The following is a 1153433-nucleotide window of genomic DNA, read 5'->3' on the forward strand; positions in this document are numbered from 1 at the left end:
ATAGGCTGCGATGTGTAAAGTTGCGTTAGCATTTTTTGGTGATGTTTAGCACACGTTCTTGTGAATATCCCCCTAAGTTGTTTGGTCCCCTTTTTTTCTTCAAGAATCTTATTATCTTCTGACAACAACTGACTGAAAAAGCACAAAATTATTTGAAAATTAGACACTCAGCACCACAAGAATCTATATATGAGGAGGAGTTGGCCCAACCCCTAAGGAGTGCCGCCAAAGTTTTCCATGACAAACGAAGACCATAACACAAATTGCTAAAATAGATTAGGCTTTTAAGGTTGTCTACTACCTACAAATAACACCATTTCAAAAATTGGTTGTGTCAAATGTACAACCAAACGTAAACTCTTCTCACATATTTTGTGAGGGTTCGCTCTTTCTTTAACAGCATTCAATAAAACAAGCTTTGGCAATGAAAATCATTTAGAATTTTGTGGAGTGGGAAATTCTATGCCCAACTTCAAAACAAAGGCAAAACACAGACAGCAGCAGCTCAACATTCTCCATCACAAAGAATAAGTAAAGGACAGGTGGCAGTAGCAGGAGGAACATATCATGATTCTCTCCCACATACAAGTAGAAAACTCACTAAAGGGGGAGTGAGAAGAATTGAAGGCTTGTTTTTCGATCTCTGTAAACACATGTAAACATGCAAGCAGCACAACATTCATGGAAGTATCAGCCATGCCCCTTATGGAAATGCAATACATTTATGCACTTGCATGAGATGAAGAATCCTCACCTAGTTAGTGTGATATACTTCACCAGTAGGTCCCACATCTAACACAGGAAGCACCCTATGTTATTACTGCACTGTTGTAGAGCCTCCTAGTTATCGCTTCCTACTCTGGATATGTCCCTTAGGTTGACATTTATGTTCTCCTTTATTACCCTGTCAGACCTTGATTGCAATTGTGTGTGAGAGAGCTCAAAATGATTTTTACTGGTGTCTGCCTACCACAATATTAAAATACGAGTGCGTCGAGCAGCAGACCCGGCCTATCTTTTTTCTACTGACATTTTTTGCGTTTGGATGTTGTTCTTAAGGAATAAGGTGCCTGCCTCGAGACTAAAGGCCTTGGCTTCCCACGTGGCAGCAGCAGCGCAAGCTCTGCTTTCTCACGGGACATCCACAGGATGACAGTAACAAAGCAGGCTGCATAAAGTGCCATTTTCCATTCCCCACAGAACAGATTCAACAGAGCGGACTAGTACAAACGTTCACAGCTCACAGAACGCGTACATTTAAGGCATGTGTGACAGTTCGTTTCAGACAGCTCTTTGCAAGCTGAAGTCACTGAGAGGAATGCATAGGAGGTGGCTGAGAGAGTGAAACTGTGAGATCTGACACCGTTCTCTCCTAGGTGACATTCCATGTCAGAGTCCTGAGAGTTCTGCTGCTGTCACTTGGAAGCCTGCTGTTTGTGTTGATTCTTTCAGTTTCTATGCATTGAGAAGTAAGCTTTACCAAGTAGGTGACTATGTTATTTGGAGCAGGCTAGAACAGCCTAAGGAACTACGCTCTAAAAAGGCACACAAGTGCCAACCCTCTTGAAGGGTTTGGAATGCATGCACACCAGCAGGTCGTGGCGTGCGGAATGACACACCTTATGTCTTCAACTGATGACGAAGGTAGTTTATTAAATAAATGAAGAAAAGAGCCCAGGACAATATGCCATGTCAAATTTTATTCAGCTAAAAAGCAACAAAAGTGTACAATATTAAACACTATTCATATTGCTAAAAATACACATATGCTTAAGAAAAATATAAACAATAAATGATAAGATCACGATTCAAACAATTCTCAAGCACTGGTCACAAGATCAAGGCATTTGAAGTACACAAATCCTTGTACAGTACTATATATCGCCCTAATTGCCTTTGCGCAGTGGATAAAGTTAACGCTGCAGCACATATATTCAAATTACTCAAATGCTGCAGGAAAACTAATGCCACTAGGAAAACCAAGACCTTATGTCTAACTATGGCCACGGGGCTTACTAGAAGCAGGTCTACTAATACTTTTTCTCCCCAGGGTTGGTTTAATCATGCATGTACAGCTGCCCCTAAGAATCTAAAATTAGTCTTATCAATGCAACCCGTTCTAAAATTGAAAGAATGTGTGCCAGGCATTCGCACAAGGAAATTCTCTTAAATAGGAAATCCGAGCTCAGAAGGAAAGCTTAGGAGGAGTGGGTGGAGGCAGCTTACTCAGGGGACAGTGCGGCCTTTCGGAGGGTTGTACATCACCCCTTCCTGTCAGGCTCTCAAAGGCCGTTGATGGAATCTCTTATACCAGTCCGGGCATGGGTTGACCACTTTTCTAAAATGTTTAACCCAGGCATAAAAGACATTTCATTAGCTAATAGTGAACACGCAAATTGTAAATGTAAGAATTTTGTCCAATTGTAGTGAAACTATGGAGGTAAAGGATGCAAGCGCTGCAATTAATCTGAGTCTTCCTGGGAAGGCTCCAGGGCCAGACAGTATGCCACTAGACTTATATAAAGATGAAATAGTCTTCTGGGCCCCATTGTTAACTAGAGTCATCAGGGCTGCTATAAAGGGGCAACATATACCAATGTGGAAGGAAGCGGGTGGTAGTCCACATGGTGAAAAAGGGAACAGGATCTCTCCATGTTGCTAATGTCCAATCTCCCTCCTAGATAGCTCTTTCAAAATAGTATGCAAGATTGTGGCTACCAAATTAGATGACTGAATAGAGGGGGAAACAGGCCCTGTCTATAGTGCAGTATGGCTTTCGTCTAGGGTTCATTCCAGCTACCTCTGCAACAGTTCCCTAGTTAAACGTGCCGCTACTCTCTGCTGTCTGTTGACCTGCTGCCCTCTATGCCACCTCTGCTCATTTCTTGCTCTGTTTTCCCTTTTCTGCTCGTTTTTCTGTCCTCTGTTTTGCATTTTCTGCTTGTTTTTCTGTCATCTGTTTTGCCTTTTCTACTAATTTTTCTGCCCTCTGTTTTGGCCGCTTCTGTTCTGTTTTGCCTTTTCTACTAATTTTTCTACCCTCTGTTTTGCTTTTTCTGCTTATTTTTCTGCCCTATGTTTTGCCTTTTTCTGCTCATGTCTTCCCTCTGCTCTGGATTGCCTTTTCAGCTTGTTTTTTTTTTCTGCCCTCTGTTTTGCCTTTTTCTACACTCTATTTTGACTTTTCTGCTTGTTGTTCCGCACTCCGTTTTACCTTTTCTGCTTGTGTTTTCCGCTGTTTCCCTCCTCCTGCCATTTGCCTCATCCCGCCACCTACCAGCTCCCGCCATGCCTTAGGACCTACTTAAAGGAGGCTGCATAGCAACCCCATTGAGCAGGTCCTCTTGTCAGCTCCCCCTGCGAAAGTTCTCCTGTTCAGCTTGCCCGCAGTCCGTTACCCTCTGCTGCCTGTCTACCTGGTGCCCTCTGTTTGTGCCTCCACTACTCTTTTTTGCCTTTTTCTGCTCTTTTCTGTTCTTTTTTTCTGCCCTCTGTGTCCTCTACTTTTCTTTTTACATTTTCTACTCTTTTTCTGCACTTTTTTTATTGCCTTCTATTTTGCCTTTTCTGCTTGCTTTTCTGCCGTCTGTTTTGCCCTCCTCTGCTCTGTTTGGCTTTACTGTTCATTTTTCTGCCTTTTGTTTTACCTTTTCTGCTCGCTCATTTTTGTGCTCTCTGTTTTGCCTATTTCTTCTCTTTTCTTCCTTCTTCCCACCGTTTCCTCAAGACTTGGCTTTTCAACAGAGACCTCGCACCCCAGTGCCCAAATACCCCCAGAGGTGACAGTGCTGCGTTCTACAAATGCTGATTGATTGATTGAGGTTTGGGCACTGTGGAACAGTGCTTCAACCTCCAATTAATAATCGGTAAGTATGTCAAGACCAGGAGAGGTTCGATTCATATAGCATTTATGGACCTCTCCTGTGCCTTTGACATGGTCAACAGAGTGAAGCTTTGGGCCATTTTGGAGGGGATGGGGATTGGGCAGGCTTTGATTGATCTTCTTTGAAGGATACATTGGGAAACTGCGGATAGCATTAGAAATGGGGTTGAGAGTGCACTTTCACCCATTATGAAATCCTCATTGGTGGTCCACCAGGGTTGTGTAATTGCTCCTTTGCTTTTTCTCTTATACATAGATAGATTAGAACAATATTTTATGCAATAAAGGGAAAGATCTACTGCATATGAAATCATGCGTAATACCAGTTTTACTTTACACGGAAGATGCAGTTTTAATCACGAGAACGGCAAATTGTCTACAACTCCTACTTGATGCTTTCTATGCCTTCATGGGCGAGTTGGACCTTAAAACCAATCTTATTAAATCAATCACCATGAGAATTGGCCCAAAAACACTAGAACCAGGACATCTCATTTAGGAGGGGTGGTCATTTCTGAAGTGACAACTTCTGCATATTTAGGTTTTCCCACTGATTCAAATTTAAATTGGGACAGTTTACAGAACACCAGGACAATACAGTGTCTGAGGGCCATAGAGTCGGTCTTTAGCTTTGCACGCAGATTGTGTCACAAACCTGTGAAAGAGTTAGTGAATATTTTCAAAAGTAACTGTGTTTTATTAGCAATCTATGGAGCTGGTGTCTGGGGGTAGAAAGGTGCTAAGCAGTTGCAGCAGGCTGAAAACAAATTTTCCTGTAGACGTCTGGCTGTCCCTCAATCTATACCCTCCTTTATATGTTATTCGGAGGTGGCCTGGATAGGATTAAAATGGGCCCTTTACGTCTTTGGCTAAGGATCTGGGGGAATCCATCATCCGGCTTCACAAGGGAACTGTTGGCAGATTATCTTTCCTCGGACAGTGCTTAGGTGATGTCCTGGATAAATTATGTTAAAAGCGCCTTTGCTGATTTGATCCTGTTGGAATGTTTCATTAATCCACACAATATAAGGGCATGAATAGAGAAACAGGTGAAGGAACTGTTTATGGAGAGGCAAGCAAGGTTTCATCGAGAGGACTTTGAGAAATTACATTATGGCATCAACTGTTTTCTAATTAAATAGTTTCAGGGATGTTAGTTTTATTTGGGAAGTGTTTTTAATACTGAACATAGGTTTTTTATCTCACTAGATTTCGTTTTAATACTGTTCACCTCTTAGTGGCATTTCCAAAACAGGTTGTTTGGAATTCTCTGCTTCCAAATTGTCCCTGTGGTAATGCCCCGTACAAAGCACTATGCGCTTTATGCTTATCTGTCAGCTCTATTCTTCTGCACAGAAATTCTTTTTTATACCAATTTTGCTAGCCACTAGTATTAGACAACACAAAGTGGCCTTCGTTTTCCTGATGAGCAGTTGAGTAGTCTGAATATACGTGCTGCAGTGGTTAACTTTATCCGCTGTGTGAAGGCGATTAGGGCAAGATATGGAACTCTATAAGATTTTTTGTGCTTCGTATTCTTTGATCTTATGAACAGTGTTTGAGAATTGTTTGAATCGTGATCTTATTTATTGTGTATATTTTGTTTCAAGACTATGTATATTTTTAACAATATGAATTATTTTCAGTATTGTACACTTTTATGGCTTTTTAGCCGAATAAAGTTCGATATGACTCTGACTCTCAGCCCAGGACAAAGAACAGGACCACCAGGAGATGACCAGCACATGCTTTATGCAGAAGGCTCGGTGTGTTCCAGAAACCCCAGCCGCACTCCATGTGTGATTCCATCACAATACGATAAGTAAAAGTGCGAAAAGAGAAGACATTTGTTTACATACAAATGTGGCATATTTGATTTCATGCATATAGCATACTATATAAATCTCTCTTTTACTTATAATAAATTAAAACTATTCAAATCATTGATAAAGTTAAGTCATGTCAAAGCCAGCACACTTAGTTGGTAACTGAACAAAATGGTGACAACCGCTAATTTTCTCAATTCTGGTGTCCCCATCATCATCAGCTGAGAGTTTATGGTCTTCTGGCAAGGATATTTATTAAATATTCACACGATGAGCTTGATAAAGTAGACAAAGAAGGTGACTCATGTGAAGCCTTGGAATTTTTAAAACTATCACTACAGGCATTCTCAGACACGTTGCAATTTTGAAAATGATCAAAACAGATCCTTTTTCTTGTTCTTATTGTCTCATCCTATTGAATATTATATGGGGTGTCTACATAGATTAATCCTTGCTTGTTCTCATATTTAAATAAAAACGTTTAATTAATTCTACTTGTTCACTAGAAAAAGGTACTACACTGATGCACTGCTGCTATTACACCATCCTTTCCTTTGCAAAAGCACAGATGCTTTCGTGACTCCGACTACCGCTAATGGCACTGTGAACTTCGACTCATCTTTAGAATTTCTATAAGGTTTGTTTTTTTATAAGTACCTGCCCTCCCTCAGTTCTTGAGTTTTCACTCCTCTTTTCAAACCAACATAAAGTACTCCTTCCAGTGGCGTCCTGCACCGATCGGCTGTGGGGGAGTGAGGGTGGAGGGCGAGGGCGTGTAAACAAAAAAATAGAATGAAACTTACATGCTTGCCGCGTCTCTCATCCGCATCCCTCGTCGTCATTCCCGGCCAGAACAGGAAGGAGGAACCACCAGGCTCCCCATAGCCAAACACAATGCTGCAATGCAGCGTTGTGATTGACTCCCATAAGCCTGGGTCTGAACTGAGGTGCGAAGTGAGCTAAAGAACGAAGATGGATTCAACTCAGATCTGTGACTGGGAGTGAGTATCTGAAAAGTTTCAGCGCTCCGTCCATCATCTCCTTGTGTTTGCTTTATTTGCCCTAAGTTTGCAGGATATGCCCAGACGTGGGTCCCTTGCTCAATTTGCCACTGGATTCAACCTAGTCTGGCTGATGAGGGGTGCTGCCCTGAAACCAGTCCCAAGATGCTTGTTTCTGGTTCAGGGAAGACTTGGCTTGGCAGTTCGGGCTGGACTGTTACCATGAGGCTCAGAGTCAAGAATGATTTGCATATAGCTGGGTCGGAACTGAGGTGGCGAACCGAGCTAAAGAACGACAATGAAATCAACCCAGATCTTTGACTGAATGTGAGTGTCTGAAAAGTTTCAGCGCTCCCTCCATCGTCTCCTTGTGTTTGGTTTGTTCACCCTATGTTGGCAGGGTATGGCCAGACGTGGGTCCCTTGCTCAATTTGCCACTGGATTCAAGCTAGCCTGGCTGATGAGGGGTGTTACCCCGAACCCGGTCCCAAGCTGCTTGTTTCCGGTTCAGGGAAGACCTGGCTTGGCAGTTCGGGCTGGACTGTTCCCCTAAGGCACAGGGTCAAGACTGATTTGCATATAGCTGGGCCTGAACTGAGGTGGCAAAGTGAGCTAAAGAACGACAATTGAATCAACCCAAGTCTGTGACAGAGGGTGAGTGTCTGGAAAGTTTCAGCGCTCCCTCCATTGTCTCTTTGTGTTTGGTTTGTTCACCCTATCTTGCCAGGGTATACCCAAACGTGGGTCCCTTGCTCACTTTGCCACAGGATTCAAGCTAGCCTAGCTGATGAGGGGTGTTATCCCAAAACCAGTCCCAGGATGCTTGTTTCGGGTTCAGGAAGACCTGTCTTGGCAGTTCGGGCTGAATTGTTCCCATGAGGCACAGAGTCAATACTGATTTGCATATGGCTGGTTCTGAACTGAGGTGGCAAAGTGAGCTAAAGAGCGACAATGGAATCAACCCAGATCTGTGACTGGGGGTGAGTGTCTGAAAAGTTTCAGCGCTCCGTCCATCATCTCCTTGTGTTTGCTTTGTTAACCCTAGATTTCCAGCCGCAAGATACTGGGGCAAAGACGAAAATTATGGCTGACCACGATGGAGCACAGTTCAAATGCATGAAGTGGATTGGGCCCGGTCTCCGCTTACCTTCAAGCTAAAAAGATTTTTCAAGAAAAATGTCTGAGAAGGCAAAGTTCAGCAGGGCAAGGCAGCGGGTGGTGCCCGATACTCCGAGGAGGAGCCACTGAACCGGATTTGCTGCTGTTGAGGAATGTAGGGGAACTACCGTTAAGTCAGGCCAACCGGTGATACACCTTAGATGGATCGGTGAGTGGGTATCTATCTTCTTTCGGTTCTCAGAGCACTTTTTAGCAGAAAATGTTTTAAGTCTCAAGTTTTGGATTTAGGCTATATTGGCATCTTCAGCACCACTTCCAAGGGTCCAGAACGGAAGGGGCACCACTTGGAGAATCCGTACTCACTCATACTGGGTCCAGATTTAGGTTCAAGATGGTTGGAGCCTTTTCTGTACCTGAAGTTGTGATCAGGAGGTCAGCCAACTAGCCTTTGGAGTCACTCTGGAAGTCTTAGGTTCTAGTCTGATAGCAGGTCTGAAGCAGTAGGGTAGTCCTCTTGGTGCAGCAGGACAGTCCTCTGGAGTACACAGCAGGCCTCAGGCAGCAGGAAATTCCTCTGAGAGTCATTCTGAAGGTCCAGAAGTGAACTGAAGGGTGGATCTAAGTGTCCTATTTTTACACCTGATGCCAGCGATGAAGTAAAAGAAATTTCTAGAGTGTTTCCCCTACCGACATGTTTAGAATTTACTGCGCCTCCCTGCCATGCTTGCTGTCTCTTTTCTGTGACAGTAGGCTAGTGTGAATCTCTTTGTGTGTGAGCTGAAACAGTGTCTTTGAAGTGGAAGTAGGGCTGTGCACAGCTCTGCCCTCTCCCCATCCTGCCTTGGCTGGTCTATCCTGCCAACAGAGAGTCCCTCTATTGTGTGAATGTCTGGGAGGAATACACAAAGGCCAACTGCCAACTATACCTAGTCATGTGACCCAGGAAACAGGCTGCAGGCAACAAATGTTTAGGACAAGAAAATGTAAACTTTCTGAGGTACATTTAAAAGCGTAGCGGACATTTCTTTCTTAGAAAAGAAGTGTTTTTCATTTTGCAGGCTTATGTAGTTCGCTCTTGCCTTTTGACAGTATCGTTTCCAGATAAAAAACACGAACACGATTGAAAGAGGCTCTTCCTCTTACATCATATTAGAACATCTATGGTAGAAGACATTTTTGCCAATGGAGGATCCCCTCCCTGGATTATGATCCTCTCTCTCTTTTTGTAAATAATGGTATATATGTAGAAACCTTTCTCTTTTCTTCTCTTTAATTCTAGAAATCATCCAGCCCTGCTCCTAAGCAGAACCTATAATGTTTATGGTTTGAAATGCGTAGACTATTAATTTGGGGTTTTCATGTTTGAACCACACTTATATGGAGGACGACCAAGGACTTCCTATGAAAAGCAATCATTTTTCTTTCATTTTCCATATTTAATGACTTTGGAACCCATCATTGACACCAAGAGCATTAGGAGGGGTCGCTCTGGTGTATACATTTGGACTGGTTGAACACTGATTGGTGCTTCTTTTGATTAGTGTCATTTTGTTTATTAATGTGTGCTTTATTTTGGGATATGGAAAAAGTTTGTATAGGTTTGCTATTCTTTTTGCTATCCCTCACTGCTCTTAAATATTGAGTAATGTTATGTCAGAATGATAAAATGTTATAATTGATGTACAGGTCATGTTTATTAAATTGAATGATCTTGTGAGAAAAGTTTAAAAAAAAGAAACACAACCACCAACTGTTTTGGTTTTTGGCTGTATATAGAAGTCTATGGTGGTTGCAGATAAGGGCCCAATCCCCTACTGTTATTTTTCAGCTTTCTGAAAGTGGCATTTTCAGAATAGTGACTTAAAATCCGACTTTACCATTATCGAGGATTTTAAATTACAATACCCTAGACACCAAACATGATGTTTCTACCTGCTTCCAATCAAACGTTGTCACATATTAATGTAATAAGGTGAATGAATGAATGAATGAAATCAGACTTATACCGCGCAACTAAGCCCAATGGGCGTCAAGGCGCCTAACCAAAGCGAGCTAAATGACAGATAAAGGAACTTATTGGTAGGCCTTTCTAAAGCACCAAGTCTTAAGTGCCTTCCTGAAAAGGTCCAGAGATGGTTGGGATTTAATCTCCAAAGGAAGAGTGTTCCAGAGTAGTGGAGCAGCGACGGAAAAAGCTCTGCTACCCCATCTGACCTTTTTGGTACGGGGGACTACCAACTGATTGGAATCTGAAGAACGGAGACATCTACTGGGCGTGTAGCGAGTCAGCAAGGATCCCAATGCATCCGAGGGGCCAGCCAGAAGAGCTCTGTAAGTAAGGCATAGAAGTTTAAATGAAATCCTATAATAAATAGGGAGCCAATGTAAGTCCTTCCTAGCCGTCGTTGCAGAGGAGCCCTTTGGAAGTGCCAGAACAAATTTGGCGGCCGCGTTCTGCACAACTTGAAGGCGCTGGATGAGGCATTTATTGATCTCCACATAAAGTGCATTACAATAATCTAGCCTCGAGCCTACAAGAGCGGTTACGGTCTGCTTACGTGCCTGCGGGGATAGATAATGCAGAATTCTTTTGAGAGTCTTAATGACTCCCCAACACGTAGCTACCGTCCTATTGACCTGGAGGTTCATGGACAGCGAAGTATCAAAGATAACGCCGAGATTCCTAGCCGATTTAGCGGGAGAGGGGCAAGTTCCTAAAGATATAGGCCACCACTCACTAGACCAAATGTCCTGGTCCTTGCCAAAGACCAGGACCTCTGTTTTGTCGGCATTCAATTTTAGGGAATTTAGAATCATCCACTCCGCTACCATCTGCATACATGCCCTAAAGCTAGCCGCCGACACACTGGCAGAATGGGCGAGAGACACCATGATTTGTGTGTCATCGGCGTACGACACCACCTCCATCCCCTGCGACTTTACTAGTCTTGCAAGGGGGGCCACATAGATGTTGAAAAGAGTCGGACTGAAGGCCGACCCCTGGGGCACCCCACATTGCAACAATTTGGCAGGGGAGAGAAACTCTCCAAGCATAACTCTTTGCTCTCTAAGATGTAAAAAAGAGTCGAGAAGATTTAAGGCCGACCCTGCCACCCCTGCCTCCCTTAACCAAGATGTTAAGGTAGAGGGAGACAGGGTATTGAATGCTGCAGTGAGATCCAATAAGACCAGAATAGTAGTCTGACCAAGATCAACCTTACGGCGAATATTATTCGCCACCATAGTCAAAGCAGATTCTGTACTGTGAAATTTCCTGAATCCATGCTGAGTACTATCAAGGAACTCAGAGGAATCAAGAAAAGAAGATAAGTGAAGGTTGAGGTGGGCTTCCAACATCTTTGCGGGAGCAGGTAGCAGGGCTATCGGTCTAAAATTCTTCAACACTCCAGGATCAAGGGAGGGTTTTTTAAGAAGAGGCTTCACTATAGCCTTCTTCCAGGCAGAGGGAAAAATACCCTGGGCAAGAGCCTCATTCATTACTTCCAACAATGGAGGCAAAAGGATCTCTCTACAGTCCTTTAAAACTCTTAGCGGACAAGGATCCGCCGGCGAGGCAGACTTAGTCCTGTCTAACAAGAGATTAAGTCCCTCAAGTGAAAGCGGCGGGAAGAAGGTAAGAGTCTTAATTGGATCACTCATCCAGGATTCTGAGATCTTAAGATCAGGAAGGGAGGAATCATCTAGCATATTCCGCTGAGTTTCTAAGGCAGAGTGAATGTCAGAGATTTTCTTATAGAAGAAATCGGAGATGTTATTGCATAGCTCCTGTGAGCTCACAACAGGGTCAGGTGTCTGAAGAGAGCATAAAGAGTCCACGATCTTAAACAACTCCTTAGACGAGGAAAGAGAGACCGTCAGGTTCGAGAAGTAATCCTGCTTCTCTTTGATCACTTTACCCTTATAAATTCGTAGCATCCGTTTGTGATCCTCTCTATCAGAGGGATCCCAGGACTTACGCCATTTCCTCTCCTTAGATCTACAAGTTTGTCTTAAGAGTCTTAAAGACTCTGTGAACCAAGGCGCTGAGGGTTTCCGCCGAGCTACATATCGCAAAGAGGCGGGGGCTAGCACATCAACCGCTATGGTCATGGAGTTGGCAAGCTCTTGGGCCCCTCATCCACATTCCGCAACGCCGAAGTCCCGAAGCCTCTTATAAAAGGAGCAAGGGCATCATTGTTGATGTTCCCATAACTTCTTTTGAGACTTCTATTGCTGGTGGCGAAATTACGGGGCTCTTCAGCCGAAGTTCCAAATTCAAGGGGTACTGCCAAATGGTCAGACCAGGCCAATGGAATAGGAGAACCAGCTGAAAGTCTAGAATCGTTAGTGGAAACACCATCCAATATATGGCCAGCCCGATGGGTTGAGCTTTTCACCAACTGAGTGAGCTCACAGGCTTCCAGCGAGTCCATCAGCTGAATTGTGTCCTTGGCCCCCAGATCATCCAAATGGAAGTTTAAATCCCCAAGAATGGTGATCTGAGATTTACCAAAATAAGGTTCCAGAATGCGAAATAGCTCGGAACAAAAGCTGGCTCTAGGACCCGGAGGTCTATAGACCAGAATGCCAGTAAAAGAGACTGTGGGAGAACACGAAATACAAAAATACAAAGCCTCAGAGGAATCGGAGGGCTCAGAGAGGGTTTTAATCGTACAAGAGAGTATAGCTCTGCATAAGATTGCCAGCCCTCCCCCTCTACGTCCTAATCTGTCCTGTCTATATATCGTAAAGCCCTCAGGTATTGCCAGTATTAGGTCATGTCCAGAAGACTCAGACGCCCAAGTTTCCGTCACAAAGACCCAATCAGGTTGCCTATCATTCACAAACTCATGGAATGCTATATTATTCTTAATAAGCGACCTCGCATTGATTAGGAAACCCTTTCTAGGTTGAGTAACAGTCCGCGGAGCTGGAGAGGTTGGAAGTATCGTCCAGACTGAGACAAAAGGCCGAAACACCTCACCACATGTGCGACAGGTAGAAGAGCGTCTCAGGCCCTCCGGCGAGAAGCATAGATGACACGCTAGAGGCAAAGGTCTAAGAGCAAGCAGCTCACGTAAGGAGTATTTCCTCACGGTACGTTGGGAATGAAGAGGGATTTCCGAGTCCAGCCCGCCCGACAGCCCGTCCTCAGCGTGGACGGGCGCAGACGGGCTGAACTCAGGCGTAACTCCGGCGGAAGTCCGGCAATTCCGCTGCGCGATACCGCTGCGCGTCTGCATGGCTCCCTTTTAACCACGTCTATGGCCCGTCGGACAGCTAGAACGTCCGAGCTAGCCACTGGCGCTGGCAGGAGTCAAGGAGCACTCCCAAGATGGCCGCCTAACGTCCTAAATGGAACCGGGAGAAGGGCCCGCCCAACAGCGGTGAGTAAAACAATTATGGTGCAAGCAGGGGACCTAATGTTAAAACCAGGGAATAATGCTAACAGAATTTAAATAAAATAGAAAACGAGGAGAGTTAAAAAGCCGAAGCCAGTAATTACAATATCCGCCAAGCCACGCTGCACGCGCTAAGCACTAAGCTCAAGATGTCCTGAAATTGGTTAGCAATGGGGAAGGAACAGTTTACCTCCCTTTTAACCATGTCTATGGCCCGTCGGACAGCTAGAACGTCCGAGCTAGCCACTGGCGCTGGCAGGAGTCAAGGAGCACTCCCAAGATGGCCGCCTAACGTCCTAAATGGAACCGGGAGAAGGGCCCGCCCAACAGTGGTGAGTAAAACAATTATGGTGCAAGCAGGGGACCTAATGTTAAAACCAGGGAATAATGCTAACAGAATTTAAATAAAATAGAAAACGAGGAGAGTTAAAAAGCCGAAGCCAGTAATTACAATATCCGCCAAGCCACGCTGCACGCGCTAAGCACTAAGCTCAAGATGTCCTGAAATTGGTTAGCAATGGGGAAGGAACAGTTTACCTCCCTTTTGACCACGTCTATGGCCCGTCGGACAGCTAGAACGTCCGAGCTAGCCACTGGCGCTGGCAGGAGTCAAGGAGCACTCCCAAGATGGCCGCCTAATGTCCTAAATGGAACCGGGAGAAGGGCCCGCCCAACAGCGGTGAGTAAAACAATTATGGTGCAAGCAGGGGGCCTAATGTTAAAACCAGGGAATAATGCTAACAGAATTTAAATAAAATAGAAAACGAGGAGAGTTAAAAAGCCGAAGCCAGTAATTACAATATCCGCCAAGCCACGCTGCACGCGCTAAGCACTAAGCTCAAGATGTCCTGAAATTGGTTAGCAAATCCAAGGTAACCCAATGTTATCTTGTGTGAGAAGTAGACCTCACATGAGTGAAAAAACAAGTCTGTGAGTTTTTCGCTACCAGGACATGTTACACTTAAAAGTCCATGACCATTTTTTTTGTTACAAAGCACCGCACCCTATGTGCTGTCTAGGGGTACCTTAGGGGTGACTTATATATATTTTTTAGACCTGGCATATTTTGCAGTGGTTTCCCCTGACTTTTTGCCTTTCGACCCCAGGCTTTTGACTGTGTGCTGAGCATCATTTTTGTTGGCTTCAGGACGCTGTGCACTTTTTCACTGCTGACCAGTGCTAAACTGCATGTCTAAAATGTAATGGCTATTGGTTTCTCCATGGTTGCCATATTTGATTTACTGATAAGTCTGTAGAACAGTGCACTACATGTGCCCAAGGCCTGTAAATCAAATGCTACTAGTGGGCCTGCAGCACTGATTGTGCCACCCACATGAGCAGCCCTTCAAAACTGTCTCAGGACTGCCACTGCTGAGTTTGTGTGTGCAGTTTTAAACTGCCATTTCGACCTGGCACGTTCATCTACTTCACTGAAAGGAGTGTGGAAATATGGATTTTTCTGGTCAGTTATGTCCCCTATCTTGGACCCCAACGGTTCTATGTGCATGTTACAAGTACATGTATGTTCCCTCCAGTTCCAGTTATGAAGACGCAAACACATGTGCGTCCACCGTTAACATGTCCTCTGTCAGATCCGCCATGAATAGGCCGGATATTCCATTCCTAAGTACGAAAGGCCACCGGCTTTATATGGTTCACTTATGCCATTTTACAGTCCAGGCAAGTAGGCCCTGATGCTGTCATCAAACTCTTCTTGCCTTCTGCCTCTGAAAGCTCCAGTCTGAGCCTGCAACTGTGACCATGAACTTTGTCTCGTTCTCTGCGCGGCTCACAAAGCCTGACATCAGCCTATTCTCTGCCAAGAACTGTATTTCACCTTCGAGTTATCTGCTTCCCCCTCAGCCAATGCATTCCTGCCTAGTAGTTTAAGTAAACATTCTTCCAGCTACCGAGCAAAGGGCCCGGCTTCTCTGCCTTTATGCAAGTAATTCATAGCCCTGTTACTATGGAAGATTCCTGCCCCCGCATTTAGTGTAGACACTTAGACGCTTGTACATGTACGCACGGTCAGTATAGAATAGATTCTGTCCGAGAGTCCTTCTTTTGTGGATAACATAGTTCTTTAAACATAGGATGTTAGATATGATTTGGGATTAGGTTGACTTGACCCCCCAGACTTTTCGTCTCCACATGTAGAGCTAAATGTCAAGTCCCCTTCACCCCCTAGTTGCACGTCAATCACACGTCATGCTGCTGCGCGCGCATCTATGCCAAGTATTATCTTATAGATCCACCTATATATGACATCATAACCAATTATGTTCCTTTTTACTCCTTATTACACCCATTTTCGGTTACGCATATGAATCGTCATTTTCCTTATCAATTGTTACGCCTACTGCATTCGCTTCATTGTAATGTATGTACTATAAAAGTCATTTCTTGTCAATAAAGTATGTACTTCACTTCCTGAACCTCCGTGGTGATGGAACTTGGAGCAACCGATTATAATCGTTCATTGGAATAAAGCCCATTCCGAACCTCTAATACCACGGATTCTGCCTCTCATTTTACTGAGCTATTTTATTATGTTTCCGTATCAAATTAAGTCCCGGTAAAGGAATTTTATTTACCACATGAATGGCGCCCGAACAGGGACACTTTCTCATCTCACGCGCCGGCGGTGAGTTGCAGGCCCGGTCTCCTGCCACAGCTGGACGGACAATAACGCGTACCAGCAGGATTTCCTGTATCTCCCTCCGGTCAAGCGGGGGCGACTGAGGCTGCGATCAACACCCAGACGAGGCGGTGAGAAGTGCGAAGTATCCCGACCAGAGCCTAGCTGAGAGAGCAAGATCCGAGGTATACAGAGGCCCACCAGTTCGAAGTCAAGTCCAGTTTCCGACGAATCGAGTCGAGTCCAGTCCGGTCCAAGTTCAGTCTCCGAGGCCTTCCGTTTCCGAAGCTACCCGGTGAGTACCATTACTGGGGAGGCATTTCTGACGTGCACATAGGTTGTGCCGGTCAAGACGGGTTTGGGTACACAAATCTGGTCTGCACTGTTTTAGCAGTGTATATGTACTGTTTAGCAGTATATCAAGTATTCCGAAGTATCTAGTTATTGTCAAAGAATTATGCTTGGTGATTAGTTATGCAGACGATCATCATTGTTGGTTATTTTAAAGGTTAAAAAATGTTTAATGTTTAATGTGTTAAACGTCCTGCATATTGTGGTATGAATGGTTGTTCATTATTGTGCTTTTGTACTAAGTGTGTTCAAGATCAAGTATCAGATCAGTTCTCAATATGCCGCTCTTTTCGAAACTAAGACAGATCACTACAAGAAAAGGGGTACTCGAAGAAGCCGTTCCTATTCCTCCTAGGGACACTCCAGGGTACTTCATGTATCATAAACATGGCTTAGACGCTATATTATTTCTTGATTTATGGGTAGACTACACCAAGGAATTACCAGAAAGTCAGAGGTGGCCCACAGCGGGAACCTGGGATGCAGAGTGCATCATGAAAGTAGAAGAAGAGTTATGGAAAAGGAAAGTCAGACAGTCACAGAAAGATGCCGTTGAGTTATGGCGTAAAGAATCTCATAGACGTACAGAAAAGGCACGTAGACAGGAGGAGAAGAGTAAAGAGAATTCCAATAAAGGTCGAGGAAATCTATTAATTGAGGAAGGTATCCGAGTGAAATCAGAACAAGTAGACAGACAAAGAAATGCCCTTATGAATGGTATGTATCCCCTTCTGGCCGAAGGATTACCTAAAAGCTACTCCAGAAACACCGAAAGACTTGCCGCCCCCATTATTTCCAATAAAGGTACATCCTAAGGGGCATCCTAGAACCGCAGAAGATGTTTTTCTTTCCTCATATTTAGATGACGCAGCTCCCGAGTATGCTAATTCCGCCCCACATAGACCGCCTATCAGGGAGGTTCAACGCCAAGACCCAGTACCAGTATCCCTACAGCAACAGATCGTGTCACAAGTTCCGGCAAGCACATCTGTTTCTACATCTGTTCCTACAGCTGCTTCTATAGCTGTGTCCACACCTATAGTTGCTGTGTCACGTTCAACGAATCCTTTCACACCCGACACCCCAGATGGGGCTGCGGGAGGTGCTAGCAACATTTTTTCTACGCCACCCAGAATAAATAAACTTACGTTTCAAGAGTCAGCACATTCACGTACCCCCAAACTCATAAATGCCCGTACGCTTAAGGAACTTCTTATAGATTGTAGATATGACCCTGTGCCCGGCAAAGAGGACGAAATGACCCTGGCATCATTGCGTATCAGACGAGCCGCAGTGTACTTAGGGAAGTTACCAGGAATGACTGCGCATCTAGATAAAATATACCATTTTGTCCAAACAGGGCGAGATCCAGAATGTATTAACAGAGCTATGGAATACCAGAAAGTGGAGATAAAGGGGGGAACTGTTACGTTTCCTCATAAATTGTGTGATCAGAAATGAAGACCGACCGGGGGTAGACCCGGAAGCAATGCAAATTCTTACCAGATGGAGCCAGAATATATCAGAAGGTAGACATGATAAACAAAATTGTATAATAGCCATGTGCCGAAAGATCCGTAAAGAAATAGAACGCCTACACGAAGAAAGATTAGCGGTAGACGAGTTCGAACAAAACGAGGAGGAAGGGTCAGGACTGCCCGCAGGACAGTCAGACACCATAGCCTATATAGGTAAAGGAGGATCTTGTAATAGTAATAGATGTCCTATTGACCCGATACGTCCGATATGTCCAGATAATAACAGGAATTTCCAAATACCTATAATTAACATCAGGTCTAACGAGCATTCGTTCCAAGCCGCCGACAAACTACTCCGAGAACGAAGGGGTTATCATTTCCTCGATTCTATGGATCGAAGGGGTTATCATTTCCTCGATTCTATGGATGAACAAGATTTAGCTAGGGCAGCTGTCCATTGGGTGGACAGTCCCGGAAAATATAGTGATGATACAGTAGCACGCGCATTTTTGAATCTCACCCCAGATGAACAGCGGTTAGCTGGGATTTATATGATTCAACAACTCATTATACTATATCAGAGTCAGCATTCGGACCCTGGTCCCTTACCTGACATATTGACTGAATTGCTTATGAATAGATGGAGAGGTTCAGGTACTAAATTAATTAAAGAAATTCTAGAATCAAGAAAGCAGTATATTCTTTTTGTATGTTCAGACCGTGTCTCATTGCCCATCAAGGAAAGAACCACGTATTACATGGATAGACAGAATCCCTTACGAGAAGTACACCCAATAAAAGGCGAGGACAACGAGTTTAAGCGCGTATTTGTATATACGCCCATATCAAAAATAGAATTGTTAGAAATGAAGAAAGTGGTACCCAGTCATGACAAAGATCCAGCGGGTTTTCACCGAGAAATTAAAGACATGTTACTCATGGGAGAGTATACCTATCCCGACATTATGACAATATTAAAGGTATTGATGCCTGCTGGCATTTATGAGAAACTCAAGGAAAAAGAGTGGGAGGTAGGAGACCAAAAGATAGAATGGTCAGTATTAGAAGCAGAAGAAAAGGCCCGAACTGCAGGAGCAGGACTCGGGGATAAAACTAAAGCGCTACCAGGTTTATTAGTACAGGTACTGCCACGTTTATTAACTACGAAAAAGGAAGATTGGGGTACAATTTCAGCCTGTAAGCAGAAGCAAGATGAAGACACTAGTGATTACTATGCCCGATTTGAAAAATGTTTTGGTATAAATAGTGGCCTAAAAGCAAGTAGCGAATCATACCCACATCTGTTCGTAACAAAATTAGTAGAAAATGCCCTGCCCCAAGTAAAGAATAGAGTATTAAAATTCGAGAGTACCTGGCAAGGTAACACTCCATCACAAATGTTACAAATGTTACAGTACCATCACAATAGAATTAGAGAGGAACAAGAACATGAACACAGACGTATGAAAGACACGAAAATGAAAATGTTAGTTTCTCAGACAGTCCCAGCTGAAGGACATAAAAAGGGTATGACACATTCCGGTGATTCAGCCGGACCTGTAAAAGGGACATGCAATTATTGTAAAAAGCCAGGTCATTACGTACACGATTGTCCAGTTTTGAAACATAATATCGCCATAGGTAAAACACAAGAAAGACCACGGCCACCTAGACAGGACCAGAATGAACAAGGAGCTCCGCAGCATGCACAGTCCATGCCAGCTTCACAACAGTCTATACAGTTTGTGCCAGCTGCACCAGCGCTGCCTGTTGCTGCCACACAAACCACGACACGACAACTGTACCAGACCGCACAGTACGACTATCCTGATTACCAACGATATGCATGAACCAGCCTAGAGAGGGAAGTTGACTTACCCCTTATCGAGATCCCTGTAGATCAAGAAGGACCTTATGTACATAGTGAATTGTTAGGCCAAGACAGAAAATTTTTACTCGATACAGGGGCAAGTCGAACAACCATAAAACGTAGTGAAGTTCCAGGGGCACCCCTCTCAGGCTCACAGAATATTTCCCTTGGTTTTTCAGGAAAACCTATTGTTAATGAAGTATCACAGCCTCTTCCACTTACGATAGGACCTTTGACCCGAACTACAGATTTATTGCTTACTAAATCATGTCCAGAAAATCTGTTAGGAATAAAAACACTGAAAGCTCTAGGAGCTATAATATGTTGTTCTCCGGAAGGAGTAAGGTTGTTTTTACGTGATTTTAAAGGTCATTATGTGTCTAGAGACATGGATCCCCGACTGCAGACTTTACCTACACATCTATGGGCACAAGGCCCTACTGATGTTGGATGCATGAATATTACACCATATCGAGTCACATTAAAGGCAGGAGTGGTGCTACCACGAATGCGACAATACAAGTTACCACCAGATGCTGTAGTGGCTTTACTACAAATCATTGACGAGCTCATTGCCCAAGGAGTAGTTGTAGAAACCGACTCCAACATATGTAATTCACCGATAATTCCGATTCTTAAACGAACAGACCCAAAGGCCCCGCCAGTATATCGATTGGTTATTGATCTGCGTGAATTAAACAAATGCATTGTGCCACAATTTCCTGTGGTCCCAGATATCTCGTCATTACTGACAGCTATTGATTCCGAAGCGACATTCTTTACTGTAATCGATCTCAAGAATGCCTTTTTCAGCGTCCCAATAGATCCGGAAAGCCAATATTTGTTCGGATTTAGTTTAAATGGACGTAGCTTTAAATTCTCACGCGCACCTCAAGGATTTACAGAAAGCCCCAGCATCTATAGCCAAGCACTGAAACGAGAACTCGACAGTATCCACATGCCAGTTAACACTGCTCTGCTTCAATACGTCGATGATCTGTTGATCACCGCGAGAAGTGAACCGGAATGTGAAAAAGCATCACTGACAGTTTTACAATTTCTAGCCGAAAAGGGGCACAAGGTGTCCCCTTCTAAGCTGCAATTCTGTGTCCAGCGAGTTATTTATCTTGGACACTCGCTGTCCAAGGAGGGAAGGCAGCTTACACCCGACCGCATTCAGTTAATAGCTAACATGCCAATACCCAAGACACAAAAGGAGGTGCGGGCTTTCATAGGCCTCACGTCATATTGCAGGCAGTGGATCCCTCAGTACGCATTTCTAGCAAAACCACTCATTCAGTTGACAACACAGGAGGCAGCCACATCGACTGTTCTCCCTTGGACTCAGGAACATACACAAGCTTTTGAAAGCCTAAAGAAAGCTTTATGTCAAGCACCTGTTTTAGCAACGCCATGTTACAGAAAACAGTTTACACTCTTTGTTACAGAACGCGAAGGTACTGCCTTGTCAGTACTCACACAGGAACAAGCAGGAGCACACAAACCATGTGCTTATTTTTCTAGTACATTAGATCCCGTAGCTCAGGCTTTGCCTGCATGCCTAAAATCAGTGGCAGCGACAGCTTTAGCAATCAGACAGAGCGATGCCATAGTGTTAGGACATCCATTGACAGTTCAAGTACCACATGCAGTAGAGGTTCTTGTAAATAGAACGCAAACACAACACTTGACTATAGCGCGACTTACAGGGTACGAACTTACATTGTTTCAGCCACATATAGAAATCAGACGCTGTAACACATTGAATCCTGCCACACTTTTGCCAGTAACCGGAACAGACCCACTAGCCCATGACTGTATTGAAGTTATTACAATAACGACGAAACCTAGACAAGACTTAACCGATGTCCTATTGTCAGACCCAGACCTGACATTGTATGTAGATGGTTCATGTATGAGAACAAATACAGGAGAGTTGGTGGCTGCTTACGCAGTCACAACAGATACTGAAGTCATTGAAACTAATCGTATAAATACTTTGTCAGCTCAAGCCGCAGAGCTTATTGCTCTGACACAAGCCTGTATTCAAGCCACAAATAAAAAAGTCAACATATACACTGATTCACGTTATGCATTCGGAGTTGTACATGACTTCGGCGTGCTATGGCGAGAGAGAGGTTATTTAACTTCCCACGGTGCCCACATTCAGCACGGACCCCTCATCCATGCCTTATTAGATGCAATACATCTACCTACTGCAATATCAATTATGAAATGTAAGGCTCATACGAAGGTTACTGATATCATTTCTCAAGGCAATGATCTAGCCGACAGAACAGCTAAAAAGACTGCTCAAACCCAAACATCCGACATGACAAAGACAATAGTCCCGATGCCGACACATTGTATGACAGTTAAAGATCCTACCCTTGACGTAATTGACATACAGACACATGCTACACCAGACGAAATAAAGAAATGGACTGAATTAGGAGGGATCCAAACGGACCAAGGATGGATGATGAAGGAAAAGTCTGTGTGGTTCCTTCCTGATTCAATGGTCCAAGTTATAGTTAACACTATACATAGTCCAGCACATCTAGGAGAAAAAGCTATGCTAGACAGCATTCAACACATTTGGTTCAATAAACATTTACGAGCAGCAGCCAAACAAAAGGTCCGTACCTGTATGATCTGTTGCCAGTTCAACCCAGGAAAAAGTGTTCCCGTAGAACAAGGTGGATTTCATCCTCCTAATCACCCTTTTGAAGTACTCCAGATGGATTATATCCAGATGGAACGATGTCGAGGATTCAAATATGTTCTCGTAGTTGTCTGCGCTCTGTCCCGCTGGACGGAGGCATACCCGGTTTCAGATTACACTGCCCCGACTACTGCCAAACAGTTAGTTCGAGAATTCTTCCCACGATACGGTTTACCACGTGTTGTTCACTCAGATAACGGCCAGCCGTTCTCATCCGAATTAATGAAACATGTTTCACTTCTGTTAGGTTATCAGTGGAAATTCCACTGTGTCCGACACCCCGAAGCAGCAGGTCTCGTAGAAAGACATAATCAGATACTGAAAATCAGATTGTCCAAAATATGCAGAGAGAAAGGTGTCGACTGGGTAGTAGCGTTACCAGTTGCACTCTTCTACATGAGAATGGTAGCACACTCTCGAACAGGGCTATCCCCGTATGAGGTGATCTTCGGCAGACCACCAAATATGTGGGGGACGCCTATGCCACGCAAAATAACTGATATTGACTGTAATATGCTGACAGATTACTTGGCTTCCTTGATGTCTGCACTACAATCTTGTCGTTCACAGGTAGCTGCAGCCTTTCCCGACAATACTGAGGTGAAACCCCATGACGTAATTCCGGGGGACCTCGTCCTTGTGAGGAATTTCGACCGAAAGACTCAGCTGGAGCCCAGGTGGAAGACACCCAAGTTGGTCTTGCTGACCACAAGGACAGCCGTGAAGATCGAGGGCAGGAAAGGATGGGTGCATTCAAGTCATATCAAGAAATTTCATGGACTTCCTTCAGATGTAAACAGCCCACCTCGTGTGTCCTCACCCATTGACTCAAAACTACCTCTGGCTGAGGCCGACAGTAAAGAACTTTATAAACTAAAATTAAGGCCTAGGCCGTCGGACGATTTGATTGTTTAAGTCCTCTCCTAGGTGAAGCGGTTGAATCTGTCTCCGACATGTATCGCCTAGACCTGAATCATGGACAGTCGCGAAAAATGATGAAACGACAGGCGTATTGTAAATCACTGCGTAGCCATTGCATAGTGACATTATTAATCTTGTTTTTCTTAAGTCTTTTAATAATTACTGCAAGTATATTGTTGCACATATATTACCCTATTGCCAGAAACGTTTACAATGTTACTGCTGAACATTCTTTTAGTGACTTACCCCCGCATGAATTGTCTTATAGACTTGCGCTGTGTAATAACACTTTCATTAGTATGTTACATCATTCCCATCAGACTAGTAATGCAACTAATTGTTGGGTGTGTGGCCGGCTCCCTCCCTATCAGAATTATGAAGGAGTCCTGCCTTTCTTTCCACATCCGTCTACACATAATGGCTCCTGTGGAGCATGGTTTAGTTTAATCAATTCCATAGACTCAGATACAGCCGTTTACCAAGACCATTGGGTATGGGGAAATCTGAACCTAGTTTTATTCAAAGTCTGTTACCCTGACAAGGAGGGTCGCCCCAAAGGAACAGGAACTGATCTAGAAAATGAAGTATATGGATTAGGTAACTTTACTCCTAATCTCATGATTCTAAATGTCGAATCCGAAGTTGAACTAGTTTTACCAACAATGTCAGTATTCCCAGCGAAAGGTGAATTGTGTGTAAGAAAAGTTGGTTCCATACATATGGGCCATAGTAAATGCACTACTACAGTAGAATTCAGTGATCAAGGCAAATCTTCATTTAGAGCTTATCGCCACTCCTACTTTATATGTGGTCAGACTGCATATATGCGTCTACCTCTAGATTGGGATGGTACCTGCTACATTGCATTCCTTTTGCCACCTGTTTTCCTAGCTCCTCCTGATTATTATAGAAATATTCATTTAGTACACAACAGAGAGCGGAGAGATCTCCCAATTGTCGATTACACTGAAACAGCATGGGAAAAATACACAGATTTCAATAAAGGCATCTTTCCCTATATAGGTACTGTTACTAATAGTAAGCTGATACGTAGATTAACTAGAACCCTTGAAGCGGTAGTGAATGAAACTATTTCCGCCTTAGGCAATTTAACAGAAGAGCAGTCTGCTATGCGGATTGTTGTGCTTCAAAATCGTCTTGTCCTTGTCGTCATCCTGGCTGATAGGGGCGGAGCTTGTAGGGTCATCGGATCAAGCTGTTGCATTTTCATACCAGAAAATTCGCCATCTGTATATAAGGCCATAACTCGCCTTCATAAGATTGTAAGCCAGATACACCAGAACCCAGGCACTTGGACTTGGTCCGGTTGGTTTTGGAGTGTGATATCAGCCTGGGGATGGAGAGTCCTATCCTTCCTAGGTATTGGCCTTCTCATACTATTCAGTTGCTGTCTATGTCTACAATGTGGACCAGCGATCTGTGGCCTGTGTGCCACATCGTGTATTCCACCACCAAGATTTTGTTCGTCCCAGAAGAAAAAAGAAGAACAAATGATGCTACATGAACAGATTAATGGATTAATGAAGATTGATATCTCTTGACGGGCAAGTAGGGGACAAGGAGGGAATGTGGAAATATGGATTTTTCTGGTCAGTTATGTCCCCTATCTTGGACCCCAACGGTTCTATGTGCATGTTACAAGTACATGTATGTTCCCTCCAGTTCCAGTTATGAAGACGCAAACACATGTGCGTCCACCGTTAACATGTCCTCTGTCAGATCCGCCATGAATAGGCCGGATATTCCATTCCTAAGTACGAAAGGCCACCGGCTTTATATGGTTCACTTATGCCATTTTACAGTCCAGGCAAGTAGGCCCTGATGCTGTCATCAAACTCTTCTTGCCTTCTGCCTCTGAAAGCTCCAGTCTGAGCCTGCAACTGTGACCATGAACTTTGTCTCGTTCTCTGCGCGGCTCACAAAGCCTGACATCAGCCTATTCTCTGCCAAGAACTGTATTTCACCTTCGAGTTATCTGCTTCCCCCTCAGCCAATGCATTCCTGCCTAGTAGTTTAAGTAAACATTCTTCCAGCTACCGAGCAAAGGGCCCGGCTTCTCTGTCTTTATGCAAGTAATTCATAGCCCTGTTACTATGGAAGATTCCTGCCCCCGCATTTAGTGTAGACACTTAGACGCTTGTACATGTACGCACGGTCAGTATAGAATAGATTCTGTCCGAGAGTCCTTCTTTTGTGGATAACATAGTTCTTTAAACATAGGATGTTAGATATGATTTGGGATTAGGTTGACTTGACCCCCCAGACTTTTCGTCTCCACATGTAGAGCTAAATGTCAAGTCCCCTTCACCCCCTAGTTGCACGTCAATCACACGTCATGCTGCTGCGCGCGCATCTATGCCAAGTATTATCTTATAGATCCACCTATATATGACATCATAACCGATTATGTTCCTTTTTACTCCTTATTACACCCATTTTCGGTTACGCATATGAATCGTCATTTTCCTTATCAATTGTTACGCCTACTGCATTCGCTTCATTGTAATGTATGTACTATAAAAGTCATTTCTTGTCAATAAAGTATGTACTTCACTTCCTGAACCTCCGTGGTGATGGAACTTGGAGCAACCGATTATAATCGTTCATTGGAATAAAGCCCATTCCGAACCTCTAATACCACGGATTCTGCCTCTCATTTTACTGAGCTATTTTATTATGTTTCCGTATCAAATTAAGTCCCGGTAAAGGAATTTTATTTACCACATGTATATGGAGAAAACTCCATACCCGATGGAAGCGCACAGTCCATAACCCCTAAGGTTTCAACAAAGTAATTAATCTACTGTACTTAAAATTGACGCAAAATGTATGACAATAATCAAATGGGTCACTGCATATCATCAATTGTATTCATAGACAGTCATTAGTAAACACAAAATAAGATGGTGTGATGTATGATTAACAAATCAAATCAACACAGTACAGTACAATTTGTCAATATCAGATGAATCACACATTTGTAGTGAACCCATAGCATTTCGGATAACACCCTTCTTCAGGGGGTAAATTTATGATGAAAATCGAATCTTCAGTGGCCTCCTGACAGAACAACAAAGTGAACAAACTAAATGTCTTAAATTACAGTCTGCGCTTCACTTAATACAGGTAAAATATTAGTAAAATATCACTGTTCGCAGGCAAACCAGACTGGCCCAACACCAAGATGTGTGTTAGAGGAGAACAAAAGTGTCTAAAACAAAGTGCCCTACATTTAATACCATGCATTCAACAAAGCTGTTTACGGTGCCAAAACTGCAGAAGTAACGTGTGTGACGAAGTGTCATCATACTCATAACCATGCATGGTATGAAAGTGACATAATCCGCGTAAAACTGTGAGGTGTGCAAGTGCCCCGTGTGTGCCGGCCGCACCACACTTGCATGCACTGATTAACTAGCTGTCTACTCAGTATACATATATAGCATACCTCGTGGGTATGAGAGCTTTCGTACGCCTTAGCAAGAGGCTTCCAGGTCTCTCAAACTGTTACGGTCCCCCTGTCATGGAAATGGCTTAAAGTTATACTCCGCAATAGAATGGAACTCATCGAATACCATATGTAAAGTGGCTGAGTGTCTTACCTCAGTCACTTGTTGCGAGTAAGTGATTATAGGTCTATGTGGCAGAATCTAAAAAATAAATAAATAGCAAAAGCAACAAAAAGTTACTACCCTACATACAAGGACAGAAACGCGGTGCGCGTTGTGTCTCAAAGAGCTCACCAGTGTATGATGCATCTCGCGATAACTCAGTGTTTCATAACGTCACAGAAGCACGTTTTAAGCTGTAATTTACTAACCCTTAGGTTACGCCCATATAGGTACGTCCAAATTGGACTAATAGAATGTCACAACGGTGCATTTCAAACTAGCTGTGTTAAACCTTAAGTGACACCCATGCCGGTGTGCCTTAATGAACAAAATGTATTCTTCCACCCTGTAAAATAAGTGCATCATAAGTCTATGTGTTTAATAAGGTGTGTTTGTAACTGATGCGCCCTCGGTGGACTGCCCCTGAAATTGAAAAGGAGTATTTAACAGTTGTCACGCAAAAAACATTCATCTACTTGCCAGGCCCAAGCCTTCACTTATATTACATCTAAGTCACGACTAAGAAAGGTCCTGGGTGGCCCACTGGTCAGGGTGCAGTGTGTTTAAAAGGTAGGACATGTGCTTTTCAGTTTTACATGTCCTGGAAATGAAAAACTGCTAAATTCGTTTTTCACTACAGCAAGGCCTATCTCTCCCATAGGTTAGCATTGGAGCTGGCTTGTAACACTTTACACGTGTAACTTCAAATTGGGAAAAGATAGGAAAAATACGCTTGGTTTCTCTGGGCTCACAATTTAAAACAGCTCTTTTAGTGAAGTTGTTTTTTAAATTGCAGGTCTGAAAATGCCACTTTTAGAAAATGTGCATTTTCTTACTGTAACCATTCAGTGCCTCTGCCTGTCTTTGGAATACATGTCTGGGATGGGTGACAGTTGGGCTTTGTGCATTCCCTCTAGACACTCACACACAAAGGGAGCTGAGGTGTGCCCTGCATATCCTGATGGCCCATCACCAGACTGATGGGTCTTCGAGAGCTAGAGTGAGAGGGAGAAGCTAACACTTGCACCATAATAGGGTTGTGCCTGTCCCCACACAAGGAGTTGCACCCCTCTGTAGTGTGTCTGGAGCCAGGGCAGGGTCTTGTGCACTACAAAGACCTTTCTTTCAAGTCTCCCTATTTCAAAGGCTGAAATGGGTATAAGTACTGAACCTCTGACACCATATACTCAGAACACTTCTGGAATTGAGGACATTCTACCAGGAGGAAGAGCTGTTGTGCTGCCAGGAGGGACTGCCATTTTGTTTCTTGCTTTGCTGTGTTGACCTGCTGCTTCTTGCCTGGGAGTGAGAGGATTGGAATTGACTCTGTTCATCCTGCATCTCTAAAGGTTCTCCAAGAGCAAGCCTCCCATTTCTTAAGTCTCAGGGATATCAAAGACTTCACCTGTATCTTGCTATGACCACCCGGACGGCTCTGATGTGAGTCCTGCTCTGTCAAGTGGTGCCAAATCTAGTGCTGTGCCCTTGGAAGTGAGTGTTTGGCGCTGCAACCCAAGAACCCAATGCATCGACAACTACGCGTCGATCGGAACTGGTGCATTTTGCTGCAATATTGCCTTGCCTTTGACTTACATTGTAGCCCTGAATTTGCTGATGGGCACCTCCAAATCACTGCTGCTGCGTCACTCTCGTACACCGCATCGCGGACGTCTGCGACGCACTGTCCCCGACTCCGATGCATTCCTGTCCCTGCGTGGCTTTGCACCAACGCATCGCCTACATCCCAGTGGTTCATCATTGACACCTCGGCCCGATGCCCAGTGCTCTTGACATTGACACATCAACAACATTGCCCGACTTCAGAAACAACACATCGCCTGCGACAGCGACACATCCCCTCCTCTGTTCAACACATTGTCCCCAAGCTTTGATGCATCCAAGGTACTTCAATGGGTCTGCGTGACTTCTGTATCCAGCGCGTGCTCCATCACGGTCAGACTGAACTTTTGGATTTGCCCTGGTCGAGCATGATCAGATAGCCCCAGTCGGAGTTATTGTTTTCTAAGAAGTGCATTTTGATTCAATTTTGCTAAATTGATATCTTAACTTGTGTATGTTGGATTTTTATTGTTTTGGCTATTTTTCTAAACTGGTGTGGCGTACTTTGTGGTGTTTTCACTGTGTTACTATGTGTGTGTACACAAATACTTTACACATTGCCTCTTTAGTTTAGCCTGACTGTTCTGTGCCAAGCTACCAGAGGGTGAGCACAGGTAAACTTTTAGTATGTACTACACGTACCCTGACTAGGATTTTGGTTCCTGCTTGGAGAGGGTGCATACCTCTGCCAACCAGAAACCCAATTTCTAACAGTAATAAAAAGGAAGATTACGGCTTGGCAAGGGTGTTATTTTGCCAAGTCGAATTGCCAGTTTAAAACTGCTTACCGGCTGGAATGGCAGGCCTAGGACATGCTTAAAGGGGCTACTTAAATAGGTGGCACTGCAAGCCCACTAGTAGCATTCAGATTACCAGCCCGGGTTATATGGTATAACATTATACTATGGACTAATAAGCACGCTGAGTATACCAATCAGGCATAAGCCAATAATACCATGTTTTAGGGAGTGAGCACAAAGCACAGAGTCCAAAGGACCATCAAAAACAAATTCAGCAAAAAGAGTAGGGAGGTAGGCTCAAAATTTGGGTGAAGACCACTCTAAGGCTGACTGGTCTAACAGTGGGAGTGTTGCTTCTACTGTCCAAAAAACAACTGGCTTTCTGCTGGAAGAGAACCCCCACTCCTCAGGTCTCGAAATAGCTGAGAGATGCTGTCTTCTCCAGAGAGTAGGCTGAGAACTGTGTAGAGCTACAACATCCCCAAGCCCACCCACATGGCATTCAAAGCCCTTCAAGTAATACCTCACTTCGAAAAACTGACAAAGACAACAGCTCATAATTCGCTTCGAAAAACCGACAATGACAACAGCTCATAATGTCACCCGTTAGCACTACTGTAGCTAACATGTTGCTATTGATACTTATACCTATTACAGGAACTCCTAGGCCGCTGTTTAATGTTCAAATTTACTACTGTTCCATTCTGGCCCCTAGTTAGGGATAACCGAATGTTGCTCACTTAGTAATGTTTTGAACAGATAAGATATGGAGCCTATGATGTATGCCTTCATGTGTGTTGGGTGTAATATTTAATAGTGAAACTAATAAATACAGTTTAAAAATAAAGCAAACCAAGTCTTGCCAAATATTTCTATCCCAACAAATTACAACCCTTAACACCCATGTATACTTTTGTTTCGATTTCCTTTTCTAAGCATTCTACGGAACTATTGAAAACCCCTAACATCTCTATGTCATGCCCCCAAATGCTTTGAGGTTGATATCCATACTGTGCAACTTTTCACTTTTTGGCCATTACTTGTTAAAAGAGTGTTATCCGAAACAATAGTGATTAGTACTGTGCAGTCCACCATCACGCTTGGATACACGTCACCTATGCCTTTTTCATAGAGGCCTTTTTGTTAGGTCTCGCCTGACCCAGCGCATGCGCTGGGTCAGGCGAGACTTATTGAGAGGGCTCCAAAAAGTGCTACCAGGCCAGCCTAGAGCTACAGTGCATGTGCGTGGGCACGCGCGCCGCGCTTGACCGAGCTTACTTTCACTTTCGCGCCCGCACGGCCGCTTTGATGTTTGATCGCGATCACTTTCGCGCCCGCACGGCTGCTTGGCATAGCCAATAGGTCTCGCTTTTGGGACCTTATAAGTGTTTAGTTATGCAACTGTTGCATGGCTAAACACTAATATGGTCCCAAAGGCGAGACCTATTGGCTATGCCAATGCTTGTTTTCATTCCACTCTGTTGGCACCCATCTGTATCCATAGTAGGAGCCCCATTACTTAACTTGTCTTCATACTCGCATACATGTATGTTACTAATTCTCGGCCAGCCTCACTCGCTTGAACAGCAAACTACCAATTCTCACTCTACTACTTGCTGCTTTATGCAAAGAGCAGAAATGTCCAATTTCTTTGCAATTCTTTGAAGGCATTCCAATCGCTCTTCATGTAGGATGATTACCGGCATGATTTCTCGGCCCACACTCTACACTGATTGTCGACCCTTACTTCAATAGTTCAGTGCACTCACATTGCACACACACGTCTCACCTGAAATGTTGTTCTCTGGGAATGGAGTATCATGACCAGCTGTAGCTTCTGACAAAATAGAGGACCACTCAGTACTCTTGGTGATGCCAATTATTTCAGATAGCATCAGATTTCTACCTGTCAATAATCTCTCCAGTGTTCTCTTTGAAACAACAGTTGAAGATCAACTGGTCTCTAAACTATATATTAACACAGTTCTTAAAATGACCGGAAGCTGCTCAAATGTGCAATGCTGCCATTAATTCTTCCTCATTCTCTAGGCTCTTCTGCTTGTTTTTAAAGAAATTGTGTCACTCAAGCAAAACACTTGGGCCTGATTTATACTTTGGCGGATGGAGGTACTTTACTCCCACCATACCGATAGTCCTCCTGCTAGCAAATGTATAGATGTCTGCCAGCCAGGTGGACATCTCATAACATTGGCAGGCACCACCGTCAACATGACAGTACCATCCATTAAACGTTTAACATGTTTTAGTATTTTCAAAAGCAAAATCCCAAAGCGGGATTTTGTGTTTGAAAATACAAAAACTAATGACTCCAGGCTATGGGAGTTGTCTCCCGTGGTGTGAGGGTCATTTTGCAGTTTCACCTGCCCCAGGCTTTACACGGCTGTGACGGATAGTGAAAACTGGTCATTTGACAGCCCACTCTAAATTGAGCGGGCAGTGGAATAGCTACACCTCTGATGGCGGTCGAAGGAGTATGTGAGTGGAGATGGAACAGTCACCACCGCTGATATTCTTAAGGTCTGTACGTCTGTAAATCAGGTGGGCCAGTGCTCAGGTGGAGGAGAGAGCACTTTGTCGCAGCAGAGTGTTATCTCCGTCAATCTCTAAATCCGCCTTGTACATCCTCTGATTACTGCCTCAACGTCCTTTCTTCAGCTTCACTCTATTCGTCCCATATGATGAAGCGACCCTGAGGTGCCTCTACCTCCGGTGATTAAGCAGAGATTCTTTGACCACCGATGCCCAAATGGTTGAAGTGTAAATCTGTTTTCCTTTGTGCGTCAACCTTAATGACATCTAAAGATACTAAGTAATTTTCAAAGATTCACAACCCTTGATTCCATTTAATGAGTGGTGTGCCTGGCTGTTCTATTACGTTCTGTGCACATGACAGTTGACTGTGGGTTTGCTCAACTAACAAGCAACTAAAAATATTCTAACAAACTTGACTGAGAAGTGTCAATATTTTCCCTTCCAAGATCTACATTCAAATGCTGAAGTCTGCAGCATACTTGTATTGATAAATGCCCAACTGTATGCTGAAGAGGTGTGTTAAATGCCATGAGGTCACATTGATGTGTTGAATGTCGTGATTGTTTGCAATGTGATTGCATTTTTAGGTCTCGCCTGACCCAGCGCATGCGCTGGTCTGGCAAGACTTTTTGTGAGGGCTCAAAAAATGCTACCATGGCCAGCCTAGAGCTACAGTGCATGTGCGTGGGCGCGCGCTTAGGAGCAGAGGCACCATATGGCAAACCTCGTTATGCTCATTAAGCGCCCGTGATCACTTTTGCCCGCGATCACTTTCGCGGCGCCCCTTTGATGTTTTCGTTCAAAGAACATCAAACATCAAAGAACATGTTGTTGTGTTAATGCTTTGCTGCGCCCGTTTGACTTTCAATGTGCGTTCTCTTTCCACAAACTCGATGTTTGTGTTCCTTTATTTTGAGATGCTTTTAGTATTACTGTTTTGTGACTTAAAGAACATTAAGGAAATGTTACTGTGAAACTGGACAACGTTCACATGGTCAGACCACTATCTTGTGATGTTCCTCATCCCGCTACTAAGACCACCAACAAAAAAAGATCCACCAGCTAACAACAGGCGTAGGAAATGGTCATAATTCAATGAGAGTAATTTCACCCAGGCCCTACTAGCAAACCATCCTATTCTAGGCAATAACAGCAATGAAGCAAGCCAAGGGGTAGATAAATGGATTACGGATGCATTAGATGTGGCAGCGCCATGGACCAATAGTACCCCACGGAGGCAGACAAAGAGCTCGCCATGGTTCAATGAGACTTTACAATCGGCCAGAAAGGTATGCAAAAAGGAGGAACGAAAATGGAGGGAAGGCTTCTTGGGCTCAGAGAAAATGATATGTAAAGTCAAGTCAAGCTCAGACAGTATCATTCAAGAAAGAGCGTGTGACCTACTACTTAGAAAGAATTGAGACAGCAGGAAGCTCATCAAGGGAACTATTTAGTATATTTAAAGAGATATCCTCATTAGAAAGAACAATAACCCCGACCTCTGGTTCAGTAGAATCATGCAATGAGATTGCAGAGTTCTTTGCTGAAAAAGTATCTAAGATCTATGATACTTTTGCTGATGATGCCCGAATGGCTGCATACAACATAAAGAACAAATACAAGATTGGGGCGAAAACAGTATCCAACAATTTCTCTCCCCCCCTCTAGAAGATCTGAAAAAGATAATACAAAGCATAAGATCAGGCTCCCCGACCGATCCAGCTACTCCCAGGGTGATTGGTATAGGACTAGGGGTGATACTCCCCTACATTCGACAACTGCTGGACACCTCCTGCTGAACCGAGGCTATTACTTAATTATACTGAGGCACATGCCACCACTTTGATATCCATCCCTAGAAGACTAGATGCTTGCCGTCATTTATAATACCACGCCATGAGCGAAGGTATACTAATTGATATTGATTAAAGGAAGGAATATCATTGTCAGTCCTGAAGAAGGTGGTTTTATCCTTTTATTCCACTGAAACGCGCCGACGCAGAGAGTTTGGTTTAATTTGATATGGGACAAGAATTATAGAAATCAGGGACAACAGTTCTCTGCTATATCTGGTCCACATAAGGTGCAAATTAACACTGTCAAGGCACATCTTGAGTGCCTCTGTATATTTTCCTTCCGCATGGTGTCCTTTTGTTTTGTTTTTTATAAGATATTATTTGTGTTAATCATGTATTTTTTTAATATGTTTTTAAGCTCGTGTATGGTACCATGTTATCCATTTATGTGTTTTCATGATGTATTTTTAATGTGATGATTTATTGTTGTGAATCTTACTACTGATACATTAATAAATCTTATTGAGTATAAGGTCTCTCATACCTTGAGTGGAGTTGTTCCTAGCATGTGACAGATCTGATAGTGTTGTGACATTGGTTACTTGAGAAAAGTGTATAAATAAAGTTCAAAGGGAATCTTTATAACTATACAGTTGACATTGTAGAAAAACATGGAGTTCCAATCGTGTTGTATGCAGATTACACTCAGTTAGTGGTCACTCTGGCACCAAACTCACCCCAAGCAGCTATTAGCTTTACAGCCTGCCTGAAAGATCTGGCAGGATGGATGTCAGACAACTGCCTGAGTCTGAATGGCAGTAAGACAGAGGTACTAATAGTAGGGAAACCTCCATCTATATGGTCACCGGCTTGGTGGCCAACTATGCTAGGACCAATTCCCTCCCCGAAGATTGAGGTGAAAAATCTGGGAGTATGGATGGACTCTATCCTGGAACTATCCTTCGATGCCGAGATTAAAAGAACGAGAGGAAAATGCTTTGGAATCCTGAAAATTCTCAGGAAAACCCTGGACATTCTTCCAATAGCTGCTAGAAAAACCCTGATCCATGCACTTGTTACGTCAAGAATGGACTACAGGAATGTGCTGTTCCTGGGCGCAACAAAAAAGGGTCTTCAGAAGTTGCAATCCATCCAGAATGCAGCTGCCCGCCTGGCTCTGAACCTGCCGAGTAAGGCACCTTATAAGAATGCACTGGAAACACTGCATTGGTTGTCTGTTCAGAAACGGATCACATTCAAGGCACTGTGTTTTGGCCATCGTATTCTGCAGGGAAAAGGCCCTGCGTACCTGCACAACCTACTCCTACCATATAAAACGAAACGCCAGTTAAGTTGTACGGGGACACACCAGGTAAAAGTCCAGAGGATAAAAAGAGCGCGCATGGGTGCACGCTCTTTCAGATATTTGACAGCTAAGAGTTGGAATGAGCTTCCCTTGTCCCTTCGAGAGGAACAATCACATATAGTTGTCCGCAAGAAACTAAAAACATGGCTTTTTACACAGTAAACTGAGACTAACACAAACTGCAAACAAATGATTTTTGAAATTGTCAGTTGGAATTTGAAATAGCGCGGGGACACACCAGCTGGTGTAACCAGGCGCTTCATAAACCCAAACTAAACTAAACTAAACTAAAGAAAATGTTATAAAGTGCCTGAAATGGCAGTAGATTTGCACAAACTGGATACAAAAATGTTGATGTTTTCTTATAAGTGCATATTTTATCATCTGAGTTTGTATGTATCATTGAACCTGTGAGGCGTTCAGGCACGAGTGTATGTATGTTAACCGGTTGAATAAATACAGAAATATACACATTTCAGCTTCATTTTTTCACATAACCTAAAATAAATATGGATAAATACAGGTAAAATTAGCAAAATATAAATATGGATAAAAGCAGACGAAGGGGCGTGGCTTGGAGGCCGCCGAGCATGGACGCGTGAGCCCTGAGCTCCGTGCTGGCCGTGCGATTTATCCTGATGTGACCCTCGCTGGCGGTGTCTGCGACCCGGGAGGGGGCTCCCCTGGACGGAGAGGAGCTGGCCGACTGATCGGATCCTCTACGGCGGCGCCGGGGGCTGCCTAGCGCGGAGACTGCAAGGGACCTGCCTGGTGGGGAACGGCCATCTTGCCTGCGGCCTGGGGCGGCTCTGTCATCCCCGGAGTTGCGTGGAGCGCGGCCCCGCCGGAAGTGGCAGAGGACTCGGCGGGGGCGGCTTGCGGACCGCGCTGCGGCTTGCTGGCCCTGATCTGTGCGGGCGGAGCGGAGCCAATCCCGGCAGGGGACAGTGGACTGTGAGCGGCCGGGGGCAGCGGCGGAGCCTCTGGAGCCTGGCGCTGGTGGTGGATTGTGACCCGCGGCGGAGACGGAGGACCCTGGGGGCGATGGGCAACCCTGTGGTGCTGAGGGGACCCCGCCCCTCCGAGTGCTAGCATGCGTGATCGTCGGCCCGCGGGAGGGCTGGCGTGGATTGGACCGGTGGTGCCCCCTGCCTCGTGGCCCTTTGAGACGGTGGGTGCTGTGCCCTTGCTGGTGTTGGCCTTGGGCATGCTGGACTTGTGCTTCCTGGGCAGCGGGGGGAGCCCTCGCTTGGTGGATTGGGCTCGGGGCTGTGTGGTCCCCTGGCAGCGCTGGATTGGGAGCAGCGCCGGACTCCTACTTACCGGCCTCACCTCGGAGTGCACGTGATCGGGTGCCGCGACTGTGCACCTGCGGCTGCCCGCTGATCCCCTCCTGCCTAGCTGAGACCGCGGTGGTCGCCCCTGCCCCGGGTGCGGCGGACGTGGACTTGCCCTTCCTGGTCCTGGTGCTGTGGGTCAGAAAAGGGCAGGGTTTGCTCGGCCGTATGCCCCGGAGATACCGTTGGGCATGTGCACGGCCCTCCCGCACGGCCCTCCCGCACGGCTGGGATTGGTCGGCTCTGGCTCACTGGGAGGAGTGTGGGGTGCACATGATTGGGGACTTATACGGAGATGGCGTTTTGCTGTCGTTCCAGGATCTGCAGGGGGCATATGACCTACCACGGGGGGACTACCTTTTGCATGCTGCCTTGGTGCGTGGGATCCAGAAGCACTGGAGGATGGGGCTGTCGGAACCCCCAATTTCCCAGGGATGTCAATACGTCACTATGGCGGCGGGTACGGTTAAGGCCATTACTTGTCTGTATAGACGGTTGTCCACGGAGAGGCTGGCACCCTTGGAAGTCCTGCGGGGTAAATGGGAGGGGGATCTTGGCAGGCCCATTCCTGAGACGACTTGGGCACAGCTTTTGCGGCGGGCCTGGAAGGGCACGCGCAATGCTAGATTCCAGTTGATCCAATTTTACACCCTTCATAGGGCTTACCTCACCCCGGTCAAAATTCTGCGGTATTTTGGAGACTCTCAGTCGCCATGTCCGCGATGCGGAGTAGAAGGGGCTGATTTTGGTCACATGTTCTGGTCCTGCCGGGGCCTGGGCTCGTACTGGGCGGATGTGGTGGCGTGTCTGAATCAGGTGACTGACCGTGAGTTGGAGGTGGAGATGGGGACTTGCCTTTTGTTGTGGTTTCCGCACACCCCCCGCACCAAAGTCACAAGCAAGTTTTGCGATTTGGGGCTGATACTAGCGAAGCGGGAGCTCACTCTGCATTGGAAGGCCACGCCCGGCCCGAGTTTTCGGAGATGGAGGGGGAGTTTCCTGGCCTGGGCGGGAAGCGAAGGGACGCTTCGGCTTCAGATGGCCAGGCGGACCGCTAATGAGAAGGCGCTGGATGTGGCGAGTGCGTGGGGGGTGTTGGTGGAAGAGCTGTGCTCCTGGGAGACGAGGAATGTGGAGGCTGTGGAGGATGGGGATTCTGTAGACGTGGATGGGGGAGTGGAACCTGGGACGGGGTCGGTGGGGGCCACGGGGAGTACATGCAGGACGGGGTCACTTAGTTACACTCATGGAGGACTTGCTATCTGCACTCTACCTGGGCAGCGGTTGAAGAGCGCAGGTGGGAACAGGGCTGCGGAGGGAGGTCACGGCGGGGCCCTCTCTCTCGGGCTGAATACTAGCAGGGGTTTGCCCGTTTGCCCGGAGCTGGGATGTCTCAGGCCATAGGGCCAGATGGAAGGTGGCTGATGAGGAATTACTGCGGGCACACTGACTGGGGGGGTGGGGGTAGAGGGGGCGGTGGGTGGGGGATGTAGGGTAGGAATGCAGTGGAACGGATTTCTCCTGATGCGTATTTTGAGGGGGGATTCTTCGTCTGCTGGTCATATGTGTAATGTTGGTCTGCAGGACCCTGGGTGTGAAAAGTTAATAAAAATCTTTTACCAAAAATGGATAAAAGCAGACGAAAATAACAAAAATATAAATACCATAAAACCAGGAGCCCTAATTACAATATGGTAAATACAGGTTTAAAAATAGAGGACATGTGTTAACATACAAATGAGGCAGTTACATTTGATTCTATACATGTACCATATTTCACTGGTGCTGTGCTATTCCAGCTTCGGTGCTGCACCTGTTAAAAGTGTTGAAGGCGCCACAGCATTGCCATTTTTCATTTTAAACTGTTATCTGTGCAAGTATGCCCCCTTTTTATCCCGCTGATTTTGCTGCACAAAAGACACAATGATGCATTTGGAATTGGTCACAGCGTTATTGCGACTTTTTGAAAAATCGATCCCCGTGGATACCAGAAACTTAAACATGAAAATGTTTACTCCTGTTCTTTTTCTTGTCCTGTTGCTTTCGGACAAGCTCATCTTAATCACGCCGCACAACGTCTCCCCGTCTCTGTCAGAGTGCTTTCTCCTCCCCTTTATATGGTTTGCCAGAAAAAGGGCTGGGCAGTGAAGCAGGCTCAGCCCGCCAACCAATCAGAAGGTGGCAGGAGCCAATCAGGAAGCGCGGTGGTCAGGAAGGGCGTGACTCCCCTCCGGGGAGCCCTGAGCGCTATCCGCTCCCTGCAGCTGGATCCCGTGGAAGGGACCAGAGCTGCTGCTGCTGGAGCACCAGCCGTGCTCGTGCTGGGCTGAGCCTCCCATCTGCCCGGCTCGCGCAGCCCCCTAGAAGGATCGCGCTGCTCTCTGAAGGCTTGCGCAGTGCCCTGAAGACTCGTCACGCTCTGCGTATGCCCTCGCGCAGCGCCAGTCACAATGCTCTCTCTGTGACCGCACAGGGACAGCTGCACTGTGGCGCTCTCGGGGGCGCCCTGGTTACAGTGTAGCTCCGAGGCTGCGGGGCTCTGGAGCCCGGACCTGTTACTCTCAATCTTTGTGGACACATCTATCCTCATGGGTCTGTCTCCCGAGAACAATAGCCCTTAGGGGTTAGCCGGTGGCCGTGGCTCGCGTTCCCCCTTTGTCTCTCTACCTTTGCGCTTCTCTCTGTAACTGCAGCCCTTGCTCCATCCATTTGGTGTTTCCTTGTTAGATTTCCTCCAGTTTTACATTTCTGACCCCTTTGATCTGCTATCCATTTGCCTCTTCTGGGACTTTTTTGTTACTCAATCCATTGTTAGGCCTTGCTCCCCTGGTGTTCCTTTTCAGGGTTTCCCCATATCTACGATTTTCCTCCTCACCTCACTGTTTCTAACCCCCCCCCAGTCCCCCCCAGCCCCTGCCATTCTTCTCCCAGCACCGATCTCACTTTCTCTCTCTTATTCTGTATCCCAACTCGTGTGTCCTTTCTGATGGATTTGGTCACTTGGTGTATCTCCGGATCCCCTCACTTCCTAGTCTTCTACTGACACCTTACTTCGTGCCCTACTTGGGCACCCTTTTCTAGTCCTCTTTTTGGTCGCCCTCTTTCTCTTCTCCCTGGTGGGCTCCTGCCACCTTCCCTGGTACCTTCTTGAGGCCCCCCCCAGGCTTGCACCCAGGCTCCCGGTTGAGTCCTGCCTCTTTACCTGTGAACCTCTGTGGGTTTCGTTTGACCTCCCCCCTCTTGTTGACTCCTTCACTCCCCTCCTGACCCGGTGAGATGGCTGAGGGTGCAGCGGAGGCCGCTGGATGTGAGCTATGCCCTGAAGAGTCACCCCTCGGAGGCAGGCGCCGGGACCGCAGAAGCGGGGTGGCTCTGCCCGCAGAACATGAGGCCAGCCTGCTGGAGGCAGCCAGGGCCACGCCCAGGAGGAGCAGCATCATTAAGGTAAGGGGGGCACATGGAGCGCTGTTCAGCTGGGGGGTCAGGGGCTAATCCGGGCAAGTTAAAGGCTCCCTGTCTTTTTGTTGGGTAGTAAAAGGCAGCAATATTAGGGGTGCTGGGGGCGGGACATACCCTTAGTAGTTGGTGTCACTGCTTACCTGTTACTCTCTACGGCACAATGTTTAAAATGGGGAATAACTTCTTACATCATGTTTCACAACATATGCCAGTCTGGGGAAAGCCTGTACTGCTCGTATGGGACCAGGGCTGGCTTGAAACGTGTTGTTATTAAACTACTACAAATAAAACATGCCTGGTGAAAAGTGCTGAGCATCTCATTCGAGGACGTTTTCAGAGACGATATCAACCTTTGAATGGGTGGTTGCTTTAAGGCAGTGTGCGCTTCGGTCGCTGTCTAATGCTAGGGATGCTGATGCAGCCCTCCCAGTGGGTCCTCTGAACACATCTGAGGGCTGTGGCGGGATTTCGGGCTCTGATGATGCGCTATAGGCAGGCCATTGCTCGCCCACAGCGCCCTTGGAAATGCTTCTGACCTCTGGCTCTGCGGGTGACATTACTGTCTCTGGGTGATGTTCTTATCCTGTTCAGCTTTCACAAGTAACTTGCATTGGCGAATATTATTTAATAGACATACTGTCTCAAAACCGTGACTAAATATCGTGGCTGGGCTGAGCTCTGCCAGTGTGTCGAAGCTGGACTTGGTCAAGTCTAACAGGTCACTGGTTTGTGCTAAAGTAACCACTTTAAAGTGTCTTGGGAATGTAATGTAGCAGCTGTGCTGAAAGGTGCCAGTTCTGTCATGTCCGGTGAGATGTTTCTGTTTTGTATAATGTGCCAACTGTGCTGCCTTTTGAAATAAATCCCCCTGTCCCTGACGGCATTGCCACTCTTTCATTATTCCTGTGCTTGAAGGTGAGGGGGATTCTTCTGTCAGGTGCCCACCGATCTATGCCTCAGTGACCCTGCTTTCATCGCGACCTTCTGCAGGGTGGGTCTGGTTTGAACATTTTTGCCAGGGCTGATTGTGGTTTGCAGGCCGGCCATGCGTGACAGCGCCTTTCTAAGAGCACTGCATGCTGAATGTGTATTTTGCCGTGGACGTAAACCGCTGGTATCCTGAAGTTTCTTGGCACTAAATTACCTATATTTAGATTGAGGCTGCACACTGGGGCACTATGCAATAGGCACAGTGCGCTACTATACTTGTTAATCACCCGTTAGGCTATACTACAATGCAATACACGGCTGCGTTGCTCTAAATAGGGTCCGCTTGTGCACGAAGTGCACGAGACTAGTGCACGCTACAGGGTACAGTAGATTATGAAAATAGTCTTCACTTCGATTCTTTATGCAGCATTGCGCTCGTGCCAATTGAATGCTATGCTGAAGACAGTGTTCTCGGCCTGTGCGCTGTTTAAATGCTTATGCAGTGCACCACGCACGTTTTCCTGGTCTTCATGTCTAACACGTGACGCACGCAGTTTTCTCGAGGCCGTTGCTTATAGTGAAATTCATAAGCTGTTTACAGTGATAAAGATGTGCTCTGCTGTAATTGCTTTTATATAGCGCTTACTACCCCTGAGGTAGGCGTTGAAGCGCTTTGTGGCGAGAAGAAGGCTACTGCGGAATCCAAGGTTAGTGGTTGATCCAGTGATGTTGTTGGTTATAAGGATTAGTCAAGAAAGAAAACAAAAACATTGCATGCTTTTACTTCAGTTTTCTTGAAGTAGACTCAAATTAATACCAGTCAGGCTCTTACCGGTGGCTCTGAGGTTCCAGGCGGATGGTTGGTGAGATGAATGGGCCGCCGGATTGAGGTTGGCTGTTGTTGGTGGCAGAGGCAGGGGTTGGAAGGAGAGGCTGTGGTCTGGAAATGAGGTTCGAGCCATTTGCAGAATGACAAGAAGAGAGATGAAGGCAGACAGCCATGAGAACGAGAGGAGCAGATACCCTGAGGTATGAGGCGTGCAGAGGATGGAGGGTAAGGGGAGGGTCAGTCACTCTGAAGAAAGAAAGGAGAGCGATTATTGGGAGGAAAGCAAGTTCAAATGTTCGTGCAGGGCTTTAGAATGATATATTTAGAATGATGGTGGGAGAAGCCTTTATGAGATCCCAAGCAATCTGAGAAAGTAAACTGTAGATGGAAACAGCATCGTATATGGTGCTCCATGTTTGGGGAGACAGCGTAAACCGTTGCACTGTACAGAATGGAGGCCTGCTAGACAAATGTGCACATTTGCTTGGCATAAGCACGTAGAAAAGTGACTACAGCCTCTGTAGAAATTGAAACTGATGCACGAACACGTTATTTGGTTGTAAGTTTCATCGGCTTTTTATTTTGTTATTAAAAAAGTGGTTGTTTTTGACAGATTGCAATCACTGCTTGTCTGTAGGTGGAAGCCATGCTTTGTTTCTGACGGTGGTAAAGTTAAGTTTGTTTTTCGTGCTGTTCATAAGCCTTGTTGTTGAATGTGTAAGTGCACAGTGCGATGGATAGTCTCGTCTGTTTTCTCCAGCACACTTCCGCTGTGTCAGTGAACCGTGCGTCTTGGTACGTTCTGCAGGGAAGAATGCAAAGGCTGTGCTGATATTTTTAATTATTGTCCCATGAGAAAATGCTAAATCTGAGGCGGAAGCAGCCCAGGACACACTTGTTAATTTACTTCTTCCTGGGTTTTCGTCTGCTCTAAGAAGAGATTGGAGCGCAGATCTCCCAGACCGTCAGAGATCCAAAGCGAAATGCTGGCATCCTTCTATCTTGGGCGAGGGGTCATAGAGATACTCGCCAGATGCTCCAGCCCACCCAAATACAATGCTTGTCCCACCCCCATTTACACTCCTCAAAACCCCCTTCGATATTCACGACTGTGGGGATCTGGTCTGCGCTGTTGGTCCCCAGGTCCCTGGGAGTAATGGCCTTGATGGGGCTGGTTGGATAGGTGGGTCCACTTGCCCCAGAGGGGCTGGGGTGCATTGATTATGTCCTATCGATGCTCTGGGTTTGCCCCTTGCAGTTGCTTCGGCTCCTGGGCTCTGCTCACTGCAGAAGTCGTCATTGCAGAATAGAAGTGATTCAGTTCTAGGTCTCTGATAAGAGCTTCCTGTAAGCGGACGTGTCGTTGACACGTTTCAACGCTTCATTCTAAGCTATAGACCAGTTTCAGTTTTTTTTTTCATCAAGTGAGGAAGCTGCACATCTGATTAGTGCTGTGATGCCATTAGTGATCAGAAATAAACAATCTGCTGAGTCCGGATGAGGGACTGGTACTGCTACCGCGAGCGTCGACACTGATAAGGAATATTGGCTGTTACTTCGGCCTTTGGATTCTTTTATATTTTGAAGTGAAAAGTGAAGGTTAATACGAAGGACCTGGGTTTTACTCTCCAGACGAATCGATCTACTTGGAAGCCTGTGGTATGCTGAACGTGTTTACGATTTTTGAACCCAGGCTCTTAATGAATATGTTGCAATTTTGGAACCATTTGATTGTCGGACACTGATTGAGTAGACCAAGACACTTCTGCCCTGACGAAGTTCCTTATGGAACGAAACGCGTTGGCTGATGTCCAAATTTTAAATTGAAAATTCAATAAAGAATATATTTTGGAATACACTCGGAATTTTCTGACTTCATCCTGGTGCACCGTCCTTCTTCTTTAGGAAGCTGCTCATCTGATTAGTGCTGTGATGCCATTAGTGATCAGAAATAAACAATCTGCTGAGTCCGGACGAGGGACTGGTACTGCTACCGCGAGCGTCGACACTGATAAGGAATATTGGCTGTTACTTCGGCCTTTGGATTCTTTTATATTTTGAAGTGAAAAGTGAAGGTTAATACGAAGGACCTGGGTTTTACTCTCCAGACGAATCGATCTACTTGGAAGCCTGTGGTATGCTGAACGTGTTTACGATTTTTGAACCCAGGCTCTTAATGAATATGTTGCAATTTTGGAACCATTTGATTGTCGGACACTGATTGAGTGGACCAAGACAAAGACACTTCTGCCCGGACGAAGTTCCTTATGGAACGAAACGCGTTGGCTGATGTCCAAATTTTAAATTAAAAATTCAATAAAGAATATATTTTGGAATACACTCGGAATTTTCCGACTTCATCCTGGTGCACCGTCCTTCTTCTTTAGGAAGCTGCTCATCTGATTAGTGCTGTGATGCCATTAGTGATCAGAAATAAACAATCTGCTTTGTGTTTGCTTTGTAAGCCTTTGGAAGAACCCTGCACTTTAGGCAAGGCGCTGGCCTCATGCACCCCGTATTAACCCAGGGTCAGGCTGTTGCTATGCCAATGGACTGCTCTAGAACATGTGGGCACAGTTGTCCTACATTATCATCCAAATCTTGGACTGCTGTCTTTGTACAATTTTTCTGGTTTGTAACAAGAAAGCTGGTGCGCATAATAGTGGCAAGTGCAGGCAGCGGCGCATGGGCCCGCACTGCCAGTGACACCCCTATCGGAGCACCCATGAGAGACTCCGGTGCAAATTCAGTTCTCCTGATCCCCTTCCTCTTGTCCTCATTTCTCCCCAGGACATTCTCCTCCTCTTGGTCTTTTCCCCCCCATGGTCCTTCTCATTCTCAGTATCCTCCTCCTCTTAGTGGTCTTCCGCCTCCTGGTTATTCTCTTCCTCCTCGTGCTGTCCTTCTTCTCTTCCCTTTAGTCCTGATTTTCCCCCCTACTCCTTGTGGCTTTGTACCTTTTGCTGCAGGTCCTTCTCCTGACCGTTTCCTGACCATCCTTTTCCTGGTCTTCTCGGCCCTCTTCATACTCATTTTCCTCCTCCAGGCCCTGGTCTTGTTCCTCCTAGTCTCGACCCCCGTCCTATTGGTCTTTGTCTCCCTGATCCCTTGAGTCCTGGTCCCTCTGGCTCCAGCCGCCTCCCGTGTCCTCATCCCCCTCTTCAGTGTTGTGGTTTTTCTCTTCATCCTCCTAGTCTGCCTCCTGGTCCCCCTCCTTCTCCTTCTCGTACTCCCACCTAAGCCTTTGTCTGCAGGTCCTGGTCAGCGCCCCTACCCTCCTAGTGCTCCTTCTATCGGTTCTGAAGTGGCCCTTCTTCCCCCGCTCCTGATTCTCCCAGTCATCATGGCCCTAAGTCCTCTTCTCAATCTTAGTTCTTATGGCCTTTGTTCTCCTCCAGGTCCTTGTCCTCTGGTCCTGCTCCTGGTCAAACCTAGAACTAGTCTTCCTCAATATTGCGATTATGGTCTTAGCTCACCTGGTCCTCCTTGTCATCCTGTTCCTGATCATACAGGTCCTGATCCTGGTCCTGTTCATCACTGGCGTAACGAAACTTGAGGGGCCCCCCTGCGAGGTATGTTGAAGGCCCACCTCCGGACTCTTAAGAAGCTCTCTGGGCAGAGTACTGTGCGGAGGGGGCCAACTGGAACTTAGGGGCCACCCACACCGCGGGGGCCTGTGTTGCGCCGCTGCTGTTCATCCCTCTGGTATTTCTGCTCTTGATCCTCACGGTTGTGGTCCTTCGCCAGGTCTTGGTCGTATCATCAATGCTCTTGGTCCTGTTCCTGCTCTTCTCAGGCCTCATCCTGGTCCTACTTCTCCATCCCCCCTCGTAACCTCAATCCCCCTGATGTCAACTGCCCTGGTCCCCTGAGTTCTGGCCCAGGTGACCCTGCTGGTCCTATTACTACTGGAGCTGTTCAGGGAGGGCAGCTGGGGCTCTGTGCCCCAGGCACGCCCTTATTGGGGGTCACACACGTGTGTTTATTATTTACCTAATAAAAAGCAGGCCTGCCCTTTTCCTGTGTGATCCATCTAATGCTGCAGTACGACCAGGTGGCACCAAATAACAGCTTTTCCCTTTCCCCCTCAATTACAAGCTGCAACTTTGACTGAAAACCAATAAGAGCCATGCAGAGTTTTTGCCCATGGCCCTGCAACAGCTTCTGGCATGTCTGCTTGGTCCCCCTGGTCTCCCTGGGCCTTGTTCCTTCACCCTAGTTCTTCTGATACTGGTACTTCTGGCCACGGCCCCTTAGTTTCCTCCCTCCTTATCTTGGTTCTTTTTCTCTTCCTGTTTTTGGTTGTCCTAGTCCTCGCTGCCCTGGTCCTCCCGGCCCTTATGGTCCTGACACTTCCTGTCCACGTGTTCCTTTTTTGTCCCGGGACTCCTGGACTCCTGTGGGTGGTAGTCCTGCTGTTTATCTTGGTCCTCTTGCTGGTGTTCCTGCTTCTTTTTCAGGTCAGGCAAGTACTGCCCGGAAGATTGTCACCCGGGTTTTTGTTTTTTCCCCCTGATTTTTAGCGGCTTCCTGATTTAGCCAGAGGGGTGGGGGTGAATAGGCTTGGGTGAAATGTAAATGACAGCAACATGTTTTACATAATTTGGGTATTTCATATTATGTTTATTACACAAAATTCTCGAAATTATGCCACTTTGCATAATTGGGTGCCATTTGCTGTAAAAGTTTACAGCGAAATGTGCCATTCATGATAAAAGTTTACCGTAAACGCCTGGAAAAACTGAATGTGAGTAGCCGTTTTTGTTCATGGTGATTTTGTTGCACCTCGCAATTGATGCAAAGATTCATTCTGCTCTAAAATATTTTGCGTAATTATGTGTCATTTCACATAATTTAGCTGAAATTTCGAGTAAATTAAATGAATGCAAATTACACCAATTTCGCACACCTCAGCTGGTGAACTCTACAGGATTGAATAAGAGAGCCCAGTGGAGACTCGTCTCTGCATCTCTTTTTTTTATTTACTGATACCGAGCAACGGCAGAGCATTAAAAACGGTGGTGTTGAGGGATCTGCTGTAGAGAGTGTGTCCAGCAAGTTTTAAGGTAAAACGGTGGTTAGTTAACAGGTGGTTAATACCCTTTCCTGGAGAGGTATGTGTGTGTATTCTCTGACCAAAAGTTTGAAGCACAAGTAAGTAGCACAGAGAGAATGTGCTTGTTTCAGAGCGTGCAGTGTAATGTGTAGGTCACTGATTTATAGTTTGTGTAAAATAGCTCAGTGGTTTAATGCAATTGTTGCAGAGTCGTATGTTATCTGCGAGGCACTATCCTGCAGCCCAGTGAATTTTGCACCCGCATGAGAGAGCTGAATGTAACCTGTGAGGCATAAGTTTAGCACCTTGTATATTTTTCGCAGTCTTTGGTTATGCTAAGGGTGTTAGCATTATTTTCTTCGTGTATTAATAAATATTAAATACTTAGTGCTAATATTAGTTTAGATTCACATGCAGCCAGTCAGTTATTCCTGCATAGACCTACACCAAAAACCGGCTTTCAAATCTCAGTTTGTGCGTTTACAATTTGACAAAGCTTGCTTTTATTTCCTGCGATTGTCTTTTGTCTGAGTATGACACCAGATGTTAGAATCCAGATGCGATCCTTTGACATAGAACAGCTCCCAAAAGTGTTGCTGGTTGTCTCTCACCGCGCTCGCCTGAGCAGGAAAGGAAGACCGCAGCGTGATATATGTGTGTAAGCAGTAGCTGCTGCTACCAAAAGGGAGGGGGGTGGGGAGGGTAGTGGTGCAGGACGGAAATAAAAAAAAAACACTTACCTGGGGCCGGCCGGCTGGCGCCTCTTCTCCGTCCTATTCTTCCTGTCTCCCAGCGTTGTGATTGGTCTGAGCGCCGAAACACGGCGCTCAGACATGGACTGGGAGGCTATGCATGTTCCTACCAGGCTGTGTGATGCCGCCTGGTGGGGAAGATGCAAAGTGCGCAGGACTGTTTGGCCTGCACACTTAGGGAGTGCAAATTACTCGTCTTCCTTCTCTGGCCAGCCCCGGAAAACATGATAATTACGATATGTTATTATCATTTTCTATTTCCAATTGAAGTCAGTGGGGCGACTTCCATTGTGTGCAAGTGCTCGTATTCACGCACAGCGCCAGGCACAGTATATTTAGCTGGGCCCAGATCCTACTGCTGGTTCATTAAAAACAGCAGCATCTAGGATTCTGCTGCGGTCCCCCCTTTTCTAGCTCTCCTTAAGAGGATGCACTTCTTTGACAAACAAGACCATGATTATTCAGTCAAAGAGGTGGGCGAGCCACTGAAAGCCTGGCTCTGGCTCAGCTCGAGGTCCTGTTGGAACCTCGAGCCCATAACGAGCCAAGCTTTCGTGTGGTTTCTGACTGCTTCCCTCCCTTTAACCAGGGAGGCGTACGGCCAGAGCTGCCGACTGTGGAACTGGTAAACCAGGTGCAAGTCTCGGCGTGGTCTCAACATTCTATGATTCTGGACAAATCCCTCCATCTCCCCATGCCTATAAACAATGCACGTGTCCTTGTGTAATGCAACTAGTGCCATGCAAGCGCTCCGCCTTTGAGTCGAGTGTGCGCTATATTCAAAAACTGCACTAAGAGGTAAAAAGAAAACCTTAACATGAGGAAAGACAATTAGGTAGATACCTATTTACTGGCTATTTGTACAAAGTGAAACCAGGAAACCTGAATCAGTCGAGGCTTCCCCCCTTAAACTGTGTGATGTTAGACAAATATTTTATTTCACCAAAATTCGTTTTTCTTTATTCTCGTGAATGAAAGCACTTTCAAATATGTGCATTCAGAATACCAGGTGAACAAAACTATTACTTTTAATAAGTAATTCTCAGATCCATATGTTAAAGTATACTTTTTTGAATTTTGAAGAGACTTAATCATATTTTACGTGATGTTTGTTGTACGATATACTTAGGGAATATTTTCAGGGATTGGCTTGTTCACGGGCTCAAAGATCGGAGCCAGACCCTTGGCTCGGCTCTCTCTGTTAATTTGGTGACTCGCCCACCTATATTCAATCAGTCGTGCTCCCATGCAACCTCAGCAGCATAATTGTTACTTTATATTTTTTAATATATATATATATACCATTTAGTTTTGGCTCTGTCTCTTCCATGAACTCATATTTGAGACAGTTTTCTTTATTAACTTCTCTATTCATTTTAATACAAACATGTTAGTTTTGCACAGCTATGCAATAAAACTGAAAGAAACAAGGTCAGCACTTCGCATCGAAGAGCAATTTTGTGGCTGGGCTTAAGGAGGGGAATCTTGGTTCCATGGAAACCTTTATTTGTTGTGAAACTTGTTTAGATATTTCCATCAGCAACCCTTTGGTCCAGGCAACATGAAGGTTCATGATAGCAAAATACCCTAAGACGTGTGGTCGACTCACCAGCCAGTCCCCGGAGAACAGAGGTAACAGAGGTGTGATGCTTTTAGCATCTTAGCTTCTTCTCATGTTGAGTTCACACAGCACACCAATGACCTCCTGCCTGTAGGCACTCATCCCTATGAATGTCATGTCCTTTCACTTAAGAAAATCAATAGACTTTCAATTTGATGTCCATGTTCACATTTCATCACCTGCCGGCTGTGTGGCGGGTGTGTGACATGACCCCTTTGGTTCTTCCTGTTCGTCCTATTTAGAGAACAGGCACTTAACGCTAGTGGAGAAGGAGCGACTCGGTTTGCAGATGATCGCCTTGAGGCTTTATCAAAGGCGTATCAGCACTTCAATGGCCGCCTTCTCGTCGCAGTCTTTACTATATGAAGAGGCTTCCACTCAGTGGCGGCTCCTCCTTTATGGCGGAGGAGCGTCGCCCCCTCCTGCTGAGAGTCAGCAGAGACAAGGACATACATAAAATGATAATAAAGCATTTTATTATCATTTTTCTGTGATTTGCAGGCTGCCTGCCAGCCGAGGGAGTGGTGGGGACAGCCACAGTGACGCTGCTGCACCAGGGAGAAGGGGGAGTGGTGCGCTCTGCTAAATGCACATGATGGTTTGGCCGGCCCCAGAGGGCCAGACCATCCTGCGCACTCAGCTTTCCTCCACCCAGCGGTGTTGTACAGCTGGGCGGAGAAACCAACACGTGCTTCCAGTCTATGTGCGAGCACCGAACCAAGGCGCTCAGACCAATCCCAGCGCTGCTCACATGCTGGGAACTGCATTCCCAGCATGTGAGCTGAGAGGCGGCAGCCATCGGAGCAGGTATGTGAAATGTTAATAATTTTTTTATTGACTTTTCTTTGTGATCCCCCGCCCCCCCGCCCCCCACTTCATAGTACAAGCGGCCACTCCTGCTCCTACTTCAGTTACACCCGTACTACCAAAGGTATTCATATTCATACCCATATTCTTTATTGATAACCAGTGCTTAATTTGTAAAAAATGTAAGTGCCAGGGCCCTTCTTAGGAGGCCACTGCAGCTTGCTCCAACCAAAGCCCCTGCCAGTGCTGCTAATAGCAGCACCAACACAGCCACTAACCATCGCACTGCTCCAGGAGTGGCAATTCAGACTATTCCAGCCACCCACAGCTATAAGAAGGGCTTGAATAGTCTGCACTGTCATTTCTAAAGTGTAGTGTATTACTATACACTATTGTTGTGCTCATCTCAAAATAAGACAGACAGTGTCTACATTTGGTGGACTGTCACTAGTGCTGGTGTTAAGAATTGAGTGCTGCGCTCTATTAACCACCAGCACAAACTAAGCACTGTTGATAACACTGCCTACCCTGGGGGGGAGGGGATACAATGCCAAATCTTACCTCTTTTTGTCATTGTTACATACACAATGAAGGGACGTGAGACCTGTGACAAAGAATAATAGGAGGTGGAGTAATTAATATTTCCGTAATCGAAGCTTAGTGGTCAGAAAATGCCTTGTGCTTCACATGTAATCATTTAGTTTGGGGAAATGTATATTAATGGAGAGAGAGCCGGTGGCTCCTGTAACCGAAGCAATGTATCTACCAAGACATTACATTACAACAATATTACAGGTGGGTTGAGACGAGAAGAAATGATGGCAATTGCTGTGTAACAGTGAAACACGCACATACAGTACATGCCATATCACATGTAGAGATACTTGTATTTTATTTAAAGATAGGGTGGCACTGGCAGTCACACTGAGATCGGGTGATGGTGGACTGCGAGGAAAGTTCATGGAGAATGGAGGTAAGATGTTGTGTTTGTGGTGGTATGCAGGTGATATGCAGTTGTAACTGGCTATTAATAAAAGTCAGTCAATGTGTGAAAACGTAACTTGCTTAAGGTAAGAGAAGCCAGTATTTTTTAACTATGGATAGATTTACAGGACTTTAAATGACACTGTTTTTAACTTATATTTGATTAAACATACTGTTGTATCTGGCTTCAGTGCTATGCATGCTTCTCTGCCTTGCTGCTCAGCCAGTGTGTATGTGCTGTAGAATGTTAGTATGAGTGATGAGGTCATAAAGTGTTGGGTGCCTGGTTGAGTGTCAGTTGAGCGTATGGGCTGAGCAGCAAGGAGGCTGCTCCTGGTGGGGTTTGTGTATGTGCTGTAGAATGTTAGTATGAGTGATGAGGTCATAGAGTGTTGGGTGCCTGGTTGAGTGTCAGTTGAGCGTATGGGCTGAGCAGCAAGGAGGCTGCTCCTGGTGGGGTTTGTGTATGTGCTGTAGAATCTTAGTATGAGTGATGAGGTCAGAGAGTGTTGGATGCCTGGTTGAGTGTCAGTTGAGAGTACGGGCTGAGCAGCAAGGAGGCTGCTCCTGGTGGGGTTTGTGTATGTGCTGTAGAATCTTAGTATGAGTGATGAGGTCAGAGAGTGTTGGATGCCTGGTTGAGTGTCAGTTGAGAGTACGGGCTGAGCAGCAAGGAGGCTGCTCCTGGTGGGGTTTGTGTATGTGCTGTAGAATGTTAGTATGAGTGATGAGGTCATAGAGTGTTGGGTGCCTGGTTGAGTGTCAGTTGAGCGTATGGGCTGAGCAGCAAGGAGGCTGCTCCTGGTGGGGTTTGTGTATGTGCTGTAGAATCTTAGTATGAGTGATGAGGTCAGAGAGTGTTGGATGCCTGGTTGAGTGTCAGTTGAGAGTACGGGCTGAGCAGCAAGGAGGCTGCTCCTGGTGGGGTTTGTGTATGTGCTGTAGAATGTTAGTATGAGTGATGAGGTCATAGAGTGTTGGGTGCCTGGTTGAGTGTCAGTTGAGAGTATGGGCTGAGCAGCAAGGAGGCTGCTCCTGGTGGGGTTTGTGTATGTGCTGTAGAATGTTAGTATGAGTGATGAGGTCATAGAGTGTTGGGTGCCTGGTTGAGTGTCAGTTGAGAGTATGGGCTGAGCAGCAAGGAGGCTGCTCCTGGTGGGGTTTGTGTATGTGCTGTAGAATGTTAGTATGAGTGATGAGGTCATAAAGTGTTGGGTGCCTGGTTGAGTGTCAGTTGAGCGTATGGGCTGAGCAGCAAGGAGGCTGCTCCTGGTGGGGTTTGTGTATGTGCTGTAGAATGTTAGTATGAGTGATGAGGTCATAGAGTGTTGGGTGCCTGGTTGAGTGTCAGTTGAGAGTATGGGCTGAGCAGCAAGGAGGCTGCTCCTGGTGGGGTTTGTGTATGTGCTGTAGAATGTTAGTATGAGTGATGAGGTCATAGAGTGTTGGGTGCCTGGTTGAGTGTCAGTTGAGCGTATGGGCTGAGCAGCAAGGAGGCTGCTCCTGGTGGGGTTTGTGTATGTGCTGTAGAATCTTAGTATGAGTGATGAGGTCAGAGAGTGTTGGATGCCTGGTTGAGTGTCAGTTGAGAGTACGGGCTGAGCAGCAAGGAGGCTGCTCCTGGTGGGGTTTGTGTATGTGCTGTAGAATGTTAGTATGAGTGATGAGGTCATAGAGTGTTGGGTGCCTGGTTGAGTGTCAGTTGAGAGTATGGGCTGAGCAGCAAGGAGGCTGCTCCTGGTGGGGTTTGTGTATGTGCTGTAGAATGTTAGTATGAGTGATGAGGTCATAAAGTGTTGGGTGCCTGGTTGAGTGTCAGTTGAGCGTATGGGCTGAGCAGCAAGGAGGCTGCTCCTGGTGGGGTTTGTGTATGTGCTGTAGAATGTTAGTATGAGTGATGAGGTCATAGAGTGTTGGGTGCCTGGTTGAGTGTCAGTTGAGCGTATGGGCTGAGCAGCAAGGAGGCTGCTCCTGGTGGGGTTTGTGTATGTGCTGTAGAATGTTAGTATGAGTGATGAGGTCATAGAGTGTTGGGTGCCTGGTTGAGTGTCAGTTGAGCGTATGGGCTGAGCAGCAAGGAGGCTGCTCCTGGTGGGGTTTGTGTATGTGCTGTAGAATGTTAGTATGAGTGATGAGGTCATAGAGTGTTGGGTGCCTGGTTGAGTGTCAGTTGAGAGTATGGGCTGAGCAGCAAGAAGGCTGCTCCTGGTGGGGTTTCTTTCTGTACCTTGTACATCCTTCTTACCATCTTACATCTTGCTTAATAAACCACTTGAAGACACCACTTGGACCGGACATTCTTTCAAATACAACACATATATTTATTGTTTTGCTTTTTTAATTCGTTTTGTAAAATCTTATTAGAATCTTGAAATAACAACAAAAATGCCCCACTCCAATCATCTAAGCAAGAAAACAAAAACAAAAAATGAACTGCAGTGTGATCATATTTTGAATTTTTATTTTGTCAGCAACGGGTGCACCGTTGGCCTTAGAAATGTGGCTTAGGGCATGCTAGAAGGATCCTTAAAACATTGTTTTCACAGTTCTGCATTGGCTTTGAACAACAGTAAATTAACAGTGTATTTTGTTGTTGGCTACATGTTTCTTTGGCTGAAATTGTATTATCCCTAATTATGTAAGACACCACACCAGTTGTAATGAGAAACCTTGTAATGTGTTAATTTAACCAAACATACTTGATAATGCATCCTTCAGTGTTTTGCACTACTCTCTACTGTGCGACCTTGCTTTTCCTGTGTTCTTGCCAAGATTCTTAGAACAACCGCAGAATTGTGGTGTGTGGAAACATGAAGAAATCACTACCAAACCAAACCAAAACTCTATGCAGCTCTGAGTAACAATACACTGCACTTCTGGTTTATGGGTAATCTCTGAGCATTTAACTGGCAGGGAATTGGGCAGACGCAGGGGAACGCTCTTCTGAGTCCTCTCACGTTGAGTGACGCAAGGTGGGAAACCTTGTATCTTTGGTACCCCAGTCTTAGTCTCCTGCTGCAGCTGGAGACCCTACACTTTCCAGCTCACACATTTTCACAACTTCCCACTCTTCCAACACTCCGAGTTGAGTAACAAGCCTAGAGTATGATGTTTAAGGTTTTTATGGCATAAGATTATTTTAGAAGTATCTCCCTTATGTCACATTGTTATAGATGGTCAAGGTGAGCGAGGTAGTATTGTTCATTTTCTACATATAAATATTGTTTATAGGGATATGGCTGATGATTTATTTCCTAACATTTTTCCGTAGGGTATGGGCTGGTAGGGTTTTGGTTCCCGAGGGACATGTTGATGCCCTCACACCCACCACAGCCACCAGTTAAGGTCCATGGGCTCGCGGATGGACGTGCCTGGGCGTCTAAAGGTTTTTCATTGGTTCCCGAGGGACATGTTGATGCCCTCACACCCACCACAGCCACCAGTTAAGGTCCATGGGCTCGCGGATTGGCGTGCCTGGGCGTCTAAAGGTTTTTCATTGGTTCCCGAGGGACATGTTGATGCCCTCACACCCACCACAGCCACCAGTTAAGGTCCATGGGCTCGCGGATGGACGTGCCTGGGCGTCTAAAGGTTTTTCATTGATTCCCGAGGGACATGTTGATGCCCTCACACCCACCACAGCCACCAGTTAAGGTCCACGGGCTCGCGGATGGACGTGCCTGGGCGTCTAAAGGTTTTTCATTGGTTCCCGAGGGACATGTTGATGCCCTCAAACCCACCACAGCCACCAGTTATGGTCCATGGTCTCGCGGATGGGCGTGCCTGGGCGTCTAAAGGTTTTTCATTGGTTCCCGAGGGACACGTTGATGCCCTCACACCCACCACAGCCACCAGTTATGGTCCATGGGCTCGCGGATGGGCGTGCCTGGGCGTCTAAAGGTTTTTCATGGTTGCCTAGTATTGCCTCCCAAATGTGTCCTTGGGTGTTGCTTGGGCGCTCTTGCACAATTTTTAATGTGGATTAGTTTTCATATTCAAGGGACGGGTTGTGCTTCTTACAAGTCTAATTTTGATGTGGAACACACTTATTTTATAACCATGCTCACTTCTGAGTTTATTCTGGTATATATGTGACCACTATTCTTCCTGATTGAAATAAATGCGAATCTTAATGTGCCAAGTTTTTTTTACGATGCAAGCGTGATCTTGTGTAAACCTCGATTACTGGGGTTTGCATATTCCACATAATCTCTAAATTTCGCTCGTGATAGACCTGGCTTTGAGTAGAAAATGTCTTGCAGGAAGCCTAAAAATGGGTTCCTCTTATGGTGCATGCTCGCATCGCTCAGGGCTTGACTTCAGAAGCTGGACAATAAAATGAGCACGTGCCCTTTGTATTTTCCATAATCCGTAATTCTCGCAAAAATTACACCGAGCACAAAATCACAATTTTTGCTCACTCCTACAGTTTTGACAGTGTTCTGTTTATTGCACTAGGCCTGGTAGTGGCGACAGCCTCAGGTCTGTAGCCTATGGCCCAGCAATCCACACCTTAATCAACAATCTGTAGTGCCACGGTCGAGAGATCCTGGGCTTGGGTTCTCCTCCGGGGGCACACATCTCGGTATATAAACAAAGGTGCGCTGGGCTGGTTTTCAAGCCTGCAATCCCCTGGTTAGCTGAGCAGCATCCGATTCTATGTGATAAGGGTGACTTTCAAACACTACTGCCGCGCCTGATTAGCAGATCACTTGGAAATTGTCAGTGTGTGCCATCGAAGCAGAAAAGGGACTAATAAACGTGATTGATGCGCGTGCACTGCGCTGAGCCCAGCGGAGGGGTGAGGCCTCGTGAGCGCCGCAGATAAGTGGCGTCGGTTCCTCACCCTCAAACATGCAGGGTAGCTGGGAGTAGTATAGGATCAGGGAAGTTTAGATTCCTGCTAGATGGTGGTTTGCAGGAGGCAAGGGGAAACTGCACGAAAACGCTCGCCACTGCTCCTTGCCTGGTGCCTGCTGGCGCTGCCTGCTCGCATGTCTGCTGGCCTGTAATGGTCTGTCCATCATCGGTGTATGCCACACATTATCGATGCAATAAATAGTGTCTGCGGATTTGACCTTCACATATGTTTGTTCTCGCCCCGTTTTTAGGTGACCACATTAACATTCGCGCGCAGTGATAGTCATTTGTGGTGCGGTGCGTTTGAGTCTTGGCCCTCAGTTCATTTAACTATTGCGTAATCCGGATTTGCAGCAGGTGTGAGTGCCTGATAAGGACTCTCGGAGGCTTTGTGTGAAAGGTCGCATGTCGGAACGTCACAAGATTAGTTCATGATCTGAAATCAGACATTAATTGCCTCAATTGATCTCCTGGTTTCCTTGATGCAAGAATCCTTGGTATAAATTCCCTTGTTTGGGTTGCATTTTGTATTCTAGATTTTTATTATGAGTGATTGCCATTTAATTTGTGGTTATGCTTGCTTGTGAGATTTCCTTTTAGTTTTTTCTTCAATGTGACAAATACACCTTTCAAAGTTAAGTATCGCATTACTAATTTAGGAGTAGGACATGCATGTGCCATCAGGTTTAGACCCTGCCGGCACATTAAATAGCACATACATGCCACTGTATCATTTCATTGTGAGCACGCTGCACTGTACGTCTGGATTTCATGAACGCTGATGTTGGCCCTGCAAGAATGGTTGAAGCATGGAGAGTCAACGCATGTACCTGATCAAGAATTGGCAAAGCCAATAGGTCTTACCTATGCAAAAGCTATTGAGTTTGCCAATCAGTGTCTTTAGCCATGCTGTACATCAGCGTGGCTGCGATGCAGCATGGCTAAAAGTTAGAAAGAAGCGTTATGACGTCTTTTTTCTTTTGGCGAGTGGGGGTGAGAAACATGGACAATGGGAGGGCGGGTGGGAGAGAAGAGACAATGGGAGAGAGGGTGGAGGGCAAAGGATAGTAAAGTAAGTGCTATGATGCATCACTCGTTGACCACATCATAGTTCTTTTTATTCTTATGGGGGGGGCAAAATGGACAGTGGGAGGGTGTGGTTGGGAGGAAAGAAGCAACACGGGCAACAGGAGGTGGGGGTGGGCGAGAAGAAGCAACATGGACAGCAGGAGGGTGGGCGTTGGATATATGAAGAAACACGGTCAGCAGTGGGGTGAGAGGGAAGAAGCAACATGGACAAGGGTGGGCGTGGGAAGGGAAGAAGCAGCATGGACAAGGGGTTGGGAGGAAGGAGCAATACCAACAAGGGGGTTTTGGAAGAGAATTAGTAACATGGACAAGGACAACAGGGAAGAAAAAAATAATACTTCAATCACAGCACGAGTAGCAGAAGGTCAGTAATCAAGATGAAGCAATCAGTACTTGGTCCATGCTCCAGACAAAGCTGGCACGCGCTGTCCAATTAGGAGGCAGCAAATAAGAGTGAAAATGAAGTCAACGAATGGTAAACAATGGGTGGCCTCTAAGCCCCTTGTGGCCTCTAGGCCCCTTGTTGTACATAACATCTCTCCAAAGCAACAGCAGATGCGTGTACCGTCGTAGGCAAGACCTAACGAGTCAGCGACTACATGCCTATAGTGTTCACAAGTCACTTTTAAAGCTGTGTTAGAAAGACCTCCTCTCAAGTTTTATAAAGTTACAGGCATGTATTTACCTTGTCTATGAAGGTCAACGCATTTCTTTGTGCCCATAACTTGGCAGATTCATCACCACAAAAGTTTGCCATGAGCCTTTTGCTTACTATTCAATATCTATATTGTACGTTAGTGGAGTGTAAAATAGCAGAACTCACATCCTTAAATTCGAAGCAATCCGGGATGCTGTAGAATGAAGATGGAGAACAGAAGCATTACATGTGTCTACAGTTTTGAAATGGTAAAAATACATTTTAGTCATGTTGCCTAAGTTTGGAGTGGTGTTTTTTTTTCTCCTTAATAGATCTATCTTGTTCATACAATAGGGCAAACATTGTTGGATAATGAGAGGAGGGGACAGGGGAACAGGAAGAGTATCACCCTTCATTTGCTTTGAATAATATTGTAATATTTGAATACTCCGGCCATAAAGAACTGTGTTTCTAAAAATGCTTTCTCGCTCACCTGCAGGATTCCGCCCTGGCATATAGAGCCCATGATCAGAACAAGCCCCTAGGGGAGCCTGATAAAATGCCGGTGGCAAAGTTCTGGGTGTTTTGTGATCAACAGTGCTGGTTTGATGACATTGGTGGGCATCAGAGGCTAACATGCAGTATTCTGGAATGTATGTGGCATAAACATCCTTTCATGTTGGAATATGGGATATCATGAAACCAGTGCACTTCAGCTGTCGATCATGTGCTGGACATTTGCAGGGCAATATGTTCTTGTTTTTGCTCAGGAGTATAACTCAAATAGCCCTAAATACAAATGTTGTGGAGTATGGAGGGGCATGGCGGTAGCTTCATCTTATGCTGTTGATTTTGATGCACAAATCCTTAAAATGTGATAGTGTGGCAGTTTGGCTATATATCATGAACTATGTGCCCCTCCTTTGAGGACCAGGTGCTGCTATTTGTAGATACTGAGGCCATGCACTTCATTTTTCTTTAGCTGACATCCAGCATTGTACCGTTTACAGCAAATTTGTTGCTAAATCTTGTGCTGAAATCCCAGGGACAATTTATGCCTCTACTGTCTTTACCCATTGTTTTGTTTTGAGATTTAAAGTTTTGAATTGCATCACAAAGTTTGCTGGTCAATTTCCCTTGTTTGACGGTATAGTTGTTTCTGCATTCTAGCTGTTACCAGCCAGGAAGTCATGTGGATGTGGTACATTTTGCAAGGGCACATGGTGTGATTAGTTACATTGATAGCATTGTAATGAGAGAATTTGTGGTTCAAAACTATTCCATTCCCTGTGTGATTGATACTGGTGGTTCATCTGTTTACGTTGCACTCATAGCAACTGCTCCTAGATGACGTCCATAAAAGGACACCTTTGATGGACGACAAGTATGTACCAGGGAATCCCTTACATTTAAAAATGAACCTAGTAGTTGGTGGCTTGTAGGAGCAAGTGTTAAAATCTTACTGGTATTCTGATTAATATTTCAGATCTTGTGAACAAGTGGATGAAAAGTGGTAACCAGAGGTGACACGTCCCTGATCTTGTAATTTTACATGCTGAAGTAATGCTTCCCTGGGCCAATTAGTGCCATTTGTAAGCACTCCTCCCTGGTTTACATGGGCAAATTCTTGTCACCAATTTATTTTTCAGGTGCGTTAGCTATTGAACAAATTACGCTGTTTCACAACTGTTCTGGTTTTTAGTGACAATAACCCCCTGGAAGGTTTTCCCAGAGTGCCTGCGGGTGAAGGGACTGCTAGTGGACATTTCTTTCTGTAGGTTTTGTATGTACCATGGAGGGAGTGGAAGTGGACTACTGTATGACAGAAGGATCAAATCAACAAGGGTCACAGTATTGTTGCTGTGTGACCACATCAAGTGCAAGGGCTCATCCTGTTCATGGAGCCATTATAAGAACACGAGTCATTTCTTCAGTGCCTTGTCGGATGAATAAAATATCATCTATGAAACAAAACAGCAATTTTATTTTTAAATGGATTTGTAGTTTGGCCTAGAAATACTTCCTCAAAGTGGCCTATGTAAATGTCATCCAAACTTGGGTGGAAAAAGCTGTCCCCATTGAGGTTCTAGGCACCTCCCAGAAGCACTTGCTTACTTTCCCTGCAGCTTGACCACTGTTACATTTAGAGAGACTTTAGAAACGCATACATATAGCGCAGAAACCCCGTCTGGTCGGTGTGAGCTGACAACTTTTGATGGAGGATGGTGTAAGGTCCATGGATGTAATACTGTTTCATGCCTCTGAAGCGGTTCCTGTGTACCATCTACTGCTGCAGGCAACTATGAAGTAACTGCTGCCTCTATTCAAACTCGCAGCACTGCAGCTCGGCAGGCAGACGGGTGTGCTGCAGATCACAAGTGGAATCTGCAAAATTCAACGCAGTCTTTCATTCTCCCAAACCTTTCAATCCAGTATCCTGTCTCTGGGTCATTGTAAAATCCAACATTTACAATAACTGAAGCATAAAAGTGGTAGTGGTTGTCATACAGAAACATGGCTGCCTATTTGTGTAATTGTGAATATCGACTTTCTGGAATAAAAACAGCCCCGCAGCAGGAAGAGCCGAGAGAAAAGGGAATGTAAATCTTCGCAAACCACGGTGCTTTTCAGTAATTGATAGCAGACAAGCAGCTGATCTAAAAAAGAAGCCAAGTGTGCAGGTTTTATATTTAATGCCTGCTGTTCTTTCCTTAAGTTTTAAACCAACTTGACATGTTTGAAAGAGATAACTCCGCAGCAGCAGAACCGTGACGCCTGCACGCTTGCTTAGTCTGGGGCCGATCTGCCTTTTATCTGCGCCCTCATGCATAGCACCTTCACTGTCTGCGCCTGGAGGCAGCACAGACAGTACATGGAGCGTGGCAAGTTACACACACTGCCGGTCACTATGCGGCTTCAGAATAAAGCCGCACAGTGATTTTTAGGTCTCGCCTGAGACAGCGCTTTAGCGCTGCACTGGCGAGACTTATAGTAAGCAAGTTTTGGAAGTGCAAACAGTGGCTTTTCAGGCCTCCAAATACAGTGCATGTGCCCCGGGCGCGCGCACCATTTGGCAGCCTGAAAAGCACTGCCTGATCACTTGCTTTGATGTCCTCAGTGAGCCGCGCGGCCACTGAGGACATCAAAGTGCACACCATTTGCCACCCCCTTGTTTTTTCCTTTGATCCCTATCTTTCCCTTCCTCAATCTCACCCTCTCCCTGCCTTTTACAACTGCGGCCCGCACCACTGCGCCCGCCCCCACTCCCCCCTCCCACTCCCTCCTCGTCAGCTTCAGTGCGCTCTTGTTTCACTGTGCATCTGACACCTGCCCGTGGGTGATGGAGCTGATAACAAACAGCAGATTTGAGGCGCTGTGAGCTGATTGGGTGCTTCAACAGCAGGCCTTAAACAGGAAACTCCCCAGTCCCAATCGGGACCTGTAGCACCGCCATCATAACTCAGAGTTTAGGTTGGAAAATGTGTGCGGATCTTTTCTCTAGAGATATAACTTTTGCTAAGTTTTAAGTTCCATGGCGTTTCAGCAGGAAGGGATGTTTCACTGTTTTCAGCAAAGTATACGTTCTAGAGAACCATATGTTTTAAAAACAAACAATGAAATATGCTTCATAAATTTCATGTCATGATTTTTCATTTCGATGTCTCGAAGCGAAAAAAACTCATACCGCAGAAATTTTTCTCTAGATCGACGTAGAAAGATTACAGAAAAGTGTCTTTTGCCCAATGGACTAAATCGTGTGTACGGCTATTTTTCAGTCAAAAGCGGAAGATCTTTGAAAAAGCGCAACAGCCTATATTAGGACCTATATAATGCGGGTGAACGTTTGCAGACCCTCTCTCCTCATAAACCTTAACCAAGCTTCGCCGGTACATGCTATATTTATTGCGTACATTGAGGCAAGGCGCGGGTCACTGCCGCATGCTGAGGAGATGAGGCGAGGGGACTGCTGGTCAGCAGGGAGTCTGAGCAGACGCCTCACTGCTTGCCCTCACCGTCATGAATGCATGTATGCGCGCGTGGAGCAGCAACGGAATCCGTTGGGACCAGACGCGCCATTGAAGTTCACAGTACACGCCTCGTAATCCCTGCGTTTCGAGTGCGCAGTGTTAATCACAAGGCCCAAGGTTTGTTTTCGTTACAGACCCGAGCGAGGCTGAGCGTGGCGACCATTCCTGACGAACATATTTCATTCATTTGCTGCACTGCCCCTGGTTTGCAGGGGGAGGAGGGAGTGAGCTCTGGCACTGTGCACGGGCGGTGGGGCCCCGGCCTGAGAGTATCTGACTGGGTCCAGAGCGTGGAGCCCCCCCCCTCCCCCCCCCCATGTACTTTGTGGGAGCCCCATCACGCTTCACTACGCCACCGCGATCCTGTACTGGCGACTGCGCAGCAATGAAACGAAGAGTGATATTTTGAAACCACAGGTCTGCCTTTCAATGTAAAGGGACCAACCTGCTTTTGCGAACGGGATGCGATCTCCCCATAGGACTGCATAGTGTATGACTCCACCCACTCGTGGGGGATACCTAGGTGATCCCAGCACCTTCATTGCCACCCTTTGGGGCCCCACAGAGGGGGTGTACTGACTGCATCTCCACATATGTGGTGCATAATGCACTTTCTGACTAGTAGCGTCTGGCACTGATTGGGCGAGTTAGTGACGAGCTAACATTTAAAAAGCTTTTGGCAGGCGTCTGTGAAGGCCATGACCCCACCCCCTCTAGGGATTGTAAACACAGGCTTGCTGTCCGCGAGGCGCTCTCTGCCACCACCCCCTGCTGTGTGCTCTCACTACCCCCTCCCTCCTCGTCAGTCACCGGGCTACAGCTTGTTCCTGTTTGTATCCGTCATAAGATATTTTCCGTACCAATATTGTTCAGGTCCTTAAAGTGATGCATGGCAGGATGGGTGGTGCGCATGCAACTATACATATTGACTTCATTCAGAGAAATGCATTCCAATTCCCCACATGAATGCCTGACACAAACATTCAGGAGTTATATATAGGGCAAGATTGAACGAGGTCCAACAAATGTATCCAAGATAGATGTACCTAGGGAACGTCGGAACTTACACTCAAAATGTTTCATGTCCAATAAAAACCAGCATTTGCAATGCAAGAATAGGTCTCGCATTTACGAGAGTTTAAGCTATTGGCATTGTAAATGACAATGCGTTGTATTTATGTTTAAAAAAAAAAACATAAATAAAAGGCATTGTGATTTACTATGCCAATAGCTCCAACTCCAGTAAATGCGAGACCTGTTGCATTGCAAATGCTTGTTCATGTTTGTGAGTTATTCATTCTGTGCCCGTGCTACTAGTCCTGCTTTATACACAGCCCTTGGAGGAGCTTGCTTCTGTCATAGAGCCAGTCTCAGCCAATCACAACACTGCTCGCATAGTCTACATTATAACACATAGCTTGAAAGGAGCATTAGGATTGGCTGGGAGGCCAAGCCAGTGATCCCTCAAAGCACAGGGGGACTTTGTCTCTGTCCCTTTGACTCTCCGCAGAGCACAGATTGGGAAGGCTAATGCACGAATATCAGGCTAGCCGTGTTTAGTCTGATATGTGCACTTCAGTTCACTGCAGCAGGATCCATCAGGAGAATGTCACGTCAGTACACTGTGACATGTGCTACGCCTCCGTCCCACAATGCTGTGTGTGCTATCCCGCTGTGCTCTAAACAAGTGCTTTGGATGGGCCGGTACTGCCCGGTACGTAGTACCGGCGCTTGTTTATTTTGAGAGGGAGTGTAACGGCACTTCTCAAGAGCGACGTAATACTTTTAATTGGAGAGTACTTCTCAGAAACAGGCAGTTACTCTGGTATAAAGTACCTGCACTTCTATGTTTACACTTCAAGCACTGCTCGAAACTCATTCAATGTAGGTCTATAATACCTACAAAGGGTGGCGGCGCATAGTGTGGGAGGAGCACTGCCCTAACGACCCATAAGGGGAGCCGCCCTTGATGGGTAAACGGTTCATAAACAGGGTGTGCCCATTGTCTTTTAATACCAGTGAGCTGCCTGTTCATAAGCGAGATGAGCAGTCTCTATGGCGAGGCCTTTTATCCATTGCATGGATCCTACTTGGGCCCTATGTACTATTATTGCATTCCCAAAAACTTGTCGCAATTTGCACAGACTTTTTGTGAATGGAATAGTATATTGTGAACCGATCTATGTGCGAATAGGTAAGTTCACAAAGGACAAAGTCACAGGGGGTCACATAACGGGCTGATTTATATTTATTAGGCAGGTCGACAATTTCGACCCCCTGAGTTTGGCAGCAATCACCTGGATGGTAGCCTGCAAGGGACAGCTGACCACCAACCATATGAAGACACTCCAAAATGATTTTTTTTCAAAGCAGCCCATATTTCTGAAAAGAGTCAGTGCTGCTTTTAAAAAAGTTATCAGTTTTGGAAAAACTTCAGGGTGAGCCTGTCTCTGAACCATTGCCTTCTTCCACCCCCTGCACCTCCCCCAGGCTGCCAACTCGATTCCCAAAGTGGAAGGCACCTTAAGGGGACCCCTTCCCCTTTGTCAATCAGTTTCAACCCCAACTTGGGGGGCGGTAATTCCTCGTTGGTTTCGGGTGGCTATTGGGGTGATAAGCCATTGATGCTTTTCTTTCTGAATTGGAAGCAAGAGGGGGAAGCCCCTTTCACGCTCCCTTCTCTTTGCGATTTGTGAACTTTCGAAAAAGGAGTTGGAATCAATTTTCCGACCCATAGAAGGGCCTTTCTACATTAAAGTCCCTTATGTTGTCACAAACCCAATGATTTTCCGAATCACAGGATGTGCGAGCCCAAAAGGACGCTGTACATGGGACCGCAGATGTCTTCATGCGTTGCGGAAAAGTATTGACAGGCAACACATGTTTAAATAAACCGATGAGTAGGCGCACGCAATTACAAATGCAGCCCTGGGAAATTGAATTTGGGTTGAGTGGAGTAATTGATTGGACTGATTTCTGATTTAAAAATAGTACAAGGGCTCTCACAGCTTCAATGCACATGCAACGACGCTGCCAGCAGCAGCCCAGCAGTGTGAATGATGTGATTAAAGACATGGTATGAGGTCAAATGTATCTAGCGCAGGCCCCTTTTGGGTCATCGCTTAATCTGAAATTATGCAGAACAGGCACCCATGCATTTCTTTTTGAAACTGTGTTGTTTTCGTTACTGTATGCAGGGCTGTAGGACAGCATAGCTTTGTTACTGTGCTGTATACACAGGGGCCGACTTTCATAGACATTGTACACCTCCAGGTCTACAGCCCCCCATAGGTGCAGGAATATGCACAACGTTCCTGAACTCTGCCAGTCACAGGTATCCTGGGGTACCAATAGAACACTTTTGTGTATTCCGTTTTTGCAGGAGCAAATGTACCCGTGTGTATTTGCTCATGCAGAAAAAAATCGAGCACGTGCACGTATTTGTTTTTCTTTTTCATCTCCACAGGGAAAAATTTTCCCCCTGGACTATTCCATTAGTCCCCCACAAATGTTGGGGGGTGTTTCTTCTCCTTCCCACCACTGGAAAGGGGTTTTCTTCTTCTGCCGTTGACATTAATACATTGTAAACCCTTTCCAAGGTGATAATGTAGTCGGAGACATGTTTGGAAATTCCCACAAATGTGAAGGTGTGCATGAGTTATCAGAGCTGCAGGGCATTCCTGCTCTGTAGTGCAAGCTCCTGCCTGTGCTCATACATTTACTTGCATGAAAATTGTTGGGAGTGTCAAGCCCTTTACTAGAGTTAGCATAACGTTTGTGAATTGGATTTGCAAATGGCCCTGGGAATCGGGCCCACTGAGCGAAGGAAGGCGAGAGCATACCGTATACTGAGAATCATGTACATGCGGGTGGACACCTTTCCCTTTGTCCCAGAAACGGTGCCCCATATATTTGAAATTGCCTTGTTTCTGTAGTTCCTCAATAGATATGGTATGCTCTAGCCTGTGAAGAGCGTCATAGCCTGCAAGAACTGCACTTCCATGATGTGAATGACATTTAATAAAAACATATGGTGCCTTTTTCAAACTATGGCTTTTAAAAGAGTGAAATCTACTTTCTGAGATTTACTCCTTTATTTGAATTTGGGGTAGATGTACAACTTTATGGAGATTCACGAAGACTCCTAGGAATATGCCTGGTCATAGATTTCCAGGAGTACTCCAACTGCGCAATACTGGAGTTTTTACGTGACTGTATGAGTAAATTGTATACATTTTCACACGTAACTTTGACCTGTTTATTTTCACATGTAACCTTACTCCTCCACAGTAAAAATTATTTCCTGTAGAATAGGCCTCCCATTACAGCTCTAGCACGGTTTGTTTTTTCTCCCATCACCCAAACAACACACTTTTTCCTGCCTTTCACAAACGCCTTCCAGGGTGGGAATCTATCTGAATTCTTAATTTGAATATCCACTAACTTCGAATTTTCAACTGGTCACTGCATTTGAAAGACCGTTCGTGCCCTTAACACACCATTCCTTCTCCATAATACCACATTTACAATGACGGACAGTGGTGGAATTGTTATTGTTTAAAGTGCAATTAATAATCGTAAAATGCACAAAAATACTGATTCTGTAAGGCAGGATATGGCGTATGTTGTTGTACTTGTACTTTTTGTCCCCCTAAGTAACACTTTGATGTGCAAAAATGTTTACAAATCAGGCTGTAATGACCATCTCCGACTCCAACGACAAGGAGTTGCCAGCAATTCAACCGATAAGGTATAGTGCTAAAGAGTGGCAACGGAGTGAAGGTTTCACCCTCCGTCTACTGCCTTTCCATTGCTTGGAATTCTTTTTTCAAGATTACTTATCACACACACTGCAGACGTATTTGCATGTAGCTGCAGATACTAAATTGAAGTAGCAACAAAAAATACACGAAATAACCAAACATGCGGGAATTTACCTCATGCCTAAAAGACAGCGAAGAGTAACGATATGAGCCTGACCACGAAGGGGATTCCACGCCTTTGGGCTAAGGATAGCAAATCTCATATCCCTGCAAGTTCTATGAACTACTGATAAGCCTGGATGATGTCAAGTGTATTTATCAGCCATGAATCAAGAAACCAAACCAAGAAGTAATTACAAATTAGAATTAGGATTTCACAGGATCAAGTGCTGTTGTTAACAAAATATGGCCTTGGGTTTTTTGGGGCATTGGCCTTCACTCCACTTCCTTTCTTAAGCCTCTGCAAACCTGTGAGTTATGCAGGCAAACCAAAACAATTTTATTTTTGGAAAGATTTACAATAAGAATGCATGTATGTGGAGACTAGTGTCTAGCTGCTGGAAAACACAATGTCACTACAGGAACACAACTTCTGCAATCCAGAATAGTTGGAGCCACGCTTTCCTTAGACGTGAAAATCGCCTAAACAACATTCTATTAATAGAAAAAAAAGTTCTGCTTTCCAGAAACAAAATGAAATTTGGCATAGATACACAATTTAATACTTTAGAAAGAGAAACAACACTTGTGAGGACGCAAACAAGTGATGCATCTGTGCTTTGATGCCAAAATGACGAAACTAGGCCTGATAATGTGCATCAGTGTGAGTGTGTTGTATGTTGCACGGGAGGTGATATGATTGGAGCTGCTCACCCGTAATTAGGAGATAAGGGATGGTTGTTAAAAGAGTAATGGCTGAAGTCGAATTTCATTTTCAAATAACTGACTATCCTAGGGAGTTCTAGACAGGTGTTCCTAATGACATCAGACCCCGGTTCTTCCCAAAATGGCTCCCATAGATCTCCTATGAACTCAAAGTCAGATGAAGTGAACTTTGTACTTTGTGCTTGTTGGATGAGGCATCTGGATGTTCCAGCCAATGCTGACAGGTTATCAACATTTTGGGAACAGTGTTTCTCCACTGTCACTTGAGATGCAGTGGAGAAACTTTATAGCCATTACCCTACCATTTAATCTCCTTTCACTGCTGTCAGCAGTCCTACCGTGGGACGTCTGGCAGCGGGTAAAGATGTGCACAGTATGTGCAGCGGTAAGTGACTACAAGGCTTACAGTTTCTATTGTTTAAAAAACTGCATTTAAAATAAGTTGGGAAGACACCAGATCCCAGGCGTGTGTGTGAGTCTGTGAGATTCTTGCATTGATACCGGACAGGCTGTCCTCTTCCAGAACAATCGAGGAAATCTGGAGTTGCTGCCACCTTTGTTACAATCATTACCCAGTTCTACGTGTGATATTATGCACTGTTGCCACCTGCATTACACATGAAACATCTTTCTGTGCATGAAAGTATGCGCATGTGTGAATCGTGTTCTACTGCTGTATACTGCTTCTGTTCTGTACGTGAGATGGAACCTTGCCCCGCTGAGGCCCATGTCGCACCTGCTTCTTATTGAAGCTTAGACAAATATTTCACTAAACAAAAGCCAAACAGATTGGCATTGCCACTGCTTGTTGTACTCCAGTTGGAAGAGGGGCTGAATCAATGTAGGGTACATCTTTAACAGACCCCGCCAGAGCTGCTTCCACCCTGCTTGCATAGAGAGAAAACAGGAATGGTGTGAGGACACAGTCCTATCTAAATCCCCTCTCAATGTCAGAGGGTCTGGTACACTCGCCCTCCCCGCCCCGGCGGACACATGCAGTCGCCTGTGAGTACATCTGCGGTATGGAGTCACTTATTAGGGTATCAACGCCCATACTCTCCATAAGGGACCACAGTTTGGAATGGGAGACACAGTGCCTTCATAGTTACATTGACAAACAGACGTTTGCCACTGCCTAGGGTGGTAAAAGAAGACTGGTCCAGACCTTCAGCTCTCTAAGAGAGCAGTCATGCCCAACCCATAGCAAACACGGTCTTAAATTAGCACAGGAAGTGCTCACTTTTTATGATACATCCGCAGAACTGCATTTAGTTTAATTAACATCCCCCATCCTGCTTGATGCCCATTTCTCTTCTTTGATCATGCTGAATTCCTTGGTGAAATTCCATGTGGCCGGAATTATTGTTACTGGATGACATTTCCTCCTGGAAATGCTGCTTTTATGAATGAATCCCCACAAAATGCATAGCTTTACCTGGCAGAATCCTGCATGGCATTCCCGCTCTGTGTGGATTAAGGCACACATTTAGCTCCTGCGCTGAGCAGGTGGTGAATGTGTGGAGGGGCCTGAATTGTGGTAGGGGCAGAGAGTAGGATAGGGAAAGGAAAGGGTAGTCACGTCACGTCAGCGGGCAGCATGCATGCTCCCCCACGGCAGCCAGAAAGGATGACGGGGATTAGGAGCGAGGCTGATACTTCCAATAATGTGATTTTACCAGCTGGATTTTGTGGATGGGGAACAGTAGAGTAGTCGTGATCAGGCAGTGTGGGGTATCAGACACATTCCGTGGGTGCCGGGCATTCCTTCTGAATATGAGATCAGCCAGAAATGTAACATTTAATAATCACGTTTGTTAATACTAAACACTAAATACAAATTCTATTTCAATACTATAAATTGATCAAGTGGTCAAAAATAATACTTGTCAGGGGCGACTGGGGAGTAATCCAAGGAAGCCCTTCTTTTCAGTAACGGGGGATGGGAGAAGGGGGGGAGGTGTAAATAATGAATATATCTTCCAACTGGAGTTCAAAAAGCACCGAAAATAGCAGCGAGTAGAACGAGTGAATATGTAATTATCCTCAAATTATAGCTAATTAATTATAGAAAAGAAATAGCTCAAAGCTTGCTCTGCAGCGTGTGGATTACAACCACCCTGTTTAAGGTCTTCCATCAGGATGTTCTGAAAACACATTAAATGTGCAGTTATTGGATTTCTGCGCATTAAACAAACGCTGTGTATTTAGATTAATGCATTACTCCTACTTTACTGAACTGTAGTCATACCGCATTACACCGCAGGAAAATCATGATAGTTTGCAAAATCAGGCAAGTGGCTATGTTGTTATGTTATGTTATACTATTTCTAAAGCACTTCATTACTCCAGGACGGAATGTCCCCGGGCTAGGAGGTCAGGTTGCTATGCCTACACAGGTTACAGCTGCTTTTCTTTTCTTGAAAACAGCCAAGTTTTGATTTTTTTCTGGAAAGTCAGTTTTGAATTTTCCTGTTTAAAGTTTATAGTATTAAATTGAAATCGAATTTGTATTCAGTGTTTGGTAATAATGGACTTCACAATCTTCCCCTATTGCTACATTGGAGTAATACAGGAATATGCCTCGTTACATCGCATGCCATTACAACGCATGCCATTACAACGCGGTCATTACAACGACCGTGTTGTAACAACGCATGCCATTACAACGCAAGTCGGAACAACGACTTGCTCTAGGGTGGGGGCACTGGATGTTGAAATAGTATAATTTACTATTCCAACTCCAGTCTGTGCAACAGTAGGGAAGGTGTTGGATTTTAAATCCAACACCCTCTGACCCCTAGAGCAAGTCATTGTTCCGACTTGCGGAGTAATGGCATGCATTGTAACAACTCGGTCGTTGTAACGACCGCGTTTTAATGGCATGCGGTGTCCCAGTTTCTTGGTAAACAATGTTTACCGTCATACAGAGCAGTTCAACACAAGCTTACAGCATGACATATGGTGTCCATAATAAGTTGCACAGTTCATAGACTTTTATAGGCCAATATCCTCACGCCTCCTCTTCCCAGTGAGTCATGGGTTAATGAATCCTGGCTCAGAGTCCATATGAGGGCTTCATGTCATCTATGAAGCAGAAGGAGGTTTCAACATGGTGTCCCAGTGCTTTTCCTTTCCTCCTCAATTTGTCTTATTCGAAAGAAACCCCTTCTTTCTACAGCTCTTTTATCTGCAAAGAAGGCGGAGGAGGCTTCAGTACGGTGTCCCCGTTCCTAGATTGATCTCTTAACTTTGTAACACCACTATCTGTAGAGCAAAATTTCTCCTGTAAGCTCCGCCTTCTATTCCTCTAAGGGGATTGACAGGCTCCGCCCTGCCCTGTCTCTGATTTCTGCATCCCTATTGGCTAACACTAGGCACCCATTCAAAAGACATGTCCCTTCTTCTCTGGTCGGCTTAAGACACTGCGGAAGCTAAACCCGATCTTCCACTGCACAAGGAGGAGCTCTGTTCTCCTACCGCATTGTTTTGGGGGTGGAGCCATCCTCGTCCACTTATATGTTTGCCTTCATTGAACGCCTCCACTTGCAACCAGTAAGTCCTAGATACAAACGTAACTACTGCAAGTTATTCCCCATACATGAGTAATAACTCTCATACACAATATGAAAGCATAATTACATCGTCGTAGTTACCCTGATTTACATGTTATTGCAAAGCAGTACAGTTACCAAGAATACGGATGTGTTGTGTAACATGCCACATTTCCTTTCCATAGCTGTAAATTCTCAGATGTGGCATTCATATTTTTCAAAGATTTTGGGCACTATGATTAATTGTAGATGTTGCAAAGCAATTCGCAGGTGTGGTAAGCATTTTACCCCTCATTGATGCCCATGCAGAGTGTATAAATTCACATTATGCTGAACGCGATAAAATGCAAAACAGCATCTTTTTTTTCATAGATAAACCCCAAATCCATTCATTTTTCTGCAGATCACAAGTGAAAGCCATGCAATTTTGTGCTGAAAAATTCATAGGATTAAACCAAAGAGGTGTAAATCATTATGGTCATCATTTTATTTAAAAAAAAAAACATCTGTGGTAAAACAAATAATTATGAAAACAAAACCTTTTAGAACTTTGGTGTACGCACACAATTCCAGGGCAGAGCAAGAGTATTTAGGTACTTATGATGTAACCAGCAGAAGCCTGCCGTATGGACCTTATAGATTGGGGTGGTGAGGGGAAAGGATGACTTCGTCTAGTATGACATAATTTCTTGAACGGCCCTGCTTTGAGGGTCTGTATTGTAGGGTTACCAGGCATCCCGGATTTGCCAGCAGTCACTGTTTTTCTGAGAAAAGTAGGTGGCACTTTTAATGTGTTCCAAAGCAGAGCTTGTTAGCAGTTGTTCTAAGAAAGCACTTTAATTAACTGGCTTTAAAAAGTTCATTTTATGTATTTTCTTAGTGACACTTCTTTGTTGATGAGCACTGCCATTTTGTGGTGCTCAGTTCATGTACAACTGTAGTCCTTCTTCTATTTTTGCGAAATGTCCTTTTTTTTGGTTTTCAAAATCTGGTCACCCCACGGTGTTGTGCAATACTAAACATGTCTTCTCTAAAAGACAAGGGAAGAAACAGGCAGGGTAAGCCATTCGATTTATGTGATTCAGATGGTTTGCCTGCTGTCTCAATTGATGGAGAGACAAAGACAACTCCTTCCTCATTGCGTCTTGTTGAATAGCGTTGCCATTAGGGCAACATGAAGTCATAGGCGCAACTATCAATGGTGCAGAAAGAGCAGCAGCTCCGAGCCGAGGGGACTGAGGGACCCTCTGCACCCCAATAAAACCAGCACACCCATTGTAGGGACCCCATTTGTTTTGCTTGTATCAGGAAAGGAGAAGTACATTTGTAATCGTTTGTCATCACTCAGTACATTGAAAATATACATTGCATGGTAGGACCACAAACCAACTTCAGAGATGGCTGCGGTGAGTGTCTCACTCTTGTGAACAGAACACAGTGAGGGCTCTGCTCCTTGCAGAAAGCATTTCTTCACATTGACAGAAATATTTATGGAGGAGAGAGCCTTATAGTAGAACTCTGCCCAGGGTTTGCAGCTCTCAGTTTTTGTTTGCCAGGTTTAGCCTGGTGTTTGTGCCTTGCAGGTCAGCAATAATGAGGGTGTCAAACCTTTCACTGAACCTGTACTGCCCCCTGCTACAGTCCAGGCAATGCCAGCTGATCAGAGCCGCAGCCCACCTTGACGGACGGTCCTCTGATGTTCAGTCCCAGGCTTGTTACTCGCAAACAACCAGTGATCAAAGGAATAAGAAAATAATAATGTACTGCCTTTTGCTACCAGGCAAAGGGTGCATTCATCCTCTAACTGATATCCAGAAACTGAGCACACTAAGAACCAAAAACAATGTTTGATACTCAGTTCAGAATGACACCAGCCTAGCATTCTGGATTTGGTCAACCGCTTGAATCCACTGTAGTGGCAAAGGATGAGATTGTGTGCGGGAGAAGATTTTTTTTCTTTCGTTACCTATACCAGCAGGAAATGGGAGGAGAAAACAGTAAAGCGAGAGACTAAGCACTTCAGGCTATCTCCTCCTTAGTTAAAACAACTTAAAAAGAGCACATGATGTGCTTGGATCCACAGAGTTTGGGGTGGGTTTCGAGGGCTCTTTTAAAGGATTTGCCTTTAGTTGTTTTAGTGTATGGGACTGAAGTGGGGGATGGTGGGGCAAGTGTACTGTGGCAAATGCAGTTTGCAGAAAGAGGGGCAGTACAGCCCTTGATCTGTGCATCACTTTTCTTTTGTTACCCAACACTGACACAAGTCTATTTTCTGTCAGACTGCGTACTTTTATCTTCCAATTCATACACATTCATGGGTGGTTTGAAGAGATTAGTAACCGGCGTCCCTATGCTTTCCGAGTTCCCCTGGTAAGGATGCTCAGAACTTGGTTAAATATTTTATAGGATCTTGTAGAGCCTGTCCTGTTCTGCACTGTTGAGAGGCGCAGGGATGTTGAGTAATAAACTTCTGTATTATAAATAATAAGTTCCTCAAAATAATTTCCATGGAATGTGCATCTTGCTTCATGATCTGTTAACTTTTTTGAAAAATTAGGATATTTAAATTATATGATCTACTAAGGGGAAAGTTACTCTCTTGGCTCTCATGTCAGTTCTACGCTAATCTATATACATTTGGAAACTGCTTTTAGTTTGATAAAGTTCAACCTTGGTTAAGTTAAACTCACTCTGGATCCACTTTAGGTGGTTTCTCAGTCTTTAAGATTGCTGCACCGGGCCACACAAATCTTGTTGGCATACGAAATCATCTAAATTAGATCCGGTTGAATGTATCTTTTACTCCTCTTTTTACAACATATTATTCCTTAGTCTACATCCTTACTGTTAGCAGATGTCTACTAATTGAAAATGTGAATTTATTTGTGCGTTCCACACTGCTGATTTTAACTTTACTGCTCTTACCTATTCTCGTGTACCTTTCATGGAGGCTTGCATTGAAGTACAGAAGTAAATTGCTCTAATTAGTGTTAAATTAATAGCAATTTACTATGTACTTGACTACAGAGGAGTAATATTCTCACTTTAGTTTGCGTCAGAATTTCAGATTCCAATTACCCTGTTCTAGTTACAGGGAGTGATTGATTACTTCACCTACGCAAAATTACTGAAGAATATTCTGATTAATGACAGACAAATATTTTTATTATTTTACCCTGCTCTGAGTTTTTGAAGGTGATTACTCTGAAATCTTGACTCTGTATTGGACTCCCGAATGACAGTAGTCTAAGATGTTGAATAAAAGAATAGTATTTATTACACCTCTCTTGTTGATGTAGGTGCCCTCTTTCACACATCCAAATTGGGAAAAATATAGCTCGTGCTGTTCGTTCTCATTATGTGTGTTGGCTTCTTCCTCGGTGCACCTCGTTAAAGTATGCTTATTGTAATAAGTACGTGAATTTACACATTGTACACCACACACCAATGTGTTTTCTTTTGCTTATATATTTGTTAGGCTTTTAAAAGATTCAAAATCAGATGTATGTATACAGTAGCAAGAAAATAGCATTTTCAGAATTTCTATTAAGTACAAATAAACACATAATATATACTTTGTAGTTACGAAAACGATCAACCAAATACAATATGAAACATCATATAATTATCTGCTTGGAATAATCTAAAATATTTCTTGAGCTAATTGTTGTTGATAGCTATTCGCATTCTTGTTAAATCAGTTTACTACTTTTTACTTTTTTTTCATTATATTAAAACGTTTCACTTTAAACAATAACACGGTGGCTTTGCTCTAATAGCAGTGACACGATAATTGCTCTTCTTGGACCTTATGACATTTTGGAAGCTCATTAAAATTGCAGATGTGTGAGTAACAAAGCGTAGAAAATATAATTAAAACATTTAGTCATGTTCCTCCCGCTATCAAGTCTTTTACATAAAAACGTGTACAAATGTGAGAATGTTAAAAAGGTCGCTGTCAAACCTTTAGAATCTCCAGATGCTAGCTGAAGGCGACCAGGTTAAATTATATTTAGTGCTTTGCCATCCCAATCAGTAATAATACCACATTCCAGAACTGTCTGCACCTAGAGTGATTTCCTATATTCAGTGCATGCTGTGAGCTTTCACTCCTGGCTGGCTTCTATATAGACCCTCTCAATCATTTATAACAATCAAGTGAATGTAAAGAGCATGTGTCTTGTCACTCACTCCTGCTCCCACCATAACATGCATCGGTGCTGCGATCTAGGAATACCACTCTGGTAACTCGTGTACAACAGTGGCGTAACGGAACTTGAGGGAGCCCCCCTGCAAAGCCCCGTTCCGGACTCACTCAGGAGCTCTCAGGCCAGGTTACTGTGCTGAGAGTGTCCCCTGGAGCTCGCCCCCCCCCCCTGCACTGCGGGGGCCTTTGTTACGTCACTGATGCACAATACCAAACTGCTTCTGACGTAAGCCCCAGTGCAATTCAACACTCTTCCAACCAAGCATCCCTTCACTGTGTAGTTTGCTCCAGTCCAGTGAGTCAACACCTCACCAGTACTGTGAAGTGCTATGTCAAAGCAATTACATATAGAATTATAGATGGGTGACCGTGAATAATGGGGAGGTTTTTTCACCGAGGGGTTTTGAGTGACATCAAATAGACCATGTGAGTGAAGTTCTAGTTATCTATGATGTCATTCGGAATCCAGAGATTAAAACATCTATAAGTCACTTTTTCCCAGGTGTAATTTCGTTATGTATTGTCCTCAAAGTCATCTGCCCATGCGTTCAAATGCCACAGACTTCATGGCTTCTCCTACCTTCTCCAGATGTAAAAAAATAAACTGGCCTCCAGGCACCCAACCCTCCACCCTCTGTGCCACCTTACACCCTTCCTTCCCTAAACTGTGTCCTCTGCTGCCCATCAGAGCACAGAGCCAGCTCTGCCGACAGACTGACAGAGGCGTATCAGAGCCACCTGGAACTCCTTTAAGGCATTGCAACAATGGGTAACAACGTTTGTTACCCATTGTTGCTACGTCATAGCAGTGAGTAACCAGATTAAGAATCTTGTGTTCATGCTAGTGGCTTTCAATAACAGCCACACAACAGCAGAATACAGTATACCTCTCCATTTCACCAGCTAAGAGCTGGTGACATTTCAAAACAGGAAGGGAAAGTACGAAAAGCGTGGAATTGGATGCAGTATTCCCCTATTTTTCATGAGACCGTCGGGGCAGAGTTTGAATATCATGGAATTCCCCAGCTGCATTTTGAGGGTTTTGGGCTCAGGTTTGAGAATAGTTCATAAGCTGCCCTTTAGAGATGTTGAGTCTGGAAATATCTCGTGTTGAATGGGGACAGTCATGGAAGTTGCCGGTAACTCTGCTAGACGTGGGATCATGTCATGATTTGGATACTTCATGTTTTACATGCTATACCTTTCGTGGTCACTTCTTTCTTGGTCATGTTAACTTAAATACTCATTTCCCCATGAATCAGTCCTATCTATCATGACTCATCCTCCATAAAGAGAAACCTGATACCAGTTCTTGTTTAGGAATGCATCCAGTCTTTGTACTTTGTCAATTAAAAGGAAGCAAACATTCTGAAGAAGTGTTAGGCAACTAACAGGTTCTCGAAGTATGCAGCCATTGTTTAATTCGCATCCTGTATAACAAAATGAAATTGGCCCATCCAATCAAAATGCTTAGAATGGTGGCACTGACTTCTGGTGCTCGCTTGTATATTAGGTTCCAAAGCAGGGGCAGGGGTGAGACTGATAGGGCGGATTATAATAGCGTTATTGCTCAAAGCTGTCCGGAATTAACAGCTCATAATTTCCCTACTCCATATCAATAACCTTTGCTTCTGGTTAGTGGTTTAATTGCTGGGCAGGCAGTCAATAGCAGTTACTGCTCTCCCCACTGTTATCAGCTGAGCAGAGTATAAAACAATTAATTACTGAGTGATTTGCAGATGGAATTTATTGTAATTTTCAACAGGATATTCATTATCAAGTGATGTTGGATAGATTTTAGGTCTGCCCTTTTTATACTGCTTTAGCTGTTTCACCAAACCCTTGTGTAAAAAAATAAAACAAAAACAACCCATACATTATATGCACATAGAGGGATTTTGGTCAGCAGGTTACATCCACTGGTCTGTTGGATTGTAATGCACAATTCCTTCCACCCACCACAGCATACAGCATGGGGTATCCGGACGAACCCATTTGCGCCAATGACCAAAGATTCTGCACATTGTTCTCATCTTTCTCTTATGTGAGAAAGCTCTTTCAATGTGTAATGTTTCTATTGAGGTTTTGTATATTACTTTAAATAATCAGTGTTTATTTTGCCTGCAGTTCAGATGCCCCATTAGATGGTGATTTATTTTCTGTCTCGTAAACTTTCTATTATAAAGTGTTGAAGTGACAATGTACCATTTTAGTAACCTGCTACTTGATTGCTTGTTTGGGTGGTGATTTTTGTCTCACAAACAACAACAATCCTTGGGTCTAAGTTACCTAATCAAACAAACCTTGTGGTAAGGCACTGTCAAAATAACACTGGGGGAATAATCCCTTTAGGACGAAATCCCTCACCCACCTATGATGGCATGCTTCGTCATTTGTGATTCTCCTCCCAGAGGAAAAACCTAGTTCCTCTGAGGGCTACAACCTGCTCTAGCTGGATCAACTAGATCCTCCAAATGAGGTTACTAGTGTGAGTGAGAACGCAGCGTAAAGAAAAAGGTTTAAAGTGAGTGAAGTGATGTTAAAACTGGCTAGAGAGAACCTAAATTTATTCGTGAGTTCTCGCTGTCAGGATTAAAAAACAATGCACCTGCGATATGGATTTAAATCGCATGTGTAAATTGATGGATTGCAATCAACATGTTTCAGCCATGAGGCCCATCAATCGAACCAGGCTTTCTTCAGGACCAATCAGATGCTGCTGCTATGTGAAATGTGTAACAAAGATTTTTTTTTTTTCAAAACGTATTATCAACACCTGAAACCAAGGGTACTTGCGGTTCCTGCTCGGTGAGAAGTAACGTTACCCGTAACAACTGGGTATGTTGCAAACCTCTATCTGGCGACAGCTCAGAGGAGAGGCACCGCTCTCTCCGTCGGTACCCCGGTCCGGTGGAGACTATTGAGGGAGGTAAATGCATCAGTGCCTGCCAGTTTCTTAAATGGAGATGTTACGTGCGCTGCCGGTCGCCGATGCTAATCGATGCTGATCGATGACATCATCGCGCAGGCGCAATGTCACGGAACACTATTCCTTCGTGCATGTCTGCAATGTTTCTGAATCTAAGGGAAATGTAGTTTATGCACCAAAGGTTAACACCGCACATGCACGAATCTGTTCAAAAACGCATACGATATTACAGCGCATTGAAAGGCGATGTGCCTAGGTTTTATGTTATAATAATATTGTTAACTTCAGACAAAGCTCCGGGGGTAAGGAAAAGACCATATGAATACATAATGACATCTACTCATATTACTCATGTGATCATTTTAAGTGTGGATGCCAAGCATCCCCAAGCGTGTGTCTCTCAATGTACCTAAAGTCAAAGAAAAGCTGGTACATTGGGCATGACCATATTGTTATAAGCGGTTCCCATGAATGTACACCTCTCGTGACTTTTGGTATGGACCTGATGAATTCCAGGAAGTCCCACAGTATCTATAGAGCAACCCATGGTATATCATCATTCAGGCCCACCTCCGCAGTGTTGAGCCTATGTACCCAATGAGATATGTTGAAATATCAGTTATATGTGCAGGAATGGCAGGTTTTCTCCAAGACTACTCACTTCAGATCTTCAGGAGAATGATTCTTTTCCAAGAAATGATTTGTAAGTTTAGTGGCAGTTTTCCTACAACGGATGGTGCTTCTATGCTCTAGAATACGGGTTTTCACCTTACGAGTGGTCATGCCCATGTACCGCAAGGCACATGGACACGTGATCAAGTAAATGAGATTATCACTAGTGCAATTTGTGTGTTTAGAAAGAAACCAAGGTCGTGGCGCTGCAATATCTACAGAAATTTTGTGTTCTGTGAATGGGCAGGCCGTACACATGCCACAAGGAAAATGGCCCCTAACTTCAGGTAAGTGCCAGAGAGTACTTTGTGTGTTCGGTTTCACGATGTGCGGTCGCGTATGCACCAATTGATCTTTGATATTCGTGCTACATTTAAGCAAATAGTGGTTGAGGTAAGGCAGTAGCACCGATGTTCAAAATCTTCCAATTGGAGAGGATGCTCTTCTTGATTTTGTTAGAGAAACTGCAAAAGGTGTTAACACATGTGAGTCGTGCATTAGCTTCCTTGGGTTCGCTAGGTTCGATGAGAGCCTCCCAGCTGTTATTCGCTGCACGTTTCAATGAACTCCTGATCAGTCGTTTGGGATAGTTCCTGGCTCCAAGTTGGCGAGCCAGATCTTGGGCATGTCCCTGATATTTAGACGTGGTTGAGCAATTCCTTTTGATTCGCAAGAAAAGCCCAAAGGGGAGATTATCCCTCAAGGCTTTCGGATGGTAACTCTTATATGATAAGAGCGAGTTCCTGGACATGGGCTTCCTGTACAGTTCAGTACATAAACCCCCATCAGTCGGGGAAATCAAGACGTCTAGAAATGGTAGTTCACTGTTGCTGAATTCGCAAATGAACCTTAGGATGTTGTTACGGGTGTTGAGCCACTCCTTAAATTCCAAGATGGATGATGGAAGGCCTCTCCAGACAACAAAAATATCGTCAATATAACGTTTCCATCACAATATGTGATCTCTATATGGATTGTCCTCATTGAAGACATGGTCCTGTTCGAAGAGGTGCACACAGAGATTCGCCAAACTGGGGGCGAAAACACTGCCCATCGAAGTGCCCGATGTTTGTAAAAATAGCTGGTCTTCAAATTGGAAGAAGTTTTCTTTCATAGCCAATCGGGCACAGTCTATGATGAAATGTACCGGGGTGATGGTGTCTATGCCCCGATTCTCCAACAAAATCTGTATTGCTGTAAGAGTCTCATCTTGGGGAATAAAAATGTACAAAGACTCCATGTCAAAGGACACCAAATAGTCCCTAGTGACATCGAAAGGTGTATCCCCCACCAGACTGAGAATGTCCTTCGTATCTTTGAGGTAAGTGGGCATCTCCATCACGAGTGGACGCAAGAAATGGTCCACGAATGTGGATAAAGGTTCCAATAAAGAGCCCAACCCAGAGATGATAGGACGACCAGGTGGTGGTCTCTGCTCTTTGTGCACTATTGGCAGAACGTAAAAATAAGGAATCACCGGCTGGGTCTTCACCAAAAAGGATGCCTCTTGTGTGGTAATCCAATTGTTCACTCTTGCCTCATCAACAAGAGTTTTGATTTCAGCCTGAAGTCTCTTAGTGGATCCGTTTTTAGCGGTTAGTGGTGATTTTTGTCTCCTCGACAAAAAATATTAGTGAATTGCATGATGCAATTTCAATTTTTTTTTAAATCACTAGTAAAACAGCCACATCAATGAACATTTTTCTTACTTTAATATTATTTTTAAGTATATGGTGTCAACAACTAGGTCGTGGCCTATGATTGTAATAAAAATGCACACCTATAGGCTTTGCCAATGCTGGTTAATTCTTGAAGTTTAGCAGGTTGTCTTTGTATGGCAATCCTTCAGAGCTAGAGCTGGTAGCAGGAGAGATACATTATATTACAGTAAATGATTTTTACCAGGGTTAGGGGGAGAAGCAGGAGAGAAACTCTGGCAACTTTGTCAAGATTTGCTTTCTTTGTGTGTCTAACTTAAAATGCTCTTGGTCTAAAGCATCTCCTCCATGAACAAAACACTATAGATTATACTTTATATTAGATTGAATTTTCATCATAGACATTGGTTGTACCCCTGATTGGAAAGAGTTCTTTCCACTAGCAATTAGCTTGCATTCAATGCCGTGATTCTTTTTAGAGCTAAAAGTGGGTTAATTGTTGCTCAATTGGCCACAAAATATAATGACACAATTCATACTATGTATAGATCTAAACATCTGGCCACAAATAATAATGACAGAATACATAATCTGTATAGATCTAAATATTATACATTTACGGAATTTTAGATATTCGTAAAGCATATAGAACTAAAGTTGGCCCTTCACAAAGTCTTAGATTTCTACGCACACTCTTAAACCTCAGTGTGCCCTCTAGTAAAGTTACTACCAGCCGGAAATGTGCATAAGTAAACATTTTCTTTTATTTTCTTCTCCATGAAGTAACATTTTCAAGTCTGGGTAAAGCCTTTCCCCAACACTCCAATGAAATATTGAATACATCCTTTCACACCCTGTAAAGTCACTTCCTTCTGATATACGCAGCAACACTTTTCCAGGGTGGGAAACGACCTCCAAAAGTTTCTAAATAAACAGAAACTTGTTGTCTGTGTATGTTCACTAACCTTTGCAGCCCCATCTGCCCCCCTCTAAAAACTGATCTGCCAAGTACGGGTCATCCTGAATACTTGCCGAGTAGCTTCCTGCACGGCTACTTCATCAGAGGTCCAAGATTTTGAATGCTGTACCTTCTAGTAACCGCTTCATGTCGTGGCCACTGAATCACCCTTGTTCTTTTGTTGAAACAACTACCATTAAAGTGAAGTTATGGCGATTCCAAGCTTAGAAACTAGGGAAATTGGCAAGCTTTAGGTAGCTAAATATCTGTAACTCAACTCCCAATTCAATGCTCAAGACTTCACACATGATGTCACAGGTGTCATAAATGTTGTTGATATAACTGGTGACATCACTTATCACTTCACTCTTGACAGTTTCAGTGACCTCACTATATATGAGGAATAATTGTTTTGTTTCTATTTGTTTTATTTTACTGATGGGTACTATTTATGTTTTTTAGGCCTTTTGCCTGGTACCAAACTGAGCCCCTGTGGGCTCTCTGGCTGCTGCGAGCCCCCAGCTGGTCCCTAGCTGATGTGCGTCACCTTTGGCCATGCCTCTAGTGGAGTTTGAGCACAGTGTCTGGCCTCTGGACTAGTCCGGCGCTGCCCTCTGCCGTTAGATGTGTAAAGGGGTGGTCGAGCACAGGCCTGAGCTTCTGGCCCAGCACTAAACCCAGCTCCCCAAAAGAGCAAGGGTGATTCCAGCCGCTGTGAGACCCCATGTGCTCACTACCTCTGGCCATGTTCAGTGGGGGTTAAGCACAATGGCCTCAGGGGCCCAAGGTGGTCAATAACTGCTGTTCTGCCCCGTGTGCTCAATAGCCATTCAGTAGAGTTTGAAATGTATGGGTTACAAACAGGTGTCGGGTGACGTTTGTAGCCTTCATCATTAAGCTATCTTGACAGGTACAAAGTATGGAAAATAATTATAGCTATCTGATTGGTTGTCACCGTAGAAACATTTCTTTAGTGACAAGCCTCATTGACTGGCACCACAGAAACATTTCTAGAGGGGCAGGCGTTTTCTCAAGGGGTAGGCCCGAGCCAGAAAATAAAATAAAAAAAGTCAGCGAAAAAATAAGATTAAAAAAATTAACATTATTTATATTGTGATGCTTACACACTGAACTTGGGCAATCATACAAAAAAGATGCACATGTCCTACAGTGTGGGGGAAATGTGTAAACACTCATGAGTCAGGCAGCTCACTAGTTAAAACAAGCTTTGCAATGCAATAGGTCTCGCATTTACTCTAGTTTTCAGCTATTGGCATTGGCAATAACAATGCCTTTTATTTAGGTTTTAGTTTTTAAAACATAAATAAAATGCATTGTCATTTACAGTGCCAATAGCTTAAACTTGCGTAAATGCGAGACCTATTGCATTGCAAATGCTTCTTTGGGAAGTCTAGTCAGGCGAACGGAACTCCCAGGGAATATACAGCAACTACCTTTTTTGTTCTCCAGGATCGCGATGCACTGTATGCGATGCGATGCCTAGTATTTTGAAGGGAAAAACTCAATATTGTTACTGGAAGCATAACTTTCGGAGTCCTTGTTCAGACTTTGACTCAGCAGATTCTCCATTTACGAAATAGAAGCCAACACCGTTCTTGTGAAATATCAAAAATATATAGCTTGGAGGAATGTAAAAAGATCTGATGCCAAAAATTGGAGGATTAAAAGTGCAAGTATGCTGGGACAGAACCTGAAAAGCAGGGAGTGGCTGGGATGTCAGTTCCTCTGTGCAGGCTAATGCACAAGCCGCCTCTCACCCCAGGCGCCTCTAGCTCCTACTATGCAGTTGAATTGAGCTGCCACCTCGTCGTCGGAGGTCTTGTTAAGCATGTCGCTATCCAGGGTCTGCTCATGGTGGTGGCAGTTTGCTTCAAAAGGAACATAACATTGCAGGAATAAAAGCCCTTAATGGAGCCCTTAATGGAGAGGGTGCTGAAAGAACAAGCACAGTGCAAACGATGTGCAGGCAATGAAAAGGAGTACTTGGCCAAAGTGGGTGGAAACCGAACTTTGGCACCAGGAAACTGATAAGAGAAGGACATGAGGAAAACACGAGTAAGAACAGGAAACAATATGCTGCAGCCAAAACAAACAGGAGAAGTAAGTGGCAAGCACAGGAACCAATGAAAAGCAAGTAAGGCAAGGAGGTGGCATGTAAGCCCCTTTTAAGATTTATATTAAATACAATAGATTTCACAAGCACAGCGCAAACACTGCAGGTGAAACTTAAAAAAGGGCCCTCCTGCCTGCCCATATTGGCTGTGGTCCCATAGTCCCTTGTTGCCATCCCAAACGAATCCAAATAGCGATCCATGAAGTGTTCCATTAAATAAAAGGCTGCTTGCATACACCCCTCGTCCTTCCCAGGAACCCGTGGTGGGGTTGGAAATGCTCCCAATCTTGCTTAAATCCTTGATGGTGGCCCCAAAAAACCCTCCTTTCCTACCTGTGTACTACTCTATCCACTTGACACGGTGGAGGGCGAGGAAGTCCAGTATTTAAGTCCTGCGCCCACTGAATGCCTTTCAGCCGCCAATCCTGGCTCAGAGCGAGGAAGAAACCCGTGCTAAATAGCTCTCCCCCCCTTCGATACCCTTCAGCCTTGCTCAGGGGCAGGCTCTCTATGTTTTTAACTGCCTCCCCTTCCCCACCACCATTGGGCTACCCTGCCCTTTAGCAGAAATACTGCAGTGCGTCGTGGGATCCTGGAAGCTTGATGAGTGCCACCGGCTCCGTAGGCGATACTAGGTCATTTTCCCAGGAGGAACCAAAAACATGGATTGCCCTGTACTCGGCTGTCAATGCATCTTCTTCAGCCCGATAGCTTACCATAGCCGCACTCACACATACCCGCAGCGACGGTGGGCTGCAACTTCATGAGTCCCACTGTACAAATGTAGAAAACAAATGTTGTTACATTTTAATTTGAGTATTTGTATGTAGAGTAGAGTAGTCAAAAGCACATATTCAGTTGCTCACCACTAGTGAGGAGGACAGCTTTTGCATGTTTCCAGGCAAGGAGGTACGCACATCCAGTGTGAATAAGGCCTAAGAGATTAAAAAACACTCCAGTGTAGATGTAATTAGTATAAATGCAATGGAGCATACATGCAGACCTTTAGCTTTCACCGCGGCTTCTCATTGGAGAGAACAGGAATGCCACGGAGTTTTCTTGACTTCATTTGGGCGCGCTTTGGTTTTTTTGTGAGCAATTGGTGCAACATTAATTTAAATACAAAGACTCACAGGTTCCAAATCCAGTGACGTCCTTGGCAGCGGCTCATCCAAGCGATCGTTCGCTGCTGACGGCGCAGTCGTACAAGCGGGCATCCTGCAGAAACGCCGCCCACTTCCTACCGCTGGACTGCAGTGGTTAGGTCGGTCTGTGACTTGAATTCTGATTTAGTGCAGGATCAGTCTTCCTCATGGAGCCTCTTAAAGCAGCGTGGGGTAAAATCCGCCCTGAAGCCCTAACATAGAGAGGCTCACGCGCGTGCGCTCTTTGTCAGGCGGGCAGCGTGTGTTTTCTGTAGCTGAACACACTGTGTTCTGGATGGGACGCTGTTGCAGTGTTCCTGCCCAGCACGGCTCTGAGCTCATTAGGAGAATCGCAGCTTCGGTTGTGTCATCATAACCTTTTCTTACATACATTTGTAAAGCGAAGGAGAATGGACAAAAAGTGCCTGTTTATCCTATGCCTAAAAATGTCACTGAATATCCTCTTAAAATCATAGGCAGTTTCTAATGCAAGCGGGGGGTAGCTTGAGAAGCGTCCTCTGCTACCCTCTGCATGGCAGGCCTGTGGCCTTGTTCCTGCTACCTCTTATTTACAAATTGGCGCAGCAAATAATAAACATATTTGTGGCAGCCTTGTTCCCAGACCAGGGGAGGGGGCTAGCGGGCGGTGGGTGTGGTGTGTGATGCCTCGCTTAAACAGTCTTCAGTGATGCTTCACTCTTTGGGCAAGTGCAAAGCTCCCGTCTTGTGAATATGTTGTTGGCTATGGAAGCAGCGGGCATGAGTTGTAGTCCTTGCTTCCCGAGTTGATCGGCTTCTGTGATCTTGGACGATCCACTGCTATTAGCCTTGTGCCAGACTTCTTTTATTTGTACAAACTGGGAGGCACTGGACATCACACTTCTGCCAATGTGTGTTCTAAAACATAAACCCATGCCGTAACATTAGCCACAGCATCTGATGTTTGTAAAGAAGGGAACTGAGGCAGAGGGCTCGAAGGCATGAAAAGGGGCACTTAAACCACATCTCCTAGGGCAGAGGTCTTCAAACGTTTTTGCTGTGAGCTCCCCTGAGCAAAATGTTTACAAGTCGGGTCCTCTTCCAAAACTTTATGGGCAGTTCTTGGGGGAGCGGAAGGGTCAGTGCTGAGTGCAGGGGACGGGATTACCATTTTAGCAGTACTTTTTCTGTAGTTGATAATCCACTCTAACTGTGAGACTTATCAAAGAGCAAATATATCAAGCAAAAACATGACTCCTGATAATTGGGGTGCTGTGAGAACCTCACACTCCGGGGACTCAATTCAACTGCACCTGTTGCACTGACGATAGCTGCTGCCCTGAGTAGCAGACTGTGTCCTCTGCCTCTTTCGCCCCTTCCGGATGTATGACATTACAACGCACACTTTTACAACGCATGCACTTACAACGCATTTTTTACAACGCATAATCCATTACAACGCACTACACTTACACCGTATGACACTACAACGCATTTTTAAAAACTACCTTTACAACGCATACCATTACAACGCATAATATTAAATTGCATTTAAGGTAAGTATTAGATAGTATAGGGGTAAAAACTACTTTTCTAACTCCAGGGGGTGCAACAGTAGGGTAAATGTTGGATAGTATAGGGGTAAAAATTACAATTCTAACTCCAGGGGGTGCAACAGTAGGGTAAGTGTTGGATGGTATAGGGGTAAAAATTACTATTCTAACTCCAGGGGGTGCAACAGTAGGGTAAGTGTTGGATAGTATAGGGGTAAAAATTGCTATTCTAACTCCAGGGGGTGCAACAGTAGGGTAAGTGTTGGATAGTATAGGGGTAAAAATTGCTATTCTAACTCCAGGGGGTGCAACAGTAGGGTAAGTGTTGGATGGTATAGGGGTAAAAATTACTATTCTAACTCCAGGGGGTGCAACAGTAGGGTAAGTGTTGGATAGTATAGGGGTAAAAATTACTATTCTAACTCCAGGGGGTGCAACAGTAGGGTAAGTGTTGGATAGTATAGGGGTAAAAATTACTATTCTAACTCCAGGGGGTGCAACAGTAGGGTAAGTGTTGGATAGTATAGGGGTAAAAATTACTATTCTAACTCCAGGGGGTGCAACAGTAGGGTAAGTGTTGGATAGTATAGGGGTAAAAATTACTATTCTAACTCCAGGGGGTGCAACAGTAGGGTAAGTGTTGGATAGTATAGGGGTAAAAATTACTATTCTAACTCCAGGGGGTGCAACAGTAGGGTAAGTGTTGGATAGTATAGGGGTAAAAATTACTATTCTAACTCCAGGGGGTGCAACAGTAGGGTAAGTGTTGGATAGTATAGGGGTAAAAATTACTATTCTAACTCCAGGGGGTGCAACAGTAGAGTAAGTGTTGGATAGTGTAGTGTAATATTATGCGTTGTAATGGTAGGCGTTGTAATGGAATGCGTTGTAAAGGTAGTTTTTAAAAATGCGTTGTAGTGTCATGCGTTGTAAGTGTAGTGCGTTGTAATGGATTTTGCGTTGTAAAAAATGCGTTGTAAGTGTAGTGCGTTGTAACAGTTGCGTTGTAAAGGTTGTTCCCCACCCCTTCCTCACCATGCATGCCCATACCTCCAATCTTGGAACAGAGTATCTGTCCCTTTCAGAATATAATGAGCTCCGGCATGTTGCCCACCACTTTGCAGCAAGAGTGCCATCACCTTTAATGCCAAGAAGAAAAGTGAGCCCCCAATCCTCTTTTATAAACAAAGGCAGTCAAAATGATTATGCTGTGGGCCTCTTATTCCCAGGCCCCAGTGCCACTGCACCTGCTTCAGTAATGAGATCCACTGCCTTGCAAAATGGCGGCCTTCTCTACACCTTATTGAAAAAAATGGGCCTCCATTTTGCCTCATTTCCAGCTCTGTCATCTCTCTGATGTGTCTCCCCTGCCTCAATTTTCACCTTGTCTTTGGCCAACGATGCTGCACTGGGCCCTAACACAAGCAAGAAAAGATAGTATAACAATACTAATTGAGGTTTAGTTGATGCCGCACACCACTGGACTCTTGTACTTCTGCATCTTTGGCACAAATGATACCTACGACTGTACCCACTCTCTCCACTGGCCCATCACTTCTAGACATGAGGCCCAAAGCAGGTTGTCTGCCCCTTTGTTTAAAAATAAAATAAAACAAGCATTTACAATGCAACGGTCTCGGCATTGTTAAAGTTAGAGCTATTGGCATTGCTCATGACAATGCCGTTTCTTTAAATGTTTTAAAAACAAAAACATTAACAAAAATAATGTCATGAGCAATGCCAATAGCTCAAACTTTACCAATGCCGAGACCATTGCATTGTAAATGCTTGTTACAAGTTCACAACGGGTCTGATTTGGAAATGTGGCCACTGGTTTGCTCTCTGCTTCGCCAACGGTGGCCACTTTTATTTTATGTCCCAGTCCGAATCTGCGCTCGTTTTTGCAATGAAAGTTGAGTTCATTATTTCTACATGGATGGTGAGACCGCTTCACACGTCTCGAAAGGCAGAAAGATGTTCGGTGTCTCTCTAAACTGGAGTTTAAGGCAAGGGGCTTGTGGTCAGCCCCTGAGCCTCGGCTCTCCGGGGCGTTATTGGGGTACCCTCGCCCCACCGACGGCACGGGCGCTGCCGGCTCCAGTACTCTGTGCGAGACAGAGTTTAACCCCGCGAACCACAAGTGCACACGATGTGTTAGTGGTCGTAAAAGGATGCTACAAACAGCTGTTTTGTTCATTCGAGCAAAGGCGTTCTACTCACGTGCAACTCGGAGGGGTAAACATTAAAATAAATATTACTTAAACAGGAGTATAAATAAATCACCGCCAGGCCGTCCATCAATCCTAAACTGTGCAGTTCTTGCAAAATGCACAGACTGTTGTTCCGTAAATCAGGAATCTGCTTTAATTACAAAAAAAATGACGGAAAAGAATAAATAATAAAACGAAAATTCGACTAGATGCCGGCTCCAGTACTCTGTGCGAGACAGAGTTTAAGCCCGCGAACCACAAGTGCACACGATGTGTTAGTGCTCGTAAAAGGATGCTACAAACAGCTGTTTTGTTCATTCGAGCAAAGGCGTTCTACTCACGTGCAACTCGGAGGGGTAAACATTAAAATAAATATTACTTAAACAGGAGTATAAATAAATCACCGCAAGGCCGTCCTGCAATCCTGTGCAGTTCTTGCAAAATGCCCAGACCGTTGTTCCGTAAATCTGAAATCTGCTTTAATTACAAAAAAAATGACGGAAAAGAATAAATAATAAAACGAAAATTCGACTAGATGAAGAAACGCCCCCCCCCCGAAACATGGAAGCGCTGTAAACTAAATACGATCTAAAATCCGAAGAAAACGCCACGAAACTAGACTTTCGGCGCATAGGTAGCACATTAAATTCCCAAATGTGTGGCAAAACGACAAAGCACACCTAGTTTAGCAAAAGTACCCTGTGTATTTGAGTATATTGTTTTCACAGCGCGAAAAAAATTCAGTGGAACAGTCATTGAGCAAGTTGGAATTCGGTGTTTGCAAAACATATCGTACGCGTTAGATGCTCCTAAATTATTTCTTTTTTTTCAAATAAACCCTATTTAGAACACGGTTGCGAAATTAAATGCATTTCAATCAACAACAACAAATATTGGTTGCTTGTCGAATCACTGCGTGCGCCGCCAGTGATGTTTCCTTCAAAAACGCCGTTTGCATAAATTCACATTGAATTGCATTTGACCGCACTTCATGGCGCCTCGCAGCCGGCTCTCAGTGTATATGACAAATGATGTGTGGGGAGTCGGACCCTCCACACACTCTGTGGGACTCTGCCCTGATCCTCGCTCTTAACTGCATTTCCATCAGGACAAAGCGCCGTGAAGCAGCTGCAAGGAGATACATAGCGCTATCTAAACACCCACATAAATAGGCTCGCAAACAACGCACCTATGTTCCAGCCACGTCGATACAAAAAAACCTTATTTTCCCACAAAAAATACAATTTCGATGCTAGACTGTTAGTCATATCTGGTCATCATCGTCCCGAGCAATGAGAAGGCGCATGTGACTGGTGGCAGAGGCAGCTCGCAGGATATCCACAGCCCTATGGAGAAAAAAAAAACAAGCCCAGGGCACCGGAAGACACCACCGCCTTTCTCCGAGGCAGAGCAGAAATGCCTTGGAGAAAGGCAGCGTCCTTTTCGGATTCTGGGGCGTGTTTTGCTGTTGTCTCCTCCTTGAGACTTCTTGCAAAAAACACGCCCCCCGATCCGAAAAGGACGGGGCCTAATCTGAATGACTGACCTCTTCTCCAATGGCTGGCCAGCATTCAAGAGGCCAGCCAATGGAGAACAGGGGAGAAGAGGGGCGGGTTCAAGCCCCTCTTCTCCAAGTCATTAAATCTCTCGACTTCCGGTTCTGCCTTCGGCAGACCGGATGGTCCCGAGACCTAAAAAGGGAGTATATCCCACATCTTACTGTCTGTTGCTTTGGACCTGTCCCTTGCGTAGCATGGGTAGTCTGGGCCCAAATGCTAACAAGGAAAAAAAGGTTTCCACCCACCATTTTGCTAGTAACATCCAAAACTGTGGCGCACTGTCCTAGTGCCACCTCACCTGCTGCACTATTGGTAGTGATGGCAATTGAAAAAAAATCTCCACCTTCCTCAGGAGATCTCCCTGAGAGAGTTTTGTCTGTCCATTTGTAAAGGAAATCTTTAACCTGCACATAGCACCCTTTCCTCTGGGCCATCGCCTTGAGGCTATCCATGGCCAGCGAACAAAAGAAGAAACAGGCCTTCTCACCAGGCTACCTGCAGTCTGAAAGAAATGCAAATGTTTGCTATTGGTTAATCACCAAATGTAAAGGCTGTTTGGAACAGAGTACAGGCTTTAATTTATGAAGTCACTATTCTTTTTGAGAGGTGATCTAAGGATGTTCAGTTTTGGGGAAACATCCTTTAAATGGACTTATAAAAATGTTTGCAGTAGGTACAGTGTAATTGCCTATTTCTAAAAGTTATTCTTTGAAAGCACTTGTATTTTCTTAAAAGCTAAATCATTTTGTGGCAGCCCATCTTATACTCAGGGCCAATGGAACTATGCAATATTACAGGTGCAGCATTTTCCTCATAATTATTAATTTGCTATATTTGCCACACACTCCACCACCTGCTGCATATCTTCACAAATGTTAACAACAAATTTGTTTCTAGCTCAAACTGATAAGAGAAGGACATGAGGAAAACACGAGTAAGAACAGGAAACAATATGCTGCAGCCAAAACAAACAGGAGAAGTAAGTGGCAAGCACAGGAACCAATGAAAAGCAAGTAAAGCAAGGAGGTGGCATGTAAGCCCCTTTTAAGATTTATATTAAATACAATAGATTTCACAAGCACAGCGCAAACACTGCAGGTGAAACTTAAAAAAGGGCCCTCCTGCCTGCCCATATTGGCTGTGGTCCCATAGTCCCTTGTTGCCATCCCAAACGAATCCAAATAGCGATCCATGAAGTGTTCCATTAAATAAAAGGCTGCTTGCATACACCCCTCGTCCTTCCCAGGAACCCGTGGTGGGGTTGGAAATGCTCCCAATCTTGCTTAAATCCTTGATGGTGGCCCCAAAAAACCCTCCTTTCCTACCTGTGTACCACTCTATCCACTTGACACGGTGGAGGGCGAGGAAGTCCAGTATTTAAGTCCTGCGCCCACTGAATGCCTTTCAGCCGCCAATCCTGGCTCAGAGCGAGGAAGAAACCCGTGCTAAATAGCTCTCCCCCCCTTCGATACCCTTCAGCCTTGCTCAGGGGCAGGCTCTCTATGTTTTTAACTGCCTCCCCTTCCCCACCACCATTGGGCTACCCTGCCCTTTAGCAGAAATACTGCAGTGCGTCGTGGGATCCTGGAAGCTTGATGAGTGCCACCGGCTCCGTAGGCGATACTAGGTCATTTTCCCAGGAGGAACCAAAAACATGGATTGCCCTGTACTCGGCTGTCAATGCATCTTCTTCAGCCCGATAGCTTACCATAGCCGCACTCACACATACCCGCAGCGACGGTGGGCTGCAACTTCATGAGTCCCACTGTACAAATGTAGAAAACAAATGTTGTTACATTTTAATTTGAGTATTTGTATGTAGAGTAGAGTAGTCAAAAGCACATATTCAGTTGCTCACCACTAGTGAGGAGGACAGCTTTTGCATGTTTCCAGGCAAGGAGGTACGCACATCCAGTGTGAATAAGGCCTAAGAGATTAAAAAACACTCCAGTGTAGATGTAATTAGTATAAATGCAATGGAGCATACATGCAGACCTTTAGCTTTCACCGCGGCTTCTCATTGGAGAGAACAGGAATGCCACGGAGTTTTCTTGACTTCATTTGGGTGTGCTTTGGATATTTTGTGAGCAATTGGTGCAACATTAATTTAAATACAAAGACTCACAGGTTCCAAATCCAGTGACGTCCTTGGCAGCGGCTCATCCAAGCGATCGTTCGCTGCTGACGGCGCAGTCGTACAAGCGGGCATCCTGCAGAAACGCCGCCCACTTCCTACCGCTGGACTGCAGTGGTTAGGTCGGTCTGTGACTTGAATTCTGATTTAGTGCAGGATCAGTCTTCCTCATGGAGCCTCTTAAAGCAGCGTGGGGTAAAATCCGCCCTGAAGCCCTAACATAGAGAGGCTCACGCGCGTGCGCTCTTTGTCAGGCGGGCAGCGTGTGTTTTCTTTAGCTGAACACACTGTGTTCTGGATGGGACGCTGTTGCAGTGTTCCTGCCCAGCACGGCTCTGAGCTCATTAGGAGAATCGCAGCTTCGGTTGTGTCATCATAACCTTTTCTTACATACATTTGTAAAGCGAAGGAGAATGGACAAAAAGTGCCTGTTTATCCTATGCCTAAAAATGTCACTGAATATCCTCTTAAAATCATAAGCAGTTTCTAATGCAAGCGGGGGGTAGCTTGAGAAGCGTCCTCTGCTACCTTCTGTATGGCAGGCTTGTGGCCTTGTTCCTGTTACCTCTTATTTACAAATTGGCGCAGCAAATAATAAACATATTTGTGGCAGCCTTGTTCCCAGACCAGGGGAGGGGGCTAGCGGGCGGTGGGTGTGGTGTGATGCCTCCTTTAAACAGTCTTCAGTGATGCTTCACTCTTTGGGCAACTGTAAAGCTCCCGTCTTGTGAATATGTTGTTGGCTATGGAAGCAGCGGGCATGAGTTGTAGTCCTTGCTTCCCAACTTGATCGGCTTGTGTGATCTTGGACGATCCACTGCTATTAGCCTTGTGCCAGACTTCTTTTATTTGTACAAACTGGGAGGCACTGGAGACCACACTTCTGCCAATGTGTGTTCTAAAACATAAACCCATGCCGTAACATTAGCCACAGCATCTGATGTTTGTAAAGAAGGGAACTGAGGCAGAGGGCTCGAAGGCATGAAAAGGGGCACTTAAACCACATCTCCTAGGGCAGAGGTCTTCAAACGTTTTTGCTGTGAGCCCCCCTGAGCAAAATGTTTTCAAGTCGGGTCCTCTTCCAAAACTTTATGGGCAGTTCTTGGGGGAGCGGAAGGGTCAGTGCTGAGTGCAGGGGACGGGATTACCATTTTAGCAGTCGTTTTTCTGTAGTTGATAATCCACTTTAACTGTGAGACTTATCAAAGAGCAAATATATCAGGCAAAAACATGACTCCTGATAATTGGGGTGCTGTGAGAATCTCACACTCCGGGGACTCAATTCAACTGCACCTGTTGCACTGACGATAGCTGCTGCCCTGAGTAGCAGACTGTGTCCTCTGCCTCTTTCGCCCCTTCCTCACCATGCATGCCCATACCTCCAATCTTGGAACAGATTATCTGTCCCTTTCAGAATATAATGAGCTCCGGCATGTTGCCCACCACTTTGCAGCAAGAGTGCCATCACCTTTAATGCTAAGAAGAAAAGTGAGCCCCCAATCCTCTTTTATAAACAAAGGCAGTCAAATGATTATGCTGTGGGCCTCTTATTCCCAGGCCCCAGTGCCACTGCACCTGCTTCAGTAATGAGATCCACTGCCTTGCAAAATGGCGGCCTTCTCTACACCTTATTGAAAAAAATGGGCCTCCATTTTGCCTCATTTCCAGCTCTGTCATCTCTCTGATGTGCCTCCCCTGTCTCAATTTTCACCTTGTCTTGGGCCAACGATGCTGCACTGGGCAAGAAAAGATAGTATAACAATACTAATTGAGGTTTAGTTGATGCCGCACACCACTAGACTCTTGTACTTCTGCATCTTTGGCACAAATGATACCTACGACTGTACCCACTCTCTCCACTGGCCCATCACTCCTAGACATGAGGCCCAAAGCAGGTTGTCTGCCCCTTTGTTTAAAAATAAAATAAAAAAAGGGAGTATATCCCACATCTTACTGTCTGTTGCTTTGGACCTGTCCCTTGCGTAGCACGGGTAGTCTTGGCCCAAATGCTAACAAGGAAAAAAAGGTTTCCACCCACCATTTTGCTAGTAACATCCAAAACTGTGGCGCACTGTCCTAGTGCCACCTCACCTGCTGCACTATTGGTAGTGATGGCAATTGAAAAATAATCTCCACCTTCCTCAGGAGATCTCCCTGAGAGAGCTTTGTCTGTCCATTTGTAAAGGAAATCTTCAACCTGCACATAGCACCCTTTCCTCTGGGCCATCGCCTTGAGGCTATCCATGGCCAGCGAACAAAAGAAGAAACAGGCCTTCTCACCAGGGCACCTGCAATCTGAAAGAAATGCAAATGTTTGCTATTGGTTAATCACCAAATGTAAAGGCTGTTTGGAACAGAGTACAGGCTTTAATTTATGAAGTCACTATTCTTTTTGAGAGGTGATCTAAGGATGTTCAGTTTTGGGGAAACATCCTTTAAATGGACTTATAAAAATGTTTGCAGTAGGTACAGTGTAATTGCCTATTTCTAAAAGTTATTCTTTGAAAGCACTTGTATTTTCTTAAAAGCTAAATCATTTTGTGGCAGCCTATCTTAAACTCAGGGCCAATGGAACTATGCAATATTGTAGCTGCAGCATTTTCATCATAATTATTAATTTGCTGTATTTGCCACACAATCCACCACCTGCTGCATATCTTCACAAATGTTGACAAAAAATTTGTTTCTAGCGCAAACAGTTGCTAAAGAGACAACAACACATGTTGCCACACTGTGGAAGGCCCATTACAAAGATTGACGGTCACCTTTCTGTTGCTTATTGCTGAATATGGGTATGAACCTGTCACTAATGAGGTGAAACATTTGCACACACAGTGTTAGCATGTGTAAAACTGATAAAATAAAGAAGTAACACTATCACAAAAAGTGCTGCTTTAAGCCGCATATTTTGGCTGCATAATTTAGTCAACCCTACCAAATCTCGTCTTTCCCACTGCATAATTCCAGCTGCCTTGCTTATACAGTATATAATACATTTTTAAAATAATGACTTGCATATTAACAGGTTGGGACTTCATAGCTCTAAAAATACATAGGTCACAATTCCAAAATGTGCCTACCCGGATTAAATTTTGTGACTTTCTGGTCTCACAAACAGACATCTGCAGTGATCGCATTAATGAATTGAGGTTTGATAACGTAAAAGAAAGCATTCCCAGGATTAGTTTAATTTGCATTTATTTTTAGTTTATGGTATGTGCATTATTTTATATGCAGCTGGCTACATGAGAAGAAAACATCAAAATACTTATAGAAAATGTTGTTCTTTTCATTTTAGCCATTTAGCCGCGTCTTTGACCCCGCCACCACGGCGCTAAGAATCACAGTTGCCATAGTTTTATATGTCCTTTACCTGCTGGATGCAAATCAAGACAGCCTGGAAATGTGATAAATAAAGAAAGTCGCAATTCCAGGCCATCTTCTTTTGCAAGTATTTACAAAGGTATTTGTGCCGGTCAGGAACATAGCTACGGCCCCCCCAAGGGGCCTGCCCCAAAGTTTGAAGACCTCTGTCCTAGGATGAGGAATACCTCATTTTGTATTGCCGCTGTGGTAGATCAATGCTGAGAGGTGTTTTAACCAATAGTAACCACTCCATAAACTAGCAATATGACTTGTTGATTTAACCGCTCACTGCTGACATCTGGTGTGGCTTGCATGTCTTGACTTATAAATAAAGGCAACTCAGATGTTTATACTTTCAGTGCCATTCATTAAATTGGGTACCAGCAGGCCCTGTTAGCTGCTAACCACAAAATGTTGGCATTAAGGATTATGTACCATAATATACATTTCTTCAAGCCATCTAACTGGCGTTTGTCACATGGTTTGAGACGGATCAAAAATGTTTTAGAATCTGTTCAACCAATCGTATTCATGCCATTTTATCACTGCTTGATCATTGGTGAGCCTCACATATTCCGTCCAGAGTCCAGGCCTTCAGAAGTACTAGGATATTCCTATGCTAAGTGGTAGGTTTTTAGCAACCCCAAGTGGGCAATCAAAGAATTGTGTCTGGTGAGAAAAATGTTTACAGGAGAGGTGGCAATCGCTGTGAGAGGGTAAGTGAGTTTTGAAAAGTTTGTCTCACAAAATGTGTTCAATGGATGGAACCTCCTTCCAGCAGGAAAGGTGGGGTACATCGAATAACAAAATCCATAGGGACATATTCACCAAGGCATATTCAAAAAGGCATTTAGGAATACTGCTGTAATAGAGTTTTACCTACCCTTAGATACCTTTATGAATTGCCCCAAACAGCTAAAATAGAATGTTCATGTACAGCTGGTACTGATAGGGGGGGGATGCACCCTCTTTGCGCTTTTACTAATTAGGCAATATTTCAGTGTTAATTCTCAAAGGCATGTAAGAGGACGTAAGAGTACTCCGGCCACATTACTTCCCATACTCACAAATGTTTTTGTGAATCGGTTCCAAGATACTAAGAACAAACACCAGGGGAATAGGGTAGCTGTTCCAATGTCTGCTATTAACAACCTTTTGTGCTAGTATAAGATAAGATCAAGAATTGCGTGTATTGACATTGCTTTTAACTGAGCTGATCAGTGTGAAATTCCGTGTCGATTCTCTCACAGGCAAGCCTCAGTTCCACGGTCTTGTTTGTCTCCCTCACCATCCTGTGGCAGGGCGAATAGTCTGTTAATTAAATTAGGTTTTAGACACTTTCTCTGTGACAGCTGCCTGCAGTTGCGGCCAGCATGGCTCACGCGGGTTCACGATTGCGGGAGGGAGTATAATAAAAAACAAATATTTAAATAAATAACTTACCTTGCCGCCGGGTCCCAAGTCTCTACTCTGCTCTCCTGCCTCTGACTTCAGGAACAGGAAGCAGGCAGCCAGACTTCCTCCCCTAAGCCAATCACAATGCTGCAATGCAGCATTGTGTGTGGTCTGAGCACTGTGACACGGCTCTCAGCCACTGCCTGCATGGAGAACGGGGAAGGTGCGCATGACTGGTTTGGGCAGCTCGTGAGGGCCGACCAAACAGTCATTGTGCACTTAGGAGTGGCCAAACCACTCCTTCCCTGCCCTGCTCTGTTAGCAGAGCAGCCCCGCCCACCCGCCCGCAAAGGAAACATAGAATGATGATCACTAAAAGTTATTATCATTTTATGTTTTTGCTTCTCGCACTGCTGGATAGATGGATTTTAGGAATGCCAGTCAGTCATAGTTTAAATCTGTAGGTAGCAGAGCGTGCTTTCTGTGCAATGAAAACTGTGAATGGTACTTTTTCCCCAGCAAGGATTCCAGAATGCCATTCGCCCCCAATCAAAGGGGATTTAATTATAATTTGAGTCTGGGGAGAGCTAGTGTAAGGCTCCAGGCGAGTTATTCTTTCAGCAATAAAGGCGGACGTGGCACAAGGTCACTGCGCCCGACGCCATCAAAACGGTATAAAAGACCGCCCAAGGTTGGATCACTTATGAAGAATCAAACAAAAAAGGGTGAAGGCAATGAACATGTGGCCTAATGCAAAACGGTGCCCCATGCCTGCGCAGAAAGTCACCAACTGGCTCCCGAGGTGGGGCAGAACTCACAATGTAGCAAATTGTGCGGGTGGGCCCAGGGTCATAACATCTGTGGCAATGTGGAGCTAATGTGAAAACTGAGTATGGGCTGAGCTGAAGCCCCGATAAATGTGTAGATATTGCTAAACCCGCAGTAAATGTATGGAGATAAAACTAAAATAATAAATGTTGGTGAAGAAAAGGCCGCAATGAATGTGGGCGAATGGAACTAGGACTGGAGTCACAGTCAGTGTGTTGGCGAGATAAAGCTGCGTTGAACATACGCATGGCATTAAAGCCATACATATGTGGACTGTGCTCAATTTAAAGGATAAATTATGTGGGCTTTAGCTTAAGTGTGTGAGTGGAGCTGTGAGTAGATCTACATGCTATGCAAAAGTGTATGTTTTCAGTTAAATCTGAATCTGTACTGGGCATACTCAGTCAGACAGTGGAAGGTGAACCAATTTACGTGTAAATACCAGTAGGGGTTATTTCATCATCAACTAAATCTGGTTTTACACTCAATTATTATTAATTCAGTATTTGTACCCAATTTTGATGTAAGCAGTCTTACATCGAAATTGGGTATCGATACCAAATATAATGCTAACATCGAAATGGTTGGATGACACTGCCAATTAAGACTGTGTGACATGTTAATTAACATTGATACCACAACTGGACTGTTGTGAAATAATCAATTTTAAAATTTGTATTGATTGATGTGAAATGTTTTAGTTTGATAATAATTCTTTGAAAAGTAAATTACTCTTTATAAAAGTTTGTGAGGTTGAAGGATATCTTGATATGTATTTTTTTGATATTTGCATTGTTTCCTCCCTGATTTGTGTGTCATGTACTTTTGTATTATATTAGTTACTTAACATTTTTTAGACAACAACTCTCAAAGTAAGTCACTTTGAAGTGCAAATCTGTGCACAGTCCAGGAATTATTCTTCAAAGATTATCATAATTACAAACATATTTTCTATATCGCGCGTAAGCTTTTTTTGCGTGAGTTTGGTTTCAGACGGGAACTAGTTAAAAAAACATAACTCCTGAATCGAGCAGATGTATGAGAGACTCACTCTATCTGCTCATGGAAAATACAGCTTTAGGCCACGCAGCTTTTTGTAGTTGTTCTCTATAGTGACATATTTTTATAGATTAAGCATCCAGCTTTATGGGCCTACCAGGCGCACTTTAGGAGCGATTTAGCATATATAGACAATTTGTTTTCTGCATGCCAAAGGCACTTTTACTTGTCATGTGTCTCTGACGTACTTTTAACGTGCAGCCCAACTGAGCACAATGATGTTCTCTGGAGCCATATATTTTGGCATGTGAATTATCCGGTCAAGCCTAAGCCAAGCATGTGCTGTCTATCGAGACATGCTGTATCTGCTCTGTGGGCTTTCAGCACGCCTATCGCTTTTTATTGGTTCCATTATCTGCCTTCAAAATTCCTTTGGTTTCTTTGGTGAATAGTTCACATTTGTCCCGCCTTTTAGCTTACTGCCATGGAGACTGGCACTGTTACATGGATCAGTTCACTTTTGACAATTTATGTTAGTTTTTGCGTGCTACTTTTTCTTTTGTCTCAGCTCCTGTTTTAAGATGGTTGTGTTTATTAGCTTTCCGAATCCAATCACCCTCTTTCCTTTTTGCTCTCACCTCGCCTCAGCGCCTCTCGCTTGTTTTTTCTTGTAGCTGACTGCCTCCCTGGAGCTGTGAGTCCGAGCTTTCTCTTGCATGGCAAGGAGGAGGGACGGTTCCCTCTCAATAACCCTGGCATGCCGATAGTCGGATTTCAAAACAGCAGGTTCTAAGGACAGCTGGCTTGGACTGCTGTTTGCCCCCGCTGAGCCCACAGGGCCTCTTTCACCCCAGATTGACTGTGCAAGGGAAGACAGGGCCGATTGTCAAGAACATAATTTATAACATATATGTGAGACAAATTGCACTGTCGTCCTTCCTTATTAAAACCGAGCGTCCATGTTGTAATGAAATATCAATGGATTGCTCGCATGTGTAACCTCATTACAAGTTGTTAAAAAAAAAAAATTTTTTTTCTTTTAAATCATTCACTGGTTTTGGGTGCCGTCATTTGGCTAAACAAACTAAATGTATTACAAATGCCGCTTTAGTTTAACAATTACCATAAAGTGTTTTCCCATATGTTAGTATGCTTTGTAATATATTGAAACTAATAAAACTCCTAGCATGAAGATGGCCTCCTGCCTTTCTATTTATTTCAACTGAACTTAAGATCTATTTCCATCGAAAATGGGGCTCTTTACAATGGTGGCCACTGCTCTGTTTAGAGGCGCGTTAAGGTTTGGCAGTGACTCTCCACAGTCCTAACTTAATATCTACTTCTGCCATGTCGAGGACCGTGCGGCTTACCGCCGCTGCCATGGGGCTGAGGGGTGCTGTGCTACTGCTGAGCCATTGGCACTTCTCATCTGGGCTTCAATGGTGCCCGCTCAGCCTCATACTGGGCAAGACCGTGATCATAACTGGTGTCAACAGCAGTATTGGTAAAGCTACTGCTACTGAGCCAGTGAAGAGACAAGTGTGGGTGATCTTGGCCTGCAGAGACAGTCAGTGGCAGAGGAAGCAGCGCAAAACATGCTACGGAGAAGGGCGTTGCTGAGCTCTGGGAGGTAGTCATCCGACATCTGGATCTGGCATCTCTGACCTCGGTGCAACTTTTCCGTCATGGAGTGATCCAGGTAAATAAAGAATTTACCAATGTGCCCCACCCACTCAACAATACTCTTTGCCTGTCATAACCTTTCGTTCTCCCCAGTCCCTTGCCCTGGTATTCTCTGCTGCTCTAGCTTCCATCACATTTTCTAAAATTGTGACTTTAACCCAAATATTTTAATACCAACTGGCTAATTGTCAGCACCTGCTTCAGCCTCACACAATTCTTCAACCCGCACTCTCCTTCTATGCCCACCTCCGACCTGTGCACCCATACGCACCCAGGCTCCTCCCTCACCCACAATGTGTTTCTACCTGTGCTCCAGAAAGAACCCGCACAAAGTCATGCATTGATTTAAGCTTACATTCCTGCACAATATATGCCCCACGAACTTCGTAATTCAGGGTCTCTCATTGATACAGATGTATTGGCTAACAGCTTTCCTTTCACGTTTTGCTTTGTCATGGTGAGTGCTTTGGGGTGATTCAGGTGTCACTTTACTTGATTAGATGCCATGCATGAGACTTTCTGTAGTATAATGTATGGTAAGGAAGCTTAAAGTGCAAACTTTTCATGCTTGGTGAGGTGCTGGACATGCCATTATCCGAAATTAAGAATGGAGGATGTTACCAGTGCCCATTTCCAACATTGGATGTCTCTGCTTTTAGCTGTTCCTCTGTGTTAGGGTGTTTTTACGTGGCACTTTCTAGAAATGGATTTCTTCTGATGTGATCATTTCCACTGACTGGCGTTTTCCCTTTTTATGTTACAAGTGCTCCTCTCTGGCTTTTAGTATCTCGATATTATAAATGCTGTTTTCTGACAGTCGGGAAGCCAGTGTTGTGTTATGTTACAAGTACCCATTTCTGGCAGTGGAAGATGTTGTGTTACGCGTTCAATTTACAGACAATGAGATATTACAAGTGGTACTATTTGACTATGAATGCTTTGGGGTGCTCAAAGTTCTATTTGCTGACAATGAGTGTCTGGGGATATTACCTGCGCTACTTACTGATAGTGGACGTTATGCTTTCCAATTCCTGACAGTGGTGGTATTGGGATTTTATAATTGCCACTTCCTGACATTAAATGTCTGATGATGTTAAAAGTACCACCTGCCTCAAAATTCATTGGTAAATCAGACCATTTGCAGATGGCTACTGTTTATAAAGGGTACACAATGGTCAGCAATTGTATTGCTCTTCAATCCATGATGGCACAGTACCCAGGATATGGTGCTGGATGGCTAAACACATACATGTTCCCAAAGGCGTGATCAATTGGGAATGCCAATGCTTGTATAAATAAATGTTGCTGCCAACATTTGACAATTAACTTATTTTGCCTCGACTATCACAATGATTTTAGTTTATGTATTCATCACTACTGTTGATTATGTGCTTTTTAGGTCGAGCATGGGCAGCGCATGCGCTGCTCTGTGAGCCAGGCTGTATTGGAGTATGTACTGGAAGCCCCGCCCACTCTCCGCTTATATTTGTCATTGGCCTGTGTCATTGTCCTTTGTAAATGGGGGCTTCTGATTCGTTATTAGGCTTTTTAGTCCCTCCTTAGTACCACCTTGTCTTCATTTGTAACCTCCTCTGAGGCATGGCCCTTTTACTTAGGTTGTTACACAGTATGTCTTCTTTAGTCTGTAAGACAAAAAGAGAACAGGAGTAAACCCGGTAACCCAGTTGAGACCGGGTAATTATTGTAACAATAGAACAACGTCTCAACAGGTAAATCAAGTGGGGGGACTGATTAAACAGTGTATCAATCACATAGCACAGGAAAGAAAACCAGGGAGACCGAAGGAGGGTGAGAAGATTGTTATTTGCATATAGAGGCACAGAATAACAACGACATTTGCAGTAACCATAATAATCAGATGTGCACTGAAATTGTTGTGGTGAATAAATGGCGCAGTGACACAAGTGATTAAAGAACAACGTGAGGCGGTGCACAGAAATAATAAGGTAATCAGTGAAGGTCAAACAAAGTATTTACAATCGCAAAACAGAATTTCATTGTTTGTGGTGACCTATTAAAATGCTGCAATTGGCGTTATAGAGTCCACGGCGTTTCGACCTCTCTAACTTGAGGTCATCATCAGGACGATGGTTACACAATTCAATTTTTGGGGTGCTCTGTAGGCATTCAATGTGAGGGAAGAGGGAAGATGGATCCTATACGTTTGGCACCCAAGGGCGAAATAACTTGAGGAAGCAATCCAATGCGTGGGGAGGTCGGAGATGGCAAGTCCAGCGTCGAGGGACAACGAGCGAGTGCAATGAAGGGCAACGCTCGGCAAAATGGGCATGGGTGGCAGCGGGTAAAGTTCGATGGGTGTATGCACTCGGTAAGAGGCTACGGGAGCAGGAATAAATCCAGTCGAGGACGAGTAAAGCGTCTCTCGTCTGTAAGCACTATTTTCTTTAATGAGTTTCTCTAACTGCAGGAGGGTCTCTCATGCACAGTTGTGACCACCTGCTTGTTTATTTAACTCGTAACAAACGAGGAGCTCTTCAGGGGCTATGGGAGACAGAAGGGGGCAACTCAGTGATGCCTTCAAGCATATGGAATGCAATAGGTCTCGCATTTGCGAGAGTTTAAGCTATTGGCATTGTAAATGACAATGCCTTTAATTTATGTTTTGAAAATCAAAACATAAATAAAAGGCATTGTCATTTACAGTGCCAATAGCTCAAATTTGCGTAAAGGCGAAACCCCCTGCATTGCAGCTGCTTGTTTCTGAATGTGAGTGAGGCCATCGTCATGCTGTAGCTACTTTGTACCTGCTACAGGACTACGGGCCAGATGTAAACACATTAGTTATAGCGAATACCAAATACGATTTTTTGTGACTCACTATTTGGTAATCACTATTACTAATGTACTATAATTATTTCCTATGCAGGGTGTCGCAAGTAATCCTACCTCATGAATATTAATAAGTTAGGTCGCAATTTGTGACCCACTAGGATTTGCTGCCGATACTGTGATCGCGGCCTGCTGGGGTCAGCAGACCACCATATTTGTGATTGCTTTTACATGAAGCAATCAGGTTTTTTTTATAAATGCATCTCTATTTGTTTTACAGGAAAACGTAATGTGTTTTTAAAAAAAATGACCACTGCCTATTCTTAAAAAATATGTTTTTAAACATTCTTAAAGGGGAAGGCGTCCCAAAGGGACCCCAAACAATTTACGAATGGGTTACCATCAACTTTGAGTTGTTGATAAAGTACGAAATTTTGCGACCGCATTTCAGTCGCAAATTATTACTAGAACATACCGTTGCCATTCCATGTTTGGAGGGGAAACCCTGAATAAACCCCTTTCAAATTGCGATTCTGTTTTGGGTCTCAAACCCAAATTGTGATTTAGTAACTTGTTGCCGAATCGCTATTTGTACATTAAAAAAAGCATTTTTGCAGTCTTTAAGGACCCGATTCTGCAAATCGGGCCTTGTGTGACTTCCAAAATGCTTCGTACATCCGGCCCTTAGTTCTGGAATGAAAGGATCTTTGGCACTGATAATTATAGTTAATAAACTTAGCTTTAGGAGCTGTGTCACAATCACATTTGGGTCAGTGGAAGGTTTATAGCCGATGAAGTTCAAGTCTTTAATTTTTGCAAACAGCAGAAAGCACTTTAATGGTTCTGTTTTCCACCTTATATTTTTATGTTTCTCCTCGTCCACCATTTAGCTGTTCTTCTATATTGATACAGTGTCACTTTATGGTTAGTTTACTGCTGTAAGAAAGGCGACAGGTGGTGAAAGCTTTAATAAGGAACACCATGACGAGTGGGAGAGTTTGTATCACAACACGGATGTTTCCCCTACTACTCTTGCGAACTGACACTGCGCTGGTGACCTAATACTCGCAGACAGCCAACTATGATTCACGCAATGTGTAACCGAGGCAGATATATATGACCCCAACCCTACAGATGCCTCCAAACTCTGGCCACAAGTGTCACCCCTCCTTATCTTCCAGAGGGCATCAATGGCCACTCATGCCTGCCATGGTCACGCTTTCCACTAAAAACCTCTCTCTTCCTATTTGCTTGCGAGGCCGCACCTTGCAGCTGGCCTCCGCGCCTGTGTCTCAAGCTCATAATCTTGTTATGGGACAGCAGACGGAATGGGGATTTGAAACACTGGGTTGGGAAACCGAAACCCCTCTCCACCTGTCTCTTCCCAAGTATTCTTTCTACTCCGTGCATTTCAAAGCTGTGTCTTTCTTTTCATGGCGCAAGCCAGCGCCCCTCCGTCATTTGTTCATGTGGATGAGGCACGTGCGCGCATGCTGCGGACACATTACTTTGCTTCAAGCGCATCCTGTCGGAGAGACCGTGGCTTGTCCGGGGCTATGTCACGTCTCTGCTCAGCCGTGAAAACTATGCAAATGAGTAGCTGTTATACAGCCCCTTCCTTGCACAGTGTCTTGAGGCAGAGGGATGGCGCGGCACCCGAGAAGGTGGCTTCAAAATGAAACAGCTGTTCGGAGGCAGCCTGGTGGCTTCTCACTGACATGGAAACAGCCAAATGAGCTGCCGCTTTTTATGCAAAGTGGCTGCGCGTGCCCTGATGTACTCTGATGTGGATGGCAGGTCTGTGCTTTTCTAACCTGCGCAGGAGGGCAGCGAGAGTGATGCATTCCGCACACAGTGGAACAGAGCGAGGCTCCCCGGTACCGGCGCCCCCTGCTGCGCTTCTCCCCGGCTGGGGAGCTAATGAGACAGACCGAGCGCCCAGGGGACCCGCGGGGGCAGCCACTGAGCGCTGCCAGGCCTGCGCGTGCTATTTATAGAGGGAGTCTCCTCCTGTGCTGGCAGGAGGGCGGCACAAAAGGAGGAAATGTTCGTGAGAAATGCTTCAAATAACAGCAGAGCGTTTCTCGGCAACTGTGTCAAAGATATGCAGAATTATTGATGGCTAGCATTCCCTAAAGGGATTGCTATGTATGGCATCCTTCGGGAATTACTGTTGTGAATATCATAGTCTAAATCTTATTAACTGCAATGACGTAGCAGCAGTGGGTACCAAAGTTGTTTACTGCTGTTGCTGCGTCTTGCCAGAATGACAGGCGGCTCTCGGAGTCCGGCACCAGCTCCCTGCTCTGACGGAGACCCCGTGGGGGGGAGGTGCAGAGTGGTGGGGCTGGGTATCCGGAAGCCAGTTTTTTTTTACATTCGGGACAAGGAGGAGAGGCCATGTTGTGTATGGTTTCCTCCTCACTAGTCTGACCCTGTGTAGTAGTTGAAAGGAGGCACAGCTCCTTTGTGCGTGCCGCGATAAGATAGCATTACAGATGGGTACCAGTGAATACCAGATTTTTGGTGCGCTTTACCTCCGGATTCCGAAGGACATCATACACAGCTCGAGCTTCACTCTCCTCCATTTGATGTCGCTCAGAACTCCCAGGTGAAAAACAACCCTGCTGTTCACTGTTACCCATCTATAATTCCGTATGTTTCCCTCCGATAATTTCCAAGTGCCATCAAAGGAGTGGGAAGCGAGTGTTGCCACAGAAGTCGCGTGGAACCACGTGGATACAAACTCCACTTTATTAAGAGCTGCCTGTGTACCCTTTTGTGCTGTCTATGGCAGCCGGTCCCAAACCCCTTGTGAAAAGCTCTTTCCGTGGATTTTTTCTGCGTGGGCAGAGAAGTCATTGGGAGTCAGACACAATGTGGTCCCACCTCACTCAGGTCCCACTCTTACCCTGTAGATTAAATAAAATATATGTACCCGGTGTCCTGCCACTCTTCCATACCACCCTCTGGCCGTCACTCATTACCCCTTTTCACAAAACATTTTGAAACATAAAGTGACATGTGTTATGTTGCCCTCCTGTACCATCCTTGGCAGCACCCTCCCCTCATACAAATACGATAGCAGAATCTGCCCACACCGACACCAGCCATGGATCACACACACCTTAGATATTAAGAAAAACTTCCCGCCATTCTTTAGGGCTTATTCTTTCGAGCCACCCGAGTGTCTCATGTTCACTCTTGTGAGAGCTCAGTCCTTGCTGATAGCGACTCTATCAGAAAGGCCACAAGATGTCTTTGGCAAGCCAGCCAGACAGCTGCGCTATCCGGAAGGCTTCGACTCAAAACCCATACACCCATTATTGGGTGTATGGAGTAGTCATGACTCACAAGCGGTGAAGCCTCAAGTGAATCACGGTGATTATTAGTACAGTTGCTCTGGGTCACATGCTATTGAGCCACATTGATTTTAAATGCCTTGGCTCATATACAAGCTATTCTTTTACTATGTATGACAGTAGGTCTGTAGACATGATGGCGTATGTTGTTTATTTTTGTGATACCGGGGTATTTAAATGTTAAATCAAGATGGCGATTTATTGATTGACAAAGGCCATTCACAGCCGGAATGTGTCTCCTTCTCTGTGCTGCTGTGTGTGTGTGCGTGTGTGTGTGTGTGTGTGTGTGTGTGTGTATATATATATATATATATCAGGAAGTAAGATTTTAGCACAGCAACCTCCGTTCAGTAGCAGAGCCGCAGATTGGCTTTCGTTTTCACTGCTTATCCGTCTTGTGTTTATCCCTCTCCTGGAGCATACCCTCTTTGCCATCTATCTGATTGTCTGTTTTTTTATCCTGCCACTGCTCACTTTTAGAGAAGTACATTTATTTTTCTTAAGCATTCCATGAGAGTGCATACGTTTTCCAGCTCTCTCCCTTGTGTGCTTCTCCCTTTCCACCAAGTACCTGCACTGTGCGCTCCATGTTGCTGTCTACCTCATGTTGCAAACGCTCTATTGTGTGCTTCTCCCCCTGCCAAACTCCCTTCCTCCTTGAGGTTCCGTTTGCTTACTTTCTCATGTGCTTCTCCCCTCCAACCCCTCATGTGGTGCTTTCTATCCCTGTTGCTCCCCCTCACCTGCTCCTCGGTTGCCCCCCAACTCCCACTGCTTTTTTTCTAGACAAGACCTTTTGGCGCTGCTAATGCTTGTTTACTATCAATTCAGGAACAAAGGCGGGCATTATCCTTGCTTAGACCAGGGACAATTTTGCTTGCTAGATTTTTCCACTTATTTGTTTGTGCTCATTTAATACTGTTGTGGAGAGATAGCAGCCAGAAAGGGGGGTCATAGGGTCTAACAGATACAATGTCAAATTATGATTTCAAAATAAGATCTTTATCGAAGTTCCCATTGCAAAGGATGGTTACTAACCAGTGCAAAGAAACAAACAATGGCCATCTTTTTGTCAGCTCACTCCATTCCCAAAGGAATTAAGTAAAGTTAGCATTTTTCTACAAATGTTATATATTGTGGGTTCATCGTTTCAAGATTGGCTGTAAATAATGCTTCTAGTATTTATTTACATTCATAATGTAGGCTTGTGTTATTTATTACTGCATCATGAATAATGATTAACTTGTCTCCTATCTTAGACCTATTAATTCCCAATGGAACTATATTCTAAGGGTGGATTACCCATTTATATTACCCACACTGCCACTCAGGCAATAACATGGCTATTATATATCGCAGAAGATCTTAAGTGGGACTGTACGATCACTGACACCTTTAAACAAATACCTAGCATTTTGTTAGTTATATGCTGAGAGTATTTTCCTTTATCGTTTATTACAAGCCAACCTATGTGAAAAGAGATGTGATTGAAAATGATTCACTATATATCACAATATTTGAATTTACATCCCTTTAATATATTTTTAATAACGTTTAAGTGCTTTTCCTGCTTTTTATATTGTTGATTTCATAACTTTAAACAATTTAATTAATTATGAATCAATTAACTATTTATTTTTTGTTAATTTACAATACAAAATGAATCAATATTAAATAAAATATAATTGAAATAACTTTCCAGCCTCTTCTTCTACAAATTGAACAACCCACTATTGCATTGTAATAACCAACTTGATTAAAAAAAATATATTAAACATTTTAAATTACAAACTATAGTACCAAAAATTAAGAACATTTATACTAGCAATACTAACACCTAAGATTAATATTTTAACTTGCATTTATTAAATTAAACAAACACATTTTTCTTTACAATATTTAAGTAAACAATATTAAATACAACTATATTATTTAAAACACTATTATAAAGAAAAGAAATTATATAACTGACAGTGATATTCTGTGACACAATATTTCTGTAGTAACAGTATTTTTGACACAATATTTATGTATCATGATAATAAAAACTCGATATTGTGTCCAAATACTCTTCTGGCCACATGCCAACTAGGACTGCATGGTAGCCTGTAGTGGGGAAGCAGGGAGGGTAAAAGTAAGGAGAGAGGCATGGAATGGGGACATGTGAAATAAAGTGCCCAGGAGGCCCAACGACCACATCACAGTCCAACCTTGCCGCTAAGAAGGCTTTGTTCTCCCGAAAGAGGCACTTCTGTTCAGCTGGCCTTTCCCGCCCCCATGCAAAATTTTTAATGTGCATTTTAATTCTTAAGCCTGATACACAAGGGTAAACTTATAAATCTGCGTAATTTTACTACTTTTTGGTATTCATAAACTATATGAGGAGTTTTACGACTCCGCACTCATGATATGTATATTTATGGTGGTCGGTGCATTGATTGTGGAGTCTCTGGTTACAGAAAACTCTACACACATAAGTATAGGTAGCACGGAGTTGTAGAACGCCGCACATAGTTTGTGAATACTGAAAAGTAGTGAACTTACGAAAAAGTGTATGTTTACTTTTGTGAGTCAAGCCATACCTTACTAAGTAAATGTAGAATTGATGACCTTTAACATGTAGTTATTATTGAGTAATGTTCACTCTGTTGGAACGTAAAACAAATTCTGCAAATAAAGTAAAGAGGGTGTGTGTTCGCACTTACTCTCTGCAAAATGCATGTACATTGCTTTAGTGTAATTTAAAGTGGATAAATAGTCATTTTACCTATTTAAGCTTGCGGTTTAAGAAGGGCCAGTTGCTTGGGAGGTCTGTCTTAGTTTTTCAAAAAATCTAAGCTTTAAGAATGTCAAATGCTAGAATAAAAAAGCATATCTAGTCCAGGTCTGCACTCTACGTACCAGTAGCTTCCTCATCTTGGCTATAACATTGGTAGGAAAATAGGAAAAAGGTAGGCTCCCTGTCTGGCCTTTTCTCTGGAGGTATGTACTGGGCAAAATCAATGTTTGGTACTGTAATTTCTCTGCGCTGCCCGCAGATCTTGTATAGTTAGACGTTCACTTTACAAAAATTAGCCCAGATCTGCTTTTCATTTACATTCTGACTTTGGTCAACTAGTCAAGACTTTAAGAATATGCCAGGAGGTTGGACTTGGATAAATTGCACAAAGACTTTTTCACTCTTAATAAATTATTTAATTTGTTTATAGGTTTTATATAACACTAGCTCGACCAAAGGTATCAGAGAGCTTTACATATAATACACTTTGCATATAATGCGAGACTCTTAGATTCAAGCACATGCATATATAGAGACATAGAGAATCGTTAGGTAGTTAGGGCGGTTACAAAATGCAAATAATTAGAAAACAATGTGTTAATCGAGTAAATGACATATTAGACAGCTGAAACAAGCAATCAACCAACCATCACAAAGGGTCTAGTTAGAGAGAGTGTGAGCTATAGGAACACTGTTCAGTTAGCGTGCGTGCGTGCGTGTTAAAGTATTTGTTGAGGAGAAGGTGTTTCAGGTCCCATTGGAAGCAGGAAAAGGAGGGGCTGCAGCAGAGATCTCTAGGGAGGGAGTTTCATATCATGGGTGCATTTCCAGAAAAATAGGAGTCTGGGTGGATTTCTTTTTCAGTTTGGGAGGTTTGAGAAGAAGTGAGTTGGAGCGTCTCAGAGTTCTGGCTCTTCCTGCTTTAGAAAGTTTGTTATGTAGATAGTTGTGGTTATGTGTGTGAATGGCTTTGTGGGTGATGCATGCAAGATTACTGCCAGAGATACAACTTAGAAAATAAGTACCTCTTTATTACACCAAAAGAAAAATAGAGCATTTAAAGCAGATTACATTCGAGAAAACCTAAAGTGCCTACCACTGATGGTTGCTGACTTACGACCCTCCTTGTCATAACTCATTACACTGTGGGCCTAAACACAACTCTGTAAATCTCTGGCGCCAACTTAGTAAGCACTTGCAAAGGAGTTGGATCTTTGGGTTACTACTAATTTATGTATTTATTTTTTAGCACAGTTCTATCTAGAGTGGGCCAGATCCAGTTTTTGATAGATTGCAGAGAAATAATGTAAAGGTTATGTGTACTCAATACATATATAACCTACATATGGAACCTGAGCCTAGATGGAAGCGTCGGATGTTGGTTTGACAGAATTTTGCCTAATTTAATCAAAGGGGGATAAGAGAATTGGTGTAACAGCAAAACATACATAAATACAAAGGTGATAAACATATGTAAAGCTTTAGACCTTATTATCAGAGGTGATGGCCGAAGGTATAGTGCTTAATAGCTGAGTTCCTTGGGTTAATGAAAGCATCTTACTTGGTACCATGGTGCCTAGCTGTGCTCCTAGTGTTGCCATGTTTTACTATCTCTGATTCATTACTACGAGATGCACCATTATTTAATAGATGCAAAGGCTCCCTAAATGCCACCCCAAGCGTTGCACAACTAACAGAGTTCAGAATAGCTCAGTAGGGTTTGATTGAGGCTCCTGCCCCTGGGAAGAAAGTTCCAGGCATGCTCATAGCCCACCAGGGTGACTCAGCCCAGAGTTCCATTTCCAGCAGATGGGAACCTGATGGGGCCTATGGCACATGGGTGAAACAAAGATTGTTTAGGCATCCTGTGTGATACGTTTGCTCATTAGTGGATACTTGCCCTAAATATGATAAATCACTTGACAACAATTGTCTTTCCCCGTACCTTATGTAGTGGAGCTATCTTCTCTTCTTATACTTCCTGAAACATGCTATACCACTCCGAAACCTCCTGCTGTCATTGCTTCCTCTATTGCTGTTACTGCATCGAACTCCAACTCGATACAAATAGTCCTTCTCCACATCACAACTTGACAGTATTTGAATCTTGAGAGACCACATCCTGAACGCTATTCCTGGTGTACCAGGACAAGATTCCTGCACCTGTGCATCGAGTCCTCATTGTCCCCAGACCCCCTGCTCTCAAAGGTTTCCAAGGTTTACACAGTGCATCATGAAAACACTTTGATGCACATGAGGATTTCCAAAGAGGTTGAAATGTCACATAATACGGAATATATAACTTTTACTTCTAACTTCACGCCCTAACCTCGCCAACTCTAACAGAACCTCAAGCTTAACTTTTTATACTGTAGTATTGCTAAGAACTCGTAAACATGGAACCTTTCTGGATGGGGACTAACCATTCCTTCTACTAGTCTGTGGACTCCACTATGATGTTGTACCTTCTCTTTTTGTCGGTGCTCCTCAATCTCTTTACCACAGCGGAGCAACCAGTGTTGAGAGGTTGCAAGTGAGGCCCAACGTAGTGGGCCCGGGAGGATGGAGAAGCAGTTCCAAGTCAAAGGTTCCGTGGAGCCAGGTACGGTTGCAGGGCACATTTGCACCGCCTAGTCCACATATATTTGCTGTGGGCTATAGTCACTCCGAGTAATCCAACCAAGGAGTAATTCATGCCAACCCGCAGACTAGCATTCAATGGACCAGTTGGAAACCTTCAGGAAATGTACAGAATGATAGAAATAGTGAACTTGATGTTTCCATTTGTAACTATTTACTTTTAATATCCAGATTTCCCAAAACACATAGCAATTCCAGTATTGAGAATTGCAATACTTCAAAAGGCCTCCATATTTAAAAGCAGCATGTGTTATAGCTCCGAGGCAAAGATCTGTCATCTGAAGCATAGGGTATTTTTTAGGCCCTAGTATTATTTAGTTGCCATTGATAAAGCAAAGAAGACCTTTGTCTGGTTCTTATTATCCCCTGTCGGCGATTCATTTTCCCTAAAATTCTAATCAGAAAATGTATTAAAAATGATAGTGAAGTGTTTTTTCTAAAAGTACTAGTTTGAGAGAAAAAACAAAATACCCTTACATTTGAATTGTTCACTTCGACTAGTGCATCTTCTCTTCCCTAAAATGTGCAAAAAAACAACAACCTCAATGCATCGTGATGTGCAATGACCCCACCAATTAGCACAGACCTTAACACAGACGCCTGTGAGCTGGACTAGGATGCCTGGTGTCTCACTGCCGTTATCCCATTGCCTTCACTTTCCCTGCCGCTGTTTTGTGCTGCCCTTGACTGGAGCTGTTGTCTCAAGTGCCAAGTGCAGCCCCCCTTCTGCTGGCCCCAGGGTGACCATGTGGAGAATGAATGGAAAGAGTAAATCAGGTGGGGTTTACAGTACTTAGGGTGTCCTTTGCTACATAAACTCTACACAAAGCTATGACATTTTAGGTCCGGCTTAACAGCGCAGCATTCTGCATTACCTGCTGTTATCAATTCTTTGAACTATACACAGAGTCAGATTATGCTTGAGGGACTATTTTGTTTCTGAAAAGTAAATTTAGGCATCAATCTGTCACTTTCAACTGCTCATCTCCTATATGCATTCTATACAGAAATCATTTTGGATACTCTTTTTCCCAGCATTGGAAAGCCAGTTAGTCTGGCTTTAATGTGCTGCACAGCATTTGGTCATGCCACACATGCAAACAGCGTTTGTGTATGCCCTTTTGCATTAGTTAACACTTTAAAGGGGGACGTTTTGGCTTTGCCAGAGCTTGTTTATTTTGTGGATAGGAGAGAAGGGGCTCCTTCCCAGCCTAGGAGGGAGGCATCCCACTGAATCCGGTGGTTGCGCCTATACCCCACCACGATGAGTGCATGCAGCTATCGTCTGCTATCCTCAAAGTGGGAAAAGAAAAAAGGCAAGACTTTCAAGGATACATGTAAGCTTTCACCTTAACATGTAGTTTACATGTGTGTGTTTGAAAAAAACAGATCAGAGCAGAAGGGGAAGCATACCCGAATCAAAAGTCAACTTTTAGCCTTCATGTCAGCAAACTCTTTTTAATTTAGTATTCCAGACATCTTGATTTTCATAACTAGCACAACAACCTTACCATGTGTTTTCAGTACAAATGAAGTCTGCATCTATTATCTTTAACTATCTTTCCGGCAATTAAGCCAGATGTATGTTAAAGGCCACGCAGGGAAAGAATTGCCGGCCACAAGAGCATTATGAACTTTGTTTGCTTTGAATTCTGTTGCAACACTCATAACCATTTGTTTTCAAGCCACTACTCCAGCTAGTAAAAACAATAATGCAAGTGGGTTAGTTGTTCTATCTTATATTGACACAGTGTTCATTCTAGCTAGAATTGTGTCTTTATCTTTTCCAGTTTATTTAATCTTTTCACATGCCCACGTGCATGTAACCTGTTATCTGGTTAAATTATGATAGCTTCAAAACTGTTTTATACCTGCACCATCACTATTCTTCTGTTTATCACTCTTCAGTGTTTGATTATCCACAAATCCATGTTTTCTAGCTTCTGGACAACCACATGGTTTCTAGCACGAGAGGACTGGGGAGTTCTTTAGAGCCTGGCAGAAGGTTCATCTACTAACTAAATACTTCATCTGCCAACCCCTCGGCTGCCCTGCCCCCTCTAGAGGTGGGGGAGCCACAGGGTTTCCCATGGTGGAGACTCGTCTGATTCTGCTGTCTGTAACCCTTGACCTCACCGCCCATTCGCCAGAGGATCATGGGTACCACTGATGGTTGCCCCGCTCTGTTTAGAGAGCAGTGACTGCTAGGCATGGCGGCCCCAGGCAGAAAAAGCAATTCATGGCTCAGAAATATATCCTAGAATTACCAACTTAAGAATGTATTTAGACCCTCCCCACCCCCCACCCCCCTCTAAGTTCACTATAACACCACTTTAGGGAACAACACGCTGCTTGCGGTCAATTGCTTGCTGCATGTAGTGTTACCTCCTGGACCTTAGGTAGCCACATGTTGTGGAAAAAAAGGCCTGCCCATTGCAGACCCAGAACAACAATACGTTGACACAGCTGCTTACATCTGGAATGCTGTCAATTAAATGTACAATAAGCACATGACTAACACCAATGAACTGCTGTTCCTCTGTCATTACAATGCGGATATAGTGAGCGTCACAAACCTAATGACAAATGTTGTTATTTGGAGGGCAGCGCTTCGGTTGCATAGTGAAAATTATAAGGCACATTCATTTGTAGTTTGTTACTCAATGATGTGCTCCCCGGCTCCCCGGAGTGTATCTGTTGATGGGTGCTAAAAGCAGGAGGAGTTGTGCAATTGAAACCTAGATTTTGACAAAGCAGCAGATCTGTGCATTGTACGGTCCCACAGCCTTCGACCATCCTGTGTTTTCACCTCACTTGCCGGTGCTTTACCCATCAGCGACTCCTCCTTTCAACACATGCTTTCAGTTCTTCCGGCTGATTATACACATAGCTTCATCTATGCCCATCTGTTTAGAATGTAGCTCTTCCTTGTCATTTATTGACACATATTCCCTGCCCTACCTACTGATTCTCACTTTATGTTGTTTTATCTTCTGCTCCCTCGCTCTACTGGAGAAGTGTGGCTCAATGGTTAGAGCGGCAGACCCTGATGCAGAGGTCTGGCCTGGGACCGGGGTTCAATTCCTACCTCGGCGGGTCTTGGGCTCAATTTCCTTGGACCTGTTAATTCTCGCCTCGGTGCCTATTCTAATCATGGGTCCCACTCTGCAACTCTGAGCAATAGCTTGCTTAATCTCCACAACGGCCCCAACAGCACTGGGATGCCTGGCTTCACCTTGGGGGTGCCCAGGAGTGGACATTTCACAGGGAAAAGCCAGGAAGGGTTCCACAGCGGTATGAGTACAGCGCCAGGACACCCTAGGGTAACAGTGCGCTATACAAGTACAACACATTTACATTTACATCTACTAGTTAAACAGGTTTGTTTATTTTTAGGTCGGTCTTGACAGCAGAGCTGTCTGCAAGATCTATCGTCACCAGTGTGCTAAGATACACACTGAGGGCGCTTTGGCTCCAGCAAGAGAATATTTCCCTTTTACTGCTTGATATTTGCCGATTGATGTTTCATTTCTTCTCCCATGGCGTTCCCGCTTTGCAATGCATAGGGCAGTTGTTTACACCACAAATTCACATCAGATCTTCATACAATAAATTCTTTATCTCGTGGATACACTTTTTACCGGAAGCTCGCTTATCATTGCCGCAGACTTTGTTTTAATCAGGACTCAAAATGTAAGTCAGACCAATTTAATGTGCCAGTGCTGTTACCAACTATTCATTGTTCAGTGCTGCTGGGCATTAAAGGGGAGAGATTCTTTAATCTACATATTGTTGCTGACAGCCAAATGTCTCGATAGAGAGTCCGGGTAGGCCTAAAATATTAGGTAGAGCACTTTGCAGTGCTTAATTTCAACAGGTGGTTTCGGGTGCTGGTCACCAGCACTTAATTGTCAACACTGGCAGTGCTTGTGTAATTTAGAGATGAGCAGAACAACAGTTGTTTATTAATTTAATATTGTTGGAAAGGGGATTATTAGTAGTGATGAATATGCACCTACCACTGGCACTAAAGCCACTACACAATATAGGGCCCAGAATAGGTCTCAGAAAATTATTCCCATGCTCAACCCTTGGCAGCTTGACTGCGAGAAGGCAGGCTTGACTTCAAAGACAGGTATGCAAAGCATTTAAAAACACTAATTCTGTAAATAATTACGATATAACACACGATAAAAGTCCAACACCAATTTATAAGAATAGGAAATATTTTTATCTTTAAAGTGACATCAAAACGAAAACAAACCACTGTAGGCAACGAGAGATATGATTTTTTTTTTACAGATTTAGCACTATATAAAGCACATAGAAACCTATAACGTTTATTGGGACATCTGGTCACGCTAGACCAGGAGGAAGTCAAAGTTTCAGGCTGTCCACGATGTAGCCCTGTGCGGCTACCCCTTGAGGTAAGTCTCAGTCAAAGTTTTTACCTTCTGACTTAGAAACGTTTCTGGAGCTTTTCTTCCCGGGGTCCCTCGAAGCTCTCAGCCAGTCCGGATTCAGTGAGGGTTCGCCAACTTTCCTTGCGAAAAGCTCCCAGTCAAACCTATGGAAGACAGACCTCCAGAGCTTTCCAGCGGGACGACCCAGAGATCCAGGCTGGCTTGTGGTTGAAGGTGGGCGGCTTGATTCTCGCGGTTGCTCCCAGTCACCTTTTCTAGTTCTGAGCTTTTTCTTCCGGGGTCCTGTGATGCTCTTCAGCAGGCCAAATTCAGCAAGGGTTGGCCAGCTTGGGTTTTGACCAACTCCCGGTCAAACCTATGGGAGTCGGACCTCCAGAGCTTCCGAACCTGGAGGGCAGGCCGCCTCGGCTTCAAACTTCTGGAACTTCTTCCTGAAGTTCCTTTGAGGTTCCCAAAGTGTCCAACACCTACTCCAAGGGTTTGGAAAGCTCCAACATTGCCCTTGAAAGGTTGGGACTTCAATTTCCATAATCCACTTGGACAAAACCCTTACAAACCCATTCATAGTACTCCAGGCTGGGGATTCTTGGTGATGATGGTCCAGGTGAGCTCTGTTAACCTGTAGCTTGCAGGGAGTCCACGATTTAGTCCTCTTGAAGCAGGTTTGATCCACAGGGCTGCAATTCCAGATTAAGCAGCAGGCACAGTCAGTCAGAGTGCAGGGCCTAGTTGGTGCAAATCAAACTTCCAGCATGGAACCTTCTTCTTCCTTTAGTTTCAAGCAGCAGATCTGAAACGCACTGCCCCTCTCCGATACTTATTCAGCGTTCTCTGGGGTCACACAGGAGGACTCTCCTGTCCAATGAGGTGCAGGTAAACACCCCAGAGCATGCCCTTTTCCTCCAAAGTGTGACACAATGGTGTACCAGAAAGCACTATTTCTCCAAAATTCAATATGCCTGAAGTCTCAGCAGAGAGGCAAGAGCTGGCTTAACCAACCTCCAGGATTGCTCATCTCCATATTCTCCCCCCCTGGCATGAGCACATTTCTTCCTTAAGCCTGCCATTTGGTTGGGTTCAAAGAGTAGAGGTGTAAATGCAACTGGCTTCTTCTGCCTGTCCCCACCTTCTTTAGAAGATCATTGTTTGTGACCACCCTCCCCCTCCTTGCTCTGGCATTCATATGCAACAGAAGCCTTTCCTCCCAGAATGACTCTTTCACCCCAGGGCTACTTATCACGTCATCAAAGTAGCCTGGCTAATCCACGTAAATCAGACCTGGGCAGATCACTGGAAGGCTGACTTTTGGCTTACAGACAAGAAAGTCTAATAACTTCTTATCTGTACATTTTAGGATACATTCAACAATAGCATATTTATCAATACCATTCTAATAAGCCCTTAAATGATATTTTTCGGTGTTCCTTGGAGGAAGCTATTAATTAATAACTTCTTGCCATGTTATCTTATGTGACTGGGGATCTGCAATGGAAAACGTTAACGAGTCAATTTCTCCAACACTGGGGCTTATAAAACATATTTTATAAGGACCCTTCCTATAACTACAGGATCCCCCTGGAAAGCCCAGGGGAGACTTTATGGGTTCTGAATATATAGAAATATTGCTGATCCTCACTCCACAGTGCTCCTAGCACAAAAGTCGATTTTGGGAAGCACTTTACTACAATGTGGGAAGCAAAATGTGCAACTTCACTAAACCCAGGGCATATAAAACCTATTCTATAAGGGTCCTCCTTATAAGTACCTGACCCCCCACCACTGGGAAACCTTGGAGAGACCCTGGGGGTACCTAATATTCCAAAATATTTTATTGTATTGTAATTGCATTTATATAGCGCTTACTACCCCTGCCGAGACGTTGAAGCGCTTTTTCAGTGAGTGGCACGCTACTCTGGAACCCATAAAGGATTATTGGTGAATTAGTATTCTGAAATATGAAAGAAATTTGAGTGGGGTCTATGTTAGTCACTTATTTGGCTTGAGAAGTATAATGGAGGGAAAGAGGAGGAAACAAGGTTGCATTTATATAGCGCTTGCAACACCTGATAAGGTGTTGAAGTGCTTTTTCGGTGAGTAACACGCTACTTCTGAACCCCTAAAGGATTAGTGGTGAATTATTATAGTGAAATATGAAATTATTTTGAGTGGTAGACATTTTAGTCTGTTATTTGGATTGAAAAGGATAGTGGAGGGATAGAAGAGGGAAGGATTTAGAAATATATATATATATTTATTTTTTTGTTTTGTTAAAAGCAGTCCTGCAACACAGGCCTGCTTTTAAACTGGCCTCAGCAGTGCACGGCATGCAAGGGCAGAAAGGTCTGCTGGCCTCTAAACTGCCTTGCCCTATTATATACTAGGGACTTAAATGTAGTTTTAATCCCTCTGCCCTATTATATACTAGGGCCTTATGGGGAGGTCATGCCAATCATAGGGGTACCCTAACCCATAGTGTACTCTTTTGTTTGTATGTGTTTTCGTTGTATTGTACGTGTGTTTTCAGCATAGCACTGGCCCTTGGGCTGGTTAGGCAGAGCCCAGGGTCAGTCAGAGTCAGCTACCACCAGTACCAGCGGATTGTCCTGCATGACTCTTGCTTTAATTTTTTTATTTACTGATGTAAGATGGTGAACGCCACTTGATCGGTAAATGAAAAAAAGGTTTTTCAGTGCAAAAGCACGACTTAAGGACTGCTGGTGTTTCGAGGGTGGGAGTAACAAAAAAGCAAGTAAGGGAACGCACAAGTAGGGAGGGGCCGGCAAAGCACAAGAGGGAGGGAACTCCAAAGAAGCATACAGAGACAAACACAGAGTGCAGCTGGTGGGAAAGAAGCACACGGATAATAGAGAACAGCACGGGGGAATGCAGAAGCACAATAGATGAGAGAGAGAGGAACATGCAGAGGGAAAGAAACATACAAGGGGAGCTGCTGGAAAACACGCACCACTGGCGTAACATAGGTCCCCACAGCTCCGCAATGTAGGCCTCCCCCAGCTCCAGGGGCCCCCTGAGCAAAATTGCTAGGTGGTGGGCCAGGAAGGGGACTGGTGGAGTGCCTAAGCAAAAAGAAATGAGAGTGAAGAGCAGGTGGGGAGAAAAGGAGATAGACGAGCGAGAGTAACAGGAAACATTGGAGAGAAGCACACGAGGGAGACAGCGAGAAAACACATGCAACCTAAGTAAAAAGAAAAAAGTAGCTCCCTAAACGTCAGCAGTGGAAGGACACAAGTAAATAAGCTCCAGGTGAGAGACCAATGCAAAATAGATCTGTGCAAACAGACAGTTTGTGCTTTCGTAGGCAGAACCATTTTTTTTAAAGATCAGTTTGAAATCCACTCATAAACGGAAGAATTACATTTTCTATTTTTGTTGTCATTTTCTATTTTCATTCAAATCATACAACAAGCAGACCTCACCTGTATTTGCTAAAGTTACTAGAGCAGGAGTCTCCAACCAGTAGCTCGTGAATTTGTGCATAAAACTGTATATCATATGTAAGCATACAGCGGTTGCAAAAATGGGCCTCTTTCCTAGAGCCCACACAATAGAAAAACCAACAGAAAGTAGACGGCCGGGTTGGGTTTCCTATATCTGTGTACAAACTGTTTTACTTTCATTGTTTTTGTGTTTTTCATTGAGCGAACATGCCACTTTACCGCTCCCTCGGGGGAGCTGGGAGACATTGTTGGCACAGAGCCATGCAACTGACTGTTGCAAAATTCAGGATATTCATACAACCTCGGTAAACAGGAGAGAGCACCGACATGCATCACACGTGGGCACCTCGCCGGCGCGAAGAAAATGAATCTTAGAAATTGGCCTTGGACATGCATTATCCTTTTGATTTCAAATGTGCTGCTACATGTCTTCCCGCGGGATGTCAGCCAGTAGCTAACAGAAGTTCTCTGCAATGGATACAGGAAGAGCGGGAAAGTGAGCCGCGCCACACTCCAAGGGCAGGAAGACCGCCTCCGCTGCACTTGCACGCGGGGGCTCTGCACCTTGTCTGTCAAACAACGTAATGGTGCCCTTCTCGGGGCTTACAGGGCAATGAGACCTTGGCTGCAAAGAATGAAACAAGCCAGGAAATGTACGTGTGATGGTTTTGGCGGGAAGGTGGATCCTTTGCAGGCGGCTAAGGTGATCAAATATTGTTTGTATTCTAGTGCTTAATTTGAGCTGGTGGTTACAGATGGGAGCCACCACCACCACTCATTTTGGGGTATTGGCACCTATTTTTGCTCATCACACTTTCAACCAAAGCAAGGGAGAGAAAAACACAAAAGGGGGAAGAACAAGGAAGGGTAAGATCAAAAAAACAGTGACAAAGGCAAAAAGGATGGAGGAAAATGAAGCTGCAAGATAAAGGGGTAGCGAGGGTCTGGTGGTGGATGAAAGAAGTATGCGGTAGAATCAAGAAAACGCAGCCTTTGTATTCAGCCTCCTGGCTAGGCGTAGCTCTGGCTGCAGACCTCACAGCAAAGCTTTGGGACCCAACACTTATTTCACAAATTAAGCACTGGCTCTTGCCCACTGTTGGAACATTACACGTTTTTGCTCAAACAGCAAACTTTCCTGTGCAGAAGCAAAACAATAATTCCATTGAAAGGGCACAGACAATGTGAGTTTTGCTTAATTAAAACGCGTGCCTCGTTGAAGCACCTCATCTCCGAGGATACCTTGTCTAGGGAACTGAGACGCTAAATTCGGTTCTTTCAGTTCTCTGCTTGATGTCACCACCAATGATACAGAAGAGCAGGGCTTTAAGGGGGCCGGGTCTCACCGGGTCTGAGCACCGGCAGTTTTTTAAAGGAGGCCTCGAAACGGGTCTCTATCGGGCTCTGTTTTGTGCCGTAGCACAAGCGGTCCATTTTTTTCCGGACTGCAGTGACAGCAGGCACCTGGATGTGCACATGCTCTCACTTCTCACTAGTGGAGAAGTTACGGCATGACGTGATGCCAGGTGAGCGTTGGAGGGGATCCTTTTAAGAGAGTTATTTTCTCTATGGATTTCCCTTCTCTTTTTGAAACCCAGGAGCAGCAACATTGTTGTGGTGTCACCAGGGCTTTAAGTGGAAGCTTTTTCAATATTCTATACAAGCCATATTTGCTGCTTATTTATCTTATGCAAATAACAACCATTGGCGAAGCCAATAGTCCTGACTTCTTGTAGGTATGATGTTACATGTTGTATCCTATCTGGATGCAATGACAGAAAAAACTAAGTAAATGTCAGGTGGCACACTATGCTAAGCAAAGATTTTTAGCTTATGTGTTTTAAGCCACGCCCTTAATTACATTGGCCACGCCCCTTTGAGAGCCCCTTTGAGTTTTTTCATCCCACTTAAAGCCCTGCAGAAGAGGTATTTTTTGGTGGAGAGGGAGACTAACGCCTGTTTGATTATAACATATGTAATACTTGCTGCGAAGTGCTTTAATATGAAAGAAGCCTGGTCTTTTGGATTCATCCTTCATATAGGGTGACCAACTGGCATTGGTGCAAATTCAGGACGGTGAGTGTAAAAATTCAGGACAAAGGGTCAAAATTCAGGAAACAAATTCAGGACAGGAGAACAAAATTCAGGACAAAACTTCAGGACAATAGGTAAGTTTTACAGACACATCAGAGGAGGTCGCGCAATAGTATATAAGTAAGCCCAGACATATCCATACATATTCAACCATTTGCAAACCTATCCATCATGTATCCTTCCATCTATCATTTCACTCATCCATCCCTTCACTCATCCATCCATTATCCATCCATCCACCCTTTCACCCTATCCATCTGTACACTCATCCATCCACTCTTCTACCCATCCATTCATTCACTCATCCATCCAGCCATTTACCCTTTCACCGATCCTCACTTTCAGTCATCCATCCATCCTCCTTTTCTCTCTTCATCGACCCTTTCACTTAGCCATCCTTCCTTCCATCCATCCACCCACCCATCTACTCATCCACTCATGAATCCATCCATTGACCCTATCACTCATCCATCCTTTCTCTCATCCATTTATCCTTTCACTCCTTCACTCATCTATTCATCCTTTCGTCCACCTACACGCCCTTTCACTCACTCATCCATTCTTACATCCACCCTTTCACTCATCCATCCACCCATTCACCCTTGCACTTATCAATTCATCAATCCATCCATCATTTCACTCATCCATCCACCCATTCACTCATCATCCACCTTTTCACTCATCCATCCTTTCACTCATCCATCCCCCCTTTTACCCATCCAGCTACCCTTCGACCCATACATCCAGCTATTTACCTTTTCTCTCATCCATCCTTCCACTCACTCATCAATCCATCCATCCTCTCTCATTATCCATCTATTCAATCTTTCATTCATCCATTCACCCTTTCACTAATTTATCCAGCCATCCCTTCACTTACTCTCTCGCTCACCTTTTCATATTAATTTTGAGCTGAGCCTTTTTGAGAAGAGGCCCATCAAGAACTTCACCCTCGCTGCAGGAGCCATTCCAGGACTGGGACCGAAACCACCCGGGGCAGAGACAGGATCCACCACAGGGGGGGACAGGAGCCATCACAGGTGGGGGGGGCGGGGACAGGAGCCACCACATGGGGGGACAGGAGCCAACACGGGGGGGGAGGCAGGAGCCATCACAGGAGGGGGAACAGGATCCACCTGGGTGGGCACAGGGGTGGGCATGCAGTGTCATATTGGTCTCTTCCAGGGTGGAGTAGGGCTCCTCACCCCCGCCTGGACAAGACAACGAGACTACAGGCTCTCTTTCTAAAATGTTAGATTTGCCATCCCCCACTGTGATGTACAGTACTTAAAGAAGATACTCCAAGAGAACTGATTTAACTGATTGTCCTCCCTACGTTGTTAATCTGTGTGGGTGCGATTGTGCCATTTCTTTATTTTATCACATTATAGACTGCATGTTTGAAGAACCGTGGTTTGCTTACAATTTAGTAACAGTAATTAAGCTCTGTGAAGAGAAGCACGTGCTGCCTCGGTGTAATCAGGGACGGTTCTACGATTTTTGGGGGCGTGAGCAGAAAGGGAATGTGTGAGGCCCCTCTAAAATGCAGAGACATGACGCATTCAGGGCTGTTTGCATCTGAATAGATGCCCCTGCTCCTGAAGCTGCAGCCCCTCCCTCTCAGTCACCTTCAAGCACCTCTTAACAGCTCATCAAGGGCGGAAGGTGTGAGGGTTGCCATCACACTGCGCCTCTCCAATGCTGCTGGGTATCTGAGCTTTGGTACTGCTTCGGAGTCTGTTACATCCGACCTCAACAGCATCGGAGTCAAGAAGGGAGGTGGGTGGGAGCTGTACCGGCTAGGGTGGTGCGATCGGTGCCCGGTTAAAATTACGGACAAATGGCGTCCGTTAAATAATCCTTCACGGACAACGGACAGACGGCCGAAATTACGGACTGTCCGTGAAATTTACGGACGGTTGGTCACCCTACCTTCATAAGGTAATTCCCAAATGCCAGGACGGAAAAGGGGTGAAGGGATGTTCCTAGAGATCTTCAAATAGAAATACACCTTTTTTCGAAAATATCTTGAACCTTACTCCTGATCACGTCCTATTGTTTTGTGATGTGATCAAATGATGCATAACCACAGAGAGACTAGGACCCTGAGGTCATCTGCTCCACACTGGTCACAAGGGAGTGAACGACGGACAGGAAGTCACTGTGGAGGAAGGGGAGGTGGCAAGGGGAGCAACACACACATGCACACAAAACGCAGCGGGATGCACAATGGTGAGACGAACCCGAGTAGAGTGAAGAATACCTCTGCTCGCCTGCTGCAGGGTCTGCTCAGCGCCTAGCCCCGACACTCCGACCCAACAGCACTTGTAGCTGTACTCATTCATAAGTGCAGGGTGCCTGGGCCTTCTGAACATCTTGCACCTCGGATGATGCAGCCTGGAGCTCTGCACTGAGCGGGTCCTGTGGTGGTGGGTGTCTACAAGAGGCTACCTCCAGTCTGTGTGCCCAGTTAACTCTTTAAAAACTATTCCGCGAATATTATTATTATTTATAGGGCTAGAACCTTACCTTTTCCTCCTAATGTGTAATCCTGACTACACCTGGCTCCTGGAACAATGTTTTTCTCTTTCCTCTAAAAAAATATGTTTTATAGTCTAGAATTTTCGTTTTCCCTCCCACTAAGTGATCGACCATAAGCTGCCCCTAAGAAAAAAGGTGAACTTAATGTTCCCCGTGTCCTCTTTCAATTACAATAACTCTGTTACAGGAGTCTGCCATTAGCCCAGTAGCCCTGCAGTGGAGAAGCAGGAGTTAACTTAACCACATGAAAGTGTGCGCCTTGATGCTGCCGGCGCGGCGCAGCGTGCCTGGGATATTTCTTCTTGTCAGATAACTTAGAGGAACTAGAAAAGGCTCAAGGCATGCTTCCAAAGTAAATATGTTGATGCAGCCATGACAGATCCCACAGCAATTTCCAGTAGATGGTTCTTCCAAAACCCTGTAATAAAGAGGCAACGCAGGCGAACTACCAGAAATATTTCATTGATTTACGCTGTGAGGGGAATAGGGAGAGCCTATTCCAGAGAGAAAATAAATGAGAACAGCAGGAAGCTTCTCTTGAGAACTGAGCCACTACTTTTCGTTGTTTCCCTTCTCTGCTTGATGTTACCAACCACCACTGGTTCAGAATATATCTTTTTTTTTTTTTTATTGAAGGGGTGTAATCACGCGTTTGTTTATGACACATGTAGTACTTGCTGTGAAGTCATTTAAGATGAAGGAAACCTGTCCCTAAATGTTATATTATGTTGATTTGTATAGCACACTAATCACAATGGAGGGTATCCAGGCGCTTGAGCAGGGTGTAACACAAGCCCCTACCCCACACCACTCCCATTAAGTTCAAGACCTGTGAGACAATGCATTTTCTTTAGAAAACAGCCCGCATCTTTCCTCCTATCTGGTTGTGCTTGTCTTATGATCAATCAATCAGAGCATTTGTAAAGCGCACTATTTACCTGTGAGGGTCTCAAGGCGCTGGGGGCGGGGGGGGGGATTGCTGCTACTGCTGGAATAGTCAGGTTATGAGGAGTCTTCTGAAGGTTAGCAGGTCCTGGGTCTGCCGTAGGTGGATGGGAAGAGTGTTCCAGGTCTTGGCGTCGAGGTGGGAGAATGATGTGATTAAACGAACGGGCCCTTCTCTAGTCTTTCCCCAGCTATAAATTTAGCTATCGGTCAATGATAGGCTTTCCCAAATATTATTTCAGCATGTTAAAACAATTGTTTCAGCATGTTAGACTTACATGAAGACCGTGCTTAATTTGAAAAACAATGCATGCTGGGGCCCCACGTTATTCGTAGAAGTGGCCACATGCACTGCTGAATGCCAGGGCTCCTGAATACCAAGGCTGCCTAGTCTTGATCCCACCCCATGCCTCTTTCTTTCACCAAAATACACATTCTGTTTCTTTACCTCATTTTGCAGGTTCTTGTCCGTCTCTTTATTTTCCCTTTGTCACTGTGTTCCTACCTTTTTTTATTCTACCTTTACCACTTTTCTGTGACCCTTGACCCTGGTTGAGGCCAGTCGCTCCTCACGCCGCTGGTGTGAGCCCCGTGGTCGAGGCCCCCCCTGGGCGGCTGCCTGTCATCACTGGTACTGCTTGAGTGTACCGTTCTGCCGAGTGTGCAGATTCTCCTCTATTTTACCCCGCGCCGCCGCCTTCGCCGTCTCTCTCCCACCGCCGCCCCCTGCGGCCCAGCCCCCTGCCTCCCGTTCCCTTCCTGGTTTCCCGCCGCTGCGTCCCCTGCGGCCCCGCCCCCCGACCCCATTGGCTGCTCCCCACCCCCCGACCCCATTGGCTGCTCCCCACCCTCCTCCCAGCTGCTCCTCCCTCCCTCCTCCCTGATTATGGCGGCAACAGTTGCATAACTAAATACTTATAAGGTCCCAAAAGCGAGACCTATTGGCTATGCAAAGCGGCCGTGCAGCCGCAAAAGTGAAAGTGATCGCGATCAAACATCAAAGCGGCCGTGCGGCCACAAAAGTGAAAGTAATTGCAGTAAAAGCGGAGCGCGCGCCCGCGCACATGCACTGTAGCTCTAGGCTGGCCTGGTAGCACTTTTTGGAGCCCTCTCAATAAGTCTCGCCAGACCAGCGCATGCGCTGGGTCATGCGCGACCAAAAAAATTATTGCCAGCTCTCTCACTACCTGCAGCCACTGGTACAAATTAAGCACTGTACAAAGGCACCCCAACACTGAAGTGTGAACAGCATTTTGACTAGGATTATTCTTTAATACCTCTTTTCTAGACAGTGCCGTTTTAAGGAGTTTTTTGGGCCTGGCCTAGACATATTTTGGTGCCCCCTTTTCCCCATATTCTACCAATTGAAGCTTGCATGATGCCATACAAACTTTCAAAACCATGGTTCAAACAAAAACAGTTTATGAATTACCAGGGCCCCCAGAAACATTCAAGATGCCACTGGGCAAAGCAAGAGAGACTCAGGCGTAGAGGTAGGCAGAGAGGAGAGAGCATGACATACAGAAATAGACTGAGGAAAGCTACATAAATGCAAAGTTTACTTTCCCAGGGGGCCCTTGGAAGGTGGGGGGCCTTGGCAATTGCCCACGTTGTCCATGCCTTCAAACTTCTCTGTGTCTAGATTTTCCCTTCTACTTGAGCGAGTGGAAAAAGATTCTTGGAGGCACGAGTCATTTTATGCGCTATTAAGTTTTTTGATATTGCTAGTGTAAAAGCAAATTATATTAGGCTTATAAAAAAAGAGAGACTTTTGAGATACCTTTGAGATAACTCTGAATTTCAGCCTAACGACTCTGATTAAAAGCTTTCTTTTAAAGGTTTTATTGGATCTTCTATACTTTTTGCAAAGTGTATTTTCCTCGGTATTGGATGATTTATTCTAACATGGCTAGCTGTCCAAAGCTATATAGCCCTAATCATGTGATTGAAATTCTTTTATAAAAAGTGATGAATTTTTATGCTTTTTAGTGAAGCATGCAGTGCGAGTGATCATAGAGGGAAGTGGTTATTAAGTGTCTTCTTTTAATTTGTTGATTTTAGGTATTTGTGTTTGAGGTTTGTTCTAGAAATGATGGCAATATTGTAAGCTTGTATTTCTATAATAATATATTCTTGAAAATAAATTACCTTATAAAAAAAGAGAAAGGCACTGAAATTCACCAGTTACAGTTTACTGAGCTAACTATAACGTATGCCCTCTCCATGCCCTGCTTTTGACCTCACAGATTACATCACTTATGACATGTTCAATTACATCATTGTTGAAATCACTGATAACATGCCGAATTACCAACTCATGTCTCGTTGATTGCCCACAAGAGGTCCACTATCTGTAAAATGTTTTGCTACAGTTAGAGGGTTGTACCGTAGTAGGTGCTTACTCTTCTAAGGGGCCTTGAGTGTCTGGAGGGGCTGGTCTCTGCATGAAAAAGTGTGCATAGGAGTGAAGACTGTAGGTACCTGTTAGTTAACAATCAATACATGCTTGATTGCTCACATGAGGTTGTCTATCTGCAAATTGTTTGGTAAATGGTGAGGGCTGTGCGTAGTAGCGCCTTCACCATCTAAGGGTCCTTGGGTGTGTAGGGGGAGTGGGCCGTCTGTGTAGTGGTTCTGCACAATGTGGCTGATTGTCCAAGATAGGTTGACTTTCCTCAATGGATTCAGTACAGGACAAAGGCTGTGGGATCTTGGCCACCTACTTGGGCATGGGTGTCTGAACAGAGTGAGTTCTCCATGAAAAGCTGTTTACAGGGCAAAGATCATCTGCAGCACCACCTGCACCCTCGTATCCGGTTGATTGGCTGCACGAGTTCAGCTATCCACAAAGTTTTCGGTACAGGGCGAAAGCTGTGCGCGGGAGGACCTTGGTTCACCTAAGGTAGCTTTATGGTTTACATGATTCTTCACCATTCAGTACTTAATTCCATATCTGAAATCTTGTACTGGTCTATAGAGTAATTTGAACTGCAGTATGCACGATGAATAATGTCAGCCATGATGTAATCAACAATGTAATTTGAGACCTCATCACTGATGTCATCAATGATGTAATTGAACCTGTCATGACTGATGTGATATATGAGGTCATAAGCAGGGTTTAGTTGGGGCACAAGTTATATTTAGCCCAGTAAACTATAACTGGTGAATTTCAGTTGTTTTTTTAATTTAAAACATGACTCTGACTGATATTTTCACCTAATATAATGTCACTTTCACTTTTGTCTTTTTTCAGTGAATGTATATGTATATTCACATCCCTGGGTAGTTATAGTTAGGACCACGTTTCCATAGGAAAAACATTTTTTGGTTTGCTTATAACTTTAGCACTATTTGACAACTCTTCACGAAACTGTAAAAAAATGTCTCATCCATCTCAGTTCCTTCCTAGAAAGGTTCAGAGTGATCCATCTAGGGGGTACGATAAAAAGTGTTTTGCCAAAACACGTTCTCCCCATTCATATTTTCATAGGAATATTGACAATTTATACTGCAAGAATTGCTGGACAGAATTACACCACTTTTTGCAGAAAGCTGGATCTTTTTCTAGGAGCCCTAGGGAGGGAGGCCAGCCCCACCCGCCTAGCGTCAGCGTCAAGCTGAATATAAAAAACGAAATAACGAACGTTCTTATAATTTTTAGGTTTGTATTCAGCTTGCAGCAGAAGCAGTGGGGCGTTGCTCCTCCACCTTAGCGGAGGGGCCGCCACCGGCTCTCTGCCGCTTTGTTCCCCTCAGCATACATGGCTCTCCTGGGCTTCGACTCACCATAATACCAAGAGTAGTGGAAGTAACTTCACTCATTCTTTGGCCCTGGTGACTCCTTAGCCCAATGTTGGCTCCACAGCTGCTGCGGGGTAAGTGGTGGTGGAGGTGTGGAAACAACAAGAAGTACACACGGATTTGTGAAATCTCTTCAGTTCTGTTCTTGTTGCTGCTTCTGGCCACTAGGGCAAGGGATAGCAGGGCCAGGGGTAGTGGAACCACAGGGTAAATCAGGGGTAACAGCTGGTGCCTCTTCTAACTCTGATTGGCATCTCTGGTGGCACTCTTCTCTACTGCATCTCCTGATACCCATCTAGGCAATTACAGGGTGCAGGAGCCGGGTCCCTGCGAGTCTCACAGCTCCTGGCGACTTGCAATCCAGTGCAATCCAGTACAATGCAGCGGTTACATGTAGGCAGCTCTGTTAAACGCTCAGCAAATTGTGTCAGTGCTTCTTGTTCATTTATGTTCTCATCTTGTGCAATAATGAGCTTTCTGCTGCTTCCCCTCCCTGATGTTGTATTACTTTTGGAGAAACTTCAAAATATTCTAAGATTGCAACCTCGGCTTTGCAAATATCCAGCAGTCACTGCTATGGGGCCGCTCCCCAGGGCAGGGCAAGCCCGATTGCCATCTCTGCGGATTGTGGAGAACAGCAAACAGGACATTCAGCCGCCAAGTGAAACGAAAACATGCCCCGTATGCAGCGGGCTGGGGCAGGAAACGGGAGTGAGAGTGAAGGGGCCGTCAGAGGGCACAGCCCACAGCAAGGGAGCTGGCGCGTCCTGACAAGCCGCGAGGAAATCATTCATGCAGCAGCCGGGCTCGGCAGGCCCGAAACACAGGCATCGCTTCTCTCTCGATGTTTATATAATGATGAGTGAATATTTCATAACAAATCAAGGCCCCTTGCTGCTGAGCCCTCTTGCTATTAATCTGACTTGACCTCAGGGAATTTCATGTTGTTTGGTTTTACTGAGCAGTGTGGGGTTAGCAATGACAGTAAATCTGTGCAAGTTCAAAACTGGACCAAGGTCACACAATTCTGAAGCAGGAGAAGAATTTAACCTTATAATTGTGTCACTTCCGTTCCAGTTCCAGCGCATCAACCTTTGGTTCACACCGTGGATGCGTTCACCAGCTCATCTATTGTTCAGACATGTATGCGGGTGGGGTAAACACGGAGCTTGCTTGGGAAACAGAGAGGAGGGCAGAGAATAAAAGACCTCCGCATTCATCCGCAGTGCCTGAGCGGAGGGATGAGTGCTCGCAGGTCTAAGGCTGCCTGGGGTCCGGGCTACTACCGCCGAGGAGTCGCTAGTCGCACGCCTGAGAAGTATCCACTAGAAGGCATGCTAAAAAAGAATAAATATATATCCCACTTTTTTCATGGTCAGTTTGTGGCCAGTTTAATATTTTTCTTTACAGCTCCTGCCTCCTGGCTTGAACCTTTTTGAGTGCTTTTGTTACTGACTTTTTACAAGGCCAGAGCTCCGATTAAAATCAGGAAATGAGTGGAGGGGAAGCTTTTGGGAATGTTTGGATTTTAATAGACTTTTGTTCTTTACTGCAAAGCCTGCAACAGAAGTGTTCATGATTCCCTTCCACTGCCCGGCTCCATTGTTTTTCCTCAGATGGCTTGTCATCCGGACATGGCCTTTGTTTTGCGGAAGCCCTGGTTCGTGAGACCTGGCTGGGGAAAGCGCTACAGCAGCCCTGAAAATTGCAAAGTCCTGAGACGCAGAGCCACTCACCTCTTGTCCAAGGCGACAGTCTACATTTTAAACACAGGTGGTGACGCATTAAACGTGGCCTGGCAATTACTCATGGAGTAGGCACCTTGTTATGGTGGAGTGGAAGACGGCGGCTCCTTCTCTCCTTCTGGTTGCTTTTAAATGTCGCTCTCAGCAGTTTGTTCCCTCCCACTTACTGGCTATGACGTCAGCGATACGAAAAGCGAACATTGTAGCCCTTGCATTCTCTGACATAATGTTCTGTAGAATGCAAACAGATCAGCAATCGGCATATTAAAGCTAGTTTGGGATCCATCTTTTGTGCATTTTTTCACTTTGACATTAGATATGTGTTGGAAAACGAGGCAGCATCTGTGAGGCCTGCAGAAATAACATGACTACATTTGTCCTTCACTGGGAACCAAACACCCAATTGTAGCGCCTGACTCTCAGAGGGTAGCGTTGCAGAGCAGTCTGAGGCTTACTCAAGGGAGGTGGTGTGGGCTAGCAATCGCCATTTGCAGGTGAGCAAAAATAACACTCAATAGTTGATTGTCCAGTCTGTACTTTGCTTTATAAAAGTAAGAGTACATTTATTAAACACACACACTACTCAATACCATGCACCAATTTACAAATATACATAAGCTGTTGGAATTACTTTGTGACATTGCATAACATCTCCACCCCTCCCGCAGGGGGGTGGGGTCTAGTACCACCACTCCCATGTATGCACATCAACTTGCCCCCAATGCAGTTAGTTGAACATAACCTGGAGCGAGGGCCCTGCGCACTGGCACCATCCCAGTGACGACCCACCCCATTACCTCAACAAGCATTAAAAAGGGGTAAACCTGCCTTGGTGACACATGACCCTGACTAAGCATCTCCTACTGACCATAAAGTAGGCACCTCTATATCTTAAGGGCTAGCAGTCTGGGGTCTTCACCTAAGCGCAGCAGCAAGAATCCATGTTTACGCACACTTTAGAATGACAGTACTCATCACCTTGGTTGATCATTTGAATGCATTGCAATTACAGCCCCTAAAGGCATCACAGATGAAATCACAGGATTGCTCATATACAGCCAGACACCCTAGTAGGACTGTCTGGCCACATAGCCCCACTTGGCCTATGACCTCTCCTTACACATGTGACTTACAGTCCCTTCAAAAGAAGTACTCCTGTCAACTACACTTCTCCTGCAGTGTGCCTCTTCACTTTAAAAGGAATCACAAAAGCATGGGATTACGTAAATACAGCCAGACCCCCTAGCAGGAGGGTCCAGCAACATAACTCCATTTAGCTTAACATCACCTTACACAGGTACTTCACTTTACACATGTGACTTTCAGTCCACCTAAAAAGAAATAACCAATAGTAAATGCATTTCGGTGCAATTACACCACTTCACCTCCAGGGGATGCCCTTCTAAAGACATCCCCAACTCAGCCCTTCTGCTGAGCCCTTGAGGGGTTATTCTTTCAGATGCCCCGTGAAACTTAGGGGTGGACTGTTCTTCTTTATGCTGGGGGAGACTGCGGTGCTCCTGCCGCCCCCCTGCACCCCTTTTCACAGATGAGGTTGACCCCCTCCTCTGGAGGCCACCAGGCACAAAAATGGCAGATTTCTTCGTGCTGGGGGGGGGGGGGGGGAAGACTGTGCTCCCCCAGCCGCTCCCCCAGCACCTTTTCACAAGTGAGGGTGGCCCCTCTCCTCTGGGGGCCACAAAGCACCAAAACAGCAGATTTCCACATTCCTGGCGAGGCATTATGGGGCACTTCATGCTCCTCTTTACCAGCCCCTGCCATTGGGAACACTCTCCTCTTCCCTCAGGGTCTCTGATTCAGCAGGGTGCTGTCTTCACTGGCTCCCTGCGCCAGCCTCTCGCCAGGCTCTCCTTCTGGGACTCACCAGCCCCCGCCACTGGGAACACTCTCCTCTTCCCTCAGGGTCTCTGATTCAGCAGGGTGCTGTCTTCACTGGCTCCCTGCGCCAGCCTCTCGCCAGGCTCTCCTTCTGGGACTCTGTTCTCCCTGCGCAGAGGCCCCTGCTTCTGTGCACCAGTCCTGGTCTCTTCTTCTGGTGCTGATAGGGTCCTGGGGGCAGTCAGGGGGTCTCTCCTTCCAACTGCCCATTGCGCCAGGCTCCAGCACCTTCACCCTCAGCAGACCACACCCCAGAGAGCTTCTCTTCCTGTGCAAGCACTTTTTAAAAGTTGAGTAGGGGGCTGGCAGGAAGTCCCTGTTGGTCCTATCAAACAGCGACACATCACTTTCCTGCCCCTGCTCCCTCCTTCTTGTCCAGCCTCTGGGTTTGTTCAAAATGGCGTCGTCCAGTCTCTCTGGCCACATGGCCTCTGAAACCCAACTCCTTCCACGCTGCCTTCCCTCCTTGGTGCAGCCCGGTGCCTGGCACCCAGCGACAGCAGTTGATGGATTGGCCTGCAGCCCCTCCCATCTTCCCTTCATGGAGAGGAGGCCCTCGCTTGTGGAAGAAAGGTTATCAATCCATCCAGCTGAGGTCAGCCCTCAGCCTGGGTCTGGTCCTGGCTGGCTCACAGAAATATGACAGTTCTGGATGACCCAAAAGCAGTACAAATATGACTTTGGACTCTGCAGAATACTTCTTTTCACCTCCAATACAATGGACTTTAGTGCATGTCTGGAAACTGTAGGCCTTGTGGAAGTTAATTTAGCCATGGGCCCCACATTCCCTTAGGGAAATAATGAAGTGAAAACACAGTAAGACACACTGACTTTCCCTGGCATGTTTCCAGTGTATAAAGCCTATTCCACCCAATACTGCATAAGTCCTGCCACACCATTCACTTTGTAGCTGCTCCTGGACTGCACACGATAGGAATCTCCCCTGAGCTGCCTGTACACGTGTGCACACGCATGTACACATGTGTCTGCATGTAACCAGCCCGGTGTCCCTTACTCCAGCTGCTGCGCAGTGGCCTGGTCAAGCCAGGGGAACACCAGTAAAATCCCCATGCAGTCTCTTACATCCTGAGTTCACTGTGGGTGAGTCCCAACTTATGAGGCTCTCCCACAGTAAAAGCTCAACAATTAGGTGCTCAAAAATCAAAAAATCCGGGCGGCCCATAGTGTCAGAACCACCTTCTAACAATATGTTTTATTTATTAGTTATTCTCCAAAAACTATATAGTAAATTAACACTTGGTGCTTATTTAAGTCTTGTGTCCCAGTGTTTATTGAATTAACATAGAATTATAGCCTTTTAAGCCCCCTTCCTAGGTGTTGCTCGGGTCTATAACAAGAGGGGAGAGCCTTTGAAAGTGCTTATAACCGGAAGCATAAAGGTTTTATACTGTTAGAAAATCACACTGTCTAGGGGCAGAATTTCCCACAATAAACAGAAACAAACTGAAAATCAAGCATTGGAATGTTGGAGCCATTGGTGTCAGCAATCATTAGCTGAATCCACTTCAGTGTCTTCAATGGAGATCTCAACATTCTAGTGGTCTAGTATAGCATTATAGCCCATTCCGAAGGGTTATACTGGTTATTATAGGCCCTGAACCCAAGTTAGAGGCCCGAACCTCAGGCAAAGGCATATAACGAGGGAGATGGCAATTAAAAACTGGCATAGCCTGAGGCAGAAGGGCTATAATGCATACTTTTCTATTTTGATGCATTTTAAGCATTCAGAATTCCTGGTGATGAATTGCCTAACTCAGCCATAGCTATCTTATCCATCTCAAAGGATCACGGGCAATGTCAGTAATGATAGAATCTAAAACACTTGTGGTGCACAGGTTCGATACGTCTTTCCACCTACTTAGGATATTGACATCTCACTTCCTAGAGCTCTTGCTTAGTTGTATTTCAAGGTTTCTATTTGTTCACTAATAGTGATGATTAATATTTTCTTTTTACACCTGAATATATATGTAGACTGAGTTGACATAATTGCAATTGAAAGGAATATTATATGGTGTGTGGAAACATGTTTATTATTGTGTTACTGTTATGCCACATTTTCATGTAAATCACCATTTTAGACAAGATGGAGGCCATTTGTTTTATTCGCTCTTGCTTCCCTCCAAATACATCTTCTCCTCACAGGCACGGCAGAGCACAGTCAAGCTGATGTGTAGCCGTTCATTTCCACTGTCATGACCACATTGGTTCCAATGAACTTTTCCCTGGTCTCTAAGTCTTGTAACGTTTGTCAAGGTTTTGTCTGTTATCTTCTGCTGTGATCACTAGTCTATTCATTCCCTGAAAGTTTTTATTGTCAACGTTTCATATTTGTTAAAACATCTATGGAACCATTAACAGAGAGGGTGCTAAGTACTTTTTTATCCCCTGAAAACTGGGCTGGTGCTTATGTGTTAAGGTAATGACATGTATTTTTCTATTGTTCTGATTTGCTAAGGAAATTATACTTTTGCTCACACCACGATGATGTTGTAATTTCTCATCTGTTCCGTTGTGAGGCTACAGGCCTCCATGGCTCATCTGCACCCCTCCACTGCGAGATTACCGGCCTCCATGTCTCAGCTACGCTCCTCCACTGCGAGATTACAGGCCTCCATGGCTCAGCGACGTTCCTCCACTGCGAGATTACAGGCCTCCATGGCTCAGCGACGCTCCTCCACTGCGAGATTACAAGCCTCCATGGCTCAGCTACGCTCCTCCACTGCGAGATTACAGGCCTCCATGGCTCAGCTACGCTCCTCCACTGCGAGATTACAGCCCCCATGGCTCGCGACGCTCCTCCACTGCGAGATTACAGGCCTCCATGGCTCGCGACGCTCCTCCACTGCGAGATTACAGGCCTCCATGGCTCGCGACGCTCCTCCACTGCGAGATTACATGCCTCCATGGCTCAGCGACGTTCCTCCACTGCGAGATTAGAGGCCTCCATTGCAAGGTAACAGGCATGCTTTGAAAGATGGAATGCCTTCATTGCTAGTGTACAGACCTCTAATGGAATGAGAGAAGCGTGGGGCGGAATCTGATTGGCCGCACCTGCACATTAAAAAAGGAACTTGCCGTCGGACGAAGAGACTTTCAGGTGTAGTCGAGGCCAGACCCGTTGTCCTGACAACCACTCCTCCGCAATTTAATACACATTCCCATTATTCTCAAATCAACTACGCGTTGCTGTTCCGACAAGAACCACAGGCATCGTTTCTGTTGTTGTACTTCCTCTATTTATTAATCTCTGGCACTTAAAGCCTTCACTTCTGTCTGCCGTTCTAATTAATTTGCTCTTCATTGGAACAATAAACACAGTTCCGGTTATTTGCCTGAGGCACAGTATTGATTTAATAGCTTCCCATTTGCCATGTAAAAAGCTTTGCAGAATAACTAAACAGAAAGCAGAACGCCACAGCTGATGGAGCATCACTGTGAGCTGGAGCCCTGGGCATGTTTGATTAGTGAATGCTGTTTGAACTTCTGTGTGGCAGCACAAAACATTTGTGTCAGAGGATCGGGCTTGCTGCGAATGAATAAGCAATCGCTCTGGAAAGATACAGTAACGCCTGAATGCAGTGTCTAAGTAATAAAATACCAGATGTTAATGTTATTTAACTCAGTAGTCAACATTCTCAAACAGAGAAAGTTTTAGTCAACCTACAGGGGTAATTTCGCAAAAAATTGCAAAGTTTGTTAATTTCTACTCGAGTTGGACCTATGAATTCAAATTGGAACTTTTGCAACTATTTTACAAATGTGTAATTTGTATTGCATGTCTCAGGAGGGAAAGCTAAGGGCGCGTGTTACTGGTGCAATAGAGGGCTTCGGAGTACTCTTATAAAAAAACTAAGCAAAGTATGTTCTCTCATACGGTGCTTTAAAGTACTGGCACTTCTGAATTTTTCTCCCTTGAGTACCAGAACCTTTCCATGACCAGGGAGGGTACCGGTGCTCTAGGGGTAGTAGCCATGCTCATGTTACATATGTGTAACAGTGTAAGACACACATGGCTCTGCTTCTGACGAGACTGACTGCCAGAAGATCTGTGAGTCTGTGCACTGACAGGCGATCCCAGATGGCATCCAGTACCGATCAGTTCCCGCTCGAAACAAAACCTGCTGAGATTTGTTTGTGAACCTAACTTCGCTTGCTCTTCTGCTGCGCCACCTGGAGATCGAAGTGGTTATTACAGTAAGGAACTGCGAGGTGAAACGGTCATCCTGCTGTGTATCTTGTCATTGGTGAACACACCATATACTAGTCAGGAGCACCTTCAGAAGGTTTGCTAGTGAAACCAAACAATATCTCAAAGAAATGTATGGTCAGCCCTCCTTTCAGGGGCATAACATAGGCTCCTGCTGTGCCTGTGTGCAGGGAGGGGCTGCCAACCCTCCAGGGCCTCCCAGCCCTTCAAATGGGGGCCCATTCAATAAATGGCTGTGAAATTCGGGTGAATCGAGGGCCATTCTGCAGGGGCCCCCCCATCATTGTGCTTTACACCATCGCCTCATTTTCATTAGTTTTGGGCAGGGTTCAATGTAGTGGCCAGGGTACAAACGACATCATCTTGGCCCAAAAGACAAATAACTGACCGCTGGCTTGTCCTCATAGGGTACTTGGGAGTGGGTTATGTAATCTAAACTTACATACTGTGTCCTTGGAAAAGCTGGGATATTACCACATCACCAATTCCGCAACCACAGCTTGTAATCTTTTCCCATATAGTATTTCAGTGCCAGTGTCAGCGAGGTAATACACACAATATTGATCTCCGCATCAACGTGCACAGATGTACACTGGAAATTTCTTGATTTCATTGGATGCTTGGACCCCTCAGCCCACCCCCAGGGCCCCACCCAAAGACCCGCCCATAGTACAGAGCTCAATTTGATGAGTAGGTGCGGTTTCTGGCTAATCATCCGGCATCAGCCAGGCTAGCTTGAATCCAGTGGCAAAGTGAGCAAGGGACCCACGTCTGGGCATACCCTGCCAACTTAGGGCGAACAAAGCAAAACCAAAGGGGATGATGGACGGAGTGTTGATTAGCCAGAAACCGGTCCCAGGATACTTGTTTCCGGTCCAGGGAAGACATGGCTTGGCAGTTCGGGCTGGACTGTTCCCATGAGGCACAGGGTCAGACTGATTAGCATATGGCCATGTCTGAACTGGTGTGGCGGAGTGAGCTAAAGAATGATGATGGATTAAACCCAGATCAGTTGGCTGGGGGTGAGTGCTTGCAATGTTCAACACTCCGTCCATCATCCCCTTTGGTGTTGCTCTTTTGGTAGGCCATCGGCTTGTTTTGGGCTTTCTTTCTTTAAAAGACAGTTAAGGTGTTTTGGGGCTTTTTTGTTTGAGGGAAAGTTTATTTTGCCCTTCTTCCTGTTATAGGCTTGTGTCTGTTTTGTGTTTCGACTCTGAACCTCCAGCTTTGCTATAGCTGCTCCTTGGACTGTAGATTCCATGGTAGGCAGGAGACCAGACTGGTTGGACACTAAGGAGGGGGAGGAGCCAGGTAATATAGGCAGGGGGCTTTATACCGCGCAGACTTAACTTTGTGCAACATTCAGGTACACAGGGATGCAGGTGATGATGCAGTCATGCAATGGCCGCGCGAATGCAAAGCAGAGCCCGTTGCTCCCTCAGCATTGGCAGGCTAGACCCACTGGCTTTGTCCATGCTTACTTTCAACCTGTCTTTAAGGTAAGAGGCAGGTTTTGCAGCGTTGGCTGGACCCTAATTGTTTACATTATAGATTGCCCCTTGTCAGATCTAGCAAATATACAAAATACTCGAGTTTTTCTTTAATAAATACTCAACGCCTTTAACATTTTTTGTTCTCCGTACACAGCTGATTTACGCATTAATAATCACCCACAAACAAAATACATCCAAGTAGTCCACACACAAAAGTTCTTCACTATAAAAAAAATGATTCTGTCGCTTAGCGTTTTTTTCCATGCTTGTTCCACAACCACCTTCACTCAGAGACGAAAACACATATCTTTGAGCAAAATACTCAAAGGAACTTTTCAATTGGCAGGACAGGCCCGAGCACCGCGAGTTGCGTGGGAGGCAAATGCATCAGAGTCCTGCTTCATCCAAAAGGGTGGGTGAAATGAACTGTGGCGCACACCAGTTTTGGCGCGCGCCGGAGGCCGCTGGTACTCCCACTGTGCGTGTCGGTGCAGGACTCTGCACGCGCTGCGGCGGAGAAGAGGCTTCAAGAACCTCTGGCAGGAGCGCCCGCTAAACGGATGGAAAAGAGCCATAGGTTTTCAGATTATTAAACTGATGCAAGACGTCGATAAATCTCCTGCCTAGGGGGGCCACATTTGCGTTTGTTTTCTTTAAAGCGAAGATGCAGCTTCTTTGCGCTGCTGCTTGCACAGCCTCACAGCACGCAGAGCCAGAGGCCCACTCCTCGATACACACCACAGATGTGGCAACTGAAACCTTGAGACATATTCCCCTACCCCCGTGTCTGTGCCGCCCAAACGTATTTTGAATGGGTGTGGTAATCAGTGATTACTGTGGGGCCCACGGGTACTCTTTTCTGAAGCCTGAGACTTATTTTTAATCATCGGACATTGAGCCAGAACCAGAGAAAGAAAGGCAGCAAAGGGGGAAATAGTGAGGAAGTGAAAGAGGTCAAAACTGTGACAACGGGATGAAAAAGATCCTTTAAGGCTGAGTTAAAGGGCAGAGAGAATGTATTGTTGGATGAACGAGGTATGAGGTGAAATCAAGACTAGGCAGCCTTGGTATTTGGCAGCCATAACATTTGTCAGCGGCACCGCTGGGCTTCTCTGAAAAACATGGGGCCCCACACTTATTCTTTTACAAAGAGGCACTGTAAGTAACACTAATGAAGAGAAACTACAGAACTAGGGGTGTGGGATCAGAGGAAGAGGGCGGAGATATCGTGCATACTAGTGGGCAGTGCAAAAATACACACCCTGTGATTTTCCACTCATCATAGTATTTCTTGCAGGGGAGAGAGGGAGGGAGGGAAGAAGGTCAACCCCTGCGCCAGCCCATGGTGCAGCCCTGCCAAGCACCACGCATCAGGCATTAGACTGAAATGCTGTGTCAGGCCTTCTAGCACCATTGCCTCAGCTGTCAAGCTGGGAGCGCTGCTATAACGAAACACCGTACAAGCTGAGCGGCAGCCTCTGCTGCTCCCGGCAGGCTCGGGGGACCTCTGGCTCAGCTGCTGCTGAGCTGCACGGTGGTGCTTGCTGCCTTGCTGCAATGTAACTCATCCAACACCTTGCAGGGATTTCACTGACCTCAGGAGGACTGGTGGAGTCATTGTGCCCTGGGTCGATGGACAGCACCAAATTGAATTTGCATGTAATGGGTAGGCAGGTCCAGCTCGTGCCTCCCGCGGTGCGGGAGGGCGGGCGCCTCACAGTTCTCTCATTGGCTGCACTGACTGTTGTGCAACAGGTAATTATGGCTACTCAGCATGCGCTTGCACTGCAGACTGCCGCAAGGTATGTGATCCTGCGACGACCCAACCCTACCGGCCTCCTTGTGAACTTGCTGGGCAATGACAGACAGTCATGGCAATTGTGGCAGAGCTCGCACGTCCACGGCAGGTGCAACTAGACCCAACTGCACCGGCGCCACAGCCAGCATGTGTGCAGCTGATGGTCATCAGTGCTGGGCAGAATCATGAAGCGGGAGACAGAGTCTTGCGGCTACAATTGGCCCGCCAGTTGCCGCGTGCCAGTCCTGTAGCAACAACCTGCCTTACCTGCCCCCAGTACCTTAATCCACGGTGTGTGGAGGTCAGACTGCAGGCAGGATATTAAGCCTCAGATCTGCCCTCCTGCCTCCAGTCACGTGCAAGCTCTTTGCAGTCCAATCCAGTGCCAGTAGCGGCACACTTTTAAAAGGATGAGCCAGTCTGCGTAGCCCTCAGCTGTCACAAACCCTCCTCCAAGCAGCGGCCACTGCAGTGTGTCAGTGACTTCACCCTAGCCTGGCACTAGAAAACAGCCCGGAGTGCAGCATGATTCTCAAGGGCAGCACACACAAACTATGCATCCTGGTACCCCCCCCCCCCCCCCCCAGCACATGCTATCCCAGTTCCAAGACGTTCTCTACTGACTCAGCCTCAGCCTTCCCTGTCAGTCATTTCTGGTTGGCACAGGTGAGCCCAACTGCAATGGCAGCAGTGTCAGAGCGTGGGGCAAAGACGTGGTTAAAAAGGACATTATGCTGCATGTATTTTAGTTAGTCTTCCCCCTTTAGGCATCTAAAGCACGCACCTTAAATGAGAGATAAATGCATGTTCAAGTAATCACTGGAAAATACTCTCTTACATTGGGAAACCTCAGTTGAATAATTCAGTCTTTCTACAGATGTCTGTCTGTGTTTAAGGAGAGAGAAACAGAATGTAATCCTGGTTGGCGGAGTAGGGCTTAGTGACTTGTCTATTTATAGTGCTACAACGTCCCCTTCTGCGGCTGAGAAAACACTTTAACTATGCAAGTCACAGATTGTAATGCACACAGAAGTAGACAAGGGTCACTCAAAGTGTCTAAGATTTGGCTGTAGAATGTCACTCCTAAGTACACCAAAATCATGGAAATGCCACACATAAGCAAACTGAAAACTTGGCAGCTATGGAGAGAGTCATGATAGGGTAGATGGCATGCCCCAGAACCCAGGGAGGTCAGGAGGTCCTGGGGGGCAGTGATGCGAGGCACTTAGAAGCACAGTGCCTCCCACATTCACACCTAAGTACCTTTCCATTTCTGGCACTTTGCAGCAGTTTTAAGATCTTCTTAGAGTTTCTCTATGCTCAAATGGGTGTAATTTCTGATATTTATATTTTCCCCTCATCTTCATTGCTTGATTTTGATCACTTGAAAGTGTCACTCATAGTCATTGAAATGTCACTCATAATTGCACTTAAATTATGAAAATGTCACACATAGCAATCTGAAACTGTGGCAGCTATGATGGTGGTCAAGCTGCTGAGTGGAACTGCCAGACAGCATGAGATGCACAGGGCCCTGAAGCAAGCAAGGAAAATGTCCCCAGGCACACCCCTGGTTGAACAGAAAAAGACATTTATATTTGGGGTGCATGTGGTTCCTGGTGACATTGCACCCGGTGCACTATAGCAGGCTAACTACCGCTGTTTTCATTGCAGAAATAGATAGATGACATGTTAAATGCCCGGTAGTGTAGGTCCAAATAGATGACATAAAAACAAGGGCGGTCGTTATTTTACATTTCTTCTGGAATTAAAATTTCTGCCATTCATTATCTAACTAAATATTCATGTTGGAATCTCTTATTTTTCCAAAACAAGTCTCCTCACATTAGAAATGATGTCAGATGAGCACTCTCGTATTTGGTGTTCGCTAGGGGTCTATAATTCCTTCGATAAACAGGAGTTCAGGGCCCAGCGGATGTCAGAGCCCCTGTGTGCTCTTTTCACTCCTATCTATAACTTACGTGAGCGTGTTTAACAAGCGAACGTAGGGATTTGAGAGCACTGCTGTTTGATGGTTCTTGTTAAGAGCCTCAGCCCTACTGTCCTCGAGAGTCTGCCTCTATCTTATACCCTGTTTTCTAACTCATCTCCTAATGCCTAGTATCAATCTGCTATTGGAGTCGAAGGTCAAAAACTAAAGATACACCATTTATCGGAATTGATTATGTTGGAAGGAGGTGAACTCTGGTAGTAGCTAGAGCTATGCCTTATGTTCCTCTTGTTTGCCTACAAAGGGCAGACCTCCATTCACCTGGAAGAAGAGATGGGACCTGAGCCAGACTCTCCCTCCATGGGTCAGAAATAGAGTCATAGTTAACATTTCTGAAAACCAGACCATGTTTGGGATGATTGAAGTGAAGCTCCATCAGACAGACCTGGGTCAGACTGGTGTGCCAGGAAGGTGTGGTCAAAATAAAAAAAAAATGATTTCCATTTTTTTTAGATCATTTATAGCATGCGGAAATAGCTGCCATTAGAAGCTTAAGAATGTTTTAAAAAGCATCAATATTACACATTACTGGCTTAGTGGTGGGGCATAGCTATCATTAGAGCATAGACATTGTGGCTTCAGGGAAGCATGGCTGTGAGGATGCCAGTGCAGCCCAATTATGGCTGTATTTTATTACCCAACACTGGGGCTGGGAAACCAATTTTCCTTACTAACATTATGGTCCAGGCGTAGAGTGGATTGGCATAAAGCAAAGTAGAGTGGCATAGACTGGAGTGGGGGATACTATAGTTGCGTGGGGTGGCATGATGTAGAGTGGCTTGGAGTGATGTAAAATACAGTGGGATAGAATGGAGTGGAGCAGAGTGGTTTGGAGTGGCATAGACTGGCGTAGAGAGAAGTGGGGTAGAGTATGGTGGTATTGTGTGGAATGCGAGGAGTAGAATGGCGCTAACTGGAACTGTGTGGAGTAGAGTGAAGTGGCGTGGTGTAGAGTACAATGGCATAGAGTGGAATTGCATAGAGTGGAGTGGCATAGACTGGCATGGCACAGAGTAGACTGAAGTGGCATAGATTGATGTGCACTGGCATAGAGTGCGTTAGCATAGAGTGCAGTGGCATAGAGTAGAATGGTGCAGACTGCAGGGGCATAGAGTGTTTTAGAGTAGAATGGGGTATGGTGCACTGGGGTGGAGTGGACTAGAGTGGTGCAGGGTAGACTGGCATAGAGTGCAGTGCTATAGCGTAGTGGTGTAGAGTGGAGTAGCATAGATTAGAGTGGTGCAAATTAGAGTAGAGTGAGTGGCTTAGGGTGCAATGGGGTAGAGTGCAGTGGCATTGAATGCAGTGGCATAAATTAGAGCAGTGCAGAGCTGAGTAAAATGGAGTAGAATGCAGTGGCATAGAGTGCAGTGGCATTGAGTAGAGTGGTGTAGAGTACAGTGGCATAGAGTGCAGTTGGACAGAGTAGAGAGCAGTTGTGTAGAGTGCAATGGTGAAGAGTAAAGTGGGGCAGAGTATAGTACAGTGGTGAAGAGTGCAGTAGCATAGAGTGGTATAGAGTAGAGGGCCATGGTGTAGAGTGCAGTGGCACAGAGTACAGTACAGTGGCATAGAGTAGAGTGATGCAGGGTAGAGTGTAGAGTGATGCAGAGTAGCATGCAGTGGCATAAAGTAGAATGGTGTGGCATTGAGTGGAGTGGAGTAGTGTAGTGTGCAGTGGCATAGAGTGGATTAGCATAGAGTAGAGTGGTGTAGACTGGAGTGGGGTAGACTAGAGTGGCGTAGAGTGGCATGGCATAGAGTGGTGTGGAGTGGCATAAAGTGGAGTAGAGTGGCCTAGAATAGAGTAGTGTAAAGTAGAGTGGCGCAGAGTGCAGTGGCATAGAGTAGAGCTGTGTAGGGCACAGTGGAGTAGAGTGGCTTGGGGTGGCATAGAGTATATTGGCATAGAGTCAAGTGAGGTAGAGTGGAGTAGATTGGCAAAGTGCAGTGGATTAGAGTAGAGTGGTTTGGCATAAAGTGCAGTGGCATAGAGTAGAGTGGTGCAGAGATGAGTGTTATAAAATGCAGTCGGGTAGAGTGGTGCAGAGTGGAATGTAGTCGCAAAGAGTACAGTGGTACAGAAAAGAGCAGAGTGGGGTAGAGTACAGTGGCATGGTGATGTTGATTAGGGTGGCGTTGAGTGCAGTGGCATAAAGTAGAGTGTAGTGGTGTAGAGTGCAGTGCAGTAGAGTGCAGTGGCATACAGTACAGGGTAGGGGGTGGGAGGGAAAAGAAGCAACATGGAAGGGTGACAGCTGTCCATGTGAAACGTAAAAATAGGACCTTTAAAACCACTCTTGTACCTGTAGAAGATTCAGAAGAACGATTGCCCTGTGCCAGAATGACTGCCGTGCTGTCCGAAGAAGGATAATTGGACTTGCTTGCCTTGATCCCTGGCTACCCTGAGTTATATGGAGCGAACAGGCTTCCTGGGCCCTGCTACTGGTCTCTGCTGGAGAGAGTCCTGATCCTCAAGAGGTGCCTCTCTGGTCCCGGACCTTTGGTTGCCATTATAGAGAGCTCCTCCACAATAAAAAGGTGGAAGTCCATAAGTCTGGGCTTTTCGTGACCGTGAACCTTTTGCGCCAAAACTCTGCCACCCGCAACAGCTGGCAACGCGACGTTTCGGTGAGACCTGCTCTTCTAGCGTCAGCGATCATGGGGGTTGACTGGCAACGAGAGACCTGTACTTCACGCTACAGCAACGGCAGCCTGCGGCGACTGCCAACGCAAAACTCTAGAGACAACTGGCCTGTCATGCTGCAGCAACGAACATTCGCGATGCTCAACATGCTCTTTATGCTAGAAGCCTCCTACTCGCAGCCCCGTCCAACGCAAACTAAACTCTTGGTGCTATGAAACACTGATCAGATACAGGGACCAGGTTTGTACCGAAGATATCTCTTCATCGGAACAAACCTGGTCCCTGTATCTGACCAGTGTTTCAAAGTGGCTGGCTTGAACTTGTGATTTTTCCCCGGTCCGTGAGTAGGGCTTTCTGCTTTTTTGCGTTATTTTCACAAACAAATTTACAATTCCATATCTCCTGTTATAGTGGTTGGAGTTTTGTAGTGCTGGTATAATTTTTGTCATTCTGGTATCATTTTAATTACTAAAATGTATTCTATTCTAAATTGTTTTGGGATTTTTTTTTTGTGTTGTGTTTTTACTTTGTTACTGCTTGTTTGAACTTAAATACTTTACAATTTGCCTTAAAGTTAAGCCTGACTGCTTTTGTGCTAAACTGTCAGAGGGTAAAGAACAGGGTAATTTAGTGACGTTTGTGGTACACCCTGACGAGGATTGTTGTTGTTGCTCGAGAGAGACTTCCACCCCTCTCAATCAATGACCCAATTTCTTATACTTATGCAACTGTAAATACAAAACAAAAATCATTGCCCTGCTTTGGGAGGAGAGAACTCCTTATATACTTTGTTACAATGGAGATAATTGCCTTGCAGCTGAAAGAATTGAAACATTCGAACTAAATATTGTTGCAAAAATGTATATTTGTATTTCCGTCAGTTCCAAAAAGGTTTATTTAAAAAAAACATAAGGTAATGAAACAGAGAATTAAATTGTACAATTACTATTTAGTAAATGATATTCATAATTTATGTTTAGATATGATTATACGGTTTTAAACGGGCATTGTTGAAAATGATTGTGAAATAACGAATATCACGTTATGTGACAAATAATGCACTGTGTTTTAAATAAATTGTATATTTAGTTTTGATTTTATAAAATATTAAGTTAGTAGTGTTTTTTTTAAAACTTAAACGAAATTTATAAATTAGAACAAATATTAGGTCAAAGGTTTGGGCAGTCGGGCCTTCCTACCTGGCTCATGTGGTGTTTATACGGAATGGTATTTTCGCCCTCATTCTAGTCAAACTTTCATGCCTTCTACTGCAAACTGTGGTACATTGAGTCTCTCTGCCCTGCTGATCTGTTTTTTGCAGCGTTGCTCTCAAGGCTAGTATCAGCCTTCCCTCCTCCATAGAGATAAGCATATCCCATCTCTTCAAAGGGATGGTCTACACTATCCTACTGGAGATATCTGTGTGTGATAATCTTGGACCACAAGCTTAATGCATATATGTATAGGTTTTTTATATACCGCAGTTAGCCTACTTCTGATCTCTTTCTGTTTTAGCAGATTAAAGAACTAAGGTACTGGGTGACGAAGCGACCTGTCCAGGGTCACACAATTTGCTCAAACCAGAATAAGATCTCAGGTCTTCTGCCTCCACAGAAGTTGGCTTCATCTGCAGGCCAGGTCCCCTTCTTAGTCTGTGGCTTAAATTCTTAAGGGTTCAAGGCACGTCTATGTGTGAGGGCGAACCCTTTAACCAGTCAAACTAGGTTTGCCTCCGAGATGCAGAAACCGAGCTAAGTAGCCGGGAAAGAAACAACCTTCGCTGGTCTTGCTGCAGGACATCTACTTTGCTTCAGTACATCTGTGACAGGCTATCGCTTGTTTATAGAAAACATTCGGCATGTTTATTTAAATGAGCCTATTTCCTCCCTTCTCCCTGTTAGTGGCGTGCAAAGCTAGCAGGTGCTGTGAGCTGAAGCTTGCTGACTTTCACTAAGATACTATTCTGGGCTCCATGTTGTATACCTCATCCTAGTAAGGAGGGGTCACACAAACACACAATGTGCTGTGGCTCACGATTGGGAATGAACATTCCCTGATTTTTAAAAATTCTGCTGTTACACTCACATACACTAGACAAAGTAGCATTTTGCACATCCTCTCTGTCCTTCCCCCTACCCGTCTCCTGAAGTCACTCGCACCCTCGTTTGATTCCTTCCATAGTATGACGTATCTAGGGCGTGACCTGCCTCCTCCTGTGACCCATTGCCTCTAGTGACTCACCTTCTCTTGCCAACATCCTATATCACATGGCAGGAAATACAGCAGCGGAATTATGAAAGAAAACAGTGGCTTCACCAGTGTCACCTTGTATTCCAAATATACAAATGTACATAGATTGAGATGCTGGGAATCTCAAGGGACCATCATGTAGTGAGGTGGGCTCTTATTTCACTCTGGTTGTTACCTCTTTCCCTGCTTTGCAATGCTCTGTGATTGATTGTGATGTCACACTTGCTGGAGGGAATATTGAGGAGCCAGAGGTCACTCATGATCTGTCAGCCATTGGTGCTAGGAGGCGGCTTGGTCCCATTTTGCCCTTCCTATATGGAGGTGCTGGTGCTGTCCCCCGCCCTCTTCATTAAGCCTCTTGTACGATACTGTGAAATGGCACATTGTGGATCTGCTAGTAGAGACTGAATGTTCTCCACCGTCTGGCAGGCTGGTGCCTCTGAGGGGATTTTATATTCCATGGCCATAGACATGCCTCCTCCCCACCTGCAGCGGACGCGTTTTAAGGTGAAACAATAGGAAACATTAGAGGAGGAAAATGTTCTACACCGTTTTTCATGCACAGTGCCACATTTAGGATTATGTTTCATCTTCCAGAGGGTGCTGCTTGCTGCTTGCTGCAGTAGGGTCACCACTGATTAAACACAGGCATCATTTGCTAACAGGTGGTCTATTGTTCAGAAGTTGAACCCTCCTCATTTATAGAATGAATCACCCACAGTTCTATGAAGGTGACCGAGTTCAGCGTGAGTTTCTTTTGTACCCTCTTTTTAACCCGTTAGTCACATATTTGAATCCCTTTGTCCTGCAGAGGGTAACAAAAATGGTAACTGTGTTGAGAAACATCTTTAAGAGTTAATAGCAGTAGTAATCTCTCAAGAGGTACCAATGAGTTAATATCTTATGGTCAACCCTCAGTGCGCACACCAGCTGTTGTATAGCGTACAATGACAGAGTTAGGTTGATTTTCTGTTTTTAGGCTGACTTACAGACAGTTTCAGCTGTCATGACGGACTCAAGCAATACAAAAAAATCATAAATAAAAAATATATACATATAAAAATACGCATATAAAAATACATGGATGGGCTTCGGGACAGCCCTCGTCATCCAAGGGCCTTTTGAGCTGTCATTCACATTTTGACTTTATCCACAAACAGCAAGATGGGGCAACGCCTACGCTCATTCCAGCCAGTGCCTCGGTTGCGCGGAGAAATAGTGGCATTCCACATGATCACGTTTGTACATCCACCAATAAAGTTTGACACTCCTGTTTGTGGGCCGGTGAGCTGAAATTTTACTACAACAATGCTTTTTTTCATTTTTAATCATTTGCTTTATTTATTTTTAGTGCTCCTTGTGTGTTTTAACTGTGTCAGCCCTTACAGTAATTTAAAGCCAATAGTATACTTTCTTTGCACCAATTAAATCATATTTTCTTGTAAGGTACATTAAAACTAAATAGGTTTTCTCTACCTGAACGAAGTCCATCTGCCTGACAGGAAGCACTGCTATTGGTCTATTACATTTATATGTGATGATAACATTTTAAGAAATGTGTATTAAAAACAAATGTCAGGGTTAATTTTTAGGTCTGGTGTTAGTTAAGACTTTTTGATTTTACTAAAGTTATAAGTATAGTATACATTCTTACAGTTACTTTCAGCCAGGCCTTTTCATCCATTGGTCTGCAATTGTGTGATTCCCATTTTGCTTCCTGTCACCACAGCATGCAACAGCGAGGCGTTGCGTCAGCTCTCATCAGCTATCGACTAACTACGCGGTGAGTGACTGCAATCTGCTTATTTCACAAGGAGCTCTTCCATATATAAATTCGTTCCCTTCAGTGCCAGGGACTGCTATGGCAATGTGGGTAGCTTTTGAGACCAAAAATATTTTTGGCTTAAGCATTTTTTTTTAGATTGACGAGAGCCTGACAGTTTTTTTCTACGATAAAGTTTTGGAAAACCATGACAAGAAAAAGAAACAAGCATTGACCTGGCCAAAAGGCTGCCAACCAAAGCCAGACCTACTGGCTAAGCAATGCTAATTTTGAATGTCGCAGAATGTTTTCATTTTTATTTCTTTTGTTTATTCTCTGGCAGATGCTTGCAGTAAAAATAAAAAACCACACCTATTTGCCAAGGCCAGACCCACTGGCTTTGCAGTGCGTGTTGGAATTTATATTTGAAATTGTATAAATGGTTTTTGGAAGTTGTACTTAAATATTGTAATTTTTCTAATGCTGCACATACTTGTATATATATATTGCACTTATTGTGATGGTCCGTGTATGCTGGGGAAGTGGCAAGGATTTTGTTACTGCCCATATATTTATATATATATATATATATATCACCAGAAGTTTGCTCCGAATGCTCGAGGCCGCAACCCACTGCAGGTAAGGAACATCCTTTATTTAAACAGAAGCAAACAGCCTTTGATTCAGTATTTTTCACCATCAGCCTGACACAATACTTAAAATACTACAAAGACCGGTGTGCATTGTGAAACAATTAACCTTGAAAAGCACACCGAAGGCTAATTAGGAACACTTGAAAGCACGCAGTGGCCTTTGCAGTTTGCTGAAAGATTTTCCGTTCGTGAATGAAAGCCTCTGAAGAAAGAGAGTGATTCTTTGAAACGCGTCAGGCTGATGGTGAAAAATACTGAATCAAAGGCTGTTTGCTTCTGTTTAAATAAAGGATGTTCCTTACCTGCAGTAGGTTGCGGCCTCGAGCATTCGGAGCAAACTTCTGGTGATAATATATATATATATATATATATATATATATATATATATATATATATATATATATATATATATATATATATATATATATATATATATATATATTATCTACTGGCGGTCGCCAGTAGATAGTTATAGTTAGGACCGGGCTGAGAAAAAGGGGGGGTCCCAAAACGCGTTTTCCCCATGCATTTTCCCATAGGACCTTTAGTCTGCGCTACAGCCCGAACGGCTGAACAGAAAACCTTGAAATTTGGCAGAGAGGTAGTCCTCAGGTCAGGGATGTGCCTTTTGCAGGTCTGGTGTAAATCTGTTCAGTATTTTCTGAGAAAATAGCATTTAAAAGCATATATATATCTATAGGCGCGCACCGTGCGCGTACGGTAAGCGCACCCTGCCGTGCACGAGCGCAATTCTGATTGGTTGTTAGATCTTAGTAAACATTCGAATCGGTCGAAACCAGGAAGTGTCGGCCGCCATTTTGTCTCTCGCAGTCCGAGGGAGGTGAAAAATAAAGGTGGAGAACATGAAAAGGGGGCAGGGTGGACAGTTCCTGACCCCCTAGCCATTGTCAGGGGGTCCCCAAAGGACCCCCAAGGGCCATAAATGTTTTAAATATTTTTACGAAAAATCACGGAGTGCGCTTACCGTGCGCGCACGGTAGAAACGTGAAAATTACGCGAACGGCGTAACGTGGGCGCGCGGTGCGCGAACCGCACCGCGCGCCCACAAAGCGCGCACGGTGCGCGAAGCGCACCGTGCGCGCACGGTACGCGCACGGTGAAAAACCTTTAAAAAAAAAAATGTAAATAATAATTACATAAATTAGCATTTAAAAAACCTTGCAAATTCACTTAAAAAACCATAGGTTTCACACATGTTATAGTTAGCTGGACATTTCCCTCGTAAAAAAACAATGAAATTCCCCCGTTATAGTTAGTAAAGGGAACTATAACTCACGCGACCGCAATCCACTGCTGATGACGTCAGATATTACATCACTGATGACATATGTGTCTTTCTGTAAAATAAATATTTATTAAATATGTATAGCTAAAGGTTAAAGGAAAGAAAAATGGGTAAATAAGTGAATAAATACAGTGATGTAATATCTGACGCGTGAGTTATAGTTCCCTTTACTAACTATAACGGGGGAATTTCATTGGTTTTTTACGAGGGAAATGTCCAGCTAACTATAACATGTGTGAAACCTATGGTTTTTTAAGTGAATATATATATATATATATATACACACACACACACACACACAAACACACATACATACTACCTAGTTATAGTTAGTACCAAGTTTCAAAAGGAAATAGATTTTTGGGTTTGTTAATAGCTTTGACACTGTTTGATGACTCTTCACAACAACATCCCCAAAAAATCTCAGCCACCTCAGCTCCTTCCTGGAAAGTTATGGGGTGATCCGTCAAGTGGGGGCTGAGAAAAAGGGGAGATCCCAAAACGTGTTATTCCTCTGAATTTTGCGAAAGGAAAATTAGAAACAGGAACAGCCAAAGCGATTCAACGGAATACCACCAAATTTAGAAGAAAGCTAGATTTTACTCAAAGAGTTTTTTGTGATTTTGTGTACATCCATTCAGTAGTTCTTGAGAAAATAATGCAAAAAAGTATGTAAATATAGAGATTCAGAGGATGCATGGACCCATCAGGTCTAAAGAGAATATCTAATTGGCTTCCACACATCAATAAAACTGTTACGACTACCATTTTAGGACTCTGTCCCCTGTCCTGTACAGAAAAAAACAATAGGGGTACAGGGTTGTTGGGGGGGGGGGGGGCGTGGGGGCTGTGTTCCGGAAAGACCACCCTTGGTGTCAAAAGCATAATTGTTTAGTGAGTTCGAAGATCCACTATACAATAAAAAAATTAAAAACAGCCTGCACTTTTCAGTCTTAAGCCGGGTTGGGCACAAGGTTACGTTTTGGAGAGGGGGGGGTTGTAAACTCCCCTCCCTAAACCATTTGAAAGCACCAGGGACCCCTTACCTCAGAGCCAATGTAATTTTTATGGGGGGCAAGTGCGGGCCCCTCCCTAGGCCTTTTGAAGGCCCCATGGACTTCATCCTCTAGTCCTAATATCCTTTTTATAGGGGGCTGAGTGTGTAGTCCCACTCCTAGAGTCTTTTGAAGACCAAGGCTTCACAATCCTTTTGAAGGCCTGTGCACCACATTTCTGAGGCCAATTTCATTTTAATGGGGAGGAGGTGTGTAGCCCCCCCTTCCCAGAGCCTTTTGAAGGCCCATGGGACCCTCTATCCCCTCTGGCGGATACAATTATTTTGGAAGGGGGGCTTGTGGCTACCCCCCCAAGCCATTTAAAATCTATGACAAATATGACAGCTCCAGGGTACCTATCTCCCAGGGCCCGAAGAGAGACAGTCCCAATCCCTAGGACACTGACTTGTTCTGTTGCCCAGTGCATCAGGGAACATAAATATAATTCCCCGCCTGCACTCTCCAAGGTATTGAACGTAGCTTTGCTTCTGCGCGGCGGGAGCAGACATAAAAGCTGCTCCAACCAAGCTGCTCAAAGCAAAAGAGCTGGAAGAATGGTGACAGGGGAGCCGGCAGGAGCCATGTGCCTCTACCTGTGGAACCTAATGTTTATATATCTTGTGGGTCCCCTGGATAGGACCGGGGTACCCTCTTAAAAAAAGAATAGAAAAAAATACGGGCAGCACAGGAGTGGGATCCCTGTGGTTCCCTTTAAAAAATAAAATAAAATTGTAGGCTGTGGGTGCTCCAAGGGAGATTTGGAAACCCAGGTAAATATTAAAATAAAAAATTAAATAAAGAAAAGCAGCCTTGCTGCTTCATTATTGAAGCAGCGAGGCTGTTAATAAAACATTCACTGCTCCTTCTTGCGAGCGCCCCTCATAATGCCCTGCATGTTTTTTAACCCCTTCGGCGCTGCGCGGATTCCCCCGCGGTGCTGAAGCGTTCGAGCGCGGGCGTGGCCATGACGGAACGGTCCCGTCATGAGCACAGCTCAACCGATGCTCATGACGGAACCGTTCCGTCATGAGCATGGAAGGGGTTAAAAACAAAATTGTGGTTGGCATGATGTCCCAAGAAGAGGTAGGTGCACAACCTGCAATTTTAAAAAGTGTTGTGGGGGGCTATCAGAAGCAAGCAGCCCCCAGGACAGTTTTCTAAAAACGTCTCCTGGGTCATTGAAAGCATAACCCCAGCAGAGCTTGCCATTTTTTTTAACACTCCGAGCTGTTCTTCAGCAGGTGTGCTGGGACCCCCTGCAAGTGGTTCTATGGTAGCATTTTGTGGCCACAAACTTCAACCATAGAACCACCCACAAGGGGTGTTAAAGAAAGACTCAAGCAAATGTTTATAGCTGTTTGGAATAAAAATGCTTTATTTACATTGTTTGGTAAAAAATAATTATAATGCATTGCCATGTGTGGTTTTAGAAGGATTATTTTGGAATATGGTTATTGATAAATTATTGTGGTGACTTTTTGACAAACCCAGTAGGTCTGTCTTACTTAAAATTACCACTCTTAATATTCTTAGATTGTGTTAAAAAAACAACCTGGCAATTCACTGAAAAAAGCAAAGGTTAAAGTGATGTTATAGTTAGGTCTGGTAATAATATATTACTTTACATCAACAAAAAACTAAGAAATTCACTGGAAGAAAAACAAAAGGTTAAAGTAATGTTATAGGTAGGTTAAAATGTAATGTTTTAAACTCTAAAAACCACAGAAATGTACCTGTTATAGTTAACTGAAGGAAGTATAACTTGTGCCCTCTCCATGCACTGGTTATGACTTCACATATTACACCACTCATGACGGATTGCCCTTGACATCACCCTTGATGCAATTACAAATGTAAATAATCTTACAAATGAGGTTATATTTCACATTACACTTAAGGCTGTTTTATCTATTGATTTGAGTATGTATTGGTATTTAATCACGTTGTGCTTTAACCGGGGAATAGTAATTGGGATAAATATTATGAGGTATTTGGCCTCATTCCTCAATATGGTCACATAACTTGTCTATGACTTGCAATATCCTTATAATGTACCACAGTGTAGTGTCTCTTTTCTAATACACATCAATACACCTCAAGTCTGGATACTGATTTACTCCTTCCTTAAAGCCTAATGCTGTGCGTTGATCCACATCTGGTAACAGCTCCAACTACTAATCGACCCAAGTCTAGAATTCTAGTATGTCATACCATGTGTCTCTTCCAATCATACCATGTACTGCATTTACAGCACAAACCCTATTTCCAACTCTACACTTACGTCACACTTTAGCCCATCTATCTACATTAATATCTTATTCCCGGCTAGTCTATAACGATCTCGCCTATTCCCTAAATATTGCCACTACTTTGCTTTCCTCCTTCTAACTCTCCCCCTATCTCTGTCTTTCAAGGTCTCCCCATCTCTGCCTGTCACTTCTTCCTTTTGTCTCTTTTTTCTCCCTACATGACCATAGTCTATTCCCTACCTCTACCTTACTATATGTCTCAGGGTCCATTTTCCCCTTCATTTCTTATATCCATTTATTTCTTGGACAGTTTGTTTCTATTACTCTAACTATCCCTATGTGTTTGTATCACTGTTCCGATATGAATATGAATTTATTGAAGCAAGTAATCAGAACCTCTAGACTAATAATGAAATAAATCATATAGCTTGCATAACAGACTTCCACTTAGCTACCTTTATATAATATAATAAAGAGACCAGCCCCAAGAGTTAGAACGAGGTGTAAAGGACAACAACTTATGAACTGAGTGCAATGACGGAATCTTGGCAAATCCCTACTTTGTGCAGAAGGTCGTGTAATGATTGTCTACTTGAATTTGTTCCAAGAAGCAGAGGCTGATGAATAAAGTTGAACGCTGACTAGGTCTCATGGAGAGTTGTTCTTCTTAGGTTGCTGTTGATGATTAAGCTAGAATATACTGTGATTTACTACCTCGTATACTTAATTTGGCAATAAAAAAAGTGTGTAGCAAAACAGCCAAGGAGTGAGGCAGAAGTTCAGTAAGTCTTTGTTATTGAGCAGAGGGCGGCTGGCAACAAGCAATCATATTGATATGGAATGTTTAATACAAGAAGGGAAATACCAATAGTTTGGACTTTTCCAGGTTGCTGTTTAATTCTTCAAGTTAGTCCTGATGCTGACCCTAGTCAAGTCATATCCTTCAGGGTCAAAAATTTCAATTTTACTTATGTTTCGGACTGGTATAATTGACTTGTGAGCTCTATTATAAGATTGTCATTTATCACCACTCATATGTTCAGAAACCATCAAAACCCATCTATTGTTGTTCAGCTTCTGAGCACTTTTTTGACTTATGCATGCTTCATATGTATTGTGCAGTTACGCATTTGACAGAGCACCCTGTTTTTGTTCTTTTATGAAAAAAGTTGGAGGATGGTTCATATATTAAATTTGAAGTTGTATGGAGTACTTATTACGAGCTTTGCTTTTTGGCGATAAGCTTGATGTGAATTTATTGCACATAGGTATACAGAACTGTTGTCCTCCTTTTTACAACCAATGATAATGATTTATTATGAATAATTCGGAATTAATCAATGTGTTTTGTCTTAGCTATTGTGTTCAAAGGACCCGAAGTTAAGGCATATTTCTCCCAACATACCCAATTTGTAGATGTGTTATACTACTTGGTTTCAATCCATCAAAGTGTAAGTAACACCATATTGCTGGACATTTTTTTTCGGAATATGTTGAAACTAAACTTTTATTCTGCTCCACGTGAACTTAAGGTTGCGTAAAAAAAAACGTGTTTTAGTCTAAGCTGTACTGATGACCTAGAAACTGGTGAGCAAAGTAAACCAATAGCATGTTTAATTTTAATACCCTATTACCACATTTAATGGCACTTAAAATATTAAAATTGGAAGTATGAAAAAGTTATTTTGCATTGCCAGGATTCAAAGGCATGACTTCTTGGTGACAGAAGTTCTCACAAGAAATTGCTTACCTTGCTGGGTTGTCTTTTCAGCAAATTCAGGGTGAACGCAGGTCTGTCCTCCTGCCATCCCTGGTAAGCATATTCCTGAATAGCAAGCATCACAGCATCTATTTATTCACTATAAGTCTAAATATATAAGTGGCCTCCAAGCTGCCAAGGGCTTGGTGAGAGGTGGGGGTGAACAGATGACTTTTGGTCCCCAGGCTCATGTCGCCATGTGTCCATGGACAGACGAAATGAAGAGACACATGTTGGAGGCCTATAATTATATAGGGATACATCTTTGATAGATACAAATGCATTCATATCTTGGATTCTTACAGGCACGTCCTATATTTACTCAGATCACAAAACCTTCATGCAAATATAAAGATCTGTCAATCAGGCCTGTGAACCATTCAGCGCCTTGAGACCCTCACGGGTGAGTAGCGCACTCTATAAACCCCCTGATTGATTGATTGTTATCTAATTATAAATATATGCAAATAGGTCCATCTTTAGGCATTTCCAGCTCGATCTTAGGTCCCCAGTGATATGGGTATAGTGAAGTATCAATTAGGAGGTATATACTCATCTTGGATAAAAGCATTAATGGAATGAGACCCAGTCTGGCCCATCTTACACTCATAGAGATGGATCTACTCGCCCTAATGAAGCCATGAGGTCAAAGGGCCCAGTGGAGAGAATTTGGTGAATTTCAACCCAGAAAAACAAAAGGTTTAGTTAACATTATTGAAGAGCCTCGGCATGACATGCAGAAACCGGTATCAGGTTTGTAATGCCTAAAGCACCGCCATAGTAGGTTTAGAGGGGTACGGCTACTATGCAAACAGATACCCATATCGAAACATTTTATATGCAGCCAAAAAGAGGTAAATAGATCTCAAATGTTTATCTTGCAGGAATAGACACTATTGTGGACCAACAGACACTTTCCTAGATACCCATCACGTATGTGCACAAGTATCGAGAACACAAATGCACGTGGACAGATACAGTTGCAAGCTGATGCAGAAGGAGAAACAAATACATTGCGTATGTGGACAACATGGCTTGATTTGTGGAGCAGTGCCCGCTGCACGTTAAAGTTACAAACGTTGCTGGTGGATAGCTGTGAAGAACTGAAACCCAAAAACAAGGATTAAACGCGTGCAATCAGACACAATCTCACTGTACCAACGTGTTTACAGCATATTAAGATACATTCTCAGTTAGATATAGTTAAAGTCAGCTTTTCGTTGCAGAAGGAAAGAGACACCGGCGCCATCTTGGGCAGACACTGTGCTGATACACAGAGATCCATATAAAGATAAACAGACACATCTCTGGATGCCTGTCTATAGAGACACATATTTAAGAAGAGAGATGCAGATAGAAAACTTGTCAAAGGGTAGACACTACTATGTGATAGTAAGCTCACTTCTTCACGTTGGACCACAGTGACATAATTATGCATATCCGCCCATGCAGGCATAGTCATCATATTTTGGGTTTGAAAAAAAATAATTTACAAAGCTGTTCAGCATCGTCAAATAAGCATTATTTTATTTTGCCGTTTTCTTTTGCTATTAGTTTACAGAAAGCCAAGCGCGATCAAGCTGTAACTGTAGAGAGGAACTATGATTTATAGATGAAGGTTAAATATTTAATGTGTGCTTAAACACTGATGTATGTTAAATAAACAAGTACGTGAATAATTCATTCTTGGATGTCCTACAAGGATCTCTGTAGGAACCCTTCTTGCACTTGGTAACAAGTTTGACCCTGGAGAGGGGTACCCACCCGGATTAGTTCATTTGTGTTTTGCTGCTTTTTCCATCACTGATCAGCCCAGGTGCTGTTACGACTGGAGCTGCTCATTGTCTTACAGAATAAACCACACATCTGGTTTCACGTTGATAAAAAGGAGACACCTCATCAAGGTATTCACCAGCATTAGACAAGCTAAAGTAATTGGAAACATCTACCTTTGTAAATCTGCTAGCTCCTGTTGTAACCTTCGCTTTTACAGCGAGGTAGTAGAATTCATTAGAGGTGTCACTACTTCTTCACTGCTCTGTAATGGGTGTCTTTGCTTCTGTATGGTAGACTTCTGTGCCAATCCAGGGTAAATCCACAGGGGGGGAAACGAATACAGCTGGACATCCCCAAAAACGTATTTCACAACTGGGGCGGCCTCTCTGCTAAGGCTGAGGAGAGTCGCCCCACTGCTTTTAGCAGTATAAGAAAAAATTAAATTGTAATAACTCAATGTTATTATCATTTTATTTTTTCTTGTTGCAAGTACGGCAGCTTTGCGAGGCGGGGCGAGACTGCTCTGTTGAAAGAGCATTACAGCCTGGGCCCCCAGTCTCCGTCTGGGTGCCAAACCACGGGGTGCCTGGGTGCTTCCTGGGTCCTTCCTGTTCCAGTGGAGGAAGGAGTGGAGAGACGCGACCAGGAGGATGCGGACAGGAGGTAAGTTTACATTTTTTATTTACCCACTTTTCCCCGCCACCCCTCATCAGTGGCGGCCGCCACTGCTTCACAATTCGTTCAGGAGTCACGTCATGATAAATTCATGATGTGAGGAAATATTACTTCACTGAATGAGCATGTCAGGTGAAAAAATGTTTCTGAGATGGACTTGTAGAAAAGACAACAACCTTGCTTTAGCTCACTGCCCGCCTGTGTAAGAGAGAGCGTTATTCTGCTGACATCCATTTTGTTCCCTAACAAGATGGCTTGTTGAGGGGATAGGGTCCTTACTATCTTAAAGCCACATTTAGCTGGACTCTTTTGAGAAGTGTTTCTCCCAAGAACTGACTTTTTATACGATGGTGTAAATGTTATGTTATGTTATGTTATGTTATGTTATGTTAAAGTGCATTTTTATAGCGCTCGGCTACTCTAAAAGAGTGTCCCGGCGCTTTCCACAGGCAGCTACAGAGTATAACAACATAGCAATGCATGCTGTTCTTATATATTTCAAAAATGTGTTTTAATGTCTGCCATTGTGCATGTTAGAATTTATAATTATATATTTTCTTTCATTTATAAGTCAAAGTGTCACTCATGATTGAAACACATTCATCTAATAAAACATTTAATGCTCATTGTGTATTCAAATAAAGCATGCATCAGTGGCAATTTTGTTTTATTTTGCTCAGATTATGAACAGTGATCACCTTAAGGAAATTCCTTCAGTCCTAGAAGTCAATTGCAGTTGGATAAGAGTATAACGTTTCAGTGCAAATTGCATTTGTGTAATTAATTTCATTTAGATTCAGTAAGATGTCTAATTAATTTGCAAGAACACCATATAAGCTTTGGTGGCCTTCATCATTCACGTTCTTCTAGATGTGGTTTTAAACCAGGGGGACACTGGAAATTTGGAGTGAATTGTTTAAAGTGACCAGTAGAGTGTGAATAAGATTTGAGTACGAGAAGGGGGAATGAGAGAGTGGTAGAGAAATTGAGGGAGAGCATAAAGTGATGCACTTTTATGTGAGATAGAAACATCAAGAGAGAGCTTGAGCTAATGCTGGGAGTGGTTCCATTTCGTTCCTTTCTCCCTCTCTCAGCTCAGTTCCTTTACTTGTCATGAAATAGTCTCCTCAACTGAGGGGATGAAAAGGATGCTCTGGGTACATAGTGTATTTATAGATGTTTCCATGCAAGAGCGGCAGTGAAATATAATTCAGAGAAGATGGGTTCCTAAAAGTAGGATTTTATTCCACAGTTAAATGTATTGCAATGTTTAAAGTACTTCTTTACAATCTGAAAGCATTGGTTCAAACACACTTTTGCCACCTCGTGAAAGTTTTGACTTCATGAACATTGTGTGAACTCGACATTCATTAAATAGGATTTTATACACAGTACTTTCTATGAAAAGGCCATTATCTCAAAGAGAAATGGTGTACTCCAGATGAGCTGTATCACGCTTTAGTTTGGAATTATATACTACGTTATTTGCAATACAGCGCAATCCACTTAATTTACTTATTTCATGGTTATACGACAACCAAGATAGTCGTGGTTAATAAACCTCCTTAAGCTTCTATAGTTAGGGAAGTCTCTTTAGTTAGGATTATTACCCAGCATCCTTTTAGGGGCACTAGTTAAGATAGTTGCCTATGAATCAGAGATAAGGATTAACATTTCAATGATAAGCCCTCTGGTGATGGCATGGCTCATCTCGACACTCTAAAGTGATCTACCTCTGACTTTCCAAACAACATTCTAACAGGATGCACAACAATGCAGCAAAATTGTTTGTGAACCCCATGTAACGTGCCCGCATAAAGCAGGCTTTGAGAGCACTCCACTGGCTCCCAAAGGCAGCCGCGGTCCATGCAGGTAACAGCGGTGGGGTGGTGGGGCAGCGAGGGGGATTTCGAGGGACGATGCGAAGGAAAAATTAAATAAACAATTGATTTTCCCTCAAAAAATCCTCCCCCCCCCCTACACCGCCCCACCACTGTTACCTGCATGGACCGCGGCTGCCCGAAGGATTCCAAGAATTTGAAAACTCTCTGTCACATCCACATAGCCAACTGGAGCAAGGATCCAGGGTACATATATATTTGCATTCAACTATTTCAGCCATAAACACCCTGTTTCACCAACTCACTTTCAAGTGTTGAAATAGATGGAGACATTTGGCTGGAAATCCAAGGCCCAAGACATTGGATGCTCTTCTGTTGGAACCTGAGGACAGAAGCAAACCACCAACGCTTAAATAAGACCCTTGAAAACTGAGTTCTTCACATGGTCCTTAGACTACGACCCAGAAGGGAATTGACCATTATACACCATGAAATGGTCCATGCATCGTATTTGAAGTGTCTTTTACCACCCCTAGATTGGTCTTCAGAGCATTCCTACTGGACAATCACAGTGTTCTCAAGTGACTAGAATGCAGAGCTCAGCATGTCATAAATCTACTAAATCAATAAATAATGTTTATTCGTCTCACACACACACACCAGAGCAGTACTTGTTGATATCAAACTAAGCATATCCAATGTTTCTCTGTATGCTATAACACACACGCACACACGTGGCATTTCAGGGATCTCATAACTGACATCACTGTCAATGTCTCATGTGGAGTCATGCACAGGCTCAGCCTCACCACCTGGATACACTCACTTACTCAGCTCTTGGATACCCTCACGGGTGGCAAGCAACGCTCTGCAAATCCACCTTACATTACTTTTTAGGTCTCGCGCAGCGAGAGACCTCTTGTAGGGGATTTAGGAATCGCACACGCACGAGCATGTGCTTTTCCTTTTGGGCCACGCTATTGGCCTTTGCGTGCATCTTTTTTACTAAGACAGCACGCAATTGGCCAAAGGCGGGCGCATTGCTCCGCCCATGGCCTATTGGTGTCTGTTACGCGCAGCAGCAGCATATGTTTCCAATTATCTGCCCAGACACAGGCGCGATAATTGGAAACATATGCTGCTGCTCGCAACCGCACGCGCACACCAGCAGCTCCCGCATCTCGCGTGCACCATTCGCGGGCTTGTTCCTCTTTGTGGAGCGTCCGGGCACCACTTCCTTTGGAATGTTTTACCTCAGCAACGCCATTGTGGGCAGCGGTATCCTGGGGCTCTCCTACGCCATGGACAAAACGGGGATCGCGCTCTTCATGTAAGTATCCATTGCTGGATGTTGTCAGTGCTGGGGTTCTTCCTGTCATTCATACTTAAGTGTATGTGTCAAATTTGCTACCAGATGGTTCCGCGGGCAGGCCTACAACCAGGGCCTGCTTTTGCTCCGGCCCAGGGTGGCAATATTCAGAGAGCCGCTGTCTGCATCTAGGCACTGCAAATAGCTCTGGCCATCTCACTTGACTCAGTTTGACATGCTTTTAATGGTTTGTCAACACCCCATGTGTCCTGCTTGTTCATTCTCACCCCTTGCTGTCACGCGTGAATACCCACCCGACAAATCGCTTGTTGCAGTGTGAAAGAGCTGGGTGATTATGGGTAAGGTGCCAAGTTATTTTGTGCAGAGGGCCACTCCTGCTTTGATGTAGTCAGGGGCTGACCTGTGAACACAAAAGTGACCCCGCCTCATTTTATTCACAAGCAGCAGCGATGGCGCCAAATGTCTTTTTGCCCAGGGCGCCATCGTAGCAAAGGCCGGCTCTGCCTACAGCCAAGGCTAGAAATGAGGCTCGGTAGTGCCATCAGTACTGTAAGGAATTTCGAAAGCCCAGGGGGCTGGTTTCTAGCAGGAGTGGGCCCAAACTTTCTAGCAACATAGAGAGGCAGGATAGAAACCTCTTGAGGGGATTGACTTTTTCATAACAAAGAAGACAGAAGAAAAATATGATTTCACTTCCGTAAAGGGCAAGGACCTTTAAAGAAATGTGATATGAGCCTATTGTGTTCATGTTTTGTACACTGAACATAGTCACTATGTTCAGTGTAGAAAACATGTACTGTGCCACTGGAATTTTGCTTCAGGGGGTGGCCAAATTATGCGGCAGTGTTAAATAACTTAAGAAGCAAGAAAAGACCAATTGTGCGAAATAATGCAGCACGTTTTGTGGCAGAAATTGTTATGCTGTTATTTTTACGCATGTTAACTCTATTTGGGCAGAGGTTTCATCTCATTAGTATCAGTTTAGCATATAAATACAGCAACCATTAATTGAAAGGTGACCTGTTCATCTTTGCAAAGGGCCTTTCACTGCATGACAATGCCCGTGGTAGTATTTTTAGTAACTTTTAATTCGTTTGAGCGAGAAACATTTCTTTTTGTTTAAATCTGCAAATGCTTTTTTTTATTTTAGTAGCATGCATTTGCAATGCAATAGGTCTCGCATTTTTTCACATTAGTGGTGAATAAAACCTTTCACCCTGATTGGTTCCTGCGTTGCCACATGACCAGTATTATGGTCTGCACAGCATGCATGGCGGTGCTGAGCCTCAGCTCTGGCTCCTTCACTAGGGTGACCAGAATTTTAAAGCCAAAAACCGGGACATTTCACTAAAATAGCAGAAGGACTACAGTTTTACTTCAAGCGAGCGCACAGAATGACAGCACTCCTCAGCAGAGGATTACAGAACAGGCAGTAGGAAGATACATAAAATGCAATTTTTAAACCCAGTTGCTTGCCTGTTAATTAAATTGCTTTCCTGAAACAGCTCCTAATCATCCCTGCTTTGTAAAATATAAAAAAGCGCCTCCAACAGCTTTAAGTCGACCCTCTCCAAAAACTGGGACAGAAGCTAAATTTCCTGAAATCTGCCGGGACAGCTGGTGAAAATCCGAGACTGTCCAGGCAAATCCGGGACGCCTGGTCACCCTATCCTTCACCTGCTTGTTTAGCATTCCATGCTTGTTTCTATAAGGTAATTATTCATAATAGTGTACAGAAACAGTGTTTGGCATTGTTATACTGATACATCGACGATTCAGAAATGTGTTGTTTTAATGCGCTAACATTATGATGTGGTTAAAGGCATGCACTCATTTGTAAGGGCCTCCGCTGATTGTGTACCCCCGGTGCGATGTCCTGTCTATCTGTGCAATATCAGGAACACATAGGCACGGTACTTGGTGTTGGGCACACACTGCTCTCGTGTGAGCAGGTGCCCTTTACTCAACCCCTCGGTTGCACCCAGTCGTTGGCGTGTGTGCTAAGTCATTCGTGGTGTTGTGGGTGCCGAGTGGCTCACTACCCCATTGGCATCATAATGCTTACTGTAGATCGAAACTTGTTTATTGACTGGCATTAATTGATTAACGCTACTCCCAGGCATTGTGCTGAGTTGGGAAATTCATACAGTTGGGTCGATGCTAGATGTAGATTTTAGATTCATGTGTACGGACATATTTTTGTGTACTCCATCATCAAAGTCGAAGGACGTAGTTTGATGGCATGCTTGTGGTCCACAGTACTGAATTGCTGCTCCTGGGGGACTGTGTGCATGTGTGCGTATCTGCATTTGTCTGCACGAGTGGGTGTGTCACTCAGTATGTGTGTGTGAGTGAGAGTGGTAATGCTAGTGTCTGCGTTCTAGCACAGCGTGGACTATCCCTCTGTGGCTGCCAGCTTGACCTTAGCAGTGGCATCTCTGGACACATATAGGATTTATTGCATGTTGATGCGCACCTGAAGCATTACTGGGTCCAAAATACTGTACTGAGGGTGGTATGATTGACATGCAGTAGATACCCATAATATGATGATTCTAACCTATGGCATAGTGCAGTCCCTGACAATATTGAGGTAAATCATGATATATTGTGGGCCTCCTTGGAATTACAATGCTGTCCGTGGCATAGTGCAGGCAATTACTTTTATATTCTAGTCATCATATGACAATGGTGCCTGTCTTTGGTGTAATGATGTCAACCTTTCTCACACTGAGAATTGTTGGCATACCCCTGGCAAAAATACGCTTCATAATTTGCATATTGTGGGCATCCTTGATATTATGTTTCTCATATATGGCATAATGCTGACCATCCTTGGCATACTGTGGACATTTTTGGCATTATGGAGCCCGTGCATGTGTCATTGGGATCTCTTATGCAGGAAATCGTTGGCATCATAAGATGCTAATGTTTGAAACCAATGGGGCCATTTACAGCGTAGTTTATGCCGGACATTCACTTTAAACCAGACCATGTCCCACAATTTACAATGCCACTTGTCATTTACAATACCAATAGCTCTAACTCTTGCAAATGCGAGACCTATTGCATTGCAAATGCTTGTTTTATGTGGAGTAGGCGTTAGGTGATGGGAGAACATTTTATCACCACCCCATGTATTTCATGTTCCATTCAGCCTAACCTAGTAAGGAAAACAGGCATATATTTTGTCCCCATAAGTAGCTTTTCGAACACAAGAAAACAGGAAAAGCCAGAGAAGTAACAAACATATGGTTTAAGTGTAAGAAGGGTACTCTTCTTAAGGAAAAGAAAAAACTGCTATGGAAGAGGAAAAATAAAAATAACTCTGCAGAGATTCTGTAAAGTCAAAACATTGTGAAGAATCCAGCATTGTCACACACTTTCTAAAAAGCAGCAGAGAAACTGACACCAGTAATAATGTTGTCACGGCAGAGGCGGCCTGGCTTCGTTGTCTGAGCCAGCTTTTCATTGTTCTCCTGCCGAAGTAATTAGCGGTTCAATGCCTGCCTACGAGCAACGGAAAGAACCCGGCAGAAGGAGCAACAAGGCATTCTCACCACAAGCGTGTTTGCTGGTCTCCATGGAGCGCGTATTCACTGGTGTCTGGCTCTGCAGTCTTCCTCGTGTGCATTAGCCCCAAGGGGTGGAGTGGTTTGTGATGGAGATTTCCTGGCAGGGAAAGATAGATACAAGGATGGTAGAATCAATTTAGGGGTGTATATTTACCCTAAAGAAGTTTTGCGAAGTTTCTCATTTTCACACTTCGTGAAGCTTGCTAAATGTGTCTGTTGAACTCATCCCCTGTGCAAAGTTTTTCTGCGCACTAGGGGATAACACCCTCTTATCTACCCCCAGCAGAGCTGGAAAATGCATGCAGGCTCAGTAGGTTTAACTCTTGCAATTTTTTTTGCACCCAATGGGAATTGTATGTGGATTTTTTTCTCTGCAATTTACATTTTCCACACAGCTTCTCACAAAAGTCGAAATTTTCATGCAAGTGTCTGAAAGTGAAAAGCTTTGGAACTTTGTGAAATTTTCTATTGAACTGTTTTTGAAGTGGCGACAAAATGTTGCACGTTGGAGACTGGGCTTCTGCTATATTGGCTTTCAGAGACACTTGCTAGGATGAAAAATCTCTCAGTCACCCCACTGGCCAATATAACTCTGCTTCAAAGTCAATTTAAGATAACAGAAAATGGTTACAGCATTGTTGGTAACGTTTGTGTTGTCTGGTGTTACAGCATTATCTTGCAAAACTGGAAAAGCAATTATCTATCTTGTACCCAATGGTTCAGTTCAACACTGCTACCTAACTGTGCAATCTCTAGCTGCGCCTAAGTACAAGAAGTGCAAAAACAACACCACTCCCTTCTGTACCGCTTTGTTCGCCATAAGTTGGCAGGGTATGCTCAGACGTGAGTCCCTTGCTCACTTTGCCACTGGATTCAAGCAAGCCTGGCTGAAGACGGCTGAAATGCCAGAAACCGGTCCTAGGAAGCTTGTTTCCGGCCCAGGGAAGGCATGGCTTGGCAGTTCGGGCTGGACTGTTCCCATGAGGCTCAGGGTGAGACTGATTTGCATATGGCCATGTCTGAACTGGGGTGGCAGAGTGGGCTAAAGAACGGTGATGGATCAAACCCAGATCTGTTGACTGGGTGTGAGTGTTTGATTGGTTCTGATGCTCCGTCCATCACCACTCCCTTTTGTACCGCTAAGTACAAGAAGTGCCATCATTCACAGGGCTAAGCTAGCACTCCTAATGATGGCACTTGTACTTGAGACGCAGCTAGAGAGTTATGCGCCCTTGAACCCATAGCCAGGCTCCATGGGGGAAGTGGCAGCAGAACAGATCCGTTCTTATGCCTGCGACTGTTCTGACAAGTGGGATTTAACATGGACCCTATTGCAGAATATGGAGTATAAAATATGGTAGACTAAATATAGGGAACCAAAATATTGCAGCGGTGCTGCCTTATGGGTATAGCAATGGGGTACCAAACTTGAGAGGGGCTCCTGCAAAGTACATGGAGGGCCCCCCACGCTCTGGACCCAGTCATGAGCTCTCAGGCCATGGGCCTGCTGCCCATGCACAGTGACAGATTGTGCCCCCCTGGAACTCGGGGGGACCCCCGCACCACGGGGGCTGTGGGCTATTGAAGTGTAGATTTACTATTTTAACTCCATATTTATATACTTTGAAGATCTGCATGTACCGTCAAAGTACAGATATGTGAAGTTAATTATAGTAAACTGATACTTATCTACGGATATTTACCCTCACAATATTTTGTTTGTCGATATTTACATCTTGATGTGTTGTCCTCATGATATTTTGTACTCAATAATCCCTTTAAACGGTGCATTCATGCAGATCGTTTCTTAAATTTCCGATTTTTGGATTCATTTTAAATTTGGACAAGGCACTATAGTTCTAAGTGGACTTACCGACTTCCCGAGATGCATTGCAAGTCTTTTGTGTGAAAACATACAGCAGAGAGTTTCATACACAACACAGTTCTTGACAACATTCGTCAATGAAGGAGATGGCAAAATGAGAAAATATGGAACCTTTTTTTGTTCGTAGCAGCAAGCGGCAACATTTTGAAGGGTACGCTCACAGACACTTTTATTCAGGCTCCTCAGTGGCTGAGTGGGTAATTGCAATGACAGCGAACATCTCAAACTGACTGGGGACTGTGTGTGGCGTGGGCCTGGTGTCCTGCAACCAACCTCACTCCGCGCATGGCCGAAGGCCTGAGGGGCGGGGCGTTGGCTGCCCACAGGCGGTTAGACACACGGCCTGGGGCGCGAGTTATAATTACTTTAGGGCACGAGATATTTACTTGAGATAACTATAACCAGTGAATTTCATTGAGTTTGTGAACTAAAAATGGTCTTTCACTTAAGTATAACGCCCTTTGACCTTTCTTTTTTCAGTCAATATATATACTGAATTATGATGTATGACTTACATGCATACCAGGTTATTGCCAAGTGTTTACTGACATGCAGTAGATTTATGTACCCAAAGATGTAGCATGTCTCTGCTGTCAGGAACACCGCCTTAGTGACTGAAATTGCCTGTCAACCAAGTGTCCTCTCTGAAGCTTCATATACCTTTGAAGTGCTTGTGAAAAGGAAGGCGGAAGTAATCCGCATTTTACTAGAATAATACAACTGGCAGTTGTGTGCATATGCATCCTCGTAGAGTGCATTGACAAAGCCGAAGCCTGAGTGTTGCAGTATGTTTTTACAGGACTAGGGAGTCTTTCTCCTTCCAGGCTGAGGACGTTACCCAATGCTGCATCTTATCAGACTGTGTTTTAGGATAATAACTGATTTAGTCCCCATTTATAGTGCCCTGGCTGGACAAGCCGGACATCCACCCCTGAAGCTTTTCTCGTATGGCCGAAACATGTAGTATTTATTGTTCATAAAAACACACACAATATGCAAATCCACAAAACTCCTGGGGTCCCCAAAAAATACAATTTAGAAAATGTTGTTAAAAGCAACCAGCAGGAAAAGAAATAAAACAACTATTGAAGATACAAAGAACTATTATATATATTGGCACCCCCTGAACCTCAAACAGGATCTAATGTTTATAAATCAACACGGGCAATGCGAGTGTAAAGCAAAAACAAATCTACGAAAATGTTAGTCCAGCAGTTGTATAGTACTTTAGACGGAGAAATCTGCGGGAAGAGTTCACAGTACCTACATCTGTATGTTAATCAATCCAGCCCAGGAAATCACGCCATAAATCGTTAAAGGATTAGCTGTGTGTATAATGCCTTTAATAACAGGACAAGGGAACGACCTCTAGCTATACTTCTGCTGGAAACAGGACAGCCCCATTTTAAATACATGCCACACATCTTTTGTTTTTTAAACGATTTTCCCAAGTTTATTCTCAAATAATTCCACAAATACTGTAAAGCTGCAACAGTGATGTTTTCATCATTGTAAACTCACTTTGTGGCACCCACAAACTGTAAACCAATGTGTTTATTATTTTCCAGTTGTCTGAGATTCAAATGTTGCATATATGGAGTACTTTAAAAACTAAATGAAGGCTCTCGTGACATCAGAGGGATACCATTTTTCAAGAGGCATCTCAGTGATAGAAGTAGTTCTTGGGAGGGAGAACTTTGTGTGGAGAGTGCTGTACCAAAATCAATATATAATCGATGAATGAGGGAGTCTGGCCACAGAGGTTAAGGTACAATAGCAGCGGATTCACATTTCACTGATTTATCCTTGTCAATTGTTGTTTATGACAGTATGTGTTATTTCTGGTTATTATTTTAGGAGCCTTTGTTCGTACATCATATTTTTGCTCCTGTTAGACAGACAGAAATAACTGAACCCGCTGACTGCAAGGCTTACTTTGAGATGCAAATAGTTAATGATATGCCATAGAAGGTAAGGACATTGGGGCAAATACTAATTAGGATCCGCACTCTCCTTTAAGTTAAGAAACACACCGAGGACCAAGAATGCATGGCAAAAAGAAGAACTTACTAGGCTAGTAAACTACAACTTTAGCTTTCAGGGAAATTGTGGTTGTTCCAAATTTGATTGGTGACCAATAGATAAAGTTTAGAAATGATTACTGCCTGTACATCAAATCAGTGAAAAATCTCAAAAGAAGGGAAACACATTGAAACCAGATGGCACAACAAAAGTTTGGGACCGCACATTTTTAAAAATGAGGTATTGAGGGGATTAAAAGTCTTAGCCCATGTGAATGCACAGTGCCCTTATTCTACTAGAGGCATTGAAGATTGTGCCACAACTGTCTGAGCTGAGAAAAACAGGAAGAAGGTAGAGGTGTTAAGATATACATGTATTGATATGCTTGCAACTTGAATCCATGATTTTAACAACTTTCACAGTGGATAAGCCCCAATGGATGTTGGCTTTTGAGTGTGTTGTTAGGTTGGAAACATTACCTAAATGCGCCTATATTTTCAAGGGTTGTTTAGAAAGAAAGTGGTGATCATAAATGTGTTCACCTAAACTAAATGTGTGAATTATTTGCTTGAAGTTAACTGCAAGGATGCGCTCAGGATAATAGGGCTATTTCTGAAAATGTAGACCTTTATTATCTTTATGAACTTACTCCCTATGATTTTGTGAATCCTAAAAACCGTTTAATTCTATGCAACTACTAGGTATATCACTCTAAAGAGTGCATAAAACACTTGTAAGAATTTTGTTTAGAGTAGTTATGGGACTTAGTGATGGAAAAACATATTAAGGGTATCCACTGTTGTAGCAGAAGAGAATTTCAACCTCACACTCAGATCACCTACAAAATGAATAATGTTCTTAATATTAGAAACCTACAAAGTGGTGAAAAACTGCAGGTAGTGCAATTAAATAGTTGTACCGCATAGCAAGACAGCTTTCACATCACGTCATCATAATGTGTGTATGTAGACTTAAAAACTTCAGGGGACTATAGAGTTGAAAGGGGTCACATGGATTAAGTGTCCAATAGAGCTATGGTCTGGGAATCGTAATCTGATTAATATCTAACAGGCTTTTCCTTGGACACGTTTCCACATGGAATATCAGCATAGTGTTTAGAAAGCATTTGAAGAAGACTTCTTTTCTTTAACACACATAGGTCACTTCAAGTCATCTCTCAGTGATTTAATTTTTTTGCACATTCTGATTTGTGACGGAGATTTCTAGTTTCCACCTGCCAGGGTCATGTCTATCCCTAGAATCCAGCAAATCAAAGGTGGCAAAGTTATTTAGTCTCTGTAACATATTTGGTTATTAGTTCAAGTGTGTAGCCACCTCAAGTATTAATCACAATCCTTGTTGGGGTGAACCACTAAAGTCACTAAATAAACCCAAGCTGGTAGCTAAGGCACAAAGCAGACAAGTCTAACTTGGAGGCAATGTGTAAAGTGTTTATGCAGTACTAAAACAGCAATACAGTTGAAATGCAAAACAATAAAAAAATCCCGAAGTTATTTACATTAATAGTTTGTAATTTAATTAACAAAACAACACCAAAAGAATAAACCTCCAATAAGGGGAACTGGAGATTTGAATTTGTTATGTTTTTGTTAGAAATAGTCCCAAGAAGCACAAAGTGCCAAAGATAGTGAATGATCACGGTAGATCAGGACGTAGAGGCAGTTTAACACTGAGGGGCCGATTACGATGTCGTTTGGAAAGGCTCCTAATGTTCCAGCAGTCCGAATAGGTTCCGAAAGGCATTCGGACAGCCCGAGTCTTTCAGAGCCGAATCGTACAGCTCTATGGACGCGGTTTCCGAACGAGCGATTACGAAGACCGATTCGGACAGCCATTCCTATTCGGTCTGTCCGACATGAAACGGCTGCCGGAATCTGTCTTCGGTGGCCCCATCACCCGGATGTGTCCAATTGGGGCCCGTGGGGGTACCCTTGGGATCCTTCTTCCCACCATGCACAATGTGACAGGCACCATGGGGTGTCCGCCACAGGGTGCAAGGCTTTCCCCAACCGCCACTTTTTAGGTTGAGCGTGAGCCAGCGCACATGCACTGCTCTGCGAGACTTCTTGTATACACTCAACTAACGAGTAGCGAATAGAAGCCCCACCAAATCTCCGCCCATGTTTGCCATTGGCTTGTGTTATTGTCTGTCCTAAATGCTGGCTTCTGATTCGTCAATCTGCTTGTTAGTCCCTCCTTAGTACCGCCTCCTCTTCATTTGTCACCTCCCATGGTGACTGGCCACTTTTCTTCGTTTGTTTCACGGTACGTGATATTTTTAGACTGTGAGCACTATTTTCTTTAAGGAGGTTCTCCTCCTCAGGTACGACATGCTTTGGTGCCTTTAACCCCCGCCCCTCCTGTTGTCCGTGCATTCTTCCCCCTGCCCACCCTCCCTCCCGGTGCCTTCAAAATCCGCCCGCCGCCCTCCTATTGTCCGTGCCTTCTCCCCCCACCCCCTCCGCCCGTCCTTCCTCTCGTTGTCTGTGCCTTTCCCCCCACCCGCCCTCTCTCTCGTTTTCTGTGATGCCAACCATTTACAATGCAATAGGTCTCGTGTAAATGCGAGACCTATTGCATTGTAAATGCTTGTTTCAATGTGAGCCTGTGCACTTGTTCGGAACACAGGCTCCCATTGAAGTCAATGCGAGTCCGATCGAACGATGTTGGGAGGCATCATAATCGGTCATTCGGACTCGCAGGACCCGATTCGCTCGGAAATGATTCCGAGACCGATTAGTTCAGAACAGTTTTCGAACAACATTATAATCGGCCCCTGAGTGTGATGGAGTGTGAGTTGGATACACTAACCAGATTCATCCTGATCAAATATCTCAAATTTCCCTTCTAATTTTAGTCATTCAAGTCCAATTCCACCACAAGAGAACACTTCTAGAGCCCCCCAGGTCCCTGGGGGAGGCGCTCAGAGACTCACAGGGTGGCAGGCATAGGCAAACAGAAGGGTCCAGTTCAGTTCCAGTTGCCTCTGGTCAGCACGACAGCTGCAGGAGAAGCCCTCTTGTAGCTCGTTGTATCACTGTAGCCTAAACAGGACCACCGCCACGCCTACCCAGGTGCTCTACGCTAAGCCTTGGAGCAAATTCACTGTAGTTTGTACAGAACAATTTTCTAACAACCGTAATATGCACGTCGTTTAAGCTTAAGGATAGAACTGGGCCATATGAATAAATCATTAGACTGTAAATCCTCCATGCTGAGAGTTTACATCAGAACCAGGAAGGACCCAATGAAATCATTAAAGGGCCACCTGAAATTCATCTTTGAATCTCCAGGTAATCCTTTGTTCAATCAAGTAAGGAGTGCTGTTGCTTCCCCCAGATCGAACGAGCAGCCTTTCAAGCTGCAGATGTTCCATATACCGCCTTCAAAAACGCAATCAATCAGCAAATAAAGGCGACGTCAAGGGAGCAAGACCTACTATCAGCATGTAACTCAGAGCTGGTTCAGTCCTGAATGACACTTACCTCGCTGGGAAGCCACAACCCTATCTCATGGAAGCCAGAAACACGCAGTCAGATATTGCACATGCGACTGCTAGTGCTTTCCAATAAAAGACTTTAATCCAGCCTGGGCAGGCCGTGGAGGTAAAAGGGGTTGGTGGTTATGCAATTATACACATGAATCATGGCTACGTTTGTTATGTGGCTGCCCCTCTCTAGCCCACCAAAGGAGATTACTGATCAAACCAGCCTTCTTGGCCCTAGGGGCGTGCACATGCCAGGAAGCATCTTCAACCTGTTTTAGTAACATCGCTTGTTGGGCATTGTCGAGATGTGCCAGATTCATCAAAACACTCAGGCAACAGCTCTGCCCACCCACCGTGGCAGTACCCAGACATAAGCAAGGGCAAACCCAATAAGAAAATATGCTGTCTGCATCGGGCCAGAGAAGAAGTAAACGAAGACGCTGATCTTGGAGGCTATTCAGCCAGTCAGGGCAGCACCTAATGCATGACCCTGGTACTTGGTGGCTGGTTCAGTACTTTTAGCCCTTAAATCCCTTGTAATGCACTGATTACTGTTATTGCACACTGGCTCATTGAACATGCCACTTTAAATATTTAACTTACTTTTACCTGACTTTAATTGTATTGGTTTTTATTAACTAAATAATAAAGCTTACTACTACTACTGTAAGCATTGACATATTATGACAACACTTTGAGTTTAACAGATGTTGATTCTTCCGGTACTGAGGCTGCCACGAGTAAGGGCACCCAGTGATTAAGGCCACCTGATTTTTTTAGAAGTGACGAGGTATTTCTGTAGACCATTCTGAATTATTAGACTGTATCCGCCATGGTTAGCTAGGGGGAACTTAGAATTCCTAATCATCAGCCAAAGAGCAGGCTGATAATGAGCATCATGGGCTCACACACAGAACACAAGTTTTGTTACCTTACATGTCAGCATTCATTTTGTGTGCAAGTGAGACTGATGTGAATACACCATACACATTCATTCATCACAAAGATAGTGTGAATGCTTTATCATTCATTTTGTCAGAATGCTCCGCTTCATATTTGGAACATGCGATGCTGCTGCGCTGTGTGGCAGATTTCAGGTTAGCAAAGACTTACTTTTTTTTTTTTTTTAATCGTTTTTTTGTTTTTTTACTGAAAGTGTATAGAACTGCAGTAGATTCTATATTTGCAACAAATTATGATAATCTCCCTGTGTGATGTAGTGAGTTAAAAACAGCTTGGAGGCCAGACTTGAATAGATTTACATCTAATATCCAAGTTGGAATCCATTACATAAATTATTTCTTCATTATTCGGAGTGCAACTGAATCTGACTAAATATATATCACATCTAAATCAGATTGCTACGCAGAAAACTTTAGCACATACATTCAGTATAAAAAGAGGTGGAATATCTGCTTTTGAAAGCTAATAGCCTCCAATTTTTTATCAGCGGTGAACTGTCATACAATCACATGTTACATACTAAACGTTATTGAGTTTATGCAAGGTAAACATAATTGTACTGATTGTATCCACTTTTTGTAATATCAAGTAAAATGAGCTCCAGGTTCATCCAAATTGGCCCACAAACAAAAAGATATTAACATTGTTTTCAGGAAGTTATTAATAAACTTTAAGTAGTCAGGTCTAAGAAAGGTAAAGTATTGGATAGAGGGATAGGAAACATCAGATTCCTTACCCAATTTAACATTCGTTGTCGAACAGTGAGCCACATTATTCATAGAGAATGGTAGCTTCTTAGAAGTGGCAAGTGGCTCTCTCCTCAGCTACCCATTCATGCAGTAATAAACATGTAGAAAAGCCACTACTCCAAGGGACAAAGTACCCGCCAGGCTTTTTAGTAAATATTCACTAGAAAGAAATCTGGCTAACTTGTAAAGTGTTATTTAAATGTGGAAAATGTCATATATGTATTGGAAAAATACAAATCAATTATATGATAAAACAGCAAGGGATTTGAAATAGGGTTTGTAATTAATTGTAAGACATTTTGTGTAATTTATATTTTACCATGCCCCTGAAAACTGGTGTACACAGGTAGCACTCTTCGCTGTAAAAACGCAGATATTGTAACATGTTAGTGCAGTTTGCCATATTGAGAATCGGTATCCTAGGGCATTATATTTCCAATGAATGTATGATGGTGAGCCTACATTCTTGAAATTTGCTGGAATTTTCAGAGTACCAGAGCATTTCTGTTGAGGAACCAAGGAACACGATTGAGGCAATCCCAAAATCACAATTGTACTGTTTACATGGTTAAATATAGATGTTGAATTGTATCATTTTCATCAATGTAACTTCTCTATATTTTTCTTTCCTCACTTCTAGTGTCTTAGGTTGATATGCGGAGCAAGTAACCAGCTTGCTGCATATTTGTTTATTTGAATGATAATTAAAATTTACATTGGGCCTGAATAAATTGCTTCTGTCTACCTATTTTTTAACTTAATACCTCAAAATCATTGTTGAGTGATTCTTAGAATTATTTTGGTCTGTGACATTTCTTACTATCTAAATAGTTTTGGATATTATGTCTTGTGTGGTCCCTTAGCTGATTCATATTGGGCTGTATCTTTTCGATCGGATCACATTGGTAATCATTGTCAGTCATTACCATTATTATGATGCATCCAACTTTAGTACACCATGAATTTGCTTGTACTCCATTCTAATGGGATGTAACTCGATGATGCTTATTGAAAATGGGTTTCCATTAATATAGAAATTGGTAAAACTTTGTATAGCATTTATGTATTATATAATGATTTACCATGCTTTATTTGTTAATCCACACACATGCTTATGATTGTTCAGGAGTCGGCATTTAATCTGTGCATCTACAGATGGTATTCTGATCACCTTATGTAAGCTGTCAGGGGAAGGTGAATCATTGATATCTTTGCTGCATGTTAGTGGTTTCACTGCTTATGCACCCGGTAACCTATTTTTACTGAAAATGATCTTCAAATAAAAATATTTTATACTGCTTTCATACATTTTCGTACTTTTCTCATTCTGCAGTTCTGCATTTTGATGATTATATGAATATGAAGGTTTTCTTTATAGTAAATTTATATTGAAACGTTTGCGATACAGCACAAATTATAAAATATCTATTGCTTGCCTAGTTGGTCTTCCTGTGGTCAGAAATTGGTAGTCGCTCCAGTAGGTGTTTTAGATGGAAGAAACTGTACCTGAAATCTAAAATGAATTTCTGTTCTCATGTTTTACACCTGTATTTTTTTTGTGTTAATGTTTAATGCCATAAAAATTGCATTACCTTTGTGTTGATGATAACGATGCTTGTTAAGCCGATAGATGGTTCTATAGTGATGCGGGCGGTTTATCAGATATACAAAGCTTGTCCACAGTTACAGTTTTAATTCCTCTCTCTCCCTATTCTGTTCCTTTTAGATGCACACTTTCACAGCTTTACACAAGCTATCCTTTTACTCAGGTGAGTCCAAGGAATTGTCTAAGTGGTAATGGCAGTCTGACCCCAACGGGCCAAAAGTCAGGATATAGTTTCACTACTTTCAATTCCTGTCTGCTCGCCCTCAGGTGAAAAAGAAAATGAGAGAGCGCAGATTAGGACTGAGAGGCAGAATACAGACTACTTTTGGCTTTTTAAAAAATTATATTTGTTTTAGAGATTTATATAGCGCAAACTAGACCCGAAGATATAAGGTATCAGAGTGCTTTACATGAGCACCATTTTAGTTTCAGAAGGACACATTAAGTTTTGTTAGGCACAGGGCGATTATGTGATTTGCCCAGAATCACAGGATGCTTAGTGTTTTAGCCAAAACTCGAACCCGTTTTCCCAGCTTCGAGATCGACCGCTCTAGCCAAAAGGCTACATCCTCTCCCCGGGTTAGTTCTGGGCAGATATGTAAATGCTACCCGGCTAGCTGTGTAAATGCTACCTGGCTAAATTTCCAACATCTTATAGTGGGAATTCTGCCTGCCATCTCCTTTATTTGAGGTCCATGGATGCGAGTTGTGCTTAGGCTGACTGTACTCCAATAAAAGCAAGACTGAAGCACAGCTTGCGCTACCATAAGACCACAGTAGGCAATTAGCTATTTGCACCAACACAAGAGGCCAAAAGAGGACACCACAGTGAAACAAAAGGCCTCAAACGTGACATCTTGAGGATTTTAGAGTCTGGTGATAGATGTCTTAATGATACACCCCCAAACACTTTTATGAGGCAAAAAAAAGTCTTACCCGCCCAACTGCGGAACATTTTTGTTTCAAGTTCTAAGCCCCAAATAGTCCGAGATAATGCAGCAATATTATTGTAGGTATTTATTTAGGATAGGTGATGGTAGAACAACCCATCAATAAAAAAGCAAGCAGCAAAGTGCTCCATGTTTCCTTTGGTGCCTGAAAGTGTAAGATTTCCGTTCACTGATTTCCGCTGCCAAGAATAGCCCCATTTATGGCCTGATTCACAAATATTATTTTTTCCTGTCTAGGTTTGGAGAAGCATATTCTTTGCATGCGTAAAATGGAATACATCTGTCCAAATTAGCTTTGTCAAATGCATCTTGTCCCTTGCACAGTTTGCCCAGGGGGCTTGGCAGGCAGTGTGGGAGGCATAGATTCGAGCACATGATTTAGAGAGGAGTGAATTGAGAGCTGCACCTGGAATGCTTATTCTACCCTTATGACTGTCTTGAATATAGACAGGGCTGGTGCATTGGAAATTTTGGGTTTGGGGGTGAAGTTCGAGAACATTAGCAGCCCCCATCACCACATCCACCTGGCTTGGGTAGCCAATACTTAGCAGTGTGCCTACTGCTTTGTACTGCATTGAGAGATAGGTAAAAAATGTGAGCTCAGCTTCTGAGCTCGTTACCGGTCCTATAGGTCGACTTTGGAATTGGAACCTGTGGTCTCAGAAACTGCAGGACATTTTGCGTCTCACAAATGTATGAGCGTGGGTTTCTGACATAGACCCTTAGTTTGGATATGGCTTGCTTTTAATTGTGGGATAAACGTATCACCATGTACAAGGCCACAGAAGCCATCATCTACCATTAGTTAACTAACTGTCCACATTACTTGTTATAGCACTTGTGATTCCTACTTCTTATGATCTGCTCCATATGGTTTACTACCATCAGAAAAGTTGGAAACCTTATTGTTCATATCTATGTCTAAATCATTCATTGGTATGATGCAGAACAATAGGTAATAAATAGGTGGTAGTTTACTGCATGTCATATAGAATACATGCTGTCAATTACTACTCTTTGATAGTAATGTTGTTACCAACTTTCTATCCGTCCGTGTTTTATTCACAGTTGATTTAATTGAAAGAAGTGTTATATATAAATCTAGGGCAAACATCTTCACTAAGACCAAGTACATAGCATCCTAAATCTTACACGCACACCATTAAAAAAAATAACTACATTGATAAAATTGTATTGCAACTAACACCCTAGTTATGTCGGTCTTATGGTGGAACATATTGCACATTTTGAAGGATGAAGTCTGATTCTCAGAATCCTAGGCAGTACTGCCCACTAGGAGTGGGATTCGGGCGATACATGCATTGAAATGTACATCGTGTTAAAGTCTGTATGAGTGGTCTGGGGTATACCCAATACCTCGAAATCCTTCTCTTTAACAGCAGTTGCTGTTTATTTATAGAGGGATTTAGATCTCTACTAATCAACTCTAGAATAAAAGACAACTATTTTCAAATTGTTTCAAATAGGGGAAGGCGAAGAAATTTATAAGGCACAGGTTATGATTATCAATATCTGTCAACATGGACAAGTGATGGGGAGGAGAGCAAATCCTTATGGTTATTTTCTATTAAATATAAAATTCCATGATGCATTTTAAGCTCTCATCTTTGCCGAGTAATATTGTACTTCATTTGTGATCAAGCAACACCATTGAGGGGGAATGTAAAGGTTTCTCTACACAATAGTTTTTATAAAGAAGTAAACATGAAGTAAACATAAAGTAAACGTGAACCATGTATCTCATTGTGCAGTGGTAAAAATTAGTACCACCCAGTGTTTTATATTTCTTGTGATGTTCTCTTCTACAATAGTTTTTCTAAAATAAGAAGTAAAATAGTGCTTTCCAAAATAAGTTGTGGACCTGTAATTTAAAGCCAGGAAATTAACATAGTAGTCATGAATTGCCTACAACCTGGCCTGTAAAATGCCCACACAACCAGCATGAAAGTAACCCATATTATTGGCTCAGAAATCTATTGCAACTCAGCACTAAGTTTCTACCTGATGATTTTTACTTTTAAAGAAGGCGTTAGCATAGAAGGGATGTGTAAAGGACTGTGGCACTGCAATGGAAAGTGCAGCTTCTTTTTGAAAGTCCAGTTCTCGATGGTAATTGTATTTTTGGCGCATAAAAATAAACTTGCACGGGTCAACTTTCCTTTCTTGATTCAGACTCAAGCTTCCCGAACCTTGCACTCATGCATCTAGAAATAGTGGCAGGCGTATGGTTTTCAAAAGAGGTCTCGTCTGTAAAAGGAGGTGACCACACATAAACATGCAGGTTTGTGAATGTTTTTGCACCTCTTGCAAGTAGTGTCCCACCCCAGGAAATGATTACCTCACTGGTTCTACTGGCACTAGACGTTTGATTCATGGGTGGGAATGGAGAGGGAACACCCACAAATGTAATTGGCTGGAGGAATAAAAAAGTAACGTGTACATTCATATTAGCATGATACTTCCATCTGCGGAATACGATTAGCCATGCACATATTTTAAGCATGTGAGAACCTGCAGAAACGTACAATTATTCTCTTTTTCGAGGTCTGTTGCAAGGGTTCTTTGTGAATCCTAAAAAAGTAAAACTGTGATTCAAATTTATTAGTAATCCCACGGGAGAATATTGCTGCGTTTTTCCCCATATGCTTTATAAAGAGGATCCAGTGAGAAGTGACACTTCTGAGGTGCTGCATGAAAAAATAGGTACCCTTGTTTGAAAATCAGAGACCCTAGATCTCCTTGATTCTTCCTGTGGTATATAAAGGGTCAAGTACCCGTGCCCGTACATTGAAAGGATATTACATGTCACCGAGGAGTTCCATAACCATATATAGGAATAAACCCGAAAGCTAAGTTCCATTGAATATGTTTATGGAACTCCGAGGTGACTTGCAATATCCTTAGCATGTACGCCAGGATCATGGTCACACCATCACCGTCCCACAAACCACTTGAAACCTTGGTGCGTAGCTCTTTCATATGAAGGAGCAAGCATCTTTGCACCCATGAAGAATAGAAATAAAAACTCTAGTGCAAAACATCAAAAACCTGCTAGATATTCATTGTATACACATATTAGAAACAGTTTATAAAACATTTTTTTTAAAAGCTGCAGTAACTTTGAACATGTAGTAACATGCAGACATAGTGTAGTTTTTCCTAAGCAGTGCAAACAAAAAGACAAACTCATCTGTAATAACCTTATAATTGTCGAGTTCTGACGCCTTTATGGCGACTTTGTGTGTCACAAGTTATTGATCATAATGAAATTAGCGACTGCCGTTTATACAGGGATTAGAGGATCCCATGTTTTATATAGTGTATAAAGCTCTCTGTGGGTCTTTAGTCTCCTCAAACCTCCTAAATTCAGATGAGGTAAATCTACAATATCCTCTCATTCCTTTCAATGCTCCAGTGGGGAATAGTCTAGTCGCTTTCTCATAATACCTGTGTTGCTACACAGCTTGTGGCACAGCTTCATAAATGCCTCTGCTGCCTGCCAATATTGTCAGTTCCAGATATCATAACACCAAGATGTGCTTGCATTCCTCAGTCGGTAATCTGCACGTCATTCCCTGTTCTACGCAAATGCGGGACACACCGCCGTGTTTGTGCGGCTCTGACTGTTTCATTGTAAGCGTTTGTGAACTCTTATCAGTGTGAAAGCCAGCAGCCCATCTCCAGTGTCCTGAAACGAGATACATATCCACTGAAGAGCCTGAGGAAAACAGGTCAAAAACACAAAATAGCAAGTGATGCAGTTTACCTCTGCATGCATTGTGGAGCCCGAATAATGCTCAGAATTGTGGTGGAACCCAGTGGCATTTGGAACCTGTCTGCATGTTTTTGTCTTCCTAATCTCCCAATTACCTGTGGGGTATCACTGGTCACTAGGATTCTAGATAAACTCTAATGACTCCCACTGAGAATATGAAGTATACATTTGAGTTTCCTCCAAGAGTTCATTAGAATCACAGCCTTAAGCTATCATTAACCCCGGCAACTCTTCCATAAATGAGCCCATTCATGTCCACGGGCTGGCCTTTTTATGGGCCCCATTTTGGCATAGTGTATGTTACTTTATACATGTATGTCTTGTAAACGGTGAGCATGTGCTGTTCTGGTAACACCTACCATCCACCGTTAGTCTAGAAAGTAAAACATCTTGTCGGTGCCGCTGTCCCTGTTTATTTTGGATTCATGCAGTCTCTATTGAGTTGATGTTCTATTTTGGATACTTGTTGTTTATATTCAGTCATTGCAAAAGTGAGCAACTGAAAGTTAAAATGTAAATCCTTCAGAGCAATAATTATTACAGGACACACGATTGAAGGTTGTCTCTGTGGGTCACTTAGTATCCCAAATAAATGCCTGTATCTATAATTGTTTTACCATGCTTGATTTGCAATTGTAAAGCATGACATATTTTCCACCTGAAAGGTTGCCTATTTGTTCAAATCAGTTTCGCTGTTCCCTTTATTTGTATGTTGTATTTACTTGACACTGCAGCATAGCAATTATATTGTAGGACAAAAAAGAAACAACATAATATCTCAAAGACGAAAAATTATTCCTACCTTTTACAGACGTCTTGGCTGTCTCTTGACAATAGGCAGAGTGTATAAAACACACAGGGAACCTATTCGAAAGTAATAGAACACAATCCAGGGTGATAAATCAGATGGAAGTAAAAAATATCTGAAAGCGAAGTTATGGCTAGTAATTAGATTTTTGATGCATTTTATACTACTTTTTACTAGGATATTTTGTCACAGTGTGGTTTCTTGAGAGCATAGTGATAGCTGCAGCAATTGTAATTGATTCACAATATGTTTGTTTTGTACTTTCTACTCAGCGCTTCATGTGATGGTCATAGGCTGTACTTGCTGAAGGACATTGGATTTTTCAGTTAGTTCTGGGGTGTGATGAACAGCATACACGTTTGTTTGCTTGTACATTTTTGATAATGTTAAGTCATCAGCTTAGTACTGTGTGCCTTACAATTACCTTGGTGGTGGTATAGACACAGAGCTTCATACTGTATTTGGTTTGTGGTGCATAACACTAACTGGGACCTTGTTTAATCTTCCGTTTGCCTTCTCCGTATTGTTACAAGTAGTTTTTGTGTACTGTGCTGGCTGGTTCCTGCGTGCAGTGTCTCAGCTGTGTGCTGTTCTGGTTCATTCTATATTGGTTATGTAGTGTCGTGGTCTAGTTGACCGGGCACTACGTCAGAGAGCAAATGCGCATGGCGGCCATATTGGCCTGACTGCGCATGCGCGAATGAGTGCGAAAACGCGCGTTAGAATAACGAAGCGTTCGGAGGCGTTTTGCCCGGCGCTCCTAGGTGTTTGATAGTTATAACGAATAAAGAAAGGTTAAAACCTGCTCTGGCTGCTGTTCTTCACTGTGGGGGAAGGAGCAACATTACAGGTTACTCTGCTTAATATCATTACACTTTCTGAAACATAGAATGCTTGTTCATCTCAGGAGTAGGACAGTATTCTAGGAAAGTGGTTACATGTAAAAACATGCTGTTTAGTCTCGTACCTGATGACATCTCGTGAGAAATTATTTCCTTTTAGTGCAGCGCCTGTCTGAGTTTTCTTCTTGTTGCTTACTCTTATGACACTATCAAGAAAGACTGAAGTATGTAAAAATATATACATTGAAGGGAAGGAAGTAGATGGCTGTGATCCTTCACATTCCCACAGAAAGCAAACACAGACCAGAAAGCCACAGTTTTCAGGAAAAGGCTCCCATTCGAGAATGTGTAAGAGATAGAAGTTCTGGAAAAACATTAGAAAATATGTTTTCCCGGGAAGATTAGCAGATGTAGTAACAAATGACCACCAGAATTGGGGGAGCAGCAAATTGTTAGTATATGTTGAAAATCTGTGACAGAAATAACGGGTTCACAGAAATGAGAATACACAGTGATTCTGCGGTTTTAAGTCCAGGCATTTAGCGGGATAATCGTCAATCTTCACTCACTTGTTGAAGGGGAGCATTTCAGGCAGTCGCTGCTGGTGTTAGGGAAAAGTGGTGGGGCAGGGGGATGGTGGGGGATGAAAAAAAGAAAAAACACGTACTGAATCCCTCTGCATCGCCGCTCTTCTGGCTCCACTGTAGGGACAGGCTCCAAGACTGCCTTGCGACCAATCCTGATGCTGCTCTTACAGCATAAGAGCAGCGTAAAGAGTGGCCTGAGCGCCCTCAATCTGTGCTCCCAGGGAAACTGGGAGCCTGGTCCTACTGTCTCTTACCCGGCAACGCGGCTCGGCCTGGAGACAGTTTCAGTGTGCATGCTGGTTTGGCCGGCCTGCCAATGCAATGTAGTGACAGCCACCTATCACTGCACACTCTCTCTGGCAGCACTCTAAGAGGCAGCTACCTACCTCTGATTTCTACCTGCAGTCTACCTGTAAGCCCTCTTGAATATTGATGTTCACTGCTTCACAAAAACCCTTCTTGCATGATCTTGGTTGAACAAGTAGCTTTTACCATGTAGCACAGGACATGGGGAAACCAAATAACCTCTGGGAATATCTAACATGAAAATAATGCTTGCACTATAGGCTATTGCTTGGTGTAGTCTGTGGGCATTTATGAGCAGAGCGTTTATGTTTATTAGGTGACCATTGACAGAACACAATCAACAAGTTTGCACCCAATGTCGCTACAGTCATCCTACATTTTATGCTTCAAAACTAGTTTGACCCTCGAGGCTTAGACTGGTACAGCTCCGGATTCTGCACCGCTCATGCTACACCAGACACACTCTACATGGAATAGGTAGAGCACCACACCCGTTCTGTTTACGCGGTTGCGGGGAGGAGGGTACCTTTTTTCATACCATATGGGAGTGCCCCATAATCCAAGAATACTGGAAGAGGGGGATGCGGACGTTGTCACAGTCGGGGGGAGTGTCATTAGTGCCGGAACCTAGATGCTGTCTGTTAAATGTGTGGGAACCTAATGACCTCACTCGTCAGGCTCTGAGCTGGGCTACGCTGGGGATCGTGATAGCTAAACCGAACATTACCCAAAAACGGGGGAAGCACCATCGCTGACCGCATGGGGAAGGGACATGGACGCGGCCATGCTAGCTGAACGATCGGTGTTCATCAGGCGGGGATGCCCCCATAAATGGGGTAAAGTATGGGGGGCATGGAATAAATTCAGAGGAGACATATGCGATCCACCACCGGCGCAGGAGGATGAAACCTCAGACACAGACTGATGAGAGAGATTATGGGGCAGGCATATGGGGCGTTGATATCAGAGATGGAAAATTGCATAGAAACGATTTCAAGGGGCTGGATGTAATGTCATCTGCTGTACTGCGCTGCGCTTTGGATTAACTGTATACTCAAATATTATTCTGTACTGTTTAAAGAAATTAAAAATCTATTTAAAAAAAAAAAAAAAAAACTAGTTTGAGATTTTGTGTGCCAGGCGTTACTTCCCAAGACATAGTAGATGACATTTTGTGTAGAAACTGGTAGGCAATGCAGATTTCCTTGGTAATTCCCATTCAAAAGTATAACATTTTGAATGGAGCAGTAATGAACCCGATAATTACTGTCCCACATGATATCAGTAATTGTGGGTGTGGTATTATCACATTGGTGTTCACGCTGGGTACATATTAAGCCCCATAATCTCTTATGGTTTTTTCATAGCGGAGTCGCCTTTTCTGTGGCATAAAGAAGGGATGATGACTGTAATCATGGCGAGATGGGTATGCCCCTGAATATTAAAGCTAGAATATTGAGGTATATCATTATTATGCAAAATACCAAAAAGTAAGTAGACATTTTCTATACCTAACTCCACATCTACATTGTGTGTGTGTGTGTGTATGTGTTTGTATGTGTGTGTATGTGTCTGTGTCTGTGTGTGTCCGTCCATCCGTAGGAAAAGCATTTTTTGACTTGGCTAAAACTTTGGCGTCCTTTGACCAATCTGCATGAAATTTTGCCCAAAAAATGTCACGGTGGGTACTGCTGATCGGGAAAGTTTTGGGGTGATCTGTGCGGTGAGGACCAAAAATTGGGGGCGAAATAAGGTTGCTTTTGTAATGTGAAGTCCCATAGTAACCTTTACCCACCTCTACAGCCTAAGCCGCTGAACGAACGACACCAAATTTGGCAGGGAGGTAGTTGTCGGTTCAAGGAAGTGCTTTTTCCAATAGTTTTTGAGAACGCTGGAAATTATAGTGATATCCCTGGCTGTGGATATTTCGCGGAGGTTTCACAATGAATCTCAAATGCACTTGCTGTTGGGAATGCTCTGATTGGCTGGTTGCAACCTTAATAGAGAGTAGCGGCCGCCATTTTATCTATCGGGAATGGTTCCCGGGGCTGACAATCTGTGTGAAAGCCTACATAAGGTGTCAGGGTGGAGATACTCTGACCCCGTGGTTAAAAAATTGAGGTGTCAGTGACAGAAGTATGTGTCAAAATGTATTTTTTTAATCGCGTGTGATATTCGCGACAACATCACGGCCCTCCCCGTCTACCATCGCGGGGACGTCTCGACTACCAACGTCGTCGTGAATATTGGTGGAATTATAATAAAAATATTATTGACTCATTAATACACATTGTTATAGAGATATTGAGATTCTGATAAATGTTTCATAGCATTATTTAGATAGTGAGTTATCTACTGTGATGGTTAGAATTAATTAAATAGTTATAATTTTTTTATGTGGCGGTCGCTATTGAAATCCTGCTTTTGCTTTGCGCTTTCGCGACGTCTCTGCGGGGATCACGATTACCAATGTCATTGTGATATCCGGAGACACTGTGAAAATATCAAATAAGTTTTAGAGATGGTTGTTCTAGAAATAGCTTAGAAAAACTTAGTTTGAAGTGTACAATATTAAACCTCTAGTGTGTTAAATACTGTAATGTGTGTGCATATATGTGTTTTCACTTAATGGGAAAGGTGCGATCATCGCGGTTAACAACGTCATCCTGAATAACTGTGAAAACGGAAAATAGGTCTGAAAGATGGATCTTAAACAGAAATGTAAATTTAAGCAGTTTTAAACAAACTCAGTCAAAACATATAAGTCTAAACATGGTTTTAAACAAGTATATATGTAGTAATATGTGTAGGGCAATGTTCAGAATGTTTTTTTTTTACATATTATTTTTGGATGTGTTGATGGTCATTGAAAGTCTGCCTTTGTTTTCCGTTCTTGCGATGTATTCGCGGGCATCGGGATGTCGTCGTAAAGATCTCCAAAAACTGAAAAAACGGATCTTTGTAAAGAAAATTAACAATGTTTTGGGTAATAGGGTGGCTCAGAATAGAATGGTTGTGTGTATATGGCTGCTATACATAAGACCGGATGCAGAGTGTCAGGTTACTTAGAAACATTCTGTTGCCTTCAACTGTAAAGTGCACTCCATCATTCCTATAAGTTCCATGCATCTCAAAAACGCAGATTGTTGTTATAGATACAGCCCATGCGATAGTCTCTGAGGAATGCAGAAACAGTTTTATTAACACGTTTGCTGGCTTTATCAATCTGTGGACAGAATTGATTTGACCACTTCCATTTCTGTCTTTGGCATATATTAGAGTACACCATGGCAGTGTGTGAGGGAAAAGAGACATCAGTTCTGCAGAGGCTTCTTTCATTAGGATTTCCAGTCCTACCCCAGTCAATGTGCCTAGGTCATTGCCACCACAGTGCACAATCCATACTCTAAGCATTTTGAAGTGAAGGAGCAGTAGCACTCAGGAGAAGGCTGGAGCTGAATAAGGTAGTTTTCCAAATGAAAAACAGTTAAAATGGAGGTGTTTTTAAAAAAAGATATATTTCATTGGATGCTGTCAGCACGAGTGTGAATAAAATTAGGTAGCGTGTTGGATGTCTTAGCAAGAGGTCTTAATATTGGCTGTCGTTTAAGAAAAGAAATGTAATGCAGACATTAATATGCTTTTGAATCTGTGGAGTAAAGCAGACCTGTTGTATCTTATTTGAAAGTAGCATGTTCCTTCAAGAATGTGTTATGAACTTGTGACCTACTGGTTGCACCGGGTTGCTAGGTACACTGAGCTAAGAGTGTATTGGGGGGAAGGGTTTTAAAGAGACAGAACATTTTTGTTAAAGTTGAGGAGTGATGACACAATTTAACTAATGGCAAGGTTTAGTTTCCAACTCAGGACTATGTAATAAACTGTTGTGTAGTATTTACTTTTTTTTTTTTAAATGAAGCTAGATATTGGGTTTAGACTCCCATTTTTGTGATTTCTCCACAATCATCACAAATACATTGTGAACACACATAGATAGGAATTTCTTTTTGAAAGAGAGGGGAAGGGTTAACAGTTACTAACCATTCACAACAAGAGATATTGTAGTCTAAAATGAAAGACATGATTTCATTTGCTGCCTTTCTCATGATCACAGAGTGCAAAGTTGAAGAGGTTGCCATTTTATGGTTGCTTTGTATGAGAGTGGTGTACCGTTCCTTTGCTTAGTTTTCAGAAAGCTTAACAGTGTCAAAACTATCCACATAGAGCTAAAACAACAATATAGTCTACAAACTGAATTCACTGGTATGTACATAACTTTTTAATTCTTTATAAAAATTACATTAGAAATGAATATGTATATGGGAGTTCAATACAAAGAAATAGTATCACAGTGATATGAAAAGATACATCACTGGAGTAGTGTAGTCACAAATAAAATCTGAGAACATATTGTTCACCTGTGTATGAATTAGAAAGAAGTAATAATTGACTTACAACATTGTTAAAAATAAAACCAGTTATTAATGTATTTTATGATAAAGACATATGAAATCAAAAAAAGAGTGGTGTGTTATATGCATATAATACACACTAGCCAATTATAGAAAGAAAGTACGAAAATCTCACAGGTTCACTTACAAAAAAATGGACATTACAATGAAGAAATAGAATTTGTTTTAAAACTTAGAAATTGAAAACAACTAAAGGTCATAGGAACGTTATAGTTAACAATTAGCATTTAAAAAAACCTTAGAAATTCACACAAAAAAACAAAGAGTAGAGGGCGTTAGGCTCAGGTTTCATGCGTACTAAACCAGAGAAATTCAGCAGTTATAGTTAGCTGAGCTAACTATAACTCACGCCCCCGCAATGCACTGCTTATGACCTCACTGCTTATGACCTCACATATTACATCTCTGATTACATGGTCAGTGACATCACTGATGACATCATCCACAGAATCTCTCACGCAGCCACTCACACCTCCATGTAACCATTTATACACCCACTCAAACTTTCACACTACCATTCTCAAACCATTGACACACCCATACCAGTACTTACCCACTCATTGATTCCTAGGTCTACACACACATCCACACACACCCACTCACTCATCCATACAGCCACTCATACACCCACTCACTCACTAATACAGCAACTGACATGTCCCCTCATACACCTATACAGCCACTCACGTGCTGTCTCACTCACACACTGTCACACACTCATAGAGCTACTCACACACCTACTCACTCACCCATAGAGTCAATCACACTGCAACGTACTCACCTATGCAATTATACACACACCGACTCACTTATTCATAGAGACTAACACATGCTTACTCACATATCAAGTCACTGACACAAGCACACACTCACCCATACTTCCACTCTCACAATCACTCACTCACACATACAGTCACTAATATACTCCAACACTCACATATACTGCCTTTCACATATGCAGTTACTCACCCATATACCACTGAGACATCCATTTACTCACCAACACACCCATACACACACTCACTCACCCATACAGCCCCTCTCAGACACACTCATGAACCCATAAAGCCACTCACTCATCTATGCAGGGAGTCACATACACCCTCACCCACCCACACATACACTCATGCACCCATACAGGAACTCAGACAACCAATCAATAACCCATATAGGCACTCATGTACCTACTCACCAACCCATGCAGCCACTTACACACCAACTGACAGACTGATACAGACATTCACACAGATTAGTCACTCACCCATACATTCACTGAGACACGTATAATCCCTCACTTATACAGTCACTCATGCACTCCCAAAATCATCCATACAGGCACTCATAAACCCACTCATTCATCAATCCATCTAGGTGTGTGTATATATATATATATATATATATTTATTTAACACTCATTAACTTTTTAGAAACACTCACAGTCACCAGTGATGTCACTAACCATGTCATGAGTGATGTAAGATATGAGCTCATAAGCAGTGCATTGCTGGGGCATGAGTTATAGTTAGGTCAACTAACTATAACTGCTGGATTTCTCTGGTTTTGTATGAGTAAAACTTGAGCCTAACTACAATGTCCCTGTAACCTTTGTTTTTTTCAGTCAATATATATATATATATATATATATATATATATATATATATATATATATATATATATATATATATATATATATATATATATATATATATATATATATATATATATATATATATATATAGCCCAAGTCCCAAATTCAACCAGAATAAGGAAGCATGCACAAGAGGATTCACATATTGGCTGATTTAATGTATAAGGTCACTCCGACCTGGCAGCAAAACAAAGAGATGCATTTCGGCTGCGAACAGTCTTTCTCAATCACTGAATCGCCATCTTACAAAGACCTTTAAAAACCCCCACAAATCATAGACTTAGAAATAATACTGCCTCTGATCACAAACCCAATGTGGAGCATAATTAAATAATCACATTCAGTTTTTCCGTGCACGCTCTGCCTGTTAAGCATTGAACATAATTTATGCAATTAAAGACCTTTTGGCCCTCATTCATTGTTTCTTCTGTTCGCGGTACTCGAAACCAAATATTTAAAACATTTATCTCAAAATTGTCAATGGGTATGTTGATATGTGAACAGAGAAGTGCATATTAATGTTCACTATGTTTGGGGCTTTTGGGAAAAAAATTCTATATATATATATATATATATATATATATATATATACACAGAGGCCCCGTTCTGCAAGCGGCCTGAGCATCAATGGTTCCTGCTTCTGCAGTTCTTTTCTACATCCAAGGTATTGGATTCGGCTCAGGCCCGCCTCATGGTTCCAGCTAAGCAATGGCGGCTGCTACGCGGTTCGTGACTGCACGAAGGGTGGTGATACACTGTTATTCCTGCTCCTGCCCGGCGGATGCCTGTAATTGGGGGCTAGAACGTGAAGGGGACCCGAGGAAGCCCTGGGAGGTCAGTTATTCCTGCTCCTGCCCGGCGGATGCCTGTAATTGGGGGCTAGAACGTGAAGGGGACCCGAGGAAGCCCTGGGACGTCAGTTATTCTTGCTCCTGCCCGGCGGATGCCTGTAATTGGGGGCTAGAACGTGAAGGGGACCCGAGGAAGCCCTGGGACGTCATCTCAATCTGGATTTTTACACTCGGCCACACCACGTATTGCCCTGCACTCTGCTAACCATTAAGGACACAACAACAAAGAACCCCCACGTAACACTTACCTGAAGCAGTGAACTCTGGGACTTGTTGTTCTTACGAGCAGCATACAGTGTACGGGCACATGATCTGGGGTGGGGCATATTCCCACCAATGGGAAAGTGGCAGGACAATTCACAACGCGGGTGGGAAAGCATCCGGAACACATAGGCATCTGACAAAGGCCAGATAGGCCGAAACGCATCATGCCTGTTCAGTCCACTAAAGTGCTTCCAAAAGGTTTCCCTGTGTGGCCTCTGCTTCTTCAAAACTGGGAGGAGTTTGTTGTTGATGTTATTCGCGTCAGCCAGAGACGCAATACAGAGGCCCCGTTCTGCAAGCGGCCTGAGCATCACTGGTTCCTGCTTCTGTAGTTCTTTTCTACAACCAAGGTATTGCATTCGGCTCAGGCCCGCCTCACGGTTCCAGCTAAGCAACGGCGGCTGCTACGTGGTTCGTGACTTCACGAAGGGCGGTGATACACTGCTATTCCTGCTCCTGCCCGGCGGATGCCTGTAATTGGGGGCTAGAATGTGAAGGGGACCCGAGGAAGCCCTGGGACGTCATCTCAATCTGGATTTTTACACTCGGCCACACCGCGTGTTGCCCTGCACTCTGCTAACCATTAAGGACACAACAACAAAGAATCCCCACGTAACACTTACCTGAAGCAGTGAACTCTGGGACTTGTTGTTCTTACGAGGAGCATGCAGTGTACGGGCACATGATCTGGGGTGGGGTAGATTCCCACCAATGGGAAAGTGGCAGGACAATTCAAAACGCGGGTGGGAAAGCTTCCGGAACACATAGGCATCCGACGAAGGCCGGTTAGGCCGAAATGCATCATGCCTGTTCAGTCCACTAATGTGCTTCCAAAGAGTTTCCCTGTGTGACCTCTGCTTCTTCAAAATTGGGAGGAGTTTGTTGTTGATGTTATTCGCGTCAGCCAGAGACGCGATACAGAGGCCCCGTTCTGCAAGTGGCCTGAGCATCACTGGTTCCTGCTTCTGCAGTTCTTTTCTACATCCAGGGTATTGGATTCGGCTCAGGCCCGCCTCATGGTTCCAGCTAAGCAAGGGCGACTGCTTCGCGGTTTGTGACTGCACGAAGGGCGGTGATACACTGTTATTCCTGCTCCTGCCTGACGGATGCCTGTAATTGGGGGCTAGAACATGAAGGGGACCCGAAGAAGCCCTGGAATGTCATCTCAATCTGGATTTTTACACTCGGCCACACTGCGTATTGCCCTGCACTCTGCTAACCATTAAGGACACAGCAACAAAGAATCCCCACGTAACACTTACCTGAAGCAGTGAACTCTGGGACTTGTTGTTCTTACGAGCAGCATGCAGTGTACGGGCACATGATCTGGGGTGGGGCTGATTCCCACCAATGGGAAAGTGGCAGGACAATTCAAAACGCGGGTGGGAAAGCATCCGGAACACATAGACATCCGACGAAGGCCCGTTAGGCCGAAATGCATCATGCCTGTTCAGTCCACTAAAGTGCTTCCAAAAGGTTTCCCTGTGTGGCCTCTGCTTCTTCAAAATTGGGAGGAGTTTGTTGTTGATATATATATATTACCTACTGGCGGTCGCCAGTAGGTAGTTATAGTTAGGACCACGTTTCTATAGGAAATCCGCAACATTCTATTTTGAATAACTTTGGCGCCGGTCGACGAATCCTCGCGAATTTTTCAAAATAGGTGGGGCGCTACGCTCCGCTCCTACCCTGAAATTCTCGGGGGGATTCGTCAAGCGGGGGCTGAGATAAAAGGGGGGTCCCAAAACGCGTTTTTCCCATGCATTTTTCCATAGGACCTTTAGACAGGGCTACAGCCCGAACGGCTGAACAGAATTACTAGAAATTTGGCAGGAGGTAGTCCTCATGTCAAGGAAGTGCCTTTTGTAGGTTTGGTGTAAATCTGTTCAGTAGATTCTGAGAAAATAGCCTTTAAATCAATATATATATATCTGAGCCAGCTTACGGTGCGCTTACGGTACGCTTACCGTACGCGTACGGTGGCGTGCGCGAGCGCGATTCTGATTGGCTCTTAGATCTTAGTAAACATTCGAATCAGCCGAAACCAGGAAGCGGCGGCCGCCATTTTCTCTCTCGCACTGAGAGTGATGTTTAAAATATAAAGCACAAAAACATGTAAAGGGGCTGTTTAGACAGCTCCCACACACATAGCAATGTTGAGGGAGTCCCCAAAGATCCCCCAAGGCCAAAAACGGAATTTTTATTTTTTCGCTAATTTCGCCGATTACGCTTACCGTACGCGTACGGTAAAAAATTAGTAAAAAAAAAAAATTATCCACACTCTCCCCACCCCGTGTGCAATTGGTGCCCGAAGGGCACCAATTGTGCATGTCTTATTAAAGATGAGTTAAACTAAAATATTTTTTAAAAAAAATAATTAAAAAAAAAATTATCCACACTCTCTCCACCCCGTGTGCAAATGGTGCCCGAAGGGCACCATTTGTGCATGGCTTATAACATATACGAAAAATTTAAATATTACCTTTCAAAACGAAGTGCATCATATGTCCTCCATGTGTGCACGGTGCGCGAAGCGCATCGTGCGTACATGGCCCATCTAGCGTAACGTGGGCACGCGGTGCGTGTAGCGCACCGCGTGCCCACCGTGCGTGCACGGCACTAACTGCGTAAAGTGGGCGCGCGGTGCGCGAAGCGCACCGCGTGCTCACTGTGCGCGCACGGTGCGCGAAGCGCACCGTGCGCGCACGGAACGAACTGCGTTAAGTGGGCGTGCACGCCACGAATGGCGTAAAGTAACTTAGCATTTAAAAAACCGTACAAATTCACTGAAAAAACCATAGGTTTCACACACGTTATAGTTAGGAATTAGCATTTAAAAAACCTTGCAAATTCACTGAAAAAACCATAGGTTTCACACATGTTATAGTTAGCGGAAATTTTACTGATAAAAAACCAATGAAATTCCCCCGTTATAGTTAGTGCAGGCAACTATAACTCACGCGACCGCAATCTTCTGCTGATGACATATGTGTCTTTATGAAAAAAAAATATTTGTAATATATGTATAGCTAAAAATGTATGGAAGAAGACATGGGCAAATAAGTGTCTAAATACAGTATTAGCATCAGCAGAGGATTGCGGTCGCGTGAGTTATAGTTGCCTGCACTAACTATAACGGGGGAATTTCATTGGTTTTTTATCAGTAAAATTTCCGCTAACTATAACATGTGTGAAACCTATGGTTTTTTCAGTGAATATATATATAGTTACGTAGATGTGGAGTCTTGGAATAATGAACGGCCGAGTAGGCCCTGATAGGGTTTGAACCTCTGACATCCACTCAGCCCTTTCTTAGAGGCGTTGCTAGATGCGTTGACAGCACCTCCAGCATGTGCTTATAGCACAATCAATCAATCAATCAATGACACTTATAGAGCGCGCTACATACCCGTAGGGTCTCAAGGCGCTGGGGGGGGGAGGGGGTGCCGCTACTGCTCGAACAGCCAGGTCTTCAGCTTCTTCCTGAAGGAGAGGTGGTCTTGGGTCAGGCGCAGGTCGGTCGGGAGGGAGTTCCAGGTCTTGGCGGCCAGGTAGGAGAAGGACCTTCCTCCTGTAGTCGCTCTTCGGATGCGGGGGACGGCGGCGAGGGCGTGGTTGGCTGATCGGAGGTGGCGTTTGGGAGCGTAGAAGTTGATCCGGCTGTTGAGGTAGCTCGGGCCTTGGTCGTGTAGGGCTTTGTGTGCGTGGGTGAGGAGGCGGAAGGTGATTCTTTTGTTGACGGGGAGCCAGTGAAGGTCTCTCAGGTGTCCGGTGATGTGGCTGGTTCGTGGGATGTCGAGGATGAGTCTGGCTGAGGCATTCTGGATCCGCTGGAGTCTCTTCTGGATCTTGGCGGTGGTACCGGCGTAGAGGGCGTTGCCGTAGTCCAGTCGGCTGGTGACGAGGGCCTGGGTGACGGTCTTCCTGGTCTCGGTGGGGATCCACCAGAAGATCTTCCGTAGCATGCGTAGGATGTTGAAGCACGCCGAGGAGACGTTGTTGACTTGCCTGGTCATGGAGAGGGAGGAGTCCAGGATGAAGCCCAGGTTGCGTGCATGGTCTGTCGGTTTGGGTGCGGCGCCCAGGGCGGGAGGCCACCAGGAGTCGTCCCAGGCGGAGGGTGAAGAGCCCAGGATGAGGACCTCCGTCTTGTCAGAGTTCAGTTTCAGGCGGCTGGTCGCCATCCACTCGGCTACCTCTTTCATCCCTTCGTGCAGGTTGGCTCTGGCGGAGGCGGGGTCGTTGGTCAGGGAGAGGATCAGCTGGGTGTCGTCCTGGTTTTGAGGGAGACATTCAGAGTCATTTGGTTTCAGGAGCTTTGGGTAACAGTCCCCCTCTATTGTCCACATCCTCCAAGAAAATTCTCTCACTTGCACTGCCGCTGAGTTTCGCAGAAGTAAGAAAGAGGCCAGAAGGACAGCATTTGAGTTTGTTTTGGCTGAGCTGTCTCCACGAGTTGAAATGGAGCCAACAAGAGGGTTTTTCTACATAAAATCTTCAAGTTAAATAAAGATTTTTTTGTTGTAAAACAGCTCAGTTGGATAAATGAGCCTGGTCTCTCCAAACGGGAAGCAGTTTAGCAACCGCCTTTGTTTATTTGCAGTCAAAGCCCCTCGGTGGCTGAGTCCTTGGGAAGCCGGAGTGTAATTTCACTGCTTCCATTTTTGGACTGCAGCATCAGCCCCCTGGACTGGACTCAAACTCGTCCAATTGGTCTCCCAACGGAACCATATTCTACTACAATCCGCTAACTCTTAAGAACTCTATCCTGGACACTTGCCTGAAGCAGTGGGCTTTGAGGAGGTCATGTGTAAACCAGAAACCTCTCAAAGAGAGATAAAAGGAAGATTTATAAGCAGGTTCTGTACGTGCGATCTCACAGCCCTACACACGGGAGCAGAGCCGCCCTGAGCCCTCCTCTGCCAGTACTCAAAGTTCCCGAGAAGCACCATCTTTAAATTCCAATGCCTTGTTATAGAGCGTGATCCTGCACCACAGGACTGGAACCATATGCTGCAGTTGCCTCACCGGCCTGCAGCCCCTCCTGCCGGCACCAGGGTATGCTGAACCACATGCAAAACAAGCATTGGCATAGCCAATAGGTTGCGCCTTTGGGACCTTATAAGTATTTAGTTATGCAGCACATTATCTCTGGTGCAACAACATCAACTGTTGCATGGCTAAACACTTATACGGTCCCAAATGCGAGACCTTTTGGCTATGACAATGCTTGTTTATTTAAGGGTTGGGTGTGTCGGTCGATATCATACTTCGCGAAAGTGAGCTTATCTGATTGTCCCCTGAGGTTACCAGTAACATCTGTCTATGAAAAAGACTCAGAAGTCCTGCAACTGTTTAGAAAATTAACTATCAGCATATCAATAAAAAGCAAAATTGAAAGTCTTAAAATGTTCATTAAATGTGAAGGCATTTGAAACTGAAAACTAAAAATTAAGTCCGTATTCTCTTTATTTGTGGGAGTAGAACAAGTACAGCAAGCGGATTTTAAGTAGGGACGACTGGTGGTCTCAACTGAAGCAGCACTGCTATGCGTTGACAAAAAGAGAGCATGCCTTATTGGGAAAAAAAGACAACGTGAGATACTAGTGGCTAGCATGCATGCTGCCTCGTGTTCTAGAAATAAAACTAAATTTTGAAAAGATTAAACTTTCGCATTAAAATTATAATTTTTTTCTCACGTTTTTTATTTGTGAATTAAATAAAATACTTCTTAATTTGTGTATGCGCAATGTATACTTGTTTCCGTATTTTGAGGTTCAAATTGTTAGACAATTGTTTACGTGGAGGGTCGCCGGCTTCCAGTAGTAATTAAGTGGGAGGCCACCGAAGTCAACAAGTTAAGAATCGCTGACCTGTAGAATTTACATGGGGCTCCTCGCACACCGGGAACGTCTCTTCTTGTGTGGAGCTGAAATTCACCAAGCAACGGTAGACAATCCCCGTACATGCCGCAGATCGAGGGTAACCGCACGTAATACCCGGTAGAAGGAGGCCAGTCCGGGGACAAGCATCAGCTGGGAAGGACCTATGCGAGCTGCGTGCGGCGTAAAACGTGGCGTCATGAGTCTCTCACCATAATCTCAAAACAGAGAAAGGCCCTAGACTACCAGAGGAAAGAGACCTGTCGCCGTCTCAGGCAGTACAGCATACAGCTTTAAGGCCTTGTCTGATGACATGAAAGAGGGGACCTATGAATTACGAAGAAATCCTGGGAGGCCTAGGGCAGTGTACTCGAAAACGTAAATGTGCAGCGCTAATTCTGAGAGTAAGTCTATTTCTAGATGATCGCAACGATTACAGGTAAAGGAACGCTGGCCAGAATTGCAGAGGAGCACACAAACTGACCCTGGGATGATGCCTGGCATAGAACTCTACCATCCTTGTTTTGTCACAATCAGCATCTAAAGTGAGTATGTCGCGGGTTGAGCTGTTCAAAGGTGGTGAATGCGTGAGCACTTCCTGAAATAAATTGTTATCGGTCTGTTGTGACAGTGTACATGGCGACAGTGCAGGAACAGCTACAGACACCAACTACCAGGGCATTCGGAAGCTTTTACACTAGTAGGGTGCAACACTCATTTATCTCGCAGACAGATGGTTGATGCGGTTTGTGCAGGGTGGGGCGAGGGGATGGAGGAGCACCTCTGACACCCTCCATTTTGCATATGAGTCCCCGAGGGGTTTAAAAATGGTCTAACTCTTGCAAACCGCCTACTCTTGCAAACCGCCTTGTACACAAACAAAAAAACATATGTCTGTGCCTGGAACAGAGAACCATTATCAAACAAGTATGGTCTTGTCACTGCACACGCTCCGCAGCAAACATGACGCGCACAAAAACACTCACAAAATCTGCCTTTCGACTGTGAAAAGCCGATGCGCACTGAAGTTTTTGGGGAACAGCGTGGACCGTTTTATGAGAGTGTGAGCCCCTGCAGGAAGGGGCAGCGACACCATAGGCACCGTGCACGTGTGACAAACCATTCATTACAGCCGGTCAAAGAAAAAGGCTTTTAATGAGGGGAAAGACGAAGCGGTTCAAGTCAATGAGGGAGATGCTGCAAGAGGGGGGAGAGAGACTCCGTGGGAGACAAGCGCGCCCACGCTAATTAAAAACAGATGGCCCCTGCGCGCCGCTGCTGGCTCCTGAGAGCAAAACGCTCTGGGAGTAAACAGCTGGGATATCCACATGCCTTTGGCCAATTGCGTGCTAAAGCCAGACGCAAAAGCCAATAGCGTGTGAGCACCACAAGCTTCTACAAAGCCTAAAGTGATTCCAAGAGGCCGATTCCTAGCGCTGCTTCTAGGCTCGACCTAAAAAGGTGTTTGTCCGAAATATATTTTTTAGATTGTAAGAAGAAATCCTCATTTAAAGGAGCTGTGGCATGTACGGCATGGTGGAGGCTCTAAAGAATCTCCACCTTAGCACGTTTAATTTGAGACGACCACTAATACTTTTTTATGTGAGGAGTAGCTAATTAGCTAATTAGCTCCAGGTAGAAGTGGATGTTGTTTTTAGTAACTTGCAGTTTCTTCAACCTACCACCGGGCCCTCCATCTCCTCTCCTCTATCTTGGCCAAACTTCATCACCTAGAAGCATGCTGTCCAGGTATGTTGTGGTCTTGGTTTGGCAACTAGCTCGTCTCTGTAATCAAACAAGGATCTTCCTCGTGTATCAGAAATGTAAGGCGATGGTGAGTTTTAGTGTCGGCAATTGCTATAACAATTTACAGTTAAAATAATTACACTAGAAAAGTATTTCATAATGCAGATCATAGTGTTAAAAGCAATTATGCAGTAAAAAATATTCCCTAATTAAGATTATAGTTTTAAGAACCAATATCAACATGGCATTATAATGAAGATAATAGATCAGACATCAAAGATGTTGCCGGAAGATCAGCGCTAATTATAAGCCAGTGTTTGGTGGTGCTCCATGCCATAACTTTATTCTCAACAACGGCTCTTATGACATCATATGGTGGTGCTCTATGTCTATTTTTGATGTAAACTCATCAACAGATTATTTAATAATTCAATATAAATTAAAAGTTAATAATACTAGTCACCCAGGCCATTCTTATAGCTGTGTGTGGACTGGAACGCTCTGAATCGTCACACTTGTGGAAGTGCTTGTGGAAGTGTGATTGTTAGTAGTTGTGTTGGTAGTGGATGGTGCAAGTTGCAGTGCCTCCTTAGAAAAGGCCCAGGCACTTTCTATTTATTTATAAATTAAGCTCTTTCGTTCTTACAAACCATTCTGGCCTAGGTGGTGAGTAGCCCTGTAGTATGATTACAATATAATTAAAGAAATTCTACATCTACTTGCTATTTAGTCTTGCAGGTGGTGAACCAGGCTGACCACATGTAAGATGCTACCGGGAAGTATATCAATGTTTCATCTGTCCTACTGCAAAGAGCAAGCGCATCTGCAGAGTGCTCTACATCATGCTTTTTAAATAGTGGTAAGGAGCACCTTCTTAGGTCGGGCCTTCAAGAGAATGTGCTCTTGCTCGCAAGACTCTTGTATTCAGTAATGGGCTTGGAACCCGCCCATAGATAACTATTCATTGGCATAATTGTGGCTCTTCTTTGCTGCCTTCTCATTGGGCAGTGCTTGCAATTGGTCACTTCCTTTTCTTGCAGTGGCGCACGAACCAAGTGAAATTATTTTTGATTAGTGCCCCTCCACTGGCCTTCTGCAGCTTGCGCTGGAATCAAGGTGCTATTTCTGAGCTATGATGCGGTCATCGCTGTCCACGCCATAGCTCTTTTTTTACCTTATTTAACGTATCCCACCCTCTCCCTGTTTTTTCTCCCCTCCCTCCCATCCTGGTTTCTTCTCACCTCTCCCACCCGCTCTCTGTCTTTTTTATTTAACTTACCTCCTCCCCTGTTTCTTCTCATTCCATCCATGGACCTCCTTAACCAGCTCTGCAATCTCGATCTAAAAAGTGCTGTGGTCAGTGCTGGCCACTTTATATAGTGCTTTTTAAAATGATCCTGTTATCCACGCCCACCCCTGTTAGCCACACCCACCCAATTCCCGGAGCCAACAGCTCACTCATGAGCGAGACTTATTTGCTTTGCCAATGCTTGTTTGTATAGTCCTGGCCTATGTACAGAAGAGCATAAAATATTGGATGGAGTCCCTGCTCTCCAAGGTGCAGTCGTAGAGACAACTGCTGATTTTCGACTTGGTCCACTTGGCAATGTCAGATCTTGTCTGATTCTGAAGGATTCCCAGCCTGACTTTGAGGCATACAGTGTGGAGTGTGTGCCTCTGGTTGGATCCAGTCCAGATGTGGTTCAGAGCCAATGCTTTCCTTATGTAAAAGATACTTATGGGGCAAAAAGTGAGATTTTATTGGGTCCACTGCTTTCCTCAACTTTAGAAGCCCCTATTCTTGCTTCATTTGGTTTGCCTTGCTGTGATTAGTGCACGAGTCTTCAAAATGGGGAATTTAACGCTGTATTGTTAAACAGGGCGGGAGATTCGACCCCCAGAGCACTGAGGCCTGGGTGCAGATTTGCCACTGCTCCAAATCACTCACATAACACAGAGACTGACTGCAGCCTTGGAGACGGCTGCCGGGGATGTTTATGATTGTCTTTTTATTGCTGTCATAATAAACTGTGCAGCTTTCAGTTTAGTAGCTATTACAGCAGCCCTGAGGGGCTAATTCGCATGTGAACCAGAACCTACTGTCTGCTGAAGGAACTTCCCTTCTCGGCCCACAGGAGCAGTAAATCTGTGTCGCTGGAGAATGTGTCCTCTCTCTCTCTTGTGCCCCCACGAACTCCTCGCCACATGGCCTTGCGATGGTTTCTGTGAGAATGCAGGTGTTGTTTCCGACAGTGGGAAATTGTGCAGACGAACCACCCAGAGACGAGCAATATGGTGAAAATCAATACTGACCTGAAAAAAACATGCTGTGCTGTTTTATGTTTTCGCCCCCGGCACTACTGCAGTCCTCCGTGTTCACTTCAACATGTACAATAACATCAGGTTTGGTGCTCAGTGCCTCTCTGCACACATTATAAATACATATATTCACTGAAACAACCAAAGGGTAAAGTGATGTTATAGTGAGCTGGAAATGTCAGTTACAATATAGCACTTTATACTTAAAATAAACCACTGAAATTCACAGTAATTGTTATCTGAAGTAACTATAAATTGCGCCCCCGCCATGCACAGTGTTGTCATAAATTATGCCATTTCAGCCTTCATCAGGACTGCTATAATATGTGAGGATTTAAGGCGAGGGTGTGAGTTGTTATATATGGGACCCCCAGGGCCGTACCATGGCTCAGTGAGGGGAGCCCCAAAGTACCCTCCCCAAAAAATAAAACTGCGGGCCGTAGAATGGCTTAAAGACCATAGGAGTCTGATGTTCCCCTCCCCAAAAATTCATGGTCCTTAATCCCCTCTGGCCCACCCAGGGGGCTTTTATTCAAAAGGAGTGCAAGCCTGTTCTATCTTTCCTTTAACTTTATCACAGATCCATGGTAAAATGTTTAAAAAGATATGTTTGTGGCCCTGGGGTTAGAGGCCCTACCTTGCCCCCTACATATTTTTTGTAGTCTTTTTTAAGGACAGGGTACCGAGTCCCCGAATCTTAAAATAGCTGCAGATTTTTTTTTATTGATGTTGTGGCAACCAATCTGATCTTATATTTTGATGTGTGGAGTCTGCAGATCATCCGCAGCGTGAAATATACATACATTTTATTTATTTTATTCAGAAAGTTTTATAGAGCGCGAACAAGATCCTTGCGGATATCAGAGCGCTTTACATAACACTGGCTTTACAAATCACTAAAAGCCCTCTTTCTTGATCAAGATTTAGCTTTCTGCCAAATTTGGTGTAATTCCTTTCAGCTGTTTTTGCAGTATCGTTGTTACATTTTCTTATGGAAAATTGCATGGGAAAATGTGTTTTGGGACCCCAACCCTTTTTCCTCAGCCCCCGCTGTACAGATCACCCTGAAACTTTTTTTTTGGAAAGCTTTGTGCTGATTCGTCAAACTACGCCAAAGTTATTAGCATATGATGTGCCAGTCATAGAAAGCAAGACCTGATGGTACTTCTTTTTTGTTCCACCTTACTGTCTTCTATTTGGACGACTGCCTAAATATATCTATCGGGTGTGTACACCTTTTACTATCTCTGGGCTGCCACTCTTATCCCCCCATTTCTGGCTCCCCTGTACCATAAATTGACCTTGTTTATCTTTTGAGTTGACTACCCTCTCATCTACTTCTTCTGGACCAGTTTCAGCTTTCTCTGTTTCAGTTTCCTAGTCACCCCACCTCACAGCTCTTGTAACCTTCAAGTTCAGATACAAATAGAGTATGATAAACTCTAAACAGAAACACACCACCCAGACCAAGAAAGGGAAGTCGGGAGTTTGGAATCTGCCATACAAGGTGACCCTGTTATGCAGTGATTTTCAGGAAAGAATTCCCAAAAAGCTAACTCGCCTCAAATACAGGAGAGTTTTGCAGAAAGTCTCTTTGAGTGTGCGGGCAGCTAATGATCCCTAAAACTAACGAGCCTCACTCCCAACAGTAGTACACCAGCATACCTGCCCCAATGTCCAGCCAGGCACCCAGCCTGTAAGTACATCTCAACATAACACACTAGGTTAAAAGGAATAGCGTCGTTGTAGTGGCGTTTCTTTTGTTCTGTCCTCCCTATCCCATCTATTCCAGCAGCAGGTAAGGGAAATCAGCTTCCATATATGGTTAAAATCCAAATCCTTTGTAAATGGAGAGGTTTGGAGAGCTATGGGAAAGGGTTCCCTAATAGGCATTGCACAGGGCAAAATGGGTACCTTGGACGAATATAGACGTCCTTATTTGGAGACTCGCTTCTGTCGCTCCCCAATGCTGCTACAACAGTAGGTGTTTTTAAAAAAAACCTTTGCCGAAGCCCTGCTGGCCTTCCAGAGCCTGAGAGCCGAGCGAAACTGAGAGAAGCACCCATGTCTTCGGGCCCTTTTTCAGTTTTCTCAAAGCTAGTTCTCTACTTCACTATTAACAGACTACCAGACTGGGAAACTCGACTCGTATAGGATGTCCATATCTTGCAGCTTCAAAGTGCCTAAAGGCAAGATATTCAGAGCCAGGGAAACTAGTTGTGACAAAACCTAACAAATGATCAACCAACATGAACACAAGACAAAGTGCAGTCACTGGAAGTGTGACTGGATTTCCCCAAATGTCTTTTGGACTTTTAATCATAAAAGAAATTGACCTGTACACAAATAATCTGTAAGGAAGACGAAATGTCAATAGATTTTTAAAAATTATTTTTATTGATTTTGACAAGAAAACATCATAAACATTTGCATGACAATTCAATCCCGCATTGACATTGTAAAATAACAATAATTTGAATGGCGTGGGCGGCGTTCAGGGAAGATCTTAGCTAGGAAGCATTAAAGCCCACCTTATTGGCCGGTTCACTGCTACACTCTGCAGTATAGCACAAGTATAAATTATCAAAGGAGATCAGGCTAACCAAAGGGGGATCCGCCATTCTTCCTCAGAACCGTATCTCCACCAAGCAATAGAAATATCAGGAGTTAACATATAGTATTTTGTAGTGCGCATGATTCATGCTGGCTGATGTTTTACATTTTAGAAAGGACAACAATGCAATATTTAAGACAGACATTTGAAATAGCGTTTCTTGACATTTGCCAATGCAGTGAGAGCTTTTATTGTTTTTTTTCCAGTTTTCATAATAAACTGAGTTTTTCCGCGGGTGACATTTGGAAGATTACTCTACATTCAGTATCCGTAGGAAGAGCATTATTTGTAACATAAAAGGAACAGAGCACTAAACATCGAATCATGATGTAAATCACTTTACAGAACATTGGTACCAGATGCATACATGTTGCTGCTAGGGATATTTTGACATTTCCCCCATATGAATCGAAGGTGTTTGCATTTGCATGCATTTGTGCGCCTCTCTTGTATTAAATATCGGGATTTTTGGATGGAAGATAGAGACTAAAGGCAAAGTTTTCGAGCATTGTTTTGTAGAAGCACAATGTACCGTAAGAAAGAAATGTGCCTTACTGGTGACTTTGGCCTCAGTTCTAATCCCACACTCCTCACTTCACCAAATTGTGTGATCCTGGGCAAATCATATAATCTTCCTTTGTTGCAGTGCTTGTTTCTGCAAAATGGTATGTGCATAGAAATAGGGCATGGCCAGAATTAGATAAAGTGGAATATCTGGAAATCACCATTTACTTGCACAGTGACCCTCTGACGCTTTGCACTTTATGCGCCACACTTCTCTAGAACGAGTATTTCCAGCTGTTCACGCCGTGCGCACAGAGCAATGCTTTCTTTCCCGCCTATTTATTTGTCAGAAACACCCAGGCTCGTTCACCGTCTAGCTTCTGAAGAAGTGTGATGTGTGTCTGAGCTCTTGTGGGACACCCTCGGCAAATAATGTATTCTTGGCGCCAGCAATTAATTATGGAGGTGTCTGTCCTCGAAGGAATTCGGCGTGATTTGTCTGACTCGTTTGGTAGTTAGCGGGATTTCTGCTGCAATTTTCCGATTTGTTTCGACGTGAAACTCTGCCTCGGTGTGAGATGAACCGCAGCGTGAAGCAATCCTTGTAAAATGGGCGCGGCGCGCTCGTGCCTGGCAGCCAGGTCAGGTGAATCCTGCCTCGAGTCTGTTGATATGGCTTGTTACCATGGAAGCGGTTTGTTAGAGCACACTGCTAGCAAGCTCATCCATTGTAATCTGGTGGATGCAATTGGTAGTGTTTTTCATTTATTCACGAGCAAGAGTGTTTGTCACCACACCTAGAAAACGGAGCGAGGCAACACATTAAGCTGAGCCTATCTATGGTTTGGAACCCGTGCACAGAGTCATGAACAGGTTTGGCATGTAAATCGTGAGCCAAAAATGTAAAGTCGCTTCAAATTTTTTTTTTAAGTGTATATTCCTTCAACAGGTGGAAGCATTTGACCTTAATATAGCGGATTATATCACTTGCTTGAGAGGCATTTATTAAAAGTGTCAGTGTTTACACATTAGCTTAGACACAGTCATGCTCCCCCTGCCCTGACAACGTCATTAGTGACCTGAGAGGCAAGTTAGTTGTCAATTGCACCCTCTACGTTGGCTAGATTCTTATTATGAGCGGAGCAACGTTATAGTCTATTAAATCAAAAACAAGTGAGGGTTTCTATAGCACACATCCTGCACTTGCAAATTTCAAGATGCACTCATGCAATAATGAAGAAAATGGAGATACAGGGAAATAACAAATAATCGCCTAAAATCACACATTGATCATGTGGGGAAGTCGAGATTAATCCTACTTTTTCTGGTTTCACATTGTGCAAATCAAGCACTACATCTTTCTATCTCCAGTTTACATCTGGCAAGAGTAGCCACTACACCTTGTAGCTAACTTCACTACTTTCTCCACCTTTCACTACTCAGTCTCATATTTCCATAGCTAAATATTGGCCCCAATTGAAACCTGATATTAGATTAATTATATCAACTTTTTTTTTCAAAGTCAATCAAATGATATATAAAGGACCAACGCTTTGCTACTGCAAATTAGCACGTCTCAATGTCACCGTGTGTTTCACAGTTTCCACACTAAGCTGATGTCTGCAGTCTGGCCGAGGCAATGCACTTTGTCAGAAAGCTTTAAGGGTCATATTATCAAGAAACGGCGTTAAAATTATCGCCGCTTTAGCGGCAGAAAACGTCCGCTAAAGCGGCGATAATGGGCTTGATAATATGCTGAAGAGAATTCCAATAGAAGCCCATGTTCTGGTGTCAACATGGGCCTCTATTGGAATTATCTGCGGCATATTATCAAGCCCATTATAGCCGCTTTTGCAGCAGTTTTCTGCCGCTAAAGCGACGATAATTTTAACGCCGTGCTTGATAATATGCCCCATAGTTAGTCAAAAGATGAGTGGGTTAATGCACGTATTTGAGAGATATGCATGGAGTCTGAAGGTCACAGGCGCTATTGCCCGCGAAGGCTTAAATGATGTCCATGCACCCACTGCAGGGATCAGCAGCTGAGCTGTAAGCCCCAGGTTTCATCCAGTGAGAGAGGTTACACACAAGAGCATATCAACAAGTTAGATTCTGTATCGGAGGAGACACTTGGGGGCACATTATCAAGAAAGGGCGTTAAAACTATCGCTGCTTTAGCGGCAGGAAACTGCCTCTAAAGCGGCGATAATGGGCTTGATAATATGCCGCAAAGAATTCCAATAGAAGCCCATGTTCTGGTGTCAACATGGGCTTTTATTGGAATTCTCTAGGGCATATTATCAAGCCCATTATCGCCGCTTTAGCGGCAGTTTTCTGCCGCTAAAGCGGCGATAATGTTAACGCTGTGCTTGAAAATATGCCCCATAGTTAAAAAGAAGAACTTAAAAGCAAACAAGTGTGCGTATGCAATCTTGTATTGGTGTAGTTGTTGCTTATATACCACATAATTACAATTTCTCTGCTCTGCATTGGTGTCCTAATTTGCTTCTCGCTCTCCTATTCACCATAAACCTAATAATTATTTACACAATGATGCAAACTGGCCTGTGGCGTGTCCCACGCGCACATTATGTGCTGAGAATGAGATATTACTTTGCACAAATAGAACAGTACGTTATCACTTTTTTTTTTCTACTTTGGGGACATGGCAGCCCATTTATTCTGTGGAAGAAAAGACGTAATTAGCTACGCTTAAAGTAGGACGCCGTCAGGGGAAGGCTTCCTGCACCTCTCCTCCTCCTGGGATGGACGTGGTTTCCAAGGAAAAGCACCGGTGCACACGGCAAGGCCTTCCCCTCCACGGGAGATGTGATGTTGCGTTTGGAGCTGATCTTTACTTCAAAGAGAATTATTCACTGTCTGACGTCGTCCTCTTTTTAGAAATTGAGTGGAAAAAAGAATATAGAAATGGGGAGAGGCTCGGTGAACATCTCCTACATGCAATAAACGTCACTAACACTTCAACCTATGGGCTGCATGTGGTGGGAAAGACAGGGTTGAGGTGGCCATGATTTTCCGCTGCTGGAACATACTGTGGCGAGAAACCATCACCTGCCGATTGTCAGGGGCGTTAAAGTTTGCCACTGGCAAAGTCGAGTGAAGTCAGGAATCTTTGTCTGTTGCAACCTAGGGCAACGCTCCCCGACTAGGCCCCACTTCCAGGGTAAAGTCTGCAACTTGGCTCTCACCTGATCTTTAATAACAAAACTCATCAGCGATTGTGTATGAACAAGTAACTTACTCAAATTAAGGGGATGGAGCCCATTTTATTAAGGCAGTTGCCTCTTTCGCTACAACACAAACCACATTGGCTCTTTAAAAGACTAAATCCAAAATGAACCAAAGCTCTCTCTTTCACTCCCAGCTGACCCTCTCTTAGCCTGTTTTTAACACAATGAAAATAATTCCCAATCTCCACAAACTACATAAAATCATCCACCCAGACCAGGGGTCTCCAACCTTTTCTGTAATAAGAGCTACTTTTGTTCAATGAAAATCATTGTTAGCTACTATTATTAGTGTTGTAATAGTGGCCACGCCAGACAAGTTTACCTTAGTGGCCACTCCATGCAATATTACAGCAGCAGTGGTCACCGCAGGGCATCAGGAGGGTTGCCAGCAGTCATGTAAAAAAGGGTTTGTCCATTTGGAATGCCTTTATATGGGCAGCTACAATGCCTGTGCATCAAGGTAACACTGTTAGTAATAAGTCTTCAATTGCCACATGATTTATCATTCAAATACCAGCTTTAAATATATTTTGGAAATGCAGACATTTTTCTCCAAACATCAGTTAATAATTTCTAAAAATACATACATTTTCGTCTGAAATACAAAAGTTTTAATTTTGGTTTACCTGTATTGATGCAACCAAGCAAAAGCCTCAACATTAATAGGTTGGAACTGCACACAGGAAACCTACTGACAGGTAGCCGGAGAGCTGCCAGTAGCTCATAAGCTACTCGTTGGAGAAGCCTGACCCAGATCCCAATTCTTTCCTGACATTATTACAGCAAACCTTGGTCCATGAGCTTCAGAAGTCTACAGCTAAGCCAAAATGCAGCTCTTGCCCAGGTGGATGAGACACAGTGACCACATCACACCTATGCTACCTCACTACACAGACTCACTAATATGCCAAGAAATACAGCCAGGACCCCCACACATGTATACCTCTTGTGGCCTAGCAGCTCCTAGGTACAACTAAAGACAAGTGCCACTGCCCAGTGTTCATGAGAATGTTCATGTCAGGTGCAAAGATGCTTGATGGTTTACCCTAAAGACCCTTCAAACCACCATAACCCTCCATACCATTTACTGCCTCATGAAAAATAACATTTTTGACTCGAATAGTGCCGACTGCATGCCAGGACCCTTGGCAGATACCTATATTGCCTAATGTGTTGGGATGAGGCTGAATGCAAACCTTCCTACTCACACGCCGGCTCTATTAGTCATACGATATCAGCTCTCTTCACACTGTCTCCCAGTGAAGAGCTGTTATCACATGGCGTTCACACAGTGCAAGGAAAACCCTGTGGCGGGACTACACAGTCTACATCCATTAGGGGATTTATAACCTCTCCAGAATGTCGGTGGCAGCCTTAGAAGCCCTTGTAATTTGTTTTTGTGGCAAGGAACATAACATGTGGTTTTGCATAGCTCTCGGTCACCCAGAAGGGTATCTTGGTGCAGAATAACATATGTTTATCATTACCGAACTCAATGGTACTCATTTAATCGATTTTAGAAAGATGAAAGTCTGAGTGGACCTGCTGGGATTTAAACCTGTGGCCATGAGGTCAAACACAGGTGCCCACAGGGGATACATTAGACCCCTTAGCCACCAGACCAGGGAGCACTCTGGCAGTGAGGAGCTGTAAGTCTTACTCCCTCTCCTTGGTCCACCCACCCACACTATGTTTGGCTGGATTGAGATGGGTTCAAAGGTCCTCTTCAATCCAAACCCTGCACCTTCATGACCCTTATACTCCCCCGTCGTCGTAAAATGAATTTCAAGATTTGTGAAGGCAGTTCAGATAACGACCCTGCCCTCACAAAACAATCATTCACTGAAAACACACGCCCTCGCTGTGCACTGCTAATTACCCCACATATTACATCACTCACGACATGTTCTAGGACAACATTGATACCATCAGTGCAACATCTGAAATAACTTGTTTGATTACAACACTGTGAATGAGGAGTGCACAAGTTATAGTTACTTTAGGGCATGAGTTATAGTTACTTGACGTAATTAGAACTGGTGAATTTCAGTGGTTTTCTCTAAAACGGTATGTTTTAAGAGACACTTTCACCCAACTATAATGCCCATTTAACCTTTGGTTTTTTTTAGTGAATGTATGTGTGTGTATGTATGTATGTGTGATATTAATTTGTTAAAATACGGGTTATAGAGATCCCATCCATCTTTCTATCTATCTATATATTTCAAACTGCTGTCTCGCTGCAAGCCGACAAAGATGCCATGTGCCCAATCTCGGTGCAAAAATAAAGATCTTTATTTGCAGTATGACAGGCTGCCACTGACCAACGTGTTTCGGCTCCTACATATGAGCCTTGCTCACGGATAGGCGTAACCATCCCAAACACACATTTTAAAGTGAACATGTGCATGTTAAAACAAACAATACAGACAACTTACTTACTATAGACCATATAGTCTTTCTTCTGACAATATTTCTTCTCTATTTGTTTGGATTTTTCAAACATGCATGTAAAACTCGAAATAAAAAAAAACATCATGAGGATAACATATAAATCTATTACAAAAATGTATGGAGGCTACAAATAAAGGCAGATGAAAAATAAAACAAAACAAGATAAAGGGCTTTCTGTAGCTCTGAGCACTACACGTATTTCATCATATACCAATCAGGCCCTAGTGGGCTGACATTCCAAGATGGTGCATTAGGATCATACGTTGTTACCCTGTTGTTTCGAAATAAACATACCTATTGTTCAACAGTAAAGCATATTATGCAATTTAAGAACGAGATAAAGTGTTTTTCATTGCTCCAATAAACATCCTTGTTTTATCGCATGGCATTCGAGCTCTACTGAGCTGTCATTCAATACTTATACACCATAACTCTATAGCCCTCCCTGGTATTTGGAAATTAAGGCCATTTATTGAATGCCTCTTACTTGGTTTCAGAGCATATCATAATATTAATAGTCTCTCACATTTAATCTGTGTACTATCTTCACCTCCCATTAGGACCAAGTGGACAAAGCATCCTTGTCCTATATTTATCACGTAAGGATCTCCTCCTTAACATAAAGGTAAACTTCCTAAATGTTACACCAACAATAATCACTAGACCATATTGTTTAACAAAAGAAAAATTCGAGTTTTCATAAAAAGGGTTTTGTGCTGTGAAAAATTAATAATCATAATAGTGAGGAAATGGAAAAAATAACATTATTAAAAAGCTGGAGATTTTACATTATAATGATATACTCAGAAGTTGTGACAGTGGTGGGGAGGGAAAAAAATATTCATGTGTCCAAATGCACAGCTGAGTCTTTGCTCATGCTAAGACCATTCGGTTCCATTGTTTCCAAGTAAATAATGTATTTGGATTTTAGCCTACGCAATGCCATACAGTGGAACATGTGCCCATGGTTGTCCCTTGGAGTTGTCTGTACAATTTGCCATCAAATAGGAAATCATTTTCATTCAGACACAATTTGATCATCTCCAACAGTATCACATTATGCTCGAAACGTTCCAAGGGCCTGGCTCTCATGTAGTGACTTTCTGCCTATAATCCATCCCTAAGCAAAAGGCTTGTATATTATGCCTGGACAGCCATTGTTACAAGTGTATATCTCCTCCCATGGGATGTGATTTATCCTCTTCATGAAGTCAGTACTGTCCTTTAGATACGATGGCAGAGTCTCAACAAAAGGAAACAAGAAGTGATCCATAAATAAAGATGTCTTCTCCAAAAGGCTCCCTATAGTCGAAACTATCGGCCTTCCTTGTGACTTTTTCCTGTCCTTATGCACCCTTAGTAACACTTAAATTGTGGGAATAATGGGATTATTGGGTTTTAAAAATGTATATATTTCATATTCAAGTGTCCTATTGCCATTCCAAGTTGATAGTTGCATATGATACTTCTCCACCAACTCTTTGTGGTATCATTTGTCTACTGCCTGGTAGCAGATTGTGTCATTTAGATGCCTTTGCACCCCTTCTATATACAGTCTTTTGCTCCGCAGGACTGTATTTCCACCCTTATGGGATGGTTTAATCACACAGTCCTCTCTTTTTAGGTCTCGCCTGGTGAGATTTAATGAGTTAGGGTAGATTTCACTAGCGGGGTTTAAGCCCCGCCCCTCTTTTCCATTGGCTGGCGTCACCGTTTATGCTAAACGATGGCCAGCCATTGGAAAAGAGCTTCCAGTGACGTACAGCTTTCTCTTTTAGAGCCGTCCCAGTTGGACTGGCTCGCTTGGTTTTCGTTTGTGGTAAAAGCTTTCCTATCTTTATGGGGCCATGTGTTTCAAACACATGGCCCCATAAAGACAAGAAACCTTTCATGGCAGAAGGAAAGCAGGCCGCTTGTTTATTTTTGCATCGCGCTTAAAGTGACAGCGCGATGTAAAGATAAACAGTGGCTGACTGGCGAGCGCTTTTTTTAGCGTGAGTTTTTTCCTTGTTGTTAACTGTTATAGTGTTTTGTATGTTGACCAATTCAGATTCCATTGACTCCTTCGTTCTTTCAATGATTGTCTCTTTAGTTGCTTCAACTTCTTGATTGTTATGTCCTGGAAATCATTGATCGAATCGAATGTCAGAATAGGAACGCAGAGTAAATCTGTTTTGCTACTTCGATTTGTCCAAAGGCCCATTTTGTTGAGTCTTTATCATTGTATTGACATTCATTCCAAGATCTTGGTCTTAAATGATGGTTGGGTCTTGGTCCAAATCGTATGCGTCACATAACCCCTCTACACCTTCTACTTTCTACATGTCCATCTCTTCCACGGGAGTGGCATGTATTTTGGATGTGTTCTTATTTTGTGATAAGGCATGTGCCTTAACCAACTTGAGTTTCCAGACACAAATAAAGAGACCAATCATTGCCTCAGTATAGTGTCATTCTGCTGTGGGGCAGAAGGATAGTCCCAGACTCAATACTTGCTCCTCCTCTTTTGTAAGTTCTTTATCAGTTAGATTTATTTCTGAATATATATATGTATCAAAATCGAAACCACAAGGCATTTATCCAGAAATTCAGCATATCATTTTCATCACATGCTTCACCAATCAACACACGAATTTGCATAATATTTGTAAAACAGTCAATGCAAGCCAAGAAACCTCCTTGGGGCAGGAGTCGATTGCACTTCTCTGTGTTCCATGACAGTTGCTAATTCAAATATTTAGGGCTGACATAGCAATCACCCTGATAATCCAGTAGAGACGGTTTTTAGAGCATTTCTTCCCTTTGATGGTAACCATTAGTTTTTAACAGATACAGTAATGTAATGATGAAATGTTCTCTTCCTATCTTCTGTCAATTCATTGTAGATGTATAGCCTCGATGTTGAGTCTACATGTTCAACATCTGCAAGCTTCTACTGGATTTTAAACCGAGGTCCACTAAAGAATGGTAAAGGTCCCTCTCTAAGCAACATTTACGTATAGCATAAAGCTGGCAGCAATTTCAGACATAATTGGACCTTGGTTTTTTTTGTCATTTGGAAGATACAAATAAAGTATCATAGAGGGCTTGCCAAGATATAATATCAGCAGACCAAAAGTAATCCTAAAGAATTTAAGCCGCATCTCACTATTAAACTGAACATTCAGCAGCTTTGTTCGCCCTAAATTGGCAGGGTATGCCCAGACGTGGGTCCCTTCCTCACTTGGCCACTGGATTCAAGCTAGCCTGGCTGATGAGGGTTATGAACCCGAAACCGGTCCCAGGATGCTTGTTTCCGGTCCTGGGAAGACATGGCTTGGCAGTTCGGGCTGGACTGTTCCCATGAGGCACAGGGTCAGACTGATTTGCATATGGCCATGTCTGAACTGGGGTGGTGGAGTGAGCTAAAGAAGGATGATGGATTAAACCCAGATCTGTTGACTGGGGGTGAGTGTTTGATTTGCTCAAGTGCTCCGTCCATCATCCCCTTTGGTATAGCTAGGAGGGATGGCGCCTCAGCAATGTGCACAGTGCACGTCCACACACACATTTAGGGTTAGGAGTAATGTTTGTAGGTGCTCCTTGGTAACCCTACCTACAGTCGTAGATGGGCAGCACTCAAATTAGTAGGTTTATTGGTAATCACATATCCTTCTCAGGGAGATTGGAAGTAGGTAGAAACACAAGTTAATTTACTTCTGTGAGGTGCGGGAGTAAGTGTGTCTTCCTGGTGGGAAAGAGCAGAGCACGCCCCCGTGCTTAGTGGTGGTTTACAAGAGGAGTTTATCCATAGAGAAAATGTTTTCTCAATGGAAAATCCCCCTCCCCCCAAAAAAAATTAAACGCATTTTTTGCATGCATAATTACACACGTGTATATTTTATTCATTAAAAAAATACTCCCGTTATAGGACTAGTCTACATTGAGCACACGTGAGTCTGGAATTCCTTGTTGTCAATGGGAAGTTTTCTTTCAGTGCAGGGGTAGTGGGCCACGCAGAAGATCGTTTCTGACGTTCAGAGCTGTCCCATTGTAAATCTTGTGGGGGGCGTCGTCGTGTTGTATTGCTGCATTCTGGGTGTAAACTCGGAGACTACCTCTCCCTGATACCGTGTGCTTTTTTTGACCCCACGCGGCCTAAGAGTCATCTCACTTTCCCTCCCTAGGGTGGTCTTGTTGCAGAGTTTAATATGTCTGTGTCTTTGCAGATTTTATTCTTCATTTTATTCCCATTTCCAACACTGATCCTACCCAAGTAATCTGTGACGCACAATCTCTTGATGCCTCCGCGCTCCGAAAGTGTCGACTTTGAAGCAAAACATTTGACTTTCGGCACCGGCGCAGCCTCCAAGGTGACAGATAAAAAGGGTCGCTGAATATTGAAAGTTGTGCTTTGAAAACATGACCCAAAGACGCGCGGCCCGATAAGCGCGCGTGGGAATGGAGGAAAGATTAGCGCCTGTGCTCGGGATGCACTTCAAAGATATCTGTGAGCACAGCAGTGTTATTTTCGTGATACCACCTGCAGAACCTCCATTCGTCCTTGAAAATGTGCAACAACTTTCTGCGGGACTCGCGTTATCTTGTACTGCAGCTGGAGGATGCGGAGGCCCCAACCAGCACGACAGACAGTCCTTCATGCTTGTGGATTCCATCACTCGTGACTGCAGTCTCCTTTACTCCCCTCTCACCTTTAGCAAGATTGGAGCCTAGCATCATACATGTATGCTTAATGCCAGCTCCATATAAATTACTCAATTCCCGCACTTCTTAAAGCACCGCACTTTGCCTTACCACAGGGAGCCATTGCGGAGTCTGTCACTCCTCGGGACAGGTGCTCCGGTTTCAGCCGTATTAAGAAAGACCGTGCGTGCCACGTAAGCGTCGTGACGCAGGATGTTTTAACCAGTATGTTTCCTTCCTGCCCCCTGACTGTGGGTGCACTGTTGTGCGCTGGCATTCATGTTTGGGGGCCCGCAGTGTTGGAACGGGGGGGTGGGGAAAGGGGTTTCTAGCCGGATTCTAGATCTGGCAGAGGTTGTGCAATTGATGCCGGCTCCAGTCAAGCCCGCTTGGTCCCAGTGCTATTTGCAGACACCACAACAACACGGTGAGCTGCACCTGCACTGTGAGTCCTTTGCCTTCAGAGCAGGAACCGGACTGCCCTCTAGTTGGCTTTTCCTAGAGTGCAGTGTGATGCTACGTAACAGAAAGTCTACCTACTATGTACTATAAGTTACTCATGCCATGTGCAGTTGCTGCTATGTTGTAGAAGAGTTGCAGAACGTCTTGATCATAACTGGTTCTTGCCTATGTGCAGCTTTTCGGAATGTTTGTAGAATTTGTTCCCACAGCTTGTTTTTGCCTTATACATGTGAGTTGGAGAGTGTGTGCAGATCTGCAACCAAACTCATTCTCGCTGTCATGATGTAAGACCATGTTATGACGGTGCTTACATTTCCTGACAACAGCAGGTTCTTACTACAACATTTTGGGGCTTACATCCAGAAAACAACAAGATATATCTGGAAATGAAAATATATCCTATAATCAAAGGTGGAATTGTAGGGATTTCTGGTGTTGTCTAGGCTGAATGTGAAAATGCTGGGCCCCCTATTTTTTGGTCCTTTTGGACACACATGCAAAATTTTAACGAGTTTTGTCCCTGGCTTCTGTGTTATTAGTAGATTTTATGTAAAAAAATATCCTTTACCCTAATAATGAAATATATATACATTGTTTGCTTGATTACATCTTCTTACAGTAAAGTTATCCCTAAGAGAAGGCTCCTGAAACCACAGAATGTGTTCTGCTTTGCATGATTCTATGTCTCGCTCGGATACAGACTTGACGGAAGAGAGAGGTAAAGTCTGAAGTCTTAGATGGGTACCTTCTTGGAGGGGGATTTGCAAAAGACTTGTATCCGGACTCATCCAGGCGAGGACATTGGCACAATACATCCGGGGTAAAAAGTTGTCCACCACAAACATGCCTTTGGGAATTGACCTGAGGTGGTTTGCAGAGCTCAACATTCAGGATTGGCAGCATCCATTCTGTAACTAGTTCATTTAAAATTGCCTGAGGTCCTAGGACAGGTTCCAAAGAACATAGTTCAGGGTCACAAAAGTGGTTGTTCCGGAATCTGTGCATAGTTACCATCAGTTCCCCTGCGATCAACATCACTTACATCCAGCATCCTCTTTCCATATCTGTTTCGTTAGACTATCCATCCTCTCTGTTATTTAATAATTTATGACTTGTAAAATCTGAAAAAAAAAGAATTGTTAAGACTAAGAAGGGTTTATATATTTGTTGAATTATTTAACTCTTTAATTAATGCGTTCACATCAATAATACCACTCAGTTGCTGGGTTGTCTTGCAATCCAGTTGCTGTCCAAACTATCAAAGAAAAAGAAACTGTAAAAAGTATGAGTTCCTAACACATTTGACATTAAACTTTAAGATCACAGTCAGCAACCTGATCTATAAGAAAACAGCAATGGAAGGACATTCACTAGTGTGCCAAAGCCATTTGCCGTGATTGGTGACTGTAAGTGGAATCGGTCCCTATTTCAAAGTTTGTTCAGGTTCTGGTTGTATGACAGACAAGCAAACATAGTGGCAGATAGCTTGCACTATAGTTTCCCTCTAGGGCAATATTTTTCTTCTCGTCTGTACTTCTCATCCCAATAGTCTATAATACATCTCAACGTTCTCTGCCCCAATTTTTTTATTAAAATGCCTGTAACAAAAATACAGGACACCAAGTAGGCACTACCCTCCCTCTTTAGAATTTTAATATGGGTGAAGCAAACCGTTTCCACACATGGGGAAGGTATTTGCCTAAACCACTGTGACCTTGACACTTTTGGCCCCCCTTCAACGTGTTGTTTGGAGCGGTATCCCCTGGGATTCTGCTCCAGACAACTAGGACTGGTCAGGTGTTTCTGGACCTGAAATTACAAGGTCTGGAAACATTCAGCCCGGTTTACCTGGTGTGGCTCGACACCCAATTAAACCAAGGCTGAAGAGGGAGAAGGCGACGGGCAGAGGTAGAGCCAGTCCTCGCTTACCTGCTCTAGCACCACAGGGGAAGCAGACAATACTTCCAACAGCCTGGTATGGACACAGACGGTCTCCAACCCCTTTGCCCTCATCCTTATCCACATGGCCCCCACCGCCATTTAGCGTCTGCCTTTGGACACTGACGTTGAGCGTTCACCTTCCCAAAATGCAGAAAAAACAGCTTAAATGGACCCGTAATACCGGGTGCGGCTGATTATTCCCATTCTTTTTCCTGGCCAGAATCTTAAATTCTGGCCACAGCGTCTCCTTGCAAGGCAATGGAGAACTCTCAATGCTTCAGCTTATATTTGGCATTTGCCATCCCCTTTTGAGGTAGGAGAAAGTCTAATTAAATACATTTTTTACCTTCTCTTCCATGTGAACTCCAGCTTCCTTTTCAGGGTCTGAGCCCAAGCTGAAGCCCATTGGTTTTAGATGTATACTTTCATCTGGACATACCTCGATGTATTGTCAATACCCATTTGCAACTCATTAAGTATCTGGGACAGTAGATCTATGTCATGCATATGAAAGGAAACTGGTTGTTACATTATCTAAAATCCTAGGTGCTGCTTCATCAACTACTGCCTGTGCTTTAGGGAAGTCAGAAAAAAATGCATTAAAAAAATGGTGCGTGCGAACAACCGTACTTTAAACCATCTGACGTGGGTATCCTGGCGGAGCATTTATCTCTACCTTGCAGAATACCAGGGGTCCAAGTATTGGAGCGAAACTGTTCTTGCAAGTCGATTCTCCAACTTCGTATTATCCACCACAGGAGCTCGCTGAAGGTACTGTCAAAGGCTGAGGAGAGGTCCACAATGCATACATGAACATTTAGTCAGTTTTCATGGGTGTAACGTCACAACATATGACATATTATGAAACCCACTCTTTGGCAAAACCGAATTCTCTAGGTGAGACAGGAAGCAGATATTTTGCAAACAGTTTTCCACCATTACTTGATAACTTCATCAACTCATAAAAGGCATGAGCAATCATTGAAACCATTGTGGGACTACCTCACCAGCTCTCTGTTCTCGTACCATTATAAGTACACTTGCTGAATAACTTAGAGGGTGTATTGGCACATTGTATTCACCTGCTTTTGAATAAAATGATTTCAATACCATCTGAGGGCGTATTACAGTAAGTGCTCCGGGAGTACAAATGGTGTTTGCGTGCCCCTTGCAGTTCTTGGGCACTTTGATATTATAGAAAGGGCCACCGATGCTTGTACAGCCCCTTCTATAATACAGGATGCACAGACACACATGTTAATATGGTGTGGTCTGTTCTAAACACAGTTCTTGGAGAAGTGTGTGAATGTGAGTATCTCCCTTGTTGTGTCTTGTTTCCTCCTTTTGGAACACCATTTCTTCTTCTCCTGCTTGTGGTGCAGAGAGTGGCCCATCTCCTTTTAGAGTTGTTGATCTTGTCTGATGGAAGCCTATATCTTTCTGACCATCCATAGTGGCCTTGCAACTGACTTAGAGCCTGCATTGGTGAGGAGCATGCAACTTCTTCTGGCAAAAAAGCGGTTTACAAATTGCAAGGTGTTGAGTTTCTCTTGTGCTTGCAGTGATATTCTCTCTGAAATGCATCTCTCCTTGCTAAAAGCAGTGACTGTGTACATCAATTACCTTAAATCGTGGTGCAGGGTAAGGTGAGGTGTGTGAAGCTTGTAGACTGTGATAGCTCATTAAATATGTCCATGAGTGCTGCCGCTCCTCAGTTTGCCCTCATATCCACCTTCACTCTACATCAGCATTCATGAGCTTTCCAATCTGTATTGCTGTTCCTTAGTTCGCAGCACCGTACAGTCCCTCGTAGTCATCCCCTCTTAACAGTTTACTCCATGTGTCTTTGGTTCATCATGGGCTGTGGTGGGCCACCTTCAGCCATTCTCCGGTGTCACCAGTCAACTGGTCAGTGGCAGCTTCTCGCTCATCCCTGCTGGCTCCTCTCCTCTCCCAAAGAATAGACTTGTTTTCTTATACATATTCAGTCTGCTACCTAAGAAAGCAATGGCTACTACAACTGTTTTAATGAGCAGCATTTTTCACCTAGGGTGCACATTCACGGTGCTAAGTTTGTGCTGCAGATCTTTACCAGAGCTCTGTGAGCATCACACATGGCTTTTTGTGTGCAAAAAATGCGTAATGTATGTGGATTGTGAGTGTAGTGAGGCTTGTTTCAGCTTCTAGATAAAAAAATCACTGGTAGTCTCGACTGACTAAAATCCAGTAAAAATTCAACATTTTGGTAATGTATAGGTTGCTGATTTGAATTAGAGTTTTAAAATTTGATTTAATTCTAATTTAAAAATTAATTTGACTGTGCACTGTAGGACAGCCAATACGATTCCCAATGCTGCAATCCATAAGTACTAACAAATGTTCTAAGTGGCAGGTGTCATACATTCAGCTGACTATTAAGTGGGACAGAAGCAGAAGGTGATGACAGATTGGATTGTTTACATGCTGATAATATTACTGATCTTGGAAAAAGTAAATACTGTTGATCATTGATACTCACCTTATGCACAGTTGCTTGTGGCTGAGGACCCATAAGGGGGATGAGGTCTTTTAATTAGTCCTTTGTGTGCTTACGCTGTGACTTATGATTCCACGCATTAAGGCCACCATGAATGATGTTTTGCTTTTCAAACTTCACCCCCACTCCCAACCTTCAGTCCCACTTGTCACACCATCTTTTTATTCGGTAGCAGCATGATGGTTGTTGGGAAATCTCAACTTACACCCCTTCACATCTTTCCTCGATTAAAAAATACCCCTGGCTGCAGTACAGAATTCCTGCCTAGGCAGAATGCTAGTTGACTGGCTACCCACTAATTGTTCAGCTGTTCCACAAGTTAAACCTTGTGGTACAGAGCTGAGGCGGGAGCTGATGTTCCTCCTTGGATTTTGTTGGCGCTTTTCAAGGAGCAGCTGTAAAGAGATTAGGCAATTTGTACAACTCCAATAAGAATGCATTGAGATCACCTCTGCGGAAGCACAGAAACGAACTTGTACTACAGCAACTTGTCAAGCTATGTAGAATAGTTGGTGATGCGGTGTAAGGAAGGATGGCTCGATTGCCAGAATGAATACACTTTGCATTTTTAAGTCTAACAAAGGGCCACTGGCCTAACAAATTTACGACTCTTTCTTCGCTGCATGATACTTGCAGGTTAATAGAGCTAGCAAGATGTCATCCAATTGTTTACCGGCTATTGGAGGACTATGTCCTGGACACCTGTGGGCCATTACCTCTGAAACCAGCTGCAAAGCTAAGATGCCAGTGTTCTGCGTTGCCTTTCTCCTGCCTACCCAAGGGCCACTGAGAGTGTGTGCCTATAATCGAAGTCTTGAGCCTGAGAGCGTGTGGCTGTAATCGAAGTCTTGAGACTGAGAGCGTGTGGCTGTAATCGAAGTCTTGAGACTGAGAGCGTGTGGCTGTAATCGAAGTCTTGAGCCTGAGAGCGTGTGGCTGTAATCGAAGTCTTGAGCCTGAGAGCGTGTGGCTATAATCGAAGTCTTGAGCCTGAGAGCGTGTGGCTATTATCGAAGTCTTGAGCCTGAGAGCGTGTGGCTGTAATGGAAGTCTTGAGCCTGAGAGTGTGTGGCTGTAATCGAAGTCTTGAGCCTGAGAGAGTGTGGCTATAATCGAAGTCTTGAGCCTTAGAGCATGTGGCTGTAATCGAAGTCTTGAGCCAGAGAGCGTGTGGCTGTAATCGAAGTCTTGAGCCTGAGAGCATGTGGCTGTAATCGAAGTCTTGAGCCTTAGAGCATGTGGCTGTAATCGAAGTCTTGAGCCTGAGAGCGTGTGGCTGTAATCAAAGTCTTGAGCCTGAGAGCGTGTGGCTATAATCAAAGTCATGAGCCTGGGAGCGTGTGGCTATAATCGATGTCTTGAGCCTGAGAGCGTGTGGCTGTAATCGAAGTCTTGAGCCTGAGAGCGTGTGGCTATAATCGAAGTCTTGAGCCTGAGAGCGTGTGGCTGTAATAGAAGTCTTGAGCCTGAGAGTGTGTGGCTGTAATCGAAGTCTTGAGCCTGAGAGTGTGTGGCTATAATCGAAGTCTTGAGCCTTAGAGCGTGTGGCTGTAATCGAAGTCTTGAGCCTGAGAGCGTGTGGCTGTAATCAAAGTCTTGAGCCTGAGAGCGTGTGGCTATAATCAAAGTCGTGAGCCTGGGAGCGTGTGGCTATAATCAATGTCTTGAGCCTGAGAGCGTGTGGCTGTAATCGAAGTCTTGAGCCTGAGAGCGTGTGGCTATAATCGAAGTCTTGAGCCTGAGAGCGTGTGGCTGTAATAGAAGTCTTGAGCCTGAGAGTGTGTGGCTATATTCGAAGTCTTGAGCCTGAGAGCGTGTGGCTGTAATCGAAGTCTTGAGCCTGAGAGCGTGTGGCTATAATCAAAGTCGTGAGCCTGAGAGCGTGTGGCTGTAATCGAAGTCTTGAGCCTGAGAGCGTGTGGCTATAATCAAAGTCGTGAGCCTGAGAGCGTGTGGCTATAATCGAAGTCTTGAGCCTGAGACCGTGTGGCTTTAATTGAAGTCTTGAGCCTGAGAGCGTGTGGCTGTAATTGAAGTCTTGAACCTGAGAGCATGTGCCTATAATCAAAGTCTTGAGCCTGAGAGCGTGTGGCTGTAATCGAAGTCTTGAGCCTGAGAGCGTGTATCGAAGTCTTGAGCCTGAGAGCGTGTGGCTGTAATCGAAGACTTGCTCCGTGGATAAATTAGAGGAATTAGAAAGTTCCACGGAATAGTTGCAGTTTCAGAGCCTCCTACCACATCCACACTAATTGTGTAAATTATTTATCTCATTGTTTAGTTGAGCAACTGACTCGGGTCTAACTTATTTCTAATGTCCTATTGCTAGTCTCCATTTGTCTTCCGCTCTCTCTTCTTGGTTGATTTTCGTCCCTATATCTCTCCTCAGACACTTCGTTCGCCATGTGGCTACTCATTGACCTAGCTGTGAAATTTTCCTAATGAGGGGGTTTTAATCCTGTGCTTGCCAGCGTAGACGCTGAAGCAGCCCGTCATCAAGACTAACAACTTTGGGGACAAGTGACAAAGGTAAATTCGAAAGTAAGCGTAGGTTTTTTACCCTAAATTCCCTCCCAGGGGCTCGGATTGAGGGTGTTCGAAGTCATGGTTTGTCTTGGACGTTTGTGAACGCTCACCGACAAGTATGTCGGTGGGCATTCACAGACCTTTAACATTGCCCTTTCCAGCCGGGGAGGGGTCAGAGATGTATTCCAGACACATACTGACAAAAAATTCCTTTCCAGGGTTTGAAGAAAATTGGATGATGCTTAAATTTGGTGGGTGTGTAGGAGGCTTTATTCCATGTGGGAAAAAATTCTCCTCACAGAGAAAATAAAATATTGATTAGCCTCGGGATTCCATTCCACTTTTGCAGAGTTCTCCGCCAAAGGGATTACCTTAAAGAGGAACTGAATCTGATTGGAAATCAAGTGGTTTCCATGGAATCCACATGGAAACCTGCACCAGTCTCAGCCTTTCATGCAGATTCAAGTCGAGATATGTGATTTCCAGAATGTAGTTAAACTACACTTGAATGTAGATTTAAAAATTGAGGTGTACTTTCACTACTTTTTTCTTTGGGTGATGCCTAGAAGTGTGCAGACCTGGACACAGCTTGTTCTCAAACACATCCCACTGCTCTCTCCACTGCAGCACTGAATCCAAGTAAGGGTTAATATTTGAATCTAAGGGGCCTATTTCGATGGCGGGTGGACTTTGTCCACCCACTCCCGCAACAGAGCACGAGACAGACTGCCGATGTTGCGGCGGTCCCGCCATGCAAATTAGGATGCGCCCGCCACACTGGCGGGCGCATCCTGGGCCTTTTACATTGCGGGTGGATCTGCTGGCTGCAGCCCCGCTCGCAATGTAAAAGGATTGTGCACAGCATTGCCATGAACTACATGGCAGCACCACGTGGTGCCTGCCACATAGTGCATTACAATGGGCACCCCTCCAACACCGTGGGGGCCCGTAACGGGCCCCAATGTCAAGGACCGCATGCCTTTCCAAAAGATTATTGACCGCTTGCATCATAATATGAATGGCGGTGTCTTGCAGACACCGCCACCATATTGTGTCCCTTTTCCACCCTTTCGACAATTCGACCGGCGGAAAAGCGGCGGATGGTCTTTCCGTCCGCCGCAGTGCCCCCCGCCATACTAATATGGCAGGGGGAGAACTAGGGACATTTAGGAGGCGGATCGCGACTGCCGGGCCGGCGGTGGCGATCCGCCCACCATAGTAATAGGCCCCTAAGTGAGAACTAATGTTTTTAATGACTGAAATAGGGTTATAATGTACCCTGTACAATTCATACCGATGGTATGAAACCAATTAACATATGAAAAGTGCAATAGAGGTTCCCTCTCTGGCACTTGCACTGAAGAGTTAATGAAAGAGTGTTGTTGATTACAATTCTAGTGAAGCTAACCCTTGGCATCAATAGCCTTCCATATGATGCTGTCAGGGTTAGGTGTGCGTTAGGGATTACATTCTGGAACACCACTCCAAGGTTTTCCACTCAGACCACCCATCCAGGTGCCTGGGCAGATACACATTATTTGGGTGGAGGATCTCTTCCAGTACAGTTTCTCAGCCTTCTGAAAGCTCTTCCTGACTATATAAGACTGCAACCTAACTTACAGAAGTTCCAAAGAGACCAGAAGACACGTACGTTTTGGCTGGTCCATAGGTGTGAAATGTTTTAACAGCAACATGGTATTAAGAAATGAGGTCTGATGAAGAATTTCTGATGACAAAATCTCATTGAAATGATTCTTTTTTCTTGAGAAATGTTCTTCTGACTAGACAAGTAGTAAACTACACGCTGAAAGACAACCCACAGATCCAGACTGGGCTTACCCAGAAAAAAAATTGAAAACCTGTAACAGTTACTAAAATATCAAGAATGAATGGTAAAAAAGCAAAATTGGAGAGGGTTGGATTCATTATTTAAAAAAACAAAATGGGTTGAAGAACTCTGCCTTTTTGTCCTCTGTGAACTGTACAAGAGGAGAACTAGGTAGGTTTAAGAGCAGGCTTGGATGTATGGCTGAGGAAGAGTGTGAGAAATGAGAAATAAGATGGTAAGCACAAATAAGTGAGAAGTCGACATTAACATAAAAGAAGAGGATGTTATATGAGATACAGCTGGTGTCCATAGAAACAAGGGAAGTATGTCTAAGAGGTACAAAAGGTAGTAACAGGGACATGTTCTGCTTTTAAAAACAAGAAGTGGAACATTATGAAGCCTGAAATGAACTTGACTGGTGAATGCATTCATAGGGATGCATCTGATGTGGCAGAGTTGAAGCATGCTTCCCGCCAGGTCAGAATCATCAAAAAGGATATTCATCTGGCCTGTCTTATCCGAACACACACTCTTAAAACTTCTCTGACTATCCTGACCCAATTCCCAGTCATGTCGCGGCTCACACCAAATACTACGCACATTCTGTCAGACAAAAGCCTAAAATTTTTAGTGTCAGAATACTGTAGGCTTACCCCACTGAAGCTTTCATACAGACCCACCATGCATAAGGAGAACGGCTCCTTCTTTGGAGATGGCTTTTTGACACCTGGCTTCCAAGTCACTATCAACGAGTACTTAATTGTCTGTGTAATGCTCTTCTCCTGAGTCATTATTAATACTGCTTTAGATCTTTTATAACACCCTTCCCTATATGCAGTATGGCTCCCTGATTCCGAACTACTATTTTTACAGCTTTTGGAAAAGTCTCACTTGATGCCATTTCAAATTTCTACCCTAGAAGCATGAAAACATCCCCAGTCTAGAGCCTTTGTAATGCACTGCAGTAAGAACATTTACATGCCTGCTTTTATACCATTGCAAAGCCCTAATTCTTCGCTGATACAGGGTTACTATCAATTCCTGGTGAAGACATTTCGCAATATTTGTTCGAGAATATTTATAAATCCCTACTCTCAAATTAGAAGCGATATGTAGGGCTGATTAAAAATGCTTAATTCTACGAGTGGTATGATTTATTAATTTTTGGAAATGCTCTATATTTTCTGGGATTAAGCCTGGCAATCAATGAAAAATATATGTATTTATGCATACATCTGTATCACTAACCCTTGACCTGTTGACTGTACACATTTGGACAATAGTCAGGGTGGTAATGAGAGAAATATACAGTTGCTTTCTCCATGTTAAGAAATCCTTTCTGTACACCTATCTGAAACATGATGGCTTTTGAATCCTTTACTCAAACAAAATGCGCATGTACCCAAGTCCATTTGTTGCATGCGTTTGTGTGGATTTTGGGTAGGGAAATGATTTGGAAATATTTGTGAATTTCAACAAATGTCTAATTCTATGGCTATTTACAAATGTCTCGATGTCTCCTGTGCGTCCTTTCAAAGATCCAGGTACCCCGATTCCCAAATATTCAACTAAAGAAATCCATCCACCAGGCTGATTTTCCTCCGTGTTTATGCCATCTCCTGCCATCAATATCTGCAGATATTGATTCTATTAATTAAGATCTGCCATTTGCACTTGCAAGGATCTTGTTTTGAAAATCCTAGTTAAATTTGATTGTCCAAAAGGCACTGTGGAGTTGGCCTATAAGCCTTATGATATGCGCAACACCACCCATAGGTACCTTGTTCCTCATTACATAAATCTTACATAAAGTTGTCTATACATTTAAGAGGCTATGATTGCAAATAAAAGCTTCTCCTCCCAGAGTTATTTCCTGTTAAAACAATTTATAAAACGATTTGTAGAACTATCACAAGCACCTGCTCTGGAAGGCTTTTATACAAACTTACTATGTAACCTGTCTGCAATGTCTTAAAGAGAATTGTTCCCCCAGAGACTGTGCCACCAACCTATGAAGACCAAACACTAAATTCATACATTTTTCCATAGCGTTCAAGAAAGACATACCTACTCAATTATTCCAACCTTTATCCCAATCTCCAAGCAATTATTGAGAGTCTCAAGCATTCCTTTGCTAAGGAAATTCTTAGAGAAATACTGGGCTTCACTCAACTTTCCATCTGCAATGAAACCCTCATATCTCGCCGCCAAGAAGACTGAGCTCCCTGGTTTTCCTATGGGCAGCTACCTCATTTCACACACTTGAGCACAATCTGATCCAACTTTATTCTCTTCGAATGTTAATGAATCAGATAAGGAAACGTCCCATCCAAATTCTCCAGAGTCTCATTGTTAGTCAATCAAGATTTGTCACTGTCCCCTTTACTTTGCAGCATACAAAACACACTTGCACGACCACCTGGAATTTGACGCCAATGTGGATGACACACAGCTATACCAGCAACTCTCCATTATGCCCTCTGAATAGAACACCAATTTTTTTCTTCTACAGCCGCTCATTGGTCAAATGGTGTGGATAGTTTCCTAAGCATACATAAGCCAAATAAACCACATTAACCACCAGAAATAGCTCTACGTGCAGGTTCTGTTCTCTATAAAAAAAATAGAATTATTAGCTTCTCATCAACACTTGTAATCAAATCGTTGTGAAGCTATGCTGAGGCACATCTCAGTAACAAATTGTGAAATCGTTGACAGTTGCCGGGTCTGCAGCATGAACTTTTGCCAAATGTAGCCCCCTCTTTAAAAAAAATATAAGATATATTGATGGATACACCATTCAAAAACATCCTAGAGCAACTTCCTAAACAACTGACAGGTAGCATGAATAGCCACAGATGAATAATCCATAGACCATGTGATCCACAATCTTAGAAAACTACCATGTCTACATATAGATAAAACAATTATATTTGTAAACACAATATTACATCATACTCTGTTTAATTGAATAATAGTGATGCACTCATTGAAACTTTCAATTCCCACAATCACTCAAAACTCAAGACCCCCAAAATTGAGTAAAGTGACTAGAAATGGCAAACTCATTTTTATTATAGACTCAAAGGTTTTATGCACACAAATACAAGTGCTCAGGGCTCACCAATTTCTCTTACTATCAGGACTTGGCAGAATTATAATTGGGTAAAGAGCTATTGGCAAATTCCACTAATCGGTGCATGGAAGAATTATTCTACCGTTCACATTTCGCAGGAACAACGCAAGGCTCTCCAATGCGCGCTTGTGAGTAACATTTGTTGGCTTCCGGTATGATTTTCAGTCACCACGTAGCCTTCCGGGGCCATTTTTATGATGCTGGCGGACGTAAGCAGTCGTGGTCAGAGGGAGCTGCCATTTGAGTACACTTTGCCGTTTGAGTAGATTTTTTGTTCGAGCGGCAGCAAAATCAACTTGAAGGTACACGGGCTCATGCGCAACACATGCTGCCTTTCTCGCTGATTTTCAGCGCTGTTCGCGCTGCCGGTGCTAAATTGCAGTGCGAGCAGTATGTTTCCTGCCGGTTGGTGGAAATCCATGGAATGTCGCTGAGTTTTTCTGTAACCCTGTGAGTTTCGCCTACCCACACTTACTATATCTTTCATGCCACCTGAATGGAATGTTGTCAGGCTTTTTCCCAGATCCTGGTGTTGTAAGCGATCATTCTCAACCCTTATCAATAGCAGCAAAGAGAACATCATGTTTTATGCAAATTGATGCTTTTCCATTTTGAGCAGGAGCCACTTGTTCCATGTAGCATTGACTAAAGCAAATCCCCCAGTGCAGTTCTATTTTCACTTTCATTGACACCACTGCATTGTTTTCTGAGCTAGCAGTTTCTTTGCTCATTGAGTGTGATGTTGGCCATGTGTGTCACTCATTGAAAGTCAACTCCTACTCTCTGCCTAACCTTGCAGTCAGTAATGCACCAAATCCCCCTTTTATCAAGTTCTCAGGTCTCTGAAATTCATTCTTCATATCTTACAGTTGGGAAGTGCTGGAAATATCAAAATATATTTCTTTAGGCCACCCACTCCCTTCTGATGCTATGATTTGTTTTCTCCAGTGGGTTCTTCATGTGCTTTCCCTAGGAAACAAACCACATCGTCCTAGCATTGATGGTGTCTCTTGAGGGCGTACAACTCTCCAGAGTGACCCTTTCAAAGTAACCTGCCATCTCCACTCGGTCTTCAATCACACTCATCCCAGGCATCCAAGGAATATTGTCAGGGCATGTTCCCCAGGGTGGATAATTGCACGGCCACACGGCTGCGCTGGTGTGAAAAAGCTCAGGGTCCAAATGAAATGTCACTAAAGTTACACAGTCTACAACTAAAACTGGGGGCTCATTTTAAACATCCTTGACTCACTGGGTAGATGTGGGTGAGTAGTCCAAGGATTTATTGAAAAGAGGGTGTGTGGGACGAGTCGGATAACAGTTCCACACAGTAATCTAAGTGACAGTAAAGTATCAATTTTCAGGCAAGAGGTGTACATTGAAAACAATTTTATTGATAACATGGATATTAAATTAACAGAATAAACATAACCAGATCAAATGGCAAGTGCCCAGCACAATACACAACACAATACTAAGCACTACACCAATGTCACACAATGTTATGTTAATGGGATTTGTAAATCGCATTAATCACTCGGGATGGTATCCACACGCAATATGATACAGGTAGTTGACATTCTTGATAAGATACAATAAATACAAGAAGAATAGTTGTAAATATAATGCAGCAATAAAATTAGGGGCACAGACTACCTACTGTATAACGTTCGTGAAAGGTTTTAAGTTTCTAATATTCACAAAGTGCGGATAATGCACAGAACATTGTGTATGCAGAAAGGCAGTGTGTAAATACAGTATGAATGTACCATGTTGGCATTTGCCAACACTTACGGTTATGGATATTTACAGAGAACTGAAACTAGAAAATTTATGCATGTGGTGTTACTATAGCACACACCTAGCCAAAAGGCAGCAGAGCACTGTATACGAGAGGGGCCCTCTGTGCCTCTGGCTGCTGCTTGCCCTGCAAGGGTCTATATTTTTTAATTATTCAAATGGTGACCAATAGTCAAAATTGCCTATGTTTCTCTATTGGTAAAATAAATAAGGGTCATAAAACAAGCAGGACGGAGCCTTGGTGCTTATAAGGGGGAGCAGCCACTGCCTAACTCACACTTTGGTTAGCTGCTGAGTGATTGGTTATGAGTCAATTCTAGTAGTCGCTGCTGTGCGTGAGGCAATAAAGAGGTAAATGCATAATATTGGCCTCCGTGGCATGCCATAAAAGTACGCGTCTTCTTAATTATGCTGTTTCTTCCTGCAGCTGATGTATGCAGTGGCTGACTGCTCAAAGAGGTGTGATGTGTTTCCATTCACTTCTATGGAGGAATAGCCCTATTTTATTAAGCAATGATACTCGGAAGTTTATGCCATAAGAAAAGTATTTAGTAAAGGAAAGGCATTGCCATTGATGGCATGAACAGTATTATTGTTCTTAGCAGCGGCAGCTATATAATAATAATATAAATAATAATATTCACAACAAGAACAATGAGGCTTCTTTTTGGAGTGGGATACTAATTTCCGTGGCGGTCCCTGCGTTTGCCACCCGGCGGCCGCATGTAAGACCAGGGGTGGTGGGGGGTTCTTGCGATTCCTGCGACGGATGTAAGAGCATGTGGGGGTGCTGCCAATTCCTGTGATGCCGCAATTAAGAACGGGGGAAGGTAGAGGCCACAGCCCCCAAAATTTGTGCGGCCTGGGGCTGACCGCCCCTGTCTCCTTGCTACGCCACTGTGTTTGGTCACTCTTAATAATGCATGTATCTGAAATCATTACTGCATCCAGCAATTTGCACATAGTGCATGTTATCATGTCAAATGGGGGAGAAGTGGGCAGTACATACCCATACTTGAGGCAATTAGTGCCATAAGGTCCAAATGCAGCATGCTACTCCACTTTCACAGAGTGCCAACTTAGTAAAGGAGATATTTAGCCATCCTATAAATCCCTTATTGTGTGATGTCTGTATTTACTGGGTGTGGTAAATACACAACCGAACCGGGGCCGGAGCGAAAAGTTTAGTTGTTGCCATTGTTACTCGTTTTGTTATTAATACTTGTGTACATTTTTTAGGTGATGAGTTTGCAAAGTTGGGTAATCACCTGCATAAAAAATATTCATTGGCAACCTACAGCCACAGGTTTACATCTCAGGCCCTTACTATGTCTCCTGTCCTGGTGGGGGCTGAATTGCGTAGAGTAAAGTAACACCCTGTGGGTCGTTATTTATCGGGCAGAGAGTTAACTGCAAGGAGCAGTTTTCCCAATAAAAGGCATTTTTTTTATGTTTTCAGCAGTAAAATCCACATGTAATGGTAGTTACGGTTTTTCCCCATGCAATGTTTCGGGATGTTTGATCTGCCAAAATTCACTTGGTAAAAAAAATTGGGGATGCAGTTATTACTGCTAAACCCCCAACTCTGATAACCTCTGCACCCTAAAAATGGACCTTTGGCCATGAGGGACTTGGGAGGCGCACACTGCTATTCATCTTTTCAATGTCAATAAAATAAGTACCGGGGGATTGAGATATATGAATCATGTGCATTCCTCTGGTAGTCAGTACATAAATATCACAATAATATTGCCCAATGTCAGTTCATTCTTTTTCTCTCCCTCCAAAGTCTTGGATAATCTTATTAGTGACAGAATCCATGTCTTCTGATTGATTGTCTGCGGATGTTCTTATTGTTTTAGTCTCTCAGAGCGCGCCTGAGGTAGGTACAACAATGCTCCATGCACAGCAAGGGAGTAGCCAGAAAATGTAAATACCCCCACTTTGAACCAGTCCACAAATGGCACTGAGCGAGTGAGTGAGCCCAGTTGTCATTCAAGGGATTTCGCATCTCGAGGGGAAATAGGCTGTTTCCAACCTCCCCTCCATCCTTCTTCCAGTCCTGTGTTCTTCTTTCCTTCATTAAATGTTTTGCAGTCCTCCTCCCGTCATCCTTTCTGTCCTTTTATCATCATCCTTCTCTGCATCTTTCTTTCTCTCTTCTTCATCCATCTTTCATTTTGCCTTTCTATTATCCATCTCTTGAGCTATCCTTCTCTTTCCTTTTTAAATCTGGCCATCTATCCTTCATTATAGCAATGTTTCCTTCTCTCCATCCATTCACTCGTCTTTCGATCCATCCATCAATCTCTCAGTCCCCCACCCCCGCTTCTTCTTTTCAGGTTGTATGTGATGCCACACACCACAGCGACACCACACTGTCCTCTGGCAGTGGTACTGGGGCTTCTGTTAAAAGACCAACACTTTCTGATCCGAGTGAAAAAAGCTGGCAACAAAAAATGTTAAGGTTTTCATATAAATCAGTTCTGCATAGTGCCCCCCATCCACGCTCAAGCTAGTAAAGTGTGTGTGTGTGTGTGTTTTGTGGGGGGGGGGGTGGAAGGAATTCATTACGCCCCAAGTGCACACGCAGAACAACCTTGTTATATTCATGTTTTAAGGAACTTTGATTTTCTTAACGTGTCTCTAAGCGCTTGTCCTTGAGTTCTCTCAACACATGCAACAGTTTATGACTTTGGTGTGAATTGTTCAGAACGCTTGCCAAGGAGTATTCTCAAAATAGCCATATATAGTAACAGTTTGGTTAAAAATCTTCTCTAAACGACCAGTTACGGCTGCTTGATCTCTGCCCACATATTCTGTCGATTTCTTTCAGCCCAGTCACTCTGCGCGGTTGGGCAGAAGGTACAACACAACGTACACCGAGTTTGTAATTGATAGAGTTGACGCAGCCACCTCAGGTGTAAAACCGAGTCTATCTAGACACGCGTGCGGTTATTGATTGATTTTCCCGTAGAACCACCGTTGTCTAGAGATGCCAGCGACCTGCACGGCATCAAAGGGCTACAAATACAGCCAGTACCTTAGTGTGATTTTCACACTGTGTGCTGAAACACTTCTAGGCATGTGCTGAAATACTTCTAGGCACGTGATCATCGCTGTCTGTGGAAGATAAATCAAGCAGTACTTTAATTTGAGGGGGTGGTTTCCGGTGGTCAGCACCAGCACTCACTCATCAACACCGAGATTTTCATGAGCACCAGTTAAGGACACATTCATTTACAGGGAGATTTAAGTGATTTGCCCCAAATCATAGGATGTTGAGCCAACTGGAGACTCAAGCCTGGCTCCCCAGCTCCGAAGTCGTCAGATCTGGCCATTATGCCACATCTTATCCCCACTTTCATGGTCAGTAGTTGGTTCTGTTTTAGGTGGCACTAACAGGAGAAATGGGCTGGTACAAGCTACCTCCTGATAAGATAATTTTTTTTTTTTTACAAATTAACCACTGGATCAAAGATGTCAGAGGCGAAGCCCTCAAGAGCTGGACTGGGACTCGGGAACCAAACAGGGGAGTCCGACACTGCACTCAGACTAGTGGTAAGCCCAACCTTCTCTAGTGCGGTGGAGGTGGGGGAGGGAGGCTCAAAGTGCCCTAAAAAGTCATGTGCAGCCAATTTCGGTGATGAAATGTCCCAAGACATTAATGCACAGGAATAACACTTTTCTGCAGCAGGCTATCTTTACCCCATTGTGTGCCTGATACAAAACACTGGATGCAAGGCAGGCAAATGTTGTCCCAAAGAAGAAGCTGCGCAAGCCTGAGTGCCATCGTAAATCCAGTGGTAAGCAGTGTGCTAGGACACAATAGCAGAGCAGTTCCTCTGCCCATGAGGTAGCTAAAATGTATGAATCTGAAAATAAAATACTATCAGTATAGATATAAGCAACAAACAACCATTATATCAACATAATAAAAATCCCACTCCAATTTATAAAAACAGACAATAATTTAATGATCAAAATGACACCAAAACATCAAAAATCTAATAAGGGGAACTAGAGATATAAACTTCAAAATTTTTAAATACAAATAGTGCCAAAAGCATTAAACACTAACTGTGGTTATCTGGGTGAGCTTTACATGCACCTAGGTGTGATTTAAGGCCAACCACAGTGGGGCACAGATTGCATATAGAAACCAGGTTCGCCCCGGTTGGAAGCGTTACTTTCTGAATTAGTTTCAGAAATCCTCAGCAGGGCAAGGAAGTGGTTGAGAGAGGAAACAGCCTATACAACTTGGCCATTACAGTGCAATACCTTTACCACTCATCCATTACAAAGCATATGCCTTTACCACACAAAAGTTTACCACACATATGCGTTGTAAAGTCATGTGCGTTGCAATGGATGCATTGTAAAGGCATGCATTGTAATGGAATGTGTGGTTCTGTCTTACAACTGGCGGAGAAGGGCTCAGTTAGGCCGGATAGCCATCAGAGGAGGTCATGGTGAAGCAGTTTCCTTTTGCCAGGAAAGCTCAGAGTGGGATGAATCAAAATTTGTGCCCAAGAACATTCTCTCACCAGTCGGACACTTTTGCCACCTTCACCCAGTGAAGGATTTTAGATTTGGACTTAGTTACTTTCTTGGAGCTAGGAATCCTCCATCAGGGCAAGGTAGCAAGCTGTAGCTGAACAGGAATTTACAAGGTTAAATACCCACTCCACGATGTCCCACTGATATAGATTTGCTGCTGCAGAAATCTCTGATCAGGAGCAATCTTAATCTTTGGCCTAGCGGCAGTGCTACTTCGGAAAAATGACTTGGCAGGTTTGTTCTGGAACACCAAAGGTCTTTGCAGTCAAAAGGTTTCTAAATCCCAGGTTTGTTAGGAGGAGTACACTTTGACACAGCCTAGGATCCCAGGACGCCAAGAACAGCACTAGGGCTTCAAGACTCACTTCAATAGAAGCCACCAGCATGGTCCATGGCAGGTCCAGTGGGAACAAGCCAGCTGGGCTTTTCAGGAATAGAGGCTTCTTGCAGCTTTATGTAGCCTGGTAGCTTAACAGGAGGTCAACCAACTGACCATTGGAGCCCACTTCATTATCCCGGATACAAGTGGGAGTAGCCCCAGCCCTTCAGGTCCCCTCACAGGTTTTAACAGAAGATGCAGTCCTTCTGTTGTAGTCCATAGGCCTAGTATTGTTCTAAAGAAGGTACCCAGTGGTGCCACATTTTTGACTGGCACTGCTTGTGGATAGGGTGACTCCTCGACTCTCCCTGACCAATAGGGGAAAAGTTCCCAGAGGTAACCCTACGCACTTTTGCAGCTGTTCCTGTGTGTCGTACTGTAAACAACCCCATAGAACCCCTCTCTGCCCAAATCCAGGACGATTAAATCCTTCTCCCCTTGTGCAGAGCATGTGTCCCCACTGAGGTAGTGTGGGCCTGTATGGAAGTGAGCAACCTCTCCACTGTGGTAATTTCAAACCAAGTTTGGGGGCACATGTAATCACACCCTGTGTCTTCCTATACCCTTCTTGCTTGGCTTTCACAGAAACTGAAAAGGCCGCTATAGCTGCAGGTCCGGACTGTGCTTGTGAAATCCATGTTCGACAAGGCACACTCAAAATTTCTTCCAAAGAACCCTTGTGCATTCTATTTGAAGGAGAAAGAGACCCACTTACAAGGACTACTTCCTTTAAAAGGGGCTAGCACTTCAAACCTCAAACCGCTGAGATGTAACCACACTGTCCCCCCATACATGAGAAATCTGGTAGCTGCCAGTTGGTGAGGGGGTCACAGAGGAAAGCCCCCAAAAGAGTGGTGGTCTTGAGGCCCACCTGCCCTTGAAGAAGCCTTGTTGGGCTATTGGATAAGGGGCCACTTAAATACGCTCCAAAGTGCTAGAACAGTCCAGAAAATTGGGAGAACCTCCGCATCAGACAACCACAGCTAGTAACAGTAGGCTCGTTTTGCCTCTTTACTTCTCCTGGCATTGAACAGCACTTAATACTCCTAATAATACTCTTAACGCTTTGAATAGTTTCTAATCATATACAGCATAAATTTACAATTATTTGTTGGTGCACTCTTTGAATTACCGGCACTCTTTTTCCACATACATCTCAGCGTTCCCTGATTCCTCCTGCGCCCAGACATGCACAATATACTGTGCACACAACATCTTGTAAGGATAACCATCTGTAGGCTCTCAGCGAAAAAGCCGCTCTTATGAAAATGAAATGACTTTCTGTCAATCATGTCTGACAGTTTCATCCTCCTGAAGGCTTGCTGCTTGGCAACGGCTTAACTTCACCTCTACAAAATAAGTAATCGCCAGGTAGCTGGACAGCTCCTCCAATACTCCTCTCTGCACTGAAACAAGGAGCGGTGGGGAATTGCATTAGCATGAAGTTTTGTCTGTTGACCTTTTATTAGGTCTCGCTGAGTCAGCGCGCATGCGCTGCTCTGCGAGACATTTAGTGTGTGCGTTTTCAAAGTGCTGCCACATAGGCTTTTGGTGGCCTAAAGCTTGCGTGCACCTGAGCGTGCATGCGCGCAGCCGTCATCTGCCTTTCCTCCATCTGGCCGTCATGGCTCAAGCGCCTCGCTCTGCCCCTCCCCCAACTCGGTGTCAACTGAATCCATACCTTTAAGCCACCTTTAAATTGGATGTATTGCTCGTTACTATAAAGTGCCACATGCCCTCCTACAATGTTTTTCTTCTTTCTGCTTGTTAAACAACCGACCATGGTAAAGCTTAGGCTCCCACAGCATGTTTCCTCCCCTCTCCCTGTGCTCTCCCTCCCCAAGCCCGCACACTCGTGCTCCGAGACCTCCAGACCCCCCATCTCTCCTCCCGGCACGTTTTCAATTAGTTTCGGCTGCGCGTGCTTGCTCCTCCACTGCCTGTTTCACGGCCTCACTCTCCCTTGTTTTCTCTTGTGTGTGTGATGCTTTTCCCCTCTGCTCCATTCCCATGTTGCCCCCCTCCCACCCGCTCCTCAGCAAACTACTTGCAGGCATGTAATCATTTTTGAATATTATAATTACTTTTTTTGTTGGGCCCTGTAGCCACTAATTGCAGTCGGGCTGTTACTCTGTGTGACAAGTGCTTTCGCACCACTATCGTGATTTGTAGCAGCTCACCCCGTCGGCACTTTGCTTTAATCCCCAAAATAGTGATTTTTAATCGGCATTCCGCTCCAAAGTCTCCGCGCCATTCAAGTGTCGGACAGAGCGGAAAGCCTGTAGGAAAACACCCTTCAGCAGAACTGCGGGTAGCAGAGCACGAGGTCCTCTGCAGCTCTGGTCCTCGGAAATATGCATGCCCCAACTCACAATTTCGTGACAGTTCCCCAACAATACACTGTCGCCGCTGAGCAGTGCCAGTACAGAAACCCCTAACAGCAGTGGTGAACCACTCTGCAGCACGCCAACTGCCGTCCAGCTAGCAATAACATACATTGCTTTCTATGCTTTTCAAACAATCGACCACGGGAAAGCTCAGGCTCCCACAGCATGTTTCCTCCACTCTCCCTGTGCTCCCCCAGCCCGCACACTCATGCTCCGAGGCCTCCAGACACCCCCATCTCTCAATCGCCCTCCGCGCCTAGGGCCTATTTTGCAGTAAGGTTGACATATTGGGCAACATCTCCCACAATTCGGCAATATTTTCCCTAACTTAATTGAGCAAGGGAAAATCAAGTTGGGCCAACAGCCAGATTTTGGGCTACAATCCATGCAGTGTATGTCCGAATCACAGAATTGTGCCTCGCAGCCATATTGCAGCATGTGGTTGCTTGACCACGCCCCTCTTCCACTGTCTGCCTCTCCACAGTAACACCACAAACATTCATCCAGGCTCCCACAGCATGGTTCCTCCCCTCTCCCTGTGCTCCCACTCCCCCAGCCTGTACACTCGTGCTCCGAGTCCTCCACATCCCCCCATCTCTCCTCCCCGCCTCGTGCCCATTTTGCAGCAAGGTTGACATATTGAGCAACATCTCCCACAATTCGGCAATATTTTCCCTAACTTAATTGAGCCAGATTTTGGGCTACAATCCACGTAGTGTATGTACGATTCACAGAATTGTGCCTCGCAGCCATATTGCAGCCTGGGGTTGCTTTGCCGCGCCCCTCTTCCACTGTCTGCCTCTCCACAGTAACACTGCAAACATAATCCTTTGCTAAACAAGCAATTCCTTCCTATGAGGGTGTTGCTGTTCTTGCATTGACCTTTGGCCTGCCCCCATAAACCTGCAGACCTGCTCCTTCATCCTTTGACCCAATCGTGCTCAGATGCATACCTCACTGCTTGGGCATGCCAGCACTTGTAAAGCCCCACCCCAAACCTTTTTGCCCTTTATTGCTTCAGGCTCCCCCTCTACTTCCTTCTTTTTACCTGCCTGCAAATTCTGCGACCACCACTCACCACCCTAATTAATGAAGGAGGCCTCCTCCCGCCTGACGCCACATGTGTTGGAAATCAGATCTGCCCCCCAGTAGTCAGCAGTTTGTCGCTGACACAGCCCTATCTGATTCACAAACATTTGTTTGCCTCGGGCCCTGGAGTTCTGTACCCCAGCTACTTCAAAGGAAAGTAAGTTAAAGGGAGAGTGTCTTTCTGGTGTTTAACTTTCAGCACCCCGGCAGCGGCGTGTGTAACAAAAGCTGCTCTTATATGAGTTCAGTTAAAAGGTGCGAGAAAGCTATTACTTTGCCTAATAATGCTCATTAAGGTTTCTGCTAAGAAATATTTACAAAACCTATGTTACTTAGTAATACAATTCTGCTAATTGCAACAGTGCTCTGATGTGGTGTGAGACCATCCCAGCCATGTTTTAGGAGTGGTGTACAAGAGGGCTACACCTCTGGCTCTGTTTCTGTAATTTTCTTGAATGTGTGAGAAGGAATTCGCATGAGTGGTGGGGCCCATTCAGTGGGGTCGGGGATGCTGTAAGTAAAAGCAGCACTGTGTCCTTGTGTAAATATGTAACTGCTGCTCATACATAGCGCTCTAATACCCTCTGGTTAACTTCCCACTTTGTACATATGTAAATATTCTTTTTCTCGTGCAGGCTGAACCAAACACACGACCAAAACTTTCACCAATATACCAAACACAATGTCCTTGGAATCCCCAACAATTGTTCCCTATCTACCAAGCAACTCCACCACCTCTACAAACAGCATGCAGACAACAAAAATTCTCACCATCATCTATAAACTATAGGTATGGTCAGTACTCCTGAACAATTTTCTCATTTATATCATACAGTATAACATTCTCCTTTTATGGTTGGCATCATAACTCGATTAAACAAGTACCAATCATGTACATTTGTTGATCTCCTTCCCTCAAACCCACCCTAATCTCCTACCTTTTACTCGCTTTCAACATTTCTTCCCCCATCCTCCCTATATAATTTGTTCAGACCCACCCCTCCTTCCTTTTTCTCTCTCTTCCTTATTCCCTCGTTCCTCTCTTCGTTATTGACCACCTTAATCCCTCTTACTTCTTTCCTTCCTTCCTACCTTGCTTACCTTCGTAACCCTCCTTCCTTTTCCCACTCTTCATTACTCCAACCATCTCTTCCCCCTTCCTTGATTCCTCCTTCCTTCAAACTCTTCCTTCCTATGTACTTCCACTGTCCCTTTTGCCTATCTTCCTCTCTGCTGCCCTATCTTTCTTCATTACCTCCTCCTTGCCCTTCTTAATTCCTCTCTTCACTCCTTAATCCTATACCCTCACCTTATTTCCTAAACCCTAATTTCAACTTCACTTATTCCAGTCAATCATATCTTGCCTTTCCGCCGTTCACTAAGTCCTTTCATTTTTCTTCTTGCTTTCTCTCCTATCCTTTTTTCTCTTTCTCTCCCTCACTACGTCCCTCTCTTCCTTCCTCAAATTCTCGCCATCTTTCCTCCCTTCTCTTAATTCCTTCCCCCTTTCTTCCCATCCTTCCCTTATCTCTCTATCACATTGCTCCTTTACTCGTCACACTCAAACAGTTCCATGCCACACAATTCAACTCCACAAATTTCCATTCCACACCACATAATTCACCAACAAACCCCATAATTCAACTCAACACAATTACATAACACTGCATAAATCCAATCCAAACCACATAATTACACATCATGCTACAGAATTCAACAGCACACCACATAATTAAACTCCACTACATACTACTCCACACCACAAAATATCATTGCACATAATTACATTCCAAAACACCCAATCCTTCTCCACATAATGCCACATAATTCTTAACAAACTATTCCAATCCAACTCACATAATTCCACTCCATAACACATATGTAAAATACATTATCATTTACAACGCCAATAGTTCTTACTCAAGCAAATGCGAAAGCAATTGCATTCCTTTTTGGATCATACAAGTGAAAAAAAGGCGCATGCGTCATGCGTCTCTGGGAAGAGGATGTGGTCCCCTGGCTAGACTGCTGACTTTGGAGGTGGTAAACCAAGGTTCGAGCCTTGGGGTCGACTCCACATCCTGTGATTCTGGGAAAATCACTTAATCTCCATGTGCCTACCAAACAAAATGAATGTGTCCTTGTGTAACGTAACTGGTGCTCATGTAAAGCGCTCCAATACCTTTGGGCTGCTTTGTGCTATATAAATCTGCAAAAAAATGAAAATACATTTCACATGGTAATGTATGCATGTGCCTACACAATAATGTGGTTAGTCTTCTTTATTATAGTTTTTCAACATGCTACACATCAGCCACACTTCTCTATGACATAGCTTAGAAACAAAGGCAAAGCCAAAACCTCTGGCTAACCACTTATAAGGTCCCAAAGGCGAGACCTATTGGCTATGCCAATGCTTGTGTAATCTACAAACTGAATAGTTTATTTTGGGTCAAATCTTAGAGACTATTACCTAACAATAAGAGAGCATGTAATGGATTCTAGAAGAATGAAGGCGTAACCCCTCTGGGTTGGGTTTGTCTACTGAATGCATATATACCTTGATTAGAACATGTTACTTCGATGCTGCTTGCCAGAGGTAAACAATACAAGGATGCTTGGGCCTCGTTTACCGGTTTGGTGTAATTGTATCATTATGTATCACACCCGATAAACAATACCCTGGGGTTCTACTTCCGCCTGCCTCTTCCTGCATGTTTTTCTGCTGTGTTTAGTTTGCTCTCTTTTGGTTTCGGAAATTGTTCCCAAAAATGAGTACCAGTGCCCCCCACTGGCAACCCCTGGCTCAGATTAAGCACTGCTGTCACACCACAATTTATTCTGATTCTAATTTATGACTGATATCATTTTATCCTTTTTGTGCGCCACTCTCAAAGCTATATGTCACTCATTCCATTTCTACGTCTATTCCAGACGCACAAAAGGCGTGCTGGCAGTTGTGGCAGGGGCCGCCTTCGGGTATGCCCACAACACGAACCTAACATATTCCATTAGCAGTGTTCCACATGGTAACATGCTGAACATATGCAGAAATTCATCAGCTCGTCTCCATACACTCAATGGCGTGCAGGTGGCACACGGTGGCACTTTTGTACTGAATGCTACAATGCTCCATTTGTATCCCTGCATCCTTTCTGAAGTGAATTTTAGCCCTATTATTCGAAACCTCCTGGCTATAGTTGTGAATATGTGTAAAGATACTGGGGCCGATTCACAGAACTAACTTAAGACAAAATCCTAAACTTACTACTTTTGGTATTCACAGAAGTTAGGATTTTGTCTTAAGTTTGTCTTAAGACAACCTTAAGACAGACTTAAGACAGTCTTAAGACAGACATAGCCAATAGGTCTCACCTTTGGGACCTCATAATAAGAGTTTAGCAATGCAACAGTTGCATAACTAAATACTTATAAGGTCCCAAAAGCAAAACCTATTGGCTATGCCAAGCGGCCGTGCAGCCGCGAAAGTGAAAGTAATTGCGGTAAAGCGCCGCGCGCGTGCCCGCCCACATACACTGTAGCTCTAGGCTGGTCTGGTAGCACTTTTTGGAGCCCTCTCAATAAGTCACGCCAGACCAGTGCATGCGCTGGGTCAGGCGAGACCTAATACAAGCATTGGCATAGCCAATAGGTCTCGCCTTTGGGACCTTATAAGTGTTTAGCCATGCAATAGTTGCATAACTAAATACTTATAAGGTCCCAAAAACGAGACCTATTGGCTATGCAAAGCAGCTGCGAAAGTGAAAGTGATCGCGATCACGATCAAACATCAAAGTGGCCGTGCGGCCGCGAATGTGAAAGTAATCGCGGTAAATGTAGTGTCGCGGTCTAGTAGACGCGCACTACGTAAGCACGCAAATGTGCGTGGCGGCCATCTTGGAAGCTACTGCGCATGCGCGAGAAGCGCGAGGCGATAGTATAGCGATCGGAGACTTATGCCCGGCGCTCTTAGGTGTTTCCAGCATCTGACCCATAAAGAAAGGTTAGATCAACATATTGGCTCCTGTTCTTCACTGGGGGGGAACCTACAACTTTACAGTGGCGACGAGGCTGGGAAGCAGTGGACCCTGAAGGACACCCAGGGGAGGAGAAGCCCCCACCAGCAGGAGAGCTGGAGGGGACGACGTCCTACAGTGACAGGTACACCAGGGGGTCACAGGACAGACACCAGGACACCGAGAGAGCGCGGCAGTGGCAGACGGAAGCCAGAGGGAGGCACGAGAGAAGCAAGGGTGCCGACTGGTTGCAAGGAAGCGTAAGCAGGCAATCAGGGCGAGATATAGAAGAGGCCCTGGCGGAATCAGGGAGGAACAGCGCAGAAGGTACTGAAGAGGCCCAGATGACCCGAAGAAGGGGAGAAGGGACGGAAGCGCCAGGTAGTCCCAGAAAACAGGCGGAAGCCAAGATGTGCGCACAGGCGTCAGCACTAACGACGCCGGTTCCGTTCCTACCAAGACCAGGGGAGCCCCAAGTGAAATGGGAGGACTGGAGAGAATACTTTAAAAATTACCTCGAAGCATTAGAAGACGAGAATGAAGAGGCGTTCTCCAGCAGCCGGAGAAAGAGGATACTCTTACATAATCTGGGACCAGAGGGCATACGAGTATTCCAAAACTTAACACCGGTCACCCGACCAGCAGCGGACGATGACATGTTCAAACACGCCATTGAAGACTTAGACAATCACTATCGCCCCGCAGTCTGCACATCTATCGACCGCTACACTTTCCAGCAGAGGAAGCAAGAAGCGGGGGAAACAATAGACGGCAGGAGGTCTTGCAAACCCCAGTGCAACATTCACATAGGAGGAGTGGAAATCACCATAGTAGCGGATTCGGGGTCCCCCTACACGATTGTCCAAAGATCAGTGTGGAATGCGAAATTTGAACCTAAAGTAGGCCCACATCTGGAACCGCCCGACATACGACCGATCACCTACACGGGGGAACCTATCCCTATGGTTGGATTTAGAAGGCTGCTCTTCCAGTTCAAAGAACGCAGCGCCCAGTGCAAATTGTACATTGCAGAGCAAGGACCCTCGGTCCTAGGGTGGATGGACCAAGGAGAATTGGGAATGCAACTGAATCCTGAAGGAGACAACCAAGTGTTAGTAACGTTGGAAGGAAAATGGTCCAAGGCAGCGGGACTGCGAAGCGAACACCCGAAAATATTTGGGGACAAGATAGGGAAATTGGAAAAATTTACCCACAAAATCGTGCTCAAGGAGAACGTCCAACCTGTCACACACAAAGTGAGGAACATACCGATCGCAGTGAGAGAGGCAGTGCAACAGGAGCTACACCGACTAGAGGAAGAAGGAATTATCGAACCCATCGATAGCGCCGAATGGTTGGCACCATTGGTGGTGGCCATGAAACCGTCAGGCAAGGTGCGCTTATGTGTGGACCTCAGAGAACTCAATAAATGTATTGTGGTGGAGAAGTTCCCGCTACCACGCATAAAGGAAATGCTGGCACGAACAAAAGGAGTGAAATGGTTCTCCACCATCTATTTAAAGTCGGCGTACCACCAGGTAGTCCTGCACCACACGAGCAAGAAACTGACATCATTCATAACTCCATTCGGGTGCTATCAGTTCTGCCGGATGCCCTTTGGTCTGGCATCGGCAGCGGCAGTCTTCCAAAAGCTAATGGCCCGCCTGTTCAGAGACATGGAGTGAGTACAATACTTCCAAGACGATATCCTAGTGATGGGGAAGGAACAAGAAGACCACGATGAGAAGCTGGAGGTGGTACTCAGGATCCTGGAGGAAAACGGTCTAACAGCAGTGTGGGAAAAGTGCCATTTTGGCATGTCATCAGTCACCTACCTAGGGCATGAAATCGGAGAGAAGGGAATAACACCAAAAAAAGGGAACGTGACAGCCATCTGCGATGCTCCTCCGCCCGCCACCAAGGAAGAAGTAAGATCCTTCCTAGGGATGGCGGAATACTACAGCAAGTTCGTACAACACTTTGCCACGAAAACGCACCACATGAGGCAGCTCACGAGGGAGAAAACAGCTTTTGCATGGACGGAAGACACGCAAGAAGAGTTTGACACAGTTAAACGAGAAATCAGCCAGGCTATCCCGCTGCAAGGGTGCGATCCCCTAGGAAAATCGATATTGATGACAGACGCCAGCGAAAAGGGGTTAGGAGCAGTGCTCATGCAAGAGAGACAAGACGGCAAGAAGGAGACGATCAGCTTCGCGTCCAGGTCACTAACGAATTCAGAACAAAAGTTCAGCGTGATAGAGAAAGAGATGTTGGCCGTAGTATGGGCCATGGGGAAGTATTGCCAGTTCCTGTGGGGCACGCGATTCCTGCTGAAAACGGACCACAAACCGCTAGTGAAGGTACTAACGTCAAGCGGACATGCCGGCGCGACACCCCGCATAGCGAAGATGACACTCAAACTCTTGGAATATCGTTATGATGTGGAATATATACCAGGCTCAAGAAACAAGATAGCAGATTATCTCAGCAGGGCATCAACAATGGAAAGTGCCACCAGTGGCACAGAAGAAGATGATGAGATGGTAGCCTTGACAGATGATCCGGAACGGGCAATAAGCAGGCGAGAATAGAAGGATGCGTATGGAGCAGATAGAGATCTGGAAGAAATCAAGAAATGCATAGTGCGAGGGTGGCCCGATAGGAAACAACCGAAGCCCCAAATTCGACAATTCTACGAGGTCAGGGACGAGTTGTCGGTGGGGAGTGATGGAGTGTTTGTATACCGAGGAAACCGAGTAGTCCCGCCAGCGAATATAATACCATACCTTTTGACTATATTACATGAGGGGCACCTGGGAATCGTGAAGACTAAAGCAAGAACCAAACAAACGTATTGGGGGCCAGGTATGGATCTACAGGTGGAGAGACATGTAAGAGACTGTGTGCAGTGCCAAGGAGCTGACAAAATCCTGAAACCTATGAGACCTGCTCTAGGACGGTTCACGAACCCCAGTAATCCCTGGGAAGAAGTGGCAGTGGACATCTTGGGGCCGGTACTTGACAACCAGGGAATTCCCAAGTACATATGTGTAATAGTGGACAAATACTCAAAGTGGCCAGAGGTACACATACAAGAAGAAATGGACACTGACACAATAATTCGATTCCTCACAACGGTATTCCTCAGGGAGGGCATCCCCAGAGCTATAATTAGTGACAACGGACCCCAATTTACTTCGGACAAATGGACCCGATTTGCAGAAAGAAATGGCAGCCTACTCAAACATACGTCGGTATATCACCCTGCCAGCAACGGCCAAGTAGAAAGGTTCAACAGGGTGATAATGGGCTCCATACAGGCAGCCATCTCCAGGGGCAAAGACTGGGAAAAGGAAGTACAAAGCACGGTATGGGCCTACCGCATCACCCCCACTAGCACGGGGTACAGCCCGTTTCAAATTCTACGTGCAAGGCAACCCTTCACCAAAGACAATGTCGCGTGGAAAGAGAAGACAATCACGAGCAAATGGTCTCCAGCAGTGGTGCAACACAACCTGGAGAAAGCACAGAAGATATATACAGAACATTACAACCGCAGAAAAAACGTGAAAGAGACAGCTTTAGAAAAAGGGGAGTGGGTCAGAGTGAAGTTGGCAGTTCTCAAGAGAAAGGGAGACAGCAAATACTCCCCACCCCTAAGAGTGGAAGAAGTGTATGACCGAGCGGCGCTGCTTAGTGATGGAAATGTATGGTCTCAAGACCGTATGGCCAAATGCAACAAAATCCTGCAGTGGCCCCGCGAGGACAAGAAAGGAGTTACATCACCCGAGGACACGAGAAATGAAATAGGAACTCCGAATGGAGAGAATGAAGAGAGTATGCCTGAAGATCATAACGGCGAGAGGGAAGAACGAGGAGGACCAACTACGGAAGAAATGACCCGGGAAGTGGGCGAGAATGGAGAAAGAGAAGGAAAAGGTACCCGAGAAGGAAGAAGGGGAAGCCCTGTCGCAGAAGGGGGTCGAGAAGAACACACTACCCTGGTAAGATGCACCCTAGTTGGGCGAGCTGTGGTGAGACCATCCAAGTTTAAAGACTATGAACTGGAATAACAGACTATGAACTGGAATAACACTCTCAGTCATGTAATTAGTTTTGTGTGGTATAAAAGGGGGAGATATGTAGTGTCGCGGTCTAGTAGACGCGCACTACGTAAGCACGCAAATGCGCGTGGCGGCCATTTTGGACGCTACTGTGCATGCGCGAGAAGCGCGAGGCGATAGTATAGCGATCAGAGGCTTATGGCCCGGCGCTCTTAGGTGTTACCAGCATCTGACCAATAAAGAAAGGTTAGATCAACATATTGGCTCCTGTTCTTCACTGGGGGGGAACCTACAACTTTACAGTAAAGCGCAGCGCGCGCGCCCGCGCACATGCACTGTAGCTCTAGGCTGGCCTGGTAGCGCTTTTTGGAGCCCTCTCAAAAAGTCTCGCCAGACCAGCGCATGCACTGGGTCAGGCGAGACCTATAAAAGGGCCGGGCGAACATGCCAGTTACACCAGCCATGTGTTTGCGTGCATTATTTATGTAGCATGTGGGCCCAAGTCCCCCAACACTGCAAACACTACGTTGTCGACCCGCCACCACGCCGCCCTGCGTGCGATGCAATCCTCTCCAGATCATTCCAAGACTGGCGCTGAACTCACTGTCTCACCAGCTCGCGGCTCCATGACGAACACCCCGGCCCGCCCCTCGCTTAATACGTGACATAAAGCATACGATGACATAAGTGCCGGCATAATTCGCAGCACGCTGCTATCTAGCTGCCATTGTCGTCATATTTCAGTGGTTGAATGTAGCGGCTTGCTGCCCCGGCTTAGTTCAGAAACCGCGAGACGGCCGCGCCTCCCTTCGCCTGCCTCATTACATTAGCGCATTTATCATGTCTCTCCTGGCCTTTCCTTCCGCGCGCTGAGCCGCCGAGACGTCCCCCTATCTGTTTACCTCTGACAGGCGGCTTTGTGCGCGAATTCTATTTCTGTCCCGGCAGCAGCAGCGACGCTAACATTCAGCAGCGGCGGGGAGATGAACCCCCGTGGCAGGGAAGCGCTCTGTGCCTGGCATCTTTCCACAGCTACGCCAAGCTGCCAACTTAATAGCTTGCCGAGAGCCAAACTTCACAGTTACCTGCCGCAGACAGAGAGTTATTAAACTCCAGCAACGTGTTACTTGTAACAAGTGACGGGCCTGGCACGCGGTAAACGGCCTTGCTTGCACACAGGGTGTGTGGCGTTAAGTGCGTAATAACTGTGCCAGTCTTTCGACTACGCGTTAAATTTGACGAGGCACAGCGGAAGTCAACGCCGTAGAGTCAAAACTGACAAGAGGGTGATACACTGGGTGTCGAATATGCCAATATTGGGCGTGAGCTCTAAAAATTGATGTACGACCCAGGGCTTTAAGTGGGATGCGAAAACTGGGGGGTCTCTGAAGGGGGGCGTGGTCGGTGTAATTAAGAGCGTGGCTTAAAAAACGTACGCTAAAAATCTGCGCAGTGTGCCACCCGACTTTTAGTTTGCTGTTCCTGTCATTGCGTCCAGATATATGATACACACAACAAGTCAAATCATACCTGCAAGTCAGGACTATTGGCTTTGTCAATGGTTGCTAGTTGCATAACATAAATAAGCAGCAACTATGGCTTGTATATAATATTGAAAAAACCTCCACTTAAAGCCCTGGTGGTGACACCAGAACAATGTTGCTGCTCCGAGGTTTCAAAAAGAGAAGGGAAATCCAGAGAGAAAATCACTCTCTTTAAAGGATTTCCCTTCCCCTACAACGCTCACCACGCGCACATCGACGTGCCTGCTGTCACTGCAGTCCGGAAAAGGAAAACGGACCGCCTGTTCCAGGGCACAAAACAGAGCCCGATAGAGACCCCTTTCGAGGCCCCCTTAAAAAACTGCCGGTGCGCAGACCCGGCCCACTTAAAGCCGTGTGTACGACAGGACCTCATTTTATTTAACGTCGAAGACCCTCCCATGAAACGACATTTAATTCCACTTTCTTTCAGAAGGTTGGATTGTTCTGACGATTTCCAAGGCCAATCGTTTGTTAGTGTCAGTTAATGCCTCGTCAGGGGTAGTAAGCGCTATATAAATGCACTATATACATTTGGCAAAAAACGATATTTCACTTAAATATTTTGTCATCGCATTACAAAATTCATAGACGTAAAACAAGTAGATAATTCGTTTGAAAAGAACACCTTCAGAATGTGCGAATGGACGAGGCATCTATAAGATTCAAAGCTGAATAGGACTCTGGTCAGCAACAGGGACCTGAATAGAGTTTGGAAAGTCGACCCAGGATAAGTGAAAGTTATATATGTTAATTACTAATTACATTTCAGTCTCATGGTGCTGGCTTCCCCACTTTCCCCTCTTTCTGTGTTTACCTTAGCCAAAGACGTTGTACTGTCATATCAATGTATCCTGGCAGTAAGGTTCAGTACGTGGATGTTGATCGACCACAATGCCAGGAACTGAGGAAATGAGATGACATCGTATAGTTGGTTAATTCTCCCCCTAACCCTTTAACCTGTCTGTACTCTCTAATTTTTGCCACCAAGGGGCTTGGGGAAGAGCAATGGGTAGAAACATCAGATTAACCACAATTCTTGCAGCCTGTTTTATTGTCTGTTTCTTACCCTGCCTCCAGGAATCACAGGACCAGGTGTAGTGGGGGCAGTGCAGGGGGGGGGGGAGCAGCTGCTACCTGTGGCCACCCATAATTGATGTCCATGGTTCAGTAGCTCAATCCTTGAGTCACTCATGTTATTGTAGAGCACTCTATGCTACTTTGCTTGTGTCTCAGACACTGGGTACAATATAACACAACACATGATGTGTCACCACCAACAGGGAATCTCCTTTTTGGACAAGAAACCTGACCAGTGGCATAGCCAGGATAGCATGGCCCTAATACAATCTAGTCGAATTAGCCCCGCCCCTTGGTTTGGCAGTAAAAGATAGACATGACTTAGATGAAGCGGGTCACATTTGGTCCACGGTGCTACTACACTGGCAGTATTAAGAATAGTTACATCCTCGAATCTGTGAGAATCCTTGCATTACTTACTGTTTGGCTGTTGAAACCGGGCTTCTAATTTTTTGTTGTTGAGCCTCCCATTAAATAATGAGGATACAGGGCCAGTGTTTACTGAAAGATCCATCACATGAACCAACCAACAATTTCAGGATTTCTTGTACCACATGTACCACATGTTATTTACCTTAGCTGTGGATCACAGCTATACATGTATGTCTGCCTTAATTCAGAGGGCACTGTATTTATGAGATAAGGGTAAATACATCAAGTAAGTTTTGCTTCATTATTTCCCCTTCGCTTAATTGATTCTTTTGGAGACCAGGCTGTAGACAGCAGTGTAAGGGAGATCCATTTTTCTAAGTGGCTTTCCCAGTTATCGACACCAGTGTTTATAGTGTGTCGTGGTCCAGCAGTGCCACCATGTGAAGAAATACCTGGTTGTAGAGAATAATCCGCTCTTGGACCTACTTAACCTCTTTGCAGCCAGATAAGAAAACAAAATGGAGTGTCTCTAGCGTTAACTTCAAAAGAAGCTCAAAGGTACTTGTTGTCTTTTTTTGTTTTTTTATTTTCCTTTTCATTTGTCCGTTTCTCTTTAGTAATAGTTGATTCCAGCTTTACAGAGAGATCACATTCTGATGTGTATTTTTTTGTACTGCTGACATGTAGTAAAACAGCCGACACATGTTTCGCTCCCTGCGTGGCTATTTTGCCTGTGGCTTTCCCAAGGTTGTAAAGTTGAAGAAAGCGTGTATATTGTTATTAATATTCAGAGAGGTGTGTCCACCACCATGTGTGAAGTTAACACTATGAGTAGGCGGTATAACCAATATTCGCTCTCTACGGTGACAAAACAGATCTGCATAGTTTTCATCATTCAATAGCGCGTTTATTGCGCAGGAAGAAAGTCAGCAAATTAATGCAGCATATTAGAGCACAGGAGACCCCTCTCTCTCCTTAAAAACTTCTCTCTGAAAACTAATATTCATAACCTTTTGCATGACCATTCGCCGTGGACAAACACTACTTATCCCCTATAGCAGCAGTCTCATCTAACAAATGAGCCTTCACTAATAAACCTGAACTTAAAAACGTATTATATTTAATATTTAATTTCTATGACCTTTTTTCTTTCTTTTCTTTCTTCCAATATCGGTAATATTATACCGTCCAAAAGAGAATCGCGTGCCAGTACCTATTAGAAAGAATCCAAGAATAAGTAACGCACATTTGTTCGTATAGCCCTTTGGGTGATCACAGTTCTATGCACCACTGTCTCAGTTCCATGAACTGATTGTTGCACACACATGCCTGGACACATGTATGTGGACAATCTAAAACCCCAACTCATGGTGTTAACTTCACATATGGTGGTGGACACAACTATCTGAGAATTCATAACTATATCCACACTTTCTTCAACTTTACACCCTTAAGAAAGCCCCTGGCAACATAGCCATGCATAGGGCGCAACACGTGCCGGCTGTTTTACTACATATCAACAGTAGAAATCATACAAATCAGACTGTGATCTCTCTGTAAAGCTGGAATCAACTATTACTAAAAAACAATGGAAACAAATGGGCAAATGAAAACGAAAATAAAAAACAAAAACAAGACAAAAGGGACCTTTGTACTTCATTTGAAATTAACAGGTATTGACACTCAATTTTCTTTTCTTTTATTAACACCAGTGTGTTGAGTTGGCCTCCTTTAGTTTTGTGATGTTGCTCATAGACAGGGCCACTGGAACTTTGTAGCAGTGGAGGACTGACACATTCTGTGGCACTATCTTTATGCTATTTGTAATTTCTATACAAAATACTACTGTCTTCCATGGGTGACTGTTAGGGGGGTCATCGCTACACCCTTAGACCCACTTTAGCATTTGCATTCCACTACATGTGCTACCGTCAACAAATAGCACTGGCTGTGTGTACCAGCTTCTGGCTCTATGCCAACACAGACACTTAAGATAGACTGCTTCACACCACTGCTGCACTTCAGCACTTACTTTGCCTGTGACTTCTGTTTCAATCAAGTAACCTGGGTAGACGTTCCTTTCTCTGGCATGTGAAGCGGTCTCAGGGGCAGTCCCATGCACTCTCATCTGCTGTGTGGCCCAAGTCTGCCAGGTATTCAAGAAGAATTGGCGGTGGGGCCTTTCCACAGGGCGTACAAGAGGGGTACGCACCCATCAGCACTGCCGTGTACCCGGATGTACACATTACTCTCAGGGTACTGTCCACAACAGGCTCGCAACCACACTCTGTGTGGAGGGCCTTGAGCGGGACATTGTGTGATTGCCTCACACTCCAAAGTACCTATTTCGAGGTCACAAGACTGCATAGCTGCTCGGTTGCCACATTCCTGGCTGTTCTGCTTGGATTCCTACTCAATTTACAAGTCCGTGCAATGTTAACACAATTAACTTCCCTGAAAGTAAATGACTGGATCGCACAACGCGTTGGAATTTAACACTAATAGTAGGATTAGATATGTATTGAGCGAGGAGCCCAGTAAATTCTTGATATAAACTGTGGACGTTTTTCTACCCAAGCCTGAGGTCAGACTCAGCGTGGGCTTTGTTTATTGCTCAACAATCCCCACGGAGACGTTTATACCGAGGGGTGGCTCGCTTCCGTAAACGCTGCGTGTCTGCACAGACCGCTGTATTGCCTCACACCTTGCTCGAATATTTCGTCCGTTTTGCGCTGACCACAGTGTAAGGGCTTTACACGTCACAGTTAAGCGCCCTTTTGTCCTGGATAGCATCTGTGTGCTCACAACGCACGCACGAGTGGAAACACATCACTTTCGAACCAGTTGTAAGGGACGTGAACATTTAATGTGAACAATACATACACGTATGTTGAATTTTTCCCCCCTGTTGGTGGATATTTGCACATCACCAACTGCTGCTTCGTTCCTTGATTCCCGCGTGAGGACTTCTGATGAAAGTTGCTAAGATGGTTTGTGGTGGGAGAATGATCACGGAGCTTGTCTCTTAGTACTTCTCGCTGGCCCTCATTGGATACAAACCAGTTGAGTTTGTGCTGCTTTGGAGATGTGCTTGAAATGCGTGCTTGAACGAGTGAGTGCAAGCCACAGAAGTATCAGTGAGACTGGAAGAGGGAGAAATGCTCAAGTGAAAATGGACAATTGCACATGAGTTTCTTTGAGAACAAAAACCGAGGACAAAATATATTTCCGTGTCTGTTTTATGTTACAGCTGATAGATAAATAAGTAGTTCACTTGGGTGCTGAAAAAACTCTGCACGCGACCTGGCTGCAGGTTGGCCATCTCTGTTTTTCAGAAGTGAAACAAACCTTCAAACATGTGGGTTTGTCTATGAAAAACAACAAAATACATATTCTTGACATGCCAGGAGTTTTTCCAGGGGCATGGGGGACATTGCTGGCAATTTCCCTGCTTATCATCAGTGTTCATCTCAAGAAAGTCACAAACAGAAAAACATGTCAGGAGGCCTGTCATAACTACGGTGGGCCTTCTGAAACTGTAAAGTGAGATGAGCTGCCGGCACAGGGTTTTTGATGTCATAGACCGCTGAGGCTGGTGACCAAGCAGGTTCCCCACTTTTAATTGAAGCAGACAGATGGCTCATTTCTACACAAATCTAAAGAGTTCCTAAGTCTTGGTACTCCTACATGTATGAAAGGTTGAACCATTCACCCTGCTCAAACCTGTTTACCCAAATTAGAGAAATTAAATTGGCTTCATTTTATCATATGTTACATTTCAGAGCAACATTTGAGGCATTTCAAATAATGATATAATATTGTGGAAGCAAAAGAATGTTCTGTTACTTAAACGTTGCTCTAGTTATTGATCCCAGCGGGATAAGAGGCCATGGATGCTCACACAGATTCAAATTTGGGACCTGTATGTTATACAGATTTCTTTTAGCTCTTCACCTACTGAGCCATCTTGCACACTTTTAAAGAGTTAGCGCTGAAAATAAATACTTTCTTGCCCAAGATGGACCTTTCCTAAAGCTGCCGCCAGCGGCAGTGTATAAATCAGCTGTAAAACCGAGTAAAGTTTATTTGATTGATAATCAATTTGACACAGACAGACAGGCAGACACAAAGACCTTTTAGTTTGTTGACCACCCTGAACCCGGGGAGGCTTGTTAATGTTGCGTGAAGGCTTGAAAGGAATCCTATAGATGAAAATGTGATGAAGAATAGTGGAGCCCTATGTAGCCAAGCTTTGACCGAGGATGCTATCTACTATATATGTATCAATATATGTATATCTATATATATATTCACTTAAAAAACCATAGGTTTCACACATGTTATAGTTAGGTGGATATTTCACTCGTAAAAAAACAATGAAATTCCCCCGTTATAGTTAATTCAGATAACTATAACTCGCGCGACCCAATCCACTGCTCATTACGTCACATATTACATCACTCATGACATGGTCAGTGGCATCACTCATGACATCACTGATGACATCATCCTTGTGATAGAGTGGCGGTCGCGCGAGTTATAGTTATCTGAATTAACTATAACGGGGGAATTTCATTGGTTTTTTACGAGTGAATTATCCACCTAACTATAACATGTGTGAAACCTATGGTTTTTTAAGTGAATTTGTACGGTTTTTTAAATGCTAATTTATTTATGTATTATTATTTTTTTTATATATTTATTTTACAATAAACTACGTATGAAAATTATTATTATTTTTTTTTGGTTTTCACCGTGCGCGCACCCCCGCGATTTAAAAAAAAAAATATATATATATATATTTCTGCCTTCGGGGTCCTTCAGGGACCCCCTGACAAAGGCTAGGGGGTCAGGAACTCTCTACCCTGCCCCCTTTTCACGTTCGCCACCTTCCTTTTTCACTCTCGCACTGAAAACAAACAAAATGGCGGCCGACACTTCCTGATTTCGACCGATTCAAACGTTGACTAACATGTAACCACCAATCAGAATTACGCTCGCGCACGTTAGGGTGCTCGCACGGTGCGCGCACGGTGCGCGCACCCTGCGCGCGTATAGATATTGATATGCTTTTAAATGCTATTTTCTCAGGAAATACTGAACAGATTTACACCAGACCTGCAAAAGGCACTTCCTTGACCTTATGGCTACCTCTCTGCCAAATTTCAAGTAATTCTGTTCAGCCGTTCGGGCTGTAGCTGCGTCTAAAGGTCCTATGGAAAAATGCATGGGGAAAACGCGTTTTGGGACCCCCCTTTTTTCTCGGTCCCCGCTTGACGAATCACCCCGAGACTTTCAGGGTAGGAGCGGAGCGGAGCGCCCCATTAGTTTTGAAAATTTCGCGAGGATTCGTCAATCGGCGCCAAAGTTATTCAAAACAGAATTTTGAGATTTCCTATGGAAACACGGTCCTAACTCTAACTATCTACTGGCGACCGCCAGTAGATAATATATATATATATATGTATATATTGTTGACCTATTTGTATATTTTACAGACTTGCCGATAGATAATCTAAAGTTATGGTTTGGTCTCAGTTTCTATTGAAAAGGCGTGTTTTTGGTTTGCTTATAACTGTTTGAATAATCTGCACAAAGCTTTCGAGTCATATATTGTAACCGACTAAGCTTATGCAGGTTAATGTTTGTTTACATCCATTTTAGGGGTGGAGGAAATGAAGAGGGTGGTCCAAAGATGTGTTTTCCATTTTTACTCTCATTGGAACATTTGCTGTCTAATCAGAGTCCTACAATCCTGTGAGATGAATAGATTTGAAAAGTAAATTAATCAGATTGAAAGAAGGGGAACTCCAATGAAGGATTTGCGGACCCTCTCAGTATTCGAAGATCCAGGCAATCAAACTGGCTGACATCCAATGAAAACTGTTGTTGTCTTGTCCATTACAGGATGCCAAGCTCCAAAGCCTGTGTCTTTAAAAAAGTGATTTAGGAATATAAAGAGGCTGGAGGCGCATACCTTGACCCAGGAAGGCTGTGAGGGTGGGGTCCCCAAGCGGCATATATTAACCTAAAAGTAAAAAACAAAAAAGCAAAAAATACGCATTTTTCCTGATTGATTAATTGATCCAATTTTACGACCACCTATCTGTGAATTTACGGATAGATTACTGATTTTTGTAATCGTATTTTGGCAAATTCTGTAAAAAAACTAAAATAAACTGAACTGTGCTAAAGCAGCAACCATGCAACAGAGCAGACCATGAACGCCGAGGAATGCTGAGCTCAGAGCCCACAGTCTATGGCTAGAGGCTGCGCACAGCTAGTTCAGGGATACAGGGGCCAGTATAGGGCCAGCTTTAAGTAAGTCCTACCCCCGGACCCCGACTACTCACACCCATTGGTCATATTTAGTTCATTCTATGGCACAGAAGCTGGTACAAGGGTTGGCTTCAGGCCACCATAATTCCCACCCTGCTATGCAAATCTTAAATAACACCTCAAATGCATTGTTTCTGTCCTCACGACAATTTCAACAACAAATTAATCCCCTATATCCAGATCCTGGCGGGCGGTTTTCGTCTGCACTGGATGCATAAAAGCCAAGAGGTTGTTTTGTACCATGGTATGTGCAGCTGTCACTCTAAATACTTCTGAAGATTTAAGGCATAATTCAATCATTTAAGAAAGTATCAAACGTTGCTGCGTGTATCTGGGTGTATTAGGAAACTGATGAATCCGGGATAGCAAGTGGTCGACACTTTCTCCTCTCCTGCCCCCTCTGCTTTCACCTGGACCCTGAGCGGGTGAGACTGAGGCTGTCTGTGGTTAAGGACATGTAGTATTGTGCTAGACATATGGAAATTGCGACAATTCACGATGGTAAACTTCCTGCAGCCGCCAGGCCCATATACGAACACTGTTTAGGGGGTGGGGGAGCGGGCTCTTCATTCGGAATATGTAAAAAAAAAGAGGTATTTTTACATTTCTTCGATGAGCAGAGAAGACTAATTATAGCACGAGCTATGTGCTGTGACGATGATGATGAGAAAATTCAGAGAATTCAAAGATGGGTAAATGGTTAGTGGAACACATTTTCTGTAGGTGGATCCTGGAAAGTGCAGATCTGTTCACAGTGATGAGAATAGCAGCGAAGGAAGGGGGATAGCAAAGGATTTTAGACAAGGGGCTGGCCTGATTTCCTTGATGTAAACCCCTGGCGCAGAGGCCATTGTGGAAGCCAGCTCTGTCCTTGGTATAAGCCCCAGATGCCAGTGTTTCGAGTGCAAGGGAACGGTTTTGGAACCCATTAGCTGAGCACTGTCTTCAGACATTGTAAATGCCCAGCCGTCTGCTTTAGATTCTGTTTCAAGATGCCATTTTTGACTTACCTGTACTGTTTGTGATACTGAACCCTCCGCTTTGCTCTGTCTTCCTACCGTGGCTCTCAGTTTGGTCCATTTTGCTAAAGTGCTGAAGACCCTCAACTGGTGTCACTGCCCCCTCGTTGCTAGGCAGATCCCTCCCAACGCTCGTATGTGGGACTGGTAAGGGCTCCACCACCCTGGGCACCAACCCCTCAGGAATTACTGCTGGGGCACCCTCTGTCCCCTCTCCCTCACGAGTTCGTGATGCCCCGCCATTCTTTGCTCTACTCCTTTTTGGCACTGGGGAAAAGGCTGCCTCAGGTGCTACCCCCCAACCGCCTGGGCCTGTCCCCTGCCCCCTCTTGGCCCTCCACCCTGTCTGTCAGAGATGCTAATGCCTGCCCCGTCTCATCCACTTTTTTTTCACCATGGAGTCCGCTGCCCCCATTTTTCTCATCATTGTAGCCATACAAATATCCATCCTTAAACGCTGGTCATCCCGCTTAACCTTTGGGGCCATTATTGTAAGTAAACTAATGCACCAACACACAGTTAATACTGTCCTGCAATAGCTGGTGGCAAGATTTTTTTCACCTGCAGCCTACCAATTTAAACTGCCGGTTGTCACAGGGCACAAAAACCCACCCTCTAGATGACAACCTCCCTCAAAAAGGGCACACGCACCAAATCCCCGTGCTCCAGGTCTGAGCCTACGCGCGAACTGGAAGCACTTTAAGTGTTTCCGGTTCACGCTCCACTGACCAATCGGGTAGACGTTGACCAGGGGAGGAAGGGTGCCGCGTCACTACTGTGCGCAGCGCTTCCTGCCTTCCCCTGTGTGCGGGGGCCCGGTGTGACCGCCATAATGGCGGCGTGCCCGAGTTGGGCCCGCCTCACAAAGTGGTGAAATTGTTACAAAACTCTGCAATAATACTGCTAACTTCTCTTGCATACTACTTTCTGTTACAACCCTATGCCTTCCCTCACTGTAATTTCCTCTGTTTCTGTTTCTCAGTAGTGGATGTGGTCCCCCTACTCCTTACTAAAGGAGCTAGATTGCTCCTTAAATCTAAAACTTTGAAAAAAGGCGATTTGGAAATGCATCAGTCAAAAATATTAACAACAGTGAAAGTAGTTGAATTAAACAATTGCACAGTAAGGCAAAGTTGAAAGTAAAATCTTGAGACAGTGAAGGAAAAGTGGATGGTCATCATTTTCCATCGTACTGGTTGGTTGGTGAAATTTGTTAGTACCTCTGGGGCTGAAAATTGTCTAAGTGAGTTTTGTCTGGTGCTGTATTGCCTTTACTATGGCCTTGTAGACTTGTCAGGCTTGGATACCTCCATGCCCAGGCATCAAGAATTCATCACAAAGCAAACCCTGTTTTCTGCATTCTCTTTAAGGTTGCGATTGTCTACTGCTAGAATTGGTACTGTAGAGAGTATGGTGATATTCAACTATATGGAAGAACCCGAGCTGTGTCGCCCTGAGTGTGCTGTCTAATTTGTGCAGTTAGGTTTTGCCTGTTGTCTAATGTGAACAGCATTAGTAGCTATTATACCATTGCTTAGAAATCATGGTATATGTTACCTCAGCTTGTTTAAAGAAAATGTGAGGATATAATCACATTCTTGATTGTTAGCCATGAATGGCAGACTTTTATCCTTGTAAAGGAGATTTGCCATACAGTGGTACCTCTGCCTTCAGGTAGGTTTGTGGGTGTTTTTGGGTGAGACTTTATGCAATGCTGGCAAAAGTAAGGGCATGAGCAGTGTGTGAATGGAGAGTGAGGATGCTTAGAGTTGGCTGAGGTTGAGAGGAAGGGGGTTCTGAAAATGGAAAAAATATTCTCCTTGTGAAGAAACAACAACCAATGAACGCACGAAGAATTGTACACCTGCTCCAGGCGGTGTACCTTTGTACTGATATTTGCACTAAACGACTGTTTCAAAAATAATCTTTAACTTTGTTCTGATATTTGCACTAAACCACCGGTGCAAAAACAACCTTTCTTCTGAAGCACTGGCAAACAAATGTGAACTTTGCACTCTTTGGTCTCTGCAAATGGTTATGCATTGGTTAGTGAGTAAAGACGCTGGGCCCGATTCACAGAACTAACTTCAGACAAAATCCTAAAATTACTACCATTTTGGTATTCACAGAAGGCACTTACTTATTTTGGTATTCACAGAAGACACTTACTCATTTTGGTATTCACAGAAGACACTTACTCACTTCGGTATTCACAGAAGTTAGGAGTCCTAACTTTAGGACTCCTAAATGCCTTCTGTGAATACCGAAAGCCTTAAAATTAGGATTTTTCTCAGTTTAGGAGTCCTAAAGTTAGGAGTCCTAACTGTACTACTACTAAACTGAGAAAAATCCTAATTTTAAGACTTTCGGTATTCACAGAAGGCATTTAGGAGTCCTAAAGTTAGGAGTCCTAACTGTACTACTACTAAATTGAGAAAAATCCTAATTTTAAGACTTTCGGTATTCACAGAAGGCATTTAGGAGTCCTAAAGTTAGGACTCCTAACTTCTGTGAATACCGAAATGAGTAAGTGCCTTCTGTGAATACCAAAATGGTAGTAAGTTTAGGATTTTGTCTTAAATTAGTTCTGTGAATCGGGCCCGCTAATTTTGCTCTGAGATATTCATGGGCCTACCAGTGCATGAAGGACCTTTGCAAAGACCAGCGATACAAGTAGAACAGTTTTGCAGTAGTTGACGTAGCATTAACGCTTTCTGAAAATGTTGTTGCAAAATGTGTACTGCTCTGTTGCAAAGGTGATGTATCTTGACCGTCCTTATCCTCATTCAGATTATTCTGATAAAAAAGGACAACCGGAAAAATAACGCTTTGAAGTCAGTTCTCAAGTACGCTTGTACATTTGTAGTTTCCCCTAATGGTGCGTACGACTCTGAGCCAATGGGCTTAATGGGTGAGGCGGGAAGCTTCGTACTACATCTAAGGACCAACTAGTTCCCACTTCAATGCTCAAAGAGAACCTGGTTGTGTTTATGTTGCATGGATTTAGTTTTATTCTTGGCCCCACATTCTGTTCCTTTAGAAGGCAAGCCAGCGGGCGCTCAGTGCAGCCTAGCAGTACAGAATGAGAAGCCACCCGTGTTCTAGTGAGACTAGAGTTCTGCGTATTTGCACCCTGGGGTCGTAGAACATACTTTTGAGCCTAATGAGGAGTTTACAGAACGGATAACTTGTGCTGTCATGTTGAGCTGGAAATTAAGGACGGTCTTGCAACTGAGCCTGAGAGGCGCTGTCTGTCAGCAGGCTCCTAGGGGGTGGAGAAAGGAGGAAGAAAGTAGAGCGTGTCGGTTCCCATCACCAGCACCCCCTTCTTGCTCCCATTTCATGTCAGGATTTCTTCTCTCTACCAACTTTGTTTGTAGACAAGCAGCGAGACAACTGAACTAGTGAGAAGGCAACCATGCATAGCTTCCACTTATACCTGCCTAGAAGTTGTGTGGAGTATGCCTGTAGTATGTATGTAGTATCTGTATACAGCAAACTTAGCCAAAGTCAGTGGAGAGTTCTACATGGCCACGGGCAAGCGTACAGTCAACGAGTGAGAGGAAAGGCGGCTGGGTCCCTTGAGCAGAAGTGTACGGTGACTGCGTTGTGATGTAGTGTTCTCTGAAGAGCTGATGTATGCATTGTGTGTAAGTTGAGTTCACCGATGGTGGAGTATTGGCGATGCACACACTGGAAACCATTACAAGAACCGGCCGACAGGACAGGCTCTCCCTTTTATTGGGAGCGAAGGCATGCATCCATGAGGGGCGCATGCGAGAACACCACTGGTTGAATGTGCACATTGAGCGGGATGACAGGATGAGCCTCAGGGCATTCTGATGCACATGAGTACAACAGGGGAAAGGGAAGGGCTCAGCTCCACTGTCCTGGGCATTCTGATGCACATGAGTACAACAGGGGAAAGGGAAGGGCTCAGCTCCACTGTCCTGGGTATTCTGATCCGCAGATGTACAACAGGGGAAAGGGAAGGGCTCAGCTCCACTGTCCTGGGAATTCTGATCCGCAGATGTACAACAGGGGAAAGGGAAGGGCTCAGCTCCACTGTCCTGGGAATTCTGATCCACATGAGTACAACAGGGGAAAGGGAAGGGCTGAGCTCCACTGTCCTGGGCATTCTGATGCACAGATGTACAACAGGGGAAAGGGAAGGGATCAACTCCACTGTCCTGGGCATTCTGATGCACAGATGTACAACAGGGGAAAGGGAAGGGCTCAGCTCCACTGTCCTGGGCATTCTGATGCACAGATGTACAACAGGGGAAAGGGAAGGGCTCAGCTCCACTGTCCTGGGCATTCTGATGCACAGATGTACAACAGGGGAAAGGGAAGGGCTCAGCTCCACTGTCCTGGGCATTCTGATGCATAGATGTACAACAAGGGAAAGGGAAGGGCTCAGCTCCACTGTCCTGGGTATTCTGATCCGCAGATGTACAACAGGGGAAAGGGAAGGGCTCAGCTCCACTGTCCTGGGCATTCTGATGCACAGATGTACAACAGGGGAAAGGGAAGGGCTGAGCTCCACTGTCCTGGGCATTCTGATGCACAGATGTACAACAGGGGAAAGGAAAGGGCTCAGCTCCACTGTCCTGGGCATTCTGATGCACAGATGTACAACAGGGGAAAGGGAAGGGCTCAGCTCCACTGTCCTGGGCATTCTGATGCGCAGATGTACAAAAGGGGAAAGGGAAGGGCTCAGCTCCACTTTCCTGGGCATTCTGATGCACAGATGTACAACAGGGGAAAGGAAAGGGCTCAGCCCCACTGTCCTGGGTATTCTGATCCGCAGATGTACAACAGGGGAAAGGGAAGGGCTCAGCTCCACTGTCCTGGGTATTCTGATCCGCATATGTACAACAGGGGAAAGGGAAGGGCTCAGCTCCACTGTCCTGGGCATTCTGATCCACATGAGTACAACAGGGGAAAGGGAAGGGCTCAGCTCCACTGCCCTGGGCATTCTGATGCGCAGAAGTACAACAGGGGAAAGGGAAGGGCTCAGCTCCACTGTCCTGGGCATTCTGATGCGCAGATGTACAACAGGGGAAATGGAAGGGCTCAGCTCCACTGTCCTGGGTATTCTGATGCACAGATGTACAACAGGGGAAAGGGAAGGGCTCAGCTCCACTGTCCTGGGCATTCGGATCCACAGATGTACACCAGGGGAAAGGGAAGGGCTGAGCTCCACTGTCCTAGTTTACTCAGTCAAAAAATAATACTCATTGGTCCCAAAACAGAGTCCTCTACTCCGCTGACAAATGTTTACCATCATGAATTCATTTTAATTGATCTTTGATAAACTAGCTCATAATTAAATGCTCAGGAGGAACATCAGGTAGGAAGAAGGGAAACGGAGCCACACACTAGCCACAAGCAACCGTACAAATGAACGTCTGAACTTCATGAAGTAGAGCTTAACATCTTTGGGCAAGGAAGCTATCGGAGTCCGAGATCTCGGACAGTCACTTCCGTTGGACGAATAAGACAAGTTTCATGTTTGCAATTAGCAAGACCAAGTTCTCTGCAGAGCCTTTGGTTTAACTCTGAAAGGCCTGAGAGAAGTGGGTCTCATCTCAGTAATCGAACTATAATAGACTCTGCAGTAGGGGTGGGCGGAATTTGCGGAATTAACCTTCGCAAATTATCGCGAGAATGTTTAAAATTATCGCAAACAAGCAGAAATATCGCGAAGATGCGGAAGTTTTTTTCCGGCATGTTCGCGAGATTTTCTGCATGGTTGCGGGTCGCCAACTTACCCATGTGGTTGCTTGCGGGCGCGGCCATCTTGTTTTGAGTTGTTCTCGCGGTGCATGATCGCGAGAAGAAAGACGTGATCGCGCGACGCATGACGTCACTGCGGGCGCGAACTGTCGCGAGACAGCGCAAATGGCTAAAAACAATACAACATCTCATGGAGAACGCGACCGGATCAAGAAAACTTGTCGGCGAACGCAGGGATTCAGGTAAGGCGATCGCGCGCGCGTGAGAATGTATCATTTTACAGCGCGAGCAAGAAACAAATTATCGCCAAGCTGCGGAAACCGGAATTTTTGACATTTTCGCGCTCTCCGCGGAACGCAAAAATGTCAAATTATCGCAATTTCCGCGAACGGAACGAAATTTTTGCCCAGGCCTACTCTGCAGTCGCTTTCCAGCCGGAAACAAGTGCATTCCCTGTGCAGGGCCGTCTGCAGTCTGAGCACGTGCGTAGAAAGAAGCCAGTCAGGGCCTTAAGCAATACAGCGGGTTTTATGACCGAATGCGTGCGGTACTGAGGACAGTTCAAGAGGTGACATGGCGACTGCCTCACCATCACTGTGTTTACAGCAAAATCACCTCCATTTTCAAAAGATTTAAGCATACCTCTTTCGTAATTAAGGTATATTGAAGTCTGGTTTTGTCTAACGATGCGCCAGAAGCACTATTTATTGCTCACAAAATCCTCACAATTTTCTAACAGTAAATAATTTTAGGAACCGACCCATGTACTAATAGCTTGATTCTTAAAATTCCTACTGACAGTGGCCTACTTGGCCATGAATAATAATGAGGTAGGTTGCAAATTGCTTTGCCAGCGGGACACCATCCTTGTGAGTCGCAAACATTTCTTAAAAATGCATCTCCTTTTCATTTAAAGGTTTGCTTTTAAAATAAGTTTTCTTTTTTTAAAGTTTGTTGAAGAGTTGGCAGTGGCCCCTTTTTTACATTCACAAAGAGAAAGGGGTACCAATGACACCCCTTCTCTTTTGTCAATGCATCACCGCCTTCTTTGAGGAGTTGGTACATTTTCAATGTTTAGTGACCACATTTACCCACAAAACATTAATACAAATGATACTGTTTTGGTATTTGGTTGGGAGGCCTACAACACACCTCTTCCAGATACTGAATCGCGTTGTATTTATTTGGAATTCCATTTTAGAAGTCAGAAGATCTTTACTGCCTCCTTAAATGGGAGGAAACAGCATTTTAATGATCCCAAACGCTGTATTGGAGCGCTTGTGACCATTAAGTGCTTAAAACATGAGGCCCTAAATTTGTTCAATTCCTACCCAGAATTCTGAAAATTGATTTTGACGGCATAGTTTTACATTTTCCACTCAAAAACCGAAGCCTCGAAGGAATGAATGCCAACTTCTTAGTGGTTAAGTAACTAACTTTTTTTGCAGCCCCAACTGAAACAAACAGCAGCTGGCATCACAAATACTGCAGGCCCATCTGGTGCCGGTTCAAAACAAAATCTCGCATGTAGTACACTCTAGAAGGCAACTTATGTTGTGAAACATTTTATGGTAAAAAGAGCAGCAGTTAGTCCAGCACTGCATATAATCAACCACTGATACTGCAATGCCCTCCCACGGAAAAATGGAACTCCATTGAAAATAATGTTAACTAAAAATATTTAATTTTGACTTTTTAAGAATGTATATAAATTAAAGTAAATGTGTCGGTGTATATATTTATATATATATATATATATATATATATATATATATATATATATAGTCACTGAAAAAACCATAGGTTTCACACACGTTATAGTTACGAATTAGCATTTAAATAACCTTGTTATAGTTAGTTGGACATTTCACTCGTAAAAAACCAAAGAAATTCCCCCGTTATAGTTAGTGCAGGCAACTATAACTCTTGCGACCGCAATCCTCTGCTGATGACGTCAGATATTACATCACTGTATTTAGACACTTATTTACCCATCTCTTCTTCCATTAATCTTTAGCTATACATATATTACAAATATTTATTTTTCATAAAGACACATATGTCATCAGTGATGTAATATCTGACGTCATCAGCAGAGGATTGCGGTCGCGTGAGTTATAGTTGCCTGCACTAACTATAACGGGGGAATTTCATTGGTTTTTTACGAGTGAAATGTCCAGCTAACTATAACATGTGTGAAACCTATGGTTTTTTAAGTGAATTTGCAAGGTTTTTTAAATGCTAATTCGTAACTATAATGTGTGTGAAACCTATGGTTTTTCAGTGAATTTGTACGGTTTTTTAAATGCTAAGTTATGTATTTATAAAAAATTTTTTTTCAGGTTTTTCACCGTGCGAGCACCGTGCGCGCACCTCGCGATTTTAAGGCTAGGGGGTCAGGAACTGTCCACTCTGCCCCCTTTTCACGTTCTCCACCTTTTTTTTTCACCCCCTCAGACTGCGAGAGACAAAATGGCGGCCGACACTTCCTGGTTTTGACCGATTCGAATGCTTACCGACATCTAACAACCAATCAGAATTGCGCTCGCGCACGGCAGGATGCGCTTACGGTGCGCGCACGGTGCGCGCGTATAGATATTGATATGCTTTTAAATGCTATTTTCTCAGGAAATACTGAACAGATTTACACCAGACCTGCAAAAGGCACTTTCTGGACCTTATGGCTACCTCTCTGCCAAATTTCACGTAATTCTGTTCAGCCGTTCGGGCTGTAGCTGCAACTAAAGGTCCTATGGAAAAATGCATGGGGAAAACGCGTTTTGACACCCCCCCTGTTTCTCGGCCCCCGCTTGACGAATCACCCCGAGACTTTCAGGGTAGGAGCTGAACGGAGCGCCCCATTTGTTTTGAAAATTTCGCGAGGATTCGTCAACCGGCGCCAAAGTTATTCAAAATAGAATTTTGAGATTTCCTATGGAAACTAGGTTGTAACTATAACTATCTACTGGCGACCGCCAGTAGATTATATATATATATATATATATATATATATATATATATATATATATATATATATATATATATATATATATATATATATAAAACATTTGTTTTAATTTATATATTGTTTTAATTTAATATTTTAAAATAATATATTTTAATGATATTTCTAATAATAAAGTATTTTAATAACCAATTTGTAATTTAAAAATACAAGTAACTTAAACTTTGTAATGTAAATTCAACACATTTCAATTTATTCTATACATAAATGTTTTCAATGTTTATTCCTTCATAAGTAAATACAAACATTTTACATTAGATGACTTTTTATAAATAAATCTTTAAAAATGATTCCTTATTTAAATTAGTATATTTATAGTAATTTTTATAAGTATGTCACAAAGAAGTTAATAGTTTAAAAGTTACTACTCATAATGTTTCACAGGTAGGCCGAGGTCCCCATATGGTAAAGTATAGGGAAAAGAGTAAAAGTTGATTACACGTTAAAAAAACATTTTTTATTTAATTTTAATATTAGGATAATATAAAAAGTTGAAGCATTAATAGCTTTCTTTAATTGTAACATGTCATCATTTTGAATATATTGAATTACAAATATTTATCAGAATTTTAAATTATAATTAACCCCATCTAAAGCAAATAAAATGACTTTTATTATGTATGTAAAAAGAAAGAGTATGCAGTTCCTCAGAGAAAAGGGGGAGTGAAAGTGTGGAGAAGAGACCGTTAGAAAGAGGAATTCCTCTATTCGGAACTAGGGTCCTCACACACCCAGCAAGCTAGGTGTCATGCTTCATCATATGGACCTGCTCCTCGTCGGGCCGGCGCTGCAATGCCCGACGGGCACCCTTAAAAGGGGCTCTTTAGCGGAGATCTTTAGTTCCTGGCCGTATGATGCAGTGTGTGTGAGAGGGACCTAGTGGTGTAGATGTGAGTGCAAGTGTGTGGTTAAAACAAGTTGGAGAGTCCAAAAATAGGATTTTATTAGGAGTGGCTCTCCACTTGATTAAAATGAAAACAGAGTGGCAGCTGGCTGATATTATGATTCAGCTTGGCTATGCTCTTCTGTGGTGGTCAACATGTTTCTTGCCCGGTGGTCCTAATGATCCGTGGCAATTCTTCAGGACCTACTGAACTGTCAATAATCTACACAACGTGGTGAGTACAATTGTTACCTGCCACACGTTATATGGAAAACGATCTCGCCATATGTCTAAGGGGACCTAAGAAAAAAAGAAAGTTTTTAGGAAGGCAACCCAAGCATAGGCAGTGATTAAAATTAATACTGTACAGGTAGATCTCACACAGTAGTGATTACCCCCTCGACCGAATGACACGAGTATGCGTCCATTGTCACCAAGTGTCAAACTATCCTATACAGTGAGTAGGTATTCTCCTCAAAAAGTGAATATAAAAACAAGCAACATAAAAACAGAAGACTGGAAGTGTTGTGTTCCCTATGAGGAAGTAATTATAAAGTAACAACGAGTTTCTTCATTGAGGAGTAACAGGGCACTCACCTATTGTGGTGTGAATCCCTGCTCCTGTCCGTGGCCGTGGCGCCACCGGGACACCAAGATTCTGGTGTCCTAATGAGAAACAAAATGTTAAATGGAAAACAAAGTAAAACATGGAGGGCAACTGGCCCGACATGTAGTGTCAGCACACGTAAAACAATATCGCCCGTGTGCGATCCCGTCATATGAGCTGAAGTAATGCGAGTCATGAAACAGACGGGATTGTGAAATAATAAAGCACCACGAGGCAAACTTAAAAGGAGTCACACCAGAGGCGCGTGGATCGTGAATGCCAGCCCAGACAAGGTATCTGCCAGCCAGAGATGCGTAGCCACGGAATAAAGGCACCGCAACGCAGTCGCCCACACCACAAGTGGAGTCGAGGGCAGGCCCGGTCTGCCGTCACGGTGAAGAGGAACCGGCGAGAACCCTGGGTTGCTCCCAGACCCCACGGAGTGCCAAGCAAAGTGCGCCAAAGAACCGATAGATGAACAGCTGGTGCAGTACACTGACAGCGTATAGTGTCAAAACCTATATACAAGGGAGCACTGACAACACCGCGTCTTAGTCATTACTCCCAAGTTCAGCTGCGGGATTCCATTCACTTTTTACCATCGCCCCGTGAGTGGCGGACACGCATTCAAACCACTCTCATGACCCATCACTAACAACCGGGCGCATTGCAGTATCGCCGTTACACTTACTTGAAGGTTGTTGCCGGAATGGGCCGTCAACCTACCCTCGCGCCACTCAACCCGGGAGGAGTAATACCCGGCAAGGTACCTGATAGATATACAGGCTGGTGTGTTTGGTTGGGGGCGGGCAGATTACCCGGAAGTGTGTAGTGTGAGAGCGTGAAGCTGGATCTATGCAAGGGAGTGTCAAATGCAGCGGCCATCTTAAGATGTGGTCATTATAAGTAAAATCATCATTTCTCATGGATTAGTGATGTAAATCCTGCTGAGTCAAAGGGTGGAATACATTGTCCTGAAAGCTTGGGTGTGACAAATCGGTGGCCATGCAGACTGAATGGTGGGTCGGCTAGCTAGAAGCACGTGTCAGTGTATGGCGTATGAGGCTGCATCCATAGAGTGAATAAGTTATGATGGCGGCCATCTTAGAGTGAGTGAACCTAACAAGTGTCCACAGGGTAACTAGGAAACGAAATAAAGCACAACCACACTAGGGGGAAGGCCCAGGGTAGCGAGTTCATGATAAGTCTACTCCTTAGAGAACACAGTTATCGGAGTAGCAACGTGAGAGAAAGTCTGTATTATCTGTCCATGAGTACTGCCCATGGGATTTGATCATTCAAGCCTTCTAGGTCTGTCCTCAGACGATGCACCCATCGCTGTTCGATCTTAAATAAGGCTCTTTGTGTGATCCTAGGGTGTGCCTCAAGTATTAGCCATCTAAGGGAGTCTGGTGTGTGGTTATTTTCTTTGCAGTGGGTATAAAGTTTGGTGGTTATTCTCTGGCATCTCACATTACTCTTGTGCTCTGTTATGCGTGTCTTTACTGGTCGCATGGTCATGCCTACATACCTCTTTTCACATGGGCAGGTTATTAAGTAAATACACTGAGTGGTGTTACAATTGGTATGCCGCTGTATCCTCCAGGTAAAGGAGTCTGAAAAAACCACATCCTTAATCACCGCAGTTTGATGGCATACAGTACACGATCCACATGGGTAGTGTCCTTTCACTGGGGGGAGACCCCAGAGAGTGCTTTGATCCTGGTGGTTAGTTTGTCTCGGTCTTGTGTTAATCAGGATATCCTTCAGATTTTGGGTGCGTTTAAAGGCAAAACGTGGGGGCGGGATAGTGAGGTCACCTGCAGTGAGAATCCCCCAGTGTTTCTTGATAATACCTTTTATGCATGTAGAGTCAGGAGTGAAGGATGTGACACAGGTCAATGTCTCTGACTTTTCCTTACTATTGGGTTGTAGTAGGATTTCTCGTGGATTATTACGAGCCCTCTTTAATGAGTTTTTTACCTGGCGGTCAGGATAACCTCTTTGTCTAAGGTAGAACTCAATTGGTGGGCTTCAGTTAGGTAATCATTTGTGGAGGAACAGTTCCTCCTGATACGTAGGAACTGCCCAAAGGGCAAATTGTCCTTTAGGGCCCTAGGGTGATGGCTACTGTATAGGAGTAAACTGTTCCTCTCTGTAGGTTTCTTGTAAAGTGTAGTGCTACGGCCTGTGTCCTCTAGTGTGACCATGAGGTCCAAGAAAGGTACATTGGAGTCAGAGATGGTGTGTGTGAATTTCAGAAATAGATTCTGTGCGTTGATCCATTCGCAGAATGCTAGACACGTCTGCTGGTCCCCCTTCCAGAAGATTAAAATATCATCTATGAAGCGCCTCCACAAGGTTAAATTGTTGATATAAGGGTTGCTGGGGTGCCTGATGACTTCCTCCTCAAAGGTGACCATGTAAATACAAGCCACACTAGGGGCAAAGGTGCTACCCATCGAAGTGCCCTGCGATTGATGGAACAGCTGTTTGTTATATTCAAAATAGTTCTCAGTAAGAGCCAGTGTGGCGCATTCCATAACAAAGGAGATGGGGGTAGGTGATGTCCATTCCTCTCTCATAAGGGCACTCTCAATTGCCGTCAGAGTGGCACGCTGGGGGATATTAGTATATAATGCCTCCACGTCCAGCGTGACCAACAGGTCAATATTGCTTGTGTCGTGTATCTCCTCTATAACCTGCAGGATATCCGTAGTGTCGCGGATATAGGAGGGAGTTTTTTTGACCAAGGGTTGTAAAAAATGGTCAACAAACCTGGAAAGAGGTTCCAAAAGTGAACCTATACCCGATACAATAGGACGCCCTGGGACCGGTGTTGTGCCCTTATGTATCTTGGGCAGCGTGTAAAAGTATGGGATCTTAGGCTCCTTTGTGTTGAGAAATTCAGCTTCCTTTTTACTGATCCAACCATTGCTTTCTGCTTCAAAGGTGATGGTCGCGATCTTGGTGGTAAGTCTAGGTGTGGGGTCAGTGGAGATAGGAGTGTAGTACCTTGTGTTGTCAAGTTGTCGTCTACACTCTCGGTCATAATCAATAGTGTTTTGTATCACACTAGCCCCACCCTTGTCAGCCTGTTTGATAATGATATTGTTATCATTGGCTAAGGTTCTCGCTGCTGACAACTCCGCATTGGACATGTTGTGAAAAGTACATTTAGCGGGAATCGTGCCCAGGTCACGGAGAACAGCTTTTTCAAATGTAAGTACTTCCGGGGGGACCATACTATTAGTGGGAGTAAATCTGGATGGATTACGTAAACCAGTGTCTGTGGATTCAACAACTGGTTGGTCTTGAAAGAATGCCTTTAAACGTATTTTTCTGAGGAATTCATGGATCTCACAATTGTCTCTAAATCTGTCTGTTCTCGGTGTAGGGACATAACCGAGTCCCTTGTCGAGGACCGCCTCTTCCAAGGGACTCAAGGGTCTGTCACACAGATTCACAACTAGTTCTTTTTCCCTCTGTTCCTGCCCCTGGGAGCCGACGGGAATTGTTCCTGATCCTGCCATTGAACTACCTTGGGGGCCCCTCTTTTTCGCCCTCTTCCTCTGCCCCAACCTCTGTCTAAAAAAGGAGGGTTGCCTGGGGGATAGAACTGGGGCTGTCCATGCGGATACATAGGAAACTGCCAAAAGGGGGGTTGTGGTGGGCCTGTATAGACCGGAGCGTTACTGTAAAGGGGGTATGGAGATTGGAAATTCCTTTTCTGCTGGTTACCTCCCCAACTGTTTGAGCTCGAGTCACTACTCGTTGACCCCCTTCTTGAGTTGTCGGGACTATCATCAGATGAATAACTATTCTTAGTTGTCTGGAAGTCTGCTTTCAGATAGGGATAGATCTTCTCTTTATCAAACTTCTGAATGTCCTTCTGAAGTTTGGTTATCTTTAATTTGAGTAGATACTCCGTATTCTCAGAAATCTCACTGTTTATTTCCGCCAGTTTCGCTTTGAAAGCGGTGTTCTGGGTTGTGGATTTAAGTGCACTCTCTGCTGCCTGAATTCTCACTAATAGGGCATCTGCTAATCGTTGGGCCGTATTAATAATGAGAACCAAGAGGTCTCTGGTGCACTTCCAAGAGACTAGGCACCATTCTTTCTTGAAAGTTGGGTCTTCCAGAAATAGCCTAGGAAAAATGTTGATGATGAGTCCACTGGGAGCTATATTGGCTCTTAGATATTCCGTCATTAATGCCCCATGCAGCGTGATCTTGACCCATTCCCTTTTTAATGCTGTGAGTGAGGTCCAGTCTTCTGATTGTGACCCTGAGGCCACAGAACCCCCGGCCCCAAGAAGGGAGGGAGTTTTTCTTAAGATATCGGCTACAGCTTCATCATTGAAGCTGAGTCCTAAGTTGTCCTCCATGGTAGGTAGGTCAACACACAGCAGCCGTTGAGTGAACGGCGCTTGTGAAATAAAGATGGTCCACTTAGTGCAATTAGCACCGTGTGGTATCCTAAATAACGTCCCACGGGGGAGGCCCGTGCATTAAACTATGTTATCAAAAAGGGGGGACTGGCGGGCTTTTGTTTACAGGAGGTCCAGCATACGTGCCCAATTAATCATGTAAAAAGAAAGAGTATGCAGTTCCTCAGAGAAAAGGGGGAGTGAAAGTGTGGAGAAGAGACCGTTAGAAAGAGGAATTCCTCTATTCGGAACTAGGGTCCTCACACACCCAGCAAGCTAGGTGTCATGCTTCATCATATGGACCTGCTCCTCGTCGGGCCAGCGCTGCAATGCCCGACGGGCACCCTTAAAAGGGGCTCTTTAGCGGAGATCTTTAGTTCCTGACCGTATGATGCAGTGTGTGTGAGAGGGACCTAGTGGTGTAGATGTGAGTGCAAGTGTGTGGTTAAAACAAGTTGGAGAGTCCAAAAATAGGATTTTATTAGGAGTGGCTCTCCACTTGATTAAAATGAAAACAGAGTGGCAGCTGGCTGATATTATGATTCAGCTTGGCTATGCTCTTCTGTGGTGGTCAACATGTTTCTTGCCCGGTGGTCCTAATGATCCGTGGCAATTCTTCAGGACCTACTGAACTGTCAATAATCTACACAACGTGGTGAGTACAATTGTTACCTGCCACACGTTATATGGAAAACGATCTCGCCATATGTCTAAGGGGACCTAAGAAAAAAAGAAAGTTTTTAGGAAGGCAACCCAAGCATAGGCAGTGATTAAAATTAGTACTGTACGGGTAGATCTCACACAGTAGTGATTACCCCCTCGACCGAATGACACGAGTATGCGTCCATTGTCACCAAGTGTCAAACTATCCTATACAGTGAGTAGGTATTCTCCTCAAAAAGTGAATATAAAAACAAGCAACATAAAAACAGAAGACTGGAAGTGTTGTGTTCCCTATGAGGAAGTAATTATAAAGTAACAACGAGTTTCTTCATTGAGGAGTAACAGGGCACTCACCTATTGTGGTGTGAATCCCTGCTCCTGTCCGTGGCCGTGGCGCCACCGGGACACCAAGATTCTGGTGTCCTAATGAGAAACAAAATGTTAAATGGAAAACAAAGTAAAACATGGAGGGCAACTGGCCCGACATGTAGTGTCAGCATACGTAAAACAATATCGCCCGTGTGCGATCCCGTCATATGAGCTGAAGTAATGCGAGTCATGAAACAGACGGGATTGTGAAATAATAAAGCACCACGAGGCAAACTTAAAAGGAGTCACACCAGAGGCGTGTGGATCGTGAATGCCAGCCCAGACAAGGTATCTGCCAGCCAGAGATGCGTAGCCACGGAATAAAGGCACCGCAACACAGTCGCCCACACCACAAGTGGAGTCTAGGGCAGGCCCGGTCTGCCGTCACGGTGAAGAGGAACCGGCGAGAACCCTGGGTTGCTCCCAGACCCCACGGAGTGCCAAGCAAAGTGCGCCAAAGAACCGATAGATGAACAGCTGGTGCAGTACACTGACAGCGTATAGTGTCAAAACCTATATACAAGGGAGCACTGACAACACCGCGTCTTAGTCATTACTCCCAAGTTCAGCTGCGGGATTCCATTCACTTTTTACCATCGCCCCGTGAGTCGCGGACACGCATTCAAACCACTCTCATGACCCATCACTAACAACCGGGCGCATTGCAGTATCGCCGTTACACTTACTTGAAGGTTGTTGCCGGAATGGGCCGTCAACCTACCCTCGCGCCACTCAACCCGGGAGGAGTAATACCCGGCAAGGTACCTGATAGATATACAGGCTGGTGTGTTTGGTTGGGGGCGGGCAGATTACCCGGAAGTGTGTAGTGTGAGAGCGTGAAGCTGGATCTATGCAAGGGAGTGTCAAATGCAGCGGCCATCTTAAGATGTGGTCATTATAAGTAAAATCATCATTTCTCATGGATTAGTGATGTAAATCCTGCTGAGTCAAAGGGTGGATTACATTGTCCTGAAAGCTTGGGTGTGACAAATCGGTGGCCATGCAGACTGAATGGTGGGTCGGCTAGCTAGAAGCACGTGTCAGTGTATGGCGTATGAGGCTGCATCCATAGAGTGAATAAGTTATGATGGCGGCCATCTTAGAGTGAGTGAACCTAACAAGTGTCCACAGGGTAACTAGGAAACGAAATAAAGCACAACCACACTAGGGGGAAGGCCCAGGGTAGCGAGTTCATGATAAGTCTACTCCTTAGAGAACACAGTTATCGGAGTAGCAACGTGAGAGAAAGTCTGTATTATCTGTCCATGAGTACTGCCCATGGGATTTGATCATTCAAGCCTTCTAGGTCTGTCCTCAGACGATGCACCCATCGCTGTTCGATCTTAAATAAGGCTCTTTGTGTGATCCTAGGGTGTGCCTCAAGTATTAGCCATCTAAGGGAGTCTGGTGTGTGGTTATTTTCTTTGCAGTGGGTATAAAGTTTGGTGGTTATTCTCTGGCATCTCACATTACTCTTGTGCTCTGTTATGCGTGTCTTTACTGGTCGCATGGTCATGCCTACATACCTCTTTTCACATGGGCAGGTTATTAAGTAAATACACTGAGTGGTGTTACAATTGGTATGCCGCTGTATCCTCCAGGTAAAGGAGCCTGAAAAAACCACATCCTTAATCACCGCAGTTTGATGGCATACAGTACACGATCCACATGGGTAGTGTCCTTTTACTGGGGGGAGACCCCAGAGAGTGCTTTGATCCTGGTGGTTAGTTTGTCTCGGTCTTGTGTTAATCAGGATATCCTTCAGATTTTGGGTGCGTTTAAAGGCAAAACGTGGGGGCGGGATAGTGAGGTCACCTGCAGTGAGAATCCCCCAGTGTTTCTTGATAATACCTTTTATGCATGTAGAGTCAGGAGTGAAGGATGTGACACAGGTCAATGTCTCTGACTTTTCCTTACTATTGGGTTGTAGTAGGATTTCTCGTGGATTATTACGAGCCCTCTTTTATGAGTTTTTTACCTGGCGGTCAGGATAACCTCTTTGTCTAAGGTTAGAACTCAATTGGTGGGCTTCAGTTAGGTAATCATTTGTGGAGGAACAGTTCCTCCTGATACGGAGGAACTGCCCAAAGGGCAAATTGTCCTTTAGGGCCCTAGGGTGATGGCTACTGTATAGGAGTAAACTGTTCCTGTCTGTAGGTTTCTTGTAAAGTGTAGTGCTAAGGCCTGTGTCCTCTAGTGTGACCATGAGGTCCAAGAAAGGTACATTGGAGTCAGAGATGGTGTGTGTGAATTTCAGAAATAGATTCTGTGCGTTGATCCATTCGCAGAATGCTAGACACGTCTGCTGGTCCCCCTTCCAGAAGATTAAAATATCATCTATGAAGCGCCTCCACAAGGTTAAATTGTTGATATAAGGGTTGCTGGGGTGCCTGATGACTTCCTCCTCAAAGGTGGCCATGTAAATACAAGCCACACTAGGGGCAAAGGTGCTACCCATCGAAGTGCCCTGCGATTGATGGAACAGCTGTTTGTTATATTCAAAATAGTTCTCAGTAAGAGCCAGTGTGGCGCATTCCATAACAAAGGAGATGGGGGTAGGTGATGTCCATTCCTCTCTCATAAGGGCACTCTCAATTGCCGTCAGAGTGGCACGCTGGGGGATATTAGTATATAATGCCTCCACGTCCAGCGTGACCAACAGGTCAATATTGCTTGTGTCGTGTATCTCCTCTATAACCTGCAGGATATCCGTAGTGTCGCGGATATAGGAGGGAGTTTTTTTGACCAAGGGTTGTAAAAAATGGTCAACAAACCTGGAAAGAGGTTCCAAAAGTGAACCTATACCCGATACAATAGGACGCCCTGGGACTGGTGTTGTGCCCTTATGTATCTTGGGCAGCGTGTAAAAGTATGGGATCTTAGGCTCCTTTGTGTTGAGAAATTCAGCTTCCTTTTTACTGATCCAACCATTGCTTTCTGCTTCAAAGGTGATGGTCGCGATCTTGGTGGTAAGTCTAGGTGTGGGGTCAGTGGAGATAGGAGTGTAGTACCTTGTGTTGTCAAGTTGTCGTCTACACTCTCGGTCATAATCAATAGTGTTTTGTATCACACTAGCCCCACCCTTGTCAGCCTGTTTGATAATGATATTGTTATCATTGGCTAAGGTTCTCGCTGCTGACAACTCCGCATTGGACATGTTGTGAAAAGTACATTTAGCGGGAATCGTGCCCAGGTCACGGAGAACAGCTTTTTCAAATGTAAGTACTTCCGGGGGGACCATACTATTAGTGGGAGTAAATCTGGATGGATTACGTAAACCAGTGTCCGTGGATTCAACAACTGGTTGGTCTTGAAAGAATGCCTTTAAACGTATTTTTCTGAGGAATTCATGGATCTCACAATTGTCTCTAAATCTGTCTGTTCTCGGTGTAGGGACATAACCGAGTCCCTTGTCGAGGACCGCCTCTTCCAAGGGACTCAAGGGTCTGTCAGACAGATTCACAACTAGTTCTTTTTCCCTCTGTTCCTGCCCCTGGGAGCCGACGGGAATTGTTCCTGATCCTGCCATTGAACTACCTTGGGGGCCCCTCTTTTTCGCCCTCTTCCTCTGCCCCAACCTCTGTCTAAAAAAGGAGGGTTGCCTGGGGGATAGAACTGGGGCTGTCCATGCGGATACATAGGAAACTGCCAAAAGGGGGGTTGTGGTGGGCCTGTATAGACCGGAGCGTTACTGTAAAGGGGGTATGGAGATTGGAAATTCCTTTTCTGCTGGTTACCTCCCCAACTGTTTGAGCTCGAGTCACTACTCGTTGACCCCCTTCTTGAGTTGTCGGGACTATCATCAGATGAATAACTATTCTTAGTTGTCTGGAAGTCTGCTTTCAGATAGGGATAGATCTTCTCTTTATCAAACTTCTGAAAGTCCTTCTGAAGTTTGGTTATCTTTAATTTGAGTAGATACTCCTTATTCTCAGAAATCTCACTGTTTATTTCCGCCAGTTTCGCTTTGAAAGCGGTGTTCTGGGTTGTGGATTTAAGTGCACTCTCTGCTGCCTGAATTCTCACTAATAGGGCATCTGCTAATCGTTGGGCTGTATTAATAATGAGAACCAAGAGGTCTCTGGTGCACTTCCAAGAGACTAGGCACCATTCTTTCTTGAAAGTTGGGTCTTCCAGAAATAGCCTAGGAAAAATGTTGATGATGAGTCCACTGGGAGCTATATTGGCTCTTAGATATTCCGTCATTAATGCCCCATGCAGCGTGATCTTGACCCATTCCCTTTTTAATGCTGTGAGTGAGGTCCAGTCTTCTGATTGTGACCCTGAGGCCACAGAACCCCGGCCCCAAGAAGGGAGGGAGTTTTTCTTAAGATATCGGCTACAGCTTCATCATTGAAGATGAGTCCTAAGTTGTCCTCCATGATAGGTAGGTCAACACACAGCAGCCGTTAAGTGAACGGCGCTTGTGAAATAAAGATGGTCCACTTAGTGCAATTAGCACCGTGTGGTATCCTAAATAACGTCCCACGGGGGAGGCCCGTGCATTAAACTATGTTATCAAAAAGGGGGGACTGGCGGGCTTTTGTTTACAGGAGGTCCAGCATACGTGCCCAATTAATCATGTAAAAAGAAAGAGTATGCAGTTCCTCAGAGAAAAGGGGGAGTGAAAGTGTGGAGAAGAGACCGTTAGAAAGAGGAATTCCTCTATTCGGAACTAGGGTCTTCACACACCCAGCAAGCTAGGTGTCATGCTTCATCATATGGACCTGCTCCTCGTCGGGCCGGCGCTGCAATGCCCGACGGGCACCCTTAAAAGAGGCTCTTTAGCGGAGATCTTTAGTTCCTGGCCGTATGATGCAGTGTGTGTGAGAGGGACCTAGTGGTGTAGATGTGAGTGCAAGTGTGTGGTTAAAACAAGTTGGAGAGTCGAAAAATAGGATTTTATTAGGAGTGGCTCTCCACTTGATTAAAATGAAAACAGAGTGGCAGCTGGCTGATATTATGATTCAGCTTGGCTATGCTCTTCTGTGGTGGTCAACATGTTTCTTGCCCGGTGGTCCTAATGATCCGTGGCAATTCTTCAGGACCTACTGAACTGTCAATAATCTACACAACGTGGTGAGTACAATTGTTACCTGCCATTTTATTATGTATGACACATTATCGAAAGTGATGCATAGAAATAATTTAAAGTACTGCTGGGTCTGGTGGCTCAGTGGACCCATGCATCTATTACAGGGGCCTGTGTTCAACGTCATGGTCACAGGTTCAAACCCCGGTGGGTCCACTCAGTCTTTCATCCATCTGAGGTCGATAAAATGAGTACCATTGAGTTGGGTAACAATAAACGTCTGTTATTCAGCTCCAAGATACCCCGTTGGGATGAATGTGCACTTTACAAATACACATGTTATGTTATGTTATTTTTTCAATAAAAAAGGTTAATAGACAATGCTAGATTTGAATTAAAAATATGCTTTATTTTTAGATAATTTTTTACATTAAATGTATTTATATTTTAACCAGTTTAAATAATGTAATTCAATTTAAAATTATTTCCTATGCGGTTTTTTTTAAGTCCTTACCTTCATTATTTTCTATAGGAGGGCGTTTCAGTACAAGTGGTTGGCCACAAGTGATCCCCGACTTACTCTATCTCCAAGATGGATTACATGTATGACTGTTTCAGGCCCTTTTTGGCTGCAGTAACTTTAGACCTGCTGTTCGTGAATAGGAATGATCGTACTGTTTTGTGAGTGGTACCTTACCCTTTTCATTTTCATCCTCCTGTCCTGACGCTCATGTCAAGATGGGGCGGGGCCGCTGCTGAATGACAGCAGCAGGGAGGAGCGTTGGCTGTTTCTGCACTTTTCAAAGTGCACATGTCTTTTTGGCCGGCCATCTTGCGACGGCCAGCCTCACATTCACATTTTGAAACCTCTAACCCAGCTGTCTTAAGACAGCTGTGTCAAGGTAAGTGCAGGACTCCACTGTCCTTGGAAGCGTTGAGAGAGGCCGCTCCCTCCAATCAGAGTGCTGCTCTCACAGCGTGAGAGCAGCGCCAAGATGGATGCCCATACTGCAGTATCCGGTTGTGACTGAGCTGAAGAAGTCGGAGGATGTTGGTTAAAGTAAGTTTTTTTAAATAAAATGTTTTGCAGGCGCCCGCCCCTCCTCATAGGTGCCAGCCGCCACTGAGTAATTAGCCCCCATTTTCCATCGATTCCCCTTTGTCTCGCCCACATTTAGTGCTTAAACAAACACTTAGGTGTGAGGAGACTCCGCAGTTGTGGTCAAGATCTCCGTACACAAAATGTTAGTAGAGGTGGAGGCTGAGCCTCAACACATAGGCTTTCGACTAGTATTTTGTAGCATTATAGGAGTACTATCATAGTACTTCTAATGTAATGCAGAATGCAGTTTGTGAATAGGCCCCAAATTGCCTAAAATGGTCTATGCCACATCACAGGCTAAGGTCTCTTTTTCAATTACAGAATAACACTCTACTGTTAGTGTCAATGAACAGGATGCAAAGGCTATAGTTACTTCCTGCCTTCCATTTTCCAACCAGCTACGGGTGGCTCCTAAGCCCTTCTTACTGGCATCCACCTTTATGACATTCTTTACTCTTACATTAAATCCTTGCAGTGGCACAACATTACAGAAGTCCTCTTTACTCAATGCTTCTTTCTATACAGTCAAATAGAATAATTGCGTAGCTTGTATTATGAACCATTCTTCCATTGCTATGCTGCTGCATAAAATGATATTGTTTTTATAACCTGTTTAGCTAGTTTATAAGTTTTGGTTGACAAATAAAAATCCGCCCTTTATCAGCTTCAGTCGACTAGTTGACAAACTATATGGTATTAAAATGAACAATAAAATATGCATGCTTACCCTTTGGAGAATGTTTCTCCTTTTATACATCTTCCCTAAGCACAGCTTTAAATCTCTGTTATCGAAAGACCTACTGAATACAGTACCAATACTTATTGTTGACTTTCGGTTAGCTCATTGTTCATGATTCGTTGGATTGCCTATTCATCTGATTTGATTGTTTCTTATTGATTGGTGTCTTTGCTTCCTTTTCTTGTGTTTGTCCATCTCCGGGAGCATAGCTCATTGTTTTGGTTGGATGGGTGGCATCCTTCCGCTACTTACATTCAGGGAACTACTTTTTTCCCTTTCTTTCAGCACTCCATGGAGTGCATGTGCTTGCTTGATCTCTCCTCCATGTGCTGCTTCCCTGTCTCCTCCCCACCTGCAGTCTTTCTGTGTTGCTTTTCCCAGAACCCTTCCCCCCAGCTCGTCTGATGCTCCCCCATCCTGCTCCATCCTGCCTGAATCTTTTATTGTGTTTTTTCTTGAACACTCCCCCCTTGAGCTCCTCTGTTGCTCCCCAATTTTGGAGGGCCCAGCAGCGACAATTTTCTACAGGCACACTCCTTTCCTGGTAATGTGGGTTTGCACTGCATTTCTTAAGTTTTTTAATTTACTGCTCCAAGATGGGTGTCTGCCATCTTGGAATAGTTGCTTGAAAAAATTGAAAAAAACCTAAATGGCCGCTGCTGGGTGATGACATATGTGAATGCATGAGTGGCGATATGTGTACTTGCATATTTAATTACTCTGTGGGTGCTACTTTAGCTTGTTTTGACTGGTGCTTGCTTGTCCTTTCTGCTGATGTTGGCCATCATTGGCAACTAGCATTGTCAAGACCAAAATGCCTGCTAATACCTTTAAAGTCACAACCTATTCTTGTGATGTTGCTTTTCAGACTGGTGACTAGACGCAGTTCCATCTATTTGGTGAGCTACACATGATTTTCACTCCCCCCCTGCCCCCCCCCCCCCCAGTCCCAGCCCTAATACCAAAGCTGCAAATTCTGTTTAGGAAAGAAGCAGCCACTCTACTTATCTGTCTGGATCCACCTATAATTTAGCATTGCCATACAGGAAAGTGTAGTGTGATTATATCACATTAGTAAATGCAAATGACAATTTTTAGATAATAATAATAACAATAAGTTTGTTGTTATCGATTTTTTCTTCTAGTACTAATATTTAATATTGTTGTTACCTGTTTTTGTAACTACAAAAATAATAATTGATACAATTATTATTACTTGTTTTTGACAAGCATTTGCTACAGCAGTTTTTGCCATTTCATGCCACTGTAAATAACATGTTTTTATATTGTCATGACTTGCAAACGACTGTTGCAATGTTAGCATTGCGATCCTTGTGGTTTGCACGGTAAAGGGAGAGGGAAAGGGGCATTTTACCCTTCATTATGATGCCCATGGACATGCATCAGCGCTCTGTGCCCATTCCCGAGGTCATAAAACATTGAAAGGTTACCATGACCCTTGTCATTCAGTAAAAGTGGGAGCTAACGGTGAGTGGCAGCCGTGGGCCTTTGGTGAAGCTGGCAGCGGTTCCAGGGGCCGCTGCATACTCCATCCGATGTTCTTTTGCAAGGTGACAAATGCAAAAACAACAGTTGATGGACAGAATGCAGAACAATGTCATACATTCACCCCAGTACAGAGATCTGGGCCTGAATCCATCGTTTTTTTGCTAATCATGCCGTTCCAGTTTGAACCCAGCCATATGCAAATCAGTCTTGACCCTGTGCCTCATGTGTACAGTCCAGCCCGAACTGCCAAGCCATGTCCTCCCTGGACTGAAAACAAGCATCCTAGGACCGGTTTCGGGGTTTCACCCCTAGTCAGCCAGGATAGCTTGATTCCAGTAGCATGGAGAGCACGGGACCCACGTCTGGGCAAATCCCTTCCCACTAGGGGTGACAAATGCAAAAACAACAGTTGATGGACAGAATGCAGAACAATGTCATACATTCACCCATACTTTTGCAAGGTGGCACATTTCTTTCGGTATTCCAACTCCTCTTCCATGTATAGGTCATTGTCCCCCTATTATGACATGGGTCGCAATACCGGCACATTACAAAAACACAAAGGCAGAGAGTGAGATCTGTCTCTTTCAGCCTTCCACCTCTACATTTCCAGCCTATCACACAATGCACCACGCCTCATGAATTTTACTAAGGCAGGGTTTCCACGATTACTTGCGATGGACCCTTTGGGCTATGTTTGACAAATCTGGCTAGCTCGGCACATAAATGTGCCTGAGTCTCATGGCAAGACGGGGTCAGTAATATATCTGCCTGAAGCGTGGTGCGTTCGGTTTAAACGACCAATATAAGATTTTTTTCCTCCTCAGAAGGAGCCAATTTAAGTATGTCACCGGATGTGGCCTCCCAATGCCATGTTCCGGGTACCAATGTAGTTGCTGTGAGGTATCCTTCTGACTGGATAGGTCAGGCAGCTGAGAGAAGGACGTCATGGGAAAATAGTGTTAAATAAGAACGAGTTCATGCTGAAGACCACATTGAGTTTAATTACTTCCTCTGGCGCATTTTCAGAATGAAAATGCATTAATTCTAGTTAACAGCATGCAAAATTCTGCTTCACATGTCTAAAGGACAGTGGTATGCATATATGTCTTACATTGTATTGTCTCCAGTACTATGCGTGCGCCGCTTTATGCAGCCCTTAGTGTTTGCCTCATTCAAAGAGGAACCAAGTTTGGTAGATCAGGAAAAAGAGGTGCGAGGAGATAAGATGGTGTTTTCACGTTGGAAAGCTTGAATTAGAACTCAATTATCCTGATTTCCAGTTGGCCATCTGCGAAGTTGCCAAGATTCTTTCTCTATTTTCGTTCTGAGATTTGTTTCAAAACTTTGCCAAAAGCTGCAAAAGTTTGTTTTCAGAAATGCAGGAAAAAATACAGCAAAGCAGTTTTTATAAGGAAAGATTTCCAACAAAACCAAACTTTTAGTGACTATAAACGTTTTGCTGAAAACATTTTATTTCAAGAGGGTTTTATTTTTTGCAGCGGCTTTGGCTTACATGCACTATTTGCAAAGTTGCCAAGCTTCAAAATCTTCCTTAAAATTAACAACTACATAAAACTTCTTAGGTGAAATTTGAATTTCGTACTCCTGTCGCCTCCCGTGCAACAAGAAGTGGTTTGTGGACAACTTGTCCCATAGAACCTGAGGGTTGTTGCTTTTAGCCACCATCAACATTTTGACTTCAGTCTCCGGGCAAGACATTGAAAAGAGAAAAGGAGTGTTAGCATGGGTTAAGATCTCACTAATAGACCAGTAACATGCGTAGTGTAGTAGCAGTGGAACCGCTGACCATTCCACTTCTGGGGAGCAAGAAAGAAGAAACCAAGTAAATTTACACCAATAAACAATTACTAGATTTGTCTTTCCTGTTCCGGACCCCCATGTACACAGTTCCCTTGCTGCAAAACTAAAGCATGTTACTGGTAGATATATTCAACATTATATCCTACCGAAGTAAATTAGGGCACACATGCTTAAGAGAATATGTACCATAGGCTCTTTTTGGGCCAACACATGATCACAATTAGCATTGAAATCAATTAAAAAGATCACTGAAATGGTGGATCGCTTGCACCGACACAGAGGCATTGGTCCCAGGTGAATATCTTTATTTTGGAATTTGCAGTCAGCCAGTACAGGGTCTCCTTCTCTCTCATTCTCATTCCCAGTCTCTGTTTCTCTCTATCATACATGCCCCCCAAGCCAGAGTGTATGCCGTGACGGCAGAGGGGGAATGGCAACAGTCACAAGTGCATTTTAGGTCTAGCTGAAGAGAGTGCAGGGATTTGTGAGGGAGCGAATGACAGTGTAGCTGTAAAGGAATATCATGTTTCTTATTAAATGCCATGCCATTTGCAAAAAGTCATGCTGGTGATTCTGGGCCCTTTGATACAGCACACATTTTGCTGTTCTGTGCGAATCAAGCTCATCTGCATACCCCAAAAGTGCACAGCTTGTCGAGCGTACATGAGCAGCGCTACTACAACACACCTCTAACAGGAGACGATAAAGAGGCTATGTTTCTAGTCTGCGTCGGAAGCTGCAAACAACACCAGCTGGGATTACTTTCTCAAACTAGGCGTGGTTTCTTGGTGCTACGGAAGGTCCCTAGGCCAGGCTGGACTGCCCATTTTGCCACTCTGACATTTTCCCAATAGGCTGCAGAGCTTGATGAGCAGGCATAACACAATCATGATCCCATGGTCCCATTATTGTCACGGTCTCCTGCACTGTGTAGCTGGTTTGAACATTTTTGCCAGTACTGAGTTTTCTTTAGTTTCGCCTTGTCCTTGGCCCATTGTTCACCACCTACTCCATATTGGATTGGTGCAGGGCTCCACTGTCCATCCCCTGTTCTGCAGTGACTACCATTGAGGTCTAGGTGTGGGCCGCCTCTGTACTCTCTTTCAAGCAGGTCACGTGTTCTTACCCTAGCATTGCGCTACAATAGTAGATCTCTAGCACCGAATTAAGTCCCAGAATCGCATTTAACTAAGGGCACAACTAGAAGGCTGTAGACTAAGGCACCATCATCGCTGAGCAGTGGCGTAACGAAACTGGAGGGGGCCCCCTGCACAGTACAGGGATGGCCCCCCTCTGGACTTCTTCAGGAGCTGTCAGGCCAGGGTAAAGTGTTGAGGTGGCCCCCTGGAGCTCGGGGCCCTCCCGCACCGCGGGGGCTTGCGGGACCTTTGTTATGCCCCTGTCGCTGAGTAGATGGTAGGTCTTTAGTGAAGTGAAGGCTTAACTGTTATCATCACTTGGCTATGGATATGTCTGTAAAACCGGGTGATCAGCCACCTTCACCAAACATCTGTTGTCAGGAACCTGTGGAACCCTTGATCACCTTGAGGAAAACGCATTAAAATAGAGATCATTCAAAGTGTTTTTAGGCGTTGATTAAAGTGGATAAGGAAACATCACAAACTGAATATAGAACTGTGTTACCACCTGCTTTCTCTCACTCACATACTCACCATCTACTTCTGCCCAAACCTGCTTACATGCAGCACCATCCTCCTCACCTTTTCTATCTCCTCCGTCACACAGAAACCTGCTTGAGACCGATCCTTCCATATTCGTGCGCCCCAGTCTCCAACTCCCCTGTACCCTACTTCCCTCCAACCTATTTGGATATGCTCATCACAAAAGCTCCTGGCAAGTCCAGCTCTGGGTAGCTCAATTCTATCTCTTTATGAGTATTATAGTCCTTTCTGCTTCCCACTAACCAGGCACCAATACGCCTCTTAGCTGCACAGCTGTCTCATCAATACTTTCATTGCAAATGTTGCAGTGATAATTTCAAAGATGTCTTAGAAGATGTCATGACTAAAGAAATATGTGTGGTAATTAGCATGGCGACGGCGTGAGTTATAGTTAACTTAGGGCACAAGTTATACTTGCATAAGATACATATAACTGGTGAATTTCTGTGTTTTTTAGAGTTTAAAACATTCTGCTGTTACTGAACATTTCACCTGCCAATAATGTTACTTTGACTTTAGCTTTTTTCAGTGAATTTCAGTTAAAAAAAAATATAAAGTATTATTTTATTACCGTATGTAAAGCCAACCTCCCGCCGTTCACGGACTTGGCCGTACACGTTGGGGGGTTTGGCCACAGGCTTAGTCCTGCAGCCAGCCCCTCACAGGCAGCCAACCTCACACTGTGCATGGCCCTTGGCATGCGTGGCGGGGGGTGGTCAGTCGGCCCTGCAAACCAGCCCCCGCAGCCAACCACCACAGGCAGCTAAACCTTCACCACCCTCCTCCCCCTCCAACACCCAGCATCTCATCTACTCTGCCTGTGGCTGTGTGCCATCCTTAGCTCACTCAGTGCCCTTGCCGTGAGGCATCCCTAGTACGCTGCGTGAGCCGTCCATCTACCTCTAGTAATTTTCTCTCTTGTGTACTTTTTCTGGGTTTCTTCCACCCCTCACCTCGACCCTGCGGCTGTGACGCCCGCTTCCTTTGGCGTGGCGTGGGTGGGTGGCATTCTGTCATTGACTCCGGTGGGTTGAATGCATGAACTTGGCCCTGTGCCCTTTTTAACCCCCCTGGCCGCTTACCGCCTCGCTCCCTGATTGGGGGGCTGGGGCAACCAATCCAGTGCGCCCCCGCTTCACACGGCGGGGGGAGGGCCTCCTGCCCCCAGGCGGCATTTGACCCGGGCCCCATAGGGTCCGGCCACGCCTTCCGCGTCCCGCGTTTCATTCAGCTTTAATCAGTTACTTCCAATCAGGGGCTCATCTGGTTTTGCTACATGAGTGCACTTACTTTAGGCCTCCCTTGCTGGCATCTTCCTGCACTGTATTGTTCATTTACATTCTTGTTGTAAATGCTCGTTTACAGCACTGACATTGTTCCACTCAGTGCTTTCTGTACTTTTGTTGGCACGGTTTTGTGCAGCGCTTCAGGACTGAACTTAATGCCATATCCAATAATTTAAGCCCCACACTCCCAACAAGGCTTAAAAGACACTGGGGCTGAGGTGACAACCGTTTCTCTTACCCCCTTCCAGCCCACCATGGCCTGAGGTGAGAATAACACAAAGGCCACAAAATCACCTCCTGCCTCCCCCCCCCCCCCCCCCCCCATGGAGGCCCGTGCATATTCACACCCTTCCGTAACCCTATGATCATGGCCCGGCAGGGGATGACACTGCTTCTTGCCAGGCAGGCCCCAGGAGGCAGGGGGCTGATGCGAGTATGCCCTAAAGGCCAGAACAACACCAGGCCAACCAGGTCAAGTGATGCTGGCGCCACATTACAGAGGCCTGGCGGGGAAGGGAAGACAGTACGTTTATTGGGCCAGTTTACAGTGGCCCAAAGAAACGGCCCCCAGGCGCCCCTGAAGCACTGGCCCATTGGCCAATGCCCGACTGCCCGCCTTTCCGATCTGACCCTGCCGGGGAGGGATTCTAACCCATTGCCGAATGCCAGGAAGCATAACTCCAGAATGATGTGTGCTAGAAAGCAAAAAGAATGACTGACCCTTCCCCATATAATTTCAAGTAATATTTTGTCATGCAGCTTTTCACGCTCATCAATCTGTGTTATTGCAGCACTCATACTAGGATCTCCCTCAACCACAAACATAATCTACATTTCATTCACGTACATTAAAGCAGCTAGCCCCAGGAATGGATAAAATGGGTCAATGTTACCCAGTGGCGGCCAGCACAGGTAAGAGAGGTGAGGCGGGGGGTGAGGGTGCGGTAGGTTGACATATGATGGGAGAAGTAAAATGACATTTAGAAAAACATAAAACCACTTACCTTGCGCTCGCCGATGCGGCGAGTGCAAGGGAAGTGGTTTTATTTTTTTAAAAACTGTATTTGACTTCTCCTGTCGTATGTCGACTTACCCCACCCACACCCCGCCCCGCCGCCACCCCGCCTACCGCTCTTACCTGTGCCGGCCGCTACTGATGTTACCATGTGCAAATTAAATATCAGGGGTGCTCGCACCTACCTCCAAGGGACTACACATATTAATGATTTTATTTTAAACAGATGGGGACCCACTTCGACCTGTAGAGATCGATTGGACAGAAAAATCTGAATGCATTTGAGGTCCATGTCCCACATACCGAAAACCTCCAGGTGATTTAACATCACCTTGTTGTCTACAATATCAAATGCCACTGAATTAGTTCTAGTGAAACAACACAATCCGTATACTGCCATAGGTCATTTATTACTATTGTTATCATTTTTTCTGTGCTACAATACACCCAGCTCGGAATTCAGTACAATAAATCAGATTTTGTGTTTCAGCATCAAAGCGATAACTGATCGAACACTACACAATCCAATAATTAGGGAAAAAACGGTGGATGGGACTACCGGACTATAATATACTGACCACTCGGGATTTAGATTACGTCTTCACCAGTTCCGCCAGCACTATGGCAGCAGACAGATGTATGAAGGTCAAAGCCCGCCAAATGGGATTTGAGCAGAGGGTCTTGGTGCAGTTTAGCCGGCACTAGATCTGCTCCCGAGCGAGATCACAAGCTATTTATAATTAGGGACCAGGCAGTCCTTCTTCTCCAATTAGGAAAATAGTCTAAATGTTTTTGGATTATTCATGGAGTCACTAATGAAGGGCCAAGGCTCCGTCTGTAACTTATTACTAGTTATGTGCGCATTAATTGTGATTATTTTTCGTTCAAAGAAGTCTGCAAATTGATTGCATCTTGCAATGCAGTTAGTCTCACATTCCCTTGGACGTTCTTTAACTCTTTATTGACTTGAAAAACTGATTTTCTAACATTAAGTGCATTCAGAACTCTCTGTGTAATGGATTGCTTTTGTCGCTTGCTTTCTTATTATATGCAATTGTTAAGAGTGAGTCACTCCGTATTGGCGTTTGTTGCATAATCACTCCTCCAGATCTTTTCTATCTGGCAGAGCATACTCCTCATCCTGGCCAGTTCTTCTGTATACCATTTATTTGTCATATATTTAAGTTATCTGCTTATTTTCTTATTTGGAACCATAACCTCACCCAGCCCCTCAGGTCTTCATTATACTGATCACATACCACAGCAGGATTGTTTACTGAATTATCAAGGCTTTTCCACTCCTCAGCTTTTGATGCTAATTCACATCCAGTTTTCGCTAATCCCTATTCGATTCAAAACTGGCCTATTGTCACGTGATGGCTCCAAAACCCAATCATCTGGGATAATAAAGTGGTGAGACCACAGATCAGCAAAGACGGGCTCTGATCCACATCCATCATTGTCTCTGCAGACCATACCCAACGTGTGGCCTAATCTAAGTGTAGGGGATGATCCGGTTAGATTGAAGTTGTACAATGCTGATTTTTCTCTAAAATCAGCTGGTGAGCATCAGATGTTTCACAGAAAATACTGCTTACATCTCCTAATATAATATTGTTAGGGTCACAGATGCAAGACCACACAGAGGTGCACATAGGTGAACCAGCGCAGCACTCAGGCAGTCTCCTGGAGGGCTGTAACAGAGAAATAAATATATTTTCTGGGATTGATTAATCTAACATCTAATGATTCTAAATTGACTACTTTTTCGCATTTCAGGATTTGTTTAAAAAGCACTGTGAGCCCTTCACCCTACCCAGGGCTGGACTGGCCTATAGGGCAATCAAGCAGTGCTTGGTCAGCTAGTCTGAATGATCAGTGGGTGGACCGGTTTTCTGGCTGTTTATGGGCCTGTTTTATGGTCTAACGGGCTGTTTTTTTTTGTTGATTTTCCGGATATTAAAACAGGCATTGCCTGCAGCAAGCTCAAATCCTTGCGGTCAAGAATACTTTGCAAAACACTTATTCAGCGTGTCTTTGCAAGTTCAAAAATGCCTCACTTTGCAAACATGGGCCACTTTTTTAGCTATCTAATTTAATGGAGGCCACTTTGTTTTGGCGCCCAAGCCAATTTCCTGTCCCAGTCCGATGCAGTGATTATTTGATAATCCTCATTCTTCCACGTTTTGGTTACATGCATAATGCCCAGGTCTTTCTTGACAATTAACTCTGATATATGATGAAGGTTGGTGATTTTGCCAAGTGTATATTAATCAGCACGCCTTCACATTTTGTTAGCCCTACCTGGCCTTGATCCCCTTTTCGTCAACAACAATCTTTAAACTCTCAGATCTCTTTATTTCATGCCATGTGCCATGTGTTTCGCACAACTGAAGCCCAGTGCCTGAGCGTTTGTGGATTTTTGCAATGCATCCAATGCCGCTGCAGCGTATACACCATCTTCTTGTGCTAGGTGTTCCAGGGCTATTTTGGGGATATGCACTTCTGTATATTGCATATTTCTGTCTCCTCTCCCTGTAGGGCAGGGCCGGCTGTAGGGTAGTGCAACTGGTGCAGCTGCACCTGTCACTGACTGTGGTTGGAACTGTGTTTAGAAATAACCTATGGGATTAAAAGCACCTGCTGTAGAGTTCCTTGTGTGTCGGGCAGTTTTCAGTCAACACTAATCATGTTAAGATAACTGGGGATTAAAGTTCCTGCTGGAGTGAGATCGAGTTTTATCTAGTGGCAGTTCTGACTTATTATAATGTGGTGGGTTAATATGCTGGCTGCATAGAACGTGTAGATCACAGACCTGCATTTTATGCTGATAGCTCAGTGGATTACTGCTTTGGTCGCAGAGACCCTTTTGTTAACTGCAGGTCATAATTTATGCTCCTAATACAGCACAGTGACCTATGAGCTGTCATCAAAGAACTCCATATAAACTGGAAGGTATAGATCTGAAATCTTATGATTTTCCCCAGTCTTTCATTATCCGAATGTTGCTAGAAAAGGTTAATTTTGGTAGAAATACATTCTTATTAGAAGAGCCAAACCCCACCACTGTCCTAATTTTTAAATCCTGAATTTGTTCTTCTCCAGACAAACACTCTTAAAATATACTCCCTACTAGTGTGCATCTTGGCATCATCATTTACACTAGACTCATTTACAGACGTAGCGCTAAACCAATGAAATGCATGCACTGTTGGAGGGTGGTAGTGAGGGAATCAGTTGAGAATGAGGTTATTAGGGGGCACCAAAAAGATGGTTGCACTAAGCGACATCAGCGCTAAAGCCGGCCCTGACTGAAGGAATTTGAATTTGGTGTCTGGAGTGGAAATGTCCGTGTTACAGCGTAGGAACTGCGGCTGCCATATTTACACCCCAGGGCAACCATCAGCAGGAATGAAAGCTGCCCCTTGAGAAACGCTGTTAGTGAAGTCATCACTGCATCAAAAGACTTTGCATGAAGAAACACCGCTACGTGTGTGCCATGACACCAGTGTTACACGTCTGTCAGATCACAAGGGATCAACTGTCCAAAAGAAGCTCTTCATGTGATGGAAAGGAGAGGTAAAGGTTTGTGTGTTGTACTCCTTTACAAAGGCAGTGCCGGATTGATAGGCCTTATCAGGCAAAGGTGAATTTTGCAAGCCTATTGCGATGGTCAGCGTGTTGGGCAGATAAGAAGTCTCAGACCTGGCAGCACAACAATGTTGTCATTTTTTGTGTTTATTTCATGTCACAACTGGAGGCATATAACAAGAGGTGGAACATGGTAGTGCTGGATCACAAAACATTTTTGGCTGGCACTAGTTCATGTCCTTGTTGGTGAGATAAGTCAGTGCTTGCTCCAAACGCCTTTTACCACCGTATGAAAGCAGGTTTCTGTAAGTGGCTATGTGTGACATGAATGGGTATTTTGTGTATGCCGTTTATTTGTAGTGTTCAATAGTTCTGTAGTTTTTTTGTGCTGCTGCTTTTTTTTCCTGTATTAATGCAATGCAATGTTGTTGTGTTGTGCTATTGTTGTATTGCTGCATACTGTTTTGACTATTTATTGTGTTTCCATGTGTTCGCACATTAAACTCAGGCATGCTAGTTGTGCCAATGCTTGTTTATGTCATTTTTAGGTCTCGCCTGACCCAGTGCATGCGCTGGTCTGGCGAGACTTATTGAGAGGGCTCCAAAAAGTGCTACTAGGCCAGCCTAGAGCTACAGTGCATGTGCGCGAGCGCACGCTTGACCGCGATTACTTTCAATTTCACGGCCGCTTCGATGTTTGATCGCGATCACTTTCACTTTCGCGGCCGCACTGCCGCTTGGCATAGCCAATAGGTCTCACTTTTGGGACCTTATAAGTATTTAGTTATGCAACTGTTGCATGGCTAAACACTTATAAGGTCCCAAAGGTGAGACCTATTGGCTATGACAAAGCTTGTTATACTTGTAGCACTTGATTATTTTTCCCTCTATATATATACTCAACACCCATTTCCCATCCATGTTTGGGGTCAGCCCCTTTATTAGAGAAAACAAATATTCCCAAAAGTATCTTTAGTTAATGAGGCTCTTTCCTAATTCAGCTCCTGCTCCATCTTGGCTTCCATGGAAGTAGCACCTTTCTCCCACCGGTTTCCTCAGCAGAGGAATACATGTCCTACCAACACCTTGCATCCAGGGCATCATCCGTAGCTGTGAGAAGAGCGTTCACTTGTCTGGTTGACAGGTCTTTTCTATCATTGATCTTACATTCAACTGCGGAGATCACAAGAGTAAATTCTTTGTCCTAGAATATAAGAGGCAGCGCTATTGTATGCGATGAGCTACTTAGTGACAACAATCTTTGGTGCTTCCTGGAACAATAGAAAGATCACGTCTCTTGTGGGCCTTTACCATGAACTGATCAAGAAATAAGTGGATATAGTTTGAGAAAACTAGTTTAGATAAATCAAAATACATTCTGGATTTCAAAAGGCCATAAAATCGCTACCCTATGAGCAACTGTTTACCTGATGGAGGATCATCCCAGTTCCACTGCATTGCAGTGTAGCTACACCCTGAAGCATCTGAAAGCCGCATGTGGGAAGAGAAGAGAACTTGTGTCCTGCTGCTGGGATTACCACTACTAACACCATGACAACAATGACTACTGTTTAAACTACCAGCAACATTAGGTACATTAGGAGTACTGTTTGTTCTACTAATACTACTAACTACTGCTATTATTTATACTAGTGTTATTACGAGTACTAGTAATCAAGGCAATAGCTGTTATTGCTGCTGTTTATACTAATAGTACCTCTGCCATCACTTATTATGCCAGTACCACAACTACAACCATGGCAATGACTACTGCTCCTAATTATACTACTGCTGCTACTAGTGTCGAGGACTATTTCTGCTGTTTATACTTCTCGTACCACTATCTCTACTACTACTAGAATTATGACTATTACTACTATTTTTAATGCTAACTTTTTATAATACAAAATGAAAAATATGTTGATTTAGATAGGGTACAGGTTTTCGATCTGGTCAATTCCACCCTCGCCCTTTTTGTTAGGTTTGGTGTTAGGCAACACTTTTATTTCACTAAAATCATGTATATAATATATTTATGAGGGGCCTCTTCCACTGTTGGTCTGTTGTTGTGTCATTCACATTTTTCTTCCACCTACTAAAGCATACAACTTGGGGTACTGGGCCAGCCCACTTCAGCCATTGGCTAACTTCACTGGGAGTGACAGCTTTCTGCTGTTTCACATCCACACACAAAGATGTTCCCTTCAGTGCCAAGAACAACTATGGGAATGTGTGCTCTGCCGGGCCCATTTTTTTTTAGGTCAAGTTTTTGTTAACATGTCGATGAGGGCGAGGAAGCTCCTCAAAAATAAAGCTTTCCAAAGTCATTACAAAAGAAAACAAGCTCTGATAAAGTCAAAAGCCTGGCAACCAACTGCAGACTACTGCGTTTGCCAATGCTTGTATTTTTATGAAGCTCAGCTTCCTTGTCTCTGACTTTGAAAGCTGTTAGTTTTGCAGTTCTGCGGTGTTAAGACAAACATATATCTGTGTTAGCAGTAAATTGAAGCTGTTAGCTTGGTGGTTATCAGAATAGCACACTGCTGCACAGTTAGTCACACATCTTTGTTGCCTTGACATATTTTCCTCTGCTGTGCGCAGCAGACCATGAAAATGCCCCCCCCACTGGTAAACCAGAGTCTGGCGCTTTAATAATGGATATTGATGCTGAGTGTTATTAGCGTTATTATTCCGCCACCAAAGAACCAACATGTTCATTATCGCATGAGCAAAACACATCTTAATTGGGTATCTCTTTCGCAGAGCAGTTATGGAGGGCGACATGTCCATATGGGAGTTAGCAAATGCATGGGCTCTGCTGATGGCGTCACATGACTGCAGAGCATGTGTGGATATTATAAGTTGGTGCCCTGCCTAATGTGATTCTTTCAGCTGTTCTTTAGGTGGACTAAGGGAGATGGGTTTCTGTTTGATTGAGTGGCTCTATGAAATCACACAGAAGGGAAATTGAATTTAAAGGGCACAGACAGATCACAAATGGATTATGTCTCGTGAAGCCACCCCCTGCAGTCAGTTTTAATCAAGTCACCCCAGAAAATGTGGTTTAAAATACCCTGTAACTGAAACTATTACAATTTCTGGTCCATTGTTCAATATCAAAGTGACGCCTGTCTGAAGTGATGATACTGACTGAGGAAGAGGGTGGCCAAAGGTGCTTATACGTGTTGTGCCGAAAGCTAAGCTCCAATGGCAAACTTACAACACAACAAGGACGAAACAGCGGAAAACAAGACTCCCTAAAAATCGGGTGTTTGAACGGAGGTCATGACTTGTACAGGGGAAGAAGGATCAACAATACAAAGAAGCAACATAGTTTAAAAAATAGCAAATGTGAGGTCCAAACCAAATTCATAAAAATTAATACATTATTTGACACAAAAATATGAAGAGAGACAGTAATGCCAAAGAAGAGTAAAATTAAGCCAAGCGTTCCAAGAAATGTCAGTGAGAAGATTCATTAACAGGGGCTCCTACAGAACTCATTTTAAGTCACTGGAAAAGGGAAAGGTAGGAAAACCTGAGACATTGTCTCAAAGAGACTTTTTAACTGTACTTTTGTCAAAAGGCGTTCAGCTCTTGAGTACGTGCTGCCATATTGCACCTTTGGTTTACGATCTGTGATCAAAGCTACTTTCAGAAGTAGTCTGTTTTTTGCAGTGCACAGGTCACAGCGGGCTGGGTACCAGTGGTTCCTCCTATAACGGTTTGAATTAAGAGAAGATGCTATCAGGAGATTGTGTGCAGGTAACATGGTTAGACTCATTGTTCTTGTGAAATATTTTCAAAGCGGCATGAAGGAGGTCATCAAAAATATTGATTGAAAAATCCATATTTTCAAAAGTCACACTGCAAGACAGCTGCTTTTATCTAGGTAACTGAGTATCCAAAGTTTCCTTTAGGGATGAGTGTGCATTCACAAGACCCTTTTTTGTTGAAAACACTTCGAGGGGGCCAGCTGATGGTTGCATACAGTTCAAGAAGCTTTGCAGGTAGTTTAGGATGGTTGCTTTGATAGAAAAGTGTAGAGCAAGGAGCCTGCTTATTGGAGATATCCTGGCTGGGTGCATCACGAGGATTTATTATTAGAGTTGTGTGAGGGAGCACTTTCAAAGCACTTGTGCAGGACTCCTGTCTTTCTCTTATCACTTTAGATCAAATATTAATTGATTGAGTTGAGATTGAGTTTACATAAGATATAGAGAAACAGATGGCTCCCTGTAATGGATTGGATTATGGTTTTCACTCTAAAGAAAGTTATGAAAATCGTCCTCCGCTGAGGATTGTATTGGAGAACAAACATAGAAGTCCTGTAAATTGTTCTGCAGACAAAATAAATGTATTAAAACGTACATGCTGTTTTTAAGGTTCAGTTAGGCAGCAGGTTTGATTGACAAGTTTCAATTCCAAGCTGAAAAATCCCATTGTTGTCTATCAGGACATCTTCACTTTAGAACTTGGAAACTGAAGCGGCTCAGTGATCCGCAGCATGCACTGCTACATTGTTAGGCCAGCTGGTTGAAGTAAATCAGGGGCAAGCTCTGAAATCAGACGAGTTTGGGGACAGTTGTAATGGAGCACTTCAAGGGTGACAGCACTTGATTGTACATCTGGTCTTTGAGATGGAAGGTGGATCCAGCTCTTGTCATCAAATGTTAACTCAAGAGAGCCACGTCTTGGTCGTGGACTTTGGCCTTCATTAGAATTTGCCTGGCAATCCCGGTTTGGCTGCAAACATGTTTACATCCGAATCAGGATTAACACGTAAGTGTAAACTTTGCAAGGACAATGTTTTTATGTCTCACACACATTTCTCCAAGTAAAACCCGGCAAAATGTGTGTCAGAAATGTAGGAAAGTGCCCTTTTTGTGTGGTCAACGCCCCCCACATTTTGCTCTAATGTTGATGCTTATGACTCTGCCCACGCCCCATTGCCAGTCCTCTCTCTCTAAAGCTGTGTAAATTGACAATCCCAATTCACAAGGACTTTACCCCCCTTATAAGTCACTAGTATATGGTACCAGCGGTACCAAGGGCATAGGTGGCCAAGGGGACCCCAGGGCTTGCAGCACTGTTTGTGCCATCCTAAGTGACCCAAATAAACTACTGATAGAAAGCCTGCCATTGTGGACTGCAGGAGCAGTACAAACTGCTCAAACTTGACTTTACCCTCACCATGTGTGGCAAAGTCAATGCACTATCTCTGATATATGCCAGTCACCCCTAAGGAAGTCCTCCTAAAGTCCAGGAGGCAGGGTGTATTATATCAAAGGTGCAAACATGCAAGGGCAAACTTATATGACCCTATAATGCCCTGTACCATTAGAGGACACTATAAGTGATAGACGGTCCATGGCATACCAAACAAGGGCTAGCACCCAGGAAACCCCGAGGTTGGCAGCTCCATGATGGTACTGCCAAAATATGTCATGTTTGGTATCAACGTGCCTTTTCACCCCTAACACAAATCTTGTGTCAAGGGTGATGTGGGATGCGCCTAAGTGGCTACCTTAGATGTTGCCTACCTGGTTGGCCCAGCTTTTCTGTGCTCTGGCTGGCAAGCCCACACTTCCTGCGCTTGCTGCTGCCAAGACAGGATTCTGACCTCCTGCCAGGCTGTGTGATTACTCCCAGGAGTCAGTAACAAAGCCCTGGGCAGGTAGGAGGTCACACCTCCCTCCCTCCCAGACAGTGAAGTGACACATCGAAGCGGTGAGTTTGAAAAGCTCCACCACCTCTGATATGCATCAGGGCTGACTCCCAGTGGAGGAAACAGTGCTTCAACTGCCCCACTCAAATTTGCACCCCGAAAGGTGGAAAATTAGAAAGCCAAGGAGGTGTACATCCCTAGAAAGCTAGCCACACATCCAGGGTGGGCAGGCCAGTCTGTACACGGAAAGAAGAGTTCTGCCATATTTAGAAGTGGCTAAATAAAGGGTTCTGGGTAGAAAAGGTGACCCACACACCCAGATGTTCTCATCACAGGAGTGGACTAGCAGTAGGGACTAGCAGCCCATTGGCTACTTGTTCCCACACTCCTAACTCCCCTAAATCTGGGATTCAAGGGACACCCCGACACCAGAACCTCAGTTCTGAACAACAAGGAGGACAGGAGGAGAGACCAGTTTCTGTGACAACAGGATGTGCACAAAGCTAAAGTGGGATACCCTCCACCTGTGGCAATGCTCCTGGACCTGCCGGATTGAGATTTGTCCTAGACTATCTCTCAGTTTACCCTGAAAGAGGGATCACTATGGAAGCCTGAAGCACCCTCTGACTCCCTTGGACTAGTGGCACTAGTCATATTCAAACTGAGGGTAAAACAATGCTCCAGATCCAAAGAATCACTGGCTATTGGGCCCTCCGAGGGATCATCCAAGTCCAGATGGTCATAGTGCATTGTGGAAACTGTAGTTCTACCTTCCACAAAGTTAGAAGCAGCTACCACGTCCCCCGGGACCAACAGAAGTCGAAGTAACGTTCTATTCTACTCCACTAACTGCTGCCAAAGCTAGTTGGTCACCAGTCCGGCAGCTGACCCCTTTACTCGACGCTGCACGTAGAGGGAACTTTTTCCCCTGCATCACAGTTTGAGCGGTAAAACCAGCCAGACTTCTCTCAAGTTGTGTCAATTACTTTTCGCCCATGTTGGTACTCTGAAATGCTGAACACGTTCCTCTATTAAAGCCTGACTGCTCTTTGCCGCATTACCAGGCCTAAGCTAAGGATTTGTAAGTGTGAATCCGACAACCAACTTTGGGGTTTGTGACAGTATTGCGTGGTGAAGCCTGACCAGTATCACCAAATAATACTCCACCTTCCTACAAGAAAAATGTAATCTTCACAGGTTTGCAGCTCAGAACACAATAAACCATGCAGTGTTATCCTCACCTTACAAACTGTAGAATTTGGAATGGGCAAGTTATTTCCCACCAGAGAAAGTAGAACCCTCCCCAGTCAGAACTGTTGCACAGTAATTCCACTGATCTCAGAACAAGAGCAGGTCTTAGTCTTTGATGGCAGATGCTGCCCAAGGAGCAGAGTGTGGATTTGAGCTGCTTGGTAGCCTTGCACCCACATGACAGCATCAACTCTAGAAACATTCTTTGCCCTATTTCTTTCTCCTTACTTTGTCTTCTGCCAATTGTCCTCCCTCATTCCCTGAAGGTGGATGTGCAACCATCGCGCCATCCTCAGAACTCCAAAAACCCAGACCCTAATCAAGTCTCATTGGAAAGATTACAAATGAATCATTCATCCATACTCATCCACAGGCAACCAAATCCACACCTTTATAGTAATTCCATGGCAGTAAGGGGCCTGTTTTACAAAATATCAATCAATCAATCATAGGCATTTGTATAGCGCACTGCTCACCCGGAGGGTCTCAAGGCGCTGGGGGGGGAGGGGGGGGGGGAACGCTACTGCTCGAACAGCCAGGTCTTGAGTTGCTTCCTGAAGGCGAGATGGTCTTGCGTTGTCCGGAGGTGGATGGGGAGGGAGTCCCATGTCTTGGCTGCCAGGTAGGAGAAGGATCTTCCTCCGGCGGTGGCTCTGCGGATGCGGGGGACGGTGGCAAGAGCGAGGCTGGCGGAGCGGAGCTGGCGGGTGGGCTTGTGGAAGGTCAGGCGGCTGTTGAGGAACTTGGGGCCCAGGTCGTGGAGGGCCTTGTGTGCGTGGGTGAGGAGTCGGAACGTGATTCTTTTGTTGACGGGGAGCCAGTGCAGGTCTCTCAGGTGTCCGGAGATGTGGCTGTGTCGGGGGATGTCCAGGATGAGTCGTGCTGAGGCGTTCTGGATCCGTTGGAGTTTCTTCTGGAGTTTGGCGGCGGTGCCGGCGTAGAGGGCGTTCCCGTAGTCCAGCCGACTGGTGACGAGGGCCTGGGTGACCGTCTTCCTGGTCTCGGTGGGGATCCACCGGAAGATCTTTCGAAGCATGCGCAGGGTGTTGAAGCATGAAGACGAGACGGCGTTGACTTGTCTGGTCATCGAGAGGGAGGAGTCCAGGATGAAGCCTAGGTTGAGTGCGTGGTCCGTTGGCTTGGGGGTGGCTCCCAGGGCGGGGGGCCACCAGGAGTCGTCCCAGGCGGAGGGTGATGATCCCAGGATGAGGACCTCTGTCTTGTCTGAGTTCAGTTTCAGGCGGCTGTTCTTCATCCATTCGGCGACGTCTTTCATCCCTTCATGTAGGCTGGCTCTGGCGGCGTCCGGGTCGCTGGTGAGGGAGAGGATCAGCTGGGTGTCGTCGGCATAGGTGATGATCTTGAGGTTGTGTTGACGTGCGATGGTTGCGAGGGGGCTCATGTAGACGTTGAAGAGGGTGGGGCTGAGCGATGACCCTTGTGGAACGCCGCAGATGACTTCGGTGGCCGCTGACCGGAACGGGGGGAGGCGGACTCTCTGGGTTCTTCCGGTGAGGAATGAGGTGATCCACTCCAGGGCCTTCTCCTGGATGCCGGTGTTGTTCAGGCGCTGTACCAGGGTGCGGTGGCAGACAGTGTCGAACGCTGCGGAGAGGTCCAGGAGGATGAGGGCCGCAGTTTCCCCGTTGTCCATTAGGGATCTGATGTCGTCTGTGGCTGCGATGAGGGCGGTCTCCGTGCTGTGGTTGGCTCGGAAGCCGGATTGCGATTGGTCGAGGGATCCGTTGGTCTCGAGGCAGGCAGCTAGCTGTCTGTTGACGGTCTTCTCGATGACTTTGGCAGGAAACGGGAGGAGCGAGATGGGGCAGTAGTTCTTGAGGTCGGAGGGGTCTGCAGTTGGTTTCTTCAGCAGGGCACTGATCTCGGCGTGTTTCCAGCACTCCGGGAAGGTGGCGGTGTTGAAGGAGGCGTTGATGATGTCGTGGAGGTGGGGTGCGATGATGTGGTCGGCCGTGTTGAAGATGTGGTGTGGGCAGGGGTCCGTAGGGGATCCGGAGTGGATGCTGTTCATTGTGCGTGTTGTGTCTTCGGTGCTGACTGGGGTCCAGGTGCGGAGGGTAGCGGTGGGGGGCATCGGTTCGGTGGTGGGGTTCGTGGTTGGTGGGCCGAAGCTGTTGTGAATGTTGACGATCTTGTTGTGGAAGAAGGCTGCGAGGGAGTCGCAGAGGTCTTGCGAGGGAGTGATGGCATTGTTTCCGGCGTCGGGGTTGGAGAGCTCTTTGTCGATGCTGAAGAGGAGTCCAAAACCGGACCCCAGCCTGGCGGTCCACTGGGAATATGCCCGGTGCCCGCTACGCCCTTGTGGGCGTTTATTTTTATAACTTGGTAACCTGGTCTCTGTCCCTGTCCCTCAGCCCTCATTGATCATTGCAGGGATCCCTTGTTCTCTTCATGTGTTCACCTTCTCCCGAACGTAATCACGGCCTGGTTTCAATGGCTCTTCTGACTACAGGCTCAGTTTAAGTGACTCTCCACCATTGATTAGAGGTAGTATCAGCATGGCTCTAAAGTGGGGTTGGCCGGTGGGGCTTCTGTGAGGAGACCTGAGGGGCAGCCATGGCACATGGCTTTGCTCTTTAGAAAGGTGGAAGGGTATTTCCAACTATTCTACCACTCATCAGGGTGTGTCTAGCACAGAAAATAGTCCCGGCACTAAAATGAAAGTGTCCTCCACTAGTGGATTAGAATATTAAAAATGTGACCCATGTTTGCAAATTGGGGCTCTTTTGAACTTGTAAAGACATTCTGTATAAGAGGTTTGCAATGTATGGAGGCCTGCATGGATTTATGCTTGCTGCAGGCAATGCCTGTTTTAATACCAGGGAATTCACAGTTAAAAAGTCCCAGCAGACCATAAAACAGGCCGACAAACAGGCAAAACACGGGTCACACACTGGCCTGTCAGACCAGCCCTTCGGACATTGCCGGGTTTCCTTGTAGGCCAGTCCGAACCCCGCACTCATTGAATGAGAAACAATACACTGGTTTTGCAAAAACTTTGTTGAAAGGAAGGATGCACCGAGTTCCTGTGCTTCTGAGCAGAAAACATGTGCAGTCCAACTCCTCTTGATGTTTCTAGAAAGTGATCCGCTGCCTCGTGGCTGAAGTATGCATCCCAGGTCATGAATCCTAACTTAGAATTGTTCAAAGGCCCTTTTAAGGCAGCACTCTCAATCAATCAATCAGTGACACTTATAAAGCGCGCTACATACCCGTAGGGTCTCAAGGCGCTGGGGAGGGGGGGTGCCGCTACTGCTCGAACAGCCAGGTCTTCAGCTTCTTCCTGAAGGAGAGGTGGTCTTGGGTCAGGCGCAGGTCGGACGGGAGGGAGTTCCAGGTCTTGGCGGCCAGGTAGGAGAAGGACCTTCCTCCTGTAGTCGCTCTTCGGATGCGGGGGACGGCGGCGAGGGCGTGGTTGGCTGATCGGAGGTGGCGTTTGGGAGCGTAGAAGTTGACTCGGCTGTTGAGGTAGCTCGGGCCTTGGTCGTGTAGGGCTTTGTGTGCGTGGGTGAGGAGGCGGAAGGTGATTCTCTTGTTGATGGGGAGCCAGTGAAGGTCTCTCAGATGACCGGAGATGTGGCTGGATCGTGGGATGTCGAGGATGAGTCTGGCTGAGGCGTTTTGGATCCGCTGGAGTCTCTTCTGGAGCTTGGCGGTGGTCCCGGCGTAGAGGGCGTTGCCGTAGTCCAGTCGGCTGGTGACGAGGGCCTGGGTGACGGTCTTCCTGGTCTCTGAGGGGATCCACCAAAAGATCTTTCGTAGCATGCGTAGGATGTTGAAGCACGCCGAGGAGACGCTGTTGACTTGCCTGGTCATGGAGAGGGAGGAGTCCAGGATGAAGCCCAGGTTTCGTGCATGGTCTGTCGGTTTGGGCGCGGTGCCCAGGGCGGGAGGCCACCAGGAGTCGTCCCAGGCGGAGGGTGAAGAGCCCAGGATGAGGACCTCCGTCTTGTCCGAGTTCAGTTTCAGGCGGCTGGTCGTCATCCACTCGGCTACCTCTTTCATCCCTTCGTGCAGGTTGGCTCTGGCGGCGGCGGGGTTGTTGGTCAGGGAGAGGATCAGCTGGGTGTCGTCGGCGTAGGAGATGATGCTGAGGTGGTGTTTGCGTACGATGGCCGCGAGGGGGCTCATGTAGACGTTGAAGAGGGTGGGGCTCAGTGATGATCCTTGGGGGACGCCGCAGATGACTTCGGAGGCCTCTGACTTGTACGGTGGTAGGCGGACTCGCTGTGTTCTTCCGTCGAGGAAGGAGATGATCCATTCCAGCGCCTTGTCCTGGATACCGATGTTGCTGAGGCGCCGTGTTAGGGTGCGGTGGCAGACCGTGTCGAATGCCGCGGAGAGGTCTAGGAGGATGAGGGCCGCTGTTTCTCCCTTGTCCATCAGGGCTCGGATGTCATCGGTGGCGGCGATGAGGGCGGTCTCGGTGCTGTGTTTGGCTCGGAAGCCGGACTGTGAGGGGTCGAGGGATCCGTTCGTCTCGAGGAAGGCGGCCATCTGCTTGTTGACGGTCTTCTCGATGACTTTGGCTGGAAACGGTAGAAGCGAGATGGGGCGGTAATTCTTGAGGTCGGTGGGGTCCGCTGTTGGTTTCTTGAGTAGAGCGCTGAGTTCGGCGTGTTTCCAGCTTTCGGGGAAGATGGCGGTGTCGAAGGATGTGTTGATGATGTCTCTCCGTCGTTTCATGTATCCAGTGTCCTTATTTTTGCATTTCTCGTGTGCATTTGTTCTGTAGTAATTTCTGCTCGGTCTCTAATGGCTGTTCATTTAATCCGGGCGCTATAATAAATATCTCCTGCTCTGGTCTGAGTGGTGGAAACCTCCAGCGCGAGCTGCCAACCCGCTTCCTGATACGTCAATAAACATGAGGTCAGGCCGGAGCACCGTTCGCAAACCTGCGCCTCATTGACTGCTGAGCTTTTGAAGTGTTATGCGTAGATCTGCGCTCGTTTCGTCTGGATTCACAGATTAGAGTGCGCGAGTACAGTAGCTCTTAAATCAACATTATTTGGTGATCAAGAGAGATTTTGTGCATTTTGGGGGAAAACATGACTCGCGCGTTCTACAATGACAACCATATGGCGCCTAAAGCCAAGGCGTGTTTACATTGAGGCTTGAAAATAGGACAATTAATGAGCAACATATGCTGTCTATGTGTACATTTTTGGCCTGGGAGTTAGGGTCAAGAACCTGATGTTTGTGGTGAGGGGCGATTATGTGAGATGGAGGGTGATGGTAGTGTTTTAGGGTGAGCAGGACTTTTTCTTCACTGTCACGGCTTGCTTCTGGCACATAAACGGTGTGCTCCTCTGACATTATCACTTACGATTTTGTAACCATAGACATTCAAGGGATTCTGTGCCAAGAAATGTTTCGAGTTGAATAATAGGTGACAAGTCTACATTTGTTTACACTCAATACAGGTACATTCTTAATACAGAGAGTTAAACTAATATGAATGGAGGCTCGTTGCACACTTAAGATTAGAAGTCATTTGATTTTACATAGTGCTTCGTACCACCCATCACTCTCTTCAATGTGTTGGAAATAGCAAATGTTACTCTTACCGAATTTGTGGTACAACATGTACTCGCCTCAGAAGGATGGAAGGCTGAGTCGGCCTTGCCAGGTGTCAGACTCATGACTTCCACATCGCTGCATCGCTTTACGGTGCACATTTTAGTCACTTTTAGCCGCCTTGCCAGCTATGTTCAGACCGATGACCCTCAGATTATGTGCGGATTCTTGCAGCAGGCATTTCAATCGACACAGCTGTACGCATCATGTGGACATACCAACCCAAAGCACTGCTTCCAAACCATATTGAGTAACTTCCCCTCTGGAACCAAGGCCCACGTAGAAGAAGTGGCAGGTACACTGAGTCTCAGTAGGGAACATACATGAATGTGTTTGAAATGTAATGAGCCCAGGAGACAGATGCAAACAGTGTCACGATGTAAGAGTACGGGCTGTGTCTCCTAAACAACCAGATGTGTCTCCCTCTTTTTCAATTGTTGATATGATGTAACTGACCCACTTTGCCATTGCTGATCCAAGCTTGGTTTATAACCAACAACCGCAATGAATGGGCAGAAGGATGGAAGGAATATGGACTACATTGAGCAGCAGACAATGAACATGTCTGATGATACAGGGGACAGCCTCCCCGAAGCGCTTAGGAAGGCCTTCGAAACCAGGATAAAAGAATCACAGGACACCCAACTAGGGATAAGCAGGTCTGTGGTTGGTGAGCATATCTGACAGGAGGTTGTGTATGACTGACAGTTATGATGACTTCCTTTGAGCATACATGAAAGTGCATGTATGTATTCACTGATAAGTCTTCAGCAATGGTAAACTAGGGTTTGTTCTGTTCATATGGTATCAATATATGTTTAAGACATGAAAGATCCACACTTGGGGCCATATGTAGGTGGCATACACTTTACCGATTCTTAAATACCGAATTTTACCGATTCGGTATTTAAGAATCGGTAAAGTGTATGTAGGTAATAATTCGGTAAATGTTACCGAATCGGAGTAAGTCGGTAATTACCGAATCGGTATTTACCGATTCGGTAATGAGGCATACCTTCCCATTGATTGAATCAATGGGAAGGTATGCCTCATTACCGAATCGGTAAATACCGATTCGGTAATGGGGGGAGCACATTCAAGGGTGGCAGGGTGTCACATTGACACCCTGTTGCACCCCTGATTCGTCCATGTGTGCACATGTGGCGCACATACATGCCCTAGGGGCATGTATGTCTGCCACATTGCACACTTCACAGTGCACAAAAATGCATTTTCACACCTATTCGTCATTTACCACCAACTATTAGTTGGTGGTAAATAACGAATCCCCACACCCACCACACAGTCCCCCTACATCTCATTTCTGTATTCGGTATTTACCGAATCGGTAAAATTACCGATTCGGTAATTTTACCAATTCGGTAAATTACCGAATACAGAAATTATCCCCCTACATAGCAAAAGCCTAAATACCGGTCGGTAACGGTATATTTACCGAAAATCGGCCGTTACCGACCGGTATTGGGCTACCTACATGAGGCCCTTGATGTTATGGTTATTAAACAAAACTAAAACATCTCTGAAATTGGCCAGTTATGGTTATCTGAGCAGACCACAAGTCACACCCTAAATGCAATGCTCATGACGTCACCCATCACTGGTGACATTACATGGCACCTTAATATTGACGGCATTGACGACATCGCTATGGATGGAGGATGATTTCTTTGTGGTGAAATGCACTTTTATTTAATTATGCTGCATTGCTGAGGCCAGCTTTTTATTGATATAAATATTGTAAAGTAATTGTAAAGTATTGCTTTTGGAGTGCGAGTTATGGTTTACCTGGCAGGGGAGCAATTTATAGTTTTCTCACCCACAATAACAGTTCAATTTTAGGGGTATTTTCAATTTTGCTTAGTAACCATAACTTTACTTTTAGGGAAATATTCAGAGTTTTTAAAAAAATATTTTAATGTCTTATGAGCAGAAGACATCACAACTTACCATTAACAATGTTTGCATTGAACTTTTGGGGTTATTGATAATACACGTTACACTGCTGTATTGTGTTCAAACATCTGAGTTTGCAGCTTTGGGCATGCGCAGCAGGGGTTGGTCGAAAGGCCTGTCCGAAAACCAGGCCCCGCTCCCAAACTCATGTGCGCCCATCCCGCTATGCACTACTTTGACTGTGTCAGAAGTGTAGCAGGAATGTCAGGGGCCCTGGAGCAAGCAAGATAAATGGGCCTTTTGACTACTGCTGAGGTAGTAATATAAAGCAGTTATCAGGGCGCAATGGGCCACTCAGGACACCTTCTGCACCAATAATAGCTACTCCCCTGGACCATGTGCATCAGGTGTTGGTCTGAGACTAGGCCTTTGTCCAGACACTATGCCCAACCTCTTGCATGCCCAACCTTGCTGTGCAGTGCCTTCTGGAGTTTGAAGCGGGAATTGGCCGCTGGCCGCATGACTAGTCCTCTGCACCCAACCCCTGCTGCACTGCATCACAGACATGCATTATTCGCCCTTCGTACCTGGTCCTGCACCAGCTTCCACGCACTGGAATGGATGTATGCAGCCTTCAGCAGTGCATAGCATGCTGTGGATGCAGGGCATATACAGAATGTGTGTTTTTACCTTTAGTCAAAATTTCACTGGGAACGTTATGTAGTTGGGAAACTGCTTAGAAAGGAGTTGGATGGTGTGCAGACGGCATAGCTAGACCATTTGCTGCATGTGGTAATCGCTGCGTTTGCCGCCCGTCGGCGCAACAGGCAAGAGCCTGGGAGGTTCTGGCAATTCCTGCAACAGTCGCAGGTAAGAGTTAAGAGTGGGGGGAGGTTTGCTGGCCATTCCTGCGGCAGCCACAGATAAGAGCGGGGGAAGCCGCCGCCCCCATGATGCGCCCCGCCCCCTTTGTTGCGCCACTGCGTAAAATATGTTTCTAGGCGAAACTCAGCTTAACAACAATGATAAAACCTATGCCGAGATAAACTCCTGATCCAATGCCAAATATAATGTGGGTAGGTTTGTGAAATTATTTTTGATATTTTACTGGGATTGATCGAGGAAATGTCCAAAACACATTTTTTTGCATTCTACACCCACGCAAAACCACAGACCTAGAACTGCACTGAAATTTTATGTAGACAGGAAAGTTCCTTTATTATTAGCTGAAAAGATTGTTTTGACTGATGGATCACTAGAACTGTAGCCGGGGCTGCACCAGTGAGGTTAACTATGTTAGCCGCCATTCCTAAAACAGCAACCCTGACAACCATATCTGAAAAGTGAGCCTGTGACATGAGGTCAAAAGAAGACTGACCTCGGTTATTCCTTTCATGGTGCCACAGACCTGTCCAACTAGAATGTCAGCTTAGAGGCTGGCACCTCTCGGGTGATGGAAAGGGGCATTTGCACAATAATCAAATTAACAAGCTGCTAAATTTGCCTGGGAATAGGATTCCGACTCTTTAACTGAATTGAACCATGTTGTTTTCAACATTTGTAAATTAAATTTGTCCAACTTTTCTTGCAATAGAGCAGCACAGCACAGTTTCCTGCTTCGCCTAGGGGTATAGAGGGCTATTGACGGGGCAGCAGAAACACATACAAACGTCAATGCCTGCACGTTTCCTAAGGCACAGGCAAACTCAGCAATATCTGGAACTGAAATTTGGCCGGAACTGTAAGATTTCTCTCTCTTTGTTCTGTCGAGAGTTCATGCCATGGTCACTCTGAAGTTTAGCTGCTACAATGTGAGGTTTGTACAAAGGCCCCCAGAAAAGAGTGATGTGTGCAGACGCCAGCCGGAATAGCATGGAAGCGAAGTCATGGCACCAGCATATGCCAATCCTCACATTTTAGTATAGTAAATCCCCTACAAGTGTCTCACAGGGATGCTTTGCAGGCATCCCAATCAGGCACACATGTTGTATTATTTACTGCTAAAGCTCCCAAAAACACAATAAAGGAAAATGAATTTACTGGATTAAAGTAGATCCATATCAACATCTGCAACCATTATCGGTAATTCACATCAGTTATATAAAGAAATAGCTCCTATCACATGTAAGGCTTTGTTAATTTTTTACAGATCCATTGCTTCTAAGCCAGCCATCAAGTCAGTCCAACAGTCTCACAAGCATTCCCATCCAGTTCCTTTACTTAAAAAAAAATGAGGCCCAGTTGTCGCCCACAGGCTCTTCCTCCTAGAAACGTGATTAACAACTGAGTAAATGGTGAAAGATAAAATCAAAGGGATTGGCAGTGATCGTAACGTACATCAACGTACACTCTCATTACAAGTGGCCCAGAGAGGTATCGCCTGAAGGAATACTGCTCCGGCCATTCTAGGTAGCCTGGTGTCGCTGGACTAGGAATTCTCGGGTCCTCAAATACCAAACCCAGGACTTGGGCATCTGCAAACTCTGGGCATGCCAGGTTTGAAGACACTGGGCCCAGTTTCACTGTGCGTGATTCCACACCATGTGAAACCAGAAGATAGGTGATGGCAAAACAAGAGTTGAACCTTGCCCCTCTGTCCCCCTGCACCTGTCCATGCTCACTCAGCCTCCTCTGTCCAGTTACCCCCTGTCTACATAGCAGCTCCTTGCACTGAAAAAGCCAATGAGTGTCAGGTGGCATTGCCCCTGCCACAATCCCCATGAGCAGGAACAGTCCTAGGCTTTGCACAGAGGTCCGGAGCATAGGCTGCAGCATGTATTGTGCCACCCATGTGAGTCCACTCTAACTGTGTATACAGGCCTGCCATTGCCGCCTGTGTGAGTTGGTACTTGCACCTCTCACAACAGATATAAGTTTCCTTATATCTGAGGTCACTGCACTCAAAACCTATAAGTCATTCCTATGGCAGGCACTTCAGTCCTGAGGGCAGGGTGCTTGGTCATAAGTGTGAGGGTGCCCCTGCGTGAGCAGGACACTCTTACAGACCTCGGAGTTGATTCTCCAAGCTTTGTAAGTGCGTTTAGACATTTCAATACCTATAGTGGACATCAGTCCTTACAAGATGTCTAACTATATAGTGGCTTCACCAAACCCTGTCATGTTTGGTATCAAACATGTTGGAATTCTACCCCAACACCGATTTCTGTGTTGGAAGTATAATCCAATGTACTGGTGGGCTCCCTTGGGCTACCCCCCTGTACTACGGCTAACAGTCTTTCAGTGTTTGACAACAAGCTAGTGCTTCTGCCGACTGCAGACATGATTCTGCCATGATGCTGCTGAGCTGAGCTCGAGTAGGGGAAGTTAGAACAATAGTTTTCCTGCACAGGGAGGTGTGACCGGCTCCCAGACTGGACTTAGTGTATTGGGCTGGGGTGGGGCATTTGCCAGTGCCACCTAACTGCTTTGAAGGGCACATTTGGTGCCCTCTTTGCATACTCCAGTTGGAGCCACTTCAGGGAGTCTTTGGCGGCACCCTAATCAAGCTGACCGGTCTGTTGCTCCTGATGCCTCACGGACTTCGCAAGCCTCAGCAACACAGGTGGTGGTTCAGCAACTCCCTTGAGGCCTGACCTGTCCTCTCTGCAATTTTGAGGCCAGTATCCCTCTGCGGAACCGCTAGGACCAAACCCCTGTGCAATGCATCGACTTGCCATTGCCAAGGCTTGCTGGCTGTGCACTGTAGAGATCTTCAGGCTACAAGAAGAAACAGCCTCCAGCATCTCTTCCTGCCAAGCACAGCATCCTCACCACATCCTCTGCACCATGGGCCTTCCTTCTTGATGAGCTGCTCCTTTGCTTTTGGCCTGTGGGTCCTCCTGAGGGTCTTCTCCTGCTTTAGTGGGCTCCCAGGCTTGCTCGGGCCTGCTCTGTTTCTCCTGCTTGTGGTGAGTCCCTTGGACCTTGCTGGTCCCTATGTTGCTCCTTCTACGTTTCCCACGCCACTTGCGGCTACCAAGTCATGTTGGTGCTCCTGCCAGACACTGACCCCCTCCTAGTCATTGACATCTGATGTGGGACAGCTCGTGCATGGCTCCTGGTCTTCCACAACATCGCCTGATCCTCACAGCTGCACCAACAAGGTCACTGTCAACTTGTTTGAACCTTCCAACATCGGCGGGCATTGCACTTCCATGCCTCCTGGTCACTCCCGAGTGGCATAGACTCTGGTTGCAGGTTCTCCACTTCCAGAATCCACTTTTGGATTCCACCAGACCTCTTTACCTTCTTCTCCAGAGGCACATTTCTCCAACTCTTCCACTGTCGTCTATGGAGGTTTCTGATGTCTCTTCACCCTATGCATCTGGCTTCTGTGGTGTGGGTAGCCTGGCCTCCAGACGTCTCTACAACCTTCCGTCCTCCAAGGGAATTCTTCGGGGTCTTCTGGGAAGGGTCTTTCTTCTGCAAAATTGCAACCACGACTTCTCCATTGACTTCCATTGGGCACACGGCTGTGTTCCCACTCTGCACACAGCCTCCATGGGGTCCCTGGGTACTTACCTTGGATGGTTCCTTGTGTACCCGCCTCTTCTGGGTCTTCTGGTCCAAGTCCCGTCGTCCTTTGCAGTTTGCATTCCACTTTCCTAATATACGGTTTGGTCTCTCCCTGGAGACAACTGCTTTTTGTACTACTTATCTTATTGCAATTGAAGTATTGTTGTATATATGTGTTACTATCTCCAGGTAGGAAATATACCAATGTGCTATTGAGTGCTGTTTAATAAATATAATTATTTTATATTAATACTGTGTGGTTCTTTTTTGTTTAATCTACACTACATGATTAAACGGATAAAACTAACTGTTTAACACTACAACTTTAAAATAAGCCTGAAGACTGCTCTTCACATCTACCACTTTGAAAGCTTTCTATGGTATCAAAGACTACTAAAATCACCATAAGGGCTGCCTGGGTTAATGCAATGTGCATCACTTAAATAAGGATGCACCATATACCAAGTCAGCCTCCTACAATGACATTTCCACACATTATAATTTGTGCACTGTATACAGTTGGCAGTAAAACTGTATGTCAGTGCAAATGTAATGGTCATTTCAATTGAAGATGTGTTGCTTGTAATGGCAGTGCACTACCACACCATGTATACTCTAATTTAACCCACTACACTGTACTTTGCACCACTCCACACTATGCCACTTCATTCCACGTCACTGTACTTCACTCTGCACCACTTCACACTACACCAATTAACTCTACTCCTCTCAACTCTACAGCACTCTACTCTATGCCAATGCACTCTACCCCATACTTCTCTACTATGCACTACTGCACTCTACACCACTCCACTCTATTCCACTGTGCTCTGAAACAGTGCACTCTATGCCACTCTAATGAACTCTGCGCCCTACATCACTCTACGCCACTGCACTCTACTGCGCACCACTCCACTCTACTCTGAAACAATCTACTCTATGCCACTGCGCTCAGCACCACTCCACTCTGCCGCAATCCACTCTGTGCCACTCCCCTGCACTCTCTGCAACTGAACACTATGCCACTGCACTCTACGCCTCTGAACTCTGATCTACACTACTCTACGCCACTCTACACCAATGCACTCTATGCCACTACACTCTACATCACTTCACTCTATGCCACTGCACTTTACACTGTACCACTTCACTCTGCTATGCACCACTCCACTCTATGCCCTTCACTTTATACCACTCTACTCTGCTACACTGCAGTCTCCACCACTGAATTCTACACCACTCTTTACTGCACTCTACTCTGCACCACTCTACTCTACGCCACCGTACTTTACTCTATGCCATTGCAGTGTACGCCACTACACTCTATGCCACTCTACTTTGCATCGCTCCACTCTCTGCCACTGCACTTAACACCAGTCCACTCTAAGCCTCTCTTATCTATTCTGCACCACTGCACTCTACAACACTGCACTCTATGCCACTGCCCCCAACTTCATTGGTCTCTACACCACTTTATTTAAAACCAATACACTTTATGTGACTGCACTCAACGCCAATCTACTCTGCACCACTGCACTGTATGCCACTATACTATACTCTGCAACAGTCTATTCTATGGAATTGCACTCTATGGCACTGTGCTCTACACCAGTTCACTCTAAAACTCTCTACTCTGCAACACTGCACTCTCCACCACTAAAAGATACACCACTCTACTCTGCACCACTCTGCTCTCTACTCTACACCACTACACTCTACACCACTCTAATCTACTGCATACCACTGCACTCTATGATATGACACTCCATGCCTCTGCACTCTACGCCTCTCTAATCTACTTTGCACCACTCTACTAAGTCAGTGCACTCTCCCATATTCTGCAATGTGCCACCGCACTCTTTAGCACTGCACTCTACACCACTCCAGTCTAGGCTGCTCCACTCTATGCCTCTCCACTCTATGTCACACTACTCTGCAACACTGCACTGTATGCCACTATTCTATGCACTCTACCCTACACCACTCCACTCTACGCCACTTCACTTTACTGGGAAACAATCTACTATTTGCCACTCTGCACCACTCTATGTCACTGCACTCTACACCACGTTCTTCTCCTCTGCACACTCTACTGTATGCCACTACATGCTATGCCACTACTCTAGGCCACTGCACTGTACTCTGCACCCCTCCACTCAGCCCTGCACCACTCCACACCACTTCACTCTACTTTCAAACAATCTACTCTATGCCACTGCACTCTATACCACTCTACTTCACTCTGCACCATTCTGCTCTATGCCACTGCACTCTGTACCGATGCACTCTACACTGCGCCACTCTATGCCTTTCTACTCTACTCTGCACCACTCTACACTGCTACACTGATCTACTCTAAGCCACTGCACTCTCCATCAACTGCTCTGCACCACTGAACACTTTGCCACTATACTCTACTCAGAAACACTTTAATCCACTGCATGCTATGCCACTCTATTCTACTGTGCAGCACTGTACTCTATGCCACTGCTCTCAGCATCCCTCTACTCTGCAGCACTTTACTCTGCACTACTCTACATCACTGCTCTCTGACACTCTACTCTGCAAGACTGCACTCTCCGCCACTGAACACAATGGCACTATACTCTACACCACTGCACTCCATGCCAATGCACACTACACCACTCTATACCACTGTGCTCTATGTCACTGTACTCTACACCACTCTATTCTACTCTGCAGCTCTGTACTCTACGCCACTGCTCTCTACACCAGTTTACTCTGCCCACTCTACTCTATGCCACTGCCCTCTAGGCAGCATCGACCAGTCTCCTGTCTCCTGTTAGAGCTGCCTAACACAGAACCAACAAACCCTCCAAGTGGGGAGGGCATGTCTCTTAATGGCCAGAACTGCCGAGCTTGGAACTGTGGAACCAGGTTCTATTCTCAGAGTCGGCTTAACATCCTGTGATTCTGGGTGCATCATTTAATCTCCCGGTACCCACCAAAAATGATTGTTCCTTAACTGGTGCTCAAGCGCAGGTGTTGATAATTAAGTGCTGATGTGAGCACCAGGAACCTCAGGCTCAAATTAAGCACTGCTTCTAGATCACTTGATGCTTCTTTACTCCACTCCATTCCACGACACACTACTGCATACTACTCTAGTGCTCCACTCTACTCTACTTATGCCACTCCACTCTACAACACTCTACTCCTCTCTTTGCCAATCCACTCTCCTACACTGCTCCACTCTATGCCACTCTACTCTATGACAACCTACTCTTCTCTACACCACCTTACTCCTCTCTATGCCAATCAACTCTACTCTATACCACTCCTCGACACCATATGCCACTCCACTGTATGATACTGTACTCCACTCTGACTCTTTACTCCACTCTATGCCCTTCCACTCTATTTCCATTCACTCTACCCACTTCCATTCTATGACACTCTACAACACTCCACGCCACTCTACAACACTCCATGCCACTCTACTCCCTCTACGCCACCCCACACCCCTCCACACCACTTCATGACACTCCCCGTCACTCCATGACATTCCGCTCCACTCATCTCTACTCTACATCACTCTACGACACTCCATGCCACACTACAATACTCCACGCCATTCTACTACCTCCACAACCCTCCACACCACTTCATGACATTCCCCGTCACTCCATGACATTCCGCTCCACTCATCTCTACTCTACATCACTCTACGACACTCAATGCCACACTACAATACTCCACGCCATTCTACTACCTCCACAACACTCCACACCACTTCATGACACTCCCCACCACTCGATGACACTCCCCTCATAACTACTCTACACCACGCTATGACACTCTATGCCACTCTCTAACTCCACTCCACTCTATTTTATGACACTCGCTCTCCTTTAACCCACTAACTTAAAGCCATGCTGACCATCAGCCATGCTGGTTTACAAAAGATATTGGCAAAGCAATAGTTCTTGCTAGCAAAGCAAAGCCGACCATTTTGGTTATTTCAGAAATACGTGCATTTCTACAACTATTTACCTCTGTTGGATGGAAAACATTGCTTTGTATCCATTTCACATATGTTGGGATATGGATTTATTAGTATTTATAAAAGGTAACACATGGCGAGCAATGTATTTCTTCGTCTTCTGTAAGCGATAAAACACAAACCTAGTTTGCTCCCTTTTAGCGTTGGATATTTCATTTACCAGGATGCGTTTTCAGTTCAGATCCTTTTAAGGCAGTACGGCCAGCAGCAAACACGGTTTGTTGTTATCGAGCCGCAGATTTAATTATATTTGGCTTCATTCTGAGTGGACTGGAGTCCGAGACTGCAAATTAGTGAGAGCTTTGAAAGATTTAGGGAATGAATCTGGATCCACGTGGACGGTATTAATTCCACCAACCCATCGGCTACGAACTCATCTCAGCCCTTCTAACGCAGCCGGGGTGTTTCGTTTACGAGTTCCAAATGTAATTAATGGCGGCTGAAGGCGCGTGGCAGGATCGCAGCCCCGTCCCAGATGGACCCGTGACCTTCATCTCTTCACCTTGCTCATCACTGGGGAAGGCGTCGTGCTTTGCATACAATACCTCCGCCGCATGAGGAAGTGACATTTAGGAGGACCAAAGTACGCTGAGTTAAAGTGTAAAGTCCCCAGATTCGTCACCGCACACAGTCTCATCGCGAAAATCCTAGACAGATCGATGTCTCCGCGGGTTTTTAATGATGGGACATAGAGACGTCCGCCAAATATCCCCAAGCAGGGGCTTATTTTGCACAGATTTTGAGATGCATGGCACGTCGGTGATAAGATTAACTGTCTTGCACTATATAACTCTGACCATCTCAGTGTTAGCACAAGAAGCTGGCATTAGCCCAGTGCACATTATACAATAACAATTTGCTCCGACCTCGATTGCTTTGTGGACCTTTCTGTGTGGAGGGTATTTTGGATTGAGAGATACAGTTCCTTAGTGGGATAGATTCTATATCCAAGATGCCCCCCGCGTTAACGAATAGAATTGGCTACATAATTTAACATTTTACTTCTATAAGCAGGGCTTTAAGTGGGCCGGGTCTCACCGGCAGTTTTTTTCTGGGGGCCTCGAAACGGCTCTCTATCGGGCTCTTTCTCTTCTCTGCAACACCCGCCACCTCCCTCCCTTCCCTGCCCTCTTTCACTCTCCCCAGGATGGGGGTGGGCTGGGTTAAGCATCTTTGCCAGGGCTGCTTCTGGTTCATCCGTCTGGCTCTGTTCTTACAGTTCTGCACAGGTGAGCGCCTGTCTGGTGAAAGACTGTGTTGAGTGCTGTTTTCAGCTTTACTATTTGAAGAGTGCTTGAAAAGATGATCTTTAAAGGTGTTTCTTTGTTAGTGTCTTCGGGGTGTGCACATCCTGGTGAATGTCCAGCCCTTGAAGCAGACCCTTCAAACTTATTTTTTCCCTGGCAGTTCACTGCCCTTTCACTGCTGTGGCTCTGAGCCTTTTTCAGGACAGTTCCAGTGAGCTAATCCGTAGAGGATTAAGACCAGGGCATAGTTACCATTGGGGCAGTAAATGCAGTGGCACCATCCCCAGAGGCTTCAGAAATTCATTGTTCCGCCAACAGCAGTCCAAGGGGTAATTTCCCTGTTTGCACCAGGGCCCATGGCATCCATGCCACACTACTAAGATCACAGCAGGGTTGAAGTTGATTTCTGAAGCTTCTGCACTACCCCAAGCAAAGCTTGTGCTAAAAATAGGTGAAGGGGAATTGAAGTGGCAGCTTCTCCGCTAAGGCGGAGAAGCGTCGCCTCACTGCTTTTTTGCAGTGAAATAAAGGAGAAAATAAAATGATAATAACTTGTGTTATTATCATTTTTTTTCTTCTACTTTGCATGAGAGGGCGGGGGCAGGGGAGCAGTGGTAGGCAGCACCCTCCTAAATGCCCAACGACTAGTTGGCCGGCCCTCTCGGGCTGCCCAAAACAGTCTTGCGCACTTCGCATGTTCTCCATGCAGGCTGCATTACAGCCTACGTGGAGAAAACGCCCAGGCCGCCAGTCAGTTCTGAGCGCTGAAACATGGCGCTCAGACCAATCACAACACTGCTAAAGCTGCGTTGTGATTGACTGACTGGGAGCCTGGGCGTACTTCCTGCTGAGGCCAAGAGAGGGAGGACTACAGAGGAGAGAGGCAACAAGGAAGTGGCGGCAACCCCAAGCTGCTGCAGCAGGACAAAATAAAATGACAATAACATCAAGTTATTATGATCTTATTTTTCCTTTATTTCATTGCTGAAAAGTAGTGGGGCGACGCTCCTTTGCCTTAGCAGATGAGCCGCCACTGTGTTCATCAGGACCCTTGAAAATGTTTGTGAAATACCGTTAGTTTTAGATGGTCACAGCACAGAAATACTATACGTTTGGGTGTCATCACGCTCATAATAACACTCTGGACCATGATGCTCAAGGTTTTATTGTATAACAGAATACATTAAGAAGGAACTCCTAACCTGCATCCATCACAGCCCAAATATGTTTTTAATTGGCCATAATGACACCCAACAGCGCTCACAACCACCAACTGAATGAGTTCATCCCTGTGGTTTCAACCACCAAACACTGAGAACATTCACTCGCACCGCATAGAATTTCACACATTGAACTAACGAAGGGACCTTCCCATTCACTCTGCTGATGGCAGATGTTTACAATCCGAATCAGACTCGTGTCTGTGATGGAAACATCTGGGACGTTTATTTTTAGGTCTCGCTGAGCCAGCGCATGCGCTGCTCTGCGAGACATTTAGTGTGTGGCTCCAGAGAATGCTACCACACGCTTTTGCTTGTGGCAGCCTAGAGCTTGCGGTTACGCGCACAAGCGCGCGTGCCTCACTCCGCCTCTCCAATGCTGGCTATGCCTCTCCTTCCATCTGCCTTTCCCCTTGTCATGGCTCATTAACGCCGCCATCTGCCTTTCCCCTCATCATAGCTCATTAACTCTCTTGTACCTTTTCAGCCTGCCATGAGTGATATTTGACAAAACTCCTTTCCTTTGTGCATTTGTAAAAATAGTTCTGACTTGTGTGCATGATGTTTAAGCAAAATACTTAAACGACCACCGTTCAGCTACTTTCACATGATGATATCTGCAATTTTACATGACTCGTCGCCGCTTTCTTAGTGATGATGAAATCTGAATCTTCGGTCTAACTTGCTCCCTTTGCTTAGCTTTTGTTCCACACTATACTATTTGTTTACATAAGTAATCCACGTAACCTCATGATTTTATATCTTTAATAGATAATATTCATTTCTGCATCAAATTGTACTAAATGGCAAAACTTTATACTATTGGTTAAAAATGCAAATTACGAAATTTTTCAAGCATACTTTTTATGAAATGTTTTCTTACATCTATTGTTAAGATTTTTGTTCTTTTCCATTGGCAGGCTTTATTTCTTGGCCAAGCCACATCCATCCTGATTTATTGTTCTGCTATATTTAGTAAATCATGTCGTAGGTCTTTTCTACATCAGGATTTTTTTTGTCAAACCTATTTATTGACCCTTAGGTATAGCAGGTTTCCAGCCACTATTATCTTTCATGTAATGAAATTCTTGCGTTCCTCTAGTTACTAAGAACATTAGCCACAATTGAAAATCTGAAACCCTAATTGTGGTGGCTTCCTGCACATCCCATTTCATTATTGACTCTTGTACATTTGAGAATTCTTAGCCAATTAGGACTATTACTGTTTGGCATCAGGTTTGCAGCACTTAAGACCAACCCTTCGATTCCTTGCCCATTGTTACTCTACACCTGTAATATCATGTTTAATGTGTTTTGACTTAAAGCAACTCTGGTACGTCATGTTAATAAGGAAGAGAAAGCAAAATAGCCAGAGTAGATCAGTCCGCACAAACGTTACCACAGCATCAGTCAGCACCACCACAGCATCAGTCAGCACCACAACAGCGTCACTAGGCACCACCATAGCATCGCTCAGTGCCACCACTGCATCGCTCAGCGCTACCACTGCATCACTCTATGCAACCACAGCAACATTCAGCACCACCACAGCATCACTCAGCACAACAACAGCTTCTCTCAGCACCACCACAGCATCACTCAGCACCACCACAGCATCACTCAAGGACACAACAATATAATTTTGCGTCACCACAGCATCAATCAGCACCACCACAGCATCAATCAGCACCACCACAGCATCACTCAGGAACACCACAGCATCACTCTGTAGAGCAACACCATAAATCAGCATCACCACAGCATCACCACAGCATCAGTCAGCTTTACCACAGCATCAGTCAGCATCACCACAGAATCACTCAGGGCCACCACAGCCTCACTCAGCTCCACCACAGTGTCACTCAGCACCACCACAGCATCTTTCAGGACAACCACAGGATCACTCAGCACCACCACAGCATCACTCAGGGACACAACAATATCACTCTGTACCACCACAGCATCAATCATCGCCACCACAGCGTCACTCAGCACCACCAAAGCATCACTCAGGTCCACCACAGCATCATTCAGTACCACCACAGCATCACTATGCGCTACCACAGCATCACTCAGTGCCACCACAGCATCACTTAGCACCACCACAACATCACTCAGCATCATCACAGCATCAGTCAGTATCACAACAGCATCACTCAGGGCCACCACAGCATCACTCGGGGCCAGCACAGGATCACTCAATGCCACCACAGCATCACTCCGCTCCACCACAGCGTCACTCAGCACCACCACAGCTTCATTCAGGACCACCACAGGATCACTCAGCACCACCACAGCGTCACTCAGCACCACCAAAGCATCGCTCAGGTCCACCACAGCATCATTCAGTACCACAACAGCATCACTATGCGCTACCACAGCATCACTCAGTGCCACCACAGCATGACTTAGCACCACCACAACATCACTCAGCGGAACCACAGCATCACTCAAACCTACCACAGCATCACTCAGCACCACCACAGCATCACTCATCGACACCACATCATCACTCAGGGCCAACAATGCATCATTCAACAACACCACAGGATCACTCAGCTCCACCACAGCATCACTCAGCACCACCACAGCATCACTCACTGACACAACAATATCACTCAGCGCCACCACAGCATCACTCAGCACCATCTCAGCATCGCTCAGGGCCAGCACAGCATCAGTCAGCACCACCCCATCATCACTCAACAGCACCACAACATCACTCAGGAACACCACAGCATCACTCAGCAGCGTCACAGCATCAAACAGCATCACCACAGCATCAGTCAGCAGCACAACAGCATTACTCAGGGCCACCACACCACCATTTAGGGCCAACACAGCATCACTCAGGGCCAGCACAGGATCACTCAACGCCACCACAGCAACAGTCAGCACTACCACAGCGTCACTCAGCACCACCACAGCGTCACTCAGCATCACCAAAGGCATCAGTCAGCACCACCACAGCATCACTCAGGGCCAGCACAGCATCACACAACGCCACCGCTGCATAACTCAGGCCCAGCACAGCATCACTCAACAGCACCACAGCATCACTCACTGCTTCTTACACTTTTTATTTGCAACTTCTCAGCATGCTGCACATCAGCCACACTTCTCTACAGAACAGCTAAAAAACATTGGCAAAGTCAATAGCTTACCTAAAAACTCATAAGGCCCCCCAAAGCATAGCCAATGGGTCTCGCCTTTGGAACATTATAAGTGTTTAGTTATCCATCACAATATCCTTCATTAAACAACATCAAGTGTTGCATGGCTAATCACTTATAATGTCCCAAAAGCGAGACCTATTGGCTATGCCAATGCCTGTTTATTCATTTCTTTTATACCCGCTTCCCCCCGCCCCCAAACCTCCGATCCGTGCTGGCCGGTTAATATCTGGCCCTCAGGATGTGCCTCAGCACCGCACAGAGTGATATAAAGATACGCGGCTCCTATTCACACTTGTACTGTTCTTTTCAAGCTGCACAGTTCGTGCGTTGCTGAGCCCGACATTTACAAAGGATTATTTCCCGCCTCAGGCCACGGAAAATTGTGTCAGCCAAAGCGCTTTCAAGGACTCCAAGTACAATAACAGATAATGTCTCTAAATACGTGGCCGAGGGCGCGCTCCCTCTGCTATTATGAGACGCCACACATATAAAGGCGCGCGCTTTATGCCCCCCTGGTGTGCGCTGACTCGGAAGTATCAGCCTACGTCACCACCAAAGGGCCGTTCATTGCTTCCCTCAGTAGACACCTTTCTTGAACAAGCTCATAATAGTTCTTGCTAAAGCTCTGGAAATGCTTTGAAGGGAACTCTTACAATTGCATTAAACGCCGTCGCCAGCAGGTATGCATCCATATATTTTATGCTTTAAGTGCGTTTTTTCCTCGAAGACTGCCAGGCAAGCAGTGCTGTTGGAAGGGAATGACACTGCATCCCGCATGCATTCCTCCTGCTGAAGGATATTTTCAGTTGCCTAATGAGGTTAAGTTCTTGGGGTTTGTGACATTCGCGTAGTGTGTGTAATTAAGCACAATTTCAGAAAAAAGATGCAGAATTATGCAAAAAGCAAACCAGGCATTTGGCGCTATATTTTGGTGCAAAATAAATGCTCGCATCCAGTTTGGATGCGAGGATGCATTTTGAGCATCAAAAAGTGTGCAAAAAACACAGGCACCTCAAACAGAAGCTGTTCTCGGTCTGTTCAATCATGTGTCTGTGTGCCTGTCCTAAATTTCTGCCACGAACGGCCAGTAATTACACGATTTGACGTTATAGCATAATTTTCGGGATTTTTACTGGAGTAATGCAAAATTATGAGAGATTATGATGACATAAGGACATTTCACCAGGGCCTATTTGGAAAAAAGACCTTTTTTTGGAAATTTTTATAAATTCAGGGGTTGCCGGCACAGATAGGGGGTGGTGAGGTGGGTTAGAGGGGTAAGTTGTTGTAAAAAAAGAAGAAAGAAAAAACTTAGGGGCATATGTATCATCATTTCCATTTACGATTCTCAAATAGCGATTTTTTGAGAATCGCTATTTGAGAATTGCAAAACGGGATGTATTTAAAAAATCGCACAAATTTTGCAATTTCTTAAAAATCCTTAATTGCGATTAGCAAATTGCGAAATCGCAATTAAGGAATACCTTCCCATTCATTCCTATGGGCCAGGAGGCCCATAGCAATGAATGGGAAGTCCTTCTCAATTTGCGAATCTCTATTTGCTAATCGCAAATTGAGAATATTTTCTAAGGTGCAAGAGTGTCATGATGACACCCTGATGCACCCCTGAAATCAGCATGTGTGCACATATGGCGCACATACATGCCCTAAGGGCATGTATGTGCACCACATGGCACTTTGAAATATGCAAAAAAGGGCATATTTCAAAGAAATCGCAACTTACCACCAACTTGAAGTTGGTGGTAATTTGCGATTTCTTAAGGAGAAATCGCACAACTTGGGTGCGTGTTACACTGCATTTAAGAAATCGCAATTTGCGATTTCTTAAATGCTTACGCAAACTTAAGAAATTGCAAATTTAGCGATTCCTTAAGATTGCGAGGCTGAAATGCCTCATACATCTCCTTTTGCGATTTTGTATTCGCAAACGCTGTTTTTTTGCGATTCGCAGCGTTTGCGAATACAAAATCCTTTGATACATATGCCCCTTACCTCCTTGCCACTTCCTCGCCGCCTTCTCTCCTCTGTAGGCCCTCACTCGGACCAGAACAGGAAGCATACCCAGGCTCCCGTAAGCCAATCACAGTGCTGAAATTCAGCATTGTGATTGGTCTGAGCACCATGGTTTGGCGCCCAGACAGGCAGTGGGAGCCTTGACATGTTCTCCACCCAGGCAGCAATACAGCCTCGGTGGAGAACATGCAAAGTGCACATGAATGTTTGGCCGGCGTGAGACAGCCGGCCAAAATTCATGCGCATTTTCAGAGTGTGCCCACCACTCCTCTCCCTGCTCTGAAATCAGAGCAGCCCACCCACCCAAGCTGCCGCAGCAGGACAAAATAAAAGGATAATAACAACAAGTTATTATAGTTGTATTTTTCCTTTATTTCACTGCTGCAAAGTAGTGGGGCGCGCTCCTTTGCCGACTCAGGACCCATGACAACGCTCAGGGTTCTGTTATGTACCAGAATACATTAAGAAGGAACTCCTAACCTGCATCCATCTCAGCCCAAATATGTTTTTAATTGGCTATAATTACACCCAACAGCGCTCACAACCATCAACTGAATGGGTTCGTCCCTGTGCTTTCAACCACCAAACACTGAGAACATTCACTCGCACCTCATAGAGTTTAACACATCGACTCAACGAAGGGACCTTCCCATTCCCTCTGCTGATGGCAGATGCTTACAATCCGAATCAGACTCTGGTCTGTGATGGAGACATTAGGGGCGTTCACACACTGTACTAAAACCAAGAACTGGCCTTAAAAGGACATCTTTAGGGCATAGTGTGTGCGTATTTATTGGGCTGGAGTGCGGAGAATGACCCATGCCATTTTCCACTTATGCTCCAAGTAAGGGGCTACAGACTGCAGTTTATTAACAGGTAAAGCAAGATTGATGGCCCTGAAGCGGTGATCCACATCCCTATTGGTATTAGCCCATTTACATACATTTACAGACAATTTATACATTTTGCAGTTGCCCCAATCCCTTAGATTTATGTCTTGGCCATGCTGAAGGGAAGGCATTGGTTTGTCCTCTTGCTACCTGATAGGTGTTCGGAGAGAAGAGTAATTCAAGTTGCTAGATTGTTTTGTATTGTGTTTTGAGCACGGTATGCAGTAGGGGAAGGGTCTGTTGTCGTCTGAGGTGTACAATGGTTGGCATCTTCCAAGATTGTGGTGGGATTGTAGAGGGTGAGGAGGCTGCTCCTATCACTCAGAGATTGTATCTGGCACTAGTATTCAAGCAGAGAGGAGGGTATAGGAGGGATTGTCGGAGTAGCACAGGGTCTCCCTTACTTGAATACCATGTTAGAAAAAGTATGCAGTTCCCTAGGTCCTACCTGACTATTGTCTGGTTTGTGGACTGTTTCAGGTCATCAGGTGGATCCTTTTCAGGATGCAGAGACCCTTACCCTACTACGTGGCATGCGTCACCATGGGGTTGTGCTTCTCGTTGGGTGGATGCTGGAACACCCAGTGGGTCCCACAGGGGGCACTTTGCCAGAGACTTTTTTCATCTTTATGTCTGGTGTCGGTCAGACAAAAGATATGTACCTTTCTCTGTGATGGGAGGAGGTCAATTAGAAGATTGGGATGGGGATGTAAAATTAACTATTGGACAGCTGAAGTAGCTTTTATTTCCAATTATTGTCCAGGTTAAAGTTAAAAATCACACAATGAACTCATGGTGTAGCTGTGGTCCTGGAGTGCTAATATATGGCCAATGTAAATAATTGGTTAAGAGGCGTGGGAGCCCTAAGCAGGCAACAACCACAGTCTTTCTTGGGGTGAACCACAAAAGTTACCAAATTAACCTCTGCTCAACCCTTGGTACCTTGGCACAAAATCAGTCAGGCATAACTTTAGAGGCAATGTGTGAAGTACGTATGCATCACACAAATAGTAATACATTAAAAATACTATAGAAGAAAAATCTGAAACCAATTTAAAAAAATAAGTATATTTTAATAAATAACATGATACTAGATTGTCAAAAATATAAACAGTAAATCCAGAGATATCCCATTTTAAAGTTTCAAGTGAAAAAAGCACCTAAAAGCACAAAGTGCCACTCATGGTCATCTGATTGTGCTGGACCATGGTAAAGTCACAAGCTCAGGCTGACCAATATGGAGCGTGGGCCAGATACAGGGACCAGGTTAGCCCTGCTGAAAAGTTACCTTCTCAAGTGTGACGAGAAGAGTTTGTTTGCTTTGAAGGAGGCCACGACGAGGAGGCTTTGTGCGTGAAGAGCAGGTTGAGTATTGGGGGCGTATCCTCAAAAATCCAGTTATCGCTTTGCATTGGCAGTCGCGGTCTGTTATTGTGTTTTTGCTGTAGTGCAAAGTGCAGGTCTGGCGTTGCTGGTCAGTGGATGCACGTTTTTGGTGTGAAGAGCAGGGAACACCAGAGCTTCACATTGGTGGTCATTGTGGGTGACAAAGTTACAGCGCTAACTAGCCTGTTTGTGGTTGCAAGGAGTTCAAACTTCAGGATATTTACCTTTTCTTTTTGGAGAAGCTTTCACTGATGCCAGCCAATGGTCCATATGCTGGGGGGCTTGCTCTTGGGGATCAGAACTCACTCTAGCAAAGGCCAGCACCAGGGTCAGGCAGGCCCAGTTGCAGCTGATCTGCTGGGCAGTTGCAAGGAGGCCTTTGGTAGCTTGTTGTGTACCCGAAGCTCACACAGAATTCAGCCAACTGACTCTTACAGTAACTATAGGTAGCCTGGGATCAAGACAAGCAGATCCACACTTCCTTCTTCAAACAGCAAAGCAGTCCTTCTGGCAGCAGAAAAGTCCATCTTCCACAGGTCCAGGAGAGTTCTGATTCGGGGTTTGAGAGTGCCAACCTTTATCCCCAGTGCCAGCCTGTGGATGTGGGATACCCCCTTTGTCTCCCCTCCCTCTTTCCTGAGGTCGGCTCCATACTGTTTAGGGTGACAATAGCAATGGCATGTCTGGTGTCAGGTTTCTTTGTGTGAGCTGGAGGCCAAGCCTTTTGAAGTGCAATTAAGGCTGGGTACTGGCCCTCCCCAGCCATCCTGGCAATTTGTCCACACCTAGGCTTCCTTTATCTTAGTGCCTGGAAATAATACGCAACCCACAACAGCAGAGTTATGTGACCCAAGCTACTGGCAGAAAGGCACAGTGGATTAGTGTACAAAAATACCAACCTTCTTAAAAAGCATTATTATAATTGTAACATAAAGTTCAACTTCACCATTAAAGGGGATTTCAAATTACAATTCATTCGAGTGTAAGCAGTATTTTTCTTTCTGCTCCCAATCAAAAGTTAGCAGTTATTAACTACAGCAAGGTAATCTATTGTTAGGCTATGGAAGAGATATACCTTACAACAGTGAAAAATGACTTTAAGAGTTTTTCGTTGCCAGGACACGTAAAGCTTAAGTCTATGTGTCCTACTTTTTAAATACAATGCACCCTGCCCTGTGAGCCTTTAGGGGCTACTTTAGGGGTGACTGTCATGCTCTCGCCCCACAGATCAGAGGAGTCAAATGCTGGGGTTTGATTCATGGTTTTATTGTTCTCACGGACGCCTGTCCAGGGGAAAGGAAAAGGGATCCAAAGGGGCTGTGTCTGGTAGGGAGGGGCCTTTTGGGTTGCCGTTGAGCTCTTCCAGTCTCTTTATCCTCCCAGCGTCGCGGCCGATCGGTTCCTCGGGCGTGGTCCTGCCAGTCGTCCCCTCGGAAAAAAAAAAGAAACAGCGAGGCGATTAGTACCCGTCCTTTCCTCCCTATAGGGTTAGATGTGCTTGGTTATACCCCTCCTTACTCCCTCTAGGGCATAGACTTTTACTGTTCCGTCTTCCCCGGGCCCTTATCGTCAGGTGATTCCTGCTGGATATGGGTTAAAGCCCGCCCCTGCACTGTCCCTTCTTTACCTTACGGGGTGGTTGTCTACAATCCTGAGTAGGACATATGTACGTGCCACCAACCCACGAGGGCCCTCCCGGTTTCCTCCGCTACTTGCCTGAAGCCGGGACCCGGCTCATGGGTCCCTGCTGCCTCGTCCTTAGGTCCTTCCTCGGGGCACGTCCCGGCGTGGCCTCGGGTTGTTGCCGTCATCTCTCCTTTGCTCCTCGCCTTGTTCTGCTCCTCGCTCTGGTTGGCGCTCTCGCTCCGCTCCTCGCTCTCGCTTCTCTCCTCTCCTCACTCTCGCTCCGCTCCTCGCTCTCGCTTCGCTCCTCGCTCTCGCTCTCCTCTTCCCGATCTCCTCCCTCTGTGTCCGCTTCCGGTGTTTTTGGGCCTTCAAGCCCCTCCTCTTGGGTGTGAGTAGAGTCAGTACCGGCAGTAGCGACCTGGTGCCCCCGGGGTCCTTCACCGACTCCCCCTCGTCACAGTGACTTATAAGTATTAAAAGGAAAGGTTTATGCCTGGCAAAAGGTTTATTCGCCAGGTTGGAATGGCAATTTAAAACTACTCTACAGGCTACAGAGGCAGGCCTGAGACATATTTTAAAGTGGTACTTTGGTGGGTGGCACCATGAGTACTGCAGGACTATTATTAGCATTTAGGCCCGGGCTACGTGGAGTACCATTTACTAGGGACTTAATTAAATGTAAATTAAATGTTCCAATTAGCTGTAAGCCAATTTTAACACGTTTTGAGGAAGGAGGGCAGATAAGCACATTAGGACTGATTGGCAGTGATAAAAGCTCTGAGTCCTAAAGCCAACTTAAATTGAGTTCAGTAAAAATTAGGAAGCAAAAAGTTTGGAGAGATACCACACCAAGGTTGTCAGTTTTAACAGTCTGTATGTTTCTTGCCTGTCGTGCCCTTGAGGGGTAGATGGCAATTCTTCAGGAACTTTTTAAACCCTAATCTACTGAATTGAATACTAAAAGCGTAGAAAGAGTTTGATGGATGTACCTCTAAAAAAATAAATACATTTTTTGCAGGATTTACTTGGCATGTTGTGAAACAATCTTATTTGAGAGTTACATTTCCTCCATATTGTGACGAAAAAAATAAAAGAAACAACATATAAATGCAATGCATCTAGTAAGTACTAGTATATTCGCCTTAGTTTGGGAATCTGCAATTTACTTCACTACAAACGGCATGCAAAAATGTGTGTCTGAGTAGTTCTAGCAAGCAGCACACAGTGATTGTTGTGTCTCACATTTTTTCATGTGTTAGGAAGTCAATCCATTGTGCTTGACGGGGGTAGGTATGAATGTAGCTTACCAATATTTTTAGGTCTCGCCTAGCGAACGCAGCGCATGCGCTGCTTCGCCTTGGCGAGACTATTGTTGTCGGTTTGGTGCGTGAAGGGAGACAAACCATATGCGCGCACGGACAGGCGATGTGCACGCGCATGGCGTCTCCTCTTTACCTCACACGCTCCCACCATGCGCTCACACGCTCCCACGGCGCGCTTGATTCATTCTACTGAGCAGTAATTACCATGGAAGGGAACGGGGGGAGGGAGTAACACAACATACAGAGGGAGAAATGACTGTATTTATGCAGGATTGTTTCCTACAGGATTGCGCGGCTCATTAAGATTCAGTGACTGAATCGGTTATCAAAATTGGTTAAGTGATCACAGCGAATCCATTTTGCCTTGTCCTCAATATGATGTATGGGAGTCGTAATGTGCGCAAGTATTAGTTAGGTCCTATACAAATTGCTACTTTACAAGGATGTCCGGAGCCCCATGCAAAATGGCATTTTGCCATTTTGGTGCTCTCCTGCCAGCAATAAGGCCCTTCTTCGCATTCTGAAAAACTCTTGTGGTGTCACCAGGGCAGTAGACTTCATAAAACATTTCCCCTACTTCTGGGTGAAAGGAACTTTAAAGGAGGGGTCGGCGCCAGTCATGAAGTCCGTGACTGGACTCATTGATGGATATTGAGTTCCTACTGGCTGGAATTCCAAATTGTGGACTTGTTCGATGCCACTGGCCATGCAAACAAATATGTTCTTGGTAGGGGAATCTGAAAGTGCCAGAAGGGCTGGTCTGACAGGTCAGTGTGTGGGCCTGTTTTTTGTTGGCTGTTTCTAGACCTGTTTTAAGGTCTGGTCGGCAGGTTGTTACTGTTGATTTCTCTGGTATTACCTCAAAATGCCTGAAGGAAGCACACATTCATGCAATCAACAAAACCTCACTAAATACTCATACAGTGTGTCTTTATGATTTCGAAAACTTGCCTGATTTGCTAATAGGAGCCACTTTTATTTTGGTGCCCAGTCCTACCTTCTGTCCCAGTCTGAGCCAGTGGTTGGGTTCGGTTTAAGGCAGATCCTCAACATACATGCTTGGATAATGGAGAAACAGTACTTGAGGGTGGCAATGTCACTGATAGGGAATACCTTTAGGTACAGTGTGGAATCATCATCGTAGTGCTGAATGGTGGTTCCATGGCTGGTGAGAGGCTTCTAAGTGCTTTCATGTAGAGACTGAAGATCGCAGGGGATCAGCTGGATCCTGTGGGACATCGCATGTCATTGGTGCTCTGTGGCGACCTTGAGGAGCACCTGGGAATGAGCTATGGGCAATTAGAGGTATGAAAAGAATGCAGCAGCATGGTATCACTGAGACCCATGCTCATTCAGTGGGTGTTGAGGATTTAATGATCAAATGTACTGAGGCTGCTGATAAGTGGTTATGATGAAGAGCGCTAGGGCACTCTAGTCTGCGAAGAGGTGTTTCTGGTCCACAACTTGGATTGTGGATGTATCGGTGCTGTAACATAGTCTGAAGCCTGAACTGTAGTCATGAAGTAGAGAGTAGGCTGCCGGTGTTCATCCGTTTTTGCAGATGGCAACAGCTATAGAACACCTCTGATGAATGTGAGGTGGTGGTTGACTTTCATAGGCTATGGCAGTAGTTCTTAACCTTTTGACTCCTGCAGACCCCCACTTAATCAATATTGAACCCCAGGGACTCCCACTGACTCATTATTGGAATCGTGGAACCCCCACTGAGCTGGAAGCTGGGGACCAGGGCCTAAGCATTTTTTATGATTTCTACCAGAAAATATGCAAAAAATACAAAAACAAGAATTGATCAAACACACACATGCAGAAATACTTTATTTAATTCATATACAAAAACAAAAAATGTGATTTATAATTGGAAGATTGGATCATTTCTAAATTTAATTGAGGAAACTCAGTATTTTTTGTATATTGTTTGATGCACTTGCACTACACCCACACATCAATACGAGGATACTAAGCAAGTTTTTGGCCTCCCATTTCAAATTCCTTCACATTTACAGAACGTATAAAAAATTTCAATTTTACAATTTCATTCATAATATACACTTTATTATCTGTTACTATTTAATTTTCAATCCGCGGACTCCAGCGGTCGCCGGAGCACAGTTTATGAACCACTGGGCTAGGGGTTTATCTAGTTCTGAGTAAGTCTAGGAAGATGCTTTAAGTAAGGGATACATTGATTGCGTTGGTTGTGTTAAGAGGTATAATGGGAACTTTATCAGTGAGTTATTTTGTTACAGTCGAGGACAGGAGGCTGTTTTCATAGCTGGTTGCTTGAAAGTAGCAAGACTGGGAATACAGCCTTCACTTGAGAAGGTTGGTGTCCATATGGGTGTTTTGCATGAAAAGAAGGGTGGTGCGTTGGGGGTTTCAAATGCTTGAGATCTTTGCTTCTGCTGGAGTGTTCATGAGACAATGGAGGTGCAAGGGTGTGTAAGCTGACAAGAGGTGCTTTTGGGTTTTGATACAAGTGTTTTTGTTTTGTTTTATTAGGCCACGCCTTTATTGAGTCAAGTTCTTCTGTTGTTTAAGGGTGAAACTTCTGCCATGAGTTTTTGTGTGCACCAGTGGCGGAAGCTTTAGCTTTTAATGTTCATGTTCTTAGTGGAGTGAGGGTGTAAACGGTGTTTTGATTGTGTTGTTCAGGGCAACAAGGAGTGTGTGGCTCCTGGATTGCATGGCACATGAAGGAGGTGGCTACACCCAGGAGGTATGCTGAGTGAGTCCTGTTTGAGCTGTTGGGCACCTGAGATTGACATGCCATGAGAGATGCCTTGGCGAAGCTCTAAAAAACAAAACAATACTCAGTGCTAGGAGACAAGACTACGTTTTTAGGTCGAGCCTGGGCAGTGCATCCGCTGCTCTGCGAGGCATGCTGTATTTAGGTAGGGACTTAAAGCTCCACCGATATATTTTATTGGCTTGTGTCACTGTCCACTGTAAACTGTGGCTGTTCATTGGTCAATAGGCATAGTCTCATTTTCTAACCTCTCATGGCGACACACCATGTTACTCAGTAGGCTTTAATTACAGCCTCTGAGCCCTATTTTCCCAAATAGCTTTGTCCTGCCTGACGCTCTCTGCTAACGTTTAAAAAAAAAAAAAATTATAGCATGGGCGCTAAACACATTGAGATGCAATAGGTCTTGCATTTGCGAGAGTTTAAGCTACTGGCATTGTAAATGACAATGCCTTTTGAAATGCGAGACCTATTGCATTTCAATGCTTGTTAGCTGGTTGTGCAACCTTCGATATGCATGGCTATGAGACTTTCCATTTATCTATCTTGGAAGTCAAAAAGGCGAAAGAAGGAAAGTTACTCGCAGAGTACAGAGGAGTGACCTCTGTTATCGTAATCGCCCACCGTCCACTTACTTGCTTATTTTGGAGTCTCCACGTTTCGCCTATGTGCATTCATGATCCTAAGAGTGGATTGTGGGTGACTAGTGTGGAGTCGCCATAAGAGGCTTTTGAAAAATATAGAAGTGGTTTTACTACAGTTTGCTGCCCTACTGCCATTGTACTGTTTCCTTCTGTTACCACGATGGACAGCACTTTGTATAAATATGTTTTGTTATTAAAATATCCCTTTTGTAGCAAATTTCTGGTTAGTAGATGTCTCCTTTCCACTAAAGCAAATGCAGCTTCTTCAATTCTTTCTTTTTCAGGAAGTATTTGAGCTGCTGACTTTACTAAAGACAGAGAAATAAGCATGCTTAAGTTAGTTCTGTTGTTCCACTTGTGTGCTCTATCCCGTTAAGCTTTGCTGGACGTCTCACTAGTATTGTAAAGCTTCACAGAAATTGCCCCCCTCCTCAAAGTTGCTTCACACTTTGTAATCGTGACAAAGCTCAATTGTTTTTGTTTGAAATTGCCACTGGCTATAACGGGAGCATAATATGAAAACCAATTATTCAAATAAAATACTTAATTCTTGGAATTTTCCTGAATACGGCGAGCAGTGTCTAAAGAAAAGAGTGCGGCCACCATTAACCCCTTCAGTGCCCCGCCCTTTCCCCTCCCTGTGCCGGCCCTTTCATTAGCGGGCGGGGTTCATGACGAGATAGTCTCGTCATGGGCACAGCGCAACCGCGCTCCATGACGAGACCATCTCGTCATGGGCACTGAAGGAGTTAAAGTGATCTCGCATTTGCGATAGCTTGAGCTATTTGCATTATAAATAACAATGCCTTTAATATGTGTGTTGGGTTTAAAAACACATAAATAAAAGGCATTGTTATTTAAAATGCCAATAGCTTAAACTCTCGCAAATGCAAGACCTGTGCTTGTTTTTAAAACTGCTCGTGTTCCTTAAAAGAGCCAGTGCTGCTTAATGCTTAAAAAGATTTTTTGAAGTCATAACAGGGAGCACACAGTGGTCTCCTGGACCACTGCTTCTTCCCCCTGTGACTGCTACCTCATTTCCCAAAGGAGAAGAGGTCCAGAAAGGACCCATTGACCTTTGCGAATCAGTTACACTGAAACTGGGGAGTCGGTGACTGCTCAATTCATTGCGACCAAAAATTGCTGCCGCAAAACAATTAACATAGGTTACTGAATCATGAATTGGAAGGAACTCCCCTTTCTCATCCCTTCCAAGATTCAGTAAGGGTATGCAGAACCTAGTTTTCAAGTCCAAAAATCATTTCCAACTCAAAAAAGGGGTTTGTACATTCGAAATGGCCCTTTTCTAGTCGCAAACCCTGTGGTTTTGTAAATCGCAGGATTTACAATCGCAAAGGGCGCAGTGCTCTGGCCTTCAGTTTGGTCAACTTCTGCGTACTCTGCAAGCTCAAGGGCTTTGCCCAAACTTGAGAAATCCAATATTGCTCCTTGTGGCCGTAAGCCCAGGATAATGCACATTTACTGTTCCACTTTTGCTCTCTAGCAGCACTGAGATTGTTGAGTGCACCAAAGGCCCCACTTATTTTGTGATGATTTACAGGGCTGACCACTAGGCACTGCCAAGAGGTCACTGTGATTGGCATTGCATATATGCCGTTTCTTGGGATTTGTTTTTGTTTTGACCTTACTGAAAGTTCAAGATCAAAAAACTGAAGTAAGTTAGATACATTGTGATAGGATTGCCGATGAGGGCCACTTATTAATAAGGAGGGGCCCCCGAGTTGGAAAGTTGATCTGCGCACCACCCCCAGCTTCCAAAAGTAACCTGTGCTGGGGCCACAGTGTGCTTATAACCCCCCTTCCCCCCATTGGCCCCTTCTAGGATGCAACGGTGTCCTCCCATTGGGGGTTCAAAACATCTCCTGGCCATCCCATCAACAAAGCAGCGCATACATGTTATGGCTTGACAGAAAGGGGCGAATTTTGGCCTCTAATACAATGAGGGTTGTTTGTCCAAATCAATCTGGATGCCCCTGCATTGGGCCCAGTCCCCCATATTTTTAGGTGTTTATGTTACTTTGTGAATGAACCATGCTTTCCATATTTCAACTGAGGTGGTTATTTTAGCACTTGCTAGGCACTTTGTTATTTTCCTTGGTGATGTTTGCTTGTCTGCCCAGCAGATTTATCTATAGTATTCATCTGCTCAGAAACACAAAATCTTAACGTGGATTCGAAGAATCTTGATCTGGTGGTGTGCAAGATCCGCACAGTACACAACAAAACACTGCGGTGGGCTTCACCAGGCAACCCTGTCACTCTGTACCAGTGCGGAAGAGATTCAAATTTTCTTTTGTGATGTTCAGTGGGTGTTAGTGTACTAGTGTATATCCTTTTTCATTCTGGTGTTTGCAGGGTTTTTTAACCCCTTCAGTGCCCATGACGAGCTGGACTCGTCATGGGCCGCGGTGGCGCTGTGCCCATGACGAGTCCAGCTCGTCATAGACCCCGCCCGCTAATGCAACGGCCGGCACTGGGCGGGGAAAGGGGCGGGCACTGAAGGGGTTAAAGCAGTAATAAATGCAGGGCTAGGTTTGCTCTCGCAGAGCGTGGTGGGAAGAGTGGCATTTTCAGTGACATTTTCTCAAATCCATGGCCACCCCCAAAAATATAGCTGAATTAGTAGCCCAAATCAAATTTGTTTTAATTTGTATTTATCACATTTGGGATGATTCACAAACGTGGAGCAGATCTGCATCCACAGATGTATGTCTATGCGTGGGTAAAAGATAACTTCTTTTTGGATTTCACGAACATTCCAAAAGTGTGCCTGGAATGCTGAGCCAGGCTCTGGACCCTAGTACTTCTGGTAACACCTAATGGCTATTGCCATGGATTCTAATACACCTTGTAAGGATTGCTCCAAATCAGAGAAGTTATGACGGCGAAAGGAAGTCCCCAGTGCAAACACACACTTTTTCTTTTTTTCTCAGCACAGAAACATTTTTTTTCACGTAGAGAAAGACCTTCCTCCACACCCTGGCCTATATGGGAATCATCCGTTAGCCTTTCCACCTGCAAGAGGAGTTAAACCTAACCATATCCAGTATGTCAAGGAGTCAGACTACAATTTGGGAATGACCAATTTTCCAAGGCAAACCTCACGTTGAAATACTTCTTAGCTGAAATTACGAGTGCAGATTTCTCTGCACTCGTAGCAGAGAAACCTGCACTCGTAAATGCATGTATGCCCACAATTAATCTATTTTTGTAGAAAGAAGTGTTTGCACATTGGGCTCCATTCCCCCATGTGGGAGTCTCCGTCATGGAGAAATGTGCACATGGGGAATAGGAGACTGCTTTTAAAAGTAACATGACATTTTGAAAACTGCACCTGGAGACCAGCACCTGACTTAGCTTTGTATGTGTAGTTTAGAATTGATTGTGAATTTTAACAAAACTGAAAATTACACTCAGGCAAAGGCATACATTTCTGCTCTCCTTTTCTGGCCCAAAATGTATGGATAAAAATCTGATTCCCAGTCTTAATGTTAATGTTGAATTTGCTCCAACAGTTTTTTTGCAATTTGTTACTAATTGTTGCTTATTTTTCTTATCTTGCAGGTATGTTATGTCTATGGTATCTCCCAGTTGGCTATTAATATTCTCTTTGTGGCTGTTGTCAAGAAAGACGGTAGGACATGACGTGCTAACTTTATTTTTGCTCAACTTGCCTTATTTCATTTTTCACACTAGTTATTGTCTCCTGGTGGTCTAATGTTTTTTTCACAGTAGTTATTGTCTCCTTTCGGTCTAATATTTTTCTACTTTGGCACCATTTTGACTGCAGTCTTTTCTCTTTGAAGCCTATCTTGTGTACCAGCTTAAGTGTAGTGTGTTATTAAGAAACGCCGTATTCATTTCCTCATTGTTTTGCAATGTTTTCTGAAGATATACATCAATAAAGGTTTTGTTTTATTTCTGTGATTAGGTTTGTTTCAGAAGAGGTAAAGTGTTTAGGTTGCCCAGTGTGACAAGTATTTTATGTCATGTCTATGAATGCTGATATTGTGTCAGTGAGAAAAGGTAAATGGATTTTATTTGAAGTTAAGATTAGTAATGTTAACCTATTTATTTAAATGATCTCTGGCAAAGCATTAGTAACTTGTTGAATTGGATGAATTGCAACTAAGTTATGGATCCTTTCATAGACAGAAACTTTAAGTTTAAGTACACAACAAAGAAGAATTGAAAGGTTTCCAAAAGAGTGGTTGCCAAGATATTTGTTGAATTCCTGAAAGATATATAAATATGATGCTCCTAAATTGTTTTTGCTTTCACTGAAGCACATTTCTTAACCCCTTCAGCGCTGCGCGGATTCCCCCGCGGTGCTGAAGGGTTCGAGCGCGGGCGGGGCCATGACGGAACGGTTCCGTCATGAGCACAGCTCAACCGATGCTCATGACGGAATCGTTCCGTCATGAGCATGGAAGGGGTTAATAAACAATTGATTATTTTTTTCAAGTAAAAATCTAACAGCTAAACGTTTATAATCTGAGATAGGAGTAACTTGAATTTAGGACCTTGCAGTAGTCATACCTACTGTGGTTTAATTCCTTGTAGAAGTGGGAAAGATAGACATAGGTTTCATTCATATGCATTGAAAGATGCCCAGTTTGCCTCAGAGTTTAAAAATATCAATATATAATTTCTTAGTTTAAATAATACTGCAGACACTGATGGATTCCCAATCAAATGTTGTTTGTAATGCTCACATGCTCTTATTCCAAAATTATAATATTTGTACAAATACTGTAGTGAAGCTAAAGGCACATTTGTGGAGGCAATGCTGTATCGCACCCCAAAGACTAGCTGCTGTCCTACGCTGTGCAAAAAGTATAGTTCAAAGTCTCTCATTAATTTAGACTGCAAGGTGTTTTGAAAACCTTTAGCTCTAAGACTTGAACTTTTTTTAGATGGGTTAATGGCCCTGAGCAATCAGGATTTAGAAAATGCAAAGACTATTGTGAGACAACACTAAGCCATTTTTGAACATCAATAATAGTTCCATTTTAAAATCACCTTTGGTTGCTATTGTTCTTGGTGCAGTGAAGGCGTTCAATCAATTGCGTTAGATCTTTAAGTTCAAATCTCTAAAAAAGGTCTGGGTTTTGTCTCGAATTTTAATGTAATATTATTTTATGACCAACCCAAGCTTCCCATTTTTATCAATGGTACACCTTTCCCTTATTTCTCTTTCAAGAGAGGTGATAGGCATGGTTTCCCTTTATCTCCTCTTCTCTCTTTGAACTCGCTGTGTACTAAAATGTAAACATCCAGATTGCAAAGATGTTTAATTTAGAGATAAGGAATTAAAGTTTTATGCTAGCAAACAATATTCTTATGTATATTATTCTGTGAACTCTATGCCAGTATCAAGTTTAATTTATGTTCCAGTGTTCAAAGTAGAAAATGAATGTAGATATATGTAAATCATCCCTTTAAACAAAAATATCTTAAGCATATATTCTGCTGCTTTTTTCTGGTAAATTATAGCGTTATATATTTGAAGTTTGATTTTCATACAAAGTTGAATAAATCATGAGATTTAATCTATAAAAATTAAAAGACTATTCACTAAGTAAAAATGTACTCCCCTGTGTTTATCCTGGTGTGATGGCTGTGACGTAATTAGGATGATTGTTCTTTTATCATATTTATATTATCAATGTTACTAATCAATGTACCATGTTTCATATTTCTGGGAATTCAACTAAGAGAAAGAATGCTGCTATCCACCTAAAACAGTTACAATAAGAAAGAGGAGATATGTTTCCTGATTTTAATGTATATTGCTCCGGTCTTTGTTTGAGACAATTAAGAAACTAACCTTGTGGGCTAATGTGTAGGAATCATTTCTTTATCATGTTGCTTTTCTGTAGAATAATTCATTTGTATACCACAGAAATGTAAATCATATGATGTTCTTCTAATTAATAATGCATGTAATAAGAGGAACAGTCCAGTCTCAACTGTATCTTTTAGTACCAATGTTATCAAAAAATATTAAGTAAAGAGATACAGTTTTCAGTTCATGAGTTTGATTTACCAGAAACCGTAAAATTAAAAAAATATATATTTTTGGAACAATGGAAGCTGAAAGGCATACAATGGGTGCCTTTGTCTTTCTCAATGTTCCTTTGCTCAATTACAGGTTAGAGGTGGTCTCCTCAATTTGCTTTTGAGCTAACATGCTACATTACTTTTCCATCAGTTTAATGTACACAATGGGGAAACCCATATTTATAGTCTAAAACAAAAGTTGAAGAGGAATAGAAAGAGATTTGGATGTAATGTGGCCCATTCATATTTGAGATAAAAGCTGATCAAAATCCTGATTTCTATTTATAATGTATTATTCAGTCTGCTTTAGTACACAAGGTAAATAGGTTCATCTGTGCATAGTGATGGTCTTGATACTTTCTCAACGGTAATGTTCATCCATTGATTTTTGAGTGTCCCTTGGTTCAACAATTTCGGCAAACATTGTGGAAGAAAATTAAGGATGTCATGTGCCTAAATGTATCTATGCTGTGCCAAACTAGTTTAAAATTGGCCTATTATTTAAATGAAAGCTAAACTGTTGATAACTATACATTGGAAAAACACCAATGTATCTCATTACAATTGATGGAATGGGATAGTATCATAATATTGTTGGAGTAAGTTCTTATTTCATGAATTTAAGTATTGAGAGGAATAGGTTATGATCTCCCTTTACCTTGCTCCTTTCTAGATTAATACCTATTCTTTTATTGAAGAAGCTCAACTCAAGCTGCCTTGCTTTCAATTTTAATATTTTAACAGTTAAATTCTGTTGTCATAGGAATAGCTCTACTATTCAAGGTTATGGATTTTAGGTCTACGTAAATGAATATTGTTCTGATTTTTAATGTGTATGTTTAATAAAGCTATTTAAAAGATCATCTTTACCATACAGACATGGTTCAATCACAGCTAATTCAGTATTTGCTAATGACCTCAAATGAACACAAACACTACCAAGGCAATACTATCTTTTTCAGTCTCGTTGGTGATATGCAGTTTTAGTTCATATGGTGGTAAAGCAAAGATCTGGCCATACACATTCCACATAGGGTAGGTATCCTTTCAGCAAAATATTATGAAAGAACCAGTTTGAGTCATACCCACTGATAATTACACTGGGCACATTTCCTTTCCTTCTAATGTTTTGTATCTTATCCATGTGTTACAGATATCGCCTACCACATGCGAATTAGGCTTGGTCGCACCCCAAAAGAGACTGCCCTGCCTAAAACTATTAGGCGATGCCCCATCTAAAAGAGACCAGTTGGGACTGGACATTATCCTTTGGGGTGGGCACAGACAGATTTGCATAGAAATGGCCATTGTGTATAATGCGGTACAAAAGGGGGTGGTGATGGACGGAGCATCAGAACCAATCAAACACTCACACCAAGTCTACAGATCTGGGTTTGATCCATCACCGTTCTTTAGCCCACTCTGCCACCCCAGTTCACACATGGCCATATGCAAATCAGTCTGACCCTGTGCCTCATGGGAACAGTCCAGCCCGAACTGCCGCCTGAAATGCCAGAAACCGGTCCTAGGAAGCTTGTTTCCGGTCCAGGGAAGATATGGCTTGGCAGTTCGGGCTGGACTGTTCTCATGAGGCACAGGGTCAGACTGATTTGCATATGGCCATGTCTGAACTGGGGTGGCAGAGTGGGCTAAAGAACGGTGATGGATCAAACCCAGATCTGTTGACTGGGTGTGAGTGTTTGATTGGTTCTGATGCTCCGTCCATCACCACCCCCTTTTGTACCGCATTGTGTATAATGGCAGCTTTCAATGCTTTTAAAGTTCATTCGACTGGATATATAGGTGCTATAGCTGCACTGACCTTACAATATCCTTCAGGTGATTCAGTTAGTCAAACCTATAGGGAATTTGTGACCTTTTCTGTGCTTAGCCTTAACACCATTGCATATGGACTTATTAAAAGCATATCACCACCTCCCCCGGGCATTGCAGTGTCTCCTCCCAGACTGCTGTCAGGGATTCCAAAATTTGTTTCGGTAAAGGAAGAATTTAAACAACTCCACTGGCTCCCCGTAAAACAAAGGGTGCGTTTTAAAGCACTTTGCACTGTTTTTAAAGCCCTCAATGGAGTAGGACCTGACTTCCTGAGGCGAAAATTCCAGTGGTATGTCCCTAGAAGGTCTCCTCGCTCTACAGGAGCAAAACAAGTCCTAGTTACTTCAGTCAAAAAAGTTAGTTGGGGAGGTAGGAGTTTTATCACCTGCGCCTCAAAGGCTTGGAATGATCTCCCATTTCACCTGAGGAATTCTACAGACCTCCTCTCATTCAGTAAGGGGTTGAAAACGTGGTTTTTCACTCAGTAGTACCCTCTATTATGATATCCAGCAGGTAGTGCTTAGCGCCAGAACACCCCAGGGTAACCGTGCGCTTTAAAAGTTCAATTAACATAGCATAACATAGCATCTTCCAGTGTCCTGGGGTCCCTTTCTGAGACTACTCGCAAAGATTTCAGGGGGTCTGGGGAGTTATTCATAATTTTTTTGATATATCAGGGAAATGGCCTTGGCCGTCAGTGGGTCCAGGAGGAGATGGTCCTCCAATGGCGCCGCCTCAGGTAGTTGCACCCCATTCACAAAGGTTCGCCTGAGGGCGTGCCCGGTCTGTATACATCTAAATTGCTCACTCGCTTATATTCCTGGTGAAGGACCTGAATTGTCACCAGCAAATTTCCCCTCCACAGGTTGCCCAGCTGCTCTATGCCAATTAGAACCCATTGTGAGAAATCTCCCAGGCTTCCCACCTCCTACAGTAGTTCACTATCCTAGAGAGTGGTCTGGTCTCTCAGTTTGTCGCCTCAACCTAGATACTTTGATGCCTCTTGCCACATCCTCACCACCTTCTTATTATGAGTCAGCAGGTCGTGCTCCCGCTATCGTCTATAGAGAGTTGCTGGGTAGACCCTGGGTCCTATTGCCTCCCTGGCACACCAAGTCGGCCAGTTTGGTCTGCAAACACCCAGTCATTCACTGCGACAATTTGTGTAGCCCAATAGTATTCGCGTATGTTGGCGACTGCCAACCCCCGTTGTAGCACCCATCTGCTGTGTGTGATGAGCGATCTAGGAGCTATTCCCATCTCAAAGAAACAGTCTTACCTTATGGTCAACTTTTGAAAATTTCTAATTTCTGGGGGGCACCAGGTAAGGTGTAATTGGAGAAGGTATAGGGGTAGGGTCATCATTTTGTAGAGGGCAGCTCTGCTCATCAAAGAGAGTGGGAGAGTTCTCCAGTGCCCGACATCTCAGCAAAGCCTGTCCAATTGTGGAGACAGTATCCTGTGCAAGAATTCCCCAGAATCCTGGGTACCATAGATATCAAGGTATCTAAATCCTTCCAGAGCCAGCGGCTCCGTACGCTGTGGAGGAAGTCTTGGAACATCTTCCGCCAAGATTATAATTTCTTGACAGGTTTTCAATTTCAAAAGTTGCTGCAGTAATCTTTACTGGCACTTCACAGTTTGTACCCTAGATAAATTATTTTTAGATGTTTGTGTTTATCGTCCCCCATCAACGTTAGTTATTACTATCCTTCATTAGGTCACAAGATGCTGGTTGCATACATGGACTACAAATGTTAAAAGCTAGATTCAGTTAGGTCCAGGTTTGTGAAATGTTGGAAGGTTCAGAATTTTGCTGTGAGGCACATTTCTAGAGCCCCTCCACATGAGCATATCTAAAGTTTCTTTGAAACGTCTTCACTGGTTTCATATTCAAAGAAGAATCACTTTTAATGCATAGTGTACTACAGAGATTAGGCCCTTGCTACCTGATCGATTCCTTTCTGAAGATCCATTGGCTTGTTATGGGGGATACTAGTATACTGCAATCTGGGTCCCCAAATGAAAAGTCTGGGCTCCCTGTAGAGTTGCGGTGCCGTGTGGTAGATTGTGACTGGTGGATTTGAACATGTTTCTTGAGCATAGTGTTATGCTATACCACTGCTGGAACTAATGATTTTCCTGGGATGTATTGATTGATGATGCAAGGGGTCGCAATGGTCACTCAGACGTTAACAGGAAGCCAGGAATGTTCTCAGGGCTGAGGTGATGAATCCCCAACCTCAGTATTGTTTATCCTGCTACCAAGCATAGATTCAAAAGTGTACGCGTCACCACGGAGCCAGTGGATGTTCTCAAGATCTAGGGAATTAGTTCACAAAAGCATTTTTTTTGCTAACAATCTAGATTCACATTTCTGAAGGACTTGGAGATGGGGGATTTGGTATTTTTATATTGCAATAAAGAAGGACCTAGCATTGGTCGTTGGTGGTAGATCTGACTACCAATTTGACTTCCTCAGTGGTGAAAGGGAGCTGGACATGGAAGAAGATGTATGTTAAAGTGGGAGGTCTTGACCACTTATCTGATCAGGGCATCTAGAGTCTTTGTTTAGTCAGGTTACTTTGACACTTCTACATTTGGCTTTGGAGTTTCAGATTAACATGACCTCAGGACGGTTGACTGGGGTGGAATGAGATTGCATTGTATTTCAAGTAGAGGAGCAGTATTTCCATTTTGGTGGGCTTAAGGTTAAAATGGTTAAAAAACCATTGACCATTATATGTTCACAGAGAACAGGCCGCCACCCATGTTTTTTGGGGGGTGATGCAGACATATAGCTGAGTGCTATTGGAATGCACATGGTAGAGAAGTATGGTTGCTATCGACTTTGCGAAAGGAGAGGAGGGGATTCTAATTATTGCTTCATTAAGAAGAACTAATTTCTTAAATCCTCCCTTTGGTAAATTTCGATGTTAGCAATGAATCTCACATCAGAAAGGTTCTAAACATTTGTCTTTAGGTGCCGGTCCAACAGGCATGTGAATCAATGCCAGTGGCAGAATTGTATTCCCTAACAAATAACAGAACCCTCTTGAGCTTAGAGATCTATGGGCCAGGTTATCAAAGGTTTTATTTAGTCTGTTTCTATGGGAAAATATATTTGTACATAGGAGCCTAAGTTCTGAGCATAAACAGAAGATATTACCATTAATTTCACACATGTTAAATGGAGAAACACTGACATCCAAATTATGCCCTAAATCAAACATTATTTGAATTAATGTTGAGGAGAATCAAAAGTCTCTGGTGTGTTATTAAGTGATATTACAGGAGTAATTCAGTTCTCCAATTAATGTAATTATTGAAGCATTTAAGTTATTATGTTCTAATATGGCTGTAAAGGGCAATCTTTAATTAATTTGATTTAAAACTTGAATGAACAAATCTCTGTGCAGGATGAAATCATTTAATTGAAAATACTAAAAAGGCGCTTACCAATGTGATGTGTTCGGAATGTGCGAGTGCCAAATTTCAATATTTAATTATTTTCCAGTCAAAAAACAGTGTTATGATGGGGGTTACGGATGGAGTCCCCTTTTTATGTAACCACATATGTACACAAATGTTAAATCCCAACCACTTCTTTTTTTTAAGTATGGCATTATCAGATTTTTTCCTAGCAGTGGCTCTACAGACATGAATTCCAAGCCATTTAACAGCTTGTGAATATTCCTCACTGAGAAGGAATCACAAGCCACATAGCTAGGCAACAGAAACAGCCGTATACATACACAACAATGCCATGTTTTAATGAGATGCTTTCAGCATTAACCTATCTGTGATTTTAGATTAACATCATCTTCCACTAGGGACGCTTCACATCACAAAAACAAGAACACATTATGCAGAAGATCATTTACTAACCCAACTCAACTCAGACTGTCCACAGAGCCAGACAGTATCCAACTGCTGAGCAATGGACATTTCACTGAATTAAGAAGTGAGTACGCATATGGTAAAACCCTTCGGGCACACCTCCTCAGTTCCAAAATCATACACTGACAAATCAATGTATGGTGAGATTACCTCCCAATAACCCAAATGACAAAAATATCAGTGGCCAACTTCCACCACACAAGTTGAAGCACACAACGTCAAAGATGAAGGCTAGCAAAACCAGACACGCATCATGACAGGTTGATTGTAATTCCTGTCTATGATGAAAACATTAGAATCATGTGGAATGTGCATAAACAGCTGTCAGATACTTCAGGGTTATGCTAACGGTGGGCTATATACCAACAACATAACATGGCTGGTGAGCCATCTTCTTAGGGACATACAGTGTACTTCCTCCTAGCACGTACCGTTGGGACACATCCATCTCAATATATCTGTAAACGCCAAAACAGTGCAGCGTTAAATGTATAAATGAACTTGAGTATGCACATTGTTTATAATATAATTGAATGACTTTGCATCATTCGTGGCTGCTACCTAGAAGTAGCAATGGGGTGGGTGAAGGCAAAGGGGTGGAGGGGTGGGGGAACATGGGTAAAAAATAAAAATCACTTACCTCCTGGCCAGCCGCTGCCGCCTCTCCTGTATCCCGTCCTGTCCTCTTCCCGGCTTCTTGTGAGAAACAGAAAGCAGGAAAGCACAAGGGCTCCCACACTCCCTGCAGCCAATCACAACGCTGCAGTGCAGCGTTTTGATTGGTCTGAACGCCATGACACTGCATTCAGCCTGGGGCAGGAGGGGCCGGCATGTTCTCCATGCAGGCTGTAATGCAGCCGGCACGGAGAACAGGGAAAGTGCCCATGACTGTTTTGGGCGGCCCAAGAGGATCGACCAAACAGTCATTGCGCACTTAGGAGTGTTTTACCACACCTCCCTTGCTCTGTAGCCCCACCGCACCCCCTCACGCACGCTGCCGCAGCAGGAGGACAAAATAAAATGATAATAACATTACCTTATTATCATTTTATTTTTTCATTTCTTTTGCTGCTTCCTGGCAGTGGGGCCACGCTCCTCTGCCTTAGTGGAGGAGCCACAACTGCTTTGCATTTAATTTCGGTTAGGCTAATAAAAGGTACCAACACTTGGAGTGTGATAACTATACAGTTAGGCATTAGGAACAGTTAGGACTGTTTGGTGGGATTGTCAGTATGGTTCTTTCTGAAACATACCAGTTTTAAGTGGTTTCTGAAAATTATGTCCCATGCAGCCCGTCACACCCACACAGCAAGATGGCACCTACAACTGACATGCAGCAGGAGAATCCAAGTCCTGGCAGACGAGGAAACTGAACAAGAATGGTGTCTAAATGACCCTGGTGAGGGCAGGAGCCTCTTTACAGTCCTGAAGTTACATAGTGTAGCACAATTGGAGAATTTGGGACTAAGTGGAAACAAAAAAAAAACACCATGGAGGGCTTTGTATCGTAACCTGGGTGAACTCCAACACCGCGCAGTAAGCAACAGAGAAGCAGAAAAGCAGTAGGCCTAGTTTAAAGCAGACAAGAGAAGAGAAACATCAGCAACATGGTTTCCTGTGAAAGGTAAATAATACAAAGTAGCAGCTTAGGAATAGGATATGAAGGAGGCACTACAGTGAGCAGCTCCAAGATAACTCATGCAGGGACACAAGCTTTTCACAAACTTTATAACGATAATGATGTGCTGTAATTACCAGTTGTATCTGCAATTTAATCCAACATCATGACCTGAAGTGCCTGTAAGCCATTTAAATCAGAAGCTTTACCTCCCCTCTGAACAAATCGCCTGTAAGCCCCTGTGAGTGCCGAAGGAAGGACAGGATGCATTGCAAATCACCTGAGAGAAGGGCTTTCAGCTGCAAGAAGCTGCAGTCAGGCCTCTACTTTGGGTTAAGAGTTGTACTTTGAGTAGCTCAGTCTACTTTGTCTGGCGGCTAAGATGAGAGGCAGAACCCTCTGAGGGGGAACTGGGTATAGATGATATGAACTGTTGCATGAATGCGGACCTACATCCTACACCTTTGGTCCAAGGCACTTTCCTCTGACCTTAAAACTCCTAAGGACAGAAAGGTGCATTGTATGGGGGTAATATCGAATAAAACAATCAAAGTCTTGGATTATTCTAAAGTGAGCCTCTTCAAGACCTTAATGATTCCAAACAAAGGCGCGAAGGAGAAGTCAAGTCTGGTCAGTCGCCAGGGCAGGAAGACATCCAAGGGTATTAAGGAGAATATCACTCCCTAAAAGGGGACTTGGTAGATGAACTTTAGCTAGATAGATCTGTTAGCATTTCAATAAACCATCCCAGTTGGAGTCAGGAAGGATTTAGCTTAGTGACTGATTTAAATGGTCAGACTATGGAGGGAGGAGGGGCTAACTGTAAAAGACGCTAAAACTTTGTCAAGAGTAACTCAAAGTGTGAAAGAAGATCTCTGGTCCTCAGCTTCTGCTGCAGTGCCTGTTTTAATTCCCACTAACTCACCCAAATGTTGGTAATTGAGCTCCATAACTAATACTGTACCAGGTAGAGAAGAAGGAGTGAGGGAGAAAATATTAGGCAATACCACGGTGGATGGACTTCATCTTCACACTGTATTCAAGGACCCCCTATTTCACAATAGGAGGCAGTCTTCCTAAGGAGATGGCTGTACAAAACAGTCCTAAGGGACTAAGGAAGAAAGCAAGAATCAAAGGGAATGGATTTGCATAAGTCAGGATTATAGAAAATCGAGACCATCTCAAAAGCAAGAAGTAGGGCATGATTGGGCGGAATTCCAAACTCTGTTAAAAAGTTCCAAAGGTTTAGAACTGGAACGAATTCCAAAAAGCGAAGCAGTGATGTCAGTTGATCTCAAAGAAAGTTGTTCCAGTAGGCCTAAATGACTCCTGTAGTTCCCTAAACAGAGTGAACCATAATTCGAATGACACAGAGTTTGCAACAAAATTAACAGACAAAAGTGAATATAATCAGTCAGAGGGACACCAGCAAACATAATTCCAAGAGGCACAAGAATCTCTTTTTGAGATGCTAAATCTAATGCTAAATGAAGTGAAAAATGTGTAGTTAGCGCAAACAGAGATCACGTCTTTGTTGAGCTCAAAGATTGATCAAATTGATAACAAATTGCCTCGAGTAGACACCTGCACCACAGCATTAGAAAAAAGCATATGATACTCGAAAGATATTCAGGAGAGTGCCAAGATAAGGGAGAAAAGATAACAATGGAAGTAACCTGGGTCCCAAAAAAATATGAAGATTTAAAAAAAATGCACTAGAAGATCAAATGTAAGCACCATGGATATTTAGGGAAACACAGAGAAAGGTTGACACGATTTCCCCCGAGTTTTAGCGAGGTTTGAATATAACTAGACCCCACAGTGTACCAATGTTCATGTCCTCCAAGAGCACTGAAACCACTGATGATTCTAGTTCATATTGCAGAATCAAAGAAAAAATATCCTACAAGCTATAAGAAAAAGATATTTGAGACAATGAAGAAGAAGCATTCTTTAAGGTTTTTCTCTGACATGCAGCAAGTGAAGCTGAAACTTACTATCAATGGCAAAATAACCATCTGTAACCATGATCAGGAGGCAATACAATTACTAAATAGACTTACACAGGATATGACATAATATTTAAAGGCCTTGAATACATGGAGAAGCCTAATCCGGCATATATTTGTTTGGGAAAAGTTGGGAATTTGTTTTGAAATGGTGAATTTGTAAGGCACACAAAGTCAAATTGGGAGGAGGGGGTATACATGAGCTATATCTGTGAGCCAAGGAAATGGGGACATAAGGGAAGGGGAGGTGAAGGGTTACCGAGAGGATCAAGGGGGTAAGGTTCACAAAAATGCTTTGAACTGCAGTGCTTTGTCAAGTAAGAATTCTGAGAGTCAAAGATTTTTAAAAAAGTATGAAATCAGTAAGCACACACTTGATCAGATTTTAATTCCCCTTTCTTATTCTGGACAGTGTACAGGATAAGGAACATACAAAAATGTCAAGGAATGGGCACACTGTAGATTATTTGCCTCAAATCAAATAACACAAAGAGGAATTGCAATAATAATAAATAGAACCATCAGTATTGAGAAACTCAATATTAAGTACCAGAAGAAAACATATTGTAGATTATCCTAAGCCCATGAATGGCATTACTACTTATGAATTACTTGTAAATTGCCAATGCTAAAAGGTGATATCATTATTGCTGGGGATTTTAATTTTGAACAGAATCTAAATTTAAATCATTCTAATTGGAAAAGGAGGAATGATAAACCTTGCAGCACTTATTAAAAACCTGAAAGTAGAACCATGGAAATCATTGTACCCAGGGGCATATGGGTATTCGTGGGCTCCCCAAGATTTACAATGGGCATGAGGATCAATTAATTTTTAACAAATAAGTTCCTCATGGCAACTAGACAAACTGTTATTCAATGAGGGAGATTATGTAAGCGAATGTAATAATTTAATGGAGATTTGTTTTTAAAGTCACTGAAGGTTAGCGGAAAAGAACATCATATGGGTTGCATTTAAGGCAACCAAGAAGCCGAACAATAGTATCTAAATCTATCATCCTAAATAATGACAGAAGTAATATAATTAAACAACTAGAAGAAAAAATATATTATCTCAAGCAACATTTTCTGAAAACAATACCCGAAACGGATAAGAAAGACTAGATAGCAATCAAATTAGAATGACAAGATTATTATTATAGACAATAAAAGCTGGAATCTAAAGCTCTCAATCAGCTCAATCACAAACGGTATGAAGGAGAGTGTACAGGGAAAATGTTGGTGTGAAACCTAAAAATAATAAGACTAAAACCCACGCCGTGCTAAAGCCTTGGACCGAAAAGGTTGCCCATGAACCAGTAGAGTTTTACCATTATTTTTGGAACACTTCAAAATAATATTTACCCAAGTTCAAAACAATAGATAGAAGTGAGATAATGGAATATCTTTTTGACATAGCCCTTCCAAAACTAGCTGAGATAGAAGCAAATATATTTATAGCCACGATTACGGTGGAAGAGATAGGAAAGGCAATGCCCAACAGTAAAGCAAATGGGAAGGATGGGACTCCTGTAGAATTTTATGAGAAATGTTCTGAATTATTACACCCCATAGTAGCCTTGATGCTGAATGGTATGCTTAAAGTGGTACCTCCTACCTCGTCTTTTTACAAAAGAAAAAATATTAGTTTTTAAAAACCTTGTAAAAAAGCAAAGGATACCACCAGCTATTGACGAATCAAATTATTAAATGTCACCTATAAGATAATCGCAACAGCGTGAGCTATCAGCCTTGCTAAAACAGTGACCTTATTAATGGAGGGAAACCAGAATGGTTTTGTTCCGGACAGACTATAGATTTTTGTGGGAAAAAATAAGAATATACCAGCAGGAGCATTATTATTAAACACCGAAAAGGCTTATTTGGTATACTGGGACTCATTATTTATTGTTTTGGAAAAATTTATATACCCAAGCCTGCTTATAAGGTTAATAAAGGATCTCTATTACAAAGCAGAGGCTCCAATAATGATAAACACCTCTTCAGCTGGGTCTCTCAGGATTTCAAGAGCAACAAACAGTGGAGTTCGATGTCCCTATCCTGATTGCCTTATTCATTGAGCCATTAGCTAGGGCAGTTCGTACATGTCTAAAAATATATTGGCCAATAACTCCAACCCCCGAAATACAATTATATGCAAATAACATCCTGCTTTGTTTAAAGACAGATAAAAACAATATTTCCAAAACATTGAGTCAGATTGAGAATTTTCACCCAGCTGCAGTTATAAAAGTAATCAAAAAACTGAATCCTCACCATTTAATTGTTCAGGCAATATTATTCCCAGGAGATGGATGGTCGGTGTGCTCTAAAAAATATCTAAAGACTTTAACCCCTTCCATGCTGCGCAGATTCCGCCGCTGTGCTGACGGAATCTTGCGCGGGCGTGGTCATGACGGAACGGTTCCGTCATGAGCACAGCTCAACCGTGGCTCATGACGGAACCGTTCCGTCATGAGCACCGAAGGGGTTAATGTATTATATGATTTACATTTTAAACCTTTGATGAGAAAAGTGAATTCTATGCAAAATTGATGGAGCCTTCTCCCTTTAACTATAATGGCCCAAGTGGCCCTTGTGAAAATATCAATCTTACCACTGTTTGTGTTTTTATTTACCAGTTTTCCCATTAAGCTTAAGACATCCTTTTGTTATCTCAGTAAATTCCATTATAAGTAGTTTTATTTGGAACAATAAGCACCCAAGGCTGGCTATGGAAAACCCTTTCCTACCGAATAAAAGGGTTCGGCTTGCTCTACCAAATATCAGGTTATATTATATGGTAGCTTTTACTAGTTATTGTAGTCGATGGTCCATGTTCAAAGAGGGCTGTGTCTATGACTGACAATTTTATGCATAATATGATGTCAGCTGAATGGATTTCAGTTAATCCAACAACTATACTAGACTGATGGATTGCCTGCCGGAATACCCCACACTCACTCCAGGGGAAATTAAAAGATGAGAAACACCGGGTTTGTTCTGAAGGCTGATTTTGTTTTAATGATTAACTTATGGAAACCACTAGAATTGCTGCCAGAGCAAGGGGTGGGCAGACAGGGGTGATTCTGGAAGACATTAGCAGAGTTGAAAAGTATGTTTGATATCATGATATAAGCCAAATTTGAAACATTGGCAGATATTTAAAAGTAACTATGTAACCTCAGAAAATGTGGAATCACATTTTATTTTGCACCTTAAAGTGGGTACATTTTGGGCAGATGGTCTATTTTAGCAAATAGATGCTATATTTAACTCCTGAATTTCTGCATACAATTGAAGCCAGAGATAAACAAGCTTGCCCAGATGTAAGAGCAAATCCAGAGGAGATTGGATGCATGTGATATGGACATGCCTGTAAATACAGAAATATTGGAGGAATATGTTTAATTCAATATCAATACTATTGAGAAAAAAAGTGAGCCCTGATCCATTCTAATGCGGCCGAGCTGTTAACATAGCTGAACAGTTTAATTTTAGCGTCTATGACATATCAAACTCAATAGAAGGCAATTGGAAGTCATTAAGTTCACATCTGTACACATATTGGGTAGAGCAATGTACAGAGTGGAGAGAGTACAACAAATCCAATGCTGCAATGCTGAGCACATGGGGGAAATGAAGAAATTTAAGAGAAGCTGAAAGTTCTGGGGCAGACATCAACAGATAGACAGTGAATCATAGACAGCTAATATCGTCTTGATCATTATAAATATTATATAATCACACCAGACTATGTGCAGTACTAAAAGCATGGTGTGCAATACATTTCAGATAACCTTTGAAGGTTAAATATTTTTTGTTAATTATACATTTATGTCCGTGCTTTTGTTATCCTCTGGGCAGATATAATAATTTAAAAAAATAAGACAAGTAGACCTAAAAATCATACTTTTAAAAACCTTTTTTTATTTATTTCATTTTTTGTTGTGTTAGTTGTGGGGAAAGAAAAGAAAGAACAATATGTCCAGCAGAACAGAGGGAAATAACCCAGAATTACAATTAAAAGCCAGAGAGAATCATATTTCTCTAAACTGATTAGATATTAATAGCGAAGCTCAATAGCTCAGACCACATATAAATAAGTGAGAACAAATCCAACAAACACTAACAGCAGGAGAAAGGAACCCAAATGAAGAGCTGAATAACTGTAAGGATAAATGCTTAGGAGATACATTACAGGTATGTTCCAAAAGGCGACTAAAGAAACTTAGCAGGCAGTATGGCTGTTGGGGAGTTGATGATGGACAAGAATTTAAGAGATTTTTGGAAGATCAATTTTTGCCAGAAGTCTAAATATAATGTCATGATGCATGACAATAACAGAGTACATAGTACATGAGAGAAATTGAAGAGGATTTATGTGGTAGCAATAAGGAGGGTGCTGACACCACATGATGTTTTCCAGCCAAAAAAATTAATGTTACTTTCTTTATGGGGATAATATATGGAAATTAGATTGTAAATAGGCAGACTCGAAGGGGCTGTTGAACAATGAAATTGATATGATGTTGCTAATTTTGGGGAATGTGATTGAATTATTGATTTTCTAAAAATACATAGGGATCTATTTTGATTTGTGTACTTATCTTTTTTTCCAGCCCTGATGACGTCCAAGTGAGGACGAAACGCATAGGCTGATGATTGGATATTGTTATATTTGGCTCACGACTGGATACTGTTATATTTTGGAGCTATGATTTTCCTTTGAATTAATAAATGGAAAACACATATGAAATGAGTTTGCCTATGGATTTGATTCTCTAAAAACAATAATTGATTGGATACCATAGCGGATACATTGACGCTCCTTTCATTGTAGAATTCATTTTTGAGGACTGGTTCTTTGGCGGCGGGACCTGGGAGAGTGAAGCGTTATTTATATAGGACTTTGTGATTTGTTAAAACAAAACAAGACTTTGAATTACTCACCAGTGCGCTTGGTTGTTGTGTCCCCATCGCCTACAGGAAAGAGACACTCAGTTTGTACAGGTTGATGTACAACTAACTGTCAGAAATATTATGTGGGGCAGAAAAGATGATATATCCCAACATATTTCTGCAGTTATCTCAGTGGCAACAATTAAAGCCTGACTATTCATTGCCAGGGAGTGGAAGGCAGCTGTGGTCCCCACTGTCGATCAATGGTGGGCACTTCTTGGACAGGTCAGAAAGACGGGGTTGCTATTTTACAGCTTCGGTTCAAAAAGAGTTTGCAGTGTATAAATCAAATTTGACAAAATCTGCCCAAAAATACATCTCAAAATCTGGTAAGAACCAGGCCCTGTGATTTGAGGGTGGGAGTTTCAGGAGCCAAACCAACTGCCTGACCCTTTTTTACCCCCATAGAAAACTAATTATTGCTCCCTTGAGCCACCTTAAAAACATATTGGGAACATGAAGCAGTATGGCATGAAAGAGATATAAAAGCTTGATGCCGTAAACCCATTTTCATTATGGACTGGGAGGGTAAGTGTTCCTAATTTAATTTAATTATCCTAACAATAGACTCAGTAATCTTAACTCCTAAATAGGTAGCAACAGGAACAGCACGTAACATCTTTGAGGCAGTGGTAAAGTTAAGGATAGTTTGAGTCTTTTGAAGGTTCAAACGGTATCCAGAAACTGCCCCATATCTCTTGTCCTCTTCTGCAATAAATTGGATAGCCTTAACTGGTCCTGAAGAATACCCTACATTATCATCTGCATAGGCATTATTCTTGATCTCTACACCATTCAAAGCTACAGGGATTATCTGCAGGCTATGAATAAGAGACTGTAGGTAGGGCCCAAAATAAAAGGGCAACCAAGAGTGGGGGAATGGACAGCCCTGGCATGTACCACGTGGTTTTGAAGAACTAGGAGCGATGTCCGGACAAAACAACCCAAGCAATTGGATATCAATATAAATTCTGAATATGATCAATGTATCTGTCCCAGAAATGCATACTTCGCAAAGTTACCCTTTAAGAAAGGCCATGAAACTCTGTCAAATGCCTTTTCAGCATCGAGTGATATCATTCCCATATGACTACCCAAAATATTAGCGGCATCAAATAATGCAACAGCGGTGTTGATGTGATTAGTGGAATCCTAACCTGGAACAAAGCCATGCTGTTGTGGACATAACGGACCATGAATACACAAGGCCAGTCTTTTAACCAGTACTTTTACGTAGATCTTGGCATCTGCATTCATTAATCAAATAGGGCGATATGACCCTATCTCTTCAGCTGGTTTATCCTTTATATGAAAAACAACTGTAATAGTATATTTTCAGGAGTCTGGTATATTTACACCTTGGTCAACATGTAGAAAAATTGTAAGTAATAAAGAAGCCAATATGTCTAAGAATGTCTTATAAAAGTCAATGGCAGGGAGTCTTCTACTGCTGCCTTGCCCCACACGAGTGATCCAATATCATCTTTGACCTCAACCAGAGTACATCCATGGTCACCTGGCCCTTATGGCATCTATTATTCACAGACACGAACTGGGCAGTGGCACACCCGCCGAACAAAAGCTTTCACAGCATCCCAGTCAGTACTAGGAGTAGAGGAGCCCAGATAGACTGATATGAACTCAGCGAGCTGTATCGCATCCTGTCTGTGAAATCATATTTGACAATAATAACCTAGGAAACATCCACCTGCGGGGTCCCTGAGGGAAATCAGAAACTTGAAGCTTTACTAGCATGGAGGTATGATCTGATGTGATCTAAGGGCGCAGTTCAGTGTTGGAATTCCCAATTAAGCTTTGTGACATTAATATCATATCAATTCTAGAGTAATTTCCCAAAAGGCGGCGAGAAATATATATATCCAGGGTGCAAAATATGCCAAAGATCAACCAGACGATATTTACCCTTATTATTTCCTTAATAGATTGTCGTGTTTTAGTCATACGTGGAGTAGCAGACCTATTAGTTGTGTTCAACTACTAGCACATTATACAATTAAAGTCACCAAAAATTAGTATGTCACCAGACCACAACGCTAACTCGAGATTTAGCATATCAAACAGCTCTGGGTTATCCTTGTTGGGGCCTAAATAGCCCAAATAGTATAGACTTGGGCAGCTACCCCAACCTGAGCGATAATTCACCTACCCCATGGGTCAGGTGAAAAAATGATGCTATCATGTGCAGTTTTTTAAATGACCTCTTCTATGCAACCCCTTTTTTGTCATTGAATGATCCACAATACAGAATTCCATCATCATCCAATCATGTTTTTTCCCAGCATAACTACTGTCATTGTTTTTCTAAATTTAACCGCTGATGGTTAACACTTGGCAAGTACAGATTTCATTTACTTTACTATTTAGAATATCTTCTTAATGCACTTTAAAACATGTTATTTTTCAAAGAGTTGCTTTAAACATTTTAAATTTGTGGCAATTACATTTTAAAATCGAGAGAGAGAAAAAATATATTTTTATGAAAACAAGAAAATCTATACTTAGCTTTAGAAAATCTGTGAGTTCCTTTGCTATGTGTGTTTAATTTGACAAGATGCTCTGACAGCCTCCTGCTGTCTTTTAGCCAGTAAAGCTGCAGCATCTTTTGACTGCAGCCAAAGATAGTTAGGTTGATACTCATGCCTTGTGCTAAAATAGTCTCCCTCCCTGTGTTAAAGTACTTTAGAGAGGAGAGAGGCTCCAAATGTCCTACTTTTAAGCAGAGTATCTGTACTTGAACATCTGTACATGTAGTCTGATGAGCATTATTGTACACTTAAATTTAAATCAAGAAACAAAACCTATGTTTTCCCGAATTTCCAGCCATTCCATATGTGCAGATATCATGATTAAATGAATGAATGGACTATTGGTAAATTGCCAACTGCTGCCCCAACTGCGGCATAATAATGGATTACAAGAGGAGAAAAGAACTTTGGTTAGAAGCGAAGAGCCATGTTTTTTTTACGAAGCAAGGGTTCATAAGTGATCAGAACAGGCTTGGCCTGTCCATATGGGCGAAATGGTCACACCCCATCACTTTTTTCCAGAGAGGAAGAGTGTCTGTCAGGCTGAGCTTACTGCAGCCTGAAAGACACTCTTCTTGTTCAGGTCAGGCATCTAGGAGCCGGACATGCACTAAATGCGCAGGCTCCTGGCTGACTAAGCTGAACTTGCCAGGCTGAGGATTTCCCAGCCTGGCAAAATTGCCCTGAGGGTCTCCCTCTTGTGGCGGTCGGAGCATCACTGATTGCCTGGGTGCTTCAGTTTTAAAGCCTGAAGTGCTCAGGGCAGAGTGTCAATCAGTGATACCTCATCACGGAGTGGGGTAGGGTCAGCAAGTCTCGCTGAGCCCATCTTACTCTGACAAGTCAAGGACTGCTGTCGTCCCTCATTGGCAGTCTCAAGGTCAGCCAATGAGAGAAGGCAGCAGTCCCAACCCTCCTGGGACCTCGAGGGCTCCCTTTCCTGAGCTGCAGGACAGGTACGTTTATTTATTTTTGAATGTTTGGTGTGTGCATCAGTGTATGTATAAATGTGTGAATTTCTTGTGAGTGAATTGGTATATGTGTGAGCGTTTGTGAATGCATGGGTTGGAGTGTGTATGTGTGCCTGTGTGACCCGCCTGCCCCCACCCTGTTGAAATTACCGGCAGCCACTGGATCAGAAGTTTCCAGTAACTAGCAGCTAGAAGTGCAAGGAGTAACCCCCCCACACACACACACACATTGTCTGGCCCGCTCAATTGATGGGATGTGAGGAGATAAGCCTTTGATGATCTAAGAGAACTACTGGGGGTGTACGGCCTCTACCGCAGATAGATGGGCCCTCTGTTGTCTAATGCCTTTAAGGTGATGCACAGGGACTTAAATTCGATTCTTTTGATTACCATGAGCCAGTGAATTTATCCTAGCTGCTCCAAAACATGATGATGTCTGCTAGTATTGAGAATCAGCGTTACCACCACATTTTGGATGACCTAAAGTTGATAAATTATATAATGGGACCATCCTGTGTATAGTGCATAACCATGTTCAGACTGGGATGTGATTATAGCATGAATAGCCACTTCTTCTCTGACTAATGGACAAGATATCTAGAATTTTCCAAAGCTCTTGTAGAAGTGTGAAGCAGGTTGAAAACAATGAATAGTAGCACTTGCATCACTCATGTTAGCCAACTAGAGCAGCCCAAGGAAGTGGTGTGTTCTAGCATCCCTATTTAGCTGGCATGCAACAAAAGCTCTTAATAAATGATTGTCCAGTCTTTGCATTTTCTATTGAAAAAGGAAAACGACTTTCATTACACACACACACACTACTAAATACGTCACATTAAATTAGAAATATGTAAATCTGGGAACTGTAGCTACCTTTGCTGGACTCCTCATATCACATTTCACCCCTAGTTGGTCTTGAACTGCATAACCACAATGCCCCCACCTATACCAGATACAACATTGCAACATTAGTGGGTATCATCATATAATAGGCAGCCATACGAGTTTGTGAGGATGTCACCACAATTATAAAACAACATTCACATGTTAGGATTTACCATTAAAACCAATGGAATTAATATCCATATTCAATCACATTCATTATTAACATAAGCATTGCAATGTTCATCATAAATCATTGTCAATTATGTTTCTTTAATAATAATTGGTATTGAAAGCAAACCCAAATATATGTGCCAGAGTCTTTCTTTCACATGTGTCAGGCCACATAATGCAGCCAAAAGACCAGCCACAAGGGTCCCCAACTCTTAAGCTGAAAAGCAAACCTCCAGTTTAGGAACACTTGAAAGCAAGGGGCAGACTCTCCAGGGGTCATGCATTCAGTGCCACCAGAAATGTAAGGTTAGCTGCTGTAAGTTAGTTATGGGAGGGATTGCTGCACTCCTGTAGCCCCCCTAACACTCCATGGTAAACAGCAGTGCCCCTGTCCATTTTGACAAAATAACATGGGCAGGTCTTTATGGTGCACCTCTTCCCAAAGGCATGCTTATTTGAACAACAAAGGTCTCCTGCTGCTTTTTTCTTTGCCGCCTCCCACTGCATGTTTAATATGCCTTTCTTGCCATTTTTTAATGGGTGCCCTAGTCCCACCGAGGCACCCACAGCTGTTTAACTCATTGGGGGTGAAGGTGGGAGCCCCAAGCCCACTGTGACTTTACTAGCTCCCTATGCGCCTTTCCGGATGGCGTGGGCACCCGCATCATTCCTCTTCTGCTCCTGGGCAGAAGCAATCTCTTGTATGGATCACACCAAGAACTGCTCATTTTTATGGCTGAATTTCCTCTCTATGGGTAGGGCAGCAGGGCGTTGCCGTGATCCTCCCACCCACACAGAATCACAGGGGGTGGGCAACATGACCGGCCATAGGCAGAGTAGACTCAACTCTTCTTGGTCCTGGGGGGATGGGGTCCGCCAGGACATCTTGTGATGTGGTTGGCCCCAGAAAATGGAGTCCCTGTGGCTAAATGAGCCTCTGGGAAGGACCTGTATGCACACCCCTCTCCCTAAAAATGTTTATTGCATCGTCCCCTGGGCCCTGGCCCACCCCGGGGTTACGGTTCGGAAGTGCAGCAGAGCTCTATGTGCCATTTCTCTCTTTTTTTTAATTAAGGTATTCTTTAAACAGGCATATCTCTGGTCCTGTTGTGCTGATGTCAACCATCATTGGCTTGTTTTTAATACTGATGGCCAGCCCTATCCACAGGGTGCATTTTCATCATGCCTCTTGGCCTATAAAGCTGGGTTTTCTGGCTCCCTCTGCCAGCCTTCCCCTCTTCCTGATTTCTGTAAAGCTGGGTGTTCTGGCTTCCTGTGCCAGCCTTCTCCTCTTCCTGATTTCTTGTGCCCTTCTCCTGCTGATGGTGACATATTGAGCAGCCTATCCACTATATGCCAGGAGAGCATCCTCCTGCCCAAACTCCTCAGACCACAGTGTCTCCTGGCTGTCTTGCAGGGTACCTGTGGAGGTATTTGAAGTCCAGGCCTTTCCCCGACCAATCCAAAGGAGCATTAATGGGTCAGCACCACTGGCCCTTCAGAGACTCATCTAGTCAGCTGGATACAGAGTCTTTCTAGCTGGACATCCTTTCCTCCACCGTCGCCTCCCAGGTCCAGGAGGTTTTCAACTGTCTCTCTCTTTTGCAGGGGTTTTAAAGTGGGGCAGGAAAGTTCTAGAAGCCGGAAGCCCCTGGCACATCCTAGGATACCACACCATCTCTCCACCAATGTCCCAACTTACCAGTAACGGCATTCTGGGACAATCCATCATGATGACTTCATGTTTTCTCTGGAAAGAGCTGGTCTGAGGGCCTCAGTTGCCTTCCTAGCTGCCATCATTACTAGATACCTTCTGACCAAAATTTCAAAGGCGAGAACCAACTGTGTTGGCTCCAGAGGTCTGGACTTCCTCTTTTGTTTCAGTGGGCTTGGCAGCCCAGGTGCAGTGTGACACTCTAATTATAAGATGCAGATTTCCGCCACACCCTCTTCCTCTCCCAGGAACTGAGTCAATCACTGATGTGTGCACCTTCTGTGTGAAGAGGCCTGTTTAGGTCGAGCCTAGTGGCAGCGGCATGTGCTTCTCACTCTGTGAGGCTTGCTGTATTAGAGTATGCAGTGGAAGCCCTGTCCACTCTCCACCCATATTTGTCACTGGCTTGGTTCATTGTCCTTCTTAAATGCTGGCTTCTGATTGGTAAACAGGCTTGTTAGTACTGCCTTCTCTCCATTTGTTGCTGCCCATAAGGACTGGACCTTTTACTTTACTTGTTACACGGTCTGTGTTATAAGTGGGTGAGCACTATTTTCTTTATTGACTAATGCTTTGCTTGCAGGCTGATTGCAAACACAGACATTATGTACAGCGCAACGAGGCTCCGACAGCATGAGCGTAGCAGCCTTTTATTAAGTGGCCCATGCCTAGGGTGCTATTGGTTTCCCGCTTATCTACAAAGCCAATGCTCTAGGAAACAATCGGTGTTGAGGACTGCAAACCTAAATGTGCAATGTTTGCACAGTGCTTGACATGGCGTAGGTCTGCTTCAGGGTGGTGGTAACTTTACCACAAAAGTGAGCTAAGGATAGCGGGATGAAGTGATTTGCCCACGATCACACAGTTTCAGAAGCTAGGGTCAGAACTGATATCTAGTTATCGAGTGGATGCCTTTATAACCCCATTAACAGCAGCCTGGTTAATTGCAATGTGTGCAGTAACTTGTTACTTTGCCCTTTATCTGGCTGCTCATAATGAGGGCCAAAGACTAAATCTGCTTTTCAATCAGCAGAGTATATAAATCAACGGCAAGTAGCTACGTGTCGTGTTGTTTCAGCCATCCTGCACATATAGCTAACAGTATATTGCATTCTGGGAAATGTAGTTTTCCTTTGAACATTGGCAGTATGGTCTCGAAAATCACTGCGCGCAGGACTCCTTGCTGTCACACTTATTAAGGTCCCGCTTCGCCGTTGGGGGAGACGAGGTTTAAGGTCTTATGCACTGTCACATCAAAACTCTAGAATCGCTCCAACTAATACTTGGAGTGGAGAGCACAACGGCCCCCATAGAACAAAGGCTTCTGAACACAGATGGGTCCAATCATCACACCGACTCGGAGCCATTTTTCATACTATTTCAGGTTACACCGGCAGGAAACCCGATTGAATCAGAGACGACTTTTTTGGTCGTGAGATTAAAAATGAAAGAAGTCAATAGTTTACAAACTTTAGGAAATGCCTGGGTTGATATATATGTCATGCGTTTTTCGAGGCTGCAACTGCCTGAGGTTTTACATGCATGCCCCTTGGCCAGCAGATGATGCTGTTTTGCATCGAACTGATTGTTGTGCTGGAACCAGAGGAGCACCAGCATGACCAGCTGCGAAAAGGAGCGAGGCCGGATATTCTGTAATTACTGGAAGGTTGCAGGGCTGCGAGGAAACCCCACAAAATCCTCTTTTTTCTGTTCTATGATCAGAGCTTTAAGTGGGCCGGATCCTGCCAGTACTGAGCAACGGCAGCTCTAAAAAGCAGGTGCTGAGACAGGTCCCTAACAGGCTCTCCATTGTTGCCCTCACCCCAAGGGTGCAAAACAAATCTTAACTCTGCAGCAGTGCCACCCTTCACTGCCTTTCATTAGTGTGCATACAGCGTGCGAGTCACCCCCTCAGCAAAAACAACATCCTTATTCTCCTCACCACCCCTCAGGCAGCATAGAAAGACATAAGGCAGATAATTGGTCATCACTGCGTAGTCCTTTATTATATCTTAAAGCAGAGCAATCTTATTTTGTTCATTGACTCAGACACTTGACCAAACCAAACAACACACTTGTTAGCCCATAGAAGTAGGTCCCTGTGCTTGCGGTGCCAGCAGGCCCCAACTTGCACTGTTTTATCAGTAGTAACTTTCACTCCTAGTCCTCCATCCCAGAGAGAGGCACTACCACCAGGGCACTGTTTACGCCTTGGCTCCACCGGGGTTCCTGAACACAGGATCCCCCCTCCAAAGTTTCTTAACATACACACAGGCATCTCGGATAGGGCAGGAGAGTCCAGGACCACCAGCACGTCAGTACCCCCTCCTGCCAGCCCGGAGCCCCCATTGAATGCTCGCTCTGTTCCAGGGTTAGCCAGTCCATGCCAAAAAAGGAGTCCTCACCCTTTTTCTTTCCCGAGACCCCGCCAATCTAGTCCTTATCCTTAAGGATGGTTGGGTGGGCAACTTGTTGCTGGTATGCCACCTCAGGAGCAGCTGGAAAGGACAAAAAAGGGCTTCCCTGCCTCTCCCGACGCTTTTATCCTTGCCGGTGGGGGAGGAAGGCAACACCTACGCCCTTTGATGACGTTGCACGGGGGCCTCCCGCAACACCTTTCGCTTACGGCCCCCAACCTGCCTCACTTACTGGAAAGACAAAAACACAAGCGGCTCCCGCCCGAGATGCAACTAAGGGCACCACGCTCCTAGGTGCGGGTGGCGCCGATCAGTACCGTCAAAAAGACTCATCGCTTTTTCACTGTCTCATAATTTCAGAACTGAAGCTGTTTCAATATTATGTACAACAGAGCCATACTTGTTGCTTATTTAGCTTATGCAACTAACAACCATTGACAAAGCCAATAGTCCTGGCTTGTTTTAGGTGTTATATAACTGGGTGCACTGACAGAAACAGTAAAATACCAGTCAGGTGGCACACCATACGTGTTTATAAGCCACGCCCTTAATTACACAGGACACAACCCCTTTTCGAGAACCCCAGTTTTTCATCCCACTTAAAGCCCTATCTAAGAAACTGTATGAAACAAAACAGCATCAAATTTCAAAGCATCTTCAATACGAAAAATGAATGAGCATTTTTGACTGTTTTATGGAACAAAGCTACATGCCCTTCAACCTTTATATACCTTGATGTAGCCTGTGTCGTTACACTGTACATCACTTTGCGGCATGTATATATGTGGTTTGTTTATAGCTCGAACCTAGCCAAAAAGCAGAGGAGCTCCGTACATGATCTGAGGAAAAGATAGTCAATGAGGGACTGGAGACAAAGCTGCCTTTCGTGAGATGAGATAAACTATTTACTATGTTGGGATGTATTGAAGTGTGCACAGAAACAAGTACATGTGTGCACATAAGGACAATGATATGCAAAGTATATGCATGTGATGGCAGAAAATGAAGATGCAGTGTAGAGAGATTGATAGACAAATTGTTTTTGATACCACAGATGCCTAGATACCATAAAAATGTGATTTTGGAAGAAAGTTAGAGATGGGATACCCACCACCTTTCCACAAGGCACTGCGAGGGCCATCAGGATATACCACAGGCGTGGGTGTGGATATGACGAAGGAAGATCTATGTGACATTAGGCTATTTTTATCAGTTGTTTTTTCTGGCACGGAAGTATGCGGCTAAACATATTATATCTCACCTTGGATGTGCAAAGCGCAAGCCCGGCTAAAGGTTAAACCATGAACTGACTGGAGCTCAGACAACGTTGTTTCAGAATTTTTGGAAGCGTGTGAAGAGCTTAGGCTGGGAATTGCTCCTCCTTTAGTGTGTCACATGACGTACGCATCCGCTCTTCCCATTGACGGTTGCAGTGGCAGGGGCTCAACAAGCATGTGCAATGCAGTAGGTATCGCAATTGCGAGGTTTTGAGCTATTGGCATTGTAAATGACAATGCCTTTTATTTATGTGTTTAAAAAACATTTACAATGCTAGTAGGTCAAAGTTTCTAAAATGCGAGACCTATTGCATTGCAAATGCTTGTTTCCCTATGTTGGGGAGCAGAGTAAAGAACTTAGACTAGTAGGAGGGACAAAGGCCTAGAATCTGATTATGAGTTTAATCAGAGAAACATAATAAATCCTGACATCCCCTAACATATGGGTGTAAAGTGTTGGGAACTGCAAAAGCAAACTAGGCGTGCATGTTTTGTAAGACACCTTGTTGGACTGCATAGGCCTAAGTGGAGTGAAACTGTACTTTAGGGCAGTTTTTGTCTATATGACTAATACAGTGAAAGCACTGCAGGTTCCCCAGTAAGCCATACAGAACTACAATGTGAATGCCCTCTAATAATATAAGGACTACCCCAGCTTAGCACCAATCCCTGTAGAATCCCTTCTGTGCCAGGCTACCTGTGGGCAATTACTGGGCTGCGCAGACACACAGCTCGTGCACATGTGTGTGCACCCCTGTTCATGTGTAACCAGCCCAGTGCCTCTTACCCAGGCTGTGCAGTAGTGGCCTTATCTTAAAAGGTGGATACTGGCGGCAAACACTATCAATCCAGTTACCGTTAATTACAATGAATGAGACTCAGGTGGTTAGACCCACCTACAGTAAAGGTCCAAAAACCAGTAGTCAAAAGTGAAAAATCCTGGTTGACTAAATGGATGGAACCTATTAACTACTATAGAGTCTTTCAGAGAGTATGGTGTCAGAGACCATATCAAAAGCTGCAGACAGGTCTAATAGAATCAATGCAGCTGAATCCCCACATCAGGGATGGACCAAGATGTTCGGTGACAATTGTGGTCCTGTTGTGGGGACTAAATCCAGAATGAGAGTTGACAACTAGACTGTTAGATTCCAGGAATCTTGCAAGCTTGGTATTCACCGTTTTTTTTAAACAATCTTGGAAGCTGTTAGTTTAGTCAAGAGAAAAGGTGATGAGTCTAATGAACATTCCTTGGATTTGTTGAGCTTACATCCACTGCTGTCCATCTATCCATGACTTCAGTAAATCCAATCTGTGAGGGATCTCAGAAAAAAGAAAAATGACGTTTATGTATGTAGAATTCCTAAAACATCTCTAGCATAGAGTTGGGTGTTCATTGTCTCTTAGGTAGAATCAATTGTGCTATCCCGTTAGATAGCAGCATTTTGTCGGTAACCCACAGCAGAGATTTCCACTGCAGCTTGTCAGTCAAGGATCAGAAAGAGAGATGAACACTACATGCTGATTTTTGAATCTCTCTTCCGAAGAACAGTCTATTATTTCTTTAGCAATGAAAATTGAATACAAAGTTCTGTTGTTGGTGCCCCAGCTCAACAAATCCTGACACCTTTTTTGTATGGGTTTTGACAGATGTCCAGTCATCTATAATTCAGGTAATCTCTGTGTCACATAATTTCTGGTTCATTGGTTCAAAGCCAACAGGCGGTGTACATCATTGAAAATCTGCTTCCAAGTTGGCTGTTGGGTGTGTCAGATGAATCTAGGGACCTCGGTTCAGTGTCTTGTGTGTGGTTTCCCATCTCTCTTTCTCTCTCTCTCTCTCTCTCTCTCTCTCTCTCTCTCTCTCTCTTTCTCTCTCTCTCTCTCTCTCTCTCTCTCTCTCTCTCTCTCACACACACACACACACACACACACACACACACAAATCTCTTCATGATGTTTTGGTTACATTGGCCAAGTTTCATTGTCAGACTCAATGAGATGATAAATGCCGAATGCATATTGACTTTTGGTTGTCCTTCATTTTCTATCGCATTGTTCCCTATAAGGGCTGATGGGAACAAGGGCACAGCCTTTTGGAGGAGACCATATGTACAATGGCCCTATGTACAAGTTATATACATGTTCTGTATATTTAATAAACCAAAATGACATTGAAGCATGTGAATCTTTCTAGGGTTTCTCACAGACATTACATTTTTTCACACAGAAATTCAGAAAGTGTAATTGATATATACAAATATTCTGCTTTGGGGGCGATTGTGCTCTATTCATCCTAATATTTGGTGACCATGAAAACCTACGAAATGCTGTTCAACTCTCCAGAAGAGAAACTTTATCACCATTAAAATTTTTTTGAAAGAGCGGTTGGTCAAGCAAGGTCAGTGACTGGCTAGAACACCATTTTCACTATGCTGTGAATGGTCATGAAACACAAACCAATGGCAAGGAAGCCTTTTCATAAATATTGAATGTGGTTATGCACCCAGAACCCATCAGACAGTGTTTACTTTCTTGCCTGGGGCACCACTATATATGCTTTTTTAGGCTCTGTCCTTCTCTGGTAGCAAAAAGCTCACAAGCCGAGAGGTTAGTGATGTGGGCACCAAATTTTCACCTTCCAAGATGCTGTTTGAATTTCCAAGGTATGTGGAGAAGAAAAGTGTATTTTAACCTCAGATATTTGATTTGGTAATGTGTGCTGTTACGTTCCTGATTGTAGACTGATATGGTTTTGAGGAGAACGTTATCTGTAACGCCAAGTGTTTTTAACCTAACATGGTACTCAATGGGGAATCAGTGCATGGTTGCTATTGGTGGATGATTTGAAATTGCCAACTACTTTCGCTCCTTTACTTTGGATGAATTACAGCTTGGACCTCAGGTGTACAAATGCTGCTGAAATCATTCCAGCATTTGGGCTGGAGCAGGCAATAGCTCTAATCAAAGACCTTCAAACTGTCAATCGGGAAAATGACTGTGAGACGTCTGGTGTGGTTTAGAGGAGGACTGCATACTTTTTTGCTTTATGAAATCTTGTTGGAAAGAAGAGTTGCAGTTTGCAGGTCAATTTAACAGGGCAGAGTGTAAACAAAGGATTCCTGCCAATAAATGGGAGTTAAACCTATCACGATAACTTCAGTTTTTGAACCGTTCAGAAGGAACCTGCTCTTTTTCATCCAGCTGTGGATTTCTCTGAAACACTCTGACACTGAGTCACGCAAAATGCTCTCCCCGTTATCCAGAGGACCAGGTGCTGAGTGTCAGCCGTGTACAGTTATAACTCAAAGCTGAAGTGCTTGATGACCATAACCAGTAGCGGCCTCTCAGTGATGACGAGCCGAGGAGCTTAACTCTGGAGCCTAGAGTCTCCAAAATGGACAGCAGCAGCACTTTTCTATAATTTGGTCTAAACAACTAGATTCACTTATGACATAACATGTATTTGTTAAGTGTACATTCACCCTAAAGGCAATCCTGGTGCTAAAATAACAGACAAGATCAACCCCCTGCTAAAGAAACCATCCACAGACCCGACAGACCTCAAGAACTTCAGACCGATTTCCCTCCTCCCCTTCCCAGCCAAGGTCATAGGTCATCTAGCCCAACTCTCTGGGTTCATCTAAGTGAACCACGTCCTGGATACCTCCCAATCCAACTACTGAAGCAATCACAGCACAAAGACTACACTCCTCTGCACCACAGACGACATCTGCTCCCTCCTCAACCGGGGTAAGACAGCAGACCTCTCGGTGCCTTCAACACCGTTTCCCACTGCACTTTAATCACCAGACTACACGACGCCAGCATCCATGACAGGGCTCTGGACTGGATCCACTCCTTCCTCACCGGCCGGACCCAGCGAGTCAGATTACCACCGTTCCTCTCAGAACACACGGAGATCAGCTGTGGAGTACCCCAGGGCTCCTCCCTGAGCCCTTCCCTTTTTAACGTCTACATGGCCCCCCCTTGCAGCCATCGTCAGAAGCCACGGACTCAACATCGTCTCCTACGCTGATGACACCCAGCTGATCCTCTCCCTCACCAATGAACCAGCTTCACCAGCGGAATGGAGGCTGTCACAACATGGATGAAGGAAAGCTGCCTCAAGCTCAACTCGGACTAGACCGACGTCCTCATCCTGGGACCCACCGCATCAGCCTAGGACGACTCCTGGTGGACAGCTACTCTGGTTCCCCCCCCCACCCCGACGGACCACACACGCAGCCTTGGCATCATACTGGACTCTTCGCTCACGATGGCCCACCAAATCAATGCAGTTTCCTCAGCCTGCTTCCACACGCTCTGCCTGTTCTGAAAGACTTTCAGCTGGATCCCCACGGAGTTCAGAAGGACGGTCACCAACATACTCATCACCAGCAGGCTCGACTACGGCAACGCACCCTATGCCGGCGCCACCCAGAAACAGCTCAATAAACTACAATATGTCCAAAATGCCGCCGCCAGACTGGTGCTCGGCATCCCTGTCCGCATCCACATCACACAACACCTCTGACAACTCCACTGGCTTCCAGTCAACAAAAAATCACTTTCAAGCTCCTCACTTCTGCCTACAAAACCTTACACAACGAAGGACCAGTGTACCTGAACCACCGCCTCACATTCCAAGTACCCACCAGATAACTCAGATTCACCCATCCCGCCCTCGCCTCTATCCCCAGGATCCACAAGACCAGAACTGGAGGAAGGTTGTTCTCCTACCTCCCCGCCAAGATAGGGAACACCGTGACCCTGCACCTCAGGCAATCAGCGTCACCGACCCAATTCAGGAAGGACTTCAAATGATCTGCCACCCAGGCCAACCAGCAGCCCCTCTCCCCCCACAGCGCCTTGAGACCCTCACAGGTGAGTAGCCGCTCTTTACAAGCTCCTGATTGATGTTTATTGTTATCTAAATCAACGATGCTCATTTTATTGACCTTGGAAAAATGAAAGACTGAATGGACCCATCAGGAACCAAACCTGTGACCATGAGGGCTGACACAGATCCCTGGAGTGGATGCATTAGTCCAGTGAACTACAAGGCACAACATTTGGCAATTTCTGCAGAACTCCATCACAAGAGGTGTGGCTAATGTGCTGTTCAGAGACCACATGTCAACACCTGACCAACTGAGAGCCACAGTGTGATAGGAACTTGTGAGCAATTTTAGGGAAATTATTTGAGCTAGGTAAAGCATTGCTAGACACAAAGTATTAGTCTCTGAGGGTGATGAGGCATCTTGGTCAAACATATCAAACAGAAAAATCCTGGAGAACAGGAAGAATCGGCTAGCATTTGTCCAGACCCTCATTCTGGACAATAATGGAGGAGTGCAGGATCTGTGCTGTGTCTGGGACACACGCCATACCAGAGGGTGTCAAGAAGACATTTGGTTTCAGTCTAGGATTTGAGCTATTTGCCACCTTGATTTTTTTTCCAGAATTCTACATTTTCAAAGGAGGCTTCAGATTAGGGTTAAGGTTTGAAGCACTTTGTGAGTTGAGAGAAGGTATTCTTTACCAGCAGAGAACAAGCCCTCCATGAAGCAATTGGTTGATTCTGATGGTTAAGTAGGGTCCTCAGCACCTCAGTTGAATGGGAGTGCTGGGCAGAAGTCTCAATGGGATGCCATTGTTACTTGTCGGCACTCAATGGGGAGAGGATGAAGCCTTGCGGCTAGAGTGGTCGATGTCGAAGCTGGGGAAGCGGGTTTGAGTCTCAGCTACGATGCTCAACATCCTGTGATTCTGGGCAAATCACTTAATCTCCCCGTGCCTAAGAAAAAAATGAATGTGTCCTTGTGTAACGAAACTGGTGCTATGTAAAGTGCTCTGATACCCGATTTATCGGGTCTAGTTCACGCTATATAAAACTTCCCAAAAAAAAAATATCTCACTGATGTTGAATAGACCAAAGTTTTAGAAATAACTTTTATGGAGCATCTTGGGGGATGTCTGCGGGTTGTTCGTGATGGGTGCATCGTTTAATTTTCTTTTGATGCTCAAAATATTAACGCTGTGAATCATTAGCCCATTTTGATTTAATAAGTGATGGATTTCAAAACAGGCAAGCAGTGTTACCTGCATTTAAGTCACCTAGCCAATGCATGCAACATTTCTAATACAAAAGAGCAAGAAAGGACAGAACTAAACTTTTTTATAGGTTGCACTCAGTGCCATGTCATGCTTGTCAATGTTTTTAAAGTAGAAGTTGATCGCATTTCGTGTGTCTAAAGCTCTCTCGGTGTTACTATATAGTCTTGCTACTAGACTTGTTTATATGTCGTTTTTGACTGTGACAACCTTACCGATGCCCTCCACATTTTTACCCTCAGACTAGATCCGCAGCAGAAACTCCAGATGATCGATTCTAAAGATATTTTCCCTTTCAAAGTGAGATTAGCTAAAAACGCATCTCTCGCGCTCATAAATCTTAAATAATGACAGACTTTTTTCGTCCTGATTTGCCATTTACGTGAACTAAAGACCCAAGTGGATTCCAGCAGTGGTAGTTGTTGGCAGCCAAGCGTATGTTGTGCGCACAATTGTTGCAATCTTGGCTTGATTTATCTCTCGCGTATTTGTTTTGCGCGCGCTTTTGTGTGGGAACCGAGCGCATTCACTTCTCGGAAAAACGGATGGTGTTTACACGGATCTCTCGTCCCTCCTTCCTCGTGCGGGGTGCGGGTGGGAGGATCGCGCCGCTGCACGAGACGTCAAACTGTAACTTCTGGAATTCCGCCCCAGCAGAGCCCAATTTATCATTTCAAACCAGAGAAATAATGGGTTTTGAGCCCTTCGCTACCAAACTCACAGTGCGAATCAGCATTGCTGAATTCGTTATCCCTACGCTTAATGTTGTTGTTACTATTATTAGACAAAGATGATTGTTAAAATTTATATTTTTCCTTAAATTTCCGTAGTGCCATAGAAGATAAACAATAGTTATTGGTTACACGACAGAAAAAACGGTAGGACTTCTTTTAACAATAAACGGTGTGATGAATAATGAGGCCAGGGCACAAGTCCTAAAAAACAGAAGTGGGGGGGACTAACCTAATTAATCAGTATGCAAGTGGCATCACGGCGCGTGACATCACAGCGCGTGACATCACAGGAAGTGACATCACAGGAAGTGACATCACAAGAAGTGACATCAGATCTTAAGCCCTCACTTATATGAGTACATTTGAGCACATTTCGAGTATACTTACAAACCCTCCTGATTTAGGCAGAAGATTCACACTTTTGTAAGCTTCACATAAACCAATGTTGCCTGTTGTCAGCGTAAAGCTTCCTCTACCCATAGTGCTGTAAAAGAAAAAATAGTGATATTTAAATTATTACAACACCTCCTCAGGGGTAGTAAGCGCTATATAAACGCTATTTATTTTGTGCAAATCCTGGGAAAGATCAACACATCTGACAGTCTTACAGTGCATGTGTACCTCCTAAACAGATCCAGAACAAAGTGAAAAGCTGCCTCTCAAGTATGTGTGAAGTGCTAAACAAGGTGTGAGCCTTTGTTTCCCCTCTGCTACATTTGCTTCTAGGTGTCAGGTGACTGCTACCAGCCAGGAGACTCAAACAAAAGGAGGCCTAATAACCCCTCAAATTCGGCCTTTGTTATGGGCCCAGCAGGAGTCAGAAATAAAAAAACCCTGTCCCATCCCCTCCTGCACGTTGTTGCTTGTTGCAATCGAAAGCAGATAACAACGTGAAGGCACTGCTGAAAGTGTCCTGGTGTTTGGAAATTACACCTGAACGAATTCAGCATCTTTTTTAGTGGGGCCCAACTATTTGGCAGGGTGGACGGCGTCCACCCTGTGAAAAAAGTGGGTGGTTGCTGTCCACCCGCATGTACCCCCGGCTCGTGCCCTGAATGAGGCTACAAGAGATATCATTTTCTACATATTAACATATCCCTGTGCTCTAAGACACCCTCAACGCGTACTTGCTAAGGCCATCCACAGACAGGGGCTTCCAGCTACTCTACAGCACACGCCGCTCCAACATTAGTTATTTCAAGTCAGACTCTTGTTTCTGTACTATTGGAGCAGCTTCCCAGGGCGGACTGGGTACCAAAAGTGGTCCTTACAACGATGTTCAAAAGAAGCCCTGCTTCCTTCATGTCTCTTTCATGCCTGTCTCTTTCTTTAGTCTCTCGCTTTCTCTTTCCCAGATGGTTTTGCCTGCTGTCACATACCCCAATGAGCAGGAGTCCCAGGCAGAGGCTGTCGACCTTGTAAAACTGGACTCCAATGGCTCCAACCAACCCTCAGGGACATAAATTCCTGATGGAATGAATAGTCAATCTGGCCTTGCACAGACTATATATCATTATGTGTAGGTTTGCAGCATTGGATGAATGACAGCTGCCAGTACAGGAACAGCCTGTGTGTCTGCTCTGCTTCAGAGACCAACAAGAATTCTGTCTGTGGAGCCGAGCTGTGTGTAATTGATAATGGAGTCTGGGTGGTATGTGGCCAGGGAAGGGCTTGAAGTGAGAATGTTCAGGGAAGGTTTCTGGAGTCAGCGGTTGTGGATGACCAGATGCAACAAACATTTTCAGTCCAGCTGTGGTGGAGATCAGATACAACCCAGTGGTTCACTCCGGGCAACACATGTACCTTCTGACTTAGAGGATATTGAGGAAGGAAAAATGGTAGAGTAGAACAAGGCATGACGCTTTTGCAAGCGAGAGCACGAAAGAAACAGGGACATTAGAAGTGGGATCATACTGAAGCCTTGAGTTTTGGTACCAAAAGCTCAGAGCAAGACAAACTAAAAAAGTTTAGCTGCCAAACTGATTTGAGAATGTGTTGTCTTTGCCACCTTTTCCGCTCTCAACTCATTCCTAGTGGCTTAGAAGAAATTATGGAGCACAAAATGCTTTGGTGGGACAAGTTTAGAGCTGTATATGAGCAGGGTTTCACAAATCCTGATACCTTCAGTGTCTAGACCCACTGAAAGTTCTTTTCGTGCAGTAAAAAGGCACAAATGGAATGATCCAAGCAGGCTTGTCTGTGCTGGATGTGCCTTTCTGAGTTAGTCAGAGTACCTTGTCCCGGTCCTTGAGTGGTATGGGTAGTCCCAACTTTCTTGGAATACGCATGTCTTTTTCCTGGCCACTGTTTAAGCTCCCAAAAGAGAGAAAAATTACTCTCTGGCACCAGGACACAGACATCAGAGGGAGAAAGACTAGACCACTACCTTCAGGGCTCCAGCACTGCTCCCAGTGCCCACTGATCTTCTGGTTCTTCACAGGCAAGATGGGAGCCATAGGAGACGCACATGTCTGACGCATAAAAACTAATCGTCATTGCACAGAAGGGACAGCAGGTTCAGATGTCTACTTTTCCAAGCAGAAAACAATGTTTTTTTCCTTCTGTTCATCTCAGGTCAAGCTGTGTTTTGAAGTTACTGATGGTGAGAATACTATTTCACAAAAGGTGTGATGACTCAATGGTATTACCCATATCACACATGTTTCAGTGGCATCCTTCATCATAGATGACCTTACCCCACCCTGATAAGATAGTACTATAAGGGCGGACTCAACAAGAATCATTCCTGGGTTTACCCAGAGGTAAGTTTAGAAATCTGAATCCCCTTTTATAACCAACAATCTCTTGTAAAATATTCCTACAAGTAGAGGTTTTGTACTCTTTCCTATACTATGCTATGGGGAGAGTCTATAGTTGTGGGTGCAGCTCTCCTCCCTATGTTAAAGTATATGAAAAACTAAATCAAATTACTAAATGTTATGATAAATTAGTACACATATTTTTATGTTCAATATTAATGTAAATTAATTTTATATTTATTTAAAATATATAAAATGTAGAACAAACCAAATGAAATGCTACAGCACTTGTAACTTCATTTTGAATTAAATCTTTAATGACTTAACTAAAAAAATTAAAGAAATATTCTTTTTCTGAAGTTTAAATTACAAAATAAATTCCTACTTAAAGCAAAAACGTTTTTTTACTAAGCATTACCAATAATTAAAAGTGATGTATAAAATAATTAAAATTAGTCTAATTCTATTTTAATAGAAATTTCTGTTATATCAAGTTATACATTAACAAACGTTTGTGAAACGTTTATAATTAAAGAATAAATATGTTTTAGTATTAGATATATTTTATGATTCAATAATATTTAACTATTTAAAAAATGTATTTGAACAATATTTTGTGTGGGGTTTTATTTATGCCCCAACATCCATTATTTTATATGGGAGGCTGTTGCAGTACCAGTAGTTGGCCATATGTGGTTCTGGACTTACTACTGTTTGCAGTATTAATTTACACTCATAAAATTGGCCGGCTCCATTCCCTATTTTAAGAGTACATCCACATTTTTTAGTAACTTTACACTCGGATTTTGTAAATAGACAAAGGTAGTAAAGTTTCTCAAATTTATAAAAGTAAATAACATGTGTAAATTACTCACAAGTGTTAGTTACCTTTTTGAATAGCCCTGATAGAGTATATGTTCTTCCTCCTCCACAGAGTCTTTACTAGAAGTAGATTCTGCAGCTGGGACCTTATAACAGAGATTTGAAACCTTCACAGACTATTTCTAATTCTTACAAGTCAACGAAAGACTAAACTGTATACAGAGAAGTATTCTAGGAAAGTTTTTGAGTTTTTGGATTTAGACTTTGCTTCCAAAAACAATATTCAGGGGTCATCCATTGAGGATTATCAACTCAGATATTTTCATTTTACTTCCCTGAAATGAGAGAAAAGGATTCCTCATATTTGCACAGACATTGCTAACTTTCCTTATGATTCATGTATGGTATTAAGATACTACCGTAGACGGGAAAGTTAATACTTGTTATTAAGTGACCTCTGTAATACTAATATGCATTTATTATGTTGCAGTGTATGAACCTGAAACTTTGAACAACATTCAAATCACAAAGTGTGTTCATTTAACTCAGAAGGTTGTAGTCTGAAGTGAGAAACTCACAACAACCCTGAATTCTCTTTTCAAACATTTTACAGATGATAATAGGGGTTCAGGACTCAGAAAACACAAAGTATCACCAGACCATAGACAGTTGGAGAAACAGAGATTGTTTAAAGGTATATCATATACAACTTTAGACATCAGATGAAGGAGACAAAGATGGTGTGTGGCTAACTGCCGTCTTGCCTACCGTCTCCCTTGATGGATCGACGACTTGATGAAGGACTGCTCAGCCTGAGACCGGACACAGCCAGCTGGCTGCTGAACAGCTTGCTGCAGGCGGCATGCAGTGGCTTACTGGTGCTTGCTCTCACCGCATAGTTTGAAAATATCGAGACTGGTGGTGTTGGCGGTTACGGGGGAAACCACAGATGGCGGCGAGAGGAGGTAATACGGGAAAAGCTCGAGCCGCTGGAATCTCCAGTGGCAGACCCACACTACCAGTGGGTAGTCAGCTAACGGGGGTCAACAGAGTCATGACAGAGAGTAAATTACGTAGAGGTGCTGATGTAGGGGGTAAAGGAAAGCGTGAAACTGGACTAGAAAAGACAACTACCAAGCCAGCGACACAGCTGGCTTGGTAGGCCCGGTGCAGTCTCCATGTTTGCCAGCCTCTCATCCGAATTGCATAAAATAATAATAGTGCACAACCGGAAGTCAGGGTAAATGAGGCCTTGGTTGATGGAGGGGACGTTGACATAGAACCCTGTGAGCTACTAGGAGGTGCAGTCTGCCCCCCTGATTCATTGACCTCCTGTTCTGAGATTTTAAGCAAAAATGAGGAAAAGAGCCAGCTGGACATGGAGGAGACTGGAGCACAAGAGGTGGAGGGTGAGACCAGATTTAGGAATGCTTGGGGAAGGCAAGATTTGAGACCTCGTCAGGTGTCGGGCCCTCCAACACTGTGCAACGATGTCGAGGAAAACTATCGCCTGATCTAGTAGGCGAAAAGGTCTTATCGTTAACTGATGAGCCAGATCCCTCCGGACAGGAAAATGCTTCATCCAGCGGTGAAGGCTTCTTAGAATCCGGCAGCAGTACCTTGATAGACATGAACCAAATGACGCAGAGGAAGAAACTCACTGAGAAAGGAGGCGAAGAACCTTCTCATACATCGCAGCCAAGACCTGGAACGAGCTCCCGCTCAACATGAGACGAGCTCCCTCCCTGAACATCTTCAGGTTGACACTCAAGACCTGGCTCGTCGACTGAATGGAGCTGCTTACCCCCCCCCCCACGCCTTGAGACCCTCACGAGTGAGTAGCGCACTTACAATCCCCCCGATCGATTGATTGATTGAGTGCGATAATCAGCTAATGTGGGATTACTTACTCTGAGGCCTGGCTTGTATCTCAAGAAGAAGGACCGGAAGAAGGCCCAAAAGAAGATCCAAGCATGGACACACAATCAAAAGAGCCCACATTGACAGCGATTTTTATGTCCATCAAGCTAAAGGCAAGTTGATTACGGCCCTGCAGCAGAAAGAAGATGTAGAGGAAGCTCAAATAGATGTAGCATTTAATAAAGAAGCAATTGGGGAAAAACTGTTGATGCAGGTGGGGTGTCCTTGTCGTTTGAAGAGAGAGACCAACTTGATCAGCCACTAAGTTGTAATGAGATTGCTGTAGCCGTGTCCAGTTTACCAAGAGGGAAAGCGACCGGACTTGATTTAATCCCCACAGAATCTTATAAGGTCTTTCAGGAACAACTGAAGGAAATTATGACAACTATGTTCCTACAGATTACCGAAGGTATGTCACCACCATTATCATGGGCTATGGCTAAGATCATTGATTTTCCAAAGAAAAACAAACCTATTGCGGAATTGGGATCCTATCGCCCTATACATTTAATAAATGGGGATATGAAAATGTATTCAAAAACCCTTGCTTCTCGTCTATCACAGGTCATTCATAGGGTTGTCTCTACGAGACAACATGGCTTTATCTCGGGCAGAGGCACCATAGAACACATCAGAAGGATTATCACGCTGTTTGATGCTAAGCAAGTGACAGGAGACCCTATGGCCGCAATTTTGTTAGACTCTGAAAAAGCATTTGATAGGGTCTCCTGGCAGTTTCTATGGGCCTCAATGCATAGGAAAGGGATGGGGGATCAGTTCATTGGCGCAGTTAAAGCTCTGTATAAAGAATCAGAGGCTAGAGGTTTTACAAATGGGCAATTGACGGATGCCCTCAAAATAACGAGAGGAACGCGACAAGGGTTTCCATGTTTACTGCGTTCTTTTTCGCATTATATATTGATCGCTTCTTGAAACTCTTAGAGTTGGCGGCAGATATTCCCCCGTTATTTAAGTTGGAACAGGCAGATAAGGTGTTGGCTTATGCTGACGACATAGCGCTAGTTATTTCACACCTAGAAAATGCAATAAGAGCAATTGAAGTAGAGGCCCAGAGTTATAGTGTTCTGTCTGTATATGCCCTAAATAGGGATAAAACACAGATAGTTACCAATGAATATGTATGTTTTGTGGATTACAGGGTAGTTATAAAAGCAACATATCTAGAGGTTATGATAACCACTGAGTTGGACGAGGTGGTAAAGGAAAATTTACTGCCATGTGCTGCATAGATTAAAAAAGCGCAAAAAAAAAGTGGATAACTGGTTTCTAACACTTATTGGTAGAGCGAACCTAATCAAAATGGTATTTTTTCCTAAAATATTGTATTTTTTAAGAGCAATCCCCCTCAAATCTCTGGCTAAAAAAGTTTGAAAGCATATTTGCACAGTTCATCTGGGCCTATTCTAGACCTAGAAGATCGATCAAATATCTGTCTTTACTCAGGGAGCGTGGTGGCTTGGCTCTTCTGAGTCTTAAATTATATTGGTGGGTGGCCTCAATAGTGCAATATTCAATACTCTTGAGGGTTGATATCAGTAGGGAGCAGTTACATTACATCTCTCCTTTGAACTACTGATTGGCACCGAAGCATGGGAATGTCTTTGGCGTCAACTCGATTAAGGATACTACAAAAGGGTATGCTTTAAGATACTGCTCACGGCTTTTAGAGTATGGTACTCTGTACGGCGTCTGCTAGGACTTGGAAAGCTGAACTATTACATACCACTTTTATAAAATAGGAACCTGCCCGATACCTTTAACCATTTTTATTTTGACAACTGTATAAAGACAGGAATTATATATATAAACTGCCTTTTTACTTCATATGGCATAATGTCATTCAATGAATTAAGAGCAAAATTTGGTTTAACCAATAGGGATTTTTTTAATATCTACAGGTTAGAGATTATTTGCAGAGGAAGGGGGGAGGGACTGAGAATTTAGAGAGGTGTGAATTGGTGGACAAAATAATACAGCCCGTTCCAACCCAGAATTGGGATGTTGTATGAGCTGCTGAATGAATATATGAAAGATGATCTGGGAAAATGTTCCACCAAGTGGGAAGAGACGTTAGACATTACAGATATAGATTTTCAAAGTGCCCTCTTAAACACCCTAACGATTTTGATGCCTGCTAATCTTCAAGCACAGTATGATAAAACCTGCTATGAGTTATACTACACTCTGTATCGGATTGCCAAGTGGGGTGAGGGGAAAGGTGTGCATTGCCCGCGCTGAGTGGTCTATAAGGCAGATTTAATACATATGTTTACCACTTGTAGTGAGCTTGGGTCTCTTATTAGAGAAATTGAGGAATTTTTAAAGAAGAAATTGTTACTCTAAGTTAATGTAAGTAATTCCTCCGCTAATTATGTGGGGTATAACTAACTTGGTAGTAAAGGATGGTGGGGACCTTGTCTGCATAGCAATGGCAGTGTATAGATTATGTATAGCCTCAGCTTGGCTGGACCCTACCTCCCCTCTCATTCCGTCAATGGCTAGCTCGCCTGATGGGGTCTATAACCTTGAGAAAGCTATATAAAGGCGGATGGGGTATAGGGCCAAAAAAAAGGGGCAGAAATTTGGCAATATTTTACTAACTGGTTGGAACAACTGGAGGGATAAATTATATTTTTACTGCATGAATATCTTCTACTGCTGTGTATCGGGATATGGTAGAACTGATAGTCCCTTCAACAACTTTTACTGCTATATAGATTGCATGTTTGCACCTTGAAACCTTCACTTTATAATATGTTAAGAGATTGGAGGGTGACTAGGAATTGAAGCTAGACACCTTTATGCACCTGCACTGTGTGGATTTTTTGACGGTTAACTTACCGTAAGGTGGGACCTTAGGGCTATTAGCTGCAATTGCACTATGACACTTTGAGTTTGCTGCTAAAAGATGGAACTGATTTAATTGATATAGGAGATGAAATGTGCTTGCTGATTTGGTATACTACTAATGAAATGTATTCTATTTATATTCCAAATTAATGTATGAGTAAGAAATTGTAGATGTGTATCAAAAATCTACAGTGATATTTTTGTGGTGGTTGTAAATGGGGGCTAGGGTGGGGGAGTGCATGGGCACGGGGATATATAAAAAAATGTGTGGGGGGAGAAATTGTCTTTCTTTTTCTTACTCATTGAAAATATATTTTTAAACAAGAAATCAGGCACCGTAGTTAGAATGATAAAACCATTAATGACTTCCTCTTGTCGTTAGGTATCAATGTGCCTCCTGTTGAAGGCAGTGGCATGCTGCATGACTAGTTAGAGTGGCAATATCCAGTGTGTCTGTTTCTCTCTCTTGTCCAATTTCTCTTTCCCCAGTCTACTTCTAATGAACATGTGGGTTGGGAGTAGTGTGGAATCACACATCACACCCTCTGGATCCAGACTGCAAAATTAGTGTATTCTGATCCTTCCAAACACATCTAGCAGTAGTTGCTGAACCTATTGCCTATCATACAAGCTGCACATTTTTGTAGTATTGGTTGTAGCACCGAGATGATCCCATCAAATCAAAGGCTGTAAAATGATAACAAATTCTGCAATTATTCTGTCACAATTGTTTTAGGATATATGTGTCAGAAATCTCTTTTGAATACAATGTTGCCACTTTGGTCTTACAGGGACCCGGTTTGTGCATTGCACTCCCCACTTATATCTTCGACGTGGCAAACCATGATCTCAGAAGGGGAATCAAAATCTGTGTGTTCTAAACCATACTGCCTTCCTCTTTCAGTCAAGAAGTGCCTTCAGACAGTTCATTTTCCTTTGCCCCGCTACAGCTGGTCCTTCAGTTATACCGTCAGTATTGGCCATTTTCTGACTGCGGGCATTTGATGTTATCTACAGATATTGGGGAAGCTAGTACAATATCCCTTTGGTAGCCAGGAAAACTGTTCCATAATTGACTTGATTAGGTGGGGGGAATTAGCCATTGAATGACCATGGATTATGATTTTTTTTCCTAATCAGCCCGAGTAGGATTTGATGGATTCAGGACAAGCTCGCAAGGCAAGGGCATCATTTGTTTGCCAGGACCATTACTCCAACACCTTTCATATGTCTCTAATCTAGACCCTAAATTATCAAAAGTTCCTAAAGATAATTCAGTTTGTGGTTTACACTATGCAGGGGAACTCACAAAATAGATTATTTTGAAAGCCAGTCCTGTCTGTTTACTGACTAAATTATCTTTCATTTGTGTTTACAGATGAGTTCAAATAAAATGTTTTGTGATGACAGAGAAACTCAAAAGACTTCCAGTGGCATGGCCTCAGACCATACTCTGAGTTTATGTTACTTTGTGCTAATGTAAATATTGGATCTGTATATTTTTACACAACACTTAGTTAAAACGACATTTATCTAACTATTTTCTTTCTGTCAGACAGTTGTTATTTGCTTTGATTTGATGAGAACATTAGCTATTTATTTATGTGTTTAGTGGACTTGTTTTACTCATAATTGGGGGTTCCACTGAGCGCTTTTACTTTGATTAGCCTTCATTTAAATCTTTCTTTTGTCAGAAAAGAGGGAATATTTTAGTATACAGGGTTTGAAAGAGTAAGAAAGTAATAATGGGACGCCAGTATCATTGTATCTAAATAGGACCAGGTGGACTGGATCCACATCACACATTTAGAATACTCACTGACTGTGGCAAATAAATGCTGTTCGAGCTACCATGTATACATTTATATTTTGAGGATGTCTTGGAAAACTTCCATAGATCCAACATCCCTGGATCTATGTCACACCCTCATAGGACTAGGGTACAGAATAATAGTGGTCTCTGTCCCTGCCCTTTGAAAGTTAAATGTACCCTTACGCATATCCTTATGGACTGCGTCTTTTATCTCGCAAATCGAATCAAGTTTTTAAGACCTCTGTTTTTTAAATATTATGTTCTTCATAGGAACAAAGCGGCGGTGTTATTGTCTGAGATGCAACCTATCCTCCATAGACTTAACCACTACTGAAGAAAAAGTACTGAATAAAGGCCTCTCCTTTGTCCCTACCAAGAGAGTTGACAAATTCCTCCTACACACCGAACTAGCTGAGTTCTTCCGGAAGCTGAAGCTCCGCGCCTTTTTTGAAAGACAAGACACCAACAATGACACAAGGGAAACCAATGAGACGGGTCTACGACCCAAATCAACATTCATGCCTCCACCTTCCAGTATACCTGTAGAAATCATTGCCTTCGAGCAGGCCGTCTACAATGAAGTGGAGAAAACCAACCAAACAGAGACTTACAACAACCTATCTCAAGAAGAACGGGCAGCTCTGAAAACCCTCCGAGACAAAGACAACATTACCATCAAACCCGCCGACAAAGGCTTGTGATTTTGGACACCCAGGCTTACCGAGCAGAGTGCCAGAGACTCCTCGAAGACAACCATAATTACAGACGCCTTGACAGCGACCCTTCCAACCAACTCAAGCTAACAATCACCAACCTGGTGACTACAGCTGCAAACAACAACCACATCTCCAAACAGGAGGCCACCTTCCTCTGCAACTCACAAGCCCGGATACCGTACTTTTACACAGTACCGAAGGTACACAAGGAAACAAGACCACCCCCGGGGACGGCCGATTGTCTCAGGCTGCAACTCACTCCTAGAGCCTCTCTCCAGGTTTTGTGACTTTTTTCTTAACCCTCTAGTACAAGCTGCAACCACTTACATAAAGGACACCAAACATCTCCTGTCCCTCCTTCAAGACCTGGACTTTAACCCCACAACCCAGTTACTTGTGGGTCTGGACATTGAAAGCCTATACTCACAATGGGAACACACCACACCAAGAGAATTTGTCCTAGACTGCGCCTGACTGGCTTAAAAGAAAACTTTTTTGAATTTGAGGGAACATACTATCTCCAAACAAACGGAACTTCTATGGGCAGTATTTTTGCTCCCAGCGTGGCGGGACTATACGTCTACCACCTGGAACAGTCACACATCCTCGAGCCCAACAACCCGTTCACGGAATCAATACTTTTCTGGCGTCAATACATTGATGACGTCCTCATGATATGGGAAGGCTCGGAGGAATCCTTGAAGACCTTCCTGACCTGGCTCAACACACGTGATCCCCACCTACGCTTCACGTACACCAGCAGCAAAGACCAGTTACCTTTCCTGGACCTACTGATCAAGGCCGCCAATGGTAAACTGTCAACCACCACATATTCCAAACCCACGGCTAGAAATTCACTACTGGCCTTTGAAAGTTTCCACCCACGACCACTAAGGGAGAACCTGCCCTATGGCCAATTTCTACGCATAAGGCGCAATTGCAGCAATAAGGAGGACTACAACACACAGGCCACAGACCTCTTCCACAGATTACAACAACGGGGTTACCCAACAAGGATCATCAACAGGACCAAAAAACGGGCAAAGAACCAAAATAGAGACGCCCTCCTGGAAACACCGACTCGTCAAGAAACAACAACACCATTGACCTGTGTCACCACGTACAACCCTATCTCCAATACAGTGGCTAAAATCATCAAGAAAAATTGGAGAATCATCAACACGGGCAAACGAGACTGGGACCTGCCCTTTTTCGCCTATAAAAAATCGAGCAACTCATCTCCACGCGGCCGAGAACAACGGAAACCATCACTAACCCCACACTACATCAAGTGTGGAACCTCCCTAAAGTCACAGGTCACTACCCCTGTGGCGACTGCAGCATCTGCCACCTCACGACACATACCAAAACCCTCGATCTGGAAACCGGACAAACATGGCACCAACGTAAGCACACGAACTGTAATTCAACCAATTTTGTGTACTTGATTGAATGCCCATGCCAGCTCCGTTACGTGGGGATGACCACGAGAAAAATACGCACCAGAATCACTGAACACAGAAGTACGATTCGGTGCAAGAAGACTATCAGCAAACTCACAGACCACTTCCTTAGGTTTGGACATACCACCAATGACCTCAGATGGACGGTCATTGAACAGATCCCTGTCCACCCTACAGACAACGAGAAGCAGCTACTGTCCAAAGAACAACGCTGGATCTACAGATTGTCCACCCACACAGAGGGACTGAATGATAATATTCCGTGGAACAGCCTCCACAGATGAGGCCCCCCGTCCCCCCTCCAACCCCCCCTTCTCAATCTAAGAGACGACATCAGATCCCGCCAACTGATGCCCTGTGAACCTTACTGCAGCCGGCAGGGCATCTAAACTCGATGCCTTGCCTGGACCCACTACACTGTGCCAGGGTATACACCCACACAAGGCCATAATGACCCCACGGTGTACCCTTCATACACATACTCATGAGCCCCCACACAGTGGGTTCATCACCCCCATTTTTTAGCAGGGCCAATATGTAGCAACATCCCTGCATATGAACACACGTTACCTTCTTAGCCCCGCCTAGTTGCAGCTTACATTTAAATAGAGAGGGTGCCCCCCTTTTGCAGTGCACAGATGGAGCACGACTCCCCCTAATGGGTTAGCACTCCCCTAAATAATCCGCACATTTGCACGCACATGTTAGCAACTTAGACATCCAATTGCACCTTGGAAATAATTTCGAGAGAGCGCTAGATACACCTGCATGCGAGTCTTTCTTCCATTTCCTCTACTACAGGCACCTCCTCGAGACAACAGGAAGCTGAATACGCCCCATGACTCGTGCCCAGGCCAGAACACCTGACCCAGCTAGCAAGCAACACCTGGCCCTTCCCACAGGTATTTAAGCGCTCTCTACACTTAAGCTCATTTCTCACGGAGCCTCTGCCCGGACAACAGGTTCATTGAGGGTCCAGCAACTTTGCGCAGTAAGTACCTGAACTTGACCAAGCTAACGGTACAGCCACCTTTCATGCTGCCCCCGGCTGTGTGTGCATCCTTTTTACCGTTACCTTGTTGGGTGCATATCACCCACCTCCCTTAACAGCCTTTTTCTTTTTCTTCCCCCTATTTAGAGTGCACATGGTCCTGGCCCCCGGCTGAGCTCCATGCTGAGTTGTTCGCTATAATCAGGTGTAAGCAACTCCACTTTACTGTTTTTACCAACACTGGTTACAGTACATAGGCCTAATTTCACACACAATAACGCATATTGTGAGACCGGCCACTCTTTCACTGCCCGCCACTGACGCCAACACTACCGCCTTGTCCGTGGTCACCTCTAGGCACTTAGTACGGCCTCACTATAAGCTTTTAGCCCACTACTAGGAGCCTTTACTTAAATGTTATGTCTGTCCCATTTTTTTATCCCCTACAGGTACAACCCGAGAGGAAACACCTCTTGCACATATAAGCACCGTAGCGTGTGCTTTACACACAGGGCACTGACAAACTCATAACAACCCCTGTAACACCCCACACATATAAGGTCCTGACTAAAGCCAGTAGAAGAAAAGGCCTGGCTGAAACTAGTTGACCGCACAGGACGTCGGAGGCCATAAGCCTACCGTGCACGTCCGATAGCCTTTGTTTTTATTGACTGCCTGGGGCCCACCATTAAAACAGTCTTTGGGACACCCAGGACAGTATTTTAAACCTCACTCAGAGCACACCCACAGCACCCTCACGAACCAAAAAAACCCGCTCCGCAGTAATCTGGCGTCGAAGCACACCTGAGGTACACTCGGAACCTCGGGTGGGGCCCAATGATGAAGCATGCCACCAACTATGTTGGTGGGTGAGGGCCTTCATAAAAACCTAATGATTTTCCCCCACCCGCAGACATACAAACAATTTAAACAAGAGCTAGTTCTCATTGATTATTAACATATAAACTGGGGAAACGGACTAGCCTCTTTAGTTCTCCTCTCTCTTCTTGATTATAACATTGTCTGAGATGCGACATTTAGGTGTGGCAGTTGGGATTGCTCGGTTTTTACAATCCGTCAAACAGAATTTTAAAGATGAAATGTAAGGGTTAGGGGGGCAGGGCAGATAGGAGGGGGGCTCTTTTAAAGGTTTTAATTGTTAAGTGTGTTTTTTAGAATGTTTTAAGGACAAATGTCTAAATAAATTTGTTTCTGAACTAGACCTATGTTGGACACCCCTCTGTGAACCTTTTCTAAAAACACGTGTGCTGGAAAGGTTTCAAGCAGGGGCCTTCAAATTATTTAATTCCATGGGCGAATATTCAGATTTTCTGCATGCTTTAGTTACTTGCAACTCTAAATATTTTGTTTAAAAAAATCGGTCTGCTTCTGAGTTTCTTTTGGCACATGATGTTCGCACGCACAATTCAAACATTTGAAACTCACAATATAACATGCTGAATAAACAGTGATTAATTTGAGCAGATGTGGGCTACCAGTGCTCATTTTATGGAGTCCTGCTCTCATCAGACATTTCCCAGGAACAAGAGAGAGAAAAAACAAAACACACAAAGTGGAAAGAAAGAGGAAGAGAAAGACAGAAAAAAACGTCACCAATGGAGGACACAGGAACCTGCAAAGTGAATAACAGGGCTAGCTGTGTCTGGCAATTGGTTAAAGAGGCCTAAGGTGACGTGGATGTGGACTAGGGAGCTTTGGTGTTCGGCCCGCTGACATTTCATAGCATCAGCCGACCTTCTAAGCAGCGCTTTCGGGGCAGGCACTCATTATTTTACAAAATAAGCACTGAAAATATAACAGTTAAAAAAAATATTTTCCTTCGGCTAGCACAATTGTGCTGCGGTTGCGACCAGCAAGAACGACATCTAGGGCTGAATGGCCAGAGCTCTAGCGCCACGAGAGGGGGAAATTATCTGTACATTTCCTTAAAGTTAGGCGCCTTTGCTGTTAATTACCATATTGTCTGAGGCCTCCTCCCATTGATTCTGTGTCCAATGCTTGATATGCTTGGGAGTTACTGCAGACTTGATGCTCTTTTGATTGCACAGATAATGAGGCCATTGAACAATTTTCTTCAATACATATTAAGCGGTGTCATCCAATAAGATAATGGAAGGTAAATTGTGCAGTGCTCGGAGGATTTGCTTCCAAATTTGCATTTCAAATTTCCCTACTTCGATTTCTCACAGGCCTAGAAATAGCTCTGCTCTTTCGGTAATTAAGCAGTGCTTAATTTGAGCTGTGGTTGCTGGAGAGGAAGGGGCGGGGCACGACACTCATTTAGGTGGACCGGGGCTTACTCATTCACTGTGCTTCGACCCAGAGCAAGAGAGAGCAAAAAACACTAAGGGGAAAGAGGAGGAAGAGAAAGATGAAAAACATGTGAAAGAGTGACAGCAGGAACCTGCCTTTGGGAGATAAAGGGGCAGGGTGGGTTGGTGGTGGAATAAAGAGGCCTGAGGTGAAATCAAGGCTACGCAGCCTTGGTATCTGGCACTGCAACTTGGATAGCGCCAACCACGGGATTCTAAGCACAACGTTGGGCTCTTGCACTTAGTCTTTTTACAAATTATGCATCGTTATTATTCTTTTTACAAATTAAGCCTTGTTATTATCCGTTTCTCTTTAGCACTCTTGGCTGCATCCAAGGGGGTGACTGCATTGCACCACAGGAGATTGGCAAAACTCTTGAAGCCACTGGCTTCATGTGATCACACCCTCCAGAAGTGGTGCTACCCATGAATTGTGATTTCAATGCCAAGATAGGATAATATTCTACGGTTTCCATTGTTTCTTATTAGGCTGCAAACTGTATTCACAGGAATAATGTTTAACTCGATACTGAATATTCTGCACACCAGTAGCATTACGTGAAATGATGGGGTCCACTTGTGAATGTGGTGACGGGGCCCTTGAGAAGTGCACATCTCACAGCCTTTGGGTAAATGGGGCTCTCCTGAAGGATGTGCACTGCACTGCAGGGGTTACTGGGTCCTACGTAACACCCCTGCTGCACACTTAAGTTCAATGAAAGTTTACACTTTTGCCAGAATGACCTGGTCTCCAACAATGTGTGTGTCCAGAAGTTGAAGAATGCTTGATACTTTATCACTAAACTGTTTTGTTTCACAGTTCATGCATGTATATGTTTGTTTATATCACAGTGTACTTGAAACATTATTTATTTCTAGAGAGCTCTAGAGAGCTCTCATAGTGTCGAAGACTCCAGAAGTATTGCATATATGGTGCCTCGAATCTTAAAGTGGCAACTAGGGATGCACACAATTTATATATATTACCCATACTGCTCTACAAGACGGTTTTTGTTGGAAATATGTTGCTTCTGCAGCTGTGTAATGCAAGCACAGAGAAAACGCGACACTGAAGGCAAGTTTAAAAACACGTAGAGAAAAGTGATTGCTTTTCTTAAGATTCTAGGCCGGTCACAATGTTTTATTTTTTGCTGAATAACATTGTGGGTAGGATCTGCCCTAATGTGTATAGTTTGTCTTCTGAAGACACCTCTATATTTTACACAGCGTGGGATAATTTGTATCAATTTGTGTTCAAATGTCAGAATTGCTGGATAATAATGCCACGGCATGTTCCTCATAATTTATATTTAGTCTCATAATATGCTGCATAGTTTTCTTCTCCTTACATAGCAATTTATTCACCCCAAGTGCATAATTTGCTGCCTTTGTGTGGCCTTGTTTTCATGAAATCGTCTGCGTGTGTTGTAAAACATAACTGAATACACACTGCCAGCATACCTAAGGGGTACAATTGAGATAATGTTTTGCACAAACAGTGGGCTGACCGATCTCCATCAATGTCTCAGACCGCAGTCAAGCTCACACACACACCATCCTGGTTTACGATCAACCCCTCTTAACTTGATACAAATCCCAGCTTTCCTCCCCGAACAGCCTAGTCAGAAAGTAAGCAGCTTCTTCCTGAACTGCATGCTACACAATTGTCAGTCTGCAGTCAAACACTGTCTAGAGATATCGGGCTCGAGTCTGGCCCATAATCTTGATATCCTGGGCCTCACCGAATATGGCTCAACAACTCATCTAACCGTGTTCTAGACCTTCTACTTCCTCCCAATTACTCCTTCTTACATATAGACCGAGAAGATAGACAAGGCGGAGGTCTCGCACTCATTCACAGAAACTCACTGAGATGCAGGATCCTCCAAATAATTCAGTTTGAGTCTTCCGAATGCAGGTCATTGTAATGCCCACATCCACTGCTGCCAACATCAGACTGAATGTGATTTACCATCCACCTGGTCAAAACAATACCTTCATCGAGGAATGCATGAATCTTTTCACCTCGCAACTGATCAGCTAGGACAACACGATTTTCCTTGGAGACTTCAACATCCACTGGGGAAACAAGGGTAACAACCTTGTGGAAACTTTTACAGCCTTTCTCAAAGACAGTCATCTCCAACAACACTGCCATAAAACCACATACCACAAAGACACCATTCTGGACCTGATAATCTCCAATTCCCCCAATGCACAGTCATACAACCCAGTTCAGTCGACTGGTCCGACCACATGCAGAGATCCCATTCTCCCTCTCTTGTGCCAAAACGTCTAGGCAACCCAAGAAAGAGAAATGGAAGCCATCGCCAGCATGGCCCTTCCTACCCTAATTTCAATTATACCCCTCCTTGATATCAATGAGGCCTCTGACAAATACAACTCCTGCATGTAATCCCTTATAGACAAATTTGCATCCCTGAAGTGCGAATTATCTAGACCATAACCATCTAGCCCTTGCTTCTCAAAAGAACTTTGTGAAGAAAGGAAGCTTATCAGAAAGTGTGAGAAAGAATGGAGATTACCACCCTCTCATCTGAGTATGAATAAGCATCACATAGCGCGAAAATAATACAAAGACATAATTCTTAAAACCAGATCCTCTCATTTCAGAGCACTCGTGAATTCTGCAAATAACAGACCAAAATGCCTGTTCAAGGCTCTCACACAAACTACAAACCCCTCCAACACTTCAGCCGTTAAATCATCAGTGGCCTGCTGCAAAAGTCAGAGACATACGTATCTTGCTACACACCAGTGAACCTTCAGAAACTGAGATTCCATCATGCAAGGCGCTTCATTCATGGTCATCTTTCTCCCCAGTTTCCGAATTATACCTACAGCAAACATTCTCCAAAGTGAAACCCTCGAGCCATCTTCAGAACACCATTCCAGGTTCAATTAGCAAATCTCTTGTCATATCTCTTGTCATACACCTACTCCCCCTATGGACCAACATGGTCAACTCCTCTCTCCAACCCAGGGAATATGAACAACTACCACCCAGTCTCCACACTTCCATTTTTAGGCAAAGTCATTAAAAGTTGCATTGCATGCCACCTCACTCCACACATTACAACAAACAACCTCCTAGATACTCTCCAATCAGGTTTCTGCCAGGGCCACAGTACAGAAACTGTGATTCTCCAAATAGTTGATGACTCCCTTCAAATCCTCAACTCTGGTAACTCCTGCCTCCTGGTCCTCCTGGACTTGTTCACTGCATTCCACACTCTCAACCATCTGGATCTCCTTCACATTCTTGAGCAATGCATGGGCTGTGGAGGCACAGTGCTCAAATGATTCTCCTCTTACCTAACCAACCACACCCAAATTGTGAAAATGGGAAACTTGTTCTCGAAACCAGTCAATGTACATCAAGGGGTCCTTCGAGGCTCGATCCTCTCACCAACCCTCTTTAGCCTGTACCTAGAACCACTACGTGAGATTCTCAGAAACTCTGGAATTCTCTTCTACCTCTATGCCAACAACTCTCAAATATACATGAAAATCTCTTCACCTGAAGACCTTGCCCTTCTTTCAATCATACTCCTTAAGATTTAAAACTGAATATCTGAGGGGGGAGGAGCCTAGCGCGCATCCAAGATGGTCGCGTGAGCACAGGGCTCCCCGGACCCTTTCTGCTCCTCGGAATATATCCTGAGACTATCCTGATTTGGTGTATGGAATCTGGGAGATGAAGACCAGCTGATCATATATCTCTTTTCAAAACTCTAATCGGACCTGGGAATCCTGAGTTATCGTCGCCGGAACTTTTGGGACCCACCCGACGGAGGTGGCCGGGGTGAAGGTGACCCGTGGGGCCGGGCTGCAATTGAACAACAGCGGCCTCAGCGCGGTGCCAGTTACCGATTCAGCACTTTCGGTTTCGGTTTTGGCCTTCAGGAGATCAGCTGGCGTGCGTGCTCAAGGTGGCGAGGTGCCTCCTGGGCCTCTGCCCGAGGTTTGCTTTCATCTGCTACTGGCGGGTCTGACGCCTCCGGCCCCTACACCGACGGTTTGTGGTCCTTTCGCTGGCACCCGCGCACCCCTTGATCGGAGGTCCCATTGAGTGACTGCGCTCACATGGCGGGCAAAGGGGGTCCGGAGGGGCGCAAGACCAAGGCTTCACTGCGCGGGGGAGCGGTCCAGAGCAACAACATGGACCGCTATACCCAGGGCAGGAGGTCCCCTGGCGCTGCTGGCCTCTCCCCGGATGCTGCAGGGGGAGGCACGACCGTCGCTGCGGAACCTTCCCTGCAGGACATTATGGGCGCCATCGAGGGCATCAGGGAAACTATCGCGACGCAATATGAGGCCCTGGCCCGTAAGATCGACACTGTCGCGATCGACGTCACCCTGATTCGGGCCGACCTCTCTAAAACCAACGAGAAGGTCCAGGCCCTTGATGCACGGACCTCCACCCTGGGTGCGGAGGTGTCGGATCTGCGGGCCGCGCTTGGGGACATTAGAGTGGTCAACGACCATATGGCCCGGCGGCTTGAGGACTTCGAGGGACGGGCCCGACGCAACAATATCCGCATCATTGGGGTACCGGAGTCCTCCGACAGCCGCCCGGTGGACCTCGTGGTCGAGGAACTTATCCTGCAACAGCTGTCCCCGGTTGGCCTAAGCAAATTCTTCGCTGTGGAGCGGGCCCATCGAGTTCCGGGCGGCCGGCCGCGGCCGGGGGCCCCCCCGAGGCCTATCGTGGCTAAACTGTTCCACTACAGGGACCGCAATGCTATTCTGCAGGCTTCACGGACCCGTGGCCCGGTCCGCTACGAGAACTCGACCATCAACTTTTATCCGGACTTCACGCAACTGGTCCAGAAACAGCGGATGGGATTCCAAGGGGTGAAGCGCCGTCTCCGCGAGCTAGGCCTGAAGTACTCAATGATCTACCCGGCGAAACTTCGAGTGGAGCATGGAGAGCGGACAGCCTTTTTTGACTCTCCTGTGGCCGCAAGTGACTGGCTGGACTCGCTGCCGGACGGGGGTGGCCGGCCCGGGCCCTCTGGGGGCACCGCAGGTGACGGGTCCCCTTAGACTGACCTTTGGTCCTTACTTTTTGCGGCTTGGCACTGTACAGTTGGGTCTTACTTCTTTTGCATACTGTGCTTTACCAGGACCCGTGAGGGGTGCGGGCGGGTACGGGTCCCTTTCCTCCTCCGGGGTCTTTTTGTAGAATGGGGTTAATGGGGCGACAGGCACACTGCAAGTTGGGGGGGGTCTTTGGCCCGCAGGGGTGCAGGGTGGGGGGCGTTGGACTTGGGGTGGGGTTGGGGGGGAAGAGGGGTTGTTTAGTTGTGTGTTTTTTGTTTACAAGGCGAGGTATTGATTTTTATCCATATTTGGGAGCGGTGCTGCGGGCTGGGGGCCTCTTGAGCTATTGGATGGGATGGGGGGAGACGGGTTGAGGCTTATGTCATGGAACGTCAATGGGTTGGGGGACCGTATTAAGCGGGGTGTTGTACTGCAATATTTGCGTCGTTTGACTCCTGATGTGGTGTTTCTCCAGGAGACGCATTTGGTCGGCAATGTCTGCCATGCGATGAACAGGGGGGGATACCGCCTCGTAGCCCATTCTGGTTTCACAACTGGCTCCAGGGGGGTGGGCATTCTCCTGCGAACCTCCCTTCCGGTGGAGATCACGAGGATAGTCTCGGATGACAGGGGGCGCTATGTGTGTTTGACTGGGAGGTGGGAGGGGCAGCCCCTTACCCTGGTTTCAGTCTACGTCCCCCCGGGCCTCCAGAACTCCACCTTCACTGACTTGGGTCGAATGCTGCTTGACCTTCCGGACGGCCTCCTGCTCATGGGCGGGGACTTTAATTCTGTGGTTTCGGGTGAACTGGATCGTCACCCACCTAGGACCCTCCCCGCTGCCCAGTCATGGCTGGGTGGGATGTTGGAGACCTTCGGCTTGGTGGATAGTTGGAGACTATTGCATCCGACCCAGTGTCAGTTCACCTTTCATTCGGGGGCGCATGGGAGTCTCTCCAGGTTAGACTACTTTCTTATGCCCGCGGCGCAGACTGGTCGGATTCGAGAGGTCAGACACCTGGCGCGTGGTATCTCCGACCATTCTCCGCTGTGGCTTCTCTTTGACACCGGGTCGCGGTCCGCAGGTCGGATAGCTCCCATTAACCCCTGGTACCTGCGGGACCCTGTGACTCGTGACAGCCTGGTTAAGGCCATGGACCAATACTTCAGTGAAAACGAGGGGTCGGTGTCGTCTGCGTTGTCCCTTTGGGAAGCCTTTAAAACTGTGCTACGCGGACACGCCCTCGCCCAGATAGTGGTGGCCAAGAAGGTTAGGAGCGAGGCGGTGGTAAAGCTGGAGACTGACATCTCGGGGCTGGAGTCGGCCCTGGAGGCGAATGTTACTCCGGACGGACTACATGCCCTTAGCCTGAAACAGTTCGAATATAGGTCCCTGGTCACTGACGCGGCCAAAACTATGTATAGGGAGCGGCAGGGCCGATTGTATGACGCGGGGGACAAGGCGGGTAAGTTGATTGCGTGGCTGGACAAAAAAGAGAGAGTGAATCGTGTGGTCCCCGAGTTGCGTGCTGCGGATGGTGTGTGTGTGACTGAGCCGGATGAGATTGTGGAATGCTTCGCTGATCACCTCCGGGCGGTGTACTCCCCGGTGACTGACAGGGACGAGGATGACTCTCGCCTCCTACTGAGAGATATTGCTCTGCCCGGCCTGTCCGTTGAGGACCGGGAGCGGTTGGACGCCCCCTTATCGTCGGATGAAATAGCGACCGCGATTCGTTCCCTTCGCTCGGGCAAGGCTATGGGTCCTAACGGTCTGCCCATTGAACTATACAAATTGCGTCCTGATAAGCTTGCGCCCTTCCTCGGCCGCATGTTCCGCGACTCTCTTGCGGCGGGTTCCCTTCCTGCCGACCAGCGCTTGGCCACTATAGTCGTTATTCCCAAGGAGGGCAAGCCTCGTGACCGCTGTACCTCTTACCGGCCTATTTCACTGCTCAATGCGGAGCCTAAAATCCTGGCGAAAGTCCTGGCCAATCGATTGTTGAGTGTAGTGTGCGACCTTATTCATCCGGACCAATGCGGCTTTATCCCGCACCGCAACACCGCTCTTAACTTGCGGCGTCTGCACGGGGTCCTCGCCAGGGCGGAGTTCCTCCCCGAACCGGCCGTGCTGGTTTCTTTGGATGCCACGATGGCATTTGACACTATTGAGTGGCCATTCCTCTGGGCCGTCTTGGATAAATTCGGCTTTGGAGAGGGATTTATTGGCTGGGTGAGGCTCCTTTACACGGGACCCATGGCTCAAGTGGTGGTGAATGGGCGGGTCTCTCGGCCCTTTGCCCTTGGCAGGGGCACGAGGCAGGGGTGCCCGTTGTCCCCGTTGCTTTTTGCTCTCGCCCTGGAGCCACTCGCTGCCTGGCTCCGTTGGGAGCCCTCGCTTAGAGGGATCCGGTGGGGCCCGGGCTTTGAAGATCGGGTCTCGCTGTATGCGGACGACATTCTCCTGTACCTCACCTCACCGCGGCAGTCACTCAACGTCCTCTTTGACGTTCTGACCTCCTTTGGGAACAATTCGGGTCTCACGATCAATTGGTCTAAATCCTGCGTTTATCCCATCGCTGGTGGTCCTCCTCTCCTGCCGCCTCGGCTCCCGATTCAAATATCTCTGAGCGGCTTTAAGTACCTGGGGATATACGTTTCGCTGGACCCGGTGGCTCGCTACGAGCAGAATCTTCTGCGTCCACTTCGGCGGCTGCGGGAGGACACGGCCCGGTGGTGCAGGCTGCCCCTGTCCCCGCTGGGTCGGGCCGCGCTGTTTAAAATGATGTCCCTTCCCAGGTTCCTCTATGCACTCCAGAACTCCTTTGACGTTATCCCAGTGGCCTACTTTCGGGAGGTGGAGAGCCTGCAGAGGAGACTGGTGTGGAACGGCCGGGCGCGTATTGCTCTTGCCAAGCTCACTCTCCCCTGGTATGACGGGGGCATCGCGCTTCCTGACATTCGCAGGTACTATTGGGCCTCGCAGCTATCTGCCATTAACCACGCCACGTATGCGCCCGGCTTGAATCCGGCGTATGAGATGGACAAGTTCCTGCTTCCCGGCGGGAACTACAACAGGGCACTTTATTCCCGCCTGGCTGACCGGACCCTTACGGGTCCTACTAAGATTGCTGTGCGGACATGGAGGGCTGCCACTGCGGCCACGGGCTGGAGTGAGCGAATGACATGTGCTACTCCCTTGTTTGCCTCCGACCGCCTGGGCAGCTTGTGGACCACCAAGGGGTTTGACCAGTGGGACACGATTGGTATCAGCAAAGTGGGAGACCTGTGGCACAAGGGCGCGGTCAAGACTTTCGCGGTGCTCCAGGCCGAATACGAGCTGACCGACAGGGAGTTCTTCCGCTACGCCCAGGTTCGACACGCCCTGCTCTCGGTCTTCGGGGAGGGGACCAAGATCCCTGTTTCCTCGCCCCTCGAGGACCGCGTACTTGACGGACATGTCCCTGATAGTACTATTTCTTTAATTTATAAAAAATTGATTAATCACCGGGCGGATCTCCTGGTGCGCCTTCGGGAGGCTTGGACTGGGGATGGGGTTGAATTGGACGACGAAGACTGGCAGTCTGCACTGTCGTCCCCCAAGGAGGTTGCCATTCCGGCTCGTCTCCGGTTGGTACAGCTCAAGATTCTCCACCGGGTGTATGTTACGGGTCCGCGCTTGGTCGCGATGGGATTCTCCGACGACGGACTCTGTAAACGAGGCTGCGGGCTCAGCGCCACCTTTCTTCATATCCTTTGGGAGTGTCGCGAGGTGGCGGACTACTGGCGCCGGGTCCACACGGTTATGGGACAGGTCACCGGGGTTGTGCTGCTGCCGGAGGTGCGTCGCTGTGTCCTGAATGTGTGGGAGCCCAATGACTACAACGCGGCTCAGACTCGGTGGGCGGCCCTAGGGAACATGATTGCCAAGAGGGATATAGCGCAACTTTGGGGCGCTCAACGGCCGCCCACCGTGTCAGTATGGAAGGAGAATATGGACTGGTGTATGTTTCGGGAGAAGACAGTGTATGTGGCCCGTGGCAAGCCGGGGGCATGGGGTAGAATTTGGGGTCAATGGAATGCGTATCGCGGAGGCATCTGTACGCCCCCCCTGGTAGACACTGATATCGCCATGTCCCCCTGACCCTTGACGGCTCCTGGCGCTTTTTGTAACAACCACATATGGACGTTCATCTCCCTTGACCCCCTTCCCCCCCCCCCTCCGTCCCCGGCCTCCCGGTACTCCTCTCTTTAGCGGATTGCTCAAATGTTCTGACTGGAGTCTCCCGGGGGGAGCCTGAACCGCACTGGTATCCCTCGTAACTCGCCTTTTGTTTTTATTGTTTTTCCTTTTGTTTCTGTTATTGTTGGACTGACGCTTGCTGTTCTTCGAGGACTATCTTGAGCCACTGCGGGGCAGTGCCCTGGGAACGGATTGCAGCCTTGATATGTGTATATTTCCTTATGTACCTAGCGGCCGGCCCGGGTGGTTGTAGGCCCATACTTGTAACCGAATTATTGTTCAATAAAAACTTTTTCCAAAAAAAAAAAAAAAAAAAAAAAAAAAAAACTGAATATCTAACCATCATCTAAAACTCAACCCAACTTAAACAGAAATTCTTTTGATCTCACCTCCAAAAGTAGAAACCCCAGTACAGGAATGGATAGGCAACTTTCCTGCCTTGGATGGCTGCCCTGCCATTGTCCAGAGTGCTAGATCCCTTAGTGTCACCCTTGACAATCATCTAAACCTTCACAGCCACATCCCAGCCATGGCCAAATGCGCACAACACCAACTCAGGCAGCTGTGGGGAATAAGAAAACTGATCACAGAAAAAGACCTCAAAACAGTGCAGTCTCTTGTTCTCTCCAGACTAGATTATGGAATTGCCCTTCTCTCAGGGGTTCACAAATTTCAGCTAGGCTCACTGAGAGCAACACTACAAGCAGCAGCGTGCTTCGCTTTAGGTCTCAAGAAATTTGACCACATTTCCCCTGCCCTGGTAACCCTCCATTGAAGCGTGGGCCCAATTCAAAACCACCTGCATTACCCACAGAGCGCTGCACTCTTCTTCACCCTCCTCTCTAAATGAGAAACTGAAAACCTATGGAGCAAATAGGGATTCCAGATATGCCCAATCTCTGCTCCTGGAACCCCCCATATTCAGTTGAGAATGGTCCATGAGCCAGTCATTCTCTGGTAGTGTCACCAGAATCTGGACTCCTTACCTCTCTCCCTTCAACTAACAACCTGCAAAGCCACCTTCAAAAAGGACCTCAAGTTCCTCCTATTTGACAGACACCTGGGTAAATCACCATCGACCATACCTAAGTACTCTTTCCACCAAGGATATAAAACTACCTTCATTGTGTGTCCCTACCATCTTAATCGATGCTTGAACAGTGTATGTCCCGTTTCCAATGGCTGCATTTGTTCTGGTCACAACTACTGATGCAAATATCTGAACTTAATTATTGTGACTATAACTTGCCGCACCCTTGTATCATGCTACTGCTGTAAAGCGCTCTGATGCCTTCTGGCATTGTCTGCGCTATATGAAATTTCAAAAATAAAATAAAAAACAGACTTTCATCATTGGGACAGACAAACTGAACAGAACACGTTGTGTTAGCTCTTTGCTCTTACCATAAATGATTTGACTGATTCTGAAAACCATTGTCATAATTATGTCATACAAAAACATTTGACACAACATATGTTTCTAAATTTTGTGTTGTGCACACAACCTCTTAAAAAGCTAGTTTAGCTAAGCAACGTGACCAAGTTACAATATTACTTAAGCAAGACAACAATCCTTTGGTGTGGAAAAAAGTATCGTTATAATCACTAATACAGAGTAAAGTATTACTTTGTTAATTCTGGTTCTTATTGTGACGTGTTTGTAGTTTATCTACTTTCTTTTTGTACATGAAAACATGATATTGTCCCTAAATTTTTAAACGGCTGTGAACATGTACATGTTAACCATTTAGGGCGAGCTGAAGTCAAAAGTAATAATGACAGAATTACTTTTTAAATCTAAAAGTTACACATCAGATGTAGAAGGAAATGCAATAATACAGTTTTTGATCTTGTTTAATTATAGTTAATAAGAAAATTAGGACCAATGTTAACGGTGCATTTTGATTTTAGGTTTGATTTTACTTATTTACAGAATCCATGTTTTCTAATTTTATTTTATTGTTTAATAGAGAGCCTGTTTTTCATGCACTCAACACTAAGTGTACCAGGCTTACCAAATGACATTTCCTAAGTTCGAAGATGTGAACTAAAGCACAAAACTCATTTTGCTCAAGAGAGCTATTACAGTCTGCTTATTAATAGGCATATTCTAAGCCTGAGATTTCCTTTCACTAGACCCTTGCTTAAAAATTAAAGAATCTCCTTTAGTAAAGTTAAAAAAACAAATTAAGATACAGTGAGTATCATTGCATAACATAAAAAGCGGTTTCATAGTACTAATTCTGATAAGAATAATGCATCTGAAAATGTTTTAAAGATGCAACCTTTTCACTACATTTATTCAATATATTCAATATTAATGAAATAACAGATTGTCTGAATTCAAATTCACTTTCCCAATCATTCATCACCAGCTAGATGGGCTTGAAAGATTCTCTGCTAAACTTTGCAGCGTGAATAAACTATAAACCTGTTGTTCTAATTATTCAGGATGCCAAATTGTTTACAAAGTTCTTAGCTACATAAATCGATATAAATCTGTCTTTTGTCTTGGGCCACCAGAACTTTATAATAGTTGCTCATTTATCATATGATAGTCTTGATGAGAAAATGTTGTAGAAGTGCAGCATCTGCCCTGTCATAAATACAGAGAAGACCTTCACTAGCACACTGATCTTTGGAAACTCATTGCTGCCCAAACCAATAAAGTCTCAGCCAGAAGAAGTAGAAGAGTTTCAAAAATTCTCAGACGTATTTGTGTTAAAAATGAACTTTGACAAATCTGAGATTCTCAGTCTTACATTTACAGGCCCACAGTTAGAAGTCTTTTCTAAATTGCAGTCGTTAAGCAAATTTAGCAAATCAAATCCTTGAGAATTTATGTTACAAAGTTGGTAACAAGGTTTTATGAGGCTACCTTTGCTTTGATGTTTGAAAGCTGCAAAAATGTTACGGGTGATGGAAAAACTCATAATACCCATTGTGGGATAGCAGAATGCCCAATTGACGTTATCCCAGTAACTACCTCCAAATGAGGTTCTAATTTCAGTTGTTATTTAGTTGTAAAGGTACACACATCTGAGTATCTCTGCCAAATAAGAAAGACCAGCTCTGTCTTCATTAAGTCTATCAACTCTATGCTGCACAATTTACAGTGGCCAGTGAATAGAGCATAAATGCCTCAGACAGGCCCTTGTGGTATGTAAGTTAAGCAGTAAGCAGGAAGACTGCAGTGGGGTATTTTGTGACTCCACAAGTTCATCTGTCTTGGATCAATGTATAAGAGCCATTTGTGCAAAATCATATAGGACTTGAGATGCTGTTTGTAAGAGTATAGGGTGACCACCTACCCTTACACCTGTCGGGCCGTACTGGGAACCAAAACCAGCCCTGGCAAAGTGCTCGGCCGCACCCCCTCCCTGGGGGTTGGGGATGCGGCCGAGCTGTTTGTTACAGGGTCCGATATTGCAGCTATGCTGCAAAAACGGCCCTGTAACAAAAACGGCCCCCATGGGCCCACAATCAGCCCCCACCCTGGTGGCCTACCGGGAATATGCCTGGTGCTTGCTACGGCCAGTCGGGCCCTGACACCTGTATATAAACATTTTGAGTTTTCAATATTATCAAAGCGGATACCTGTGGTGCCTTGGATCACAACTGGCTATATCTGGTTCATGCATATGTATGACAGCAAATCAATTAAGTTCTTTAGTCGCTGCCAGTCACACTTCGGAAATTATGAAAATATCCAACTTCATGCAGCTTGTTCAGATCACACAGTAGGGTTGTTGGGTCAGGAAAGCCCCTGCATGGCTCTGGAGAGTGCGTGTGAAAGTGAGATCCAGTGGTATCCCTGAGGTATCATGGCCCACAGAAGTGTAGAAATCAGCAATTATTTTGGGTGGTTCTCGTTCATGGTCTTGAACTGGAACAGCTTCTAACTTCTGTTGAATAACCAGAACCGAACCTTCTTCCTTAATATTACTTAGGATGAAAGAGGAGACTGTGGAAAGGTTTCCCAGTTGTTTCATACCTAAGTCTAGAGCTGGTGCTGCACCATGCTCCTTCTTTACTTGTGTCAGTACATAGGGGAGAACTGCCAATGAAGGCGTGCCATGTGTACTAGTGTAAATGCATTTAAATATGCTTTCCCAGGAGTTACACTCCTCTACAGATGGCACCACCCCAAGAGGAAGACACAGAGTGGTTATCCCGGGGGGTTGTGTAAGGATACATCGCTTCCAACTGATTGGTCATGTGAGCAATCGAGAAGACATCTCATCTCGCTTTGCGGGTACCTTACTCATGATTGCATCAATATTCTGAGGACAGGACTAATAATTCGGACTTGTGTTGGGGTTACTGGTCCTACAGTGAGAGCAGGACGAGAACCTCAAAGTCCATTGTACAGTCTGTGCCAGCCTTCTGTACAAGGTGACTGTGTAATTCAGCACTCCGACCACCTCAGCATGTGCTAAGGTATCAAGGCAGGGAGCATGCGTATAGCCAGCAAAGACTGGCCATGTATCCCCTTCATTGCTCAGGGACCCAGGCGGATATTCCTGTGCATGTGTGGTAATTGACCAGTGAAAAAACAACAATTGATGGACAGAATGCAGAACAATGTCATACATTCACCCCAGTACAGAGATCTGGGCCTAAATCCATCGTTTTTTTGCTCACCACGCCATTCCAGTTTGAACCCAGCCATATGCAAATCAGTCTTGACCCTGTGCCTCATGGGAACAGTCCAGCCCGAACTGTCAAGCCAGGTCCTCCCTGGACTGGAAACAAGCATCCTAGGACCGGTTTCGGGGTTTCACCCCTCTTCAGCCAGGATAGCTTGATTCCAGTGGCATGGAGAGCACGGGACTCACGTCTGAGCATACCCGTCCCACTCGGGGTGACAAATGCAAAAACAACAATTGATGGATAGAATGCAGAACAATGTCATACATTCACCCCAGTACAGAGATCTGGGCCTAAATCCATCGTTTTTTTGCTCACCACGCCATTCCAGTTTGAACCCAGCCATATGCAAATCAGTCTTGACCCTGTGCTTCATGGGAACAGTCCAGCCCGAACTGCCAAGCCAGGTCCTCCCTGGACTGGAAACAAGCATCCTAGGACCGGTTTCGGGGTATTCCCAGACGTGGGACCCGTGCTCACTACGCCACTGGAGTCAAGCTATCCTGGCTGATGACGGCTGATAGCCAGAAACCGGTCCTAGGATGCTTGATTCCGGTCCAGGGAAGACATGGCTTGGCAGTTCGGGCTGGACTGTTCCCATGAGCCACAGGGTCAAGACTGTTTTGCATATGGCCATGTCTAAACTGGGGTGGCGTAGTGGGCAAAAGAACGATGGATTTAACCCAGATCTCTTGACTGGGGGAGAATGTCTGCATTGTCAGCATTCCGTCCATCATTTGTTTGTTGTAACGCTTTTCGCCCTTAGTGGGATGGGTATTCCCAGACGTGGGACCCGTGCTCACTACGCCACTGGAGTCAAGCTATCCTGGCTGATGACGGCTGGTAGCCAGAAACCGGTCCTAGGATGCTTGATTCCGGTCCAGGGAAGACATGGCTTGGCAGTTCGGGCTGGACTGTTCCCATGAGGCACAGGGTCAAGACTGATTTGCATATGGCCATGTATAAACTGGGGTGGCGTAGTGGGCAAAAGAACGATGGATTTAACCCAGATCTCTTGACTGGGGGAGAATGTCTGCATTGTCAGCATTCCGTCCATCATTTGTTTGTTGTAACGCTTTTCGCCCTAAGTGGGATGGGTATTCCCAGACGTGGGACCCGTGCTCACTACGCCACTGGAGTCAAGCTATCCTGGCTGATGACGGCTGATAGCCAGAAACCGGTCCTAGGATGCTTGATTCCGGTCCAGGGAAGACATGGCTTGGCAGTTCGGGCTGGACTGTTCCCATGAGGCACAGGGTCAAGACTGATTTGCATATGGCCATGTCTAAACTGGGGTGGCGTAGTGGGCAAAAGAACGATGGATTTAACCCAGATCTCTTGACTGGGGGAGAATGTCTGCATTGTCAGCATTCCGTCCATCATTTGTTTGGTGTAACGCTTTTCGCCCTAAGTGGGATGGGTATTCCCAGACGTGGGACCCGTGCTCACTACGCCACTGGAGTCAAGCTATCCTGGCTGATGACGGCTGATAGCCAGAAACCGGTCCTAGGATGCTTGATTCCGGTCCAGGGAAGACATGGCTTGGCAGTTCGGGCTGGACTGTTCCCATGAGGCACAGGGTCAAGACTGATTTGCATATGGCCATGTCTAAACTGGGGTGGCGTAGTGTGCAAAAGAACGATGGATTTAACCCAGATCTCTTGACTGGGGGAGAATGTCTGCATTGTCAGCATTCCGTCCATCATTTGTTTGTTGTAACGCTTTTCGCCCTAAGTGGGATGGGTATTCCCAGACGTGGGACCCGTGCTCACTACGCCACTGGAGTCAAGCTATCCTGGCTGATGACGGCTGATAGCCAGAAACCGGTCCTAGGATGCTTGATTCCGGTCCAGGGAAGACATGGCTTGGCAGTTCGGGCTGGACTGTTCCCATGAGGCACAGGGTCAAGACTGATTTGCATATGGCCATGTCTAAACTGGGGTGGCGTAGTGGGCAAAAGAACGATGGATTTTACCCAGATCTCTTGACTGGGGGAGAATGTCTGCATTGTCAGCATTCCGTCCATCATTTGTTTGTTGTAATTGACCAGTGAGACAATTCTAGTGTTCCTGGTAAGTCAATGGGATTTCCAGCCCTATAATTTAAGGGAAGATCTACTGTTGAATATTCTCGAAACTGCCCTGAGGCAGCATCGATAGGCCCAAACTCTGCCCATGAGTAAGATGTATAAAAGGCATATGCTGCGTGTGTAGCAATTACAAAGTAACTGCCCCTTCTTCATTGAGAACATCTTGAGATGTGAGATGCTGAGTCACTGCTTACCTGTAATTGGCTCCTATCACTATAGGTGCCACTTCGGTGAATGGGTTTGATTGAAAAACGTAATTAAAGAAAGAAAAGCAGCAGAATGGGGAATAACCCTTTTAAAAGGCAAGCTTGACACACTTACAGAAATAGGTGCTTCCTGATGACCAGTAGGAAGTAACCATGATTACTGTGGACGTCTCCGTAAGGACGTAATAATGGTTCAGCTGTGTGTGAATAATGAAGAAACTACTTTAAGGCTTAAACATAAGATATGAGTCCCTTGTTGGGCGCCAACTGTGGCGTAAGCTACGACTCTGGTGTAGCTCTACAAGGTTTGCTTTCTCATGAGTGACGTAAGTGAACTTAGTTCAATGCACCAGTGATGAATGTTAAAGACAGGCTATTGTAGTCCTGCTAAACTCCACTCAATACATAGTTGATGTGAAATCCTTTGCTTTTTGGTTACTAACAGTTCCCAAAAAGGACTCGGGGGCATTGTGGTAACAGTAAACTTATTTTGTTTGTCATAGCTTGACATACACACAGTACTAAGAAGGACAGATACTTTTAACTAAAAGTACTAATTGTAACAGGGTGAACCTGTTTCTTAGTATATCTAAAATAATCACACAGGATATCATAAAAAGAGCAAGAAGTAACATTGCAAAGATGAGAATAGAACAAACATTTCTAGTATAGTTAAAATGTCATCTAAAACCCTAGCATCCTAAAGCTACTTATATGTGCTACCCTTCCATACCATATAGTAGATCAACTTACAAGCTAGAGATTCTTGGGGGGGAAGCAGCGCACCGCATACTTTGTTGACAGCTCAAACTGTCTTTTTATCAGAAGAGCTGCAGAGGAAGTGTTCCCTGCGAAAGGCAAACATGTGCTGCAGTAGGAGCTCTCCTCTGGGATTCGGCTTTTATCAGCTTCAGACAGAATACTTCAACTTCTCTAAATGCCGGCAGTAACTAAGATTGTCTTCGTACGTTATATTGTGGCATAATCTTTGTTGAAGGACCTGTCTACCTAAGGGTTTCCAATGGTGATCCTTAAATACTGAAAAGTTATCAGGGACATAAACGTCTGACATCGTTTTAGGAATGTGGTGTATGGATTCTAGGCACCAGAGAAGGGGTTCTAGACATATCTTCCAGAAAATGAGAACGGAGTAGATGACAATTTGAACTATACCTCTTTGATGAGTTATCTAGGGATGTTTCTTGATGGCCTTGTCATAAGGAACACTTGTTCCAGACTGTGTCTCTCACCTGGTGCTGGGTCTGGGTCATTATCAGATGCCTTGACATTCTCTGTCATCTTCTCAGTTCAAAGAATGATGGTATTATTGTCCACAGCATATATGACAGAATTTGTAAGAGGTGCTGTCTGAGATGGATCGGAGAGCCTGACCGGAAAGGAGTAGGGCTATAGGGAATTTATGTCAATCTTAAAGCAAATAAGTATTGGCTGTCCTCAGGCAATGGTATGGAAAATAATGCTGAAGATAAACAGATAACTGTAAACCACTCTGCTGTAACAGGGATCTGGGGTAGGATTACTGCAGGACTAGGGAAAATGAGAAAAGTGGAAACCACAATATCCTTAATAGCCTTTAAGTCCTGGACCATTCTCAAAGAAACACCATCCCCCTTTTGAATGGGAAGAGGAGGTTGTTGGAAGGGCTTTCATCTATCCTTTTATTAATGCCCCCAGTAGGTCTTCTATCGCTGGCTCAATCCCTTCTTCCCGAGACAGTTTATACTAGGGAATTTCAGGCACTCATGCTTCTTCTGTCAATTTTACCCGTACTAACCGGGCACTCCGCATCCCTCCTATTTCTCCTCCCGTCACTGGCCAAAGCTCAACTGGTACATTACTTTGCAAATCTTCAGGAATCTCCAAGACTCAAGAGGGAACACCATTATTTTAAGGGCTTGCATCTATCCTTACCTGTATCTATGGCTCAATCCCTGAGGCAGGTCATACTGGGGAATTCCTTGAAACCTTGCTTCTACTTCCGATTTCACACATACTATCTTGCTTTCATGAATCTCACATGACTCAAGAGGCAGAGGAATTGTGGCAAACAATAGAGACATCACTTTAAAATGTGCATCAGGTTCTCCTGTCTGTGTGAATACACCTTCAGGGATTCAATACATAATACAGTTCAATATACATAGAATATATCTCCTCAACACATTTACAGAGCTGGCATGAAAATCATCAAAAATTCATGTTGATCCGTAATAGGACTTATTGTTATGGGGCAAATGCAGAAACTGGATGGCTAATGTTAGAATTTAAAACAGTTTGTGCCACTTTCCCCAAAGTGGTAATTGGGGAACGTCTATTGCTCTCACAGTAGATTGAGTGGCTCCAGTATCAACCAGGAAATTCACGAGGTGTCTGTTTACTTTACCCTGTATGTAATAAGGTTCCTGATCAATTGAAAGCATAGCAGCCTGCAAGCAGTTATTGTCTCTTGGCAACCCTGTTGTGGCAGAAGACAATACCTCCTATGCTTGTGTGTTGCTAGGTTCTTTCAGAACCCCTGTAATTGCGACAAAAATGGGAAATGAATACTCAATGCAAACATTAGCTAGTTCTGAATAGGATAGCTTACAGGTATCCTGGCCAGGAGAGGATTTGGCAGATAGGACTGAAGTGGTGGCATGGCTGAGAGGGCAGGAACAGTAGGTTGTGCCATGGCAGGTAACATCTCAGAAGGAGCAGACTGAGCATGCAATACTTCTTCCACTGTAAAAGCTTTCAGCACTTAAAACAAGCATCTTGTTGAGTTCCCATATGACCTGACCACTTCCCTTTCATCTCCCCTCCCTCCTGACTCATCCTTCCAGCCTGCTTTGATAGTCCCTGTATCCCCTATGACTGCAGGGCTGTGTGACCTTGTTGGAAAAATCTAGTTTGAACCAATATCAAGATATTTTTGGGTTTTTTTCATTTCCAATCAAGATGATCCCTATAATAGTGCACAGATTCGAACATTTCTTCAACTGTCTTAGCTTGCCAACACATCACAGGCTGCTATACCATGGTACTAATATTAGGGCATAGCAACAATAGAAATGCTAACACTAATACCAGCATTCCTCTCAGGGTAACGTCTTCTATTCAACTATAGTGTTTGTACACCTCTAACAATTTATCATGATATGCATGCACTCTTTAATCTTTGGCTTGTGTGGTTTGCATAATCTTGGACCAATTTAAAAGTCGGACTGATACGTTATCATTTAAGCACCCCATTACCTCCTTGTATTTATTACAGTCGGTGAAGGCTCATATTTTGGAGCAACCCATGTAGGCTCCACCGCTGGTCATCTTGCTGCCACCTTACAAGCACCCTACAGATCCTTAGGCACCACAATGGAAAACAAAGCATCCAAATCCACCCGCAACAATTTTGACAATTTCAGCATTCTCTCTACGTCCAAGTTCCGCTTCTCAAGAGCTTTCCGCAGACTCAAAGTCCTTAGTGAAAGACCAGAGATCATATCTGATCCAGGGCCACATGAATATGCACTGGTTGCTCATCATGCCCCGGAATCTCCTTAATGGGTATTCCAGTTCCACCATAGTGAGCAGTCCCCCACCCTTTGCTTGTGTTGTTCTCAAAGAATTTCTTGGGTTATGTGCGTGCCACTTACCAATGCAGCCAAACTGGGGAAATGAGTAGAGGTCAGAAATGTAGGGGAATATCCCTCCGTTTAGTGCGCCCTCTGTATTTGTAGGATCACTGTGACTTGGCTGCCACGGATCCTCCTATCAGACGATAAGTGTCAATGGCGTGCCGGTACATCTCCACCACTATTGTGAATGTGTGATCCAATAAACAATCTGAGGCAGATTTTTTGAGAGAGAAGCAATTATTCCAGCTGAAAAGATATCTTAAGCCAGGCTAAGCTACTTTACATCTAACACTTTATCGTTAAGCATGGCATATATATCCTCATCAACCAATGGAAGTTTCCAAACTGTGCATACAGAGAAACAATAAAGCATTTGCTAATAATATGCGATAACGAATCTGATGAAAAGACTAACCAGAAAGAAACATTCTTTCCTCCATGGACTTCACCTTGAAATGCAGCAGTAAGTCTGAGAACGGACTGTGGGCATCCTCCCTAATAATTCTCACAACAAAAGAAAGTCGAGCTCTGCAAAATACCATTTTCTGATTTCTAATGTTAACCCTGCAGTGTGCTGTAGTGGTGCAGGAACTTGTAGCTTACATACTCACAAGTGCACCACTGCCCTATGTTACACTCAAAACAAGACCTAGTGTGCTTTTACCTTTTTACCGTCACCTCAGGAAGCACATCAACCATGCATGCTTGCTGAGTTCCTCTCCTGTAGTGACATGAGACCCCAGAGCTTGGCTCTGAGACTAGGAGGGACAGTACCCTTTCTTTTGAAAAAGACTGCTGTTCTTTCACCCACCTTCAAGAAACTAGCATGGGTAGCGGCAGTTGTTCATATTGGAGGTACAGGCCTTTTTTGTCACCTGCAAGAGAGAATGTCTACTGGCCCCACCTGGAAAAAGTTCTGCCTATTCTGCCTCAGTTCAGTAGTTCGTTTTTAGGTCTCGCCTAGCGAAAGCAGCGCATGTGCTGCTCTCGCTATTGCAAGTACCTTTTGTAATCGATTCTGCCGAGGGCTTTTATGCACGCGCCTGCATGGACAAACATGACTGCTCTTGCCATTTGTCCATAGCAGACAGCATGTGCGTGTCCATAGGGACTGTGGACAGTCCCACGCCATTTTGTTGCTATAGCAACAAAAATGCTGCTTCGCACATGCTTTGCTTTTATTTTTGCAGTCAGTTCCCCCGGGGCACAAGCAGGCATCCACTTCTGTGTTTTTGTTGCGATCAGCTGTCCTGAAGTTCCCCAGGGCAACAAGCATGCATCCACTTCTGTCTTTTTGCTACATTCCCAAGGCCTCCCATGCCGCCCCCTTCCCGAGCCCGCTCAGCTGGCATGGAGTCCTGGGGCGGGTTTGTTTAAACGTTCGATGGCAGCACACAAGGAATCTTTACATCTGTTAAGCACATTAGAGACAACGAAGTGAGGGGCGGACCGGAAAGTGAACAAGTAAAGGTCTTGTATTTGGGTGGGTCTGGACGGAAAAGTAAACAAGTTAAATTTGCGCCTGCTGCTTAGTTTTTAGGGCTCACAGCCACGCCCCTTTTGGTCCGTGCATGTTCCGAGATTCCTTGCTTTAGTTGAAGGTTTAAAACTAGAGCTGCATACACAAAACTACTGAAGCCCGTGTGCACTTTGTAAAGCTTGCCTTCACATGTACTACATGTAGTCAGAGACTGCCGCACGCGCACCCGTCTCAGTAAAATGAAGTGCTTCTGCGTATCTGTGTGCTGGGTGTGGAAGTGCTTGTGAGTCAACGTGCAGAGGGCGCCTTACCCTGAGATTAGTTTCTCACACCCCTATGCTCCCAGCAGCCAAAGATTTCTTGGCAATCATTGTTTCCACTGAAACATACTTTCCCAATGAAAGGAAGCGGAGGTGGAGAGAAGGACTGCCTGGGAAGAGCCTGTTTTCCCCGGTCCACCCCAGGAATGTGGGAGCTGCCTCATGCAGCCCGTAGAGCAGCATTAATAAGCATTCCTTTGCATTGGGGAGCTGTAATCTGCAGATGAGACTCGCTGTTCCATGTGTGCTGTCTGAAGAGCATGATTAATATAGAGGAGGCACTTAAACAAGTCTAATATTAATACGGGTGCACGGCGTTCTAAAATGACTCTTCACAAGCCCATCTGGAATACCAAAAGTACCTTTTCGCAGCCTGAGGAAAAGAATTAATATTTATTGATTGGTTGTCATTACTAATGAGGCTGTCACTCACTGCCCGCCTGGGCATTCTGCATAGCAAAATGATTATTCACAGAGTTGTCCAAGTATTTTATTGATGAAGGGGCCTGTCCTCCTCCTGTGCGCCCCGCAGAGCGGCGCTAATGTTCATTGATAAGTGTAACTTTTATTCTAGTGAAAGTAATGTCTCTTTACAGCCTGAACAGAAGAATGTGCATTGTTTGACTTTTTACATAGTTTCATCCTTGTACAGCCTTGGCTGGATGAATGAATATCCATTCATTCATTTGTCTGACTTTTATATTAGTGCATGGGCGGATGCGTCCTTTAATGCACCCTGCAGAGCAGCATTATTATCCATTGATTAGCCTACCTTTAATATTTGTGATGGACGCAATATCCTCTCGAGACAGTCTGAAGAGCAGAATGCATATTAATTGTTCTGTCTAAAATATTATTAATGACGACGTCCTGCTGTGTGCCCTGCAGGGCTGCATTTATATCCACTGATTAGCACAGCTTTTCGTTTATTGTCTGGCCACACTACTGTCCCTTCGCATCCCGAAAAGATGATTTGATATGCATTGTTTTGTTATTCATTAATAATACCCTCCCTGTGCAGTCATCATATAATTATTATCGATTGATGCATCTGTCTTTATTAATAGTGAATGGGCATACCGCCGCAGTGCAGCATTAATCCTCATTGGTCACTCGAATATTCACGGCCCTCTGTCACGATGGGGCGCCGCGCCTGCAAGCGCAGCCAGAAGAGCGAAGAAATATTCACGGTTAAGCCTGCTTTATTCGTGAAGGAGTGGAGCGTCCTGCTCATCAGCGTTAATATGCATTGATTACAATAGCTTTCATTGGCTGGACACACGAGAACATGTAATAATCATTGATTAGCCTTCCATATTAACGATGATGCACCCTGTCCTAGTCTTTCATCCAGTGTATCCTGCAGCGCAACATTAATATTAATTGAATTGTTTAACTTTTATTACAGATGAGGAGGCCCAGTGTCATCTGCAGCTGATGGGCAGCTTCGATATTCATCCATGCATGAGTTTAAATGGAATATTAACGGAGGGGCCCACTGTACACGCTTGCAGAGCAGCATTAATAATCATTCATCCATTAGTTTAACTTTTATATTGATGAAGAAGCAGTGTGTACTGCAGCACAGCCTGCAGGGCAGCTTTATATTCATTCATTCATTAGCTTACATGTAATATTAATGGAGGGGAGCACTGTACACCCTTGCAGATTGCAGAGCAGCATTAATATAGGCCTCTCATTAAGTTAAAGCCATTTGCTTTGCTATACAATACCATTAGCAAAGCAAATGGCTGTAACTTAATCAAAGGCGATACCTATTGCATTTTCAATGCTTGTTTTATTTGGGGTATAGATGGCCAATGCACGTTTGATCTGGACCCAGTTGGCAGGGTGATTGTAAAGTTTGTGCGTTGAGCTTCACTATAGAGAACAGGAATCGATTATGGAATTGTGTATAGATGACTTATACAATTGAGACAGTAGGTGAGCCTTCTGGGATTCTTTTTTGACTGAGGGTATTTTGGGAAATTCCATCGCCTCCTTTTACAGTGAGGTGGGCCTTTATAGATAGAGGGTGTGGGTGACTGTTCTTAGAAGTGCAAAGGCAGCTCCCTGGTGTCTTCCTGCTTCCCCTTCACCCAGAATGTCACTGCGTGCAGATCTGTAGATTTCCTGGCTCTCCTCCTTTGAGATTTTGTTCTCATTCAATGCCAGGGCACACCTCTTCCTCCTGATTCTGCATATCAAATGTGATTGTATTGTCTGTGTCAGCCTGTGTGGAACCCACCACCACCAGAAATAACTCAAAACAAAATAGGTCATTGGCATCCATACCGGTGTGAGCCAGGCATAAATAATGCGTAGAAACCTAAAGTGTGCCAGGACACTCTGCTGAAAGCAAAGTGCCTACAAGTGTGCATGACTTACCTCTAAAGCTTCAAGGCTGGTGTTCATGGCACACAGCACCCCCTCTGGCTAAATAAATTAATTTGGGAACAAAGACGTTGCTAGAAGTGCTGTTCCCTTCTGTTATTGAGGGAGGGAGCCACATTTCTGTGAGGAGGAGTGCTGGAAGTGCCCTGAAAGAGGAGTAAGTGGTCCAGAAAATAGGATTCCAGCCCAGCCACCAAGGAACTGAGGACACTGAAGAGGATTGAAGGAAGCAACGCACAGCAATGCTCTGAGGCCTAACCTGGGGGATCCGCTCTATGCCGACTATCGTGATGTTCTTTCGTTCCCTGCCCCGCAGCAGGCAGCCCTGTTGTTCTACCGAGACCTCTCACGTGCCTCTTTTGCCTGGGAATACCTTGCTAGGACAGCATTTGCATTCATACCCCACTTACTGTGTTCAAAACTGTGTTGCAGAAGATATCCACACTTTAAGCCACGCTTCATGGAGATGCGATATGCGGAGCCTGACATTCTCCACTCTATGTGACATGTGGGGACAGGAAAACCTTACTGCCTTTAACAGGTCTTGTGATATTGGCTCCGAAAGTGTGGGCCTTTCAAAGAACTTTTCCGGGATTGTGCAGACTGAAGATCTAAACTGGATTGCGATCCTGGCTTGGCATTTGCTCCAGTGCTTCCTGCTGCTTCAAAGCAATATGTATTGCATGAGTGTGGACCCAGGAATCTTGGTGTGTGGGCACCAGTGACTATCTGCAGCTCTGTGGACTCGCACCTGTGGTTTGCGAGTCAGGGTGGGCTTGTGACTTTATGTGTGGGGGGGGGGCAGGTTTCAGCAAATGGCACAAAAAATGAGTACCGGTGTAGTTTACTAAGGACCTGCAGGGGAGGTTGTGGCAAGTGTGCACCTGCTTTCTTTCACCAGCGAGTCTTCCTGTGGCCCTGTGATCACACAGTCCCCATCTCCCGGCCATGCGAGTGGATGCATGTGTGCCCCATCAGGGCAGCTGAGGCTCTGCTGTCCATGGGCGGCCGCCTGAGCAGAGACATCAGCCTTGGTTTTTTATTAAGATAAATGTTGTTCTTTGAATAATTCATTAAAATTGTTACAATATCATGAAAGAGTAGGTAGATTAAATCAAGTGTAAAGATCTTGTGCAGTTATGCATGTAGAATAAACTTCCGGCTTGCCGCCATCGGTTCGCAGATACAAGCCTAGAGTGTGTCATTGTTGGCGGAAGTGAGCCCTGAATACTTCCTCTGAAGTTGGGGCTTGAGTTAAGTCTCAGCCTGAGACATGTAATTGTCGAACCAGCAGCTTTGTTGAAACGTGAGCCTTCCAGGCCGGCCTGGGGTGCTTTCAGCAGGTTCCTATGTTCAGGGAGAAAACACTTATTTTGAGGAAACCGCGGAGGGCGAAATCCGGAGTTGGGCAGGAGCTGAAAATATGCACGAGTGATTCTTCACGAAACTCACACAGTCAGCAGATTCATTCTGTGAACTGCGGCCCCCACGGAAGAGCGCTGGTCGTACTTAGGAAGACGCCACAGTGGCACTGTCACCATTTCATTTTTAGGTCTCGCCTGGCTATCGCGTAAGCGATCGCTCAGCGAGACTTATGTAGGGGCTTCAGAAAATGCTCCCGAATGCTTCCCAGGAGGATCGGGTAGCGGTTACGCACACAACCGCGCGCATTCCATTTGCCACCAGCTACTTCCTGCGCGTGCGCCGCCTCACGCATTCAGAGAGATTTAGTAAGGGGCACAAGACCTTAGGAATGCGGTTTATGGCCAGTGCATGTGAGGCATTCAAGCGCGAAGCTGGCATCGGACTTGAAAGCAGCAGACTTCTTTCGCCAGCGCGCGCTCGGCCTCACTTCCTGCATCCCCTCTTACAACAATAAACTTTCGTTATTACTCACACCCCATATGCTCGTTCCCTTCCACCCTTCCTTTGATGTCCGCTTTTCTTGTTGTTTACAAACCACGCCACACACTGCTGCATGCCACACACTGTTGCACGCCACACACTGCTGCACGCCGCACACTGCTGCACGCCGCACATTGCTGCACGCTGCACACTACCCCACGCCACACATTGCTGCGCACACTGCTGCATTACACACTGCTGCACGCCGCACACTGCTGCACGCCTCACACTGCTACACGAAACACTGCTGCACGCCTCACACTGCTACACGCCTCACACTGCTGCATGCCACACACTGCTGCATGCCACACACTGCTGCACGCCACACACTGCTGCATGCCTCACACTGCTGCACGCCTCACACTGCTGCATACCTCACACTGCTGCACGCCGCACACTGCTGCACGCCGCACACTGCTGCACGCCGCACACTGCTGCACGCCACACACTGCTGCACGCCACACACTGCTGCATGCCACACACTGCTGCATGCCGCTGCACGCCACACACTGCTGCACACCACACACTGCTGCACCACACTGCTGCATGCCACACACTGCTGCACGCCACACACTGCTGCATGCCGCTGCACGCCACACACTGCTGCACGCCACACACTGCTGCACGCAGCACACTGCTGCACGCCGCACACTGCTGCACGCCGCACACTGCTGCACGCCGAATACTGCTGCACGCCACACACTGCTGCACGCCACACACTGCTGCACATCACACACTGCTGCACGCCACACACTGCTGCATGCCACACACTGCTGCACGCCGCACAATGCTACACGAAACACTGCTGCACGCCACACACTGCTGCATGCCACACACTGCTGCACACTGCTGCATTACTCACTGCTGCATGCTGCATGACACTGCTGCACGCAGCACACTGCTGCACGCAGCACTCGGCTGCACGCCGCACACTGCTGCACGCCGCACACTGCTGCACGCCGCTGCACGCGACACAGTGCTGCATGCCTCACACTGCTACACGAAACACTGCTGCATGCCACACACTGCTGCACGCCGCACACTGCTGCACGCCGCACACTGCTGCACGCCGCACACTGCTGCACGCCACACACTGCTGCACTGCTGCACGCCGCACACTGCTGCACGCCGCACACTGCGGCACACCTCACACTGCTGCACGCCGCACACTGCTGCACGCCGCACACTGCTGCACGCCGCACACTGCTGCACTCCACACACTGCTTTTATGCGAGTTTATGCTACTGACATTGTAAATGACAATGCCTTTTATTTATTTTAAAACCAAAACATAAATAAAAGGCATTGTAATTTTACAATGCCAACGGCTCAAACTCTTATAAATGCGAGACCTATTGCATTGCAAATGCTTGTTAGTGAATAGGGCTGAACCATGGACGTCAATTCACCAAAATGCCAGGGGTAGCGGAAGTGACTTTGCATGCCCCTTGACCTTCACTTTCGCTCATACATGCATATGCTTATACATACACATGCATTGACACAAACACACACATATTCACACACTCTGCCTACACATGCACTGACATGCACACATAATCACACTCAAAACTGCAAGCACCCACACAACATACATACATTTAAAAGCACGTTTTTACTTACCTCAGCTGCCAGGGAAAGTCATATATTCCAGCTGTCTGTACTCCATTTTTGTATTAAATAGCGAATAACGTGATATTATTTACTATTAGTACAATAAAAAATTGCCAAAAAACGATGTGATTGAAGCCCCCACCGACGTCCATAAGGACAAGTTGCTTCTGTTCCAGCCACTGATTTTGCCACTGCTGCCACTAGGGGTCGCAAAAGCAGTGCCAGGGGTCGCAAGAGGCATGCCAGGGATGTATCAGCTACCCCTGCGACCCCTAAATGACGTCCATGGGCTGCACTAAGTGGTGTTGCTCATATGTGTTACAAGTTGGGTTAGGTACTAAAAGGACATTTATCCCGAGAAGCTGAAAGTTGCTTGAAGTTGCCATTTGCCATTCAGTAATGAGAAGTGTCCGCCACCGGGGTTTGCATGCCAGCTCGTTTCTGCTGCTATCTTACCAAATGCAATGACTTCATGTATTTTTGTTGCTAGATCTTATTTGATGCTCAAGTTTACGGCAAGAAGTCTGTACGCCTCATTTATTGGGCATTCGAGCCTGATATGCGAATGGGGCAAGTTGGGAGGACGCCTAAAACGTACCTGACGATTTTTCAAGTTGATTGGCCAGTGTATTTGGGGACTTATGATGGCAAGGTGGCAAAGCCGTATGCCAGTGGTGGCAGCAGGATTGTGTTCTTCACCACCTGTGGAAGGGCTGAGATGATGGGCATTGGTCTTCTGTTGATAGTGTTCTGTAGGCCAGAGCCAAAGAGTTGCCTCTTTGAGTTAATGGTTCATGGGAGGCCTGACTGTTCCTCGATCATCCAGAAGTATGCCCAGGTATTAGTATTTGTATACTGTTTCTATTTCCTTGTTGTGAAAATACCAGGTAACTTTTTTTCTTTACATATTATAATTTCTTTCACTTTTATCGATGTTCTATTTTGTCGATATCACAGTAAGGGATTAAGCACTCTAGTGATCTTTGCAGACCTGCAGGGGTTTTACTGAATGAGATCATGTCATCTGCATAATGCAAGATCGGCAGACCTTGGTTAGCGAGTTTGGGCGGATCTACCTGTAGCTGGGTGATCAACTCATACAGGTCTACCATATAAAGATTGAATAAGGCGGGGCCTATAACACAGCCTTGTTTTAGCCCATTGTAAGTCCTTATTTTTCTGAACATTGTTCCATTGCAGCCAATTTTATCTCTACCCATGTGTTGGTATATAGCATCTGGATGGCATTCAGCAATGGTGTATTCCATCTTTGTTGCTTTTGCCATAGCATGTTACACTGCACCTTATCAAAAGCTGATTTAAAGTCTATAAACAGCCAGGGAGTATAGTATTGACTCGCTTTCAATGTTTTTTCCACTAACTTAGTTAAGACTAGGATGTTGAATTCCATGCCTGAGCTGGGACGAAAGCCTGTCTGAAAAAAATCCATGAGAGATTGTTTTTCAGCCTACCTTTCCAGATCTTGAAAGATGTATTTTGCAAAGTATTTTGCCTCTATTACTATCACACATGTAGTTTGCTGGATTTTATGGGTCTCCTTTTTTATACATTGGTTGTATGATCGATCTTTGCCAGTTTTTTGGAATAACATGTGTGGGTAGGCAGATGTTAAAGAGGGGAGTAAGTTATCCTTGCACAGAATTCTCCTTTCCATTCAAAAAGTGCCGCTGGGGGGTCATTGAGCCCTAGCTCACTATAAGCCTTTACTTTTTATTGTGGTGTGTACAGACATCTCATTTATGATGTGGAAAGGGACCGTAGAGACTTTAGCTCTTTTCATGTGATTCAATAGAACCAAGAAGAAGTGACTTTGAGATATATGCCTTGAGAAAGCCCATGGCGGGATAGGCAGATGGGCGAAACACGTGTTGGCTGTTCATTCGCTATACTTTTTTGATCTTGTGTTTCCGTAATCAATTAAAAGAGGAATCATTAATACATGACGTTGCAATCTGGATAATTTATTCTAGGAACTATTGCATAAACTGCAGGAGCTGTCCCTTTTTTGACATGATGAAGGAAGGTGTTGATGGCGTACTATTTGTACCAATACAATTTTGAACTGTGTTGGTACTAAATGTTTCTGTGTTGATGTAACTATCATAACTGTGCCTTCGCTGTAAAGAGAAGTAAAGAAATCGCCATCAACCTTTCTCTTTAATAAATTGCGTCTGCAGGGTGACCCAATTATTTGATAAAGAATTTAACAAGGCCCAGAAGCCTCTTGGATATTTCTTGATACTCAATGCTAGTAGTTTATGCCATAGCCCGGACCTTGCCATGTGCTTTGCAGGGACCACACTACTTTTTTAATATTCAGCCAAGGACTTCTTGGCGGTGCTTGTGAGGAGATGATCTTGAGGGAATTTTTGTTGTTTTCAGCTTTGGTTGCTTGGCTTGGCTACCCTGAGAGTCATATTCTAACAGAGTGTGCTTGTTGTTCAGTTTTTGGGTACAATCATAAGGCGGCACTGGGAACACAGAAGTAAAAGGCTCCAGTTGCTACAAATGGAGTCCAGTAAGCACTGCTTGTCCTTGGGGCCGCTAACCCTGTTCCCACAAGAGGTTCATGCTCAAATCAGGAAAGGTGCACCCAAAAACTTAGTTTAAAATTCTTCTTATTCAAAGCAGAAATGACATCCTACCAATTAATACAAAGAGGGTAGCATTTGCCAATCCAACTCAGAGATATGTCCTCAGCTCCCTGATAAATGCTGGAGGGAATGTGTTGAAATTGGCTCACTAGAAATATCTATTGGATTTGAGTCAAGATCAAAATCTTCTGCAAATGAGTCTTCGATTTAACAGCAGAGATTACATGAGGCATTATGCCACACATCCCTAAAGCCATTCTTCCTGAGTTTTAGTAACAATAAGATACTCTTTGAACACCACAAATAATACCCGGTTACACAGTTCCTACAAGCAGTTTATTTTATGTTGGCGGCCATCTTTCCATAGGAGGTGAAACCCAACTAACTTGCAGAGTTAATAGAGACTAAAAATGTTATAAGATTCGAGGAGGTAGCGTTGTACTTCGCAGATACATAACCTAAACTCAATGCAGTATCCACTTATCACCCAGATGTTGCTCCGGAGTTATCATCATGGCCTCTGGTACAGGAGCACCAATAGAGGATGCAATGGTTATATTTTCTACTTGAGCGCCTGGAAACACTTAGTGGCACTGCGTAGATGTTCGGTGTCTCAGGCTTGTGGTGCCATGCCTGAAGAGTCCAGTAGGAATGTGCGGTGCCAAATATACACTACACATTGTACCGCTGAGCCATATTTGACAATAACCGTGTATGGGAGAAGTGAAGGGAAAGACAATTGATTGAATGCGGAGGTCCGAACAGGCGGGGTCTTGACCCTCAATTGTTCCAGGTGCAGGGGGGGGGGGCTTCCTCGGGGAATTGTCCATCACCCAAGTGTTTGTGTTTCCTCTTCTGAGCATGGGTTGCAGAGGCAGTGTGGGCATGCAGGATGTAGGGACTTCCGGTAGTGTCAAAATATCGGCTATGATGTCCCGCTCCCTGACATGTTCATAGTGTTGCAAGAAATGTTCAAACAATTTTCAAATATTTCCTGGACGAGCGCACCTGAATGGCGCGGACCCTGTGCAGATAGTGAGCGCTGCAAAGCGGGGCTGGCAATTACAGTGAGCAGAGAGCGGGGCTCTTTATCAAAGACGAGATGAGGGCGAAATGCATCTCGAGTACAAGACAGCTGTGTGAATAAACCTCTCCACTTTCTAAGGCCCTTCAGGAAGCGACATGATTGCTTTGCTCTCTTCTCCTGTCTGAATGCCCGAAATACAAACGGAATGATGTCTAAGCAGCTCGCTGCGCGCCTCTGAAATGCTTGTGCACTGGGGATTATGTGTTCGTGTGCCAGCTGAACAATGCAGTCTCGCAAAGCAGTCATGTTTTGGGCTCGGAAAGGGAAAAATAGGAAAATAAAACGAAACTGGCTTAGCGAGATAACGGGAAGATTTTTTAATAGAACTTGAAAGAGTGGGATTAGCAGATGTATTTTTTGTATTTATGTACATATGAAAGTATTTATAAGATTTATACAGTACCCTTACCACCTGTAAAGTTGTTTTGGAGTGCATAGGCAGGGACGGAGACACGTGAATTGTGGGGCTGACCAAGGGCCCTTTATTCATGTCCATGGCAGATCAGACTCGAGGCCACCGAAGTCCATAGACAGAGCAAAACAAGTGGGTATGCAGACGTTTTATGCCACATGAATATTTCCAGTGCACAGTAGGAATTTCCAGAATGTAGGGTATTGGGTGTGAATAACGCGTGCCCGCCATTTTAACACTAGAAGAGAGGTTCAGTGATGCTGAGCCTAGACACTTTGGCATTGGGCATGGAGAGCTTGGTGGGTCAGCTACATGGCTGTGATTGACGTCACCTTCCTGTATTGGGATCTACTTGCAGCTTCAATCATGTTGAAATTCCTCAAACCGAACTTTAGTTTTACTGAGATTTTTAAGAGGGCTCGGGAGTTTTGAAAAGCGCCTCATGCAGATGCTTTTAAAGGCAGTGCAGAATAGTTTCTCCCGGGTGACCGTCACTGTTAGAGGAAAAGAGAGAGGAATTTCCTGCTGAACTCAAAGAACCAGAAGGCAAATTTCTCAACTACACTAATACTATTCACAAATGAGATGCCAGTGTCAAAATTAATTTCCAGGTAGTGGACCTTTTTTTTGCACCTTGAGGGTGCAATAAACACCCAGCTGAACGAACTCTCCACTGGGAGAAGATGGTAGCCACTTCATGGTGCTCGCTTCCTCCTTGAACACTGTATGTGCAAGGGGATGAGTGATCCTTCAGGATGAGAGGCCTTAGTTTCTGTCTGTTTTCGGGGGGACCCTCTTTTCAGTATTTAATCTGTGCCTGTAGTTCGTGGTGGTGGCCACCGGCACTCATTCTCATGTACCAGGGCGTATTTATCCTCATGAGATTGTGACCACAACCAAAGAGAAAAAGACAGACAAGGGGGATAGATAGATGAAAGAAAATGGGAAAATGAGCAAGGGAGAAAGCAGGAATGAAAACACACCTACACGAATTATAAAAAGAGAAGAGAAGTGTAATGTGGAAGAAGAAAGAGGCATCAAACAATCAAGACTAGACTGTCTTGGAATTACCAAGGCGTTTGGCAGCAAAGATGGTGGGCTCTTAAGAAAAACGGTCTAGTGTTTAAAAATGTGCAGTTTTGGTAGGCCTCCCCTGGTGCCGGCCGAGCTAGGGCCCAAAATCCACAACTATCCAATTTGCAAAATAAGGGTTGGTTTTGAGAGGAACATTTTGATCTGTCCATGTTGTGTTTTTCTCTATCCTAACATGGGTGATAGGCCCACACACACAAGTGAGGTACCGTTTTCACTAGGAAACATGGAGGAATGCTGGGTGGTAGGAAACATGTGACTCCTCCACAGATTTCAAAACTTTCCCTCATAGAAATAGGTGGAAAATGTGATTTTTGCCAAAGTTTGTGTTTTGCAAGGGCTTCTGGGTAAGAAATATGGCGAGAACCACAAAAGTTACCCCTCTGTGTGTCTGGTTTCCAGAAATGTACAGGGTTAGTAGAGTTTTCTAGGTGTTGGCTGAGTTAAGGCCCAAAATTCACAGATAAACAAATTGCAATACAGAGCTGGTTTTGAGTGGAAAAATGTGATGTGTCCATGTTGCTTTTTGAACCCTTTCCTGTTGCAGATGCTCAGCCCACCCACAAAAGTGAGGTATAGTTTTTATCAGGAGACATGGGGAATGCTGGGTGTCAGGGAATTTCTGGCTCCCCACAGATTCCCAAACGTTCCCTCATTGAAATGTGAGGAAAATATGTGTTTTAAACCAAAGTTTGAGGTTTGCAAAGGCTTCAGGATAAGAAAACCTGATGAGAGGCACACAAGTCACACCACCCTGCGCACCCTTGGGTGTCTAGTTTTCAGAAATGTCTGGGTATGGTAGGGTTACTTGAATGTCAGGTGAGCTAGAGCACAAAATCTGCAGCTACCAACATCGCAAGAAAAAGCAACTATTCTGCTGGGTTAAATATGATGTCTCCAGGTCAGGCTCTGGGGCGTTTTGTGTCGCAGGTGGTAGGCCCAGCCATACAAGTGAGGTACCGTTTTTATTAGGTAATATGTGGGAAAACAGAATAGTAGACATTTGTTGTACCATCTAGCTTTCTGATCAGTCGGGATTAGCGCTGGTCAGTGCCCGTTATCTCTTCATAGCCCTTCCTTCACATTTGTTTCACTTGTTTTATAGGGCTCTCACACCAGTGTCGGGTGTCAGAGCATTTTACATCACACATATTATACACAGACAATGAATCGTGCATGTAAATCAGTTTATAGGAAATGTTACATAAGACAATGAGGACTACAAGAATCACATGTCAACCGTCCTAGTAGGCAGTATATTTTAAGAATGTTAGGTCTGAAGAAGCACAAATTCACAATCTAAAACATACCACAGTGGTTGTCTTTCTACCCTGACAAACTTGTTTTTAGCAACATTAGGATAATGGGGACTGGGGTGGGAGGTAAACTCCACTCCTCCTGTGGAGTCCACGGAGTTTTGGGGATGGTAAACCGAAGTTCTGACTTGTTGAATACCAAAGACTTTGCAGATCTGTGCCTTCAATTGAGACATGAAAGGGGCACCCTGGTTTTATAACTCATGAGGGAACCTCACTCGTGAAAAGAAAGAAACCATAGCTTGGATGACATTTATAATGGTCATAGTTGTTAGAGTTATTGCTTCCGAATAATGAAAGGCATAATCCACGAGGACCAGAATGTTTTGATGTCCCCGTGCTGACGGAGTAAGGGGAACCACTAAGTCCATACTCACCCTCGGAAAAGGGATTTCAATTATTGGGACAGAAAACAGAGAGGCTTTCCTTACATTGGGAGGGTTTGTGAGTTGACATCTGGTACAGGCCACATACAATTTCGCAACTTCTCGATAGACCCCTGGCCAGAAAACTATTCCATAAGACATTTTAGTGTCATCTCCTTTCCATAATGTCCACCCCCCATTTGGTTGTTGGCCAGGTGCATGACTTGTTCCCGGAGGCGACTTGGCACTAACAACTGTTCACACAGCTGCCCCTCCTCCCCCCTTATAATCTGATTGAGTAGGCCCTTTTTTAACTAAAAATACGGTCCTACCTGATCCAGCTCTCCCTCGTGTGCTCTCTCCCAGGCTTGTACCAGCATACCGTCTTCCGCCTGTGCAGCACGTAATCTAGGCTGGGGCGTCTAGCTTCCTTCTGGATGCTAAACGACAAAAGTGGCATAAGCGTCAGTGACGTAGCTGAACTTCCTTTTCTCTACCCTCCTTTCCTGCGTAGACTTTTTGTATTTTATCCCATTTGACTATGTACTATCTCAGTCCTGCTAAAGGGTGCTTCAATAAGCCAGGATACTCTGGCTGAATTAGTGCTTTCTAGATGATGCTCTTGGATGGTCTGTCCCTATAATGATCTGCTCAGCTACGGATGGTATCACGCCCATGTTCCGTAGATGAGAATCCCCCCTCTATGACTAACAGAACTTCTGGGTATGTTTTCCTATCACCATGAGCACCGGTGACACAAACCTGTTCCCCCTCCCTCATTTGTGCTTAAGGTGCCAGCCTCTGATCTACCACTGTACAGTGACACCCAGTATCAAAAAGAGCCTGTTGCGTTTTGCCATTAAGATTTATCTTCCACTGCTGGTTTTGGTCATTTCCTGTTATGAATATCCAACCCCGAGTATACCCTACTTCTATTGTTTCAGCAGGAGGGTGGGGGCACTGATGGGCAATATGACCCCACTCTGCACAATTGAAATATTTAAGTCCCTGACCACTACTCCCCTGCTGCGATCTGGCTGGTGGTTTGGGGGCTATGGATAGTCTGCTGTCTACTCTAGAGGGCACCTTGCCCACAGAATAAGGAGATCAAGGCACGCTGGCTTTAAATTTAGTGGATAGATGGAAAGCACATGCAAGTTCAACAGCAGTAGCAGAGGTAAGTTTAGGATGTTGTTTAACCCAGTTTTGTGCACTCACAGTTATAGCATCTAAAAATTGTTCCAAGTACACTTTCTCTGTAATATCCACTACACTGGACGTGTTGGGTTGAAGTCACTGGTTACCCTAGTCTTGGATACGGTAATAGGGATTGTCCTCCGTGGTCCAATTCTCCTTTCTAAATTTGGACCGGTAATATTCGGGATCACACCCTAGCCGCTCTAATATGACCTTCTTAATGTCTGTACGAGTCTTTGTTCCTGCAGGGTTGGCTGCTTGATAGGTGGTCTGAAGCTCGCCTGATAGCAAAGGTGCAATATATTGTCCCCATCTCCCAGGAGGCCATGCTGCTGTTGAGGAGCATGCTCACATTTTTTTTTAAAGTAGTCCCTCCTAATATTTTTGCAGTACAGTGCCTGACACCTTTGGCCTCACCCTAACACTAACACTAACAATGGTATATGCTAGCCTTAGTATTGCTGTATCCTTGACTTGCTGGTTACTAGTGAGAAGTACCACCTGGCCTTTCAGGTTCTCTTGGAAATATTCACAATCCTGTTGGGCAGCCATGACCTGCTGCTCTACCACTAATTGGTGGTGCTGTTGTCTTTCTACTAGTTGTGTTATCATTTTCGCAACAGGTATGGGTTGTGTCATAATGTCTGACACCGGGATCCCACTTCTAACACCACCTGTGGACAATTAAAGGATCCAAGGACAAGGTTGTATACTTTCCCAGGTCTCTTTATTAAGACTTGGTAGATAGTTCTGGGTGTGCCAATGTTTAAGGGACAGTATAAGCAGTTCCCCTGAAAAACCTTTGGTAGCTTTTCAGTCTTTTTCATGCTTCCAGGTCTTCTTGCTAGGTATAGATGCCTCTCCCTCTCTCCGCATGGCCAGTCAGCGGATTGAATCCTTCAAAGAAAAACCCAAAAGCACTTCATTAGCTGGCTGCTTTTCTTTCTAAGTGCTATCACCACCAGGTTCGGGTTTGTGTTTCTTTACTTCACCACACACTCTGTCACTACCTAGGAGTGCATGCAAATAAACCCATATGTGGTTTCAGGTGCCTTCTGACCACCCCACCACTAGTCAAAGCTTAATTTCCCCCAAACACTTGTTTCTAGCCATGACCCGTTTCCTGGGCCGTGGCTATGGTACTTGGGCGTCCTTGCCGCTTCAGTGACCAATGGTCTTATCAGAGTGGCTTTGGGGCTCTTCGGCTCCTGCTCTGTTCTCCAGCTCCCTTCTGACAGTGAAGCTGACTGCTTCACCTGTCTGCCTGCTCCCACCAGTGTCCTCCATGTCTTCAGCGATGCCGAATGCTTTGCTCGTCCCTCGGCTCTCATTGGTCTCCTTTACTCCGGAGTCCTCACTCCGTTTGCCTACGCCTTCCTGCTACTTGCTCTCGTGTCGCTCCTCCCTATGCTATATCCTTCGCGCTCTGGCCTTTCAATGTGAGGGACGGGTCGTGTTCTTCTTGATTCTGCCTCAAGGGGGTCTAGTTCATTAGACGCTGCAGAAGAATGGTCACTCCCGTCGGCCATGTTTGATTCCCAACTCGAGGCCCATTCTTCCTTACAATTACAAATGCAAATCTTAACATATGCTTAAAATCAGATTAAGCATAATTTAATCATTGCTTTAACTTAACAATAGCATACAAATTATGTAAACTTAACTAAAATAAGGTAACCTGTACACAATTGGGTTTTTGGTTGGGGGGGCGAGAACTCATCTCAAGCAGAAACCACAAGCCCTGTCAGGGTGAACCGCTATTGTTACTAAATTATCCTATGCTTAACCCTCTGGTAGGTTGACACAAAATGCAGTCAAGCTTAACTTAGAGGCAAGGTGTTATATATTCATGCAACACCAAACAGTAATAAAGTGGAAACACAACACAAGAATAGTCCCACAACAGTTTAGAAAAATAGAGAGCAATTAATAAATAATTTGACACCAGTTATTATTATTATTATTATTTATTTTATAAAGCGCGTGGTCACCCGGAAGTATCCCAGCGCTGGTGAAACCCTAGTTCAGCAGACCTGAGGAACGGGAGCTGAGAGCAAGGGAGGGGAGGGGTAAGGAATCAGACACGGGGGAGTATGAGAGCTAGGGAAAGAGATGCATCTTTAGCAACTTCCTGAAGCGCAGATATTGAGGTTCAAGACGTAGGTCGCGGGGGAGTGAATTCCAAAGACGAGCAGCTTGTACCGAAAAGCGTCGTCCTCCTGATCGGGCTTTCCTGAATCTTGGGGTATTGATGAGGTTTTCTGTGTTAGAACGGAGGGATCTGGTGGTTTTGTAAGGGATGATGAAGTTGCTAAGAACTGGGGGGCCTTGATTCTGCAACGTTTTGTGGACGAGGCACAAGGCTTTGAATTTGACTCGCTCCCTTATGGGGAGCCAATGAAGATGTTTAAGAGCGGGTTTAGCAGATGATCTGGCCGGGGTGTTTGTGATAATCCGGGCAGCGGTGTTCTGAATTCTTTGAAGTTTATTCAGGGTCGCTTCGGGAGCGCCGAGATAAATCACATTACTGTAGTCTAGTCTCGATATTACGAGACCTTGGATTAGTAATTTCTGGGATTTAGGGGGAAGAAGGGGCAGGACTTTCCTCAAAGATTTTAGAAGGCCAAAGCAGGTCCCTGCTACCTTCTTTGCTTGCGAGGTGAATGAGAGATCAGAATCGATCCAAACACCCAGACTTTTCACCTCTGTTTTTGGATCAGGGGGGGGACCTAGACAGGCTGGCCAGCTGTCCAGGGGGAGTGCGGTTCCTTTCGGGCCAAGTATAAGGACCTCGGTTTTTGTCCCATTTAGCTTTAGGGCTGATCTATTCATCCAGCGATGGACCTGCGTAAGGCAGTTGAAGAGATCAGCTTTCTGTTGTTTAGGATGGGACAGAGACACCACTAATTGTGTGTCGTCAGCATAGCTGACGACGCTCACTCCGAATGGGGTGATAACCTCCTCCAATGTGGACATATAGATATTAAATAATGTGGGGCTCAGGGAAGAGCCCTGAGGCACACCACATTGGAGGGGCATTTCGGATGAGCGGGCGTTCTTCTCCCAAATCTGATATGACCGTTGGGCCAGGAAAGATGCAAGCCAAGATAAGGCTGTGCCTTCCACTCCAGCTCCTGAGAGTCTTTCAATAAGGAGTTGGTGGTCAACGGTGTCGAACGCTGCGCTAAGGTCGAGGAGGATCACTGCCACTGATCCTCCTCCATCCAATAGCGCTCTGGCCTCCTCTACCGCTGCCAGGAGGGCGATGTCGGTGCCCTGCCCTGGTCGGAAGCCCGTCTGGGAATTTTTTAGTTTGTTATTGGCCTCTAGGAACTGCGAGAGTTTCCTATTAACTAATTTTTCCGCGATCTTGCTGACTCCTGGGAGTAAGGAAATGGGCCTGTAGTTCGCCAGATTCTCAGGGTCGAGAGAAGGATTCTTCAGTAGGGCTTTTACAACAGCCTTCTTCCAGCTCAAAGGTACTACTCCTTGTTGGAATGAGGTATTGATGAGATGAGTAAGGGAGGGGATGATAGTGGGGGCTACCTCCCTAAGGATCCGCAGAGGCGCAGGGTCGCTAGGGGAGCCGCTCTTCATGGAATTGAACGTATTTCTCACTTCGTCTATCGTGACCTGGCCCCAGGTAGACAGACATGGGGCGGAAGTCGTGTGTGAGAAAGCGGTTTCCTCCCCCGGGCTCGAGGGCGGGATAGAGTCCAAAATTAGACGGATTTTGTCGTGGAAGAAATTAGCCAATTGTTGGCATTTCTCCTGGTCGGCTTTGGGGTCGGGGGGAAGACCCAGTCCTTGTTCTGAAGGTTTTAAAAGCTCTTTCAGGATGACGTATGATTCCTTACTGGAGCATCCCGCTTTCTCTATTCTCTCCTGATAAAACACGCTTTTGGTTTTGCGAATAGCGTTTTTATACGTTAGAAGAGAAGTAGAGTAGCTGTTTTTGTTGGTTCCTGACTTGTCCCGACCAGTACCACAAAAATACAATCAGTAGAAACAAAATTATGAATTTTTAAAGTTTTTAGTAAAAATGAGCACCTAAATGATCAAAGCACTGACCAGGGACATCTGGTCGCGTGAGACCATGGAAAAGTCAAAAGTTATGGCTGACTTTGATCGAGTGTGGTTTGAATACACAGGGTGGATTGGGCCTGGTCTCCACTTACCTTTAGACCTAGAAGACTTTTTGAGGAAAAATGTCTGAGAAGGTAAAGTTCATTCGGGCAAGGCAGCTAGTGATGTCTGAGGAGGAGGCATCATCATTGGGGAGGGAAACATCCTTTACCCCGCATGCTTTAATCCGCATGCCATTACCCTGCGGTTTTTATTCCACAAAAACTTTTACAATGCAGGGCTTTACACCGCAAAACTGTTACAACGCATTCCCCAAAGTAACGCCCCCCTGGTGTTAGAATAGTAATTGCGTAGGAATGGGGAATGCGTTGTAATGGATTGCGTTGTAAAGCCATGCATTGTAAAAGTTTTTGCGGAGTAAAAAATGCGGGGTAATGGCATGTGGAGTAAAAAATGCAGTGTGAAGTGTTCTGTTCCATTGGGGAGCGACTATTGAAGTCACAGTGAAGATTTCTACATTCAGACTGAGTCTGTTTTTTGGAAGTTGAAAATCTCCAGCAGAATGAAGCTGCAGGCTGTAGCTGATGAGGGCCCTGGGAGGCCACACTTCCGAAGAGGCACTGCTGTACAAGATTTTCTGCTGCACAGAACAATGTGACGGGAGTTACTGCGAAGTCAGGCTGACATGCAATGTGCCTTGGGGAGATCAGCGAGCGGGTAGGTCCCCTGGTCCCCCTTCGGTTCTCAGAGCACTTTTTTTTTATGTCCTCAAATGCCTTCTTTATTTCCAAATAAGATCTCCGAACTTACCCTCTATTACATGGTATCCTGCCCTGTTAGGAAACATCGTAGATAAGAGTATAATGTGCAAAGCAGAGTGGGATATTGACTACCATGTAATTTCCCCATATGGGCGTAATAGTCAGACTAAGTCAAAAATGAACCATCTTCATAATCTAGTTTTCAAGTATTATCTACCCTTCTTTTCCAGCCACATGTCAATGGATCCCACAAACCTAGCCACTCTTTTGAGGATGAGCGGTTTAGCTCCATCCCATGTACGTAAAAAATTGATTCAAGCAATTGAGATCTTGAAGTCGGTGTCGAATGAATCCAATGTTTATATATCAACCTTCTTCACAATAGTAATAGATAGAATAACAATTTTCGCAATAATCTAATTTAGTTCCAGCCTAGAGGGTAACCCAAAAATAATTAGTTCAAGACTTACCTCAAAATGTTTATGTAAGAGGTCTGTCATGAACTTACATACATCCTTCCAAAACTCTTGAATGGAGGGACAGTTAACCAAATATGTGGGTATCATCGGCATTTGTTAAACCACATTTCTTGCAATACATTTCCTTTACTCCTTTTAGTTTCGCTAGCCTTTTCGGTGACCAATAGGCTCTGTGAGGGGAAAATAAATAGTTTTGTCTTAGATATGCTATTTTTACTAACTTATATAGTAGCCGTAAAGCTACTTGCCACAAGTGTTTGGAGTTTGAAGGCAAAATTATTTCCTTGAGGAGGTTCTCCCAAAGCCTCTCGCTCCTTGACCCCCTCCCCTTTATCAGATAAGAGAAATTCAACGTTTTTTAACTGAAAGGCCCAAGCATATAATTGGAAGTCTGGGAGTGCAATGTCCCCCATGTCGTACTTTTTTTTCACAACTTCTTTCTTTCAATTCTTCTACCCTTAGCTGCCCATAAAAAATAATCTACTCTACTATGAAGCTTTTGGAGGCAAATATTCTTAAAATTAAGAGGTATCATATTAAAAAGAAAAGTGAATTTAGGGGGAAATTTGATTAAACTGGTCCTCCCATAAATCGTAATGGGAGATGTGACCAGCTGACTAGTAGTCTATTCTTTTCCATCATCATTTTATGAAAATTTAATCCTGCCAGTTCTCCTAACGAATGGCCTACTTCAATACCTAAGTATTTTATCTAATGTTTTATCAGATTGTGCCTTTCCTCCACATTTAAAACCCTTACCTCTGTCTTTGCGGGATTTGCCTCACACCCCGCTATCTTCCCAAACTCTAGCCCCAGTCGGTCTAGACTCTCTAAAGTTGGCACCAGATTTTGTTTATAAATCATTACATCATCAGAGTATAGGGAAAAAAAATTCCACCAAGAACCGTACTCAAAAGGGGTTATTTGTTGTTCCCTCCTAATTATTTCTGCAAGCGGTTCGATATATAAAGTGAATTGGAGCAGAGAGAGGGGACATCCCTGTCTAGTTCCTCTTGTTATTTTAAAGGTCTGTGTTAAATTCCCATTCAGCAAGATTTTTGCCACAGGGCTTTATATATCCCCCCATGGACCTGCAGAACTTGTCACCTATGTTATATTGATTCAGCATGGAATACAGAAATTGCCAGCATGATTGCCAGGGGAATTTTATTTTCCAGAGCCAAATCAATTGTACTTATAAGCTCATGGCTTAATTGGTGCATATACCTGCCTTTCATAAAGTCTCTCTGATTTTTTATTACCAATCCCCTATCACCTTACTCAGGGTATTAGCTAGAATGCTAGCATAGAGCTTATAATTGCAATTTTGGAGCGATATTGGTCTGTAGGCCTCACAGGATTTTGGATCTTTCCCTGGTTTTAAAATTAGTGAAACTACTGCTTCCTCTTGAGATTTTGGTAGGGGGGGCTCCCTCTTCCCGGTTTCTGCGAAGAGTTGAGTCAATACTGGGCACAGGGTATCACTAAGCTATAGATAAAATTCATTTGGGAGCCCATCTGCACCAGCCGCTTTATTTTTTTCCCATTTTCTTATCACTAAGTGTAGTTCATTCTGAGTTATATCATCTTCTAGAGTTTCTTTTTCCTTCTTAGATGATTTCTCCTCTGTCTGACCCTCTAGCCAATCATTAACCTGAGCCTCTGAGACACACAAATCCTCTGTGTATAGTTCCCCAAACAACTCAACAAAGGCTAGCTCTACCTTGTTTCTATCTCTCAGGCTAGCTCCCATTTTCTTACATATTATCTCATTTATCTCAATCTTGTAGCTTCCACTCTCGATTTCCAAGCCAGGAGTTTTCCACCATTTTCACTGTATTCAAAGTGTGCTAATTTACTGACTTCCCAGCGTGCTCAGACTCTACTGTCCAGCGTGTTAATAAGGGAACATTTATACTCTAGGATTTCTTCCTGCCACTTCTCAATGAGGTATTCCTGGCCTAATGTTTCTCTACACTTCAAATCAACTGCCGCTATCTTACATTCTAGCTCTTCAACACTTTTCCTATATTCCTTCTCCTTCTATGCAGAGAGACTAATGAAAATCACCCTTATAAAAGCTTTCTATGTTTCCCAAATAATATATTTGGGTGCTGATGTGTTATTGATCTAAAAAAACTCAATTGTTTTTCCCCTAACATATCTATAATATTCTGATCATTTAATAAGGAACGATCTAATGTCCACCTTCTTTCCCTTCTTCCAATTTCCACATTTTACTCTAGAGTGACTGCTGCATGATCTGACAAGTGGGCGGGTAGATGTTTTATTCCTTTAACGTCTGTTCTTAAAGAATTAGCTAGCAAAATGAAATCAATCCTAAGAATGGAGTTTATATTTTTTGTTGTGAAAGGTATATTCCTGTTCGGCACTATGCCTTTCCCTCCGAGTATCACAAAGTCCAAACTGCCTCATCAAAGATTTAACATATGTATGTATTTTAGGGTTGAACTTTGATCGACTATTATTAGATCTGTCCAGGTGATAATTCATTACTACGTTAAAATCTTCAGACCATAAAATAAGATATTGAAACTGGATCCGCTCTGAGACCAAGGCTTGTAAAGGTTCTATATCGTCTGTTTTTGGGCCATGCTATCCTACTAGCAAATAATGTTTATCAGATATTCTCAAAATTGCCATAACCCACCTGCCTCTCTTATCCACTTTACACTCCAAAATCGATACCTCTCTTCATTTTTTTTGTTAATATAATAACTCCTTTAGTGTGAAAATTTTGTTCAGAGCATACCATTTGCCCAATCCATTTCTGTTTTTTAAATATAACTTGACATTCTGATTTAGGTAAATGTTATTCCTGAACTAGTATTATTTGGGATGGGACTTCCCTCAGATATGTTGTCTCACCTTATTCTAACCTTTAGCCTTTTAATATTCCTGGACAATAGCTAGATGCTCTTATTACCTATTGCACCTTGTCATTTGTCTTTTATAAAACTTTATATCCTTCATATTGACTAAGGCAGTGGGACTTTTTTTGTTTTTTCTCTCTACGCTCCCCACCCCGTGTTCCTTTCACCCACCCTCCTCCCTGGGGAACCCTATCCCTATCTTCCTTGGCTAAGCTAGCCCTTTTGGCCCTATCAGGGAGGGAGGTTTATATACTAACACTATTCATATAAGAAAGAAAAAAAGAGAAAAGGAAAGAAAATGGACGTGAAGATCAATAGGATTGCAACTTAATTGTAAGACAACAAATTCTCTATGTAGTCCGAAGAGACCAGGGATCTATTTTGATAAGAAGGAGCAAAACCTGCCCCTTAGCCTCACTTCATGAGGTCTTGATTCAGTTAGAACTTCTTCAGTACCACATCAGACTCCCATTGACCTTGGTGTGATTCTTGCCTGTCACGTGCACTAGGCCCAGCCACAAAAGTGAGGTGACATTTTTATCGGGACAAGTGGGAGAACGCTGGATGGTAGGAATTTTGTGGATTCCTGCTGATTCCAGAAGTTTACGTCACAGAAATAGAAGGAAAATGTGTAATTTTAAGCAAAGTTTGAGGTTTGCAGGGCTTTGTGGGTAAGAAACCTTTGTGGGATCCACAAAAGCATACCACCCTGGACTCCCCTGGGTGTCTAGTTTTCAAACATGTGCTAGTTTTCTAGGTTCCCCTTGGTCCCGGTTGAGCTAGGGTCCAAAATCCACAGCTACCAACTTTGCAAAAAATGGTTCAGTTTTGAGTGGAAAATTGTGATGCATCCATGTTGCGTTTTTGGCAGTTTCCTGATGCAGGCACTAGACCTACCCCCACAAGTGAGGTACCATTTTTATCAGAAGACTTAGGGGAATGCTAGGTAGAAGGAAGTTTGTGGCTCCACACAGATTCCAGAACTTAACATAACAGAAATATGCAGAAAATGTGTTTTTCAGTCAAAGTTTGAGGCTTGGAAGGGATTGTGAGTAAACCAGCCTGGTGAGAGCTAAATAAGTGACCCCTTCCTGGCTTCCCCTAAGTGTCTGGTTTTCAGAAATGTACAAGTTTGCTATGTTTCCCTAGGTTCCAGCTAAACTAGGACCAAAAATCCACAGCTACCCACTTTGCAAAAAACAGGTCCGTTTTGAGTGGAAAAATGTGATATAGCCATGTTGTGTTTTGGGATGTTTCCTGATGCAGGCACTAGGCCTACCCTCACAAGTGAGGTACCATTTTATCAGAAGACATAGTGGGATATGACTAGAAGGAAGTTTGTGACTACCCGTAGATTCCAGAACTTTCCATCACAGAAATGTAAGCAAAATGTGTTTTTTCAGTCAAAGTTTAAGGTTTGCAAGGGATTCTAGGTAAATCCAACCTGGTGATAGCCACACAAGTCACCCCATCTTGGATTCCCTTAAGGTGTCTAGTTTTAAAAAAATATACAGGTTTGCCAGGTTACCCTAGGTCCCGCCAGAGCCCAAAATCCACAGCTCTGGTCAGATTTGAGTGGAAAAATGTGGTGTATCCATGTTGTGTTTTGGGCCGTTTCCAGTCGCGGACACTAGGCCTACCCACACACTTTTATTGGAAGACATTTAGGAGCATAGAATAATAGGATATTTATTATTACCAATTAGATTTTGCTGCATTTGTTCCTTCCAAATGTAAGCCAGTGTATAAGAAAGAAGACAATACTCTCTAAATCAAATGCTCATACAGGTACTCTCAAATTCAGAGATGTACAAATAAGCACTGCTCCTAAACTCCATATATTGTGCCCATTTCAGAAATACAGAGGTTATCTTGATACCTATTTTTCACTATACATATTTCACCATATGAAGTGTTCTATACTCAGTACACAGTGAAAAACCATTGTACCGTGCAGCTTGATTTTTGGCTCTGAGTACCTCGGGCTCTTAGAGAAACTACAAACCATATATATCCCCACAACCAAATAGCAAATGTAATAGTACATTGCTATTGTAAATCGGTCATCTTGACAAAAAGTTACAGATAAAAACATTGTCACAAATTGCTGTTTTTTCCTACTCGTTTTCAAAATGTATTTCAACAGTTAGTGTCTTTGGGAAAACCTTGAGGGATCTACACATATTACCTGTTGCTGAATTTGGAATTTTGTCTACTTTTCAGAAATCTATAGCTTTCCCAGATCACCCATTGGTTTCACACTGATTTGCACCACAAACTGGAAGTACGTTGAAAGTACAAAAATAGGAAAAATAGGCTACCTCTTTGAAAAATGACAAAACTGTAGTAAAAAATTGGTTTTGGATTCAGCTCTGCGTGTTCCTGAAAGCTGGGAAGAGGGTGACTTTAGTACATCAAACCGTTCGTTGATGCCATTTTTATCGAAATAAACAGACACTTTTATCCAGAGTACTTTTTTCCTATTTTTGGCCAAAAAACTCAAAATGTTTCTATATTTTGGCTAGTCTCTCTGTCCCCTCCATGCGAATCCACAAACCCTGAATACCTTTAGAATTCCCAGGATGTTGGAAAAAAGGCCTCAAATTTTGTGTGCATACCTTATGTGGATAAAAGGTTATGGAGGCCTAAGCGTGAACTACTCCAAATAGCCCAAAAAGGCTTAGTGCTGGGGGGAGGGGATGGCCTAGCAGCAAAAGGGTTAATTTACAGGCCCCTTAGTCATATTGCACTGTTGTACTAGAGAATCATTCGTACATTAAATATGCCAAGTGGGTGTCAGCTAATTTTTCCATGTATAGAGAGAGGAGTTAGCATAAGCACTTTAGCACTGGTTAGCCTTGGTAAAGCGCACTGAGTTCTTATGCCAACAAAAACTAATTTCAGCAAACAGGAGGAGATAAAGAAGAAAGTTTAGGGGAAGACCACCCTAAAGCAAAATGGCACACAAAAATCAGCATGAACATAAGATAAACTTAAACATGGCATAGACTTAAATTAAGCCTAGCATACGTTTGATTAGGTTTGAAGAAATGTAGGACATTCTTAAATTGCTTCATTTTAGGTCTCGGCTAGCGAAGGCTGCGCTTGCGCAGTCTCGCTCGCGAGATTTAATGACTTGGAGAAGAGGGGCTTGAACCTGCCTCTCTGCTCTCCTCTTCTCCATTGGCTGGCCTCTGAAATACTGGTCAGCCATTGGAGAAGAGGGTTGTCTCTCCAAACAAGCCCCGTCCTTTTCGGATTTGGGGGCGTGTTTTTTCAATTATTTCTCTTTTTTGTACTCCCTGCCCCTTTCACACGTGGTGGGCGTGTTTTTTTAGTTTTTTTTTACATCCGAAGGTTAGGCCATTTCGTGCGCGGCGGGGCTGGGAACGGAGCATTTTTTTTATCCTCGGCAGACAGGAGTCTGCAAAGGTACAGAGCGGTGGCTGTACTCCCTCTCTCTCACCTCCGTGACTGCGCACTGGAATGGCCCTAACATCAAATACTAATTGTTATGGCTGTAAAGTGGGGCTTCCCTTGTCGAGGTGTCGCGGCACCCGGGCACGCATTTTCGTCCTTACGTGTCCCCATGCTAGCGCCTACTAGTGGGCGCGCTTGCCTGCCGGCGTTGCCTGCCCCGGTACGGGGATCTCTGAAGTGACCGTGTCAAGTGACAGACTGCCTGTCAGCGCACGTGTCAATGCCCACATTGTAGGCTAACTCCTCTGTGACTTGTAAATTATGGATCGGCGCTGCACAGAGGCCTTGCTCGCCCTCGCAGTGTAGTGTGCTGAAGGTGAGGGCACGGACGGTGTATGGTTACACTTCCCGTGTAACTGGTTCCTCCTCATTTGTTGAGATGTCTCAGCAGGGTGGAGCAGAGACTGAGCTGCCAGCAGCCGAGAGCTCACTTCAGTGACGTGAAAGTGGCTTCACTTCAGGCGAGCTCGGCGCACTCGCGAGCTCACCCTTTGATTCGTGACACATCCTGAGCAAGAGCCCTGCTGTGCCGGGAGCCTTATCTCCTGAAGAGGGCGGGGAGGGGCATGGGTGCAGCCCGTGATGTCAGCTGGTGTTAGCAGGGGGAGGGCCGAGCAGGGAGGCCGCGGCTGCACCTAGGGGTCTGCTGAACCAGTCCGAGGAGGCACGAAGTGCCGGAAATGCACAGGGCACGCGCTGCTTTTATTTTACTTCACTTTCCAGACGTATGTGTATGGGTTTAAAGGAATGGAAGTGGACACCGTCCGGACACGTGTAAAGAGGTAAGCGTGAGATGCCAATGTTGTGGGAGGTAAGAGGGTGGTCGCGCTGTTATGACTGTGTCACACAGGCGTGGAGTGAGCAAAGTTTTAAAGCGCCGCTGGAGAACTGCACAGCACTCACCGCCGATGGGCACTTCCACCATTCCCATTGTGCAGTGTCTGGAGCTACTTACTAACATCGCGCCGTGAAGCATTTCTTCTAGGCGTGTTTTCGAGTGGTGTTATTAGTCTAGAATGCACCGATCACGCTGACTTGCTTAGGGGCTCAAAATCATTTAGCGCACGCCCGTTCTGTAACATGTGAAGGACACAGCAGTTGTGTGAAGACGTTCTGCGCTCCCGCATGAGTGTTTTGTTTACCCTTATGTTTAACACCCGCAGTGAAATACCTCGGCGAAGTGTGCATTACAACATATTTGCATTCAGGGTAAGATTCCTCCCGAGACCGTAGGCACTTGCAGGCAGGTGTGACTTGCTCAGGAGGCCCCGGGAATAAGTAGACTTTTTTATCCTCGGCAGACAGGAGTCTGCAAATGTACAGAGCGGTGGCTGTACTCCCTCTCTCTCACCTCCGTGACTGCGCACCGGAACGGCCCTAACATCAACTACTAATTGTATTGTATTAAATGCACATAATGTAAATAGGTCAGTGGGGCTACTGAGTGTGTGTGTGTGTAGGTGGCTCTGTGGGTGGCTCTATTTGTGTGTGGGTTGCTCTATGTGAGTGGCTCTGTGTGAGTGGCTCTGTGTGTGTGTGTGGCTTTGTGTGTGTGGCTCTATGTGTGGGTGCAAATGCAATAGGTCTCGCATTTGAGAGTGATTAAGCTATTGACATTGTAAATAACAATGCCGTTTCTTTAAATGTTTTAAAAACAAAAACATAAACAAAAATAATGTGATGAGCAATGCCAATAGCTCTAACTTTAACAATGCCGAGACCATTGCATTGTAAATGCTTGTTATTTAAGATTCTTAAAATGTGTGCAGGTGCCAGTGCCTTCATCCTGTTCCACTGGCGAGAGTCCAAGACGATATTTTGTTATCGATGCTGTTGAAGTTGTGGAATGTTACTCTAGCCTTGGCCTGCCTCGAATACAAACACAGGCAGCCCTTAAAAAGCAGAGGAGGAAAACTCTAACACGGTGAGCCGAGATTGGGGTTCCCTCCCGAGCGCTTTGTTTTCAAGGCGCTCTGCCAGCGGTGGAATGCGTCTCGCTGCTTGAATTCGGGCACGAATTTCTAGGCACTGGAATAAAAAACAGCAACACTTCAGTTCTCGCGAGCCTCCCTCCCTGAGGCCTCGTACACCGAGTTACAGAGCCGGGGATATCTGCTGATAAGGCCATCTTCAAAGCACCCGGGAGGAATGTAAATGTTGTCTGAACACCTGCAGCCTGTGCAGGTTCAAACTCACCCCCGCACCCCCACCCCGCCGCATAAACCATTCGCGCCTCGTGGTCTGGCTCAGGGGCCAGGAGAGCTGGTTCTTGAACAACATGCGCTTAAGAAGGCGAAAGGCAGCCATGTCCTTACTTTGTCAGGGTCATTCAGATTACGTAAGGGTATAACTTTCATCCCTGTGCGTGTGGAATAAAATCATGTGCATGGCAGTTTCAACTAACCATGGGTCATCCGGGTAACAAGGAAGCTGCTTACAAGGCTGGGTGTGCGGAGCGGAAGAGTGTTGCGTGAACAGGGGCGATATTTACAAGCACAGGTTGAGTCATGCAGGGTGACTTTATCTGTTCTTTTAAATATCACTTAGCAGTCTGTGCCACCGGTGCATCACGCAACGTGATGCACCGGCGGCGCGGGGTGCTTAAAAATCTGCCCCTATGAATTAATGTACTTTTGTGGTTAAAATGTTGCCTATATCATGGTGTATTGTATGTCCGTTTGCACGCCTAGGATGATTTCGAGCAGAGAGGTGTGATAATTCGAAGTGGGATCTTAAGTGATAATAATTCTTGAAACAGGATACTAGTACTGGTGATAACGTGATAAAGGCCAGCCCCATGAGTGGCCGGGCATATGAACTTGCCTTCCTCCTCTGCTCGTGTGCTTTCATCTTTAAATGTGTTAAGTGTCATATTACCATCCCTCCTTTGTTGGTATCTCTTCAATTATGCCTGTGCTACGAGCTGCAGCGGTGCCGTAATCTTGGGGAAAATAGATGGTTTTTCTCGCCTTGAAAAGTTACTTCCTTCCAGAGGGCAAACAAAAAAAATGACACCTTTCTCCATCACAGTGAGAACAAACGCTGGGCTCTGGTAAGCCGCCATCTCTAAAAGGTGAAAATAAATCAACTTTCCGTGGGTGCGTCACTGCTGCACAGTGAGGGAGACTGGTCCTGATGAGACGAGCGTGACATCGATCCTCGCAGACACCATAAGCATCCTAGTTAGACACACTTAGTTGCCTTGTCTGAAGTATCCCCGATGGCCTTCTGTGGAAAGGCCTGCTTGCTGTCAGCCGGGGAGTCAGACCTGCTCTTACCTCGTTTACAGCACTGTACAGATTTGTTTGCATACCGATTTATATGGAACAGTTGCGAAGGGTGCATTTAAAATGATTTACGAGGCAATAAATGCCTTCATCCTGTCTCTTTTGCCTTTGTGCTCGAGAAACTAAAGTTCATGAAACGAGGACGCAAACGTTGAGTCCATGGCTGCTGTTGGAGGTCACTGCTGGAGCCGTGATGCTACTGGAGGTCACTGCTGGAGCCTGGAGCCGTGATGCAGACGGATGCTTTCCTTGCCGATCTCTCTTCTCTTCCTCGTGTCTAAGGGCAGCTCATCCAGAAGCTGCCGCGAGGCTCGGCAGGGTGAAGGAGAAACTTACCCACACCCAGGGAGAGGTGGGAACAAACGGCTAAAGAGGTGATCGTTCAAGGAGGCAAAAGGAGTAGAAATCTGCATAGTGTAAACATGGGTGTCCAGCATAGGATTAAAAGGGCCTTAGTAATGCCACATCTCCAGAATAACTGACAATACTGTAAACTATTTCCCTTCAGCCCCAAGGACTTTATATTGGAAGGATCACGAGCAAAGCATTGAAAAACCATCTTTGCACACTGACCTAACTTAAAACAATTCCAGAAACCTAGATACTGCTAATGTATGTTGTGCTACACTTGCAGACTTAATTCCAGGCAGAAGACGTTGTGGAGTGCAGATGGGGTATTATTCATTCAGAGGTAGCTTGTGAACATATCAGTGTTAAAGATTTTTCTGAAGGTTATTTTAGGAGCAAGTGGCATTTACTCCAGCCGAAAGTTTCAGCACCTGGGAGAAATGTATCATCCTATTTATGATCAGGAACATTTTCAGAGCTAAGTGATGCTTGCATTTCTCAGATTGTGATCCTCAAATTACAGACTGTTTTCCCGTTTAGGCACATGGAAGTTACATGTATTTTTAAATGCTCTGTGCGCCTGTTGTGAAATCTGGTGGAGTTTGATGAGTAGTGGTGGGTTATATAGTCAAATTATTTACCAGTGTTGCTCACACTGTGCTAGTACAATAATATATTATTCTCCTGTATCTATTTGCCTCCACTTGAGGTAATTTATGTTCATTTAATATTATTTTTGCACTCTTATTCTTTTCTCTGATAAGTCTTAATTCTCACACCTTGAAGGCAGGTCGGGGAGTTCTGCAGACTCTGCAGTAAAAGCCCTTACCTTTCAACTTGAAGGTGAGTCCACTGCCAAACAAACCTCGGGCCATAGGCGGGGTGGACTTCTTCCCCTGGGTAAACAATGTGCTTTCTTACATCCTACCTGATCAGCCACATATTCTATATTCAAAGCAACGCTGACTTGATTCTGCTCAGAGTGCTGTTTTCATAGTGCACCCTTAGCCATCCTGATGAAATAGTTGGCTAAGGAATTGAAAATATTGGAAGAATTGAGTAGGAATTGTGCTTTTGATTGAGGGGGTGAAAACCCTTCTCAAGCAACAACCATAATCCTCGTCAGGGTGAACCACAAAAGTCACTAAATTAACCTGAGCTTAACCATCTGGTAGCGTGGCACAAAAGCATTCAGACTTAACTTAGAGGCAATATGTTAAGAAATTATGCCACAGACAAACAGTAATAAAGCAAAAACACAACACAAGAAAAACCCATATCAATTTAGAAAAATAGAGTAAAATGTAATAAATAAAATGAGACCAAATCAACAAAAATCAAATCAGTAGAACCGGAGATATGCAATTTTAAAGGCTTAAGTTAAAAAACCTGTCAAGAAGCAGAAAGCGCTAACTGTGGGTAACTGGTCCCACTAAACCGGGACAAAATCATCTACTTGCAGTGTCCCATATGATCTTTACCTGCAGTACTTTGTGGTGAACTTGTCCCAAACTCCAAGGCATGCAGGAATGAGCAAAGAGGATGCTAGGAACTAAATATCACTCCTTTTCCCTTCGAGTGATGTTGGTTGAGGATTAAAAGTGGTTAGCGGACCAACATTTTCTTGTGATCTGAAGTCAGTTATCCGTGATGCGTGCCAGGCTCATAATAAATACAACCAATTCCTTGACTTGATTTTCCAAATAGGTTTCGCTTCTGATGTCTACCCTATCATACTCTGGTATGTTGCTCCTTTGGCTGCTCTTAGCTAATAACACATGTTAAGAAAATGACCCCTTCCATCTCTGGTTTAGTAATTAAACAAAAAGCTGCTATAATTTGGGTGCAGCGGGCCCCTTACAATCCTGGGCCCTGGTGCCATTGCACCTGATCTTCATAGCTATCCCCCTGGACTGAAAGGGAACTGAATTCACCACCTGTGGGAGCATGAGGCAGTGATGAAACTATGTCTGTGGCCATGCTAGGTATTGCATCCAGGGGCATAGTTAACTTAGTACAGCAGATGGATTGGCAATGTGGCCCAGAAGTGTGAAAGTACTACTGCATTTGAACTAGAAATGCCTTTTGCTACCCATTCTGGGCAAGTGTGGCACATTTCCTTGCTTACATTAGTGCCCATTAGTGCTGTCTGAACATAGACACTTACAGTTTCAGTTCTGCTCCTCTAGCCTGACTCTTTCTCTTCAGCATCTCACTGCCCAACACAAAGGGAGGTTTCGGTTAAATTGTTCACAAACGCGTCTTCCATTCATGTGACCACTGTGCGCCGACATATACAAGTTGCTGTGCATCTTATTACACTAGCTTCAGATGCAGACTGCTTAATTTTCCAATTTTAGTCCACAAGTGGCTGACCCATTCATAGCATGAGTGCAACTACTCTACTCTACCATAGTTCTTGGAACCCTATTGGCTATTCCACACCACCTTATAGTCCGGCGGAAGGCCTTTAAATTAACTGTCCTTGAAGACCCTCTTTTCTGTGCTTTTATTAATTGACTTGTCTTGATGATGACCTGTTGGACTTTGCCCTTTTTGCAGGGTTGTCCCTGAACTTTTTTCCTTCCTCCTGTATTTTTTTCTGACCTGTTGGTGGTTTGATGACTCTGGGCACTTTACCACTGCTGATCAGTGCTAAAGTGCATATGCTCTTTGTGTAAATTGTTGTAATGGATTAGTGACTCCACAATTGGCTTATTTGATTTACTTGTCAGACCCTAGTCCAGTGCACCATGTGTGCCCAGGGCCTGTAAATCAAATGCTGCTGGTGGGCTTGCAGCTCTGGTTGCGCCACCCACAGAAGCAGCTTGTAAAGTATGTCTCAGGCCTGCCATGGCAGAGCCTGTGTGCAGTCCAGTACTGCTATGTTGACTTGGCAAGTGCACCAACTTACCAGTCCTTAAAACTTCCCTTTTCTACATGTTAGCACCCCTAAGGTAGGCCCAAGGGCATATGTGAAAGGTAGGACATGCCCTGATGTGTGTGGCATGTCCCAATAGTGAATTACAGACAATTTCGTTTTTCACTATTGCAAGGCTACCTGTTCCCATAGGCCAGAATGGGCAGTTTGATTATAACGTTTTATAATCCTAACTGACCCAGGGAACATGGTAGAAAAACTAATTTAGTATGCCTGAAATCAGAATGATAAAATACATCTTTTAGTGAACTTGGTTTTAACATTCTGTGTTTGAAAATACCACTTTTAGAAAGTAGGTTTTTTCTTACCTAACCGTCCAGCCTGCCTCTGCTAGGTTGTGTATTGGTTTGTGAGTGACAGGTGCTGGGGTGGCTCCAGGAGACAAGGTGAGTCAGCACTAGGCTGAATAGAGCTATCTGCATTGGTAGTGGTGGGAGGAGTAGCACCTTGGCCTGAATAGGGTTGTGCCTGCCTTCCACAATGCTGGCTCCACCTCCTCTGGTGCATCTGATTACCCTGGCCCACACTGAGAAAGCAAGAAGTTGTGCACTGGCAGAATGTACCCAGAACTGGTTTGGACTAGGTACAGACACTCTCTGCCTTCAGAGACAAAGAATTTGTGTGTATAAAAAGGGGGACCCAGACCCCAGAACTTTAGATCACTTCTGGGAAATCAACAGGAACCTTTGCCAAGGAGAAGAAACCGGAGAAGCTGAAGGAGGATTACTGCCCCTGTGCTGTTTGCTGTCTGAGGTTGGCCTGCAGTGGTTACTTGTTGCCAAGGAAAGGAGAAAAGGACTTTGCTGTTTGTTTTGTCATCTTGAGGAAGATCTCCAAGGACTTGAACTGAGCTTGCCTCCTGTCTGAAGTCTCAGGGACACAAAGACTTCACCACCAGCTCCCCCTGATCTCCCTTACTGGGAATTCGACCTGCAGTGAGGTGCCTGCTGTTGTTTGGGCCCTCTGAGAGACTGCGCGTCGCTGGGAGCGCGACATAATGAGGAGAAGCATGTTGCCGCTGCAGCAGTTGCCGTCGCATCGCCGAAGAAGCATGCTGCCACCGAAGCTGTTCACCGTCGCATCGCCGACGAAGCCTGTCATAGGGCCTGTCGCGGCTCCAAAGATCAGTGATTTCGCCGCATGGCTGTCGGGCGTGCACGCATTGCATCCACATTGTCACATCGCATCAAAGACGCCATTTTGTCACATCGCACCGGATCGTCGCATTCCATCGAGGCGCCATCTTGTCGCATCGTAACCGGAACGCAGTAAGAAACCGACACATCACCTCTTCTCCGGTAAGGAACCAATGCATCACCTCCCCTGCGCTGCATTAAGGAACCGACGCATCACCTCCCCAGGAGCAAGGAACCGACGCATCACCTTCCCTGCGAACCTTTTATTTGTATTGCGTGACGCATCCAAGATACTTTGAGAGTAAAGTGTCACATTTACCATCCACATTGAACTAAGCTAGTTCTACCATTTTGAAGTCATATTTTTATTACAGTATTGTTGATTTGTGTCGTTTGGTCTTGTGTTAAGTCTAGTAAAGATTACTTATTTTTCTACACTGGTGTGGTGTCCATTTGTAGTGTTTTCACTGTATTACTGTATGTGTTCACAAATGCTTTACACACTGCCTCTGAGATAAGCCTGTCTGCTCTGCCAAGCTACCAAGGGGGTTAGCAGGGGTTATTCAGGAGTGTACCCCCCTTTCCCTGACTAGAAGCAAGGGTCCCTATTTGGACAAAGGTGTATACCATTGCCAACTAGCGACCCCCATTTCTAACGTGACCCTTAAGTAATAGCTGGGTTGAAACATTGTCGCCTTACTCAACATTAAGAATGGGAATTACATGTCTAGATCAGACATCTAGAAATTGTAGACCATTCCATTTATCCATTTAGACGTGGTCTTATGTACACCTTGCTGAATTGCACCTATGCCATACTGAGATCATTTGGAGCAAAACATATTTCACTGTTGTCTACCAGTGAAAGCAATGTGTTAATTAAAATATTTTCTTTTCTACATATTATCTGAAGCTGCACATTTGGTAGACTAGTTGCTTTAATTGATACAAAGATTCTGTTCTTTGGCAAATTACTATATCTACTTTATTGTGGTGAACCATTGTAGTGCATGCGCTAGGGCCCAGCAACGCCACTGATTGCATTTGCCTTTTCGCGCCAGAGCATAAATTACAGGTGTAAGCAGCACAATGTCAGGTATTGCAAAGTAGCAAGCGCTCACAATGTATTTACTCAAGAAGTGTTGCTGCTGGCACAGGGTAACCTGAAGTCTCTGCTCAGTAGGTTCCTCTCAAGTCCTTCAAGATGGGTGTAATTGTGTGTGTCGCCTGCCCAGCCACTGCCCTCCCTATCAACACTGTCTGCGGGGCCACCGAAGCACAGGCGTGAAAAGCAGAATTGAGTCTGCGGTGATAAGAGATGCAGGCAATTTTACGAATGAAAACACATTTTCCTCATTAACTGTGAATAAAAGTTAATTTGAGAAGTTCCTGAAGTCTGCCTTCCCAGGATGCTGTCAGTTGAATTAATTTTCACAAAGAGGCCGCTCTTTTGCTATTGAACAGCAGAAAAATTACATTTGAAGCCTGAGATGTGTGAGACCATCTGGGGGTATGTGGGGCACCGAGTAGCACCATGGCATACATTTCTTACTCTTTCCACATAGAAAGTAAACGGCCTTCTTAACAAACGTATATTCGGTCGGAACAGTACATTTATGACTGACTTTGCCTTTTTTGCATCTGGCAGGAACCACCAAGAGATTCCTGCCAGGGATAGTGACCCATTTTAAGCCTGCTGGCTGACTGAGATTGTCTCAGTATTTCCCACTGAGTGCTATTTAAACAATGCCTTCTACTGAGGACATTACCAGCTGCTGTTTATCCACTCTGAGCCAAAGAGGTGGAGTTATAAAAAGAGTAAATAAATAAATAGCTGTTAATGCCCTCTATATTAAAAACATCTAGGCTATTCTCACTTGTCCCTTTCCTTACTCGTCCTCCCACACACACAGACACAGACATGCATTAACATTGCTCCTGTTTACTACACTGCCTAAAGGAAAGGATTGATAGCTCTTTCACAATTTTGTGGGTGATGGTGCATGGCCATTCTTCGTTGGTGGAGCGATTTGTCTGGTTAATTCCAATAACGAATGAGACTCCTCCATGCTAACTAGTTACGTGACCCTCTAACAAGCAACCTGAATTATCGTTTGGAATGGACATGGGATGGTTATATAATAATGAGCCACTATTCTGCGTTATCAAGTCCTGAGGAAGTCGGGAGCAAGTTGCCCGAGTGACAAAACACATGTTGGCAGTGGGCAAAGAAGCAATAAAGAATGGATATGTGATATTGCTGAATCCTAGGACCTTGATTTACATTGAACTTTACATCACATTGTGTGCTCGACGACTATTGTTGTTTTACTACCAATCCTTGTCTGTTTTTCCATGCAGCAGAGAATGCATGTGAATAACAGTAGTTTTTTTCTGCATTCTCAGTCGTCTGACTAAACCAATTGCACTATTCCCTAGAGGACGCTAACTAAGCAGCGCAACAAAGAGCAACACGGAATGCAGGGGGAAGAGACGCAGACATCTCCAAAACACGCACACTCTAATGGATTGCTTCACATAAAAGTTAAAAACAAATGATTGAAAAGCAAGAAGTGAAAGCAGTGGTGCTAGCCAAACTGAGAGATTGTAAAGAGGCAATGCTCCATGGATGGGACAAACACACGATTGACAGGCTGGAACACCAATAAGAATCAGGCAAAAGAGAGTGACAAGGAAAGCCAACTAATGGTAAGCAATGGGTGCCCTCCAAGCCCCTTTATGTTCTTGGGATAGACACGACCTAAAAAGAGACAAAGCCTGGATTGAAATCACAACATGGCGAGCCTGCAATCGTGGATTAGCCAGCAGGATGAGTGCCAGTTTGCCGTGATGTTAGTACAATTGCTTCCACTATGCCTTTTCATCTGTACTCACTTCATCCATGAACCCCGAAGTAAGAGTGACAACAGAAACCTGAATAAAATAAGCTGTGTGGTTCCAAGTCTCACTCTCCAATGGGATCCTCTACAGATCAAGTCTATTTTAGCCCATACAAGCCATTGCCTTCAGCGCCAACCTAACGATGGGCCCAGAGCGCTTTGACACCTCGAAAGGGCTTTGATGCCTCGTCAGGGGTAGTAAGCGCTATATAAATGCACCAATATAGAAACCATTTAAAATGCTGCATATGTTGTGTTCATGGTCTGTGAACACATCCTCCTGAAATAGGGCTTTCTATATAGGGCAACATTCATTAGATTGTCGGCATTTCAGGCAAAATTCCCACGTTCCTCCTACCCATACCAGCGCATTTTTTCAGCTCCCACCTACAATGTACTCACCCTTCAGTCCCCTTGCTGGTGGCAGCTGTTTTATCTGACCTTCTGGATATGCCACCCCAGTAGGATGCATTACTATTGAAGGCCCAGTTTGGCCTTGACCGAATATTACCCCAAAACACCATTATTGGACCAGTGAAGCAGGAACTCGGACCAAGCAGCCTGAAGATACAAGCCAGCCCTGAATTACTGCCCAGCAGAAGGCAGCATGTTTTCTCATTACCGGTCTAATTAGCGGTATTTAATTGTCTGAGTAAATAAACTGGGCATTGCTGCCTGTAAATAAGCACGCTGTGTTTAGCCTGGAGGTGACAAGCCTGGCAGGGGACAGCCTGGATAGCCGTCATCTATGTCACTCCCGGGCCTGGCTGCCAGAGGCTCGCGACAGCGATTTATTAATCCCAAAGAGGGCCCTCGCCGGCCCTGGCATTTTAAAACAGATTATAGCCAATACCGCACACATATTTCTGCGCCAGCGTCAACCTGTTAGAATTTCAATTAACCCGAGGCAATAATGCTAGCATCGGAAAAAGACAGATGTGTCTGCCCGGATGGCGGCGTCCACGCGGCGTGACATGCTGCTGGTTGGCATTGGAATTTCTGCTTAAATGTGATGTTTCCTTCTTCCGAGACTGGAGATTTCGGACTTGTCGGGAGGTTGAGGTATTTTGTAGTGGCAGGCTAGTTGGAAGACTAGCTATTTGTATGGCCCCTTATCTTTTGGTTGAATGTAGTATCCCAGTGAATATCTTCCCTGTTGGCCGATGGCACCCTGTGCTTTAAAGGTACTCACTGTTACCTTAGTACCGGCACTTCTTTTCATTTGAAAGGCAGAGTGCCAGCACTTCTCTGAAGGGTTGTAATACTTTTTATGGGAACGTACTCGCACTGCTCGGTTGTAAACAAGTATTCTGGAAAAGTGAGTAACCACACTTCTAAATGTCCATTTAAAGCCCAAATGCTACCTGTCCCCCGCTTCCGCAGAATCCGACTTGATGAAATGGAATTGGGGTGAATGCCTCACTCTGCCCGGCCATCAGTTGCAACTTGAGAATGAATGCTCGTGTAAAACGTACGAATTGTATTTTTCATCATCACGAGGATTTCATTGTAGAGACACTCAGTGCTAGCGTGAAGAACTAACTGTTGCAGCCTTTCATAATATTTCTCCTACGAGTAGGGAATTTGCACTGGAATAAGGGGTGTGCATTTTTAGTCTTGTTCCTCTAAGTTGGAGGAAGCTTTAATTTTTCTGGCCCATATTTTCTATATCACGTGCAGGAGATTAATTTTGTGTTTTCCTTTTATTTGTAATGTAAAATCTCAAGGCTCTATGGATATGAACACTTTAAACTTATCAATGACTGGAAATTAATGGTTGTTTATATTGCAATTTAATTTTCAAATGTTTACCAGTCAATATCTCCCAATTAAATTAATAACAGAGTCTCACATTTGCTTCTTTCGTTTTTATTGGGACATTTTACTCGTTTTTTTCCATCCATTCCCAAAAACATTTAGCAAATGGTGAAGAAAATCCAAAAGTGATGAAACATTTTCGGTGAGGATTCGCCCACAGAATGAACAGGTTGTTTTCCATACTTGAAATTTTGACACACAATTTTACCAACCCTTACTGATAGGTCGACTCATTGAATTACTGTTTATACCCCAGAGATAGGTCTCTTGTGAAAAGATCAACTGTTCACCTATAAGTGCGCCCCACGTTTCTAACCTTATGGTGTTGTATGCTGGAATGCCATTGCATGTTATTGATCATAGGTACTAGTACTCATTGCACCGCATTTCTTTTGGTACTTGAATAACAGGTGCTGGTAATGCTCAAATGACTTTATATACCTCAGAAGGATAACAGGCTGAGTTGACTCATCCTGTTTGGTGACAAACAAGAGTTAATATACAGCTCCTCGAAATACTCAGTGGGGCACGATTGACACATGGTTCTTTCTGGATATGTCTAATTTATTAAGACCATCACTTGGATGTTGTTGGGTGTTTCAATCTAGTGTGCAGTGCCACAATACCTGCAAATGCCTAGACCGGAACTGGTTAGCCTGACGTTACCACAGATTAGATGAGCACGGGGAGTGACATGCAGGAATGGCGCGCATCCCTTTTCTCCCTCATTTAAAACGGTGAAATGCACCCTCGTCCTTCCGTGCATGGACGGTGTAGTATTAGTACTGCATCTCTATGAGGTGACACCGCTCTCTTCTAAACATAGCGATCACGGTGTACGCACGCAAGACCACTTCCTGCAAACTTTGCAAGATATTCCCCGCCTCCCAATTTACCATAAATGAGGACCCATGTAGGCTGAGTCTTTGAGGCACTCATATGTGTCCTCTTTTTAGGTCTCGCCTTGGCAGCGCATGCGCTGCATGCGCTGTCTCAGCGAGACCTAAAGTAATCTCTATATGTTGGCAAGCATCCCGTAGTTTCTCCTGCCGCTTGCCATTTGCTAAATGTTGTTATCGCTTTTGTTACCTTTGTTTTCAGTGGCTGTTGATGTCCAACTGACTTCCGTGTAGTCCGTAAGCAGCGGCCACCAACTACAGTTTTCGTCTGCACTGTTCGAACTTTTTGTTTGTCTTGCGCATCTCTGCCTGACCTAAACATGGCAGCGGCGCATGCGTAAGGAGCCGGTGTGCACGAGGGGTGGGCAGCGCATGCTGCTTGTTTTCTTTATATCTTTATCTCACTCGGCAGGTCCTCTTTTATTTCTGCTTCCTCTTTTTGACAGTATTTCTCCGTCTTAAGCCTCTTCCGACCTCCGCCATCCCCCCCCAATTTAGAGTTTTTTGTCACTTGTTTCTAGATCGAAGTCTGTTAAGGAAAAATATGTACTGACCCCTAAAAATGCTAGCTAGTGGTACTGGGCCCCACCGGCTGAAATTAAGCATGTCTTTCTGTATAACCTGTGTTACGTCTAGTGCTACCAGCACGACCCGTTAGTATCCCTCTCTGTGCTGATCTCGGGTTGCATTTCCTGGAATGCTGGGGTCCCCACTCCGTCCATGCGGAGGAATGAGTAATTGCTGGGAACCGAGGCCTCTATTGATTTCAGCCATATTCCTGTTTCTCCTCGTTACTGTGGTGTCTGGTAAACACACAAATATATACCCACGCCCACACGCGCGCTAACACCAACACGCACACGCAGTACGCACTCAGTCCCACTCTCACTGTGTATCGGTATTTCTGTATGTTCGCTCTGTTTACATGTGTCTTTATATATGTTGTGCAGACGTGAGTAAAAGGAATGGCTTCCTTCCATCTGCTCTTCTACCGGTGCTATTGAGTATGAGTCTGAGCGCGTGAGTTGTGTGAATGGACGTGTATGCTGTCTGTTAAGATACTGTGAGTTTGTGTGTGCCTTATTTTGCATGCCTTACTGTGTGTGCCTTAGAGTGTTCGTTGACTGGGTTACACATCTCTGCATCCGTGCTGCACTGTATAGAGGTGTGTGTCTGTGCATTGCATGCAATGCAATAGGTCTCGCAGTTACGTAAGTTTGAGCTATTGGCATTGTAAATGGCTAAGCCTTTTATTTTGTTTTTGGATTTTAAAATATAAATAAAAAGACATTGTCATTTACAATTGCAATAGGTTACACTTGCATAACTGTGAGACCTATTGCATTGCAAATGCTTGTTGACAGTTGGTAAGAGGCAGACCGGAACTGCCTGTGAGTTCCTCTGACACTTTGGCTGTCTTGTTGATTCAGCGGTGCAGCGCAGGTGGCTCCGGGGGGAGGAGCCCTAGACTCGTCCTTTTTTTTGTTGCTTCGACCCAAAGGTTTTGGAGCGCTTTACATGAGCACCGTATTTACATTCCACATTCAGGCACGGGGAGATTAAGTGATTTGCCCAGAATCACAGGATGTGGACGGGACCTCGAGCCTCGAACCCTGGTTTCCTGCACCAAAGTCGGCAGTTTAAGCCGACGGACCACATCCTCGTACCTGGTGTTTGCCTAGTCCTTCATGCTCGAAATCTTTGCCCCACATACTGTATTTGTTTGTTTTACTCAAATGTAAAGATAAGAGAAAAAGTAAGTATGTGTTGAATACGCAAATTACCAGGCATACAATTATTTTAATATTTATAGATTGCAAAATGTATATACATCCCACGATTAGGAAACACAAGACCTACAGAAAGGCATAACGTTAAAAACGAGTCCCCCCCCCCCGCCCCGCCCCCCCCCGTGTTTTAAGTGTAATGGACTTTATTGTAGAGAAAGTGATCTCATAAGAGCTCTTGCACCGATGGGCTATGGCTAAATGGTGATTTCAGATAGTCTGTTTCCTCTGAAAGGCCTGGAGGGCTGGTCGTGGGTCAAACTTCGTCAAAATGTAGCTACCTTCGATGTAGAGGCTACTAAGGGGAGAGGAAGGATAACATCCCACTTGCATAAGGCATTTGGCGCATCGGCGTTACCGGCTCAGCAGGCTCTTGCCGACTTGTGGAATTTCGAAAGTCAGTCGAAGTTATTTGGTAGGACCATCATGCACCAGAGACAGTCCACAGACTCTGGCTAAATGCACTCTCAAGGTGGGAAAGTACACCAGCCAGGATCACCCTGCATGAATGACCGGGGCCTTCTGATACGTATCAACTCAAAAGCCCTTTTCACTGTGCCTAACAAAAAACACACACACAAAATGAATGTATTCATCTGTAACGATACTGGTGCTCACGTAAAGCGCTCTCATACCCGATGTTTCGGGTCTTGTTCGCGCTATATAAAACTAAAAAAAAAATGTAAAAAAAAAATTGAAGGAGGATTTTAGGTACTAGAATACTTCCAACTCCTTGTATACATCATAAAACAGAAATCTCACTGAAGATAACGTGGTGGCAGCATCACCGAGGCGCTCTTCCCTGCCTCAGCAAAAACGATTCTCTTTTGAGCGATTTAAAACGAAACGTTTTCCTGCAGCTGGCATGTGGCCATTATTTCTGCAACCAATGTGGAAGTTTAACCCCGTTGTATGTAGTAAGGACGATGAAGGGCTTTTAACGCAGAGCTGAGAAACTCTTCTTTGCTGGTATGGTTTTCTGGGAATTAATTCAGCATGAACCAGCCTCTCCAGCGATCCCTTTTCTGCATCCTTCAATTGTCTCATTGTTGAATATGTGATCACTTGGTACATTGGAACTATTAACCTTCGCAGGGCATTGATTTCTGCTTCAATTGACAGTGTTTTCTGTACCACACATCTCAGAGGGCTTTGCTAAAAGTAACCCAGGAATTTTGTTGGTAGGTAGCTTCAGCATACAGTATCCTGTGGGAGGTCATTCTGATTTATGTAGTTGGGCTTGTGGATGAAAGAATAGAGAGGGTTCTGTTGTTCTTGGATGGAGAGTGGTTAATAGTGGCATGGTGTGAATGTAACTGCATGCTCAGGGAGAGGCTGAAATGTGGATTGTTGGTGTGCCAAAACCCAGGACCCTGTACTTCTTGGGATATGTTGCAGGTGTTATGTTTGTAGATGTTCTGCTTGTTAGTAGAGTAGAAGTTCTTGGTCAGTAAATAATGGCGGGTCTGCTTCTGCGGATAATCGGGATGCTAGTCACAAAGATCCTTAACTAGCCATACACTTGTCAGAGAGAACGTTACATCCAGTACCACCAGGAGTGGTTTTGGGAGAGTTGGATGTTGTCATATGTCTTTAAGTTGAAGGTGCCTGCCTGCTTGATTTTACTTTTGTTTCAGTCCCTCTGTGACCATTGTAGTGATGTCTCCATACATCCTAAATATAAGGTAGTGGTGTTCAATCACCTGAGTCAGTGTACTCATGTATGATAAAAAGCAAAGGTGACATGGGTGCCCCTTAGGGTACATTTCTTCAAACCAGTTACCTGAAAGGTTAACTAGTGCTAGTTGAGGTTTACATTCACTTCAATTATGGTAAGATTCTACGATTTGCCACATCATTGTTGTGTAGTTCCTATTAATCTATATAGGATCTGCGCATTTAGACAACATAAACTGTGAGATTGGTGTCCAGACTGATTCCAGACACCCCACCTGATATTTTTGCCTGTATACTAGCTAGCTCACAGTGCCACTATAAACCCCTCTTACCATCGAGAGATTATTTTCTGGCAACTAGCGAACATGACAACCCTGAACCCTCAGGTATCATGGCAACAGTGCAGTACTTTTCACTCAGTCACTCATGCTCAGTCAGTCAGTCAGTCAATTACTTTTATTCGATCAATAAAAGATCATAAAAAGAGACAATACAAACAGAAAGTCACATTACATAAAATACAAGGTGCATAGTCATCAATTACAGATATAAGAACATTAACAGTGTTTAAAATTTTTTTTTAAAAAGAACTTATTTCATGGGTTCAATTCTAAGTTAAAAAGAAGGTAAATATAATATAAAGATAAAATTTTCATGTTAAAAAGTCTAACAGGGATAGAAAAACTCTACACCTAAAAGCCACCCTCCGTCATGACCGCATCAATTACATTAAAGCTAGGCCGTGCACTAAGGCGCTTCTTGCTAATACGAACGGCTGCCACTAGAAAATTTGCTACATGAAAAGCAACAGTAATATTAGGCATCAGCTGTAGGAACAGAAGCGCAGGCCGAACCTGAACAAAACCAGCCCCTTTAAGTATAGGTAACAAGTATTTTGACCTAATCTGCGCATAATGTTCACAAAACATAATAAAATGTAATGTATCTTGACAAGAAAAATTGTCACAATCACATGGTGTAGCATTATCAGGAGTAGCCCATGTGGGATAAGAACCTAGCACAAAATGTATCAAATTTAGGCGAAACTTCGTAAGAAGGGACCTATGAAGTGGCATGGTTACAAAAGTCAGGTAAGGTTCAAGACCGGGGACAGTTATTAACCCGTAGTTCCTTCTCGCTAACGGTTTATTTAATTCAGTGTCCTCCCTGTCAGCCATGAAACGTGTTAGTAGTGCAGTCTTAATCCCCATGATGTCCTTTTTATTAATACGATGCGGGGAATGAAATAGCTCAGGTCTGCCTACTGTTGCCAACATCTTTTTAACATATGCAAACCATGGAATTCTCCGGGCTCTATCCAGAGCAAGGCAGTCCCTTAGTATCCGATGGGTTAGGGAAATCTCCTGGTTAAGCCAAGATTTTAGCCAGCATATCACAGGGGCCACTTTAATTAAATCTGCGACAAACCCCATACCCAGTTCTGTGTGTATTGTAAAAGTTGGTGTAGACTGGGGGACAAACAGCAAAGATCTCAAGAACTTATTTTCCGCCCTCTGTATGTTGTTGGTGTTAGTATAGCCCCATATTGCAGAGCCATAGGTGGCTATTGCCAACGATTTTGCTTTATAAACTTTCAGAATGGCCTCCAGAGGGCGCGCTCCCAGCCTTTTGGCAAAACCAAGTATGGCTGTAGCTGATCTGGCCAGAGAGTTGCCTTTTAATTTTTGTTGCGGGCCCCATGTACCTTTCTCATCAAAGATGACACCCAGGTAAGTGAAAATTGGTACCCTTTTAACCTCGTGACCTAGGCACAGAAAGATTTTAGATTTCTTTTTCCTGCTGGCCTGGCCGGTGATCATGACCTGTGATTTTTGAGTGTTAATTTTCAGGTCTAATGATGTCATAAAATCACCGAAAGATGCCAATAGTCTGTCAAGGGCCACCCCTGAGCGTGCCAAAAGCACGGCGTCATCCGCGTATAGGAGAACTGGGATCTTGGTATCTCCTGCACGAGGTACATCCACCACTGCATTGGCCAGGACTGGGCCCAAGGCGTTTATATATAATGTAAAAAGGAGAGGTGCCAATATGCACCCCTGCCTTACGCCCCTCTCTGAATTAAAACAGCTGGTGCACCTTCCCCCCTGGGTAACTCTCACCGTGGATAATAAGCCACAATGGAGATCTGCCAGAAATCCAACTAGAGGTGGGTCAACCCCTATATCCAAGAGAATACTCCACAATTTTGACCTGTTGACCAGGTCAAAGGCTGAGGAGAGGTCCATAAAGGCCATATACAAAGACCCCTCCTTAGCAATCGTGTATTTGGAAATGAGTAAGTGGAGATTTAAGCATTGATCCTGCGTGCTCCTATTTGCCCTGAAGCCATATTGGGCGTCTGATAGTATGCCGCTACCCTCGAGCCAGGTATTCAATCTGCCTAAAATGACTCTGCCTAGAATTTTAACGGAGGAGTCAATTAGGGAGATAGGCCTATAACAGGCCGGATCATCCCTCTGGCCTTTTTTGAAAATTGGGATGATTATAGATTTTGCCCAGGAATCGGGGATATGCTTGTATCTAGCAGCATTAAAAACATTTGCTAATATTTTGGCCCACAATTTAGGAGCAGACTTATATAGATCTGCAGGAACACCGTCTGGACCTGGCGCCTTACTCTTAGATGTCTCTAGGATAGCTTTTTCAACATCCTCCTCCTTAAAGGCCGCGACTGGACCAACTTGATTCAAGGGTAACAGCCCCTCTGATTGCCCAGGCGAAACTGAACTATAGATTTTTCCAAAATGGGCTAACCACAGCTCATCAGGAATACAACATTCCATGGCCTGGTTCTCGCTACCGGTAAAAAAAGAGTGATTTATCACACCCCAAAATTTGGAGCTATCCCGCATAGTATCTGGAGACAATAGATCATTCCATGCTTCTTCCTGAATCTCTTTTTTCCGGGCTTTAATTGCTAGTTTATACTGTTTTCTTAGAGAAGCAATCAAAAGTCTATTTCTTGGTTTGCCCTTGGTTGCCTTCAAGAGGGCTGAATGGGCCTTGGTACATTTGGTGTCAAACCATTTTTTGCCTTTAAAAGGTCCTGACTTGGAATTAACCAAGAGGGCCGAATTTATATGTTGGCAAATAATAGTAAAGGCTTCGACTATACTGGAGTTGGTATTATCATGGTCTAAGCAAATACCCATCTCCGGTTCAACCTTAGACAGAACTTCTTGTAAAAAGGTGATCGGAGTCACCTGGGCCCATTTTAACCTCCGGCCCTGATCTTTAGCTACGAGGGCTCTGGTACCCGAAGTACTTGAGTCTTTGAAGACCAAAAAACCTTCCGAGGCAACCTCAGCTATCACTGGGTTGTGGTCACTAAATGCGGAGTCCTCCACCCTGTAATTTAAAATCAAAGAAAAAATCGAAGAAGAAACAAAAATATAATCGATGACAGACCCTGAATCAGAACCTTTAAAAGTGGACATTCTCTGCCCTTCCGTGCAGCAAGCAGGTTCAGAGAGGTCTGCAGAAGCCAGTAGGCTCTCCAGAACCTCGCCTTGTTTGGTGTGTTCGAAATGAGTGGATGAAAAATAAGAAAATCCATCCTCATCATTCAGAATACAACCCAAACTGCAGGGATGGATATTTAAGTCACCCATTAGGATGACTTCAAAACTGTTGTGTGACTCTCTATATTTATCCAGAACCTCCCCCAGAGATTCTAGATGCTGATTTGGACTGACAGAATCTTTAGAATTATAAAAATTAATCAGAAGCAAAGAAGGGTAGTTTGCCGCCACTATTTCGACAGCCAAGCAGTGTTTAGAACCACAATCTACCTGTTTAACAGATCCTTTCAGGTTCAATGAAACCAATAATGCCAGACCCCCCTTTGCCCTCCCCACCACACTTGGTGTGGCTGGAATATAAAAATGGACATAACCGTCCAGGAAAAGGCTATTTGTTGTGTCCCAGGTTTCTTGTAGTGCAATAATGTCATGTGACACAACATAACCCACCCATAACTCATCCTTACTTTTTAGTCTCAAGCCAGCAATGTTCCAACTTAAAATTTTGCAGATATTTTTATGGGAGGAATCATGCGCCTCTAACGCTGCAGGTCCCTTTTCCTCATTTCTATTTGTCAGAGTTTTTAGTGGGGGAGACATGCTAAGAGATGACCCCTCCTGACCCGGTCAGGCTAAAGTGTCCGGGTGGAATCTATTCTCACTATGCTCAGAGGAGAGTGTAGCAAGGTTTGGGTTAAATTCCCTACCATTCTGGGTTTGACCAAGGCTTACCAAGGTATTTGGGTGAAAATTATAAAAATGCCTTAGATCATAAGCCCTTATTTCTGACCTAACCCCACTAAATGGATAGTCACAAATAAAACGCACCACTCGAGTATCCTTAAAATTAATAATGATACAATCCCCTGGGACATTTTTTGGTCTGGGACCCACCCAGCTGACTCTTCTGGCAAAGAGAATCTTCCCGTCCAAAAAGTTCGGGATAGGTCTCTTTGTCTCAGAGAAGTACACAAAATAAACGGTAGGGACATTTTCAATAAGCATCGGAGGGCTTGAAATGCCGCAACAACAAAATACATGTCCCACAATTCCATGTGGGCTCATTTGAACTGCCCATTGGAGGGTGATTAATTGAAATGGACGGACATGTGTACTGCATTTGCCACGCCTCTGAAGAAGTGCGGAAGCACTGAAACGCGTCAGGCGTTAAGAAGATTAGCTGACTGTTGTTACGTTTGGCATGCTGACCCTGCTTTTACCCGAGAATATGATGGTTGTCGGAGTGCGTTTTCAACAGGAGGGTAAACCTGGAGCGTTCATGTTTTGCAGCAGCCCAGCTGCAGAAAATACACCGCCCCGCGATCATGGGGGCCATGGGGCTCCATATCCAATGGAGTTTCATTGTGGGGACTTCCATAGGGATTAATAAGCGGGACCCGCATGCCGAGGCCCATCGGAGTGCCTGAAATTACCGGAGGGTAAACCTGGAGCATTTATATATATATATATATATATATATACACATATATATACATATATATATCATGTAGCGTGATTCCGGTTTGCTTTTTTTTAGTGCTAGATAGCTTTAGCCAATTTACTTCTGACTAGTGTGTGTCATGTGGCTGCGTTAGGCCAAGGAATAAACACTGCCATTTTATATGCATAAGTTTCTCAAGTTGTCTTCTTTTTTACACAATGACTTTGGACACACATTTGCTTGCGTGACAGTGCAGGATTAGGTCGATGAGGGGCCTGCATTATCATTGAGGATCCCATCTACGAGGCTTAGAATGCGAAGTCCGGCATTGAGAATGCGGTGCACAGTCTGGGCAATGTGTTGGTACTGAACAGCTGTGATGCTGTGATTTGGAGTCCGTCATGGTTGTCAAGGCTGCAGTCGACGAGGGACGCAAGGGCCTGCGCCGAGGATGCATCACGCAATCGGAGCTGCGATGAGGATCTCCATGAGGCAGTAGTTATGTGTTGGTTCCGCTCGGGTTCGCTCCTTGCAGTAGAGGAGATGTGTCAGTTCTACAGGATACACAGAGGCTGGTAAGCACCATAAGCCCACTTCCAAGGGTCTAGGACTGGGGTTGCACCACGTGGCAGGATAGACTCACAAATGGCAGTGTCCTGGTGAAGATGCAAGGTTGTGGGAAGCCTGTTATATACCCGAGGCTTTAGATCAAGAGCCCAGCCAACTAGCCCCTGGAGTCACTCTAGGTTCAAGAGATGCTGGTCCAGTCCTTCTCACCCAGGCAAGAGGGCAGCAGGTCAGCAAAGCAGGGAAGCAGTTCCTTCATAGAAGCAATCTAACAGACTGGCAGTCCTTGTAGCAGCACAGCAGTCCTTCTTCTTGGAAAAGTGTCCACAGGTCTAGAAGCGTACTGAAGTGGTGATATCTGAAGTACGGTATTCTTACACAGGTGTGCTTTTGAAGTGGTTAGAAGCTTTTAGAGGCTTACCTCTGAATTGCACAGGTGCCCTGCCACCCTGGCCCTGGCTCCAGACTAACTACTGGGAGTACACACCTTTGTGTGGAGATATGACACAGCCTATTTAAATGTAAGTGGGTCTGGGCCTACTCCCCCTTCCCATGCTGCCTGTGGTGGCCCATTTAGTCATACCTAAGCTCCCCATTGTGTGTGGCTGTCCAGGAGGAATACAGAAAGCCCAACTGTCACCCACACCCAGTCATATGACACAGAGAGGCTGCAGTCACCAAATGACTTCACCATAAGTTAGGTTTTTTAAATTGTGCTTTCAAAGACACCAAACATGAAGGGGTTACCTGTTCCCATTAGGAAATTACACTTATAAAATGTAATAAGGTAATTTCAATGTTATCCTATGGGAGAGGTAGGCCTTGCAGTAGTGAAAAACAGTAGCAGTTTTTCACTACCAGAAAATGTAAAACTTAAAAGTACATGTTCTACTTTTTAAATACACTGCACCCTGCCCTTGGGTTGCTCCAGGGCCTAGGGGTCAGACAGTGACCAGGATGTGCTCCTGCCTTAAGCCCCTGCAGCAGTGTCACTGGTAGTGCATTCACTGAAACTGGTTCTGGATTCTCTGTGCCCTGAGTTATCGGGTATTGAGTTTGCTGACAATAATTCTAGAGCCAGAAACATCAGGCCACTTATCATGGCGGGTAGTGAAATTCCACCTGTAGTCATCACTGTGGCGGAATAACAAAATTTGTAATCAAGAGTCTTTGGTCCTCTCAAACAGCATTCTCATTAAGTCCATGAAGAGATACCAGGCCAGATTAAACAATTGCAATTGCTATCTTGCCATGAGTTAACAGGGATCATGAGTTAACTCAGTGGAATACAGAATAACTAGACGGACCTGGAGTTACTGGGTCATTTAATGCAGGGTTTCTATAATGCCAAGGGTTTAACGTTGAAATTTAGCACCTGCCAGTAGTGCTGGAAGTAGGGGTATGGTAGGTACTCCAGCACTCCTGCCTAATGTGCTACAAAGTTTCTAAAAAGACAAGCATTGCTTTTTGGAATGTAGAGCAGCAGAAGTACATTCATATGCCACTTTCTCTGTAGCAATGCCATCTAATCTGATCAGGGGACAAGCTGAACAGTTATTTATGTCCAGATGTGTTCCTTTAGTTGAGCAAGTAGCTGTATAATTAAACAAATCAAGATTGTAGCTCATGCTGAAATTCTAAATGGTTTTGGGATAATTTTTTCATTTGCAATGTTCACTAGTGATCCTTCACAATAAACGCATATTTCATTGAAATATATAGTTTAAATTATTACTGGTCAAAACACCCCCACCACATCTTAATTTGTATCTATTAAAAGTAGTGGGCTTATGCTCATTTTTAAACTCCATGTTCTACTTTTTAAATACACTGCCAGGAGCTGGTATTTCTATATTATGAATTCATGTAAAATCCTCTATATTCATTCTTCGATGTCAAGTCTGATTGTGCTTGTATTAATAATCATTTAGCAGTACTGTAAACATGTGTAAAATTCTATCAAATTGATTTCATCATATGTTGTGTATTTTAAGATTACATTTCAAAGTATTCATCTTTTGATTGATTTTTACTATATTTTCCATTTTTATTATTTGGCCTTAACAGAGAAATGATGGCTATCGCACTAAAATACCAGCCACATGGCACCCTAACCATAGATAGCTGCTCTGGTTGAATATGGAACAGCTTGTCCAGTCTCACCATCTCATGACCTACCAAAACTAGGTGATATTTTAACTTATTTTCTAGTCTTATGCGTGATGAGACTAGGTGAAAAATACAGAGAACACAATAAGGCTTGGGTGGAAAGCTAGAAGAAATTTCAATAGGGTACAAAATGTGCCTAATGGGCACTTTTTAAGACTCACAACACTATTACTTTAAAGATCTTCAACATCCGTTCAGGCCTTGCTAGAGAGGCTTAGGTACTTCACTATGCCAACTTGAACAGTGATACCAGCTTTACTACCTCCTATAATATTGCATGATGTCACCGAAAGCCAGCACCCCACTCGGACAATTGTTCGAGAATTACTGCTACCTGCCCTAAGCAGGTGCTAAAGATCTGCAGGAGGGGGTGTGTGAGGTGGTGCTGTGGGGAGTATTGATGGCAGCTGCAGGTGTGAAAGCTTTGGTCTCTCTGGGGGGAACTTTGTCCCTTGTGTTGCCTCAAAAAAGACAAATTATTATATATATCACTGAAAAACACAAAGGTTACAGGGATTTTATAGTTATGCTCAGATTTCACTCATGCAAAACCTTAGAAATTCACTAGTTATAGTTACCTGAGCTAACTATAACTTACGCCAGCGGTTCCCAAACTGTGCGCCGTGGCTCCCTGGTGCGCCACAAGGACTTGCCAGGGGCGCCGCACACTTCTGGGGGACGTGTGAAAGGTAGCAAGCTTTCTGGAAGTACGCCTCAGTTCGAAAACAGGTTAGTTGCATATTTGAAATGTACAAATGCTGCCTGAGTAAACATGTCTTGCGGGGGAGTTGCGGAAGCCGCACCTGGCAGCTCTGGAATGTTTTGGACCAGCCTATGATGTATTTCAGGGCAGGTGCTAACAATCATGACATGATGCTGAGCGTTATTGCTGCTCGTGCTCTGCAGTGACTCTAGTAATGGTGTCTACTAGGAAAATCGGGTAATCCATCATAAAAGTGAGATTATTTGATTAAAACTTTTTATATATTTACCAGCAAAGCTAATGTCTTTATTGCCCCTTCACTCCCACGACGTGTCCTTCGTGTGTATCGGAAGACATCCAGGTGACTCGTGTGCAAAGAATGTTGAATGCAAGAAAAGTGAGGCCTTGGAAGAGGGACGCAGTTGCAAATTCTAATGAAACCTTCCACTGAATACACATGATAATAATATCCTATTCATGTGTGCTGCAGATTTGCAGATCACTGAGGGCAGTGTGGTTCATTCAGGTTCATTGCATGCAGTCCCCCCCTTGAAACCGAGCACTGGACCTGCCAGTTTATGCCAAGAAAGAAACAACACACAATTAAATATTAATTAACCCCCTGCTCCCTGAGAATAGCATCCATTTTCTATCATCTGGATCCAGTAATCAGCTCAACAATAAAATAAAATAAAATTATGGTGGTGCGTAGCAGATAGGGAAGTACATCCCATGTGCACTATAATTATTTTTTATTTGCGTGCGAACACCATGATAATTTGAGATAGCTGGGTTACATTTCCAAGCCCTTGCAGCTACTTCTCTGTTGCACTTGGAAGCTAACAGCGCTTCGAGAAGCCTTGAGCTGGCATGGCTGAGAAATTAGAGATATTTTCCTAACCAAAACCATTGGGGTTTTATAACGCTCAGTTGTGAGTGTTTGTGAAGGTATGGGGGTGTTTGAGATGACTGGAGAATTATGTGCGTTGTAACTTTCCTGCCAATACAAACAAAATACTGCGTCATCAGTTGGCTTATGTTAAAAAATGAGGACAACAACCTTCTTACCCTCCCTCCCCACTCTTTCAAATACTCACCACTCTGTAAAACTTTTGGAATGTGGTAGAACACATGTGCTCATAAACACCTACTCATCTATACTAAAATATAGTTACATGTGCGACTCCCGAATCAGCACGAGTCCGTTTGAAGGGGAGTTCACAGCACTGATGGTTCCACTGTTTTCACACTGGGAATGTTCATGACCAAGGCCTGCTCCAGTGTCAGCTACAGTACTCAACAGACAGCAGCACTTTTCATGAAGGTGCTTACTTCAATTATTAGTCACTTATCAACACAGCTCTAGAAGACATTTAAAAGAGATCTCAAATTAGATTTGCTGTTTGAAGCATGTACAGATCATAAGGGCTATAAAAATACCAGCTTTGGGTGGAGTTATTAATTTTGGGACTTGAAATTGCCAGTGGTGCTGGTAGAAAACCGGTCAGGTGGCAACCCTAACGGCTCGTTTATTTACTGTTGGGGTTTTTGTGTACATGCCACTTTAGCACAGTCTGTCTGTGATGCAGAAAAACCATTGTTTTTTGAACAACCATTGGATGTCTTGGTAAGCAAGCGACCAACCACCGGACAAAAGAGGAGAAAAATGGAAGTACCAGCATCCAGCGTTTACCGGTGTTGGACATTTATCGTCCCTTAAAAAGCGAGATGTGATATGCTGTTTGGACAGACGGGAATTTAATGAAATCAAGCGAAACATTCCCTTCCGGTCTCTTGAAATACATACATGGGAAAGCATTAGAGAAATTGAGAGAAGGATAAAAGTGCTAGTCCATATTCGCAACAATAGGTGGCAACACTACATGGAGTGACATCGCAAATATCAGAAACAAATTTACATATATAAGGACAACCCACAACCTTGATTGTGCAGGCTACCACTATTCAAGACAGGACGCATTAACCAGAACGACCTTTTGGCATTCTGATTCCTTTTTGCATTGAGTGATGGAATCCTGATGAAGGCATTGCCGAAACGCGTTGGTTCTTCCACCATGTGTTTTTCCATCACGTATTATTGATGATCTATTCTCTTCTAGACCTTATGTATATATTGTAAATATTTCTGAATATACAAAAAAAGAGACATTTAAGCGCAGCATCTTGAATGCTGGTGAACTGAGTATACTGTATCTTTTCACTTTGTATCATTGATTGTATTGAGCATTTATGTACATGTATTTTTTGAATAATGATATGAGTAGAAGTAACTGTCCCTTTCACTACTTTTTGTAAATAGGCACTACTACATGTTTTTTTATATTTTGATATAAGAAATTATCTTTGAAAATTAATTAAGAATAATTATATTCAACTAAAAGAAATAAAATTGAAAGATACACAATTCTGTTATAATTTTCCTTTTTATAGAAATCATGTATCTATAGTTGGGTTTACATTTATCATTTGTTGCTCCTTCTTGCTTAGTGTATCAGCCATACAGCTAAGAATTCTTACTTGCTCTTTTCCAAAGTAGAAAAATGGAAGTACTCCAGAGACCGAGCTTACATCCCCGCCACCCGTAAAATAAAATGACATAATGGGGAGCCGCGGACAGCGGCCAATAGATAAAGGGAGCCACTGGTCGAAAAAGTTTGGGAACCACTGACTTACGCCCTTGCAATGCCCTGCTTATGACCTCACATATTTCATCACTCATGACATGGTCAGTGACATCACTGATGACATCACTGATTTTTTGTAACTTCCTGTGTTGGCAGCCAATCAGATTTCAGCATGGAACCCCCAACCCTCCAAAAAAACCCTTACCTGGCTACGGCTGGTGCTGCCTCTCCTCCGTCCTCTTCATCTTCTTCCTGTCTTGAATCCCGGCAGCAGGAAGCATTCGGGCTCCCAGGCTTCACTAAACCAATCACAAAGCTGCTGTCACCATGATAGCGCAAACACAAGCAGATGATAGACGGAGCACTGACACTTTTCAGTCACTCACCCCCAGTCACAGATCTGGGTTGAATCCATCATCGTTCTTTAGCTCACTTTGCCACCCCAGTTCAGACACAGCTATATGCAAATCAGTCTTGGCCCTATGCCTCATGGGAACAGTCCAGCCCGAACTGCCAAGCCATGTCTTCCCTGGACTGGTAACAAGCATCCTAGGACAGGTTTCGGGCTAACAGCCCTCATCAGCCAGGCTAGCTTGAATCAAGTGGCAAAATGAGCCATACCCTGCCAACTTAGGGCAAACTAAGCAAAACAAGTAGATGATGGAACGGAGCACTGACACCTTTCAGTCACTCACCCCCAGTCACAGATCTGGGTTGAATCCATCATCGTTCTTTAGCTCACTTTGCACCCCAGTTCAGACACAGCTATATGCAAATCAGTCTTGGCCCTATGCCTCATGGGAACAGTCCAGCCCGAACTAACTGGAATAATTCTCTCTAGCATAATTACTCCAATTTACCACAAAATAACGCGAGAAGCCTGCTCCAGCATGTAGAGCTATTGTTTTAGTGCAAAAAGCACCCTTGCTTCTAAAATGGGCCTGAGGATGTATTTTGCACTTCGAAAAATAGCACTAAATGCTACAAACACAACCAGCAGTAGCCGGCAGCCTCTTACTCTCTCTTAGTTCGTGTGCTCCTGCAGTAGGAGTTTTGGCCCAAATTTCTCTTAATTGTTCAAGCTGGTGTAATCGCGTAATTTCGCATTACAATTGTAACGCGTAATTACTTAAATGACTCCGTGTAATTACTGAAGTTACTCCAATTACTCTGGCGTAATTCAGATTTCTCCCATGCCAAATAAAAACAGAACATGCAACACGCAGTATAATCTACTTTGCCTTAAATAGACACTAATCAGATTTACCTGCTATGACCTGAGCCTGGGAATGCTTAACCAAATGGATCTCTCTGTGTAAATTTGTAGGTGGCTCAGCTACTTAACTTTGAATGATCTGTGGTACCTAATGGATAGCATTGTTGCTTGAGCCATGAATCTGCCATATCAGTGTGTCCTGAGGGATAGCTCTGCTACCTGAGTCTGTAACATCTGCATTTTTAATATGTTACTCTCTATAATACTGCTGAAAGTTGAATATTCAGGTTACCTTTACTTTCCTCTTCTTTATCCATCTGTATTATTAACGTGAACCCACTGCCGGGACAGGAATTCACACAAGAAATGCTGTAGACACAGATCTCACCTGCCCGGACTGTGTGCCGTAAAGCGGGTTGACTCTCCTAGCATCCTCTTGGGTTTTACGGCCTCCATTGGGACAGGGACTTAAAGGCTGCTGCTGGGCTTTTATTCTCTGCTTTTGCCCCCCATGAAAATCTTCCTGCCACAATTGTAGGTTTTTAGAGGCACACAGAGGGAGTGATGGCATGGGAAGAATTTGGGAGTCATTCCCACCTTTTATAAGGGTTTTATGGTATACCTGGCTCGTCGATCTTGGTGACCTTAAAAAGATTTTAATAATTGGTGGTTTAGTAGTGTGAAGTGACACACTGCCATTTCTACCAATTGGATGGTACAGAAGATGAGTCACCTGCCCCGTGCATATACACTGTGGTCTGTTATTATATGGCATGATGTGTGTCTTTGAATCTGTGCACAGCAACCTGTCCATCTGTAGAACCTTGTGCAATAGAATGTGGCGAGCGTTCGTGTCATGGCAGGTACACCGCCCTGGCCCTGCTAATAACTGGCCCGATTTGATGAATCTCCACGAAACTTTCCAATGAAGCTCTACTTTCTTCCTAGTTTGCACACAGGTGTGATCCGCCAAGTGGGACCCGAGAATAGGGGTTTAGGGCTTGGGGCTGAAAAAGTTTAAACAAAATCACAAATTTGCAGAGGAGCCATGGTGAAATTTAGAAAAGAAAAGAAAGAAGTGCTTTTTTTTTAACCCTCTCCGCACCCCCCACCCTAACCCTCACCCCCCCCCCCCCCTCGGGATGGGCCAGGCCCTGGTGGGAGGACCTTTCTTTATTTTTCTTGGAGAGGTGGGCACATGGCCCCCCTCCCCAGCCGTTTTTGGCCCTGGGGACCTCATCACCGGAGCCTGAAGGGATTTGTAAGGGGAGGAGAGCCCATGGCCCCTCTCTCCTGGCCGTTGTTGGCCCCAGGAACCCCATTCCCTGGGGCCCAAAGTATTTTGTAAACGGAGTGGAGCACGCAGCTCCCCTCCCCAGGCCATTTTCAGCCCGAGGATTCCCTCCCCAGAGGCCTAAAGTACTTTTAGGGGAATGGGGCGTGTGGCGCTAATATATGTGTTTGTGTGTGTGTGTGTGTGTGTGTATATATTTATATACGTATGTATATACATGTAAATATATATCTCAAGTCTTACGAAAGAGTCTAGGTAATATGCAAGTTATATCTGCTCGTATTCAGTTGTATGTGAATGGGGTATGTAAGGGTGTGGGATGATGTGCGCTATCTTCTATGACATCATTTTGAATCTATATTTACAGTCCTTCAGTTGGAGGAAGCATCCCTCTGCATGAGGACATGGACACCATTTCGACATGGATAGGAGTTATGTAGTTACACCATAAAGCACTCATATGTGGTATCCTCCTCGTCCTCCACCTCTCAATGCAGCCTCCTCCCTGTGTCTTGAGAGACAGGGATGCCACACTGAGAGGTACTCCGTATGTGACCTTAACTGCCATTAGGAAGACGGTGAAGCTGGGGCTCATGCTGATAGTTCATCTTGTCACTCAGAGGAAGCATGCTCTACTGCAGGGGCCAGGTTTGGGAAGAGACTTCAGGCGCTTTTGGCCCCAAGGGAATCGAAATAGGAACAGATAGACTTTCCGTCTGCAGGTGACACCATCCCTTTTCTGAGTCCCTATTAATGCAGTTGCAGCTGGAACCTTAATGGGGTCATCCATCCCCTGGCACATGAAAGATGCCATGCTCAGAGACTGGAAGTATCATAATTGATGTACTGTCCAGGGTTTGTAATGGGCTATGTCCCTTAACATTGATAAGTTCATTCCAGACACTCTCCCTATTGACCTTTGGTCACCATTTTGCGGTGAGTCCCAATGATAACTAACAATTCTATTTATAGGACACAACGGCTATGAAGATTGTTTATGCTTTTGCTATGGGCAATGGTCCCTTCGATAGGACGAGTTGCTGTGATGCCTACACTGGAAGTAAATGGTGTTAGGCTTTGTAGAGCCTTTCAAGAAGTTTTTTTCAGTACAGAAAGCCCTGATCCCCTTGATCGGGTGTGTCCACGAGTGGCATTCATTTGGGCTGTGCCATTTCATGGTGTTAGAGTGGCAGCCATCACAAGAAAAGCCTGTGCGGCAGGCAGCTCTGCATACGCCATCTGATGATGTTCCTCCTGGGTACTAGGCACTTGGGAGAACCTTGAGAGACAGAGTCCACAGGAACTTACTGTATCTTAATGGCACTCTTTTAATGAGCAGAAGTGCTCCTTCTGTTCTTGCAATCAGCCATCCTGCACCCTCATTTCAGGCGAACATAGGGTGGAATAATTGTATATCAGGCACAGCAGTGGAACCGGGGAGGAGTCTGCCCTCTGAGAACTGCTGTGCAAGGGTCCTCTGTGCGGGATGCTTTAAATATCAGTTTTCCTTTACGTGGTGGTACTCCGTCATGGAATTGGTATTGATTCCAAAGTTGCTCAAGCCTTTCACGAAACTAAAAAGGGATTCTGCTATCTTTCCTTCCTTCTCGTTTCTCAGGAAGTATAGGAAATGTAATGTATATTTGGAGAACTATCTTGGTTTCCCTGAATTGGTGTATAGGCATCCTCTCACCATGTTGACTTAGCTGGTGTGGGAAGTCAAGGTCTGCACACATCCAGAACAGACTTTCAGTCAGTGGCTGCCATTAACCACTGTTCCTGCCTATTCCTGGGCAGTTGTCCCTTTGCTTTGCTGTTGGATTTCTGGGGCTGGCCCTCTGGGTTGATGTTCTCTTGTGGTACAGTTAGAGCTTTACTCTGTATTATGTGCGGATCTCACTATTTTGGCTTCTAACCATGCTGTTGAGTATCACTTTAGCTTTCTGAGGTTGGAAATAGATGGACAGATTAGGATGGACAGACCTCTGGACTGTTATCAGTGATATGTACTCCCCTTTTGTGGGCTCGCTACAGCCCGCTTTCATTGTCTTTCGCAGAGCACTGTAAATTATACTTGAAGATACACATAGAGTAGGCTTTGGGTCTGGCTCTCGCTCATAATTGGATGGCTTTCTTGTATATTTCGTTTCTTTGCTCTTGACACAATGGCTTTTTCACAATTCTTGTGTTTGTCCCACCACTGGCGCATTTTGGTTTCACTCTTATGATTTATTTCTATCCTATTTGTGATTTAGCACTCAATTGGAGTGCATGTCCTGCTCCCTCTTTCTCTCTCTCTTATGTACTGCACTATCTTTTCACCCTCTCCCCTGTCTCTTTCTCTCCCAATGCACCCAGCCATCCTTTTTTCCCTCACCTCCATATGCCCCTCTCCACATTTCAACAATGAGCAGTGGTGCGGCTCCGTGTCAAGGTCTTGATGCAACTTGTCAGTCCTCTTGAATTGTGTTCTCTCTCTCAAGGCACTCAGTGTTCCAAATGTAAATGAGAAAAACCCAATGGTCCTACTGTGATTTATCAAATGCTTGTCTAAATAGCCATGTATTTAGGTGGTGCTGAAACTGGCATATGGAAGATTCAGCTCAAAGGTTTGCGGGAAGCAAGTCCCAAACTTTTGCCGCGTTAACTAAAAAACAACGCTCCATGATCTAGATTTGTTGAGTTTAGATTTCACATTGGTCATTAGGCGGATGCGTGGGACGGCGGCAAGGGCAAGGTCGGCGGAGCGAAGCTGGCAGTTCGGGGTGTAGAAGGATAGTCATTTGTTCAGGTATGCTGGTCCGGCGTTGTGGAGTGCTTTGTGAGCGTGGGTGAGGAGCTTGAATGTGATCCTCTTGTTGACCGGGAGCCAGTGCAGGTCTCTCAGGTGGGTGTTGATGTGGCTGTGACGAAAGATTCCGAGAATGAGGCGCGCGGAGGCGTTTTGTATGCATTTAAGTCTTCTCTGGAGTTTGGCCGTGGTTCCTCCGTAGAGGGCGTTGCCGTAATCCAGCCTGCTGCTGACAAGTGCTTGGGTGACCGTCCTTCTGGGTTCGGTGGGGATCCATCTGTAGATCTTTCGGAGCATGCAGAGGGTGTTGAAGCATGAGGAGGAGACGGCGTTAACTTGGCTGGTCATAGAGAGTGTGGAGTCCAGGATGAAACCCAGGTTGCGTGCGTGGTTGGTGGGTGTCGGGGCAGCTCTCAGCGTGGCCGGCCACCAGGCGTCGTCCCATGCGGCTATGGAACAGACTTCAAGAAATTACTGCAAAGACCTGAGAAAATAGTGAAAGTTATCAAATTTGACTTGTGAGTTGTGAATTTGAAGATTTTAGCATTTGTCACTAGTATTGGTTTGGTAATCATTTCAGGTGGCCAATGGTGTCTAGACACAGCAGTCTGACGATTGACGAGGAAGACAAACGTTTTTAATACATTTAGTTTTAACTTGTTGCTATCTATTCACTGCTAGATGTAGAACAGGGTCTGTTGGACTGCATCCTGCGTGGGTGGGTTATTCTATAAAAGCAGAAGTGTCTGGGTTTCATTTGGACTCATCAGAGCCCTGACACCCCTCTCTCTTAACACCTTGGCTAGTGGATAGACTTAGATATTGACTCATTGGAGGGACATGGCTGTGATGGAAATACTGGTAAAGTTGGTCACATAATTGTTGTGAAGGCATGACATGGGTGGATACATGAAAAGCATCAGTAAATTAATGTCCATTTGAAGAAACATTGTATGCAAACAGTATTGATGGCAGTGCTTAATTTGAGCCATGGTTGCCACTGGTGCCCACCGGCACTCCTTTTTGGGGACCAGCATTTATTTTTCCACATCAGATATTGACCATGAGCAATGGAGATACAAAACACACAAACTTGAAAGAATGAGAAAAACAAAGATGCAGACAATGTCACCCAGGGAGAAAGCAGCTGCGGGCAAGGGTGAGATAACGGAGCAGAGGTGTTTGGTAGTGGATTAAGGATGCCTGAGTGGATTTAAGATGAAGAGTGTGCAGCCTTGGAATTTGACATGCTGATTTGTTAATTGCAACCCAGGAGCAGAGCTTTGGATACTAGCACTCAGTCTTTTCCAAATTAAGCTCTGATTGATGGTAGACAATGAAACCCTCTAGCATCACGTGGGTGCTCATAATTCAGGTTTCTTCTTTTTTTAACTCCATGGTATACCAAGGGCCCCTAATGACTGTGTTCGATTGTGTTAGAACGTTTTACTGTGAGATCTAGCAGAGAGTGGTCTGTCTTTTCTGCTATAGACTAGGGACGACCAATTAATGGTCAGTGGTCAGTGTTCTGACCAGGGAACATGTGTTATCCAAAGATCATAAATCGGAACTTCTAATGTCAACACATGATCTAGGGCATGGCCTTTAACATGAGTGGACAGTGTCACATGTGCTATAGACTAGGGACGACCAATTAATGGTCAGTGGTCAGTGTTCTGACCAGGGAACATGTGTTATCCAAAGATCATAAATCGGAACTTCTAATGTCAACACATGATCTAGGGCATGGCCTTTAACATGAATGGACAGTGTCACATGTGCTATAGACTAGGGACGACCAATTAATGGTCAGTGGTCAGTGTTCTGACCAGGGAACATGTGTTATCCAAAGATCATAAATCGGAACTTCTAATGTCAACACATGATCTAGGGCATGGCCTTTAACATGAGTGGACAGTGTCACATGTTGTTGAATATTGAAAGAAGATACAATCTCTAAATACTTCACAGCCTTGTGGTTCTCTTTTAGGCAATCTACCCTCAATTTGAAGCCACCCACTGCAAGAAAACGATAGCTTACATTCGCTAATGCTAAAGTCTCCTTATTACAGTTGTGTTTTGCAATAGGTTATTCATTCATTCTATAGGGGTGGTCAGTTGTTGTTACACCTGCAGTACATTTTTAAATATGGCTGCCACTCCTCCACCAACATTTGAAAATATAGGCTAGGACTCCCCCACCAACTCTAAAGAAATATGTAAAATAAAAATACATGGTGGCTGCTTATAGCTATTGGCTTATGGCTATAGTGCTGCAATGGCAAAGTTATAGCAGATCATTGCAAACAACAACCATTGGCAAAGAAAGACCAATCAGCTTTGCCAGTACTTCTTAAAAGAAGGGATCACATTGGATGCAGCATGTTTAACATATGGTGTATTTTTCATGCTGTGGCTGCAGTGACATTCCCCAGATTTATGTAATGGAACAGGAAGAGGGCTGTAGAGGCTTTACCCACATTATCCTAGTCATGCTATTCTTCTTCACAGCCATTACTACAGAAGCGGCAGCTGTGGGGTGTCCATTCTTCACCAATGACTAGGATAGACTAGAAAGAGTAGAGAATTCCGGCTCCTTTATGGCACCCAGTTTAGGTGGTTGTAAACTACTTACGCAGCATCTTTTTGCTGCTCACATCACAAAGATGAGCTTCACCCCAAGAGTAAATGTAGGTCTAGGAGTAATAGAGATTATTGGTAAGTAATCCGGGCATCAGTGATAAATTTAAGGGCCAAATGGCTTGCTGAGCATAATGTTAATAACGGCTTGTATGAGGGGATTGAGTGGTGCAGTGAAAGAATGTTGTCACTTCAAGAAAATATTGTCAATAAAAGTAAAGCAATGAAACCCGTGGGTTATATCCCTTTTTGGGTTGCCGGTCTAGACGTCCCTGATGCGCTGTCTCGAAGACAGACATTCTGTTTCTACTGTTGTAGTATTCAGCTGCCCATTGGCTTGCCATTTGCTGTCTCCCACATTGCTCTGTTATTCCTTCTCCCCATTTCTGCATAGCATGCATGAGTCATGCCTCTTCCTGACTTTAGCCCTCCCTGAGAGCAGCGACCAATTACTGCTAAACATACACAGCGGCCATTTTAACCCATTGTTTTGGGACTACTTTTTTATTTATTTCTTTTCGCTACCCGGGGAGGCAGTGGGGAGGACTCTGGCTGTGCCTGTCTGCCTGCATACCCTGCGGTGTCCGGTGCATTGGCAGCTGGCACTCGATAGGAATGTAGGAAGCTTACGCTGGAGGCAGCTGTCCTTAGGAACAGCCCCTGCTAGACACGCCCACCAAGAAGTACTCTTCTTTCTCTCTGTAGCTAGGCTGGGAGCCAGCTGGGGCTATCCTCTGCAGTGCCAGTTTCGAGAGATGTTGGACATCCTTTCGGCAACTCAAGAGATATGTCCACTGTTGAGGTCGGCACTGCTGGGGCAAGGTCAGCCCCAAGCCAGGCATGTTCCACCACCCTTTTGGCATCCAGCCTCCCGTGGACTGCATGTTCTCCACAGGATCACACAGTCAGTGTGTGACGCATACTTGAAATCAAACTGTCGCCTATTTGAGAGCTCACTAGCACTTCTAAAGCCTGTTATGCAGCTCCTCAGCTACTTCACTGCCTTATCTCACTCAAGTGCTACACCGCGAGGCACCTCTTGAAACCCCCTGGAGCCATGACATGTCAGCAAGGAGCTGTCAATACCCTCCTCAGACTGAAATACGTGCACAGCACCGCAACACTGGGGCAGGGCTTCTCTACACACTCATGTCATCTCACCAGCGGCAGCTCTTCCGCTTAGATGGTGGAGCATCGTACCACTGATCTCATAGTAGAAAAGGGAAAAATAAAGTGATAATAACAAAGTTATTATCATTTTATTTTTCGTTGGTGTGGGGCTGGATCAGGGCAGTGCTGGGCTGGTGTCTCAGGGCGGAGGAGTGAACTGTTCACACTAAGTGGCCAGGACTGCTTGGCTGGCTGTCTCGGGCCTGCCAAACAGTCATGCGCACTTTACATGTTCCCTACCCAGGCTGTATTGCAGACTGGGTGGGGTACATGCACAGGCTCCATGTCTGAGTGCTGAACCACAGCGCTCAGACCAACCACAACGCTGCATTGCAGCATTGTAATTGGCTCAGGGGAGCCTGTGTGCTTCCAGACTCTTCAGCAACGAAGGAGGACAGACAGACATGGTAAGTGTTTTAGATTTTTAATAAGATATTTTGTTCCCCACCCTCTCCCCTACTCCCCAACCATGTTCCCTGCCAGCCGCCACTGTATCTCACTGCTGCATTTATCCGTCTTATTTTCACCCCTTTAATTTTCAGATTAACATACATGGAAGTGGGGCATTTTGAAGCAGGAGAATGCTAAAATAAACTTTTTACTGCCTTTTTAAGTGTACATCCTTCCTAAATAGTTGGCACGTACTCTTGGTGTTGAGTGTGTCACACTTAGTCAGCATCATAAATAAAGCCACATGCATTCGTTGAAGTTATTTAAATAATTACATATGCCGCCTCGTCATTTCTTTAAGAGCGCTTTTCACGAGCACACATAGTGCCACAGAAAGGACTACAAACAGGGCACAAGTCAGGGGTACACACTGGTGGACGGCGTCCACCCACTATTTTCACAGGGTAGATGCCATCCACCATGCCAAGAAGTTGGGTCCCACGCAAAAATATGCTGTATTCGTCCCAGTGTAATTTGCAGACACCGGGACACATTCAGCAGTGCCTGCATTTTGTTGTCTTCTTTCGATCCACAACAACATGCAGGAAGGAGGGGGCTTTCTTAGTTCAGACTCCTGATGGGCCCATAACAAAGGCTGAATCTGAGGGGTCATCAGGCCTCCTTTTGTGATTCTCTTGGATGGGTGCGTCAGGAGCCTCACACCTGGTGCAAATGCAGCAGAGGGGAAACAAAGGCTCACACCTTGTTAGCACTTCACACATACTTAAGAGAGGCAGCTTTTCACTTTGTTCAGTCCCTCTTTACAAGATATGCATTCACTGTAAGAATGTCAGATGAGTCGGTCTTTCCCTGTATTTACGCAAAATAAATGTAATTTATATAGTGCTTACTACCCCTGAGGAGGCGTTGAAATAATTTAAGTACCACTATTTTTTCTTTAAAAGCACTTTTAAAGCACTTTGGGTAGAGGATGTTTACGCTGACAAAAGGCAACACTGTTTTATGTGAGGCTTACAAAAGTGTGAGTCTTCTGCCTACGTCAGGAGGGTTTCCCAATATTCTCGAAATATGCTCCAATGTACTCATGATAGACATGCTAAACATATATGTGAGGGATTAAGATCTGATGTCACTTAATATGATGCCACTTCCTGTGATGTCGCGTGCTGTGATGTCACACACCGCGATGTCACGCGACGTGATACCACTTGCATTCTGATTAACTATGTTAGTCCCCCCACTTCTTTTTTTAGAACTTGTGCCCTGACTACAAATATTACTATGCAAACATGTTCATGTAACACATAGGCACCCCCTAAAAGGTAATAACACACACATTTGAAAACAAGCACACATGACACATCCACAACGTCACAAACATATGGCTAAAAACATACACATTAACAGTGCCAAAAGCTCGTATCTCAACCATAGCCAAGACCTATTGCCAATGCTTGTTTACTGGTGCAGCCTAGGGCACAGGTTTTGACAAACATCTAAACTTTCACTCGCCAAAGCCATCTCCTGCGCCACATCATGTGAATTACATTTCCTTCCTCGAAGAGGCATCTAAAAATTAGGCGCGTTAAATGGAAAGTTGATTGGAGCAAATTGCCTCAGCGAGCCAGCAGACACTTAGCGCTGCTGCCAAGCCTGCTCTTCGTCATTTAGAGCTGCCATCTGTTTGTTTGGCTTGTGGTGCGCATAGGTTTGGGGGTCCTCTGTGAAATTGTTGGATCTGGTCTTATTAAATGCTCTTACTGTCCATGCTCAAATCTTTTTTTGCATAAGTCGGTGATGTAACTTGCGGCTTAAAGACCTCAGGGGTATATACAAAACACAACGTTTTGACTTATGCGTGCCGGAGTGGCGGGCCCCCTGATGAGTGCCCATGTGTTGATACCGGGCCTGCAGCTGGCAGCACACTCCGGAGGGGAGAGAGGCAACAAAAGCTCAATGCCTGACCCTAAGATGGCAGCTGCGGTCGAAGGCGGCACCATCAAAGTATAACGCTGGAACCACCCAAGGAACTAACCTTAATCCAACCGGTCGCACACCCGATGAGGTATTTGCTGTATTTTGTGACTTTATTAGGGGCTCTGCGGCTGTTCTTTCAAAGTGTGTTGCCTGTCCTTAAAATGCGACTGCACGAGCAACACAGAGCTCCTCCTTCCAGCCTGGCGATTTGGTGCTTTTTCAACGTGGCTCTAGCCAAGTGGGAAGAGGCAATGCCATTAGACCCTTTTACAGGGAGTGCCTTTCTCTACCAGCTTGACTCCCTTAAATGGCCCCCATAACTATGCCCTTGTTCAAAGAACTCCTACTCCCCTTTTTGGGGATGGGTCCAGCATCTTTGCCCTGGAGTCTCAGAGACCCCTCTGAGAGAGCCCACAGTGACAAGGGTGTCACACATAGTGGAGGACTGGGACTGATCCCCTTACCACTGGGAGCCGTCTCCTACCCTACCGGACGTCGGACACTGTGTTCCTGCTGGGTTTCCTCCCCCCTCCCCCACCTCTTCCCTCCTTCATTCCTGAGAGTGTGCCTGTTACCAAAGCACTCCTCTGCCCTTGTTGGGGAGGGATCCAGCATCTTATGCCCTGGAGTTTCAGCGACCCTGCTGAGAGAGTCCACCGTGAAAATGGGAATCACACATAACTGAGGACTGAGAATGATCCCTGTCCCACCTAGCCGGACGTCAGACACAGTTACTTCCCCGTCTCCATGCTGTGTCCTCTACCCCCTCCACCTCCACTTCCCTCCTTCATTCTTTAGCTACCTCCCCTTTTCCCTTCCTCTCTCCCCTGAATTCCTCTCCACCTGCCTGCTTTGTCTATCCTTATGCCTATGCCTCACTTAATTCTCCCTCCCCTTACCCTTTTTCATAATCCCCTTACCCCTCTACAGCCATTAACCTAAGAATGTAACTTGTAACTGCTGTACCATCTATAACAATGTGTAATTTGTAACCTATGTAACTCTCCTCATGTAAAGTGTTCTGATACCTACGGGTCTAGCCAGCGCTATATAAAACTCAAGTAAATAAATTAATTAATAAAACAAGACCGCCCCGATGTGTGTTGATTAAATGTCGGAGTGTAGCTGCATAAATGCCAAGTTATTCACTTGAAACGGTGGGGAATTGCTCCTTTGTTCACAGGTGTCGATATCAGATGGAAACTGCATGGAGCCGGGCACTCATCGTTGCCTTTTCACCTACAAGTGCAAATGTTTACTCCTCTCCTTCCTGCCTCTTTATTGATGCAAAAATATCTCATGATTGAAATATCAGTTAATCTGTTCTTTGCTCTTTTAACTTCCTATCGTGTTTAAGTGATAACAGAATGTTCTGGTGGCGTGACACGAGCCTGAGTGTTTCATAAATGCCACTGGATTCTGGTATCGATTTTTCAGGGCATTAGTTCACAATTACCGGTAATTTCGTCTTTTATGAAGCGTGGAGTGGAGTGATGGACTGGCAGTTCAAAGTAGCCCAGGAACATTTTTCCTACCTGACCCATTGTAACTGGAGAGTCCGACAGTTTTTAGGAGGATCTGGGTTGAAGAGGGAGAATTATATTTGTGTCTACGAGACAACTTTGTGCATTCCTGTGGGGCTGTTTGCCAGGTTTATTGGCTACTGTCACTCCTAAATTTTGCCTCCTGGTCCTCAACCTATTGGGGCAGGGTTTCCCCTAGTTTATTTATTTATTTGTGCATTTTATGCACCACGGACATTACCCAAAGGTGCTAGAACGCTTTACAATAAGAACAGAGGGGCATATTATCAAGAAACTGTATTAAAATTATCGCCGCTTTGGCGGCAGAAAACTGCCGCTAAAGCGGCGATAATGGGCTTGATAATATGCCGCAGATAATTCACATAGAAGCCCATGTTCTGGTGTCAACATGGGCTTCTATGGGAATTCTCTGCGACATATTATCAAGCCCATTATCACCGCTTTAGCGGCAGTTTTCTGCCTCTAAAGTGGTGATAATGTTATCGCTTGTCTTGATCATATGCCCCCTAGATCGCTACATGAGAAGATGGATCGTTACATTAGGTTGACAGAAAGTTCAAAGTTACAAAATATTAGCTGTTAGAGGAAGAAAGTAGCACAATTCGAGGCAGGGAGCAGGTTGTCAACCGGGGCGATCCGATTGGAGCAGTGAGTTTCAGGACCGTGGTCAGAGGCTGAGCTAAGGATGCCGGAGTCATATATCCACCGGAGAGGTTGGCTAAGATGTCAAGAGTTAAAATATGCTTTATAGATAGTCCATCCCTTGTGCAGTATTTGGCATATTTCACATTTAGAAAAGCTTGTACAGTGATCTTGCTTTCTGTTTTTGAACTAATGACCCCTCACAGCCTGGGAGTTTTTCCTGGTGGTGATGGCACTGGAAATCAGGCCTTTACACTGCCCAGTCTAAATAGGGTGAAGGGTGTAAAGTCCTTCCTTGACAGCCTCCACTGCTTTGGAAAAAGTATTCCCTTGATGGAGGAAATGGGGGGCTCTGTCAATGGAATATTTACAGCCTGTTGACTCAAAATTAGGCAAACTGACCATCCGTATGGTGGGCAGGGTACACCTTCACGTTTGCAAAAGAGTACCCTCTCCGCAAAACACTAAATCCCCCTCTGCATACCCTACCTGGACAGTAGAACAGTGGTGCTACAAAATGCTAAAGAAGCATTGCAAAGCCTATTGGTTTGGCTTTAATACTTCAACAAACATAAACATACGTATTCACAAAGGCTACTTGCATGCATTGTTTCAGCAAATGTTGTTTATCAAGCTAGAGCGTGTCCTACTGGCTAAGCCCATGCTGGGAAAAGTAACACGAAATATTGCTTTCTATGTAATATGCCTGTAGGATGTGATAAACAAATACTTGAACTTATTATTCAGATGTATAGTTCCTTTTGCATTCTAATAGAAACACTTCCCAGAAGGTGGAATGGTACGTTGCCAGCTGATCGCATGAGGTGAGACAGTGATATTCACCTTGGTGAAGCCAATCCAAAGCCAATTCTTTGCATATGTCCATCCGGGAGAGGGCTACCCCATGTCTGTTGAACTTTGTGCTAATAGATCCCTCGGGGCTCCATGGCTAGAGTGAAAAGGAGCTGTGATGGTGGGCAGTCCTGGCAGGTGCCTCTGCCAACTGCATAGAGTTCAGATATGTAGTTCCCCAATTTAACTCTGCTGATGGGGTCCGTGTATAGGAGCTTTATTAGATGTAGGATTTTAGGGCCGAATCCAATGAAAAGAAGACTTTCAAGAGGTAATTCCAGTTAGGTGTATCAAAGGCCTTTTCAGGATCTAAAAGAAAAGCGCCAGGGTTGTGACAGAACTGAGGGACAATATCTGTTGGTTTTGTAGAACCGTCGAATGTTATTGGAAGTGCTCTGACCTGATACAGATCCATTCTGGTCAGAGTTAATTAAGAGCGGCAGTAGTCCATTTAGTTGGGTAGCCAGTTCTTTACCAAGGACCGTGTAGTCCACATTGAGTATGACTCCCAGATGGACTCCACGTGATCTTGTTATATGCAGACGATGTTCTTCTTTACTTGAGAAATGACAGCCAAGGCCATGATGAGATTGCCCAAATACTCACAAGTTTTGGGTGAGCTTCTGGATTTCGAGTCAATAGAGGAAAGTCCAATCTTTTTCCCTTGTGCAGGGATGGTCCCCCATTGGACAGCTCTCCTGGGGAATGTACCATTGTAATGGGAAGGCCTCACGATCCGTTCCCTGGTATTAATATATACCATGATGACACTGACCTGTGGCAAGGGAACCTGGGGTGGTGTATCTCCTTTATCAGAGGTAAGGTGGTCTGATGGGATGAATTGCCATCGCTAAGATGGTGATGCTCCCCAGACTCCTTTACTGTTTTGATAATCCCACATCTTCCTGACCTGAGGCCTCTTCAAGTAAATGGACACACTCCTGGGTCATTTGATATGGACCAACAGCCGTAGGTGAGTAGCACTTGCCACCTTACAACTCCTAGTTGACCAGGGAATTCTGGGAGCGCACAAATTTGAAGCCTACAATTTGGCAGGCCATCTAAAGTGGCTCACTAGATGTCTCTTACGAGAGGCTCTGGACGAGACTAGAGGTGAGCATGAACTGCTTCGCTCCACAGACTTATTACAATTGGTCCTCCTCAAAACCAGATCCATCTGCACCTCCTCGAAATTACTTCGGGTGGCATGACAAACTCTGGTGTGGCTCCTCTGGATCACCAAAAATCAATCCCCATATGCTTCCGGCACCGCTCTTCTAGGCCTCTTCATAGGCTACACAACCCTTGATCGGCTGCAGCTCATTCTTTGGAAGGAGATGAGCCTTGACACACTGGGAGACCAATTTTAAATTGGCTCCCTCTTTTCCTTTCAAAGTCTACAAGGCCAATTTGTTTTACACTGCGGACAATTTTTAATTTATGTCCTCATAACTTGTGCTCTAGGCACCAGGTGGGGGTTAATGGAGGCAGAACCTTCGGTACACCAGCCGACCCAAGCATTATACACCACCAGACATAGTCTCACCTGGCTTCACAGATTAATTCGCTTCCACCACCACATCAGAGTCTGCGTGATATCTAGGAGATGGATTTTGGAATAGTTTTACATGAAAAAGAGGGCGCTAGAGCATGAACCTACCTCCACACGTTCTCCTGAAATGCTATATTCAAATGAATCAAAATCTTTATTTGGCACCAGGCATACCTCTCCCCCACCAGGCTCCAAAGAATATTCCCGGGCGCATCTACCTCTTGTCCTCGCTGTCCCATTGCAGACGTGGACCTTCTGGACTTGCCCATGCCTTTACACGTACTGGACTTAAATCATTCAAACACTCACCACATGGACTATTGCATCCCTTCAAATGACATGGGAGATAAGGGCCCTGGGCCTTTTCTGTTGACTGAAAATGCCAAATTGTGAGTTCCCGCTTCTTAGACCTTGGCCTTCTGTTTGAAAAAATGAGTGATCAGAATCAACTGGAAGTCCCCACAGGCCCCTGTAATAACAAACTGGCGGACAACGCTCATGAGATGTATCCAAACAGAAACTAAAGCCCTACTCGGATAGGAGAGTAAATGCCTTTGTACCCACCTACCCAGTGGCGGAATCTGACACCACCTGTGGGCAACACTGGGAGACGGACCCAGGGACGACACGTTTCCCCCTAAATGACTTGGGCCTTCCCCTGCAACCCATGTTGCCCAACCTCCTGTACTTATGTCTCCCTTCCCCTGATCCCAGTGCCTTTCACTGCCTCTATACAATCTGATCCTCAACTGTCAACGGACATCCTAGCGTAAAAACCTATTCACGGACTCACTAATTCTCCAGCTGGCACAGACTCTCTACCTCCCCTCCCCCCCACACTCCGCCACGGGGGTGACACCCCCAAACCCTCCAGCCTGAGATACATATATAGTTTGTTGTTTGCTCTTATTTATTAGTTCAATTTTCCTTTATTAATAGTCTATTTTTCTGACTCAAAATCACCCATAAAATGTTAGTTGCACCCTTAATGCATTTCATTACCTGTCCTTTAGACAGACTGGGATTTCTGTAGCTTTCTTGGATTCTCCTTTACTTTAATTTCTGCACCCCAGTGCATTTCCAATGATTCTCTACCACAAACAGGAACTGAGGCCATTTCACTATCCATCATAGTTCCGATTAACATACCTCCTTCTTCAAGTCTTACCACTACAACAGATGTTCCACCATCAACTTTGACAATATTGACAAGGCATGTGGGTTTTATTCTGTGGCCATCTCTCATTTTCCCTCTGCTCCTGGTTGTAACTTTTTGTAAAGTTATTCACAGAACAAAAACAATAAAGATATATTTAATTAAAACGGGGTAGTAAGGAGTTTGTTGGACTCATGGAGGTGTAGTATTAATGGGTATTAGCGTAGAGAAGGTTAGCATTAAGGAGTGGTAAAGAGTTTATAGGGTTCAGGGAAAAGAAGCGTTAAGTTCTAATAAATGTATTTTAGGGTTCTCTGATGGATAGCATTAAGGAGTAGTAAGAATTGTTTGGGGATTTAGGGAAGTGTCGTATTAAGGGTTAGTCAGGGACTTTTAGGATTCAGGGATGGGTAATGATCAGGAGTAGTAAAGGGCTTCTAGGGTTCAGGGAAGGGTAGCGTTAATTGGTACTAAGGGTTATCTCTGCTTTATGGAAGTTTAGTGTTAACGAATAGCAAGAGGTTTTCGGGGCTTATCGATGGCTAGCTGTAAGGGGTGGTAAGGATATATTTTGGTTCATGGATGGTACCATTAAGTGGTAGTACAGGGCTTTTGGGTTTCACTTTTGGGTAGCTGTAAGGATTGAGGGAAGGGTAGCATTATGGGGTATTAAGATGTTTTTAGTATTTACTGAAGGGTAGCGTTAAGGGTAGGAAGGTGTTTTAGGCTTCATTGAAGGATATCTTTGAATTGTAATAAGGGGCTTTTATGGTTCCTGGATGCGTAGCTTTAAGGGGAAGCAGGGGGTTTTACGTCAGGGATGTGTAGAATTAAGGGGTAGAAAAGGATTATTTTTAGGTTTTGTATATGGGTTGTAGCTGTAAGGGGTGGTAAGTGATTTTTATGTTTTTTGGGTTCAGAGAAGGGAAGCGTTAAAAGGTAGTTGGGGGTTTTATGTTTGACAGAAGGTTAACATTAAGGGGTAGTATGATGTTTTAAAGGTTCAGGAAAGGGTATCTTTAATCAGTAGCAAGGTAGTTCTCGGGTGCAGGGAAATGTAGTGTTAATGGTTAGGGAGGAGTTTTTAATCTTCATGGAAGAGTAGCTGTAAAAGGTAGTCACATTTTTTAGGATACAGGAATGGTAGCATTAAGGCCGAGCAAGCGTTTTTCTGTGGTTCATTGATGGGTATCTAAGGGTACTTTAGGGTTCAGCGAACGATATTGTTATGGGATTGTAAAGTTTCCGGTTCAGTGAATGGTATCATTAATAGGTAGTAAGGAGATTTTAGGGTTCAGTGAAGAATAGTGGTAAGTGATAGGAAAAAGCATTTGGGCTTCAGGTAAGAGTAGCTTTAAAGTTCAGTAAGAGTTTTATTTTGGATAAGAGATGGGTATAGCTAAGATTTAGTAAGGGTTTTTAGGGTTCGGGAAAGGTTAGCATTAAGGAGTTTGCAAGGTTCAGGGATGGTAGCATTAAAGGATAGTAAAGAGCTTTTAGGTTTCAAGGAAAGGTACTATAATTATTACAGTGTATTATATAAATCAATTCAGTATGTAAAACATTTATTATGAAGTAAATTTAGTAGTGTTGGCTATTTTTAAAAATCAAATGCTAAATTAAAATTAATATTTACATAATTCTTTTTAATTGACATATAGAAATCTAGAAATAATATGTACAAACTTACCTTCTCAGTAAAGGCACCATAGATGAAAAAACATTGTAATGTGAAGATACTCCTAATGTATTTACCTTTATGTAATTACTCTCAATGTAAAGGTTGACAGAGTAACGACTGAGGGGATAGTGGGCTGGAACGTAGTGAGAGGAATAAGCAAAAGGGACCCAAAAAAACATATCCTTAAAAAAGGTTCTACATACTCATTTCTCAAACTTATAAATCTTCAAATTAGGAATTAGAAATAAAAAAACACACCATTCTCTTAAGAATTGCCATGTTACAGCATTCCTGAGGTTAATAATAGAAAGGGAAGGGGGAGAGAGCTGGACAGCAACTTAGCAACACATTCTTCCTGACTGCCCTCCTGCCATGTGTGCGGCTGCCAGAGAACAACAACAGTGGCATTTGTATAACCTAAAGACCTTTAGGTCAAGCTCCTGTCCTAACACAATAGCTTGACTTGATAAACAGCCCTTTGTCTACACAGCTTGATAAAATAATTATCACAGCTACTTAGAGGTCCAGCTCTCCTTCTGTGGAACCACACAGCTTTGGCCAAATCAAAAGCTATACTTAAATGGATCAACATCTGAGTGGAGCCAAGGTCCCTCTCTGTACTACCCATGAAGGCCCTTTTTCTGACCATGTCAGGCTTTGTGACAGCTGTGCTATCAAGGCAGACCTTAAAAAATGAGAGGGAGGCTCTAGAGTATCATAGTGTTATTAAACAACCTTAGTAGAAACTGACAGTAAACCTGGTCTCCTGTTATGTAAAGGTGAAATCATGTTGGGATAACACTCCCTGTCATGGTCAAGGCAGTTTTAGTAAGACGTCTATCATAGCAGTTCGGAGTGCTGGTGTTCCAGATTCTCGGTGCAGACCCTGAAAAGTTTTATTTGAGATTCTTTTGTTTCTTAAATTTTGGTGCCTGAAATTTGCTATTTCTCTCCCTTCTGGAACAATACATCCTCACTCAGCAGTTGAAATTTACTTTCACCACGCCTTCCTTCTCATTTCTTATCTGCTTGCTCCCACTCTTTCTCTCTGTCCTTACACACACCCATCCCCACTCATTTTTAAACTCATGTATACCAGATAATAATTTTGTACTCAACTTCCACCACTAAGCAGCAAGTACACCAGCTCTGCGCCCCACCACAGGCCTTCAAACTCTAGTGACTAGAGTATTTACAGAATAGTCTATCTATAAAGTGAATGTGTTGACATCAAAGTATTTAATCTACATTAATTATGGCACTTATTTTATCCGTCTTGGAAGGATGTAAGGCTGAGTTGATCTATTGGGATTCAAATCTGTGATTGCAAGGTTAAACACAGGACCGTGCTGTTGATGCATTAGTCCACTGAGACACCAGAATAATAACCCTTGTGACACCACCTATTTTGCAGTATGCATCCTGAAACACCAGACATACGTCCTGATTTCGAGTTTGGCAAATGGGATACTCCTTCACAAATGTAACGGATATCCTGTTCGTCATATAACAAATGCCGTAGGATATAATGCACTTGTAATACAGTGGACTGGAGATCCATCATGCTTGTGACGGATGACCCCATTTACCAAGGTCTAAATCAGGCCTAAAGCTTGACCTGGAGTACCTTTATGGTTCTACAGTCTGCGCCGGCTGCATGTTCTTCATGTTGTGCTTTAAGTCCAGAAGAGAGTGGTCTTCTCATTTTTTGTGGTCGACACAGATTTAGCTGCTCGTCATTGAACAGCATTGTACGAGCACCTTAACATGCCCTTTGGGTGGGCTTTGAGTCGGCTGTTCAAAAGTCGATGACTTGACTCCCTATTCTTGCTTATTTCCGTCCCAGAGGAGCACTTTTTTCTAACTATTTTTGACAAGCTGATTAGCTGTTTTCTTCCATTGCTGACCTTAGGAAACTCTTTTTATTTCGGTGTCCAGGCTTCTTGTTGGAGCCTGGACAATGTAAGCAAGGGCACCGCTACTGCATGCTGCTCATTGCAGCTGAAAATAACTTAATTTGACAAATGGCTTTTATATACCCAGTAGACAGCAGCAGCCCATGGACGTCAATTCAGCAAAATGCCAGGGAGAGCACAGTGGCATCACATGCCCCTTGACGCCAATGACATCCAAGGATGTAACATCAAACATCCTTGAACCTGTTGTTTTCACAGGAATTCATTACTTCATGTGACCTTTGTCCCTGATGGCATCATCCTGTACAAAAACCTACAATAAATGCAAGATCAATTAAAATAGTGTAGTCTAGCACCCACTCGAAGATGACATAGGAAGTAGCAAAGATATTGTAGGAGCACATTAACAACATAGCCAGACCCAGATGAAAAATTCTAGAAAGTGATCATATGCCCAAGCAGAACCTTAAATGACTATTAGAATCTGGCATGGACACGTGAAATCTCAAATGTCCAGGTTTAACTATCATATGCCCAGTTACATCCTCTGATGTACTGGCTTGCCCAATTACTATCTCCAAAAGCAAGACAATGCATAGAGTGGCCAGAAGCGCCTCAAACGCGCAGGCACACCTGTCATATGCCCAGACTCGATCACTTGGGCTTACATCATGCATTGCATCTACAGTAGTGAGACATTCATAGAGTTGTTATGATGCAAAGGCATTTTAACCTACTATACTATTGAGAAATCAAGAGAGTTTTCACAATGCACCTTAATCCTGACATACGTGACGCATTAATTGACCAGTGCCAAGACATCAACAGAACGATCGCAGTGCACCCAATCAGGGTTTGCATTGTGCCCTGGACCCCGAATACTCACATCTGAGCATTTCGTACACCTCTCCTATGGGACATGGTAGGAGAGTAAGTATACATTTGTAGAAAAGTAATTAGCTTTGATTTCAACCATCACAGTGTACCTTGTAGTGGACCTGCAACCACAGTACCTAACCATGCAGACCAATTCAATCTTGATTTACATCATGAACTAATATGTAAGTACAGAGAGATTTAGGGACATTTCTGTCCTGAAATTTATAAACTCACTTCAAAATTAATTTATAGATTGCCTGACATGCAAGAACTGGCCCATCCATAGGGTGCTCCCAAAGCATATAGATTTGATGTGTACCCTGTAGCACACAGCATTTAAGACCATTAGGACAGCTGTGAGGAATAATGCATTGGCTATATGAAGGTATTTGTGTGTTCATATATGTGATCACGAAAAGATAAAGATGAGAGAAAAGAAAAGGGAAAAAATAAGAATGCTCCATTTGGACTATCTGTTAACATTACCCCCAGGTCCCTACGTCCTCGACACCGTCATGGACAAGTGAGATGTAACTATCTCACTGACAGAAAAAAGAACGAAGGAATGCTGGACCTACCCTTCCCCCTCCCGCTGGGGGTACATAAGGAGTACCGGTCCCAGCATTCCTCCTGTTCTTTTTTATGTCATCCTGACAGTGTGTGGACGTGGCAGGAGCGGGGGCGCTCCTGCCTTTTGCTGGATTTTGTTACTTATGCGGAGGTGCTGATTGTTCTTATGTCGGCGATCCTTCGTTGGAGGCCTCTCCCTCCCTGCCGGGCTTGGGGGGAGTGGCGCGGGCTTCACATGGTTTCTTCGGCCGCGCGGCGGTGTAATACCGCGTTGGATTTGCTCCGGCCCGATGGCCGCCCCTCCTGGCCTGCCGGGCTTGCTAGGGGGCGCAGCCGGTGTGCTGCTCCGGGATAGGATGCGGCCTCCTTCCCCTTCCGGTTTCGACATGCCTGACTTCCGGTTTTGGATGGCGGAACAGAAGTCAGGCGCCTCGAGGATTCCGGCTGTGGGCTGCTCGTTCCAAACGGGCCGGTGGGGTGAGTACCGCATAGCGGTTTTCTGCTGTAGCGTTTTTGGTGTTTATTGTGTGAAACTACCATGGGTAAACGTTCTAGGATGCGACATCATCGTAAGAGGTCTTCCTCTTCTTCTTCTTCCATGGCTGCTTCCAGGTCTCCTTCCCCTGCCAGGTCCAGACGCCGTGATGTTGGTGGTGATGCGCGTCTTCGTCGCTTGTTCCGTGAGCCTTTGTCCATGATGGGTGATGTTGGGTCCCGTCGCAGGTGCCCTGCTCCAGTTTCTTCGGCCCCTTCTGGCGATGAGTCTGCTTGGTTGGGGGACGGTGGATTGCAGGGCATATATGTGGACAAGGACGCATTGCCATGTCTTCTGTAACATGTTGAGGTGGACATGGGGTTCCCTGACGAGGACGCTCCGAGTACATCTAGGGGGCCATTGTTGCGACAGTTTCGGAGTGCTGCCACGTTTGATGTTCCTGTTCATCCCTTCATTGGGATGTTCTGGAGCGGGAGTGTGCTGATCCTGTTCGCATTTTTATTCCGCGCTTTATGGCACGCCTTTATCTTCTGCTATATATGGTTTGGCCCTTCCGGATTCTATCCCTATTGACTTCTTTTGGGCTAGTTTGGTGGGGCGCGCTTCCCTGGCTGTGGACGCTGTGCTGTAGGATCCTGTTGACCAGTAGGCGGAGGTTGCGCTCCGGGAGGTTTATTCTGGTTCCCACCTGGCCTTGCAGGCTGGCATCTATGGCACTTCTGTGTCGCAGTCTCTGCTGTCTGACCTGACGTCGCTTTATCACTCTGTGGACAATGCCACTGACTGTTCCGGGTTCCTTGTGCAGTTCGAGCGTCAGGTGGAGCTTCTGTCCGTTGTCTCCTTTGACGTTGTGCGTGCTTCTGCACTGTCCGATGGGGCTTGTGTGGCAGCTCGTCGCAGTCTTGTCCTTTAGGACTGGTAGACTGGCTCTGTGCAGAAGGCGTGCGCTTTGCGGTTGCCTATTCAGGGTACTATGTTGTTTGGGGGGGAAGTGGAGGCCAAGTTGCACAAACTGTTTGGGGAGAAGGTGCATTCTTCTTCGTTTAAGGTCTCCTCTTCTGCTCCTGTCCCTTCTAGTCCAGGTCTTTCTTCCTCCTGCCTCTCGTAGACAGTTTGTGAGAGGCCAGGGAGGGTTTGCGTCTGGCCGGGGTCGGGATCGTGAGGCTAAGTCCCCTCCGCTTGCCAAACCGCGTTCCTGACTCTTTGGCTGTGGTTCCCGGGTTGTTGGTCGGAGGCCTCTTCGCTTCTTCCTGGCTGCCTGGGTTTGGTCTTGTTCCGGAGTCTGGGTGTTGGAGATCATTCGCCTGGGTTATACTCTGGTGTTTCGTTCCCGCCTCCGGGGTTCGACCGACTCCCGGGCCGTCGGGCCATTTCATGTGGGTTCATCTTTCTCAGGGGATTGTGGATCTTCTTCAGAAGGGTGCCATTCAGGAGGTTCCTCCTTTGGAGATAGGGGAGAGCTTTATTCCCTAATCTTTCTGGTTCCCAAACATACGGGGGGTTTCCGCTTGGTTTTGGACCTGCAGGTGATGAACGTATGGGTGACCTGGGTTCCTTTTCGCATGGAGACTTTGCGAATGGTTGTTTCCTTGGTGCTGCCGGGTCACTTCATGTGTACCCTGGATCTTCAGGATGCGTATTACCATGTTCCGATCCATCCTCGGTCCCGCAGGTTTCTGCGGTTTTGTGTTCTGGGGCGTCATTATCAATTCGTGGTGTTGCCGTTCGGTCTCCGGTCGGCGCCGAGGGTGTTTACGTGGGTGGTGGCGCCTTTGGTCGCGTGGCTTCATCTCCAAAGGGTGATGGTGTACCCGTACTTGGACGACTGATTGCACCATGCACCGTCTCGGGTCCTGTTGCTGGAGGCCGGGGAGGTGGTGTGCTCGGCGTTACGGGCCCATGGTTTCCTGCTCCACTTGCCCAAGTGTCAATGTAACGCCGTCTCAGGACATGGTTTTCATTGGGGCCCGCTTCCGTTCGGATCTGACCCGAGTGTTCCTCCCCGAGCCTTGGGTTGTGACGTTGGTGTCCCTTGCTCGTCGTTTCCGGGTGGGGGGTGCCTTTCCGGTACGCCTTTGGTTGCGTCTTATGGGTCTGATGGCGGCGACTGTTTTTCCGGTGGCCTGGGCACGTTTTCATCTGCACCCCCTTTGGGTGTACCTCCTGTCTCTCTGGGATCACCTGTCCCGCGATTGGATGTTCTGTTTCCTGTGTCTCTGGTGGTCCTCCCGGTTCTTCTGTGGTGGTCTGTGTGGCGTCATCTGTCGCTGGGTCTGCCCCTGCAGTGTTCTCCTTCTCTGGTCTTGACGACGGATGCCAACGCCTTGGGTTGGGGTGAGACCTTGGGGTCTCACTCCCTTCAGGGTCGTTGGTCCCTCCTGGAGTGCCGCCGGTCTTTAGCCTGGAGAGGGCTCACGGCGGTGTCCCGGCCTGTGATGGGTTTTCGGGGTCTGTTGATCGATCGGAACGTGTTGGTGCGGTCCGACATTTTGGTGACGGTGGCTTCTCTCATTCATCACGGGGGGATTCGTTCGGCCTCTTTGAATGCGGTGGTAGTCCCCCTGTTTTGTTGGGTGGCGGGCCATCTGCTGTCTCTGACGGCGGTTCGTCTTCGGGGAGTGGACAACTGTGTGGCGGATGTCCTGAGTTGTTGCTTTCCGGATTCTCTGGAGTTGTCTCTCACCCCGGTTGCGTTTCGGCTTGTGTGCGGGTGGTTTGGGCGTCCCTTTCTGGACCTCTTTGCCTCCCGGCACAATGCTCGGCTCCCTCGCTTCTGCTCCCGGTTTCTGCGGGAGGGGTGCTGGGGGGTGGACGCGCTACCTTGGCCGTCGTGTCTCCTCTATGCCTTTCCTCCTCTGGCTCTGGTTCCCTGTTTTCTGGCCCGACTGTGTCGGTTGGTTCGGGAGGTGGTGGCGGTCCTGGCGTTTTGGCCTCGGAGGTCCTGGTTTCCGACGGTTCGTCTATTGGCGGTGCAGGGTCCCTGGTTTCTTCCCCTGTCTCTGTCTCCTCTACGGTCTTCCCCGTCCCTGTCTCTTCTCCGGTTGAGGTTGTCGGTGTGGAGGTTGAGTGGCAGGGTTGGCGGCGGCGCGGTTTCCCGGATCATTTGGCTGTGGCTCTTCAGCGTTCCCGGCGGCCTTCTACCCTCAAAGCTTATGATCGGCATTGGGGTGAAATTGGTCGTTGGTGTTCGACGTTGGGCCTCTCCCCTTTGTTGTGCTCCTTGCAGGTGGTGCTTCAATTTTTGTGGGAGGGTTTCGAGAAGGGTTTGGCTGTGTCTACTCTGTGTGCCCAGTGGGCCGCGGTTCGGGCGTTTCGTTCCCCGTGGGGGAATGTTTCGGTTGTTGAGGGCTTGTTCTCTCGTCTTCTCAGCTGTTTTCCGATTTCTCGTCCTGTGCCTCGTCCTTCTTTTCCCCTTTGGGATTTACCGTTGGTTCTTCGGGTCTTGATCGGTCCTCCTTTTGAGTCCTTGGATGAGGTGGATTTGTAGTTTCTTACTCTCGAGGTGGTTTTTCTGGTGGCTGTCACCTCTGCTCGTCGTATTGGGGAGTTGGGGGCCTTGATGGCGCGTGCTCCTTTTCTGTCCTTCACGGAGGGTGGGGTGGTGCTGCGCCTTGATTCTTCTTTTGTGCCGGTGGTTTCTTCGCAGTTTCACCGGTGCCAGGAGTTGGTGTTGCCTGCCTTGGGCTCTGCTTTGGTTTCTCCTAGTGGTCCCCAGTGGTCCTTGTTGGATGTGTGCCGGGCTTTGCGCGTTTATCTTGCCCACTCGGCGGTGTTTCGCAAGTCGGACTCCCTTTTTGTCTCCTTTGGGGCGGCTTCGCTTGGTGGTTGGGCTTCTTCTGTGTCGATCGGACGTTGGCTGCAGCAGGTCATTTCCCTGGCCTACTCTCTGTCTGGGTCTCCTCCTCCTTTGGGGGTTCGGGGTCGTTCTGCGAGAGGGGTGGCTCCCTCTTGGGCGGAGGTTCGGGGTGTTCCTCTCTCTAAAAAATTGTAGGGCTGCCACGTGGGCCTCTTCTACTACTTTCATCAGGCGTTATCAGCTCCTCAATCTGTTGGGGGTTGATGGAGGTTTTGCATTGGGGGTGTTGAGCTCTGTTCGCTTCTGATGTTTGTTTCTTATTTGTTTCCAATGAATCTCTGGGTTTGTTTGCTGTCCTGGTGGTTTGTTGTGTTTCTGGTATGAATGCCGGTGTTTGCTTTGGTATTTCTCACTTGTCCATGACGGTGTCGAGGACGTAGGGACCTAGGGGTAATGTCCTATTACTTACCGGTAATCTTCATTACTCCGGGTCCCGTAGTCCTCAACACCGTCATGACTTCCCTCCCTCCCTCCCTGTCTGCCGGCCTTTATTGGGGCTTGGTATTTCAGGAGGAATGCTGGGACCGGTACTCCTTATGTACCCCCAGTGGGAGGGGGAAGGGTAGGTCCAGCATTCCTTCGTTCTTTTTTCTGTCAGTGAGATAGTTACATCTCACTTGTCCATGACGGTGTTGAGGACTACGGGACCCGGAGTAATGAAGATTACCGGGAAGTAATAGGACATTACTACCATACCTGAACAAGTTGATTTGGGCAGTTTAGTTTCGTTTATTAAACTTTGTTCGGTTAAAAAACAATGGGGCAGTTTATATGCATGTTCATTTAACATATATTTCCCCTTTAAAACACATCTTCGCTTTAAAGCAATAGCTTTAAATAACATTTCTCATTCAAAACACCATCCCCCTACAGTACACCCGTCTCATTTAAATCACGATCCTCCTTCAAAACTAACATTTCCCTTAAAGCATCTGTCTTTAAAGCACTTTCCCTTTACAGCATTTCAGTGTCTTGTGATATTTTATGACTGAACCCTTTTGGCTTCTAAAGGACTTAGTAGAGCTGTGAAGTAGATGTCAGAATGCAATGCCATGAAAGCTTGTTTTAGAATGTTGAGTTCGTAGTTACACACAGCAGAATAAAGACGTATAATACTAAGCTCTGTGTGTGGCGTAGTCATTGGCGGGTACCCAGGCTGTGAAAACTCTACAAGCGATACCTTCTTCAATGCATAGCATCACCTTATAAAACATCTACACTGTAATGCGGCGCTCTCTGGTGAAGCTTCTATCTCTGGCAAATATCCTCTGTATTATAAAACACTCTCCTGTTGTAAAGCTGCCGTAGAGCACCTCTGCCCGCTAAACCACATCTGCCCTGCAAACATCACCTCTTCTTCAAAGTACCCTTCGCCTCTAAAACTCCTGTCTCCCCTTGAAGCACCTCTCAAATGTATGTCACCCCTCTCTCTAAAACGCATCCCTCCATTAAAGCCTCCATCTCCCCTAATGTACCTCTTTCCTGTAATACACCTCCTACTGTAAAGCACCTCTTCTATGATGTACCTCTCTTTCTTTTAACACACTCCTCTGCTGTAAAGCATGCTCTAAAGCACGTCTTGCTTTTCTATTGGTGTTACTCCCACTTGCTCAGCAGGATGCGATAGAAAAGAATAACAAAAACACCAATCCTAGTCTCTGATGTGGGTAAAATCAGCTGTAGAGCTTTAGAAGCTCAAGAAAGAAACTAGGGCAGTCACACTCCCTGCTTTGCGCCAGGTGTGCCGCCATAATCAGGCCATACAAAATTAAACCAGAAAGGCTCCCAGCTACACATGGGCTCCGAGTCTGCCAGCTGCGGTTTCGGCATGAGGGTGGGGGAGCGTCGCGCCCCCACCCGCTGCAGCCACGCTAAACATGAAAAATAAAATGGCAATAATTGCCATTTTATTTTTCACGCAGAGCGCCGCAGCAGCCAGCCTGCCCCCAGCTGCTCATATTGCCTGCATGCATGCACCCACCCACCCACCACTCATTTACCTGCCCTACCAATATATGTACCTGCCAGCTGCCCCTGGAGGCTGCCACCTTCTAACAGAACGCTTTATTTAGCCCATTTCAATCCAAGGCGGTGATCAGTCTGCCAGTAAGTAGCACTGTGGGCACATTGGGGAGGAGGCAGCGAGCAGGCTGGAGTTTTTAATCTGCGTTGGTATATCCGCATTCGGCCTGGTTACAAGACCTCTCCTGGGCAGAGCCACAAATCCTCTATCAGAGCTTTCCTAGGTTATCACAATTTTGCAACAAATGCCCCTGGCTTTGCTAGTTAAATATTCTGTGGGGCTAGAATTACTGCTTTTGTATTTTGATTTCAGCTCTGAAGTTAGGTACAAATAAAAAGCAAAGCATGATCACTATTTTTTGGTACTGTATTTCTCTGTTTCACTTCTAGTATTCATTTTGTGTTTCTTCATGCAGCAGAATGCTAAAGACTTTCTAGTGAATTCATTTAACAAGCACCGGACAAGAAGTGACCCATTTCAGACCAGAGCACCCCCCCCCCCCCGTCTCTGTTGGCTTCCCCACTCCTTGTGAGCAAAAGAAGACAATATGTACATGCCCCGTTGTTAAGTAGCAAAGATGGTTTAAGGTATTTGCTTCATGGGACTCACAGCTGAAGATACCAGTTAATTCTATTCCAGCACTTAGGGTTTGCGGGCTGTTAGCCCAGTTTTTATTCTGTATATAGTATTCTGTACATGATTCCTCAGAGTCCAGGAGTCACAAAGACAGTGCCAAGGGTCGTAAGTGGCAAGCCTGGGGTTTCAGCTGAAACCCTTGGTGATCCCTAAATGAGGTCCATGCTGCAGCCATCTTCGGAATTCTATTTTTTTTATTCTTTAATATAGTTATACCATTTCAAGATGGCCACATGTTTTGTCACCTTCCATATTGACACAACATGGCAGCCAACTTAGAATGGTATAACTATATTTAAGAACACAAATCATAGAATTCCAAAAGGCCACCACATTGTGTCACATTGCTTATAAACACAATATGATGCAATGTTGATGCATTATTTAAACTATATATTGAACTATATAAAAACTGAATTTCAAGGTGGTTAGCTTGTTGCGTGTTGTGGCAACTGTGCACAGCATAAGACATTGTGGTGGCATCGTGCATCTATATTTTTTATGATTTAATATAATTATTCTAATATAGTTTTGCTGTCCAAGATAGCCACATAGCTTGGGTGGTGGGCAGTGGTGGCTGGAAGGGAACGGGGTGACAGGGTGTGACAAAAAATTAAACACTTTCCCTTTGTCAGCCCCGTCTCTCTTCAGCTTCGTCTCTTCTTATGCCGCCTTCTCCTCAGCTTCGGCGGAAACAGGAAGCACACAGGCCCCCTCCCGTAAGCCAATGACAGTGCTGCAATGCAGCGATGTGATTGGTCTGAGCACCGTGGTTCGGCGCTCAGACGGGTATAGGGAGCCTGGGCATGTTCCCCACCAGGCTGTGTAATGCAGCCTGGTGGGGAACATGCAAAGTGCGCGCGACTCTTTGGTTGGCCCAATAGAGCTGGCCAAACAGTCAGATGCACTTAGAGTCTGCCACTCATCCTCCCCCTGTGGCCCCAGCCCTGCCCCACCCCGCCCTAACCTAGCCCATTGTGAAAATTAAAATTATGATAACAGGGTTATTATAATGTTATCTTTCCTGTGTCCTGCTCTGAGAGCGTTGGAGTGATGCTGCTCCGCCTTAGCGCAGGAGCCGCCCCTGGTGGTGAGCCAGAGGCAATGGTTGTTCCTTGTCGATGACTAATGGGGGGTGCAAGCATTTCCATTTTCTGGGTGCATATATCAAGAAGCGTTGTCTCAAGTAGTATATATTTTTTCAAACTACAGATTGTGTGCCTGCTTGCCTCACAGGCCTCTTCTGAGCTGTTATATTCGAGAATGGGCATATTCCTATGAGTTGCTTTGATGGTGGGTTCATCAGCTGTGATATGTAATGCTCAAACATACTGGCACCATTTCACCAACACCATAGGGGTTGTGAATGTTGCCCTGTGACAAAGAAGTTAGTTGAATGAGCGATCTTTTCCTGATGACTCATTTGCAAAAAAATGTTTCCAAATGTATTTTCTATAAAGCCAAAGTCCAGGTCCGCAACGTCCCCAGGAGCACTATTTTTCACAGCAGCAACTTGCAATTTCAGTTGCAATTGTGATAGGTAAATGGACACACATGTCTATTTAGAATGCAGATTTCTAGGGCACATGTGCTCTCCTGGTCGAAGACCAGTTTCTTCCGAGTGAGCATGATGTGCCGAGTATGGCATGCGACAATGGACATTTGTGCTGTGTCTATCAAATACTACAAGAATGTAAATGCTGTGCTTGATTATAATTATTGTGGAAGCTGAGGACTGAGGTGATGATGAATGTTTTGCAGCGATCACATAGGACGGGATGTATCAGCCTCAGCCACAATGCGGTCTTCAGTGCCATGCACTGCGGTTTTAGGAAGGCAGACATCCTATTGCGCCTCACGGCTGATCTTTGCAGTGGAGCAAACGGTTATTAAATTTTGTTTCCAGTGGGTTCTGTGGCACTTATCTTGCTGCTTTAGTGTTATGCTTCAGTTTTATGTCTTTGTAATTTAGTTTAGATTGTTTTAGAATAGCTCTTTGTGACGTCCCAAATAGGTTCACTCTGACAGTAGTCTACAGGGAGAGGCTGTTCGCCAGAGAGCCAAAGACAGACTTTATCAAATTAATAAATGCGCATAAAGACCCGAGACGCCATGCCAGGTTGGTTTAGTAAAATTAAATCCCTGTGGGGAATTATTCCAAAGAGAAACTCGGAGAATCCGTCTGTTATCCGTGACGAGTAGTAAACAGCGGCATTGCCCTCCCTCACCCACACAAGGTGGCTTGCTGCATCCCAGGCCCCTCCAAGTAAAGTAGCAAGTTCAAAATGGGCCTTTTTTAGCCTTTTCAACCCTGCTTAAACCTAATGACTTACTGATGTCGCTTGAGCTCTATAAAGTCGTACTAAAGTGGCCCAACTCTAAAATTGTTTAGTGGTGGGTGTAATCTTGATTTGTTAGAACCCCCACTCAACAAAGCTAAAAAATAAATTAAAAAAACAATCGATAGAGCTGTTTATGACCCAATCTATTTGCAAACATTTATATTTGATGTCATAGGAGAATTCACTCAGTACTGATTGTCTGATATTTCTCTCATTCTCAATCTCCTCCTTTCAGCTCCTCCCTATTTCTCCCCCTCCTTTCCATCCCTTCCCTAATCTTTTCCATCTCTTCCCCCTCCTTACTACCTACTCTACTTTCCCTTCCATCTGTTTTCGTCCCTGTGTCGACGGAGGTCCTCATCTTGGGCCCCTCGCCCTCCGCCTGGGACGACTCTTGGTAGCCCCCCGCCCTGGGCACCGCACCCAAACCGACGGACCATGCACGCAACCTGGGCTTCATCCTGGACTCCTCCCTCTCCATGACCAGACAAGTCAACGCCGTCTCCTCGTCATGCTTCAACATCCTGCGCATGCTACGGAAGATCTTCTGGTGGATCCCCACGGAGACCAGGAATACAGTCACCCAGGCCCTCGTCACCAGCCGACTGGACTTCGGCAACGCCCTCTACGCCGGAACCACCTCCAAGCTCCAGAAGAGACTCCAGCGGATCCAGAACGCCTCAGCCAGACTCATCCTCGACATCCCACGAAACAGCCACATCTCTGGACACCTGAGGAACCTGCACTGGCTCCCCGTCAACAAAAGAATCACCTTCCGGCTCCTCACCCACGCACACAAAGCCCTACACGATCAAGGCCCGAGCTTCCTCAACAACCGAATCAACTTCTACGCTCCCAAACGCCACCTCCGATCAGCCAGCCACGCCCTCGCCGCCGTCCCCCGCATCCGAAGAGCGACTACAGGAGGAAGGTCCTTCTCCTACCTGGCCGCCAAGACCTGGAACTCCCTCCCGACTGACCTGCGCTTGACCCAAGACCATCTCTCCTTCAGGAAGAAGCTCAAGACCTGGCTGTTCGAGCAGTAGCGGCACCCCCTCCCCCCCCCCAAGCGCCTTGAGACCCTACGGGTGAGTAGTGCGCTCTATAAATGTCACTGATTGATTGATTGTGTCCTGTTTTGGTTGCAATTTCTCAAAAAACGAATGTCAGTAGAACAAAACACACAATCCTCTTCATTATTTTGAATACTTTATACTGGGAATCGCTGTCAATTGACGTGTGCCCACTCCCCACTCCTAACTCCCAATAACATGCTGTTATACAGGCTGCTGTATCTGGCATAAATTATTACAAATGTTGCAGAAGGAAAGACTGATGGGGTTGCATAAGAGACACTTAATTTAGGCAGATGGCCCTAAAATGTTGAAAGAGCAGAATTCAGACATCCAGTTACATGTAAACCACAACACTGGATTCACTAATAACATTTGGTTCCGGAGTACAGTGCTACCAGTCATACAGCGCTTAACACCTCCTCAGGGTAGTAAGCACTATACAAATGCCTTTGCAATACAATACAATGTTGTGTCAGTGTGTTTATTTGAACAGCTAGTGCAATCACTTACATATCAGGCTCATGCTCCTGAAATTGTGGACTGGACCCAATATACTTGTCAATATACTGTGGTCAAACACAGGCAGGATTTTTCAGGTTTCAAAACCACCAATCATCATAATGGTGACACTCCCAGAAATTAAAGCCCGTGTCATTGAGCCTGTTACGACATCACAGGAACTTACATTGCTTAACATTAGACCCAGATTAAAACAAATGACAGTGTGATTTTACTCTTATAAATTTCTGAAATGCATTCATTGCTAGTTGCAGATTCTGCACTATAAAAATTCCACATAACACAAGTAACTGACAAAGTTTATAAAATAAAAGATTGTTGAAGCCTGCAGCTGAGCTCCATTTGAAGTATGCAGTGGTATTGGCAGTCCAGTGTCTGTGCAGTGAGCACAGACTGGATTACACGCACGGCTTCACATCATAGTACCTAAGGCCCTGGACTCGTTATTTATGCTATGCTGCTTTATCAGCCCCGTGAGAGCAGCCGCGGTCGGTAGTAGGAGTAACTGCAGGGCGGTGACGTGGGGAGGGGGAGGGGCAGGGTGGGGGGGGGGTAGTAAACTATGGATTACGGAGGTTTACAGGTAAATTAACATATAAATTAATAAAACGAATTTCGTTGCGTGCACTGCATCGCATTTGGGGATGCAGTGCACGCAACGAAATTCGTTTTATTAATTTATATGTTAACTTACCTGTAAACCTCCGTAATCCATAGTTTACTACCCCCCACCCTGCCCCTCTCCCTCCCCACGTCATCGCCCTGCAGTTACTCCTACTACCGACCGCGGCTGCGTGAGAGCTGTGTCTGGGATCACGCTGATGGCTCGGTTAGACCTGTGAGAGTATGCAGGCCCTTCTCACAAAAAGAAGGCAAACACACTCTGAAGTTATTCTAACTCTGCAGTCAGTTGCATCCAATTGTAAAAACGTGAAGAACCTTTCAGCAGTAACCCCAAAGCAGTGACTTTTTACCTTGCATTGGTCTGCCCCTTAGGTGTTTATCCTGTTGATTGGCAGCAGTGAATCAGGACAGCTGCTGGCAATGGTTGGAGTCCAGTAACTACATGTAAATGTAATTCAGAGGCGAGCTCATTTAACACATCAGTTTTTTGAATTCCATGCTTATTTATCAAATTCGTTAAAAAGGGAAGAGGTGTGGCGCAGCGGCCAGGGCGACTGACTCCAGAACCTGGGGGCTCATGGTTCAATCCCCGGCGCCGGTGGCAGTTCAGGCCAGCACCATGTGACTCTGGGCAATAGCTCGCTTAATCTTCCCGATGGCCCCCAGCGCCTTGACACCTTCGGGTAATTGTTCGTGCTCTACAAATACTGATCGCGCTTTAAAAAAATACTGGACATTTAAAAACATATATATATAGATCTATATGTGTCGAAACGTGTTAGGCTGGGCACTTGTCTTTGCACTTTGGGATACTGATTTGAACTCTGCACTATAGCACAGCAATTCACTTCGATGTACATGCTGTGGTCCGTACCTGTTCTTCACGCCACACATGAGGTGAACCACGAGTGTGGTTTTGTCAAATATATATATATATATATATATATATATATATATATATATATATATATATATATATATATATATATATATATATATATATAAAGAAAGAAGTTGCCCTCGGCGAAAATGCACTTCCCAACAGGTTTATTTTCTCCATGTTACACAGCAAAGCCAGGAAATGTGATCAGATTCAACATCAGACCTTACGCGTTTAGAACTTCAGCAGCTCTTGATCACAGGTCAATGTCGAGTGAGGCAAAAAACACAGCTGACATCACTTTGCCATTAAATATCATACCGCCCCAGTGGGCCTCAAGGCAAGTAGCACAGATGTATTATGGTGCCTGTAGTTCTGCTGCAAATTATTCCCAAGTGGGTTTGCCCACAATACGACAAAAAATAAAAAATAAAGTGTCCAAACCCCAGTGGGTGATTCCAAAGGCACATTTCTGATTTCACTGCCTATTCCCAGAGGCCTGTTGTCCCTTTAGTGACTGCAAATCAAAGTCACTCAAGGCCCGCAATGCTGCAGTGGTGCACTCTCACGGCTGGGCTAGCCGTATTAATGGAAAGAAAGAAGTTGCCCTCGGCGAAAATGCACTTCCCAACAGGTTTATTTTCCTGGCCAAATGGGCCCGGGACAGAGGTTTGGAATTTCTCCTGGACGGGGAAGCGTTGGGTCACATATCGAAGGCGGCAGAGGCCTTTGAAGCCTCCTGCTTTGATTTGCTTATCACTTAGCCATCCTGCTTGGAAGAGATGATAACACCTCCAGCCTGAGCAGGCATTGTTTCTGCCCACAGAGAGTGCAGGCTCTCACCTGCAGGGGTCAGAAACCTGTCTGTGGCGGCAGGTTGGTCTACACCAGTTTGCCAGTGCACTAGTAGTCAATAGGTTTTCAGGGAGCACTTCTAAGGTGTGCTCTGGGTGCATGTATTAATAGATCCATCACTGGAATTAGTGTGGGTTTGTTAATACGAGATGTTTGATACCAAACATCTCTAGTTTCAGTGAAGCCATCATGTAGCTGGGCAACTCGTAAAAACCAAGTCCAGCACATGTACTCAAAATGTCTTCCTTATTCACTTGTAATACATAAGAATCGACTTAGCCATCGCAGAGGCATATCTGCTCATGAAGATATGTCCACACATGTAGTATAGTACACCATGGCTTAGGGCTGTAAGGCCTGCTGTAGGGACGGCTTCCCTATACTGCTTGCAGTGTCTGCGGGCATGGCACTGAGGTGTGCCATGTTGGGTCTTCACTTCTTCACTTTTCTCTGCACCATGGCACGCAGCCTGCAATGGCAGTTTGCATGTTGGTACTGAGGGGTCCCTTAAGGTGGCACAATACATGCTGCAGCCCTTAGGGATCCTCTTTAGCCTCCTTGCCCTAGGTACCAAGGGTGCCATGTATTAGGGACTTACAGGGGATGCTAAAGGTATTGCCAATTGGGAGAACAATTGTACAGTTTTAAGGCAAGAGCTCTGGCACTGGAGACCTAGATAGCAGGAACCCATTGTACGTCTGTCAAAATTGCATAAGATAACAGACAAAAAGTGGAGGTGACCATTCCAAAAAGGGCACTTTCCTTCACACATCTCTTCCAGTACTCCCCTATTTCCCTCCATTTCTTCTATGTTTTATCTCTTCTGTCCAACACCTATCACCTCTCTCCCTCCAACTTAAGCCAAATCACCCCATCTTTCCACCACCACACTTCCCTGTTTCTCAGCCCTCCAACCATCATTCTTTGTCCTGGGAAATGTTGTCATACCACCTCAACCCTTGTAACAATACCACTCCACTCCTTTCTCTCCTTTGTGCTCAAACCCCATCCTCCACATCATTTCCTACAGATCGTCTTGCCTTTCTCCCTACTATCTCACGTTTCCTCACCCATTCTCCTCTTACAACCCTCACATGCCTACCTTTCAATTCTTCCCAGCTCCATTATAACCCTCATACCCTCACCTTCTGCTTATTACCTCATTCACTATCACATCACCTTCCATTCCTTCCACATGCCTTTTACCCTTGTATTAACCATCAAACCCACTTCCACCTTTATTTGCTTCTCCATATATAACCCACATCTATATCAATCACTGACTATTCCCACTGACCAGAAACACACTTTTAATTAGAATACACAATATCTTTTTGACTCCGACTTCTCTTCTTATAACACCCCCCTTACTTCACTCACCAATGACTTCTGCTTCACCTACTCATATTAATTTCCCATCACATGTCTAGCCCCTCACCTTCAGCACCGTACCTCTACACTAACACCCATCGCTCTTTTGTTCACTGAATTCAGCATCACACATTCTATAAGCCTTTTACCCTCAAGCCGATTTCTTTCACCTTTCCCCTTGTCACCCCCACTCTTCTCAAGTCTCTCCTTCCCACACATCATTACCAATTACATAAGACATTGACTATGACTAACCCTGCAACTGCAAATACACTTAGATGCCACCAGCATCTACATCCATCCCATGTCCTCCTTTCCACCCATCACTTTCCCCCTAGCACCTCTCCCCATCTTCCCACTACTACCATTTCTCTTTCTCAAACCACGTTTTCCTTCATAACATGTCTTATCTCCTCTACTACTAACACAGTACCGTCACATGCAACTCTGATCATTCTTAATAATGCAAAGACACTTTGGTCCTACATGTAGCTATCCCACCCCATGTACACATACCCGCCTGCCAGTATCTGCAAATATAAATAGGCCCTAACTTTGAGAAGTGGGATTGGAGACCTCTGCCCATAGAACTCTACAAATCCAAATCCAAATTCACGTGGAATCCCTTTACCACAATCTCTTTATTCAACAGAATTTAGAAGAATCTTCACAGGCATGTCAGAAAATGTGCTATTTGTGGCGCTGGTCAGTTATGTAATGGCAATGGGCCAATGTCTAGCACTGATCGCATGTAGTGGCACTGGCCCCCTTGTTTCCCTTTGTCGCTGTCAGTACTCACTTTGCTGCCATCCAATTTTGGACCACAACTTTGGAGTAGTTGGGGCTGAAGTTCTAGTATTTTGAAGGGTGTCTTCTGTTAGATGCATGCTGTTATTTTTCAGACACATTGTACGTTTTCCAGCATGGATTGGTCTGACTGAACATTCACTTTGATTGATTCTGGAAGTATTTTTGTTGCAATACCTATCTTGTCAACCCTCTGACCAACAATGACTATAGAGCAGTAGCTATCAATGCTCAACCTCTCCAACCACCAATGAGCTGCAGATTCATTGTCTGGCCTTAACCTCATGGTACCCATGCATCATTCAGGCCTGGAGTCTGGAAAATTCTCTCATCTGCCAGATCGTAAACACTCTCTTCACTGTCTCCAGTCACCGTGTTCACTACAACACTTGTGAGAAGACAAGGGGATTAGCAACTCCTGGAAAACATGGGGTGCAGGATCCTTCAACATGATTGATATTAAACAAAGTTGTCAAGGAAGCAGGTGACACCAACATGGTCACAAAAATCTATCATTCCCTCCAGTTGACAAGACATGCATATCACGACCCTTCATATTGTTTTGTGTTAATGGAAAGCTGCAAACCAATGTCCCTAGCAAGATGACTAAGATGAAGGGTGGCAAGAAGATATTACATGGAAGATGGGAGTAAGAAAGTTCAGTCTCCAGAAAAACAGATAAGGGGAGCAAAATAATATTTACAAATTAACAAGCATAAAATTCTTCCAGTTTCTGCCAGCCCCGTGATACTAGGGATAAAAATACATGGATTCTCATACCCCACTAACGCATGTCCAGTAGGATAGCCTACCTCTAGGCTCTCCGAGAAGCTGAACATTGGTAAAACATGTTAAGAACATATGTTGCAGGACAGAAACACAGTGTAACATGATAAAGCAAGAGAAAAGAACATTATTCGATAAACCATGCCCAGCAGAAAATGCCTATTTGAAAAACCCTGTGTTTGTAGAAAAAAAGACCACATATAAATAATTTATCAGGAGATATAATGCTTATTCAGAATTGCGATCGAAAACAAATATATGACAATGGCTGCCATCCTATGCCAGTGTGTGCCATCATTTGTCATTTAGTTACTCAAATACTCCAGGGTACTCACAATGAGGGCTTTAAGTCGGATGAAAAAACTGGAGGGTCTCTCAAAGGGGCGTGGCCAATGTAATTAATGGCGTGGCTTAACACTTAAGCTAAAAATCTGTGTTTAGGATAGTGGTCCGCCCAACATGTATTTTGCTGCTTCTGTCATTGCAGCTAGATATATGATACAACAATTAACATCATGGACAACAAGTCAGGACTATTGGCTTTGTCAATGGTTGTTAGTTGCATGTGACACCACAATTTTGCTGCTCCCGAGTTTCAAAACGAGAAGGGAAATCCAGAGAGAAAATTACCCTCTTTAAAGGATTTCCTTTCCCCTACAACGCTCACCTGGCATGATATCATATGGTGACTCCTCCACTAGTGAGAAGTGAGCAGTGTGAGGTCGCGCACATCTATGTGCCTGCTGTCACTGCAGTCTGGAAAAAAACGGACCGCCGGTGTCAGGGCACAAAACAGCCCGATAGAGACCCGTTTCGAGGCCCCCTTTAAAAAACTGCCGGTGCTCAGACCCGGTGAGACCCGGCCCACTTAAAGCCCTGCTCACAATAATATCAGTGTGATCCTCAAAGAGAAAGAGAGTTGTCATGCATGTCAGGATGCAGCTTTAAATATTCATGAGTTTTGGAAATGTATCCAGGGTGTTGCTCAATGTGCCAGAGTGGTTTCTGTAATGTTAGATTTGACCCGCTGGTTGTAACACCACGAATAGACTGCGTGCCACGTGCATCTGGTTTCTGGTGTCTTTTAGCGATGGGGCATGTCCCTATTCAGGTCCTGGACTGGACAATCCTTCTGGAGGCACTTTTTTTTGTTGGTTGTAGAGGATAAAGTGCTCTTTGTGAGTGCTGCACCTCACTCGGTCAGGACCGCCAGTCCTACAGTTCTGCCAGCACAGGCTGTGCCAGTCCAGTTCTTACTCATACTGAGTGTGGGATTGAGCCGTGACTTTTGGCGTCCCATTCCTCTTACAGAGACCAGGTGGTGCCATGGGTATCAAATGAACTGTTAACCAGGTGCTTGAGCGTTTAGTGCGCCCCCTTGGGAACTCTAAGTGCTAAGCACTTCATTTAGTTGTATGTTTTCATGCTTTTTATATGCACCGCTCCTTGTGCAAGAGAGCTGAGCGCGTGCCACAGGGGAGCTCCTCTCCACTTCATTCCGCGCTCACATTATTACACTCGTCTGTATTTTGTATGTTTGAAGAAGATCCCACGGGAACAAATAGAAAATTAAATTATTCAGGAAGCCGGAAAAGGAAAGAGAGACCAGCTTAACTAAATGACTTCGGTAAATGGAGTACGGAGTACAGGAGTATGTGATATATATTCGTCTGGATGAGCACTTCATGAGAGTTGTGCTCACGTGAGGTAGTGAAATGATTGCTTCTGGGCACTTTAAGCATTCGAGTACATTGATGTTAATGTTTAGTGCAATTTAATGAACGGTCAGGACCGGGATAATGAAAGAAGGTTAAACAGTGAGGAGGCCGGCATGTACCACGCTGTATTCTTGGAGATAATTGTACCATAAATGAGCTGAGGGTTTTGTTCTGTTGGTGGGAGTAAAGGGTGGATGTAAGCTTTTAGGACGTGCAGAATTCAGAATTCCAGATGGTTACCATGGTAGAAGTGCAGCCCACACATCATGCACCGCGATGCAGATATAGTTTAGTCATTACATAAATGTTGTTTATATTTAGAAATGGTGACTGTCAAGCTCATACATTATTGGTGTTTTTCAGAAGATGTAGTATACATCTCGTAATCATATCCTTAGGCTTCACATCATGTTTAACCAACATCTTATTTAAGTTCGCACACGCAGTCTTTTTGAAGTTCCAGACCCATTGCTTCCACCTCAGCCCTAGGGCCTGATTTCGAGTTTAGTGGTGTGGGCTGCCACTGCCCGGTGGTGCTGTGCTATGGCTCATATTTGAGCCTTAGCAAGGCAACACCGTGGGAGCGCCAAAACCCGTTCCTGCTTGGCATGGACTGTGAAGTCCATGCCGTGCAGGAACAGGGGGTGTAAGGACAGGGGGGGGCACACAATGTGTTCCCCTGGATGCACCTCCAGGCTTATAGGCAACAAGGGGCCCTATAAGGCCCTATTTATTTTGTCACCACCACACTTTTCATGGCGGGCTCACCGCTATGAAAACTGTGGCGGTGAGGAAACTCGTAATATGCTTGGCAGTGCCGCAGGGGCACCACCAGCATATTGCGAGCCTCTGACCTCCAAACTCATAAGAAGGCGTTGGACCGCCGGTGCCACAGTTGCCGCGCTGCCACCGTGGGGTTAGTGGTCCATCAGACCCCCAAACTCATAATTAGGCCGTCTGTCTTCTGCTCCTAGTGTTTCAAGAGGATCCTTTGGGTTGCAATGAATGTTTTCGATGAGTAGCACCTTTAAGTCGTGCAGTTAGGATATTTGTTTGTGGGCGCGATCTGGCACGAGTGAGGGGGTTTGCACAGAGCAGTCAGTGTATATCTATTTCAGTTTGGATATGTGTTTCAGAGCGAATAACTTGTTCTGTTTTGGTGCGACATCGGTCTGCATGAGTAGAGTTGTCAATGTTCACGTGGTCTGAAGGCTGCTCGTTGATTCTGTTGCACGCATTCTAGTACCAGCTGTAACAGAAGAAGTCTGTGATGTCATCGTAGAATGTTGGGCTGTTGCCGTGGAGGCACCACTGTGTGTGCATATCAGTTGGCTCTAAGGAGAAGTAGAGCTATGAAGGGTGAAGTCTTGGAGCTGACTTTTTTCAGGTTTCCTGAAAGGCCTTGAGAAACGTGACCCACAGGGTATCTCGTGTTTATAGCACTAACCGGTTCATCCCTCTTCAGAGAGAACCGGGCCACCCAAAAGACATGATCTGCCTGGGCAGTGCCAAACCTTGCTTCAGTGCAGCTCCAAAGGTGAGAGGAGGGCACTGCACTCACAGGAGCTTGGGAGAACCATCGGGATCTCTCATGAGTGATACCCCGAGAAGGTTACCCTTCAGTGCTGGCAGTATGGCAGCAGGTAGGACAGACTGACTGCAAGATTGACTCAAGGTACATGCCGGTTTGAAATCTGGGACTGCTCCACTGGAAACATGTTAAGGGGAAAGGAATTGTTTTATTTTTGTCCTCATGGATGGGATAGGGCAGCAATGTTGGGATTTAGACAAACACCAAACATTTAGTTTAGGAAGAGGTCCTGTTTATCACTTGGTAAGGTGAAATGATGGGTTTAATGAACACAAGGTTTCCGTAATTGTTATGGTCTGAAGGAAGTATATTGATGAGAGGCAGCGTGTGCCGAGCTGCATGCTATATGTGCAGCTATAAGACTACACCATCTTTGCTGTGCCTGGGAGGCGGAAGATGGCAGCTCTGTGCAGCGGGAGGTCCATCAGTGGATGGTAGCGGCAGCCCACCTCTCTTAAGGTGTGTGCTTGGGTCCGCCTGCCTCAGCTGCTCCCCTGTTCAGTGATAAACCTGGTTCCAGAGCAGTGTGTGCAAACAGCTTGGAAACTGAGAGTAAACAAATATCAATAAACCCACAGCAACGCCACTGTGTTATCAATTTTTGATGGAGTAAAAAGGAAATATTTTGCGCTATCGTGCTGTGTCACGCTTTGCTATACTGGCTTAGCTTCATCTAGCGTACACTGCATGACGTGCTGTTGCTGTGTTTGTGGTGACCGTTGCTACAGGTATAGCGACAGCTGTACTGTCAATCCTGGCCATAAGGGGGAGGGAGGATGGAGAGAGTGCCCTGCTGCACACAGCTATAGTCTCTCATTAGAATGCTGTTGCATCTCATTTCACTAGCCAGTTAGCAGGATGACTAGGGTGATTAGTATAATTTAAGTTTGATTTGAGGGCTTGACAAGAATAGTGGTGGTGGTGGTGGTGTAAGGGATGAGCTTAGATACCTTAGAACACAAGTACCATAGTTGGAATAAAAATCCAATTGCCAGCTCGAGTTGTTAATTCATATACAAATAACAGCACTTTATTAAAATCTTATCTATGTTTTGTTAATAACAGTAAAAAGATGAGGCACTCTATGTAAATCAGGCAAATCCATAAAGCACACAAATATCCCACAAGAAATGCAGTTGCAACACCAGACACCTTTATTGCGAGCAATATATTGTGTTTGCACTTACTAACTGATCACACATATTGTGTTGCTCAAAATTACTTTAAGAACATGGAGGGTTGTGGTCCTCCAGCCAAGCAGTACTGTCTAATGTACTGTCTGTGATCACTGAAAATTGGACTCAACCCGTGGTATAAATGATGCAACATGTAGGGAATGAAACAAGGTTATATCACAATAAAATCAAGCATTCATTGCCACAATCAGAAGGCACCATAGCTTGGTCCATACGGGTATGTGGCCATGGAGATGTTCCAAGTGCTGGAGAGGGCTCCAGCTTACTTCTTTAGTCCTTGGCAGCAAGCCAACATCCTACTGCCAACGACTACCAGTGCATTATCAAAGTTCAAAATATCCCGCCAGGCGTGCTGGCGCAGAGCTGTCCTCCACGCCGAGAATTATGTCGCGTCAGCCTTGCCCTGCTTCCAGAAAGTGCTATGGGGGTTGTACATTAGACAGGCACATTTATTAGGGCTTTGCTCAGGCTTGAAACGTTTTGCATATTTTTCAGCTAGAACCCATGTACAAAAGAGCAGGAGGGAAAAAGAAAATTCGAGATGGACTGTCTTTGGGCAGCAGCTGTTTTCTAGGTTACATTCTTCGTAAAAGGATATTCATTATCATCAAAGGTAACCTTAATGGTAGGCGTAAGTAAGAGGATTGGAATCAGTCTTCCACCTACACCTGTTCTGAACTAATATCAAGATTAACAAAGAATGAATGTGTGTCCTAATGTAACGTAACTGGTGCTGTGTAAAGCGCTCTGATACCTTATTGGATTCAGGTCAAGTTCGCGCTATATAACACTCTGCAAAAAAAAAAATATATATATATAATGTTTGAATATTCACAATCTACATATTACACGTGTGGACAAGTTCCACTAAACTCCATATTACGCAATATTACCAACAATATCTGCTTCCAGAAGTCGTAAGCACATCTTAATAGTGAAGTAACTTTATATATTGCAGTGCTCTTCAAAATTGTACAATAAATGGCAACTGTCGATCAGTTGAATAATTTAGTATTTTACTTTCCACTTGAATTCTTCTTTCGTATTATTCCATTTGTCACATTTGTACAATAAGATCAATGAGGCTCCAATATGTGTGGTAAATCTTTATTTCAACCAAGAGCAGAATACAGTCAACCTGTTTAATTTCTTAAACATTAGAACTTCTTCAGGGCTACTACATTAAATACAATGCTAAAATACATCATACATATACAAAAATTCCACAATAAAATCCATACCCAATTCTATACAATGAAAATATCTAATTTGACACACAAATTCTTACACAACCTGCTATGGTCAAATGCATGCACATATGACTCAAAAGGCTTTTCCAGAAGGCCCCATGAAAACAAATACTCAATTTCTTAATCAGCCGGGTCTGGTGGCTTAGTGGACTAATGCGTCCACTGGAAGGGCCAGTGTTCGGCCTTCAGGGGCGGCTCCTCCATTAGGGCGAAGGAGCGCCGCCTCACTACTTTCTCGCAGTACGAGAAGCAGAAACATAAAATTGTATTTTTGATAGCATTGTATTTATCTGCTTCTCATGCTGCGAGAAAGCAGAAGACAAGAGTATGCCTGGTTGGGGGCGGGCGGGAGGGTATGCCTGGTTGGGTGCGGCCGGGTCGAGGAGGAGTGGCCTGCACCACTCTGAGTACTCTGACTGTTTGGTCGGCCCTGGGGCCGACCAAAGCAGTCATGCGCACTCTACATTTTCTCTATGTAGGCTGCATGCAACCTCCATAGAGAAAATGGCTTCCCTACAGGTGCCCGGGAGGGCGCTGTCCGGGACTCTGCACCAATCACAACGCTGCCATTGCAGTATTGTTATTGGCTTACAGGAGGGGAGGGAGCTTGCCTGTTCCTGTTTAGGAAAACGAGAAATGCAGGACCCGGCCCAGGAGCACAGGCGGCGCGGGACCCGTTCAGGTAGGTTTTCTTCTTTTTAGTTTTCTTTTACCCTCCCCCTGCACGGTAACCCCTGTGCAATTCCCCTGCCCCCTACCCGCAAGTATTACGAGCCGCGACTGTCGACCTCATGGTCACAGGTTCAAATTTCAGCAGGTCTCACTCAGCCTTTCATCCTTCTGAGGTTGATAATATGAGTACAATTGAGTTGGGCAACAATGAACATCTGCTATTTAGTGCCAAGATAACCTTGGGTGAATGTGCGTTTTACAAATATATATGTTATAAAAAATATGCATGTTAGAGGACTTCAATTATTATTATCTTTGGGAAAATGCATTTCAGAAAATGTGGCAAACTCATTGCAGTACTTAACTGAAGATTTTAGAAACTCATGGTAATAAAATTGCATTGTATCCTTTATAGCTCAAGTACTTAATTCTAGTGCACTCAACCCCACAGGAGTTACCCAACGCAATATTTATACTATGTCATCTGATATTTCTTCATATTTCAAGACTATAAGGTCAGGAGTCTAGTTAACTGTCTTCTCGCTCCATGGGTTCACCAAGGATGCCCTTTGTTTTTTCCAGATTTGCAGTTTGGGTGTTGCGTTTCATAATTGGCCCACCAAAGTTAGACACAATGAAAATAACAGGAAGAAAGAATTAGTGGTGGAGATGGGATAGTTAAAGTAGTTGCCAGCTTTCATTCTTTCAAAGTGGAATGTAGCTCTGCTCTAATACTCAACTTTAACACTGCTGCTACCCTGCGACCCTAATCGGCATAGGGCCCAACCCATCCCTCAGTACCAGTTGATACCTGTGCTCACTGGAACTGTGTATAACTGTGAAAATTAATTTTTACATTTTTTTAATTTTAACCCTGTGATAAATCTGCATGAAACATTCAAAATCATAATAAACCACCTAATAATCTTGGTCCAGGGCAGAGGAAGTTGTAGACGGCCCCGAAATGTACATTTTCAATTTAAATTCTATAGGGACGTTATGTGACTTGGCCAGTTGCAGAAAATGCCATATGACAGTGGATAGTTCTTAGCATATACTGCTGTTGTGTCACAGGCTCTAGCAATTTTTGAAGCTTGGTCAGCCAGGATTCCCCTGGCAAAAGGGGTGGAGGTGAAATTCTCATCTCTTTGCTTTGCATGAGCCTGGGGTTAGTTTGCGTCCTGACCTCTTATTGTCGCAGTTGTGAGGCTTTTGTCTCCATTACTTACTGGCTGGAGATATTCTACTGGGACATAGGTAATGTAATTCTTATGACGAACACTCTCTTTATATCTCCCCCACATATAGGGTGTGTTCAGCACTACTGTTTCTCTTGCTTTTCACCTTTGGTTGTGCTTATAGACTCATTTCTCATACCATCCTCTCATTATGCACTGTATTTCCCCTTTATCGCCAGGGAATTTTAATACTAGGCAATGGTATCTCTTTCATGCCTATTTTAAATCCCCAGCGGATTGTTGGAACTGGTGGAGGAACTGTACTTCATTCTATCCTTCACTCATTCAAGGCATGTCATATTATTAGAGAGATTTGCACGTTTTTTATTATAAGTAGACTAGACCAAGGTCGGAATCGGTGCAGTGATCTCGGACTTCGGAGACCGTACACTCGATGCGGGGTGTGGCAATTTCTCGAGCCGCGGGCAGGTGCTGCGTTGGTTTCTTCGATGATGCATCGGAAACAAGTATGGATGTGCCACGCTTCTCGTCGTTGCGTTACTTTTCCAGCTCCCAACAGCCAGATAAACTTTCAGAGGCCCAGAACAGCTACACACACCTCTTGGCAGGTCAGAACTCTCAGCAAGGAAGTTCAGGGGAGCTGAGGGTGAAGCCTTTGTCTCCCTGAGACTTCAGAACAGGAGGCAAGATCTTCTTGAAGCCCTTCGAGATCTTCCTCAAGCAGGTGACACAGCAAACAGCAAAATTATTTTCCCTTTCCTTGGCAGAAAGTAGCCACTGCAGGCCAACCCCAAACAGCAAACAGCACAGGGGCAGTATTCCTCCTCATTTTTTCCAGCTCTTCTCGGAAAAGGTTCCTCTTGATTTACCAGAAGTTATCTAAAAGTCTGGGGTCTGGGCCCCTCTTTTTATACTACAAAATTCTTTGTTCTCTGTGGCAGAGAAGCTCTTTGCCCAGCCAAACCCAGTTATGTCCTCTCTGGTGCAGCTTCCTGGCAGGAGGTGGAGACAGCATGGTCTAAGGCCCATTCTGGTGTGAAAGAAATCTCCTCCCCCTATTCTGAATGCAGCCCAGGTCTATTCATCCCAGTCCTGATTCACCCTGGAAAAGCAGGACAGACCTCAACCCTCCAAGTGGCTGTCTGAACAGAATGCACATCCCCAGCCCCTGTCACTCCAAAGCCAGACTGTCAATACACAACCTAGCAGAGGCACCCTGGATGGTTAGGCAAGAAAATACCTCCTTTCTAAAAGTGGTATTTCCAAACCCAGAATGTAAAAACCACCCTCACTAAAAGATGCATCTTAACATTCTGAGTTCAGGCATATCAAACTTTATTTTCCTATCTTGTTCCCATGGGCAGTAATACTCATAAGGTGTTATGAGCAAAATCCCCATTCTAACCTACGGGAACGGATAGCCTTACAATAATGAAAAAATGAAATTGGCAGCATTTCACCATCAGGACATGCCACACACTTCAGGGCATGTCCTACCTTTCACATACACTGCACCCGCCCACAGGGGTACCTTGGGCCTACCTTAAGGGTGACTCACATGTAAGTAAAGGGAAGGTTAGGGCCTGGCAAGTGGGTGCACTTGCCTGGTCGACATGGCAGTACCAAACTTCACACAGACTCTGCAGTGGCAGATCTGAGTTACATTTACAGGCTGCTTATGTGGGTGCAGGGCCGGACTGCACCTACACTAACAGAAGCCAGCCCTGGCAAGCTGCTCGGCCGGCCCCCGGCAAGGAAGGGAGGATGGTGGTGCGGCCAAGCTGTTTGCTAAGGCCGATTTTGGCTGATTTTGTTACAGGGGGCCGATATTGTAGGCCGCCGGTAACAAAAACGGCTCCCCAAGGAGCCCAAAACTGGCCCCCACCCTGGCGGGTCACCGGAGAAATGCCCAGTGTCCGCTGCGGCCAGTCCGGCCCTGTGTGGGTGGCACAATCAGTGCTGCAGGCCCACTAGCAGCATTTGATTTACAGGCCCTGGGCACACACAGTGCACCGTACTAGGGACAGACTAATAAATCAAATATGCCAATCATGGAATCACCAATCCTTAATAACAATTGACTAAGGAAGCACTTGCACTTTGGCACTGGACAGCAGTGGCAAAGTGCCCAAAGCATCTAGACCAGCAAAACGAAGTCCAACAAACAGTAGAAACACAAGAGGTAAAGGCAAAAATACAGGGGAAACCCACACCAATGATGCCAGGTCTAACACTCCTCTTTCTTACTAACTATACATTTCCTTTTAATTACTAATATCCTTCTACTGTCAGATCCCTAAGTGCGAGAGCCATTCTCCTGGCAGTCAGTTTTCCAAAACTACATTAAAATATTGCTGTGAGGTGGCCTGGGCGTGGCTTCTTGAATACCACATTCTGGCTTTTATTGAAAGTTGTAATATTATTTATATCCTTTGGCGCTCCAGTGTTTGTGTGCTACCCTAGTTAGATAATGGTGCTGCATGAAGGCTGTTCTACCGTGCTTCCCATACAGTGGCAGGGCCTGATGGAAGCAGCTGTGGGAGTGCAGATTATCTGTCTTGCACCCACACTATCTGAATGGGAAATTGTTGTACCTGTGCTGTGTGCCTGTTTGTGATGTTGAAACCCCTAAAACTGCTGATCGTGAACTTGGGCTGTGTGTGAGGGGGATTTGCACTTCTAGTACCTCCGCAGTGCTTATGCGGTGTCAGTGCTGTGTGTAAGGCAGCCTTTAGTTTTACTGTCTCCACATCCCTTGTGAAGGTGACCTTCACAAGTCTCTGCAGGGCCTGTGCTGTATGTGAGGGAAGATTGCACAGCTGCTGGTCATGCTGTACCAGTCAGTTTGTGAGGGAATAGTATGTTGCGCCAGTGCTGTGTGTGAAGGAAACTTGCATTAACTGCAGCCTGTGATACACCAAAGCTGTGGGTGTGAAGGAGGAGTGTGCTATGATGCCTGAAGGGAGCTTGCCAAGTTGGCGTTCTCTGTGTTAAGGAAGCTTGGGCGACTTCTATCTGCGTTTTACATCTTCCATGTGAAGGAAGCTTACATTGATGCTGCAACGACTATACTTGTTGCACATGTAAGGGGAAAAATGTACTGCTGCTATTGTGCCTGCCTGTTCTGTGGGTGAGTGTTAGAAAAGCGTTCACTGCTACGGACTGTGCTTTATTTGCTGTGTGTGAGGGGAGTTGTACAGCTGCTGTCTCTTGTGTACCAGCGATGTGTGCTTAAATTTATGTTTGAGTGTGGGGTGTAAGAGGGTGGTAAAGCTGTTGTGTGTGAAGGAAATCTTGAACAATAACTGTATGTGTTGGATCTGGTATACATGAAGGACACTTGCACTGCTTCTACCACTCTGTAGCAGGTCTGTGTGAGAGGTGCATGACAGTTGTTGCCTATGCCATAGCAGTACCATGTGATGGAAGCTTGCACTGCTGCTTCCACGCTGTGCCTGGTCTGTGTGAGAGGTGGGTGACAGTTGTTGCCTATGCCATAGCAGTACCATGTGAGGGAAGCTGGCACTGCTGTTTTACCTCATTTATGTGATGCAATTGTCAAAGCTTCACACATGCGCATACAAACTCAAGGGTGCATCTGTCTCTTTCACACTCTTACTCTAAACATATTCTCTGTCCTGCTCTTAACCAGGAGACCACCTTACAACCAAGAAAAAGACATGCATTTTGATAATCAGCATGCTACGTTGCTGGATTTAATTTTTGCAGATCTTAGTAATTGGGCCTCTTCATTATCGCGCAAGAACCACACTCCACGCTGTTACTTGAAGCGTAAAAGGCCATTTTATTAGGACATGGTTGCAATCATTTAGACTTTATTAAAACAGTATATAAATGCAATAAATATACTTTTCCCATCCCATACCGACTCATTCTTCATTCATCATTCTCAAAACCATCTCACCTGTTCAGTCGCTGACCTCCTTTTTCTCCCCATTCTCACCTTGACTTGCCCTCGAAGCATCCTCTGTTGAATTTCCTTCACTGCCTCCCGTGCCCCGCTATCAGTCACCCGTGTACCGTTCTCCTCCCCCAGAGGGGTGGATCCGCCCGTATGTGATTCACCACCCCTCCAAAGTAACGTAATGTCACTGCTCTGCAACCTGCCCTAAACTGGCACGCTCAGACCCAAAAAGCCTCCCCAAGCCCTTTGCTTAAGACCTGTAGGGTGGGTGGGTGGACAACCTTTTCTTCTACCCCTGGTGGTGCTCAGGTGTCAGGAAGAGTCTGGATCTTCCTCTCCTGACAACTTATATACCCACCCAGCTCCCGCCCCTTACTTTACCCCTCTAATCCCACCCCCACCTTGTCCTTCCAGCCATTGAGCAAATACCCCGGGGGAAGACTGGTCTGTGACCTTTACTTCCCCCGGGCGGCCGCATTGTGATTCGAATTATTAATTTCACTTAATTGTAGACGGGCTAAATATATATTGTGTTTTCCTTTTTTGCGGAAAATGTAAAATCAATGTTTTGTATTTCCCCCTACCCAAAAAATCCCCCTGAAAATAAATATTATGCATTTGTGATGCCCGGTCAATAAATACTCTTGCAGCTACGCCACTGTCGGTTTCATCCGCTCTCAGAAGGATGACAAGATGGCCTCCTCTTTCCACCCAGCCGCATCTCGGGGTTGCGGCAGGGCGCCCTTTCATGTGTGCTGGCATATTATTTGCTCTCGCTCTCTGCCAGGCGCATTACTGTTGCCTAGAATTGAATTGTTTCGGGTCGGTGGAAAAGGAAATGAAAAGCGCGCGGAGGGGCCGACCCCACTTGGTTTGTGGTCGCGCTGAAGCTTTGCAAGGCCACGTGCCATCGGCTTAGGTAAGGAAACCCAGGACCCGATGACAGGGAAACTCCTGGAGCGTTTCAACACAGCGGCAGACGCAAAGGACTGCGCACAGAACCAGCACACGTGAACAGGAGCCCCTTAGCCCTCCGTGGGTTGCTCTTTGTGACAGGATCGGTTCTCTGTGGCCAGATAAAAAAAAAATGATGCGTGTGACTGTGCCTTGAAGTGCTATTATGTGGCTGGCGCTGGCAAATCTCACAATCCGTTCGATCGCTGTGCTGGTGGTGCTCAGTGTGATACAGTTAGTTGTCCCAGAAGATGGATTCTCCCGACATGCCTGCAAGATAAAGCAATCATTGTATTTTATAAACTGTAGCTCCTGTGGTTTATTCCCTTTTTTGAGTTTTGTTTGGCAGGAAATAGGCCATGTGTGCAGGTCTCCTCAGGCTTTCTTGAGGGGTTTCTCAAAGGTGTTTACAGCTGTTTGGGCTGGTGGCAGTGGGAGCTTCACATTCCTGTTATTATCCATTGCTTCCAAGGTTAATTGTTAGTCCTTTCGTGTCTGCTCATATACAAGGTTATTAGGTTTTGTGTGTGGGCCAGCGGCGGCCGGCACAGGAAAAGCGCGGTGTGGCAGGCCAGGGCGGAATGGGGGAGGGGGGAGTTGACAGACGACGTAATAGGTATGTTTCATTAAATAAATAACACCTATTCTGTCGTCTGTCGGCTCCTCCCCCCGCGCCCTGCCCCGCCCGACTGCCTACCGACCTTACCTGTGCCAGCCGCCACTTGTGTAGGCCATAATTCCTAGGCTAGGCTCCTCCCCAGTAAGGAGAGGTCTCACGGTTGCCTTCCACCTCCTAGTTCCTCCTGTTAGGTGGATTCAACCAGAGCCTGAAGGATTGAGTCACTGCTACTGAAACCCCTTTGCCTTTTTCTTTTTCAAGTTTTTTATTCTGGTCATGCCGGGGGATGGGAACTGAACTGTATTGTACATGGGTCGACTGAACTCTACTGTACATGGGTCGCACCTTTTTGATTGTGTGTCCTGTTCCAACTCTACCTTCCCAGTCCCACATTTCCTGGTCCAACGATGGCCATTTTCGATTGGACCTTAAAAACTGTTGGGAGCACACAATACCCAATCCTCGTTTTCCCAGAAAGTCAATGGCTGTTAAGACAAACCAAGCTGGCAGGTTTTCCGTCAGGGCAGCTCAGCAGAAAATTCTGCTAAGGCAAGGGACCTCTTGTAGACCTCTGATGGTTTTCCTTAATTAAATGGATTCACAGCTGACCAGGCGCTATGTGGATTATGTACATCTAGCGCTGGTGAATATAACTCTTTTATCCATAACAATGCTGTATTGTTACTATCAGTAGAAGGGCGGCTCGCTCTCTCAGCAATAAGGCTAAGGCTAAGTTGATCTAACTCTTCGGAAACTCCAAAATAATGCATATGAATGTAAGGGAGAAAACAGAACATTTAACCCAAGAAAATATCTACTCAGTTATGTAAAAGAACATGTTCATATTTGGTAAGGCAGGCAAAGACATCTCTGCTGAAGGCAAAGTGCACATTAAGAGCCTGAAGAAATAGGACATACATCACATCTACCTTTAAGGAACTCCACTGGCTCCGCTTTTTGTCTGACACCATCTTCAAAACAAACTACATCATCTACAAAACCATGACGACTGGCACACCTGCCTACCTGGCCGAGCAACTCGCCATCTCAGGGGGCGCTCAGCACCCTTGCAGCCAGGAGATCATCAAACTGAAGACAAACACGTGCAAAAAAGGAAAAAAATATACCATCAGATCTTCTCCAACTGTGCATCTGGAATCTGGATTCATGTCCCCTTATCTTTCAACCCTACTTCAATTTAGGAAAGAGCTTAGGACTCACCTCTTTAAAGAATGACACTTAAGGATTCAGTGACAGTCCATAAACCAGTTACCCCTCCTATAGCATGTTCACTCTGTCGTTACCTTTGATGCTGTAAAGCGCACTGCCTACTTTCATCCAGGATTGCACTATTTAAACACATCATACATGCATTCAAAGTGTAGTGCAATAAACAATTGTCTATCCATCATCTTAGATGAATAACATTCGTTTTTAGGTCTCGCCTGACCCAGCGCATGCGCTGGTCTGGCGAGACTTATTGAGAGGGCTCCAAAAAGTGCTACCAGGCCAGCCTAGAGCTACAGTGCATGTGCGCGGGCGCGCGTGCCGCACTTGACCGCGATTACTTTCACTTTCGCGGCCACTGGGCATAGCCAATAGGTCTCGCTTTTGGGACCTTATAAGTATTTAGTTATGCAACTGTTGCATGGCTAAACACTTATAAGGTCCCAAAGGGAGACCTATTGGCTATGCCAATGCTTGTTTTAAATTACATTTGAACAAGCAAAGCAAGAAGCATATAGGTCACAGTTTGAGCTGGACCTACGCTTTTTCACAAATTATCCAGACTACTACTTTGTGCAAATGTGAGATCTTAAAATCTAAATAAAATTAAGTTTAGGCAGAAACAGTGATGCTGCGAGATCTTTTACAAAGTAACAAGGGCCTGCAATCACAAAAATCTATAAAAAATGCAACGTGGGTTACCAATACTTCTCTTTACTTTCAATCAGTGGCGGCTCCTCGAGAGAGTGCTGCGGGGTGGTGGGCGGGGCGGGGGAGGGGCAGGGTAGGGGGTAGTAAATTCTGGCCTGCGGCCCAACGGAGTTAAGTAAATAAATAAAACAAATTACATTGCGCGCGCAGCAACGCCAAATGGCTATACAGCGCGCGCAATGTAATTATTTTTGTTTATTTATTTACTTAACTCCGTTGGGCCATATGCCGGAGTTTACTACCCCTCACCCTACCCCTCCCCCGCCCCGCCCTACCCTAGCACTCCCTCGAGGAGCCGCCACTGCTTTCAATTAATAATAAACGATTTGTGGAATTCCATCGAGTGTCTTTGTTTATAACTTCTACACATCAAAAAGAGCATGGAATAAACTGAACATAAAGACTAGGAGATATAGTGCATTTAATGTACAAAGCGTCTAAAATGTCAGATAGATTATCACTTTATTCAAACCTGTTATTTTGGGTTTATACAATGACCTCTGCTACAGGTGCATTTATCTACCCCGCTATACTTTCAGCCTTATATTGGGATTAAAATGGATACAAGTGACTGCAAGCGCAGGTTAGAGCTTGGCATCCAATATTAATCTCATATCACATAGCTAAAAGTGGGTGGATCTGTTGAAAACCGTGTCATACTCATACCCATCCCAAAAATGCTTTAGTAACCAACAATTTCTTCTTAAATTGTTTTCCGCATGAAACATTCCCGATGTACTTTTTGAGTGGTGAAAAAAACCTAATTTTGCAGCCAGATTAGTGGTGGAGCAGGTATCTTGTTTTACTCTGACAAAGATGCATATGCATTATTTACACATGGGCCTGTGTAATCTTAACTAGACAAAAGTAAATAATTTGTTTTGTTCTCATTACTGACATTTAAGAAAAGCTGGGCTCGGGGATTCCTCTTCTTGTCGCAGTCTTCCTCATGTTACAGCTCAGGATATGGTTGTCCTACCTCAGTAATCAATTATGTATGCATTATTGTCTGCTATCCTTGTTCCCTCGTCTCCTGACACCATGACAGCTCGGAGATGCCAACAGACATGGCTTGGATTACAGTCTTTTATTACTGTGTACAATTACCAGGAAACTTAAGCTATAAAATGCTGTCGGGCGCGACTGGAAGGCCTGCCGCAGGAACTGACGGAGATCAGGTTATGCACAGTCTGCACTCAGATCAAAAGGGTAGCAGCCCACATCACCTCATCCTGCAAGGCCCGGACAGGCTCTCAGAGCAAGATGGAATCAGCATTGAACTGCTAATCATCCCACAAAGCCAGCTAAAAATAGAACCAGCAAGGCACCAGAGACCCAGTGGTGGCCCCCCAAAGAGGTCACCTACCTGATCCCAATAATTGAGACCACACTTGTTTATTTTGCTAGAGCAAAGTCAGCAGGTTCATGTATTGGTTTCACACATAAGAGATCCTTGCTTAGGTTTACATTTCGCTCTCCATTCAATGCGGTGCGTATCACCCTTCCTACCTAATGGACGCTTGCTGTTGACTACCTCATTTATCCCTTTATTAGGTGAGTGAACACTTCCAGTGAATTGTGTCAATCGTTCATACTGTGATACATTTCCAATAACTTCCCAAATTCATTAGTACTGGGTGGATGTACACTTTTGACAAGCTCCAAGTCCTTCTGCACACATTTAATATGTACTAAAACTGGGCCAGCCACTTTCTTTAACTTTTGAGCACTTAAACCTATGTAGTAGCCATACATTTCAACTAGCCTCCGATTCACTGTCCCGCGTGGCCTTTAATTTCCTGTCTGCTCAATCCATTCCATTTTCTTTTGGGAGGACTTTCACTTTCAGATGCCCATAACCACACTGGCTGTTCTAGGTAGCTTTGTCCTTCATGGCGGCAAGGGCTTCAATAGTAAGTAACCAGGCCTTCTGACATCGAGGTCTCTGGTTTGTGTGCCATTCAGAAGGTGAAGGCATCCATCCCTCCCATTGTTAATTGCTCCCTTCTCTGCCCTTCCTGTCCCTTGATCTCCCCCATGGACACCCTGCTGTGGTGAGAAGGAGGCCTGGGAACATTCAACCTCTACAGCTCACAAGGAGCCTGTGTCTAGCGCCACAAGCTTCCAATGACACCTGGCATAGATAGCTCTCGAGAGCTTTTTGCTTTGTCATCTGCATGGATACAAGGCGACCTTTAGATTGTTGGATGAATTTGTGTACCATGGAACACGGGAAAAGAAGAGCAAATCGTCCATCCCTAGGTTTGAAATTAGGCATGGTGTAGTAATTGCAAACCCAGTAAATGCCACTTTTCAGTATAGTGACACAGGTGCAATGTGGCCCATAGTATCAAAGATCACGAATTTAGGATCCTGGACACATAGATTCTCCCAAATGTTTAGTGATGGATCAGACACAAAACAAAAACAAAAATTAATGATCGCTGCCCCCTAGATCTTTTATAACGGACTGCCTCCCCTAGGCTTTATTGGCTTTGCCTGGTGGCTAAGCTGCCTACTGTGGAGCCTAGTTCTGAACCTGGCATAGACCCTTTCCTCTCACCCTGATTTAGTTACCTTTTCTGTCAATCTTGTAAGTCCTTTAGAAAAGAGACAACACCTCTGTGAAGTGCCACCTAAATCAGACCTTTTACATATATATTTAAAAACGCGACACTTCCCAAAATTTTCCTTAGGTCGCCGCACATTTGTGCATCTACAGAACACGAGCCATAGGTTACCTAAAGAGCTTTACAAACTAGTCAATGCCTCCTTCCTTAGAAAGGAACTATACAACCATATACATCCCCTCCAACTAGACTTGTCCCAAACGTTCTCAAATCTCTGAAGCACTCAACAGTGTTTAGGGCTGCCTAGGGACTCCTCAGAAATGGGTAACTGTACTGACATAGCATGGGAAAGTACTCCAACATACGATAAAGTACTCCAACATATACGATATAAACAAACAAGTCTAGATTGAGGTAAGCAAACAGTGAGTTCTAGGTTCATGCGAAGGCATACACACATCTCCAGCCATGTCTAACCCACGGTCTATCTTGTGAAAGGGCAGACACAAGGGTAGAATGAGAAGTCACCAGTGAAACTGCAATCCATTTATGCTGCTGCTTCTCCATCAGTCTTCACTGCTTCTTTCACTGAAACGTCAGATGTTCCTCAAGATGAAGTATACTGAGGTTCACGCGAGACAGTGGTAATCACTAGGCCTGCCACCCCATGATGCCGACATGTGCTTGATTTGGAACCCCCCCACTCACTGCCTTTAGTATACTTGGCTCGCAGCTTCTGTGTTGTCTGAGGCGTATCTTAGGAATGCTGGACAGGCACCACTTTATAAAGAATACCTTCCGCAGCCTGAAGTGAAGGAGCTCTTGACCCATTCTGGTTCGACAATGAGTATTATTTGTTTTTTAATCCAAAAGGAAACAAATCATGGGTTTTGTAGTGAAGTATTTTCCTTTTATTGCACAGCAAAACAGATTCAAGTTCCACACACTCCTCATCAGTGTGTGAAAAATAAAACCTTTATGGCTTAGTTGGAAAAAAATAGCAAAGCAGCAGTTTTGACAGAAACCTTCGAAGATTGAAGTTGGTATTGCTTCGTGGTATTTATATAATAATAATCATAATTATAATAACATTTTATGCAGCGCTTCTAATCGCATTTCTAAAAGCTGTAGTTGACAAATGTTCCCATTATCCAATTTATGTACAGAGTTGCCCTGCGGAGGCTTTATATGGAACTAGGAATATGCTGCAGTAGGGAACCTCTGATAAGCAAAATTGATGCTGAGAACATAAGTAACAGCCCCAGCACACAATACGTATAAGGGTATGACAGCTGTAGCTACAGTAAGTCAAGACAGTGCAACAAGTATTTAGAACATGTTTCTTTTGTTCTTTTTTTTAATGTTTGAAATGCTTTATTGAATACTTAGTTAATACAGAAAGATATCAGCAAGTACAGATAATAAAATCAAAATACGAAATTGAAACAAAAGTGAGGCTAATATCATGTATAGAGAAGCAAAAGCATTTTGTAGAATTTTACAAATGAGAGGTGAAGGAGAAAGAGAGAGGGGATAAATAAAGGGAAGAAAGGGGATATTAACATTGCCATAAATATATGGATAAAAATAAGGCATACTAGCGAGCAACTGCAAGTGAATCAAAACATATTATTTAGTAGTAGAGTAGAAATAATGTAAGAAGCATAAAAAGAGAGAGAGGAAAGGAGGACAGAGCAAATATCATTCAAGGAGGTTTAAAATTTTCGGAGGTGGTATGAGAATTTTTCTTCAGGGCCATGCGATCAAGGTATATAGTAAGGGGTAGTCAGAAGAGATCTCTGTTAAGGGTGGGAGTGCAGGAAGAGGCAAATGAAACATCAAGTCTATGACAATGGCAAAGGGAGTTCCACCAACAATGTATAGAGAGATTAGTGAGAGTTTTCCAGTTGAAAGATATATGTTGGAATGCGAGAGCAAGCATGAGATCAAATAAACCATGACAGTGTTTGGGCAGGTCTAAAGAATCAGAGAGGCTACCTGTGAAGAGAAGAGGTATAGAGTAGGGAATAGAAATTGTAAAAAGACGAGAGATATAGGACCAAACGTCATCCCAGAATTTAGCAACAGGAGGGCATAGAAAAAGGAGATGAAGAAGATCAGAATCAGGAAGACCACAAGTCCAGCAATTAGAATCAGGAGAAATAGAGAAACGAAATAAAGAAGTAGGAGAAAAGAAGAGTCTATGATATAGAAAGAACAAAGATTGGGTAAGAGATGCGGAGCGGGAAATTTTTTGAGATCTGGACCACATTTTATCCCAAAAAGCAACAGACCACTCACATCCCAAATTCGACTCCCAAGCAAGTTATATTTTAGTCTTCATGCGATCTTGATTGGGAGAAAGGAAACATTTATAGATAAGAGAAGCTTTAGACAAAGTAGAAAGAATTTTAAGGAGGGTAGATTGAGAAATAGAAGAAGATGAGGAAGGGAGAGAGTAGTAAACATCGAGAATAATTGCCATAAGAATGGTGAATTTGTGGGAAAAGGAGCGGGGACAATAAAATAAGAGTTGAAATTGAGGAAATGAGCAGGGTGAGAGACCATCAAAAAGCTGATTGACCCATATGAGACCTTTCAATCTCCAAGAATTCCAACAAATGGGTCTGTTGTTTAGGAGAATCAGCGAATTGTACCAAATGGGGGTATCTAAAAAGGATTCGCGGGTAATAGGGTTAGAGTGGAACAAAGGTTTCAAGAGAGAAGAGGTGTGTCTAAATAAGGGAGGGGAAGTATAAGAATTCTTGGCGGAGAAACGTATAACTTTGTTAAAGGAAAAGGGTAACAACAGTATTTATTCTATAGAGAACCAAAGGGGAGTAAAAGGAGAGGATTCTGATGAAAGCCATCTAGAGGCCTGACGTAGCGAGAAAGATTTATGATATAGACGAAAATCTGGGAAATTGACTCCACCTTTCGATTTTGGCTTACGAAGAGAGGTTAAAGCAATTCTAGATTTTTTATTTTTCCAAAGAAATCTGGAAAGACAGGAGTCTAGACGTTTAAAATGAATATTGGGGATATGGACAGGAAGCATGGAAAAGGTGTAAATTAGAACGGGGGCTATCATCATCTTAATAGAGTCCAGCTGTCCCCACCAGGAAAGAAAGAGAGGATTCCAAGAGGAAAGTGACTTGTCAATACGGGAAAGAACTGCAGACATACTTAGCTGAATGGAAGAGGCAATGGAATTAGAGAACCATATACCCAGATATTTTATTTTCGAACCATTCCAGGCAAACCCAGTGGAGGAAAAGAGATGAGGGAGGTAGAATTTTGTAAGAGGGAGAATCTCAGTCTTATCGGAATTAATTTTATACCCGTAAACCTGTGAAAAATAATCAAATTCAAGTAATAAGGCAGGAATAGACGTTTCTGGAGCAGAAATAAATAAAAGAATATCATCTGCATACGCAGAAAGTTTCAACTGACTATCCCCATAAGGAAAACCAGAGATGGAAACATTGTTACGAATAGCGGTCAAAAAGGGTTCAAGAGCTAGAACAAAGAGAAGTGGGGATAAAGGACATCCTTGACGAACACCACGCTGAAGAGAAAAATAAGAAGAAACATGACCGTTAACTAGGACCGAAGCTTTAGGAGAAGAATATAGCAGGGAAATGAAGATATTAATTTGGGGCCAAAGCCATGCCAACGTAATGAAGCAAACAGAAAAGACCAATCCACTCTGTCGAATGCCTTCTCCGGATCAACAGAGATAGCAGCTAGATGAATGGAAAGGGAGGAGGCTTTATTTAAAACATTGAGGAAAAGACGAGAGTTATCAGAAATGAGTCTACCTTTAACAAAACCACATTGCTCCTTACCAATAAGTTGGGGCATAAGAGGATCTAGGCGTAGAGCAAGCAATTTAGCGAATAATTTATTATCCACATTGACTAAAGATATCGGTCTATAATTTTTACAAAATTGGGGATCACGGCCTTCCTTAGAAATGAGAAATATGGTGGCTTCTTGGAAAGTCCCAGCTGTCTTACTGGATAGGTAGAATGATTGAAAGAGGACTAAGAGTCCAGGAAGTAAGAGATCAGAAAAGTGCATATAAAATTCAACAGAAAAACCATCGGGCCCAGGTGATTTCCCTTTAGTGAGAGTGTTCAAGGTTTTAGAAAGTTCAGCAAGAGAAAGATCATGTTCAAGATCAAGAAAATTAAGATGAGAGAGGGAATAGGAAGTTTCCAAAGTATGATTGAATAAGAGAAGGGGTGGGAGGAGATTCTGGAGTATATAGAGACTGATAAAAAAGTTTAAATTGATCAAGAATATCTTGATCTTTGTGTAAAAGAGAATTATCAGATGAGTAGATAGTGTCTATAAAAGTACGCTCTTTACGCGATTTCAGATAATTAGCCAAGAGCTTGCCTGACTTATACGACCACTATAATAACGAGCGCTACTACGAAGGAGTATTGAAGAAGCATTATCAGTAGTGGATTTATTAAATTAAAGTTTAGCTCGTATGAGATCAGGTGAGATGGAGTTAGTGGAAGAGGTGTAAAATTAATGTTCTAGAGATTTTATATGAGTTAATAAGGTTTTCCGTTTGTGAAGAAATTGTTTCTTTTTCTTAGAAACATAATCAATAACGAACCCTCTTTCTGTAGCTTTAAAGGAATCCCAAAGAAGATAAGGGGACAAAGTAGGGTCATCATTGAGCAAAAAAAATTCGCTAGCAAAGGAACGAAAAGAAGAGGAAAAAAAGGATCAGCAAGAAGAGAGTTATTAAACCGCCAGCGTGAAGATTTAGGATGTGGAGGGAGTAAATCAAGGTCTGTTACAATTGGAGCGTGATCCGAAATAACTATGGGTTCAATAGAAGAAGATAAGAGATTTTGGGATAGGGATTGAGAAAGAAAAATATAGTCAAGACGAGAAAGGGATGCATGAGGGGGAGAGAAAAAGGAGTAATCAAGGATATCAGGATGTGAGAGTCTCCATGAATCAATGAGGTGTCATTGGGAGATAGTGTCAAGAAATTGTTTGTGGGACTTGTGGGGAGTAAAACGGACAGATGACTTGCGGTCAAGAAACGGATCAACAATCTGGTTACAATCACCACCTAAAATAAACATGGCATCACGGTATTGCACACATTTTGATGTGATTAAAGGCCAACAAGAATAATCAGGTTGTGTAGGGCCATAAACATTAAAGAGAGTTAAAGGTACAGTATTAATTAATAATTTAGCTAATACCCATCGACCTTCAGTATCATTATCTTGGAAGACAATCTTACATTTTTATTTCTTGTGACATAGAATAGCAACACCATTTTTTTTATTGGAAGATGGGGAGAATAAAACTGTACCCACCCAGCTTCTCCTCAACTTAAGCGATTCAGCTTCAGTGAGATGAGTTTCTTGTAAAAGAACTATATCTGGGTTATAAGAAGCCAGATGGGAGAGTATTCTCTGTCGTTTAATAGGATTAATAAAACCTTTTACATTCCAGGAGATAACTTTGAATGTAAAAACAGTAAAAATATAAACGAAACAATAGCTATAATGACAAGAAGAGAGAGAAGAATGCTAATAAATAAAAGGAAAAGAAGATGAGAAAATAGAGGGAACGTGGAGGAAACGTTGAAAAAGTACAAGGAAAAGAAGTTGAAAAAAGTATATATAGAATGAGAAAAAATTGATAGGGACAGGAGAAAAGAAAAGAGTATAACCAATAGGTAAAAGGGGAAAAGAAGGAAAAGAGGAGAGGAAAAAGGAAGAAAAATTACAAGAAGAGACAGTACATATCTAAAAAGGATGACTGAGGACAACATACCTGAGGGGGAGACGAGAAAGGAGGACAATGGGACAATGGCGACACTCAACAAGATAAGCCTCCCATGATTGGGAGTCCGAATCGAACCAGGACTTGAGAACGTAGGAGAAGAGCCACACGGGTTGAGGAAAAATAAACCAATCAATCTATATGAAAGAATAAAGGGAACGATTGACCAAGGGACACACTATGAATAGAAAAGAGAAGAAACAATCAACTACCATACAACAGGAAAGATAACAAATCTTAAGATTAGTAATAGTCAAAGAGCAAACATGAAAAAAGGAAAACTATACTAAAACAATTATGTAGAACATCAAAAATCCAATACTGCGATGTAACAAAGAACAAGAAGTGCGAATATAGGGACACAAAACCTGTAAGGAAAAAGAAAGTTAAATGATCAGCCATTAGAAGAAGAGGAGGTCTCCATGCCATCGGGAGTATGAATATGAATAAAGTTTTTAAGTTCCGCAGGATTTTGAAAAGTCCATGTTTGAATTTGATAAATAACTTTGAAGAGGCATGGATGGAATAGACCATATCTAGCACCAAGAGAGCGCAAGGGAGAACGAAGGTTGAGGAATTCTTTTCTTCTGGCCGCAGTAGCATTGGAGACGTCTTGTGAAAGATACAACTTCTGACCCATCCATAAAATTTGACGTTTAGATCTGGCTGCAGAGAGGATTGAGAGAAGATCTGTAAACTTCAGGAAAAGAATAATGACTCCTCGTGATTTAGTGGTAGTAGAGAAGTGGTAGATGGCATATCTAAGAGTTTCGGAAGAAAGGAGGTGAAGAATGAGACAGGGTCATCTCCTTCCAGGGATTCTGGCAAACCATAAACACGTAAGTTATTTCTCCTATTCCTATTTTCGAAATCCTCAGCGTGTTGTTGAAGGGCGAGAACCGATTTCTCCAAGGAAGAAATTAGTTGTGAGTTAGCTGGAATCTCTGAGACTTGTTGTTCCACAGACGACACTCTGTTCTCTATTGCAGACCATTTCTCCTCAAGAAATTGCATCTTGTTGTTGGTTTCCTCTACAAACGGCCGCACAGCGCGTATCTCATCCAGAAGAAGTTCTATAGAAATGGGAGATGGAGTCTTATCAGGAGAGGGAGGATCCTGCTTCAGGCGCTTAGAGGATGCAGCAGGTGAAGAGGATTTGCCTATGGAGGGCTGCGCTGAAGAGGAACGATTAGAAGAAACTTCGTTAGTAAAAGAGTCCGATGCTGAGGAGGATGAAGATGTTGCAAAAAGAACACGCTTGGAAGGGATCAAAACAAACTTTGGGCTACGCAGCTTTCCCATAAATATGCAACCCTCTGGGCGTCAGATACACGGTGTCTCAGTTGATGGTGTAAAGCTTGGACACAGATTGTGTAGTCAAGGGAATATACTATTCACAGTTAGAATCTCCTATATAGCGAAGAGGGCAGCTGAGGTAAATGTCCCATAAATATGCAACCTTCTGAGCGTCAAATGCACGGTGTCTCAGTTGATGGTGTAAGGCTTGGACACAGATGGTGTAATCAAGGGAATACACTATTCACAGATAGAGTCTCCTATGTAGCGAAGAGGGCAGTTGAGATAAATGTCCCAAAAGCAGTATTCATGTATCCCTCAGCAGTAGAAAAAATGCAAAAACATCTAGAAGCACCAAAGGAGTAAAGGCAGCAAACTTATCCATATGGAAAAATTTGAGGAGAGTTGTACATCAAGTGGCAGGCAGAGCGAGGAAACAAAAAGCCTCGGACAAAAAGAGTACAAATTATCCACTTTGGCAGCAGCATTTAAATAGATATTGAGGAGAGGAATATGGAGGCATTGTAGAAAGCATCGCATGAAAATCATCTCCGCAAAAGCGGCAGTTCCGAATATGAGGCGCGCATATTCAAAATGGCGGGCGCTCTCAGGGAACAAATGCGGCGAAGTAAACAATATGAAGCGCAAAGCGCTAAATTGCAAAAATAGGCTCACTGGATGCGCGAAGCATTCCGGAACAGAATGCAAGCTGTTAACAGACTGAGGCTGAAGAGAAACCGCATCGGCACCGTCTGAGGAGGTCCCGGTGTGACGGAGCGGAATCCCTAGGCGGCCATCTTGCGTGGCGCCTTAGCCACGCCCCCTTCTTTTGTTCTTTTATTCTTCGTTCTTGCTCCTTTTGTTCTCAGTCTTTATATACAGGTTTACAAGCCACAGGTTACAAGCCAACACGTGTTTCGTCGCCAGCATGAAGATTAACCCCACTACTTTTTCAAGGCTCCTGAGTCCTGTGTTGATATGTTATTATAGTGTGGTGATAATTCCAACCCACACGGTATGTAGGTGAGGGCAGTATTGTGATGTGTCCCAAAAAAACAGATCCAGAATAATGGTCTGTCACCGTAATTTAGAGCGGCAATGTCGCATCTGTTTCTCCTATCGCGTCCTCGAGTACGAATGTCCGCTTCCCCTGTTTGGGGAAGCTGGTGGTTCTCCCTACCTTACAGCACCTTTGAACAAATACTTGCATATACACTGATAGTGGGTGACATCACCTTTGTAGCGCCATTTCGCTAAAAAGTATACCACTCTTCAGTCGCAATTCTGAGAACATAAGTGTCGCAAATGGTTCGGGGCTATCAGACAGACAGGCTCTGGTCGGCTCTAAAGGTGTGAGCTGAAGTCTTTTGTCTCTTCCATCTTGTGACCTGGACTACTATTGAACAGATAACTGATTAACAAGAGTACCCGTCTAGCACTAGACTCTTAAGGGTGGGTAAGCGAGCAGAGGCCCCGAAATCAGCAGAACGTTAATAAAGTATAATAAACCAATGTCCAACTAGTGCCTTATCAAATAAAAAAAAACTTTATGCTACTTCACAATGAAATAGTACACATATAATTCATAAACAGATTTAGCTACCTGCACAGTTCATAGGGATTTCTGAAGTCTGTTGCTGAAGTTTGTGGCACAGCATTAATAGTGTGAGGGATCCCTTGTCTCTGTCAGCAGGCCCCACTTCCACAGTCATTTCTTACTAATGCTAAGCTCTATGGGTTTGGTAGTCCACTAACAGTAGTCGCCCTGGATCGGGTCCCCACCCACCGTAGGTAAACACCCCGTTGAATAGACTACGCAGCTGCCTAGCCACTCAGGGAGTCTCACTCTGTATTAAATGTGTGCAGTTTGTCTGTAGATCTCTTCAATGTTTGGCAGATGGCACACCTCAGCCGTGGCAGCCACAGACAAGCAGCTGGCTCTGACACTCAGGTGAGCATGCGCGCAGGCCACTTGGGGTATTATCCAGCCTCTAGTGGCAGGAATAGCGGGGGGGGGGAAGTGTGGCCCCAGTATTGTTGGTGATATGGGCGCCTGGGCTCTTTTGCCCTTCAGAGCCTTAGCTGGGGAAGTCTTCTGCGAGCGGCTTCCAGAAGGGTCATGCAGGTACAACAATGGCAGTCACCCAAAAAGTACAGAAGAGCCCATCCTAAATTCAGGTTCCAAGCGTCAGGATGAGACAGGAAGTCCCTGGAAGTCAGATGGGCGGCTAGGGTTGGCATCTGGTGCCTGCACACCAGGATCTCTGGGTCACTCTGGTGCTCGCACCTATGTACGAGGAGGCTGTTCATCAGACGGTGCCTATTCACGTAAATGACTTTGTTGCAGTTTCATAGTTGTGCAGAAGGATGAAAGTTATTTCTCGGTGGGCCTCTCACATCAAGGTTTCTCTGCACAGGGCGCCACACCCTGAATCAGGTCACTGGCTGACAGGAGAATTAGGTCAGTAGCTCTTCAGTGGGACAGACTAGCAGCCTGCTCCCCACAGCTCCAGGCAGTCCACTCTATCCTATTAAGATGCTCACACTGCTTCACTCGTGTTGATGTGGGCCAGATGTACAAAGCAGTTTGTCCCTTGCAAACTCTCTGATTCAAAGTTTGAGACTGGAAAACTGTTTTTAGTGAATGCACAAAACCCATTTTAGTAACTCTTAAAATGCGTTTCTAAATCGTTAAGAAATTGCTATTTGGGAAGGTTGTATTATAGGCGTCCCTTCCAAATGGCTATCCCTATGCACACGTATCAATGGTAAGGCCGAAACAGTTCTCGTAAATCATAAAAAATATACCAACCCTCAAGTGACGTTTAACAAGAAGTTTGTTTGGGAGTAGGCGGTGGTCCACAGGACCATTGCAGACTCTCAAAGTTAAACAAGCATTGGCATAGCCAATAGGTCTCGCCTTTGGGACCTTATAAGTGTTTAGCCAGAACGATTGGCTTTGCCAATGTCTTTATGCTATGCTGTAGAGCATTGTGGCTGCTGTGCAGCATGTTGAAAAGGTATAATAAAAAAGTGTTCTAAGCATTTTTGTTATCTAATATATAACCAGGAAGACATTATGTTCAACTGAATGACCCTATTTAAAAAACAAAATACCATTAAAAATGTCTTGTAGTTACTTGGTCCTTGCAGTGCTGGCAACTTCTTCCTGCCTGTTCTAATTGTAAATCTTACTGGGAGAAACCATAGAGCTATCTAGAAAAATGTAAAAGGACAGGATGGCACAACCTTCCAAAGCCAGGCTGAAGACTTCAGTTTCAATAAGTGCCCCTTCAAAATCTATGACTTTCGGTAAAAAGTGTGCAGAAAATGCTCCCTATGGCACATATTTTCAAAGTTTCTTCAGGAAAGCACTCTGTAGACCTACCTGAAAACTGCAGAGTTCCTAATGCGCTGTTACTAATAGGATGCAAGCATTTACGCCCACCAGTTTCAAAGTTCACTAACCACCACTATTGGCAAACTGCTGCTATGAAACCTAATAAGAGAGCGAGGTTTCATTATTGTTAATGGCAGATGTTTCTGTAAAAGGGGCCAGGGTTGGCTTCTTAAATAAGATACTGCTAACTGACACTAAATTATTTCTCTTTCAAGCTGCAGATGTCACCACCACTACTCCATGCTCAGAGGGGAGTGGCTTCCTTAATCCCTCTTCACTAGGCAATAAATTTCCCACAGTCTGTAAATCTCTCTCTAACTGCTGCAGATATGCAGGCATTATGTACTTTAAGCAGGGCCACTGGAGGTATGTGATTTTGGGGCTGCAGCATTCTGTGCCTAATTATGGATTTATCACACTCACGTCATAATCTACCATTTGCTCCCTAATTTGGAGATTTCATGTAAAAATAGTTTGCTTCTACATCAGACGGTTCATAAGTTACATGACTGCTGCCATACAATGGTTGACTCATTGAACAGGTTAACTATTCAAGTCTTATGTTTCGGGTGCTAAACTGGAACTAATGTAGTGACGTTTTTGTCCAGACAGTATTAATAAGGCAAATGCAGAGATTTACATACACACCTCTAGTCAGTTGTTCACCATGAACGTTAGTAGAAGGGCAGTATGAGAATTAGCGCTGAATGACCAAGAATTCTACATTTGTACAGAGCCTCCCTCAATACAATGTTGTAAGTTGTGAAAAATAAGTAACTAATGTCTCAAGTGTACATTTACAAAACCGTGCACTTTGTCACGCCAAGTCAATTAGGAGTGTTATTCGGTTCAATCTGTGCGCGCTTCAAAGCCAATTGCTGCATAGTGCCTAGACCTAAACCATGTGACTTCCCAAACAGTGAAAGTAATATGTTGGGGAAACCGATAAGCATACTGACATCTAGTTAAGTTTTTTTTTTTTTTTTTTTTGCTAAGACGAGCGCACCTGACACCACCTGCAACAATCCGATCTGCTTAGCAAAATTTTAACGAATCGAACTGCATTTATTGGCCAAACAAAAACAGTACAACAATAATCGGACTTACGTAAAGTCCCTCTGTTTTAGAAGTACTGGTGGCTGATGCAGCAGTTCAATGGAAGGACTGCCCCTTCATTTTATTAGACACAAATGGGTTAACCTACTCTTAACATGGCTGAGCTTATACTTGAAAGTGAAAGTGCAGTCCAGCCTTTTAGAAGAGGCACGGTGTAAAATAATGATGCAGTAATGGAGTGTGATTAAAAATGAAAGTGCACCAAAGTGTAATAAAAACACAGGTGAAGCAGGTGAGCTAATTTACTTTGTATAAAGTATTAGCGGACTGCTTTTAGAGTCCCCTTGGGTCTAACTCACTTGTCATACTAGCGACAACGTGTTAACACCGGCAGCATCTGAAAGGGAAAGCATGGACCAGCCTTTTAGAAGAGGCTTGGTGTAACAAGTTAAGCGCATTGTTGTGGGGACAACCCCAAATTTTAAAAAGTGCCACAAGATAAGCATGTTCTTATAATGGAGTGAAAACAAGCAGTAAAAAGCCAGAAAACTAGATAAGCAGGGTATTGTCGTGCGACAAAAATGAGAAACTTAAAGCCACAAAACAAGATATGTCCATTGTGCTCGAGGAAGTGCGTTGTTCTCGTGGCTCATTAAGGAGCTGCGAAAAGTTACCCAAAAAAAGAGTGCTCACAAAGTATCCTAAATAAGATAAAGAGTAAGAATAAGAGCACATGTAACAGGGCAGTCCATTTGGGAGGTTACAAAAGTCAGAAAGGCAGGACTAGTAAACATATTCACCGCATAGATGCAGGAATTTATGAAAGACAGTAAGAGGAACGAATCAAAAAGATGGGCTGTGCTCGAAGCCCATATTGTAGATTCAGCTTGTCTCAAAGAGACAGCACACATGCGCTGCCTAGGCGAGACCTAAAAATAAGTACACTTTTCTTTTTCAACACAGCCTAGTTTATTTCAGGATAAAGGCTGCACTTTTTTTTTTAAAGTTCACTTTATTAAAATGCAGTCCCACACAAGGGTGACTGCTTAACTCAGCAGGCCCCCATCAATGTGATGACATCCAATGGTAGTGTCGCACTTTTCTACCTACTTTATTAATATTCATAAGATCTGAAGGATTCCAACCCACTACGATTCAGATTTTTAAGATCCAACCTAATAAAATGTAGGTTCTTTCTTAAAAATGATTACCGGTCGCGGTTTGCAACCAGTATTTTGTGACCAGATATTCATACATCCGTCTCTTAGTCTTTTCCTGTACAGCTTCTTATTCCTCCAGGCAACTAGGTTGTGGGTCATTCTTTTATGCAATTCCTTGTTGTAAGGATACCTCCATTACTACTTTCTTATCAGAGATTGCTTCTTCCTTCTTCCTTAAAGCCTCCTCCCAAGCAGTTATTGTAGGAAAACTTCACATCTGCTCCTGACCAGAGAAGACATACTGCCAAAGGCACATGCACTGCAACTCAGAAATCTACCCCAGGACACTACTCTGAGCAGTCTGGACCATGGGCAATAAGACATCTCTGGAACGCTAACCCAGTGATTCTGCCTTATAATCATTATATATGGTAGCAGAGTAAAATGTAAATTTCAGAGATTTGCTCTTGGGTTTCTCAGATTTCGGGGGGTGGCATCCCAGGAAATGCTCTGTTGTAAAACATTTGGGGGTCTATCAAGGACGAATGATGGAGCAGGGTGAGCCTGGATTTGGAAATAAAGAACACATTTATAAAAGAAGTGAGGCTCTTCCATCCTGGCCACTACCAATTTTTGCCTGCACCAAACTTTTAGGGAAAAGTGGGAGCAGGAAGAGGTTTGTGGGCTATTTTTCACATCAAAACACCATTTGATCCCGACCTGGCATTCAGTAGAGCCTGGTCCACTTCAAACAAATATCAGGTATGAAATGGGGGTTCTGTCCAATTCAAATCCCTGTCTGATCTCCAACTGTTGGCCACTTTCATACAGGAGTTTTAAAAAGGATCCATGTCCCCATACTGCCAAGCACCCATACATATTACATGTTCATCTTACCCCACATATGCGGAGCACGCACACACTCGCAATCAGTGTCCCACATGAATGTAAATAAGGACTTGGTTGAAAAGTCAGACCAATTTAAACAGGAGAGGGTTCGCCCTCAGATGAAGGGAAAGGTAGATCCAGAAGTGGGGCTGTAAAAGGCTTGGCTTATTTTTCTTTCCTTGCCTGGGGGGATATCAAGTTTCAACACATTTTATCTGCTGTGATGTAGGAGCATCTACAGAGTGTTTTTCATCCCAACAATTCACCTGGAATCTGAAATAATATGTATCTGAACATCAGTTTTGAATATTTCTCTTCTTGCAATTCAGGAAGTAACTAAATACACATCTCATCAGGATCAGCTTCTCCATCATCAATAAGGAGCCTCCAAGTGTGCATCGCCCATCGAGATCCACCACACAAGAGATTCTACCACCCCTTTCCCATTCCTGCTTGAAGTACACTATCTGACTCCTCCCCCAGCACTTCTTCATGTGCAACAATCACAAACCCTCAACTATGCTTCTGTTGTATACAAACCTATCACACACATAACTGCTGACATGTTTGGTGCGAGTGGACCAATAAATTATGCAGAGTGATCTAAACTTGAAATGTGCTGGGAAGGGCAGCTAGCAATGGCCATCCAGAGTGTCAACAATGTGATTATAATGCACTGCCTTGAAGCATGTAGCACCATAAAGGACGACGATCTGGTAGGTTACCAAACACTGAGGGAGTCCTGTGAGGGGGAGGATGCCACCCCTCAATTTTTGAGAGCAGGCATGCTTGCACTGTGGAGCAGATGGTGTATTTGGAGGGGAACAGTTTGCCCCTGTGTAGAAAATGTAGCTGAGAGTAGGTCGAATTGGATTTCATCTTCACATTCCCAGAATAAGATCTAGGGGCTAATCGGGAGGCCCCAGATTCCAATAATGATTCAGTGGGGATTCCAGTGATCCCCTTTTCCAAACAAATAAGTATGCCTCCTGTGTAGACTCATGCTTTCACTGAGTCTGTGGCTGCCCCCTTCAACAAAAACGGTCAACTCACCCTAATGTACACATGCGATTAGACTCTCTGATGTTAAACGCTGCACCCAGTAGTGTGCCTTTAGTTACTTACTCCCACACAGGTTGTGCCCATAATAAACTAATCTTTAAATACCCTCAGGTGAAAGCAATTTAAAACATAAACGTCCCACGTGATTACTATGACCGGTTATGGACATTAGGGCGAGTTGATCATTTTTGTTGTAGGGGGCAGACCACAGACTCAGTGAAAGCACAAGTCTACAGGGGGGCATACGTTTTTGGTTGGAAAAGGGAATCACACAAGATAGTCATGTTTTGCATTGAAGGCACAAAATGGGTTTATTTAGAGAAAGGATATGCTTGAATCATGGTGTACTTTACATTTTATATTTTAGGGCATAAGCATACGTTGGTGTATATTATTTTTATTTTTTGTGTATTTGTATTTTTATATTTATGTTGATATCTGGTGATTGATGGGCTTCATTTTATATTTCAGACCCATGACGAAGGGCTTCAGAGCCCAACATACATTGGGTATACATATGTACGATTTCCAAGGATTAAATGTGAATTATAATGTACTATAGAATAAGGTCTGGATTGGCATTTCTGCACATCTAAAGTGTGGAATTACGTTGTTTTCGAAAAAGTATTGAAGTCATCTTTGATTTAAATGGATAAAATGATGCAAAACTATTTCGGTTTCTAAATATTGAATTATTACACTTGATCAGCTAGAGCGGCTGAAGTCTGGTAGGGTGACGACCCACCAGTTTGGTATGTTAATTCTACGTTGTGGGACCAGGACAGAGCACATGTCTAGGCCAGCATGCTAAAACTTTGCCGTTGTGCAGTTGACAAAAAGTATATTGATAAGCAAAGAAAAAAATAAACGGACTTGAGAACAACATAGTATTTCCCCATTATAATGGTTGCAACCTATGCAGGGCCTGTCACAAAGGATACTATCACAGTAGAGCATTACCATGTTATAATAGTAGCCTATGCATGTCCTGTTACAAACAATGACATTCTGATAAGGCACAGCAGGGAATTGCCATGTTTATAGTCCTAACCTTTGACTCTATGACTGTGTGGCAAAGGGACTGTCCCAAAGGATTACATTATGATGCCTATTTAGAAATCCATCAAACAATTAAGGCCAACATTGTCTATACTACAAAATCAATAATTCAATTCAATAACACTGTAGAACCTGTACACAAGGATATCACTTTCCAATTAGTCAATCCGTTGTTGTTAAATCTATAATGCAGCAAAAAGAAACTTGAAAAATATGTAGTAATAAAATACACCTACATTGAAAGGAAGTAGGAGAAAAAGAAGTGGGAAAAAAGTAGCAGGAAAGTAGTATTAAAAATACTCCAAAATGCTGTGCGAGAAGTGGATGTCTCTTCTGATACGATGCAATTGAAAATAACTATGATCAGCAAACAGAAAGAAAAACACAAACTTTCCAAATGTTGCCCGTTTTGTAGTCATTAATTCCATATGCATTAATCTTTGAACTTCCACCAACAAGCAGATTTCCCCCTTTCTGTTTCTAATAACTTGTTTTCTTCTTGGGATCAATGTCTGGGCAGTGAACATATGTAGCAAACGCACTGGACTGTAGACAAATAAAACATGACATTTGGGACTTTGACACACTTAATCCTGCTAAGCTGTGAGAAGATCATTTTTCTAAGCGCTTTATGACTGATGAGCCTACAGTGCAGAAATCGCATCTTTCGGGAAGCCCCAGCCTTGGAATTGAATCAGTCCATCTGAAATGTGATCACCCGAGTCCAAGCTCTCAGATTCAAGGGCTCTGGGCCCAGATGACCTGAATTCTGCTATTTATAGGATAATGCCAGGATGGAGGCTGTGATCCCATCTTCTCTTTATTAAACAGTGCGTGGTACTTTAGAATGGTACACGGTAGGGCGATATCCTGTTTTAAGAAATAAAACAAGGATTCCCCTGCTTCTTACAGACTTTAATGTGCTCTGGACATCTGATATGAAGAGATTCTTTCACAATACATGGTGATATGGGTGTGAGAGCACTGTATGGTCATGACATTCAGGAGGACGCTCCACTCAGATGTTTGGATCAGTTTTCATCCTGAAGCACTTTTGTGACACATATTTTCGCCATGAAGATTTTTGATTCTACACTTGTCCGCATTTAACCTGGTGATTATCACGGGACTTTGGAGCAAGTTTTCAATGGTGGGACTGAATTTAGGCCTTCCCGATAAAGTCCTGGTTTCAAATGATGACTTTTGACTGAGGTCAAATATGGAAGGAATGATGAGGTTTTTAGCAAATGGTGAAGGTTTTTAACCCCTTCTTATTTAACTGTCAATTTTCGGTAATTGAGATAGACTTGCTTGTCTATTTTATTGCCGTGCACAGCATGCAAATTATTGCAAATAGTGCAAAGCAATTGGTTAAACAAGCAATGGACCGTGACACTGCTTGTTCACAGCTAATGCATATCTATGACGCCTAAGGATAGTTCACTTACTCGAAACATCTCCAAATTAAATGCGAAACTGGAAATAAGAGGACGTGCTATTTATGCTTAGAAGAAGATGTGGTGTAAGTTTTATTTTTAATTTGGTTTTGTTATTTACGGTGATATCATTTCTAGGCTTCTGTGCAATATGTAGACTGTCTTCATTCATGACATTTAGAGAGGTCAAAGCTACTTTTGTGGTGTCTACGCTACTCAAAGCATTTTGTGGTAACTTCTCCACTCAAAACACTGCAAAAGAGCCTTTTGCTTTTAGTGCCTTTCTAGGGGGCAGCATGTCTCTTAACTCCAGTGGAATTTTGTTTCCAAACTTAAAATAAGGGAATATGGAAGCATCTGCACCTAAAATGAGATACTTACCCAAATGTTCTATGTGACGACTTGTAAGCGTATGTTGAGACATATAGCTTCACCAAACAGAAGGACTGGGCACAGTGAAGAGGTCTATAATTTGCTTCTTATTCCTAAGAAAAGGGTAAATCCTTCCATTAAACATGATGCTACCCTGCTCAGTAATGTAAACGTGGAAGGTGCCAAGTGTCTTGTTTAGAGGAGCCCAGTTCGGAGGAGAAAGCCACAAATGGCAGAAAACACCTCCTTGGCAATAATGGTAATGCCTCATTGTAGTTGGTAGTAGATGTAGAAACTGAAAAGCAAGGCACCACAACCACACAGAAATCAGGGGTGAGAAAGAGCAGAATGCAAGGCTGCCAGAAGAAATAAACCCAAAGAAATCCTGCTGCAGAAAAGGAGAGGCAAAATCAAGGACATAAATGTGATTAAAAATCAGGGAAAACAATGCATTGCAATGCATTCTACTCAAACCCAAGTGACCATACATATGATCTAGGCTGAAAATCATATTATAACAAAAAGGCCTACACTATAGTGGATCAGGAGCTTCAGGCATCAAACAATGGCGCGGGGACCATCTTCGGTAGGATAGATATAAGGCTACTTATGCCTATTCTTCCGGGAGAATGGTGTTTTCCTTTAATGGCATATGAAGGAAGATGACCCCCATCTTTGACATCCTTAGTTCCTTTGCCCTCTGCCAACAACCTCTTTCACCCAGCTCTCCATAACCCCTGTAGCAAACATCATTGAGCAACTGGAATTGTCAAGATGTTGATACCTGCCAGATGGTGGGTGGGAAAGCCTCCTACCACACACTGGCGTAAGAATAAAAGTCAAGCTACTTTCTTGCCTGATGCAACTCTAGGGGAACACACCACCACAGGTGAGTCTTGTTCAGTTCTGAAATGCGACAGTGTGATTTTTGATTAGGTGTACATCATACACATATGCCAGGAACGTTTTTTATAATAATATTTTTGACATAAATAGGTAGAGTTATAAATTGTGACTTGAAGTTTACGATAAAAATAGACTACTCGCTTAATGATGCTTTTTGCCATAGCTGATCTACAGATAGTTACTTTGTGAGTCTTCATTCAAAAGATGCACACAAATCAATAGGGTTGTGCACAGCATTTGAGTCTGGGCTTCTCTGGAGTCTGGAGTTCAGAGGAGAACTTTGGAGCATGTTAAGGTCCTAACCCTGAAAAGGGTGGTGGGAGTGGGGGTGAGGGGACTATGGCTCTGATGAAGAACAAAGTGCGTGCATCAGCAAACTCTCCATAAATGCCACAGTTAAATGCATGGTGTCGGAGTTGGTTGGCAGTTCAGTATACCGTATTTGCTGAATGGCAGACGTGCAGCTATTTTTTAAGCTCTGTAATCCAGCATGTCTCATTCTTCCGATTTGATGCCTGTATTGGCCACTTCATTAATAAGGTCTCCTGACCAGCAAATTTTGAACCAATTTTATAGTTAAATTACATTTAACCTCTTACATTATTTTTTAAGTCTCCAAACATGAATAGCTTGTGTAACCATCTTTGCAACGAAAAGCCTTAGATTGCCTGAAAGAGAAAAAATATTGGATGTTATTGTTTAAAGATGTGACAACATCTAACATTTAAAATTGTAGTCAATATTTGCCTTCATTACACCCGGTATAATGCATTTTTCCGGCGATTTTCAACTATGATGTAGTTGGATTCTTTTCAATGCATTATGAAAAGTAATGTTGCTTCTCCTGTGGTGAATTATATCTGATGTTTGCCCATTCTAATAATTAGAAGGATAACTATTCTTTACCAGACCCCCCTGTGAAATCATATTGTGTTACTATATATTGGTATACTAGGGAATTTAGCTAATAGGTATTTAATTTCATAATTTCACTTCCAAGCTGCATTAAGTAGGTAATTAAGCAAAGGCTGAAATTAACAAACCATGGTTTTTATGGTTTTTTTTTTAAGTTTTACCTCTACACATTTATGGACAGAACAAGAAACAATAAATTGAAAGGACATACACAAAACCACCTCAAAGAACCTGGAATATTATACATTTAATTGACTATTCCATAGCAATTGGGGAAAAGGAGGACCACAATTCGGAAACAGGATGCTCCATCTTTACGTATTCTGATATCAGTTATATATTTTTTAACCCTTTTGCTGCTTGGAAGAAGTGTTGCCTTGGGGCATAAAAGGGTCAAAATAGTTCAGCTCTCTGTGGCCAAACTAGCTTCTATTTTTGCCTGAGACGTTTTATTGGAATATGCAATTCACTTAAACCATAAAAAACACAATAAAAAGCTTCAGCTTTAAAAAAAAAAAATCCTTAACCCATTGGAGGATCGTTCTGAATTTAATATGTATGAAACAACTTTATAAGATACATTGAATTACTTTTTTTAAATGAATCATAACATATGTAGAGACCAATAAACAGAGAGAAAATATTAAAATTCGATATATAAAATGTAATCTTCTCTTACTAAAATGAATGCCGAATTTATTGCATAATTATCTATTTTCCTGTTGTTAACTAATAACAGTTTTCTTTTATCTTCCAGGTATGTTATATCTGAGATGTCTATCAATATCAATGTCACCTAGTATTCCCTTTATGGCTGTAGGCAATGGAGACGGTAGGAGTTTTTTTCTGCTGTTGACTTTTAACACTTGGTTGTCTGATGTTGCATGTGTTCTGGTGCCACATTTGGAGTACTTTTTGCTTTGTTACCATTTTTTGGGTGTTGGCTTTATCACAATATTGATATATTATAAAATGCTGTGTTCTGTTTTTTATATTTTCTTATTATGTTTTTGTTGATCACTGTAGTGATAAGTTATGTCTCTTATTTTTGTTGAAATGTATTTTGAATATTACATTTGTGAGCCAGTGTCCAGGGTTTAGGAAATCCTATCAAAATTGTTTTAAGTCATTGGCAAAAATAAAATATAGTGCAGCACTTTTATGTAAGTTACAGTTTTCGGAGATGTAAGCAATAAACTTAAACAGTGGGTTAAAGTTTATCTTCTATGTTGAATAAGAAAAATAGGTTAACTGTTTTATGTAGTATTTAAATGCTAATGTTACATCACATAATATATATTAATAGGAGAGCTACGTTTGCTAGAAGATAGGATTAATCATTTTAAGTTATGTATTTCAAATATTTGTGGTCCAATAAACTCTAATGTTGCCCTTAGAGAAAATATTGGTAATTAATTGCATTAATATTCGAGTGATAATTTGCTAGTTTGTGAGCATGTGGGTATTGCAACCCAAAATCAGATCCGTTCATGGACAGAAAACCAGCACCTACATATGCTCCAAAAAAGACCAAATGTTTCTCAAAATAATTATGGTAGAAAGAGCTTTCTCTGGCTCTTGAAAGAGTTGTACTCTTGATGTTTGTGTACTTTCATTCTTTCCACAGGTGCACGGTTCTTAGTCAAGGATTTATTTTTTACATTTTTGCAAGTACCTTTTAAGATTAATTTGCTTGTATTTTGAGACTGAGATGATTTGGTTCCAGATCGTGTTATTTCATTTCTTGAACAAAGGGTATCAATAGATTGCAGTTCAACTCATAATTGTTTAAGCCTGCTCTATTACTTTCGAAGTGTAATGATTGTTTAAGAGATTTTTTTAGCTTTAATATTATGATAGATATACCTATAAATCATTTTTAGAACACATCCTTTTCTGGAGATATAATCGACTATGTACAAAACATATAGAAGGCTTCCAAACATGTGATAACTGTAATGCAACTAAAGGAACATATTATTTTTCCACAAATACACAAAAATCCTTAGCTGATTACTAAAAGGTTAAGATTATCAAATAATCTATTAAGTATAGGTGTGGATTTCTTAGCAAGGCTAAAGCAATCTGGCTATTTAAACCAAACAAAAAATAGAAAAACAAAGTTAATTTGTTAACGCAATGGGGGCGTGGCTTGCGCGCCGCTGCGAGATGGCGGATCGCGCTTGAGCTCCGTAAAGAGCAGGGGCCGACGGAGACATTTCTGCCGCTGAGGAATGCCCTGTTCAGCGCAGAGGATGACATCCTGCCTGGGAAACTGCCGTGTACGCCACGAGGGTCTTTTCTGGTGATGAAGAGTGGCCAGACTCCATATTTCGGCATTTTGAGGTGGCGCTTCATGTTTGCACGAGCGGCCGCCATTTTGTTTCTTCTGTGAGGGAGTTTGTACTATCACCTCTTCACGACGACGCTACTGGTCTGTCCTGTCAGGAATGGAGGCATACAGGAGCTGGTGACGTTTTTTCACTTTTCTTGAGTTTATTTTGGTTTTTTTTTCTGCCGCCTATTGTAGAGCTGCCCACTGCGTGTTTTTTTTTTGTGGGTTCTGCTACTTTATTTTTCATCAGACGCACTGCCACTTCCCTATGTGAGACTTCCTTGCTCTTGGCCTGATTTTGGTTGTTTTCAGGTGTCGGTGTGTGCCTACTGGCGCCTGCAGCACGTGAGTTTTTTTTGTGTGGTGTTTTTTTTTCTGACGGGGATCGCCTGCCATAATCTCTGCTCGGCTCTTTTGATGCAAGTACATTATTCCTTCCTGTTCATTTTTCCTCTCGCACATTGAGTGATTTACAGCCCCTGACATTTCTTGCTCTCGCTCTATCTGAGGAGGTGTATTTTGTTCCTGTGGAGGTGGTTTGCCCTATGGCTGAGAATATGGCCCCTTCACCGAATGCTAAAGACGTTAAGGACTCTAAAGCATCTCTTAAGAGGTCCAAACAGGTATCCCCAACTCCTGAGTCTGCTTCTAAAGACACTAATTCGACTCTTGAGTCCATCCTGACGCGCCTTAATGAGGTCTATGAAATTGCGCAGTCTACTAAGACAAATACAGATTTACTGCAGGTGGAGGTATTAGCCATCAGGAATGATTTCAAGGCCCTTTCCCTTCGTGTCTCAGGTACAGAAGCACGGATTAGTGGCGCAGAGGATACCATGCAAAAGCACTCTAGATCTCTCACGCAGATAGAGCGTTCCATGGCAGCATTGAGGAAAGACCTCACTGAACAAGAGGATCGTAATCGTAGATCTAACCTGCGTATTTTTGGTCTTCCAGAGGAGGTTGAGAAAGATTCATCTTCCATGATTGAGTTTCTTTATCAATGGATTCCATCTACACTACAAATTTCTTTCCATAAAGATTTTGAACTGGAACGGGCACACCGTGTCCCCTCCTTTCGCCCCAAGTCTGCTACGCAACCAAGGGCGATAATTTTTAAACCGCTGCGTCATCAACATACAGAGCAGATTTTGGCTCATATGCGGAAGGTTAGAGCTGTCTCTTGGAATGGCCATCGTATCTCAATTTCTCAAGACTTTGCCAGGGACACGGTGATAAGGAGAAAGGGCTTTCTTAATCTCCGGAAGCGTTTGTCTGAGATGAATATCCCCTTCTCTTTTGCTGGTCCCTCAAAATTCCGCATTACTTTCAAAGGTCGTGTCAGAATTTTTGACGAACCTGCGGATTTGGCCTCGTTTTTGGATAATCAGATGGAGTTGCAGATGGATCTTCAAACAGGGGCTTCACATGTTCCTGGTTCTTCTGGCACCTGATGTGGCTATATATATTGCGTTGTTTTTTGTCTTTGTCAGATCTATTGAGTCTAGCTGCTTTTAGATCTGCGCGGTGGTCTTTATGCCCATTGGGTTTGACGTATTTTTGTCGTCTCTTGGTGTTTCCCTATTATCGGTATGATGTGTTGGTCTTTAGTGTTGTTAGTTTTACTGTATAAACCTTTTAATTTTTTGTGGTAGCTTTTCTTGTTGGCTTGACTTCACTCCTGTTCGCGTGTCGTCTTGTTACTCCTTGCCTCCCCAGTTTGTCTCTCGACGTATTAGGTCATGGTCCTTTTCCTCTCCCGTTGCATGTCTTCGATAGGTGCGTCGATTTTTGTGGTAAAGTTGGTTTATCTTATCCCTTTGTGGTCGGTCTTTTTGCTTCATGTTTGTTTCCTGTTATTCCGTATTTTACGGAGTAGGTCATTGTGTTTTCCGTTGCGTTATCAACGTGTTGTTGTATGGTGTGTCTTGGTGTTTTAAGCATATATGTTTACTAGGTGTTTATTTATGGCTATATTTAGAGTCAATATGTGATGTTCATATAGTTGCTAGTTATGCCTACTTTATTGATTTTTTCATTGAGTGTTTTGATTACATTGTGTTATTAATTGTCTTTTTCGAGTAGATTCGTTTTTTATAGATGCCTTGTACTTGATAGATTTATGCCTCTCTTATCTACATGTTCTCTTTCTTAGGCAAGCATATTTATTCTGCTAATTTGTGTGTATATGGCTTTATTTACTCATGGTCAGTTATTTATAAGATTGCATATAGATTTTACACATTTATATATAATATTAGGTCTCTTATTTAACGGCCATAGGGATTCATTGACTGTAATATTGATAGAAGGTTATATACCGTTTTTTATTATGTTTCACTTATTTTTCTCATATTGTATCATATAGTATGCTTTAGATTGTATTTCTTCTTTTTTCTTCATTATGTTCCTTTTTCTCTTGATGAAGTCTGCTTTGGTATGGTTCTACCTATAATAATGTTATTTTTTAGTTCACTTTCCATCAGCTCTTATTGCCTGAAAGTGCTTTCTTTCTCTCTCTTTCCTGCTCTTACCGTTCTTTATGATTCATTTTAGTTGTTATTTATATATTAATTTGGTCAAACGTGTTGCCTTTATAGTCTCTCATTTCGCTTTGTTTTCTAAATAGCTATCATTAATTCCAGTTCTTAGCTTTTAGATAGTCTTCCCTTTTAATGTATAATCAGTTATGTGTTCTGGGGCTTTTTATGCCATTGTTGTTATTCCTCCTGTTGGCCCTCGCTCTTTTTCCCATGTCCCCCCTTGTATGAATTTGGTCTCTTCCAGACCTGCCGGATGGGCCCTTCTCTCTCTCTTTCTGTGTATTCTCTTGCTGTCCTTTTCCTCTTCTTTCCTTTTTTCTCTTTGGATTTCCTCTTTGGTCTCACCCTGTTGTGTGTTGGCTGTTGATGTCTGCTGGTTAGCTCTCCTGATTGTTGCGCTTCATATGTCACATATGGAATATCTTTTTTTCCTAATATTGGTTCTATGTCTGGACTAAATATACTTTCCCTTAATGTTAAAGGGTTAAATCATCCAGTAAAAAGGTCAAAGATTTTGGACTACTGTAAGTCTCTATCTTCGGATCTCGTCCTTTTTCAGGAGACAAAGCTCTCTGCCAAGGAGGCGTTGTTTCTGAAGAAAGAGTGGGTCTCTGATGTTGCTTGTTCGGATGCTTGTGGTAAAAGGAATGGGGTAATTACCTTAGTTTCTAAACACTCTGGGTTATCTATCGTTTCCTCTGAACAGGATACAGAGGGACGTTGGTTACTATCTAAGGTGTCCAATGGTAATGCTGACTTATTTGTCATGAATATTTATGCCCCCAACAAGGATGACCCGTCCTTTTGGAATGCTATCACCAAAAAGCTCGAGGATACCCCTCACTCTGGCAATCTTATTGTAGGTGGTGACTTTAACTTGCCAACGGACCCTATCTTGGATAGGAATTCTGCCTTTAACTTTCGTCCCCCTAAAGCACACAAACAAATGACTAATATGTGTTCTCTTATCCATCTTCAGGATGTTTGGCGTCTTCATAATCCCACTGGTAGTGACTTCTCCTTTTTTTCTTCCCCTCATTCGTCCTTTTCACGCATTGACTATCTTTTGGTTCACTCTTCTTTGGTTCAATCTTCTTCTTCTCCGCTTATCCACCCTATTTTAGTTTCTGATCACGCCGCAGTGACATTTACTCTTACGTCCTTTGTCCCTAGGGCACGTGCTCGTTCGTGGAGACTCAACACAGAAATCTTACATGATGAGTCCTTGGTGCGAGAGTTTTCTAATGACATTGAGACTTTTTTTACTGAGAATGTTGGGTCGGTCAGTTCCCCTGTTGTTCTTTGGGACTCTTTCAAATGTACTTTCCGTGGTCAGGTCATTAAATGTATGTCAAGGAGAAACGCAGCCATTAAAAAGGAACTCACGGACTTAGCAGATGAGATCAAACGTCAGGAATCCCTTTTTCGACATTCTCAGGACAAGACCTGCCTCCAATCTATTAAGAATTTAAAGTATTCGTACAATACTATAGTCACTAGGGGCCTCATGTAGGTAGCATACCAGTTACCACTTCTAAAATACCGAACGATACCGAATCGGTATTTTAGAAGTGGTAACTCGTATGTAGGTAATGAGTCGGTATTTTTTACCGATTCGTTACAATTCGGTAATTACCGAATCGGTATTTACCGATTCGGTAATGAGGCATACCTTCCCATTGATGGGAAGGTATGCCTCATTACCGAATCGGTAAATACCGATTTGGTAATGTGGTGAACACATGCAAGGGTGGCAGGGTGTCACATTGACACCCTGTTGCACCCCTGATTCGGCCATGTGTACACATGTGGCACACATACATGCCCTAAGGGCATGTATGTATGCCACATTGCACACTGCTACGCGCGCAAAAATGCATAAACACATACATTGATTATTTACCACCAACTATAAGTTGGTGGTAAATACCGACTCTTAAACACACCCACACACTCCCCCTACATCTCGATTTTGGTTTCGGAATTTACCGAATCGGTAAAATTACCGATTCGGAAAAGTTACCGATTCGGTAACATTACCGATTCGGTATTATTACCGAATCGGTAATTTTACCGATTCGGTAAATTCCGAAACCAATAATTGTCCCCCTACATACCAATAGCCAAAATACCGGTCGGTAACGGTATAATTACCGAAAATCGGCCGTTACCGACCGGTATTTGGCTACCTACATGAGGCCCTAAGAGAGCTCATATTGGCCTGCAGGCTCAGAAATCTAAGAGACTGTTGTTAAAAAATCGTGCGGGCAAGATTCTTGCAGCCACTTTAAAGTTTCAGGAATCTTCTTGTAATACTTTCCAAATTCCTTCTATTACTGACCAGCTTGGTAAGAAAAAATTTCAAACTGCAGAAATCCTTGATGTTTTCCGCGATTTTTATAATAACTTATATACCCCGTCGGCTCAAGCTTCTTTTGAACAATGTCAGGAGTTCTTGAAGTCGGTTCCTTTGAAAGTTGTTTCGGAGGCAGATAATCAATCATTAAATTGCCCGATTACTTCTGATGAAATCATTTCCGCGATCAAAGCTACTCGGTCTGGTAAAGCTCCTGGTCCTGATGGATATCCTATTGCGTTTTATAAAACCTTTATTCCCGTGCTTGTCCCGAAACTCCAATCCGTTTTTGATGCTTTTATTAAGGATGGTTCTGTGTCTGGTTCCGCGGCTGATGCTACTATTGTAGTTATCCCCAAAGAAGGGAAGGATCACGCAGATCCCAAAAATTTTCGTCCCATTTCCCTTCTTAACATGGAAGCCAAGATTTTTGCTAAAATTCTAGCTAAACGATTAGAGTCCTTTATTCCCCAATTGGTTCATCCTTCACAAACAGGTTTCGTAAAGGGGCGTCTTGCACGGGATAATATTCGTACTTTTTGTCATATTCTTGGTGCCGCTAAGCGATCTAATCTTCCGGCGGCAGCCTTGGCCCTTGACGCTGAAAAGGCCTTTGATAAGGTCTCTTGGCCTTTTTTAAGAGCTGTTCTATGTGCACATAATCTTGGTGAGTCCTTTATTCGTATGGTTATGTCTCTTTACTCCCGACCTAGGGCTAATATACGGGTGAATGGTGCTACGTCTTCCTTTTTTAACCTGTGTCAGGGCACTAGACAAGGGTGTCCTTTGTCCCCTCTCTTATTTTTGTTATCTATTGATCCTCTCCTCAGAATGATTGACTCGCATCCAGATATTAAGGGGTTCTCTTTTGGGTCTCATCAAATAAAAACAGCTGCATACGCAGATGATGTTCTCATTTTTTCTGATGATATTGCACTGGCCATTCCTGCTATTTCGGATACGATTGCTCTTTTTTCAAAAGTCTCAGGATACACTCTGAACAAAGATAAGACAGAGATGTTTCCTTTAAATGCTTATTGCTTCTCCTCTCATATGGGTTCGGCGGGCTTTAAATGGCAATCTAAACAGCTAAAATATCTGGGTATCCATTTCTGTTCCACCCTATATGCTACGGCTATTTACAATGAATCCCAAACTATTCTTAAGGTGAGACGTCTCTTAGAAAATTGGTCTCCGAAGCATATTTCTTGGTGGGGCCGTATGCAGACCCTTAAAATGATGATCACTCCTATTATTAATTTTGTTTCCTCTATGCTTCCAGTAAGGCTTTCTGATTCCTTCTTTCATGAACTTGATTTGCTTACTTCTAAATTTTTATGGAATGATAGAAGGGCTAGGATTGCTTATAAATTTTTACGGAAATCTTATGATATGGGCGGCTGTAATTTTCCTGATTGGGGGAAGTATCAAACTGGTTTTCTGGCGTCCCAGGGTGCCCTTTGGTTTTCTTCTCCATCTATTCATGCTCCAGCATGGTTGACAATAGAACAGGAATTGGCCTCCCCACTGCCGACTGCATATTTTTTAACCACAAACACCCTTTCTATTCCATTCTCTCGCTCTATTATTTTAGACACTATTGCTGCGGTTCGTAAGGTTGATAAGAGAGTAGCAATTCCATTACATAAAACTAGATGGTCGTCTATTTGGCGCAATTCTAAAATCAAAATTAATATTGACCCTGAGTTGATGTCTTACTGGGCTGGGAAGGGTGTTTCACTTGTTAAACATCTCTATGATTCCAATAACGATCCTTCCCCTTTCTCATCCCTTGCTCAACAATTCTCTTTATCTAATTTAGATTTTTATACTTTTCTTAAGATTAAGGTTGCACTTGCTAAATTACACCTTCATCCTTCTTCCCCTACGATTACGCTTTTTCAGCTTTGGATTAGGACTGGTCACGTTGCGTCTCGGATTTACAAATTTTTATCGTCCTCTACACTCCCCTCCCAAACTGTCACACAGCAAAAATGGGTACATCATTTTGATCAGAGTGTTACTGCTCATATCTCTCCTGATACCTGGCAAAATATTGGTAAATTTTCTCTTCGTAACAAAATTGCCCCTTCCCTAACGCAGTCTAAGTTTTTCTCTATTAATCTTCTTCACTGGACTCCCATTCGTCTGCATTCACTTAATCTTAAAGAAGACAATTTGTGCTGGAGCTGCGGGCTTTTACCAGGTGATTTTCAACATATGTTCCTTGATTGTTCCCTTCTCCAATCCTTTTGGGATTTAGTTCACAAACACCTCATGCTCATCTTTAACATCAAATTCCAGCTGTCTTTTCCATTAATTCTTTTGGGTCCGTTGGCGTCCCCAGTCCCTCTGCCTTTAGATCCCATGGAGTTACAGTTGTTGGACCTCTTGTTAACTATTGCAGTCAAAGTAATTCTCATGGAGTGGAAATCCTTTTCGTCCGTCTCTTATCATACTTGGTGGGCTTGGGTTTCCTTTCTACGTAGTGCTCATACGTCAGTGGACCATGCTCATCTTTCTCCTTCTATTTCCTCTGGTGTTTGGAAAGCCTTAGATTCATACATGGAGTTGGCCTCTGAAGGGTTGGTGGCGCAATTTCCCTTTGATTTGTCTGGTTAGTGTTGTCTTGTGTTGGGTGATTCCTTTGGAAATCCTCTCCTCTTCCGTTTCTCCTCTCTGTCTCTCTTTTTCTTTCTTCTTCTCTTTCCTACTCTTTCCGCCTTTTCTTTCTTCCTTTCTTCTCTTCCCTCTTTTCCCTAATTTGCCATCTGTGGGTGATACTTTTGATATATTTCTTTGCCAGATATCATTTTGGGTCTTCCCTCCTTAAGTAATTTATTTATCTGATGTCTGCAGATTAATGAATGACATTGATTTGTTTCCCTATTAATTAGTTTTATCATAATGTATTTATTACCTTAGTGTCCGATATCAATTGTATCACTTTGGCCTGTATCTTATGTTTCATATTGCGCTTTTAAAATAATAAAATTCTTTTGAAATGAAAAAATTTGTTAACGCAATGCTTGTTGGAGAAGGCAAGACCTGAGTTGCTAATTGTAAGAAAAAAATATACAGTCCTAAAGATTTAATCTTTGATGATGATCATGGAACTACTTTACTTATATTTAATGGAATGTTCTGAATCATTGAAAGTTATCTATTTTGAAGACTGATTGAAATAACTGCTGTAGAAATTACTAAGGCTCTTGGATCGATTACAAAAATGTAATTGTAACTGCAATGCTAAAGAATTACACTTTAACCCTTTCACCGCGGCGGGAATTCCGCCGCGGTGCTGGGGGGTGCGGGGGGGGCAGCGCGGTGTCGCTGTGCTCATGACGGAGCCGCTCCGTCATGAGGCACGGTTGAGCTGTGCTCATGACGGAACGGTTCCGTCATGACTCCGCCCATTTGCGTTGTCCCCCCGCACAGGCGGGGAAACAGCGCCGCGTAGGCGGAGCGGCCGCCAACGGCCGTAACATGACGGAACCGTTCCGTCATGAGCACACGGCAACCGTGGCTCATGACGGAGCGGCTCCGTCATGAGCAGGGAAGGGTTAAGTATAAATACATTTCAGATTCCATTGAGGTAAAAGCATTTGTAGGGTCAAGCAATCAATACGGAAGTCCCGCCTTCCTGCATCGTTTAAAAAATGGCGGGAATAGCTCTGTCTCCGAAAAAATGTTAGATGAGAGAGCGATGTACATTTTCAAGGGGAGGATTTATACCAACAATTGGTGAGTCCGCACTTATGGGGGAAGGTAAGCAAATACTATTCTTAAAACTAGGAAAAGTGTTCCTTTTGTCCTTCCCTGTTGCTGCTGCTGTAACCATCGAGACGTACCTGTGCAGGCAGCCAGCCAGCAGCCGCCTGCACTGTGCAGTAAGCACGTTTGTGGGAGCCAGGCCAGCACCATCAATGTGTGTGCGTCACAGTGACATTCTAATCTCCTTGCATGATCTCTGAGCCCAGTAAACCATCACAATTCAATATTAATCAGTGCTCCTTCCGGAGCCTCCCAGTCACCCATCGTTCATCACGTGTAAACTTTCATTGGATCCGGGCTCGAGGCATTCTAATGCGCCTGTCCTTAATGCCAGCGCCTTTCAGGTACAGAGCCATACTCTGCTTTTCATTTGATGGGTGGACGGAAATAAAGCTGACAAGTTGGCTCAGTGAGTAAAACGCTTTCCTTGACAATCTGTCGTGATATTCACTTCGAACCCAAATGAAGTCAGCAGATTGAGGGCTCTTATGTTGGATAACAAAATCACCTGTAATTTACAGTGCGTCGAAATGGCAGAAGTTGACATGAAGTTATAATTATTATTGCATGTTACTCTTATTCAGTGCAGAGGAATATTGTTGAACTTCTGTTTTTAAAAACGCCTGCCTTGCGCACTACCCCACTCTATGCTCGAGGGGCAGCTCTGTGGTTCTTAGCTTCCACCAGTTCTCTGTCACTCACCCTAAGGTAGCTGAGCTCTCCAAGGAGAAAAACGATTCCATCCTCCACCTGCCCACCCGACATGCTCTGGGTTTTGTACATTTCTCCGAGGGCCCGAAAGGAGAAATGAACCTACCAGCTGCATTTATGTGCTGCTTCTGACGAGGTGCTGAAGTGTATTGCAGACGAGCAGCAGGTTACACTAGCGGAAGAGAGTACGTCTTTAATTTGACCTGTATAGGATGTGATTAATGCTGTGTATGAGGACCAGAGCTGCAGTGTTACCGTGCTGTGGTGCTATGCATGTGTGTGAGTTCGAAGCAAAAACGAAAATCATTCTGCCACAAGAAATTTGGAGCAAGGATCATTTTTATGGACCTCTCTTCCAATGCTTCTAAGACCTAAAAGTACCTTTTTTAAGTTCAGAAGGTTGCTAAAACCCCACTTATTCGAGCAGAGACACGGATAGCCTTTCCACTGCGCTGACTACATGTGTTACTGATGTGACACATGCCTGTTGGTCTGATGCCTAAAATTTGCTTTCCACCCACCGAGGTCAATTCTCAGACCCTACAGACTCCTCTCCAATGATTCACCATCTTGTTATCAACATACAGGCTTAATATTTTGGCTCTATGCAACTTTTTATTTTCTTAACTTATTTCTGTACTGATGTAACATAGTAAGTGCTGGTGCCCAAAGCGCTGCTCAGAAGCCCAGTTGGTGCAATTAAATGTCAGTGCGCCGAATATCGAGGCTGTGTAGTCCTGGATTCACTTCAGGCCTCTATAATCCATTGCCAGACACCACCTGCCCCATTATTTCACTTTGCATGTTCCTGCTTTCTCCCTTGGTGACGTTTTTCCGTCTTTTTCTTCCTCCTTCTTTTCAGTTTGTGCGTTTTTCTCTCTCTTGCTCTCAGGAAATGTGTGATGAGGAAAAATAAGTGCCGGTGACGCCCACCGGCGACCACTGGCTCAGATTGAGCACTGTATGTTACCGACAGTGACTAGCTGCAATTTACAAACACCTTAAATATAAAAATAGGATGCTTCAGCATTGATGCTTTTTGCATGGATGAACAGAAAGGTCTTGAGTGCATTGGGCTAAAGCAGACCACATTTCCCTCACCTGCAACATAGTGCCTCTTCCTTTAGTACCCATCAATAGTGGATTCATGGCTCTCTATAAACATATCCCAACTCCCAAGACCCTGGAACATTAACCAAGAGCTCTCTGGCTAAATGAACTTGCCATAATAACTTGTTTCCTAGTCACCTTAGTGAAGAAAGAGTCAGGGTATAACTTCAGTCAACCAACCCCTGTGAGCCTCCAGCTGCCCCTCATGTTCCCCATATTTTTTATGTGATCACACATCACTTAGGGGGCACATGACCCTCCAGCCGTAGAATGGACCCATTTATTCATGGGGTGGTGGAGAGGGGAGCCCCGGATGCTGTTCTACTAACCACCTACAGATCATCTGCCGTTCTTGGGCTTACCATCAGAAGCTCCTAGTCTCTAGATCCACATTGTTTAATGTCTATGCTGCAGTCATTCAAATCTGTAGTGGCGATCCAAGCACTGAGCGGTGGTGTTCCCTCAAGGTTGCCATGGATTACTTTTGACTCTTGTCTGGCTTCTTGAAGAGTGCCATGTTTTGGAAATCAGAATGTTTCTTACTCGAACACTTCATAGATTGGAACTACTCTTTACGACAGCGTCTTTGCCTGTTTCACATGTCTAGCCAGTCCCATGCATCTAGGCTTGGTGAAAAATTACGTTTTATAGATGACCACCACCTTTAGTTTGGCAGGGAGCAGCAGTGGTTTTTGACTTCCAAGAAGGATGCCATTTTATATTGACCGCCCACTTGTAATCAGGGAAAATGAAGACTGCACTGTTGTCTACCCTCATCTTTGTGTCTCTATCTCGATAATGTAATAGTACCACAGCTGCCGGATTATCTGCTTCAATAGCCAGGTGGACGTTAACCTGGGGGCCCTTGCCATAGTCAAGAAGGCATAGTCATTGGGGTGCCACTCTTATTTTGAGTCATCTTTCTAGGAAGGGGGACATGCTCTTTCCTTCAACTCCTTCAGGATGTTCTGCCACTCTGATGTTGTTGCACTTTATGCACCCTATGGCATCTTCCACCCTATATTTACAATCGTACTCTATTGGTCATTTCAAGCACCTAATTCTGTAGGACATCCATGGTGGGTCGTAGTTCAGTAAGCGATCCTCTATCCATTTAACTCGGCCAAGCAATTTCTGTTGGTCATCACATTGCACCATAGGTAATTTACAGCAGAGTCTATCTTAGCTTCTAACATGCCATTAAAGGGTCTATAATTCTATCCAGCTTATCTCGGGGCACGATGCTTTGTTTACCAATGACATACCCTTGAAATGATGTTTTCCTTTTCATCTCAGGGTTTCATCTGTTACACTTGTGATCCCAGTATTCCACTTGCGTTCTTGGTCTTCCCATATCAATCTCTGTATCTGATGTTTCCAATAATTATAACCCTCTGGCAAACTGTTGGTATCAGTTCTCACTTAGGCAACCATTTGTCCCCAGGGTTGCCAGTGATAAGTCTGGTGTGTTCACAATAACTGGGTTCTTCATATGTCACTAGCAGGAAGGGACATCCACTCAAGGCCTGAGCGTGTCAAATTAATCTCCCATAACCAAAGGGTGGCCCAGAGACCTTGTCATGTCATTGGCAGAGTGCCTTCAACCCTTGGCAGTAACAGGGCCCAATGAGTTGGTGGAGGTCCAACAGCAGTCACCCGTGAACCATCAGGCATCCACCATCTCAGTGCCATCCCCCAGATTTCCGTCCTGGGCTTGATAGAATGTTTGGGGTGTCCATAATATCCAAGCTCGCTCCGCCCCCTCTTTTCCATGTTCAGTGGTGTCCCGACATAGTTTGTAGGCATGAAGGATGTTATCTAATGTTATGTAGATTTGTTGAGTGTACTTGTCGCCTGTGAGGGTATCCCCTACCTCTTCGTTCCACGAAGGGTGAGAGGCCCAGCAGTGTTGAACATAGCATCTGAAAATGTAAAGCACCCAGGGCTTGGTAGTGTTCTGCAGATGCTGAGGTGCTGTCTTCTCCTGGAGTTCACTTCAGTCCTGAGCACATACCTTGAGTACTTTGTGGATGCTCTGGAAAGGGCATCAACAGCAGTTCAGTAAGTGGCAAATAAGCAAATGCGGTGTTGGCCCTCTTTCTGCCATGATGAGGGACCCACAGGTTCTCCAGCAGTCCCTTATATTGGTGTATTGGATCTTGACACACCACTCTTTAGGACTGAGCAGTGTTCCCATAATTCGCGGGGCCCTGCATCCTATTCAAGACTTTCCGAGTCTACAAAGAGGGGAATGGTTACCTCCTCAGCTGCCTTGTGCCACTGCCTCTTCCATTGCTCTGTACTACACTAATCCGGGAACCACTGCTGAGCCACTCCTATGTGCGCCATGGTCTGGAGCAATCAGCTCTTCCAGATGACAGGGGCCCGGTAGATCCACCGTTACACTCTCTGGTCCCCACTCCTCCAACCCAAGGGCTGCACCACAGATACATGTTCAGGTGGCCAGGTGATTGCTCCCCACAGTCACTGGCTGTGGCGGAACGTTAGGAGCAGGGCCAGGCTGCAGGCTAGGCCCTTTGGTCATTCCCCTGTCACACAAGGCCAAAGGCCGAGTGCATCAGGGGCTTGGCGCACATGTATCATAATGAGATAGTACTCTTTATTTTAAAAAAAATAGCAATTCATAAATAAAACAACAGTTAAAGTGAAGTTATATGTAAATAAGCTAGTAAGTTTGTAACTTATGTAAAAAAAATACTTAGAAATTCACTGAAAAAAAGGTTACAATGGAGTTAAAGGTAGGTCTTCTAATAATATAAACCTACCATTCTAAAACCCCAAAAAATGTAATTCACTATAAGTAACAAACATATGTTTAACCTGCACTGCTAAGATGCACTGCTTATGACTGTTCAATTATACATCACTGATGACATCTGAAATTTATGGGGGTGCAAGTTGTACTTCTATTATTGTCAGAACCCCTTTCATTAGGCCTCCGGGCACGCAGGAGTTACATGGCCCGTGAGGGTTGAGGCCTTTTACTCCTTATGTCCTGACTCCCAACGTACTTTGGATCCTGGGCAACTGGGCTAAGAACCCTGTCTGCAATTGACTGTCAATGGTAGCTATGATCGAGCAGTCCAAGGCACTATTGGGGGGAAGTGTAAATACAGGCTAATTAACACGACTCATGAGTCAAAGACCACACAGCAGTGTCAATAAATCAATGTCTAGTTAAATCCTATTTTTGTAATTAAAAGAAGTACTTATTTCTAACTCCACGTATTCAAAACAGTATTATGATATATCTAAACAATAACATATTTTCTTTTGAGGTCAGGGCTCCTGTGTTTTGCTTGTGAATCACTGTCCCACCCGCTCTTTGTAATGTTGTAGTGGTTATTCTCCATTCACCGGTGGCCATACACAACAAATGCTCATTGGTAGACATTAACTCGAGAGTCCACTTTGACTCTTAGCAAAGTAGTCAAAAGCGTCTTGGAGCCGCAGCGACCTTAGCAGCAATAGGCTAATAGGCCCATAACCAATCATATCCACACCAGCAGGGAGGAAGCTTGCAGTGACTCAGCGAGTACCGACACCGCAGGCACTCATAATGTCCCAGTCCTGCTCGTAGAGTCTACTGCACTCGGGAGGTGTGACAGCACCCTGCAGGCGGGCTCTGTTCAGAGCGTATGTGGCCGGCTACAACAGTGATTGGCGGTGCTCCTGCTGCATGGTAAGTACAGTGCTCCTCAACTGGGGGAGATTGGATTCCAGTGCTCCAGGCTGGGGTCCTGGTGATGTGGTATTGCACCCACAGTGTTCACTCTCGTTCATGGAGGGAACTCAGACACAATCCTCACTGCTCATGGTGACCTACGGGTCACATGGCTCACACTTCTTGGGCGATGGCATGATTCTCGCATTAACTTTGTTTTTGGCAGCCCCTCCTGACATATGGGGTTGCTATAACACTGCGGACCAAGGGGTAGGCCCGCAACACACCATAGTCCAAATCATGGTGGCCCCTGACATAAAAGGGTCGCTGCTAGACTCTGCACTAGCTTTGCCCTTAGTATCCGCCAATAACTTTCACGGTGGCCTTTCCTGCCATACAGGGTCACCCCAACTGGCGCAGCACAGGCTTCACTAACCCCAGACAGCACTCCACTCACAGCTATCTTCACAATGGACCTCTCTAAGGCATACTTTGGTCGCCAACTGGAATATACAATCGGTCAATAACTTCGTCAGTGCAGCAGTGTCTCCTCGCACAGGGAGTCCACTCGACGATTACTGCAGCAGCATCTCCTCACACCTCGCACCGGGAGTCCACTCGGCTGGGCTCCGAACTGACCTCACTCTCTCCAATGTTCTCCTGTGCTTCACAGGGCACACTGGTCTTGGCAAAAGAGCCAGGCTCTGGTGATCCAGTCTCCAGAGCAGGTGGCCTGGTTCCCCTGGGTGATGTCCCCTCACCCAGCAGTGAGACTAGCAGGACTTGGCCCCCAGTCCTGGTCACAGGCAGATGTCTTGTAGAGCTTCCCTTCCTCATACAGCCTGTCTGGCTGCTTGGCAAATGACACATTTTTGGGGTCTCAACCTCCTGTTCTTATAGTCCATTTCTAGACACCAAATGTGATTTAGTGGCTGGTTGTTTGAAGTTTTATGTTGAGGTCCTGCTTCTTTGAATCTGTCCAGAACTGGGTGCAGCACTGACTAAATAAGTTCACAAAACGTCTGTCAAGCTGGCTTAGTCCAAGATGGAGGGTGAGTATTAGTCCATTTTCTTCCAGATAAGGCAGACGAAAAAATATATTTCCGTTAATACAAAATTCATTGTGACCAGCCCCCTGAATAATCTGCAGGATATATCTGTATAGCAATTCAAAGTATTATATAGTGGTGATAAAATGGAATAGGCATATAAAAACATGGTTTTCATTTTAGAAACTGTAAGAAAATGTTAACAAATAATACATTTTCATTACTGTAAAATGCACTGTTATGTATTTATGACTCATTCTCACCGTAGCATTAAGCAGAAAGGCTCACAGTGTGACAATGGCACATTCCCAAATAAAGTTTAAACCTTTGTGCTTTGAAGAAGTAACCTCTTAGTACCCAACCATTCCAGAATACCTTTAGTTACCATCCTACACTGTACCTTGAAACATTACTTAAAACGTAAACGAGGGGATTGTTTGGTATCACTATTAAACTAAGCCTGTTATACAATGTACAAAGGCGCAGTTCTACTTAATGGTGCTGTCTACATAAGAAGTGACACAAAGCTCAGAATATTATTGGTCAGTATTATATGTATATATATATATATATATATATATATATATATATATATATATATATATAAATATTTATATATATATATCTATATATAATACTGAGGATATTGCAACATCTTCGGGCTATTATTAATAGCGATCCGGCATATCCTGTCGCACGCCATTTTAAAGAAGTCCATAACAAGGACATCAACTGCCTATCCTACTTTGTTATCGACTCAGTTCCAGCTCCGCGGAGAGGAGGCAATAGAGAAAGAGCACTTAGACAGCGGGAAACTAAATATATTTTAGAACTTGATAGTAGATTCCCGAATGGCCTCAATAATACAGAAGACATGCACACCTTCTTATAAAGTGTAAGGCTTTTACATCTGTAATAGTACACGATTGAATTAAGATAGTGAGGAAATGATATATGTATAAAGATGTACTATCATATAAAGGCCTATAAAAGGTATAGGGTCAATATTCTACTATGACAATAACCGTTGTGACCAATATAATTAATAGTAAAACATCTGTCCAGCTTGCCCCAATTTTAATCACTTTATAAATATTTTGAATTTGATACACTTTTTGAGGGGTCATTTGCATTTTTGTACTAGGCACTTTATACTTAATGGCAAATACATAATAGAATTATCTATATAAGAACTTGTGTCACGGGTGGCTTTGGGTATTCATACATACATTTTCAAATTTAATTAAAATCAAATGGATTAGGTAGCTATATATTCAAAAAAACAATGGCTTTTAATACATGTTAATTGTATCCAACATATTACTTATGCCCATTCAAATACATTTTGCTATATTATGCAAAATTTGCGTAGTTTGCACATTAGTTTTGCATTTAGGCGGGAAGTTGCGCATATATATCTGCATATATTGTACATGATACGTCAGGCGTTTGTTAGACGATTGATGTCCTTGGAGATTCAAGGTTATTATTTGTTTACATTGCGTAATTTGCACATGTTAGTTGCGTATTTTGCACAATGTCTTGCACTTATGCTGGAATTTGCACACTTGCTTTTATATGGAGCATGTATCAAGATATGTATGACTCATACAGGAAATGACTTTGGGGATGCAACGTTATTGCCTTATTAACGGCATATTTCGTGCAATTCATAAATTCATGTTGTTCAATACGTACAGAGGAATATAACTCTGCGTAAATTGCATGAGAAATATATTGGCAAGGCAAGTTGGGCATCTTATTTGAACAAACATACACATGTATTCAGTTTTTAACCAGGCATAAAGATTATAGATTTAAACAATGATCTGATCTATATAAAGCCGCATAGAAAAAAGCCCCACATCACAAATGTTTCTTCACTGTTTATCATCACGTGGTGTAGCAGCAAAAAAAGAGTGAAAAAATGAGTGTATATAACTTTAATGACGTACCGCTATCTCGCTATGTGATCAAGGGCATATATATATATATATATATATATAACCAACAACAAAGTCCCCCTCTTTTAGGAACAAATACGGAGCACTCCTGGGTTTTGTAATTCTTTCTTTAATTCACCCAGCATGACGCGTTTCGTCTGGCACGACTTTCTCAAATGCTGCTCAGTGATCAAGAAAGTCTATAGCATTGCGATATTTAAAAGCCTCATTAAGCCACGCCTGCACAGTGTTTGAGCAATGTTTACATAGCCGCCATCTTGGAGTCTGTGACCTTACTTTTACGTTCTATAGTAGTATTAATAGTCACAATAACCGTTCTTCCTCGTAAGCTTCCATTCAGTGATGCGAAACAAGGTCCATGACTCCTTGATCGCACTGTCTCACTGTGCATTGAATAATGGAGCCTCAATGTTAATTTATACAAACCCCTTCGTCAACCGCTTTTCCGATTGTTTTTCCTTCTGTGCCTGTTGTTTTTCTTTTTATGCACCTGAGATCATGGATTCTCGTAATCAGTGCACTTCCATGTAGTCATGAGCCAATGCAGTATTGGCAGGTACATTAGTTGTGGCCACGGTGGTTCTGGCAGATCACGATAAAAGATTCCAAACAATTGCCACCAATCCGCCGAACTCCTAATGTGACGGGTGCTCCTTCGTGCAAGTGGCATGCACGTAATCAATAACCAACAACAAAGTCCCCCTCTTTTAGGAACAAATACGGAGCACTCCTGGGTTTTGTAATTCTTTCTTTAATTCACCCAGCATGACGTGTTTCGTCTGGCACGACTTTCTCAAATGCTGCTCAGTGATCAAGAAAGTCTCTAGCATTGCGATATTTAAAAGCCTCATTAAGCCCCGCCTGCACAGTGTTTGAGCAATGTTTACATAGCCGCCATCTTGGAGTCCGTGACCTTACTTTTACGTTCTATAGTAGTATTAATAGTCACAATAACCGTTCTTCCTCGTAAGCTTCCATTCAGTGATGGGAAACAAGGTCCATGACTCCTTGATCGCACTGTCTCACTGTGCATTGAATAACGGAGCCTCAATGTTAATTTATACAAACCCCTTCGTCAACCGCTTTTCCGATTGTTTTTCCTTCTGTGCCTGTTGTTTTTCCTTTTATGCACCTGAGAGCATGGATTCTCGTAATCAGTGCTCTTCCATGTAGTCATGAGCCAATGCAGTATTGGCAGGTACATTAGATGTGGCCGCGGTGGTTCTGGCAGATCACGATAAAAGATTCCAAACAATTGCCACAAATCCGCACTGGAGGTGATACCTGACACAAGCTACTGGCTGGGGTGACTCCTAGACCCTCGCTATCCAATGGTGTAAAAGTTCCTTTGGCCATGCCTACCTTCTTTTTCAGTAGCTCTTGTTTGCCTTACTGCAAAAAGGCCCAAGAAAGTCTTTGGTCACACTAAACTTGGGCTCTGAGGGATGGGTGTGTGGGGAGTGTAATATGATAACCCTACGTCTTCCCCTATCACACAATGAAATTCAGCTTGGAGAAGGTACTGATTCCAAAACGAATCCAGAGACAGAAGTCTGGTAAGATAAACACATGTTCCTTAAGCAACCAGACAGTGGATATACAAGAATTGTCTTGGCATCCTATTCTGTCCCTTTCAAGTGCACCACATGTGTTATATGTGAACCCAGCAGATCTGTCAAGCAGGTTTTCACACTCAAGCAGGATTTGACAATGTAAGTGTCAAAAAGGATGCCCACAACAATACCCTCCATAGTCTGTGCAATACAGAGGAGACATTTCTGCATGTTCAAGTCAGTGTATTCTATGCTCCTGGGAGGCTTTTCACACCTCATTCACCTAATCAAGGCTAATCACTGGCTGGGAGAAGCTGGAGAGACAATACAAGTTAGTCTCCATGAACTTCAGGTAGGAAAAGGGTAACTTTCTGAAGGTTACTTTTCTTTAATATTAATTAGAAATGTGACTTCACTATTGAAATGAATTTTTAATAACTATTAAATATAATTGTTTAATTATTTTTCTAGCTGGTTCCAATCCCCAAGATACAGTATTAGTATTTTAATATGTAGTCTGATTTTCTACATAGGACAGCTAAGCCTGCCACAGTGGAAAGAGCCCTTAGACCCTTGTCAATACAGGGACACTAATATTATTTTTTCAAAGTGTCCTTCTTTTAAATATCTTGCACCCTACTTTGTGGGCTACAAGGCTCACATAGGGGTGACTTACTGATATTTAAAAGGGAAATTGTTATCTATTGAGAGATTATTTTGACAGGTTACAGTGCATGTTTTGCACTGTCACAGTCAAGCTGCAGTGGTAGTCCTGAAGCCATGTTTGCACTGCCACTAAAGTGGCTGACACAATCGGTGCTGCAGTCTACTATTGGCCTTTAACTTCCTGGCCCTTTTGCACCAAATACTAGGGACTTTTAGGCAACTTAAATATACCAATTTAGAATATGCTAGTTCGACCATGTATAAAGAGGGAGCACATGCACTTTACTACTAGTTATCAGCGGTAAAGTGCATTTCAAAAGGCAGCAAAAATATGGGGTCCAGTAAAAGGTGAAAAATCTGGGATGACATTGCAGAAAAGACGGATGTTTGATGCCTGTCATGAAGCTGTTTCCATTTAACAAGTAAGCAATCATCTTGTCAAGCAAGTTCCACACCTTTAAGCCAAATGGATAAAAGTAGACCAGTCCTTACGCAGAGGGTATACCAGGAAAGAAAAGCCTTTTTAGTAGTTCGAGTGTTAATATGAAGTTACAATAACCTCTGAGAACCCTACAAGATGGTGGATCCTTCCCAAAATGTTTGAGTATTCATTCATTCTTTGGATATATTTTTAGCTGTGCTTTGACTGTCCATAGCTGTTTGCTTCTGTTTCCGGATCGTCAAGGCTGTTACTGCATTATATAAGTCACTAAATCAGTACAGTGTGTCTAGTCGGGGGTAAAGGTGATGAGTAGGGTTTGGGAAGGAGGGCAAAGACATGGAGGGGTAGGAAGCAGCATAGGGACAGGTGAAATGCGGAGCATAAGCAGCCTGTTGCAAGAAAAGGCACAATTGCAAGTGGAAAAGGCACAAAAATTAAAGAAAATCAGGAGGAGAAGGAGGGGTATGGGTAATGGAGTAGGAAGATATAGTATTGGAGGAACACACGCCCATCAAAAGAGAGAATAGAAAAGCCCATTATGAGATGTGTTGAACTGATGATAAAAAAGACTCAACTGGGGATATCAGATAGTTGTTACTATACTGTAAGACATAATACTGCTATAAAAATATACACCATGCAAACATAATATGTGGACCAATGTATGTCATACATGTACACACAAATCCTCTCTAGTAGTACCCTCTACCTGATCCTCTAGTACTGCAGTCCAGACACCTAATTACTTTTTAGCTCTCGCCTAAGACATGCATGCAGTGTCCCTTGTGAGATCTCTTTTTGCCTTACAGTAGGTTTAGAGGCCTCTCATTGCTTGCCATTGTTTTGGTTCCATTGTTACTCTCATTTGCTTGGTTCTTATTCATCAGTGTCTTTCCACTGCTCACTTGTTCAAGCTCCACTTTTTTCATTTTGCTCACGTATTCTACGAGAGTGTCTGTTTTACAGCTGTCTCCCTTGTGTACTACTCCTCAGTGTTCCACCTCCATTCCCATCCCACCCATCCTCTATTGTCCCTGTGCTTTCCCCAGCCCCTCCAGCCTACCTCAGTTGCTGTGTGCTTCCCTCAACCCCTACCCCACCCTTCTTTTCCCAAATGATTTTCCATTTGCTTCAACAGTCTCAGCCGCCCACCCTCTGTTGTCTGTGTGCTTGCCTTAGCCACTTTGTCCCAACCTCCGTTGTCTGTGTAGTTGCCCCAGCCCCTCCTGCCCGTCCATCATAGTCTGTGTGCTCGCCACAGGGCTTGTGCCTGCCCTCTATTGTCCATGTGCTCGGCCATCCTCTCTCGCCTCTCCTCTCCCCTCACCCACGTACTTCTATCCCGCTCTACCTCCCTCTGCGTTGCCTCGTCCCCCGACCTACTCCCCTGCTTGTTTGGGGAGTGGGTTCGGGGATGAGGCCACATGGAGGGAGAGAGGGTGGAAGAGAAGGAGGCTTCAAAGCATTATTTTTTGTCATATTGCAAAGCAGCAGCACTGCTGCACATACAACATGGCTACAAATCATCTCATAGGCAATATCTACTGATTTCGCCAATGCTAGTTATCATTGAAGTGCCAAAGATGCAGAAGTGAAGAAGGTATAAGAAACCGATGGAATGCTGGTAAGAAATGGCAGCCTGTATTTTAGTTTGGGGTTCGTGTGTTTTTCCTGCCACTCCATTTCTCGCACTGGTTTTTCGCAGATTGGACCTGGGACATTGCGTTCTGTTCATGGCATGGCTTTTGATAAGTTACATTGATGTTAAATGAAAAAGAAGGCACATTGTGCTGTCTCGGACCAGTAACTGTACATCCCACACGACACTATGTACGCCATACAAATTATTTGCATCTTCAACGGGGCCAGGGGCTGGAGATATTAATTTATGGACTCGTTCCAATAAGGTATTTCGACAAGCAGGAAGCCAAAAAAAATAGTTCCTCAGTGGGCTTTCCTCCCTTCGTCTGATTGTTCAATCAAGAGGGAAATCTCTTTGAATAATCAAACTACGCAGTTTAATCATTCCCCTTTCTTCAATTATCATTATCACCCATGAAATGTAAATACAACGTAATCATTCTGCTCAATCAGTGGCGCATTATTAGATACATGTTTCAAGGAGTAGCTGCAAAATCTCTTCCCCACTACCGACAAATTATGTTTTTAAAGCAACACACGTTTCTTTTTAACCCCCACTTTTAACTCCCCATAGCATACATTAACATTTGTAATGGTGTTTCAAGACTATATAGACAACTAAATAGTGCATTATTGCACTAGAAACAGTGTACACTATAAATGCACTATTTTCACCATTAATGTGCCTGTTTGAAAGAAACATTTTTTTTCCTTCCATGTAAATCAAATGAAATTATTTAATACAAAAATAGACATAGGAGCAACTTGTATTAGGATCTACTATCACCCCCCACAGTTATGCACTATCAATTTATTCTTGTATCTACATAATGCGCATAGTGATAGTGACACAGTGAATGCAACTATCAAGTTGCCCCGGATAAAATATGGGGCTCCTACACATGTTACCAGTGTAGACAGGCGTTTCTTGATAGTGCCCCCACAGTGACCAATAAGAGGCGCTCTCCCAGTTCAACTCGCAAATTCAAGTTACAAGGAGGACTTATCAATGCAAGGTCACTCAGTAAACACTGCCAAGATATTAGGGACCTAATACTGGATATGCAGCTCGATTTCTTGTTCATCACGGAATCTTGGCTGAAAGAATGTTCTAACCCGGACATAGCCATCGCACTCCCTCCTAACTACAAGATTTATAGGAAGGACAGGACAGATGGCAGAGGAGGTGGACTGGCCATTATCATCCGTGAATCTCTCTCCTGCTCCACGCTAGACCTTGTGCCCTTCAAAGGCGCAGAAAGCCTAGGCTTCCGTATTTCTCTGGATGCCTCACTGTCATTCTCAGGGGTCCTTATCTACCGACCGCCTGGGCAAAGCACTACTTTCTTAGACTCGCTAGGAGATGCCTTAAGCCAGCCACTCCTCAAATACGCTAATTTTACTATGTTAGGGGATTTCAATCTCCATTTGGAATCCAAAGGATCTCCCGGTACGGACAATTTCCTCCAAATAACTGAACTCCTCACTCTAAAACAACTGGTCGAGCACCCCACCCACCAGGCTGGCCACATTCTAGATGGGATCTGCTCCAATTTCACTGCTCTTACGGTAAATCCTCCCATCCCATTAATCTGGACAGACCATTAGATGATCCCACTTAACCTAGAGTACTCGACTACAGGCAATCAGGACCACATCCCCCTCAACTCTAAACCTTGTCGCAAATGGTCCAAACTCATGAATAACCCCAAGCTTCTGCCTCTTGCCCAGGCATGCATACCTATCCTCACAGGCAATCCGAACCAAGACTCAGGCCACTTCCATACTTGGCTCTCCACCATTTGCAATGATCAAGCGCCCCTAGAGTTTCAGGACAAGAAACGAAAGAGGAAACCAAAAACTCAGAGACCACCGTGGTTTACTCCTGAGCTATCTAAAGAACAATATCACTGCAAGCAAAGAGAATGTAAATGGAGAAAATCCTACACTACTGAGGAAAGGCAAGTCTATAAAACTTGTAGAAGACTTTACCATGTCCACATTAAAACCACCAAAAAAGTATACTACTCAAAAGTCATTCTGGAGTCTAAACTTGATCAAAAATCTATTTTTAAAATAGTCAACTCCTTCACGAATCCCAAGGGACTACAGAAAGACCTACCCCCCCACAAACTCTGTGTAACAATATTTCGAACTACTTCGCAGACAAGATCTCTAAAATACAAAAAAACTTCTCCCTCACCCCTTCCAGCTTTGAGACTGAAGCCCCCAATCCGGATCCAGCTTCCTTGGGTTTCTCGACCTTTACACCGGTTACACTGGATTCTACCCTCAGGGCTATAATGACCTGTAAATCAGGATCCCCATTGGATCCCTGTCCCCCTATGATCCTACACAAACTCATTGACATAAATAACCCAGTCATAAACCAAATAGTCAATTCCTTTTTTAAATACAGGCATTGTCCCAGATGACTGGAAACTTGCCCTGGTCAAACCCCTCAAAAAGAAAGAAAATGTGGATGTATCGGTCCTCTCTAACCTACGGCCTATCTCGCTGCTCCCGGTGTTGGGCAAAATTACGGAGAGGTTCGTGCTTAAAGAACTTTCCAACTTCATTGAATCTAATAATATCCTTCACCCTCAACAATCTGGCTTCCGTCCTAGACATTCAACAGAGTCGGCCCTTTTAGAGATCACAGAGGTGCTAAAAACCCTCGCCGACTCAGGTAAGAAAGCTGTTCTGATCCTCCTGGACCTTTCCGCCGCGTTCGATACCATCTCCCATGACATCCTGCTGGCTAGACTCAAACGCGGCGGCATCACAGGCACCGCCCTGGCTTGGATCAGATATTTTCTTACCAACCGCAAACAAACCGTTGCGCTAGGCCCTTTCCTCTCTACAGAGAAGGCCATAACTACAGGTGTCCCCCAGGGCTCCTCCTTGAGTCCTCTGTTATTTAACATTTACATGGCCCCCCTCATCTACCTTATAAAATCCTTTGGAATTGAAGTCATCTCATACGCTGACGACACCCAAATGATCGTCTCCCTGGATAAAAATAATACAGAGGCCGAAACTAATTTCAAAACGTGTCTTTCTCAAATCATACAGTGGATGAAGAACAACCATCTACAATGCAACACCGATAAAACTGAAATCCTACCCATTGGCACGAATGTGACCTTCATCCCTGATAAATGGTGGCCGGAAGGCACCTCCCCTCCACCAGAAATGGTTAAAGTAGCTAGAAACTTAGGAGTCAAGTTTGACTCCGCCCTATCTTTTCTCCCCCATGAGCTAGCCACGGCAGGTACCTGCTTCAGCTTAATGAGATCTTTGAAGAAATTCTTCGATCTCATTCCACTGGCAGCCAAGAAATCAGTCACAGTTGCCCTAGTCCTCTCGCGCTTGGAGTACTGCAACAGCCTGCTGGCAGGTTCTAACAAATCCACAATAAAAAGATTGCAAGTGGCTCAAAACGCTGCAGCCCATCTGGTCTTAAGGCTCTCACGCAGATCCTCTGCATCCTCGGCGCTCAATACCCTGCATTGGCTCCCCATCCATAAACGAATCCTCTTTAAGATTCTCCTGATCACCCACAAAGCCACTCGCAGGGCAGGGCCCAGGTACCTTACAGCTCGTTTCTCCCCCTACACCACCACCAGGACTCTTAGATCTTCCTCAGCTTATCTTCTTAAACCACCCCATTTCAAACTCACCACCAAAGGAGGGAAAACGGTTGCATACCTTGGTTCTAAAGCGTGGAACGCACTCCCTATCGGCCTACGAATGCAGGAATCGGAATCACTTTTTAGGAAAGCACTAAAAACTTGGATCTACAATTTCCCTGATGACCGCTGCTTCGCGCTAATCTAAACTCTCCTCCATCTCTAATTTCCTTTCCAGCTTCTCTTACCCCGTTCTCTCAGCGAAAGGAGGCTCCTTGCGGAGTGACAGTTCACGCTTTATAAATGCACACTTACATTACATTACGTTACATTACATTACACTGCAGTTATGGCAAAGTTGAGAAGGAAGCTTAGGAAGTTGATTTTTTTTCAATTGCCAATAGCGTTGGCATTGTTTGGAAAGTCATGTATATATATATATATATATACATATATATATATATATTGGTCTGCACTGAAGGAAAACAATGATTTGCAATAAAATTGACATCGACATAGACTCATTGCTGTGAGTAGTTCCTTATTGTGATATGTTGTAAATTCTATTCAATAGGTTTTGAGACATCGTTTCTTTACCAATGCAAAGATGTCAAAGCATGTCGCTTTTGAACATGGTGGCCACCATGTAACTATAAAATAAAGATGCAATATGGGAAACCCTATTCCAAGATGACTCCACGTTTACCAGTAGATTCCATATGGGATGCAATACACTGCAGATTAAATGAACAGCAAGGCAGCAACCCACTAGCACTGTCTGGGGAGATAGCAGACGTTCAACAAACAAACAAATAAACAAACAAAATAAAATAACAGGAAAGTGAAGATAAAAGGGACCTATAAAAGAAGAAAAGGGAATTCAAAAGGACTGGTGCACAATCCCTTACACTGACACATCGATTTCAGAGAAATGGGCACATCTGTTCTGGGAACACACAGTTAAATGCTTACTATATAGTTCTAAAAATGTACAAAATTACAATTGATAAAGCAATACACAACCACTCCTAAGAAGGTATTGGAAAGGTTTAGCAGACCAAATCTTTCACCCGGAGGATTTGTCAGAGGGCTTAACCAATCATGCTATCCAAAGTAATCTGTGAAATTTCACATACCAAAATTCAGATCTCCAGGCTTTAACAAAGTGTAAAGCTCTAGTACATTGGTATAGCAGCGTATGCTTTTTACTATAAATAAGACAGTCCCACAGCAGTGGAGTGTCTAGGCCTTATCCTGTGCCGCCCGTGGTGGCCCCTACGTTGCCGCTCACTGTAAGAGTGTGTGTCTGGGGGTTGCTGGCGATTCCTGCCTTTACTGCCCCGTGACGGGCACAGGTAAGAGCAGCTGGGGGGAGGACACTGCCCCCAAAACTCGTGCCGACCCTTCCCCCCCCCTTGCTACACCACAGCCTTCATTAGAGAAGGGAACCTATTATTTTCATCAGCCATTTCGTTAGCCTTAGAGTTCAGACATTTCCTAACAATCTGATTAGCTGGAAAATATCAGTGCAGCGGCTTTTGCACAAGGGTTTCGAGGGATATGCTACACACGAGGGCTTCGAGGGATATGCTACTTCTCAGACACTGAGTTGCAGAAAATAGGAAGGGGGCATAAAGGGGTTAAATCATAAATGAGCAGATCCTTCCCTCATAGCTTAGAAAAATAGTATTTTTTTGTTGAGTGGTCCTTCCACTCTGCCCAGTATCTTCTGGACACTGGGCCTGGTTACGAGTGCGATAGTTACATTTGAAACGCAAGGTTACTTCTGCTACTGCGTTTTCCAGAATTACAAGGTTTGTGGTAAACATATCACGCCTAATTTTTCCCAGGTAATCCTTCCGATTTTTCCTAGGGGAAAATTCCTGGTAAATACCAGATTTTGGTGTGGTGCGCACCAGATTCTGCATTTTAGGCCACATTTTTAGGTAACACTTAGAATATATGATAATGATCACACCTGATCAATTCTGAGCACGTCAAGGTCAGAGTTAATCGGGTGCAATAATCAGCGCATCTGACACAAGAGTCTTTGTAATCGAGTATTAATGGCCATGGAAAGGCAATTCTACATTGGAAGTCACCAGCAACTATTAGAGGTGGCAGAGGATGATGGGCGAAGTGCTCAAAGTGAGCTTCTCCTGTGAGGCTCTTGCTGCTGTTTCCTTCACTAGTTGTTTCATAGTTGGCTCATTGGAGGCTTTGCTCGAAGTCCATTCCTATAGTCAAGGCTAGTCAACCCAAGGGTGAAGACCCCAAGTGAATTCAGGCAGAATAATGCAATCCTAAAAACGTGGCGTACAAAGGGAGACTGTGGTCACCATGAACACCAGACAGAATTATCTGCTCACACCTCACCTGATCTTGACTCGGGTAGCTTCGGGAACCCTTGATCACCTCTTCAGCTTATAAAGTTTGGGCCTACCGCCATGTAGCATTGCAGTGTGTACCTCACCCAGGCAGGTTTCAGGGAATCAAAGGGTGTCCGTAAGGTGCCTCAGACATAGACATGGATATACATTAGGCATGAATCTGGGCGATTGTACTGATGTTTCTCAGTGACACTAAAAGCGACTCCTCCAGGTGACAACAGTACAGAGACTGAACTCCCCACACTGGTTAGGGAAATGCATTGTCATCCATGACTACTTGGTCAAACAAGTCATCTTTGGTCAAGGCCATATAGCAAGTCTTCTAGGGTCTTCTGTTTAGCTATAGCGGAATCCTGCATCAAGGCCCTGCACAGCGCGGCCTTATGCACCACCCACATTGTCCTGTGGGAATTCACTGGGCTCTTGTTGTCTGACAGGTAGGAGTGGATATGGTCACAGACGGGGATCTTTCTGTTCAGGCAGCCTGTAGGCGAAGGCCTTGACGCGACAGCGAGCTAGAGGTGGGGGGGAAGAGACCCAGTTCTATGTCTGATCAGCCCATCTTGCGGTCTGTGACTCTCACCTCTACAACGTTGCAGTCAGTGACAAAAGGGAGATGAGGCCCCTGAAGAAGGAAAAAATCCAAGTCAAATGCAGCCAGTTGACGAGGTAATGGGTAAAAAAGTGTTTATTTGCTAACGACTTTGACTCTGGGGGATGAATCTGCCTGTGGCAGATTGGCACATCTATATTCATACATGCACGCACAGATAAATATACCCCCCTCCATTGCCCGATTATTAAAAATGATGTAAGACCTTGCACTCCCCTCTTCCTAGATCTCCATGGAGACCTTGCTAGCCCTCCCCTGAATTCCCCCTAGTGTTCTCTGCCCCCTGGGCTGCGCATCTGACAGCCCTGTACCTTGAGAGCCTGCTCACCGAGGCTTCCTGCACAGTTCCTTCGGCACTGCAAGAATGCTGACACAGCCCAGAACACTGCATTATATATAAAGAAGCAGCGAGATGGGTAAACCATAATATTTAAACGCTGCGAGCCTCACGCTGTGTTGATGAACCATAATGTCTGCCACTCTGCTTACAGTAAATGTCCAACTCGAGCGCAGTTTGACAGCTTCTCTCCTGGCCGCGAGATGTAATTGCTCTCCGGCTCTAAGCAGAGTCAAACATGGGAATCGATGCTCCTTCCTGGCTCATGCCGATGCACGCAGTCACCGAGCGCCCCCGCCGCAGAACATATGTCACAGGGCCCGGTTTAGACTTTACAGCTTACCCTTGTGTATGTTTGTTAACGCTCATGAATTCCTGCTGGATTTTATTGACATATTTTTTGCAACATTTGTTTATTAGAAGTTAACACGGTTACATCATCATTACAGTGAACAGCTGCTGAACTGGGAAGAAGGCATTGCGCCAGTACACCACGGAATGAATACCAACCCACAGAGCGATGCTGTGGGGAGCAAGCTAATATGGAGGGGGCACCTAAAGGGTGGAAGGTGGGCTGCACACGTGCCTGCCCCCGTTCGGGCATAGGAGGCTTGAAGGCTATTCAGCCGTTTAGTGGGTGACCGAATAATAAAGAGAAAGGGGGGGGGGCGGGGGGCGAGGGTTCGGGAGAAAGAAAGGGGAACATTGGAGAGGAGGGAAATAGGGGAAAGAGAGAGCCAGGGTAAGGGGGAGGGTAGGGGAGAGGCAGGCTAAGGGAGAATAGCCGGGGGGAGGTGGGGGGGGGGGGTTGCAACAAAGTGTTCAATGGTGGTAGTAAGGGCATTTTCCTTCCCCTAAATCTGCTGCTGAAGTAATGGGTAATACTAAAGGGTACAGCAAGGATAGAACTAGACCCGCTGCAGGAGCAGGAGTCCGCGCGTATGTCAGCGTCCCATGCGACTCCTTAGACTATTCGCAATGCGAGGTTAGGCCGGCGGTCCTCTACCCTATTCCCAGTCACAGGGAGTACGCTGCTGATCCAGAGAAACATGGTGGAGGGGATTGAGGTGAGGCTGGGTGGGTGGGGTTCCTGACGTGGCTGGGGTAGGTCCTGACAGTGTAGAAGAATAATAATAAGACTGACCGGTGTGGGAGGGGCCTCTATGCAAGGGGAGGGCAACGTGCACTGGGTGGGTCCATGTGCAACAAGTCATAAGTAGAGGACAGAGAGCAAAGACCTGCGTTAAGGAGCTGGCATTTAAGTAACGAGGACAGGCTATACAGACTGCGCTAACCCTACAGCTTTGTCCAGGAAGGCACCCTATGTCTTCCCATATGCCTCCATCTTGTCGTTGAGTTTAGATGTAGTCCGCTCATGCAGTGCCATCTAAGGAGTCATACAAGCCATTCAGTAGAGCTGGGGCTCTCAGGTTTTCTCCAGTGATGCAGCATACAAACCTTTGCTACACTAGCATAACACAATTTGAGGGGGGCCCCAGCAAACTACAAGGAGCCCCCACACTCCGGACTCAGTCAGGAGCTGTCACACCAGGGTAATGTGCTGAGTGGGCCCCCTGCAGCTCGAAGCTCCCCGCACTGCTTTGCTACTGCTATGAAGGTTTCCAGCCTCTGCTGTGTATGGATATCTTGGCCAAGAGTATCAGACGTATTGTGCAGGCGTACCAAGTTGGGGACTGGTGAATATAGCAAGTATGGTAGCTTTTTAAGTGGGACCGCACTGCCACCCAATAACGCTGTATTACCAAGCAAGAATATAGCGGTCTTGCCTGGTTGACAACTCCCTCCAGAGCGAGAGATTAAGATGACGTTACTTGAGGAAGTCTTGCTTTGAGCGGTCTGTGAGAGGGAATACGTCTAGATATGCCCAACCTTCATCCATGAGTGAAGGGAGGTGTCACCGAATGGGGAAGTCCTCAATTTTATCTGATATAGCATGTTCCAAAAAGGGAGGAGTGAAAGGCTGTGAGGCGACCGCTCATTTCCCGTAGATGTGTTAATAGAGATCCAGATGCTTCTCAGATGGTGAGTATAGCCATCTGGGATTCACAATGACATAGTTGGGCTGCTAGCAATCTGCCTGCCTTATCATATCTACGCCACTTCAGTGTAACAAGTTTTTCAGCGGCGGCTGTGAGGTATGTATTTAGATGTTTCTTACCCTGCTGTATGGTCTTTCCGATGGGCCACAGTAGAAGAGATGGGGCATACCAGTGCTGGAGATCCCACTAATCACACTCAATTTGTTTGAACTCTGTTAAGGTCTTCTGTTTAGCTATAGCAGAATCCTGCATCAAGGCCCCATACAGTGTGGCCTTATGCGCCACCTACAGTGTCCTGTGGAAATTCACCAAGCTTTCATTGTCTAACAGGTATGGTCGTGGAGGTGATCTTTCAGTTCAGGCAGCCTGTAGGCGAAGGCCTTCATGCGCCAGTGAGCTGGAGTTGGGGGAAACAACCCAGTTATATGGCCAATCGGAATATCCTGTGGTCTGTGACACCCAACTCCACAATACAAAGGACAAAGCTTAAATGGCGCACTAATGGTTCTGCACCTCACGCCAGTTTCCTCAATTCAAAAGTCCTGCGTACTGAAGCCCCGGCACCAGCCGTTACGTGATGCCTTTGTGTCCCAGAGCCTGAAAATACAGCTACAAGTGGGTGTGCGCCAGGCACAGAAGTCCAAGGCACTCTTGAGGTATGAAAGGTCTTTATTTCCAATTAATATTTCCCAAATGTTAAAGACACATTCAGCTCAGCCAACGCGTTTCGTTCTCTCACAGAGAACTTCATCCGGGCTTAAGTAAAGCGAAGCGCAAGTTCAACAATAACAAGTAGACAGCGTCCAGTGTAGGTGCTCCACTGTAATGCGCTGGACGCACAAAGGAATTCCCAGTGTCTTTAAAATTTGGGAATAATGGCGTTTCATACTACAAGAGTGTCTTGGACTTCTTTGCCTGGCGCACACCCACTTGTAACCCAACTCCACAATGCTGTAGTCAGTGACAAAGGGAAGATGGGCCCCTGACGAAGAAAACAATCTATGCGAGATTGAGTGTTATGTGAGCACGAGAGGAAGGTGTATGCCTTGCCTGCTGGGTGGCGAAAGAACCACACATTGACCAGACCATGTTCTGACAGCAGATCCTGCAGGATCGCCCTGTCTGGCCCATTTTGAGCATCAGGTTTGCCTGTCCTGTCTAGGATCGGGTCCAGAGTCAGATTTAAGGGGGCATAACTGACATAATTCTCTCTAGCATAACTACTCATAACTATAGCAAAATTACTCATACTTATGCGTAATTACATGAGAAACGTAATCCAGCTTTTTGATCTGCTTTCTTAGTGCAAAATGCACCCTTGCAACCAACATGAACCCAAGAATGCATTTTGCACTAAGAAAACAGCCCTGAATGCCACAGGACATGAACAGCAGTAGCCAGCAGCTGCTTGCTTTCTCTTAGTTCATTGGTCCTGTGCTCCTGCAGTAGGATTTTTGCCCCAAATTACTCTTAATTACTCAATCTGGCATAATGTGGGTAATTTTGCATCACAAGAGTAATGCATAATTGATCCGATTACTCCAGTGTAATTAAAAATTTCACGAAGGCCTAGTCAGATTCCTATCCCCCCCCCCCCCCTCCCGAGCACAGTATTGGATCATATTTAGTTGAGGATTTGGGACAACCGTGCCAGAAAGTCTGTCTTGTCTGCATTGGATGCAGATAATGAGCTAACTACTATGATCTTTTTGGAGAAGTAGAGTTTAGCGAAGATCCAATAGCCCTCTTTTGCTGTCAAGGAAGGGTGTGCCTTATGAGGATGGCCACTTATCACTTTTTGTAGACGTTACAGGGAGGAGCTGAGGAGTCATCTGTCCCCACTTACCTTCATACTTGAGCTTTTGCAATTCCTCAGGAAATAGCTGGGTATCTTAAATGGCTTAGTAGGTACACAGTGGAGCACTTTATTGTGCTTTAAATAGAGCAATAAACTATTGACATTCAGGGTGATGAGGGTGAGAAGTACAGCCATTCCTCAATGGAGAACTGCTAAGGAAGGTTTCCCAGATGAAGGGGGTCCTTTCACTATGACCCTGGTAAAAGGGGGGATGTGAGGGGGTAGGGAGTGTAGGGGAGAGTTACTGGAGAGGAAGGCTGAGGAGTGTGAGGAAGTGAGTGTAGGGCAGCCCCACTGTAGGGAGACAAGGGACAAGAAAACGTAAAGCCTTTGAGATACAAACTAACATCTGCGCCTGGTGGCAGTGAATACCCCCAGTGCCCTGGAAAAGCATAACAAGGAAGCTATGGGTAGGGGGCCAGATCCATTCCAGCCGCTGTCAAGAGACAGAGGAGGAGACAACAATGACATGAAAGTGGTGGAAGGAGGGATAATTCGGTGGTTATCTTAAGAGGGTAGTAATTACTGATGGAGCGGGCAAGGAAGCCTGATCCGAGAGACATAGGGCTCTGAGAGGTCCCAGTGGGGTCTGCCTTCTGCAGCAATGAGGAAGCACACATAGCACAACTCACAAAGAAAGTCCATAATCATGACTTGGCTCAGGTTTCCTTTGTCTCCCCTGGTTTGGCCTCCTGGTATGACTTTAAGGGCAACCTCAATTTGTCCCTGTCTCTGCTGTTGATGAAGTTTTCCACCACCTGACCGAGACCTGCCAAGTCCGAGTCTCTGCAACACACGAGCCAATGGTTGGTGGGACTGCACTTGATGCAGAGACTGCTGCCTGGCCGCCACAGTGGTGGGGTGAACCTGGGGTTGGGTGTCTGAGTATCCATGGACCCATCATCTAGGTAGTCCAGCAAAGATTCCAGTTTGCTCGAATGAAGGAAGTCCTTGGTCTTTCTAGCTATGGTGCCACTCATGTGCACAGGGTCCAATAGGCCATATTTGGGGTTCAGATGTTGAAGACAAGGGCGAAGGGGCAAGAGTTTTTTTCCATTTGACTTTGGTGGTGGAGGAGTAATCTTCTGAGAATTAAATCTGGTGGCCCTCAAAAAGTAGCAGGGTCAAGTAGCATCTTGCAGCCGGATGGCCATGATACGTTGATGGCAAAAGCAACAGGCTATAATCGACCGGAGAGAGTGAGGTCGAGCAGCAGATTGAGCCCAGACTTAATGGACCCTTTGGAAGTCCAGTTGGTGAGAGAGGCAGAGGTCCAGCAACTTGAGAAGAGTATTTCTCAGAAATAAAAGCATATTTCCCTTTTCTTTCTCCTCCGGGACTCCATAGATTTGGAAATTGTCCCAATGTGCCCTATCCTCCAAATCGGTGACCTTGTACATCAGGAAGTCAATGTCTCTGGCATGGCCTCATAATGCGCTTCTACAAGGTCCAGCCCCAGGTCAACAGGATCCATGTGGGCCTGGAAGGAGGACATGTCTTTTCTCATTGATTTGACCTCCGAAGTGGGGGCAGTCATTTGCTGTCCCTGGTGGTTAAGGTAGTTCCTGCAAATACCATTCCTTTGGGACAGTGACCATTGCTGCAGCTGGGGGTCCAGTGACCCGGTCTTGGTGAGAGGGTTAGGAGCAGATACCGGGTTGTGGTGTTCCACTGTCTCGAGAAGAGAAATTGTTGAGCTCTGGTTTGCAAGACTGCATGCTAAGGAGGAGGTAGTAAAGGCGTGGTATGTGCGCCTTTAGGAGCGGTGCATCCGCATATCGTCTTGCAGGAACTGGAGGAACCACCAAAGGGCTGGGTGAGGATCACTGGAGGCCTGCAGTCGGTGCGTCCCCCTCTGAGGGCAACTGTCTAGGGAATCTCTGGCTGACTTGCCTACGTGGAGAGGTGAGACAAGAACTCAGCAGATTCTGGATGACTCGTTGGTTTGGTCCCCCACCTGCGGTGCATCAGGGGATTCTTGGGGTGGATATGGAGGTGAGGGAGGACTGCGTGACAGTCCTCAGCTTCAGTGTGGGCCGGTCCTGTCATGGTGCGAGTCGGGGGGCAACTGGCCCCACTCCCTGTGGCCCTCTGTGGAACGGACTGCCAGCCCTTTGTAAGTCTGGAGGGAGTAAAGGCCTCCGATGAGGTGTGGAGACGAGGGAAGTGTACTTCCCAGGTCAAGGAAGCATGCTGGAGGTATGTACTCACTTCTACCGGCAGATGCACCTTCCCACACCACAACCAACCACAGCCTTTTGGGAGGGTCCGTGTGGCCCAATCCCAGGGCTCCCGTCGAGGGAATCAGAGGGAGATGATTGCAGGTCCAGGTGGTTCTAATGGTGTGGCATGTCTCCAGTGGACAGGAATCCATACTTGTCGCATGGTAGTGTGACAGTAGTTCCACAACACCTCTAGGAGAGGCCCCTGGGAGCATCCCTCCGAGTGTCTCTGCCATCAGAGCTCCTAAAGGTCGGGGGGAGGGTCGAGTGGGGCAACCTATGTGGGCAAGTCAATCAGCACTCCATTCTCCAGTTGTTGGCAGCTGGAGGAGAACAAGGAAGTCAGAGGCATGTAGGAGCTCTATAAGAGAGTGTCCAAACCAGTCAGCTCCTAGATCTGTTTTCTTGGGGTCCACAATGCAACAAGGTGGTAATCCTGTTTCTTGTGGTGGAAACGTGATTACAAGTTGTGCTCTAATTGCTTGATTAGGGCTGTTTATCTGCTCGATTTTTGCCAGGTAAGATCTGGCACAAATCATTTTTGTGAATAACTTTATCATAAAATGGGCCTGTTGGAGGAGGATATGGTCTTGCATGGGTTCCGCTTCGTTTTACTCCAGCTGAAATGGCCATTCCATCTGGGGGAGGACTTTCTAGAGTGCTTGTAAACCCACGACCAAAGAATCCCTCCTTGACTATTGTAGACATTCATGAGGTTTGCCACTGAAAAATAGACTGGCCTAGTAGATCTAGAATGTGGCTTCATATTTATCCTTCAACCATATCAGTCCAATCCTCGCTCCTCAATCAACCTGTGGTTACTCTCATGCTGTGCTCATGTCTGGAGCAATCTCCAGTCAACATACATCGATTCTAGCACCCGTAAACTCTGATCAAATATATTCCAACATCAGAGTAACAAAGACTGAATGAGCCCTTGGCATAGAACCAAGCATGGGAACAGGAACGAAGAAGCAGTTGGCATGGGGCCAAGACCCCAGATTTTCGGGAAGGTGAACTGGTCATGAGTAAGTGGCAACCCAAACATGCAAAATTCAGATTGCACTTCAAAATTCACCAGTTAAAAAACAAGAATTGGCAAAGCCAATATGTCTTACCTTTTAGACAACTTGCCATTGCCAATCCTGTTTGCCGATGCTTCGTAGCATCGGCAAAAAGCATTTTTTGCTAATGTTGTGCAGCCTCATCTAATAAAAAAAGTCACAATGATGCATTTTCTGGCCATGTCATTTCGTATGCGTACTCATGTGTGCTCCTACAATATGACAAAACCACCATTTAAAAAAGAATTACTGATCCAAGATGGATTGATTAATTTTTTAAAAACATTGTGGCACTAAAGCACTTTTTAAGGCAGAGGGGCGGGCAGCAATGGCTGCTTTCCTGTCCAAAAACATTAAACAGAGCTGTGGGTGGGTGACACAGAAGAAGGACGGTAGTGGGTGGGTAATAGCAATGGTGAGTGGGAGGTGGAGATTGAATAAAAATAAAGCTGATGGGAGAGGAGAGAAAAAGCATCACACCAGGGTGAGAGCAACAACGGTGAAAAAATACAAGAGGGAGAGAGCAACATGTAGCACGGGGCAAAGGAGTTTGGTGGGGCAACATCACATAAAAGAGAAAGCAAGCTGCACACGAGGAAGGGAGCAAAACAGAGTGTGGGTCGGGAATCTGGCATGGGCAGAAGCACACTAGGAAGAGAGCTCTAAAATATATGCACTCTCATTGAGTGTTTAACCAAAAGGAAAAAAAAGTAGTTCCATAAAATTGGGAACTGAAAGGATCCAAGCAAGTCAATTAAAAGGATGTTAAAGATGCTATGCTCCAAGGGAGGGACACATACAAGAAGTGGAAGGCAAGCCATTAAATAGGGAGCAAGCAAATGAGAGTGACTATAAAGCCAACCAATGGTAAGCAATGGGTGGACTTTAAGCCCACTATATTTTTGTAAGGCCACAACAGTTGTTTTGCAACCAGTTTGCTTTGTCTCGTAGGTGAGACCTAAAAACATATAAGAACTTCAAGGAATGGAGCAGATGAAGGGCTACGTCTTCAGTAACTTGCTCAATACAGGATGACCATGAAGAGCCCAAAGAAGAGGGTCAATGAATTACAGATTTTGGCAGTCAAAAAGGAAAAGAATCTGCCACCAGCCTTGGCACAAGACAGATTAGTGAGGTGGCGCAGGCTGATCAGAGATTATGAGAAATACTCTAGTGTCTCATATAAGACATGGTCCTGCCCCATGAAGAGCATGAAAAGATGTTTGTGAACTGACATCCAGTGAAATTTGTGCAGGTGCTCAGAAATGTGAGCCCTGTGCGCCAGGCCAAGACCAAAGTGAACGGCCATTTTCTTAATTGCTTGTAGCTGTTGGAGACCTACATATATGAGGTTATCAGAGTCCAGATGACAGGGGAGAAGGGATTGTGTCGTCAATATCTTTTGACATGCCTGGGCAAGCAAGAAAAGAATACTATGTAGAGTTCTAAGAATGGAAAAAAATGGGAGGAGGGAACTTTTTATAAGGCGTAAAGGAAGCTGGTCATAAATAATCCTGATAATGGGTGCTTGACAGAGTATGTGGGATAATACTTTTGTTAGTTTTTAGCTTTATGTGTTTACCATGTTTCCAGATGTTGATACATACCAGACACTTTTCAAACCAAAGTTGGAGCTAGGTTGCCTTGGAGTGATGGTGAAGGTGTAGAATAAGCTTTGTGTCATAAGCTTGGAGGAGACACGCGGAGGTAATCATATTGAGATTAAAAAGGACCCGGTTAAACTCCAAATAAGCTTGCTTGAAGGAAGGAGTACAAAGCAAAAAGGCTTCCACCTGTTCTCTGTATTTTTTATATGCACTGTCTTCTCCTGTGCTCTCCATCAATTGAGTGGGGCGTTAGGAAGTGAAGACCATGGCATATGCAGTCGAAGAGGACCAGGTTTAGTCTGGCTCCAGAGGAGATTTCTGTCCGAGATGAGCAGAAAGTGGATTCACCAATTTTAGAAATTAAAGGGACAAGAGAGAATGGTGATAGTTCAAAAGGACTGAAGGGTCGTTTTTTTTTTTTTGAAAAACCTTTATTGCACATAAAAACTCAATACAAACATGGGCCTACAACCACCAGGGCTGGCCGCTAATATATACATGTTCAACAACATCAAAGAAGCAATGGGCCCCCTGGGGCTCAGCCGAATTGACAAAGTACTGAGTGCACCTCAGAAGTCATCCGGATACATAATTTTTAGAAGTACAAACAAAAAAGAAAAAGTAAAATAACACCAAAAGACAAGGCGGAAACCATCGAAAAAGAGGCATCTAACCACGGCTGGGGGACCACACAGTAGCAACTCCACCCTCGGGTGGTCAATGAGGATGATCAAGGGGGAGGTGGGGGCGACGGGAGAGCCACAACCATCTACAGGTGAAATGCAATAGTCCGGGAACCTCAGGATCAGAGGGACAAGGCAGCATCAGATGAGTCCACGAGGGGGGGTGTGCAGATATTCCCACGGTACGCGTTCCACTGGCCGCAAATTCTACCCCACGCCCCCGGCTTACCCCGGGCCACATACACAGTCTTCTCTCTGCACATGCACCAGTCCATGTTCTCCTTCCATACTGACACGGTGGGAGGCCGCCGGGAACCCCAAAGCTGTGCGATGTCCCTCTTAGCAACCATGTTCCCAAGGCCCGCCCACCGAGTCTGAGCCGCATTATAATCGTTAGGCTCCCACACGTTCAGAACACATCGGCGAACCTCAGGCAACAGGGCGACCCCAGTGACACATTCCATGACAGCATGCACCCGGCACCAATACTCCGCAACCTTACGGCACTCCCAGAGAACATGGAGAAAAGTGGCGCTGAGCCCACAGCCGCGCCTACAGAGCCCGTCTTCAGAGAAACCCATCAGAACTAAACGAGGGCCCGTCACGTAAACACGGTGGAGAATTTTAAGCTGGACAAGACGGAGACGCGCGGGTATGGCCACCTCTTTAGGGGAGGACAGCGCAGACTGCCAGTCCTCGTCGTCCAGTTCCACCCCATCCCCGATCCACGCCTCCCGCAGACGCACGAGGAGATCCGCCCGAATGTTTATTAGTTTTTTATAGATAAGGGAAATAGTACTGTCGGGCAAGTGACCGTCGAGTATGCGGTCCTCGAGTGGCGAAGACACAGGGACTGCAGTCCCCGCCCCGATGGCCGAGAGCAAAGCGTGCCGAACCTGAACGTACCGAAAGAACTCCCTCTCACTCAACTCGTACTCACTCTGCAGCGCAGCAAAGGATTTAACCGCACCCTTCACCCAAAGGTCACCTACTCTGCTGATGCCAATCGTGTCCCAACGCTCGAATCCCTTCGTCGACCAGAGGCTTCCCAATCTTTCAGACGCAAACAAGGGGGTCGCGCCCGTCAGGCGATCATTCCAGCCCATGGCCACATTCGCAGCCTTCCACAAGCGTACTGCAATCTTAGTGGGACCGGTTAAGGTCCTCCCAGCCGATCGAGAGTAAAGCGCTCTGTTAAAGTTGCCGCCAGGCAACAAAAATCTATCCATTTCGAAAGCCGGATTCGGACCAGGTGAGTACGTTGCATGGTTAATAGCAGATAGCTGGGAAGCCCAGTAGTACCTCCTGATGTCCGGGAGCGCGATGCCCCCGTCGTACCAGGGGAGAGTCAGTTTTGCAAGAGCAATTCGTGCTCGACCGCCCCAAACAAGTCTCCTTTGTAAGCTCTCTACTTCCCGAAAGTAGGCCGCCGGAATAATATCAAAGGAGTTCTGAAGCGCGTAAAGAAATCGGGGAAGAGACATCATTTTAAAAAGTGCCGCACGACCGAGGGGAGACAAGGGAAGCTTACGCCAGCGGGCCACGTCTAACCTCAATCTCCGAAGTGGAGAGAGGAGATTATGCTCGTAGCGGACAGAAGGGTCCAATGAGACGTACACCCCCAGGTACGTAAAGCCGGAGCTGGACGCCTTAATGGGAAAACGAGAAGGCAAGAGAGGCAAGCCACCGGATATAGCATAGACACAAGATTTGGACCAGTTAATGACCAAACCAGAGTTCTTGCCGAAGGAAGTGAGGATGTCAAAGAGCACATTGAGTGACTTACGTGGTGAGGTGAGGTACAAGAGAATTTCGTCCGCGTACAACGAAACACGATCCTCGAAGCCAGGGGCCCACTGGATCCCTCTTATCGACGGTTCCCAACAGAGCCAAGCAGCGAGCGGTTCCAAAGCTAACGCGAAGAGCAGGGGAGACAACGGACACCCCTGCCTAGTGCCCCTCCCAAGAACAAAGGGCCAGGAAACCCTCCCATTAACGACCACCTGCGCCAGTGGGGCAGCGTATAAGAGTTTAACCCAATTAATAAATCCCGCACCGAAACCAAACTTTGCCAGGGCGGCCCAAAGATACGGCCATTCTATCGTATCAAAGGCCATCGTGGCGTCCAAGGAAACCAAGATGGCCGGCTCTGAAAGATATTCCGCCCTTGCAAGTACTCCATGTAGGCGTCGCAAGTTAAGGGCCGTATTCCGGTGCGGGATAAAACCGGATTGGTCCGGATGCACCAGATCGCAAATAACAGTAAGCAGGCGGTTCGCAAGAACCTTGGCAAGGATTTTCGGCTCTGCGTTCAGCAGAGAAATAGGCCTATACGAGGCGCAACGGTCCCGAGGCTTACCGTCCTTGGGAATCACGACTATAGTAGCCAGGCGTTGGTCATCAGGGAGAGAGCCGAGTTCAAGCGACTCCGAGAACATACGACGGAGAAATGGCGCAAGTTTATCCGGTTGCAGTTTATAGAGTTTTAATCGGGAGTCCGTTGGGGCCCATAGCCTTGCCTGAGCGAAGGGAACGAATCGCGGTTGCAATCTTGTCAACCGAAAGTGGGGCATCCATCTGCTCACGCTCCTCCACCGACAAGCAGGGCAAAGCAATATCCTTCAATAAGTGACGAGAGTCAGCCTCATCTCTAGCAGACACCGGGGAGTACACAGCACAGAAGTAGTCCGCAAAACACTCCACAATCTCACCAGGGTCAGTCACACTCACTCCCTCCGACGTCTGAAGCACGGGGACCACTCGATTCACTCTCTCCTTCTTATCAAGCCAAGCAGTCAATTTACCCGCCTTATCCCCAGCATCATACAGTCTACCCTGCTGTTCCCTATACATTGTCCGAGCAGCATCCGTAACAAGGGACTTATATTCGAACTGCTTCAGGCTGAGGGCATGGAGCCCGTCCTGAGTGACACCTGTCTCCAAGGCAGCCTCCAACCCCGATATCTCAGCCTCCAACGCAATCACATCCCCGTTCTTAACTTTCTTGGCCTCCACGATCAGAGATAGGGCGTGTCCTCGGAGGACCGTTTTGAAGGCCTCCCACAGGGACACTGAGGACAAGACGGACCCCTCATTCTCTAGAAAATACTGATCAAGCGACTTAATGAGACCCTTGCGAATCTTGGGGTCACGCAGGTACCAGGGGTTAATGGGGGCGATCCGCCCGGCGGATCGCATCCCGGTATCGAAGAGGAGCCACAATGGGGAATGATCAGAAATGCCCCGGGCCAGGTGCTTAACCTCCCGGACCCGGGTGGTCTGGGCCGCGGGCATTAGAAAATAATCTAGTCTGGAGAGACTCCCGTGTGCCCCGGAGTGGAATGTGTACTGACTCTGTGTCGGATGTATCAACCTCCAGCAGTCCACCAGACCGAAAGTGTCCAAGAACCCGCCGAGCCACGCCTGGGCGGCAGAGAGGGCCCTGGGAGGGTAACAATCTAACTCGCCAGAAATCACGGAATTAAAATCCCCACCCACAATCAGGAGACTATCAGGAAGTGCAAGCAACATACGACCCACATCCGAGAAAGTGGAGGTCTGGAGGCCCGGGGGAACATAGACCGAAACCAATGAAAGAGTTTGCCCCTCCCACCGCCCAGTCAAAGACGCATAGCACCCTCTATCATCAAGAGTAACTTTGTCAATCTCAAGCGGGAGGGAAGAGCGCAGCAAGATGCCCACCCCTCTGGAGCCAGTGGTGAAGCCAGAGTGTGCGACCAGTCGGTAGCCCCCCCTGTTCATAGCATGACATACATTTCCCACCAAGTGCGTCTCTTGAAGAAATACCACATCAGGGGCCAGTCGACGCAAATATTGCAACACCACCCCACGTTTGATACGGTCCCCCAATCCGTTAACGTTCCAAGACATCAATTTCAACCCGTCTCCCCCCATCCAAACACAAGAAGCTGGAGTCCCCGGGCACGCAGCCAGACACCTGACACTGAAAGAAAACAATAACACCGCCTTGAAAAGAAAAAACACACAACCCATCCACCGCTGCCACCCTCCCACCCCCACACCAATGCCACCCCCCCACCCTGCACCCCTGCGGACTATACAGCCCCCCCAACTTGCAGTGTGCCTGTCGCCCTAACAATCCCATGCTACAAAAAGACCCTAGAGGAGGAAAGGGTCCCCACCCGCACCCAGACGAGACTATAATAGACAAAATATACAATTGAAGTAGAACCTGGCTGAGCACAGAAGGAAATGTCAAAGTGGAGGACCAAGAATTATTCCTGCAGAGGCCCACCGCCCTCGGCACCGCCAGTACGCCCAGTTCGGTCTCCCGGTTCCGGCAGGGAATCCAACCAGTCACTCACTGTGTCGGGGCGTTCAAAAAAGAGAGTCCGATCTTCATATTCCACACGAAGCCTGGCAGGGAAAAGCATAGAGTATTTAATGTCCAGATCTCGAAGACAGCGCTTCACCCCCTGAAAGCTCATTCTCTGTTTCTGAACGAGTTGGGTGAAGTCCGGGAAGAGGTTGACGGAGGAATTCTCATATTTAACTGGGCCGTGCACCCTCGAGGCCTGCAAGATCGCATCCCGGTCTCTGTAGTGAAAAAGTTTTGCAATGATAGGCCTCGGGGGAGCGCCTGGTCGAGGCCTACCGCCCGGGACACGATGGGCACGCTCCACGGCGAAGAACTTGCTCAGGCCTGAAGGAGCAAGATGATTGAGGATGAGATCCTCGACCAGAAGGTCCACCGGACGATTGTTGGAAGTCTCCGGTACACCTATGACACGGATATTATTGCGTCGTGCCCGACCTTCGAAATCCTCCAGCCGCCGGGACATCGCGTCGTTTGCAGACTTTAGATCGCCAAGAGTTGCCTGGAGGTCTGATACATCCGTGACAAGAGTGGATGTCCTCAAGTCCAGCGATTGAACCCTCTCGTTAGTCTTAGAGAGATCTGCCCGGATTAACGTGACATCAATGGCAACCGTGTCAATTTTACGGGCCAGAGCCTCGTACTGCTGGGCGATTGTCTCCCTTATGCCATTGATGGCGCCCATAACGTCCTGCAGCGACAATTCCGTAGGGACGGACGGACTCCCACCGGAGTCCTCCATGACGGCACCCACCGGCCCGGGGGTCCCTTTACCCTGGGTATAGCGATCCATGATGTTACTCTGGACTGGTCCTCCGCGCAGGGATGTCTTGGTCTTCCGTTTCTCGGGATCCCCCTTGCCCCCCATGTTGGGCGATGCTCACCGGTGGGGTCCGCCCGGACCGATAGCAAAGGGGGCACCAGCAGATCAGACACAGACTGTCCGAGAGCCCGCTCGGGAGAGTGGAGAAAAAGGGGCATAAATCAGTCCAGTACCAAGGCCGGAGGACGCCCCAGCCGTGCAAAGTAGCTCCTCGGTCAGGACATGCAGAAGTGCAAAAGCGAAACTGAAAGCGGGGGCGCGGTCATTGGCAAGTCTCCGATGCCGTTGTTGTTCAACTACTCCCCGGCCCCACGGTTCACCAAAGCACCGGGCACAGCTTCCAGGTGGGCCTCCAAAATGCGAGACGCTGTATTTCAGGTCTCCCCGGTCCGATTTTCGTTCTGAGAAGAGTTATGGATTCAGCCAAGGTTCATCTTCCAGAATCCGTCCACAAATCCAGGATAATGTCAGGATAAGTTGCGAGGAGCGGCAAGGGTCCGGGCGAAGCTCCTCCTCTCGACTGAAGGGTCTTTGATGATGACGGCAACCTGCAAACATATCAAAAGCATCAGTGTTGTCCAGGACTAAGGTGGCTTTTAAGAAATTGTGAGGGGAAGACATTGTTGTGGAAGACAGATTGTCCTTAAACCCGTAACTGTTTGACCCTGTTAGGGATAAAGATGGAAGGAGTATTGACACACCTCCAGCCTCCCACATAACGTTAGGGGTTCAGTCATCTAGAAGCCGAGCAACAAGGCAAAAAGTGAGGCAAGCCATACTTGTCGCAAATAGCACACCATTTGATTTTGGAGTCTCTGCCTGCTAGTTTCCAGAAGCATAGCAGCAGTGTCTACTGATCGTTGTATCTCAAAGGCCTTCTGGGTTGTACTTCTGGGTTTCTGTGGGTGGGGCAGGCTGTTGCAATTTTGGACCTACCCTTCACCCTTTTTCTAGAGGTGCTGGTGAACGAGTTTCCCCTTATATTCTCTTCCACTTTTGTACATAATGTGCTAGTTACATGTCCCGCTAGCTTGGGAGGGCAGGGATCAACCTGGCGCTCTGCGTCGTATCTGCCGTCCATGTTTCCCGAGGAGCCAGTAAGTTACGGGTCAGGGTTTGGTGTTCCCCTGCATCTTCCTAGCTCCTTTTTATTCTGCAGCCTTGCACTTTAAGAAAGTGGTCCAACTGGGAAAGTGATTGCCGCACATTATAAAATCTGATACCACAGGGATCGAAATGTAAGAGGTGCGATAATTATCCCCTATTAAGAGCTGCGCCCTTTAAACATGTGGCATACCACACAGATGTAGGTGCTTTGCACTCTAAAATGTCCATATACTGGCATTTACTGCTGACATTTACCTGGAGAAAATTGCAAGTCTTATTTACGCTAACTACCACAAAACTTGTAATTCATATGTCTGATCAAACACTTAGCACAGGCACTGGAAAAGAACAGGGAGCTCATAATGCTTGCCAAAGCTTCATTGGGGCTTGTGAGCCTTTTACTGAAGAGTCTATTATGGCCGGGTGGTTTAGGTCTTTAACTATCAGTCTGAAGTCCTGCTATTTCCTTTTCTCGTGATTGTTTTGTTCAATATTTATTTTTCTTTTCAATGGTGCATCTGGAAGGTACTTTATCACATCCTTTTGGGAATTAGCTCTTTCAGTCTGTGGTCTATAGTATATCTCAGGACTGTGGCTTCCTCATTATAAGAATTGTAGACAATTTTAGCAGCCACCGGTTCTGATCCAGAAGAGTTCTCCCACCTTTTCATCATTTAATAAAGTATTAATAAAGTGTTTTAACACTGGTTGCAGAGGGACTAGAAGTCACAGTCCGTACTTTTGGACACCTTCCCTTTTGCAGTATTTATCAGATGGCGCCTTAAAATACTGGATATTGTAAACTAGGAGTCCTGGACCCTTGGCTTGGCTTACATTTAGTACTTTTGAGAAGGCACTGTGTGGCTGGACTACTAACGTTTGCAAGCTTTAGGCCTAAGGTGGTCCTTGTTTAACACTGGGTCAGCTTGGCAGTAGATGTCGTTCTGAACACTCTCTGCGTCTTCGGGTGACTTGGAGGTGCTTTGTCATGTGTGACCTGGCCATCCTTCCTAATCCCTGGGTGAGGCTTGGAGCTTGAATTGATACCTCACTTTACGAGCCTTTGGTTGGATTTTGCACACCTTTTTTTAAAGGTGGTTTGTGAAATATGCCTGCTGGTGTGCTGTGTTTCTTCAGCATTTTCAGTTATCAGATGGTGTTATGGTCCTATTGCTCCCTTCTGGTCTGTGAGCTGCGAGTTGACTTTTTACCTCTGGTCCCCAGCCTCTATGCGACAGTATCTATGCATCCATAATCTAGCATCTGATCATTGATCTCCCTATGTGCTCACTCGGGGGTTAGAAGTTACTGGTTGGAGGGCTGATCATTTCAGTTGGATTGGGAGAAAGTTCCTGATTTCAGTCCGTTTTCATCAAATGATTGGAATTGTACACAATTTTGACTGCTCTGTTTCCGTTCTGGTCTTAGCAAGTGATCGCTCAATGAGCTAAAAGTGTGTGATGCTGTACTGGTCAAGAGTGTGACAAGGCCTCTGCCTTTCATTTGTAAGAATGTTGATAAATACCAAAACATGTGTAATAGTGAAGGTTACTTTGGTCCCTCCTGTAGTCTCATTCTCTGTTGTACTGGGAGTGACTCTGGTGTGTGCAATTGATCGTTGATGGTCATGGATTTGTGGAATAAATATTGATCTTGTCATTTTGGGCTCCCCTCCCATATTTTGGGCTGGACATGGAGTATGGGGTTTAGCCCAAAGTTACTCTGGATTTTGTCAATATTATTTGCTGAATAGAGAACTTGTGGATTCATCTTTGTTCAGTCAGGTCTCTTCTTATGCTCCCTGCTGATCCTGGGGCTTGAGGTGGCTTAAAATGTTAGACTCTGATCACTTGGGGTTCCAGTTGTACTCCCTGCTGAACATCTAGTGTGCAGCGTTAGACATTAGTCTCTGTGTGGCTTCTGTGCTTGCTCATTCGAGTCTGCTGTGCAACATGTAAAACAAACAGTGACAAATTCAATCGATTTTGCAGAGTAAAATCCTATTGGCTTTGCCAATGCTTGTTTGGATATGTTCTGGGATTTGGCCACAGTTCCCTTAGGTAACTGTCTTTAGGCACCAGGGTGTCTGGTCTAGATTCCCATTCAGTTCCAGCGTGGACTGGGTATCATGGGCTTTCATTTGCCATTTCAGATTTGTGGAACTGATGTTTTCACTGACTTGGCTGAGACAGGATGGGGTTTCTATCCGGGCGAACCTGTCTGACTGTTCGCGGTCCCGAATAAACTGCAACTCTGGTGTCCTTCCAACATTACCTTTGGTGATACTATCTTGATGAAAAGTAGTTGGTATTTGGTAGTAATCGACTTGAGTGCTTACTGCTCTGGTATATCTTGAATTAGTGAGTACAGGGACAAGGAGGAAATGTGCTGATTGCTTGTCGGTAATTGAAATGAGGGCCCTTACCTCATTGGCCCATACTTGCGGCCCACCCGTCCTCTTGTGATCACGACCTCGATCACTAGTGCCTTGGGTTTACAAGAAGATCTGGTGATCTCCTCCCCCTTCATGGCTCTGGCGGGAGGAGGAGGAAGAGGGAAGGGTGGAAAGCGAGTGGAAGGAGCCAATTTAAAGTTTGCTACGTCACGCGGTGTCTGGGAGGCAGATGGCAAGTACTAGGATGAACAAGGGTAATTGGAGAAATGAAAATTACCAGTCAGTAATCGCCATGCTACTGCATGATGCAACATCACTCACCCTTCACTTACAGAGAGTACTGTTTTCTAGAAATGTGATTTGAAGAAACATTTGACACATATCAGGGACTGAATTCCCAATTGTACCTGCAATGTAGTGTTTAAGTTTTGTAAAATTCTGAACTACAACTGTGGCTTAATACGCTTACAAAGCCACAATTTGCTACTAAACTTACTTAACAAAATACTTGGCGGAGAATACCCTCCCCCTGCCTTTACAGTGGTATAGCCCTTATGTTTTTACCAACCAATGCAACTGGTCTAATGTGCCTATAAAATGCACTATTTTCTATGACGTGTTTCCAAGTCCTGCTCGCGTCCGCCATGCACAAGGTCGACTGGCCACAGAGGGCAAGAAGAAATGTTTATTTGCCCTCCACTACTGCCATGCAGCCTGCATCACTGTGTCTTTATATACATTGTCAATATTATTGTTGATCCACACATTCCAAAAGAGTTAACTTTTTTTCTGAGGCAGATTGAGCAGCGTGAATGTTTTGCCCGTGCCCAGCAGATGTTAAGCTCTCCACAGATGTGTATCGTCGTCACACGCGCTGGGCCTCTGTGAGGACAGTCGTGCTGTGTACACGCACGGTTCCGCTTGCCTTGGCCCTGGGAGACCCTCTGAGCCCTGGAAAGCGCCCTGACGCCTCACTCCCACAGCCCTTCCTCCCACGCCATGCTCGTCCATACCCGGGAGTTCATGGGAAGTGAACCCGCCGGCCGAGCCGCGACACGCCGTGATGAAGGCCGGCTGTGCTCGCTTCTGCTTCCGGAGGCAACCCCGCGCCTGCTGTTTATTCTCTGAACAGTGGGAATCTAAGAACCTCGGAACAGCTGGCCATCCGTGTGCCCTGCACTAACAGGGGATGCTATGCGCACGGATTAATGCTCGCTGCCGACCTGGATTGTACCTGTCCACCCGGAGTACATTAAGAACCCAAATACATTTAAGGTGAAAGTTCTGTGTGAATACAAAAAAATCCTCCTAACTCCCTACTCAAGATCTGGTGCACCTATGCTACACTACACATTCCTGATAGCAGAGGTAGAAGTACGGGGAGAGGATGTGGTCGATCGGCTAGACTGGTGCTGGAACAAGGGTTCGAGCCTCGGGGTCGCGTCCACATCCTGTGATTCTGGGCAAATCACTTAATCTCCCCGTGCCTGAATGTGTAAGTAACTGGTGCTCATGTCAAGCGCTCCAATACCTTTGGGTCGAGTTCGCGCTATATAAATATGCACAAAAAAAAGTGGGCGGGAGCTATGTGGACAATTCCGAACTTTTTAAAAATTTACCAAAATAGTTCCCATATTTTGTGTTAAATGCAAACGCTTGCGAAGATGATGATCTTGGGTTGTCTCAGGCTGAAAGGGAATGAGAGAGTCCCGTACTGTGAAGTGAGAGAAGGGAGAGACTGCCAGAGAAGAAACCAGCCTTCTCGCTAGAGTGCCTGCTATCTGAAAGAAATGTAAATTTGTGCGTCAAATCTAAAGGTTACTTTAGAGTATGTTTAGGTTTTAATTGATACAATTATTTGAATATTCAAGATGAGGGAGTTGTTGTTTTTGAGAGATACTCTAAGGGTATTTCCAGTTCTGGAATGTGTCCTTTTGATGGAAATCTGTTAAAAAAGAAATGTCACTAAGCACAGTCTGATTGTAATTTACTAAAATATAACATTTGAAAGCGCTCTCAGCACTTAAACACTTTTGCGTGTGTTGTGTCAGTTTTTCTTGTCCTGAGTGTAGCCTATCTAACACTCTGTAATACATTTGTTGAACTAATAACTCACATGTTCACAGTGCTTTCTGTCACCGACTGGGAAATCCTAGCACTGTAAATGCATGTCACTATTCCACAGGATTCAAATATGTGGCCCTCTGACTACACACAAAGAGATCTGAAGTGATCACATAAATCGACTCGCCATCCCTACCAGGACAGTGCATCTGCACAGATTGGTTTAACTTGCAGGTGGTTTTTCATTTAAGGTGTGTGCATTATACTCTATATGTAATTATATGTAATAACAAAAATAGTCACAGAATATTATTCAGGTTTTTTTAGCCAGATCTTTGACCCCGCCCCTTTGTACTTAGGATCACAGTTCTCATGCTTCTTTTTATACACTTCCATCTTTGCCTGAGAGGGGCATGAAGAGTAGTCGGCCTCACTAGATTTTTTTTTTTTCATATACTGTTGTGGAAATGACTCTTCCCCTCAATAGCCTCCTATCTGCTGTGGAAGAGCTACGAGAAGAGCAATCTGGGCACTACAGACAGTAAACACGGCTCTGAAAGCGCTGTTCAATATTGATGCTTGTGGCAGCCTTGATGACCCTTGTCCCCAGGGATAGCAAGAGCTGTGCAAGGGGTACCAATGACAAGCCATGTATAGCAAGGACTGCACCTGGATCCCCCAAATGATTTCCATGTTCTGGGACACAATGGTTTTAAAAATATCTGCTAATTTTGCTTCAGCCAAGTCTGCCTTTACTAATGCATACCTCTTGACCTTTATAGTCTCCAAAGGAGGGTGAGGTTTTAAGGTGGGTGATCCTGCAGAAGTAAATGAGGGTGAGCAATATTTGGGAGGGTGAGGAGCAGGGTCGGACTGACTGAAGCAGGCACCAGGCATTTTTGGACCGGTGGGGGAATTTTTATTACTGGTGGCCTGCAATATCGGCCCCCTGTAACAAAAACGCAGCAGTGTTTCCCACCAGCACACTCCCCCCACAACCCGGGGCCGGTTGAACGTATTTGCCAGGGCTGGTTTGCATTCCAAGTCCAGCCCTGGTGAGGAGGGTTAGCCAGGAAGCAATCCCCACTGAAGTCCAGGGAAAGCATTTGTTTCCTTGAGCAGGTCTGGGAGTTGAAAATTATTTCCAAGAGGGTGTTGCCCTCCAAAGGAGAGTGAATTGAGAAGAATGGCTAAAGGGAGCTGGCGGGTAGAGGAAGCACCACCAAAAAACTTGAGAAATGTAGGCATCTTGTTATTTGGTTATGCATTTTCATAAAACTTGCAGCAAAATGTGCATATTCAAGTCAGATGTTAGCCTATAACTGTTTGCCACTTGGCCACACTCGTTTTAAAGGTCTTTTAACAAGTGAGTGGGCTTATTCATTAAAGTAATTGGTGTTTAATCTGCAGGAACATGTTAAAACATTAGCATGGGCCAGCACCCTTCCGAGGCTGATAAAGAAATAGTGGCCTTGACTATAGAAAGCATTTCAAATCTTTGCAGCTTTGTATTTGCTGTATAAACAGCCATTTCTGTTGTCACTTGATGTCTGTAACTCGCAGACCTGCAACAAGCGCCCTTGACAGTGCTGCTAAGGTCATGTTTTCATGTGACTGGATCTATCCTCCGAAATTGCTCCTGGCTTGATGGACAAAGCTAGGACTCATATTCCTAATGAATCACTTACAGAATATCGAGGAGCTAAATATCGACCTGAAAAAATATCTGTGACAAAATATCGACTACCAGAATATCGAATTCCTATCTACAAACAGGTAAGTACAAAAATATCGAATCCAAAATATAATTGTAAATAATATAGTTTGTTGAAATATCAAATTTTTTAAATGTCTTAAAAGTAATGTAACATTAATGAAATAATAAATATAATTAAGTAAAACATACTTAAAATTACTTAAATAACCTTAAAAAGAATAAATAATTAATGTAAGTTAAAAAAAACATGCATTTTTATTTTTTAATACATATTTATTAACTTAATAATATTTGAAAATATTCAATATTTTTAGAGTAGGATACCGGGAGGGTAAAATTTACTATTCCCGCTCCAGTGAGTGCAACAGTAGGGAAAGCGTTAGATAGCGGGAGGGTAAAATTTACTATTCCCACTCCAGTGAGTGCAACAGTAGGGAAAGCGTTAGATAGCGGGAGGGTAAAAATTACTATTCCGACTCCAGTGAGTGCAACAGTAGGGAAAGCGTTAGATAGCGGGAGGGTAAAAATTACTATTCCCACTCCAGTGAGTGCAACAGTAGGGAAAACGTTGGATAGCGGGTAGGTAAAAATTACTATTCCCACTACAGTGAGTGCAACAGTAGGGAAAGCATTGAATAGTGGGAGGGTAAAAATTGCTATTCCCACTCCAGTGAGTGCAACAGTAGGGAAAGCGTTGGATAGCGGGAGGGTAAAAATTACTATTCCCACTCCAGTGAGTCCAACAGTAGGGAAAGCGTTGGATAGCGGGAGGGTAAAAATTACTATTACCACTCCAGTGAGTGCAACAGTAGGGAAAACGTTGGATACCGGAAGGGTAAAAATTACTATTCCCACTCCTGTGCATGCAACAGTAGGCAAAGCGTTGGATAGTGGGTAGGTAAACATTACTATTCCCACTCCAGTAAGTGGAACAGTAGGGGAAGCGTTGGATAGCGGAAGGGTAAAAATTACTATTCCCACTCAAAGCGTTGGATAGCGGGAGGGTAAAAATTACTATTCCCACTCCAGGGAGTGCAACAGTAGGGAAAGTGTTGGATAGCGGGAGGGTGAAAATTACTATTCCCACTCCAGTGAGTGCAACAGTAGGAAAAGCGTTGGATAGTGGGAGGGTAAAAATTACTATTCCCACTCCAGTGAGTGCAACAGTAAGGAAAGTGTTGGATAGCATAGGGGAATTATTTAATACACCCACTCCTGCAATATAATTAACAATTAATTATTTTGTCAAAATTAATTTACCTCCCACCATTTTCCCCTATAAACATTACCTACAATATTGTAACATGTTAATAAATTAACATACTTAATTAACAATTAATTAATTAACTAATTAGAATTAACAATATAATTAATTAACATATTTACAAATTAATTTTTAATAATTAATATGTAATCAATTGCTAATTAATCAAAAAAATACACAACTAAAATAAGTCCCAATTAATTATTAATTGTTATTCATCAATTATTAATTAATTAATAATACATTAATTAACTTAATTAACAATATAAATGATTAAATATTAAATTATTAAGTAATAAAATAATACATTAATTAATTTCAATTAAATTACTTCCCACCCTATTCCGCTATCAACCCGCTACAGAATTAAATTACGCAAAATCTTTTTAACATATAATTAATTAATTCTAAATAATGCTAAAAATATATATTATAATTAAATTACTTCCCACCCTATTCCCCTATAAACCCACAACCCGCTATGGAATTAAATTACAAAAAAATCAATTAACATAAAATTCATTACTTTTGCAAAATTCTAACATACATTACAAAAATAAAACATACTTTTAACACATATACTAACAATTAAAACACAAAAAAAATCGATATTACTAACTTCGATATTATGGAAATCGATATTTCTTACCTGCATTTCGATATTCTGCACCACTATATTTTTGCAATTCGATATTCTGTCCATTCTATATAAAAAACTAGATATTCTGTCCAGTCGATATATTTTTTTCGATATTGTGACTAGTTACCATTCCTAATCACAATAAAACACCGAATATACCATGATCACTATTAAGAATCCCTTATGCAATCATATTGCATAAACAGAGACTAAATTCTCTAATATTCTGAAGCCATCTTGATGAAGGTAGTTTAATATACTATGCTGCACAGGCACAGCCTTCTTTTTATGAGTGAGACCTTCCTGAGTCTTGGCAGACTTGTTTCTGTGTATGGTGCAGGGACAACACATCTCTAGGATTTTTGGGTGCCTGGGCAAAAAGGGAAATGTGGCGGCTCCTCTAATTTGCATCCTACGTGAAATAATGGCACAGGAAGTGGCGCCAATTAGCCCTCTGATATTGTTGAAGCAACTTTGTAAGAAGCTACATTCCAAGTGCTGGTATCAGTAAAACAATAAAAACACAAATAATGAAGTTAATAAATTAAGGTTTTGTAGCATAACGTAAATTATGTTATTTCTTCACACAAGCAAAGCAGATCTTTTTTGTATAGATACAGCAATGTGCAGTCAGAATTTCCACTGTGCACTGAATTGTTGGAGGAATTTTGCGCACGGTGGACTGGGATCTGGGGACACGAATGCCAGTTTGCCGACAGGAAAGCAATTGAAAAAAACTTCCAAATATCTTTCAGTTTCAGATCAAATGCAAAGCTAGGGCCCACTTCTCCGGGGCTCTACAGGCCCGATTCACAGAACTAACTTAAGACAAAATCCTAAACTTACTACCATTTACTCATTTTGGTATTCACAGAAGGCACTTACTCATTTTGGTATTCACAGAGGGCACTTACTCATTGATGAGTAAGTGCCTTCTGTGAATACCAAAATGAGTAGGTGAACTTACTCATTTTGGTATTCACAGAAGGCACTTACTGCCTTCTGTAAATACCAAAATGAGTAAGTGCCTTCTGTGAATACCAAAATGGTAGTAAGTTTAGGATTTTGTCTTAAGTTAGTTCTGTGAATCGGGCCCTCAGTTCCCTTAAGTTTATTTTTATTTGCATAGTTACTAAAAACTATTGCAATACAGTAAAACAGCCAATAAAACAATAAACACACACAGTAAAATACAGTACTACACATGCATAACTGGTTGTAGCACCTTACAGACATGGACCGGGTAAAATAGATCACCATAAAACATTTTATTATTGCAGGGCCACGTCAACGCCACCTAGCTATAATTAAAAAGAGCAACATTGTCAGATGGCAGCCAGACTATTCGCAGTGGAGCCGAATGCAAAGAACGCAAAGTGCATCAAGTGTTTTTAAAGCACTAAATCCCAGGTTTTCCCTCCCACCATGATTCGCACTGCAAAGTAAAGTCGATCAGGACTAGATGTAATTTTTTGGCCTGCCACCTAGTAAAGTGTAAGCTGCCCAGATGAGAAGATTTCTGAGACCAGAGGGCCCCTCCCTCAAGTTCACTTTTAGTGTTCTCCTATGAATATTAAAAAAAAAAAAGAACCAGCCGGCAAGGCTACTGTCTGTAATTGTAAAGTGGACCAATGTCAGGGGCAGCCAAACTCTGGTTCTGAGTGCAAAGAGCGCAACGTGCAAGGGAGGAGGGAGACTCATTTAGGCCATTAACTCATTGTCTAGTACTGAGAGGCCAGAGTATGGTACTCCTTCATGCCTTGAAGCGCTTGACCATATCTTTGAGGCCCTAGAGAAGGGTACCTTCCCCTGGGGCTCACACCATGGTACAGTGCTGTGGGACTGAGAGGAGGACCTTCCTCCCATGGCCTTATAGCACTGGGTAATGGCTGGGAGCCCTTAACGACAAGAATCAACTTTTAACAAGCATTTTCAATGCAATTGATTTTCCATTGCTGAAAGTTTGACCTCTTGGTGTTGCGTTATTATTTGCAACGGCAATGACTCAAACTTTCAGTAATATGAGACCTATTGCATTGCAAATGCTTCTTTAAATATGGCGCCGCTTAAAATCATTTTAACTGTTGAGGATAGGCATGTACTATTGTGGGGTGTGGAGGTGTTGTAGGGATGGGCACAGGGAGATTAAGAGCAGCACAGCAAGCGCCTGAAAATGAAGCGGCCACAAAGTTGGTTTTGGGTTATAAAAAGAAACGTTCAAAGCTAAACAAGTATACGTCATGAGCCATTTAAGTTTCTAGTCAACATAAAGAAAAGAAGCATCTTTAAAATAATGTTAAGTGTCGGGGTGGGCATGCGCAGTTGTGGGAGGGTGAGGTGGTGTTGGTAAGGGCACAGGGAGATTAAGAGCAGCACAGCGTCTACCGAAAAAAGAAGCAGTCACAAAGGTTTCATGGCAGGAACATGAGAAGAGGCAGAGGCAGGCTAACCTCAAAAATAGTGAGTTTGAAGTTAGGGAAATAACCTGATGCATAAAAGCCCATGTAACAGGGGCAGTCCTCCTGGTAGGATACATAAGTCCAAAAGGAAGGACTACTAAGCCTTTTGACCAATCACAAGCAGTCATTTCCAAATGACAGTAAGAGGAAGCCAATAGGAAGTCAAGTTAAAGCATGGGTGGTGCTTAAAGCCCTTATCCAGGAACAGCATGCCTTGCGGAGCAGTGCATGCGCTGCACAGGCTCGACCTAAAAATGAAGAACAGGCTCCACCCTTTCCAACCCTATCCGTGTTGCTGCCTTGCTGCCTTCTTGCCTTAGCAGCCAACTTTCCATTATCGCTGCACATGACACTATGGATGCATGTGGTTTTACCAAGAAGATATATATATGGGGTTCAGAAAAATTACTGAGTTCATTTTGGGTTTTTTCATCGCATTACAGCCTGTGCTAAATCAAGTTACTCATCTCTTTAACAAATTAGGCATGTGGGCCAGTAACATAGCAATGACGTATTGTGCCCTAATATAAGCAACTGATGCTGGGCAGTTGATCACAGTCATAATTAGGGTGCACTAGTTCCCTAGCATCTCAGAACCCTAGTGCCACTGCACCTGCTGCACATTTGATAGCTACAGTGGGAAATGTATGTGCCTTTAAACAAGCAGTCCTGTGTGGCAGTCCTTGTTCTCTTGCATGACCACATTTTATGATATTGGGCAAATCATGTCCATCTTTTGCCCTTTCTCCTGCTATTATCCCATGGGCTTACTGGTCAATATCTTAAAGTAAAGGCTTTTGGGTGGATGCTCACTCATTTAGGGCAGTTCCATTCTAATTTGTTATCATCTTTGAAGGTAAACATTTTAATAGAATGATGTATGTTAGTCACTTCCTATGCTACAAGTCCTCCTTTCCAGTTACTATGTTAAAATTTGCTGGCCCCTTTTACCTCTGTGTAGTGGATGTTCCCAGAGTTATGTTATTGGAAACCCCACTGGGCTGCTCCATGCTTTCTAGTTGACCTGTATATTTGACGTCCCCTATTTATTAACCTGCTTCCAGGCATCAGTCCCTTGGTGAGTAAAATATAAAATACATTGATATTTAGTGCCCTACAGGGGATCGCTGCAGGAAGCAGGACAAACATCTGGAATGAAGAATAGTCCTGCCCCCACCCCCTACTTCGCAGGGCCTCACTGCTCTGGACCATGGCTGTGAAGTCAAGTAGACTAGGCCTCTTCTGGGCGATCCATCCCCTGAGCTCCTACTCAGAGCTACTCAGAACTGCAAAGCCCTCTTAGCACTGGAACATGGCTGTGAGGCTGATCGGTGACATAAGCCTTAGTCTAAGGGGAAAGCAGTACTTCATGCTTGTCACTGGCTACACAGAAGAATACAACCATAAATTGGATATATTGTTAACCTAATACCCCTAGTATCTGGTGCCCCTGCAACTGGTGCACTACAAGTGGGTATGCCCCTAATACATGCATCCATGCACATAAAGAGATTAAAGTAATGTGAGGCAATAGAAGTTGGGCCCAGGGATGGGGGTTCCTTTCTCCAGGGCCTTGTAGTCACAGGGTAGAGCTGCAAGGAATAGTAGAGGTATGGCCCTCCTCCCTTGGGCCTATCAGTGCTGGACCATGGCTGCTGTTCCCAAGGGTGGGGTCCCCTCCCCTAGGCCTTGCAGCACTACTTCATGACTATCATGCTTAGGTTTGGAGCCCCAACTCTCCTAGACTTTGCAATCATAATCTGGCATTGTGAGGGCCAAAGGAGGGGAGCCCGGTGTAGGGAAGATCTCTTCCCTGGGCCTTGCAACAGTGACTAGCATTGAAAGCCCAGGGGATGGTGGGGTGCCCTACCCTGGTCTTCATTACCATGATCCAGAGCTGCGAGGCCCAGAAGAGGAAGGCACTTTCCCTTCTGCCTCTTATCTAATGGTGTATAGCTGCGGTGGCCGGAGGAAGAGTCCAGTGGCAGCCACCACAAAGAAAAAGTAATGAGGTGGGTGGAGGGCGTGTTGTCATAGCAGCACGGTGCCCACTACACAGATGCTGCATTTCTGGCACAGGGGGAGGTTTAATAATAATTTAAAAAAAGAAGACTTACCTTAAGCTGATGGCCGCCTAGGTTTTCCTGTGCTTCCTGGTTCCAGCAGACAGTGGGACAGCATCACAGACTCCTTTATGCAATCCCCGCGCTGTTCTCATGATATGAGAGCAGCGCAGAGATTGGCCTCAGTGTGCTGGTTTAACACTCACTCAGGCACAGGGCAGTCCGTGCTATTCGTCCAACTCGGCTGTGTAATACAGCTCGGTTGGAGAAGCCAAAGTGCGCATGTGTGCTTGGCTGGCCTAAGACGGCCGGCCAAGCACAATGCAAACTTAGAAGTGCACCAACCTGTCCTCCTCCCTCCTCCCCCCTCCCATGTCCCCGGCCCACCCCTCTCTACACACGCTGGCTTTTCCAGCAGCTGAAAAATAAAACAATGACAAAATATATATTTTTTTCAGTTGCTAAGCCAGTGGGGTGACGCTCTCCTGCCATTGCGGAGAAGCTGCCTCTGGAGGAGTCTCCAGTGGTCTATTGCTGCAGGGATCTTTGAAGGATGGTCCCATCTCCTGGGCTTTATAGTCAAGATGTAATTCTGCGAGGCACATAGGAGCAGGCCCACTGCCCTGGTCCTCGCATCAGTGGTCTAGTGCTGCAAGGACTAGGGTAAGACAGTAGGCCTGGGCGTTGAACTCCGCTCCATTTGCGGAGTTTGTAGAGTTTTCTGCACTCCGCTTTGCATAGTGCAGCGGAGTTTTTTCCCCGCCGTTCTACCCGAGCAGCAGAAAGACCAGCGCGAACAGCAGTTTAGCACCACACTCCGCCACTTGCGGAACTTGACAGAGTTATTTTGTAACTTCGCAAAGTTCTGCGTAACAAAACTCTGCGAACAACGCCCAGGCTTAGAAGAGAGTACTGTTCCTTGGGCCATGTAGATATGACCCAGCACAATGAGGCCCAGGGAAGGCACCCCCCTCCCCCGGGTCTCATAGCAATGGCCTACTGCTGTGATACTCAAGTAGCATGGCCAACTATCCAAGTTGGGTGTCCTTGGGCAATCATTTTTCTGAATGTATGCCTCTCCCCCCTCCTTTTTATCAAGATTGAACGCATTTAGATTCAATTCAAAATCTACTAGTAAGCATGTAGTTAAAGAAAATGCACTGGATATTACCTTGGGGAGTGGAGAAGTGCCCAGTCACTTATTATATTCACCTTAGTGCAATAGAGTGGTAAATGTATATCCTTTGCAGCAATTAGCACTTTGCTGCAGTCTCGGGTCTCTCAGTTTAACAAACCATTTGATCCTAAGTAGATCATACTCTTCCCCAGGCCTCTGTTTCCCGATCTGACAACATGTCAGCACTTTGAAGAAAAGCTTGCTGGAAGAAATTGAAATCAAGATCGTATTCCCAAGACAGGTGCCCTGCACTGTTTTCATTTACACAGAGAGGGCTATTTACAGGCAGTTGGCTGGATTTGCATCGCAATAGATGTATGTGGTCTTGAAGGTGTATTGCGCAGTCCCCCTCCTGTGCTGCAGCTCCTTCCTCCCTGCCACTACCAATCACTTCCTGTACAGCTGATAAAGGCCTGAAATAGTCAGAGTTGTTTGTCATTTGAGATGGTTAAACTGGCAGGCCACCAAAATATGGGATAATGGGCATCCTTCAGTGCCTCTGTGTGGGCAGCAGGACAAGAGCCCCAGTGTAGGACAAACATGCAAAATTCTATAATGCTGGCCACCCTAGGCCAACGGGAGGAGGGCACAGGCCCCATATTGGTGGGCTGGGTTTTGTGCCCTGGCACGGTGGACACACTAACACAGTTCACCCTTCTATGTGAACCCACCACACACACTCAGCAAAACATAGGACATACAGAAGCAGTGTTTCATTAGAAGGAGGGGGGGGTGAATTTAAATAAAGAGCCGCACATCTGTGACTGGATTTAATGCCACTTCTGGTAATGTAACTGAGTGGGTTGTACACACATCTGAGTACAGGAGGTCAGTGCATTGGAAGCCACCCTTGGTAAAATAGCTCTGTGTTTGCACAAAATTATTTTTGGGAGAGGTCAAGGTGATGCACACCAATACTGATACGCTAGCTCGTTGGGACCATCCCGACTAACATAGGTCAATATGTTGGCACCACGACTTGTGGCATAAATCATTTGATATGATGCCACTACTACTAAGACAGCTACATGAGTTGTGGAGCACTGCTATTAGGATACCTCATTGGGTTATACAGCTCTACCGATAAGATAACTCAATAGGTTGGACAACGTAGCTTATAAAATGTATTTGTTTATTTAATGTTTGCGTACAGCCCTCCTGCATCGAAAGGGATTAGGCTGCTTCTCATAAAACAGTAGCAGTAAGATACGTATAGAAAGCTGGTCTTAACATGCTTATGAAAAGTAGCGAACAGTGGCAATACAGAACGTGTTGAATTTTGAGTTCCAATTAACTTGATGCAATTTGCTCAACGAATTATTGAGATGCTTTCTGGAGTTGTATGGCACGGTTTGTGTTAATTCCTAAGGCAAAGACATCCATGCATTAGTGCCAGTGCTAGTGAAGGACTGTTTTACAGAAGAGGTGGATTGGAATTTGGGAGAATAAAGATGTGGGGTGTCTCTGATTTGTCAGCCTATTGAGCCATCTACGATGAAGAGCAGATCCAGCATGTTAGGGGGATTGTTCTTGTGAAATGCCTTATAGGACCGGAAGTGTATTTCAATTTTAGTTCTTGCTATGCTGGGGAGCCAGTGGAGATTATGCCGCATGGAGTTAATGTGAATGACATATCTTGCAGCGGAGGCAAGCCTACCCTCCAAATTTAATACAGATTAAAGTGAGACTAAGGATGTTTGGTGGGCTCCTGTCACAATGGCATTTCCACAGTTGAATTTGGCTAAGATGAAGGCGTGGATGATGGTTTCAGGTTTAAATGTAATGAAGGGACAGACTTATGCAAGAAGGTGTCAATGGAAGTTTGCAGCTTCAGCTATCCTGTTTGTGTGAGGGATGAGTGTGAGGGCCGGATCAAGCTGGAATCTCAAAGGTTTTACAGAGGGCGATGGTGATGGCTGAAGCCGTCCAATTTCAGAGTGTCCAAGGTGGTAGGGTTCCTGTTTGTGCCTCAGAAAGGATGACTAGAGGAGGTATTCGTTTTTGAGGAAGTTTAATAGCAGATGTTTTTCTGTCATTCATTTATGCATCGGTGTGTGACTGATTCTCAGGGTGATATTTTGCTGTGGTCGTCATTGACCTCTGGTATCGCTAACATTACAAGCAAGCAGGCATCTCCTTTGTTAACAATGTGGTGAACATCCTCCAGAATCTTCGAGGTGGATGTATGAATGCAACCAAAGGTGCAAACAAATCTTATTTGCCCCTTTTTAGGTCTCGCTGAGCCAGCGCATGCGCTGCTCATCAAGACATTTAGTAGGTGGGTTTTTAAAGTGCTACCCCATGCTTTGGCTGGCCTAGTGCTTGCGTTCACGCGAGCGTGCACGCGCGCAGCCGCCATCTGTCTTTCACGGGTCATTAAGCGTGTGGACGCTGCAGCTGCTTTCACTTTTGCAGCCGCACGCCCAATCACTCCGCCCTGTCCGTGTCCATGTTGAAGACTGCTTGTTGTCATAGCAGCACGGTGCCCACTACACGGATGCCGCATTTCTGGTTTCGTTTTTAGGTCTCGCCTGCTCGCTCCTCCCCGACCACCCACATGGATGCACCCTCTCTGAGTAAGAGCAAAAGTAAGAAGAGCTCTTAGCAGGCCAAAAGTATTAAGGTATGAGGTATGAGAATATGTTGTCATTAAGTATATCTTGTGTCCACAGGCTGCGACTTTAATGTGGCTCATTCTTAATTCTTAATCTGTAAACTAATTTCCTCTACCTTTGTTTCTGCACTAACTCTTTGCTTTATTCGACCCGTGTTCAAAGACACACTATACTTTCTTTTGCAGCCCATCGTTTCGCTGCACCAAATTTTCTTTGCATTAAACAATCTGTTTCCTTTCTACCAGTCCCTTCGCCCGACACCATTGCATCCTAACCCATTCCTCTGGTTTCACCTTTGCCAGTTACTCTCACTAGCACGTGTAACCTGTGTTGTACCTCGCACACTACCATCACCCTTTTCTCTGCCCCTAACCATTCTATGATTTTCTCTTCGCCCTTCCCTTCATTCCACATTATCGTATCCCTTCCTTATGGCCCATCTTAGTTTATATTGCATGTACATCCATATCCTAGTACCTGCTAGCTCCCCTTTACACGTCTCCCCTTCTCTCCTTAGGTAGTCTTTGCTTCACTCCACACCCGCTAGAATTGCTTTCTCGTCATACCCACTTGTCAGACATGTTGTTTATTCCCACCAACAGATGTACGTACCATTAGTTCCCTCTACTCTTTCTTCTCTATCACCCCCACTATCACCTGTTCCCCCTTCATTTTATGTATTTCGGTCCAAAGTCCTCCCCAAATTTCTGCCTTTGCCTAAACATTCTTCTTGTTCTCTTCAGTACTTTATTCCTCCCTCCTCTTTATTTCCGAGTACTGTACACGTTTACTTCTTACATATCGCGCCTAACTTTCTCTGTGTTCTATCTGGCTTTAAGCTTCTCTGCATTACTGAACCACAATCTGCTGCCTCCCTCCTTCCCCACCCCCAAGTCTTCCTGTAATGTAAGCTACATTGTTATTCTGCTTATTCTCATGCTTTCTGTCACCCTCTACACCCGTCTCCGACCTTGCATCCTATGATCACACTGTTGACTTCCATACACTTATTTTGTGTGTTCTATTGGTTTTTTACCCCCACCTGACATTTTATATCCATCTGTTATTAGCATTGCATCTTCTGTATCGCCCTGCAGCCTGACCGTTTGTTTGCAACACCGTTTCCATTTTTCTCTCCACCCATCTCCAAGCCTTCACCCAAACCATAACTGCTTGTACTCACTGCTCCAATAAATGTACACACAACCTCAAATGATCGCAGACATAGAGCATTAACAATTTCTATTTGATAAGATCAAATTCTTCTTACTGATCTTTCCTTCATACTTGAATACAAGCTGCTAGTTTAGTAGGATAACTCTCCCTCTCCTCAGCAATCCCACTGACCTGCCTGGTTGTTGCATTGTCTGAGTTTTTTTTTTAATCATATTGAGTGTTTCCATGGTACCGAAGTCTTTTTGGCCAGTTAACCCTTCCACCAAATAATGGCACTATTTCCTATCAATAAGGTGTGTGAAATCAGCAAGCATAAAACTACTGTGAAATGTTAACGTTTCTAAAGCTGTGCGTTTTCTTTATCCGGACAGTCAATTATCTAAAAATGTTTTCCCTGGTCTTATAATTGTTTGAGGTGTGCATGGGCTTATATGCTCCCTAAAGCATCTTGTTCAGCAAACTTGCTTATAAGCTCTGAATTTGTTCAGCTAGTATACCTGGCCCCCCCCCAAACCAAAACACATGGGTGAAAGACATTGCAATTTACAATGTCAATAGCTCTAACTCTTGCCAATACGAGACCTATTGGCATTCCCAATTCCCAGTGTATATAAGTATTTAGTTTTGCAGCACAATATCCCTGGTGCAACAACATCACCTGTTGCATGGCTATACCTTTTACCTTATAAGTGTTTAGCCATGCAACAGTTGATGTTGTTGCACCAAGGATATTGTGCTGAAGTTATCCAGCACAATATCATTGGTGCAACAAAATCAACTGTTGCATGGCTAAACACTTATAAGGTCCCAAAGGTGAGACCTATTGGCTATGCCAATGCTTGTTGGTTCTTGGTGGTAGAACGTTGAGCAGTGTTACTGCTTCTCTTGACCATCAGTTTGCAGTTGCTGAAAAAACATAACGCTAAACATGATCTGCTTTGTTTATTTGGTGCTCAACTCGAAATTTGCGCAAATATTAGAAAGAGAGAAAAATCACTTGTGCCTATATCAACAGTGCTGCAGAGCTCAAATGAGACATTTAGTGAGTATTTGTTCTTTGAACGTATTTGATGTGAAACTGGGCATATATTCTCAAATGCTAAAAGTAACCTTGCTATTTTTCTTGGTATGTGTATGCAACTATCTGTGTACTTCTTGTGCCACACAGCTCAGTTGGGAACGACTATGGTAGAAGAAGAGCGCAGCTGATATACTTAGAGGATCTGAATGCTGCGTATAGTGGTATAGTGCCTTGAGGGCATGGCCTACAGCCAAGCCCTGCTTGTATGCACAACGGCGTGAATTAGGTACAAGCAGGGACATAAGCATTGGCTACAGGCATGCCCTGGATGCAGTGGGCAAATAATAAAATGCCTTGGCCAGAGAGTAGCAGCACAAGGTCTAACCTTTGCCATATCTGGCTTTCAATTCCCACGCCTGAACTATCTGCAGGGAATGTCTTTGCATCAAGCGTAGAACACCTAGAGCTTGATATAGCGAGCACTATTCATCTAGGACAAAGTCCAAAATATACCCTCCATATTGTGCACATTTATTTTTTAGGTTCTTAACAATGCATTTCATTATAGTGATTGGCAAGCCTAAGGCTTTTTCAAGGCATCTGGTACCATTATAAAAGTACCTGCTCGATAATCATCTGCGGTGTAAAAGTTTGTTTGTGGTCTCTTCTGTGAGGTAAGAATGCGGTCTTCTCTACAAGTTACTCAGCACAAGGAGTACTATGGCCATTGGACACTAGCCATGCCTACAGTACCCAGCAAGACCCAAAGGGCAATGCTGCTGACTTCGGCCTTGCCCTATGCCCATTTGTCATGCATAACATTTTCTATGTTCCTCAGACTGAAATCCTTGTCTGCTGCAGCTAGCGTATGCACAGGGGGCGGCATCCAATCACTCTTTGTGCCTATTACCCTGGACATAGGCTTTTGTAATGTCCTGGAAGTAATGGGTGCAGTTTTCCCTGATCATTATCCTCATTGCCTGCTGAACAAGACTTTTGGCCAGTAATGGCTGGTCTCGCGGCAGAGTGGTGAAGTGGGGGAGGGGTATGGAGTGGAGGGAGGAAGGACGAATGACAAAATAAAAAATAAAAAATAACTTACCTGCTCCTCGCCTCTTTCATCATTCCTGCTAAGTATGTACTGAGGCTCCCAGACTCCCCGCAGCCAATCCCAGTGCTTTTCTCATGCTGATCAGTATGAGAGAAGCACTGGGATTGGCCTGAGCGGGCTATTTTTCCACTCCAAAGGGGACTGGGAGCCTATGCCTGCTGTTCTTTCCAGCCGGCAATGAGGCTCGGGTTGGGGAGGTGTCAATGCGCATGACGTATTGGCCGTCCTAAGACATCTGGCCAAAACGTCACGCACACTGACAGCAATGCTGCCCACCAATCCCTTTCTGTGCCTGTCATGGCATGGCCATGTCCCCAAAGACTCGGCTCCATCCAAAGGAAAAATAAAATGATAATAATACTGTTTTGTTATCTTTTTATTTTTCCTTTACCTCAGCTGGCCAAGGGTTTGACGCTCCTCCGCCATGGCGGAGGAACCACCGCTGTTTTTGGCTGTATTATGTGGATGCTATACATGAATTGCGGCCTTTTCTCACACCTTTCACCCTGTTCCTCATTGCAATACCTATTTAGTGAGCCATTTGGCCATGCCAAGGGAGCAATAGTCATTTGTGGTAGCATCCATCCATGCCGAACATGCAGGCCTCTGGCAACGCCATGTGCCCGGTTACTTTGCACGGAAACCCACTGTTCCCAGAGAGTAAAGGTCCCACCGCTTGCACAGTAACTATACACTCAGCACCTGTTGGACATTTGTAAGATAGCAGTACAACTGTCAACATTTCATTTCCCTACAAGAGATCAGAGATTTTCCACATAAAAAGACCTGTTTCCCCATCAGCAGACACATTTGAAAAATGATTATTTTGCAAATTTTTTATATCAGTTTCTCAGCTTTACTAGCTATGAAACAAATTATGTTTTTTTTCTTTTTTTAAAAGGGGGGGGGGCTCTAAAATGTCGCTGCTGCGCATGCCATGAGTGGCATTTGCTTAAATTCTTTAGGTGGCACTGCTCGTCTTCTGTGTTGACCAATCATAGAAGTTCAAGTGACAGAAACAGAAGAAAATGGTAGTCATTCAGATGTATCATCTGCTTTCTTCCAGTCCTGGAAGGCCCGCCCAGAGGCACTCGGGATTGTATTGTATTGTACTTGCATTTACATAGCGCTTACTACCCCTGACGAGGCGTAGAAGCGTTTTTTTGGCGAGTAGCACGCTACTCCAGAACCAAAGAAGGATTAGTGTTGAATTAGTATAGTGAAATATGAAAGTAATTTGAGTGGTGGGTAGGTTAGTCAGTTATTTGGATTCAGAAGGATAGTGGAGGGATAGAAGAGGGAAAATGGTTTGCATTTATATAGCGCTTGTTACCCCTGATGGGGTGTTGAAGCGCTTTTTTTGGCGAGTAGCACACTATTCCGGAACACATAAAGGATTAGTGGTGAATTAGTATAGTGAAATATGAAAGTAATTTGAGTCGTGGATATTAGTCAGTTATTTGAATTGAAAAGAATAGCGGAGGAATAGAGGAAGGGAAAAGGTTTGCAGTTATATGGCACTTGTTACCCGTAATGGGGTGTTGAAGCACTTTCTTGGTGAGTAGCACGCTACCCCGTAACCCATAAGGATTAGTCGTGAGTTAGTATAGTGAAATATGAAAGTAATTTGAGTGGTGGATATTAATCAGTTATTTGGGTTGAGAAGGATAGCGGAGGAATAGAGGAGGGGAAAAGGTTTGAATTTTTATAGCACTTGTTACCCCTGTTGGGGTGTTGAAGTGCTTTTTTGGCAAGTAGCACGATACTCCGGAACCCATTAAAGGATTAGTGTTGAATTAGTATAGTGAAATATGAAAGTAATTTGAGTGGTGGATGATATGTTAGTCGGTTACTTGGATTGAAAATGATAGCAGAGGGATATAAGAGGGACAGAGGTTTGCATATATATATAATGCTTGTTACCCCTGATGGGGTGTTGAAGCGCTTTTTCGGCGAGTAGCACGCTACTCCGGACCCCAAAAAGGATTAGTGGTGAATTAGTATAGTGAAATATAAAAGTAATTTGAGTGATGGATATTAGTCAGTTATTTGGATTGAGAAGGATAGCAGAGGGGTAGAAGAGGGAAAAAGGGTTGCATTTATATAGTGCTTGCTACCGCATATGAGGTGTTGAAGCGCTTTTTTTGGTGATTAACACACTACTCGGAACCCATAAAGGATTAGTGGTGAATTAGTATAGTGACATATGAAATTTGATAGGTGGACATGTTAGTCTGTTATTTTGCTTTAAAAGGATAGTGGAGGGATAGAAAAGTGAAGGATTTAGATTATTTCTTTTAGACGTCATAGCAGCAGTGGGAGGCTTGGGATGAGTAAAAAGGGATGTGGAGGGGATGAGTCAGAGGGAAGAGTTTAGATAGGCTTGTTTTGGGGGATCAGTATAGTAAAAAGAGGTGTCAGATGGTGCAAGGAGGGGTAGAGTAGGGGAGAGTCTAGAATGGGCTATTTTGGGGGTCATGGTAGTGGTATGTGGTTTGAGATGAATGAGAGAGTGGATGTAGAGATATATTGATAGAGGTATAGGGTGAGAAATAGGGTAGTGCATTGGGAAGAGTAGTAGAAAGAGGTTTGAGATGAGACAAAGAGTTGAGGTAGAATATATATTGAGAGAGGTGTAGGGTGAGAAATAGAGTAGTGCATTGTATATGCTGAATTAGAAGAAAGTAATAAATATATAGATCCATAAGTACATGGAAAGTTTTTAGATGCATAAAGGAAGTAAGTAGATGTAGATTAAAGATATTGATAGAGGTATAGAGTGAGAAATAGGGTAGTGCATTGAATATGCTTTTTTTGGGAGGAAAGTTATAAACGCATAGATCCAAGTACATGGAAGGTATACAGATGCATAAAGGAAGTAAGAATAAGTAGATTAAAGATACATTCGATAAACTCTGGTTTTCAAGTGTTGTACTTACAAATGTATTTATTTATTCATTTGTATTTTCTTTATGCATAGTTATTCTACCTAATTATACAAAGCCATACACATATATAGGTACCTAGCTATATATGAGCATGATGCTCACTTACCAAATTCCCTGCATTCTGATGCCCTTTGCTGTTTGGATCCGACATTCAGCTACACGGACTGGAAATATTGCTAACTATGTGTCCCTTTGAGAAAGTTCTTGGAACTTCATACTCTCCATGAAGTACTAAATCTTCTGAATGCCTTGACTACATAGACATAATGAAAAAGTTCAGTTGGTTACAGGATTCAGCCTTAGCCATTCCCTGGTCTATCTCTACCTTTCCCTAGAACCTTCCTTATACATCCTTTGCTTGTACCCAGTGGGCTATGGGTGCAGAATGCAGATCTAACCCCTTTGCATGCTGGGCATGGCTTTGGTCATGCATGATAGGTTCTCATCTGTGGGACTGGGCTCCAGCCTCACACTCCCTGCCCAGATATCTCACCTGGATTACCCTTTGGCTCTGCATAGCTCTCTCCCTGTCGCATAGTCTCCTGGGAATGGTCATCCTTGTCATTCAGAGCAGGCACTAGTCGAGTCACCTTTCTGACCCACAGAGAGATCTGTATAGATCCAAAAGACTGTAGGTTCATGATATGGTCTCTGGTGAGACTTGCCATGCGGGGCCCAAGTTACAAGTAATCCAATGAATGTTTGTTTATGACTTCACTATGTACTAGTTAGTGCCAGCAGAAATTAATATAGGTAATGGCTCGTGGGCCTTGCTCATGGCCCACGCAGTACATATGGCAATGCAAAATTAGAGCTTAGACCAAAACGTACATATTGATGTGTAAACAGAAATGTTCACATCCTCTATCCTCTCATGTCCCTTAATTGTTGCCTCCTTTGACTAATAATAATTAAGTACATTTAATTACACGAATAATATTGTGATCTTTGAAGAGTTAGCAATGGTTAAAATCATGTTTCTGTAAAAATAATATTGTATACTAATGACCACTGGCATAGCTTCTACACTGGAACATAACTTCCAAGAGGCCCCATATGATATCCGAGACCCTCTGCCAATTCTGCTTTTTTCAAATATTACTTTGCATTGGGAACTTGGAACACATAGGTTTTGTCCTCCCTGTTGGAGCATTTGAAGTGGTGTTGGCTAAAAAGGCAGAACTGAGTAAAAGTGTCACATACATATGGGGCCTTTTAGTTGCTGGCGACATGACTTAATTTCTAGGTCTTTACCACAGAGAACATTTAGCGGTCTGTTATTTAAAGCCTTCATGTGGACCATTCGAAAACTTCCAGGGGGCTTAGGGCCAGCCCATTGCTTTCCATTGGTTGGATTTCTTGTCACTCTTATTTCCATGCTTTTTATTCGATGGATTTCCTTCCTCTTGTTCTGTTCGTTCCTCTCCAGGAGCACAGCCTCTTCACCATCCTTGTGATGGGATGACGTGTGTCCACTGTTCACATTCAGCACAGGCATCCCATTGCCTTTCTACACTCCATGGCAGTACAGTTGTGTTTTTTTTGCTTCTTCCCTCTTGAACAGGCGCGTAGCTGGGGGGGGGGCGGTGGGGGCGGACCGCCCCAGGCGGCACTATATTTAGGGCGGCCGCTCGGAGCAGTGCTGACCCGCCGATTTCAATTTCATTTAGGCAGCAGGGCCTGAGTGACACACATTACAATTTATTAAAAACCACCTGACCTGACCATGATGACGTTCGTAGAGGCGCGCAGCACGCAGATGTCTCCGCCTCCGCGTCTGCGCGCCGGGGTTTTACCGTTAGTTTTACCTTAGGGTGGGGTCTCTGCTGCCTGGTGACTCTCATCATGACCTGCGCATTAAAAAGTGCGTGTGACTCCGAGGCGAGGTCGAGAAGGCACTGGCAGGCATCTCAGAGGCCAGAGACAGGACTGGGAAAGAGAGGCCCGCAGGTGAGTCTGTTTAATTATGACTGGACGCCAGCCGTATAAATTGCATGCAATGCAAATGTAATCCATATCGTTTATGCCGCGCCAAGCCATGCCGGAGGCGATGAGACCGGCACAGGCATCCGGTTGAGACAAACCGCGTCGTTGTTGTGGCGTGCTGTTTTTTGTTTTGCTGGCTTTGTAACACGTCAGCATGGCCCTACCTTCAGAGCATAATGAAAGGACTGCTTGGCAAAGAGGTGTTGTTCAGTTATAAAGGGATGTGCGTCACATCAATATATTCAATGTATGCAAAGTTTCACGCATATTAATGAATTTAAAAAAAGCTTTTGTATATGTTTTCATTTTATTTACATGATTTGCATAGCGCTGGCACGACGCCTTTATGTCTCTCTGCAGCCAGGGGCCCAGCGCAGGTTGGCAGGCAAGCAGGTGTCACCAAAGAGCTGCATACAATACAAACATGAATGGTATAGTTTTTTTGTTTTGTGATATAGTTAGAACTTCCTCAGTCTTTCATCATTCTAATGTTGCTAAAATGAGTATGTTTGTTTGGGCAGAGATACGTTTTTATCAGTAAAGCTGACCCCCATGGAATACTCTTTTAAATCCTAAGGTTGTATTTCCCCAGACCAAACCCTCTCAAAATATACTGCCCACCAGTATGGATGACATGTGATTCCTACACCTTTTAATCCTCATTGGCTTATGTGACATTCCCTGTAGACTGATTTACATACTTGTATGATTCATTGTCCCTGTATAATGTGTTCGTGGTGTAAAGTGCTGACACATTACACTGATATGAGTAGCGCTAAACAACAAATGAATATGAGAGAGGGGCTACGGAGCGATGAGGGGCACTGGTGGAGGGTGGCAGTGAGGGAATCTGAGGAGGAGGTAGTTGGAGGGGCTGTGGAGCGATGAGGGGCACTGGTGGAGGGTGACTGCAGGGCTCGAGTCGGGTACCAGGCGGGTGGACGGCGTCCCCTCACTTATTTTAACGGGAGCTCGATTACTGGAGCAAATGGAGCCACACATTTATTCTTTGGCCTCTCTGGGGCGAGATTGGACCTCATTCAGAATGCTGCTCACGCGCTGGCTTCTCTGATGCAATGGCATCTAAGGGGTGAGCGAGGGGAGGCAATGAGTCTGATGGTGCAAGCCACCTTTCGTGACATCACTTGCTGTTGTGAAGTCAGCGTCCCCCCACTTCTTTTGTTTTTTTTAGGACTTGTGCCCTGGGTGACAGTGAGGGAATCCGAGGAAGAGGTCATGGTGTGGAGGGGGAGCTAGGGTGAGATGAGGAGCACTGGTGGAGGGTGGTAGTGAGGGAGTCTGAGGAGGAGGTCACTAGGGGGGCCATGGAGGGATGAGGGGCACTGTTGGAAGGTGGTAGTAAAGGTATTTACGGAGAAAGAGGTTATTAGTGTGGCACCAAAAAAGACTTGCGCATCAGCGCTAAAGCCCTGTCATGGCCTTTCTGTTTTTGTTTATTTAATTAGCAGTCAGGTCATAAGGGCTACTGTGGAACATACTTTAAAGTGCATGTAATTATATTTACTGCTATATTCAATGTTTTAAGTTTGAAGGTGATTTTACTAATGTTTTTACCGGGAAAAAGCAAAGTGGAGCCCGATGGTGCCTGATATGGGGCTGGGGCCCAAGGTCAGCTGTGAGATAAGGTGCACTGGAGAGAGGAGTAGTGGATAATCAAGCCTGTAAGGGAGAGCGTTGCCGAGTCCGGGGTCAAGTGGAGGTAGTAATGAAGAGGGATTCTCCCTGAAGGCTTGCACAGAGGGAGCCTGTAAGGGAGAGCGTTGCCGAGTCCGGGGTCAGGTGGAGGTAGTAATGAAGAGGGATTCTCCCTGAAGGCTCGCACAGAGGGAGCCTGTAAGGGAGTGCGTTGCAGAGTCCGGGGTCAGGTGGAGGTAGTAATGACGAGGGATCCTCCATGAAGGCTCGAACAGATGGAGCCTGAGTAGTATCACTTGCCTGATACTCCCGCCTCAGAAACCTCCTCTTCCCATCAAAGGAACATTACATGGAAAGTGATAATATTTAGAAAGAGATTTGGAAAAGAGTGAGTTTTACTGGTCCTATTTTTCTGGTTTCTTCTGAATATTCAAGGAGTGCCGCAGTGCTGGAACAGTTTGTCCCGGGTCTTGGATAGAGTTGAACAAGTTCCCATGGCCCCCACAACTGTGTTTAAGGATTGTGATCATAATAATAATAATAATAATTCTTTATTCGGTTTGTCACGAAGAAAACCATAAAAGAGAACAATCATACAGTAAAAAAGAAAAAACAGCTGTCATTTGTTTAAAAAGAAGAGGAATTTTTTGCTTCTGAGAATCAATGCTTTTTCCTAATGCGGTTTGTTAAAGGTTTTTTCTATGGTTCATAATACATTTTAAAAAGTTTAGGACCAGGTAAGAGACTTCTTCGGACTCTAAGGTTTGCAGTCTAAGGAAGGCCGGTCGACATTGTCTTAGGCCCCATCGCCTGCATAGCAGAAGTATCCAAAATTTTCTGTGTGGTTGGTAAAATTTACAAAAGATAATGACGTGGATATTTGATTGAGTTGATATCGCATCACAGGGACACGGAGGCAGCTTTGAGTCCCAGGCCTTATTTAGAGGAAAAGCAACCAGTCTAAAAAAGAGGTTCAGTCTGAGCCTGGTGAGCAGCATCCTCTCATATGTTTTGGTATGCAGAGTAAGGTATGGTTGAATGCCAAAGGTTAGCTGGACTGTGTTCGCGTGAACCACTGAGGGTTTTGCAGCCTCAGTTGACAGTCTTAGGGCCTCATGTAGGTAGCCAAATACCGGTCGGTAACGGCCGATTTTCGGTAATTATACCGTTACCGACCGGTATTTTGGCTATTGGTATGTAGGGGGACAATTTCTGGATTCGGAATTTACCGAATCGGTAAAATTACAGAATCGGTAATTTTACCGATTCGGTAAATTCCGAATCCAGAAATGAGATGTAGGGGGAGTGTGTGGGTGTTGTTATGAGTCGGTATTTACCACCAACTAATAGTTGGTGGTAAATAATGTATGGATGAGGAAAAGCATTTAAAAGCGCTTAGAAGTGTGCACATGTGGCAGACATACATGCCCTTAGGGCATGTATGTGTGCCACATATGCACACATGGCCGAATCAGGGGTGCAACAGGGTGTCAATGTGACACCCTGCCACCCTTGCATGTTCTCCCCCATTACCGAATCGGTATTTACCGATTCGGTAATGAGGCATACCTTCCCCTCAATGGGAAGGTATGCCTCATTACCGAATCGGTAAATACCGATTCAGTAATTACCGAATTTTAACGAATCGGTAAAAATTACCGACACATTACCTACATACGAGTTACCACTTCTTAAATACCGATTCGGTAACGTTCGGTATTTAAGAAGTGGTAACTGGTATGCTACCTACATGAGGCCCTTGGTGTTTCCAGATGCCGTAGTGTAAGTTCCTTGAGCTCCTTTTTTGGGAGGGCAACAATCGATTCTGGGTGGAGATAATATTTTTCAAGGCCCATATCTGTAAAAAAGTTTCTGATGTAGCGGAGCCATTTTAAACTAGAGGCGTGATCGAGTGACATTGTGTCAGCCACTATCGACTGTGATAGCGTATTAGCATCCGAAGTCCATATACGCCTCCACAAAAGCAATGGCTGGATTTTAAGGAGATCCTGCAAATACGGAATTCCCAGTTCCATATGGGAGGCGTAGGTTGGTGAGCCTTTTGGGGTAGCAAGAAGGAATCTTATAAATTGATTTTCAATTTTTTGTAAGGCTCCAACATCTATATGGCCCCAGACCCCTGCTCCATAGAGAGCAATCGCTTGGCACTTGGCGTTGTAAATTTTTAGCAGTTCTGCTGGCCGCCTCCTTCCCAATTTCCTCGAAGGACTGCAGGGCTGCTATTGAGCGCTTAAAAAGGTGGCATCTCGCTTCCACTGCTGGTTTCCAGGTTAGCTTATCATCAATCATGATCCCGAGGTATAGGTATTGTGTGGTGACCTCCAATGGTTGGCTATCGAGACAGATACTTTTTTTTTTTTCCTTTCTTCGCCCCCCCCCGTGATCATGACGAACGTTTTTTTAACATTAACCTTTAGATCCAAGGCGTTCATGAAGGTGGTATATCTATCTAGTGAGAGCTGGAGTTCGCGCGGCGTTCGGGCCAGGATGACAGCGTCATCCGCATAGAGGAGCGCTGGAATCGGTCTCTGTTTCATTTTTGGGAGGTCCTGAGCCCCCCTCAGCATCTCCTCCTCCAGGTCATTTGTGTAGAGCGAGAAAAGGAAGGGGTCAGAACACAGCCCTGCCTAACTCCACGCTCCACGCCAAATGATGCCGTCAGCTCACCGTTCTTTCCGAACCGAACTCTAGCCGAGGCCCTGGAGTAGAGCTCTCTAAGAAGATCCAGCAGTGAGGGGTCCACGTTCATTGCTCTTAGGACTGTCCATAATTTGGAATGTGCGACGCAGTCAAAAGCGGCAGACAGGTCCACATAGACCATGTATACCGTTGATTTCTTTGCATGCGTGTATTTGGCCATTATAAGGCTAAGGTTAAGTGCCTGCTCTACTGTCCCGAGGCCTTCTCTAAAGCCGAATTGTAGGTCCGAGATGATACGCTTTTCCTCACTCCACTGATGTAGTCTCTCCAGAATGACCCTCCCCACCAGTTTGCCAAGGGAGTCCAGGAGGGATATGGGACGATAGCATTTTGGGTCCTGTCGGTCCCCTTTCTTAAAGATGGGGACCATGATTGATCTGGTCCAGGAGTCCAAAATGCCCTCACTGGCTGCTGCTGTGCATACTCTCGTCAAGATAGGTGCCCAGAGCTCCTGGTTAAATTTAAAAAGGTCCACAGGGACGCCATCAGGCCCCGGGGCTTTCCCTGTTTTACTTTTTTCCAAAGCCGCCAAGATTTCGGAGATGTCAAAAGAAATTGGGATTGGATATTGTACTTCATTATGGAAGTGAGATGGATGGTCTGTGGTTCCTTGGTCTTTGAATATGTTTTCGAAGTGAGCAATCCAAGTTCCCTCATCTATAGCGACCTCTATCTTGGGAGAGTTGTTGTCCGAGAGGAATGGGGATCTAATCGTTCTCCAGAAATCCTTGCTGTTTTTTGATTGGGAGCTCTTGTCTAGGTCATTCCAGAGTTTCTCTTTAATTTGTTGTAGTTTTAGTTTGCGTTCCAGTTTGTATTTTCTTCTTAGAGATTGAATAAGGCCCACGTCTCTTGGTTTTTTGTGGAGGGCAGATATTAGATCAGTTAGGGCTCTCGTACAGTTGTGGTTAGACCAACCTTTCCTTTCTGTATGTTTGTTGGTTGTATTCCCCGTGAGTAGTCTCTTGGCTACTGTCAGAATTTCTGCGAAGTTCAGTAGGACTTCCGTATGATTTAGGGCTAGGTCCAAACAATTAAGAATATATGGGTACGCCTGGTTAATTAATTTTTTTGTTAGATTTTGTGGGTCGATCTTTTCCCATTTTATGGAATAACCATTATGTTTGCGCAGTTGCAGGCTGTCTTGAGCGAGGGCAGTTGCTATATCAGTGACCTTAGATCTGTATTCAGATGGATGGAATTCAATCTTTAGTGCATAGTGATCACTTAGTGTGTTGCCAATTACTTGGTGATCTGTGACTTTTGTAGCGAGACCATGGGACAGCAGGATGTAGTCCACTGTTGTCTGGTGGCCTCTAGCCACGTAAGTTGGATTGAACTGATTTTTCTCCGCCTTCAGGGAATTAGCGATAAATAAGTCAAACTCTGACAGTGTGTTATTCAGAGCGTTGCCAGATTTATTGTGGACGAAATGGGCTAGTGGAACGTCGTTGTCGTCTGCAAATCCGCAACATTGGGTATCTGCCATTTGGCAGGGATGAATATTGAAATCACCTCCCCAAATAAGATGGATCATTTTAGAGTTGTCCTCCTTGTGTTGAAAGGATCTTAGTCTCTCCTGCATATCTTGGACAAAAGTCAGGAAATCGTTTTCCGTTAGGTTGTTATATGAGTTGACAAGGGTAATAGTGTCCTCATTTGCAAAGGAGAGGGAGAATATCTGACAGTTAGAATCGGTGGAAAGATTGGTCACTTTTAACTGTGATAGGGTGTTGGCGATGTAGATTGTCAGGCCTCCTTTGGGTCTACCTATTGCGCTTTGAGTAGCAAATGAGGAGTAAGTTTTGTACCCCAATAAATGGAGCTCTGAGGTTGCCCAGGTCTCTTGAAGGCAAATTATTTTGCCTTGTTCTAAGAAATTAACGGCAACGGGGTCTTCGATCTTTGTTCGTAGGCCCGCCACATTCCAAAATAAAAAAGGTATTGTGTGGGGATTCACTTTCGGGACTGAAATTGGTGGGGTCGTGACAATGTTGTTGCTTAAGGAAGGGAAGTGTGGCAGGTTTGGGGTAATATATTCTAGGTCCCTTGATGGTCAATCCACCATTTCTAGAGGACTATATCTATTTGTTGTTGGAATGTTGTACCAGGGATCCCATCTGGGCGGTTCTCTGCGAGTCATCCTCTGCTGTTGGTATCCCCATTCTCCCCAGTTTAGTCCCTGATGACGTGGATTGACTATTTGCCAAGGGTTTTCCTGCTCCCGGAAGCGGGAGGCGCCATATTGTCTGTTGTCATAGAAAGTTGGTTGGCGCTGAGGTGGTTCCACCCGAGGAAAAGCGGGGTCCTCAGAGAAGTTATTGTTTGAGGTTTGAATGAGAGGATAGAAAAATGAGAGGGGTTTAATTCTAATGCTTCCATTTAGGTTCAGTTGTTCCCAAGAGGTGACATAGTCTGCCACCCATGGGTCCTCAAAGGTAATGATGATGCAGTCCCCTGGATATTGTTTGGTGCCTTTCCCCACCCACGGGGTCCTGCAGAGAGGAAATCCTACCATGGCAATTTGGTGGCATGGGGGGATATGTCTGTAACCAATGGTGTACTTTGTTTTTTAGGGGCAAAGAGAGGAAATCCTACCATGGCAATTTGGTGGCATGGGGCGATTTGACTGTATTTAAGGATTGTGATCATAATGTGTCGCCCCTCCCTGTATTTTAGCTTTGGGCCCCCAGGCAGGCTGTGCACCATGTGTGTGCTGAGGCTGCTTTGAAGGAGAGATGCACTATTACAAGCTGGTTTGGGGTACCAAGAGCACGTCTTTTCATTCCCAAGGAGTTGGTTGCTGCTGCTTGGAAGAAATGACAGGGAGCGACCCCTGGTTATTGCCTTTGGGGCCACCAGAGTGGGCTTTGTATCCGGTCTGTGTTGGCAAGGTGAAGCTGACTGACCCCTTTGTGCTGCGTTTAGTTTTAAGGGCACACAGTGAGTCATTCCCTGTGAATAATTAATTTGCTGTTTTTGAAAGGTAAAGAATCACAGGCTTCAACACTGTTAAGTTGGTTTTGGGTCCACAGAGCACATCACGTTTGTGCAGGTCCCCACTGCTTTAATGGGGGGGGACCATGATGTATGGTCATTTAATGTCAGCTGTAGATGAAGGTTACATGAACAGTGTCATGTATGTGCATGTTTGCATTGTGTTGAGGGGATTACCAGGTAATTGTTCACGCAGCTCTCTGATGGATGTCACATGCGGTTTTTCTGAGTCCCCAGATAGATCATGCAGTCTGTGTGTTCTCTTTTGTACTGCCAGTCACCGGTGTATTCAACTGTGTAGCCTTGGACCGTGTCATGTATGTGCATGTAACTTGCATGATCAAGGTAACTATTAGCGGCGATACTACTTGTCTCTCGGACCTCTTTGAAGTGCATGCCCTCCCCCCATTCCCCCCCCCCCCCCACCCCCTGGGGGGGGGGGGGGGGGGCGGCAATCTGAGGGATAGCCCCGGGCGCCACAAGCTCTAGCTACGCCACTGCTTGTATCTATTTGAAAGTTATCAAAGACATCGCATGTGCTGCATGGAGAAGGAAGAGCGCCGCTGCCATGACGTGCAGGAGGGGCCGTATACGTACTTTCATCGTTGTCGTCCGTGAGCCGTTTCACGAGCGCCTCTCATTACACAGAGGCGCTCATAGAAGGGAGGCCTCAGTCTGCGCAGCCTGACAGGAGTGTTTCTTTTCTTGCCTGGAACTGCCTTGCGCATCACTGCTTCTCTACATTTTTAACATACATCTGTGCCTGTGTAGACCATCTATAACTGTGTTTGTATAGAGCACATATCTGTGTTTGTATATACCATATATCTGTGTTTGTGTAGACCTCATATCTGTGTTTGTGTAGACCTCATATCTGTGTTTGTATAGACCATATAACTGTGTTGGTATAGACCATATATCTGTGTTTGTATAGACCTCATATCTGTGTTTGTATAGACCTCATATCTGTGTTTGTATAGACCATATAACTGTGTTTGTATAGACGATATATCTGTGTTTGTATAGACCTCATATCTGTGTTTGTATAGACCATATAACTGTGTTTGTATAGACCATATATCTGTGTTTGTATAGACCTCATATCTGTGTTTGTATAGACCATATAACTGTGTTTGTATAGACCATATATCTGTGTTTGTATAGACCTCATATCTGTTTTTGTATAGGCCATATAACTGTGTTTGTGTAGACCATATATCTGTGTTTGTATAGTCCTCATATCTGTGTTTGTATAGACCATATAACCGTGTTTGTATAGACCATATATCTGTGTTTGTATAGTCCTCATATCTGTGTTTGTATAGACCATTATAACCGTGTTTGTATAGACCATATATCTGTGTTTGTATAGTCCTCATATCTGTGTTTGTATAGACCATATAACTGTGTTTGTATAGCTTCCACAGTGGAACAGGACAAGCTGTGGGCAACCATTGGCTATTCGCATTTCAATAACGCTGGGAGAGCTGCGATTGTCTTTTTATTTTCCCCTTGCATTTCAGTACTTTTATCTGCTTTGAAGATCTGAATAGACAGACATCTTTTGATTAACCTTAAAAGGGCTGTAAGAAGCACTTCCAGGAGAGGAGCTAGGGCTCTGCCCACGTGTTAGTAGTCAGGAGTACATGTTGTGGTTGGGCAGAAGTTGTGTGCTTCCACAAAAAGAGTGCTTGCCCTCCATGGAGCTGTGATTATGTGTTTATTTATACAGCCACAGCAGTCTGAGTTTGACCTTTCAGGGGCACATGCATGACATTGTAATGCTATTAAAGTGTCTTAGATAAATAGATAATTTATGGTGTTTGTGATTCTCTGGCAGCAGCACAGATGGGAGGAGGGCAGTCATTAATTTTCAGACTGCAGTTTTGTGTTTGAGATCCCAGGGTTAAACTGATCTGCATGGATTTTTAGGTCTGTCTTGACAGTGCGACTATGGTGTGACCTTGTGTGATTAATTCAAAAGGTGTTTCAGAATCCTACTGAGAGACAGGCTAGGCTCCACACGCATGCTGGTTCCAGGAGTACAGGATTTGATTGGGCTAGATTTGTGTGTTATCATTAGAAAGACTACTTATATTGCACTGATTGGCTTGTGGCAAAGTCTATACAAGATACAGCAGGACTGAGCTGGTTATGGTGGCAAGCAAATGATCATGGCTGTAGGCCTGGTCTGTTTATTATGAAATGCTATGATATAGGTGTGAGAAATTGGGTTACTGATTGACTGGGGTGTGAACCCTGGTCAAGCAGCAAACCCTATCCTTGTCAGGATAAGACGCAAACAAACCCCAAATTAATCTGTGCTCAACCCCTTGGTAGCTTGGCACAAAGCAGTGATGCTTAACCTAGAGGCAGTGTGCAAAGTATGTGTGCAACACTTAAAACAGTAGCAGGAAAAATAGAGAAAATTTAATAAAACAAACAAGTCCAAAATGACAAACATTCAATCAATAGAACCAGAGTTATGAATTTTTCAAGGTTTTAGTGATTAAAGCGCCAAAAAGCACAAAGAGCAAGATCAGGAAATCTGGTCGCTCTAGACTGGGTCAAATTGAAAAGTTCTGGCCAACAGCGATAGAGTGCAGGTCGGACACAGTCCTAGGTTAGTCCTGCAAAGGATTAGCACCTCAAGTTTTGTGCCAAGAGTCCCTTTCGCATTTGAGAGGGCCACGAGGAGGAAGGAGAGCATCACAGGAGGCTGACGGCAAGGCACTAAGAGCAGGCCAGGCATTGCAGATGGGCAGCTGGAGCTTCGCGATGGCGATCCATGCTGAGTGCGAAGAAACAGACTGGCGGTGCTTCATGCTGATGTTTGGTGCTAGCAGTGATGTCTCGATGTGCATGAGCCCGTTTGCAGTTGCGTACAGCCCAAAAGCTTCATTTTACCACCTGTTAGCCACATCAGGGGTCCAGGAACCGAGAGGAACCACCTGGGGGTCAGGGACACTCTGCAGCTAGGTCCAGGGGCTGGTCCAGGATGTTGGGGAGCCTTTTGTGTCCCTGAGGCTCAGATCATTAGGCCAGCAGACTAGCCTTTGGAGTTACACTGGTGTCCTGGGTTCAAGATGAAGTTGCTCCAAAAAGGAGGGAGGAACCGAGAGCTTTTTTTCTTAGGTCCTGCACAATGCTCCAAACATATAATCAAACCGAAAGTGTGCAGTTCCTCAGGGAAGGGAAAGGGGGGGGGGGAGAAAAGGGAGGGGAGAGACAGGTCTCTTATAGAATGCCCTTACACACCTAGCAAGGTGTCATGCTTCATCATAGGGCTGTGCTCCTCGTCGGGCCGGCGCTGCAATGCCCGACGGGCTCCCGCATAGGGGCTCTTTTTCGGAGATCTTTTTAGAGACAGCTGTATGGGTGCAAGGGGGTAAGTGCATCAAGTTTAGTGAGTCAGGGTGTGGTGAATTAAAATAGGTTTGGTATTGCCAACAAGAAACAATTTTATTCTGGTGGTATACCAGCCTAATTAAAATAAGTGGGCCCTGTCAGGATAATAATGATCCACAGGGATGTATCAAAAGGTCGACATGTTTTTTGCCCTATGCCCAAACGGGTCGATGGCAATTCTACAGGACCGTGGTGGGAGAGTGCTCAAAAATAATAATCTCTACTACAGTGAAGGTGAAAGTAACATTTGTACATCACCAGAGGGGGTCCATGGGGTCCCAACGGGTTGGTGGACCCACAGTTGCGAGACCTTAAGGAGAATAAAAACACACAGAACACAATACACGGAAAAAAGTAAGGGCACATCATTGAGGCTTACTAGGTGGCAAAGGTGAGGAACAATCCCAAAGTGAAATGCATGCCACCATGGCTATGCGTACAGAGTGCATCTCTGGTGAGGTTCACAGTGCGGGATAACGGTTATATAAACGAAAACACCAGTAGTACCAAGTGCTGCAAGCGACTAGTAACGGGGATAGGATTATAGTGTGTAATGATGGTGACGCTACGGAGTGTGACGAGGGTGTTTTGGTGCAGGTAGCGCGCGTAATGCGAGTAAGAGGTGCCGTCCCCAGTTCTAGAGTCGTGGGAAGCTCTCATTGCCGTTGTGGAGAATTGCAACCATATAAGTGCAGAATTCGAAAGGTGCCAACGGCTGCGTGTATGCGGGACTCCAAGAGGGGTTAACTCACCCCCTAGGATAAAGTCGTTGCTGTACGGGTTCGCCTGTAAAGCCAAAATTTGCTCGCTCTAGTGGAAGGACGAAAAGTTATTGAACTCCCAGCAATTAACATCAATGACAAATTACCGCAGGCATCTCAGGGTCTGTACTCACATCAAACTCTCAGAATCTCTAACTTGGGACCAAAAAACCCATACGAATTGCAACACACGCAATTGCATTTATCTAATTCGATGCCCATGCAACCTCATGTACGTTGGCATGACGACGCGTCCGGCCAAGATCAGAATCTCTGAACACCGTAGCAACATCAGGTGCAGAAAAGTGAATACAAATATGTGCACACATTTCCTGGATAGGAACCACACGGCCAATGACATGAACTGGACAATACTGCAATCCTTTTCCATGATTAGTAAGGATGTCCTCTTCAGGAAAGAACAACAATAGATCTTCAAAATCTTGAGCCATATTAATGGCCTGAATGATGATATACCGTGGGCAACACTTAACAATACATGATCCTTTGTACTGGCGCTCTTTACGCTATATGAGATAATGCTCACAATATTGGTGATGTGAGTACATTGGCCGTAAACTGGTGGTCCACCTCATTCTATCAGATGGAATTTACATTTCACATGTTGCAAGATGGTCTCTGACGGCTATTCTTTCAATTAACCCTTAACCCACATGGCCAAAACATTTGGTCCGCTCTCTCACTTATTTACTTGCATTCCATAATTGGCAACTTCTCCAATTAGCAGGATTTTGTTTGAACTACAGCTCTATTTATCACCTTTACGCATATGCTAATTTCAGAGAGATATTCTCGTTTATCTTAAATACCCTCAGTCAGTTCCTGGTATGACAGCAATTTGACGCTCTAACCACCACTGTGGGTTGAGCGTTTCCTTGACTCCGCATTAATCTCTATAAAGTTTTATTCATGGTCTCAACTTCCTGGCGAGTTCATTCCCAAGATGGCCGACACCTTTGCCGCTCTAGTCTTTCTATCAGCCGGGTAGCCCTTCCTTATTTTTACACCACGCCGGCGCTTCCACCCTAAGGGAGCCAGAGCCACGGTAGGAGCACGGCTAAGCGCACGCCCACCCCCCGTGAGTACAGACCCTGAGATGCCTGCGGTAATTTGTCATTGATGTTAATTGCAGGGAGTTCAATAACTTTTCTTCCTTCCACTAGGGCGACCAAATTTTGGCTTTACAGGCAAACCCGTACAGCAACAACTTTATCCTAGGGGGTGAGTTAACCCCTCTTGGAGTCCCGCATACACGCAGCCGTTGGCACCTTTCGAATTCTGCACTTATATGGTTGCAATTCTCCACAACGGTAATGAGAGCTTCCCGCGACCCTAGAACTGGGTGCGGCAGCTCTTACTCGCATTACGCGCGCTACCTGCACCAAAACACCCTCCTCACGCTCCGTAGCGTCACCATCATTACACGCTATAATCCTATCCCCGTTACTACTCGCTTGCAGCACTTGGTACTACTGGTGTTGTAGTTTATATAACCGTTATTACGCACTGTGAACCTCACCAGAGATGCACTCTCTACGCATAGCCATGGTTGCATGCATTTCACTTCGGGATTGTTCCTCACCTTTGCCACCTAGTAAGCCTCAATGCTGTGCCCTTACTTTATTCCGTGTATTGTGTTCTGTGTGTTTTTCTTCTCCTTTAGGTCTCGCATCTGTGGGTCCACCAACCCGTTGGGACCCCATGAACCCCCTCTGGTGATGTACAAATTCACCTTCACTGTAGTAGAGATTATTATTTTTGAGCACTCTCTCTCTACGGTCCTGAAGAATTGCCATCGACCCGTTTGGGCATAGGGCAAGAAACATGTCGACCTTTTGATACGTCCCTGTGGATCATTATTATCCTGACAGGGCCCACTTATTTTAATTAGGCTGGTATACCACCAGAATAAAATTGTTCCTTGTTGGCAATACCAAACCTATTTTAATTCACCACACCCTGACTCACTACACTTGATGCACTTACCCCCACGCACCCATACGGCTGTCTCTAAAAAGATCTCCGAAAAAGAGCCCCTTCGCAGGAGCCCGTCGGGCATTGCAGCGCCGGCCCGACGAGGAGAACAGCCCTATGATGAAGCATGGCACCTTGCTAGGTGTGTGAGGGCATTCTATAAGAGACCTGTCTCTTCCCCTCCCTTTTCTCCTTCCCCCCCTTCCCCTTCCCTGAGGAACTGCACACTTTCGGTTTGCTCAAGATGAAGTTGCACATCAAGTTCTCCTTGCCCAGGCAAGAGAGCAGCAGGTCAGCACAGCAGTGCAGCAGTTTCTTTATATCAGCAGTCCAGCAGAGTGACAATCTTTGTAGCATCACAGCAGTTGCTCTTTCTGGCAGATAATCCACAGGCTCAAAGTGTATTGAAGATATGGCATCTAAGGTCCAGTATTTATACACAATTGTGACTTTGAAGTGGGGAGAATCCTCTAGAGGCATGCCTTTGAAGTGCACAGATGCCCTGCCTTCTTGGCCCTGGTTCCAGACTAACTACAGAGTTTATGTAGCCCTTTGTGTGGAGACAGGACACAGCCTAGTCAAGTGTTAGTGGGGCTGGGCCCACCTCCTCCCTCCCATCCTGCTAATGATGGCCCATCTAGTCACACCTAAGCTCCCCATTGTGTGTGACTGTCTAGGAGGAATACACAAAACCCAATTGCCAAGTACACATGCATGGTCATGCGGTTCAGAGACAGGCTGCAGGCGCCTAGTGGCTAAGGCAAGAAACTGCCAACTTTCGAAAAGTTCATTAACTAATAAGGGGTTGGGACTGTTTAACGTCAGCAAGGCTAGGTCACTATCATATCCAAGAAACAAACTGGCACCAGCACTGACTCTGTTTTAACAACAAAAACCAAAGGCATGCAAATTTCGAACAAAAGTAGGGCCAAGGATACCGGCCCTTTATTTACTTCTGAAAAAATCCATAAAAGTTACAAAACGCCTCCACGTCACCCGATAGTTTCTGAGTGTGACTCAGTGCTTGAACCTATTGCACAATATGTTGATTTTGTTCTGAAACCATTTATGATTAAGTTTCCATCATACCTTCGTGATTCTCTGGATTTTATCAATAAAATTGAGAATTTAGAGTTCAATTCACAAACACAAAAACTAGCCACTTTAGATGTTATTGCTCTTTATACTCAGATCCCCCAAGACTAGGGGTTGGAAGCTATTGAGATTTACCTTGAATGTAGACAAATACCTCTTCAAGTACCAACTGAATTCATAAAAAAGTTGGGCAAAATTTGTTCTTACAAAGAATTATTGCAAATTTGGGGAAGGAGGATTTGTTTGGCAAATTAAAGGGACGGCCATGGGTTGTACCTTTGCTCCAGAGTTAGCAGTACTGTATATGGCCCAATTTGAGTTATGATTTTGTGCTTTGTTACATGAACATGTTTCTCCTCTGTTACTGACAGTTATATGTTGAATGGATAATTTATGATGTACGATGTGAAAATTAAAGGGTGATCACAATAATTAAGTTGTGTGATCACAAATTGAAATCATTTTGTTGTTAAAACTGTCAGTACTGGCTCTTGTTTGTTTTTTGAACTTTCGAAAAGTGGCATTTTCAAAATTGTAATTTAAAATCCAACTTCAGCATGAGTTAGGATTTTCAATTCAAATTCTAGAGACACCAAACATGAACTGACTACCTCTTCCAATTTGAAAATTGCAGTTATAAAATATAATTAAGTAACTCCAATGTTATCCTATTGGAGAGGTAAGCCTTGCAGTAGTTAAAAACAACTTTAGGAGTTTTTTGCTAGCAGGATATGTATAACTTAAAAGTACATGTCCAACTTTTTAAATAGATAGCACTCTGCCTTCTGGGCTGTCCAGGCCCTACCTTGGGGGTGACTTATATGTATTAAAAAGGAAGGTTTAAGTCTGACAAAGGGTTTACTTTCCAGGTTGAAATGGCTTTTTAAACTGCACACACAGGCTCTGAAATGGCAGACCTGAGACATGTTTACAGTGCTACTTAAACGGGTAGCACGACTAGTAGCATTTAATTTACAGGCCCTGGGCACAGGTAGTGTCACTTTCTTAGAGACTTACAAATAAATTAAATATGCCAATCGGTTAGAAGACAATGTTACCATATTTTAGGCAGAGAGCACACGCACTTTATCACTGGTTAGCAGTGGTAAAGTACAAGACAAACAAAAAAGAATTCAACGAAAAGTGGAGGGTAAAAGACAAAACATTTAGGGGTGACTCTGCATAGAGGGCCAAGTCTAACAAAAGGCATTAAGCCTGACATTTATTATGAAACCCTTTGTTAAAGTCAATAGGCATTTCAGTGTGGATTGTTGTTGCTCTGCATTAAAGCCTACAGATAGGTATTTTGTTAGATAAAATGTCATAGATTAGTTTTCTGGAGAAGGATTTTGGTGTTAGTTATTGCCTCTGACTAAAATCTCCTCATAGCTCTCTGCCAGGATCTTATAGTAAAATATAGTTAAATAATATGTACATCCCTATTTATAAATATATATCCATAGAGATACGATTCGGGTCTTTGGGTTAGCTCTGTTCTGCTATTGATCTGTCTCAGTGTCATTTACACTCTTCTTCCATCCGTGACAGTGAACTGCACGGGGCATTGGTTCAGTCCACATTAGTAATTGGCTCTCTTGCCCTGTGTCTGATGGTATTTTCGGATCACATGTTCATCAACCTAAAAATGAGTGTACTTCAGTGTCAGGTCTGGCTGGCCAGTCGTTAAGTTATACATTTTCTTCTTTTATAGTTCCCCTTTCATTCATTTATCTATTCTCTTTTTATTTTTATGTTTCTTTAGAGGATACTCCAGCTCTCGACTCAGTGCTGTCGGGTCACTTGCTTGCCACTCATTTGTAGTGTGCTGCATCCTACGTAGCCACTTCCTCTAAACCTGGAGACCTTTATGGAATGCTGTTGTCCATAGTGTATCATTGTTTTACCATTCCAATGTGGCCAACACATTGGTTCAAAATGTAGGGGCCATGCTTGAACTTTAAGACATTTAAAGACTATTTACACTACCTTTTGCAAGACAGACATCCACCGCTATGTTTAGTTTTTGTTTTTATTACAAGCATATGCCTGTTGTGCTTAGACAGCAGTATGTTTTCTTTTTCTGTGTTTATTCTTTTAATTTAACTTGCATATGATGTTGAATGTGTGTGTTTTATCGCAGTTGTGTCCGAGCGTGAATGCAAGAATACGTCAGTGTATGGATGAATGGATGCCTGGGTGAAAGAAGAGTGACAGAGTGACAGAGTGCATGCATGATGACTTTTTGAGTGCATCCACCCTTCATCAATTACTCATAAGCCACTTTCATTCATAAGTCAGACCTGTTGGCATTGCAAATGCTTGTTATTTTATATTTACTCAAAACTCCTATTGCCATTGTCAATGCTTTTATTTTATATCACTCAAAATAACACATACCAGAATTCAAAGCAGAAGCACCCGCTCCCAGTTAAGCTTATTTCAAACGGCATGGGACATTGGTATGGCTGCATGACATGTCCCAATGGCTTTCTATGGGGTTAGGAATGTATGTGGCATGTGAAGAGGTTTACGATATTCCCTCTCCATTATTCAAAGAATACTTCTGCAGCAGGAGTAAACTCAGCAAATGGGCTGCAGGTCCATTTGTTGATATTATGCTTTCCACTGAAGAGGGTGTTCTCACTCAAGCTCTACAGACTGTAAATCATATTTACAACCTCCTGTCTTTACAGCTGGCGCCTATTGATTGGATGCAGAGGAGGCCTCAAGGAATGCCTTCTTTGTTTATGCCCATGGTAACTTTGCAGCCAGGTTTTTTAATTGACCTGTCCTTTTTAAGCACGCTCAAGAGATGCCTGTGCCATTATGGGATCAGAACGCATAGAACTAATCTGCTGTGAGATCTCCCCATACCAATCATGTATATTAACATGTTCTAGGGTTTTTCATTGCGAGTTTATTAAAAGGGAAAGGTTGAAATTGACACAAGTCGCCTGAGTGGCTGTGGGGCTGACGCATGAACCTGACTGTGTTTGTATTTCACTCATAGCCATTTCTCTCAACCAGTTCCTCCACCACAAAAAGGCCAATGTGCATTATAGTCGTGACACAGTCTATGTGCGGGCTGCCAATCATCTACATGTCACGTGAAACAATGGATAAACACTGTAGTTAAGTGCCATCTCTTTGCAAGTGGAAGAGGTGTCACATATGTGAAATAAAATGTGCACCAACTCTGCCTGTGAAACTAAACAGTAGTGTTGCGTGGAAAACTCTTCTTCTGGTATTGTTTTTTTTTTATTTATGCTTTAGAGTGCTTTTCTGTAGCGCTCACACCACACAGCCGCTTCTGCAAAATGCTTGCAGCCGAGGGGTAGAGCACTGTTTGTACACCAGCGGTTTGGGGACACTTCTTCACAGCTAAACCATCCATCCTGGGAAGCTAACTTTCCATTATCACTTTGAAGGTCACATTATGCGCATGGAGAAATCAGAAGATGCTTGTGTTGAGGGTTTACTATGAATGCAGAGTATTTTTTGTGGCTTCTTTCTATAATGCTCTTCCTTGAATCCATTCCTCATCTTTATAAAAGGTAGAGCTCAGACCTGACGTGCTGCTAGAGTAAAATGCTTTTGTCATGAGAATGGCTTCTCTCTCCTCTTAAATTTAAAGCAAAAGGAAACTGCAACACAAACCACAAGTACTGATAAAGTCAATAGGGTGCTTCTAAAGTTTTAACTCCAACAGCATTTCTGTATTCCTCTGTTTGCAAGTGTTAGCAGGTTAAACCCATATCTACTGGCCTTGCGAGTGCATGCACATCAGCGGAGGTCAACTTTGAAATCATTTTCTTAAGCCTTAAGAAGAATCATTCAAGGATGCCCTCTGCAGGCGCGTGCACTTCCTTGATGGACATTATAAGAACATTCATTCAGAACAAGCTATTGCAAAGTCAGTAGGTTTGATGGGCGAGACATAATGGCTTTGCCAACCCTTGCTACTTAGTAGGTTACGGGTATAACCACAACAAGATTTACAACGTGCTAGGATGGGGACTTACTTTCCTCCAATGATCTCAAATTCCAGGTCAGTCGTGTGTGCTGTGGAGCGTTTACTGCAGTGGACAAGTGCTACTGAAGACTCAGTGAGATGTGGACAGGGCATGCCTATATAGACATCCGTAGATATAATTATAGCTGGTGTCGCAAAAAGATTGGCGAACCGGAGCAGAATCCGTCAAATGCTAGGTGCAAGCCTGACATTTGGATAACTCATCTCGGTGGTTCTTCAGCCTTTCAAAGGCAGCTGTTTGCCAGGAAATCCCTCCTAATTTTCTAGGAGCTCGTTAGAGAGGCAAACAAAGGAAACGCCAGGGGGGCCGGAGAAGAAAAGAAAGTGTCTTTTTTCTAAGTACAGGTACCATTTGAAACAGAATAAGAAAAGAAGGTCGAGGGATTAAGTCTTAATCTTTCAAAGAAAATAAAAAGGGTCCATTTGATGCAGTTTCCTTCTGTAGCTCAATTTGCTATTGTTAAGATAAGGTTGCCCTTTAGCACATCTCACCATTATTCCTTAATGGCATTTCAGCCCGTGTATCTGGATCTGTTTATTCTTTAAATAGAGCTAATGAAATCCATGGCCCTGGGACTTATGTCCCTTCAGAGGCCTGTGGGTTCAATGCGGGTTCAAAACATTACACAGCAAAATGGCAATCTATACATATATATACTGAAGTATAAGTCGTGGTATCTAGCGTTCCCTCAAACTGTAGCTACTGTGACTGAGGATTCCACCTAGATAATTGCAATGATAATATAAAGCATGGTTTGCCAGTGAAAACACCTTTTGCCTTTTACTTGTAAATCGTTGCATTTTTATATGCTCAACACCAAATTTTACTAATTCATGCATTTGCACATCATTTAGCTCACAAAGACTGATGATCTCTCGGGGCCTGATTCCCAAAGGTAATTCTACACTTTTGTGCAAGTTTACAATCGTTAACTATTCACAAAGGTATTTGTCAGTATTACTTTTACGAGTACGGAGTGTCTGCACATAAAAAGCTAGGACAGTCCTATCTTTTTATGTGCAGGACGCCGCACTCGCAAAGATTCCACTCGTAAATCCCTTTGTGAATAGGAAACAATCGTAAATGTACTCCAAAGTGTAAGTTTTCCTTTGTGAACCATGCCCTCAATCTTTTGGCAGCCCAGGGCTTGCAAGGAACTTTAAAAGGAGCCTCTACTTAGATAGTTCCCAAGCAGCCCTCTGCTGATTAAAAAGAGTCAGACGGGCTTTGTAGCCAACTCTGGAACTACAACCAACTTGTTAACATTAACAGTCCTGATGGAGAAAGCGACAGTCCAAAAACCCAGCTGCACTGTTGCATTGTAGACTTCAAAGCGGCCTTCGACCGCGTGCCTAGGGGCCTGTTATGGCAGAAATTAAAATCGTGGGGGATACCCCTTTCTCTTTTATATGCTATAATACAACTCCACATGGAGACATGGATCAGAATAAAGCTGGGTGAAGGCTCCCATGTCTCCGGGAAGATACGAACTGAAACTGGTGTCAAACAAGGATGCGTGTTGGCACCACTTCTTTTTAACTTGTTTATATCCGACCTATCTCCAGTACTCGATAGTGTAAATTGCCACCCTCCCCGATTAGATGGAACCTGCATCAGCAACTTGCTGTACGCCGATGACTTGGTGTTGTTAAGCCACACCAAAGTGGGTCTCCAGAGGTTATTGAATGAACTGCTTCCCTACACGACAAGAAACCACTTAGAACTAATCCTGTGGAAAACCAAAACAATATCCTGTGGGAAGAAAAAAAGGTCAACAGAAAGGTGGTATTTCAATGACACAAAGCTAGAACCAACCTCCAGTTACAAATATTTGGGCATTTATCTTGGCACCAGATGTAGATTCGTTAAGTATAAAGAAGCGTTAAAAAACAAAGCCCTGTCCTTAGAAGCCGCTGCTGCAAAACTGTCAAAACAGTTACTTGGCCCGAGCCTAATGCCTATTCTTAAAGTGATGAAGGCCAAGGTAATCAATTCTTTGATGTACGGGCACGAGATCACCAACGGTACAACCAGTACATTAATAAACAAACGAACAACTAAAATCTTTAAACAAGCTTTCCAGTTGTCAACATCTGCCACACCAGTCCAAGTCAGACTTGAACTGGGACTACAAGATCCCCAAGGAGTAGAGGCCGGCGCGTTAATAAAACTGTGTCATAGACTGTGCCATGCCGGCGAAGGCTCCCTGGAGTCCCGACTATGCCAGGAAATACAGAAAAACTAGACCAGCCAAAAGTACCAGCAACTCCTGGACTGCAGTTTAGAGCTATTAGGAGTAAAAGATCTCTGGGAAACGAATCCCACCTACCCGGTGTTAAAGGTCGCCATCAAAAAGACTGTTAGACTGTGGTCCTTTCACTCAGACAGGGCAACACTGTAGGAAACATGCCTGGGCCGTAATCTCCAATTTTAAACTAGATGTTCAGCAGCCCTACCTCTCAAGCACATTTGCACTTTATTGGAAACACAAATTTTTAGCCCTGAGGATGGGCAATTGGCCCTTTTTAAAGAACTTTCCCGAATGGCGCCGCCCAGATAGTAGCATTGAATGCAGGTTGTGTGGGTATCACTCAGAAGCAATAGAACACATTGTCTGTGCATGCCCTGCATTGCTCATGGCTAGACGGTCATTGTTGCGGGGTCAATGGATCAGGCTAAGAGTTCGATCCTGCCACCAGGCAATAATGGCTGCTCTAAACCTTGCCAACATCAAGTTGAACATTGGGTTTACGAAATGTGTTCATAAAGCGTCAAAACTACTGAAAACCACAACCAAACCCTCTTCATCTTAGCATGGCGGCCGAGTTAAAAGGCTCAATAATCGAAATAAAGACTATAACATTAGAAAAAGAGCGAGGCCTTTTAGCAGAACATTATTAGCCAACAAAGATCTTTCCAATGTTAGTAATTTATAACCCCCCACCTTTAATTCTTATCATTGTTATTTTTATCGTACAACTTAGTTTTGTTTTTTAAATTGTAATGGTTTCTTCTCTGAACCAATCAATAAAGTTATTATTACATATAAAAAGAGTCAAACATGAAATGGGTCCCGCGCCAATGATGCTTCCAAGCTGTATGTGATGTTGTTACACTAATGCCTAGTGGTAGTGGCTGAGTACCAAGTCTGCTTAAGCTGCAAGGGGTTAATACTTGTCATCTGGCTCTGTATTACAACAGAGACTTTCAGCAGGTCCTGGTTTTATAGCAAACAGCGCAAAGCACGGTGGCACGCGCAGCTACAAACCCTGCCATACAAGCCTGCATGCAGAGTACTATCTACTGAAAAAATGGCCTTGCAACAAATTATCGTAAAGTTATGAAGCCAAATGTCCAGTTGCCACCTTGCTTCCTGTTGGCAGTACAGCACGTTATGATATTTCATTTAACAACCTGGGAGTTTGTCTTGGTTTGATTCCATAGAATCAATTTTATTAACACACATGTGAATAGGGTTACGTAGCAGGTCACCTAACGTGTGTGGAACCCAGCTTTTCCAGTGCATTAGTCCAATTGGTTTAATTGGTCTGAACTAAGACTACAGCTCCTAGAAAGCAATGATTTGTTAATTGAAAATAACAAGTCTGGATACAAGCGCCCCAGTGGTATTGAGCCATCTGGTTACCCCAACTGGGCAACATTTATTTATCTGTATTTATGATGCTCTGCTGTAGAACAGAACTCTAAATTATTGCATGTCAGTTGCTAGTTGTCAGTTTAGTAGTACCGTTAGGGTGCTAATCGAGATGTAGGGAGATTGTGTGCTGCTATAGAGTCCACCTTTCGCCGAGAGCACTCCGCATCATACTCTGTCACCTCACTGTCACTCATGCTGCCAATTACTAGTTTCACTTCACTCACTGCATTTGCCTCATTCACTCTGCCCGCTTGCACATTCTTTGATGGTGCCCCTTGTGTTAACTGTTCGGCTAGTACTGCCCTATTTCCAGGCACTGTCACTGCAGAACCTCTAACATCTCCTACTGGCATGGAGAAACTCTAAACATCTAACAAGTCTTCTGTCTTCTCTTCTACTGCTTTTGTTTTCTTTGTAATCATTTTAGGATTTAGGCAAGGAGGAAGCAGGGCAGTAGGAGGTGCAATCCCTAATGCTAACCCTCAAATGGGTAATCTGGAATTTGAGTCTCTCATTTGTCTTTTTCAGTTCTCGCACTTGAGACTTGTGCTTTTGGTCATTGGCTTCCTCATATCAATTTAGGGAGACTGGCCCCTAGTCTACATATGTTTTGCTCTTGGGCTCTTTTAATGAAGTACTCTAACTCAAAGCTATCTTCTTCCAAAAAACGAATTCTCATAACTCATTAGTGGAATTCTCCAGCACTGCTTTATATGCCTTCACTTGCTTTTCTCACATTGGTGGCCTATATGTTATTTGGCTGGTCATTTAAAAAAGACAGCATTTTTTAAACCTCTTACTTACAAAGCAGAGCTTTATCTGATAGCTGATATCGTGGACGAGTGTGGCTCAATGGTTAGAGCAGCAGACCCTGAAGCAGAGTTCTGGCCAGGGACCAGGGTTCGATTCCCGCCTCGGCAGGGCTTGGGCTCAATTTCCTCGGACCTGTCTTGCCTCGGTGCCTATTCTAATCACGGGCCCCACGCTGCAACTCTGGGCAATAGCTTGCTTAGCCTCCACACCGGCCCCAACAGCGCTAAGGATGCCTGGCTTCACCCTGGGGGTGCCCAGGAGTGGACACTTCACAGGGAAAGCCAGGAGGGGTTCCACAGTGGTATGAGTATCAGCGCCAGGAAACCGCTTAGGCGACACCGCAAGGTGTCCGTCTGGTGACAGTGCGCTCTATAAGTACCTTGACATTTACATTTAGCTGCTGTCACTAGTAATCGCAACCATTATAGGTTGTACTTCCCTCCATGGGCCTCTATCTCATCCCCACTCCCTTCTAACACTCTAGGGGTCTTATTCTAATCGTCACGCAAGTACCGATGTAAATTGTTCACCCAGTAAATACTAATGGAACAGGGTATTGTATTTACTGGGTACAAAATTTGTTTACTATTCTCAGTTTTCCCCCTATGTAGCTTGTGTAGCTTGCCCCCTGTGTACTTTCCTTCCTATCGCGTTCTTGTGCGTGTCCTTCTTCCCCACCAGCTTTTTATTTACAGATACTACTCAGTAAATATTAAACAACCGCCTGCATCATTCTTCAGGTGCACTCATACATGGAATGTGCACCTACAAAATGATGGAACTGTGATGTCATAGCTCCTTTTTATGGCTAAAAACTATTATCAAAGCCAATAGGTCACAAAGCCAATAGATCACAAAGATGAGCACTATTGGCTTTGCCAGTGCTTGTTTGGATCTCAAAACCCATATCCATCTCTAATTCCCAACTTTAGATCAACTTACTTATAGATGTATTTAATGTTTATGTTTGGCAGTTGTTGGACTTGGCCCTTTCTGCAGGGTCCTCCCCAGACTTTGTGCCCTCTGCCTCCTATTTTTTTTGCTGAATTCATTTTAGTTGGCCTTAAGACTCTGTGCACTTTACCACTGCTAACCAGGGCTAAAGTGCATATACTCTCTCCCCTAAACATGGTAACATTGGCTTATACCCAAATGGCATATTTAATGTACTTATCAGTCCCTAGTAAAGTGGTAGTGCATGTACCCGGGCCTGCAAATTAAATGCTACTAGTGAAGTTGCAGCACTGATTGTGCCACCCACTTAAGTAGCACTTTAATCATGTCCCAGGTCTGCCATTGCAGACTGTTTGTGTTCTGTTTTAAACTGCCACTTTAGCCTGGCAACATAAACCTTTGGCCAGGCCCACACCTTCCTGTTTAATAGATCTAATTGACTCTACGGTAGGCCCTGGACAGCCCAGTGGGCAGTGTGCTGTGTATTTAAGAGTAGGACATGCACTTTTATGTTTTACATGTCCTGGTAGTGAAAACGTATATTTTCACTACTGCAAGGCCTACCTTTCCCATAGGATAACATTGGATTTACCTTATTACATTTTTAAGTATAATTTCCAAATGGGAACAGGTAACTTTTTTGGTGTCTCTGAAACTGAAATTTAAAATCCTAGCTTATGGTGAAATTGGATTTTAAATTGCAGTTTTGAAAATGCCCCTTTTAGAAAGTTGACATTTTCTTGCCTAAGCCATTTGGTGCCTGCAGCCTGTCTCTGGGTCACATGACATGGTGTGGGTGACAATTGGACTTTGTGTGTTCCTCCTAGATAGCCACACACAATAAGGAGATTAGGTGTGACTGAATGGGCCTTCACTGGCACAATGGGAGGGAGGAGCTGGACCCAACCCCACTTACACTTGAATAGGCTGTGTCCTGTCTCCCCACAAAGGGCTGCATCCCCCTTGTAGTTAGTATTACGCCAGGGGACAGGAAGGCAGGGCACCAGTGTTCTTCAAAGGCATGTCCCCACTTCAAGGGCACAAAAGTGTTTAAATACTTGAGCCCAGACGCCAACTCTTCACTACACTTCTGGACCTATTGATACTCTGCCAGGAATAAGGACTGCTGTGCTGCTGAAAGGACTGTCACTCTGCTGGACTGCTGCTCTGAAGGAACTGCTGGCCTGCCGTCCTCTTGTCTCGGTGAGAAGAAAACTGGTTCTGTAGCTTTACCCTTGAACCCAGAACACCAGAGTGGCTCCAGGTGCTAGTCCACTGGCCTCCTGATCTGAGTCTTAGGGATATAAAAGGCTCTCAAACATCCTGTACCAGCCCCTGGACACAGCTGCAGCAAATTCCTAACCCCAAGTTGTGTCTGTCAAGTCCTGGACCCTTAGTGCGGCTCAAGGGAGCTGAATTCAAGCTTTTGGGATCTTCACGACCTCGAACGGGCTTGTTCACACCAAGACCTCCCCACTCACACAGCGATTCATCGCAAAGCTCCAGCAGCCCCCTCTTTGCGCTGAAGCATCAACCGCTAACAGGGAACCGCCAAGTCAAAACTCCAGCAATATCCACCTGTGATGCCAGTTGGCTCTTCACACTAGGCAGACATCCTCATCCTCCCATGATGCTCTCCCTGCTCCTCGTGGCCCTCTCCAATGGAAATGGAACTCTTGGCACGAATTTGAGAAGATAAACTTCGACAGGCCTAACCCGTTGACTGTAGCTGACCTGCGCCCCACTGATGTCAGCCTGAAAGTGTGACTTTGACCTGAACCAGCGTGACCAGATATCCTTAGTTGTCACTTTATACTTTTTGGCACTATTTTCACTAAAACCTTAAAAACTTGGTCTTGTTTTATTTATTACATTTTACTCTATTTTTCCAACTTGTTATGGGATACTTTTTGTGTGGTGTTTTTCACTTTATTATTGTTTAATGTGTTTGCACAAATACTTTACACATTGCCTCTACATTAAGTCTGACTGCTCTGTGCCAATCTACCAGGGGTTATGTTACGTCTATTTATAAAGCACACTGTCACCCCAGGGGTATCCTGGGACTATATTACGTGATTACCGCTTCTGACACACATTCCTAGACAGGTGGCGATTGCTAGATATCATCAAGCGAGACTGATTTACTCCTTTGGAAAGAGCCATGTTTAAGTCTCTTTCTTAACTGTAGTAGATCTTCTCTCTGTCTTAGGGTTGATGGGAGCTCATCCCAGAGTCGGTCTGCTTCAATGCTGAACCCTCTTCCTCCAAATCTCGTTGGTCTAAATCTGGACCTGTTTACCAGGTTGGCTGATGAAGGTCATAGTCTTCTTATCGGGCATACCATTTAAATTTGTTCTGTATCGGGATAGGCCCAAGAACGTGTAGTGCCTAAAACATGATAGAGAGAGATTTGAACTCTATGCTCTGTGTCAGAGGGAGCCAATGGAGCTCCCTTAGAGACATGGATGCCGATGACCTACGTGGTCTGTTTAAAGCCAGCTTTGAAGCTACTGTTTGGACTCTCTGGAGTCTCTTAATCAAAAAGTTTTGGGCACCTAATAAGAGAGCAGTACAGTAATCTAGTTGGCTCAGAATGACAATTCTTACCACTAGCGCTCTGGCCGAGGCAGGAAGCATTGGGAGAATCTTATGTAGTGCTCTGATGAGGGAAAAACAAGTTCCCGCAGTTTTATTCACCTGGGCTTCAAGGCTAAGTTTTGTTGTCAAAAACTACGCCTAGATTATGGACTGTCTCTGAGGGTATTGGGGTCTTATCAGAGCGAATGGGCCAAAGGTTAGTCAGGAGGGAGAGAGGGATTTTCGTTGCCATGCAGCATAAGATCTCAGTTTTGTCACCGTTATACTGCAGGGAATTTTCCTTGAGCCATCCTGCAGTCTTTTGCAAGCATTCCTGGAAACTGTCGAGTGACACAGATTGATTCCCTTCCAGGAACAGAATAAGTTGTGTGTCGTCAGCATAAATCACTAAATTGACTTTATATGACTTGATGATTGAGATCAGTGGGCTCATAGATAGTAAACAATATAGGACTAATTGCTGATCCTTGAGGAACACCGTATTTAATGTTTCCAAATTCAGATTGGAAAGGGGGACGGGCCACAGCCTGTTGTCTGTTAGACAGGTAGGACTGGAACCACGTTGCTACTATACCTCCCACTCCAATTGCTGGGTTTGAGCACAGGTTAATTTGGGGTTTGCTTAGCCTTAACCTGACAAGGATTGTGGTTGCTGTTTGACCTGGGTTCGCACTCCAGACAACCAGTAACTCAACTTCTTACAGCAGTGTTACTTTGTACTTGTAAGCCTGGTTCATAGCACCTTTTTTCTCTTTTCAATAAACTTCCAAACAAAGTCTTAGTAGAAAATTTACATTAATATTATGTACTCTTTTTTATGTGTTTCAACCCATTATTGTTAATTGTTGCAACCCATCTATGCTTTTGTGGGGATTTGGGTTGCTGTAGAAGGCCTAAAAACCTTTGTTGTTTTTAATAAGAATAACCTTTCCCAGTGGAGCCTCTGTTCTGGACAGTTTCAGCCCTGGATTGATGGCCACAATCAAAAAACATGAAAGTTTAGGAGTGGTCAAGTTTGGTTAGCGTACACCTTGCTGGTGAAACGGGGGCTGGGAAATCCGGTATGTATAAACAAGAATTGCCTTCAAGGGATGCCTTGAAACCTCAAGTTGGGTGCAAGTAGAACTCTGTCCCGCTGGAGTGTATAAAACATATTTTTATAAAAACCAGTGATCGTGCTTTACAGAGGTGACCATCCATAGAGCTTGCTTTCTGCTGTGCCAGGCTGCAGCATCTTGGAACCCCCAGCCTATTTGTGGAAGCACCTGCCCATCAAAGGAAGTTAGTAAATGTTACCAGGTGGCTCCAAAAGACCTAGGACAAAAGTCCTCCATTCCTCGCTTTTTCTATTGTGGATCATTCTTGTTAGGTTTGTTCACTTGACTCAATTGAAAAATATTTAACTTCTTTAATTTATCTATGAATAATGTTGTCCCACACTGTGCCCTGCACCATAAACACCCTTCCACTAGATGGATGACATTCCAAAGATAAGGCCAAGCTGCTTCAGGCTGTCTCCACGTGCAACAGTCGAAACCTTGAGCACTGGTACAGACAGTCCTTAGCCAAAGCAAGCATTGTATGTGAACATTCCCTCTGGACCCGGTCCTACAACTTCCGAAAATACTCTACCCCCCTTTTTAAACATGGAGACTGCAATTTATTTCTGTCATCAGCTCTTTGTGCTCAACAATTTTCCAGGAACCATCTATTGCATGTTTGCTATTCTGTGCTAAATCTGCCCTCCACCTTTGTGAGGCAAGCAACCATTTTGCAGCCTCCTTACCAGTGCCGAAAATGCTTCATACAGAGGTGGACCAATAATATGAAGTTAGAGTATGTCTCCTCTGCCTCTCATCCTCTGCTTAACAACTGGCCTTTTTTATTCACTTCTCGCCATATCAAGAAAAAAGCAGAAAGTGTATAATCAACATTAAAGCCTGGTTCTCCCTTAGATTACTCAGAAAGAAAAAGAGGAGAGAGACCTTTCAACAAGCAAAGGAGACAGGGTTGCAGAGACAAAAACACAATAAGCTCCCCTAAGCAAGAAACCACTTGGAAAGTGCAAGAAACAGGTTAGAGAAAAGTGCAACTGTGCAAAAATAGATACATAAAGCATCAACATACAAATAGATATTACCTTCATTATTTAAAGGCAATATACAATTCATAAAACATAAAAGACAAAACAATACATGTACATATTCATATTCCAGAAGGAAATTCAATATAAAATTACACCACAACACTTTTCGAAATGCATCATAAGATCATGAATTCATATGCTTTTCAAATTTCAACAATTACATGTGATAGAAAATGTGCAAAATAGGCTTGTCTGCCTTAAATTACTGCATAAAATCAAACATTCCTCCCGCCTTATAACTTCTGGTTCATAGTCTAGACCTTTGTCTTATTATGCAACAATGGAGTCAATACAGTATTCACTGGTCTCCCTGAGTCCCTACTGGCATCAATTAAAGTCTTTCTTCAACAGTACCTTACTAATCCCACCAACCAAAGAAAGCTTGAGAACAGTTCCCTTACCTTAAAAGAGCTGATAACGCTCATTCACTTTGCAAAAATCTGTTTGTGGTGTGAATTTCACTCAACTTGTGTAACTGATTTCATTTTTCTACCCTCACTGAGACACCTCTACTACGAGGAGCGCCTTGTTTGTCATGTTGGAAATCTGAAAACAAAAAGACCTCACAACTAAATAGGGTTTTTCAGTATATGAAATTAGCCTCTTTAACAAGCTCTCATTGCACCTTAGACTTGATGTGTCTCTGGTGCAACACAGGAAAAGGTCTAAAACTCACCTCTTCACCATGTTTACATCTTTCCAAGACCAGACATATTGGCTTTGCCAACGCTTGTTTAGAAATGCAATTGTGCTGCACGTAGGACATGTACCGCAGGTTGCTCATGTCCTCATTGGGGCCTTAATATGGTTTTACAGTTACAGCACGTCTAGAGGCAGACACTTGTTTAAATAAATCGGAATTGAAAGTTTAATTATTTTTATCAAAAATCCCTCTTACGAAGAACCTAATTCGTTTAGATCTAAAGCAGGTTAAACATTTCAGCAACAAAATGAAGCATTTAGAAATGTGCGAAAATGCTGAGTGGAACAGCCTGGCTGGTTATATTCGCTCTATTTAATGACAGTGCTCATTTTGTACAAAAATATTGACTTGTTATAGTTTAAGGAGAGTTCTGAAGTTGAAAAAAAGATTGAGAAGGGAAAACAGACCCAGAGTCACACAAAAATGTACATTTAATCTATCCGATCTAAAGCTATTTTGGAGTAGATTTATGATTTTATTAAACTCTCCAAGAAGACAAGAGTGGTTTTGGGAGGCTCTTACAGTGGCAGATTTGCGAGTCTACTTTTACACATGCATAAACATATGTGTCATGCATTTACGCAATCAGCTCGGATATAGTCCTCGTCAGACGACGACCAATATTCATCCTCTGTAGCGACATTTTTTTCCTGTGGCCCATAACAGACTGCATAGTTTCATTAACAGAATCCTCATTTCAGATAGTGTCAATCTTGTAATTATTGCTTGGTTTCTTACATTCTCTTTAATCTCCAGCACAGGAGCCTCAGACTCGACTGCCATGGTTGGATATGCCAACTCTCCACCCGAGCCTGATAAATAATACATATCGTGTCACAGAAAAAACACACCCTCCATTTCTTCCCTGTCTCTAACATGCAACTTTTCAGCTACTAGCCAGTACCATGCTGACTGGAATTAGGTGCGCATTGCAAATAATGACACTGTGGCTGATGCAAAGTCTGGAATACCAGCACATCTCCATTAGCATGCTTCCATTTTATATGGAGGGCCTAATGCCCTAAGCAAGATGGCCACTCAGGCTCGCGAGGAAGGCACGCAGTGGTGGGCAACCTCTTGTGACTGCTGCAATGGTAGGAATACGAGCATGGTACCCAACCACCAGCGCAGGGAGTTCAGCATATTCTGAGGCCCACATAGATGGATCACCTGTACCGCGCTACAACTGCCACAAATGCGCACTCGCGTGGATCACATCTCCGCAATAGAATTGTAAAATAAGACCAAAAGTTTAAACTGCATATAAATGAAAGTGCTGCAAAATCAAAGTGTAAAACAGCACTCCATAACAAACATTCCTTCAACTTCACAAAAACTGCTCATAAAAATGAGAAGTGGTCAGCTACAAACATCCAAAAGTTAAAACACAAAACTCTCAAACAACCAGAGAAAGGAAAGAAGTACTTTCAGGAGCAGCATTTGGAGAGGAAGAGGCAGTTCCCTATAAAATCCTTAATGTGATTGAGTACAAGCTGGCCGAAATAGAGGATGATGCACAACGTGGACAGCCCGGCCCGCTCAATATCAAAACCATTTAAGAGAAAACTGTGTAGTACAAAAGCAGACACTCAAAGGAAAGATTTTGAGAACTTAAAAAAAACTCAGTAATTCAAAAACAGAAATAAAAAATTAGGAATTAGCCTACATAAAAGTTAGAAAGGTTGTTAAGCTCTGGAATCGACTCAGACCAGTAGAAAACAAACTATTTAAAACGTTATCCCGTGGAGGTGAAATGGGGCTGGAAATTCAACTAACCATAGACACATGGATGCAAGTAAGAACACTGACACCAAAGGCCACTACTGCATTAAGAGATGTAAAACGTCAAGGCACAAAGGAGAAATGAGACAGACCTAAAGTGATGGCTAAAGAAGTAAAAGAATTTCCAACAGAAAACCAGGATAGCATACATAAACATGCGCTCGAGGAGCCGGACTCATTGGTTACTTGTGGGCTCAATCCAGTGTGCATGACCTTACTGGTGTGCACTCTAAGCACTGTATTACAGAAAAAGTACATTAGTGCTAAAGAAATCCATGTGCATAATTCTTCTACGTCTCCAATAGACAATGGAGCAAAACGTATTTGCACTAGGGCAAACATGACACAAGCTGATGTGACATGTTTGTCAACACTTACACAAAAAGAGGTAGGAAACATACTTTTTCTATCCTTTTGATAGCGATAGAGGGAACTATCTTTGCGGCAAAATCAGTTTTGTCCATTTTCACTGCAGACCAATTGCTTGCTTATTTGTTATGAAGCACGATTATTTTTATACACAATATGTTGTTCATGGACTATGGTTTCTTTAGTAAGATCTTTATAACACATGTAAATGGATTTATACAAACAGATTAGTTAAACATGTTCAGAAATAGTTCAGCGACCCGTTTTCTACTTCTCATTGGGATGCAAAACCATTTCCGTTCTATGGACCAGGGCAAAGGTTTCTGCACAAATCAATGTTACTGAAGTGAAAACATAATGTAAAGTATTAGCAGCTCTGTCCATTCATTCGCAGTTCTTCTGTCATTGCAGTGGACAGAATAGAGGCTGAACTCCGGGGATGTATTGAGGTGTTACTCACTGTCCAACTCTAAAGAGCGTTCCCTGGGTGCAGCCTGGGACAGCGCGCCCCATAGCTGAAGATGCATAGTTCTGAATGCAGATGGTAAGCGCACCTGCACTGGGACCCGCGCATTAGCGAAGGTGTATCCTCTGGCTGAAGTCACCGGTCTGCCTTTCTCTAGATGCGCCAACAGCGCCTCGTGTAAAAGTGAGGCACAGTTCCCTGCAGGTGAGTGCAGCGAGTGACAACACCTGTTGGCTGAGAGATGCCTTGGGGGGAGCCCCCTTTCCACCTAACAAGGGGTGTCCTCGAAGTCACGGGGTCAGTGAACCTCATGATGGTATGCTGCCACCTGCGTCTATAATATTGTTCATGTGCAAAGGGTTTCCTCATTCGCCTGCTCACCCATACGAATAAGGACACACCCCTTGATGTCTGTGGGCCCTCCTGTAATGCCCTAGTGCCCCATAGGTGCACACACCCTTTGTACCGCTGGGGCACAATCTTCAGACCGGCCCAAGACCACTCAGCGCTGTAGCTCTCAAGAAGCTGCAGAAGTAATCGTCGAGCAGCCCCAGAGCTCTCTAATTCGACAATAAAATATTCAGTGCTGATTTGTGTCCAGCTGCAAAAGAAAGAAAACCTAGAAAACGCCAAACCTGCAGTTTGGAGCATCCGGCAATCATGCATGTCCTGTAAAATCTGGTTTGGTGGCATCGTATGTTCCCATTTATTGTCATGATGTTGTATCATACTACCTAGCAATTCCTCACCAGGGGTACAGCGTAGTCAGTTCGTTTTGGGGGTTGTGGAACACTGATTTCCCAACCATCACTGCCATTTCAATGGCATAATGGATGAAAATAGCCTTACATTAAAAAGGCTTCTCTGCACCACATAAGAGCCATCCAGTCCTGTGTTTATTCTTCGCCTATTTCGCGTGAGAGGGAAGAGGAGGGGGCGGGTGTACACAGCTCTGCGAAGTTTAAGAGAGAGGTGTGTCTGTGCTACGGGCAGTGCTTTAAATGGGCCGGTACTCACCGGTACTGAGTACTGGCACTTCTTATATTTATCGCTCTGAGTACCGGCACTTCTCTATTGGCCTAGAGAGTACCGGTACTCATGAAAAGGTGCTGTGCTGGTGAGCAGCAGTGGGACGTGTCTCCAGCAGCGAAGGCGCTGCTTCTGTAGTAGCCGGACCTGAGCCCCAGCTGAGCTATTCAGCAGGGCTCGTTTGAATAATCTCCGGTGCTCACTATCACGCTGTGCTTGACAGAGCATGGTCGAGATTCATTTTACCTGCTAGTGTGCGCGTGTGATTTTCAAAGTGCAGCACTTCAGGTAGTGAAAAGTCAGTGCAGGGTAATACTTTTAACAGAGAAATGTTATCAGGGGCAAGGGCGGCGGATTCTCACACTTCCCATACTTTCTCTCGATCGGAGGGTTAATGCCCAGACAATGCGATCGAAGAGGCCCCTGCAGCGCTTATCTAACTGCTTTCTGCACTGAGGCACCTACCTTCCTGACTCTCTGAAGAAGAAGAGACAGGCTAGTGATCCCGGCGGTGCCGCGCCAGCAGTTATTGTCGGTGGATCATTCTGACAGCTATAAAGTGATTCAGGTAAATCAGATATTAATTTAATAATCTCCTGCTACTGACATTTAAAATGTGTGTTACAAAAATGATTAGGGGGCTCCGGCACCGTATAGGGCCTTGCAAATGGGCACACTAGAGTTGTCTGTCTGAGCTGAAAATGCGCTACGTTTTGTCTAAACTAGCGGTTTTGATGATTTATTAGTAGTTCAAAGTATTTAACAGCCCTGCTTGACAGTGACACTAGGAAGCAGCACCCTTTCTTTTCCCAGCACAGTTAGACTTTCTAAGTCAGAGATAAGTCATGTGATTATTGTTCCCGCTGGAGAGAGGTCAGAGTTTTCTCTACTGGCAGTTTCACTCTCACCGTTAAGTAGCGTAGAGGGTTAATATGCCTCCTTCAAAAAAGTATATTGCATTGTACTGTTTTGTATGTGGATAGCTCTGTGAGTTGCTATTCTTGTCCCAGAGATCTCTTTGTTTTATGTGGTTTGAAGCTGAGGTTGGGGTGGAGGGTGCTGATTTTTTTTAGAAATTAAATAATAGCTTCAAAAGCACCTGCTGCAGCGTTTGACTTCCTTGTTGCTCAAGTGAGTGTGATTTCTGATATTTGTCTATTTACATTGACTTCATTCCATGCTTTTGGTCGCAAGAAAGTGCCACTCTAAGTGTTACACATCTAGTTGTTGCCTGACTCTCGTAAATCCAATGAATCTATTAAAAATGTCACACATAAACAATCCGAAACATTAGCAGATATACACAAATGGGTGTCATTTCTGATATTTATATGATTCCCTCTTCTTCATTGCTTAATTTTGCTAGCGAGAAAGTGTCACTCGTAGTCGTTGAAATGTCACTCATAATTGCAATGAAAATACGAAAATGTCACACATAGCAATCTGAAAACTTGGCAGCTATGGGTTCCATTCAGGCCCTGTGCTGTCAACCACATTCACACTATCCTCTGCATTTGCGCAAACACAGGAATCAAGGCAGTCTCCTGGCAGTGGAAATCAAAAAAGCCATGGTGAAGACTATAACATGGCTTTTAACATACTGGAGTCTTTTGTGTGTCTGCTTATGTTTGTGTGTTTGCCTGCATTTGTATGCCTGTTTTTTGTAAGAAAAAGTGAGAGAGAGAATCAAGACAATCTCAGGAGGTATTTTAAAGAAAATGGGTGGCACTTTGTGTGTACATGACTACTCGGCGACAAAGGTTCATAAATAATGTAGTAAGGAGGGTTGGTGGGTGAGTGAGTGAGTGGATGGGTGAGTGAGCAAGGGTGGATGTATAGCTGGATGAATGGATGGATGAGTGGATGGATGGATGGATGGATGAGTGAGTGAATGGATGGGTGAAAGAGGGTGGATGATTGTATAAAAGGGCGGATGATGGGTGGATAAGTGAAAAATTGGATGGATGAATGAAAGGGAGGGAGGATGGATGAAAGGGTGGATGATGGATGAGTGATAGGAGGGATTGAGTGAAAGGGTGGATGGAATGAAAGGGTGGATGACATAAAGGGGTGAAAGGGTTGATGGATAGATGAGCGAAAGGATTGATGGATGAGTGAAAGGGTGGATAAAGAGATGGATGAGTGAAAGGATGAATGGATAGGTTTAAAGATGGATGCATGGATGGATAGGTTTGGATATGAAGGGTGGACAGACAGAATGGTGAAAAGCTGAATCATGGATGAAAGACTGAATAGACAATAGAATGTAACGGTTAAATGGGGGACATCAGCAGGTAAATGGTAGGATGAAAGGATGAATGGATAGATCGATGGAAGAGACAAGAGAGCTCTTCTGGGGAGGGTCATGATGATTTGCCTCATTTGCTTTGTGCCGTAAGAGCTTTGGTTCAAAGTGGGGGTATTTTCAGTTTCTTCCTACTCATGTGCTCAAAAATATATAGTTTTGTGCCAAACAACAGCAATTAACGGTATGGCATTAACAAGGTGCAACTATTGCAAAAAATGGAAATGTTAACATATTATCGCATTTCTCTTTCATTTTGTGTAATGAGTTAACCTGCTTTGTTTATATAAACACATTTATCATGTGTTTTGGTGTGTACTGCAACTATTATAGAAGTCGTTAAGTATCATCATGTCTTGCTCTTAGCCCCGCCCCTACCCCCGCCCACTCACCACACCTCTAGCTCATTTTAATGAGTACCTGCACTTATTTTTTCCCATTTAAAGCACTGGCTACGGGGGCTGCTACTTTGAATGGAAACCCGACCACAGACATTGCTAGCCCGACTGGAGTCCCCTGGACCCAACCAGACACATCAGAATCCATTTATTAGGGGGTGTCATTCCCCAAGCACCCCCTAGAGCTACTACGCCACTGGTCCTCACGAAGTGCATTTTCCAAGCTGTAGTGGTTGTGCATTGCAGGCTTCGGCTGCCGCTCATACGATTTGAATCTGCGGCCACCTTACTACCTGCTCAGAGGATCACCTTTACACTTGCCCTAAAGCCTGCTGGCAGTCACAAACCTGGTGCATCATTCATGCAGAAGAGGAATTTGCACTGGAACGCGTAGCTGCTTAGACCACTAGCAGCAGGCCGTCCATCGCCTCGCTGCAGCAGCCGAGACTTCTCTCCCCACGGAGGCACTTCAGCACCTGGACAGCGCCGTGCATGCAGATTTCAAAACTGGTCCTGCTACTATGCCAATTCGACGGTAACAAAAAGAAAGATACCTTAACTACACATGCCACGAATAAATGTAAACGCAAATTAAACAACCTCATCGATGTAACGAACGAAAAGTATTCAAGCACTGGCTAAACCAATAGAACTCGTTTTTAAGTGGCAGCACTTGTCCGTTCACAAATGATATTTACCTGCATCGCATGCGCACATGTTGTTTATGAGATTAAAGCTTGCCCTATTGACGTCTCCAATTATGGAAAAAACACGCATTAGCAATGCCAATTGGTCTCAGCAATAAATGACCGAGCTATTGGCTTTGCCAGTGTTTGTTTGAACAGGTAGGTGTGTGCATGACTCATGAAACATGTATCATCATGAATGTGCAAGTGTGCGTTGTAATGCATGTAATATGAATGTTACATGACTTAGCTGCCAATTTGTTTGTTTGGTTTTCTTTTTAGGTTGAAATATTTTTATTGATTTGATAAACAAACGAGATACAGCAACCAATGAAGCCCAAATCGTGGCCCAAGGGCCATCATAGTGCTACGCAGAAAATCAAGATAAACCCCGTTATTTATTTATTTATTGCGTTTTATATAGCGCTGGCTAGACCCGGAGGTATCAGAGCGCTTTTACGTGAGGAACATAGCAATAAAGTTTCACAGTTACATCAATTAAAAAAAGGGCAGAGTAACAAAACACAAAGGACAAGTCTAAGGAGAAAAATGAGGAGAAGGGGGAAGAGTCAGTGGCTGGAGAAGAAAAGCAATTAGGTTAGATAAATTGGCAACAGAAGGTAGAAGTTCAGTGTAACAACTGACCGGCTGGAGATCAACAATCATAACTCCCCAGGGTCGCGGAGGGTTGTCCCCCTCCCTCCCCCAATCCATTCTTCCCCCTCCCATCCCTTCTCCACACCCAAGCTGCCTCGACAAACAAAAGGGGGAAATCAAGCCTGGCACGGAACTAATCAGCGCGGTAATCTTGGGTCAACGCGGGGATGGTTTTCTTTTGGGTTTTTTATTTACTGTTTCAAGAAAGTTGGTGCCTATTTTAACTTGTTAAATTAAAAAATAATAATCGTATGTGTACAAAAGTGCATGTGAGAAAGGAGAGGCCCTGCAGCAAATTGCAGATGCTGGGACTTAAAGAATAAAATAAAGGGGTGGCAGAAAGCCCACAGGATACCATGGATTATGTTTTTAAAAATAATTGTGGGGGGGGGGGGGCCCTTGGCATTGACTCACACTCCCAAACCCTCCCCTAAAGTTCCAACAATTCTGCTGCCCTTTACCACCAGGGGTCCCCACAAAGTTTGTCTTCTTTTCAGGAGTGTATAGCTTTCTGGGTACATCCATGGATATTTATACCTGTTTGTACCACAAACTGCATGCAGATATAAACCTTATATACAGGAACAATATGCTACCAATTTTAAAAAACGCAACTATTCTGGTAAAAAAAAAAATCGAACTGTGTCTGTTTATGAATTCAACTATAAATTAAGTGCCAGTTTGCTTCACCTGCTCCCACCAGCACACATGTAATACTGATGACCACCACCAGTACCACCAATACCATAGATGACCGATACCACACACCACTAATACAAAGTAATAAGACCAACCCCACTAACACTAAACCCAATAGCATTAACACCAAAAGATCCACAAAATCGCTAGTCACTGATAACACCACCGTCAATACCACCAATTCCACAGTCACCCATATACCCACCAGTGCCACCACACTCAGACCCACCAACTTCAAACCAATATCACCAATATAATCACTATCAACCCCACTGCTACAAGCATTGGCAAAGCAAGTAGATCTGCCTTAAGTGTGCTATCATTGGAAACTTCTTCATGCCTGTGTTTGCATGTGTTTTTAAATTAAATCCAGCCCTGTTGGCTTTGCTAATGGAGAATTAGTTCTCTTGGCAAAGGCCATTCTGGAATTTACAAAAACCCAACTGTAGACCTTCCATGGAACACACAAAAAAGCTGTACAGTGAAGACATCATGTTGTTCCACACCAGATGTGAGATACACTTTGAGCCTCAATATTCCCTTTGCATTCTTTTACTTGCAGTCTTCAAGTCATAATAGGAAAAACATACCTAATTCTACCAGAATTGAAAGAAAACAATATGGCTAAAGGACAGCTCACTTTACACTTGGTACAACTTAAGATGTCTTGAAGAAACAGGATTGTAGATGGGATTCTCTGAATGTGTTGGTTGGCTAAAGGTGTGGGGGCATTGGGTCTTTGGAAAAGGTGAGCTTTTGTGGGATTAGTTCCATGTACATTTCCAGATGGTGGTTGCCATTAGACTGCCAAGGATATTTCTGCTTCTGAGCTGCAGATATTTCTGGGGCTGAGATGTGAGGTTTTGTTGACTTAGCACCTAGAACTTTCAGGTGCTTAGTGTTTAGCATCAGTGCTTAGAGTTTGGGAGGGGCAGTCTCGCGGACACATTTGCTGAAGAGGCAGTAGTCATGAAATGTCACCCAGGTGTCAGTGCTTTATTTATAAAAGAATGAGTGCTGGTGCACAAAGCTCTGCTCAGAAGCCATTGGCTGGTGCTAATACATGTCTATGTGTTGAATACCAAGGCTGTGTAGTCTTGAATCTGCCTTGTGCCTCATTAATCAACTACCAGACACTCACTGCCCCTTTATCTCAATCTTGTGGGCTTCTGCTTTCTCTCTGTGATGGTTTCTCGACTTTTTCTTTCTCCCCGTCTCCCTTTGTTTGTTTTTCCCTCTCTTGCTCTCAGAATAGTCTGATGAGGAAAAATAAGTGACAGTCTCTAATGATGAGTGCCAGTGGGCCCCACCTGCGACCATTGGCTCAAATTAGGCACTGGCAGATTTAGACCAGGTGCCTATGGAGTATATTAATTTAGGGAGGGGGCAGGGGCACCCGGTATATATTGCTTTCCTGTCCCTTTCCACAATTGTGGACTGCTTCAATGATGTGATACTTTGGCAGAGGTACAGGCAAACGGAGTGAGCACTAATATCTTATAGAGAATCCCAAGCATGACCCTTGTATATCTAGATTGGTAGAGATCTTCTTCAAATGGTTAAATGGAAAGACAATCTTGTCCTAGTTTCAGAGTTAGGACTGCCCTTTACAGTTGTGTTTTTACCACGAATTATGTCTAATTTCTGATTTCAATGGCCATGTGTGAAAAATGTATGCATGTTCACTTGGAGAAATAACAATGTCTTGTATTTTGCTCGGTTTGGATGCGCACCATTCAGTCATTACCGATCTGGACCGGCAAAGCAAAAACTCTAAGAATCTTCGAAAGAGAAGCAGGACAAAATACCTTCCTGAATACATATGTGTTTTCTCCATTCATATGGCACAAATCAGTTATTGTTTTTCAACAGAAGACCATTTCCCCACAACCAGACCTTAAAAACTTGGCGATCTTTTTTAACCTACATAAGGGAGTTGTAGGCACGAGAATGTTGGCTGCTACACGATTGGTTGATTGGGATGGGCGGTATGTAGTTTTGAGTACGTAAAGGGAGGAGGTGAAAGTGAGCGTGTTACCGTTTTTGCGCTAGGTGAGAGCATGATGGGAAGGAGAATCGGGCAACCGAGGAATAAGGTGTGGTGGAACGCTGAGTAAGTCTTGTTTAAGGGGATGGGTCAGTTTTCTGTTTGAACACACTGAAGGGGTTGAGATGAAGGGGTTTAGAAGGAGGGAAGTTCGAAGGAGTGCAGCAGGTGGTTTAGAAGATGGGAGGTTTGGATAGAGACATGGAAGGGTGTTGGGAAACTTTATGCACCAGGGTGATTCATTTGGTGTGAGGAGGAAGTTAGGTATAGGTGTGGGAAGTAGTGTAAAGGTGGTGTCTAAAATAGAGTGTTATGGGACTGGCTATAGAGGGCTGCAAAAGGGATGTGGAAGTAGAATGGAGAAGGGTGCAAGCAGTTTGAAGGAAGCCTGTTTGGGCACTGCGTAATGTATACTTATACAATTTGAGGGAAAACGTTGATCTGGGGGGGCTATGCTAAAATAAAGTAGGAACTGTGGGCTGCATTATTATTCACACTGCATGCATTAAGATCTGGACAGACATCCTAATGTTTATGTTGTTGTTTTTAATTGTAGTGAACCCCTGACGAAGGGCACAAAAATGCCCGAAATGCATTGGGAATAATATGTATTACTAACGATGATTTACGTATGAATTCTTGCTTCAGAAAAAGGCCTGGAGTGGCATATCTGCTTCATTAGATGTGAAAAATACGTTGTGTCTCTCATGTGACATGATTAACTGACATGAGCAAACAGACAAAATAGTTGAAACACATGGAATAAAACTTTATTGAATATGGATACATTTGTGGAATCTTCTGTCATGAGACATTCATTCGCTGTGTGTCCGGTGCAGGAGTGTTACTTCGCTCCAGATTGTGATGAATAACTTACATAAGTTCCAGCTCTGTGGAATTTTATTTGTATGTGTTGATGAGAAAAGTATATCGGCACGCATTATAACATAAATGTGAATACATAGAAGGCACGGGTAGCAACTAACCCTGGCACCGGCCTTTGTGTCCTTTACATTGGAGTCATGAAACATAGTGGCAAAAACATTTCCCACTCATTGCCCTCCCCAACCTCTGAGCAGCAAATACGAGGTGGTTGAGCCTGGCATTATTTCATCATCATGTAATGTAACAAGATCAGTGATTGATCAATAAAGATCGTCACAAGACCAAAAACAACCCTAAAGTAAGAAAGAAATAGAAAATGTTTTGGAATGTGAAGGGAAAAAAACATTTTAAGGAGTTGTATGAAATACCGTGGTCTTAGTAACCCATATACCTCACTGGGCTTTGTTCAATGGTCTGGGGGGATAATCGGCTTTGCCAATAGACATGCTTCTGGCCCGACCTTGCAGTGTGTCATCGCCCAGTGAAGCTGGGTCTATTGCAGATGGCCCACAAGAGGGTTGCATCTGCAGACTCCACAAACATCATACTCTAATGAGCTCTGGCCCTCATCCTGCATAGTTATTAATTGAAATGTGTGATCTCTTAAGTACATCGTTTCTTATTTGTAGGGGTGTGTTACGAATTCTGCTCCGCCGGCAGAGTTCACAGAGTTTTGCCCCCTAGTTCTAAAAAACTCAATGAAGTGGCACAGAGTCTTTCCTCTTGTGCCAGATGCCAACGTTAAGTTGGTGAGCATGAGCAAGGATTATCATATTCTAGGGCACCTTCCAGCAATATTTCTCAATGTGGTTGTTGGGGCGAGGCAGGTCGCTACTGCTAGCATTGAGAACTCTTCCGCACGCTTTGAGGAAGCTGCCGCTCAAGTAGAACATCTGCTCAAGCAGCAGAAAGAAGCAGCAACTTCTTGCGCTGCACGTGGTGCCGTTGTGCTGATTTTACAGCGCACGACTAGCCCCTGACACTAAAAATCAGCGCAAGCTGCCCAACTTACTGCTGCACTCGGCTGCTTGTGGAACTCCGCAGAGTTCGGCTAAGTTTTTTTGGCACTTTATGGAGTTCCACTTAGCAAAACTCTGTGAACTGCTTTGAGTTCATAAAACTTGTTCAATGATTCATAACAACTGCACAAAAATGTATGAAATGTCATGATGACTGAATTACTGGATTTAGGGATGGCTTAGTAGACAAAGTTATGAATGAGCAAATATACGAGGCAAAAGGTGTCTGGTCATTTTTTAAATATTTTGTGAGATGGTAATATGAGAAGGGATGGATCCCCTAAGGCCTCACTCAGTTACACACCAATGGAGGGAAATCATCAAGGGACCCAGGAGAAGGAAAGAAACCCAGAGAAAGCTGGGACAGAAGTATACAGATGGAAGACTGAAGAAAAACAAGGGATCAGACTTATAGGGAGGGAAAAAAGGTGAACAAATATAAACAAGAGAGACCTATATATGTGCAGACATAAAGTGATACAGTGGCACTGTATGGTTAAGGTGTGGGTGCAGAGACTGCAAAGATGCCGCTGAACGGATGTTTGGAAGGTGGCAGGTGCACATGAGAAATGCATCATCAGAAAGAAGCAATCATTTGGATGAGAACAAGAAAGTTTGAACAACTAGTTAAGAAGCAATACTGGTTGTAGGTTTTCTAAAGTTTGATAAACACGTATGGGTTGTTGACGGGGAATTTAGTAGAAAATGTGTGGAAAGGGTTATATTTAACAGTGAGGGTTCATGAAGCTGAAACAAATGAAGCTTGGGAAGATTTGGGCAATAAAGGTGTGGACAAGGGGTGAACTGCTGTTGGGTAGAAATTGTCAACTTTTGAAAAGATTAAGGCGATGGATGGGAAAATACATTGCTAATTGTTCAAGACAGACAAATGGACTGGTAGTTGTGCAAGATTTATCTAAAAGAACGTAAAAGATTTCATACCCGAGCATCCTTGGCACAGAAGTTAGAGTCAAAGGCAAATAAGATAATAGAGGAAAGGGAAATTGAGAACATGGAGTGGAGGAGGTGGCCGGGTATTGAGTCTTGTGGAAGCCCTTATAGAAGAGCAAGAGTCCAATGTGCCGAGGATATCTGGTCAGAAAGATAGACAGTCAATGACAGAAGGCCAATTCCTGAAATGCCTAGAGATGAACAGTCTCTGGAAAGATAGGGCAGTCGTGTCAAAGTATTGAAGCGATCATGTCTTATCAGCCAAATAGCCCTACACTGTGTTTGAGGCCCTCAGCCACTCCTGGCTTTTCAATCAATATCACTTTGACTGTTAAAGATCAAAGTACAAGTCCCAGAAGGCTATATGGCATCACCATAGGACCAGGGCTGGTTGAAGGTGTCACTCATGAAATGCAGTGACTTAGCAGCTATGCCAATCACATCAAAGAGTGGAAATAAAGTGATTTGTGGCTGACATGCAGGCAGAGCCTTTGTCAGGCGGAGCCTGTGTCAACAGCAGTGTGGTCATCAGAGTGGGACCGGAAGGAAAAGGGCGGGAATCGAGGCATGAGGACAGCTGGAGGTGTAGAGGGAATTGGAATGCACATGAGGAGGAGGAGAGAGATGCAGGAAAGCTTTCTGGAGAAATCTATTGTTGGTAGAAAATATGACATGACTCTATGTATTTTTGTTGCACATAGTTTAAAATAGACGCACAGGCAGAGCACGCTAAATACCATTTCTTGCAGATGAAGCTCTTCGCAGTTGTCTGCTGTTATGCCGCCCCCTCGCATTACATAACCCGGTGGGCTCAGCGCAGACACTTGGCGAGGAATTTCCGAGGAGGGAAATTGCAAAGCAGAGTCCCAGATTGGGAGCGCTCCTTCTCCAGGTCTCTGTGCTCGTAGCCTGTGCCCAGGCTCGCAGACTGTAACAGAGCCCAGATGTCCTTTCAGATCACATCGGTAAGTTCTGCACAGTAGATCACCAAATTGAATTTCTGTCCACAGCGAAAGCCAGCTGTGGAATTTGGGTCAGGGAGCTTTAGAGAAGGGCTTCCTTGTTGGGCTTCGGAGCTTTTCTTCAGAATAAAATGTAATGCCTGCCAGCGACGCGTCATCCGCGGTTCTTGGACTCCCTGCTGTCATCTGTGTGTTCCCGCGCTTAGTTTGGTGCATGGACTAATTAACACTCGGGCTGTAGTGTTTCCTTCGCGTAAGAAGACTTCAGCTTGAAGGGTTGGCAGTAGATCACCTGGCCCTAGAAATGGATCATTTTTGATTGAAGGTGGAATTGCGAAGGGGGCGGTGAGTGGGGTGGGGTGGGGGTGGAGGGGGTGAGTGTCATAGCTGTGGAACCAGATTACCTCACTTTTTCAACCCTCTTTTATCCTCGACTGCTCTCCTCACCTGCATGAGTAGTGGAAACCAATGTGATATTGTGTCGTACTTTAGCACCACCACACATGTTCATCAGACAAGTACTAAACAAGCATTGGCATAGCCAATAGTTCTCGCCTTTGGTACCTTATAAGTATTTAGCCATGAAGCACGTTATCCTGGGTGCAACAACATCTACTGTTCTTAAATTGTTTGATACATTTCACCTTTGGGACGGATGGTACTGAAACCCTAACTGCATGTCAGGAGGGAAAAAAAGCTAATTTTGTAAGAGGCTGTGCAGTGCATATCTTGCTCAGACAGCACCCAGGTACATATGCAGGCCACTGGCGTGGGATCGCATGCAGTAACGGACGCTCTGAAAATAAAGACATAGAATACAAAACCCTATATTATCTGAGACGGGAGAAGGAGTGGCCAGGCACAGGAAATAAACGACAAAGCTGCAAATAGCACCTCCTGGCACTGAGAGGGGACATGGGAGGAAGAACGGTTGAAGAGAATGGAGGAGTTGGCAGGAAGTAGCGAGGGGTGAGATAGCAAAGAGGAAAAGGTCTGGAGAAGAAGAGAACTGAGAGAGGCGAGAGTAGGAAAGAAAATAACAGAGAAGGGTGAGAGGCAGTGGTGAATGAAGGTGGGGTAAGAATGGAATGACTGAGTGAAAGGAGGAGGGGAAAGGACGGGGAACAGCTGGTGAATGGAAGAGGGTAGAGGCCGGGGATGTGGTGGTGCGAGACATAATAAAGTAAGGTGAGAAAGAGAGGGAGAAAGTGAAGGTGCAGGACGGCGCGACAATGGGTGCGTCATACAGTGAAGTGAAAATGAGACAAATGGAATGGCGGAGAATGGGAGGTGAGAGTAAACGCAAAGGAAATAAGAATCGGGGACTGTGAGGAGGTGTGAGAATTGAGTGGGAGTAGAAGGGGCGAGCCAAAAGAGGAAAGCATCATAAGACAGATAAGGATAGATCTTGCGCTTCATAAAGATCCTCATTGTTTTGTGAGACAGAACTGCATTGGTATAGATGGCAGCTTTGTAAGGCTGTGACAAACAAGAGGCCTAAACACTACTGGGAGTTTGGAGTGGGTACAACACCTGGGAATGTCCAAGGCTGTGCCGGCACTTGAATGCCCCTACATCCTGCCAAAAAGAGTCTTACTGTAATTTGGTGCTCTTCTAAAGTGATTTAGCGCCCAGGGGTCTAGTTCACACTACATAAAAAACTGCAAATTTAAACAAAAATAAAATAACAATGAGGAGGACGGACGGAGGCATAAGAGGAGGAGACATCCTCATGGTGATCATAAAGAAGATCGAGAAAAAATGTCAGGAACCTCTGCCTTCAATAGTCTACTTCCGCCCAGAGCCCTTGTTTTCCAGCATCACTAAGGTGTCACCGGTAAAAGTGTGCGTGTAGCAGCCCTCCAAGATGATTTGCGCACCTTAATGGACGGCCATGCTAGATGTATAAAAACACTGCAAATTCAGCAGAACGCACACCACGTCCTTTAAAGATGAGTGGGTTCAGACACAGGTTTCGTAATGGTTCTCTTTAAAGGCCCCTGGGGGGGGCAGAGAGCAAACTCGGCTCAGTAGTGAACTGGGGTATAGAAATTAAAAGTTATGAGCAAAGCATGAACGATTCTGCAGTCTAGGCTGTAATTGGCCATTTGGATTACCGGGCTGGAATGGAAAGTTAAACGATAATACGTTTAGCATTCTAAGAGTATCACAAATATGCACCCCTTTGAAGAAAAGCCTAAATACCGCTGAAAGCTAGTAGAGTCCTAAACACCCCTGAATCCCAAACAAGATAAAGGCACACACATAGCCATGCCGGTGAGGAAAGAAGACGACGAACTGAAGCGCAGCGTCCCTTAAACGGGCACCGTGCTGTTAAAATAAAAGTCGTGTGGCCACCCAAATCATACAAACAAACAAAGTTTGTGCAATTCAAACATGCCACACACGCTACCTGCTCTTTGAGGGATTAAGCAAATTATGAGTATAAACGGGTGCCAACATGAGCAGCAAACGCAGCTACGGGCTGGAGGTGGTGGAGGGACGGTACCGCAAGCTGAGTCAAAACAAAACAAGCATTGGCCGCGCGGCCGTGAAAGCGAAAGTGATGGCAGGGACGCGCTCTGTGGTGGGGTAGGGGCAGAGCGAGGCACTTGGGAGAGCAAGGCTTAATGAGCAATGAAAGCCACATGGCGACTGCGCACGTTCACGTGCTCGGGAACGCAAACTTGCGGCCAGGAAAAGCCTCTGGTAGTACTTTAAAAATCTACTTGCGGCCAAGAAAAGCCTCTGGTAGTACTTTAAAAATCTACAAACTAAATGTCCTTCAGAGCAGCGCTGGCTCAGGCGAGACCTACAAAGCTAGCAATTGTCTGAATCCCAGAAAACATTACCCTTCCGATTCTAAAGTGAAATCTATTTTAGATATCTAAGCAACACGTGCATAATGTTTATTGTCGTTCTGTGTTCCTTAACGTATCTGTGTGGATTCTGTCATTTATGTTGCAACAATTTACGTGGTCCGGACAGAATCTATGCGCAATGGAAGTTCAACTATGGAATGTAAGATGACAAGGTGATTACCATTTGAAATGCTATACTTTTCTGAGGACTGTGTTTCCAAATTAAGTGTTTCATCATCCCATTGTCTTGACATCTGAGATGGACGAATTATGGGTAATAAGCAGACACAACAGCCTTTTTTGATGAATCTGGTGTTAGTGTTTAAATGTTTGGCTTGTGCCTGTATGAAGTTCACTGCATCCTTTCAAGCATCCTTCTCCGGCTCTGACACGTGATATACTCTACTGGTCTAATACAATGGCATGGCTTTGCTGCTGCCCCTGGAGTATAGTAATGATATGCAGATGCTATGACCATAGTATTATATCTACAGTATTCCTACTGCGCTCATGGATGTAAGGCAAAGGTCTTCAAACTTTTTGATGCCAAGACCCCCCTGTTAAACTTTTATAGGCGTAAGGACCCCCTCCTGACAAATATTTCTGGAACCTGGTACTCCTCATCCACGACAACCATAAACGTCCCCAATTCTCACAGCAAATCATTTTTATGGTGGGGAAACAATATTAAACAGTGTTTAGCAAACCAAAAGTTTGTGGGTGACTGTGGATTGGTATCAGAGGCTTATTACACAGTTCAAATAGAATTACCCAAAAATTCACAATGGTACTTTTTCACAAATAAAACATATTTTGGAAAAACTTATTTGGATGATAACACCTTTCTGAACTAATGTGATGAGTGTGCTTGATTTTCTCCAGAGAGACGGTCAATCCATGATTGCACCTTATAAATACCAGTTTAACACCCATATATAGCAATAAGCAACAAAACGGTGACCAGTCCCCCTTTTGCCAAGGGCCCTTAGTACGCAGCAACACGTGTCGCTGATTTTTAGTAACTAGTGAACCGGTAGAGCTATAAACACAATTTTTTTGTTAAAATCAGCAGCTTATGTGGCAGATGATTGACTATGTGGCAAATCTATAATTATGTGAAAATCTCTGCAGTTGCACAATCGCATACTCCCAGTGCCTCTGGGTATAATGGCTATAATGCATGGGCGCCAACTTTAGTGCAAGGCATCCTAGGAGAAGCATACTATATTTCATGGGATGCTGCTGGCTTGGCTTTTACAGCTGCATGGAACTGGAGGTTGCTGAACATTATTCATCATCATTGAAACATACTATTTACAGTCATTAATGATGAATTCTAAAGGTCCAAGTAGGATGCTTTCTTTAATTCCAGGTTGAGGAAGTGGTCCCTTAAGCTTCTTTCACACTGTTTTTCTGAAAAGGCTTTATTCTTAACATTATGAAAACAAACACTTCTATTTTAGCAAAAACTGACTCCTGGTTATATTAGTTTGCTGCTGTTGTTGATTTCAGTTATGTGTGGGGGGCGGTTGGAGGGCCTTGAGAGTGTGAGCACTTGGGTCTGTCAAAGCTTTGGCTAAAAACAAAATATTCTGTACGTTTTCAGGTCCTTCACCATCAGGTAGCTACATATAAATTAAGGGTCAGCTTAAATAAAAAATAAATAAAAAAGTGCTACTCAGTGGGCAATGCAATATAGTACATTTTTAAAACTCTAGTAGTTAATCCACCTTAATAAACGGTCTGTATGTAACTAGAAAGCCACAAAATTAAATCTTGGTTGGTGCAGTGGAGAATAGTGACTTGGGTATTTGAACCTCTGCTTCCCTCCCCGGCAGGTTGCTAGCAGGACACATTGTGCCCTTGTGGATTCAGACATCCCATTAACACCATCAGCAGTGCAGTTTTGTGGTTTAAGTCACTTGGGCTTTGGTTTTTAACATGCAGGAGGTTGTAAATTTGTAGGCAGCTCAGAGAGACCTAAGTTTACAGTGTGCATATGATGTTCATCTGTGCTCGTGCACTGTGCGTCACTCACTGGTGTTGCAGGTGTTTACAAACCAGTATTGTGAAGGTTTGCTTGTTTTGTAAAAAAGTGTTCACTGATTCAGTGTAGTAGCAGTAGCACATGGTCCCTTAATCTGCCTCATATTTTTGGCAGCAGGCCTCGTATTTATGACTTATACAGACTATAAGTGCTGCCTTACCGAGAGCAGCACCAACAGCCTCGCTGCACGGATCTGCGGAGCCCTACGCAAAGTTAAATTTTCCAATTTGAGTGCTCATTTTTCCCTAACAAGGGTTTTGAGGACATTATTGTTATATGGCCCCCTTTTAGGGTCATTTGTTTATGCAGGCCGTAAGGCAGCTTTTTTCAGTGGCCTTAGTCAGGGCCACTGGAATTATGCAGCAGGGGAGGCCCAAATTATGCAGCAGGGTTGGATAAATTATGTGGCAAGCAAAGGCAAATTATGCAGCACATTTTGGGAAAGTATCACTTCATTATTTTGACATTTCTAAACTTGTTAACACTGTCTGGGCATTAGTTGCAACTCATTAGTACCACCTTAACACCCAAACACAGCCATAAGTAACAGAATTATGACTAGTCAACCTTTACAAAGGATCTTTCACTGCGCAGCAACACCTGTTGCTTTGTTTTTAATAACTTCTGAACCGCTTGAGCTCGAAACTATTTTGTTAAAATCTGCATATTATGCAGATGATGATGGATTATGTGGCAAAAGTATAATTATATGAAAATCGCTGCAGCCGCATAATCACATAATTCCAGTGGCCCTGGCCTTAGTGTTGCACTAGCTCTGAGCACAACTGCACTACCAGGCATCCCTGCTACTAAACCTTGTTTAGCTGTCTGATCTGCTCCAGTATCACATCACAAGAAAACACTCGCTGAATGGCATTGCAGCTTTTAGTATTTTAATTTCATAGTGAACTGTCTGGGAACTTTTTTTTTCCAGAGTCCCGGCAGAAGTGAGGCCCAGGAATGCGCGACCCCCTTCCCATGACTCCACGACCCCCGTGGGGGTCGCGCCCCACAGATTGAAGACCTCTGTAAGGTGTGTGTCCGCAGTTGTTGGTTTACCCAAGGTTTGCCTGGTCACTAAACAGTGATTTCTGGTGTACCAAGGGATGCCCTTTTCTCAGGTGGTTTCAGTGCTGCACATGTAGTAGTATGCTTGTTGGTGGACGTGAGGATTAGCTCTACTCTTGTGCCATGGTATGGCTGTACTGGTGTGCAGACATAATACCCAGTGCTGCTTGTGTGGCGACATACTGGTGTGTGAAGTATGATTCTCATAGGGTACAAGATGACCATGATTTGTGACTTCACAGGTGTAGTTGAAGTATGATTCTGCTTGTGTGTATATATGTTAGGGCTCAACATGATGTTGTGCTCTGCTGGTGTACAGTGGTACGATTGAATGGTGTACATCACCGATATTTACAATGAAGTGTGGCCCTGCTCGCGCCTCTGAGGTATGACACTACGTCTGTTGTGATGTCACCTTCCTGGATAAATGAAGTCTGACTGTTCGGTCGGTAACACATTCTAAAGGGAGAATGCGCACCCATTTTTAAACTTCATTTCAACAAACGCCTGAAGGCTGAAAATGTTTTGAAAACGTTGGCGTGCAAACCTCGGTGCGTGCTCTGCCCATGCACGGGAAGGTAATTCAAGTTGAACTGTGACCCACTTGGTTCACCAGTCCATGGTGCACAGCCTATAAAGGAGGGACCCCAAGCCCATTTTAAACTAAATGCGATCCAAACCAACCTTGCTTAAACAATTCTTTTAACAATCTTGTCCCATTTGTTTTACAAGTTCAAACAAGTTGAACAGGAGGACATTCACATGTCAACAATTTTATTAGCAATATGCTGTTTCCAACTGTGGCAATCCATAAAAGATAATTCCTTGATGTTGAAAACATGGGACAAGATTGTTAAAAGAACCCTAGCACAAGACATCATAGCTGATATCTATCTATCTATCTATCTATCTATCTATCTATCTATCTATCTATCTATCTATCTATCTATCTATCTATCTATCTATCTATCTATCTATCTATCTATCTATCTATCTATCTATCTATCTATCTATCTATCTATCTATCTATCTATCTATCTATCTATCTATCTATCTATCTATCTATCTATCTATCTATCTATCTATCTATCTATCTATCGGACTATTTGGTCATGCTTGGCGGGAACAAATCCAAAAGTTCAGTGTGGCCGCAATGGACCATGGGGCAGGTACAGGAGTTGTGCAGACCCACTTACAGTACCATGGATGCATGGGAAATTGAAGACAATGCGTGGCGCAGAGGAGGTGAGGCATTAGGGATACAGGTGACGCATTGGTTACCGAAAGCGGTGCTAGGTTGTTGAAGCTTTAAAGCCCGGTGAGGATGCGTTGTGCAGAGGAGGTGATGCATCATTTGGTGGGGCAAGGCCTTGGTTCCTAAAGGCGATGCATTGTCGATGATGCGGCGATGTCAACAGCGTGATGCATCGATTCTATGGCGATGAAGTCAAACCACTGGGCTGAAGGCAATGTGTCGGTTGAAAGCCATGCAGGGCCGGGGACGCGTTGGAGTCAGAGTGGTGTGTTACAGACCTCGGTACGGCAGTGCTTGAGACTCATGCAATGGCAGTTCTTCAGAGGAGAACTGGCAAAGTCGGCCCTGCGATGAAAGTCGAGGTCATTGAGTCGCATACTCGGCGAGCGGTGTCCACGGCTTCGGTGCAGGCAGCACAATGTATCAGTTTCACAGGGATGCGCCGATTCCAAACTAATGCTTTGGAGTAGATGCATCGGTTACTTGGTTAGAGCACCAAATTCACCTCCAAGGACCCAGGACTGGGCTTAGCACCACTTCACAGGGCAGGAGTCACAGTAGAGGAGCCCAGGTGCTGATAGTAAGTTGCAGGTGAAGTCTCTGATGTCCGTGAGACTTCAGCAACAGGAGACAAGCTCAGTCAAGCCCTGTGAGAACCTTAGAAAGCAGGATGCAGAGATTAAAGTCCAGTCCTCTCACTACCAGGCAAGAAGCAGCAGGCCATCACAGCAAAGCAAGCAGCAAATGACAGTCCCTCCTGGCAGTATGTACTCAGTCTAGAAGGGTTCTGAGTATATGGTGTCAGAAGTCCTGTACTTATACCAATTTTGGCCTTTGAATTAGGGAAACTTTAAAAAAAGGTCTTTGTAGTGTAAAAACCCTGCCCTTCCTGGATACAGACACACTGCAGGGGGATATACAGCTCTTTGTGTGAGGACAGGCATAGCCCTATTCAGCTGCACGGTTCAGCTCCTCCCACCACTCTAGCTCAGTAAGGCTTATCAGCTGGGTGATGCAGGACACATCTTAGCATCCTTTGTGTGGGACTGTTTAGAATGAATTCACAAAGCCCAACTGCCATCCAACCCAGGCATGCATTCTAGGGACAGGCAGAGGCACAAAAGGGTTAAGTAAGAAAATGGCAACTTTCTAAAAGTGGCATTTTCAGACCTGCAATTTAAAAACCAACTTCACTAAAAGATATGTTTTTAAATTGTGAGTCCGGAGGCACCAAACTCCAATTTTTGATCTGCTCCCAATTGGAAGTTACACTTGCAAAGTGTTACAAGGCAGCTCCAATGCTAACCTATGATAGAGATAGGCATTACTGTAGTGAAAAACTAAATTACCAGTTTTTCACTACCAGGACATGTAAATCTCACAAGTTCATGCCCTACCCTTTAAATACACTGTACCCTGCCCATGGGGCTACCTAGGGCCTATCTTAGGGGTGCTTTACATGTAATAAAAGAGACGATTTGGGCCTGGCAAGTAGGGGAACTTGCCAGGTCGATATGGCAGTTTAAACGGCACACACAGTCCCTTCAGTGGCAGGCCTGCAACAAGTTTGAAGGGCTACTCATGTGGATGGCACAACCAGTGCTGCAGGCTCACCAGTAGCCTTTGATTTACAGGCCCTGGGCACACAGAGTACACTGTACTAGGGCCTTATTAGTAAATCAAATATGCCAATCATCGAGAAATTAAATGCCCTTGCATTTGAGACACAGAGCACATGCACTTTAGCACTGTTCAGCAGTGGTAAAGTGTCCAGAGTCTTAAAATCCAGCAGAAACATAGTTAAAAAAAGAGGCGGAAGAAGGCAAAAAGTTTGGGGTACCCTCGCAAAAAAGGCTATTTCCAAAACATGTGAATGCCTATCTAATACCCATGGCAAGCCCCTTTAAAGCAAGTAGTGTAACACTGTGTGTTGTGCTACTTTCAGGCATCTTTCCAGTGCAAACCTAGTATTACACTTTTGACCAGTTTACATACTTTTGTGACTATTTCCTCCCTTACACACTTCCCAAAACAACTTTATTGCCCTGTACTTCTGTTCTGACTCCACCTTTCACTGCCATGTGTGTTTTGAACCCGGATGTTCACTTTAATAGTGTGGTGAGACCCAGATTGAACAGGAAGCCAACAGAAGACTGGCTGGATGATCCCATTGGCCCTGTCCATGCCTCTTTACCATCATTCCTACTGGGGCCACACACATGGGCAGATTTACTTAGAATTCACACAACAGTGTGCAGCAAGGCAAGTTGCTGGACTGCGTTGCGTGAGTGGCAGTGAGGTGAAGAGCACCATATTTACTCAGATATGGCACTCTCCAACTCTCTCCCTCGCTGGCACACTTTAGGCTCCCTAAAGCCAACACAGGCACCCTTGTACCATGGCATAAGGGTGCCAGCATTAGGAACAGAATTGTTTTTGTGCAGGAAAGGGTACCTGGTACCTTCCTGCACAAACACAGTCCTTGGATGCATATTCCTCCTTCTCTGTGTGCTGCAGACTGCAACACACATAGAAAGAGAAAGTAACTAGAAAAACTAAATATATTTCCTATTATTATGCCTGATTCATGAGGTGTAGCATTTTGACGCTATCCCAGGTTTACTAGCTTTAGTAAATCTGAGAATAACCCAAAATCCATGGGTGGATGCATGCTCCACCCATGGTACCCCTCCCTAATGCAAAGTAACGCAAGACAGTGCTACGTGCTACCTTGCTTTATGTTTTGGGAAAAATCCCACGCAAATTTGATTCGCGTGGCTTTTTAAGTCACAAATTACATTTTGTGTTGTGGCCGTGCCAAAAAAAAGTTTTACACCCAAGACGCAACATATTTTAAAATCTGACCCACAGTATTCTTACGGACTATATTGAAGTAATTCATCAATTTGCTTTTTCATAATGAAGTGTAAAACCCATTGCCTATTTGGCCAACAAATTGAGAAAATTCTACTGTTAAATGAACTGTACGTTTCCCTTTTTCAAATTCTGTTCTTTGACGGATGTCCTGTCCTTCCCCCTTCTTTACATGCACCCTACGCTCATGCAGTCCGTGCAACTTGGGGCTGGTGGTAAAACCTTCTCCTGGTCTGCTTGTAGCTTCCCTTTGAGCCCTGCATGCGACTCTCCTCTCTCCTCCCTCCTCACCTCCACCGCCGCAGTGGCACTTTATAACCGTCCCAAGAACGACGGGATCTGCCCAAGCTACTCGTCCACAAGCCCACACTCTTTAGCGTTGTGGTCCCGAGGTGACCATCACATTCGCACATGCATGTTTTAGAGGTGTTGGTGCTTCCCTCCCACACTAACCTCAATGAGTGGTTTGTTGAGGCAGAGCTTCAGCTGCGGCCTGTTTTATTTACTTTATAGTGCATTGCAAGCTTTGTGATTGGTTGTCCCGCCCTGAGCGTTCAAATGAATGTATTAATAAAGTAATGTAGCCTGATGACATTGGCCCAGTAATAAAGGCAATACCGCAGTTTAAATGCTGCCCCCTAGTTATAGGTCTAATTTATAGACAACGGCAGAGAATGTTAAGACATTCGTTCCTGTACGTCTAGTGTGCTGTAAATTAACAGGGACAAATCATGGCATGCCCCCTGTCACTACTGTGTCAACTCTGAAGATCCTACATTCTAATATTCTAATAACATTATAAAAACTCCATAAACTCATTTTGTGTTGATTCCAACTTGTGCTTGGGACTGCTTGTTTGCTCACTGTACTCTAAACACTTTGTAACCAGCGGTGTGCTTTCCTTTTACAAGTCATTGACATCAAGTGTGTTATTCCAACTGACTGAACTGAAGCAAAAATGTAATTTCTTGACTGCATGGATTTGTAAAATGACGCCTCACTACGAGATACCAAGGGGCCTATTCACAAATTGCATTTTGCAGTATGTGAAGTGGTACCCGGTCCAAACTCCTACTTCCGCAAGGAAAAGACTTAGCCAGCCACACACCCACCTGGCCCGGTCCCCGCTTCTGATCCCAGCCAGGTCTGGGGAGCCTCCCTTGGCCCGATGGACCCCGTCACGGGCACCCGGACCCTCACCAGGCGCAGGACGGGTGCTACGCACATCCTACTAACTTACCAAGTATTTGTTTTTGTCGTAAATGTGAGAGGGACCAGGTGGAGTGGCTGTAAAATTAGAAATACTTACTACAAAATAGGATAGGTCTAGAAAGTGGTAATCAGGAGTAAAGGGAGGGATGTGTTAATATATAGACACCCACAAAGGAGTAAAATCATTGCTAATTAGCAAACTCCACTTCTAAAGTTACAACAGCCCAGAAGGCCACAAAACAGTCTTAAATATACTCCAACTCTGCTCTGGAGTACGTCTAGCAGCACATCAGGTACTGCAGCAGACTCCCATAGAAAAGAACAGAAACAGGGACCTAAAATAATACACAATTTGAAATAATTTAAAAAGAATTACTGTATTTCATTGTATACCTCAAGGCAATATGACTGCAGCTGGAGCAGAGGAACTGAACACCACTCGAGGCCAGTTGATGAGCTCTATGGAGAGCCTGTTCTGGGAGCCAGATAGTTTTGCCGTGGATAATTGCTGGATAGTCCCTTTTCCAGACAAGGAGATCACAGTGATCCTCCTACTTTTGCTGACAGCAGCATTGTGATTGGTCTGCGCGCCATGGTTCGGAGCTCGGAGAGGGAAAGGGAGCCTGGGCATGTTCTCCACCCAGGCTGTAAGGCAGCCTGGGTGGAGAAAATGCAAAGTGGGCATGACTGTTTGGCCGGTCTGAGACGGCCGTCCAAACAGTCATGTGCACTCTAGTTGCAGCACCAGTCACTCCTCCTCCCAACGTCACTGGACACCAGCCCCGCCCCACCCTAACCTAGCACAACTGGAATACAAAAAATAAAATGATAACAGAAGTTATTATCAGTTTATTATTTGCATTGCACTGCTTTTAAGCAGAGGGGTGATGCTCCTCCGCCTTAGTGGAGGAGCCGCCACACGGTTTATGGTATACAGTAACCAAGACAGTCTAATTGCAAGGTGGCAGATATTGAAAGCCTATTTGTTAACTCATTGAAGCATTCCTCTATTACTCTTATCCACACTAATATTAAATTCGATGGGTGACAATGAATTTAAGTGGGGGATGATTTTGGGCACATATTGAAGTGACTGTATAATATGCATGAAGTTCTCTAAACTCAATCCGAAAGTATCCAGGCAGTTGAGGTTCCAACCAGACTATGCTTTGCTTCGCTTCCTTTTGTGACTAGTCGAGATGAAGATGCTTGTGAGTGGGAGTGTGTTTATGGTTCTGAACCTCGGGAACCAGCTCACGGCAGCCTGCCTAACCCTTCTATGTGTATCCTCTCCTGCTGCCTGTAATCTCACGGGTCTGACACTCCTGCGCAGTAAATAATAGATTTTGCACTGCCACAAGAGATGGTGGTAAACACTCTTTATCAATTAATAATGAGCAATTTTCTCGTTTTAAATAGGCGAGGTTTCTCTTTTGTTGCAACAATTGTACTGTTAGTTCGTTCATTATGCTCATGACGTCATTGGCCGATGATCCTTATCAGTGCTGAGTCGTCTCAAATATATGTTTTTGGTCGCTTTCGAGTTTAAGTTAGTAGAGTTTCTGTTACCGCATCCAAGTTGTTACGTTCTCAGTTTTGTATTTTTCGGAAGGAAATAGTTCTGGAGATTGAGGCTTTTGAAGTCAGTTTCCACCGCTGTCATGTTTTGAATGGAGCTGGGCACACGTCTTTTCGCCGAGATGTAAACTCGGCAATGAGCAGTACCCACTGAAAGGAATAAGAGCCAGAGAAACCAAAGAAACCAAAGAATTGTCGAGTTAGGTACGAGTGCTGCCTGAAAAGCTTACAGGAGCTCTTTGTGGTTTTTATTTTGAGAGTGAGAGCTTCCTGAACGAGTATTCTTGTGTAGTGCTCTCTCAGAACTGGTTCATGTCTTTTTTATTGACTGTTTAGATATTTAGTAAAGCATCTTTCAAGTCATTATTTACTTAATTTTGGGAAACCCCCTTCTTTTCTCCTGTAGTTGGTACAGGTCATGGGCAGGTACATCTTACAGATTTTGGGGGCCCTGGCCCAAACGTGCTTTTGGGGCGCCTGTTCAGAACAGCTTTGAATTTATTATCCAATGTCAGCTCTTTCATGCCCTCTTTGGCCAGGTCATTGCCAGTGTATTTAAAACCACCTGTTTAAGAATTATCATGGCAAGACTCTCTGCAGAACAGAGCTGGCTCTATAAAGGCCCCCTGAAAGGCTGGGGTCCTGGACCACAGCCCTCTTTGCCCATGCCTTAAAACGTCTCTACACATTGTGCAAAAGGTTGGTATGGAGGAAAAAGTCTATTAACTTATTTAGTCATAGGGAACATCAAATTACCCTATAAATGGTCCCATTCCAATGTTTTAACAATTAAAAAAAATACACATACCACAATGACTTCCTTTGAAAAAATCAATAATTATTTTTAGAATTACATATATATAAACATCTACATTACAAACATTTATAGACAAAAACATAAATCAATTTTTATATTTTAACATTTACATAGCACACATTTCTAGACATAAACATAAACCAATTTTTTTGTTGCCTATCCCCACATATTTTACAATCAGTCACTGTTCACACGCTCAATCTAGGCGATACACTGTGAGGTAATCCTCTTTGCACATGAGGTTTTTACACCTTTGCAAACATTTACTAAATGTGCCTTGAAATACAATTATGAATCTTGTTTCAAGTGAATTCCTCCAAACAAAACTGTCGACACGTTTCATCCCCCATTCCTTCTGGGCTCCATCAGGTCAAGGGTAAAGGAACCAACCTAAAGTAATCCAAAAATAGACAAATACACAAGCTAAAAACTGGGGAAACACAGGATGTGCTGAACCCAGGGCTTGCAACAAGTGCCCATCTTATTTATATTGTGCTTGGACACCACAACGTGGTGCATTCGGAAAGCAAAGGTACCCCCAACAAGTGCATACCAAAAACGATTCACCCATCCAGCATGCTGCCATCAACAAACAATGTAGAAAGTGCAACAAATGCGACCAATAAAAGGCACTCACATGGCCTTAATAAATTCAAGCTCTTGGGTGTGTTCCAGGAAAGCGGTACCCCACTGGGGGAGAATAATATCGCTGCTCTACAAAGTGGTTCAGTCGCCTGCAAGGGAGGTGGACAATGTAAAGGAAACTGGAAAGGGGACTCAATTATGACCACCTCCACACTTCTCTTAGTGCAAGGTAGAAACACTACATACCTCTCGGCTCTCTAGTCACGGAATTTTTTTTCAGCCAAGCCTGACAAAATATTTATTCACGAATGTTTAATGGGATGTGTTTCTTGTCCCAAAGGAAATCTTTACACAACCAGATAAAATCGAATTTAGATTCCGGAGGAGCTCTGACCGGATGGCTGCGGAGTACCACGTCTCCACATAGCCACAGGTGATTCTTGCCCCGCCCCCAGCAATGGTGAATCGTCCTTGGCGTTCTGGTGTTCGGCAGGTTGGCGTCCTCGCTCCTGTGAACCCTGGGGAGTGATTGCGGCTTGGGGCTGTGCCTGGGATTAACGATGAAGCAGAGTGCTCCTTTGTTGCTTCGGTGCTTTTTTCTTTCTTCCGTTTTTCTGCCTGAGCATTACGGAAGAGCTTGCAAAGGGGGAAGAGAGAGAGGCTGCTGCTATTATGATCCCTGAGACTGTGGCTGAGGAAATATAACGAAGGAGGTGCAAGATGTGCAAGATGACGGTTAGTGAAAAGCACTAAGCGCTGAATATGAAAAGCGGCAAGGGGTGATTGACAGTATAATGGCAAAATGGTGCTAAGCGGCAGAAACGGCAGCAGAGGCAGCAGTTTTCCTTGAAGTGCTTGGACTTCGCTATCTGTCTAAAAAGGCCTAAGAGGTCTGGAAGTCGTTATGCATTTATGCATTTAACCTCTTCTGTGCCCATGACGAGATAGTCTCGTCATGGAGCACGGTCGCGCTGTGCCCATGACGAGACTATCTCGTCATGAAACCCGCCCACTAATGTAACGCCCGGCACAGGAGGGGGAAAGGGCGTGGCACAGAAGGGGTTAACTGTAATGACTCCATGAGACCAAACAATGAAAAATAAAGAGGCGCTTTGTAATTAAATGGGGACAATCGAAAATGTGCTTTGATTAACCAGCGCCCTCTAGCAGCATTTTTTCAGCGCTTCTTTGTTTCACGAGGCCTTGGGTTTAATTCCCACTCGCTTAACTTTTTGTCGGTAAGAAGAAGAGCTCTGAATCTCTGCAGCTTCGGAAAGCAGCCTTCTTAAGCACTCCAGACGCACCGAGAGCTGCGAGTACAGTAGCAACAGCAGTTCTTCACGGCAAAGCAGTGGAAAATGCTTTTATCTTTCTTTGAGGATTGATCAGTGTTTCTATACTATTCTGGCCCCCCTCCCTTGCTTAATTACGCTGAATCTTGAAGCACCCTAATTTTAAATTCGACAGACGCCATCACTAGTTCCTTATGGGATTTGGAGTTTGTTTAAAAATCCCACAGAGAGAAGGTGTTAGAGGGGCCAAGGCGGAAACTGCACAAAACAACAAAAGTGGCTAGTGGTATACTGATCAGCCCACCTGATACACTTTGTTACAGCGCTGTCAACAACTCACAGTACCGGCACAGCACAGCTTACATAGCCTATTGTTATTAGGAGGTTGTCATTAGGAGAGCTGGACTCTGTCTTCCATCTACACAAGGTATCTCCCCCATGCTTTCTTTGTGTGCCTCATTAATTTTATGCCTCACCGCTTTATAGTCTCTCAGGCTCAACTACATCTTTAGAGGAGAGACTTCATAAAAGAACTATAATTGAAGCACAAGTTATAAGTACTATCAGATCACACAGGGAGCTGTAAGGGGGTGCAGAGGTGCAGAGGTGCAGTGGTCAGAATGGGAAAGCTGCTAATTGCCCGCCTAAAGGTTAAAACTCGCCGAGCTCAGGCCAAAGAAGCTAAAGAGCTATCCCGACTGGCTAGTAAGGAGAATGCCCCCAACTTGCTCGGATTGGATACTACACTTGAGAGCTCAGAAGAGGAGGAACTCTCCTTTGTCACACCCTTAGAACAGGTGGGTACGGTGGGCATCGCAGACAAGAATGCAGCTGTAGCTGTGCCAGAAACATCTCTACAGGCTAATGCGGGGGCCGAAGGGCCCAAAAAGGTGAAAGAGACAAAAGAAGCAAAAAAATTGCATTATTTTTTAACAAAGCGACGCAGCAATCCCCCGCTCCTGGCTCCAGCCTCAGCCTCAGCCTCAGCCCAGCCATGAAATCCTTTAAGGAACCTTCAGCAGTCATAGTGCCGTCGGCTCTAGCACCTGTAGCAAACTTGGACTTGGACCCTGCCTCTATCAGTCAGGAAAGTCTGCAAGATAATCCGAAATCTGATCTTCATAAAATTATGGGGACATTCCCAGGACAAAATCTAAACCAGGAAGAGTTGACCTCCTCAACTTCGCTGACTGTTCAAATTGGTAAACAAGTTGGGCAACTAGAAACTTCAGAAACATCAGTTCATGTTGATGTAGCCTCCAGCCCCTCCGGTTCATTGACATCTCCTCAAGCTTTGACATCGATACACCCCCGGGTCTCTCTGCAAGAATCGGCATCTTGCACTGGTGTGATGTCTCCTGTGGGGACAAAAGGCGGGGAGCTCTTCTTCTTCCACTGTTGATCCCCCTCATGTCAATTCTAGTCGTAATATGGAGTCAGCGGGCGAACTTCAGATTAGTGTCAAAGACATGATTAACTTAATCTTGGAAGAAGTCCGTGAGTTGAAGAGAACCCAGAAAGTTGAACTTCCTTCTCTTCATCAACGTTTAATGAAAATTGAAGAGACAATGTCAAGTTTCCCAATTTAACTTCAGGAGGCAGAAGCTAGGATCTCAGTGCTAGAGGACCAGATGACCATTGTAATGGGAGAAGTCAAAGCAGCTGCCAAGAGCAAGCAGCTCTTGTGAAAAAATTGGAGGAGCTAGAAAATCATTCTCGGAGGTCCAATCTCCGGATAGTTGGAATTCCGGAAGGAATTGAGGGCTCCCAAACCCTGCAGTGGGTCAACTCATTTATTAAACAAAGGGTTAAACCAGAGTTCGAAGGTGATCTTACCATCACCAGGGCTCATCGTGTTCCTGCTCGCCCGTTTCCTAATTCTACGATTCCACGGAGATTATTATTAAACTTTGCAGATTATCGTGTGAAAGAGAAAATACTGTCTAAAGCAATCCAACAGAGACAGTTTGTAGTGAACGAAAATGTAAAATGTCGCAATTTCTCCGATATGACTGCTGTGGCGGCACGTAGGAGAATGGAATTTGTGAAGATTCTCCATCTATTTAAAGCAAACGGGGCGCAAGCATCCATTGCCCAACAGTCTAAATTGAGGGTCTTTGTTAAGGGCAAATTTTTCATGTTCTCTGACCTGGATGAAGCCCAGGAATTATTAAAAGAGATCTCGCAGGGTTCTAGGGTTTAGATGGAAATCCTTGTTTTCTCACAATGGCCATGGTCATCATATAGGAGGGTCAGGTGGGGTAATTCTCGCTTGCCTCTTGCCTCTTTCATTGGAAGGTCTAATCAAGATTGAGTTGTGTGTTAGGCTGTCACTCGATTATAGTGGGGCCCTACTTTGTTTACAGTGCACGCCTGCATGCATGTTTAATCAATAGATCGCTTTTTTAGCATTGCTGGGGGGGCTAGGGGTAAGATCACTCGGGTGTAATTACATGACACCCAGGTTAGATGGGGGGGGGGGGTGAAATGTGGTTAGCGTGGTTGGTGGGGGGGTTCCCACATTTCGGGGGGTGGAGTCACAAGGGCCGGGATGGGAGCATAAGGGGAAAAAATGAAGTCCTTTTTTTGCAAACGTATTCAGGTTTTATAAATCCATTTGTTAACTTGACTCTGGGTAAGATGTTTAGGGGGTTTAAGCTTGGGTTAGGTCCTAATTATGGCTAGTAAGGAACTGCTGAAAGTGGTTCTTTTAATGTTAACGGTCTCAATAATAAAAAAAAAATGCGGGCAATTGAATCATGGATTAAAACAGAGAATCCGGCAGTGATTCTTTTACAAGAAACCCATATACCAGCTGTAAAACTGTCTGATTTCTCTATGTTTAGGTCCTGGGCAGCTTATAGGGGATTTTCTTCATCCTCCGCCTCCCATAGAGGGACATCAATATTTTTAAGTAAAAAACTTCAGGCGGAGGTCATTAATTTTGATAAAGATCAATATGGTCGTTGGTGCTGGGTTACCTGCAGCATCAGAGAGAGACAGAGACCGTTAACTTTTGTCAGTATGTACGCTCCAATTGAGGATAACCCCAAGGTCTATGAGGATCTGTTTCAGTCCCTAATTCAGGTACCCGGTGAGCTGATTTTGGGGGGCGACTTTAATGTCTTAATTAAAATATTATACATATAATGGCTGTTGCTAGATCACTTTTATTGCAAAGATGGCGTACCGATTTGATTCCTTCTGTCCTAGAATGGGTCTATAAAATGAAAGCGGTTAAAAGAAGTGAACGCACCTACGCACTACGTGTGGGGGGTCTTAGGAAATTTAATAAAATCTGGGCTACCTATTTTGATTAAGTTCAGGAGGGGCTAGTATCTTATGTATGTGGTTAAAAAATTAATTGGTCTATTGTTTTGTTTATATCCGTCCCTGATTTTCTAGTGCGCTATGTATTACTTATTAACTTTTGTAAACTTAATATTATGCCTAAAGGTATTCTCTTTTTATGGATGTATTGGCTTTAATGTATTCAATATATTGCAAACATTTTTTGGACTTCAATAAAAAACTTTAATAAAAAAAAAAAGATAAAATCGAATCTGATTTTAAAGTATTTGCAACAGGGTTTCCTTTCTGCACCATGTCAAGTGTACATGTCGGTCCATTAGGAGGATGCCACGCCCAGGCACAGTGATACACAGAAGGGATGAGGTGTGTGGTCGCTACATATAGACCACGCTGCACTGTCTGCCCTCTATCAGAAAGGCAAGCGCAAGCTGCTGGTGCAAAACACAACCTCCTAGACTGACAGGAGCCCAAATCTAAGGTTTACAGAAACCATACTTTGTAACCTAAATCCAGGGTTAATAATGCCCTCCCCCACCCCCGGCAATATCGGCATTGTTTTTATCATTAACCCTTTAGGACTGAGAGACAATGACAAAACCATTCTGTGGATAATCCCATGGTATTCCCTAGTGTTCCACAACGGCTGCGAAATATCTTTAGGTTTAAAATAAAAAAAATAGTGAAACAATTACTAAATACAATAACACAACACCTATGCATATCATATGATGCAGTTAATTTTTTACTAATTGTTTCACTGTTTTTTGTTGCAATATTTAATGTAGTAATATTTTTCAATAATATCAGAAGGGAAAAAAAACGAAAACATTTTACATTATTGTGGCTTTCAAAACACGAATAACTCACATATCGTCCTAGGTTTCAAGCATTTTTAATATCTCCTTAGGAGGGGCATTGCAATGCATATGTAACAACTTCTGGTGAAAGGTTTGCACCACAAAGGGCAGAGATTCCCAAGTTTAGCACATCTGCAGATGAGCAGAAGAGCTAAATTGAAAATACATTGAAATTCTGCCAGGCGTGCAAAACTGGCAGTGATCAGTTATCAGAACAATTGTTGAACATTATGCCCTCCTATGTCCCCCTCTCCCTTTGCAGGGGCATCTTTAGAAGTTAATTTTAGGAGGGTTCACACATTAGGTCACTGATAAATTGGTAGGGCCACCTGCGAAGGGCAAATTGTGTGTGTAACACACAAACATATATATATATATATTCACTGAAAAAACCATAGGTTTCACACACGTTATAGTTAGGAATTAGCATTTAAAAAACCTTGCAAATTCAGTGAAAAAACCATAGGTTTCACACATGTTATAGTTAGCTGGAAATTTTACTGATAAAAAACCAATGAAATTCCCCCGTTATAGTTAGTGCAGGCAACTATAACTCACGCGACCGCAATCCTCTGCTGATGACATATGTGTCTTTATGAAAAAAAAATATTTGTAATATATGTATAGCTAAAATTTAATGGAAGAAGACATGGACAAATAAGTGTCTAAATAAGTGTCTAAATACAATACGCGCACCGCGTGCCCCCGTTACGCTAGATGGGCCATGTACGCACGATGCGCTTCGCGCACCGTGCGCACATGGAGGACATATGATGCGCTTCGTTGTGAAAGGTAATATTTTAATTTTTCATATGTGTAATATGCCATGCACACATGGTGCCCTTCAGGCAGCATTTGCACATGGGGTGGGGAGAGTATGGATATTTTATTTTTTTTAATTAATTTTTACCGTACGCGTACGGTAAGCGTAATCGGCGAAATTATCGAAAAAATTAAACTTCCGTTTTTGGCCATGGGGGATCTTTGAGGACTCCCTCAACATGGCTAGGTGCTTAGGAGCTGTCTGAACAGCCCCTTTACATGTTTTTGGCCTTTGTTTTTTAACCCCCTCTCATACTGCGAGAGAGAAAATGGCGGCCGCCGCTTCCTGGTTTCGACCGATTCGAATGTTTACTAAGATCTAACAGCCAATCTGAATCGCGCTCGCGCACGGCGGCGTGCGCGTACGGTAAGCGCACCGTAAGCGCACCGTAAGCTGCCACAGATATATATATTGATTTAAATGCTATTTTCTCAGGAACTACTGAACAGATTTACACCAGACCTACAAAAGGCACTTCCTTGACCTGTAGACTACCTCTCTGCCAAATTTCAAGGAACTCTGTTCAGCCGTTCGGGCTGTAGCTGTGTCTAAAGGTCCTATCGAAAAATGCATGGGAAAAATGCGTTTTGGGACCCCCCTTTTATCTCAGCCCCCGCTTGACGAATCCCCCCGAGACTTTCAGGGTAGGAGCGGAGCGTAGCGCCCCATTAGTTTTGAAAATTTCGCGAGGATTCGTCGACCGGCGCCAAAGTTATTCAAAATAGAATGTTGCGGTTTTCCTATGGAAACAGGGTCCTAACTATAACTACCTACTGGCGACCGCCAGTAGGTAATAAAATAATATATATATACATGTGTATATTTCTGTGGGTGTATATATATGTGTGAGTATGGTTATATATTTGTGTGATATGTATGTACTTTTATACATCTCTATAAAAGTATCACTGCTCCTCATAGACAGACCCCCCCCCCATTTCCTTTCCTATTTGGGGAGCAGCGGATTTGTGCCACCTAACGAATCCCCCTTACTGACACGTGGTTTCGATACATTGCAATATCAGATTGTCAATGTGGCCTAGTTGCCTGTTTTGGCCCCCCACTGCTGAGCCTTAATGCACACCACGGTGCACTTTGAGAGGGCTAGGAGCCAGCCTAGTTCATCTTTTCACTCTCCATGCAGCACACATTCTGTTCATCCATCACATCAGAGAGCCAAGATGTACTTTCTGCCATTTTAGAAGTTGTGGGAAAACTGCGCCCTCGCCCTCCTCGCATTTGGCTGGTGCAGGGTCCCCTGTTGGAACCAGAGGAAGTTATGGAAAGGGATTAAAGCAAGTTATTTCTTACAGCCCAGCTATCAGGTTTGTTTTTACTCTGAGATGATTGATAACGTGAATAAGCCCACTGGCTCGGTCGGTCACTGTGTACTACAGCACGAGGGCATGACACAACCACAAGCCTGAACCATGATGGAAAATCCACAGAAATGTGTAGGTCAGCACCCTATTTCAAAAAGAAACACAAGACACCAAATATACCGCTACAGAATGCATGTAAACACATTGTGCCAGCTGGCCTGGGCATCTTTAGCAAGATCTCGCTTCGCAGAAGGCTGGCAGAATAGCTAGAACTGCAATGATGAAGGACAGCCCTGCCTTCAGAAATGCAATATCCGTCCCTCTCCATAGCAGTGGTTAAAGGGAGCCTTGTGGAATTTTGGAGCCTAAATAAATTTCCTGTGTTAGTGTGTTCACCTCATTGGGTATGCACAGTATATATTGTCCCTACGGTGTTGTTATCGACAAATTGCAAAGCATCTCAAGATAGTTTGGTAAATAAAGACCTCGAGTCATGTCTGTGACACAATCAAAAGCCCCTTAGTGGAAAATATACATGTTATGCGTTAATCAACCACAATTGTATATATTCTTTCAGCATTTTGCTGCATCAAATACAGTAAACATTGGGTTAAAGTAACAGAACAGAGATCGGGGGTTTCCATTAATAAAAGTGGAATATTTACAATTTGCATTTCATTTTGGGATTTTGTGTGATGTTATATTTCTTAACACAGAGCCAAGGTTTCGGAGCATGTTGGTGGGTTATATGTTCTTGCTTAATGTGGGTAAGTTATAGTGCTGTAATACGTGGCTCCAGGGGTGTAGGAGACACTACATTTCTGGGAGGACAGGGACAACTTTGTGGCACTTCCAGTGACCCTATACAAATCCCCCGTGGTATGACACCGTACGCCTGTTAAGCAAATCCAGTCACATAGTCTTGAAGTGAAATTTTGAGAAAGGCAGGCATGTAGACACAGTTTGCAAGGATCCTCTATTGTTATGTGCAGTCACAAAGTAATTAGACAAAATGTGAAAAAAACATGTATATGAATCTTGCATCTTCATGCACCAAGCAAACAAAGGTGGGATGGAAAAAGGAAGAATAAACTAAATAATCTGAGCGACATTCCTACATCGCAAAATGCAATTGGACTAATTAAAAATTGTTTTTCTTGCTGCAGAAATCTATAATAGAATCATGAATTTTAATTAAAAAAGCCAAATAATTTTTTCCGCCGTTCAGTTCAGAGGACAAATTCTTTCGCTAATATCTGTAGGGCAACTAAGTCCATCATCTCTTCATGTATGCTGCATATGGCAACATGAGTCAGTCTTTTTTGGGGCATAGTTTACCTTAGCCACTTTTTCAGTCAGTGGAGACCACTGAAGCTTCTTTCACCCTCACAAGAAGAAATTCGAATAACCAAAATAATCTGTAGTAGCTTCTCATCCTGTGAAAAGAAAGCGGTCGCTTTTGGAAGCATTTTTTGGAATATGTCTGCCAGTTCGGGGACTGAAGAGTACTTGAACATACTTGATAATATAGTTAATTAAGCTGAGAGCAGCGAAGGGTTAGTTTCTTTGTACTGAGCAAGAGAGTCCATGCTGCTGCCTGTTAAAAGCACCTGTTCAAGTTTTTTTTATATGTTTTGATACCTTCCTGGTGAAAATGCTGAATGAGATGAAGAGAGACTGTATCTAAAAGTTCAAAATACTAAGGGAGATAGTCACAAATGGTTGCAGGATGAATAGTTTCTGCTGCTCCATCATCTATCCGTTTAGGGATTTGGCGTAGTCGTGGTACTTCAATGGCATTAAGATGGTACTTAGCAGTTGTGTGGCTATTGATATCGAGCAGACTGTCAAACAGCTCATCACTACGAAGCTTTAGTATTGCACTTTTTCTACACTCACAGCAGCTAGTAGCCCTAATATAGTTTTCTGTGGTCCTTGCATGGCAATATTCAAACATTCCTGAAGCTGCTGTACTTGGAGGGCAATCTGAAGACCTAGGACAGTTGCTCATCTCTGAAAGTGCGCCAGCAAACCACGACTACTAGCAGACACATCACTACTGGACTTGGATGTAGATAATTGTTCTAGTGTTTCCAGAACAGGTTAATAATTATCCATTACTTTTTGTACAGCTTTTACACTGACCGTCCAGCGTGTTGGACATGGAGGCTTTATTTTGAACACATTTGCAGAGTCTTCTACACTGTGCAGGATGAGATCTGAGATTATTGTATAGCATGTCATAGATTGCCCAAACAGATTACCAAGTTCTTGGACATAAAGTAGTGCATCTTCCATTATGGAACTTTTATGTGCTGCAGCCTACATAACAAGATTTGCACAATTTTCTCCACAATGGACATAAAGTGCAAGTGGTTGTTCTTGGCATATTAATGATTCTGCACCATGGTATTTCCCTGCCATATTTGTGGCACCATCATATGTTTGTGCTCTAAGCTTTGACAGAGAAAGACTATGACAGCATAAAACATCTTTTACAATTGTAGCAATTGCAGTACCAGTGGTATTATCAGCCTGACACAGTCAAATAAATCCTCATGAGGGTACACATCTTGGTCAGTGTAACGTATACAGAAGCTTTCTTGTTCCTGACGAGATATATCCTGTGTGCCATCGACAATTACTGCATTTTGATTGTCACCAATTTGTTTACGAATTTGATGCACAATTGCATGGGACAATAACTGAAGAACTTTGTTTTGGATGTCTGGGCTGAGCTATTCTGCTCGATTAGCTGTAATCCCCTGTTTCAAAGACGGTGCATCCTCTGCTCGTGCACTAAGAAACTGACAGAAATTCCCATTGCTGTCATCATGACCTCGAAGTGCAAGGCCTTGTTTTGCCAGACGAGCTATGGAATGAATGATTTTGTTTAGACAAAGCCAAACTTCTTTCTGTTATTGTTGGACTCGCTGTGATAACTGTTGATTGATTGACTGGCCTCCTCTATACTGTTCTAGTTGACTCAGTGCATATTATGAATGAGCATAGCTGTTCTGGTGCTTTTTGAACCTTTCTTTTTCCTTCTTCCAGTTAGTGTAACCGGTACTGCATAATGCTTCCTCTGTGTTCTTGGAAAGCTCAGTTAATTTCAGAGACTCAGCCTTTGCACAGTGGATGCACAGCACTCCTGCCACTCTATCACCGTAATGCAGCCAGGGGAAATCCTAGAACCATCTTCCTGGAAAACGCAGATTGCGCTTTTTCTTCATTTTTAACTGTGTTACAATGATTTGAATGGGCAATGTGGTCTCATGTGGTTGTTTTGGTGCCACGGCACTTCCAAATGTTTCCTCGTTATCCTGAAGGCTGGTTGTTGTTGCAGAAGAATTCTTGCTTGATTCGTCTGAGGCAGTGACATCTCCACAAAATGTTCCTGGGACTGGAGTGTATTCACTTGATATTTATAAATCTGTGGCCCCAACTCCATATTGAATTGCAGACTGCAGCTCCGGTATATCATCACAATGAATCGTATTAGTTTAAGTTGTCTGTATACAGGTTCACTTCACTTGGTTGTTTCTTTGCAAATCATTTTGGGATGTCCATTCTAAGAAAAAGGAACAAATATGTTTGTGGCAGTTGCAATTTGGTAACATACAGAATATTTAACTCCAATTTAACAGTTGCAAACAGTCTTTTATTTGCAGTTTTGCACCCTCTCATGTAATTAACACAGGTAGTGTTAAGGGCAAAACCTGCCTCCAGTGTAAGGATTCTCTCCCAAATGTAGTATGCCAGTGAGGGGAAATGATGCACGTGCAAAAGCTACCTAGAAGGCCTGTCCAGCTGCTTTATAACACCTTCAGGTTTCCACAGCAAGAAGACCATTCTAGTCAGCATCTTACCTGACTAAAGTATTTCAGCAATACATAAGACACTGCAAGCATATATTTTACAGTGGCCTTCCTGAAAAATCTCCTTTAGCTGAAGTTGACAGGCAATGTGGTGAATCAGGTTTTCAAAAGTGAAGTATTTTTGTACTTGTGGCAAAAAAGAATCTGTTGGGGAAGATCATAAGACATTGTAAGGCTTTTGATTTTGGTCAGAGTAATACAAGTACTGTACTACAGAATTGTTCAGTACACAGCATAGGAAAATGCACAATTGATGTGATGCTGAGAAAGGGAGTGCATTATCACAATTTGACCAAAAGCATCCAAACAGATTGGCCAATAAATTATCCCTTTTTTTACACTAGACACAACACTATAGTACACTTACTTATTAGCAGAAGTAGTAGCAGCAGCCCTCTTTTGCAATTATCTTGATCCACTCACTGGCTGTAAGTTGCTGGTCTGACTAAACACTGGATTCTGGTGGTGCTGGGTTTCCTTCCGCTCAGAAGGCTTACCACCAGGTAATAGTTCAAATGAGCCGCACCTTAGTCTGTGGACTTGGAGTTGGAAGAGGCATGAGTTACTCAAGGGAGGCACAAATATAGTCCTGCTCATTTATTAAATGGTGGCACAAGTACATAGAAATTAAACTGAGGGGCTTGAGACATAATTTCCAATAGCAGTAGCTTGGGCCAAGTTACCATCAGGTTTAAAACTCCAGCCATTTTCAAGGGAAATTTTGAATGGTGAAACAGAACTAGGAACCAACATTCCATGTTCCTGCCTAGTGTGTGTGTGCACGTTGAGCATGCGACACATGTATGGTATAAGATTCTCGGTGTGTGTGTTTGACAATTGAAGTCAGTATGATCTCTTTTGGAAGCTACTGGTTTAGCAGGGCACGAGATGGAGAGCAAGAATGTAGAGTTTCTAAATGGAATAGTACATTATAGATACAACCAAATTACTTCTCATTTGTAGCTGTGGTACATTACGCCTTGTGTATTTAACCACCTCTTTCTAGAACTGTGTGCTGCACTTAGGCTGGTTATTTGTGTCATGTGATCCGAATAATCTTGCTGTGCAGTGAAAGGACCTTTTCAAAGGCCGACTGGTCCCCTTTATGTTACTTATTGCTATATATGGGTGAAAAACTTGAACAAATGAGGTGTACCCTATGCCCAGACAATGTTAATATGTGTAAAAATGAGAAAATAAGTAAAACTATCACGAAATGTGCTGCACTACGTCACACAATTTGTCTTTTCTTGCCTCATAGTTTAGTTTCCCTGTGTAGCCTTTGCACAAAGTAGCAGTGCATTGCAGTTTTGGCTTTACTTATTTAACCATCTGTTTAATCCCAGGGCAAATAATATTTCCCTGTCTTGTCCACTTAGTTGACAATGTGACAGCACTTTAAAGCAGCCTCAATGGAAGAAATAGACACCAAGGCCATACACTCAGGATAGGTCCTAAACATGGGTTTCATTCAGTCATTTAAGGCTGTTGGCATCCCAATAGCTGAAGGTTTTCCTGTTGCTGCTTTTTGCAGGACCCATCCTGTGCTGCAGTGCCTCCCTTTTAGCCTACAAGCATCTCTTTTACAGCTCATCAAGGGTTGAAAGAGAGTTGCTTGTAGTTTGTTAGGGTTAAAAATGCGGGACTGTGGGTGTCCTGCAGTGCCTTTGTGCGTAAAGCGCTGGACTGCATCACCAATTACAGGCCAAACCTGCCAAATACAGAGACTGGCTACTCTACTGAGGGCCCCTATCCTAGGCCTCGCTGCACCACACCATCAGTTCTTAGCCTGGGCGGAGGCCCTTTTCTACAATGAGTATCGCACCTATGGTGTAGTGCTGTAAGGCCCAAGAGATGGTGAGCCCCTTCCCAGTGAAGTCCCTTTATGGCCCTCACAGTCATGTCCAGCGCAATGAGGCTCACTTTTTTGTACAGCTACATGTTTGCGAGGTCCTAGGCCTCACAGCACCACACCATAGCTGTGAGGCTCTGGGCAGGGGACCTTGCAGTCATAGGCCCCAATGTTGGTCAGCTGGGGGTGGGGCCCTGAGCAGCTGCCCATGCCTAGCGTCAGCCTTGGGACCCTGCACAGAGTAGAGTCATGCATAGAGTAGAACTGGATATTAACAAGGAGGAATCTCTGAGGAACCAGTTTACTTCTGCCTCAGCCTTAAGAGAGCAGGAAATAGTACTGCATTCTGCAGATGCAGAATATCAGTTGGAAATCGCAGACCCCTACCAAAATGAGTGCCTATGGTAAGAAGCGCTAAGGTGCCATACTGAATATCGGAGGCGCTATACAAATGTTGATTCCATGACAAAGTACAACAAATAGCTTTTTATTATAGCACTCCATAACACTCGCTCCAGTTTCTTAGTCCCGTAAATACCAAACCTTAACATTACCATTTCGAAAAGTATCAATGTGCTGACCTTATGATGGAGTCTCAGTTCGGAGTGCCTGGATGAAAACTTGAAACCTGCTGTTGAGCGCAGATCTTAGCTGCGAACGTAAAGCTCACTGAGCCACCATACCAACTTGATTGGGGATTTCGTTGTCATGTAAATAGATAAAATGCTGAATTCAGAAGTTATTTTTTTCTGATTTTTATCAAATTTTACAGGTCTGAAAACTTTAGCATTTTTGTGTTACAGGAGCAAAATTCCATTTGGAAAGATTGATGTCCTCAGAAATGTACCATTAAATATTTTTTTCTGCACACTGCCAATATTTGTGTGCATGTGTGTGTGTGTCTGTGTGTGAGTCTGTTGTGTATAAGTGTATGTCTCAGCAAGTGTGTGTGTCTTGTGACTGTGCATGCTACGGCCGTGCTTACTGGCTTCAGAGTAGGACTGTTTGTAGGAACACGGCTATTGCTCAAGGTCACAGTTCAAACAACATGTGTAGGTTGTCCGGTTTTAGGTTTAAACATATATTAACTGATAAAAGCCCACCGGAAGAGAAATAGCCCTCACCAGTGTAAACATATAAACACTGAAAAAACCCTGCACAACCACAAACTAAATGCCATTCAAATAAAGGAAAAGGAGAGTGAAAGAGACATTTTTATTTCTTCCTTAAGGGGCCAATACAATGTAAGGTACAGTAAGAAAGACTGGGTTAACATTATTCGGCTTGAGTTTTGTTGTTTAGGGATGTCCCTAAAATATTGTTTCTTCTTCCTTCTTTCAGTTTTGTGGTCTTTGGTCTAAAGATACAGGGGTTAGAAGCATGTTTTAGGTGTTGTTTAATTATTTTATAAACAGTAGAGAATCCGGAAATATCAAAATCATATTTGATTTTTTGGCTACATTTGAGTCTTTCACTGATATGAAAAATGTAGGTTTCATAGGAAACTTACCCAATATGTACCATCACATTTACCCTCAGAGAATGTGTAAAAACGTGATACATCAGCCCCCTTTTCTAGTGAGCCAATATTTATAGCATGTACATTGCCAAACACCCCAGGCTTTAAACATTCAATGCAAGGTATAGTGACAGGTATATGTGAAAAGAGTGCAGTCACCAAGCATCTGGCATACTGGTGAAAACATGACACCAGACGTTTGGAAAACATAGAATGCAGTGTCACTTGGAATGCTGCTGCAAAACATTCTTACCAATTTCAACAAAGATTGGAGTGATATTGTTTGTATTTGCAGTGATTCAGCTACATATATGAAAAAGTTGTGTGATGAACTGTCAAAATGAATACCTGAGCTGAAGTGCTTCCCTGTAAGGGATCCTTGCCACTTGTTAGATGATATGCTGAAAGCATCTTTACAATCTTCAGAGTTAATGAAGAAGACTATTGACTTTTTAGTCCATTCTGGTGCCCTGTTTTGTTATGTCCCTTAGCCGGTGGTTCTCAGTCCTAGAGGGCCATGAATGCTATATTTTCCGTGTGGCAACTGTTTACAGAACTTTTGCTGAGTGATGATGCCAAAGGCAAGAAATGTAAGGATCTTTGGTCACATATTGATAGTGATTTGAAAAAAAGTACACTCTACTGCATTCTTAGATTTTTACAGGAAAGCATGACTGCTGTAGTGGACATAACAAAAAAAACTAGAGTCTGAAAACACACTTGTCTACAAAGTGTTCAGCATAATTGGTGAAACATCGCCTTGAGAGTAGGCTGGGTGACACCTTTAGTTACTTAAGCACTGCAACATGTTCCATGTTAGAGTGCTTGCCACTTGGTAAGCAAAGAAATGTTGAGGAGCAATTCAGGAACTTTTATTTTACAATGTATGAGAAATAGCCCTTCTCCAACCATGGCATTTGAAATCAATGAAGCCTCACTGTAGTACTCTGCACAGGTTATAGATCCCTTCCGTGAAGGGAAAGTTTCACCGTAGTTTCAAAAGTGCTGCTTCATTTTTGACCGCTTCAATAGTTCTGAGGGCATATGCGCCCAGGTCAACGTATATGTGGCAGAACCTGTTGCAGAGAATCACAATCTTCAAGTGCCTCTGTTTTGGCATGGAAAGGTATGTCAGTCTCCAGCATTAGCAAATTGTCTACTGGCTATTTTGGCGTTGCCCATCTCAAGTGCCACTGTTGAGAGGGCCTTTTCACAGATAAAAGTTTACATGGGAAGGAAAGAGTGAGCGTGCATGACCAAAGACTCATTGAAGAAGTATTGCATGGTGTACTACGATAAATTTAATTTGTAAAAATGTATTTGGCCCTCATATACACTGTATGTACACTGTCTATATACCATGCACTATCAATGCAGAAAGCAAGCAATATTAAAAGCAAAAAGTTCAATAAACACCGGAAAAACACTGTTTCTGTTATTTTTAATGGCACCAAAATGTGTAACCACTGGTAACCACTGTTTTTTAAAGGTATTGAAATCACTTGAAAATACTGAAAAAACCCCACCAGAATTCAACAAAAATAGAAACTGAAAACAGAAAAGCCTAAACATGTGCCATGTTGGCTTCACGTTCTGCTGATCAGTTTATGGATCTCAGAACAACAGCTATCACCTTTGAGCACAGAGCTTTCTCAGCGGTGGCAGAAAATGGTGGAACCTGCATGCCCTCTCCTAGGGAGTGTAGACAAGCCTTATTTGGTTTAGGAAAGCTATTAAATATAGCTGTTTTATACAACAAGTCCCTTTTTTTCCCGCTCTCTACCAGTTTGAAATTTGAACCTTGGTGTTTTTGCAGCTGTTGGTGATTAGTTATGTGTTTTCACAGCACTGCCAAGAAGCTTTTCAGACATTGCACTGAATAAATACACTCACATAAAGAGACAATAGCAGAGAGAGAGACAACTTAGTTTGCAACTTCTACAATGGACGTCTAACTAATTAAATTTTAAAAACAAGTAAACTCCACTATATTTTTTACAAGGGACACTGAATATGCAAATATTCTCACCTCAAATTCCTTATTAGAATACATATCCATTATGGATCTCTCTAAAAAATATGGCTGGATTCTACTGGTTTAGCTAAATGGAGAACTGCGAGGGGTGGGCATAGATTAAACACGAGATTGGAGAGGCATATGAGAACAACGTGTGAGAGAAGAATTAGAATAATGTGTAGGAGAAAACAGACTGTGGGAGAAGACAAAGAGAAGAGGGACGACAGAGAGAAGAGAGAAAAGTACATTGTAGAAAGAAAGATTATTAGTAGATACAATGAGGAGGAGGCAGAGCGAAGTTAGCAGTGTCAGATATAGAGAAGAGGAGAACAAATAAAAAACAGAGGACCAAAAGAGAGCCGGTAGTAGGAAAATTGGGCAATGATGTGGGCAGAGGAAGACACAGGAAAGAGAGTAGGCAGAGCGCACAATGAGCAGTAAAAGTAAAAAAAGCCAGTATAAGTAAAAACAGAGGCGGGTGTGAGAAGGGTGTAGAAGTAAGCAAAAGAGGAACAGAACGAACAAAGTGGAAGGATGAGGAAAACAAAATATGTGGGCGGTAGAGGGAGAGAAGAGATGGCGAGAGAGGAAGACTGAGTGGGCAAAGAGCCAGTGATGGTGGGTGTGATATGGGGAGGGTGAACAAACTGAGCAGCACCTTTTGCTTGAAAACAAGCCCTGCTCTTGGCAGTCCCGGGAGTCCGAGTCTCATCAGACAGATTAACTGTAAAGCAGGGCGCGCACCCACTTGGTCTTGTTAAAAAGGCACTGCGTGGCCACTGAGCTCTCGGCTCTCTCAGTCGTAAGTCCTTGCGGGCTGCGAATGCCCACAGTATCACTTTCATTATCGCTTTGAAGAAAGTAATGAGTTCAGAGCTTGCAGTGAGAAGGCTCACTGTGTGAGTCTTGAAGCATCTAGGTCAATTCTGTATATCCAAAACCAAATTTCTTCAGATCTTCCTGCTGCCCTTAGGGCTCGGTCTCCAAGGTGGCAGGTAGGGGGTGCGCTGAGGAGTGGACAGTTCAGACAGCAATCAACAAAGGACCTTTCTCCCTTTGACCTGGAAGTGCAGACTGCAGGTAGCTGTGGCAGCGAGTTGAGAAAGAATTCCTGGACGGGTGCAGCATAACAAAAGGGCAGAGGGTGGGTGGCCTCTGTGACAGCACGTTTTTGCTGTGACTATCAGTTTGGTCAAGCCACAGGTCAAGTGCAGAGTGATTATAGGTAGTGCTTTCACACGCTAATGGCCCTGTGAATCACTGAAGGGAGAGAGGAAATTATTTTGTCCCGATGTCTCTGCCCACTCTTGTCTCCTGTGACTTTCCCACTCCAAAATCTGGGGGGATATATCCCCTGCGTTTCTTATTCCCATGCTTGGCTCGTCAAGCGAGCCTGACTTCTTCTCTGAAGGTTCCGGGGGTTCGCTTGAGAGAAAAGTTGAAAAAAATGGGGACAAATAGTGCATTTTAAAGCATAAGTTTACATACATTTCACTAAAAGTCCTAGGTTTGACAGAGTAATCAGTGAATATTCAAAGTATGATATGCCAAACTAATGAAACCTGATGCTCCCAAGAAGTTGACCCAATTTTAAACATACTGTGAGCACCCGAATATGTCAAAAATTACCTAGACTGTTAAAGAGACAGCATTTAGTCATGGTGTCCCCTTCTACAATAAAGCACATATGATATACCAGTGCCAACATTTGGCCATGTATCTTGTCCATTTGCCATTGATGACCCTTATGTCAAAAGGCATTTCTGATATGTTTGTACTTTGTCATGGTTGGCTTCCTCTGGAGGAACTTACCAGGATATGTAAAAGGTGGCAGAGGCTGGTTTTGGGCACTACATATTCCGCATATTCCAGGGGGATGCTACTCTGGGTGGCACCTGGAGTTCCGTTTGTTCTGGGGCACAGTCTGATTGACCCAGAGTGCCGTTATGTCATTTCAGAGGGCATGCTGGTTGCTGAACCCTTCACATTAGTGGTAGTGTATGCCCCCAACATGGGACAACCCATGTTTTTTAACTCGCTCACTCCTGCGCTCCTGCAGTCACCAATGGCACCGGCATTGTGGTGTGGGGATCTCAATTGCGCTCCAGACCTGGTACTGGACAGATCGGCTCCCCCGGTACCAGGTACACAATCGCACGTAAACTCCAGACAGCTGTGGCAGTGGGCCCATGACAGGCGTAGTGATTTGATATATGCTAGTAGGGGACTGATGCCTGCCTGTACAATTCCAAATATTTAACAAGGCCCTTATCAGATCATTATCCGCTACGGGTGACCTTTGGATTGGGCCACGCTCCACCACCGATACCTATGTGGAGACTCCAGTCTAGGGCACAAGACGAACTACCATACAGGACATGGGTGGAAGAGCAGATTACTCACTACTCCATGGAAAACAAAGGCATAGCTACGGATGTGGGAGATGAATGGGATGCATTCAATGTAATGATCTAGGGGGGATGTATGTCATCACATTTCAGCATTAAGAGGGGTTTACAATGGGAACTACTCGAGCTGGAGGGGCAACTGAGGGAGGCGGAGCGACGATGGGCATTGGATCTGGAGGTACTCCATGCACTACAGGACATTAGACGCTCATGTAGGGAGACGCTGCAACGCCTCTCTATCTACAATTACAGAGAATATACCAAAAGGCAACATGACCTGGGAGATAAGGCTAGCAGTTTACTGCCCTTGGTGCTTAAGCCTAAGCAACCCCAAACCGTCATAGGGTTCATCCGAACAGAGTCATGGACAGGAGTGAACTCCCAGTTAGCTATCAACAGGGAATTTGAGGCTTTTTACACTACGCTTTAGTTGGCGCCAGTGACAACAAACCCCAGCGACATAGCAGCATACCTACGATCCCTTGATATGCCGATACTTGCCCTGCTCTTGAAACAATAACTGGATGAACCACTGACACTGGAGAAAGTTACCCTGGCTATTAAACAGATTGCTTGAGGGAAAACACCCGGCACGGATTGGTTACCGATAGAGTTTGACTCCACATACTGGGCCTGGCTTGCCCCCTGTCTGTTGAAACTGTATAGTGGAGCTAAGGAACTGGGTAGATTGCCGGACAGCATGAGAGAAGCCTTAATAGTGGTAATCCCAGAACCTGGTAGTCTTTACTCAATTTAGACTATAAGGTAATGAGTAATGAGTAAAGCACTATCCAATAGACTTGCGCCTATGAGACACACAGTAATCTTCTATGACCAGAATGGATTTGTTCCTGGCAGGAACACTTTTTTCAACCTGCGTCGGTTATTTGGGATTATGGATTGGGCACACCAGACAAATACTCAGGAATGGGTGGCCTCTCTTGACGTAGAGAAGGCATTTGACACCCTGGATTGGAACTATCTACAGGCATTTCTGGTAAAGCTGGGCCTGGACCAGGAGTTTTGTAACTGGATGCAGGTGTTCTCTGAACTCCTCATCGCTAGGGTACACACTGGGAACCTTGTTTCTGGCAGTTTCAGGATTGAGAGAAGCACCAGGCAGGGGTGTCCTGTGTCCCCCCTGTTGTTTGCCCTGGCCATGGAGCCACTGGTGTGTATGCTTCGTAAGTGAGTACGTGACTGTGAATATTAATTTGTAGGCCATCCTAACATAGTCTTCATGTACACGGACAACACACTAATATGTTTGCGAGCCGGCATTTCCATTCTCCCAGGGGTCATGTCGAAATGCAAATTAACTGGGGAAAATCATGCCTGTTCCCATTATTGCAGACTCCTGATCTCCCTATCATCCCGCTGGGGACGCCCCATTGTTATGGAAGTATGACACCTTCAAATAACTAGGGGTGCAAGTATATCACTCTCAGCGGGATCTGATGATGGGGATCCTGGGTTTAGCACAATCCTCGATGCAACAATCGGTGCTTTTCTGGACACAACTACCTTTATCACCTATAGGGAGAGTGCCCATTGCTAAAATGTTAGTCCTTCCACACCTCCTGCGTTTCTTTGGAATGCTGCCAGTTATTTTGAAGAGACCCTTCTTTGTGGACCTCTGGCGGTTACTGGCCGCTTTGATCTGGGTGAATAAAAGGTGTAGGGTGAAACTAGAGACGTTATATGCCACATTAGAGGATGGTTGGTTGGGAGCTCCCAATTATGAGTTCTGTTATGCCGCAGCCCCGCTCCAGTGGGCCCTTCAATGGATACTGGAGAAGGCCAACCCGAATGGCAAATGGCAGGCACTGCTTTTGGGGCCTGCTCACCCTTGGAGTGGCTCTTAACTTCCCACCATTTTACTGCAGTCACCAACATGCTGGTGAAAGTGGTGGCATGGACTTGTGAGAACTATATATTTAGGGGAAACTCCATATCCCTCATGCTCCTGGCCTGCCACTCTGGGCCCTCCATCAGAGCAGTCGCTTGACTAGAACATTCCCTGTGAACTATTGGATAGCTGCTGGGTTAAAGACCTGAGGGATATAATAGTGGATGGTAGTTCCTGACACTTTCGACAAGTTGATGGCCAGATGTGGACTAGATCTGGAGCAGTTTCTTTTGTATTCGGCACTGAGGGGAGTGGCAGGGAAGCTGTGGAGACTGGAGGGGGATCCTGTACAGACAGCTGGCCCGCTGGACTTGATGCTGACATTGACTGGCTCTAGACAGGCTATCTCACATATATACAGGGCACTACAAGATCAGGGCACTGATGGATGGTACCCGGGACTCAAAGTCTGGTGGGAGGGAAAATTGAATGTGGAAATACAGGACTCCACATGGAGGAGGTACTTGGTTTCAATAACACCTATCACAGGGAACACAAGGTTTAGATTCACACAATTCAATTATGTGCACCACACAACCTTTCTCTAGACAGAAATTTTTCCTGGGCACATGGCAAGGTGTCCTAGATGCCAACAGGTTACTGCAGACTTCCTCCCCATGGTGTGTCTGTGTCCAACAATTGAGATCTTCTGGCGGGCAGTGATTGCCTGCGTGTCAAATGTCACCACAACCGTAATGTTATATGACCCTGCATTTTGTCTCCTACATTCAGGAGTGGTGACCGAAAATATGAAACAGCGGAGGGGTTTCTAAATGTTGATATTGGTATTAGCAAAACGGTGTATTGCAATGGCATGGAGGAGTGCATCCGCCCCTCTGGTGATCGTGTGACAAAGGGATGTGATTTGATGGGCGAATGCAGAGCTCGCGGTTCGGATGGATGCTAGAGCACGGGATGGGAGATGCATTGTCATGGAGCAATGGAATTAGTATTTTGCACGATTAAATGTGATCCTTTCCGCCAAGGACAATGCTTCTACATCTTAGACGTAAGGCCTCTTGTTGGCCGCAACCCGAAGGAATTACTGCCTATTGAGGTGCACTGAGGTACTGACTCCTGTTGTACTTTGGGAATGGACGGGGGTTGGTGGGTGGATTGAGCAGAGTTGATGGTTTTTTTCTGTTTGTTATTTGCTCTTTTTTGGGGATTTTGTTTATCCATTGTGTTAATATTCGACTGGACTTATAATGGCACAATTGACAAAATTTTATTTTCCTGATCCTTATGTTAAGCACCCACAGGTAACTGTTTTGCTGTACAGGCTGCCTACATTGAGAGACCCCACATTGCGGTAAGGTACCTCTTGTGGAATTAAAAATTTATATTACAAATATGGTATGCCGGTGGAGAACAGAAAGATAAAAATAAAATCAATAAAGATATTTAAAAATAAATAGTTGGCGCCATCCCAGATACAATGGTTGTCCTCTCATATGACATGAAGTGCCTACATTGTAAGAGCACCAGCTTTTTGCCACTGGTGTTCCATATATCAATATTTGTCACCAGTGTGTTCATGATAGAATTTTTCCTTGGGTACTCCATATGCCAAGAATTTCTTCTAGAGTTCCAGTATCAATATTTTGCCAGGTGTGGCAGCTTTTTTTGTGGGTGTACCATGTGCCAAGTATTATCTCTAGTACGCTTTAACAAGCTTTACCTGTAGTATGCCAGTATCAATCATTATGGTGGCAGGGCAGTGCCAAGTATTACCTCTCTAATGCCAGTATCAGTTTTATTTCACATCTTCTGTTATTCTAAGAATTACCTGCACTATGCCAGGCCCAGTATTTTGCAGTGGATGTCTTTTACACCAAGAATTACCTTCAGTGTGCCTGGGACAACTGCAAACTCATGCATAAAAACAGATTCTCACTCTCTCATTCCCACTTACATTTACTCACTTGCACACAATCTCACTCTCAGTCATACTCACTCACTCGTACTCTCCTTGTACTCATTCACCCTCACTCACTCAAATTTAAACTCACTTGCTTTCACTCTTGCACTCACGCAATTGCTCTCAGCCTCATTCATTCACATCCACTTACTCGTATTTACACTTACACAGTTTTGCTGTCTGTCATACTTACTCACTTGAGCTCAGACTTACTCATTCTCATTCAGTCTCACTTATTTTCACTCACTTTGACTCATTCTCACTCATTCTCACTTACATTAGTTTTCACTGAGACTCCATCACACTCATTTATGCTAATTAATTTCCACTTGTTTACCAACTTGCAAATACATTCTCACTCTTACACACTTGCATTCGCTCTTACCCACTCTCACTTGCATTCACTCTGACTTTCAGTCACTCACTCAGTCTCACTTCATCTCACTCATTGCACCCACTCCTACCCAGCCACTCATTCCCACTCACTGGCTTGCACTCACTCTTACTCATTCTCACTCAGTTGCACTCAGTCTTACTCTCATTCACCCTCATTCTAACTCAAACTCACTGTCACTCACTCCATCATTGACTATTTCACTGTCACTCACACAGACATGCTCAAATATACACCTGCTCTATCTCACACACACTCTCACCCACACACACAGCATTTGATAGCATTTTGTTGACCTACATTGCGGCTTGCACAGGTCCCATATGGGCTCCAGGCAGCTACTTCCTGCTTTAACCAGAACTGGAGCATGGCACTAAAACCACGAACCTGTGCAGCCAAAGGTACCAAATTTCAGTCTCTGCTCCCTCACCCTACCCTGTCCCAAATCTGTAATGAGTTGTGAAAGGTTTAGGTGACAGGCTGAATTGCATGCAGCCCCGGTTACTGCAGGACTTTTTTTGATTATACCTCCGGGCTGGAGAGGTACAAGAAATTAGAGTAGCATTGAAAGGGGACGCGAGAAGAGACCCCAGGAACAGATGGGCTGCCGATTGAGTTCTACCTTATCTACTCTTATTTGGTAGTGCTCCACCTGGTGACATTGTTTGCAGCAGTGAAAGAAACCAGCCCACCATCACCCTCCATGAGCGAGTCCCTCATTGTCTCCTTACCAAAACCACATGGAGATTTGTTGGTCAGGGCATCATACCAGCCCCTGTCCCTGTTAAACACAAATTACAAAATGTTAATCAAGCTGTTGGCCAACCATCTCCTCCTTCTTATGGATGCTAATACAAACAATTGAGGGTTTATACCAGGCCCTAATACCTCAATGAATAAATATTAGGAGGAAGTTTAGAATTATGGAAGAGACACCTTGACAGAGTAAATCAGACACCATGAGTCTATCTGACAACATGGAAAAAACTTTTGACACACTTGTTCCTACAGTCAGTTCTTAAATGCATGGGAGAGAGCTGGATCCAATGTATCTGGCTGTTGCATCCGAAACCGACAACAAGAGTTCGAACAGGCCGAATGATATAAGCCCCATACAGCATCTATAAAGGGCCTAGTCAAGAGTGCCACTAACACCAGACTTTTTCACCCTGGTGGTGGAATCTTTTGCGGAAATAATCTGAACTGAGCCTAGGCGTAAGGGTATACACTATCAGATGGAGGTAACTCTATCGCCCTATATGTGGACGATATGCTCCTTTCCTATAAAGATGGTATGCTAGATATCGCCCTACAATCAACTATTAGAGAAATTTGTTAGCATTTATGGACTTCGCTTTAATGGGAGGATATCTTGTACATTCCCGATTGATGAGGGGGCCATGATGAAACCAGAGAGCATCCGAGGTAGGCATATAATATGGCAACACTGCACTTTTTGCTATCTAGCGCTTAAGCTATAGCACTCCGATCAGGACCTGCTAGAAGACAATCTGGGGCAGCACTGATAGCCTTGGAGGGCAACTTGCAGTACTGGAAGAAGCTACTCCTATCAGTAATGGGCCGAATTAATTTGCTGAAGATGTTTTCGTCTGGTTTGCTGGTCGGCACAGGGTCAACATGGATACCTTAGAGATGAGTCATACTATCTAGGGACCCAAATTCAGTGGCTCTCACGGAGCCTAGAAAAACACAGTATATCAGATATGACTGGGCTTAGAATCCCTGGCTTGGAGGGAATGCTCCTTGAGCTAATATTAAAAAAAGAAGGCAAATTATAGCCAGTTACTTAGACTAGTAAGAGTTGCCATGACATGCTGGCACTGGTGTGTTTATAAAACTAGAAATACACCACTGTATGCTTCAACGATCCCACTATATGGGTTGATGCAGTCAAGTGAAGTTGGAAAGAGGCAGGAATACAGAATGTGAGTGATAATTACAAAGAAAGGAGGATGATGACTCTGAAGGAAATGATGGCTGACATGAGTCTCCCACCTGGGTAATTTTTAGTCTTTGGAAGATTGGTGGATGCTATGAGGGAACTCTGGGACCTCTGCAGAAAGGAGCCACCCACACCTGAACCATAGTAGCTGCTCTATATAGTGGACAATGGGGAATCAATTGATATTGTGGTTTTGCAAATCATTGAATATAATGCCTAAACCATGCACAAGGGGTTTCCAGAAATGCACTGTTAAAATGCACACAATTTAATTACCTTCATGTTACATACTTGACACACAGATGCCTTTAGGATATTAGCAATTGACACACAACAATGCCCTAGATATGATCTAAATGACTCAGACTTTTTTCACATGGTGTGGAGATGACCTCTTATTGAAAGACAATTGTGACCTGCTTGTTGACAAGGACATCCCAGAAAGATGCCTATTGAGGCTACGCCTTCGAGTCAAAGGGTAACAGGTGAGTGAGACATTAATTGACCTAGCCTTAGTTTTGGCTGACATGCACCCCCATGCATTGGAAGGTGAAGAATCCCCCAGCAGCGGAGAGTTGAGTCAGAGATGTGATTAAATGGGCAAGGAGCAAGAGCACTGGACTACAAAGAGAGGAGCGCAGGGGGCTGTAGAAAGTATCCCATTGCACATACTTGCAAAAAACTATTAATGGCCTTTGAACACCCGGAATAACGAGAGAACCCTACTATTATCCCACAGGGTGAATCAGAGGGAGCACAGACTTAGATTGAAAGGTGTTGATACAGGGCATGTGTTACAGGAGCAAGAAGGGGACTAAACTGTAATAAGGGTGAGAATATAAAAGAACAGAGCCTAGGAAATGCTTTACATGTGGTTTTCTTTTTCTTAGTTCAACGTTATAAATGTAAATGTAAAATTTAAATCTGTAAGACCCAGCTCACCAATCCCTTCAGAGGGTAAAATGGACAATGAATAACAAACACATTATTTACTGTGAATTTAAAACTGTGGAAGGCACTGCCAACTCAATAGGAAAGATATAAGGAATCGTATGAGCATATGTATATCCGAAACTTCTGTAAGTTTGTCGTGTAACAGCAAGGATCACATGTTGGTAAAAGAGAGGGATTACATTGCAGGGTGAGGTTGCTCGATTGATGGTCACATCCACAGAGAATTTGGGCAAACCCAGTGGAAATACTTCGGCTGTCCTGCCATTGACATATTCCTTGCTGCTTGTAAGTGCAATTGTGCATCTAATCTTGAATTTCTCACAGCTAGCCTCCGTGTGTGCATGCATGCGTGTGTGTTTGTGTGGGTGCACACATATTTTCATCGGAAATTGAGTTTTTTGTTTGCTAATAACTTTGACACTGTTTGACAAATCTACACAAAACCTTCCCAAAAAAAGTTTCAACCACCTCAGCTGCAACCTGGGAAATTTCTGGATGTTCCATCAAGCAGGGACTGAGAAAAAGGGACAAAATACATGTGCCATAGGAAAATTGAAAAGCGATTCAGAAAAAACAGCTGAATGGAATTACATCAAACTTGGCAGAAAGCTAGATCTTCTTTACCCAGAAAGAGTGGTTTGGCATTAATCCGTTCAGTAGTTGTTAACAAATTAGGGTCAAAATATATGTATATTTTACGCGGGTACTACCATGGATCCACCGCAGATATCGATGGTACAGTAAGCTTAAATCACACAATCTGATTGGCTGGATGCAACCTGAAGAAAAAGATGAGGTTGCTAATTTAGGGCTCAGCAGCTTGGTCCCTGTGTCCTAAAAAACTAATGAAACAAAAAGCATAAAGGGGTAGGGTAGGGGTACTTTGACCCCCTTGAGGTGTAAATTTAAAAAGATTGTTTTTTTCGCAGCCCCTATGTGATTGTGAGGCGATGCTAAACAAAAGGAACAAAAGAGGTGCCTTGATCGCCCACAGGGCATTTGGCACAGGGCCTGGTTCCTGTGCCTAGGCCCATGTTGCACATGACTGAAGGCTGTGCCCTGCCTTTGGGTGGTCATTCACACGATGTTGGGCACAGGGCTTGACTCACATGGCGGAAGACCATGCGTGGGGTTGGTATAGTAAATTATGGTAAAAAATTAATTGTTTCACATTAAGAAAACCCTAGATATTCACTGAAAAAAATAAAGGTTAAAAGTAATGTTATAGTTGGGTATGATAATAATATCTTACTTTATATTTTGTTTAAACCTTAGAAATTTACTGAAAAAAAACAAAGGTTTAAGTGACATTATAGTTAGGTGAAAACGTTAGTTGCAACATCACATTTTAAACTAAAAATAAATAGTGAAATTCACCAGTTTTAGTTAACTGAAGTAACTATAACTGGCACCATGAAGTAACTATACTTAACGCCTTCTCCTTTTGCCCTCACTTATTACTTCACTCATAACATGTCAATGAAAGCATTGAAAACATCACTGATGACATCACTATTGGCAACACTGTGCATTGTGGGCGCAAGTTATAGTACTTCATGGTGCAAACTATAGTTACTTCAGTTATCTATAACTGGTGAAATTCAGGTTTTTTTCAGTTTAAAATGTTCTGTTCCAACTGACATTTTCACCTAACTACAATGCCACTTTAAACTTCGTTTTTCTTCAGTAAATATTTCTGTATTTAATTACCGAAAAACACAAAGTTTATAGTGACGTTATAGTTCAGTATGGTGATATGATCATAGCTTACTTTTCAAAAACCACAGAAATTCACAGAAAAAAACTAAGGTTAAAGTGATGTTCTAGTTAGGTGTTGAAATAATACAAACCTAAAGTTTAAAACCAGAAAAAAACACTGATATTCATCAGTGATAGTTTACTAAGCTAACTATAACATGCTCCTCTGCGATGCACTGCTTATAATCTCACATAATACATCATCCATGACATGCTAAATGACATAATTGATGACATCTCAAGTTACATACTTATAATACTAACATTATTAATAATCCTAATTACAAGAAGTAAAAGCACTTATAATTGTTATTGTTATACCAATTGTTTTATTATTGTATAATGGCAGTAATTTATAAAGTAATACATTATCATTATTGTTGTTGTTGTTATTATTTCCATGTGAAACATATCGGAACAGATATAGATATATATATATAAACACACGAAAGTTTCACAAGTTGCCCAAAGATGAAGCGCACTCGCACCAGAACAAATAACTCTGCAGCACACCAACAGACAGCGTGTCAGTTCCTTTTAATTACATTGCCCAACGCGTTTCAGATTTATACATCCTTGTTCACGGGCAGCAGCATTGAAATCTTATACACATACATACGGAGGATTGAGGAAGAATAAACAACTTGCCAAACTTATCCGGGTGTCCGTTTCTCTCTGTTCGCCTAAGATATATATATGATATTTAATTTTAAACCCCAGGCACCTGGAAGAATTACAAGTAAGGAGACTGTGTCACTTTAACGCTATTAAGCTGGTTTGCACGAAGACACGAGTCTTCACTGTGACATTGACAGTATTGGTGCATTTTGGTACATGGAGTAACTAATCCTGGTCACATGTTTGTTTTAATTAACTGCACTACAATTGCCCACCTGTGATCAAGGCTATTTAAAGCTGAAACGCGTAAGGTAAAGTTCATGCTGCTTTTACTGGCGAATGGATTTCCAAAATAAAAATACCAGAATGCTGTGGTGTTGGGCTTCGAAATGTTCTTTTCGGTGGTGGTGTGCCATAATACGGGCGTCTCCTTGCCCGCTTTGAAGCCGCCCTGCAGGGACGGTGGCTCCCGTCACTAGGAGACTTTCAGCAGATATATATATATATATCCTGGACATTTGCTCAGGTGTGCTTTGGTGTGAAGATGCCCACGACCTCGACGACCTTCAAGGCTCATGAATAAGTTCTCCATTGCCGCGTGCAGGCTTTCCCTCGAGGCTAAGCATAAAGAATGCTGCGGCACGCAGATTCACAGGGAGAGTAAGACACAGGAGGGGAGCGTGCTACTTCTGCTCTCACGAGGATATGTTTACTTCTGGGTAGGAACCTGCAGCACTCTACTTTCTAAAAGGGCAATACTGAAGATTTTTCTTAATCTAAGCAGTTGGGGTGTCTCGCCAGAGGTCAGGGAGGATGGTCACCAAATGCCGCCGGAGAGATTAGGCGATCTGTCAGGAGCCGGACTCTCAGGGCTACACCACTCACTGGAAATACACAGTCCCCAGGCAGAAAGTAGCATGTTTGCCGAACACACAGGCTGCCTTCGTTTCGAAAGGAAGTCTTTAAAACCTTGTTTGCCGAATGATGTCATCACTTTAATCTGATTTGTTTTTTTAATTTAACTTTCACTTTTTTCGTATACGTTCTTTAGGAAGTTTATTTTATGTTTTGAATCTTCACATATCCCATACGCAAAATGTTAAATGGGTTGACGCTAATTTTACACGTGTCAAATCTCTTTCACTCTAAAAAGTGGTGTCCGTGCGCTGAGTATTGCCAGGCTGAGCCGTATTTAATCAATCCAACAGGGCAACTGGCCTTGCAGGTACTTTACGGTGTCAGCACAAATGGCCACAAGAGACAGCCAGCTTGCTACAAATGGCTCAAAGAAAGGCCGCGTTGCTATGGGAGATGGAACACCAAACAGCAAAATATTATTTTCCCTGTGTCTCCAAAAATCCTTGCACCAAAGCTAACATCTCAAGTGTTTACAATAGTAGTAGATGGGTCCTAATAAAAGTTCTCAGCAAAGGCCGAAAGTAAGGTCTGCTGTCTCTCTGACCTTGCAAACACCTTTGCTTCTCATAAGAGACAATCTGCGTGTCACCTTGGGCCTCAGTCCCTTTTAGATGTCAGGTATTACCCAAAGCAGCCGCTAGCCATACATATCAGCTTCATAGAGTGCACACGCAGTTGTAGAGGGATCACTCTGACCCATAGCTTCTGTGTACCATGCACTCTGACCACTGCGAGCATACCCTCATGATTGCATTCGATTTAAGGAGAAGGGTCCAAAGGTTCTCTTCCCGGGTAGTATTGCCGTTTCTCTTTTTTTGGGAGGATGCTGTCTCGAGGTATTGGACCTAGTTATACCTCAGTTGTACCTGGTTGCGAATGTGTGAGTGCATACTTCTCTTTATTGAATGTTAATAAATAAAGAAAGTTTCAAGATTTCTGATGATGATTTTTGATTTTGATTTTATTCCTTGTTTTGGAGTTTATCATATTTCCAAAGTGTTAGTGGTCAAATTGAAACATTTCAGCATCCGACACGTGTTTTGCCCTTACATGGTCATCTGGACCAGGGCTTTCTCAAGGCTTTCAAGTTTGTAACTCGCAGTTCTTAATGTTTTGTTGTCTTTTCAGATAAATCTCTTATTCCAAGCAGTTTAATACATATGAAAGAAAATTTGATTTTTTTCTACAGGATGAAGTCGCCGTATAGAGAAAAAAAAAAAAGTTTCTTTGATATGTATTAAACTGCTTGGAATGACAAACTTGAAAGCCTTCAGCAAGCCCTGGTCCAGATGACCTTGTAAGGGCGAAACTCGTGTCAGCTGCTGAAATGTTTCAAATTGAACACTGTAACACTATGGAAATATGATGAAAACTCCAAAACAAGGAACAAAAGCAAAATCAAAAATTATCATCAGAAATCTTGAAGCTTTATTTATTTATTAACATTCAGTAAGGAGAAGGATGCACTCACACATTCTCATACCCTCATGATTGCCAGTGTGGAGATGAATTTACTTGCGCTAAGTCAGACGAGGAACATGTCGACTTCCTGCAAAGAAAGAGTGAAACCCGTTTTGCTTGATTGCAATAATAAATGGGCGTTATAAGGGATTCTTCAGTGTTAACCAGGCCTGGTTAGAAATGAGTTACGGATCTCCAAAAGACAAACTAAATGTCATTGAGGGGGTGAGTGCAAAGTTGAATGCCCTTATTCATCCGTCTAACAAAGACGGTAATCCTTGGAGCCTAGGACTGTCAACTAGGCAAGATCTCATGTGCACATCAGCACATGGAAGGTATGGTCAGAATTGTGACTATGCTATTTGCAAACCAGTACTTTCAGTTCTCCTTTACTTTTCTTTTGTCACTAATCCATTTAAGGTTTTTTTTATCACGCAAGGTAATCTTTGTGGCAGATTCGTGCCAGATAATTAGGATAAACATTAACAACATAAATAAGTTCAATTAATTGCTTCTGCATTCATCCTATGTGACTATACAGAAAATCTGCGATGTTTCAGCTCTCCTTGATTTACCTGGACACCAGTGTTGTAGGCTATAAACATAAAAAGGGGATGTCAACATGTGTAAAGTTTTATGATCAATAAATCCTGGGGAAACAAAGTATATGGGGGTGGAACTTCCATTTGAAGTGCAACCTCTTGATCCAAGGTCAAACAATAGTCCTCGATTCGCTGAGCAAGATTTTCAGTAATGGTTATTTCTTTTATTTTAGGATCCAGCAAACCAAAAAACAGGAAGGAAGAAAACGGTGTCCTTCAGCAGCATGCCATCAGAGAAAAAGGTCAGCAGTGCCAGCGACTGCATAGGTTTCATGCAAGGAGGCTGCGAGCTCAAAAAGGTCCGCTCAAACTCCCGGATTTACAGTCGCTTCTTCACCCTGGACTCCGACATACAGGCCCTGCGCTGGGAGCCTTCCAAAAAAGATCCGGAAAAAGCCAAGCTCGACATTTCTGCTATAAGGGAGATCAGACTGGGTAAAAACACTGAAACCTTCCGAAGCAATGGTCTGGCAGATCAGATCTGCGAGGACTGTGCCTTCTCCATCCTTCATGGTGATAGCTTTGAGCCACTGGACTTAGTTGCTAACTCAGCCGATGTGGCCAACATATGGGTTTCTGGTCTCCGTTACCTGGTTTCTCATAGCAAGCAACCCCTGGACTTGGGAGAGGGTGGGCAGGCAACACCAAGGGTCACATGGCTGCGGTCCGTGTTTGAAGCGGCTGATGTGGATGGGAACGGGGTCATGCTGGAGGATACCGCGGTGCAATTGATCAAGCAACTCTCCCCTGCCTTGAAGGAATCAAAGATCCGGTTAAAATTTAAAGAAATACAAAAGAGTAAAGAAAAACTGACGACCAGAGTTACAAGTGAGGAGTTCTGTGAAGCCTTCAGCGAACTTTGCACCAGGCCGGAGGTCTATTTCTTGCTGGTACAGATTTCCAAAAACAAGGAATATCTGGATGCCAATGACCTTATGCTTTTTTTAGAATCTGAACAAGGGATGGCCCAGATGACTGAAGAAATATGTCTGGATATTATTCTCAGATATGAGCGGTCTTTGGAAGGACGTTTGAAGGGATTCCTAGCCATTGATGGCTTTACCCACTACCTGTTGTCTACAGAATGTGATATATTTGACCCAGAGCACAAAAAGGTGAGCCAAGACATGACACAGCCTTTGTCACATTACTATATCAATTCTTCCCATAATACATACCTGATTGAAGACCAGTTTAGGGGTCCTGCAGATATCAATGGCTATGTCAGGGCTTTGAAGATGGCCTGTAGGAGCATTGAGTTAGATGTCACTGATGGTCCAGATAATGAACCAATCATTTGCAATCGAAATAGCATGACGTCACCACTCTCCTTTCGAAATGTCATTGAGGTGATCAACAAATATGCTTTCATTTCTTCTGATTACCCCCTCATACTATGCATGGGCAATCACTGTTCGGTTCAGCAGCAGAAGGTTATGGTTCAACACATGAAGAAGATTTTTGGAACCAAACTTTACACAGAAACACCCTCAACTGCTGACGTCTATTTGCCCTCACCAGAGAAATTAAAGAAGAAGATCATCATTAAGGGTAAAAAGCTTCCTTCCGACTATGACCTGATTGAAGGTGATGTCTCCGATGAGGATGAAGAAGCTGAAGTTTCCCGAAGGATGTCCGAGGACTACTTTGGTGAACAGAAGTTCATCTGCCTTTGCAAGGAGTTGTCTGACTTGGTATCCATTTGCAAGTCTGTACAATATAGAGACTTTGACACCTCCATGAAGAGCCAGAATTTTTTTGAGGCTTGCTCCTTTAGTGAAACTCAGGCCAGTAGAATTGCCAATGAGTACCCGGAAGACTTTGTCAACTACAACAAGAAGTTTTTATCCCGTGTATATCCCAGTCCAATGAGGATAGATTCCAGTAATGTCAACCCTCAAGACTTTTGGAACTGTGGCTGCCAGATTGTGGCTATGAACTATCAGACTCCAGGTCCCATGATGGACCTGAATACTGGTTGGTTCTTACAGAACGGTGGTTGTGGGTATGTCCTTCGACCATCTATCATGCGAGACGAAGTGTCTTACTTTAGTGCAAACACCAAAGGTGTTGTTCCTGGAGTATCTCCTCAGCTCTTGCATGTCAAAATCATCAGCGGTCAGAACTTTCCAAAACCCAAAGGAGCTTGTGCAAAAGGTGATGTCATTGACCCCTATGTGTGCATAGAGATCCATGGAATTCCTGCAGACTGTTCGGAGCAGAGAACTAAAACTGTTCAGGAAAATGGTGACAATCCTATTTTTGATGAGAGCTTTGAATTTCAGATCAACCTTCCAGAGCTGGCCATGGTCCGTTTTGTAGTTCTGGATGATGACTACATTGGCGATGAATTTATAGGTCAGTATACGATACCAGTGGACTGCTTGCAGCCGGGGTATCGTCATGTACCTTTACGATCTTTTGTGGGTGAAATCATTGAGCATGCCAAACTGTTTGTCCACATTGCCCTCACTAATCGAAGTGGAGGAGGAAAGTCACACAAACGTGGACGCTCATCACGAATAGGAAAGAAGGCAAAGGAGTACACCATGCTGCGGAACACTGGACTCAAAATCGTGGATGACATGTTTAAACTTGCTGTCCAACCATTGAGGGAAGCCACTGATGTCAGGGTCAACATGCAGGTATGTGAACATCAATCATACCTTTTGCTTTCATTTTTGATTACTTAGTGAACTACATAGAATAATCATGTTAGTTTCAGCAAGAGCGTACACGGGAGAGCAGAAAAAAGTAATGTTAATTAACATTAATAAGTTGTTAAGTAGTCTACACTCTATTGAAGTGTTAGGATATATTGTTCATTCTAATGTGGTGATGCAAGATGACAATCTTGTTTTGTCTACCTAGATTGTTTTCTAATTGAATTTTCCATTGACAAATACTAGCTGTTGGGTTTATCATTGGAACTAAACATCAAGAAATATTTTTAATTATTACACACTAGACCTATTCATTTTTGACAGCTGTCCAAAAGGAAAGAACTGTAAGCATCTGTTCTTGGCATGTAGAGCTGTAGATTCACATGCGCCCTCCCTCCTCCCCGAACACCTATGGATGTTGCAGTTCTTATTATTCACATAATATACTCATGGACATCTCTATACTACACTTACTTACTCCATTATCACCCTCTTGCGGGAAAATAATCTAACAATGGAGTCGATGCCCATGCACACTATCACCGAAATGAGGAGTCACTTTACCTCGTGACTGCCAAGACTTCATTGAAGAAAAACAACTTGTAAACCTCCGGTCCCAACACTAAATGGCAGAAGTATGCAAAGCATGTGAATCTACAGCTCTACATGCCAAGAACAGAAGCTTATAGGGTAAGTAATATAACCCTTATTGATTTATAGCAAAGCATTGCCTACCTTTCACAGAATATTCAAATCATCATTCTGTTATTATTTTCAAATTGTATACCGTTTTGCAAGGCATCATTCAAGAGTATGACACATTTTCAGTCTTGATTATGCTGCAACCCCCAAATTGTTATTGTAGTTTTATTGGCATGATACCACCTACCTTTATATGGCTGATATTTTAGATTCTGAGGATCGTGGTTTAAGAGTGGAATATTTCAGGATCCGTTTGAGTTTCTGCATTTTCAAGGCAGTATGTCTCTTAATCCTGTGAAAATAAAACCTTAAAAAATAGCCAAATCTTTCACGGGAACGTTTGCAAAATAGAGGTGCTATCTTTCAATAGCTGAAAACGTTTGTCCACATGTAGCTCTTAAACAGTTCACAATATTTAATTTAATCTTCCTTGGTACTGTAAGTTCATTGGAACATAAAGCTTGTATGGCATTAGCTGTTAATGGCAGGAAGCCGCCCAAGCCAAAGAGATATACATTTGATGTAACTATAACCAACCAAAGACAGAGTCACATTTAATAGTGAGGTTTTGCATTTTTTAAGCATTCTCAATTTTGGAAGAGTAGGGAACCAAAGCACAGCTTTTGTTTCAAACATTCCTTCTGGGGTATGCCTATTTTTAAGCCGCCTCAGTTTTGGTAGATCAGATACCTAAGTCTCAGTGGGATCGAGTAATTTGTCATATTAGCGCCTGATGTTCGGTATGTAATTACATTCTGCTGAAAACAATGGATGTGATTTTGCTTAGAAAACCATTGAGAGGAGTTTAGCACACCACAGTTATGGTCATGTGTCAAAGTCAGGATCCTAACCACTAGACGGCATCTCCTCCCTAGTATGGGCACGATGAGTGGATGTTAACTTGAACACATTTGTGGGACGAATATTGTCAAATGGGTCCTACAGTATAGATTATTAGATAAATAAGATGATTATTTAAACACCCAGATGTAGGATCTCGCTTTGATCACATGGATAAGAAGATAAGAGGTGTCCTAATATATAAAATTATGATATCCATATTAAAGAAACAACTGGGTAGTCTCAAAGGGCACTCCGCTCCGGAGGGAAGTATGTTCTTAAGTGCTAAAACTTTTGAGTTGATAAGGATGTGAAGTCGAGGGCAATTAGGTGATTTCCCTACATTCATTCAATTGTTGGAAGTCGGGACACTTGCATCGAGTCATGAGATTTCCTGATTTTTAAATCAACAATTGAGACAATCCATGACAACCTCAAAGTAAAGCATTCAGAAACTTGGTCAACTGAGCAACCAAGGTAGCAGGGTGTCTGAATAAATAATGTAGTTAATTGATCACAACAGCATTCTGAAAAAGCATTTTGATTTTTTATTTCAAAATGGGTCAAGAATGCTCTGCAAGTCGTAAATCTTCTCTGCTGGATATTACATTATTTGATAATCAGTATATTTCTGGTTATCCTCAAAAAACCCTGTGCTTCTTCTTTCATCTTTATGAAAAGAGTAGGAGTTTGCCATTGTCCAGCTGCCTCAATGTGCTTAAAGGAGACTCAAACCACATAGGCCCGATTAAGTGTTAGGAGTGAACATGTGTGGAAATTCTGGGTGGATAGAATTACTGATTCTGACCTGTATCGCCACACATATTTACTCTCATTATGAGTTAATCCCCTTGAAATGGGGAACAACTGAGTGGGCAAGGAATTACTGTGCTGTATTCTGCATAGTATCCACTTTTCAGTGGGGTTTAATGCACACATTTATAAACTACGGTACGATTTAGAATTTGGCGGATGTGTACCCATCATAAATGTGATGGATAGCCCGTCCACCATACTACAAATGTGTAAAATACATGTAATGAGGTGGCCAGGCAGTGTTTAATTTGAGCCGGTGGTTTCCAGTACTCGGCACCAGCACTTCATTGACAACACCAGCACTTATGTCAGTCTATTACATGGTGGTGCTGTTTGTTTTACTTAGAGATGAACACGGCAACAGTTGTTTATTAATTCCATATACATAAAAAATTACTAATACCGGCCGCCAAAGCCATTATAGCTTTCAGAGCCTGGAATGGTCTGAATTGTCACACTTTTAGGAGTGTGATGGCTTGTGGTTGTGTGGATACTTCTTTGTCCGCACACACAGAAGTAGTGGGTGGTGTAAGCTGCAGTGGCCTCCTGACATAGGCCCTGGCACTTATATTTTTACAAATTAAGCACTGTGGACAGGATAACTTTCACATTTGTGATGGAGTACCCATTTTACAAACTTCAGATCAGGCCCTAAAGTCCTAACTTCACACCTGTGATACATGTTTAGCAGTGGCGTAGCTGGAGGGGTGGGTGTTCCGCCCCGGGCAGCATGAGTTTTGGGGGTGGCGGTCTCCCCCCGCTATCACCTGCCGTCTCTGGGCGGCAACAGCCCCACCCCACACTCCCGCTCCTGAATGCATTTGCCGCGAGGGGGTGGCAAATGGAGAAAATACTCGCCAGCACCTCACCCCCGCTCTTTATGCGGCCACCGTGGGGCGGCAAACGCAGAGACCGCCACAGGAGCCCATAGGGTTAGCTAACCCCACTGATGCTTAGCTCTTTTGAACCTTGCTATGGCAGTTCTGTAGTGATCGTTCTCTATTGACTTCTGAAGTCTCTACATCAAGTCACAGAGAATAAGGGCACCCATCCTCTCTGTGAAGGCCACCATTTCTAGCAAGAAGCCCCTGTCATTCTGCTGCACTTTACTGACACACACAGGAAGATAGATCTTTTTTCACTCTGGCCCACTTTAAATATAGTTTCTAGTAAAATATTTAACCAACCAACCTAGGATTATCAGCTCATTCATTCCCCAGCGGCAGAGGATTGACTCAGAATGCCATCATTTTAAAAACGTGTACCACAGGTACTATCATATCCAAGCTTACATGAACAATTACAATGCTGCCTCAGAAACACATATATTCACACACCACCTCTTCATGGCCCTTTATTGAATACTTGAAAGAAGTAGGTAGCTCACTTTTATATGCCACTGCATAATCCTCATCATGAATTTTCTAACGCTTCCTGTGTCCTGGCCGTCTTTACCACAACCTCCAGTATAGCTCTGCCCCAGGCTTCCACATCCCTCTGCCATGTTTTGGTACTCCCTGCTGGTACTCCATTTGCCCAAAAGTTTTTGTAAAGTGCGACATTCACTTGATACTTCTTAATTTATAAATACATTCAGAAATTAGCATGACTTCACATGAATACAGTTGGAAATGCAAACGTTTTATTATAAATTCTGATAAAAAAAGACCCAGGTTCCTGAAGATTTTTTTCTCAAAGTGTATCTCTCTCCTGGAGATTCAAGGATAGGCCATACCAAAGTCTGATGTAAAACAATGGTACTCATAGAACAGGCTTTGTGATTTGAGGCCCACATAGTTGACTAGATGTTAATTTGTTCTTATAATAAGTTCCACATATTTCCTGTGTGATTGATCCTTTTGCAATTGTGAAGTGCTTCAAGCATGCAAAAAGAAAATCTTCTATTGGCTGAAGAGAAAATCTGGCAGAACTAATGAGAACATTATGCTTGCATGAAAATGTCTGGAAGTGAGGAATCCGGTATTGAGACCCACGTGCCTTGCAGGTTTGAAAGGCTTCATTAGGGATAATGGATGACGGAGGGGAACTTTCAAAGTTCTAGTGCAGTGAATCATTACAGGAGAATCGAGGTTTGAAGCTGCAGCTGTACCCAGATGAAGAACGTGTAATCCTCAACTTGTTTCAAAAGTGAATAATTAACACCTTTAATAGGCACCCTACAATATCTAGTTTTGTAATATTGATATGTATCTTGGATTCAAACTTCAAGCAGAGAAAAGAGCAGCCGACACATGTTTTCCGAAGCAATCTACAACGGATGCTGTCGGGTCAGATAATTGCTTCGTGTATGATGCCGGAATAAAGTTTTAAACCAGTCAATCATTAATCCATAATGATAGTTAAACAGTTCTACATAACCCCTAATAAACATAAATAAATGTAAACCATCCCTTTTTGTTTTTTTATCTATGAACAAGGTTTAGACATAAATGGCTCTCATATGTACAATTAATCCACAAAGGTGAAAAAGGTGACATATGTGAATAAAGTGAGACAAAGTGACACAAGGGTGATATCAGTGTAAGGTAGATAAAAAAAAAATATATAAAAAAAAATATATATATATATATATATATATATATATATATATATATATATATATATATATATATATATATATATATTCCAACAAACAAAGTTGCCCAAGATGGAAACGCCACTCATGGTGAGTATTGAACATCTTTAATCCAAGACCTCAATGGTGCTGTCTTCTTATCAGCATCTCAGTTCAAATCTCCACAGCCCTACGCGTTTCAAACACAACTTTGTTTGTTGGAATTTTAGCGGTTTGCCTTAACGGCGGAAACGCCCGCTGTACTCTGTCAGATCCGGCGATTGGAACCCCAATTTGCCAAAAAGAACGGTGAGGTTCGTGTCTCAAGACAAGGAATAAACAATGTGGCGTTTTTTAATGAACCTTCATCAACCCACTTGGGTAAGACTGCCGTGAGTTTGGGACAGTGGCAGCAACCACTTGGTGTAACTAAAGGGAACAACAAGTACCATCATGCAATCGTGCATACGCCCACTGGGGGCGGGACTTGGCTTAATATCTGGTGTTCTCTTTTCATGCTAGCCGCTGCCCCTGCATTTTCTCTGCCCGTGAACAAGGACACTTTGTGTTTGAAACGCGTAGGGCTGTGGAGATTTGAACTGAGATGCTGATAAGAAGACTGCACCATTGAGGTCTTGGATTAAAGATGTCCAATACTCACCATGAGTGGCGTTTCCATCTTGGGCAACTTTGTTTGTTGGAATATATATTTATATATATATATATGTATACATATGTATATATATATATTTTGGAGAAAATCTTCGTATCACACTTCATCAGCAAAGAAAGACTCGCACTCCAGGATCGTGGTCTGATAGTTAATATTGTTAATTCAACGGCTACGGGTTTTGACCACAAGGTCTTTTTAAAAGCCTGTTTGCACAGAAAAACAATCACAATTTTAAAGGGTTAAAAAATAAGTGACATAGAAAACATACATGGCATTCCCATTTGATGCTAGGCATAGAAAACAGACTCACTGCCCAACCTGTTATAACTTTCACTGGGTGCGCATTACGTTTGAATTGTCCATAAATCTGACAATTCAATAATCAATGACATGAAAAAGTCCTCGTATTTATATTATCAAAAACAAATTAATAAATTCATGAACTTCCAAATAAAGTAACAATTCATACCATAATTCCTATGAGCCTGTGTATGATACCATATTGCATGGTGTAGACCTTATGAGACCACTTTTACTGTTTGGTCTCACAGTAATCAAAGATTCCGGCAAAGTGGCCTTTTTCTCAACCTTCAGCCACCCCACAGCCAGGTACCACTAGAGCATGCCTATTGGTATCAAAAAAGTCATGCAAAGTACAAAGGAAGGATATTGACAAGAAAGACAGAACACTATCCTTCGTGGATTGTGGAAACCGTGCAAAAAATAAAAGACAAAAAACATAAAAAGATTTTCTAAAAAATATAAGGAACACTGGGGTACGGCTTATGGTGACCCCCCGGTTTGCCAGCACCCCTAGAGCAACTCTACACTTGTAAATTTCACAGTCCCTAGTTTCTAGAGCCCTGGTCCGCTAAGCCACTCGTGAAGGTCTTCCAAAAGTGAACATTACACCCCGGATGGGAGCCCCCACCGAGGTCCAATGTATCACAGGGGAATCGAAATCACAAAAGGAGCTGCATTTAGATTAAGCAAGGAGATCAACTGCTACTCATCCAATGTGGACAAACAGTTCCTCACCCTTGTTTATCCCTGCAGGAGACTTGATGCCAAGAAGGAGAATATAACTCGATTCCAGCACTCTGTCGTTTCTCCCTGTCTGCCCCTCTCGGTCTTTCTTCCCTAATTCTGACACTGCCTTTTCTTTGGACCTTCTTGGCCACATAAGAACCATTGTTTTCTAAAACTACACACAACTTGTCACAAGAACATTTAATAGCATCGATGGCATTTGTACTGATGCAATTGTATACGTTAGTAGTGTATATGTGTGGCCCAAGTGTGTAAAGGAAGCGCCCTCCACTTGCAGTTTGCAGGCCTTACAATGGCTACACTTGAAGTGTCCCAGAATGGGGGAAAACCCAATTGTCCCTTGAGGTCAGGTGTTGCTGGCGATTTCAAATAGGAATTGACTACATAATCCTTAAACTGTTTAGCCCTCTTGAAAGCAAAGATAGGCTCTTCTGTGATGTTAATGTCCGTGCTGGCTAGGTTCCAATATTTCTTGACTACTTTCTTTATCTCATGGCTTCTTGTATTGAAAGTGGTTACACATACTAACTTGTTCATAGTAGTGTCTTTGGGTTTTCCTTCCAGTAGTGTCTCTCTCAGGCAGTACCAGGCTCTTTTTCTGGCCCTATTCAGAAGGGCTTAGAGTAGCCTCTGTCTCTCAGTCTTGAAATCAGGATATCCATTTCTCAATAAATCAGCTCTATGCGAACAATTACGTCTCAGTCTCAGGAACTGCCCATAGGGCAATTTGTCTCTCAGGCTCCTTGGATGGTGTGAATTGTATTTAAGAAGTGTATTACGTTCAGTTTTCTTCCTGAACAAGGTGGAATAAATCATCCCATCTTCCACCCTAATTGATAGGTCCAAGAAGCAAATGGTTTCGTTGTTATAATCCATGGTGAATTAGATATCTGCTGAGTGTGCGTTTACCCATTTCTGGAAGTTTTCAGATCATGTTCAGTGCCAGTCCAGATCATCAGGACATCGTCGATGTATCTCTTCCACATTGTTATGTTGTCAATATATGGGTTCTCCATGTTGTATATATTCACATTCTCGTATTTATCCATGAAAAGGTTAGCTAAACTCAGAGCAAAGCCAGCTCCCATAGCCACTCCCTTGCATTGGAAATAATTGACATCCTGAAATACAAAGAAGTTCTTAGTCATGTCGATGTCCAATAAATCACCCAGAAAGTTAGTGGGAACTCGGTGTAGAGCTGGTCTTCTGTTCAGCACTTCCTGAATTACTTCCATTGCCTGATCCTGTGGAATGCTGGTGTAACATAACATCCATTGTCACTAGAATTTGGGTTGTGCAATCAAATGGTTGGTTTTCCACTAATTGTATAATGTGCATAGTGTCACGCACATAGGACTTGGTTTTAATCACCCATGGTTGTAGAAAACTGTCGATGTACTTGATTGAGGGTTCCAAAATCGAGCCACATCCAGACAAGTAGGTCTCCCGGGTGGAAGGGTCAAATTCCTATGGATTTTGGGCAAGGTGTAGATTGTTGGTGTTCTTGGGTTGGGTTTATTAAGGAAGTTATATTCAGGTTCACTCAAATAACCTTCACTCAATCCCTTTTGTGTGAGTCAGTTTATATGCTTGGCAATCTCCTGGGTTGTGTCTTTGTTAATTCTCTGATAACTCTCCTGGACCGTTAGTTGTTGATTGATCTCAGAGATATAGCCACTGGTGTTCTAAACAACTACTTGTCAGCGGCCTTGAAGACAATAGTCTGATTACACTTAAGGGATTCTAAGGCCTGCCTTTTCTCTTTTGTGATGTTATACTTAATGTATTTTCTTTTACCCAATAGTTCCATCACCTCCTTCAGTACAATCTGTTCATATGCAAGTAGTTTCTCACTCATTAGATGTGCAGCTGCAGTGAACGTGGAGGTTGGTCGAAAGTTGGTAGCTGATAAGGGTTGGATTCCTTGTGTATTCTTTTGAAAATAGTATTTAAATCTTATTTTTCTAAAACATTGTTGTAGTTCCAATTGTATATTGAAGGAATTAGGTGGTGTGATAGGTATAAATGATAGGCCTTTGGACAAAATTTCTTTTTCAGTGATAGATACATTATATCCAAAATATTGATGACGGGGCTAGTGTTTGTTAGTGCTGCTTAAAATTTGTTCAAGATTCTATCTACAGGAAGTACTGTAGGTCCCTGAGGTCTGGATGACTACAACTTTCTCCAGTTCATTCTCTTCAAATCCGAGATCATCTCATTTGGGACTAAGGGGAAATACAATCTCTCTTTGATCCTTATTCCAGAGATTCTCAATCAAAAAGCAGTGACCTCTTCTGAAGTAAAACAAGAAAAAAGAATAAAAAAATAGGTATTTCCTTTCATGTCAACTTAACCTTAGTACTTAAGTCAGTGAAACTAAGTCCTACACCACCACTGATATCCAACACAAAGCATTGCTGTTGGGAGCAGCCATTAACTTGAAGCTACACAACTGCAACGATCTCTATGCAGTACTTCCGGTCTCTCTATTTAATGTTCTTCATAAATCTCTCAAATGTGTTCCTGTTCAAGACGGAGTCCAATTCCAATTACGCTACTTATTTTTTAAATTTATTAAGGGTCTGGTTCCCTAATGTTTCGTGAGCCTAGTTTCCACATATCAAAAACCAGTTTTAGGGAATTAAGAAGATGTGTCTAAAAAGCTATTCTGCATCGCCAGGATGAGACATACAGCCAAAGGTAGAGCTCTTTCTGCCATGGGCTCCTCGCTGTGGAACTCTTTACCTTAGGATCTATAGCATGCTTGAAATCTGTCCACCTTCGGAAGGACTCTACAAACCAACTTGTTTTAACGTAACCCCTTAAAACCAGAGCAAAGAGACCATCGGCAATTATCGAAGGTGTGCAGAGAGGACCTATAGCTAGGCTCGATGTTTTCTTTCATGCACTAACTTCTTGCACAGCACTCTCACAATATTCCTTCTATAAACATAGACAATACGTTTACTTAAGGTGCATGTATGAGTTACGAGCACGGAGAGGTCTGAATGGGGATGATTGTGACCATTTTAATTTTGCAGTGGACGACAGTGCTTCAGCCCTCCCAACATTGCAGTATTTTTAAAGGGGCTGCTTTGAAAGAGCCATTCTTAGAATGGTTATGGTCTTTGACTTAAATGACCCAGAACACTGATTTTGCTTTTTGTTTCATCAGAATGCAATAGTGTCCGTGAAAGAGCTGTGTGGCCTTCCTACCAGTGCTAGCCTGAAGCAGTGCATGCTGTCGCTCTCCTCCCGCCTGGTGAACAATGATAATTCTCCATCAGTGGCCCTGATCATGAAGGAGAACTTTCCTTACCTGGAGCCAGTGGGAGCCACACCTGAGCTGCAGAAGAAGATCCTGTCTGCGTACGATCTGGTAGGAGTTTTTCCCGTGACGTTTGAAACTCTGTTTGTGCCTCAGAATTGGGTTACGGTCTTGCATGCTAACATTCCTAGGTCAGGACATTGGAAGGTTGATCTCTGTTTTTAAGTTTAAGTGGTACAATGCATTTGAAGCTATGAGGAATTTGGTTTTCAATTAAGTTTGCGGGACTGTCATCTGCAGCGGTTAGAAGGCTATTGGTAAATCAATGGTGAATTGTAGACTTAATAGAGAGGTACCAGTTTTTGAAGGATAAAAACTTACCAAATACCTTATGCCAAACACGATGTCAAAGTTGGTCTAGCAGCAACCTAATCGCCCATCTTGGATTTTGTAAAGTAATGATGTTTGGAAGATTATCATATTAAAATTTAGTACGGAGGTATGTTTTCTCTCTCCATGTTTGGCCTGTGTTTTATATTGCAAGCACTCCCACCTAATTATAGAAATTGAGGTACCAGAAAAAAGTTAGTATGTCAGATAGCCCAGTTCCGTGCCCCATAGTCATCCAACAAAACTGGACTGTGAGGATAGAATTTTGTTTTTCATTAGCTACGATTCCTTGTAGGAACCCTAAGACAATTGCTTTGCCTGTATCGTTTCCAATTCTCCTTCAGCGTCTTCATGACCTGAAATAGATGATGCTCAGTCATTTTTCAAACTTAACTCAGTGAGTTGTAGACATGACTAAGACACTGATTTGGGCACATATGCCAGCATTGCTAATTCAATGCACTCTAACTGGATGATCTTAAAAGACAAGAAGATAACGTTTTTGCCCACATATGTTGGTGATTACATGAAAACATGTCTGGCACACGATCAACTCATGATTATTCTGTGTGGCAGCTTCTAAGTACACTAAAACAAGGGCTATTTGGAGTTACACTTAACTAATTCCTTGGAAACGAAGAATCAAATTAATAAGGTCATCAAACCATCTTAATAGCAACTAAGCTGCTAAGGTACATTTCCATTCAATGCAGATCCATCCAGCAGGGGCTGCTATTGCTTGTGCCATAATAGGAAACAGTGAGGGGGTTAAAAATATGATTCAGAAAGTTCATGTTACTGACGTAAGCTTTTAGAAGTCTAACATCAGCAAAACAAACTTATTCACACCAGCAGTATTCTATCTGCATGGCTACCAATAAAGAAACACATGCAATTTCAGGTGCTGGCCTCCACTTCTAAGATTGGTGTTCTAGTGCTTTTGCCATGTGTGTCCAGGCCTAGTAAACCAGACAGGCTAGCATGTGGTTAAACTGTGGCTTGAGTAGCCATTTACTTTCCACTAGTACTTACCCAGTTGTCATTTAGGAGAGCTATGAAAACAATGCTGTGCTAATTCTCAAAGTTTAATCCACCGTAAACGCTTTACATCTCTATTTAAGTTTTAAAATGTTAAAGAAATACAAGAAGTGGTAGTAGTAGTAACAAAAAGTAAAGTTAATAGACATAGCCGTACTGGTAGAACTAATACTATTACTATTATAAAATGTGTGCCATTCCTCACCACGCTGACATACTTTGCTTTAACCTGAAATGTACTTATTTGAAATATTGTATTTTTCACTGCTCTATGAGACATATGTTGCGGCTAATGTAAACCTTCTGGCCCAAAAGAAAACATAGCCAAGAGGGCTGCTGCTTTCCAAACATTTATCAAAACTTAAACTTGTATTGCCTGTAGGTAATCGCTAAATGTATATTATATCTTAAACTTCACTTTGTATGTTGCTATATATGAACTTGTTAAATGTATCTGGTTAACTAATATATTAATATTATTATTCTTATGTCATTGAATTTTAAACATTGATAAACACTACAGCCAAATTGTTTATTTTAAAGGAGACAGTAGATATGTTTAGCCGGCACTTTATGACCACCATCACTCCAGATGAAGAAGCCACAATTTAAGCGTTCAATGATAACAGCAATAACTATGAACACCTCGCACCTGAAATCTCTTCAGGAGGGCGCCATTTCAATAAATACACTTCTAGGGAGAATAATTTGAATCTGAAACTTGTGGAAGCCTTAGATGTTTAAAGGTGGCAGCTGTGAACACCTCCACTGGTTGTGAAAAATAATGCAAGTTAATTTTGTTCAAATTAAAAAACGTGGCACTTTTACTGTACACCTCAACTGCAAGAGCAACAACTGGCACTCGATCTTCAAATTGTAGTATGTTATGGCAAAGTCAATAGGTCTGGTTTTGGCAAGCTGTTGCCATGGTTATTTTTTTATTATAAGTCTGTCCACCAAAATTCAAATAAAACATACCATTGATTAAAAGTTGAGGCCATTTGCTTACATAAACATTTTAAAGAGAAAAAAAAAATATTGCACAAAATTTTGTAGAACAGTGTGGGTGATTTCTTGCAGGGAAGTGTACTTGCAAAGGGTAAAGTAACCCTTTTTGCTTTAAAGCACATCACAGACATATATACTTGTTCTTGATGTAAAGAAAATGTACTAATGGAATTGATTTATTATAATCTGAAGACATAGTTTAAATAGTCAAGAATGACAAAAAAACAACAACAAGGCTAAAGAATGGAATGAAAAAAAAACAATGACACAGTAGAGAATTGGCCCACTGGACCTGGTACTGCCTGCACTTCCTTTTAGACAGACATGCATAGGTGATCAGAGAAAATGCCACCCCGCACAGTACAAGACAGCCATGACTAAACTGGGCTTACCCACTGCCCCATTCAGTATGCTGTGGTGGGCGGAAGCAACATGTGAATGTTAGCTGAACAGATGAATGGATGGCGAGAGCTAATCCACTGCCCATCTATTTAGATATTTTTTGTGAATGTTTTTGATTAAATGAGACTGGGTCTATCTCTAACACATACATAAAAGTGATAAAACATAAAAAACAAGTACTTAGCTGGGTGTCTAAATATGCCGATTTGTTACTATCAATCAACTTAGTTTGAAAAATAGTTTAAAACAATTCAGTTTAATGTGTGGCTACTCACTATGTATTTAATCAACATTTTAAAATTCTTAACAATAGAACTACATTTAATTTTGTTATGTTCTGGTAAATAAAAGTATACCTCATCTGGCCTCATTCCAAGTACTCCAGTTATACAAGTTGGGTCCAGTTAGTTACCATTACCAGCCCCATCAGGATTACACATTGTGGTGTTTTTACACTGAGATGTCAGCTGTCTGTGTGAAACATTGGGGGAAAACATGCAGAAATCAGAATAGAAAAATAGATTCCCACATTATTGTCTAAAATCATGTAATATTTGAAACCCCCAATAACGCTAATTCCAGGGGTGGGTTGGGGGTAATTAACAGGAATAATCAGGTCAAATAATAATGAAGCCCCTAGTCTTTCAAAGACATTTATAGATAAAGAGGAAAACATGATTGTCTCTTTCAGAATTGCTTAGGTAATGAAAAGGAATCAATTCACTGCTTAAAGTAACCATTCAAATCTAAAAAAACAACCACTCATTTGGGCTAAGTTATGCACCTGTGAAATTGTAACGATGGACAAACTAGGCTAAGTGAGTATGGTCCAAGGGTTATATGAATACATTGAACGTCAGAGGCCATTGTTGGATACTTTGGTAATGCGAGCAGTATAAGTATTTCATTAGAGCCGGCATGCTATAATCGGCTCTCTTCGGTAGATGACACATCAGTGGTGACCAGGTATCTAACAAGTTCTTGTAGGTGTTTTTAACAGACTGAGTGATGCACTCCATGTTCAGAACACACCATATTTTCTAATGTGTTCTCATAAGGGAATGCTTTGGCTGCTATAGTCATGTGACTAATAGCTATCATCTGAGGTTTGGACATTGCACTGAAAGCCCGGTCTCTTATTCCCAAGATTACATTCTTAAACTTTAACAACCTGCCTACCTTCATTACTTCTTAGCATTATCCAGAGACTTCAAAATTCTGAGGAGCAAAACAGAGTTTCGCCCCAAATCAAAAACATTCATCTCCCACGGCACTGCTTTGAAATCCTTCACTGGTGCTGCCTCCTCACATTATGCATCTCTAGCAAGAACCCCACTAAAATTCTGTAAAAGGTTAAAATACTTGCTTTCAGTTCCTATAATCTTTCCCTATTCTTCCTCACTCCTCCCCTTTCTTTTCGGAACATCCTTTAGATTGTTTTGTAGTAAAAGCTTCCTAAGCAGTTGGGTGAATTGGTACATGTTCTTATGTTTTCTTTCATACACCTTACTACAGTATAATGTTATAATACATTTACTCACTCATGATATGTATTTAACGTCTATTTGAAGTCACAGTGGGCAACAGCCCCGTTATTGATAGTTATGTGCCTACAAGACTCTACATTTCACCATAAAATATACATGTGCTTGAAACATTTAAATCTGCTAACCGTGACTTTTGACAAAATTTGTCAATGCGCATGATGCGGAGAGTAGGCAAATACATACCTACCTGGATTTGAACAAGGATTTTGTGGAGCATAGCAAACAGTGTGTATAAGTAAAGTATTCACTTTTGATGTTTAATCAAAAGATATACAATAGGTATAACATTTCATATATATATATGAATCCAAACTAAAGTAAAACAGTCACAACTGATAATAGCAGAACAATCAAATTTGTTAAAATGGTGAAGTCTAGATAAAAACAAGATACATTTGTTGGTGACTGTATTTAAATATTTATTGTATAGCTATAATAAAGTCTCAATTACAATCATAAAATCATTTAAAACCATTGACAATACCAATGATACAAAAAAGATTCACAGCTGAAAGACAGGAATGTAAAATATACAAATAACGTTTCAAAAAAGGCAATACTCAAGGTCCACATTTTTGGACATATGAGCCAATGATGTAATGCAAGCTTGTTCTAACAATCAATCAAGCCAAACAGAGGACGTCTACCAGAGCCTATGCGTGTTTCTTCATAAAGAAATTTTTCAAGGCTTTGAAAATGACACAAAGCAGAAGAAACAAGTAAATTACAAGACGTTATTAGATTAAAACAAGAGAAATTGACAGATCAAAGGACTAAAAGATGTTTAAAAGTAAAGACCAGAAGGTATTATGAGATAAAGGTCATGTAATCATAGTTACATTGCAACATAGTGTGTGAAAGTAGAACACCATTAACACTGTGATTTCCACTCAGGGAAGATTGTGAGAGTTGTGATAATTACAAATATGATGTGGAAGTATTCATATGTAAGATGCACATTAGAAAGGTGTGAGCTCAGAGTAAGATGGTGGGAGTTGTCATACCACTGGTGCAAATAAGGAAGTGATGCAGGAAGAAAATGTATGATTGTTGGAAATCAGGACCTGTTTGCAGTGTCCCCCCACTTTTTGCCCCATTTGAGACCCCTTGATGCTGGTCTTCTGACTCTGAGGATGCCATGGGCTCTGCCAACCAGGCCCAGTGTCAGTCCTAGATGGAAACACACTTAGAATACAGTGGAAACACCTACAAACTCTAGGGTACACTATGGGTTAGGGTAACCCTATGATTGGCATAACCTCCCTAATAAGGCCCTAGTACAAAAAAGGGATTAAAACTACCTTTAAGTCCCTAGAAATAATAGGGCATGGATATTTGGAGGCCAGCAGCCCTTTCTGCAATTGCATGTGTGCACTGCTGAAGCCTGAGGTCAGTTTAAAAGCAGTCCTGCGTTGCCTGACTACTTTTAACCCCTTGCATGCTTCTGACGGAACCACTCCGTCATGAGCCACGGGCGCCGTATGCTCATGACGGAGTGGTTCCGTCATGCTGCGGCCGTTGGCTGCCGCTCCTCCCACGCGGCGCTGTTTCCCCTCCTGTGCGGGCGATCAGCGCAAGTGGGTGGAGTCATGACGGAACCACACCGTCATGAGCACAGCTCGCCCGTGACTCATGACGGCGTGGTTCCGTCATGAGCATGGCGGCACCGCGCTCACCCCAAACCCCCCCAGCGCTGCGGCGGAATTCGCGCCGCAGCGAAGGGGTTAAAATGTACATTATGCCCAAACTTGACTTTTGTGTTTGGGGCACTTACAAATTGGGAAACTACAATACGATGGGATATTAGGTACCTAAGCGTCTCCCCTATGTGTCCCAGGGGTGGGGGGGGGGGTCATGTACTTATAAGAAGGATCCTTATAACATAGGTTTTATATGCCCTGGGGATAGTGAAATTGCACATTTCACTTCCATCATTGTAGTAAAGAGCTTCCCAAAATAAAATCAACTTTGGTGCTGGAAGCACTGTGGAGTGAGGATCTGCAATATGTTTGCATCCTCAGAACCCCTAAAGTTTCCCCTAGGTGTTCCAGGGGTGAGGGTCCCGTAGATATAGGCAGGGTTCTTGTAAAAGATGTTTTATAAGCCCTGGTGTTGGAGAAATTACTCAGTTAATTTTCCCAATTGCAGAACCACAGCCACATTGGTTAACATGGCAAGAAGTCATTAATTAGTAACTCCTGCTAGCAATTACAGAAAAATATCATTCAAGGACTTAAGAAAATGGTAATGATAAATCCAACGATATACTGTTGTTGAATGTATCCTGAGATGTACAGAACATAATTTATAAAACTGCCTTCCAATGCTCTGCTCTCATTGGTCAGAGTTAAGTGGATTAGCCAGGCTGCTTTTATGAAGTGATAAGTGGCACCTGGGGCGAAGAGCCATTATGGGAGTGTCCCAGGGGTGGGGGATCATGTACTTATAAGGAGGATCCTTATAAAATAGGTTTTATATACCCTGGGGATAGTAACATTGCACATTTCACTTCCATCATTGTAGTAAAGAGCTTCCCAAAATCAACTTTGGTGCTGGAAGCACTGTGGAGTGAGGATCTGCAATATGTTAACATATTCAGAACCCCTAACGTCTCCCCTAGGTGTTCCAGGGGTGAGGGGCCTGTAGATATAGGCAGGGTTCTTTTAAAATATGTTTTATAAGCCCTGGTGTTTGAGAAATTGCTCAGTTAATTTTCCCAATTGCAGATTTCCCAGCCACATACGTTAACATGGCAAGAAGTCATTAATTAATAACTCCTGCTAGGAAGTACAGAAAAATATCATTCAAGGACTTAGGAAAATAGTAATGATAAATCCAACTATATACTGTTGTTGAATGTATCCTGAGATGTACAGAACATTATTTATAAAGCTTTCTTGTCTGTAAGCCAAAATTCAGCCTTCCAGTGCTCTGCTCTCTTTGGTCAGAGTTAAGTGGATTAGCCCGGCTGCTTTGATGAAGTGATAAGTGGCACCTGGGGCGAAGAGCCATTCTTGGAGTGGAGTGGTGTGTTCTGCTGTTTAGGAATGCCAGAGCAAGGGTCGTAAACCATGAGCTTCAAAGGCCCGGTGGGGCAGACAGTCAAAGCCAGGTCTAGCTATGCCCATCCCTTCTTAACCCAGCCAGATGGCAGGCTTAATGAAGGAATGTTCAGATGCCAGGGTGAGGGTGACTGTGGAGATGAGCAATCCTGGAGGTTGGTTTAGCTAGGTCTTGCCTCTCTGCTAAGGCTGCTAAGGCTCTCAACTCTCTCTGGAGAAATAGTGCTTTCTGGGAACCCATTGTACCACACTCTGGAGGAAATGTCATGCTCTGCTGTGTTGCCCTGCACCTCATTGGACAGGAGTGCCCTCCTGCTCGACCCAGAGAACACTGAATAAGTATCTGAGAGGGGCAGTGCCTCTCAGATCTGCTGCTTTAACCACAGAAGAAGAAGTGTCCATGATGGAAGTTTGATTTGCCCCAACCAGGTCCTGCACTTTGATTAACTGGGCCTGCTGCACAATCTGGAACCTCAGCCATGTGGATCAAACCTGCTTCAAAAGGACTAAAGAGTGAATTCCCTGCAAGCTACAGGTCAACAGAGCTCACCTTTACCATTACCATAAAAAATCCCCAGTCTGGAGAGATTCCAGTGAATTTGTAAGGGTATTGTCCAAGTGGATTGTGAGACCCTCTTAGAGCTTCCGGACCCTTGGAGTAAGTTTTGGACACTTTGGGACCCTCAAAGGAACTTCAGAAACAAGTTCCAGGAGTTTGGAGAACTTTGCAGCAACTTTGAAAAAAGCACCATAAGTGGAACGCCTTGAACTGACCAGCCAAGCTGGCTACCCTCAACTGGGAGCCAGCCTGTCCTCCAGGTTCCTCCCACTAAAAAGTTTCAGACGTCTGACTTTCAGAGTTTGACCGGGAGCAGGTCAAAACCCAAGCCAGTGAACCCTCACTGATTCTGGCCTGGTGAAGAGCATCAAGGAACCCTGGGAGAAAAAGCTCCGTAAAGGTTTCTAAATCAGAATATAGAAAATTTGACCAGGACCAACCGCGAGAGGCAAGCTTCCCATCTTTCACCGCGAGCATGTCTGGGTCTCTGGTTCATCCTGCTGGAAAGCTCCGGAGGTCTGACTTCCATTAGTTTGACTGGGAGCTCGTCGAAAGGCAAGCTGGCAAACTCTCACCGAATCAAGACTGACTGAGCGCTTCGAGAGACCCCAGGAGATAAAGCTCCGGAAAAGCTTCTAAGTCAGAAGGTAAAAACTTTGACCGAGGCCTACTGTGAGGAGTAGCCACGCAGGGTTCCATTGTGGTCAGTCTAAAACTTTTCCTTTTGTCCCGGTCTATCGTGACCAGATGTCCAAATAGGTGCTATAGATTTCTATGTGCTATACAGGGCTAAATCTTTAAAAATTCATATCTCTGGTTTCCTACATTGGGATAAATTGGTGTTGGATTTTTAATGTATGTTGTGTCTTGAGTATTTACTGAATTGGATTTTTTAAATGCTTTACATACCTGTCTCTGAAGTTAAGCCTGCCTGCTCACAGCCAAGATACCAAGGGTTGAGCATGGGAATCATTTTCTGAGACCTATTTTGAGCCCTATATTGTGTTAGTGGCCTTATTGCCAGTGGAAGAAATATATTTTCCTTAACTAATAATCCACTTTCCAACAGTGATAATGCACCAAATAGCTACCTAATGATGAACTGAAGGTAGATAGTGAAATTCAAGTATTCCATACAATTGTCCAACTATAGGAAAATATATATTAAATTAAAATAAGAGTTAAAGGTAGTCTATCTAAAGTAATGAGAAAGTCTAGCTAAAATAGTGATACTGCTCTATAACTGAAGGCACAAAGTGGAAATAAACACTTTGTCCCCATGTCAGGACTTTTATGCAAAAAAAGTGTCAAATAAGGACAGACAGTATGAATCTTAACTGACAATTTTTTGACGTTCAGTGCAATCTAGGAGAGGCAGTCACAACAGATACAGACAGGAGAAACTTTAATGAGAAGAAATTATGACGAGAAACAGCTTGTTAATGAACACAGTCAAGTAAAAGTAGTAGTTCCCAATACAGCCATTTTATTGCAGGCAATAGAGTGGAGACTAAAAGGTATGTGGATCAAATTACCTTGTGCTTCATGATGTACAAGATTGTATCAAATCAGTTTAGGTAATTAAAAAAAAAAGACAGAATGTTCAATGAAAACAAAAATGCAATCTTGTTATGTGGAGTAGTGCTACTGAGTAGACAGGCTTTTTAATTTCAGACCTAATCCCTAAATATATATGGAAATGAGAAATAAGGGTTGATAGAAAGAGCATCTATTGTACAATAGCCAATGCTGTAAAAAAGCAAGATAATACAAGAGTTAGTATACTGTCAAACAGGGTTTTCAGAGCCTCCTCATTAGGTGCCAAGTTACATTGATTGAATGAAAGGAAGAGAAATTAATACATGTAGCCACAATCAATAGTATGAATGGATTATATACAACACAAGGCATGAGGTAAAACAGAGTAAGAAAAAATACCTGTAATAATAATAGATGTTAATTAGTGTCACAAAAGAATCAATGAATCAGTTTCATCGTAGTTTGTCAAACACATAGAAAAACCACTCAGAACAGAGACATTCTTATTAAACTGTGAGGTAGAACAGGCAATGCACACGTTTGTTGAGAGTTAGCATGTGTAAGAAAATAATATCATATGCTATGGACCCAAATGCTCTGGTATGTTTGCTACTGAAGACCCAGATGTTTTCCAAGATTATCTAATATACACCTTAGAATAACCTAATAGATACAGTGAAAGATATTGTAATCACAGTTCAGTCATTTCCCATTATGCTAAAAAATATTTGTATTAATCTTGCCATTAAAATGCAAGTATAAAAAAAAAACTAAGAGTTATCAGAATTATTGAGTAAGTGACTCAGAATAAGTGAAAGTATTGTTAGTTAGGACATCAGAAAATAGTGTAGTTCATGATCCTGAATCAATCCCTTATCAAAGTATAATAATTTGATACTCCATCTAGCTTTGTTCTTGTGTAAGGCTAGAATTTAGTCACTGCCCCAACGTTACCATTTAATTTTATCCAGTACATGGAATCTGATGGAAATGTAATCCACGGAGGCAGGCATTGTATTGTAATAATTTGTCAGCGGATAGGACTCATCCTGATTTTGTATAGCTCCTATATGTTCGTGTATGTATTATTTTAAGCACCGATTGTGCCGTGAACATATATTTGTGAGTAATGGCATATACTGACACGTTTTTGCAGTTAACAAATTCATGTATTTTAAACATTTTCTCACAAATGTACTGGAATTCAGTCATTCTGCCAACAGTGTAAGAACACATCTTGCATCTACCACAGTTATGAAAACCTAGTGGTTTCTAGGGGAACCAAAATTGCTCCTTGGGTAGAAGAAAGTTGTGGCATATCATGTCACATACAGGTCTTCTCCTACTGTGGAAAACTCTAGCTTTAGCGGAATCAATTGTTTGAGCATGGTAACTCTAATGTGATAGTGTTTGTATAGTATCTTGCATATGTCACTACTTGGAAGATTGAAGGAAGTCAGAGAGAGGCTACGAGTATTCTTTCTATCATGTGTTTGTTTAGATATCAATTGGGTCCTGTGTGTCTTGGAGATTTTGAATTTTGTGTTTACCAGTATGTCAAACTGTAGCCTCTGTCTACAAAGTGTGCCTCCATGTGTGACAGTTCTTGTTGGAATATAGCATCATCACTTTAGCTGCATCTCAGTGTCATCATTTCTCGAAATGGGATTGATGAGGCTTTTAATTTCAAATGTGTGCTGTGGCATGTAGAATGGCATTACAAGCTGAAGCTTTCTGTATAGTCTAGATACAATGTGTTGATCCTGGTCATACAGTGTGACATCCAGAAATTCTATGGATGTTTGACTATAGTGATTAGCAAAGTGTCTATGTATTCAGACCAAATCATGAAAATATCATCTATATACTTGCCCCTAATAAAAATAATTTTTGTAACGTGTCGTGGCACAATTTCTATAGTGTTCTTCAAAAAAGTCCATGTATAGGTTTGTATATGGTGACAATTTGGTACAGATCGCTATATCCTGTATTTGACTAAACCATTTTGTCCAAGCATGAAGACATTGCTTTCCAGAACCATATCGATACTTGGCATGTTAAAAAATATAGCCTTTCTCTTTGAGAGAAAGTATTTGATGACATCTAGTTTTAACAATGCATGTACATAAAGAATATTCATATAGGGTAACTAGAGTCAGTTCACATGTCCAAACCACATCTGAGACTTTGTTTAGTAAGTACCTGGTCTCTTCAATAGACGAGGGAAGAATTACCACACACGGTTGCAAAAAGTCACCAATGTATTCCAAGATTTTTTTCAGTGGGAGGTCCTATTCCAGAAATTATTGGCCTGCTTGGGGGAACAAGGCCAGAGCTATGTACTGTAGAGAGAACATATATGCAAAGGTGGGAAAAGATTGATTTGAATATATCTATATTCCAAATTGCTGCTAAGACATAGGTCTCTCCATTGACATAGGTCTCTCCATTGTTGCAACTGGTTTGTGTAATGTTAGGGATAAGGTTATTTATTGCGCATAATGATGTATGCAAGTGTGTCATTATGTTGTTTATTAATCCTATTTATATAGTTAATCGTATTCAGAATCACTATGTTATCTCGTTTGTTGGCTTCCTCACAATATTATTGTTCAGCAGTGGCCTTAGAGCTGTACGTTTTCTGGTGGATGGGTTGTTGCAGTGTATAAAGAGCTGTTTGTTGGAGTGATCCTCTAGATTGTAAATGCCATTTGTCACTAATTGATAGAACAGGTCAATATTGTTTCCTTTTGGCAACGATGAAGTAAATGTTGACTTTGGTTTAAGACCACTTTCAATATGGAGGTCGGATGTGAAATCCAAACCCTGTAACAGGTCTGAGGGCCCTGTGGAACTGATTTATAATAAAGTATGCACATTTAGTATATCTTGGATAGACATATTGCATGGTATTGCTGTCTATGGAAGAACAGATTGTTTGATCTTGAGAGCATTTTCGTCATTTGCTTTTACAGGCAAATTTGACAAGAGCGGCCTGTGCAGGTAAGAGTGGTGGGGTGGTGGGCCGGGTTGGGGAGGATTTGACAAACGACTACGAGGGGAAATCAAATAAATAATTAATTTTCCCTCGTTGTCGACTGTCGAAATCCCCCCCTCCACCCCCCCCCCCCCCCACACCTGGCCCCACCGCTCTTAACAGACCGGAACCGCTCCTGAAATTTGAAGAGATCTATGTATACTTGTGAGAGAAACCAAAACTTTGCTGAACAGGTCAATTTCGTTAGTAGTCAAAATTGTGGACAATTAAATTAGAATATTGATATCACAATGAATTGCCATATTGTCAGATACCTACACATACTGTTTGTGATGAATCATACCTTTATCTGTTATTTAGGTTCTTTGGCACCAGATCATGCCCCACCCCTCCCTTTCTGATGTCTATCATAGCTTTTTTGACCATGGCAGGTTGATTTAAATGTCCCCCCTCCTGTTATTCGCCTTAGTTCCAACTCTGCACCTGTGTAACTCCTCTAAAAGAAAGTAGAGGATGTAATTTGCCTTTCTGTGGACTCACTCATTACACTAGATACATCTGATTCACTAGTAGATGGTGTGCATGTGTGGAAATTTAGCCTGCAAACTGAACATTATCTGCGCCATCTTGCCTCTCCCCAGCACCACGCACCGCGAATGCACGGCCGCCATTTTAGGCACCCCACTCTCTCCCCGCTCATTTTCGATCACCAGCGCTTTCCCCTAGCGCTGCGAGCATCCCCCCGCGCGCCGGCCACCCCCGCTCTCTCATACAGGCCATAAACCCTCTCCTTCTGCGCGACCCTGCTACGGAACCACATCCGACCGACATCCCATACATGGTCATGCCTCTCCTTTGATAACCCCCTTCCTCTGCGCCCCATTGTCCGAACTGGTCCCAGGCCATCACCTAGCCCTGCGGATGCAGTTTATTGCCCCTACTGTAAGGGAAACACCCCGCATCAAAGGGATTACAGTAGATCAAAGCCCCTACCCCCTGAGACCCGGCCGGTTGCACACACCCCCGGGAATTAGCGGAATTCCCTGCTGCGCGATAGCCATCTCCCACTGCGGGTAGGGTGGGAACTTCTACTGTATCTATGTATGGGATCGGATCTGAACCGGGGCTTCAGGGGATATTCCCCCATGCATCAAGGGAATCTCAAGAATGTACTATGTGTAATAAAGCAATAAACCAGTGTATAAGAGACCAGGTCTCAGAGATGCAGTTAGAGCACCTCGTGACGATACCTTGCTGTCTGATCTGATGTGTTCTGCTCCGACGGAATAAAACTTTGTTTCCTGCCTTCCAGTCTCCGGCGCCTGCCTCTTTCATTGGTAAATTATCGAGTGGTATAAGAGGCGATTACCGCCGGGCAAATACTTGAAAGGTTATCGACTGAAACTGCCGCTACCATTTAACAATTGGCGTCCCAAACGTGGGGCCCATCAGCGACACGTGGATCCAGTGGGAGAGGTCCCGACGACAGAGTGAACGACTGCAACGATCGGGAGAGCTCCTGCCCAATAGACCCTCGTCTGGCAGCCGATCATCCGAACTTCACTGGTTCCGAGCAGACCTCTCTCGAGTGATCTACGGTCCTGACTGGGAACCATCAGGAGTGCCGCGGCAAATACGGAGAGTAGAGGACGATCGGGCGCTGGAGGCGGAAGACGAGAAACTGTCCACGCGGTCCGGGTAAGGTCGTGATACACGACAAAATGCGAAATAATTGATTGATTGTTTAAAGCTTTGTAAATACTAGTATTGCTCATTGATTGTGCTCATTGATTGTTCTCTTTGAGATATTCGCTGTCTACAAACGGGGAGGAGTAGAAATACTCTCTCTCTCTCTCTCTCCCTTTGCAGATAGTGAAGGGTAGGTAACGCAGACTTTTGTCCCCGTTGAAACCCGTCGTGCCTATCTTTATCTCCCCATTGATTGATTGTCCGAACATTGATTGTTTTGGAGAATAGTGCTTTTTGAGATATTCTCTGTTTGCAAATAACGTAGAATATGAATATTCTGTCTAGTCTTTGCAAATAGTGAAGGGTAGGTAATGCTGACTTTTGTCCCCGTTGAAACCCGTCATGCCTATCTTTATCTCCCATTGATTGATTGATTGATTGATTGTCCGAACACTAGTTGTTCGATATTGGTTCTTTGGAGGTATTCTCTGCTTACAAATAACGAAGAATAGAGATATTCTGTCTAGTCTTTGCAAGCAGTGAAAAGATAGGTAGTGCTGACTTTTGTCCCCGTTGAAACCCGTCATGCCTATCTTCTCCCCACTGATTGGTAGTTGGTTCTGCCCGGACCGCTTATTAGAGGTGAACCATCCGGCTCCACTGGAGGGCACCCCTAATAAGGACATGTTCACTAAATATGGACTAGTCGCCGTAGCTTATACCAAGCTATGGCATAAATATACTAAGAAGGACCCCGAGAGTCAGTGGCCACTGATGGGATCCTTCGACGACCATAAGATAGAAACGCTAGAAATAGCTCGGCGTAGCAATAAGACGACGCCTACTATGCTTGACAGTATCGGCATGTGGCGCAAAGAAGCAACGCAACGGAAAAAGAGGGAAGAAGTAAAAGCAGAAAAGGAATTACGAAAGGCAGCTCACCTTGCCGCTAGAAGGTTAGAAGAAGACATAAAGGAGAGAAGGGAAACTAAACTAAGACAGGAGCCCGAAACCTCAGGCCAGTATGCTGTTAGGACCCCTTCTTTGCTCTACCCTGAGTTGTCCTCCAAGCAGCGAACGAATGATGAATTACTGTTAGGTCCCCCGATCATTTACATGCCCCCTCCATATGCACCCTCCCAGTCAGTAGTGCAACACCTACAACCCCCGAACATGAGCGAAAGCAGTACAGGGGCCTCGGTCCTCACGGCCTCCGCGCCGGCTGAGCCTCTTGTACTGAACCCAATGTCGGTTACAACGCTAGATGACCATGAGATGGGAAAGAAAGAGTCCACCAGAATGAATCGATTAACAAAGGATGAACGAGCAGGAATTGATAAGATAGTAGGGACACTGGTGGAGCGAAAAGAAAGTGAGGAGTATATAACAGACGTGTATAACTCGTATGCCGACAGCCGCAGACGACACTTCGTCGTACGGCTCTGTTATCATGCCCTGAATGCGTATGAGGAAAGATACCATGATAAAGGTCCCGAAGGCTTAGCAGCCCTATATAGGAAGGTAGACATCGGAGAGGAAAGAGAGGGCGACGTTACGAACCTCTTCACTCGTACACTCGAGGTCTACCGACACCTTAAAGAACATGGACAGACCACCAAAGCAGAAACCCCCATAGCGACTAAGCCCCAGGAAGGAAGGGCTGATGCCATGATGCCCATTAAAGAAGCTGCCCCCTACTGGGTCCCCCCACGAGGTCTGGGAACACATGACGACATCAACCACCAAGATGCGAAGGGAAGGGTTGTATATAACTGGGTCTACCAGCCGTGGGACCGGCAAGACATTTTGACCTTTAGAAAAACTCTACCCGACTTAAGAAAGAACCCGACTGCCTTCTACACTGAACTGGGTACAGCCTTAGGTTCTACGATTATGACTTTAGCAGATATCGACTTGTTCTTTGGGCTATGTCTGCCGGCTGATGTGTGGAAACAAATCCGGAAAGTTGACCACGCTGAGCCGTTCGGATATACCTGGGTACAACTCGATACCATAGATAAGCAGCGAGAACCAGGACAGAAACCCCCAAAAGCCATATTGGAGCTCCCAGACAAGATTGTACTAAAACTGAAGACTCTAATCCCAGAAATAAAGGTAGACTGGTCGATAGTAACGGCTTGCCGCCAGAAACCCCAGGAGGATGTGTCTGAATACTTCTCCCGATTCGAGACTGTGTTTTCCGATTACAGTGGCCAAGACATGACCACCGCAACCGGACATCACCTCTTTGTCCAGAATTATGTGAAGGGTCTGACACAAGAAATTTCCCAGAAACTACAGACCAGCGAGAGTAGCTGGGCAGCCTCCAAACCCGCAGCGATTCTCCAGATGGCCCAATACTACGAAAATCAGAAAAACGAGAACGATAGGGCATCAGAGAAGAAGAAAAAGGAACTGAAGGAGAGGGTAATGATAGCAGAGTTGCAAGGGGTGACCATAGGAAGGGAACCCCCGAAAGAGAATTACCACCCAACCGCCCCTAGAAAGCTACCCCCTAGAGACCATACACCTGCACCCTACAACGGACGAAGAGACTTAGATGGGAACCAATGTGCGTTCTGTAGAGGGTTCGGACACTGGAAATCCCAGTGCCCGGTCCTTCTGGAACTAAACAAAAATAGGGATCCCAGAGACACAGCATATGACCCCAGAAACAGAGGACAGGGACGAGGGCACACGAACGACGCAACCAACGTCAGGCCAGGCAAACCAAACACCTTTGACCGCCCCCGACAAAACCAGTGTCAGCAGTCCGACTATGAAAGCACCCATGACTTCGCATAGGACCGCCAGGGGCAAGGGAGGGATCCAGTCGAACTCCGTGTTGACCAGCAAGGCCCTTACGTCACTGCTAAGGTCTTGGGCACAAAATCCCCATTCCTGGTAGACACTGGGGCGACACGTAGTGCGTTATCCAAACGACTGATCCCTAGGGCACCCTTGTCTGGCTCACATGTAACCTCAATAGGCTTCGATGGAACGCCCTCCACTAACCCCTTATCAGCACCAATCTCCTTTGACTTAGAAGATAACACCACTGACACGACCTTTCTGCTCTCCTCCAACACCCCCGATGCTATTATGGGACTTGATTTGCTAAAACATTTTCGAGCTACCATCAGATGCTCCCCAGACGGAGTTCGAGTCATCCTACACGATAACCCAGATCTGTCCAGACCCTGTCACACACGGCGTATGCTCTCTATAACCGATGCTGACATGTCCCTACTCGACACATTACCTTCACATCTATGGGCTAAAACCGACTCAGATGTAGGGCGCATGGTGATCGACCCGGTACACATAACCGTCCGACCGGACGCAGTGCTCCCAAAGCTTCCACAGTATCGGATATCACCCGAAGGCGAGAAGGCATTGGTGGAAATCATCGAGTCCCTAGTCGAGGCAGGAGTGGTAGAAGAAGTAGTGAGTAATGTTTGCAACAGCCCTATCCTACCCATTGTAAAGAAGCAAGGCGAGGGGGATGAGAAAGCCTACCGTTTCATTGTTGACTTGCGAGAGGTTAACAAAGTAGTCATACCCCAGTACCCCGTGGTCTCAGACATCACCACCATCCTCACCCTGATCCCATCCACTGCCACCATCTTTACTGTTATTGATCTCAAGAACGCATTCTTTTCCATCCCCATCCACCCAGACAGCCGCTACCTGTTCGGATTCACTTTAAAAGCCCGTTCATACAGATTCTGCAGGGCACCCCAAGGCTACACTGAGAGTCCCAGTATTTACAGCCAAGCCCTCAAGAGGCAACTGGATGCAGTCCAACTACCCGATGGAGTGGTGTTGATACAGTACGTCGATGACATTCTTTTGGCGGCCGACACCACTCCACTTGCCGTCACAGCCACCATTCACTTCCTCCGCTTCCTTGCGGAGAACGGTCACAAGGTCTCCAGAAAGAAATTGCAATTCTGCCAGCCCCAAGTAACGTATCTAGGCCACCTACTATCCAAAGACGGGAGGAAACTTACCCCTGACCGAATTCAAACCATTCTAGAAACCCCTGTTCCCAAATCTCAGAAGCAAGTGCGGTCCCTAGTGGGCCTCACCTCCTTTTGTCGACAGTGGCTGCCAAATTTCAGTCTTATCGTAAAACCTCTGCTTTCCCTGCTGGCTAAAGATACCCCCTTCCCCCTCCCCTGGACACCCGAATGTCAATCCTCCTTCAAAGAATTACGAGACGCCCTCTGCTCGGCCCCAGTCCTAGGAACCCCAGACTACACTAAACCTTTCTCCCTCTACACCCACGAAAGGGAGGGATGTGCGTTGTCTGTCCTAACCCAGTCCATAGGCCCTAAGCAACGCCCTTGTGCCTACTTCTCTGCCACTCTTGACCCCGTAGCCAGAGCTTTGCCCGCCTGCCTTCGAGCAGTAGCCGCCGCTGCTGTCTCTATCCGGCAAAGTGAGGGGATCGTGCTCTCGAACCCCCTCACAGTATTGGTACCCCATGCTGTTGATACCCTCCTGAACCAAACCAAGACTCAACACCTGACTAGCGCACGACTGACTGGTTATGAACTGACTCTGCTTGCACCCCACATCACATTGAAACGATGCACCACTCTGAATCCAGCTACTCTACTACCTCTCCCTGACGCTGACCCCAATGCATCCCCTATACATGATTGCGTGACCCTCACCGCCGAACAAACCAAGAGTAGGGTTGACCTCCGGGATACTGCCTTCCCGGACCCTGACGGAGAACTGTGGGTGGATGGCTCATGCATCAAGCTCCCCGATGGCACCACCTCAGCTGCCTATGCAGTCACCACAGCTCGAACCGTTGTTGAGACAGCCCGCATCACACAGCGATCCGCACAGGCGGCGGAACTAATTGCCCTCACACGAGCCTGCCTCCTGGCAGCAGGGACAACCGCAAACATTTACACAGACAGTCAGTATGCCTTTGGGGTAGTTCACCACTTTGGGCTCTTATGGAAAGAGAGGGGATTCTTGACTTCTCATGGTACACCCATCCTGCATGGAGATCTAGTCTCTGCCCTGACCGAAGCAGTCCTCCTCCCCACACGGTTAGCTGTGATCAAATGCCAGGCACACAAGAAGGTGACAGACATTATAGGACAGGGAAATGCACTAGCTGACATTACAGCCCGAACCACAGCCGAGAACAGGTCCACGACCCGCATGTACGTGACCAGGTCACAAACTGAGAAATGGAAGGATGCTAGGGAAACGATTAGGGATATCCAACTAGCCAGCACACCACACGAATTAACTGAATGGGCCCGGGTGGGGTTGAAGGACGATGACGGTTGTTGGCGGACTAAAGACTCGAACAAATGGTTGCTACCCGACTCATACTTGATCCCCATGCTGACCATGGCACACTCCCCCGCACACATAGGGTCTGCCCCCATGATCGAACTCATCTCCAAAGTCTGGCACAACGACAGAATACCAGACTCAGCCAAACGTCTGGTCCAACATTGCCTAGTATGCCTCCAACACAACCCTGGGAAAGGAACTGCTGTACCCCGGGGAGGGTTTGGGGTCCCCAATCACCCCTTTGAAGTCCTACAAATGGACTATGTCCAGCTAGAAAGGTGCCAAGGTTTAAAGTATGTACTTGTCGTTGTGTGTGCCTTCAGCAAGTGGGTGGAAGCCTACCCAACCCATGACAACACCGCTATGACTACCGCAAAAGTACTACTGAAGGAATTCTTCCCCCGATACGGCCTTTGTCGAATTTTGTGGAGCGACAACGGCCCCCACTTCGTAGCCGAAGTTATCCAACTCATCTTAAAAGGGTTGGGTATAAAACAGAAATTCCATGCGGTCTTCCACCCCCAATCTGCAGGCCTGGTTGAGCGACACAATGCCACATTGAAGCTTAAGATAGCAAAAATAGTCGCCACCACAAGACTAAGATGGCCAGACGCTCTCCCACTGGCATTGCTATCAATGCGTTCCACCCCCACCAAACACCACTTAACCCCCTACGAGGTCGTCTTTGGGCGGCCCATGAACCTTTGGACTGCACCAAAACCAACATCTATCCACGACGTCCCGGACGTCCTCATGTCTGACTATTTGTATAACCTAACTAAGACGTTGTCTGTTATCCATCAGCAGGTGCTGCACGCCATTCCCGATGTTTCCAGGGGCCCCGGGCACGACATCCAACCCGGTGACTTCGTCTTAGTGCGTAACTTCCAGCGCACCAAGAGTCTGGAGCCCCGGTGGACGGGCCCCCTGCAAGTCCTGATCACCACCCGAACAGCTTTTCGAGTGGAGGGGAAACGCAATTGGCTGCATGCACACCACTGCAAGAAGGTATCACCGACCCTGACAACCACGGACAACATCACTGCCCAAGAGGAACTTCTGGACAAAGACCGACCATCCCTGAGCCGCTGCCCGGATACAGAGACACTTGAATTGATTGAATATCCCGATCCCACTGTGCCATCCAAAGAAGGGTATAACTTGCGACGAAAGGAGAGAACTTCGGCTAAGCAGACCACAGGCTAAGTGGAAATCTCAGAACGGTAGCCTAGTCACCTCAAAGGCCACCAGGAGAGAAACTAAAACAAAGTCTGTGGTTCTGCCCGCTACCGAGTCTCTTGAAGGTGATGGAAGCGCCCGACATGAAGATGATGGAAGCAACCGGACGTCCGAAGATCCACTACAAAAACCCAAAGACTGACCGAATGCACAGCTTTAAGACAATAGCACTTTTCATTTCCCTTCTCTTTTGCCTTCTCCTCGTGGTCACCTTCTGGATCATGGAGGAGAGCACACCCGCTCATAAGACATTGCTGACCACCGTTCAACCTACCACCACGAAAGAACACCATCTGATCTCACTTTCACCCCAACTCCGAGAAAGGCGTAAGGAGTTCTGGAATAACTCTTTTGTGCAGTTGCTCCACCAACACAATCTTGCCACCAACGCCACTAACTGCTGGATCTGTGGATTGCTACCCCATGCCATTGGGCACTCAATCCCTTTCATCCCTTCACCTTTTTCTGTCCATGGTTCCTGCCTCGCCTGGCTGATCCTCCTGCAGGAGAGCTACAAGGACAATGCCACTTCCGGCAGAACCATGTTACACTTCTACCATGGGTTCTGGCTGAACAAAACTGGTAGAACTTCCGCCCTCTTCTGCCCTCTGAGATCGAACACTTCCTTTCACATGGACATCCCCGCCAAAGAACGAGTTGAAATGCAAGTGTTCAACAATCCAGCCAGACCCACCTTCTCTTACCTCCGAAAACGGACGGCCGCCACCCTAACAGTGGCCCTGTCCGTCATCAACATCACTGGATCTGTATGCCTCGAAGGCCTGGGGACACAGCTGGTGGGCCACAGCTCCTGCCTCATCACCCGAACATTGGACTCAGTTGACCCACCCTCCTTTGTTGCCTCCCCGAATATGTACTTCGTCTGTGGTACTAAGGCCTACACCTGGCTCCCGAAAGGTTGGGGAGGCACCTGCTACATCGCCTTCGTCCTTCCCCCGACGTATGTGGCTCCAGCAAACCATCACCGACAGAAACGTGCCAAAGACATTGTACAAGCCGACTCCACCAGAGCACAGTTCATGGACGCAGTAAAGGGTCTTGTTCCGCTCTGGGGTCCGATGGCAAACAGCCGTGCCATCCGCCACTTAACCCAAGCAGTCGAAACAGCAATGAACATTACAGCTGGCGCCCTCGCCAACAACACCGCTGAGCTTCAGGCCGTCCGCCTGGTGGCTCTTCAGAACCGCCTTGTTCTAGATGTGGTTCTGGCTGATCGTGGAGGAGCATGCCGCATCATTGGGTCCAGCTGTTGTACCTACGTACCAGATAACTCACCCTCAGTCTACAAAGCAATTGAACACCTCCACAGACTGTCCGCAGAGGTCCATCAAGAGCAAGAAGAATGGTCGCTGGGGAGTTGGTTTTGGGACACTATTAAAAGTTGGGGATGGAGGCTGTTTTCATTTATCCTAATACCGATTGTGATACTATGTGGATGTTGTTTGGGGATTCAGTGTCTGCCACCTTTATGTTCGCTTTTTATGAACTGCATCCGCCCTAAGACTTTGAACTTTGAAACAGAGCGGATGAAAGCCCTCTATGAGGTAGAAGTCCGCAGTATTATGGGGATAAATCCGAACTAGACAAGCTGGCGAGATATGTTAAAAGGGAGGACTGTGGAAATTTAGCCTGCAAACTGAACATTATCTGCGCCATCTTGCCTCTCCCCAGCACCACGCACCGCGAATGCACGGCCGCCATTTTAGGCACCCCACTCTCTCCCCGCTCATTTTCGATCACCAGCGCTTTCCCCTAGCGCTGCGAGCATCCCCCCGCGCGCCGGCCACCCCCGCTCTCTCATACAGGCCATAAACCCTCTCCTTCTGCGCGACCCTGCTACGGAACCACATCCGACCGACATCCCATACATGGTCATGCCTCTCCTTTGATAACCCCCTTCCTCTGCGCCCCATTGTCCGAACTGGTCCCAGGCCATCACCTAGCCCTGCGGATGCAGTTTATTGCCCCTACTGTAAGGGAAACACCCCGCATCAAAGGGATTACAGTAGATCAAAGCCCCTACCCCCTGAGACCCGGCCGGTTGCACACACCCCCGGGAATTAGCGGAATTCCCTGCTGCGCGATAGCCATCTCCCACTGCGGGTAGGGTGGGAACTTCTACTGTATCTATGTATGGGATCGGATCTGAACCGGGGCTTCAGGGGATATTCCCCCATGCATCAAGGGAATCTCAAGAATGTACTATGTGTAATAAAGCAATAAACCAGTGTATAAGAGACCAGGTCTCAGAGATGCAGTTAGAGCACCTCGTGACGATACCTTGCTGTCTGATCTGATGTGTTCTGCTCCGACGGAATAAAACTTTGTTTCCTGCCTTCCAGTCTCCGGCGCCTGCCTCTTTCATTGGTAAATTATCGAGTGGTATAAGAGGCGATTACCGCCGGGCAAATACTTGAAAGGTTATCGACTGAAACTGCCGCTACCATTTAACACATGCTAGAGGGGGATCTGTCACTGGTCTGATTTTACTACTCAAGGCAACATATTACCATATTTATTCGAATATGTGAAAACACAACAACTTCTGTAATCATTTTCACCTCTGGTTATCTTTTTTTGCTTCTTGTCTTTAAGGTAAAAAAGGTGTGAGCCAAGTAATTTTTAAGTATTTTATCGTGTGAGCACATGCCTCAGGTAGGGTCAGTGCTTTGATCTCCCTTTCCAATTTCTCTATATCGAGTAGGATGTTTTGTTTTCTTTTTGCATGCATGATGCGATTGTCCATCATACTGTAAGGGGAGCAGATGTTCCCCATTCTGCTTCTAGGTCTTCAAAAGATTTAAACTAATATTCTAAGTCTCATTGGAACCCCCTTGCATTCTATGTACCTTTTTTTTAGCATATCTGCATCCCACCATGGGAGAGTTTTTGTCTTTTCAGTCAAATGTGTTGTTGGTGATAGGCAAGACAATGGACTCTGTGAAAAGGTGCCATGGCGCTGATGTCACCTGCTGAGCAGGTGCAGGCAGCTCACTCACTGCTCTCATTTTGGCAAATGCTGCAATGCTTTTAAAGAAAACACATTTCTAAGTCCACCTTGGAAAAAGAACTACTTGTAATGATCCCACATGTTATTATGCCTCTTTCCAATAACTATGAGCATTGCTTCGTACCACAAAAATACCTGGTTCTTCTGTGCTGGAAGAAAGAAATGGTTCCAGAAAAGGACAAATGCTGCAATTTTGGTTTTGAACTGTATACCTGTGGTTTCAGTGTCCTTTATCACATTGTTCTCTAAACACGCCATATAAGTGTCACAAGCCTTTTAACAAAGCAAGAAATGGCAGCATGCCTGCGATAATGGCAGCTAGCATATTGAGTATTATCCATTGGAAGAATGGTGACTGTGTTTTCAAAATGTGTATGTGGGTCACCAGCACTCAATACATAAACAGCATGCAACTAATCACCGCTGTCAATGAAGAGAGGTGTTGCTGTGGAGTCAAGTTAGGTAGGCCAAGACTCGCTGGCAGAAAAGACGGTCACCCTCCTCTATCTCCCATGTGCTCTTCTCTTTGTGGTTTGTTTTCAATGCAGTCTAGAATAGATTTTTGGAGGATAGCTTGAGATGAGAAGCTTCGGCACAGAGAGGCTGCCTTTCCTACTCAGTGCCGGACTGGCTGTAGTGGGCCTCGTACCTTTGCCCGGGAGGCTTGAAGTGTGGTGGCCGGTTTTGGAGCAGTGGGGGTTTTGTTACTGGTGGCTGGTTTTGCAGCAATGCTGCAATATCGGCCCCCAGTAGTAAAAGCAGCAGTGTTGGGGGCCGGTTTTGTTAAGCAGCAGTGTTTGACACTTGCACCCCCCCATATTCCTGGGGGTGGGGGCCAGTCGGACAAAAGTGGCAGGGCTGCTTGGAGTTCCCAGTCCGGCCATGGTCCTACTGACCCTGGGGAAAGCTCTTTGTGGGGTTGTTGTCCCATCTCAGCTCTTTGTACCCTTACCTGTCCCCCCCAATGGGGCCGTTGCCAGCCTTCTGGTGCTGAAGTGGATAGAAAATTCTACGTTGTTTTAATCAGTTCCAAACAAGCCACATAGACGTCCTCATAATTCCAGAAACAGAGAACAAAATGAATGTGGTGCCAGGCAGCCACTGGGTGAGTAGTGAGGATAGATGTATTTTTAAAGACAACAACTTCTTTGAGTTTGTAGCAGGGTTATCTTGCTTGCATTGTCATTCCATGAAGGACATTATCTGTTTCAAAAACCTCTGCCTTTTTTGCTAGCAGGGATTTTATCTTTGATTTTGTTGAGTGGACAAATCTCTTTCAAGCATGAATCTTTGCCTCTAGGTCTTGCATCCAGTGCAGTCAATATAAGCCAATAGGTAAAGGGGTTTGAAAAGGTGTTTCACCATTGTCCAGCTGAGTAGGTTGTAAGCATTTTTGAGTGGAGCTGTTTCAGGTACTGCAATACTAGGTAGACCCTCTTTTATATAAGTGTAAAATGATGTGAGATCCTACTGTCAACCAGTAGTAAGCCTTAAAGCAGACTGAGGGTAGTTCATCATGGCTCTGTGTTTTTGCTGGGTTGGAGCACACTGGTTCTAATTCATGTCCTCAGGTTAATCTGGCTATCTCTGCTCTTGTAGCTTGCACTGAGTTTACAAACCAGCATCTCAGAAAGATGAATGTTGAGAGACAGTCGGGAGCACATTCAGAGCAATTAATTGATCGGTCCTTGCACCTTCTGGATCTAGGACACACATCTGTTACAACAGTCTCTGTGAGGGTATGCCTGGACTGAAAGCCTTCTAGACAGCTCCAACCAACTTCTGCATGCACATAACTGTGTGCAAATCACCCTAATCCTGCAGTGAGAGAGAGCATGAGTAGACAGACCCCAAACTAAGTCTCTCTACACAACTGTGTGCATGGAGTCTCATACAAAGGAGTGCAGTGGCGTCTTGAATGTCACAATGACTCTGTACTCTAAATGAACCACATTGTTAATCTTGAGGGATAAGTTGGTGTCAGATACAAAGAAAATGGCGTCATGTGTCGTCATGTGTATACTAGAAGCTAGATTTTAAATGGGATTAATTGGATTGCAGAGTAGGTTCCAGTAAAGGGTGAATTTTTAATTAAAATTGTTTTAAGTATTTGTTCATTTCAGAAGTTCATTAGGGTAAGCTGTCGGTCGAGACCATGACCATAGTACAATATGCAGTAAGTGAACCGCATAGCAGAAACTATGAATGAAGCCTTCTCATGCTACAGTGTTATCAGGAGCTCCTGGTACTGGATGGATACTGATGATGGCATAGATGATGGTGCTGATGATGCTACAGTTATCCAAATCATGACAGAGTGAAGTTGGATAGACCTGATGATTTATCACTCTAGAGAATCATCCTCCAGCATGAACATAAAATTGCACCTTAAAGTATTAAATCGGATTCTGTCCTGTTTTTGAAAACGTTGTGGTTTTAAAGTTCTCTGCTGATTTCTAAGTGCCCTGAATATTTCCACTTAGAAACTCCTTGAGTTACTTGAGTTTTTAGTTTTAGTTTAGTAAAAACACTAGAATGAGGCAAAAACCCTCAGCTCTCCCTCACTCTGGGGATAATTTCATCCAGCTGCTGGAAGCCCAGTAGATCATGACTCAGGGCTGAACATCTAGTTAATAAAGAGTTTTGCGCAGGAGACATACTATGGAGGGCCAGTAGGAATGGTCTGGCAACAGAGAAGTAGCCATGCCAGCAATACCCACGTCTTTATGTAGTGAAATAAATGTACTTGCATATAACAAACAGCCAATCAGAAAAAAAAACCTAACAATACAAATTTAAGAAGGGGGTAACAGGACCTTCCCCAAGAGCCCTGGTCTTCTCTACAGGAAGGGGGCCCCCCAGCTTGTCTGTGAAGTGTGTCTCTCTAAAGCAGCTGCACTGTGCTGCCTGCTCTGGGCTAATACAGCGCTGGTCCCAATAATGTATTTGTTTCTTTTCAGTCTGAGTCTGCCAGGCACCTTACAGGAGTGGGTGGGGGCCCCTAAGACAGAGCGTCTTCCATAGAGCGTTGATCGTTTTAGAGGGAAGAGGCGGCAGAGAACTTACTGGAGTAGAGGTAGGGTTGCCACCTTTCACTGACAAAAATGCCAACCCGCTCTTTACATTTTAAGATTCTGCAAAGGCTTACACATGATTGTTAAGTAAAACTTTATATGAAATAATCTGTATTCATTTTAACATTGCATTTAAGTCTTTGTTAACTTAAGTTATTAGTCAGAGTTCATTAGGTCTGCTGTGGGAAAACATTCTAATATGTTTTCTTCTTACATTAACTTTTTAAAATATAATCTGATAAGGGGAAAAACATAAGGCCATGACAGTAAATGCTAGTCATTGCAGGTGATTTTACAATGCTTATATTAAAGTATCTGATGGAAATCCAGAGTTCTTATTTTCCTCGGGCATGCTTTGAATAACTTTTAAAAATGTGTCAGGCCAAACTTGCAAGCAATATGCAATACATATAATAAAAAAACAATTGACAAATATATACCAATAAAAGCACAGCATTGAAACGGAAGTGACAAGATTTACCGAAATATTTATAAGTGATTCATGTATTTTGTTTAAACCGAAGTAAAGCCTCTGTTACATAAAATAATTCAGTGAATTCAATATTTAAATAACCACATTAAGTTGCAGGATTCTAAAGCAGAGATCTCAACCTCACTCTTGTCAGATGTATCTTGGTTTTTAAACTTAGTTCTTGTTATTTTGTTGTTCCCATTATAGACAGGGACTACAAGTACCAGAATGCAATGCGTTAACTACTCATAGTTGAAACTGAAAAATGCGAGGTTACTGTGTGAGTTTTAATTGATAATTTCTTGTACACATATGGAGCACTGAAGCCTTTTCCTTCATCGTTTCCACAAAGGGTTTTCATACAGGTCGCTCCCATAGCAGGAATGTACAGCAGCATTGGTTATTTTAGTTTCCAAAATGAAATCCACTGAGCCTAGGTCCGAAAAGTCTAAATGTAAAAGATTAGAAAGAGTCTGGCGTGTCAGCAAAGAAATCCAAGATAGAAGGCTATATAAACTTTCTTTGACCTCCTATCATCTTAACTTAAAACGGGCAAGATGCCAATTTATTCTCAATCAAATCGTAGGAGCGGCAAATACCCCTAAGGCGCTCTTTGGTATAGTTAAAGAATTTGTATCTCCTCGAACCAGCAGTCAATCCCCTGTGGAAACACAGGACTTCTGTAACCAGTTAGCTAGTTACTTTCAAGACAAGATTGCAAGAATCTATGCAAACTTTCCATCTCAAAATGCGTCACCCCATGATGTTTTTGGTTGTAGGGAGCTGGAAAGAAGGACAAGCTGCATTTTGGAGTGTTTTGCCCCAATTACTCTCGAGGAAGTCTCCAATGCACTCGCTGCAGCTAAATCTGGCTCACCAACTGATCTCTGCCCTCCAAAAACGATGGCTCTGTTAGCATCCAGTTGTGTGCCTGTTATTCTCCAACTATACAACCTATCTATTCAAACGGGGAATGTTCCAAAAACATGGAAGGAGGCTTTTGTGCCTCCCATCCCGAAGAAACCTACGGCTGACCCGCAAGAACTTGGCAATTACCGCCCAATCTCTCTTTTACCTTTATTGGGGAAAGCACTGGAAGGCATGGTAAATAAACAACTAAGCCAATATTTAGAATCAAATGAAATATTGGACCCTTCACATTTGGGTTTTCGCCCGGGCTACAGCACCAAGACTGCAATTGTGGCAGTTACGGATTCGCTTAGGTTACAAATGGATTTAGGGGGCTCGGCAATACTGATTCTGCTGGATCTCTCCGCAGCCTTCGATACCATCTCCCACGAAGTGCTAGCGGAGAGATTGGAATCCTGTGGCATTCAGGGTAGAGCCTTAAATTGGCTATGTAACTTTATGACCGGTAGATCTCAGACAATCATACTCAGGCCACACTTGTCAGATTCAATCACTTTAGATAAAGGCGTACCCCAGGGATCGTGCCTAAGTCCGACCCTATTTAATATCTATATGTCTCCGTTAGCCGGGATAGTAGAAAAATTGGGCTTTGAAATCATCTCTTATGCTGATGATACTCAGCTCATTTTCCCGGTTGGCTTGGACCTAGTTGCAGAGAAAGCTCGATTTGCCAGAGGAATGCTTGAAATTTCAAATTGGATGTCCTGAACCCTGGCAAGACTGAGCTAATGCTGATAGGTAAAGCAACTGTCAGCTGGTCAGATGACTGGTGGCCGGCCGAATTGGGAGTTGTCTCTACTCCGACTCTATGTGTAAAAAATCTGGGTCTAAAATTTGATTAGTCCCTATCTATGAGGGACCACATAGCTGCGACTACGAGCTCTTGCTATTATAGCCTGCGTCTGTTGCGTAAAATTCTTCCTTTTCTGCCCGCTATCCATCGTAAAACCTTGGTTCAGGCAATGGTCATCAGTCGCCTAGACTATGGCAATGCCCTACTGGCCGGGGCAGGAGAGACCTTGTTGAGTAAACTCCAGGTCATCCAAAATACGGCAGCTAGGATGGTTATGAACCGCCCAGCAGGTTCTGCATCGGTCCCCTTGCTTCCAGAACTCCACTGACTATCAGTGAGGAAAAGATCGTTTTTTAAGATCTGCTGCCTTACGTACTCGGCACTCAGTGGTAGAGGCCCTAGATATCTCCAAAAGAGACTTGTTAAGCATGCTTCTATTAGAAATCTGCGGTCTGGTGCGCGTGCTCTTCTACAAGTGCCACGTATCAGGTTATGCCGCTCTGGAGGAAAGTCCTTTTCATACTTGGCGCCCAGATACTGGAATGAGCTTCCAGACTTTCTTCATAGAATTACGGTGTATACCATCTTTAGGAAACAACAGAAAGCCTTCCTTTTTTAAACAAACAACACCTGTTCCCTTCCAGTCTTTGGGATAACTTTAGCAAGCGCCGAGATGCCCCAGGGTGAGTCGTGCGGTATAGAAGTTCTTCTAACATAACAACATAACATAACATAACATATAACAAGGCGCTCAGTGATATCAAGGAAGTGTCTAAGGGGCTGTGATGAAGGGCATCAAGCACATGATTTTTGAAGGCCGGTGATGATAGTGGCAGGCACCGTAAGGGAATTATTGCTGAAGAGAGTCATGATATTGTGACCGGTCCAAATAAAGTCAATTCCTATTGCTAGTTAAAATTCCTGACACAATTAGGGTAAGTTACCCGCAAAGGATCCTTGAACGTACAACAGGGACATTTTTTGCTACATTTGCATAAAAATGATCTGCTTGCTTCAAAGACAAAGTGTTCCCTATGGTGTCAGTCAGTGTCACACATGAGGCCTGAAAATGTCGTACATTAACTGCTGAAAAACAATGAAATGTCACACATAAGTTTTGTTACGCCGCTGCTTGTGTAATCTGCATTTCACCTTTGTATGCGGTGTAGTATCCCCAGACACATTTTCTATTTGATTAAAATTCTTGTGTCTTGTTGATGCCCGTGGATGATATAGATACAATATTTTTCTGACAGTTTATCCTCCTGGTGTAGTGCTTTTTGCGTTTACTGGGTCTCTTGAAAACCGATTTCAGAGGCTCATTAATTTCCTAACATGATAGAGGTGATTAACAGCATGTGGACGCCTCAGTACTTCAGCGTGCTTAATTCTCCCAGCACATTATTATTGAGGAGTAAGATCTTTCATGGCAAGCTGCCAAGCTAGATAATTAATTGAGGCTCAATAAACTAAACACATTTTTATTGTAATATGGCATTCTAAGGGGTTTTATTTATTATGCCATCGTGTGTGAAATCCAGTTTCGGGGTTCTTAGGCAGTCAGATTTTACTAGGTTTGAGTGGCATCAATGGGAGCCACTTTACCCTCAAGTTGGTTCTCAGGACCGCTTTTACTACTTGACTTTCAGGATAGCAAGGAAGCGCAGTCCAAGGCTGACTTGCGGGGCGAGAAAATCAGAACCCTGCAATTCACAACAATAAAAACAAAATAAATCATTGTCCAGTCAGCACATTTACATTTATAAAGGAAAAATGTCTTCATGAACACTTAATTAAATAACATGAGAGCAGAACCCTGAACCCAAAAATTCAGGACACCCAAAAATTCAAATCATCCAAAATTTACCACAGGCAGCTTTGTCCCAGTGAAGGTCTTGTGCTAAAAGGCACCGTCCCCAACATCGGACCCAACAATCGTTTAGCAGAGTAATAATCATAAGTAAATGGGACCACTCAATAACTGACCTGTAGATCAGGGAAAGGTTAAAGGGAGTATTACAAATTCTCAAAATTGCTCTGTAAAGAATAAATGAATGCTATGAAGGTTCGAATGCAAAATACAAAGTAGTCAGAAATTACAAATATTCTAAGTCCCAAATGAAAAGCAAAATCATAAAAGAAACAGCATCCCTATTAGAAAGGAAAGTAATCTCTGGTTCACCCCTAAATCTAGGAATTCTTGTACAGAATTGTTACACATGATAAGAAAATGCAGTCTCATCATGGCATGTTCGAAAGTAACAAATATTGGACAAATCAGAGTTTAAATGTTGATTATAATGCTTATAACACTAACCCATGTTTGAGAAAACATTGAGAGGCACTGTTGCTTTCCAGAGATGCGCATAATCATATGAAACATTAGAACAATAAACCACCCACAAGTGACCCTATGCTAACTTTATCAAGGGCTCTCAGCTGACTTTCCCTCTCAGTCCTGGTGATCTCCTGACTTGGGCCTCTTTGTCTCATCAACAGCCTCTGCAGTTCCCCCACACCAGACAATGCTCTTTATCTGCAGTCCTCAGCCACCCAGGTCTTGAGCCTTTTGCTGGGTAACTGTGCTCAACAGCAGAAGTCCAGTGTTTTGTGATTTTAATTGGCTGCAGAATGTTCTGCACTTCTTATTTATTCATCTATGAAATTCCAACCTTAGAGCCGGAGCCAGCAGTCAGCCTACGAGATCCTCCCGGGGTCTGCCTGAATAAATTACTTGTTTAATTTGCCAAAGTCAACTCGTTTATTACAATATTTATTTAGTGACATGGATGGGATGAGAACCCACACATGCATAGCACAAAGGATTAGCATTACATAAACACCCTTGTTGAAGGCAAAACATCTATTCACTTTCTGCCCATTCTTCGAATCCACCCAGGCTCTAGACACACTCCTCACTTTAAATGGTCCTATGAACTTGGAAAATCCACACCTCACTCTTTCCTGGTTTCACGTTTACCTCCTTTGGAAATGCACCTCTGACTCCTTAGATCACCACTGGCCGCTGCTGTCCTAGTAGCACAACTTCTCAACCACCCAGAAACATTTTAGAATTCACACTGCTGTCTCCCCTTAACTGAAATTGAGTTGTCCTATAGCCCTCGTTGACCAGTCTGCTTTGGGTCCATACCATATCCGTCACTGCACTTTCGATGTCCCCCTAGAATTTATAGCCATTTCCATAGAAGCTTTAACTAACTTGCTCATCCATTTGGCTGCTGATTATACAAAGCTGTTCTGGTGTCTTTGACACCGCATTCCTCAAAGAAACACTGCATTTCACTCAAATCCATTTGAGGGCCATTACATGTGACAAGAAAAAAGCGAAAACCTTCTCTGCTACAAATATCTTTCAGTCGTTTATTTATGGGTTGGGTAGATATGGACCTCTTGAACCCAACTTCTAACCATCTAACAAATGCACATCCACTACTGCAACCGCTCACCAAAGATGTTCAGGCAATGACCAAATGGGACTAATGAAGACAAGCCAAATTGTTTTCCCAAGTTGTACCGGGTTCCACCCCAACCTGCCTCCAGCCATTTTCCACCTTCTTACATACCAGACTCTCAAGCGCTCATTTTTTGGTCTGCACTTCCTGACTGGGCCGCCAATATTTTTCCCTCAGGTACTTCTTTATTAATGTCTAACCCAGGTGACTCTCATGGGCCAAGCTAATCATTTAAAACCTAACCCAGTCCTCTAGGCAACACAGCAGGACCAGTTGAAGAGATGTCCCCAATACCCCCTCCGTCAGGTCACCTCAGCAACCCCACCCTCCACTAAGAATGATAATAAGTTAGTGAGTGAGCTATTGTCACCAGCTCGGGAGAGAGTCCCAAATGTTCAGGAGAACAAGGCAGGAGTGGGTGCACTTTCATGGCTGCTGACAGCATTCACGGCAGCTCTAGTCTATTGTTAATTGATCACCCTGAGAATTGCGACCAAGCTGAAGGTGAGGGCTCACTACAACTGGAAGGGCAGTCAGCTGCTATCACCCAACAGCATGTGGGAAGAACATCTGTTGAATGCCAGCCGGTAAAAGAAAATATACAGACCAACTCCGTGTGACTACATCATAACCATGAACCTACAATGCAGTAAACAGTAGTTGGTGTCTATATTCTAAAAATCTGATTGGCTGAGCCAATAGAACACACACACACCTTCGACCACAGGGATGATTTTATGCATTATGCCTAGAAGGGTTTTGTGTCCATCTCTCAAAACTGAACCAATGCTTTGGGGACAAGCAAGGTAACTCAGACAGAGATGTTTAAACTGTCTGCACCACAGATGCAAAAACATCTTTGCATCTACCTTTTCAGAGGGCTCTGTTATCCTTCCCTTCCCTCCTGATGATGTGTCTTACTAGACACAGTACCTGACATTCTGAGCATTCCAAGAACCCTCTCTCCTGTTGAGGGCAAAGGGTGTGCTTGCACAAATCCACAAGCAAATAGATGATCCCATTAGGGAACATGAGTAGGAACACCTTGATTCCCCATCTGACTTCATGTTCTGTCGCACTGTGAAATTACACAGGAGAGTGGGATCTGGCTCTATCAACTCTGTTGGGGTAACGTAGACCCTAGCCATTATCTTAGTAACTCCCCAGAAGTTACAGTAGGCCAAGTACTAATGTGTAATTTAAGATATTTTCTTTTACAACCTGCACTCTGTATAGTTCCTCCTTGTTGCCTTCATGAAATGATCAACTGAAAATAATATTGATGGGCAAACACGTCATCAAATTATTTGCACATAGGCATGACAGGAAGGAATAAAACACTGTCCATTCTGAGATCGGCCGTAAAGGATATTTTTCATTAACTCTTCAAATAGTGTATGTACTCAATGCCCGTTGGTCACTAGCCTCATGTTAAACCTGGATTTAGCATTAGTGTCTGCATTTGGAAACATACTTTGAAGCATCAGCATTCTTGGTGTTTCTATATTTGCGTTCATGGTTGTCCACTCCTTAGTGCACATGTATAGAAATAACAAATGTGTCTGCTGTGGCTAATATAGGGGGAGAAACTGTACAAAGATACTGTTGCTATATCAAGCATTGAAGAAAATAAACTATGTTAAAGGAATTATCACAGGAAATTCGCTGTCTGTGGACCCTAGTTTCAATTCTCCTCTGTTATGAAGTGCCTCCAGTTGGCCAGAATACATATGTATATATAAATGCTTATGTACGATTTTCTTTTGGACGTTTCCTATTTTCTTCATTCATTAATGCTATTTCTAAAGCCAGATATTAATGTTTGAATGTACTGCTGTATTCTGATCTGGTCCCACTCATCCTGTCCATTTTCTGTTGTGAACAGTCTTACCAAATGGTCTCCTTGGTTATCCAATTGTTCGGCATAAAGATTCTTAAAGTGATATTTTACAACAAAGCTTGCATCACAATTACGTTTCCTCATGAAAAAACTCCTTTAGCCAATCTGCAAACAATACCACATGACTAAGGGCCATATGTAGAAAGCAAATTTGCGATCGCAAACGCTGAAATTCGCCGAATTTCGGCGTTTGCGATCGCAAATTTGCTAAGTGGAATGTAGGAAGGCAAATCTGCATGCAAAATAAGGAATCGCTAAATTTGCGATTCCTTATTTTGCAATTGCATTTAAGGAATCGCAAATTTTGCGATTCCTTAAATGCAATGTAGGAACCTCCAAAAAAGTGCTATTTGGCCTTAAGGAATCGCAAATTACCACCAACTACAGGTTGGTGGTAATTTGCGATTTCTTGTAATAATGCAGTTTTTTGCATTTTTCAAAGTGGAATGTGGTGCACACACATGCCCTTAGGGCATGTATGTGCACCACATGTGCACCCATGCTAATTTCAGGGGTGCAACAGGGTGTCCTATTGACACCCTTGCAACCTTGAAATTGCATTCTCAATTTGCGATTCTCTAATTGAGAATCGCAAATTGAGAATGTCTTCCTATTCATTCCTATGGGCCTTTTAGCCCATAGGAATGCATGGCAAGGTATTCCTTATTTGCGATTCTCAATTAGAGAATCGCAAATAAGGAATGGGTGGGATTCGCAAAAAAAATTGCTATTCCTACCTACATTGCATTTTGCTATTCTCTAATTGCGATTCCTTAAAAATTGCAATTAGAGAATCGCAAAACACAGTCTACCTACATATGGCCCAAAGTCTCTATTTTGCTCAAAGGAAACTGACATCTTGAATCTAAGAAAGCTACTACCTTACTAGGAATGCAAACTATCAGCCATTTATGATCCATGTTCTCCTGGTTACCCTCCTAACCTAATGTGTGTTAACACATTACTGCTCAGACAAATTCGGTAAACTTACTAGATGTAGGGTGCACACTGGATATAGAGTCCATTTACTTAGGTGAACTATTACTTAGCTCAGCTACACTTTCTTCACAGTTACGGTTCATTTCACAGTAGTTGTAGTTTTACTCAGCACATAGATCTCCGTCTCGTAGTCTTTCACATGGGTCATGAAGCCCTATCTGCACTTGACTTGTCAGGTGTAGGAATGTTAGCCCTACCACATGATTATCAAATGGGACAATAATCGTTCAGCTCTGAACCCACCGCCACCTCTCAATCCACAGCCTCACACTAAGGTGGGATTCTGCACAAACTGGGAGCCTGGACCCTCTCTTAGGATAAGCTTGACAAAAGCCGTGGGTAGTATCCTAAACATAAAACTACCTTAGAACAGTAGCGGCCGGTGTCTCAGGAGATTGGCGGGGGAGCTGGGGTAGGGAACGGGCAGACGACACAAATAAACACAAAAAAAACAACTTACCTTCTGCATTACTGGATCACTGAAACACACTCTTCTAAGCTCCTCTTGACTACAGGCACCGGCTCCCGGACTCCACTGCGGCCAATCCTGACGCTGCTATCATGCTTCCGGTGGCAGCATGAAAGCAGCGCCAGGATTGGCCGAAACGGCATGAATTTGTGCTTCCAGTTAGACTAGGAGCCTGTGCCTGCTGTCTCTAACCCGGCAAGTCAGCTTGGTTTAGAGACAGCTTTAGTGCGCATGCTGGTTTGGCCGCCCTGAGACGGCAGGCCAAACCCACGTGCCCACTGATACCAGTGCAAAACACCTCTTCTCGTGCCTGCCCCGCAATGGCCTCACCCCCAAAACGTGCTGCTAGAAAAAAAATAAAACAATAATAAACATCATTTATTGTTGTTTTATTTTTCATCTTTTTAGGCTTCTGGTGGGGGTCGCTCTCCTCCGCCATAGCAGAGGAGTCGCCGTTGCCTTAGAGACTATTAGTACAATGAAGTCTTCAGGAGAACTGAAGAGACTTCCCCTTTGACAACAGCTACTTTCAGTTTGACAACTGGGAAGTTACATTATGACTCTTTTCCTCTCAACTTACTGTCTTAGTTAGCACCAACCACAACAACCTGTGATGACATTACAGGGTGCCTGAGCTATGGCTGGCACTAGATGATTCTGACCAGAACGGCATGCAGATATATACATGCTTTAAAATAGAAAGAAAAACATCGATAGACCATGGAAAATGCACTCTCTTCAAGTAAGCACTCAAATGGTGTACTGACGCATACTCAGATTAAGTAAAACCAGAAATGTCCCTGGGCCAGCTGTACTGACTTTACTTCTGTGAAGCAGTCATCATATAAATGCCCATGGACCATTTACCTAGTGGTGGTTTCACTATGCAGTGTAGGTAATTAAGCTGGCTGCTGTGCCCCACACTCCTGCTGCAGTTAGTCAGACACTACGAGCAGATTTATTACGTTTTTGCATAGCCCTTACGGCACGCAAAGGGCAGCTGGGCAATGCAGAACCTGGAATGAGAATCACCAAGCCACGCAAGGCCACCTTGTGTGTACTGGTAAATCTGGAGTAACACAAGGCAGCGCAAGTCACTTCCTTGTGTCAATATGCATAATGGGGGCATTACATGGGTGAAGCGTGGGTTGGCTCAAGCATCCAGTGGCGTAATGAAACTTGAGTGCCCCCCCTGCAAAGTACATGGAGGGGGCTCCCCACACGCTGGACCTAGTCAAGAGCTCTCAGGCTACGTGTCTGCTGCCCATGCACAGTTCCAGAGCTCGGGCCCCTGAACACCAGTGGTTGCAGGGGCTAGTCTTACGCCACTGCAAGCATCCATCCATGTATTCTGAAGTATTCCCAGATTTACTTACACTGGTAGACTTGGGAATCCATCAGAATGGTACGCCTTCCCACCAGAGGTCCAAGGGGGAGAAATATCTTTACTGCTCATCATTGTTTACTCTAATCAATCAAGCTTTATTCGACAGTTGAGTCATAAAAGCACATTACAATCATAACACAAATAACATATAAATTACCTAAAATGTTTTAAAACTAGAATTAAATTCCTTATACAACCATCGCAAAAGCTAAAAACAATCTAAAACTCATGCGAATGTTCACAGAATAAAATAGCACATTGTTAAAATTACTGTTGCTACAAATTGCCATCGTATCTCAAGGCTTTAGTCCGTATGCCCCAGGCCCACCCTAGGAACTTAGCCACTGCTATACAGATAAGAGGAGCAGTGTCAGTGCTCAAAATGCGAAGGGCTGTGCGGTAGTTTCTGATACCCAATAATTTACAGACGGGTTTTATCCAGGTTTTCCGGGGTAGCGTATACATTGGGCAGAAAAATAACAAGTGTTCTACAGATTCACATTCCTCTGTACATCGATAGCACTTGTCACTTTTATTTTGGGGACCCCACCAGCCAGCGGTGAATTCTGCGACCGGTATGGTACCCACACGTAGCTGGAAATACAACTTACGGTCAGAGGGCCTCTCTATTATATCCCAGTACCTCTCAAGCAGTGAACTAACTTTTAGATCGAGAAAGCGACCTGTTAGTTGAGTGGAGAGTCCTTGGGTAGTTTCTATCATAAAAACCCATTCCCAGTATATAGCTTTCAGCTTATCCTTTGAAGGGAAAATAGCATTTGATGGGTCATTCCATAATTCAATCAATCCTATGCTACCCAAGAGGGACTTAATGCTACGCAACCAATGCATGTTATGTGATAAATCGGATTTTAATATATTACTGAAGCCACTCCTGTAGTGTACAAGTTCGTGCGTGCACCAGAGCCGGCGCCAATAAAGTAGTGGGCGAAGCTTCACAAGGTGGGCTAGTGGTTTTATCCCAAGATCTAACAATAAAGGGCGCAGTGGTGTACTAACAGGGAGGCTTGTAATTTTGCGTAAAAATGCATTTTCAAGCGTCGTCAGTTTATTCAAATTACTAAAGCCCCAGAGCTCCGACCCATATAAGCAAGTACTCAATACCATTGTCCCATATACTTCAAGGACTGGTGAGATTGGTTTTGTGTGTGAGCTTTTAAATCTGGTTAAGAGAGCACCTGATTTTTGTTTATGTGATAATACCGCTCGATCCAACTGGGAATCCCAGCGCATTGTTTACTCATTCTAAGTGTGCTGCATTCTGCAATCCTGTCTGTAACGCAGTCACCCTTGCACCATGATGCAAGGTGCCGGGATTGGTGCTAGGCTGCAGATTGTGCAGCTCCGCAGACAGAGGACAGTAATGCATCATATCTTGATAGATATTCCTGTCCTCTCCCATTAACGCAGTGCAGCAAGTTGTCTTTTTGCATTGCATTGTGTGAAAAAATGTTAAAACTGGCCCTACAAGTTTTCAATATATGGCTCAATTTCGGGAATGACCACACATCCCTCTGTCTGATAAAAAAAACACTACCAGTGCTCACTTTGCTCTATGAAGATGAAAGATAACAAATGTTGGAGAAAGAGCAAAGGGTTGTTATTTGTTCACCTTCAGACTGAAATCCATTGACACACAGAACAAGGACACCTGGACAGATTGATGCTTATGCATAAAAAGATTACGAGTTATACACAAAAAGGTGCTTGCATAGTTATAACGAAGAGTAACCATGCACAAAATATTTGCCTTATTATAGAGCTTGTGTTTGTCCCTGTAATGGATTTTTAGTATTAGAACTACTGCCAAAAGAAAGCAAGATAGAAATCCAATTAGAAAGACCTTCCAAGGTAAATGACAGGGATTTAGTGCTGTTATGTGAATATTTGGACAATACACACCAAAAATTTGAAAAGAAGCTAAGAGACAAGGAAAAGGCTGACCACCCCTTTCATCTAGCACAAGCTTGATTCCGAATTCTTAATAAACTGATGGTTTACTGGGAGAATGATCCATATTTACCCATGACATTTGCTTTCATTTTAGGAGGTATTCTTAACTCTGATGCTTAACCACAAATGACGATTTTTCTTTCTCTTTTCGGTAGCGAACAGCCCTGCCTAGACCCACGCATCAGGCATTGGACTAACGCATTTCAGTGTGGCGGTCTGCATCACCACACTGCAATGCATAATCATGCATATATAGTGCCTCAGCTGAGCTGTCAAGTGGCCCGGAGAGCGTTGGCTGATTAGTGCTAAAACATGATTATGGTAAAAGCTGGAGTCGCAGGCAGTGCACAGTGCGCGCTGCTCTGCAGGCTTGTGGGCTGGCGGAGCTAGAGTGCACCAATGTAACATTATGAATTCATCATTTTCACAGTTATTGGCAGGTGGGTGGTGCAGCAGTTGAAATCAGTTTCTTTATGCTGCTTCCTGCAATCATGAGCTCAGCTCGCTGCTGTAAAGATGAATCCCGCGACGCGGACACAGCCGGGCCCAGGCAGGGCAGCGGGCCATCAAGGGCGGCAGCTGAAACACACAGCTCATTCTGGCGGACTGATGGTTAATCGTTTGCAGCTCAGTTGCCCAGCGTACTGCAGCTAGTAAGTAGGTGAGCCGAGTGAGCCTCAGAGATGGTGGTGGCCGGCCACCAGGCACAGAGGAAACCCAGGCCGGTCACCCCTGTACAGAATGGCAACTGGTCTTGCCGGTCCTCCTAATAGCAAGATTAAGTAAGTGCCCAGGCATTTTGCTAACCTCGAGCGAAAGAAATGGGTGGATGAAAAAAAGACTGGTAATGTAATTAGAAAAAAACATTGGGATTCCCGAACGTATTCCCTTTGTGTTGGTGCTTACAGGAGCAGGAATACCTATGCAGGAGTTTTGCACATCTCAGATTCGAGCCCTCCCTATCATGGGAGATGTCTGGTTGCAGTAGGGTTTTCTTGGGCCTCTGCTGTTTCTTTGTTGTCATTGTTTGCAGGCCCTAGGGGGCTTTCTGTGTGACCGGTCAGTGTTCCCGCTCTCTGGGTCCAATACAAGGTCTGATGGTTGTTTAATACCCGGCAAGCGAAGGGGAGGTCCAAGATTGGCCATGACCATGATTCAGCTCCGGGTTTCTTCTTACCCTTGCAGCAGATCAGTGGTGGTGTCTCAAGCACAGCTGGAGTACAGGCTGGCTGTAGGTGTGTGCCTGTGTGCCAGTCTCACTGCTCCAGTCTGATTGTATGAGCTGCTGGTTGCCCTCTCTGGGTCGCTGGGACAATCTCTCAGTGGAACTGCCAGTGGTCCCATTTACTGAGGCAACTCCACAGTCTCACAAGGCCAGCAGACTGCCCTCCTCACGTCCGTCCGCCATCTGAATTTCAGGCGAGCACAACGGGTCAACACAAGGCAGGCCTCCTCCTCAGCCAGGTCCCAGATGAAGGGGAACCGGCAGCGAGAAACTGCCAACATCTGGGTCCATACCGGTCTCAATGGTACAGGGTACTTGAAAGTACTAGCTACAGAAACCCAGTACGTCATTCCTCCAATGTCGGGGGGTGGGGGGGGGGGGGCATGTTGAATCAGAACATAGTAGATGATAATTTAGATGTCACACATATCAATCTGAAACCTTGGCAGCTATGCTGCTTCCAAAATGTACTCGGCCTCTCTGACACATCTACTACTGCCCCACCACCACACATGATCTACATTTAATTAAATTGCCCACATCATACACATTGCCCTCTTTATGGACAGACAGCGTGGACTGGGTGGCCATTATTATGCACTGTGCAGTCTCACTCTACAGTCTAGTACACTGCAGCTTAACAGACACGCTGCAGTTTCTGATATTTATATGTTTCCCTTGTCTTCATTGCTTGATTTTGCTTGCGAGAAAGTGTCACTCATAGTCGTTGAAATGTCACTCATAATTTTATATGCACGGTTTAAATTAAACAACTAGCCGGTATTTATCTTGTAAGGCTATTGTTGTATAAAGGGAGAGGACCGGTGTGAAAATGATTGTAGACTTGAGTAAATCAGTCAAGACAAAAAGAGGCACACAATTTGCATTTTACGATTAACAATTAGCGATTTTTAAGAAATTGCTTTTTGGTAATGGCAAAATGCAAAGAATCAGTACACAGAGCAAATAGCGATTCACTAATTGCGATTCCTTAAGAATCGCAAACGCAATTAGGGAATCGCTATTTGCTATTGCGAGTCCATTCTTCCCATGGGCCTCCAGACCAATGGTTGGGAATGGTCTTGCATTGCCTTAATTGCGATTACCTAATTTATAATCACAAATTAGGTAATGCAAAGGCAAGGGTGCCTGGGGGCCTAAGGCCCCCCTGAGGCGCCCCTACAAAAATAGGGGCACATGCGCCACATGGCACTTTGAAAAATGCAGTTTTGTACATTTTTCAGAGTATGCATATATTACCATCAACTTGAAATTGATGGTAATTGGCGTTTCCTAAACGGACATTTCGCATTTAGGAATAGCTTCTTACATATGCATTAGGGAATCGCAAATTGCGACTCCTTATTTGCATTCGCCATTTAGGTAATCGCAAGAAACTGCGATTACCTAAATTGCGAATAAGAAAAACTTTCATGCATTGCAAAAGGCCATTTTGCAATCGCAAATGGCCGATTTGTGCACCATCCATCAATTGGTGTGATCTCACCAGTTTTTAGTCAGAGGATATATATGCCTTGATTTATAAACTACCATGGTCATTACCACAGTTTACTATATTCTTTGTCTCATAAGAAATATCGACATATTAATTGTCTGTCAGACTGGTTTTGCATAAAGTTTGACTACCAGCTTGTATATTGTGTGCACATGGCAGTACTAGCTGTAGTACATGTTCGATCTTGAATCCCAGGAATGGTGCATTTCGCTTTCATATTTGCCCCCGATTGAGCGGGCTTCAGAAATGCATTGAGCGTGCACCCAGGCCGGAGTCAGCCGAGGGATCTTGGCGATCATAGTGAATTTGATCAATGCTGGAATGACGTTTTTTACTTATTTTTTGTTCCCTGACAGAGGGCGATACCGAAATGGATTGGGGCTCAAACGATATCATAGATGAATTAATGACTATGCAACAGTTATAATGAATAAGTTAAGATTTCTTTTTTTTTTTAAATAAAGCAATTTTCATACATAAATTAATTAAGATGGTTATTCAAAAGTGAAATAAAGGTTACAATCTAGTCAATTGAGGACGCCCTGGTCACAGAGTATTGTATATAGCGCAGTGCTCCACATGACAAGCCCTTGGATTAAGGGTGTGCCTCTTGGTTCCAAGTTTGGAGTAAGACTGGAAGTTCAGACACAACTTATTTTGCTCGTTCTTGTCGCATAAATCTGTGCACAACCTGCAAGTCAACTCACCAAACCCTGGTGGTCAGACTTTGCCTTTCTTTCATTTTAGCACCAAAAGGCAATTCACTCTGTGGAGTACAATATATAAATTGTCAAAATGGTTCTGTGATTTTCCATGACATTGGCATGGACAATTAAAGCCCTGTGATGGAAAGAGGAAGTGGTTCTACATTAATGCGAAGGGCATCTGCAATCATTTGAATATAGATTGGAGTGAGAAAGTGCTCGTTGTTTTGTTTTTCCTCTGGCATTTGTGCGCCTTTGTGAAAAATAGTATTTCAAATTGGATCAGACCCCACAAAATCCTTCTGATTTATTTTAAAGTTGGACATCGCTCCTGAAATCAACATTCTCGTTATCTCCCAGTAGTTGGTGAGGGAGCACTGTGATATTGAAGCTGAAAAGCTCGTCTTCCCTGCAGGAGGCTTTGTGACAGGGCTACCCATTAAAAACCAGAAAAGGAATCAGCGACTGACTTTATGGGCACCTGGTGTTATGCGCTTGACATTTTACTGCATTTCACTTGCCCCAGGCCCTGGCAGAGACAAACTAGTCCGCCACATGCTTGAAATAGAGGTAAGGACAGTTATATATTTTATACATCAAATAATGATAACATTGTCAAAATTGTAAAATAACTCACAGCAGGCAGTCATTTTTGGTGAATCGCTTGGATCTTGTACCTAAGACCGTAACCACACACAGAACAAAGTTCTCCTCCTGGAGTCAGGGCCCTTGTCCGCGATTGGTCTGACTCCTTTAAGCCTCTATTCATTCCTTTTTCCTGGAATTCTTTCTAGATATCCATCATACAAGGACAATTTTTAAAACTACAATTTTGAAATCTGCTCATTACCAGCTATACTCCCTCGGCAAGGTCAAACCACGGATTCCAACTAAGGACTTACAAATGAGTGTGCTACCAGTTGTCCTATCACGCCCTGATGGAGGGAATGCCATAATCGTGAGACTTCCTAAGCCATTGGTTGCTCTGTATAAATCTATCCATTCAGCACCAAGAAGGGTAGCAGGAACAGAAAACAACCAGACCATATCATTTCAATGGTTATGGACCTTCATTTACTCCCCCTCGAAACAGCTCTCGGGACTGGATGCATTACAGTCAGGTCCTCCTTTAGCAAACTCAACATTGTTGGTGGATCGCATCTCATTTTCAGTAGAGCAGGGTTTGTGGCGGACATCCATCCCACTAAAAAGCAGAACATTCTAAATCCGACATTCTCTTGCCTTGTTTACAGACCCTGGAACTCCTGCTTGAAACGCATAAAAAAAGTTTTGGCTCTTTCCAACTACTACAAGGCACTAAAGGGGAAACATCCATTACAACGCATTCATTACAATGACCTACCTTTACAACGCAACTGTTACAACGCAACTGCTTTTACATCGCATGCCATTACAATGCATGCCATTACAATGCATGCCATTACAACGCATGTCACTACAACACATGCCATTACAACGCATACCATTACAACGCATTATAATGTAAGTAATGGAGATTTTTTTTGTATTAGGGTGGGTATGGGTTTTGGGGTACATGGGAATAGTAATTTTTACCCCTACACTATCCAACCCTTTCCCTACTGTTACACTCACTGGAGCAGGAATAGTAATTGTTACCCTTACACTATCCAGCACTTAGTAATTTTACCCCTGGTAGTTTTTAAAAATGCAATGTAATGGTAGTTGTGATGTAAAGACTGCGTTGTAAAAGCATGCGTTGTAATTGCATGCGTTGTAATGTCATATATTCCACTGAAGATCTCCCTCTCCGAATATGACGTCTAATAATAACCCTTGCTTCCTTCTCTTTTTGTGCTCCATTATTCTTGTGGTGGGGTTCACCCTGGCATTAATTATTGGTTAGTGATCAATTATGACTGAGCAATAGGCAGGAAGCATGTGCTTTCTCGTGAATAGTCTGCTGATAAATGTATTGACCTCCGACTTCTTACACAGACTTAGGTCATGGGTAAATGCTATAAATACAAGAATCATTTATGTCATTAAGAGACCCTGATCTTGCTCTATGACCTTAGATCTGTGGTCTTGTGGATTCCAAAGTGCTTTCTATTTTATTTGTGGCCGTTGCTGCCTCTTTGTTCTGGTTCACTAGTGTTCAGCGTGCTGCACTGGAAGGCATCGACCTCAAGTCAGCTTTCAGCCCAGTCCTACGTGCCTACCATTCCACTCCTCATTCCACGGTAGGAAAAAGCCCTACCACCTTCCTATTTGGGAGTGCTCTTGGAACAAGGATACCACAATGGACCACCAGTTGGTCAATAGACTCTGATGGGATTTGTGTCGGTGTCACTGACACCTCTCACAAAGGCAAAATGAAGGCCTAAACTGATAAACGCTGATGCGCTCAAGACATGGTCTTAATGAAAGGAGACTGAGTTCTTGTCAAGCAAAAGTAGACATGCAAGACTGATGCTCTGTTTGATGGTGAACCGTTAAAATGTTGTGGCGAGCAAAGGACATATGGTAACTGCCCAATGACCTGGAAAATCCATAACCAGAGACTCATCTCACTTTAAGCCTTTGCTTCAATGTTCGTCAGCTCCAGATCTCAGGAGTGAGGCAAGTCCACCTGAGTGCACAAGTCAAGCATTCGACTCTTCTCCAGAGATGCAGATGAAGGTGCCCCTCCTCTATCTCGTACAACTAGAGCTGGAAGACTGGTGCGAGCACCTCAACGACTCATCTAGAAGTTATAATGTGTATGTATTTGTTCATACCTTTTGTTTAGCAAAGGGGGAGATGTGTACGAGACGAGGTCTCTAGTGGCCCTCAGCAGACTCCTTACAAGTATCTGGTGGGTGTAACTGGGTGTGGTTAATAAACTTTGTGACGCAGCCATTCAGTTAACGGATGCATGCTGAAGAATAAAGACGTGCAAACCAGAGCTCTGTGTGTGGCGTGGTCTGTAACATGCTCCTGGGCTAGGGAGGAGGCTACTCAGGAATGGGTGCCTTCTGGCACAAAAACAATACCCTGAGGCATATTCCTCTAGTTATGTGGGCTTCAAAATGTAAGTAAGCGGAAGTAAGCATTTTGGCACATACCCAGGTCTACCAGCAACGGTAAATATGGGAATGCGTCAAAATCCATGGGAGTTGCGTGGGAACACCTATGCAACGCCTTACCAGGGCAGAGTACTGCAACTCAGTGAGTTGCACTGTGCTGCATTACTCCTGATGTATCGTGGTTTGATAAATCACATTTGGGGGTTGCTTCATGCATGCACCATGATACGTGGTGCAAAAGCAACGAAACCCCCCTGATAAATAGGGCCCTTTGTTTTTATTGATGTTGTTTAAGAACTCTTGAAAGTGGCAGAATATGAAACCGTATGTGATAAATTCACTATTTTATTATCATAAAGGAAATAAAAAGCATCCATTACATTAGCTCATTCAAATCAGAACCTGCTGCATGGATACATTTAATGTAATATGCGGGTCATAGGCTAACATATTTTTCAGAAAACTGAATTGTCTCTTATCAGTCATACTAGCGCCATTTACATGTCCAACTCAGTGGCACACATTTTATCAACTTCAGAAGGATCAACATTCGAATTGCTGATTTGAAAGTGGCCCGCAAGTTACACATCTACAGCAGTCAATCATATTTGAGGTAGGTATTTACCCTCTACAACTTAGAAAGCACTATCATGATCATCATGATGTGGAGAGGCAGGGGTTACATTTATTGCCTGTTTTCAATTTCTTTAGCCATTCTTCTCCTCCGTTGGCAGGACAAAGAAACACAAGTGCCTGTGGCTACTGGAAAAACACTCAACTGTGCGCTCATTTTAATCTAACACTAGAAAATTGGCTTAATCTGCGCGTCATTTCCTTCCCTGCCAGCTCATCTGCATTACTTTCTGCCATGTGGCAGCCAGAAAAAATGTTGACAGTACCCTTTCTCTGATAGCAGCTGCTTCTCTTTTTGCCCTCTTTGCAGATGATTCAAGAGAGCCGGGTCTTGATTGAAATGGCTGACACCATCCACGAGAAGATTCTGCAGTGCCAGAAAGCCGGTAAGCAGCAGCCCAATGCAATTCTGTCTTCAACTATCCCAGTGTCCTGAACCTACATGTGTTTTCCTTAATCTCTCCTTATGCATGGGCCTTCATCGTCATGCAGTCAACAAGAGCAAAATGGTCAAAACTCATCTCTGTGGGCCACTGGTGTAGGGGACTGTAGAGCTTGGCACAGTGGTTAATTTGTAAAAAACAATAAGCGGCTGTCGTCGGGAGGCAGCTTGCACCAGCCCATTTCTCCTGTTAGCACCACCTAAAACAGAACCAACTACTAACCATGAAAGTCTCTCTTCTCTAAACCATGTAAGGCCAAGAAACCCTCTATTCCAAAGGAAAAATCTTGGTATAATAAAACTTGTCGACAATCCTATAGCAAACTGCAACTTGCCATCAAAACCAAAAATCAGGCTACTATAAGTTTAGCCAGGTCAGACTATAGCAAGGCTAAAGCTCGTGCCAAACAAGATTGGGATAACGATCATTGGAATGATCTTTTGGCTGCCAGCAAACTAAAGAATCTAACTTTGTTTTGGCATATAGTCAAGTGGGGTAACTCCCCGAGTATGCAGGTTCCTTCCAATCATGTACCTCCTGACTTATGGGTGACGCATTTTGAGTCCCAGTTTTCGGATGTTAATTTGGTCGTAGCGACCGCTTCCCCCCCATTAGGGACTTGTCCACATCCCCAAACTTCAAATTTAATTGCAAAGAGGTAGAGCTAGCTCTAACCAAGGTGCCTAGTGGCAAGGCACCGGGTATAGACTGTGTTCCCGCGGATCTTTTTAAATCTGATCTTGGCAATTGGGTGCCCTATATCGCACACTTGGCAACCGCCATAGCCAAGGGAGCCGCCATACCGGATTCTTGGAAGGGCGCCGAGATCCTGCCTATTTTTAAGAAAGGTGATCGCTCCTGCCCGGGAAACTACCGCCCGATCAGTTTAATTGACTCCGTTCAAAAAATCACTGCAAGAATGATTCTAGCAAGAATCCAGTCCTGGGTTGAGCAGGAGGGCATCATCTCGCCCCTACAGGCAGGGTTTAGACCCCGTACCAGTACCATTGACCAGGCGTTCAAGTTTCAACTGATCGTCTGGAAAACGGTATATCTTTGTGGTGGTACTCTCTATGCTGCCTTTGTTGATCTCAGGTCAGCATTTGATCTTGTTAACAGGACTAAACTTTGGGGGGCCTTAGCGGAGCTGGGGATGCCATCTGATCTCCTGAACCTTGTTATTAGGTTGCACGAAAACAACTTTGCACAAGTTCGATGGGGGAACCAAGGGCAGGTCACTGAAAGATTTAGGGTTAGTAGGGGTGTCAGGCAAGGGTGCGTCCTTGCGCCCACTCTATTTCTGTTATTCATAAATAGAGTGGTGCAGTATTTTTCCCTAACATCAACGGACGCCCCTATGTTGGGTGGTACTAAAATCCCCCTCCTTATGTTTGCCGATGACACCCTGCTCCTTTCCCAGACTCTTTCTGGGTTACAAGCGGCTCTGAATGTATTTTCCAACTTCTGCTCTGACTTTGACCTGCTAGTTAACGTTTCCAAAACCAAATACATGGTTTTTAAGAAAGGAAGATGTGTGAAAGGTCGTGTGCTCATGAACAACGACATTCTTGAACGCACCAACGTTATGACCTACTTGGGGGTAGTCTTTGAAAACAAGCTGAACTGGGGGCCACAAATAGATGCTCTATCACTTAAATTTGCACAGCTCTCAGGGTGCTTGGTAAAAGAATAAAAGCAATCCCAGTCGAAGATGATAGGCCCCCCCATTAAAATTTATAATGCAAGAATCAATTCAGCGATCCTATATGGCGCTGAACTTTGGGGTTTTGCCGATCTATCTCCCCTGGTCAAGGCGCAATACAAATTCCTCAGGAAGCTTACTGGTTCCCATGTTCCACTCCAGTGAAACCGCTCCTATTGGACCTTGGTTGTCATCCTTTTGACGACATTGCTAGGTTTAGACCACTGGCATTCTGGAGGAGATTATGGACGGTCCCGGAATTAGGCCTCTATGCTAAGGCATTCCTGGATGTCCGTTCTATTTTGGGAGCAGGTAACATCAACTGGTTTAGGCAAGTCCGCCAACTTTTGGAATCTATGGGACTGGGCACCCTCTGGACCGATCCGGCTAATAACCTTTTCCCACCTAAAAAACATTTTAAAAGCCTCTACTGGTCAATGGTGCACCAAAAACATCTATCCTCAGTCCCAGTTGAATCCCTGTCTGGCAGGTTTTTCGAGTTTAAAAAAGTACCCTTTTTAGAAGCTTACTGGGACACAATTACCAGGCCCAGCGACAGGAAACCTTACCACCAATTTAGGGTTGGCACCCTACCAACTAACTCATTTACAAAAAAATGGAATGGAGTGTCCAGCGATTCCTGCAGCTGGTGTACTGATTGTGTCGACTCAGTGGGCCACATATTTTTCGCTTGCCCGGCATATGTTGCCCCCCGGGCCAAATGGCTTAAACCTATTTGCCGCACATTGGGAACTAGACTGGGGTTCGTAGAACTAAGAATTCTGAGATCTGACACAAGCGAATGTGTCGTAGTTGCTGTGGCCAAATTTCTGGGTTGGGTTTGGGTCATTAGAAATAGGAGGCTTTAGTTTTTAGTGTATTGTTAATTCTTGATTTTATATGTGTCAACTGAACTTGTTCTTATTACTTATCCTGATTGTAATCCTTTTTAATCTGTCTTTTTTGATGAAACATTCGATAATAAAGACAAATGAAATGAAATGAAAATGAAAGTGGGGACAGGAGGTAGCTTAATGGCCAGAGCTGCCGACTTCGGGGCTGGGGAACCAGGTTTGAATCTCTGCGTCGGCTCAACATCCTGTGATTCCTGGCAAATCACTTAATCTCCCTGTGCCTACAAAAAATGAATGTGTCCTTAACTGGTGCTCATGAAAAGTGCCGGTGTTGAGTACAGAAAACCCCGGCTCAAATTAAGCACTAGGTAGACAGTAAGTTCATGATGGAAATCCCCATGCAGACAGAAAGGGATATCACACAGGTACCCCACAGCAGTGCTGCATGCATTTTGAGTTTGGCAGTCTTGTCATCATGTGTTGGACTCAACATATCTATCAGGGCAACTATTTTGAAATGCATGGTCTCCTATGATTAGGGGTTTACAATACCATTATTGAATCTTTGTTTGGTAAGTATTCAAAGCTATCACCAAACTGAATTGTAGGTAGAGTAGCATATTTACGATGACTTGAAGAATACTTATAGACTTCATATTACAAATTAAATATTATGTGCAGGTAGAAAACAGTCCCAACAAACTAGTACAGTGGTTCATAACCTTTTGACTCCTGTGGACCCCCGCTGCTGCAATGTAATGTAATGGAAAAGCTATTTGTTAAGCATTACATTTCCCACTATGGTTTTCTCTATGCTAGAGTTTGGCTGGAAAATGGAGTGAACGAGAACAACAGCATGAGTTATTTGGAAAAAGCCAGGTTTTCAAGGTGTTGGAAAAAGGCAAAATTTGGTCAATCAAATGCAACTGTAAAAGTTGAAGGTTCCAGGTTCTTGCTTGTATGACAGAGAAGGCTCAGTCACCGGCCCAAATGTGGCAGATCCTGAGAATGACAAGGAGGCATCCTAGAAGAGCAGTGCAGGCATGAAGGATGATTGTGTAAAATGTTATTCTGTAGTTGCTTAGAGGCCCAGAAAGTAGGGGACATTGATTTTAAAACAATTCTCTTAGCAATTGGAAGCCAGTGTAGTCTAGCAAGCACCGCAGATGAAGAGGCTTAGTGAGGAAGTATTGAAGTCAGACGTGTAATAGAATTTTGGGCGACTTGTAGCTGATGGACTATATAGGCCGGAGAGCCAAGAAAAAGGTGCTGCAATAGTTAAGGTGACTTAAGACTATTGCTTGAATAACTTTCTGCAAGTGGAAGCAGGGAGGAAGGATAGAAACTTTTCCAGCTGTTTAAGAAGGAAGAAGCAAGTTGAGAAATGTTTACTCACAGCGAGGGTAAGCTTATGGTCCATTAAGCTTATGGTCCACTACAAAGCGCAAATCCCTCACAGAGAATGCTGGAGCTGGTGCATTGCCAATGTGTGGTCTCTAGAACAGGAGAGAGGTGTGATGGACGCATTAACATGCAGAATAAACAGAAATCTCCTTTCTCTGTGCTTAATTTGAGAAAATCTATCCAATCCAACAACTGCAGATATGCAGTTTTTGGAAACTTTACATATCATGGTTATACAAGGAAAGCAGAATCTGAGTATCATCAGTGTCACTAATGGCCTTTAAGGCCAATGGCTAAACATAAATATTAAACAGCAAAATTCTATGATATATGCCTTAGTTTTCCTCAGAGTCCCCAGACCAAATCTTTGCTATCCTCTCCCTTTTCTAACCTAATGATCGTTAGCAAGCCTCTTCTTCTGGATTTCACACCTACGTTCCCCTCTGATGTAAGCAATCTTGAACCTTCGACTGCTTCCACTACTGGAAGCTAAGAACCCTGAGCTATGTAGTTTCTACAATTGGAACTCAGGGCCATAGCTTAGTCAGTGAGATTCAGGGGATGTGAATCTCAAATGTCCTAACTAAAAAAGCATTAGGCTGCAGAGTGGAGGGTGAGATGACCAAGGGTTGGGTGGACTGTTTCCATTAGGACCAGGGTCAGTACTGATTTGCAGTAGGTGGGCTTCTGTTTGAAGTGGCACAGTGTGTAAAAAACAGTGGTTTGGAATGCCACCCTGAGTGATTGCCACTGTTAGACTCTTTGCAAGCATTCATCCCATGATCTTTTGGGTATTTGATTGCCAGTAGTAGGTCTGGAAACCTGAGACTGACACAGCTTTCCAAGCCTACTACTGCCAATTCTTGTGTATTCCAAAAAGTGGTAAATTTGCACCCATTAACTGGATCACTGATATGGGTACAGCTTGCTATTTTTTTGGTAACCAGTCTCTCTATATATCTTTAGGTTTCTGCTCCAAAAAAGGAACAAGTTAAAAGCTTTTAGTGAAATGAGAATGACAGAACAAACTGACAGACATAGCAGACTCAAGTCAAGTCAACTCAAATAAGCGTTATTCGATTTAGTAAGCAAATCATATGAATGTACAAAGTCAAGTACTCATTGCTAAAAAGAATGTACATTTTGAAGACTCATTATAAAAACATGAATATAAATACATTTTACGTCTGGAAAAACATCAGTCAGTGTAAACAACAGACTCGAGGATATAAATAGAATAAGATCACAACAACCCACAGGAAAACTAATCCTGCTTATAGGTTCTTAACAGTGCTCTCACAACTTCAAATATCAGTCAATAATATGTCTCAGATAATTGTGCAATTATAAGTTCTTTAAAAAGGAGAATACTAAATGCCTCAACTACACCTCCTGGAAACTAGTTTATCCATACCACTTTCTAAGCTCATCTAATAAAATTTAAGACGGCAGAACAAATGTCAGTAGAATCCAGCAAATACAAATGGCTAAAACCTGCCCTATAAGAACAGAGGTGATGTGCCCTCAGCAATGGGAGCAAACATTTTGTTCTCACAAAACAAAACAAAGTGCAAGGTGGTTTGTAGTTTGTTTAGCCATATTATTACAGGGACATGGCATGAGATTTTCAGACCAACTGCATTAATGTGGTATGGCCTTCAAAAGGTGCACTATGCCCAAGCAAAACCTAGTAAGATAAAATCTATATTGCGGGTTCAGGATAAAAGTTAGATAAAATTGCTACTGATTGTTCGGGGGACTAACATTTGCAAAGCTCACCACTCTATGCTGATTCAGCAACTGCTGATGTTGAGAGCTTGCCCTTGAGAAATAAGCCGATCTAACAATGAGTTTTGCTTGAGGGGGCATTCTTTGGGGGGCCTATCAAAAAAGTTCATTAGGCCCACTTCATGGCAGCCGACTCAACCCAGGGCCCCCAGAACCAACTAACTATCCAGGAATCGATTCGGGGTGTGCCACACCACAAACTTTCCCCTGAAGCTATGCCTCTTCTTTTCCCAACTGATAATAATAATAATATTAATAATCCACATTTGTAAAGCGCGAACAATCACCCGTAAGGGTCTCTAGGCGCTGGGGGCCCTCGGGAAGATTAAGCAAGCTATTGCCCAAAGTCACATGGTGCTGGGCTAATCTGCCAATGGCGATCGAACCGTGATTCCCAGATTCCGGAGTCAGTCGCCGTGGCCGCGGCGCCACACCACTTCCTCTGGTCATGTATAACACAAAAGCCTCAAGTCCCTGCTGCGGGATCACTTATTTTAAATGTATTTTTACTGCACACACTCTTCTTCATCTCTGCTATGAGAAACCTTGATGGTAGAGTTGATGTATCAGTGCATGTAGGCAAGGTTTAATGTTTCCAGTCCTTGCCTTTTACAGTTCATTTTATCTCGTGACTAAGGGCCACATGTACTAAACATGAGTTGCAAATAGAGGTGGTGCACCAGCTGATTGGTAGATTTAGCCAAGCCAGAGCTGAGCCAAGGGTCTGGCTTGGTTTAAGAGTCTGTGCACATGTCAAGCCATGAAAACATTTAGTATGCATATCGTGAAACAAACGTAATGTAAAAATATGAGCTATTCTCCAAAATTCCAAAAAGTATTTTCTTCAAAATGCGGAAGCGTTTCACTTTAGTACATCAGAATATATTACTGCATTGAAAGACATTTATTAAAAGTGATAGATTTTAAACATAAACTTAGAAACATTATGGCTTGCCCTCCAACAACAATGCCATAAGTCAACTAAAAGACAAGTCACTAGTCATGTAAACCTTAAGTGTGGCCTAGATTCTCATTATAGATGGAGAACATTATAGTCTATTAAATCAAACTTTATGGTTGCTTTTATGGTGCGCTTCCTGGACTCAAGTATTTTAAAGTGTTTTCGTGTGATAATAAAGAAAAAAGAGGTTCTGTGAGATAGAAATGTTTGTCTACGATCACACAGTTTGGACAAACATGAAAGCTGGTATTGATTCCAGGTTATCAGGGTTCACATTTTAAAATTCAGCCACCAGAAGTATATCTCTGTCGAGATTCTGTTTTGCTTCAAATTCTACTGTTTTATGTTTTATTTTGTTGTATGTGGAGAGAAACAGACATAGCAGACACAAATCAAGCCAATAATGTATTTATTTTTTTTTGGGGGGGGGGTGTTACACTTCTAACACCCTCCTTGAAGATACACCCCTGTTTGAACCTCAAAACAATACACACACACAGAATATAATTCACAAACAAAGATATGTGCAAATATACATTTTAATTGCAGTTTGGATCTTTTCAATTTTATTTCTTAAAGACAAAACAATTTTGTAGACTCTAGCATATCACTTGGTCTTTTTTGCTTCTAATGCATGCAGTCTTTTTGTCTGTGACTACTAGTGCTTCAATGCGGCCACCAGTTGTTGACACTAGAAACTGTGTGCTGTTTGTGCATTGCTCCTGCGAATCAAGCTATGGATACCAACTTCATTTTTAGTCTCCAATTTCAAATACATGTTTATTTATAGAGCATTTCAAAATTTTTTGTTATCATTTAACTTTTTTTTAAATATATACTTTTTCATTGTGCAGACCCCCAGAGTAGACCTCACAGGCCTAACATTAAGATGAGCGGCAATATGATCATGAATGAAAAAGTCCACATTTCAATGGTTTCAATCCTTAGTTTCCTATGTGAACAGGAAATTCTTTATTCCAAATTATGTCTATATCATGCGGGCATAGCCAGCGAACGCGTTTCACCTTACAACAAGGGCTTCTTCAGGGCTGAAAATACATATAAGAACATACATGTATATACCATTTTTGGACTCAAATATGTTACAAAGACATATACATATATGGACAATTATGCACATTTAAAAAAACATAACACTGTAGAAAACAGAATTCAACAAAAAGAGTAATGTCATAACCCATAGTGTACAATACAAATGAAGAAAGAAACAATCTTATACTGATATATATTAAAATCCATTTCTTTTTAAAAAATACATTCAAAACCGTATTTCAATGTCTTAGTCTTATAGAGTCTTGGGCCATGATCATATACAGTATACAGACTAAAAAAAGGTGCACGCATAGGGAATTGCCCAAAGTAGAGAAGAAGAGGACTCTTTAATAGTGGACATAAAATAGTATGCAGAAAGATGCTAAAACCAGAAGAAGCCTTAATCTAGAAGTGTCAACTAGCGACCAACCAGAGAAGAGTACAGATCAAGAAACACCAACTGATGCACTCTTCCACCGTATAGCTCAATTAGTGACATACAGCCATATATACATGGGCTTACCACTATAAAGTAATATCAATAATTGTTGATCACAGTAAAATACACCAGATTTCTGCCACAGTTCTTCAATTCCTCTTAGTATTTCCAATTCCGTCGACCTTCAAAAATTGACATAGAAACCCATACTCGAAGTTGTTAAACATGTGCTATGTACAATTTCTAACATGCTGGAAAAATCAAGTATTATGAACCCATATCCATATGAAAGGAAGTTCAAGCAAAATTCATTGTGCGCATATATCGTAGGTAATCCTAGAGAAAGGTCGTCCCGTGAACCAATGTGAGAGAACAAATCATTTGCCTAGTGATAAGGCTATACCAAAGCCATGTGACAAGATTAAAGAAGTTTAAACAACGGTTCTTATGCCACCAAGGAAATGCCCGTATACCCGTGATGTTACCATGAGCAAAAAGGAGCACACCCCTTATTGATGATATTTCATGTAAACATGCGTGCCTCAAGTGTCTCACGTATTAGGCATATTATACTACCTGTAGATGCGACCGTCAGATGATTATATTTCGATTTTACATGTTATCATCAGGCATTCAGTAGAGACCGGCCAGCGTAAGTTAAGGAACAGCCATAGTTTAAAGTTCATGTCCCTGCATCAACGAATGAGAAATGGAAATGTGAATCTGCATCCTCTTTCGTTCAATTAAGGCTAAATATTTCACACAAACCATCTCCCTCCCGGTAGTGCGTGCAGCCACATTCACAGTGTATTCTCAGCGCTTGGTTTTGAAACATACAGACACTCCGCAGCCTCCATTTACAAAATGCCAGCTAACCCCCACAACCAGTGAGAAATGGAAACATAAATCTACATCTCCCTCTGTTTAATTAGGGCTCAGTCTTTCACACAACCCATGTTCCTCCTGGTAGCGCGTGCGGCAACCTCATGAATATACTTTCAATGCTCGATTTCAAATATACACACAGTCTGCAGCCTCCATATATACATTGACTGCAAACAACCACAAGCCCCCGACTGGTCCACATAGCCGCAGCCAGTAGACGCAACCACCTAGTATATTCCCATAAAGTACATAGCCTCATACTCACAAGTGTCTGTACAGGGTTTCCTCAAGTTGTCTCAATCATCCTGCTCCTCCTGCATCTCCTCCTTTCCAAATGCTGATCCGGCTACCGGAAGATGAAGGGCTGAGTGCCTAACATCCCCGCAACACTATGCCTTTAACCAGTGCTAACCCACTTCACTTCCGCTCCCATAATGTCTAATAATCGCTCGTTTTTACAGCGGAGAGGCATATCAGTCTCTCACCGTCTGTTAAATGTAATTAATAATCAAAAAAAGCCCTAAACGGGAACAAAGTAGTCACCTCATAGTTACTTAACCAGGTTGGTAATATGTGCAAATTCCGTGAACTCACTAGCTCATACAGGATCACACGATTGGTAGTGATCCAGTTACCAAATTCACCCTTATTTCAATACAAGGGATCTGTACAATTTAAGAAAACAGGCTGTCACTACATATTTAAAATCACTCAGCATCGTAGTTTCTGAAATGATCAATGCACCAAATAAATGTGTGAATCGTATAATACGTGTAACACAAATAATTTGTAAGTTACTATTAGATCCTCACATGTCCGAAAACACGCGTCATGAAAATACATTACAAAGCTTATGGAACATTTTTGCCAACAATGCTCAGTAGTTCATGAAATATGATGCAACCAAGACAGGGGATCCATTATATATGCAGACACAGTCAAGAATATGTAACAAATCAAACATTATAACTTAGCCTTGTGTTTAGTGCATGAGGAAAATCACGTGGATCCTCAAGTCAAAACAAAGTTTAGAAAAAGATTCTCATAAACCACAATTTTAGGGACAACTGCAAAGATGCTTATTATAACTCATACAATTCAAATGCTTGCAGAAGACACAACTGTATGAAATCAACATGATAAACTTTCATATAGGACGGAACAATTTTAAAGCATTACTTTTGGAAACAGCTTGGTAACATGCTCAAACCACCAGACTGTTACAGATGAAGCAGATTATTCAAATCTAGAGACACAGACGTAGTCCATTTACGTTAGGATACAATAGATAATGCATGCATCAACAGGATATTACCCCTAGAGGAAGTAATGCATTTCATTGTCCACATTTAAGTACAGTTTAACAGATCGTAAATTGCAAAACCATCTTGCCTCTAGCTGTCTGAGACGTTGCTCCCTGTCCCCCCCTCTTTTATCAGGCAGCACTAGATCAACACCATGAAACCTGAAGTTGGATCTATCAGTCCCCCCTGCACAGTCATGAGACACTAAGGCATATGTGGTGCCCTTATTTATGCAAGCCTTACGATGTTCTTGTATTCACGTCTTTAGTTGATGTGTCGTGCTACCCACATAGACCTTATTGCACACATCAATCAATACATATACAACAAAGATAGTTAAGCAATTGATGAAATGGCAAATAGTGTATTTTCTCGATGTGTTATAACTGAAGTTCTGAGTCTTATTACACCTCAGAAAGCAAATGTTGCAACCCCCACAGGTGTAAAAACCCAAAGGTCTTTTTAACCTGGGAGTTCTCAGTAGCCTATAGCTTGGACATAAGGTCTCCTTACAGAAATCAAGTCGCCCACTCCTGGCACTCCATTCATGAGAGCCCAGTGTTTGTTCAAGACCTTGTAGAAGTTTTGATTAAAGGATGAGTATGTTGCAATAAATGACAGGCGTTCTTTCCCTCCTTCCTTTTATTTCTCTTATAAGTCAACGTGTCCTTCTGACTTACATCTATAGCTTGCAATTCTGCCTATTGAAGGACCTGTTGCTTGTATCCTCTCTTATTTAACCTTGTGGTTGCCAATTTAGCTGGAAATTCGAAATTGGACTCATCACTACAGTTTCTGCGGATATGTAGTAGTTCACCAAAAGGAATGGCTTTTTTGGTGCATGGAGTGTGGGTACTGTCATAGTATAGTATACTGATAACAGCAGTCTCCTTCCTATACAATGTGCTCTGCAGCCTATGGTTGATGACATAGAATTCTACATCTAAAAACTGAATTCTTGTTTGCGACATATTTAGCTTAAAGGTAATATTCAGAACATTATTATTGAGGAAGCCAAAGTATTCCTTCATCTGGACATCAGTTCCCATCCAGATGATGATGATATCATCAATATATTGGCCCCATGCATAAGTGTGTTCCACCCACCCCATGAAGAGGTTGGCATATGAGTGCGCAAATTTAGAGCCTATCGCAGTTCCTTGTTGCTGTTAATACCAGTTTTTGCCATAGAGAGAGTAGTTGTAATCAAGAATTAAACCAACCATATCGAATACTATCTCATTGTGATTGAGAAGATTAACCTTTCTGATGGATAAGAAGAATTCCACTGCTATCCTCCCGAAATCCCTTTTAATACAGGTATAGAGGAATTCAACATTCAGAGTAATGAACCACATTGATTCCTCCCTTGGTAGATCTTCCAATTTACTGAGAATATCCATGGTGTCCCTGACGTAGGATGGGAGATTCTGAACCCAGGGCTGTAGAAATGAGTCCATAAACTGTGATAAGGGTTCATTCATGGAGCCAATTCCAGAAATAATAGGGCATCTTGGCAGAGAACTTCCCTTCTTGTGTATCTTCAGGAGTAAGTATTAACATGGTAATCTGGGATTACTGACTAAGTGAAAGTTGAATTCAGCGACTAAGAGAAGACCAATTTCTTTCCTGTGTACCAATTTCTCATTTATTCGAACCAAGGCCAATGTACATGGATTATTTTGCTGTCTAACATAGTGTGTTGTATTGCTCAGCTGCCTATACACCTCTCCCTTATAGTCACATCTCTACTTTGGACAATTCCCTATGCATGCACCTTTTTTGTTTTCTATATTGTATATGATAGTGGCACAAGACTCTATGAGACTAAGACATTGAAATACGGTTTTGGATATATTTTTCAAAAAGAAATGGATTTTAATATATATAAGTATAAGTTTGTTTCTTATGTCATTTGTGTTGTCCTGTTGGGTATGTACTTACTCTTTTTGTTGAATTCTGTTTTCTACACTGTTTTATGGTTTTTGAACTGTGCATAATTGTCCATATATGTACAAGTCTTTATAGCATTTTTGTGTCTAAAATTGGTATATACATGTATATTCTTTTATGTATTTGAAGCCCTGAAGAAGCCCTTGTTGTAGGGCAAAATGCGTTGGCTGGCTGTGCCTGCATGATATAGACATAATTTGGAATAAATAATTTCCTGTTCACATTGGAAACTGTAGATTGAAACCATTGAAATTTTGACTTTTTCATTTATGATCATATTGCCTCTCATATAGTTATATTTGTATTTGATTTATGGCCATATGGCAGCTGGTCATTTGAGGTGGGCACTATAAAACTTGTGACTCAAGAGTGACTATACTGGGTGGTGCAGTAAGTGGTGCCTTTCTGCCATTCTTTGTTCGTAGACATCACAGGCTTCAGGTTAAGTAACGCTGTACTAGTATTTTATCTATAACCTACATCCATGAACTGTATCGTACATTGAGGAGTCTACTTCCCAGCTAGGTTCTGAAACATACATATGTAAATACTTACAGACGAGGAACATCACTGAATACCACTGATTGTCTCTGCAGGTGCTTTTTAAATCCTATATTCAAGATGCCTGGTTGAGAAAAGTATTATTTTCTAAGTGCCTACCATGTTTTTAACTTGGAGATTATGTTTTTGTTTCAACCATAAACGAATCCTTGTTTAACCTGCCCTTGCCTGGGGAATTTGCCGTGTTTGCAAGATTTTCCAGTGGAGTGATGCCCATAGAAAGCCAGAAAGGCATGGTTGGAGCCAGCCACATTTCAGATGTAAACTAATGCTGCCCCAACATTATTGGCCTGTCAGAAAATCTCCCAATTTCCATTTAGTGCAGTCTCCACCCCTGTGTACCATCAATTTTAATCATGTTGCCATTTAACAGTGCTACTGTGGCTTCCTTTTCTCCTTAGGGATGGAGCTTCACGAAGAGCTTCACCAGCTCGGCGCAAGGGAAGGCTTGAAAGGACGGAAGCTCAGCAAAGCCATCGAAGGGTTCGCTTGGAATATCACTGTTCTAAAGGTAGGACCCAAAACATCCCCAAGTTTGTAGCTGAGTGTCCCACTTATTTGATCAGAGTCACTAAAATATGAGACCGGTTGGCCAAGCGCTGTGCTTTTTACTGGTAACACCAAAGGTTTTTAACCACAGGAGGCCATGACACATGCTTTTGGAGTGGGTCCAGTGAAACAGCAGGAGTAGTGCATATTTAACAAATGAATTCCTCTACTTTCTGATGCCACAGCAGGAAGCATAGAACCGGCTGAGCTCAATGTGTTTTGCAAGGTTTGATTCTCAAAGTGATAGATAAGAAGTTGAAGAGTGAAAGTGACACCGCTCTGGTCCCTAAAATGTGGCTTTTGAATTTCACTGCTGCTTCTCCCCTGACGTTTGTAAAGTGAACTGGTTCTTTTTAGTGCCCCCTGCTGACTTTTAATGTGGATTGTTGCCACCAGCTTTTTTCATATCTGTAATGAAATTCTGGTATATGAATGTGTGTTGAGCCCTTGTCTGAATCTGAAAAAGTCCCTCTGGGGCATTAATTCATTACCAGGGCATTACAATAGCTGTTCCTGTACCTATGAAAGAACAGGCATCCGCACCTACTGATATGAATATGGATCGGACCAAAGCAGAGCAGGCTGATGAAAGAGGAATGTATTAACTGATCTTTCTCTACAGGTTTTACAGTCCACTTGCCTATACTAAGTATGTCAAATTAGAAAATATTAGCACATTGCATGTTTTGTAGATGGAGCTACATGCGTTTTAAAAATGTTACTACAGTTCACCCTTCACCTGAAGACTTCATTTGTAATTTGTATGTCACATGAGTTAGTGGTAGTTGCTTTGCAGGGTGTATGTTGGGGCGGGGCAGGACATTCAGTTTATATTTTAGTCTACCTCTGGACTTAAAGGGCCATTCTATCAAGATTGTATTAATCAGACAGGCCATAAGTGGGTTGAGGGATGACTTAGATTGAGTTTATGTACTGTACATCAATCGTTTTGTCATTTGAGGATTTCTTGCGAAAAGGCTGCTGCTCTGTATGGGGTAGGTATTTAAATTGTCAAATCTGCTATTTTATGTTGAGTGCATTTGTTTGGTGAGTGGTTGATGGCCGTATGGATAACCTCCGTACAGGTATGTCTTCTCTCTCTAAACCCAAACTTCAGGTCTTGGCTGTTCTCATTCATATCATGTACAAATGATCTATTTTTGTTGGTATCTTTTGTATTTACATCTCTGTCTCATCTTCAGAATCACAAACTCACTTTATGTAAAATATTAAAGATATATTTCAGTTCAGTTCAGTTCAAGGATATGTTTTTTTAGACCTATGGCCTTTCAACAATGCAACAGTAAAAAACAAATGATACATATATAACACTAAAACCATATATAAATTATTCAGATAAAATGTATCTTCCAATAAAATTCTGCCAGTAATTTTATAAAACACATCCATACTCCTACTGGTTCTCAATGAACATTGCACTAACTGCCATTATAAATCTTCCAATAGCACATGCTATATCAAAAAACACATTTCAGCTAAAAATTCAACAGCATGTGCTTGAGTCCTAATTTCATATTTCAGGAATATTGGACGCAACCATTGCCTCCGCTGTTATTTCAGTTTTAGGCAATCCAACAAAATGTGCAGCACGTCACATTTGGTATTCAATCCACAAACACAGTTCCCTCCTATACCAATCATTTTTGCTTTTGCAATAGTACTTATTTTACAAGGGTTGAGTCCAATTCTTACTCTCTGTACTTTGTTTCTTAATATCTGGTTTGGTAGGGTATCCACATATGGGTAGCTCACTTTATTCTGCCATGCGTTTAACATAAAATGTACAGATGTTTTCTCTTTTTAGTATTGGTAGTCACTTTTCGTTGGACAATTCTGTGCTTGGTGTCTTTAATTCACTCTTGGAGATTTCTATTTTTAATGTCTTTGGGAGCTGAATTACCTTCATAGCAGTGCAAATGGCAGCCAGGTTAGACCTAACCTTTTTTGCCCATTTTAGTTCGCTCTGCAGAATTTCATTCTTGCACCACTGAGAACTTTTCTGTCCATTCTCCCCACTCAGTTTCCCCCAGAATCTTATTAGGGCTTTTGCGGCCAGCATATTCCATGAAATCATGGCCGTCTCTAATCTTATTGCTTGTATCATGGCTGAATTGGGAAGTGACAGTAAATACTTCAGACATTTCCCCTCCTCTGCATCCCACCTGATTTTACCACTGACATATAGCAATTCAGCTCCATATTGTAGTTGCAGAGGTATCATTGCTTCGTAGGCTTTTAGCACTGGTCTACATGACATTTCTCCGAAGGCCTTATTAAATTTTTTCAGCCCACTCACCGAGGCAATAGCCCTGGTCTTTCAGGCCTCTAGGTGAAATTTCCATTTCAGAGACCCGCTCAAACCAAACACCAAGATACTTATATTTGTTTACTACTTAAAGTCTCTCTGTGCCTAGATGCCACTTAAATTTGCTTTTAGTTTTCCCAAAGAAGATCACTCGTGTCTTATCCATATTTACCACTAGTTTTTTCCATCTAAAGTACTTCTCAAATTTCTCTAATTTCCTTTGTAGGCCCATTTTAGTCTGGTCTAAGATCACAAGATCATCTGCATACAAGAGGCATGCCATGTGTTTACTATTCATTTTGGGGCTAAAACCATTTGTGGCGGCTAGAGTCGCAGGCAGATTGGCAACAAACAAGGAGAAAAGTAGAGGGGCCAGTACGAAACCCTGTCTCAATCTATTATTCACTTTTATTTTTGTGTTAGCGTTCCCAAAGTGTCCAGGATAATCTGAGCCCATTCCCTCCTGTGCAGCTCCTTAATTAGCCTTAGGTGGTCTTTAGGGATATCTAATTTTCTCTGTGCCTCCCAAAGTCCGTTTCTGTCAACAAGATCAAAAGCGGAAGTCAACAAAGCAGCAGAAGAGATTACCCCTCTCCTCCACAGACTTTCAAGCAATGGACCAGAGAGAGAAGCAGTGGTCAATTGTCGAGTGCCGTTCCTTAAAGCCCCCCTGTTCCGGAGGTACTATACCATTAAGATCGGCCCAATCTTTTAGCATTCCCAGAATTATTTTTGCGAATACCTTTTCGGCCACATCCGGGAGGTTAATCATCCTATAGTTTTTTGGGCTTTTTATAGCTCCCTTTTTGTGTATCCGTCCGATAATTGCCTCTCTCCAGTATTCAGGTATAATCACTGTGTCCTAGATTTTATCAAACAACCTGTGAAATAATTCCGCCCACCAACCCGGGCGTTTTTTTATAATTATCGCGGGCATTTATCAGGCCCGGCAGTTCGGGTCAGACTTAATCTTGCCATTACATTTCTAATGTTACCTAATGCAAACATAGCTCTTACATCCTCACACACTTTTTCCCAGATGGTTGCTTCTTTCTCCACCCTCCCCACTTCTTTACCATATATCTCTTTAAGATGGTCCACCCAAGCTGGCTCCTCCACTGCGCAGGCTATCGGTCCCAGCATTTTTCCTGACCCCTCTTGGAATAATTTCCAGAAGTCCTTCATGTTTTTAGTTTCTATCGCCTCTATCATAAGTCTCCAGCACTTCTCTGTGGATTCTCTTTTTTGGTCTCTAATTAAGTTTTAATACCTTTGCCTTAAATCGTACCTTACTTTAAGATTTCTCTCTCCTTTCCTTATCTGTTCCTTGAGGATCTTACATTCTTTGGTAAACTGGTTGTTTTTATTACTATGGTTAATTAGGTGCTTTGCATTTTTGTTGCATTCTTTAATCCTTTCCTTTTAGGACTACTCCTAAGCATTGTAATACCCACCCAATAATATTTTCATACCCTTCGGGTGGGGCTCTAGGCTTTCCCCCATTGATTGGTTTTGCTGAAGCTTTGACAACTTTTCCATATGTTCTTCTGTTAGCCTAGTGGATAGTCATTTCGGATATTCCATCTGAGCTGGGATCACTGTTTCTCTTTGTACAACTTTCCCTCTCCTAAGTTGTAACTTTAGGGGGTGGTGATCACTTCCTTCTTCCGAGCCCACTTTAAAATCCCTTATTTTGTCAAAATTCCAAGCATGCATATAAATATAATCAATAGGGCATAGTTGTTGCCCAATCTTAAAAGTCTGGTGTGCTGGGCAATCCTCGCCTACCCGTCCGTTTAGGCAAACTAGACCTTTTGAACCCAGATAATTTCCCAGCTCTATATCCCATTTAGATCCTCTAGTTATTACTGGAAAATTTGCCGACTTTATATTAAATGATTTCAGAATTTCTTTGGACCATTTGCCCATTTTATTTGGGTTCAATCTATGGTTCAGGTCCCCCATCAATATAAGAGTATCTTTAGGGTAACTTTCAAATAACCAATCGATATCCTTATTCAATCTTTTCATAGTTTGCCTGTATTTCTCAGAACCCCCCCCCACCCTGTATATAAACATTAGCGATTATCAGCTTTTCATTCTTAGGGTATGGGTCCCGAGGCTCAGCCTTACATGCTACCAGCCATTTACAACTTACTGTTAGGGGTGTTACCTTTCTAGCTATTCTTGTTGATATTAGAGTAGAGATTCCTCCTGTAAGTCACCATTGTTGCCCTTTTATTGCAGGCTTATCCACCGGCAAATATCCTTCTATTATTGGGGTTGTATCGCACAGCCAGGTCTCTTGCAGGCACACGATCTCATGAGCTTCTATCATTTTCTTGAAGGTTTTTGATTTTGAGAGTTTTACTAAAGCCATTTATGTTCAAAGAGAGGACCTAAAGGCTGTGCGATGACCCTGCATCCTAATCTATTTCACTTAGCCACCCTTCATCTCTCTGGGTTGGCGTGCTACAGTTCAAGGGTATATCTCCACAGATTTCCTCGATCAAGCTCATTACCATCCTCCCTCCTTATACTGAGATTTCAATACCTTCCTTTCTATCCAGCTCCTGATCAATTAATCTTATTTGTCCTTGCCCCAGACCCGCATGATGGCTCAGAAAAGCTGATCTTTGCTTATTCATTGTGGGTAATTCCTTTTCTGGGACTAGTCTTAATCCTTCCCTCTGCAACTCATTTTCTTTTTTTAGAACTGTATGTTTTACCAAGCCAGAGTAAATAAGGATTTTGGTTATCTTCTTTCCATATTTATTGTATAAAAGCCCTACCTGTTGGAGATCATTTGTCCCTATCTCCCTTAAGCTGACACATTTGGAGAAGGTTATTAATAGCTGGGATCGGTTTTAGGGGGTGTAGTTTCCTTAACCTTCTACCCCTATCCTTTGAGTTTGATAGTACAAGGTGCAACCACAAGCTTTTCCCCTCCTTTTCCTCCTTATCTTAAATTTTTTCCATTTTTGTAATCTTCGCTTCCCTTCCCCACGTAGTTAAGTTCTTACTGATCATTCCTTGCACCGTCACATTATCTTTTCTAACTAGTGGTCTACTTTGGCCGGCATTGTCCTGCTCTCTCCTTTCATCTTTATTTGATCCTATATGTATATTTACCCCTCTTTTTTGTTATCATCCTTCGTTGTGGGCATTTGCTCTTCCTGTATTTTCTGGGGTTTCTTTTTTTGGTGCTGGCTTTCTGATGTCTTATTTTTACTATCACTAGCCCTAGTGCTGGCACTGTTCTTTTTTCCCCATAGCTTTGCCCTCCTATTTGAATTCTTAATCACCCTTCTCGCTCTTGGTATACATTGTCTATACCTAGTTGCTTCTCCAGATCTTTTTACCAACATTGGACACCTTGAGACATATACACTATTGCCCCCTACTCCATGTATAGCTTGGTCTCCCGGCTCACTACTTACATTTTCATTTTTGCACCTTACTGGTCTAATTATAGATGGCATATGTTCTCGAATTTGTTTCAGATCTTCCACAATTAACTGCAACTGCACTTTTTGGGCTTGCAATATAACATTATTCACCATAGATACTTCTAATAGTCCTTGTAAAGTCTTTTGTAGAATCACCATTACATCTAGCATAGATGAAGAAGGTGTCGCTGAGATCTCTAAATTAGGGGTACAGTCAAATACAGAGCTTGCAGTTTCCTCACTTCCACTCTTCGGGTTTTGCTCTGGACTCTCCGACTGCACCCTCTGCTCGGTCTCATCTCTCACCAAATTTGAGGCACTATTCTCTAATTGACCCACCACCTTCATCTGTTGCTCAGTGCTTTCATCTATCTGGGGAGTGTATAGGCGTGGTGATGAAGACAGCCTTGGATTAAAAGCAAGATCATTTTGGATTGGTAAAGATGGGTTAATTTTAGTGGGTAAATCTGGGTCTGGTGGAATTAAACGATTCAACCCGGTCTCGTACTGGTCATCTATATGTTTCCTATCCAGCTTTAAGCCTGGACTTGGCAATCTGTCCTTTCTTTTAAAATGTATGCTCACAAAATCCTTAATGGGGTTTAAAGGGGCCACCCCCCTTCCCATCTCATTGCGGACTTTCCTGGGATACCCTGCTATTAGACCTTCATGCTATCTTTTTTGCTTTTCATTTTGGTATCTCCATAATCTCTTCTGCAGGGTCTATTCTTATTGTGATGTCAGTTGACGAGCCAATGTCTTTCCGCAGTTTACCTCTGCCAGGTGTCATCCCTACTGCACACGGCACTTTTCACTTGCTCTAACTGCACCAGCTGTACTTTTTTGTAGTAATTAGGGTAATTCTTCTTCTTTTAGTTTAAGGGACTTAATAATCAAAACTTTCCACTTACCTCTGCTGTGCCTCTGCCTGTATGCCTGTTCACCTGAAAGTGTTGTCCACTCCTTTCGCAGCCTCCACCCAGTTCTCTCCGGTCTACACCAGCCCTTTTCTGCCAGTATTTATCTATTAAGCTTACCATTAGCTTTTGATGGCACTCGACTGGCTTTACTGGCTATTCTGGTTTTCTCTGGTGGCCAGGGCTCTAATAATACTACCACAGTTGGTGCTGCTCTTCCTTCCAGCCTCCCCCCTCCTTCTGGGAAGTTGGGGACTCTGCCCAACCTGCTACAGTATTACCCCAGGCCTGCTCTCAAGCCTTTGTTGCTGACTGCTTACTCTCTATAGTGATTAGGCACATTTATCTACTTTCTCATTTATTTTCAACTTTCAGTTGTTCTGAATGTCCGTGATCGGCGTCCGCGTCTTCCCGCATCTTCCTGAGTCCTGTGAGCAATCAATCGGGCAGGCACGAGCAAGACAGGACGCACACGCGCTTGTTCTCACTTGCTCTTGTCAGGCTCTTATAAGGCGGCGGCAACAGCAGAGGTTCACTGGTAAATTTGCTAGTTGTCTCAGGGATTTCACTTTTCAGCAGTGTCATTAAGTCTCCAGGTACGCTTGTGTTAATTCTGCCTCTCTTGGCACCTGCTGCGTTAGTATTATAAATAATTAGTGCACATTCTTCTCCCTTTTACACGAATCACATTTTAAGATCACTTATGTTTTTGATGGTTAGGAACTGGCTAATGCTCTCATAGGTTACGCACAATTGTATATGCCTAATTAGAGATCTGAATGTAATTGACTATATTATGAAAGAATGTTTAGTTTCTAATAAAAGTAATCATACCTCAATCAGTACCAGCAAAGACTCATCCAAAGGACATCTTATGGCTTAGCGCTTATACTTCAAATTAAAAGAAAAATGAGAGAGGATTACCACAACAATGATGAAGAGCAATTCTATTTTCCTAGGGAGAACAAAAAGACTTTAATACCTTGAGCTGAGTAATGTTTACTAAAAGCAGAAGGGATCTGTTTGCTGATTATCATCAGCTTTTCTGCTGAAGAACCAGCGGCGTGGTTATTCTGCACATGCACTGGAAGATGTTCTGACATAGCTCTAGTTGGAAAGATTCTTGGTGTTTTCAATTCCACGTCATGCCATGGTTACTGAGTCACACTATAAGCTTTGTGTAGACCTTCATGTCACTAAATATGCAAAAGACGTGTGTTTATACCTTACTTATTACTAACCCTTTGTATGTACAATCAATAAGGTTTCATAATGAATTTAAATGATATGATGGGAAGGGGTCCATGGATGACAAAACCTTTTTTTGTGGGGTAGTAATTGAAGAACTTCTGCCCCACAAATTGATAGCTATCTCCTGCATCACTACCCGCTTGTCTTCAGATCCAGCTGCAGGACGAAGACTGCTACCTTACACATTGTATAGGATGTCCTCAACAGATAAGGATAGTCCCTGCCTCCTGATATTGCTGGACCTCTTAGCTGCTTTTGACTCAGTCGATCATCTCACCCTCATATGCACCGCGGTGTCTCGATTGTGATTCACCAGCAATATCCCTCACTGATCCCCCTCCTACCTTCACAACGACCACCATTTTATTCACATGGGCACACCCAGGACACAAAAGATCTCAATCACCTGTGGAGTCCCCTGGGGTGCATTACTGACTCCTGGCAGCTTCAACCTTTACACGGAGCCGTGCTCTACTCCCAGATAACAGTGTCAACATCTACCAATATGGCAATGATACACAACTCTACTAGAAAGGCTCCTCTGCTTCAGATATCTAATGCCTTAAACACTGTTTGAACATTATTGAGAACTGGATGTCTAGTACCTAACTGCTAACCAAGAGAGATGTACAAGCATCATTATCTTGCACCTTGAAGGTGGTAATACCCCACTCCTTGACCTTCTAGACTTCATAGTGGCCCTCCCTTAGAGGCATCCTAAACACCGCAGCATGTATCACCCAGGGCCTAAAGAAATATGATCATATTACCCTCATCTTGATGGAACACCATTGGCTCCTCTTGCCAGCCCACACCATCTTCGAAACTAGCTTTATCATTTACAAAGCAATCATGACCAGCACATCAACCTATCTTGCAGACCAGTTCTCCATCTCTGGTGGTTCTCAGCACACCCACAAGCAGGAAACCATTGCGCTGCAGACTAAAAAGTGTAAAAAAATGTAAAAATAAAACAAGACAGTAGGCTATTTCCATCTATGCAGCCAGGATCTAGAACAGCATCCCTTTATCCATCAGGACCGCCCCACCAATTCTCCAGTTTAGGAAAGATTTAAAGACTTGCTTCTTTAAAGAACACTACATCACAATGCATTAACCGTCCACAGCCCACTTTCCTCTCCTATCACTTGTTGACTTTATGCTTGCCTTTCACCCTGAACAGCGCTCTGTGTCTTTTGGCTAGGTACACACTATAGAAATAGCATATACATACATAGATACAAGAATCAAATTTGAAATAGACATACAGCCATTGTTTATATTTTACCTGCCGGAGAGATACAGCATCTCTGATAAGAAAACTGAATTTGTAGTCGGGGTAAACAAGATGGAGAAAAAACAAATTTGTAAATCAGGAAGGATGGTAGTGGCTGTATCTGGCCTTAGTGTGCTGCAGCTTTATCTACATTTGAAGGTTTTCTCAATAACACCAAAACCAGTGGAGAAAATCACTGTGACATCTACATATGTTAATGTAGCACAATGCACCTATTTATTTGAAATGTAATTAATTTGTCACTCCTTTGAATGAAAAAAGTTACAGCCTTAGAAAATATGTTGGCAGTGTGTGGAAATGCACATGTTTCTTGATTGAATATTTAGTACCTTTTTCCTAGAAAGAGTGTGAGTGTTTCTTGAAATTTCTGATGCAGGTATTAACCTTAAATGGGTTCCATGATAGAACAGAGTATTGTAATTGTAAATTGTATTTATAAGGCGCTTACTACCACTAATAAGGCATGGAAGCATTTTGCGGCAAGTGGCATGCTACTTGAGAACCCAGGTTTAGAGGTTAATAGTTAGTAGATCAGTAATTCTTTTTACCTTTCTTTGTGCATGAGTTGTGTTAGGTTTATGTATTGATTTCTTCTGTGGTTAGTAGAGTTTAGAGTAAGGATAGGATGATGGGAATGGGTTTGAAAGAGGAATTAATAAGTTGTTTTGTAAATAGCAGTATTGGGAATCAAATGCATCCACCTAGAAGAGTTGTAGGGATATAGTGTGTAGGTAGTGTTGGGTGTTAGTTACACAACATGTAGATATTGGAAGTAGTAGCTATGCATTATTTTTTGGGCATAATCAAGTTCCAGTCGACCTGGAAAATGATCAGAGATTATTTGACTCCAAATACAAGCCAGATAGGAGTTCACAAACCTCCATGAATTATTTCTTTGATGCTTGTATTTTTTAGGCAGTAAGTATACTATTATATTTCTACTACTGGAATGATATTGCGTTGTGAGAGTTGGTATAGGGATACAGATGCAGTAATACAGATTCTGGCCATAAAAACCTCAACTTACGATTGTTGATGCCTCATGAGGATTCCTCTAATACTTCCAAATACTTGAATAGAAGATGCATAAAGACTCTAAGCTCTTACACTCTAAGATTTACCTTGCTAAAAGTGTCTATATCACTCAGGGGTTTGTTCTGGCAGTGCTAAAGACTGTGGATTGTGGTGGATCCTGAGGATATTTGCTTCTTGTAATTTAACACCTCGGTGATATTTTGTCCATTTGAAGTACTCTTGGATTCACCCTAGAAACTTACACTGGTGTTCAATCTAAAAGTTTAGATATAGCAACCTCAAGTAAACTTTTTAATCACTTCATAAAGCAGTTGTGAGCCTCTTGGCACACACACCCGAACCCATGCTTGAGTCTGCAAATTTTGCACCTTTATCCTGTACGTTGAGTTTGTTGACTTTGTAGGTGCCTGTGGCTCTCCTGATATAGAACACTTGCACAATCCATTGATTATGGAAAGTCAAGTGGCTTTCAACTTTTTGTCACTTCATATGGGACTAGGTGGGACTTGTCCTCCTGGATTTCCAGTCCTGCTGCACTTTCATTTTGCCTACTATACCAACAGGAGGCAGAAACCGAGAAAAGGTGAAGGAAGGATAACATTACTATGTCCAGTGACCCAGCAGGATACTGTGTGCAAGGAATGCTTCAATTAGTTTTCGCTGCTACTATGTCATTTAGGTTGGAATCTTGCCATTACCATGGGAACTGAGGGACAGGAATTCTCACCACTTGGTTCGCAGTCCAGAAAGTGTCAATGTTCCCTTCTTTTACCAGCAGTAATTGATCTGACAGTTTCAGCATTGAACCTGCTCAGTCTTACTTAATTGATGTGGCCACTTTCAAGTCAGCATTAAAGGTCCATTATTGATAAGTCTTCCTTGGTCCTTCCATTGAGGGAGATAGCGGGACTTGGAACAGGTGGTCCTAAGGACTTAATAACTTTCACCTAATGCTGCACTTCTAGTATGAGGATTTCTTTAACTTGGAAGTCGCCAAGAGCTATTGTATGTTACTACCATGCAGGCCACCTACAAAGCAACCAATAAATCGGAAGTCATTCCATCAGAAATACCAATACTTCACAACTTCAGAGGTAAAATTCTAATAATACATATGTATCTGTTGGTTTTTTGTATGCTTAGTTTATTAAATGGGTGAAGGGAATAAAACCTCCACCTGCTCCTTTTTTTATTTCATTTGAGGGTGATCCTAAACCAGTTTGAACATTGAGTGTGTGTCTTTATTTACTTTTATGGAGGTAAACGTCAATATCCTCTTTCTCATAACATTTATGTTTTTGTTAACAATAAACTTTTTTTTCTCTGTATCCATACCCCCATTTTTCTAAGATGTACATGGCTTAATCCTTAATATTTATATATATTTAGATTTTTTCATCTGTGTTGTTGCCATGTGTTAAGTGGAAACAATTTTAATTTCCCTAATAGCAGAATATAACAAAATTGTCAACATCATAAACACTAAATACATTTTTGTATAAAATTATGAACATGGTAAAGAGAGTGCACGCATAATACCAGGATTGTCAGAGTGCTTAATCCCTACCAAACACCATTTTTGAGCCCCGGGCTGCCATTTAAAACTATCACTGTATCTTGGGAGTTGAGATCTTCGTTTGCGTCTTTCAAGAGAGGCATGCACGGATGGTCTGGCAAAATAATTTTGGTAAAAACAGCAATTCACCAAACCTCTCCTTAACAACAGGAATTAAAAACAGCTAAGTGGTAAAAAATGGTCTAGGATCTGATGATTCTCAAGGAAATAATCTACAGTGACTGAGGAAGGTGATAACAGATCAGCATTACAAATTTAAGATAGCAGGAAAACAACAGATTAAGAATAAATAATTCATCAAAGAATAATCCAAATATCCTCAGATAAATTTAGGGATAGTAATGAAATGACAAGATAGTAAAGAATGCCATGAAAAATCAGGGAATGCATGCACTCACATTAAGCCTTTTTAAGGGGAGGGGTGCGGAGTCTGTTGTTGATTGGCTAAAAGAGTCTAGTACATAATGGCAAAGGTTCTTAAAAATGTAACTTTATAAATCAACTCTTCCGACACATTTCAGTTTAGTGTATTAAATTATGCCATTGCATTGATTGGCAAATGTTAGACATGAAAGATTCTAATCAGGAACTTAAAAACATTCATATCCCCACCTCCACTGCCCTAACCGCTATGCTATTAGTGAACCAAGAGCAAAGTCAACTGTCATCTGTCTCTGTACATGGCCTCAGGTGCAGTGGCGGCTGGTGACATTTGAAAGTGGTGTGGTGTAAAACTGTCATACTGCACCACAGTGAGCGAGCGTTGCGAGCGAGCCCGATCAACCTATGGAAGGTTCGGGCGGGGGTAGGTGGGGCGGGGGGGGGGTTCCCACCGAGAAAATTTTGAAAAAAGAGTGGACAAATGGTGCATTTTCAAGCAAATTTGAGAAAGCAAGAAGTTTAATAAAGCAATTGTGAAAGTGCAGTTATTACATTCATAAATAGATGTCATATAATATAGGCAGCTGCTTATTCAGTATAACCACAGAACTTCATAACAGACTTCGAGATACAATGCATTGCTGAGTAATATCAAAGGAAGCATTTTTTATTAGCCACAGTGCTGTACCAAGACTCCAAGAGGCAATATGGAAACATGAAAAAGGATCAAGGTGCTGAAAAATAGCCTTTAACATAAGCTTCCCAGCCCAGGACATGAGCTCAGCAGCACCCACATGTTTAACGGGCATACCTGCCTTGCCCAGTGAACTGGAAACCAAACACAGGGGAGTATTACATGTTTAACACGCCAGAAACCAGCTCCACACCTTCAGTCTTCATGCTGAACAAATCAAACATTCACCCCCCGTCACAGATCTCGGTTAATTCCATTTTTTTTCCATGCCACGCCATTCCAGGTTAGACCCAGCCATATGCAAATTAGTCTTGGCGCTGCTCCCCATGGGAACAGTCCAGCCCGAACTGCCAGTCCTGGTCTTCCCTTGACCTGAAACAAGCACCCTAGAACCATTTTCGGGGTATCATCCCTCATCAGCCAGGCTAGCTTGTATCTGGTGGGGGTAGTGAACACGGGACCCACGTCTGGGCATAACCGTCCCACTTAGGTCAAACATAGCAAACTGGCAGCTTGTGCTGGACTGTTCCCATGAGGAGCAGGGTCAAGACTGATATGCAAATGACTGGGTCCAAACTAGGGTGGCATGGTGAGCAAAAGATCAATGGATTAAACCCAGATGACTTGACTGGGGGTGAGTAGTTGAAAGGTTTCCGCACTCCGTCCAGCCATCTTGTGTTTATTACAGAAATCGCAGCACTTGGTCTCTCTCTCTCTCTCGTCTTCCCTGACTCGTCTTCCCCTATCCGTCTAACTCTCCTCTTTCTTTCTGTCTCTTTCTTTATGCTCCTCTCTCCTGCTCTATCTTCTATTATTTCCCTTTATCACTTCTGTCTCTCCCCTCTCTTCCTCCTTCCTCTTTCGTTCTTTCTCTCTCTTTCTCCACCTCCCATTATTTACCTGTCTTGCTCTTGCTTACTCTCTCTGCTTCCTCACTGTAGTCGGCCCCTTTCTCCTTTCATTGTGGTTTGTCTTTTCCCTCTGTATCTCCCCGTCACTCTTTCCATATATTTCTCTCGCCTCCAAGTGTTCACACTTTTTCTCCTCTCCTCTTCCACTACTAAGGACGTGGAATGTAGCTTGAGACTGGTGCTTTGAGATTTAGGAGCCAGGGCTCTGGCAGCACGTGCCTTTAAGTTGCCTGGGAGGAGACCGTAGCGGTAGAGCAATGGTTCCGGCTACTCTGACCCCAAAAAAGGGCTTTTTTTTAAAACAATGCCTAAAATCAAATGGAAGAATACTGTGCAAGATCTTCAGTGAGGCTGGACATTGTATGCTCAGTCCAATTGTCTCAAACATCACTGATTTGCCACCTGAGTCCGGCTACCCGCCCTGATGCTCTTCAATTGCCCATACAGCGCGAGCGTCCCTCTCTCACTCACACTGTCTGCTATATTACTGAAACTTTGCCCTGCTCTTAAATCAACTGGACAAATCCAATTTAAATCACTTTTGCTGCCTGCATAGCAGGTAATGACACAATCCAGTTACACACTTTCTGTTATGTTATCTAATAATAGGTGCAAAATAAAGTGCAAAAGATAAGATAAGATAAGATAAGATGGTCATTTATAGAGCGCATACGTATGCCGGAGCGTCTTGGCGCTGGTAGAGAGAGAGAGAGAAAGGATGTCTTCATCCGCGAGTCTCGTCAAAAAGCCATGTTTTTAACTGTTTCCTGAAGTCCAAATGATTCCCTAATGATTTCATAGAATGAGGAAGCCTGTTCCAAAGACTAGCAGCCCGGAAAGAGAAGGCTCTGCCACCCCATCTGACTTTACGTATCCGATTTATCTTGATGAGGCTTTGTGTGGTAGACCTTAAAACCCGGCTGGGCACATATGGAACGAAAAGCTTCTGAACGTCCTTGGCTCCTCCTCCAAATATAGCCTTGTGCACTAAACATATTGCCTTAAATTCTATGCGCTGCTGGATCGGGAGCCAGTGTAATGTTTTGATGCCGCCAGAGATAGAGTGGTCTCTGGGTACAGCAATCAGGAGTCTGGCAGCAGCATTTTTCAGAGTCTGCAACCTCTTCATCTGGGTCTTATCTATGCCTAGCAGCAAGGTGTTGCAGTAGTCAAGTCTCGAAAGTGCAAGTGCCACCACCACCATCTTGCGAAGGTCAAATTCGATGAGAGGAAGAGTCTTCCGCAACGTCCTTATTAAAAAGGAACATGCTGAAGCAAGATTGCTGACATGTGCTGAGAAATTGAGTTGATTGTCAAAGAGCATACCCAGATTCCTGACTTTATAGACAGGACTAGGACATTCCCCCGCCTCCACCGGCCACCAAGATCCATTCCACACCGGGCTGCCCTGGCCAAACTCAATGATCTCGGTCTTCTCTGTATTAATTTTCAGGAAACTCTCCCGCATCCAGCTCATAATCTCAGACAGGCAGCTATGGAATTTAAGAGCCACCTGTTCAGAATGATCCATGGTCGAGACTATGAGCTGGGAATCGTCAGCATAGGAGATAATGGTAAAACCATATTTCCTGATGAGCTTGGCCAGGGGGGCTACGCAGATGTTGAAAAGTGTTGGTGATAAGGCAGAACCCTGCGGTACCCCACAGGGTAGCTGGAAAGTGCTAGACTGCAGGCCATCCCATAGCAGACTCTGTTCCCTACCTTCGAGAAAAGAAGAGAGGAGCGACAGAGCGGTTCCCTGCACACCAATGTTCTGAAGTCTGCGCTTCAACACCGTATGGTTAACAGTGTCGAAGGCCGCAGACAGATCTAACATCACCAGCACTGCCCTACCTCCCCCATCCACGACGCTACGAATTTTCTCCGCTGCCACCAGGAGTGCTGACTCCGTGGAATGCTGAGCGCGAAAACCGTGCTGAGAAGGGTCGAGCAGCTCATGGGAAACCAGATATTCTGTTAAGGCCCGGTTTAACTCCCTCTCCATGACCTTAGCCGCTCTATGTTTCTATTACAAAAGATTGTTCATCTAGAATTCTAGCATGCATTTAAAAATGAATTATAAGCAATTCGTGTCTGATATAGAAGATTCACAATCCCTTGGTTTGAAAAAAAACATTTTTCACAAGTATAAAAACGATATATGGACTAGATCGACATCTGTTTGCCCCGTTTACTATTGCTGAAGCAGCAAACGGGGAGTATGATGAGTTTGCACTGCTTTTTGTACCAGCGCACATTTTCTATAACGTGGCAACTGATTTAGAGTCCGGGGGTCAGTTTCGACAACGAGCTGTCTTATCACTCAGGTGAACATTACAATGTAGTCAAAGCAGCATTCTTTAACCACTGCACTCCCACCCCTAGAGATCTTCACTATGCTTTGCATCCCCCCTATGTAATTGCTGCCTTTCCAGATCGCCCGATTCTGGTGGCTCAGCGGACTACATGCATCCACCGTAAGGATCACTGTTTAACTATGAGCTCATAGTGCCCAATGAAGGTGGGGACATTCAGTTTTCTGATCGATAGAATGAGTATCATAGCAATGGATAACAATAACCAGATCAATTGTCAATAGCGCCTAGAAACCCCTTGTGAATGTGCGTTCTATAGCTACATCACCAGTGGTGCTGCTGCCATCCTGCAAAGCCTTCCAGACAAAATGTAAGACAGCAAACGAGGCATAACTATGCGACGTACTCGTTTCTATGTTTAAAAAACTGAACACATCATCCATTTTGAGCTGCTGCTTCTCCAGTCCAATTACAAGATAAGCAGACAGCGGAGTACAAAATGGCTTGTAGAGTACACACAAAGCTGTGAACGGCCTTGTACCTGCCCATCAAAGCACAGGCGGGCTCCAATTGAAGCAGGCGGGCTCCGAGTGAAGAAGCAGGCGAGCTAATCGCGGGGTGAGGGGCTGGGGGGGTTTCAAAAATAAAGTTAACAAAACATTGAAAACTTGCCTGACGTAACGGTCCGTGCCGCCTCTGCTGTGTGCTCCTGGGCCGGGGTCCGCGTTGGCGCCTTGTTCGTGAGTGGCTAGTGGCAACGGCAACCCCTCTCAGCCAATCCAGACGCTGCTCCAGCAGCGCCAGGATTGGCTTGAGCGGGGACTGTCCCCGCCCATAGGAGACCGGGGGCTGCGGCCACTGGCCAGTAGAAACCCTCGGCCTCGCTCGCTCTCCTAAAGCAGGGGGCACTGCAGGCTAGTACTAGTGTGCATGTTCGGGCTGGTCAGAAAAATGACCAGCCCAAGCCCGAACATGCGCACTGGGCTTGTCCTGCTGCTGTCAGTCAAACAAGGAACAAAGTAACAAACCCAACCCTGCAGTGCTGCCCTACCCCCTTCAGCGACGCGTCCTGACTCACTCCGGCCGGCCCGATTTCGAGGCAGGACGGTGAAGGTAATGAAGAAGAATGTGACATTCTTCCTCATTAACTTCAAGAATGTGGCCATGCTGTGGCCATGTGGCATTAGTGGGGCAATGCCCCAACGGACGCACCACCACTGCTCAGGTGTTAGGAAAGGTGAAGTAACATTATAGTCTTGCGGAGCGCGCGCACCAAACTGATGTATTACAAGGTGCTCTGATGTGATGAAGTAAAAGGAGGCACTATGAAACAGTGATTGCCTAGGTTCACACAATCGGGTGAAGAGGATGCAAGGATGAGGCATGGTTTTCTGGTTTAACGTTGTGCAATTCAGACACTAAAGTGATATTTCTTTCTCCCTCTCATCTTAGATCAAAGTTAAATGCATTGTGTGTAATTATTTGAGGTGCTGAGTCAGTGCACTCTTGTAAACCCATTCACAAGGAATGGTGTAGGTAGTGTTTTTCGCGGGTGATGTTTTAATGCAGAAGCTAAAATGAAAACAAGAGCCCTCACCCTTTATCGATGCATTGAGACCATTTGCCCTTTGTAGTTAAGTCTTTATTCATTGTCATCCATTCTTGAATTAATTTGTCCACCCAATCCTCACCATTCAACTATTCATTCATTGAGCCATGCATCCTTATCTACAGTCTCTGTCCAGCCATTCAATAACTGAGCAAGGTTCTAAAATTAACAATTATTGTAAAACGCACCATCTTTGCAACTTTGTTTTCCTCGGAGAGAAAACTCTCCTTGCAGAGGTCAGGCTTCTACTACATGCAGTGTGGGGGCTGTTCTGGCAAAGGTTGCCAGGCTTGCGTTTGAATCCCAGTCCGGGCCTGCCCTGTTCCTAATGGAAAGGGGGACGCTGTTCCAGATTTTGGGTGCATAAATATTTGGAAAAAAAACAGCTACCTTTTTTATTTTTGCACTTCTTGGTCCTTTTATGTTTGTCTGTGACTCTATGCAGGTATGAATGTGTATACAAATGTGCCCAGGGCCGGACTGGGACCCCGAAGCAGCCCTGGCAATTTTGTAGGGCCAGCCCCGCACCCCCAGGGCTGGGGCAAGGGGGGTGCAAGTGTAAAGCACTGCTTCTTTTGTTACTATGGGCCGATAGCACCACTGTAAAACCGCCCCCCAGTAAATAAAAAACGGCCCCCACTGCTGCAAAACCCGGACCCCATCCTTCCATCCACCTGAGAAAACGCCTGACGCCCACTACTGCCAGTCCGGCCATGAATGTGCCGCTGTGTATACAGGTGGCTGCAACTGTGTTAGCTGCAAGGCTGTTTGCTGGCGTTTGTAGCTGGGAGTCTATAAGCCGGTTTGTTGGGATGTGTACATGGGAGCTCATCCCGTATGTGCATGGGAAATCTATGTCTGCCTACGTGTGCAAATAAGTGCGGCCACTAATTGAATGTAACATGTTTGCTCTGTGTGTCGTCCCTTAGACAAAAGCCACGCGCATCTTGTCGGTGCTTGTTGAGTTACAAAAACAGCCCCGAGCCCCGTGTAAGCTTCTTTGCCGCAATCCGGGATGAGCTCCTCTTACCTGCAGCAGGTTTGAGCTCTATTCATTCGGTCAAATCCTCTTTACCTTCCCACAAATACAAGCGAGCGGTGTCTTCCAGTTTGATTTGATGATTGCTTTTGAGACTGGCATGCCGGTTATCTGTATGTGTGCAAAACACGATATAATTGTATGAGCAGCTGGTCTACCAGCGGAAATGTAAAAATAAATATTACAAAAATAAACATTCTGAAAGAGCTCGTTGTGAGTTTGGAGTGGAAAGCGTGGGTATATTTGCCGTACCGCTCCGGGGGTGTCTGGTATATAAATCAATTGACATATTTTTAGTAGACGTTTATGCATTTTTAATGTTTAAATGTATTTATTTCATAGGCACATTTCGTACGTACATTTTGGATAAAAGTACGCCTAGTTCTTATCCATCCCTCTGAAAAATGTCCAACTAGCAATAGGCAGTGATTTTGCAAAATGTGCTGTTCATTTTCAGAAGGAAATTTAAACATTTACTTATTATGTGATGTAGAAATGAAAATAATTGGACCCTCCTTTGCAGTATCACTGAATGTTACCTAGATTGGGAACAACAGAACAAATTTGCATATTATTTCACTTTCTAAACTCCTGCAGGCCTATAATACATGAATGGCATCTGATGGTGGGGTTTATGGTCCGGCTAATGTGATCTCGCGCCTGTGCATGTGAGGAGATTGTGGTAATACATCACTAAATAATTGATATAATACACTTCATAGCACATGTCTTTTATAAACCAGTTTTATGACGAAACCTCCAAAATTGGGCACATTCCAGAAGCAGTGTTTCAGCAGCCCTCCTTCCTACATTTTTGTTTGTTAAACAAAAAATCTTGTGAGAAGATTCGACCCACAGTACCACCAGAAGTGGTAGGTAAGTCTGTTGTTCTCACAGTGGCTGCTCATTGCTCTTCTTATGTGTGCACACAACGGTGAAGGGTGTGCTGTGAGTGTCACAGGCAGGGTAGGCCTGAGTGACCTGAAGAGTTAGTGATGCACTGTTAGAAGCAGATCTGGGGTCCGGGCGCGTGTGCCCTATTCACTTTCATAGACCTAGTCTTAAGACCCGTGCCATGGGTCTGAGATGGTTGTGTGCATGTCGGAGTGACTGCCCTCCACAAGACACTACAGTCCTCACCAAGAGTCAATGTAGTCCAGTGTTAGATCCTGGATGACCAATACCAGCTGCCACGGCACTCCACCACGCAAGACCTTACTTTAATCAGTCTTATGGATTCCAGATATGGATACTGACGGCAGACGTGCTCAAGAAGCTGGCAACGGAGTTAGATTTCCAGACACATACAAGCCAGGATAATAACTGGAGAACTCGGGGTAAGTCCACCTTTGACACCTGGGTTAACTTATTCCATGGTCAATTTACAACTTTATTCAGAAATGTACCTCAGAGAAGAGGGGAGGCTGGACTTATATGGAGTCCATTCCCACAGATGGCATTCAAGCGACAAGGAAACTTATCAACAAGTTGTCTTCAGGGCATCCTCCGAACAGTGACGAGTCCATCTCTCTCAGATGAAGTGGAACCTTAGGCGATCCTCCACGGAGCTGCATGAGGGCTGTTTGGGGGCTCCATGTGGGCCGGTGTTACATGAGGCACAGCCAAGCTGCTTGTGGAATACTGTGGAGCAGGATAATGATAGTCAAGGCGTGCTGAAGCCTGTCCCCAGTAGGGTGAGCAAATTGAACAACAGTGGTTTTACTCCTGTCTCAGACGATTATAAGAAAGTAATAATTGAGAAGTAAAGGCTTACTTTTGATAATGGTCATGAACCTTTTAGCTGTTGTAGATTTCGTGAGTGCTAATGGCTAGTCCCAGTGGCTCTTCTATAAAATGCCATGTCATGGAGTGTATGTTGCTTCAGTTTCCTGATGACTGCTGGCTATCCAGTGGTTCTTATTTGTTGCAAGATGGGATTAATATCCTGGGAGATCTGTGCAGTGCTGGTACTGATGAACATCTTTGGACTTTTTGAGGTGTTGCTGATACTTTGCGCAGAAGCCATGGTGTGTAAGCAAGCTACTGACAGTGACTGCTGGACAGCTGCTATGGGAAGTTGGGAGGAGAGACTCAGTGGAGTGTGTGTGGGGGGGTCTTATCCCTGGGCAGTGGTTCCACACCCGCCTCTGAGGGCTCACTTCCCTTACTGTTGGAAAGCAAGCTGACATGTTCTCAGGAGCGTAACTATCATGAGTTCAGCAGGTGCAGTGGCACCTTGGTCCCAAGGGCCAGGTGCCTTCCCTGCCCCATTCATTATTATCATTTACTACTGAGGCAGGCAGTAGAGGGTGATATTTTCCTTTCTTTCACTGGGGCCCATGATATCCTTGATATGCCACTGTCATGGACCATAGCTGGCGTATGAGGGCTACTCCTGTCACTCTTACCATGAGCTTTGCTGTTCAAACCCCTGACTTGGATTTTCCTGCATCTCTTTCCATGGAGATAGCTGCCCTGTAGACTTGGTAATTTGAAGCTTTTCTCTCCTCTGTTTCATTTGCTGTATCTCCAGTGTCTTTGTTTTGCCAGACTCCTGGTGGGAACGAACAGCTTGAGAGGGACGTGCAGCCATGACAGTGACGGCATACGGTAACCGCAAGACCCCGAGCATCTGGCTCTAAGTGCGCACCATATGGTCCTATGCTTAACAAACAAACAATCACATGAGGCATGCAATTCTTTCATCAACAAACTTTTACTCCCTTATGACCTCCTGGATGCTATGAGAAGAGGAGCAACTGAGTCCTGTTAACGAATGTTCCATAAATAAATGAACGTAAATTTCCCTGATATCTCGATTTGGCATTTGAAAAATATTTTTCATGCTCCAATCGCCACCACTTGTTGTCAGCTAATTACTGGGAATTCAGTTAAAGCGGGGTCTCGTCATTGATTTTATCAGCATGAATTATTACTCTGATCCATCCCAGTTATTTTCTCTTCCTTTTTCTATCACTAGTAAGACACAAGTATACTCGTGCACAAGCGTAATGTGAGAAAGTGGTTTACTAGTTCAATCAATCATGCAGGATTTGTAGAGCGGGTATTCAGATGCCGAGAGCCATGCTGCTTGGGTGGAATCAGTTGAACAGCCAGGTCTTGAGTCCCTTTCTGAATTCCTGAAGAGAGGGTGAGATTCGGAGGTAGTGGGGGAGGCTGTTCCAGGATTTTGCGGTGAGGGAAGAGAAGGAGCGTCCTCCTCTGTTGCTTTTGTGGATGCAGAGATGTGGGCGACGTAGAGGGAGGCAGAGCACATGTATTTGGTGGGTCGGTGGAAGCTCAGGCGCTGGTTGATGTATGCATGGTTGTGCAGGGCTTTGTAGGTGTGGGTCAGCATCTTGAATTTACATCTCTTGTTTCTTGAGGTCAGGGTTGCACAAGTAATAAGTCAGCATCCTGTTTGGTCCAGTCAAAGGTTTCAGTATTGTAAACCTGAGTTCAGCCCCTGGCTGCTATGGCACATAGCCAACAGGTTTGGCTTAACGAAAATGTGGAAAGCATTTAGCAGTACTAAAACAGTTAAAAAGACAAATACACAACACAATATAAATCCCACTCCCTATTTCTGAAAATAGAGAAGAAAAATATTAAGCACAATAACACAAAAATGACAAAAATCTGACAAGGGGAACCAGAGATATGAAATTTTAAAGTTTTAAAGTGAAAATAACATAAAAAAGTGCAAAGTGCCTATGGTGGTAAATGGTTACAGTAGATTGCAACGTAGTTGTGATTTGAAACTAATCGGGATGTAGGACGATTAGATACTCCATGTAGATTGGCCCTATTAGGGCCTGGAAATAGAGAAGTTCAAAAAGTTTTCTAAATCCTAATCTGAAAAGCAACTTTGGCATTCTTCAGAGGAAAAGCTCTTCTATATTCAGGACAAACCTGAAATTCAGTTTGACGCTTTGGAACTGCTGATCGGATAATATTGATGGTTAGTCTCTTTCAAGCTCTGGAGAAAAAGTTTGGTGCCTGAACAACAACAAGAGTACACTTCCAAGGCCCCCTGGCCTCAAAGGGAGCACTTAGTGACTCTCAGGGTGTCGGGCAGATGGCAGCATCAAATTTCACTCCAGGTCCAGTTGTCACTGGTCAGCTGGGATTCTTCACAGGAATATCTCATTCAGCCTTTTTATGTTCCTGGAGCCAGCCAGGGAATGAGCTTTAAGATCCATGGAGATCCACCTTTCCTTGCATTTCAAGTGGAAGGTTGTCCAACCTCCTAAAGTCCTTCTCACAGGTCACAGATTCCAAGTGCAGTAGATTCAGTCTGCCTGGTATCCAGCACTATTCTGAGAAAGGCTGGATGAGAGTCCAGCTTTGTAGGTTTCACCAGCCTATGGGTAGGGTAACACCCTAAGACACTCTTAATTCCTTTCTAACCAATGGAGGTAAGGTCCCAAGGCCCTAACCTACCCACGTTTGGACCTTTCTGTAAACAGGCCCAAAATTCAAGGTGTCGGGGCAAATCCAAAAGAGTGAAGGTCTTCGGCCACACTAAACTTGCACTCTGAAGCTTTGTGTGTGTGTGTGTGTGTGGAGTCTACTATGATATATCTATTGTCCCCCCACATCCAACATTAAAATCCAGTTTGAAGAAGGCCCTGTACCCACAACAAACCCAGAGACAGAAGTATGGTGGGACAAAAGCAAGGTCCTTCAGCAACCAGGCAGGGGGATACACAAGAATTGTCCTGGCATCCTGTTTGCTTCCTTTGAGGGGCATAAAACTCTAACATGTGCTTCAGACAGACCTGTCATGCGGGGTTTGCCGGTTTAAAATCATCAACAGGAGAGGCGCATCCCCACACTGCATATTTTAGTGAGCTCAAAGGAGCCATCTCTGCCCATGTGCTCCTGAGAAGAGTGCTGCATCTCTTCCCTAGCTGAACACAAGCTGAGAGAAGCTGTAGAGTTAATGTGAATTAGCCTACAGGAACCACAGGCAGGAAAAACAATAACTTTTTAAAATGTACTTTTTCCTTAATATTTATTAAGTCTAACTTTGCAATTAAATTGGACTTTTTAATAACTAGTAAAAATAGTTGTTTCGTTATTTATCTTGCTGGTCTCATTCCTTTGATACAGTAATAGTATTTTAATATGCACTCTGCTTTTCTACATAGGATGGCTATGATTGCCACAGTAAAAATAGCTTTTAAGGCATTGTCACTGTAGGGACATGGTAACAGTAATTTTCTACATGTCCCACTTTTAAGTGCCATGCATCCTACATTTTGTGCTGCAAGGCCCACATAGAGGTAACATACTAATATTTAAAAGTTTTTTTTTAACCCGTTAAGCATTCAGGCTACAATGGTAGGCTTGAAGGCATGTTTTCTTTTGCTACACTAGTGGATGGCACAATAAGTGCTGCAGTCCATAGATTACATTTAACTTTCCATGTAATGGTGTAGTTTCTACACCACATACTATGGTCTTATTGGAATGTTAAATACACTAATCAGGGATTCACCAGTTTCTACTTGCTGTAGGGGTCAGAGAAAATACACGGTGCACTTGCCAGCAGTACCCCACTGTGCAGAGTCTAAAAACCAGCAAAACAATTCAGCAAAAAAAGTCAGTTATTATGCAAATAAGGGTGTTTTCTCACAAGTACACACAAACCAAAACTGTCTCTTTATATCTTAATCTGGCATTTTATTCTATTGTTAGCGATATTTGCATCATACCTTTCTCAGGTCATTGTGATTGTAGAGGTCAGCTAACTCTTAAAAGGTGATGCTTCCTACTGATTCTGGATATTATGGTAATCATTAGAACTCCGTAAACTCGTTGACTCCGTGTGCTCTGCTGTGCTTGAGCCGTTTACCTCAATTTATAGGATGTGGTGTAAACGTAAATATTAGGTGCGTGCCAAATTGCTATTTTTGTCAGCAAATTTCAGCAAAATTACAAACAATTACCTGAAATGATGGAATATTGAGTGCACATTTATTTTAAGTGTATTCCTGAGGATAACAAGAGGCATGCAAGATATGGTTAGGGCACTGGTTTGGGCATAAAATGTCTGTATAGCAAGACATGTTTTGCACACTCAGTTCCCGGCAGCTTAACATTGCACTCAATTGTATAATCCAAAATTTCAAGAATGTCATGCAACCTGAAATTTTCAAATTTTGACAGCATCATTTAAATTTCTCCCATGTCTAGTTGGTACCAGATACTATAAAATATAATAGTTCACACAATCAATAATGGTCCCCTTCTGGTTAGAGGTAAGGTTTAGAAAAAATTATATCTTTGTGTCAGGCCAGTTCTCCTAGGACTATAGTATTTTGGGTTAACTAGGCAATAATGTTGCCAAGCATTGCCACTGTCCCTAGAACCACGTAAGTAAGGTACGACTGCAAGCTTACTCAACTTCCAATTACTTCCCTGTTGAACTTTGACTTTCAAAGGGTAGTGGCTTCACTTTTTCTGCACATGTCACTGCTTACTGAGTGTTGTGAACTAAGATGTAGCTCTTGATAGCTTACTGGACAGCTGGACTCAATCTCCGGCTAGAAAAAGTATCTAAAACTATGTGATTTCTACACACAATGTGCTTGGCTAGTATCTTGCATGAAAATTGACTGCAGTGCCAGTCTGCCAGAAGATTTATGAGAAAAATATTCTCCTGTAAACTTTTCATGGCCACAAATACGGACTATCACACTATTGTGAATGTAAATATATAGTAATTATAAATGTACTTTTCACGCCTCTTCACTACTTCACATCTAAATACCTAGGAGGTATATATATCAACAAAGTACATGTAAGTGGAATTAAGAATAGTAACTCTATACTTACCTGTATATACATATCTTTACAATAGTGTGGTAGTTAATATTTTGATGGGATTATATTGAAAAATCGATACTCTGGTAAAATACCCAATGGCATACCACGCATAGAAAAGCAACAACAGATTCTGGCAGAAGACTGGTTCGAGGAGAACATGTGTGCTGTGATTCTATTGTTCCTACAGAACATTTTCTGATCAAGCCAATGTCATACAGGTGAAAATTATACAAAATTGCAAGATTACAAAATGTTTCACAAAATGTTGCCCATGTAATAAAAATGATGCCTGGAACAAGCTGAAGTAAGACAGATTTTCTACATACCACGCAGTCTATGCCCTTCTCCAGTGTTCAATTTCCCAAAAACATAAGTGCCATGGCACTCGTCAGGAGGCCACCGCAGCTTGCTATAACCATTACCACTGTCAGAATTGTCTATGACAGTACCAACACAACGACTAACCATCTCACTGCTCCAAGTGTGACAATTCAGTCTGCTCGGGTCCACTAAGCTATAATTGTGGATTGGACAGCAGGTATTTATTTGTATATTGTATTAACCAACAACTATTGTTCTGCTCATCTCTAAATTAATCAAACAGCACCACCAGCTGGTGTTGATAAGTAAGTGCTGGTGCCAAGCATCGGAAACCACCGGCTCAAATTAAGCACTGTTCAGTTTTCAGCAACAGAAAAGTGTTTTCTTGCCTCTTGAGTATGCTCCATGGCCCTTAATGGCATAAGCCAAACTTTCCTCCCTCTGGTCTTAGTATTTCTCTGCAGAAAGCTTTTCGAAGGAAAGATGTGAACTCTGAATAAGCCAGTGGGGAGTATTTATATTCAGAAACGGTGGCAGTTGCTCTCCAGCCAACTAACCACTCAGATTGAAAATTAGCCTCAAACATCTCTAGGAAAATATCTTCAGGCAATGCAGCTTCATTGCAACCAGCTCTCAAGGAGAACACTTGCTGCCTAATCAGAGGCTGACTGCTAGCTTTCAAAACAATTGATTTTACTGTTGAAGGATGCTATATTTACATTTACATTTTGCTCCAATTGTATTGTGTGTTCTCAGGGTTTGAAATCATCTGGCAACTGTGAACAGTATTTATAGAGTTGCTATTATTTTCTTGTTCTACATACAAAATATCTTTCTCAATCACTTACATACTATGAACAATTCATAATGTATTTATCTTGGGTGGCCAGTGTCGCAACGGTATATCAGTGTTTTGTTGCTTCTTTGATTTTTGTGTTTTTCATTATTTGGTTACTATTTTTAATACATATGGGATAACGTGCCCCCCTGCTGTACATTATAAGGATATTGCAAGGCACTGAGAACATCCATATCCATAAAGAGGAATGAGGCCAAATGCTGAGTACCTTTAGAAGGTTAAGGACCTCCAAGGTAACTTTGAATTCCCTTATCATATATGGCAGAGGGTACTCTTTAGCCCTTATAATAAATAGTAACACCTTCACCTTTCCCATAAGCTACTTAAATCATGGGTGCATGGCTCTTTCATATGAAAGAGAGAGCATATTTGCGAACATGAAGAATACAACTAGAATCTCTACTACAACATTAAACACATATTTTAGATATTTGTTGAAAAAAAAAATAGAATCAGTAGAATAGAAGTCAGGTTTTTGAAAAGACGCAGCCACTAGGAATGTGTCGAAACATGCAGAAAGACAACACAATTGATGGCTATGCCAAAAAGTCTGTACATCCAAAGCATGGTCTCCGTGAGCTAATGTGAGCAGCAAATTGCCCTGAAGGTGGTGCTCACTTGGTACCAACACCCTGCCACCTTGAAGAAAGAATAGAAACCGACGCACATGAGCAAACTCTTGTCAAGTTTATAGAGACGACGATATATGCAAATTAAGAACCAACTAAGCTTTTCTTCCCATTGGCCATTTCAGTACAGTGGGACTGAATCCGGTCCCGAGTACCGAGCATTCTGATTGGCTGACTGCAAATGAGAACTGAAAACAAAATGTTGCTGACACCGTTATAGAAATTGGGGACTTGGACCATGTAACATGAAACAATTAGAAAAATGGAGTGAAATGGGGCAGGGTGGGGACACACTAACCATCCATAGCCCAAAATGAAAAAAAAGAAAGAAAGAAAATACATATGGTGGGTGCTGTGTTACTCCTACAGCAGCTGCCCCGCAAGCTTCACCAACATGGTACAGAGGGGGTGAAGCTTGGGCAGTAGGTGCCACTGTAGTACCATGGTGCTCAGGAAAACAATACTAAAAAAAGAAAATGTAGGCTGGGTGCCTGTGGAGGGTTAGGCAGCCACAGGAGATTGGGTGGCCCTCAGTGCTTAATCTGAGCCAGTGGTTTTGGGTGCTCAGCACCGGCACTTAATTCTTAGCACCGGCACTTGGGACAGTCTGCCACATGGTGGAGCTATCTGCCAAATTTTAGTATGAGCACAACAACAGCTGTTCATTAGGATAATATACATTACCAATCACTAATACGTGTCACCCAAGCCATTCTTTTAGATTTGCGGACATTGAATAGTATGAATTGTCACACTTGTAAGAGTGTGATGGTTAGTAGTTGTGTTGGTACTTTAACTGGCAGCGCTGGAAGGGGCAATGAATGGTGCCAACTGTGGTATCCTCCTGACGAGTGCCCTGGCACTCATTGTTTCACAAATTAACCACTGGTGGCCTTTCTTGAAACCTCAGCTGCACATAGCCAAAGGCTGCATGGAGCCAGATATTGGATACCCGATGGGGAATTTGGGTGCAGGACTTGGTCAGAGGCAGGTCCTGTGTCCAGCCCCCGCTGTGTAAAACCGAAGGCCATGCGCAGCGGGTGGATTCGGCATTTTTCTGTTTTTTAATCCAGAACCTTTGTTTTTTTTCTTTTCAAACCTTTGTAAATATTTTCCATATTTTTTAAAAATATTTTAGAGGTTCAACTAACAATAGCCAGAACCAAAGCATCTACACTTGAATCCAAAAATTAAGGGAAAAATTACTTTCTGCATGTGCCTTGTCAGAAGCCAACAGTTGGTCCTGACCAATTGTGCTCTGTTCTCAATAAAGCCTATTGTAGCACATTTCATGAAATAGAAACCAAAATCTGCATACAGCCGTTTGTTGTCTTGGGTGACCGTGTGATCAACTTCCCCTGGAAGTCTAGCTTCAGGCGGGAGAGTAAGGAGTGGAGCCGATGAAGATGAGACACCCTTGTCTTGGCAGTATTGTGGTGCGAGGTGTACCAAGTATTTAGGTGTGTCTCTTTCCAGACATCCCAAATTATTATTTCTTTCCAGTACCTGTGGAAAATTCGCTGTGGCAAAGGTTACATGTTATCACCTTTGCTGATACCTTCTTTCCTGGACAGAGTGAAAAGAACTCCCAAAAATGGGTGGTGAAAAACTCCTATCCTCCTCCTGATTGTCGCATCATCTCCTCTGTTCTGTTCTCCAGGTGACAGTTTTTCATGTTTTGTTGTTGAATCCACAAAAAGTTCAAATCTACAGAAAAAAAAAACTGAGCAGAGTGTACAGAGAGTATCAATGCACTCAAGTGCCACACTCAATGAAATCAGAGATTCAGATGAGTTACAGGTACAGCAGTACAACCTTAGGGTTCAGCAGCACCTGAAACACAGAAATTTCACTAAACTGTGATATCTTGCTTATTTGTGCCTGTGAGGACCCCTAAGCTCAAAGCTTTAAAAGAAAAAATGGACCCCCTCAAAGTAAACACAACAATTTTTTTTTACTTCCGGGCCAGTGGCACTCCAGCAGGACCTGAAAAGAAATAAAAGGGCTGCAGCAGTGACGTGGCAGTCTATTCATTTGCTCTATCGGCCCACAGGAGTACTATGGTACCTTATGGGACATTAAAAAAAATGAAATCAGGCATTTGATTGGCCAGAAAGTGAATAGTAGTGAGTTTATGCTCACAGGCTCTTGCAAAACTCCAGTAGAAACTTCCTGAATACCATTGCCTTTGCTATTTGACAGATGTGCATATATAGAACCCAGATCCGACATGGAATGTACAGAAAGGGGGGAGGACCATCAATTAATCAGAGCAAGCACTGGTTCCTAGATCATCATCCCAGAACTAAGATGAGGATGTAAATTGTGGTGCTTACACCATCCGCAGCATAACCATTGACTTGGCTGGAGGTAGAAATGGTTGTGTGGAGGTTTTTAACCTTCCACCACCAGGGCAAAAACAATTAATGCCCGTTCTGTTACTTGCATCTTTTCTAGTCAGGTGCTGCACCGAGTAAGGTTGGGGCAGTACTCCATAGGGACATCCAGAATGTAAAAGAATCTTTGGTCCCATCGCCTGCACCCTATTGCACGTGCTGAGATGAAGAGGCAAAGGGAAGGAGATGATGTAGAGGAAAGTGCAACACCTGAGGTTCAACAGCAGACAGAAGAAGAGGATGGCTCATTTATGCAGTACAAAGCTACATACTGAACCACAAGTGTAAAAAAACAAAAATGTCTATTCATGGCAGAAAAACAAACGTGCTTTCTCCAAAGCTCTATGATAAGCAACACACGGACATTTACAAAATAGTTAAGAAAGATTTATGTTGAGAAATAAAAAAAAAAAAAAATAGATGTTAAAACATAAGTTTACAGTTCCAAAAATATACTAAACATAAAAACCCTCATTAACAAAAAAGTGGCTTGGCTATCGACTGTGCCTAATAGTAAACTCATAATTAGAAAACAAAATACAAAAATGTTAAACAGAAGAAAACTAGAAAAAGAAAAAGAAAACCTGAACTACGAACGTCAACAGGTAAGGACCTGTGTACTTCATACATCTAGTGGCAGTGGGCAGAAGCGTTAGGGTTGATTGACTGTAAAAGATTAGACACAGATAGAAACTGGAGGCCTGGCCCTCTCTTCACTAGCCTCAGCACACAATGATACAGGTTGTGCAACATAGTGGTAGCCCATTCTACAGCATTTATTCACATACAAATATTAAAATATGTATGGGTTTACATATGGTGGTTTCATTCTTAGTAACTGTTGTTAAAATCTGCCATGTAATGAATATGCTTTGAATCATTTTCCATTAACACCACAGAATTTCTTCTTAACTGTTTAACATTTTTTGCCGAGTGAAACCAGTTAGTGTAACATTACTCTGATGTTTGCTTAATGGTTCTCCGGACACACATGAGTAGGGGCCCTTCACAGTACATCCCACAGCTTGCAGCTGTAGCCTTTCATTTAGTTAATTACCGGCATGGGTGAACGTGCACGTCTCAGGCACGTGACACCTGCTATAAATCACAGGCCCTTGTCTCAAGCCTCAGTATTCCACCGGACTGAGAGCTGACGAGACTGCTGAACTACAGATCGCGGTAAGATTAAGTTAGAGACCACCTGTATGGGCACTTTGTAATTCAAGTGCTGTAGCTTTTTAATTAATCACACTCCTCTTCAATTATTTTTCACAGTAAATGACGCGACTGGCTTAAAAACCCAAATTTATTGAAGACATCATCCTTTTACCTCAAAAATCTTCAAGGTATGTCGTTTTGGGACACATACTTACCTAATTTATTCATAATATTTGTTTTTCATAATACCAGGAATTCTTTCACCTTGAGCACAGTAAATGGGAGGGTTTACAATTACATTAACTCTCCATAGACCACCGCTCTTCATTAAATGTTGTTGTTTCCAGGAGGCCTTTCCCCCTGTATTAAGCCCTGATAATCGCTATCATGGGAGTGTTTATAACCTTATTATCACTCCATAGGCCTCCTCCTGATTCATCAGGACTTCAACTTTGACTGAGAAAACCTTCACGCCCGCAGATATTAACCAAAATCTGCGTTTGGGTAAGCTTTTTTACCCTCATAGAGAACAGTCCTTTTCTGCCTGATCTCTGAGCACACACCCTAAACTAGCTTTTATTCATTCCGTAGGCTGTATACCCATCTGCACTGTCCTGAGGAAGACCCGCCGTGACACTTATTATATTATGCGCAGTACACGGGGTCGAAACGTCGACGCACCCTTATATGTCTACACAATGCTTCTGATCACAGATTAATTCACATAGGATCTTGTAGCATATGTGAAAAACCATAAAGACATATCAAGAAATAATGTACCTTTCTATTCTACTTATTCACTTTTGACGCATTTGAAATATATTGTATATACTATTTATCATCACATGTCACTTTATCACCACAAGTCCCCAATATTTTGCTCTTTTGAACTTATGTATTACGACAGCCCATAATACTTTATTCCCTTAAATTACCAAATTGCAAACTTTTTATTGGTGTGTGCTTTTTTCCTCATTTATCTGGTATCTGTCCTAAAAGAAATCAGAAATTCCCGACAGAACCATTGTATTGATATAATACGCCCACCCAGGTTCTGAGGGACACCGGGTCACCCCATTATATTTGCACATTATACACAGAAATGGCAGCACAAAGACAGCCAAGTTCACAGCCAAAGACACAACCAACGTGTTTCGTCCTATTGCATGAGGACTTCCTCAGGGCGATTTTCCTGTTCTCTGTGACTAATCGTTACTACGCTTCCATTGTTTTTCCAAAGAGTTAAAAGAGAGGGCCTTCCCCACATCTGACACTCCAAGAGTTTTCTGTAGGGTTTTGTAATTAATACTTAAACATTTTCATAATTTATAAGGAGCATTCATATTTATAGAGACAAGAAGTTGAGACAGGTGTCGGTTATATATACATAAAGTTTATTGTAATAAAAATATAGGTTTATTAAAAAAGAAAAAGCATAGAAACTAATAAATATTAATAACAAAAAAATTATTACTGCACTGTTATGTCTGTTTCATATATTCAAAGTATTTAAAAAAAAATTAAAGATTGTTACACATAGGGGCCGATTGCGATGTGGCTTGTAAAGACTCTGACCTGCGGTCGCAGCCTTTACAGCCGCATCGTAATGGGCCGGTTTGATTCCTTTCCGACTGCATCATTTTGATGCAGGCGGTCGGAAAGAAATCTAACCGGTCATTACGGCTGGCTTCCGACGGGTTCGGAAAGCTGGTCCGCCAGTCGGAATGCGGCCTGTAATCTCAAGGATGGCTCTTTCCACCCTTGAGATTACAATGCACGGTTTCTGACATGGTTTCCATGCCAGTCTGTCAGCAATAGAATGCCATTTCGGAAGGCGTGTTAGGGGCCCCCAGCAGGGCCCACTTTGGTGCACAGCCTCAGGGTCCAGGGATGAACTGCACATCCCATTTCACCGAATGGGTGTGTGTTTGGTCGCATCCTAATGGGGTGGTCGGGACCGACGACCGAGTGTTGGTAGGTCCCATGACTGAGTCGATTGTAATAAACCTCATATTGTTTTTTAAAATGTTGCATACTTTGCAATACTTTTTAATACATAATTACATTTTTTAACACATTATTTAAATAATATTTTTTATAGAAGCTTATTCTATTGTTTAGAAAGATATACAATTTTTATGTACAGAAAAAAGATGTAAATGCAATTTTTAGATAAACATATACATGTTATATTTATTTTGTAACTGTTTTATAATGTTTATTTTTTACATTCTTTTTTAAATCATTTTTAAAATATATTAAATAATTATATAAAGTATATATTATTATTTACTAAATACTTTACACATATTTTTGACAGTTATTTTTATTTTATTTTATTTATAACATTTGGAATTGTAAATAATATATTTTTTTAAATAATATTTTTTTCTATACATCGTTAAAAAAAATCAGACGTTTGATAATTTTTCACATTTTTACAGACAGTAAATTATATTGTTTTATTAATAAAAAAGTAAACATTTTTTATGTATGGGAATAAATATGTATGTTCTAATATTTAATACTATATATTGTACTTTTTTCTAGATATTTTAAAAATATGTTAGTAATTGATAAAGGTGTTAAACTTTTTGAAAACTAGTTTTTTAATACTGTTACTATTTTACATTGAGTCTAGTGGGGAATAGTCTTTTTGCCACTTCAATTAGGCGGCCATTTTTTTTTACTTAATTGATTTTTTGATATATCACTTAGGGCCTGATTCTGATCTGATTCTGACCTTACGACCGACTCGTATCCGGAGCTTTTTTCTACAAACAAGCAAGTACGATGCGTATTACAGGCAAATTTCCGACTCTATTTCACGACCGAACAGGCTCAGGAAACGCGGAAATCGAGTCGTACGGAGGCTTTTCCCAACCTGTTTCCGGACATGCAAGTATGATGTGTCTTTGCTACGCGTCGTACAGTGCGCCGCTTCCAGCACGTCACAGCATTCAGACGAGACGTATTGAAGTTCTGATTTGCGCCAGAACACAATCAACGGGGACGAGACGGAGCAGCCTTTTATCCAATCGTGCATGTCTTCCCTATACTGTATGCCTACCGTTACCGATGCACACGACGTGGAAGGTAAGTCAGACACCTACCACACACCAAAATGGCACAAAAGGAAACCCCACCATAGGGTGGCGGCTGCCTATCACTCCCAGCATTGTCCACCCCATAGGGGGATGGATGCCTATCACTCCCAGCATAGTCCATCCCATAGGGGGGTAGATGCCTATCACTCCCAGCAGAGTCCACCCCATTGGGGGATGGATGCCTATCACTCCCAGCAGAGTCCATCCCATGGGGGGTGGATGCCTATCACTCCCAGCACAGTCCACCCCATAGGGGGCTGGATGCCTATCACTACTAGCATATCCTAATCATAGGGGGCTGTATGCCCATGCCCGTCACAACCAGTGTCGAATCGTTCGCGTACGTCTCTATTGGGCTATGTGGTATCATTCGCGTCCGACTCTGTCGTGTCGTGTTAATGCTTGGCTACATGAAGTCGTTCGCGTACATGTCTGTTGCGTCGGGTTGACGCTTGGCTTTCTAGGATCTTGCCCGTACGAGTCTATCGCATCAGGCTCCTTTCCTGCCGACTCAGCCGTGTAAAAAAAAGAAAATTCCGGCCGAGCCGGCTGTAAATTTCAAGCATCGCATCGTACTCAGCCATGGGTGTGTGTACGGTTCGGTCAGAAATTATGACGGGTCCGTGTCGGGAAAACCCTTTTCCAGCCGAAATCGGAATCAACCCCTTAATATTTGGGGGGCGCTAGCGAGCCCGGAGCAAGATGGCTGCGCAGTAGGGTAGCTCTGCTGGTCGAGCTGTCTATTCGTCAATTATCCGCAAATATTGGCGACATTCCGTGGCTACTAACGACTGCTGCCTGCTACTAAAGTGTTATGGACTGCTCTGATGCAAAAATCTACACGCTCCGCTGTCTCTACCCCCGAGAATCCGATCTCGTACAGGCAGTCCGCGCTGGAGGGAAAATGGCGGTTGCTGTAAGGTCCGACTAACAACTCCATCCGGGGAAGACGCTGCACTGCCTGGTAGTGTGCGATACGCTGCAGTATTGCTACTGAACAGTTACTTACGCGACGGCGACTGCTGGTGGTACCCCTGGACAGTGCGGTGCTCACTGTGTCGTGTCTCATAGTGGCTGGCGACCCCGGCGAGACATCATCCCTCCCGGAGCCGGGTGCCGCTGCTGTCTGCCTGCTGCTGGGACCAGAAGCTACAGCGGGACCTCTACGCTGGAAGGCGTGGCGGAGATCTAGCCTGTGGACCCGGGAGGTGTTGCGGAGTCGGGGGCATCAGAGGTGGTGAGTTCCTGGCCGGACTGGCGGCATCCTAGTGGGGTGGAGTGCCCAGGGAGGACTGTGCTGCTCTCTGCAGCCTGCTGACCGGGGCTCCCTGCGCTCGCTGGCGAGGCCTTGGACGGCTGGACTGCGGAGAAGCTGGGTCCCGGCTGCGGCGGGCGTTGGTGGGATAGCCTGGCTCCTGACACCGGTGAGTGCGCGCCGACTGGGATGTCTGGGGCGCGCCTCACTCGTGGCGCAGTGGCGGACAGTGTGGCCTGGGGGGCCTCCTGGATTTGCTGAGGCCTGCTGGAGGACAGGGGGACAACGTGTAATGTGCTTGGCCATCCGGGAGTGTGCATCCTGAGCAGCACGGTACCTGAGTTGCCTCTGTGGGGTTGTGTGGCCCCTAGTGCAGCGCCTGGACAGTTTCTGATCTCTGATCTGGCCGGATGATCGCGGTCCTGATCGGTGTCGTGTCGGCTGAGTCACCACTTTGCCCTGTATTCCCTACCTCTCTGGGGTGGTCTTGCTCGCTCAGACACTGGTACTCAGCTGTATCCCTGCTCTAGTGTGTAACTTGGCTGCAGGCACTAATTGCTGGTTCCCTCTGCAACTACACTCCCTGCTTGACCGTGGTACAGTACAAGCATGGGCCGCACGGATAAACAGCAGAGCAAGCTTCAGTTTGAGGCAAAAACAAATACTAAAGTTCCTACGCCTGCCGTCCCTGGCTCGGAATCGGAGCCGGAACAGGGCCCGACCGCACGGCTGGAGCGCATGATGCTCAGTATGCAGCAAAGCCTCCTAACCATAGATGTGAAAATCGATGGTTTAAATCTACGCATGGACAGTATGGCCTCGCAGCTGGACAGGCATGGTGCGCAAATTGCAGAGGCAGAGGCTCGCATCTCAGTGGCAGAGGATCGGATGGAGATGGTGGGCGCCTCATGTGCCACTATGGAGAAAGTACTTGAAGTCATTAAAGCTAAAAGCGAGGACATTGAAGCTCGTTCCCGAAGGAATAACCTGCGCATTATTGGGGTGGCCAAAACTACCAACACTGGTCCCATGGAAATGTATGTTGCGTCGATGCTCACGGCGCTGCTGGGTGCTGAACATTTCTCTAAAGTGTTTATCGTAGAGCGCGCTCACCGCTCCCTGGCCCCTAGACCCGTCCCGGGAGCCCCGCCGCGACCAATTATTGCCAGACTCCTTAATTATAGGAATAGAGATGTGGCTCTCCATCTGGCCAGGGAGAAGGGGAGGCTTGACTATCAAGGAATGAAAATAGAGCTGTTCCCTGACTTCACTATAGCAGTGCAGCAGGCTCGACAAGAGTTTCAGGCTGTGAAGAAAAAACTGCTGTCTCTTCAAATTCCCTATGCTATGCTCTACCTGGCTCGCCTGCGGATACAACATGATGGGAAGGCGCGTATCTTTACGACCCCGAAGGAGGCACTGCAATACGCCCGTCGGTTGGAAAGGCAAGATTAGGCAGGCGGGAAGAACAGCCATTCTGACTCAGAGGACTGAGTGCGAGGGTCTAGACTAACCTGGTCACTCATTGCTATTTTGCCTGGCATTTTTCTGGCTCCTTTCTGTGTACTTTGTTCTCTTACAGATCGATATAGGGCCACTGCGTATGTTGGTTTATGTGACATTTCCACATTAGGTATGCCATGATTTGTAGCTGCTGCTCAGGGATGCCGATATGGGGGCTTGTTTAGAATGATATTCTACGCCTAATGACAGTACCAGATAGCTAAGGTGACATTTAGCGTTTTTGCGTAGTCCACGTGCTGGTTGCCAATTTTCTTCTAGCTTGACCCATCCCGCCTATAGTGGGGGCCAGGAGCCTATAGTGACCCCTGAAATGGGAATTCCCAGCAAAGTTTTGGGTGTATGTTGGTGCCAGGTTGGCGCCTTTGTTGGGGCACTGTTTTTATTTGCTATTAATCTACTATGTGCTATGAAAAATACGATTGTTCTGTTTTCGTTTGGTTCATACAAGGAAATATATGTGGCAGTGTTTCTTGGCCGCTGTGGGGGGGATGGGGTGGTTGGGGATCTATGACTCAATATGTTGGCTTGGTGCAGATTCTAATGTTGCATGCTATATGGTGCCGCGAATGTGGATGTTGTCCAGTGTCCCTGTTATGTCCCAGAGTAAGTCGCTGTGGTAGTTAACAACCGATCAAATCTCACTTGAATGTCAGGGGGCTTCATAACACCAAGAAGGTGCGGCAGGTGCTAGCCTATCTAGACAGGCATAATGTGCAGGTCGCACTGCTGCAGGAGACGCATCTCACGCAGCAGTCCGCCTCGAGGGTCGCCGCTGGGTGGGCAGGGGTGAGGCTGGCTGAGTCCTATTCCTCGTATGCTCGGGGGGTCATGATACTGGTCAAAAAAAATGTTCCCTATACGCCTATCCAGGTGGACATCGACACAGAAGGCAGGTATATAATAGTTCAGGGTACGCTCTATAATACGCCTTTAACTGTTGTTAATATATATGGTCCAAATACAGATGATCCCGCCTTTTTTGACACTCTGTAGGGTAAACTTTCCAATATCTCCTGTGAGACCGTTATTTGTGGCGGGGACTTCAATGTGGTGCTTGACCCTGTGCTGGACAGAAAAACAACAGTAGTATATCCCTCCCGAAGGGCCGTCGGCGTAGTGCAGGAGGGAATGAGATCGTTGGGGCTGATGGATATTTGGAGGCAGCGGCATCCTCAAGCTATAGAGGGAACATGCCATTCGTAAGCGCGGCAGGCTTGGTCCCGTATTGATTATTGGCTGGGAACGCCGGATGTTTGTAGTTGGGTTGTACAGATAAGGCATTTACCTAGAACTTTGTCTGATCATTCCCCAGTAGCTCTGGATATGACTCTGCCCTCTTGAGTCCCGCCTCCCTTCCAGTGGCGCCTTCAGTCCTCCTCCCTTCTTGATCCGGTGTTTACAGAAGGGATTCGTAAGGCTATAGCGGATTACTTCGCAATAAATACAGGGTCAGTTACAACTATGGGGGCACTCTGGGAAGCCTTTAAAGTGACCATTCGGGGGGAATGTATAGGACTGCAGGCTGGAGTCTTGAAGTCTCTCCGACGCACCATGGGTGTACTGGAGAGGGAGTTGGGAGATCTGGAACATCAATATAGTGTTCGGCTCAGTCCGACCATCCTGGCGCAAATAAAGGAAACATTTTTAGCATATAACGACACTGCCGAGCAAGAGGTTAGGCATCTCTCTAGGCGCAGTAAGGCGCGCTATTACGGTGAGGGTGGCCGGCCGGGGAGGACACTTGCTGCCCGCATCCTTGATCCGCATCGCAGGGCACCGGTTGTTTAGGATTAAGGTTGATGAAGGTGTGCGTCATGACGCTGACGGTATTCTTGCGGGCGTTCTCTGACTATTACACTGAAATGTATGCACATCGGTCCACGGCTAGCCCCGATGAACTAGAACAATATCTAGATGATATCTCGCTGGTGTGGTTATCGCGCAGACAGCAAGAGTTTCTGATGCACCAACTAACACTGGGGGAAATACAAGATGCTATTAAAGCCCTGCCTGGCGGTAAGGCTGCGGGCACTGACGGGCTGCCAGCTGAGTTTTATAAAGAGTATGCTGACCAGTTAGCACCATGTCTGCTACAGCTCTATGAGGAAGCATACGAGACCCAATGCTTGCCGCCGACCCTGCGGGAGGCGCTGGTGGTCGCCCTTTTGAAACCTGATAAGCCACCTGATCAGTGCGACTCGTACCGCCCATTGTCTCTAATAAACACTGATGTCAAAATTCTGGCAAAGGTATTAGCCACGAGGCTCCAGCTTCTCCTTCCGGTTATGGTGCTCCCGAACCAGTCGGGGTTCATTCCCACTCGTTCCACATCACATAACTTACGAACCATATTCGCGGTAATGCATGTGTTAAAGCCCACACTTCCAGCGGTGGCAGTGTTACTTAACGCTGCAAAAGCGTTCGATTCCATAGCATGGTCCTATATGATTGCAGTTCTCCATTGCATGGGTGTCCCGTTTGTGTTCACAAGCTGGATTAAATTGCTGTATACTAAGCCAGAAGCCAGAGTTAGAATTAACGGTCACCTTTCCGACAAATTTGCTATTCACCGGGGTACTTGGCAGGGCTGCCCGCTGTCGCCCCTGCTATTTGCACTTGTACTAGAGCCCTTAGCATGCATAATACGGCAAAGGCATGCTGCGTCGGCATTGCGCTTTTTTCAGCGACCACTTGCTGTCTCCATGTATGTGGATGACATGGTGCTATATGTTCGTGAGCCGGTGCAGTGTCTGGCGCTGCTTATCCGAGAATATATTCGATTTGAACGCTTCTCTGGCCTTGGAATCAACTGGTCCAAGTCCACTATATTGTCTCTCACTGATAATACCCGGCCCTTCGATATGGAGTACCCGTTGGTGTGGGGTTTGGAGGCTGTTAAATACCTAGGAACAGGTCATTCAAGCAAACTTTGGCACAGCCGTTATCAAATTGGAGGAGCAGGTGGCTCGTTGGATTAAGCTGCCGTTCTCCTTCGTGGATCGCATAGCACTAGTGAAAATGATAGTGCTTCCGCGCTTTTTATATTTCTTTTGTAACATCCCGGTGCGTCTTAACAAACACTTTTTTGGCACTCTTCGCTCACTCCTGATCACGCTGGCTTGGGGTGGGAAGAAGCCCCGTCTTCGGTGGGAAACGCTTACATTACCATATGACCAGGGTGGGTTTGCGGCGCCGGATTTCTACCTTTACTACCTCTGTGCGCAGGCGCAGTATTCATATTACTGGCAGTATGACCCTGCATACATCCCGCATGTGGCGGTGGAGGCGGGTGCAGTCCATCCTCTACCCCTTAAGGTGATGATTGTAAACACACATACGGTGTATGAGAAGGGAGAATTTGACAAGGTGCAAACTACCTCAAACGCCTGGTGGGCGTTGGGGCGGCGTGCGGGTAAATTACCGCTCTATGCTCCAAGCATGCCTTTGCTCCACCACTCTGACCTCTCGGTTACTCAAGAGGCGGGTACGCTGCGAACACTGGCGGAGATGGGACTTGGCATCATGGCAGACGTGTTCCCTGGGGGCCAGTTTATAGGTTCAGCAGTTCTGGCGGCCCGTGGTGAGGTCTCGGCCATGCAGCTCTTTGTGTATGCCCGGTTGCGCTCTGCCATGCATGCATTCAATCCGCATTTCCCTTCTGAACCGCCGATTCTTGGGGCACTGCAGCTTTTTTACACGGCTACCTCTAGAGCCCGGCTGGTGGCAAGGCTCTATAAGGCGTCCCAGCGTGATAGGGTTTCTGTGGAGACTATGGCCCTGGACAATTGGAATATGGTGCTCCCGGAACCCCTCGTGGAGGATGACTGGCTGGATAGTTGCAGCTTGACGGGCCGCTTGACGCCGAATGGCTACCTGCGCTTGGTGCACTTTAAATATCTGCATCAGTTGTACTATACACCGGCGCGGTTGTTTAAATTTGGGCTCCGTCAGTCTGATGCCTGTAAGCGATGTGGTGCACCTGGGGCAGGGTTTTATCATCTGGCATGGGAGTGTCCTAAGATATTTGATTATTGGGGTGAAGTTGTGAGAGTGCTCAGTCTGATGATTGAGGAGCCGCTAGACTGTCATCCACGGCTGTGTCTATTGGGCACTGGGACTAAAGTGAACCCCTCTAATAAAAAACTAGTATCTATTGCACTGCTCATGGCTAAGCGAAGAATTTCTCTCTGTTGGGAGAGTAGACTAGCTCCTACAGTAAAAATGTGGCTGCAAGACTTAGCGTATTGCCGGGACCAGCTTACCTACTATGTGGAGGAGTTGCCGGCAGCCTCGAGGCCACGGGATATTTGGAAACCGCTTACATCATATCTGTTGTCGCTTACTGATGTTTGATGTCTTGACTGTAGTTGTTGTGCTACCCTGTTCATTTTCACTCTGTAGGTTGCTGCCCGACATTCTGGCCTTGTCATTCTGGGACTGTTTGAGGATATGATCTTGCGGCGATTTAAGTTCACTGCGACACCACTAATTGCTTTATCCATTGTATTGATGACATGAATCTGCCAACTTGCATAATTTTGTATTGTATCTGAAAATGCATAAATAAAGTTTTTAAAAAACCCTTAATATTTGGGCGTTTTTGAAGGAAGAGGCTTGTGGTAGGAAGCTGCGTCGCATTGCTTAAGGTAAGTCTGTTCTTACTTACTTTTTAAGGTAATTTAGGTGTAGGATGAGGTAGTTAAATACTGTTTAGGGTTTGTAGTGTGTTTTCTTGGATGCTGTTATTTAGTGTAGCGAGTAGGTTATATTATGTGCAGTAGCAATAACTTGTTGTTTGTTTAGTGTTATGGAATGTTTTAGAATATTAGGGCCTGATAATGAGCCTGGCGGTCTTCCAACCGCCAGACTCAAGGTGGCACAGCAGTGGCGGTCCACCATCCGCCATATTCCAACTTCTAAAGTCATTGCGGTGGTGGAACGTCAGCTGTGCCAGGGAGTGCCACCTCGCAATATGCTGAGTGGGGAGCAGGAACAAACGGGCCCTACAGAGCCCCCATGGCCCCCGCGCTATGGGATGCATTCAGGGGGGCACAACATGTTGCCCCCTGTCTATACCCTCACAAAGTTCCAGCACGGCATGGATGTCTACATCCATGCCGTACTGGAACTTTTTTGCTGTTTCCATTGTGTTCCTGTTTTCCAGGCGCCGCCACGGGAATAGCAAAGGACCACCGTCATAAGTTGCATATTTTTAACTCGTAATATGTTCGGTGGACATTGTAAGGCTTTGGTGCATTGGAGCCGGTGTTGCGCTGGCGCTGCTGTGCCAATGTCATAATCAGGCCCATAGTTATGTGTAGATAAATATGTGATGCGGAATTGTTTTTAAGTGTAGTGCATAGTATGTTCATTTGATGTATGTGCAGGTGGGATTTGTGTTGTTTTTCTTTTACAGGTTGTTTTATTGCAGACTTGGACTTTGATGGAGGATTTGATTCCGCTTTTTTATTTTTTAAAGGAAATGTGTATTACTTTCAAGTGAAGTAATAATTATTTTACTTTAGCTTTATATTTCAGGTTGCCTGGAGCGTTTCTCTTTTTAAAATCTATTTTGTCTGGATTTTTATGGTTCTATGCTATGGACGATTATCTCGATGGATTTGTGTTTGGGCAGTTGTGATTTTCCATTTTTTTGGGGTATGTTTTATTTTAAAAATGGATGTTGGAAGATTATGGAGTTTTACAGTGCCGGCTGCATGAAGGTTTGCAGCTATGAAACAGTAAGTAATTTTTATTTCTTTAAAATGGATGGGAAATATTATTTAATTATTTGTTGTTTTAAATTATAAATGATATGTTTTGATTTGTTTATATCTATGTAGGATTGTTAAAGATGCGTTTGTTAGTTTTCTATTTTTTTGAAAGACATGTATTTAGTTTCTTTTTTTAGATTAAGAATATTTATATTATGTAAAATAATAAATAATTTTTACTATATATATTTTTTGACGTATTAATATGTTTTATCTAAAAAAAATTATTTAAAGTAGGGTTGCTATTTTAATTTAGGTTTGGTGACTTTTTTGTAGGATAAGGGATGTTTTCAGAGTATAGATTGTGCTATGGTTTCTAGGTATTCAAGTCCTTTTGTGTTGGATAGAGTCATACTTTGAATTGTAAATGTTCTTCCTTTTTTCGTTTGTTTGTTTAGTTTAGGACATAATTGTGTTACAACTCGGTCAAGTCTTAGGGCCCAATTACCAGTTTGGCGCAGCGGTGCAGGCTCAACGCCAGTGCTGCTGCACCAAACCTGCGTGTTACATCAAGTTCAACTCATGATACAGTCAGTGGTCCTTTGCCTTTCCCATGGTGGTCCCTGGAAAACAGGCACAGCAATGGGAACAGCAAAAAAGGTTCCAGCGTGGCATGAACATGGACGTCCATGCCGTGCTGGAATTTTTGTTTGGGATACAAACAGAGGGGGCACATGTTGTGCTTACCTCAATGTTTCCCCATGGCGGGGGCCAAATGGTTGCTACTCCGCCAGCCTTTTCATGGTGAGGCTCTGCCATGAAATGGCTGTCGGAGCAGGAACTCAAAATATGCTGAGCGGGACTGCACCAGTCCCCGCTCAGCATTGTGTGTTGTTGCACTTCTGCACCATCGCCAGGGAACGGCTGTTCCCTGGTGCAGCAGGCGGTCCACTGCTGATACAGCTTACAAAGTTGTAATCAGCTAAACCGTGGGCTGCCACTCCTATGCCACTGCAAGTCTGGCGGTGGCAAGACCGCCAGACTCGTAATCAGGCCCTTAGTTCTTGGTAGCTTTGCTCTTTTTTAATAGAGTCTAGCAATTTATGCAGGGTGGGTTGACTTCTTCCCATTGTGTATTAGAAGGCATTGTGCCATCCTTCCACTATGTTGTTAGATTTAGCTTAATGGAATGTGCAATTTTGGTTGTCGTCTATGTCCAGATCGATGTAGTCTTCCTGCCCAGGTATCTTCAAAATAGTCAAGTAGGGGACTTAGTTTATTTTCATAGGGTTTGGTAACAAGGGCTTTCAATTAAAAGATTGTAGCGGTTAGGAACTTCGGTTATTGGGACGTGGACTAATGCAATTATTTTTTTTATTTCGTAAGCAAATTGGCTGCTAGTTGCATTTTCTACACCAAGTGTAGATTTTTGAAGGTGTCTCCATATGCTTTGATTAAAATGGTAATAACACCCTTGTATGGCTGTATGGGGTAAATGTTTAGGATGGCTTATATAATTGATTGTTCGAAGTCAATGATAATGTTTTAGGGGTAGTAGTTGTTAGTTTCTTGTTTTATTTTTGCTAGTAGGTCTATATAGTTAGCTGTTTGTTTGTTGGGAAAAAGTGCATAAATTAAAGGTATGTTGCCATTGTGGTATTGTCCATGGATTGTATACAATTGGTAAAATGGTTTGGGACATATTTTTAATGTCTCATCCATGTTTTACATCTTGGTAGTTTTCGTAGGTTTGTTGGAGTTGCACAGATTACAATTCTTTTTTCGTAACTTTTGTTGTCATAAAGAAGGAATTGTTCTTCTTTGTGAGCTATGCTTAGTTTGGGTGGTATTTGAACCTCACTGAATGTTTTGGGGGCAGATAGGGTATCAGTTGTAGCTTTTTTAGTTTTGCTAATGAATCTTTTTAACCTTTGAATGGAGGGTAATTGGTCTGTTACATGCTCTGGAACTTGGGGTAGAATATTTTTCAGGATTACTGTTGTGGGTGTCTGAGAGTTGATAGTTTCTAATGCATCTCTAACTTCTATTTCTGTCACATTAAGGGCGTAGTTATGCTCTTTCACATTTATTACAGTAGTTTCCCTTGCTGTAGCCCTCCCATAACATGCATTGAAATAGTATGTATTACATTTCCAATTAATATGGTTAGCTATTTGTTTCTCTTGGCTATAGACATATCTCATGTAGCACAGTAAAAAGTTTCCTTTCTGTGACGTTATACATTTTGCACCTTCTGTCATTTTGATATTTGCACTGTAATTAAATATATATGTAGAAACTGTTAAATATTTATTACATGCATTTCTTATTAAAACAAATATTGATTGTTAATATACTTACCAGTTTAGGTGTGTTGATATTTTTGGGTTTTGTACAGTTTTCTGTTGATCTTTGTTTGTAGTGGTTGAGGTTTTTCTGTGGGAGAAAAATATTTTTTAATAATTTGGTTCAATAGTAATATTTTTTTAAGGGAGTAGATAGGTAGGGGGTGTTTTTGTTTTGTAGTTTAAATTATTGGCTAACTATTTCTTAAAAGTACACTTACTTTATTTAGAGGTTTACTTTTGATGTTGTTTGTAGTTAGTTTGCTGTACTTTGGAAAATCTGTAGAGGAGAGATAGTCTATAGAATGAATATGTTAGTTATTTTATTTATTTAAAATGTAATCTGTTGTATTTTAATGCTTATTAACCAAGCAATGTATTTTACTTACTTTGTAAAATAGGTTTTGCAGCTTTAGATATTAATGTATTGCGTTCTGGTAGAAATCCTGCAGAGATTCGGCTTGCTCCATTATTGGAAGGTATATTGCTATATTATGTACATTTTTGTTTTACTTGTATAGTATTTAATTAATTGATGTTTACTTTTCATTGGTTGATGTTGTTTTTCGTTATTTTTCATTGGTTTTTAAAATGTCTGTTTTCATTGTATTGACAGTTATTCCCTTATTTGGAAAATGCTAATTAATTTGAGTTAATAGGCAATATGGTTATATATTTTTTTCAGAGCAATATGTAAGTATTTTTTACATTAAGATAATGTGTTATTTGTATAAAGTATTAATTTTTATATAGTTGCATTGTTTATTTTATATTTGGTGGTGAATGTACATTTAAATATTGTCTAGTAGTGTTTTAATTGAATTTTAAAATGGTTTATATTTAGGTGCTCAAAACAGTTTCAATTCCAACCACTTAATTACAATTTAGGCGGTCAGAATTGAAACCAGACAGTCATTCTGGCTGAATTTGACAGGCTCAAGAACCCCGTCCGCCAGTCAGAGACCAGCTTGTAATCCCAATTGATGGCATTCCTGCTGTTGGGATTATGACAGGCTTTCCTGGAAAGCTCATCGGAAAGCGAGTTTGGGGGCCCCTAGCAGGGCCCCCTTCTCCTTTTGGCATCCGGTTAGGGGCTATGGTGGCACATATGGTTCCCCCTGTTAATCCCTGCACCGGGTGCAGGCACCTTAAGGTGCCTGCACCCGGTGCAGTGTTTAACACAATCTCCCATTTCTCTATGGGAGCTTGTGCTACGGACGGTTTTTGTCCGCAGCACAAGCTCCCATAGAGAAATGGGAGTATGCGACTGCACCATGTGTGGTCGCATTGTAATTGCGGTATTGGGGCCACAGACCTGATGTCGGTCAGTCCTGAGACCGCAAAGGTTTCGGTATGAGGCTTATTTGTGTGTTGAATATTTTTATTAATATTATTCGTTTTGTTGGTATTTTATTTTTATTAAGATTTTGATGTTTGTGTTGGTACCATAAGAAGGAAGTCTATATGTTTGCTCTTGATATTTTTTTTTGTTTTGTATGTTTATTTAATGTTTACGATATTTTTGTGTACGATATTTGTGTTTCCGATATTAGGTGTATCAATGTTTTTCATTACATAATTTTAGGTTTAATATTTATGTATTTTCTTTAAATTATAGGAAGTCAATATTTTTGTGATTGATTTTAGTGTGACGATCATTTTTTTGGTCAATATTACCAGTGTCAATATTATGGCAGTGAACCATAAAGCTCTGGACCCAACCGCTAGATGGCAGATTCATGCACAGTATTTTAATCTAGCAGCGTTTCTAAGCTGCAAAACTATTGTTACAGTTAAATAACTGATTTCTTCTGTGACATTATGTCACCAGAGATGGCATTTCCAATGCAAGCACCATCTCTATACCTTCTAGAGACATGTAGTAAAGCAAAGAGCACAAACATAGAGCAAGATGCCAACAAGACACATGTTTGGAGTGCTTACTCGTAGTCTGAATTGCCCCTTTTTAGGTTTTGTTGACCAGACAGTTTTATTACCCAGTGTATTTTTCAGATTCTTAATTTGTATTCTGAAGTGTGCTGCGGACATTAGAGATACAACAACGCCAAAAGGGCACCCCAGAAGCTGGGCACATGGTGTCTAATATAATCTGACAGTCTGGATATATACTGCCTAGGTGAGGGGGGTCCCAAATTATTCCTCTGGTCTTCCTGCATATCAGAGAACACATCATTATTCACTTCACTTGACCATAGAACTTAGCCCACACCAGTATTCTAGTGCCTCGAGTTAACCATGAACAAATAAAAGGTTTGTGGGTGTTGAATTGAGTGGATGGTAGCCTTCAGACACATTTCAGCCATGTTTGGGTTCAACTAAGTAAATGTGACATATAGGCCTTTCTGTTTAGCTAGCCTTCTTTCAGCAGAAAGTCAAATCAAATGCGTGGAAATATTTAACAAAATAGTGTTTGACTCCTGAGTATGCTGAGAGTGGTTTCCATAGGGCCAAACATGCTCCTGCTCAGCACCAATTCACTATTACATGTTATTCTCTTATTGCTTATGTAGTACATACCACCATTGTTATGGTATTGTAGCACTTTGTCTGTCGGGGTGACCTTTTGCAGATCTTTCCTTTCAATGGCGGCACCCAGATCCCCACAGATCAGGCTCTCTAAGTGTACAGGACACCCTCCCTCCAATATCTTATGCAACCAATACAACTGATGTGAAATGTCGATTGACAAATCGTCTGACCAATGCATAACTTAGCAGGGGGCGCTATGCAAGTGCAATGGCTTTATCCCCTGGAAGGTCACTACTTCTGATCTTCTCACCATGGACCCTTGGGTGAGTGTGCTTGCCTGGATCTCGCTCATGCTCTTTCCGCCACTGCCCCCACGTGTGCAAGCTGCTGGCACTAAAGATAGCAGCTCCACAAGTACTGTGCCCGCCGGGTTTTGACAATTTCAAACTACTCAGTGCTGAAATATTCAATCTATCCAAAATGAAGCGTGTGTGTGGGCGCATGTTGGTTGAATAAAACTGCTGCTAAATGTGCAGCATTGCTTTAAGCCGAACACAGACAAGTCATTGAATGAGTGTGTGCTAAAGAGACAAGCATCCTTAACCTTCTTCCAAATGTCTTGCTATGCCATGAATGGCACAAAGGGAAACATCGATGCAATCACTGCAGACATCACAGACGCGCACCACCATAGGTGACTTTACTTTACCTCACTGATCACACCACATGGAACTTCAGTGATGACAACTGTGAGACTGGTTAGTGGAAACTTTATGGAACTTGTGGTCGTCACCATATGAAAGTGTGGACATAACACTCTAGACACTTCCACTGTAGAGGTCCATATGCGCTATGTCTCAGTCACCGCCTGAATCCTCTGGTTTACCCTACCTTTCATCCGGCATCTCATCCACTTTGTTCAGCAAACCCTTCTCATTCCTGGTTATGAGCCTAATTCCACAAGCACCTCCCTTTTCATAGAAACCTTTTATTTCTTCAGCGAGACATTATGTAGTCTTGTGTTCAGAAGATGCTGAATGTTTTTACAGCTCATGCAACCCCACCCTCCCTATCCTGCGGTGAATAAATACCCCGCTTCCCTCTTCACTTCTTTTCTCCCTCAGATTCCAATTCATTTACATATCTCCGCGCCTATCATGGAGCGCCCTTAGTAACCACTTGCACTGCTATTTCAGGTATTTTCCACTCTACACCCACAGTAGTGGCATAAGATGCTTTGACAGGCAGCTTATGCTATTCCTGTCTTAGAACAACATTCTATACAAATCTGTGGCGGTTCCTAGCTGATTCCAAAGCTGCAGTGAATGTCTTCCAGTGTTAAGTTATAATCTATTGTACAAGCACTTCAGACACTGTCAATGGGACTGCAACATTCTTTTCTTAGTCACCCATGTGTTGAATTGCAGCATTGTGAAACATATTTCTTCTGTACGTCGTAGAATCACTGATCTCATCAAGGATGTTGCGGATACTGTTTTTTGTATCGATTGTATTGCCAGTACGACCTACCCCAAGGCCGGTTCCTAAACTACCATGCCGTGGTCAGAACATTAGGAGATCTATGGTCAGGAGGACGACAGGAGCCAGAGACCCATGGTGTTTCCCAGGCCCTGGTGACCCTAGGGGCGGGTCGCCATCTTGTGAAATGGCTCTATAAAGCACAGTTAGGGGTGTTCACCAAGCCATTAGGTCAAATACAAGAAGAGTGGAGAACACTTCTAGATAGAGACTTATTGGACAAGAAATAGAGAAGAGTTCTGGGGAGCCTGAAGCGGGTATCTAGAAGCACCAAATTCAAATGTATCCAATGAATTTATTTTCACATTACCTACCTGACCCCTCACAGATTACAAGTCATGTATGGGGAGGGGACCAATACTATCCTAAATGCAGAGAGCCGGACGCTGGGTTTGCTCACATGCCAATGAGTGCCCGATGTTGCAAGGGTTTTGGAACACGATAGAAGCCACGATTAATAGAGTTCTGGCTCGCATGCTACCCTGCACAGCAGAGGTCTGCCTTTTAGGCCCTGTTTCCCAGCCCCAAAGCTAGAAAGGGCGGATCCAGTTTTGTGAACTTTGCTTTGGTCCTGGCACGGAGACAGATGGTGCTGAAGTGGATGGCAGGGATGGGTCCTGCAGTGGTGGCTTGGAAACAAGATGTTGAAGTGTGGACCAGAGTAGAAGAGATGGCATTGATGAGGGAGGACACCCGAGGGGTTCATTGGTCCGCCCGTTGGTGGGGGGTGATGCACGTCTGGGATAATAGGAAAGAGGACGACTCAGACGAAAGTTGGGCTGAGATACACCGAGTTGATAGGGCCGTGGTTTTCCCCTGAAACACATCATCACTTATATGAGGCACACTTAGTGGAGGTATAGGACTGGATGCGGAGCCCCTTCTCTCCCCCGGGATTACCATAGTCCGTAAATCTGTGAAGCATAGACTCCACCCTCCCCCTGAGAAAAGCTTAGATTCTAATGATGTCCTCTAACCGCAGACCCTCTGGTCGACACAGTATTGTTAATAAGTGTTCAGTTTCTATAGTTTTTACACATTGATACGTCTGTAATACGGCTGCACCTAAGACTCTCCGAGGGTGCCTGGAAGTATGGAGCAGCAGGGTATGGTAAGGTACAATGTTAATAGGGGACGGAATAACCAATGTCATTAAAAAGCTGACGTAGCATTGCCACTGGAATGTCTTTTGAATTGTAATGTGCAAGCAGCAAAACGAGGCCTGCTGTTGATCTGCTGATTTGACTACTGCTCTTGTAAATGCATTTACGTTTGTGTACTGAAATGCCAATAAAGACATATTTTTAAAAACAAATGGTATTATCTTTATAGCAGCTCTTACCCCGAACGCCACCGAGAGCGGTTGTAAGAGGCCACCCTGCTCATTGATTGTGTTTGGCACAGTGAGGGCTAAAGAGCGGCTTGTAGGGCTTGGTGTCATACTTCAGCAGGAGGGAGGTGCTATAAACATATCACCGGGGACTTATAGCTGCGCTTAGCATGGAGTGCAGCAAATAGGTGTAACAGCACTCCGCTTATACATCCCATCTGGGAGCCGTAGTCCATCGTGGTGGGTGTGCATGCTTGGAACCGTGTCGGTTCATAGAGTGGGCTTTGTGGGTAGAGTTTATGCATGAGATCAGGAGGGGGTGCTCAAAGGAGGTGCAGCGAATGCACCTGCCAGTAAGCTTGGAGTGAGGCAGAGAGATACAAGAACTATAGAAGTATTTTGAGTATATCTACTGTATTGTAATTGATAGGTCCAAAGCAGTGGATAGCAGTGTGGGTGAAGCGGAGAACCTTGATGAGGTCGTCTCTGGTCATTGAATCAAACTGAATTGTTGACTTCCACAAACTTTTCAGCTAGAAGGATAGGAGAAGGTGGGGTTTGGACATAGATATCTGGTTCCGGTTCAAACCACTCTTTTTCTTGCTTCCTTCCTAGTGTGCTTGCCCTTTGTCGTTTGATGCTTTTGTGGTAATATCTGATGTTTGACATACCAAGTCCTCCATGCCTTTGTCGTCATTGAATGTAGTTTTCTTTTTACCTCCCCATGTCAGTTCTTTAAAGCAGTTATCTATTTTAAAATTGGTCATGTTCATTAACCTTAGCATGCTGTTGAAGATGTACATTAATCGGCGGACTATCATCTTTTCGCTTAATTGTTTCTCCTCCAAACTCCTAAAAGGACAGCATTACATAGATGATCTGCTTTCTCCGCTATAGGACATACACTTTCAGAAAATAAACTGATGCATATCTATGTAAGTCTTAAGGATAGTACCTTTTGAACTTTTTGTACATAGAATTTCAGGTTCCTTATCTAGGCCCAGTTCAAAGAAACACATGTGACTTATGCCATCCTAACATACTTACTTGTAAGGCTCTGACTTCCGAAGGCGTAACACAAGAATGTTAAAGTTTCCAAGCTTAACTTTTAGTTTACACTTATTTTCCTTATTACACATCTGCATAATCTTGTCAGTGCATACATGTGCCATGCCTACTTTTGGACGCCTTTGCAATTTCACAATAAACCCTAACATCTAACTAATTCATTCTAACAAAAATAGTCTTCCCCTTCATGACACTTTTACCTAAATAACCCCATGAGCCGACACTATCTGTATTATTTACCCTTGGGCCATTCAGATATAATAACTTGCATATGGGGAATTCCTTTTTAAATGTTTTTGCATCACTGGACCCTCATTTGCATAGAATTTCTGGACTACTCTGAGACCCTCAGAAGAATGCCCACTATTACACCTCAGATCAAAATCTATGTGCATGTGTTATGTACACGAGTGCATGTGTTTTTGAAACACACACACACACTTATGAATGTAATTACACATTTGTAAATGATGTAGAAATTATGAGTTTTTCCTGGTGTAAATAAGTTTTTTTCTTTTCATTGGACCCTGTGAGTTCCTCTCTAGCTTGTGATCTGAATCTTCAATTCATACAGATGTATATACTTTGCTTCTTTTTCTGTTATTGTTTCATATTTTATTCATCACAAAAAGCAATGCAATTCTATCAGATTACACATCTCTTTGGAGATATTGCTTGTTTGAAATAGCATTGATAACCAAAGAAAGTATTCTAGCAATAAATATTTATATCTCAAAAAATGTATTTACATTTGACGGTTTATTCCGGGTGAAAATAATGTAATACGAGGAACACAATAACAGTAATATTGCTCCTACTAATATTATTAAACATAAAAACATACGGAACTATAACTACAATAAAAAGTGTAGTCTTAAGAACGGTTTAATATGTACTGTATTCCACCCTCTAGAGCTGCAACTATATAAAAGGTGCAAGTATCACCCAACTCAAAAGTACCCATTTCAATGACCACAGGAGGATATATGCTCAAGAATTAAAGCTAATAACGGCGAGAACAGTGTGGCTGTCTCTCTTTCCTGGCTAGTTATCTTTCCGTTAGTTCTTCATTTCTTTCCCATTTTTTCCTATTTGCGTCTCACCCGTTTATTTGCCTGATAAAATATCCATCCCGATCCCACCTTCTTCCTCTGAGCCGAGAGCATTTTTTTCCGGTTTCCCAGGATGATTTTAGGCACCGAATTGTAACTGAAACTCTAATTACCTAAGGTTCAAAATACCTTTAAAGTAAATACATTGGAGCCAGTGTAAATTGGGGTATTGGTGAAATTGCATGGCTCGTCAAATTTCTGAGAGGTCTTAAACATGCTGACAGGACCTTTTCTCGAATACAAACATATTTTTTCTAAAGGTAGCTGCCTGGGGGGTGCTCCCTTTTCTATAGTGTGTGTGCACCATAATTTAGGTGTCCATTTTATTATAACAGCGCACTTATGACAAGGTCAAAATAGGACTAGCGTGTGTACCCACATATGCGAAAGGTGTCCTTTATGGCCAAGTTAGTCACATGACAGGACCAGTCTGCCCATTTCCAGCAAAAGATACCGGTGTCCGTCTTGTGCTTGCTGTTTGTGTTGTGGTTTTCGAGGTGTGGCCTCTTATTGTTTGGTATTTATGGAGCGCTTGCAGGAGGGGCCGCCTTCTACGAGAGACTTGAATGGAAAGAGCAGTTGCCTCCGTCTCTTTGTTTGTAGCATTCGGACGGCTCCTCCAACGGTCCCGAAAAGCGGAGTGGGCGGAGGCTCTGTATGAAATCAACTTCATGATGAATCTGTTGAAAATGAATTCGCTTTTGTCAAAAATGCACGTGAATCCAAAATTCAGTGTAACAATAGACGCTGCACGGCAGTCGGAAGCGCCTGTTGAATACACCGTTCAGCACCACGGACAGCGCATGTGGTTGTATTAAACCTACAGATAAGCAGCGCCTATCGTTCAGAGTACTGCCTGATGGGGAAGCTGCAATAGGGGGTGTGCTTTAAATGCGCCGTACGGTCTGGTACTGAGTACTAGTACTTTTTTATTTTGAAACGGAGAGTGCCTGCACTTCTTAAGAGAGATGTTATACTTTTAATTGGAGAGTACCGGCAATTCTCATAACAGAGCAATTTCTATGGTAACTGTGCAGCAAGGTTAAAACAGTACAGAGAACTGTGTGACAGTCTCAGAGCACTAAATGGAGGGTGTCTATATTAGCACACAAGCATGTTTGCTCCCCTTAGGCAATAAATCTAGCTGTAGACCAATTGTAAGAGTGAGTAAATTAACAATTGTCTTTTTAATTGTGTGTTACTTACACAGAAGATTGCACGGCTTTCACAACAACGTGCATTAACTTCACACCTTCGAAATAAGGCATATAGCTGAGAGAGTTGTGGGCCACAGAGCTATACATGAAAGTTCACAGGCGAGCAACATACTTTTAGCTTGTCAAATCTGCAAGGTAAGACACCAGAAGTTAAATACCTGTCTTTCAGGCAAAGATACTTAATTGTGACGGTACTGATGTGGCCCTCAGTTAAATGCAAAAAATCCAATTGATGGACAGAATGCTGCACAATGTCAAACATTCTTATTCTTTTTGCCTATGTTAAAGGCATGCTGCACGTCTGACCCAGGTGAACCATAAGCCGTGCAGCAGACACTGCAAAGCCATTCTAACCTGGCATTCCTAGCCCGTGTCAGACCCATCGAATCATTTGGTGTAGAGTACGTAGGAGACCACAGTGAAGTTTTTTTTTGCCCCCTTGCCCAGTGCTTAATCTGTAAAAGAATGAGTGTCAGTGCCCAAGGCTCTGCTCTGTGGCCACTGTACAATAATGTCCACACGCGGAGTACCGAGGATGTGAGGTCTTGAATCCACCTCAAGCCTTTTTAATCCACTACCAGACACTCCCTGCTTTATTATCTCACTCGTGCAGACTGCTTTCTCACGTTATGACAATTTTTTCATCTTTCTCTTTCACTTTTCGGTATTTCCCCTTTGTTTTTCGCTTTCTTTTTCTCAGTAAATGCTTTTGTTACATCACAGTAGTGACTAACTGGGTTTTTATTTGGCTTCCAATGGAAGTCATACATAAATGCTATATTTCTTTTGGCTTGGTGGTGAGAGTTCCTTCCAGATTCTCTATTAATATAAAACGGGACTTAAATTGTTATTGGTATGTCACTTGTGAGCCATTTTACAATATATAATGTAATTTTGAGATGATGGCATCCGTCGTTCTGAAGCTGATTGACTTTTTTTTCTTCCTTGGAGGAGCTGGTCCTCCATTTGAATGGAGGAGCAACGCCCCACTAAAATGCCCCAGAGACGAAAAATAAAATGGTAATGAAATTAATTTATTTCCATTTTATTTTTTTCATCAGCTTCGGACATTTAGGTGCAGCACTGTTTTAAGTCATAAAGCAGACCAGGCCATGGTGCACTTAAAAGAGAACAAGAGCCTCAGGCACGCGCTCTGCCTCCGCTTCGTAAACCCCTGTTTCCAGGGCATGTCTGGGAGGGTTCGCCTGTCTTTGCACATAGATGATTACCGATATATAGCCCTAGACTCAGACACGTGCCTTTCATACATACATTTCTTTTTGGAGTTGCTATCCCAGGTCCTACCTGCCGATTTCCTCCCTCTCAGAGACTCCCATTCTTTATACCTTTAAGCTCTTGCGGTTGGCTTTCCTCTTGGAAACTCCCACAGATACGGTCTACGGTATCTGCCCCCTCATTCATACTATTAACAAGTGTAGAGTTTGCGACCATTTTCTTCTGATAATATTCTATTACTGTTGGTTTGACACCTTCAACTCAATTTAGGGACTTAGTTAGAACAAAGTATCAGAAATGGGAACCTTTTTTTCAATAGTTTCTGGTTATTAGTGACCAGTCCTTTGTGGGCATGCTTCCTTCTGAATTGAGTAGTGGAGTTTTTTGGGAGATACCACTCCAAGCTGGAATGTTGAAGCCTTTAGATTAGCACTCAACTGTAATTTCAGGAGGTCTGGAAACCAAGTGCTATAATGTAGCAACAAAAGGAAACATTTGAAGTGCAAAGCTCCTGAGACTTCTTTCAGTTCCGGTTTGGCTCAATTTCCGCAGTTGAGCGTCTCTTGGACCACTTGTCTCGTTACCTTGATGTAAACATTTACTGATGTAAAGCGCTCTGATACCCTTGGGTCTTGCCAGCGCTATATAAAGCTCTTAAATAAATAAATACTAGATTCCTCTATGGATACACTGATAGGAAGCTTGGACATCACTGAAGACAGGAGAGAGACAAGCCTCAGGCAATGTGATATGTCTGGTGTGCTTTAGGTATCTAGGACAGGAACAGGCACACTTTACTTCACTGATGCAAAAACAGATCTTTGACAGGCTCACAAGGCCATATGTTTTTTTTGCTCTGAGTAATTCCTGAGTTCCTACTAACATTGGTGAGATAATAGTAACCATTTTCAAAGCTCTATGGTAAGTCATCCTTTTTTAAAATGTTAGAACAATGAACATTGGCAAGGTACACAAGACAGAGGTTTCTGTGCTGTGAACCAAAAATGGGTGGCCTGTTACGTATACAAAAGCAATAGAGAGATTGTAGTTATACCACTCACCCGAAAAGATGAACAGTATGAGAGAGACAGAGAAAACTAAACTGTGTGAGTGCACAGTGCGTCTTTCTGTACGCGTATGTGTTTCTGTTCGTTTGTTTTCCATTTAGTTTAAATCACAACGGTGAGGTTGTGGCTAAGTACAGCGATGGGTATGCAGGCAACGGACGTACTTTCGCCATATCTATAATGGGTCTACATCTAGGGATGAAAAAAGCCCAATCCTAAGGACCTAAAAGATCAACACCTTTTGGCACTCGTTACTTTGCTTCATTTTTGAAAGACCAAGTCTGAAAAGCCGTGAGTGCTAGCAAACAGAACAACACAATGACAGCAGACGCTGGGAAAAGGGTGATTCAAAAGTTGGTCGCACTCTGCTCGTCACACCAGCAAGTTGCCCCAAGGAACTGTGGTAGATGTAGTGGCGACGGCGAGTACGCCTATGCCACGATGTATGAAGAAAAGTATGTGTTGCATTAGCCATCCCTGGACACGTGTTTCGAGGTAGTTGCCTCTCGTCAGCAGGGAGCAGGTCAGTGTAAAGGGGTGCCGCGTGGACTGCCAAAATGTAATTAAAACAGGTGAAGTACCTCTCATGGCGCGCTGGGAAAAGGGTGCAGGCAGTGTGGGAGGGTTTCTTTTCATAGTCTTCCCATAGTGTACGACAAAATATTAAGAACACAAAATTAAACACAATAGGAAGACTTTCTGCCACTCTGTAACAGATTGAACAGAGTCTTTTCACTGTTTCTACAGGATAATGAAGAGTGGGAATGAGATGCTTCCGTCGCTTTATCCTGCTTTGAAGCTATTGCACCTGCTCAGCATCAAACAAGGCTTTTAGTCCAACCGGCGAGGTCTAGTGCTAAGAGCTTTGCTCAGCCCTGCCTTGCGATACTTTCCAAGGCTCTCCAACCACCACCATCCATATGAAAAACTATTCAGAGTGTTTGTATACTATACACATGGGTGGAAGATCCCGCCTTGTGCTCAGCTCGAAGTTCCGAAACTCTCTTCCTCAACACCTACAACAACGACCTTGAAGAGGGTCTTGGAATCAGTGCAGGTTCAATCAATCAATCAGGTGTTTGTTAAGGGTGACTACTCACCCATAAGGGTCTTAAGGCGCTGGGGGGTCGCAGGCTCCAGTCCATCAAGGAGGGGGTCTGTCGAAGAGCCAGGTTTTGAGGTTTCTTGCGAAGATGAGGAGCGATGTTGTCTGAGGTGGAACGGAAGGTCGTTCCAGGCTCTGGCCGTGCAGAACGAGAAGGAGCGGCCTCCCGATCTGGTCTTACTGGTACGGGGGACCACAGCGTAGGAGAACTGGGCTGATCGTAGGGTCCTTTGGGGTGCATGGAATTTGAGTCGGCTGTTCAGGTATGCTGGTCCGGTATCGTGGAGAGCCTTGTGAGCATAGGTTAGCATCTTGAAGGTGACTCTAGCTTCGATGGGGAGCCAGTGGAGTGTGAGCAGGTGCTGGGAGATGTGGCAGCATCTTGGCAAGTTGAGGACCAGTCTTGCGGCGGCGTTTTGGATGTTCTGTAGCCTGTGGGTGAGGTTTTTGTTTATCCCGGCATAGAGTGCGTTGCCATAGTCGAGCCTGCTGGTGACCAGGGCGTGAGTGACGGTCTTTCTGTGTTCAAGGGGGATTCATTTGAAGGTCTTACGTAGGAGGCGGAGGGTGTGCAAGCAGGAGGACGAGACGGAGTTGATCTGGCTGTCCATTTTGAGCTCTGAGTCCAGGATGATTCCCAGGTTGCGTGCGTGGTCCGTGGGGGTGGGCGGGATTCCGAGGGCAGGGGGCCACCAGGTGTCGTTTCAGGCATCAGAGTTTGGGCCCATGATGTGTACTTCCACTTTGTTGGTGTTTAGTTGTAGCTGTTTTTCATCCATTTGGCGACTGATTCCATGCCTTCTCGAAAGTTGTGTCTGGCGGTGTTGGGTTCGTTGGATAGGGAGAGGATGAGTTGGGTGTCGTCTGCGTATGACACAATATTGAGTCCATCGGTTCTGACAATGGGGGCGAGCGGAGCCATGTAGACGTTGAATAGCGTAGGGCTGAGGGAGGACCCCTGGGGGACTTCGCAGGTTGTAAGTGTAGGGTCCGAGAGGAAAGGGGGGAGTCTGACCCGCTGTGTTCTGCCGGAGAGGAAGGAGTGGATCCAGTCGAGGGCCTTGTCTTGGATCCCTGCGTCTTGGAGTCTGCGTATTAGGGTGCTGTGAGAGACTGTGTCGAACGCCGCTGAGAGGTCGAGAAGGATGAGGGCTGCTGTTTCTCCTTTGTCCAGTAAGGTGCGGATGTCATCTGTTTCGGCAAGGAGGGCGGTTTCTGTACTGTGTTTTTTTCTGAAGCCAGATTGGGAGGAGTCGAGGATGTTGTGCTCTTCGATGAATGTAGCGAGTTGGCTGTTGATGACTTTCTCGATGACTTTAGCTGGGAACGGGAGCAGGGAGATGGGTCTTTAGTTTTTGAGGTCGGTGGGGTCCGCTGAGGGTTTCTTCAGGAGGGGGTTGATCTCAGCGTGTTTCCAGTCGTCGGGCACGAGGCGGTTGCCAGGGAGCGGTTGATGGTGTGGCAGAGCATGGGTGCGATTGTGTCGGTGGCTCTTTTGAAAATGTGGTGGGGGCAGGGGTCCGTGGGGGCCCCAGAGTGGATTGACATCATCGTCTTCAGTGTGTCTTCGGTGGTGAGGGCTGTCCAGTTGTCGATCGCTGGCTTCAGGGTGTCGGCGGTGGTTGGTGAGGGTTCAGTGTGTTGGTTGTCATCGTCAAAGTTGTCACGGGTGGGCTGAAGGTGCATGTATTTTTCCTTGCTTATAGATCTTACCATCCCAACTGGAAGCCCCAGATCCTCTCAGAAGTTTACTCTGTTATTGCCTCTGGTAACCTGCAATCTTGATTTCCAGGAAAACCACTATGATTCTGCTACAAATCCTCAAGAGTACTATATACAAAAGTGACTTACCAATACATTAAACACATTATTTATCTCCCAAGCTTTCTGGCTGAACAGATGGATAAACTAACAAAGAAGGAGGCCCAGAAGTAAAAGTGTTGGTGGAATCGCCATCTGATGGGAGATATTTGCAGAGCTAAGGCTAGACCTGGCCTTGAATAAGTCATTTGACCAGGCAATAGCTCCCAATATAGTAACGTTTGCTAACCTTACAGTCCTTGGTGACTTTGATCTCCAAGGGGACATTGCTGGAGATGCTCTGGCAAAATCCTTCTTAGAGAAAGACTCCTCCCTCAATCTACCTCTGCTCTCTTTGGGACCTACTCATAAAGTGGGGCATATGATTGATTTGATTCTATCGAACATTCCAGTTATAACAGATACCCCGGTGGAGGTCACTTGGTCGGACCACATTCTTATCCCTTTTGCTGGGCCTTTTCCCAGCCAGCCAGAGAGGAAACGTCTGAGTAGTACCTCTCTTGTAAGAGCTGGGCACAAAGGGCCGATCCTCGAGTTTCAGGAAAGACTTGAACTCTCCGGACCAGAACTATCTGGAGAAACTAATAGAGATACCATAATATTGAACCAATGACTGTCCAAAACCGCGGATGTGGTATCCCCAGCTAAAACTAAACAGGAACAGAGGCTCACGCCATCCGCCCACCGCTGGTTTTCCCCTGAACTCTCCATTGAAAGAAAGTATTGCAATAGAATAGAAAGAGCCTGGAGAAAATAGTATCTGGATATAAACAAGATTGCTTACAAACAAGCCCCAAGTAAATAATACAATAATACCAAAGCGGTACACAGTATCTTCTATTCTCAGAAGATAGGTGATGCCAACAACGGTTCAAAGGAGATTTTTAAGATTGTCTCTCATTTTATGGACCATAAAAGAAGATCTCTGGCCCTTAAAGCTAATCCAACCTTATGCCAGAGGTTAAGTGATTTTGATGAATAACAAATTGTCAAAATACAGGCTAACCTATCATCTCGAACTCTGGATGTTTTTGGCGAAGCTTGCCCTATGACTGTGACTCCCTCCCCTAAGTGTAAGCTTTTAAAATGCGTACCTCTGGAAGAAGAGCTGCTAATAACATGTTTTTTGAACTGTAAATCGGGCTCCCGATTAGATCCATGCCCTCCTTATATCTTGAGACAGATCACTGAGAGTACTTTCCAAACTCAAGCTATTTTGCTCTTCCCTTCAGATGGGTAGTGTCCCTGATATGTGGGAAAAACCCAGTGTCATTTCCCTTTTGAAGAAGCTTACAGCTGACAGCAAGGTCCTTTCAAAGTTTAGACCTATCTTCCTCCTTCCAGCAGATTCCAAAATTTTAGAATCTATTGTCAACCAAGTTTATTGAAACCAGGTCCGAATGTCCGTAGCGGGCATCGGTCGTTTCCCCAGGAGGATGGTTGGGCGGGGGCCGGTTCTGCAGTGGTAGGGGCTGATTTTGTTAGTGGGGGCCTGTTTTGCAGGGGTGCTGCAATATTGCCCCCCCAGTACCAAAAGCAGCAGTGGTTCATGCTTGCCCCCACCCCTCCCGAGGCTGGGCTGTCAAAATTGCCAGGACTGCTTTGTGTTCCCAGTCCAGCCCTGATTGAAACCAACAACCTTCTCTGAAGCGATGTTTTAAATGAAATGTGAAATATGATTTTGTGATGTAGTGCTCTTAAATCTGATGCTTGTATGGATTCATGCAAATCCGTATAAAGATTTTCTGACTGACTGACTTACAACCTTCTCCATCCTTCCCAGTCCTGCTTTCGTGCACGCCATATTACTGAGACAGTCCTGTTAGAAATAACAGATTCCATTAAGTTGACATTGGATCATGGCCAGAATGCTGCCTTAAACATATTAGATCTTTTGGCAGCATCTGACACTGTCTGTCACGATACCTTGCTTTTACGTCTAGCAGACATTGGACTGGGAGGAGAAGCCTTGAAGTGGCTCAGCTCCTTTCTGGCTGACAGAGAACAGTCGGTATGGATGAAACCATACTTCTCTAATGCAAAACCCCTCAAGTATAGAGTGTCCCAAAGGTCAGCTTTAAGCACTATGCTGTTTTATGTTTCCATGGCCCCGCTGGTTTTTCTTGTGGAGTCCTATGGAGTCTTAGCCTGTATCAGGGTGGTCATCAACTGGCTGAAAATAAATCACTTACAATGCAACCAGGATAAGACAGAAATCTTCCTTTTTGTTCCCGATCTGTCTCCTGAGTTTTGTCTGTCTGACTTCACCCCACCCCCGCTATCCACGGAATCTGTATGAAATCTTGGGATTGTCATTGATAACCAGATTTCTCTCAATCGCTAAATCTCTGCCTTAGTAAATATGTGCTTTTGGATAATGAAGACCTTGAAGAAATTCTGCCTCTTACCCTGGGAAACCTCGTAAATTGTTGTTCAAGCATCCATCTTATCTAGATTGGACTACACAAATGTCTTGTCCCTATGGCTTCCTGCTTTCTTGATCCAACGTCGGCAAGTAGTGCAGAACACAGGGGTGCACCTCTTATTCAATCTTTCAAAATGCACCTCCACACCCTCATATCTAAAACAGCTACACTGGTTACCAGTTAGCAAAAGAATCACCTTCAAAGCCCTACTTCTTGCTCACTGTGCCCTGCATGGAGTAGGCCCTCAATACTTGAAAAAGAGAATCCATCTGTACTCTCTTAGTAGGACGCTCCGCTCAGGAAAAACTGTACTGATTGCGGTCCCACGTTTTAAACGAACTAGACAGGGGGTGCGTCGTTTTCAGTGCACGTGGCCTCTATATGGAATTGGCTTCCTGTGACTCTCAGAAATATGTCCAAAGAGAAGAATTTAAAAAAAGAAAAACTGAAAACATAAAACATATCTCCTTAGCCTCATCACCTCCCCTGTATGCACACTAATGCCGGGACGCTCTTGAGTAGCTGGATTGTTCCTTTCATTCATTCATAAATATGTTATGTTAAATATTAAAATTCCTTAGTAGAAAAAGAAACTTATGACGGAAGCACGCACTTGTAATTTTTTTGGAGAACAATAACTGATAACAATAAGGAAAATGAAAGGTGTTGGAACTTGGGCATATGACATTTAAGCCCAAATCAACCAATTCTGGAAACCAAACTTTAAAGGAATGGGAAAAGATAACTCAACTGAGAGTGGGCTGAGGTGCAGACAGCCTAACAGGTGGCTGAGAAAGAATCAAGGGAAGTTTAACATCAGGGGATGCGGTCGATGGCTGCTAAGTAAGTGGTGACCCCATTGTAAAGTATGTAATAACCTGGGATTGACAAAAGGTGGCCTGCCGTAACCGCAATGAACAGGACTGGCCTCCTCCTCTCTGATACTATGGGGGACATGGTCCCCTCACCATAAATAGTACCGGAACGCTGTCCTCTCGTGGCTCTCCACATCAACTGATAATGTCAGTTGTTTTGAAGATTGTTGACAAATTGATTACATTGCATGTCTTATAGCTGCTTATTGCACGAGAGCGTTAAACGAGGGGATGAAAAGCCGAAGTTAGCGGTGCTTCTTCACGCCCATTGAGAAGTATGTGCATACTTGTTGGAGTACTAAGAGCACTAGACACCATCGAGTCCCTTTGACTTTGAGGAGCAGCCACAATGATCCTTTCTGGAGTGTGCCAGAGACAGACTGGCCTCGACAGGGATGGGGACTTAAACCACAAGTTGAGGGGTGGTGGTCCTGTCCCCAGCATTTATCACGGGGCATAGGGGTTTGAGTGGGATGAAAAAACTGGGGGGCTCTCAAAGGGGCGTGGTACATGTAATTAAGGGCGTGGCTTAAAAACACGTACGCTAAACATCTCTGCTTAGCATAGTGTGCCGCCCAACTAGTATTTTGTTGCTTCTGTCATTGCATCTAGATGTATAATAGAACATGTAAAATTCACCTACAACAAGCCAGGACTATTGGCTTTGTCAATGGTTGTTAGTTGCAAAAGATAAATAAGCAACTACCAAGGCTTCGTTGTATATAATATTGAAAATGCTTCAATTCGAAAACGATGAGACTGTGAAAGTAGGACAACGAGTCTCTTAGAAGTTACATCACAGTCAGGGAAGGGTGGCACTGCAGTAAAGTTAAGATTTTTTTTTCACCCTGATGGTAAGGGCAAAAATGGAGAGCCCGATAGGGACCCGTCCCACGGCCTGCCTTTTCGAACTGCCGGCGCTGAGCACTGGCAGGACCTAGCCAACTTCAAGTCCTGACGGGGCCCAGGGCTCCACTTCACCCCTCTTTTTATTGCTTGCTTGAATGCCCTTGCAAAGCTTGGTTCAAAGGATGTGGCCCACCTCAAAGCGGAGCCCAACCGAGCCCTGTCCATATGCGTTGCTGCTTCTGCATGGCAGTTCGGGCTGGACTGTTCCCATGAGGCACAGGGTCAGACTGATTTGCATATGGCCATGTCTAAACTGGGGTGGTGGAGTGAGCTAAAGAATGATGATGGATTAAACCCAGATCAGTTGACTGGGGGTGAGTGTTTGATTTGCTCAAACGCTCCGTCCATCATCCCCTTTGGTATTTCTTTGTTCGCCCTAAGTTGGCAGGGTATGCCCAGACGTGGGTCCCTTGCTCACTTTGACACTGGATTCAAGATAGCCTGGCTGATGAGGGTTATGAACCCGAAACCAGTCCCAAGATGCTTGTTTCCGGTCCAGGGAAGACATGGCTTGGCAGTTCGGGCTGGACTGTTCCCATGAGGCACAGGGTTAGACTGATTTGCATATGGCCATGTCTGAACTGGGGAGGTGGAGTGAGCTAAAGAATGATGATGGATTAAACCCAGATCAGTTGACAGGGGGTGAGTGTTTGATTTGCTCAAACGCTCCGTCCATCATCCCCTTTGGTATCGCTTTGCTCGCCCTAAGTTGGCAGGGTATGCCCAGACGTGGGTCCCTTGCTTTCTTTGCCACTGGATTCAAGATAGTCTGGCTGATGAGGGTTATGAACCCGAAACCGGTCCTAGGATGCTTGTTTCCGGTCCAGGGAAGACATGGCTTGGCAGTTCGGGCTGGACTGTTCCCATGAGGCACAGGGTCAGACTGATTTGCATATGGCCATGTCTGTACTGGGGTGGTGGAGTGAGCTAAAGAATGATGGTGGATTAAACCCAGATCAGTTGACTGGGGGTGAGTGTTTGATTTGCTCAAACGCTCCGTCCATCATCCCCTTTGGTATCGCTTTGTTCGCCCTAAGTTGGCAGGGTATGCCCAGACGTGGGTCCCTAGCTCACTTTGCCACTGGATTCAAGATAGCCTGGCTGATGAGGGTTATGAACCCGAAACCGGTTCCAGGATGCTTGTTTCCGGTCCAGGGAAGACATGGCTTGGCAGTTCGGGCTGGACTGTTCCCATGAGGCACAGGGTCAGACTGATTTGCATATGGCCATGTCTGTACTGGGGTGGTGGAGTGATCTAAAGAATGATGATGGATTAAACCCAGATCAGTTGACTGGGGGCTAGTGTTTGATTTGCTCAAACGCTCCATCCATCATCCCCTTTGGTATCGCTTTGTTCGCCCTAAGTTGGCAGGGTATGCCCAGACGTGGGTCCCTAGCTCACTTTGCCACTGGATTCAAGATAGCCTGGCTGATGAGGGTTATGAACCCGAAACCGGTCCCAGGATGCTTGTTTCCGGTCCAGGTAAGACATGGCTTGGCAGTTCGGGCTGGACTGTTCCCATGAGGCACAGGGTCAGACTGATTTGCATATGGCCATGTCTGAACTGGGGTGGTGGAGTGAGATAAGGAATGATGATGGATTAAACCCAGATCAGTTGACTGGGGGTGAGTGTTTGATTTGCTCAAACGCTCCGTCCATCATCCCCTTTGGTATCGCTTTGTTCGCCCTAATTTGGCAGGGTATGCCCAGACGTGTGTCCCTTGCTCACTTTGCCATTGGATTCAAGATACCCTGGCTAATGAGGGTTATGAACCCGAAACCGGTCCCAAGATGCTTGTTTCCGGTCCAGGGAAGACATGGCTTGGCAGTTCGGGCTGGACTGTTCCCATGAGGCACAGGGTCAGACTGATTTGCATATGGCCATGTCTGAACTGGGGTGGTGGAGTGAGCTAAAGAATGATGATGGATTAAACCCAGATCAGTTGACTGGGGTGAGTGTTTGATTTGCTCAAACGCTCCGTCCATCATCCCCTTTGGTATCGCTTTGTTCGCCCTAAGTTGGCAGGGTATGCCCAGGCGTGGGTCCCTTGCTCACTTTGCCACTGGATTCAAGATAGCCTGGCTGATGAGGGTTATGAACCCAAAACCGGTCCCAGGATGCTTGTTTCCGGTCCAGGGAAGACATAGCTTGGCAGTTCGGGCTGGACTGTTCCGATGAGGCACAGGGTCAGACTGATTTGCATATGGCCATGTCTGAACTGGGGTGGTCGAGTGAGCTAAAGAATGATGATGGATTAAACGCAGATCAGTTTACTGGGGGTGAGTGTTTGATTTGCTCAAAAGCTCCGTCCATCATCCCCTTTGGTATCGCTTTGTTCGCCCTAAGTGGGTACCTTGCTCACTTTGCCACTGGATTCAAGATAGCCTGGCTGATGAGGGTTATGAACCCGAAACCGGTCCCAGGATGCTTGTTTCCGGTCCAGGGAAGACATGGCTTGGCAGTTCGGGCTGGACTGTTCCGATGAGGCACAGGGTCAGACTGATTTGCATATGGCCATGTCTGAACTGGGGTGGTCGAGTGAGCTAAAGAATGATGATGGATTAAACGCAGATCAGTTGACTGGGGGTGAGTGTTTGATTTGCTCAAACGCTCCGTCCATCATCCCCTTTGGTATCGCTCTGTTTTTCCCACTGGCACCTGCCTGCAAGAGAAGGAATTCATATCAGAAACCACAAGGAGGGTGATGGAAACAGGCAAAGGGCCGATCCCAAATAGCTTTATAAGATTAATGATGTCATTGCAGAGGTGTGTGGCAGGGTCATAGAGTGGACCGAGCTGCAAGACGGCTAATGCTGTCCCTCAAGGTGCATTTTCTGCATGGGTGCAGCAGCTGCCAGTGACTTATGGGCTGTAGTATATTGGAACTTTAAGGGGTGTGATTCAATTCAGAAGGAAGAATTACCTGAAGTGAATGGCATAATGAACACCGGAAGACTGAAAGTTCTCCTCTAAAACGAGAATGCTGGATGGCAGGGAATTCCACAAGAAATAAGATGCTGACTCCCAAAGACATCATGGGGGATGCTTTCAAAGTAATTCTCTTCAGATGTGTTGGCGCAGTGTCCTAAAAGTCACCGCGCATAAGGATTAAAAATGGACACTTGTGAACAAGCAGCTCATGAAGAGAGCATTGCACAATGTTCCATCCAGCGAACAGCTTTGGTGATGCATTCTCTGTGCATCGTATTCGAGAGGCAGAATCTCGGAACACACAGGCTCCGAAATCTAATCTGGAGGATACAAAGGCACGCAGAGCCGTGGCTCAGCGAGGAGATGAGGATAATGAAATAAGAGTTGTTTGAGAGAGCTCCCCTGGAAAATGCCCTCCGTCAATGTTAAAAACATCTATTTCTGTGAAGTGGCGCTTAGCCAGTCAGTGAGGACGCAGCACGGCGCTGACTGATGGGAAAATAGATGAATGTGGCATTTAAGAGGGCCCTGTGTTTGCCTTGAGTGACAGGTCGTGAGTAAAGCCTTGCAGCTACCGCTCAGCTACCAAGGGACAAGTGCCAGGAGTTGGACGGGAGGGGAATGCTCCAGGCATCACTTCCTTCATAGCATCCCAGGCGCAAACCCTTCCTGCTTCAGTCATCTTGAATTATGATGACAGGATGGCGCCTTCCCTATGCTGGAAATGCAAATTAAGTTTGTAACGAAGGATTCAATCTCGTCTTTTTCTCATTCAAGTATAAATATTTATTTTGGAAATGTTAGGCACACTCTTAAGTTCCATAATACCTGACAATGTGAATAGAAATTCTGTTGATTTGTTGCTTTCATTTTAACAGCTTGTTGGCTTGTTCTCTTCCCGCATATCATTCCCCATATATTTCCACTATTGTCACTTTTTACCAGTAATCTGTATTGCCATTTTCTTTGTCGTTCATTCTCTAGTGATGTGTAATGTAGCATTATGGCCCTCTGCCGAGTGTTATACTGTCATTAAAGGCCCTCTTCCTGAGTGACAGGCCCGAGCTGCATGCAAGGTTCTGCTAAAGGAGAGAGACTTAATGACCAAAATAGCCCAAGTCAGAGGGCCAATAATGCTTTTACAACATTCCACCCAGTGAGGGTAAAATGTTCCAAATTTAAAAGGGAGAAAACACTGAGTCAAGTTTTGGAATGTTAAGAGTAGAAGGTCTAGAAATAGCCATTATGGCCCACTGCCTTGGGCTTTCACAGATGTTTGAAAACCCTCTTCCTGAGTTATAGTTCTGAGCTGTAGCGAGGGCTTATAATGAGGGACAGGGCCTTTAATAACCATTATAGCCCAAGATAGAAGAGCTATAATGCTATTAGCACATTCCACCCTCACAGGGTAGAAAGGCAAGCCCTGCAATGTAGGAGCAGACAGCCTATACCAACCATCATTGGTCTTGAGGGACCTCGTTATCTTCATTGGGCCTCCCAACTTTCCCATGCTTTAATAATAATCCCAGATCTTTCATCTGGCGCCAACTCGCCAAAATCTCAAAGTGCCGATAGGACATACAGCGTTTTTCTAGAGTTGGGTGGTATGGTTTGTGTAGAAAGGGTTAAACCTGGAGGAGAATGCAAAAACATTTTTTTACACTAATAAAAATAGTATAGTGACAAATTTCCATCAGTAGATTGTCTTTCACGTTCAGCACTTCACATATCAGAAGATGATCTATTAACATTTAACTCAAATTGGGCCCCTAGTCTCAAATATCCCAATTCGAACATCCGACCCCTTGTTGACCTCTCAAGGATGAAAAAGTGACTCATCTTTGCTAGGATTCAAACCAGTGATCCACAGGTGGAACATGTTTCTCAGGAGCATGTACATTTACCCACTAAGCTATCTTACCTTAAAGGTTGAGGCCAATATATGATATCTAAGGAGAAAGGGAAACATGCATGACACGCCTCGTCATTCCTCTCACGTGAATGCAAAGGTGAAGGATAATGAATCAAAGCTGCAGACCTCGCCTTCCCAATGGGACTCATTGAAATGTCATATAAACCATTTATGAGGCTGTGAACATTATGGAACGTGTCAAGCGTCAGTTATAGGAGACCAGACCACAGCTCGGTTAGGGAGAAAGAAATATTTATAAGGCAATCTTCCCTCGTCAGGTGCCTTTCTCCATTAAGTTTTCAGCATTGAATGTGTTTGACATTTGAAAGCACACACTGTCGGTTCAGTAAGCAGAGCGCCATCTTTCACAGTAGGGGGATCAAGGCTCGGCTCTGTTTTCATATTATTAAAGGGAAGAAAAGGCAAGCATTGAAATTATACATTTTACGGTCAAAGGTCTGCACAGTTACCTTTTCCTAGCGCTACTCACATTCATTTAAAAAGGCCGGGTGAATCAGCCTGCATTCTCCCATCTGTATATTTGCAGCCGGTGCACATCCTACTAAATTATTATAATCTACAAACAAAATAAAATGGGATAAAAGGAAGCAAGTGCGCCAAAGGCCGTGTCTTGACTCAGCTCTGTGAGGACTGTCCGTCCTGCCGTGCTGTCCACAGAACGAAGGACCCTGGAATTTCCAAGCAGACAGAAATGGCAAACTTATCTTGCAAGGCGAAAACCATTCTCGGCCTCTGAAGATAAACACTTTGAAATGTGATTCCTATTGAATTAGCCAAACTAAGAAGAAGAATTTATATAGTAGCTTATGTATTTTTGAGAAACTTGATTTTCTATAGAAAGGGTTAATTCGGTTGAACTTCCACCTAGAACATGTGTCTGACCGATTTCCTACCTACATATGAGTTCGGGCTGGTGTCCCCTGTCCTCTCTGAGTGTACGATGATGAAGAGTCAAAAGTTAAATCGGTGCCTGAGGGGGTTCAATGCCAGCTCCTGGTAAGGTGTGTACATCTTAATGAATCCTTATCCTATAACATAAGATAGAAAAAGAACAATTCAGGATTTTATTTTCTATGTTTTGTTCCCCACATTGCATTTTATACTGGAATGTTCCGTGGTGTTGCTGCTCTTCCTGTTTGAGTTCTGTTTAAAGGGGTTGTGCCTTGACAGGACAAGAGCAAGACCGATTACCATACTGCCTGTAATAGCACCGACAGCCTAAACCATGATGGAGTGTAACATGCCCAAAATCATTAGCACCAGTCCTGCGTTATCTGGAATGGATGTTTTACATCTGGGTTGGCGTCACTTGCCCTGCCATAGTGTATGATGTTGTAGTGTCTTATTAGTCTCTAGAATGTGGTGTGAGAAAGTCTTCTGTGTTCCATTAGTGTCTTATCAGCCTCTAGAATGTGATGTGAGAGTCTTCAGTGTTTCATTGGTGGTTTATCAGCCTTTAGAATGTGGTGTGAATCCTCTGTGTCATATTAGTGTCCTTGCCTCTAGAATGAGATGTGAGAGAGTCTTCTGCGATTAATTAGTGTCTAAGGGGCATATGTATCAACATCACCATTTGCGATTCTCAAATAGCGATTTTTAAAGAATCGCTATTTGAGAATTGCAAAACGGGATGTATTTATAAAAAATTGCAAACTTTTTCGATTTCTTAAAATTCCTTAATTGCGATTAGCAAATTGCGAAATCGCAAATAAGGAATACCTGCCCATTCATTTCTATGGGCCAGGAGACCCATAGGAATGAATGGGAAGTAATTCTCAAATAGCGAATCGCAATTTGCTAATCGCAATTTGAGAATAATTTCAAAGGTGCAAGGGTGTCATGATGACACCCTGATGCACCCCTGAAATGAGCATGTGTATGCATATGGCGCACATACATGACCTAAGGGCATGTATGAGCGCCACGTGGCACTTTGTAAAATTCAAAAAAGTGCATTTTGAAAGGAAATCGCAAATTACCACCAACTGGTAGTTGGTGGTAATTTGCGATTTCTTAAGGATAATTCGCACAACTTGGGTGCTTTTTACATATCATTTAAGAAATCGCAATTTGCGATTTCTTAGATGCTTACGCAAAATTAAGAAATCGCTAAATTAACAATTCCTTAATTTTGCGATGGGATTTGGCTCATACATCCCGATTACCGATTTTTTAATCGCAAACGCTGTTATTTTGCGAATCGCAGCGTTTGCGATTAAAAAATCGTTTGATACATATGCCCCTTAGCCTCTAGAATGTGGTGTGTGAGTCTTCTGTGTTTCATTCGTGTCTAAACCTCCAGAATGTGGCGTGAGAGAGTTTTCTGTATGTCATGTGCCCTGCAAGTGTTGTTAATGGTAGGTGAGTCTGAAAACAACAAATGGCAGATCCTGGAGAAATGGGCAAGTCTTAGCTTAACTGCTGCCTGTAACATAACTTTACATCAATAAAACATTATTTTGTCCCCCACCCCAATCCAGTGCACGTAACTTAGTAGTGTAAAAATGATCCACCTGTACTTTTCGGACAGTATGGAGGGGAGGGGGGAGTTATTGGTGGTGCTGAACTGCTTTTCCGAAGTAGAATCCCACAGCAATTCCCTCGCAGCTTGTGCTTTGGATTTCATCAACTAGCTCCACCATGTTCCCCATATCTCTGCTCCAGTCATCCCTTGTACTTTTATGAGCCCCTGGTTTCCTCTCCAGATTTCTCTTCCTGTTTTCGTAAGAAATTTCCAATAAAATTGGTGTCTCACTTTTTATCATGGAAGCACAGCGTGGACCTGTCCCATTGCAAAAGAATAACCGTTTCCAACATATACTGTATTTGCTCATTTTACATACGGTAATATGCAGCATCTTCTGTTGTCCACGGGTCACAAGGTGACATAAAATATTTTGTTGATGTACATGGACGGGTTGCAAGGTGCACAGTGTGTCGGTCTTACAGTTAAGGGAGCTGTCCTAAACAGCTGTTTTTTCGTATTTTCTTTTATGGATGCAATTTAGTGATATTTGCTACTTACTCAAGAAACGCCTTGATTTTGTCCTCCCATGTATTCATTTTGGGAGCATTGATTCTGCCGTCATCACTGTCTGTAGTTGTTTTGTTATTGTAAGTAAAATAAGACGGCAGAAAGGTTTCTTGGCCTTTTTCCTTTTGGTGAATGGACCTGTCACTCATTTGTGTTAACCATTTTTAGTGTCAGGCATGTTGCCTGGTATTAGTACCAGCGTCGGCTCGTCCTCTATGGTGGAAGATAGCCACCCTCTACCCTCCCCCTGCCAGTACCCTCAAAAACGTGAAAAATAAAACAATAATAAAGCAGGTTTAAAATCTGTTTTATTCTTGTTCTATTTTTCCTCTGCATGACTGTGTGCCCAGTCTTGGGGGCGAGGCCAGGAGGGGTGACAGTACTGGAGGGGGTGTGGTGGGCACTGTTATCAGTGCGCACATCGGTTTGGCTGTCCGCCTCTGGCCGGCCAAACCGTCATGCGCACTGAAGCTCTCTCCAAACCGAGCTGCGTTTCTGGGCTGCAGAGAGCAGGCACAGCATCCCTGTCGGTCTGGGAGCACAAATCCACAGCGCTCAGGCCAATCCTGAAGCTGTTGTCATGCATGAGAGTAGATTCAGGATTGGCTGCAGGGCAGACTGGGATCCTGGGCCTGCCTGCAGGGGAGAGGAGCAGAAGAGCGCGGTGCTGGGGGGCAGGCGGTAAGTTCTTTTTATTTATTATTATCTTTTATTCTCTGTCACCCCTCATTTCCACCCAGTCAACCCCCTGCCTCTTTTCCCTGACACGAGCTGCTCCCGATTACTAGAGTGTGATTCACATTGGCAGGGTTATGTGATTGTTTCTGTGTGTTAAGCTGTCTCTTGGCTCATATGACGACTCCCAGTGGCATATTCTGAAACAGAGTATGGCAAACCTTACATCACAAAAGCGCGAGAGGGCACGTATTTGGACAGCGGGTGCACAACTCTGAACTCACTGCAAGCTGAACTGAGGAACCTCGCAATCTTAGCATCTTTGAAGAAAAACGAGAACCCACCCGTGCAGAGGAGGTTTCTGTCCTCAAGCACAATGAATAGCATTCCCTCCCCTCACGACTAGGGCCAGGGCCTCAAGGCATGTCGAAGGACGTATGACAATGTCGAACCCAGAAACAATCGTCAGAAGGTTCTTGACCAGATGCCTACACACTGGGGGGCCGGCCCTCCTGAAGGAGGGCTTTAATGGATCCGGCCGGGGGCTTCAAGGAACTGTCCAAGAGACTCATCCTGCTGATAATGCTTTGTTTTACTGAAAAAAAACAGAGCAACGAAGGCCATTCTTTAATGGGCCATTAATAACATATTTTGTTATTCATACCCTGGCTGGGAGTAGATGTCAAAGGTGGCAGGGCCTTCAAATGATACTTTTACACATTATTAATACCTGGTTGACCAGAATAGTATGTTGGCAATAATGTATTTAATTGCATTTTTACAAGGGATAACTGAAGTGTTTTAAATATGTTCTTACATATTTAAACTGACAATTTTAAAGACTAATTGTGAAAAAATACGTTTTCATTCTCGGGGTCCCCAAAGGTTTCCTTTTACACCGGTGGGGGCATGGCATTAAAGATTTGAAGACCGCTGTTCTAGACTTGCCTCACCATAACCATGAGGACTGCTGAGGGGGATTGGCTATTTTGTGTCGTCTTCCTCTTCCTAAGAAAGCAACACTGTGAAGTGACCCTTTTGAGACAGAAAAAGTCCCTCGCAGGGTAGAGGACCCGTACCCCTGCCCTGAGTGCCTCAGCTGCAATGATGTATGGGTCCCTGGTGCTGATTTTTGTTGTCATGGGTAAACACGGGTAATGCGTGTACGCCGTGACAGAGGACTTTCTTGTGGACTGCGGTCTTGTTGGACTTGGAGGGGCGTGCAAAGCATTAAACTCATAGTGGGGAAAACCTGCTGCCTTTGCCAGGAGTAAAGTAGCACTAGTGCGGTGGTGGCAGCATACCATGTTGGTGCTAGAATATGAATTTACCATGAAAGAGTTAAAGATAAGAGGTGTTTGGCAAAACAGGAAGAGTTGGTTTAATTAAATGCAGTGGCCGGGAGAACAGGCAACAGAGTCCGGGTCTGTAAAGTGTCTCAATGCACATTGGTTTCAGCCGTTTTTTATACATTATATGAATCTTCATAAAACAATTTGTACATTCTTTTGGAGACAGAAATCTGAGCCTATTCACAGGGCCTTAAATCTGGTCATTTGATAAGAAGCGCAGGTGGGTCTCGACCATGCATGGGCACAATGTGGGGAAAGTGGGCACGTCTCCAGATGAGCAGCATGGGGAGCGGATGATCACCGCGTGTAGTGAGCATGCTGTGTTCTGATTGGCTGAGTGTTCCTAACTTAGGGCCTTATTCCAATGGCGAGCGGTTGGACTGCAGGCTGCTATTGCAGCAGTCAGGAGACTGCCAACAAGAATGTGGACTGCCAGACCGCCATATTCCAATGTGACCATAGAGTAGGTGGTTGGGATTCTGTGGTACCACGGCAGGGACATGCTACAGCCTTAGAAAAAGGCCATAGCAGATGCCGCAGCCATACAGTGCCTCAGACACATCTGTGCACCGTGTGCCATGTACCATGTTGTGCATTGCACACGGCGCACAGATTTGAGTCGGGGCACTACATGTGCCCTCAGGGCCACTTTCCAGTGGCCTGTGACGGCAGGGGGCCCTGTTTTGGGCCCCCTAACCCATTACGCCACCCTTTTCATGGCGGTAATCCTCACTGCTGTGCCTTCTTCAGCACTACTGCCATTCTGGGATGCAACTCCGATCGCCACCCCGTCGGGATCTATGATTATGGTAGAGGTTGCAGTCTTGAGTCTGACAGCCATAGGTCCGACCACCAGTATCAAAATACGGCGGTCAGACAAAAGGGCTGTCGGCGGCTGGACCACCACTGATGGCCTGTTGGCAGTCTCACCACCACTATCAGAATCAGGCCCTTAGTGTGGCATCTGACTTTATGGAGATTTGGAAACGCGTGTCCCCCCGGCCAAACGTGTTTTATTGGGGCAAATCTTGTAAGAGCGGTGTAGTGTCACTGCCTATCTGTGGGATCGATCTGAGTTTTTATGCTTGCGCTTTTCTCTAAGGGTTACGTGTCACCCCACCTGTGATCTGTCAATCACTTGCTTCAGGCCTAAGGTGGCAGACCCTGCCTGACCACATACTTCTGACTTAGGGTTGATGGGGTGGTCATTTTGGGTGGATTTGACAGCAGCGATGCGAGTTCGTTGTTGTGTATACATATATCATGGCGTACATCAACATTGTATTTATCAATATTAACAGTGTAGTGATGTAAAGTTCTGCTGCTTTGTGCTTAACTCGCCCTTGGCCTATATCAGGTTAGTATGTAGTGCTGTGCAGTTTATTTGTATTGTATGAATGTGCTGGATGTACATGTGCTTGTGAATGGTGTAATTAATAGAAGATTTTGGGTTCCACTCTTGGGAGACTGAAGGCTGACTGGAGAAACATGAGGAGGTAGAGGAATGTCCCAAGGTATATTTGTGGATTGCTGTATTACTGTGAGCAGGGTGGGACACGCACACTAGAGGAAGAAGAGCTAGGCTCTTCGGTACACTACAAAGGGTGCTCTTTGATTAAGAGAGAGGACACTGGAAAGAGACATGGGTACGTCTCAGGGAAAGAGTAGGGCTAGGGCCCTGGGGTAACAGCTTGATCCACATACCACTGTGGCTGACATCCAGGTGTTAACCTCTAGTCACCTCCCATGGCCTGTGTTGTGGGGCTTTTAGATTTGGAGTCACTCCAGCTGTGAAAGGTTGCTTTCTGGAGGAAGGGTAGGGCAGAGGGGAGTGCACTTAAAATAGAAGCAGACCCCCAACACAAACTTCAAAAGCTTAAACCCTAAATCATATGTGGTGCCTGAAAATGAATTATAAGATGGAGAGCAGGGGGCCCCAAAAATTGTCAGCTGTCAAGCAGCCAGTGGTCTTTGTGAAAAGGAGAAACTCTGCAAGACTTCTGCCTGTGACCTAGATTGGGTGTTAGGGCCTGCCAGTCTCCCAGCTGGGTGAGGAAACATCACCCAGCCATTGCCCATGTGCAGCTGGAGAGTCAGCAATTCCATATGCCAGAGGGGGGTGCCGGGAAGAGGAACCTGCTGCTGTGCTGATCGGGCTTTTTCCCTGGTGTGGAGTAGGGGTGGTGGTCCTGTATGTTGGACGAGGACTCCTGGAAAAGGACAAGGTCTGTTGCCTGGTTGATGCAGTCTTCGATTGGAGAGGCCACCGCAGTGACCGATGCAGGCCCGAGCCACGACTGAGGATCAAAACAAGAAGCCAATGAATTTCTTCCCCCTCCACTCTTCGAAGGCAGCTGCTGCACCCTGCCCGTCCATGAGTGAGACTCCAGTTATGTAATCCCTGCTGCTGTGGGTTGGACTGAACGGAGGGCTGGAAGGCCCCAGGGGAACTTGTCTGCCAGTTAGCGCTTCTGTACTGGAACACTTTTTACTTTTCTGAAAGAGTCAGAGTGGGACACCTGAGGCTCAACCTTCTGCTGGGGCCCAACCTGAATGTCTCCTATAGTGAATGGGGAACAGCTATTACAGCCAGTGAGAGGAAATTTAGACTCGGGCCTGCTTATTAAACACCAGTGCCCTAACCTCACTGGGTTGTGTATTATTTGTGTTTGCGGTATTTCACTTTGTGTATGTATATAAATACTGCCATAAAAGGTGGTATTTGACTGAAAAATCATGTCTTGCTACTATTGAATATGCCTACAGTTGCAAGCCGGTGCTCACCCCCTCCCCTCTTTATCTATCTCCCCTCAAAAGAGGCATTGGACTGCTCGACCCGCTCTACCACAGAGAGTCAAGTGTTGAAGCGGTACTTGGTCCAGTTGCTCAGGACCCATAGTAGGTTGGACCCCAGGACATCAGGATTAAAAGGCCTCAACCCCTATGGTTGGATCCAGTAGCTCCAGCTTGCCCAGTGGCACTCTGAAAGTGGTTCTGACAGACCCCAATAACATACCAGAGTTATACAAAACAAATGAATGCATTACTAGCACTCTGGTTTGGACTGTATTCCCTGTGTCCTAAATATGCACAGATAACCGCTATTCCCATCGCTCCACTTCTCTCTCTTCATTCTCGTGGATGGAAAATCAGCTTGTTTAATTTATCATTTCTGTTTGTATCTATTAGGGAGGCAACGGGAAAGACCTGAAAACTGTGTCTAATTAATTGCCTTTTCTGTCTTTGTTCCTCCATTGGGCTTTATCGAACCCCTTCAAAGGTTGCTCTCTGTTTTTGTCATCTGTAGTTTTTCTGCTGGCTTTTGCACCGTGCGGTTGGTTAAATTAAATTATTATCTGGTTGTCAAATCCAAGGAAATTGCTGGTAATTATGATCTTCACTGCAGCCGACGCTGCCCACCTTGGGAAATGATAAAAGACTATTTAAGTAAATGGCAGGCTCTGCTGGCAGACATATTATACCTTCAGAAAATCCCTGATGCAAACAAGCCAATCTAGTCTGCATTACAAAAATGGCAGTTTGACTTTCTCTGTCTATCTCGTGTGCCTGGTTCAGCCTGTTTTAGCAGATAAACATTCCACAGAGCTATTGCACTAATATTATAAGGCGAGGTTGCATTTTAATGTGCCAACCAAGGTATGGAGTGCTGTATAATCGGCTTTCCACTGTGATGGCCCATTCGACTCCCTGATTACCCTCTTCTGTCTGCCTTACTAATTCCACCAGTAATGAAATCATTTAGGGGCATATCTACAAGGTGGAAATAAAAAATTATCCGTGCTTTTGCGGCCGTTTTCGGCCGAAAAGCGGCGATAATTTTATCGCCATATCAGCAAGGTCACGCTATCGCGTGAATCCTTGCCTTAGCGCCTGTTTTCTGAATGCCCAGCTTTGCATCTCTAATGAGATGCAAAGTGGGCGTTCCTTCCTGAAATAACTGGAGAAATGTCGCTAACCGACATTTCTCCAATTATCAAGGGAATCGCAAACAAGCATAGCGATAAGAAAAGTAGCGTTAACTTTCCTTACGCCTGCTTTTCACCTGACTTAGCCATGATATCCTATGGAAGGTGGATATCATGGCTAAGTCTGCCTTGCCCTATCAGCAAGCTATCGCGAAATGTGCAATTATCGCAGGATTTCGAGCGATAATAGCACATTTGGCAGCTTGCGCCAGGAATTTTATCGCTTTTGAGATAAGCGTTGCTAATAGCACGCTATCTCAGCGATAAAATTCGTCGATAGCTGGCGATAATTATTCTAGCGCTAGGTGCGCTTAGCGATAATTATCTCGGTTGTTGCTGATATGCCCCATAGTGTGGAGCGGAGGGAGACTTTAGTGATGGTTTCCCCACCACAACATACTTTCTTTGAAGAAGTACTGCCTCACAGATCACAAGAGAGAATTGGCATGCAGAAGGAGCTCTTTATTGTACACATCATGGAATGGTTTGAGTTAAAACATAGACTGTGCTCTCCCTTCTCCATCCTTTAACAGGTCGGACCCTTTCACCAACAAAGACATAGGGCATATTTGATCTCTGCATCACAGAACCGATTTAGACAGGAGTCTTTTGATAAGTAACCCCTTGAGTCAAACATCATCACTCAAACCATAATTATAAATATTTTTGCAATATTCTATTAACAAGTTTGGCAATAGTTTAATTTGATAGTTTTGCGTGATAAAAATGTAAAATTTGTGGAATAACAGTCATGAGACATTTAGACACAAAATTGACCTTATTTATTATCATTACTATATTGCGCAAAACTAAAGTTTGGGATCTCTTTGATATGAAATCGGGAGAGATAGTGACTTGTGGGTTGATTCTTTGGGTACCACGTGAAGAGAGGCCCAACACACATATGGGTCACTAGATTTTCTCATTTCCTGCTGCAGAAATCTGCAGATATGAGACCTACTGCTTCTGGCTCTTGTAAAGCTGAAGGCAGTCTCTCTTCACACTTTGGGGCCGATTCCGATCCGGGTCGGAAAGCACTCTGACCGAGTCGGATCAGGACCGAGTGAGTACGATGCGCACGTATGCTGTTGGACTCGGTTCAGTCGAACTCCCATAGAAGTCAATGGGTACATGGGCTACCATTGACTGAATGGGTACGTCTCGAACAAGTGCACCCCCTACAGTGGGTACGCGTCGGTGCCATCCGCACTGTACATGCCTGTGTTGGGGAGATGTGTCCGAGTCATAGGGCTGCGGGTGTCAGGGGGTCCGACGTGGCCCCCAAAGACCGACTCCGGGAGCTTTTGCGAGCCGGACAATCCGGCTCGTACAGGCTGCCTGACGCGTGCATCGTTCTGGCTCGGTTGTAAATCGCATCCATTGCACGCCACGGTTAGCTTCCGACCGGGACGTACGGAGCGGTTCGGACCCGGAAACGACTCGGTCGGTGAATCTCATGTAGCTCGCATCGTACTTACTCGCTCGTACAGCTGTACGAGTCGGCTGGAAAACACGCGTACAGCTCGTAGTTTTTCTGGACGAACCCGATTCGGTGCCCTTCCGACCGAGATCAGAATCGGCCCCATTGTGGATAAAAATGATCCTAAAACCCTAGGGTCTGGTACCCATATCCCATAGTTCAATAATGTCATCAGCTTTATCTCAAACCTGTAATCAATCAATTTATTTGAAATACACCTCTTTCAGAAACAATATGCTATTATAGATATTATAAATGACATTATAATGTAGCAAAACCATGTAGAAATCTCTGGAAAGAAACGTGATAAAAAAATGCACGCCACCAATTAACTGACCCTCCCGCCCTCATCGCTCACGTAAGTGGTGTACGCATGAAAGCCTAAGCTATTTATTTTCCCAGCTGTGCCATTCTGATGTTTATTTTTTCACCCTGATTATTCCCTTATTGTATTTTCTCGGCATACCCAGTTTGGCTGAATTCCAACAACAGCCCAAATACAGACTAAAGTGTTTCCCAACAGTGACAGGCAGAGGACACTTCCTTTGGTTAGGTGTTCTCATGGGGGATTGCCTCTTTCACCCTGTTCTTTCATCTTTACTGGCTTATCGCTGTCAAGCTATTTTTAGGGGTGTGTGAGAGTTCTTTGAATGTGCCCCACCAATGTCTCTTTGTAACAAAACACTCAACGTGTGTCAGCCAGCAAAACAAGCTTGTCTTCATTTTTTTGTCCTTACTATTGGTGGGAAATGCAAAATCTTCCAAATGAGAACGTCTCCCTTTAATAGAGCCTCTTGGCTCTGCCAAGTCACAGTATTTGAGATGCACAAAGCATTCTGGGAGCAGAGCAATATTTGTTCTGTTCTGCAGCAAAAATTATTCAAGATGGTATGTCTGGAATAACCGTGTGCACAGCTAGAAGAATATACACTTACTATGCCAAATTTTCAACAATATGTACACAATTTCATGTGGCGTGTAACAAAAACAATGGTCTCACTCTGAAATCACCATTGATTTTCATTTACTTGCAATGAAACAAATGTTTGAACATGATTCAATCTATGCACATACAATTATCGTTGCTTCATGATAACCAATAAGTACAAAGCATGCCGTATTAAAGCATTATGACATGAACGCAGAGATTTGCGATTGATGTTCTTCAGCCCAATGCATTTCGGGACCTCGTGTCCCTTCCTCAGGGGCCACTGTAAATGGAACACAGACGTTTTTAGTGACAATACAGCATTGTACACAAATGTTTATACACAAACATAGGGGGCCATCCATATTCAACAACACCCCAGAAAACTTGGCTCACACGCATGGTGGAATGTGCACCCTATACACACTGAATGCATGACATTAATGACAACCGGTGCAGAACACCAAAGCACAGCGGTGAAACTACTACAAAGGGAAATAATCACATGAAAAAACACCTAGAAGCCTCTGAGAATGAAGGTCAGACAGAAAAGATACCAAGGGAAACCCAACCGGACAACTCACAAGTGTTCTGTTGAAGTTATACTGACGAAAGAACAGCGTTACACTTACTGTAGAAAACACATCAAGCTGGTACCCAATGTGAAAGTATCAAGCTACGAACTGCTGAGAAAAAATGAAATGTGTGAAACGAGTGAAACAGAGAATCATGTGGAGGATAAACCGTGAGAAGAGGACATTGACATATCCTTACTATTGGTGGGAAATGCAAAATCTTCCAAATGAGAACGTCTCCCTTTAATAGAGCCCGTTGGCCCTGCCAAGTCACAGTATTTGAGATGCACAAAGCATTCTGGGAGCAGAGCAATATTTGTTCTGTTCCACAGCAGAATACACCGGCTCCGTACGTCTGGTTTATGCCTTTGTAATACACACCTGGCACGCCTTAAAGCATGCCTAGATACAGAGAGCCTGTTTAGCTGGTGCCCAATCATGGGAACAATGTTACAGACCTGAGTGTAGGTGGAGTTTTGCCCGACTAAAAATGCAAACTCGAATACCACTCCAAAATGTGACTATAATTGATCAAAACCTTCAAGACCCGTAGATGCTTCCTGGAATAGAGCGGTGTGCTACGGGCACACCAAAGGCCGGGACCACACCCAAAATTCTGCCTGTGGGTCCAGTGCTATCTGCTTGAAGTGCTGCATGAGAGGAGCCGTGAGGAAGGGGCTAGGGGTCCTCTAGAAAGACCTCTTACCAATGATGGTCAACAGTGACTAATCCCCAGGTGTCATCACTCTGGTGGGGCACTCCTCTGAACCACTAAGTGTTCCTTTGTTTTACTGAGGGGACTTTTCTCATTCTCCTGCCTCTGCGTAGAATCCATCCAGTATGGAAATGCATAGACCCCAGCTTGGTCCTGGCCGAGTGTCCCTGAGATGCATTAGGAGGCTCCTTTGTAGGAAGTACAGATGTCCTGTAAGTAACTAGCCAACCCCAGCATCTCAACCCACAGCTCATGAACTGAGATGACAACATCTATGTTGCCAACAGAGTGAATGAATGAATGGAGCAGAATTGTAAAACAACCTGTCCATTGTCCTCCATACATAAACTAAAACAGTTGCTAATGACATGGCAGAATGTCAATAAATTATTATAATTGTAAAATATCTTATATTTCGAATCTGTAGTGCACATCTTCTTTATGAGTTGCATATATGTTTCAAATATTGTTGCTTTACTTCCCAGCAAAATGCGTTTAAATACTATGTATGCTAAGTTCACTACAATATGTATGCAGTAAACATTTATAGTCACTTCCAGCTCCCAATTTATTAAACCATAATTACATGTAATAGCCTTTATTTTCGGTTTCATGATACCACTCAAGGCTTCAAAACCCATTCATTTTTAATTGTTCAAGCACCATATAGAGGGTAAATATTTATTGATTGTTCTGTAGATGCATGTCATTGTGTAATTCCTGCCAAATGAGCCTGGCTTGGCCACCTCGACATGAAACCAGAATATTAAGAAATCTCCATGGCGCATTAAAGACTGCTTCAAAATAGGCAGAATTTGTGCCTGGCTGGTACTAATTAGTAAGTTAAATAAAATGCATTTGACCAACTTTTGGTCCAGTATGGTTGAAACTGCAATGTACTGCTTAGTCTGGAGCTTTGTTTGGACCCCACTGTCCCCAAGGGAACTTCTCATGAATCTATAATAGAGCAGATCCTGAACATTGAATCCAAAATATTGATGGTATTAAATATAATTTTCAAAAAATTCTGAGATTAAAACTATTGAGAATGGCAATATAAATGGTTTCCTTACATCAGTATCAACGTTTTGACATTGGTTACTTAAGTATCCTGTTTTTAAGTTTGAATTTTCGTAATATTGTAAAATATGTAATAAAACATTTTTTGTTTCACTGGGATATTGGGTTGGTACTGTTCTATAAAATATGTTTTTGGTGTTATAATTATTTAATTAAATTAATATTTTATTGATTTAAATAAAAAATGTTTGTTCAACCAGTGTTATGGGTTTTCTTGGGGATTAGGATGGGTAATATTTTATTTTTTAAAGTATAAAAATGGTTTATTTAAATATTTGTTTGAATATCATTTCATAAGTTTTTAATTCATTTTAATAGTTTAAAAGTTTATTTTTAAATATATGTCAAAAATAAAAAGATTTTGACTAAATAATGGCATAATATTTTTCATGCAATTCATTTTTTTATTGGAATAAGTGGAGTAACATTTTCAAATTAAAACATGTTAATAAATGCCACCACGGCAGTCGCAATGCCCATATTTTACATTGTGGCGGGTGCTGCTGGCTGCAGCACCTGCCGCAATGTAAAAATGGGACATCTTACATATCCCTGCATGGCGTGGCAGGTACCATGCGGTGCCTGCCCCATGGTACAGGGGTATTTTGAGGGGCAACATAGGTGCCCCCAACACCCAAAGAAATGTGCCAGGGGAAACGGGGGTTTCCAACATCCATGGAACTGCCAGCCATTGTAATGTGGCGAGTGGGGAATGGCCTCCGACTGCGGTAAGACAGCCACAGACAGCCTGTCGGTGGCGGTCTCGCAGTCATCTTAATGACCCCCTTCATTTGGAGTTGGAATTCTAATTCTTGCTCCCTACCTTCAAATATATGCCCTTTCCCCAATGTTAATTGGATTGATGTGAGAATAGTAAATGTGTCCCCACCCCCGAAATGTATCCACTTTGTCTAGCGTTAATTAGCTTGAAGTTAGACAATACATTTGAACCCTTCTCTAAATAGATGCTCTTTCTCCAATGGCAAATCAAATCAATTGGAGTTAGAATAATAAATCTGACCTCCAAATATATGTACCTAACTCAGTGTCAGTTGGATTGGAATAAGAATAGCAACTCTGGCTCCCCCAATATATGTATTTTCGCCAAAGTTAGTGGAGCGGAGTTTAAATAGTTAATCTGCCCCCTAAATGGATCATCTTTCCCTAGTGTTTGTTAGAGATTGAATAGTAAATGCAACTCCTACAAGTAATATTTATTTTTATATATGTTTTTATAATTTTAGTGTGTGATTATGGGTTATATATTAGTGTATCTTGATGTAGGGTTCTTGTTGTTTTACATTTAGTTTTTTAATGCATTTATTACTTCAGAGTATATGTTTACATATATATGTTATTTTCTAAAAGATATTTAGTATTTTTAAAACAGAATAATATATTTATTTGTGAACATATATAATTATATATTTATTTTATGATCAACATTGAAACAAATGTATTTAACATTTTCACAATGTATCGTTTTAAATTAAAATCTTTGTAATGTAAAAGTTACTTTTTATTAGTTGTATATTAACTATGTGAAACTTATTTTTAAATGACTATTTATTAAAAAATAATTTACATTACATACATTTCACATTTGTAAATTATATTATATTTATACTTTACACTATATTTTGTTTTTCAATTTTGTACATTTTAATGCTAATTTCAAAAGACAATATTATTATTGTAATCTATATTTTGGTAGTGTATATTGTTAAATGTTTGATATTTTTGTAGGACTATGTGTTATAATCTACATTTATGGTATTTTAATAAAAAAGGAAAGGGTTAACAGTATTTAGGTCATTTGCATTTTGACCTCTATACTGTTGTGCTTGATATTGAGAACTACAACGATCCAGGATTATTGAAACTGTGTGGCTGGTCCCAGCCAATTTATGTAAGAATACATTTAAACATGTAATTACTTATAAGTGTAAGTTAACCTTTGTGAACAGCCCAGTAATGTTTCTGTAGACATAAATGCTATCAGTAATTTATTAAACCGTGAAAACTGTTCAAAAGAATGCATTGTCATTGTTTTGCTTAATTAAATGTTCAATTTAAATACCTCACTGACTTAGAATTTTAAGTCAATGATGTGCATGATACTTATGGGGCTGAAAATTGTGCTGCAATGCTGTGTGATCGAGGCCATAGGAACTAGTCGAAATACGTTATGGCAGACTAAGCGAGCACAAAAGGCAATATAAGATTATGAACACAATTTAAAGGTGTCTGCAGCTGATCTTTTCATGGGGAAGAAACAGATTTTGGAATATATATATATGTATAGCTACATCTATATCTATCTATTTAAATATATCTCTATCTATCTATCTATCTATCTATCTATCTATCTATCTATCTATCTATCTATATATATATATATATATATATATATATATATATTCACTTAAAAAACCATAGGTTTCACACATGTTATAGTTAGCTGGACATTTCACTCGTAAAAAACCTATGAAATTCCCCCGTTATAGTTACTGTAGGCAACTATAACTCACGCGACCGCAATCCTCTGCTGATGACGTCAGATATTACATCACTGTATTTAGACACTTATTTACCCATGTCTTCTTCCATTAACCCCTTGAGTGCCCATGACGAGATGGTCTCGTCATGGGCCGCGGTTGCGCTGTGCCCATGACGAGACTATCTCGTCATGAGCCCCGCCCGCTAATGAAACGCCCGGCACAGGTTTTTTAAGTGAATTTGCAAGGTTTTTTAAATGCTAATTTGTAACTATAACGTGTGTGAAACCTATGGTTTTTTCAGTGAATTTGTACGGTTTTTCAAATGCTAAGTTATGTATAAATTTTTTTTTTCAGGTTTTTCACCGTGCGCGCACCGTGTAATTTAAATTTTTTTTTTAAATCGCGAGGTGCGCGCACCCTGCGCGCACGGTGCGCTTCGCGCACCTTGCGCGCGCTTTGGGCGCTCGGTGCGCTTCACGCACCGAGCACCGAGCACCCAAGGTTCGCAGTGCGTGCCGTGCCGTGATTTTTTTTTAACATCGCGAGGTGCGCGCACCGTGCAGTGCGTGCGTGCTTTTTTTTTTAAATCGCGAGGTGCGCGCACCCTGCCCGCACGTTGCGCTTCGCGCACCGTGCGCGTGCTGTGGGCGCTCGTGCGCTTCGCACACCGAGCACCCAACGTTCGCAGTGCGTGCCGTGCGCGCGCGGTGCGCACACCTCGCGTTTAAAAAAAATATATATATATGTTTTTTTCTCCCTTGGGGGTCCTTCTGTGACCCCCTGACCAAGGCTAGGGGGTCAGGAACTGTCCACTCTGCCCCCTTTTCACGTTCTCCTCTTTTTTTTTTCACCCCCTCAGACTGCGAGAGACAAAATGGCGGCCGACACTTCCTGGTTTCGACCGATTCGAATGTTTACCGACAACTAACAACCAATCAGAATTGCGCTCGCGCACGGCAGGGTGCGCGCACAGTGCGCGCACGGTGCGCGCGTATAGATATTGATATGCTTTTAAATGCTATTTTCTGAATACTAATACTAATACTGAACAGATTTACACCAGACCTGCAAAAGGCACTTCCTTGACCTTATGGCTACCTCTCTGCCAAATTTCATGTACTTCTGTTCAGCCGTTCGGGCTGTAGCTGTGTCTAAAGGTCCTATGGAAAAATGCATGGGGAAAACGCGTTTTGGGACCCCCCCTTTTTCTCGGCCCCCGCTTGACGAATCACCCCGAGACTTTCAGGGTAGGAGCTGAGCGGAGCACCACATTAGTTTTGAAAATTTCGCGAGGATTCGTCAACCGGCGCCACAGTTATTCAAAATAGAATTTTGAGATTTCCTATGGAAACTAGGTTGTAACTATAACTATCTACTGGCGACCGCCAGTAGATTATATATATATATATATATATATATATATATATATATATATATATATATATATATATATATATATATTATCTACTGGCGGTCGCCAGTAGATAGTTATAGTTAGAACCGTGTTTCCATAGGAAATCCGCAACATTCTATTTGGAATAACTTTAGCGCCGGATGACGAATCCTCGCGAAATTTTCAAAATAGGTGGGGCGCTCCGCTCCACTCCTACCCTGAAAGTCTCAGGGGAGATTCGTCAAGCGGGGGCTGAGAAAAAAGGGGGGTCCCAAAACACGTTTTCCCCATGCAATTTTCCATAGGGACCTTTAGTCCAAGGTACATCTCGAACGGCTGAACAGAATTACTTGAAATTTGGCAAATAGGTAGTCCTCAGCTCAGGCATGTGCCTTTTGCATATATGGTGTCAATCTGTTCAGTAGTTCCTGAGAAAATCAAAAGTAAAATCATATATATATCTGGGCGGAGCCTAACCACACATCTCATCCTGAGATCTGATTGGCTGTCAGCACTTCATCCAAGAAGTGTTGGCAGCCATCTTGGGACCAATATACATGATAGCACCTCATTAAAAAGCATTGCAGTTAATAGAAGGTTTTAAGACTTTAGTTACATTATAAATCATTTGTTGATGGTACCATACTCCTTTAAGGAATTGTGGTGTGTTCTAAGGTGATTTTACCATGTGAAAAAGCCTTCTGCTGTGATATCATGAACCATGTTTTAGAGAAAACTATTTTCTCATGCTTTTCCCACAGAGGATTGGAAGGTGATCTATAAGCTAAACTGAGAGCATATTTTCTGTAAATTCACATTATCTTTCTCAGTCATGTGAGAATGAAGTCTGACATTCTCAGTAAAACATGTACATCCAACAAGGGCAGAGACTGTCAGTTGATTCCTTTGCGTTCTACTGCAGCTTCCCAGAGTGTTCTAAAGAACAACTAGAGCGCTAACAGTCTTACTTATGACAAAAGTATGGCACACCTGAAGCCATCTTGATTGGAATAAAGTGGTAACACTTAAAACATTTAATTTACAAAGGAACAAAATGAGGGGGTTCATTTTGCCATATAAATTATGATTAGTGCTGCAGAAAGAAAAACACATTTTAACTTCTGAAATCCTCTTTTATTTCATAAAAAAATTCTGACATGCAGACTGAAACATGCACTTTCAATACCAGCAGCAGATTTGCCTGGTGAGCAGTAGCTTTACTACAGTGATCTAATGAGCAACTAGAGTGCTAACATTCAGAATTTATGGAAAATGTGTGACACATCTGAATGCCTTCTTGATGGAATCAAAGTAAAAAACTGAAAGTATTTCCTACTGAGGAGACTGCAGTAAATGAGGAAATTAGGAAACTTCATAACAAATAAATCTCCCAAGATGGCCACCAGAGACAAAAGAGCCCAAATGTAGCCCAAACGTAGCCCAAATATCACCCAGATGTAGCCCAAATGTAGCTCAATGACAGAACGTCCCAGAGTGTTCTTAAGATCAACTAGAGCGCTTACTGTCTTACTTATGACAAAAGTATGGCATACCTGAAGCCATCTTGATTGGAATAAACTGGTAACACTTAAAACATTTAATTTAAAAAGGAACACAATGAGGGGGTTCATTTTGCCATAGAAATTATGATTAGTGCTGAAGAAAGAAAAATTAGGCATATTTTGAGTGACTTCTCAAATACTCTTCTAATTCATTAAAAAATTCTGATATGCAACATGCACTTCTAATACTAGCAGCAGACTTCCGTGGTGAGCAGTAGCTTTACTACAGTGATCTAATGAGCAACTAGAGTACTAACATTCAGAATTTATGGCAAATGTGTGACATATCTGAATACCTTCTTGATGGAATCAAAGTAAAAAACTGAAAGCATTTCCTACTGAGGAGACTGCAGTAAATGAGGAAATTAGGAAACTTCATAACAAATAAATCTCCTAAAATGGCCACCAGAGACAAAAGAGCCCAAATGTAGCCCAAATGTAGCCCAAATATCACCCAAATGCAGCCCAAATGTAGCCCAATGACAGAAGTGTGCAAAACACTTATTTTTTGTGTATTTGCTGCTTTATATAGTGCAGACTTGTCAGGTATTGAAGTGCTTTACATGAGCATTGGTTACATCACACAAGTTCAAATTCATTTTGGTTGTAGACATGGGGAGATTAAGTGATTTGACCAGAATCACAGAATGTTGTGCTGAAGCAGAAACTCCAACCTGGTTCCCCAGTTGCAAAGTCTGCAGCTCTGGAAGTAACACCACACCCTCTCTCCTTGGATGCAACATTTAATCAAGTGGTCAACTGGATAAAAAAACTAAGATTACAAATAATTTAAAAGTTCTTTGTCGCTATTTGAAAACTCAGAAAATATGTCCTCATTTTAGTTTTTTAGAGCACTAACCATAATTTTGATGCAGATAACACCATCTCATATATGTAATTTCTAAAGGAAATGCACTAGGCATTACAGTTTTGATTACATCAAGATGACGTCAGGCGTTCCACACTTTTGTAATAAATATAGAATGTTAGCAATCTAGTTGTTCATTGGGATACTGTTGAGAGGCAGAGGCCAGGGGCACGGACTCTGAAAATTGAAGGCAGGTAGGAGAGTGCAGAGGCAACAATTTGACCACACTAGGCAGGAAGGGCAGTGGCAGCACAACAGACTATGGAGGGCAGTGGAAAGGGGGGCAGGGGCTACAAACCAACAATACAGGACTGGCAAGAGAGGCTGTGGTGATGTAATAGACTATTGTGGGCAGAAGGAAGAGGCAGTGGTCATACAACCATACATGCCAACAGACCCGTTTCAGCCAGGAAACGTCCAATGCTTTTAAGCTCAAATGGGCTTTACTTGATCTGGTTCCTGTCTACAATCTTCTCTTTTTCAATGTAACTCAAAGGGGAAAATCAATACCCCAGTTTTATTTCAAAATCTCCCTCTTACCAAGTTCAAAATGTTCGCAAGTATGGTACATTGGATCATGGTAGGCAGGAGGAATTGGGGTAGGGACATGGACTCGGATAACAGAGGACAGGAGGGACATTGAGAGGTGCACCAAACTGACCCTACAGGGCAGGCATCAGGGTTTGCAGCAGCACAATACACCACACAGGGCATGCGGGACGGGAGTGCAGCACAACAATCCATAGAAAGCAATAGGGAGGGGACAGGACCATGCACATGGACAACAGACAACAGAGGGGAAAGAGGCAATGGTAGCTAGCTGACCATAATGGACAGACAGGAGAGAAAGCTGCAGCATAACAGACCATAAAGGGCAGGAGGGACGGATCAGGGGCAGTAAAATGGACCATGAAGGACAGGAGGAAGGGGATAGGGGCATGGCATGTGGACAGGCAGGGTGGAGGTGGCAGGGACAGGTTACAGTCATCTGACAATGCTAGGCAGGTGGGAGGGGAGTGGCAGCTCAACAGAACACGCAGAGTGGATAGGAGTGGCAGGTCCATGGAACATGGTGGTCAAAAAGGATGGAGCAGGGGCATGCACAAAGACATCGGAGGGCAGGGGGAAGGAGAATAGGGGCAGCAAGCTAAGCACAGAGGCTAAGCAGGAGGTCAATGATTGCCCATAGAATTGGGCAATGGAGGGTAGGAGGAGTGGACTGGTACATCATGCTAAATGGAGGGCAGTGGCAGCACATCAGACCATGCATGGCAGGAGGGAAGAGGCTAGTCCATGGATTCAGACAACAGAGGATAGGGAGGAGGTGGATGGGGCAGCAAGCTAACTGTTGATAGAAAGTGGGTATTAGGAACTTTATTGTTTTTAAAATGTGTGTCTGTGCAAACTACTTAAAATATGAACAAGTATGCAGCATAATCTCACTTTTATTCAGGAAGAAGAGGACGTTTGGGACTGTGACTCCGGGCTCACTCGGCAGAAACATCCCCTGACCCTCCACCCCCCATCGCAAAATGTAATGCCCGTGAAAAGGGTAGGTGGACGCAGTGTTCTATAGAACATAGTCCCGAGAGCATGATTGAAAATGAAAACTAGATATAGTATATGGTATAAACTATGCACCAAAAAGTGTGACATAAGATGAACCGGGGCGTGAAATATAATATGCAATACATTGTGCGCAATGACAGATTCATTGGAGAGCGCGAGATAGCACAGGCACTAGCGCTTGCTATGTGATATGCGCCTTGGAGTGTAATATGCACAGGGCAGTGTTGTGTAACCTAAGTAGTCTCTAAAGTTGTAATATAAAATATGTGCTGGGTAGTGTAACATTGCATATGCACTGTGACAAAGATATGGATCCCAGATTGTAATAAGTATGGCATAGCGCTGTGCTTTATAACATAGGCATCGAGGAAGGCACGTTAGATGGGGCAATATAACCCGTGTGAAGGCAAGTGTGGCATGACATATTCACGGGGTGGTGTTACAGTGCACATGGGCTAGAGAGTGTCATAGCATAAGCACTAGATGGTGGAATACAACACAGAGGTGTGTGGCACTCGGCAGGCAATGGTGGGTGTAACACAGCATTGGGCTCAGCCAGGAGCACGCTGTGACTCTCAAGTGAGGTTTGTCTCCTTTCCAGAGAGTAAAATAAAAAGTATTACACATCCGGTGGTGGATGTGTGTTTTATTAACCGTGAGGGGGTTTGGTTTCTTGCATAGTTTTGTCGAATTTTTGTCGAATCCCCTTTGAATGGCTTGGTGTGCATGTGTATTAAATGTGTCCGTCAATAGCTACCCATGCTTGTATAAATAAACGACAAGGGTGTCTACTTGGAGAGTACCCACCAGCGGGGGCGCCGGGATTAGGCACGGTAGGGTGTCAGACATGTCAGAGCTTCACTAGCGGTGTGAATAGATTCTACGTGGATTCATTGTATGCATAGTCGCCTATTAATGAATATCACGCAAATCGTCATGGTGATAGGTACATACGGTTTGTCCAGCAACACAGCCCCCGTCCTAAAGAATAAAAAAAATAAAAAATAAAATAAAAAAAAGGCCATGACCCGGGGGTTGGGGTCCCCGGGGCCGATTAAGGCCTTGGGAGGGCCAAAATAATTTTTTTCAACAAAAAAAATTAGGGTGCAGGCCCTGGGGGATGGGGTCCCCAGGGCTAATAAATTAGAAAAAGAAAGGGGGCCACACAGCCCTCCTTCTTAAAAATAAATAAATAAAAGACCGGCATCACGCCGGAGGCCATGCCCCCTCCTTGCAGCACTCTGCAAACGCGCCCCCTGGCCAGTTGTAAGTTGAGGAATTAATTCCCCTTCAATACTGAGGGCCCCTAAGGGCCAACTAGCCCAACAGGTATCTCCAGTATGCGCCAGGGAGCTGCGTTGCAGACAGGTGTTCTGAGGCCACGCCACTTTTTACACCTCCATGCAACGCAGCTCTGTGGCGCTTACTGGAGGTACCTAGTGGGCTAGTTTGACCCTAGGGACCCTAAGGATTCAAGGGGACTTAATCTCTCAACTCAGAACGGCCACAGGGCGCGTTTACACAGTGGTGAAGGGAGGGGACGGGGCCTGAGGTGACGTGTGCAAACACGCCCTGTGGCGCGTTTTTAAGTTGGGGAAATAATTCCCTTTCAATCCTGAGGGACCCTGGGGTCCAACTAGCCTACCAGGTGCTTCCAGTAAGCACCACTGCTCTGTGTTGCAGAGAGGTGGTGCAGGCCGTGCCACTTTTTACACCTCTCTGCAACGCAGCTCTGTGGCGCTTACTGGAGGTACCTAGTGGTCTAGTTTAACCCTAGGGACCCTCAGGATTCAAGGGGACTTAATCTCCCAACTTAAAATGGCTACAGGGTGTGTTTACACAGTGGGGAAGGGAGGGGACGGGGCATGAGGTGACGTGTTCAAACACGCCCTGTGGTGCGTTTTAAGAGGTAGTTTTAACCCCCTGCCCTATTATATACTAGGGGCTTACAGAGGAGGTCATGCTAATCCCAGGGGGACCCCAACGCATAGTGTGCCCTACTGTATGTAGGTGTTTGCACTGTATTGTGAGTGTCTTTTAACATAGCACTGGCTCTAGGACTGCTTAGGCAGACTCAGTTACCACCAGTATCCGTCTGAAAAAGTTGAGGGTACAGGATGATTTTGCAACAAGGCTTCTTTCTGCTCTTCTGTTTGTTCTTTCTGCACGTTATATTCCTTCCTGCACTTTTCTTCGTCTTTGAGGACTTCTGTTGCTTCTTTCTGCATTTCTTTTTTTCTTTCTGTGCGTTTTTCCTTCTTTCTTCACATGTCCTATCTCTGTAGGCATAGTTAGAAATTAGCATTTAAAAAACCTTTGAAATTCACTGAAAAAACCATAGGTTTCAGGGGCGATATAGTTAGCTGGACTTTTCACTCGTACAAAACCATAGAAATTCCCCCGTTATAGTTAGTTCAGCTAACTATAACTCGCGCGCCCGCAATGCACTGCTGATGACGTCACATATTATATCACTCATGACATGGTCAGTGACATCACTCATGACATCACTGATGACATCATCCTTGTGATAGAGTGGCAGACCTCCTCTCCCCCTAATATAACCTTTCATACACACATTCAAAAATAGAAATTAAAATTTTCAAAACAATGGACATACCAATACCAGTTACAACAACCTATTCAGTAATTGTAAGATCCACATACACATCCACTCATTCACCAACAGTCCTATACAGTCACTCATACATGCACTCACTCATCATATGTATTCATACACCTATACATTCTGTTACACGCCACTCATCCATAATGTTACTCACACACATAGTCACTCATGCTAATAAAGAATCAAACATCCGTTTACCTGCATATTCAGTTATACACACACCACCACACTTACTTCTACAGAAACTTACACATACTTAGTTTAAAACATATGTAGTTACTCATAGAGACACTATTGAGACAGTCATTCACTCACTAACACACCCATGCACACACTCATCCACCCATACAGTCCTGCACACATGCTGTCTTCAACACATACAAACAGTGAGTCACTCATTCATGCACCTATGCACTGCGTAATACCCCCACCGAACCATACAGACATCAGACACTCATACTGATACTCAAAAAATCAACTAATAACCTATATAGACACTCATGTAGCTACTCACCAACCCATGCAGCCACTTATACACAAAGTGAGAGACTGATACAGATATTTACATATTTAAACATTACTCACTAAGATACACTTAATCAGTCAGTAATACAATCAATTTTTCAAAAACAAATCATCCATTTAGACATTTATATACCCATTTATTCTTCCATCGACCTTGAGATATACATATATAAAACATATATAATTTTCAGAAAAACACACATTCACTGGATGATGTCATCAGTGATGTCATTTGAGATGTCATCAGTGATATCATGAGTGATGTCACTGACCATGTCATGAGTGATGTAATATGTGATGTCATCAGCAGTGCATTGCGGGCGCGCGAGTTATAGTTAGCTGAACTAACTATAACGGGGGAATTTCTATGGTTTTGTACGAGTGTAAAGTCCAGCTAACTATATCGCCCCTGAAACCTATGGTTTTTTCAGTGAATATATATATATATATATATATATATATATATATATATATATATATATATATGTATATATGTATATATATCTCCAATCAAACAAGGTTATCCCATAAGGATGAGCCTCACAAGGTAGGTTGTACTCCAAATATTTATTCACGAAGGCTGCACACAGGAAAGGCAAGAGCGTCATTTTGAAAAATTGCCAGACGCGTTTCGAGTCCTCTTTGACCCTTAATCATTGGCATTCACACGATGACAGGACCGACATCTGCAACTGAATTTATTCTTGAAAAACGCCCCAGTGGCCACTGCTCTGGCCAACGCCCCAGTGGGCGTGGCAACTTCCCTGGCCTTGTGGTATTTGTGGTTGCTTCTGATAATTCTCGAGTGAGTTCGTCCTGAAATTGATGTGAAATTAAAATGTCCTTAAAACCCCAGTGGGATGATGCTCAGTCTTGCTTTTAACATGCTGCATCTTACTCCTCCGTGATGGACTACCTCTCTTTACGATGTCACCAACTGGCTTCACCTCGAGAACGCTGCTTTAGCAGCGGGGATTCTTCCGCGGCCGGAGCAGACCGCTTCAATCCAATCAAACAAGATAACCTTGTTTGATTGGATTGAAGCGGTCTGCTCCGGCCGCGGAAGAAGCCCCGCTGCTAAAGCAGCGTTCTCGAGGTGAAGCCAGTTGGTGACATCGTAAAGAGAGGTAGTCCATCACGGAGGAGTAAGATGCAGCATGTTAAAAGCAAGACTGAGCATCATCCCACTGGGGTTTTAAGGACATTTTAATTTCACATCAATTTCAGGACGAACTCACTCGAGAATTATCAGAAGCAACTACAAATACCACAAGGCCAGAGAAGTTGCCACGCCCACTGGGGCGTTGGCCAGAGCAGTGGCCACGCCCACTGGGGCGTTTTTCAAGAATAAATTCAGTTGCAGATGTCGGTCCTGTCATCGTGTGAACGCCAATGATTAAGGGTCAAAGAGGACTCGAAACGCGTCTGGCAATTTTTCAAAATGACGCTCTTGCCTTTCCTGTGTGCAGCCTTCGTGAATAAATATTTGGAGTACAACCTACCTTGTGAGGCTCTTCCTTATGGGGTAACCTTGTTTGATTGGATCGAAGCGGTCTGCTCCGGCCGCGGAAGAAGCCCCGCTGCTAAAGCAGCGTTCTCGAGGTGAAGCCAGTTGGTGACATCGTAAAGAGAGGTAGTCCATCACGGAGGAGTAAGATGCAGCATGTTAAAAGCAAGACTGAGCATCATCCCACTGGGGTTTTAAGGACATTTTAATTTCACATCAATTTCAGGACGAACTCACTCGAGAATTATCAGAAGCAACTACAAATACCACAAGGCCAGAGAAGTTGCCACGCCCACTGGGGCGTTGACCAGAGCAGTGGCCACGCCCACTGGGGCGTTTTTCAAGAATAAATTCAGTTGCAGATGTCGGTCCTGTCATCGTGTGAACGCCAATGATTAAGGGTCAAAGAGGACTCGAAACGCGTCTGGCAATTTTTCAAGATGACGCTCTTGCCTTTCCTGTGTGCAGCCTTCGTGAATAAATATTTGGAGTACAACCTACCTTGTGAGGCTCTTCCTTATGGGGTAACCTTGTTTGATTGGATTGAAGCGGTCTGCCCGGCCGCGGAAGAAGCCCCGCTGCTAAAGCAGCGTTCTCGAGGTGAAGCCAGTTGGTGACATCGTAAAGAGAGGTAGTCCATCACGGAGGAGTAAGATGCAGCATGTTAAAAGCAAGACTGAGCATCATCCCACTGGGGTTTTAAGGACATTTTAATTTCACATCAATTTCAGGACGAACTCACTCGAGAATTATCAGAAGCAACTACAAATACCACAAGGCCAGAGAAGTTGCCACGCCCACTGGGGCGTTGGCCAGAGCAGTGGCCACGCCCAGTGGGGCGTTTTTCAAGAATAAATTCAGTTACAGATGTCGGTCCTGTCATCGTGTGAACGCCAATGATTAAGGGTCAAAGAGGACTCGAAACGCGTCTGGCAATTTTTCAAGATGACGCTCTTGCCTTTCCTGTGTGCAGCCTTCGTGAATAAATATTTGGAGTACAACCTACCTTGTGAGGCTCTTCCTTATGGGGTAACCTTGTTTGATTGGATTGAAGCGGTCTGCTCCGGCCGCGGAAGAAGCCTCGCTGCTAAAGCAGCGTTCTCGAGGTGAAGCCAGTTGGTGACATCGTAAAGAGAGGTAGTCCATCACGGAGGAGTAAGATGCAGCATGTTAAAAGCAAGACTGAGCATCATCCCACTGGGGTTTTAAGGACATTTTAATTTCACATCAATTTCACGACGAACTCACTCGAGAATTATCAGAAGCAACTACAAATACCACAAGGCCAGAGAAGTTGCTTCGCCCACTGGGGCGTTGGCCAGAGCAGTGGCCACGCCCACTGGGGCGTTTTTCAAGAATAAATTCAGTTGCAGATGTCGGTCCTGTCATCGTGTGAACGCCAATGATTAAGGGTCAAAGAGGACTCAAAACGCGTCTGGCAATTTTTCAAGATGACGCTCTTGCCTTTCCTGTGTGCAGCCTTCGTGAATAAATATTTGGAGTACAACCTACCTTGTGAGGCTCTTCCTTATGGGGTAACCTTGTTTGATTGGATATATATATATATATATATATATATATATTTCTTGAAGTACCAAGAACAACACTCAGACACTCCTGAGATCTGGAATTTAATTTTATTTCAAAACCTTCTCCATTGACTTGTTTTGGCCATAGACTTTTTCAAGGGTCAGCTATCTGCAGAGGGTTTGGTTCAGTATTGAGCAAAGGCTATGTGAACTAGGGACTGGAACACCTATGGCAGCTTCAGTGTCTGGAAGAGGTGGACTCTCTGGGGGCAGGTTATGCACATGGCAAAAACTGGCTGTAGCAGAGACTTGCTCACCCTTATCAAGCTGATCACCCAAAGCACTTCAGCTATTTCTGAGGGTGAAAGCTGCATGTAGTAAGAGCTTCACCATATATTGTGACTTTGGTGTCTAGAGGTAGTGGACTGTCTATGAAGAGTTGTGTACTGGGTTAAGACTGTGTAAAAGGGGCTTGGCCATCTGAGGGGCCTTGGGTGTCTAGAAGGAGTGGTGTCTCCATGAAGGGGTTGTGCACAGGGTGAACAGAATGCACATCAGGTACTTGCCCATCCTGGTGTGGTTGGTCGCTCATAAAATGTCGGCTACCCATGAAGAGTTCAATGCAGGGCAAAGGCTATGCATAATAGGAGCTTGGTTCATAATAGGCTTGAGTGTCTGGAAGGTGTGGGTCTCAGTGAGGTGTTAGGCACAGTGTGAACAACGTGTGCAGCAATTACTTGCCCACCTGTGTATGGTTAATTTCCCATAAGAGATCAACTATCCATGAACAGTTCAGTACAGAGCAAGAGCTGAGTGTAGTAGGGGTTTGGCCACATAACAGGGCTTGGGTGGCTGGAGGGAGTATGGGGTCCGTGAAGAGTTGTGTACAGGGCGAAGGTTCTCAATATTAGGGGCTTGCTCACATAAGAGGACTTGGAACTCTGGAGGGACTGGGCTCTCTGTCAAAAGTTGTGTACAGGGGAAAGACCGTGAGTAGCAGGTACTTGCCCACCCATGTGTGCTTTGTTTCCTATGAGAGGACAGCTATCCAAGAAGCGTTTAGTCCAAGGCAAAATCTGTGCATAGGAGAGGCTTACCTAATTGGGGTTGGGTGTCTGGACGCCGTGGGCTGTCCATGAACAGTTGTGCACAGGGTGGAGGCTGTGAGTATTACAGTCTTGGCCACCTAAGGGGACTTGGATGTCTAGAGAGAGTGGACTCTCCGTGAATGAGTTGCACACAGGGCATAACTTGTATGCAACAGATAGTTGCCCACCCATTTATGGTTGGCTCCCTATGAGAGGTTAGCTGTTCATTAAGGGTTCAATGAAGGGTGAACGCTGTGGGTGTAGCAGGGATTTGGCTTGGTTATTTGATTTGATTTATACATTTATGAAGCGTGGGCTGTCACTCCGAAAGGAACATCCTGGCACTGAGCGGAAGAAAGTCAAGGAGGAACTGGGGGGGGGGGTGAACCCTATATGAGGGATAGGCAGAATTCGTCTGAAGATCCAACAATCCAAGTCTTCAGTGCCTTCCTGAACTGTGTTGTTTCTGTTTTCAACAACCTCAGATGTGTTGGCATGAGATTCCAGGCTTTAGTTTCTAAAGTATCTAAAGGGAGTGTGCACTCTCTGAAGGATTGTACTCAGGGCGTAGAACAAATTCAGCAGGTATTTGCCCACCCATGTATGGTTGGTTCCCCACAAGAGTTTGGCTATCTGGGAAGGGTTTAGTACAGTACAAAAGATGTGGACAATCACATACTATGAACATCTTTTAGATGGACAATCTATGAGGGCTTGGGTATCTAAAGGGAATATGCTTTCAAAGAGGGGTTGTACGAAGGCAAACACTGGCACAGGCAAAATAATGCCTTTGCGCCATGAAGTTTTTTTTTGTTTTAGTTAAACAAACCTCCACTTTGAGTATATGTTTCACTAAATAAATGTATGGCAAATGAGACCAAAAGAACATGGAGTCCCACACAGCATACTTTTTTGACAGTGAGATTTCCCACTGGGAAGTTGGGGATCTAATAATATGGTGGCAGTCCTTCAGCAGGGTAGTGAAGGACAGGGCCACCTCTGACGTGAGGATTGGCAAACCTCTTGATGAGGACTGTTCCCTTGATTAGCTCTCCGAACCACTCAGTCGTTCAGTGTTCATGTGATCTACAGATCCATTGAATACAACAAATCCACACTTTTATGAATTCCCATTCACAGTCACTATAACCATCACATATACCTGTGCCGTACATTTTAGTTATATAATAGCACCTTATCACAAAGGACACCCTTCGCTTCGCATGCCACGTATACATCAATATCAAAGGAAACACAATTACACTCATAATTCGGCCATTCCCTATCTGATCTGTTGAGCACCCTTGACCTGTCTGACCACAATACTATTCATTCTACCAGCACTAAAGTTCTCAGAAAGAGGACAACCAAAACCAACACAAACTACAACATCCACCTCCAAGAATATCCTGCTAGACACCGTACAGTTTGTTCAATCATACAATATTTAACAGCATCACACACTTCATAACCCTCAGTTTCACTCTTCATTCAATTAGGAACCCCCATGCCAGTCTCCTGAAAAACAAAAAACAAACCCTTTGCACCCTGATTAAACCATGAACTCAACCCGAACCAACAAAATACATGTTCAGAAACACAGCAAATGTTAGACAGAAGTGGTAAATACTCAAGGGAGCCTACAAAACATACAAACCTAACATTGCAACAGCCTTTGTTAGGTCTACTATTAGGAAAATCAAAGTAGTCTTAAGGATTACAAGCATTGCATTATCTTTTCCCTCTTTCATTCTACATTCAGTACACAAACCTCCAATATCAAGCATTATTTCCTAAACAAAGTCAACCCAATCATGCAAAACATATGTACTGCAAGGTTGACAAATCATACCTAGACATCGTTTCCTAGAGATCCTCCTAACCCTATATCATCTAGTCCTAAACCAGCAAAATCAACTCCCTAATAACATTCACTCACAAACATGACATTCACTCCTTCTTAGTCAACCAACTCAACACTCCAAAGCCATTTTACATTTCCTGGCAATTATCAAATCTTACTTCTACTGAGAACCACTTCCATGTTGCAAATAAACATGTCAGACCCACCATGTTCTCAAGAATCATCACCTCAACGACTCTAACTAATGGTCTATCTCACCTTAAAGTCAAATGCTTGGGTGAGGTCGCCAAATTGATATGCATCTCGAAAAGCACATCACCTTTCACATCCTTCTCCAGTCCCACCATTCTTGATTCTCTTACCACTATAGCACTGAGAAAGTGCCATCCAGGGGGTCAGTGATGTGTTAAAGTTTGAAATGAACTGATACCTTGGCTTCCCCATAGTCCTTGACTTCTTGGCGATCATTATCGCCATTCACCATTGGCATCTGAACATGACTGGATTATTAATGACCATAACCAACTAGGTCCTAAAAAAGTCCACTGCCTTTTGCCCTCATGGATATAAATTGTGCCAAATGGATTCCTTCAGATCCAAACCCTCCCACTACTAATCTGTGATGTTTTCCCAGGTTTCATACTCAAACATGTTCTTAAACCTCTACATGAAGTGGCATTCCTACTATATATGTCAGTAACATCCAAGTATATTACAAAGTGTTATTGGCTCATAAAAATCCAACACCCCACATTTTACTAAGGCACCCTCCAAACCGATATGTCCACTGCATGCCTAAAACTGAATCAAACCATGACCATAGCCAATACACTTAAAACAGTTTCAGCCTTGGAGTGCTTACAAAACTTCGAAGTCTTCTTCTCCACCTCACCTCCTGTATCAAATGGTTTGGCCTCTCAGAAACTCACACTTGATGTTCAAGAGGACATTACTTTCTAAGCCCATACGCATAGTTTATAAAGTGGATACTGGCGCAGTTTCACTCTACTATATATATATATGCTTTACCAGAAAAACATATTTTACTTTGAAGAATTTGCTTATTGTGTGGTCTTTATAACCCACATCGCTTTTCAGGCATGGTCTTCAAACATATAAATGCAAATGCAGTACGTTTAGTGCAGCTGTGTTCAGTACGCCTGAACACATATGAATTATTTCATGTCTAATGTCGAAAACTTGCTTTCGTGGAACTGCACAAAACTACTATAAGAGATGTATGAACATGAGAGTGTGGGCCCCACTTGGTCAGTAGAGAGGGTGCCCAGAGTTTGGAGATGAATGCTTGAACACCCAAAGCATCCCTCCTTTGAGCCAATGGTTTCCCTTCCACATTGATGGGCACATTTATTATTAATGCCCACTTCCGCTCAGAGGATGATTAAGTCTCCAGTCTCTACCGACTTCTGAACAAATTGGAGAACACCTACATTTAATACAGACTCCTCCATAATGGAGGGTCATGTTTCCACAAGACAAAAACCAAGTCTTGTATGTATACTGGACCAAAAGAAAGTATAGTGATATATCTAAGTAGTATTAGCATTCCCACGGCAGAGAATCGTGTGTAAGGGCTCGCCCAGAGAAGCCTACACTCTTAACTTGTCTTAACTTCACATGGGATGAATCCATCAAACATATGTGTAATAAATCTCAACAAAAAGTGGGAGAGACTGGTGCACTACTGCACTGCCAGCTTTACAAACATGTGCCCAGCATCACATCTGGCAAAAGGGGGACTTTCTATGCGCAGCCACTCTGCATTTGTGCATGTTCTTTTGTTAAAATGAGTGACACGTTAATGTTTCCTCAATATGAGGAAATGGTCAATAAATACGAAAGGCCCCAGGCGAGAAAAAAAAATCCCCTCTGTGTATTTCCATCTGAAAAATGAATGGGACCCATTAAGAAGCCATAGTCAGGTTCCTTTTCTAAAGGTCTCTTAAATGGAAGGCACTATCATGTTTCTATTTTTCGGATAGTAATGAAAAGGCATATTATTGCAGAAAGATTATGCTCAATTTCAAATGTCTCTCGCATGAACAGCCATCCTATCGCTGTAGTTCCATTACATAAATGAATTAGAACATTAAGAAGCGATGGAGTGGCTCCATTTCAGTTGTCTCTTTTGTGAAAAGGCGCGACATAGTTTGTATTTCAAACACAGAAATGAATGGGTCCATAAAGGAGCAGAGCAGGAGACTCCATTTCAAAGGTGTAATTGGTGTAGAAACTCTCGCATCTCTCTATTTCTTATATGCAAATTAAAGTCCACTTGGCTATACAAACCAAGCAAAAAAAGTTCAATGAAGCATGCTAGACAGTATCAGACATGAAACATTAAAAATGTAATTGTCACTTTTGAATTTTTGAAAAACGTTTTTTAGCTTTTTTGTGGCTTTTCAGTTTTGGTTTTATTATATTTTTCTAATAAATTGCCATTTAAAAATCGAACAGCTGTCCAGCATACTGCCCAGTTCAGAATATGTATATAATGCAAGTTATTTACAAAAGCCGCTGTCTGAAAGTGTTTACTTTATGTTTTTTTCTCTTCTTTCGCCTCGACCCAGAAAATATATAGAAAATTGAAAGACACATCCCTCCCCTTACTATTTACAAAACAGATTTGCAAAATAACCAGTTGTGTGCATGCTGTGTTGCTGGATACTGGTTATCACTACAGGTTCACCCAGCTGACGGGAAGACCACAGACGAGACAGCTTTCCACTGTGCGGAAGAGGGGTGTGCAGGTTCCTGCAAACATGCAGTGGGCAATCAATCCTGGAACTTGCCTACCTGGGACACTGCTCGGCACACCCAGATTGTGGGTTACCAAAAAAACCTCAGTTAGCTACACACCTAGGTTCTACAACACTTGCACCTTAATAGGTTTAAGTAAACACCTTCTCTTCGATGCTGGCAGCCTCATCCTACAAATGGAAGTATCTCATACATTTTGTAAAAAAACGAATCAGGAGAATATATTTCTCCCATTGACTTCTATTGAAGGTCAGGCAATTTCATGCTGGAGAGAGCCACAGTAAATACATTTTAGGCTAAAAAATCGTGAGTCTCCTGCAAGAACTGGGTCTATTGGCATGTATACGGTTATTCCTGAGAATTGTGCCCAGTTAGTAGCAACCTTCTGCTTTGCGGCTCTTGTTGACTGCCTTGTGTTGTTTACAGTCTCCTCATGTGGCTTCAGGAAACGAGACTCCGTGATGGCAAGCTAAAATAATACCACAGACTCGAACTCGTTTTTTAAAGTAGTTATTCGAGGATGTAGTAAGTGGCTGGGCAGTATCTCTTCTTTGCTTTTATCTGTTGAGGGAGTCAGGCATCCTGCTTTTTCCACTTCTTTGCCTACACCATACTCCTACACCACTCGGGCTTGCCATTCCTACTCTCCTATGAACTGCTGCTGCGGATCTTCCCCCTGCATCAATCAATAATCACCACAATCTCAACATCCCCATGGCACAGGTTACCCACACTTTCCTTTGCCTTGTCTTGCTTGGAGAATCTAGAGGATAGCAACTCCCTCCGCTTCTTGCACCGAGGACCAATTGGGTGCTATTTCAACAAGTCTCTTACTCTAGAATACATCACTGAAGGTGGATGTGAAGTCCACTAATGCTCTGTTTTGTATCAAATTTAAGTTCATCTAAAAAAGAACTCAATTGCAAGAAAAGGCTTTGGAATACTACTAACTCTAAAAGTAAAGAACTATAGGTCTAAGAAAAACTGCAAAACATACCCATGAGAAACGAATGCCCTACAATTTGAAGCCGAGTATTACAAATCTCTCACTGTACCTCGATTCTTGCCTAGCTCCAAATATATAGAGAGATTTAAGGAATTCATGGAATCTTGCTTGTCATGTCTCCGATCCTGGCTACACACTTTTCTTTCTGTCTATTACTTCCTTTTTTATTTTATTATTTCGCCATTTCCTTCACTTGCTCCTTATGTTGTTCTTCTCCATACCTGTGATCCAGCTCAGACCCAATAATTTGGACAGGGACAAACATCCAATTACTTCATTTACTTTGGCCCATACACATACACACAAAGTCCCTGTTGCCCTGGTGTCAAGTTTGCAAATTCCTTACCAATTCATACTCAGCTGTTTAATATTTAGACAGTTCACAATTTACACAATAAACCTTTTCGTTCAAATGTCCATCTTCTTGGTCGATGGACCAATTAGTTGAAAAATTGAAGGTAACAGTTACTCAAATAATAAACAGACAAAAATAATCACAGACTCTTTGTTTGCAAGTTGTTAATTTTATCTAACTCAAATGCAATAATCTTAGAAATACCTCATGAGAGCAAATACACTCTAAAACACAGCTAGCAAATAATTAATCTCAAGAAACATATGTTGCATGGAGGGGATAGATGAAGAGACATCAGACATGTGCATTAATCAATTCAAATTTGGAAGGATAGATGAAGAGACAAAAGTACAAGGGTAATAACTTCGAGTTATCAAAGATACTAACCCAAAGAATAAGAACGAGGAAAACCACCACCCAGGCCTAGGTAGCGGCAGGGGTCCCTCAGACAGAGAGTCAGGGATCAAAGACTCTAAGATCAGGACAAAGATAGGACTGGAACAGCTAGGCCTCTCTGCAACCTGACAACCAGCAGCGCACCCTCTCTCTCCTCACACCTAAAGAAGCAGCCGCATCTGCCGCCCTCACTTTCCACCCTGCCCCTAAATCACCTATTCTTTATACCCTTACCGTACAGATTCATCCCACCAAAGTTGCTAATGTCACCCATTCTAGCTACGGGATTGGTTAAATTGAGCGGCGGCTAGTCACCCTACCATTAGATCATATTGGTTTGACTACCCTATTGTTGAGTTTCCGTTCCCACATATTCAGTATACATCCCTGTGCTCTCATGAGAATAAAGTAACAAATTAAGGACAAATGTTTGTACATTTAACATTTTGTGGATTTTCACAAGAAGACACTGGAGTTGGCTGCTTGTCAAGCGTCATGTCCTTCACCGTGTCACGCTCTTTCAGCTTGCTCAGCATTCCAGCCACTCAGTCACGTGATTTATGCGCACTGCAGGTTGCAACCATCACAGTTCAGCTAACTTAACCCAAAATAGAGACTCGCCCATTTACTAAAAGAACAGAAAGTAGATATTTATTAATAATGTGATATGGAAATTTTTACTGTTGACCACCCATGTTAACTCTAGTCCATGTTGAAAGTTAACCTAGCATAGGATAAGCAGGAAAGCGGCATTAATTATTATGACAAAGCAACATATGTCATGCTTTTTACTACATTTACATGCACTTTACCATGCAAAACATTCATAACACGTTCTACACACCATATTATTACATCTTCGGTTATTTACGTAGTGTTAGGATTAATCACATGCATATTGCAAAGCAAATTTCCCACTTGTGATGTGTGATTTGCACGCTAATATACTTACTACTTAAAGTTAGTACATATTACAGGGGTACTCAATACAAGCGGGCTTCTTTTCGCGAATCCCCACTCCATCAATTCCCCCCTCTGATGGCTTTTGAAGTCATCATAAATACTCACCATACCGAGTGCCACCTTTCATTTTATCTAAAGTTCAGTATCATTCTCTCCTTTCTGTCTTCTGGCTTTTTCATCAAGACATAATATTCTTCATTTATTTCCTCAAGTTCTAACTAATCTCTTTTTCTCTTTACTCCTTTCCTTTTATTCCTTTTATCTGATATATCTTTTCTTCTTTTCATGCACTTACAACATTTATACGTTGTTATTATTACTAAAATTGTTATTACTATTGAGAATACTGGCATCACTATCTTTCCAAAAAGACTTTCCCCAAACATTGAAAACCAATTTCTCACAGCTGTAATACCCTTACCAACTCTCTCCCAGACACCGTCAACCTCCAGTTGGGTTAAATCTTTATGTAACTTTATAATATTTCTAATATATCCTTCTATCCCTTTACTTTTATCAGGAATATAGGTACAACAGTGTTGAATTTTTAATGTTCCACAGACTCCACCCTCTTTGGCCAAGATAAGGTCAAGGGCAAGACTATTTTGCAAAACCATTCATCTTATCGCCACCATTTCGGTATCAATCATCAAAAATCCACCAGCAGTATCTGTTGATAAACGATCAACCACTGTAGATAGTTTTCAAATTTTATGTGAATTTAGAACTACCCCAACTAAGGGTATCAGTGCAGTGAATAAATCACCTATTATTTCAGAAAAACTTGCTCTCTTACTACGTATTTATCCTTGCTTTATTTCATTGACACTATGATCTTTTCGGTCTATATGGTAGACCTTTGGAAAGACAATCCCAAAGTAACAACTTCCATACCAGTGGGCTGGTAACCTGTAATAGGATTTCCTACTACATACATGATATATATCCCTGGACGACAGAATCAGTTCCACCCTTTAATCCCCAACCTCCAGTAATTTGGGAAGTATGTTCACATTCACTAGCGCCAATAAAATAAGTGTTGTAGTTAGTCTTGGATCTCAATAAACATAACTTCTCCTTCTGTGATCAGTCCAGGGACATTGCAGCATAGGTCCCATAGGTTTTCATAATTACCCTCTCTAAATACCCAATGTAGTTCTTGTGTTTTTTGTTTAGCAGCTTTCTTCTGAAAACCTTCTCTTCTATGTTCTACCATGTCCAAAAACAGTCGTTCCTCATAATGCAATCTGCAAGTTAAATTATTTTTATAAGCATATTCTAAATCTAAGGGTTTAGTAATATGGAAAAATTCACCCATTTAACACGCGTGTTTACCACTTTCTTCCTTGTTTAGTTCTCTTATATTTGGTACTTTATGAAATACCTATCTGTATATTGATACTCCAACTTACCTTCCATGTAAAATCGACTACTAAGAACACAACATGAAACAGCATATGTTAAAGAAGAATGATGGTAGGTTATACCTTCAGAGACAGACAATGGAAATTCACGCAGACATAGCAATCGCTCACATTCATGGTGTTATTATATTCAAACAACAGTTTAGTAAACACATTTAAAGAAAAATCATTTATTGATTGATCATGATGGAAAATGCTTCCATCTAATTCTTCTCAATTAGTATTCGTTATCTGTTTAGATACATCTTTCATTCCTTCATTAGAGACATCATTAGTGTTATTTCTGGTGTTATTCACGTTAAAAATTGGTATAACAATAATTAATAAAATCCACAAAAATGTTAGTAGAAAAACATTACATAAGCTAAATTTAACACATCTACGTTTTAGTTTAAGATTTTGGTTGTCCAGTCACTTCATTTCCTGCCATTTTAGTATTCTATAAAAATGAAAAAAATCTAACAATTTCTCTTTGTTAAGGTCTATGTAAATCTAAATGAGCTCTTATCTGAAGAAAAAATAAAAGAAAAAAAAATATATAAGTGTGTGGTGTAATCCTACACTCAATGACGTTCGTATTTACCCTCCTTGTCTATTTCTGAGTCCACAGATGACTTGATCTGACAACATTTTTCTCCACCTCAATTTGTAACAGTTCTTGTTAAGGTGGTCTTAATTTGTTCTCATCTTCTTTTTCAGTATCACTACTCTTGTGTTCCTCACTTAGGCCTAAAGTTTCAAACTCCTCGAGGATCACGTAGGTCCATTCAGGGGCCTTGTTTTTCCTACAGGGAATTCTTGTTCTTTTCGATCTTCTTATTTTGCTTTTCACTAAATCTGCCTGTTCTGTATGACTAGAAATCTTGTTGCTTTCCTCTGGTCTTCTTCTTAATCTTCTTCTTACTATTCTGTATTTCAATTTTCTTGCCCCACTTGGCCAACAGTTTTCCTTTCTAGGTTTCTTTGCCTGAACTATCTTATCACCTTCTGTGTTCTGTTAGCCGTTTCTCTTATTCTGTCTTACTTCTATCTGTTTTTCTTGGCTTTCTTAATTTTCAATCTCTGTAGGTTCAGTGCTTGAGTCTGTCTCACTAGCTATTTCTCCCTCTTCTAATTCTTTTGAGAGCTCATTTTCTTCTAGAATGGTCTTTGGAACCTCAGCTGTTTCTTCTTCTGTCTCAACAGCTGCTTCAGCTTCTCCTGGATCATTAGAAGCCTCACCTTCTTCTGTCCCAACAGCTGTCTCTTCTGTCCCAGTATCCTTTGCCCATTCTACTCGACTTGTGCTTGGCTGTTCATTGTCAAAATGTTCATCAGAATCTGTCACTCCAGACTCTTCAGCTTCACAGACATCAGTTACTGGTTGTAGATTTCTGTTTCTCAGTTGCTGTTCTTCAGGTCTTTCGATTGGACGTGGGACTATATGGGTATGGCTTGCATGTATCCAATTTGGCAAACCAAAACACTTCACTGCTGTGGTCGTCATCAACATGAGGGCCTGCTCCAACGGGGTTCTAGACACGTCTTCCTTACATGCTTTTTCACTAGAACCCACTCCCCAGGTTTCTGGTCGTGTGCTTGGTCCCACTGTGTCGGTGTGGCATCTCCTCCAACCTGGCGAGACACGGAACGTACCAGGTCAGCCATTCCTCTACAGTAGTCCAACACACGATCATCAGATAGGTTCATCAATTTATTTGCAGGTATGTATGCTTGTCTCATTGCTCTTCCCATCAGCACCTCGTGAGGACTTAATCCAGTCTTTTTGTTAGGTACACTTCTAAGACTCATCAATACAAATGGTAAAGCATCAGACCATTTTAGTGTTGTGGATGCACACACTTTTCCTAATCTGGACTATATTGTGCCATTAATTTGTTCTACAATACCAGATGCCTCTGGTCGGTAGGCACAATGCAACATCTGTTCAATTTGCAAAGCAGCAAAGATCATTCGAATTATCTCACTATTAAAATGCAATCCTCTATCTGATTCCAAAGTGACTGGAAAACCAAATCTTGGGATCAATTCTCTCAACAACAATTTTGCTACAGTAAGACTGTCATACCTTCTTGTAGGGTAAGCTTCTACCCAAAGAGAAAACAAATAAACAATGACCAGGACATACTTTAGTCCATTACATGGAGGCAGTTCGATAAAATCAATCTGCAGTCTAGTGAAAGGTTCTCCTGCTCTCCCAATTACACCCCAACTGACAGCTGTCTTTCTTCCTGGGTTTTGCTTTTGGCAGATAACACACCTTTGGCATAAACTTTCAGTGATCAGCCTTAACTTGGGATTGTACCAGGACTGCTTGAACATTCTTACCATGTTATCTCGTCCAATGTGTGCATGTCCATTGTACATCCTGGCCATGTGAGAAAGCAAAGAATCTGGTAATACTGGTCTTGCATCATAATAAACCCATATCGCTTCATCATTTTTCCTACAAGTTGCTCTCTTCCATTCTTCCCTTTCTTTGTCATTGACTTCTTCCTGCATTTGTATCACTTCAAGTTTCAAATGTGGTGGTGAACATAAGGTGGCATTCGGTATTTCCTCTTTCTATTGATCTGCCAGGGTATTTCGATTACAGTAACGCGCCAATTGATTAGCGTATTTGTTACCCTTTGTTACATTATCATCTCCTGATTGATGTGCAGCACATTTTGCAACTGCAATTATTTTTGGCAACTGTAAAGCTTCCAGTAATTCCTTTACAGTTTTCCCAGTTCGAATTGGAGAACCAGAGGAAGTCATAAATCCTCTTTGCATCCATAACTGACCAAAGTCATGTACAACGCCAAATCCGTACTGACTGTAAGTGAAAATTGTTACTTTGAGACCTTTTGCCAATTTACAAGCTCTGGTAAGAGCAGCCAGCTCTGCAACCCAGGCAGAATTTATGTATTTCAGACAAGATGCTTCCTGGGCTCCAGTCAAAGTACAGACAGCATAACCAGCGCACAATTCACCTCTTCCGTTCCTCATACATGATCCATTTACAAACAATTCACAATCAGATTCTTCCAGTGGTTCATCTGCGATGTCTGGGAGGGGCTTAGTACAAAGCTCTGTCACTTCCAAACAATCATGTTCTGCTTCTCCTCTCACCTCTTCACATCTTGGAGTTGGTAACAATGTGGCAGGGTTCACAGTAGTGCATCTTACCACAGTTAAATTTTCAGCACCTAGGATCACTCTCTCGTATTTAGTCAGTTGACTATTTGTCATACGTTGAGTTTGAGTACCAGTTAACAGTATCTCAACAGAGTGTGGTATATAGACCTTCACTGGGTAACCCATCACAATTGATTCACTCTGTTCCAAACTTACACAAGTGGTAGCTACTGCTTTGGCAATGAGGCGGCCACAGAGTCCAGAGTGGCGGAAAAATAAGCTACTGGACATCTCGCCATTCCATTTTTCCGAGTTAAAACTGCAAGCGCACAACCATCTCTTTCATAACAGTACAATGAAAATACATTAGAATAATCGGGCATCCCCTAAGCTGGCGCTTGACAAAGACTGTCTCGCAGTCGATTGAAAGATTCCATACTCTCTTCATCCAACACAATTGGATCCTTCACATCTTGTTAACCTCTGTAGAAAAAACATATATCCACTGTCTGCAATATCCAACCATTCCCAAAAACATCCTCACTTCCTTCTGATTTCGGGGTGGATACATTTTCTTGATAATGCTGATTCTCTCTGGGGTCACTTTTCTTAGTCCCTTTTTAATCTTATGATCTAAGTACTGAACTTCTTGTCTACAGTACTGTAACTTTGATGGGGAAACCTTATGACCTCCTTCAGTTAAATAGTTTAGTAAAGCAATGGAGTCTGTTACACATGCCTCACGTGTTTTTGATGCCAACAGTAGGTCATCAATGTATTGGACCTGAATTCCCAGGCAGTTTTAGAGTTTCCATACATTTTTTAAAGATTTGATTAAAGATTGATGGACTCTCAGTATAGCCTTGAGGAACTAGCCAACACACGATTCCCGAACCGGAAGGCAGATAAATATTGGCTATCTTGATGCAACGGGATGTAAAAGAATGCCTGACACAAATCAACAATTGTATACCATTCAGCATCACATGGAATCTGGTACAGAATTACAGCAGGGTTTGGTACTATCGGGCAATATGGCACAACAATTTTATTCACCTTTCTCAAATCCTGAACTATTCTATATTTTCCTTTAGGCTTTTTGATACCAATAATGGGAGAATTACAATGACTGATTAATATTTCTTTTAATATTCCTTGTTCAATCATCTGATCAATCACAGGCGTGACTCCAGCATTTACTTCTGGACTCATTTTGTACTGAGTGGTATTGGGATACACTGCTCCATACTTCACTATCACCTGAATCGGGTCCACATTTCTCATTAATCCAATCTCTCTTTCTGTGAAATCCCACACATCTGATCTCACTGTACCCTTTAACTCTTCTGGCAAATCTTCTTCTGTCAGTAGTGAATATAATTCACTCACTTCGTTGGGCCATCAATATTATGTATTCAACATCCTCATCCGGTGTCATTATTGCAACACCATCTGGTGTGCAATAAATAGTGAAATTCATTTTGCACAACAAATCTCTGCCCAAGAGATTCACCGGACTGGTATCACACACTTCAAACCGATGCATGTCTTTAAAATGTCCAATGTGAACTTCTATTGGGGCTGTGACGAGTTCTAATGTGTTTGTTTGCAACACCTACAACTTGGATAGTTTCTCCCAAGAGGGGTAGGTTTGAGATTTCCACTGCTCTCACAGTGGAACTGGTAGCACCAGTGTCCAACAAAAAGGTGATGTATTTTCCTACTACCTTTCCATCAATGAATGGACCTGACTGATCTACCGCTAAAGATGCGCCAAGTACGCACTATTCCTCCCCCTTCAGGCACCGTCACTGTGTTGTATCCAACTCACTCTCACTAAAATGCACCAAATACTGTGAAACTAATGGATTCTTACCAAACTGCTCTTCTCCTTGAAATCCCGAACTTGCACTGTACATCTGCATGTGAGCATTCACGTTGGGAGGTATGGGTGGTTGTGGCACCTGTAACTGGGTTGTAACTACCTGTTCCTGCTACTGCCTAGTCATGTCATTCTCTATCCGTTGATTCAAATTTTGATTTACTCCGTTACCCTTTCGTGCAGATTTACACTCTTTCTTCCAATGTCCCAACTTCCGAAGCATGACAAGGATATTCGTTTTTAGCCTCTTCCTTACTCATTTTAAACTTCCCTTGATTTTCAACACTTGCCTGTCCTTCCTGACCCTCTTTTTGTGGAACGTTATTAACTGCCTGTTGCTGTTCTGCCAATTTCACTTGTGCCCACATCATTTTCTCTTTTAACTTTTTAAGACGAGATTCAATATCGTTGCTAAAATACTTGGCATACCTTAGAATCTCGTCAATTGACTTACTCTGCCAGCACAGCATATGCTGCTGTATCATTGCACTAATTTTGGGTCTCAATCCATATACAAACCGATACACAACATGTCCCATATCCTTATCTCGAATATTCTCAAACCCACTATACTATTTAAACATCTGCAACAACTCTCATAATAGGCGTGAACCGACTCTTTAGGCTCTGTTTCCTTAGGAGAGATTTTTGCTTTCAAAAAGGTAATGACTTGATGATACTTTTTCATCACCGCCTCAGATGGGGCACCTGTTTTAGCATCCCTAGGATACTCATCCTTTGGCCAATCAACAGTAATCTTACATTGTGTCCACAAATGAGGTGGAACCGCTATCTCAAAAATGCCTTCTAAATCTTTCAGCAATACCTTTGAAACTTTTACAAATCGATCCACTTGCTTGTACCACTCAACAGGTTTCTCTCTTAGTCTGGGAAAATCATTGGTAAATGATAATATATCCTGTCTAGTCCAAGGTACATGAACATATCCACAACCTGGAACTTCTCTCATGGGACAGACTCTTTCTACCTGCTCGGTTTCCTTTAATGGAAACATGGATGTTCCCTTTCCACTAGTGTCTTCCTTCTTTTTCACCCATTTACTCCTCCATTTTTCTATTGTTCCCCAATTCTTCAAGATAGTCATCAATTCTTTTATCTGCAATCTCTTCCTGGACGTATTCAAACTCTCTAAATCCTTGTCAGTAAAAGCCATGCGGTACGTCTTCTGTAACACTTTTGATTTTTCAATATCGACACCAAATTCACTATCCACTTCTGACAATTTCTCATGGAAGTTCTTTGCTCTCCAAGTAATACTTTTACACAAAAACAACAATTTTGCGTCTGTATAAGTTCCCAATCTATCTGGATTTATCGTTCCATCAATCATTTTTTCTAAATCTACTTTTAATTGACTCACAGGGACACTTTTAGGCTATGCATCTGTTTTAGTTAATTATTTTTACTGAGCTCTTCTGGGGAGGGACCCGTCGAACTCCCAGCTATTAGAGTGATATTTTGGCCTATTTCCCTCGGCACTAATTGGGTACTTCTTCATGGGGTTTCAGTCATTAGATCTCCGACCGGTAGATCCAGCAGGGTATTATTTTGTCCATCTTGACTCTCATTATTCATTATATTAACTATGTTACTCCTGACACTACTTCTTTGGACTGCTATGGTTGGCATTTTCTGTAAATTGGAATTCTCCCCAAATAGCGGGATCACAGGACCAATAGTCACGGGTACTGTTAGGGCTTCTGCATTCAAGTTCAATTGATTCAGCTTCTGTACTTGTTCCATTCTAGCCTTGTTTAACAGACTTACTTCATTCTCTCCTATTTGTTTAGCTAGTTCAGTGACTTGAGGAGTTAATGGGGTTACATTTACTATTTGCGGGGCACTTGGAGTCACCCCCCCCCCCCGAATTTTCTTGCGTCTCACACCAACTAACCAATCACAATAAACTACGTATTTTCAGTCTTGTCCAATGTCAGCGTGTCTCTCACTAGTCATTCATTAACCACTTGCTCACCTCCGCTATCTGACCAATGCCAACACGGCACCTCGTGACGTCAGTATCACTCCTGCTACTGACCCTCCCTCTACAATCTGCTCTTTATTACACACCCGCTGTATCCTCCAATACCAGCGCTGCACATTGTGACGTCAGTACCATTCCTGATACTGATCCTCCCTTTACAAAATCTTACGGCAATATTTGTCTGAACTGCTATTAATCAAAATTCTGTTAGTAACAACATAATAAAGACAATGCTACCTTGTCTGCTTCACTAAATAAAGAGATAGTCTTCACTTTTCAAAGATATTTCATAAACTGCAAGCAATAATAACGACCAGCGTTATCTTACTTCTCTGTCACGCTCCGGAGTAACCTATTTAATCCTCTCAAGATCGCACCGAGGTATCACAAGAGGGCCTCTTGACATACAAAGAGGGTTGTCCTGTTACTGTTCTCCGATTCCCTTACCAGAGTTTGAAAAACAGTGACTCTCTACTATTACAAACGTTTCCTCTTTCACCCAGAAATTTCCCTAAACATAATACCAACAGCCCTACCTAGCTTTTCAGTATTATCACAACAGACAAAGTACTTCTGCAGTGTGATTTCTTTACCACACTCTTCCAATTCCTTCCCGGGATTCCTCAGGCACCTCGTGTACCTGTACTTCTGGACAACATGTAAACAAAAACATTAACCCTTCAGGTTAAAACATATAATGAATATTCAATAACCATTACCTAATTAATCAATAATTAAACCATAACTCTGCTACCAAGAAACTGACCCAGCGCACACCCAATAATTTGGACAGGGACAAACATCCAATTACTTCATTTACTTTGGCCCATACACATATACCCGAAGTCCCTGTTGCCCTGGTGTCAGGTTTGCAAATTCCTTCCCAATTCATACTCAGCTGTTTAATATTTAGACAGTTCACAATTTACACAATAAACCTTTTTGTTCAAATTTCCATCTTCTTGGTCGATGGACCAATTAGTTGAAAAATTGAAGGTAACAGTAACTCAAATAATAAACAGACAAAAAAAATCACAGACTCTTTGTTTGCAAGTTGTTAATTTTATCTAACTCAAATGCAATAACCTTAGAAATACCTCATGAGAGAGAATACACTCTAAAACACAGCTAGCAAATCATTAATCTCAAGAAACATATGTTGCATGGAGGAGATAGATGAAGAGACATCAGACATGTGCATTAATCAATTCTCAATTCGGAAGGATAGATGAAGAGACAAAAGTACAAGGGTAATAACTTCGAGATATCAAAGATACCAATCCAAAGAATAAGAACGAGGAAAACCACAACCCAGGCCTAAGTAGTGGCAGGGGACCCCGAGACAGAGAGTCAGGGATCAGAGAATCTAAGATCAGGACAAGGAAAGGACTGGAATAGCTAGGCCTCTCTGCAACCCGACAATCAGCAGCGCACCCTCTCTCTCCTCATGCCTAAAGCAGCAGCTGCATCTGCTGCCCTCACTTTCCACCCCGCCCCTAAATCACCTATTCTTTATGCCCTTACCATACAGATCCATCCCACCAAAGTTGCTAATGTCATCCATTCTAGCTACGGTATTGGTTAAAATGAGGGGCAGATAGTCACCCTACCATTAGATCATACTGGTTTGACTACCCTATTGTTGAGTTTCCGTTCCCACATATTCAGTATACATCCCTGTTCTCTCATGAGGAGAAAGTAACAAATTAAGGACAAATGTTTGTACATTTGACATTTTGTGGATTTTCACACGAAGACACTGCTCGTCAAGCATCATGTCCTTCACCGTGTCACGCTCTTTCAGCTTGTGCAGCATTCCAGCCACTCAGTCACGTGGTTTATGCGCGCTGCAAGTTTTACTCATCACAGTTCGGCTAACTTAACCCAAAATGGAGACTCGCCCATTTCTTAAAAGATCAGAAAGTATATATTTATTAATAATGTGATAATTACATTTTCACTGTTGACCACCCACCTTAACTCTAGTCCATGTTAACAGTTAACCTAGCATAGCATAAGCAGGAAAGCGGCATTAATTATTATGACAAAGCAACATACATCATGCTTTTTACTACATTTACATGCAATTTGCCATGCAAAACATTCATAACACGTTCTACACACCATATTATTACAACTTCAGTCATTGACGTAGTATACGATTAATCTCCTGCATATTGCAAAGCAAATTTTCCACGTGTGATGTGTGATTTGTACGTTAATATACTCACTACTTAAAATTAGTACATATTACAGGGGAACTCAATACAAGCGTGTTTCATTTTGCGAATCCCCGCTCCATCACCTGCCTGCTGCTAGGTTACTATTTGCTGAAAGCAATTTCCACTTCCAAAATCTGATTTCATGACCACATCCCCAACTGCTTAAAATGACATGAGTTAAAGGAGCGGAGATGTGACCTTTGGGACATCGTTGTCTAAAAATAACACCTCTCCTGCTGTCAACTAGTTCATTCATACGCCCCACAATTACAACTTGTGCTGCTGCTCAGCAGGCCTGACTGCTTAATGATCCTGAGACGCGCACAAGACAATTACGAGCAAGTATCTGGATGGCATGCTTCACTCTGGGTAAATGCATGTGCTATAAAATATATATTTTTCTTTTTTCACTCCATTTCCTCCATAATCTAGTCCCGGACAATGAAGGAAGACTTCTTTCTATCCTGAAGCCAGCTGTGAACTGGGTCAGGCTGGAAACCAGAATCAGGCCGGGAAACATATTCAAACCTGGCCAACACTGCACGAGAGCTGCTCCAAAATGGACCCCAGGGTGTGTGATGAATGCCAGTCCTCCTCTGAAAGCAGCCCCCAGTCTGTAACCCACATGGATGGTGCCTGGGTGGAAGAATGGCCTGGTTGATCTCCTGTTTGCAGCCTTTTTGTACAAGTCTGTGCCCATTTGCTTTGCCAAGCGAGACGTTGATAGATGATGCTAAAGGTCTATGAGCGCAGTGACACGTTGAACTGACTGGCCGAAAGGGAGCACTAATTCACTTAAGATTTTATTTCATTTACTAATTTGGTATCGCTCAGATATACAGAAAAGGCTTCATGACACTGAAACAAATGACAAGATTACATCGCAATTAGAAATGTCTTTTTTTGGTTTAAATAACGCCATGTAGATTAAAATCCAAGTGAAATTGGATACCAAGTTTCAATCAATGCAAATCCAACACAAGTACAACCAGGGAAAACATACAAAACATTGGAGTTAACGCCTTCGCTGCGGCGCGAATTCCGCCGCAGCGCTGGGGGGGTTTGGGGTGAGCGCGGCGCCGCCATGCTCATGACGGAACCACGCCGTCATGAGTCACGGGCGAGCTGTGCTCATGACGGCGTGGTTCCGTCATGACTCCACCCACTTGCGCTGATCGCCCGCACAGGCGGGGAAACAGAGCCGCATGGGCGGAGCGGCCGCCAACGGCCGAAGCATGACGGAAGCACTCCGTCATGAGCCCACGGCGCCCGTGGCTCATGACGGAGTGGTTTCGTCAGGAGCATGCAAGGGGTTAATAAATACATTCGGTCAATAAAATATTATATAAAACATTATACACAAAGTTGTGGCTAGTGTGGGCGCAGTACTCCATGAACAAGTGCAAAGAACACATTTGGAGAAAAACAATAAAGCCTCAATGTTTCGAAGTGAGGAGCAAAATGAGTACCGGGGGGACAAAGTCTAAACAGCGAACAGTTTTGTTATAGATCAGTTCTGGAGTTGATCCTAGGATTATCTTTTAGTCGATTATGTACAGTCAACGTTACAGTCCTACCAAAATAATCCATGGTCAGCATCATTGCTATAGTGTATTCAATATGCACCTTTATATACCAATTACACCACAACACACACATGTGTCAGTGCAGGCCTGATGCAAACCCATAGCACCTTTTTGGGGTATTACATGTGGCTAAAATGTATGGGCCTACCTAAAAAGGGTTGATTAATTCCCATATACATTTTAGCTCTACCCAATCAGGTCTTCTATTAAAGTATCTTGTGCAGCAGTTTTATTCTTTGACCCTCTCTCTATCCCAAAACAATTCTCCCACACCAATTCATTGGGTGCCCTGGCCCAGATTACTGGGCCATATTCCATCCTTAAGTGCTCCCCTGATTTAGCCGGGTGGAAACCCACATTGGTGGCTTTGCACACTGATGTTAGTGAGCAGGGAGCCGGAGATGAATCCTGCCACCTCTGGGGGGGGGGGGGGGGGGTGAGGGCTGTCATCCTTTAAGGTACACACTCCCTGTCCTGTAAACATTTATCAATTACTGTCATGTGTAGGACAGATGGAGATTTTTTCACTACTTCCTTTTCTTTCCCTTCAGAGATCTATGAGGGTGTAAATGAATTTTTGAGGAGGACATGCCCAGAAGTTATTTTTATTGAGAATTATCAAACTTTCTCTTCGGAAAATTGTGACTAATGAATTGACTCAAGCTATATCAGGATTCCTTTTTTATATAAACAATTATAACCTGATTATTTACCCTCACATACACATTTGGAAAAAGGCTACAGCTGTCATAATGCATCAGTTTGTTTGAGGAAAGGATAGAAATTGAATTGATTGGATAGAAGATGGCCGCCGTGGTGGAGATCCGCTGAGAAGCTCCGGGGCTGGGGATCACTGTTTGGTGAACATCCCCGTATAGCCCTCTTCCCTCCCTACAGTTCAGTATCCCTGCACTGGGTAAATCATCTACATCTCAATGATTCGTTCCTGTCCGTGCAAGGGCTTACCGGAATAGCCTTTTCCTGCGCAGATCGGGCTTCCCTGGTATTGCATGTGATGCGTGGTGGGCTGAGGCTGTCGCTGGGAAGGTACCAACAGACGTCGGAGGTTAATACCAAGGGTCTGACTGCGGACCAACTGCAGTCCGGAGCGCCTGGCTCGCGCCCCCCCAATGAGCCTGCGAGTCGCCTCTGAAGCAAGGCTGCCGCCCATGCTCCCTCCGAGTGGAGGTAGACCGGCTTTGATAGCGGTAGTAGCTGGTTCGCAGCGGAGTTCTGAATTCTGCCTGCATGCCACGGAGGGTACCAGCTGACATCGCTCTCCAGTGCTGAGGTACAATATTACCGATGCAGCTGTGCCGTATATTATCGCTGCCCATCCTTGCACTTCTATGCCACCTGACCTTAAAATGGCACCTTCGTAAGAAGAAGTGCGAGGAGTGCCTCTCACCTTCCCCGGATGGCTTGAGTGCTGGACTCCCCCCAATATAATCTATGATTCCTGTTGCGATGCATAATGACTCTTGAAGGGTATGATATTGCCACTGCAACCTTGCCGTATGCTATTGACGCCCAGGTGTACTTCTATACCGCCTGACCTCAAAATGGCACCCTCTTAAGTAGTGTGAGGAGCGCCTCTCACCTTTACTCGGCCGGATTGCGTGCTGGAATCCCCTCAATACGAACTATGATACCTGACGTGAGGCCAATGACCCTTGAAGTGATCCTTTGCAACTCTGATAGTTTTACACGACGCACATGACTCCTGCGCCTGACCGTAAAATGGCGCCTACGGTTCAGATCCTAGCATCCTTATACTTTTTTGATTATTATACGAGTGTATGTTAAGTACAATGATTACCTGACCCCAAAATGGAGCCGGTGTTTCTGATCTTGGCGTCCTTAATGTTTTGGATTTGCATGCTAGTCTCAAATCCGGCATCCTGACTGCCTCAGACCTTCGCCGATGTATAACCCATGGTCATCGTGTAGCACCCCATTGCTCAGACCGTCTTCACATCAGACCTTACCTATTGTAAACAAATTATATAAGTTTGATTGTGAGGCAGCCATTTCTACTTTACTTGTCCCTACTATACCAGGTTCTTACTAACCTGAAAGGCTTCAAACATCAACAATGTTCTCCCCAGACAATTTATGTTAGCAAAGAAACAATGTAGGTCAATCCTAAACATATTAGTGAGCAAATAATCCTACCAGTGAACGGACGAAGGAAGGAAGCTGAGATATAAGGAAGTTAAGAAAATAAAGAAGGGAAGAAGGAGAGTTGGGAAAAAAATGGATAAGAACCTAGAACTCTCAGGCCGCCAACCGCTTCACCATCTCATACCCTCCTAATCTCTCCAAAAATGCAGCAAAGAAGTTGAAGCATAGGCTAATGAGACCTCACCCTGAGATTCTCATTTCAGATCCCTACTTCTGCATCAGCAAAGGCTTACTATTGAATGACCTCATCTTTTACACACAAAAAATGTGCGCAGTGGAGAAATACCTTCTACTCCATGCTTCAAATCTCCAATGTCAAATAAAAACCCGCATGCCCTCAAACTGTCGATAGTCTCATCAGACCCACTATCTCCATATACAACAACGGCAATATCCTGATACAAGCCTCAAATTCCAATCTCGCCAAGGAAGCAGTGAGCAGCGAGAAAATCTCACCTCCCGCCACTACTCTCCCCGACTTTCAACTCTACAACAAAATCCCATAATAATCTCTATGGAACAGATATCTCTCCACACCCCCAATGAACTCTACCCCTCCATCACATCGATTTCAACCACACCGGGATCCCTTGGCCCAGGAGGGACAGGGTTACTCTTAGCGACCAACACCACATTGCAGATACACCATTGATATCCCTGGTGTCTACGGAAGAATTCACCAACCTGGATTCTACCCACGACATCCCTCTCTCCCCATCTCCACCTGAGCTGGCATGCATAGCTCCCCACGACCTATCGCCTACCCCGTTACCTGATCGGCTCTCATCACCCCTGATACTCACTCCACTCATTGACCATACCCCAATCACATGCGTCAGCCCCTATCATGCGGTCACATCCAAAGGCCTTCTCACACACAGATTCAGAACATACAACGAACATCCATGATAAACTAACCCCTTCAATCCCTAACAACGCTATCCTCAGGCAACCAGATAACGAGATACCCTTGCAACCAAACCTTATTTGCCGACCTCCAGCTACAATAGAACCCCCACCTACACACATATCAAATTATCCCAATGCTGATTGGATTGAACGATTCAATGAGCTAGCCAGCGGCCTAGCACATCTCAAGGCAGAAATGCAAAGTCTATCAACCATCAGCAAAGAACTCCTAAACACACACAGAGCTACTAGTGCCACCGTGAACCAAATCAGTCACTAAACTAGCAGATAAATCTCTCTATCCTCTTGGGAATATCTCTGTATCAACATCTCTGTTGACAAGCGCCTCGCCTGCAAACTTCACATAATTTATCACCCCCCCGGGTGATAATTTGACGTTCATCAATGAGGTAATTGAAGTTATTACATCCGATGACAACTCACAAGTACCACAGATTTTCCTGGGCGACTTCAATCTCCACTGGAATAACTCAGGTGATCTTGGTGTTAGTTGTCTTAAATCTTTTCTGGCTAATCAGGATCTGTCCCAACTATGTGACAGTCCAACCCACAACAAGGGAGAGACACTAGACCTCATCATAGCAAAAATGAACACGGTATCTTTGGAATCCATCACCCCATGTGACTGGACAGACCATTTTAGCATTCTCTTCTCCTTCAATATCGTGATAACTCCTAAAAGGGGTCAACCCACAAAAACAAAACAATGGAAAAGGAATTTACAAAATATCAACCCCATCAACCTGGTAAACAGATGCAACTCCGCCCTGACCCCTCAAAAGACATGGCTGAAGTCCACGACCTTACAGTATTTTACAATTCCACAATGCTTGAAATTCTTGACTCTACAGCGCCCAACCAGGAAAAAAAGTTTCCTCCAAACTCTCCAAACCATGGTTCAATGAGAATCTGAATTCGGATCGGCGAAAGCTAAGAGCAGCGGAGCGACTGGAAATCTGCACCCTCCATTGAGCACTTATATCAACTCAGAGTGCTGAGGAATTCATACAATAGGAAGATCCGAAAGGCTAAAGCAGACTTTTATAAATCCAAGCTGAATCAAGCCATCAAACTTCCCAAAAAACTATTCGAACTCCTCAAACAACAAGCGCGCAACAAGCCAAACTCCCTGGAACAAAGCGACTCGGTTACACCTAACTGCGATGAGCTGGCCAACTTCTTCCTAGAAAAAACAAAATCCATTGAACTCAACATCCAATCTAAGAAGGCCCTCCCTCAAACTATGGCCCTTGATGATAAATCTCACTCTCAGATCAAGGTACATTTTATTACTTCGACTGAAATCCCAAAAAACAATGCCTCCTGGCACACCTTCTCGCCCATCCCTGGACAAGAAATCTACAACACTCTTCTAACGATTAACCCCTCAAATCACTTCTCAGACCCCTTACCTCCTTCTTTGTTCAAAATGATAAAAACCTCTATTCTTCCCCTATGGTCAAAGATCGTAAACGCCTCCCTGAGACAAGGGTCCATTCCGGACTGTCTCAAAATAGGGCAGGTCACACCTATACTAAAGAAGTCTGACTCCCCCCACCCCCACTGATCTCAACAACTACCACCCTATATCCAACATCCCCAGTCTAGCGAAATTGCTGAAAAAATGTGTGCAAACACAACTATGCAACCACATCGAGAATAACAACCTCCTAGACAAACACCAATCCAGCTTCCGGCATGGTCACAGCACTGAATCTGCACTCACCCACATAATGGACGACATCCTAAAAATGCTTGACCACAATTAAACATGCCTATTGATACTTCTTGACTTATCCTCCGGTTTTGATACGGTTAAGCATGACATCCTACAGTCCTTACTAGAACGAAGGATGGGCCTAACTGGCTTGGTGCTACAATGGTTCACCTCCTTCCTAAATAACAGAACACATACAATTAAGACGAATAATTCACTCTCTCAACCCTCCATGGTCACCATAGGGGTTCCACAGGGCTCAGCACTCTCACCCATCCTTTTCAATGTACTCATGGAACCCCTGGCAAACGCGCTGAACTCTAGGAACATTCTATATCACCTATATGCGGACGAGACTCACCTGTATATGAAAATCTCCCAACCAGAAGACTTCATCTCCCTCAACGCTATTCTAAAGAATACTCAAAGTTGGCTCACTGACAACCACCTCATGCTTAACACCAAAAAATGGAATTCCTTCTCATCTCCCCTCCCAATCACACACCCAAGATAGACTTATGGTTGAAGCATCTTACTTCCTTTGACTGCGCTCCTCACATCATTGACTCTGCGAAATCCTTCGGAGTCACCATAGAAAAACACTTGAACATGCAGGCGCAAATCAATATTGCCACCAAGGGAGCTAATCATCAGATGAGCATACTAAGGAAACTCAAGCCCTTCCTCCCACATAACGACTTAAAAATGGCGGTTCAAGCCCTAGTGCTACCAAGATTGGACTATGGAAGCACCACCCCATGCGGTCTTCTCAAATACAAGCTTGCCCCTCTGAGGGCTTCACTTAACGCGGCGGCCAGATTGGTCTCAGGAACAAAAAGAAATAATCACATCTCTCTAACCTTGAAAGCTTTGAACTGGCTACCATACGAGGCTAGAATACACCTAAAGATCGCCTGCATGAACCACAAAGCCCTGCATAGCAATACCCCCAGCTACCTAGCACGAAAGCTTAAGCGTTCAGGAGGATGCAGACAATTGCGTAGTGCGAGTTCATTACTAATGAAACCACAATCCTTCCACAAAAAGAGAACTGATTGCAGAGCATTCTCAGGGATCGCTCAGAAGATTTGGAACTCCCTGCCGCCAGTGGTTCGCAGGATCACTTCCTTTACCTCCTTTAAAAACGAAGTAAAACTGCTCCTAATGACCAAGTTCACATCCTAAGGCTGTAATTCTATGATGTCTACCATTATCCTATGCTACCCTTATACCACGGTCTACCTCTTTTGTACCGAAAGACTTATATCGAATGTATGCATACTATCTCAACCACCTAATATGTAATAACTTGTGTATTGTAAAGCGCTCTGATTCCCTCTTGGATCATTCCTTAATAACTACTAGTCTCCTATGCCACCCATATACTACTATATGCCTCTTGTCTACTGTATGGCGCAACAACTGTATTCTGTAAAGCGCTCTGATACCCCCTTGGGTCATGTTCGCGCTATATAAAACTTTATCAATAAATAAATAAATAAATAGGAATGAAACCATGATAGGCAGTTGAAAAGAAAATATAATGTAATGTAGTAAAACTACCTATTTGGGACACTCACACAAGGTGCTCCTGAAGGAAGACGCCTGTGGAGCTCAGAGTGTGAACTGTATGATCATTTGATAGTTGGGAAACTTATACTTTGTTTGTGACACTTTCCTGTTTTCTATTGATTCTTATGTTTTGCTTTCATGTTTTTCTGTACACAGGGACAAGGAGACCTGCTGAAGAGCGCAAAGAATGAAGGCTTGGAGAACATGAAGCAGATCCAGCTGGCGTGCCTGTCCTGCGGCCTGAGCAAAGCTGGCACTGCTGATGGGAGGCAGAAGCGAGGCCTGGAGGCCATCGAGGAGAAGGAGGGTGGGGAAGAAAATGGCAGATTGTGAGAGCAGGCAGTACCATCCCCTCCTCCAAAATGTGCCTCGAAATAGAAGACTAAGAATGGGTGGCCAGGGCCCTGCCCCACCCTGGCCGGTCCCGGGATGGAGAGTGCAGGCAAAGGCTCTGAGTATGTTCTGGAAAAGGAGCGGTGTTTGGAAGTGGGGGGCGGGGTTCTTGTCAGCTACGCCCCCAGCCTTTGTGCACACCAGACTTGAAAAGCACAGGGCTGTCTAAGATAGGCGGTCCCACGATGCGTGCTTGGGAAAGAACATGGAATTATTTTTTATAAAATAGTATAAAGATGGGGCAAACAAAATAAAGGTAGCTCTGCTCTGTGTGGAGTAAATATAGATCTACATTTTGTCAGTATTTTTAAGTCAGTCTACTTGCATAAGCAAAACACTTCTGTTACTAGCGTCTTTATAAAATTTTGCCTGTGTGGTTACGTGTAGGTAATCCTACAAATGTTTTTTTTCTGCAACATCAGCTGTCTAATAATTTATTATTTATCACCACCTTCGAAAAGTCATGTCTTAATAGAGAATGATAGCCTAGACTATTCAAGGGGATGTTATTGTTTCATGTTTGTCTTTTATGTTAATAGTTTGTTTTTTGGCTTTGAATATTGAAAATCTTCTAGATGCCTCAATGTTAGCTCAAAGTAAGGTTTGTAAACCTGCTTAGTGCCCTAGAGACCCATATTTTATTTACACGTTGTTGAAACCAAAGGAATGGTTTAGTATTTTTTCTTTAAAAAAAGGCCTGCTAAGAAAATTGCAGCCAACTCGAATGTCTGATCCTCCAAACTGTCTTAAGCAAGGATATGAATACCCTGTTTTCTAAAGGGGTATGCCCACCTTAAACAATTTCAAATCTGTCATTCTTGGTTTAAGACTGTATATAATGACTAGCTTTTCTGGTCCAAGACAGTTTTAAGATTGCATGAAACCAGAGACATCGAATCTAGCCCATGTTTCTTGGCTTATGACTGTCCTAAAACTGTTTTAAGCTATGGCAATTCTTTAGTAAATCTAGACTTGAAATCTGAACATATAGAAGGAGTGCTTTTGTGATCAGAGTCCCACAAGAACATTCCACAATATTGTGATATATTATAAAAGCACTGGACAATGAAGTTTTGTGTTATTGTTCGAGGTAGAACGAAGTCTGAGTTTTCTTCTTTTAGCCTTTTTCCAAGTTTATATGTTGCTGGAAATACTGCCAAATGATTTTCCTAATTATAAATCCTCCTGAAGTCCCTTTCATAATTATGAAGCGTCTTGTACAGAAAAGACACAAAACTTCACTGCAGCATCCTGACAATAATTTTCAACAAAAATAAAATTTCTGTGAATTTACTTTATATTTGGGAAAACTTTGGTCAGAATTACACTTGAATTGTCGACTCACCACTAAATGTCAATTGAATTAGCACAGTGACCAAAATGAATGCGAAAATTATCAGTCGAAAGCTATTACATTTATTTTTTTCTGCTCTAATGCAAATGCACTGTAAATATCCTGAAAACCTGGTTTAATTTTTATTATTTGATGGGTTGGCACACCAAAACATAATCTGGATGCAGCCAAGAGGAACATTTAGATACACAATATGCAAGGGCTAGTACACTTTCCATACACTATGCTAGGGACAGTTTGGTTAATGGGAAGATTAAAAGATCCCACAGCAGGCAAATTAATGCATCATTGAAACCACCTGCAAAAGGTTTTTGCAAGAGAGGTACCCTCACAAACTTGCTTTGTGGGAAATTCAAGTTAACATTTGCTAAGGAGACAATCTTCGTAAATCTGTGAAGGCCTCAGTGGCCTTTCCATCAGAAATGAATATGTATATTACACTTTATCACCAGCTGTATTTAAGAAATACGAACAAATAGTTCTGGGGTGAACCTAATGGAGAAAATTATCTTTCTGCCTGCAACGTTGAATATATATATATCTATTATTTTTGTGAAGGAATTACTTTGACTGTTCTAAACCTCTCACTTTGCTTACAATGTAGGTATACAAATTAAACAAAAGCCATCAAAGAGCAGCTGCGGCCCAAGCAGGTAAGAGCGGCGAGGCCGGGTTTGGAGGCGGGGGGGGGGTTCGACTGACGACCACGAGGGAAAATTAAATAAATAATTAATTCCCCCATGTCATCTATCGATTTCTCCCCATACCCAGCCCCACCGCCCTTACCTGCACGAGCCGCGGCTGTCAAAGAGAAGGGTGGACACCATTAAATGAGCACAGTCTCTGTAGGAAAAGATCAATGATAGCTCTCCCACTTCTTAGCTAGGAGTATATACTGCATCCGTGTAAGGGGGTTCAGTGGAGTAACAAAGGCTTCCGCAGCCCCCACAGTGGAGGCTTCCTCAGCACAGAACCCTGGTCTGAGAGCTCCTGAGTGAGTCCAGAGGGAGCCCCTCCATATACTTTGCAGGGGGGCCTGTCTCAAGTTTCCTTACGCCACTGAGCGGGATCGATGGTGACAGGCTAGGTCAGTACCCTGTAACTCTTTACAAGGACTCATGACGAGAGTCAGGGCCTAATTTAAGAAGAAGTTTTCGTTGCTTGTTGATTCCACATACAGTACTGCTGCATAGATAGTAAAATCTGATTCAAAAGTGTTAAATCCTTTTACTTGGCAAAAAAACTTTAAAATGGGATTTTTTGTCAGAGATCTCAATGGTGATAGTCAGGCTCTGCTTATTGTCATCAACAAACCTAAACAATAGGTCCCGGTTCCAAAAAGTGATGCTTCCCTGTGAACCATCCCTACCACCTTACCAGAAAATTGTGGTTTGGTCCTTCGAGCTTCTACTTTTTCTTCTGTGAAAGCCCACCCTTCCAGCTCGGTCTTGCCCCGTCTCTCCTCTGCTGCTTGATGTACCCATTTTCCATGAAATCGTTAGCTGAATCAGATGTTAATCGACTGCAGTCGATGATGTTAAAGCTGATTAAAGCTGATGACATGTATGTTTCCAAAAGTCCTCTGACAGTGGCAAAAATAATGCTCTGACTTAATTCCCAAAATCTTTGGAAAGGTGGAACAAGCTGTTTGCCCAAGCAGTAGGAGAGAGTTGTCAAGGCAGAGTGGTTGGGGTTGCTCTTGAATGTGCTCATCACTAAATTATTCTTCTTCTGTGAGAGCTCCCAAAATATGTAGGGCAAAGCTGCCTCTACAGGCCATGTCTACACACAGACATATGCATTATATATCAAAGGCAATGCTGTTTCACAAGCATCTTGTTATTTCAGATCACCATAAGTTGTACTGAAAAATCATGTTCAGGACTGGGAACTATACGGCATTCTATGACTTGTGTGGCTCATAGCCCATGTACGTATTGTTCTGGTGACATTTCCTAGCCATACAATAGGAAAGCGTCAGAGCCCCTCTTAACTCTAAATGTTGACATATTCTCTGCTTAATTAACTCAGGTTGAAAATCTTTTGCCATGTACAATGTGGAGAGCTCTTTTAGACCTTTTCCCTCCAATGCCAGCCATTTGTTAAGTTCTCAAGTACACCATTTTAAAGAATGTACTGGGGAGCTTGTTGGTCTGATATCCACAATGTTGCAAAATGTACCATTAGCACTATGAATTCAGAGATAGTGATAAAGTGCCAGACTGTTCGGAAAAGTCTCCCAAAAATGACTGGACCGCAAAGCGTGTTTTTTAAGCTATGTAATTTATTTTAGTGTATATCATAGGAATCGGGATAGGTTATCTGGCTAAAGATAAACACTGAATGAAAGTCAACCTACAAAGTTAACCTGTCATAATGCTGGATAATAGCAGGGCATATAGGCCATGGGATCATGATAGGAGGTCTTACTGATAAAGTTAACACTGGCTAAAAGGTTTGATATCAAACCCCTGCTAGTTTATTATTTTGAGAGGGAAGTACCCCTACCAACTTTATAAACACAATCTGGTTAAGCTGGTAGCTGAGGCAAAAGTAGCAGGCAATGCCTCAGAAAAATCAGCATTAAAAGATTTTAAAATTAAAAAAATAACTCAATAAAATTCTCAAGCTAATTTAGAAAAGTAGAGCAAAAAGATTTCAAATGGATTCAAATTGGATAAGAGGATTCAGAGGCAAGTTTAACATTTGTGGCCAAAAAAGCACCAGGAAACCAAAGCGCCAATGAGAAATGACAGTTTATGGTTGATTAGGATCTAGTCGTGCTTTGAGGCTGACTGCAACGCAGCAGGGGTCGAAAATAACAATGGGGTTACACTGATCAATGCTTTCACCTTCTGACTTGGAGCTATGGAAAATAAATTAGGTCCTCCATCAGGGCAAAGCATGAAGCTTAAGCTGAAGATGGCCCCTTGAGGTATGATACGCCATCATCAAACTTCCATTGAAATGGTTAGTTCCGGCACCAAAAGGTAGTAAGATGATCTACTGTGACCACAAGTTATAATGCTTTCCACTGCATAATTGAAATCTGTGATGTCCTTTGGAAACAAAGGAGGTCTTGGAGTGAATTTCCTCCAATGGATGAGACAACAATGAGGGGTTGTGTATTTATAGTTAGCGTGTTTAGGGTATCTCCCTAGAGTTGTAATCTACACTAGTTCCAGAAATTGGTGATCTAGAAATAGAAATTAGCTTGATATTATTCAGTGGGTTACGACTTTTATATTAAACACACAAGTAAAGGTTACCTGAATGTTTCCTTCTGTCCTCTATAGAGGAAAAAACAAGAAAAAAACTGTGTGTTGCCTGACTGTGTTGGTGTTATGCTCACATTTTATCACAAACATATTTTGATAAAGCTGGGATTAGATGTCAAGCGTACTGAACTGCACTCTATTGGTGGGAGTGGGTCTGCCTGCTTGCCCATCTCATGAATTACCCACCTTGCTTGGGTCTAATCGAAGTGTTTTAAGAGCTCTTACCACCTGAATTCTATCTATTTCTAATCACTTTACTGCTTTCATGCTAGGTACTTCAGTCAGACTGAGAGTGTGAGGACCTTTCTCTAGTTTGTTGTTTACTTTTGGTAGCCTAATACTATTTCATTCCAATTATCAACCAAGTTATCCCCTTTGTACACTTGAACTTCCAATGGTAGCAATAGCAAGACATCAAGGGGCCTTGACAACTGTTTTTTTCCTTCATGGTCTAGGATAATGGTGCTTTACAATCAAAAAATCATTTCTTTCCTTCTAGTTTATTTAGTGTTTGTTCAGTAAGACCCTAGGAATTGGTAAGGTACACAATTCTCTTTCATATGTGTTCGGCCAAACCCCTACTTACATAGAACATAAGTCTTACAAGTATTCTTAGCTATGCTTCGTAGGCCACATCCATTTTACAGCACCCGCATTTTTGTCCTACTCAATGTACTGACGTAACCTCTGTTATTAATTATTGAAAATAGAAACATCTCACATTTATTTTCATGGGGCCTCATTCCAGTCTATCCATCTTACTAAATAGCTGTGGCATTAAAAATGTTTGAGTTAAGAATGCACTGGCATGTGTGTACTAATTATTCTCACAGCAAATGTGATCTTATAGTCCATTTGAAAGGACAGTCTAATATTAGCCACTGTTGTAGCTCATCCAGAAAGAATGGTCTTCTAAATGTTTTAGGAGAGAAGTCAACATTTGCAGTACCTGACAATCCCTTAGGTTAAATGTGCTCTGATCCAGCCACCATTTATGGAGTGTAGGTTACATGTGCTGTGATCCAGTCACCATTCATGGAGTGTATTCAGGCTAAAGAAGAAATTCCAACAACGGCATACTAAAAAACTGAAGGATTTACTTAAAATGGTTTAAAAACTAAATATAAAATCCTTTAAATCACATTTTTCTCTCATTATGTAAATCTAATAAATTGATTACTGGTGTTTCATTCTTTTTTGTCAGTTTGTAGCTTTGACTGTATTGGATTGTAAGTGAAAAAGACAATGTAAACTTCTGAGACCAATGCCTGATTCAAAGTGATTGCAACATACTCAATATGTAGTAGGCGTGGTCATAATGCCACAATGGGTGGAATAAGGTAACTTGTGATTTTGATTTTCAAATTAGCTACTCTATACCACATGATCTTAAGAACATTGCATTGTATACTAATGCTTCAGTTACTTAATAGTAGAGGTTATTGTATGCTGTGTGTGCGATACAATTGTTCAAATTCTGTATAATGTTTGGCAGTTTAACTGTTTTCTACGTAGTTAAGAGGAGTGGGTGCAATACCTGGAGAATCAAAATTCCACTTCGTATTGGTCCTGTTAATATACCAATAGATAAAGAAAAGTAGTAATATTTAAGTAATATCATTTTTAGCTCATGTATCTGTACTGTTTTTAATCCTCTCCTTTAAAGATTTGGTGGCCTGCTGTTGTGTCATGTGTCACCTCCTAACAGAACTAAAAAAAGATTATATTTATTAAAAAATTGCTTTTATTTTGAAAAGCTACACTTTTACATGCATTAAGACAGACTCAATCCAATTCAGCAGATATTTTAATGTAAACATATTTTGCTAGCTGAAATTCTCTATTGTGTTAAGTTATTACTAATCTCAACTTATTTCAGTAACACCATCTTGTTCATTTCGCACATTACCAAATAAGTAAACAATATTAAGATGATGTTGTGTGTGTTTGTATTTTATTTACATTCATTTCTCGTATCTTAAGAAGTTAGCTCATTTATGCATTTAGGGCCATATGTAGGTGGCCTAACATTTACCACTTCATAAATACCGAATTTTACCAATTCGGTATTTATGAAGTGGTAAATGCTATGTAGGTAATCCATCGGTAATATTTACCGATTCGGAATGGGTCGGTATTTTAGAATCGGTATTTACCGATTCGGTAATGGTAACTGGCTTCCCATTGATTCCTATAGGCCAGGAGGCCCATAGGAATCAATAGGAAGCCAGTTACCATTACCAAATCGGTAAATACCGATTCGATAATGGGGGGAGCACAATCAAGGGTGGCAGGGTATCACAGTGACACCCTGTTGCACCCCTGATTCCTGCATGTGTGCACATGTGGCACACATAAATGCTTTTTCACAGCCTTTCGTCATTTACCACCAACTTTTAGTTGGTGGTAAATAATGAATCCCTACAACACCCACACACTCCCCCTACATATCATTTCAGGATTCGGTATTTACCGAATCGGTAAAATTACCGATTCGGTGATTTTACCGATTCGGTAAATTACCGAATCCTGAAATGTGCCCCCTACATACCAAAAGCCTGAATACCAGTCGGTAACTGGATTTTTACCGAAAATCGGCCGTTACCGACCGGTATTGGGCTTCCTACATATGGCCCTTAGTCTGATATTTTAAAATACTACACATTTAAAGAAATGTAAGCTATGTAATTTTTCTCTTCCTAAATTTCAGCAAAAAGAATGTAAAGTTCCTAAAAAATAATGTCTGGGTATCTCGTGACTTTTCTAACCAAGGGAATATTTTGCATTAAAACCACAGGCATAGGTGAAGGAGAAAATATCTATCGGCAAGACATTTTCTGCTCAAGCCGAACTCTCTCTCGAGAGAGAGTGAGAATTACACAGAATCCACAATATTTGATATGGTGAAACATTTGCAGTGTTTTAAACATTTGAACTGGTGGCACATTTTACACAATGAAAAAAAAAATTGGTCTATATATAGCCTAATTATAATAAAAATGTTTACAAAGACTGTTCGGGAGCATGAGCATATTTTCATTTTTCTCATCCTAATGCCATTCTGTCTTCCATTACAGCAGTCCGAGATGAGACAGTCCCAGACTGCTATCCAAGGTAACCCCATGGGAGCTTTACACAGTTCCTCTGTAGTAGATGGGCAAGTTGCTTGGACGGGGCCTTTAGAGCCAATAGGTCACAGTGACTGTTCCAAACATCCTTGTGCGAAATTAACTGTTCTGTAAAATATTGACATTCACAACCCAAATTATTAAGCACTTAATAAAAAGAGCAATAAATCACAGAAAATCTATACTATTGCTATATACTAAGCTACACCATTTGAAGAGAGCAGGCCTCAGTTTGACATTGTATTTCTGTAGTCCGTAGCATCATCACACATATTTTAAAATAAAAGAATGGACTAGACTTATAGTGAACTGCACCTTTATTTTGAACCACAGTAAGACTACCGACTTCCAATAATTTACTTGATGTCTTGTCCCATCCAGACAGCCTTATGCCTTGAAAAAGTCCAGGCATACTTGCTGGGGGCAAAACATATGTTGATAACATGAGAATCATGCTTTCCAAATAAAAAAGACCTCAATTGGATACCACATTGTTAGGACATTTTACTTGCATATACTGCAAGTAAAAAGGGATATTAAATCCAGTTGTACTATTCGGGTAATGCGTCTTATCACACACGTTTAGACCAGGAATGGGTCTGGATAGAGTCTAACCTGAAGGATGTAGGGGGAATATGAAATGAGGGCCATATGTGCAAGATATCCTAATCTGTGATATTCTATATTCGATGCACCATCACAAATGTACAGCACCTATCTAAATCCTTAATCCCACCAAGACAGAATTCCTGTTATTTGCCAGGAACAAAAAGCAACAACTAATTCAAACCTCGCTCAGTAACATAAACCTGGACAGGATTCAACCTGCACACAAACGTCAGTCTCAAGAAATACACACCAAAGAGAACAGCCTGGTGCTCTCTCTCTGTACTGAATAAAGTGAAATTGTTCCTTCCAGAAAGCAACTTCAGAACTGCTTTTCATGTTCTTGTATCTGGATGGTGGCAATTCCCTATATATATATATACATATATATATCCAAAGCACAAGAGTTACCCCACGGAAGAGCCGCCACACAGGTTGGTAAGGCTTGAAGAATTTTAATGGAGGCTGCGGCGTGAGGAGAAAACAACATACAGCCACTTCTTAACAGCCTGACGCGTTTCGTATTGATACACTTCATCGGAGGCTGAAGTCAGGTAGATTAATGACGCCACAGGTGCAGCTACTTGATATAAGGGAATCCGACCTCAGTGGGTGTGGCCGTTCGCACAGCCTCTTGGATCCTGTAGTTCACATAGTGTTACTCAAATGAGCTGGCGCGTAATCTTCCTTGTTCCATAACAATAAAACCCCCAGTGGGTGCTGTGTGATGGAAACTCACACCGCCAGCAACTTTCTGCCACCGTTGTCCAGCACCTGTCCCTTGATACGTACGCCAGATGGCGTCGCTGGGTCCACTTTCGGCGGCGGGGCTCATTCACGGCTGGGTTAGCCATTCAATATCCAAAGCACAAGAGTTAGCCCAGAGAAGAGCCGCCACACAGGTTGGTAAGGCTTGAAGAATTTTAATGGAGGCTGCCGCGTGAGGAGAAAAACACCATACAGCCACTTCTTAACAGCCTGACGCGTTTCGTGTTGCTACACTTCATCGGAGACTGAAGTCAGGTAGATTAACGAAGCCACAGGTGCAACTACTTGATATAAGGGAATCCGACCTCAGTGGGTGTGGCCACTCACACGGCCTCTTGGATCCTTTAGTTCACATAATGTTACTCAAATGAGCTGGCACGTAATCTTCCTTGTCCATAACAATAAAACCCCAGTGGGTGCTGTGTGATGGAAACTCACACCGCCAGCATTTTTCTGCCACCATTGTCCAGTTATGGAAAAAGGAACATTTATTAATTTCATCCACTTTTGCACTTATATGGACCCCAAGATAAACTGCTGTGTTTGCTTTGCTTGGGTCATTGAAGTCTATATTGTCTGTGCATAGCACTATAGTTTTCCCCTTATTCAAAGCATACCCAGAGAGAAGCCCATAGCTCTCGGCAATTTTATTTATTTCTATAATTGTGTCAGCTGGATTCGGGGTTAGTACCGCAACATCATCAGCATAAGCCAATACTTTGGTCTCATACCCACCCATAACTATTGGCTCTATACTCCGACTCTGTAGGAGTTTGACCACTAAAGGGTTAATATATAAAGCAAATAAAATCGGGGAGCAGGGACATCCCTGCCCTTTCCCTCTTGATATATTAATATTGTTAGACTCCTTTCCCATGAGTTGCAGTTGGGCCCTTGGTTGACAGTACATGGCTTTAATTGCTTTTATAAATTGTGGCCCAAAACCATTTAACTCCAATATCCCCCATAAAAACTCCCAGGACACCCGATCGAACGCTTTCTCGGCCTCTATAAGGATCATAGCCATCTGGCCCCCCATCCCAGACATGATGTCTATGGGTATGGTGAGTTGTTCCTTTGCCCGGAATAGAACCATGTTGCCAGGGGGAGACCAGATGTTCTCTGACATTCCCGAGCCGAGTGGCCAGGATTTTAGAATATAATTTAGAGTCTGAATTAATCAAGGAGATTGGCCGATATGAAGATGGATTGTCAACCGGCTTGCCTTTTTTAGGGAATATTATTATATCTGTCTCTTTCCAAGACTCAGGGGGGGTTCTGTTATATTGCACACCCTTAAACAAATCTAAAAGAAGAGGTATTTCTAGGATTTTAAAGATCTCTGGCAGGATTTTGTCAGGGCCTACGGCTTTCGCCGAAACCATTCCTGACAAAGCTAAATGAACTTCCTCTAAAGTAATTTCTTCTTCTAGTTCATCTCTTATTAGCCTATCCAAGCCCACTCCCAATTCAGTACCTGCTGTCAATCCTGCTAGGGAATGCATAACTTCCGCACGATCTTTCTTAATATCATCCTGGTACAAGATTTGATAATAGCGTTGAAACCCTTTAATAATATCTTCTGGATCAGTGTGTACTTGTCCATCTATTTTAATAGAGGGTATTATGCCAAAAGATAGCTTCTGCCTAGTGCGAAGGGCTAATCTCTTACCTACCAGCTCACCGTTTTCATATGTGCTATTCCGAAGTGATTGGTATTATTCAGCCGATTTCTGTTAGCCAACTGTTTAGTTCCGCTTTTAAAGCAATTATTCGATGTTGGATATGGACCCCATCTTGTCCCTGTTTTATTGCTCCTCTTCCGCTCTGGCCAACTCACCTGATATTTACTGATTCTTGTTTTCCCGCTTCTTCTTGGCTCTGGCAACAAAGCTAATAGTTTCCCCTCTAAGACTGGCCTTAAAAGAGTCCCATACAGCCCCCCTGCCAGCACTAAAGCAATTATTATCAAAATATTATTGTGCCCAATCTTTAATAAATTCGATGTATTCATTGTTCACTATCAGTTTCCTATCGAACGTCCATTTACTCCGTGGTCTTTTAAAATTAGTTAATTCAATTTCTAAGATCAGTGGGTTGTGGTCAGATATTAACTTAGGGAGTTTCTTAATCCCAGCTCGTTCTAATAAATCCCTTGTACCGTAAAAATAATTAACTCTGACATATTATGTGGGTAGGAGAAATATGTGTAGCCGGGGTTAGTAGGGTTTTTTCGATCCCAGATATCCACTAGACCATGACTGTTCTTAAGTAAACTCTAGGCTTCCGACCGGAATACCCGCCTTGCCTCTGCTTCCCAGTGCCTATATCTAAAGAGATGTTTAAATCTCCGCAAAAAATTAAGGAGTTTAGCCATGTAGCAAGCTCTATTTCCAGGTCTTCAAATATTTGAGGGTCATCTTGGTTTGACCCATAAACCGAGCATACCGTTACTCCTATTGCAAGTTCTACTATGGCCCATCTCCCCAGGGCATCCACTGCCTTGCGTTTGGCTAAACCTAATGATGTTTTGGCTAAAATGGCCACACCGCGAATATTAGAGGTCTGAGTTGTGCAAGCCAGAACATTATATCCGCCGACCTTTAGTAGTTCTCTTTTCTCCCAGGGGATGTGTATCTCCTGTAAGCAAACTACATCCACAAAGTTTATCCGGATAAGTTTGGCACATCTAATCCTCTTTGCCCTATCATTCAGCCATGCCACATTCCATGAGCATATAGTTATCTTCTCCACTGAAATTCAATTCCAAGTTCCAGGGATCTTTCTATTGATAATCTCTTGCCCTCATAATTTATGACTCTCCTTCTGCCTTCCATTAATTTTTTTTGGCTGTTTCTTCATTTCGTTACTAATTCACGGAAATGCTTTTTTTATCTTGCTTTTTACCCACCACCCTTCCCTTACCCACCACCTCACCTCTGTCATTCCCACGACTCCCCCCTCCACCCACCTCCCCAGCACCCCCCCAGCACCCCCACCTCCCCCCATGAGGCGTACAGACTCAATCTTGAGTCTGTTCATGATGAATGTGCAACACAGAGCAAGAGCCCTAACGCTAAAACCTTCCTCTAGTAATTTAATAGGTGCTGCTCATAGAACCCCAATCTCACATAGTAGTGCTTTGAACATCATTTTATTCACAGTTTTTTAAAATTTTATTTAATTCCATTTCAAGTATATCAAAACGAGAATTCAGTGCTACTTTTGCCCCTCTTATTTGGTTCCCCCTTGTGATTGATTGTAAACAGGGATTTATTTTAGTGCGTTACAGCTGTCTAATTCTAAATCTAACCGGACAGGCCATCCAGGTATTCTTTAGCCTTTATTTCGGACAAAAAATATTTGGTTTGCCCCCTCCTCGAGATCACCTTAAGCCGAGCTGGATTATTTAAATAGGATTGTGCTTTTTTGTCTTGGAATGGCTTCATAAGCTGACGCAGCCTCCACCGCCTTTTGACGGTGGAGTAACAGAAGTCCGGGCGAACAAAGTAGGAGATCTCATTTCTAGTTCTTTTCGCTTCTGGTCTTGCTTTCTCAAATCAGCTTGGCGCAGTAAAAAATTGCCGTAATACACCAAGATGGCATGGGGGAAAGCCCCTGCCCTTGCTGGCTGTTTCTGAACAAAAGGGACACGGTGGGCATATTGCACTTCTAAAGCCCAATTCCATTCAGTGAGTTCTAGCAAGGAGTCTCGTAGCAAGTCCACCACATATGAGTGAACATCACCCCCCTCTACCCCTTCGGGAACTCCCAACACCCGTAAATTATTCCTTCGCTGGCGATTCTCAATTCCTCAAGCTTCCATTTGACGTCGACTAGCTATGCCTCATGAGAATCCACTAGCGTTTGATTCGAAGCCAGATCGGATTCAGTAGAGACAATCCTCGACTCCAAATCAGTCAGCATCCCACCAAATACATTACACATCTTAGTCAGCTTTCGGACATCCCCTTGCATTTTGCGCATGGTAACCTGGGCCTTGCGCCCATCCTGGCGCATCTCTTCCCGGTGCATTGAAATGGCCTGGAAGATAGTCTCTAACGTTGGAGGGGTTGGTCCGGAAAGATCTGAGCTGGGTGGGTCAAGAGGTATAGGACTGGTGAGTTGATTTGTGGGGGTATAATCCCAAACCAGATCCTTCCCCGTCTCTTTTTCCTTTTTTTCTAAATAGTTTTTGATTTACAGCCCTCGTCGGCTTCCTGATCGCTACAACTTTCATCTGTAGTATTTGACAAGTCGTCAGACCATTCACCCCATTTCATTCTGGCAGGCTGAAATCAGACCCTCTAATCCCTCAGCAACAGTCAAAGCCGGAAGCGGAGGAAAAGAGCCAGTCATACCTTCATTGTTGGCAGGTCCCCCGTCCTGACCGTATATATCTCCAGGTTAGGAGAATCCTCTGTCTCACTCCGCACTACTAGTGCAGCCCGCTCCATGCTCTGGACTGCACTTGGGGCCTCACAGGCATCCGCAACACTTGCGGCGTTCACGCTCATTTTGGGACAGACTTTGCTCTGAGCCTTCCCCTCTTAGCTCGGATCTGTTTTCCCGACCGAGCCTCTCAGCAGATCAGCCACAGTGGGGCCGACTGGGCGTCCTTTCTGAACGGCCCCGCTTCTTCCTCTTTCTCATCTCTGTGTCTGTATGGGAGACCCTAGAATCACCTGAGCCGCCACCTTCTCCGCTCCAGTATCTCCCGACTTTGATGTCCCCCGCAGCGCTAGTCTGGCTGTTCTTGAGTTTGCAGCCGCTGCAGCCGTATTCGGTCCCATATCAGCAGACACTGCTGTCTCCGCACGCTCGGCCTCCTCCCTGATCTCGGCTGACAGGTAAGACTTCCTATGGTGGGTTTCATCGGTTTGGATTTGGATATTATTTTATCAAGATGCCGTAGTACAACTAGCCCGATGGCAGTTCCAACTAGGTTTAGGTAGCTCCTAACAGGCTTGAGCTCAGCGCCACAAATCTCTGCATTCATCCCTCTGTACCTCTTAAAGCAGCATCGCAGATTCTTTCTGGCTCTCTCAGCTCCGTGCACACAACGGTCTCAAGCGACCGCCATCTTGCGTCCTCCGCACCCACTGGGGTTTTACTGTTATGGAACAAGAAAGATTATGTGCCAGCTCATTTGAGTAACACTATGTGAACTACAGGATCCAAGAGGCCGTGCGAGCGGCCACACCCACTGAGGTCGGATTCCCTTATATCAAGTAGTTGCTCTTCCGTGGGGTAACTGTTGTGCTTTGGATATTGAACAGCTAACCCAGCCGTGGAAGAGCCCCGCCGCCGAAAGCGGACCCAGCGACGCCATCTGGCGTGCGCATCAAGAGACAGGTGCTGAACAGTGGTGGCAGAAAGTTGCTGGCGGTGTGAGTTTCCATCACACAGCACCCACTGGGGTTTTCTTGTTATGGAACAAGGAAGATTACGTGCCAGCTCATTTGAGTAACACTATGTGAACTACGGGATCCAAGAGGCCGTGCGAGCGGCCACACCCACTGAGGTCGGATTCCCTTATATCAAGTAGTTGCACCTGTGGCTTCGTTAATCTACCTGACTTCAGCCTCGGATGAAGTGTATCAACACGAAACGCATCAGACTGTTAAGAAGTGACTGTTTGGTGTTTTTCTCCTCACGCGGCAGCCTCCATTAAAATTCTTCAAGCCTTACCAGCCTGTGTGGCGGCTCTTCCATGGGGTAACTCTTGTGCTTTGGATATTGAACGGCTAACCCAGCCGTGGAACAGCCCCGCTGCCGAAAGCGGACCCAGCGACGCCATCTGGCGTGCTCATCAAGGGACAGGTGCTGGACAATGGTGGCAGAAAGTTGTTGGCGGTGTGAGTTTCCATCACACAGCACCCACTGGGGTTTTATTGTTATGGAACAAGGAAGATTACATGCCAGCTCATTTGAGTAACACTATGTGAACTACAGGATCCAAGAGGCCGTGCGAGCGGCCACACCCACTGAGGTCGGATTCCCTTATATCAAGTAGTTGCACCTGTGGCTTCGTTAATCTACCTAACTTCAGCATCCGGTGAAGTGTATCAACACGAAACGCTTCAGGCTGTTAAGAAGTGGCTGTATGGTGTTTTTCTCCACACGCGGCAGCCTCCATTAAAATTCTTCAAGCCTTACCAACCTGTGTGGCGGCTCTTCCGTGGGGTAACTGTTGTGCTTTGGATATTGAACGTCTAACCCAGCCGTGGAAGAGCCCCGCCACCGAAAGCGGAGCCAGCGACGCTATCTGGCGTACGCATTAAAGGGACAGGTGCTGGACAATGGTGGCAGAAAGTTGCTGGCGGTGTGAGTTTCCATCACCCAGCACCCACTGGGGTTTTATTGTTATGGAACAAGGAAGATTATGTGCGATCTTATTTGAGTAACACTGTGAACTACAGGATCCAAGAGGCCATGCGAGCGGCCACACCCACTGAGGTCGGATTCCCTTATATCAAGTAGTTGCACCTGTGGCTTCGTTAATCTACCTGACTTCAGCCTCCGATGAAGTGTATCAATACGAAACACGTCTGGCTGTTAAGAAGTGGCTGTATGGTGTTTTTCTCCTCACGCCGCAGCCTCCATTAAAATTCTTCAAGCCTTACCAACCTGTGTGGCGGCTCTTCCGTGGGGTAAGTCTTGTGCTTTGGATATATATACATATATATATATATATATATATATATATATACTTCTCCTGTGCTGACATTTAAATTGTGGGAGAGTCTCCTTGTTTTGTTTATATAAAAGGCACACGGAAAAATCTCTGCAGTGAAAAGCGAAACATCAACATTAAGGTTATCTCTGGAGTATCTCTGAAGGTCATGAGGCCTAATTCGTAATATGGTACAGTTGATGAAAAGATAATAGAAAGCACTGTTAAGTGTGTTTACTTTAGACAATGATTCTGATGGAAAGAGACACTTCAGTTGTAACTAATGACTTTGATAGCATTCCAGTCCATGTTTTATGTGCGCACTTTGGTGTGTGATGGCTGATTTTGTAAAAACCACAGCCCGTACTGCGATTGTGATACTCCTCAACTGCACAAACGATGGTAATTGTTTAAAGTTGCTCACGCATGAGCTTACAACAATTATATTTTAAACTGAGTAGTCTTTGCTGAAAAAAGGAACACATTCATGTTTGATTGATTATGTTTACGCATGGATTTTCATTGCAGCCACAAAAGTGAAGTGCATTATCTATGTCTATAGTTTTAAGTTTAAATTGAGCACCAGCATGGCGCTGTGTAGATTGATAAAGGCAGTTGTACTGCCGTAAGGCGTCTCGTATGTTGTCTGTCCGGAGAGACCGGATCGATTAAAACGGTCATTTTATTCCTGTCTACGAGTGCTAACTATCTAACTATTTAGCTGGAGGAGTTTTGTGTATATATAAAACACAAAAATGGTGGGAGGCCACCTCGTTACAAAACTACATCAAGGTGAAACGGATTCCATGGGGGTTACGTATATACACCATCCCGTCATATGAGAATCCTGATCCGGCACTTCTGGAGGAATGGGTGGAATATACGACCGGTAGGTAGGAATGCTAAAGATACTAATAAAGTTTGCGTGGTGCGATCGAGCTAAATACCTGAAAGAAATTGAAGAATTGGAGGCTCTCATTGCAGCTAATCCGGACACCAAAACTAAAGATGAATTGAGACAAAGCATGAAGCAACGCCTCATCGGTTACCAAGAAAAAATTAAAGCGAGGAAACACAGCAAGTTCAATAGAGATGCAAGAGACTATGCTCAGGGGAGAATACGGACTTTCGCACGCAAATTCGATGGACCGCGAAAGGCACTAAAGAGTGCAGTTCCCCGCAACACAGAAATAAGAGATACTTCGGAGTCTAATGTCAGTACAGACACTGAACAATCGGGTGATGATGGAGCAGAGTTGTCAGCATCTCCCTCTGCAAGGAGAATCGTTTTTTAGAGGAGTTCCAGTTGATGAGGGACTCTCGACAACAAGGGGGGCGGGGCAGACCCCATAGAATGAGAAAACAAGGCGTCGCAGAAAAACGAGAGGGGGCGGCAGGTACAAGCAAAGAGCAAGGTCAAGGACTGTGGGACAGACCCGCAGCAAGAAAGGATCCAAAAACTAACTTTGGAACAAGATCTAACCATCATTAATTTGACAACGAAGAAATTAACAATGGACCAACAAACTGTATTAAAGAAAGGAATCACCTTTTGCCCAACAAAAAGGTTAGAGTACACACAAACACGAATTTATCTATACCTGTTCACTAGAAAATTGAAATTATATAATTTTTTCAAATTAAAGGGTCTACAATATCCGTCTGTCGGACAACCAACAGCACCCAGCAGAGACAATGCACAGACTAGTTCAATGGATGTCCTAACGGGTGAAGACCTTAGGACATTACAAATTTTGAGTAGTCAGAGAGAAGATGACCAGCAAAGTATGTCTCAAGAAGTCTCCAACATCACAAGTTATAGCATCGAGCAGAAAGCACCAAAAACGTACTTTAAATCAAAATCTACTTATATGCCAATAACTCCATTTGACAATATAGACACATTTGAAGAATCTGTGAAGTAGGACTTGCTAAAACTTAGATCCATAAAACCTAAGAATCTGGAGAACAACCTTACCAGAGGGCAAAACATGGCACTACAGGAACTAATAAGTGACCCAGATTTGATTTGCAAACCCTCTGATAAGGGTGGGAATGTGGTTTTAATGACTCGAGCATATTATGAACAAGAGGCACTACGGCAACTGTCGGACAATAGATGTTACATCCGGATTACTAAGATGAATATATTAAAAGCATTACAGAGTGTCATGAGCTCATTAAAAAATGGATGGACAAAAGAATGCTTGACAACAATGAATTTAAATTCTTAACGTGCCCGCATCCAATCACAGCCACATTCTACCACTTGCCAAAAGTACATAAAGATGCAATTCGACCACCAGGACGTCCAATTGTGTCCTCGAGTGGCTGTTTGACTGAAAACATGTCACATTACATTGATTTCTTCTTGGCAGATTTTGTTTGTATGTTGCCCTCATATATCAAGGACACCACGCATTTCATCAAAAATATTATGAATATACCATGGGAATCAGATATGTGGATGATTGTTTTGGACATAACAAGTTTATATACTTGTATTGAACATACCCAGGGAGTCAATGCTGTTAAGTATTTTATGAAGAGTAGATCTCTACACTTCTCAGAACATAATGTAATTCTGGTTGAGTTGATAGTATTCTGCCTGACAAATAACATCTTTTTGTTCAATAAGCACCATTTCCGGCAGATACAGGGAACAGTGATGGGCACCTGCTTCGCCCCCAGCTATGCAAACTTGTTCGTTGGCTGGTGGGAGAAGCAGGTGGCCTGGGCCGACCAGTACACTCATTGGGTCAGTTGTATCGCCGCATGGTATAGATACATTGATGATTTGTTTATTTTGTGGAAGGGGCCCAAACAAGAAGCTGAGAAGTATTTTACAGAACTAAACAACAATACTTTGAACTTGCATTTTAGTGGACATATAAGCTCAAAAGAAGTGTCTTTCCTAGATCTAAGAGTATTTGTGAGGTACAATAAAATTTGCACAACCCTTTATAGGAAAGATACAGCGGCCAATTCTGTACTTGAAGCATGCAGCAGTCATCAGAAATCTCTGAAAAATAGCATACAATGCGGCGAACTGTTACGTTTAAAACATAATGGTTCTCTAGATATTGATTTTCAAAATGAGACGTCCTTAGCAATCGAACGGTTCAAGTCACGGGGCTACTGCCCGGAACTGTTGCCAAAGCCTTAAATAAGGTAAACAGGATTCCAACACAATGCCTACTACAGAAGAAGGAGAACCCTAATAAGGAAGACAGGGAAACCTCTAGATTCATCACAACCTTTTGCCCAACAAAAAGGTTAGTGTACACACAAACACGAATTGACCTATACCTGTTCACTAGAGAATTGAAATTATATACTTTTTTCAAATTAAAGGGTCTACAATATCCATCTGTCGGACAACCAACAGCACCCAGCAGAGACAATGCACAGACTAGTTCAATGGATGTCCTAATGGGTGAAGACCTTAGGACATTACACATTTTGAGTAGTCAGAGAGAAGATGACCAGCAAAGTATGTCTCAAGAAGTCTCCAACATCACAAGTTATGGCATCGAGCAGAAAGCACCAAAAACGTCCTTTAAATCAAAATCTACTTATATGCCAATAACTCCATTTGACAATATAGACACATTTGAAGAATCTGTGAAGAAGGACTTGCTAAAACTTAGATCCATAAAACCTAAGAATCTGGAGAACAACCTTACCAGAGGGCAACACATGGCACTACAGGAACTAATAAGTGACCTAGATTTGATTTGCAAACCCTCTGATAAGGGTGGGAATGTGGTTTTAATGACTCGAGCATATTATGAACAAGAGGCACTACGGCAACTGTCGGACAATAGATGTTACATCCGGATTACTAAGATGAATATATTAAAAGCATTACAGAGTGTCATGAGCTCATTAAAAAATGGATGGACAAAAGAATGCTTGACAACAATCAATTTATATTCTTAACGTGCCCGCATCCAATCACAGCCACATTCTACCACTTGCCAAAAGTACATAAAGATGCAATTCGACCACCAGGATGTCCAATTGTGTCCTCGAGTGGCAGTTTCACTGAAAACATGTCACATTACATTGATTTCTTCTTGGCAGATTTTGTTTGTATGTTGCCCTCATATATCAAGGACACCACGCATTTCATCAAAAATATTATGAATATACCATGGGAATCAGATATGTGGATGATTGTTTTGGACATAACAAGTTTATATACTTGTATTGAACATACCCAGGGAGTCAATGCTGTTAAGTATTTTTTGAAGAGTAGATCTCTACACTTCTCAGAACATAATGTAATGCTGGTTGCGTTGATAGTATTCTGCCTGACAAATAACATCTTTTTGTTCAATAAGCACCATTTCCGGCAGATACAGGGAACAGAGATGGGCACCTGCTTCGCCCCCAGCTATGCAAACTTGTTCGTTGGCTGGTGGGAGAAGCAGGTGGCCTGGGCCGACCAGTACACTCATTGGGTCAGTTGTATCGCCGCATGGTATAGATACATTGATGATTTGTTTATTTTGTGGAAGGGGCCCAAACAAGAAGCTGAGAAGTATATTACAGAACTAAACAACAATACTTTGAACTTGCATTTTAGTGGATATATAAGCTCAAAAGAAGTGTCTTTCCTAGATCTAAGAGTATTTGTGAGGTACAATAAAATTTGCACAACCCTTTATAGGAAAGATACAGCGGCCAATTCTGTACTTGAAGCATGCAGCAGTCATCAGAAATCTCTGAAAAATAGCATACCATACGGCGAACTGTTACGTTTAAAACATAATGATTCTCTAGCTATTGATTTGCAAAATGAGGCGTCCTTAGCAATCGAACGGTTCAAGTCACGGGGCTACTGCCCGGAACTGTTGACAAAACCTTAAATAAGGTAAACAGGATTCCAAGACAATGCCTACTACAGAAGAAGGAGAACCCTAATAAGGAAGACAGGGAAACCTCTAGATTCATCACAACCTTTTGCCCAACAAAAAGGTTAGAGTACACACAAACACGAATTGACCTATACCTGTTCACTAGAAAATTGAAATTATATACTTTTTTCAAATTAAAGGGTCTACAATATCCGTCTGTCAAACAACCAACAGCACCCAGCAGAGACAATGCACAGACTAGTTCAATGGATGTCCTAACGGGTGAAGACCTTAGGACATTACACATTTTGAGTAGTCAGAGAGAAGATGACCAGCAAAGTATGTCTCAAGAAGTCTCCAACATCACAAGTTATGGCATCGAGCAGAAAGCACCAAAAACGTACTTTAAATCAAAATCTACTTATATGCCAATAACTCCATTTGACAATATAGACACATTTGAAGAATCTGTGAAGTAGGACTTGCTAAAACTTAGATCCATAAAACCTAAGAATCTGGAGAACAACCTTACCAGAGGGCAAAACATGGCACTACAGGAACTAATAAGTGACCCAGATTTGATTTGCAAACCCTCTGATAAGGGTGGGAATGTGGTTTTAATGACTCGAGCATATTATGAACAAGACGCACTACGGCAACTGTCGGACAATAGATGTTACATCCGGATTACTAAGATGAATATATTAAAAGCATTACAGAGTGTCATGAGCTCTTTAAAAAATGGATGGACAAAAGAATGCTTGACAACAATGAATTTAAATTCTTAACGTGCCCGCATCCAATCACAGCCACATTCTACCACTTGCCAAAAGTACATAAAGATGCAATTCGACCACCAGGACGTCCAATTGTGTCCTCGAGTGGCTGTTTGACTGAAAACATGTCACATTACATTGATTTCTTCTTGGCAGATTTTGTTTGTATGTTGCCCTCATATATCAAGGACACCACGCATTTCATCAAAAATATTATGAATATACCATGGGAATCAGATATGTGGATGATTGTTTTGGACATAACAAGTTTATATACTTGTATTGAACATACCCAGGGAGTCAATGCTGTTAAGTATTTTTTGAAGAGTAGATCTCTACACTTCTCAGAACATAATGTAATGCTGGTTGAGTTGATAGTATTCTGCCTGACAAATAACATCTTTTTGTTCAATAAGCACCATTTCCGGCAGATACAGGGAACAGTGATGGGCACCTGCTTCGCCCCCAGCTATGCAAACTTGTTCGTTGGCTGGTGGGAGAAGCAGGTGGCCTGGGCCGACCAGTACACTCATTGGGTCAGTTGTATCGCCGCATGGTATAGATACATTGATGATTTGTTTATTTTGTGGAAGGGGCCCAAACAAGAAGCTGAGAAGTATATTACAGAACTAAACAACAATACTTTGAACTTGCATTTTAGTGGACATATAAGCTCAAAAGAAGTGTCTTTCCTAGATCTAAGAGTATTTGTGAGGTACAATAAAATGTGCACAACCCTTTATAGGAAAGATACAGCGGCCAATTCTGTACTTGAAGCATGCAGCAGTCATCAGAAATCGCTGTAAAATAGCATACCATACGGCGAACTGTTACGTTTAAAACATAATGGTTCTCTAGATATTGATTTTCAAAATGAGGCGTCCTTAGCAATCGAACGGTTCAAGTCATGGGGCTACTGCCCGGAACTGTTGCCAAAACCTTAAATAAGGTAAACAGGATTCCAAGACAATGCCTACTACAGAAGAAGGAGAACCCTAATAAGGAAGACAGGGAAACCTCTAGATTCATCACAACCTTTTCAAATGAAACAGGCCCCTCGAGAAAACTTTTGCGCCATAATTGGCACATTTTGAGAGATGGTGGGATTATAGGAAATTCTCTTCCTGCTCATCCACAAGTGACTTTTAGAAGGAGTAAATCCCTAAAAGACACATTAGTGAGAAGTCATCACAAATCAATCCCATTTGTTCCACGTATCAGCACTCTCACAGGCTTTTTTCCATGCCTTAAATGTAAGGCTTGTAAAGGAAGTGGGAAGGTTCTCTCGTATAGAATTCCAAACATGCCTAAGCCCAGAGCCATCAACAAGTTTTTGACTTGCAATACGCCGTTTTGTGTGTACAGCTTGCTTTGTACCTGTGGCAAGCAGTACATTGGGAGCACGATCCACCCTATAAAGCGCCGTATCTTAGAGCATGCACGAGCCATTGAGAATCTAGATTTTACTTATCCTGTAGCTAGGCACTTTGCCAAGTTCCATAACAGTAACAGGAATTTGTTGACTTTTTTTGTCTTGCTCATGTACCAGCCAGTGAACGGGGTGGTAGCCGAGAATTACGATTGAGGCGACTTGAATCTAGGTTTATTATTGATTTGCAAACCACTTTCCCTGATGGCTTGAACACAGGAGAAGAACTAGCAAGCCACCTAGGGTAAAATTGGGTAAATTTGATGGTTGCTGATGTTTGAAATTTACAATGCTGCAGAACAGTTAAATAGTTAAAAACTGTTATGTTTGTCTCACCTCCCTTAGACACCTTAGCATGGGGCCAAGAGTCCTTAATTCCCCCCAGTAGACTGCCATGATAATGAATATACTTATGCCCATTCAGGGCTCAATTATGTGTGTTTTTATCTGCAGTGGTTTAAATGGGTTCTTTTGAATTGTTGTGAAAGTATCAAATTGAACAACTAATTAATCATTTTTATTTTATTAATTACTGCAGTATACACAAGTAAAAGTTTATAATTTGGTTGAAACATAACTAAAAAAAAAAAACCCCTAAAAAAAAAAAAAAAAGAAAACATGAATTTTCTTCTGTTTCTTAGATAGGATTTGTTTATAATTTGTTTTAAATAAACAATGAGTTAAAGTAAGAAACAACATTTTCTTCCTTTTTTTACTCGTGGCACCTCTATGTACACTAATGTTTTGAGTCTGTCTGCCATGTCTATTGGGTTTGACCCGGAAACCCTTAACGTGCACCGGATATAATCATGGTTTATGCAATGCACTTTGTTAATCAGTCGAAAAAGGCGCACAAGCCGAAACGCGTCCTGTGGGAAATTCTCGGTGAATAAAAATGAACCGAGTACCTTGCCGTGTGCAGTCCCTTCATTTGCACGGTGAAATGGAGTTTTGAGCCGGATATATATATATATATATATATATATATATATATTACCTACTGGCGGTCGCCAGTAGGTAGTTATAGTTAGGACCACGTTTCCATAGGAAATCCGCAACATTCTATTTTGAATAACTTTGGCGCCGGTCGATGAATCCTCGCAAATATTTCAAAATAGGTGGGGCGCTACGCTCCGCTCCTACGCTGAAAGTCTCGGGGGGATTCGTCAAGCGGGGGCTGAGATAAAAGGGGGGTCCCAAAACGCGTTTTTCCCATGCATTTTTCCATGGGACCTTTAGACAGGGCTACAGCCCGAACGGCTGAACAGAATTACTAGAAATTTGGCAGAGAGGTAGTCCTCAGGTCAAGGAAGTGCCTTTTGTAGGTTTGGTGTAAATCTGTTCAGTAGATTCTGAGAAAATAGCCTTTAAATCAATATATATATCTGAGCCAGCTTACGGTGCGCTTACGGTACGCTTACCGTACGCGTACGGTGGCGTGCGCGAGCGCGATTCTGATTGGCTCTTAGATCTTAGTAAACATTCGAATCGGCCGAAACCAGGAAGCGGCGGCCGCCATTTTCTCTCTCGCACTGAGAGTGATGTTTAAAATATAAAGCACAAAAACATGTAAAGGGGCTGTTTAGACAGCTCCCACACACATAGCAATGTTGAGGGAGTCCCCAAAGATCCCCCAAGGCCAAAAACGGAATTTTTATTTTTTCGCTAATTTCGCCGATTACGCTTACCGTACGCGTACGGTAAAAAATTATAAAAAAAAAAAAATTATCCACACTTTCCCCACCCCGAGTGCAATTGGTGCCCGAAGGGCACCAATTGTGCATGGCTTTTTAAAGATGAGTTAAACTAAAATATTTAAAAAAATAATAATAAAAAAAAAATTATCCACACTCTCTCCACCCCGTGTGCAAATGGTGCCCGAAGGGCCCCATTTGTGCATGGCTTATAACATATACGAAAAATTAAAATATTACCTTTCAAAACGAAGTGCATCATATGTCCTCCATGTGCGCACGGTGCGCGAAGCGCATCGTGCGTACATGGCCCATCTAGCGTAACGTGGGCACGCGGTGCGCATAGCGCACCGCGTGCCCACCGTGCGTGCACGGCACTAACTGCGTAAAGTGGGCGCGCGGTGCGCGAAGCACACCGCGTGCTCACTGTGCGCGCACGGTGCGCAAAGCGCACCGTGCGCACACGGAACAAACTGCGTTAAGTGGGCGCGCACGCCACGAATGGCGTAAAGTAACTTAGCATTTAAAAAAACGTACAAATTCACTGAAAAAACCATAGGTTTCACACACGTTATAGTTAGGAATTAGCATTTAAAAAACCTTGCAAATTCACTGAAAAAACCATAGGTTTCACACATGTTATAGTTAGCGGAAATTTTACTGATAAAAAACCAATGAAATTCCCCCGTTATAGTTAGTGCAGGCAACTGTAACTCACGCGACCGCAATCTTCTGCTGATGACATATGTGTCTTTATGAAAAAAAAATATTTGTAATATATGTATAGCTAAAAATGTATGGAAGAAGACATTGGCAAATAAGTGTCTAAATACAGTATTAGCATCAGCAGAGGATTGCGGTCGCGTGAGTTATAGTTGCCTGCACTAACTATAACGGGGGAATTTCATTGGTTTTTTATCAGTAAAATTTCCGCTAACTATAACATGTGTGAAACCTTTGGTTTTTTCAGTGAATTTGCAAGGTTTTTTAAATGCTAATTCCTAACTATAACGTGTGTGAAACCTATGGTTTTTTCAGTGAATATATATATATATCGGAGAATTCCAACTCCCGCTACTTCCAACCTCCTCACGGCGGCAGCGAAGAAGTAGACTCAGACCCCGCAGAACTTCTGGCAAGATGTTTATTCTAAGATCACAACCCACGCACAACGCGTTTCGGGCCTCAGGAGCCCTTGATCACATATATATATATATATATACGCGTTTCGGAAACCATTCCTTAGTCATAGGCTTTGCTCATATAAATCGCACCACTGTTGACGCACCTTAATTTAAATAATTGCCCTCCAATGGGCTACACAAATGAGTGTCCCACTACCTGCTGGGATATGTAGTGTGTCCAACAGCTTACATTTTACCCAAATGGGATTGAGCCAATAAACATCCATACGGCTCTCAAATGAGCCGCAAAGTGTACGTTCCGCTTGTCATCCAAAGGAACTGTCTCCCCTTTTAGAATATCGGCACAATTCCGAACCCCTTGCCCCTGTCATATCCTTGGGGTGGTTCTGCCCTCCATGGCCTGGAGCCGTCGTGAATACATCATTAACAGTTCGCTCAGCAAATGAGGGCGCACTCGGGAGACAGTCGACTTTCAAAAGATCTTTATCAACCATCAAGCGACAATGGGCACTTTCAGAATCATCATAGTCCGCCTTATGCATTTTGGAAACCATTCCTTAGTCATAGGCTTTGCTCATATAAATCGCACCATTGTTGGCGCATCTTAATTTAAATAATTGCCCTCCAATGGGCTACTTGAATGAGTGTCCCACTACCTGCTGGGATATGTAGTGTGTCCAACATTTTACATTTTACGCAAATGGGATTGAGCCAATAAACATCCATACAGCTCTCAAATGAGCCGCAAAGTGTATGTTCCACTTGTCATCCAAAGGAACTGTCTCCTCATTTAGAGCATCGGCACAATTCTGAACCCCATTCCCTCGTCATATCCTTGATATGGTGCTGCCCTCCACGGCCTGGAGTCGCCGTGAATACATCATCAACAGTTCGCTCAACCAATGATGGCGCACTCGGGAGTCAGCCGACTTTCAAAAAATCCTTTGAGAATATATATATATATCTATATATTATCTACTGGCGGTCGCCAGTAGATAGTTATAGTTAGGACCCTGTTTCCATAGGAAATCCGCAACATTCTATTTGGAATAACTTTGGCGCCGGTCAACGAATCCTCGCGAAATTTTCAAAATGGGTGGGGCGCTACGCTCCGCTCCTACCCTGAAAGTCTCGGGGGGATTCGTAAAGCGGGAGCTGAGATAAAAGGGGGGTCCCAAAACACGTTTTTCCCATGCATTTTTCCATAGGACCTTTAGACACAGCTACAGCCCGAACGGCTGAACAGAGTTACTTGAAATTTGGCAGAGAGGTAGTCCTCAGGTCAAGGAAGTGCCTTTTGTAGGTCTGGTGTAAATCTGTTCAGTAGTTCCTGAGAAAATAGCATTTAAATCAATATATATATCTGAGCCAGCTTACGGTGCGCTTACCGTGCGCTTACGGTAAGCTTACCGTACGCGTACGGTGCCGTACGCGAGCGCGATTCTGATTGGCTGTTAGATCTTAGTAAACATTCGAATCGTTCGAAACCAGGAAGCGTCGGCCGCCATTTTCTCTCTCGCACTCTGAGGGGGGGAGGAAAAACAAAGGCAAAAAACATGTAAAGGGACTGTTTAGACAGCTCCTAACCACCTAGCCTTGATTAATGTGTCCCCAAAGATCACCCAAGGCCAAAAATACATTTTTATTTTTTTACGAAAAATCGCCGATTACGCTTACCGTACGCGTATGGTAAAAAAAAAAAAAAAAATTATCCACACTCTCCCCACCCCGTGTGCAAATGGTGCCTGAAGGGCACCATTTGCGCGTGTCATATGGTTTTCTAAAAAAAATTTTAAAAGCTTACCTTTCACAACGAAGCGCATATTATGTCCTCCATGTGCGCACGGTGCGCGAAGCGCATCGTGCGTACATGGCCCATCCACGGCACTAACTGCGTAAAGTGGGCGCGCGGTGCGCGAAGCGCACCGCGTGGTCACTGTGCGCGCACGGTGCGCGAAGCGCACCGTGCGTGCACGGAACGAACTGCGTTAAGTGGGCGCGCACGCCACGAATGGCGTAAAGTAACTTAGCATTTAAAAAACCGTACAAATTCACTGAAAAAACCATAGGTTTCACACACGTTATAGTTAGGAATTAGCATTTAAAAAACCTTGCAAATTCAGTGAAAAAACCATAGGTTTCACACATGTTATAGTTAGCTGGACATTTTACTGATAAAAAAACAATGAAATTCCCCCGTTATAGTTAGTGCAGGCAACTATAACTCACGCGACCGCAATCCTCTGCTGATGACATATGTGTCTTTATGAAAAAAAAATATTTGTAATATATGTATAGCTAAAAATGTATGGAAGAAGACATGGGCAAATAAGTGTCTAAATACAGTATTAGCATCAGCAGAGGATTGCGGTCGCGTGAGTTATAGTTGCCTGCACTAACTATAACGGGGGAATTTCATTGGTTTTTTATCAGTAAAATGTCCAGCTAACTATAACATGTGTGAAACCTATGGTTTTTTCACTGAATATATATATATATATATCAGCGCGCTTGCCCGCTTTTCTGTTCCGCTTGAAAAAGGCAAGAGTGGACCCAAATTCTTCCAGGTGATTTTATTTAAGCAATCACCATGTCGCCATGACGCGTTTTGGCCGGAAAAGACGGCCTTGATCACATGATATATATATATATATATATATTCACTGAAAAAACCATAGGTTTCAGACATGTTATAGTTAGCGGAAATTTTACTGATAAAAAACCAATGAAATTCCCCCGTTATAGTTAGTGCAGGCAACTATAACTCACGCGACCGCAATCCTCTGCTGATGCTAATACTGTATTTAGACACTTATTTGCCCATGTCTTCTTCCATAAATTTTTAGCTATACATATATTACAAATATTTTTTTTTCATAAAGACACATATGTCATCAGCAGAAGATTGCGGTCGCGTGAGTTATAGTTGCCTGCACTAACTATAACGGGGGAATTTCATTGGTTTTTTATCAGTAAAATTTCCGCTAACTATAACATGTCTGAAACCTATGGTTTTTCAGTGAATTTGCAAGGTTTTTTAAATGCTAATTCCTAACTATAACATGTGTGAAACCTATGGTTTTTTCAGTGAATTTGTACGGTTTTTTAAATGCTAAGTTACTTTACGCCATTCGTGGCGTGCACGCCCACTTAACGCAGTTCGTTCCGTGTGCGCACGGTGCGCTTCGTGCACCATGCGCGCACAGTGAGCACGCGGTGCGCTTCGCGCACCGCACGCCCACTTTACGCAGTTAGTGCCGTACACGCAAGGTGGGCACGCAGTGCGCTACGCGCACCGCGTGCCCACGTTACGCACCGTGCGCACATGGAGGACATATTATGCGCTTCCTTGTGATAGGTAATCTGTTAAATTTAATTTGTATGTGATGACAATAATATGCCATGCACAGAGAGTGTTTTTTTTTTTTTATTAAAATTTTTAGCGTAAGCGCACCGTACGCGTACGGTAAGCGTAATCGGCGAAATTTTCAAAAAATAAAAATTTACCGTTTTTGGCCTTGGGGGATCTTTGAGGACTCAACTAACATGGCTATGTGCATGGGCGCTGTCTAAACAGCCCCTTTATATGTTTTTTGCCTTTGTTTACAGCCCCCCCCTCAGAGTGCGAGAGAGAAAATGGCGGCCGCCGCTTCCTGGTTTCGACCGATTCGAATGTTTACTTAGATGTAACAGCCAATCAGAATCGCGCTCGCGCACGCCACCGTACGCGTACGATAAGCACACCGTAAGCGTACCGTAAGCTGGCTCAGATATATATATTGATTTAAAGGCTATTTTCTCTGAATCTACTGAACAGATTTACACCAAACCTACAAAAGGCACTTCCTTGACCTGAGGACTACCTCTCTGCCAAATTTCTAGTAATTCTGTTCAGCCGTTCGGGCTGTAGCCCTGTCTAAAGGTCCTATGGAAAAATGCATGGGAAAAACGCGTTTTGGGACCCCCCTTTTATCTCAGCCCCCGCTTGACGAATCCCCCCGAGACTTTCAGGGTAGGAGCGGAGCGTAGCGCCCCACCTATTTTGAGAAATTCGCGAGGATTCGTCGACCGGCGCCAAAGTTATTCAAAATAGAATGTTGCGGATTTCCTATGGAAACAGGGTCCTAACTATAACTACCTACTGGCGACCGCCAGTAGGTAATATATATATATATATATATATATATATATATATATATATACATATATATATATAATCATTTGTAAATCATAAATAAAGACAAAAGACAGCTGACTGGTGTACTGGATCAAAGGCTATATATAAAGACAGCTGACTGGTGTACTGGATCAAAGGCTTTATATATATATATACATAGCCTTTGATCCAGTATGATCCAGTACACCAGTCAGCTGTCTTTTGTCTATAGTTATGATATACAAATTCCACATATGCACATAATGCATACACACAAAAAGCCACTAAGGACACCTTAAAAGCTGATGGTTTTTTGACTGTGCTCACTAGCTTATGCAAATATCCTCTGATGGGTAATTCCGCCCATTAGGGTTAAAAAAGCTGGAAGCCTAGGTTTTCACAACATTGAATGGTAGACACACACATAACAATTATGACCTGTACTGGATTGCAACCACTACCTTATCTCTAATGTGAGGGGGCTCATATAACAAGATTTTTTCTCTGGTCCCATTGACCCCCTATTCCTGAAACATTGACCCTATAATACTCTTTTACCTTATACAGTGTCTGTCCCAGGGGTTTTCAATAATTTCTGCATTGGGAGCTACTTATGTGCAATGAAAATCATCCGGCGTTATTAATATTATTAGTGTTGTAATAGTGACCACATCAGACAAGATTACATTATTGACCATCATATACAACATTACTAGCAGTGATCGACTTTGAATACCTCTGTATGGATAATGCGTAACAGCCATAGCAAAATGCCCCTGGGACCAAAATAATGATATTAGTAATAAGCCTCCCAATGCCACATACTTTAAATATATTTTGGAAATTCAGCCATATTTCATCAAACATAGCTTATGAGATCTAAAAATAATTTTTTCACTTGAACAAACACTTTCAATATTAGTATTAGGAGCTCGCAGGAAGTGGTTACCATTTCTCACCTAATAGATCTTTTGATTGACTGAGAGGTAAAAGGGAGTCGACATTCAAATAAACAATTATAAGTTTGTGTAATCCATTTGTTCACACAATAAGGAATCAGTAACCAAAGTTAAGTGGGCTTATTACAAGTTAATAATCATTTCAGCAAATCGAAAAATCTATGTAAAGAAGTACGACCAGCAAATGAAGGACTCAATAGCATAAAGCATAAAAAACAACAGTCAGAACAATACAGATGCCAAGAATTTGGAATCGGTGTTCTTATAAGAAGCTCCACTCCTCCTTCCTAAACATGAATAGATTCTAAAGTCATGGGTCTCTAAATCTAAAATAAGAAGGTCTCTGGTAAAGTTAAAATGCAGGAAGGTGTAAGCATAGTGAAGATTTAATAGAATTCTTCAAACAAAAAAGAAGGAAATCAGTGTTTAGCATGTAGCTACACAAGCTCAAGGACAGAAGGAAGCAGAGAGGTCTGTTAAAACACAATGATACTCACCATCAGCCAATTCTCGCTTCACTCCTCAAAGGACCAATGGTATTTAACTTCACAGGTGAAATTGCAACATCTCCAGAATTTTCCATCCCACAGAACTTGGATAGCCCTGGCAATATTGAGTTTCCTTTCCTTCATGATAAGCGATGAATAGGAGGCTTTATCTGCTCATTAAATTGTCCCGCTCTCACCAAGATTTCTCTTCTCAGGCATCATTATCTCTAATTCAGTAATACTCCTTTCTCTAGCTACGAAACCTTGACAACACACCTGCAGAGGAGAGAACACGAAGAGCAAACAAAATGCATATCATGTTAAGACATAAAGGCCTAGTCAAACTTAAAGCATTTTCAAAATGCACTTTGAATACATGATTATATGTGCATGTATAACTTCTAAGTAAATGCAACAAGAATAAATAAGTTCTCATCAAACCCCTTTTGCTTACCCTGTAGAGTTCCCCAGGGATCTTCGCTTAGCCCTATCCTTTTTAATGTGTACGTTGCAGAACTGGCCCTATTGGTCCAATCCTTCTGCTTCATTCTGAGCTCCTTTGCGATGAGACGCAAATCGCGCTCTCCACCTTTAACACCTCAGCTGAGACAAGTCATTGCATCCAAAATTGTATGAGATACATCAACACCTGGATGAGCAAACACTGTCTCAAGCTTAATGCTGGGAAAACCAAGGTGAATCTGATAGGTAAAAGAAACTCAACTTCCTTTGAAACTCTGTCTAAATTAACCTTTGGGATTTTCCTGGGATCTTGAGTTATTGTAATCCCCAGGTATCTAAAGTCTGTTGCATATGGCTCAACCTGATTAACAATATTCCAGGCCATAACCTCAGTCTTATCTTTATTTATTTCATAACCCGAGAATTTCCCAAAGGTTTGAGTTTCAAGTATAAGTTCATGTAATGTGATGTCCACATTAGATGAAAACACAACTAAATCATCCGCATATAGGGCTAATTTCCTAATATACCCACCGAATTCGAAAGGGACAATTCTCTTATTTGATCTTAAGCTTTGAGCCAAAGGCTCCATATAAATGTCAAATAAAATAGGGGACAGATGACAACCTTGCCTAGTGCCACGTTCTATGTTAACAATGGGAGAAAGATTTCCATTGACTAAAATCCGGGCCCGAGGAGTGCAATAACATTTTTTAATAACATCTCTAAAGCCGGGAATAAAACCTATAACATTCATGCTCCTATCTAAAAAGTGCCAGTTCGCACAATCGAAGGCTTTAGCCGCGTCAACCGTGATAATTGACAAAGGAAGACCCCTGGATGAAGCCAGATCCACTGTACTAACTAAAGTGTATACCAAGTCTGACATTTGTCTACCCGGAAGGAAGCCCTTTTGATCTTCGTGAATTATTTGGGCTGCGATTTTACAAAGCCGTTTATTCAATATGCCTGCAAAAACCTTATAATCAACATTTAATAAGGAAATTGGACGGTACGATTGACACTGAAAGGGATCCTTACCAGGCTTCAAAATCAGGGTAATAACTGCATCAGACCATGAATCCGGCAGAGGAGTTGTATCCTTTAATATTTTGTTAAACAATTTTAACCAGACTGGAATAATTTTATCCTTCAGCATGGAATACACCTCCATCGGGATTGCATCGGGGCCTGCAGCTTTCCCCTTTTTTGCCGTATCAAGCACTTCCAGTATCTCAGCCCATGTTATTTCTAAGGAAAGGAATTGTTGACTAGCCTCAGTTAACCTCGGAAGCTGTTTTTGTTCCAGCCAAATATCAATAGACTCCTCCACCTACTGGAGATCTTCATGGTGAAGATCTTGAAAGAACCCAGTAAAAGCCTGTTCTATTTTATCTTTCTCCTCATTAAGTTGTGTACCCACTTTAATCTTGATAATATACATACTAGCTCTATCGATCCGTGACTTAATGGCAAGGAGCTTACCACAATTCTCCCCTTGGTCAAACTTGCGCATTTTACATATCTCCACTTTTGGTGTAAGATTTCTTCTGTTTTAAGTTTAAATTTTAACTGCCACTCCTCCACTTTCTTTACCCAATGTTCTTTCTCTGGATCATCATAAGGTATGACTTTCAGATCAGCTTCAGCCCCCACTATCTGTTGTTCTAAATTAACCAATTCTTCCCTCTCTGACCTGGCCCACCCAGTTACCGCCCCTTTTAATATCCCCCTCAACCAAGCCTTAAAGGCATCCCAGATGATATGTTGGGGGCAGACCCTAAGTTATTGTGAAAAAAAGTGTCAGTTTCAGACTTCAAAAGGCCCGGAGTAGAAGATAGCAGGAGAAACCTCCTATTTAATGTCCATCTCCTTAAAGAATGATCCGGAGGAAAATCAAATTTAAAAACCAAAGCTCCATGGTCCGATAAATGAATGGGCAGATATTTAATTAAACTCACCTTATGAGATTCTGCATAATCCATAAATACATAGTCTATCCTGGAATAGTGGGAGTTTTTTTTACTATAAAAGGAATACTCCCTAAGTTCACCATGATTTTTCCTCCACAGATCACATAAATTAAAAAATTTCAAAATATTCAACAAATGAGCTTTAACACGAGGGGCTGCAATGTGAGTTCGGGGAGAAGACCTATCAAGCTTATTGTCTAATAGTACATTGAAATCGCCAGCCAAGATCAAAGGGGCATCAAAGTCTGCGAGGGCCAAGCAGAGATTGTACAAGGGGGAAATATCATCTTCGTTAGGCCCATAGTAACTTATTAAAGTATATTTAACCCCTTTAAATTTGATTTCGACGATAGCCCAACGTCCCGTATTATCCACCTGAGACTTAGTAAACTCGACTCTCGAGTTCGTGTTTAATATTATCACAACCCCCTTAAAGCAACATTGCTGATCTGAAGCAATGATTTTATCCACCCATTTTTGTTTCGCAAATAGTGCCTTGCACTCTGAGAGCAAAAGATGGGTCTCCTGGATCAAGAACTATTTCTTAAATATTGAGGAATCAGGCGTTGCCTTCTTCTCACTCTCAAGCCATTAGCATTCCAACTAAGACACTCAAGATATTGATCCCCATCACGAGCAGACCTATCCCCCATCATAGCACATATTCCACCCTCTGCAGATGCTACTAGAGGTTGTAATGTCACATGAATTTAATATATATATTTAGCCTAGCTTCTTATAAGTGAGATGTTAATAAAAAGAAAACTAAGATGCGGATTCAAAAACCTTACACTGTGGAGCTACATTGTGCAAGGAAACTGTCAACCTCCTCCGGGAACCTAAAACTATACATTTTATTTGCATGGACCACTTTCAAAAAGGCAGGAAACCGCAGCTGCACCTGTGATCCTAGATCCCTTAATGCGTCCATACGCTTTCCCAGTTCCCATCTCCAGTCCTCCGTAACCCGGGAAATATCAGAACGGATTCTAAAGGAAGCATCTTGAACCTGAATAGTTTTAAGTTTGAGTGCCGCCCCCCAAGAATGCTCCTTTAGAGAATAGGACTGTATATAGACCAGGATCTTTCTAGGTTTTTTCCGAGCCGGATTTAACCTAAAGGGGTCTCTATGAATCCGTTGAATTTCGACTTCCCAAACCAAAGCCGATGCAATCTGGGGTAAAGCTTTGGTCAGAATATCAATAACGTAGGATTTTAGGTTATCTCCTTCCAACCCTTCCTTTAAATCTAAAATCCGAATGTTGTTCCTTCTTGACATATTTTCCAGTCTCTCCAATCTCTCTGCCATTTCCCACTCTTTTGCTTTAAGGCTTAATACCTCGTGAGCATTGTCCTTTACCTCCTGGCTCAATTCCCCTACTTTTAGTTCTAGATCTACCATCCTGTGGGTGAGTGCCAAAAATGTTTCTTCTAAACTAGTGCAGGTATCTTGTATTTTTTTCTGATTCGATTCTGAAGTAGAAAAGCGAGCCCCAATTTCCAGAGTCAGCTGTTTTAACAGCCCCTTTACTGTTTCAGCACTTTGAGCAACCTCTTCCACTGGCGTAGAGCCCACCTCTTCAAGCTCTTCTTGTCTGTCCACCCCAGATGACACAGGCATAACGCTCAGAGGGGCAAAACGATTAGAGTACAATAGAGGGGTCCACATCACTATTTTCCTCTACAGAGGCTGTAGACTCAGACTGTACAGAGTCTATACTGCCCTGTAAATTAGCCATGAAGTAGGACCGAAGTGAGGGGGCTACCTTTATGGGAACTAAGTGCTTATTTTTCTTACGGCTCTTAGTTGGGGTGGGCTTCACAGGTTTGTTCGGCTTGCTAGATAACTGTCTCTGATTAGGATTCTGTCTGGTTTCGCCTTTACAGATCCCAGAGGTTTGATGAGATTGTGCTGCCGGAAGATCTGCCCCTAGAGAATTTAGTGATCATAGCTTATACCTCCTCCCCCGAGACAACTCAGTGGTTGAAATGGAAGAAGCAATGGAGGTGGTGGTAATAGTATTAGGGGTAGTAGTGGAGGTAGTAATGGGGCTTAAACAACCTGGAATATCAGAAAACTGCGAGTTTAACTGTCCCTCCCTGAAGGCTTCTACGGCTTCAGGGGAACCAGGTTGTCGACCAGATTGTTGAAAAACTACCTCCATGGGGCAGGGGTAACATACATATCTTAATTTCGTGCCCTGTATTATCTACTCTCTCGGAGAGACAGAGATGTCATAAGGGGAGGTCGAACTCTGTCTTATCACCCCCTTTAGACCTGTACAAGGCTCAGAGGATGAACCGTACTTAATTCCAAGCCTAACCCTGCCAGTAGTATCAGGGGCGCTGACACAATTGATAGTGCACCAAACACGACGATGCTCCGCAAGTGCGCCAGCTGCCCTGAAAAAACATAACACCAGGAATGTCATGCATCTAGGCTCAAAAGGAAAAAGAAACAGAGAAAACAGAGGGGGACAGTACCGTAGTAGGGCGTCTGGACCTTAATTACTTTGCCTTTGGTGCCTTTAGTGCCCAGGTCTCACTTATCTTAGGCTATAAATTCTGAGGTGCTTCTAGATATTTATACAGATCAGCTCTAAAAAAATAAAAACCTACCAGCATTTTTTTCCCCCTTCTCTCCTTCTTCTTTTCTCCTTCCAAGCGTTCACCGAAGAATGCGGTCAGCAACCTGCAACCTGCCTCGGCTTCTCCTCCAGCATCTCCCCCTCCCGATCAACACACCGCCACGGAGGCCGAAGGGGACCAAACAGGAGGGGAAAACGAGAAACAGAGAAAAACTCTGGGAAATGAAGCAAAACCACCAGAACAGCACAAAGTCCCCCCCCCCCCCCCAAACGGCAAAAACAGCAAACAGGCAAGCCACAACCACACCGCCGACCCCCCCAAGGGGCCACCAGAACCGAACGCCGAAGAGCCAGGAGTCAGATAGCAGACACAGACGCCATCGGGGCAGGCCGGGCCGCGGATCCTTCCGGCAGCAGTCTGCCCGACCGCCTGATCCTCAAGGCAGAAGGCACCGAAAAGATCAAGTAAGATCAGATAAATCCAGGATGTATTATGTGTATCGTATGCTCCGCAGCGTATTTTCGGTTATAAATCAACTGATTATCAGCACCATCACGGAACTGTAGAAGCTAGCTAGGGCACTCGACTCGCAACCGGCTTCCTAGCTGGTCGCCATGTTCCTGCCACCAGCTACTTTTCAGCCGTGCTTGTGTCTCTCAATATTACACTTCTATGATGTGTAAGGGTGGAGCCTAAATTGCGCTGACGTAGTATACATATATTAGTTCAACCAGGGAAAACTCTCTAATTTAGTAGGCTGGGCTGCACACAGGAGAGCTACTTATAGGTAGCAGGAGAGGTACCATTAGCTCACAAGCTACTTGTTGGAGAAGCTTGGTCTATCTTCTTAAAATATTGGAACCATAGGGTCATATGCAGCAAACATTTACTTTCTCAATGACATCTGTGGTTCCTAGCCCTGAAATGAAACATGGACTACTTAGAGTTTTTGAAGATGGAACACCCACAGTCCACCTTTGGGCCCGCTTTGAGAACTGCACACTATTAACCAGAGAAGCATCTATTCAAACACTAAACCTTACTCGACCAGGTGAGTACTGCTTAACTCAACTTCTGCACTGGGTGAATAAAAGTCAGTGAGAGTAGCAGAGGGAGGGTATAGAATCTCTATAGAATCTCTGTTTTTAACAGTCAGTTAAAAAATTGTATATCTAGCCTATACCCTCTTATAAATAACTGAAGATCGACTTATAAAAACACCTACTTGTACAACTGAGAGAGGGAAATACATACAGCGGCACAAGAAGACACCTGGGTTAACATTTAGTTGAGTGCCACATGTTCTTCAATTTAGGTATATTAGAATGAAATGTTAGCACACATTAAATCTACTATGGGGGTGGACCCCAACATCTTACTCTTTGGGGTCCCATCCATCCAATGGCTACACCACAATATTGAGGGTCTTGCCAATGTATAGATTCTCATTTATGCGACATCTCATCTACCGGGAGTGGTCCTAATGATGGTGTGATCTGGGGTCCTGATTTAACTGGCATTATGTTGACATCATTGCTTGACACTTTAATGTCCTTATTGATTAATTCTGATACCTCTATATGAATTTTCATTTTTTCTTGAGTCGATGTTTTACCTGTCACGGTTGTGACATTTACATGGACTTGACTTGACATGTGCATGGTGAAACGTGTTCCCACAACCCGAAATATCCGAATAAATGTAGTTGTTGAATGAAAATGTTAATCAAACAACAACAACGAAACAAGAGTCCACCAAACACTCTGTAAAATGTTTGCAAAGTTTACAACAAACACAGAAAATGTAGGAGCACGAAGCCAAAGCAATGCAGTGTGACTTGAAGCCCTGAGATAGAATTTTCATAAATTGACAATGTTTGTGAACAATAAACAAATACTGGATCAAAATGGAGGATTGTAATCTTCCCATTACCGTCAGCATTTAAACACTGGAGAACAAGGAATGCTGAAAGGGAACACAAAATAGATAATCATTAATTTTCGGTACCTGCAAATGAAGCAGGGAGTGTTTCCAAGTCTGAATGTGTAATGGGAGACACCAAGTGGGTATACCATTGTGTGGGTATCCAGAGATAAAATGGCTACAACTCAAGCAAAGGTTTATTGCTCTGGACGGTTTACAAGCCAGCTAGGTGCTGGGCCACAGTACACAGCAAGTTAAAGAAGGGATCAACGAAATGGATGAAAATAACAAAAGTAGGTGCAGAAAGGGTATGCACACCAGGCTAAGTCACAACCATCCCACCTACATGTGCAGCAGTTGATCTCTTTAGCAGCCTACCCTTGCCTCTAGTGAGGGGGCTTGAGGTGTTTGCAAATGTATAACGTTGTTGAGGTGAATACTTTAGCACCCGACTACCAGTCTCGTGGTGAGGGCATAGCAGCGTCAAGACTCTACTGGGCAATCTGGGACTCCTTTGGTTTGAAGTGACCTTTGATTAAGGGCAAGGTCAACATAAGGGCAGGCAGAAAGAGCTTAATAGCACCTTCAGGTTTAGGGCAAGACAGTAAGAAGTAGAGGTCTGCACGGTGGAATGAGCCTTCAGCAGCAGGATGGGTCCGTGCAAGTCATGAGTCTGAGCAGTGTTCACTCAGCTGCAGAACAGCTTCAGCATAAATTTACAAAGCCAAGCAATTGGACAAACGGCCACTGCCTATGAGTGCCCAGTGCATCTTTGCAACTCAAATATCCATGCCATCAGGCCCGATCAGCCTCTCCATCCTCAGAGAGGAGTCTGGGAAGCACAAGTCGTTGCCTAAGTGCAGGACTCAGGTGAACCCTCAAGGCGCTTACTTGAATGGAAGATATGTGGATTCCCCCAAGATGGCGTCTAACAAACAACAGAGTAATAAAGAGAAGCGCAGAATGGGGCTGTCCTCGATGTACAGCACGCATATCCATCCTGCAAGCACCATCCTTACACTCACGTAAACATTTGCGACCAGACATGTGTAATATGAAAAATAGGTGAACTAGTAATGTTCATGAAGCCTTTACTCCGTATCAGCCATTTTAATGTTAACAGTGGGCTCTGCAGTGAAGTGTGCAAAACGGTTGTGAGCATTACCCAAATTTGAAAAACATTTGAAAGGACCCATCAGTTGCCCCAGGTATCTAGATGTAGTTTATTGGGGGCAGGGGAAGGCCAGTAGACAGTGTTTCCCATTTACCAGTGCCGCCCCTGTCTTTGGCCTACAATTGGGTTGGCCACAATAAGGAGCTACAGAGGGTAATTCGTCAGGTCGCCCGCCACTCATTAAGTTATAAAAACAACAAAGACCCGACGGAATAGGGGCCTACAGTCTCTATTTTCATTTCATGATACTGGAAAGGAGAAGTAAATTCACTGTATGTCCTTCATTCCTCTGTTAAATATACAGGTAAAATTCCTCCAGTATCACCCCCCCCCGCCCCCCCCAACAGTTTAATAACGTTATTTATCAGTCAACACTCCAAAGACATACCACAATTGGGATCCCCAAGGATGGCACTGTTACCAAAATGCCATTTATAGAGCCAGGATCGAGGGTGCACCTCATGCCCTCGACCAGTAGTACTGTGTCAGCCTCAGTAAAAAAATGTTACCAGTGAAAACATTTTTAGCGCCTAGAAACGGACTAACCACTACAGTCAGTGCAGTAACTGAAAACTGAGCTGAGCACATGATTTGTGGGTTTCACGTTAAGATTTATGCTACTTTAAGCTTGAAAATATGCGTGTTACATGGTAAGAGTGCCCCACTGCCCTTCTGATGCCAGCAGTCAGCCACAGCCAGCATGTGGGGTCCACCCCATAGGGCACAACCGGTTCTGTGCCACCACTACTACTTCAGGTAGCACTGTTTTTCCTCTCCCAAAAAAAGCGTGGCACTGGCTTTTGGGCCTTAGATGAGCAGACGACACTGTCACTGCCCAGAATACATTACCTGCAGCAGAGGCGAGGAGACTGGCGTGCACGCTGTGCAAGGGAAGCGGCCTGCATCAGGAACGGATAATGACCCAGATTTACATGGGACTGGGGAGCCTCGGACGCACAGCTCGTTAATGTCCGGGCATGGCATTCATTAGACGAGAGATTTAACAGGAACAGCATGGCAGAATCATCAAGCGGAAAGGCCACAGTGACCTGCTCGGAGTCATGCCCCATGTTCAGGAATGACAAATTGCCATCTGTCTCCAAATCATTATGTAAACTTCACTTGTGAATATAGCGCGGTGTGGTCTCCTTCTGAGGCATCATTGTATTGTAATTGCATTTATATAGCGCTTACTACCCCTGACAGGCGTCGAAGCGCTTTTCCGGTGAGTAGCACCCTACTCCGGGACCCATAAAGGATAAGTGTAGAATTAGTATAGTGAAATATGAAAGTATTTTGAGTGGTGGATATTAGTCAGTTATTTGGAGTGAGAAGGATAGTGGACAGATAGAAGAGGGAAAAAGGTTAGCATTTATATAGCGCTTGTTAACCCTGATGGGGTGTTGAAGCACTTTTTTGGCGAGTAGCACGCTACTCCTGAACCCATAAAGGATTAGTGTTGAATTAGTATAGTGACATATGAAGGCAATTTGAGTGCTGGATATGTTAGTCAGTTATTTGGATTGAGAAGTGTGGGTGAGGGATGGAAGAGGGAAAAAGGTTTTCATTTCTGTAGCGCTTGTTACCCCTGATGGGGTGTTGAAGTCCTTTTTTTGATGAGTAGCATGCTACTCCAGAACCCATAAAGGAGCAGTGTTGAAAATTAGTATAGTGAAATATGAAAGTAATTTGAGTGGTGGATATGTTATTTAGTTTTTGGGATAGAGAATGGAAGCGGCGGGATAGAAGAGGGAAAGAGGTTTTCATTTATATAGCGTTTGCTACCCCTTGGCCCGGAAGCTAATCCGTTTATGTTTCAGATCACTCAACGGATGAGAGAATTTTAGTAACTTCTCTTGGCCAGTATTATCACTTCCCTAAATCAAATCAAAATCAAATCAGGTGTCTGTTAAGCGCTACTACTCACCCGTAAGGGTCTCAAGGCGCTGGGGGTGTGGGGCGGGGTTCGCAGGTTCCAGTCCATCAAGAAGGGGGTCTGTCGAAGAGCCAGGTTTTGAGGTTTCTTGCGAAGATGGGGAGCGATGTTATCTGTCTGAGGTGAAGCGGAAGGTCGTTCCAGGCTCTGGCCACGAGGAAGGAAAATGAGCGGCCTCCCGATCTGGTCTTTCTGGTGCGGGGGACCACTGTGTAGGAGAGCTGGGCTGATCGTAGGGTCCTTTGGGGTGCGTGGAATTTGAGTCGGCTGTTCAGGTATGCTGGTCCGGTGTCATGGAGGGCCTTGTGAGCGTGGGTTAGAATCTTGAAGGTGACTCTAGCTTTGATAGGGAGCCGGTGGAGTGTTCGCAGGTGCTGGGAGATGTGGCAGTGTCTTGGCAGGTTGAGGACCAGTCTTGCGGCGGCGTTTTGGATGTTCTGTAGCTTGCGGGTGAGGTTTTTGTTTATTCCGGCATAGAGTGCATTGCCGTAGTCGAGCCTGCTGGTGACCAGGGCGTGAATGACGGTCTTTCTGTGTTCGAGGGGGATCCATTTGAAGGTCTTACATAAGAGGTGGAGGGTGTGGAAGCAGGGGGACGAGACGGAGTTGATCTGGCGGTCCATTTTGAGCTCTGAGTCCAGGATGAATCCCAGGTTGCGTGCGTGGTCCGTGGGGGTGGGTGGGCTTCCGAGGGCGGGGGGCCACCAGGTGTCATTCCAGGCATCTGGGTTTGGGCCCATGATGAGTACTTCCGTTTTGTTGGTGTTTAGTTGTATGCAGCTGTTTTTCATCCATTTGGCGACGGCTTCCATGCCTTCTCGAAAGTTGTGTCTGGCGGTGTTGGGTTCATTGAATTGGGAGAGGATGAGTTGGGTTTCGTCTGCGTATGACACAATGTTGAGTCCGTAGGTTCTGACGATGGGGGTGAGCTACCAGAGTCACTGGACTGCCAAATATCACACATTTTGCCCGTAAGCCAATTCCCCTTTGCCAAGGACAGGAAACATTTTCCAAAGGCATTAGAATGGCTTCATGAGTTAGATGTTGCCACATTGATCTACACGTTGAGTTTGAATCCTGGCAAGGCCAACTTCGTCATCCATTCTTCTGATATAGGAGATTTAAGGACCATTGCAATGGGTGTTACTAGCACTAGATGTTTAGAGTGCTTTGAAATTGCAATAGGGAAATGTGAAGCAGCAAAGCAGTATCATGCCTTTTAGACCTGTCAGCCTTAGGGTGGTGTTTCCCCAAAATGTTTGCCTTCCTCCTCCATTTTTACTGACTTTGTTTTTGCTGGCTTTAGGACTCTGTGCACTTTACCACTGCTAACCAGTGCTAAAGTGCTTGTGCTTTCTCCTTTAAACATGGCAACATTGGCTCATACCCAATTGGCATATTTAATGTACTTATACATCCCTAGTAGAGTGGCACTACTTGTGCCCAGGGCCTGTAAATTAAATTCTACTAGTGGGCCTGCAGCACTGATTGTGCCACCCACTTAAGTAGCCCTTTAGACATATCTCAGGCCTACCACTGCCACCTGTGTGTGTGGGAGTGCAGTTTTAAACTACCATTTCGACCTGGCAAAATAAACCCTTTGCTAGGCTTAAACCTTCCTTTTAATACATATAAATACCACTAGGGTAGGCCCTCTACAGCCTATAGGACAATGTATTTAAAAGTTGTACATGTATTTTTAAGTTTTACATGTACTGGTAGTGACCACACAAACAAGGTCTTGAACTTCGAATATTCGGCTATCATTGTTTTGACATAATGAATTTTAAAATATGGTCTTATATAAGGAAATATTTGGATATATTGTCTTATAATTGCAATGGTTTTAAGTAATCACGCAATAAAAGTTGATTGATTGATTTTTTTGTGAAAAACTCTCAAATTCGTCTATTACTACTGTAAGGCCTACCTCTCACATTTGATAACATTGGAGCTAACTTATTACATTTTATAAGTGTAATTTACAAATGGGAATAGGTAACTCCTTCATGTTTGGTGCCTCTGGATTCACAATTTAAAATTCTAAATGATGGCAAAGTTGGATTTTAAATTGCAGTTCTATAAATGCCACTTTTAGAAAGTTGCCATTTTCTTCCTTAGCCATTTAGTGCCTGTAACCTGTCTCTGGTCACATGGCTGGGTGACATTTAGGCTTTGGGTATTCCTCCTAGACAGCCACACACAATAGGGAGCTTAGGTGTGTCAGGATAAGCCATCACTGGCAGTATGGGAGAGAGGAGCTGGGCACAGCCCCACTTACACTTGAATAGACAGTGTCCCGCCTCCACACAAAGGGCTGCATATCCCCCAGTAGTTAGTCTGGATTCAGGACAGGGAAGGCAGGATGCCTAAGGACTTCAAAAGAAAACCTTTAGAAGATTCTTTCCCACTCCGAAGGCACAACTGGGTATAAATACTGGACCTCGGACACCAACTCTTCAGTACACATCTGGACCTGGGGATACTCTGCCAGGAAGGACCGCTGTGCTGCTACAAGGACTGTCTTTCTGCTGGACTGCTGCTCCAAAGGAACTGCTGCCCTGCTGCCCTATTGCCTGGGGTAAGAAGAACATGACCTCCAACTTCTGATGTATGTGAATGGAAAACAAAAACTGAAAAACCACATTGGAGGAAACCAAATCATGGAAAACAGATTTTAAGGAAAAAACATTTTAGGCACATATTTAAAAAAAATGAAAATTAATAAAAACATTTTCAGAGAAAGCTCATTTTACGGAAAAATCCAAAATTACATTAAACTTGAGTGGTGTTTTGGACTGCTGTCAGGTATTTGGGTTCAGGGATGGCTATTGTTTAGAGTGGCAAGGGTTTTTGAGGGATCAGGAATAATTAGAGTTCGGGCATAAAAAGTTTTTTTTTGCAGTACCAAGGAGTACTTTTAAGGGGAATTCAGTGTCTGCCATTGATTGTAATGTTGTCGGGCGCTAGCATGGCTCCTAGACCTCTGAGATAACCCTTATGCTGCAAGAGGCAGGAAGAAGGACTTCAATGCAGATTTATTTCATCCACAGGTAAGTACTGCCAGAGTAAGATTACTGTTGCATATACATTATATGGTACATATTTAAAAAAAAAAAAATGTAACTTATTCCAGTGAAGCATGGATATGCCCGCTAGGGGGGAAAACCACAAGTAATCAATGGGCATCAATGCACTGATAGTAGCATCAGGCACCCTTGATTCGCAGGGTTTGTCTCTCCTACTACCCCTAGCACTTCTACAGCCACCTATACCTTCTGAGCTACTATGAGAAGGCCAAGGAGTGCCAACTACAGATGAGAAAAAGAGCGCTCTAAAATTCTTGCTGATTTAATTTTCTGAAGCAGCTTTCTTGATCATTGAGAGAGGGGCAGTGGGCACATTCAGTCAGTGGTCCATGAAGTGACCACTAACTGGATTAAAATGTTTTCTTAGTTTTTAGAAATGCATCATTTTCTTTATCACTATATTTCTTTCCCACTGTTTTCATTGAAGGGATGCAGCATGTACACTTCATTCAATAATGAGAATTTGACCAGCTCTACAAAAAAGATGATATTCTGTTGAAGGAACACGTTTTATATTTCTGACTCCATTCGTTTTGAAAATTCAAATTCAAGAGACGACTGTAGAAATAAAAATGTGTTCACTTCTGCCATTTGTGGGGGGAAAATATGCATCACTCCGGCTAGTTCCATGTCGGAATATATTCTACAGATATATTGTCTGGCACAATTTGATCAGCATCTTAAAATTACAATAGTTCGTACAAATTGCCTGGGTATACTTTTTTTGTGTGAATAATGTTATTAAGTTTTGCAATCAAACATACAGAAGTATATAAACCATAATAGGATACATATTCTGTTCACTTCAATTTGCATTTAGTGCCCACATGCTGGGGGCAAGAGATCATGTACAAAGCAATAATCATGTACCAGCAACATTGATCCTTGTCAAAGTCTTTCCGAAATATTTTGAACACAATAGCTGTACCATGTCGTACTATCAAACATTATCCATCATAACTGGTGTGCCTGTCCGGTGGCTACCATACATATGAAACAACCATCTTTGCAGCATGCTAATATTGAATATTGAGAGGTATATGAGCAAATGTTAACTTCGACAGTGGGGGTCGGGGGGGAGGTTGCTCAGTCTAATTTCCAAACCATAGACCAGATGTGTCAGGTCCTGGACAAAGTTATGGACGATCTGACTCCGTATTTAAAAATAAAGGAAGGAGGGTGAATGGGGGGGAGGGGTGGGGATGAGAGGGGGTGCAGAGTGTGTATGAACACGTGAGGATGCTTCCCTTGATAAAGCACATATATATATCAGGGTCAGCTGATCTCCCTCCAATGGGAGTGCCAAAGCAAATTCAAAAGTGGGAGAAGGTGGAACCTAGGTAAACGAGCGGCATCTGAGGAAGGCGATATGCCGAAATGCATTATGCCTAGCTGTTGCCTGTGAATAAAGGCTTCCTGACAAGTACCCCGCTGTGTCCTTGGATTGCTTTGAATGGGTGATCGTTTTTGGATATATATATATATATATATATATATATATATATATATATATATATATATATATATATATATATATATCACTGAAAAAACCATAGGTTTCACACACGTTATAGTTAGGAATTAGCATTTAAAAAACCTTGCAAATTCACTGAAAAAACCATAGGTTTCACACATGTTATACTTAGCTGGAGATTTTACTCATAAAAAACCAATGAAATTCCCCCGTTATAGTTAGTGCAGGCAACTATAACCGCAATCCTCTGCTGATGCTAATACTGTATTTAGACACTTATTTGCCCATGTCTTCTTCCATTAAATTTTAGCTATACATATATTACAAATATTTTTTTTTCATAAAGACACATATGTCATCAGCAGAGGATTGCGGTCGCGTGAGTTATAGTTGCCTGCACTAACTATAACGGGGGAATTTCATTGGTTTTTTATGAGTAAAATATCCAGCTAAGTATAACATGTGTGAAACCTATGGTTTTTTCAGTGAATTTGCAAGGTTTTTTAAATGCTAATTCCTAACTATAACGTGTGTGAAACCTATGGTTTTTTCAGTGAATTTGTACGGTTTTTTAAATGCTAAGTTACTTTACGCCGTTCGTGGCGTGCGCGCCCACTTAACGCAGTTCGTTCCGTGCGTGCACGGTGAGCATGCGGTGCGCTTCGTGCACCGCGCGCCCACTTTACGCAGTTAGTGCCGTGCACGCACGGTGGGCACGCGGTGCGCTATGCGCACCGCGTGCCCACGTTACGCTGGATAGGCAATGTACGCACGATGCGCTTCGCGCACCGTCCGCTCACGGATAACATATTATGCCCTTCGTTATGAAAGGTAATCTATTATATGTTCATTTAAGTGATATGCCATGCACATCGGGTGCCCTGCGGGCACCATTTGCACACGGGGGTGGGAAAGTGTGGATACTGTTTTTTTTTTTAATAATTTTTACCGTACGCGTACGGTAAGCGTAATCGGCGTTTTTTCGAAAATAAATTAAATTGAATTTTTTGCTTGGGGGGTTCTTTTGGGATACCTAGATCATGTCTAGGTGGTTGGGAGCTGTTTAACCTGCCCCTTTGCATGTTTTCACCCTTTGTTTTTCCTCCCCCCCTCAGAGTGCGAGAGAGAAAATGGCGGCCGCCGCTTCCTGGTTTCGACCGATTCGAATGTTTACTAAGATCTAACAGCCAATGAGAATCGTGCTCGCGCACGGCACCGTACGCGTACGGTAAGCTTACCGTAAGCGCACGGTAAGCGCACCGTAAGCTGCCACAGATATATATATTGATTTAAATGCTATTTTCTCAGGAACTACTGAACAGATTTACACCAGACCTACAAAAGGCACTTCCTTGACCTGTACACTACCTCTCTGCCAAATTTCAAGTAACTCTGTTCAGCCGTTCGGGCTGTAGCTGTGTCTAAAGGTCCTATGGAAAAATGCATGGGAAAAACGTGTTTTGGGACCCCCCTTTTTTCTCAGCCCCCGCTTGATGAATCCCCCCGAGACTTTCAGGGTAGGAGCGTAGCGTAGCGCCCCATTAGTTTTGAAAATTTCGCGAGGATTCGTCGACCGGCGCCAAAGTTATTCCAAATAGAATGTTGCGGTTTTCCTATGGAAACAGGGTCCTAACTATAACTACCTACTGGCGACCGCCAGTAGGTAATATATATATATATATATATATATATATATATATATATATATATATATATATATATATATATATATTCAAATCCACAAGAACCCACAAGGCAGGGTGCACTCACAGGTTGGCGTCTTTGAGATTCAGGAAGAGACCAGCACAGCAGGCGCCAGCAGTTACCTGACGCGTTTCGAGTTAACACTCTTCCTCATAGGTTTCACTGCTTACAAATGACTGCCATCAAAATGGTGTTTCCAGCGATCTCCCTTTCTTTATTTCCATACCAACAATCAAACTCAGGTGAGTAAAGTCCTGGTGCATACTGGGACTGGAAGTCCATGCAATCTAACCCAAGTGGGCTTTGTGGCAGCCAAATGTACAAATAAAGTTCAATCACTGGTGTGCTTTTAAAACATCTCCCACAATATTCTTTTCGCCAGTTTGTTCCGCACCGCTGATTGACAAACCAGCAGCATAACCGCCTTGATACGCGGCGGTGCTCCCCACGGCCGGGCCGGCCGTCATATTTTCAAATCCACAAGAACCCACAAGGCAGGGTGCACTCACAGGTTGGCGTCTTTGAGATTCAGGAAGAGACCAGCACAGCAGGCGCCAGCAGTTACCTGACGCGTTTCGAGTTAACACTCTTCCTCATAGGTTTCACTGCTTACAAATGACTGCCATCAAAATGGTGTTTCCAGTGATCTCCCTTTCTTTATTTCCATACCAACAATCAAACTCAGGTGAGTAAAGTCCTGGTGCATACTGGGACTGGAAGTCCATGCAATCTAACCCAAGTGGGCTTTGTGGCAGCCAAATGTACAAATAAAGTTCAATCACTGGTGTGCTTTTAAAACATCTCCCACAATATTCTTTTCGCCAGTTTGTTCCGCACCGCTGATTGACAAACCAGCAGCAGAACCGCCTTGATACGCGGCGGTGCTCCCCACGGCCGGGCCGGCCGTCATATTTTCAAATCCACAAGAACCCACAAGGCAGGGTGCACTCACAGGTTGGCGTCTTTGAGATTCAGGAAGAGACCAGCACAGCAGGCGCCAGCAGTTACCTGACGCGTTTCGAGTTAACACTCTTCCTCATAGGTTTCACTGCTTACAAATGACTGCCATCAAAATGGTGTTTCCAGCGATCTCCCTTTCTTTATTTCCATACCAACAATCAAACTCAGGTGAGTAAAGTCCTGGTGCATACTGGGACTGGAAGTCCATGCAATCTAACCCAAGTGGGCTTTGTGGCAGCCAAATGTACAAATAAAGTTCAATCACTGGTGTGCTTTTAAAACATCTCCCACAATATTCTTTTCGCCAGTTTGTTCCGCACCGCTGATTGACAAACCAGCAGCAGAACCGCCTTGATACGCGGCGGTGCTCCCCACGGCCGGGCCGGCCGTCATATTTTCAAATCCACAAGAACCCACAAGGCAGGGTGCACTCACAGGTTGGCGTCTTTGAGATTCAGGAAGAGACCAGCACAGCAGGCGCCAGCAGTTACCTGACGCGTTTCGAGTTAACACTCTTCCTCATAGGTTTCACTGCTTACAAATGACTGCCATCAAAATGGTGTTTCCAGCGATCTCCCTTTCTTTATTTCCATACCAACAATCAAACTCAGGTGAGTAAAGTCCTGGTGCATACTGGGACTGGAAGTCCATGCAATCTAACCCAAGTGGGCTTTGTGGCAGCCAAATGTACAAATAAAGTTCAATCACTGGTGTGCTTTTAAAACATCTCCCACAATATTCTTTTCGCCAGTTTGTTCCGCACCTCTGATTGACAAACCAGCAGCAGAACCGCCTTGATACGTGGCGGTGCTCCCCGCGGCCGGGCCGGCCGTCATATTTTCAAATCCACAAGAACCCACAAGGCAGGGTGCACTCACAGGTTGGCGTCTTTGAGATTCAGGAAGAGACCAGCACAGCAGGCGCCAGCAGTTACCTGACGCGTTTCGAGTTAACACTCTTCCTCATAGGTTTCACTGCTTACAAATGACTGCCCTCAAAATGGTGTTTCCAGCGATCTCCCTTTCTTTATTTCCATACCAACAATCAAACTCAGGTGAGTAAAGTCCTGGTGCATACTGGGACTGGAAGTCCATGCAATCTAACCCAAGTGGGCTTTGTGGCAGCCAAATGTACAAATAAAGTTCAATCACTGGTGTGCTTTTAAAACATCTCCCACAATATTCTTTTCGCCAGTTTGTTCCGCACCGCTGATTGACAAACCAGCAGCAGAACCGCCTTGATACGCGGCGGTGCTCCCCACTGCCGGGCCGGCCGTCATATTTTCAAATCCACAAGAACCCACAAGGCAGGGTGCACTCACAGGTTGGCGTCTTTGAGATTCAGGAAGAGACCAGCACAGCAGGCGCCAGCAGTTACCTGACGCGTTTCGAGTTAACTCACCTGAGTTTGATTGTTGGTATGGAAATAAAGAAAGGGAGATCGCTGGAAACACCATTTTGATGGCAGTCATTTGTAAGCAGTGAAACCTATGAGGAAGAGTGTTAACTCGAAACGCGTCAGGTAACTGCTGGCGCCTGCTGTGCTGGTCTCTTCCTGAATCTCAAAGACGCCAACCTGTGAGTGCACCCTGCCTTGTGGGTTCTTGTGGATTTGAAAATATGACGGCCGGCCCGGCCGTGGGGAGCACCGCCGCGTATCAAGGCGGTTCTGCTGCTGGTTTGTCAATCAGCGGTGCGGAACAAACTGGCGAAAAGAATATTGTGGGAGATGTTTAAAAGCACACCAGTGATTGAACTTTATTTGTACATTTGGCTGCCACAAAGCCCACTTGGGTTAGATTGCATGGACTTCCAGTCCCAGTATGCACCAGGACTTTACTCACCTGAGTTTGATTGTTGGTATGGAAATAAAGAAAGGGAGATCGCTGGAAACACCATTTTGATGGCAGTCATTTGTAAGCAGTGAAACCTATGAGGAAGAGTGTTAACTCGAAACGCGTCAGGTAACTGCTGGCGCCTGCTGTGCTGGTCTCTTCCTGAATCTCAAAGACGCCAACCTGTGAGTGCACCCTGCCTTGTGGGTTCTTGTGGATTTGAAAATATGACGGCCGGCCCGGCCGTGGGGAGCACCGCCGCGTATCAAGGCGGTTCTGCTGCTGGTTTGTCAATCAGCGGTGCGGAACAAACTGGCGAAAAGAATATTGTGGGAGATGTTTTAAAAGCACATCAGTGATTGAACTTTATTTGTACATTTGGCTGCCACAAAGCCCACTTGGGTTAGATTGCATGGACTTCCAGTCCCAGTATGCACCAGGACTTTACTCACCTGAGTTTGATTGTTGGTATGGAAATAAAGAAAGGGAGATCGCTGGAAACACCATTTTGATGGCAGTCATTTGTAAGCAGTGAAACCTATGAGGAAGAGTGTTAACTCGAAACGCGTGCTGTGCTGGTCTCTTCCTGAATCTCAAAGACGCCAACCTGTGAGTGCACCCTGCCTTGTGGGTTCTTGTGGATTTGAGAATATATATATATATATATATATTATCTACTGGCGTTCGCCAGTAGATACTTATAGTTAGGACCGAGTTCCCATAGGAAATCTGAATATTCTATTTTGAATAACTTTGGCGCCGGTTGACGTATCCTCGCGAAATTTTCAAAACTAATGGGGCGCTCCGCTCAGCTCCTACCCTGAAAGTCTCGGGGTGATTCGTCAAGCGGGGGCTGAGAAAAAATGGGGGTCCCAAAACGCGTTTTCCCCATGTATTTTCCCATAGGACCTGTAGTTGAAGGTACAGCCCGAACGGCTGAACAGAATTACTTGAAATTTGGCAAAGAGGTAGTCCTCAGGTCAGGGATGTGCCTTTTGCATATATGGTGTCAATCTGTTCAGTAGTTCCTGAGAAAATTGCAGTTAAAAGTACATAAATATCTATATGCGCGCACGGTGCACGCACGGTGCGCGCACGGTGCAGTGCGCGAACGTAATTCTGATTGGTGGTTAGATGTCAGTCAACATTCAAATCGGTCGAAATCAGGAAGTGTCGTACGCCATTTTGTGTGTGGCAGTGAAAAAGAAAGGTGGAGAACGTGAAAAGGGGGCAGGGTAGAGAGTTCCTGACCCCCTAGCCTTTGTCAGGGGGTCCCTGAAGGACCCCGAAGGGTGAAAAAAACATTTTATTTTTTTTCAAAAAATCGCGGGGTGCGCGCACCGTGCGCGCATGGTGAAACTCCCTTAAAAAAAAAAAGACACACATTTAAACGAGCCATTCCATATTACAGGATACAGTCAATCTATAACTATATACATAGGTAGCTTATTGTAAAACAAATATATAAAAAATATAATAATACATACATAAATTAGCATTTAAAAAACCTTACAAATTCACTAAAAAAAACATAGGTTTCACACACGTTATAGTTAGAAATTAGCATTTAAAAAACCTTGCAAATTCACTTAAACAACCATAGGTTTCATACACGTTATAGTTAGGAATTAGCATTTAAAAAACCTTGCAAATTCACTGAAAAAACCATAGGTTTCACACATGTTATAGTTAGCTGGACATTTCACTCGTAAAAAAACATTGAAATTCCCCCGTTATAGTTAGTTCAGCTAAATATAACTCGCGCGACCGCAATCCACTGCTGATGACGTCACATATTACATCACTCATGACATGGTCAGTGACATCACTCATGACATCACTGATGACATCTCAAATGACATCACTGATTACATCACTGATTACATCATCCAGTGAATATGTGTCTTTCTGAAAAATAAATATTTTTTATATATGTATATCTAAAGGTTAATGGAAGAATAAATGGGTAAATAAGTGTCTAAATGGATGTTTTTTTTGGTAAAATTAATTGTATAACTGACTTATTAACAGTATCTTAGTGAATACAGTGATGTAATATGTGACGTCATCAGCAGTGGATTGCGGTCACGCGAGTTATATTTAGCTGAACTAACTATAACGGGGGAATTTCAATGGTTTTTTACGAGTGAAATGTCCAGCTAACTATAACATGTGTGAAACCTATGGTTTTTTCAGTGAATATATATATATATATATATATATATATATATATATATATATATATATTCCGATGCGATGGTAATCCTTTCTTGAGAAGCACTCGAGACAATGGCGGAGGTTACCAGCCCCAGTAACAGGTACAGATGCAGTTTGTGTGGTTGGTTCAATAGAAAGCAGACTTGCGTGTTTGCCTGACGCGTTTCGTATAATTACTTCCTCAGAGGCTTAACACGGAAATAACGTGCTGCGGTGTGCAAAACCTCCTCCCTTTTATTGACCACAATGACACACCCCTGTGTGAGGTAGCTCCAATGAGTCTGTGTATGAGGCATTCTGGGGGCTGTAGTGCTAATATTCACCTTGCATAATAGCCGTGCACAATTCCTGCATGATAGAGCCCATATTGAGCCCCAACCACTCGAAACCATCTTCATTCCTGCGCCACTCCTCCGATACGAGGTTCGTGCATCATACCTCACGGCCCCCCTGGTTCCGGGGTGGTGCTTTACTCGACGGCCGGACCGCCGTCTCTAAATTCCGATGCGATGGTAATCCTTTCTTGAGAAGCACTCGAGACAATGGCGGAGGTTACCAGCCCCAGTAACAGGTACAGATGCAGTTTGTGTGGTTGGTTCAATAGAAAGCAGACTTGCGTGTTTGCCTGACGCGTTTCGTATAATTACTTCTTCAGAGGCTTAACACGGAAATAACGTGCTGCGGTGTGCAAAACCTCCTCCCTTTTATTGACCACAATGACACACCCCTGTGTGAGGTAGCTCCAATGAGTCTGTGTATGAGGCATTCTGGGGGCTGTAGTGCTAATATTCACCTTGCATAATAGCCGTGCACAATTCCTGCATGATAGAGCCCATATTGAGCCCCAACCACTCGAAACCATCTTCATTCCTGCGCCACTCCTCCGATACGAGGTTCGTGCATCATACCTCACGGCCCCCCTGGTTCCGGGGTGGTGCTTTACTCGACGGCCGGACCGCCGTCTCTAAATTCCGATGCGATGGTAATCCTTTCTTGAGAAGCACTCGAGACAATGGCGGAGGTTACCAGCCCCAGTAACAGGTACAGATGCAGTTTGTGTGGTTGGTTCAATAGAAAGCAGACTTGCGTGTTTGCCTGACGCGTTTCGTATAATTACTTCCTCAGAGGCTTAACACGGAAATAACGTGCTGCGGTGTGCAAAACCTCCTCCCTTTTATTGACCACAATGACACACCCCTGTGTGAGGTAGCTCCAATGAGTCTGTGTATGAGGCATTCTGGGGGCTGTAGTGCTAATATTCACCTTGCATAATAGCCGTGCACAATTCCTGCATGATAGAGCCCATATTGAGCCCCAACCACTCGAAACCATCTTCATTCCTGCGCCACTCCTCCGATACGAGGTTCGTGCATCATACCTCACGGCCCCCCTGGTTCCGGGGTGGTGCTTTACTCGACGGCCGGACCGCCGTCTCTAAATTCCGATGCGATGGTAATCCTTTCTTGAGAAGCACTCGAGACAATGGCGGAGGTTACCAGCCCCAGTAACAGGTACAGATGCAGTTTGTGTGGTTGGTTCAATAGAAAGCAGACTTGCGTGTTTGCCTGACGCGTTTCGTATAATTACTTCCTCAGAGGCTTAACACGGAAATAACGTGCTGCGGTGTGCAAAACCTCCTCCCTTTTATTGACCACAATGACACACCCCTGTGTGAGGTAGCTCCAATGAGTCTGTGTATGAGGCATTCTGGGGGCTGTAGTGCTAATATTCACCTTGCATAATAGCCGTGCACAATTCCTGCATGATAGAGCCCATAAGTAACCTCCGCCATTGTCTCGAGTGCTTCTCAAGAAAGGATTACCATCGCATCGGAATATATATATATATATATATATATATCCTGGCTCCTGCTTGATTACTGATGCGAGGTGCACTCAAACACTGGCAGCGGGCCTCAAGCGTGTCCCGCATCACAGGTATGCAGGCTTTCCCCTCCCGATATGCTTTCACAGTCCTTCACCATTACGCCGACGCGTTTCGAATTTCCCATTCTTCTTCACAGGCTGGTGGTTGAAAGAAATCACGCGAGACCCTTCGCTGTTGTCCCGCATTTCTTTTATTGCGCGCCCTCTATTGGCTACTTTGAATAAGATGCGCATTGGATGCTGGTACATGCAGTGTAGGACCTCTTCATTAAAATTGCGTGAATGTTCCACTGCCAGTGTTCGAGTGCACCTCGCATCAGTAATCAAGCAGGAGCCAGGGATATATATATATATATATATATATAAATTTCTGGGTGGTCCAGTAACCTATGATTGTAATGCCGTGGGTGTATTATGGGTTAGTGTTTGGATTCTATGGTGGATAAATAATGTCGCCAGTCTGCAGGTTGAGTCCGAGATGGCGGTCGTGGAGTATGGGATGTCTGTATTTCGTGTTCGGACACCAAGGCCCGGCGGAGGGCCACCAAACAAACTTGGATGGAGGGGCCCGCCGGTGATTTCCAGGCCATAGGTAGTGTGCGTTTAGCCAAGACCAGTGCTAAGTCTAGGAACTTGTTGGGGTTCTTGTGGTGTGCATTACGTTTCCTAATGCTGAGCAGGAAATGTGCACCCTGGGCAGCAATTGGAATTCTCGTTGCTGATGTTAATATTTCCGAGACCCTCCTCCAGAATGACAAAAGTTGGGAACATGTCCAGACCATATGTAAAAAAGTGGCATCCGTATTCTGGCATCTAGGGCAGATATCTGTTGATGGTGGATACATACATGCCAGTTTATGCGGGGTTAAATATGTATGATGCAAATAATTGAATTGCGTAAATTTTAATCTAGCATTTGTGGATATATTCTTAGGAATTCCCACACATTTCTTCCACTGTTTGTCAGTGATTTCGATGGATAGTGCTGGGTTCCAAAATTCATGTAATGGTGTTAGCGAGGGGTATGTGTCTGTAATAGCCTTCCTGCCCGTCCCATGTGTCAATAATGTCTATATGGCTCCGGAGGTTGTAGGCACACTGTTTATGTCCCCCCAAATTCGTGATGCCTGTTGCGTTTGTGTCGAAATAATTAAAGCAAAGCGAATTTCGTTCAGTACACGCAGGTCCCCATCAACGAAATCAGCCTCCAGCTCAGCAGCATTCCAAAACGCCCGGTAGTCAGTCCGGCCCTGACTTCAGGATACATCCGTGGTTCCATTGTAGTGGCGTTTTGGTCCCTGACAGCCATTCAAGCAGGGCTGACTGTTTTAGTGTTATTGCCCAGGCGTCCAATTCAGATAAATTATTTTTTGCAAGCCAAGGCATAGGCCATTGGAGTTGTGCAGCTGCATAATATAATTCGTGATTTGGCGCTCCTAGGCCACCCTCCGATAAGGGGAGATGTAACTTTGAGAGTGCTACCCTTGCCCTGGAACCGCCGCATATCAGGGACACAATCAGCGTCCGCAGGTCTTGGAATATTTTCTGGGGTAACCTGTAAGGGAGAACTGTAAAAAAGTAAAGAAGCCTAGCCTAGGCACACTTAACAATAAAAAAGTTATAGCTATCTGAATGCAAGCATACAAGAATTATGAAATGGCTTCGAACTGAGATTAAGTAACATTTGTGTTTATGGGATTAATACAATCAAAGATCACGAAGTCTTTTAGTATCACGCTACCTTCTTAACATTTATAGGCTGGCCGCTAACTATTGTTACAAATCCTTGCTGAGATAGTCATGAATAGAAATCCTATGTCACGCTCCATTTTTATATTTAGGACTGAAGTTTTCGAAAAGGCTCCATTATTCTACACTCCAAACTAATTTCAATTAACCTGGCTCCCACCAGGAAGGCAATTCAAAACATTACGTCATGCAGCACGTGGGAGGGTTCCACTTCTTTTTTTAAATTAAAACCAAGATCACAGTCTTTGCAGGAACAATGTGTCTATTGCCACAAAATCATCCTTGTTAATCCGCATCATGTAATATTATTCTAAGTGGAGAGTAAAGGTGAAATAAAACGATTGTTTCAGTATGTTCCTAAATTGTGTCCCTAAATGTATTGCTGTGCATAAATCCAATAATACAACCAGTGAGGTTCTGGTTCCAGTGCGTCCTCAGCCCCCCCCCCCCCCCCTTCGTGAGCCTTCCATTTTTTCTCCAAATAAGAAATATCTATATATGTTTCATGAAGTATATGAACTCTGTGGGTTTCCCCCTAAAGGCAGGTATTACAGATTTGGCTGGAACATACATTGTTACTCTTACCGAACGCCTCAAATGGAATGGCGACTATGCAAGGTAGAGTGGGAAAAGAAATCCACACTTGAGCGAAATTGTCCAAGGAACCCACCCTAAATGCAAGGTCCAGAAAGTACACTGCAGCTGTAAATGTACACTGTTCTTTACAACAGGACTCCTGAATCAAATCTTATGATAAATGGCTTCATGGGGAAACGGGAAGATGGATGTCTTCAGATTATGGAAATACATATTTACTGCAAGTTGCTCCTACAGCCCCAATCAGTTTCATCTTGCTTTCTACCAGAGAAGGATCTACAGCCACAGACGTGCATGACAGTGTTCCCAGGAGGTTCAACAAATCATCCCAAAACAGTTATATCCCAGATTCCTAAACGATGATTACTGCCTCTGGCTTTGTGTGCCTGAGAAAGGTGTAAACTCAAGAGAAAAGATGTTCAGGGATCATTCCTTCAAGGACTTGAATTTAGCCTTAAGTAGGCAATGGTGTGGCCAACCATTGTTCCTCCTCCTCATGGACCAATAGCTCTCACTGACAGAGGGCAGTCAGGACAATGCCGCACTGGCCTGTTGCACTTTCAAGGGTCCTCTCATTGAATCGGATGCTTAGAATTGCACCTTTAGTCCTACATAAATTACACATCGTCTATCAACCTGAGTTCCTCTTTCAGGTCTGCCCTCACTCCTCCACACTGGGAGGATGGACAGGGGGGGGCAATAATCTTAATAATCAAACAATTAAATCTGTCAGCCATCAAGATTAACCCAATTCAATGGTACTCTCTTGATTGACTAAAGTATGATAAGAATCTTTCAGCTTGAGGTTGCACACAGAATGCATCAGTGAAAGCATGAACCCGCTGGGCTATCTGGGCATCACTTATAGCCTGCCATAAAAGGGGTGTGCTGATTTTCATTATTAACAAAAATCACAAACCTCATATGTTTGACCTTGTCTAAAAGAGGCCACCATTTATCATGATACAATCAGCAATTGACAACGTTTTGTGTGAATTGAACAATTGTTCCTGCACCACACGGAGAGTGTTGGCCTCGGCCTTAGTCTCCGCTGAGGGGTTGCTTCACCATTTTGCAGAAGTGCATTTCCTCTTGCCAGTGGTTCTCCTTGTTCTTTCTTTAGGCCTGTCACCAAAAAAGGCAGTTTTCATGGGATATTGGAGTGAGGCAATGACTAATGCACACCCACCAGGGCTAGGAGATTTTAGTATAGGGAGACCACTGTCTACTTCGCTTCTGTCCCTTCACCATTCTCTGCCCAAACAGAGCAATTATCTTTATACTGCATGTTAATTGCAGACACCGCTGGATCCAATCAGCTTCCGTCTTTAAAACAGTTATCCAGATATTTACGGTTTACCCATAGGTGGAGGTCTAGTCTGGTCCAGATGGAAGAATTGATCTTGGTGTAGCAGTAGATTTTTAACATCATATATGTGTCTCTCGCATGTCTAACTGCTATAATACACAATGTAGTGAGCCCTCGCTCCCAGCGGGGAGAAAATGTATGTCCAACGGCTATTAATTGCTCTATCAGGAAACTGAACAGCACACTTCTGAGAATGCTTGAATCCACAAATGTGACCAATGTTTCAATCAATCAATCAAGTATTTGTAGAGCGCACTACTCACCCATGAGCCATGAGCCGCTCAAGCTGGGGAGCAGGACACTGTTTGCCTCTGATAGATAAATCTGCCCCACATGGGCACAGGCATTCCTATACCATGCAAGCTCGACCCTGGCGACACATACAGTGGGATGGGTGTGTATGCAGACAATAACCTACATTACCTTCACCCGCTGTGGCGAAAGACCAAAAGCAAGGACGGTGGGCAAATAAACAGAGCCATCTGTGGATATATACCCGTTTTTAAAAGTGACCTTGGATATGACCTTTGGACTGGCTGGAGGGGAATGATGGCTTGAGGCTCTCTAGTTGTACCACAGGGAAACACGCTGGAGACAAAAACTCACCTTCAAATCTTTACCATATAACTGTACTCCGGGGAAACTGGTTTGAGGTGAAGGGTGGCCTGGTTGTCTATACTCTCTAGCTGTACCCACGCAAGACTGTCTTACGGCAAAGGTTTACATGCAAGTCTTTGCCCAGTAGCTGTACCCCAGGGGCACTGGCTTGTGGCAAAGTTTGGACTGCAGGCCTTTGCTCTCTAGGTGTAGGGAGGGCTTGCTCACATCACAGTGTCTTCGGGGCATATTTACAAGGCGGCGATAGAAAATTATCGCCGCTTTTGCCGAAAAGTGGCGATAATTTTATCGCCTAATTAGCAAAGTCACGCTAACGCGTGAAACCTTGCATTAGCGCACAAATTCTTAACGCCCAGCTTTGCATCTCTAATGAGATGCAAAGTGGGCGTTCATGACCTGACATGACAGGAGAAATGTCGCTAAGCGACATTCTCCTATCATCAATCCCCACGCTATGATGCATAGCGGCGAGAAAAGTAGCGATAACCCCTGTTATCGCTACTTTCCTTATGCCTGCTTCAGGACTGGCTTAGCCATGATATCCTATGGAAGGTGGATATCATGGCTAAGTTTGTGGGGCTCTATCACCAAGCTAACGCGACATTTCGTGAGATTATCGCTAAATTTCCAGCGATAATCTCACATTAGGCAGTTAGCGCTAGGATTTTTATCGCTTTTGAGATAAGCGTTGCTAATAGCACGCTATCTCAGCGATAAAAATCCACGCTAACCGGCGATAATTATCCTAGCGCTAAGTGCGCTTAGCGATAATTATCGCCGGTTGTTGCTGATATGCCCCTTCATTTGTTGGGAGGGATGTGAATCAACTTGATCATTTGCAACTCTCTCTGATATATGGAATAAATATTCAATCGCTGGCTATGCCACCATGCAAAATAATTTTGAGCATCCTGTGCACGATATTTTTTCATTGTACATTTCACACATACAATTGGTTTTGTTTCTGCATCCTGTGGCCATTATTGCACGGGACATGATCATCTAAGGATGTGGGTCATAAAATAAACGTCACGGGGCGTGGTCTCGCACCACGACAAGATGGCGGCGATGATTTGAGCTCCGCTCGGACGCGGAGGAATTTTGCTGTTTACAGCCGGTTCTAGTGAGGTGCGCCGCACTTCTAGGGTGGCATACGGCTGTTGAGGGGTCGGGGCATGGAATGACCCCGTTCTGTTCCTGAATGCTGCTTCCACGAGCCTGGTGTCTGCAGTGGTGATCTCCCCTCAGCGCGACGCCGATAACGGCCGCCATTTTGCGATGGCTGCCTCCGAAGTTACTTGTCATTCTGAGGTAACTCGACGCTTTAACAATTAGCGTCTGGCAACGTTTTTTTTTTTCTTCCTTACTCCTCGTCATTCACGATTATTTTGCAGTAAGGATTGTATCTCAGCACGTTATCTGGCCCAGATGAAGGCATGACATTTCTTTCTGTCCTCCTCAGTCGCAGCATGTTATTTTTCGCATCAATCTTTTTTGAGAATCATTAGGGGGATGGCTGCAATCTTCTATCATATCCTACATATGGCTCTTAGCTCTCTACCAACTATGTGTTCTCCTTAATTTTTGGCACTTATTGACATACTTCCTAGCCTCTTGCCCTGTTCAACAACGATGCTGTGTTGCCCACAAGTGTCAATTATTACTAGAGGGCTGACGGAAGGTATCTTCTCTCTGGCCTCTGGAGGCTTTGTGCGGTGTGAGGTGTCTCATTTTGTCGAATGGGCAGCCGCAAATCTTTATTGAAGATCACGTCTCGACCGCCTTTCCGTTTCAAGATGGCTAGTGAGGCCTCTACTTCGGCTAGAGCAGTTTCTTCTGGTACCAAGCCTAAGAGAGCCAAGAATGACCCTCCCTCACCTATTCTTTCCTCTCAACACCCTGTCCTGGATACTATTTTGGATGAGGTGAGGGGTCTTAAATCCTTTATGGCCACTACTAATGAAAAGCTTCAGCTAATTGAGGATCGGTGGATTACTATGGAAGCTAAGGTGTTTGATATGGAGCAACGTATTAGCGACGTGCAGGACATTTCTACTAAAATTCCAATTTTGGAACAGGAAATCCAAAGTCTTAAATTGCACACTGAGGACCTTGAAAATCGTAATCGACGTAACAATCTACGCCTTTATGGCCTACCAGAAAATTTGGAGGGTCCTGATTTGCTCCTTTTTCTGAGGAAATTTTTGACTGAACTTTTAAACATTCCCCCGGAGCCTGCTTTGAACATTCAACGAGCACATAGACTTGGTCGTCTTCAACCTAATGCTTCTAAGCCTAGAGGTATTATCATGTTGTTTTTGGAATTTACCGACTTAATGCGAGTCTTGTCAGCTGCTAAGTTGAAGCGCCCCTTTCTTGGTCTGGCCATAACATCTTTATTTCACAAGACGTATCCAACGCTACCAACATGCGAAGGAAGGAATTTTTGGCGCTCCGTCCGCAAATGAGACAGTTGAATGTTCGATATGGTATTCTACATCCTTGTTTGTGTAAAGTCACTCACGATGGATCCACTCGGTCTTTTGATGACCCTCTCAAGTTGAAGTCGTTTCTTCATAACCTATCCTCTCGTGCTGCGACTGGCTCTTCTCCTTCTACTTAATGTCCGTGTGCCTTCTTGCTCTCCCCTTTATTTCGGCTGTTTCTTGATTTTCTATTTGTAGCTTTTTCTCTGTCACGTCATCTCTTGTTGGTGCTGTTACGCCCCATGCATTTGTTTCCATTGTTGTTTCTCTTTAGATCTGGATATTTTTCCTTGGTCTATCTTTTTGTACATCTTTTTCTATCTTCTTCTCCTCTCTTTGCTCTTTTTCTTTCTTCGTCAGTTTGTCCTATTATGTATTTGGTATTGTGTTGCTTATTGCATCTGTCTTGTGGAATTGTCCATTGTTCTATTTTATATTGTGGTTTTTATTCCCATTTTGATCAACTTTGGTGTCTCTTTTTCTTTAGATGTTTCCTTGAAGTGTATCACCTTCTTCCGTATTGTTCCCCTCCGTTACCTCCTTATGTGTAACTTTGTTATATGGAATGTTTGCGGTTTGGGTCACCCCGTCAAAAGGCAAAAGGTACTTTCTCATCTATCTAAATTAAATTCGCAGGTGTCTTTCATTCAAGAAACACATTGTACTGAAGCAGAATCACTTAAGCTTAAAAGACAATGGGTAGGCCAAGTTGTGTATTCCCCTGCTTCTAGTAAAAAAGGGGGTGTAGCTATACTGTTTCATAAATCTTTATCTGTGCAAATTGTCTCTACGCAAAATGATGTTGTTGGACGATGGGTGATGGCCAGGGTTGTTATACATGGAAAGGATTTGGTGTTATTGAATATATATGGTCCAGTCAAACCTGACCCCAAGTTCTGGCATGATATAAAGATCCTACTCTCCTCCCTTGATTGTCCTAATGTTATTATTGCAGGTGATTTTAATCAATGGCTAGACCCATTCTCTGATAGACAATCTCAGTCCAAGTTTCACCCTGACAAATCCCATAAAGCTTTTCAATCGGCCATCACTTCTCGTCCTCTATTTGATGTTTGGAAGACCTGTAATCCAGATTCTCTTGAGTTTACGTTTTTTTCCAATGTACACCATACACGATCTAGGATTGATTATATTCTGGTCAGTAAATCCCTGCTTCCATCTATCCAATCTTCGGAAATTGGGTCAATTTTCATTTCAGATCATGCACCAGTACTTTCTGTTTTGGATCTCTCGTTAGCCTCCCAAAAATTTAGTCGTTGGAAACTCAATACTGTTTTATTATCGGATTCTAATTTCATACAAGAAACTACCTCCTTTGTCAATGAATTCTTCATGTTTAATGACCCCTCATCAACCTCTGTTCCTAATAATTGGGATGCTTTTAAGGCCGCATTTCGAGCGTTTGCTATTTCTTATGTCTCTAGGAACAAGAAAATTGCTCGAAATAAATACTTAAACTTATTATTAGCTCCCGCACTTCGGAAGCAAGTTCAGCTTTAACGCACCGACATACCCAGCCCTTTGGTTTCCTGGTCGCACCGACCCATGGGAGACTACTTTACTTATATTCCCGACGGCTTTCGATCTTTTTTCGAATGACATTGCTCATTTGGCCCTGAAGAGTCACAGTTGTTATACTGTTGACGAAACACGTGTCGGCTGGCGCTCTTTGTACTGATGAAAGACAACGTTTGAATTAAAACAACATCTTTCCATTGTTCTTTGAACCCTGTTATCTTTTCTGTGATCTAATTTAATTATATTGTCACGTGTGCACAGGATTTGCTTATAATTGTTCTGGTATGGGCTTTTGCCCACACCTTATACAGGGGTTTTGGGTATTCCCCTGACCTGTTTGCACCGTTAAGCATTGGTTCTTTGTTCTTCTGACTCCATCTGTCCGTTCATCTGCCTTAGCGCCAATTATCCTGTCTCCAAAACCCTATCTGGTCTATTTACAACAGCTTAAACTAATGGAGCATAATTATTTCTCGTCTAAATTGCCCTCGGCCTTGCATGACCTCATTAAGGCCAAATCTGAGCTTAACAAACTTGCGACAGTTGAAGCTTGTAATATTCTTCTCAAAATTAAATCTAAGTACCATGGTGGCCAAAATAAAGCTGGTAAGATGTTGGCTAATTATTTGAAAATTAAATCTGAACGTAGAAATATTGGTCCCATCTTAAATGAATCCACCAAATGCCTGGTGTCCTCTGACAATGATATTGCCAATCTCTTTCATAATTACTATGAGGCCCTTTATTCTGATGACACGAATCCGTCTAGTCACAACTTAGATATTTTCTTTTCTGGCCTTCCTTCCCCTCCATCCCTACCACAAGATTTTGAAGCCTTGGAAGGTCCAATTACTGCCCAAGAAATTCTTAATGCCATACAATCCCTAAAGAAATCAAAGGCCCCAGGACCAGATGGCTTCTCGGTCGAATTTTACTCCACCTTTGCATCAATTTTTGTCCCTAAACTTTTGACATTGTTTAATTCTTTTATTAAGGATGCCAAGGCCTCTGGATCCTTTATGGATGCTATAATAATCATCATTCCCAAACCTGATAAGGATCACTCATTATGTAAAAACTACCGCCCTATCTCCTTGATTAATTATGATTGTAAAATATTTGCAAAGATTCTTGCTATCCGTCTTGAGCGTCTTCTCCCATTATTGGTTAAGACTGATCAGGTTGGTTTCATTAAGGGTAGATTAGCAGCTGATAATGCACGAATGCTTGCAAATATCATCGCGCATGCTAAGAAATTTAAGTCCTCTCTTGCAGCGTTATCTCTTGATGATGAAAAGGCCTTTGACCGAATTAATTGGCAATTTATGTTTCGTACCCTCAGTTGGTTTGGTTTTGGTTCAACCTTTATTTCATATGTCAAATTATTATATTCCTGTCCCCGGGCTAGTATTTTTGTAAATAATTATTTTTCCAAGTTTTTTCCTTTATCTCGTGGGACTCGTCAGGGTTGTCCTCTCTCCCCTTTATTATTTGTCCTTTGCCTTGAACCATTCCTTCAGCGTATTAGAGTTAATGCTCATATATCTGGTTTCTCACATAACTCTGTAGACATTAAATTATCAGCCTATGCTGATGATATATTGATTTATATGTCCAACCCTCTCACATCCCTTCCTCCCTTTTTGGATGAGGTTCGACTTTACTCTAGTATTTCTGGATATAAGTTGAATCTCTCTAAAACAGAGGTTCTGCCCCTGAATTCATTATGTTATCAATATATGTTTCAGGATACTAATTTTGCTTGGTGCCCCACAAAAATTAAATACCTAGGGATTTGGTTCTCTACGTCCATACTGGCCACAATCAAGTATACATTTGCGGCATTACTTACAAAAATTCAAGCATTGCTTCTTATATGGTCCCCGTTGTTTCTTTCTTGGTGGGGCAGATTAGACACTATAAAAATGATGATTGTTCCCCATGTCCTTTATATATTGTCCATGCTACCCACTCGCATTCCTCTTTCTTATTTTTCGCAAATCAATTCTATTTGTGTAAAATTTTTATGGAACAAGAAATACTCACGTATTGCCCTTTCTAGGCTCCAATGTCCGAAGTCTGAGGGCGGAGTGCGTTTTCCCAATTTTAAGGCTTACCACTCAGCCTTTCTCATTAAACAATCGTTCGCTTTATCTTTTGATTTTGTAAACACCCCTATCCCGAGATGGATTACTTTTGAGCGTTCCTGTCTAAAGGATTTTTCTTTTCAGTCTGTGATTTACATGTCCAATTATACTTTCATTTCTAATAACCCGATTATAAAGCATTCCCAAAGTCTATTATATAATACGTTTACTAAGGGGTTAACTCCAGTTCAATGCTTTCTCTCCTCCTCTATTTGGTATAATAAATTTCTTAGATACAAGGGTAAATCATTCTATTACAAACATTGGAAGGAGAAGGGTATTATCTTTGTTCATCAATTAATCCTTCAACATTCTGTTCTCCCCTTCCTTGAGTTGCAAACACGTTTCCAATTACCTGATTCATTTCATGCTGAATACCTCTTATTATCAGCCGTTTTACACTCCCAATTATCCTCTTTTGACCTATCTGTATCCACTCCCTCTCTTACTCCTCCTACACCTTTATATAGTATATTCCCCATCCATATACCTAAAGCAGCTCTTGTTTATAGATTATTGCTAGTACACTTAACAGAGAGACTTAAATCTCTGATTGAGCTTGCTTGGGAATCAGACTTATCCCTTTCATTTTCCATTAGTATGTGGGATAAACTATGGTCCAAGTTATTTAAGATTTCTGCTGCGGCTCGAATTACTCAATCTTTGTATTTTATTTACAATAGAGCTCTTATTACTCCTGTATGCATATCCAAGTTTTCCCCTTCCTCATCACCATTATGCTGGTCTTGTTCTAAATATACTGGCACCCTGAGACATCTCCTTTATGATAGTCCTAATGTTGTGCCTTTTTGGAAGTCGGTTTGGTTAAAATGTATGAAAGTTTTCAATTGTAATTTGAGTTTATCATTTCATAATGTTTTCTTAGGTTCTTCATCACCTGAGTTAGATGATTCCACTTCTATTTCATTGTTGTTTGATCTTTTTATTGCAATGGCATTTAAAGTTATTTTATCTTCATGGAAAGATAATTCGAAAATTTCTTTATTAATGTGGTGGAATTTTATCTGTGACGAACATCGAATTGCTACTGTTTCCTCTTCTGTCCTTTTGCAAAAAATTAAATCTGATCTTCTTTGGTTACCATTCACGTCTTATCTTTCCTCACACACCTCTTTTCCCTAACTTGGAATTTTCTTATTTTTTTTTTTTTTTTTTTTTACTAAGCATACATAGTCTTAGGACAGTGCTATTTTTCTTTTATTTCTTTTTCTATTCTTCTTCTTCTTTTCTTTCCTATTTCCTCTTCCTCCTTTTTCTTTTCTCCCTTTTCATTATTATTTTTGCTATTGGATTTATTATTTGATTTTTATACTGTGTAAGTATAATTTAAATTTCCTGACTGATTGTATTATATATCTATTTCTATGCTTTGTTTATTTCTGAAAACTCAATAAAAATTCTTAAACATAAAATAAACGTCACTTTTATAGCCTCCACCTTTGTTGTCTTAATATGTGTGATGAGAAATGTCTATGGGTGCCGAAGAGGCAATACAGGGGCAGATTTACTAAAATCTCATGCAATGCAGTGCAGCAGCCAAAAAAGCTACACGAGAAGAAGATAGCAGGAGAGCGCCATATTTACAGAAATATGGAAGTCTTCTCCCCTCCTCCTAGCACCAGCACTGAAATTAGCTGCCATAGTGCATGGGTGTCTGCGTGAGTCTAGAATAGGTTTTGTACTGGGACGATGACCTTCCGGTACAAAATACTAACACTAAAGCGTGTCCGACTTTTATGTGTGCTGTACATACAAAGTTGGAAAAGGAAGGAGATATGAAAGTAATTCTACTTTATAGCACTTATTTGAAATGGGCTCTATTTTCTCACATTAAACCCTGTCTACTTTTCTAAGTAAATAGGGTTTAGCGTCAGGGAAAACTCCGAACAATGAAGCAGAACTGGAGCGCCCCCTAAGCACAAAAAAGAATGGTCTGCTGCGCAAATGCTTCCCAGTTGCTACAAAAAGAGTCCTGGGGTGCGGCCACTCCGTACGCTGATTGATTCATTTTGTTTGTGTTCTTCATCGGAAATGAAAAGACAGATTAAAAAAGCCAGTCAAAGCATAAACGAACAGTTCTCTGCTCACACCTTGAGAAGGATAGCAAGTGGCAAGCTGTTTATCTACCAAAGCACATCATGTTCCCGTTTCCTTCCAATACCTGTGGTGATGAGGGAACTGCTGTTTTTCCTCCTTCTGGCGATCAGTATATCTTCAAATATGGCCACCCTTAAATACGTGGTGCCAATTAATTTTCACTGTTTGTCGATTCGCAAGGCAGCTAGGCATTCATCAACTACTCTTTCCTTCCAAAAAAGCTTTGAAGGCAGTCTGTGCATGAAAAGGGAGTCAATGAATTTACCCTGGTCATTTTCACAGCCAGCAGCAGAGAGGTCTTTACTGCTCTCCAGCATTATGCTGACGGCGATACTCCCAGCAGGCCCCATACATGCCTGCTTGACCGTCGACTGGCCTTTGTCGCAAGGTGACCTTCAGCCAGCCTTTGTATCATCCTTCATCATTAGGATTTGCAGTTTCATTTCCATCATTATATGTATGGGCCTACAGGCCTCAGCATGTTAAGTCCTGCTGGCTGGAAAATCAAAGGATTGACTGAAAGTCGCCCTCATGGCCAATGTCCTGCAGAAACGTACTTCCCCTAACTGAAAATCACCTCCAGGTCTGCAGCCTTCATCTCAACAAGCTGAACAACCGAGCCTTTGAATTACTATGAACAGGCAGTCTTCCGATGCACAGTACCACACCTCTGGGGATAAATATATATAAACGTGCTTTTCTCAGGCCATACACATGCCCATGTGTGTTGAAACGAGTGCATAGGAATGTGGGTAGACGTGTAAACCTTTCAGAAATCAGGTTTGAGATGTCCAGCCAGTTTTTATCACTGCTATGCATTTTGGTTCTAATACTTTCCCTTGCCCCGAGTAATTGCCAGTGGCTGAGATTAATTCAAGCATTTCATCCATCCCTTTCTTGTGTTCCTCGGTGGAATGCCCTAAGTGCGAAGAGTATGCCCACATGTGGCTCATGTGCTCACTATGCGACTGGAACCAAGATGCACCCCAAAGAAGAGGCCCATATAGGCCAAAATCGGTTTACGATTGCTTGTGTGTTTCATCATCGACCTGGATTGACAATCATGCCGGACTATTCCAGTTAGAGCAGGACCAAGGCTAATTTATATATGGATGTGTCCTGCTTGAGGTGACATTGTAGGCAGAATAAACAGCTATCTTGGATGCGGCCCTCGTAATTACCAGTGGCTGGGATTAATTCAAGCATTCCATCCATCACTTTTTTGCATTCCTCAATTACAAAATGTGTTACAACCCAACTGGAGCACCTGCTTACTCAGCAATGTGGGAGTGCTGTGGAATATCATCAGACATAAGAAGCATCATACAAATTCTACAATGCAATACATTCTGCATGTTAAAGTACCCTTTATAACAGGAATCCCGACCTTTACATGCTCCCCCCTCGTGAACAGCAGTACTAGGCTGCTGTTCGCTTGACTGAGCACTAACGTTCAGAAAGATGTCAAATGAATGGGCAAGAATTTATTTGCACATTAACTTGCACCACTTATCTTTAGGAACATCATGTTTCAAGACATTGTGCAACAAACATGTACAAATATGATAGTCTCTTCAAAGTAAACAGAAATATGTCTTAATATGCAGAATTGTTTCACTTCAGCACATGAGATTATATCACTGCATTGAAAGGCATTTATTAAAAGTAACAGTTTTTAAACATGAACTTAAAAACATGTATGCCCCCGTACTGACAACAATACCACTTGTGAACGAAGAGGCCAGTTAGTTGTCATGTGTACCCTGTGTGTGGCCTAGGTTGTTGCTATACATGGAACAGCATTAGGGTCTATTGAAAGAAAGTGTTGTGCAGTACAGATCCTGATCTCGTGTATTTCAAGGTGTGCTTATGTGATCATGAAAAAAAAGATGCAAAGTGAAATAAAACATTTGCCTAGAATCACAAAATTTGATCAAGCGGATAAGCCAGGATTGATCCCAGGTTTTCTGGTTTTACTGGTTCAATTCAGCCATTAGATGGTAGCTCTAGTTTTACATCAAAAGTTGATACTTTGGGGCAGATTTCCAAGGAACTGACGCATCTGCATAGATGCGTCAGTTTCCTTGCGAAATGTTGTAAATTTCCCTGCGTCAGTTCCACATGGCTTTTTGCGTGTGAACGCCTAGACTGCATACATTATACCTAGAGCAAGTATAATGTGACGCAGGGCTTTACAATGTGACACATCTCCCTAGATGTGTCATGTTGTTAATTGGCCACATTGTTTGTGCCGCCGTTGTGCCACAAAAAGTGACGCAATGGCGGCGCAAGGAGGGCAAGGGGCTTGTAAATCTGCCCCTTTGTCTTTAATTCTTGGCATTTGAGGTTAGAGTGCAGATGGCAGACAGAAGCCACATGAAGGCTCCACTCATTTTGGCTTGAGGATCCAAGAGAACATCGAGCTGAGCCAGGTATTTGGGTTGAGCCTTCAGTGAATCACCCACCATTATCAGATAATTGCAATTGAGCGGACAAAGACATGGATAGAACATGATTTGACCATCATCAAAGAAATTGATGAAGCAAAAGCACCAACACCACACTGCAAGACAGTTTGTTTTCCATGGTCAGTAACTTTCTCACTACCTCATATTTTAATGAATGTACTATGATACGGGGGGGATGTAAATTTTTTTCACGTAGCGCACTGCAGCAGATGCAAATGATGCGCTGCGTGAAAAGGAGAGAGGAGAGCGCCCAATTTACTCAAATAGGGCACTCTCCTGCCCTTTCCCTTGCGCCATCGCAAGGGAGTCTCCTTGAGTCTAGCATGGGTTTTGTAATGGAAGGGACGCCCTTCCAGTACAAAATACTATGCTAAGACTAACTTGAAGCCTTTTCCCACGTTGTATGTGTGCAGTACAGTGCAGCACACATGCAAAGACGGAAAAGGAAGGAGGAATTAAAGCATTTCTCCTTCCCTGAGCCTACTATGAAAGGGCACAGTTTTCTCTCACTAAACCCTGTTTACTTTGTTTAGTAAATTGGGTTTAGTATGAGAAACCTTGGGTGGTTGTATGGGAACGCCCATGCTCCACCCATGGTACGCCCCTTGGCGTTATTTCCAGCTCTAACAAAGTTTAGCACTGGAAAGTAAATCGGAAAAAAATGATTTTGCGTTAATTTGCATCACTTAGTAAATCTCCCCCTGGGTGTTCTCTCCCCCCCTGGGTAAAATCAACCGATTGCTGGATTACAGTTCTGTTTTCATATCACATGTTTACTATCAGTGTTTAGTTTGATATAAGTTCTCCCTACCTATTTAAAAAAAAAAGGAACAAAGAAATATGTTCAAAAAGTGATGGCCCAGGATCACACTTTTTTTACAAGGGGAGGCTGAGATGAATAAATACCATGCCTTCTGGCTCCCTACTTTCTATGTTGCTCATTACAAAAGATCTGGAAAATTAATTGTTCTGATGGTGAGACTCAGGGACAACTGTCACCAAAGGCATGCCACTGGGTTGTCGATCCTGCCCACACTTTAAGTGGAGTTAACAACCAGCATATGTTGGCAAAGTGGTAAAACCAGGATTGAGCACCAAATCTCCTAGTGTCATGACTAAAACATTCCCACTGGACCATGCCGAGGGGTGGAAGTTGGGTGTTTGTGAAAGTCTACCTCATTGAATTGGTCACTTTCTTGGGGGTCTTTGTCAAGTATTTTTATAGCACTTGCTACCTTAATTTGAGCCTATTTCTAAGCACTCCTAATGTGTAAAGATAAGAGATTCAAGGCATAAGGAGATTGTGAATCCTAAGATTCTATTTGATTCCAGTTCAATAATCAAGCTACTTCCTTTGTACACTTGACTTGTCATAGGGCAGATATTGCCCTAGGATGCTGTAATGGGTCAGTGACTAAAATACAGCATAACACAGTACTGATATATCTGTGACTCTTCTACATGCTAGTGGCTTAGGTTAGAGGACTGTACAGAGTGAAACCCTCAAAAAGACTCCACGACTCACAGTCCACACCATGTACATGCTTCACTTCCCCTACGCCCACATTACACCCTCCTGACCATCCCCCAAGCCCCCACCACTGAGCAGGCAGCAATGCAGCCCTTGGTCACACCACACTCCTTAATATTTGACCCGTGGAGAAATGTTTGTGAGTCATATTACATCAACAATCTTTGCTGCATTACAACATTTCCAAAAGTTTCTTTTTAGCCTTTAACTTTCAGGTGGGTGCAAAGGTGAGAAGTTACAGTATATTCTTGAAGGGAGGTGTGGGAGAGAACACTCCGGTACAATTTAGTCCAAGTGCAGCTAACACAAAGTGCAGGGTTGTCTCTTGGTAATGAACATCCCATAATATTCTCTGGGACTCTAGTTTCGTGGTGATGTCAGACATCTGGTTACATCAACAGAGACTGTGGTTTTCACTTAGACAAACTATTCAGCCAAGCTGGAGCTTTAATTTTTTTATTTAACAGTTTTCTGGCACATGCATCAAGCCAAAATCCAGTCGGTAAAATACCGAATCGCTAAAAACACCCGTTAGCGAGTAAAAAAAACCGAATCCCAATGCATCAACCCAAACTGTGAGCAAATAACGATTCACAAAATGAAATCCGGTAAAATACCGAATCGCAATTAACCAACATGCAATAATACCGAATCGCTAAATACCGAATTAGCAATCAGCGAAATCACTAATAGCTCCCGGAAAGTGCCAATGGCTAATAACGAATCGCTACCCAATGCAACAACAGTCGCAAATACCGAAAATCCCAAAAATCGCTATTTTGCATGAGCTAAATAAGGCGAAATCAGAACCTGGAGGTAAAGTTAAAAAAAAAAAAAAGTGAATAAAAAAAAAGGTTTCTACAGGTGCAACTGATTGTGGTAATCACCAAACCCTTAAATGTGGCCAAGGAGACCCTGTTGGCTACCACAAAATGGCAGCCCTCTACGTGCTTGCAAGGAGGATGCGTATCAATGCGGCAGGACAGCGCAGGAGAAGGGTCCAGGAGAGAGTTTTCAGACTGCGCATCACCTTGCTCGGCCAGAATGAGGACGAGGTGTACGAGAAGTATCGACTCAATCGTGCCATGATCATGCGCCTCATTGCAGACCTGGAACCATTACTGCAGCACCAGACACACCAGACCAATGCAATCCCTGCGCACGTCCAGGTCCTATGCAGCCTGCACCTACTGGCCTCAGGAAGTTTCCAGGGGGCAAAGCGCTCTCTCACGCTTCTTCAAGAAATTCCTAGATGCCATGCTGACAATGCTACACACCCACATCAGCTTCCCCACAACCCCACAGCAGTTGGACCGCAACAAACAGGCATTCTACCAGGTGGCACAATTCCCCCATGTAATTGGATGCATCGACTGTACGCATATCGCCATATGTCCACCGGCAGCAAATGAGTACATATTCCGTAACCGCAAGTCATACCACTCAATCAACGTGCAGGTTGTGTGCGATGCCAATCACATCATAACGGACCTAGTGGCACAATTCCCAGGGAGCACACACGACTCCTACATATTCCGCAACAGTGGAATCCACAGGCGTCTACTCAACGGAGAATTTGGAGAGGGTCTCCTGCTTGGTACGTACAAATTCCGCTTCCCAACATGAACACCACACATGTATGAACTTCACCATTGCTAAGTCTTTGCTTCTATCTTCTAGGTGACAGTGCTTACGCCCTGCGTGAATTTATACTCACCCCATACATCAATCCAGCAACCCCACAGGAACAATGCAGCACACATAAGCACTAGGAATGTAATAGAGAGGACATTTGGGATTCTGAAGAGTCGCTTTCGAATCCTACATAAGACCGGCGGCGCCATGCTATACAAACCTGAAACCTGCTGCCGGATTATTGCTGTATGTGCAATGCAGCACAACATTGCGACCAGAAGGGGGATACCCATAGAGGTGGACAGGAATGAGGACCACCGGGATGACCAACCACCCGGCCAACACCGACAGGCACACGTCCCTAACACAGCAGAGGGCCATGGGAGGCGGACATACATCATGCAACATCGTTTCTGAATCAGGTGAGAATGATACATAACTAATTTGTTGGGGGTGCAACTGTTTAATGCACAGTAGCACTGCAGTATGTGCAACAAAACAAGCAATGGAAATAATGCTCCACATGTAAAAAGATAAAACAAATGTACGTTAAAGTCACGGCTGTGCAGACTCATGAAGGGGAGGAACATGGTTGCCCCACCACGGTCAGGTAGGCCTGTAATTCTGTCTAGTGGCGCTTGCCACGTACACCAAGCCTCCGCTCAGGTGTCTCCGACGCCTCACCACAGCCTGTCCCCGTGGAGGCCCGCGAACTGCGGCGCCTGGTGCTGGCCTCTGCCACTGACACACTGCTGACACTCGAGGCAGCCTCACTGCCATCTTCCCCTCCCAATGCACCAGCACTGAATGTGCCGCTCTGTAGGTGTTCGACAGCAGCGGTCATCTGCCCTAGTGCCTTTGCTACGTCCCCGCAAAAGTGCCCAAGGTCCACCTGCAAGGACACAGAGCGGCGTGCCAACACTGCGGTGCTGTTGCTGAGACGTGTGATAGCCTTTGTAGAGGCCGCGGACCGCAACAATTGCTGACGGTGCCTCTTCCTCTCGCACTCATGGCCCTCCCTCATGGCACGGGTGAGCTCATGGATGTCCTCCCTGAGGTGCCCATTGCCCTCTGCCACCACAGTGGTCATGTCCCTAACCACCGCAGTCATGGCACGCATTTCCCGAGCAAGGCGCACGATATTAGAGCTAACTGTTGCCATGTGTCGTCCCTGCAGGCGCTGTACACGCAGCATCCTCTCCTCGATGGCAGAAGTGTGTGGGAGATCAAGGTCGCCTGAGGAGACAGAACTTGGCCGAGCCCTGCGCCGCTGTTGGAGTCTGGCGCGTCCAGGTGGTGCAGCAGGCGGTGTGATGGTGCGCAGACTTTGTCCCAATTGTGTGGAGGGTGTTTCCATCACCTGCAAGGGTGCTACTTGGGACCTGCGCCTTGGCGCTTTAGTGGCTGTTGTTGCTGCAGCTGGTGTGGATGGTGCAGGTGCTGGTGTGGCTGGTGCTGGTGCTGGTGGTGCTGGTGCTGGTGCTGGTGCTGGTGGTGCTGGTGAGGTGGCAGGTGGAGGTGATGGATGCGCATCCTGCGCTGTCTCCATGTCGGAATCCACCGGTGTCTCAGATATGATCAGCTGGCCGCTGTCGTCCGATTCCCCAGGAGATGCATCTGTGTGTGAAACAGTGCATGGTTAGTGGGATAGTTACACCTCCGTAGTGTTGTACACATACATGTCCCTCTGTGATCCACTAAATAAACAGTCTATATCCATGTTCAACTGATGTGGTGATCCGTAATTGTATTTACGCCTGTACATGCACACTGGGCTGACTAGACTACGACTCCCATGATGCACTAGTGTTAAGAGTAAAACTGTGTGGCCCAAAGCTGCATACACACTCAGGTCCTGCTGGGGGCATGGGAATGGATTTACGCTATGCTGGGTATGGGCACAGGCATGCATCTTACCTTGGGTCTGGGTCACTCCCACGACGGCTTCCCGCTCGATCGTCCCTTCCACCAGGTCCTCCAGGGCAGTGTTGGCTTGTACCGTTGAAGGGCCGCCTCCGATCCTGCTCGCCTCCCGGAGCCTCTCCGCAATCCTCTCCTTGGCACGCTTCCGCAGGTCGTACCACCTTTTCTTGAGGCCGTCGATGCTGCGGGCGTTACACCAACTGCATTCACCCTCTCCCGGATGCGCAGCCATATGCGCTGCTTCTCTTGCTCAGGCACCTTGAGGGACAGCTTACCGAAAAGGCGATCGTGCTTGCTGCTGACTCCCTCTATCAGGTACTCCAGCTCCCTGTCAGAGAACTTGCGCTTGCGCTTGCGTGCTGACTCAGCGCTGGATGGTACTTCCTTCTCCATGATAAATAGGTTTTGCGAATTGCACAGTCGGTGTGGCTTCACTCTGCACAGGCAGTCTTCACTCACAGCTCCTGTTTGCTCCTCTGTCGAGGCAATGAGGGTGGGGCTGCAGTATTTCCTGGTTGGTGATGTCACCTGCACGTTCCCGGAGCGACGCGGTCAATTGCGATTTCGCTAATACCGAATTCGCTAATAGCTAATTCGGTATTACCGAACTCGCTAATAGCTAATCGGAGTTTGCATGCCCCGCTATTGATTATTCGGTAAATATAGCGATTTTTAAGGAATCGCTAAAATTTACCGAATCTGTTGATGCATGCACAAAAGCGATTCCTTAATAACGATTCCTTATTTCTCGCTATTAAGGAATCGCTTTTGGTTTGGTTGATGCATGTGCCCCATTATATAGTATTTGCGCTCCTTACAGGGAACTACTATAGCCTTATAGCCCTTGGTTATATCGGAAATTAAAGGCCCACTGCAGCTGTGCAGCTGGAGTGGGCCTTCAATGCCTGGTTTAGCTTGTTGTGGCGGCCTATAAGGCTATTAACACATTCCATGCCATAGGAGAGGAGTGTCCTAATTAAAGAAACAAAGGCCTTCCAGGAGACAAAGGGGGCTAAAACCCCCCATGGATCCGCAGGCTTTGTTTCACAGCTTTTGCTCTACTTTTTCAACAATTACAGTCACACGCAGAGCCACAGCTGTTAACTGTTGAAAATACAGAGCAGCACCTGTGAAAGGAGGCAGAAGTTAGCCCATGGTTCTCCCTGGGCTCAGCAAAACTGCTTTTCCTCATTCAGCTGAACCAGGAACTGAGCAGAATTCCATCCCTCTCTCTGTCTGAGGCTCCAGTGACAATGTGAGCAATGGAGGGGGGGAGGGGGTAGGGCTCCTGTGCAGCCGCAACCCGTGCAGGTAAGAGCGGTGGGGTTGGGGGGGCAGAGGGGGGATTTCGACAGAGGAGGAGGAGGGGAAATTAATTATTTATTATGTTTTCCCTCGTGGTCGTCTTTCGAATACCCCCAATCCGGTCCCACCACTCTTACCTGCACAGGCCGCAGCTGGTCCTGTGTGCCATGGTCCATAGCCTCTGCCTCTTTCTCTTTTCCCTGCCCAATCCACTTATCCTGGGGAAGCAGGGGAAAGAGAGAGGGGCAGTGGTTGTGGATTAGGACATGTTGAGATCAGGGAGCATATGCCAGCTTAACATGCCGCTGCTGCTCCATTATCTTCAATGAACATCTCTACATTCCAATATTCTAATATGCTTGACAGAAGCATGGTACAGTATAACATCTCGAGAGATGAGAGACCAGTGGAGAGGAAGAGATTATGGTTTAAGGGAAATATAAACTAAGACTGAAGAGAAATAGGTACCCCTGTTCCGAATGCTGTGTTCATCATTCACTTACTTAGATATATATGTAAAATACATGTGGAATCTAGAATGGTCACTACCTGTCATATACGGGAAACATCCTTAACCACAAAGGCTTTTCTACGCATTACGTTTACAACGGTACACTTACCACGTAAACGTCTTTACCACGCGTATGCCTTCCACGAACGTCTTTACCACGCAAGCTTCACTGGAACCAGTTCATCTTCCTCAGGTTCAGTCCGTTTTGATGTCGGCGAAGATGTGTGTTCAAAGGTGAGCTTAGAGGGTCTCCCCCAAAATAAAAAAAAATAAAAATGCGGGAAAAAAAGGGGGCTTGGGGGGTCTCCCCCCCCCCGAAAAAAGAACATGTAAAAACGAAGGAAAGTGGTGACCAATCGGCGTCGTTTTAGAGGAAACGGAATGACGTTTCCTCTTTACGACGTAGGACGTAATCAAAGAAGATCGAGGAGAAGAGGTAAGGAGAATAAAAGTATTAAAAATATATATACTGTTTAAGGGTAACGGGCAGGGGTAATAATAATGATTGGGTGGTCACGTAAAGGTACAGGGGAGGGGTATAACCTATACCAGGAGTATTCCATTACCATGCAAGTATGCGTGGTAAAGGAATATTCGTGGAAAAGGTTGCGCGTGGAAATGGCATTCCGTTGTAACGCATGCGTGGTAAAGACATGCGTTGCAACGGAATGCGTTGTAACGACATACAACCGTCATATACGCATAGAAAACACATTCTAACAGGATCATTCTTCAGACATTCTGGAGATTTTGATTGTCCCAATAATGTGTATTGTTGAACATTGTTGAACGCCAACAAACCAATATCCGTATCCAGTAGGTGTATACTTTGTGCACCCTGCTGTGGTGTAGCTACAATGCATGTTTTTAGGACTGAGGTGCTGATCACTGTTTCATGATCTCGTTTCAAAGCACACACCTAGAGTCCTGAGGCCTTGATACACAACTCATATTAAAGGTGTTAAATTATCTCTCTTCCAACAGTGCCACTTCCTTCGGTGATAATGTCAGAGATAATATCTTTATTTGTTAATTCACTTGATTGTTTAAAAAATATATTTTTATTCAAGCATTTAATAGGTTTACTTATACAACTCGTGGCTGAGCAGTACCTTCTTCACTTGGAAGATTTCAGTGTCAAGAATGCAGCATATGCACAGGGCACTCCCTAGCAATACCCCCTGATAGCCACATAAAATGCAACCCACTTGCACAGGTAGGAGAAAGCAGTGTCATTGTTATTGTCAAAGTATGCTGATATGCTACTGCTAAGGGAAGCACAAAAGGGGTGGGTCCTCTAGGGCCGCCGCTTGCAGGTGCCACGTTGAGATGGAAGTAGGGCTGAATCCCAGCATAATGACAAGTATTGGGGGTTATGATCCGGGTGGGTTCTTCTGAGGTAATCAATGGAAACAACATGTGGGAATAAATCAGCTGTGCTGCCTAGGTGGTCAATTCAGACATGCAGATCACAAGGATGTGAGTAGAACGAATACACTCTTGCGGAGACATTGCGCAATCACCAGATATCTAGGAGGTTCCAGTGATTGAGCCAGCCAGATAGTGTGCGTGCATTATATGTAGCTGCAGTGTGAGGGAGGGGGGAATGCGACATCCAGGGCACTATTAAAGTCCCCGCTGCTTAACCAGGGCAGTCCACTCCAGCTCGACAGTATCCTGGATCAAGGACGATTGCCTGCTCGGAGTTTAGGGCATATATCGCTCCAAGCAACATATAACAACCATCCAGTCTGCCCTCGATAAAGATATAGTGCCCCTCGGGGTCCGTAACTGTGGAATCTGCAATGAAAGGAACCCCCGCTCTGATCCAGACTAAAACCCAACGAGCATACGCATTTTAGTTAGTAGAAAATACCTGAGCCCTCCATCACTTTTGCAAACGCACAGCCTCTACCTCAGTAATGTGGGATTCTTGCAGAAATGCTATGTGTGTCACCCTGAGGCTGAGCTAGGAGCACAACGCATATCTACTAGAAGGGGTGTGCATGCATTGAATGTTCCAGGCGAGTATATTAGTGTTAGCCATTGTCATAGCTGTCTAAGGAGTGGACTCAGCCCTGGACAGGATAACGGTGCAAAGCTCACCAAAGAGCCCATGGTTAGAGTAGGTACAGACAACAATGGAGAACCAATGAAAGCCCACAAGAGAACACTCATAGTACAATGAAAGAGGAAGAACAACAGGTTTCGGTTCAAACTTGTTAGCAGCTGATACCAGAGAAGGTTAACTAATGAGGGGGTGGGTGGCAGCATATAAGGCCACAAATATCTATGATGGGTGACATGGGAGTGCCTGGTGCTCTTGGTGCTAACTACAAAGTAAGATAAACTGAATTTAGGAAGCCAGCAAGGACGCATGACATGGTAGCCAGCACTGGGAAAGCAGGAGAAAAACCACATGGCAACCGAATAGAGTCAAACATGTGACATACACAGTATACAACATACTGGCAGTATAAACCAGGTATCAACAACAAAGGTATCCCTCAGCAGGTTTAAAGCAAAATTTTGGACTGAGAGCCAGGGGAGAGGAAATGGGCACACTCATGACCATGAGCAACATGAAGGGTTAGGAGATTGACAGGCAAACAGTTCTGACAGAAATGGGCCCCACATATTGGAGGGAGCTGAAGGGAGGTGTCCAGCGGGCATCACAACCCAGGGTGGCAAATGAAGCAGACCCTTGACCTAGTCAGGCCCAAGAAGCATGCTCCACAGAGTATAAACTGTAAAATAGTGTCTAATACTAGATTGTCAAGCCTTCGGGCCTCTTTCCAGATCACATCACTGTACTTGTAGGCCTAGTGAAGTAGTCGAGCCACCAGTGGCCTCTGCGGGGGCTCCCGGGAGGGCTGCCTCTTCTGAAAACGATTAGCCCATTCAATAGAAAAGAAGGGGAGAGGGCAGTGAATGGAAATAAACTGTGGAAACATGCTTCCAAATAAGACACAAAGTCAAAGTCAAAAAAAGGAAAAAGAGATCTAGCAGGCTCAATTCATTCAAGATTTAAAGATAACTTATTATTATCTATGCATCGAGTCAATCTAACTCTAGATTTTAGTTTTTAGGATTATATATACAAATTATAATCAAGGCATCGTTGTAGTGCAGTCAAGGAAGGAACTGACAATTAAAATTATACAAAAAAATGTTTTTACTGTTTAGGGTTTTAACACCAACATTATAACAAACAACCCCATACACAAAGGTTGTGTTAAGTAATCAAGAAACTGTTTGAAAACTAGGGGCCCGATTCACAGAACTAATTTAAGACAAAATCCTAAACTTACTACCATTTTGGTATTCACAGAAGGCACTTACTCATTTTGGTATTCACAGAAGGCACTTACTCATTCCGGTATTCACAGAAGTTAGGAGTCCTAACTTTAGGACTCCTAAATGCCTTCTGTGAATACCGAAAGTCTTAAAGTTAGGATTTTTCTCAGTTTAGGAGTAGCAAAGTTAGGAGTCTTAACTTTACTACTCCTAAACTGAGAAAAATCCTAACTTTAAGACTTTCGGTATTCACAGAAGGCATTTAGGAGTCCTAAAGTTAGGAGTCCTAACTTTACTACTCCTAAACTGAGAAAAATCCTAATTTTAAGACTTTCGGTATTCACAGAAGGCATTTAGGAGTCCTAAAGTTAGGACTCTTAACCTCTGTCAATACCGAAATGAGTAAGTGCCTTCTGTGAATACCAAAATGAGTAAGTGCCTTCTGTGAATACCAAAATGGTAGTAAGTTTAGGATTTTGTCTTAAGGTAATTCTGTGAATCGGGCCCTACATATTTAAACAATCATCACATACTCAAAAGATCAATCTGTGCTAGATGAACATTAACACAGCAATGATAGACAAATCCATTATTAAAGGGAAAGACTTTCGTCACCAGGTAAGAACGCCTAAATACAAAAGACCTGCTAGTCAAATATACAAATGAATTGATCACGGCGGGTTAAAGCAATGGTGTACAATACAGTAGAACTTTATTTTAATTCCTTGTATGGCATAAATCCTGGATGTGGATGGTCGACACTTTTCAGCCTTACACTTTTAGGCCTTTTCAGGACAACGCAAAAAAAGTGCACCATAGCATATCGAAATTGGGCCAAATACCCAAAATTCAATTGTTACTGGCCGTAAATTGCAAAAACTGTTGCTGTTCTGCTAGAAAATTGCATGAAATAATGGCTGCTTGTGTATGAATGGCTTGGGTATCAGCTGCGAACCACAAAACAGCGTGGTGAAACGTTCCAATAGGCCTCCGCTATATCAGTGGAAATTTCACCTGATTCAAAGACGTGCTGAGTACATAAATGCAAAAATAAGGACTCCCTGCTACTAATATCTGTTCTCAGGTCAGGGAAAATACAATTATAGAAAAAATCCCTAGGCAACCATAGATCTATTTAATATACACGACCACTATTATCACATAATAGAGAAGACACAGGGTATATTCACAAGAACGTGTGATAACTACCGCAAGAGTAGCGTAACGCAACTTTCATTATCGCAGCACATCGCGGGAAAATACCCTCGTGACAACATGGGATTCACAACAAGGCTGTAGCATGCAATAGCAATCAGATAATGCGGACAATGTCAGCGTCAAAACCAACGCCACGCCGCAAAAATTAGAAACACGAACGCGAAAAAACATGCGATGAGGCCAATCGCGGTACAGAAATCAGCAAAGACCAGCCACAGGCCTGCAAATCCCATGCAAGTGGCAGAACAATGCACTATAAAAGCAAGAAAAAAGAAGCAACAAAACAATTCAAACTGCGTAGCAACATGGATGCACCCGGACCGAGTGCAGGGGACAAGCCGAACTCCACAAGCCCCACGGACGACCAGCCAGGAACCCCATGTCCGGGGAAGGGCAAGGACAATAGAAAGAGGAAGATGGGGTTCAGTCCGCAGGAAGACCAGATCATCGTCACGGAGGTGACCCAACACCATCAACAACTGTTCGGCACCTCCACTGCGGCACTGGCAACCCAAACAGAAATATGGCAGGGCATCGTCACCAACGTCAATGCAGTCGGAGTGTCGAGGAGGTCACTTGAGGACATCAAGAGGCGCTGGCATGATCTGAAAAGGCAGACCAAACATAAGGTTGTCGCCAACAGGGAGGCAGCAATGACGACTGGAGATGGGCCTCCTGCGACACAGGAGGAGCTGGATGACCTGGAGCATATGGTGGCCACAGTCAGCAGTGAGGAGACGGTGGCAGGATTGGGGGGCCTGGACACAGCACGATACAACCTGACACAATGGTATGGTATGCCATGGTATTGGACATGCAGTGTCACTTGCATTGTCAGTGTTGCTCACAGACACGCCGCAAAGCTGGGTTTGACACATGTGCATGGGTTGGTTGTGGGATTGATGGTGTGTGGGACGGGCCTCCTCTGGGCACAAACTCGACGGAGGCCTACTTGCTGTTCCTAGGTGTGCTGCAGTGTGCCAAGGGGATCAGGGACATGCTCCAGAGTCATTGTGGGTGTGCACTGTGCTATGCTTAATTGTGCATGTGTGCCACTGTGCCCATCTCCCCCGTCCCCTCAGTCCCTGGTTGTTACTCACCCTGTTGCTGTTGTATCAGGTCATGTTGAGCAGTGTCAGGTCCCCCAACTCCTGCCACCGTTTCCCACTGATGACTGTGGACATAACTTCCTCCATCTCATCCAGCTCCTTCTGTGGCGCGGTACTCCCACCTCCAGTCTGCATTAATGCCTTCTGGTTGTTTGCGAGTTTCTGCTTGGTTTTGCGCTTCACATCATTCCAGCGCCTCTTGACCTCTTCCATTGTCCTCTTCATAGTCCGACTGCATTCATCTTGTCCACGATGGACTGCCATATCCCATTTTCTGTTGCCAATGACACAGTGGAGGTGACGAACAGTAGTTGATGGGGTTCTATCACCTCCGTAATCAGGATCCTGTTTTCCTTCAGACTGAACCGCATCTTCCTCTTCTTCATGTCCTTGCCTTTCCCTGACCCCGAGGTCCCGGCCTGGGCCTCCGGGGGGCTTGTGGGGTTCTGGTTGTCCTCTGTACTTGCTCCAGCTCCCTCCATTGTGCTTTGCAGTTGTTTTGCTCTTGTTTGTATTTTTTTTTCTACTTTTAAAGTGATTTTTCCTGCCTGATGTGTGTGAATTGCAGGCTTGGTGCAGCTTCACGCTCATTTTTGTATCGTGATTGGCCACATCGCAACTTTTTTCGCTTTCGTGTTTTGCGTTTTATCCGGTCATTTGACGTGTTATCGTGAGACTATCACATGGTGCTGCCGGGTTGAGAATACTATGTTAACACGGTGTTGTTTTCCCGCGATAGACTGTGATATGCAAAGTTGTGTTAAGCTAATTTTGCGATAATTATCACACGTTCTTGTGAATATCCCCCTAAGAGAAGTTAAGGGAGTACTTCAATTTATAGCCGCCTCCAGAAGGTGAGGGCCCTGTAGGAGAATGTCTTTATCCTAAAAAAATAATTAGTTTTGGCAACAGGGTACCCTGCGAGGTAAATACACGTCAGTGTACGCAACGAGGAAGGTCATATGGAAAATAACATGGTTTAAGGCTGTATTACGGTTTGTTAAAATGTCTCAAATAAAATGATAAAATTAGATACCGAACTGCTCCAGTACTTTGTGCACACTCAGAATTTACAGCGAAAATTGAGGTCACCTAGTGAAAGTTACTTCCGTCACATCTCATTGTGCTCATTACTGGCGCCCATAGGTCATAATTCACTGCAGACACTTCAGGCTATTTTCAGCAACCCTGGCTCTCAGGTACAGCGGGGAACATCTACTAAGACAAAAAGCTAGCCCTGCGCCTTCAAAATAAATAGCTGAAACAAATCTCTCACTTCTCTCAAAAAGTGATTTGCTTTCAAATGTTACAATGAGAACACCTATAAGCCAAAATGGGTACAAAATACACATTTGTGCACAGTTTCGTTCAACTTAAAGTAATTTGACTTATAATGTACATTAGGTTCCAAAACATTGTGTAAAAGGATGATAAAAATCAGTATGATCTGGTAAGAAAAGTTTTGCAACATCTCTTAAAGATGTAATTATAGTTTAATACAAGTTCCCGAAGTCTCAGAGAATGTCAGTGACTAACAATAATGAACAAATGTGGGGCATATTATCAAGGGCAATATCACCGCTTTAGCTGCACTTTTTGCCGCTAAAACGGCGATATTTTTATCGCCCTATTAGCAAGCTGTCGCTAACAACTGTTAGCGACAGTTTACTGGCAATAGCGCCCGTTTTCTTGCCTCTGCATGTCAGCGATATTTATCGCTAATGACATGCAAAGTAGGCGTTCCTCACTAAAAGTAAATAGAAACAGTCACCAAGACAAGTTCTCCCTATTATCAATGCCCGCGTTGCGATAAAAAAAGTTGCGCTAACCGTGATTATCGCAAAAATCCACTTAGCTATACATTTATTGGGAGGTGGATTCTATGGCTGAATCCACATCTCCCTATCATCAAGATTATCCCTATCGTTGCATGAATTTTGCTGGATTTTCAGTGATATTCCTGCATTTCACCGCTATCGCTGGATTTTTATCGCTTTAGAGATAAGCGTTGAGAATAACGCGCTATCTCGGCGATGTAATCCAACGATAGCCGGCGATAAATAAACTTGCGCTAAGCGCGCTTAGCGACAATTATCGCTGGCCGTTGATAATATGCCCCAATGATTTTAAAAAAGAGAGGGAGAGAAACCTGTAGCTGTCGGCCACCTCTTAGGAAATAAATACATAATACCACCCAGACAGAGGAGCAATGAGCCAGCCTCCTCGTTTATTGCAAGTGTCATTCACTTTTAAGATCAGCTCTTTGAGACCGGGTGGGGGGGACAGCAGGGCAGAGAGGGGCTACTGGGTCCCAACCCTGGTGAGTGAGCTCATTCATCACTGCTGTCTCCAAACTGGGCCAAGTAAAAACCACTGCTTCAAGTGCCTCACCCTGGGCATGGACAGTAGTCCTAAGTCACTGTGAGGTTATGCTTTAAGTCTCCCTCCATGACACCGAACAGATTCCTGACCTTGCGTTTCCAGGGCCAGGCCTAGGCCTCTGTGCTTATGCTAGATCAGCATGCAGCCAGGGCCAAATAAATAGTCAGGTTACCATTTTCATGTGCAGGCGGTCACCTCTGGGTAGGAGTACATGCCTCTTTTTACAGCATTGGGCATTCTCGTCCCAAGAGGCCCATATTACAGCCTCTGAATGTTTATCTGTGAACTGTGGCCTAGGGCAATTTCCCTGTTTATTGCTATTTTATTGTTACAACAGCTGTATGAGCCTGTATGAGGACGGTCAGCATTTTAGAGCTGAGGTGTCCACATCTAACGGGTCAGACAAGAAAAGATGTGTTTGTGATTAGGGGCTAGGTGTGTAGGGAGAGCCATGAATGTATATGACTGTGGATGTAACAAACACAAGGGCTGCAGCTGTGAGTGGGGCACCCAGAACAGACAAAACTCAAAAATGATTCATGCTAAAGAAGATACACATGAGTCAGATGTGTGCACACTAGAGATGGTCTGAAAGGGTGGGGGGATAGGGGGTAGAATACTTGGCCTGTACTCTAAGAGTTATAAGAATACCTCACAAGTATTGTTAGGATGGAAAAGCCTCCCCAATAGGTAATGGATGTGTACCTCTGCCCTGAGTGTGCCCCAGCTGCGGTCATATTTGAATCCTTAGTAAAGAATATGGTCATGGGCATACACAGATAGTGCACCTGGGCCATGACTTAGGTCTGTCTCACATTGTGTGGTCTTGCTTAGGCTCAGGTGGTGGAAGGCTACTTCCTCCACCTGGTTCCAGTGACACAATGCACACAGGACCCTCGTCTGGGCATACCCGTCCCACTTAGGGTGATACACTAAATTATACAATAAAGGTATGGATGGAATGCTTGAATTAATCTCAGCAACTTGTAATATACTTTAGTGTGCCGCCCTAAGTTGGACGAATATGTCCAGATGTAGGTCCCGTGCCCAATGTGTCACTGGAACCAAACAACACCTGGCTGATGAGCCCTTAAAAAGGATGAAACCAGTCCTGGGCTGCTTGTGTTCTGGTTCAGGGAGGACCTGGCTTGGCAGTTCGGGCTGGACTGTTCCCAATGGAGCAGGGTCAAGTCTGTGTGCATATAGCTGGGTCCAAACTGAGGAGGCATGGTGTGCAAAACAAGAATGGATTTGGATGCAGCCCAAGTAATGGCCAGTGGCTGAGATTAATTCAAGCATTCCATCCATCACTGTTTTGTATGCTTTATGGTGAAGATAGAGTCATCGCCCTTAACAGCATTGTGGCCCAAAGAAGGATGATGCCTTAAGTGTGCCTTAGGTGTCTGGCCCATATGACTCCTTATGCCTGTAGGGGGCCCTAGTAAATCTTGAGAGATGTCGCCCTGGTACAGTGGCATTTTTTGGCACATGGCAGGCATCAATTTGATTGTACCATCAGTTACATACAAGTAAAAGTGGGATTGGCTGGTTGAAATGGCATTAGACAAGTTGCAGGCACGGTAGGCTCTGTCTTTACCATCTCTCCCTCCACTCTCATCGATGTACCCATTCATGCAACTATGCTGTCTCTTATTCATCAATCCATTCACTACCATTGATGAACCCATTCATGCCGCGTTTTATCTATGCAATCATCCTTTAACCCCCTTAGCCATCCATACATCCATATATGCATCCGTCTTTGCAAATCTATCAATTCTTGAAGCCGTTGATTCATTATCACACACTCACCCTTTCACATCACCAGAGATACAGACTCACAAATCCATTAAAAAGCACTTTGGCTCAGAGGTAGGCAGGCCTATTGGTTTTGTCAATGCTTTCATATTCTTGAATTACTGTTCCTCTTTCTTCTCTTCTTTCGCAGACAAGATATCTGAGCGGGGTGAATGGTTAAGGAAGTAAACATCCTTTGACAAGAAAGGTATGCTGGAAGAAAGCTCTGCAACCTTGTGCCAGAAGAGCCGTGTCCTTTGTCCTTCCTGTGCCCTGTGTGCAGTTAGTTCCCTATTGTTACATGTTTCCAGCTGTTATTCGACGACCATACACGGGGCCTAGAAGGGATATAACCCCACAGCACCAATGGTACTGTCCTTGAAGAGTTGGTACTGCTGGGGTCCTTTTGTACCAAAGCTATGGCCAGTCCAGGGGTGGTGGGCTTATACTAATTATGGTGCTGAGACTTAGGAAAGATCCTTTACAACACGTCCCACTGATTGAAAACTCTGAGTTTATACCGCAGAACAGTGCAGTTATTCATTATATATACATTCATCATTCCTACATTTTCTTGTGCAAAGAACGCTCCCATTGCTTTATAAATTATAGACGATTTTATATAGGTCTAGATTCTATATTTCTCCTTTCACAGAAAAAATACCAACAATGCTCTATGTCGCAAGCGGCGGTCCTTTATATTCTGCCTCCTGAGCTCTGGGCACAGTGAGAAAAGACGTGTCTGTTGCATCCTGGGTATGCCATGTATCACCTGCTTTCATTTCCACTAAAAACCAGAAGAAAAAAGACTTCTGTGCGTTTCAAGGATACGTGACCCACATTAGCACGCAGAGACCAAAGGGCTGTGCCGCTGTGAAAGGGCTCGCTCTCCTTGGCAGGAATCAACAATGAAGGCCGATGGCCAGTCCTCCGTCGTGAACTCTGGGAGCTCTTTCTTCAGCTAACGCTAACTCCAAATCTACGGAAAATCAGCTCGATTTGGGATCTGACCGACCTTTTCTGCACGGCTTGAGTTTAGATCTGCTGCATGAGAGCGGTGCAGCTTAGCAGTGTTAGACAGCACAGAGACTGCTCAGTACTGTGCCCGGGTCTCTTGAAGCCTCGCAGGGATGACACACTCCAGGGAGGGAGGTCGGGGGCACCATCGTGATCGGCGCATTTCTTGGGATATTTCAGTGGCCAGAACACCATGGGGCATATTATCAAGCACGGCGTTAAGATTATCGCCGGTTTAGCCACAGGTGTTTGGAAAGGGTGGGGAAGACCAGAGATAGCTAAGTGATAAAAAAAAAACCTCAGGGGCATATTTACAACATTCGATTGCCCCCACAATGTCACTTTTCTCAACGTTGTGGGGGCGATAGGGGCTACGGTTTAATCACAAGACGGCATTAAGCCACTTAACGTGGCTTAACGCCACCTTGTGAATAAGGCACCCTTTCACACAATACTTAGCATGAAAGGGGCGGGCAACGGGTGTTGTGGTGGGCGTTCCAAAACAGCACCCATTGATTGTGACACTGCCCCAAGGGTGGGGTAAATATGGAGCAGCGCCAAAATTAAGATCAGGGAAAACCTGGTCTTGCCCTGGGGCAACAAGGAGGAATGTTTAATTTCTCCTCATTTTTGCTGTTTCCATGTCTGCTGTGTTGTGCAGCACACAGAGAAACAGAATTTATTCTTTATGTGAAGGAAGGTGTCCCTTCCTGCAACCAAAAAATCTTTTTAAAAATGACGTTTTGCAATGTTTATGTGTGCTGCCTTAAGCATCACACATAGAAGTCTCAAAACGCCATTTCAGATTGTTTATGTGCAGGAAGACACACCTTACTGCACATAAACAATCATTCCCCTCAACGCAGGAACCCTTGCACTATGGTGCAAGCGTGCCTGCTTGGGCACTAGGCAGCTAAATTAGCACCAGCGCAGGGGGGAAACGCAAGGCTGCACCGTATTCTTGTAAATATGGTGCAGCCCTGCGTTTCAGAAGTGGCAGAGCACGGCGTTAAGCCAAGGAGGGCAATGCCGCGCTCCGCCACTTCTTTGTAAATATGCCCCTCAGAGTCTATAGAACCTGACTTAGAAATAGCCAAAAGGTACAAAATGCAATGCAATAAAAGGGAAAGCAGGGTAGTAAAATGACTTTGAAGCCCTGAAAAGGAGAACTAAAAGGGAGACTGAATTAGTGAATACCTGTGGATATGAACTAACTTTATGTTTAAGCATAGACTTTTCAGGACATTAGCGAGAAACCATATGTCAAGAATAAAACCTGTATTTAAAGCTAACATTTAGTTTTATAACAAAGTAATGTGGGCATCAAAAGAGAAACATTATCGGTCAAGGGCCTTTTAATTATCTTGAGGTCAAAAAACTCTTCTGGCATAAAGCATGGAAGCCTTTTTATGCTAACGTACCTCTATGATTAGCAGTGGGCACATTCCACATCAATTACTAAAGGTAATGACATTCCCTAATTTGGGTCAGACCTACAATGTTTCCGTTTTATGTAGTAGTATAGTCATCCATAGGGAAAATGCCAAAGCTCCAGGACAGGCAGAACAGTAAACCTCTATTGTCCTTACTCTTTTTGCTCTCTGAGATATATTGGGGCTCCTGGATCTTCGACCGAAGATGCCACCACGACAAGGCCTGAGGGAAGAGGGTCCTTGGACACCATCATTCAGACCGGGTGCTTTACCTCCACTGCCCTTGGAGAATCTGGAAGAGATGAAGAGAGAGAGAAAGAAAACCTGTTTAAAGCTAGATATATGTGTTAATGCACACTCATTCTACCCATTGAAAGAGGTTTGTCCACACCAAAGTGCGCTTACAGGTCTCCTCTCAGAACTTGTATTAAATTCCATGCAGATGCTATTATACACATATAGTTTGAAACTGTGTACATTGACCCTTTCTCATATTTGCATTATAAAATGATATCCATTTCCTTACACTGCAAATTTCCCCCCACATTGTTCTATGCTGTGCAATGAAGTTTGAGGCCACAAACCTTGACATGAATGCAAAGCCTGCCTCTCCATTAACAATATGCAATCTTCTGGCTCAAGGATGGAGGAGAAACTCCTTTTCGATATCAATGGGCAGCATTCTGGAGTATTCTCAGCTGTGCCTGGACGCAGCATCTCCTACCCACAAAGCTGGATCCACTGGGCATCCACCTTGACATCAGATGCTACTCTTGTCCTTTACTCATGCCAAGCGCCATACATTTTGAACTTGATTCATGTTTTTTAATACAGTTTGACAGAGATTGACCACGATAACTCCTGCATTACTTCCGCCTCCTTACACCCTAATGCACATGGATGCTTCTCACAGAATGAGGTAATTCCTGGACAATTCCAGACTCTAGGCAAAAAGCAGGCATCTAAGCAAAGGCAACTGGGGAGTGTGTATCTCTATTACAATTGTCTTGGGCTCAAATTGACTTGAGTTACAAACGTAGGGGCATATTTACGAGCCCCTTGCAGCACCATTGCATTACTTTTTGTTACGCAACGGCAGCGCAAACCACCATATCATATTTATGAGGCCATGCAATGCCACTTTGAATGGCTTTATAGATATGGAGTAAGGCAATGCAGCGCTAATCGCTGCGTTACCTTACTCTGTGCTAGGAAGGCGTTCCATGGGCGTTACAGTGGGTGTTCCCAAGCAACACCCATTGATTTTGACACATCCTCAGATTTACAAGACTATGTAAACCTGGGGAGGCTCCAAAACCTTACGCCTCCCCAGGGGAAGCGCAACGAGGAGAAATATCTCTATTTCTCCTTGTTTTTTCCTTTTTCTATGTGTGGTGAATTCTACAGCACACATAGAAAGAGGAAAAAGCCTCAAAGGATGGATTTTGTGCAGCAAGGTGCCCCTTCCTGCACAAAAACAATCCTTTAGGCAACGCAGGTGGTGCAAGGGTGCCTGCATTGGCGTTAGGCTGCCGAAACTGCACCAGCGCAGGGGAAACGACAGGAATGTGCCATATGCCATAGATACGGCACATTCCATCTCACCTTGATGCATGAGAGGTTGCTGCACTGCCCTGTGCCAAATTCCCATCAATATGCCCCTCAAAGTTTATACGCACAGCACTGGCATTTCTGGAAATCTCTTCCCTGTAGGAAAACACTCGATTTCTCCTGTTACAGAGAAACGAAATGGCATTTAAGGATATATTAGGCTCTTGCAGTTTAAATCCATCTGCCTGCAGAGCGAGTTGCAAAGCCCAGACAGGAACAAGGGCAGCCCTTCCCTTTCAACAGCAGCTCACCTAAGCCTCTCGATGAGGGTCAGCAGCCTGTCCCAGCCCCTCCTTCCTGACAGCCCGGCTTCCTCCTCATTAACATCCACTTCTCAGACATCTCGCACCTCCACAGGGGACGCCAGTGAGCTAATTTAGACAAGTAGGGACCAGAGTTTTATTTGTGGACACGTTGCCAGTTTTATCATGGGATGATGCGCAGTGCTGACACTGTTCTGGGCAACAGATCCCTGGTTCAGACTTACATTTGTCCTTGGTAAAGCCGTAAGGCTCAGTTAAAAGCAGCTGCTGTGCTGCTGTGGTGTGGCACAGCACACGCGGCAGGATCCACCCTGATAAAGCGAGTGGAGGTGCAGAGCGTACTTTAGAGTTGGGGGTGGAGGGAAAACCCAACGATTGCTGGGGGAAGGGCCACTGGTGGAAGTTTCTCCACCAAACTAACGCTAGTGTGGAGCAAGCGTCACGGGTGAGCTCTCCTCCAGGGTTAGCGCGTCTTCTAGGAATCCGTTACCACCCAACTCCAAATCAAGTCCTCACAATTCCATTAAATACGGGGAGGCCATTCATCTGACATTAATGCTTTTACTACTCCTGGGGCAGCAAATTACCTGTCCTTTTGTTCAAGCTGACAGATGGATCACAAGCCTTCCTCCATCAGTAAGCACACAGGCACCTTTAAAAGCTGCTCAGCACCTCACCTGCCGACCCTTTACTCTATCACACTGTAAACCCACACAGGTGGTCGAAAGCTTCGTTCACGTGATTGGGAAGATTCTGAGCCTGCTGATGGCTCCAGACCCTTGATGCCAACGGAGGCCCTAAGGTGCCGGCCACAGGCAATACCAATCGCACCCGCCTCCCATGACCCACTTGGGCCAACCTGACAAAGAAGGAGAAGAAACCCGAGGGAATGGTTTTGTGTCTTGTAGACAGTTGTGAGGTTGTTGGCAGTCTGCATTAGGCAGCTGTTTGACTGAGAACATTGCAGACGTTTTACACTTAAAATATTTCATTTTGCAGACATCCGGACACAGAATGGTAGAGGACATATGGCCTCATTTTGATCTGGCAGAGTGGAAACCCTTCTGATTTATTTTTGCTGTCACCGTGATACGAATAAAAGTCTTGGGAAAGTCCGTGGTTCATTGGATGAAACACGTGTCGGTGGGATTGCATAAAATAATTCAACAGAATGCGAAAAGGCTGTGCACTCAACTTGTATACAGATGTACTAGAATGTATAAACCTTGCAGGAAGACTTAATTTATTAATTTTTATTAAATCTGAATAAAGGTGTTTCTTTGAGACAAACTGCAAATAATCTTGAGGCGACACACACACATATTGAGGGTGCAACGACCCATTAAGTTACATTTCTGGCATTCCAACCTATGGCCTGCAGCTTATACTCAGGTCAATGCAGCGAATCACTTAGATTTACCAGTTTCTCATGCAGTGCACTGCAGCAACCGCAAATGCTGCGCTGCATGAGAGGGAGAGAGCAGGAGAGCACCATATTTACAGAAATATGGCACTCTCCTCCCCTCTCCCGAACGTCGGCGCAGAAATGTGTGGCCATGCGGCACGGACACACCTTTGAGCTATAGGGCAAGGGTGTCTACGTGAGCCTAGCATAGGTTTTGTACTAGAAGGATTACCTTCCTGTACAAAATACTAAGCTAAGACTAACTTTAAACCTTTTCCCAATTTACATGCGTGCTGTACAGTGCAGCGCACATGCAAAGTCTGAAAAGAAAGGAGAAATAAAGCATATCTCCTTCATAGGGCCTATCTGAAATGTGCGCTAGTTTCAGAGGCTAAGCTTGCCTGCTTTTTTAAGAAACAGGGTTTAGCATCAGTAACCCTGGGTGGCTGCATGAGAACACCCATGCACCACCCGTGGTGCGCCCCCTTGGTGCTAAGTAATGCTAAGCAGCGCTATGCACTGCTTTGCGCTACATTCAAGATATTCTCCAGCGTAAAACAGGTTTTACCGTTTATGCTGGAAAGCAAATAGGTGAAAGAAGATTTTGTGTAATTTCGCGTCATTTTTGTGATGCAAGCACGGCGTCAAATCTTAGTAAATAGATCACTCAATTTCTTGAGCTGTCCCATTGGAGTTGGAACCTGTAACAGGCCAGTGACTGTTTATTTACTCTATCTGGCACCCTAACATCAACCCCTCGCCCCCCAAGACCCCACCCAATACCCTCATCATCAATCACGAACCCTTTTGTCACCACTGCTCTTTGCACCCCCTTTGTCATTTGTGTACATTGTCCTACCCGTGTCTCCTCGCTGTGTCACCTACAGCACTGTCCAACAGCTTAGTAGGATTAGGAGATAGCAATCTTTTTTTTTTTTAATGCTAATTTGCCAGTGGTCCTGCAAGTCAGCAGTCTTCGTATTGACCAGAAGGTTCATTTGGTTCAGTGATGGTGCTGCACTCTGTGATGGTGCGATACCCAGTTATACTGTGGTACTGAGTGAGGTGCGATACTCAGTGATGGGGTGATACTACGTAATGGGTAACACTCAGTGATGGTGCAGTACTCAGTGATAGTGCAGTATTCAATTATGGTGTAGTACTCACTGATAGTGTGATACTCAGTGATGGGGCAATATTCTGTGATTGTGTGATAGTCATTAATGGTGTTGCACTCCATGATCATGCGGTACTCAGTGAGGTGCTGGACTCAGAGAAGGGGCTATATTCAGTGATGCAGGAGCGTAACACAGGCCCTCGCAGCCCCCGTGGTGTGGGGGGGGCGAGATGCAGGGTGCCCCCTCAGCACAGTACTCAGGCCTGAGAGCTCTGGATGGTGCGATACTCAGTGATGAAGCGGTACCCAGTGATGATGCGATACTACGAGATGGTGCAGTGCTCAGTGATTGTGCAGTACTCAGTGATGGGGCAAGACTCAGTGATGGTGCGATACTCAGTGATGGTGCGATTCTCAGTGATGATGCGATACTCTTTGATAATGTGGTGCTCAGTGATGGTGGGGTGTACTCTGTAATAGCGCAAGACTCACTGTTAGTGTGGTATTCAATGATGGTGCGGTACTCTGTGATGGTGAGGTACTTGGTGATAGTGCGATACTCAGTGAGGTGCGGGACTCAGTGTAGGGGCTATACTCAGTGATGGAGCGGTACTCCGTGATGGTGTAGTACTCAGTGATAAAGTGGACAGAATCGCCTTCTAACCACCTCAAGTCCAATGCGGCCCCCGGGGGAAGAAAGGTCAGCGGACTAGTCTTCCCCCGGGGATTTCGCGCAAGGGAGGGACAAGGAAGGAAGGGGTGGGATAAGGGGTGGGGTCGTTAGGAGAGGTTAAAGGGGGCTGGGAGAGGAAGTCCTTCCTCTTCCTTTCCCCAGCGCCTCAGGGTGGGTTAGTTAGTGTGCTTTAGGTGGTGGGCTTTGGGATATTTGCGGGACCAGGTTTGCCTGAAAACCGTAACTCGCGCTCGGCGCGGTGCGGATCCCCTTAAGGTTTCAGGTTCCATGGGCCTTTCGGGCGGCGGAGCGGCGGACGGGAGGCGGCCTAGTCCGGCGACAGGTGGCGGCCTGGGAGCGGCGTGGTGTCGGGGGAGGCGGAGCACCATTCGGCGGCGGCGGTCGAACGGCGATGGAGGTAGGGGCGGGGCAGGTACCGGACGACGCTGCGGTGCGCGCAGCGCTGCAGCTCCTCGGCCGCGCGGGGAGGGCTGATCTCCTGCGGCCGGGGGTGTTGGACCAGGCGTGGGTCTCAATGACCCGGACGCCTCGCTCGGCATCCGCGGGGGTGGCGGCAGCAGTGGCTGCATGTCTGGAAGAACCGCCCTCTAAGAAACACGCGGCGGCAACGCGGGGGGGGCAAGAGGGCAGGCTCTGGGGGAAGCGTGGGGACCGGCGTATGAGCCTCCCTGCGCTGGGGGCTGCAGGCGTTCGTGAGGTGGGGACGGGGGGGGCGGGAGCTCTGGCGCGGCGGGGGCAGGGGGTCCCCCGGGGGTGTCAATGGTAGGGGTGCGGGCGGAGCACGGGGGGTGCGGCGCCTGGGCGGGGGAGGGGCTCGGGCCTGGTGGAGTACAGCGAGGACAGCGAGCAGGAGGGGGAGAGTGAGGAGCCGGTGGGCGAGGATTTTACACTGTACCTATCTGGCAGTGAGTCTGCGGGGGGGGAAGGGGGGAGGGGGGGTGGGGGGACCAGCCCCTGATGACCTGGGTGGGGGCAAGGGGAAGGTTGGGGGGCGGGGGGCAAGGGCAAGGGCCCGGCGAAGGTGGTGGTGGGGTCTGGGGGGGCGGGAGGCCCCCGGCCCCTCCTGGGGTGCGGGGCGTGGCCGCAGAGCGAAGGGAGCGGGCAGGGGTGAGGTCAGGTGGGAGGACAGGTGGGAGGGGATGTCGTTGGAGGAGCGCATCCGGGAGCAGCGCCGATTGATCGAGGAGACAGAGCGCAAGTGGGGTGAGATGTGTGCAGCCAGGGAGGGGGTGTCCCCTGGGGGGGCGCGGGCGGAGGAACGGGCGGCGTCGCACGGGAGGAGTGCGGGTCCGGCGGCGGGGCGCGGGCGGTGGGTATGGGTGGATGAGTCAGGGACTGACTTGACGTCTCAGAGACCTGGTGGTGCTGGGGTCCCCTCGGACTATGCCGGTCCCGGGGGGGGGGGGGGGATCCAAGCCAGCGCAGTTTGCTGGTAGAGGCCAGGGTGGGCCGGCGGGGCGCACAACAGCCTCCAAACGCTGGGGCGAAGCAGCAGGGGGGTCCGCGGCGGCCTGCCCTCCATCGCGGGAGCGGGCGTCGTCGGCGCCGGAGTATGAGTTTGTGCAGGGAGCGGAAGGCAAGGGTGTGAAACGAGTGGTGTGTGAGGTACGGATGGGGATAAGTGCGGATGACTTGGAAGAAGAGCTGGACTATGAGTCGGAGAGTGAGGAGTTGGAAGAAGGTGAACTGCGTGAGGTGCAGGAGGTGCAGGGGCAGGCGGCAACCCGGAAGTTTGGTGTTTTACAGGCGCAAAAAGCCGGCTGCAGCAGGACGCCAATGGTGAAGACGAAAGCCCCGGGTCCTGGCGGACGGGCACAGGAGGTGCCGCTCAACCTTGCAGGTGAGGGCGTGGGGTGGGGGGTATGGGACGGGGGGACAAGGTGGGGCGACAGAAGTCATGCAGGTCTGTGGGGGTGGGGGACGGATCGGTGCGGGTGGAGGGAGAGTCGGCTAAGCAGACGGACTCGGCTAAGGCGGCGGCCCTGGGGGGGGAAGGGAAGTGGCTCGTGGGGGCAGGCGTTCAGACGGACAAGGAAGGGAAGAAAGATGGGAAAGATGAAGGGGGGAGAAGCACAAGAAGAAGTTGTCCTACAAGGGCCTGGCGATGCCGTTGGTGTCGCATTTGTCTGAAAAGACGAGGGCGCGGATTTGGAGGCATGAGTATGTGGATGTGTTCAAGCTGTTACACAGGGAAATACAGGCTAAGGAGGGGTCTAAGGAGGAGGAGTGGGAATTGACGAGACGGCCGCGGGTGCCGGTGAATATGGAAAATTGGACGTCGGCCTTTTTGATTTACGCAAGCATTTATTGTGAGAAGCATCAGGAGAGGGCTATTGCGTTATTCAAATACATGGATATCATCCGCAAAGCGCAGATGCACTTTGGGGGTTTCGCCTGGCTCAGTTATGATGAGGAGTTTAGGGCCCGGATCAGTGTTAATCCTGACAAGCCCTGGGGAGAGGTAGACCAGGAGTTGTGGGTGCAGTGGATGTCTTCGACGCAATCCTCCGCGTCCACGCATATGGCTAGTGGGCTTCCAGTATCGTATCGGCCTTTTCAGTCCCGTCCTGCCCCGACGGGGGCGTTGGGAGGACAAAGTGGCGTCGGGGGTGCAGGAGGACAGGCTGCAGCTGCAGGCACAGCAGGACAGTCGGCCAAGAGCGGGGGAGCCACCACAGGGGCCTGTTGGAACTTTAACAAGGGTTTCTGCACCCGCCACCCGTGTAAGGTCAAACACGAATGTTCTAAGTGTGGAGGGCGGCACCCGGTCACACAATGTTTTACACTGTCCACTCCCTCCGAACAGTGGCGGATTACAAAGGGTAGGGGACAGGCTGGGCCAAAGGGCTCCTACGCCGGTTAGTGTGGAGGCCATGGGTCCGTGGCTCTCCCGCTATCCTGATAGGGAAGCGGCATTGAAGCTTTACTGGGGGTTCACTGAAGGGTTTCGGGTGGGGTACCAGGGACCGCGGGAGCGCAGATGGGCGGAGAATTTGAGGTCAGCGAAGGATTTGCCGGGGGTGGTGGAGGGGAAGTTGCGGAAGGAGGTCCTGGAGGGGAGGATTGCTGGCCCGTTTGACACGTGGCCGATGCCTGAGCTCATCATATCCCCTTTGGGGGTGGTGCTAAAAAAGGAACCAGGGGAGTTTCGCTTGATTCACCACTTGTTGTGGCCGGAGGGGCTGTCAGTGAATGACTTCATCGCGGAGGAGGACTCTAGGGTACTGTATGCGTCGGTGGATGATGCGATTCAGCTGGTGAGGGTTTGTGGCCCGGGGGCGGAGTTAGCTAAGTGTGACATCAAGTCTGCGTTTCGCCTCCTGCCCATTCACCCGGCGGACTTTCCGTTGCTGGGGATGCAGTTTGGGGGGACGATCTTTGTGGATAAGGTTTTGCCCATGGGTTGTGCGGTATCCTGTGCTTTGTTCGAGACTTTCAGTTCCTTCCTGCAATGGGCCTTCACTGACAGAGCGGGGCACCGGCTGGTGTCCCACTATTTGGATGACTTCTTGTTCGTCGGGCGCGGGCAGTCGGGCGAGTGCGGGGAGGCTTTGCGGCAGTTTCAGCGACTGGCGGGTGAGTTCGGGGTTACTTTGGTGCCGGAGAAGACGGCTGGGCCTAGCTGTTGTCTGGCGTTTTTGGGGATTGAATTGGACTCGGTCGCGTGGGTGGCGCGCTTGCCCCAGCAAAAGGCGGAGGAAATGCAGGACTTCTTGTTGCAGGTGGTGTTGCAGCGGAAGATTGATTTGAGGTCCGTACAGCGGTTGTTGGGTTTGCTGAACTTTGCGTGTCGCGTGGTACGGGCTGGCAGGACTTTCTGCAGGCGACTGGGGCTGGCCATGTCAGGGGCGGTGCTGCCCCACCACAGGGTGCAGATTTCCATGGGCGTGCGGGCGGATCTGTGGATCTGGCAAGTGTTCTTGAGCGACTTCAACGGGGTTTCCTTGGATTTTGTGGACGACAACATGGTGTGGCAGGTGCAGATCTTTTCGGATGCGGCTGGGGCACGCGGTTTTGGCATTTTCTGGGACGGGAGGTGGTGTGCGGAGCAGTGGCCGGCGCACTGGTTGACGCAGGGCAGGAGTATCGCGTTTTTGGAGTTTTTTCCGCTCGTGGTTGCGTTGCAGGTGTGGGGACAGGAATTCCAAAACAGATCGGTGCTGTTCCATGTGGACAACCGGACGGTGGTTGACTTGGTGAATCATCAGAAGGCGAGGGACCTGCGGGTGCTGCGCTTGCTGCGAAGTTTCATGCTGCTGTGCTTGCGTTTCAATGTGCTGTTTCGCGCGAAGCATGTGCCGGGCGCTAGCAATGACATTGCGGATGCATTGTCTCGTTCGCAGTGGCAGCGTTTCCGAAGGTTGGCGCCTGGAGCAGAGGTTGTCAAGACCAAGGTGCCGGAGGGTATCTGGAGTTGGGGGGAGTGAGAGTGGTGGAGTTGGTTGAGAAGTCTGTTGCAGAGTCCACAAGGCGGGCGTACCGTTTGGCTTGGGCGGAGTTGGGTGCTTTTCTGGGCTGGTCAAAGTATGCTTGGCGTATGTCGCAAGGGGATTGTGAGGAGGGTGTGATGAGGTATGTTTTGCACTGCATGGACAGGGGCTTGTCGCCGGTTACGATTGCAGGGAAGTTGGCGGGGATTTCCTTCTATGGGATGGTTTATTTGGGATTTGATCCTGCCAGGAATGACTTGCTGAGTAAGATGTTGAAGGGCTGGGGTAGGGTGCGGGGTGGGTGTGGGGGGGTGGCTGTGCGTGAGGCTATTACATTTGAGTTGCTGTTGGCCATCTTGGCGGAATTGAGTTTTTGTTGTTATGACGTGGCTGAGTTGGCGTTGTTTCAGTTGTGCATGACGTGGATGTTCTTTGGGGCCTTCTGGGTTTCGGAGTTGTTGGGGGCTAGGGGGGCTCCGGGGAGGGGTTTTGAGGACGTTCGTTTGGATGGTACGCGCCTGGGGATTTGGCTGGGACGGTCCAAAACAGACCAGGCTGGAAGAGGAAAATGGGTGTGGTTGTGCGAGTCGGGAGGGGTGGGAGTTTGTCCGGTGCGAGAATGGAGAAGTTTTTGTGGGCAGGTGGGTCGGAGTGTAGGTGAGATTTTCTGTCATGCTTCAGGGAAGAGGGTCACGGCGTTTCAGCTGCTGGCGGTGTTGCACATGGCCTTGCGGCGCCTAGGTCCGAACCCGGCTGGGTATGGGACGCACTCTTTCCGGATCGGCGCAGCGATGGCGGCGGCGCGGCTGGGGTGGTCCTTGGACAAGATCAGGTGGATTGGTAGGTGGTGGTCGCGCTGTTGCGAGCGGTACGTGAGGAAGTAGGGCGGCAAGGTGCGTAGGGGCGCGACGGCTGTTTGGAGCGTTTCTGTTTGTTTCGTGTTCTAATTTCTTTTTTCTTCGTAGGTTGTGTTGGGGGTCCGGGAGCCAAGACGGTTACCTGGATCGTTGGACATTTGTTTGTGCATTGGGCCTCCAAGTATTCCGACAGGCAGGTGTACGGTCGTAGCCTGGGCCTGAGAAGCAGCAGTCACGAGGTACATTGGTGGGGCAAGAGTGGGATGCGCTGGGGTGAGCTATTGCCCTGGCTGACAAAGAAGGTTTCGCAGAGAGGCTGTCCGGATTTGCTCGTCATCCATCTGGGGGAGAATGATCTGGTGAGACAATCGGGGGTGTCACTGCTTTATTTGATGCAACGGGACTTGGAGGCTATGAAGCGCAATCTGGCTGGCGCCTGTATTGTGTGGACTGAGTTCATCCCTCGTCGGATCTGGAGGGGGGCATTGAAGCCCGCAGCGGTGGAATGAGCCCGGAGAAAATTGAATAGGGCAATGCGGGTGTTTTGTGAGAACATTGGGATCAAAGTGCTGGCGCACACCGGACTGCGGCTCGAGGAGCCACTGCTTTTTAGGGACGATGGAGTGCACCTTTCGCACATGGGCAATGCGTACTATATGATAGAGTTGAGGGATGTCATCAGCGGTTTGTGGAATGAGTCTATCTGGTGTCGGAGAGAGTGAGGGCGAAAGGTGCACTGGAGCGGGGTGGGGCAGGTAACCGCCCTCCGGGGGTTCCCTGGTTGGCGGATTTGGGAGGGGGGAGGAGTCCATGACGGGCATACTCACCCTTCCGGGGAGGGGGATACTGGTGAAAGGTGGGGGTGCGTCATATCAGTTTGCGACGAATGGAGATGATGGAGGAGGTTGGAAGAGAAGTGAGGAAGCGAATGGGATAAGTGAGGAGGTTGCTGTGTGAAGTGGGATGGAGTAGTTGGAGTATGGGAGAGTATGGGAAAATGAGAAGTTATGTTGTTGGGGATTGTTGGGGGGTTTGTGTTATGTTTGGGTATGATTGTCCAACCCTGTCCTAATAAATGGCCTTTTACGCTAAGTTACCTTGTGTGGAGTGATTATTGCGCGATGCGGCCCCCGGGGGAAGAAAGGTCAGCGGACTAGTCTTCCCCCGGGGATTTCGCGCAAGGGAGGGACAGGGAAGGAAGGGGTGGGATAAGGGGTGGGGTCGTTAGGAGAGGTTAAAGGGGGCTGGGAGAGGAAGTCCTTCCTCTTCCTTTCCCCAGCGCCTCAGGGTGGGTTAGTTAGTGTGCTTTGGCCACCCGCCCACCCTACAGTCGATGGAATCGATTGTGGGATAATAAGTTTTTCTACAAGCGTGCCAGTTTAGGACGGGTTGTGAGTGCTCGGAGCGGATTTGGGAGGGGGGAGGAGTCCATGACGGGCATACTCACCCTTCCAGGGAGGGGGATACTGGTGAAAGGTGGGGGTGCGTTATATCAGTTTGCGACGAATGGAGATGATGGAGGAGGTTGGAAGAGAAGTGAGGAAGCGAATGGGATAAGTGAGGAGGTTGCTGTGTGAAGTGGGATGGAGTAGTTGGAGTATGGGAGAGTATGGGAAAATGAGAAGTTATGTTGTTGGGGATTGTTGGGGGGTTTGTGTTATGTTTGGGTATGATTGTCCAACCCTGTCCTAATAAATGGCCTTTTACGCTAAGTTACCTTGCGTGGAGTGATTATTGCGCGAAGACAAGACTGTTCCATCTGTAATAAGCGCCGACAAGCGATGCCTGTCTTCATCCACTAATAAGGAATCTTTGATGAGTTTACAGCTTTAATTATTATTCCTATTTCTATAATGAAGAATTCGAGATTATAAACAGATGATCACATTTTTAATTGTGTCCCCTTTGCCTACTGTAGAGTGCGTGATTAATGGCACTCAGACCCCGGAGGTATTTGGAGAATGTCATGAATTAACAACGAGGAGTCACCACCCAGGGCCATATCCTGACACAGGCTTCCGGTTTCAGTTTCTCGACACACGGGATCCCAGAACTGGGCGGAGCACTTATGAGATGGAAATATCGCTGATCCTTGATAAAAGGAATACGTGGCTCCCAGAGCTGAGAAACAGATTCAGAGTGACCAGCTCATGGAAGCGGCGTTTTATTTTAAAGAAACGTTATTAGGAAAATACAGCGAACCGGACCACATCTTAGGTGCCATCCTCAGAACCGTTACGCATTTTACGCACAAAAACACCCTACCTGATTTTGGACAACACTTTCTAAGGATGGGGCGTTTCAGGAGCTGGTGCAAATCTAGGGCAGGGGCAGTGATGGAGGAGGGCGGGCGTGTGGGGGCAAGGGCAGTGATAGTGGAGAGAGGGTTGGCAAGGGACAGATGGGTAGGACTATGAATTACTTATGTTCGAGTTTTTTAGATGTCTTATTCTGCCCACAGTTATCATAATACAAATATTCAGCTCTTTCCAATTTTGAAAAACGTCTTTACGACTGGTGGGACGGACACTGTTAGTTTCTGCGACTGGATAGTGTACTTGAAGCACCTGACCTCCCTGGCGGCACACACTGTGCTTGGGCACCTTACCACTGATAAAGTCAATTTAAATATCTTGTCTTTTATGATCTTTTCTCGAACGTGGAGTATACAAACGTAAGCCAGACTCCAAGTCTCATGCAGTGTTTACTTGACTTCGGAAAGATTTCCCATTTTTGGGTTGAAGCGGGGCTATTTAAATGTGAGGCAGTTGAATGACTTCGGCTAAATGATTCGCAAACGTTTAAAGTTCTTTTTTTCACATTAGGTTATTTTATTAATCTTTGACCTTACTGAAGTGAATTCTTATCTTAACATTACAAAATATTATAACATGCCTCTGTAAAACACATTTATTCCTTGGGGCATCTTGGCACTGAACAACAGACATGTACTGTACTAGTGTCACGTGTATTATTATCGACCGTGAAGGATAAAAGGTTTAGTGGGCCCCCTGAGCATTGAATCTGTGCCCATGAGATCGAACACAGATCACCAGAGTGGATGCATTAATCTATTCAGCCACCATTCACCCAAAGGTGATGCCTGCATCTTAAGAGACATGTTTTCTCAAATGATGGACATAGTCTTTGCACAGCATGAGCACATGCCTCTCTTTCCTGTGACCATGGCTACTAGGAATAATTTGGAGACCCAGCGAGAATGTACGAAAGAGAGTAGCATTGAGCAGAATGGGCATCTGTAGATGTGAGAACATGAGATGGACTGCCCTGCGCAACCCAAGTAACATTCTCAGACCCTCCGGTAATGGTGGGATGGCTAACTGAATAGCACAATGGAGGCACAATGAATGAGCTCTGAGCTCACGCTGCCAACAATGGGCGCATCCTGATGAAATAAGACCTGGGCTCCAATTTACCCTGGAAAGTTAGAAGGATTCTATGGAGCTTGGCTCACACACGACTGGTATCCGAGAGATCCAGTAACCCTCCTACCCCGCTCAGTGCTTGATTACTTGCATGGCCTGGTTGTGGGGTGCCTGGAGCGCGTGGCCAGAGATGCAATTCAAGCAGAGGGAAACACAGGGGTAGAGTGCTATGGCAGCTGGCCACCATGAAACAGTGTCAGCGGGCGATGGAAATCATTGGTGAAAGGGAGACAGTGGCTGTGGGTGGCCTGGTGGATTCTGGAAGGTCCCTGGTTGGTACTGGCCTAGGGAAGGTGCACGAGCCCTACTGCTGTGGCACAGCAGGGAAGGCCCGTCGTATAACCTCGTGTCTTGGTGTCCCCCCGCCTTGCCTCCCCATTCCTGCCTAACAGAGGCAGTTTATAGACACAAAAGAAGTGAGCAGTACTCAATCCCTTGCCCTGAAAAAATAAGTGCAAAACAAAATCATGTATGGGGTAGATAGGGATACCCTGCATCCTAAGCCTAGTGGGAGCAATCCTAGAGGAACACCCCCACTCACGGGCAAAAAACATATATTTTTTTTATCAGTACCGTGGATCCATGGCACCATAAAAAAAAATGGTGGGCTTCATCTCTTTTTAAACATAAGCCCTCTGGGGTGGGCCAGGGCTCCGGGGTTCAGTTGTATTTTTTTTGTTCAGGAGGTCATGCAGTCCCCCTCCCCAAGCCTTTATAGTGGGCCCCATCCCCCAAGGTCTATGTGTTAACTTATGGGGAAGGGAACATGCAGCCCCTCGTCCAGAGCCTTGTGGAGGCCCTCGGGATGACATCATTGGGGCCGATTTGTTAATTTATGGTAGGGGACTTGTGGCAATGAGCCTTACAGAGGCCCGGGGTCCTCATCCGCTGGGACTGATTATTTATTTAAGGGTAGGGGCATGTGGCCCCCTCCTAGAGCCGTACTATGGCTCAGGGACCCATCCCGGGGACTGTAAGTACGGTTCGCACTGGGCAGGAGCACACATGCCTTTTTCCCTGCCTGTGAGTGCAGGTAGGGAAAAATGTTTGATCCCATTGTGAGAGCAGAGTGAGAACCTGCGCCCAAAGCGGGCAGCATACTTATAAATGCAGTCCTCAGCACATGTCTGCAAGGTAAAAGCAATAGTAATGCATAATAGTGTGCACAAATAAGAAACACAGTATTTATAATCCTTTTATCTTCTTTTTCTTCTGTTACTTCACAAAGCGAACACGTGTTCTCGTACTCGAGGACACGGCTGGTTGCTTGACAGACGGATCACTTCGCTTAGCGAGTTTGCCTAATTGGATCAAATTAAGATCCCATACAAGCTTGGAGCTGGAATACTTGACTCTAACACTGGATATCATCTATTGTTTATTGTGGGATGGAATTATCACCACATGAAAAATTTCTACCGGAGATATTGGAGCCTTGAGAAAGTCACGGGACAAATTCCCAATATTTACGATGAAACACGTGTTGGCTGACAAATAAACTTTGTGAAGTAACAGAAGAAAAAGAATCAAAGAAGATAAAAGGATTACAAATACTGTGTTTCTTATTTGTGCACACTATTATGTATTACTATTGCTTTTACCTTGCAGATGTGTGCTAAGGATTGCATTTATCTGTTGTGATTGGCCTCGGCCACAATTTTTGGGAAGGTTGGTGGTTCTCCTCACCTTACAGCACCGTCCTCCCATACCGCTTATGACTAATATATGTGTGACTTCTCCTAAGTGGTGCCATTATACCTAGTATTATACTACTGATCATTAAAGTGTTGGGGAAGCATACTTGTTGTCGGTTTCCGCCAGCACCCTGTATGTATGCTGGCCGGGGAGCTAGAAGGGGTCACAAGAACCCTGGGGCTCCTCCTGCCAGCCCAACTTATTTTAAAAATGTGAGTGCCCCGGGGCATCCACAAAAACAAATGTGACCTGCCCCCAGCGTCACCCACAATGGATCTGGCAGCAACCACGGAGGCCCGGGGGCTCTCCCCATTGCGCCCAACAACAACAAAAAAAGCTGTGGGTGTCCTGAGTGGTACTGCAACACCCAGAAAATAATTACCATGCACTGCTTATACCCTCACATAGTATATCACTCATAAATTGCTCTTGACATCATTGATATCATCACTGCTGACATCCGAAATGACATCATTGATAACACTGTTCATGGTGGGGGGTGCGTTATAGTTACTTCAGGGCTCAAGGTAGAGTTACTTCATATTACTATTTCATTTTTTTAGTTTAAAATGTAACGTTGAACTTGGCATTGCCACCTACCTATACCGTCACTTTAATCTTTGTTTTTTTCAGTATATATTACCTAATGGCGGTCACCAGTATGCAGTCTATAGTTAGGACCTAGTTTCCATGGGAATAGCAATTTTTGTTTTTCTCATTACTTTGGCACCGTTTGACGAATCTTCATGAAATGTTCAAAATTAGTTTGCCACTCACTTCAGCTGCTGCCTGGAAAGCTTTGGAGTGAATCGTCAAGAGGGGGCCGAGAAGAAGGGGGGGGTCTCAAAATGGATTTTCCCCATGCAATTTCCCATAGGGATTTTAGACACGACTGCAGTCGAATTGCTGAATGCAATTACACCTGAAAGCTCGATCTTGGTACAGAAAGAGTGCTTTTTGTATTCTGGTGTACATCCATTCAGTAGTTTTGGGGTAATTACAGAAAAAGATGTATGTATATCTAAAGATGAGGAGGGTCTGTGGATCCGACAAATCTCATGCTGAGATCTGATTGGCTGCCACCACTTCAACCAGGAAGTGGTGGCAGCCATCTTGGGACTCAACGCAAGTCCCAAGACAAACACAAAAATATACACAAGGGGGGCAGGTTAGGAATACCCTGATTCCCTAGGCCTGGTGATAGTGTCTACCTGTTTAAAAAAAAAATGTTGCCACGAATTTGCCAACGATCCGCAGCAAAAAAAAAAAAAAAAGATCGACGTCTCCCGCACTTGTTCTTTTTGCAGGGGAGGTGGTGAATTTTTAGGTCTCGCCTGACCCAGCGCATGCGCTGGTCTGGCGAGACTTATTGAGAGGGCTCCAAAAAAGTGCTACCAGGCCAGCCTAGAGCTACAGTGCATGTGCGCGGGCGCGCGCACCGCGTTTTACCGCAATTACTTTCACTTTCGGCCGCACGGCCGCTTTGATGTTTGATCGTGATCGGATCGCGATCACTTTCACTTTCGCGGCCGCATGGCCGCTTTGCATAGCCAATAGGTCTCGCTTTTGGGACCTTATAAGTATTTAGTTACGTAAATGTTGCATGGCTAAACACTTATAAGGTCCCAAAGGCGAGACCTATTGGCTATGCCAATGCTTGTTTTATATAAACATGGGGGACGGGGGCACACGTGCCCCCCCTTCTCAAGCTGATTTCAGCCCCAGGGACCCCATCCCCGGGGTCCGGCTGCAGGTCAAAAGGGGAATGGGTCATGCAGCCCCCCTCCCTGGGTCACCCCTCCCGGAGCCATTAACGGCCCTGGGGGCCCCATCCCCCAGGGCTGGTAACTGCTATGTCCTGGAGTGCCTACCCCGGTACATAGCAGTTTCCCTGTCTGCACTGGCATGGGCAGAGAAATCTGTGTTTTCTCTCGCTTGGCGGGAGCAATTTCAAAGCTCCTGCCAAGCAAGAGCAAACATGAAGTCCGGTACCAGCTGACAGGAACTTTAAAAATGCTGTGCAGTGACGTGGGCAGGAAAACAGATCTGAATATTACCCCGCTCACAGGGAGCAGCATTGTTAGCTGCTCTCTGTGGGCGGGAACAATGCCAGCTCCCGCTGGATGCAGGGAGCATGCTGGGAATGTGGAGCCCTACCCCTGCAACACCCAACCATGATATGGTGTGTGCCCTAGGTGTGCACCAGGACACCCACACATTGGTGGCTGGGTCTTGGGGATGGGGTTCCTGGGGTCAAAATTGACCCGGGGAGTGGGGGGCCGCATGGACCCACACACCCTTTGTTAATTGGCTGGGCCCTGGGAGATATGGTCTCTGGGGCACAAAGCAGCGCTGTCCCCTGCCCCTTTAGTAATTGGCTGCGCCCTGAAGAATGGGGTCCCCAGGGCCAAAAATAGCCCAGTGAGTGGTGCTGCATGCCCCCTCTCCATTTTAAAAGGGGCTGGGACCTGGGAATGGGTTCCATGGGGCCGAAATTGGCCTGAGAGGGGGCTGTGTGCCCCCTCCCCCATAAATATAACAGTGGGCCATGGGGGAGGGAGACCACGTATCCCCCTCCTCTAGAAAAGTGCACCGGGCCTGGGGGGATGGGGCACATGCCCTCTCCCCCACAAAATGTGCCAGGTCCCTCGCAATACACTGCTAATTACCCCACATAGTACATCACTCATGACATCTTCCATGACATCATTGATAATATCACTGCAACATTTTCTGTCAAATTATTGATAAGAAAACGGTGTATGGTGGGGTTGCGAGTTATAGTTACCTTAGGGCATGAGTTATAGTTACTTGAGATAACTCGAACTATAACTGATGAATTTCTATGGTTTTGTGTGTGTAAAAGAAAGAGGGATTTTTGTCCAATAATCACTTTGCATCCGTTTGACAAATGTCTGCAAAACTTGGCACACCTGGTCCCCCCGTTTCGTTCTTGGAGTCCTAAAATTTTTGCAGTGTTTCATCAAGGGGGTGCAAAGAAAAAAGGGGTCCCAAACGGTCTTTCACTTCAATGCATTTTCCATAGACTGTATTTTGCATAGCGTGAAAATCGGCAGCAGGATTTTTAAAAAATTTGGTAGGATTACATAGTATGGGGTGTAGATGATTCTGTGGGGGTAGAGCAGGTAAGTAGAGGAAGTAAATGTTAAGTTATAAGATATTTGTTTAGGTATATCTGTGGCCGCAGTAGTACCGTGGTATTGTCTCAATACATAGCGATAACAAAGGATTATCTGATTGATTGTTGATGTGTTCTTTTCCAAAACACTGTTGTTTTATACAGCAGTTGAACGGTGTTATGCATTACACCTTAACAATCACTTTAAAAAGAAGTTCTCTCTTCTACTTGTAATTATAAAGAGTTGAGTATTGTGGTGATATATAGGGAATTTTATTTGGAAATGGCTATACGTAGTTATACAGAGTACCATTGAAGTTTTGAGTATGTCTCTGGAGAGTACTGCGGTACGGTAAAAATGTATTCTTTTTACAAATAACAAATACATTTTCGCATTTACTCATCCTCCTGTTAGGTTGGTTCGATTAGAAGTGTGTACTTTGGATTTATATATAGTTGAGGAGCAATTGGTTTATGTTATTAATAAACACATTATTGCCATCTGAGCTACAATGTACACCATCTGCACAATACAGGTAAGGTTTTGAAAAGACAATGTTGAGGTGATACCTAGAAGACATGCTGTGATCTCTTAGGAAGGCAGACACCGTTTTGTAGTTATGTCTGTGCTTTTTCATACTTTCCCGCACTTGCAAATAAGTACTTCCATTTTTTCTTTGCCAAATATTTGAAAACACAAAATGGGTGTGAGGAAATAGATGCATTAAAGATTTGAAAGTAGCTTTCATCTCTATTTCAATTTGTACGCCAGTGAGATGACCGATATCATTGGCTCCACAATGAATAATTATAAACTGGTGATGCTGACAAGCACCTAGAGATGAAATAAGAGTTAGGATGTTATTCCACCTTAAACCCTTTTCAGCCACCATGTCATCTCAACATTTGCCAAACATTAATTATGCTCTATTCCACACTTTTTTGGCATACTCTCTAGCTCAAAAGATAACTGTGTTCAATTATCCATACATGAACGATCTTCTTTGAACACTAACAAATGCCTTCAAGAAACACTGACTGAATGTAGGAAAGTTAAACATGGATGTACTGGGTAACAACACAGGCCAATTACATTCTCTGTAACAAATTATACTTATGAAAGAAACAGCCCAATTGGCCATATGTCAGATTGGGCTGCGTACATAGCTCAGACAGTAATAAAGAAGCACTTTTCATAACAAAAAGACCAGACTGTATACTTTATTTACTCCAGTAATATTCAATACCAGAGTACAGTCGCTTTTTCTCACGGGAATATTACCAGCATTGTTCACACACAGGTCTGCTTGAGCCCTAGTAACAGCTATAACAAAAGGTCCATTACCCTTGGCAGTTCGAGTGTTTGTGAAAACATAATGTGTAGAGGAATTTCCTCGGCGATACTCCTCCATTTCCCATACAGTTCCTTTGGCCTGTGGATCTCCCTCCTCATCAGGGTAACAGGCTCTGTTTAGCTGAAAGTTCAGTCTTCCTACACCATAGTCAGTGATGTTAGCAACATGAGCAGCCCATAGCAGCGCAAACCAGGCTCTACAGGAGCCGTTGTTTGAAAATGACAGAGGAATAAAAGTGGTTCCTCCCTTCTTCTGATGAGCTGGCATCATTCTACACACCCAACAGTTGGCAATATTCGTAGCGTTTTGTGGGTGATGCAACATTTGAATGAACGTGTTGTTGAAATAAGACTGTCTATGCTTCTGCTCATGATAAGGGAGGGTGAAGTAGTGGTTCTCAATGGGCACAGGAATAGTAGCAGTCAGCAGATTTCTACAATCCATGTTATCGTGGCAATGATGATAACAATGGAAGTAAACCCAATGATAAACACAATCTTTCGATCACAAACTTTTGCAGCAGTCAATGTCTTCTCCATAGGCATATTTATCTCGACGTTGAACAACAAAGCAGATGGAACCCTAAAGTCCTGGGCAGCCGTTGGTTTTTTCACTGAGTTTGAGACGAGTGTCTCTACCGGAGTCCCCCCCTTTGTAGCTCAGGCTTCATTAACCCAGGACGGTGGCTCAACCAGTCTCTTTCGGCAACAAACTTTCTCTTTTCCGGGGTCGCAACTGATATCGAGATGCACCGGGGATCGTGTGGTCCGGGAAGACTTCCTCAGGTTCTTCAGGTGACGTAGCTTGGTCTCTCTCTGTGTCCAGGATGTCCCGATAGCCCTTCAGCGCAGCAGGTTCCACCAAGGTGGACGGTACTTTCTTGCAGTGTGTAGATTGGACCCAGTTCTTCCGATTGGTCACTCGGACTGCAGTTCGGGTCGTCAAGAGCATCTGCTCAGGGCCGCGCCACCTCAGGGTTAGGGAATTGGCTCTCTGGAAGGACTTCGTCACAACAAAGTCACCTGGCCGCAGACCATGGCCCTCACCCTTCGACCTGTCAGGAAGAGTTTCTCTGACCTGTTGATAAATAGAAAACAAGCTGTCAGTTAACTGAGACAGGTAGTCACTCATCAATACACAAGGTACATCATGTATAGGGTGTGGCTTAGGAATCCCCCAAATATTAATTGGCCTTCCGAAAACCACCTCATACGGTGTGAGGCCAGATCGTGTATGCGGCACTGATCTAATGGATAGCAAAGCCAAGGGAAGTGCATCAGGCCATTTCAAAGATGTGGAAACCTGAATTTTAGCCAACTTAAGCTTGAGGGTAGAATTGTATCGTTTCACCAGCCCAGCTGATTGTGGATGGAAAGCTGCATGGAACTTCTGCTTGATTCCCAATCCTTTCATAAGGTACTCAACAACTTGCCCAATGCAATGGGGTCCATTGCCACTCCAAAAAAACTCGACAAACGCCAAATCTGGGGAAAAACTCCTTTAGGAGCACCTTTGCTGTAGTAAGAGCTGTATTATCTTTCGTAGCGTATGCCTCTATCCATTTACTAAAGGCACATACCACTACTAGAACACACTTCAGGTTATTACAGTGTTCTAACTGGATATAATCCATTTGCAGAACCTCAAAAGGTGCAGTTGGTATTGCAAACCCTCCTGTTGGAGTTCGTGTTCCCTTTCCAGGATTTTACTGGAGACAAATCAGACAAGACTGGACTATCTTTTTAGCCGTGCCGGCAACCTCTGGATGATACCAAACTTGCGTAAGCAACTTCGCTATGGAGGATGCTCCAACATGTGCCGGCCCATGTGCCATATGAATCATTGGGTGTAAATAGGCGTGGGTAGTTTCCACCTGGTCATGTCTTTATTTCTCCAACAGCCCTCATCATCTAATGTTCCCTCCTTGGACCATTGGTCTAGTTAATCAGCAGAGGCAGATTGCTGCATGTCCAGCACTTCTTGCCTGGCATCATGCCAACGTTCAGCCTGTGACTTAACCACATACAGCGATTTAGTACTTCGCTGCATTGCAGTCTCATGGGCTGTGTGATCTGCGAAGGCATTGCCCTGTTCTATTCTATCAGTCACTTTCTTGTGCGTGCTACACTTAACAATCGCTACTTTCTTAGGATATGTCAAAGCAGTAAGGAGATTGTGTACTAATTCCCCATGCACTATTTGTGTCCCGTGTGATGTAAGGAAGCCTCTTCCCTTCCAGAGTAGCCCAAAATCGTGAGCCACTCCAAAGGCATATCGGCTATTGGTGTAGATGTTAACAGCAGTGGCGTAACGGAACTTGAGGGGGCCCCCCTGCAAAGCACAATGAGGCCCGGTCCACCACTTTGCCCCACCAACAAAAATAAGCAGTCACCTAAAGCCGTATTTTCAGCACTTATCTGTGCATACTTCGAACAGCAAATAGAAATAGGATGCGCTTTAATTGTGTTCTAGGGCTGCCTGAATGATCCATGACTGATAATTAAAGGGAACAAAGACGGAAAAGTCACATTACAAATGAATACATACATTTTTATTTGTAACCCTATTTAGTGTCAAGACAAGGTCTTTCAGGATGTTTAAACAACACATGGCTGGCATTTTTCTTTTGGCAAAGCTACCCCACAGGACTGTACTGCACAGGTGGCAGGCCGGCAATGAAAAAGGAAGCTTCCACCCATATGCTCTATAACTTAAGTATGAGAGATGTCGACGCTGCATTTAAGCTTGCTCCGGCAAGGTTTATATAACAGAGAAATAAGCAAGAAAACACAATGCACAAGACCCTACATGCCCACAAACAGCCAAAACAAATCATCCCACACTGTGACCTGTCATACATAGCCTTTGGGGATGGACATTATCGGCCGTGGTCGAGGCAAGATAATAAGATAGCTGCCTTATACCACTTCATACACATTATAGGTGTTTTCACTTTTCAGTAATCACGCCATGCATTTGAGCTTGCTTCAGGCTTTGCTGTAAGAACGGGGAAATCATCATTAAAACTCAGAACAAAAGACCAATTCTGCCTACATACTGCCAAAATGAACCAGCCCACACACTGACCTCCACAGCTACCCTTCGAGACTATAATGCACAGGCGGTGGGTGCGGCAATGAAAAGGGAATCTGCTGTCCACTGGCTCAATATAAGGGGCCAATCAACACACTGCATAGATGCAGCTATGTTTTTCACCACACAAGGCGCTGATAGGCCAGGTGGTATGCTTGAGGGAGAAGCCGGACACGGCTTGTTTAAATCCAAGGGTCAGGGTCAGCAATCTCCGCCATTAACTATAAAGTCAGTGCATTGGCCGGTAAAGGCCAAAGTATCTCTGAGACAGCAGACTGGCAGACCGCACAGAGTGAACTCATTAGCACCATCACGTCCCTGCCGCCTCGGAAGCAGAGGGCTATAAGTCATCAAGAGAAGATAGGAAAGGGGAAGGAATAAGGAAAACAATTGTCTGTTCAAGTCTGGGGATCTTTTTAGATTATGTGGTGTTGTCTGGTGAAGAGCTGCACAATTTCAATGCCCGTTTAATCTGTTTCTCTAAAGAAAATGCATTGTTTTTATTTTTGCGCAAGTGATGGGTAGTCAGTGTTTGTGAATCATGAAGGCTCATAATTTATAAGGAATAACATAAGATCATAATAAATCCTGGAGGCAGCAATCATTCTGTGTTGTTGGGGCTTTTTTCCACACACAAAAATGTCGTATATGTGTGGGCAATGATTGCACAAGGCACAGCTATGATGAAAGTGGATTTATGGTAATGTCATGCGACCTTTCGTAAAGGCTCCTATCCCTCCTGTGGAGAAGTATGCATGGCTGAAATGGAGCCTCCTTGAAAATGGACACGTTTCTTTTTTTGGGCTGTGGAGGAAAACGTTGTCATGTGGAGAAACCCCTAACCCTGCCCCCCCACGAAGTTTGGTGCTCATCGCTTCCTCCTTCAATCTTGGATGGAGAGATACAGCAGCCCTTGGCTGTGGTAAATCTGTGACTGTTTCTAGTATGGAAAAAGATCTGAGAAGAGGTTAGAATTGCTATAAGTATAGATGTTGGTGGGTGGTCCCAGGAAATCTGCAATACTAAATATATTTACACCCTCCAGGAATCAAGTCAAGTCAAGTCAAGAAAAACTTTATTTCGGAGGATCTCCATAAAAGTACATAAAATGAATATAAAAACATTTAAGAACAATAGATAAAATGATTTAAAGTTGTTGGTGCAGCCGCAGGGCTAGATACCTGGTAGTTACATATAATCATGTGCCTTATAACAGAGTACAAAACGAGTCATGGTGACATTTTTAAATACCGCTTCCGTTTGTGCCATAAAGCCCCCAGAAATTTTGCCACAGCAAACACAATGTGTGCAGCCATATCGCTTTTAAGAATTCTAAAGGCTTCGTGGCATCTGGAAAAACCCAGATTCCTACAAACGGGAATGATCCATTTTCTGCGCGCCTCAGTATAGCCCGGACAGAAGAATATAAGATGCAGCTCGGTTTCATCACTTGCTCTGCATGCCGGGCAAATACTGGATGTCAACGCGGACCAACGGCTAGTAAGAGCATGAATTGGCAAGGACCCGTGCCTCCATTGCAAATAAAGCTTCCTGATTATTGCAGGGTAAACATTGTCAAGGGCCAGTTCAAAACTATATGTGGTCTTCATGTAAAGGAATTGATGTGTTAACGACCCTAAAGATTTTGAAGGTCGAAGTGAAGGAGCCTTGAAATCATAGTACAGTTTGGTAAGAGTTTTTTTAGGAAACTTTGAACAGGCGTTCCAAGGGTCGTTCCAAAGTGCATCTAGACCTAGGCTCACCAAACTATTCCTTACAAACTTGAGCCAGGCAATGTTCCCCGAATTTGGGAAGCCAAGAACTTCCTGTAAACCCTGTCTGTAATGAGTTAGTTCAGGCACCGTCCATAATCTACGCCAATAGATCACGGGACGAAGCGCCAACTCTTCCTCCAGAGGTCTAATACCTAGGTCTAGTCTCAGAGGCACTAGGGGTGTACTCGGAGGAAGTGCTACTAAACACCTAAGGAATCTGTTCTCCTCCTTTCCCAAACTGTCCAAGACTTTGTGACCCCATAGTTCGCTGCCGTATGTGACTGCTCCTCTGGCTTGTACCCTATAAATATGAAGGGGTGGGCCTATAGGTTTGAGGGTCGACCTATTCTTCCCTATCATCCTTAGTATTCCACTGGTGTGTTGCACTAATTTCAACCTGGCTTTCTCCTGGTGTGGACCCCACGCCAATTCCTCGTTGAGGGTAACACCAAGATATTCAAAGGTGTTTACTCGTTCAAGTGTGTTATTCCCTATACGTGGGATGCGGTGGAGCCTGGGTGGCGGATTGAAGGCCATACATTTAGTCTTTAAAGTATTGATCTCCAGTCCATGCTCCCTACAGAACTCCCCAAATCCATCCAACACACGCTGGATACCCATCGGTGACTTGGAGAGAAGGAGGGTGTCGTCCGCAAACATAATTGCCGGGACCCTCCTTCCCGCCAACTTCGGGACATCCGAATTGGGGACCCCGTTGAGGTGATCAATAACACCGTTGACAAAGAGGCAGAACAGGGTTGGTGCGAGTACGCACCCCTGTCTTACCCCTCTGTCAACGGGAAACTTATTTGACAGTGCTCCATGTCTGCCACACCTCACACGAGCATAGGTGTTTGTGTGGAGGCGGATGATCATGGTCAGGAGATCAGCTGGCACCCCCACATTCGCCAGCACTTCCCAAAGCTTACCGCGTGGAACCAGGTCAAAGGCTGCCCTTAAGTCCACAAATACAGTATAGAGACTGCCACCCTCCAACTGTATTGTTTTCCAGTATAGAAGGGACAGCCTAAAGACCTGGTCTATGGTGGAGGTCTTCTGGCGAAACCCAGCCTGAAAGGGGCTCAGGATGTCCCTCTCTTCGATCCAGTCCAATAGTCGATCCAGTAGAAGCCTCGCGAAAAGCTTCTGTGGAACGTCTATCAGACTGATCGGTCTATAATTGGCAGGGAGCAGAGGTGAGCCCCTTTTGAAAATGGGCACAATCTCCGCCCCGAGCCAAGTTGGAGGGACCGCCATCCCATGGATGATGGCGTTAAACAATACCAAGAGGTATGGTGCCCAAATTTTTACCTCATGCTTTAAGAGGTCGCCTGGGAGCTTGTCAAGGCCTGGCGCTTTTCCTGTGGAAAGGCGAATGATTGCCATTTCCAATTCCTCCAAGTTAAAATCTTCCATCTCGGAGGGATTATCCATGATTGGGGCGGCTAGGGTCCCGGCCTGGATTCCTATTTTGTCTAGCCCGGTCCTGCTATAAAGCGATGTGAAGTGATCCTCCCAAACTTCGGGCGCAATGTTGCCCTCAATAGCCATGACAGGTTCTGCTGAGCCATGTTTGACTATATGCCAAAATTTCCTTGAGTCTCTGGTTTTAAGTGCAGTTGTAATTTCTGCCCAATTCTCCCAGTCCCAGTCGATTTTAGCGTTTTCAAGGAGGAGCTTGTAAGCAACCCTCTTTTCCCTAATTACCGAGTGGGCCTCCTTGTTTTTAAACGCTCTGAGGAGGTCTTTCTTAGCTCCCCTACAACTGGCATTGAACCATGAGGCTCTTTCTCTCCTCACTTTCCTATCCTGGACCACAGGGTTCAATACCTCGGCTAAGTTATCACAGAGGGTCTGGTGAATGTCCTCAAGAGGAAGACAACCATCTTGCGAGGGCAGTTGAGAGAGGAGACTTTCCACTTTTTCAAGGGCGAATGCCACTTGCTCGTATATGCTCCTTATGCAAGTCGGTTTCTCTAGCAGTTTGTCCCACCTTATTCTTCGCCTATTACTAGATAAGGTGAGACTGGGGGCAGATAGTCTATTTCCTAAAGCAGCACCATTTAGAAAACCATCAGCGGCTAGTGAAAGGATTAGGGGATTGTGGTCACTGTCTGGCCTAGGGACTATTTTAAAATCTAAGACCAATTTCCAATCCTGGAGTTTAATCATTATATAATCTATCCGGGACTCCTGGCCTGGTCTGTTAAAAGTTGGTTGCGGCGGGATGTCCCCTTGGAACCTACCATTGCATGCTCTAAGTGAATGTGCCAGAGACAATGTTAGAACTTGCAGAAGTAGAGGTGATGATGACCTAACTGGCGGTCCTACGATGCTTGGGATTTCCCAAAGATCATCCTCTTCACTACTAATCCCATCCAGGTGAATCGGTAATGGTTCAAACTGGATATTAAAGTCCCCTCCAACCAGTAATGTTTCTGAACCAATGAGGGAATCGAGAAAAGTCATTAAGTCCTCCATTGTCCTTGAGGTGGCCGCTATTCCGACCGGTCTAGAATATATATTTACCAAGGTCAGGCCCATCCCAGTGGGCCAACGCAAAGCCACACACAGGATGTCGGATGAGTTTGTTTCTACCATCTCAGCCATACAGCCTAGATGGCAAGCGATCCATATTGATAAACCACCAGACGGGCGTCCCCTCCCACCCCATCTGGCTGGGACATTGAATGTTGCGAACCCAGGGTAGCAATGGTTTTCTCTGGCCCACGTCTCTTGGAACATGCATATGTCATATTCTTTGATAAAGGTTCCCCAGTCACTATTACCCAATTTATTAGGTAGCCCTGCCACGTTCCATGATAGTATTTCCAATGACCTCGTAGCCCTACGAACGGTCATTGGAGTATCATGCAGGGTGCTTTCTACCGGCCGTAAAAGGGCACAATCCCCCACATCATCTCGTACCTTAGATGAGTAGCCCTGTGTCAGAAAAATCTGTCCTGCTAGACAACCACCCTGCACCTTTACTGCTGTTTCATCTGCGACTGCTGGAGCATGTTCATGGGGCGCTATATGAGTCTCAGGTAGGGGCAGGGGTAGCCCAGGAATGGTAGAATGTTGTGGGCAAATAATCTGCGGTTTGGGAATCGGATCCATGTCCCCGGCCTGAAATACCAGGGTACTAAGCCCGTGGTCAAGATAACTCCTATGTCAGTCGCAATCATCGACTCCTGATAGGACCCCGAATCTATTTGTGACTTCAAGGGGAGTAAATGGTGGGCCATGGTTCACCTTCCATGGGCCATGTCTGTAACTCCCAGGGCGCATCGTAACCCATTCTGATGCATTCCCGTATGTCGCAGATGTGGATGCGTAGGTATTACAATATTTAGCGGGGGGAGCAGAGATTGCAGAAAATGTGTGGGGGTGTGTCGTCATTCGTACTGGGGCCCTAGGATACACATTGTAAGAGACTACAGGTCTTGGGTAAAAATATGACAATTCACGGGGATTTATGGACCCACAGGTATTACCCAGAGGGTAGTCTAAGATGTAGTTGACTGCTCTAGGGTCTCTGAAGTTGATAATAATTACATCCCCTTCGAGATCCATGGTTCTACGCCCTAACCAAGTGAGTCTCCGGACATGCAATATCTCCCCATTGATGTTGAAAGGGAGAGGTCTGTTAGACCTAAGCCAGTGCATGGTCTTATTTTTTAGTTCATAGAAGCCTTCAGTTTTGTCCTTTTCCAGGGGCGGGACTTCTGTGAGCACTACCACATATGGAACCGCCTCTGGGGGTAGATCGACTAGATGACCCGGTCGGTCTCTTGCCCTAGCTGAGTGCTGGTTCCCACCCCTCTCATTTGGAATCGTTTCTATGATGGAATTTGTTACTTCCTTTATTTGTTCGCCCACATCGCTTTGACCATAGTGTTGATGAGCTGTGGTGTGAGGGGACTTGGCCCTATGCTGGCAATTAGAGCTACCCATGTCGTTTTTCCTGGTGTAAGTAGGAGATGGAACTAATACTGCAGGAGGGGGCAAAGCTGGGTGTACAGGATCTTTACATGGCCCCAGATGTTTAATAATTAAAGATTCTAGGTCCCCTAAGCGTTGCTCTATATTTTTTAATCGTTCGATGATGGGTAGAACAAATGACCTTATCAGTTGCTCCATGCCCTCGAGGTATAAAGGCATCGAACCTGCATTGGGCATGGGCAACGGAGGACAGGTCAAATCAGAAGAGGGGGATGCCAAAGAGGTAGAAGGTGTTATGGCCTTGGCGTGTGTTAATGGTGACGTGGTTGTAGCCTTTGTCCGAGATATTTTGCCTGGAATTTGAATGGGTCCTTTGCCAAAGTCAGTGTGTTTAATCTTGTCCTTTGGGATATCTCCTAACCTCTTTCTTCTTTTGGAGGGAGGGGGCCTTGGAGCTTTAGGCATCAGCACCCTCCCGACCTTCTTGCTAGAGGCCTTAGCCTTAGGTTGAGAGGGAATAGTGACAATGTCAGTTTCCTTAGTAAACATACTAGAACTGGAAGGGTGTGGATCAGTTGTACCAAGCGAACAGATGGAATTGTCAGATGTAGGATCGATGGTTCTGAGCAGTACAGGGACATTGTCAATAGCTAATGCCTCCTGTGTAAAAGTAGGAGAACTTAGCACAATGTGAGTCTGAGTTATAGGAGACATATTATCCAATGGTATCCTATTTTTAATACACTCTATAGAGCGACGTCGCTCAGCCCTTCGTTCAGCGAGCGTGGTCTCCTTGACCGAGGCCGCAGCAACCTTTTTAAAATAATCATCCAGTGTTCCTTTAGTTGGGGTACCATTTGTTATGGGTGCATTAATAGGTACAGTCTCGGCCATGGTAATACTCAGAATGTCAAACACACAACTCACGGTTGCTGGGAACTCCAGGGGGTTCCCCCGATCCGGTCTCCTCGTGTCTCTGAGGGCCTCAGAGGGCCCGCTCTTTGCCCGGTCTTCGCTCCGGGATGAGCTCCGCGCGCGTACCGCTAGCGCGTCCAGGGATAGGCCAGGTTATAATCCAATATGCTGTCAGGGAGGAGCCGGGAAGAGGATTCAGGTGTGGCGGGCGGCTCGACGCCGGGCTACCTGGTCCTCGCAGTCCCGGAAAGGTGCGCTACTCCAATGCGTGCAATTGTCCCTCTGTGGCTGGGGAACGAACTCAACGACGGTACACCAAGCAGGAGGTGAGTAAATCCACCAGTTGCGCCTACGAGCGGCTCCCGCGAAGCGGGGGCCGCGAGGCGTGATGAACGCTGTCAGGGAGGAGCCGGGAAGAGGATTCAGGTGTGGCGGGCGGCTCGACGCCGGGCTACCTGGTCCTCGCAGTCCCGGAAAGGTGCGCTACTCCAATGCGTGCAATTGTCCCTCTGTGGCTGGGGAACGAACTCAACGACGGTACACCAAGCAGGAGGTGAGTAAATCCACCAGTTGCGCCTACGAGCGGCACCCCAGGAATCGCTTCCAGGATATCTGGCAACAGCAGTAAAATGACATGTTGTATAAGGCAGCGCAGCACTACCAGAGTCTGGGGTCACCCTTTAATGCCTCTCACACCACCGGCATCTTCAGACTTCTTGCCACAGAGGAAGTCTGAATTAGTTGATATCTGCAGCATCAACATGCGCACTTCCGCCTCAGCAGGAGGTGTGTGAGGAGGAAGATAATGCATGCTTCATTTCAGAGTTCTCACTCTATGGCATGCTTTATTTCAGAGTTCTATCGCAATGGCATTATGGACTCAATTCAAAGGAGCCTCTAAACTCCGGATGCATTTTCTGAGCACATATTTTCTAAATTGAATCTTGCAGAAGAATAATGTTCAGGGCTTGTGTCTACATTTAATGTGCTTGTCGGTGTTTGGCAATGGCATCCATATATTTCAGCATTTATACTGACTATCATTTATACAGGAGACACATTTCGAGTCTAGTTTCAAAAATATCTCCATCAGGCTCACTCACCTGAGAGGCCTGGCCTGCAGCTTCAGAGGTAGGTACGAGCGCCGAGCGGGCAGCAGCAAAAAGACAGGGCAAGGCTAGCCAGGCAGGGGCTAGTATTAATAGTAACAATAATTAATTTATGCCCTTGCCTCTGCGGCCGCACGGTGACTGTCCACTCCTTCTCAGGAGTACAGTAGTGGTCTCTGGCTGCTGCTGGGTCCTCCTCCTGGAATGCCTCACTCACTTCACAAGTCACGCCACTCCTGAGTCCGGCACTTATAATTGCGCTGCGGCTGCGCAGTGCGCACAACAATGGCATTGTGCCCCACCCTGAAGACCACAGCCACGCACTCGCGTAGACGCGGACTCGCGGAGACAACTGCACGCCATCGAGTACCACATAATTATGAAGAGAGGTCCGGTCAGTGTTGCCAGATTTTGAGACATGTCCCAAGCCCAAAGACGCTCAAATATAAGACCAAATTCAGCCCAACGCAGAGCAGTGTCAGCCCAAAAACCAGGCCAAAGTCGAAACTCTCACATTTTGCAAAAGTAGTCTTCAGAAAACATTTTAAGGGTGAATCTAAATTCTATTAAACATACAGATAGTGGGAGGAGGTTAACTGTGCACCTGTGTTAAAAACGACTCATTTTTAAGACCAGTCCCCGCTTTGAATTTTCATTTTCTATTTCTGTCACCACAGAACCAAACCTGGCAGTCATAAAGTACCTCTACAAAAGCAAATTATAAACCACTTAATGTCCATGATTAGGAATTTCAATGCTATTTCAACAATGTGAGTCCAAAAAAGAATACTGAAAATGTTATACAGAATTAACACCACACAATGATCTACATATTATTAAACATCCGCTTGCATTAATGTAATTGCAACACAACTTTTTTGGCATGGATTAACATTCCATGTACTTCTCTGAGGATATTCAACAAAAAGATCTCCTTTACAATGCCAGTTTGGGACAACAGCAACATTCAACGGCCAAATGTGTGACACTTAAGAGTGACACTTTCTTTTCGAGTAAAATCAAGTAAAGAAGTCCACGGAGAGAGATAAATATCAGATGTTACACCCATATGAGCAATGAGAAACTAAGGTCCTAAAACTACTGCAAAGCATCTAAAATGGAAGGGAACTACCCTCTCTCTTTCATGTGTTTCATTTGTTTTTATAGAGCTCTTTATACCAGTGCAGGGTGTCTGAGCACTTCACATCATACATACATTATGAACTGCAAGTAACCAAAGGAGCTCTTTGACAAAATGCATCAACTCACTGCGATAGCCTCATAAAATGCAGTTTAGTGAACTGCATGGTACACGTTCTTTGCAGCAGGCACATTAACCCTCTGCACTACTTCATGATCAGTGAGACCTGCCACTAGACAAAACGCTGATCTCCCTCCAGAAGCAACATTATTTACTTGTGTTATATTGACATTTTAACTGTTTCCTGAACACATCTGGACACACAAGGAAAAATTAACATCAGCACTACTTGTCATGCTGGTGATTCGAAACTGCCAGTAGAGAAGAAAAGTAGGCCCTGTCAGCAGGAACATTATCAGCGGCGCGTTATTTAGCTTATCTGTGTGCCTCAGAATCTTACAACTCTGTGCTGCTGCAGCCTGCTGCCTTAAGCGTCCATGAGCCACACGGACTGCAGACAGTTATCAATGTGTTGAATTCAACAGGCGTACTTACTGAAGGTACTGTGTTATCATGCATGTGCATTCAGAGGAGAAGAAACCAGGTTCCTGTGCTGATTCTGAGGTGAATGGACTGTGAACCCCCTTTTTGAAAGGATTGTACAAGAACCACTGGTCCCACCTCTATGGCGAGGAAGTAATATGTGCCTCTGGAGAGAATCTCGCAGGTGTGACCAGCCTTATCCCCGAGGGAAGGGACTTTCGAAGAAAAAAGCCAGGGAAGGACTTTACCTCACACAGTGACTGCTTTGATTTTGTGGGGTAAGGTTTACACAAGTACGCTGGTACTGTTCTGTGTGTGAAGAGAGGAGGGTGCAAGAAGTACCACCCCTCTTTACTTTCTAGAGTCAAAAAGAGTTCCAGTGCCCTGGTACTGGTCTGCCTGAAGAGGAAAGGTGCACCGGCAGATTACTGTTGGAAGACCGCCTTGTACAAGACCCCAAGCGCTGCCCCAGTGCTGGGTTTACGGAACTACTGTTGGACAGAATGAACAGTCCCAGACTGTACTGAATTGTAGATAAAGGTGTGTGCCAGACACACAATCCTAGTACTGTGCCGCAGCTGAGTACAAAGCGCCGCACAGGTCTAGGGCCCCACTGGTGAACTGTATTGCATCTGGACGGAAAGGAAAACCCACGGGATACTGCCCTACTCTTGCGAGCAGAGCTCTGTTGCATCAGAGGGGAAAAACACACCCTGTGACCCTGTGCTGCTCGCTGGGGGACTTGGACTGCTCACATGCCGGAGTCACGTCGCTGGCTGCTGCAGTGGCTGTCCACCTGGGCCCCGGTGGCAGTGGTCAGCCCGGCTACGCCCGGTGGCTTCCCGCCCTCACTCTGCCCTCAGCCCTGCCACTGCGATGGGGACGGCAGCAGCGTTTACAAAGGCTCTGTAAGTACTTTTCTCGTGTGAGAAGTGGATATAAAACTGTTAACCAATAACTAGTCTCACTGAATGATTTGCGGCAGTATATATTTAAAACAGGGTTGTGGAATACTTTTGAAACGCTGTCTATTGAAAACTGCGCTATAATATAATAGCAGCACATATGTACTGATTTCAATATGACTGTCCCCTGAATGTAGTTGCAGGTCATTGTAAGGTGATTCTACTAGTAGGTTGGGAACTCTTTAATTTGAGAACAATTGCGAAGTCTCGTTTGAGTAGTTTAAAGTGATATTTTTATACTTTACCTGCATTCTCCCCTGGTTCTTTTTTCTATATGTGTCCAATCGCAAGGAAGCGCCTATAGAATGGCATAAAGTGCTACACAGATGACATACATGACACATCGTGTATGAATGCGCGAGGGGAGGGTAGCAACTTTCAAACACCCACTAAAAACGAGAAGTGGGCGCTCTTTTTCTATCTTTATCAAACGTGTTCCTCAGATGATAAGCTGGTGCTGCACGGCATATATTAATGGCAATATAGCACTTTGTGAATCTCCGTAATATTATAGGGGTATTATGTGGCTGCTAAACCCATGGTTGCAGTAGTTTATGCAACATGAAATTGATGACACTTTATGCCAGATGTCATCATATTGATGATAATGTGTACCTGCTTTGGGATGCATGGTGGTGTTTTGTGCCTTGAATCGGAGCCAAGAACATTTTTGGTAGAACCTGCATTCTATGGTTCTTATTTATGTTTCTGTTGTAAGTGAGGACCGTCCTTACGCTGTTTTCTTATTAGGTATCGTCAGAAACGTCATATTTGGGCTACATCGTGTCGAGTGTCGTGATCATAAGCTGACCCCAGTTCGCTTCGCTGTTACTTCTTCCTATTAGCTGGACGCTCATTGCTGACCTGCTCCCTGCTGCTTGTCCCTTGTCCTCTCTCTCTCTCTCTCTCTCTCTCTCAGCTGACCTATCGGTCCTCCCCTGGCCTCTCTGCTGCTCTTACTTTCACCCGGCCCCGGCTGGAGGCCCTCCCCTCCTCAACTGGACTCTCTGATGCCTTATCTCTCTCTCTCATCAGCTGGCCTCTTCTCCGATGTTGGCCTCTTTCCTGCCCCTCCCTCATCGGTTGGCCTCTCAGCTGCCTGCTCGCCCCTCCGAATGTCTCTCTGCCGCCCCTCCCTCCTCTGAAGGCGGATCTCTCCTCCCAATGCTGCCCTGCGTGCACTTGGCAGGTCTCTCCTCCCCACAGCTGTCAGACTTCCCAAAGCGCGCCTTCCACTCCCATCTGCTCCCGCAGCCTCTCTCCGCAGCCGTGGCTGGGACCGGGTGAGCTGCCTCTGCACTCTGGGGAGGGGCCACCAACCCTGGCCCACGAGCCTGTTGCTTTTTCAGAGCCAGAAGCTAGATTCGGAGAGTGGGCGGGGGGGCTGCGAGACGAAAGAGCAGACAATAACACCTGGCAGCTGGAGCATCACCAGGCAGCCGACATCAGAGGCAAAGTAGGAAAGTCAGACGCAAACCCTCTAAAAAGTTAAAGTTAAAGTGGAAATGATATCTCACTCAAATAGGAAGTTTGTCATTTTTGTGAAGGAAAAGTTTTCTTCTGTCTTACCTGTGAAGCGGCAGCAATTCCAGGGGCCCCCCAGGTCCACTTTTGTTTCATTTCCACTTTTAGTCTAGACTTCCACAGTTGAAATCATCATCCCGCGCACGACAAGAAGTGAAAGTTCCTTGTGGCCTCGCCCGGCCGGGCACGTGCGTACCACCATTCCCAACCAATTAGAGGCCGTGGTACCAAAATGGCTCCGCAGCATTTAAATAATGAATAGGCCCCTGGCCGTGGCGTGCACGGCGCGCACCATTTAATTAATGGGGAGGCCGCCGCCGTGTGCACCATTTAATTCATGATTGAACTTCAATCATGAATTAAATGGTGCGCACACAGACTTGAGGCTTGCTTGATGGCTCCGGCTGCTCCGCTGAGACTGAGTGAGGGGACCCCTGGATCACGGGGGCCACCCGCACCGCGGGGGCTGCGGGGGCCTGTGTTACGCCCCTGGTTAACAGACAGGTCTGTGCTAATCTCACATGCTCTTGTCAGTGCTATCAACACAGCTGCCTGAGCTGACTTCTGTGGGATGCGAGCTGTCTCAACAACCGTCTGAAGTGTCGTAATTGCATAAGCAGCTGATGTCGTGCCATCTGGCAACTTCAAGCAAGACCCGTCAAACCACAATTCCCCATCAACTTCAGAAAGAGGCATATCTTGTAGGTCAACCCGACCCTTTGTCTGTTCCTCAGTAAGGAATATACAATCATGAGACTCTTGTGACTGAGACTGAGTAGCTGGAAATGGTAATAGTGTAGCGGGATTTAAAGTCGAACATCTTTTCAATGTGATATAAGGGGCCAAGAGTGTCAATTCATATCCTGTCAAGCGAGCTCTAGTTAGGTGTTGCGTTTTCGTCTGGTTTAAAAGGGCATCGACTGAATGAGGCACTAACACAAGCAATCTGTGTGATAAGACTATTCCCTCACTTTGACGTATGGACACAGCTGTTGCCGCCACCGCTCGAAAACACCCAGGCAACGCACGGGCGACTAGATCAAGGACAGCTGAGAAATATGCACAAGGACGCTGCTTATCACCGTGTGTCTGTACTAAAACTGAGAGAGCGCAACCGTCCCTCTTGTGTACATAAAGTGTGAAGGGCTTAGTGTAGTCTGGAGTTCCTAATACTGGTGCAGAACAAAGAGCTTGACGTAACTGCTGGAAAGCATCCTGACATTCAGCAGTCCATGGGAGGGGCATCGGAGTGTCTTTAGTCAAAAGGGCCAACAAGGGTTTAACAATGTAGGAAAAACTAGGAATCCACTGCCTACAAAATGAAGTACGACCAATCAGTGCACGAACATCCTTCTGAGTACAGGGCACAGGTGTGTCTAAAATGGCTTGAATGCGATCTGATGTGAGTGCACGTCCCTCCTTAGACAGGAGGTGACCCAAATAGGTACCCTGCTGTCTACAATATTGCAATTTCTTCTGAGAGACTTTATGATGATGAGATGCAAGGAATGATAGAAATGACAGTGTTCCCTCTTCACACTGTTCAGGGGTATCAGCAGCCAACAAGATATCTTCAACATATTGAATAAGAGCCACCCCTTTCGGTACAGGAAAAGAATCAAGCCGTCTTTTCAATGCATGGCTATAGATGCTAGGACTCTCTGTATACCCCTGTGGAGCTCTACAAAATCTGAAGAAACGATTATTCAAAGTGAAACCGAACAAATAACGGCTGTCAGGATGAATAGGTATCGAGAAGAAAGCATTCTTCAAGTTGATTACACTGAATGTAGTTGCAGTCGGAGGAACCATAGTAAGAAGTGTCGTGATGTCAGAGACTACTGGGTATTGGGGCTCTACAATCTTATTAACCTCTCGTAAGTCAATGATAAACCTGTATATTTTAGTATCAGCGTCTTTTTTCAGAATGGGAAGGATAGGACTATTACAGATATTGTAAGGGACTTCTTCCACAACCCCCCTCTAATCAGATCTTGAACAATACGTATTAGTGCCACTTCAACTTCTCGAGATATTTTATATTGAGGCAGTCGAGGCAATGAAGCGCCCTCCTTTACTTGAATATGGACTGGTGGGATAACCATTTGTCCCACATCGATAACTGATGTAGCCCACAAGATACTAGGTAGTGATGCCAAAGCAATATCTTCTCTAATGAGACAAGACTTCTCAACCATAGGATAGTTATCATTCAAAATAACACGCACACCTTCTGGGGAACAACGTATCCTAGCACGAAAATGTTTGAGCATATCGAAACCCACAATGTTGTCTGGCGTGTTAGGGAAAAGCAGAAAAGGACATGATGCAGTGAATTTATCAACATGAAATGCAAGTGGCTGTGACAGTGGGCTAAGGGAAGGTGTCCCATCGAATCCTATCGATTTTATTGTTAAGCCAGACAGGGGAACCCTAGGAACCAACTGTTTAGACAGGGCGCTACGAGTAGCTCCTGTATCAACCAGAAACCGATCAGTAGAACCCAAGACATTTGCATCGACATAGGGACCCTTCTGATCTACTGGGACTTCAACTGGTTCCTTACCCCATCCTAGGCATTCCTATGCATAATTAGAGCCCTTCAAATCCTCCGTCGGATAATCGGACATTTGATATTGCTTTTGCCTGTCAAAAGTGTTAGAGGAATTTTGAGTATGCTCAACTGCCTCAAACCTGGTACGATCATCCGCACCTCCCTTATTTCCTAAATTCCCTGGGCGACTTCTCATATGTCCTCTACCACGCTGATACTGCTGTCCCTGCAAACGGGGCACTCCAATGTCCAATCTCCTTACAATAAGCACACTGATCAGAAGACAAAGTTTTTTGAGGGAAAGGAGGTGCACCAGGACGATACATTGCATGTCGACCTCTACCACCACCTCTATAAGATGGACCATAAACCTGAGCTAAAATAACCTTCGTCTTTAAGTTTTTAGCCTTTTTATCCTCATTGCCCTTTGCTTCCAATTCCTACCGTTCATAATACTGAGCCATAGTCAAAAGAGAAACTGGGGAACACGTATTCCATGAACTCTCGCTGGCCTTTAGGCGACTAGCTATTCCTGACAACATATTCACGACAAATTTGTCAACGAACAGATGCTTGCCCGTGTCATCTGTCAATGACTGCCCACTAAAGTCATGGAATGTCTCCTCAAAACGTGTAAAGAAATCAGAAACTGATTCGTCCATTCTCTGCTTACAAGATGCTAACATAGTCTAATCTATCTTTTTAAGAGGTATGAGAGTTTTCAACTTAGTTATTATAGCCTTTGGGAGGTCTAATATCTCTTGTTGCGGTTTCTGTGCAGGTTCTCGTGCTGCGTCTAGTCTCTCTATTTCTATCCAATTATCTCCAAAAGCTGTACGATTGTCTACTTTCCAAATCGATCTCCGCATATCAGGGGGTAAGATAAGCCCAAAAAACATATCAATATCAGGCAACGTCATAGTGCAAGAACTAATAGCCCCTTCAACCTCCTCATAGCAAGCAGCCGGATTTTTCCGCGGGTCAGGCAAAGCAGCTTTAAGAGCCATGACATCCGCTCTACTCCAAGGAGTATAAACCCAATTATAAACAAAATATCCCTTCGCATCATTGGAATCTTTATTGTCATTTGTACCCGCACCCCTAGGAGGATCATATAAAGGCGCAGCTTCACGCATTGGTTTCCCATGAATTACAGAAATACTGCTTTCCTTATCTGTCCCTGGATCTTCATCATGTGACACGGGGGTCTCAACTGTTTGTTCAGCTGGAACTGTACCAGCTGTCTTTTTCTCCTCTCTCAAACGGAATGCATCAGTTTGTAGTTTAACCACTCATCTAATTAAAGCGGCCTCCTGGGAAGGGAGAAAAAGACCATAATTCAATTGTTTATGATCAGATTTTATATCAGCAGGCTCTAGATCATCGGAATATTTCCCAAAACTAAGTATTACTTCCCCTGTAAACGACTCTGCAAAATATAACTTCTCTGATTCTGGCCATTGCTGAACCATCACTATAAGATCTGGAGCAGAGGTGGTACCGCGAGCTGCTTTACGAGCAGCGGATCTAAGAGTGGCCGCACGCTCAGCAGACAGCAGAGAGCGAGTCTGTCATTTACTTTCTACATCTATCCCTTTCTGACCTGAGAGAGTTGCATGGACATCTAAATCGTCCTCAGGGGCAGAGGGGAAAGTATATGGAGGCGGAGATCGATCTAACAAAATTGAATCATCCTGAGGTTTATTAAGTACAGGATAAAGGGGGCGCCGGACAGGGTATTGGCCATTTACCTCTAGATGACGCTCCCTATCCTCTTTCTCTTTTATTGCTTGTATCTCTTTATTTTTCAGTTCCAGCGCTTTCATATAGATATTTTTGCGCTGTTCTTTATTTGCAATAGCTTGCTCTTTTCTCACTCTCTCATGCGCTTCTTTCTCCCACATTCGTACACAAACATATCTTGTCTGCTTTTATGCTTGAACACACATTGTTCCACATACTGAATCTTTCTAAGATCAAATGACCCATTCAGTGGCCATCGTAAATCAGGATCCTTTTTTGTGTATTTATTCCACAATGCACTATACATTATGAGAGAAATACCGTGTTTAACGTACATGTACCTATTTGGTGTCCCTTCAGGGGAAGCCTGCTGACTTTGTTCTAAATCCATTTTGGTACCTCCAAGAAAGCAACACATCCTACGAAGTGTGCTAGAAACAGGCATGGCAATAATATTATAGTAAATATAATATTATAACAAAAGGGTACTAATCACAAATACAGTACCGTTCCAAATATTCAAAGGTTAGAGAAAAATCTCCTCATTGCCTGCCTATGCATGCTGCAACGTACATATTACCCAAACCAAACCAGAATTTTGGCCAAACAAACCAGAAATCAAGAGTGCCGCTATAGCGACCTTACCAAACAAAAGTCTCCAGCCTCCAACTGCCAAGTTCTGAATTCGACCTAATGGTCACTGTAAGACGAACGCCAAAGGGATCTCAGCCGGGACCGGTCATCACCTGGAGGGTAAAATCGGAAAAGAACTTTGGTCTGCAAAGACAAGGGTCTCCTCATGCAGCGTACGTCCTCAGCGAGATTCCAAACCTCCGTCAAGACCACTCCAATGGGCGGCCGCGTCTCTGATGAGCCCCGCGTTGGGCACCAATTTGTGGAAGTGAGCCTTTTCAGGGGCTCACCAGTGCAAGGGTTCGCCCTTCTTTGTCCTTTAGTCCTCAGACCAACAAAATAGAGATTGGCACGGAAGTTGTAATATCGAAACAATAGTTTATTATCACTCATGAGTGGGACTACATCGATACAGAACCCTCAGGCAATGTCTGAGGCAGTACAAGGAGTACAGAAACCAGGGTGCTTTTATACACCTTTTGTTGCAGTGTAAGCATGGAGACTCAAAAAGAGGCGGTACAAGTATACACAAGAATAGCTATTCACATATATGGACATACAGAAATCACTTAGTCAACAGAGTGGGAGGGGAAACTAAACTGCTTACATCAGTTGGTATAGCCTGATAGTTATACTCTTAACAGTTGCATTCTAGCAGCTACAGCCTTTCTGAGCATGTGCAGTGCTCTGGCTCAGTACTGAAGGAGTTAATTATATGATGACTCGGGCAGAATAGCAAAACAGGCGACAGTGAAGACGGAAGGAGCACATGGCAAGCACATGGCTAACTAAAATGGATGCCAAAACAAAATGGCTTCAATTCATGCTAACAGCGATTTCTGTCGGTTTCCACAGTACGTTTCACATTTTTATCACTTAGAACAAGTGCACCTAGTCAATAGAGATAACATAACACTGTTAACTTGCTTTGTCAGAAGAACTTTTCCTGCACTCCTCCTGTAACATCCTTCTCTCCTGCACCCGCCCAATGCTGCAGGCATCTGAAGCAGTATTCCTGAGTTTAGAAGGATGGAGGGAGGAGTGGGGGTTCACTAAATCACCCCTTTTCCCTGGCGCTGTAGCATGTTAGGTAATTAAGAAGACTGGCCCTCCCCTCTGTTCCTGCTTGCAATAGACCTATCTAAGAGGGGGCTAAAGAGCGTGCATGCGATTTGTTGACACCCCCCAGCCACCCACCCCCAAGGTAGCCTGCCACATGACCAGCAAGACATCATAGGAAAGGCCCCTTCAGCACAGGGCCGGACTGGGAACGCAAACCGACCCTGGCAATTGAGTCAGGCCGGCCGCTGGGGGGGCAGGGGGTAGCATGTGTAAAACACTGGTGCTGCTTTTGTTACATGGGGCCGATATTGCAGCTATGGGGTCCAAAAAAAGTCCCCATCCTGGCAGTCCACCAGCGAAACGCCCGGTGCCTGCTGCAACCAGTCCGGCCCTGCTTCTGCGGCAGCAGACCCTTCACTGTATTTCACCCTTCCATTTCCTGCTGCCAGGCCAGAGCCTGTGGGCAGAGATCAGCAAAGATCCTGATCCAGAGCCAACCAAATGCAAAAGTAAATGCCTTAAGTTATTTTTTTTAAAAGGACCGAAGTATGGCAGGCACGAAACGCGCCCAGGACAGCTCCCACCAGCCCATCCTCATTGGGAAATACCTGGTGTGGGATAGAGTCAGTCGGGACCTACGATTTAGTGCACCGCCTGCAGACAGCTGGGGCCATACCATGGTTTCATTTTTGCGCAGCACTGACACAGTGTCAGCAATTTTCGTTTTTTGATCTACAGCGCATGCATTAACTGGAAACATCCATGTTTTCGTGCATGATATGCAGACAGCGGAGCTCAGAAACACAGAGGCAATTTAATAGCCTGTGTTTCTGAGCCCTGCGGTCTGCAGCTCAAGTACTAATTTGGAGATGTTTTTGAGTTAATATATGGACTTAAGACGGTAACAAGAATCTTACAGACCCCTTTTGCATTGGCACAGCACAGAGAACAGTATCATCAGAACCATAGGGCAGTAATTGTCTGTGTTTTGAGTACTTCTGTCAATAGCAGATGCACTAACTCAGATATTTTTTGAGGCAATATAGATGCTAAGGAGAGAAAAAAGAAACGCACAGACCCATTCTCTGCTGGCGAAGAACAGAAAACGGGGATAAGGCCCCAAGTCTTCAATTCTGTAACTTTTTTTCTATCATTATTTTTATGCATATTTCAAACAGTTATTGTAGCACAATACAGATTAGAAACGTTAGGCCTTGCAATATAATAAAAATTAATTCAATTCTGTAACTTAAGCTTAGTTTGGCAAGGTAGGTGAGATTAATTTTCACATCATAAAGCACTCTAAATCACCTTAAGGCACATCAGTGATGGGGAGAGGTGCTGGAAGTACACAGATAAAAACATTGAAAGAAGACTTACTGAAACAAAATGGTTTTTGTCTTCTTCTGTTTTCTGAGCTACTTCAGCATGCTTAGCCTAAAATGTGCTAGAAATCATGGAGCCTGTGAAGCAGCCCAAGACCACACCGCACTGCAGTGGAAAACAAGACCTTAAATCACCACTATTCAGTGCTTATTTTTTTAAAGAATAAATTACTGTGCCCAAGGTTTTACTCGCAAGTCTGAAGGTGGTGCTTTCAAATGTCAGGGGTGCTGAATACTAAGGCTGCGTGTTCTTGATTCCACCTGATGCCTCTTTAATCCATCACCAGACACTTTTAGTCTCTGTACCTCCTCTTGCAGGTTCTTTTTCATCTGTGCTTTCTCTATTTGTTTTCTCATCTTTTACTTCCTCCTCCTATCGTTCTTTCCACCTTTTGTGTTTTTCTCTCTCTTACTCTGAATCAAAGTCTGTTGAGGAAAAAAAAGTGTTGGTCTCCAAAATTTGCCCAGGGGCCCCACCTTGAACAACTGGCTTAAATGTACTACTCCAGCTATTACAATAACCACTAACTTTTTGTTGTGACATTTATCAAATTGGAAGAAGGTCCAGTATTCTGGTGGAAGTGTAAAGAGTGAAGGCCAGCTCATGAAGCAAGCATCAGAAGGCCCAGGAATAAAGTTCATGAAATGGGCCCAAAAGTCTACCTGCTCCATGGACAAAGGAGCATAAAGGAGCCCAAAGTGATATGATTACCAGTGTCTAACTACCCGCACAATATTACCTGAATTGTTTGCCTGAATAAACCAGTGGCCATTCATCCCCAAAACTTGTCAGTATTGGACCTGGCTCTTTTTGCAGGGTTATCCCCAAACTTTTTGCCTTCCTCCTGTGTTTTTCTGACATCGTTTATGCTGGTTTTGGAACTCTGGGCACTTTACCACTGCTGACGAGTGCTAAAGTGCAAGTACTCCCTGTGTAACTTGTGATCGCAATTTGTTATCCATGATTGGCATATTCGATTTACTTGTAAGTCCTTCGTACAGTGCACTGCATGTGCCCAGGGCCTGTAAATCAAATGCTACGAGTGGGCCTCCAGTACTGATTGTGCCACCCACATGAGTAGCCCTCCAAATGTGTCTTAGGTATGCCACATCAGTGTCTGTGTGTGCAGTTTTAAACTGCTATGTCGACCTGGCAAGTGCACCCACTTGCCAGTTCTAAATATAACCTTTTTCTACATGTAAGGCACACCTAAGTTAGACCCAAGGTAGCCCCATGGGCAGGGTGGAGTGCATGTGAAAGGGAGAAACATGTGTTGGCGTGTTTTACAGATCCTAATAGTGAAATACTGCCAATTTAGTTTTTCACTATTGCAAGGACTATCTCTCCCATAGGTTATCATTGGAGCTGCCTTGAAGCATCCCACAAGTGTAACTTTTAATTGAGAAGAGATAGAGATATGTAGTTTAGGCTCCCTGACCTTAGAATTTAAAAATACATCTTTAAGTGAAGTTGGTTTTTAGATTGTTTGAAATGGCACTTTTAGAAAGTGGGCATTTTCTTGCTTTACTATTCTGTGCCCCTACCTGCCTGTGGAATCAATTTCTGATTTAGACTGACAGGGCTGTTTGTGCATTCACTCTAGACAGTCACACAAAGGGAGCTGAGATGTGCCCTACATATCATGATCGCCTATCATCAGGTTGATGGGCCGTTCTGAGCTAGAGTAGTGGGAGGAGTTGTCACTGACACCAAAATGTGGCTGTGCCTGTCCTCATGCAAAGCTGTCTCCACCCCCTGTAGTGTGCCTGGAGCCCGGTCAGGGCAAGGCAGGGATTTGTGCACTACAAAGACTATCCTTTGAATTTTGCCTACTTCAAAGGCAGAAACTGGTATAAGTGCTGGAGCTGTGACCCCAAATTTCAGGAACACTTCAGTACCAAGAGGAGATTCTGCCAAGAAGAAGAAGAGCTGGAAAAACTGTAGGAGGGGAACTGCCCCTCAGCTTGCTGCTGTGCTGGACTGGCCTGTTGCTTGCAGCTTCTCTCTTGGGCAGTGAAAGGACTGGACTTTGGTTTCTTTATCTTGCTTGTCAAGGTTCTCCAAGGGTTTGTGTGGGATTGCCTCCAGTTAAGAATACTCAGGACAATCAAATACTTCACCTGTAGCCCCTGAACTCCAGTGCTGGGAGTTCTGCCCTGCCAAGTATTGCCAATTCCAGTTCTGGGCTCTTGGAGGTGGCTTCTGCTGCAAGAAAAGAAAAAAATCCACACACCGGTCTTCAGCGCTTGTTTTTCCCACTGCAACCCTGCCGTGTGGTTGAAAAACCAATGCATCACCGTGGTGTGGCCGAATAATCGATGCAAAATCTGCACTGCAGGCCGAAAATCACCGCAGCCTAAGCACCGTGTCTCCAACATCTGAGATCCTTGCTCTGACACAGGCCATGCTATGCTGCTGAAGATTCGACGCATCACCTGCATCACAGCTGAGAAATCAACACAGCGCCTGTTTCGCCACCGCCTCATCAACCCAGCATGACCGGATTTTCCCCGCATCACACCTGTGCGCCAAATTCATAATTGAAGTGGCCCAGAAGTAAGGAACTGAGGCTGTGTATCCTTAAATCGACTCATCACCTTCCCTCGCAGTAAAGAACCGACACATCACCTCCCATGACAGTAAAGAACCGAAACATCACCTTCTCGGCACTGCAGTAAGGAACTGGAGCATCACCTCCCCAGGCAGTAAGGAACTGATGCATCACCTCCCCTGGGAGTAAGGAACCAACACATTGCATTGATTTCCAGCGCCTCACCTCCCCTGTGCCTTTGATTTTGACGCATTCCAGGTGCTAAAAAGTAATACATCCATCGTTTTTTATGGACTGCCCTGTTTAAACCTTTTAAAAGCGATATCTCTGCATTTGTATGTTGGGTTTCTGTAATTTTGGTCTTGTTTTGTTCAGATAAAGATTGGTTATTTTCCTAAACTGGTGTGATGTCCATTTGTAGTGTTTTCATTGTGTTACTGTTTATGTTGGTACAAATGCTTTACACATTGCCTCTGAGATAAGTCTAACTGCCCGTGCCAAGCTACCAAGGGGGTGAGCAGGGATTATCTAAGGTGGGGTAACCTGACTAGAAGAAAGGGTCCTTACTTGGAAAGGATGCAAGCCACTGCCAATTAGAGACCACCATTTCTAACAGTCTGTGATTATGTTGGTTGGTAAATTGGAGTCTGAAACCCTTTTAGATGGCCACGGGGTAAGCAGGAGCCACTGTGCCCAATTGTGGGGGTTGAGGCCTTTTACTCATGATGTCTTGGGCCTGATTTATTGTGAATCCTGAGCAGCTGGGCTAAGTACCCCTTCAGCACTTGACTCAGTAGTAGCGTGGGTTGAGTCACCCAGGGCTTCTCGGGAGTTTGGGGAGGCTGATGCAATGGGGTGAAAACTGGCCCACAACTCAAAATACATTCAATAGCAGCAATAAATTATTGTCCAGTCAAAACTTACTTTTATGAAAAAAAGGAGTATTTATATACAAACATGTGACACACAGAAAATATGCACAGTCCCCTGAGGGGCTGGTCCTAAAGTACCAATTACCTCTCACTATTGCTAGTGGTTCTTCCCCATTCACTATAGGTGACATTTAGGTTAAGCCCCTATAGTAGTCCGAGTCTCAAGTGTCCCACTTCGACTCTTCCAAAATTTAAAAGTGTTCCTGCGCCAAAAGCATGATGCGGTAGACCAAGTTTCCTGGGGATTTCTGTCCCTAAGATCAGTCTTACCCACTCCTTTAGGGGTTGCAATACTGGAGTCCCTGGGAGCGATTCACTCTTGGATGTTGTGGAGGACTGCAGCGGCTACTGGCAGTGAGTAGCACTCATGGCTCTTCAGGGGCAGCAACTGGGCAGCCACTGCGCTTCCTCTACTGAGATGGTAAGTTCCTCTGATCCTTCTCACAGGTGGGGGGGATGATCGGTTGGGTTATAATCCTCAGTCGGGGCTCAGGCACGCACAGGTCATCACAGCATTCTCTCCTTCAGCAACGGCAGAACCAGGCAGTGTTTCTAATTCTTCATTGTTGTCCCCTCTAGAATAAGGGGTCACTGGCCTTACTCCACAGATAGGTGATGGTCAGATCAGCACAGCAGTTATTTCTTCTTCATGGCAGCTCCCTCTGGCATATGGGGTCACCGACTTAACTCTGTATCCGGGCTACAACCCGATCAGCACGGCAGTCATGCAGTCATTACGGTGGTCCCCTCTGGCATATGTGGTCCTCAGCTTTACCCTGCACATGTGCATAAGCCCGATCAATGCAAACACGGCTAACTTCACAGCAGCTCCTTCTTGGCATATGGGGTTGCCAATTTGATTCTGCACATGGGCAACAACCCAATCAGTGCAGCAGCCGCCTCCTTACACCTTGCTACATGGATCTACCCGCAAGGATCCCCTACTGGACTCCGGTCCCTCCAAGCGCTCTCCTCTTCCTCACAGGGAACATTGGTCTTGGCAAGCAGGCAGGCATCGGTGCTGCAGGTTCTGGGGTAAGGCAGTATTGGATTTCCCTGGGTGTCGCCCTTCACCCACCTTGGAGACCAACAGCCCTTGCCCCCAGTCACAGGCAGAAGTCTAGTAGAGCTTTCCCTCCTCAACATACAGCCTGACTGGCTGTTTGACAGTTAAATATTTTGGGGACCTCAGGATCCCTTTTCTTATAGCCCATTTCCAGATACCAAATGTGATTTTGGGTCCAAGTCTTTGAATTTTGTGTAGAGGGTCTGCTTCCTTTTGAAGTGCCCTCTCTTCTGTCCCGACCCTCCTTCAGTAAGGAGTCTGTCACAGCAGGAGTGACTCCGAATCTCATAGCTCCACAACACAGGCCATAGGAGCGAATAGAGGTTCACACCTTGATGCCAGCCACATTGATATGCACATCAAAAGGTTAACCCAGGGCCCCAGCTCTACCCTTTATGATTCTCTTATCAACCTCATCTCCTTTCTGACATGTGCCCTGGTCCCTTTCCAGTGACCTCTCCCTGAATGAAAGAGCACCCTTTGAAGTGTATTGGAGGGCAGGGCACTCCTTCCTCCAGTGTGTCCCACCCAGCTCTCAAGAATGCAGCAATCCACAAACCAGTCAGGGGGATTCCTGTATCTCCACATGCTCCTCCAGTTAACGCTAGGTCTCCCAAAATGGAACCCAGAGTCTTCTATGTATTGTGCCATTCAGAGACACACATGCAAACACTTGCGTGCTGTACAGCACCACATACTTACTTGATGCAGGCCAAGGGTAGGCTAAGCACAAAGCAGCAGAACTTTATATAAATGAACCTGTAGGCCTCTCTCCAGTGACACAAGTAAAAAGACCTGCTCTCTTCTACTTATCACTACATGGTATGCTACCACCAACGCGCCCGTGCTACTTAATTCCTGCCAAAGGCAGAAAAACCTTTCACCTCTATGATGGTTACGCTTTGGGTGCCCCTCTCGGTCCAACAAGACCGGAATCCGTGAGACAGGCCTATGTCACCGTGCACATGCATGATCCGTGTTAGCCTAGGAAAGAAAAATTTGCACTAGAAATCCAGATATCACTGAAGCCAAGGTCACCATGAGAGGGTCTTTTCCATCCAACAATGGGGCTCATCGCCTAGTGCGACCTGAGTGCTCAGGTTAATGCTTGTGTTAGGAAGTACACTTTAAAAGTGCTGCGAATGAGAGAGCAGGGCCAAAAGTGTAAGAATCCGCAAGTTTTGTCACTTAGCTTCTAACAACTAGAAGCACAGACTAGCGTGTTTTAAGGCGCCATTTAGCAGAATCAGACACCGTCACCTCTTAAACATAATGACCACAGGCGACATCTTTTTACTTCATGAGTCTCTAGAAAACAGCAGTAAAAACAAAAATAAAAAGCCAGTTGGAATAAGGGACTGAGTCATCGCAGTCACAAAGGCGCATATCTCTTCCACTGCCTGCTTTGGCTTAATCTCCCTCACCCAGGGCGCGCGGCCAGAGTCTGCCGACCTACAACCACCTTGTGTGCACTGGGGTCAGGCAAACATGCTGAAGTGTGATGGACAGAGGGCAATTATCCTGCAGGACGTGCTGTACTGTTAGCTTTCCACGTCCCTGGGCCCTCGATGAATAAATTGGCTTGAAGCTGGCTGGTTGGCTCACTGCTGGCGTCACGCGCTGCTTTTGCCGGCTGCCGCGTGCCCTGTGTAAGCTGCAGATCGTCTTGCAGACTTGGCCCGGGCCCCGTCTCCACATGAGTTGGAAGAGGCACCGTAGAGCCAGCCCAATGAGGCACCCGCTGCCAACGAGGACGATAAAGCTGCGTGGGAGCGAAGATCATTATTCATTCGATGCACAGATTTGAAGCAAAAACACATAAGCTCGTCAACGCGAACAGATTCGATACGTCAGGGATCAAGTGATTTGCTCTGACAAGTCAAAAGTCAAAACTATTTTTTTTTTCTGAAAGGTGCTCTAAATGGGATATACTGCGACACTATGAGCTGCCATAGGATTTATCACCAAAGTCACACGTGGTAATGCTTCGTGTGGTATTTCCACAGGAATTGAGTGAGGACTTTTGTTTCTGCCCAATCAGTATGATATCATTTGTGATGTGGGCCTTAGAGGTCAAGCAAGTTTAACTTTTCACGTCAAAAGAACTGTGAGGACAATGGATTTTGTGTTCTATGACTTTTATATCTGCACATTTAAAAAAACTGTGATAACCTTCTGAGAAAAAGTAAAACCAGCCTAGTTTCCTTCTAACATAATGTTTGAGCTAGTGGTGCCTGCCCAGGCACCACTAGTTCAAACATTATGAGGCCCCTCTTCCTATTCTTGTATGATTTCTACAATGCCATGAGACCCCATGAGGGGACAGAATGCTTAAGAATACCATGACTAAACAAACACAACGATGTAAGTAATTGAAAAGCTATTCTTGTAGTTAACAATGCAAAATATTTCATTTGCAAATATGGAAATTGTGCTATATATTCCAATCGCACTGATGGTGTACCACAATTAGGCCTAGGCGAAATTTAAATTACTTCAGCATAATTTTATTAATTTCACTTTCCTTTTGTTTGCCGCCTGCCTGCCACAGTTCGGGACTCCATTGCCCACAAGCCAGCAGGACCCCAGGAGGGGGAAAAGCTGCAACTCACACACAAAAGCGCCGCTGACAGCCTGCAGCACGGTACACGCGCGGGCCGCAACCGGGTGAAGCCCGGGCCAAGGGCGGACCTGTCTGTGCCCGTCTTAGCCTGGAAGAGGCTGGGCTGGGCCCCCTCTTGGTTGTGCGCTCGGCAGTCTGGTTGCCTGAGTAGGACCGGTATGCAAGGATATTCATGGATTGTGAAGGAGCTCCATGGTTTGTCCCTACTGCAATCGGATGTGAAAACCGTGAGGGAGGAGATCCTCTTATGTACTGTTCTCCCGAAGTCTTTCGAAGTCGGAGTTGCTCTGTTGTGACTGTTGTGACCAGCAGCGGTCCGTGGAGGGAGTTCGGTGGGGCGGAAAGGCGGGGCGGGGGAGGGGCAGGCTGGTGGGGTACTAAACACCGGAATATGGATAATTGGAGGTAAGTAAACAATTAAATAAATAAAACGAATTTCGTAGCGCGCGCTGCACCGCATTTTGTGATGCAGCGCGTGCTCCGAAATTCGTTTTTTAAATTTAATTGTTTACTTACCTCCAATTATCCATGTTCCGGTGTATAGTACCCCCCACCCTGCCCCTCCCCCACCCCGCCTTTCCGCCCCACGGAACTCCCTCCACGGACCGCTGCTGGTTGTGACTGAACATTTAGTTGTTGATCTTAACCCTATTCACTACTCCATCTGGTACTGTGAGTTGTGTTTTTTAAGTCTTCTTAAGTTGGGCAGATGGGTAGACGTAAAGGTGCGGCGCTGGCGCCTGTGGGACCCACGGGCTATTCCCATTCCACCATGGATGCCTTTCTAACGCGGGCTGCAGGGATTATTGACAAAGAAATTGAATTAGTGTCCCATCGGCTTTTCTGCTCGCCTATACTGCGCCTTGCCCCTGCCCTCCAGGCGCAGAGGGGGCATTACCCTGCACTGCTCCCAAGTAATTCATTCAGTGACTGGAAATCATTCGGGTCATTCTAGCTCTACAGTCTCGGGGTAAGTGATCGAGGGAGACCAGCGAGAGCGATCGAATGAGCCATTAGTAGCTAGACCCAGCCTTAGATCGAGCCCTACCAGATTTACCCAATAGTCCCCTCCACCTTACAGGATGAGGGCATTTTGGTTAATCGAGCGATGTCTAAAGTCGGAGGAAGAACGGGGGTTAAAAGGAAAGGTCCAGCTTCTGGCGCAAAGGCTAAACATCCACGGGAAGAAGGGAACGGACATGGTGTGAGTAAACACCCGCTGCTAACCATGGTGGACATGGAATCCTTATTGGATGCCTGGATGGGCTCCCTTATGATTAAAATTGAGAAGAAATTAGACCCCATCAGGTCACGTTTAGCTGCAATTGAGCAGAAGTTAAAGGAGACTATCCGACGTAGGCCAGCAGGGGTTTCGAATCCTCATGGTGTAGCTGCCACCCTATCTGAAGAGAGGGGGTCAGTCGGCCCAAGTGGTCTCCAGTCTGTGGTGGTATCAGCAAATAACAGTAACACCTCTCCCACACAGCCCATTGAGATCTCAAATGATGGAGGAGGGGTAATAATGACACAGCACATCACATCTCGCCCCGGCCGTGTTAATTCTCCAACAGGAATAGCAGTAAGAGGTTTGGCATAAGACTCTAAGGTTGCGAACACACGGCCGTTGCTCCCAACGATACATCTCCCCCTGGAATGTCTTCCATACGTGGTGGTACTCGGTAACGTTCCAGCACTTCCCCGTGATGCAGGTGAGGATTTCGACCAGCTTAAGAATAAGGTTTTGCACTGGCTAGACCGGAACACTTCTTTTGGCCTAAGGGTGGAGAAACATATTATTATAGTACACAGAGCTTCATGGGTGGGCGGGTCACCCAAAACCTGGGCAGGGGACTGTGTAATTGTTAACTTCAATAGCCCCCCACCAAGCAGAAAGAATCTTACATTAGGTGGCCCAGGGGGGGTCGAGCTTCAACTATAATGCCTGTCCATCTAGGTTACTTTTATAGACTTCCCCTGACATCTCAAGGCCTAATGGGGTGGGCATTCAGAAATTCTCTGCTAACTCAGGCCATTCGGAACAGGCTCGACAAGTTCAACAGCCAGTATCCCAAGTTATTCCGAACTTTAACCCCTTTGCTCCCTTGGCATCATTGGACGCTTGTGATTGACATACGGATGTCGAGTCAGTCGAGCCAGTACTCCCTCATGAAGTTACCATGGGGTTTCCCCCAGTAGGGGCAGTTGGGGTAGATCGAGCTAAAATCTGCAAACTTATTTCCTGGAACATAGCTGGACTTGCAAATAAGATAACTGACCCCGGATGGATTACGTTTATTAAAGGATTCCGTATTATTTGCTTACAGGAGACATGGGCTACAATGAACACTTTTTTTTTTGATTTCAGTAGATTTTTATTCTTTTTTTTAAAAACAGCATATGACATTTGAACATATAACATATCGCATACATATAACATATAACGTACTCTGCATCGCTTGTTGTTACAGGGCAGCCCACATTGATTGTGTTAATTGTAGTAAAGTTTGCCTTTTTTGGCTGCCCCCCAACCATTGTCCTCGTATGGGTCAGAGAAAGCAAAGAGTGGGACAGGGAGAGGGACCAGAGCGGAGAGAGAGAAGAGATATCACTAATTCTCACTATATGGAATGAACACTTTTTTGCTTGAGGGTTTTAAGACTTTTTTTGTGCCTGCTACTGCCTCGCAGATGGGTAGACCGAAGGAGGGTTTGTTAATATATGTTTCCTTGGACATTCCATGCCGATTGAAGGAAATCACTACTGATAATGTTTGTTTTCAGGCCATTTCATTATCTCAAGGGTCGATTAATATGGTGTTTTTAAATTTCGATAACGCTAATGTTGGGTATCAACCCCTACTGGATTGGGCATTTTCCTAAATAATCTGGAGACAAAGGGTTCCCTGACAGGACATCTGCTGATTGCTGGAGATTTTAACATCCACCTATGTGGGGATCCAGTTAAAGGCACCAAATTTAGGATGGGATGCCCCCGGTCGGCGGGTTTGCATGTTGAACACACTGCCCAGGGAGACCGTCTTAACGCACTCGCTGATGAGTTTGACTTAACTATGTCAAGGACTAGGGTGGTTCATAGTAGGAAGTACTTTCTTCTGAATCTTACTGGAAGGGGGTGTTCTACGTTAATAGACTATATCTTTCTTTCAAACCCTTTTTTTGAACTTCTTTCGGGTTTCACGGTGGAGGACAGTATCTACAGAGACCATAACCCCGTGTGCATATCGACCTCCTGGCCCAATGTAGGAAAATCCCCAAGTGTTGTCCCTAGTAGATTACTAAGGGTAGTAGATCAGGGCAGAAGGTTGAGGTGGGTGCAGATATCCCCGGACTCCTTTTATGATGGTCTTACGGCAAAACGCAAGAGCGAAATTGACATATGTGCAACTGGACGTGGGGAGGCAGATGCCGTGTTGGAGGCATTCTCGACCATCTCACGTACAATTGGACTCCTCCTCGAGGCTCCTTCCACGTTCCGGAAAGGACGTGTTCGTAGTTAGTTTGATCATGGCTGCACAAGGGCTGCAAGGAATCTGAGCGCGGCTCTGAGTATCCTTCCAAGGAATCCCGCTGCGATAAGGGCGAGCCGAGTGTTTTATAAGACTGAATTAGCAAGATGGAAAAATTAGCTCAAAGAGGAGGCTTAGAGCAAACTTAGGGGTCTATTAGTATGGCGGGCGGAGGCACCACCGCGGTGCTGGCAGTGGCGGAAAATGCTTTTTTCCGCACGACAGCAGGGGGTCTCACGTACGCCATATTAGTATGGCCAAACATAGCCCATTTCCCATCCGCCGCGGTGCGACGCTAGCTGCCATCAAAGTGCGCCTACCACCACAGCTGTGGGAGCCAATGGAGACTCACCGCCGTGCGGAATGTTGTCCCGACCGCCGTACAAATCAGAATGTCCCAAACAGCCAGTCGCACCACAGCGGAGAAACCACCCAACCAGAGACGGCGGAAGCACGACAGCGGAGCGCGAAACCAGAGTCCTGGTCCCTTCCACCCGGTCCCAACCGCAATGGACCCAGCTCTACACGTCTTCCCGGTGCTGTACCTGATACATTACCAGCAACTCATGGACCGTCGTGGACGCTGCCACAGGTACGCAATAACATAATCCCACACACTACCACAACACACAACTCATGGGCTGATATAGGGTTCCTGTCCACACCAGACACCCTGCTGGGGACAGGAACACATCTACAAGTGTACCTAAACATGTCCTACCTGTCACTAAATCACCCCTCCGCTTCCAGGTCACCCATCTACTGCGATCATGAAGTTATGTCCCGGTCAAGTCACCACAGTGGTGGAGACGCGGGAAAACATGCGCACAATACAGAAGGCAGGGCCAGCACCAGGAATGTGCAGTGTGCAAAGACCACGGGGCCACACCTCCACCCTCCACACACTGGGCCCCCCAACATGAAGGGACATGCCATGTGCCTCCCCTGTGCCCCCATTCACAACAACAAGCCATGTGAACCCACAAACTGCACCACACACCAAGCAACTAGGGGGACAGCCACTGCAGGAGTAGCTGCAGAGGAACACACAGCACAGAGGCCCAGGGCAACCCGTACACCACCACAATACCACACACATAGCAAGAAAACTGATTCCAAGCACAAAATGAACACACACCGATAATGAACAATCACTGTACTGGACACACAGCCTGCCAAGTCACACAGACATACCCCACACTGTAACACAGCCACATACACAGACCGCATGCCAGCAGCAATTGAGCACAACACATAGGAAAGCTAAAGTGAGGTTCACACAAATGAAAGGCCAAGGAGATAACCACCAAGCATGTGTACATCACATGCAAGAGAAGGAACATATAACAACACCCTCATCCCATCAAATCACACATGGCTGGCACAGTGAGTGAGGTCAAACCACAGTCACCTCATTGCAACAACTCAGGAAGACAGCAAGGCAACGCCTGTATAGGCACAGGGATGGAAGGAAGGCCCTGAAGTCAAACTGTGAACAGCCACACATATGTATCCAACTTCTTGACAGGAGTATGTCAGCAGCACTACACACAGGGCCCATTGACACACTCCATGACTGTCAAACACAAGTAGGAATTTTCACACATACCCCCCATCACACCTACAGCACACAACACTAGTGTGAGACACACAGAAGGGTATCAATAATGTCCAGTCAATACACAGACAAACAATCACACTCCCTGGGGGTATGCACAAACATCACACACACACAGGGATGCCAGAACCAATGTCTGCACAAAAACAAATGCCAAACACATAACTCAACAAAAACACACACAGAACCACAACAAGACCAGACATGACTTGCACAGCCAAACTGTGGAAAGGCAATGGGAGCACAGACAGAGTAGGAGTGCACAACCTCATCAATCAGGAACAATGCACAGACAACATACCACAACACAGACAAGAAGTGCACCATCACAAAACAAACATGGACACAAACTGGGAAAATGGGCCTACAATGACACACAGACAGACATACCACACCACACATCAAGTCAACATGATGTCACAGTGTACCACATGCCTGCACATGCACAAGAATGACAAGAGACAGCTCAAATATGAGAGGAGAAAACACCAAGGACGCATCTAACACAAGCACAGGAACTAGAATAGACCTAAGTTCATGTGACAGACACACAAGTAAGGCACACCACACTGGCAACACACATCTGAATGAAACACACCACACCAACAAAACACACACGCAGACATGCAAATAGAACAACACATACAGAGCATCTGTCAGCTGCAAGAGACAACACAGCCCAAACACTGCACACAGCCACATCAAACACACAACAGATGCACATGCCAATAAATCACAGAGCAAACACAGCACAACATCAGGAGATGCACACCAGGCAAGGAGAAGGCTACATACACTCACAGCCCTGCATGCACGACAAGCAGTGTGTGCACACCAAACATACCAGTCCCACACAGATATGAGTGACACACCATGAACACCTACAACAACAATCAAAACAGCACACTGACAACATCAAACTCTGGAAGTCAAGCAGTACCTCAGCAAACACACATACACCTAACCCAACACCCACAGATGCACAAGTCTGGGACACCAAAGTGGAAACAATCTGACCAGAAGACTGTGCAGCACAAACATTTGAACTGCATATGAGCAACCATGACTGCTGAACAGTACAAGAAAATCACATATAACCAATTGGGAAAATGTCCTGAGTGGCACATTCCTCCTGTGCAAAGATCTGCACCACAAAGCACAGTGTCACAAATGAAGTGATGGGGAGGCGCACACACAGGCAACACAAGGGGACAGCTGACATGAAAGTGAAGTGGTGTGTACCTCAGTAGTGGACATGGCAGTAGTGTACCATATACAAATAGATGGAGTGCAGACTCACAATGGGTAGGCATCTGAAGCACAGATAGGGGATGGTATGACACCACACACCACATGCCATACTGGAGGCAATAAAGCCCTAAGTGACAGAAAATCGCACCCACAATGTCAGTGTGGTTGAGCAGGTATGCACAGTGACCACAAACAGCATCAAGACACGTGGATGATCAATAAAACACAACACTGACTTGCCAGTCACATACTCTGCAGACTCACAATTGCCAAAAACAAAAAGTAGGAGTCAGCCAGAACTGCAAGGACACACCAACACACCGCACAGTGCACAACATACAACAGACACATGTGTACACAATCACAAGCACAGGGCTGAACAATCACACAAACAGGCACTCCACTCGTGGGTGACACATATGTGTAGTTGACATTGCAGGGACACACACACATCAACACTCCCGACAAATTGACTCCCTTCACACTGCACACTTCTTGAACACCCAAGTGCACACATTGAAAACAAGCCAAGTGACTAGGATGACTGACCATCACAAGATGACTATACACCTACACTGCTGGGCACATATAAATTAAGAACACACATACATGATGACCCTGGCCAGCCTGCCTGCAATCCTGTGGATAGAATCCCACTATGTGCTTGCAGTACCCCCAAACCTGACATGTGTACAATATAGCTAAGAGGAACAAAGAATGACAATGATAACAGTATTTCTTCTAGGACCACCATCATTGCACCCACAAGTATCAGAGTCAGGAAGAACTGAAGTCCCTGTCACCCCTGTAAAAACAAGAAAAAAGTGAGACAAGCCATTGGCAATGTTGAAATGGCATACAGAGCATGTGGCACAGTAAGCCATATACACACAGCAAAAACTTTATTCAGTAAGGACACTGACAAAACAGACAACAGGAGCAACTGTCTTTATTCACATTTTGCACATATAGGCGCCAATATTAGACAAGAGCAAGGCCAGTGGCCAGCACAAAGTGCAGAGTATGTCCATGAGAAGCTGCACAGGGAATAGTTTAACACAGCAAGGAGCAACAAGGCCAGTGGCCAGTTCAAAGTGCAGAGTATGTCCATGAGAAGCTGCACAGGGAATGTGTGTGACTGTAGCCTGCCATGGTCAGCAGCACAGTCAGGGGGGAAACAATGGGCAGTATAGGCACCGCTGTTGGAGATACAGGTGTGTGAGGGTGACTACCACTCAGAATTGGCTAGCAGTCAGACTGGGAGCTGGCTGTGTGTCGGGGACAGTTGGAGCACTTGACCGGGAAGAGAGAGGCCCAGCTGAGGTAGAGGCATCAGTGGCTCGGGAAGCCAGAGGGCTGCTTGGACCAGGTGGTGTAGTGGCACGTGGAGGTAGAGTCATGCTGACATGAGACACTGTGGGTGGGAGATTGCGGAGGGGGGCCTTTCCACTTCTTGGGGACTCTAAATGGCTTCCCTGTCTTGGGATTAATGCGAAGTGGAGTGGACACAACAGGCACACTCACCACCAAAGCTGCATCAGGTGCAGACGATGGCCCTCCCTCTGGGGACGTGCTGGATCCAGTGGTACGCTTGGCCTGCCCTTGTCTTTGCCCCTCCATCCCCTGTTTACCAGGTGTCCCCCCACAGTGCCCTCCTTTCCCTGCTTCACTTGGCTTTGGATGGGAGTCGAGATTGTGGGTGAATCTGCCTTGGAGCTCTTCTTATGTGTACTCTTTGCAGGCACAACCTTCTCAGTGGGCACGGAAACTGTCTGCTTGTCTTTGCGAGACTCTTTTGGAACAGGAGATTCCTTGGCTGGGGATGCCTCTGAGGTATGTGACCCTGAGGTCTGCTTCTTGGCTTTGTGACCCTTGGTGTCGCCTGAAGGGCTTTTGTCTTTGTGCTCTGGGGTGGCTTTAGTTTTCTGTGGGGATGGTGTCTGTGCCCTGGACCGCTTGGGCTGCTGCTGCTGTATGCTGCGTGTGCTGTATCTTGCCCTTGATGTCTGTGGTGCGTGGTCACTATCGTCAGGTGTGGCCACTGGCAGGGGGGTGGACAAAGGGACTGGAGCTGGACTCAGAGATTGTGCCAGTTGAAGGACTGCCGTTACTGCGGAGGACAAAGACTGGACAGTCCGGTGAAGCCCACCCACGTCTGAATGTATGCCCTCCATGAAAGCAACCACCTGTGCCAACTTTTTGTTGTGGTCTATGAGGGCATTGGAGAGAGCTGTCTGGCCCACACACAGCTGGCGCAAAAGGTCCACAGACTCAGTACTGATGGCAGCAGGGGGGGCAGGGGCAGTGGTGCCTGGGGTGAAGGACACTCTTCCCTTCTTACTGGTGCGAACACGGGCAGAAGCAGTGGAAGTATGTGGGAGGGTGGGCACTGTATGCTGTGTGGTGTAAGAGGAGACAGAGCCCCCGTACCCTGTGCCCGCCAACATGGATGCGTTGCCGCCGGCATCAGATAACGTTGAGCTTTGCGTCTCTGCCTGTGATTCCTCCATCAGACTCCTGTCCCCCTGCGAGGCGCTGGTCACATCTGTGTCACTGTGCTCCTGTGCAACTGTTTTGCTTGATGCCTCACCACTGGTGTCCTTCCCTTGTCCCTCCATGACCACTGGAGATGCTGCATGAGAGAGAGAGCTGTAGGGTCAGTTTAGTGGCAGCAACAGAACAAACAAATGCAAGCAAAGCATCACTGACGATGAAGAAATCGACAAGTTGCACACCACCCTGTGCAATAACATGGTGCAACCTCAATTTTTAACTTGAACAGTGCGTGTAAACAAGAAAACCGTGCATAAGTGAGCCATGTGATGACCACACAACACAATATCCTGCCCGTGGCTCCGTTCAACCAGACACACAAATAGCTCAGAGCAGACCTTGGGCCCTGATGGGGGCAAAGATGAACCCTACAACTTGTTGCCACTGTCAGATCCGGATGGAGCAGAAGGGGACATAACAGATACAGACTCCAACATGACATTCCACAATGGCCATGAGCCCATGTCATCAACCATGTTTCACTTTGGGGCACAACTACTGTTGCACATTGGTGTAAGTTGTCTAAGCCTCACAAATCTGAGGTCAGGCAATGCATGCATTGATGAAAGCACACTCAGATTGGGCACACTGCCGTTCCCTTTCATGTGATTTCCCAGACTACCCCAATGCAGACAATACCTGAAGACCACGACTCAGAATGCTATGTAAATGCCCAGTACTCATATTACATTAGGAAGTACAGGTAGGGAATGTGAGAAGTTGGCCTGATATATGATGTCACTAATTCTAGTGTACACCTTGTATCAGTCCAAACAACCCTTATGGTGATTGGTTGTAAAGTCAACCTTATAGACCAGCTATCCTAGAGGTAAAATGGACAAGAGCAGTCTTAGGCTAAACTCTGAATGGCATGTGAAGCCAGCTGTTATACCATTTGTAATCCCTTGAATACCAAATGAAAGGACACCACAACAGATATATATAAAAATAGAATGTATTTATTCGAGTCAAACCCTCAGCACTCTTTATGAGATTCGAGGTAAGTACAACACAGTCTTATTTAAGCATACATTAAGTCACACAGGTAAGTAATACAGTTAGGCCCTAGGGGCCACGCAAACCATATACTAAGTAAGTGGTATAAGAACCACTGTCACGAACACAGGATAGGCCTAGGCCTAGGGAATCACTGGGGCTACACTATACTACCAAAGGTTAGGAAGTGGAAGGCGCACAGGATTCAGGTGCAGAGTGGAAACACTCACGCGTAATGCGTAAAAGTTGATAGAATCAGTAGTTATTAGAATTTAACAGTTTTAGGACACTTCTGGAATAGCTAGAAAGTCGAGACTTGGAAACTAGACCCTAGGATAGTCAATACCCTTGTGAGCACCGGAGTACTCAAGTTACCTAGCCCACGGGCTGCGGGTGCATAGGTGTGAACTTGCGTCTGGTTTCGTCGTTGACTTCTATGGATGCCTGAAGGAAAGTTGCTGACAGGCAGTCAGTGAAGAGTGTCCGGTGGATCCCAAGGATGGAATCAAGAAGGAAGGATACCTGCAAGCAGAAGGGACAGAGTCTAGGTCACCAGCCAGGAGCCGGGAAGGAACCAGGAAGGAACCAGGCGATGTCGTGCAGATGCAGGTGAAGAGGTGAAGCTTGTCACAGCAGCCACGGGTACCAGGAGACGTCGAGGATAACCAGGACCAGGAGGCGAGCTGTCCCACGAAGTCTCTTGCTGTCGGCGGCGTCGATGTCGAGTCAGGACCCAACACGCCTTGGCAAGTGGAACCCACGCAGGATGGAGGACTTGCTTCTGGTGCAGACCAGGAAGGTCTGGGGTGCTTCTCTTTCACAGAGGAGCGGGTGCCAGTCTGGAGGAGTCGGACCAGCAAGATGAAAACAAAGGTTCATCGTCGCAGAGGCTACTAGCCAACGGGCCAGCAATCGGACAGCGCGTCAAGCAACTCAGGTGCAGAAGGGCCCCATGCAGAACACATGAAGTGTGGGGAGCTGATCTTCTTTGCAGATGGTGCTTGGGAGTGGGGCTTCTCAATTCCCCAAGCACAGCCTCGAGGAAGCCTCAGAAGTCACGCTAGTCAGGTACTAGCCACTTTTCCCAAGTCGCCGGTCCCACGTCCCTCGTCACCTCCACGGGTCTCAGCTTCGCTGCAGATGTGGATCTGGGTCAGAGGTGTCTGGAAGTCTTGGCGCTGGTCAGTCTCTGTAGTCGTCCCTCATAGGATCAGTCGCAAAGCAAGCAGCGGTCGCTGGATGGTGCCTGGTTGCCCAGGGTGGTCACTCCTTGGCCACAAGGGAGATTTCTTCAGTCTTCTTCCTGAGGTCGAATGTCGAAGGTCCTGAGTTTCTGTTCAAGTTGCAGATTCAGGTTAATCTAATTTAGCAGGGCTCAGCTACCTACTAATATACTGGGCTAGTGGGCTGGGCTACCTGCAAGGTCCCTCCTATGGGTGGGACCAGGAAGGGGAGTGGTTACACCCCCTTTCCTTTGTCCAGTTTCGCGCCAGAGCTGGGGCTGGAGTGCCCCAGCGCCGGTTTGAACTGGACTATGCATGGGACACCTTGTGTGCCCCAGGCAGTGTCTCGTTTCATTCAACCCTCCCTGCCCCAATACACTAAGGCCTGTCTTGTGTGGTGCTCGCACCTCCCAAGGCAGGAAACCTATTGTCCAAGCCTCCCTTGCTGGAAGGACTCCCAGCAGCAGGAGGTCAGACATGTGTCTGTGGCTGCAGCATCCATTTTGTGATGCTGGGGCTCTGGTTAACTTTAACTGGGTAAGTAGGTTTCAACATGTCTTCTCCCTCTAGAAGGGAGGAATAATATCCTCATTGCCAGAAATGGTATGGGGGTATTATTCCAAAGTGTTGGACACCTTACACGACATGTTTCGATAAAGCCAAACCATAGTTACCATAACCGTTTAAGATTGTAAGGTACTTTAAGAGTATATGGTAGGCTATATCATAGAACAGCTATAAGGACATGGTTCCGAAAGCTGCAGATAGGCTCAGCTCTTGCTAGAGCACCATCTCACATGTTACCAAGCACTCTGCCTCCAGGATTGTTAAGGCCTGCCATAGGAGTGGCTGATAGGTACACATGTGTCTATATATAAGGTAGGTATAGGAATACTACACCTAAGCAAGGAGTGATTACACGACCTTGCCCCAGCTGAGTGATCAGCCAGTTGTGTCATAATGGAAGGTCAGGCCAGGGGTGGCACAATACATGCTGCAGCCCCTGGTAGGCCTAGAGTACACCTATGCCCTGGGTACCTAAGGTACACTATACAGGGGCCAATAAGGTGATCCTAACCAATTGGGTTATGCACCTAAAGTACATAGTATGAATTTAGAGAGAGAACAGCTGGGCTGTGGGTCTGATTAGCAGGCCCACAGCCACATCTAAGTCGAAAACCAGTGAAGCAAAAGCAACAAGTGGGGGTGAACATAGAAAGCAGACCCTACTCTCCTACACAACCCCCCCCCCCCAAACTTAGGGACATTAAACTAACCTTGACCAGTTGAGTCTTCATGTTCTAAGTGGAAATATCTGGAGAGTCCATCTGCATTGGCATGGTCAGTCCCAGGTCTATGTTCCACTGTGAAGTCCATCCCCTGTAGGGAAATGGACCACCTAAGAAGTTTGGGATTTTCACCCTTCATCTGATTTAGCCACAAGAGGGGCTTATGGTCTGTCTGAATCTTGAAGTGAGTGCCAAACAAGTATGGCCTCAGCTTCTTCAGGGCCCAAACCACAGCAAAGGCCTCCCTCTCAATAGCTGACCAACGTTTCTCTCTAGGGGTCAGCCTTCTACTAATAAAAGCAATGGGCTGGTCTTGACCATCTACATTCAGTTGTGAAAGAACAGCTCCCACACCCAACTCAGAAGCATCTGTCTGGACTATGAACTCTTTGGAGTAGTCTGGACATTTCAGAATAGGTGCACTGCACATGGCCTGCTTCAGGTCATCAAATGCTTTTTGACAGCTCACTGTCCACTGAACTTCCTTTGGCATCTTCTTAGAGGTCAAGTCATTAAGTGGTGTCACAATGGACCCATAGTTCTTAACAAACTTTCTGTAGTACCCAGTCAGGCCCAAGACTGCTCTGACCTGAGTCTGGGTAATTGGAGGAGTCCAGTTCTTTATGGTCTGGATCTTGCTCTCCAGTGGTTGAACCTGACCCCCACCGACTAGGTGGCCCAGGTATACAACCTTGCTCTGCCCTATCTGGCACTTAGTGGCCTTGATAGTGAGGCCTGCCTTTTGCAGGGCCTCTAAAACATTCCTCAGGTGGACCAGGTGATCCTCCCAGGTGGAGCTAAAGACAGCAAAATCATCAAGATAAGCTGCACAGTAGTCATCCAGGCCTGTAAGGACTTGATTCACCAACCTTTGGAAAGTGGCAGGTGCATTCTTCCAACCAAAGGGCATTACCACAAATTGATAATGTCCTCCTGGGGTCGAGAAAGCAGTTTTGGCCTTTGCATTCTCAGCTAGTCTGATTTGCCAGTAGCCTGCCGTCAGGTCAAATGTGCTCAAAAACTTGGCAGCTGCCAATCTGTCAATGAGCTCATCTGCCCTAGGTATTGGGTGGGCATCTGTCCTAGTGACAGCATTGAGACCTCTGCAATCCACGCAAAACCTCATCTCTCTCTTACCATCTTGGGTGTTAGGTTTTGGCACAAGAACTACAGGACTAGCCCAAGGGCTCTCTGAAGGTTCAATGACTCCCAGCTCCAACATCTTTTGTACCTCAACTTTTATGCAGTCCCTGACATGGTCAGGTTGCCTGTAGATTTTACTCTTCAGAGGCAGACTGTCACCAGTGTCCACCTCATGGGTGCACCAGTTTGTCTGACTTGGGGTCAGAGAGAACATATGTCTGTAGGATTGCAGAACTTGTCTGCAGTCCTGTTGCTGATGATCAGTGAGGCTGTCAGAAAAGACCACACCATTAACTGAGCCATCATCAGGGTTCTGAGTCAACAGGTCTGGGAGAGGGTCACTCTCTTCCTCCTGCCCCTAATCTGTAGCCATGAGTAAGCCCACGTCTGCCCTGTCAACATATGCCTTCAATCTGTTGACATGAAGCTCCCTGTGAGGGCTTCTGGGAGTCCCAAGGTCCACCAAGTAGGTGACTTCTCCCTTTTGCTCAACAATAGTGTGGGGTCCAGACCATTTGTCTTGGAGTGCTGCTGGGGCCACTGGCTCCAGCACCCACACTTTCTGCCCTGGCTGGTACACAGTCAGCACAGCCTTTTGGTCATGTCAAGCTTTTTAGAGTTCTTGGCTTGCCTCAAGGTTTTTAGAAGCCTTCTTCATATACTCTGCCATCCTGGAGCGGAGACCAAGTACATAATCCGCTATATCAATTTTGGGTTGTCTGGGAGGTCTCTCTCATCCTTCCCTTACTAAACATAGGGGTCCTCTTTCAGGATGCCCAAACAAAAGCTCAAAAGGGCTGTAGCCAACCCCCTTTTGTGGGACCTCTCTGTAAGCAAACAGAAGGCAGGGTAAAAGGATGTCCCATCTTCGCCTAAGCTTGTCTGGTAAACCACTGGCTTGGCAGGTGACACAGGAGCGACAAAACTCCTTGGTATCTTCTGACATATGAGGCCAGTGAAAGTGAGGGACAAGCCTGTCCCAAGTCTTATTCTGGCCTAAGTGTTCTGCAAGGGGAATATCATGGGCCAAGGTAAGAAGGAAGCCTCTGAAACTCAAGGGTATGACCAACTTCCTGGACGCACCAGGCTTGGGGTCTCTAGCCTCTGAGTACAGCAGCCCTTCATCCCAATACACTCTATGGGTACCTTGAGCATTCCCTGCAGCCTCAGCAGCAGCCTGCTGTCTGAGGGGTTCAAGAGAAGGACAGTCTAATTGAGCCTGCCTCAGATCTGCCCTTGAAGGTCCCCCTGTCCCAAGAAACTCAACCTGATCAGGTTCCAGTTCTTCTAGGACAGTTCCTTCAGGGCTCTCAGAATCATCCTCCTGTGAGGGCTGATCCACCACCTGAGGCAGGGGGGAAGGCACAGCCTTTACCCTACTGCTCTTTCTCTTGGGTTGTGTCTGGTCCATTGTCCCAGGATCCAGCACTTGTTCAGTGTTACACTTTTTGGCCTGTGACCTGGTCACAGCAAGGACATGTGCATCTATCCCCAGCATTTCTGCATGGGTCCTATACTCCACTTCAGACCAAACTGAAGTTTCAAGGTCATTTCCCAACAGACACTCTACAGGAAGGTCTGAACTTACCACAACTTTCTTGAGGCCAGTTACCCCTCCCCAGGAGAAGTTAACAATTGCCACACTATGGGAGGTAGTGGCATTGCTAGCGTTGGCCACTAGGTAATTCTCACCTAGTATGATCTGTCCAGGGTCCACAAAGGCAGGTGTCACCATTCTGACACTAGCCCCAGTGTCCCTGTAGGCCTGAGCCATTCTATTATTGATAAAAGGAGTCTGTCTGTACTTGCCCAGGTTACTGGGACCTATAGTAGAGGACACAGCTATATCCCCATCACAGATCAGAACAGCCTGAGTGGGTATCCTGACTAGGCCAGAATCCTCCTCAGTTCCCAGGGTTAACCCTACTACACCCTTTTGCTGGGAACCACCACTTACAGCTGGACTAGGGGGTACAGTTGCCTTAGGGGCAATGGTGGCTGGGGGCTTATCCTTTTTGGTGCACTCACTAAACCAATGTGAGTTTGACTTACAATAGTTGCACCATGGTTTCTTTTGGCCATCTTTCTTTTTATCCTTTTTGGGACCACCCTCCCCCTGAGCCTTTTGGGGGCCTGGTGAAGACTTCTGGTCTTTTTGTTTCTGATCATTACCCTTCTGGTCTGCCTTTTTCTGATCACCGCCCTGGTTCTGATTTTTCTGCTTAACTCTAGTCCTGACCCACCTATCTGCCTTCTTTCCCAATTCCTGGGGAGAAGTTAGGTCAGAGTCAATCAAGTGTTGATGCAACAGCTGTTTTTGACCGTTATTAAGGATTTGTTCTCTCATGATCAAATTATACAATCCTGTATAGTCCTTAACCTTACTACCCAATAACCAGCCTTTCAAAGCCTTAGTGGCACAATCTACAAAGTCAGTCCAGTCCTGAGTCTGTGACTTCTGGGTATCCCTGAACAACAACCTGTATTGTTCAATGGTTAGGCCAAACCCATCAATCAGAGCACTCTTCAGGATAGTGTAATTGTCAGCATCCTCATCACTAATTGTGAGGAGCTTGTCTCTGCCTTTCTCAGAGAAGGAGAGCCACAAGATAGCTGCCCACTGACTTTGGGGTACCTGCTGTACTTTGCAGGCTCTCTCCAAAGCAGTTATCCATTTGTGGATGTCATCCCCACACTTGTAGGGAGGGACAATCTTGCTCAGGTTTCTATTATCATGGGTCCTGTCTCTATCCTTAGGGATATTGCTGCCACCAGTGGGATCTAACTCACTTAACTTCTGCTCTCTGGCCAGAGCAAGCTTCTCCTTGGCAAGGGCAAGTTCTTCCCTTTCAATCCTCAGATTGGCTTCCCTCATTCTGGCCTGATGCTCTTTTCTCTGGGGGGAAGTCATTCCCCTGTGAGAAGAGGCATGGGAGCTACTAGAGACATGGGAGTGGATTGATTCCCTTGAAGGGGATCTTCCTCTCCTGCTTCTCTGCTTAAGTCCACCTGAGGGTCTGAATGGGGGGACCCCATTCAGACTCCCATGTAGGCTTAAGTTAGCCTGGCTAAGTCTTCCTACCTTAACCTGGCTGTCTACCTCTTCTTCTGAAGTCTCCTCTGACTCATCTGTATCAGTATTGTGAGGGGAATCTCCTGTAGAGGGTAGGCCCTCATTGGTACTTAGGTTACCATCTTGGGAGGCTTTCTGAATATCATATTCTTCTAGGAGCTCCACTAGATAGATGAGGGTAGGGTTTGCACCCTGTTTTTACTTTCTGGAGGTACACAATTGTCTCATCTCCTGAAAAGTTAGTGTATCATATCTGGAGGGTATCTTTCTAGGGAGACCCTCCCCCGAGAGAGTATCATCTTGATCTCCTCTCAGAGACATGATCTAGTGAGGGTGTGGTGTGTGCACCTACCTACACCAGTTGTATCTACTAAACCTCTCTGGTAGTTGTAGTCAGGGTGTGCTAGGCCCTTCAACCTACAACAACTAAGTCCAGTAGGACTTAAGTATTTATAATCTATGTTATATGTACCTAAACAATATCTGTGTGATCTTTCAATTTAGTATCTCAAGATTACAATGGTATTACAACAGCAAGCTCAGATCCCAACCGCTGCTCACCAATGTGAGAAGTTGGCCTGATATATGATGTCACTAATTCTAGTGTACACCTTGTATCAGTCCAAACAACCCTTATGGTGATTGGTTGTAAAGTCAACCTTATAGACCAGCTATCCTAGTGGTAGCATGGACAAGAGCAGTCTTAGGCTAAACTCTGAATGGCATGTGAAGCCAGCTGTTATACCATTTGTAATCCCTTGAATACCAAATGAAAGGACACCATAACAGATATATATAAAAATAGAATGTATTTATTCTAGTCAAACCCTCAGCACTCTTTATGAGATTCGAGGTAAGTACAACACAGTCTTATTTAAGCATACATTAAGTCACACAGGTAAGTAATACAGTTAGGCCCTAGGGGCCACGCAAACCATATACTAAGTAAGTGGTATAAGAACCACTGTCACGAACACAGGATAGGCCTAGGCCTAGGGAATCGCTGGGGCTACACTATACTACCAAAGGTTAGGAAGTGGGAGGCCCACGGGATTCAGGTGCAGAGTGGAAACACTCACGCGTAATGCGTAAAAGTCGATAGAATCAGTAGTTATTAGAATTTAACAGTTTTAGGACACTTCTGGAATAGCTAGAAAGTCGAGACTTGGATCTAGACCCTAGGATAGTCAATACCCTTGTGAGCACCGGAGTACTCAAGTTACCTAGCCCACGGGTGCATAGGTGTGAACTTGCGTCGGGTTTCGTCGTTGACTTCTATGGATGCCTGAAGGAAAGTTGCTGACAGGCAGTCAGTGAAGAGTGTCCGGTGGATCCCAAGGATGGAATCAAGAAGGAAGGATACCTGCAAGCAGAAGGGACAGAGTCTAGGTCACCAGCCAGGAGCCGGGAAGGAACCAGGCGATGTCGTGCAGATGCAGGTGAAGAGGTGAAGCTTGTCACAGCAGCCATGGGTACCAGGAGACGTCGAGGATGACCAGGACCAGGAGGCGAGCTGTCCCACGAAGGCTCTTGCTGTCGGCGGCGTCGATGTCGAGTCAGGACCCAACAAGCCTTGGCAAGTGGAACCCACGCAAGATGGAGGACTTGCTTCTGGTGCAGACCAGGAAGGTCTCGGGTGCTTCTCTTTCACAGAGGAGCGGGTGCCAGTCTGGAGGAGCCGGACCAGCAAGATGAAAACAAAGGTTCGTCGTCGCCGAGGCTACTAGCCAATGGGCCAGCAACCGGACAATGCGTCGAGCAACTCAGGTGCAAAAGGGCCCCATGCAGAACACGTGAAGTGTGGGGAGCTGATCTTCTTTGCAGATGGTGCTCGGGAGTGGGGCTTCTCAATTCCCCAAGCACAGCCTCGAGGAAGCCTCAGAAGTCGCGCTAGTCAGGTACTAGCCACTTTTCCCAAGTCGCCGGTCCCACGTCCCTCGTCGCCTCCACGGGTCTCAGCTTTGCTGCGGATGTGGATCTGGGTCAGAGGTGTCTGGAAGTCTTGGCGCTGGTCAGTCTCTGCAGTCATCCCTCGTAGGATCAGTCGCAAAGCAAGCAGCGGTCGCTGGATGGTGCCTGGTTGCCCAGGGTGGTCACTCCTTGGCCACAAGGGAGATTTCTTCAGTCTTCTTCCTGAGGTCGAATGTCGAAGGTCCAGAGTTTCTGTTCAAGTTGCAGATTCAGGTTAATCTAATTTAGCAGGGCTCAGCTACCTACTGATATACTGGGATAGTGGCCTGGGCTACCTGCAAGGTCCCTCCTATGGGTGGGACCAGGAAGGGGAGTGGTTACACCCCCTTTCCTTTGTCCAGTTTCGCGCCAGAGCTGGGGCTGGAGTGCCCCAGTGCCGGTTTGAACTGGACTATACATGGGACACCTTGTGTGCCCCAGGCAGTGTCTCGTTTCATTCATCCCTCCCTTCCCCAATACACTAAGGCCTGTCTGGGGTGGTGCTCGCACCTCCCAAGTCAGGAAACCTATTGTCCAAGCCTCCCTCGCTGGAAGGACTCCCAGCAGCAGGAGGTCAGACTTGTGTCTGTGGCAGCAGCATCCATTTTATGATGCTGGGGCTCTGGTTAACTTTAACCGGGTAAGTAGGTTTCAACATGTCTTCTCCCTCTAGAAGGGAGGAATAATATCCTCATTGCCAGAAATGGTATGGGGGTATTATTCCAAAGTGTTAGACACCTTACACGACATGTTTCGATAAAGCCAAACCATAGTTACCATAACCGTTTAAGATTATAAGGTACTTTAAGAGTATATGGTAGGCTATATCATAGAACAGCTATAAGGACATGGTTCCGAAAGCTGCAGACAGGCTCAGCTCATGCTAGAGCACCATCTCACATGTTACCAAGCACTCTGCCTCCAGGATTGTTAAGGCCTGCCATAGGAGTGGCTGATAGGTACACATGTGTCTATATATAAGGTAGGTATAGGAATACTACACCTAAGCAAGGAGTGATTACACGACCTTGCCCCAGCTGAGTGATCAGCCAGTTGTGTCATAATGGAAGGCCAGGCCAGGGGTGGCACAATACATGCTGCAGCCCCTGGTAGGCCTAGAGTACACCTATGCCCTGGGTACCTAAGGTACACTATACAGGGGCCAATAAGGTGATCCTAACCAATTGGGTTATGCACCTAAAGTACATAGTATGAATTTAGAGAGAGAACAGCTGGGCTGTGGGTCTGATTAGCAGGCCCACAGCCACATCTAAGTCGAAAACCAGTGAAGCAAAAGCAACAAGTGGGGGTGAACATAGAAAGCAGACCCTACTCTCCTACACAACCCCCCCCCCCCCAAACTTAGGGACATTAAACTAACCTTGACCAGTTGAGTCTTCATGTTCTAAGTGGAAATATCTGGAGAGTCCATCTGCATTGGCATGGTCAGTCCCAGGTCTATGTTCCACTGTGAAGTCCATCCCCTGTAGGGAAATGGACCACCTAAGAAGTTTGGGATTTTCACCCTTCATCTGATTTAGCCACAAGAGGGGCTTATGGTCTGTCTGAATCTTGAAGTGAGTGCCAAACAAGTATGGCCTCAGCTTCTTCAGGGCCCAAACCACAGCAAAGGCCTCCCTCTCAATAGCAGACCCTACTCTCCTACAGGGAAAATGCATGATAGCTGCTCCGAGCACAGAGGCCACTTACAAGCCAGTGCATCCCACTACCACATCACATAGCCCAGTGCTGGCCCACGCTGTGTACACATGCAGCCACTCACAGCCAAAGTCACCTTTCCCAGAATACTTACCCCTAGTCTGCTGCTGATGCTCCTTCAATCGTGCATCCAGCTCAGGCTGTGTCACGGCCAAGATGTGGGCCATTAGTGGTGTCATGCTGCGTTGTGCCAACCTGCCAGTCCGAGGGAGCAGTCCCAGTGTCATGTCCGTCACGTTCTTGCTCAGCCGGCAGATGCCATCCCACCTCTTGTGGCAGTGGGTGCGCCAACAGTTTGAGACACCCAGAGCCCGCACCATGCTTGCAATGGCCCTCCCCACGGCCTTACGCTGGTGTACTTTGAGCTGAAGGCATGGGAGACATGAGGCAGAAAACATCAGTGACACAGTGTTATGTACCAAAATCTCTCAGGACAATAGCATGATACTGACTCATCCAAAATCTACAGATATGTCTAACAGAGACAAGAATGCAACTCACATGGTACATCATCATGGGAGAACAACACTTAAATGCATGCAGGTGTGAGGGTGGACACAGTACCTGCCCATCTCATACACATGCAGGATGCCAGCACAGAAAGCCATCTGCCCACATCTACTGTCCATTTGTGAGGTAGAGCAAGACATACATTACATTTCAACATATGTTTGGAGGTAGACTCACTGTGTCCAACACTGCGCAGCCCTCAATGTCCTATCCCTGTGAATGGCTCACTGTGTCAAGGATGTCACATTGAGGGACATGATCTCACAAACACACCCCCTTCTCACAAGTCCTGTCTTGTGCAATCTACAGGGCTGAGAAAGCTCATTGATGGAGAGTAATGAAAAAAGACACATGTAACACTCTGTACATTCAGTGATGTGTCCTTGTCATTTTGGGCGGTGACTGTGCAGGCCAGGTGGGCTCACACTGAGATGGACAACAGGGACCCACGCAGCCATTCACGTAAGCAATCACTGGCCTGACTCCTGCATTACCAACTTGCTGCGTCATTGTATGGCTGACAAGGCAATACATGTCCCTCCAATCTTGATGTGCAGGCAGGGAAACGTGTGCAAAGGGCTACACACCTCTTACCCCTGGAGACAGCATGTTAGGCAGTGCATGACATGACCCCACACTCAGGCACATACTGCATCATTTCAACTACATGTGTGCCCCCCCTGCACTCTCACTCACACTGTTGAAGACTTACCACGACATTTGGGGCACCATATAGCCTTGGATACTGTGTGAGCACCTTGTCAACCAGGACCTCCAGCTCCTCGCTGGTGAAGGGACTGGCCCGGATCTTCTCAGTCCTTGCCATCACTGTGGCCAAGTGACAGCAGCAGTGGCAGTGGGTGGTGAGGGGTCTCAGGAAGCAGTCCCTGGTGGCAGCAGCAGGTGAGGGGTCTCAGGCAGCAGTCCCTGGAGGCAGCAGCAGGTGAGGGGTCTCAGACAGCAGACTGTGGGAGCAGAGGAAATGTGAGGCTCTCTCCCACACATATATAGCCCCCTGGGGTCGTTTCAGTGGTTCTAAGCTGCTGCAATTGGTGTTCCAGGTCTGCCTTTTTCAAATGCATCCAATGACCGGCTCTGCGGTGGCGGAGCACGCCACCCGCGATTTTCAAAATTGCATTAGGCTACCGCAATTGGGCTTCCCATTGGCTGTAAGGTCATGGTCCATGACGGTGACATACCGCAGGGGCCAGGCGGACGCTATCGCGGTGGTGCATCTTTCAAATGCATCTAATGACCGGCTCCGCGGTGGCGGAGCACGCCTACCGTGATTTTCAAAATTGCATTAGGCTACCGCAATTGCACTTCCCATTGACTGTAAGGGCATGGTCGATGGCGGTGACACACTGCTGGTGCCAGGCGGTAGCTACCGCGATTTGGGTGCCATACATTGACATGAGTGACCGGGATTTGGGTGGCGGAGCATGCCAACCGCCATTTGGCAATACATACATATCTATCACTGCCGCAATTGTGTCTTGGGCACTCGCAGTGACACACTGCAGGTGCCAGGTGGTAGCTACCACAATTTGGGTGCCATACATTGATATGAATTTTAAGAACAATGGTCCTTAGCATAATCTAAATTAAGGAAAACTGTTGTAGCATAGACTTCAATGAGACCTATGTGTATTCCTCCTGAGTCCAGCCGGACAAAGGAACATTTATTCTAAAAAATTTTGAAAAAAGTTTAAAAAAAGGAAATGAAGAGTGATGAAACAAGGGCACAATCCTGTACCAAGTTTTCAAAAAGAGAAAAGAAAGTCAGATTAAAGTAGAAAGAAATGGCAGGCAAAATGCTTTGGGAGCAAACATGGGGGCTTACAATACAATAATCAACTTAAGTAAGCACAGCCCAGCAGAAACCACAAAACATTTTCACAGTGGATACAATGTGGTACTGTTCTAGAAAGTCGACGACGTTTCGATCCCTAGCTCCTAGTACAGTGGGATCATCATCAGGACTGAAATTTAAGAAGAAGTTGCCTGGTATAAATTACAATGCCTGTTGTCATAAATAAGGGAAGGAAGGGGAAGAAAACAAACAAAATTGTTCAGCATTTCAACTTGTGACGTAAAAAGCAACAACAGTTGTGAGGTCCTAGGACGTGCCTCATGCATTTGGTGAGGTTTGGCGCTCTTGGAACAGTGAACGTTTTGTGAACGCGGGTGTGGAGGGAACATCCCTGTAGAGTGCAAGCCGCAGCCGCTGAGAAGCTTTGAGTACGAGGCTGTGACTCTGGTGAATAGTCGTCAAGGTAGTGGTTAGCGTGCGTGGCCAGGTTGAGCTCATGTGGCGAGATGATGATCATGCGCAAAGCTTACTTAAGCCTTGCCGCGACTGTGATTAGCTTCTCCCGCCGACACTCGTAGGTAAATGGTTTCTTTTAACTGCGTCTTGTTGTGTAAGAAGGGCACCATCCCGCATTAGAAGGTTCTATTTTTCACCTCATAAGCCAAAACCTTGCCATGGACGAGCAACCTCTCCGGCCGAGTCCTATCTAAATGGTTACCTCACTATTGCATTCTCCTGATGTACAATCTAAAGGCATTATCTCACCTTAGAAGCTTCGCGCATGATCATCATCTCGCCACATGAGCTCAACCTGGCCACGCACGCTAACCACTACCTTGACGACTATTCACCAGAGTCACAGCCTCGTACTCAAAGCTTCTCAGCGGCTGCGGCTTGCACTTTACAGGGATGTTCCCTCCACACCCGCGTTCACAAAACTTTCACTGTTCCAAGAGCGCCAAACCTCACCTAATGCATGAGGCACGTCCTAGGACCTCACAACTGTTGTTGCTTTGTACGTCACAAGTTGAAATGCTGAACAATTTTGTTTGTTTTCTTCCCCTTCCTTCCCTTATTTATGACAACAGGCATTGTAATTTATACCAGGCAACTTCTTCTTAAATTTCAGTCCTGATGATGATCCCACTGTACTAGGAGCTAGGGATCGAAACGTCGTCGACTTTCTAGAACAGTACCACATTGTATCCACTGTGAAAATGTTTTGTGGTTTCTGCTGGGCTGTGCTTACTTAAGTTTTGTATTGTAAGCCCCCATGTTTGCTCCCAAAGCCTTTTGCCTGCCATTTCTTTCTACTTTAATCTGACTTTCTTTTCTCTTTTTGAAAACTTGGTACAGGATTGTGCCCTTGTTTCATCACTCTTCATTTCCTTGTTTTAAACTTTTTTCTAAAAATTTTAGAATAAATGTTCCTTTGTCCGGCTGGACTCAGGAGGAATACACATAGGTCTCATTGAAGTCTATGCTACATCAGTTTTCCTTAATTTAGATTATGCTAAGGACCATTGTTCTTAAAATACATGAATACCCGTGGTCCTAAGCTACCTCTATCGGGTCCCCCTTGTTAACTATATCGATACATTGATATGAGTGACCAGGATATGGGTGGTGGAGCACTTTGCCAGCACCTATGGACACATCATGCTGTGTCAATGGCCAATGGGCAGTCATCAACAGTGCACAGTGGCCACATGATTAATGGCACATCATTGTGCAAACAATGCCAATGTGACATTTAACACACTGTTGACTACACATGCCATGTTTGTTTATGTGATTTGGTACATTGGCATGTACTCCCTCACATGTCACTTGTAATATTGATGGGCATGTACACAGAGTAGTTGTTATGGACTCTCCAATGTGGACACATGTGAATGTGTGAAAGTGCAGTGAAAATCACAGCGATGTATGTCTTAATGAAGAATGTGCAGATTTCACCGTCTTCCTATCTTGGATCATGCACACACTTGTTGTTTACGTTCAGTCTGTGGTAATTGTGTTGTTGATGTGTGCCATGTTCAACTTACGCCTGAAGGTGTTGCCGGTACAGCAGCTAGGTATCAGACAGTAGTGTTGCATTTTGACATATATGCTGGGTGATATACTCTCAGGCGCGCCCATGCTAGATGTGGCCATATCTCTATGTGCATTCTCATAGACCGAGGTTGTTTTGGAGTTACTTGCTGTGTGAAAGTGGACAAGTGTACGATTAGTGTAGCTGAAGGTGTCCCTACTTGTAAGCTGCTCTGTAACTCAATTGTGATGACAGTCATTGTTGGCGTTGTGTCTGTCAAAAACGTAAGATGTTGTGCTCATCTCATGGTGTATTGCATTGACATGTGTCCACTTTCATCTCAACTAGGAGGAAACCAAATCTGCATCGTCCCTTCACAGTGCTGGCAGACATGGAGAAGGAGGCGATCATCTGGAAATTCCGTCTGGATAGAGCCACCCCTACAGAACCTTTGTGCTATGTTGCAGCCCCACCTGCAGCTTCGCTGAACATATCCAACAGCTTTCATCTCAACGTCTAAGGTGATGGCGGCCCTGCATTTTTTTGCCACTGGATCATTCCAGCACACGGTGTCTAGCGCAGGTGGGATGTTGCAACCCATGTTCAGCATGGTGCTGCTTAATGTCCTGTCCGCTATGATGATCTACAAGGACAGATATATCCATTTCCCCAGGGGGCCTGAATTGGCGGCTGTGAAGGGAGATTTTTATGCCCTTGGACTCATCCCCCATGTTGTTGCTGCCATTGACTGCACACATGTTGGACTGGTTCCATCACAGGCATGTGAGCACATCTACAGGAATCGTAAACAATCACACTCCATAAATGTGCAAGTGGTGTGCCAGGCGGATATGATCATCTCGCACGTGTGTGCCAAATGTCCTGGCTCAGCCCATGACTCATACATCATGCTTAACAGCATTGTACCACAGCTGATGGCTAATCTGCTTCCTGAGCATGCATGGATTGTGGGTGAGTATGCATAGTCAAATAGCGTGATTTGTGTGTGACATGCTGTCCTCTGCCACAGTGACATTACAAGGTTTCTCTGTGTTCCTCACACCTAGGTGACTCTGCATATCCCAACCGTCCTTGGTTGCTGAGCCCACTGCGGAATCCCAGGACACCAGCTGATGTCCGCTACAATCATGCCCTTGGGAGGACACGTCGTGTGGTTGAGCGTACTTTTGATCTCCTGAAGTCACGGTTTCGCTGCCTGGACAAGACCGGAGGTGCCCCGATGTACTCGCCCAAAAAGGTGTGTCAGATTGCGGGTGCATGCTGCATGCTCCACAACCTGGCCTTGCGCAAGGAGATCCCACTGCTCGTGGACGGTGATGAGCAGCAAAGGCCCCCGCCTGCAAACCAACCCATGTCCAGTGACGAGGATAGTGGAGAGGAGGAAGGTGTCGACCTGCGACAACAGATCATCAATCACTACTTCACTTGAAGGTGAGTGACAATGTACGACGGGGCCATTGTGTGCTGATGTTGTTGTTGAAAAGGTTGATGTTAGCTTTGTGAGTGCAGCCTGTTGTTGACTCAGTGCTGGCTGCCAATGTTTAGGGAACAGGGTAGTTATGCACAGCTACAGGATGTCGGTACTGTTGCTCATTGTAATGTGTGAAGATTGGAGTACCTTGATGACAAGTGTTGTGTGTTGGCTGTGATCCCCCCGCCTGACTTGTGACTATTGTTCTGTTGTGTTTTCCTAGGTCCCTTCAGCCTCTCCTTGCCTACAGACAATCCATGCTCCTGTGACATTGTAATCATCGTTAACATTGCACATACTGTGATAAACATGGAGCAGACACAACGACATTGGTGTGTAAGGAGTGTTTATTTACAAGGGATATATGTGACAGGGGAGTGAATATTTACAGAAATGTGAAGGATGAAGCAATGAGTTTTCAGTGATGGTAGATGAGACAATTGATTCCTCACCACACTGTTGTGGTGACCCAGTCCAACAGACGGATGCCATTAACATGGCAGTGTGGGGAAGGATAGTTGACAAAGTCAATGACAGGGTGAAGAGGTGTGCCATCATGGCTGGCCCCTTGGATGGCGTTTTGCAGGTGCTTTGCCACGGCTTGTTCCCAAGGATTTCCTCGGATGGCCCTTGGTTTTTAGACAGGGGGGCCACAGCTGCAGGGCCAGTGGGGTCTGACGATTCACTCCTCTCCGTTTCCATAGGGGAGGATGGTGAACTGGCATCCTGCAGGACACCAGAGGGAGGTGGAGATGTAGTTTGTGCCGCAGGCCTGATCCACACTTCCGCCACTAGCTTGCCGAAGAGGTCCACGATCTGGCCCATGCGGTGGTCCATGGACCTCAGCACCTGTTGGAGCTCACGTGCATCTTGGTGGGCCTGGTCTGTTTGTCCCTTGACCTGTTCGTGGGCCCCAAAGACTCTGCTGATGTTTGCCAGGGCTTCGGTCCCATGCTCCTGTTGTCTTCATGTCTCCCTTGGCCTCGCCCCTGCCCTGCTGTCACAGCCCTGTTGGCTCACCACTGTCTGCACACACCTACTCTCCCTGCCCTCTGCAGTTGTTGGGGTGGGGTGGACATCCTCTGTGGCAGGGCAGGTGTTGCAGCCAGCACTGGTGGTGATGGTGGTGGCTGCATGGGTCGTTCCTGCAGGGCTCAACGTTGTTGTTGTTGCAGTTATTGCTGAGGGGTGGCTGTGGTGTCCTGGGACCGGTTGCGCCCTGGCATACCAGATGGGCCGGCTTCCTGCTCAATATCGTCAGAATCCAGGGAGTCTGCACCAGAGAGTCCATGTACTGAGGGGGGAGACTGGCTCTGCAGGTTGGTGTTGTCCTCTGGAGGGGAGATGGTCATTGACGTGCACACCTCAAGCTTGCTCTTCACTGTCTCTTATTTACAGGTGATGCAACACACAGTTAACTATTTCACACATTGTATGTCTGCACAGTGATGTACATCATGACATGATGTGGGGGTACACAATGAAACAATAGCTTCCTAGGCAATGATTATATATAGAACATTTCTTATATTTTAAAACGGTGTAACAACCAGGTAGTTAAAAAATACAAAAATATTTTTATTTTTCACATCTCAAATACCACAAAGTGTAAAAACCAAATTGTTCAATGCAAACATACAGTAATTTGGTCACTTGTTACAGAAATCTCATTAAAAAACAATTTTTATGAAAGCAAAAAGGGGAGGGGACAATCCTGTGGCAAAATCTTAATCTTCGACGCGCGTTTCGGAGTAAAGTACACCTTCATCAGGAAAAGCCACAAATCCTGAAAATAATAAAAAACATATGCTAGACACCAATTTACATGATCATTATTCAGTTTTGTAATCAATATGTTTAAATTACATCATTAAGCTGACACATAAAAAAGCTTATTAATTAACCTTGTATGCCTACATTTCATATTCCTTGTTAAAGAAGAGGGGAGAAGATCTAAAACATGAATGACAAATTAAGAGATGATGGAAGAAATAGAAGAAAGAAGAAATAGAAAGGATGTGGGGGTACATACATTATTTTCCCATGGGGTGACATGTCAATGGATACCATGCCCAACGTGCAGATTTTATTATTTTGATGAAAGGTTGTCATCTGACAACTGGCGGATATACAACTTGATGTGAAGCATCTTTGCTGATTGCTCTGCCTGACAGCCATTACATCTGCGCATGAACTAGCCATTGTCATCTCATGCATTCCTTTGTCCTGTCCTGTGCTTTGATTTATTTATTCAACAGACCATGCTTGTTTACTTTTCTTATGCTCCTTCATGCTCAGCCCCCATGGAAATTATAGAGAGCATTTGTTGTTGTGCATGTTGGTGCCCTGATTTGCTTAAACATTGGATTTGGTGAGTCACACTCCTGTGTCTGTGACAGTTACATACGCTTAGCTGTCTGCACACTGTATTTTGAGATTGTATCTCTGTCAATTTGTGTGTGATGTGAGGCCTTGTGTTGTCATCTGTCTCCATGCTTTTCTAGAGGTTTGCTGGGGTGCATGCACTGTCTGAATACCTGTCCTGTTGTCACATTGTTGTGGACTTTCTGGCACATGCTTCTGGGTGGGGTGAGTGCTCAATCCTGCTCAGGGGTGGGATAGGTGTGCATGGTGGGAGTTGTATTGCAGGCCTCCCACCCCCAAACAGCCCTCCCTGTGAAGATGGCTGCCTACCTGTTAGTTTGTCTGTAGCAATCTAATGGCTGCCACATGCTTCTTGGGGGTAGAGTGCTCCATCTTGCTCAGGGGCGGGACGGGGTGCATGGTGGGAGTTGTATTGCAGGCCTCCCACCCCCAAACAGCCCTCCCTGGGAAGATGGCTACCTACCTGTTAGTTTTTCTGTAGTGCTCTAATGGCTGCCACATGCTTCTTGGGGGGAGTGCTCCATCCGGCTCAGGGGTGGGACGGGGTGCATGGTGGGAGTTGTATTGCAGGCCTCCCTCCCCCAAACAGCCCTTCCTGGGAAGGTGGCTACCTACCTGTTAGGTGAGGGTGAACCATACAATGGCTGCCACATGCTTCTGGGGGGGGGGTGCTCCATCCTGTTCAGAGGTGGGACAGGGGTGCATTGTGGGAGTTGTATTGCAGGCCTCCCACCCCCAAACAGCCCTCCCTGGGAAGATGGTTACTTACCTGTTAGGTGAGGGTGAACCATACAATGGCTGCCACATGCTTCTGGGTGGGGGGGAGTGCTCCATCCTGCTCAGGGGTGGGACAGGGGTGCATGGTGGGTGTTGTAGTGCTGGTTGCCTGGACACATACAACCCTGTAAATGTTGGCTACCTTTGGGGTGATTCAGATGGAGTGAATGTTACAGCTGTGAAACCTGTGTTGGGTATTGTGGTGCATATGAATGTACTTGGGCCTTTGAGATGTGGCTTTGTAGTTGTGCAAGACAGTACATAGCAGTGTAATGGTATACATTTGTTGGTACTTACCAGCCTGCACTCCCCTGGCTATTTCTGTGAGACTCTCTGGATGCAGTATGGCAAGCACCTTCTCCTCCCATGCAGTGACTGTTCTTGGTGGAATGGGAGGGCCACCGCCAGTCCTCTGGGCCAGCTCATGGTTCTTGTTCCTCTTCTTTTTCACTACACTCTTCAGGTCATGCCACCGCTTCATAATTTCCTGTTTGTTGTGCGGGGTGGTCCCTACTGCATTGACCCTGTCAACTATTGTTGTCCACATTTGTGTTCTAGTGGCTAATGGTGTCTGTTGGACCAGGTTACCAAACAATTGTGGCTCTACTCTTATTATCTCATCTACCATGACTGACAACTCACTTTCTGTGAATTTGGGCATTTTCTGTGGTGCCATGGTGCGTGATGTGTAAAGGGGTTATGGGTTAACCCTGGGCGTAGTTCACGTAGTCGCACTACACAAGGCTACGTGAAGCTGTAAAAGCGCTACATAGGCTACGTGAGCGTGCGTAGTTGCTTGTCCTGCCCGTTTGCGATGCGTTTTTATTGTTCGGGAACGCGTGTTGCGTGTTCGGGATGCTGTTTGCATGCTCAGGGGATAGTATCTCGCAAACTTCCCATGCGGTCGCCAAGGAGCGCACCCATCTTGTTTTTCACTTGTCCCGCCCATTCTTGATGCTTTATTTCCTGTTCCGGGTCGCATATAGCGTGTTCGTGATGCGCATTTCATGTTCGGGAAAGCGTTTTACGTGTTTGCGGTGCTTTTTGCATGCTCGGGCGGAAATATCGCACAAACTTACCCACGCGGTCGTGATGGGTGCGGCCATCTTGTTTTTCATTCAATGCTATGGTTCTGGGCATGCTTTTCTATCCTCCCTCTACCTTTGTAATCCTTAGGTTTTTACACTGTTTTCTGATCTTTTTTATCAGCAAGAGGTTCACGTTCAGACTCCTCACCCACGCACACAAGGCCCTCCACGACTTGGGCCCCAAGTACCTCAACAACCGCCTGACTTTCTACACACCCACCCGCCAGCTTCGTTCGTCCACCCTATCCCTCGCCGCCGTACCACGCATTCACAGAGCCACCGCAGGAGGAAGATCCTTCTCCTACCTGGCCGCCAAGATGTGGAACTCCCTCCCCATCCACCTTCGAACGACCCAGGACCATCTCTCCTTCAGAAAGCAACTCAGGACCTGGCTATTCGAGCAGTAGCGGACCCCTTCCCCCCAGCGCCTTGAGACCCTTCCGGGTGAGTAGCGCGCTTTACAAATGCATTGATTGATTGATTGATTTATTATCTATCCCTCTCTGTCCCTAAGTCTATATTTTACATTTTATTTCTACTTTTACTGCGTTTTTTTTACTTTTCTACTGTTTTATATTACTTCCTTCTTTAAGCTCCTACTTCTTCCCCCAACTTTATTTTTTCCTTCTAAATTTTCTTTTCCGCCTCCCGCACACCCCAGAACCAGGCTAAGCGTACCACCACTACCGGCTCCAAGGGCAAGGTGCCTGCGCCCAAGAGCCGTCCGCCTTGTGGCAGACTGCGTCCTGCAGGGGTGCAGGCCCAGGAGCCTTTCTGTGAGGCAGAGGTGGCTGCCCTTGTTTTTTTTGTGCAGCGCCACCTCCCCTCGATCTTGGCAGCAGACGGCAGGCCTGGCTCTGGGTACCCTACCCAAGAGCATCACCGCCGGTGTGCGAAGGTGCACCAGGAAGTGTTTCACTGCTCAGGGATCCGGCCCACCCCTAAAAAGCTGGCTCATCGGTGGTCAGACATCTTGGACCGGGAGCAGGACATGCTGGATCTGCTAGGAGTCGAGGTCGTGGGGCTTGGTGAGTAGCTAATATACTAGTAGTCTAAGTATTATGGAACGGAGAGTGTCCCAGGATCTAGTACTAGCAAAACGTTCCTCTATGGGCCACTTTACAACAGCTAAAACTCCAGACCAACAAAACAAAGAAGTAGTCCCCATTTTAGTCCATGCGGACTTACATAGTTTCCCAAATGTGGTAGACCTGTCAGCGTCAGCTTCTGAATGTTTATCAGTTTCACAATTAGAGAGGTCCTTGGTTTTAGAATTAGAAACACTGTTAGATGATCCAACTGCTAGACAGACGAGGGGAATGAGAGAGGGTGCCATAACAAAAACATCAAAAAATCTAAAGAAAAGAAAGCAAAAAAAACTAAGAAAAGTCAGAAAATTATTGCTCCCGTGGAAAAAGGGTCTTGTGAGCTACCCTCAAGAAAAGCAGAGGGAGTTGAACGACATCTAAAGGATGGCCGTACTCCTATCCGCTCAGATGCGAATAATGTGATTTTGGACTCAGGAAGTGTAGAGGCATCCCCAAGCATGTTTGTAAACCCCAAGGATGTTGAGGCTGATAATAAACTCTTTGAGCATATGAGGGAGCTTTTTAAAACATACCTCTCCCCTCTAGAAATTAGATTGAGGCGGATCGAAAGCCAGTTAACTGAATTGATTGTTTTCCCTAAGCCTTTGAGTAACCCTGGGACATTAAAGGTCGGCGACTGGAAGTTAAGTCACAAAAATAATAAACCAGCGGGTTCCCTGACAAATAAATCATCTGTCCCAGTCGAGAATGTAAATAAAATGGATCCTACCTCGTTAGAGAAAGAGTCAGTAGATAATACTAAAAACCCTATTGTAAACAACACACAGGAGGTTAATAAATCTAAGATTACTGCCTCGGACCACATGGGGGAGCGTAATTGGGGATCCCAACTGGGGAAATTAGCTATTAACTTGCCCCCGGAAGTAACCCCTTTTTTGGTGGTTTTGACTGGGGTTCCTGAGTTGAAGGAGGACATAGAGGAGCCTATTGGGTCTTTAAAAAATAAGGTTCAACATTGGCTCAATACAAATCGACCATTGCCTCCTAATAGGACGAGTAAGATTTTAATGGTGCGTAGGGTGCCCTGGGTGGGGTTTGGAAGAAAAACTATCCAGGGCGACTGCGTTCTAGTCAATTTCGAGGGCCCTGGCACGGTCGATTGTATTTGCTCTTGGGATATCCAGAGAAATAATGAGGGCATTGAAACCAAGCGATTTTTATCCTCCCAGGTTCTGTTCTGACCCAGCTTATGATCGTAGCTGGGGTAAAGTAGGCCTACAAGAGAGAGGATTAAATAGAAGGGAGTGGGGAATGCAAACTACCAGGGAGTTAAGATCTAGAGACATCTGGAGAGGAATACCAACTACTAATAGGTACAGTTGTTTGGAGATGGTCGATTGACTCCCTTTGATTATTGGAGTTAAGTATGATCCTTGCGGGGGACCTGGTATATCAAATGAAAGAGTCAATTATTTGTCGAATGGCAACTCAAAGGTTATGTATGAGGGCCGGGATAACTAGACAGTAGGGACTCCATTCGTCTCACGGTCATTAGTTGAAGGACTAGATAGACAAGAGCACGTAGTGTTTAAACATATTGGTGTTGAACATGAAAGGGAACTAGTCTGTCAACAATTTCAAAATACTGTAGTGAGGGATATTGGAGTAAATTCCATACCAATAGAAATAGATACTTGTGTTGATAACCCCTCAGTTTTGGAGATTCCAGGAGAAGTTCAAAGGGGGAAGCTGGCTCTCCTCTCCTGGAATATAGCGGGCTTATCAAACAATGTAAATGATCCCATCTTCCGAGATTTTATTGAAAAATATGATGTTATTTGTTTTCAGGAGTGTTGGGAACAGACTGAAATTCATCTTGCAGGGTACCAGACATATTTTTCTACCGCAATCCAGTCAAGGAGGGGCAGATGTTCTGGCGGGGTCTGTACATATATTTCCAATACTGTTAATTTGACTATAAAGCACCAGACCACTGTGGGGCATAATTTTTAGCAGTTACTTTTTATAAAAGTGGGAGGAAATCGACTCATTTTCCTAGTTAATTTGTATAACAATATCCCAAAGGAAGATCAGAAAAGAGTCCTGGAAGACCTAAATATTTCTTTACGCCATGGGATAGGCTCGGAGCATAATGACACGTGTATCATATTGACAAGTGACTTTAATTGCCATCTGTGCCCTCATAGTAATTTGGGCATATGTGGAATGGTTAACCTAATTGGTGACCCTTGCACCCACTTTGAGCACTCCATGCTGGGAAATTTGTTTAATAGTCTAATTTACAATTGGAATTTGGGTTTTGTTAACGAATTATGTAGCCCTCAGGTCAACTTTCAACCCACTTTTAATGGACGTGGTCTGCAGTCTGTTATAGACTATACATTGGTTACCACTACCTATCATCATAATGTTCTGTCGTTTAAAACAGAGGACATCGCGATGAGCGACCATTTTCCGATTAGCTCAATTTTAGATATTGGGACGAGTATTAGAACTGTACCCAATGTAGTCGAAAATCTATATCGCCATGCGATTTCATTGGCAAAGTTAAACGGCTCTGTGATAAAATGGAATAAGGTTGACTCTACGAACTTTTTGCAGAGCCTAATAGTGGATCAATATAGTAATTTCATGACTTGCCTAGAGGATTCCCCTGATCCAGGTGTGGTCATTAGTGCCTTCCAGAAGATTACATCATATATTGGCAACAAATTGACAGGAACATTGCGGGAAGGGGCGAGACCAAAGGAAGAGGGATGGTTCAACTCAGAGTGTAGTAAAGCACATACCAACTTAAAGCAGATTCTAAAAAAAACCACCTAAAAATCTGCAAGATATTAGAGCTGCTAGAGCAGCCTATAAAATCTCATTAAATAAACGGAAATTAGAGCTGAAGGAGAATGCGGGGGCCACACTAGTAAAGGCATGCTCCTTGAGAGATAATACTACCTTTTGGAGAGCAGTAAATGCTCCTTTTTTCATTGAAAGGAAATCTGACTTGGTAGAGCTTGCTATAGAAGAATCAGTCTGGGTTGATCATTTTACTGAGCTTTACAAGAAAGATGATTTGCTCAGCATAGATTGTATCTGTCAAAATCAGCTGGCTGTTAGTGAGCCTATTTTTTCTGTTTTGTTTCCTTTGGGGATTTTCTTTTCTGCTTCTGAGGTGGAAATAGCTTTATTGGAAAGCTCAAAAAATAAGGCCCCAGGGCCCGATGGGATTCCTACAGACATATATAAGGATAACATCTCCTTATGGGCCCCGCTGCTGACTAATGTGTTAAATAGCTGCAATAAAAAGGGATTTCCCCCCACCTGGCAGGAAGCGATAGTAGTGCCTATTTTTAAAAAGGGAGACCGAAATGATCCCAAATGTTATAGGCCTATTTCGCTACTTGACTCCTTGATGAAAGTGGCAGGTAGAATTATTTTAAAGAGATTGCAAACGTGGGCTAAGGATAGTGATGTTCTTTCCAAGTTCCAGTAGGGTTTTAAGTCAGGTTTGGGTACTGTCGAACAAGGACTTAATCTAGCAATAATTACTGGTAAATATATGGTGGCAAAAAGGGGTAACCTTTTTATGACTTTTGTAGATCTCAGCTCAGCTTTCGATTGTTTGAGTCATGAGATTTTGTGGGATACTTTAACAGGGCTTGGCATCGACCTAAATATTCTTAATTTTATTAAAGAGCTATATAGAGGGGCAGGGGCAAAGGTACGTTTTGGAAAAAGAGGAGAATGTACAAATAAATTTCCAATAATGAAAGGTGTTCGACAGGGTTGTATTCTGGCACCTTTTCTTTTTAATTTATATATAAATGGTCTGGCGGAATCTTTAACAAAACTAGAAGTAGATTATCCCCAAATTGATGGCACGGCGGTTCCTATATTATTATATGCAGATGATGCGTTTATCATGGCTAGAACCTAAGCGGGCCTCCAAAAGGCGATAACTAAGCTACTCAGTATTCATGGGATCTAGGGGACTAAAAATTAATATTGGGAAAACATTTACCATGTGCTGCTCATCAAAGAATAAGATCTCTTGTAATATTTTTATAGAACAGTCTAAGATAGCATTGACAAGTACTTTTTCATACCTGGGGATTGTTTTTAATAAAAAGGGCACTTGGACAACAGCGGTTAGCACAAGGAATCTTGCATTTGCCCGTGCAAAAGACGCAGTAAAACAGTTTGCCAATAAATTGGGAGGTAGCCTGTTCGTATCCTAATGGATATTTACAAGTCTAAATGTGTGTTAACTGCTACATATGGGGCTGGTATTTGGGGCACTGCAGATTGCCGGGAAATACAAGCAAAGGAAAATCTTTTCCTGCGATATCTGTTAGCTGTCCCCAATTCGGCATCCACATACGTTTGCCATAAGGAACTAGATTTGGTTTATATATCTGATTTAATCAAAATCAGTCCTTTATTGTTATGGCACAAGATATGGACCTCGACGGATACTGCTCTTAATAGAGCCATTTTGTTGGACTGCATCAAACTCGAGAGATCAAAAAATATACAATGGATTTCATATGTAAAAGATTTTATGTCCAATATGGGACACCAAGCTTACTTTAACACTCCCTCCTCGCTATCCTTGATCCCCAGAAAGGCATTTAAAAAATGCTGTCTTGCTTTTCTGGAGAGTAAACGGTGGCGTGAGGAGAGGAGTAAGGTGTCCGTAATACAACATCATTTACTTTTGCAGGGTCCCGGTTAGCAGCTTTACCTATCTCACGAGCAATCTAGTTACAATAGAATGTTATTAGCTCGATTGAGAACTGGTACTTATTTTAGGTTGCTAACCTTCCCAGATAGTAACGATTGGTCATTAAGTTTAATTAAATGTCCTTGCGATGATCTTTCTATGCAATCAACAATACATTGCATCTTGTTTTGCAAATTTTATGCCTGGGGGAGAAAGAGATATTTGATTCCCCTTCTTAAGATTTGGGGCTTGAGGCAGTGCAGACCTGCTTATTTAAAGCTGTTGCTATTAGAAGATGAAATGACCATTAACGCTTTATCCAAGTTTTTAAAATTTGCAATTAGGTGTAGATCTTCCATGGATTAACTTTTAATTCTGTTTCGTTCTAGATTTTCCCACTATGATGTACTTAATCTGTAATGTATTTCGATTTTATTATTGTGTTTTATTGTATGCATTTTTACTGTGCTTTTATGATTTTTATATTGAAATCGAATAAAGCTATCTTTGATTTGATTGATTCGAAGTATTGAGTATAATTTTTTTCCGAATAGCAAGAATGCAGCTGCTTACATTGCAGGTAAATTACATTTCAAAATCTTCTGTGATTGTATGACACAGGTGCTCGGCGCTACTAATCTTACTTGTTTGCAACTTTGCGCTCGCTCGGGCTGATTATGTAAGAGTTTACTTTAGAGAACTTAAGTTAGGTAATGCTATTGCTAGAGAGACTCTAGTCCTTCCTTTGTCCTCATGTCACTAAGAAGAGATAGTGGTAGATGGATTGATAGATTTAGTTAGTATTTTTGGTAATTTTTTTGCAGTCTGCGTGACGCATCCTCTGTCACTGAGTGCTGCTTACCCCAGTCCTTAGTAGAACCTTTGGTAGTTTGTTGAGTGAGTAGTAAGGCTTAACAGTGTCACTAACTGAACATGGTTAACCTCTCCACGCTTTTGGGCGAGAGACTGGTCCTTTTCACAGTTACAATGGCACCAGCAGCACTGAAAACACGCTCAGAAGAGACACTTGCGACAGGGGAAACCAGATACTTTATCGCCAGCCTGCTGAGCACTGTCCATCGGCTTCTTTTCCCATACCAATACACAAATGGATTTCAATCCATGACTACCTCTGTTGGGTCATCCAGATAGGCCTGGACCATCCGCTCAATGCTTAGGGGTGCTCCGATGTGCTCGGCCTCTTTTGCCTTTGCATCAGCACTGGACTTACCATACCCATGCCGCAGAAACCAATCAGTTGCTGATTGTACTGTGGCTGATGATCCTGTTCTTGCTGTTGTTGATGTTATTGGTAGTGTTGGTGACTGCTGGGAGGCAAACGCACTGCCCTCAGGCTCTGAAGTAGAACTTGACTCTGGATGCCCTGTAGTACTTGTTCTGGCCTGGGGCGCCAGGCCTCTAATTACCAGCCGTTCGTTTTCGAAGTCAGTGGCTTCCTCTGCTATCAAAGTTTTATACTTGGCAACATCCACTTCTGAAAAAGGAATTACTGCCTTACTGTTCAGAAATACTTTGTACCGTGGATCCAAGATTGTGGCAGTAATGTAATGTTGATATGACAAAAGGTTATTTTGAATCCTTGTATTTTCAGATAAGCGAACGGCTAAGGAGTCCGCCAAATGTATGTATGTATGTATGTATGTATGTGTGTTCTTATATAGCGCTCGACTTACCCTTGGGCATCTCGGCGCTTGCATTGGGAACCCGTCCTGGCTTTTTCCCTGTGAGATAACCCGTACTGGGCATCCCCAAGGTGAAAGCCAGGCATCCCGCCGCGGGGGGGGGGGGGCGTAGTGGAGATTAAGCAAGCTATTGCCCAGAGTTGCAGAGTGTGAACCCATGATTCGAGTAGGCACCGAAGTGAGAATTATCGAGTCCGTGGACACTTGGGCTCAGACCCTGCCGCGTCGGGAATTGAACCCTGGTCCCGGGTCTGACCTCTGCTTCAGGGTATGCCTTCTCTAACCAGTGAGCCACAAATAATATGCGTCTTGTTTGTCATCCACACCTGCGTATGTTTCAGACACCTCCTTCAGCTGTTGCTCTAGCATGTGCAACAATGAGATAGCTTGGCCCTTAGTGCAGTCCTCCCTGCTTACTTCACTTGTGAAGACCTCAAAAGGAAGTAACATCTCTGTCAGGCATTTAACAAGGTCCCATTGGCCCATCTCAACGGTCATGCCTCTCACAGTAGGATCCCCTAATCTGAGGAAATATGAATTTTGTGATCAGTTATGTCCCCTATCGTAGACCCCAACGGCTCCATGTGCATGCTATACGTACATGTATGTTCCCTCCAGTTCCAGTTTTGAAGACGCAAATATATGTGCGTCCACCGTCAACATGTCCTCTTTCAGATCCGCCATGAATGGGTCAGATATTTCATTCCTAAGTATGAAAGGCCACCGACTTTATGTGGTTCACTTTCCACATTTTACAGATTCAGGCGAGTAGGCCCTGAATTCTGTCATCAAGCCTTTTCCTGCCTTCTGCCTCTGAAAGCTCCAGTCTGAGCCTGCATCTGTATCCATGAACTTTGTCCTACTCCCTGCGCGGCTAACGGTGCCTGATGCAGCATATTGCCTGACAAAAACTGTATTTCACCTTCAAGATTATCTGCTCCGCTCCTCATCCGATGCATTCCTGTCTAGTAGTTTAGGTAAACATTCCTCCAGCTACCGTGCAAAGGGCCAGGCCTCGCTGTCCTCATGCAAGTAATTCATAGGCCCCGTTACCATGGAATATTCCTACCCCCTCGCATCTCATGTAGACACTTAGACGCTTGTACACGCACTAACAGTCAGTATAGAATAGATTCTATCCTAGAGACCTTTCCTTTTGGATAACACAGTTCTTTAAACATAGGATATTAGATATGATTTGGGATTAGGTTGACATGACCCCAGACTTCTGTCTCCACATGTAGAGCTAAATGTCAAGTCCCCTTCACCCTCTAGTTGCACGTCAATCACACGTCATGCGGCTGCGCGCGCATCTCTGCCAAATATTTCTGCTGACATCGCAGGATTCTTTTATGGATCCACCCACTTGTGACATCATGTATAATGACGTTTATTAAATTACGCCCATATGACCGCCTCTATTAGTTACGTATGCACAGTTTATCTGTATTATCAGCTGTTACGCCTCTTGCATCTGTTTCACTGTAATGCATTTTCCTATAAAACCGATTATCTGTCAATAATGTATGCCCTTCCTTCCTGAACTTTCGTGGTGATGGAATAGAAGCCTACAATTCGAATTGTATTCCTTTGTATAGGAATAAAGCCTTTTAAAACCTCTAATACCACGGATTCTGCCTCTTATATTTACTGAGTTATTCTTACTAGACTTTACCGCATAAAAAATAGTACCGGTAATGAAATATTTACCACATAAATTGGCGCCCGAACAGGGACACTTTCTCATCTCACGCGCCGGCGGTGCGTTGCAGGCCCGGTCTCCTGCCACAGCTGAACGGACAAAAACGCGTACCTGCAGGATTTCCTGTATCTCCCTCCGGCCAAGCGGGGACGACTGAGGCTGCGATCAACACCCAGACGAGGCGGTGAGAAGTGCGAAGTATCCCGACCAGAGCCTAGCTGAGAGAGCAAGATCCGAGGTATACAGAGGCACACCAGGTTCCGAAGTTCCGAGTCCAGTCGAGTCGAGTCTAGTCCGGTCCAGTTTCAGTTCCGTTCCGAGGCCTTCCGTTCCGAGCTACCCGGTGAGTACCATTACCGGGGAGGCATTTTACGTGCACATAGTCTGTGCCGGTCAAGACGGGTTTGGGTACACAAATCCGGTCTGCACTGTTTCAGCAGTGTATCTGTACTGTTTAGCAGTATATCTAGTATGTCTTGCATATAAATAAGTATTATCTAGTGTCAGTATTATGTCAGTAACTAGTTTTCTATTAGTTATCATTGTTCGTTAAAACTGTTAAATATTAAATGTTTTAATACGTTCTATACATTGTGGTGTGAATGACTGTTCATTATTGTGTTTATTGTATAAAGTGTGTTCTAGTAATAAGATCTAAAAATGCCGCTCTTTTCGAAATTAAGACAGATCAAAACTAGAAAAGGGGTACTCGAAGAAGCTGTTCCCATCCCACCTAGGGACACTCCCGGGTATTTTATGTATCATAAGCATGGTCTAGATGCCGTATTATTTCTTGATTTATGGGTGGACTACACCAAGGATTTGCCAGAAAATCAGAGATGGCCCGCAGCGGGGACCTGGGATGCAGATTGCATCATGAGAGTAGAAGAAGAATTATGGAAAAAGAAAGCCAGACAGTCACAGAAAGATGCCATTGAATTATGGCGTAAAGAATCATACAGACGTACAGAAAAAGCACTCAGACAGGAAGAGAAAGGTAGAGAGAATTGGAATAAAATTCGAGAAAATCTATTACTTGAGGAAGGTACCCGAGTAAACTCAGAACAAGTAGATAGACAAAGAAACACTCTTATGAATGGTATGTATCCTCTTCTGGCCGAAGGGTTACCTAAGGCTATCCCGGAAATACCAAAAGACTTAACTCCTCCATTACTCCCGATAAAAGCACATCCCAAAACACATCCCAAAACAGCAAAGGACGTTTTCCTTTCCTCCTATTTAGATGACGTAGCTCCCGAGTATGCTAATGCCATGCCACACTCACCGCTTGCCGATGGTGTTCAACACCAGGAGCATCCGTCTGTATCCCCGCAACTACAAACTCTTACACAAGTTCCCACGGGTCCGTCCGTTTCTACAGTTTTTCCCGCATCTACAATCTCTATCCTACGTCCAACGAATCCTTTCGTGCCCAGCACCTCAGATGGTGCTACGGGAGGTACGACAGACATGTTTGCCACCCCGCCGCGAAATAAACAGACCCTTAGAGATTTAGCACTCCAACGTACACCCCAATTAGCGACATCTGACATGTTTAAAGAACAGCTTGTGGATTGTAGATACGACCCAGTACCAGGTAGACAGGACAAATTGCTCATATCATCACTACGTATACGACGAGCTACATTATATTTAATGACGATACCAGGAATGGTTGAACACCTAGACAATATATATCGCTTTGTCCAAACAGGGCGAGGTTCAGAAAGTATTAACGAAGCTATGGAATACCAGAAAGTGGATGTACAAAGACAACTACTACGTTTTTTCATAAATTGTGTAATTAGGAATCAAGACAGGCCCGGGGCAGATCACGATACCATGCAAAGACTTGTCAAATGGGGTCAGAACATATCAGAAGAGAAACATGATAGACAGGCGTGTATAATCGCCATGTGTCGAAAGATCCGCAAGGAAGTAGAACGAATACATAAAGAAAGACGAGAAACAGACAGAGTAGAATCAGAAGAGGAGGAGGAGCAAGAATCAGAACAATTAGAAACGATAGCTTATGTAGGTAGAGGAAGACCCCATAATAATACTAGAGGCTTTAATGACACGATACGTCCAATACGTCCAGAATATAATAGACATTTTCCAAATCCTATGTTAAATACAAAATCCCCCGAGCACCTATTCCAAGCCGCTGATAAATTACTCCGAGATCGAAGGGGGTACCATATGCTCGATTCCATGGACGAACAAGAATTAGCTAGGTCAGCAGTACAATGGGCTGACAGTCCCAGCGAATACAATGATGATGTACTTGCACACACATTTCTGAATCTTGACCCCTACGAACAGCGTTTAGCTAGTATATACATGATTCAACACCTCCTTATATTATATAAAAGCCAACACTCCGATCCAGGACCCTTACCTGACATATTGACAGAACTGCTCACGAATATATGGAGAGGGTCAGGTACTGATTTGATTAAAGAGATTCTAGAATTCCGAAACCAATATTTAACTTTCGTATGCCCAGAACACGTTCCAGTTCCCATCATAGGAAGAAAAATGTATCACATAGATAGACAGAACCCGTTACGCGAAGTACACCCAATCAGAGGTGACGGTAATAACTTTACACGCGTGTTTGTGTACACGCCTATAACTAAACTGGAATTATTAGAAATGAAGAAAGTAGTACCCAGCCATGACAAGGATCCAGCAGGTTTCCACCGTGAAATAAAAGACATGTTACTCATGGGAGAGTATACCTACCCCGACATTATGAAAATATTAAAAGTCCTATTACCCGCCGGTGTTTACGAGAAACTCAAAGAAAAGGAATGGGAGGTGGGAGACCAAAAGATAGATTGGACAGCATTAGAAAACGAAGAAAGGGCCCGAGCTGCAGGAGCAGGACTTGGGGAAAAGACTACAGCACTAGCAGGACTACTAGTGCAGGTACTGCCACGTTTATTAACTACGAAAAAGGAAGACTGGGGTGCGATATCAGCCTGTAAACAAAAGCCAGATGAAGACACTAGTGATTTCTATTCCCGATTTGAAAAATGTTTTGGTATAAATAGTGGCATAAAAGCCAGTAGTGAGTCATATCCACATCTGTTTGTGACAAAATTAGTTGAAAATTCTCTGCTACAAGTCAAGAATAGAGTATTGAAATTCGAAAGTACCTGGCAAGGTAATACCCCATCACAGATGTTACAGATGTTACAATATCACCACAATAGAATTAGAGAAGAACAAGAACACGAACAAAGACGTATGAAAGATACAAAAATGAAAATGCTTGTTGCTCAGTCAGTTCCAGCTGATGGTCATCAAAAGGGTGATTCCGCAGGTCCTACGAAAGGGACATGCAACTATTGTAAACAACCAGGTCATTATATACACGATTGTCCAGTCCTGAAACATAATATTGCTACAGGTAGAACCCAGGAGAGACCACGTCCACCTAGACAGGATCAGAATCAACAACAAATCCCTCAGCATGCACAACCTAGGTTAGCTCCGCAACAACTAGCTCCGCAACAGGGAGCTCCACAACAGACCGTAGCACCACCACAAACGCAGCCTATTGCTGCAACACAAGCAACAACACAACAGATGTATCAGTATGCACAAGCAGATTATCCCGATTATCAGCGATATACATGAAAAAGCCTAGAGAGGGAAGGTGGCTTACCCCTTATTGAGGTTCCTGTAGACCAAGAGGGACCTTATGTACATAGTGAACTATTAGGGTAAGACAGAAAGTTTTTACTTGATACAGGGGCAAGCAGAACGACTATACGACGCAGTGAAGTTCCAGGGGTACCCCTCTCAGGCTCACAAAATATTTCCCTTGGATTCTCAGGAAAACCTATAATAAATGACGTAACACAACCTCTTCCACTTACGATCGGTCCATTGACACGTACTACAGATCTATTGCTTACTAAATCATGTCCAGAAAACTTGTTAGGTATAAAAACATTGAAAGCTCTAGGAGCTATAATATGTTGTTCTCCGGAAGGAGTACGACTATTTCTACGTGACTTCAAAGGTCACTACGTGTCCAGAGATATGGATCACCGACTGCAGAATTTACCTACACATTTATGGGCACAAGGCCCCACTGATGTTGGTTGCATGAATATTACACCATATCGTGTCACACTAAAAACAGGAGTAATACTACCACGAATGCGACAATACAAGTTACCACCCGATGCTGTTGTGGCTTTGCTGCAAATCATTGACGAGCTCATTGCACAAGGAGTGGTTGTCGAAACCGACTCCAATGTATGTAATTCCCCGATAATTCCGATTCTTAAAAGAACGGATCCAAAAGCACCACCAGTATATCGATTAGTTATTGATCTGCGCGAATTAAATAAATGTATTGTACCACAATACCCTGTGGTCCCAGATATCTCGTCATTACTAACAGCTATTGACTCAGAAGCAACGTTCTTCACTGTAATTGATCTCAAGAATGCTTTCTTTAGCGTCCCAATAGATCCGGAAAGTCAATATCTGTTCGGATTCAGTTTAAATGGACGAAGTTTTAAATTCACACGCGCACCTCAAGGATTTACAGAAAGCCCCAGCATCTATAGCCAAGCACTGAAACGAGAACTTGACAGTATCCACATGCCAGTTAACACTGCCTTGCTTCAATATGTCGATGATCTGTTGATCACCGCCCGAAGCGAACCTAAATGTGAAACAGCGTCACTGACGGTTTTAAACTTTTTGGCTGACAAGGGACACAAGGTGTCCCCTTCTAAGCTACAATTCTGTGTCCAGCGAGTTGTTTACCTTGGGCACTCGCTGTCCAAGGAGGGAAGGCAGCTTACATCCGACCGCATCCAGTTAATTGCTAACATGTCAGCACCCAAGACACAAAAGGAGGTGCGGGCTTTTATAGGCCTCACTTCATACTGTAGGCAGTGGATCCCTCAATATGCATTTCTAGCAAAACCACTCATCCAGTTAACAACACAGGAGGCAGCCACATCGACTGTCCTCCCTTGGACTCAAGAACATACACACGCCTTTGAAAGCTTAAAGAAAGCTTTATGCCAAGCACCTGTTTTAGCAACACCATGTTACAGTAAACGGTTTACACTCTTTGTTACAGAACGCGAAGGTACTGCCTTGTCAGTACTCACTCAGGAACAAGCAGGATCACACAAACCATGTGCTTATTTCTCTAGTACATTAGATCCAGTAGCTCAGGCTCTTCCTGCGTGCCTGAAATCGGTGGCAGCAACAGCTTTAGCAATCAGACAAAGCGATGCCATAGTGTCAGGACATCAATTGACAGTACAAGTACCACACGCAGTAGAGGTTCTTTTGAACCGCACACAAACACAACACTTGACTATAGCGAGACTCACCGGTTACGAATTGACATTATTTCAGCCACACATAGAAATCAGACGTTGTAATACGTTAAACCCTGCCACACTGTTACCAGTGGGCGGAACAGATCCATTGGCACATGATTGTGTCGAAGTCATTACTATCACGACGAAACCCAGACAAGACTTGACAGATATCCCTTTGTCAGATCCAGACTTGACATTGTATGTAGATGGGTCATGTATGAGAACAAGTACAGGAGAGTTAGTGGCCGCTTACGCAGTCACAACAGACACTGAAGTCATTGAAACAAATTGTATTAACACTTTGTCAGCTCAAGCAGCAGAGCTCATCGCTCTGACACAAGCCTGTATTCAAGCCAAAAATAAGAAAGTCAACATATACACAGATTCACGTTATGCATTCGGAGTCGTCCATGACTTCGGCGTACTGTGGCGAGAGAGAGGTTATTTAACTTCTCACGGTGCCCACATCCAACACGGACCCCTCATTCAAGCCCTATTAGACGCGATTCATCTACCCACTGCAATATCGATTATGAAATGCAAAGCCCATACAAAAGTTACCGATATCATTTCTCAGGGTAATGACCTAGCTGACAGAACAGCTAAACAGACTGCTCAGAATCAGACTCACATAACTGACATGACAAAGACAATAGTTCCGACACCAACACATTGCATGACAGTTAAGGATCCCGCCCTTGATGTAATTGACATACAGACACATGCTACACCAGAAGAAATAAAGAAATGGACTGAATTAGGAGGGATCCAAACGGATCAAGGATGGATGACGAAGGAAAAATCTATATGGTTTCTTCCCGACTCCATGGTTCAAGTTATCATTAACACAATACATAGTCCAGCGCACCTAGGAGAAAAAGCTATGCTAGACAGCATTCAACACATTTGGTTCAACAAACACTTGCGAGCAGCAGCTAAACAAAAAGTTCGTACCTGTATGATATGTTGTCAGTTTAATCCAGGTAAAAGCATCCCCGTAGAACAGGGTGGATTTCAACCTCCCGATCATGCTTTTGAAGTCCTCCAGATGGATTATATCCAGATGGAACGATGTCGAGGATTCAAATATGTTCTCGTAGTTGTCTGTACTCTTTCCCGTTGGACAGAAGCCTACCCGGTTTCAGATTACACTGCCCCGACTACTGCCAAACAGTTAGTTCGAGAATTCTTCCCACGGTACGGTTTACCACGTGTTGTCTACTCAGATAACGGCCAGCCGTTCTCATCCGAGCTAATGAAACATGTTTCCCTTTTGTTAGGCTACCAATGGAAATTCCACTGTGTCCGACATCCCGAGGCAGCAGGTCTCGTGGAACGCCATAATCAAACTCTGAAAATTAGATTGTCCAAAATATGTAGGGAAAAAGGTGTCGATTGGATAGTAGCCTTACCAGTTGCGCTCTTTTACATGAGAATGGTAGCACATTCTCGAACAGGGCTATCCCCGTACGAGGTGATCTTCGGTAGACCACCAAATATGTGGGGGACGCCTATACCTCGCAAAATCACTGATGTTGACTGTAATATGCTGACAGATTACCTGGCTTCCTTGATGTCTGCACTACAATCTTGTCGTTCACAGGTAGCCGCAGCTTTTCCCGATAATACTGAGGTGAAGCCCCATGACGTGGTTCCTGGTGACCTGGTTCTGGTCCGGAATTTCGACCGGAAGACCCAACTGGAGCCTAGGTGGAAGTCGCCGAAGCTAGTTCTACTCACTACAAGGACAGCCGTGAAGATTGAGGGTCGTAAAGGGTGGTTGCACTCGAGTCATATCAAGAAATTTTATGGACTACCATCCAGTGTGAATACTCAACCTTCTATTCCCTCACAGACAGACTCAAAGCTCCCCTTGGTTGAGCAGTCAAAACCAGAACTGTACAAACTAAAATTGAGGTCTAGCAAGTCAGACAATTTGATTGTTTAAGTCCTCTCCAAGGTGAATCGGTTGAATTTGTCTCTGACATGTATCCTCTAGACCGGAATAGAGAAAGAAATCAACAGATGCAGCTTAAAAAGCATGCGTATTGTAAATCACTTCGTAGTCACTGCACAGTAACATTATTAATTTTGTTTTTTCTAAGTCTTCTGATCATTATTTCTAGCATACTATTGCACATGTATTACCCTATTCTTAAGCGTGCTTACAATGTAACTACAGAACATTCTTTTAGCGAATTACCTCCGCATGAGTTGTCCTACAGATTTGCGCTGCGCAACAACACATTCATTAGTATGTTACATCATTCTCATCAGACCAGCAATGCCACAAATTGTTGGATATGTGGCCGACTCCCTCCCTATCAAAACTATAAGGGAGTTTTGCCCCTCTTTCCATATCCGTTCACACACAATGGCTCCTGTGGAGCATGGTTTAGTTTGATTAATTCCCTAGATTCAAATTCCGCAGTTTACCAAGACAACTGGGTGTGGGGAAACCTGAACCTAGTTTTGCTTAAAGTCTGCTACCCTAACAAGGAGGGACTCCCCAAAGGAACAGGAACTGATCTAGAAAATGAAGTATATGGATTAGGTAATTTTACACTTAACCTCATGATCCTGAACGTTGAATCTGAAGCTACACCAATCTTGCCCGCCATGTCAGTATTCCCAGTAAAAGGGGAATTATGTGTAAGAAAGAATGGTTCCATACACATGGGCCATAGTAAATGCACCACTGTAATAAAATTCAGTGATCAAGGCAAGTCTACATTTAGAGCTTCCCATCATTCCTACTTCATATGTGGCCAGACCGCATATATATGTCTACCTTTAGATTGGGATGGTCCCTGTTACATAGCATTCCTTCTGCCACCTGTTTTCCTAGCTCCTCCTGATTATCATAGAAATACCCATTTAGTACACAATAGACAACAGAGAGATCTCCCAATTGTCGATTACACTGAAACAGCATGGGAAAAATACACAGATTTCAATAAAGGGTTCTTTCCCTATATAGGTACAGTCACCAATAGTAAGCTGATACGTAGATTAACCAGAACCCTTGAAGCAGTAGTGAACGAGACTATTTCCGCCTTAGGCAATTTAACAGAAGAGCAGTCTGCTATGCGGATTGTTGTGCTTCAAAATCGTCTTGTCCTTGACGTCATCCTGGCCGATAGGGGCGGAGCTTGTAGGGTCATCGGATCAAGTTGCTGCATTTTCATACCAGAAAATTCGCCGTCAGTATATAAAGCCATAACCCGCCTTCATAAGATTATAAGCCAGATACACCAGAGTCCAGGCACCTGGACTTGGTCCGGTTGGTTCTGGGGCGTGTTGTCAGCCTGGGGATGGAGAATCCTATCCTTCCTAGGTATTGGCTTTCTCATACTATTCAGTTGCTGCTTATGTCTACAATGTGGGCCAGCGATTTGTGGTCTGTGTGCCACATCGTGTATCCCACATCCACGTTTTCGTTCAAGATCCCGGAAGAAGAAAGAAGAACAAATGATGCTATATGAACAGATCGATGGATTGATGAAGATCGATATCTCCTGAGGGTCCGTAGGGGACAAGGATGGAATGAGGAAATATGAATTTTGTGATCAGTTATGTCCCCTATCGTAGACCCCAACGGCTCCATGTGCATGCTATACGTACATGTATGCTCCCTCCAGTTCCAGTTTTGAAGACGCAAATATATGTGCGTCCACCGTCAACATGTCCTCTTTCAGATCCGCCATGAATGGGTCAGATATTTCATTCCTAAGTATGAAAGGCCACCGACTTTATGTGGTTCACTTTCCACATTTTACAGATTCAGGCGAGTAGGCCCTGAATTCTGTCATCAAGCCTTTTCCTGCCTTCTGCCTCTGAAAGCTCCAGTCTGAGCCTGCATCTGTATCCATGAACTTTGTCCTACTCCCTGCGCGGCTAACGGTGCCTGATCCAGCATATTGCCTGCCAAAAACTGTATTTCACCTTCAAGATTATCTGCTCCGCTCCTCATCCGATGCATTCCTGTCTAGTAGTTTAGGTAAACATTCCTCCAGCTACCGTGCAAAGGGCCAGGCCTCGCTGTCCTCATGCAAGTAATTCATAGGCCCCGTTACCATGGAATATTCCTACCCCCTCGCATCTCATGTAGACACTTAGACGCTTGTACACGCACTAACAGTCAGTATAGAATAGATTCTATCCTAGAGACCTTTCCTTTTGGATAACACAGTTCTTTAAACATAGGATATTAGATATGATTTGGGATTAGGTTGACATGACCCCAGACTTCTGTCTCCACATGTAGAGCTAAATGTCAAGTCCCCTTCACCCTCTAGTTGCACGTCAATCACACGTCATGCGGCTGCGCGCGCATCTCTGCCAAATATTTCTGCTGACATCGCAGGATTCTTTTATGGATCCACCCACTTGTGACATCATGTATAATGACGTTTATTAAATTACGCCCATATGACCGCCTCTATTAGTTACGTATGCACAGTTTATCTGTATTATCAGCTGTTACGCCTCTTGCATCTGTTTCACTGTAATGCATTTTCCTATAAAACCGATTATCTGTCAATAATGTATGCCCTTCCTTCCTGAACTTTCGTGGTGATGGAATAGAAGCCTACAATTCGAATTGTATTCCTTTGTATAGGAATAAAGCCTTTTAAAACCTCTAATACCACGGATTCTGCCTCTTATATTTACTGAGTTATTCTTACTAGACTTTACCGCATAAAAAATAGTACCGGTAATGAAATATTTACCACAAATCTTTGCATGACATAAGCATTGAGTGGTATGTACTGCTCAAACAGACAATCAAGCATGTAGTAAGTTGAGTTGCAACGTGTTGGCACCTCCTGGATGAGTGCTTTGACTGGCATTTTATGCTCACATTGAATGACCCTCAGCTGCTTCTGGGCTTTAAAAAAATGGCTGAAATGTGTGCATATTCTTCTGCAGGTGGCCAGTAAGTTGCTGACTTTGTATTAATTTGTCAGAAAGTCTTGAACAATAATATTAATGCAGTGTGCCAAACACGAGACCCTGAAATAGCCTCCATCTTTCATGGCCCTAACTACATTACTGCCATTGTCCATGGCAACAAAACCAATGTTAAGCCCTCTTAAGCGCAGTCACTCAAAGACCTTGCTGTTAAACTCATCCAAAATGTTTGCAGCAGTACGAGATTTCTCCATGGCAAACATGGCTACAGTTGCATGTTTGCGAGTGGCATAAAAAATCTCAGCAGCGTCAACACCAGCAGATATCTTTTCTCTAACCCCCACAAAAGTGATCCAGTGTGCAGTGATGCACATGTAATCAGTGGCTTGGCAACTGGTCCACATGTCTGTTGTCAGGTGGATACTCTGTACAGCACTCTGCTTCAAGGCTTTTCCAAGCATTTCCAGCACGTCGTGATGTAGTGCTGGAACAGCAACTCTGGCGAAATAGTAGCGGCTGGGAACCTGCCATTTTGGGCAGATGGCTGTCACAAATTCCAGAAAACCCACCCCTTCAACAAAAGAAAAAGGGAGACGGTCCAGTGCTAGCATTTTAGCCAGCTTCGCATTGTATAAACGTGCTATTGGGTGGTTGCGTTCGTACTGCCCTTCCGCCCTAGTAAACATGCTGATAATGGTAGGCTGCATGGTTTTCCTTTCTGTTAGGCTCAACGACGCACTTTTTTTCATTGCAGTACTCCTTGGTGTCTCAGGCTGACTCTTACTCTTGTGCCACTGAGATGTTGCTGAGGATGTGGGCGGTGCCACTGTGGTAAATAATTTAATTACCGGGACTTAATTTGATACAGAACATAATAAAAATAGCTCAATAAATAAGAGGCAGAATCCGTGGTATTAGAGGTTAAGAACGGGCTTTATTCCAATAAACGATTTCGAAATCGTGGACTCCAGGTTCCATCACCACGGAGGCTCAGGAAGTGAAGGACATACATTATTGATAATTAATTACTTTTATACAATAGGCATTACAGTGGAGCAAATGCGAGAGGCGTAACAATTGATAGCAAAGATAACATTTCACATGCGTAGCTGAAGGAGGCGTAATTGGGAGTAACAAGGAAACGTCATTGGTTGTGATGTTACATATGGGTGGACCTATGAAATAATTTCGCAATGTCAGCAGAAATACTTTGCAGAGATGCGCGCGCAGCAGCATGACGTGTGATTGACGTGCAGCTAGGGGGTGAAGGGGACTTGACATTTAGCTCTACATGTGGCGACAGATGTCTAGAGGGTCAAGTCAACCTAATCCCAAATCATATCTAACATCCTATGTTTAAAGAACTATGTTATCCAAAAGAGAGGCCTTCTTGGAGTAGAATCTTATTCTATACTGACTATACTGACTGTTAGTGCGTGTACAAGCGTCTAAGTGTCTACACTAGATGCGAGGGCAGGAATCTTCCATAGTAACAGGGCTATGAATTACTTGCATAAAGACAGAGAAGCCGGGCCTTTGCTCGGTAGCTGGCAGAATGTTTACTTTAAGCTACTAGACAGGAATGCATTGGGCAGGGAGCGGAGCAGATAATTTCCGAAGGTGAAATACAGTTCTTGGCAGGCAGCAAGCTGATGTCAGGCATCGTGAGCCGCGCAGAGGATGAGACAAAGTTCATGGTCACAGATGCAGGCTCGGACTGGAGCTTCAGAGACAGAAAGCAAGAAAAGCTGGATGACAGAATCAGGGCCTACTCGTCTGAACTGTAAAATGGCATAAGTGAACCATATAAAGGCGGTGGCCTTTCGTACTTAGGAATGGAATATCCGGCCCATTCATGGCGGATCTGGAAGAGGACATGTTAACGGTGGACGCACATGTATTTGCGTCTTCATAACTGGAACTGGAGGGAACATACATGTACTTGTAACATGCACATAGAACCGTTGGGGTCCAAGATAGGGGACATAACTGACCAGAAAAATCCATATTTCCACATTCCCTCCTTGTCCCCTACTTGCCCGTCAAGAGATATCAATCTTCATTAATCCATTGATCTGTTCATATAGCATCATTTGTTCTTCTTTCTTCTCCCGGGATTTTGAACGAAAATTTTGATGTGGAATACACGATGTGGCACACAGACCACAAATCGCTGGTCCACATTGCAGGCATAAGCAGCAACTGAATAGTATGAGAAGGCCAATACCTAGGAAGGATAGAACTCTCCATCCCCAGGCTGATAACACGCTCCAAAACCAACCGGACCAAGTCCAAGTGCCTGGATTCTGGTGTATCTGGCTCACAATCTTATGAAGGCGCGTTATAGCTTTATATACAGATGGCGAATTTTCTGGTATGAAAATGCAACAGCTTGATCCGATGACCCTACAAGCTCCGCCCCTATCGGCCAGGATAACGTCAAGGACAAGACGATTTTGAAGCACAACAATCCGCATAGCAGACTGCTCTTCTGTTAAATTGCCTAAGGCGGAAATAGTTTCGTTCACTACTGCTTCAAGGGTTCTAGTCAATCTACGTATCAGCTTACTATTAGTAACGGTACCTATATAGGGAAAGAGACCTTTATTGAAATCTGTGTATTTTTCCCATGCTGTTTCAGTGTAATCGACTATTGGGAGATCTCTCCTTTCTCTATTGTGTACTAAATGAGTATTTCTGTGATAATCAGGAGGAGCTAGAAAAACAGGTGGCAAAAGGAATCCAATGTAGCAGGTACCATCCCAATCTAGAGGCAAACGTACATATGCCGTCTGACCACATATAAAATAGGAATGGCGGGAAGCTCTAAATGTCGACTTGCCTTGATCACTGAATTCTATTACAGTGGTGCATCTACTATGGCCCATATGTATGGAACCATTCTTTCTTACACATAATTCACCTTTTACTGGAAATACTGACATGGCGGGCAAACTTGGATTAGCTTCGGATTCGACATTCAAGATCAGGAGATTAAGCGTAAAATTACCTAATCCATATACTTCATTTTCTAGATCAGTTCCTGTTCTTTTGGGAAGTCCCTCCTTGTTGGGGTGGCAGACTTTAAGTAAAACTAAGTTCAGATTTCCCCATACCCGGTTGTCTTGATAAACTGCGGAATTTGAATCTAAGGAATTAATTAAGCTAAACCATGCTCCACAGGAGCCGTTGTGTGTGAACGGGTATGGAAAAAGAGGTAGAATTCCTTTATAGTTCTGATAGGGAGGGAGTCGGCCACATATCCAACAATTTGTAGCATTGCTAACCTGATGGGAATGATGTAACATACTAATAAAAGTGTTATTGCGCAGCGCAAATCTGTATGACAATTCATGCGGAGGTAATTCGCTAAAAGAATGTTCAGCAGTAATATTATAAACATGTCTAGAAATAGGATAACATATGTGCAACAATATACTTGCAGTAATTATTAAAAGACTTAGGAAAAACAAAATCAATAACGTCACTGTGCAATGACTACGCAGTGATTTACAGTATGTATGTCGTTTCAACATTTTTCGGGTTATTTCTCTATTCAGATCTAAGGGATACATGTCAGAGACAAATTCGACCGCTTCACCTTGGAGAGGACTTAAACAATCAAATTTCCTGACTGATTAGATCGGAGTTTTAGTTTATAATGTTCGTGACTACCTGAGTCAACCAAAGGAAGTTTTGAGTCAATGGGTGAAGACACACGAGGTGTAGTTTTTATATCTGATGGTAGTCCATAAAATTTCTTGATATGACTTGAATGTACCCAGCCTTTTCTGCCTTCGATCTTCACGGCTGTCCTTGTGGTGAGTAAGACCAGTTGAGGCGACTTCCACCTAGGATCCAGCTGAGTCTTTCGATCAAAGTTCCTCACTAAAACGAGATCCCCCGGAATTACGTCATGGGGTTTCACCTCAGTGTTGTCAGGAAAAGCTGCAGCTACCTGTGAACGACAAGATTGTAGTGCAGACATCAAGGAAGCCAAATAATCTGTCAGCATATTACAGTCAATATCAGTTATTTTACGTGGTATAGGCGTCCCCCACATATTTGGTGGTCTGCCAAAGATCACCTCATACGGGGATAGCCCTGTTCGAGAGTGTGCTACCATTCTCATGTAAAAGAGTGCAACTGGTAATGCTACTACCCAGTCGACACCTTTCTCCCTGCATATTTTGGACAGTCTGATTTTTAAAGTTTGATTATGTCGTTCCACGAGACCTGCTGCCTCGGGGTGTCGGACACAATGAAACTTCCACTGATATCCTAGCAGAAGTGAAACGTGTTTCATTAGTTCGGATGAGAACGGCTGGCCGTTATCTGAGTAGACAGCACGTGGTAAACCGTATTGTGGGAAGAATTCTCGAACTAACTGTTTGGCAGTAGTCGGGGCAGTGTAATCTGAAACCGGGTACGCTTCGGTCCAACGGGAAAGAGTACAGACAACTACGAGAACATATTTGAATCCTCGACATCGTTCCATCTGGATATAATCCATCTGGAGGATTTCAAAAGGGTGGTCAGGAGGCTGAAATCCACCCTGCTCTACGGGAATGCTTTTTCCTGGGTTAAACTGACAACAGATCATACAGGTACGAACTTTTTGTTTCGCTGCTGCTCGTAAATGCTTGTTGAACCAAATATGTTGAATGCTGTCTAGCATAGCTTTCTCTCCTAGATGCGCTGGACTATGGACAGTGTTAATAATGACTTGGACCATTGAATCAGGAAGGAACCACACAGATTTTTCCTTCGTCATCCATCCTTGATCCGTTTGGATCCCTCCTAATTCAGTCCATTTCCTTATTTCGTCTGGAGTGGCATGTGTCTGTATGTCAATTACATCAAGAGTGGGATCCTTAACCATCATGCAATGTGTTGGTGTCTGGACTATTGCCTTTGTCATATCGGATGTTTGAGTTTGAGCAGTCTGTTTAGCTGTTCTGTCAGCTAGATCATTGCCTTGAGAAATGATATCAGTAATTTTCGTATGAGCTTTGCATTTCATAATCGATATTGCAGTGGGTAAATGTATTGCATCTAATAAGGCATGAATGAGGGGTCCGTGCTGAATGTGGGCACCGTGAGAAGTTAAATAACCTCTCTCTCGCCACAGCACGCCGAAGTCATGTACAACTCTGAATGCATAACGTGAATCAGTGTATATGTTGACTTTTTTATTTGTGGCTTGAATACAGGCCTGTGTCAGAGCGACGAGCTCTGCTGCTTGAGCGGACAAGGTATTTATACACTTGGTTTCAATAATTTCAGTGTCTGTTGTGACTGCGTAAGCGGCCACTAACTCTCCTGTACCTGTTCTCATACATGAACCATCTACATACAACGTCAGGTCTGGATCTGACAATGGGACATCTGTCAAGTCTTGTCTGGGTTTCGTCGTTATTGTAATAACATCAATACAATCATGAGCTAGTGGGTCTGTTCCATTTACAGGTAAAAGTGTGGCAGGATTCAATGTGTTACAACGTCTGATTTCTATATGTGGCTGAAACAATGTTAATTCGTAACCTGTAAGTCGCGCTATAGTCAAGTGTTGTGTTTGCGTTCGATTCACAAGAACCTCTACTGCATGTGGTACTTGGACTGTCAATGGATGTCCTAACACTATGGCATCGCTTTGTCTGATTGCTAAAGCTGTCGCTGACACTGATTTCAGGCACGCAGGCAGAGCCTGAGCTACGGGATCTAATGTACTAGAAAAATAAGCACACGGTTTGTGTGATCCTGCTTGTTCCTGTGTGAGTACTGACAAGGCAGTACCTTCTCGTTCTGTAACAAAGAGTGTAAAATGTTTTCTGTAACATGGTGTTGCTAAAACGGGTGCTTGGCATAGAGCTTTCTTTAAGCTTTCAAAAGCTAGTGTGTGTTCCTGAGTCCAAGGGAGAACAGTCGATGTGGCTGCCTCCTGTGTTGTTAATTGAATGAGTGGTTTTGCTAGAAATGCATACTGAGGGATCCACTGCCTACAATATGAAGTGAGGCCTATGAAAGCCCGCACCTCCTTTTGTGTCTTGGGTATTGGCATATTTGCAATTAGCTGGATGCGATCTGGTGTAAGCTGCCTTCCCTCCTTGGACAGCGAGTGACCAAGGTAAATAACTCGCTGGACACAGAATTGCAGCTTAGAAGGGGACACCTTGTGCCCCTTTCCGGCTAGAAATTGTAAAACCGTCAGTGATGCTTTTTCACATTCAGGTTCACTTCGGGCGGTGATCAGCATATCATCGACATATTGAAGCAGAGCAGTGTTGACTGGCATGTGTATACTGTCAAGTTCTCGTTTCAGTGCTTGGCTATAGATGCTGGGGCTTTCTGTAAATCCTTGAGGTGCGCGTGTGAATTTAAAGCTACGTCCATTTAAACTAAATCCGAACAAATATTGGCTTTCCGGATCTATTGGGACGCTGAAAAAGGCATTCTTGAGATCAATTACAGTAAAGAACGTTGCTTCGGAATCAATAGCTGTCAGTAATGAAGAGATGTCTGGAACTACGGGGTATTGTGGTACAATACATTTATTTAATTCGCGCAGATCAATAACCAATCGATATACTGGGGGAGCCTTTGGATCAGTTCGTTTAAGAATCGGAATTATCGGGGAATTACATACATTGGAGTCGGTCTCCACAACCACTCCTTGGCCGATAAGTTCGTCAATGATTTGCAGTAAAGCCATTACAGCATCTGGGGGTAACTTGTATTGTCGCATTCGTGGTAGTACCACTCCTGCCTTTAGTGTGACTCGATATGGCGTAATGTTCATGCAACCAACATCTGTAGGGCCTTGTGCCCATAAATGTGTGGGCAAATTCTGCAGTCGGGAATCCATGTCTCGAGACACATAATGACCTTTGAAATCACGTAAAAACAATCTTACTCCTTCCGGAGAACAACATATTATAGCTCCTAGAGCTTTCAGTGTTTTTATACCTAACAAGTTTTCTGGACATGATTTAGTAAGCAATAAATCTGTAGTTCTGGTCAAGGGTCCTATCGTAAGTGGAAGAGGCTGTGATACTTCATTAACAATAGGTTTTCCTGAAAAACCAAGGGAAATATTCTGTGAGCCTGAGAGGGGTGCCCCTGGAACTTCACTACGTTTTATAGTTGTTCGACTTGCCCCTGTATCAAGTAAAAATGTTCTATCTTGGCCTAATAATTCACTATGTACATAAGGTCCTTCTTGGTCTACAGGGACCTCGATAAGGGGTAAGTCAACTTCCCTCTCTAGGCTGGTTCATGCGTATCGTTGATAATCAGGATAGTCATACTGTGCGGTCTGGTACAGCTGTCGTGTCGTGGTTTGTGTGGCAGCAGCAGGCAACGCTGGTGCGGCTGGCACAAACTGTATAGACTGTTGTGGAGCTGGCATGGCCTGTGCATGCTGCGGTGCTCCTTGTTCATTCTGATCCTGTCTAGGTGGCCGTGGTCTTTCTTTTGTAATACCTGTGGCGATATTACGCTTCAGGACTGGGCAGTCGTGTATGTAATGTCCTGGCTGTTTACAATAGTTGCATGTCCCTTTTACAGGTCCTGCTGAATCACCGGACTGTGTCGTACCCTTTTTATGACCTTCAGCTGGAACTGTCTGGGAGACTAGCATTTTCATTTTCGTGTCCTTCATGCGTCTTTGTTCATGTTCTTGTTCTTCTCTAATTCTATTGTAATGGTACTGTAACATTTGTAACATTTGTGATGGGGTATTACCTTGCCATGTACTCTCGAATTTTAATACTCTATTCTTCACTTGGGGCAAGGAATTTTCAACTAATTTTGTCACAAACAGATGTGGGTATGACTCGCTACTTGCTTTTATACCACTATTTATACCAAAACATTTTTAGAATCGGGCATAGAAATCACTAGTGTCTTCATCTTGCTTTTGTTTACAGGCTGAGATTGCACCCCAGTCTTCCTTTTTCGTGGTTAATAAACGTGGCAGTACCTGTACTAGTAAACCTGGTAGTGCTTTAGTTTTGTCCCCAAGCCCCGAACCTGGACCTCGGGCCTTTTCTTCATTTTCTAATGCTGTCCAATCTATCTTTTGGTCTCCTACCTCCCACTCTTTTTCCTTGAGTTTTTCATAAATGCCAGCAGGCATTAATACCTTTAATATTGTCATAATGTCGGGATAGGTATACTCTCCCATGAGTAACATGTCTTTAATTTCTCGGTGGAAACCCGCTGGGTCTTTGTCATGACTGGGTACCACTTTCTTCATTTCTAACAATTCTATTTTCGATATGGGCGTATATACATATACACGTTTAAACTGATTGTCCTCGCCCTTTATTGGGTGCACTTCTCGTAAGGGATTCTGTCTGTCCATGTAATACATCGGTCTTTCCTTGATGGGCAGTGAATCATGTTCTGGACATACAAAAAGAAAGTACTGCTTTCTGGATTCTAGTATTTCCTTAATTAACTTAGTACCTGAACCTCTCCATCTATTCGTGAGTAATTCAGTCAATATATCAGGTAAGGGACCAGGATCTGAATGTTGGCTTTTATATAGTATAAGAAGTTGTTGAATCATATAAATCCCAGCTAAACACTGTTCATCTGGGGTGAGGTTCAAAAATGTGTGTGCTACTGTATCATCACCATATTTTCCGGGACTGTCAACCCAATGAACGGCTGACCTGGCTAATTCTTGTTCATCCATAGAATCGAGTAAATGATAACCCCTTCGTTCTCGCAGTAATTTGTCAGCGGCTTGGAACGAATGCTCGGGGGACCTCATATTTATTATAGGTGCTTGGAAATTCCTGTTATTATCTGGACATATCGGACGTATTGGGTCAGTAAAATATCTAGTACTATTACAAGATCTTCCTCTACCTACATAGGCTATGGTGTCTGACTGTCCTGTGGACGGTCCTGATCCTTCCTCCTCCTCGTTTTGTTCAAACTGATCTACCGCTAATCTTTCTTCGTGTAGGCGTTCTAATTCTTTACGGATCTTTCTGCACATGGCTATTATACATTTTTGCCTATCATGTCTCCCTTCTGATATATTCTGGCTCCATCTGGTAAGAGTTTGCATTATTTCCGGATCTACCCCCGGTCGGTCTTGATTTCTGATTACGCAATTTATGAGGAAACGTAACAGTTCCCCCTGTATCTCCACTTTCTGGTATTCCATAGCTCTGTTAATACATTCAGAGTCTCGCCCTGTTTGGACATAATGATATATATTATCTAGATGCATAGTCATTCCTGGTAACTTCCCTAAATACACCGCGGCTCGTCTGATACGTAATGATGCCATGATCATTTCGTCCTCTTTGCCGGGCACAGGGTCATATCTACAATCTATAAGAAGTTCCTTAAGCGTGCGGGCATTTATGAGTTTGGGGGTACGCGGATGTGCTGACTCTTGAAAGGTAAGTTTATTTACTCTGGGTGGCGTAGAAAAAATGTTGGTACCACCTCCAGTAGCCCCGTCTGGAGTATCGGGCGTGAAAGGATTCGTAGAACGCGATACAGCAACTATAGGTGTGGACGACACAGCTATAGAAGTAGCTGTAGGAACAGATGTGGGAACGGACGTGCTTGCCGGAACTTGTGTCAGGATTTGATGCTGTAAGGATACAGATACAGGATCTTGGCGTTGAACCTCCCCGGCCAACGGTCTATGTGGGGCGGGGTTAGCATACTCAGGAGCTGCGTCATCTAAATATGAGGAAAGAAAAACATCTTCTGCGGTTCTAGGATGCCCCTTAGGATGTACTTTTATTGGAAATAATGGAGGTGGCAAGTCTTTTGGTATCCCCGGAGTAGCCTTAGGTAATCCCTCGGCCAGAAGGGGATACATACCCTTCATAAGGGCATTTCTTTGTCTGTCTACTTGTTCTGATTTCACTCGTGTACCTTCTTCAATTAATAGATTTTCTCGGACTTTATTTGAATTCTCTTTACTCTTCTCTTCCTGTCTACGTGCTTTTTCTGTTCGTCTATACGATTCTTTACGCCATAATTCAATGGCGTCTTTCTGTGATTGTCTAGCTTTCTTTTTCCATAATTCTTCCTCTACTTTCACGATGCACTCTGCATCCCAGGTCCCAGCTGCGGACCACCTCTGACTTTCTGGTAATTCCTTAGTGTAGTCTACCCATAAATCAAGAAATAATATAGCGTCTAGGCCGTGTTTATGATACATGAAGTACCCTGGAGTGTCCCTAGGAGGAATAGGAACAGCTTCTTCGAGTACCCCTTTTCTAGTTGTGATCTGTCTTAATTTCGAAAAGAGCGGCATATTGGGAACTGGTCTGATACTTGGTTTTGAGCAAACTTAGTACAATAAAACACAATAATGAACAGTCATTCATACCACAATATGCAGGACGTATTAATACATTTAACATTTAACATTTAAATGAGCAACGGTGATGATGACGATGATCTAAGAAAAACTTAATCACTAAACATAATACTCGGCATTTAACTGAATTATTCTGAATTTATATACTTGATATACTAGATATACTGCTAAACAGTACAGATACACTGCTAAAACAGTGCAGACCGGATTTGTGTACCCAAACCCGTCTGGACCGGCACAACTTATGTGCACGCCAGAACGCCTCCCCAGTAATGGTACTCACCGGGTAGCTCGGAACGGAAGGCCTCGGAACGGAACTGAACTGAACTGGACCGGACTGGACTGGACTCGACTCGAAAACTTCAGACACGTCGGGACATCGGAAACCTGGTGGGCCTCTGTATACCTCGGATCTTGCTCTCTCAGCTAGGCTCTGGTCGGGATACTTCGCACTTCTCACCGCCTCGTCTGGGTGTTGATCGCAGCCTCAGTCGCCCCCGCTTGACCGGAGGGAGATACAGGAAATCCTGCTGGTACGCGTTGTTGTCCGTCCAGCTGTGGCAGGAGACCGGGCCTGCAACGCACCGCCGGCGCGTGAGATGAGAAAGTGTCCCTGTTCGGGCGCCATTTATGTGGTAAATAATTTAATTACCGGGACTTAATTTGATACAGAACATAATAAAAATAGCTCAATAAATAAGAGGCAGAATCCGTGGTATTAGAGGTTAAGAACGGGCTTTATTCCAATAAACGATTTCGAAATCGTGGACTCCAGGTTCCATCACCACGGAGGCTCAGGAAGTGAAGGACATACATTATTGATAATTAATTACTTTTATACAATAGGCATTACAGTGGAGCAAATGCGAGAGGCGTAACAATTGATAGCAAAGATAACATTTCACATGCGTAGCTGAAGGAGGCGTAATTGGGAGTAACAAGGAAACGTCATTGGTTGTGATGTTACATATGGGTGGACCTATGAAATAATTTCTCAATGTCAGCAGAAATACTTTGCAGAGATGCGCGCGCAGCAGCATGACGTGTGATTGACGTGCAGCTAGGGGGTGAAGGGGACTTGACATTTAGCTCTACATGTGGCGACAGATGTCTAGAGGGTCAAGTCAACCTAATCCCAAATCATATCTAACATCCTATGTTTAAAGAACTATGTTATCCAAAAGAGAGGCCTTCTTGGAGTAGAATCTTATTCTATACTGACTATACTGACTGTTAGTGCGTGTACAAGCGTCTAAGTGTCTACACTAGATGCGAGGGCAGGAATCTTCCATAGTAACAGGGCTATGAATTACTTGCATAAAGACAGAGAAGCCGGGCCTTTGCTCGGTAGCTGGCAGAATGTTTACTTTAAGCTACTAGACAGGAATGCATTGGGCAGGGAGCGGAGCAGATAATTTCCGAAGGTGAAATACAGTTCTTGGCAGGCAGCAAGCTGATGTCAGGCATCGTGAGCCGCGCAGAGGATGAGACAAAGTTCATGGTCACAGATGCAGGCTCGGACTGGAGCTTCAGAGACAGAAAGCAAGAAAAGCTTGATGACAGAATCAGGGCCTACTCGTCTGAACTGTAAAATGGCATAAGTGAACCATATAAAGGCGGTGGCCTTTCGTACTTAGGAATGGAATATCCGGCCCATTCATGGCGGATCTGGAAGAGGACATGTTAACGGTGGACGCACATGTATTTGCGTCTTCATAACTGGAACTGGAGGGAACATACATGTACTTGTAACATGCACATAGAACCGTTGGGGTCCAAGATAGGGGACATAACTGACCAGAAAAATCCATATTTCCACACCACTGCACTGCTGGGAACAGGGCTACTTTGTACCACTACCAGAGAGAATGTCTCCCTCTTCTTCCTCTTCCACGTGATTGGATCTTGTACTCCTTTATCCCCACCAACAGCAATGGTTGCAGTTTTTATGCTGCGAAGGTGGTCCTCCGAGTCGATCAAGTGGTGTTTTTTCAGATGGGTTATTTGGTCTCTGGTACCATAGTTTGTACAAAGCTTACCCCGACTAACAGAGGTATTACAAATGGAGCATATAACAATGTTCTCCTCCTTTTCGCTAACCGTAAAGAAGTCCCAAACTGGGGAGCTTAACTTTTGTCTCCTGCTGGAGGTGCCACTTCCAATTGCCGGATGAACTGGAGGGTGTGCGTTGAATTTGACTCTGTGCAGTACCACTACCTACTTCTACTGATGTGGTGGTTGTGCTGGATGTAGGTCTCTGTCAGGCCTTTGCTAATGCAAATATGGAAGCTGTAGGTGGTGTTGGTGTTACCTGTGTTGGTATTATCCATGCCACATCCCTCAAAGCAATTTGGGATGTGGCAATGTCGGTCTCCACTGGGGCGGGAGTAATGTCCATGATGACTGGCTCATCATCATCCTGCTGCTCTACATCGACCTCCATAAGTGTAAGGCTTTCTGGAACCTTCCTTTTCCCTAGCCTTGTCTTGGGATGTGTCTCCCTCTCAGACTCAGTTTGTGGCTCCCAAGTGGCATCTAGATCATCCGAAGGGGTGCTTGGCGAAGAACTCGATGGACTAACCCTCCTTTTCCTTGCTGAGGATGTGGAAGACAATGGATCTTCTGAATGAGTGGCTTCCTCTTCTTCTTCCTCTGCATGAGGCTCGATTTCCTAAACTGCCCCTAATTCGGGAGGAGCAACTACTATTGTGGGCGGTGGTTGCGGCTGTGTTGACCACTTATCTGCTGTGTTTCCTCCTGCGTTGATTGTGTACTACTTTTAGATAGTGATACGTTTATCTCAGGCTCAGCATCACTAGTTTGCACCATTAGGCTGGCTACCTCTTCACACTCATGTGCTTGGGCCTGGGTTGGTGGGTTGGGCCCACTGATGCGGAAGTGCTTTCCCCAGCTTGCCCCTCGGACACTGCTGCTGCAGGCGTAATTTTTGGTTTCCCAAAAAAGGTTTTGGGCGGCACACCAGACTTAAGTTTCACTTCCTTCTTCTGTTCCTTCTTCTCAATAGCAACTTTCTTGGTACTGGAGGACTATGTACCTGCTTTCTTTGGGGCCATCTTCTTCAGATGTCAGGAGCACTCAGTTGCACAAGTTGCAGAGATGTCTGGTCAGGTCACACGTCACGTCGTGTACAGCAGCAGGACGTCTGTTTGGCAGTACAACGGGCGATGATGACAGACCCCTCCTCCTCGGTCTTTTGTGCACATAAAATCAAAAAAGCCAGAAGAACATCAGTCAAACGTGGAATTTGTTGTGCTTAAATTACTACTGGTACAATCAAACAAATATAATATATAATATATAACTTAGTGTGTGGTGGTCACAATTATTGCATTTTAGTAACTCAGTTAACAACATTAGTGTAGCCATTTATAAGACTTTGACAACAATGGCTTTCCTGGTGTACTGTGTACACTCAGGAAGAAAAAGAATAGCAAAGAACAAAAACAAAAATACAAATGTGGTGGAACCTGTTTGGCCTCAATTTGTGCATCACTTGGGATTGATGCAGCATCAGGGAGCTGCAGCTGGCAATGGGGATGGAAGCAGTAAGCCAAGAGAAACAATGGAAAGACACACAGGCCTATGTGGCAAAAACAGTACACTACTAACTACCACCACAAAATGGCCCCCAGCCATATGGTCACTCACAGGCACAAGGGCCGGAAAACAATGAACTCAAGCAGGCCTATATGACTAGACAAAGGATGCCTGTTAAACAACACAGCTTTAATGCAAAAACGAAAATCCACATGGCTAAAAAGGTTGGAAAGTTAACAACAACCACAATCCAATGCCATCCATGCCCTAAATGATGTTTAAACTCAACAGACACCACAGAAACAGTTGTTTCATGCACCCATGAGTACCTCTGTGCCTACTGGCTGAAAAGGCCTAATACACACCAAAAAAATTAACCCCCCTAAAAAACCCACATTTTCAATTCAATCAAATGCCATCCATGCCCTAAATGATGTTTAAATTCTATAGACAACATAGAAACAGTTGTTTCATGCACCATGATGAGTACCTCTGGGCCCACTGGCAGACTAGGCTACAAGCTTGGAGGCCTATGGCAAAAGCACAGTGGCTGGTCCCACAAAATGGCCGCCACCACATGGCCATGCCACCCACAATAACAAGAAAGGGAAGACAAAGGACAGGAACAGGAAGTTGGAGACTCTGGGGAACTTCATTCCTCTTTAAAAAAATTGTAAAAAAGGAAAATGACACCTTGCTCAAAAAACTATAGCCAAATGACAACCTGAGGAGTATTTTGAGCAAAACGACCAAAATCATCATTTTCGAGAAGGTTTTATGCTGCTCGAGAGATTTTGTTCGCCAGATTGCAAATTCTGCGTGCTCGGCATCGCGATCTGCACAAAAAGTCGTTACCGCTCGCGTGACAACGCATATTGAGCACGCAAAGAAGAAGAAAAGTGTAACTCCATGTTGTCGCGCAGTGCAGAGTTGCCAAAACTCCGTGAGCTGAACGCCCAGGGTTACCTACTGGTTGAAAAGGCCTATTTATTTAACACACACCGAAAAAGTGAAATACCACCCCAAAATCCACATTTTGCAATTCAATCCAATGCCATCCGTGCCCTAAATGATGTTTAAATTTAACAACACAGAAACAGTTGTTTCATGCACCCATGATGAGTACCTCTGGGCCTACTGGCAGACTAGGTCACAAGCTTGGAAGCCTATGGCAAAAGCACACTGCCTTGCTCCACAAAATGGCTACCACCTACATGGCCAGTCAACCCACAATAACAAGAAAGTGAAGACAGACAATGCAGGCCTATGGCAAAAGCACACTGCCTGGATGGCTCCACAAAATGGCCGCTAGCCACCCACAACAAAATGAAATGGAAGACAGACAATGCAAGGCTATGGCAAAAGCACACTGCCTGCCTTCACAAAATGGGCGCCACCCACATAGCCAAGCCACAACAACAAGAAGCATAAGCCAAGGGGAACAAAGGAAAGACATGCAGGCCTATATGGAAAAAGCAGCACACTACTAAACTACCACCACAAAATGGCCCCCAGCCACATGGTCACTCACAGTCACAACAGGCCATGGAAAACAATGAACTCAAGCGGGCCTATATATGGCCAGACAAAGGAGGCCTGCTAAACAACACAGCTTTAATACAAAAATGCAAAAACGAAAATCCACAGGGTTAAGAAATTTTGGAAAGTTACACAACAAGCACACACACACATCCAACAAAGGTATTTATTTATTAACACACACCCAAAAAGTAAAATACACCCCAAAAACCACATTTAGCAATTCAATCCAATGCCATCCATGCCCTAAATGATGTTTAAATTCAACAGACACCACAAAAACTGTTTTTCATGCACCCATGAGTACCTCTGGGCCTACTGGCTGAAATTACAATCAAAGAAAAACAAGGCCCCTACTGAAACTACAGGCCACCCACAAGAATAAATTTTAAAAACGATGAAAGTTCCCAAAAAATGTAGGTACAAACAATGCCCCAATCAAACAAACAAGTACACCAATTCTCCAACTTATTGGTAAAATCTAAAATCCAAAAGTCCTCAAATCCAATCCAATGATATGATGTAGCAGACAGACACAAAAGGTGATCCTTCCAGCTACAAATCCAAATGAAAATGAACAGCACATGGACAAAGCACTGGGAGGAGCCTGCTGGATAGGAACAGGAAGTTGGAGACTCAGGGGCACGTCCTTCCTCTTGAAAAAAAAGTAAAAAAAAATAAAAAGGACTCCTTGCACAAAAAACTACAGCCAAATCACAATCTGAGGAGTTTTTTTGAGCAAAATGATAATTTTCGAGAAGGTTTTATGATGCTCAAGAGATATTCTTCGTCAGATTGCAATTTCTGCGTGTTCAGGATCGCGATCTTACCAACACTTCCGCCAGAAGTCAGATGGCGCATCCGAATGACGTGTTCGGGTTCGCACAATATCGCGGGATCGTGCGCCCGGATACCAAATCTGGTGGCGCACGCGAACGGATAAGGAATCTCGTCGGCGAACGCAGAATCCCGGTAAATCGTTACCGTGTGCGCGACAATGCATGTTGAGCGTGCGAAGAAGAAAACAACTACGCTACGTTGCAGATTGCGTAGTGTTCGGTAACTACGTGTTGTACACGAACCGCAAAGTACCGAAACTATGCAAACTCCACGAGCGTAGCGTAGTTTGCCGCCCAGGGTTATTAGGGTGCAGGTGTGGAGTTGGTGGTGGTGGTGATGTGTGTGTGTTGTGATGGTGTGATGATTTGCCTCTCCTTTCAGCTGTGGAGTTTGTCCCTTCACTTCTGGAGTATTGCAAAGGATTGTGGTCAGGGAAGGGGCTGGTTTTATACTCAGCTATGTGGGTGTGTCCAAATGGGGTAGTGCTGTCAGGTGTGTTGTGTGGGTTGTCCTGGGATTTGTATTTTTGTAGTTGCCATGTGGTTGTGTCAATGGGGGTGTGTTATTTGTTTTTGGGTGCATGGCTAGACTGCTGTGTGCACTTGTGGCCTTGTTGTGATTTTTTTCTGTCGATCGCCATATTTGTCACGGAGGTGGCTATGCTACAGCTCTTCTGCCGACTCTCCCATGCATCACTATTTGCGACCGCGGTGGTCGGAAACAGCGGAACGTACTGCGGTCACATCGGGGATATCCTAATTTTCAGTGCGGTGTCTCCGCTGTCCTGGCAGTGGTTTGGTTATTTTCCGCCACAAATCCGACAGCTGCACATTTTTTGGCCTTCTCTGCCCGCTACGGGCATTTTTTCTTTACCTCATTCCGCCGCGGTTGTTTTTTGTGGTGGATGATCCTAATTGTACCGTCGATTTTGCCGCGGTACCGGCAGGCAGTTGTTTTCCGTTACCATGGCGGTCGGGGTGGTTTTCCGACCGCCATGCTAATGGGCCCCTTAGTGAGACCTGTAGCCACAAAAATAGCTCTCAGTTTTGGAGCATTATTAATTGCCCCTTCCTGTCAGGGGAAAATTCTGAGCCCCTAGATGCACACATCACTGAAGAGGATTGGGGTTGTCACTTTGAGGGAATGTTCTGCCGGCAAGCAGACACTTGTCAACTTAGTGTTGGAGGGAAGTCGTGCCTCCTTATTACAGCTGAGGAAGTCCGTAAAGGAATAGCGGGCTGTCTAAGAACAAAACTCCTGGCCCGATGGCATCCCTCCTGACCTTTTGTAATATAGACCGCTATTATGGGTGCCAATCCTCACAAAGGTCATAAACGCTGCTTTTAGAAAGGAACTGCCAAGCACCTGGTCCCTATCGACCATAGTGCCTGTTTTTAAGAAAGGAAACAGAGATAGCACGCTATGTTACAGGCTCATATCTCTTTTGGATTCATCTGTCAAAGTGCTGGGACAGATTCTGTTAGAAAGGTTGTCCACATGGGCCGAAGCAAACAACATCTTGATAGATATCCAATATGGTTTTCGCCCAGGGAGATCCACAATCGACCAATGCCTGAACCTATATATGATTATTAATAAATACACAGTTGCTCGTTCAGGCCAGATTTACCTTGCATTTATGGACTTGTCTGCTTTTGATTGTGTCAACCGAAATAAGTTATGGGAGTGTTTACAACGCATGGGTGTGGACAATGAGATCGTCCTCTTTCTCTGAGAATTACATAGGGACACTAAAGCTGTGGTACGGTTTACGAAAGAGGGTCAGGTTACACGACAATGCCCCATTCAGAGAGGGGTGCGCCAGAGTTACATCCTGGCCCCTTTTTTATTTAATCTTTACATTAATGATTTGGAGAAGGCCCTGTCTGTTACCAGGTAGATGCCCCACACGTGGGACGGCACGGTCTGCCGGTATTATTGTACACAGACGACGCTGTCCTCATGTCTAGGACAGCAAGTGGACTACAAATCCTCCTCAATTCCTTTGTGAAATTTATAGAGGATCAGGACCTGTTAGTCAACCAATCCAAATCCTACATGATGGAGGTGGGACACGGACAGGGAAGCCCTTTACCTTTAAGGTGGGGTCCACATCGGTTCCCAAAACAGGGGCTTTTCCTATTTGGGGGTCATGCTGGATGCAAAACTCAATTGGGGCCCCCTCAGAAGTAAGAAGCCAATGCAGCAATTTTCAACTTTGCCCCCTGGTTGGGTAGAAAACCAATAGGTACTATATTAGAGATATATAGATCCAAATGTTTATCGCAGGTTTCATACGGTAGTGCAATCTGGGGTTACTCCAAGGCCGAGGAGTTACTAAGAATTAAAAATTGATTTTTAAGACGACTCCTATGTGTGCCTCGGGGAACCCCTACCTTTTTAGCACATGAAGAATTGGGTATGCCCTACTTGTCAGATCTGTTGTCATCTCGCCCCCTACTCTATTGGCTTAAGTTGTGGGGGAACAAGGGGACCTCGCTACATAAAGAGATCATGGCTCTTGATTATGCACACAGTATCCCCTGGTTAAAATATATTGGGCTGGGTTTAGGACTCTTGGGAGAGCGGAACTCTATAGTGATCCGGAAACCATCTTTAGGAACTATAGGGTCTGGGTTAAGGAGCAATTTTTTAGTTTGCAGGCAGTAAAAAGGGAGGAGACAGAACTATTGAAGCCCAGCATACGGAGATACATTATTTTAAAAACAGTACAATCAACAGAACCCTACCTCCTTGGGCTTCCTAACACGCAAGATTGCTTTTTATTGACAAGGTTCCAATTTGATCTATTTTATCTTCTTCTCGCCCACCCTCGAGGATGTCACAAAGGCCAGACCTTGCCTTTATTCAGCGGCGACAATAGTTCTCGGCAGGACATGCTCCATTTTTTTATGTTTTGTAGTTTTTATGAGGTATGAGGAAGACCTTTATAATTCCTCTTTTAAAATCCTTAAATTTTAACCAGGTACGTCCTGCTTTTACATTTGTAGCACTACTTTCGGGATCCACATTATGGTATGTCGTCAGTTTTTTAAAAGCAGCAGTTAGGCTTAGATCGAGCTGTGATTAGAACTGTATAATTATTCGGCTGCTAGATCCTGTTTTACTATGTTCATGTTTAATATTTGTAAGATACTGTATCCCCCAAGCCATATAAAGTATATGATGATGATAATTAATTTCAGAAATGTTGTGTTAATGTTACTTACATGAAATTCTTGAAATTATTTCATCATACCACTTTGTGTAATTATGCGATATTTGTGGTAAAGAATTACAGCGAATGTATGGTGAAAACAGAAGTGCACTTTTTTTTAGCATAAAATGAAACCTCGAGAACACATTTCCGGATAGAAATATGACAGATGCCATTATTTTGCTGAAATTTCATGTAATTATGTGAAACAAATGATACAAATTTTGCTCGCCTCTAACCACAATATAGAAGTGTATATATTAACCTGCATTTTTTTTTTTTATATTCTTTATTGGCATTTGTAGTAAACACATTGCAAATATATGCACATATGGAATTACAGTAAACATGTGCCCTTGGACCAGCGTGTACAGATGTTGCTATTGTAGTCAGCGGACCTCACAGGCTTAGAGTATCAAGGGCCCTGCCCTAGCCTATGTCTGGGCCCATCCCCCACTGACATGCGCTGTGGATGCCGCATTACATGAGGGCTGCTATATGGATCCATATCCCCTGAGTGAGTTGTCCCTCAGGTCGGTGAAGCGCGGCCAACTAATTACTATTAACGAACTGGGGACATGTAAACTGGGGAGTGCACCATATCTGGGATTATAGACATTGTGAGACTAATGTCGGAGAGCAGTGTCCTTGCCTGTCGCCGTGCTAAGTTTTCGCAGACGCGGGGAAGGTTCGAGGGAGGGGAGGGGCAGGGGTCGATGGCGGGAGTATAGATCCCTGTCCGTGCATGGGCCGAACAGGGTACCAGTTACAGTTTAAGGTAAGGGTCCACCGGGTGCCCGGGCCTCCTGGTCACCGCCCTCCTGAGTCGCGGAGGCCGCCTGAGAGCCAACTATTCGCGGGCCCGCCGCCGGTGGTGTTTCTTGTGTGGTGGAATGCATCAGCATCGCCCAGGACAGGGAAATCGGGTGTTTGCGGTATCCCCGGGCTTCCTCCGTTCGAAGTAATGTTTCCTCCGCTTTCCCCCACTTCTTAACTGCCCCCACCCATGCCGCCATGGGAGGTCCCTCCGGCACCTTCCAGTGCATAGTAATGCATCTTTTAGCCAGGATAAGTCCCAAGAAAGCAAAACGCCGCTCCACCTTCTTATTCTTGTGTCGCCCATGTATGCCTAAGGCACTGGCCTCCCATGTGTATAGGTCCTGCAACCCCGTAACTGCACGAATGGCGGTATGCACCGCTCCCCAATAATTATGAGGTGTCAGACAATCCCATAGCATGTGTATGAAAGAGGCAGCCGGTTCGAGACACCTAGGGCCGGCGAACGGTGTGTCAGGAAAGTATTTCTGCAGTTTTTCAGGAGTGAGGTACGCCCTGTGTAGGATATGTAACTGTATGTTCTTGAAGCGGTAATTACAGGACACCTTTTTTGTATATTCGAGGGCCCTGATCCATTCCCTGTCGTGTAGTGGCCTGCGAAAGTCCTGTTCCCATTGTTCCCTGAGAGGTGCAAGTGTGGGTTGCCTTAGGGTTCGTACGGCCTTGTATATCCAAGTAATTAGATGTCGCCCAGGTCCCATCTGTAATATCGCGTGGATGACCGGGTGTGTGGGGGGTTCCATATCAATCACTCGCCACTGTGTGCGACAGTCTGTGGGAAGCTGTCTATGCCTCAGGAACTGACCCCTAGGGAGCTCAAAATCCTCCACCATCTCGTCAAATGTCCGTAGGCGCCCCTCAAAATATAACATCCCCACCTCTGTCACAGCGTGGTCTGTCCAGACTCGCAGCATGCTCTCTGTATACTGTGCTCTGCCCCTGGGGAACCCCACCAACGGCAGAAGCGGAGAGTACGGTAGCGCCGCTCGGTCCAGACGATGAACACGAGCCAGGCAGGCCCGCGCCGTGCTGACTTGTAGGGGTCCACCCGGAATCGGCGCTGCTCCTGGCAGCAACATACGGTGAATCGTGGAGGTTGGAATACGCCCTGTAGCGGTGGTCAGCTCTCCCCGTGCCCGGTCCGCTGTCCAGCGTGCCACCCATTGCAGCTGTGCGGCCAGGAAATACGCCTCGAACGACGGGGCCGCTAGCCAACTCTGGTCCAGGGGCAGTTGTAATTTCGCCAAAGCAATACGTCTGCGGCCAGAACCCCAGATGAGGGACCCCAACAGGGTATCGAGCTCGCGAAAAAAGGAACGTGGGGGAAAAAAGATATAACAGACACGGCACCAGGATCATTTTCGCGACCGCTATCTTCCCCGGGACCGCCAGTGATAGATCCTGCCAAAAGTGAATAGAAGATCGGATGCCACCCATCACTTTTCGGTAGTTCCCCTCATATATATCCTTCGGTGTATGATATAGTCGAACTCCTAAATATCGTACCGCCTGGGGGCTCCAGGAGAGATCCGCACTCCCCATTCGCACGCGGCACGGGGCCCCATCTGGTGTCAGGGGATAGACCGTGGATTCAGTCCAATTGACCCTGAGGCCCGCCACCTCCTCAAAGTCGTGTAGGATGCGTGATATTGAAGTCAGGTCAGCTGCGATGTCCCGGACATATATGAGTACATCATCAGCGTACAATAATACTGAGTGGGTGGAATCTCCTATTGGTATGCCCCATTCCTCCCCCGCGGCATGGAGCGCGGCTGCCAGCGGTTCCATTGCCATAGCGAAGAGCAAGGGGGATAGCGGGCACCCCTTTCTGGTGCCGCGACAGATCGGAAAAGATTCCGAGATCATGGGACCTATCCGTACTCTAGAACTGGGCGCGGAGTATCCAAGCCTAGTATAAGCTTGCAGTCTGTGCCCTATGCCCATGCGTCGCAAGACCTGAAACAGGTATGCCCACGAGAGAGTGTCAAACGCTTTCTCGAGGTCTAACACCAGACACGCCGCCTGTGGAAACCGCTCCCGCACCTGATCCTGTACATGGAATAGCCTCCGGATGTTATAAGAGGTGTGTCGTCCTGGGACGAACCCATTCTGATCCGGGTGTATTAACTGCGGAAGGATTGTCGCATACCTGTCTGCTAGGACCTTTCCATAAATCTTGTAATCCGCCGGTAGTAATGCTATGGGTCGGTAAGAACCCATTTGGAGTGGGTCTCTGTCTGGCTTAAGAAGGGACACTATGACCGATTCACACATAGAGTGAGGCAGGGCCCCCCCTTCCGGGGCGGCCTTGTATTGAGCCTCCAGCTGCGGGACCAATTGGGGCACGAAGGCGTGATAAAATTCCAGCGGGCGGCCATCCAATCCCGGGGCCTTGCGAGTTGCCAGTGCCTTCATCGCACACCTAATCTCAGTCACCTTGATAGGCCCGTCTAGATCTTGGCGTGTGTCCTGGTCTATGCGGGGTAGCCTTGTGCGGTCGAGAAATTCCGAGAAGACATCCTCCAGTGTCGGGGGGGTGTGGACTGGTATGTACTAATGCATAATGTTCTCGGAACGCCCCCAGAATCAGGTCCTGCGAGCATACTAAAGTGCCCTGAGTATTGTGGATAGCCGTGATGGGTGGGAGGCTCGAGTCTTGTTTGACAAGCCACACCAATAGTGTGCCCGTCCGATCCCCCTCACCGTGCGCCCGCGCTACATACGCTGCGAAATTAAACCGACGCAGGCTGGCCAACGCCTCCACGTAAACTGTCTCGGCACTGGCCATCTGGGCCGGAGTGGCTACAGCCGGATTAGTCTGTTTGGTGAGCTCAGCCAGCCTTTGCTCCGCGTTTTGGATATCGCGCTCCAAGACCCGTCGGACCCTGTGATGTGACGAATGCAGACGCCCCGCATTACAACTTTAAATGCATTCCACTCCTGCGCCCGTGAGGTAGCCGTGCCGGTGTTCTCCTGAAAGTAGTGGCCAATGTGATCCTCTAGCGTTTGCTTAAACACCGGGTCGTCTAGACTATCCCTAGGAAGGCGCCAGGTTGGGACCGGGGGATGCGGCGGGCGCCACCGCAGCGTCATCAGGTGCGCGTCATGGTCTGATATGGTTCTGCCCAAATAATCAGTGTCTGTAACGAGAGGGAGGATGGTGGGGGAACAGAGGACTCTGTCCAGGCGTACCCGAAGATCGTGCGGTTTGGAGTGAAACGAATAGAGCTTGACGATAGGGTTCCGGGTTCGCCAAGCGTCCGCCAGGGACCAGTGCCGTGCCCATGCCGCAAATCGCTGTGCCTGTGTCACTATGGGGGATGCTGGATGGGGCGGGTAGGACCTATCGAGTGCTATGTCTTGTACACAGTTGTAATCTCCCCCCAGGATCCAGGGTGTCTGCGTGTACGTGCTTAAGGGGGTAGACAGCGTATCCCAGAATTTATTCTGTTCGGCATTAGGCCCATATATACTGCCCAGCAGTACTAACTGACCATCCAGCCGACCCATCATGAGTGCATATCGGCCGTCTGGGTCTACTATGTGAGATTGTTCCTGAAAAGGGACCCCGGGACGGACCCAGATAAGGGTACCTCGGGCAAAGGCCGAATAGGTTGAAGCGCATATGATCCCCCGCCATCGCCTGCGCAGTTTCGCCACCTCCCCAGCAGTGAGGTGCGTTTCCTGTAGAAACGCGATGTGTGCATGGTGGCGCTTAAGGTAGGCATGTGTGGAGTATCGCTTGCGCGCGGTATGCATTCCGCGCACGTTCAAGGTGATAATTGTGATTCTTACCGTATGTGCCATCAATACAGGTGTCTACCGTGTAGTGTAGGACGGGTCGGCGGGCTCCCCAGGTTATACCCGGTTCTACTCCCCATGTCTCCCTCCCGCGCCTTTAGTGTAGCAATGCGGCTGCTCTTCGACTCGTGGGTAAGGATATGGTGCCTAAAATGGTTGGGTATGGGAGAGGGAAAACTGGGCTGAGAGAAACATAACTTGCCCCAATGCGGGGGACCCATCGTGAAAGACGATACGTCCAAACTTACTCTCAAATAACACGAGAGCCTCAACGTATTCAAGGGGGTGATGACTCGTGTCTGCCGAGGGCTCAACGTATGGGCTATGTGCGCTATCTATGGCTAGCTCAGGGCATGTTGACTCAGGGCATGTTGACCCACACACCAGGGACGCCCCGATCCAAGTCCTTACGGGGATGCATGCAGTGCGAAGACCAACAATTGTATGAGCTGAGGATACCCCCTCCCCAGGACAACCCCTCCATCTTCTGCCAGAGTTCAGTCATATCAGATCATCTGCTGTTCGCGGGGTGACCGAGGGCACAGCTCCTGAGTCCACTCCGACTGCGTCGCCTCGCTGTCCCCCTCCTCCTCGGACGTGAAGAGATGGGGGGCTCGTTCAATGTCTGTTGCCGGAGAGGTCGGACACAGGCCCGCCGCCGTCTTAAGGGCCTGGCGCCGCTCCCGCACTATCTGCTCCAGGTCCGGGGAGCCCAGAGTACGTGGAGGCGTCACCGGGGCACCGGGACGATGTAGTCGCCGCGAACGTTGTCTCCTGGGGCCATCCGCTCTCATATGATTCTCCTGGGCACGTTCCGCCCGATGACCCCCAGTGCAATGTTGGTCTGTCCAGTTGTGCGCCTCCTCTGGCACCGCAAAGAAGTGGGTAGCGCCTCCATGTATAATCTTCAGGCGCGCCAGGAAGAGCAGGGAGTATTGTATTTTCTCCGCCCGCAGACATCTCTTCACTTCCATAAAGGACGCCCGTTGGCGCTGGACCGCCCTTGAGTAATCCGGAAAGATCATGACTGTCCTGTTCTCGACTCGAAGCGGTCCCGACTGTCGGGCCGCCCGGAGCACCGCATCCCGATCATTGAAATGTAGGAATTTGGCCAGCAAGGAACGCGGCGGGGCACCCGGCTGCGGGCGACGCGCCGGGACACGGTGCGCCCGTTCGACGGAAAAGTATGCCGTGCGATCAGCGCTGGGGGTGAACGATTTAGTCCAGGTCTCTATGTACTCCACCGCATCTGATCGCTCGATTCCCTCCGGTAGCCCAAAAACGCGAATATTTCAGCGCCTCGACCTCCCCTCTAAATCATCGATACGTTCCTCCATGTTAGCCACACGACCCAGGAGGGTATGCAGCGAGTCCTGGTGCGCCCGCACCACCGGTTGGAGGTCTGCCACCACCTTCTCGGTGTCCGAAACCTTGTCCGACAGTTTGCGGTGATCATCGCGGAGGAGGTTGACATCTGTAGTGAGGGTGCCCAACTGCTGCTCCAAGGAGAGTCGCGACTGCTCTATTGCCACCAGTACCTTATCGAGCTTGTCCGACAGGGAGGGCTCCCCAATGATTCAGCCGCTCCGGAGGTCCCCCCGGGATGGCCGGTCGAGGCCGCCGACACCACCCCCGGAGTAGGTGCCGCCAATCTAGATTTTCCCATTGTGGCTCCTGGGGACCCCCACTATCGAGACCTGGGTCGCTCGCAGGTGAAATTTATGACTTCCAATTGGCCGTCCAGTCCTGTGCCTCCGTCCCAGGGCTCACAACTTCTCACAGAGACCAGCGGCGACTCCGGGCCTTAGCCGCCACCGCAGCCGGCGCCCAGGGGCCGCCCCCGGCAGCGCACGTATCCCGGCTGCCGCCAGGCCGCAGGAGCCGTCCACCCCAGCACACAGTCAGCAGATCCTCCCCGCTGTCCAGTGGGGGCTACGAACTCGACACCAACCACAGGAGCCCCGTCCTCCGTCTCCTGTCGATTCACTTATCCACTCTAAGCGGCTCAGCGGCGCAGCACCTCCGCAGTAAGCAGACCTGGAGGTCGCAGCACCAGGGCCCCCCGTGCCGCCTCCGCCCCTCCGGGGACGCTCGCCAGTGCCCAGATATCGCCGCCTAGGATTTCAGGCCCCATGGATCAGGTCTCTCCGCCTCTGGGCCCCCCTCGTCAACGCCACTCAATGTCCCCAGGAGCGGCAGCCCGGGTGCAGGCGCGCGCCGATTCCTCACCTCACGCTGGTGTCTGGGTAGCGCACCCTGCGACCTCCTCAGCCCCTCTCCGTACACAGATTGTCCAGGCAAGCAGGAATCAGGAGGTCTTGCGCCAGGATCGGCGTCCCCAGCCTCCGGTAGGTGTCAACACAGGCACCAGGGCCGACCACGCAGTCCTGCAGGCCGTTAGGCGATGTCCCGAGGGGCCGCCATTTTGAAGTCATGTAGGTCGCGAAATGGCCGCTGCCCTCCTTGATGTTGGCGCGACGTGCAGAGCCTCCTACCCGGCTGTGCCCGCCATTTCGCGGGCTTCTCCAGGCCCCAGCGGCGACCCAGGATCACAGGAGGCTCGCCCCTCGGCTCCTCGGATGAGCCCCCCACCGTCGACTTAGGCGGCCACAGCGCCCTCCGGCAACGCGCGTCCACCGATCTTCACCGGGTCGCGTTGGTGACTGCCACTCCTCGTTGCAGACCAGGTAGGGGGGTTTGTTTGCTGCTCGTCAGGTGTGACAGAGGTGGGGGCGTGGGCATCCACCCTCAGCCCCGCCGGGCCCCCGCCGATCACGGGAGGAGGGCGCACAGCACCCCGAGAGCCAGGGAGTTCACGTCGCTGCCACCGGTGTTTCCGCCTCAGCCCCGCCACCTGTAGAGTGCCAGGAGTCCGACCCAACGTCGCTGAAGAGCCGCAGGTCTCCGCTGGTTTAACCGCCGCGGCGGGCAGCAACAGGTCGGGTATGCGCCATCTTTAGCTCCGTGCCGCCCCTCCGCCACAAACTCTGGATTCCTGCCCTCATAGACGCCAGCGCCAGGCACCCGATACCTCCAGGACCCACTGGGCGCGGGCCAAGCACAGCGAGGCTCCATGTAACTGGGCGAGGTGAAAGCCCGATCCCGGAGCCTCACCGAGACACGTCTGTCTTGGCGGCCATCTTAGCCACGCCCCCCATATATTAACCTGCACTTATGTCGATTCCATAATATCGACTATCAACATATAATAAAGGTAAGTAAATGTGGAGATAGTAATAGTAATTCTATACTAAGCTTACTTTGAACTGGAGGTCAATATTTTGTACCTCAATATTGTGACAAATGACCATCTGATCAATGTTTCATATGCAAGAATATACATCCTTCCGTTAAAAATTAAAAAGTGATTTTATACTAAAAAAACAAAAGTCTCAATTGGGAAGGAGAAAATAAAGGAATATCAAATTGGAATATATAACTAAAATAATCAAGTTGGAGAGGTCAGACAACACTGTGAAAAGCTGGAAACCATGGCACAAAGTTGTAACACAAGAACAACTAGTGTTCCTCTTCCTCAATCCTCACATTTACATAAATTCATACAGGAAAATGTATCTAAAATGAAATTGACAACCAAATAGACCACCCATCCAAACATACTCTGGAAACATTAATAACCAACCTTTTTGGGTTTTTATGCAATACAGTACAGCGGGTATAACCTTCAGCACAGATATTATGGACAATCACATTACAGGAATTTTGGAATGTGGCCCAGTACTTACAACGTATTTGCATGTTGCCATGGCAATACAAATTTCAATAATACGACAACCAAAAAATAAACTTGAGCCTGAGGAAAAACGTGGGTGCCATGTGTTTCGCGGTAGTAATATGAAGTTTGCCTACGAACTGTCTGCGGTGCAGATTGCTTGCAGTGGTATAGAAAGTGCAAAGCTGTGATGCTGCCTCTGGCCATGGCTGTATGATGGGGGAAATGAGGAGAAGAGGGAGGTTTGGGGGGCGCTGGTATGGAGAGAGTGTGGTCTACGGTAGGGGCGCAATCTCTTTGGCTATGTGTGTGGTGGGCTTTGTTGGTCTGGGGGAGTCGCTGTCCACGTGCCCTGGAAGGTGGACAGCAGTGAGGTGCTTCCACAATTCACGAGCTTTCCTGCAGCAAAGTGCAGCAATTTCGTCCCTGCCCCACGCTGGGGAGTGTGCTTGCCTGCCAATGCATTGCGATCATTTGTTGTGCCATCTGCCATGCCAGATCAATAAATCGGGTAGTGGCACAACTTGCTTTACAATGCTTGCACAGGCCAAAGAGGCTGCTCGCTATGCCATCTAAGTCAGTTTGGCCTTTGACTGGGTCTTGGGGCGAATAGGACATGTTGATACCCAAATATCAGAACGTGCGAGGCTCCCATTGGATGATGTGAGCATCCACCTCAATGTGTTAGGGGGGCAGTCTGGGTGAAGCGGGAACAGGCAGGTTTTGATCCAGTTGACTCCCAATCCCAAGGTAGATTGAAAGGTGCCTAGTACATGCGCTATTTCATCTACGCCCTCCCGGGTATCTTTAACATAGACTACGACATGGTCAGCGTACAGGGAGATGGCATGAACAATGTCTTCAAAGGGTATACCACATTCGCGACATGCCTGGATGGCCCTTTCCTCTTAATATATTAGTGGACCAAGTGATGCTTTTTCACCGTGTCCATCCTACAGACATTACAATTTAGTACTTAGCCATTCAGGATTGATAGTCAAGCAGTTGCGAGGGGGCAGGGAGGGGTTACGTTTGGGCCTTTTAGGACCCTGGCTCGTGGGCAAACTACATGCATGGTATGAGGCGTGCATGATGCTTCGCTCAACGGCAAGAACAAATTATCCAACTCTCAGTCCCAGGGTGGCAGAGTAACATCTAGTTGCCCAATCAAGTGACATATGTCTTTGATAGCATGTCCCAAGACATTGTGCCTCAATGTCCAAAATGTTCTCGTGGGAACAGGAGGGGGTGGCCAGCATGTGCAGTTGGTTGAAATTGTACACCGTGCAGTGTGAGGGATTTGTGTCCTGTGTTGACACTAATGTTTCAAAGTTGAAGGCTATGTTCGAGTTCGGCACCACTGGCACCCCGTTTCTGGAGAGTCAGGATGATGCAGGGTGGTGAGTCAGGACAGCAGGACGGTGAACCAGGACAGCGGGGCAGGAGGCAAATCTGCGGGTGTTCCCTGCCGGTGCAATCATTGCCTTATTGGGAAGTCCATGCGTCGCCTGTGGGCAGTTAAGTAATGCCGTCTGGAGTTTGCTGCGTAACTATGGGAAGGAGGACCAAGGCTGTGCTGAGATTGGAGGAGCATGACCCAGCCTTCTATAGAGTCTCTTCAAAGTCATCTGTGCCCCAATGTCCCCTCTCTCTTGCAGGTTGATGGCGGCCGCCAATGCCAGCATCTGCTCCTCTCTGGCCTGGGCCGATGTTGGCGCCCCCCACTGTTGATGGTCTCCCTTTGTGACTTTGGTGCTGTCCTAGGCTGTGCCAGGACCAGACCAATTTGTGGTGTGGTGTAGGGGTACCAGACTTTTATGGTTTATAGCATCGCTGTTCCACACAGTCCCCAAGCATTCGCAGGTTCCGTGAAAAACTATGGGGTTGGATTCACAATGTCTTTCAGTTTTGCCAGGAACATCAGTTTTGTTTTTTGTGACCCTGTTAGAGAGCTTACGCTGGTCATCACACAGTAGGCCCAGTTCGGGAACCACTGATTCCACCCTGTTGCCCAAGCTGCTCCTGATGTCAGTGATGATGACAAAAATGTTGTCAAGCTTGGCTTTTTCAGGAACCGGCATTTCTGTGGTGGTGAGGGCCAGTGCCATTGGGTCCAGAGGTGGCTCCTGGCACTCAACTCAATGCCAGGAACCTAACTGCGCCAAGGGCAAGCACCATCGGCTCCCTGGCATCCCAAGCGAAGCAGGAATCTCCTTCAGCCATGTGGACTCTTCTGCTGGTGAAGGGTGCCCCCCAACTGTCAGTTGCTCCAGCTGTAGGCGGACAAGGACCCACCATACCCCCAGACACACTGGTCAGACTGGGGAGACACGAGCAGACATGGGGCAGATTTACAAGCCCCTTGCGAGACATTTACGCCGCCGTTGCGTCACTTCTGTGATGCAGCGGCGGCGTAAACCATGCGCCATGCTGCAACAGATTTACAACGTGACGCATCTAGGGAGATGCGTCACTTTGTAAAGCCCTGCGCTACATTAAACCTGCATCAGTTTTAAAGTATGCAGGGTGGGCGTTCCGTCGGAAAAAGCCTCGGAAAAGTGACGCAGTGAAATCTACTAGATTTCACTGAGTCACTTTTCCGACGCTGCTGCGTCAAAACCCTGCGCCTGCTTGAAGCAGGCGTAAGGCATGATGCAGCATGTTCGGTATGGGCAGCCCCTGAGCATTGCTGGAGTTGCGTCGTGCTTGCAACACGACTCCAGCAATGCGCCGCCCTTATGCCATCAGATGCGTCACGCATCTGTTTATCCTTGCGCCATGATGCGCTGCATTGTAAATGCGGCGCATCTGTGGTGGCGCAAGGGTAAACTTGCGTGACGCATCTTTCCTGACGCATCCCTGCGGATTTGCAGGGATGCGCCAGGAAACATAAATCTGCCCCCAAGTGTGGGTGAGTTGGCAAACTCCGGGCGCTCCAGAGTCTTCTTCAGCAGTGCAGTAAGGGCTCCCTGGGTTTCACCTCACACCCAGAAGAGTGCCCTCTGCCTGTGGCGGCACGAGCATTTCCACCTAGGGTGTCCTTTGATCAGATGCTGCTCTGGGTCCCAGCAGCCATCCGGCGTCGCAATCTGTTTTCGCAGCAAGGGGGTATCCTTAGTCCCGGCATGGCCTCCATTAATCTGATCTACCCCTGCCAGTTCCCCATCGGAAGGGCATGTCTCCCCAGTAAGAAAGGATAAGGGGGAGGGAAGCATGACAGAGAAGACCAGGAGGACCTCTGTACGTTGTCCTTGTGGCCCCTGCTGGTATCGACACTCAGGCCTCCTCAGCCATACAACCCCCACCCCTTGCAGCTGTGGGCAATGTCCAGGGCCTCGGTGCGTTGCTTGCCACCCGTCCCCCGGACTACTGAGGCAGGCTGCACCAACCCTGGGGTCCTCTGATTCCTTGCCTTACTGGAGAGGGCCACATGGAAGTCCATGCTGTCCCCGGTGCTCCAGAGCCGCAACCTCACTGTTCGGCTTAGCAGCCATTCTCGTCCTCCATGGGCGCGGCTGTCTGCCTCCTCAGTGCTCCACCACCCCCGGCAATGTAGGTCTGAATGTAGGTCTGGGGCTCACTCTCATCACCGAAGCCCAGATGTGGCCGGATCGTGGGATCCCCCGGCAGAGCGCGCTTATAGGCATACGAAATCTTGCCACAGCAGACTACGCCCACAAACATACTCTGGAGACATCTTCACAGAATACCCCATGCTCCCTTGGCTTCACTCTCATACACGTTTCTACTTCTTATTCAAAAATATAAAACTACTCTCAAGCTGTTAAAGGTGGCAGGGGAAATCATCTTCGCTAACTTCATTAAAGGACACAGCATTATTCTTATGCTATCTGAACTCATGCCAGTCTGAAGTCAAATACATTTCAACAAACAGAAAAATACTCCGCGAATCCTCCAAGCAAGCAGGGATTTTTTAGGATTCAGTAGGTGTAGAAGTCAGGCAGGAAGTCCTGATGAATATGTGACTAAAGGGTCCACCCGCCTGTAAACTCCCTATGGGGTTACTCATTCTGATTCATACTCCCACTCACTGTCACTCACACAAGTGATCCCATATGCTCACACTCACTGATTCTCACTAGCAAACACACACAATCTTATTTCATAATCACTGACCCTCACTGACAACTACTGGTATACCTGGGCTTCGAGTTGAACTCCTGGGGTACAGGTGGACTGCCCTCTGGGCCCTGGTGCAACTGCAACTGCTGCTCCATTAATAGTGGCAACTCCGACTCACTCCCACTCTCTCTCACAATCACACCCTCACTCTGTCTAACTCAGTCACACTGCTTTACTCACTCCCTCACTTTCACTTATTTCTAATCACTCTCACACTCACTTATTGATTCTCGCACTCTTTCACTCTCATCGACACTCACAAACACACTAGACTAACACACACACACACTCACACACTCACTCAGTCTCATTCCCTCTCAATCGCTCACAAACACACTTTCAATTGCACCTGCAGACAGAAACAGCACTATGTTTTGCTGTTATTTACTTACCTTTCTTCCTTTGCTAGCAACTCAAAGGCTCCATGGCAGCAGCAGAGCAGGAATCTATTTCTGAACTGCAGACTGAGCGGTAGGGCCAGGATTAAGAGGAAGACCCATTGTCTCTTAGACACAAATAGGAGATGATTGGCAGCAGATCAAACCTTTCTTCAGATAGTGAGTATCATGTCAGTCAGTCATGAAGAGGACATTGAAACAAATAAGTAAGGGCAACAAAGGGCAAAAACAAAACCTACAAACCCCAAAAGACAGCGATGAACAGGCCCCCAAAAGACAGCAATGAACGCGATGAACAGGCCCCCAAAAGACAGCGATGAACAGGCCCCCAAAAGACACCGAGGAAAGAAGTAAGGAGTAAAATTGGAATAAAAACCTACCAGGTTAGAAGAAACCTCAAAACAGGGAACTTTTGGGAAAAGTGCAAACACTGAAACTCCCACCCCAAACAAGACATCAAAACAGTCAAGTAAGGAACATGATATACTATGGCCATTGATATAAAAAAAGAAGAAAACTGCCAGTAGACCAAATAGGACTACAAAAAAAAGAATGTAAGTGCCCTAAAGGGAAACTGGCACCAAAAGACGAAACCTGCATGGAGAACACATATGGGCTTCGAGGTTCTAACAGGGATTGAATGATGAATTTAATTGCATTTTCTTCTATTTAATTGAAACTATAACTAGCAGGTTTGACCATGTATCACACAGATCCGCAGCCATGTGAATCTTAATAAAAACAGAAAACTCTTCAACGAGGCCTTTAGGAGGAAACAGCTGCTAGGTATTTTATTGGTGAAGCCACAACAAGTGCTGTCATGCAGACTTCACCTCGTCTATAAAATGCTTCTAAAAAGTAACTTGTTGGTGTTGTCATTTACATTAATTACCTTGGGGAAATAGGAACGGAAAGTGTGTTGTTCTGGTTAATTGCCTGACTAAGGCTGCAGCCATGTTCCCCTGAGGGAGCACTGAAGAGAAGCGCACATTGGAGATAAACACTCTCAAAGTTCTAAAGCAGATAGGGTGTTTGTTTGCGTGGGAGGCTGGTTAATCTTCCTTATTCTGTTGTTATTATTGTGTAATTAGATAAGAAATGAGTCGGAAAGCACTGAAAATCAAATCTAAAACTTGCCCAACAGGCTGATACCTCTGAAAGGCCATTAAGCCCAAGAGGTAAAACACTTTACTTTGCATCAGGGAGGGGTTATATGGGTGGTTCATGGGCCCCATTCAACTGCCCAGGGGTTTGATGCAAAGTCCTATCTACTATCAATGGGAGACAGGGTCTTGTGCCAAAAAATAATGCCTTTTTCTGACAGCGGTGTTAACATGGAGAAATGCTTTTAGTTCTCCAAACGTTTCCGAATTTGCATGTGTGCTGCACTCTACAGCACACATTCAAAGTGGGAAAAGTTATAACGTTTGTCTAGATATAGGACTTTCTACTGAAAGGGTAGCCTTCTAGTTCAAACCTTATGCTAGGCATGTGTGCGTGGTGCGTGGCAGTCCATGCGCCATCAATAAGGAGAGTGCAGGACCGTGCCATATCTTAATCGGTATGGCGCTTTCCAGCTCTCTCTACTTCTCATGCAATGCAGTGCAGAAACTTAGGTTGCTGCACTGCACAGTGTGAGGTTTTAGTAAATACACCGCTATATTTTTTGAGGACCGACACATTTCAAAGGGTCATAGTAGGGAAGAATTGGCATAAGCAAGCTACAGTGCCACTTTAAAGGTTTCAAGCACCAACACATTTTTATATTCCACCTTCCCTCTATAATACGAAATGCTGTAGGAGAGTAGGCTCTGCTTCACATGGTTACCCCCACTTTTTGCTGGTGTTTCACTGTTTTTCAACTTTAGTCTGGCTGGGACCCTGCTATTCAGGGCTCCCGCCTAGCTGCTTCCTCTCTAAATTGATTGCATGTACTTTAGGTACACTCCAGATTGGATTCTGGGGTACCCTTGTGAGTCCCCAGTATATAGTATACTATGCACCCAGGGCATAGGTACCCCAGAGGCCTACCAGGGGCTGAAGCATGTATTATGCCACCTGTGGGAAGCCCTCCAAAATGACACCACAGGTCTGCTACTGCAACCTGGGTAAGGTGGTGCATGCACCCCTTACAGAGATATAGGTTCACTATATCTCACCTATTACTGCACATAGAAACATATCTGTCACCCCTATGGCAGGCCTTATCAATCCTGAAGGCAGGGTGCTTGGTTATATGTGAGAGGGTGCCCAAGCATGAGCTGAGCCCTTCTGCAGCCTTAGAATCTCTACCCCAGGGTTGTCAGTAGTGCAGCCTGACCATATACTCTTAAGTGCATTATATCTAAAACGGTTAATGCTAACTTTGGACTGGCTGCACGGAAACATGTCGTGTTTGGTGTCAAACCCCTTGGAATCATACCCCCACATCAATTCCTGATGTGACAATATGATCCCACCCTTCTAGAGGGAGAGACATCGCAGTACTGGTATACCCGATAGAAACTTAACAGAGCCCTGGCATCACAAAATGGATGCTGCAGCCACAGACACGGGTCTGCCTCCTGCTGCTGACCGAAACTTCGGCAGGGGAGGCCTGGACAAAAGGTTTCCTGTCACAGGGAGGTGTAACCACCTCACAGACAGGCTGATGTGTATTGGGACTGGGTGGGAGCACTCTCAGAGTGCTTTGAAGTCCCGCACTGGGGGCACATTTGGTGTCCCTGTGCATAGTCTAGCTCCAACCGGTTCAGGGGCTTCCAGCCCCTGCTCTGGCGCAAAACTGGACAAAGGAAATGGGTGTTGCCACCCCTCTTTCCAAACCCTCCCATCGGTGGGTCCCTAGAGTTAGTCTGACCCCTTCCTTAGGTATAAGTAAGTAACCTCTGTAATCAGAACTTTAGATATCCCTGGATGAAACTCTGAAGCTGAATCCTGGAACTTCGACGCTCTACTAAAGACTAGAGGACTGAAGAAATCTCCCTTGGGGTCAAGGAGTGACTCCCCTGCTTGGCAGGCACAAATGAAGCATTTTGCCAGTATGCATCTATAAAGCTCCCACCGGGCTCCGAAATACTTGCAGCCCAGGAAGAGGATTTCCAGAGGCTGACCCGAGTCTCCAGCAAAGCTGAGACCCGCAGCACTCGTGAGTAGCGTGGAACCGGAACTCCTGGTCACCGGGCACTTTTGCAAGTGCATTGACTTCTCAACGTCTCTTGAAGTCGTGCTTGGGGTTACTTATAGCCCCTACCTCGAGCATAGAATCCACTGAAGATTGTTGGCCTAGTCACCCTGAGTGACCCGTGGGCCACCATTTTGTGTTTCCTCTTGAGGTCCCTTCGTGATCCCTGGTCCGTCAACTGGTGGGTCCCTAAGAAGGTAACCTTGATTTTCCTTGGGCTTTCCTGGTTGCTCCAGACGTGCCCTGACTCCCTACCAAGTGGAGAGTCCATCAGACCTTGCTGGTCTGCACCGAAGCATCTTTCTCCTTTCTGCATGGGTTGCTATTGCCAAGGCTTGTTGTGTCCAATCAGGGCACCGATGCTGCAGCACCCGACATCCTTCATGGGACAGCTCGAATCCAGCTCCTGGTCATCCTCGACACCTCCTGGTCCTCGTGGCTGAAGAGTCAAGCTTCACCTTCTTCACCTGAAATCACCCGATATCGGTGGGTATCAGCCTATCGTCCTCCTGGTCACTAGCTAGTGACCCAGCTCTGTCCCCTCTGCTTTCAGGTTCTTCTCGACTTTGATCCAGGATTGGATTTCTTCGGACACTTCGCATCTTACCGGCAGCAGCACTTCTTTGCCAGCTCCCATTGAAATCGATGACGCGACTAACCGTGGGCTTAGTGTTCAGCTCCGCCCACGGAGTGCGCGTAGTGTTGCCTACTTCGCGGTCTGCGAAGTAGGCGTAGTAGGCAGGCTACGTACACGCCATGGCGGAGCAGAGTTGCCCGCCACCCACCTCCCTCCTGCCCTCTTTTAAATGCCCTTACAATCTTTAAAAGCGTTTTAAAAGTAATTAAAATGACTTACCTGAGCTGCGGCGTCCCGGGGCTCCCTCTTCCAGCTTTATCGCCGACTTCTTCCTCTCAAATGCGAATGCGTGGTTCCCTTGCTCGTAGACTTGTATCTCCTAACTGAGTCGTCCCCTAAGTTTATGAAGGTGAAGAGTAGAGGGAGGAGACCATGACAATACCCACCAAGATTAGTGAGAGAAGAGAATCTATGCCACCAACACAGGGGGAGGGATAAAACATCTCTTCTCTGATTTACGTCCCGTCCACCAACATAGAGATGTGGTTATGGTCCTGTGCTCCAAAATGCAATTGCTCTGAGTGACCCACCTACCCACCAACTGTCAGAAGTGAAAAGGACACCATGCACAGTGTATCTGCCCTCTCTACCTATACTGATGTGTGAAAAAATACATGAACCCTCTACCCCCCCAAATATATTTCATCTCCTTCAACACTGGAGAAAAACACAACATGTCTCCCCAGTATAACTTCTTTTCGAAGACCTCTGCCTCTCAGTATATCTCATCTTCTCTTAAAGGTGTATGTAAAAGGACTCTGTCCATTGGGATATAAATCTTCTCCATCAAAGCTGAGAAAAAAAACCCTGTGCTGTCCAGTGTCTCTCCTCTTTACCAGGACTGAGCTCTGAAAGAAGGCACGTGACAGCACCACTCTTCACCACCAACACTAGGGGCAGAAGAAGATCAGTGCCACCAGTACTCTTCTTTACACCAACACTGATGCCTGGGAGAATACTTGTGCCTCAGAGCAGCTTTTACCCCCCAAAACAGAGGCTTGGAAGAATACTTGCACCCCACTACATCTCTTTTACACCAACACTGATTATTGGAAGAATACCTGTGCCACAGAACAGCTACGCTTTGCAAAAACTTAAGAATAGCCATGGCCCGTCCGTTCTTAATTTGTGCAAGTATTTGCGGGTGCTCTCATCAGCACTTATTTCTTGACACAGATTCATATTTATGACTGCTGATATATATATATATCTCAATTCAGGAAGGACCTCAAGACCTGGCTCTTTGACTGAGCCACAGAGCCTTAGACGGATGAGCAGTCCCCCCCTGAGCCTTGAGACACGTACAAGTGAGTAACCGAGTTTTACAGGACGCTTGATTATCTACTGGCGATTGCCAGTAGATAGTTATAGTTAGGACCGTGTTTCCATAGGAAATCTCAAAATTCTATTTTGAATAACTTTGGCGCCGGTTGACGAATCTTTGCGAAATTTTCAAAACTAATGGGGCGCTCCGCTCAGCTCCTACCCTGAAAGTCTCGGGGGATTCGTCAAGCGGGGGCCGAGAAAAAAGGGGGGTCCCAAAACGCGTTTTCCCCATGCATTTTCCCATAGGACCTTTAGTCGAAGGTACAGCCCGAACGGCTGAACAAAATTACTTGAAATTTGGCAGAGAGGTAGTCCTCAGGTCAGGGATGTGCCTTTTGCATATATGGAGTCAATCTGTTCTGTAGTTCCTGAGAAAATTGCAGTTAAAAGCACATACATATCTATAGCCGTGCACCGTGCGAGCACCGTGCGCGCACTTACGTGCGCGAGCGTAATTCTGATTGGTTGTTACATGTCAGTCAACGTTCGAATCGGTCGAAATCAGGAAGTGTCGGCCGCCATTTTGTTTGTTTTCAGTGCGAGAGTGGAAAAGGAAGGTGGCGAACGTGAAAAGGGGGCAGGGTAGAGAGTTCCTGACCCCCTAGCCTTGGTCAGGGGGTCCCTGAAGGACCTCGAAGGCAAAAAAAAACATTTAATTTTTTTTTTTTAAATCGCGGAGGTGCGCGCACGGTGCGCGCACGGTGAAAAACCATAAAAAAATAAAATAAATTTTAATAGGTAGTTTATTAAAAAATGAATATATAAAAAAAATTATAATACATACATAACTTAGCATTTAAAAAACTGTACAAATTCACTGAAAAAAACCACAGGTTTCACACACGTTATAGTTAGGAATTAGCATTTAAAAAACCTTGCAAATTCACTTAAAAAACCATAGGTTTCACACATGTTATAGTTAGGTAGATATTTCACTCGTAAAAAACCAATGAAATTCCCCCGTTATAGTTAGTTGAGATAACTATAACTCGCGCGACTGCCACTCTATCACAAGGATGATGTCATCAGTGATGTCATGAGTGATGCCACTGACCATGTCATGAGTGATGTAATATGTGACGTCATGAGCAGAGGATTGCGGGCGCGCAAGTTATAGTTATCTCAACTAACTATAACGGGGGAATTTCATTGGTTTTTTACGAGTGAAATATCCACCTAACTCTAACATGTGTGAAACCTATGGTTTTTTAAGTGAATTTGCAAGGTTTTTTAAATGCTAATTCCTAACTATAACGTGTGTGAAACCTATGGTTTTTTCAGTGAATATATATATGTATATATATATTCACTGAAAAAACCATAGGTTTCACACATGTTATAGTTAGCGGAAATTTTACTGATAAAAAACCAATGAAATTCCCCCGTTATAGTTAGTGCAGGCAACTATAACTCACGCGACCGCAATCCTCTGCTGATGCTAATACTGTATTTAGACACTTATTTGCCCATGTCTTCTTCCATACATTTTTAGCTATACATATATTACAAATATTTTTTTTTCATAAAGACACATATGTCATCAGCAGAAGATTGCGGTCGCGTGAGTTATAGTTGCCTGCACTAACTAGAACGGGGGAATTTCATTGGTTTTTTATCAGTAAAATTTCCGCTAACTATAACATGTGTGAAACCTATGGTTTTTTCAGTGAATTTGCAAGGTTTTTTAAATGCTAATTGCTAACTATAACGTGTGTGAAACCTATGGTTTTTTCAGTGAATTTGTACGGTTTGTACGGTTTGTACCGTGCGCGCACAGTGAGCACGTGGTGCGCTTCGCGCACCGCGCGCCCACTTTACGCAGTTAGTGCCGTGCACGCATGGTGGGCACGCGGTGCGCTACGCGCACCGCGTGCCCACGTTACGCTAGGTGGGCCATGTACGCACGATGCGCTTCGCGCACCGTGCGCACATGGAGGACATATGATGCACTTCGTTTTGAAAGGTAATATTTTAATTTTTCGTATATTTTATAAGCCATGCACAAATGGCTTTTTAAATGCTAATTGCTAACTATAACGTGTGTGAAACCTATGGTTTTTTCAGTGAATTTGTACGGTTTGTACGGTTTGTACCGTGCGCGCACAGTGAGCACGCGGTGCGCTTCGCGCACCGCGCGCCCACTTTACGCAGTTAGTGCCGTGCACGCACGGTGGGCACGCGGTGCGCTACGCGCACCGCGTGCCCACGTTACGCTAGATGGGCCATGTACGCACGATGCGCTTCGCGCACCGTGCGCACATGGAGGACATATGATGCACTTCGTTTTGAAAGGTAATATTTTAATTTTTCGTATATTTTATAAGCCATGCACAAATGGTGCCCTTCGGGCACCATTTGCACACGGGTGGAGAGAGTGTGGATAATTTTTTTTTATATTATTATTTTTTTTAATATTTTAGTTTATCTCAACGTGTAATAAGCCATGCACAATTAGTGCCCTTCGGGCACCAATTGCACACGGGGTGGAGAGAGTGTGGATTTTTTTTAAAAAATTTTTTACCGTACGCGTACGGTAAGCGTAATCGGCGAAATTACCGAAAAAATAAAAATTCCGTTTTTGGCCTTGGGGGATCTTTGGGGACTCCCTCAACATGGCTATGTGTGTGGGAGCTGTCTAAACAGCCCCTTTACATGTTTTTGGGCTTTATATCAGTGCGAGAGAGAAAATGGCGGCCGCCGCTTCCTGGTTTCGGCCGATTCGAATGTTTACTTAGATCTAAGAGCCAATCAGAATCGCGCTCGCGCACGCCACCGTACCCGTACGGTAAGCGTACCGTAAGCGCACCGTAAGCTGGCTCAGATATATATATTGATTTAAAGGCTATTTTCTCAGAATCTACTGAACAGATTTACACCAAACCTACAAAAGGCACTTCCTTGACCTGAGGACTACCTCTCTGCCAAATTTCTAGTAATTCTGTTCAGCCGTTCGGGCTGTAGCCCTGTCTAAAGGTCCTATGGAAAAATGCATGGGAAAAACGTGTTTTGGGACCCCCCTTTTATCTCAGCCCCCGCTTGACGAATCCCCCCGAGACTTTCAGGGTAGGAGCGGAGCGTAGCGCCCCACCTATTTTGAAAAATTCGCGAGGATACGTCGACCGGCGCCAAAGTTATTCAAAATAGAATGTTGCGGATTTCCTATAGAAACGTGGTCCTAACTATAACTACCTACTGGCGACCGCCAGTAGGTAATATATATATAGATATATATAGATATATATAGATATATATATATATAATTTATAAACCTAAATTAACTACAAGTCGCAATTCCGCCATGCACAGTTTTGTCATTAATGTTGGCATTTCAGATGTTGCAGTGATAATAAAAATGTTGTCAGAGAACAAGTCATGATTCATGTAATATGTGAGGTCATATGTGAGGCATAACGGGGGCGCTAGTTATAGTTACTTTGGGTCATGAGTTATAGTTCCTTGAGATAACTATAACTGCTGAATTTCAGTAGTCTTAAATTTAACGGCATGTTTTTCCTGACTTTTTCACCCAACTATAACGTCTCTTTAACCTTTGGTTTTTTTCAGTGAGTTTCTTAGGTTTCTTTTAATGCATTGCTAGATATTATTACCATATCTAAATATAATGTCACTTTAACCTATCTTTTTTCAGTTAATTTTTAGGGCTTTTTAACATAAAGTAATTCTTTATTACTACACTTAATGCCAACTCCATGCAGCACATGCCCCGTGGCCGAGCTCAGTGTGGGGTTGGGCACAGAGCCTGGCACCCAAACCCTTGCTGGTGTGCACAGCTGACTATATGATGTTACACTATAAAGGGTGTTATTTTAAGTAACTTTGTAAACAGGCAAAAATACCAAAATATAAAAAGTAGGCCTATAGGCTTTTTAAAAGAGTCCGCATATCAACATGTATAAAGTACACCTATTGCCTTTGCCAAAAATCACCAATAATTTTAATCAAATGTATATTTCATTAATGCACAGAGTGCAATGTTTAATACAAGAGATTATAAAAAAGAAAGTTTTATTAAAACATTTTCATGTCTGAGTCTTTTGACTTTTAAACACCTTTCCAGCTACTAAGTGCATCCATGGAACCAACCACAAGGAGATTCTGCACTCCAGCTGAAAAGCATAGCACCTGATTGAAGTGTTTTAAAAAAAATATGGTAAGCTCTACTGGGGTCATGGATTTAATGAACAAGCATACTTACTTTTTTGTAATGTTGCTGGGGCACTGCTGCACTCCCTGCAGCCCAGAGAACATTGCATTCTAGGGACACCACCATGCTCCAAAAATATATTTAAAAAGCTTTGCCTGGCATTATGGGGTGCTTCTTGAATAATAAAGGAACGACTTCTGCCGCTCAATATTATCCATTTTTGATTATTTATTTGTTTGAGCGTACCGGTGCAAATCTTCCCCAGCCGGCACCCATTGTGCCCAGCATATTTGTCAGGTGGACCATAGATTTATGATGGCGGAGACTATTCCGTCTCCGTTGTGGTCAAACTCCTCCCACAGTCTGACAGACAGAGTAAGAGCTGTCAGCAGTTGGGATGTTTGTCCACCTACCTAATTTAGATGGGCAGACATACAGCCATCTTTCTTTGTCGAACTCCGTAGATAAGTTTGGCCGCTGCTATTGTGAAAGGAGTCAGGCTGACCAACTGGGTGCGACCTAGGAGGAAAGAGCAGATCCAGGGCACTGCTGGTCTCTGAATGCAGGCATTGTGTAGGTGTTGAATGAGGTACCTTGTTATTCTGAACATACTTTAGCCTATACACATCAGTAAAATTGTATTGAAATAATTCTCTTGTGATTCCTTCATTTATAATTGCCATTCCCTACACATCCAATGAAAATGAAGCAAAGTGATTTGCCCTATTCTTTTTATGTACCATAATGACAGTATTATGGCCTTGGTGTTTAAGGAGTGGATACACTATTAAGAAGACAGCAAGAAGAGGAAAATAGAAGTGCATGGTAGACTTCATGCCATTATTATTTATTGATCTTCGTGGGCAATAAACTGGGTGCAAATTTTCATGTATTCATTGTATACTTCTAGGCCAGCATTTTCTTTTTGCTAATATGCTGCAGCGCCACATAGTAAACAGAAGGTATCTCATCCTCCGCAAAGTGTGAGAGTCTGGATGGCATGTGATCTCTCTCCTGCTAGGAGAGAGATGTGAGTGGCAAATAAAGTAAAAAAAACAGAGGAAGACAGTAGACACACATGGAAGGCTCCATATGATGAAGAAAATGACCTTCACAAGAATAAATAGAGATTAAGGAAATGAACCGGCCAGTGGAAAACACCTAGGTAATGAAAGAAGGGAGAAGCACCTGAAATTATTAAGTGTTCTTCATGCATGTCTAACCACCAACTGGGGTTTCTAGATGCCTGTTGAGGAATCAATTACGGAAGGTAAATGAGAGGCAGCTAGATGGCAGCTTACACAGAAGATGGTGGTATACGAAGACCAGATGATACTCTATGATGCTAGTTGGTTGTTTTTTGGGGTGACTTCTCATAGGTGGCAAAGGACATCTGAAGGTTGGAACAGGAGCTCTGAGGTCATGCTAAGGGAGTTGCTGGGGTTGACTAAAGGCAGGTTGCGGGGGGTATGCATCGAAACTCCATGGATCTCTCATGCCCAACTTTTTAAGATGCAGCATAGGTTGCTTCTTAAAGGGAGGGGGCCTTAAAGAGCAACATATGCTGGTTGACCTTGAGTACTACCTAGTGGTGTGTAGGGACACACCAAGGGTCTCTAGGGGCATATTTGAGGTATTTAAATACCAGCTGGAAGTGTGTGAAGGCAAGCAAGAGGTCAACTTGGTGTGCTAGGGCTAAAAGAAGAAGAAACCCAAGGCGGATCCGATCGACCTCAAGAACTTCCAACCCATCTCCCTGCTTCCGTTCCCAGCAAAGGTCATCGAGAAGATAGTTAACACCCAGCTCACCCGTCACCTCGAAGACAACAGCATCCTGGACCCATCCCAATCAGGATTCCGCAGCAACCACAGTACCGAGACCGCCCTCATCGCCTCCACAGACGACATCAGGATCCTTCTAGACAACTGCGAGACGGCAGCCCTCATCCTCCCGGAGTTATAGTTCGACACCTTCGACACCGTCTGCCACCGCACACTACGTACGCGACTCCAATACGCAGGGATCCGGGAGAAAGCCTTGGACTGGACCACCTCCTTCCTCTCCGGCAGAACTCAGAGATCCGCCTCCCCCCGTTCAGGTCCGATGCCCCTGAGATCATCTGCGGCGTCCCTCAAGGATCTTCCCTCAGCCCGACGCTGTTCAACGTCTACATGGCACCACTAGCACGCATCGCCCGACAACACGACCTCAACATAATCTCCTACGCCGACGACATTCAGCTGATCGTCTACCTCACCAAGGACCCTCTCACCGCCAAATCCAACCTCCACCAGGGAATGAAGGCAGTCGCAGACTGGATGGAGGATAGCCGCCTTAAACTGAACACAGACAAGACAGAGATCCTCCTCCTCGGGTCCAACCCCTCAGCATGGGACGACTCATGGTGGCCCATGTCTCTGGGAATCCCCCCGGCCCCCACCGACCACGCACGCAACCTGGGAGTCATCCTCGACTCGAAACTCACCATGACCAAACAAGTCAATGCAGTCTCCTCCACCTGCTTCAACACCCTCCGCATGCTCCGCAAGATCTACAGATGGATCCCGACAAACACAAGGAAAACAGTCACCCAGGCCCTAGTCAGCAGCAGACTCGACTACGGAAACGCCCTCGACGCCGGAGCCTTGTCCAAGCTCATCAACAGACTGCAGAGAATCCAGAACGCCTCTGCACACCTGATCCTCGACGTCCCGCGCCGCGACCACATCACTCCCCACATGAGGAACTTGCACTGGCTCCCCGTCGACAGGAGAATCTCCTTCAAGCTCCTGATCCACGCACATAAGGCCCTCCACAAAACCGGACCAGCCTATCTCAACAACCGGCTCTCCTTCTACGTGCCCTACAGGAAACTCCGCTCTGCTGACCACGCCCTGGCCACGGTCCCGCGCATCCGTAGAACTACTTCTGGAGGCAGATCCTTCTCACATCGCGCCGCAAGGACCTGGAACACCCTCCCCCTCTACCTACGACAAACCGAAGACCTGCTGACCTTCAGGAGACAACTCAAGACCTGGCTCTTCGACCAATAGCAGCAGCACCCCTCCCCCCCCAGCGCCTTGAAACCCTCACGGGTATGTAGTGCGCTTTACAAATTACTTGATTGATTGATTGAATGTTGGTATATCAAGAGCAGACTGAGGGCCTGCTTGGGGTCTCTTTGCATTTGTCAGGATGTCTGAACCTAGGCTGATGGTGCATGATATGAGCCTCGTGGTTTTGGGGGGCAATTTAGGGTCTGCTGATGGAGAGAGAAGTCTATCTTGTGAGGTGTAATGACCAGCTAGAAGTGAGTGAAGGTAAGCAAAGTGGTGGATGCAGTTTTGTATGATCAAAAGAAGATACCTGATGACAATCATAGCATTAAGGTCTTTAAGGGCATGCTTAGGATACTTGAGGGCCTTGGGATATAAAGGCCAGAGGTATCTGACACTGGGTTGGGGATATTTGAAAGCAGTCAAAAGATATCTAGGGACTGTCTTAGGGTCTCTGAGATGTGAAAAGAGATGCCTTGTGACAAGTGTTTGACTGAGAGATTGTTTTGAGAGCTTTTGGAACGTTTCCCTTTCTGCAAGGTCACCTTGGATTTTTTGCCTTTTTGCTGATTCCTATTTTTGCTGGCTATTGAACTCTGGGCATTTTTCCCTACTTACCAGTGGTAATGTGCTTGTGTTCTTCCTTTTAATATGGTAACATTTAAATACTTCTGTTTGGACCATTTAATTTACTCATACATCCCTAGTATATGATACCAAGTGTACCTAGGGCCTATAAATTAAATGCAATCAGGGGAACGCACCACTCATAGTTCAATCCACTGCAGTGGCACTATAAAGCATGTCTCAAGACCTACTATTGCAGCCTGGCTGTGCAGTTTTAAAACTGCCAATTCGACCTGACAAAATAGCCCCTTTTGACAGGCAGACACCTTCCTTTTTATTAAGTTGCCCCGAAGAAGGCATAATTGTCCATAAGACCAGAGGCATGGTGTTTAAAATTGGGACATGTAAAGGTTTAATGCTAAACAATTCCTTACAGTGAAAAAGCCCTAAAAGCTGTATTTTCACTGTAGTAGGCTGGCTGTTACATAGGAAAGCACTTGGATACAATATTAGGTATAATAAATATTCAAAATACTTTATTCGGTTGTTCACCCAAAAAAGTACCAAATCTACAAAAAATACATAAAACATGACATAAATAGGTTAAAATAGAAACACAATAAAAGTCCAGCATGATTGCACCAATATAAAAATAAGTCTTGTAGGCAATAAATGATGTAGCTAGATGATCAATAATAGGTGACAAAAAAAAATCCTAAAAAAGGACACGATAGTAGAAAGAACTCAGAGCATGACTTTAGACCTAATACACCATGCCCAGCAAAGATATTTTGATACGGCGCAAACCACCACCTGAGATGATTCTGTACATAACATTCACAAAGCGGCCACAACATGTCTACAGCCAAATTGCTTACATAGTGGGATGACCCAGGTTTTCCTTGAATGCACGTACCCAGGGCAAAAAAACAAAAAGTGTGCTAGAGTTTCCTCAGACTGACAGTATGTCAGGCATGCTGTGCTTGTACAGGTTTGTAGATTCAAATTGGCAAGTAAAGTGGCTAATGGCAGAGTGTCGTAGTGAAGTTTCTGAAATAGTTGCCTAGATGCTGATGGAGTAATAAAATCTAAAAAGAGCTCAAAGGGGGAATAGGGTTTAAAATCCAAACATTTATCTGCAAGAAACCCCTCTGAAATGTTCCTCATTTCAGTGTTCTGCATGTAAACCCAAAATACGTCTTTTAAGGTGGCGTTAGGTAGATGCTTCAAAGAAGGGGGAGAAGACCAAAAGTTGCCAAAGACAAGTTTAAATATGAGATGTTTGATTTTAGACAACCACTTGATTTTACAAGAATTATCCAAAGAAGTTACATCTTGAAAAGTTCTGTAGTAGTCCTCAAGGGCCAAGCAGTATTTTAACTATGCCACTATAATAGAGGCCTTAACTAGGCTTTATGGATCAGTGGAGCAATGGTTACATCACGCCCTAAGGGAATTAAAGAAGTGTTCTTAGGGAGGTTAGTTAAAGCTCTTAAAAAAGACTTTTCAGCCACTTCCAAAGGGGCCAGCGTTGCAACGCTCCATACTTCCACCCCATATAGGGCACTGCGCACTGCCTTAGCCCTGTAGACCTTTAAAGCAGGAGAAATACGCTTGAGATCAGAGAACCTGTACACTCTCAGGATTGCAGCAGAATGTTGCGTTAAACTCAAACTGCTCTTCTGCACTAGAGACCGCCAGGACACAGCATTAGATAGCCTTATCTCCAAGTAGTAACATTACAGAATCTTGTCCAAAGGATTGCCTCCCAGCATTTTCAAGCGCCTGAAGAATTTATGTTGACTAATCTCCATAAAAGTTGTTTTTACATGGTTTATCACTAGTCCTCATTCACAACAGAAAGCTTCAAACCAAATTACTAGGTGTTGGAGGCCGGGAAACAACCAAAACAATGCGGTCATTACAACGCACTACATTTACAACGCAGTCATTACAACACAACTGCCTTTACACCGCATGCCAACACAACGGATGTCACTACAACGCATGTCATTACAATGCATGTCACTACAACGCATGCCATTACAATGCATTATAAGGTAAGTAATGGGAAATAGTAATTTCTATTCCTACACTATCCAACACTTACCCTACTGTTGCCCTCACTTGAGTGGGAATAGTCATTTTTACCCCTACACTATCCAACACTTACCCTACTGTTGTACTCACTGGAGTTGGAATAGTAATTTTTACCCCAACACTATCCAACACTTACCCTAATGTTGCCCTAAAAGTATTATGGGTTGCAATGGTATGCATTGCAATGGTATGCGTTGTAATAGAATGCGTTGTAAATGTCGTTTCTAAAAATACGCTGTGATGGCATGCGTTGTAAAATCATGCGTTGTAATGGATGTTGCAATGTAAAAAACGCATTGTAAAGGCATGCATTGTAAATGTTTACATTGTAATGTGTCCTATTTACTCTTAATTAGATGAGGAAGAGTAATCGGGTAATTATCAATTTTTCTAGAGTAGTGTGAAATTACCAAAATTACTCCAATTGCTCCAGTGTAATTGAAATTCCACCCCGGCCTAGTCAGACCATGAAATGTTTGATCAGGATGAACTTGAACCTGCTCACCATCACAGTCATTGTCAAATTGCGTCTAGGTTCTGCCCTACCGTGCCCACTCATTGGCAGTTTGTGCTTCTTGGCGCTATTTAAAACTGTCATTTTGGTGTTATTTTGCTTATTAAATATTACTCTATTTTTTCGAATTCATATTGGTATTTTTATTGTTTTGCATTACGACTTTATTACTGTTTTAGTAATGCATAAATACTATACACCTTGCCTCTAAGTTAAGCCTGTTTGCTCTGTGCCATAGCTACCACAGGGTTGAGGTCAAGTTTATTATAGGACTTTAATGGTTCCCCCTGACGAAGACTGTGACTATTACTTGAGGTGGGTACTTACCCCACTGAACCAATAACCCAATTTACTACGAGAGCTATCTGGAAATAAGTGTGGGCTTTTTGAAGCTCTCTGATGTCAGAAAGAGTGTTAAGTAGCTAGTTGGAGGCCTCTGAAGGCTAGCTAAGGGGCTCTGATGGCCAGCTGGTGGTGCATGCAAGCTAATATCTGAGAACCAGACGGGGGTGTCTGAAGGCAGACCAGGTGGTTTCTAAGTGGTATTGAAAGACTTCTGGGGTTGATCTAAAAGAAAGATGAACGTCTCTGGTGCTGTTCAAGGAATAGTTTGAGTATCTGACTGGGAGTTTAGGGCTGGCTGAGGGTATCCATGAACCACTTGGGGATCCACCAGGCAAGGGGCTACCAAAGATGCCGAACAGCACCAGGATATTTTATATAATTTACCCCCTACTTGGACAATGGTGCTACCACTTTTGGAGTAAAGAGTGAGGTCATCTGAACAGCTGCATTAGTCAGGTTGATTCGCAGCTGCTGGCGCAATTGCCATGGTGGAAAGAAACTGGCAAAAGGGCTGGGACTCAGTTGCATAGGACTCCGGGACATGCAAATGATCACTGCTCATGGAAAAAGTTACTGTACAATGTATACTGGTGCATTAGATATTCCAAAAAAGGTCTCAAGGATAGGACATATGGTTTTGTGGAATCCTCTCTGCATATTTTGCTTGCCTACTTAGCTAATGCCACAACGTCAATACCTTCAGCACCCTCCACATTTCGGGCAACGCTGAATCGGCCGCGCAGCGGACGCGCTCAGCGGGCACACCGCCGGCGCGCCAAAGGCAAGCACGTCTGCACCCGTCCGTGCCTGGACCAGGCCCAGGGCCACAGATCCTGGCTTGTACACGGCATGTAAACCTACAATATTTTATACAGGTGAGAGCCTTTTGTCTCTACGCCCACCAATATGCTAGAATTGCTATCAGTTCAAGTGTAATCATATAAGAAAACCGGACTACTACCAATGTTTAGGCTGCAATATTAAACTCCCAAAAATTTTAGACTGGCCAATCATTTCACTGAGAGATGGGATGCCTCGAGATCAAACAGATACTGACCTACAGCTAGCACTTATTAATGCTAGATCCCTGGTCAAACATAAATACGAAATTGCTGATTTTATCACAGACCATAAACCTGATATATTATTTGTCACAGAAACATGGGGTGACGACTCATCAGACTCTGATTTTAACAGTGCAACTCCACAGGGCTACTGTATCATAGGGCTGAATTAATCACCTTTTGCTCAATAATAGCCTCACCGGACTGCAAAGCCCTGCTTTTTAAAATTACTCTCTCTGGTCAGGACTCTTTTAAGGGTCTCCTGATCTATCGCCCTCCAGGCCCCAGATCCAACTTTTTAGTTAATCTCCACTCTTTGCTAGAGCTCAGTCTCCACTCTAACTTTTTTACAATCTTAGGGGATATGAATTTACACCTAGAAACAACTGATGATAGAGATACGGAGGAGCTACTTGACACGACTGCAGAGTTTGGCCTTAGACAGTTGGTCTGTGGTCCTACGCATCCCACGGGACACACCCTAGACGGCCTGTTCACTAACAACCCGGCCATTCCCAAGTTATCCACGCTCCCGTTAATTTGGTCTGACCATCAAGCCATTCTTTTTAGATATACGTTCCTACGAACTAACAGTCCTAATACGGTTAATTCAAAGGTTATTGGTCGAGTGTGGCATAAACTTGATCTCCCAACTCTGGTCAACGAGCTAGCAAAAAGTGAATCGGAGGTGGAGAAAGATGTAGAAATCTCAGCCAAAAAATATACCACCTGGCTTGAGACTAATGTTGCAAATCTAGTCCCTAGCACATGGACTAATAAAAATAGGAGAACACCATCTGCCCCGTGGTTTTCTGAATCTTTGAGAATAGACAAACAGGCTTGCCGAAGGCAAGAAAGGATTTGGCGTAAAAATTAAGAGCTTTTAGAAAAAAATCGATACAAATCCATGCTCTCAGAGTTTAAAAAAAAGCTGATTAGGGAGAAAACTCTCTATTATACAGCACAGACAGAAAAAGCAGGTAGTTCCAGTAAAGAACTGTTTCGAACTGTGAAAAATTTGACCACAATCACAAAAGATGATTCTTTCAATTTTAATCAAGAATTCTGTGATGCTCTGGCTCTTTCCTTTAGAACAAAGGTAAAACAAATGTATGATCAGTTCACCCATTCTACACCAAAGGGTAAAAAACCTGAACGAGAAATCAGCAAAAAAGTCTCTCATTTTAATTTCTCAATGACTTGACCCATGCAAATCACCAAACTGATCTCCTTGGCCAAGTCAGGCTCTCCGGAAGACCCCTGCCCTCCTCAGATTTTACAAAATATATGCCATTTCATCGGACCACATCTAGCTAAAATATTTAACCAAATGACAGAGCAAGGATCCTTTCCCACTGTGTGGAAGCAGGCTTGTATCTTGCCCCTACTAAAAAAAAGCAACTTGGATGTAACTGATACAGCCAACTATCGGCCTATTGCGAGAATCCCTCTCCCGGCCAAGATAATTGAGAAAACCATGAACGCGGAACTTTCCACTTATATTGCAACTAATCAGATTCTAGACCACAGCCAGTATGGCTTTAGAGCTAACCATAGTACAGAGTCATCTCTGATTAAGACTACAGAAGAAATCCGTTCTTCATCAGACAGCGGTGGATCAGTAGCCTTGGTACTGCTTGATCTATCCCCGGCATTTGATACGGTAGACCATACTCTTCTGGTCTATCGTTTACAAGCAATTGGGATAAAAGGTAAAGCTCTCTCCTTGCTAACATCGTTTTTATCAGAGAGGACCCAATCAGTTCATCTGAGCAAATTTAAGTATGCACCTTTTACCCTTCCTTGCGGTGTTCCGCAGGGCTCAACGTTGAGCCCCACACTTTTTAATATTTATGTAGCGGAACTAGCACCATTGATAAGAAGTTTTAATCTGATTCCCAATTCTTATGCTGACGACACCCAGCTGGTGATCTCGACAGTGGACAAGTACACCAACTATTCATCAAAACTTCATGACTGTATGCTTTCCTTGAGTCATTGGATGAATACTCATTGCTTGAGGCTAAACTCAAGGAAAACAGAGGTGATTATGTTTGGAAACCTCTTTCCACCTTGGTCCCCAGCATGGAGGCCAGATAATCTTGTCCTCCCCCTACCCCAGTGGATAAAGCTAAAAACCTTGGGGTTATTATAGACAAGAAGCTTAGTTTTAAAGCTCAAGTCTCTAAGGTGGTGTCTTCTTCGTTTTTTACGATTAAGACCATAAGGAAAATTGTGCCTTTTATTCCTAAATCCTGCAGAAAATTGGTTGTAACCTCCTTGGTCTTGCCTAAGCTTGACTATTGTAATGGACTATACATTAATGTGCAACCCACCCTCCTCAGGAAGTTACAGGCAGTGCAAAATGCCGCCGCAAGTCTGATTCTGGACATACCTACATATCAGTCTGTCAGATCAGCATTGCGAGATCTCCACTGGCTACCAGTTGGTCAGCGGATAAAGTTCAAGGCTCTTTGCATAGCCCATAAGGCTTTGCATAAAGAAGGGCCGAAATTTCTAGAGGACCTTTTCAGATGGTATTCTCCAAATAGACCTGTGCGTTCTGCTAATGCCCATCTGATGCTGGTGGTCAGGATCAAAAAGATGAACTGGGGAGGGAGGAGTTTCACCTATAACACCACCAAGGAATGGAATTTCCTTCCAGTATATCTTAAAAAAAGTCCTCCCTTCTCGAGTTTAGAAAACAACTGAAGACCTGGCTCTTTTAGTAGCAGTAGCACTGAGTACAGTATGTAGCACTGGTAGCGCCAAGACACCTGAGGTTATTCGTGCGCTGTACAAATTTTATTAACATAGCATAACATAACAATGCCAAACCTTACACATACACAAATCCTCACCACCAATCCACCATTGTCACCAAATGCATTATGTCAACAATCACCCTTTCTATGCCTTGCACCTCTTTGAAAATGCAAAACAAAGCTGAAAATTGTCAAATGTTGCTTCAGTTCACATCTAGAGGGGATCTAGCTGGGTAGTTAGTGTTGCACTGTTACTATTAGAGCAGGACCAAGAATGTTTTGCATATGGCTGTCCCTGTCTGGAGTGACGCAGTGACCACAAAAACAATGGGATGGAACATGGTTGAAGTATATACTTGTGGCTGAGATTAAATCAATCTTTCAACCCATTATATTTTTCTTTTTCAAAACAAGACACCTAAAGTGTGACAGTATGCCAATAAAAAGGTCATGTGCTCACCGTTGCATAGGACTCAAGGTTCACCTCACTGATGAGACGCAACAAGGCTGAAGCCAGTCTGGAATTGCTTGTGTTCCTATACGCCACGCTCACTGTCTTAGGATTCAAGGTGCACTCATTGATGAGGTGCAACAAGGCTGAACCTGGTCTGGGGATATTTGTGCTCCTCTCTGGCCTGGATGTTGGGACTGGATTATTCCTACTTGAACAGGACGAAGCCTGATATGAGATATGGCTGGTCTTTTTCTGGAGGGATATAGTGAGCAAAAAATGATGGACTGAAATGTAGACCTGAGTACGTACCAGAGACTGACATTATATCAATCATTCCGCAAATTTTCGACCTATCCTATGGAACAATACTAAAACAATACAGTCATTTTAAAACGTTATAAATTTGAGGTGTGGAAATTTGCGTGATTTGCTTTCATGTACTTTTGAGAAATTTTGGAAACATTTTTGCTAAATTATTCGTAATTACGTGGAATGCAAATCTATCATTAAGTGGTATATTTTAGCTCAAAGTGCGTCTTCGTGGGAATTTTAGAAGCAATTGAGTTTAAAACTAAACGTCTATGAGACTACTGCCTTTAGTCCAGACAGGGTCACTCACTGCACCAGATTCAATCACTCATTATTTACAGACAGACCCCCGTCTAGACGGCCCCACACTGCTCTGGCCGCTGGCCTTGCAATAGTTTCTGCTAAGCCTGTTTGAGAGTCTATTGCACAAAGCGTGGGGGGACTGCCGCCACCATGGCCTCCTGTCTTCAGTCCCAGAGGAGTCAGTTTGCAGTGCTAGGAGGCCTGTGTCAGTAAGAGGAGGGATCATGTGAAGTGAACTCGGGTAACTGCGTAGCTGTCATCAGGTACTCTTTTCATAATAGGCTAGCTCAAGTGATGTTCCGAAAGAGGCAGCCTTTTCATTGCATTTCATTTGCTAAATACCCCGCTCAGAGGTATGACAAATGTCAATCTATGTGGGTCATTGTGAGGGAGAGAGGCGCCCTTAGCAAACTGCAGAGTCTGGCGCTTTGAATTGCTTCAGTGTGAACAAATACATACATGCTCAAATACAGAGCTCTCTATTTTAAGCTTAGCTTTTGGAAAGAACATAGGAAAACTGAACAACAGTGGAACTAATGGCAATACACAGTGTCTGGTAAGAGTGAAAAAGGCACTCGTTTTATCTGAAGACAATGCAAAATGCAAGTAATAGGAAAGGTTTCCTTTTAAAGGCAACAGAAGCGGCTCAGTTGCTGGGCACATCCAAGATCTGGTAACAGAAATGTGAGTCAGATGATCTGAATCCATATTATCAAAGGCGATTCATGTATTTTCTATAACTATTTATTCCTTCCCTTTTGTACTCATATTTATGTTTAAAAAAATCAAGCAAAGAGAAAAGCAAAAAGCCAATGAATACCGTCATTGGGATGAACGGCCCCATTTAATTGAACAACAATTCACAGTGACCCAGTACAAGGTCTAGAGTGGTGCTGCTCGGTGTATGCCACGGCTGCTACGCATCTTGAGGTGGAGGGGAGAACGGGACCTGGATAGTTCAGTTCTGAGGGTCTGGGGTGGCAACTGTTGCATCATATTATATCTGTCAATATGTGCCCTGGGATAGCACCATTACTGGGGCCCACACCAGCCCTGGGACAGAAAATGCACCTGAGTCTGTGCCAGCCTTTGGGTGGGGGGGGGGGGGGACTGTGTCTTTGACCCTGGAGCTGAGTTACTGGTCTGTACAGTCTTGGTACTACACACTGATGGAGACTTTAGTCAAGAAACAATAAAAAAGGTATTGTGGCCTCTAAGGGGGATTTAAACAGTGCTCAGATCCGTCTCTTCCTGCCGTGGTCTTCCTAAAGTCCTGACAAGGGCTGGGTAGTACAAGCAACCAGGGCTGAGATGAACTAGTTATCACCTCTTAGCAAGCCTTTCAGGTTTATATTAAATCCTATGGAAAGGAGTAGAGTTCCTGGTAGGGAACAGTGGTGATACTCGTGTTTTGACTTTGACTCTGCTGAGCACTGGTAGAACCCAGTCCAGTTACTGGGAATTTTTAATGTTACTGTACCTAAATTCTCCTAGATCCTGGCATACTTTGCTTGCTATGAATTATCCAGAGCACTTCCTTTTCACTGGTGGATATTATCTCCCATCCACAACTGGTTCTCCGAAGCATTCTGAGCACTTAACCTATAGAATTCTTTTCTATTCAGATTTTTTATATAGTTTTCATATAGCGCGTAGCTACCCAACTAGGCCTCCCAGTGCTTATTGTGACATCACCACCCCGTCCCTACATGAACTTAGGCTAGAAGTCGAGTTTTAGAAATCTGAGGGTGGGGGGAAAAGAGTTTCAGAGTTTGGGAAAAGATATGCAAAAGAACGGCCACCACTTCTTTCTCTGTTCACCTTGGGTCTCATCAGAGGTCCTTGCTTACTAGACTGAAGGGATCTACATAGCAAATAGAGAGTAAGTAGCTTCTGGATGATGAGTAGGACTTTCCCATGGATGGCCTGATGAGCAGTGCAAAGAGCCTTGAACTGAAGTATCTTTTGAACTGGTAGCCAATGCAGGGCTGTTAAGGCTGGACTGGCTGATGATGCTTGGGTATTTTGTGAAGGATTCTAGACCACTTGAAGTCTTTATAGAATATGAAATCAACTTCAAGGACAGTCTCTACCTTCTTAGCTTTACAGCCCTCTAGACCCATGGTTAGAGACACAGTCCCACAGCAGTGTTGTATGTGTGTTTTGGCTGTACTTTCTCTCCTCTTCTTATGTTATCCAGGGATGCCTTCACTCATAAAGAAAAGGAAAAAAGGCTAGAGGGCCACAGGATCTATAAATATCAAACAAGGTAAAATGTATAAAAGACAAAGAAATGGAAGTCAGTTTAACAGTGAAAACCATCTTCTACCTCAGAAGCCGATAGCATCTGCCACGAAAAGAATTATAGAAATCTTCTATACAGTCAAATCCAAAAGACACATGAACTATATAACTCATCAGATGGAGTGAGAAAATTCTGCTTTTTTCATGTGGCCAGCTCTATGAACAGCCATAAATTTGATACCTGTGTATGTAAAGGGCATGCATATGATGGCCATCTCCAATTTCCTAATATATATATATAATATATATATTTATTTATTTATATATATATATATATATATATATATATACATACACAAAGCTCCTTTCATGGAAAAGTGCAGGACTCGTTTCAGCGGATGAATACAAATTTCTTAAAAATGATTCACCCACGACACCAGTCATTTATTTTCTGCCTAAACTACACAAAGACCCAATTCGACCTCCAGGAAGACCCATAATCTCTGCGCGAAATAGCCTGATGGAAAAGACATCCCAGTACATAGACTACTTTTTACAAGAATTCGTGCAAGGTCTACCCTCCTACCTCAGAGATACCAGTGACTTTCTTCTAAAAATCAATGACTTTGTCTGGCAAAAACAATTTCTACTTATAACGATGGACATTACATCATTATATACCAGTATCAATCATCAAGATGGGTTAAGAGCTGTACAATTCTATCTCAACAAAAGACCCCCGGAACAAGAACAACACAACAAAATGCTGGTTCAAATGATTGAATATTGCTTGCACAACAATATTTTTCTCTTTCAGAATGCTCTGTTTCAACAAATTCGCGGAGTGGCTATGGGGGCCAGCTTTTCCCCAAGCTATGCCTGTTTACACATGGGCTGGTGGGAGGAGCTGGTCCTCAAGAGCCAACATGAGTCCACTCTCCGTAACAATGTAAAACTCTGGCTGAGATATATAGATGATCTCTTTGTTGTGTGGGATGGTACAAAAACTGAAGCTGAGGAATTCATCAAGTCTTTGAACAAGAATGATCTTAATCTTGAATTCACGGCTGAGATAAGCTCTGACAAAGTCATTTTTCTGGATGTTGAAGTTTATATCAATGATGGGTTACTGGTAACCAAATTACATAGGAAACCAACAGCGGGAAATTCCTTACTACACGCGTCCAGTGCCCACCCCCAACACCTAATCCAAAGTATCCCTTACGGTGAGATGATTAGGTTGCGTAGAATTTGCAGCAATCCAACTGATTTATCAGTAGCACAACAAGCAAGTAAAGACAGGTTCATAGAGAGGGGGTACTCCCAAAAATGTATCAAAACAGCAATTCAGAAAAGCATGAAACAAACTAGGGCTCAATTGCTCCAACCCAAACCACAGCTTACTGAAACAGGTCCCCTATCTCTTAAAACTACTCCCCTAAGAGGGAATTTCAGAATTATCTTGGGCTTTAGTAATCAGGAAAAAGAAATCTACCAGATTATTAAAAAGAACTGGCCTATTTTACTAAATGACCCAATAATAGGCCATTTGTTGCCCTTGAAACCTTCCATTACTTAGCAGCAAAGCACCCTCAATGAAGGATATCTTGGTTCAAAACAACCCAGTTGACAAACCAGCATCCAATTGGCTCTCCAGCAGACTGGGCTTCACCAAATGCAAAACCTGCAAGGCATGCCAAAACGGTGTCAACACTACATCTTACACCACACCCTTTAAGACGCAGGCAATCAAGATTGATAAAGCCCTCACATGCAAAACTGATCATGTGGTATATGTTCTTCTGTGTCCCTGCGGTTTAAGATATGTGGGCAGCACAAAGCTTCAGGGACACGAGAATCTTGCAACATATTCGGGCAATTAAACATGCTGATCAATCTTACCCAGTGGCTCGCCATTTTAAGGAGAAGCATCAATCAGATCCAAAGTTTTTAACTTTTTTTATTATTGATGCGATCCCTATCTCTAAAAGAGGTGGCGACAGGGAAAAATCACTACGCAGACTCGAAACCAGATATATTTTGGAACTAGATTGTAAACATCCAGGAGGTCTAAACATGACTGAAGACCTCCATACATTTCTATAGTTCCAACAATGGCCTGTTTTTAATCTGAATACCAAAATCATTGCTCACCCAAATATACAACTGAGCATACTAACAGGCCTTCTTGACAGCTGTTCTCCTTGATCCTAGATTAATAAAACCATTAAGGTTATTATTTTATCATGACATGTTTTTAAACTAACTACTCTTTTAGCACTCTATTTATTTATTTTTAATAAATAGCTGCTTTGCACTTAACACACTTTATTTGAACACTCTTATTTGGGTGATCAGCAATGCTTTGACAAGTTCACGTCCATCTAAGAACAACTACTAGATGGATGATTAATTTAGACCAAATCCCATAAAATAACCTCACGCAGTAAAAATTGTTTATGCATTATAATACAGTTCTTTTAATTAGTACTTTTAAAAATCTGTATGTATAATTTCCATCTTTTTACAATTCTTATTTTCCATCTTTGATTCCCAATACCGCATCAATTTGGGTTTTTAACCAGCTACTTTACATGGCATTTATGCTATGATTTCAAGTAAAGTAACTATCTGTGGGCAATTTGTTTTTAATTTGCAATGTTTGCACAGTTTGACTCTATGTAATTTGCACTAGGATTTATCCTGTCTGTACTGTATTGCGAATTTTGCACTGAACTAACATTTCTTGCCCCTGAAAGGATATTCACACTATGGATATCATTTTGTGAGTGCTTTCAATATTTGGGATATTGTCAGTAAGCTAATGCTTTGTTGTCATTTTTTTAATGTGGTATAAAGCACTGTCACTTTTAAGCACACTTGCACTTTAAATTACAAAAAAAGCAATGAGAAAAAAATGGTTTAAAAATCATGTGACTAATGACCAGCGTGTCATGTGATCAAGGCCCTCCGGGGCTGAAACGCGTAATGGCTGCTACATCGCTGTAAGGAGGAAAATAAACGCATTCTACCGCCAATTTGATGTGGTCTACGCTCCTTTGTGCTCAAAGAATCGAGGAAACTTACGAGGAGTCTGTCGATATATATATATATATATATTTATTTATATATTTATATTTATTAGGCGCACAAATCATCCCAAGGGGATCTCTCGGCAGTTGTCAGATACAAGTCACAATTCCATACAGTGATTAAAGATCGAAAAACCATGTTTTCAGGAGATTCTTGAAGGAGATTAGGTTTGAGCAAGACTGAGGGGGCAAAGGTAGCTGACTCCAGTGTTTGGGAGCTAAAAAGGAAAAGGTGCGACCACCATATCTGGCTGTATGGATGCATTTTCGGGGTAGCAGTAGTAGCTCACTGGATCTGAGCCGACGCACCAGGATATATGGCTCCAGTTTTTTTTAAAGAAAACATGGACCCTTCCCATGCAGTGATTTGAAGACCAAACATGTAAGTTTGAAGAGCGCACACTTTTTTATGGGAAACTAATGAAGGGAATGTAATAAAGGTTCAGATGGAGATCGCAGAGGAAGATTACAGGCGAGGCGCGCTTCCGTGTTCTGTTCCACCTGAAGTCTGTAAAAAAGGCCTCATTCATTGCGACCATGAGGGAATTCCCATAGTCCAGATGGCTCACTATCAATGCCTGGACTAGGGTTTTCCTGTCATACAGATGAGCCCAGTGAAAAGCTTTCCTAAGCATGCGAATCAGGCTGAAACAGGTTCCAGAGGTAGTTTTAACATGCTCGTTCATGGAGAGATTGTTGTCCAGAATGACATCCACATTTTTGACCAGTTTTTTGGTGTCTGGGACGATCCAAGTTCGGATGGCCACCCGTCAGTGGACCAGACTGAAAGAGCCTTCCCAAAAAGTAAGACTTCCGTCTTACTAGTGTAGAGCTGAAGGAAATTAGTTGTCATCCATGATGCAATTTTTGGCATACAATTTTTGAATGTGATTTTGGTACATTCCGGATTAGAATCCATGGTGATGACAAGTTGCTTGTCATCAACATATGAAATTGAATCAAACCACACATCCTGATAAGCCTGGCCAGGGGAGCCACAATGCCAGAAGACAGCAAAAGGACTGTGAGGGAACTCTTTGAGGTTATTTCAATATAGATCAGTGCGAGGAGAATCTCATTATACACAAGGACACTGAGTGGGCATCCAAGGAAAAGAGAGCTGTGTCTATCAAAATAGGAAAGTTGGGGATTATCCCCAAGTAGCTGCTCATTAGTTCATCTCTCATAACAATGACCAAATAAATAGTCCAAAAAAGGCCAGTCCCAGAAAGAAAAAACTAACAAGGAAAGAGAAGGTGAAGTCACAAAACTATATTGATATATTCTCTAATCCAGTATGTATTTGTTGACTAGAGGGCGGAAGAAGCTTTATAAACAGAATTAAAAACGTTTTATGAAAGCAAATTGCCACTCAAGCTCCCTCCCATCTCCTAACTCCCACCTTACCATGGAAGACAATGCAGGCGCCATTTCAGAAGACACAGTCCATTGTGTATACAAACCAACAGACAGAGGTAGAAAGAATATATCCCAAATAAAAGTCTTTGGCCTCCAACATTCCTACTTAGATTTCAGACAAAGCCAAAAGAGGATGAAAAGTATGGTATCTAGAGAGGTTTCTTGGTTAGGTCAAAAGTTAGTTGGAATCCCAACCCTCCAATTAAATGGTGCAAAATTTTGGATTTCTTCCTTGAGTAGCTGAGAACTGACACAAGCATAAGAAAAATCATACCCTTGGAAAATACTACACATACAACAGAGGCAAACTTTCTGCTTCTAAGACACACTCACGAAATAATAAACTCATCCAGTAAATCCCAATGAAAAAGGTTTTCAGAACACACTTTTTAAAAGGCAATGAGACCAGTGATCAGGAACAGGTGAAACAGGCAAAAGCAGTTATAAAACCAGAAGTTATAGTTTGTCAAAACAAATTACTTTGTAGCTAACAAAATGTTTTTCAATACAGCCCACCATTGAAGAAGAGAATCCTAAGAAGGCTTGAAGAACTAAGTGAGAGCCTGACTGCAAGACAAAAGTCTTCATGAGCTCGTCAGAATTCAAGACAAAAGTGTAGTTCAAGGTAATAGGATAAAACAGTGATCCCTGGAGTTTGGCTGTCATCAGACCGCATGAAAATGGACATTTCCCACTCTACCTCGGGGCGACAAAAGATCTGAAGAAAAACAAAGTAAACTCTAAGAATGATTTTAGACATGTATGTGCCTAGCACAGCTAAATCTACTAACAGGACAGTTGGAGTTATGGCTAAGATTTTATTACATACGTACTTTTATACACTGAGCATCCATAATCCAGTCATGAGCTTGGCTGCTAAAAGGATTCTCTGCAGACAAAAGCAAGCCAGGACCCATACTGTAGATAAAGCAGCTTAATGTAGAATAAATACACAACCTTTCTTTGGGAGCTGTAGTCGGGAGGGATTCTTCACCATTCCATTACACTACAAGCACATCTCTGCGAACAGATTTAATGTTTCAAACACTCATTTGTTATTCTCGGCTTTCTTGCATTTCCTTTCCTCCCTTACCCCTTTTATATTATTGAAAGGGTTGCAGTTTTCATAAATATATATTCTGGTACTCTGAACAGGTGTTTACAAAAGGTGTTATAAAACCTGAACCTGGTAAAGTACTGCAGATGGGAATCGTGGATTGCTACAGCAGTTTGGGGTCCGACTATGTCACACGGCCCCTCCCAAGCAAGGCCGTCTTCTGAATGCCAATGAAAAAGGAACTCATTACAAAAAATGGGGTTACCCAAAAGGGTCAAGGACCTGGGTACAATTTGATACAAGAAACAATGATCCTAGACCTAAAGTTTCAAAACAAATGGTATGTATCCAATCCACAGTCTAAACTTCCAGAAATCATTTTTTGAGCACAAGACATAATTCCGCTCACAGTAATCAATACGGTAATTTCAATTCAAAAAGAGAGAGAGTGCAACAACCAAATTACTTATGCCAAAAGATTTAATAATATATCATATGGCGAACAGTTAAACATTCACTGTTAAATCAAAGTGAAAGGGGAAGGTTGCTCCTAGAGAACGTGCAGGAAAAGGTGCTTAGGTGTTTGTGGGGTGAGGGTAAGGTTAAAGATAGTGTAGGTAGAGGAGAAATTAGAACATTTCAGCGGTTAACTGGTTATACATCCCAGTTTTTGTGGGCCTGGCCATGTACATTCATAAAAAGAAACTTTTTGGTATAATTCGTAAACAGCTAAGTTTGTGTTAGCACGATGGAATATGACTCGTGTTCCAGGCGTTATTGGGGGGCGTCGACGTTTCGACCTGTCTTAGGGGCTCCAAGGGTAATTTAGGCCTCGGCCATGCGGGTCTTCTTCAGGACTGTAGGGGGGGGGGCAAACAGAGGCAGGTACAATGGATAAGTCATATACCCACAGAGTAAGGCTGGGGAGTGGATTCCTCCAGGGGGTAATTTCATTCAACACGGCACAATATGTTGTGCCGTGTTGAACTAAATAACTTTAGGTCTAGGATCAATGAAAAAGGAACTGTCCTACCAATCAAAGGTCTGAAATTGAAACAAAGTACTCATAAGAAATTTCTAAATTATGAGCATGTCAATGTCTAACACAATGGGCATCATCCATCTCAGAAAGAAAGTAAAAAGTGTAGGAATCCATTTTTTGTGCGCTCTTCCTGAATCTCGTTTATTTTTATGGACAAAGGGGCATATGTATCGAAAAGAGCAATTTGCGATTCTCAAAATGCGATTTTTTGCGAATTGCATTTTGAGAATTGCAAACCGCGATGTAAATAAAACATCGCAAATAATTTGTGATTCTCAAAAATTCTCAGAATACACTGCGAATCCCGTATTAGCGATTCCTTATTTGCGAAATTCGCAAATAAAGAATCACAAAAATAGGAAATCTGCAATTCAGGTGCAGCTTGATGACATCACACCCAGGGAGTGGGAGTGCCATGCGGCACCTGATTGCCTGAGGCTGAGTCAGAGGCTGTGAGGAGAGGCAGAGAAGTGAGCACAGCATATACAAACAGCTACAATGGATCCACATGAGAAAGAGAAGGACAAGGAGGGGGAAGTGAGAAAGAGAAAGCATAAGTTTACCGAGAGGGAGCAGGAGGTGCTGATAGAGGAGATGGTAGTCAGTCATGAACTACTATTTGGCAAAAAGGCACTCCGTGTCCCAGAATCCAGAAAGAAGAAAATCTGGCTGGATATCCAGGCGAAGGTAAATGCTGTTGGTGTGACCCAGCGCGCTGTCGAGGACCTGAGGAACAGATGGTACGACATACGCCAAAGGTCCAAGGAGAAGGTGGTAACCAGGCTGGCGGAGGCCAAGAAGATTGGTGGGGGAACACCAACTGCAACCGAGTCAACATCCCATGAGGAGTTGGTGGAGTCCACCCTCCTGCCCGAGAGCGTCAGTGGTGTGGCTGACATAGACAGCTCCGACCCTGCAAGCACCGGCCAAGGTAAGATGCATGCCAAATGCAGCCGCGCACATCACCATCCCATTCACACACTCAGGAATGCACCAAACACAAACTACTCATGCCACTCTGGTCCACTTTTTCCAGCACACACAGCAATGCATCATGGGGGATGTAGTCAGATGCATTACACAGTGGGGCATGAGACACAGAAATGTTGAATCAGTATGGGAAATCCTGTAGTGGGAAAAAGCAATAGATAGCAGTTAGCCAATACAAATTGAGAAAACTTTATTGAGTGAGAAATGCAGACCATGTCACAAAATCAAAACTTTCCTTTTCATCAACAGCACAACCTGGGACACAGGATGACAGTGTAGGAGCTGGAACATATGGATGAGCAGGCAGGACAGGGGGACCCCAACGATACCACAGAGACCACACCTGTCCCACCGAAAAAGCACACCATTGTGGCACCACTGCCAACTCTTGAGGCAGAAACACATTCCACAGGGGAAGATAATGCTCAGGCTGAGTCAGGGCAGCATGCGACACAGGTGCTGGAACAGCACACACTGCAACATAGAGAGCAAGGATCCATGAGACGCAGGCCAAGGGCGAGCACCAGCATTGCTGCAGATGAAGAAGCCACGGTGTTTGCCGGACTGGAGGGCAGCATGCTGAACATAGAGCGCCTGCAACAAAAATCATTGCGTTCCATCAACCGGCAGCTGTGCTCAGATAACAACAGCCTACGCTACATGGGGGAGGGCATCATGGACATGGCAGGTGCTATCCGCAAACTGTGTGCACATTTTAAGAAGAACTAGGCAGCCAGACGCAGGGTGAGCCAACGTTCGGACAGCCCTCTGAACACCTACACCAAGGCGGTGAACTGCCTGTGCACTGCCAAGAGCCAGCTGTCACGTTGCACCGTGAGCATACAAGTGGAGATGTCCCACTGCTGCCAGGATGTGGCGAAAGGCCTGGTGCAGTTCACCTCTGCTATGGAACAACTGCAGACAGCCAACACAGGTGGCACAGTACTCCTGGGCTCAGGGGAGAGCAAGAAGTTGTCCAGCAGGAGCAGCATAACCCCACGAGTGCCCGAAACAAGCGGCGCAGTGGGAGACAGGGTGCGACACCTAAGGAGTCAAGGGAGGGCAGTCAGCACCCAGAGCGGGCAGCAGAAGGCCGTTACAAGAGGAGATGAACTGCCATCACTGAGTCAAGCAAATGGGTGAAGCAACCCATTCAAATCGGACTCCTGACTTGCATACATACCTGCACTGTGGCCATAACCTGTGCTACATTTAGCGACATTCATGGAGTCTGTCAGGCTGTGTGACAAACTTTTATCGAGCAGCAAAGGGTTTGAATAAAAACACCACAGACCTGCAACAAAATATCATTGCCTCATGTCATTATTACTCACCTAGAAATAGTTCTGAGTGATCTCATCCTCTGTCGTCCGGCAGCTGCCCCAACTCCAACTGCTGGTCTGCCAGGGGGACCTGGGCCATCATCATCAGAAGTATCAGTATCAGTTAGTTCTACTGGGATGCCTTTTCTCACAGCTATGTTGTGGAGCATTGCACAGGTAGCCACAATCTTGCAGCAGGTCTCAGGGCTGTATTGGAGAGCTCCTCCGCTTTTATGCAGGCAGCGGAACCGGCTCTTCAGGATTCCAAAGGTCCGCTCTATTACGCAGCGCGTAGATTTGTGTGCGTGGTTGAATCTCCTCTCCCTTGCATTGGCTGGATTTAGGTATGGTGTCAGGATGAAGTGCCCTACTGCATTTGCACTGTCACCTGCAGGAATGGAAACGAGAGGTGAGTCAATGGTCCCCACCCCAGTGATGTACTGTATGTTGGAATGTTTGAAATGCATTTACCTAGCAGGTAGCCCTCACCAAACTCGCCAGCATTGAGTCGTCTGTATGTCGTGGGTACTGCCTGGGTATTTAGCTACAATATAATTGATGATATGTTTGGCATTGCAGATGATTTGTATGTTTAGCAAATTATATGATTTGCAGTTTCTGAATACATATTCATTGTTTAATGGGGGTGTGAGGGCCACATGGGTCCCATCTATGCAGCCAATTACATGGGGGAATTGTGCAATCTGGTAGAAGTACAGTTTTGTTTGCTGTAATGCCTGTTGTGTGCTGGGGAATTGTATGTGATGTTGTAGCCTCTGTACCATTGTATCCAGGAATGCATGGAAGTAGCGCGACAGGCAACTCTGGGAGACCCCTCCTGCCACTGCTATCACCCCTTGAAAACTCCCTGAGGCCAGTAAGTGCAGTGAGCACAGGACCTGCACATGGGTTGGAATGGTTTGGGTCCTGCGTGTTGGGTGTTCCAGATGGGGTTTCTGCTCCTCTATCAGGTCTACAACTGTCTTTGAGTCCAGCCTGTACTTCTCATGGATCTCCTCCTCCTCAGTCTGCTGGAACAGAGTGATGCGCACTCTGAAGATCCATTCCTGTCGCCTCCTCCTCTGTGCTGCTGCCCGAATTCGCCGCCTCCTGGCTATCAGATATAGCGCTGCCATTGTGGAAGTCCCTGCTGCATTGTGGGCTTGTTAATATAGCTTGCACCTGGTTACCATCTGCATTGGATTGGTGGTAAATTTGCTGTGCAAAATTGCGATTTTCATGAATTCGCAATTTGTGAATTTTCCATACATTGGTTTACAAATTCTCAAACTATGATTTCTCTATTTGTGATTTTCGCAAGCTGCGTATCGCAGATTGCTAATTTGCAAAAGATATTCGCAGATTTCAAAGCTCGCAAAATAAGAAATCGCTAAAATTGCGATTTTTTATTTTGCGATGCAAAAATGTGTCATACATAGCGATTGTCTATTTTGCGATCGCAAATACTGTTTTTTTGTGATTCGCAGTGTTTGCAATCGCAAAATGATTTCATACATATGCCCCAAAGACACTTGCCATTTTCGATGTCTGGGGAGAGGAAAGCTGTGCAACATCTCACAGCACATGTGGCCTACCCATAATCAAGGTAACTAAATGGCAAACACCGACTGGCACATTTGACTGCTACGTAAATGCATGCTAAAAATGCACAAATACTCTCTAAGTAGCATAACTAGTATTAAAGGTAGGTGGCTTGTGGACTGCATATGGGCCTTACTACACCCACCTAGAGAAAGTCACTGGAGTAGTGTGAAATGTTGGTGCTTTGTGGAATGATGGCGGGCTGACCACTGGGACCATTTTATTTTTAATGATGGTTTTATAATAAACTTTTTTTCTACACCCCACATCACTGAGCAGACTTTTTTCTGATAATTGGCTCTAAAGACTTATGTTTGGATTATACATAATAAGATTATATTCTCATGATGTGATAACCTTCGCACAGGAGGCTTCAAACACGTGGGGAGCAGACTTTTTTTTCTGATAATTAGCTCTAAAGGCTTATGTTAATAGACTCTGGATTACACATATTGACATTATATTCTCATGAGGTGGTAACTTTCACAAAGAAGACTTCAAAAACATCGTAGTAGGACTACTCAGCAGCTCTGGACAAGTGCAGGTCAAGCAGCAGCATTAACCTGTCAGGCTTAAGCCATTCTGGCAGATTTTACCCAACCTCTAGCATTAAGTAGGTCAACAGTAAAGTGTGGGTTGAAGCCTGAAAGGACAAACTGCAAATGTTCAGAAATTAAACGAACTCGTTTTGGCTACACGTTCTCTTTACTGCATAGGCTAAAATAGCTTTATAATTGTTAACAGCTCCTTTATTTCAAAAGCTGTAATTTTGCCAAGGTAAAGTCATTCTAATTTGTTGGTGAACTTCGATTTTAATACAAACATCCCAAAATTAATCTCTAGAAAGGCTGTTTATATTTTTTTGCTTTTGGGCTGCAATTTTCCACAGCTGTTTTGCATGGCACATATTTCCAGAATTGTCCGTAATTAGTCCTCTCCCACAGCCCAGAGCTCTGCCCAGGTAGGTGCACTGATTAAGGTACAGTTCACCTGTCTTGAGGCCATTAGCACCTCTGAGAGCTCTCCATCAGGACAGCACAATCCCTGGAAACACCAGCTAGTACCTATCAATTTATTTTTAGACCGATTAGGGGTGAGGAATTGGGGAGTCAGGACTAGTGACCTACTTAAACACAGGTCGAGTCTTTTGGAATTTTCATTCCTGTATCAAAGAAAAGAGAATAGTGTGGTTGGGAACTTTGAAACAGGCCTTCCCATAGACCCATGGGCTACTATCACAGAGAGATGTACAAGGGGTGGCCTTCCAGTTTGAGCAAGTTTGAAATTGGTGAGCTGAGGGTGCTACCTAATGCTATGCTCAGGCGGTACATACAGAGCCGTCTCCTAGCCTGTGGTATTTATCTAGTTACATCGTGACCGGGAGCCTGTCTACCTTCTTCGGATACTGCGGCCCCTTGTAATAAAGCCAGTGGCCATTTGCTCCTGCTTTAAAATCTGCCCTGGTTGCTTGTAACCCTCGATTGGGACTTTCCATTACTTGATGCGCCATTCTCCTAATTCCAGAACAAGCACTCCCGACTAGTTGTATTTAAAAATTGGGATCCATTCTTGTTAAACCGTACTGGGCCCTGGATTTTCAAATGGGATCGAAACGTCGTCGACCTGTAGTACCTTGACTATCACAATGTCCTGCTAATTACAATAGCATTGGTACCTGAATAGATGAGACAATAATTGTTTAATTAGTCACTAGTCAATGTCTGAGTTGTTTTACCCATTTTATATGGTGTCTTGTGTGTTTCCCACTTTAATTGTTTGTGTTTTCTTTTATTCGTTCTCATATTAATTACATTTTGTTATTACTTCATCCAATTCATGTTGTCATAGAAGCTATTTGACTTCTATGTTTATTTTTACGTAATAATCTGTTGGAAGGGACCATCTGTTCCTCTATAAATAACCATGCCCATGGTCCTGGACATACCTTTGGGTTCCCTTGTCTATGAAAATGCCTAATGCTACAAGGCAATCCAGTGGATGGTGTTTAGGAGCTCAGACAGCTGAGTTTACCTTCCTCCGTCTTGAAAACCACAAAAAATTAGCATTTTCTGGGACAGTTCTGCTATGCAATGGGGCCCTTGAGGCTGTTCCTGGAACTTTGGGAGTTTTACGAGTGACCAGAAGAAAGATGTTTAACTTTCTGTAAAGTTAGAACATACAAAGTCTTTGAACCCCAGAGGAAAAGGGCAATATATCAAGGCTACCAGACAGCAGTGCATCTTCTGTGGGTACAATGTCTTGGTTTATTCTATTCAGAACTTTCTTACAAATTCACATAACATAACAAAAGTCACAAAACACGAAGAAGTACCAACACACAGCACAAGAGTGGAAACTAGACACATGTCACCCCCACATCAAAACAGCCTAAGTTGCCACAGATTTCCTGTTTTCCCACTCAAGCTTTGAAGTTCTGGATCCCAAAGTATTAAGCTAGAACCTGATAATTAGCCTTACAGAGCCCATGTCAGCTACAAATTCCTGTCTTTCCCAGCTTGAGGATTTTGACTTCCATTTCAGAGACTAATTCCAAAAACAAACAGGAACTTATCTTAGTTGATACTGCTTTTAGGCAAAATCACAGCCATATCTTATTTAAAATGTTGTTGTGATATTGTTAACTTGCCTCTAACAGGAGGTTCTACAAAACATCTAGGAAGTAAGGGTACCATACCAGCAATAGACAATGCAGTGTGAATTACAGAGGTCTGCAAGACATTATTCTAAATAACCCTGCAATTTGGCTTGAAAGACTTGAAGGAGGGAAAGCTCCCTTCTGATATTCTGGCTAAAATGACATTCCAAAGATGAATCAGAAGGTCCCACTTGGATTACGTATGCTTGACACCAGTTATTGTGCAGTACCTGACTGTGTGGGAATCAGATGAAAGTAAATTTAATCCTTTATCTACTATTTGTTCCTACTGTAATGTTGACCACTAGTTAGCCAATGAAACCCCCCCCCTACTCAGTGTTTTGGTAAGCTGCAAATAGGCAATATAGACCTAGGGTCCAGTGGAAAGGTGATCATGCAGAAACTAAATATTCTGTACTAATTAGTAAATCATTATCACTTTTGACCAATTACAAAATCATTTTGCTGGGCCATCTGGCGAATGTATTCATCTGTCTGTGCTTTTCTTAGAACTGGATGACTTGCAGATATGCTGTAGCCTCTGACACAGGTATCCAATGACAATGTTGGTTTGATAGGGTGTAGGTAAAACAAAGTAAGCAGAAATAAAATAATGAAGGGTCATATCCTGTCCTGTGGATCCCTTGTATCCATCATCATTGCCAAATACAAAGCACTAAAAAAAGTCTAAGAGTTTGTAATGCATACCATGAAAACTAATAGCAAAGGGGGATAAGGAGCTTCTAAAGGTATCTCAGAGTGCCTCATAATGGCAGATAGCTGGTGTATTTTGGCAGTTTAGCAGCCAACTCTGTATAGTATGTGCCCCTGGTGCTTGAGGGCATAGACCATATCCGTTGCGGTACTCGTCTTCTTCTTGGGTTGTTCGGTGGATGTAACAGGTGTAGGTGAAAGAAGACAAGATGAACCCAAAAACGATATAAACCACTACCCTTATTATATGGAAAAAGGAAAGTATTTGATAAGTACCTATTCAGCAGGCTGTAGACTTTCTTGGAACATTCTAATTCCTTTACTAAATCTCAATCTGGTTTTAGGAACAGAATAGGAACAATAGAATACAGATTAAGGTGGACTCTGCCAAAAGCTGCTTTGAGGTCTTGTAAGACTAAGAACTAACCCTGGGCGTAGTTTGCGTAGTAGCACTATGCACAGCTACGAGAAGTGCACTTCGCACTGCACGAGCTACGCGTAGCTACATGAGCTGCATGGTAAATGTTGTTTGCACTGATTACACAGTGCCGGATGTTTGTCCGCCCTGTGCAATCATTGCAAACGCCATCTTGCACAGTGCAAGTGGTCGTTTTCTGCCGCTCAAGTAGATTTGTACTCGAGCGGCAGTTTTCTCAACGCGGACTGGCAGTTTCTCATCGCGAACGATCGCGAGCATACGCGATCGCGAGCATACACGACCACTCGCAATGAGAAACCTGACCTCCCTGCGTTGAGAATCTCGCCGGGAGGTTTATTTTCCATGCTCGCAATCGGCAACTTGATGTTGCTGATCGCGAACGAGGAAAAAGTCTCGCCGGGATGTCATTTTGCTCGCTCGCGGTTGCCAACTTGATGTTGAGGACCGTGAGCAAGCAAAAAATGCCCGCTACGCTACGTGTTTTTGCACTGTGCTATGTGCAATTCGCGTAGCGTGTAGTTGCGCAAAGTACGCGAGCGTAGCGCTGTCCTACGCCCAGGGTTACTAAGAACTAGTATTCTTTGTTTTACAGTACATAGGCAATTATTAACAATGTTCATAGTGTTATTTTTAGGTTAGCTATGAGCACCCTCTATGTTTCTGAAACACTAAATGAACAGTCCTTAGAAGACAATAGATTGTGGCACTTTTACTCTAACATCTAAGCAGCAAGGTCCTGGCTGCAGCACACTGTAACACAATTGTCTAGCAAATAAAACTGTAAACCAAGAGAAGGTTCTGCCCTATTATCCAGTATAACAGCCATTCTCTACAGTCACAAGAGTTAGTGGCCTGCTGGGAATCGTAGCTCATTGCCAGTGCACTGCCGAGCATCCCATCCTCCATGCACACACAAACAGAATCCAGTCAGTGCCAGCACTCCATGATCACCGCTAGCCTTTCCTTCTCTGAAGGGTACTCGGCTCGAGCTGAGTTTCCCCAAACACGGTCCAGACTATGCCGTACGCAGCATCTCCAAGCCACGATGCTGGACAATATCCTGTTTTGTATCTTTAATTTGTACAATGTGTCCTCCATTTCCTATATGTCTTCCTGCATCTGTGGGATAGTGGTGTGGAGTTCTGCATGTGTCATGGTTATGAGAATATCTGATAAGGGCAGTTAAACCTCTGTGCGATGAGTTATGTGGAACATCATCGTTCCTGGTGCTCGTTTTCCTGACACCTAACATGTGAGTGAATCTTCAGCATATGTGTGCGTAAACCATGCAATCTGTGGTCTTCTTTGTTTATGGGTAGAGAATCATTTCCTCAAAATGTGTTAATTTTAATTGGTCCATGCTTTCGTCGCTGTGTTAGTTTGTGGGCTTTATGAGTTGATACTGATATAATCTGTGCATGTTCTGCTTATTAATGCCACCATTGCATTTCATATAGTCCATGTATTCCTTTATTTGAGTGCACATTTCTCAGTTATAATTACATGTTATGCTCAGTATTCGTCCTCATATATACCATATAACATTTGTGTTATTATAGTTTGATATTGCATTAAATATTCCTACCTATGTTTTAACATGGTTTATACTGTATTACAGAATTGTGTGAAAAGCAACAAGATTAACTTGCTAATTCTTGCATTTGAAATCATTCATTGTGAGGCCTGCCCTTTTCATAATGATCAGAACAGTATTTTTAAGTGTGGTACAGGCAAGTATCAGGCAGAGAGGAAGATCTTCATGTTCTGTGAGATTCGATGCATACAGAGCAGAGCAGCAAACATCATCGGTGAAGGCTACAGACAGGCTCTCTGGAGCCAGCCTGGCCGTACCTGCTGTCTGGGGACCCAGCAACTTGCGAAGCACAGAGACCCTCTCAATATGGAACCACGCTATAGTTGTTCAAGCTAGGTCATGCTGTGGAATCCACCATAGAAACTCTTTTGGGCTCCCATAGGTGTTAAGATAGTTTAGCCAGAGGCAAAAGTGAGGGTTTGGACGACAAAGACTTGATTCCATCTTTACCATGCAAGGAAATACAGAAACTTCATTACTGTTACAATGCTGAAATTATTTCTAATATTTTGTGTATTAATCACTTTCATTGCCACTATTTTGCTCATTTTTATATTTACAACTACACGCATCATATACAATAGGATAGGTCAATAAAACCGTCTAAATATATTCCTAGTGTGGATTCTTGAGTTCCTATTCATGATGAAAAGAGGTTTGTAACCCATTAACAACACATACTCCTGTGAGTCTCACAGGGCGAATCATTACCCAGAACACACAATTTTCATGTAATATGGTTTGTAGGCTACAGTCCACCACATTTCCTGTTTCTATTTGGCAAGTTTGCATTTAACCTACACTTTTACCAGGGGGTTAGAAAACCTAATGTCAAGTCGTATTTTGGTCAGACAGGCAAAAAATTAACCAACACAAGCGCTGGACACTTACAGTATCGAGATCTAAAACCTTTAGGCAAAGGTAACAGTGATAGTAGTAAAATGTTTAATGTCTAGGTAGAAAAGACATTAATAGAAGAAGCCTTGCTTACTGTGTGCACCTGCCTCTGCTAACTTGTCATTCACTTGTCTAATCTCAAATTGAGCTCTCAATGGAATCAGTATCATGTGGCATAGTGGTAGTTCTTAATTGTTTGAGGTGGTGGAAACCTTTTTGGGTAATTTTGATGGGGGATGATACACGGTTTTTGTTTATCAGTAATTGATGCTCTCAAAAATAGCTGGAGCATTGTCTGTGTGTGTCTTAACAGGCAGGCGAATGAACAGATTAAGTGGTCCAGGGCTTCCTTTTTTGTTCTTACTTCACATAAATTGCAAGGATAAAAACATGGGGTTCTTTGACAAAGCACTTGTACTCTGCTTGTGTTTGCCTTTTAAACTGATAGTTTCTCCTATTTGTTGTATGTGTGCCAGTAGGTGACTCCAGTGGCCACACAGGTGCCAGATCTGTGTGTTTATCAGGTGAGCTCTAGACTCTGTCTCGATAGAGCACTCCTGATATACCCCACTGTTCACACTCAAGGGAGGAACCTCTCTTGCTCGCCCCAATCATACAATGTTTCCTCAAGCAGTCTTTCATAGTTTAAGCAACAATCCCTTTAGTGCTATCGTGGGAGTGATGTCTGTTGAATACCCCAGTGTTAAATGTTTGCATTCTCATACCAGGATACCCAGTCCCCGGAGGGTTGTAAAATTGAGAAACGTGGTAAAGTCTATTGCAGGGGCTAATGCCTGTGGAGCCGATGGGCACCCAATTGAATTTTTTAAAACCTTTCTTAAAGAGTTGACCCCCTTGTTGGTGAAACTGTTAATAATATCAAACAGGGAGGCTGTGTTCCTCCAAGCTTTAAGGAATCCATATTAGTTAGCTTTGTTAAAAAGGGGAAAACGGTAATGATGTCAATTCTTACAGGCCAATTAGTCTTCTTAATGCAGATTTTAAAATATTGATGAAAATCTGAGCACAACGCTTTACCCCCATTGCTCAGGCACTAATTCATTGTGATCAAACTGGGTTCATTGCAGGAAGGTCGATGTCCACTAATACCGGATTTTTATTTCAAGCTCTCGATTATGCGACTAACAATAAAATACCCACTCTTATTACTATGGTCGACGCTGAAAAAGCGTTCGACTTGGTCAACTTGGACACACTTTTTTTGGGTCTAGGAAAATTTGGGCATCCCGGTCCAAGTGTCAAATATGCTCGGAAACATCTATCAATGTGCCCAAGTCCGGGTTATACTTAATGGAGACTCAATAGGGGTAGTGGAAATAAACCGCGGAACTAGACAAGGTTGTCCGCCTCTACTTTTTACGTTTTTCATCGAACCCCTGGCTATAAGAATCCACGGAAACCTCCGAATTAGAGCCCCAAATGAAGGGATGGCAAAGCTGAAACTTTTCACGGACGATATAATTATGTACCTATGCCCGGATAAGTAGATTTTGGAAGAAGTTCTTTTAGAATTTAGTACATTTGAACAAATAGGAGGCTACAAAATAAACCAAAATAAAACGGAGATTTTAATGCTTAATACGGATTGTAACTTCTTACCTACTAATTTAAGAATCCAGGCATTGAAAGAAAAACCGATTAGATATCTGGGTATCTATGTTTCTAACCATATAGAACAATTATTCAGTTTGAATTACCTAGACATGAGAAATAAAATTAAAACCCAACTGGATAAGTGGACCCTTTTACCTTTGACTTTGATTGGCCGTGTAGCACTTTTAAAAATGTCAATTCTTCCCCTATTAATATTTCTTTTTATTAATGTCCCCTTAAAAATTAATTTCAAGTATTTTAAAGAAATTTATTCAATGTTTAGGGAATTTGTGTGGAATAAAAAGGCCTCTAGGGTTAAATTGCCCATATTACAACTGGAAATAAACCAAGGGGGTTTAGCCTTACCAAATATTCGAACCTACTACGAGGCAGCTATGTTAGACCTTACAGCACGTTTACTGGAACCTAATGATGGGATTGACATTTATTTTTTTTAAAGAATGATTTGTGAGTCCGGCACACAAATTTCAATCTTCTTAAAAGCATCCAAACTACCTAAAAAGTCCCGTTATAAGACAATTCGTGACTACTCTGATCGACTCCAGTCCTTTTTTAAACAAGCGGACTCTTCAGGGTTTATTTTTCTGAAGTTAGAGGAATGTAGGGTTTTCGGTCTGCAAATTCACTCCAGTCGCCTTAAGAGATGGAAGGATAGTGGCTTTGAGGACCTGGGCCATTTTTTAAAAGACAGTGATTTCTTGGGATGAGGTTCTAAGCAGATTTGGTAATCGAATAAAGCCTGGGTTCCTGGAATACTTGCAGATCATAAACTTTATCAAAAAATACATTCTTCTGCCAAGCGGTGTGCCAATCAACCAGGTCAATGCCCTATATAAAACTAAATTAAAGGGGGTAGGTAACTGGTATTCTTTGTTGATAAAACGTAAGGCACTCCCCCTGGTTGAGGAATTCTTGGGAAAAATAACTCGGGAGACTAATTGATCCTTCTCTCACTAGGAATGGCAATCTATAGCCCAGGTAGGAAGTAAGGCCCTCAGAGCAGCCAATTTTAAAAGAATGGCCTTTCTGTCACGGTGGCTGCCTTACTACACCCCGAAAACATTAAATAAGCGCCACGCGGAAGTGGACAATAAATGCTTTCGATGCCAGTTCCACTGTGAGGAAGACTGGCTTCATATATTTTTTACATGCCCGAAGCTTGAAGTTTTTTGGAGCAGCATCTTCTCAGCAATAAGCCAGGCCATTAAAAAGAACATCGACCCCCAAGACAGAAGTGGCTCTCTTCGGGTTCTCTAAAGCAAGGTCAGATTTGACCAAAGCCGAAGAGGTGTGCATCACAATTTTCTCCACAGTAGCATGTTCTTTAATTCTCCAAAATTGGAGATCGGAAGAGGTTCCATCTTATTCTAAATGGATAAATAAAATGCAAAGAATAAGGAGAATTGAAGAAGCATATGCTAAACGGGTTGGGGCAATAAAAAAGTTTACAGCGGTTTGGAAATTTTTCAATGATTGGGATATATTGACAGAAGTCTAGCACCTTAGCACATTGCACTTTAAGCCCTTATATTCTAGGGGAAGTATGATTCCACTGTAATAATGCCAATTTTTGCACAGTTAGAAGGTTTTAAACAGCTATCAATGGATTTCTGTTTTAATTGTTTATTTAAAGGCACGTAATGATCATGAGAAGAAGTGTTTTTTCTGCTGTAAATGTGAAGATGCGGTACTATTATATCTGATGGTAACTAGGCACAAGTCACTTTAGGGTATTATAGCAACTGGAAGGTGCAATCGTTTCCTGATCTTTTTCAAATACGAGTTATGATTGCCTGGAGGCTCTTATCGTGTTTGGGAAAAACAACAATATAAGGTTGGATTTCCCCCAATTTATGCACTTTAATGTAAATAGTGTTTGTAATTATGTGTTTTAAGAGGCAGTCTGCACTTAGAGCACTTTAATAAAGTGGAGGAAATTCGTTGTACTGGTTAAAGGCCAGACTATTAAGTAGTTTTTAAATGAATATATGGCTTTGCTGGACTTATGTTTTTTTTTGTTGTATTTTTTGTAAAGTATATCGAATAATTAGGGTATGTTTATCCGTGTCTTATGGGTTTCAGTTGACAAATGTACAGAACGTGTATCTGTGTAAAGTGTGGATCTGTTTTCTTTTATTCCTGATGACCAATCTTATTATAATGCTGTTTTGTCCTCGGCTCCGCTCTACAAAAAAAAAAGTCTGTCCTGGGGCTGGAATATACACCCCTTCATCCTAAAACCATTTTCCATGGTTTGTCCTGGAGAGGTAACTGTGAAGCTGGTCTGCTGTCTGAGTGACTGGCCATGTAAAATTTGAAAAGAAGTTCCCTGCTGATCGAGCGATAGACGGCCATCTACTCCTCTACGCTGAATAAGTGCTGGACTTTTATAGCTATAAAGAGCTACACCCTAAAGATTTGTATGGACCAAATAGTGATTCCTTACACTTTCAGACCTTTGCTGCCCATTCCTCTCCTGGCTTGCCAAGTTCCTTGGACCATGAGCTAACCAAAGGAATGGAAATAAGCATGCACGTGGAGACCCCAGAAGGCTGACTAGAGGATTGCATTAAACAAGAGTGAGTAGTGACCCTTTCTACAAAGCAATGATAACCTGCACCAAGGAATCCTTGCACCACTGCCCCCCCCATTCCATGCTGTAGCACACTCCCTTTATCCAAGACATTTATCTGGGTTCTGCCC

The 1153433-nt window shown here is 44.4% G+C and overlaps 1 protein-coding gene and 1 pseudogene across 2 annotated transcripts; one reads left to right on the plus strand and one right to left on the minus strand.

The window, feature by feature from the left end:
* Positions 1-38524: 38524 nt before the first annotated feature.
* PLCL1 (phospholipase C like 1 (inactive)) lies at positions 38525-889838 on the plus strand. 2 transcript variants are annotated; one of them, XM_085648672.1, is made up of 6 exons: positions 38525-39702; positions 692403-694874; positions 704727-704930; positions 751556-751631; positions 764994-765103; positions 888304-889838. In XM_085648672.1, the coding sequence occupies exons 1-6, from the start codon at positions 39535-39537 to the stop codon at positions 888478-888480; spliced, it is 3207 nt and encodes a 1068-aa protein (XP_085504798.1). In that variant the 5' UTR covers positions 38525-39534; the 3' UTR covers positions 888481-889838. The 2 variants fall into 2 exon arrangements, with proteins under 2 accessions (XP_085504798.1, XP_085504799.1); XM_085648673.1 differs by lacking the exon at positions 38525-39702 and adding an exon at positions 689692-689967.
* Positions 670553-683179, minus strand: LOC146857937 (zinc finger MYM-type protein 1-like; annotated as a pseudogene).
* Positions 889839-1153433: the final 263595 nt, after the last annotated feature.

The sequence above is a fragment of the Triturus cristatus genome, chromosome 3_2 (assembly GCF_964204655.1).
Source record: "Triturus cristatus chromosome 3_2, aTriCri1.1, whole genome shotgun sequence".
In the NCBI taxonomy this organism is placed as follows: Eukaryota; Metazoa; Chordata; class Amphibia; order Caudata; family Salamandridae; genus Triturus; species Triturus cristatus.

Coding starts and splice junctions, on each gene's coding strand:
- PLCL1 (XM_085648672.1), top strand. CDS start 39,535: ATGGCTGAGGGTGCAGCGGAGGCCGCTGGATGTGAGCTATGCCCTGAA. Junction 39,703..692,402: donor GGAGGAGCAGCATCATTAAG/GTAAGGGGGGCA, acceptor CTTTTATTTTAG/GATCCAGCAAACCAAAAAAC. Junction 765,104..888,303: donor GGAATATCACTGTTCTAAAG/GTAGGACCCAAA, acceptor TTCTGTACACAG/GGACAAGGAGACCTGCTGAA.